The 1,079,277-nt window shown below is 41.5% G+C and overlaps 10 protein-coding genes, 6 long non-coding RNA genes and 1 other non-coding gene across 35 annotated transcripts; 11 read left to right on the top strand and 6 right to left on the bottom strand.

The window, feature by feature from the left end:
• The first annotated feature begins 7,400 nt into the window (after positions 1–7,400).
• Positions 7,401–115,416, top strand: PTPN4 (protein tyrosine phosphatase non-receptor type 4). Of its 4 annotated transcripts, XM_061463753.1 has the most exons (27): positions 7,401–7,534; positions 47,346–47,500; positions 54,078–54,185; positions 58,128–58,170; positions 58,268–58,346; positions 62,462–62,506; positions 62,750–62,802; positions 65,108–65,228; positions 66,432–66,519; positions 67,981–68,069; positions 73,979–74,042; positions 80,717–80,889; positions 84,795–84,863; positions 92,271–92,405; positions 93,637–93,795; positions 98,729–98,888; positions 101,586–101,669; positions 101,755–101,811; positions 103,201–103,357; positions 104,848–105,014; positions 105,586–105,676; positions 105,762–105,823; positions 106,586–106,732; positions 109,040–109,168; positions 110,605–110,753; positions 111,938–112,073; positions 114,645–115,416. In XM_061463753.1, the coding sequence occupies exons 2-27, from the start codon at positions 47,363–47,365 to the stop codon at positions 114,729–114,731; spliced, it is 2,790 nt and encodes a 929-aa protein (XP_061319737.1). In that variant the 5' UTR covers positions 7,401–7,534; positions 47,346–47,362; the 3' UTR covers positions 114,732–115,416. The 4 variants fall into 4 exon arrangements, 3 of the variants coding, with proteins under 3 accessions (XP_061319737.1, XP_061319562.1, XP_061319647.1); XM_061463578.1 differs by lacking the exons at positions 7,401–7,534; positions 62,462–62,506; XM_061463663.1 differs by lacking the exons at positions 7,401–7,534; positions 54,078–54,185.
• A 4,064-nt stretch (positions 115,417–119,480) lies between these two features.
• On the bottom strand, positions 119,481–119,984 carry LOC133274537 (uncharacterized). The gene is made up of 2 exons (XR_009745181.1): positions 119,857–119,984; positions 119,481–119,796 (listed from the first exon to the last, which is right to left on the bottom strand). It is a non-coding gene; the product is annotated as an uncharacterized LOC133274537 (long non-coding RNA).
• Positions 119,985–123,797: 3,813 nt separating this feature from the next.
• Positions 123,798–589,226, top strand: EPB41L5 (erythrocyte membrane protein band 4.1 like 5). Of its 8 annotated transcripts, XR_009745529.1 has the most exons (27): positions 123,798–124,019; positions 124,879–125,063; positions 135,852–135,956; positions 141,990–142,032; positions 143,115–143,193; positions 145,057–145,101; positions 145,428–145,480; positions 148,159–148,279; positions 148,679–148,766; positions 149,389–149,477; positions 150,616–150,685; positions 151,049–151,218; positions 152,340–152,446; positions 153,126–153,153; positions 155,347–155,389; positions 156,495–156,610; positions 167,897–168,063; positions 168,623–168,717; positions 173,614–173,742; positions 174,309–174,370; positions 174,887–174,997; positions 175,558–175,651; positions 176,155–176,232; positions 177,088–177,129; positions 177,991–178,124; positions 178,703–178,819; positions 179,385–179,642. XR_009745529.1 is itself a non-coding variant. In XM_061465359.1 (26 exons), exons 2-26 carry the CDS (start codon positions 124,884–124,886, stop codon positions 178,758–178,760), a joined length of 2,307 nt encoding a protein of 768 aa, XP_061321343.1. In that variant the 5' UTR covers positions 123,798–124,019; positions 124,879–124,883; the 3' UTR covers positions 178,761–179,642. The 8 variants fall into 8 exon arrangements, 6 of the variants coding, with proteins under 6 accessions (XP_061321343.1, XP_061321571.1, XP_061321640.1 ...); XM_061465359.1 differs by having other exon boundaries at positions 178,703–179,642; XM_061465523.1 differs by lacking the exon at positions 123,798–124,019 and adding an exon at positions 124,029–124,141 and having other exon boundaries at positions 178,703–179,642.
• Positions 187,265–202,500, bottom strand: LOC133275739 (leucine-zipper-like transcriptional regulator 1 homolog). Of its 2 annotated transcripts, none has more exons than XM_061465873.1 (8): positions 202,247–202,500; positions 194,094–194,356; positions 193,324–193,403; positions 192,459–192,537; positions 190,845–190,891; positions 189,780–189,900; positions 188,680–188,866; positions 187,265–188,340 (listed from the first exon to the last, which is right to left on the bottom strand). In XM_061465873.1, exons 2-8 carry the CDS (start codon positions 194,254–194,256, stop codon positions 187,674–187,676), a joined length of 1,344 nt encoding a protein of 447 aa, XP_061321857.1. In that variant the 5' UTR covers positions 194,257–194,356; positions 202,247–202,500; the 3' UTR covers positions 187,265–187,673. The 2 variants fall into 2 exon arrangements, with proteins under 2 accessions (XP_061321857.1, XP_061321944.1); XM_061465960.1 differs by lacking the exon at positions 202,247–202,500 and adding an exon at positions 200,755–202,211.
• LOC133276004 (uncharacterized) lies at positions 235,798–243,680 on the bottom strand. The gene is made up of 3 exons (XR_009745759.1): positions 243,207–243,680; positions 238,065–238,186; positions 235,798–236,394 (listed from the first exon to the last, which is right to left on the bottom strand). It is a non-coding gene; the product is annotated as an uncharacterized LOC133276004 (long non-coding RNA).
• Positions 261,061–671,589, top strand: RALB (RAS like proto-oncogene B). 2 transcript variants are annotated; one of them, XR_009745703.1, is made up of 5 exons: positions 261,086–261,242; positions 264,300–264,508; positions 266,986–267,163; positions 269,224–270,643; positions 671,580–671,589. XR_009745703.1 is itself a non-coding variant. In XM_061466126.1 (4 exons), the coding sequence occupies exons 1-4, from the start codon at positions 261,129–261,131 to the stop codon at positions 269,341–269,343; spliced, it is 621 nt and encodes a 206-aa protein (XP_061322110.1). In that variant the 5' UTR covers positions 261,061–261,128; the 3' UTR covers positions 269,344–271,119. The 2 variants fall into 2 exon arrangements, 1 of the variants encoding a protein (XP_061322110.1); XM_061466126.1 differs by lacking the exon at positions 671,580–671,589 and having other exon boundaries at positions 261,061–261,242; positions 269,224–271,119.
• On the top strand, positions 290,455–296,674 carry INHBB (inhibin subunit beta B). The gene is made up of 2 exons (XM_061464012.1): positions 290,455–291,226; positions 293,886–296,674. Exons 1-2 carry the CDS (start codon positions 290,824–290,826, stop codon positions 294,659–294,661), a joined length of 1,179 nt encoding a protein of 392 aa, XP_061319996.1. The 5' UTR covers positions 290,455–290,823; the 3' UTR covers positions 294,662–296,674.
• LOC133274738 (uncharacterized) lies at positions 300,317–401,835 on the top strand. Its single transcript, XR_009745265.1, has 4 exons — positions 300,317–300,890; positions 398,147–398,281; positions 398,868–399,000; positions 400,080–401,835. It is a non-coding gene; the product is annotated as an uncharacterized LOC133274738 (long non-coding RNA).
• On the top strand, positions 459,752–461,749 carry LOC133272617 (uncharacterized). Its single transcript, XR_009744578.1, has 2 exons — positions 459,752–459,930; positions 461,499–461,749. It is a non-coding gene; the product is annotated as an uncharacterized LOC133272617 (long non-coding RNA).
• Positions 497,276–504,942, top strand: LOC133274834 (uncharacterized). Of its 2 annotated transcripts, XR_009745310.1 has the most exons (4): positions 497,276–500,367; positions 500,951–501,041; positions 501,403–501,559; positions 504,435–504,942. It is a non-coding gene; the product is annotated as an uncharacterized LOC133274834 (long non-coding RNA). The 2 variants fall into 2 exon arrangements; XR_009745303.1 differs by lacking the exon at positions 497,276–500,367 and having other exon boundaries at positions 500,768–501,041.
• Positions 518,124–718,125, top strand: GLI2 (GLI family zinc finger 2). 3 transcript variants are annotated; one of them, XM_061465155.1, is made up of 14 exons: positions 518,124–518,243; positions 574,488–574,650; positions 650,431–650,536; positions 676,781–676,983; positions 678,680–678,871; positions 689,430–689,631; positions 691,958–692,171; positions 693,758–693,871; positions 697,217–697,348; positions 700,994–701,143; positions 704,806–704,970; positions 709,006–709,287; positions 712,335–712,671; positions 713,709–718,125. In XM_061465155.1, the coding sequence occupies exons 2-14, from the start codon at positions 574,518–574,520 to the stop codon at positions 716,063–716,065; spliced, it is 4,587 nt and encodes a 1,528-aa protein (XP_061321139.1). In that variant the 5' UTR covers positions 518,124–518,243; positions 574,488–574,517; the 3' UTR covers positions 716,066–718,125. The 3 variants fall into 3 exon arrangements, with proteins under 3 accessions (XP_061321139.1, XP_061321066.1, XP_061321217.1); XM_061465082.1 differs by lacking the exon at positions 518,124–518,243 and adding an exon at positions 522,343–522,564; XM_061465233.1 differs by lacking the exons at positions 518,124–518,243; positions 693,758–693,871 and adding an exon at positions 522,343–522,564.
• Positions 718,126–812,211: 94,086 nt separating this feature from the next.
• TFCP2L1 (transcription factor CP2 like 1) lies at positions 812,212–850,592 on the bottom strand. Its single transcript, XM_061464489.1, has 15 exons — positions 850,409–850,592; positions 845,989–846,140; positions 831,502–831,578; positions 829,810–829,915; positions 829,434–829,540; positions 828,685–828,837; positions 827,679–827,789; positions 825,849–825,940; positions 824,428–824,476; positions 824,238–824,331; positions 823,221–823,311; positions 822,431–822,531; positions 821,300–821,442; positions 819,162–819,213; positions 812,212–818,719 (listed from the first exon to the last, which is right to left on the bottom strand). The coding sequence occupies exons 1-15, from the start codon at positions 850,468–850,470 to the stop codon at positions 818,682–818,684; spliced, it is 1,428 nt and encodes a 475-aa protein (XP_061320473.1). The 5' UTR covers positions 850,471–850,592; the 3' UTR covers positions 812,212–818,681.
• A 24,492-nt stretch (positions 850,593–875,084) lies between these two features.
• On the bottom strand, positions 875,085–1,048,544 carry CLASP1 (cytoplasmic linker associated protein 1). 4 transcript variants are annotated; one of them, XM_061464729.1, is made up of 43 exons: positions 1,048,336–1,048,544; positions 1,035,570–1,036,044; positions 1,001,350–1,001,428; positions 1,001,001–1,001,104; positions 1,000,424–1,000,515; positions 1,000,261–1,000,336; positions 997,415–997,512; positions 996,170–996,237; positions 967,475–967,627; positions 966,439–966,512; positions 965,598–965,690; positions 964,132–964,277; positions 963,243–963,378; positions 962,491–962,561; positions 961,487–961,546; positions 960,672–960,749; positions 958,052–958,219; positions 957,242–957,291; positions 955,911–956,081; positions 954,277–954,300; positions 945,027–945,134; positions 943,457–943,483; positions 941,522–941,689; positions 935,532–935,639; positions 931,679–931,741; positions 927,768–927,871; positions 925,286–925,309; positions 924,131–924,375; positions 920,554–920,617; positions 918,800–918,963; positions 917,803–917,881; positions 916,714–916,857; positions 908,521–908,616; positions 904,551–904,694; positions 903,211–903,317; positions 898,120–898,236; positions 894,309–894,459; positions 893,043–893,289; positions 892,117–892,310; positions 890,351–890,479; positions 880,037–880,243; positions 877,189–877,305; positions 875,085–875,416 (listed from the first exon to the last, which is right to left on the bottom strand). In XM_061464729.1, exons 2-43 carry the CDS (start codon positions 1,035,762–1,035,764, stop codon positions 875,330–875,332), a joined length of 4,830 nt encoding a protein of 1,609 aa, XP_061320713.1. In that variant the 5' UTR covers positions 1,035,765–1,036,044; positions 1,048,336–1,048,544; the 3' UTR covers positions 875,085–875,329. The 4 variants fall into 4 exon arrangements, with proteins under 4 accessions (XP_061320713.1, XP_061320794.1, XP_061320877.1 ...); XM_061464810.1 differs by lacking the exons at positions 898,120–898,236; positions 908,521–908,616; positions 931,679–931,741; positions 935,532–935,639; positions 954,277–954,300 and having other exon boundaries at positions 892,117–892,307; positions 1,048,336–1,048,530; XM_061464893.1 differs by lacking the exons at positions 898,120–898,236; positions 908,521–908,616; positions 931,679–931,741; ... (1 more) ...; positions 943,457–943,483; positions 954,277–954,300 and having other exon boundaries at positions 892,117–892,307; positions 1,048,336–1,048,529.
• LOC133274041 (U4atac minor spliceosomal RNA) lies at positions 1,002,572–1,002,689 on the top strand. Its single transcript, XR_009745005.1, has one exon. It is a non-coding gene; the product is annotated as a U4atac minor spliceosomal RNA (small nuclear RNA).
• Positions 1,048,545–1,058,740: 10,196 nt separating the features above from the next.
• Positions 1,058,741–1,063,268, bottom strand: NIFK (nucleolar protein interacting with the FHA domain of MKI67). The gene is given in 7 exon segments (XM_061464606.1): positions 1,058,741–1,059,176; positions 1,059,179–1,059,329; positions 1,060,511–1,060,591; positions 1,061,272–1,061,483; positions 1,062,063–1,062,171; positions 1,062,929–1,063,054; positions 1,063,141–1,063,268. Coding segments are annotated over 7 exon segments (837 nt in total). The 5' UTR covers positions 1,063,252–1,063,268; the 3' UTR covers positions 1,058,741–1,059,129.
• Positions 1,063,269–1,063,588: 320 nt separating this feature from the next.
• Positions 1,063,589–1,072,906, top strand: TSN (translin). The gene is made up of 6 exons (XM_061466245.1): positions 1,063,589–1,063,672; positions 1,063,759–1,063,852; positions 1,070,158–1,070,254; positions 1,071,087–1,071,202; positions 1,071,801–1,071,880; positions 1,072,234–1,072,906. Exons 1-6 carry the CDS (start codon positions 1,063,607–1,063,609, stop codon positions 1,072,468–1,072,470), a joined length of 690 nt encoding a protein of 229 aa, XP_061322229.1. The 5' UTR covers positions 1,063,589–1,063,606; the 3' UTR covers positions 1,072,471–1,072,906.
• LOC133275972 (uncharacterized) lies at positions 1,067,914–1,070,095 on the top strand. The gene is made up of 2 exons (XR_009745752.1): positions 1,067,914–1,068,058; positions 1,068,819–1,070,095. It is a non-coding gene; the product is annotated as an uncharacterized LOC133275972 (long non-coding RNA).
• Positions 1,072,907–1,079,277: the final 6,371 nt, after the last annotated feature.

Here is a 1,079,277-nt window from a genome sequence, read left to right on the forward strand (position 1 = left end):
AGAAAATTGTCTATTTCCTGAAAGGTACCTACAATTCAGCCAGATACAGGTCAATGCAAAGTTAGGGAAAAAACATTAAAGCCTGTACAGCTGGAATCTGCATGCCTGAGCTGCCCATTTCAAAATAATAATTGAACGTATTTCTATTACTATAGAAAGAAATCAATAGCAGAATTGAACTAGATCTTTACAAACTGACCCCACTTGTACTCTCTTGCATTTTGCATGTTTCTTTCTGTCCTCTCAAGCACTCCACAAATTTTCTGAGAAGTTGGAAAGCCAGGAGGCTGCAGTGGAAGTTCTTAGTGCTGGGTTGCTTAATGATGGATCTAGAAAAGGCAAAAACTATTTTAAAACATGCAACACAGCTCAAACCGAAGTTATAGGCTTGCTGCAGAAATTACTGGGTGAGGTTCTTTGGGCTTAGTCAAAGTGGAGGTCTAAGTAAATGGTCATTTTTGACTTTGTATCTATGCAATTGGTTTACCTAAAATAAGATCACTATGGTTCTCATCTTGAAACATCAATCAAATCCCTTCTAAGGTTCTAAAAATGTTCACTAGATGTTTCATTCATTAAAATATTTTATCAGCATTTCTCATGTTCAATACTCACAAGATATGTTAGGAAGCAAAAAGTCTGAAACAGACATCTTTCTCCTGCAGCCCTAGTGTAAGAAAGACTGAATTAAGTCACACCAAAGGTCCAGATAACCTGGCACCCTGCAGTTGCCTATAGAAGAAATACAAGGACAGAACAGGTACAGCTTCATTTTTCCTCCTATTTACCATCTCAATCTCTGGCAATCTAAGAACAAAATTAGAGGCTCTGTCCATCTCTTTGCAAAGCAGCCTGTTCTTCTGGTAATTTGTCTAGTTAGTTCTTTCAGCCCTTAGCTTTTTTGGCATCTAAAATATCTCATGACAATGAATTACCCAAATTAAGCAGATGTTCTTTGAATAGTAATTCTTTTGCTTTACATTTCCATCTGAAAAAAAAAAGATTCATCCTAGCTCTCATTAAGTAATGAGTAATTGTTCCCTGTTCACCTTTCCCATGTCAGACATGAGTTTTGATACCTGTATAATTATGCCCCCCTTTGTCATCTATTTCCAGGTAGTCCCAGAGTACTTGATCTTAGAAGTCACTCCATCTTTCTGTCTCAATCCTGTTTGGTGGGTTTGTTTTGGTGGGATTTTTTTTTTTTTTTTTGTATGTTGTTCTGATGCTTAAGATGCTACCAGAAGTTGAGGGGCTGTAAGCAGAATTTTGTATTTCATTAAAGGCAAGAACAAGATTCCTTAGGATTTATGGAGTACCATTATGTTTTATGTTTGCTGTTTGATTCTCTTTCTTCCTTATCATTCCTAACTGCCTCTCTGAGCACTGAGAGAACAATTTCAAAAAACTGTCCATAGTAACTCCAAAACATCTTTGCTGACTGATATGAAGTAATTTGGAGCTTAATGTATTGCACAGGTAGATCTGTTTTCCTGTCATGGACATCTGTGCTCATTGCATTTTAGCTGCTGTTTTATCACTTAGTCTTTAATTTTTCCATTTTTTTTTTTTCCTAAATTGTGCCAACAGTTTTGGTTTTGGTTGCATGAATAATTGTGAATCGCTGGAAAACACTGTCATCTCAGTGTTCAATTCTGTTTCACTTACCACTTGCAAACAAGTTTTAAAGAATAGGTCCCCTTGAAATCTCACTGGTTACTCCCTTCTTCGTGTTCATTTACCCATCTATTTTCCTTTTGAAGCAGTTACTAATCACAAAAGGAACTCCTCTCTTGTCCTTCCTAAAAATGTTTGGGGAAATCTATGCACATGATTGCTCTGTGTAGGCTGCATATTAAGTCTTCTTCATGTCACATCTACAGTCCCCTTATTGTTCAGACTGGGAAGCTACTCAAAACATGCTGTCTCCTTCTGTCTCATACCTTTGGATTCTCTTCCTGTGGAAATTAGACCAAGAATAAAAGTAAGCTGGGAAGAGGAGAGGAGGCAGGAGATAGCAGAAATTGGTACGTACTTTGTCTGTTTCCAGTAGGGAGTTGGATTATGGCTTAGGATTCCAGTGTCCCAACATTTATACGAAGTTTATGTAAGCCAGCTCCCCTTTATCAATACTTGCTGACATTGCTGATATTTTTAAAGCACTAACAGATTTGCTGTTTCCATCTCTTCCCATTACATGGTGATGAGACATGGGTTAGACTGACTGATCTGTCATTTCCAGGTTTTCCCTGAAGTCTTGTCTAAAAATGGGATTGTTGTATGCCACTTTTGAATCCTCCAGAATGGAGCTCACTCCAAACCATAAGCACAGTTAATAGTTTGGCAATTTCAGAGCCAAGTTCCTTTAGAATGCTCTGGTGAGAAGCAAGTTGTCCTGACAGGCAGGTACCATATAATTTACTGATTGGCTGCTAACCCATACCTATTAAGTTTTGTGCTTTTTTTCTGACTGTACCCCTAAAAAAGGTTTTGTTGTGGCAGTCATCTCAAATCTGCCATAAAGAACAGTGGTAAAAAAAAAAAAAAGTACTTCGCTTTTCTCCCGTGGTTTCCTTGAATGCTTCTGTTATATGTCTATTTCCTCCTGGTTCCGTATGTTCTCTGGCAGATCTCCTGTTTCTGATGTATTTGGAAAAGTTTTTATGCTTGAGAACATTTTTTTGGTCTACTTTATTATGGTCTTATTTTAACTTGCCAGAGTTTATGCTATTCCTCTTTTGGACGGAAGCAGAAAATAACACTATTCCACAAGTGAATGTACACATGGCATTCACAAGAGGCTCAGGTATTTGCAGTGGGTATCTGCAAATGCAACCTATGGCACTTTGGTGTGTGCAAGACAGTTTGTCAAAGGCTGGCTGGAGAATAAAGGACTGAGCAAAATGTGGTCCAGCAACTGTAGGTACTAATGTTTCCATCAGCTTGCATTCTTGGTATATTCCTAGAGGGTTGTCTTTTAAATATAATTTTAAGAAAAATACAACCAGCCTCCAATCTGAATAATACCTGCAGCAAGCTTACTAGCACAAATTATTATTTCACAGCATTTTAATAGCAACTAATATTGTGGAACCCCATTGCAGCAGGTATTGCACAAGGTTAAGGAGAAAGTTAGTCCCTGGCCCAAACACCAAAATGATTCTGTCCCTGTAGCTTACCTAGGACACAGCTGAATGAGCACGCTCAGTACTTAGGTCACTCCTACATTTTAACAGTGACCCCAGAGCCTTGTTGGGGTACAGACTTGGTGGGCCATTCACAGTGACAGGTGGTATGCTCCACACAGGATTTGGCCAATCTCACTTTAAGGCTGTGCCTGTGCCTCTGAGGTTTCCATGAGTGAGGCTTGTATGTCTAAGTGTTTTGCTGAATCAGGGCCCCACTTTATAAGAAATGTGCTATTAAACATATGTTATGCTTAATCTTAGTGTTAAGACTAAGTGCTTTGTCTCCTGCTCCTTTCCCAGCTAAACTCCACCTGTGGTGAGAGTCATTCATCTTGAATTGCTTTAATGCAGTGTTTAAGTATGTCATCTTGGCAACAAGGCAGTTTGCATGGCATTTCAGTGAAAGATTAAAATCCCATTCACATTTTTAATACACATTTCTCTCACATAAATTCTCACAGCTTGGTTGGAAGGTCCTGCATGAGTAATAAGGTTGTTGGCACAAACACATACCAGATCTATTAAGTAAAGGAGAAGAATTTGTTTGTTCCTACATTTATATAAGAGCTGTGAGGCTTACGTTGCACAAAATGGTTTAAGACACTGGCATTTTATTAGCAGGACATTACTAGTCATGAGATAACACATCCTCCCCAAAATGCATCAGGGTCAGTACAGATAAATCTCTGCACACTGGTTTGAAAATTAAGCTCTTGCTATATGAAGTATCTATGCAAAAGGCAGCTTTCACTGCTTATATACAAAGGCAGACTATAGCAAAAAACTTGCTCTTTTATGTAACAGCCACGCTACTGAAAGTGAGCTGACTGAATATTCTATATGTGAATGTGTTTTTTCAAGTAAATAGAGAGTCACATTTCAGTTTACTTTCTTTCATTCATAATTTTGGGAAGCGATCACTCAGGGTATGTAACATGCAACTCAGAAATCAGAATTCTGCAAAGCAAGTTCTCTGCTGAACTCCACATTATCAGGTCTGAGTGATATTTTTGCACAAATATTCTGCAGTGCAGTTTTGCCCCACAGATGCTGCAAGAGCGTGAGCTGGAGAACTTTGTCTCAGTATCTTATGACATTTAGTGCTCTTGCAACGTAGGCCCAACCTGAAGTACTTTGCACATGGTGGGAATCTTCCACTGCCTTTATTTAGGGCTTTGAATTAAGCCTTCTATGAACAATGAATTATAAGAATAATAATGCATTGCAAGGAAATAACTGGTGAATGTCCAGCCTTTAATATCTGTATGTCACCAATTTTGTGTTAGAATAGCAAAACATATCCTTTCCTGACAGCTTAAAGTTACATTTGCCAAACAAATGTTGTGTAGTTCCACAGTCACATTGAACAGTTTGGATTGTTTCTTTATTACACGCCCTGTATCAAGTAATGTATTAGTTGTTGTTATTCTCAAAATGAACATAACTGTATGTTTGATATAAACCAGTAAAGAGAATTATAAGAAAATGTGAGAGGCAGACTTGGAAGCTCATGTGCAAATGGATTAAAATGTACCTATGCAATTTATGAATAAATTTGCCATGATCTGAAAGAGAATTACCAGGAAACCAAGATAACTCTGCAGCTAAGGATCCCTTTAATGACCAAAAGAATGTATCTCATCCACTGCTCGAGAGGTCCAGCAGTAGTTCAGAAATGCAGAGTGCAGTTATTGGATGTCTCTAGATGCACCACAATTAGTTTGTCGATATGAGTATGGAAATGTTTGAGAGCTGAAGCAACATGGACACAATGAGGAATGGTATTACTGATGCTGTGTGTGGTATTTTGGGGCTTTATGCAAGTCTAGGAATTATTCAACCCAGGGAAAACATACACATTTCAAACGTTGTCACCTTATTTACAGACTTTCATTAATAAAGTTTAAATATCAGCAATTTCTGAGTGTTTTCTAGTCATAATAATTTAAAAGTCTAGTATTTAAAAGTGCTCCAGAAATTATGCATTATCTAAAACTACTGCTTGACTGCCTTCCCCAAACTCAGTCTTCCAACCCCTGATTTAACTTAGTCCTGATAGAAGACGAGACAACTGGAGAATCCTGTGTGTGCTAATAATCACTCAGGAAAACAGAGAGGAGGTTAAGAGTTCAGATTGTGTAGCCAGTAAAATGAAGGGAGTATGACTGCTTTCTTAAAAATAATTGGGGGTAAACACCGCTAAGAGGTAAGGGCTATTTAAGCAAAGGAACAAAATTGGCACGAGATTAGGTTGGAAATATACAAAAGGTTTTCAAACATCAAAAGAATGAGAGTTTAGAAAGCTTCCTAATTAGAAGACTACATGCAAGCTCCCTTAGTGTTATTCTGCATCTTGCTACAGTTAGGAATTTAATTGTGAAATCCAAAACTCATTCCCAGCTGTATATTCTGTGTCTGTTATTTGGGAAACAGCTGTATTTTAATAAATGCACATTAAAGACAGTTTTCACCCTTTCACACATTCTATAAATACATCAAAGTACTGAGTTGTGAGAACTAAGGTCTCCCAAAGCCAACCTTCCCATAGGCCACATGTGAAAATCTTTAAGGGGCCAAGAGGCACAATACACCTCATACCTTGAAGAACTCTGGCAAGGACTTGCAGTCAGAAATGACTCTCTAGGACATTTGCAGGGTGAGGCTGGGTGGACATGTGGCCAAGACATGTTATACCATTAAAACAGCCGCATTTCCTGTCTCTGGCTCATTTCCATTCACCATTAGGAATCTGACTACCTGGCAGCCCTGATGTCAGTTCAGGCTTGCTGCCATTTAACTGACATTGCCCTGACCTGAAACTTGCACTCAAGACTACTTACAAGCACGGTAACATCGAGATGTACCAGTTACCGACTGTCAGTAAAGCACACTACTGCAGTGCACCGGGGATCACTACCTCACCGCCTTTGTTAAATGCTTCCTCCAGCTCTACTTGCTCATTACGCTCCCGTGCCACCCCTCCAGGGCCAGACTGCTGCCCTACCGTGTCCTGTGGCCTATACCCTACGGAGACTCTGACCAGGCTGGTTCCCAGGCTGCACCTGAGAGTGTGGAAAACTTCATCTCTCCCACCCTACCCAGGCAGGAGCAGCAGCACTGTTTATCAGGAAGGCTGTGGCTACACCTCGCCTTCCCACAGCCCCATTTCTGAAGAGGAGCAACCCCAGCTCTCCCCGGGCCTCCCTGTCCGGGACAGGCCTATGCTGACGGTATTTCGGGTGAACGGCCCGTAGCGGGAGAGAAGACAGAAGCCGAGCCCGTGGGTCCCACCGCCACCATCCCCTCAAGAACGACCTCCATCGCCGCGCAAAACAAGAGACATACTGAGATCACCCCCGCTAGCCCTGCAAACCCCGACACGGTACAGCGCGGAGCACCGCCCCTTAAGTGATGGATGGAGGATCCAACCGATCAGACCGCAGGACAGACTCAGTCCTGCCTCTTCCTTTTTACAGACAAGCAGCTGGGCCAATCACAAGTGAAGCAGACCTCTCACTTCCCTTCTGACTCTCACGAGCTTTCGCAGGTCGGCTCCCGCCCCATCGCCCGCCGCGAGTGACTGCGCAGCCGCCATGTTGGTTGCTATGTTGCGAGGGCTTCTCGTATGAGGCAGGCGGGCGGGCACGAGGGGAGGAGGCTGTTGTTCCTCCACCTTCTCCCCCACAGGCGTTCGCTCACTTGCTTGCTTACCGTCAGGGAGGGCGCTTCTGCAGAGCCGCGCCGCTTCTCCCCTCCCTGGTCCCCTCTGCCTCCCGGCCGGGTCTCCGCACAGGACGATTGCCGGTGTGTGTGAGGCGGAGACGTGCCCCGTGAGGGGGAGACCCGACCAGCCCGGCGCTGCTCTGCCTGCACCCCGGCTCCCGCCTCGCCACCCCTTGCGGCCAGTCACTGTGAGGAAAGGGGAAAAGCAGAGGCCGGAGGGGGGGATCCGCTGCTGTCTCCCCCCTCCGGGCTTCCCCCTCCGTTCCTCCCCCAGCTCTTCCCCTTCATCCACCTCCCGGTCCCTCGGCCCAGCTGCCGCAGTACGATGTGGTCCTCGCCGCTGCGGCTGGGCGCGGGGCGGCTGCTCTCGCCGCTCCCGAGGCTGTGGCTGGGGCGGTCGCTGCGGGGGAACTGAAGGCAGAGAGCGGCGCTCCCGCGCACGGAGGTGCGGTGCGGTGCTGCGCGGTGGTGCGCGCGCGCACCCCGGCGCGTGCCCGAGCGTCTGCGGCGCGTGCCCGTGCGCGGTGCGGGGGGTCGCGGGGCCGCAGCGGCGAGCGCAGCCCCCGCGCCTCTTCCCTCCGCGGTCCCCGCTCCATCTGGAAGGACGTGGCTGTTATATGAAGGTAAGGCCGTCGGGGCGCCCGGGTCTCCGTACTGTGGGGGGAGAGGGGCGTCGGCACGGGGGGTGATACTGTGCGCCGTATTCCTGTGCTATGACCCCCGTCCACCTCCCGTGGCTGTAGGGGCCGCCGCTCCCCTCAGCCTCGCTCTCCCTCCCGTAACTTCGCGCACAGGTCGCCGGTGGCGGAGAGTGGCTGTGCCGAGAGCTCTCTTGGGGTGGGGGGGCGGGGGTGTGGGGGTGCTCTTTCTGTGTGTTTATGTGTCCCCGAAAAGAAGGGAGATGGGGAGATCCGGATCCTCTCTGGCTCAGGCGTCGGGGGAATTGTGTGGAACCGGCCGTCGGCCCGCGGAGAGGGCTCGTAAACAGCCCTTGGGGAGCGAGCTGCGGGGCCGCGGGCGGTGGGGGCAGGTCGGGGCTGTTGGGAACTGTAAAATGTGGTGAACTCTGCTGAGTGCCCGAAACAGATTATTGCTTTTAACATGTTTTATATGAAAGTTTGCGTTCCTGTGCTTTCTAGGCACATGTACGCGTTGCCCTGGTTATGGGCAAGGGAAATGGGTTTGAGTGCTGTCGTTGCATTCCTCTGGTACATTTTTAGTATCTCCCTCAAGCAGAAGGCTTGTATAATCGCCTGTGTCTATATGCGAGAGAGGATTTCGGTGTACCTGGGGATGGGTTAATTCGTGTATACTGTTGCAGCACCAGCTAGAAGAAGAATAACGTCTTTTCCTCTCAAAAAATCTCCAAGAGCTAGTTGCTAAAACTAGATAGCTGCCAGTGGAAGTGAAATGTTCCCACCACTTGCCTATTCAAAGAATTTATGTCGTTTAGTTGTAAAATATATGTGAATGAACTTTGTGCTGTTACTTACCACCCTTCCAGGGCTTCAGTGTGGCCAAGCTGTTACATTATTTTAACTGTGAGATAGAAAGTATTTATGTGATATGTGTATTACAGAAGTGCTAGTGGATCTCAGCTGAAGAATAATTGTTACATTACAGTATGCATATACATTTTCTCACCCACGGGCCCTTTTTTTTTTGCCCTGAGCCAAACTCTGTGTTGAGGGGGGGTTGGGGGGTGGGGAGGGGGTGTGTGAGTGCACGTTTTCCGGCCTGTTACTGGCAAATAACTGCTCTGTAATGCTGGGAGCCGCTGGCGTGTTCACCCACATGCAGAGGTTTATGAGCTTGTGGCACCGTGAATGTGCGTTGCTGGAATACAAGAATGGGGTACATTAGAATTGGTAAAACCATTTTCTTATGAGGTATGTATATTATATTGTAGGAAAGTTTTCCAGTTCATTGCCTAAACATAAAATATTCAGTATCGTGATCTTACGGATGCCATTTTCTTGACAATGGATTTCTTGCTTCACTGACCTAAAAAGTTGTTTTTACATATTGTCATGACTCTGGCTTTGCATCATGTTGATAAAATATGACTCTGGGTGATAAGCTTACAGATATGTATGTGTGTGTCTATATGCTTCCCAGGCACGTTTATGCTTTATAAACTCAGAAATGTGCCCGTTGGTCTGATTTTTTGAGATAATTTTGTTGTCATTAGAGTTTGTGTATTTTTAGATTATGTTTCTGGTTTTGTAGATTTTTTCTTTATTAGATCAAATCATTGCAATACAAATTCATTTTCCTCAAAAGTAGAGATGTAACAAAAGGTAAAATATTAATACATTTTCTTAATGTTTGCAGTTAAGTTTGTTTGGAATCAGGCTCACCTACTTAGGGTTTAGTTTGATGTCAGTTTCTTGTTTGGTAAAATTTTCCACGAAATGTGTAGTTTGTTGCCATGCTTTTTACAATGTCTAATTTAGGTTGTACATAGAAGTATTGATTGAACACCCTTGCTAAAAATACTTGCACTATAGCAGCCGATTGGATGTACTAATACTGTAGCACCAGGAAAGTTAAGCCTATACTGTTCTTCTGTGACTAGAATTAATTTATTAGCAGCTACATTTGTAAAATGTGAACAAAAGCAAAATCCTGTAATCTTAGAAGTAATACTCATGGCTCTATGGAGTGAGCTCTTTATTAATGAATGGAATTCATGTAGTACTATTTACATGTCATTACCATTAGCATATTTGGGATATATTGTAACTTAATACCCAGGGTACATCATTTTGTCTGTGATCTTGCAGTGACCCCTGTTTGGGCAGAGGGATCCACCTACACAAAACTCGCTGCAGGAACTTGTAGCTGTAACAGGCATTCTGTAGCCTTTAGTCTGATGTTTATCGTGAGCATTTGCTGTGTGTGAATGTTTTGTATGTTTTGTTGTTAACCTTTGTGTTTGCGTGGCATGCTATACAGGCTTCTATGGGTGCAGAAAGCTGCAGGATTGGTGCCTGGAGTAACAGCCTGATACAGTAGTGTGTGACATGATTATTTTGGGAAAAAGAGGGTTTAAAATTTCTTTCATATTGTAATTTAGTGCTCCTGAAAGGTCCTGATCAGCATTTCGGGGTTCCATCTCTCTAGGGTCTTGTTATCATTGGTAGGTTATCTTATGAATGTTTTGTTGAATGTGTCTGGAAGTTCTGTGCATTTCTTTATGCTCACATATAAAAAGTAAAATGTGTACTCTATAAGCAGATTCTGGAGAACTGAGTGGAAGTTACAACTTGGAATACACTGGATGAGGAGATAGGATGGTTCATTTAGTCTCTTAAACTAACCTGTACATGGGAAACAAAGGACAGAATGGCTTGCTCAGGCAGTTTAGACCTTAGGATGAGGTAAATGGGTTGGGTTATGTGTCTAAGTAAAATTATGGTGGATTAAAAATTCTGCTTTAACTTTTCAGCTGATCAAAATTTAATTAAAACAAATAGGAGGGGCATGCATGTGTTCTATTGTTGATGTCAACCTTATATTGATAAATAGCACATTTTTGTGATTTGTCTTCTCAGGTTTTCATACTATTAGATCCTTTGATACATCATGATTCTGACTCATCCTTCCCTGTGTTCTGCCTCCCAACCTCACAGTTTGGGTGTAAATTTGGTACAAGATCACATGAATCCCATGCCTTCAAACCCTGTTTTTGTGTTACCTCACTTCCATTCTCACCAGTTAGAAAATGGTCAAACAAGAGAATCTTTCAGCAGATGGTTGATTCTGCTTTCTCTTTTTTTTTTTTTTTTTTTCTTTTTTTGGGTAATATCTCACTTTCACTCTGGTGCTGTCGCTGTTTTATAAAATGGCCAGACAAAATTCTCATGAGTTTTATTATGCTCCTGCATCAACAACTGTAAAAATGGTTTGTGTGTATATATAATATGGGATTGTTTGTTGTTTGTAATGGAAAGAAGGAACTGTGGAGGTGGAAGAAAAAGAGGAGGGGAGAATGGCCTGGGCAGGAGACAAAACCAAAAAAGCTCAACAGTGGCCTGGTAACACAACAGCAGGTCTTTAAAGTCTGGGCCAGCTGTTCATATATGCTTGTTTGGGAACAGAAGCTGTTTTTCCTTGGGGATTTGTAATGCACTGAATTAGCACAAAAATAGTTTTACTTAGGCTTTTGAAAGTCTTTAATTTCTAAAATTTTTCTGTTTCCTCTAAGTTCTCTCTGATACGTCATAAAGGTACGTATCTTCGGGTACATATTTAAAAAATCCATTCTTTATTTTGAAGGATTTCAGAGTTATTAGAAAGTTACTGCTATTTGTCACTTACAAAATAGATTGCTTCAAGTTTACAGCAGTTAATGTGTTCACAGATGTTTTATTGATGTGTCGACATAGCAGAACCAGGTGTCCAGATGTAGGTTACAAGAATATGGTCTTTTATGGTCATCTGTGTTACAGCATTACTAAAGTCTGTGCTGCTTGTACGCTTGCTGTCCCAGTACTATGATATAGAATATTACAGATGATGGTCATGTAGTTACTCAGGTGGATCACACAAGCATAACTAGATGAATATTTGTTTGAAATGTGAGAATTACACCAGTTTCTTCTTTCTTAGCTTATGTGCCTTCAAAAAAAACTTGGTAGGGTGATGCAATTAGACCTCTCTTGGCCCATTACTTCTTGGACAAGTTATAAGGTGACTGTTGGGTGATAAATGCAATTCCATATGCGTGGTTTATGAGATACTGCCATCTCTACAGTTACATGAGGAAGGGGGAAATGGCTAATATCTATTTAAAAATAAACAGTCTTTTAATTATGGGTACTTATGACCTGTAAGGAGGAATGCTCTAGGAAATATTTTCGCTGATTGGGAAATGAAATGCAGTTGCCACTTTAGAGTTTTCAAGCCATCCATTAAATTTTAGAGGAAAAAAAATGATAATGCATTTGCTATTGCATGTATGTTTGTACATTGCCCTTCTCAACATTTCTTATTTTCTGCAGGGTAACTACCTGAGAGAATGACTGAATTATTCTGCATGACCAAAAGCCAAAATCTTCAAATGAAAATCAAATGTAGTGCTGCTAGAGATTAACATTTTCACACGTGGATTTTTTAATTAGAATGGTGTAGATTAGATTAAAGGAAGATGTATTCAGTTCTCTTGTCAACCTGGGGTTTATACTTTAAAAATCGCTAAATATCTGGTATTAAATGCTGAAAACCTTGTTCTAACTGAGGCTTTTTTGGGATGATGTTCCAGTCTGGAGGCTTCAGTTGAATGTAATTTTGTTATTTTGTTTGATAGTTTTAATAAGGTAATTTTATTTTTTATTTTTTTTTTTAGTAGAAATACAATTTGAGTTTATGCTGTTAATTGTGTTTGTCTCTAAGAGGATATTAACTTTTAAGACAGTTGGGTATACTTTAGCTTTTCCTGAGTCCTTTGGTGAGTTTATTCCATTTATGTACCAACATCTTGCTGCTTTAAAAAACCCAAACCAACCAGCCCCAAAAAACCCCACAAACCAAATCCCCAAATAATATCCTGTGTCTGTTGTGAAAGACCAGAAATAAGAAACACTGAAACTGAATGTTTGTTGACTGCAATGGAAGTTACTTTTAAAATGTTTTCTCAGATGAGAAAATTATTCTAAGTCTTATATATATGTATTATGGCATCGGTCAGGCTTAAAGCCAGAAATTGGAACTCTATCTGCAGCAGATAGCTGTCCATGTAAACCAAAACATCAGCTGGTTAAAGATAAGAACCTGCTATGTTTCCTCTGTCTCAGAGATGTGCTAGCATACTTTTTCTTGGAAGAAGGTTAACAAGCAGTAGTGTTGTGTTTTCTTTAGCAGTGGAAAGTGGTATTTGCAGAAGAGGCAAGCAAGTGGATTTGATACACTGAAAAGCTGTGTTTTTTAAAAGAAGAGATTCAAGTGTGACATAGCAGAAACTTGTGTTCTGTCTTGGCCGTGCCAATAGAGATTCAGTAGAGAATAGAAATAGAAATGTTGTTCATTTCTCTGGGTAGAGAGCTGACCACCTTTTCAGTAAGAACACATAGAAGTATACCTGTTAGTGGAAGAACAGTTATTGCTGTTAACCCTCTGAACTCCTGGGTTAGCATAGCTTTGTCTGGCTGAGTGGATAATTTCCTGAGGATGCCTTGCTTTGTATTTTCCTAAGACATGTCAAAGAGTAATAAGTTTAAAAACATGCTCATCGTAACTTAAAGCTCCCACCATAACTGATTTTTAGGGAAAAAAAAAAATTAAAAAACCAACATGGGATGTATTTCTCCTGGGACAAAAGAGGATGCTTCTCAGATCTTACACCAGTGATTCAATGCGTTTACTTAAATAATTGAAAAATAAATAATAAATAAAGACAAAGACAAAATAATTTAGGAGGAAAATCACATGGTGAAACTGTGGACTTGTTTGTGGTGTGGTTTTTTTTTTTTTTTGCTTTTTTTGCTTCTTTTTTTGAATTCAGAAGTGCTTTTGAGGGTGGGAAATGCAGACTTCCCATGAAAAATTGGCTTAGGAGAAAGTTAAAATTAACATACGTCACTTTGCATTTGTCCGTCTTTGTACTTGTAACAAGCTTTTAGTGTCATCTGAAAAAGTAGTAAGACATATTTTTGTCTTTAGATTTATGAATAGAGTTAAAGGTGGCCAGTGCTGATGACCACCAATGTGTTGCAGTGTAAGTTTTTTGGTTGTGGTTTGTTTTTTTTTTTTCTTTCCTCTTTTTTCCTCCATGCAGATTGTGTATGTGCACTGCATATGGCAGCTTTTTATTGTCTCTAAACTGCATATAGCCTTAGTACTGTTTTTGAAGCATTCATATAGTGTGCCTACTCAGAAAAGGTATACTTCAGGAATAGGGACTTGTATAAAATAGTTTGTCTTTCTAAAAATAGAATTTTATATCACTTGGAATTTGAGTTTTAAATCACTGTGGCCTGTAACCTCCAAATTGTGAGCTGCTATTAAGACTTGCCTTGGAAGTGGTTCTGGCTTTTTTTGGGAGGCAGGCTGCTGTTAGGATTGATACCACAATCTGTTTTTAGTACTTGAGTGCAAATGAAGTTATGGGTGAGTCCTGGGAATCCTAATCTGCAAGTAATTCTCCATTTACTGTGTTTTAGTATTGTGTGTTGACTCTGTAAGAAGACATGCATCCTGTTAGCTCATCTCAATGCACCTGCTTTCCTTGGAGCTGATCTCTTTAATGTTTGAAAGGACCTTTCCAGATGTAGTGTTTATGGAAAAGGGTTAGAATGTGTCTGCCTCTAAAACTTAAAGAATGTATCATGTTTGTCTAAGTCTGGATGAACAAGACAGGAAAGAGGAAACGGGGAGATGCCTTGCAGTGATTATAAAACATATCAAGTTTTGAAAAACACAATTAGGAAAGGTGAATAAGGGGTTTTTTTTGTTTGTTTGTTTAATATCAGCAAATCTCATGACCACATGGGAAGCTGCTGCTGAAATAACTGTGGAACATGCAAGCACAGGAGGGGGAAACTGAAATACAGAAGTGGCATTACAATGGAACATATAGATCAGTCAGCTATGTTATGGGGTCCGTCATACCTCCAAATAATTTGAATATATTTTAGTTTGCTTGGTTTCTGTGAGCTTGAGTTAGACTCCTGACTTAGATCTTTCATTATAGGGCTAATACAGTTGCTTCTAGTTGTGCTTCTAGATTCTCAAATTCACTGTATGTCCAGCTACGTAAGGAGGGACAGAACATTAATGGTGGTAAGAGTTTTTAACTTTTATCTTTTTTAACCCTTCAGTTATGAATATTTTGCTTTTATTTTCATTTTATGATATATTAAAATATACCATATAAGTCAGAATTGTAAACCACTCAGTTTGGAAATGGCTTGAACTTTTAAACTTTCAGATATTCATATTTGGGACTAAGGACATAATTTTTGGAGATCTTTGTCAGGAAAGCAAAAGCTATTTTTTGCTTTGCTTTCCTGGGTGGTCTGATTTGCTTAGGCATCTTCATTTACTAGATTTGCTATTACTTTAGAGACCTTAAGGCATTGGTGATATTGTGTTTTCCGTTAGCTCCTAGTATAGATTTTGAGTTCTTTGTTCTACGGCTCTTGGATCTGCTGGGTAAGTGACTTGGTATCTGGGGAGGGGCAGAATGTGCTGGATATTCTCTGGGTTCTGTTTGTAAGGCCCTTTTTGACTTTTCACAGTCCCTGTGCTTGCAGAAACTGGATTATTCTCAAAATTTGACATAATTAAGTGAATTTTATTGACTTGAATAGTAAGCATAATAAATGTATTAATTAAAACATCTCTGCTTTCAAAACCAAGCCACTTAAAAGGCTGAGAGAGATACAGTAAGAAAATGAGGCATGAGTAACCATTAAGGATATATGCAGTTACACTTAGAATACCTCTGTAGAAGACTAGAAAATAGACTGAAAATTAACATCTCACAAAAAGTCCTCTAAGAGGAAATTCCTAAAGGAGAACTTCATTCTTGAGATTAATTAAATGAAAGATTAGAAATCCTCTAGATAGCTGTAAGCTATTTAATAAGACTGAAGTAAGCAATTAAAAGACTCAGTTGTAGTTACCAGCAGAGGCATTGCCTTCTTTTTATGATTCTGGTGCTGCTCCCCCTCCCCATCACATATGCTCTCTCTCCTTTTACAGGAAAGCTGTATGTGAGGCTCATTAATGCTAGATGTTTTCTGCAGAAGAATTTTCATAAAAAGCATCCCTCTCTGAATAAGGGTAATGTAGATGATTACTTCTTTGGCATTGAAAACACATACGCAGTCCTGAGAAAACAGGAATAAAAGTGCTTTGTAGGAATTATACTAATGAAATGTATGTGAGAGAGTAGCTTGAAAGAGAAAGCTGATTAACATCTGAAACTTCAGCTAACATTTAGCCACCTTTGAATAGAAGTCGTGTTGCCAATAAAGCTACTTTGTCAAATCTCCGGTTTCCATTTCTAAGTCACATTGATGTAAGCATTTTTCAATCCACCTCTTTACAGTTCACCCCCCCGCCCCCCATATCTTCCAGACAAACAGATTAATTCAGACTGTTCTGGGAAATGGTTGTATTTACTCTGGTATCTGCAAAAGGCATTTTTCACTTCTGACTTTCTCATTCATTCTGAGTATGTTTTGCATTCTGCTGCACCTGGAGTACCATGACAATTGTGTGTGCTCTAGCATTTTTGTACAATAAGCTGGGGTGTGTTGTATCACTGGAGATCTATCCCTCATCTGAGGGCAGTGTGTGATAGCAAATCATGTCGTCATGTTAGGGAAAAAAAAAATGTAACTGCAGACTGACACTAGATTCCCCAAGATTGAAGTAATTGCCATAGTTCAGCAGAATTACTGTGCTACAAGTAAATGAGACAAAACAGAAAAAAATGAATCCTTACATGTACCAAGTAGTGCTATTATGATAATTTTAAGTTATTTCAAAATGTTACTGACTACTTAAGTCATTAAAGAACAGTCTTTTTATGAGAAGTTTACGTGAAAACAGATGAGGTCTTCAGTGAAAATAAAGATAGACTGATAAAGGAGTTTTGAAGGTAAATGTGTTAATGCTATGTTTTTTTTTTCTGCTGTAAATGGAAAGCCATATTTTAAAAATCTGCTTTCCAGACCTATATGGCTTTAATGAGTACTCAGAAAAAAGCACAGTGAAATCTTTTTTCTTTTGGCAATGTATAAATATCCTTATTTTCATAACATTTAAGATGAAAACATAATCCATTGTCAGACTTTAAGCAAAATTGTAAAAAGGGATTCCTTTCCTAGTGGTTGTTTATTGTCTTTATAATAGTTCTTTGTGTCTAAGTAAAAATAATAAAAAACGCTGACTAATTATTTATAAAATTTTTTTTTTTGGTAGCTTTCAAAGTGTGGAAATGGGCTTGCAGCCTACTATGCTATGTACAATTACTAGAAACCAGTTTGTGTTTTAAAGGCCTAACATTTCTAAAGTTGAGGTAATGGATTTGTCTCCTTAACAGTGTTGGTGGGATGTCCAGTTGCCTTGCAAATGCTTTAAAGTGTATTAAGAATGGCACAAAAATGAATGCTTAGGAATGAGGGCATTGGAGACCCAGGTCTCAAGCCTTCGATACACTTCCAGCACTTGCAAAGAAAGTTCTGTAATATATGTATTCTTAATAACTATTTTAACTAATGTTGCCTAAAATCAGTAGGGAATTGGCTTTCGGAAGTGTATCTGTTTATTGTCCATCATATAATTAATATATATTGTGCACTTCCCATATATCTGTGGACATGCTAAATAAAATATCTTCATATTGTATAGTGGACAGAAGGAGTGATACTGTTTTAAAAATCTGTAACACTAAACCCATGTTTTACTGGAAAACATATTTGAAGAGTATCACAAGAATTTTTTAAAACAATTTTTGAAAAGCATATAGCAATGTTCATGCTTCCTCTTTAGGAGTGAAAGGGAAATGTATTTTGTACAAGACTTCATCATTTCTGCCAAGCAGTGTGGTACATGCTAGCACTTCAAAAAAACGTTGAAATGTTCTGTTGACTTTTTGCAACTTTTTTTGGCAATACTGTGCTTTCCATTTATTTTGTCCCTTGTTTAGCAGTTTTTTGTGTGTGTTTTCAAAAGCACTTCCATTCACCATTCAAGGAATTCAATAGAATTCTAATAGGAACTGCACATAAATAACTACAGAAATCAATGCTTCAATTCAGCCAAGAGTTTTTTGTGACTTCAAAAGCCACAAGAGCATTTATTATTAGAAACACACAATTGACTTTTCTTGTATTATCTTTTTGCATAGCGATTTGTTTTTTACCACCACAACAAGATGTTTGACAGTTTCATTTGAAAATGATGTATTTACATTTGGCATTCAAAACAGTGTAATTTTTATCTTTTCTGTGACTCTCTAATCATGTTAATTTGCATATTCAGCTCTGTGCAGAGGTTATTAGTGAAATATTCACTGGTGGATTTCTCCTCAGAGGTCAAGCAAATATTAAGTGTAGTTTTTTGTTCCTGTATTGTAGTGAAAATCTAAAGAAATCTTTAATGAATGGAGTTTTGGGGTTAATTTTTGTCTGTTCAGCTTACGCAATATAAAGCATATACTCTTTTCCGAAATTCTCCATTTCCTGACTATAGCAACTACAAAAGTAACCAACCTAGCACAAGGTTGTCTTGGAAGTACTTCCAACCTTTACTATTCACATTGCACCTTGGGCCATGTCAACTGTAACAGTCCTTTCAATCCTGAAGATTTTAGATGGGTTATACAGAGTGAGATGGTCTCAAAGGGTGTTGTTTGAGCACACTAGAAGCTTTAGAAAATTAATGCTGCTTTTCTTTTGAAATAGCCCCAAGATGATGTGACATGAAATACAATGCTCTGTGTTCACTAGTACTTACTGTCTTCTAAATGGATCCCTTGAGTGCTGTGGCTTTGGGACAGCTCTTGTGCACAGTTTCCATCAGGTTATCCTCTTGGGTGTAAAGCATATCCAAAAGGAAACAGAGTTTTGTTCTGGTTGTCAGTTGGTTACTCGTCAATTAATGGATTTTACTGTATTAAAATTTTGTTTTTCACTGTTGCTGATACTTTGAAAAACAAAGTCAAGTTAACAGCAGGAGCTTTTAGATTGCAATAGCCTTTCCCCTCTGCCCCTCCCCCAAACTCCTAATTCCTGCTCACAAGCCAGGCTGGTTCTGCATGAGGATGATGTCATGTTAGGAACTGCTTTGTGTAATTTCATCTTGGAACCAACTGGTGCCATGACCCGTGACTTGTGTCTCTCCTGGCGCCCTTTACCTTGAGATACAGACCAGCAGTCCCACCATCATGTACCTTGTTGTTGCATTGAGCAGATGCTGGTGGTGGGTGCGTGTTTTGATACTTGAAAAACATTTCAGCTAGATGGAGAGGTAGAGAAGCATGGCCTGTCCTAATATTTGAAGTGGAAAGACTACTCAGGTGAACTTACACTGCACCTTGAGAAGGGTTTTAATGGTGTTGAGGGGGAAGAGAGGCAAGGTAGAGCATGGTGAGGAAAAAGACTAGTAGCGCAGTGTCATAACTGTCATTCCATTAGTGTTCAGTGTTGTCACTTGGAATTATATGCATTTAGGATTTGAGTGCTGCCACAATGTTAGCTTAGGAAAAAGATAAAGGAAGAGAAGTCAGACCTTCTTTTGGTTCCTCAAAGTTCTTCCGCGCTTCCTTTTAGCGCTTCTGTATAATTCAGGTTGCATTTGAGTCAGCTGCTTTCATCCTGACAATTATGTCGTTTGAGCATCCACAAAGTTAGTATGCTAATGTCTGCATTTCAACTGACTGATAGGTACACCAAAACCTATCTTACGTTTGTCTGTGCAATATAAAGCTTCTTTTAATTTCACTGGCTGTTCAGCATTTACAGAAACAAGATGATGGAACGCTGCTGGCACAGTTTCGAAGTCTAATGTCTGAAGTTTATTAAACGTGGATTTCTTCCTGAAACACACTCTGGCCCTTCCTCTGTTCTTGTAGGTGCTTGGTATTTAACTCGTATATAAGCCAGACTGAAAGAAATAATAATGGGTATCTAAAAATTATGTGATTGTTATGAAAACTTGATTCTGTTAAGGGGCAAAAAAGGCTTTTTAGATTTGTCTGAAAGTAAGCATTCATTGTATTTTCAGGTTTGTGAGTCTTCTGCTTCCTTATGAAACCCAGTTCATGACAGTAGGCAAGACAAACCGGATGCCTCGTGTTTTTCTTGAAATCGTCTGAATATTATCCATCCCCTCTTGCACTGCTGCTTTTACATAGCTAATCCCAAATGTACCAGTGGAGAGGAGAAGAACATCTATAATTTGTTTTGAATGCAGGAAAGAGAAACAGAAGAGAAAAGAATCGGAAAAGAGAAGGGGGAAGGGGGATGACTGGAAAGAAACAGTCTTCCCAACTCTTGGAAGTAGTTGCCAGAAAACCTGAAGTGTGAAGGTATTAAAATACATTATTGGTATGGAGCAAAAAAGACTTTATTGCTTGATAGAGTGTGCTGTGTTTTGTAGGTCCACCCTATCATGTAATCCCTTGTATTGAACGTCCTTTCAAACTTGTTGACATTCCTTATACCCTGTTTGTAAAACAGGTGGTTAGAAATTTACCTCAGGCAAAAAATGCTGCCTTAAATTTGGATTACATTCTTCTCTGGTTGCTTTATTCATTGTGTTTTGTACTCATTCATTTTTCAGAAGTGCGTTCTCCTGCCTGGGCAGTGTGTAAGTCTGTTGCTCTCCTCCATATCATTTAGAAACAAGTATCTAATTGGTGTTAACATTTTAAGGTTCTTAATAAATGTTCCATCAGTTATGTATGGAGAAAAAATTGTGTTTCGAAGTGCTTGAAAACTATGATACATACAGTTTTTGCAGTCTCAGGTGAATCAATCTGAATTCTTTCTGGTTTATCATTATTGTGCTTTCTCAAGTATTTCATTTTGGTACTGGAACAGTCTCTTGACAGTTCTTAATTGACTTATGCCTCTCTTTTTAGCAAAAAAAAAATAGGGTCTGAGCTTTTGCAATACTGAGCAGCATGAGAGAGGACCTTCATCTGTCCTGTGGGCTGTGCGCCTGACTAAGCATCCTCATATGAGGAATTCCATGTCTACAGAAGCATGACATAGCTGGGTTATGTTTGCATCTGATGACCTACTAAAAATATTCTCTTTCCTTCCCACTTACCTTCTAAAATCCTTGTCTGCAAAATTGGTTTATAACTGCTATGTATACAATATCTCTATTTTTGTAGTGGATTATGCCTGCTTGAGAGAGTATAGAAATTGTTCAAATTCTAAAAAGAAATGTTTTTGGAAGATAGTTTTCTAACTAGGTTTTTAAGAATAAATGTTCTTGTGTTCTGGAGACACTAAAGACAGTAGGAGTTATTTTTTTCCTAAGTTTACACTTGTTTTACTGTGAATGAAATAGATCTTAATTAAGTCTCAGTAAATGACTGGATACAATGTTCATGAGGAGTTGTGGAAATTGCTGGGATTAGTAAAGAAAGCACAGATTGGATCAGAAGCTGACCATAGAGAAGACTGCAAACGGCTATACCGTAAAAGCAGCTAACAGGATAGAGAGAGATTATTAGTCATGCTCTTCAAATATCAGTCTTGATATTATTCCTGTCTGATTACATTTGTTAACAACCTTGGTGTTAACACAAGAAATACGTCTCTTGTTCTTAAAAGCTGTAGATAACTCAGAGTTCAGATTTTTTTTTTTTTTTTTTTTAAATCCTGTAAGGAAATTAAGATAAACCCATAGATTTAAGTACTAAAAAAAATAAAAGATCAGTACAATTTAATGATACGAAATCAAGTATTTAAGGCATAAGAGTGTATCTTTGGTTTAGGAATCATGAATTGCTAAGTAGGAGGAATTTGGTAATGCTCATAGTAATTAAGTAATAACTCACAATATGAAGTACCAGCAAGGCTTAACCCACTGAATAGTTGACAGTGAACGGCCGACAGAGCAGGATGTACTTAATAATTTCTGCTGTGTCTGCACTGGCTAATGGTTTTTGTTACTGGCTTGGGTAACACAAGAGAATTGAGAGTAGCCTGTCTAAAGTTTCACTTGTAGCACCAGCTAAGGGTGACTGTGAATATATCTGAGGAAGAAGTTTCAGTGCAGAATACTACTTGAAACTTGGCAAGGCAAAGTAGGATCAAATTCATTAGTGTCTGTAGAACATAGTGTGTCTCTTAAAAATGAATTTAGAAATAACCTAGTGCCTCCTCATAGCAGCCTTCCAATATATGAAGGGGGCCTACAAGAGTGCTGGAGAGGGACTCTTCATCAGGGACTGTAGTGATAGGACAAGGGGTAATGGGTTCAAACTTAAACAGGGTAGATATAGATTAGATATAAGGAAGAAGTTCTTCACTATGAGGGTAGTGAGGCACTGGAACAAAGTGCCCAGAGAAGTTGTGGCTGCCCCATTCTGAGCAGTGTTCAAGGCCATTTTGGACAGAGCCTTGAGCAGCCTGGTTTAGTGAAGGTGTCCCTGCCCACGGCAGGGGGTTGAAACTAGATCATCTTAAGGTCCTTTCCAACCCTACCCATTCTGTGATTGTAAAACTATTTTCTAAGAAATAATCTTTTTAAAGTTTAGACTGTTTCTCTTGCACAGTTGTTTTGTAGACTTTCTTTACTTTTCGCATGAGAATACACCTGGGAAAAAAAAGCATTCTTTGAGAGTTTTGAAACGTCTTAGCTTTTAAAAAGAATTACATAAATCAAATTTCAACTCTAAGACACATTTTCAATTTTAATATTAATATTAAAAACTTAGTTTTAACAGTAACCTATATTATAGGTAGGTAGAACTGGCAACAAACTGAAATAATGGCCTCACACTTCAGGAGATTTGTGCTGAAACCAGCTGAGGTCGTAAAAGAAATTCTGACTCTGTCCCCATTTCTCTGAAATAGAATGCTGGTGCTCAGTCTGATATTAGGACAGCCAAAAGGTTGATCAACAGGAACATCTGGAACTGAGTGTCAAATGGCCTCATGTGGCAGTACAACTAACTGGAGCTCACTCTTAACATGTGTCCTAGTTCAGATTTACAGCATTTGCAGTAAGATTATCAGTCTGTTATGCTTTTTTTCCTCTCTCTTGAGTTTGTAAAAATATAGGAAGGGGAAAAAACCCTTTATTTGTTTCTGAACGATTGATGTAATTTTAATAATTGTGTGGAGTAGGTAATGTTCTTTAAAGCCTTTTGTACATCTGCTGTGTGCACTGGTCTGGCTGTCTCAAAAACTTTTCAGTGCCAACAATGTGCCAAGGTGAGCTGATCATGTGTTGTAAACCTTAAGGGTGTTTGGAATGCTTTTGATGAATTGCCTTTCCTTTAGGATTTCTGTTCCAGCTTGCCTTTAGTCTCACCTGAGCTTACTTGGATCAGCTTTATAGCAATACAAAAAAAAAAAAAAAAAAATTGCAGGATTTGTCTACATAGGAATTTCATGTAAAATAAAATTTTGCAACCAGCAAAGTCATTATTTCAAACTTGTCCTTATGGATGTTCTTATTCCCTGTTGAGTGTCTCATTGACTTTTGATTGAATGCCCTTCCAGAGTCAAATAAAGGCAGCCTTAATGTTGAATAAATGGGTGCTGTTTTGGATTATGTTATGTTGTGGATTATGTTGGATTATGAGAAGGAGAGAAGAAAAAAGAGAAAGAACAAGATGTGTTAGATTTTTAGTAAACTGACTCAGAACCTGGACATCTGAAATGATTTGTCTTGAACCTCTGGGGGAGGCATCTTTTTTCTTTCTCAAGGAAAAAGATTTTTGTGGAGTCTTCTATGTATGTTAAACATTTTAACTATCAAATTGCAGGAAAGCACAAAATACCAATGTGTATGGGACCTAAAATTGTAAATATATTTCATGTGATAATTAAATTCTACATGACTTGGGCTTCTAAGCACTTCCACCAGTTCTGAAAAGTAAATTTACAGTATTATTTCAGTGTCAGTTTCTCTGCATTTGTTTTAGAAAGAAAACTTAAGCTTCTAAACCAGTTAAATGGTATTGAAGAGTTCATTTGCCATCTGAAAGACATCTTTCAAGTTGTAACCTAAAGCAAAGCTGTCTAATAGATAGGTGCAGCTAAAAATACATAGGGATCTTAATACTTCTCCTTTGTGCCCAATTAAACATTGGCTACTGTGTACAAATATTTTTCTTCTGTAGCAATTACTGTTCCAGGACCTACACCCTTGCCTGGTGTAGTCATTTTCCAGATGTTAACTCAGCCACACGTACTTAAGCCTATGTTAGCTCAACTATTTTCATAGACTATAGCAGTAATACATCCCTTGAGCATCATAAGACCTCTGAAGCAAGGTTCTCTATGGCTATGCAGATTACTACACAAATTTTTTAATGGAATTACTGTAAATGTTACTAATACTTAGTCTTTTCAGAGGATATATACATTCACTGACATCTTAAAAGTTGTGTTCATACATCAGAACCTTTCTGAATAGTAGTATTAGTGCATGAAATCTTTCATTTACAAAGGTTTTGGCCCTTACTGTTGAGAAGAGAAACTTAAGATCATGTGTATAAGTGATGCAGCTCCCCAAACCTGTAGGGAGCCTGCAGCAGTTCCTAGAGGCTGATTGTTTTGTCTGCTTTAATTGTCTTTGACTTTCTAATTCCAGTGCCACCATCTTTGTACTTCTCATGATCTCCTGCTGTAGCCAGGTTGTGATAGAGGTGGGTGGTAGTTGCTGTGGTTTTTGGCTAATGTGGTGCAGCAGAAGCAGTTGCACAGAAAGGTCGAGATCTAGGATGCTGCATTCAAATAACCGCTAGACACAGCTGATAATGACAGAAGTTTGAAAGGGAGGGAGTGTATCCTACTTTATCTCCACCTGTTGCTGCTGCTTCTTTTCTGCTTTATCCACAACTGGGCATTGGTACAGGCCTTTGGAGTCCATCCCTGTACAGCTACATGGTATTTTCAGGTAGGAGAAGATGTATCATCAAGCAGCTACATAATGAGCTTGGCCTTGCCTACCCCACCCCCTACTGCCTCGGCCAAAAGTTTTATACCAGTTACATTAGGTGCACTGATGTGAAATTCGCAACATCTCTAATCTCGTTTGTATTTTCATACCTCAGAATATCATGTGATTTTGTTCTATTGGCAAAAGCAGCAATGATGATTTTCAGTATCTATTTAGACTTGGACATCTGCAAGGTAAAAAATTGTTATGAATTAAAAGTCTAGACTCCAGCAATAATCTGACAAATAGTAAAACTGAGTAAGAAATTTAAGTGAAAGTTTCAGTTAGAGAGGCTAATTGTAGAAAAGTACATCGGCACCAACTACAACAGGAAAGTCTGTTTTTCTGGAAAGGTTTGCCAAAGTCATTGACAAAGATAAAATGCAGTCTTTCCTGAGCTGTTTTGTGTGATTGTGTGCCAAAGATGATATGCTAAAGGGATCACAGACTTTATGCCAAGTTATGCGGGATTTAAGGATTGCTTGTTAACTAGAGGAGGAAATTTTTTCTGAGTTGCATAAATTAACCTTTCTTCTAACAATTTATCTTTTGTTTATGTATTACTGTTCCTTGTTCATTTATACTGTCATCATCATTCCCCCTTCCCCACTATGCACTAGTGAATTCTCATTCCATGGGGGAAAAAATTCAGAAAGGCTGGCACAGTATGTGCTGCAGATAAGAATCCAATTGCTGTGTTGGATCAGATTAAAGATCCAGAACTCATTCATCATTGTCAGGATTACTAACATGGAGAAGTGTAAGACGCAGGTCCTGTATACAGTGAACCTTCCTTGGTGTAGTCACATACAAACTGTTTATAAATCAGTTTCCTAGTTTTGTTTGGTTTTAAGATGTAGATACTAATGGCTGTAACTTTTATTCTTTAGGAGATGCAACTATTTTTACATGCTCATGGTAAACCCACAAGCATTTCCGATATCTTTTAGGTGATGAAGTACTGGACTGAAAAGGAAGCCACTAGTGTGTTATCTTTTAAATAGAGTATTGTATAAGCTTTAGTGTTCGTTTTCATAGCAAAAGAACAAACAAGCATACATTTGAAATTGTGAGGATTGTGTTGTTTATACATATGGCATGGAACTGTTATAAAAGACCTCATTCTAATGCCAGTCCTGATAAGAACAGCGAGAGATGTATGACCAGTGTGGGCTGCTGCCACTGACTCACTGTGTAATGACAGGCAAATTACTCAGTTTTCTGCATCTCGTTCTACTCCTTTAGAAATGAGAAATACTGTTTCCCAGTAAAAAGTCTTTGAGATCTTCAGATAAAGGAGGAGTTTGGTTTTTTTTTTTTGGTACGCCTACTGAGTATATAAATTTGAAGTGAGAAAATGCAGCAAATACCAGGTTCTATGCAAGTCTTTTACCAGTACAGACACAATATGATGAGTCTTGCTTCTCATTCTGGTTTGTATTAAATCACCTTGTGCTCCTGAAGATCTTTGTAAAGCACAAGTGAAAAGATGGGTTTAGGTCAGACTTGGCACTTGAGTCTGTGTTCTCTTTAAGCCTTTTTATAGTTAAGTACAGCTTCAGTAAAACTAACATGTGCATTGATAACTACCATTCTGTTTTCTTTGATATGCCAGACCCTGTACCACCTTCAGATGAAATAGTACATAGAGCCTTTAGAGCAGTTTTCTGTCAGTCTCCATCACCTCTTTTATGTAACGTCTTTGACTATGTTTTATCACTGAACCTTCATGTTTTGGGAAACTTGATCTTTCAGGAATCATCTGTGTTAACACTATAGTCTTAATCTTTCCTCTTGTACGTCATGAAACAAAATACGAATTAATGATTCAGACACCACAAAACAAATCACATGCCACTTCCCAACTATTCTTCATTGTCATTGTTTGCTGCATTGTATGCAAGTCTTTTATTCTGTAGTGAAAGAGACCTAAATAATGCAGGAGATTTTAAGAGGGGTCAGTAGCAGGTAAGTGGTGAAATGATACAGCAGTTTCAGTTATATACTGAATACTGTTTGGATAAACATAAACAGAATGCTGTTATTTCAGCACTGACGTGATTTTTTTTTTTTTTAATAAATTCAGTCTTATTTTATGGTAGTTGATAAATAGCTGTGGAAGTGGTGGAGGGTACATCAAATTTCTGGTCTCTGATGCTTCAAGGAAGAATATGCTGTTCCCTCTTTTTGTAAGTGATTGCCCCTTTGGTTTTGCATCTTCATCTCCTTCCATTCCATTGATCATAATATTTCATGCCTTTTTTTAAATGCTGACTTCCTTAGATGTTCACATACCCCCCCCCCCCCCCCCAAGTGCCTGCTTTAGCTTCAGTATTTAAAAAAAAAAATAAAAGAAAAAATAAATTCATCCCATCAGTGACTGTAGCCATCGCCGTTTTATCTAGTCATGTTCTGTCCCCAGTTCAGTAAATACACAATAAAAAGCCTTTGGTTTTGAAAGTCTTTACATTTTCCCCCACCTTTTCAACCATTTCCAAGTCTTGAAATTGCTTTTACTGAAATGAATGATCTTTACTTAGCTGGATGCTAATACTTTTAAACAGGTGTGCTTGTTTTGATCACGGAAGAAGCAGCTTCCCCCCTTTGTGATGCTGTCCTTGTGCTGCAGTAGTGCTTATGCTGCTGCACAGTGAACTGTTTTGGGGAATTGGTTTGTCTGCAAAATCATTTTGCCGAAATTGTGTTGCTGCTTAATTCTCCACTCTGGTTTACCATATGGCTGTACAAATGGCTATGTCAGCAGTAGGGAGAGGATGATGTAAGGCTGGAAATGAGGATCCAGACTCAGGAGTGGGTTAAGAATGCTGTGTTAACTAGTGGTGCCAGGTTATGTCAAAATAAAGAGTTCATCAGAGTAAAGTCTAATTGTCTCTGACATGATCACATCCTACTTCTGGAAATTCTGATTTCTGCTGCTTTTTTTTCTTTATGTCTCTCCCTCTCCCCCTTATTGTTTAATGTGTTTTCCAACTCTGTTTATCTCTTTCTTACAATTGATCAATAACATCACTGAAATCCTTCATTTTTAGGTGTACATAGGAGGTGGAACCTGTCATCCCCAGAACATGTTGAAAACCTATGTAAATCATCTGGGTGGGCCTTATTAGTCAAACCTCTACTATTATTTGGAAATACCTGTCAAATAATTACGATAAGGTTTAGACTGATAAGCTGTTGGAATTGGATATGTATAAGTTTCAAAAGAATTATTCAAATCAGTAGTTTTCCAAGGCAGCATATGGTGAGTTTAGTGTGAGATTTTAAAGACCTCAGCCGTTTTGGTAGGGTCATTGGCAACCAAAAAAAAAAGGTAATATAACCTCATCTGTTTTCATAGTGTCTTCCACCAGGGACCAGATACCTTCACAACAAATAATTTTGCTTTTCATGTTCCTGAAATCACAAGGCGCTGTTTGTCTATTCACAAATGCACTAAATAATCCCACTCTCTCCTTAAGTCTACAGAGACATACACTCATTAGTCTGCAGTCAAGTTATTAGTAGCAGCATAAAAGTGTTTGTGGGTTGTTTCTGGTTTTTGAGGAGGGTATGGGGGGAAGAGTGTGTTTTTTTTTTTTTTTTACTCTACAGATCCTAAACACATTCGGAAATAATGAAATATACATCTGAATTTAAGTTACCTGCAAAGCTGGGCATTTTCAAATCTGAACCTTGATTAAGGCCCACAAAGGATATGACTTCATGTCTAAATCCAACTCTATATACTCCTGCGGTAATGGGTAAATAGATGTTCTGGCTCAATCCAAACCTGTACGTAATACATACATCTGCATGTGTTTAAGTCTTAAAGTGTTTCAGCTAACCTAAGAGTATCTGCCATTGTTCTTAAAAAAAAATCATGTAAATTGTTCCGTCTATTTCTTTATTTACTTGGGGAAAAAAGTAACAGAAAAAGTGGCATTGTCAACAGTGTAATACATATCCCTGAAACAGTTTCTGCAGCTCTGCTTTGATATTCAGCTGTGTACCCTCTGATCAATCATATGAGCTCTAGTTCATTGTGTTGTCTTTGCCTCCTTTATGGCTATTGTAATCCTGATAATCTGCTTTCAAAATTTCCATGTGTTTCTAGGGCTAAAGGATCAATCTTTGGCTCTTTCAAAGATCAAACCACTAAGTAAAAGAAAAATATGAGCTTAATGCACCAAACTGGACTTGATCATACAGATGATCTTTCTGTTTGTTTTAGTTTGGGTTTTTTTTTTTGAGCCAGTTTTTTTTATAAGTAGGTCATTTTCTAAACTTGAGTACCAGGATTTGATGGCACTGCCTTTGTGAAGGTCCCCTTATGAACTGTTGAACTCCTATTTCTTGAAGTCTAACCCCAAATCAGAAATGGAGAACAGACTATTCTGTGTCACATCAAATGTAAATAAATGACATCTTTTTGTGAGTTTATGTTCCATGAGTCTCTACACCTTCTCCCAAAATATCCTGAGTTGCTATTTTGTGTGCACTTGGGGATCTGATGTCATTGTTGTAAGACTGGCAGTACTCCTCTGCCTGGTAGCATTTACTGTCATCTTCCTTCTATTCTCAGTAGCCATATAATACCTTTTTAGCCTGTACCTGTTCTGAACTGCTGGTACCTGCTGATAACATGGTTCGTACTGCCTGCTCTTTTCCATAAGCCCTTGCACACTGTTTTCTTTTTCCCTACTGAAAGGAAGGCATGATACTCATTCAGGAGTTGCTCTTGGATTCCTGGGGTAGTATTTTTCTTGAATTGTTGCCAGTGGAGATAGTGATTGTGTTCTCTTTACCTAAAAGTTGCTGTAAAATAGTTCTGTTTCTCCCATTGCCTTGCCTAGATTTTATGTGCTTTCCATAGATGTCATATTTTTGTCTGTAAGTATTCTGAAAACAGGCATTTAAGTAAAGGTTCTCTGATCTCCCTTAACTCTGATAGTTATTCTGGAAAGTGATTTTATGTTCTCTTAAATTTTCTATCAACCATATTCAGTAGAAAACTGAAAGGAACTTGATAGTGAAGCCAACAAAATAGGCAAACAAACTAACTACGAAGGTGTTAGTAGTTGCTTGTAGTAGTTAGTGTTTTTTCCTGTTTTATTTGAGATAAATATTCAAACAACTATAATTTTAAGACCCATATTTTCCCATCCCTTGTGGTCAGACTGAAAACTGAACAGTCCATGGAATTGTAAAATGAGATGTAAGAACCAGATTAGCAGTATTATTAAAACTTGCCATATAATGGCTACTACTACTCCAGCTACCAGTATCTTCCCATACAATTTTTCAGAATAACGTAACCACAAATTTACAAAATGGCCTAATAGAATGCATAGTGGCAAACATGTTATTGGCTGTTCACAGATGTTAGATATTTTGCTGTAGTGACCACCTTGTGCCAGAGATGTACATGTAGCATAGCCTGTATATCTGTTGGTAAAAAAAAAAAAAAAAAGCCTACCACAAAGTCTGCCTGAGCTGTAGGTTTGGGTATCTGTGCTCTTCAGTTACTTATTTTGGATGTCTTCAGAGCTAGATGAGATTTTTCTGCACTCACATGAGCTCTGTCAGCACTTGTTCAGTCTAGTTGGCACCTCCTCATTTCTCTGGGTTGTTTTTTTTTTCTTTTTTGCAGATTTTCTTAGAGAAAGGTGGATGATCTAACACTGTGAAGAAATTCTAATTTGTGTGTCTCTTTATATACTTCCAGAGGACAGATGGACATGTCTGTTATTTAATAATGCTTGTGTTACATCCTTTGTAGGGAATCAGAATAGCTCATAGCAGTCTGCCTGCCTGTCAGTAGCAGACACAAGCTTCTTGCTGGTTTTGTGTTAAATAACCGGGATTTCTGCTCTGTGGGCTCCAGCTTTCAAAGTTTTGAGAACAGCACATTCTCGGATGGGCATTGTATATTTCTCATACTCTTGGCTGCTGAGAAGTTCTGAGAGATTTTTGGGTGACCTTCTGGTAAATAAACATTCTGTGCTTTTTCTTGGAGAATGGGAGCTACTTTTGAAAAGGATAAAGCAGTGTTGGCAATAAACCCTTTACCATTGCCCCTCTCTCTGATGTACATAACATCACCCTCGTTCTTAAGGCATTGCCAGAGCTTCCTGATACCAGCATCTGAATCTGGAAAGGACAAGCTTTGTTTCATTCTTTCCTCTGAATATCTGAGTGTTCTTCAGCTCTCACTACTCTTCTGCTTGCCTTCTGAGCCACCCCACCATCAACAAACACTTAAGGAGTGGCATGGTACACAGCGCAGGCTACCTGCTGTTTCACAAGTGGTGGGTAATGTTCCTGGCAGCCTCAATTCAGTAATTGAGTGATCCAGCTGGAACTGCATCTTTTGCTCTCTGGCTTCACAGACTCCAGTTTTGGACTGTCTAGCACTGACTTCAAAGGAGAGCATTGGACAAAGCTGAAACTTCTCAAACCTTTACTGGACTGTAAAAGCACCCATCAGGCTGTATGTTTCTACTCCCCTTGCAACTTCTTGGAGCCAGCAAACCATTTCCAGTTATGGGTCACTGGGTTTTCCTTCCTGTGATGTAGGGAATAAATTGTATGCAGTTGTCACATCTTTCCACAGAAGGTATCAACAATTTCATGGTGGACCAGAATGTTGTTTCTGTTTGCTGACAGTTCAGAGACTGTTGAAATCTGACATTGGCTGCCCACCTCAGCAAGTGCATGGTTTTATCTAAATGACAAGTCAGTATTTGCCAACCTATAGCAACAGATGCTTGCTGAAGTGTACTTGTTCTGAAGTACTGCTAATGCTGGTATGGCAGCTGGAATTCAGAAATGGTAATCAGGACTTTGTTGACTAAAATACTCCCCATGATCATAGTACTAATGTAATTATTTAGTTCTCCTTCATATGCTATCAAAGAATGCAGTTTCTATATGCTCCAGGTTTATTCTGCGTTTCATGGGTTGAAGTTTTTTGCCTTTTTGTAATACAGCAAGCTTGTTTGTCTAAGTCACGGATCCTCTAATTATATCAGGAAGGACTTAACTGGGAAAACCAAGATAAGTGTTTGGTTTTTTTTATTTTGGCTTGGCATTCTGAATCTTCATGAGCCTTACTATTTTGGATTTTCTCCTACATCTTTTGTTACAATGAAGCTTGTTGCTGACTCAGTTTACCACTGGGTTTTTGGAAATACCGAATTTCCTAAAGCCCCTATTTAAAGTTCTTCTTTTAGTGAAAGACTTTGGCCCCCCAGAAGAACTGAATGTGGTCTGTGATATTCTGATGAGAACATCTTGCTATTTAGAAAGAAATTAATCTCATCCCATCAGTGAATGTGGCTATTGCTTGTGTGATAATTAGTGCCTTCATTTTGGGAAAATACCTCTTCTGAACATCTGTCAGAGTGTGAGGAAGAGCTTTGTGCTCTCAGTTGAGCATGTACCGCTGTGCAGAGAGACTTTACTTTGCAAAATGACACTCTTCGTGCTTTTACCTGTGGCTCCTGCAGCTCCTTCCAGGGAAACTGGGCTGTGCTGCACAGCTGCTGGCTGGGGAAAGCGTACGTGAGTAGACACTGGAAAACACAAGAACCCAGTTACTGGTTTCTTTGTTAACATGCACATTCCATATCCTGCCATATGTCCTTCTTCTTTAGCTTTTTAGCTCTGGGATATTACAGATGATGTCTTCAGGAGTGCTTCAGTAATGTTGGACTGTGTACTTGTAAAACACTAATAGACTAAAGTAACAAACTTTTTAATAATGTTATGGTAGTGTTAATGCAGCATGGAAAAATGAACTAAAATAATCATCAACAGCAATGAAAGAGCATTTGGTTTTATCCTTTATAGTGGTATTAAATGCGAGACTCATGAAATTTTCTTACCTAACCCTTGAGAGCCTATCTTTACAGCAATTGGGAAGAATAATATTTTTCATAGGCAATATAAATAAACTTCACTTCTAAGATAATATAGTTTAGCTGTTAGCTAACTAGCTTTTTAGCTTAGCCTATTCTTTTTTTAAGGATATGAATTCTAGATAAAGAAAAAACTGTTGGAATAAGCAGTCCAAGGAAGTATTACTGTTGTTGCCTTCTAATAAAAGAAGTCGCATAATAGCCAAATTTTTATGATATTGTGGCTTTGCCCCCAAGGGAAAAAATAGTGGTGCTCTATATGAGGTAGAAGTTTTACTGTCACGTAACGCAGAAGGCAGCAGTTTAGTTATAAAACAGTGCCTAAAGAAGAGGACGTAAGAGAGTGAGTTGGCCTGATTACAGAGGCGCATGAATGAAAAGAGTTTTTAAGCATAATGCCCAAGAGGAGCAGTGCAGGTGTGCTGACTCGAAGAGCTCATCACCTGTTAAAGCCATCTTCACAGATTAGTTTGTGTCTTGTTAGACTGTTCCTTCTCAATGTGTTTTATACAATAATTTCACTTTAAAGAAAAAATTAATGTAATCTATCTTCAGAGTGCCTTGTCACACTCAATAGAGGCTGTAAGTTTTTTTTCTCTTTTTATTTGTTGGAAAACTTAGCTGCTGGAAAGCTGTATTGTGTCACTGTCAACATGTTTATGCATGTTGAGGATAAACTTAATCAGTTTTCCTGCAGGGTTTTCTCTTCTCCTGAAAGTCTTGTTTTTGAAGGAGGTTGTCCCTAAGAATACAGGCACTGAATTTTTCCTGTTGGTGAAGATGATAAAAAAATGAGGCAGGGCAAAGTTCTGAAACCCAGAATTAACTCAGAATTTTTGCATCTGGGAGACTGTTACGGAGAAATTACTTCACTGTGCATGGTGTGGGAATCTTTCTGTACCTTGCATTAAGATACATGAAATTTTAAAAGCCTTTCAATGATTTTTGGTAATACTGTATAGGTGATTATGGTGCCATCTATCCCTTCCTGTCATAACTTTGTGGGAAGCATCTCAGCAGGCGTTGCTCTGACTAGATGTATCTTACCCAGCGTCTCTCTCAGGTTTGGGAGCAGGTTCTTGTCTTGGGCATGGTTCTTGTCTCTTGGCTACAGGCTTTTTTTGTTTCTTTTGGGTGGTACATGTTTGGTTTTCTGTGGGTTTGGGGGACATTTTGGTAATTTCTGTTGCTGTTCCATCTTCTGCACCCATCCCAAAGGAGTAGGGCATGGAGTAGCAAAGACAAGGGTGAAACAGTTAGAAAGCAAACTCTTAGAGCCTTAAGAAGCTAAGAAGGGATGTGGAGGAGATCTAGAGCGCTTGAAGGGGAGGGGATTGGTACAGAAGTGATAGTTTCATTAATAAGTAATTATCTTTGTAGCTTCACCGCATCAACCTGTGATTCTGTAACCATCAACTCATTTGTGAATCTGACCCATGTTTGTACCTGCCTTTCCAGGGAAAACAACAGGAACAAGAGCCAGGCTATTTTAGGATTACTTAATTAGTAATTTATTTAAATTGCCTAATGATGCCTAATGATTTTTAAAGGGCTATTAATAGCCATGTTTAAAAGTCTAAAAACATAAACTTAACAATGTACTATACCCGCTGTCCACTGTTACCTATTATTTATTTCAGAGATGATTACATGTGCTGGCTAAGACAACAAATCTTGCGTTTGAAGTTAAATATTCATAGAAGAATGATTCTCTTAAGAGAGACTGTATCTGTCTTTAGAAGATGAGAAAATATATTGAGAAGATTTTCTTGTTTATATTACCAACATGATAGGAATTTTTGTTGTCTGAAATGGTATTCATGAAAGTAACTTAAACATCCATTATTGTAACTTATTTTCATTTCTCTGCAAGCCTGTGCTGATACCTTTTGAGTATAAAAGCCATTGCCTTTTATTGTGACTTCATGAACTGTGAATATAAGCAAGAATTGTAGCAGGAAAGTTTAGGACTGCATTTTCCTTTGAATAAAAGAGTAAGCTCTTCTAGAGCTTTTGGGAAACTAAAAGTCTTCATAAAACTTGGTTCATACATTGTTTTTGAGATTTGCATACTGAACTGATCTTACAGGCACAATTTCTCATTTGTGCAAGTCAGCACTAGTGGTGACTAATCATACCTGATCTGAGCTGAAGTGATGCAAGGACTGTCCTTAATTTTGAAATGGCTGACACCAAGTTGAATTCTTCTTTGGTATTCCTTCTACCATTAATAGTCTCTGCACATGGCATTGTTCAGAGAGAGAATCTGCACAGGTTTTTTTTTTTTTTGTTTCTTGTTTGTGGTTTGCTTGTCGTTGTCGTCCCCGTCCCCCCCCGTCCCCCCCCCCCCCCCCCCCCCACCGTAGCTTCTGTTCCCTTTTAGAAAAGGGAAATGAATCTGTCCTGAAATGTTGACTGCTTGGCAGTTGAGCAGAAAAAGTGTTCAATGATAGCCTCAAAGGAAAGGTATTTAAGGAAGCGATGACTTGACTTGTTGGCAGCTTCCCTTTGACTATTTTTATGGACAATTGCAAAAACTTTGATCCTCACCTTCACCAGAAGGACAAGAAGCTGGGAAGCTTGGGTACATTCTGCAAACCTTTTTCTCACTAAGGACACTTTATTTTATCATTTCTTTCAAAAGACTTGAATCTTTTTGGCTCCACAGTCTTGCAGGAATTTCAGGATTTGTTTGTCAGAGGTCCATGTCTCCACATACCAGTGCACACTGGGTCACTTGGTACTGGTACATAACCAATCCTTGAGAACTGCAGCGGTGGGCAGAAATATGCCTTCTTATTAGGTCTTCCACTGTGTTCAGCATTACACCTGAGACATTACACCTGAGGAAGTAGTTACTTCCTAGATTTATGAACTGCAGCATCATAGTATGCTTAGTTTTAACTGTGGGGAGTTAAACCCTTTTGATAGGGGTTTTGACTAAGTGACAGCTGCTTGCATAATAGCTTGTACTGAATTTTTAAATATTAAAGGTCTGCTATCATAAAAGTAATTGACTTGTCTTACTGCAATGCTCCTCAAATAGCTTTGGAGATAAAATTTCCTCCCTTCTCTAGAAATAACAAATATAGCAGCAGGGTGTGTTTTATACTGTGACTGTTACTTAAGCCATCATTGCAGATCAGCTACTTAAAATGTGTGCTCCTTATATGCTTTTGGAAATTGTGGTATTGTGGATAAGTTTGTTTTCTTCTTGAAGATTAACATTACCTTTTTTATTTTGACTATGAAATCCCTTTCTGGAATTGGTAGCATGCCAGCATAGGTAAAAACAAGCTCACTAAGCCCTGTGTTAGGTTTCCACTGTCAGGATTTTGTAGACTAACACATGCTTCAAATACTTGTTAGGAATTTGAAGCATATAGACATTCAGCATAATCGTTCCTTAGTCTTCAAAGTATTTTTTTTCAGTGGAATCAAAGCAGAACAGAGAGCACTGAGGGAGTTGTTTAAAATCTGTCGTTCAGTCCTGCTGCCTTGCACAGTACCTTGCTCAGCAGAGGTGGTGGGGCTCAGGAGCTTTTAGCACTTGCACAGAGGAGCCAAGTGAACTGACTGCAGTGAAGATGGAACAGCCATGCAGACTTCTGGTTTCTAACAGCCTGGGGATTATAACTGCTTTTGTTCACTTACAATAGTATCTGTTAACTGCAATACAGTGGAAGGTACTAACCAAATGATTCTTTTGCTGAGCATTTGCAAAGCTGCTGTATGTTGGAATTAGTTTGCATAGAAGGCTCTTAAATCAATTAGGCTTCAAAGAGAAAAAGAATGCTACATCCTTATTTTTAAAACAGTGGGGAAAGATTGTTAAAAGCTAGGACATGCCAGTCTTTCCCGTGAGCAGTTGAACAGTAAAGTATCATGTTCATTTTTAACATTATTTTTTTGCACAAGCAGTGTGAACTTCATTGTGACGTCTAAAGTGGAATTAATCACTTGATTAAGACTTCTTTTGAGAGCAACTTTTATGGTTGCATTATTTGATTATGAATTAAATTATGAATTAGGTGCCACTTATAGACAATACAGTGGAAATGTTGATTTGTGTTTCAAAAGTTTAGTGACTAGATACATAAACCATCTCTTTTAGTATGGTTTTCTTATAATTAGGTTTTGTTTGAAACAAAATTGGTCTCATCTTTCATACCAGAAGTTTGAGAAGTTTTGCTGTGATGACATGTGGACTTCTGCACTGGGGTGTGGGCTATATTCAGGTTGGTATTTATTTTCTTGGTGGGGGGAAAAAGCCAAAAACCAAACTCACCCCCAGCCTCTCAGCTGGATTGTTGTAACTGTGTGTATGCAGCTTGCAACATGGTGAAGAGCCTGGGGATGGGGATTTGAACCATCTTAGAGTTTTAGTGGCAGAGAGCATGTTTTAACAGGTGCTTACCAGAACTCTGTTGTTTTTGTTGTTTTTTGTAGTTGTTTTTGTGGTGTTGTTTTTTTTTTAAAGACAAATAAGAGGTAATTTGATTACTGTCACAGTATCATTAGGAGTGATGGGTTCCTCCCGTACTGGTTTGTGGCAGAAGGTATGTGTTGGGCTCCTATCTGGGAATCTATTTGGCCAGATGAAAGTTCTAATGAGCAGCCGAGAAGTAAGCCACTGAAAGTGGAGACCCTGTGTTATGCAGGTGATTAAATTGCATTCAGGGTTTTGTTCATGCTTAAAAGTGGTCAATACATGAGAGAAACCATAAATAACAGTGTTATAAATAGCAATGTGACATTAAACTTATAAATAATCTTTTATCATTTTGTGGTCCTTTCTTCTTTTAATAGCCTGTTGCTCTTTAAATTCAGCACGCACCAACTCTGCATGTGTGTATTCATTTGTCCTTCTCAGCAATGTTTTATTCCAGCTGGAGCTGTGATGTTTCTTTTATTGCTTTATTTTTAGTTAACTGGCTTGTAACATGGTTGTGTGCCTGCTTTTTCAGTGAACGTGAAACTTCATCCTGAACTGAGCCAATATGATAAAGAAGCATTAAATCCTCTGTTGTTTTCCTGGACATGAATGCTTTAGAGGGTATTGTAGAAGTTATTTTCCTACTAAAAATAAATACCCTAAATACCAGAATAATTGAATTAATTAATCTCAAACCAAGAGTATTGAAAGTTTCTTGCTGATTCTGAATGGCAGCTGATTTCGAAGTTTTCAGCTCCAAGCCACACGGCCAGATAACTTTTCCCAGTGAGATATTTTATTAAGTACAATGATACTAAATGTTTTTCTATAGAAAACATACACATTGTACCTAGAAAATATTTCATTATTATGGTAGTAAAAGGAATCTAACTTCTAATTAAGGCCTGAGATTTAGTTAGGTGGGTTGAGATGAATAATATGTAAGTACAGAGTATGTCAGTAAATTTTAGTTTTGTTTGGGTTACATGGTATGATTTCATTTTAGCGCTGTAGTGCATTAAAAAATTCCTTCTGTCTAGGTTTTATGCTTGTTCCAGTTGTATAGCTGCAACTTTGTACCTTTTTGGATGTGGGAATACAGGGAGTTTTATTTTTTTGGCATTATATTCATAGTTAGCTTTGAAAGTGTGATGTTGCTTTTGACACCATTAATAACATCTGCTATTTTTGTTAATATTGTGGCAAGTTCCAAGTATTACTGTTATTCTATAAAGAAGAAAGCTATAAGGAAGAAAACAGCCATATTCAACAAAAAAATAAAACTTGAAAGCATTTTTCAGAAGTCTTTGATCAACCCATGTAAGAATTATAAACCTTTCCTGTAAGTTTGGGTCTTGTCTCCATTGCATTATGTTGCATTGTGTTTCCTTCCAATCCTTTTTTTTTTTTTAACAGCTGCTTCTGTAAGTTTGTCAGTTTAATTTCAAAAGAAGGAAATGCAAAAGAAGGAAACACATTTTTCGATAACTCTTAGGAATACATATGAAGGTAATCTCTCCTCTTACTCGTTTATGTACAAAACTGATCGTGGTTTAACAATTTGCAAAACTCAGAATGTATGAAGTGCATTAGAGCCTGCAGTCAGGCCTAAATGATTAATCATGTCGTAAGCTCTGACAGGGTGCCACTGTTGAGATTGCCACAATTTTGGAAAAATTTTGGTTTGGCTTTAAGTTTGCCTTTTTTTAAGAAGTACAGATAAAACTGTCCTGTTGTTCTATGGTCAAGATCTTTGGAAATGATCCTTTAACAAAGTAGGTTTGTACAATGTATAAATCTGAGGAGCTCAGACTTGTTTCACATCCTCTGCTAAAGAAACTAAACCCACAAAACTGTGGTTTATTTTCTTTTTTTTATTTCACTGCAGGTGACTGATTATCAGATTTAACTGCTTAATCATTTAAACATGAGTGATATCTTCATTGCCAGATTCAGTCAAATAATTTTGAACTTCTAGTCCTCTTGAGCTGGCTTGTAACTGGAAATTATTTCCTGTAAAGAAAATCTTTGAGAGGAGGCAGCAGCAAATCAGGAAAATACCTAAGCTAAGCTGAAGTAACAAAAATGTGAGCACTCTTAATAATAAATAAATAAATAAATAAATAAATAAATAAATAAAAGGAGACCTTAACATTCAGGATGGTACGACTAGGATGATTCTTTCACTCCTGGGCAGGTCCATCAGCAAAGCTGCTCTCTCGTTGTGCAGAGAGCGTATAGTTCTAGTCCTTGGATGTTCTCTGGGGTCTCTCTCTAGTGTGCATCCCAACAGCAACCGAAGAGGTGACCTGCTCCTCTCTCATACTCCAGGGCCAAAAAGCTGGGGAGAGGCTGAGTATCAGGGTGCTTGGAAAAGGAGTGCAAGACAGGGTGGCAGAGAGCCAGGGGCACCGGTGGAGTGAGGTCACTTCTCTGGGCAGCACTGCTAGAAGACTTCCCTTGATTTGTTTTCTGTTGGATAAGGAAGTGAAGTTGACAAGCATTTTCCAGGCAGGTAGCCAGGCAGGCATTATTTTAATGTTTCCAGTGGAAAATTGGTCTTTTTTGGCAAAACTGAAATTTTCTACATGAAAATTTCTATTTTATGGAAATGGTATTTCTGATTAAGAACTAACTTTGATGGAAAAGGTCCAGTTGGTTGTATTCAGCCTTAGAATTAGCATCTGCTGTGTTTAAGTCTATTGAAGATAATTTGGCTTAGGTTTAGAAACTCTGAACAGAATATAAACTGACAACTTTCCTCCCTCTGTCTAATACTTCAGTTCTAGTGGGAGCCAAAATTCAACTTGAAGTTGGCTATGAGTAGAATAAAACCTTTTTTTCTGAATTTTGCCATTTTGTCTTCAATTCAGACTGCCTTCAGCTACAAAGGCTTCGCAATACAGATGCTATGGCTGGACCTAAAGCTGCTAATTCAACTAGTTGCTCTGGTTTTGAAGATCCTGTTGTGTGCAACAGTATTGATCTGTGGGTGCTTAGGTGGCTAATAGCTAGCTCACAGATATTCTCCATTGGTATGTTTTCTGTTGGTGTTTTCTTCAGATAATTGTGGTTGAGGCTTGTAGGGCATACAGAATGTGAGATTTGTGTTCGTTTATAGTCACGCAAAGTTAGAACATGTAACTTTTCAGCGTTTGGTGCGTTACCCCTGTTTGACCTGCATAGTTGTATACAGTTGTTGAAGACCAGCAGTTGTTATTTGCTTATTTTCTTTTTCTGTTCGGCTACCTGTTTGTTGACAAGAAAAGCTGAAATCAAAACCTAATTCTCACATACTACATTTCCTTGCATGTGTAGTCAGGCTGTTACTCAAGTTCAGAGCTGTTGGTAATTAGTGTCCTGAAAGTGCTGAACTAGGTTATTCTAGCTATAGCCAGTTGTAAATTGTCATTAAAGGCTCGAAGATAACCAGGCTCCTTTTAGATACTAAAGAGCTTTTAGTTTCTGCTGGGCCTGTAGGGGACTGTAACCCCCTTCTTTAATAGGTAAAGATATCTCTTTTGGAGGCCTACAGCAAAGGGGAATCAAATTTAGTTACTGCTTTATACTTTTGAGGAAAACTGTAGGAATAAGTCTAGGGACTTGGGTGTTTGTTTTGTGTCATTGTTGTCTTCCCCTCCCCACCTTTCTTAAGTAAGATATAAAGTACTAATTTGTTATCATCTGATGTTTCTGGTTTTAGTTTGTCTGAACTTGAGCTGATTTCAACTTTTTTTTTCTTCTGGTCTGTAAATATTTAGGCTTCCTAATCTTAGAGTTATATGGGAGTCAGAATTTCCTTTTAATGAAAAATTTATTTAAATCTATTTAACCTAATTTAAGAACACATTTTAAAAAATACTGCAAATTTATTTTGAGAAGTTTCTATCTAGAAGATATTTTAGTAATGTTTCATTATAGTCTCAATCTATTACATCTTATTAAAGCATTGAGTCATGAAACCTAGAATAAGAGATCCAGCTCCAGGAATGGGAAGAGTTACATGTAATCATCTGTGTGAGTGTCATGGATTGCCATCTTTAAGCCTGGTGCCCGTTATGGATATCACAGAGTTTAAGATACTGGAGGTAGAACTGACTTGGAAAACTTTTGTGTTTATTCAAAGTAATTTTTACACATGATAAACACTTTCAAATCAGCTGACAGTCTAATATATACTAGGAAACAAGGAGGTTTTCTATCTTATCAATTCATTTATGTATTTGTTTAATTTACAATATTTTTAAAATACAGAAGGATAGTTAAATTCACTGTTTTGTGATATTTAAACAGTGCTCTTTTTCTTTTTCCTGTGGGTTTATCCTTTTCCAACTGCTTCAGCTATCTGCCCTTCCACGGGGTTTGGTCTGCTTCCTTTTTTTTTTTTTTCCTTAAGTTAGATTTTTGTTATCCCTGCTAGCTTTACCGTTTTACGTCCTATGCTGATTATTCCAGGAGCTTGGGCTGCTGCTGCTAATGCGGTGCACATAGAATCATAGAATCGTTAGGGTTGGAAAGGACCTTAAGATCATCTAGCTCCAACCCCTCTGCCGTAAGCAGGGACACCTTACGCTAAATCGTATCACCCAAGGCCTTGTCCAACCTGGTCTTGAACACTGCCAGGGATGGAGCATTCACATGTTTGTTTGCTGTTCGTCGCTGAAGTGGTCATATAGCAGTGCAGTGATGGCAGCCATGCACCCAAGGGGCCCAAAATTTTCAGATGTGCTTTAGGAATTAATGCTTTTTGTGTTAGATTTGTCTCTTCATGTGGCTGAGGATTGAGGATGTGGAAAAGGAGGATGTAAGAGTAGCTCATTCATTGAAATGTAGGTGAGACTGTGGACGTTTTGAGGGCATGTGAGTTGCTCTTTATTGCTCTCAAGGGTGAGGTACTTGCAGATAGGAGTTTCTTTAGGTGTATTATATTTCTTGCATCTGTGAGGGATTTAATCAAGCAGCTCAGAGTATGTGTGAATAATAGAAGTCTTGAGGGAATGCATAAAAGCAGCTGGAGATTAGATAAGTTTCTTGTACCAGTTTTGCTTATGAAGCATGGAGGCTGCTCAGGGCCAGGCTCTAAAGAAGGGTGCAGGAAGCCCTGGCTGATGAGAGTGAGCTTGAATTCCAGAGCTGCCAGCCCCATGCATGTACCTGAGCTAATGAGAGCACAGTCTGCTTGCCCACCAGTGAAGAGAAGCTGCTGAGGTGTTGGAAACTTCATCTTCCAAACTTCCAAGTGTCTCCTTGTATCCTTGCTCTATTTTGACAACTTCTTGGGAATATAGTAGCACTGAAGGAGTTGCTTGTAGTTATGTTGTGCAGTCACTGTAACTGTCCCAGTTCATCAATGGGACAAATGTAATGTCCCTGTTTTCCGCTGAAAGTGTTAGGAAGAGTTTAATAAGTGGCCATGAGAGCTTTCCAGAGTATATTATTTTCCTTCAGCAGAATGAATTTGATTAATTTATATATTACAGATAATAAGTAAACTTATGAAAGAATATGCAGATTTTGATAGAGGCCAAAATCATTAATGATGCTGTTGCCTGTCTTGAAGTCTAGCTTGATCCTTTGAACCCAGTGACAACAAAGTGGAATGACCCAAAGTTCACAGTATCAGCTTTCAACAATTATGGATACTTTCCATTGTTTGGTCAGCAGAAAGCAGGAAGTAATGAATGAAGTATGAATCGTTGGAATGATATTAGGACTGTAGTGCATGGGTTGATTAACTTAAATGAAAATGAATTTCTGCTCTGATTTTATTTGTAAGGAATGTTCTGAAGCTGTGTGCTACATTGGAATTGCTGAAAGCTTTCAAAACAAATTTTTGAAAGACAAAGAATTTGAACATTCATTTGTTGGACTAATGTCCATTTCCCTCAAAATAGTGCACAATCAGCTAATGTTTAGCATTTTCAAACTGGTCTTGGCTAAAAAAGTTAGTTTCACTAATGTGTTTTCAGTAAATGTATACGAAGATGGGCTGTAGATATAACTCAGTGTTTCTTTTGAATGCAGTGTGTTGTACTACTCTGTTTAAACCTTAAAAATTGTCTTTGTGCTCTCAATTATTTTTTTTCTCCTAATTAGATTAGATAATTTAGTAAACATGGGGCCTGCAGTCTATTTAATGTATTCAAGCTACATCATGTTATAAGGATGTGGGCTTTCTAAGAGTCTGGCCTGCTTTAGGAAAATTCATTCCTCTTGTAGGAAATTCGTGTACTGTGTTGGACCCAAATCAGGAGTTGGGCTGCACTGGAAATCCATGCTTTCCGGGTTGTGAAAATAGCAGCTTCTAAACAAATGGAGATCTGGCAGTGCATTAGCTTCTTAGCTGCTTTAGATCAGCTTTGAAAAATGCAATTTCTCATGTCCTTGCACAGACATGTGCATACTGTACTGTGCTGAGGTGGTTGTACAGTTGTACGTGATGCAAACTCTTTGAAAGAACTCTTTACTTCAAGTCAGTGAATTGATTGCTCTCTTGGATAAATTAATTTTCAGGTAATTACCTTCTTAACCACCTGCTTATTTATTAAGCTGCTTAAATGGTTAGTTTATTGTAAGCCCAAGCAAATTGTTGTTTTATGGTATAAATTTACATAAAAGAATAGAAAATGCCGAAAATTCACTCATGAAGCTTCTGTATGCTCTTTAATGCCCTAGCCAAGCCAGTATTGCAGGAATGTTCTGCCCTTCGATAGGGAACACTCCCTAGAATTGCTTCATCGCTTGAAACCTGAGCTTAGGTTAGGTTTAGGCCCTTCACAAAGTTGAGAGGTAAGTGGTGTTCATTGTGCGAGTTCTGTCCTTCTCCAGTTGCTGCAGCATCAGGTACTTTGGATTGTTAATTCCAGTGATTTTAGCCTACATGGCCATGGTACTGTCCATTAAATGGGTGTGCACACGGAGTAATACCTTGCTTTTTAAAGCAGTTGTCAATTTTTTTGGGCTTGCATCCCAGCTTTTGTCTTTATTTCTTTTGGGACTGCTTATTTTATTTTGGAGCTCAGGGCAGTCCTTTATTACTTCCATACTAACTTTAGCTTATAATGTATTTTTGTTGCAGAATTCTGCAACCAGGGTGGCTGAATTTTTATCAGTTTTGTCATTTTATGACATTTTATGTCAGTATTTGCTGGGAAATCAGATACTTATGATCTGTAACCTCATAAGCAATAGCTACCCATCTCACTGTTTTGCTATGTTTTGTATGTTTTGAAAACATACAACAAGAATGGCAATACTTGGTCAGAAGAAACAATACTGTCTGTGTTCATGGGGCATGTATTTCTGGGAGAAAGGAGTAGTAAAGATGATACGGATACCATTCAGGACCAATTATGTTGTAAAACAGGTGTCACAATATGACCAGTAATTGCAGAGTCTGTCTGTTATTAACAGCTACATCCTTTTTGTTACATACATATGGTGATAGAGGTTTAAATATGGGTTGTATACACATGGTTGGCCACAAAGCAGTTACATGTAATCTGGCAGATCTTAGAAGGAGGAGTAGTTTGAGAGGCGTTTTAATGTAATCCCTACATACTCCCATAGTTACTTTTCTGACATAGGGGGAAAGAGTAACTTTGTGGTTTGTGGAAAGTAGCCTGTCTTCTCTCACCTTACTCTCTGTTACTATCATGGCTGTTACATTTACATTTTGTAGAAGTATTTCAGGATTTCAGTTATTATACTTAGTTGTAAAACTGCTGCAAAAGCCTCATAGTTTCATGAAAGAAACTTTTCTACTTTGAGGTGGTAGTTCAGGCTACTACATACTCATATGTGGGACCTGGAGTATAAGATGAGTATGTGAGGAAAAAATCTTTATGTGTGTTCTATTTGTTTCTTCCTTCCTTAAAGAGAGTGAGAAGGCATTGCTCTTCAGGTCTGTGAGCTAGATGAACTGTTGCTCTGACCCACTATAGCTGGTCCTGTTTCTTTAGCAAACTCATAATACAGTGCCTTCTTCCTTGAATTTGACAGTGTAATTTATGTACACAAAGACCTGAATTACAGTCTGCAACTTTTCAATGTTTTTGGTTAGAGTGAAGATCATCTGTGTTATAACAGGAACCTTGCTGGGTGTGCAGGTTGTGTCTATGAAGGACATGGAGAATGGCTGTTTGGTATTAAAAGATTTTGAGCATCACTGAGGGCTGATTTCCTTCTTGCTAGCTCTTATGAATTTGTTGCTCAGTTTCAAACTGAGAAACGTTCTGTCTAGCTTCAGGCAGTAATGAGGAAGGAAGAAATACTGTTGGTCTTTATCAGCAAGTCAGACAAAAATAGGAAGAGAACGGAAAGCAAAGGTAGTAAGATTTGCCTTTTTTTCCCCTTAAAGCATGGTGGCTTTTAACAAGAGGTTTTTTTCTGCTGCAAAATTGTGGATTATTGGACCACTCTAAAGTGTTGGCTGTAGTCGTTAATTGTGTAGCATCATTGCTGATCTTTATGCCATTATGGCTAATAAAGCAATTGACACGTTTATGTCTGTGTGACAAAATATTTTGTGAAAAGTTATGTTGTTGCCTTGCGTCACTGGTATAGAGGTTCAGTTCCTATTCTTCTGTTAAAGGTTTTCTTCTGCCTTCTGAAGACGTGTAGAAGGCATAGCTGAAGCAGCCTCTTCATGAGGAGCTGTCAGACATGTACTTTCTTGTTAGGCTTTACTTTGGAGTTTTAATATTTGCAACACAATTTGTCATTATTATTAAGTGAAAGTTGTGAGTTTAGTGTACAGCTGGTGGGTTTATCTGGTGTCTTTATCCTTTCTCAGTTTGTCGTGTTAGTTTAGCAAAACAAAAATAAACTTGCTGTTATTCTATGTGAATACAGCATTGAAGTTCTGAAGCCAGAGTGACTAAATAGCCAAAAAAAAAAAAAGCTGTCTGATAAGAAAAGCAGTACTTTCAATCTGAAAATGCTGGTTAAGTCAAAACTGAAACGTTTTGCAAGGGTGGATTATTGTAAAAAAGATTAATTTTTTTTAAATGTCTGAGATGTGTGGTCATGCTGAAAGAGCTGAAGATATGCTCTAGGAAAGCAAAATACCTCAGGGATTTTTTGGGCAGTTGCTTAGGAAGTTGGCTGCGGGCAGTGGGAAGAAGGTTACACCGCAGAGTCCCAGGCCTTCCTGATACTGGCAGCTTGGATCTTGGTCTTCCACTTTCCCACAAAGGCCTACATATCTAAGCCATCAGCTATTTAGGAAGGGATTGATCTTTTACTTGTTATCCCTATTCACTTGTGTGCATTGGATCACAGGTGCCTTGTATGATCCAGGCAAATGCTCTAATCGCTGTTTGCGATTAGATGTTTGCTGCCCCCTGCTAAATTTGCTCAGTTTTGAGAATACCTGCTTTATTTTTCTACTTCTTAAAGTATTTAAATTTTCTATCTCAGTATGTTCTCTACCTAAGTGATGAAACTCTTGTTTGCTTACACCCTTGTCAGAGGATGTAGAAATAGTTTGCTGAATGTGTAATTAAGTGAATTACAAGCCCTGATCCTGTGAGGTATTTAAGAAACTAACAAGTATCGTTGGATAGGGCCAGTAGCATCAGGTGTTCACGTAAGTACTTTGCTGGACGGGGGTTGCATGGTAATCATTAGAATCTGAGTTTTGTAAAGCAAATGTCACATTTCAATTCTTAACATTCTATTTATCAGCACTTAGAGGAGGATGTAGACTTGTATTGGTCACGGCTCCTTATTTGGAGAGTAAGAATCACTTGTGCTCGCAAACTAGATATGTAAATCCAATCAAAGTTATGTAGATGGAACGTTCAGTAGTTTGACAAATCTTTATATATGCATTTTACAATTTAAAAAGGGGGGAAAAAAGCAATGCTGATGTTTTTGTTACTGCTGTGTATTCTCATGTCTAATGATTACCCAGTGAATGCACAGGCTTTGCAGAATAATGCATCTACATGTTGGTGTATTTGCTGTTTTATTCATACTTTTTCCCTATAAAGTGTTTCGGTGGAAGCATTAGGTGGGGAGGGGGGGGGGTGTCTGTTTTGTACTGAAGTGAATTATTTAATTGATGCCTTGTAGCCATGATACCCGTCAGTTACAGTGCTTTTTGAAGTACAAAAATAAAAAAACAACCCACCCCTAAAAACCCCAGACCCATAAAAAAACCAAAACTCCAAGACCACAAAACAACCTTAAAATAAGGAGGAGGTTAACAGTCAGCAGAAAATAAAGGACTAAATATTTTGGAATAAGGTTGTGGCAAAATTTGTAAGACACTGTTTTGTTATTGGATACCCTGAATTTAGTACTCATTTTTCCTTTGTCTGTAATAGAGTTTTTCACAATGGACCTGCTGTGTGTTGATGTTTCCTTGTAGTATGACATTCTTGCATTTGCATTTTTTCATCTTCTTTAATTCTCTATTTGTTTTGTCTAAAGACCCTGTGTGGACAGTAATGACCGCACGTTTCCGATTGCCTGCTGGCAGAACCTACAATGTACGAGCATCTGAGCTGGCAAGAGACAGGCAGCATACGGAGGTGGTCTGCAACATTCTTCTCCTGGATAACACTGTACAAGCTTTCAGAGTTAATGTAAGTAATTTGCTTACTGCAGATTGGTATCGCTGAGCTTGTTGACCTTTGCTGGATTTGTATGGCTAGAGTTTGACTTTTAAAATACTGTTAAGTGAAGAATAGGAGGGGAAGTTGTGTTCAGACAGTCATGCTTGCACATATATATACTAAATCACTGTGAACTTAGTCATTCTGACATTCTCTATAATACTAACACAGTTTCATTTCAAAATTTATTATACAAAGAGTTATTTATTTCTAGCAATTCTCTTCATGGACTGAAATCATAGAGTGGAAGTGGAGGGCAGTTGTGCCACTGAGTTGAACAAGAAGCAAGCTTTTGTTTTGCTCCATTCCAGTTTTTGCATTTTGAGCATGAGTAAGGTGTAGTGGTAACTCTTCTCATGACTGTATAGCTAATTATGTTCAATTGTGTATGTGGTTATATTTGGTTATGACTGTCATCTTAAAGTATCTCTTTGCTTTTTGCTTTTCTCAGATTATATTCTTGTTCTATGATTTCCCTCATTTAAACTTACCATCTTCTAACTCAGTGTTGAGGATGGCAGAAAAAAGAACAGGAAGCTGGTTGGTGAATGCTGAGGACTGTTACTGGGAAGACTGAATAACTTACACATAAGAGCCTGGAATTTAGAACAGGTTATTAATAAGATTTTCTAATCTATAATCCTTGATAAGGATTTAAAATTAAAAAGTTCATAGTTTTGTGCAACCATTTCTTTTAAATTCTTGAGGAAAAATCCCTAGGAACAGCAGCCAAAGACCTCAGAAGGTAACATTAAAGCATTTAAAGTGGTGTTTGTGTGAGAAGAACCAGGACTCAGCACGAAAGAAGCTGTGGGGTGTCCTGGTTCAGGAGAACTCATCTTTTACTTTATAAGATACAGCATTGACGACTTACATGGAGAAAGGTTGAATGATGTGATGATGGAAATTACAGGTGGTGTGATTTTAGGTTTTTGAAGAGAAAATTGAACTTAATGGAGTGAAGCAGTAGTTAGGTATCCAATAAGGCCATGGAACTGTGTGAGAGAGTTGTGTTCGTATGGCTACAGCTTGACTTCCAAAATAGTGTTAAGTACAGAACAGGAGGGGAAGTTGTGTTGAGGCAGGCGTGCTTGCACACGTACATACTAGAAGAAAAAGAAGGGAAGAAAAAGAGAAGAGGCTCAAGGAAGACCTTATAGCAGCCTTACAGTAGGTAAAGGGTGGCCTACAAGAGAGCTAGAGAGGGTCTTTTTACAAGGGCATGTAGTGACAGGACAAGGCGGAATGGCTTAAAGATGACAGATGGGAGACTTAGATGAGATATTAGGGAAAAATTCTTCATTATGAGGGTGGTGAGACGCTGGAACAGGTTGCCCAAAGAAGCTGTGGCTGCCTATCTGTGGCAGTGTTCAAGGCCAGGTTGGACGGGGCTTTAAGCAACTTGGTTTAGTGAAAGGTGTCTCTGCCTATAGCAGGGGGGCTGGAACTATATGGTCTTTAAGGTCCCATCCAACACAAACCATTCTGTGGTTCTGTGAAAATGCAACAAGAGGAAGAGAGCTAAATCTCAGTTTTCAAGGCATATCTACTCTCTGGATGGCTAAAAATAGACCGTTTGTTAACGTGAAGCCTCATTTTCTTTCTGGGATAATTTCTCCTAAATCCCTTTTATCTTTTTCTCTGCAATAGTCTACTTCTCTTAACCTTCTCATCCTTGCTAACAGTTTCCCAGTCCGTACAGCCCGCCAAAAAGTAGTATGTGGAGAATATAGTTGGAGACAAAGCATTACAAGTGCATGAGAAATTGTAAATGCTGGGTACTTTGCTTTCAGGTGCATGAGTTTTCCATTAAAGTATCTATCTTGCGGGGGTTTATTTGTTTGTAAGAGTTGGCTAAAATAAAAAATAATTGTTGTACAATAGGTATGGGAGGTTATGCTTCTTTTTGATCTAGCTGTTCAAAAGCTGTATGTTAGAAAATGCTAGCCCCTGTGTAGAGTAGAACCACCAGTTATAAATCCTCAAATGTCTGTTCTCTGTCTCCCAAGAAAAAATTATATAATATGTTCTCACCACCTCCCTAGTGTACTAAATATTTTAGTTACATGGATCACGCTTTACTGCTTATACAGATCAGCCTGCAAGTTTGGCAATTAAAACTGAGTTTAGGGAATAAAAAGTTCCTTGGTGCTCAAGATTTTGATCTTGTGTCTTAGCCTTAATCTGTTTTTTTACAGAAATAGGGAATAATAAAGTATTCAGTTATAGCAGATGTATGCTAACCTACATGGTATATAGGTTTTCAGGTTTTATAGCTGTGTTTTACTTTATTGTGGTTGACACAGTACTTGGCAATAAATATTTATGGATTTGTTTTCAAAATACGAAGAACAAAGATAACACCAAATAAATTAGCAAGGTTTTTTCTCCTGGTGATTGCTATATAGGTATTCCGTATGCTAATGATTGTAAAGCTTAATCATCCAGAGTATGCAGTGCCATATTAATAAAAATGTACTCAAATGCTCTTTCTTCTCCAGCAGCAAAGTACTGATCACAGACAACGTCTCTTGATAATTTGTGACATGTTCTAAGTTCGCATTTCAACCAGCCCTTTCCATTGATCTGCAAAATAGGCATTCTCTTTGTGCTAAGACTTACATAGCATAGGGAATAACAAATCAAATCAAATAATCCCTGTGGACTGCAGGCAGGAAGAGGTTATTTTGGCTGCAGGCAGAAGAATCAGTTGGAACTACCTGTGCATATGTTTGAAGAGTAGAAATCCTCTCTGTAAAATGCTCTGCTTAGCAAATGAAGCATACTCTTACTTCAGCCCTGAAAAGCATATTCTGTAGAACGTGGAGCTGGAATCAATGAGACTGATTTGAGTTAATAATGTGATCAGGATGATTTGCATTACCATAAACCTGCTTCTTCAAGATCATATTGCTTTAATTGGTTTTAATTAATTGTTTCAATACCTCAAATTGTATCTTTTCTGTGCAGGCTGACTTAACTGTATTCCCCCAAAGCCAGTACATGATATGGAGATCACTAAATCTGTAAAAAACCCTCTACACCAACCCTCCTTTAATTTTAGAAGAGAAAAAATTCAATAATTCAATCTCCGTTATTACTTAGTTGCGTTTTGTTTTTTTTTTGGGGGGTGTTTTGGGGTTGGGTGTTTTTTTTTATTTTTTTTTTGAGGAAAACAAATAAAAGCCTGCTTGTACACTTTTATTTAAAATAGGATAACTTTCTGGAAAGCTAATGTAAGCTGTAGAATGAAAGGAGATGGTAGTGCAGCGCTGGCTTTTTGGGGATGTACTTGCTTGAGCTGCAACACAAATACTGTGTTGAGCTGTGAGAGGTTCCAGTGTTTCCACTAGCGAAGAAGCAAGCCTCCCGCAGACCTGTGAGCAACAGAGCTGTTTGACCTCCTTCAGAAAAGCTTGAGACCTGTCATCCCTGTCATCAGAAGTCCAGATTTGTTTGGACTCACGCAGCAGCAGTAGCTCCCAATGTTTGCTGTGGATGCGGCCAGTTCTGTAGGCCAGCAACAAAACTGAAATATTGTAAGATAAATAGGGAAGATGGTGGTAGTTGGTAAGCAGGCATTAAAGCTATATAACTAGAGATGTGTTCCTAAATTTTCAAACATGGGTAAGCAGCTAACAATCATTTTGCAATTAGAAATGAATGTGTATATATCCAGTGTACCAGATGTTAGCCAGTAGATGATAGATACTTCAAAAAGTGCAGTTGATATATTGATGTCTAGTGCTGATGTCAAATTTGTTTTGAAAGACCAAAATTTGTTAGACATTTTGCCTCCAGCAATGACTAATAAGAAGTACACATAGCATTCTAACATTCCAACTGTCGTGGTTTAAATTTAAGCCCAGCCAGTAACTCAGAACCGTGCAGCCACTCTCTCACTCTCTGCCTTCATCCCCATGCCATGCTCCTGGAGGGATGGGGAGGAGAATCAAAAGAATGTAAGTCCCATGGGTTGAGATAAGAGCAATCCAGTAAATAAGGTATAATACAAAAAAAAGTTGATGTTTTGTATCTAACTACTGCAATTTAATGTTAGATAGTTCCTGTTTTTCATCTATTTACCTGTTATTCCCTGTTTTAAGAGGAAATATTAATGTTTAACTTATCTGTAGAAATAAGGCAAGTTTCTTTTTATGTTTATCCACATTTATGGGTTTTACTTTTATGTATATATAAATATATAAAGGCAAAAATAGAAACTTGTTATCATACTTTCTATAATTTATAGCAGCTATTTAATAGTTATGATAGTATTACAAGTATTCTGGACCTTTCATGACAAGTAGGATTGTGACCTTCTGCTCTGGCAAGCTGTAACATCATTATATAAATATCAGAGATGGGTTAAACTGAGGTCTGGTTTTACGAGATGCTTATCTTTATTTTGCACTGAGAGTAAAACACTGTGATCAAAACAAATGCTTCATGTTGAAACTAGTCTTCTCTTACCTAATTTGCTGCTCTGTTACAGGAGAAATACCTTCTTTGCAGTCGTGAAATGACGTTCTGAATTACTAAATTCAAACCGGTCAACAAGTTCCAAATTGTTCGTTAGGAAGCATCTATTCAGATACTTAAGCAACAGTATAAATTCTCAGGTTTAGATTGGAAAAAAGCTACAGAATTGATATCTGCATGTTATTTGAAGAAGTAACATGTCAGCTGTAGTAAATGTAAGCCTAAGCTTGCGTTCCACATATCTCCCATTTTCTGACAGTTACCATCAGAAGTTCATTGAGTTCTGATTTATATCTAAATGAGGAAAATGCCAAGAAGCAATTAGTGTTGCTGTGTTATTTTAAAATTAGTTTTATTTGCTGGGAAATTTGTACTAATTACGGGTTTATTTCAAAATATATCAGAAATCTGTCATTTAGTAAAAATGAAAGTGAGTATTTTTGGATTGTATATTAAAATTGCCTTATGCATTTATACTGTTGTGTATTTACTATGTTAACATCTGTTTGGGTTTTTTTACCTTGTTTTTAGTTACTAGAAAATAAATCAGTAGTGAACTTTTTAACTGTGGTGCTCCTGCAGGCTGCTCATTTCATTAATCATCGAGAAATTTTCTCTCTATGTTTTTTTAATAGTAAATATAGCACTTCTTAGATCACTTTTAACTTAGCCAAATTTATAGAGGCCCTGAAATATATGCCTTATGTAATTTCCACTTAAAACGTGCAGAGCTCTGCTTATTATTGTCCTGCTGGAATAATTTCAAGCATAATTTCTTATATCTATTTTCTATTCCATTGTGAAATGAATTATCAAGCTTCTTGGAGTTTTTAGCCTTTTTAGCTTTCATAGTTTACTCAACCTCAGTGTAATTTCAGCTAAACAGGAAGATGAGTTTTGTTAGGATGCTCTTAGATGTTAACAAACAACTAAAGTGATTTCTAGATTTTTCTCATATATGGATACCAATGAAATTCTTGCAACCTTCCTTTGACCTTTTAGTTACATACTTCTGTTTTAACAGCTATGAAAGTAAACTGTTGTATAATCTCTTTGAGAAGTGAAGTTCTGCTCTGTTTGGGAGCAGAACAGCAGGGTTTTTTTTTGTTTAAAAACCTTAAAAATATCTTAATACCCCTAGCCAAGTTTAATTCCAACTGGGCCTTAGCTTTCCTAACCTGGTCCCTAGCTTCCCGGACAACATCCCTGTACTCTTCCCATGCCACCTGTCCTTGCTTCCACTTATTATAAGCCTCTTTTTTCATTTGAATTTTCCTCAGGAGCTCCTTATCCATCCAAGGAGGTCTCCTGGCCCTCCTGCTGCACTTCCTTCTAGTTGGGATGCAACACTCCTGAGCTTGTAGCAGGTGATCCTTGAATATCAACCAACAGTCTTGGGTCCCCCTGCCCTCTAGGGCTATATCCCATGGAACCTTCTGAAGCAGGTTCCTGAAGAGGCCAAAGTCTGCTCTTTTGAAGTCCAGGGCCGTGAGCTTGCTGCACGCTCTTCTCACTGTCCTGAGGATCTCAAATTTGACTATCTCTCAGTTAGATATTTGGCTGCTTCACCTGTCTATACCATTTAACTTTGGAAACATTTTGTTCATTTAGATTCAGGAATAGATTTTTAGGTGAAATAGGTAAGACTAACTTGTACAAACCTGTACTTTCAAATTCAGTGACCCAAAAAAGCCTGCGAAGTTCTTTGTCACATTCTAGCCTTTTTATTTTCTGAGGCTTTTTTTTTTTTCTCTTCAGTACTCTTTTTAAATATCAGAAGATTTGGCTACTGAATGGCTTTCAGGAATAATCATGTAGCTAGCTGAGAAGTGAGAAATTCTTACTGTCAGAAAATGGCAAAGAGGAAAAATAATAATTCCTTACATATGCTTCAGAAAGTGAGATGAAGCTCATTTAAAAATATCCTGGGGTATGCTTTGTGATATTTAATATATAGGCTGCTAGAGCACATCTGAAAGAATGTTTATGTGTTCTGCTTGCCTGAAGTCTTTGTGTCCAATTATATATTTGTTAATTAAAATATACGTGTATTTTTTCTCTGCAGAAACATGATCAGGGACAAGTTCTGTTGGATGTAGTCTTCAAGCATCTCGATTTGACAGAGAGAGATTACTTTGGTTTACAGTTGGCTGATGAATCTACTGATAACCCTGTAAGTTGACTGTTTTATAAATACATTTTTATAAATCATAATTACATTCTGTGCTCTGTGTCATTGTAAAGAGAATTAGAGTCCATGGGTTTAAAGCCATGGGTGCCATCTTTTCCAACTGTGTTATTTGAGTTGGTCAGTATCACCTTGTAGCTGTGATAAAACTAAATGTGAATAGTTACAAATTTGCACGTTTGGAGTAAAATGTTGAGATCTGTGCTTATGAAATGTTGCATTAAAAGGATATTGCTTGTTTTATTGTACCTGTTTACTAAACTGCATAATCATTCTCTGTTGGCATAAGAAATAGTAACTTTTTTTTTTTAAATTATATGGGGAGTTTATATTGATCTGTATGGTGTTTTTCTTTCTAGCCCAGATACCGTGTAGCTCTTTCAGTAGTGTTGCATATAGTCCACTGTGACAAAGCCTGTCATCTCATCAATTTAACAGAAAAAGGGACTCCTTTGAAACTGAGTATTTATGATAATTGATGTGCTTCAATTGAAAGGAAATTTCATAGGACTGAAACTTTGTAAATCACCAGTAGAAATTAACAGATCTAGCTGTAATGTTCATTGCAATAGTTATAGCTGTAGGGCTGAGATCATGATTGCTTGAAGAATACTTCCCAAGCAGGAAGTAGGAAGTTCTTTTGTAGATGTCAAATGATCAATACTTGTTATAAAGTGCAATTTAACTAAGTATTATTCTTTGTAATACAGTTCCTTATCAATTCCTATTATGTGTGTTTGTCAGTGATGGGTTCTAAATTTATCTCCCAACTTGTATGTCAGAAGTCATTTTTGTTCACAAATGGTGCAGAATGTGATCTGTAGAGATAAGTGACACTGTGTTAATCATTCAGTAACTAAGGTGAATTTCAGAAAATAGTTCAACTTTCTTTAGTAAGAGCAGATTTCATCTACTGTTGTTTTACCATCAAGAGAGACTGTTCTAAATAGAAGGAATAGTGTTGTTTTTTTTTTATCTTACTAAAAGGTTGGGATTTTTCTTTTACCTATTTTTAATGCCTTTTTTTAATGTAGCATAGGAATCAAGAAATCATAATACTGCCATGGTTTTTCTGCCAAAATAGTGAACTACTTGCCCATTTCTTTCTTCTCTAGAGCAAATTATTCATAATTATATTATCTTTCTACATTCTGGTAACATTATTAAAATGAGCAGAGACATATAGCATAGTGGTAGATACTTTACAAAGTTTCCTGCTGTAATTTTGTGGCTAGATCTGTTAAGACATTGGCAGACAGGCCTCATTTCATCTTTGTATTCTAAACTTTGTTTCCAGGCTGAAAAGACATAGGCATGCTCTAGAAAAGGCTGAATTATTTTTCAGCTTTGCTTAAGAAGTATGTAACATGACTGCTACTGCTGAACCCAGGACAGAGTATCACTCTATTTCACTCAACATTGAGAAGTTTGTAGTGTTTTTATCTGAGTTTTCAAAGCTTAGATGTCTAAGCTCTGATTTTTTTTTTTTGTTTATCTATCTGGAAGCAGCTGAACACAACACTGTAATAGAAGGCTCTGGGAAATAGTTAGTCCAAAAGAAGAATGACTTCAGAGCTCTTGATATAAGAACATGCTTTAAAGGTTTAGTATTCTTTAACTAATAAATATTTTGGCTTTTTAGCACATATCTAGTTGACGTGAAAACAATGTGTCGGAGAAATAGAAATATTATGAATATTAGTATGAATATTAGTCATGAAGTATTTATGGGTTTGACTAATTCCTTTTTTTTTCATTAATATCTGTTTACACTCAGTTCATTTGGACAAAGAAACCAGATTAGATTGACAAATATTCTAGTTAATTCTGAAATAACACAGCAGAATATTGCCAAGATGCAGCCAATATGTCAGCCGATAAAGGTGATGGGGGAAAGAGGATTCTGCTAATTGAGTGTGAAACCTCTGTCATTGTGCCTAAACATGGATGTCATAAACTGCACAAGCTTTTTTTTTTTTTTTTTTTTTTTGTATAATATTAATATCACAGTAAAAGTCAGTGCAACAAAGCTGTGTACAGGAGGAGTAGAATATTTGGCTAGGGTCTTGGCCGCTGGGTGCCTGGAGCAATGCCAAGAAGGAGGTACTGGTATATAGTTGGAATAGGGGTGCAGTGGGATTGAGTGAGTAGGAGCCAATAACACCAAGCTGTGTGGTGTGGTCAACATTCTGGATGGAAATGATGCCATCCAGAGGGACTTTGACAGGCATATGATTCTATCTTTACAACCAGAAACAAATGTAAATACAAGCTTTTCTGCTAGGCATTTCAGTTTCAGGTTTTACGGATTAACTGTAATCTCCAACAGTACTTCTCACAAAAAAGAAAAATATAAATCCAAGGATTATCAGTCGTATCTGTGCATTTATCAGATATATTGGGTCATGACCCCTTGCTTAAAGATACTCAAGTATCATTCACTATGGTTTGAAAGATTCTTATATAATATTCATGTGTATTGCTGGTGGGAGGGTCCTTTATTAAGCCTTTACATGCAGTCTTACAAGTTAATTGATCCTGTTTGAGATCTTCTCTTTGACATAATCACACTCTTTAAGATGTATCAAACGGCCTCTTCGGTCTCTCTTAAGACATTCTCTACAAGGATAATGCATTTAGATCTAGTCATCATTACTTGTTGTTCCTAATGTGTAGAATGTCTCATAATTAACTTCAGACCTATAGTGTCTGTCAGATAGCTCAGGTATCTCTGTGTGTTTGCTTCCTCCTCCCCCTCACATGAAAAAAAAATCAAAAAAAGCCCTGTGATAAAGGTGAGGTAGTTACATGCCATACAGGATTAGGTCTCTGTCACTTCATAGGAACTGTGGCCGTATAACTGTTTCCAGAGGCCTGTGAGCTTGCATTGCAAGGATGAGGAATTGAACAGTATTTATAGCAGAGACACTTCTGAGTTGTTCCAGGGGAGGTTTAGATTGGATATTAGGACAAATTTCTTCACCAAAACAGTTGTCAAGTATTGGAACAGGCTGCCCAGGGAGTGGTGGTGTCACCATCCCTGGACATAGTTAAAAGATGTGTAGGTGAGGTCCATAGAGACATGGTTTTGTGGTGGACATGGCAGTGCTGGGTTAATGGTTGGACTTGATGATCCTAAAGGTCTTTTCCAGCCTAGCTGATTCTATGAGTTAACTGAGCTACGTTGGTATATGCAGAGTCTGCTGGGTTGATGGTGGGGAGTAGTTTAAACAACATGTAGGGCTTTCCAGAGAATCATACTTCTAGATGAAATTTGCAGCATTGATTTTTCTGAGGATTTGTCTGTACTTTCCTACAGCAGTGTTCTCCCATAAAGATGGTCAAGATTGGGTACTGTTTCATAAAATTGCTGTGTAGTCCTTTCATCCAGTAGGCTGAATGCTGAGCCTCTGGTTTCCAAGATCCCAATTAGCAACTTAGCTAATTCACTTCCTATATATTTCAGACGTGCAAAATGCAGAGTCAAAAGTACTGGAACTAGTTTAAGCAAATTAACTTGAGTTGGGTAAGTTAGCCTGCCTCTAGTTCTTCCCTGCTACAGTTTGTTCACCTTAGATAATAATTTTAAAGAGTAGTGAAGATTGTTAATGACACCATGATTGTGCTCTAACCTCTCACAGGCTCATGTGATAATCGGAGAACCAAGTCATAGTTGAATTAGACCTACAAGAGACAGATTCCTGGACAACAGAGGTTAATATCAGGGAAGGAAGAACAATAGCAGCTGTTGATGATAATGTTGGTGTCTTTCAAGGATCAGTAATAAGACTTTGTATGTCAGTAAGACGTTTTGGTAAAACACAGAGTAAAAAGTAATAGAAAAGCATTAGTTTATTGATACTTAAGGCTATAATGTGTACTTCTTTTGTTTCTCTAAAGTTGATGTTGTAATTTGTCTCTTTCCAGAGGTGGCTGGATCCAAACAAACCTATCAGGAAACAATTAAAAAGTGAGTACATGTATGTATTTGGTCAATTCATATACCATTGTTATGCTGGTTTTCCAGGGTACCCTGATTAATTAGAAATAACTTTGCTTGATTGCAGGAGGATCTCCTCATAGTTTGAACTTCAGAGTTAAGTTTTTTGTAAGTGACCCAAACAAGCTCCAAGAAGAATATACAAGGTAGGTCTAGTTAATTTAACAGTAAAACATTTTCCTAGAAGGTTTATATTTAAGGGGAAAATTATCAGTAATTTTTTAAGGTATAACATAGAAATTTTGTTTTAAATCATTTTTGTGTCATATTTGCAAGCTTCTAATTTTTGCCTAATAATTACAGATATGAACTATGCAGTTGCATCAAATCAATATAACAAAAAGCTTCTGTGAATAAATTTACAAATTTATATGCAAAGTGAAGTAACCACGTGAAGAAAATACTACTAAGTAGAAACAGAAAAGGGAAAATAGAGAAGAGAGGAAAAACTTAATCCCACTATTCACCAATGAGTACAAATTTAATTTTATCCTTCCTTGTGTTCTCCTCTGTGACTAAAAAAAATCCTGAGCTTTCTGCTTTTCTTTCTTGCCCCCCCCTCCCCAGTTTTCTGCTTTACACTAATAAAATTAATCTCTGTTTGCATGTAGTTCTAGCTTGAAGCATGTAAGCTTATTTTGATACCACTGTGTTGAAGTATGTTGACGAAGATTCTCATTGTGAATCAAGATAGGAAGCTTGTGAGTTGCAATTAGTCCCTGAAGAGCTGCCTCAAATTTTCTGAATTCTTAATTAGTTCTCGTCTTCTACATAAGTGGCGTGATTTGGCAGATTGGAATTTTTGGATGTCAGCCATTCTGAAAACAGGTCACCACTGTTCAAAAAACAGTATTTAAATTATTAAGGATAGCTTTAGAAATGTAAGTACCAAAACTGTGAAAATTTGAGTCCACGTTTGTTTATAATTTCTTTCAATTTGTCATATTTTGGACAAAATTTTACACACATACATGCAGACAGAATTTACTAAAATGAATCACAGAGATCCTAGATCAGGCTTTGTTTTGTTGAAATACTTGCTTTAGAAAAAATAGGCAATTTAGAACATCAAAATAATGTATCAGAATAGTAGTGTTACTTGAATTGATGGGCGGTATGTAGTATTTCTAAGGAGATGGAGGAAACAGTAAAAGTTGACCAATATGAAGTAAACACTAGAGAAGAGAGAGAACTGTTTATTTTAAATGGTATTCTGCAAATGCAAAGTTATAAATAAAGCATCCTTTTAGATGAGAAATAATCTATGGTTGCTGTATCTAGGTCAGCTCTGCTTTTTTTGCTAATACGCATAATTGCCCATGAGAAAACTTGTTTGTATTTGGAATTGTTATAAAGAGAGAGGAGTTATCTATGGGTTTTTTTTTTGAGTGAAGTTAGAATGCCATATCACAAATAGGTATATTAGTGTAATAGATATTTCCCCCTTAAGAAAAGAAAAGAAACAAAGCACAAACTTCAGGGAATTCCAGCTTAAGCTGAAACCTCTCAGAGATGCTCATTTTTTATAAATTTCATGAAAACAAAGGAATGAATTGACATATGAGACAGTATAAATAGATGTGAGGGAAAGGTTCATTGCAAGCTCTTGTCTCACTAGATCTCTGTGAATTCATGTGAGGGAGGGAGATTATAAAGGCCCCAGCTCAGGAAAGGTCAGCAGGAGCTCACCGTGTGTTGGAGTTTAGCTTGAGGAACGTTTCTTGGAAGGAAATAAAGCTTCATTAGTTCCGCTCATGGCAGAAGAACTTGATTATTAACATTGACTCCAGCTAGCAATAATTGTCGTACCCTTTTCTAGATATATCTGTATAAGGAAGATAAAAACGCTGTAATGCAGTGCCACCTTTATTGTTTTAGCTGAGTTTGTTGTGCAGGCTGTTTCAGAGCTACATTGCTAAATTGCTATTCTATAGATTTCTTTCACATATTACTCAATAGTATGTGAGGCTTCCATGTTCAAACTGGGGCAATTAGCTAACGAGCTGAAAACAGAAAATGGACTCTGCTTGGTGCTCCTTAATCATGAGGTCCTTTAAAAACCATGGAATAGTTCTAATAAAGCATACACCAAGAAAAAGGAAAGTAAAATGGAGGTGCAGCTACACATACAGAATGCTTTCTGACCTAATTTTGCAGCCATAAATGTTAACAGGAAAAATAGGAAAAATTTTACTTGTTCAGTGTATTTGTGAAGAGATGCTGAAGCTAAGCATGTGAGGCATATCCTTTTAATATATAGAATCATAGAAGGTTAGGGTTGGAACAGACCTTAAGAACATCTAGTTCCTATCCCCCTGCCATGGGTAGGGATGCCTGACACTAGACCATGTTGCCCAAGGCTCTGTCCCACCTGGCCTTAAACACTGCCAGGGATGGAGCATTTACCACTTCTTTGGTCAACCTGTTCCAGTGCCTCACCACCCTCCCAGTAAAGAACCTCCTTATATATCCAACCTGAACTTCCCCTGACGTGTCATTTATTGCTTTTTAAACAGTTAAAGAAATTTTCCTTTATCTGTCTCTCTTTTGGTTTCAATATGCATTTTTAGGTGGAAAATAAGAAAATATTTTGAGGTCTCTAAAGCCTGGCTGATCTCTCATTTTAACTTCTTGAAGTTAAGCTTCAACTAAGCTTCTTGCCATTCTGATTAGTTAAAGAACCTCTAGATGGTTTTGTATGAGTTGAGCACATGGGCTAACATCTTTGCTTGTCAGTCTGCAAGCGTCTTCCCTCATTTTCTTGCAAACATGGAGTGTTTACCTTTCCACTATATTTAGCTTGTAAATGATTGTATTTTTGTGTGTGTGTTTGTAAACATTTGTGGAAGTCTTTGAAGTAGGAATTAATCCACTTTCTGAAGACTATAAAGCTATGACAAGTCATGTTATGTGTAATAAAGTGATATATTTTGGTTTTAATGTCTTAGTGCAAGTCAGTATTGGGAAATATTTAATGTTTGGTTTCCATCAAACTTGAACTGTTTTTTATACGTAATTTTGATGAGTGTTTATAAGGAGTGGGTATGGCTGACCCTGATTTTGAATCAGAACTACAAGAAGGAAACCAGGTGATGACGATAATAACGATGATGAGGCAGGAGGTCCCAAACAGCACAAATTTGTAAGAAAGCAGGAATTATTAAATTTTCCATTCAGTGCAACTTTTAAATAAAAAGGCATTGGGGCCTAAATTCTCCAGCTGCTTTTATGCTCTATTATAAGGGGGTTTGTTGAAAGTTCAAGTTTGTGCTAACATCCTGCCATCTCAGTAAGTCTTGTCTGTTACCCCACTTAAATCTTTGTCGGTGGAGGTTTATGGCCGGTGTGATTTGCCACTTGATGTGAACATTTATACTTCTTTCAAATGGTCTAAAACCTTTGAGTGAAATATGAAGGAACAAGATTGAACGAAAAAGAGATTCATTCTGAGACGTGAACAAAATATCTGGGTTTTGTTGGAGAAACAAAGGAAGTAATTTAGAGGGAAATCTTTGCGGTTTAAGGTTTGTTGGGGGTTTTTAAGTCATAGTGTTTCTGCTGCTGCTGTTTGGTGATTAATAGTTCTTGTTTTAAAGTGTTCATCAATTCCTTTTGCTGATTTGAACAAGTAGACATGGGAAGACTTTATAAATTTCTAAAACAAGCCTTTCTCACATCATAATTAAAGAAAAATTAAGAAGTTTAGGGAAGTCAGTTGGAAGTCATTTCACATAATAGAATCCAACTTGTTTAAGAATGTAGCTCCAGAATACAAAGAGTAATTACTTTAATTTAAATGGAACCAGGGTAGTATCATACAGTTAATGAGATTAAATTAATTTTATCTGCCTGGAGTACAAATCCTTTTTATCAAAGTACCCCCATACACAGATGCAGACTTCAGCTTTTGAATGTCATATTGCCATTCATCATGAAGGCACTTCTTTTTCTTTGCTTTTTATTTTTTATGTTTAAGTTCAGCCTAAATACTTGAAAATATATCAGGTAGAATGTGGCATTTGCAGCCATTTAGTGAAATATAATGTAACTTCATAGCCTGTAAATAGTTTAATTTACAAAGCTATATTATTATTTTACTAATCAAGTTTAATTTCTTTCACATAGGAGTTTAAGAAATAGCATGCAAAATGTGAAGTTTTAGTTTTGCACTAACTGAAAGCAAAATGCATTTAATTGATGAAAAATGATTAAGTAATTGTAATTTTACTTACTGTGGTTTTTGTTTATTTCTTTACATAAGGTACCAGTATTTTTTGCAAATTAAACAGGACATTCTTACTGGAAGGTAAGACATTTTTGTTGTGTTAAATGTTAAATGGAACTTGAAAAAAATTAAAAGCTAATGGTGAGGGATTTTACCTTAAAAAAAAAAAAAATTAAAACAAATTATTGTTTATGCAATGAGGAATATGTATAATAATTATCTATCTAGTTTATTCATAGACTGAAAGGTGAGGCTTTCTCAAATAATTGAATTCCGTACAAAATAGGTAATTTTAATTTTTTTGTTAATTTAAAAACAAAACAGATTGCCGTGTCCTTACAATACTGCTGCTCTTCTCGCTTCCTATGCTGTTCAGTGTAAGTATCATAAGTATTCATGTGCATGTTAATACTAAAATACATAAAAAGTAGTATTAATTGGTTTCTAAAGACTGTAGTTTGTATGGCATTATATTGTGATGTTTGTGGACATGATGCTACTTTCTCATGATTAAGGTAATATGGTTGGTTGTTTTTTATCTCCAGCATGTTTTGCTGAATTAGAAATGGAAAAAATATTGGTAGCACTCTGCTTGCTTTCTTTAAACCCATGCTGTTAAAAAGTCCCAAAATAGCCCTCTTGTATTTCTGTGTTTTCTGAAGGAGGAGGGGAGTTCTTGAGAATGATGCTAAAGTGCTTTTTTAGACTCATAAACATTTTTAACATACCATACAGTGAATCTCCAAATAAGTGTGAAAAGAAAATTCTGGACATACATGGCCCAGAAGTCCAATACCCGTTTGGTCAATTTTTAGCCATTCAGTGAGTAGATCTGTGTTGAAGACCAAGATTTAGTCTTCTTCCTCCCTTTTCATTTTCCTTTATAAACTTAAATTGTTCAGTGGGTAAAAAGAAAACACAACACATAACAACCAACTAAGAGACTGTTCAGCACTTAGTTCCTGTAATTTGTGGTTGTCAGAAATTCAGTTTTACAAGCAATGCTGATATATCTATCTTTATTCATGTGTTTTTCTGCTATTAAAGATACTTATATGTACATTTAGTATGATGTAGACTTTGTACGTAGCAGAGAAGTAGCATCCATGTTAATCTTTTCAGGGAAAAAACGTATAGTAATGTTAATGTAATGTTTTATGTGCAGTTTTGATAGGTGGTCACCTTTTTCCAGATCAATAAGTAGAGCAATTTCTCTTAAACAAAGCTCCCATACTCCAGCTACTGGGAAATAGATACGTACTGCAAGTGCTGTCATGGCCTTTAGTGACATGGTTTAATGATGGACTTGGTGGTTATGGGGGAGCGATTGGACTTGATGATCTTAAAGGCCATACCAGCCTACCTGGTTATATGGTTCTATGATTCTGTAGTGGAGCAGTGAAAAGTTTATAACATTTTTAGCTTTGAACAATGCAATATATTTGGTTTTATAATATTGTAGAAGTGGTGGGTATGTGCAGTTTATTGTAGTTACTTTTATATGAGAGACTCTGCTGCTCTTAAATTTTACAATGTGCAGACCTCTGTCTAATGATTTTCTGTGCTGCCTGTTACTAAACTGTGTTTAGCTCTCAGGATTCTCTATATAGGTAGATATATAGGTAAATATATATAGGATATATATAATATAGGATTTTATATATAGGTAAATGGAAAATGTGTATCTCAGTCCCATAATCTCTCTAGTAGATTTTAGCAAGGCAGGCACTCTGTTATGAAACCCAGCCCAATTTTCCAGTTTTAAAACTATTTAAAATAGGATCTGTTTCTATTGATGAACTATTCCTGCTTTTCCTTTACTCCCACTCTGAGTGCCTTTATTCCTCTTGTCAGTTCTTCCATGCTCCGTGAAAGTGTCCGTAGTCCTGCCTAGAACCCCACATCATGCTGTGTTGCTGTGAACTTTCCAGTTTTCACATGTTGTGTTACTTATCTGTCACTGTAGATCTGTTACATAGATTGCAGATACTTAAAGCTGAATTTCTTTCATTGTAGGTAGAAAGCCTCAAAACCTGTATTTTTAGCAAATGTTGTTTGTATGTGTTTTTCTGACAACAAATGTGATTTTTAGTTCGGCTTAAAATTTGAAGAAAGTGTAAGAAATTATGTATACGCACTTTTTAGTAGTTTCAAGTAAAGTTTTCAAGTAAAGTAGTTTCAATGTGGGTGTATGTATGTGTACTTTTTTCCATACATATTATTGAATGTGCAAAAAATAGTTTACAAATGCTTCTAAATATATCTTGGTACAAAATGAGTTGGTGGGTTTTGCAGGTCCTAATGAAGATATAGCAATTGTGATGTTAACAATATATATATTATGTAATTACATGAAAGCAAACAAAGGTGAAAAAAAAAAAGAAAAAATACCTTCAGATATATATTTAGTGCTAGCCATTATGACAGCATTTATGAATTTGTGTATTAAAAATTAAACACTTTATAAACTTCCTTCATAAGTAACTACTCAAAGCTCTCTTTAAATATCATGAGAATGTGAGTGTATATTCAAAGGGGAAGAAAGGAGTACAAATGTCTTCTCTATTTTTGTTTGCTGTAGATCATAAAGTATGCGTGAGCAGACTCTTGTGAATTTTGGGGGCATTGCACCGTGCCAAGTACATCAGTGATAAACAATAATCTCTCTTTTTAATATTTTAGCTGAGCTGGGAGACTACAACCATTCAGAAAACTTTCCAGGCTACCTCTCAGACTATTCTTTCATCCCTAGCCAGCCTCAAGACTTTGAAAAAGAAATAGCAAAATTACATCAGCAGCACATGTAAGGATTAACAGCAGAAGTTATTGACTGACTTTGTCAAATCCTGACTGCTGGTGCTGTTCTGTTACAAAAAGAAAATGAGTGTTTTGTCTTAAAGGTTTCTGGGTTTTTTTTCTTGCTTGGTATATTTTCTTCTTAAGAGTATGTTTAATGTGGAGTTTTCTTATAGATAGTCTGTATAATGGTACCATTAATACTCTGCACAGATAGAATATCTATGACAGAATGACAGGGAAAATAAATGAAAAAATCAACATGTTAAAGGTACTAAAACCAGTATGTGTATGACACAGGATATTGCATTAGTAGGATATAATTTCTTTGAGGTTTTGTTTGGTTTTGTTTATTTTTCCACAGTGTTTGAGAATGCCTTGTGCATAAAGGCTCAGTTTTCATGGTGCTCTCACCAGTAAGCAAGAGTTACTTTAGAAGTAACAAAGTCCTTTTCTTCAATATCTGCTCTTTCCTGCATGCAAGTTTGTGACCTTTTACTAAAGAGGAAAAGGCAGTGAAGTAATGGAAAATATATTTATTTATTTATTTATTTATTTTTTAGTGTGTAACATTGTGGTACTTTTTCAGTGATAGTTGCTTGGTATTTCAGAACTTAAGTGCCTTTTGTTATAGTTAAGTTTAACAAAAGGTAAGCTATGTTTACAAAAACATTCACTTAACTGAGGCATAATTTTGGTTTTAGAAACTACTGAATATTATATTACCTTTAAGTCAATGGCTTAGCAAATTCTGTTTAGTGGGATAAAGAAATTTAAAGTGACTTGCTGGTAAATTGAACTTTAAGGGTGAATTTTGGGTAGGAACTGTTGATACCAATACAAAATACAGGACCGCAAAAGCGATTTCCAGATTCTAGAGCTCCACAGGTATTTAAATGGTACAGTGCATTAGAATCAAAACGTGTGCACAGCACAGCGCAACGAGCTGTGTTGTGGACTATAGTCAGCACTTTGTCTACGCAAAGTTGGTTTTTTTTTCTGTTAAAAAGGCTTTTAACCTGAGCAGAACGTTTTTTGTTTTTTTTTTTCTGTTAAAATTTTTGGGTTACAGTCTATATATGTCGAGAAAGGAAATTCAAATATCAGGGTTGGGATAAAAGTCATAAAATACATGCAGATTTTGAGCTCACTCGGGTGCCTGATGTGGGGGATGTGTTATAATGTTTCTGATTTAGCTTCTGTCTTTCAGAGGATTGTCTCCTGCAGAAGCAGAGTTCAGTTATCTCAATACAGCACGTACCTTAGAACTTTATGGAGTTGAATTGCACTATGCTAGGGTAAGTTTAGATGAACTAGTATTGAAATGTAAAAATGGATTCCTCTGAGATTTATGGGAAAATAAATGCTTATTTTTAGTAAGTTTTCCTGGCTGCTGCTTACAAGAGAAAAAAAAGGAAAATAATATCTTATTAGGTAACTAACTGTGATTTACTTATTTTGGTAGCTGCTGCTTCCCTCTAGTGAAGGTATTTCTTTGCTTAAATCTGGGCTTAGTAATATACATGTTGTTATCGTTGAGCCTTTTTGACCTGAATGCCAGTTCAGTTGGCTACAGGTGAATAAGGAATATGTACTTGTTGAATGTGCTTTTGGTATTTACAGTTCTGTCAGCTTTGAAAAATATTTAATCTGGTTCCTATTAGAACCAAATTATAAATCATTGGTTTTATGTAATATGAACTGTTAATATAAAGTGAGGTGCTATAATTTCATATAATATCAGTTATATCTGGTAAAGCAAGGCGCTCAAGGTCTTGACTCAAACAAGCTTAACCTGTCAGTACAGTGCTATTTCTGCAGAGCTTCTAAATATATTTGATTTTTAGTAGCTAAGACACCTTTTTTTTTTTTTTTTTTAAATATTCTTGTCCTACTCCATAAGGTTAAAGAAACAGGTAATAGAATTTGAAATTAATTATTTCAAATAGGATCTGTTTCTGTCGGTGAACTACCTGGACTTCTTTCCTGCCTTCCCTTTCCTTGATTATCCTCCCACTCCATGGGTGCCTTCATTCCTCTTGTCCATTCTTCCATGCTCCATGAAAGTGTCAGTAGGCCTGTCCAGGACCCCACATCATGCTGTGTTGCTGTGAACTTTCCAGTTTTCACATGCTGTGTTACTTATCTAGCACTGTAGATCTGTTACATGGATTGCAGTTATTTAAAGGTGATTTTTTTATTATAGTTATAATCACACTTCTGTCTATATCCTACTAATATCGTGCACATACAAAGAAATCTATAGCAGGTGTTTGATTAGAGTACAAAGATATTTCAGGAAAAATGTGCTATTTAAATATGCTTATAATATTGTTTGTTTTAGAATCTCTCCTCTCTCTGTTCTGAGATTGCAATTTCATTTCAGGTAGGAATTTAAGTTGCTGGTTGCTTTTAGTGTAGCAAATCTCAAGCCAGTCTCTTAGTACTTTTGTTTGTAATGAACTGTTAGGATACTCTATATTATGTATTTATTCAAAGTTGGTGGGAGACAGAAGATCTAACTTAAGAAATTAAAATTCTGTGGTAGTGTATGAAGAACTCGGAGCAAGCATTCGGCCTTGTCCTAAATAGTAATGAATAGTTCTTTCTTGTCTTATTAAAACATATTTCCTTCCATGTTAACTGTGATCTGTTGTACTATGGTAATTACGTATTTAGAGAGAGAGATGAGTATGAATGTATATGAGGTTTCAAACATTTATATTGTTCTTCAAGTAATTTTCTCTTTTCTTTTAAAGGATCAGAGTAACAATGAAATAATGATTGGAGTGATGTCAGGTGGAATACTAATTTTTAAGAACAGAGTACGAATTAACACTTTTCAGTGGTAAGGACAGCTGTTCAAGCTAATATTTTTTGTTTAGTGTTTCTCAAGATATATTTTAACCATTGTCAGTATCACATGCTTTACAAAAAGAGTGAAACTTCATTGTAGTGTATCAAGTTGAAATGATTTAACTTTCGCTGTGTGATGGGTAATTTTATGATGGGGTTTTTGTCTTGTTCTGCATGCTGTTAAATGTTTGTGGTGCAAACTGTAATGAATTTTAAAGCAGTTTTTCTTCAGAAGTTTGCAAGCATACTTTGTTTAATTTACTGTATAACCAGGGCCAGTGTTATGGTCTAGCCCATAGTCTTTAAAGAGACAACTGATCTTAAAAATGCTAGCCTGGAGAGTGATTACTCTTACCTGTTTTGTCACATATCACTTGATTGCACTGTGTGTGTAAATTTTAATATAGGTATGGTACTTGAGGATAACCGAGGTAGAGCATTCAGAACATTGTCATCTCTTCATCCCCAGATAACCATTTTCATGATAAGGATCAAAAAAGTGTGTTTATTCCAGTGTTGTAATTTATTTCTCTTGTAACTAAAATAATTTTTAAAACTGTTCTATAAACACAGGGGTTATCCTCATTAAATATATTACTCTAATTATTAGTCTTTTTAAGTTGGGAGCCTGTTCTTATTTATACACATAAGGGAAAAGATCTAAAAGAAATTCTGTTCTGCACTGTAAGTTCCGTAGTACTCAACAGAAGTTGTGTTACCTTCTCCAATGCTTTTTTTGAGTTCCCTCAGAAGTAGCCTTCCCTTGGTTTCATTTGTCTGCCTTGGAATCTACTTTGACAGCCGTACTTATTACATATGTTGTAGAGTATGCTATAACAGCATTCTCAGTGGACAAAGTCAGCCATATGAAATTATCAAAATAGACATTAGTTCATGAGGCACAAAAGCTGTTCACTCTAGAAAAATAATGAAACATTTTACGTTTTCATTTGCTACTGGCGTGTGTGGTTGGACATTGCAGCCCTGGACTTTAGAATTCTAAGGTTCTTGGCTGGACTGTAATCTTTGTATAAACAGATTAAATTGATTACCACAATTGAAACTTTTCTCTGAGTTCAAAATGATATGGGCAGTTGAAATCCTTGGGTTTTGCTTATTTTCTGTTAACACATGGTAAGATCTATTACCTATAGTTAGTGACCTGTTTTCACTTAGTAAGTTCCCTTGCAGAGATGCAAGATATTAGTCACAGTCTTGATCTTTCCTGCAACCCAAGGAATTTTTGCAACATTCTGGTTTTCTATGCTAAGCTCAGTTTCGAGTGTTGTAGGATATTATGCATTTTGTGGTTTACCATGTTGGCAGTGTGAATGGTCAACTTTCAGTAGATTTTTTGAGAGAAATTTAAAAAAAGCTACGGCATAGCGTGCTATCCACAGACAGATACAACTGAACATGATAAGCATTTGCCTGTAAGCATTCAAGGGAAAGTAAGCCTGAGACAATTATGGAGCATGTAAGTTTTCAGTGTCCATGGTTACTTGGATAAATTAAAAATAGATCTTGCAATGGGAAGTTTGAAGCTACTGTACTACTCAGTCAGACCTGCCTTTGTATTAGTGACACATAGTAAGAAAGATACCTTTCATTTGGTAAGAGCTCTGAAGTGTTAGAGCCGTTTCTGGGTTAAGGCTGCTTTATAAATGCAATACTGTAATAATCAGGAAGGTTTTAATTCAGACTGCTTTTACTGCTGTTATTTTTGGGAAAACATTAGTAGAAATCTGTTCTATAAAACACACCAGTAAATTACTGAGTGCGTACAATATAAGTCATAATTAAGCTACATGCCTCTACTGGAAGCTGGAGGTTTCTGTGAGCTCTGCTTCATATTGTTTGTATGCCAAGAATGCTGATCTAAATTCTTAGTGTGGTTTTGTGTGTGTGTGTAATTACTTAAACAGTTCTTCTTTGTGTTCAACTATATCAGCTGACATGGGGGATATTAATTTCTTCCTGTGAATGCTATAGTACCAACATAAAAAAAAAGAAAATAGAACCAAACCACACCCCCGTCCGCCTTGTCCTATTATAGGCTTTCTATGAGTAATAACGTGAAATGTCAGTTCTTGCAATATAGCTCAGTAACAGACCTATTACCTTTCCTTTTTATCCATAGTCAGGCAGCTGCTCCAGTGATACCAGTACTGATACTTTTTCTTCTCACTTCCATTTACTCTTGCTCCTGTGCACCTGAAGCTGTGTAACGTCTTCCCAGTGCTTTATGGCTACAGAGAATGTTTAGATATCCCTTTTTCAGTACTCCTGAGATGAGTTTTGGGACAAGTGAGAGGGTAGACACACATGTATGTGAGAAGAAATAAAGGTTTAACTGTATAGCTCAGAAGAATTAAGTAAAATGCCTTTATCCTCTCCCTCTTAATTTGATATTATATCTAAATTGCATATTATGGACCTTATGATCCTGGAGAGAAATGAAACAGGAGGGAGACAAGGCAGGAGTAAGGCAAAACAAAAGAGACTGCCTTTTATCCAGTGTGTCCTAATTTGATCTTCCTGTATTGTGGGTAATTTCTCATTTCCCCAGACCGTGCTACCAGGCACAGTGACCTGTGAATATGGGGAGTAGATTTTGCCTTTGAAAAGCATGGAGTACCTCAGCATTTCCTTTATCACTAGATCACCTGTTTACCAGTGGAGACAGGCTTTCCTTTGTCTCTCTTCTGTGGTCTCTGTCCACTTTGAAAGCTTTGTTGCCTTTTACATCCATTGCCAGTTGTAATTGCAGTTGAGTTTTGGATTTCCAAGTTTTATCCTTGAATGCCTAGGTGGTACTTCTGCGTTCCTTCTTGGTCGTTTGATCCTGCTTCCATGTCCTGTACGCTTTCTTTTGTGTTCTCGTCAGCAGTTCAGAGTTTACCCAAGTTGGCCTCCTCACATACTGGCGTATTTTCTAGCATGTTGGGATTGTACTGAATTGAAAAGATTGTCCTTTTAGATTGGCTATCTCTCCTCAGTTCCTGTGCCTCAAAACGCAGCTTCCAAGGGATTTTACCTACTAAAGCTCTAAGCAAGCTGGAATTTCTGCTTCTGAACTCCACAGTGGTTTAGTTTATTGCATCCCTCCTCACTGCCCTCAGGATCTTTAGTTTCACCGTCTCACAGCTGCTGGAGCAAAGTTTGTGTTTGCTAAATCTGGACAGTCTTTCCTTGTTTGTGAGTTGTGATACCAAGAGTATCTTTGCTAGCTGACCAGTCCAAAATCTGTGTCCGCGGAGTCTTGGACAAGAAATTTGCTGGATTGCTTGTGTCCTGCCTTATCAGGGAGGGTTGGTGAAGTCCCTAGTGAGATATCATGAGACTCCTTCCACGTGTTTGAGTACAGTCTTCACTTTAGATAAAGACTTTTACATATCTCTTCATTTAAAAGATGTATCTTATAATTTAGGATGTCTGAGGTGACTGGAAAATTCTACCAGGAAAATATTTTTTTTATGCCTGCTTGTTCTTACCCTTTTCTTTGGATACGCACCATTGCCAAGAGTTGGAGAAAGAAAACACAGGCAGACATGCGTTTACTTTGACTGGATATGGATATTCTTATTGAATGACTAGCAAGGTATTAGCAGTGCATATGAACTCTGTATTTTTTTTTAATAGCTGAGATTCAGCTTTGCTGAGTCATTTCTTTATACTTGAACAGTGACTTTTGCAGTTTGAGTTAGACCTTATTTGCTCATGTTACAGTTTTGAGTCCGTTCCAGATGCTTTCAGGCTTAAAAGTCAGCTGACCTCACTGCCTAAATTATGGGGTAAGATTAAAAACCAGTATGTGTAGCTTCCATCCTTATCATACTCCCCGAGTCTGTAAATCACTAAAGGCAGTTATTTCTTTAGCACAAGAGGGAAAACAAAGAGTAAAACTTAGTAATATATTTTTATAAACAGAATAATTTTGATTTTTATTGTCAGGTTTTCTGTTGGCATGCTAAGCATCTGAGATGTTGTAGAGCATGTGCAGCTCAGTTTTCAGAAGAGGTATATGTTAAAATGTTCTTTTAATTGCTCTGTACTCAAAAATTTTGGAAAATTAATCCTGACCTACTTCTGGTTAACTGCATCCTAAATAGCCTCATGAATCTTTTTTTTCTGTTTATTTCCACAGTCGAACTGCTATAATCATAGAACCATAGAATCGCCTTCATTGGAAGGGACCTTAAAGGTCATCTGGTTCCAACCTCTCCCTGCCATGGGCAGGGATGTTAGTCCCTAGTCACTAATGTTCATCCCATCCAGCAAATTTAAGACTCATCCCTAATTATTCTGAAGTGATTGTCAGAGGAGGTACTAAGAAAATTGCTGCACTGCTTGCTTTTTTTTTCTTTTTATAACTAATGGCAAACCTAGGAAAGAAAAGATAAATAGGAAAAGATTTCAATAAGCATAATGTAAAGGCTGATATTTACAGACTGCTTGTATGTTATTAGAGATAGAAACTCTCTTAGTGAATTAGAACATCAAAGATAGGTTCCTCTCTGAATAATCCCCTGGAGAAAAATTTAGCCATTTGCTTTATTTAAGATTCTATATATCTATTTCTATATATAGTTATCCAACTTAGGTGTCAGTGTTTTGATTCTCATCCTTCCTAGTCCGGAGGGTTTTTTATTCAGTAAGTTGATTAATATGCAAGTAATAATTCCAGTCTTTATTAATGTCCCTGTATATTCTTCATTAATAAGTTTATGATGAAAATTGTAACACTGTCTTCACTGATGTGTTGGGTTGTTTTTTTTTAATTATGGGGTTGGTTTTGGTTTGGGTTTTTTTGTTTTTGTTTTTGGTTTTTTTTGGCTCGCTTTTTTGGGGGTGGGGGGGACTTTTCTTTTCTTTTTTTTTCTTTATTTTGTAGCTTCACCAAAGCCCATATAATAGCTTGAAGTACAGGGACCATCAGATTACAGTTCAGATTAGTAAGGGTGCTCTGTATAAACATGCTGTCTAAAAGGTTGATTTTAAGTCCTGAAGAGTTTGCAGTGTAATTTCCTGCAAGGTAGCTGTGTGATCCAGATTGTCTTTTGCTTTGAGTTTCATGACAGTTGTCAGCGAAATCTCCTTTGAGTGACCAAAATAACACTCCTCTATATTTAATAAAGGATGCACATTATCTTAATATTGCATTTCCTTGAAAAAGTATGTAATTAGATTGTGATGGAAATATGGCCTGTCTTTTCCCATTTAGCATAACTAGCATTGCAGTGACTATGCAAAATTGTCTGGAGTTCCTGTCAGCATCTCATATGTTTATAGACAACCTACAAGATGAAAAGATCTGTAGGCTGATTTTTCCCTGTCATGTGATATTTTAAATGTTTTTTCCTCCTTACAGTGTGATAATTTTTTTTTCTTTGTTTTTAACTTGATAAATACAAAGATTGTAAGTCTTTATCTCTGTGCTTTTGTCTTAGCTATTTTACTAAAACAAGTTCTGGTTATATTTAAAGGCATATAAGAACCTAGAGAAAGAATGTCTTTCAGGAATCATGTGAAGTTGAAAGTTGGGTTTTTTTTTCATATTTTAAAGGATAATGAAAGCGGTCTCAGAAAAGAGAACATCTGGTTGGAATGACCTGGGGATTGGAATAGCTCTTTGGAACTGGGAAAAGATATTTAAATTAGCAACTGTCTTGGGTTTAGGGTAGAAACAAGGGAGTTTGATAAATGACTTAAATATAGGTCTTACAAATTTCAGATTATACAAGCTATTTTATGTAATCTTTGATATTTAATTTTTTGTCATTGGAAATTAAATGAAATCTGTTCTCTCTAGAAAGTGTATTTTCAGTAGGTGTATTTAAGCCTTTAACCATGACTCAGTATATTAAGTGTTTAAATACTGTGATTTTATTTTTCATTTAGGTTGAAGATTGTAAAAATTTCTTTTAAGTGCAAGCAGTTTTTTATTCAACTTAGGAAAGAATTGGTGAGTACTGCTTTAAATATCATAAAAATGAAAGCAACGAAATCACTCCATACCATATGCCTGCATTATACTGGCTGATACTATGTTGATTCTTGCCTTTATCTGCAATTAAAAGTTCAGTTTCACCAACCTTCCAGCTATTTCAGTTTTTAAGTGGACCATTACAGTGCTTCGTACTTCTTTCTTCCATTTAATTTGCCTTATATTTTAGATATGTTTAGTTTTACATTTGTGTACAGGAAATGCAACTTGCTTATATGAGACAAACATTGAAAAGGTTGAAAGTAAATCAATGTTAAATTTAAATTCCGTAAGAAACCAAATTAAAACTAAAGGTAATTCTTAATGCTGCTTCAGTTGTGCATGTGCTTGTAAGGAAATGTTTCATTAAAACATGCTGATTTGCATTATTCAGATTTAGTAATACAAGTTGGCAGTATTACTTATATTTAAACAGAAGAGGTAAGAAAGTCTTTGCAGGTTTATATTGCATATGGCAATTTTTTATGCTTACTTCTAAGTTTGGGGAAAAAGTTGAAGCTTTCTGTGAAGAACATGTAGGTTTCACTGCTTGTGGTGTGTGTTTGCTACCCTGTGAAGTACTGCAGGACCACTGCACATTTAATTCAGCAAGAAATGGATTGTTCCATGCCTCCAAGAGATTAGTCTAAACCCAATACAGTTGTATCACTGGGAAAAGATGGAGAAATTAATTAAAAATATGACTATGTGATTAACTCATCAGATTAGCTAGAAGGTTTTGTACAGTTCTTACAGCTTAAAGGATTTGAAGACCTGAAATGCAGACTTACTGACTAGATAAAAAAGGTGTATTCTAGGTAGAAATACATCCTGAGTATTATAGGACTATTCCAGATTTAGAGGCAATATGGTTAAACAAGAAAAATGTAAGGAGGAAATACCTGTTATGACAGATCAGGGTAATGGCTGGTGACTAGTACTGATACTGAAAATAGGAGTCAGGTGTATCCCTTAAAAGCAGGCTCTTTAAAATGAGGCCCAGGAGTTTGCAGTTTTCACAAATGGAACTACCTGGTCACATGCAGACACCTTGTTCTGAATTAGTTAGCAGGAGAGGTTTAACCTGTGTGCCTTGGAATAGTGTGTGGAGCTATCAGTTCAGAAGTAGAATCAGACGAGTTAGAGGATTTTGAAGTAATTCTTCAAAGAAAGAAATTCTTCTGGAGAAAGAAACGGATTTTAGATAGTACATGAAATAAATGAGAATACCTGTAAATGTGAAAAATACCTGTAAATGTGAAAAAAAAAAAAAAGGGATGGTACAGAAGGGTGGAGGGAATATTTCAGAGAAATACCAGAGACACAGGTATTTCCTATTACCCTACAGGAGCTATATGCTAGTTCTCAAAGGTAAACCAATCTCTGAAAGACCAGATGTCAATTTTGTCTTGATACCAGTGTGTGTAACTTCCATTACTACTGCAGGAATGTTGTATTTAGACCTGAGATAAGAATGTGGGCTTTTATTTGGAATTCAGAAACTACAAACTACAGTTGTTTTGTAAGTCAGAACTTGAGGAAAAGCCTGTGGTATCAATGTTCAGGGCCTTGAAGACTAAGATATGTAGAAGTAAAATTGGATTTGGTGTAGTACTTAAGTGTTTTCTCTTATTTTCTGGAGAAAAAAAAAAAATCTGCATATAATCAAAGGTAATATAATTTTTTTCTAATTTTTTTTTCTGTTCCTTGTTAATACTCTGCATATTGCTACTTGCAGCAGAATGTAGTATATGTAACTACTATAATTTCTCTTCTGAGGCATCTTATCGAAGCCAAAAAATTAAAAAGCCTTATACTGTTTTCCTTAAAACTCTATGTATCAGATGAAAACTGATGGCAAGAACTTAATTTTCATTCATTCCAAGTCATGAATATCATGAGATCAAAGCTCAAATTTGGCTTCCAAAGAAATCGTACCTGAACTATTTTTTTAATCAAACCTTATATTAAAATTATTTCCAGCTATTTTCCCAGAGTAGACTTGTAGGATAAGATTCAGCTCACCTATACTCTGCTTCAGTTAAATTAAAAGAACATACTTTCGTGATAATTATCTCACTGAAGTCAGTCATTAGACTTCCTCCGTAGTAACCAGGCACATGGAAAGGGTGGAACATCTTGCATGAATTGCAAGTACGTTTTACAATGGAATAAGTTGCTCTCTGGTGGTATATGCTTACTTGTGCTTTCACACCCATTAACAATAAAGGAAGCCTAAATGACTCTCTTTAGGCAGAAGAAACTAGGTGAAGTGACTCAAGTGATTGCACATTTGGTATGTAAAATAGCTTTGGTCTAGTGCTTTGACTGTATACTTAAAAGCACCGATGTGGCAGTGAAAATATATTCTTGGTATGCTGATGATGTGTTTTGAAGTTTTGTGTAAATTTATACCAAATTCTACAGCTGAATAACCATATTTATTCAGATGCAAAGCTGAGATATTATAGGGTATTAAATTAGCGGACTTGAGAGAGGAATTCTATTTTTTCAAAACTGGGCTACGTACGCTTTTAAATAGTCCTAAACAGGGATTTTTTGAATACTGTTAATGAGTATTGAGAGCTTTTAATTCCAACTGTCCTCCAAAGTGCAAGTGCCTTATCTTTTAATCATCTATTAATTTTATTCTCTGGCTTGGCATTGCTTAGAGGCATCAACATAAGTAAAGAATTATTTGCCTACTTTTAATAGATTATATCTGTGTTTAAATAAATCACTTGAAGTCAGATGAAGCTGTCTAACATCAGTCATTTTCCACTGGTAGCATAACGTAATCTTGAATGGAAGCTGGTTATATATTCTGACAATTATATAGCTGGAGCATGCGTCCAGTGAAGTAAGTTTTCTTTCCATTGTTTGTTTATGATTTTGTGGAGGGAAAAGAATGTTTCATGTGTGACTTCTTCATCCAACATTAGAAGGTCTCTGAGCCATAATTTTAGTGGCAGGATTTTTTTCACCGTATTTTTATTTATTCTTCCAGTTCCATATGCTGCTTCCCTTCCATGCTTTGAAGCTGCTTGAGAATAATTCAGTAGTTTCATTTTTCTAGATGTTTCCATAAGATTCTCTGGTTTTAGTTAGTGGTATCCTGAGCTGTTGTAATATAAATAGCATCAAACTCATAATGCTGTGCAGCATACTTTAGTGGTCTTGATGCTTTGACAGCCAAATAAACTGTTCAAGATTTTCTTCTGCACTTTCAGAGCTCAGATGTCCACTGAAAAATTATTTGAGTCTGTAACAAAACCATACCATGTGTATTGTCCACGACCAAGGCTTGGTTTCAGTGAGTGGTCAAATATTTCTATTTGTTTATTTATATATAAAAAAATAAAATAGGTTATATATCTGAAGTTTGGGCTTAGAATTTTTTCTTCTTACTGACTTCTAGAAAGAAATTGGGCTAGAATCACAAGGTGATGTATGGGTTTCTCTTCCCAAGTACATACTTGATATTAAGTAACACTGGCATTTTTTAGATGCCTATTTGATTGTTGCCTAATCCTCTTGAAGTTTCTGTCTTGTTTTGTTTTGTTTTGGTGTGTTGTTTGTTTTTTTTTTTGTGAAGAGCAGATACTGTTGGTATAATCTGCATTGAATTTAAGCTTCTACAGGACTTTTTTCCACTACTTCTGCAATATCTAGAGTCTCTGGTGCATCTGCCGTTTATAAATTGCAAGTCATTTTGTCTCTGAGATGGGGTAGGGAATTTTTGCATTGTTCTGGTATTTTTTTTTGCTTAGGCAAAGTGAAACAGACCCCCTAGAGAGTATGTTTTCCAGCCCAGTTTCTGGCCTCACCAGTAAGAGGTCTGCTCTGAATCCCCTGTTTCAAGCCATGGAGTGGCTTGTGTTGGATGGGACCTTTAAAGATCATCTAGTTCCAACCCCTCTGTTATTGGCAGGGACACCTTAACTCGACCAGGTTGCTCAAAGCCCCCGTCCAGCATGGCCTTGAGCACTGCCAAGGATGAGGCAGCCGCAGCTTTTCTGGGCAGTCTGTTCCAGTGTCTCACCACGCTCATAGTGAAGAATTTCTTCCATTTGTCTCATCTAAATCTACCCTCTTTCAGTTTAAAGCGATTCCCCCTTGTCCTGTCACTACACATCCTTGTAAAAAGTCTGCAGCTTTCCTGTAGGCCCCCTTTAGGTACTGGCTGCTATGAGGTGTCCCTGGAACCTTCTCTTTTTCAGGCTGAATAAGCCCAACTCTCTGAGCCTGTTGTCGTAAGAGATGAGCTCCAGCCCTCTGATCATCTTCATGGCCCTCCTCTGGACTCAGTCTGATAGGTCCACATTGTTCTTATTTTGAGGGCCCCAGAGCTGGATGCAGTACTGCAGGTGGGGTCTTACAAGAATGGAGTCGAGGAGAATCACATCCTTCTGCCTGCTGGCCACACTGTGTTTCCTGCAGCCTGCATATGGTTGGATTTCTGGGCTGCAGTTCCAACTGCTTCACTCTTCTCCCTCTCTATATTAAGCAGACTATTTTCCTCTCTCTAATAGGAACCATGGACACAATTAGTAAGACAGTAATTTCAGAGCAGAATCCAACTGTAACTCCCTGAGGTTGTCTTCTAACACTGTCTCAGCAGACCTAAGGCCCTGAAATACCTGTATGTCATTGTCCTACAGAGCATTCAGCATCTTCCTGGAGTCTTGTGCTATAAAAACATTCCCATAGGATGCAGTATAACCATCCTGTTATTTTGTGTGCTTTTGGCTGAAGTACGTGGACACTATGAACGTTGCCTTGGGGTCTTATGCTGACCTCTCATTGTTTCAAGCCTACGATTTTCAAGGAAAACAGTGGCAATCTTAGGCTAAGTCCAGCTACAATACAGCAGTAGAGCCAGGGCTTGCACTCCAGAGTCATCAGCAAAGATTAATTTCAAGTGCCAGACTTATGTTTTGGTATTACAGAAGCTGCAGGTATGGACAGGAGAAGGATGGGTGCACTTAGGAGCCAATATCTTATACTCTTCTGTAGCTTAAAGATGGATTCGTAGCTGTAATTAAGATGAAGGGAAGGGTCTGAGAAACACTTCTCTCTGCACTGCAATGAAAGCCTTAAAAGCTATGAATAGAACTATTGTTGAAGTACCTTTAAAGCTCTAACACACCAAGTTCCTGTGAAAGTGCTGTTTCGCATTACAATTAAGCTGATCTAGCTGCAGCTCCTTCTCATCATGATACCAGCTCCTCCTTCATGCTTCATGCCTGATCTAGTGATCAGATGGTGCCATGAGAATCAGATCAGCTCCTTCTCTGGAATACAAAATAGGGGGAACAGCAGGGATTTTATTTTTCCCCAACCCATAATTATAATGCTTTGAGTGACATGAAAATGTATGATCATCAGTTCATATAATGTGTCAAATTCTCTTTTCAACAGTGTAAAAGTCTGACAGAGCATTAAAATTTGCTACATCATGAGAACTTCCTGTTGGAACTTAACATCTGAGCTGGCTCATCCTTTACTGTATCCAGATGAGGCAGTTCATAATTTTACATAGTTAGTTGGTCTCTTGCAGAATAGCAATGTATCTTGTTTATATTATTGTACATTTACTTTGTTCATAAAGCCTTTTCTAACTGAATAGGTAATGGATTTAATTTGTTTTGTTAACATGTCTAGAAAATACAGGGAACAGCTGTCAATACCTGGAAATTAAGAGAATGTAGCACATTTTTTAAGTTGAAATAAAGTATCAGGTTTTAGTTTCTTGGATGTAATTTCTTGAATTTCACCAATAGATACTCAGGACTTGATGTTTACTCTTTAAATCCATTTTATTGTTTACCCTTCATCATGCAGCTGAAAATACAGTGCTGTTCTTAGCTGTTGGTCATGAGGACTTCCCAAATACAACACTGGGAGAAGAGTTGCAGGTCTCTGCCCTGGTATTTCAGCAAATCTAAAGATGAGCAGACCAGCAAATGTGTAACTTGGAAAAGGAGTTACTGCTAAGTGGAAACAGTTCAGGTGTGCTGAATGTTGGGAAGGATTTAGTACTGTGAAGAGAAAGCAGAGTGCTGATGGTGTTTTTTGACCTACAAAGATTGTAATCAAGCTCCCTCAACAGGCAGAATAGCTTAGCTTGTTTTGCACTTTTGCCTCTTTGCTTTACCAGGAATCGAATTAATCATTTAGAAGCGTGAACATCAGTTGCTGTCAAGATCAGTACCTGGTCCCAATTTGTAATTGGCACATGTGTGTGGTAGTTCCTCGCCTTAACTTCGGGAATCTTGAACCAGGGAATCATGTTGCTTCAGAATTCTTTAATCAGAGAAATGTTTTAATGCAGCTTGGGTCCTGGCTTTTGGGACCATTTCCATCTATTTGCTTCAGTATCACTACACTGACTGTTAACCTTTTAACAGGCTCAGTAAAAAAAAAATTGTTTAAAGAACATATTTTTAGAGGGTTTATTATCTTAAAAATACTTAAGAGGTATTTTTAAAGGGTTTATAATCCATAAAATTAATGTAAAAGTAGAGAACCACCTCAAAAACCATAATGTAAAAAAATAATAATTAAAATAACCCAAATATAACAGTATCTATCTTAATTTCAGAAGTAACTGGGCATAATTTTTATCTGACATAAATTTTTCTCATTTTTAGCATGAATCTAGAGAAACGTTACTAGGATTCAATATGGTGAATTACCGCGCATGTAAGAATTTATGGAAAGCTTGTGTGGAGCATCACACATTCTTCCGTTTGGACAGACCGCTCCCCCCTCAGAAGAACTTTTTTGCACATTATTTCACTTTGGGTTCCAAGTTCCGGTACTGGTAAGTGCTAATTTGAAATACATGCAAAAGAACATAAGAGAACAGGCAACACATTAATGAACATAGGGAATAATTTAGAATCTGTATGAAGAGGTGTCATAATTCAAGCAGCTTTTGAATCCTGCAACTGCCCCCTTCCCCTGCTGGCCTAAGTTTCAAATGTTGTCAGTAACTCTCTAGGCTATCTTGAAAATATAATTATTGTATTACTGGGGGTTGTTATGGAGTTAGTACTCTTGAGATTGTCTCACAGGCTGCTTTTGCCTGCTTACCTGCTGGGTTATGTTTATCTTAAAAACGTTGTCTCAGAAATTCAGAGTCTTTGACCTGGTGTTTTTGAAAATTGATGGATCTCAGATCTTTTCGCAGCAACAAACCAGACCTAAATAAAGGTCAAGCAGAAATAAAGGAAAAGAAGCTTATACAAGTAAAGCCCACTTAAGCTAGATGCATACAAATAGGAACTAGGTGAAAACAAAAGACATGTATTTTCTGCACCAAAGCCAGAAGTTTAGAAAATAAGGATGAAGTCCATAAATTTTTTAAGGGTGAACTTTATATACGAAAAGCTTGGAGATACAAAGAATGCTGTGGAATGACTATAATCCCCAAGTATAATTTTTATTCTAACGATGGAATGGGTGGTGTTGGGTTTTAGTGTTTTACGCTTTTTACAAAAAAAAAAAAAAATCTCAGTTCAGGAACTGAGTTAACTGTCTCTGCGAGTCATGCAGCTTGCCAATGGCTTAAATAGTGCCAGAAGTAGAGAATAATAGAATCCATCCAGAATGGCAACAGTGTCTGTGACGTATGAAGAGAGATGATGAAAAGCTGAAAAACACAATAACAGACTATTTCTGTTACCCTTGTGAATTGCATAAATATATAAAGAGGAAAGTAATTCAGTGGCTAAATTTTTATGCCATCTGTGCTTTTGACCAGCATTCACAGCACCCATTTGAGAAACAGCATTCTGTGATCCTGAACAGTATTTGAGACTTGATTCAATGTTGCTGTAGTGAATTTTGGGGAGCTTTTTCATTTCTTTAAAGATTTTGAATTTGAATCATTGTGGTTACTATTACAGAAAAGCTCTTTGATGATGACATTCAACTTATGTTAATGTAAGATGAAAAGGGAAACTGCATAAAAATGAAGAAGGTCATTAAAGTTAATGAAGCAGCCAAAAGGCTAGAATTTCTGCAAGTAGTTTGAGAGGTTGTTTGGAGGCAGCATAATAGTAGTAACTCGCACACAAGGAGAGGTTAAGGGCACTGGGTTTGTTTAACCTAGCAAAGAGGACGCTAAGGGGAAAAGCAAGAGGGTTAGCAAGGCTAACGCTACTTCAGGGGCAGTGTCAGAAATGGTGGAGACAAACTTGTGCTGGCAATGACAGCTGGTAGAACAAGGGGCAGCATCCACAAGTTTTACCCGGAAGGTTGTAGCTGTAAACGTTTTTGGGGTTTTGATTTCTTGGAGGATAGTGCATTACTGTAACAAGTTACCCAGAGGGGTTGTGGAATCTCTATTTTTGGAGGCTTTCAAAACTTGTCTAGACAAAGCTGTGGCCAGACATGTCCTAGTGTTAGCAGGAGATTGGAATAGAGACTTCTAGCCAACATTTCTATGATTAAAACCAACTAATAAAATACTAAACTGCCAGGGCTAGACTGAATTATCTCCAGTTCTGAAAGAAATCAAAGACATGAAATGGTTGAATTATTAAATGTGTTACATATTCTATTATATCCATTGGAATAAATGATTCTAATGCAACGATTCTAAAAAGCTTCCAGGAGGGATCAAGAAGACAACTGATGAGAAAATCTGACTTCTGTACACCGTGCTTGGATTTTCAAAGTGGTTCTAAAACTGTTCCTCACCAAATACTGAAACTACCAAAACATGAAGAGTTTTATTATATGTTAGCAACTGTGAACTGTTTTAACCAGATGGGAAACAAGTAGGACCCTTCTTCGCAATGAAGGAAGTTACCACTGAAGCGATACAGGGCTTTGTAGTAAAAGCTGAAGCTGACTGTCAAAAGTTTCGGTGGTATGTCGCAATGAGGGGTCAGTAGGCAGTAAGATGGTAGATGAAGTTCAGTGTCCAAAAATGAAAAATAATATACACAAGGAGGAGCATCAATTTGAAGCAAGTTATTACTGTCTTGGAGCTTCATAGTTCTCTAAAAACATTAAATCAGTTATTAGTAGCTGTTAGGGAAAGGCAAATATAATGTTAAAGTTATTGGAATGGAATAGGGGAAAATACAGATGGCTTACTGCTTGTCAGGGTTAAAATGTGTAACACCAGGAAGTTAGAAGGCAGCAGTTTTGAAAAAAGACATTTCTTACATTCACACCGTGGCAGAGGTTGGAAGGCAGCTCTGGACCCTGTCTAGTGTAATGCCGTGTTCAAACAGGGTCCACTATAGCAGGTTGCCTTAGATCTGTGTCCAGCCAGGTTTTAACTCTCTCCAAGAACGGAGACTGCACTATCTCTGAGCAACCTGATAGAGTGTTTAACAGCCTTCACAGTAAAAAAGGGGTTGGTTGTGTTTTTTTTAAGGGGGTTTGGGCATGTTGTTGTCGTCATTTCCCCCCCCCCCTCCAGTTTAAGTGGTGTATCCCATAATTCAGTTTGTGACATTGCTTATTGTCCTGTTTCTGGGTCCATTGGAAAAAATCTGGCTGTATTTTTCATTTCCCTCTTCAGGCGTTTATACACACTCATTTGATCCCCAAGTGTTCTTTTCCTGGGCCTGAACAGCCCACATAAGCCAGTTCTTCTGGACCCTTAATTGTCTTTGTGGCCTTTTGCTTGGCTTGAGGAAACCTGGAACTCAACACACACTCCACTCCACATGTGGTCTTACCTGTGTTGAGTAAACCTGCTTTCCAGCCAGTTGGCCCTCAGCCTCTGCGTTGGGTTATTCCTCCTCCTCAAGGTGCAGGTTGTTGCATTTCCCTTCACTGAATTTTGTGAGATTCCAGTTGGCAAATTTCTCCAGCCTTCACACATCCAGTAGTTCTGTAGTATGAATATGAAAATAGCTAATTATTCGTTCATTTCATTGTGTGAATGTTCCTGTAAGGAACAAAACAGAGCAGAGTTTTAAGCATCAGTACTGTTTTAGGACATGTGTTTTCTGACTCTGCCTTGGTCTGAAGTTATAAATGGGGAAGTGGCTGCAAGAGGGAGATTTACTGGTATCTTGCCCCCAGTTCTTAACTGCTAATAGACACTCAAAAAAACCCAACACACCACCCTGTATTTTTTTCTAAAATAGAAATTATGAAATATTATAAAGGATCTTTGATTTGACACAAGACATCTGCTCTTATCTGAAAAGTCAGCAAGTTCCAAGATCTAATCTTGGTTTTGACAAGTTGTGTAGAAGAATACAAGCCTGATGTGCTTATTATCAAATTTCTTCATGGTATTTTGCTGAACTAAGTAGTGACTAAATTATTAGCAATTCAGGGAGTAGTTTCGGAAGAATACAGAGGGGGTGCTGTAACTTTTGATTGTGACTGTAACAGGAAAGATTATAATGTTATCCAAAGATCCAATCAGTACTTTCTTGGGAAGGGAAGAGAAGAGAAAGCTTTATGTTATGCCTGAAATTGATTGTTCTTTGTTACAGTTACACTATGATAGGAAAGAAGACCTCCACTTCTACCAAATGCTTTCTAAAGTTACATTGTACTGAATTATTGGCATGATTGCTTGAGCGTAACTGAAATAGAATTTGGGTTTTGTTTTGTTTTGTGGTTTTTGGGGGGGTTGGTTTCTGGTTTTGTTGTGTTTTTTTTTTTTGGCAGAGATGTCTCAATTTTAAGGAATAAAATGTTATCCTAAATTTTTTATATTTAGTGGTTTCGTTTGGTTTTGTTTTCCAGTGGGAGAACAGAGGTCCAGTCTGTGCAGTATGGTAAAGAAAGAGCAAACAAAGATAGGGTGTTTGCAAGGTAAGCAATTTGCGTTTGTACAAGATCAGTAAGTCTCCTGTTTGTGTATTTTTAGGTGTTATGGGATCACTGTTTTCTGTGGGCAAAAATGTAAAATAAAGAACAACTATTGTCAACTGTTGTTGGTGGCTTGACTTAGCCATATTAAGGAGTTTAATTTTGAAATGGGATGGTGTCTTTATGAGGCAGCCAGAAACTGGGGGGAATCTTATGATGGAAAAAGTTAATAAGGGTATTCTTTAATATTTCCTCTTTCAGAATAGCCTTCAATCTGTGTAATTTGTTCTTACATGTACTGGTCCTTTTTGTGCTGTCTTTATTGCAAAGAATAGTCTCTTTAACTCATCCATTAAAATATTGAGTTAATGGGTATGTTTTATCCCTGATAACAACTTGCAACTGTCCATGCATACTTCCTTTAGAATAAGGTACTGTGAGTGTCTCACGTAGTGAGAACAGCTTTATTGCTGAAGTCCCAGTGAGATACTTTACTATGAAAAATTTGAGAGTGAGCTGCTTCTGAAGGTGTTCTGTCACAGAGGAGTTGGCTAATCATACAATCTATTACTTAAGATTCCTGAGGGGTTTAGTGATTACAGGAAAGCAGTCAAGACACAGATTTAGTTCTTCATTCAGAACTTAGGATACAGTATTCAAAAGTAAAACTGCTGCTGCACCCATTTGGCAGTCTGCTCTGATCCCTAATAGATAGAGTCCTTCTGAGGAGGGAGTGTGCTCTGTCCTTTTTTTATGCTTATACTTTTGCTGAGATCTTAATGTCTTTTAACATAGTTACCTCTTAAGGAACTCTGGAGTTCAAATTTATGCTCAAAGACTTAGTAACAAGTCCACCAACCTTTCTCAAGTACCTGCAAACACTGCTTTTCAGATCATTGGTGAATTTAGCCTTGATTTCCTGTGTTGTGGTGTCCCCCTTGCTTTCTTTACCCCTGTACAATGTAATGTGAGTTTTCAGCTGGGCACACTGTAGATACTTAGCTCCATATTAGAAGGATTTGGGGGCAGATGTGCTGTGAACTGTTTTTCAGCAGGTAGATTTTATAAAACCAGTTTGTTCTGTGTGCTGTAGAATTATTTTTTGCTTAATTTATTTTGGGAACCTGCTTAAATTTTTACTTAGGGCGACATTTTTAGTTCTCAAAAGACTCAGCACTATGACAACAGAGTTTTATTTATTTAAATTACAGTTATGAATCAATTAAAAGCTATTTTTTGTGTTGCACTCTGAACTTGGCAATTCCCCACAAGTAAGTAGGGTGGAGTAGAACCAAAACTTGGTTTTGAGGAATATATTTATAATTTTAAAAACTCTTCTTCAGTAGATGGCACTCTTCCCTTTGCATCAGAGCTGAACAAGTGGTGCCTGGGTCACTTGTATTTTATAAAATATATTCTGGATTAAATTGAAGGCCGTGGCTAGAACTGCTCTGATGTTTTCTCAAGTCTTTTGGGGTTTTTTAGTTAAAAAAAAATACTTGGCTTTTCTGTCCTCAGTAATTATATTTTCCACTGTTGCTTTTAAGATTGAAGAATAAAGCATTCTCCTCACCTCGAGTTTTTTATTAATGTTAATGTCTGATAAATGTCTGAGGTGTATGTGTGTACATCAGTGAGCTGAAATTTATGGTGTATACCATAAATACACACATCGAAAAACTTTCAATAAATCATGCGTCCTCTGTCCTCCCCAGCACAGTGTGCAATTAATGGCTTTTCAATTTTAAAGACTTCTAGTATTTGTAAAGGTGAAAACACTTGAAACATTAAGACGTTCCTAGAACATTATGTGGTTCAAGAAGCTTAATCTAAGAACATTATGTTTTATTCTTGGTCTTCTAAATATTTACATTTCAAGCTGAAATACTGAGCAGATGTTAGCCCTTTTGTATTTGTACAGAGAGCAAATTTAGCTTTTTAAGGTTTTCCAGGTATAACATGGGGTTTGTTCCTGGGACCTTCCTTTTTCTTTCTCAGTGTGTCTTTCTCAGACAAAGTCATTGAGTTCAATGGACAAGCAGCTCCTTCTGGTTGCTTTTGAAAGTTCGTCTAGGTATTGGTTGCCTTTTGCTGTGAAGTCAGAGCGTGCTAGCATTACAGTCAGGTCAGTCTTGAGAATTAAGTGAATACAGGAAAAAAAACTAAGTACTTACTGTTGCTTTTATTATTCCCACATCAAAAGATGTGTTCAAGATCAGTTGTTAAGAAAAACAGTTTCAGTATTTTGTTGGTTTTTTTTCTAGAGCTCTCCAGATTTACACTCTTATCATTATCTAACTAGAAACTGCCTTACTGAGCTAATACTGTCTAAGCAAATTTTTGAATCATTTCATTGTAAGAAAATAACACAATTATATTGAGATGTTATTTGAGTTACCTGTTTGTTCTAAGTTGGGAAATGGTGATTGCCAAAAGTAGCGATCCTTTCACACTGTGCAGAGCACAGAAAGCACCAGACATGGAAATAAAATTTCTTAACAGCCATTTGATTAAAACAAACAGTTATAACCTACAATTTAGCAGGCTTAGCTCTGTCCTCGGGACTTTACTTTAAAATTAGGTGAAGTTGTATTCATGTATTTCTTTACTTCCAAACTATAAAAACACTTTAATTTTTAAAAATGGATAGTCTGTAATAAATTTGATACATTTTGTAGATGCTGTTTTCTTAATCTTCATGCAGCAATAACTTCAGCATTTAGAAGACAGTTGCTGTGGTTGTTTAGGTTATTATTTTTTTTAATCTTTATTACAGCTATTCTCTTGGCCTCATTTATTGTAAGATATTCACAACCCAAGAAGACCCATGAGAATTCTCAGGAGCATACTAAAAGTGAAAACAGATAATAAAAGTGCAAAAAATTCAATCAAGTCATAAATTGAGAGATTTCTTAAAGACCATTGTTTGCTCTTAAAGTCCTTGCAAAGTATTTTAGTTCTGTTCAATTCTGATGGAAGGTAGTTTGATAGTGAGTAGGTATCTCAGTCATTGTATTTGCAAACTCCCTATCATTAAGTTACAATCTCTATTTCCAAAAATCCAGTCTTGCTTCAACCATGTATTTATTCAGGTTAATTAAGTAGTTCCTCGGTTGCTTTAAATTGCATATGTAATTTGTGTTGTCTCTGCAGATTTGTGTAGACTCAGCCTCTTGGTTTGAAACAGTAGTTTCGAGGTTTGATGACAAATACGTCCCTGTGCCCTTTGTCAAAACACAAAGCTAGGCTGTGGCTCCAGGTTATATTTCTTTCTGGGGCAGAAGTGATTTAAAAGATTCCCACCTGTATTCCCAAACAATACCCTCTTTCTTTCCCAGCTCCTGCAAGAATTTAGCAGGACACAAAACCAATTCTGTCTTTGAAAGCTTTTGTGTACTGTAGCTGAGATAGTATAATTTGTCATGCCTTTTTTTAGTTGCATTATGTGATTTCATCCCTTCTACTTGGGGTTGTGTGTGTGTGTTTGATGGAGTATTGCAGCTTGTAAGACTGGTTTTGATTTTGGGGGCAGGTAAAGCCTCTGTCCCTACTCAGATAGAAAGGACTTCTTCCAACATATTTAGGAATGTCTCTGCAGATACACCAGAAATTGAATCTGAAAGAGTTTACTCTGTTAAAAGCAGTGCTGTGTGCTGAGGTACAGTACAAGCATCCAGACTGAACAGACAAACATGGACTTTAGAATTTCAAACTTTATAAAAGAATTTTGAAAGTTTTTTATGGCTTACTTCCCCCTTCCCATCTCCTCAGCTGTATTCTGGCATGAGAAACCTATTTGAATATTGTAAAGAATTAGCAGTACAGGAGAAACTTGCTGGAATATTTCACAACAAATCTTAAATTACAGTGAGAAATAAGTTATTGTTAGAAGTGCTGGCAGGAGGATGAGTATCAAAAAGCCACAGCACTGAGAAGTTTGATGCTGCAGTGTGGTAATTTTTTCTTTGAAATTTCTGCAAAGACAGGAAATGGAGGCAACAAACGTGTGGGTGGGACTCTGAGGTTAGAGCTGTTAATAAAATAATTGAAACGAACCTTTGCTGATAAGTGCTGCAGATGTTTAGTGTGGTGGTAAGCTGTTGTTTCTGAAAGATCAGACCCTAACCACAGAAAAAGGTGAGTTTTCTTAACATTGGATTTTTTTGATGGGGAAGAAGGTGCTTTTCTCATTTTAGAGTTATGTTCATTTGTTGCATAGATTGAGGAAGTTTTCAAAAACGTAATTATAAACTATCAGTTAAGATACAGTGCAGAGTGCAGTAGGGGCTTTTTGAAGCAGTCAGAGGTGAATTTTTGGAAAAACTTCGATTCCCCCCCCCCTTATATATATATATATATATATCTGTCTCTCTTTGTAATTTAATTTGTTTTATACAGACAAGAATAGTGCCCTTTCATTGTTGCGCTTTAAAAATAATATATATATAGACACACCAACATTCCTGTGTTACAGTTGTTGCTTATTCACTGAAGGTTTTGCATGTCTGTCAGAAGATACTGTACCTGCACACCTGTATTTACCTAGTTTAGCACTGGATGTATTATGTTCCTCTGCATTTTTCCCTCAGCCCTTTCTTTGGTTAGTTAGAATCCACCTCTTGGCAGAGCTGGCTCTGGGTGCTTATCTGCTGGCTGTAGGCATGCTGTCAGCAAAGTCTAGGTAATGATAACTTTGATTAATAAGACAAGAATGAGCAGATAACATTAGACATACTGTTCAGATCTGCAGGTTTCTTATTATTTCACTTGTTCAGAACTGCTCAAATTTGCTATGTTTGGGAAGAAAAATAGATAAGTAGTTTGAGATGCTCCAATTTGAAGCAAATTACAGAAACTGAAGTGTTGTTTTAATTGACATTATATCAAGCTAATTACTTTTTGAATCAAACTAATACTGCTTAAATACAGTGAAGAAAACAGATGTGTTTTTTCCTCAGGAATTAAATAATTATTTTCTCTGTTTTCAAATAATCAATATGCTGTCAGATTTTTTTTTCCCCCTGCATGCAGTAAGACTTGAAACAGTAGTATTTTGAACAGCCCATCTCAGTTAACTGTCTGAAATTTGTCAGCTGTTATTTAGTAAGGCTTTCAGGTAGCAAAGCAGAAAGTACATGTTCAAAACTGCTTAGGAGTGTAAAACCAGAAATAAACCCTCCACACACTGACCACCCCTTCTTTAGTATCAAACAAACACTGCTGACAGCAGTAGGACTTAAGTACCTATGTAAAGATAGGTAATTTGATATGATGCTTGGTTGGTTATCATTGTGGTCTCTTTTTGCTTAAGGTGGTGGCTTGCATTGAGCTCTAAGTTCCATGAGAAGCAAAAATGTATTTGCAACTAACGTTCTCATTTTCGGAAGGATGTAATTTGTGTGTGGGTATTTCCTTAATTTCTCAAAGTTCCTTCCTTCTGGACTTACACTTTCAGTAAATCAGTAAGATGATGATGAAGATAAATAACAGTTACCATGTGTCCTAAAACCAGCAAAGGCAGAGATTGTTTTGTGATACAGGTGTATGGAGCTGGGGAAAGAAATAGAGGAGTTATGCTGATACACTAATATGTTGTCGCCTCATTGTGCAAAGCTGGAAACTGGATGTCCTGATTTCAGCTGGGATAATTTTCTTCTTAGTAGCTTATAGAGTGCTGTGTTTTGGATTTGGTATGAGAACAATGCTAATAACACAGTGATGCTTCAGTTGTTGCTAAGTAGTGCTTACCCTGACCAACTCTTTTCAGTCTCTGATGCTTTGCCCAGAAGCTGGGAGGGAGCAGGGACAGGACATCTGGCCGAAACTAGTCAAAGGGATACCAGAGAATGTCATGCTCAGTGTAGAAACTAGGGGGAGTTGGCTGGGAGGGGCTGGTCAGTGCTCAGGACAGGCTGGCACCAGCCAGTGGGTGGTGAGCAATTGTATTGTGCATCGCTTGTTGGTTACCCCTTATTATTGTTGTTACTGTTCTTTTACTTTATTTACTTTATTTCAGTTATTAAACTGTTCTTATCAAAACCAAGAGGTTTTACCTTTTTTCTCAGTTCTTCCCATCCCACAGCGGGGTGTGAATGAGCAAGTGGCTGTGTGGTCCTAAGTTGCTGGCCAGGGTGAAATCATGACAGTAGAGTGTCATGATAGAATATAAAGGCAAATTGGAATTAAATGGTCATAGCATAAAGACTGATGAAATTGAGGTTTCACTGGAACAAGAGAGGGTTGGGTAATGGTAGTGGAGAAGCTTGAAGTATGTAGCACCATTAAAGTAGTCGGAATAAAAGCCCGATAACATAAAATACACCAGACAGGTAAGGATTATTTAAAAGAATTTTTGTTGTTGGATAAAGAATTTTCAGTTAAAGACAAACAGCAAAAGTCTGGGTATGTTTAGTTGTAGGATGATCGAACCATCCAATGTGATGCTACAAAAAAAGCAACCACAATTCTTCAATGATTCATTTGATAATTTCCACTATAAAAGAGAAATGAAGTATTTTATGAGGGATTGCAAATATGGTCTCATTTGTGCTTAAGAAACAGGTGAAAGAAACAGCAGAAGGGGATTGTAGGTATCCTGGGATTACTCAAGAATGAGAAGAAAAAGTTTCCTCAACACCAAGAAAGGGCAACAAATAGAAAATGCTGTTACTTTTGTACAAAAAAATTGGTGATATGACCTTTAACCTGAAGGACTTTTGTGGTACAGTACCAAATGAAGTTTGGTTACTGACAAAGAAGTGTAAATAGAATGATTGCATCTGCGATACAGGTAACAAAACATGTTCTGGAAGAAAGCCTGTCACCTGTATGAAAATCCCTGATAAGTAAACAAAACTCAGGAGCTCTGTTGTCATGTTGATGACTATCCCACTTCTAGTTCTTCATAGTCTTTGGGACATTGTTTTGGGCTGGTGTTTGCACTGCTTTATTTTTCCTGAAATGGCTGAATAGTGTTACTTAGAGGGTTGGGGTTTTTTGTGTTTTTTTTTTTTTTGTTTGTTTGCTTGTCTTCTGTTTTATTTCTAAGTTCAGACCTCTTAATGGCTATTTTGTTTGAATCGGATTCTCTTTGAGGCATTAGAAATGCCTAGTGAAGTTCAGTGGGTTCCTATTCCATCTTGCCTGTCTTCCTTCCAGCCAATAGTATTTCATGACTGTATTTCATTGATGTTCTTGTACAGAGTACAGAAAATTAAGTACAATATATTGAGAAAATAAAGAACTGCCCATGTAAATAGTTTTGCATAATTCTATTTCCTTTTTTCCATATAATTTGGTTGTCTGTGATAGAACATCATTTTAATTCTGGTGAATTTTATGTATTTGTATGAGGCAAATTTGTATTTGCTCATACAATTTTTGGTTAGTCATTTTATTTTCTTCTTCTAGATCCCCCAGTAAACCCTTAGCACGAAAATTAATGAGTGGGATGGACTGGGAAGTAGTGAGTAGGAATTCACTGTCTGATGATAGGTTGGAAACACAAAGCCTGCCATCACGGTCTCCACCTGGAACCCCAAATCAGTAAGTAGTGTCCAATCTTCTCTCTCTAGAAGTAACTGCCTACCTCTAATGTGAACGACTTGTCTGTATAATAAAAGGATTAATGCATCACTGAGACAAATAACTTGACAAATTACGTGCTGAGTGGTTCTATGGAACATTTAGCTCCAGATAAGAGAAACTATTTGGGTGTGAATTTTAGGTACTTCTCACTCAACCTGTAAGAAGTGCAAGATGTAGCATGCTACCCTAAATTTGAGAGCTTGAGTTTTCTTGACAGGTTAAAACTAACTTATTAATTGTCTAAGAAAACACTGGTAATAAAATCTGTGTGATATTTTTGAAATAATTTATCCTGGTTAATACCACTTCCTAAAACATTAGGTAAGTTACTTAATTGGAAATCCTTGTGGATTTATTCCCCTCAGTTTTTCTGCATTTCCTTTCAAAGGTCACTCTTCCCACATGATAGAACTTTCTGTTTATGTTTATAGTTAGTGAAAACTCATTCCTGATTTCTTTGGGGAAATAACCAGTTTTTTTCTGTGTGCTGAAAATGGCTTAAGAATCAGTATTGCCCAATTTTGGATTGCATAAACCAGAAGGTTTTAAGATTCTTTGGCACTACAGCATATTATTCAAAAGACTGTTGTTGTAAATATCTGTAGCATTTAAAAATTCTTGTGAAATTATATTTATGCTTATAGCATAATATAATTTAATCGTGTATGTTTCAAAGCAAAGAAGGGTGTTAATGTCCCTGTGCTAGTTTTATATATGGGAAAATTTTAGGTCACAGAAATAAGGCTCACAGTGCAAAGCTTATGATCTTTGTAGGAGAAGATGCAGAGGATAAAATGTTCAGATTAATTTCTGCCATGAAGAGACCTAGATTTTTTTTTTTCTTGGGGATTAATTTTTCTTTTCATTGACTGGACTGTCAGTTCAGTAGCTTGTTCATTGGACCATCATGCTTTCAGGCTTCTTCAATTAAAAAAAAAGAATTAAAAAATTAGCCATTTAGTGTTTATGAAAATAAATTTTGAACACTTTAAAAAGGAAAATAATGAATACCATGTTGATCTGACAACATAATTCAGTGATTTTTGAAGCCTGATTTAATAAAAATATGTAGATGAACATATGCTTGCACTAAGTGTAAATAACTATTTTAATGTTCCTTTGTAGTAGAGTAAGAAATGCAGCCTAATAATATTCTTTTCACATTGCACTGCTGTGCTTTCCCTCTTAGTCGCAATTCTGCCTTCACTCAAGAAGGAGCACGGTTACGACCCTCATCGGTTGGACATTTAGTGGACCATGTAGTTCACACATCCCCAAGTGAAGTATTTGTAAATCACAGATCTCCGTCTTCCACCCAGGCTAATAGCATCATACTGGAATCATCACCGTAAGTCCTGTTGGTCATTACGGTAAGGTAGCATATACGGAGAGCCAGAAAATCTAATAAAAAGGTAGCTGTTATTTCTGGAGTATTAGTAGAAGCCTTACTGAAAATTAAGTGATATAGAAGACCTATATCTAACATGTTCCTGGTGAAGGGTTACAGTACCTTGCCCACCCAGCCAAAATGCGGATTTGCTGTAACATAACCATTAGTGTCTGGATGTGGAAGTGAAAGTTATTTTTTTCATAGGACTGTTTTGTGATAAAAGTTTTTAATTCCCATGAGTTTGAAAATTTTGCTTTTTGTCCAAGCACAGAAGTATGAGTGAGCTTTAAAAATTACTTGCCAAAATACCTTTTTAGCACCCCAGCATTCTAAGACTCCTAGTACATTTTGTGTATTGTTTAAGATAGCACTGTCAGGCTTCTGTTACACTAATTATTCTTGAAACTGTAACCTTGCTATGCTATAGTGGGCAAAAATAAAACCTGTTACTGTGTATTAAGTTCAGAAGGATGACAAAAAAAATACTGAATTATTTGAATATGCGAAATAGTTACTTGTGACAGTGATGAATTGGGGCAAGAAGGTGCATGGTGTACACTGTATTAACACTGCCACTGTATCTTTTTATATAGAGCTATACATGTAATGCTAAACTTGCCCTCATAATTTTGTATAATCTCTCTTAGTAAGGAAATTGTGCAAATTGTTTAAAAACATTTGTGAATTTAAAAATAGCACATACATAACTACACATTTATAAAAACAAATTGTATGTCTTGGGAAAAATTATTCTGGGAAGGCATTTGACACAGTTCAACAGCTTTGCTCGGACTATACCTTCTTCGCTTGGACTGTACCTTCTTTACTTGAACTATACCTTCAGTTTTAACAGCTGTGTGTAGCTTCAGGGAGGGAAATAGAATACCAAATTTTTAAAGTTTTGTAAAGTAACACAAGACATTTTTTATGATAGGGTACAATAGTTATAGTTTCATCATCACCTCGTTATTGAGCTTTCAGAGTTATAAGACAGTAATTTGGCCTAATTAATCTAAAATCCCTGGTTTTTTTGGTGGGCTTTTTATCAAAGGCAGGGGAGTCTCAAAACTCTGGAATGCTTGTGAATCTTTTCTCATATTAGAGTTTTGCTGTACAAAAGCCACACGAGGTCAGGTTCCTTCTGTTGCAAGACTTCCAACTTAAGTCAGTTATGGGAAACACTGAATGGTAGAGTGATACAGTCAAGTAAGCACAGTTCTTAGTCTCTTTTTATTCATATGCCTTTAAGTTGTAAAAGATGTTCCTGAGTGTTCTTGAGATTTGTTTATTTAATACCTGATTTCTCGTGTAAGTTGCCATGGAAATGGGTCTTAAAAGAAAGGAAGTGGTTTTGTAAAGTGGTTATGCAACTATGGTGTTCTTTTTCATTATTTTGCACTTTGTATACCCACGCAGAAGAAGTATTGCTCTTCTGTCACTAAGCTTTGGCGCTTTTTTTTTTTGTTGGGTTTTTTTTTCCTTTGTTGGAAGCTTTAAAGTGGAATTTAATTTAATTAAACCAGTGTAGTTATCTAGCATAAGGTATTTTTTTGAATGAGGACATTCACTGTCAAAAATACATGAACACCATTAGGATCTTTTGAAAGTTTCAGATAATGTTGATTTAAGATTCAAGATCTGTGAAAGAAACTAGTACTCATGAAGTTCATATTAGCTATATAATTTAAAATTGCATTGTTTTAGAGTCAAAAAAAACTGTTTCTTAAACAGTTTGACCTTTCTGAGTAGAAAAAAAAAATTGAGTAGTTCATCCACTAATCTGTTGGGAATTTTTTTTAATTGATAAATTTACATACGTAAGAAAGTCAGGGAAGGTAACCAGACAGGCTTTGGGTTTCATGATCTTTTTGAATTTGGAGTCAGCATAGCAAAAGAAATTAGAGTTTCAGTGCAGTATTTAGAAGAATACTATAGCTTAGCTAATACAACCTTGAATTCCACATTTTTCTTCTTCATCTGCTTATGCTATTCAAAACTCAGTTGAGAGACGCTGCTTGTAGTTCCCTGAGGTAATTATAACCTTAAATTCCAACAGCAGTGATATGCGTTTAGTTTAATAAATTTAGGGGGTGTGTATGAAACTTTTGCTTGATATATTAAAAGGTCTGACCGGATATATGTAACAAAAATACCCCAAGCTTGTCAGAGCCAGGGCTTGTGTGTTATTTTATTCTTATGTAAATTGCTGAATGCAGTAACAGAGAGCTGCTTTGCGTGCAAAATAGGCTCCTTTCACTGCCATTGTCTAGGCATTCATAAGGAAATTCAAAGCTGACTGGGCAAATATAAAGCCAATGAAGTTTTTGCCCAAGGCTTGGTTGTTAGTTCTCACAATTCATTATGCTAATACATTACAGTACTTGCATTGCTGCTTCTAAAACGCTCATTTAAGTAACTTTTCAAATCTTTTCTAAAAGTTTGTATGTTTGGTAGGAATTTATTTGTGTTTGTTGTCATGAATGTACAAACATCTAGTCAAACATAAGATCCCATCTTTTGCTTTTATCAGAATGACGTCTCTACACTCATGTTTTCTGTTCCTTTTTTATTCAGTTTAAAACTCTCACGAGTAATTGTTCACAGGAAAATACATAGCTATGTTGCCCTTCACTTAAAAGGCGGAATAATCTGTACGGGCCAGACTTGAATGAATAAATGCATAGGCAGTTAAAAAGCTCTGGGTGACCTTTGTGTCAAAGTCTAAATAGTTTATAGCTACCTTGAAAGTTCATTTTGCAAATGTTGGTAATCATATTTTATCTCTTTCTCCACAAAGATTAAGTTAGAAAAGCTGCTTATCCTGAAAAATAAAAGTATGATAATTTTTACTATCACTTGTGTTGAAAAGTGTTTAGGAATATTATTTTTACTCCCTAGTGTGTTTTGAACATGAGGCTCTTCAGACATAAGATACTGAATAATTAGTTATGGTTTTTTCTTCTAACTCTGCATGGCAAAAAAATATTTTCTGAAAGTAGAAATTAAACAGAAGCATACCGGAGAACATATTTTTAGGATCTTTTCAAATGTACCGTTTCACACACTGACCAAAAAAATTATCAATATTTTCTAAGAAAATTTACTAGATTTTTGAAAAGGAAAACATGTTTTTTCAAAGTCAAGTGTTCTAATTCCAGTACAGTTTTCATGCTTTTTGAAAGGTTCATCCTTTATTTTAAATCACTGTAGACAGTTGTGATCTGACTTTTTAATTGAAAATGTGAATCTGGGATCAGGCTTTCTTTAACTGCATAGAAACAAGTTACGTGGTATGGAATTTGATTTGTGCCTTCAGTTTTCTAACTTGCAGAAACTTGAAATGCTGTGCTGCCTCATAATGAGAGTCTTACCCTGCAAACAGCTTACTGTGGCTAGACCAGTTAAATACATAGGACTACTCTTGTGGTTCCCTGTGCTTTTTAGAGAGATACTATGCTATGAGTTACCACTACAGCTCTGTGATAACGAAAGGGACAGTGTTCTATTCTGGTGTCAGGGAGTGTATGTACTTCCCTCCCCATGCAGCGGTCGACCTGTGATAAACCAGTTCTCCTTGTTGAACAAGCAGAGAGCTACCCAGCCTTGTCAAAAAATCAACTTATTTTTGCTTGCTTGGTGAGCTGCCTTAGCCAAGGGAGGAGTGCCAGAATGGTTCAAGGAAAGGGCCCTGTGGGTACGTGTGAAAGAAGGAACGGAGGCACCCATTTTTGGTGGTAGCATGCTCTTTAGATTTAGCTGTAACCTGTAACTTCATTCTTGGTGGTTTTTGGATTTGCCACTAGTATCAGTGGGTTGTTGTCCTAAGTCATTATATGACTTAATAATAACTTTTAATGTGGTTAGTGGGGAGGAAGGCATGCTGGTATTTAGAAACTGGCATTCAAACAAGTTAATGGGAACTATGTGCTAACTGCCTTTTTGGGCCTCTCAAAATGTTCTTCTTAATTCTTAAATATAAAACCATATAATGAAAGATGAATCATGTATTTATGTAATACAAATTATACAGTTAAGCTTTTATTCCAAAAGGACTAATAAAGGAAATTATCCGTATTATACATAAACATAGAGAACATTTTTATAAGTCTACAGTAGACTGCTTGCTGCTCTAAAGCAGAAATAGAACTTTCTGCTATTTAATCTCCAGTAATGGTGTTATAACTCAACTAAAAAAGGCATGCAATGAACGCATTTTTTACAGTGTTTCAAAGCTCTGCATGTTTCAAAGGGGAAAATGTTCAAGGGGGAAAAAAAAAACAGCTCTCTTCAAATGCACACATACACTTTTAATTGGAAAATTAACACTCTCATTTTCGTGGGCATTTCAAATAAATAAGTGCAGGGAGACAGCTGAGTTGTCTTCAGCTTGCAGTCCTCCTGGTTTTAGATCAAAAGCCAAAAATTAGTTATGCTGCTTGTCTCTGGGTTTAAGACTTAAATTGTAGGCATTAATTTAAGATGCAAACTAATTGATATTCTTATGGAGGAAAAATTAAGTGACATATCTATTTTAGTTTTTTTGGGGTTTTTTTTAGCAAGAGTGCAGAGTATAAATACAGTGAGTTTTACAATAGTTCAGCATAAAATGGGTTGATGATACTAAAACCATTTAAAAAAAAAGTCATGTGTAAAAGATGGAAGTTACTGGTTCTGTGTACAGTTACTTGTGAAGAAAAAAGCAGCAACATGTCCAAACATACACTTCCAGTATATTCTACCACAGTACATTTTTGTGATTCTAAAAATACATATAGACATTCCGTTCTCAAACTCTTGAGTTTCTTCTAGCATTTTCAGTTTATTTGGAACCCTGAAAGAACTGTCAATATCTCATGATCATTCCACTTCATACTTCTATTTTGGTGTTTAGATCTCAAGAAACTCCTATAGATGGGCAGCCTCCTGCATTACCACCCAAACAATTTAAAAAGAACAGTTGGAACCAAATTCATCATTCGCACTCACAGCAAGAACTGGATAACCATATTAATGAAACATTTGATGTTCCTGAATCACCAGAAAAATCCACAGTAAGTTTTTGGATCCACTTTAACTATTCTGCTTTTTATTGGAATGATAGTCCTACTTTCATGAGCTTGGTTCTGTTGCATTTCAGAGAGCTCTTATATTTGTGCATTACATTGCAGCATTTCCATTATATATACTGTCTCTTTGCTAGCTCCCACTATTTTTTCCACCTGCTGGTGTAGTCCTTTGTCAGTTGTTATCAAATGACTTACATTTTGATGGATATGTAAGCATTTTGAATATTAGCTTTTCAGCACATGCAGAAATTTCTAACTAACCTCTTCTTTAAGGTGTCATTTACTGTCAGTTTTAGAGACGACATTGTAGACACTACCACTGGTGTTTAATCTAGTTTATATCAAAAAGCTGAAACTGAAAGTGCTCTAGAGTGGTTTTGTCAGGAGAGGTTTCTTGAATCTCTTGGTTGCATTTCTCATCAGAATTTCCAAGGAAGAGACTCGAGCAAGGGCACCTGTGACAACAAACGTAAAAATCAAAGAACAAGTTCTTTTTCCACACTTAAGCACATGCTAGATGAGTCAAGATCAGTCACTTGATTATTGCCTGACTGAGGTGAAATCTCACTAACCATTTTTGTGAGTTTTTCTTCTGTCCCTCCAGAAGTTTTCAAGTGGTTCTTGGTTTTATAGTGATAAAAAACAGGGACAGGAGATGTTTTGCAGTATGGGAAAACTGTTTTAAATCTAGATGTAGCAAATACTGCATAAAAAGCTTTGGCAACCTCAGACATTCAAAATTGTGAGTCAGCTCCCAAAATTGGTATTTTAGAAATGCCTTTGGTTTATTTTCATTTTCATTCTGAACTCTAAGCCTAGGGTGTTCTCTCAGGCCTTGTTATAAAGCTAAAATTCTCATAAACCCCATATTTAATTTCATACGGGGGGCTTTAATAAAATTCACAAAAGTGACTTGCATATTTATGAGCATTTTGGGAATGTTGCAAAAAAACATTGCTTTAAATAACAAAAGCTTTGTCTTCTGTCAGTGCTTACCTGAATCATATTAAAGTACTGTTCTGTCTTGAAAGTTAACACTACTCATCAAGTTATCTTTACCAAATTGACAAAAATAACTTTCAGTTGTTTTTTTTAACTCCTTTTAGTTCTGCAAAACCAACACAGCTGCATGAGAATGAGATTCTTTTCTCTCTGTGCATTGTCGGTGTGATTGTTTGCTTTGGTCCAATGGGCCACATTTATGCAGCCTTGCTTAAGGCAGTATGCTGTTGTAATTGAAGATCTGATTTGGTCTGCTGATGGCTTTTTATTTCGCATATTAGAGAAGAAGGAATACAGCATGACTGAAGTTTTGTGAAATGGTGAATTTAAGTTTTGGAATGTGTTTGGGTTTGGTTGTGTTTTTTTTCCTAAGTTGCTTTTCTGACCAGAATGCACTTCAGGTTTCTGCACCACTTCTGCTGCTCTGTCTCAAATATTGTAAGGAAACCCTCTCACCCCTTACACTTCATTTAGCGGTTAAATTTCCTTCTTAAACACCCTTCCTTATCGGTAATTTACACTGTTACTTTCCTTTCCTTCCCCAAATTTTTCATCTTATCATACTATGAATGCATTCAAGGGAGTTGTTTTGCTTTATCCAAGAGCTTGAAACACCTGAAATTCAGTTTAAGAGCCAAGATGAGCAGACTTCTTTTACCTATTGAGCCTGCAGATTTTGAACATTCTTACGTGTAGGAATGTTTGTTTTAAGAAGTCCTTTTGTTTGGTTTCTTCCTTTCAGAATATCAGTTTTATGCTTTGGCTTGAAACAAATTTCTTTAATAATACTTCACGGGCTCTCCATAGAAACTATAGAAGCACTAGCTGATGTTCACTCTGTGAAATATATTAAGTATAAACTCAAGATCACTTCAATGGCACTAAGTTGATTTTTCCAGATTAAAAAGTATGTAATATTCCTCAGTTTATTGGTAGTTCCTTTAAAGGTGCTGTGTGATCAGAATGAAACTGAAAAGCAAGCAGCTGAAATTGTCAGAGCTTGCTTGGTGCAGAGCATGTGTCATGCCTCGTATTCCACTATATTGAAATGGAATAGGGGTATGGAACCAAGATTTTGCCAAACTTTTCCTTGCTTATTACCAGTATGTTGCTGTTAATAGAAAGAAAACCATACCTTCAATTATCTTATTTTTCATCATATTACATTTTTACTGCAGGCTTTTTACTGAGGTGTTAATTAAAATTATTTTAAGGCATTTCCGTTTAGTAAACTCTTTTTCTTAGGCCTGCTTGAAGCCAATTAGTCTTTTGTAATTCTGTTTCTTACTTTGAGAGAACACACTTTTCAGTTATGTCACAGAATCACAGACTGGTTAGGATTGGAAGGGGCCTTTGGAGGTGATCTAGTCTAATCCCACTACCAATGCAGGGCCACCTAGAGCAGGTTATATAGGAATGCATCCAGGTGGGTTTTGAATGTCTCCAGAGAGGGACACTCCACAACTCACCTGGGCAGCCTGTTCCAAGACTTCTAAATGTGTAACTTTTCTCTTCTATGGAAAACTCAAGGTAAGACCATTTGTACCAGTACTTGATGTTTTCTCAAGCGTCCAGGAACAGTTACTTGATGAGGAAACTGCAAAATTATTACATACAGTATCCTCAAAGTCTAATTACAAATAATATGTATGTTAATATAATATAATCTTTGTTTACTAGCCCAATGGTGGTGTCCCTCATGACAATCTTGTTATGATCAGAATGAAACCAGATGAAAATGGAAGGTTTGGCTTCAATGTAAAGGTAACAGTACATCTATTCCCTTCATGTATATTAAGATTATTTTCTGACATTTGTGATTTATTACTAACTTAATTTGTTTTTAAAGGGTGGATATGATCAGAAGATGCCGGTAATAGTGTCCAGGGTGGCTCCAGGAACACCTGTAAGTTACAGAAAATTGGACTTGGTAGCATTACCTGTGTATTTTAAAGTATGTATTTAAAACTGTGAATTATTTCAGAACTGCCTATGAAAATCACAGCTTGTGCTCCAACATTATTATAACAAAGCAAATTATGTTTAGTAAGAATTTGATGGGGCTACGTAACATTTTTTAAAGTTCTTCAATTATCTGAAATACTTTTTTTTTTTTACTGAAACAAAGCTTAATTCCTGAAAATTACAAGGAGTTCCAGATATTCAGTATGTGCTGTTTCTTGAGCTGTGTCATCCTAAAAATACATTTACTTGGTTACCTTTTCTAAATACAGGCATTCATATAAGCTCACATAAATTATATACAGAAAGAATCTTTTAGTATGTTTAAAATAACTGAAATAGCAAATCTCTCATTTTAGTGACATATGTACCTGAATAAAGCCAAGAGTTATACTAAAATCAGGTATCATGAATCATTCATCAGGTCTGATTGTCTGTTCTTACTGGTGCTTTGTGATTATCAATAGTGTCTTCAAGCTAGGCACAATATTTTGTCAGTTGACTGCCAGAAATACTGACCTGGTATTCAGCTGAGAGGAGTCAGCTCTGTTCATACCTTTTAGAGTGAGCCATTTATTTGCTAACATTTAAGAAGTACAGCTTTTTTTTTTTTATTTCTTTAAATTTTGTTTTTTACTATTTGAAACTATTCAAGTGTTTGTCAAGAGCATTGTTTTTGTCCCTGTTTATTATTCCTGAAATATTTAATAACATAAATAATTTTGGCTGAACACTTTAAACATCCACTCTCTAAGGACAAGGTATTTGGTGATGGCATGTGCTCTTTCTTTTCTGCAACAGTGTTTAGGCTATGATAATAATGATTTTTATTACCTGATTCCTCTCTCTGGGATTACTGGGATTTGTGCATTGTCTTCGGTCCTTAGTCTTGTCATTACAATTGCAGCGTTTCATACCTGAAGCATTTAAGCCTGTGAAATTGATTTGGACAAGGCTTTGCCATGTTACTCCCTTCTCTTCAAAGATAGGAGCGTCCTGCTTTTTAATTGCCTGTACAAAAATGTGATTCAAACAGTTGAACTTTCTACTTCAACCAGAGGGGTAGAGTAACAGCTGCTGAAGGACATGTTACAATGACAGTCACCTCCCAGCTGCAAATGGACTTATTAATGTGAATGGCACTGTCTTATGTATTGTGTAACACTTAAATTTATCATTTGAATACAAAGCAGCAACCATAGCAACTAAGCTATTAAGATTCAAGTCCCTATGTATAGTTACTTTATGTTGCTATTTTAAGGTGAGAAATTGGAAATGGCTTGTTTTACAGCTTTGTTTTTTTTATTACTTTTTTTCCCCCTCCACCTTGCAGGCTGATCTCTGTGTCCCTCGTCTGAATGAAGGGGACCAGGTTGTACTGATTAACGGCAGGGATATAGCAGAACATACCCATGACCAAGTTGTTATGTTTATTAAAGCTAGCTGTGAGAGACACTCAGGGGAACTTGTGCTCCTAGTTCGACCCAATGGTGAGTTATTTATACATAATAATAAGAAAAACTAATAAATCCACAGCTTGCTTTCATTTTCTAACCTTCATTTTGTGTCCTGAGATGGAATGCTTAACATTGTTGTAACAAAGAACTCCCTTCCTTGAAACAGAGTTGCAGCGAGAGAATATATTGTGGAAATCTTGATCAGTCCTTTACTCTAAGGAGCTATGCATAATAACTTAAGTGTTGAAAATTAACAGGAAAGTCAGAGATCAAATATTTCAAACTGATAGGTAATTTGAATTTTGTTCTCATTCTCATTGATAAAAATGTCCAGAAAGCTGTATGGATAATGAGTGCAGTTTCTGAGGCTGCTGTTATTCCATTAAGGAAAACAAAACACAAGCAAATGAACAAAAACTCCTCACTAAACACCCCATGTTTAGGTGACTTTGGAGGTCTATATAAGCAAAATCCTTCCATATACTTTTAAAACAATCCAGAACAGCTGGTAACATTTCTACATGATGAGGCTTAATAGAAGAAAGTGCTTGAAATGGAGTCTAAATAACAGCTTGTGCATTATATTCATGAAATACCCCACTGGAGCATTGCCAGCAAATGGTCACTGGATTTAATTCAGCTGCATATCTGAAGTGTAATACAATTGCAGGGGAAAAAATAAAATGAAAAATAATGATGTTTAATAGGAATAATTTAAATTAGTTTAGGAGAGTACCTCAGCCACCTAAAAGCAATTTTTCCTTTATTCATTTATTTGCACTCCCCACTTGTTCTCTTATTCTGTAAGTTCTCTTGCAGCTTTTTTGTGCTTACTTTCTTTTTCAGTTAAAATTGTTAGCTTTGTTTACAAATTTACTAAAACAGTTATCCTTGTGTGTTGATTATCTTCATAATTTGGATAAAAACATTTGAGTTTTAAAGTGAGGAGTTGCCAGTTTTTTCCTTCATGGTCATGAGACATTTAAACGCAGGCTTTCAAGCATCATGTCTCTTATGTGTAGTAGAAGATGCGTATTATGTTTCAGTTTGTTTATAGGCAGGGCACGCAAACAGTTTTGATAGCAGTATAATAGCATACATTAATGCTGTTTTCTCAGGTGGTCTGCACATCTTGCCCTAGTTGCTGAAGCCTAAAATCAGTTCAAAGTGAGTTAAAAGCGTAAATGCTATTATAATGACTTCAGAGGCATGATGTGAGAATCCGAGATTAGGGAGTTACATCAGAGAAGGTAGGGCATAACCCAAATTTTCATCAAACTTTTAGCAGTCAGTGATGTGCTTTCACTTAAAATTACTAGTAAACAAAAAATATTTTTTATGGATTATAATAATCAGTAAAGGCTACTTTTGCTAATGGAGGCTAAAATCAGTGTGCTAGTAAATGCGGACTTTTCTAAAGGAGAAACACTTGTTTGTTGTGCTGTTTTAAACAAATGATGCAGACTTAACTTTGCTTGCCAAACGGCATGTTCAGTCAGTGTTCATACCTTTATTTGTTACAGCTGTCTATGATGTTGTGGAAGAGAAGCTGGAGAGCGAGCCTGACTTCCAGTACATCCCTGAGAAATCTCCACTTGATGGTGTCCATCAAGATGATAATGCTCTGAGAGAATCCATGATTCAGCTAGCAGAGGGGCTTATCACTGGAACTGTTTTGGCTCAGTTTGATGTGAGTACCATGTTGCCTGTAGCTGTGTGCTACAATTCTAAGAAATTATTTAAGAAGAGAGGACTTCAATTGAATTTCATTAGAGTCAGCATCTTGTGGCAGAACAACTGTCTTGTGCTCTCAAAAGAAAAATAACAACCAAAATAAATCCAATCCTGTGTTGTATGTACAAATTTATAGCACTGAATAATCCTAATACTAGTTTTTAGTGTTGTTATAAATAGCTTTATTGATTACTTACCGATTTTTGTGGTTATGAGGGACCTATGCTAATAAAATGCTTTCACAGAGATGAAAACTGAAAAATGTAAACCGAAATGTGTTCTGTATTCAGACTTTCATTCCACGTCTAATTTACTGTAACATTGTCTTCAAACAAATTGTGACATCTTGATCATTTTCAGTGATCCCACAGCATAACTCATAGTGCTTTCTTTTGAAAAGTACATTATTATGTGTATTGAAGCTACAGTTGCTCAGTAGTTTACGTTCTAAAAAGTACCCCATGGCAAATAATAAAGTAACAGGTCTTTTGCATCTATTATGATCTGACCATTGGTTTTGTCTTTAGCAATTGTATAGGAAAAAGCCTGGAATGACAATGTCTTGTGCCAGATTACCTCAAAACATTTCCAAAAATAGATACAGAGACATTTCGCCTTGTAAGTATGTGTGTTTGTATATGTGCTCTAAAAATATTTTACTGTGGTTAGTAAATAAGTAACGTATTTCTAAATTTTTTTTCAGATGATGCTACACGGGTTATTTTAAAAAGTAATGAAGATTACATCAATGCAAATTATATAAATGTGAGTGGCATTTTTCAAAGAACTGCAAAATTAAGTAATTTTGCAGTTTTTCCGTGAAGTTGGTTAAAAAAAAATGTTTTCATAAATCTAGTTGTGACTAGAATGGCTGATAAACCTGTAGTCAGGTGGTGTAAAATTTACTCTTGTTATACTTATTTGGTAATGTTTTCTGGCAGGTTTTTCTATAAATGAATCCCAGAGAAAGAAAAAAACAGTAAGAGAAGCTAGCTCCCTCTACAAGAGGAATTAATTCCTTTCCAAGTATTAATGTGGCAGTAGTGTTCAACATCAGTAATGTTTAATCTGGCACCACTTTCTTTTACACCTTCACCCCTCCTCCCCTCCGCATTCTCAATAACAACAAAATTACAGCTACTTACTTTTCCTTTCTGGAACACAAAACAGTGATTAAATTAAATTCCAAGATCAGCATTTTAAAAGCTAGTGTCAGAAACCCATAGAGCATGAAATGTTTGCACCTGAATTATTTGCCAATTGGTCTATCATTTCTTTTTTTAAAAAATTAATTGTGATTATGGCAACAACATAACTGTCAGGTAATATGTGGGGTGTACTTGTATCTTATGTGTGTGAAGCATTTTGAAGGGTTTTTATTAGTGCCGATCTAGATTTAATAACTTGTAATAAACAGAGTTAATATAGTTGATGCTTCTTTAATGTGTTAGCTCCTAAACAGTAAACATCTGATGCCTGACTTTGATTGTCCGTAAGCATGAAAAGAACTACTTTGTCTTCTCTTAGATGGAAATCCCTTCTTCCACAATAATAAACCAGTACATTGCTTGTCAAGGTCCATTACCGAACACTTGTCCTGACTTTTGGCAGATGACTTGGGAACAAGGCTCATCTATGGTTGTAATGTTAACGACTCAAGTTGAACGGGGCAGAGTAAGTAAAAGATTTCTTTACTTGCATAGTCTTATAGAAACCTGTTGGTGATTAGCCTTTTTAAACATTTGAGGAGCATACTAGTATGACATGTAATATGACAAAGGGTAATGTTTTTAAACTAAAAGAAGGTATATTTAGTGTAGATAAAAGGAAGGCACTTTTTTACAATGAGGGTGATGGGAACACTGGAGCAGATTGCCTAGAACAGTGGTAGATGCTCCATCCCTGGAAACATTCAAAGTCAGGCATGACAGGGCTCTGAGCAACCTGATCTAGTTGAAGATGTCCCTGCTCATTGCAGGGGTTTGGACTAAATGACGTTTTTAAGTCCCTTCCAAACCATTCTGTCATTCTTCATAGAGGGCAGTGCATTATTGGTACTGTTGCAGTGATGACTCTTATATTTTAAACCTTCTGATATTGTTAAAGTAGTTAATATTTAAACTTTACTCAGTTCTGAAATATATTGAAGCCTTCACATATTTCTTCAAATGTATTGAAGCCTTCACATATTTCTTAAAATATTTTAGGCTTCTTTACTGTAAAGTAAAAAGCATCTAGAATTTACCATCACAGTAGGTTTTTTCTCTAAACTTCAAATGAAGGAACTCCAAGAAGTTTCATCAATTTTTTAGATTAGTTCTTTGATATGTAGGAAATTAATTTTTTTAAGGCAGCCTACCACAGCTTTGTACTGTTAAGATCCCATGCCTGAAGGCTGTCTTCAAGAGAAACCTTGATAAGCTTGAAATCTAAAACTTTTCATGAAATGTTCTTCTGTGGATGTAAACAGTTGTTTAATCCTATGAAAGAATCATTTTCCTTTAAATCATTTCCATACAAATATCTGTAAAAGTACTGGTAATAACATAATTATAATTACAAATTTCTAAAACCAACTTGTGTATGGTGCTGTAAAAGGCCTCAGGTGTATTTTGTGATGTTTCTGGTTTTATTTTTTAAGCTATAGTTTTTCCTTAATAGCTTTGTTTATTAAGCAGCCCTGTCCTTTGGAGGCAGGCAAAACAATCAGATCTGGTCATATGCACAGTGTGATTTCAGAGTTACTGGGTTTATAGTCTGGAGCATTCACAGTAGCACTGTCTGGTTCAGTGTGTGGACAGAAATGACACTCTGGAATAAAGGTTTAGTGGAATTTCTCCACATTCAGGATTTCTTTTGAAGATGGATTTATGGTAGGTTGTGGGTGTTGTGATCAACTCAGACTATAGTTCAGCTCTCTATATATATTTTGGTTTAATAACCATATATTTGCTGGAAGGTCAGGCCTCTAAATATAATTAAAATAATTGAAGGGGACTTGCAGCATTTTTAAACCATTTTTCAGTGACTCAGTGTTTGCATAATGCTGCCTGCTCCCAAATAAACATGATTAGAGGGCATTTCAGTACAAGTGTGCTTTTTCCTTTGAGTTTTCTTTGCAGATCTGCTAAGAACAGACTTGCAATAGCAGTTCTCTGAGGTTCCCCCACCCCTTCAGTAATGATATTTGTGGAGTTCTTTGGAGAGCTGCTTAATAATGAAATAAAAGAACTTATTTGTCTTATACCCATAGGCAGACTCCCTGCTCTAAAGCTGATCATGAGGCTACTGACATCACTAGCCCACTGCATGCCGAGATGTCTCAGTGGAGCAGGAAGTCTGCAAATCTGGCTGCTCTTAAAGAATTGCCAGGTGGGTTGGAAAAACAAAAGTACACTTGAGCTGAAATGACCTCTGCAATTAGGCATTTAAGCAATATATCTGAAAGTCTTAGTAGTTGAAGTTTTCATTCACATTTAATGACTTGATTGGGAGTCTTTGAAGTCCACTGTCTGCATCCCCCTAATTTCTTCATTAGTTTAGCAACCTTTTCGGGGCTTATTGCCTTTTGGTTCTGGATTTTTTTAAGTTTCATTTGTTCTTTTCCCGTATAAATGTGCTTTAAGAACATTAGATTAAGATTTTGGAGGTCAGAAATGTTTGTAAAGCAGCACCTTTGTCACTGAAGCGTAAGATGGAATATTTATAGATATACTTTGTTTTAAAATTTTAATGAAAGTTAAAGGCATCCATCTTCAGTGAAACTAACCTCAAGAGCTGGTGCATGTGTCCTCTTGAAAACAGAACCAAGAAATCTTCATGATACCGTATTTTATTAACGATAATTAGGTAACAGCCTATTTGGTAAGTAAAGTAATAGTAATTACAAAATTATCAAAATAGTCTTTTATGAACAAAGGTATAAAGAACCGTAGAGAATGAAAATAATCTCAGACGTCTTTAAAAATGTGTTCACTTCAGGTTAAATGCCACCAGTACTGGCCAGAGCCATCAGGAAGCTCATCATATGGGAATTTCCAGATTACTTGCCATTCAGAAGAAGGAAATCCTGCTTATGTTTTCCGAGAAATGACACTGACTAATCTAGAGGTAAAATCGCAATACATTTTTAAAGTACTTACCTGTGGAATCCTCACAGACTAGCTAAAACTTAATGAGGGTTTCATTTCAGCTTCGTGGTATATCCACATAGAACTGTTTATTTCTAGAGCCTGTAGAAAACTGCTTTTTATTGCCATGTACATACCTAGTTTAAATTCTGCTCTTAGAATGATAACAAATCTTTCACTAGCAAAATGTTACAAAGATTCAATTTCCATAATCATATTAATTGGGTTTCAGTCATGTAAAAGATGTATAATTTGTCTTAGAAGTCTTTACTGGTGTCTTTCATGCCCTGGCCAAAGAAAAAGAGTAATTAAAGAAGTTGAGGAACTTGTTGTTCCCTGGATGTTTTCAAAACGTGAGCCACTAGAGGTATTTCATTATTACAACTGAAATTGTGTCTTTGTACAGGCAAACAGTTCTTAAATCTTAATAATTTCATTGTTAAGAGTATATGCAAGTAGATGGAAGATAAATCCTGCTGAGAGAATTAATTGGGATTGATGACTATATGTAAACAAAGACCTTCTTGAACGTGCATTATGTGATTCTTGGAGCACATGTAGTTTTCAGAGTGTCCCCAGCTAGTATTTCAATCTCAAAAATGTCTGGAAATGAATATCTGGCAGTTAGTTCATATACTCATTTCTCACTGCTTGGGTTACCAGATGAGATAACCAGTTTTACAGAATTGCTTTTAGTTAGGTTGCAGTTAAAAATCCTTCCCTGTGTCCTGTTGTGACAATCTGTAAATGATTCTGTGCCTAAAAGGTATTTAAAGGATCTTTGAAATCCTGCTTTTACAGTGATTGTATGTTCTGTCCCCTCCACTAAATAAAGGCAGATTATATTTGTGATATTAGAGCAAGGGGCAGGAGAGAGTGGAAAACAAAGTCATTCTGCATCTTATATATACACTTGATAAAATTAAGAGGTGCAGATAAAGCCAAGACAATGCTGCTGTTCACACAGGGTCTGAAGGAAAGCTTTTATGCCTGAAAGTCCATCCCCTTCCTACCCCGGTTCTGTGATCTGATCTAGTAAGATTGTACCTCTTTCTGTTAAATTTATTTTGCTAAAAATTTGACCACCTTCTTGTACATCTAATGTTCAGGTAGATCATTGGTATCCTTGAATTGCTTTGCTATTACATGGCGTATAATATTTTTAACCTGTTGAAGATGTAAACATTTGTGGATTGCCTTTTTTGTTTTTAAGGAAAAAATAGTAATTAGAAAATCCAGGATAAGCAGTGACTAGCAGTAATAAGCAGTAATAAAGTGCTGCTAGTTTCCTGAAGCCACTTCTATTACAGGTTCAAGTTGCTGTGAATGTACCATTGATTATTATTTTTTAATTATAATTATTTTTTGCTTTTTTTTTTCCTGAATTACTCTCGATAAACTTGTGTTTCTGATTAGAAAGAGGAAAGCCGCCAACTAACCCAAATCCAGTATATAGCATGGCCTGATCATGGGGTTCCTGATGATTCTAGCGATTTCCTAGATTTTGTGTGTCTTGTGCGAAAGAAGAGGGCTGGCAGAGAAGAACCTGTTGTTGTTCATTGCAGGTATCCCTTTTTTTTCCCAACTTCATTAAATCATCAAACTGCTCTTGTTTATCATCAAATAGATTTTCTGTGATTTGTTGTAAATAAACATTTAATTGTATCTGCTTTGGGGGTGGATGACAAGAAAGCTCAACATTAAAATTAAGCAATTACCTAAAACTGTAATCATGTGTCAGTAAAGAAAATTTTGAGTATCTATATGCATTGATCTGTGCAGGGATTTTGTTAGGTTTTGGGGTATTTTTTGTGGTTTGTTTACAGTTTAAATACTTTTGCTGTAATGATTTAGGGAAATGGCAACACATATTTAGAAACCTTTTCCTGATGGTGAATATTCTACAAAACTCCAGAACAACTATATAAATAATCCATAGCAGAAAACATGGGTGGTATATGCAATGATCAAATAAGTCTCTCAAGTCAGCAGTCTTAGGCTGCATGATATTTTGATGTCATACATTAAGATGACACATTTTCTCTTAATAATTTGCTTTTGTCATGAATTAGAATAGCTCTATTTCTCAGATTTTTATATATACAAAATGTGGGGGGTTGTTTTTCTTGTGCAATAGTTTTTAGTAGCATTTTACATTTGTATAGTAAAATCCAAAATCTTAATCCTTTAAAATACCTAATTAGTAAACTATAATAACAATACCAAATGACTGTAAATTAGCATATGTCATCATTATTATCATCCTCCAAAGGTTTCTAGTAATTGTAATATTCCTTATTCTGAAATAAGAAGATAGGGTTCATTTCAAGAACATAAACATGGCTTTGTCAAATCAGCCCAACATTCCAGTAATGATCATACCAGTAATTGTGAAATGACACAAAAATGTACAGTGTATGCTAGGTATTTCTGTGTTTTGTTATCATCTAGACAATAGTGTGGTTTATAATATGATCTGAATAAATATCTGTTTGGAAATTCTGCTTAAGTGGATGGCTGAGTTAAGGCCATCCCTCTTCAAAGGACTGACAATTCTACACTGAGTGGTTTTGCTCTGTTCAGGCAGGTGGAGGCTTCCAGTGACACAGACACAATCCCTGCCCTAACAGTATGGGAATCATAATGATCAATCATGAGAATCATTGAGAAGGAAGGTCTTTCAGGTATGAACTATGCTCCAGACATCATGTTTCATTTTCCATTTTGTTATTTTGTTGTTTTTTCTCAGTGCTGGGATTGGACGGACTGGAGTTCTTATCACTATGGAGACAGCTATGTGTCTTATTGAGTGCAATCAGCCTGTTTATCCATTAGATATTGTAAGAACCATGAGAGATCAAAGAGCCATGATGATCCAAACACCTGTGAGTATCATACTTGCTGTTCTGTGCTGCAGAAGAATAATTTCCTATTATCTAGTCATATAATTAGATGTATTTTTAATATACTTGCTGTTGATTATACTGCAAAGAGATCACCTTTACCCAGTACAGGTGTAGCCTTGGCTCCAGGCAGGAGTAAATTGCAAAGGCTATTGGAAAGTAGCAATTCTTTAGATTTTCCACAAAGAAAAAATTGAAAAAAGCAGCAGCTGTTTCAGGGATACCTGGCAATTAATGTCAAGAAGCCAATTTTCAGTACTGTTAAAGTTACTCAGTGGAAACAGCAGGAGCCTAATTCCAGGTGTTAAGAATGGGAGCAGTATAAAATCTAAGCATGGAAAGATCTAAGACATGCAAGGAAAATCTTCAGTGATACAATTCAGTGATTTTAATATTGCCTTAGCTATAATGAAAACAAGACTTAACTTTGCCCTGTAGTGACTCTGAGAAATAGTATGTTTTAAAAACTGTGTAATTCAATCTGATCGAGGTATATCAGTAATTTTAAGTATGTTTAGTCTAAAAAAGTATCTTGCTACCAGTATTCCCTTGGTGTTCTCTTCACATTTGGTGCATCTTACGATGCTAGACTTTTTCCTGGATCTGTAATGTTTGGAGCTTTTTGAGCTAATTGTGATGTTGCTTTAATGTGTTATATTTCAAAATTGCAAATGTTTTAGAACATATTTAGAAACTTCTTATCAGTCATATGTACCTAAGAATAGTTAGTGTTCACATTTTTAGAAAATATCTAAAAAGGGTTAAAAGATTGAGCTTTGTTCTAAAAACAAAAGGCTTGGACTCATGGTTGTTCCAAGCTATCCAGGAACCACTTCTTAATGCTAATCATTCTGGGTTTTTTTTAATCTTTTTTTTTTTAAATCACTATCCAGTTGTAGAGTTTTGCTCGTAGTATATGTAGCATTTAAAAAGAAAGTGTTTAGAAGGAGAAAACACACTAGGTCCAGTAGCAGCTCTCTCTCACAGCAACCTAAAGGTAATTGAAGATACAGTTACCTGAGGGTAATGGGTAGTAGCTTTGATGTCCCTGCTGCTGTTCCTCTATAATCAAATTTGAATAAGCCTTTTGTGTTCTTCATAGAGTATTCAAACTGACAAAAAGTGTATATGGATCTCCATTTCTAGGTTTCTAAGTCATCTCATTCAGTGCTGCTGTCCAGTATTCATGTTGCACTAGAAAAAAAGTTGTATTATTCAGTTAGCACAGGAAGGATGAAGAAGGTGGTCATACATGAAAAATAATAAAGGGTGACTCTTGCTGTTTGTGGTGACTATACAGTATGAATAGCATGTCTCTCTAGCAAATATAGAGAGGAAGAAAATTCTATCAGTAAAGGTAGGAGGTTCAATGGTAAGAGGTTTAATGGCAGTTTTTCACACCATGTGCTAAATATCTTCTGGTCTTCTCATTTTTCTTAGAGAAACCAGAAAAAATTTTCAAGATTCAGTGAAATGCAGGTGTTTACTGCATCAGTGAGAGAAGGCATAATAAAAGACTTGAAGTGGTTGGGTTTTTAAGATTTCATAAACATTATCTATTATAATTTTTCCCTTGGCACTCTCTTCCTGATTTGTATATCCTGAAAGATTCATTTAGTGTCCACAAGATGGCCCTGTGCATGGGCGTCTGCTGTGTGTACTACGAGAGGAGAGTTCAGTCTCCTTCAGGAGCCATTGGAGGCAAAATAAGTATTTTACACAAATACGTATAAATTTAACTGTTTTAATATACATGCAACAGTAAATAATTATTTTATTGCTAAATCTGTCACTGTGCCTATTGAAGATCTGACATCACTAGTGACTGCACAAAGAGGAATATTCCACAACACAGAAAAGGCAGATATGCTGGCTTTCTGATCAACATACATACCATTATGCAGTGTTCAGTGATAGTTGTGGTGCTTTAAAAAACAGTGGCTTTATTTATTTTCATTTTATTCTAAGTTGATTACGGTTGGGATTTTTAAAGAATTGTTTGTTAAAATATATATATATTAGTGGCCTCTGTGTATGCAGGTGTGAGACTTGAATACATTGCAGAGTTAGACATTATCTAATGTAAAGAAACTGGAGTTCTGGGTTTTTTTTTCAAACATGAAACAGTTTTCTTTATTACCAAATTCTGAGAGAGAGGTGCCAGTAACATACCAGCACTAATCTAAGTATGAAAAAGTGCTTTGAAACTACAACTTTTAAATCCAAGTGAATGAAAATCTCAGGTCAATGAAACTTCAGCAATGAAATGAAGAGCAGAAAATAACTGAATAGGTGATGTTGTAATAATAGCACTGGTTTTGTGGATATGACTTTTGGTATGTATTTCAAAGTGCTGTTCATCCCATTCTTCTGTTGAGAAACAAAATGTTCTAATATAAAGTCCCTGATTTGTGTTTCCTAAACTCGCTTTGAAGCTCAGTTCTTGGACCATCAAGAGAAGGGGATGGGGAATCTTAGAGGCCTTTTCTGCTTCCAGATGACATGGGTCAAGTACATTTCTTTTCAATTTACTGAATTTACTTTCCTTTTCAGAGTCAATACAGATTTGTATGTGAAGCTATTTTGAAGGTGTATGAAGAAGGATTTGTTAAACCTTTACAAACATCACTGCATAAGTAAAGAGCAAAAAACCCCCAGGATATCAGTTGAGGAATCCTGTCCTCTATAATAAACTGGCAGCATTCTTTGTGCCATAATACTGCTTGCAGGAAATGATAGTGAAGTACAGCAAAGAATTGACAAAGGACTTTGAAAACTTCAGCACTGTTGCACTTTATGTTGAAACAAAATCAGTCTCTGAAACTCTTCTAACTTTCATCTGTTTGAAGACTTTATTTTTGTGCTTTGCTCCGAACAAACCATAAACTGAAAGAACTAATTGTGTTCAGGGTAATCTACGATATTTTGTTGTAGTGCCATATACTGCGCTTCTGATTGAATTGCTACAAACAAGGCTTGGAATTATTTCACTCTGTTTTACACCCATGTCTCTTAAAATGAAAAAGAAACGAAAAAACACACTAAGCCATGGTCTTTTTCCAGTGCTAGGTTTATTTACTACGTACAGACTCTCACTGTTTTGTTTTTTACAACGTTAGCAATATTGCTGTTACTAGATAGATACACACTGCCTACTGATGCAGCACACTTTGTCCTACACCCTTACTAGAGACCAGCTGGTTGTTAGAGGAGAGCTGGCGTCTGTGTTAACCCAGCGGTAGCTGCATAATGCCCACTTACCAGCATCTTGTACAAAATAATAATAATAAAAATATAAAAAAATAAACAGCATTTCTTTGACACAGCTTGTGTGTCATGCACTGGTGTATTCTGATTCGTGTGACTTAAGATTACGTGATGGGAACTAGTGCATGCATTATGTCTTAACCCCTTAAGTGCCTTGAGACTTACAGCGTACATCCAGTGAAAGGCACTCATGATTCTGTGGGGGTGGTATTGTCCTGTCATATTTATCTTAATGGGTTCACATTTTAAAAAAGGCCCTTGGTGCTTGGACTATGTTACCACAAGGGGTCATGGAAATACCATTCCCTCTTTCTTTATACAAGTACCTGCGTGCTGCTTTCGGTAGTGAAAGCTCCTTTGCCAACTTAATGAATGAGCATTGTATGCTGCTGTGCTGTAATTATGTGAAAAATCTGACACATTCCTTCATTCCTTCCAACTAGTAACTTACTAGCAGCTTACAATGAAATGCTGGTAGGGTCATTAGGAGCTGATACTTCCATTTATCCTTTTATTGAGAATAGCTGTCTTACTCGATTAGAACATAACTTTTTAATAGCACTGATAATTAAGTTGAACTTACAATCAGATGTGATTTAATTCCATTATCTGCTAACCAATTACTTGTTATATCCGCATAGTTGATTTCAAGCCATGTTCGTACAGGTCTGCCTTTTATTTTATATTATTTTATTTTATTTTTTAATTGTTTGGCTGGGGGGAAGGGAGGAGAACACTATGAAGTTGTCCCAGAACTTCATTTTAATTCCATAATGACCCCAGTCGCCTTCTGTTATGCTTGTACAAAATTGTTCCAGTTGAATATGGGTTGCTTCTTATTTAAGTAGCTAGCAGATTTGTAAGAAATGTCTGTGATACAGTATCTGAGCTCATTCTAAAGGTACATAAATGTCCCACTTTTAATATTTTTTCAGTATAGGAGAAACCAAGTCAGAAGCAAGGTATCCGGTGTAATATACTGTAAGAAAAAAATCAGTCACTTTGACTGCCCTGTGACAACATAACTGTGTGTCCTCTATTTAAAAGTTCTAATTTATTGTATTGGTTTCCTGAAAATGTTTACCCAGTAAATTTTGTTATAAACTGTATAGAGCATAGAATTAAAATGGAATGTTCTACACTAAATAATTTTTAACTATTGAAGAATTATATAATATACTGTGTTCTATGGACATTTGAAACAGATCAGCTATGAACTATTAATGAAAGGGGATTCAGGCAAAGTGAAATCCTAGCTTAGGACTTAGTAATAAACATGAACCACAATGCCAAATGGAAGATAGAGTTTTAAATATTTTTAGAAAACAAAATAATATTAAATGGCCTGTGGCCCTGTTACTTGTGTTTCTGGATTTGATGTTTAAATCAATATTATCCCTCAGTGAAAAATTAATCTTACAAGAATCTTCTGATAAACTGAAAAAGAGTAATAAGGTAGCTTTAATCTTGGTTTTATTTTAAGCCATTTGCAACAAAAGAAAACTCCTCTTTAGAATTCTTCTTTAACTTCCATGTGACAAGATTATTAGCTGAGATGCTGGCTAGTTGGAAGGTTATTTTAAACTGAGCACTTAACATCTAAAAATTAAAGTAATTTATCCATTATATTGAAATAAATTTTCTTCATAGTCAAGTTCTAAATGAAAGTAAGGGAAATCAGACACGGGAGTTTATATCAACATTATATAGTGTTGGTATGTCATGTATTTAAATATTCCTATGTAAAGTTGCCAAAGCAGTTTTGATTTCAAAAGACCCATTTATACCACAATTAAGTGTGGAATATTTATTGGTTGTCTGTCATTACTGTTTTGATTACAAACACAGGCAAGAATAATAACTCTCTTCAGAATTTTTCTCTGGACTGGCTTAGGTGGATTTGTAGTTTATGAATTAGTTGCACTGGGGAAAAAATGAACAAAGTAACTATTCTTAGATAATTGGCCATCAGCAACTCAGTGGCTTTTTGGCTTCTCCAAAATCAGGATAGTGGAAACCAAAATATTGATTGGGAAAGGGAATAGTGCTGAAGCCTTTCTGTACTGTAAAACTTTTGTTCATATGTTTCTGCCTGTTGTGGTATAAATGGCCTTTAAAATACTTTTATATGGCCAAAAAAAAAAAAAGCAAAACTTCTAAATATTTTACATTGGGTCATGAAGATCTGTATCATCCTTAAGAGCTTTTTAAAGAAGTTTTTTTGTATGCTTCATGCTGTACAAAACATGAATGTATCTTTCAGACATAATGACCTATAGACCTATATGTGATTGGTGTTATGACTGTTGAATTTTATGAATAATTATTTTCATACCATTTGATTAGGAAAAATGTTGGGTGGATGCGGGAAAGAGTATGTTTGTAACACTTCCATGATGCAAATCCAGTTTAAGAAAAACAAAAAAATTCATTGTAAATAAGAGCAATATTATGACAATTTTGTGCCAATGTATAATGTTAAGACTTTTGTTTTCCTTTTAGGCTGGGATTGAAAACTACCACTACCATCTCTTGTTTAAAGTGTATTTGAAAGTTTTGGGTTGTGGGTTTTTTTTTGTTTGTTTGTTTTTGTTTGTTTGTTTGTTTTTTGTAGAAATACCTGGGGCTCTAGTGGCAGCTTTAAGTGTTCTGGGGCCTTTTTTCTTTCTTTGCTAAATATGAAATAAGGTGCAGGTATTGTTTAATAAACCATCTACAGATTGTCAGCCAATCCACTTTGAGAAATACTGCTTTAGATACTCCAGGTAACTGAGAGCTGAAGAATTCACTTATCCTGAATTTGGAAGCATTTGGGGTTTTAAATAACTTGCAAGTCTTAAGCAACAAAACACTGCTGTTATGCATTTTATTTTTATATATTCTCTCCCAGTTATGAAAAAGCCTGAATTTTTTTTTCTCACTACATTTAATGCTAGCTGATGTGTCTTCCATGTTTCTCTGTTAAAACTTGAAAGCTTATGTTCCATATAGATAAAGCAATAATACTTATTCTGGAATGCCTGATTACAGTCTGGCACACCATCTATTAGAGAAAGCAGTTGGGAGATAAAGGAACATGAGAGTTTGTTATGGAACCTGTGTAGCTGGCAACTTTCCTTGGAGACCTTCCAGAAAGCTTTGTGGTACCTGTGGAAGGGCCAAAATGCAGCAGACCTGCTGCAGTTGCACTGCTCAAGGCAATGGGAAGTAGGGAAGGTCTGGCATAGAGATGCTGGAGCTCCAGGTATGCAGTGGAGCTGAATTATGTGGTATTTTTATGCTTCTGCAGTGTGCGTGCAGGTGTGTGGGCGATGTTTCATGGCTCAGGGAATTGGCACAAGCATGAAAAACTCTACAGATCCACCAGTTTCCAAGTAAAAGCAGGTCTTCCAATATGTATGCTGTAGTTTTGACTATAGAGCCAATATGCAGGCAATCTTCAAGACCCTCAGCCCTAAGGATAAAAGGAGGGATTGGGTTATGGTCCAAATTAAAATTTTGCATGTTTAGACTTCCATAAAGTACGGGAGTGTTGCCCTGTAATGTCAGTTGTAGTCTTTGTAGTTCACATTTCAGGTCCCAGGTTGGCTGGGTCCATTTGCTCATTTAAGTACCCACCTTTTGCATTGAGACTGGAAAAGTTCTTTTCCATTGCTATTCAGTGCTGGGATCCAATATCAAAGTCTGGTAAAAACATACTCGTTGCTTAGATGTGAATCTTGCATGAAATTACAGGGATTATAATTAATGGTGATTGGGAAGCTGTTACAAGGGCAGAATGGTTTGTTTCAGTGTAACTGTTCTGTCCAGTCTCTCTTATCCCACCGCAGTTATCAATTGAAACTGATAACTTGTTTGAGGTTTTTTGTTTGTTTAGCAGTCTACAGAGGCCAGTTTGTTATCACTGGATTGTACCTCTGTGCTAGTTGCTACTGGTAATGTGCATCTTCTCGCTTCTACACCTACAAGTTTTAACTGGTGCATAAGTTGTAAGCTCTGGCTGTTGGCTGAGGCACATTTTGCTCGTTGAGAGCTCAGTGGTGAGAATTTGAGATAAATCACTTTAAAAATATGCTGAAATTTCCAGTTAAAAAGATTTTGACTTTTTTATTTCTTCAAATCTGTAGCCTCATTTTAAAACAAACAAACAATAAAACCAAACCACCACTGAAATATCTATCATTGCAGTCTGCTGTAGCATGAGCTATGGTTTCACAGGCTGGCTGACAGTTTGTTGGTTGTGTTATTTCGTATTTAGCAACCTTACACATTTTAAAGGGTAAATTTTTTCCAAGTGTTTTGGTGTTTAAATAGTAGCACTTTATCTCATGCTTACTACTGACTGAACTACTGGACAAAATAAATTGGGTTTGGAGGTAAATGCTTAATGGGTTTCTGTACAGAGATGATTCGGATTACACCCTGGTACAAATGTTTTCTATTGTTCCACCCATTTCTGGTTTGTTTCTTATGCATTTCTGAGGGACTCTCAGAAAACAGATATTAATATTTCTATCATGTCAATTTTCCTATCTTAAAAAGAATATAAAGCTTGCGTTTGGGAAAAAAAAATGGTGCAACTAAAAACTGCAGGGTACTTGTAAATGTATCTCTGATCTCTCTCAGCTAGCTACAGATTAGCTGTGTTTACTGGAAAGGTTTCTGCCAAGCATTATTTCTAACATCAGATCACCTGGAAATAAGTATATTTTTTTTCTTAACTTATTTGAATTTTGATAACTAAAGATAATGCATAGCAAAGTTTAAAGAAGTTGTCACCCTTTTGCTCCTAGGCCAGGGGCCTAGGATATGAGTGAAACGGTTAAACAGTTTACATTAAGCTGTTGTTTTCTTTAACTAAAATATATCCACAAAGACTAAGCTATAAACGATCCAGTGCAATTATCTCAGTACATTGGGGCACCGCAGTATCAACCCACAATAATCTTACAGGAAAATTAAGTAGGAAAACAAAAGTTTTACTTTATCCAATGCAGCTAGATTTGTTTTCCATTTGCTTTGGTTCATTTACCAGTGATGCCACTTTAACCCATCAATTTGGCAGGACTGTTTGTGTAAGGTTTGGGTTTTTTTCTGTACCAGGTGCTATACTATGTGTATATGCAAAGGGAAGAATATTATTTAGATCATATTAACAATCAGATGGTGGCAATATTTTTTGCTAATTTCTGATAATTAATTTGCATTTCCAGGTGTGACTTTCAGTTGCCAAATTTCATCTCATTTCATACTGCTGAATGATGGACTGCAAGTGTGATCATCTCAGAGTTGAATAGCTCTTTCATTGTTTAGACTAACTCTTGTGTATCTTTATTAATGTTGGGGGGTGGGAAGGTTCTTCCCATAAGTAGACTTTTGCCTATAAATCTGTTTAAAAGCACATGAGGGGGAGGAAAAAAAACCTAAATGCAACATCTTGGCTAAAGAGCCAGTGTGGTTGATCAAAAATGATGGAAAATTGAAATTGGTCAATGGACAATGTGAAAATAAATTCATCTTTTGTCACTGCAGCTACTGTATGCTTTAAAGGGCCTTATGTATTTGTCTTCATTTTGATAAAATGAAATATCTTGCCATTAAAATGATACACTAACTTCTACCGAAAACCAGCAGTTCCCAGGATAAATATGCTAATTAACATTTAACAAATCTTGTTTTAGTCTTAAGTAAAATTTCATTCTATTATGTGAAAAAATGCTGTTATGCATATTTTGTGGATATATTTAATTTCAGTTGACAGATAGTTGTCTAGGTACAGACTTGAAAAAACATATAGTTTACTTGTGGATATTAATTGTTTAATTGCAAAATAAAGATGTGCTTTAGTAATTTAAAGTTTTATTTTTTTTTGCAATTTTCTTGCTACTGTTCACTCGGTTTTGCTATGCTACTTTTATACACTTCTGGTGCCAGATAACGTTCATCTTGTGTTTTACTTTTTGCCATCATATGCCATAAATAGGATGCTATAGTACTATGGATTGAGCACTAGATGAGAATGCTAAATTATCAGGAATGAAATTGCTTGGGTACAGAAGAAGCAGGACATATCAACCAAAGTTTTTTACCTGAAAATATCTACTGCAGGTTTTGCTCTAATGGAAGAATAACTTTATCTCTTATACAGTGAGTGTTTTGGAGACTGTTTTTAATTGAGATTATAGTCTGATCACAAAACTGAGGGTGTGAGGAATACTGATATGAACAAAAATTCCAGACGGAAGCTTGTGATGAAATATTTGCTGCCAAAAAGCAAGGGGGTGTTCAAAGCAAAACTAGGAAAAGATGATGAAAGTTAAGACAAAATCTCAGGAGGGATGAGAGTCAAAGTAAAGAGACCCCCCCCCCCATATTTTCATAATTTGACTCATTAATGCTGGGTTTAAAGCGAGGACAAGGTGTTTGGATTTGAAGTACAAAAAGATAAACTACTGGGAAAGCATTCGAGAGGAGAAACAGGTACGTAGTAGGAAGAGATCTGTTTAAACTGGAATAGAGTGGATAGAAGATGAGTCACAGCTGCCACAGTTGCATGTGTGTATACTTGGACTGTATCTGAGTGGCAAATATTGAGGAAGGACTCTTGATTACATGGAAAGTAGCAAGAGGCTGGTGTGAAGTAAGAAGAGCAAAAATGGCCAAAAAAATTTTTGTATCATTGAAGCTACAAAAAGGAAGCTGGAGCTAACAGCCTTCTTGGTGGCAACAAGAGAGCTTGTGAGTGACAGAGTGGAAAGAAACTCAATGTGAAGAAATAATTGAAGATGGGCAGAAAACGTAGGGACACATAATTCTTCAGGATGCTTTGTCTAGTAGGCAAATATGTAGACTTAATGTCCAGGAGCTACTATTTTTCTAACAGAGATCTCCACTAAAAACTTAAGCATCCTTGTTATGCAAATGATCGGTTAGTTGATGTGCACTGAGAATTCATCAGGTAGCTGAAAGCCTCCAAGATAAACTATTTTTCCCCTTTAAATATAAAAAGATTCTGTATGTTTTCTGTGGGAACTTTATTATAAGATCCCACATGTATTTCATGACAGACTACCAGGAGCAAGCCTAGTCCCTGCTCCCCTGGTAAAACCTATCTAAATTAGCCCATTTTGTGGTTTATGTTCCTGGGTAAATAGCCAGGCACAAACCTGAATCTTGCCTTTTCTGTAAGCTTGCCCTGCTCCTTCCGTTTGGGGCAGGAGAGTATTGCTCCGTTGTCAACCCCAGGATGCTAAAATAACTGACGTTTAAGGTTAAAATCAGCGTGTTGCTTTATCAGCAAATACTGGGCAAGTCGGCAAGTGCTATCAAGACAAGTCGATGTATCGGGCACTGAAGCTAATTTTCCCTAGCAATATGTGCTTCATTATGCCAGTTCCTGCGCATAACCGTGAGTGGCCGGTTATCTCAGCCCGGGCTTCACTGCTGGGTGTAGAAAACACCGCGCTACCGGTAGCAAAAGTGGTCCCAGTAACAAGCCAAAGTCTCTGCTTTCCCAGGCTGCTACCACAGGCTGGATTCCCAGTTATCCTGGGATTTTGAGAGAGCCCGGGGCTCGTTTGCCCAGCGCAGGGTCACTGCTAGCAGAGTTTATGTTGCCTTACCGTTTGTATTGCCTTTCCTGAGGTTTTCTATTTGGAGATCTCAAATAGGAGATCAAACACAAATATTTATGTACTAAAGAAAATACGGTGCGGTGCAGCCCTTTGTAATTGCTGCTGTAACGCCAGCGAGAGGGGCTTCTCCCTGAGGCGGCAGAAACAAACGGGAAAAGCGATCAAAGTATACAGATCAGCGGGACAAACTATACTGGTGTTTTCAAAGGACAGCAGTGCACGAACTGCACTTCTTCGCCATAGTCTTGTTCCAGCGTATAAACAGTGTTCGCTTGCCGCTGGTTCTGCCTTACTGGATTTATTGCTGCCATCATCCTGTCAGGCGCGTTTAACGAGACGATTTTCTTCAGCACGGTTTACGGGCGCGTTTCCCCGAGGATTCCCGCTGGGGACCGCTGCAGTTTCCTGGCCGAGCCGCTTAGGGGAACTTCCTACCGCGCCTTAGCAAGAACGCCAGGAATTTCGCGGAATGGATCAAAGCCACCCCGGCCCCCCACCGGGAAGCGCCGGTCGCGGGCTGGTTTCCGGCTCCCCCTGCTTCGCCGCGGGGCCCCTCTCCCCCCCATCCCGGGCAGCACGTTAACCACGCCACGCCCGCGGCGGCCCTCCGCTGGGCGATACCACCTGGCTCGGGGCGGGGGCGCCCCTTCTCCACGGCGATCCGCCCCTTTAAAGGGGCGATTCCCGCGCTGGCGTCCCAAAGAAGTGCGCACTCTACCGCCCGCTTGCCGCTTTTCCTCCCTGCCGGCCTCCTCCTTGATCTACACTCCCACGCCAAGCGGAGAGAGCAGCAGCGGAAGCCGCCAGGTGAATAAGTGTGGACGGGAGGAAATGGGCGGGGAGTCGTTGCCTGTTTAAGGGCCTCCCACCTCGCTCCGCCATGTTCGGAGGCCCGCCCCCTCCCGGGGGCTCCCCTCCACTCCTGCCCACCCTTAGGGCCTCGAGGAGCCGCCGCGGGGACGCGCTCCAGCCGCCGCTGGCTTCGCAGATCCTGCCGCCCGGGCCGCGGGACCTCCCGCTGCCACAGGTGAGCGCCGCGGGGAGCCCGCTGCCTCCGCCAGCACAGAGGGGCGGTGGCGCCGCGCCGGTGCCCGAGCGGCCAGGGCGGGGGAGGGGGTCCGCGACCCCTGAGGCGAGGCTTCCGGGCAGGTGGGCTGGGGCCGGGGGAGGGGGATCTGCGGCCGTTTCGTGCCGGCCGGACAGGGCGGGTGTTCGCCGCGCTGTGCGCTCGGGATGGGTTGCGATCCGGAGAGACCGGCCGGTTGTTGGGACTCGGGGCTGACTCACCGCCGAGTCCTCGAGTTTGCCGCGCCGGGAGGCCGTCTTCCCCGCGCCGAGCGGGGAGCAGCGACACGGAGTAGCCGTGCCCGAACAGCTCTCGCTTGTCCGTGCAAAGCCTCCCTGTGAAGAGCCCGGCGCCAGCACCCCTGCACGGCCTGAAAGCCAGGTGGTGGGGCGGGAAGTGGGTTCACCTGTAGCTCTCTTTATGGTGAGAGGGATGGAGTTTGTCAGCCAAGAAAGTAGCTGGGATCCTTAGGTGCTTTCCAGCCTTGAGTTGAGCATCACAGCCTCGTTGAGAAGTGTGGCAGTGTTGGTGGTAATGAAACATTGCAGTCAGTTATATGAGATCTACACAGTCGCTGTTTTTTCCCTAGCGTACTTACAGATTGTCCTAAAAATCACCCAGCTACCATCAACAGTTTGAGCTGAGTTTTGTTCAAGGTAGCCGTAGGCTGTGCATGTCTAAAGAAGCTAAACGTCTGTTTGGATCTCTAACTGGTTTTTTGCCAAAGTTTGGCATTTTTAAAGAGCTTTCAATGTAGGGTATTATTTTTTTCTTTTCTGTGAAAAAGTAACATCTTGTCCTTCCTTTGTGGATTTCATAGCAAAGATGCTGAGCTTTTTCCGCCGAACCCTGGGACGACGGTCTATGCGCAAGCATGCGGAGAAGGAACGGCTAAGAGAGGCCCAGAGAGCTGCAACCCATATCCCTGCAGCTGGGGATGCAAAATCCATCATTACTTGCCGAGTAGCGCTGCTGGATGGGACGGATGTCAGCGTGGACTTACCGGTACGAGCAATGCAAGTCTGTGTTTAAATACTTTTGGCTTGTGTCAATCTGATTGTGCCCTTTGCTGTTTACTAGTTGGTTAAAGGCACATCTCTTTGTCATAGCCACCGACCCTGTGACCTGATGTCCACTAAGTTACTGGTTGTAAAAAGGTTTGGAAAGAATAGTTAACTTTTGTTATTTACTGAAACTGGAGAGCGTTTTGTTAGATGTCACTGTGCCTTACACCTTGAATGTTTTCTAATATTTTAATCTAATTGTTGCGTCAAAGCTCAATTTGGAGAAGGGGTAAGGTTTCAGACGAATTATATTTTCTTTTCAGTGAGCTGTGTATGTATCTTGAGAAGAAAGATAAATCTTTAGGTGTAACTTTGTTGAAGAAGAGGGATGAGCAGAAGTACTAGCAGCAACTTGCTGTGTGTGTTTTGTTTTGCTTTTATGTCAGATGCAGTTTTTAGCACTGACTTGACAGGGGAGGGGAAGAGAAAAATTCTACCACTTTCCTCTGCTGAAGGCAGACTGCATAGCAGGGAACATCATTGGGACTGAGGTGTTAGCCGCTGTTTTGCATTTCTAAGGCTCCCTTAATATACACGTGTCTGTTCTGATCTGCTTAATTATATACCTGGTTTTGGCCAACAGGATGAACAGTAGCAATAGAAGTGATGGGCTCTGTTTTTCCATTAGCATGTGTTCTAGTTGTTAGTTACTTATTCTGAGCTTGCATAGCTGGGTTAGGAAACTGTGGGTCTGCAAGACCTTCTGACTAGTTCTGCAGGATTTTGGCTGCAATAACAGTTGCACTGTTACTGAAGCTGCTGGCTGTCAAGAGTGTGTGGAGCAGCCATTCTTTAAATGGCTTTTTTTTTCCTTCCTTTCTTATTTTAAGCACAACTCTAGAGTCCTATAACGTTAGGTAGTCTGAGGAAGGATTGGCTTGTTAAGAGTATTGAGTGGTGCTGTTGACATAGTGAGTGGAAATAACTCCTGTGATATTCAGAACCCCAAGTAATATAGAGTTAAGGAACCAGTTTGGCATCTTTATTTGTGAAATAACTGTACAGATAGGTGTTTATAGAGGGCAGTGAAACTAATTTGTACATCTGTGAAACAATAAAATGAACATCCGGTGCTGCTCAGTGCCTAGGATGTTTGATTTGAGGCCAGGAATGCTTGCAAACACTTTGTAGCAAGAGTTACACTTAAAAAGTAGTTAAGTTTAAATTGGTCTCCACATATCCAGAGCAGTAATCTTTGGAGCTGGAGTTGGCTCTGTAGTTAAATTCCTGGCGCCTCTAACATTTCTAAGGCTTTGAGGAGCATAAATTGAACCTGAAGAGGTGTCATGACCTGCCATCTGGACTATAAAACTTAAATCAAGGTGCAGGAGGCACTATTTATTTCTACAGGAAACTTTTTTCACTCTTCCTTTTTTTCTTTATAAGCCAGTAAAAAGTCTTGTCTGTGGACATCTAAGTTAGGAGTAACAGTAAACAAGCATGCTAAATCAACATAGCTAGATGCAGTAATTACAGTGCGTTGTCAGTGTACCTGACACATACCAGTTCCTTTGGTGATTAAAATACAATAAATTAAGAGTAGATTAAATGTTTCATTACAGACTCCTTAATGTGTTTGTTCATGTGTCTCCACTTGTGTCGTTCATATTTTGGGGGTGACTTTTGAAGAGGAAAAGGTGTGGGGGAGAACAAGGGATGAAGTAGTGGGTACAAAATCGTGGCAAAACAATACTGCTTTCTAGAATCTAAAGCTAAATTAAATATACATGCATGTATCTATGGAAAGAGGTTTTGGTTGTTTTTTTTTCTTTGTTTTGTTTTGTTTCTGTTTATCTTTTTCTTATACAAAACCTTTTCCTGAAAACCATCGTCTGGTGTGTTTGAGTCAAACACCTTTTCCAAGACTGGTTCTGTTACTTTGTTGGCAGTAGATTTGGTTTAAAATGAACTCTTGTTATCTCAAAGAGATGCCCTCAGGTCTGCCAGTTCAGTTGTGTATGGTCTGTGAATTTTTTTTATTAAAAAAGTATATATATATATATGTATATATATATATGTATAAATAACAGAAAATGTTAAGACTGAATCATTTTGCAAACAGGTTTGTTCGAGGCCAGAGAAAGAGTCTTGGCAGGAGTGAATGCTGAACCTTTTTTAATCGATGGCTACATAAATACTTTTCAGTGGCATAAGTTGTTGCTGCCACAGAAGGAAAAGACGTTGCTTTTGTTATTGAGTTGTCCTTGTGTTCACATACCCCTTGGCGAAAGAAACAGTTTCTTGGCAGCCAGGCAGTAAGCAAAGTCAAGAGAATGCTGTGGCTGAAAATAATCAGTATAATTTTGTTATGTTAGTTTCCAGCTGGAGTGATTCTCCAATCTGGTTTCCCATGTGCCTTCACAAATGTGGTGAAGAAACATTTAGAGGCAGTATCAGGCTTCTGCTTGTTGAGCTATACCCTACAGTGAATTTGCTATGGAAAGAAGAGTGTTCTGGAGTTATGATCATTCATATAATTGAGATTGCTGAATTTCTGCTTACATTTAAAAATAAATAAATAAAAGGAGGGAAAAAAAACCTCCAATAAAACCCAAAGGAAACCATGGGGAACATTACCACACAAGCCAAACAAGTTTTCAGGTCTTTAAGCAGCACAGGCTGATGTTTTTACAAATATTGAAAATGAGACAGAAGTGACATGTTGTAAGTGATGGAGTTGAGACTTTATTTATTAAACACAGAATCAGGATTTGAGCAGTAATTCTGCTTTTTGTCCACTGATCTTGTCTCTGGTGTCTGTCAAGCCACTTAATCTGTCTGCTTTTCTATTTCTTCTGTTTTTTTTTTAATTACAAAATTGCCTGACTTGAACTGTCCATCAAAGCTTCAGTTCTGTGCAGTACCTAGACTGAATTCTATTTAAGAAGCTATTTATTTTGCAGCCATGGCAATGACTGAAGAATATCAGTGTTACATATGCTATTTACTGTCTCTTTGGTATATTCAAAATGGAAAGCATGAAGTTTATGGGAGTTAAGAGTGTTCTTTTGGGGCAGATTGAAAGGTGTGGGGTATTTATGTCCCCACCTTCACCTCAGATTCTAAAGTTGTGTTTTGACCTGTTTGTTTTCCTGGAGTATTACCATTTTTTGAAGCTTTATGTTTGTCCAAATGCACTCAGTGATTTTGACAGACTCGTGCTTAGTGAAAGACTGAGGAGCTTATTATTCTTCTTCTCTATGAAAAGTTTTTGTAAAATATATGGTGTGTTAACTGCACTGCTGTTGATGTTGTTCATCATACACTGCCTTACTGTTAACTAGGGTTCCACTTGAACAAAAGTCAGGTTGTGCTTTTCCTGCTAATTGTTTGAGATCCGTGGGTGGAATGTTTGTTCAGTGGTATGAGCAGTGAGAGGACAAGAACTCTGTTTTGCTGACATCCCTTATCTTACTTTTAATCCTGTTCCCATGCAAAACTAAACGTCATCTTCCCCGGCTGCAGCCCTGGAATTCCCAAAAGCTGTGAACAGCCCTGGTTAGTACCTCAAGACTCCCATCAGATCGGTCATACCGGTCTGGGCCCCCAAGGGAAACCCTCATCAGCTGGAATTCTGGCTTTTCATGTGGTCATGGTTTGTGGGGAAAGACAGGATGGGGAGGGCAACACAGCAGTGATTGTCCTTGAAAGCTGTTTTGAATTGGAGTAACCAGTAGCTTATGAAATACCTCTGAACAAAAATACTTGTTGAAAATGTAAAATGTAGTGCTGTTTTGAGTTCTGGAGGGTTCCAGAGGAATTTTAAGTCAAAGGATGTAAAAATTGAGTGTTGTAAGTCAGTTCTACCCTATTCATAGCAGTAATTGGGAGAGGCGAAGAATAACCTAGATAAAGGGGGAAAATGGTACTATAAATAATGTAAATTAGATTACAGGCATACTCTTGGAATACGCACCTTTTTAAAAACTCTGGAGAGCTTTCTGTGGAAGAACAAGGTCAGCCTTACAACAACAGCAGATAGAAGGTACAGGATCTCATAGAAGCAGCACTGTACTTTGTGGAAGCCAGGGGTGTTTCAGTAAAAAAAATCCCTGACCCTGCTTAACCCACAATTTACATAATCTTCTCATGGATAATAGAGCGTTAATTGTGTTCCAGTTTCTGTACGTGCAGCCAAAGTTTTAGGCAAAAGCTTCCTAGTGTAAGGTGAAAGACACAAATTACAAGAATGGATGCTCTTTGAGTAACTTTTAATCTTAGAATATTCGTTACTTACGCATGCATGAAGTTTAATATGGAGTTTGCAGAATGAGATAGTTTTGTCCTTATTATAATGCAGTATCATTAAAACAAGGTTGTGTATAAACCAGTCCAAGAGCTCTGTGGAATAGCAGAAACTAGCTTATCTGTTTACAATTTTGGAGTAATGCTTACAAAATAAGATAAAAAAGACTGTATTTATAGTGGTTATTTTAAATACAGTTAAGAAATCTATCTGGAATGCCAAAAACGCTGTCAGCAAACTGTTAATGAGTGCTGGTGGCTTTTTGTGCAGAGGGGGATATCTATGTTGATCTGACTACAAGATCAGAGATGTGTTGTGATAGTTGATTTTACTTAGTAATCTGCTGTGTGTTTGATTGCTTTTTAAAGTTTGTAAATATTTGTGTCTGCTTGCTGAATACTTGTAGCTGTAAATATGAAATATACAATGCTGTCTGTGGCACAGATGCTGATTAAAAAGATGATTTAGTAATGCTGAAAGTGTTGGAAAAATCAGTCATTGTGTGAAATGAGTAATCTTAAGTGTTCAAAGCTAGCTTTTAAAACTTCAAAATAAAGCGCAGGTGACAAATAATGAGTAAACAAGCACATGTGTTATGACGATGAAATTTTGGATTAAAACTTTTTTGCCCATGTGATCTCTGTCTTCAACTGTTGGCATGCATTTGACTATTTGCTTAAACTTCCAAAAGACCTTTAGGGGACTGAAACTGGAAAAAATCAATCCAGAGCTGAGTTACAAAGCAGAGGTGCTGTCTGTGTGGTGTAGATGGGCATGGTTGTAGCACAGAGTGATGTGGTGCTTTCTGAGCTGCCAGATTTAAATGCATGTTGAGATTGAATGTAAAACAGTATATGCTGAGTTGCTTCAGCACTTCTGAGAAGCAGCAGAATCACAAACTGCTGTGCTGGAAGTCCCATCACTTTGACTGCAGGTGGGCATTTCAGGTTTGTTGTGATGCAGGCTGCCCTGGCACAGCTGGAAAGGGAGGAAGGGAGCAGCTGGAAGAGTCTATGGCTGCTGTCAGAGTGATTTGTTTCATCTGCAGTGTGCTGCTGAGTGTTTCTGGGGATGGTGCTGCAGGCTGCTTTAGTTGCCCGAAGGTTTAGCATTCTTAACTCTCAGCATAACAGAGCATTTTGCCTGAAGCCCAGCCTTCCTGCTGAACTGCCCCTGTAAAGACCTCAGCCAAAGACCAAGACTCTTGTATGTTCGTAATCGGAGCGCTCCTGAGAAACTTGCAGGTGGAGCATCAAATGATACTGAAATGTTTGAGAATATACTGGAGGGAGGTATTCAGTCTCTAAACTTTAATGCTGGACAAACTGTTTGGATACATTCTGTATTAGAAAGAACATTAGGAGGTAGATTCAGAAATTGATTAAATCAAATGTGTGACTAGAAGATACGAACTTTCTGGGAGAGGAAAAATGAGAGACTTCTGGCAAAAGAAACTGTCAAGTATGAATGTTTCATATTTTTGTTTTTTTATGCATAAGGTCAGTGAGCCTGGGCACAGTACATTACAATCCTTCTATATGGTATTCTAATAAATGCCCATTTATGAAGGTATTGAAATAAATTTTTAATGAAAATTTCTGGGAGATGCCTTTTTCTTTCTCCAGAGAATAGTAGACCGAAATCCTTAATCCCAAATGCTTGTCTTCCAGTATTTGGGAGAGACTGAGTAAATGGAAGAATTGACAGGCTCTGAAGGTAGAAATTAACTCTCTGCAGCCTTCCACCCTGAAGGGTATTTTACTCAGTGCACAAATACATGGTGCCATGTTGTCAAATGTTGGGCATAAACCAGAGAGAGAAGCAGAACTGGTGTTTTACTGCCAGTGGCATCTGTAGATGAAGGAGAAAATTGACTGGAAAAGTTATTTGAAAGATTGGTGCTTAGAGTTTGAGGAGAGGAGCAGCTCCATTTGTAGGTCAGTACTTAAAGCCATAAGAAGATCAGGGTGATGCAAATAATGTGTACTTCTAACACTGCCTTTGTAAAGATAAGGGGGTTTAACCCTCCAGTTCTCCAGCAGAATTTAATGGTGTTAACTACAGATTCTGTATTCATTATATTGCGCTGAAATCTTTTTCCTTTAAAGCTCACAGTTGGAGCTTTCTCGTATTTTTTCAAAATGTCTTGTTTGGGAAAAGGGGGATTAACCTCATAAAAAAAAAAAAAAATATGGACAGGCTCATCTGCTGCTTCTGCAGTGCCGTTGCCTGCAAACCAGCATAGGTGACGTCCTAGCAACTGGGTAGCTGTAAATCGTGAATAGCGGTCCCTAGCTTCTCCGGGTTTAAATCAGGTCTTTTTGAGGAAACTAGTGTGAGTATGAATGGTAACACTCCTAATGAGTGGATGAAAAGCAGAAAGGGAGGTTTTTGCCCTTCAGTAGCTCCTGAAGGTAGTAGCTCCTGTTAGTGATTGTTAAGTAGCAATATTAACATAATCATTTGAAGAAGTCTTCTGAGAGAAAAGTACAGCTGCAAAGACGCAAGGGTTTATAATGAAGGTAAAGCCTGTTCATCTAAATAAAATAATTTTTTATTTTATTTTAAAATAAACTTCATCTCTAAAACCATGAGAAGAGAATATAAACACTGCTTTTCTAGTTTTAAGCTGTGACTGAGATGCCTGAGCCAAGCTGAATGTCTCCGTATCACTTTATGCTGGAGATGAAGGGACAAACCAGCCTGCTGAGGTGAACACCAGAGCTGGCTTTACCAGCCTTGCTGCTTTTGAGCTACTGGGGTTGAATCTAACCTTCCTAACACCTACTCAGACAGCAATTGCAGTTACTATGAGCAGCATGAGATGTCATTAGTACATAGTTGGGAGCATCCCTGCCATTCCAGGGAGGCGGGTGGGGATTCATGCCAAAGTGATCAAAAGATGCTTTTATTTCAGAGTGTGGCAAAACCGCATAGATTACCTGTCCTATGTAAATGATATATTTTTATTTAAGTTTCCAAGTTCAGCTGTTGATTCTCCTGCTGTGCGACGTTTACTGTTGCTTCCTACGGAGTATTGCAAACTGTGTAAATCGAGTAGTCAGGTTTTACAGAATGAGGAGTTTAATTTGTGCCCCGAAGGGAGGACCAGCCACTGGCTGGACTGCTTCTTAGTGGAGTCGTTAATAGTTCATCGGTAACCATTAGGCAGCTCAAAAATATTTGTCCTTTGAGAATAACCTGAGCTCTGCTGCAAGGAAAACAAAGGTGGGGGGAGAAGCATGGAATAGCAACAGGGTAAAAATGTCATTTAAATTGAATGTTGCCATTAGAAAGGGTAATTTGTTATCAGAAAATGTAATAAAAATGTACCTTTGCTATGGCTTTTGAAAAGACTTCCGATCACGAAGAAATTTATTTTGATTCATAAAAATTGACTGGTTATAAAGCAGTATTGGTTTTGGTTGCCATTTGTTTAAATAAACAAAGTCTTTAGTAAGGCTTTAAAAAAATTTTGATTTAACGCTAAATCACATGTGACATTTTTGCTGACTCACACCGAATACAGCCATTGATGGTCTTATGCAAAGTACAGCATAATTAATTCCATTTTGACAGCCCTGGTGATGTAAATCAGAAACCAAGCTGTAGCTTTGCAGATCTTTCCACAGCCGCTCCAGTGCTATTCTTCAGGGACTTTCTTCCCTATGAGTCATTCTGAGTCCCCTTAATCTTTAAGTCCTTTGCTGAGATTACCGAAATGGCGAACACGCTCTGAAATGAAATGTGACACTTGCAGAATTTGGAGCAATAGTAAGTGTTGGTTGTTGGTAGTTTGAAGTAGTATGTGTAGTAGTTCCTGCCTCGAGTTAAAGTGCTCCATTGCCTGTCCTTTGGAAGGAATGTGGCTGAGATAACTGGTTAATTACAGCTTTAAAAGATGACTTGTTGAGAAAGAGGGAAGGATTCTAAAATGTTCTGTCCGATAAGGGGACATTTTCCTCTAGTTTTAGACAAGCTGAAGAAAGCTTCATGCAAAATAAAATATTTTTCTAGTTTGCTGTTGCAAATACTGAATTTATTTCAGTTGCGTTACTATGTCTTATTGTTTAAGTAGAAGATATCCAGTGCTGAGAGGGAATATCAACATTTCAGTGCCTTGCTCTTCAAAGAAAGAGACTATAGTCTCAGATAGTGGAGGAAATGTGTGGTTTTATATGTAAGGCAACTTGACTTAAGGCTTCTGTTACGGGAGTTTTGCTGGTGTTTAATAAACGTATTGCCCAAGAATACCTTTTCTTGTAGTCAACAGGAATAACTTGCCCTGATTCAATTTTGCAAGTTCTACATCTTGGCATTTTCATTATACAACATATTGTAGATACTGTGTGAAGTTCCCCCTGGTCTAATTGCCTTTCATCCCCCCTACTTCCCCAATATTTGGAAATTAGTAACAGTGGGAGAACTGGCTTAGGCAGGTTCAGTTTACAGACTCCTCTGAGATTTTGCTTTCAGCTGTGAAACGTCATGTTGGATTTAACTAATGCATCGAGTAAACCAATGATTATGATTGCAAAGTGGAATATAAAATATTTAAAGATCAGGTTAGAGGAAGGTGGCAAAAATTCTGCATGCTACTTACATGGATATTGGCGATTAGAACAGATTTTTTTTCTGAGGAGAATGTTCTGGCTAGCCCAGAATTTTGAAAGGTGGACTGATTTTGCTAATTAGCACCTTAGGAAGTTAGCCCATTTCTCAATTTGTGAATATATAAGTATTAAGACAAAAATTGCAGGATGATAGCATTATGGAAATAGATAAATCCTTAAATAGCTTGCAGAGTGAGCATAAATCCTTTCTGCATTTCTTTGCATTTATAGAATCATGGAATGGTTTGTGTTGGAAGGGACCTTAAATATCAGTTTTGCCCCCCTGCCATGGCCAGGGACACCTTCCACTAGACCAGGTTGCTCAAAGCCCTGTCCACCCTGGCCTTGAACTCTTCCAGAGATGGGGCAGCCACAGCTTCTTTGGGCAGCCTGTTTCAGTGCCTCACCACTCTCACAGTGAAGAACTTCTTTCTAATATCTAAATCTCCCCTGTTAGCTTAAAGTCATTCCCTATGTCCTGTCACTGCATGTTCTTGTAAAAAGTCCCTCCCCAGCTTTCTTGTAGGCCTTCTTTAGGTACTGGAAGCTGCTATGAGGTCTCCCTGGAGCCCTCTGTTCTCCAGGCTGAACAAGCCCAGTGCTCTCAGCCTGTTTTCACAGGAGAGGTGCTCCTCTTTGTGGCCCTTCTCTAGACTCGCATGAGCAGGCCCATATCCTCCTTATTTTGGGGGGCCCAGAGCTGGGTTCAGTACTGCAAGTGGGGTCTCACGAGAGTGAAGTAGAAGGAGAGGATCACCTCTGTCAGCCTGTGTGGTTCCACTTGTTTTAATGCAGTCCAGTATGTGTTTGGCTTTCTGGGCTGCAAGCATACATTGCTAGGTCATGTTGAGCTTATTGTTAACCAGCACTCCAAGTCCTTCTTCTCAGGGCTGCTCTCAATCCAGTCTCTGCCAGCCTGTATTTGTGGTTAGGATTGTCCTGACCCACGTGCAGGGTTCTTTTCAACACTGTGACTTGTACCCTGGCCTACTAAATTATTAATGTATTTTTATTGCATTTAGGCATCTTGGGTATTACTGTTAATCTTTTTTTTTTTTTTTTTCAGTGTATTATCTTTATAGTAAATCCTTTATAGACTTCATAGCATGAAAAAGTATGTGTTGTGTTGTGTAGAAATTGACCAGTGCTATTTACCTGCCTGGTCTTTAAAAACAACTGTTTAATTTTTTACATCATCACTGTAAAAATGATGTTTAGTTGGGGCCAGAGCTAAATTACATATAAGCATATGTGGTGACTTTTTGCACCCTCAAGTGAGTTTTATGAACATACTTTTGTAAACATGTTACCTAAGTACTATTTGTTAAAGGTGCTTGGCCGAACTGTTTCCTGGTGGTTGTTAAAAGCCCTTGCTAATGGAATGCTCTATCCTAATTCAACATGCTTTGCTACCTCCTTCTAAAGTGGTGAATTGCCTAGATATCAGCCAGTAGTAAATTCATAAGCAATTTGATGTACTTTGTTCTGAAAATTTTTCAGTGCTTTAATTATTGCAATTGTACTGCTGTTATTTGCAGTTCTGTTAAACTTTATGGAGTAAAGAAAGCCTAAAAGAGACAATGGTAAAATGCCAGTTTAACATTGTGTTGTTCAAGTCAGTGTTGACATTTTTCAAAAGGAAAGGACTATGTGAGTCCTTTAAGGATATGCTTCTTGTGGGGTGTACATTGGCCTTTAAGCAAAACAATCATCAGAAAATAGGAAAGAAAAAAACCAAGTTCCACATATTTTCAGAAGCTTAGTTTTGGGATTCTCTTACTTTTGGAATTACAATATAAAGTATACTGAGAAGAACGTAGAAGCTACAATAAATCTACCTGCTAAGTACTAAATCCTTTTATATTTTCAGAAAAAAGCCAAAGGCCAGCTCCTGTTTGAACAAATCATGTACCATCTGGACCTTATAGAAAGTGACTATTTTGGATTAAGGTTCATGGATTCTGCACAAGTGGCGGTAAGTAGCAGTGCTTTGTTTATTCATTTATTTATTTTAAGCAACAGTCTAAACTTGAAATCTTAATATTGACAAAAACAGTATAAGAAAGCTGCCTTTTTTGATTTAAGGTTTTGCATGGAAGCTCTGTGGCTGTTAGTTTGTGACTCCAAGTTTAATTCCACCTCAAGCACTCTTAACACCTTACAGCGCTGTTGTTTCTTCCTTTCTTGTCTTTCACTTGTTAACTGTCACACCTCCTGTTGTCATTAGTGAGGCTGGCTCAGAGCCTGGTGTGGCACGTAAAAATTCTTGATGCTGCTGATGCAGAGAGGAAGGGGCAAAACTAGTGTGTGCTTAGCCCTTTATTGTTCTGCAGAGTGGAGAAAGTTTTCCTTTGCCAATGCCATAAACTTTCTCCTCAGCAAAAGTTTCTTTCTTAATGTCTGCTTGGGAAATAATCTTGGCAAGAAGGGTATACCTTTGATTTGCTCAAATCAGTTGTGACTTAGACCTGCAACTAGAAATTTTTGAGAGAATATAGGTGTGTTTGTATGTATCAGTTTTAGTAGAGCATTCTTGCAAACTTGAGTTTGTTTTTGAAGTTCATCATGTGTTTGTGAAAATGTGACTGCTTTTGAAAACAGCAGAGCCTTATTTGTCAAAAGAACCACAGTTCTTTCCACTTATGGGCTGTGCAATTGTTATAAAAATCTAGCCAATCTGTTTTAATTGATTTTTATTATAATTAATATCGAGAGACAATAAGCAAGCAGCTCTGGGTACACCAGGGAGTCTCCGCTCTGCCCGTGACGTACACCGGGAACTTCTGGGGATAGTCTCTTACACTTTTTGGCTTCCTGGGCTTCTTGGGCTTCAGCCAATCCCATTGTCTTCTTTTCCCGGGCTTCTCCACCTGTTGTTGGGTTCTTGTCTCCAGGTGAAGAAATATTATGTCTATCACAAGTCTGACGGCCATCTTAGCCCCCGTGAATTTCATTCCTTATGTGTTTATTTGTTTAGTGCACAGATTTCACAACGTTCTGTAACAGGACATATCTCTTAAGTTACCTACCCCCCCCCTTTTCTAAGAACATTCATGCAATTTAAACAATGAACAAAACATTTCTTTGCACAATATTGCAGTTGACCCAGGGGAATTATTCCCTTGTTTCTCCTTCCTCCTCACTGTGGTATTGACAGGGGCACTTATCATACTCTTTGCACATAGCACAATGATCACAAAGGATTCCATCTCCACACAAAGTGCAATGATCACTAGGACCCCTGAGTTGCTGACACGAATCACTCTGATGTAACTCGCACAATTCTGTATAGATACTTCTTGCCAAGTACAAGGACAGCTGCATTTCTTCCTGCCTACAAGGACAGCTACAATTTGAGTGAGGTGTTAGACAAGGAGTGCATTTTTGTCTCTGTCCTGCATCCCTGTAACTTAAACATGTATTCACTTACACAACATCCCCAAGTATAATGAGATCTGAGTTTTCATACTGTGTATGTCAGTCAGTTATTTGTTAGAGGTATGACCTTATTGCATATATGTTAGATGGATGATGGATGTTTCAAGTGCACTTGAAACGGAATTATTCCATGATTAGAATGGCAGAGTGGGCGTACAGACAGTTGCTTCCGAGATAAATACCTGAACTGTTTGAGGTCAACATACAAAATTAGAGGCAATACGTTATTACAGGAAATGATGTATATTCCTTTACTTCTGAGGTGACATCTTCATTGCTACTGCTTTATATAATGGCAAAAAACCTCCCCAAGCTTGAATCTTTGAAAGAAGCTGATACTGGACACAGTTACATCCACCCCAAATCACACTTTTATAACCTGATAGCTTCTTTTCAGAATTTCTGTGACTGAGCTTTTATGCTTAGCTTGTAACTGTAGAGAACATTCTGTTAGGATAAAATAATTTGGCTTCAGCATCTGAAGCAAAACTTATGGCTAGTGGGATTAGCTGCTGCTTGGCTGCAGTTCCTAGTAGTGAAAGTGGCCTTAAACTTCTTGCAGAACAAGAGACATATAACACTAAAGAGAGAAAGAGCATTGCACTAACAGATGGATGTCATCCAGAACCATGAATATCTCCTACCAACAGAAATCAGAGAACAGCCCATTGCATACCATTTTATATTTATAAAACTCATGTTAACTGTGTTAAGCATGTGCAGTTTAGGATGTTGATTATTGATAGTGAATCACTCCATTGCATTTATCTTTTTACTTTAGGAAAAAAATAATCTGTATATTTAAATAAGGTATTCTACTTAATTTCTGCCATGTGGCTTCTGAAGTATTTCCGCATGCCCCTAGGATCCTATAAGAGCATAGTGTTAGTTATAACTGGTAAAACTGTATGGTAGACATTTTGCCTTATTGTTCTGTTAGTAAATAACATCATTCCATCTTGAATTGGGGAAATAAGAGTTAATCTTTTCTGACTCGGCAATTGCTCATGTCTTGGTTTTGTCCAGAAAATTTTACTTCCAGTCCAGACAGCACCTGATTGAGTATTTGATACTGCACTATCTACCAGCTACAGGAGATTTCAAACTTAATTTACTTCCTTTTCTTAACTATGTGTGACTGAAAAGAGGCAGAGTAGAGATAACAATTTGTTTAAACTGGACTTTAATGATATATTCCGCATAATGAAGCAGAAAAGGTAGCATTTTGCCAGGAAGGCTGAATGCACCAACCAGAGATAATTGCTTTAAGAAGTGAAGAACTGTTGTAATGTCAGCCATCCTTGCAAAGAGGAGCTGGCACATTCTAGGAGAAACCCAGTCTGCAGCTGGAAACAAAGAGAGACACTAATCAAGTGACTTGTCAAAGATTATTCAGGAGACCTGTTAAATAAACAGTGTAGGAATTCAGTCCCTTACTGTGGACAAGATTGCCCGCTGGCTCTGAAGGAGATCTTTCTGCTACCCAATTTAAATTAAAGTATGTTGCCTTATTATGTGATGATACACACTGGCAAACTAGCAACATGTAGTTAAACAAAAGTTTGAGAAATACCTTGCTTGTTTTAACTACAAATGAGTTTTCAACAGACTAATTTTGAACAACTGAAGGAGAGCTTTGTTTCCTTCTCTTGAGCTGCTGAAGTGATTCGTAGTTAGGTGTTTGAGTTTATGATGTACTGGGGAGTGTGGGAACCAAAGTATAATACAAACTCTTCCTGACATTTTGGAATTCAGAATTCAAATACTAGCTTCTTTAGAGCAGTTCTTGAAACAGTTGGTGGATTGGAAAACTTGTTTTCGTATATTTTCTGTGTTCATTGCTAGTCTGATGGTTAGGAATAGATCTCCCCCAGCACCTCCCACAAGTAAGAAGCAGGAGGTGGCAGAAGGAGTTCCTTGCAAAACTGTCCACTATATAACAGACTTGATCTAGCAGACAAGGGAACAGGCTGTTGTTACTTGGAGTAACTTCATTTCAGGCTGACAGTGAACAGTGCACCATGTCCAATAACACAAAAGATGAAGTTTTTTATTAACTTCTTGGGCTGTTTGGCTTTTTTTTTTAGCAGTGCTAGAGATATGTTTCTGGTAAGGATTTAACAGGTGGTAAATTTCTAATTCTAATGTACAGGTTGCAAGAATCAAATACTTGCTCTTCCTAATGGAACTGCACAACACATTGGTTTGTTACTGTGGCAGTTTAATCTAACATAGTGCTTAATGCTGAAAATTATTTGTATAGCGTTGCACTAAGTATGCACTGATTCATTGCATAAAGTATGGGAGCAGTTTTAACCTCCCTGTCTTACTAAAAAGAACAGTTTACCCTACCTTCTTGAAATGTTGCTGGGTTTTTGGAGGGGGAGGGTGTTGTGGTTTGAGGTTTTCTGGTGGTTGTTTTGTTTGTTTTTAATTTCTGAAGCAGCAAACTTCTTGTAAGGACTTCCAGTACTCTCTGCAGTTTGTTGTTCATACTGCTTTTTGTTTAGCAAACTTTATCTCTGGATTTCAGCAGTAGACTCTGCTGAGCAAACTCATCAAAACATAAGCTTTTTGCCAGGTCCACTTGAATTCCATGTTAATCACTTGAAATAAATCTTAAATTTCCTGACGTCTGTGTGTGTCCATGCAGTGTTGGTTTGGTGGTGGTTGGTTTGGGTTTTTTTTTGTTGTTCTCCGCATTCCACCTCCCCGCCCCCTCCTACCCCCCCATTTAAAAGCAGCTCTGCTTCCCTTCTTCCCCACACACCCTTATCATTCAAACAGCGCTCCTGTAGGCAGCTGTGGTAAGAGCCAAGCAAAGTAAACGCTGTCAGTGCCTGTCGCGGGCCTCTCAGTTGCCTTCCCATGGAATGTGGAGGAGATGAGAGAAAACAGGAGGGAGGGAGATGAAAGAGACATGCACAGCCAGTCCTGGAGTCTAGAAATGGCTCTCTTTGCCATTGCTATATATAAATCACCTGCAAGCCTGCAAGTGAATTGTTTTGTATATTTTCATAGTAGAGGAAGGAGTAAGTAAATAGTCTTTTATAGCAAGCGAGTTTATGGAATAGGAAGAGAGGTTATTTTATTTTCCTAAAGAAACAGCAACAAAAAATGCTCAACTCATATTCACTGGTAGTATAAGCAAAGCTGGTGTAAATGTGCTTCATTCTGCCTTAAGCTTCCTGCTTTGTTTTAAATACGTATTAGGTATGTTTCAACTAGCTTTCTGCAGCTACTTTGTTTTAACAGGTAATGAGAGCTTTCTCAGCTGGGTGCACAGCAGCAGTAGATGGTTCAATAGTTCTGATCTGCAGCTAATATATCAATCACTACATACCCTGGGTGTAGTACAGACTGACTTAACACTCTGCAGAAGGCAGGGCTGCTCTGAAGACAGGAATGTTTGCACTTGGCATTGCAACCTGAAAATACCGGTTCTTTCTCATAACCCTGTTGCTTTTCTGTCGTCCATGGGGCCCACTGTGGATTTCATGGCACATAGTCTAACCAAAGTAGTGTTGCTAAGTAATAATTCATCTGTATTAATTGCAAAGTGACATTTGGGATTGATCAAGTGAGGTTGTTTTACCTGGGAATTGTGAACCATGCAGGACATGATAGATAGCTTGGTCTGGCTGTCGAGTCAATGCAGTTTATATTGAATATGGTGCTATGTTTACCGTTTAACTGAGTCATCTCTTTTGGAGGAGGGAGCTGTTCACTGTGCACAGCACTTAGCTAGCAGTAGAGACCTACTTCCATGTGTTAACTTTCCAGCTTTGTCTTTCATTTCTGGCATAAACTCTTCAGCAGTGGGAGTATATGCAGTTATTTTGTGGAACATATATGTGTATCTGTTTCTCTCCATCTGCCATCAGTAGCTTAATTTTCACATGCTGTTGTATGCAATATAAGTGAAACTATTATTTTGGCTTCATGTCTAGTATATAGCTTATAATTACTATTATTCGGTGAGGCAGTAATGTCCTCCCATGTGACAGTTGTTAAAATGTCACCTGTAAATAGATTCTGGAGAATTAGGTATAGCTGACCCTTATTCTGGGACATAGACAGCTTTGCTGTTACTAGACTGAAGTCATCTAAAGAAAATGCCTGAAAGCCAGCAATATTTATTTTGACTCTCCCCTTCCACCCCAAGTAAACATCACAAGCAACTAAGTGCCAGTCTGCAGCTATGGTTTATGCCTCTCTGGCACATTGTCACTGGCTGACCTAGTAACGTGTGAATTAAGTGTTTGTTTAGACAGCATAAAAATTTTAGTAATTAAAGTGGTTTGTCGTAACTTTTTTAAAGTACATAATGCTTTCTTGAAGATTGGCTTTAAACAGGATGTCTCTGTTCAAAACTGACATTTTGCATTAAAAACTGAGTGAAAGGATCATGCTGAGAGAGCTGTGAAAGATTTTTATTAGATTGTTTTAATGAACTACTTGTTATTCCAAGATGGTCTTCACTAACACATAGTTTGTTGGTTTTTCATGTTTTTGTTCTTTCTGTGAGATTTCTTTATTGATAATTCAGTGAAAGTAATTTATTTTTCAGCACTGGTTGGACAACACAAAAAGCATTAAAAAGCAAGTAAAAAGTAAGTGTTCTTTCCATTTTCTCCTGGGATCTCATATTGAAAATACAGGAGGGAAAGAGAGTTGAAATGGGTGGTGAAGAGCAGTGTTCTGTAAGGGGTGACAAGACCCAGGAACAAAAACCCAGCATGGTGCTGCTGATTGTTTAATGACCTCTTCCCTCTGTAGCTCATATTACATTAGTCTAATGTCCTTAATTAAACATGGTATAGGCTTATTAATTGCAATTTAGATGGGGACAAGGCAGCTGAAGATATTTTAGTATTACCGATCATTATCCTGACTATAGGAAAACTTGTCTTGGAGCCTCCATCCTCTGAGGCAGTCCTGAACGTCTGAGTCTGTGTTTGGTCCACCAAGTCCTTACCTGCTGCACAAGGGTTTATAGTATGGCCTGGTTTCAGTGGTGCATGCTTGGGTAAGCTGTGGCATCAGCTTCCTTGCTCTGCGCTGTGCGAAGTCTTCAGGGATTTGTGGTGCTGTGTTAATGCAACAGAGATTTTGGAAGCACCAAGAGAGAGAGAAAATTCCTCCTGTCAAATGCAAGAATCAGCAGAGCGCTGCACATTTTTAAAGAATCGTTAATCCGTCCTTTTGCTGAATTAACTCTTTGGTTTCCTGAAGAGGTGATTGTTCCACAGAAGGGTCTGTTAAATATGTGCCTGAACTTCTCTGGAATAAAGGGGCCTGAGTTAACAGAAATGGGTATTTCCCAGGCTGGGAAGGTGTAACAGAGACAAAGAGTGTGCCTAGGGGTTTGGTCTTCAGACCAAATGGCAGAGTTAAGATGCTCAGCTTTCTTGGTGGTGGATAGAGTCCTTAAATATAGGAATTAACCTAGTCTTTGTGTGATTTTGGCAGGACAAATAGACTTAATGTTGGATTGACTTCTAACATATCAAACTATTTTGTGTGTATATTTAAGAGTCCTTTCACCCTGATGTTTTTCATGCATTCCCCTGTCACAAATGAATTCCTGCCTTAAGACATTGTGGTAGGACAGAGCCAATTTCAGTCAAGTTTTGTGATGTGATTTCATGTATTAAAAAAAAAAAAAGAATGTTGAATGAATTCTACTTTGCAGTTGGCCCACCGTATTGTCTGCATTTTCGTGTGAAGTTTTACTCATCAGAGCCCAACAATCTACGTGAAGAGCTAACAAGGTAAGAAGAATTTTACGTGAGAGAGGGGTACCCAGGAAAGGCCAGTAAAATGTTTTTGTGGTATTTATCTAAACAGTTGTGTGATGTTTTGAAGAATTCCTTAGAGCTGCTTGCTTATTTGTTTTTTTTTGTAAATGCTTCTAATCTAGTTCTCATGAAATAAACGAACTGTAATACAAAGAGATCTATATATTTACTATATTGATGCACCATTTTCCATTAGGCAATTCTGGCAACTAATCTAAGTAGTTTATACACAGTGGACAGAGATTTTCACTGAAGAGAACAGACATCATTCCTCTTTCTTTATTATTCTTAAATTGCATTTAATTTCAACTGTGTGTAGTCATCCTGTCTCTTTAGACAGAAAGATATCAAATTGCAAGTTAGAGTTTATCTTTGGCAAAAGTTCTCTTTGAAGTTTCACTTTGCCACTATGAAACATTTCATTCATCTTGAGTTCTGCCAGTCAGACCTTGCTACACAGGCTTTAGCAGGGCAGACCTGAAACCTGAGGGCTTTTAAAGCCTGTTTGCCTGCTTAGCTAATCATCCAGAATAGGAAAACAGCAAGTCTTTCTTCTGTCTCGAGGACATTTTATGCCCTAAAGAAGCAGCGGGAAGGGGAGCTCTGCCATGGTTATGTGTATCACTAGCAGGGGCTTTCTGAGGGTTCTACCTTCTCTTGGTGCAGCTGGGGCTACTTTTCAGTTTCCACAGGTGCAGCTTGCTAATGTTTTCTGCCCGCTTTCCATCAGATGCCACCAGTCAGAGGTCATGTAACACAGCCTCAGCATGGGAAGTATGCTTGAATTGTTTTGCAAGTGTTATGTGGCTGATAAGCACAGACTGGACACACGCACTATACACTGGAGGCCTGTGCTCATTCTTTTGGTATCTAGGGTCAGCACCAAACAAATTTATTCCTCACATATGGGCCAGAGTACAAATGACTTTGGATAATGTTTGGTTTAGCAAAGTATTTGTGGATTTCCAAGGGACCTGTAGGAAAATGGCTTTCATCTGTTTTGTGTCTATGTATGTGAGTACAAGTACCCATAGGCACATGTTAAAACAGAAGCATCATCTTTGGTTTTGTGTGGATGGCTTCTGTTCAGTTATAGTAGAATTCAAACTGGATACCATTGCGGAGCCTGGTGTTTAGTTGATGGGACAACTGCTTGTCTTGGCAAAGGAAAGCTGTGTACCAAGGTGGCTCAAGAGAGCTACTCTTTGTGGGTATTGGATAGGAAGGATTGGTGTTGCACACCAAAGGGATATTTGTATTCAATATTTGCCCAATTTCTAAGTAAGAAGAGTGCTGAATAAGCAAGGCAGTGAAGAAAAGCTGGCTCCGAAGAGTGAAACGTTTGAAAAGGCTGTTCTGTTGTTTTGGTTTGGGGTTTTTTTGTTGCTTTGCAGTCAGCTGAAAGGGTTAGATTTTAACTAAGCAATCCATATTAGGAACATTTATTTTTGAGATACTTTAAAATATTTATTCTCTTACAAGATCTGTATAGCTATGAATAATGAAGAAAATGTGGAAGATTTAAGTTGTTCTTTGCCCTAGTAGGATCAGGAGAGGGAAAAAGAAGATGAGTATTCTCTTTCTTCTTCCATGAAGCACTGTAGGTTAGCTTGTGACAACTTTTAGTTTTGGGTTTACTTCATTTGAAATGTGTGCAAATCATACAAACCCAACTGATAAAGCCTTAAAAGATCACAGTGCAGTTTCTTTAGTCTTGAAAGCCCATGTAAAGAGTAGAAAACGTTTTTATTTGTCAGGCTCTAACTTCCTCCTGTAAGCTGAGTCACACATTAGAAGTATTAATCAATGACATTTATTTCTTATTTAATCCTACAGGTATTTATTTGTTCTGCAGCTGAAACTGGATATTCTTAGTGGAAAGTAAGTATTACTGATAAACAGCCTTTTAAACAGTTACAGTATGTTTAGCATAGGATTTATTACACTTACATTTGGATAATTAATAAGTTTTGCTAAGTAATGTAATGTGGGGCTTTTTCTCTAAGATATGAGTTTTCTATGCGTGACTAGCAGCAGAGGAATGCTTAAATAATGTAGTGCTTCTCTCTTGTTAATTTGCTGAAAATCTACTAATCCTTTTTTCATTTTCTTATCCCAAACTGTTGCAGTTTCTCACTGTTGGGTGTATGAATTGTCTGCTAAGTAGTGTCAGCTAAGGGTTTAACAATGCACTTGTCTTACAACAGATTGGAATGTCCTTTTGACACAGCCGTCCAGCTGGCAGCTTATAACATGCAAGGTCAGTAGGTACAAGTGGGGAAGGATGAAGTTGTATGAACAGCTTTGTGTGTAGACTATTACTTTTAGTCTGTCCTTGTTGTATGCAGAAAATAAGTTTTGTGCAGCTGCTAGCGATCCAGTGTGAAACAGCTCTTTTTGATTGTAATTTTGTTGTGAGCATGTATAGAAAATTAGTCAGTTCCCTAGGAAATGTAGCAAAGAGGTTCTGAACAGAAACAGCTTTGTCCTAAACTTGTTTTCTCAGGTGCGTGTGTGCAAACCTGTCCACTTTCACATATGAGATACGAGTTTTGCAGCCTTTGTGAATTGCTTTGAGGTAGTAACATAGTTCACTATTTTTCATTGTAGTTTTTGCCATGTGCTTTATTTGTTGTACAAACTGGGTACAAAATTACTTTGGTTCTGCACTCCATTGAAAAATCTTGCATACAAAATCCATCAGCTTTTGACTGCAGCTTATTTGTAGAAACATGTAGAAAACAGTGCGTGATGTCTCAAGCTGGTACTTGAGCATTTATGGCTGAACTGCACTTGCTAGTATTTCAGTTCCCTCTTCTGTCAAGAGGTGACATGCTGTCATTTCTCAGCTGTACAGCACTGTGCTTCAGCCCTCTGAGACTCTTATGAATGAATTGTCTTTAACTTTTGATTCCAGCTGAGACTCCAGCATCCATGGCTTCTCTGAGAACTATGGTCTGACCTTCAATTGCTTGTATAGGTTGTACATCACTGATCTTTATGGATGATGTCTGCTGTTCGTTGGATGAGGGTGTGATCTTAGCAAATATGAACTTTTCTGTTGTTTCAAGCAGGGGAATACACAAAAGAAAGTGAAGTTTTAGAAATGTCTGCTAGAGCAGGCATTTAGGTCCTTGGAGGATACAGTTAAATGGCCTTATTCAACCCAGTTTAAATCTACAAAAAAAAAATCCCAGAACCTCAGCTGTAAAGTCCTCTTTGATGAAGAGAGAAATTTTAGATGTGCCGTGCGTTTGTGCTGCACAAATTCTCTACGCAACATTCATCTTATAGACCAGTACACTGTTGTACTTACTTTTTGCAGGGCTTAGGTAACATGACTAAGTCACTGAAATTCTTTCTTGTACAGATGTTTTCCAAAACAGATTTTGTTCTTCCGGCAGGGCCTACTAATGGCTTTTATCATGTGTAGGTATAGAAAGCTGGGATTAAACTGTAAAGGTACCTGCCTTTTTAACCCACTTTTTTGTGTGGAAGGAAAACAGTTAGACTACATTCCATAGTTTAAAGTATTAGCATTGTTAGAGCCTTAAGGTACAGGTTCAGTGAATAACTTTTGGAAAAAACAAGGTGATCTAATTATGTCATATATCCATTGCTTTTTGTGCTGGTCTTTTCTTTCCTCTCTCCACAGTCCTTGTAGCAAGGCTTTAATCTTACTGCCTGACAGCTGTGTACTTTTATTTAAATCAGCTGGAACCTAAGCTGGCTTTGACAGCATTCCTTTCAACAGAGGCAGGCGCTTTAGTGGGAGTAAATTACTGTAGAACTACAGACTTCCTCAGTCAGCATTTAAAAAAAAAAAGGGGGGGGGGGGATAAAAAGGCTCTTATTATGCTGCAGTGTTCAGAAATCCAAGAAGGGGGTTTTTAGAATTTGTATGTAGTTTCTGCACATATGGATACTGTATGTGTGTATTTGACTTTGCCATGTCATCCCAAAGATGTCACTTGGTTTTTTTTCCTACACAAACATTGGTAGGTTTTTTTTTCAAGCATAACAATTATTGGCCTGTATCAGACACCAAGGACTGAGTTATAGAATTATTCCTAAATTTTTGGACATGAGCTGAACATTAAGAAACTGCTTGAAATTAATGAGAGGAGCAAATGCTTTAGTGATTCTGAAAATCAGGGCATTTTTATAAAGGTTTCTAACTGTGATTTTCAGCATTTTAGGCATACATCAATCTTCAGAAGCTGGACCCCCCCTGTGGAAGGGGGTTGTGCTTTTGATGTGGCAAACCCGTTGAATAGTATGTTCTGTATGCTCTCTAAATAGCATCTCATATTGCCCCTATTGAGCATGCAGCAGTGGACTGGATGAGCCATTTGACTGACCCAGTAGGGCATTTATTATGTTCTTAGATGAAAAGGAGAGCAACAAATAACAGCTGCAGGATTGTTCCCTGACACAGAGTAATTATATCAAGATGGGGGAAGTTATAAAACCAGAAACTGATTTTTAGAATGGTTTTATGAAGAGTCAGAACTGGTTTTGGGGTTTGCAGCTCTCAAGAGATTCTGTTTTAATAATTTAAGGCAAAATTCTGTTTTAACTTAAGTCTGTTTTAACCTGTCATCTCAATAAAGATATAAGTGATAAAACATTGAAAACTTTCTGCAAGAAAGAAAAGAGATGAGTTTCAAGGATGTTGACAGCTTCCTTGGAAGTTTGTTAAGGAATGCGTCAATAGCACTTTGTAAAAATTAATGCAAAGCTTTTGTGCAGACAACACAACTACTTGTTCAGTGTTAATAATTTTGCTGTTAAAAAAGGTAGTGCTTCAAATAATTGGGAGGACTGGAGGTTGAGAAACAACACAAAAAGAAATTTAATATATTAGATTAACTAGAAAAGTATGCAAAAGTTCCTGTGTCATTGTGAACGCTGCTTGACAATGCTGTTCTTCTGTAGCTGAACTTGGAGACTATGATCCTGCTGAACATGTGCCTGAACTGGTGTCTGAGTTCAGGTTTGTTCCCACCCAGACTGAAGAGATGGAACTAGCCATTTTTGAGAAGTGGAAGGAATGCAGGTACTAGATCTTCCAGTGCATGCTAACCAGCTATTAGCACTGATTTTTCTGTGAGAGAATGTATTAAGATGCTGCTGGTGCTTCTTTGGTCCTGTTCAGAAATGTAATTCTAATATGGTTCTGTCATATTTTGTAAGAGGATGTAATGTGCAACATTGAAGTTTTTCAAAGGTCTAAGTTAAATGATGAGATACAGATTCTTGAAATGTAATAATTTTTTAGCAATGGTTTCAGATTAAAACTTACAAAAGTGACATTGATGTTCAAAGCAAACAAGTGTCAGCAGCATTGGGGTTTTTCACAAACTTGCAGGAAGTTCTTTTCCTCTTTCTTATATACCGGGTTTTGCTTTCTGTGCTTTGTCAGGCATCTTACCTAACAGCAAAACGTTTATTTCAGGGGTCAAACACCAGCACAGGCTGAAACTAACTACTTAAACAAAGCTAAGTGGCTGGAAATGTATGGTGTAGACATGCACATAGTCAAGGTATGTTTAACCACAGCATGGTGACCTTTGGTAATGATAACGTTAGCTTTGTTGTGCATTTCAACACTGGGTTTGCTTGGAGGTGTGGGGTGGAATATTGTCCTCGTCTAAGCTGTGTAACAGGTGATCTGGCTTTGCATCAGCTTTCCACTTTACAGTATACTTTTTAGAAGGTATAACTTTAGAGTAAGCATATCTGCTCTGTGTTAAATACGTGATTGGTGTGGCAATATGGACTGCAGTTTGTATTTAGACTAAAAGCTATGTGAAAATCATAGTAGTTAAGTTAAAACTGGCTGGGGTCTAGTCAGCTACAAATGAAGAACTACAAGTGAAAATAGATCTCCTGTGGAGAAGGAAGTGCAGAGAACCACACAAGAGGTCCCTATTACACAAACAAATCAAGAAACTTTAATTTTCAATTTTAGTCAGCCTTATTGAGGATTTGCAGATTAGAAAAATCCATTGCATAAGGTCATTGAAACACAAGAGTTTTGTTGTATAAAATAAGCAGGTATATGTTTAATTGTGACAGTGGGCAAATAAGCTACATTACACTGGAGTAACTTGGATAAAGGGCTAACCATCAAAATGAACATAATCTTTATTTTGTGGCAATTAGGCAAGAGATGGCAATGATTACAGCCTGGGATTAACACCTACAGGAGTTCTTGTCTTTGAAGGAGACACAAAGATTGGTTTGTTTTTCTGGTAAGCTCTCTGATTGTACATTAAGATACATTTTAAATTTTTACTCTTTTGCTTCATTTGCACTAGCCTTACTATTGAAAAGGAGGCAGAAGCAATAGTGCTAGTGCAGGTTTTATATATAATGTCATCTGGGCAGCTTTTTCAGTAAGAAAATGTCTCTGTGCCTAGTAAAGGGCAGAAACATCTCTTTCTGCCCATCAGTAAGGACTAATCAAGAACAAATAAACCCAAACCCAGATCTATATACATCTAGTCATGGGATATAGAAGTTCCTCTGGTTTTTATGAACATGTGCTTCTTTATCTGTCAAGTACCTGAATAACACCCCACAGTTTCTCATAAGCATTGTGATGAAATTTTGTAGGGCTTTATATTGCATAAAGCACAAGGTGAAGAACCTAGCTAGCATATTTTGGACTGGATATACAGTAATTCATGGATTTAAGTGCTTTATTATCTTCATTCCCATCCAGTCTTTCAAAACTGTATACAAAGAGTTAAGGAGGCAGATGATGAGGTAAAATTTCATCATAGATCTATTCATTTTGGGTTAACCCAGTCCAATTTTGTAAATGGCAGAACAACACTCACTTTTTAGCAGAAATATTATCTGTGTGTCTTGTTCCTCCACCATCATTTCTAGGTATTTTTTTTTTTGGTGAGCAGGGAGGGGAAGAAATGGTTGCAGTTTTGTGTCATGTCATGCTTGCATTGTTTTGGCTGGGATTTTGTGAAACAGAGTCATCATAGGAATTGATCCGTGCTATATTATACAATGATTTTTATTTCTGTAATAAAGTAATGTTATTTTGGTCTGCCTTTGTGTCTTTCTGAGTTCAGTTTTGTGGGCTTGTGGAAGAGTAGGCAAGCAGGAGCATTTGGGTGCAGTTTGATTTCAGTTCAGATTACCTTTTTAGAAGTTGCTGACTTCTTATGAAACTTTCTAATTAAATTTTAAATTTTGAAGTGCTACATTGGTATCCACAGTATAATGAAACACTACTTCATGAACTTAAAACATCCATAAAACCAGAAAAAGAAAATCTGGTAGAAATACTTGGATCAGCACATTGAATGTACCTCTCAGTGAGTTACTAAGATAGTTTGATGTAACCTGCTTTTTCTGTTCATCTTGCAGGCCAAAGATAACAAGGCTTGATTTTAAGAAGAACAAACTCACTCTAGTAGTTGTTGAAGATGATGAACAGGTAGCTAACTATCTGCTTAGTTACATCTCAGTCTTAATTATACAGGACTAGTTTACATCCTCCTGGTCTCCTTTAAGTTTTGAGAATTAACAAGACTTTTCGTTGTGACTTGGGAAGAGGAGGGGAATGAAGGGACTTAAGTATAAAATAAATAGGCTTAATTACTTTTATTCTCACCCTGTTTTTAAAAGGGGAATACCTTGTGAAACTAGTGTAGACCAGATAATTGGAAACAGTGTGCATTGTGCAAGAAAGTTTACAAAAGGGCTGTGTACCACATTTAGGGGAATGAATTTAGGTTCATACTTGCTTTGACTTATTCAAGCCCCTTGTAAATTGTCAGTGTGCTTTGTGTGCTTTAAGGGAAAGGAGCAGGAGCACACTTTTGTCTTTAGACTGGATCATCCCAAAGCCTGCAAACACTTGTGGAAATGTGCAGTGGAACATCATGCCTTCTTCCGGCTCCGAGGTCCTGTCCAAAAAAGCTCAAGTCGATCAGGTTTCATTCGATTAGGATCCCGGTTCAGATACAGGTCAGTATCAGTTAGCATGCACCTTCTGTCATTTCTTGCTTTTCTGGGATATTATGTGTGGAAACACGAGAGAATCTGGTATTCATTCACCTAGGACACAGAGATCAGTGAAACTTGCAAACTGAGTGAGTTGCATTATTAGTTTTATTAAAAGTATGGATTTTCCCCCTGCGTTTTTCTGATGTGTCTTCAGGTGATTCTGGTCTGTGCAGTAGGAAACCAAAGGTTTCTCAAGGTTTGTGTTCTTTACATAGCATCTGTAGTATGTTGTGGTTTATAGGTCACTTCATCTTGAAAGTCCACCCTTTTAAAAACTATAGAGGGATTGATGATTGACTTAACCAGCTGGGGATATCTCAAGTCTTTTGACTCCTGAGTTTCCTGTCTGTGTGATGGTAGTGCTTCAGAAGCCTAAGATAAAGCCAGTGCACGGACAGACTTCTCAATGGTTTGTAATCCCAGACCTGTCTGCAGGATACTATGTGTTGCCCCACCAGAGTTGGTGAGAACGTATGGAAGGGAGTGAGGTGTGACCCTAGGCAGTACACACGTACTTTGCTTCCATTTCCAGCAGCTGTAGCAATACGTCAAGTCTGCTTCAGGAAGGATCGATGGTACCAAAGAGCCAGCAAAACAGGAGGCTCCTACTGCCTTGGGGCAAACTCTAGCCAAATTTGGGGAAAAAAGACTTGCCTGGGAACAAGAGGATCTAAATGCTGGAATTTAGTCCTATTATCATTTTTCTTTATAGCCTTTGGCAACATACCTTTAGCTTTACTGTCCTAGAATTTTTAACTTCACCCAAACTGCAGGCACTTTGACAACAGGAATATGTGAAGGACAAATGTGTTTTTTCAGCAATTTAGTGTTTTAAGGAGTCATTGCTTCAGCCTTCTGTCTTGGAAAATTGGGGTAAAGATTAGGATGTGTGTGGAACGCCTTCCCTTTTTTGTGAAAAGCCTTCTGAGTTGTTAAGATTGGTATTCTGAGTGAAACTGAGATCAGTTATTAAGCTCTGAATTTAAAATAAAATGTGATGTTTTGATGAGCAGTGTCTATGTTCTGTCATTAAAAGCAAGCCATTTATCTTACTGGTTTATATTTTTACATGGCACTGTTAGTGGGAAAACAGAGTATCAAACGACCAAGACCAATAAGGCCAGGAGATCAGCATCCTTTGAAAGAAGGCCCAGCAAGAGATACTCAAGACGAACACTGCAAATGAAAGGTAAAAGACCTTCTTTTCTGGGAAGTATAATACACTGTGAGAATAAAGTAATAGTATCCTTCAAAGGTTGTGTGTAGGGATTCTTCTGTAGCTGGTTGCCCTTGAGTTTTCAAAATGAGGTTTTCTTTGACTTATCTGGGAGATCACATGTATTTATCAGAAAAAGCTTTTGTCCAGAGCATGTCATCCTAGCTTGTAAAGCACCCAGTAACATTGCGCAGTAGGCCTCTGTACAAAGATGGAAAACGTGGGTCCAGAGACCAGCAGTATATTAATGATAATATTTGAAATTTATTAATCAAGTTTGAAATTTTTCAAAGGGGTTTTGTCACTGTAGGAGTTGCACTCTTTCACAACTTTACAGCATGTGATACCTTGTCTCTTACTCCCAATTGCGTAGATCAAGCGTGACCTCCGTGCATGCTTTCAGATATTTCCTTTTAGATCCAACTCTTTGGTTTGCTGTTCAGATTTTTTTATTCTCTTTTTCCAATGTACAATTTGGATTTTACACATTGTACATGGGATACAGGCAACTTAGCTCTTTGTTGCCTATTTTTAGGCAGTGCTAGATTTTATTTATAATGTATAATATATTAGATATTTGGAATTTATATATAATATCAATATTTAACAGAACCTAATTATATATTTTAATTAGCGCTTTCTATTTTTGCAGCACATGCTGCTAAACTGGAAGAAACAAGGTAAGATGCATTCCAATACTTAAATTTCTCTTTGATGTTTGCCACCTGTACTTAAGCACATGTCTGCAGGAGGAAATTATAATATTAGTTACATGCAGAGAGCATTAACCTCTTAACCATGGTTTTGCTGTGGATTTTTTGTTTGCTTTATGCAAAGCCTCTGGTTTAAAGCCTCCTGTGTTGCTGTCACATAGAAGATTTTGCCAGACTTGCTTACTAGCAGGAAAAGAGGTTTTATGACTAGCTATGATTCTGGCTGTTTATGAGCTATAGTTCTGTGTGCTGCCATATAAAGAGATTGGGTAAAAGCGTGTGAGGGTGTCTTCTTTCCAGAATCTGCCTACTCTGGCTGTGTGACTGAAATACTTAATCAAGTGAAGGTCAGAGACGGGGAAAATACAGTAAAATAAATATTGGAAATATAGCAATGATTTTCTGTTCTGTACTATGCATGCATTTATTTTTACATACTGAAGCGTTTTTTATATATTTATCCTAAATTTATTCAGAATCAATATTAAGAGGGAGGCCTTTTGGTTCTTTATTTCTGTACCTAAATTTTGCATGCGTAGGTTCATACTTGCTGTTGCAATGTAAAATACTCATGTGAATCTGAATCATACAGTTTTCAAACTCTTCTCTGAAGGAGGACAGGAAACTATGCTCTAATTAATTACCTGGTAGTAAAGGAACTAGGTCACTCAGTTATGGTTCTGTCCTTTGCCCTTGTAATCTGTGAACACTGCAGTGATCAAATGCAACCAAATTGTTTTTTAAAAGTAGGTACTCATAGATGTTAAGCATCAGGGCAATCCGGAGCTGAGTAAGTAATGTAAGGAAGTAACATTTCAAAACAAAGGTGTAATACAGCCCTGTGTTTTATGTTTGTAGCAGCAAGGTTGTTTCTCGTGTGAGAGGGAGGAGAAAGTCTAGGAATTGTCTAAGGACAAGACTGCAATTACTTTAATAGAGGTCTGTCTTTGTGACCTCCTGTATTGTCTCTTCTTTTTATAAAACAGGAAAGTACTCGTCAAAACTGGGTGCCATTAAAGTGCTTAAAGTTCCTCGCATGCAAGATGTGACTGATTAATTAGTGCCCTCAGCATGTTGTGTTGTCATACCCTTCTCTGAGTTTCATGCTGCTTAGGTCATTCTGAGAGTGGGAAGAGAAACTTCATCTGCAGTTTCTCCTGATAAGACAGCAGTCTTCTGATCTGTACCTAGGTGTGGCAGTGTTGTTAGTCTCCAGAGCAATCTATGCCATTTCTGAAACTCTACACTCAAGCTTCGGTAATTGAAATTCATCATGAAAGATGTATGTTGTTCCATTCTTTTGTTTTAACTCAGTACAGGGGAATGTGCTACCCACAAGGCATTCCTTAATATTTCTGTTAAATGTGCACTATTCTGTGGTAACCTCCACGTTCTCTCAGTAGAGCAGGTGCAAAGTTGGGGAATGGGCAAGAAACAGCTTTTTTGCTCTTGATATGATGATATTTAAGTAAAATAATTCTAAAGAATTGCTGAAGTAGATACGGAAATCTATTTGGATTGTCAGCTTGCCAGATTGGATAGCTACTGTCCAGACTCTAAAACAAAAGATTAATTTATTAAATATATTAAATATTTAATATAAAATTATTAGTAATGCTGTGCTGAGCAGCTGTGCATGTAATTTCGAATGGCTGCTTTTAAGACTCTGAAGCAGGAATTCATTCAGTCCATTAGAGATTGTATGCAGAAGAAACTTACTAATGATAAACTTTATGATGTGAAACTTCAAATCAGAAAAGTCTTAGATGTGAAACAAATGCAGTATCTGCAGCATGTAGGTAAGGTTTTGACAATGTCACATTTTACTGAGTGTTTAAGTAAAACTATATTGGTTTTGCTTTAAAGTGCCCCACCTTACTGCTGAATCAGGAAGAGTTTCTAAACCAAACTGGTTTAGTAAAGGAAGAGGGAAAACTAGGTGAATTACAGAGAAACTGCATCTTGAACAAATAAAAAATGTGATACCCCTAGTTACCTAGAAAGAGGCAACTGACCTAAACCAGAAGTTATTAAGGGTTCTTTTGAGAACAGTTAAGTACTTTGGAAAGATCTTCATTAGACTTGGTATTTCTTTTTGAAAATCCTTGCAGTTCTGCTTTGTTAATCTAATTCTAATTTAAATTCTTTTTTGTCTTTTAGTACTGCAAACAATGCAGTTATACACCAAACTAATGGATCACAAGTAAGAACTCTCTCTTTTAAAAGACATTTTTCATGTACTCCACAGAATAGAGGATTTTTTTTTACTCGTTCTTAAAATCCAGTGGTTGACCAATTGAAAGTTACAAACGGTTAACTACTAAATTGCATGCCAAGAAATGACTACTAATTAACAAGAAAGATAATTAGTTAATTTAGTTGGACTAAGGAAGACACCTTGTGCTCCAGTACTATAGAAACTATGCTATTATAGACACAGATTTTCATAAGCACACAGAGTACCTTTGTGTGAGGGTTGTAATTATCCAAACTACATTAATTCTACATGTTAAGTAACCTTGAAAAAAAAAAAAGGGGTGGGGGGGTGGAGGGGTGTGCAATTCATCAGCACCTACTTTGATTCCTGGTTAGAGTATTTCTTTTCCTCTGAAAGGGAAATGCACCTGCAAATTTAAGAACACATTGTTAGCAAAAGTTCAATGTTTTCTTGGTTTAAGAGGGAAATCAGACTCCTGTCCCTTTGCATACAGAATACTTTGTTTCACTGCAAAGGATTGTTAGCATGAAGTAATTCTTCTTCCCAGTATCAAAAAACAGGACTTGGATTTTGGAAGGACCCTGTCTCTTTCTGGTGCATTTCAAATGCAGGGTGCAACAGGAAAGGATCATATTGGTAGAAATGAGATTATGGTTTGGTTTAACATTAAAATACTCAATCTGTACTGATACCTAGGTTGCTACTCTGCCCAGCCTTTTGCCTTCTATGCAAAAGGAGTTGTTTTCTGTGAGCACTTACATTTCAAGTGGCAGTCCAAAGGCTCACAACCCGAAGGTGCTGGCTGTTACTGCAAAATTACCATCACAGAAGGAAAGCATTATTGCATGAATTTAAAAAGGACACAGCAGGCTGTAGCTTCTTAGTGAAACTTTAGAGCAGCATATGGTCCCAGTATGCCATACTGGAAAAGACTAGGCATAGTCTTTCTTTACTGTGGAAGTAAGGAAAGAAAACAGCCTTGCTTTAGCTTGGTACTTAAGGAGTGATGACATGTTTTGCTATGTGTAATGTGTCATTGCTTCATTAATGTGTGTATAGTAACTTACTTGTTTATATTCTGTCTCCAAAGAGCTGGAATGCAAAACCAAACCTACCTGTCCTAACAGCGGTTCCTTCTGCCCCAGTCTTAGTGGAAATAGAAAACCTCCCAAGGAGCCCAGGAGCCAGCCAGCAAGACAAGAAGTGGTATGTTCTGCTTTGCTGGGAAATGAATTCTGCTTGCTTATGCATGATTCAAGTAGTTGTTTCTTTATCTGCACTTAAATAAGCTGCCATCCTTGTATTCTTTATGTAAGTTGACAGTCAACTTACAATTAGTGATGATGCAGCTGATTTGTTGCTGTGCATGTAGGATGGGGAGGTGAGGACAACAGGCTTAGTCACTGCTAACTGAAAGAAAATTTCTCCAGGGGTGAAGAAATTATTAAATCAGCAACAGCATTTTCAAGTCTTGGAGAGAGCTGGGTCCTTCTCAGTTGCAATAATACTCCTTGTAATCCTTTGCTTGATATCACGGGGCCAAAGGACTTACCTCTATGCTTAACAAAATGCAGAACCTTGTAAACCACTATCCTTGTGAATTGTCATTTGAACGTTGTGAAATGAGCAAGCTGACTTTTTTCGTTATTCTGGACAGAATGGGAGCTTGAGGAAAATGACATAAGCAGAAGATAAGAGCTTTGATTTCATGTAATCAGACTGTTTTGTGATTGGATGCATCTCAAAATGAGGGTGATTTGTTTGAAGGTAAATGTACATATAATTTACCTGAAAGTAATTTCATATTGCAAAGCTATTTCAAAGCCAAAACTGTCATATGTCAATGTAGTACTTGTGCACATGCCAACTTAACTTTTTCAGCTTCTTGTGCATTCAAAGGCAGTATGGCTTCTCCTTGAAGTGTAATTCTGGTTTCTGTGAGGTTCCAGGAGCACCAGTAGCAGTGATGGAATTGAGCAACACAAAACCTCTTATCTTAAGCAGTTTCAGCCCTCAAGAGAAAGGTCCTTCTCCCATTGTTGGACATATAAACCTACTTTGCTGCAGTATCTCTTAAAAGTATATGATATCTGTTTCTAACAGTGCTGTGACAAATGTACTTCAATTTCCTAAATCTTACTGATTAAAGACTTTTAATCCCATGGATTTTGGGTTATAAGGGGGGTGGTAATTCTGCTTTGTGTTGCATTTTATTGAAGTGTCAATCAGAATATATGATCAATGCTGGGTTTTTTTCTTTCTTTTGCCCTCCTTATCTAGTGTCTGAAATCTGTGCTTGTCTATGATGAGATCCTGTTGATCACTCAATTCCTTCCGTGGTGGTGGGTGAAAGGTGGTGGTTTCTTTATTCTTCAGCATTTTCAATATGGTTTGCGTTTTATTCCTTTGGTCTAATTGCAAGATGAATGCTAGAAAATGGCATTTTCTTTGGTGGAAGTGTTTGACTCTTGCTCCAAACAGCTCTTCTTGGGTATCTGATTTGTGCTAGTGTTCTTGCTAGTATTTGCAAGGCTTCTGTTGCTTATGAAATCCCACTGCTTTTGTTTAGAAGCAGAGAGGAGTCTGTAGCCAATCTGTTTCAGTTTTGGTCTCGGTCTGCCTGGTTTTAGGATTAAGAATTTGAGCCTGTCTGTCTTAATATTGTCAAGGAATCTAAGCTTACATGCCAGCTGCTGCAGTGTCTAGCCTTTTTGTAGAAGAGTGCGGGTGAATACAAAATACACCTGCTTGTAACCCAAAACAACATGCCATAAAGAAAACAAGCTGCTTGGCAATGGATGCATTTTAACTGAGAGTGTGCATGTGTTATGTTTCTTAGAGACATATCATTATTGAAGGCAGTTGTCTTCTGGCAAAGAGGTTTTAATGTGTTCAGAGATAACAGTACTGCCTGTAATAAAGGGCAAATCCAGCTGTAGGAAGAAGACAACAGTTTGGAGCTGAGTCATCAATTGAGCTGCATTCTGGTTTCCTAGATGGGAAGTGGGGTTAGGTTAATATAATTACCAGAACATATGAATTTATTGTGGAGGCTTGGCTATTGCGCCTTCCAAGTCTTGGTGTCTCAATGCTGCTAACAAGATCTTTTTTCGACTGTTACTGTCTTTAATTGGCCTGTTTCTGCATGAGTTATCTTTGCTTTCTGTCAGAAAAATAGTCTTCTTTTAGAGAGAGTTTGCCAAGGATTGCTGAGAACACCAAAATCTTTTGGACTAGGGGTTTTTTAGATGGTTAGATTGAAGGGGTTTAGAAGTAAGGTCTTGACCTCATGAGTTTCTGTATGCTGCTTGGCAGATGCCTGTATTGGCTACCTTGCAGCTTAGATTCCTTCCTAATGTCAATGTTTCCTTTAATTTGAAATGTTAATGCTGCAGCTGCCAGCAGCAGTTGTGCCAGATTGTAGAGTACTTTGCCAGATAGGAAGGATTTTAGGGTTTTTATTTTTTATTTCTTTTTTACATTCCTGTGAAATTGTCTGTACAGGAAAGCTGGTCTGCAAATGGTCTGGAATATTAACTGTACAGCTGGGAAGCCTAAAACGCCATCAGTGTCATTGTAACTTTAATCTTTGCTCAAGAAGCTGTTTCTGTGCTAACACAGGACAGGAGACAACTAATATTTTTTTCCTTACTGTGGAATAAGTAGGGATTTTTTTATTTTATTTTTGTTTGCTAGTAGATGTAGCTTTCACTTAACTGCATAAATTAGAAAAACAGGGAAAATAATGTAACTGATTATGACTGGAGCCCTCAGTTTTCACAGGTCACTTCCTTGGTGTATTTCATGAAAAAACAGATCTCTGAATTTAGCCATGGGTGACCTTTATATAAATCCTCTCTCTTTTCTAAAGGAGGACTATCCCTGACCATTAATCATTCACTGCTGTTGTGAATCCTGCATGCTTTTCTGCTTCCTTGCCTTAATATGTGTGATCTTCCTACTCATGAGCTGGCTGCCTGACTGCTCTGGCAGGGCTGGGAGTTTTAAACCAGGCTTTCTGAATCGTGAGAAGGTGGAATTTGAGCTGGGGGCTCTCCAGGACCTCTCTAGATGAACAACAATAGTGCTTCCACTTTGTTTACATTTGGGTCATTAAATAGCGAATTTTACACTGAACTGAAGGAATAAGTTTGTTTTAGGAATTTCTTTACTTGATTAGTTTATGTTTTTTTTAATATCTGACTTTACCTTGCCTCAGCCTCTCCTAAAACATACCAGTGAAAGATCCTAGTGCAACATGGACAACAGTTAACAGTTCATTGTCTGTTTTTTAAAGTCTTTTAAAATTCAGCTGTTTCAGTGAATTTCTTGTCGCTGCTGCTGTGAAGATGCTTGTGCCTAAAGCCTTACAGCTTTATGCCTCCAGCTAAGGGCTTCTCATAAAAATATGTTTCAGAACACTGTTTAAAGTAATTAGTGTTCTCCCCTGCTCCTTTTCCTCACTTTTGGAGGACTTTATTCGAGTTGTGGTATAGACTGGCTATAGCTATGCACAGGATTTCTATGGTTTTGATTTTAGGAGCTAAAAATTTAAAATTTACAAACCGTTATGCCCCCATATGCAAACTTAGAGAGCAAGGTCTTAGTTTCTATTGTGATCTTCTTAAAAATTCTTCTTTTCCCAACTAAGTGTATATTAATCAAGTATAGCTATAGTCAGCTTCTTCGGTACTATTTAGTCCCTTAGTAACCTAAATTGTGAAACTGTGTGCTCTACTCTTTCCTCCTGCATGATAACTTTCCTGAGTTTCTGTTTCCTTCTCTTTTTTTAACTTGCATTAGAATCTACGTTTTCCAGTGATTTTGAGTACTATGCTTGTTTCAGGTGTACATTTAGAGCTGCCACTTAAACCCTCTCAGCTTCCTGTGAATAAAATGCACTGTATACTTGGGAGGCCTGTTCCTCCATCATGTTATCTTCTCCCATCTGTAATATGCACATGGTTCTTGCTCAGTTTTGTGAAGTGCTTTGAAATATGAAATGCTGTTCATTTGGTAAGCGTAGACAGTGTATACATGGGATTGCTTAACTTGTCATTTCAGGCTTGTTTAAAAATGTGCATGGTGCTGAGCAGGAAAGGGGTTTATTTGACAGTGTCGTCATGTATGCATACTTTTGCATGCCTCCTTCTCTCAGTATTTACCTTCCAGCAATGCCTGTTTTCCTTGCCTTTTTGCACCAGTCTTCTTGTCTTTGCTTTACTTTTCCACCCTCTTCCTCATCCATACCTGTTTACTAATTGTGCCCCTCCCACTCCACGATAATACAGGCCCTTTGATGCTGCCGACCGCTGTCATCGTGGTGGAAGCCCGTGGGACGCGTGGGCCCTGCCGAGGACCCGTGCAGCGGAGGGACAGTACACCGCTTTTGTCCATGAGCGCAATGTGAAGAATGCAGGAATGCATAGCGGTGCTGGGACCTATGCTGTCCAAACCACCATGACCAGTCTCTGAGACATGGGCCTTTCTGGAGCTTGAGACTGCTGTCTAGCACAGGCTGGGAAAATATGTTTTGAGCTGTTTCTAAGATAAGGACAACAGACCCAAGGCTGATCATAGAAGGGGGAAAAAACCTTTTATTACAAAGGCCCTTCGTGTTGTGCTGTTGGTATTTAGTCCTTAAAGAAAAAAGTAGCATATAGACCAGAAACCACCCATCACTCTTAGATTGAAAAGAGCATATATCTTTTTAATTGTGCTAAGGTTTTTCTTAATCATGGAAAGAAAAATGTTTTATTTTTAGGTGGGTTTAATTTTGAGTGCCATGCAGGCAGTCAGATTCATAATAATGCTACACGTGGAACTGGTAGATTATGTGTTTCAAAAGCATCTAAAGAGAGGTAGAGGATAGAACTGACCCTTCTTTTGAACCATGATTATTTAAAGATATCTAAGATAAATGAAATGGTTGATCTGAAAACTAACTTTTTATTTTATTTTATTTTTCTTTTTAGCAAGCCCTCTGCTAAAAAATATTCTTTGGAAATGGAATATAATTATTTTAATTTTTTAAGAATAAAATGATCAGAACTCCTGAAAAGGCAAAGAGTAATTTTTGGTGGTTTTTTGGTTTCGTTGTGTTTGTTTCTGGGTGTTGTTTTTTTTGCTTTCTACAAAATTTTCTTCCTTTTTTCTTTTTCATGCTGTGCTCCAGTTAAAATGAAACCAAAATATTCCTGACAAACAGTCCTACCATATGATTCATGAGGTTAATAATTGAGTCAGTGTTAAGACTCCAGCTTCATGGCTCGTTGGTGTTCTTGGGAGCCATTAACAGCGTGAAGAACTGCCTTTACCACTGAACACACTGTGTTTTCTAAAGTTAGCTGCTTTTAAATTCCAATATTATTTTCATATTAAAAAGAAAAAAATAGGAAAAAATGTGGTAGAGTGCTTTTAAAATTCACTTATATTGGGCTCTTAGAATAAAAAGGTTTGGAATTATTTTAAATTTGTTTAAATAAGTTTCAAATTTCTACAGAGACCAGAAATACAAAAGATTAGTTTTCAGGTATCCATCTCTGACAAACCAAGCAAGCAAGTCTTTAGCCAGGACATAACTTTATATTGCGTGTGGTGTTTTGGCCACTCACCTTTGCATCTGACGGGGGAAAGAGATTGCTAATGAAATATGAGTCTGCTTAGAAAAAAGAGTTAATAAGAAGGATATGCAAGCTACGTATTAAAGATCTGTGGGATCTGCAGAGATGATCAGAACAATCTGTTGGGCTGGTTTTAGTTTTAGATTTTGCAAGGTAAATGTTGTGAACTTTTGAAGCAAAGCAGAAACTATTTGCTTACTGTTTATGAAGTTGCATAAGAATATGCAAATGGAAACAGGTGTTTTAACTTTATCTTATCATTTCCGTGTAGATGAGAGAGAAGCAGCAATTAATTTGAGTGGAGGAATTTGGGATAGTTTTGTATTTAAAATGCAAGAGCACTGTTGCAATAACAAGTCACTGTTTTACTGCAGAGTTATAAGTTCAACTGTGCTTGTGTAGTAGTCAGGCCACTATAAGTGGTGGCTGACTCCTCACGTATCAGAGAAATTTTGTGTAGCGATCACAGAATTAAAGAATAATTGGGGTTGGAAGATGCCTCTGGAGATCATGTGGTCCACCCCCATGCTAAAAGCAGGGTTGAGTAGAACAGGTTGCTCAGGACCATGCCAGCCAGGTTTTGAGTATCTCCAAGGATGGAGACTTTACACCCTCTCATGTTCTACCAACCTCACAGCAAAAAAATTTGTTTTTTCTTGTGTTTAAGTTAATCTCCTGTATTTCAGTTTGTGCCCATTGTTTCTTGTCCTGGACTCCCTTGAGAAGAGTCAGGCTGTTGTCTTTACTCTCCCCCCATCAGGTTTTTTTGAGCTTTCTCTTCTCCAGGCAGAACAGTAGCAGCTGTCTGGCCTCTCCCCCTATGTCAGATGCTCCAAACCCTTGATCGTCTTTCTGGTCCTCTGCTGCTCTTCCTTCAGGAGGTCCACATCTCTTTTGTCCTGGGGAGACCAGAGCTGGGCACAGCACTCCAAGGGTGTCTTACCAGTGCTGAGTGGAGGGCTGGGTGTCCCAGCTGCCTCCCGTGTGCTGGCTGTCAGGGACTGCCTTGGCATGAACTGCAAGTTTGCTAAGTAAAGCTCTGCATAAAGTTTTTGTAGTAGGTTTTTTGCATGACTGGAGAACTAGCCCAGATTCAGGGTAGGGGAAGCAACTCTGATTGCCTGCAATCCATCTGCCTTTAGGATTGATTTGTTTTAGTATGGTGTATGTTGCAAGCTTTTGCCATGTGGCTTTGATTCTTGCATACGTCCTGAAGGTTGATTTTGCTCTAAGCTGAGTTTATTTTAGTGTGATTTCATTGACTTAGAGAAAATTGCTGTCCTGGTTCCCACCATGGTAGGTGACAGCTCTTAATAGCAGGTGGGGAAATTGTACCACATTAGTACCAAAACCAGCTAGCTGCATTTTTACAGGGACAGGTCGTGTGCTCTAGAAACAGCACTGAGGAAACAGGTGGATGTCTTTCTAAACAGTGTGGTGGTGACAGATTCCACAAAGGTTAGGCAGCCAGCACCTTTTCCTAAGGGTGTTTCCTTTCCTGTAGTTGTTGGCTTATGTGTGTTATGCTATGTTGGCATTTGGAATTATCTTCAAACAAATGGGAGACAGCAGAAGTCTTGGAACTTAGAACCAGACTCAGCCTGTTTAGTTAAAAACTGAATGAGTTTGAAGAGTCTCCATTTGTAGGATCCTACATAACCAGGATTTTTTTCTTTGCTTTCTTCACTTTAAAAGGAAAAGGAAGTTCATATTTCTGAGTATTTTGCATTTCTGTTCAGAGGAAAAAAATCTGAAAAGGTGACAGGCTTAATTTTACTGCTCTTCTTACTTCAGGTACAGCACTGAATGACTCAAAATGAAGGAAATGAAGAAAGAATTTCCTACTAGTGTGCTACCTTGCAGTGTCAGCATAAGAAACTATTTTGTGTCACTAACAGAAGAAATAAATTAGCTTGTGTGGTGCTCCACACTGTTTCAAATTAGATTACTTGCAAAAGAATTAGTTCTTTTGCAGCAGACTCACATAGTTACTGTATTTTGTAGATTGTATTCCACAGACTGGAAGGAAGTATAGTTTTGCTTTTCAGCTAGGAAATTAGAAAAAAGAAATACCCTCTTTGTAGCTGTCAGCTTTCTCAGTCACCTTATGCATTGTATGCTGTATGGTACAATCTAATAGCAATGTATTTGTCAGGCAAAAAGAAGAAATCATGCAGTAGCTAACTCCCTGTGAGAGTTCCGTGTCACAACTTCTGTGTGATTTAGTAGTGGGTTGACAAACCTTTCCATGCACTTTGGCTATTTGTAATTATTTGTGTGGCTTGCACTCCTGGTATCTTATATCAGCTTTACCCTCAGAATATTTCTTAAAATGTGCTGATAGCAATTGTTTCTGAAGACATAAAGCCTGGCACTTACTACTATGCAAAGTTATCCCCTTTTAAGTGGGTAGATACATGTCCTGGGTTCAGCAGTACCAGTCATTTTTCTCCTTCTTGGTAGCTGGTGCAGTGCTGTGTTTTGACTTCCAGCCTGGGAACAGGGCTGGTGATACCGATGTTTTCGGTTGTCACTAAGTGATGTTTACCCTGACCAAGGACTTTGTGAGGCTCATGCTCTGCCAGGGAGGAGGGGAAGCTGGAAGGAATCAGAGACGGGGCACCTGCCCCAGGCTAGCCAAAGAGATGTTCCATACCACAGCACGTCATGCCCGGGGCGGGGGGTAACTGGGAGTTACCCGGAAGGACACGGGCTTCTGGGTCGGACTCGTTTCTTGGCTGGTGGTATTGTATTCCCTTCCCTTGTTATTTTCTCTTATCGTTGTTGTTGTTGGTAGTAGCAGTGGTGATTTGTGTTGTACGTTGGTTGCTGGACTGTTCTTGTCTCAACCTGTGGGAGTTGCACTCTTTTGATCCTTCTTACCATCCCTCCAGGAGCGGGGAAGGGAGAGCCTGGTGGGGGGGCGCCTTGATTGCTCTCAGCCTGGCACCACTCACTGGGAGTGAGTGAACAAGCTGTCTGGCTAGGGTTTAAACCACAACAATACAGGAACGTGGAAAGCTAATGTCCATTTCATTCTTGAGTACTGCACACTGACTGCTGTAGAAATCCCACTTTTCCTGGGAAGCCTTTTATTGCCTTTACATTTGGTATGACAGGTCATCAATGTTTTGTAAGAGAAGTCTAATTCTCTGCAGTGTTGAAAATAGTGCGAAGAATCTGGGTGGCCTCAAGCAATTTAATACTCTCTGGGGAGCTTGTCTTCTGTGCCTGCAAATTCCAGTGGTTGAGGGTCTCCATAGTATGACTTTCTTCTTGTGACTACCTATCTCGGGGTGGCCGAGTAGGTCTTTCAGTGGGTCTGAAGGCAAAATGAGATCGCTTTGTACTTGAATGCTGCCTTTGGAGGCTTCTTTTGAGTCTGCCTAAAATGGTGCAAAATGCTAGTGTAATTATCCTACCAATTTTCTAATTAAGATAAATATTATTTTTCACTCATTTTCTCTCCACTCTGCTGCATTGAGAAGAAAAGCATTAGAAGATTACAGCATGAAGAAGTGTTACTGGTGCTGTACGTCACCTCTTACATGAAGTTCATAGGAGCTTATACCTGGTTCCTTCAACATGTCATGGCATTAGCACCTTTCTGTGCTGCAGGCAAACTTTGGATTTCCTATACTGGTTGTCATAGTAAACATTTGGGAGGCTATTTGCAAAAAAATATCAGAAGACAGGAAGAAAAGTGATGGCTTCATGTGAAGATCATAAAACACACCAGCTCTCATGCATAGGCATCCTCCAATAGTAAGATATGGGATTCAGTCTGTTTCCTTAAGTGAGAGAGCATCTATTCCTGCCTGTTTCTTCTAATAACTGAAGTTCTCTGTATCCATCATACCTTCTTTGCAAGACTATCTGCTGCTTGCCTTTTCCCATTAGTGCTGCACAGAGAGGCTGTACAGTAGGTGGGAAAGTTTCCTATTTACTTTGCTAGTAGCTTATTCCTCTGCTTTAAGAGAATCAAGCAGGTGACCTCAGTTTGCCTCACAGCAATTAATTGTGTCCTGGATTCAGCAGTAGCAGTCATTTTTCTCCTTCTTAGGAGCTGGTGCAGTGCTGTGTTTTTGACTCTCAGCCTGAGAATAACGCTGATAACACCAGTGTTTTTAGTTGTTGCTCGATAATGTTTAGTCTGACCAAGGACTTTCTGAGTCTCATGCTCTGCCAGGGAGGAGGGGAAGCCGGGAGGAAGCAGAGACAGGACACCTGACCCAAACTGACCAAAGAGGTATTCCATACCACACCACGCTATGCCCAGTATATAAATGGGGGCAGTTACCCGGAAGGGCTAGATCACTGCTTGGGTCGGGCTGGGTATCAGTCGGTGGATGGTGAGCAGTTGTATTCTCTTCCCTTGTTATTTCCCTTATCATTATTATTATTGGTGGTAGCAGTGGTGATTTGTGTTATACCTTAGTTACTGGACTGTTCTTATCTCAATCTGTGGGAGTTCCGTTCTTTCGATTCTCCTCCCCGTCCCTCCAGAGCGGTGGCAGGAAGGGGGGAGTAGTGAGCTGGAGGCTGTGTGGTTCTGGGTTGCTGGCTGGGCTTAAGCCGCGACATTGTCTTAAGATGATTCGTACATTATTAGCACTAAAATGGTGGTATCCTATAATCTGTTTCAGAGGTATGTTTTTAACATTGGAAGGATTCTTTTGAGTGCTTGAGTTGGAGGGAGGAGTTTTTTCAAGGAGCCTCTAGTGAAACAGAGGTTCCAGGGGCTGGAGGGAGGCATGGGGCATTAAACCCAGTAGCGATAAGGGGCAGGTTGGTCTGAACTGTCAAATAGAAGTGTTTCTGTCTATGCATAAGGGGTAAGTTCTGTTGTGGCAAGTGCTTGCATGATATCATTGTTCTCGTATCTAGGACAGGACTTTCAAAAGGGATAGATTTTTCTTCTTAAACTAAATATTGCAACCAAACTATATGTAAGTAAGTGTGATTGTTGATTGAAATGGGGGACAGTCAAACTGCAGTTGTGTGCACCAGTTGTCTGATCAGCCATCATGTTTGCAGCAGTTGTTTTTTCCATATTTGTTACAGTTTGCTGTTAGGATAGCTTTAACAGTGTGCTGTTAGGATAGTTTAACAGTTTAACTGTTCCTGAACTTCAAAGAGATGGATGAGATTACTGACTGCATGTGCAACATAAGCATCACAATGTAACTTTTGTTGTAATTGTTTTTCTCTTTTGTAAATACAGATGGTAGGACAAAGTAAAAAGTAGATGTTACCATTAGAAAGCAAAGGAGGTGAAAGAAGTTATCCTGACAGGGTACAGAGTACATGCTATAGTTCACATAAAATACTGTCATAGTTAAGATTTCCTTCATGTCTCTGCCCAAGTTAATAAAACTGAAACTAGTTAAAGGTGTGCCTAACCATAGCATAGTGTCGGTGCAAACCTGTGCAGTGCCCCCTTCTGCCCTCTGTTCTACTTAAGAATGCTGGTTGTACAAATAGCTTTTTGTGAACAGTTTCAACTTTCTTCCCCCTTTTTTTTGAGAAGCATTTCTAAAGCATATCTTGAGTTTGTTAGAAAAACTTCAGATGTTTATTCCAAAAAGTGTATTTAATGGATAAAAACTTTCCTTCTCCTCCTATGTGATGAAAAAGCAGGCAACATGGACCCGTTCTGTCATGAAGTTACTTCTACAGACATGATATGTTGCCCCCCCCCTTTTTTTTTAAACTCACTGAAAGCCAGTGTCTATTAGTTACCTGAAACAGTTTTTACAGAATGTGTCTGATTACCAAAAAAAAGATTGCATGTGTTCAAGGTTTTTTTTGTTACAGAAGAGTGGTAACATGATTCTGCATATCTCTGCTCGTCTTTCTACCTTTGCAGCGTACCTTTTGTTGATTTGCTAGACAGCACAGAGTTGCCAGAAACTTGTGTTGATGATGCAATAGGTCATCCAGTTGTTGGCTTGGCAACAGGAGATTCAGAAGAGGCTGTTAGTTGCCCCCATCCTGGCACAAAGGAAACTGCTACTGAAAAAGCAGACTCTGATCGTAAGCAAACTTACTGATTTTTTTTTTTTTCCTATTATCATGATGTGTGGAGTCAAAGTTAAATGATTAGGCTGTTATGAGGTCGTTTCCTGACCAAAATTCAGAAGTGTTTTAGGAAACTCCCTGAGATTATAATGCATAGGACAGTTTTACCCACAACTAGGGCAACAAAGTCAGTCAGCTCGCCCTGTTTCAACTGGAAGCAACTCATTTCCACAGGCAGAGGTACAAGGAAAAGTCACAGTTCTTCATGGGATTTGATTTCAGCCACAGATACAGTGAAGTGCAGCCATCTGAGCGATTAGCTCTTGCTGCTTGCTCATTCTTTGTGAGGATGGTTGGGTTAATGAACGTGAGGGGTGCAGAGTGTTGTGATTAGGTACATACAGTCTGTAGGCTTAGAAGTTGTATTCAAAGCTGAGTAAGTAGCTTTCCCTATCCCTGTGCTTTCCCCTAAAGCTTTAAAGCCATTGAATTAGTGCTCAGGACTAATGCAAGTTACAAGTCATGTAACTCCATCATAACATTAAGAAGTTGATATCTTTTTTATCTTTTTCAGCATTTGAAGACACATTCCTAAAGCTGAAACAGCTGGAGACAGAATGCAGCAGCCCTGTGCTACCGGAGCATCCTAATGTGAACATAAATGTGCAGGTACTTGGGCTTCCTTCCTCCTGGCTGCATCACTGAGCTTTGTTTAGATCATTCTGAGAAGTCTTGCACTTACTTTGGGCTGTTTGCAAGATTTTAAAGAGTGTGAGTGAGTTATACTGGGGGGTAGTAAAGAAAATACGAATTCTTTGTTATATATAAACTTGTGTGTGACAAGGCAGTGAGATAAAGATGGGGGCAGGGATGCAAATGCATGTGTGCAGTCTGCAGCCTGGGGAAATTTTCCAAAATCCATGGGAGTAAAAGGCATAAATGCTTGAAATGTTCCTCAGGTATCTTTATCTGTACGTTACGTAACTCCATTATGTTGTATAGTTCACCCTCTTTCTGGGGGAGGTTTGCTGCTTTCCTGTTCCTTTTTTCCCATTAACTTTTTTTCAGTTACCGTTTGGTAACCCTCCCAGCAATTGTTCTGAAGATTTGTTTTAAGTCAAGCTTGGTGATCGGTCCCTCCTGTTAAGTAACCAGTTTTTACCTGCTTTCTGAAGTAGGTGCTAGTGCTTTTTATGTTTACTTAGAGAGGAGTGATGTGATTTGATTGAGTGCTCTCATAAATGCTTTGGAGCAAGTCAGGCTGCATTTCCACAGGCAACTGAGCTAAAGTACTAGCTTCAGTGCCCTGAACAGGATGAGGGCTCTTTTCTCCTTTGATCCTCCCTTACAACAGCAGTGAACTTTCATAGATTCACTGGTTGTCAGACTACTGCACCTATGCAGGATGTTGGGGTTTTTAATGAGCTTTAAAAAAAATGTAATTTAGATTTCCCTTACTCTGTTACCCTGGTGTTAAAGCTTTAGGTGCTTCACTGCACTTTGAACAAGCGAAGAGAGTAAAACACCTGGCAGTGTTACCTCTGGGTGTACTATCCTACCGTGTAGGGAGGCCCAAGGATTTATCAAACTTTGGTGAAACAGCTATGATTTTTCTTGCTGCTTCAATAGTAAAATGAACCAGGTACCACAAGAAGTGTTTAGCAGTATGTGTTTGGGCTAAGCCCATTCCTGAATGTTTGTCCTCCCCTTTTGTGTAAGAGAAGGCTGCTGCATTGTGTGCTTGGTGCTGCAGGCAGTTTGGCTCGTGTCCCCTTTAAAGACTGGTCAGGGATGCCTTGTGCACCTCTCTGCTAGGTGAGTGTATTACAAAGATTAACAAGTCTCTTAAGATTAGTCAGTAGCCTGTAGGTCCTGTTATGCCAAAACACTGCCTCCATATAAACTAAAGCAAATGAACAGTTTATTTCAGAATATTTTTGCCTGTTGAGCTCCATTTAGTTCAGACAGAGAAGGGAAAAAGCATTTAATTGGTTACATGGAGAGAGTGGAGCAGTGTGTGTTAGTGTTTTTTAAATCGTGGCTGATATATAGTAAGCAAGATAAGATTCCTGTAAGGATCTAATCTAATAAACAGATGCCAATACAGTACAGTTACAGTTATCCAGCTGCTGTCATATGAGGTGCCAAGTAACTTTGGGTGTTAGAGGTTACAGATACTGGGGCGATAGTAACCTGATTAGAGAGCAGGAACTTTTGCATAACTGAGAAATACGTGATGGATCAGTGGTATTCCAATGTGATTCTTCTTTTGGGTAAACAAAACTTCAGCTTTCAAGAAGGAAGTTCAGATCATGTTGTAAAAATATAAGAGTAGATAATCAGTGGTTTTCCTTGGGTAGAAAAGACTGAATAAAGCTTTTCAGCCTATGATGTAGCATACCAAGAGGTCTCTTGAGAGTGTTTGTTTAAAAAGGTACACAAAGATTAGAGACTGTCCCTGTATACTCTAAATTCTGTATGTTTCAAATTGCAAAGACATGTAGGTTGCAGTAATACCAAATGAGCACACCTGGTTGTGATTAGAGATGAAAATTAATGGTTTGGAAAGGAGTCCTGAAAAGAGTGACCTAAGAATAACTGTTGAAACCACTTTTTTCCTGCTTTTGAAGGCTGCTTTAGAAAAAATACATATTTCCACCTGTAATGTTTGTTACAAAACATACCTATTGGCTTTCCTCCTGCACTTCTGTTCTTAATCTCTTTGTAGAAGAGATGTTTATGGCATATTCTGACTGAACTGACTAGGACTGTAATATATCCACTAAAACCTTGCAACGAGCTTCGATCCTGGAGCTTGCTGCTGCTTCAAATGAACAGGGTCTTAAAGCGTTCTCTCTGAAAGTGTGTGATTACAGATTTCAATATATCTTGTCTCCCTTAAGTTTTACCAGTGCATAAGGTACCTGCTATGTAGAGACAGTTACAGTACATAAAAGGTTTGGTAAAATGCATCATGGTAAAGCATTAGCTTTCAGTTATGAGGGCAGAGCTGTATCCTGAATTTTGTAAGTGGCACTGTCAAATGCCAACAAACTGCTTGTTTTACCTTTGTTAACTAAAAATAACTAAAACCTGTTTTCTGTCAGGGGTCAAAGATGGCATGACGGTCATCTCTATTAATTCAGTACTTGTAATCAATCAAACTGGATTGATTTCTTTGGTAGGGAAATATTTATCTAGCTATCCATCTTTTTTAGGAAAAAAGAGAAATCTTTGTAGAATGAAAACTGGGAAGGGGGGAATGAATGGTTTCATTCTTCACCACTACTCCCTGCCAAATTCTGTTGGGATGGAAGAATGTGACTTTGTCCTTTCCCAGCTTTCTCTAGCACAGTGACCAGATCTGCCAAAAGAGATCTGCAAATAGCTCTTAAATACACACTCAGCTTTCATCAGCTGCTGAAGTGAAAGGAACAGTAAAAAGTTCACCCTGTTTCACCATGTTTGAAGTCTGCTCTGGAGTCAGGAATGCGAGGGCGTGAGGGTTTTCTTTTTCTGAATTTGTTGTGATCTGTAAACATGTGGAAATTGTTCCAAAATTAGTCTGTATTAGACTCCCATCTCTGTGCACAAAGTGATTTTTCAGTGGCACCAGAAATGCTGCTCAGAAGCACAAAGGATTGGGATTGCACACCCCTGTTGCTGTCTTTAGTCTTTCTTTTTCCTTCTCTTTTTACATTGCTGCGTAGTTATGTATTTTAACTGAAGAATTGAGTACAAATATAGCTTGTTTGGTACATGGAAACAGTAACAATTTGTAATGAGCTAGAATATTGATGAACCCCAGCAGGTTTATTGGTTTATGTGAACAACAGAACTGTCTTGTAAATGAGATATCTTGAGGTGTTGTCAGGTGCCAGATGCTTTCCCCTCTAGCTATATACTCTTTCCATTAAAAAAAAAAAACATAATACAGTAAAACACCAGTGCTTTTTTCAGTCACAAAATAGAAAGGATTGATAAAAATGTTTCTTTAATATTGATGAAAATATTGAATAGAACTTACACTTGATTAAAATATTTCTTAATAGTACTAAACTTTTCCAAAAGTTGGGAATCTAATCATTAATAAACTAAAAGCAACTTAATTAAACTGTTTGTTCAGGTGTTCAGTTAAAATATCAAGTTTACTGTATCAGTGGTACTGGAATAGCGCCTTAGAAACTCTGTCAGGGATTTGTATAAACCATCTGCTTCAGTGGGGTCCAGTGTAAGAATTTAAGGGTTATCACGCTTGGGTACTGCGACTGTACAGGTAATAATAATTCAGTTTTAATTCTTCCAGACTTTTGGCAATTTCAGCAGCTTCTCTAAAATAAGAACACTTAAACATTAATTATTTTGTTTGTCTTCATGAATTATGGGAATGTCTGTCTCTTAATATCTGCTAGCAATAGTCACTAGCAACACTGGGTGTTCCTCCTCATACTTGTGTTGATCATGTCAGCCCTTATGTTGACAGTGGTCTTGAGTATTTTGCAGAGTTCATTGCTGACTGGAGTCAGAATTTTAAAAGGGTTCTCCTCTAGAGTCTGGTAAGCTCCTGTTTGGGTACCCTGAGAGATGAGAAAAGGAGGAGATAAGGAAACTTTTTCACCTCTCTAAAGGCTAAATACTTAGAAGTTCTCACTCCACTGAATGAAAAAAAACTACAGGGGGATGGAGAGCTGTGTGTAGGACAGGTATTCACCTCTCTAACTCCTCTCCCATGCTCACTCTGTGCAATGGGCTTCATTCCTTCTGGACACGCTGCAGTTGGTGCATGTGGGAATGCAGCAGGGGGTGCCTGCCCGGGGGGGTGTTGCAGGGATGCAGCACTGGCCCCCAGGAAAGAGCCAGCTTCAGGGCATATGCTGAGGAAAGTAGGACTCTGTCTCCCCCTGCTGAACCGTATCCTGAGAAGAAAGGTCACAAGATTTAGTTTTCACTCAGCTGATTAACTTCTGTTGCTAATCAAATAGCAATTAGTAGATTGAATGCTTAATTAACGTTTTGTAATTAAGTAATGCAGTTCACATAATGAAATACACTGTAGTGAAAGGTATCTCATTTTTAATTGTCTTCATTTTATATCTGCCTGCTAGTTTGTTCTGATATCATCAGTGATGGAAGAGGTAGTTAATAGCACACTAAACTGTTGTTCTAAGTGGATTTTAAGTTAAAAACCTTCCAACTTGCATTTCAGGGTAAATTATCAATTTATAGTCAGGCTTTACTGGTATGATAAAATATGATGGTTGCTGTATTGATTTACATGTAAACTAGGCTGCAAATATAGACTCCAGTTCTCACACACTGTATTTTTAGCACAGCACTTTACATCTTCACTTTTAAGCATTGTACTTTTTTTTTTTAATTTATGTTTTGCTGTGACTTTGCAACTGAGTTCCAAAATAAAGGGGGAAATGCTTTTTCATTTTGGTATAAATCTGGTAACTTTCCCCTTCCTCAGAGCACTGTTGTTATTTAGAGATGTTAATAAATTTCAGCCTAGAGTTTTCCATGTGGGAACTGCTTCTAATAAAGATTTTTTTTCCTGTCTAGGATGAAGTGGTGAAGTTGACAGATAAATGTCTTAACAATGCAATTGAGAGCCCAGTCGTAGCAGCAACGTGGCTTCCAGCAGATATCAAAAGTAATATCCTGAAGGCCCAGGCAGAAGCAGGGCACAAGGTAAATACTCATCTGATAAGGACTGTGATGCTTTCAAATACTTTATTTCTCTTCAATTGCCTGGTGGTGGTGAAGGTGCCTTGCAGATAAGGATATTCCAGGAGCCAAAGTCCAAGGCAGAGTAAAGAGAGCCTTTCAGGCTTTCTTCACAATAATAGTGGTCCAGTTTTGGAACAGCGTTTGCCCAAGGAGGAACCTCCATCCTTGATGATAACTCCATCCTTGTTAACTGGACAAAGCCCTGAACAAGCCCTGGTTTGAGTGGTTCTTGAACCAGATAACTCCAAATGTTGCCTTCTAACCAAGAATGTGTTCTGTGATTCTGTGACTAGCACTTTGCTTCTAGCATGTCCAAGTAGATTCTGTAGCAATTAGTGGTATTTTATTTGGCTATGTTGGCGAGTTATTTTCATTTCTACACTGAATTGATGCTTTAAGTCCCTGAGCAGTAAAAGAACATAGTTTCATGCTGGCAGGAAGGCACTCTGCTCTTCTGTGATTCTCTGAACCACCACAAGATGGAAACAGGTATCAGAAATGTCTTTGTTCATTTTTTTTCTTCTCAGGTCATAAGAGAAGACAGCCTGACAGGTGTCAAGAATTCCAATGTTCAGGATGCTGCTGCCAGGTACTGAATAGATTTGGAAGAAACATGTGATTTAGTTACCCAAATACAGCACTGAGAACCTGCAGTTCACTGTGGACTTCTGGTGATTCAGTGATCATTGCATTTTACCTTGCGTAGTGTAGCTTTACCTGGTGAGTGTGAAGTGGTTTTAAAATGAAAACCAGCAAAGTTTTATTATATACAAGGTAATCCAGATACTCTTTATTTGCCCGTATTTTAATTGTGTGCAAAACTAACAGTTGATTTCCTGAGAATTACAGAAACTCAAATGATTGCTAGTTCCAGTTGGTGTTTCATGCACTGAAAAAAGTTAGTTACAACATGTAATTTCTTGACCACTTACGAAGATAAGCATGTGTCACACCTCAAAGAGCACATGGGGGTAGTGAACAAAATGTACATCTAGCCATCTCAAAAGTATGCTGTAACTAGTGATTCATGAAGAGCCTCCCATGGAAGGCTGTACTTGTTTTGTTTTTTTGTTTTTTTGTTTTTTTTGTTGTTGTTTTGTGCCAGGAACATTATCCCATCAGGCAAAACACAGAGTAGTCCCCCAACAACCAGTCCAGTATTTCTGGACCCAGGAGAGCTGCTGAAAGCAATCCCTGCCTCAAACATCTTTGTTCTGTAAGTGATTCAGGAGAAATGTGTTTCTGGGATAAAGGAACCATGTGGAGATTAGCATGAGCAGGTCTGAAAATATGAGGAACAGTTGCTGAGCTTCTAGGCTACATCTGACTAAGCAGGTTGACAAATGCATCTTCAAGTACTGTTGCACCAGTTGATCGATACAAGGCAGGCCTTGGGGTGAATATCTTAGCAAGCATTGAGTGAATCTCTCTCATCTTCTGAAAGGACTGAAATACCTGACATACTGCTGCTCTGGCTCTAAAGAAGAAGATAAGAGCATGGCTGGGAAGGCTTCAGGCGAATTAGGAACAAGGGCTGAAGAAGCTCCTTTGAGATGGAAGATGCTGATAACTGTTGGGTCTATACACAACTGTAGCTGAAACCATGAAAGAGAGCAGTAATCTGCAGAAATAGTTGGAAGGCATTTTCTTCAGCATGCTTACAAGTATGCCACACATAGAATTGGTGTCCGGTTTTTGGGTTGAGCTATCAGGGAGGAGCAGCAGTGTTTCTTGCTATCCAGGTAGTGTGCTGATAAGAATGTTTTCTCCTTTCAGTAATGCACTGAATGAGAACAATGCTGCCTCTAACCATGAGGACCTGCTGACTCCAGCTAATCTGGCTCCACCTGAGGAGGCTGCTGTTTCAAAGGTATCGCCACCTGTCAGCCTGGAAGGTTTCTGTATGTCACATTCTGAGCTGCTGCCGCCTCCAGGCAAGCACAGCAGACCTTGCTGCATGCCTCTCATAACTCAATGAATACCAGTCTTGGTGAATACCAGAGTGCTTTCTGGAGCAGGCAGGGTCACTGTATACATCTCTCCAAAGGCCATTTCTGAGTGTCCTTTCAGGTTTTTTGCCTGAAACTTCTTTTTCTAAACCAATTGTTTTCCTCACACTTGTGGGGAGCCCTTTATACCCCAGTGATTTGATGCTTGACATTGTTTCCAATATGTTGATGAGAATAAGTAAAACAAAAAGTCTGTTGAAAAAGATTATACATAAAAATTTGAGAGAACAAACCTGATAAGCCATGGCATTCATCAAGAGCATAACATTAAGTTCCTTAACATAATTTGGGAAGCCACTGGAGTATTCAGCAGACCTGTCTGATTACTAATGGGAATTCAATTCAAAACTGATTTATTCCATAGGGCACTCCAGATGACCATGACGTTTCCTTAACATCACTGACAGAGAATCTAATTGACTTTACAGAAGCCACACCTCGGGTAAATGTATTTCAAAATCAGACTTATTCCTTCAAATGTACAGTGGGTTTTACTCATGAACTCTCCTCTGGCTCTAGTATCTGTCAACCAGGCTTGGATCTGCTGCAGTAGAGTGAAGTGGTGATTGACCTGGATCACTGCGTATATGCTGCCCTACTTGAAGAGTGGCTGGCGTAGGGTTGTGAACACTGCAGCTTTGTAATGGGAATGAAGGAACCTGAAGAATTAATTTGTATTTGTGCCACAAGAGCCTGTAGTATTTAGTATAGCTGTGACTGCCAGCCTGCTTCTTAGGCTTCTGGGTATATATAACACTTGAGAAATTATATGTAAATGTGCATACACACACAGAGACATATATATGTGTGTGTATATATATATATATATATAAAATAAATACTTGAAAAATAAATGTTAATACAAAACAACTCTTTTATATAGGTAAAGAAATATCTTATAATCTGTGCTGGCAAAAAAAAAAGTTACTGTGTGCACCAAAAAACAAGGAAGGAGTAGGACATCTGAACTGTTCACAGAAATGTGCTCTCGGTAAATGTTGTTCACAAAGCAGGAAAAGATAATGGGTTCAGTTGCCTTTGGAAGGGAGTACTATGCTGAAGCTGCTCCCAGTGAGTTTCTGTGAGTGAGTGGGTGTTAGCTGTATGCTCTGTGGGTGCCATTTACCTTCTGTTACAAAGTCACATCTGCAGCTCATCACTAGCGTGGTTTAAAGATTAGCAGTAGACAACTACCCGAGATGGATGTGGGGGACAGGATTGCTTTGGGAGGCAGTATTTTAGAATGTTCTCAGCTACTTCCAACCTTTCCTAATGAGCATTTGTTTGGTTCTTGTAGGTGTCCTCCCAGCCCGTGATAACACCGAGGTGGATAGTGCCAGTGAGTTATTTGACCAATCCTTAACAAGTAAAATAGTAAAATATAATAATTTTTAATAATTTGAAAGCCCACAAAATAACATACTAGACCAGAAATAAAGCAAATTCAGCTGGAGTAAATCAAACAACACATATATTCTGTTAATATATAAACTTTGGGATGTTGGTTGATGAGAAGCTCAACATGACACAGCAATGTGCACTTGCAGTCCAGAAGCCAGACATATCCTGGGCTGTATTAAAAGAAGCGTGGCCAGCAGGTTGAAGGAGGGCGTTTCTCCCCCTCTGCTCTGCTCTTAAGAGACCGCATTTGTAGTACTGTACTCAGCTCTGGGGTCCCAACATAAGAAGGATGTGAATCTCTTGGAATGAGACCAGAGGAGGGCCACAAACATGATCAGAGGGCTGGAGCAATTCTGCTATGGAGACAGGCTGAGAGAGCTGGGTTTGTTCAACCTGGGGAAGGCTGCTGGGAGACCTCAGAGTAGCCTTCCAGTGCCTAAAGGGGGCCAACAAGGAAGATGGAGAGGAACTTTTCTCGAGGACAGGTAGGGACAGGACAAGGGGTAATGGCTTTAAACTGAAAGAGGCGAGATTCAGATTAGATACAAGGAAGAAGTTCTTCACTGGGAGGGTGGTGAGGCGCTGGCAGAGGTTGCCCACAGAAGTTGTGGCTGCCCCATCCCTGGTAGTGTGCAAGGCCAGGTTGGACGGGTCTTAGAGCAACCTGATTTAGTGGAAGGCATCCGTGCCCATGGCAGGGAGTCTTAAGGTCCCATCCAACACAAACCAGTCTATGATTAGCTTGTCTTGTCCTGGCACGTTTTTATTTCAGTTTTCTGTTTCGTTCTCCCCAATTCAGACTGGACTTATTCCCAATGGACCTTTGGGAAATGATGTTGCCTTAGCTATGAAGTCAGTGAAAGGCAGCATGGAGACCCTGTTGTCATCAGCTGGATTGCCACCACCCCAGCAGACATCCGAAGTCCTTGCAAGGTAAGGCGTCCTCAGCACACACTTCAGAGTCTGTATGGGGTAGAAGGGAAGCTTGTGCTCTTACTACTTCCATTTAAACAATTATAGTGGTCATTTATACAGAGTACCTTGTTTTGCTGTGCTTACAAGCTACATTTGAAATCTTATAAAGAAATAGAGCAGCTGATGTGTGTATATTTTTGTATATCATTGGAGCGTAAGGAAACTTTCTGAAATTCAGGTAAGTAAAAGAACAAAGCATACAAATTTAGCTGGAATTTGAGGTACATCTGTGTCATTGTAAGAGCTGTAAAATTGAACGGTTCTTTTTAGTTGTCATTTCAGTTTGTTTCCTTATCCACGAACATGTTTTAGTACTGGACTAAAATGATGGTACAAGTGATTTTTCGGAGAAATGTCATTACAGTGTTCCAATACTTGTCAGGATTGGCAGGGGTGATGGGTGGCAGAGGGATTGATCTCATTAAATTACAAGGGGAACAGCTATTAATGCGTTTTGCAACAATACTCCTCTTTAATAGAGTCATGGGAGAGGAGTGTATTTACTGGACCTCTTTTATTTTTTTTCCGCCTTTTAGCCCTGTTTCTGAGGATACTACAATAAGAACGAAGTGTTTACTTACCACAGAACTCTAGAAGGAGTTTCTGCACCTTCCCACTTCACAGAAAGTCAAATCTTCTAACACACCTCCAAGGTATCCTTCAAGAAGGCTTGCTTTGGGTTCTTGCTGAACAGGAGTCAAACAGCCTGCTGGTTTGCTGGGATCCAGGAAGAGACTTCTACACTTATTGCAATCTAACTGGAATTACTGTCAAAATCAGAATGTAAAACCAATGCACGTTTGATCTTCTCCTCGGGGAGAAGTGAAGTACCACACTGGAACTAATTCTGAACGCGAGGAACAGAATCTGGTTGTGTTCCATTCACACTAGGTTTAGTCTTACGTACCCTGTGCTGCCTCTCAGGTGTTAATGGGAAGCATTCACTGTGAAGTTAGTGTTGTAGTGTGCGACCACAGTGTAGAAGTGTGAGCACATATTCCTATCTCTCTAGATTGACAGTGGAAAGATTAGGAGAATTTGTAGGGCCACCTCGTGGCCGTGCTATGTACACAGTATTCTCGCAGTACTGATGACTGCTTCATACAGCCAAGGACATTTTCTTCTGTGTGATTATACACTGTTTTTCCTTTGTTTTACCAACACATACTCTCCTTTTGGCCTTAAACCCCTTAATAATCTTTGCACCTCTTTTTACAGTACCTGGAAAGAATGAAAATCTAGTCCATCCATGATCAACTGTGCTGACTGGATTTGAGCTGCAGTTTGCAACCAGGAAAAGGAAAATTAACCTGCCAAACAACTTTTAGCATTAGCAGGCTACAGCAGAGGTCCCGCATTTTGACACTGATTATTTGATTTCCTGTATGACTCAAATACACATGTTCTAGGCTAGAGGTATGTCTGTTTTAAATGCTGAAGCAGTGAAGGCACTTCAGGATCTGCTTATTGGTTAGTTTTGTTGTCTTAGAACTAGGAAGGAAAATTATTTTCTTGTTTCTGTCTTGTTTCTGGATGTTGTTTCCAGATGCTGTGCTTTGGGAATGCTTTTATCAGGGATGTTAGCAGTGTGTGGGTACAACTAGATCAGTTCTTAACACCACCACAAATCCTGTTCCGAGTGTTATCTAGTAGTTGTATGTGGAACAAAGAATAGAAGGAATAAGGTGAAAACAGGAAAAAAAAAGATAAAAAGCTCCTGTAAGCAGTTTACTCCATTGCAGAACAAAGGTAGAAGCACTTGCTGGTGAAGGCCTCTTGGTGCTCAAGTCAAGTACAGGATAAAACGCGTACAGTTTGAAGAGATCATTTTAATCCTGGGTAGCAGTATCTCCACGTGGCTAAGGAGAGGTAAGCATGTGAGCTCTATGGGTACAGCCTGTGAAAAGGTCAGTGCAGAATCAGAGAAACACAGAAGCCCAATGGTAAAACTCCACATCTGCTAACAGGGGAGAACATAGGTGGAACAACTGGGATCTTTCTTAGGAGGAGGTTTGTACATAGCCCTGGGGTTAAAGGATGTTTTCTGCACAGTGCTGCTGTTTATAAATATTTATATACATGTGTTTTTTTAAAACAATTTTAAATGTGACAGTTGGTTCTGGAACCTGTATGCACAGCTTCACCTCTGCACACTGATTACATGCATGTGTCTCAGCGTAGACACAGATGTGGACCAAATCACTGTGGACTGTGCAGGTCAGCTGGTGCCTGGCTGGGCTGCTTCTTTCCGACTGGGGCGTTCTTACTGCTGCTCTTGTGCTCTTGTTTGCAAAAGGTTGAATGAGAGTATTAAGGAAGAAGCCACATGGTATTTACATGGCACACTGCCACTCCTCAAAACCCCTGAGGCCTTAATAGAGAAACCCAGATACTGTGGGAGCTCGTGGGAGCACCATGCCAGAGTGATTCTCTGCAAACTATGATTTGCAGCTATTGCTTCAAGAACTGGGATTCAAGACTGTGGGGGTAGGCTCTTCAGCCCCTCTCCAGCCAGCACCTAAAGCTCTGTGTGGGTGGGCTGCCTGCTCCCTGAACCACCAGCCAGAGCAGAGCTCCTGTTCTTGATGGAGTTCTTACGCACCCATTACTCAGCTCTGTCGGCATTACTTCCAGTTGAGTACTGGATTCTTTTTATAATTTTAAGTCTGAGCCTTATTGCACATTAAAATGTTGAAGGTTCCCAATTCAAATATCAAATGTCTTAGTCCGGATTAAAAACACAATTGCCAGCAAAGTTCCTGCAGGAAAAGGGAAGCTATGGCTGCGGCAGCATGATTCCTGCACAAAGCCAGGACTGTGGGGGGAAACTTGGCACATACTGTTGATCTGTTTGCTCAGCAGCTGAGTTGGCATTCGCCAGCTACATGTGTTGGTTTTGTAAATAGACAGAATGCAGCAGCATTTTCTTTAAGGCATGTTTGATATTTGACTCTTCCCATTGGGTTCAGGAGCTCTGTGAACTGTTTATTAGCTTGAATCGCTCCCAAAAAGTAGAATAGCAGAGGCTTACAGCTTTGCAGCACTGCATGTTGAACACTATCCTTGGATTCCCCCTAAACAGCCCCATACAGCAGAGAACAGGTAAATAAGGCGTGGTGAGTGTGTCCCCCTAAAATCTAAATGGTTCCAAGCAGCCAACATTTCTGTTTCAGCATGGGTGAGATGATGTTGATTGGAGGGGTCTTTATGTGTGTGCACACGTGTGTAAATACAGAAATTTCAAAGCGTCAAGGTTTTCCTAGATTTTCAGAGGACTGGTACTTGAAACTTTATTTAAAAATTCAAAAATTTCAGCTGTTAAACTGGGGACTTGCCATTTCTAGTAGATTTGGGGCTGCAAACACAGTTCTTTCCAGTGATATCTGATAGGTGGAAGAAATACTCTGTTTAACCCAGTATAGCTTATTTAGCTAGTCCTAATCATGGTTTACATAGGGAGCCTGGTGAGCCTGAGGCACCACAGCTGGGTGATCTGAACACACTGTACTTTGGCATCACTGTTTTGCTTTAAAACTACAGTGTTGAGTGCTGACTGGCCACCAGGTAGCATAGTGGTGTTACTCGTCAGACACAAACAGGTATGGTAGTTCCTACACTTATACTAATAACTGTTAATGAATGCCTGTCTGCTACTGAGGAAAAGGGATTTTCTCGCCAATACTCTGCTACTGATTGATTGGCGTAAGGTCTAATCATCTATTTTTTGGAATGTATTTAAAGAGGCTTCTAAATAAAACTTGTGTGTGAATCTGGTGTTGGATGGTGGCAGGACTGCCAACCTCTTCAGAGCTGGAAGAGTTGACAGGAGGCAATGAATGTGTGTTCCGTTGGAGGCATTTGGGAAAAGCCAGTTTCCTGGTTGAAAAGATGCTTTCTTTTTTTTTTTCCCAACAAAGTTATCCCCTACTGACTTACTAACACATGTCCCAGCCTGTCCCCATTAACTGGCCTTGCACCCTTTTGCTGTGTGCCCATGCGGAACTCATCACAGACAGATGCTTTTTTTAACTCTATGATTAAAATGTAAATTAAAAACACAAGTGATTGAATCTAAAGTGATTTTACTCCAGCCACCCGCTGTAAGTGATTGGAGTAAAAGGTTTTATAGAACTCTTAACATTTATAATAACAGAAACACCCTGGTCTCTATCTCAAACTGCTGAATCTTGGGGAGGTGTTGATCTTAGAACGGCGTTTCAGGCTGACCTGCTCAGTCCGACAGGCAGAGACCAGAGCATCTGCACATGCTGGCTATGTGGTGATGGTCTGACGAGCTGGTGGAACAGGTATTTAAGTGTGGGAGTTCAGGCCGTCTTGCACTTGAATTAAGGGAATCTTCTTCAGCAGTAACGGCTTAAAATTAGATGAGTTGAATGACATAAAACAACTACTTACCTGGTAATCTGTCATGGTTCATGAATTAGCTTGATTAAATTCCATGTACACTTTGTCAAAGGCAGCTGTGTAAAAGCTATTTGTTGGACAATTTTTTGGACACAACTTTGACAAGAAAATTTGCAGCACCATTAGAGGAGTTCAGGCAAACAGTACAGTTATATTTGAGTCTCTTCACAAACTGTTCTCAGCCCTTGCCTGTTAACGTGTTGTCTGCACCTTCCTCATTCTCATTTCTTGAAGCAAAGATGTACTGTTAAGGTCAGCGTGTCCTTCACCAACAGCATTGGATATATTTTTCACATGGTGAACATATTCTGGTACAGCCCAGAACTTCTCCAGATTAAGTATTAGCAGCTCTGTTGCACAGCCAGATAGCATTTAAAGCTCTATGGGCACACAGAGTGTTAGTCTAGAAGGTTGTAGTGTGTGTATAGATAGCTTTTAGACATGGTAGTGTCACAGCTTTCAAATGCAGCTGGACAATCATTACTTTTGTACCCAAAAAAAACCCAACAAAGCACGCTAGTGGCCTTTCAGCGGTGCCGATGTGATCCCCATGTGTTTGGCTGAGTGTCAGCATCATGGACGTGTTGGCCCCTGCTGCCAGGCCCAACTGGAGGCAGCACAGGTGTGATTTCATTCAGGGTGCTCAGGAGGGAGACCCACAGGCTGCTGCAGCCAGGATCCATTGCTCAGCATTGTGTGGTGGTGTGTGCCCAAGGAGTGGGTGCTACCTCTGTGCTGAAGTCAGACCCTATGCAGCAGGGAGCTGTGAGATTCTCCTACAAAATTCACTCCTTGTTACTGTTTGGTGTGAGCACTCTGCTTCATAAACACCCACCCCCACAACTGGACAAACTTATTTTTAAAGTATGTAAGACTTTTCTTAGCTAGACTTTTTTTGTTAAAACCACACTAACTACTGTGTTTTTACCTTTTATATGTAAAGCTTGGCAGTAGCTCTCAATGTATAATTTATTTGTTGGTTTGTGGGTTTTTTATAAAACGAAGTGCGCCCTCTTCTGTTTCACAACGGTAGTGATGTATGAACTGCTTTAGGCACTGCACTAAGATCTGTATTGACACTGTTCATGGGAACAAGAAACTGTGATCTGTAGTCCACTCTACCCAGTCTTGAAATGTTTCTACTGTAGTTTTGTCTCAAATATACCACATCAGTGCAAAAGTCTCACAGAGTCATCTTTAAGCACCACGGTGTTATGCTGCTATGACAGTAAAGGACAGGTGGGTCAGCTGGGACTGCGGACACAAGCTGTGTGTGTGACATCTAAGGCAAAGGTGTGTGGCAGGCATATGCTGAGCACTCACCAAGGGGCTTCTCAGGCTGTGTATTAGCTGTGCAGGACTGCTCAGGTTGCTTGGCAGCCTCTAATGTAAGAGAAGGGTACTTGGGTTAGAGAGAGATCTGTAAACTTACTGGGATGTCAGAACTGCAGGTTGTGTGTTTACAAACTTAATTTGTTGTCAATTAAAGCATAACTTAAGATGGCATCTAAACTTACAGATAGACACTAAAGAAAGCATTAAATGCTTTGATTCCAGAAGAGCTGAGATCGTGCAGCAGGACTGTTAGGTGTTCAGTGGTTTTGAAAGTCAAAGCACTGAGGTGTGTGCCTGGAAAGGAGGCTTGAACTTCCGAGTGCAGTTCTACAACATGCAGACAGCAGTGCATGCCAACTAGCTCAGCAATCTTGCTTTTATTTCCAATAAGGGATGGTTTTATGGTCTGAGGTACAGTAGTACTAATGACTGTTTAAAGGAAACTGTCTATTTCCAAACCCTAACTGTGGTGAAATGTTTAGGAAATCGGCAAAGGGAAACCGAACCATTTAGTCATCTCTGTTCCTCAACAGTTAATAAATTTGGTAAAGTACTGAAAGGAACAGAAATAATTCCATCCTACTGACTGAAATCACAGAAAGCCATTTCCCTTGTGGTGTAATCTGTTGTGTAGGTCAAACTACAGTCCCACTGGTTGAGTCACTGAATTGTCCTTCAAATCCATTTATAATTCAAAACAGTGAAACACAGGGAGTTTATTTTAAGAATCCTTACAATGTCTACATTTTAAAAGAAAGTCCCTCTGCTGTTCATGCATTTCAGTGTTCAGAAACTAAATGGTAATTAATGAGTTTGTTGAGATAGTTAAGGCCAATGCATTTGTCCTCTTGTATATGATTTAGGACACAACAATGCATCTCACATCTCAAAGATTACTGAAGAGTGCTGCATCTTTCTGCTTGTATTCTGTAGATTGAACTAGACTGTGGGCATTTCAAATACATGCCAGCTTCCCTTTCTTTCAGAGACATTTTAAAATATCTAAGATCAGTGGGAGCCCCTTCGGTCCAAGCCCAGCCAAAACCCATGTGTTTTGTTTGCTTTCTAAATAGTTGCCATTAGCTGGAGTAATTCCATTCATTATTTCATGTAGGCCACCACAGGGCTCTCAGATGGCAGCAGCTTCTAGTCACTCACTTGGGCTGGGGATGAATTCTCATTAACTGCTACAGTTACAGACAAATACCATAAGCACATCCAGGATCTCTCTTTCTCTGTGAAAGGTGACAGACCCGGATAAAAAGGTGCCAGCAAACCAGGAGTGAAACCACTTGAGGTGCTCCAAGAGCCCTGTTAAGTGTAGTTGATAGCACTGGTTGAGTTTTGAAAGGGCAGACAACTCAGGAAATGGGATATAGTAGTGGTGTGAGCAGGTTTTGCATGCTGAGGTCATAGATACCTTTTTGTGGGGGGAGAGAACATAAAATATGGATCATGGTGACTGGAAGAACTGAGGTTCCAGGTGCTTCTGCTGTGGGATGCAGTTGCTTTACATCTTGCACCCCTTCCCTTCCAGCTTGAGCTCACCCTTGTGTTTTACAGACCTAGGAATTGGCCAGCAAGGGGAGAAGTAGCCTCCAGTGGCTTCAGCAAGTCTGCTGGAGCAGTCTCCCACTTTCAGGACTGGAGCTCTCTCCATTTTTACAGCATTATCAGGACTAACTGCAGCTCAGCCTCCAGCAAGTAAGCCCCAAGCCCCCCATTTCTCCAGCCACAGCCCTTCCCCAGGCTCCTGCACACCTCATGTCTGTCCAGGGGTGAGCAACAGTGAGGACCCCTGTGGTATCAGGCTGGTTTGGGAGGTGTAGGATCTCTTGGGTGAAGAAGCTGGCGATGATTGCTGAAGGTGCTGATGCAGCCACCTGACTTGGAATGGCAGCAGGGGCCAGGGGAAGAAACAGAGGAGATGGGCACATTCTGCAAGCTGTGTTTCCCACCCCGTGCCAAGCTGTTGCCTTTGGGTTGGCTTGTGTCCTGCCTGTGTTGGCTCCAAGTAAATGTTAAACCCTTTGTGGGGCTGCCAAAGGGAAGAGAGTTTGGGAGGGAGGAAGAAAGGAATGACAGAGGCTGGATGGCATTTTCCCGGGGCTCTTGCACATCCCCAGGATATCTGAAGCTGCCAAGAAACCTTCCTGCAACTTGGAAAATCACTGGTTTATTGTTGCCCTTTCCAGTTAAATTTTCTTTCCTTGTCAGCCCTAGATAAAAGTCTGTATGTTACAGCAACTCTCTGGAGAATGCCAAAACAAGGCATGTCAGCCAGCAAAGGAAAAACATGCTGCTGATTTAGAACTACAGTGTTCTATATGCTCAACTCAATCGGCCTGTTGACATCCTTTAAACACACCTCCCCAAACCAAGCAATTCCCCATTCTTGGAGAAGAAATTCAAAGCTTGGGCTGGCTGAAGTGCCATGAGATTACTGGGGCCCTTGTTCAGAAAGGTAAGTTCTTTGTTCTGCTTGAAAACATAAACACATACTTTAAATTCATGAAAGCTCAGGAAATGGGCACACACTGACATGAAATGCAGCAGGATTTATTTACATACAATCCTCTCTGTTTCCAAACAAAGCCCATGGAAAGTCCAAATAATTCTCAGGTAGCTTTTCTGTGAACTCATCTATAATTTTCCTATTGAATTAATGTGAAAGCTACTTGTAAAGAGGTGATGGAAGTATCTGTAAACACTCTCACTTCAAATTCATTATTCCCATGGAACTTCTGAAAAGTGATCTTTTCAAATTTCAGAAGTACTAAGTTACACTTTCCAGTAATTTTAGTTATCAGGATCTCTTCTTAAAGATGGCTGAGGTGCAGTCAGAAGGCCAGTGTCTCAGTAACTTCTATGGAAACAAATGCTTGAAATCCTGGACAATATTCTCTTTCAAAAAAAAAAAAGCACATTTTCTTTTCAGAATATTAAAACAAGCCACGCATGAACTCAGGATTTGTTAGTATACAGGGGAAAGTGTAACAAATACTATGTACGTTGACAAAACACAGAGAGATGGAGTCAGAAACACAGAAATCTCTTTGTGGCTAAAATTTGAGTTACCAGCCAGGAGTCACCACTCCTGTCAAGCCTTCCTCTTTTCATTTTTTCTCCTTTTGATCCTGTGCTCAGGCATTAAGCCTACCATTCAGTTGGCAACTGTTTTGTTCTTCCAGGTGTAATGCACTTCCTCTGCTCTAATGCTGCACATGATTTCACTTCCCCAGGATTAAATGCAATCCTTGAGCATCTTCTACGTTTCACTTGCTAATTTGTCTAGGCCATGTCATGTTGCTGTTAAGATTCATCATACCCCTCCAATGTGACCAAAACACGCACAAACTTTATTCAAATGCAGGTTTCAAAGTGCATATATATTTCTTATGCCAGTGCAAAATAAGCAAGCTTTGAGCCTTAAATAGCAGTTACGGAGCTGTAGGGGTTATTTGTTCCAGTTTTCAAGGCAGCATCAGTCACTGCAATTTGAAAGGATACTAACTGATGAGAAGAAGAGTAACAAAAAAAAAGCATAATTCCAACATGCTCCTCTCAGAAATCGCAACTTCTAACTTAAAATATGTGTTAGGGTTTGTTCACATTGTAAAAATCTATTCAGAGCTGGTATGAGGTTTTACTACTTTTTCTCCAGTGTGCCCATAGGAAACTGAAGACAGTTGCAAGCAGTTGGTTTACCACCTACTGGCATGGTTGTGGTGACTGCAATCAAAGAGATCACAAGCTGTCAAACTCCATTTGCCTGACTGAGATCTCAGATGAGCTGGACAAAGGTTTACCCCCAATGAGCAGCAGCACATCGGTATCCACTGCAGGTGCGAGCTGACAGCTGGCTCCCTCCTCTTCTCCAACCATCTGAGCAGCAGCAAAAGTCTCTTCTTCTGAAGAGACAAGCAGACACAGAGACCCATCCTTTGACAAAATGCTTGTTGCTCTGTTAGGGTGTAGTTCTGCCTCTGAAGTGGTTTGCAATGGACAAAAGCCCAGAGGCAAGCTAAAGGTTTTCATTTCAATTGCATCGCTTTCCTCATTGCCAAGCACTTGGTACGCGGTCTGCTGACGGAAGTAGTTGCAAAGGCGAGTGTGCTTTGGGATGGTCACCAGCTGGTAATGGTCCTTCTGCTTACTCTTCCAATGGCTAGGGAACGTGTCAGTGAAATCTGAAGTAGTTTGGAAACCAATACCAATTCCTAAGATGCAGTGATACATTTTAGGAGAAAAGTTTGCCTTGGTGATAATGCTAAGCTTCTTCCATGTCTGTGTATTGAAATGATACTTCCAGAGGTCATCATTAGGACTGGAATTTGAAATCCCTCCACCAAAAATCAGCATGGAGTCTTTGAAGACTATTGAAGCATGACCTACCACTGGAGGAGGTCCTTGGCTAAATGTAAGAGAAACCAGCAGTTAAGGGGCGATCAGCAGGAAAGTGACACTGATTTTAGGCTCTCTTTTTCTTTTGACTCAGAAGAATGACTACTAAATAGCTGCACTGGGACATCAAAATTGCACTGCTGACAGCTGCATCAACACATTGCCAACAGCTCTTCCAAGCAAAGCCAACTGGCACCCAAGGGGTGGCAACAGTACTACGTCTTGATCTGAGAAATTCCCACAGTCATTGAAAGGACAACATCTCCCTCTCTGCCTGCATACAGTATCAAATGGTAAGATTAATTCTCTCTTTCTGTGCTAATTTAGTGTAACAAATAGTATCATTTACCTTGTTCTGATGTTGGACCAGCTGCTGTTTACAAAGTCCCACTTCCATAAATCCTTCTGTTCACTCAGCCCCATCAGTCCTCCGAAGAGGTACATGCCTGTGTGATAAACCACTGCTGAATGGCCATGCCGAGGTCCTGGGCCAATACTGTGAGATGGGGTGGAAACACACAACCATTTTCTTGTATCTGAAAGCAAAATACTCATTTATAGATGTACCAGATTTACCTAGTAAATATCCCTAGTATTTCACAAGGGATTTATTTCAAGAAGAAAGTAACTATGCTGTTGGAGAATAAGGGTTTCTGCTGTAAGCTTGCTTTAAGTTAACAGCATAAATTCTAACACTGAAAAGTGCATTTCAAAAATCAGTTTTGAAATAAACTTTTACTGAAAATGTCAGCTGCTGTATGACAGATGTCATGGAAATCTTATTTACAGAGCAGTTTTTCCTACAGCTTTGTTAATTCACTAACTCTGACACAGAAATATAATTTTCTGGCTGTGAGAGGGGAAAAAACAGTCAACAAAAACATTCCTTCAGCAATATCTATGCTTATTCTCCCTGTGAGGGAATGAGGGATGAGATAAACCTATCATTCATTTCAAAATAGTGACTGAATGGCCACCAGATAACAAAAGTTATCCATTTAGGAAGCCTCTGGGAATCATCTGATTTGCAACCACCAGATTAGTGATGAATATGCTAATGAAACCATCTCCTGTCAGGTTTGGTTCCCCATGGTCAGTTCTAGATCTGAGATTCAAAAGGTGGCATCAATAGGCTGAAGTCAGGGTCCTTGCTGCATCTGACAGTTTTTGGTAATCCTTGAAGACTCGAATGAGTAGTGAACAAAACAGTCTCCCTGATTTTCAGCTCTAAAATTGGCAAACACCACAAAACCTCTTCCAGTACAATTCATTTCAGCTGGGTATTAGTTTAATTGACAGACTTCATAATTAAATGCTGCCAAACAGAAGCCAAAACTAACTGAACATTTCTACTGATCCGAATTTATTTAACAGAGCCAGGCATGCTTTCCTACAGCAGTCATTGTTTTGATCGTACACTGGCTCAAAACCTTATGCTTTTTAACTTACCAAAATGAAAAGTCCAAAACTCCTGTGAAATGCCTCTGATGCCGAAGTACCCCCCGTAGATGTACATACTGGAGTGGTATACTACTGCACTGTGACCTTTTCTGTTAGTTGGTGACAAGCTCTAAAACAGTTCAACAAAACACTGTTAACAGATCAAATTGTATCAGTAGCAATGTCTGTCTTGGGAATATTCCCAAGTAATGAAAGCCATGGCTTTGGGTTTTGTTAAACTTCTTTGAAAATTCAGAATAAATCCACCACTGATGACTTGTATTGATGCAAATAGAAGCCATTCCCAAATCTAAGCAACCCTCCCTTTTTAAGTCCACCACAATACCTACTGCCTTCCCTGATGGGAGTACTCCCATCAGTACTACTGCGTTCACAACTACTGGTAGGCAAAGTTTCAGGGCATGTTGTAAATACATTGGTCAACTCTTGGGACTATAATGGGGGATGTAGCCCTTTCTACCACCCTGAACCTCTCCTCACTGAGGAGGAACTACCTCATGGTACTTGGTGTGAATTTGCCTACCACAAGTCCCAGACTCTGCCCAGACTCTGAGAAGGAAACCAGGTGGTTCTCACTGTGCCTACAACAGCTTTTGGCACTGCTGAGACTCGTAAACCCAAATCTGGGGAGGCCCAGCTAAACCCAAAATGAAATATAAGGCAAGTGTTTGGTTTGTTCTTTTGTTCACATTTTAAAATTTATTAGTGTAGCTGCCAATCTGTTTTCACAGCACTACTTCTTAAAAGCTCAGACTTCAATATTCCACTTAAAATTAGCTTCCTTGATAAGGATATCACAAAACCGAAACAATAGTAGAGGAGAGGACTTACCTTCTTATATAGGCCTTAAAATTTAAGAGCCATATTTTCAAATACTGATTTAAAGAAGGAAAAAGCCTTCATTATTCAAAGTGCAAAGAAATAAAGTATAGCCACATGTCTCCGAAGAGATGAGATTGGAACTGTTTGGGGGAACATATTTCAAAGCAATCTGTTTAATCAACAAAGCAACAGGCATTTGATTCACACATTCACCACTTCCTGGCTCCTTACCTCAGTCTCTGCTGGTACGTTACAGCACTCTGTCCATCTTGCAGAATCTAGGGGATTGTTTTAATAAAGCGCAGTTTATATCCCAGACCACAAGAGGACACTCCTCCAACGTTAATTTTTCAAATTACTGATCTCATTTTCAAGTAAGTCTCATCCTGGCGTTTTCCACTGACAAGCAAGAAGAAATCTGCTTCACAGTAAAACAGCAGCACCGAAAGACTTACAGGAGACATAGCTTAAATGTTTTTTCTGTATCCTTATCTGATACTGAATCATGGAGATACCATACTGTACCTGCTGTTTCCTCAGGCTAAATTTCACAGTGCAGAAATAATCTGCGATTTTCAGCATTTTCTGAACTTGCAGAACCCCCATATTTACTGACGGATGTATGGCTCCTACTTACTATGTAAACCTTACGACAACAGCCTTGCCCTTTTTCCTTTTCACAGATCCCTTAAAATTAGTCCTCAAGTAACAGTCAGAAATCACTGATCTATGATTACCATAATGGAGAGAAAATACTAGGTACCCAGCACCAGAGGTAGAATGAGAAAGCATTGCAAGCTTACAGTGCTAAAAGCTATACTTGCCAGGAAAGATTTTAAATATGACCATGAAAAAACTAGACATGCAACAGATTTTGAGTATCTCATTCCCAGTTTTCACTGATAAGTACTGTGAGTAATAAAATGCTTTTTCCTATGGAATATATTGTACCTGAGCTGCTCTGTTCTTTCAGCAAGTATTTCAGATAAATGGTGGAAAGCAAAGAAAGGATTTAGAAAAACCCAAACGTTAACTTTTAAAGTTACATAGTAAAGTAGCAAAAGAAGCCAGGGAACTTAAATCTTGGTCTTGCCACAAGATTTACTAGCTCAAAAAGAACTCAATCTCTCTCTCTCTTTCCTCCATCTGCCATCAAAATAAACAGCTATTACTATACGCAGTATTTCAAAACAGAGAATATATAGTGTATGACATTGCTATTAAATTCAAATGTTGCACTGCTTTTATTAGAATACATACTTAAGAGATATCAAATGCTTTTTCTCATGAAAAAAAAAGAAAAAAAAAATGGCCTGTGTTAGGAAATGCTGATGTTAATTTCCTACCTTCTTATTTAATTATATTGTTTTTTTCCTGTTCCATCATTTCTGTTGCCAGCTTGTGTATTTTTTTTCAGTAAAAACACCAAATGAGGTCTATAGTTCACTGATTTACTTTCTTCCATAATAAAACAAAGAGCTTGGGTTTTAAAATATATGTAACATAATGAAAAAACCTTTAAATATTATATGTAATAATTATTGGGGTTTATGATGAAACAGTAAACTTCAGAGGGAAGGAGAGAGGAATGGAAATTCTGAGAGCTTGAAATACGTAAAACTTCCCCATAAAATACTTTCTAATTAAAGTAAGAGCTGACTCTTTGATAGCTTAACAGCCTAATTTTAGGGGGAAAATTTGCACACAGTTTTACAGACATTACTTCTTGTAAAGCCTAGGGAAGACTATGTTACAAGCAGCAGAAAACAGTTTGGTTCTTACTATTTATTAGTACCTATGGACTTGGAATGTTCCATGGAAAAGACTGGCTATTGTGTATCATACCAGTGTCATATATCCAGAGAGGAGTTTTCGCTTGCGTAAAAGCAGAATCCACCATCCCACCAAAAATGTACAGGTTCCCCTGCAAAATGCAAAAGCATTTCTTACTGACAGGTAGACATACAGCATAAAAGCAGTTTTTAAAACAACTCTTAAATAAAAAGGCTGCCATCACCAAAACATAATTAACAATAATGGATATGATGATCTACTAACAATTCAGGAGGCCATCATAAAATGCCACCAACTTTTAATACTGTCTTTATCCCCTCCCAGAAGGAAACCGTGGTGAACATTCTGCTATTTTAATGGGGACAGCATTCCAGAACCACTCATTGCCTTCTCAAATCTAGGACAGCTTGAGGGATGTGGATCTGGAATTCTTGGAGACATTGCTCAGGTAATATTAGATTTTGCATGTTTATAGAAATATTTCATTGCATTGCAGCTCCTGATATCCTAAATCCTGTTTTTCTCTCATAGGCAAAACTGCAATTGTTATTTGCCTTCACTCTCTCATCTCTCTTCAGTGCAAGTTCTTAAGTGAATGTTTTTATGCTGTAGCTTATCATGCAAATGAATTCAAAGCAACTGTTACAACTATACTACTAAGTCAAAGAATGTGCTGCCAAGGTCTTTATTTTGTATCACTATTATGTATTGAGCAATGACTGAGGAAATCACACTGCTGCAAAGCTAAACTGCTGTAACTTTATTCAGAAAGTATGCAAAACACTGGTACAGCTACATCCAGAATTGCACTGACATAAAAGTATTTTCTGTACGTAATAATCTATGGCATTTTATTTAATTGCATAATAGGAAATAAAATATCAGGATATGAACAATATAAATCTTGGTCTACTACCTTATAAGCCACCATTGAATGGTCCTCCAGTTCTTCTGGACCATCTCTTGAGCAATCCAGCATTTCCCATTCATTTTTGACTATAAACCAAAGTTGAAGTAAAGACAGCAGTTCAAAAATGTTAGGGAAAAGGTGAAAAGATTGGCTTTGAATTCGGCTGCACTATCAGTCAGTGGGGAAAAATGAAGCATTTTGTCATCTTTCCTCTCCATTAGTTCAGAACATTGAGACACTTCCCCTTCTATTTAGCAAACTTAAAATGTAATAGAAATTGAACTTGTTATTGCTTTTCTATATTTTTATATATTTTATATATTTTTTATACGCTCTTATACTGTTACCTGCACCAAAACTCAACTATTGTGTGAGCATGAACCCCAGCACAATTATATGTGGTTCTCTAGCAGCAACAATTGAACAGGGAACACCAAAAAATACAAAGGGTCATATTTGATAGTGCATTATTACACATGCATAAACTATTCCCATGTTATAGAGTGAAGATAGGCCTTGTTAGAACTAGGGTATTTTAAATGACCCAATATTTCTGGTCAAGGGAAAAAAAAGGAGGTGAAATTTCTGAGATACCTGCAAGAGTAATGAACACATACCATTTGCTCAATGAACAAAATGCAGTTTAGCCATCATTTTGATTGAGAGACTATATGGCGATAAAGTGTTCATCTCTTAAGTACAGTGTCCCAGGTTTTATGATGACTGGATGTAGAATCTCTTTAATCCTGATATACAAGTGAAAGGAGCAAACTTACCGATGTTGTATCGCCAAAAATCTCTAAGACTGGTGGTGTTCCGTCCTCCATAGAGATAAAGAAATCCTCTACAAATAATGCAAGCATGTTTATATCGGTCACAGGGAGAGGCCTTCTTTGGGGATGCAGATTTCCAGTCACACTGTGCAGTTTTTCCTTTCATGCTGACAACTAGAATTTTATCCAAATACCAACTTGCAAAGGACAGCCATGTCAGGGGAGGATCCCAAAACAGCAGGGACAGGACTTAAACCCTGCTTGGTCTATAAAAAGACAAAAAAAAAAAAAAAGAAAAAATAGCTTTAGGTTAAAAAAAAAAAAAGAGAGGAAAGAAGATTTTTTTTTTTTTTTTTCTATCTGCCTTGTGATAAAAAGTTACTGTGTTTTCTCTTCATTCCCATCAAAAGCACCCTGACAGTTTTGGCAATCTATAATAATAGGCTAACTTAAGTAAAGCGTTTGAAATGCTGACTCGCAGAGTCTTGTATCAGCAAGGATAGGACAGGAGCATTCCTGGAGTTGAACGTTTTCCAAAGAACATCGGTGAGCTCAAGTGCTAAACTCCCATACCCTACATGTGCAATATGCTGGAACCAAGGCTCACTCTTTTTTCGCTGCTAAAATAGAACCTAAAACAAACCTGTACTTAAAACAAAATTCGGAAAGAGTTAATATTACAGGTAAAGGAAATAATTTGTCTGGAATTTATTTAGGGATTCATCTTTAAACCACCTGAAATAGGATATATCTCGAAAAAAGTAACACTATCCCCTCATTTGCCACAAGATGTCACTGTGTTCTGCGAAGACAGAAGTACCAGGAACAATATTCCTCTATTAATCATCTTTAATATATATCATGATCACTGTTTTGAAGTAGGTCATTTTATGAAGCACAATATTGTTGGCATTAGGCTAAATACTGAGATTTGTGTTGATAACGTATCTAGGGTGATACATGTCACCAAATGAGATGACAAAGTCTCCCAGTTCCAAGACTCTTTCTGTGAAAGCCATATTCCAGACCTATTGAGGACCTAGGGTGGAACTTGTTGGGTAACAATCTGTCAGTACGGACACACTGTTAACTCTTAAGTACTGCAAAGTAATGTTTGTTCTTCCACAGTTACAGTGTTTTCCATGACTCACTTGTCTAGTTTGAGTGTGTACGTATATACATCCCAGTGGATAACATCCTGTAGCTCTCAGCTCATGTTGGTCCTCGTTGCCCTTTCATTACACCTCCTTCCTCAAGGTTCTAGCAGATTTGCCCTGGCAGATCAGCTGCAACATGACTGCTCCAGTTTGCTGCTCCACTGGGTGTAGACACAAGGTGTGTACTTAAAACTCAGTCATTCCAGTTCACAGCTTGCTGCGCTGCACATAGTGGCCATTCCTACACAACCCCTGCTGTAGGAAGTACCTGTCGGCAAAGTGCCAATGTAAAATCTGGGAAAAAAGAAGCCCTTTACACCTCTAAATTATCATTTAAGCAGGTAGGCTATTGAAGATGCTGATAGTCTGAGCTCTATCTGCAAAGTCAGCTTAGATGTAGATGTCTTCAAGCACTCACTGTGTGCTGCCTCAGCAGCTAGCTCAAGGCCAGAACAGCAGTAGCCTCCTGTAATTCTAGAACATGAAGACTGGTACCTACTCCTCCTTAAAATCAAATTGGCTCCATCAAGCTTGTGCTGAGCTGGTGAAAGAAAGCTTAGCTGACCTTGGGACAGTACCATGCATGGTATGAAATGTTTCTGTAGCATGTGTATTATCCCAGGTCCTTGCATTTTCTGGGATATCACCACTGCTACTGTCCTAAAAATACCAAGTGAACTGTAGCCCTTCGTATCTCCCTAATACTACTGACCTCTCTCACTGTTAAACATACAGAAAGTTAGGACACAGCCTTTATAAAATATGAACAGCTTAACTGTTACTTTGATTCCTGAAATCAGAATAGACACAATGGGACAATATGCTATGTCAGATATTTAATATTCTATTTGGAGAAAGTGTAACTCTATATTTTGACTATTTGACTATTTTGAAATTTGTACTTCTCGCTATTTATACTCAAACAAAATATTTACAAGATGAATCCTTACTCCATCCCTCTCTTCAGGTACTTACAGAGAAGTCCAGGGGAAGTTGCACATAATTTCAGGATAAACAAAACAAGCTACAGAAGATAGTAATTTTTAATATATATTTTGTTTCATACTAATATGAAATGCATCTAATGCATCTAATCTAATTTATCATCCAATTTATGTCTAAAATTTATCATTTGCAAGACGAATATATTCAGTGACAAAAAACATGCTAGAGATTTTCTTGCAGCATATTTTGGCAAGACTAGCTATTCAAATGCAAAGCTTTTTTTATGCAAACTAGTATTATAAGCTATTATTGTAGAAACCCAAAGTATATTCTTTGTATGTTGTCTCTGAAAGAATACAAGATTGGCAGCATTTACAAAGGTGTGCATTTCTCTTTTCCAGGGGAATTGGCAGTTATGGAGTAGTGACGCATTATAGGTGTCTGTAATACTTTACAGCATGCCACTGAAAAGGGAAAAGCAGCTGACGTCATGAAACACAGATTCTCCCCCTAACTCTGCCAAGCTTCTGTGGTAACCATAGCCAATTAATTTATTTACTTCTACAGCTAAACTTGGACAAAGACTCCTCCTTAGTAAAACATTTCAAACTTGCTGATACAGTGCTGTGTGAGAGTGCTGAGGTATTACTACTCCTGATATAATGTGCAAGACATGATAGGTCTTTGCTATTAATCTTTAGAAAGGTAAAATAGGCTTGTCCCCTTGAGTACTGGTTTGTTTTTTTTTTTCCTCAGCTATAGAACTGGTTATTCCTCTTCCTACATACTTATGTTTGTTATTCTTCCTGCAAACCTTGCCTTCTATTATACAAACATTCAGAGAAGATGACAGCCCTGATTTTATATAGTAGATTAGCCACAAAAGCCTGTCCCCTTGTTTATCTACCCTAGCTGAACTCTGTGTAAAGCAGGCGAGCAGGGTGGGATAATAAAAAGCCAATCTGGGATTAACTGAATGGGTGCCTCCTCCCAGTCACACCTGAGCATCAACTGACCCCTGTGAAACATGGCTATATACTACCCTTTCAGCATAAAGCATTCTTGGAAGCAGACCTAAAATCACTCAAACAGCGCAGTTCACAAACTGTTTTATTTCAGAATTGGGGAAAAAGCACATTCAAAGTTAATCTTGAGTCTTGCCTTTCATCACTGGTATTTTAAAGTACAAACTTGACTCCTGCATTGCCTTTTTATAGAACCAGCTTCACCAAAGTTCATCTGCTGTTCGCCTTAACAGTCCTGTTCCCAGAGAAAAAACTGCTGTTCTCCTGAGATCAGTGTCACTGAACAGTATCCTCTGCGTCATGCAACCCTGACCTCAGCTTCAACTTGGTACAAGCAAGATCAGTTATCCAATAGGAAGCTCCAACTTCAGCAGGATTTCCACAAAAATACCCAAAAGGATAACTCAGGGCATTTTTATTCAACTTTTCCTTCCCCCCCCCCCCCCCCCAAAACAGATGTAGCATACACACAAAAAATGGCTGCTGTTCTCCAAACTCTTCTGCTATTTCATTCTAAAAATAGCTCCTGTGCAATCAATCCCAATTGTTGAGCGGCTGGAGGAGCTGCGAGACAAGGACCTAAAGAGCTGCAATTAGCATGGTAACTATAGCACAGAGTGCTTATCAATTAATGGTACCACACTACTGTTTCATAATACAAATAACTCAGGAAATGTAGAAAGACAGGAATTACTTCAGGAAATGTAGTTTATATGTTCATTATATAATTATTTATATTTTTATTAGATGTGGTTTCAGAGGCAAATGATTTATTTATTTAAAATATTACTTAAATATGATCTTCATTACAGCTTTTTTCTACCTCAGGCCCCTGATTCATTTCCATCTGTTTTCAATATACTCAGAACTGTTTCAGATTTAAAAGGATCTGGCCTTTTGAAATATAATGAGATATGAAACCACTCATATGGGGGAAAGAAAGTAGGAACTATTTTTGGGGGGGGTTGGGAGGGCAGTGTGTGTATGTTTATTTTCTTGTTAATTACCCAGTTTTCTGAACTCAACCCTTGAACCTCCGCATGCAGAACACTGTATTATATTATTTTTTATTGCTCTTCAAAAATAATAACAGATCTTCCCAGTTCTACTTATCTTAGAAACCTTTTCTTTAGTGGCAATTTTATTGTAATGGTTGTTCCAATGGGACTGCCTGCATGAATAAGGAGGAAACTGACTGAAGACTTGTGAAGCAGTTACAAAGTTTTTAAAATGAACCCACTTATTTTAGGATAGTTTAGAGGGCAAGGCTTTTCTTCAGTATACCACATTTACTTGCAAGGCTTTACTACGTGTGATAAACTTTAGTATCCTCAAGTTTTCTATTTTATTATTTCCTAAAATCAAATTGTTATGAACTGCTTCTGGACTGGGTTTTTTTGGTTTGGTTTGTTGTTTTTTTTTTGTTTTCAAAATACAAGAACTAATTTTCAGAGATGCTCAGCTTCAGAATTTCAGCTTCAAAGTCCAGACTGGCTCTAGGAATATAGGCTACCTGTAATATTTCTGTATTATTAGAATTCTGAGTTGAAGTAAGGGCCCTGCTTTTGCTATGTGTTGTAAAACATGCAGGTACTACATGACTGAGCTCACAACTGAAGTAGTCAAGTCAAAAGGAAGAAGATGGAAAATGGTTATTTCTTCTTATAGGGGGAAGTGGAAGGACAGAAAGAGGATTTGTAAAATGACAAGTCCAAACAGGGCCCCAGCTCCATCCTGATTTCAGGGTTCAGAAAAATGACAGGTATTTTAAAGTAAAATAATAAACACCCCCACTGGCTTTATAAAGCTTAGAGTGAACATACTGAAAATTTACAGAAAATCTGAAAAGCTTTAATGTTGAATAAGCCTTATTGGAATTTTAGCAAGTTTTAGGATAGTATTCTTAAACATTATCATTGTTATATTTCACTGCTTCAGAATGCTTTTTCAGAATGTCTTGAACAGGTATTTCAAAGGAGGTAACTCTTCTAGAACAGTCATGTGTAATTAGTTTCTATATACTGTAAACCTACATATATAACTACTACTTCTGAAGTGTGGAGTCCTTAGATCACCAAGAGCATTGGTATCTTTACTGCAAAACAGATGACAGCATCACAAATTTCTCCTCTGAACACTGTCTGCCTGCTTCTGAGCTCTGCAGGCAAAGCACTGCATTCTTTTAATTCAGACAACATTAGTATTAAAGCTCTAGTTTAAAATTTTCAGAATAAATTTATATGTTTGCATATAATTCCAAATTTTAAGTTTGCAAATTGATATTATTAATATATTCTCTTTTGGTTTTATTTTTAGAAGCTTTAACTCAGAAAATAAATTCATTATATTCATTAGTGTGTAGCACTACTCCATCTATATTACAAAGTTCTTAAGAAGTAATAAATATAAGAGTTTGTTAAATAAAGAGGTATAAATATATTTAGTTGTATTTTCTGTGTGCTAGGTATATTTCTCATTTTAAAGGTAACAAATACAACCTGGCTTGGAGTAATACAATAAATATTTAATTTCCCTAATACTGCAAAGGGAGTGGTATCTGGAAAAAAAACAACTGAGTACTTAAAATATTTCTGGGATTGTTACACATTTATATACACCTCTAGTATATCAATCAGGAAATTACCTTTGCCACTGTACTGAAATAAGTTTTATGGTACTAACAAAAAATAAATACATCTATATACATCTATATACTTTCATGCCTTATTTTCCTTAATAAATTAAAAATCCAGTTGTTGGGTTTTGTTGGGGTTTTGGTTTTTTTTTTGAGGGGGAGGCTGGGTTTTTTTTTAAGAACAGGGCTTTTTATAAATAGAAGAAACTATATATTATTTTTGAGTAATAGATGTCCCCAAGTAACCTTAATTATGATTTCCAGCACTCCAATTAATCATTTGGCTGCAACCTATTTTGAATGAATTTTGAAGAAAAAACTTCCAGAAATACGTATCTGTAGGTGGCACAAGTCCAGCATATTATGGACATATATATCCAGTACACCAGCCATGCCTGACCAAAGTTTGTGATGATAATCAATGTCTGTGGTTTATTTATTTTTGGTCCTTAATAGAATATTTACTCCAGAAATCCAGTATGCTTTTCAAATCTTCCTTCGGGTCTTGCTGGCAACTCCATCTGTAGACGTGTCAAGAGCTCAGTTTCTGTTACAGTCTTACCATATAACTGGGATAGATGCCCTGACTTTGAGGTGTCACTGCAGCAAGATGGCTCTTTGGATGTTAGCTGAGATGAACAGGTAATTTTTCACGTTCTAGATATGGCAAAGCTGGGAAATACAGTTCCTGGTCCTCTCACTTTAAGGAAAAAGAAACTCCCACCATGTTACAGGGCAGACTAAGAGATTTATTTGGCCTTTACCCTTTCCCTGTAAGTAATCTGTACTGTCACAACTGGAAACAGGTAATTTCAATACATGGGTCATCACCCCTTCCCCGCAGAAACAGCGGCACTCAGTGTGCCTGGAAGGCATCATTTGGCAATTTCACAAAAACTTACTTGTTGGATTCTTTTAAGGCACAGTAGATAGATGCCCTGGAGATTCAATGTAATAAATCTGTACTTAGGTGTAACTGAATGCATCTTCTTGACATCTCATGACCTGCTGCTGCAGCAGCTTCAAAATACTTTATTTCCTAATGGAGACTTTACTTGTGCTAATTCACAAAATTTGCTAGGTTAGGAAGAAAGACACTGGTTGACAAAGCAGTCAGTGGCTGCCCAGTCTGCCTACTCTCCTCAGGCACAAATCAGAGTACTATAGTATATACTTGACAGCTGAGAGTATATCCGTGAAAAGCTATCTTCCATTAAAAAAAGGTACGCATTGACTTCTGCTTGTTTGTTCTTTATATCCCCTGACTGCGGAAAAGGAACATCTAATAAAACACTGAGCCACACTTACAACTTAATGCCGCATTTCATGGAAGATAGACAATGTGTTTTTCTTGTCCCCAAGACATTTTGCCCTTAGGCGAACATGGAGCAATGGAACAGAGAAGACATACAAGGTTATGAGAACAGCAGAAGCTGTAGCTTGAAGAAATATGAGTAAAGAGAAAGCATATGGCAATGAGAATAATAAAATGTTCCAAATGCTGGCAAATATTAAAACATCCAGATATCATGTTAGAATCAGTATGAATTTAGATTACACAGTATGGGAGAAGTCATGAGACACTTGCATGAGAAAGACTCAGCTGGCACAACTGGAAAGACTGTCAGTAATGACTGGAGAAAAAAATGAGTACAAAAAGGATCTTTTATAAGGAAAATGAATTTACACTGTCAGGTGAAAGATGGTTGCATAAAAACAGATGATACAATTGCATAGCTGGAATAGGTTGCATAGAGAAGCTTTTAGTCTGGCAAGGAAAACAAAGGTGTCAAGCTGACAAACGGTAATAATAACCATGATGGTTCACAATAACCTTGATGCCAACAGTAACTAGACTGCACCAGCAAATGGAAAACAAAAACCAAACCCAACAAAACCCACATAATTTCAAAATATAAAGGAAACAGAAAGCATATGAGTAACTTTGCACATACAAGTTGTCGCTCCAAATTCAAATGGAATTACTCATGTGAATAAAACCAGTGATATGCATGAGCCTGCACAATGTAGCCTAGATACCAGAGCAAAAGAAGGACCAAGTCTTTTGTTACAAGCCTGAAAAAAATGTTTGCAAGCTGTTTTCATATTCAGACTCCAAATGACAGGGTGTATTTCTGACTGGAGCCTGGCTTTCCGAAAAGTCCTCACTCCCAGCTAACGTGGTCCAATATTCATCCCAAGCCAGATGCACTTTGGCTTAGGTTTTGGATGGTTGCATTTCTTTGTCATTTGCTTGGCAGAAGGCATTTTGGTGCTTTATGCTCTTTGGTTGTGGAAAAGGGAACGAGAAAAAGGAGGGTGGTGAATATCCTAAATTGGAAGTGGGGATAAAAGAGCTCTGGCTGGCCCTACCGCAGACCTCATGCACAGCACCGCGGAAGTTGCAGGTCCCCTTTCCCCAGCAGTCTCCTGGCTGCGTAGTGCTGACGCTGCTTCCTTCCTTTCACATGCTTTGTTTCCTTTCGTACCGTTGGACGAAAGCAACTTTGTGTACAACTGCACACAGCTGTACAACAGCAGTGGTGTACAGCAGTACAACCGTGTGTGCTGCAAGGCTAAGTGCTCCCTGTGATGCTGTGCATGCACTAGAGCTGGTCAGTGCCCTCACCAGCGGCCTTCTACTCCCCTTCTCTGGGCGGCAGTGCAGGCCACAGGCTCTGGCTTCTCCTGGGCGGGCACCTGGGCTGGTGGCTGTGTTGGTAGCAGGTGCCCCGGGCAGGCCTCACCTCGGCACCTTCATCTCTCTCGGAGGGCTGCTGATCACTGTCTCAGCCGGGGCTCGGTCCTGGCAGCGTATGGAGGTAAAAAAACCATGAAAAAAAAAAAAAGAAAACAAAAGAGGAAAATTAATGCTCTCGTGAGCCGGCATTTGGCCAGGAGTAAAACCCGCGTGGCTGCTCCCGCTGCCTCCCCTCAGGCTTGCCCCCACAGAGGGTCTCCGCACCCTGCGCACCCCGACCCCCGGCATGAAACGAACACACACGCACTCAACTTCGGAGGAGGGTGAGATCCCCGCCCGCGGCCCCTGGGCGGCCCAGCCCGCACCGCGGCGGAAAGAAGGCTGCCAGCCCTCGGCCGCGAGCAGGGCCCGGTCAGGCACGGCGTGAGGCTAGGGGCGCTGCCGCGCTGGGGGCGGGGGGCGGCAGGTCTGTTCCGCTTCGGCAGCGGCACCTGGGACCCACCCCCCACTTGCAGGGGTAGCGGCCTTCTTCTCCCTCATCCCCGGCTCCCCCTCACCTCCCAAGGCCAGCGGCGAGCCCAGGGCTAGCGAGAGGCTCAGCTTCCACCCGAGGCTGCGCCGCGGAGGCGCGCGGATGAGCGGTCAGTGCGCTGCCGATCCTGCTCGTCCCCGGGGCGGGGATGGGCTCCGGGAGGAGCCGGTGGGTGCCGGGGGCAGATCGCGGGAGCGGGTCCGCCCTCCGGCGGGGTCCGCTTGCGGGGCAGAGGGTGGGGCTGGCGGGGAGGCTGCGCGGCTCCTGCGAGCTGTGTGCGCTGCTGGGAGCGGCGCTCCGGAGCCGTGGAGTGCCGCGGTATAGCCCTGTTGCTCGCGAGGAATGTGTGAAATCTTGTTTCTGGCCGGAACGCAGCCAGAAACAAGTTTCTGTTTGTACGGAGAGCAGTTGTTTGTTTCTGCGCTCAGTTCCAAGCTCTTTTAAGTCAGCATTTAGCCCAAAGATCCCTCCCTGTATGCCTTCTCTGAGCCACAGTCCCAGTGCTTGCTTGGACTTGCGTCCTTGGCTTTCTGCTTGTCTGCTTCAGCTTCCACGGGGTTTGCCTTTATTTTTTCTCTGCTTCTCCTTCACAGCTACATAAGGCTTTATTAAACACTCGGGAATGAAACTCCCCCACCCACAGTGCCTCTGTTTTCCATGTTGACATGTTTTCCTGCTTTGGAGTGGAGGCTACTGCTTTTTCCTTAGTATTGCTCCTAAAAAAAAGAAAGACCACAATTGCTTTTTCAAGTTACCGTAAGTGGAGACCAATAGATACACGCAGTCCATAGCAATGTAAAGTGTGTGGCCTGGACTATAGGAATACTATAAATAATATAACTAGTAACCTTAAATAATATTATATGATGTGTAATATATCTGAGTACGGTAGCAATATATGCTGCTGATTTTTTCATGCTAGGATTTTAGATGTTACTGGCCGGTCAAGACCTATGGTGCAGAACTTTCCACAGACCTTCTTAATTGCCTCCTGCTAAGGATTAAAAAAAAAAACCAAACCAGCAAATAAGGCAACAAAACCCCAACAAACTCAAACCCCAAAACAAACCCACACAGTTTTCATAAAAAGAACTCTGAGATCATTAGCTAACATTTGGAAGTCCCTCAAATTAACATGCGTGAAGGACTGTGGCCAAACTCCCACTGGCTCCCATAAAAGCAGAAATCAGTCCTTCAAGCAAGATTCTCTACAAAATAACACCCAGAAGCCCCTGCAGAAGGGATTGCCAATCTCACCATCTGACTAGATTAAAAACAGCAGTAACAATGTGATAATTGACAGGAGAAACTTCCCTGACAAGGAATGAATCAGTGTTTATTTTTAGCTTTTTCTCCAAATGCTTTATTTAAACAAAAGATTAGCTAATTATTTCCGACATTATATTGTCCACACCAGAAACAGGAGGTGGCAGCTCCTTATGTATCTGCAGGGAGCACTTTGGTTTGGCTCACCCTTTGAGGTCTGCACACTGGATAGATGTGATTATGCCAGTTGTCCTTTCATTTCTAATCTGATCAAGTATGAAAACTATCAAGGTTTCACTAAATTTAGACACCTCCCAATCAATATTTTTTATTTCCTAAATAGCAAGCCACAAAAAAGGTTTCAGAAAATGTATATTATTATTTTCCCTGTATTCCACCTTTGCTCCAAAGCTTCGCTTGGACAAGTCATCAGTGTTAATCCTGTCACTGCAACTGTCCACTGCAGCCTTTTGCAATGGCAGAGCACTCGCATTCCGATAACATAAGGTTGCTCTACCTGTGCACAGAAGCCAGCAATAAGATTATATGTAGTAGAAGGCAGTTCATCCGAGAAGGGACTAGCAAAAGATTTGTCCCATTTTATGGGATAAATGCAAGGGCGCAGTGTCTATCCTGAAGACACTGAACAACATCTATGTTTCTGGTAATAAGCTTTTGGGTTCTGTTTATTTTGAAGGGGGGACTTTGAAGGTTTTGAGTTTTTTTCTTACACTTTGAATGAATTGTGGATTGCAGCATGGGTTTCATTAGCAGAAAAGGAATCCGATTCCTCTGAAAATATCGGAGGACACTTTTTTTTTCCTTACTTGCTATGGAGCTAAAAAATATAAATGACCCTTTGTTTCATTTCACTGCATATGTATAATACAAGGATTGCTACAAAGTATACAAGTAGCTAATTTACTGGTTTCTTATTTTCATAGTCTCAAAGCAATTGTACTGCACTAAATTAATAGGTCAAGCCATATTAATTTTAGTCCTGAAAAATTAGTGTCATTTTCAGCATTCAAGTATTTATTCTTCAGTGGAAAATGTTTTTCATTTCTTTTCAACACTCCTTAATATTTCAGATAGTTTTGGCTATGACTACTTAGGCTAGGCCAATTCTAGGTGAAATCATTTATTTGAACCATTTTAGTGCAAACCTGTTCACTCTTGAACAGAATGACATGTGAAGTAGAAGTAGACGACCATAAAAATAATGCAAAATTATCAGTTTCTTTGTGTGCATCCCACTGGTATGTTACAGAGGATAAGAGGGAGGAACTCCGTTGTATTGTTCACAGGACCAAGCTGGATCTTCAGTGTCTCATCCCACCTCACATGGTAGTGCAAGTGATGCACCAAAATGGAGTTTTACCTAGAAATAAAAGTATCCTTTCTCCTGTTTCTGCATCTTCTCAAGAAACCATTGCAGAAAGTGCTGCTCATTGGGATGAGCTTTCTGCCTTGCAAGTATTATCTGCAATCATGACCCATAACCCGAGATAATTTAATTACTATTTAGAAGTAAGATGAATATAGAACACTAACAGAAACATTGTACAAAATGGTTTAATCTGTGGGCAATCAGGCCAGACAAATAGGTGAATCAGGCATAATCATTTATAGACATCTGCATTGCAAGAGATACTGTTAACTACAAAGGAATACATTATAGATGGGGGAGAGGGTGAGACAGAATAAAGTAGATCAGTAAAATCTGCAATAAATACATGGAGTTTTAACCAGAATTTATTTTTATTGACTACAGACCAAGTCCAAAACCTAAGAAATTAGGGCAAAATTTGAGCTCCTAAATCTAAAAGAGAGCGAAAAATCCCAGTGAGCTGTGTCTGACCTTGCATCATGCCTAAATTCCTGAGCCACCTGATGTATTTTTTTAAATAAGCTACTCTGCCATATAGAGCCTCTCTGTCAGTGCCCATATCTGCACCAGTGCAACATAACTAAGCAGCTGGGCACTTGTTTGTCTCCCAGTTCCTCAGTCGGAAACTAAAAACTATGTTACTCCATTCAAGCCCCCAGAGTGGCTCGGTTCAAGAAGTAATCTTCAAACCCTTCTAATGGATGTTAGTGGGACTGAGTCTTTGCAACTGCATGTGTTCCCTCTAAAAAGACATTTTTATAATATACTAGAGCAGATAAAGCACTTATGCAGGAAGTGGAGGGCCTGAATTTAGGGCCTGTTCTTGGCAGATCAGAGATATCGGTAGTCACATTGATGTCTGGGTGCACAAATATTCAGCTGAAACCAGCCGCAAAGTTTGGTGACTTGCACTCTCAACTCTGTCCCCTACACAGGACACATCTAGAGCAGGTGGTGAAGCTCTGTACAAGGATGCTCAAATCGGCATTGACATGTTCTTATCAGAACTGAGTAATGGCTTGCCATCAAGGGGGGCTGAAAAGTGGCACAGTTTGTTAGCTGATATGCAGCGTATATTACGATGGTGGTGCATACTGGTTCTCAGTCTAGCTAGCCCAGGAGCCTCCCACTTCAACATGTTCCTATGCTCAAGTAAACAATAATCTGTATTCGTTGTGTAAACTATCTCAATATGAAAAACTGATTAAAAAAAAAAAAGGAGAAATTATTACTCTTTAACAGAAGTTTTCCTCTCAGCCTCGCAATAGCCACTCAGGAGTTTAGGTTTGGAGCTGTCAGGTTCATAGGTATAATCAGTACCTGCTACTAGTCACCTCTACAATCTTCGGCGAATACAGGTTTAGGAATTACCGCTGGATGGCACTCTTGTGCCACAGAGTACGTAACTGCATGGGATTTTGCCTGGCTGCAAATACGGACGTCTAAAGACGAAGAACCAAGTTCGCTTCTTTCTTATACCGTCGTAAATTTGGAGCGGCTTCATGTAAGGTCTTCAGTTTAATTTAGAGTTGTAGCAGCATAACTGGGAGAAGAATATGAACCAGATGTTGAGAAGCAATATTTTGGCTATTGATTCTATCGATAATGTTTTAAACAATTTATGGATCTTAAATACAAGGAGCGGGGCAGGCCGTGGCCATGAAAGCCCAAGTGCGCCCACCTTCAGTTCATCTGTGTTGTTACAGGCTACAGTAAATTTTAATAATTGAACTTAATTCTTTTTTGCATGCCAGAATTTTTACCATTAAGGCTGCTGTATTATACACATTATTCTATAAAGATACAGGAAAATTCTTCTATGGCTGGCTGTAAAAAAAAAAACACCAAAAACAAACAAAAAAACCAACCAAAACTATCAACATTTAAATTCTTTGTTTTGAAGTTTCAAGTCTTGGTATTTAAAATGTTTGGCAAATATTTCAATGATTTCTAGTCCCAAATATTATGTTTTGATTTTGAAGTATTTGAAAAATGGCTCAATTAGTTTCACATAGAATAATCATTCTGCAAAAGTCAACATTTTGGGGTTTTTTTCCTTCAGAAACTAGTTTTCTGAGAAGGAATCAATTTTGGACCAAATCTGCATTTTAAAAACTCATGATTATCTCAGCTTTCTAGTGGAATAGAATCATATCTACAGTAACTCTTTACTAAAGATAACACATTTGGCTTAATGTGTACTGTACATGTGTTATGTATCAGTGCAGTGTATGGGAGAATACCAGGAAATTTCTGCAAATATCAGGGAAATATCTTCATTAAATTTGTGCTTCTGCTCCTTTTCTGTTGGTATAGGTGGTGACATCTCTCCCCTGTAAAAAGCTTCAGTTCCCCCAGCCCTGAATGTGTACAGAATATTGGGAATGTCTGAGAATTTCAAGAACTCTTTCAGCAAAGTCATCTCCTCCACCGTCAGTTCCACCAAAACCAATAAGAGAGCTAGTAATCAATTTTAAGATGAGGCATTTTCTATTTTGAGGCTGGTAGCGTATCTCTGGTTTCAGCCAGGGAAGAAAGTGCTTAGAGTGTTTTATCACAGCCAGCTCTTGTGAATAACTTGGCATAACTGGAAGAAGGAAGTTGTGTAAATATGGGCTAAAGCTTATTCTTGGTAAATGCACAGTTCCTTACGCTTGGGATCTTTATTGTCTGGTTTTATCATTTGTATGCTGTCCCTTCAGTTCTCTATTTGTAGCACAAGAATAATATCATGCTAGTTCTTTTATGATTGACAGAAGAGTTCCTATATGTGTGTTAAAGGTACTCAAAGGCAAACCTGGCAGGCCCAGAGCAAGACTGTTTCAGCACACTTTTCCTGCCCTCCTTGGTTTTGTCTTATTCTGAGCATAATTCGATCACTCTGGGAAGATGCTCAAAATTAAGAATTGGCTGTTATGACTGAATATCGCAGGCAACCTGAATCTAGTCAGACAATAGGGTAGAAGCTGTTGTCTTACTGTTCTGCCTTTCCATCCTCCCACCTTATGCTGGGATTTAGAGCATCCATAGTTGACAGGATAGTCTGCAATTACCCTATAAGAATCTGTGTTTCCCCCCACTTTGATTTATGTAGTGTCAACATTTACTGAAGAGCTGGTAGTTATCTTAATTATCAAAATCTATTTTATGGTAATACCCCAGGACTATGTTCTTACTTATGGTTTCTTTGCACTAGCTATTGTACATACTGGTAGTTGAGAGAGACACTGTTGTGGAAAGCTTAAAAGCTCTAGGTAGCACAAGTAAAGAACTGAGATCCAGGGAAATTGAATGATTTGCCCAAGGTCACATGCTAGGTTTGTGGCAGTGTTAATCTACCCGATCTGATTATCTGAGAGTGTAGGCACCAATGCATGTTCTGGTGTACGTATCAGCCACAGGAATGCTAAACCAGAGAAGTTTGTTGGAAAAATAAAGGGAGGGAAAGGAGAGGAGAGGGGGAAAGAAAGAATAAAAGGCATGCTTGGCACTACTTGAAGACTTGAAAGAAATTTCCATTTTCCCATTCTTCAGATACTTTGGAAATACATAAACTCTGCATTTTAAAATGTTGTTTCAAACTGGAATAACATCTGTTGCATGTAGCCAAGGAACATCTGTTTTTCCGTTCCTGGAACCCTGAGCTGAGGCAGCCGTTTTCCTGTCAGCTATGCTGTGGAGTGAAATTGGTTCAATAGGTCATTCTGTTCTCTCCATTTCTTAGTTCTCAGTTTTCTATTAAAAAGATGGCCAACAACGAGAGTAAGCAGAGGGGAAAGGAAATTCTGTGTAACGTACATATTAGCCTGTGGAAAAAAACCTCTTTTGCTTCAGACTAAGTTAGATCACAGAATCACAGAATCCTAAGGGTTGGAAGGGACCTCAAAAGATCATCTAGTCCAACCCTCCTGCAAGAGCAGGGTAACCTACAGTACATCACACAGGAACTTGTCCAGGCGGGCCTTGAATATCTCCAACGTAGGAGACTCCACAACCCCCCTGGGCAACCTGTTCCAGTGCTCTGTCACTCTCACAGTAAAGACATTTTTCCTGATGTTCACATGGAACCTCCTATGCTCCAGTTTACACCCATTGCCCCTTGTCCTATCACTGGACATCACGGGAAAAAACCTCGCTCCATCATCCTGACACTCACCCTTTACATATTTGTAAACATTGATGAGGTCACCCCTCAATCTCCTCTTCTCCAAGCTAAAGAGACCCAGCTCCCTCAGCCTCTCCTCATAAGGGAGATGTTCCATTCCCTTAATCATCTTTGTGGCTCTGCGCTGGACTCTTTCAAGCAATTCCCTGTCCTTCTTGAACTGAGGGGCCCAGAACTGGACACAATATTCCAGATGCGGCCTCACCAAGGCAGAGTAGAGGGGGAGGAGAACCTCTCTTGACCTACTAACCACACCCTTTCTAATGCACCCTAGGATGCCATTGGCCTTCTTGGCCACAGGGGCACATTGCTGGCTCATGGTCATCCTCCTATCCACCAGGACCCCCAGGTCCCTTTCCCCTTCACTACTGTCCAGCAGGTCAGCCCCCAACCTGTACTGGTGCATGGGGTTGTTCTTCCCCACATGCAAGACTCTACACTTGCCCTTGTTGAATTTCAAGTTCCTCTCCGCCCAACTCTCCAGCCTGTCCAGGTCTCGCTGAATGGCAACACAGCCCTCTGGTGTGTCAGCCACTCCTCCCAGTTTAGTATCATCAGCAAACTTGCTGAGGGTACATTCAGTTCCCTCATCCAGGTCATTGATGAAAATATTAAACAGCACTGGTCCCAGCACCGACCCCTGAGGGACTCCACTAGTCACAGACCTCCAGCTAGATTCTGCCCCATTGACCACAACTCTCTGCCTTCTTCCTTCCAACCAGTTCTTGATCCACCTCACTACCTGATCATCAAGCCCCCACTTCCTTAGCTTATCTATGAGGATGCTGTGGGAGACAGTATCAAATGCCTTACTGAAATCAAGAAAAACCACATCTACCCCTCTACCATCATCCATCCACCTAGTTACTTGCTCATAGAAGGCTATAAGGTTGGTCAAACATGACTTCCCCTTGGTAAAGCCATGTTGGCTGCTCTTAATGACCCCCTCATCCTTGATATGTCTAGAGATGGTGTCAAGAATAAGTTGTTCCATCACCTTTCCAGGGATGGAGATAAGGCTGACCAGTCTATAATTACCCGGGTAGTAGATAACTACCGAGAGTAGAGCTATTAAGCATTAGAAAGAACACCAGTTATTACATGTAACTGTAAGATTTATTAGCCTCCAAATGGTTTATCTTTCATCAGTGGAAATAACAAGCTGATAGAAATCCCACTGAAAACAATGAACATCATACTGATAGTCACTAGGCTGTCAGAGATTTGACCCTCTCTGGTATCACCGGTAGATGGCCTTGTGGAAGCTGGTCACCAGTTCACAATTGCAAGATTGTCGTTAACTATCATCTGAGCAGCTCTAGACAATGCAGTTATTGAAGAACAAGAAATACCTGATGTTTTCATTGTATACATTGTCTCTTCAACAATTGCTCACTCCAGTGGAGTCAAGCTGAGGACAGCTGGGAGGGAGAACCAGAAGAAGAGTTCGAAAGCTTCAAGTAGAGAAGACCATAAGCATATTGTGTAGGTTTTAGTTCTTACTTTCCCAGCTCTCTGGGCTTTGACAATGCCTTGGACAAACAAACACATTCTAGAGAACTGCATTTTTTTCCCTTCATCTTTTAAGAACAGAACCAAGCCTCATAAAGGCATTTAGATGCTTATGCTCTCCCTAAAATCATCAGGCATTTAAAGCATAAATAACACGAAAAGCATGCACCATGATCTGATATTTAATTAACAGTGCAAATCTATCATTCAGTCACTGGCATTAAAATTAGGAGACTAGTAACACTGAGGTGGCAGAACACTCTCTATGTATCTTTAGTGAAACATGGCAGCACCCTTGTTTTTCAGAACCAATCTCAAAAACAACTGGGAAAAGAAATGCTGTGATCTTCTGCCATGAATATTTTGGTAACACGAAAGTGCTGTTGGAGTCCTATTTCTTATACAGATGTAAGTTGCCACCACTCATGTGACTTGTAAAACAAAACTAATCTGTAGGAAGGGTTTCTCCATTTTTTCCCTCACAAGTGACCTTACCCTTCCCTGTCCGTGAATTTAACATACTGAGGAAGTGAATCCTAATCTGAGGAAGAATTTCCAAAGCAGAATTAGAGACACAGCAGTTTCTGTGGCAGGGTCTTGTAAAGTGCTGATGGTATGAATTAACTAATGGGGGTTAGGTCTGTGTGCATAGAGGAAACTTGCTAAAGGCAGATAGGGCACAGGAAAGGAAAAGGGAGTTGTATAGCTCATAGCCAGTTGCAAGCAGCTTCCTGACACTATTTATTTGGTGAAACATTTTGTTTCCTTTAGAACAGTGTTTGACTTTGCTTTCACTATTGCCAGTGTAAGTCAAATATCTTTGCTGGTATCGTGTCTGGTTTACATTACCCAACATTCACAGTCTGATATTGAAGTGACCATTCCGCAGATAGTTTGTAATTATCCAAATCCATGTAGTGGTATGGTCCCCAACTAGACTACAGCCAAATGTATGCTTCAAATAAACAAGATCTAGTCTGGCTGCCAAGAAAGACTGTGCTATTTTACTTCACGAATAGCAAAAAAAGTCAGTAATAATATATGCAATATGGAAAATGCTTTGTCAGTGAATAGCTGGGAATGGAATGATCCAGTTTACTCTGTGATACATGGGTTTGTAGCCTATTTTGCTCAATGCCATCTTCATCTGCTGTCTTCAACCTCACCTGATTTTTGTATCGCCATATATACACTTTGTCAAACAGTTACATTTGTTGTGTGTTTGGCACATCAGTTTTTGCAGTTGCCATGATTTACAGAATCACCTTAGTGGTGTGATTGTAAGGACCAGCGTTAATTACAGAAAACCCGTGTGCTTGAGTTCCAATTTAGTCCTGCTGGTTAGCCGGATTTTCTCACACCGGGAACTCCATGTAGGAGCGAGAGACCTCTAGTGGCTCAGTAGAATATGGTAAATGAAGATCTCATTTTTGTGCAATGTAGAATATTCAGTGAAAATTAGACTAAATTAAAGATTTAGTCAGTGGTTGAAGTGCAGTTTAATACATGTAATTCTATCTTCTTGTGAAAAGATGAGCTGACTTCGAAACTTATAGAGGTTAAATTGTATTTCCTAGCTATTTTCAGAGGGGCAGAACATCCTCTTTCATTAGAAGAAGCTGGAGTGCAGGATAGATAGGTAAGAAATAGGAACAAATCACACAATACAGCCCTATACATTTTTTCTTACTGCAAATGAACACATGTATTTTGTGCATGGTAATTCAGGGTGTGATTAATTAGACTAGATAATACCTGATAACTCTCAATGACTAGAAATAACTGTGAAGAGCAGAAGAGGAGACTTTTCCTTTCTCTGAAATGTGTTTCCTATATTAATACTTAAATAATATGTTTCTTTAACAAGTAACCCACTCTGACCCATGTTTTTCTCTCCTTCCTTTGTTCTTATCCTAGCCAATAACAACATGGCATCCTGATAGCTTTTATTACAAAAGATGAGTTGCACACTGGAGAACAAAAAGCTATCTGCATCAAATTATTAAGTTGGTTTTATATTGTGAACCTGTGTTTGTATTAGGTTTGCCATTCTAGTCCCTACAGAAAGTCCAGATGGACTATGTTAGTCTGTTATGCTGCTCAGACCAGGGACAGTGGTTGACCTCTCCTGGAATAACTAAAACTGAGAGACCAACATTAGGCAGTCAAGAGCTGTCATCTCTGATTGTCTCTCATTCCTATCCTAATTCCACAAACCAACTAATTCAATTTATGCAGAGTATTTTGGCTGGAGCATATGACTAAAAGAGGCAGCCTACATATAAAGAGGTAGGCTTCTTTGCAAATGAGAGCAAATCATTGCCAAATACTAAGACAATCTGGAGAAAGCAACAGGAGGCATTCTGTCTCACCTGAGATGCTGAGAAAACCTGGAAGCCACAGGAGTGAGATCAGACTGAGAAAAGACAAACCACTTGCTATTTTGCAAAATGTGTAACTTAGGAGATATTTTTAAGGGTAATGAGAGATGATAAAAAAAATGCTTTGCTAAACAAAGTGGGTTTTATTTTCCTTTCCCCTCTGAACAAGCTAAACTAGAATCTTGTAGGCCTTGGTGAAACTAATAAAATAAGAAAGCAAAGGGTTTTCCCATTCTGACACACCAGATCCAGCTCCATATCCTATGCTAGGGCTCAGAGAAGGTTTCTCAGCCTACGTATATGCCATTAAAATGATATAGAATTAGTTTTTTTAACACTGCTTAGATTACATTGGGAGCTTGGGGCACAGAGATTTGGTTTAGTAGTTCAGGCTGATGTTGTGGGGGTTGAATTTACAGAGTTTATTGTTTCATCAAGGTACAATGGAAGCAAGAACTTTATTAACACCCTACAATTAATGAGTAGTGAACACATCAAGCATATGATAGACCCTGAATCATTAAGATCAATGAAATTATTTCTTTAGAGAGAGGTATTAAGAGCCTTTATGTGATACAGTTAGCAGGTTCTAAACTCCTAAAGTTTTAAGTGCACTAACACACACAAAGTTACGTTCTTGGGGTCCTAGTTATCTCCAGATTTGTTTCAACAGTAGCTCATTTCATAGAATCATAGAATAGTTAGGGTGGGAAAGGACCTTAAGATCATCTAGTTCCAACCCCCCTGCCATGGGCAGAGACACCTCCCACTAAACCATTTCAGAAAGAAGTTGCAATGAAGAGAGCCTCTGAAGGATTTTTCTGTTTGGACCTCTTGTGAAGGCTATGTTTAGGATGTGAAGACAGATATACCAAAATCCCATTTCTGACAACATTCAAACTACATTTACCACTATTAGGGGAAAAAAAATAACTGAATTTGGTTCATCTGGCAAATAATCCAATCTCTTTATTTCAGATACTTTTGGGAAAGAATGGCAAAGCCAAGGTACACCTGACTGTATGAAGTACCCTGATGCAAGTGTGGCCAACTACCAGAATGAAATGAAAACAAAAAAAAACCCCACCAAACAGCTTTTTAATAAATATTTATTATGAGAAGGTCATGACTTCTTAAATCTTTACTTACCTTTGCCACTGCAAGGTTCTGGTTACCATATTACCGCTTTACTGGTTAATAGGGCAGTACAAAATGAATCTACAGTTACATGAGTTTCAGACTCATAATTTTCCTCAGGAAAAGATCTAGGAAAAATCAGCTGTCCTGTACTGACCCAAGATCAGGTGAAAAGAGTGTGTGTTGGGAAAGGTTGGAGTATGCCTTGCACAGATTGTGAGCAGAAAGGGTAAATAGGGGAGTGGAGACTCAGCACCTGACATCCTCTAAGTGTAAGGTCTGTTACAATGCTGGAAATCAGCCTGGGACTCCTTTGCTTTTACTTCTGTTGATGTTGGAGTGCCAACAGCAAAAGGCTATGACTCCTCAACTCAGGCTTCCACTCTTGCTGCCCTAGTGCTTTGCCCCTGGCCTTATGCAGGGATGGGTATGTATTTACTAACTAGTACAGGCAGACACAAATTTCCATTGACTAATCTTCCTCTGGAAAGGTGAGTCATCATATAGAAAAGGTTGTTTCTGCTTGTTCTCTGTTCAGATTATAATCCAGTAGGAGCTCCAAAAACACCAGGCCAGTAGCTTCAACATGTATGACCATCTCTGTTCTCCCATAGTAACAGAGGGAAACTTGGAGAGATGTCTTCGAGCTTTCTGCAGGGAAAGATCTCCATTGGAAATTACTTTGAAAGAAGCTGGCAAGGATCCTGGTAAGAATTTAGCCTTTTCTGTCCCTGTTTTTCCATCTGTCAAAACAAGGCATAATCCTTCACTACTTCACAACGGTATTGTGAGGACTCATCAGTTAACATGTTTACATTACTAAATGTGATCCCCTATTATAAATCACCTAGGTTTTCATTCTTAGGAACACAAACTCACCTCACACTTATTAAAGATTTTTCTCTCTTTTCACACATCCTCTGCTTTCTGCTGCTTTCTGCTGCTGCAAAATGCAGTTGCTGCTGGTGTTGCTCTTGAACACCTGAGAGCAGTTTTAACAGTCACACTGAATATTCTTGAGCAATTAAATAATTGGCAAAGGAAAAGAATTCTTCAGTTTCTCTTTTTCCTTTCTATTAGTGTTGGAAAAGTATTTATACCTCATAGTGCTCACCACTAAAATTTCTCATCACTGCTCTGCCTCCTTGGTATTGTCATATATAATAATCTTTGCATATATTTATAAAGCATCTTTTAGTCCAGAGATCTCTGAGAGAATTTATTGTAATCAAGACTGGAATTATTTCTAAACAAACTCCAGTATAAATATCATGTGTTGTCTATGTTTGTATGCTGCAGGACTTGTACCTCTTTCTACAAAAAAACAGCTCTCTCCGGAACAGAACAGTAGCAGACCAAAATATCTGAACTGTCTTAAACATGAAGTGTATTATCTAACTGAAATTGCAGAGAACTTAAGAAAGCATAACTATCTGCAAGCTCCTGTAATCAGTTTCATGCCAAAGCCAACAATATACTTTTAGCTGTGTCACACTGTTGAAGATTTATTTAGAGATGTAAGAGGTACCCAGATCTGGAGGTGGTGACCATTTTAGTTATGGTCCTGCTGCCTTCTAATTATCCAGGTTATCATCCTACACACAACCTTGCCTGACCTGTGAAAGAGTCATTTCTTTTTCTTCTTCCCTCCTATGATCTTTTTTACTGCTGTTCATCACTGTCTCTCCTAAAGCCTTCTCGATATCATAGTTTCCTCCCACTTTTCCCAAGCTCAAAACTATTTCCCTATCCAGGTTTACTACTGGATGCTATAGGTTAAGGTAGGGAAATATCCCAGCCTTACACCTGCACAGAGGAACAGGAGTTACACTTCATATGAACTTCACAGTGAGGGTGGTCAAACCCTTAAACAGGATGCCCAGTGATATTGGAATATCAACTCTTGGAGATATTCACACCTGGACCAAGCAAGGCACTAAGCAACTGACCTAACTTTGAAGATAACACCATTTTGAGAGGGTAAAAAATGAGATGATCTCCAGTGATTCCTTCTAATCAAAATTATTTAATGATTCCATAATTCTAACTAAATTTTGAAGGAAAATTGGAAAACAACACAAGAATCTAAGAGAAAGATGTTCTTCTGGCAAGAAGAAAAAGGAATACAGCAAAACAGACCAGAGCTGTGCACAATTAGTCACTTTTCATCTTGCACTGAAGAAATTCAGTGTGAAGTTAGATGGATGTTAAAATCAGTAAGGAACCAAGAAAAGAATCAGCACCAACATGCCTGTGGTTAGCCTAGGCTTGCTTCATGTACCTGGACTCAAGGCCTGGTTAGTAGTGCGTGTTGTCTTCATAATATCCTCAGTTAGAATATTCCAAGGTACCACCTGGTTTATTTCCTGCAGATTCAGGTTAGCAGCATAATGCAGGCAGTACTCTACCTCCTCAGAGCTTGGACTGGGCAATGACTCAGGTGCTCCAGTCAGAAGTGTGCTGTAGAGTAACCTTGTTGGGGGAGTGGAGAGGAGTAGGAACAGACCAGAGGTACCTCTGCTCCCTTCATAGCAAGCAGCAGGTCCAGCTCCCTCATCCTCTGAACATTTAAAAGTATGTGGTACATGCAATGTACAAATCAAACCCAGATATGTGACAAGTCTATGCTGTTACAGGAAATCTTCTCACATGCAGGTGATTACCTGTATAGGTTTTATTGTGCTACTAAAAGTCAAGGCAAAAGCAGACAAACAGAAACGTAAATGCAAACTCTATCCCAGTTGTTGAGGACTTCCCAGATTCTACAAAAGTGAATGTATTAGTGATCTTAATTCATATTCCTGAGCCTCACAATTTATGTTTACCCAATTTGAAATGTCACTACCCTTTACTACACAGAACAACTAAAGATCCTTGATCCAGAAGTACAAGTAGTTAAAAATCTCTAGAATCTTTATGAAGAAAATGGTGTTCCAGTTTATTTTACTACTACTGCTGTTTTATCTGAGAGACACATCACCGCTGGTTAAACAAGCATTGATGATACCAGCATCTGTTTCATAAATATTATACTATATGGTATTGTTCTTCCACTGTCTTCTTAAATAGAACAAGTTCCTGAAATTGAAAGTGCAGTAACAAAGGGCACAAACAGAATAAGAAATCTGGCAGCAAAGTATTTATTTTTAAACAATAGAGTTGCAAGAACAACACCCTATTGTACAGCTCAGTAGAAGGGTACTGACAAACACTGAAACATAAAATGCTCTATCAATCACTACACTGCTTTAATATGATAAAGTTCCCAAGCCATTAAACCAAAAGCTAATAGAGAAACTTGGAAATTACAGTAAACTTATACATCAGTCATGGGTGGCCTTAATGCTGAATCTGGATGATGTGAAAATTCGCAGGAAATTTTTAACACAAAAAAATCTCAAGAGCAAGCACAATGGCTGGCATAACAGAGAATTTAGCAATTCCAGACACAACATAAAAGTGTTGTGTCCTTGAAGGCTGTGCTAAATTTTTCTCTGAGTGTTTTATGGGATTATAACAGAAACAAAAATATCCTGGACACCTTGAAAGAAAAATGAGTGACTTATTAGACCAATTGATAAAGCTGGAAAGAACAGACAAGCTTCCAGGCATGCAGGTACTTCTTTGGATCTGAAATAGAAACATCAAACTTCAAAGCTAAACCAGCTTAAGAACAATTGTGCTGAGTTAGGACATCTGCTTTGCTTCAAATGTTTATTAATTTCTTTTTTAAAGGCTGTAAATGATTACCTGGGAAATAAATTTATAATAATATAGCCCTGTAAATGAATTATTTTTTTCTAAAGCAGGCTTGCAATTAGAAAGGGATCTAGGGAGTAAAACTTACCCCAGCAAATCTGCACAAAATCACATTAACTTTCCATGAGATTTACAAGCCTATTGGCATACATTGTCTTAGAAAACATTAATTGGGCTCCTAACTCACTTAGATGCTTTAGAAGATCTTACTTTCCCTGAAAAAGGCAATAAACGAATCAGGATACTGCCAATGGTGGATACACATGGATCCTTGTTGCTTACACAAACCCAACTATGGCTGCAGAGCCAGCTATCCTGGGGAACTGGTGTATTTGCCTGAACAGACCTGGTAACAAGCTCAAAGCTTAAGATTTGGCATAACCACAGACAACAGACAAAGCCAGGCAACACTAAGCAATACTCTGAGGTGGCTTGGTTGTAATATGTCTCTTAGGCTAGTCCTACTAATGATTTAAATATAGTTTTCTAAGCATGTCATTTGCATTTATTGAAACTTTCACTGGAGATGGTAGGGAGGTGAAGCAGAAAAGTAGTTTTCTGTTATTGGCCATTCAGGAATTTTTAAGCTGTTACTTTTTTCAATCATCTACAACAGTTTCCTTGGTTTTAGAATGAGTGCATGATATCATATCCTGAGCCCTTCCCTTTTGCAGCTTTCTGAGGCACTAGGAGGAGTCCAGCTACAGTCATTGTGTGAATTAGTCTGTAATACTGTAGTGGAGTTGCTTATGCCATCATCCTCCTGCCTGCCTCATTCATACGCCTTCAGAAACTGCTCTTCTAGGACGAACAATCCTTTAAGCACAGTGAGTATCAGCTAAGAAAGCAAACTATCTAATTTGTAAAGCTGAATCAGAGAGAGATTATGTCTCTATGTATTTACATGTATATGCAGTTAGGAACAGAAATACAAGTGAAAGAACTCACTGTCATTGTCCATCACTGAAGTGAGAAGAAAAAGGAGATTCCTGCCCAGCTGGGGTGAGAAAAGGGATAGCAGCAACATGGGAGACTTTTGGGGTGCAGAGACTGGATTAAAGATGTGGGCTAGGTGTAGGAAAGGGTCGAGGTATGTGCACTGTGGTAGGCAACATACCATTTTGCCGTGGACAAACAGGAAAAAACAGCTGCTAAAATATACACAAGAGGTTGAGCATGAGCACATGGCGTTGTACTAATGCTGGATGAGAAGCACCTCTTGTTTATTTTTAATCTTGCTTAACAATGCATGCAGTAGTGCTTGCTAGTAATAAGCAAAATGAAAGGAGAATAAGAGAACTGGTTTTCTGCACTAATCTCCTCTCATCCCTAAAGAATACAGGCCAAATAAACATTAACAGTGAGTCATTGATTCTTTTTAGGATAACTACATAACCTGTGGAGTTGTTTTGCTTACTTCTGCTCTTCTCCATCTTGGTCTTTAGCTCTGAAATACAGAGCTAAAGGCTCTGCTGTTCTTGATGGAGGGCCTAAGGTTTTGTCTAGATATCCCTTCAATGCTAATTTAGTAGAAACTTGTTGACTATATCAGTAATACATTTAGAGTTATATTATGATTTAACTCTGTTTTGATGGGAACCAACAGAAAGCAGTGGTGATATTTTTGTGACTATTTCAGATAACAATAACTGGCTTCAGAAATGTGCAAATAAATTGTGTCCTTTCTCCAACCTGTCTTTGGTAAGGCCAGCAGCTGTACAGGAAACACATAACCTTTGAATATGCCATTGATCACCCTAATTTATCTGTTTTGTCTTTGCTGTGGTTTTGGTTGGCTTATTCATCCGGCCCCACCACAATGTTAGTAAAAATAATTGCTTCTTGTTATCTACTAAACTGCATGATGAGGTGAAAACTCCTCTTCAGTTAAAAGTTGCTGATGTTAATTTTATGACAGAACAAGCCTGCAATTTTCTACAACATTGTCATGATAAAAGTAGAAGGATGATAAACATGGGCTTGTGCATTTCTTGATATAGCCTCTGTATCATCCAGACTGCTGTACTAGAGGCCACCCACTGCACGGTTCTACATCCCAGAGCAGCCTGTACTAGCTGCTTCTGATACAGTTGCAAGTATCAGCTGTCCAATGGGCTTCACAGGCAATGACGTTTTAAGTGCCTGTCAGCTGTTAGTTGAGTTGTACTGTACAACTTGAGGGGTTTCTAACGCTTTCATTTCACAGAATATCACAGTGCATATTCACATTTCTGTATAAGTGTTTGTTTCTTGAATTCACAGAGATCTTTGTTCCAATGATGTCATGTAGTAATAAGTTCGGTAAAAAACGTAAAAAAATGTAAAAAAATGTAAAAAAATAAGAAACATTATTGTTTCCTTTCTCCAGACTTAAATATGCTGCTTTTCACTTCCATTAGATGTAAATTTAATTATGCATCGTAGGAAAGAAAAACTCACCTTAGTCTTTTAATTGCTCTTCTGAAGAATGACAATGTATTTTTATTCTTAGTTATAGTTTGGACTGTATAGGTTGTGAGTATGCTGTATTTCAATTTATAGACTCATTTCAAGGACTTCAGCCACAGTTTTAGAATCATAGGGTAGTTTGGGTTGGAAGGGACCTGTAAAGACCATCTAGTTCACCCCCCTGCAATGAGCAGGGACATCTTCAACTAGATAGGTTGCTCAAAGCCCCATCCAACCTGACCTTGAGTGTTTCCAGGGATGGCTCATCTACCACTGCTATGGGCAACCTGTTCGTGTTTTACCACCCTTGTAAAAATGTCTTCCCTACATCTAGTCTGAATCTCTCCTTTTCCAGTTTAAAGCCATTACCCCTTGTCTTATTGCAACAGGCCCTGCTAAAAAGTTTGTCTCCATCTTTCTTATAAGCCCTCTTTAGGTACTAGAAGCTGCTCTGAGGTGTCCTTGGAGCCTTCTCCAGGCTGAATAACCCCAACTCTCTCAGCCTGTCTTCATAGGAAAGGTGTTCCAGTCTTCTGATCATTTTTGTGCTCCTCCTCTAGACTTGTTCTACCAGGTCTGTGTCTTTGCTGTGCTGAAGGCTCCAGAGATGGATGCAGTACTGCAGGTGGAGTCTCACAAGAGCAGAAGGGGAGAATCACCTCCCTTGTTCTGCTGGTTACACTCCTTTTGATGCAGCCCGGGATACGGTTGCCTTTCTGGGCTGCAAGCACACATTGCCAGGTCATGTCAGGTTTTCATACACCAGTGCTCTGAAGTCTAGCTCCTGATCCTGTCCCTACACAGCTGGGCAGCATGCATGTACTCTTCCTAGGATGCCTGCCTGTGCATTTTCTTCTTGCCTTTTAGTTTGACTCATCCGTGCTGGTCTCTTGCCCTCTTTTCCTAACTTCTTACACATGGGGATTGAGAGCTGTTGTGCTCTATGGAAAGCATCCTTAAAGATCTGACAGCTCTGTTCTGCTCCCTTGCCTCTGAAGGCTAACTCCTTAAAAAGCTTTCCTAAAATTTAGAGTCCTGACTTTACTCTTTACCTGACCTATATCCCTCAAGACTGTGAACTCCACCAGTGCATGATCACTGCAGACCAGGCTGCCTCCAATCTTGACATCACCAATTAGCTCACTTGCATTGGAGACCAACAGGTCCTGTAATTAGTTAGTTGTCATGCTTAAAAAATTGAAAGATGAAAGGGATGTGAGTTTCCTTTATAGAGACCGCCCAACTCTGCTCTCATATCCTGTTCATATAAGTGTTTAATAATAAATTTTCCACCACCTTACATCCATGAAATGTTAGGTGTGCAGCAAATGCTTAATTAATTAATGTCACAAAGAACTTCTGAGGTAGGTTCCCTCATTTTACAGGTGAGACAGAGAGTGAGACAGTTAAATTAAGTACTTGATTAATATCACACAGTGAGTCAGTGCTAATGCTGAAAATAGGTTATGTCTTCTGGTTCATTGCCCTGTATTTTAATCATGAAACCAGAGTCAATGCTAAAGTTAAATTAATGCCTTAAATGATGAAAATAATTGTTCTCAATTTCATGTTGGAGTATTGCCTTAATACTTGCAAAAGTTTTCCCTGCTTAGGAATTTTTAGTATTGTTCAGATACTGCTTTAGATATCAGCTCTTCAGATATCAGATTAATATGTTTTGGTTACAGTAATCCTTAACTTCAAAATTACACTCAAGCAGATCTCCACAAAAAATAAGGAACACACACTTAAAACTCACAACAATCTCTTTGCTGTCAGTGTAGTAATGCTCTTTTTCATACTCTCAACAGCTGTTCTACTTAATAATACCCAAAGCTTTAATTAATGGAGCATAGTAAAGTTATTGCCCCACAGAAAGTGAAAGATAGACTGCTGGTTACACTGTCATGACTAAATAAAAATGTAGCCTGAAGCACAAAACAGCAATTGTGTCTTAAGAAATATCTACTTAGAAGTGCAGTTCTGAACTATGCTGTGTCATCTCTAAATAAACTGGTACATAAAGAGGTGTGATCCTTGAAAACATGTTTAAATGGATTGTGCTTGTATTCAGGCTAATGGTATGCCCCATCAGCTTTTCCTGAGTATAATCCACATATTTATGTTGATAGGATATACATAAATTTTTACAGTATTCACTATCTTACCTGTTAAATAGCATTCTTCAGCATAGGAAAGAATAAATGGCCTATAAAATATGTATGCAGGCATAAGACTGAAGATAGCTCAGCAGAGGGAATGAAGAAATAATACTGCCATGGCTTGCTCCCTGCTAAACCTGGATATCGACACAGATGTCTGTTGCACAGACTTATACAGTGCTTTGCATCATGCAGTATTTTTGACGTGTGTGAGACAAGCAGCACAAGGCTGTGGTCAGCTCCAAGATTTTTGTAAAGACTTTTGCCATATTTAATGGATAGGGAATTGCTGTGCAAACACCCTCCCAACTTAATTGCAACTTAACAATTAAATATCTTAAAAATTCCACTGCTTTCAGTTTCTTTTGTAGACAAAGATTTTTTTATCACAGAGTTCAGAAAATGGCCTGATGCCAAGTGATAAGCAGCTTGCAAGACAGCACTGTGTTTGTGCCCATGTATCAGGGCTAGAGATACTGCCTTTGAAAGGGGTTTTTAAAAACCAGGCAGGAATTGTCCAGAGCAAAGTGGACAAAGAAGACACTTCTGTGACTTTCTTAGACTTTGAAATGAAGCCCAAGAAAGCAATGCAAATAAGTGAAAATATTTCGTGGCTCTTCACTCATGTCTCTTTCTAGCCATAGTTCATATTATTAATCCATCAAACGTAATTGTAATAATGTTTGAGAGACTGAAAATTTTAATCAAATATTAGCTATGATTTCTGAAAAACAGGGTTTGATATTAGAATGTACCCAGGTGCCAAATATTCCAGATTGGGAATAGAAAGAAGACTCTCTGGTCTGTGTGTCTAATCAAAACTAACCAAAAGAACAGAAATTAAATACGTGCCCATACAGTTCATGGGCAGAGAATCTTTTTCAGCAGCAATTCAGCTAATAGGTATGAAGAATGAGTCATCTTGAGAAAATCAGAAATTACTTATGGATAATCTAATTGAGAATGGAGAATGCATAACACAGTATTGAACCTGAGAAGAGCTCTGATATAATATGGGCCTTGAATTTTGGACATAGAGTTATACTTTTTTCATCTATTACTTGAAAGAATAGAAAACAAGTCAGCCTTTTTGATTAAGTAGACATCATACTATTTTACATGACTACTTTATTTAAGATCCTACTTCCAGTGAAAATCTCAGTGTGTCCTGGCTACCTTAGTAATGGCATTACTAATCACTGCTATTGCAGCTTTGTTCTTTTGCTTCAGCACAGAAAGAAATCGTTTTAGGAATGGCAGCTCTTCAAGCAGTGGGGATTATAGGCATGGTAACAGTACATGTTTGTGAAAGGTATATGCTGTCTGCCTTCATTCTCCATATGACAGTGAGAGAGAAACTGAGGTACAGCCACAGTGCTAGTATTAATATAATGTGAATAATTAATATAGTGAATGTATTATTATGTAGATTTGTTTCACAGAATTAAGAAATCATTTGTGGTAATGTGGTGCTTATACATCAGAGCCAGGAAATGAAATGGAAAAGAAAATGAAAAGAAATGCATAATGAGGGAGTTGGCCAGTTTAGTTCTATTGTGCAAGCACAGTGAAAGGTACAAAGCTAACGAATGCCACAAGTAACAAAAAAATCCAGTATCAGTTACCCTAAATTGTATCAATTATAAAAGGTGGAGTAAGCAATGCAGACAAGGTACATTTTTTTCCAGCATTCCTTATTATGTGTTAATCTGTAAAGATCCAAGAATCTTGGATCGTGCAACTTGCAAAATACCACTAGAATGTTTCTTGCTTGAGCTAGGTACAGAAAGGCAAGTACAAGCTGAAACTGTCAATATGGGGAAGGCCTTCTCTGTTCAATAAAACAAGCAGTTTCTGATGAAATTACTTTTGCTTGAGGACTAATTTGTGGTTCCAAGTGTCTTTCAGTGCTGACAGCTGAAGAAGGTAGCTCTGGGCCAGATTGTAATGTTCACTCCTTGCTCTAATGGGCGGATGTATTTAATTAACCTTTGTTTCTGCAGAAGCAGACATGCTGGCAAGCTGTAGGAATGCTAAAGGAGGGAAATCTAAACAGCAGTGAACCTAGGCACATTCTATATATCTAGTACTCGGTAAAGAATGTTAATGTAGGCAAATACTGTTTCCTAGGAGATAGGTTTGTACAAGTAACTTCTGTAAAAGAAATTTAACATGCTTCGCCCTGGAGAGCTCTCCTCCATTAATTTCACAAGACCCAGCTGTTGTCTCATGCTCTTGGGACTCTTGTTTCTCCTGTTTGGTTAAAGACTGGGCAGAATTCTGCAACTGGGGGTCATAAAAGCACGTATTCAAGGTGGAAATATTCTGCTTAGTACCTCTTGAATAGAGTTAGATCTGACAGACTTGCTGCCTGTTGCATGTCCGGCAGTGATTTCTCAAGATACCATAGCTTGGACAGACCCTTCCCAGAGCTTCCTGTAGAACACAGATCTTAAGGTTTATAACTAATTCTTCAGAATATGGCAAGTCTAATGTAAAGCAGATATCCTTTTCATAAGGTTGCACTGTTTTTTACTTGAAAAACTAAAGCACTGTAGATTACAATTCACATAAACGGAGCAAACTCCCTGGCCACAATGTCCCTTGGCCCTAATCTTTCAGTAAAAAGTCACCAACTTTGCATGAGTGTTTTTAAAGCATGCAAATTAAAGCTTATCTTCTCATCCTAACTTTATCAGTTCTGCTGCCACAATAGCATCATTGTTTCCGATCTCCTCCCGTTAGTAAGCGGCACCCTCCATTCTTCTCAATTCCTTTCTGCCCAAACCTTTCCATCTTAGGGACTGAAACGTCCCTAAGAAACGTTGAAAGTTTAAGTTAAAACTTCTTCTTAAAGTTTTGCTACTACTGTGCTCTAAATGCCAACATCTTTCAGTCCTGGTTGTCTCAGTCTAAGTCAGCCAAGACCCTGTTTTTACTCAAAACACACCTTTTAAACTTGAGTAATGAACATTCCTTCAACTCTTGTAGTTTTATAAAGAAGTTGTATTCCCAAACTGACAGAAACATTTAGGTTACAGCATTTTTCTCACTAAAACTACACTGTAGCAACAGTCAATCACAATCATAAACAGTACTTTTCCCACCTCAGCACTGTGATGCTGAACTTTTCCCTTCATAATACTGTGAAATCATTTCCACATTGCTACAGTATGTAGGAACTGGGGTTAAGGCTGCAGTTAAATTACTAAGTACATAATTCCGTACTTTGTCCACTGGGTTTCTGTTTCAGAATGGAGAGATATGGCAACAAAAGAGATAGCTAAGGGAAAATAAAACTGGCTACAGTTGTCAGGATTATGAGTTCAGTATAATACTGCAGCTTGTTCATACTGGTCTCTGTTTTTTTTTCTGGTAACAGCTGATGACTCCAAAAGCCACAAGCTTTTGGTTAAGTTTTCAGGTGATGACAATTTCCTTTATAATGTTGCCCAGTGCCTGAGATTATAGCAATAGGATTGGGTGGGCCTGCTATGAGCAGAGAGTGTCCTATTCCAAAGAGAAGGTTTACACAAAGACTGAGAATAGAGTAAGAGTTTTTCTGTCCACATATAGACGGTGATTTCCAAAAGCTCTTAGCACTGGCCAAACCTAGAGCACAGTCAGTGGCTGTAATCAGGCTGACACAGATTACTTTTGAAAATTCTTCATCAGCATGGTTCAACATGCAGCCCACTGACTGGCCTGATCAGGTCTTCAGGATCTTCAGTCTGGCCTGAACCACCTTTTCTATGGAAATTCCAAGGAGCAAGCTGCTGCATAATCTCAAAGAGAAGGAAAGGAGAGAGGGTGATTCTTGCCCATGCTTCTGAGAGGTGTGCAAGAACAGCACCTGACATAGATGAATTGTTTTGCTTCTGTCTAAATGAGTTTGTAAGTAAGTGCTTGGACATGTGAAAGAAAGCACTCCCACACAGCCTGCTGCTGCCTTATCTCCTTGCTGGGCAGGTAAGACCAGCAGCACTCCTACACAACTGCCACTCTCCTTTGCTGCTTGTTGGGAATGAGGGAAGGGGATAGGATATGGGATACACGGTAGAGAGCAAGGGACAGTAGTGTTCCCCTGCATCCTATTGCTACATGCAGCCTCCCCCTCAAGCCTGCTTCACTGTTTGAGAATGAAAGTGTGAATGGTAGGAGGTATGAAATCACAGTCCTGAACTGCTATTGATTGTCATCTCAATGGCCTGTTCTTAACCTGGGATCTGACTCATGCAGCCTCTGAGGCTTGACTATTCTATTAATACACTTCATGTTGCTGTAGGTATCACTCACTGATGAGTCACAATACAGTTCTTTGTACTCTTTGTATTGTATTTGTGTCTTTCTTTGGCCATCTGCATGTGATGCATGACTCAATTTCCCTGTACAACTGTAGGAATTATGAATTTCTTGTAAATATGGAAATAATTTCAGTAAGTGTGAATTCTGTATGTGTACAAGGATACAGGATCTATGGGTTAATCTTGCAAGCTTTTTATTCAAATGAATACTTTCAGCAGGTTTTGGGCCCTATCTTCCTTCAGTACAGTAACCATACTGCTGATGGGGACTGAAAAGAAGTTGCTGTCCTTGTAGTTGGCAGCAGCGCTCATTTGCTAGTGGGAAAAAACACCATTCTGAGCTAATACAAAGATTAAAAAACAATGGAAAGAATTACAATATTAGCCTAATTTTAACATAATCTAGGTATGAATTATCAAAACTGATAGCTCTCACTTAAATACAAGTTGAAACAACTTCTGTATCTTCAGGGAGACTCTCTAATTGAGATCAATGTAAATCTCAGCTGAAACTTCTGCTTGAGGAAAAGTGCTACTGGATGTGTCCATGGCTTGGTTTCAGCACATGCAGCCAGTTACAGTACAGGGGAAAGCTACATTAACTTTCAGTCAAGCTAAAGGGGTGCCTCTCCTGATTTTGATAGATGGCAGTTAATTACATCTTTCCTCTTTGGAAGAAGTATACATTTCTTTCTTTTGTTAGCATGTCTGATAACAGCAGGGGATTTTTCTGAGGGTAGTCTTGGAACAAAACAGCAGCTTCAGGCACTCTGGAAGAAGCCAAATACAAGGGAAGGGTGGAGTAAAGTTGCTATTTGATAATAGGAATAATCTACAAGAAAGTTCCCTTATCTCTCTCCAGTGCTTGTTTTTCAAAAAACTAATTGTGATGAAAAGGCAGGAGCTATTCTTCTCTGCTGTAAATTCTTTTCTGATAAGTCTTCTGGAAGAAATCACAATGCTATCTGCGTGCAAATTCTTCCTAAAATGCATTTCTTCCAAAGAGTGTTTCTATGCTAATCCACTAGGCGTTGCTATTTACATCTTTACAAGAAATTGAGTACTTAACCTGGACTGATTGTAGATTAAGAATTACTAGATGCATGCATGTCCTATAGGAAAGCATAGTCCATGGGAAGAATCTATTGCCTCCTGGCAGTAGTTCTTTGTATTGTGTTTTTATTTCTTACTGTTGATTGTAATCCTTACAGGGAAGGGATGTTTGTCTTAATGCACCTTTAAGGCATCATATATGTCTGTAACTTGATGCAAATTAGTGAAGATTAAGAAGGAAACAAGAGGTAATTGTACAATACAAATTAACTTTGCCTTGAATAGCAGTCGAATTCTACTCTGTGATCCCAATGTAAATCCAGATTTGGTGCTGAAGTCACTGGAATGGAATATGGTCATAGCTCTTGATACAAAGAAGACCGAAGGGGAAAGGAGGCCAGTGATGCTGTATCTAATAGATTCATTCCCATTATCTTATAGTATGCAAACATTAAATAACCCTGGTCTTGTCTTCAGGACATGCTGACTATATGCTGCCTCATGCTATAGGCAGCTACTAGAACTCTGAATTGTAGATCTATTTAACAGTGTGTAAAGCAGTGGTTGCCAAACCAGGCACTACACTACTGAGGTCACTATAGTTTCAAATAAGGTCACAAGCTACAGGAAATCCAATTTGATCATGTATCTATGCTAGTATTTGGGGTTGTGTTAAATTCTTGCTCTACAATAGCAATTTTTTGCTGTGAAATATTTGGGGAACTTCTGTGTTTTGCTCTGTGAAAAACTGGGTGGAGACACTATTTCCTCTGAGCCATCAGTGGAAAAAGTCCATTGTTACAGGGGTGAAACATGTGAACATGACAGCTAGAACTGAAAAAAAAACCTTCAACTGTGAACGTATTTAAATCTGTTGGTACAGCATACTTTAAACCCAAAGGTGTCAACACGATTGTTTTCCAAAATTGTAATTAATCTGTATGTCCAAAATACTATATTGCTTTAATAACTATCACAACAAATTTAATTATAGATCAGTCCTTCACAACCAAAATACACTCACTGCTATGTAAAACATGGCAGTTATTTATGCGTGATATACAACAGAGAAGAAAGAAATAAGATTATTACATCCATCAGAAATGGATGGACCCCAATTTTGTTTAGCAGTGTGTGCACATCTGTGCTGGCATCTGTCAAGGAAGCCCTGCCAGTAAAGGAAGGGAATGTTGTAGAGGTAGCAAGCTGGGAGCCGGGAAGGAAGGCACTACTTCCTGATACTCATTAGCAAGCTCAGAGGAAGGACAGCATCCTGCCTAGTTATGCTAAATCAGCTAGAGTCCCTTATTAACACAGCAAATCCCTTACCCATCATTATTTAAGCAGAAGGATATTCAGATTTGGACAGGAAAGAGATGCCATGCTTTAATACATGGTTGTTCAAAGTACCCATTGAACTTCACTGTCCTATACTGTGACTTCCTAATTTGCTCAAGGGAGCCGTAAAATTAAGAACCTGAGGACTTGCCTGCCTTTGTTTTGTCACCCTTTATTCAACAACACTTACTCTATTTTCAACTTTTTATGTGCTGTGCCTCTATTTAAAACATTTATACCATTAAAATCCTCAGCTGAGAACTTTCATCCTTTAGTGGCACAACTACTGCATACCATTTGTGAATTTGTGAATTTCAAACATTAAGTGTGACTAAATAGCAGAGTTTGAAAAACAGTGGTCTGTCTTTACACATAGAACTGCCATATCCCCTAAGCCAAGGTGATTTGATTCTGACTTGGAAAGGGACATGAGGGTTCAATCTCTTGTGCCCTACCAGTGCTTCTCTTCTTGCCTAGAAGTTGCCAGTTCCACAGGCAGTTTTTGTAATATTAATATTTTTGAGAACTAACAACTGTTAACCACATAGTTCATTGTTTTAACTGTTTACTAGTGGATTTGGTTGTCTTACAGCATTTAGACAAATTAGCACAAATGGCAGTTTACATGACAGATTTAAATCTGCCATCCTTATGGGGCGGCTCCACACACAAGTTATGATCAGCAAAATTCAATTGCAAAAAAGCCTTGTAAAATCTTTGTTAAATAGTGTAGATTGAAATGGGTATATGCTCAAATTAATCTAAGTCATACAGACCAGAATGCATTAAAAAACCCAAACAACAAACCAACAAGGAAAAACAAAAAGAATGCTGATGTTAGGCTAAATTCTCAGGCTATGTTTCATTACTATCACTGTTACCATATATCAAAGACTTTCAAGCCAGTTCTGATACTTCTCCCCTTGGTATTTATAACTCTGATTGTTACATTCTTAACTGTCTTCTTAACTGTCATGTTCTTAGCTAACCTTTCCCTCTTAAAATTTCTTAGTCCACATTATTTCAGCAAAGCAGCCTATCTAGTTGAAAATGTCCCTGCTCACTGCAGGAGGGTTGGACTAGATGACCTTTAAAGGTCCTTTCCAACTCAAACCTTTCTATGATTCTATGATTCCATTTCCTGTGCTTGGGAGGGTGAATCTATACTGTGTATTAGGAGCCTGTATCAGCACTAACAGGATGCAGACAAGAAAAACATGCATTTTATTAACAGGAACAAGAACGAGAGTGTGAAGTTTTGGCAGAATTAGAATGAAATGTTTGTACATGGAACAGAATAAGAACTGGAACTAAAACATTTTTCATATAACTAAAATAAGGCTTCCAGCAAAGTAGCTTGGTAGATTTGGAAATCATAGGACCTTAAAAGAAAATGCTTAAGCTCAATGAATGAAAGCTTTAGCTGTCTATCTGGAACCGTGTCTCTGGCATGCTGAAAAAGGCTTTTTTCATTTGGGTGTACAAATGAGTTACGTCCTAGAGCAATAAGCCATTGACACTCTACTGACTAACAAATAATCAAAAATCTGGAATCTAACAAAAAAAGGAGATAAAATTAATGCTGGTTAATAAGAATAAAAAAAAATACTCAAATTCTCATGCTGGAACATAGAGCATGGTTCTCACAGACCGAAATATAAATAGGAAGTAGCTCTGTGGTGTGAATCTAAAATAAGACCAGGAGTAGCCATAAGTGTGATGCCATCTCATGTATCATAGCTCTGTCTGCTGGTCAGCACTTCCTAAACTGGACTAGCATGTTTCCATATTGCTTCCAGCAGCAGCTCAAGAGTCTCCCCACAATCCAAACCTGTGACAGAGCAAGCTTGGTTTGAAATTTGCTAGATGAAGTAGGAATGTGTGTCAAAAAAAGCTGCCATTCATTGTATTGGTCAGCTTTACAGGCTGGTCTTCTTCTTAATTATGGCTTTTTGTGGAATGAAATCTTTATCTGGGGTAGGCGATCATGGTCCTCAGTAGCTGGCCAGAAAAGCATAAAAAGCCTTATTTCTTCCATAGCCAAAAAGAACATATATTTAGCTTGAAGGATATGGAAACCTTCTCTTTTGAGAAATAAATTACACAGCCTTTTTCATTGCTGATTTGTGACCTTGAGATCTGTAAGATTATGCAGTATCCTCCTTTCTGACAGCTGCAAATTTATTACAACTAATGTGTTAAGGGGAGCAGCCCTTTTATTAGAAGCTTTTACAAGGAAGGAGATGAAAGTTGCTAGTGAAATGGATGCTGTGGGTGTAGCAACCAAAGACAAAGCACAGCAATCACACCTACTTGTTTTTACACTTGTGGCTTTTGGGAACTGATAGGAAAGATTACTTTTGATTTATACCTATTTAGAAGAAGCAAGACCTGATAATTATTAGGTAGCTCACCTGTGTCATGCAACAGCTGTGCCAAAAGCCAACAGTTGAACTACAAGACAGAGAGGTCTAAGCTGCCACTTCTAGATGCAGTCTAAATCATGGCAGAGAGTTGCAGCACTACTCTGCCTGTAGAGTTCAAATTTCCTCAAATTTCAGGGCTCATCTTTAATAATTGGCTAGAAATGAGCTCATCTTTACAATTCCTTTTAGAATTCCTTGCCCAGAGAAAGCTGTTCTTACAAAAAGTTTCAGTACACTAAGATCCAGATAGCTTTTCTGTCATTAAGGTTCTATGTATGTTCATTAAGGTTTTGTTTCTTGGTTCTTGCCATGCAAGCAATGCAATTAAAAAGTAGAAGCAGGTGAAGACTGCAACTCTTTCTGCCATGATTCAGACTGTATTTAAAAATGGCAGCTTAGACCTCTCTCTGTTAATATCATACAGCAAAGTAAGAAAATACGAATCAGCTAAGTGGAAAATGACCTGAGTTTTACCATCTTTTCCTGAATTGAAAATTTCCCAATTTATCCCCAGAAAACCCTTGGAGAAAAGCCACAAGGAAACTGTTACTCAGCTTTTGGTGCTGAGAAGTCAAAAGAGTCCAGTTGATCCAACAAAGGATTCTTTACATGCTAATCGAAAGAGAGATTCAGCAGGTGGTCACGCTGTTTAGGCTCTGTGGAAAGAAACTGAAAAGGCAGAACTACATTAGGCTGAATCTAGCATGGACGTGACATGACTACTGCATTTTGCATTTGACATAATGGATATCTTCAGCCAAAGCAGCCAAATCCATGGCATTTTTCCTTTCCAAAGAGCATGACGGACTGCCCTTTCTTGGAAGGAAGTGGCAGCTGCCACAAGACTATAATAGTATCTCAGGCTTGCTCCATATAAAGATATTTTCTAAATTTAGAAGGAAGTAACTTGGTGGCTTAAAACATTTCTCAAGAAAAGATAAACATTTTGCTTCTTCCATTTATTTTGCCCATTTCCAGCTATTTACCTGCCTCTTAGCTGTCCTGAGTGTCTTGCATCCTAAATTAATTTTAACTGTTAAATGGAACTGCTAAGATCACAAACATTACCATCCACCATCACCCACCTTTGCAAAGGGACTGGGCAGACTTCGGGGAAAGTAACATTTTAAGTTGTTACAGTAAGATTCAGTAACACTCTCAGATGCCTTCTCTGAATGGAATCTATGCAAGCCAACTATTTCAGTGGGAAGCTGATAGGAAATGACTTAGGAAGAGGATATCTTGTAAATCCTGCCCTTCTCCATAAATTAAAAGAGGAAAGGAAAGAGTGAGTAGCAGTCTTTTCTTTCAAATCACAGGAAGAAGATTCTTCCTTTGTATTCATTGTCTTAGAGGATACAGCATCTATCTCACATGTAGTAAACCAGACATCAGCTTCCTCCTCTTCTTAGGTGATTGGAGCCCATATCTAGTAGGAAAATTCCAAATAGCAAGCCAAAGACTATCTTATGCTAGGCAAGGGGTGTATTTAATGCCTGTTGAAGGATGGCATAATATTCTCTAAACCAGAACCAGCAGAAGAGTGAGCTGTATTACCTAACAGTTACAGAACACACTGAGCAGTCCCTGATCTCATAAAGATATCTCAATTTATATTGGCTACACTAGTGGCATTAGTGTCTTTACAGTTGTAGCTTTCATGGGCGGGCTTACATTACCTGCTTAGCATTGTCCATCTATTTCCATGAACAAGGCATGCTAATAGAACAGTGTAAATGAGCAATGCTAGTTTTTAACCTAACCAATTAACTTACAGTGACCCACATAAGGGTTTAAGATTGAGGTTTGCAGGCTGAAGTCTTCTATTGTTCTGCAGAAAGGAAAAATGTGATTTTTTTTTCTCTTATACTGTGCATATGCAGAGATCAGTTGCTACCTGCAGAAACCAGGTCTTGAACATAATTTAATTCCTTCTGTTCAACTGAAATAATGATGATCACAATGTTTCAATATGAAGTTGATTTTTACACTATATAAACTGTTATGAGGCCAACAATTCATTTGACATGCACCACCAAGCACCTCACATGTGGCAACTCAAGATTTCTGAACTGGCACTAGTAGTTTTCAGAATAGTTTCCCTAACTAATCAGTTTTCATCCCTTCTCTAATTCTAACAATATAATTGCTACTGTCCAAAGCTAAGAGCAAATGGTGCTGCTCATAATCAAACCACTTGAGGAGATTAGTCTAGGTAGAAGGGTGAGTGGATTTGCTTGTGAGTATATAACACAGTTCTCTTGTGCTGTAAATCAGTGTAACTCTAATGAAATTTGGGAAAAAGCAGCATTTCACCTTTAAACATAATTTTAGTTGTGCCTAATCACAGTGGCCTCAACTTTTAAATTAAAAATATGTAGGTATACACATATATATGCATATATCTTTCTATCTACTCAAAGGTTCTTTACACCTTATATTGCACTTTTGCTTGCTCACATCCACATCGCCAGAGTCTCAACTCAAAATTTCCTGGTTCTTGGCAATGTCATGGTTTAAATTCAGTCAGCCACGCAGTCTCTCTCTCACTCCCCTGCCACCCCCTCACCCTTTTCTCCCCCCCCCCCCCCCCCCCGGCTCCTGGACAGATGGGGAGGAGAATCTAAAGAATGTAACTCCCATGGGCTGAGATAAGAACAGTCCGGTAACTAAGGTATAACACAAATCACTACTGCTGCTGCCACCGATAATAATAATGATAAGGGAAATAACAAGGGAAGAGAATACAACTGCTCACCACTCGCCAACTGATATCCAGCCCAACCTGAGCAGTGATCTCGCCCTTCCGGGTAACTGCCCCCAGTTTATAGAGTGGCCATGACGTGCTGTGGTATGCAGTACCCCTTTGGCTAGTTTGGGTCAGGTGTCCTGTCTCTGTTTCCTCCCTGCTTCCCCTCCTCCTTGGCAGAGCATGAGACTCAGAAAGTCCTTGGTCAGACTAAACATTACTGAGCAACAACTAAAAACACTGGTGTTATCAGCACTGTTCCCAGGCTGAGAGTCAAAAACACAGCACTGCACCAGCTCCTAAGAAGGAGAAAAATGACTGCTACTGCTGAACCCAGGACAGGCAATTACTATAGGTTTTATTTTAATGAGGTCCTTCTTTTTTATTTTTATGGCTTTCCAGAAATAAATTACAATGAAATTATAAAACTTGGGGATTGAAGAGATGCTTGAGCTGTGGGCTTGCAGGTTCTGATGGAGTCTCATAATTTGGCCAAGACTGAGGACCCCACAATCCAGTGCAGCTCCTCCCAAGCTTTTTTAAAAAGAATAGGAGGTTTAATATAAATTGCATCAGAAGATAAAATATATTTTTTTAATTTACTGTTTATTTATTAATGATTTCTGGTTGAATATTAATTAACCTATTAATCTGTTGATCAGCAAATTGTTACTACTGACATAATAACTTCTATCAAATAGTCTTTTATAAAAAGTTAATCTCTGACTATTTTGACAGATCCTAAGTATACGTTGCTGTTCACTGAAAAGATAAAATATAATAGAGTTACCAGAACATTATGGGATATAATGTATGCTTATTTTGAAATTACCTTGCTTAATCCTCTAATGTAAAACATATCATACTCTTATCAATTTAACAAGAAAAAAAAAAGAGAGTCTATTTGTAGACCATATTAGGATATCAACCACAAGTAATATCTTTTCTAAAGAAGAATGCTGTGTAAAGTAACATAGAAGCATTCAGCTCAATAGAGAAAATTCTCTCAAATGCAGCAGTATTATCAGGTGACTGTCTCATGTCCTTAACAGGCTCTATACTTGACAACAAAGTAATGTCATAACAATACGATACTTATATTGGGATATTCAGAGACACACAAACTTTCCAGTGAAATAAACTTCACTGGTGGAACAAATTACTGCAGGTTTCCAGCAATAGCCACTTTATCCGCTTTTTTGACACTTTCACCTCTGCGCTGAAATACAGCAACTTATAAACAATGAAATGCTATATTGTGTACTTTTAGGGAGTAAAGAATCTTTAGCAAATTGCAGCTGAAGAGGAATTTTGGTAGATAAAATTTGTATCACCATCCAAACCACGTCATACAGAACTTGGATTTCCACTAGAGATTTTTCCATTCAAGTTCACATTCAGACCTTCTTTAATTTAACATTTGCCAGCATGATAGTGAAAAGTTACATTGTACGTGCAAGAAAAGTCTGATTTTTTTAGCTACTGAGACATGTCAGAGTTTATTCTAGAAGGTATGCCATTGATGAATATGTAAAATACTATCATAACAATAACTACAACAAAATTCAGGTCCCAATTAATAAGAGCCTTCTTATAAATTGTGAGGTGCTTGAGGAAAAAAAATAAAATCTATTGACACTTAAATGGAAAAGGTGCATCAAAGCTGTTTGCGATAAATGTTGCAATTAAACACGGAAAACTGCAACTGCATTGACAACAATAAGGATAGCAGACTAAATATGCAGGGTTTTTATGGTGTAAGAATATGTTTGCATTAAAAAATGCTCTTGTTTAATTTGCAGAAACACATTTTAACCTCATTCTAAGTTACATTAACTTAATTAGATATTGTAGACAGAAGTAGGCACTTAAAAATGACACAATTTTAATTGACAAATCTTCTTTCTGAAGTGTTGCTCCCACCCTGCTGAAATGCTGGTTGCTATCAAAGCCAATAATTTTCATTACTAGTTTAGTACATTTGTCAATAATTCCATTTGGAAAATCTGATTAAAAAATAAGTGACACAAGATCTGTTACCATCAATGCTTTTCAGGCATGCTCAAATCACTCTCCAACTGCAGCTACTCCATAAGGTAGCACCGTGCAATTCAGTGAGCTAAATTCTCAATAATGTTAGCTTATTATTCTGGAAAAAATCCCCTGCCTTTTCTATTTCCAGAATAATTATGGGTTTTACACAACCAGCTTTGGTGTGATAATGATAATCACATTCAACTTTATTTGTAAGACACTAAAGTATGCTTTCTACCATACATATAACTGGTAAAGCTTTAGTTAATATATGTTTCAACAGTGTACTTCAGGAAAAGTGGGCCAGCTGGAATGAGTCCAAAGAAGAGAGACTGATTGGCAATTAGGAAACATGACCCATAAAAAACAACTGAAAAAACAGGTGTTATTTGAAGGAAGAATTCTGAGGAGGGGTTTTTTTTTGTTTGTTTTTTAATATTTAGCAGATTGATGCAAAAAGGAAAAAATAATCTGATTGCTTATGTTCAGTATGCAACTAATTAATATGCTTAAATTGCAATAAGTGTTACTTAAGGTAAATGTTGTGGATTTTTTTCTTATGATAGAGTAATCTAATATTTTACATAAACTGCTATAATGATATTTCAATCTTAAGAAAATTACATGCCAAAATTTATGTATCTTGCCTTTGGGTCATGGAATAAGACTATCTGACCTCTTATGACTCTCTGTAGACTTCTTATTTTCTTTTGATTCTTGACTATCAAGATATTTACAATAAATTTAACTCCTTCTGTAAAGGCTCCAAAATCAGGCCCTAAATGTGTCATGCTGTTCATAATCATGATGATCATAAATGTAGCACTTATAAAACTGCAATGTAAAATTCCTTACCTCACAAAGTATCAGTGAGAATATCCTTAAAAATTACCTTGTGATCCTGACAAATCCCAGCAGTATCTAAAATGGAAAGGTTACTTGATCGCGAGCTTTTATTTTAGTGTGGTGCCTTCCTGCTGTCTGTATCAAAAAAAAAGAGTGCATGATATAGTCAAAATGGCATAAACTCCTACAAGGCCAAAACCACAGTCATATTTCATTTACTATTTTCTGTTTCTGATATATTTAGTTTACTGCATTATGGTTTTTGAATGCTGAAATTCATAAATCATGGCAAGGTCAGCTTTGTTCTCCTGAGTACACAAATATTCTGTATAATGTAATTCTTCTTAGATATCCAACCCCAAAGAGGTCTTTGACTAAATTATTTTAAAACAAACTCTGTTTGAATGCACACTATGTACATGTACTTCTTCTGACAAGTTATCTGAGCTGAGAATAACTCTGGCATCTGAATTCTACACATACAAAACCAAACAGAACAAAAAGAATCTCACAGCATTCTAGATAACCCAATAGGGTGGGGTTTTTTTCCTATTTTTTGAAGGTAGAATTCTTCCCCCCCCCCCCCCCCCCATTTTATGTTAGCATTCATTTTGATTGAAAAAATGGTTTAAAAATTAGGATTAAAAAATACAGCATCTTTGGATTTAATAGATTAAGAAAAATTTAGGGGTCTGGCTACCTTCACTGAACCATTGCTGTGTGCTGCACAGGTGCTACAAGGGACTGGCCGTGCGTGTAACTAAGAATTCCTTCAGAGAGGGACAAAACCTCCTTGCTGCTTTAACCTGTTCTCATGTTCTTGGCTCAGCCTCAGAGCTGGAGATGTGGCAGGACCACTTCCTTCTCCTCTCACCCCTGATTTCTTCGTGGTTATTACTGGCAACAGTTCCTGTCTCAGCCTCTCATAAACTTGAGCTGTGAATCAGGTACCTATCCTTCAGCTGTCCCTTGTCTACATTCAGATGTCAATAAAGACGATAATCTGGCTCTTACTTCCGTTATTGTGAGATTGCAAATGACATCACTAAATCTGCAAAGACTGACTTCCCAGATAGTGCTGATTCCCTTGCAATTCAAGACCCTCCCTTGAAGTTCCTCCTCAGTTTATCTACCTTTCTTTTTACCCCTGAGACTAATATTACATGCACCCTGCAGGGACAGGGAGGCGGATTCCTTCTATTCATCATTTGCAGCCTCCTAGGCATTATAGTTCTTCAAACAAATCTTTCCTGAACTGGCTCCTTACTTTGTTCCTCCCATAGTCACCTATGTAAAAAAAAAAAAAAAAAAAAAAATAGGCCAGAGATGTTATAAAGCACTGTCAAAAGAGAACTGGATATGCAGATGGTGGTTTTACGCAAACACTGTGCAGGTTTAAATGACAAATGTGGAGGCTTCTACATCTAGCTTGAATCTATCAGAAAGAAGAGGGAGATAACAATGTTAGCCTCCCTCCCCCTCAGCAGTGGAGGATATGGTAATCTGAGGGATTGGATCACTAGATTCCATTAAATTCACATAGCTGCCCCTTTCCCTGCAGCACTTAGGCTAGGTTTGGTGGTCTGCTATCCATCTTACTAGGTCTACTACCATCTTTTCCATTTAATTCCTTATATACATTCCATTGATTTTCTTTGTCAATTACTTCCACAATAAAAAAAAAAAGATTAAAAAAAAAATAGAGCCATATATATGGGTTTTACTGTTTCCCATCACTAGTTTCTAGAACTAATTTCAGTTAATCCTTGTTTCAACTAACCATCTTTCTAGAATACATTTCTACATACAGAACAGAACTGCTCAGAAGGGAAGTATGAGTCCTTATCTTGCAAAGAAAATATATTTGCTGTTCGGCCAGCCCACGCTTACTGTTTTTCATGACTCTGGCAGTGACCCACAATGCTGTTTCATTCTTCGTGAGCTAATAACTAAATACATGCATCAAAAATACTGTCTCTATCTCTAAGAATCTGCAATTTAAAACTTATAGAATGATAAAGCAACAGCTGGAGATAATTTTTTTTATTTCTACTGAAATCTTATTTTTTTTAGAAAGTGAATGTTTATTGTCTGCAAAGCACCTGGAATAAAATAAATCCAAATAAATGACAATGAAAAGGGATTTTCTTCCCTAAATTGTTCTATAGATTTCTTTTTCCCCCCTAAAGTACTGAAGCAAAAATATATCTGTAACCATGGAGATTATACCAGGCAACATGCATAATAATTCAAAACGTGGCATCAGACAAATGTTCTTTGTCATGACTGGATTACTACAAAGAAGTAGGTTTCCCCTAAACAATTTGCAGAAGCAGGATAGATGTGGTTAATTTCCCAACCTGCTTTTTTGGCTGGGGAGGAAGGGGAAGTCTCAGCACTATGGTATGGGCAGCAGACTAGGATTGTGTTTGCTTTGAAAACACATAGCTTCCCAGGTTGTTGGTAGTTTCAACTCATAGATATGATGGTTTAGATAGACTCATAGATATGGTTTAGTGGGAGGTGTCCCTGCCCATGTCAGGGGGATTGGAACTAGATGATCTTAAGGTCCTTTCCAACCCTAACTATTCTATGATTCTATGATTTGCTGAAAAGATATTTATCTTCCATGAATAGTCACATCAGAGCAAGTAGTCCCACCATGCTGCCTGCACAACATTAAAGATGGCCATGGAGACATATAGTTATAGAATAAAGAGGAAACAGCTCCAATTAACTTTTAGTTTGTGTTTTTTTTTTTATTATGTACAAGTGCCCAAAATCTATCTTAAAAAACAATTCAGGCATAATCAGAAATACCAAGATTTGGGTAATTTAAGTGTTAGCTATAATTCAACATTCTTTCACATTTGGCAATATTTCTTTCTCTGCTTATTCCTTCTCTGCATGGATGGCATCAAATAGTAAATAGCTCTCAGTCTGCTAGCTTCTGATGCAGGATGAATATTGATGTGGTACTTAATCTGATACAATCTGTAACACAGAGAAAGAATTACTGCAATCAGGACATCTTATAAAAAACACTTGAAAAGAGAAAGTCACTTTTCTGCTTAACGGGTTAACTAAAATCTGGTGTTTTGCAGTTGTTTGAGTTAGGAGGAGAAACTGATGATGATGCAAAGATCATTTAAATCATGTTTACTTACAAACAATGTAAAAAACCTTGGTTTCCTACAAGACAGGAAAAATCAGGAGATATTTCCTTTTTATGCAGTCCTGAAGTACTCAGATGTTTCTCAGAGCCACACACACCTACTTGTTTACTGCCACTGTAATTTCTTGTTTCCAATTCCTGGCATTTTTGCCAACCCTGAAATTACAGATTATAGTAAATCTCTTTCCAATTCCTCCTCCTCTATTTTATTTTGGCAATAGGCCGTTGTTTCACCTATCACTTTTATAAAGCTGGGTTACCTTTTTTTTTTTGTTTGTTTTCATTTAAGTGACAGGCCTTTTTTATGCTCTCCAAATTCAAAATACAATTTCACTCAGCCTTCAATGGATAGAGGTAGAAGGTAATTAATCATTTCCCCTCTCTTCTATAAGAGGCTACAAAGAGGCCCAGTGTGAAAGAGTTAACACAACTACTTAACCTATTACTTCTGTCCCAGAGGATTGAACCCCCCCGAGATCAATTGTAAGAATGACTTCCATTGTTTCCCAGAGTGGGTGTTATCATGCAAAGTGCTGTTTTTCTAGATGGATTTTACCCAATATATTCAATCTAACTTCAGTGTGTGGAACTTAAATAGGTCAACATCGAAAAGCAGGAAAAAATGGCCAATTAAAGCAGCAAGAGAAGGTATGTTTTCCTTTGTAAGTGACATGACAGCTATTTCTGACTGTGATTAGTAACATTTCAATTGGCCAGACAGAATTTGGATTTGCAGACTGATTGAAGAAAGATGTGCAGTAAATATAGCAATAGCCATTATAGTTTTTCCAGAGCACTTGGAACTGGTCCGTACACAATATTGCAGCACAATAATAAAACACTCAGAATTCATTAGAAGCAGGGACATTTCCATTTCAAAGAATCATAGAATGGTATGGGTTGGAAAGGACCGTAAGATCATCCAGTTCCAACCCCCTGCCATGGGCAGGGGCACCTCACACTAAACCATGTCACCCAAGGCTCTGTCCAACACTGCCAGGGATGGGGCATTCACAGCCTCCTTGGGCAACCTGTTCCAGTGCCTCACCACCCTCACAGTAAAGAACTTCCGTATGTCTAAACTAAACTTCCCCCGTTTATTTGTTTGACTTCCAGCCTCAGGATTACTAATTTATGCATCATCAGTAGAATTTGCACTAAAACGTGTAACGTATTGAAGATGAGCCCTTCCTAACTTCTGGATCAAAACAGAGACTGGAGGGTTTGTGGGCTCAGCCTGCTAGCGGGGCTCTCTGAGGGTCCCGCTGCTGCGGCAGCTCCCCACAGGCTCCTTTCCCCTCACAAACGGAAACAGAAGCCGCGGCAGCGGGGCGTGCAGCCCATTCCTGCTACTCCTCCCGGCTGCCTCCGCAGTGCTGAACCCCCCTCAGCACCTCTAACACCCCTCCCACAGCCAGCAGCCACCCCCCGCCCCGGTACCAACCACCGCCCCCTCGCCCCGCCTCCCAAGCCGCTTGGCCCGAGAGCTCCATGTGACCGCCGCGCGGGCGCGCGCGCAGGGAGCCGAGCTCGGCGGGAGCGGCGCCGACGAGGGCGGAAGTGCGCGGCGGGAGCGCGCGGGCGGTGGCACCCCGATGAGAGCGTGGGGGGCGGCGGCGGTTAAAGCGGAGCCGGGTGGCAGGCTGGACCCACAGCGCGGAGCCGGGTCTTAGCGCCCAGGGAAGAGGGTAAGGGGTGTGTGAGCGCGCGCGCTTCCGAGCGACCCTGCCAGACCCCACCCTTCTCCGGGGTGTGGGAAACTTGACTGTCCTGGCCTTGCCGTCTCGGTGAGGGGCCGTGGGAGCCGTCGGATCCTGGCCGCGGCCTGAGCGGGCCTGGGCCCGCCGGCCGGGGGATGCGGTCGAATCGCTCCCGTTCCCTCCACTCTGTGGGGAGGGAGGCATTCCCTGGATGTGCGGGGCAGCCCCCTTCCTCGTGGGTGTGTGAGACGAGGAGAGCCCGGCGGCTTCCCGTACCACAGGAAGGACGCAGTTCCTTGGCCGTCGGAACGCGCTGGGGCTGTGGGTGAGGAAGGAGGTCGGTAAGCAGAGCCTCAGGTGTAGCTGGTGTCCTTAGGGCTTGCGTGGGAGCCGGAGTAGGGTGAGGCTGCAGCCCCTCTTCTGGGTTTGGCCGCTTCCTCTGCGTCCCGGTGGGGCTGAGGTGGAGTCAGCGAAGCTGGGTGGCTGCTGTGACTTGTGCCTACAAGTGGAGCTCTGGGGAAGTGGGCAAGGAGAAGCTGGCCTTGAGCGTTGGTTTCTCTGGCCGGTTTCTTCTGTGCAAGCTCCTCTGCCTTCCCCTGGCTGCCCTGGAATAAGTGATAATGTTTCATCTCTGGAGGATAAACAGAGGGTTTAAGGTGTTGTTGGTCCCGGCTGAATCAGAAGTTTCTGAGGGATCTTTTTTCATCTGGCCAGGTTCTCTCTCTGTTGCTGTTTATTCTCCCTGCAGCCTTACCGGTGTAGATCTTGTGGGAGGAGAAGGGTGGTGCCTTAGTGTGACCTTACCTGCAGAAGGGCAGGAGAGCGGTGGTGAGGTGAAGCATCACTGACAGTGTTTCCTGAACAGCCGGTGGAGGCCTAACTCAGTGTTTGTGCTGGAGTCCTGTTGAATCAATTCTGGTCATGAAAGAGGAAGCTTAGTCTTGAAAACCCCTAGGTATTTTCATGCGAGAAAGGGAGCAGGGAGTCTGTATCTGCACTAGGACCAGCTTTGCCTTTTTCAAAGCTTAAGTCTGCAGCCTGCAGTTGCTTTTTGTTTGTTGAACTGTCCAAATGTTACTTCTGTAGTTCTGAGATTCTTGCTTCTCTTGTGAGGTGCAGGGAAATGCCTGCATTTTCCAAAACATCCTCAGAACAATGATTTTTCAGGAAAAATGTTTTTTTTGTTTGTTTGTTTGTTTTCTGATGCCTTAAATGCCCCTTGTCTCTTCTTCCTTCTCTTTTCCCCCCACCCCCAACTCAAGTTATCAAAGCTGAGAGCAGGAACTAACATAACTGGGAACCAGACTTGCAAGTGATTTGCTTGCTGAAAATAACTTCATTGCAGTGAATTTAATAGCAACAGCTCAGTCTTACTTGGCAATAGCATCTTTACACTTATTCACTTGTAGCAGACTTGTTAAATAGTTTTATCTACTGCTTTAATCACTTATGGCCCTGTGCACTGAATGTAGATTTTTATTTTTTTTTGTTGCTTATGATCAGATGATACCAACTTACCATGGTAAGAATTTTTGCATTTACTTCCTGTAACTTCCTTTACTTTCTATTTTAAGTTTTCAGACTACTATTGTAAATAAGTTTGTTATATTAGATTAGTAGTAAATTGTTTGTTTGAACACCTCTTTTGGAGTAGGCTAACTTGATTGTTTTGCATGCCTGGAGATAACTGAAGCTGCCCTGTTTTCACTGGTGTTATGTATATGCTGTGGAGGAATGTCTAGTTTAAAGATTTATTTGGAATGCTTTACAGAAACTCTGAACTGAAAGCTTAATTTGGCCAGGCAATGCTCTTTCTTGGTCACCCTTTAAAACTCTAAAACTTGTCTCTAATTGTCAGTGCAGCGGTACTGGGTATCTGGGTAGAAGAGCAGTTGAGACATTTTGATCACGTCAAAGCAGTAATGATAGGACAGCATGGATATGTACACTGAAATCCTGGATGATGCACAGATTATGTGATCTGATGCCCTGTTCAGGCTTCAAGCTTTTTCAGCTGTAACTTAACTGATTAAGCACTAACTTATTTGGCCAAACGGTGCATAAAATGGCTTGCTTCTCTGAGGAGTGTTGGGGTCCAGGCTCCACAAGCAACAGAACTGTCTTGTTAGTAGAGCAGAAGTGGACAAGTGATACAGAAGAACAAGCCCTGATGTCATGATCTTGGAATCTGGTTTGTAGTTTGATCTTGTCAACTCTGTTCACTTTCCATGCAGTGGATACTTGTATTTTAAGTTGATAATTTCGTATTAACTGAATTCAGACTCCATGTGAATAAGTGAATTGCTTTTTATTACACAATGAATTAATGGCCTCTTTTAGCAGAGGTACTGAAGGGGCCTGTTTCTCGTGACAGCTGTGCAGGCAGTAAGCACTCATAGAAATACAAGTGCGTAATGGTATCAAGACAAACAAACGGTGCCTAAAGGTCAGTAGTTTTCTTGTGCCTGGAGCAAACAACTCAGCGTTGGAGTAATGGTCTGTGGGGGTTTGAGTGAAAGGCAGTGGCTGGGAAGGCTGCAGAAATAGATGAACAGGAATGGGATGCTTGCTGCTTTTTACAGCCTGCGTGCCTGAGTTCAAGTAACTTTTGCACTTGATGCTGATCCTGATTATCAGCCAGGTTAGCAGCTATATTCTCAAACTCTGTCTTGACTTGGGTGTGCTATCCTGTTGATAAAAACCTTCAGTAATTTAGGTTTCATCTCTTTACCTTCCATCCCCATGTCTCTGGTAACTATTGTGCACTACCATCAAGCAGTGTTTGATAAGGTTCCATTGCTTGTTACCTGCTACTGTGTGGAGCAGCAAGGCTAGCAAACAGGTATGACTACTTCACTTTCCTAGTGGCAATAATAAATTTTGTGGCTTTTGTTCTATGATGCAATTGATACCTGCCTCCTGATAACAGGGTATAGAGCAGATATTTTTGAAGTCTTTGTCAAAGAGCAATCATTTTGCCCATAGCTCCTTTTAGCCCATTAAACAGGACTAAGCAATTGTCATCCATGCCTGCCATAGAAATATCAAGTTGTCTTGTCATTTAAGCAAGATAAGTCTATATAACTTGTGCTTTGTCTCTTCATGTTCTTCCAGATACTGCTTTTATAGAAATATTAGAGGATCTGTTTTGTCTTTTGTGCTTGAGATGTGCAAATATGTTTTTCAAGACCTGTCAAAATGAGAGTCATGATGTCATGTAATGTGAGAATGTGATTTAGGCTGCTAAATATCTTCTTGAATCGTTATGGTTACAGAGTGCTTGCCTAGAGCAGTCACTTTCAACTGTTTTAAAAGGAGCCCTGTGCCCATAGCTGTATTAATGCTTGCTGAATCGGTTGAGAAAAGAACAAATAATGGTTAATTACAAGAGGGAAGCTTAGTGGAGATGCAGTCCTGACTAGAAATCTTTGCAGAATCACATGTCAAAGACCAAAAATTTGTCCTGGGATTATAAGTATTTGTTACAGCCTTAATCCTATCAACTGTTACTTTGAATTAGTGTTGCTGTCAGTTGATGTGATTAGTATGAAATATTTCAGGTCACTATAAGTGCAATGAAACTAATGTTTTTAATATGCTCTTCTTAAATTTGGAATGTGGCAGAACTAATCTGAAGTTGAAGTGTAGAACTGGGGAGCTGGGAATGTCCCAAGTCGTTCAGGTGCTGTGATTTCTCTGGTTTCTAGCTCTCTCTGTATGTATCTCTACCTGTAATGAAAAGATCATTCTTCAGAAGAGTACCAGAGACCTGAACTTAGCCCCACCTTTGAAAGTGGCTTTGTCTGTGTAGATGGACATGTTAAAGAATATTTCTGATTTATATTTAATATTGATAGCAGATTTGTTTGCAAGCCAGTAGTTTAAATTATGGGGTGGGGGCGGGGGGGAAAGCCCACCTTATAGATAAGACTGGAATAGAGTACTGCATTACAGGATTATACTCAAAACATGACACAGTACTTTAGCAGTTTAAGTGTAGGAGCTACCAGAATTTTGGACTCCATGTTGCAGAACACTAACTAAAGTGGCCTTTTTTGAAAGGAGTTGGTTTGTAATATTAGTGCTACTCTGCTCAGCAGGGCACTGTCTTGGGCGCTACTCTAAAGCAGACATTCAACAAGTGAAGTGTATTTAGATCAAGCTGCATGCCAGTTGCCCCAGTTTCCCAGAAAAGAGGTGGGTTTGCAAATGGAAGAAGCTGCTCCCTGATTAGAACGAGCTGATTCTAAAGTATATAGTGATTGCTGGTACAGCCTTTCCACTAACCGCTGCTGCAGTAAGAAACTACTCCCCATGATGATACTCTTCTACTATTTAGTGTTTTTGGCTTACTGTGAGATCGCCTTTTTGGTAGGTAAGGAATTCTCATTAGTGTAGTAACCAAGAAGTCTCACTGTCTGACTTCTATGTCAGCCTTCTGCTTTTATCTATCATATCATAAAATAGACTAGCTAAGCCACTTGAGGAAATAGTTTTTCGTAATACAGGAATGTGTGCTTGAAACTGATGCTATTTGTCATTCTACTTTATAATTTTTAAAACGCATTTTAGGAAACAATTTAATTTTTAAACAATTCTGCAAGCTCTTGGAGAATTTACTTTTCAGTTTATCTTACAAGGCAAAGTAAAATCAAAATAGACTTAGTGTTGAAACCATTCTGAAGCTATAATGGAAGGAAACCAGTTAAAATTATTAGACATTAGTCTGGTGGTACTGTACATCTGTATCTTCATTTAGTTTGTGAAGCAGGGATCAAGCAGTGATCTCGTCCAACTCCTTAAGTATTCACAACTGTCATATATTAGTAGCTTTCATGTGATGACTGTGCCTCTTATTATACTCTTGTAAATGTAAGTTGAGGTTTCTAATGAAGTGTTAATCATTAAAAACCTGCTGTAAATTTTCCATCTCTGCAGTACTACTTGTCCAAGTTGTCAAATAGGCCTTCTACTTCCAAAGACTCCCCATAAATAAGATTCATAGCAACCGTGTTGCTGGGGCACAGACTTGAATTACAGAGTTGCTGAGGCTGGAAGACACTTCTGGGACTGTCTAGTCCAGCCCTCCTGATCAACGTACTAATCCTGATGCATAAACTGGCTCACCACCCATCCCTAGGTAGAGCTTTGTACGTTCCTGCTCTTCTCATGAGGAGGGCAGCTCTCCTGCCTTGCCTTTCTGGCCTGTCTAATTGGATGCTACAGTAGATGGCTACAGGCTCTTTAGGACAATGAGAGCTATCACCGTGAGGTGATGAACTTTGCAGCTACACACAGACTCCAGCATCTCCCATTTGTTCCCTGTGCCGCATGCATTAGTCTACAGAAGCACCCTGTTGTGATTATATCCCAGGAAAGGCAGAAGAGCTGAGATGAGCTGGCTGTGTATCAGAATAGTAGTTTTTTATTGGTAATGTGCTCTGTGGAGAAAGGAAATGTCTTAGAGCACACAAGGATAAGTGTTAAGTTTATGTTCTGCATTAGCTCTGTATTTTCGTGTGACCTCCTACTTTTTAGGTCATAAAGGGAAGTGTCCTGGGCTAAATGTGTCCTAATTTCTTTGTGTTGAAGTCAAGTGACTCTAAGTCTGCCACCCAAACCCAGAGTTAACAAACATGATGAATTGTCCTACTCTTCCCTGTGCAGCACTTTGAACGCTGTGAATGTTTTTATAGTGGTAGGCAGAGCATTCGTCACAGGGGAGACCAAGGGTAACACTTCTCCAAAAAGGAAACTCTCCACAGCTTTTTACTTTTACTAACTTTACACTTAAGAGTAGGGATACTGAAATTGCATGTGACCCCTGTACTCGTGTAGTAATGCAGTTTCCATTTAAAGATAGAAATACTGCTTTTTGGCTTTGATCTAATGTATATGAATACAGAAGAGTAGAAAATTACATGCCTTTCTGTTATTGAAAACATTCTTTCTTAGACCAGTAGAAAGGTAGCTGCTTGTATGTGTGGAATACCTTGTTCTGGTATTCACTCTTCCTGACTAGGAAACTGAAGAAATCTGTTTAAAGGCAACTTGAGGGAGCAGCTGAATTATAGGTAATTAGTAATTATTGTTGCTTTGTGTGATGCAAATGGATTGATTGAAAGATGGGGAAAAGGTTCAGTACTTGGTGCTTGTTTGGTGTGCCTGATTGAGGGAGCTTAGTGACTCTGGTATACATCTGTGAACCCTTCAGTCAGGTGCCTGAAATAGGGGAAGTACTTTCAGAGGCTACAAGAAGACAACTCTGCAGTGTTCCTGGGGAGGTGGGGCTCCATGGTTATGAATAAATTTGGAGTAGTGGCTTATTACTTGCTTCCCTCATCAAATGTGAGCACATCAGTGGCTTACACTTCCCCAGATTGAGATGTAAGCATAAGGCACTAACCTCAGTTTAGAAGCAAAAAATGTAATTGTATGGGCAGAGACAGTTGCTTCTGCTGGTTCTACCTAAGCCAGACTAGTGTTTGGAATTCTGGTTTACCCAAGGTGTCCAGCTCACCGGGGAAACTGAAGATGGCATGATCTGGTGAGATCAGTCTTCTGGGGGTAGTGGCAGCAGGTCATGGCCTGTCTGCAGTGCCTTCTGCCATTTGCAAGACTGATGGGCTAGCTCTGACAGCTCAAGGATTGGGGGAAGAATGGAGGAAACTCGGTGGGTAGCATTTCATGAGAGCCAAAGAGTTAAATAGTTAAACTCTGCAACTCTGTAACATGCTTATGGCTGAATTAGTGTTTGCTTGAATTTGCTCCATCAGTGTTAGAGGCAACTTCTTTGTGGATTATACAGCTGCAGATTATCCACTGAAATGGTGTTGTAACCTTGCGCTGATGTGGGATTGGAATCTCAAGTTATTTTGAACTTAATGTGCCATTTAGGACATTGCTTAAGCTGAGATTTGACTTGCCTGTTGTGTTTTGTACTCCCAAAGATTTGATTAAAACCTGTTATTAGATTACCCATCTGAAGCATGCCACTGTTTCTTAGCAGTGGTTTGGTGGACTTGATGTATACTGTGCAGCAAAGATGATCATAGTTCTGCATAGATGAGCTTTCAAAGGAAGCACAATTTGAAATACGCTTTGTAAGTCAATGGGAGTGAGACTGTAGTACAACTGTTGCCTGAATGTTATTTTTCTTGTATGAGCCTAATTGACTAGTGTGAGAAATGATGTCATAATGTACCTGAAGTAGTTAAGCAACTAGGCAGTTACCACCACAGTGACAAACTCTTAGCATAGTAATACTAATTATTACTATTAACAGAGTCTTTGTGCTTGTTGAAGATTTCTGTCAGGTTTCCTAGCAAGCTAGGTTAAGAGCAATACAGTAGATCCTTCTCTTCTATAGTCTCTGCAATGTGTCTTTAGGCATTCAAACAAGACCTAGAGGCTTTCTAAAAGTACTTGGAGAGGCCTGGATAGGTATCTCCCTACAGACATGGTTTTAGTTGTAATGGTACTAGAATCTTATGAATTCCACTTCAGGTAACACTGTCTAGCTGGAATAAAGAGTATATATTCTGTTTGAAGCTGTATACAACCTGCTAGTTGCTCTGCATTGCATTGAATAATATGGAAAATGGGGTGGTGGATTTTTATTCCCATAAAAATCTATATAATACTGATGCTTCTGTTTGTTATCTGTGAAACAGTGAGGCAATTCTAATAACTGTACTGCATTCACCTGTAACTACCTTTATTTAAATACAAACCCTTCTGTGCTAGAGTTTACGGGGACTGTGGTGGACTGGGACTTACTCAGAGGTACCTCAGTTCTCAGGACAAACTTCACTTGAGGGTGGTGCTTCGTTCCCCCATTGCAGGGGGAGGGTGGAATGCTTGTGAGCCGGGTGCATCTGCTGTTTCTTCTGGTAAAGTGATGGTACTAGTTAAGGAAGGGAAGTAGCATATTTTGTTCTTATCTAGCTCACTGTTGACATGGGACAGATACCTGTGTGACAGGGTTCCACAGTGATGTGGCAGAGCTAATGTGTTGCTCCCAGTGAAGCAAGCAGAATGATACAACATTAGACCAGCAGTTCTACCATGCTGTTCAAGTTGCACACCATCTGTAGAAAACAATTTCAAAAGCCTTTAAGGCCCAGAACAGGTAAGAAAACTAAATGTGGTCCCACTGGCTGCACAGCTTCTCTGGATTTAAAAGGATGCTCTGATTAATTCAGAGTCCAGAAGTAATGGAGTGACCCAGCTCTAAAAGACAGAGTGTTCTATAAACAATGCTTTAAGTTGTTTTACAGAGGTTCTCAAATGTGGTAGCCTCTTAATCCTCAAAGATGCTGTTGTGCAAGTTCCTTACTGTCTAAAAGGATATCTGTTCTCATTGGTGATGTTGTGGGGACCAGACTGCTAGAGTACTTACCGTGAGGGGTAATTCTGAATATCTCTGCCTTGTTGCTGTTGTCTCTTACTCATGTGTTTGTTAGTGTCATTGGAGCTGATGCTGCATCCAGGACAGAAATTCAAGTTTCCAAATAGTGATGATTTCCAGAAGGCACAGAGGTACAGTGCCATGTTAGGTCTCTCTGTACATTGGTAAAGAGTTGGGTTCTCTGACATTGTAGTAGCATGAATACAAACTAAGTTGTGTTACTTTCCCTAGACAGTTGATGCATGCTGTGGTATTGGCAGTCTTCCAACCATTACATTGTCTCTGGGTTTGGTGTGTGGGTTTTTTTTTTATGATCCCCATTAGGATCTATAAAGAATCCTGTTGGGAAAACTGCCAGTTTACATCCATTCTCTATGAGGAAGTCTGGGTAGAGATGACTCACCTGATGACTGTAGGGGTGCAGCACTCTGTATTCTATCTTCATGCCTAATCTAGAGGAGATGACCTCGTAAATTTTATGGTTCAGTAGATAAAGTGGAACAGCAGTGGGGACAACTGCTAGCTGCTGTTCTTGCAGGTATTTCCAATGTTTTGTATGCATTCAGTATACATACTGCAAACATACATGGATTATTGTCATCTGTCCACTTAGAACCACTTACATGGGTGACTAGCAGACTGCAGTTGTGTAAATGCATTACTGCACAGCCAGGTAGCTGCATTTCTTCTTACTGAGTTCAATTTTGAGATGAGCTGTGTGGTTTCTTTAAGCAGGAATCATCTTGGTGTCTTAGCTTGGTAGTAAATTGGGAAGGCTTTTGTGTAACTCTGTCCTCTTATGTTAATAGTATCTTTAATGCTGCCTTCCATAATTCTTCTCTTGGTTGGTTGGTCTTTGTATTTCTAAAGACTAAGGGGAAAACTGTGCACTGCTTTATTGGGCTAGGAAATGGAGATGCCTGTGACAAAAACTGAATAATTACAATGAAATGCATGTTTTACATACATCTGTGTGAAGATACCCTAAGACCAAAATGAAGCTGCAGAAATAAAGCTTGCAATCTAGTGTCTGTATTCAAGCTCCAGTTAAGATGACTTGCAAGGCTGTATAGATTGCATGTGACTGTAGTATTGCAAAACAGTACTGTCTTGGGATGCCTACATGCAGTGATAAATCTCTTGATACAGTTGTTACCTGTCTGTTAAGAGTATTAACTTTGTATCATGACCTTTGCAACCTTTAGTTAAACATAAATATAAGTGACTTTCTTTTTGTAGGTGCTAAAGTGCCTTAAAGTACTATTTAAGGGTAGACCTTTCTCTTTACTCAGTTACTGATAAACAATTACTCAGATATTTTTCTTCCATTCTAAGGGATTTCTCAAAACCCCCAGCTGTTTATGTCCCTTAGGAACAGTTATATGTATACATTTAACTGCATTTCAGTTTAGTATAAGGTCTGGCTTTAGTTTAAAGGGTTGCTTTAAACTGCTACTCTTCTGATGCTCAGATTGACCCAACTGAGTCCTTCCTATCACTAAACCTTTGCTGGTTGCATTAAAATATGGAACCTTGCAGCAGACTCGAATAGGGTTTAGCTCCAGTTTTCCTTGGACATTAAGATTGTTCTAAGCAAGGTTATTACCTTGAAATTACTGCTGACAAGTAAGATATTGTCTGTCTACTTGTCTGCATTTTAGACCATTAATGAATAGTCTAAAATGGTCCCTTACTGAGTGATGTGAGAGTGAATATGTTTGAGAATTTTATCTAGTAAGTAAATACCTGCTGCTCTTAGATTCAGTTTCTAAGCTATAATGATGCATCTCTCTGAAAACTCATAAGCAAAGTTGGGCTGTGCTTGGCAAGGATGGTGAGGAGGAATATGCTGAGTATATACAAGTCTTTTGTAGTTAAAATAGATCACTAGTCTGGTGACCCATATCTGAAGATGGACTTGGACAATCCCACCTTATAAGGCTGTCTAGAACCTGTTGTGAAGAACAGTGTGCTGGGCTCTGTAGGTTGCTAGGGTAATTTTTGTCCTTAAAGTAGCAATACATCTGGGAGTCTCCCATTGTTCATCTTACTCTACATAACGGCATGTGCCAGAAAAATACTGGAAGTCTGGTATGGCAAGTCCATTCTTCTGAAGATCACTTGATTGTATTAAACCATTCTTAAGTGGAGAGCTGAAGATGATTTTGCATGTAAATATGTGGAGTACTGAAAAGTCAGATACGGTGTGAAGGCTTAGGTTAAGTAGCAGACATTCTTAACTGGCTGGCATCCAGTAGCCAGATGTCTGATGCCATTGACAGTGTAAAATATTTACTGTGATCTCTGGGTCCCAGCATGGAAAGCATGTAGGGAGGATTCCTGATCACAAGTAAATTAAAAATACTGCTTTTATACTGCATATGTTATGCCCCATATAAGCAAATCCTAGGGACTCTCCTGCAGTTCAGGTTCATCATACAGGCTTTCTTCTGCAAGCTAAGAGTAATTGGATTTAATGAAATGCAATTCCTGAATTAAAACTGTTCAAGCTGTACAAATCCTTCCCCCAGCCTTGTGGGACATGGGGAACAATCATGGTCTAGCTTTAGGTTCTGGTTTAACCTTAAACCACTGCAATGCCTTCAATCTGCCTTGGGCTTGCTTCTTGCATCTATTAACTAGCAGTATATGTATAGCTGCTGCTAGATAGTAGCTGTGACAGCTGATGTGTTTCAATGTACATACAATTCTGTTTTTTTTTTTGGTGGGATTAGTAACTAATTCTAATTAGTTGAACCTAGTGTAATGTAAATTTGTAGCCATCAGTGTATCAAGTAAATAATATATTAAATCTGCAGTTTTTCCTGTAACATTTAGGGGTATGGCTGTTACCGCCTCTTCCAACAAGGATCTAGTCTATAAAGAATATACCCTTCATGTGTACAGAATAAAGTAGTTACTTCACCTAAATTCTTTCTTTTTCTCCTGATGTTAAAAAAATAAAGTTTTCCAAAGCCATTTCTAGTTTCCTGTCCAGTGCCCTTACCTTTGCCAGCTGTAAGCCTGCAGTGGAGAGAGAAAATGCTGGATTACCAAAAGCAAATCTCAGGCTTGGGTTTCGTTCTGGTGCTCAGCCTGGACACTTCAGCAAGGTGTCAGCTGCACCAGCACACTTGTCTAAGGAGTATAGTATGAACAGGATAAGGGAATTGCCCACTTTTGTAGTAATATAAGTACCATTTGGCTGCTGTAGTTCTACCTTCTTTGGCCTCAGTTGTACAAAGTGTTTTCCTTCCCTTACCTTGACACTGGCACTGAGGCATGTGGCCTTGCTGGTATGAATGGCAGACCCAGTCACCCATACTGAGTGGCTGTCTTGTGGGAGGACATGGGATTGAACAGCTGGGGGCAAGAAAGAGGGAACTGAAGGAGAGAGCATGGTGATAGTATATAGATATATTTAGAAATGTTTTAGAAATATTTATATTTGGTAATATAAATGGGGCTGTGAAACTGCTGTTCCAACTTGTTCTGCTGGACATCTTGAGCTGAATAAATTCCTTGATCTGATTAAGCATGGCCTGGGAAAAATCTGTTACCACAACTGGGAAGGTAGAAACACTCAGCAGTACATGGGGAAGGATACAAGGATATTCCAGGCAGGAATTTCTGCCAAACACATAATCTCTTTTCAGCTTGAAAACAAAAATCAGGAGAAGTGCCAAGAAATAAGGTATTGGCACAGCAAAAGAAGATAAAGTAGCATTTTTATTTTTAGCCAGCATATCCTAAAATTTTTAGTAGCATTAAATATGCTACTTAATCTCAAATGAACTTTTAAAGTAGTTGAATTACCAGTTGGAGCATTTACAGTCCATTGAAAGCTAATGGAATTTCAGTACTTAAATATTTTCTGGTTAGCCTCAGAACAACTGAGGAGCTCTTACGGTTCATAGCTCAGTGAGATTGTTAATTAGTTTTGTGATCCAGGGAATTTCTGTGACTGCATTCTTGTGGGCATATCACAACCAAACACCTCAAAGCCTCTAATTCATGCTCTGATAAATGAGGGTCACAAAAATACTGTTGCAAAACCTTGTCCTTTCTGTGCTTGCTTTTGATTACATCATTTAAGTCTTTTAATAAGTTGAATACCCAGATTTTCCCTTAAAAGTAGGTATCTGAAGGGTTTAACAAAGCTCCTCTGTCAAGCTATTGGGCTAAGGGTTTCTAGAATCCTGTTTAAAAATCCAAAGAATGGCTGCTTTCAGTGGCAGGATAGCAATGAAAATAAATGCCCAAAGATATCAGCTGCGCAGCAAGAGAACAAGGGCTGATCTTGGCAATTTTGAGCTTAGAGCTTTCTTTCAGCTTTAAATCTCCAACTAAATTGGAAGAACTAGAAGCAATTTCAATTAAAGCTCCAATTAGAGTACTTTTTTATTATAGTAAAAGAATATTTACTGGAAAACAGGTAGACTTAGTGAAGTCTACTGTTTTGTGTTTTTTTTTTTCTTCAATGTATTTGCATGGTCTGTAGCAAAATGGGTTCCTTTCTTGTGAAGTGACAAGTACTTTTTCCTTTAAGTGACTGTACAACTGTGGAGTCTTAATGCAGGTGAAGTAAAAAAAGGACATGAAAGTGCAGTCTGGTTTGAAATACATTAGTTATTCAGTAATAGGCTCTGAATCTTGGCATTAGGTAAACCAGTCCTCTTTGTTAACTGTTCTGAACAGTTTGACTGTTTAGGCTGAGGAGTGGGTGGGAAAATAGCAAACTGATGCTTAAGTTTGATGTTTATGAAGCTATTTGTAAACTACCTTGAAGTGTTCAGGTTTGGGGGACCAGCCAAGAATGACACAACACTTCAGGTTTTACTACAGCAGGAGGCCTTAGTTAACCTGGAGAAGTTGTACTCTAAACAGGTAAGGCAAGGGAAGGCTGAAATAGTTGGTAAAAGCATAGGGTTAGATTTCTTATACTAAGGGTGGCATGGTTTGATTAGTCCTCTGGCCAAGTACAGATCTTCAGAAGTCTAAATCAAAACAGTTTTTTAGTAACTACTGTGGTTTGATTTGTAAATCTTGCTGTGCTTCATGTGGCCAGCCTGTCTTCTCATGTAACCTTTATCTCTTGGTCTGAGGAGCATCTTTCACTAGCACCACAAAGCTTCTATTGTACATATGTCTTTGTTTAACCTATTCTAAAACAAATGCAAAGTTAAGTCAATGGCTTTACCTTTTAAAGCAGATGAAGCAGGTAATTGCTTCTACCTTCTTAAAGATGAAAGACTGCCTGAATAAGTTTATGCTTTAACCTGGAGGGTGTTGAAAGCACTTGAGGGCTTTTTAGGTTTTGGTTGTGTGTTGGTTTTTTTGTGGTGTTTTTTATTCTTGTTTTTTTTGTGTGTGTGTGTATTTTTTATTTGTTTTTACTCAGGATTGTCTGTAACCAGAAGAAATCCCTGAAAAAAAAATTTTTCAGAAGGGTTTTCTTTGTTTCTTTTTTTGTGGTTCTTTTGTTTTGCCTTTTTTTTTTTTCCCCTCCAGTTTGACACTTGCTACACAAAGTTCAATGTGGTGTCATTCAATTTTAAGGGTAAAATGACAGATTAAAATTAAACTGACTGGATTGCTTCTTACCCTGTTGGAGGAGGGTAAATCATGTTGCCTGGGCACAGTTTATTTTCCAGCTAGTGAAGAGCAATATGGAAGAGGAAGGAATACATACCACAGAATTAGGTGACTTTTCTGGATGCTTATTGAGGGTGGGCTCTTCAGCAGATGTATTAAGACTCTTGGCCTTAAATTTACACTCTCAAACTGAAGGAAATTGAATAATGTTTTAAAAGCAACTGCAGTCATCACAGGTTCTTCTAGACACTGCTGTTTTTTTGAGAGGTGGTCGGATTTCCCAAGACTTCATATTTTGTAAGAAACAGATGAGTTAATGTCTGTCTTGACTGCCTCAGGGATGCTTAATCTACAAAATGGGATGAAATTCATCTTTGCCTACCTAGAAATGATTGAGCAGAGAGCTTGTGTTAATTATTTTTTTTTTTTTAACCTCAGGGAACTCCTAGATGTGAGCTTTGAACCATGGTGTGTAAATTGTTTCTTGAGCTGCAGAAGTGGGAATACAAGTAAACAGAGTTGGCTCCAATAACTCCTCTTGTTGGTTTTATTAGAGCATTCCTATTAAAATCTCACCATGCCCCTTTCTGAACCAGTGGTTGGCCTGTTTTAAAAACACTGGTACTTCTGAACTGATACTACCTGTGCCACACTGTTTCAGCCTTGTCTTGTTCTCTACTGCCTGGGTATTCTGGGGCTGGAGGGGGCCATACTCCTTCTGTTTCCACTGAAGAAGAGATGCCTTGTGTGAAGCTTCTACGATTTCAATAAAGGCATACTAGGTAAGGGCTGTATTATAAGCAGGTACCTGCATTCAGAGGGTTCATGTAGTGTTGATACTCCAAAAGATTCAAGTGGCGTTTGTAGCAGCTCCTCAGTGAGGGTCAAGTACCTTGGCCGTTAAGAGCTGGGCTAGCTTTAGATGCAATCAAACTGTAAATCTTTATGGTATTGGATGAGGTTTGCTTAATATTATGCTTTGTTACAAGTCAGGTAGTACTGTAAGGTGGAGCTTGTAGTTTCTACTGGCCAGTGTTGAGGTGGGATAGAGAAGGAAGTATTTAGGTATTCTTTCCCCACACATCTATGATGAGCTTGTTTTAAATCACACTGGTCAGTATTTTACCGAAGAGACAGCTATTCCTTTAATATGATGAAGTAAAAATGTGTTACATGTATTGACAAGAGGAAAAAAGTTGCTGTCTCCTCTCTTGGTTGTTAGTAAACATCTTATTACATGCAGTTGCGTGACGCAGTGTACTTAGGGCACCTTAATAGGCAGAAGCACTAAGCTTGTGTTGCCAGAAATATGTTTAACTTGAAAGCTTTGTGTTAGATAACACAGCAGTTCCCTCAACCTTAGGATGCTTCTTAAAGGAATACTCAAAAAGTTAAAGCCAGTCATGATTACACTGAAGAGTTTCTAAGGGTCATTTGGCCTCTCCAGAAAGCATCTTATCTATTACTGTCAAAGCCAGACTACTCCTAAACTAAGAGAAAATAATATTATCTAAAAATCATTAAGAACAAGCAGTGCTATTACTGGAACACTTAAAAGTCCCCCAAACTCAAAAAATAATCTCATTTGTTCAGTCAGTCTGTGGACATGTGTACATCTGAACACATGGACCATAAGCAAAGAAAGCCTTCAGCAACACCTTCTGGAGTTCAAATACTACCTGTTGTGTTTTCTCCTGGTTGTTCCACATTCTGCTGGTGGGGAGCTCTGTAGTCCCCTCTTGTCCCCTGCCTCCCTGGTGACTAATACCTATAAATCAAGCTTGCAGTCCTCTTCTGGTTAGGAATCCCTTGGGTAATAGCAGAGTTCACTGTCCCCAGCACAAATGTGTTTGTGCTGTACGGGGAAAATCTTTGCGAAGCAGGAGTTGTCACATCCAATTTTTGCACAAAGAAGTGTCCTGGATGAAGCAGCTGATGTATAGCATGATATGGAAGATTACCAGAGGAAAATATCTGCGTTTACTTACCCATGTTTATCCCAGAATGAACACTTAAAGATGATTAATTTGCATTGCTGTACTAAACCTGTGTAGCAAACAGGTGTGAGTAAAAAGAACTCTGCATGGAAAAATACTACTGCTTAGATGTTTGAAAATGCTGTCCTGAGGGCACTTCTTGATTGTTGACATGTTGACTACTATGTACAAGAACAAAAGAGAATTTAGGTTTTGATTTGTTGCTTTTGAGAGCATCAAGTCATGACATGGGGGAAGGATCTTAACCATCAGTGTACCCCAAGGCAGGTTGCCTAGATTGGTCATGGAATTGTCAACCTCAAAACACAAGGCACACAAACTGGACTGCTTGGAGAAAACTGCTTTAAGGGAGAGGTTTGGACTGGACAGCATCCAAAGGTCCCTTCCAGGCTAAGTATGGTGTGTTTGTAGGTTGTGAATTCTTTACTCTCTAGTTAATTTTATTTAGGGTAGACAGCCATCCTGAAGTTTTTTCCAGTATACTACTCGAACTTCTACTGTAGGTCTTGTATTTCTATCCAGTAGAATGTGGTGATGTGGTGTGGCAATGCTACTGTCATTCTGAAGTAATCATGTCCTGGAAAATTTGAGGCTCCTTATAGGCCTCTTACTTCTGTACTTCTGGAATAATGGTTGCTGCTATAAATCAAGGGTGGTACAGCCTCTTCTGATAGTATTCTGATAGTGGTATTTCCTGAATGGTCTGCTGTTCTTACAATACTCTGCCAAGATAGAAACAGCTGGGCCCTTGGTTGTCCTGCTGTGGGGATGAAAGTGTTGCTCTCCTAGCATCCCCCTTAAGGCCATCATATTGCTGGAATACCCATCTACGTTTTTTTTGTGTGTGGGAATCCTGACAAGTGATACAATCTTTTTGTATTGGTCACTTCTTCTGGTTTTGTCCCCCGTGTATTATTTTTAAGATGTCTTCAGCACTTAATTACTGTTTGCATAACACACAAACAAAGGCTTATTAGCTAGTTCTCGTTTATTGAAGCTTACTCTTTCATGGCTTTGTAACATCAGGAGAATAGGGATTAAGAATTTCTTCAGTAAAGCAGGATTCCCCCCCACTCCCCAAAGCAAATTAGATTTGCAGCATCAAAAGGCAGAGAGTATAAAATAATTGCTAGTGCCATGTCATACGACTTTCTTCTGGAAGCTTTTGCAACTTGTTCCTACCAGAATTTACTGTCTGTCTCGGCTTTTTTCTTAGCCCATATAGAGAAGATATCAAAAGTAGCTTTCTACCTATAAGCAGACCTAAGGTATAGCTCTGCTTCCAGGTTGAAACTAAGCTGCACAAACATTAAATATTTTAAAGATGTGTAAAGCCTTATAAGAACAATAAGAACCACTTAATTTTGTGTTTGACAGTGTGTTGTTTGTTGTGGGTTTTTTGTTTGTTTTTGGTTTTTGTTTTTTTCTTCTTTTTCCTCCCCTTTGTGAACTCTAGATAGCAGTCATGTAGTATGGGTTTACAAATAAGAATACCTTGCTCAGCTAGTAGCTGCTTTGAGAAACTTTTGGCACTTCTATTAATGGTATTATTGTCATAAATAGAAGCTATTTGTTCTAATACCTTGTCCCACGGATACTTGAGACATCAGTGACATGGTCTAGAATCATACAATCATAGAAGAGTTAGGGTTGGAAAGGACCTTCAGATCATCTAGTTCCAACCCCCCTGCCATGGGTAGGGACACCTCACACCTAAACCATGCCACCCAAGGCTCTGTCCACCTTGGCCTTGAACACAGCTAGGGATGGGGCATTCACAGCCTCCTTGGGCAAACCCATTCCAGTGCCTCACCACCCTCACAGTAAAGAACTTCTTCCGTATGTCTAAACTAAACTTCCCCTGTTTAAGTTTTAACCCATTACCCCTTGTCCTATCACTGCAATCCCTAATGAAGAGTCTCTCTCCAGCATCCTTGTAGGCCCACTTCAGATAGTGGAAGGCTGCTGTGAGGTCTCCACACAGCTTTCTCTTCTCCAGGCTAAAATGCTTGCCAGTGCATTGAAGTGACCAATTCTTCAGACTTGCTGGGCAGGGTTTTAACCTGATCTTTCAACACTAGTAAGATGCTTTACATTCATGCTGCCATGATGTCACCAGTGTCATGAATGGTGACTATTTCTTCTGTCTGCAGATTTAATTTGTTCCTTGGCACGTCATCTGTGGCAAGCAGGACAATGGCTGCCAGCAAGAGCAAGAACCAGAGTTCCTTGGCCCTCCATAAAGTAATTATGGTTGGCAGTGGAGGCGTGGGCAAATCTGCACTCACTCTTCAATTTATGTATGATGAGGTAAGTAGCTTTGAGTTCAGCTACTCTAAAGTACCAGTAGGTACAACTTCATAAACTTTTTAGTGGGACAGGGAAGCTAAATAGCGAAAAGTCCTGATGACCTGCCTGGCAGGAGAGGAATGTAGGAATCTGGGAAGGGTGTTTTCTGGGAACCCCTTTGACTAAGGGTGGCAAAATTGATTCTTATTGGTGAAAGTACAGTCTTCAAAACACATGCATAATGTGCATGTTCTTCTTTGAGTGTATGGAGGCCGTTAGCAGTTGGCATTCAACTCTACTTTTGTTGCAGTTTCTTTTAGGCCAGCTAAGGGTGAAGTCAGAAGTAAGCATTCTACCTCATTCAGAGCCAGATGATGTAGGCATATTCATAGCATGAATGCTTTCCTACTGCTACAAAGGAAGCTAAATCAGACAATCCAGACTAGTATTGTCTGTATCTTGTAATTCAGAAGTTAGTATTTATCTATAAGCTGTCCACACGTGCTGTAGTAATGTGAGTATCTGAACAGATGACATAGTCATTAGTGAAGGCCAGCTTAATCAGGCTCATGCCACAGCCTTTTGTTGTACTTTGATGCCGAGAGAAAGGAATTAGGGAAGGAGCCTATGTTGGACATCTGCTGTCAGATCAGAAGTGAAAGTGAAACTGGCAGGGGCTTTGTGGGTCTGATCAATACTAAACAGACTAAAGTACATGCCTGTCTAATTACGGAGCAGTTTTTCATGTTCAGCAGCTGGATGCTGTCATCTGTATCTGTTGAAGCTTCAGATCATAGAATCATAGAATGGCTTGGGTTGGAAAGGACCTTCAGATCATCTAGTTCCACGCCCCCTGCCATGGGCAGAGACACCTCACACTAGACCATGTCAACCAAGGCTCTGTAAAACCTGGCTTTTAACGCTTCTAGGGATGGAGCATTCACAACTTCCCTGGGCAACCTGTTCCAGTGCCTCACCACCCTCACAGTAAGGATCTTCTTCCTTATATCTAACCTGAACTTCCCCTGTTTGAGTTTAATCCCATCATCACAGTCCCTAATGAAGAGTCCCTCTCCAGCATCCTCGTAGGCCCCCTTCAGATGCTGGAAGGCTGTTATGAGGTTTCCATGCAGCCTTCTCTTCTCCAGGCTGAGCAGCCCCAATTTGCTCAGCCTGCCTTCATACAGAAGGTGCTTCAGCCTCCTTGATCATCCTTGTGGCCCTCCTGTGGACTTGCTCCAACAGTTCCATGTCCTTTTTATGTTGAGGACACCAGAACTGCACACAATACTCCAAGTTGGGGTCTCACAATAACAGAGTTAGAGGGGCAGGATCACCTTCTTCAACTTGCTGGTCACGCTTCTTCTGATGCAGCCCAGGATATGGTTGGCTTTCTGGGCTGCTCATGTTCAGGTTCTTGTTGACCAACACCCCCAAGTCCTTCTCTGCAGGGCTGCTCTGAATCTCTTCTCTGCCCAACCTGTAGCTGTGCCTGGGATTGCCCCGATCCAGGTGCAGGACTTTGCACTTGGCTTGGTTGAACTTAATGAGGTTGGCATCAGCCCACTTCTCAAGCGTGTCAAGGCCCTTCTGGATGGCATCCCGTGTCTCCAGCGTGTCAAATGAACCACACAGCTTGGTGTCATTGGCAAACTTGCTGAGGGTACACTCCATCCCACTGTCCATTTTGCCAGTGAAGATTTTGAACAGGATGGGTCCCAGCACTGACCCCTGAGGGACACCACTCATTACTCGTCTCCAGTTGGACATTGGGCTGTTGACTGCAACACTTGGTGTGTGGCTATCCAGCCGATTCTTTATCCGCTGAGTGGTTCATCCATCAAATTGATATTTCTCCAGTTGGGAGACAAAGATGTCATGTGGGATAGTGTTGAATGCCTTGCACACGTCCAAGTAGATGACATAAACTGCTTTGCCCCTATTTATCAGTTCTGTAGCCCCATCATAGATGGCCAGCAAACTCATCAGGCATGATTTGCCCTCAGTGAAGCCATGCTGGCTGTCACCAACCACCTTGTTGTTTTTCATGTGCCTTAGCATGGTTTCTAGGAGAATCTGCTCCAAGATTTTGCAAGGCACAGAGGTGAGACTGACTGGTCTGTAGTTCCCTGGATCTTCCATTTTCCCCTTCTTGAAAATGGGGGTTATATTCCCCTTTTTCCAGTTGTTGGGAACTTCACCTGACTGCTATGATTTTTCAAATATGATAGACAGTGGCTTAGCAACTTCATTTGCCAGGTCCTGCAGGACCCGCGGATGGATTTTATCAGGTCCCGTGGACTTGTGCACATTCAGGTTCCTAAAATGATATTGAGCCTGATCCTCTCCTACAGTGGACCTAAGGTCTTCATTCTCAGAGTCCCTGCATCTGCTTTCCAAGGCTTGAGTGGCATGGTAAGAGCATTTGCCAGTGAAGACTGAGGCAAAGTTATTGCGAACCTCTTCTTTCTCCAAATCCAGGGTAGTCAGGGGTCTCCTGTTTCCTTCCGAAGAGTGCCCACATTACCCCTAGTCTGTCTTTTGTTAGTGACATATATAGAAGCCCTTTCTGTGATTCTTGATGCCAGACCTTGGTGCTGGTGAGCGTGAGGTCAAGCATGGCACCTTTCCTTGTCAGCTCTTCTCTCACTTGCAGGAGGAGGTTGCTTTCCACACAATTGAAGAACCTCCTGGATTGCTTGTGCTGTGTTGGACATAGTATAGATACCTGTACTTGAAGTACACTCAAATGTCTTTTCTTGAAGTGGGAGATCTGGATAATGCCATCAGAATGCTGGTAGCTTATACTGTGTCTTCAGCTCTTAAATTAAGCTGAAATTGCTGACCATTTCATGTAGCAACAGTTTCTCTTGACTAGGCAGACTAGCTCTTTGATGTATTAAGTCCTTAAATAATTTGCTTTTTACAGGAAAACTTAAAAGTGGTGGAACTTAGTAGCTGGCTGAATTATGAGGTTTTGGGGAATTTAAATGACGCTCCAGTGAAAGAGAGTAGATATGAACAAATACTGAGATCATTCGAGAGTAATTTTAAACACTAATCACTTATCATATTCAGTTTGTAGAAGACTATGAACCTACCAAGGCTGACAGCTACAGAAAGAAAGTAGTTCTCGACGGTGAGGAAGTTCAGATAGACATTCTGGATACAGCAGGACAGGAGGATTATGCTGCTATCAGAGACAACTATTTCCGCAGTGGGGAAGGGTTTCTTCTAGTCTTCTCAATAACAGAGCATGAATCTTTCACAGCAACAGCAGAATTTCGGTAAGTAGTTTCTGTCCCATGCAGTGAGGATTATCTGGTTCCTATATTGCTCGGACAACTCTTTTTAAAAGCTACAACTCTTCATCCTTTTTGTCTGCTACCATTTGGTTAATAGAAGTGGCAATCCAACCATTTTGCTCTCAGTAACTGGTAATGTAAATCCTGGTATCCAGCCTCTGGCTTTATTTGTCTTCATGCCTGCAACTTATGTGAGTACATTACATCAGCAGCAACTTCAGGCAAGTAATAGACTCTTGGACTCCTAAAACATGTGTGTTCAAGCCAATTTTCAGTCTTCATGGATGTGAAATTTAATTATCTTAGAGCAGTGCTTCTGGAATTAAGCTTGACTTTTGCCAGGTTTCAGACACTATTGCTTACTGCTAGAAGCAGGTGCTCTAAGGAAAGGAAGGATTAGCCTGTACTCTCAGGTATGGATTGGTGCCAAGCAAGGGTTGGCAGCCAAGTGGTACTATTGTAGGCAGATGCATTCCTAGAAAGACACACAGTAGTAATAAACACTTCCATTTTTGTTCTTGGGATTAGCAAGTCTAATGTGGAAGTCACCAGATTGAGCACAGAAATTGCTTGTGTATCATAAAAGAAAAACAAGGGGGTTATACCATTATTCTGGTCTTGGAATTCGTGTAGCCAGGTTCTTCAGGGCAAGTGTTCTAACTCTTATTTGATAATAGTTGTTGCCTCAGTGTAGAAGGTAATCCACAGATTCTGTAGGACAGCTGTAAACTTGATGTAAAACTTGCCAAAAAATAGGGAAGTGTTAGGAGTTCCCTGCGTTTGCCAGAAAAAAGCTCTGTATCAGTCTGCCTTATGTTGCAGACCTGTTCTGCTTAGTTTGCTCTAACTGGAGTACTGAAAGCACTTAAGCAGTTGAACTGTTGTGGAGCTGCAAACTGAGTATTTGGACTGATGCCGGCATAAGATGGAGAAAAAAGATGCAATTAGAAAAGAAAACAAAACATAAAGACACTTGGAAGTAGCCAGCCTTGGTTTTAGCTTTTTGTGCTTAAGCAAAATAGAAGGTTAAACCCAAGGCTTAAGGCTTTGGATGAAAAGGAGTAGGAGTGTTTATCTTGGCAGTTTGTGTTTTTTTTTGTCAGACTTCTGTGACTAGGTTAACTGTGTGTTGGTTTATGATTCCAGCACAACAAAACAGTGAAAAAAGGCAATGCTAGCCCTGAAGATGAGCAAGAAGGACCTGAAAGCTCCTTGGAAAACCCTTCCCCAGGAAGGTGGAGGGAATGGGTAGTATGAGTCACCAGCATCATGGGCTATTGGCATTATTGATTCTCTAACTTCTAGACTTCTTAAATTAGAAGAAGTTGAATACCGAATGAACTATGGGCTTGTCTTTAATCCCTAGCTCTCATGCTATGCATTCAGTGTGTTTTTGGTGCCTCTAATCTGAAAATGTGTGAAGGTACAGTTGAATGCAACAGCAGATTTTCTGCTTCAGTGTTAACCCTATTTTAGATTCTCATGTACTCTATATACATTCAGTTACTTTGTGGATGGAAAGTGCAGGCATTTGAAGTAGTCTGGTAACTGTGGGATGAGGGGGTGTAGCACCATGGTCATACCTAGTTTGGCTCTTGCTCATAACAAAATGAAGCAATCTAAAAATAACTAGACTGGTACAGTTATTCCAGTATCCTAGATGGACAGCAACATGTGTCAGTCTAGTTTCAACCTGTTTCGCTCCAGTAATAGCGCAGATGTTGAGACTGACATGTCTCCTTTCCTGGACACTGATAGGTCCTAGACAATAAGATATTGATGATATTGTGCTAGATTGATCATTTCATCATCATCAATATGATATTGATGATATGCTATCAATAGATGATACGATAGGTCCTAGATGATATGATAGAACGACAGAGGGATAGGCAGGTTAATGCTGATGGTTCAAATATTTTCTTGGAGTCTTTGAAGGAGGAAGGTTGCTAGCATTTTAGTTCAGCACTAGTTAGTAACTCCTTTTGTGTAAAGTTTAGGTAGCCATTAAGAGTTATATCTGCTAGCTACTTATGCTGTTCCCAGTCTACTGCCTTGGCAAATCCTTGATGTTGCCCAGATCCGTACTGAAGTGGGATACAGACTGGGACATCTAAGATGGTGACTGAATGCCAAGGTGAAACTTGGCAAATGTGGTACTTGTATTCTCCTTCAGATAGGAACTCCTCTTGTGAGTTGCTTTTCTGTCATGATAATCTTATTAGAGATGAGTTAGTAACTGGTAAAACTGTTTTCCTGGAAGTGTGAGGCTTTTATTAGCATAATGTGTTAAACTCAGAATAATTTTAAAGTGTGTGTTCAACTGTTGGTAGATATACAGTTATGTACTCTTGTAAACACTAGTAATGTGCAGACCACTTTATCCATTCCTGATAATGGTGTGGTTTTGTTGCTGCTACTGACACAGATATTGTTATTTTGAATACTTGATGCATTAGGGAACAGATCCTGCGTGTGAAGGCTGAAGAGGATAAAATCCCTTTACTGGTAGTAGGAAACAAATCTGACTTGGAAGAGCGCAGACAAGTGCCTGTAGAAGAGGCTAGAAGTAAGGCAGAAGAGTGGGGTGTGCAGTATGTAGAAACCTCTGCCAAAACTAGAGCGAATGTAGATAAGGTAAGACAACATCTGCTCAATTAGATTGTTACTGTTGTTTAGTAGCCGAGTGACTAATTCTTGACTTTTTCTGGGATAAAAGCAAACCCACAGTTGGGCTTCTGAAAGCCTAGATTGTAAAAAATGAATTAGCTTACTGGAATGTGTACACTTAAGCAAATACCTAGCTTAGAGGAACCAGAGACATGTTGCATGTTAATATTATTGTCTTGTTTTAACTGCTTGTACCTGAACCAATAGCTTTCCATTTAGTTTAAGGATTCTCTGAAGTATGCTTTATTTATAAGTTGTGTCCAATTATTATAACAGCAATAAACGGCAAGCTATAGATACTTATGAATTGTTCCCCTTCCCTAAAAACTGTGTAGTGTGGCTAATGTTAGAGATTTCATTCTTGTTTCCTGCTAAGACTATTTTGAATTGCCGAAAGAACTTTTTGCTGTGCCCCTGGTATGTTTTGACTTGTCCATGCTGGTCCAGGACAGTTCTGTTTCTGCTGCTGGTTTCTTGCATAAACAGTTGTGGTGGGTTATTCTGAAAGAGATGAATTATGACTACGGAGCGTTTGCCCAGTAGTAGAGAGAAAAACAGTTTTAAGCCTTCCCTTCATTCTGTGTGTAGTGGAGATATTTTTTTAAGAGGGTGCCTTTTTATTTCACCAATCCAATGAAGATCTGAAATTACTCCTGGGCCCCCTAAGGACTCCAAAGGTGTGGCTTGGTAACCTGTATTTGTTTAAAGATTTAAAATTGAGCAGTTTTCTCTTTGATAGAGAACATACACATTTAGCTGTACTTGAACTCTTCTAGACAGTTTCCTGTTCTTCTAGTCTATATTGGTTTACTAATGGAAATGCTGTTTGTGCATGTTACTTATTTCTCTCATTTGTTAAACTGAGTATATGAAACTCCTGAGTTGAGATCTTTTGCTTATAAGGGACATAGCATGATTTCAACTTAGTAAAGGACCATTCTGACTTGTAAGTCGCTGTCACATGCATAAACTGGGTGGTGTAATAGAACATGAACACCTAGACTTGCTTTTGTTGGTAAGCTGTCTCATGACTAGCAACTGCCTAGCCTGCTTTATACTTTGACTAGTTTTCTGATCAGTTGAGTTTAATAGCAATCTAGCTGTGAGTATACTACTGTGGTGCTCTAGGCTTGCTCAGGTTTTATCTAACTAGTTCATGTGACATACTGGTTATTCTCCACATAAGCACTGCTTTGTGTGTGTTAAGACAAGTTATTGGCCATTGTGGTGATTGTGCATTGACACTGTAACAGAATTAAAAGAAACACTTAAGAGGGTTTTGAATGATCAGCTATTCTGTTTCTGATTAGTAGCATAGTCTTCTGAGTACATAACTTACGTAGTTCTCCATTAAAACCAGAAAAGCATAACTCTATAGTTGACACTAATCTCTTGTTCAGTAATTCTAAAAATAATTTTTTCCAATACCTCTCTACAGTAAAACATCTGCTGCATCTGAGGTGGTATGTACCGAGGCATCAGGTGCACAGTGGTGAAATCAGTTAAAACTTTAGGGTAAACACCAGAGTAATGATGTTTGCTGGATCTTTCTTATAACATAGTCTTGAGGTTTTGTGTTTGTGTTTTTTTTTTTTCTTTTTGTGTCTCTTGACTTGAATGCTACAGCTTTTCTATTATAAACTAGGCAGATTACTGCTGAGAAGAATGTAACTGTGTGAAAAGGACTGGACTCTATACTTCTTTGCATAGTTTACAAGAGTTATTTATCTGGAAGAGTTTGCTATACACAGATAAACATTCTCATGAACTCAGAATGATAATTAATAAAAAGCTGTTAAAACAGGGCTGTTGAATGACTTGATAGCCAGGTAAGATTGTGCTTCTTGCCACCATTTGACACGCTGCATAATTCTGATGTTGAGTTTGTCACTGGGATCTATGTCTAGACTCGCTTCTGCTGTATTAGGTGCAATGTGGTGCTGCATGTGTATTTGATGCTGAATGCAGTGGGTTTCATCTGTTTTCTGGTGACAGATCTTGTTTTAATCTTTATTTTTCCCTCCTAGGTATTCTTTGATTTAATGAGAGAAATCAGAGCAAAGAAAATGTCAGAAAACAAAGACAAGAATGGCAAGAAAAGTGGCAAGAACAAGAAAAGCTTTAAAGAAAGATGTTGCTTACTGTGATGCTTGGGAACTGTAAATGTCTATCTGCAGGTGTCATGGATAAGATACCACTAAGGATATAGGGCTAGATTCATGAAAGGAAGTCTGTATTGACTCCCTTATCTTTTGCTTTGCATATCACACCTTAAAAATGTGAAAACAGAACTTTGAAATGATTTCTGGTATCCAAGAAAATCTATGCCTACTGAAACTGAACAGGCTTTGTCTTCCCAGTGTCTTTCAAAACTAGACATAATTTCAGACTTACAGTCCTTCTGCTTGGTTATACAAAGTACTTTTATATTTCTTCCTAGTTTGTTAATGTTTCTCTGAATGTTTATCTTGAACCTCTACTAGCCTTAACAAGCACAGGTGTTCAGGTTCAAGCACTTTTTTCTCCCCCTGTTGCTGCCCTCGTTGATGTTGCAAGCTGCAGAAAAGCTAGATTGATGTCCGATAAAGGGTTTGAGTCTCCATCTTCTGTTAGTTGTTACTTATACTTCTTACACTGAAATCTGCTGGCTTCTTCCCTATGCTCCATGTAAGAAACAGCAACTGACAGTTGAGAGTCAACTCAAAACAAAGTTTCTTCCATGTTCTGTTTAGTCAATACAGCATTCATGAATCAAGCCTATGAACTCCATTCAGACTGATATAGGCAATGCAAAAAAAAAAATATTTAAATATTGGCTAGATGCATTCCCTTTTGGTCTGTCTTCTTATCCTTAAACTCATGATATGGGGTGAGAAAATTGCTATAAGCATTTCTACAAAAGGAATAATATTGTTACCACCTCCTTCAAATGCTGTCCTGGGTTTCTCCCATATATTGTGGCTAAACTCAGTTACACTCGTGCTACATGTATCATCCTCCCCTCCCCAGTACTGGAATAGTGAAAATCAAAGTGTAGATTTCATCATTTTTGTTTATATATGGAGTACTTGTGATAATGTTGAAAAGTGGGAATATCTGCATCTGTCTCCTGTCTTGCTGAAGACAAAAACATTGAGTAAGAATGGGTCACATCACACAGTCATGTCTTGGAATAAGTGAGGTGTACATGCTACCTCTCAATGATTAGCTGGCTAGTGAGTTATGGTGTCAAAAAGCAAATGAAGTTAAGCAGTTGCCATATCTGTTATCACTGTTAATTTTATATGTACGGTTTCTGATGCACAGCAACCTAGCACATGGGGATGCATGCCAAGTTTTGCTGGTCATGACATTGATCAACAAAACCCAGCCTAGAAATGGAAAAGTCAGTACTTAGGTCTTCCTGTCAGCTGACTAAACTGAGCTTTCTGATTCAGTTTAAGTACAGTTGCCAAAAAAGCCCACTTCTATCACTGTGGAAAGTAACTGTCTCTTGTGGAGTCTATCAATGAATTATGGTTATCTTCTGTTTTGAAGGAGTAGGGTGAATTTTGCTTAACCTGAGTGCTTGGAACACAGTTACTTGGTGAAAGGAATATGCTGTGTGCTTGTTCAGTAAAGTACACTGCAGCGCTAAATTAACAAATAGTTTCTTTTTGAGGTGAATGAGTAGTGAATACTGTTTCAGTACTTAGTATTGCAATTTGAGTTTGAAAAACATTTTTTGACATGTACTAGATTGCTCTTGTGCATTCCACTTCTGAACTTTGAAAAAAGAGATGTGTTAGATAACAGAACCTCTGTTGGCTTGAGGTTTCACAGGGACTTATTGCAAACTCATTGTCTTCCATAACTAGTTCAACTTGTCAGGCAACGCATTGAATTGGGGAAACTGTACTAAATAAAAGGTGCTGTAATCTTCATTCTTGTCAAGTTAAATTCCTTCTTTGTTAACGTTATCTTGTATGGGCAGAAAGAATGGTAACCAATTCTGGAGATACTTCTCTTTGAACACTGTAATTTATTGTTATTACAAAGCCAACTTGACAATACAGTTTTGAAGCAGAGGCTGGGAGAACTTGTCACTTGAGCTCTATCATCTATGCCTAAAGCCTAAGCACCTAATGGGCGCTTGAAGCTATGTCTAACAAAGTGTTATAGTGTAACAGTGTTTCCTTTTGAGCTTCCATGTCTAAAGAAAACTGAGTGTATATTGTGCATACAGTAAATCCATGTCTCCTAGAGGAAGACAACTAACTCACTTAGGTTTGGTTTTAGTTGAGACCTAAAGGTTAAGTCCTTAATTAACCTAAAGGATAAACAACAGCTGAATTCACATGGCAAGCTTACCTAGGTCAAGCTCCTCTGAGGCTGATTGTAAAATGTGCCTGACAGAACTAAACTTTCCTTGCTGTATGAATAATGAACTCAGCAAATGAGCAGCACAGCTGTATTGGCTCAAGAAACTTGCATGCCTTGATCATTGATCTCTTTAGTCTTAAGGTACCTGACAGTATTTGAAAGGGCAGATTTAATTTCTACTCAGAGAATAGTCTCCTATTGGTCTCTTATAGTCCATGTGCTGTTCTCAGGTTATTTTTTTTTTTTCCAACTGATAAAACTCCACCACTGAGGTGGATTTACTTGGAAAAAGGTGCTTGCTGCTTTATGGATTGATATTGCATCTCTTCAGTGTTCTGTACTTGTGATCTATTTCAGTTTAACTTTCTATTTACAGCTGAAAACGTGATAAACAAGGCAGCTACCTTGGCCACTTCATAACAGTGGGCAACAAGCGTTCTGACTTGTACAAGGAAGACAATAAAACTGCTCCACTGGACTGGAACCTTGTTGCCTCCACCTCATATCATGGAAGTGCCTAAGTATAACCTTCTAAAGGGGGCAATATGATTGGAGGGCCCTTGAATGACTTCCAGGTCTGCTTCAGTGAACATCAGTGGACATCAATATCAGGTGGGTTGACTAGAGAGAGTAAAAGATGGCACAAAGAAATGCTTCCTTTGGACTTGAGGGCTTCCTGTGAGCAGAGTAAATAGAGCTTTGGCTTCTAATCTAAATGAGTACTTGCACATCAGGTACATCAAACACAGAGAACTTTGGTAAGGAGGGTATTTGTGGCTGCCTGCTAGCTGTGCAGTGTAGCTGAGATAACTGAAGGCTGTGTTGAAGTTGATATATTCCAAGCCTTTGCATATTAGGTAATTAAAGACCAAGACTTCTTTTATTCAGTATAATGTGCTTTTAAATCTTTCTGAAGCATGGCTGTAGGGAAGTAACTGGATATTTAAAGCTGGAGGTCATGTAAGACTTGACTATGCACTTGCACTTATGCATTTAAAAATTATTCTTGTGTAATGGTTTAACAATGGCAGGGAGCATGCAGTCTTCCATATGCAGCTTAGGTGTTAATGTTCAAGTGCCTCAGTATTCTGGTTTGAACAAACATCTGTGAGAAAAGCACCTATTATAATGGGGGGAAGCATATGAAAAAAAGCAGGTTAATGACTAGGAGTGCAGAGGCAGACTTGACTCCCTCCTCTTTTTTGGAGGAGCATCTCTGCAGATCTGAGTACAGATGCAAGATAAGCACATCTTCAGTGACTTGTGCCGTATGTGTTCTATACAGATAAATGTTTTTACTGCAATTACTAGGCAAACATTTGGCTTGATGAAGAGAGGAATGCATATGCTTGTGGGGCATTAAATTTCAATAAAATGTTAGTAGCCATGTGAAGTTCCAGTTGAACCCTATTTGGCTAATATAATGCTAAAGATTACTTTAGGTCTAAGGCACAAAACTGTAATCTGGAATGCAGGAAGAAGTGCATCTAACTAAATACTCGCCAAGATATTTTTTTCTTTTTTCTAAAGCTTTCCAAAGCATTAACTTAGAATTGATAAGCCTGTCAGCCCTAAGTACTTTCTCAAAAAAAGGATACTGTTTATCAATTCGACTCAGAGTTCATGTAGACAGAAGCTTTCTTTAATTGCTATAAGCATATGTTGCAATGCTCACCTCCTGTTGACTTTATAGTTGGAAGAAGGAGGGAAGAGGAACAAAAAAGCTCTGATTTTTTTCACTGTAGTTTCCACACTTCATGGGAATGGCAGGTGTTTCTCTTGGGAGGGGAGGGTGTTAAGAGATAACACCAAGAAAGAGGTTTAGTGTAAATGATTGTGATTGCAAGATTTAATAAAACTGCCTCTAAACTATGTATGCTATACTATGTAAATTTGTTTTTTTTCAGAGTTTTGTCTCTAACTTGCACAAGCATTTTTCATGTCTAAAACTTGTCACTTTTCATTATCATGCTAATACAACTGATTTGTATTACTATTGATAATAAAAGAAAAACAGACACAATATTTGTTTGTTACTGATTTTTACAGCATTCTAAAAGCGTATGTAGTCCCCAGATTCTTGAACCAGATGACTGCTGACTTTTTAAGCGTCTGGAAGTAACCTTTGTATCAAATCGGTAACATTTATATTGCAGACTGTGGAAAGGAGGGGAGGAGGAGGTGACTGAGGACCTCGTCATCAGTTTTCCGGAAATAGTCTGCGTATGTTTTGGGACCAAACTGGTACAGTAGTTTGATTCATTCCTAGCTCATTTTCCACAGCCTAGTTGGATCAGACAGCTTGTATCAACTGTATAAATGACAAAGTTGCTTTCCTCTTTAGTCTTATGGCTCAAATAACAGAATAAGCAACACTTTGTGGAGAAATTGATTCTTAATCTTCTGAGTGTGCCAGGTATTCTATTCTCTGTTGGTTTGTGATGACCAAACTGCAGTAAAGAAGCTGAGATGCCTCTGAGGCAGGATGGTTCAGAACAGATTTAATGCACTGTTATTCTGCTTAACTTGGATTTGCATAGCAATAGGACTCACAGTAAATTTCAGGTGTAGTATCTGCTGTTACTCATGTACAAGTTGGAAGCAGAACATGTCCTAGCTGATGACTTCTGGGCAAGGATTGCAGCAACTTACATAATCTTGTTTATGTAGTGTTTGCCCTGTGTTTCAGATAGGTATGTAAACCACTGTGGCACTCCTTTCCAGTAAAGTAATTTTTCTCAATATGCTGCATCAGAGGAAAAAGGTAGTGTGAAAAAGTGTTGTGTAGGAGGCAGGAGAGGGTTCTGAGGACAGCTGTGTTCCATAGCTGTACCCAAAGCCCAGAACGGCACATTTTTCTTCAGATGCTCTGCATTCTGGAGAGATACAGGCCTTCCTTAAGTTATAGCAGGATGGGACCGGAGAATGATTGCACACATACAGCTTGGCTTCTGCCTCTGTGCTTGCCTGTGTTCTGCCGCAGCCAGAACACTTAACTGGTGTGGTTCTGTGTGCTAAATGCTCCTAGGATTCCTGGGATAGCACGGGCACCTCTTCCTGAGAACTGTTGGCTCCATCTTGTGGCTTTAAGAGTTAGGAGCTCTGCCATGGAGAGGGGCTGTTCAGCGTGCTCAGCCGAGCATATGGGTCGCTGCTATTAATCTGCTACCTGAATTACACGTAAAAATCCACTCTAAGTAGGTTCTTATTTTCTTGTTACTCTGCCATATGATTCTCTCATGCAGCAGGAGACCTTGTTCTAAATGAGAAATTTCCTTCTTGCCCATGCTAATGTTAATTCTTGCCTTAGCATTCCAGTGTGCTGCAGAACACCCAATTCCTCATGAGGATGGTGGCTTTACAATTTCTATGGCATTAAACCACTTTGCATTGCAAGTTTAAGTTTGTTCTTCTCACTGAGCATGGATTTGAATGCCAGAAAGAATACTCATTGTTCCATGGGACTGTGCAGTACTTAACAAAACCTTTTGTTACTAAGGGTGACTAAAGATGCTGTGTTTTCTTTGAAATAGAAAGCCTTAAAGGAGAGGGATGTAGAATATCCTATTTAATTACACACACTCCCCTAACCCTGCCCCCTCAGTGTCTCTTTCCCTCAAACTACTTAGTGCCTGTTGTGGGAATAGGATCTACTAGGGAAGTATCAGCAAATAGCCCCTTAAGCCTTATAACCCCAAAGGGGGTTGGAGGTAAAATGCTGAGGTGAGACTGGGACCATATGCTCTACTTGTCTTCCTGATAAAGTTGATTAATCTCCAGAGTTTACTGTAAGTTCCCTTCAGTGAGCTTTGTCACTTGGCTTTACTTGAGGCAGAACCATGCTTTTGATATAATCAAAGGAATTTATAGAGTTTGTTTTTAAAGTCTAGAGTTCAGGGTATTGGAGGCTTTATGCATGTTGGTTTCATTCATAGGCCAAATACAAAAATTAAAGGACAAACTTGTATGTACATGTAGTATTGAGAGACAAGGAAAGTTACTCCCCACTCTTTAATAGTGCTCTGTTTTTATTTTAAAAGGAAAACATACAACAAACTGAACTTGCTGCTTGGTTGAGTGTTTCTCAACATGTGGTCTGTAAGAGTGCTCTGTAACATGATTACCCTCACCACAAAATGACGTTACAGTTTTGTATGTGTAAACAAGGAAAAAAACTGGACTGGGCAAGGGGGTAGTTAGCTAAAAAAAAAGTAGTCAAACTTTCTTGCTTCTAAATGAAATCCATCATGGCAATGTTGACTAAGATAAACTTTTAGGAGCAAATCTGCAGGCTGGCTGGCTCTTCAATTTTTATAAGGACTGATGAGAACTTGAGAAAGAGATAATCCTGGTCAGACTAGGACCTCCCTGACCAAAGTATCCCTGCCCAGAATGACAGGATTCAGAAATCAGAAGTTAAAAGTTTGTTTCCTGCTTGGAAGGCGGAGCTATGAAAACAAAAACCTACTAGGTTGCCTGCAGGGTGAATTAGGTGTTTAGTTTGAAATACAGCTACAATAGTTAGTGCCCTGGTCAGATGTAGAAGAATCTTTCTGTGGTCTCTGTTTTCATCATTTTATAGGCCTTCTTTCCTTTCAGTACTGGTGACTGTATTCCAACTAGGTACTGAGCAGTGCCACTGGATGACAGGCACTTGCATTCCCAGCTACAGTCAGCTGCTCCTGTTTCAGCTCTGGTGACTGCAGGACAGCAGAAAATGATTCAGGCTATGGAAAGAACAAGTTCCCACAGTAAGATTTATGAGCACTAGGAGATCTGGAACCTCCAGACTTTGCTAACAAAAGCTGTTTCCTACCTGAGGAACATAAAGTATGTGATTCAACCATTCCTGCAGCCAGATCAGAGCTTTTTTTCTTATGTGGTACCTTCAGTAAATCCATTTGAGGAATGACAGTAGTGCAGCAAACAGTTGTGGAGCAGAGGGATAACACTGTGCCTGTTTGAGTTAGTTTGATTTGCCTTTTTTCTTCCCCCCTTTCCCCTTCCCCCTTCCCCTCCCTGAACAGTATGGAGGGAGCAGGGCAAGCAGAGCTTCTCCTGTGTGGGAATAAAGGCCACATTTACAGCTTTGCCTCAGGAGCTTGAAAAGCATAAGTCAGGCCTCCAAAACTACATTTGGTTTAGAAATAATGAGATGTTTTAGAAAATGAAGTTGAGAGTTCTCTTTCACAGTCTTTTTGTTTCCAAGCCTTTTGAGTACACTTGCTTCATGTTTGGAAGCTTGCTTTCTTCAACAATGATGGTAGAAGTATTTTCTCAATGAAAACAAAGATGTTCTTGTGCTTGCTGATTCCAGCACCTGGGGCACAAATGTTTAAAATGTTGTGGCATTTGGAGAGGAGTGGAGACAGGACATGCAAAACACTCAACTTTGAGCCCCACTTCCACTGGGTCACCGTCTTCCGCTGTAGGAATCCAAAGGATTGCAAAAGCTGAAGCATAAAGACCCCCTGTTGGTGGTCCCAGTGTCTGTCTTGGCAGCTTGCCAGGAGCCCAAGGGATGCACTTAATTTTCTTTATTCATTAGCATATTTTTAATCAAATCCATCAAACCACAGTGTTTCCACATGTCTCTCCCATGGCAGATGAACAAAAATGGGTCAGTGCTCAAATGTACCTTTAACACACTGCAGTTCTGCAGTTTGTGCCTCTTCTAGCAGGACAACAAATGACCTGTCCTCTGTACCGGGTGAAAACTTCCGATGATATGGATCCTCTCCTGAAAGAGGAAAGCATGTGGAGTCTGTGCATGATACAGACTGCTTTCCACCCACTGCCGCATCTGAGGGCAGGAAGAGCTGCATCTGAATCCTCTCCAAATTGGTTTCAAGTTTACATTTATTTAATGTTACTTTCTAGTGAATAATCAAGCAGATGCAATGTCCAGGGCTGAATTCCCTGTCCCTAATGAAGTTTCAAGACTGCTTACACCTAGTTTAATAATAGGCTTTTTAGATTCTTGTCACCTGTAACCTACCTTCATATACCTCATGCTGCCAGACCATCTCTAGCCAGGCAAGGAAAATGTTGCAGTGTTGAGATCATGCTCACACTTGCAGCTGAGACATGTCTTGCCTTGTTTCTTATCTCTGAATTGTTCATAACAAGAGCTAAGTAAAAATTACTCTTCATGTTTTTTACATGAGCTTTCAAAGTTGGTTCTGGGTGGGGTAAATATTGCATCAACACCAAGTTAAAACTTATCTTTTGTTCTTCTTTTTTTGGAAAGGAATAGGGATGTAAGTTCCAGGGAAGCAGTCTTCCCCATGAAGCAAAAAATTGATAAAGTCCAAAGTACTAAATAGGTTTGGACTATTTGAAATGTGAATCTGTTATAAAGGGGTGCATTCTTTAATTTCTGTTCTTTTCCTTCCGTCCTCAAAAAAAAAAAAAACAAACCCAAAACAACACAACAACCCTAAAACGACAACAAAACACGACTTTGAGTTAAACAAGTTGATGAAGACCTATCCTAAGTGTAGAAATTGGAACGGGCTCATAGCTAGGGAAGCGAAAGGTGAAAAGCTCTGCAGCATGGAGGCCTGTTTCCAAGCAGCCCCACCTTTTCTGGTAACCCTTTCCTGGTGAAAGCACCATCACCCCAGACAGGCTGCAGCAAGTGATGCATGTATGGAACAGCCCCTGCTTCCCTCTGCTGCCGGCAGATTCCCCCTTTCAGTTGTCACAGGTTCCTTTGCAGCCCCTCTTTTTTTGGGGAGCTAACCCAAGGGGTGAGAGTAGGAAAGGTATTTTAGCAAGATTACTAATTTTGGCTTCCCAGTTAAAGGTGCTAAGCATTTCCTGCTGGGAAGGCCTTTTGCATGTATTTTTGTAGGGAGCTCAAAGCTAGAATATAACCTCTAAAGCCTAGAAGTCCATCCTGAGATGAAATTTTCTCTGCTGTGTACCAGGTGCTCTCTGCTAATAGCAAAACATCCCAGCCATGATGATGACAACCTATTTACTCCTTCCTTGTTGCATGCCTGTAATAGTTCACAGCAGCAGTCATGTTACAGGCAAGTACTCTGCTTCTATGCTTTTACTTTTCTATTCATTTAGCTCTACCACTTCTGCTGTAAGAACCATCTCCGTTGACTGCTACCAATCATTTGCTTACTTTCATGTCTTAATACATACAGAATCATGTGTTTGCCTTGCCTAAATCCACCTTTACTTCACCTGTATTCTTTTATTGTTAACAGCTACTGTTAAACAAATTCAGCCCTATTTCCTAGGTGGAAGATAAGTTACAGCAAGGCAAATCTTGCTACTGGCTCAATCCTGCAAGTTTGTGCTTTCTCATTTACAGAGGGGGAAGAGTCACTTGGCTAATCTAGATCATGATCTCTCTTCTTTTCTGTAATGCCTACTCTTTGGGCAGATCTGCATCTGTACAGCATTTATCACAATGGTTTGGACTCTTGAGGGAGCTCCATCTGCTATTGCTTTGTGGACTGCTAGCATGGCAACAGCAGCGGGGTTTCAGCTTGGGGAACGCAGACTTATAAAAAGTCTTGGACATCACTGTCAGTGTTGCAATGCCTCTTCTTGGCAGCCACTATGAATTCCAGATATTTGCCTTTCATGGTAAAACTTCCTGCACCCTGCATTACATCAAAATGGCAGACACCAAAAGTCAAGAGGCTGCTTCACTGCCTAAGCAACCAATGGGGAGCACAGCCTCTTAAATCTACCTTGCCTGGGGGGGCTGAGGATCCTTCAGGCTTCACAGTTCAGGCCCTCTCTCCGCTTTCTTCCAGGAACAGAGCATGGGTTCATTTCTGCAAGGGAAAGGCAGGGTGGTTGGCAGTGCGGCAGTGTTTTGTATACACTATGCTCACTGCTCAAAAGGCTAGAGCCAAGCATGGGGAATTTCACATGGCTCAATTCATTTCTGCCCCAGGGAATGCATGTATCTCCTCTCCCAACAAAGTGCATTTGCCAGGGTATGCTCTGTGCCACGGAGGGGACTGCCTCCTGTCTTCTTAAAGCTGGTACCACATGAATTGCATAGTTCCATGTATTTTGGCTAGCAAGGGGGGTAGCAGGGAGACCCAGCCTTGTGGCTTTCTGAGCTGTCTGCTTAGAAAGCTGTGGGATTGTGTTCAGTCATGCACTGACTTAACTGGAAGCTTAAAGACTGCTCCTGTCCACTCCATAGCCTGCTCCTCCTGGAAAGACCTGACCTGCCTTGCCCCTGATGCTCCTTGAACTCCTTTCAGGCCAGGAAGCAGATTGAGCCCAGCTCTTCTTTTCATGAACCATCGGACTACTGACTAAATTAAGGTATGAATAAAAATAGCCTACGCCCATCCTCTCCACCCACCTTGAGCTCTTTTTGAATAAGGGAAGAAAAAAAATCGTATTTATTGCTACATCTTTGGACACCTGATCTGGAAGGTGGGCAGACTGAAAACACCTGCTGCACTGAGTCCTCAGGGAAGAAAGTCAGAGATGTTCATCTCGTCATCGTAAGCAATTGAAGTCCAAGATAAATGCTGCAGGATTTACAAGGTTCAGAGGCTTTTGGCTTGCCACTGGAACTGGTGACAGGCACCTGAGCATCTTGAATGTATCATTGTGGAAGTCACCGCCACATCAGATGCCAAAGGTTTCTTTGCATTTTGCTGTGACATGAGTGATTTTAACATATAAAGTTACATGGGAGGAGGAATTTGCATCAGGAAACCACAGATCTTACAAATTTGAAGTTGAACTAGCAGAAATTGAATAAGGCAGAGCGGTGTCTTCTGTCTCCTTGAGCTTTTCCTGACTTGCATGCACAATATGGGTTGTACTGGGAGTGACAGGGAGTGGATATAAAACAAGCATTTCTCCAAACTGGAAACTGTGTGACAGCCTTGTTTCTCATGATACTTGTCCAAGTAGTTCACCATGCTGTGGTCAGTTTGCTTTGTTGCTATCCATGTAAATAGCATGCAAACAAACTGGTGATATTAAACAAAATATTCTTTCTATTGTGACTGCTCACCATAGGCATTTCTAGTCTCCATTTTGTGGTAGGGAACTTGTTCTGACACAAGGAACACCTAAGAAAATGAAACAATAGCCCTTAGCACTGCAGTATGAGCCATCATACCTAATGCTTGGGTTTTTTTATGTCATGAGTTGGAGACTATCTTTTCTCCTCCGCCCCCCCAGTGAGGGTACTGTGATACCTAAATAACTGATTATGTTAGATTTCCCCTAACCCTGACATCTGGAAGAGCTGTGGCTATACAAAGTACCGTATACTGCTGATTCTTTATACAGCCCTAGGACCTCTCACCCTGAAGGACCAGACCTCTTGAACTCTGGACCATGACTACCTTCCCATTCCCCCCAAAAGGCCACAGTAAATGAGGTCTTCTTGGAGAAGTCCAGCTGTGTGATAGCAGCTGCTGCCTTATGCTCCCCTAAAGGGAAAGTGGGGCCTGTTTTGGGGTATGATGGAACCAACTGGATGCAAGCCCAGCATTTTCTGTCTCTGTGCCCTTCACTGCTCTAGTAGAGGTGGCCCTGCAGATGAGGGTCCCAAAGGATGTGCAGCAGCCAAATACAGCCTCTGCTGAAGGGAAAACTTGTGCACGATTCAGAGCAAGTACCACCTTGCAATAACCTTTAGTAAAGAGGAGCTGAAGAGAATAAAACAACTAATTGGTTCTGCATTGGGATGCTTTAGTACCCACACTGAAATTTGGCCAAGGAAATGAAGCTCACACCTTTCACTGTTGCACACAAATAAACCAATATTTCCAAGGGATCTTTCATAATTAGCATTGGTGAGGATTTATTACGCATAATGTCCAAACCTGAATGCACCTGGCTCTGGTATGGGATCATTGGTGATTGTTTGTTGTCCTTTTTGTTGTTTTTTTTTTAATATTCCATTTTCAGCTGGAAATTACTGATGTGACCAAAGTCCGATTCCCTTCAGCAGTTTCTCCCTTCCTCCCCCCACCTTTTCGCACTCCCTGAGGTCTGACCATCTGGAAATCCTCCTCCACCTCTTCATCATGTGTGAATTTCCACCTAGGGCTGAAAGTGTCACTGTACTAAAGTGTGATGCATTAACACATTGAGGCAGAAAGCAGAGGGGAGTTGGGGATTATAACACTTCATGACCCACTCTGCAGTCGCTCTATGATTTAATCATCTTTATCGGCTTGTATCCTGTTCTTTGTATCCTTTCATTTTCCTGTATCTTTCATTAAAGCGTTCCCATAATTAAAAAACCAACTCTACACAAGTGAAGTGCAGTACCTCGTGTTGAGACTAGGATCAACTGAAAAAGGCAAATGTCTCAATGAGAATATGCCTCACTCAAGCAAGCTGAGAGACCTAGATTGCTCTTTCACAATAAAGATCACTAATTATCCATATCTCCTATTGCATATTGCAAACTTGGGGTTCTTTCCTACCAGCCATCATGCACATGATCTGAGCAATTATAATTTTTATGCATATATGTATATAGTTAAGCAGTAATAATGCTATCTTGTACAGAAATGAAACCCAGCCCTGCAAACTGCATGCTGTGTTTATCCTTTCAGCAGAGCGGAATGGCAAATTCAGTAGTTTGGAAGTCAGTTAGCTGCTTAGCCTCCTTCTGACTAAATAGTGAGGCTTATTATACTTCAAATAAATAAATATATATCTTTCTTTTGTGGCTTAGTTGCTGTAATCATCTTGGATGTAATAATGTTACTAGCCTCAGGGCTATATTTATTAAGATTTTAATTTAAAATCTTTCTGTCCTTCAGCATTTAAACAGAGGAAAACCCCATCTGGAGTAGCCAAAATGAAAAAAAAAGGGTTCATTCTTTTCTTTTTCATGCATTCGCCTCCCCTAGGCCCTCTCTCATCTTGCAAGCCTAGAACAATGCACTTTCCTGTTGTAGCTCGGCACCCTCCTGACACTTCAGTACCTGTGTAGGTTTGGTAGACCCAAAGTCTGCTTAATATGATCTGTGTGCTCTTGCTCTTGCTGTCTCCAGAGCAGTGGTTTGGTATTTTATCCTTGTATTATAATAATGGTGTATTTCACAGTAATATTTCCACATACTATAATTTATTCTTAATAATGCTTTTGGTAAGGATCTAAACCACAGCAATAAATGTCAGGGGCCAATGCTATTACTCAGAAATGGCAAAAGGCTGCGGAAAAGCTTTAGAGTTATTTTTTGTTAATAAGCTGCCCCACTTCTGTGGAGATCATGGCAGCAAAATAGCAGAACAAGAAGACCTGCTTGAACCTGTGGAGTGAAAAGCTCCCACGATATTAAAACCTCCTTGAGGGAACATCTCAGTCATGGGGACAGCCTGGGCTGTCACAGTATACATGTCTTTTCAGGTGTTTTAGAAGAAATGGCAGATGTTTGCACTCAAGTCTAACCAAGCACCAAGTATAGCATTTGCAATCTGTTGTGTTTTAATCCTACAGCACACTTAAGAAACTCCTTTGCAACGCAACAGGCAGTGCTGACTTACTGATGATAAATACTGAGCAGGGCAGAAGGTGATTTGGAAATTTTTGTTAACCTTCTCGTGTGATATAGGAGTGATGGAACATCACTGACAGGTGGTAGCAAAGGATCTTGCTTGCAGCTAATGGTGAATATAGCAAACGTGGAGGGTCAGACAGCCTGAATGTACTTGCTAGAGGCCTGGAATGGCTAAATAGCACTGAACAAATGACTGTAAGTCATGTGGGCCAGCTCTCAGCTGTGGTGAATTGGTAGAGCTCCACTAACTGTGACAATGCTACTGCTCTGCCACACTGGAAGATCCTCCTTGCTTAAACTGGGGGACTTTGGTGCTGTTACAGGAGTCGCTTCCACCTGGCCGTAGCAGTGAGTGCATCAGTCAACCACATCACAACCATCTCTAAAAGCCCGCACTGATGTTCTTGTGCAAACAGCACCACAGTTTTGGTTTGATGTAACAAAAGACTTTTGGAAAAAAAAACAAAAACCAGAACCCTGAAAAATTTAAGTATGAATAGATTGAAAATTACTTTTGTCATACAGCACCAAGACCATGCTGTTAGTGTCAAGCTCCGTGAAAAGGATGAATTCCTGTATGCTGCTTTTTTTCATTTCAAAGCAACTCACAGAGGGTTGAACAGTGTCATCCTCAACTTACAGCTAGTGAAAATAGGGTAAAGAAGGAGAAATTCAGGCCTAAGCACAGGTCTAACCACAGCCTGTCCTACAGGCAGTAGGTGTAGACACTTCCAAAAGAGAAGGTAGTTTATGTTCATGTAGCTGTCAAGTGCTACTGATTGTCCATCATGAGATGATTTGAACTCCATTTCTCCTGTGACACTGCAAAGATACCAGCCATTTTTTGCTTCTAAGCTCCATTTACAATTGAAGGGAAACCTCTTCATCTTGCCATCACTCCCCGATAATCATTGATTTTTCTCAGGACAGCTGGCTTTGATGTTGTGACATCCTGTTGTTCATTTTCCTGATCTATTAGATGTGTCAGTCACAGCTGGATGTGTAGAAGAAATGCATCAGCTGACTTCTAAACACATTGACTCAGTAAGCAGCATCCAAATTACAAGAAGTCAAGTTTTAACTATTTTGTTTACCACTTAAATGCAGATTTTATTTCTACTCACTTTGCTACTTTGCAAGACTTTTGGTGTGAACTTAAACAAACATGAAAATCATGTTCTTTAACAGTATGTTAAAAGTGCTTATATGTTAAAAGTGCTCACCACAAAGCAGACACTTCTTTGTTGGGCAACCAGCACACCTTTTTCATGTTGTCTGTGTGTCCTCACCCGCCCCAACCTATTTAGGTCAATACAAGCAACTTCAGAGGAAGTCACTGCCTGGTTATAAGGCTACAGCTTTGGAGTGCAGAGGACAGACTATACAAGGAAAACAAAAGCACTTCTGAGCCGTCAACAAGCAGCATATACCTTTTGACTATCACGCCAGGTATCTTCCAATATCAGTGGTGTTCAATCCCTCTACTTTGGAAACCAAAGCATATTACTGAACTCTGTCCCTTTGCCAAAGGATATACTGCTTTGTGTGGAGACCTGCCTGAGGCGAGGTACCTGACTGCATCCTTCACGGCACACAGATCCATCTGCACTTCATTTTCCACAGTGAACCTGGGAGCTTGGATGCAAACCTTTTTAGAGTGTGAAGGTGTCGTTGAAGAGGACTGATCCGCCAACATGGTGCCCATGAGGCACCACAAGGTAGCTGAGCTGATGGGAGCAGGACTACAGTCACATTAAAGCAGGTGCAGTGGGAGTGGGGGGCTGAGGCTCTGGGTACACCCTGTAACCTTCTACTGCTGCCTCCCCATGTTTCCATCCTGCCTGACACTTGTGCCAGGAGCTGGCATTCAGTAGGTATTCTCCAAAACCTGTTGAGGGCTCTGATTTATTTCTCTGTGACCCATCTTCCAGATTCTTCTTGTACCTGCTTTAGATGAGGAGTTCCCAGTTTGGTCAGGTCCTTTGTTTCTGCCTGCTATACCTCCTTCTTCCAAGTGGTCTTCAGTGTAGGACTCCTTTTCTTAGGGAGAATCAATCTTCATTAGGGGGTGGTTTTCAGTTAAAGAAGCACAGACAGGAGCAAAGAAGCAAGATTAAACTTTTAAGTGCTTTTTTGGTTTTTTGTTGTTTTTTTTTTTTTTTTCCATGAGTTAGGTCTACCTATGCCAGTTCAGAAAATGTCCAGGTCATTCAGAATGGCATTTACCTATGTGCTTTTCAACAGGACTTTGCTTTCTACAGAATTACAGTGCTTTTGAAATATTCACTGGTTTTGTTGCAGTTTAGAAAGTCATTGTGCTTAGTGAGGAATCAGCCTGATTATGGATACATAATTTCATCTGAAGCAAAAGAATGGCATGAATACAAATTCCAGATAGAGCACATTGCTCCCAGCCTGCCTCTGTAACCATGCGTCTCAGTTTCTCTATTTCCAGCAAGATGACAATGGCCACCTTGTAAAAGCTCTTTCAGACACAAGGCAGGAGTATATCCTTCAAGGTCTAGCCTTGAAACTTCTGTGGGATAGCAATGCTCTTCTGAAGTGCCATTTAAAACAGATTGCATTTCACTACGTGCAAAAATCCCCCTTGTATATGCAGTTCTATGAGCAAAAAAAAAAGTGCTTTTGCCAGTACAGCCTATTTTATTTGGAAATGCTTGCAGAAAAAAAGATGCTTGTGCTAGTGAAACTTGTATTTGCTGGTTATCAAAGGAGAAGCATTTCTAGTGCAAACCAGGCCTCTTATATATGAAGCTTTATTCAGTTCAGCCATCAGTACAGTAAAGAAAATCCTTCCTCAGAGGGATTAGTAAGATTACCTAATGGATATTATTAATGGTTTAAGAACATAAAAGGTGCTTTAGCAATACGTGAGGGGGCTAGATCCTTTGCTAGTGTAAATTGTTTATGTTCCTCTGGAAGGCATCATAGAAATACAGGGCAGTGAGGGAGCTGCCTTGTGCGGTGGCTGTGCTTGGTTTCTGGATCTTCCCACCAGCACAGGAAGGTGCAGAGCTGCACTGGCTGGCCTCTCCAAGCGTGTGACTTCTGCATCTGCCGCCCCCTGACAAAAACGTGCATAAGCAAATATCTGGGTTATAGAGGAAGAGTTGTAGCGGTGCGGTGCCTTGGAAACATGCTGATTTACATAGGCTAGGGGCATCAATTTATACTGATTTCATTATACTAGTAGCTTTAATAAGCATCAGATCCCAGTTATGAGACTTGGTATGTCTACTAAAAATACTCTCCTACATCTTACCTTCTCACAGCAGGGCTCCCTGGCTAACCCTGTGCTTGCCCATTAAGCACAAATCCCAGCCATTTCCTTTCCCCATTTCCCCCTGCATTTAATGTATCGAAAAGCATGACCCTGAATCAGATGAGTAGCAGCCGGTTTGAGAAGGTGTGTGTGAAAATGTATCCTCACACAGATGAGCTCAGAACAAATAGAATAGAGAGGAGGAGGGGAGGAGAGCGGCATGGGGGGAGCATGAAGCTACCCTTTCCCTTGGAGTTCAGCCACTATGTGTAAGCAACAAGTCTATGCCCAAGGGAAAGAACTGAGAGCTAAGGCAATCTTAAAATTAACAGAGCTTTATGGCTCAATCAATAGGCCGTGCTCCCTGAGCAAGATTAGAAATCAAATGGAACATTTCTTCCTGTTAACCCTCCTCGCTCTCCCTGTAGGCTCTTCTGCCTGAAAACGTGTAAGATTTGATAAAGTTCTTCTCTAGGAGGAAGCCAGAGAAAGTCCATTGTATGAGAGCTACCTCCAGAATGTTGTGTTGGACACACTTTAACTAACAATAGAGGTTATTAGTATATTAGTTTCTTAGTAATTGCTACAGAATATAAGTCTTCCCAATATTTGAATATGCAAAATGGCTTTGGCTAACCAAAAAAATAGGGGGGGGGGGGAATCCAAAACATGTCACTGCAGTGAGTAAGAGAGATTAGAAATCACTGTATGCAAGAAAGAGAACCTCCACCTTGTTTTATAGTACCTTCCCAGATTTGTTATCCCCACTGAAGCCGTGATATTTTCCCTCTTTGGCATTTTATTCTCACTGGGGCAGTGAAATAGTTGTTTTCAAAGGGAGAGGGACTGTTTGCACCTAGTTCTTGTTTGACAGTGACCTCTATGAACTAGTCATCACTGCTCTGCCTGTTGTTTTCTTATTAGCTCTTTGCTGTCAAATTAATTACTGTGAAGTACTAAGCTCGTTTCATTCACGTGCTCTTATTAGCTCACAGGATGTCAGAGTGATTGGATTTTTAGCATTATTTCTTTTTTTACATTCCAGGATTTCCATTCAAAACCTGTTACTGGCAGGGAGGAAATAATGTATCTAATTTGGATCTCCCATCAGGGTGGCTCCAGTGGTACTGCGGATTTGCTTTACAATGCCGTATATGCAATTAGACTGTTTATATTAAACCCCACGTGTACAGTCAGATTGGGATTGCAGTGCGATTTCGAAGCACAGTACTGTCTTTCCTTTTGCAGCACAGAACAGGAAAGGAAATATTTGAGAATAGCATTTGTCCCTTCCATTCTTAAACCACAGTAACAAGCTAATCCTCCAGCTGACGCTCTTAGGCTCCCTCATTGCTTGTATTAGTGACAACTAACAGAACTCATGTGTGAGCCGTCCAGGGATACAGGAGAAGTTTTATTCTAAAAACTGAAATGAGCAGAAGGGGCTTCTTTGCTGTTACGCTTGGAATTTGTGTGCCCTGCATCCGCCCCTGGAAAACCAGCGTTTAGCGCAATGAAAAAGGTGCAGGTCTGGAGGTTTGCTTTCATTATTTAAGTTATATTTTTGTTAAAAAAAAAAAAGAAAAAAAAGAAAGAAAGAAAAAAAAAACGAAAACAGAAGAGTCGGTCAGAGCAGCCGGCGGCCCCGTGGCCCGGGCCCGCTCCTGGCCGGAGGAAGCTCAGCGCAAGGTGCTCCTTTACCCAGGTCCGAGCTGCAGTGTGCAGACCAGACTCTCCGACCCTGCCGGCAGCAACCTCCGGCTTCTCCGTGAGCCCGAGCTCGGCCCCCTCCCGTTAATCAGCTCGGGGTTCCAGCACCTCCCGCCCTGCCCCGCTTCCCCGGTGACCCCGCCCGGCCCAGCCGCCGCTTCCCGGCGCGGCCCAGAGGGGGCGCCCTCTGCCCAGGCTTTCCCGCGGCGGCGGCGCTCAGGGTCGCGGGGCAGCGCGTAGCGGCCGCTGAGCACGGCGTGTGCTCGGGGCTGCCCTAGGGCTGGGGCAGCGCTCAGTGGAGGCGGGACGCTGCCGCTGCTCACAGAGGGTGCCTGGCCGGCGGGGTGGCTGCGCGGTGATGTGTGCCTGAGCGGCTTGCCGCGCAGCAGCGCGGAGCTGGGGACTCAGCTCCGGTGGCGGGTTTTAACGCCCCGGTGCCGCGGCCAAGGAGGCGCGGCGGGGACCCCCCAGCTCCATCCTCCCCCGGTAGCTCGCCCCAGGGCTTGCCTGGGGCAGGCAGGGCGGGAACTTCTGACCCCTGCGAGGGAATTGGGGGCGGAGGGAAATCGCCGTGTCCTGTGCCATCCTCTCACCTTGGTGACCCACGCAAACGCCGGGGCTGCACCGCGGAGAAGCGCAGTAAAAAAGAACGTTCCCAGGGCAAGGGCAGGGCCGGCACTCCCGCCGGCTCCCAGCCACGGCGGCGGGAGAGCGGCGTTCCCGTTATCTCCCCTCCCGGCCCCTCCGGCCGCCGCCCCGTGCCCCCCCTCCCTCACTGCCTCCGCGCCCGCGTCCCTCCTGCCTCGCGGAGAACACACACAATCCCCGGCACCCGCCCCGATTACCCGGCCCATTCAAACAAACAAACAAAACCCCTCCCCGTCGCAAAGCTAACCCGACGGTAAACTTTCTAATGACTTCTTCTTTCAAGTGTTTAAAAGGCTAGGAACCCCGGGGGGAGGGGGAATGGGGGGCATACATCCCCGGGCGGGGGCGGGGGTCCCGGGCTGCTGGCCCTCGGGGTCCGTCCGTCAGTCCGTCCGTCCCTCCTGCCGTGGGCCGGGACACGGACGCGGGTCGGTGTGCGGTGGGTGTGTTTGCAGGAACCGTGAGGGAGGGGAGGGGATGGGGGGAGTTAAAGAAACAGCATAGTTAATATTTCCACATCAGGAAGTTACTGTAATAGCCCAGGGGGCAAAAGACTTAACTTAATCTCCTAAATAGTGAGGAACCCATGGCGTCTCTGTTATAGGTTGGAGTTCCCACGTGGTTTTAACTCCTGTATAAAAGTTTCAGTAGAAAGTGCCACAATGTCGTGATTTTGCAGGGGGGGAAAATTAGCAGGAGGAGATCAGAGGAAGATAAGCGAGGAGCGAGTCGCTTCCCCGAGACCTTCCACTGCGGATCCGAGAGAGAACATCAGACGCGTTAAAAAAAAGCCAAACAAACCAAAACAAAAAAAGCCAAACAAACAAAACAAAACACAGCGTTCAAGCCAGCACAAGGCGAGCGAAAGATCAAAAAGACGCGGAGAGAGAGAGAGGGAGACAGATTAACTGGAGCAGCAGCAGCAGCAGCAGTAACAACAACAAAAATCACACTTAAAATAATAATAACAATAATAATAATAAAACCCAAACCACCAACAAGGAGATATTGTTTAAAAAGAGCGAGCGAGGGAGCGAGCTGAAGAGCTGGTCTGACCGAGTGGATCCGTGCAGCTTCTCCTTCTGGGATCGCCGGGATCGAGCCGATTACGCGCTCCGCGGCAGCGCAGTGTGCGCCGTGCCCTGCACGCGCCGGGAGCCGCGCAGCATCCTCGCCGGACTCCGGACCCTCCGCGCTGCCTTGAAAATAAAAGCATCTCGCTGATAATAAGCGGAGTGTTGGGGGGAGAAGACTCGTAACCGAGGAGCTGCCGGCCGCGTCCCTCCTCCCCGCAGCCCCGGCTCCCTCCCCAGCCATGCTCCGGGTCAGCTTCGATGGCACGCTGAAACGCCGAGGGCTCTGAACGGGGATAGCCGAGCGGCGGAGAGCCGACCTGCCTAGAGACCGGCACCCACGGCCTGTGGATTGTTGTCTTGCGGGGGCGGAGTGGGCGGGGGGGTACAAGTGGCATTTCTCTCTCTCCCCCCCCCCCCCCCCCTTCCAGGCTATAAATTGGATTGTATATAAATCTGCTTCGTTTATCTCCCTGACCCCCCTCAATGACGCTGGACTAAAGAGCTCCTCTCCGCGGCCCGCCAGGACCTGCCGAAGCGAGCGATGGACCAGGAGCGGCTGCTCCCGGGGATGCCCCTCTGAAGCGGCGCGGGGCACCGGGGCAGCGCGGCGCCGCCTCCCCAGCCCTGCTCCCTAGCTACCCTCGCACCTCCGGCTCGCTGCCCGCTCCCCCTCCCTCCTCCCCGGGCTCCGCAGCCACCCCCTCACCTGCTGCCGTCCCCCACCCCCGTGGAGCCGGGCTCTCCGTGCACGCCGAGCCCGCTGCACACCCCCCCTCCCCTCAACTTCTCCCTCGGTTCCTGCTGGTGCAGCCTCCCCCTCCGCCTCCCCGGCGGCACACGCCGCTTCCCCGGGCGCCCCCTCCCTCCGCCGCGACTCCCCCTCTGCGCGGAGCGGTTGCGGCCCCCCAGCTTGGCTGCCACCGCCCCCTCCGCGCCGCGGAGCGCACGGAGCGGCGCTGCCTGCAGACGGGCTCCCTGCGGCGCTTCGGGGCGGCCCCCAGCTCGGCCCCCCGCTCCTCCGCCATGGACGGGGCGGCTCGCCGGGGGGTGCTGGCCGCGCTGCTGGCCTGCGGGCTGCTCCTGCTGGGCGCCGTGGCCACCCCGACCCCGCCGGCCCCCGCCGGCAGCTCCCCGCAGGACACATGCACCTCCTGCGGCTTCCGGCGGCCCGAGGAGCCGGGCAAGGTGGACGGGGATTTCCTGGAGGCGGTGAAGAGGCACATCCTGAGCCGGCTGCAGATGCGGGACCGGCCCAACATCACGCACGCCGTGCCCAAGGCGGCCATGGTCACGGCACTGCGCAAGCTGCACGCCGGCAAGGTGCGGGAGGACGGCCGCGTGGAGATCCCCAGCCTGGACGGGCAGGCGAGCGCCGGACCCCCGGCCCACGACCCCGTCTCCGAGATCATCAGCTTCGCCGAGACAGGTGGGCGCCGCCCGGCCCCGCGACCCTGCCGCCCACCCTGCCGTGCCCTGTCCTGCCCGGACGGCCTCGGCCCCCAGCCCCGCCTGCCTCACCCCTGTGGGTCCCCCGCTCGACCCCTATCAGTTCCTATCAGATCTCCCGCTCGCCTTGCCTGGCCTCATACACGCTTTCCCTGTTCCCCCGCCTGACCCCTGGCAGTGCCCCTGACCGCTCTTGCCTGGACCCGCTGCCTGTCCACCTCGCGCCCTGCCTGCCCTCCTGCCTGCTGCAGGCACCTGGCTGCCGGGCTCTCCTGCATGTCCTTCGCCTCATCCGCTCTCCCCTCTGCCCCGCACATCTCGCCCCGGCCCTGCCCGCACTTTCCTGCCCTCCCTGCCTGTGCCCCGGTGCCCCGGATTCTCCCCGGGTTGTGCCTTGAAACTCCCCTCACTGCATCCCTCCATCCCTTCGCAACTCGCTGCAATCTCTCTGTGCCCCCGGCTTCCCTCCAGTCCTTCCAGCTGCACCGTGGCTTGCCACCATCCCTGTGCATCCCCCGTCCCTCCCCTGCCTGTCCCACTCCATCTCTTGCATCCCTTGCCTCATCTGTCTGCCATACACATTCGTCTGGTTGACAGCATGCATCTCTCTGTCTGTTGAGGCTTGTATTTGCCCGTTCTGCCTTTCCATTTGTTTTCCATATATTTAGCTTTCATCTGTAGTGTTGGCCTTGTCTGTTCATTGCCTGCAACCTCCTACCAAGTGTGTCTGTCCCCTCTCTGTCCGTCAGTCTGTTTACTAACTGTGCCATCCATCTCCACAGTACCAGCCATCTCAGTCCTGTCCAGCCATTGCAGTTATGTGTTACTGAATCCCTCCAGCACAGCTTTCCAGCAGTTTATTCAGGCAACCACTGTGCCTGTGAACTTTGCACATCTGGCTCTAGCAACATTGCTCGGCAAATTAGTTCTCTCCTTGTCTATCTGCCCATCTCTTCTCCTTCATCGCTCTATTGCTCAGTTCATTTTTTTCTCTATCTTCCTTTGGCATCTCTGTATCATTTGTCCACAAAATAAATCTCTTTCTATCCTGTATACTGCCCACTCATCTTCTTTATCTACCCTCCCACTTACCAAAGGCATATACATTTACAGTATCTATGGGATCTGTTGCATTATACATGTGCTTGTTATATTCACATACAAAATTTATGGGTACACATAATCTCACACAACACAAATGATGTGGATCAGTGCAGCAATGCTGTACTGTTCTTTTTTCTGTTGCTGTCACCACAGTTTATAAAGAAGTTGTGTATTTACTAACATGTGGAAGGCTTTCTCAGCATACATTTTGGGGTTTATTATTTTTTAATAGGTTGTTGTTGCGAGATCTGGGGTGGGCTTGTACTTCCATTTGGTATTCAATCAATCGCTGACTTCTGTAACACTTCCAAAATCGACTTTGTAAAATGTAGACAAACACAGTGAAATTTTTTTGTCACTGAAATATTACAAGGTAGTATGAATGGGCCCTGGAGGCACATTTGAAAGGCGTCTAGGATAACAAATGAAGACACCGACTCCGCAAAAAATCCCATTCAGAGATTGACATAGTAATAAAGATTCTTAGGAAAAGAAAGGGAAGAAAAATCCACATTTGTCTCCGTAGAGAAAAAAGCGAACCAGATACAGGCAGATGAGAAAATGCCTTTCCAGCAATAATTTTAAATAATGATTGGGAGGCTTTGATTCAAGGACCAGAATTACAGTCTCCGCCATAAAGGCCAGCTTACACATTTATCACCTACGCCAAATTTAGTTAGGACTTACAGTACAAAAATGCAGGAGGGCCACTGGTATTTCTGAAACGTTTCAGGCAGCAGGCTCTTCTGTTTACAAATAAGGGGTTATGTTAGACATTTGGTGACATTTGGTTTTCCGTGACAATTTCGCTTCTTTAATTCTGGCGTTACTGAAAAGCGTATTGAGAACAGGCAGTGACGGCGTTACAGTGAGAAGCAGCCGCTTCGTTGCCTTGCCTTGTATGGAAGTTTATCATTTCAGGGGGGAAAGGCAGAGATGAAAATGATCAATAATAGAAGATATTCTACCAGGCTGAGTGGGGATTAGCTTGATCTGTTGAACAAGCAGGCACGTTACTGAAATATTTTCCCTCTGTCTCCTGAATCCTCACTGTTAAACCTCCATGAGAATATGTGAAAATTGAAACAAAATCCACAGTTTGGCATTGGCGTGTCAGTGGTTATTGAAAGGGCTCTCCCCGGGAGAATTGGCAGGTAGCTGAAAGTCAAAACTGTTCTTAAACCGATGAGATAGCAGAGTCCTAGTGTCCGCCTATTCAAGGTGCCGCTGTGGTGTCTTTAAAGCTGGCTGGCTGGAACAAAACCCATATTCTGGAGAGCTCTCACTGCTGTCTGTGGATCTAACACATCCAACTAAATCCCGATTCTGAGCGTTGCTGTGGGAAGTCCCCTTTTTAATTCATTTTGATTGCAAATTGGGAATATCTGATTCAGTGCATGCCTTCTGGCCGGCACAGCCCCGTTGTGACGCTCCCTCGATCTGCTGTGCTCTAGTGTTGTTCCCAAATCCAGAATGGCACACAAGCTAATGTTTCCTTTTTGACTTAATCTTGTTGATCTCTCCTTATCTTGCAGACGATCTGGCTTCATCTAGAGTCCGCCTCTATTTCTTCATCTCGAATGAAGGGAACCAGAACTTGTTTGTCGTTCAAGCCAGCCTGTGGCTTTACTTGAAGCTGCTTCCATATGTCTTAGAGAAAGGCAGCAGGCGAAAAGTAAGAGTCAAAGTCTATTTCCAAGACCCGGACACTAGCAACAAGTGGAATGTGGTTGAAAAGAAAGTTGATCTCAAAAGAAGTGGTTGGCACACTTTTCCCATGACAGAGGCGATCCAGGCTCTGTTTGAGAGAGGAGAAAGGAGACTGAACTTGGATGTTCAATGCGAGGGCTGTGAAGAGTATTCAGTGCTGCCAATTTATGTGGACCCTGGGGAGGAATCCCACCGGCCTTTTTTAGTGGTGCAAGCCCGCCTCGCTGATAACAAACACAGGATCCGGAAAAGAGGCCTGGAGTGCGATGGCAGGACCAATCTATGTTGCAGGCAACAGTTTTACATTGACTTTAGACTCATTGGGTGGAATGACTGGATCATAGCACCATCAGGTTACTATGGGAATTACTGTGAAGGGAGCTGCCCGGCCTACTTGGCTGGCGTCCCGGGGTCGGCTTCCTCCTTTCACACTGCCGTCGTGAATCAGTACCGAATGCGGGGGCTGAACCCGGGCACCGTGAACTCCTGTTGCATTCCAACCAAACTTAGCACAATGTCAATGCTGTACTTTGATGATGAATACAACATTGTGAAAAGGGACGTTCCCAATATGATTGTGGAAGAATGTGGTTGTGCTTGATTTAAGGTGTGTTTTTTGGGGGGGGAGAGAAAGAGAGAGGACAAGAGAGAGAAAGAAACATTCCCCTACAAGATGGTGTTGGAGGAAGTTTCACTGTGTATCCAGGCATCAGTGTTGGAAAGTCACTGTGGAAAAGTTTGACAAAAAAAAGAAAAAAAAAAAAAGAAAAAAAATCATTTCACTTTGGTGTCAGGACAGTGGCAGTTTGTGGATCTTGGACACATATATTCTACCACTTATAAGTTAATGCTATGAAATATCTTAAAGACACACACACAGGAAACGTGGGCACGCACACAAACACGCGCTCATACACACATACACAAACACATACACAGACACACACACACACAGACACACACACACGCACACACAAGGCAGCTCGGAAAAGGGACATGAGCACAGAAAGTCAGTGACCAGTGACGACGGACCTAAATGCCTGCCAGTACGAGTGAACGGTTGAGCAGCTGTTTCCCCGCCTGCCGGTGAAGCCAGATCGAAATGAGCTCCCTTTGCTCAGGCAAAAGCACAGACTGCGAGAACATGATGTATTCTTGCAGGTGTCGAAATGACCAAACTTAGAAAATTGAGAAAAAGAAAAAAAGTTGACCGTCACCTCTGAGGTCTAATGAGAAGCTGCAGGACATTGCATTGGGAGGTGATCACTTCCTCTTAATTTAAATATACCTAAATGTAAGCATCACAGATACCCGCATCTTCCTACAGCACTTCCAGTGAGGAATCACATGGTACCATCAGAGAGAGAGAGAGAGAGAGAGAGAAAAGGGGACAGATGCATAAGCAACTGCTGTATTACTAACATTTGACCCTTGCACAGTCACAAGCTGGGCTGGCATGATCTGATGCTTTAACTGCCCACCAGCAACCTGTGGATGGCTACACCCGTCATGTCTTGGAAAAGGGTATTGGGTACTGTATCTGGACTGTATTGACCATTGGCATCTCTCGCTGTTCAAAGAATGAAATGTCAGAGTTGCAATCTGTGTTCTTCAATGAGGGACTCAGAAAGGACATGTGATGTGGGGGGCGAGCAAACAAGCAATCGCCGCTGCGGCTAAATCAATGAACCCTGAAGAGGAATGAACCCTAAAGAGGAGTGACAGTAACAGAGTAGAGACGTTCTGAAAAATGCAGTGCATATAGTAACAGGCAAGGAACATTTTAACGAGCCTTGGAAAGGAGTAGAGAGGAGAGTGCTTTCGATTTCCTTACCAGGAGGTGTCGAGGATGGCCACAAAGATCAGAAAATAATGATACAGCATAGCACTTGCAAACTGCTTGAATGCACGTATAATAGCACTTGCAAATTTCAATGCCTTGAAAAGTGGTACTTGATAGTGCACTTATCTTTGCTCACTATCTAGGTAAACAGGTGCCGCATGAGCTATGCAATTTAAAGTGTTGACCCATACTAGACAAAACTGGACTTATGATATGACTTTTTTATATTTTTTTATACTTGAAATTAAATCTTTTGCTTCTTTTTTAAAGCGAATGATTGCTTTTAATGTTTGCACTGATTTAGTTGCATGATTAGTCAAAAAACTGCCATTTGAAAAAAATGTTATTTTTATAGCAGCAAAAAATGAATACAGTTAAATGTATTATACATAAATTTTGGAACCAAAGAGGCCAACATATTAGTTATAATTTTTATGAGATGGCAAAGCCATCATATCATGTAGTCATACTGAGCAATCCCTCACGAGGCCTACCAATTGTTTCAGGGTACAAAATGGATTCTGTTTGTTCTATTCAGCGTCTTTTCTATACCATACGCACATGGAATGTAGAGTGAAAAATAAAAAGACTATTGTAGAATACATTACAATATGTGCATCCTTTAAATCCAATTTTTATGTTTATTTAATAAAGTTCCTTTTAGGTTCTGTTCCGTAATAATTTAAACCAAACAATTTTCACTTAGATTTGCTGTTGAAGTATTTTACATTTGTGTACAGTTTAAATAAATAAAAAAGATTGAAAACTGAATGTGCTTTTCGTTTTTCTTTTTTTCTTCCCCCTCCCCCCCCCCCCTTTTCAGTGTGTAACATCTGGAGAAACTTGCTTACTTTCAGGACTGCATGCGGCTGCAGACACTGAACTGTCGCATTAGACTGTAGTTGTATTAGTCACTGCAGAAAGCCTTGTCTGAGAGCTCAGCTGTGCTCCTAAAAATGTTACACTCCACTTTTATTGCTGTCTATACATGTAAGCATCTGCTTCTTTCTATCTGCATCAGTGCAGTGTCTTTGGGCAAAGGAACGGCGCTGTTCCGCATACCTGCAGGTCATTTACAGCAAGTTCCTGGTTCACCTGCTGTGTAAGAATGTAACTTCTTGTCTAGGTCACTCCCTCGGTGGTTACAAGAGGTAAAAATATAACGTGGAAAGCACTTCCAGGAAAAAGAGGTCAATACTGTTTGATGAACTTTTTGCTTTTTAATTAGCTGGCACCAAAGAGAGGTTTTCTTTGAGTAAAACGCATCCCCTTTACTAACAAGGGATTACTAACAAACCCCAAAATACTCACAGAAATTCTCAGCAGCTGTGCATATATCTAGGTATTGATTTCATTGATCTTCACAGATAAATTCTTCCTCCTGGAGACCTGAGCAAATGCCAGCTGAAGCTGACAGAAGGACCTCTGTTGACTTAGCAAATGTTAGGTCTGACCCTGAGACCTGGAAAGTGTTGAAGAAGCAAGTTCATGCAGCTAATGATGGGTTCTAGTTACAATTCACATTCAAGCACAGCCCACCCCTCCCCAAAGCCAGACTGCAGTAAAATTACTTTGTTTCAGGAGACCTGTAGGAGCGATTTGCTGTGGCTGTGTCAACAACCTGCTGTGCAGAACTTTGTCCCCACACCAAATTTTTTGAATATTTCATAGTTTTCTCACCACCTTGAACTGCACATTTATTGTCAAAGCTCTCTGCTCCATCTCTTAGCAGCCTTCTCCCTTTGTTCAACTGTGCTACTGATAAGTTCAACAAATTCCCCTCGAAATCAGTGGCAAATAGATGTCCCTTCAGTCTGAAGGCACATTTGACCTAATATGACACTGTCGTTATGAACAAGACTGGGCTGCACTTTTAAAAATGGGATATATTGAGAAATCTTTCCCATTGAAATGCAAGGCCCTGGAGGCTGGGTCCGGTTAGGTTTCATTCTTAATTGAAAGTGTTTGGTTTCTGGGGTTGAAGCCAAGCCCTGCATTGGACACTGGGACTCCTGTGCTCTCCCAGGAGGAGAGAAGGGTGTCTCGGCATGGGATTTGGACCTGCAGTCCTGGGGAGCAGGGAGCTGCTGACAGCCGGGATAGTATGAGCTTGGGTTGGTCAGAAACAAGGGGCAGGAATGGGCTGTGTTCTCCATCCCACTACAAACTCACAAGCAAGAATAGGAGCCTGAACTCTTTCAGGAAGAGAACATCCCTTTTCTTGGTAAAAAGCTTTCATAGCTTTCTTCCCCTGCCTTCCCCACTCAGCCATTTGCTGCTACAGCCCTGATATTCAGGGGGCAGAAACAGAAATGCAAAGAAGAGCATGAATCAGTACGGTGTCAGGGGCATCATGAAGGAGTGGGAAAAGCTAGATCATGGTCCAGGTTCCCGAGTCCTTTTATTTTGTGTGAAATGGCCTCTGGATATCGATTGTAACAGAACACACTTTGAGTTTTCTGCAGAGTGGAGTCAGTGCTCTGGGTGTGCTGCAGATAGTGAGGAATTCCTGAGTCCTGGTGCCATCAGCAACCTGTCACACAGATTTCTAAGGCTAAAATAAAATAAAATAAAATTTAAAAGGTCTTTAATTTTGTGGGACCAATCTGAAACAGTTGGGCTTGATTTTTCAGAGATGTAGCAAGGCTAGTGCTCTTGCCAGCTTTTTGCAAGGAGCTGCAGGAATTTCACTTTCTGCAGCTTCCACCTCCTGCATTTTTGAAATCAGGCAAAATGCAAGATGCCCAAGATTAATGGCTGCATTTTGAAAATGCTGGGGTTTATTTTCCCATCTGTCACTCCCATCCTTATAAAACTGAGCATCCAGTTTCACTGCCTTATGCCAGGTTAAGTACTGTACCTAAAAAACCAGCTTGGTCTGGTCCATACCCTCCCTGAGGTAACTAGGTGTCCCTATAGTCTCTGATAGGCTTTGAATTTGATCCTGTAAATGCTAAATCAGTGTCTTCTATCATGCAGAAGAATCAATCTCTGCAGCTGGAAAATATTAGTCCTTTAAAATATTCTAATGCAGGCAAAACCCTGGTCCCAGTGCCTGGACCTCCCACTGGCATTAATGAGGATGGTGTGAACGGGGTGACTGTCATGATGTGGTGCAACAGAGCACTTGGTGGATTAACTCTGCATACATCATGTATTTCCACACATAATAGACACCTGCTCCAAAATTGCCAGCTCTCACCTTCTTTGCTTCGTTGCTTGTGAGAGATGAAGTCAGCAGCTGAAATTAATTGCTGCACTCTCTGTGCCATGGGAGAAGAGGGAAATCCCTCACTGAATGAATCCTTTTTAAGAATAATTTTTGTTTGGAGTGGTTTCTCCAGTGAAGGGCTGGAAAACATTTTGCCTAAGAAGAGAGTCTGTTTCTGTTAATACTGGTGTCAGTCTGCAGTAGCTCCCCTAAAGTCTGCAGATATAGTTCAGGCTAGCACCAAAGACACATCTGAATCTGTTTTTCTTGAAATCCTGATCGGGCCCAGCTCAATCCCAGTATTTCTAAAACTTCTCTCTTTTTTTTTTTTCTCCCCTGCTTTGGAATCAGCAGCTAAAATATTTTACAGCACCCACAGGTGCTGCATGACAGATCAGAAAAAAAGAGAAGCCCCCAAACCTGGTCATGAACAGAGGAAGAATCTCCCTGCACACACTGGAATTTGGCCAGGAATTAGCAATCTCTATTGGTATAACATACCCCAGTAGCTTTCATTTGCTTGCCCAGTCAGTACCCTTGAACCAAAAGCTGGATTTACCTGACTGCTGGTAATTTGAGGGTCCAATTTTATTTAGGTACCTTCATTGATTTCAGGGGAATTGTTTCTGATTTGTACTAGAATAAGTGGGAGCAGATTTAGGTTCTTTAATGTTCTTCCAGTTTAGCTCTTGGAATAACTTATATTTCATTATTATGTGTTTATGTAATTAGTGCAATTATATCAAATTATATAATTGGTACAATTACTTGGACTCATGTAACCACTGCATATAGCATTCCATGCTGTAAAATCTTTTACCCTGGAAAAAAAAAAAGTCAATATTGCATGGGAATCTTAATTTGTTTTTAAATTCCAGTATCAAATTTAGGGCCTGCCCACATGCAAGGAACTTCTGGTTCACATCACTGGAACCTCTCCGAGCAGGCAGCTTGCAGCCTTCATCATAGACACTGGGTTTTTAATCTGATTTGGCCAATTCTATTCAACAGAGGCCCTCCTTGAATGTGTGCAGCTCTAAACAGACTTTCTCGTACAAAGCAGAGATGTCAAGTTTTATACACATGCCATTTTAACCTGAAAGATCTCTGAAGCCATCAGAGATGTGAGATATGCAGTTTCCTTGTAATTAATCATCTTCGTTATCTGCTGCTGAGAATTTTAAGCAAATACTTTTATTAAATTCATAGGTTTTCTCTTTTTGGTTCTTGAAACTGTTTTTTTCCCTTACTATAACCTGCTTTCAGGGTACATTTTTGTGAAAGCTTGGAAACAGTAGGATCAGCTGAGTCTGTCTTGGGCAAAGTAAGCATACCCAGCAAAACAGAAAAAAAGGGCAAGAAGAAAACCTGGGAGGTGAATTGATTTCCTTAGGTCAGATATCACCATCAAGGAAGACCTAGGACGACAGCTGTGTTTGCTGGCCACCTGACAGATCTCTCCTAGTGAAAGGATGAGCCCTCCCAGGTGGTGAAGCAACTCAAGATCTTTCCTGGCCCAAATGCAATCACTGAATCCAGCTGCAAAACACACAGACCCCAGGCGAGGCACATCTCTGCCTTATGGGTGCTCTGCTGAGCCCTGCTGCTGCCTGCTCCTTCTCATTTTGGACCTTCTTTTGGAGAGGGCTCATCTTCTGCCTTGTCTTCCTGCAGATTGGTCTTTCAAAACAGGCTTGGGAGAGGCAGCTGCAGCCCTAAAATGGCTGTGTTGTAGTAGGCTGCAGCTAGTACTGCCTCACTGCCTTCCTCCAGCTGGTAAGTGTGCTCAGTGCCTGTTATTTTTATCTTGAGCTTTTGCTTTGTTTTTGAGGATAATTGCACGTTATTGCTGCAATATGTTATAATAAGTGCTATGAAGATGGCTATTGTATCCAAGGGGAAAGAAGATGTGGCTGGGGAGAAAACTTAAACCTATGTGTCAGCAAAACAAACACGCCATGTTTGGGCTGTGTCAGTCAAGTGGTACCAAAGTGGCATTTAGGTTTTGGCCAAGTGGAGGCTGCAGGGCTGATCTTGTCCTTCTTTGCTTTGTTGGATGGAGTGTCTTGTGCCCGCTCCCACAGAAGAGTTTGTCACAAGCTGTAGAAGAGCTGCAGTGGCTGTGCTTTACTGCGGCTGTAGCTTAACTCCTTGCCTGGGTGATGGGAAGCCTTGTCCTGGGCAGCGCAACAGGAGTGAGGTAGGACAAGTGGATGCTGAAGCAACATCCATTTGAGGAAAAGGGCTATTAAAGCTAGCAGAACTGGCTCTTGTGAGCTGGAAAAGACTGGGCTCTTGGATTTTTAGACCCCCTTGTCCCATCTCCTATTCACTATGCTAGCTGTGGTCAGGTTTGCTCTCTTATGGTTTGTTTTTGGGTCAGATTTTGGAACTGACCTACAGATGTGGGACTTTAAGCTTAAAAAAATAATTCAGGACCTTGTAAATTAAGGCCTTAGGCTCTTTGAAAGGAAACAAACAGCTCTTATCTGTCCTAATGAGAGTCATACATGCATATTTTGTATCCAATTGTATGAATTATCTTTAGCAGTGATACTTTGTAAGACCATGTAATTTATGAGGTGGTTATCAGTGACTCATAACTATTTATTTATGTCTTAAATGCATTGTGTATGTTTGACTTGATCGGGTGGCATGTTTGCATGTGTGAGCGTGCATTTTATGTGCAAACACACAGACAAGAAAAGCAAGGCTTTCTCTAAGCAAATCAGCTTTGCCTTGTTAATGCCTCTGTAATAAAACGTGTTTTGGGGGATCCTGATGATAGATTGGAGGTAATCCAGTGTAGCTGCCCACTGCTTTGAGTAGTTCTCTTGGCTTTGGGGTGCCTCATCTTAAGTATGCTGTCTTGCATTAAGTATGTGCTGTGTAGGTGCTCTTGTGATGGCTGAAGAGAAGGCAGCCTGTTCTCAGATGTGGCTGTGTTCCAGCCAGCTCCACATCCAAGAGAGTGCAGCAAACCACTTTTGCTTAACTTGTGCTTTGAAATTGTTCAGAAGCTGGTTTGGTCTTTAGCACAGTTTGGAACAACCTTGAAGCTGCCTTTAGGATAGCTGTCAGGGGTCCCCAGTGTTGCTGTAAAAGCTGAGAAAGGCAGAACACCAAAGCACCCTGGTCACACATTTTGCATTGAGCCATGCTTCCTATACTGGGAGCTGCTGGGCAGCACTTGGGCAGAGTGAGCCCACCTAAACCTCTGTGCTGAGTGTTTCTTACTAACTATGTGATAGCTACAGAGACTTAGGATTTAAGCTGTCTCTGTTTATATTAGCTGCACACCACAGTGGTCAAATCACTATGTTAACCTTGTATGACAATGAAGGAAGCCCTGTATTTCATTTTATGGGTAGGTTCCCTTACTTTGTTCTTAACCCCCCCACCCCATGGCAATTGTAGACATGCGAATCTTGGAGCACATTGCTTCCAGACCATACTGTCTTGAAGGGAGTTACTGCATCAAACAGGGAAAGCAAAGCTTATGTTTAAGTTTTACCCCAAATGAAAGCTTTTTCTATTCTCTGTGCCGCAAATAGATTTTCAATTACAGGAAGCACATGCTGTAAGTGCACCCTAGGATCTGATTCCATGCTTTGTCTGTCAAGCTTGTGAATATGCTAACTTTTACAGTAATCTTCTTCTTTAGCATCACCTGTCTTACTCCAAAGTTACTATATATAACAACAAAAGGAAGGGCAAACCAGTCCATCTGCCAATAGCCACCAGCATCCTGTCTCTGTCAGACTTTATCGTGGTGATGTTGAACATTCCAACAATTCAGAGGTGCTCTGTGACTTGCTGGGCTTAAAAATCTGTTAGCATTAATGTAGGGCCAAATTCAGTTATTCACACCTGTGCAAAGCAGGCTCAAAATCCTACCAAATTGGAATTCCCCAGTCAATTACAGCCATAAACAGGCTGCAAGAGCGCACAGAGCAAAGGCCATAGTACTTTTTATGCAATATCAGAGCCTAGCTGAAGATGCTGCAACTCCGTGAACTTCCATTGTTGCACCCATTTGCACCAGGTGTGAATTTATCCTGCTGGCTTTTAGACAAAACCCTTGCTTTAGATCAGTCAGCAGCCAGCCTCTTGGTATTGTGCTCTCTGTATCTCCATAGCTGGTAATAGCAGCTATTGTTCTTTTCTGCAATATATTCATGGCATCAGGAATTATTACTCATGTCATAATACCATTGTGAGCTGTTTGTTTAATAATACAGCATCCATATCGTGTCACTGTAGCAATATCCTTAATTCTTTCTATTCTTAACTTCTGTTTTGAAGTGTTTATACTTTTAATTTAGCTTTTCAAATTCTCACTGGATGTAAGCTGGCACAAGGGGAAAAGGTTCATAAACACAGTTGAAAGAACCTGCCAAATAATTTATTGGCCATGCCTGATCAGAAAAGTGAGAACAAGTGTTATTTGCTTAAATGCTTAAAGCTTCTTTTTTTTTTTTTTTTTTTTCTTGGCAATAAAGGGTAAAGCAGACTTTATCAACACCTAGGAAGGAAAATGCTGGTGCTGCTTTTCTAATCCCTCCTCCACCACCCCCCACTACCCCCCCTCCCCCCCCACTACTGAGTGGATTAAAAAGTTAATAGTATCTTTTAATTTGACAAAGCAGGATACTGAAAAAAACCTCCCAAACCCATAGCTTGCCTTTCTTGTGTCAAGCAATTCAGGAATTTGTTAGGGTGGTTGTTCATTTAGGCAAGGATGTATTTGCCTCCTATCTAGAAATCTTTGAAACTATCTGTGCATCCCTGGTACCATGCAGAAAATGAATCTCCTTAGGTCTTCCTTTCTTCTCTTCTGTCTGCTGGCAGAAGAGAGGAGCAGGATGAAGTGAATATTTAGGCAGCAGATCTTCTGTCAAAGGTATTGGAGTAGAAATCTTATCCTATAAATAATTTGGGGTCAGGGAACATCTGAAAGCTTCGTTGTTGTCCCCTCTTTTTTCTTTCCTGTTTTTCTTTCCCCCCGTCTGATCAGCTTAGCTTCTGTCAATGTTAGACAATATCACTCTAGAGCTGTCTTTCCTGAAAACAGGAGAGTTCTGGAACATAAATGTAGATCTATTCTGCTGGGATATCTACAGTGACCCTTTACTAGGGCTCTGAGTAAATCTTGCCATAATTGATAGAAACAGCTTTAAAAGCAAAGCAAAACAGATCATGAAGAAAAGAAAGAGCTGATAAAGCTTCTAGCATCAAGAGTGTGCATGTTGAAACACTCTCTAATTATATATTTATCCAATCCAGTTAATACTACAGAGCTTGCAAAAAAAGCCCCATAATTAGGGGTTGTGAAAATGTCTACATAGCAATAATATGGCACCTAAATATAGCATCTTTCCTCCTGAAGCACTTTACATCATTTGAGAACCTCAAATTGACTCAACTCACAGCTGGCTTTCACAGGTGCAACCTTATTGATTTCAATGGAATAGTGCCATTTTTTTACCAGGTTTAATTTTGTCATAAATGGAAGTTTTATCTATCCTATGGGCTTGCAGGGCTGCCCATTACAGTAGTATCTGCATATCTTTTACATCAAATCAGCTGGCAATAGCAAAACCTTTAGCAGACTTTCGGAGTCTCTGCCACATCTGTCTTCTCATGCTGCATAAGTATTTGGTCAGTCTAAACTCATTTGTACTGTGTATTTTGGGGACAGAGAGAGAAGAGCAGCTGATGGTGGCAAAGTTGTGGTCATGGGCTTTGCTTACCGTTTTTGCTAGAATCTTATTTCACAGTTGTAATTTCTGGATTGGGAATGTCAGGACTCTGGTATTTGTGTTGCTCTGAGCACATCTGGAAGATCAGACGTGTTCCTAAATGTAGCAGGACACAAATTATGTATGTGTCATGATACCCATCATTGATAGGGTGAAAGAATAGCCCCATTCTTTCTCATTCATTCTCTGGGCATAATTTTATAATTGAATTTAAGACTGCTTCATATAACTTTAAAATTTTAAAGTGTACTTTGTCCAAATGGGAATTTGCCTACATCACCAGGGCAAAGACTCAACATTGGAAAGTTCCGCTGGACTCCCCTGTGTCAGAATGGGTCCTGGAGATTTTGTTCTACTTGTCTGCCACTTTGCAGATTACCTGTAAAACTCAAGACAAACCTTTTAACTACTTTGTACTCCTCTAACATGTGAAAGACGGTGTTTCCAGAGAGTGAAGTGAAAGAATTGCACTCCGAGCTCAGAAGGAAACAAAAGAGATGGTTTGTACGTTATCCATATTTGCTACTACTTCGAATTGCACAAGTTATCGACTGCTCATCTTGAACATAGCAGAACTTGGAATACTTTAAGAGAAAGATTAAAATGCTGTGCTGAATGGCTTCCATGTGGGGAACTATCGATTGTACTGAAACTCCTCAGCCTAAGGAAGAGGAGATGTTGGTGGGGTAGGAGTGAATTCTGCAAAGCAGCAGTCAGAAGGTGAGCAGGGATTGTTTGTTCTGTGGCAGTACATCAATTAAGGTCATTGAATGAACTAGAAGAAGCCAGGCCCAAAGCAGAGAAAAGGAGATGTGTGTTCTCCATGCAAGTGGTAGTGGACACAAGGAATTCACTGCCAAAGGTGCCTGTGGAGGCTAAAAGGCTTGTTAGGGTTCAAAGGATGACTGGACAAGTTTGTGTAAAGAAATGCATGGAGGATTAGTAAGTAGCTAGAAACCACATCTGCTTAGGAAATACCTTGATCTGAAAATAGCTGGAGGCTAGTAGAAATGTGAGGAAAATAGCATAAGTGGTTGCCTTATTTCTACTGTTTTCTGGCTGTTTGCTATAGGAGAGTTGATGCTGGGCTAGATGGACCGGTATAGCTGTTCTTCTGCTTGTACTCAATATGGTAACTCTACTACGCAGGTTGTTGCTCCAAAGCAAAGCTGTTGTGTGCTCTACTTCTCCTCTGATCTTGACTGGGGAGCTCCATCTCAAGTTGCCTGTGAAGGTCTGGGTTCAGATCCTCTGTAAATGGATGATGTCTTGTGCTAGAATACCAGCTTAGTATGAATGGAAAGTAGAGACTGTGGAGTACTGAAAATCAGCCATGTTTCCTGTAATAACTGATTTTTCTTTGAGGCCTCCTCTCTGATGCTTTAGAAGACAGATCCTGCATAGCTCTAAAAGGATTGAGGAGCTGTAAAGTCTTATTGTGGAAAGAGAATAAATTATATTGAGCAACTCCTACACACAGACATACAGGAAAAAAAAATCACCTCCTCCCATAATATCAGATTGTAGATATTCCTTGCATAGAACTGTATGGAATAAACAAATGCATTCATTAACATTTACTCAGTAAGGTGAATTGAGGACAGAATATCAGTCCAGATATCCAGGCTTATCTCTGAATTTCCTGGATTTTATGGGTTTAAGTCTGACTCTGAACAGGTCTTAAGGGCATTTTCTTGGTGGATTAGAAGGGTCTGTGTTTGGACAGTCCCATCTATAGTACCTATGGGATTGTACAAAGCCCTAGTTTTACTATTTGTATGTGTTTTAAAATCCTGCTATTCATTTGCCTGAGTCAAACAGCTTTCAAACTGGAATTACAGTTGGGTACGTAGCATGAGGATAGTACACATCTGGCAAGTGCTTGGAAGACTCAACGAACTTTTCACTGACAATGTTGGAAAACAAACAAAAACCCTTCTTAAAATGTGGTCTGCAGATGGGTCTTCATAGTCTCTTCCCCATTATTTTAATGGGGAAAATTCATCTTTAACAGAAATGCATTCAGTATAATAACAGCAGGAAAATGACTCAATGGGAGTCATTTTCCAGGATATTTTTCTGTCAGTGCAAAACTTTTGTGCCGAGACTGTTCCTTGTGGGGTGGCTGTAGTGTCGGAAATGCCATCACCTTCATTGGTGTCTTCTGCTGAAACAGCACTGGATGAAGCTGCAAATTTTCTAAGGGTGTTTCTCTGGTTGCTATTGTGGGTATGGGGCTCTGCTGCAGGCTTGCCCAATTTGCCAAAGAAAGCATCGCGTGCCTTGTGCGGCCAATCCCAGCTCCAAAGATGGTGTGCTTGTTGCAAGCTCGTGCCAAGCCATCTGTAAGATTTGTCAGATAAATGTGACTAGCGAAGTGGCACTCGTGAGCAGATGAAGGGAAATTCCCTAGGGGATTCTTTTTTTCGCTCGTCATTAGCAGGAGAGGCAGTGGGAAAATTCATTGTTTAGCTGTTCAAAACACTGGTGAACATTTGATACCGAATAATCTTCAAGGCGGGGGGGGGATGATGTCGAGCATGTCTTGAGCAGCCTAGACACTGTGCTGGAGACAGAGTATCATGTTCTGCATGTCAGGCTTACCTTGGCAAAGAAGGATATCTGAGCTACTCAATTTCGTGTTTTGCCTTGAAATCGCCTTCCCTCCTTGGGGTAACCATACACAAAGTGACATGTGGCATGGAGCAGCCTGGAGGTACATTGCTGCTGTTTACCTGTATGTATCCCTCAAATGGAAAATGCAATCTGCCCCTGCTTGCTGAATGAAGCCTGTTTGTGCTCTCTTTGGTAGCAGCTTTGCAGCGAGGGCTAAATCTTGCTTGCTTAAGTCAAGAAAGTGACTTAGATATGATGACTTGCAGAGCAGACTTACTGAGCTTTGCCACTGATGTTTTGTGAGGTAAAGTGATGCCAACCTTACAAACTTAACCGATGGCAAGTGCAAGGTCCTACACCTGGGTTGGCGGAATCCCAGGCACAGCTACAGGTTGGGCAGAGAAGAGATTCAGAGCAGCCCTGCTGAGGAGGACTTGGGGGTGTTGATTGATGAGAAAATGAACATGAGCCGGCTTCAGTGTGTACTTGCGGCCCAGAAAGCCAACCGTATCCTGGGCCGCAACAAAAGGAGCGTGACCAGCAGGTCCAAGGAGGCGATCCTGCCCCTCTACTCTGCTCTTCTGAGACCCCATCTTGGAGTGTTGTGTGCAGTTCTGGTGTCCTCAACATAAAAAAAAAGGACATGGAACTGCTGGAACAAGTCCAGAGAAGGGCCACAAGGACGATCAGGGGACTGGAGCACCTCCTGTATGAAGAAAGGCTGAGAAAGTTGGGGCTGTTCAGCCTGGAGAGGAGAAGGCTGTGTGGAAACCCCATAGCAGTCTTCCAGTATCTGAAGGGGGGCTATAGGGATGCTGGGGATGGACTGCAGTGATAGAACAAGGGGTAATGGGTTAAAACTTCAACAGGGGAAGTTTAGATTGGATATAAGGAAGAAATTGTTTACTGTAAGAGTGGTGAGGCACTGGAATGGGTTGCCCAGGGAAGTTGTGAATGCTCCATCCCTGGCAGTGTTCAAGGCCAGGTTGAACAGAGCCTTGGGTGACATGGTTTAGTGTGAGGTGCCCCTGCCCATGGCAGGGGGGTTTGAACTAGATAATCTTAAGGTCCTTTCCAACCCTAACTGTTCTATGAAAGTAGATCCACAGTTCATGCTGATGAGAAACAGGTCACCAGTCTCATGTTCTCCATAGAACTTCTTTGGCGCAACTCACTTTTTGCTAAAGCGAGTTTTTAGTCTTGGAAGTGAATAATCTAAGGTCCCAGAACTACCTTCCCAAGTAAGATGCTTTAGGCAAAGTCCTTGGTTCTTTCTTATTTTTGTGGTAGTGCAGAGAGATTTTATTGCATCTCAGTTTATGGACTGACAGGAGCATGTGTGGCATAGAATACCATGCTCCCATTGCCATAAGCCCTCTTATTCAAACTCCTCTTAGGTTTAAACTGGAGCTTGGAAATTAATGGAAATATCATCCTGTTGAAAGCTACAACATTGTACTTGCACTGGTTGGTGTCTCTTCCTCCCAGGGAGGATTGGGTGAGGTGGCTAAGCTGGTATTTGAGGAATAGGAGAGAGGGGTTTGCAGTATTCTCAGTTCCCTGAACTCTGCCATAGTCTGGAGAGCACTATGGGTCTTGCTTTCGGGGAGATTGACTTAATGGAGAGCTGGTGAAAGGGACATAGTAAAAGAGGTTTTCTCCTACTGAATCTCATAAAACAATCCACCCCAATGGTTTTCCCCCATACAGTGGTATACAATACAATGAAAGGTTCAGATATTGTCTCCCACCACTTCTTCATGTAAGTCAAGATGAAAAGCACACCAACCAATCCAGAAAACCACTGTCCCATAGAAAGGGTCTCAAAGCTACATTCAGTAGCTTCAGTGTGTGGGCAGACTTTCAAAAGCTGAACCATTCTGTAGTTCCACTAAGCTTGAGGGAGATGTGAAGCAGAGACTCTTCATTAGGGACTGTAGTGATAGGACATGGGGTAAAGGGTTAAAACATAAACAGGGGAAGTTTGGGTTGGATACAAGAAAGAAGTTCTTTACTGTGAGGGTGATGAGGCACCGGAACAGGTTGCTCAAGGAAGTTGTGAGTGCTCCGTCCCTGGCAGTGCTCAAGGCCAGGTTGGACAGAGCCTTGGGTAACATGGTCTAGTGTGTGGTGTCTCTGCCCACAGCTGGCGGGTTGGAACTGGATGATCTGTAGGTCCTTTCCAATCCTAACTATTCTATGATTCATGATCCATATGATAGTATGTGAAATATAAGACTGTGTATCAGTGGCTCTTTATCAGCGAATAAGTTGCTTGCCAGATGCAGCAGGTTTCATCAGTGAAAAAGTAATTGTGAATTTGGGTTGAATGCACTGGGTAGCTGGAAAAATGAGGATATTCCACCAACAACTCCAGGCTTTGCTTCAGCTTTTGTGCAAACAGACAAACTTCTGTGGACTCCAGTACAGTGTTTCCTGCATGCATGAGACTGGTCTTTTTTTTTATACAGGAAAAAGTCACATCACAAGAGACCTTTGACGTTTTAATGTGTCCTGGCATATCGATGGATACATCCAGTGGAGAAGAACAATCTGGGACACTTGGTCTGCATTTGTGCTTTGCTGGAGATTTGCTATGTAACCTCGAGCAAATCTATTAATCTCCTAGTACCTCAATTCCCCAAATGCAAAATGGAGATAATAAAACATAACTCCCTTAGCAGGGTAAACACATTAAAAAATGCACTTAAAAGCAGTTGGGTACTAGGTTAATGGAGACCTATATCTTGTGGGGAAGATTTGTTGTATTATAAATAATACGTCTTCACAATTATTCCATTTAGTCTGCCTTGAAGCCTTCAAAGACATACCACGCAAATGTTTACTGGCAGCGTGTTTCCCCCCTTTTATTGGCCAACAACATGTTTAGACCAGACTTTGCTGTGGCAAAGTATTTCAGTGCATTGCACATGGCAAATGGCTCCTTTACTGTAAAAGTAGATAATTTTTTTCCAGAGAATGCCCCAAATAATGCTGTACTCAGCAAAAGCCTCTGCACCTGGAATAGCTGTCTCTGAGCAGATTTCCTTGCAGAATGTTCAGTGTGCTTCTGCCTAGAGCTTTCAACTGTAACAGAGAATAAAGGAGGTATGGTGGGTACCAAGGACAAACTTTTTAAGGGTGAGTTAGCTTTGCAGACCACCTGAAAGAACTTGGGTATGTCTCAAGTCAGCTAAGCAGTGCTACTGCTAGGATGTTGCAGACAAAAAGGCCAGTGTTGCGGAGTTCGGTTGAATTACCTAGGGTACAAAGTGGGAGTCTGGGGGACTCTCACTACAATGTTAGTGAACAGAAGCTATTCAAGCCATTAGACCACCCACTGTTTTAGCAGTGTTACTTAGCTTCCCTGGACTCTGTAATTGCTCTTGTCACATTACTGAGGATAACATAGAAATATTGCAAGCTTTTGCCTTGAACTTGGAGTGTTGAGGCTTATGTAAGGGGGGAAAAAGGCTACACAGGCTGAAATGAAGGATGTGATTCTTATCCCACTTTTGCTTGTTTTATGCTGGTTTTGCCTCTTTAATGTTGATGGAATGAGTTCAGAAGCAGGCCTGTGTCTGCAAAACAACTTTGCGTGCCTGAAAAGTGTGTATGAGGGTGTTTTAAGGAAAGCAGCAGCCTGGAACTGGCATTTGCTTCAGTTCAGATAAGATTCCACCCTCTCCCGTCATACAGTGAAAAGCCAGTGTGACGTGAAGAAGAGCAAAAGCTTTTTCAGTGATCAGGGCATCAAACAGAGAATTGCATTTGCTCAGATGCCCTTCCGATGGGGATGTTCCTCCAGAACTGATGATGGCAGAGGTGTGCTGTCACACCCTCTACTGCAGGCAGCAGGAGATGGGGAGCAAGACTTGCTAGTGTGTGAGACCTTTTACCTTCCTGCTTCCAGGAATGAGGTGTGTTAGTGTGTGTGGGGGGTGTGTGTGTGTAATAAAATTGTGGTAACTCCATCAATAACTCAAAGATAATCCCAGATCTGCTTCTGCTGCACAGCTCAGGAGGTGTCATACATCCAGCTAAGAAGGGCTGGGTACCAGGAGGGTTTGCTTTCAACCTCTGCCCTGCAGCACAGGAACTATTGAATTGAGGGTTTTCCTGGTGTCTGCTTCTTTGACTGCAATGTAATGATTTTGGGTGAAAGGCACCATGGAAGAACAGCTGTGGCACAAATATATGAAAACCCCTAAGAATCATCAAATCATAGAATCACAGAATGGCTTGGGTTGGAATACCCCCAGATGATTATCTGGGATGAGAGGTAACTTTGCAGATGGAGCTACCATGTCAAACATTAGCACCCAACAGTCCTCCTGATCTGATGCTAACAGAAACCACAGCAATGTTTGGTTTAATCTCTGGCAAACACCTATGCATTGAGTAAGAATGAAAAGTTGATCTCATGCTTGGGAGGAGTTTGGGAAGAGTGAGTACGTGCTACTTGCTTGTACACCTGGCAGTGCTGGCCAGTAGCTCCTGTAGGTGATGCTGGGCATGGCAGGTGTGCTCCTGGTCTCTTGCAGGCTGTGTGTGCTGCAGTGAGCACAGCTCTGAACCTTTCTGCAGCCTGGTCTGTGGTCTACATGGGCTGTGTTAGAGGGTTGAGGTTTGGTTGAGTGTGACCCATGAATGGGATGTTATCACTGAGAAGGTAGCATTAATTGTGGGTACCCATGTGCACTGCTGGAATGGCACTTCTGGTCATACAGTTTGTTAATACTTATTCCATAGCGAAACCAAAGCAGCCTAACAATTCTCTCATAAAGAGGAGTGTTCGCCTGATTTCTACAGTCTGTTGTGCAGAGGCCCATGGAGAGAGACTAGGTACCCGAACCTTGGGGTTTTATCTCCCAGTGGTGGTAAGCTTGAGGTCAATTTTTTGTATTTCATGACTGCTACTGTTGATGCTATATGCGCTAGTGAAAAGCGTTTCTTTTTCCTCAGTATCTTAGGTATCCTACCATATCTCGGTGACTACAGGTTAACAAAATCTCTGGTTTACTGTGGAAAATATTACAAATTACTCTAGGTATCCCTTCGGTGATATTGTGCCTGTACTTTCTATTGTGGTTCAGATTACCTCCATTAGTAGTGTCTCATCCTTTTTCCAGTCAAATTGCTTACAAATATGTGTTGGTTTTAACTGTTTGGGATGTGAAATTTATATAATGCAAGGTCATTTATTCTTCTGTTTCTGATCATCTGTTACCTAGATTAGCAGACAACAAAGAAAAAAGTGGTAGTGCCAATCTACTATGTGTCGCTGTATGTATGTATAGCACCTAGCACAGTTGGGAGTATATATTATCGACACTGCGATGGTGTGAAGGGACCTTATTGCTCTAGGCAATACACAGGCAGACAACAAAATATGGTGCCTTCCCAAGGAGCTTCTGAACAAAATGTAGTTAATGATCAATTGGTCTTTGCAGCAGAATTCTGTAGGAGACCAGTGTATCAAAGCTGCATACATAAAATGGAGGCACATGTTTATCCTACTGATGTTATAAGAGGGTCCGTGTTACATTCATACAGAGGTTCGTGGAAGGCTGTGTTTTAGGTTGTTTGGTGTGACTCTGCAAGGACTACTTAGTATTAATAAGAGGACCTAGAACAATAAAGTCAAGGCCTAGCTAAATAAAGGCCAGTGGATCAAACAAAAAGGATGGCCCGAAATGACTGGTGAGAGAGATAACAAGGCTCACTTCAGAGAAGGCTAAAAGGGTATTTCTACCCACGTTGAACTTCCTTACCCATATGGACAAGCCAGCCAGAGACTTTTACGTGGTGCAGCAGAGAAGTTGCAGGGCAAGTTACCCTGCTAGACCTGGGTGTATGTATTGTGTCATTGCCTTGCAGAAAGGAGAGGCAGTAAAGGCCAGGCAAATCTTCCTAGAAACTGAGACTTGGGGAGAGGCAAGGTAGAAAGAAGGGGATAAGAGGATGCAGTGGAAGTGGCTAACGAGGACCAGTGTCATGGGGACTGTGGGAGGACAAGGTTTCCAGAAGAGAAATGCAGATCTGCTGTTGTGCATGTGTTGATGACTGCTCAAAGCTAATGATACGAAGACTGAAGCTCATCTTTAACTAAGAAAGGGACTCCGAGACTCGAGCTTCTATCTTTCAGACCAGCAGAATGAAGGAGGGGCTTGCAAAATGATGAAACTACACTGCTTGTTTGGTTTTCTTCTTGGGGGGATAAAAGTGGTGCAGTGGCATATAAAGAAATACATGGAAACAAGGTTGAAGGAGGGTCAAAAGCTCATTGAAAAGATCTGAAATTGTGGGAAGTAAAGTTCATTTGCCTTGGAGGACCAAAGCTGGCCCTAGAGGAAATGACAAAGCAAGAGAGCAAGTGTGGAGACAAAATACCAGTCAAAATAATGTGGACAGGAGGCCTTTGGAGAGCATATGGTGGAGGTGACCAGCACCTAAGGAATGCAATGGAGGTGTGACCAGGGCAAAGAGATCGAGTTAAAGTAGGAAACACAGTGTGCAAGTAAATTAAAATAAATATTTGGTATTTTGTTTTTCTTTGTCTCCCAAATTTTACACACAGCTTTTGTAGAAACTGCGAGGTATTTTGAAAGAACTTGAAATTACTACTGTTTCCCTACAATAGGTAAGAAAGTAGGTCAACGTATTTTGTGATGATTTTTAACTATTCATTTCATGGCACAATTTGGGGAAGGGTTATAAAATCTCTACCCACATTTCTCATTTTTGCATGAATATATGAATTTCTTCATATGAACAAGGCAGAGATTAACACTTAAATAGGCACAGAAAGCAGGGAATGGAGACTAAAAATGGAGATTAAATAGATTCAATATGAATCGAATGGATTCCGATGTGAAATCTGCAAATGCAATCTCCTGCAGTGTAAACCAGTTATATTTTAAGTTCCCAAGTTTGATCTGCACCTGAAAAAGCTTAGTCTAAATGGAAATATGCATCTGTACAAAGCCTCTTGCCAGACTTTAAAAATTAATTTTAAGTTTAATTAGTGCAGCTTTTAGTTATAAACAGAAGATGTATGTTAGTGTGGAAACTGAACTCAGATTTCTGGACTTCCAATAGCACACATGTACCACAAGCCCACTGCTTACTGTATGAAAATCAGTGCAACGCTGGCAGATGCAGAGCACAGAGGCATACATAGGATGGTGTTAAGTTTTTGATCTTTGCCGTGAAATATCCTACTGTAAGAACTGCAGATGGGGGGAGCTAGGAGAAGACTATCCCTTGGAGTGCAGAAGGCTAGTGGTGAAGTATTTATATTGTAGTACTTTGGGGAATTGCACTTTCAGTGGCTTACAGGCTGCTGGTGTAGAAATGGATGAGTTTTCTTGCCATTCTTTCGTCTCCTCATGGTGTGGAAAACCATGACTAAAGACATCACCTGTATCTGTCGTTTGCTTTTTTTTTTTTTTTCCTTCCCTGTAGGCTGTGGAGGTTCAGGTCTTTCCATTGCAAAGTTGGGAGCTGATAATCCTCTGCAGGGTCATCAGAACTGCTGAAGTGCCAGACTGGCTGTTTCCCTGGTTCTCATGAGTGCAGGTGCCCATTCTTCTTGCTTTAGGGGATACTCTATTTGCACAGCCTTAATCAGCAACACGTTATGGTTTTGGCCAGTGCAGTTCATGATGGTGACATAGCATATTTATTTTTAATGTGGAATTGGCCCATGCCTGATTGAACAATGTACAAATAAAAGAGATGGAAATCAGAACTGGTTTGGCTTGCTGGCCAGCATAGACAAGAATAAAAAAGAATAGCTGAACACTTCCAGCAGGTAATTATCAGTCTTTTGTGTCTACCTCATGCCAGTGAGAGGAGAGAGTGCAAGACTTTTCCTACTAGTATTGCGTGCATTTTGGGAATGACAATTATGACTTGGAAACATTCTCCTGCAGGATGTTCTTTTATTGACATTCTGGTTTTATGAATATTAAAATCTTTATCATCTGGTCAACAACTCCTGGTATTCATTTTGGAAAAAAATGATATTTTCATATTGTACTTTGGATAAGGATTACAGAGAAAATGCAGGATCATGGAACAGTGTAGAGCAAGAGTGTGAACAAAATAGGAAGCCCACTTAGTCCTCTGCTATAAGCAATCTTGCTCAGTATTTTAGATAAAATAAAAGCACTGTAATAGCCACTTTCACAGGTCTGACCCTGTTGAAAAGCCTCTGAGAAAGTATAAGTATCTTGCTGTTTTTTGCTATGTGGGCAGGCTGCTTTCAGTATCTATCTTGGGGAAAGATTTCACTTGATGACAGAATTATTATTAAATAATATATTTGGTTGCTGGGAGTTACCCTAGACTTGAAATTCAATAGGTAATAGGCTTTATGACACTGATAAAGTACCTAAATTTGCATATATTATGTCTGAAATCAATGGAACAAGTGAAGGGAATCTCTAGTAAATGTGTTAAAGAACTTTTCTCCTATACTTCTGGAAACAAGTGAAAAATGAAACATTTCTTAATGCTTGGCTTAGTACAAGGACACTGTGCTTACTGAAGGGCTTAACTGCAGCAAAATGAACTGTCCAACTGCTCTGTCTCTGCTGGGATAGAGAAGAATTTCTTGGGTCCTAAATGTGGCTGTGGACAGTACTCATGGGGTACTCTGGGGAACCTGAATTGACAAGGGTTTGAGGCACAAATCTGGAATAAATAATAAAATCTCTTCACATTTATTTTCATACCTGTTTTTCTGTTTCAAAGGTACATAATAATGCAATGTGGTTAGAGCAGTGACATCACTCTCTCCTCTCCCTAAAGGGGGGGGGGGGAGATGATGCAAGGATATTAATCATATTAGTTGTGGCAGAGGGCAGCTGTCTTCCTCAGTACCTGTTCCATGACATAAATAATATTTCTGGATGTCTTCAGGGAGGATTAAAAAGTCTAATGTTAAAGAACAAGGAAGATACGGATATTTTGATTTTGTCTTTTCTGCTGTTAATCCCACCCAAGATAAAATGTTAGCAGCAAATTTATCTCTGTTATGTCTTCTGTCCAAGCCAGCTTGGGTCTCTGCTTCAGACTGTTCAGTATTTGATAATTCCCATTTAAGTCAAAGCTCTAGCTAGCTTCTGACTATAATAGCTGTCAAGTTGTAAAATACAAAGCCTTCATGCAAGCACTACTTAATTGGTAAGTAATTCATGGTATAGGCCTTCATCTGTGATTACAAACCAAATTGCTAACATGAGAAGTCACTGCAGGGAACACTGAACCATCATTGTCTTTCAAAAGTTGAGAATCTTGCAAGGAATTTCTTTCACTGGAGGTGGGGAGGGGGGCTGTGGCCAAGCAAAATCTATTGCAGAATTCAAAGGAATTCTTGGGAAAAATTATTAGATGTTTTGTATTTCCAGGCATTGCTATAATGGATTTTGTTTCAGAATAGAAAATGGAGGTCATACTGAGAAAAGGAAAAAGCTTCTTTCTTTCATGTGGTCAAAAGTGGAAGCCTTCCAAATTTGGGAAAATACAGTAATAAATCTGCAGCCACCTAGAATTATGTGGTGTTACAAGTGAAGACAGCTCCAAACTTCATTCCTGCAGTAGGAACAAAACTTAGTTTTCCCACCTTGAATCCACTGCTGCTTGTGCTCTTCTTTGTCAGCTCCTTGTACCAGCACCTTGGGGCAGAGCCAGGCTGCCTAAGCCTCTGCTTTCCAGGGCATTGCTGCCCACAGCAGATGGTTTTGGTACAGTTACACCAAGATTTTTACAAATGAGTATTGTCCATATTGTAGTTAACATCTGGGACAGTCAAATTCAGAGGTCCCACAGGACTGGATGGCACCTCATGAGCTCCTGAATCCCTAGCCAGGGCTGGCAGCCACATCAGCTGACTTCAAGTGGGGAACTGACATGAAAACCAGGCTGTTTTTTCACCTCTTTTGCTCTCCAAAAAACTACTCGGGTACCTCATCTTTCTGATGGCTAAAGAGCGGATGCTTTCCTTTGTGAGGTTCCTCTCCTTGGTGTGGCGCTTAGGCCTGGGAGAGCACCTTTACTCTCTTGCAGCCTCTCCTTTATATTTTTCTCTTGCATACTTAATACTGAACAATTCATTGCATTATTTATTTTTTCCTCTCTTGCTTGAGGATTTTCTGCCCATTTTCTGTGTGTTGCCAAGTGGTTCTGTGTTGTAGCTCGTTAACTGCCAGTGTGTTGGTGTTGCATATGGTAAAAAAGTGTAGCTGGCAATGTAGTATCACCTCCGCAGAAGAAAAAGATGTGAAACCCCACTGAATTCAGCCCTGAAGCTGCTCCTGTGGGGACTGTCCAGGGCAGGGACCTTACTGGGTACAATTAATTAGGGATGCTGTGCAGCTGGGGAAGTCTGATGAGTGGGGCTGAAGTGGAGCAAATTTCTGGCTGTGCGTTGAATGTCATGCTTTGCCATCAGGGATTTTAAATGTTGAGGTTAAATGTTGTTGCTGGAAACTGTCGGGGAAATGGGAGACTCCAGAGGGAGCAAAACAGGTAACGAGGGTGGGAAAGCGAGCTTTGTTCCCAGGCTGCTGTGCAGTGGGGGGATGATTACTTGCTACTTAGGAGAAAACAAGCCTCGTGAAAAGGAGGTTGTTTTCCTCCATGGGGACCGGGTGGGGAGAGGAGCAGAAGTCTGCGGAGGAGAGGGGCTGGAGGAGGAGGAGGGGAAGGTGGGGTGAGCGGGGCCCAGCCTGGCAGGTGGTGGATGTGCCAGCGCCTCGGGTTGTCGTTTGCACCTCGGTCACGTGTGTGGAAAACATTGCTGCTGTTGTAGCTGGGTACCGCTTGCTGCGCGTGGGTGCAAATGGCAAGGCGAGATGTGGGACGGAGCAGAGCTGGGCCCAGCTGCTTCTGTTTATGCTCTGCAGGAGGAAGCAGACGTACAGAGTGACTCTGTCTTGCCGAAAGTCAGCTAGGGGCTGGTGTCCATGGGGAGGCTCGTGGGGACTGGAGGCAGTCCAGAGCCTTCCTGCAGAGCCTGCTTGTTCTCCCCTCTCCATGGTCAGACCCTGGTGCTCCGCAATGGGGCTCATTTCACTTGTGACTTGCTGCTTGTCCTCATCCTCAGCGGTTCAACCCTCATCCCTCCTTGCTGATCTGTGGAGGCCGTGGCAGAATTTGGATGCGCTCTTTTCTGTCTCAAACAATAGTAAAATTCCTGAAAAGGGGGTGAGCATGTGCGTGCATGCAGGTGTGTTTGGGGAGGGAGGCAACTGAACCTGAGACATCGTGAAGAAGGTAGGCAGCCCAGGGCCTGGTATGATGGTCTCCCACTTGCACCAGCGGTTTTGTGAGGCCATCAAGGCTTTTTGATGCTCAATTGCATCACAAACCCCAGTTCCACTGCATTTCTGTTCTCAAGCCTCACTCTGTATCCCTGAAGACCACTAAATAAATAAAAAAAAAAAATTCCATCCCACATAGTCAGTGTTTGAAGGAACTGTGGTCTGAAGATGGTCTTAATGGTGTCATGGTAGAAGCATGATGCACCTGGAACAGATGTGAAAGGGGAAGAGACCCAATCTCTCTGTTCTGCCTCTCTCCATTTTAAATTTGAATAGGACACGTGGCTCCTGACACGTTGTCTAACCAGCTCAGTTTTATGTGCTACTTCAGTCAGGAAATTAATCAGGGTAAAAAAGATAAGGGAACGTTATGCTATTCAGAGTAAATAGCTGCATTACACAATGCTGCTCCCAGTGCCTAGGTAAAGCTGTTTAAGAAAATGGGCTGGCTTGAGGGCTTCCTTCTGATTGTCTAATTAAACTTCCAACCTTTGCAATTATGAAAATAACTGTGTGGTTAGAACTACTTTATATGCTATAGGTAACTCTTGAATTAGCTAGAAAGAGACTAAGATATTTCCCTTGAGATCTTATTCTGAGATTTTTATTTTTTTGTTTTGTGTGCCCTTTGTGCTACTCTACATTGAAACAGTATTTTCAGAAAAAATCCGAACTTGTAAATACGACTGTTGTGATGGCTCAAACCAGAGGTCCACTTGTTGCAACATCCCATTTGCAGCAACGCCCAGTTAAAAAATGCCTGTGAGGAAAGTGTAAGAAAACTGATAACAGACACAAACCAGTAGGGCCTTCCTAGCCTCAGCAATTAGCTTCCATTTTAAAACCTTTCATTCAATCATAGCCAAGCAATTGGAAGATAATGTCTTGTGGCTGAGAGTTCCACTGGTTAACTGTGTGCTCTGTTAATGCTTTCTCCTAGCTGTTTTCATGTTTTCTGGCCTGCAGATGTGCATGTAAGGTTTTACTTTTTTTTTTCTCCTTTTTTTTTTAATGAACCTGGGAACATTATGGCTATTATTTGTATTACCTACAATTTTTAATACAGGTAATTAATATGTAATTCCCAAATACACTCTTATTTATCTCTCTTCAGTCATCAAAGTCATCAAACTCCCTTAGGATGGGTATGTGTCCTAGTCTCATACAATTGTCTATTTTCTCCCAGACCCATAAATATTGGAAGCAGCTGTCTGCCTGATCTCCTGGGGTACAATCCTTCTCAGGTGAAGGTGACTCCATCTTTCATAGTACACCTGTGTACTGTGCAATCGGTGAGTTCTGCCTGCCATAGCCATGAAGGTTTTCATTACAGCAAGGCTACAGGTGCAGATATTAAAAATCTAGTCTTCAAAATAATTGTCACTTTTCTCAACCCCCTGCTTCCTCACAGGATAACTGTGACAGATGAAGGATTGGTAAGCAGAGGCTGTGCTGTCCTCTGGTACAGCGGAAATGCCAAAGTACTTTTTGTCAGGCTCTGTTATCACCTTATCCTCAGCTTTTGTTGATATAAGTGAGCACATCTCTTTGTTAGCTCGCTTGTACCTTATAATGTCATCTTTTTTTCTCCTGTTTTATCTGATCCTCGTTATAAAAACAGAGCTACGTGATGCACAGCTGGATGCACTTTGAGAAATCTGCTGCTGCCTGAGTGCTACTTGTTCTTGTGATCGGAGGGGAGTGCTGAGCTGAAGAATAGAATATGTCTTTTGTGATTGATCTGCTAGGCAGGTTTGATAGTGCGGAAAAAGTAGTAGGTGTCGTACGTATAGAAACGTTTGGGCTTGGACTCTGTTTTCAGTCTGAAATATGAAGTGTGGTTGAAATTTGAAAGGAGAGACGGACTTTGCATTAGCAAGCGGCAAGCACAGCTGAGTGGCTTGTCTGGTGTGTTCAAGTGATTTTTCGGTTTCTAATGGTGCTGGTTGCAGTGGGGACTGCAGTGTGATAGCCCGTGGAGGTACTGACAGAAGCAGGGATCTGCTGGTGAAGGTGCGATACATGTGGTATTCAGCCATCACTCAATGCTTCACATTCTTGTGAGAAATCTGCTTTAATCTGGGTCTGGTTCCAACTGGCAGTGCATAACAACAAGGCTTTCCAGCCTTCTCCTCCCCCGGGGTTTCAGTCCTTAAAGATGCAGGTTCTGATAGCATGTTTTTCTTTCCAAGCCAAAATTAAGTTAAAAAATTGACAAGCACTTACACCCAGCAAAATATTTAACCTTACTGTCAGGCTGGAATTAGCCTTTGAGTGGCTTTCTGCTATTTCATGGTTAGCAGCACTAGAGCAATCATAGCTACTTGTGCTCTCTTTGGGGCCAAGAGATCCACGAGGTCACCTGATTGTCACTGTGGCTTTTCTGAGATCTTTCTCTAGTAAGATTGTCACCTATTTCTTTTCCTTGTAATTTCAAGACCACCTTCTCATGAGATTCTAGGGGCAGCAGGTAAGGGATCGCAACTGCTTGGGACCACAGGTGTGGTCCTTGCTTTCTATCCAAGATGTGCAACTTCCACACAGTGGTGGTTTTCAGGACTTGTTCTGTGTCTGATCAGGGCTGTGTATGGATCAGAATATGCTGGAAGGCTTGATTCATTTCAGGGTGACCTTTAGTATTTTAACACTATTTTTCATATATCTGGCAGAGTGAAGATAACGTAGACTAGTGATTGCATCTAGATGTGTACTCTATTGCAAGCTGTTTATGCCCCTAGCCATTGAAATGACCTGTTGTCAGACTTTATTATGTGCAGGGTATGATATTGGGTGAAAATAGGCTTTATATGAGAAGTCAAGGCTCAGTATCTTTAAATGAGGCTAACTCAGGGAGGACCACTCTTTATTTTTTTTTTTTTTTTTTTTTCTAGTCATAGCAACCAAACCAGGCTGGCTGTGCTCCAAAAGGCCAGTTTTTCATGTCCTTTTGCAGTTGAATTGGTCTATGTTTTTTGTCCTACAAAGAAGCCTTAGCAGCTCTCCTGCTGGTTTGTTTTCAGTTTGTTTATTTGTTTTTTTCTGGCCATTATAAAATAGCTCTTCCCCTTCCCTGTAGGCTTCTGATATGTTACTGACCACCTTCTGAAGATATTTACTGTAGCATTGTAAGAAATAGTCTCTGTGTCTTTAAAACCCTGTCTAGTATCAAGAAGCTCTTGGTAAGCTGAATGTAGGAGCAAAGCTCTCCTGTGCTAGCAGCTCCATATAGACCCAGGAGCAGTACCATTGATGATTACAGCCCCAACTATCCAAGGGTTAAGGGACCAGGTTTTGAAGGGCTTTACATGATCCCTTTGTTCAGAGTCTTGTATTACAGAGCCAAAATGAGCATCATAGTGGTCCACCTGCATTGCCTTGTGGACACAGGTGTTGACTACAGACCTCGATACCAAGCATCAGCCTTACTATGACTGGGCTCTGACAGCACAGGAATTTTGGTATTTTGCAGCTTGCAGATTACACTGCTCAATTCTTTGCTGGCCTGGGACATAAAAATCTGGTAAAATTTTAGTGGGCTGAGTTTCTAGGCAGACAGACTTTAAGGGACCTCTGTCTAGCCTTCATGAGTCTCTAGATACATTATTTTTGCACATGCTGCTCAGCTTTCTCCAAAGAGAAACCATAGGCACTGGCTGTCTAATCCACACTTGATTTAGGTTATTTTTCCATTTACTTTAATCATATTCTCAACCCATTTGACAAACAGGCAAATGTGTAATGCTTGGGGCAGACCCAGTTCGCCTGTGGGGGAAATAGTTATTTAAAATAAAAACAGTCTGATTTTTCTGGAGGTGATGAAGACCCGCAATTCTGATTGACTAGTTCACCAATAGATAAAAATCAAAATATCATCAAACTTATCTATTTACAAATTGTCCAGGAGCAGATTGTGAAATTGTCAGGTTTGTCATGTAAAGTTATTCACTAATTTCTTCAGGGAATAATTAGATCATTAGACAAATATGCCATAGGCAATCTGTGTGGGAACTTGTGTAATTAACCAATCCAAAATGAGTGATAAATTGTATATCGGTAATTTTCACACTTCGCAATATAAGATGTGTTAAGTAGTTTTGTCATCAAGTTAAGGAACAGAAACAATACATTGTGACTTATATAACTAATTAGCATTCCTGATTTTACAAACACAAACAATTTGGAATTTACCTTGGGCGACAGTTTGCTCATGTGAGGTAGAATATTCATGAGCGCAGAACTTTGCACTCACTTTTTGCAAATGCTTGAACGTTAAAGGGGTCATAAATCTGGTTAATCAGAAATTTGCCTTTCAATTCTAACAAATGTTCATGGTATGTTAGTAAGAAAAAAAAAATCTTTCTTTCCCCAATATTGGCTCAGCTTCTTGTAAAATCCTCTTGACAGCACTTACTGAATCAGAATTGTGTTGTACTAAGGAATGGGTCTGTGCACGTTGTGTAAAGCACTGGGTGATTCCTTTGTTCATCCAGTTGCTGAATTTATGGTGCGATGTCATATTATGACTTCCGTTGTAAATGGATTAAGTGGGGGGAGGTTGGAAACAGAAGAATGCAACAATTTGGAAAGGTGAAATTGAGGAAGGATGGCAGTAATCGGGAGAGGTTAAACTGTGGCCACAAGCAGGCAAGAGAGGCACAATGCACAGGAAAGGCTGTGATCAATGTGGTATAGAAGGGGTATAGCCAAGGAGAGGTGTCATACTATAAGGTGGTGGAAGCTGGGGGTGAATATCAAAAAATGAAAAAGCTCTGGCTACTGCAATCGTTTAAGACCTTGATATAGCCACCTAAGAAGGTGTAATATGCAATGGTAAACTGAAGGTTAAATATATATATGCATGCACACATACCATGTGAAGGAAGATGGAGCTGATGACCTCACGGTCTTCTTCCATACCTGAATTTGAGGCTCACAAACACCATAACTCTGCAAGTGTTTTAGGCACAAACCCCAAACTCTCCCCTCTTCATCTCCTCCTCTGCGGCATCTTTTAGGTACAGAGTGAGCTCATCAGCATAACATTAGGTCAAGCACTATGCAACACAAAGTATATATAACAAAGCTGTGGTGTGTGCAATCCAGGGCTACTGAAGATATCAAGGTCTCTGGGAAGAACAAGCAGCTCTCTCCTATATATTACGCTGAAACTAGTAGAACTATGTGAATGGTTTCTGGTTTGCTCAGAAGACATAATTAAATGCAGAGACAAATCAGTGACACTGTCCAGTTGCATCAAGCCGCTACAAAATTCCACAGACATATCTGACTTGACCCTTTTAAAGATCAGTGGGTTGGATTCTCTTTCTCAATTTGAAAAAGGTGTGTGAGAATGCCAGGATGCTTTTAGAATGAAGAGCATTATGTATAGCCCATTAAAAATAAAATTTAAAATCAAAATCCACTGCACCTCTGGAGAGTCAGCAGAGGGAGTGCGAGTTAGGAAGCCCCTGTTTAGTATCTGAACGGATGCAATGCAGGAGGAGGGAAGTAAACAAAAAAGATGTGCGAGCTAGAACTGTGGGAAAGAAATAAACCTAAAATAAAATCTTGATGATAAAGTTAAGGTGACAGCAGCAACACCCTTTGATGAAAGTTGTGATACCCCTGCCCTTGGAGGCATGTGAGCTTGAAGGAATACATGCTAGAAAATGTAATAAATTTCATGAGGTTGCCTAAGCACTTCCAAGTCCTGTGATTTTAATTATTATTCTTGCAGTATTTTGTGCTCACACCCTCTAGTCCATCAAATCATAGTTACATTAAAATCCTTTGCTTTTCTATATTTTTGACTCTCGAGTTTCTGCTGAAATGATATGGAGTCTCAATATTACCAAGATGGTTATGGAGTCAAGCTTAAATTGTGATCTGAGTGCATTTAATGTGTGAAAAAGCCATAAGGCAAATAACAAGATTCTCAGGGCTTGAAAAGTCATGGTGGTGCTTAAAACGCTTTGAGCTGGCAATGCTAGCACTACTTAAAATGAGAGTGCATTTCTGGGCAACCCCACAGAATCTATTTTACCTCTGTATCTTGTAGGGTTTTTCTTTTCAGTTACAGAGAAAATATGTAATAAAAAAAGGCTAAAATGGTATTTTTGTATTTGTGTTTAATTTGTCTCTTCCAAGAATGCACACTTATTCCCTAGAGCTGTACTTTTCTTTTTTTCCTGATCAGTTCAGGACTCTCAGTCTTGGCTCTAGCTGAACAAGTCTGAGACCAACCATTTTCTTGAATGTTTTAGAAGGGTGACCAGGAGTGGCCTTAAGATTTAAACCAAGCTGCAATTTTAATTAAGGAAAAACTTCTGTTTCTCAATCCTAGAGGTAAGCAGAAATGCCATACTAGCTAGATGATATTTTAAATAATTGAATGTGGTTTTGTCTGGCGCTTCAGAAATACATAGCATGACCTTCTTTATGCTTCCCAACAAATCTGCATCTATGTTGAAGATCAAAATGAAGATAAGCAGTTGTATAAAAGATACTTGCGGGCTACTTACATTTTTGTTCAGTTTTGAATACTGTTCTTTACCTGTACAGTAATTTACTTTGAAGTATATGCTCAGAAAGAAATGCTTCTTGAGATTAATAGGGAATAGATGCTGAAAATCTCGATTATTTCTTTTCTTTTAAAAAGGCAAACACCAAAACAAACAAAACCCCCAAACCCCCACCACCCCTCCATTCCCCCCACCTCCAGAAAACAAATCCCAATCAAAAAAAAAACCAACACCAAAACTGACAAAAAACCTCAACAAAAATATTTAAAGTCCACTCTACTTTTGACTGCTAAAGATCTGTAGGTCACAGAGGTGTATCTTACAGCTGTATGTGTCTGGTGTTGGCTATTATGCTAGCAAATCCTCATGCATTTTCAGTTTGTTTCACTCCAGTATTATGTTCCCCAGTTTATTTTCAGTGTTTTTTTGGAATTTTTTTTTTTTCCTCTCTCCTCTCCCCTTCCTAAACTTCTGTCAATGTGTTATGGTAATGCAGCTCTGCTTTCCACTCATGAGGTGCCTGCATTCATTGGTGGGTGATACGAATAAGTAAAACCTGTCTCTTAGTGCGCATTCACAAGAGTGTTGAACTGAGATTACACTGACATCTGAAATTCTGGCAGTTTGTAACTCCAAGTGCTTACACTTTGTAAATCTCAATCGCGTCCTTAATGTAGATTTTGTTTCATTTCTTGCTAAAGAGTAAAAAAAAATGTAAATTTAGAAAAGACTGTCACTCTCCCCCTTGGTCTTTGAGTGATTTAAGTCATTCCTTTGTCAACTGATCTAATGTGTTTTTTGCAGTGATAATGTCATCTTAGTCTCCAACATCTGTGTGCTGGACAGAAACTGAGATTCCTAGATGTGTCTTGGGTGCACCATGTCTTCACCATAGCACAATGACACATAGGTAAAACACATAGTTTTATGCAACAAGTGCAAATGAGACTGATTTGAACTGAGCATTCTTTGAAAGCTTTGATGAAAGAAACTAACATTTAGGCACAGGCTTATTTGATTTTATCAAAACTGTCCTCCTGAAGAAACTGGAAGTGGAGTGAGTCTACGGTGCCTTAACTGGCTCTGGTGCTGCGGACACCTGGGGAAGGTCAAGATGTGGGTGAGAGTGGCATGACTCAGGACTCTTGCTGGCATGGGCTGAGTCACAGTGCCAAGTTCATGTGTCTTTCTGTTGCTTGCAAAATCTGAGATCTGTGATTATGGCCTCTCCTAAGAAGAGACTGAACTGTGTCCTGGGTGAGTAGAGGAGAGACCTGTGAAGAACAGAACGTTTTCTCCTGATTTATCTGAACAGACATCTCTTGCTGCTTGGGGTTCCCACTGGGACTGTGGGACACTTTAGTTTTGTTCATGGGCTGAGCTTTCATACAGCTTTAGCTCTCAAAACTGAACACAATCTGTTTCCTCACCTTCATGCCTTTTCCACAACTATCTGCCACCTTCTTGCCCACCCTGAAGTGCATGCACATAAGGGGAAGCAAAGTGTTAACCGCATGCCTCTGACCCTGAAAGAGCCCAGAGGCTAAGGAGGTATCTGAGGTACAATTGTAACTCAGAAAAGTGGTTTGTTGTTTTTTTTTTTTCTTTTTCCTGCCTTGTTGTTTAGTGAGGCTTGAGTTAACATTGCTGCAAGGGTCTTTCTCTGGTCTAGGTCTTGGAAACAAAGGCTGTTCCCCAGCAAAAAGCTGATGAGCCCCAACATGTCAAACTGACAACCAGCATATGCTTTGGTACAGCATCACCTGTTAAGTAAGGACGGGAAAGTTGCGGCTACAAAATTATATGGTTATACAAATGCAAAACACTTCTTACAAAATAAGAATAACATGCCAAAATAAACCACTGTAGCGGAGAAATGGAGCAGCTGCTCCTGGGCAAGATGAGGGGTGTAACTGCAGATGTCAAAGTCAGCCTCCGTACCAGAGAGCAGCAATGGAGTAAGGTGGTTTCTGTTGTACAAAGTGTATGGCCTTTAAATAAGTATAGGCCTCTGCTAGCTGATCTCATGCCTTCTTGAGAAGAGGTGGTGGGACTTAGCTGTGCTTGCTCTGTGCTGTGCCCAGGGGCCCCTGGAGTTAGAAAAAGAGAGGAACTTGTGGTGGCAGGGTCCCAACTCTGCCTGCAGTGGTGGCTTCCAGCAGTACAGCCATGGGTGTTCAGGAGCAGGGAGCTAGGATAGGCTTTGAATCTGGTGGGGTCCAGGGCGCTCCATGTGCTGTGGTGGGAATTGGCATCAGACTGTGTCCAGCCTGACTCTGCTGGTGTCCCAGTGACCGTCCAGCATTGCTCAGTCACTTCACTGGGTTTTTTTAATGACTTTTTTCCCTTTCCCCCCTTGTTTTTCACATAGGAAATGAAATGGATATCAATGCTGGCAATTTAAATGTAGCAATAGCAAACCCTCTGACTTCTCTGTTCAGTGTCTCCCTGTGAAAGATTACTTTGGGTCAATTGAAGTGGACTTAATTTTTCTTCGGAATAAAATATCATCATAAACAAAAATCACTTCTGTCCAAACCAGTGTCTTTCATTTCTTGCTATCTGAGCCTTTATTCATTTTTATTAAAAAAAGAAATTAAATAAATTAAACCTCCTTTTGCTGCCTAACTGTTCTCCCCCTCCCCAAACCCCAGAACTTAGTTTAAAGCCTGATGGACACAGTTTGACTTGTAGAAGTTGTTTTTCTCAATTATTTCAATATACACTTCCAAGTTTGACATGCAATATCAAACCCTGTTGATCTGAAATAAATTGATAAATAAAATAGTTGTCAAGAGTGTTGCCAAGCTTTCCTCATGTAGATTTCTGAGTGCCAGCTGCATTTGGTTCTTAATTTAAGATTTCTCTATATTGTAACAGGTTTAAGCCTTAAAAATGAGGGCTGACATCTTGAAGACCAACATCATCATCTGTGGAAGCTCAGGCCAAAAGACAAGAGTTGCAAGATCACTAACTTGTGTAACAATACATTTTCCTATGTTCGAATAATAAAAAAGCTGCAATTACTTTTAATTAACTTCAGCAAACTACATTTTTGAGGATGCTCTACTTTTCTTTCCCTAATGAGAGGTTAAGTGGGCCAGCAGAATTTAATTTAATTGGCAGTATTTTGTTTCTAAGCCACTGCAGGTCACCTTACTGGCTGAACCTGGTGCTCTGTTTGGAGCCAATGGTGGGAGGATAATCTGATCCTCTCGACCCAGGGGCTTTTGTGGTGATGCCACCAGCACACCCACAGTCCTTCCAGGGAGACTGGGTGGGAGGAGTCCTGTTGTGTGTTTTTGCAACATGCAGCCCGAGCAAAGGCCTGTGAGCTGTGCTCTGTTTTGCTGTTTTTGAAGAAGTACTGAGAGAGTGGCAGAACCTCCTGGATCTCTGCTGTTTAATCTTCAAGAGTTGCACCTTGGCATAAGAGATTATACATCTTGATCAGCCTGCACAAGCTGCACCTTATAGCTTTGGGTGTGAATTTAAAGAGTACGAGGGGAAATAGCAATGACAAAGTGCTCTGCTAGTCTGGACAGAAAAAAAAAACAACCAATCCTCCTGTATTTGCCAGATACATAGTATGAACTTTTTCTTGAGCTCTGGCCTTGGCTGAGCAAATGCAATTGTCTTTGGAAACCCCACTGGGGTCTCTAGTTACCCACAGAATGTTTTGCCAGCATGGTCCCTATTGCTGCAGAAAGCTTAGAGGTGAGCCCCCATACAATCTAGGTACATCAGCAGCCTGCTGCTTACACTGAAGAAAGCTGCTTGTTGTTGAGTGTAGCAGGCCTGACCTGTGGAGCAGCCAGCTGGGGCCACCTCTCTCTGTCAGGCTTCTTCACCCATCAGCTTGTCCTTTCCCAAGGATCCATGAGCTGTTTGTCCGTGGTGTCTGGAGGGATCAGGTTGTGCTTACCCTTCCTACTGAGTAGGTGCAAATGAAACCCTACATACAGTATTTAGCCTGTCTGCAGTACCTGTCTCAATGGCCATGGCAGAGTTTGAAAATGTAGAGTATGTAGCTTCTTCTTGATTTAAAGACTCCTAAAAAGGGGGAGGAAGAAACCTCCACCCTTGTAATTATTTTTTTTTTTTTTTTTGGCACTTCTTTCAGTTTGAGTTGAACCAGAGCTGCTTCATTGATCCATGTGAAGATTGTTGAGCTATGTAAAAACCTTGCTGTCATATTCCTGTCAGATATTCTGTCATGTGTTCCTGCCCATCTAGTAAAATGTCATGCACAATATAGTCTTTCCTACATAGAATAGCCTTGGGCAAATGCACTCTACTAGTGCCTGACAGCCCATGGGATCTAATCTCTGCTCCCTTACCGACTGTTCGTAACATTTCTGTGCACTTCAAGACTTTCAGGCTAATCCTTTTGCATATAACTGTAGCAAATAAGAATTTTGGAAAGCAGTGCCAGACAGTGTGGTAAGCCTACAGTTCAGTTGCTTTCTATGTTGTTTTCATGAAGGAAAATGTCTGTGATGGCTGAGCCCATGGGGAAAGGTTTTATGTGGCGTTGTCTATTTCCCATTAAGAATAAACCTTTAGTTTAACTTGCTATGGACCATTTCTCCAGATTTTGGAAGACCCTCCATGTGTGATACCTGAAGGTGACAACAGTGGAGCTTTATGATAGCTGGCTGTTTTCCTTGGATTACAGACTGTTCTGTATGCCAAGATCCAAGAAAAAACTAGCAGAGGGTTACCTGACACTCAGTAGTAGTGCATTAGTTCCCAAATAACTCTGGATTTCTGCAGTCTGACAGTGTTGGTTGAAACTCCTGGAGAACAGCATGCCTCTCCTGAGCTGCAGTGGGAGAGGGTTATCCTGTGGACATGATGATTTGTCATTTCGCATGGAATGGTCCACTTGGGGGCATGTTTGCCAAAAGTCCTGGAGCAATTACTGTCATTGTTTTATAGTGAAGCAGGTACTATGAGGTGACATTTGAGGTTGGGTGGAGTTTAAATGCCAGATTAATTGATATAGTTGATTAAATCCACCTCTGAAAGTGGAGAAAGTTGGAGAAGCTGGCTGAGGAGATGTGGGAATGCAACCTTGCAAACTGTGCTCAGGTGAGCTCCTAAATGTTAGTTTCCAAAATCTAACGGTTATGGGGCCTGGATATCTTATGGGATAGCATTAAGCTTCATATCCTTTTGTACATGGGAATCCAATCCAATGTAGTAGTAGCTGTAGGAAAATGATTTAAGCCAGTGGGTGCCTGGTGACTGTTATCTGCGGGAACTAAACTCACTGCTGTGAGCTGTGGGACTTGGCAGAGCTCAAAGCTGCAGACACTGAACTTTGCTCACATCTCCTGCAAGAATCTCAGCCCTGCAGGTGAGGGCAGTGAAGGTGGCCATAGATAAAAAAGTAATTTTTCATTAGTACTGCCAAAATAATTCTTTTCACCCTGCGATAATCTTCTGAAGTATTTTTATAGCTACACTTTAGAGAGATGAAAATTAAGTGTTCTGTGTGTCTTCAGCTCTTGAAGCTTGCACTGAAGTCACACCAGGAGCAGCACAGATACTGTCAACTCTGCTCATGCGCTGAATGCAGCTCCTCCGGCAGCAGAAGGCCCAGCAACCTGCCTTGCTCTCCCTTTGGCAAGGAAGAACCACCTTGTGATTAAAGCAGGGCCGGGACCCAGGAGTCAGCCTCTAACTCCCAGCTCTGCCCTGAATTGCTTCTGTGTCCTGGGGGTGGCTGCTCAGAGGAGCAACCTGCTGGTGTTGCTCCCAGACCTATTTCAGTCCAGGTGAGCTATGCTATCCAAAAGCATTTGCTTGAGTGCTGTCAGTGGATGGACCAGGGGTGCTGGTGCAAGCAGCTCAACTGGCTGTGCTGGAGAGAAGGTGGGAAGCAGCTGGAGGCAGACTGAGGCACAGCTGGGTTTGGGAAGACTCAGGGTCACAACACAGGAGGATGTTGCTTCCTTTTTCTCTCATCTCCTAGATAAACAAACAAATCTCCTAAACTGTTAGTTATTTCAGTGAATTACACCTGGGATTAACCGGTGCTGTTGGCCTCATTTATCTTTGTGCAAAGCAAGCAGGAACACTGAGGCCATACCCAGGAGCTGGGAATGAAGGATTATTGCACTATGTGGCATATTCCAAGGGCAGTGAAAGAGAAAGACTTTGCATTATTCTTTGCGTATGCAGCAGCTCGGAAACTACCAGGAAGCTTGCCATGGTTTCTTGGTATGCTGTAATCCTGTGGAGGTGTTTGTGATAGCAGTTTTGGTGGTGTGGTACCTCTGACCTCTGCAGACTGGCGTGCTGGAACAGACTCAGCCCAGGATAGCTCCGCTGATCGAGGGGAGAGGTCAGACAGCCTGGGGACAGAGGGAGGAAAAATGTTCACTGGGACAACTGGTGTCTGGACTGATACGCTTTCTTCAGTCTTGGAGTAGGTTCAGTGGGCTTAGCTTCTCTTGAGACAAACACTCCTTAAAAAATAAGTTCAACCGCGGGAAAGTGCCCAGACATCACATTTTCAAAACAGAATGTTTCGATTTGCTTTCATGCATTCACAACTTTTTAGTCAGCCTGTCTGAAGCTGTAGCTGTGCTGTTACAAAGAAACTCTGGACTCCCTATCTTACTGTATAATCACCATGTCTGCTTTAGGTATACCTGGGGAAACAGCCAGAGGCAGGGGTCCCTTTCATGAATCTCTTGCTGGTCTAAATGGCAGATTTGATAAATGAAGATATAACAGACATCAGAAAAGGGTGGAGCAGCATATTACAGCTTGTGGATTCAGAGTTTAGATGCACCTATATTTTATTGCATTGTCTGTTTATACCAACATGTGATGCCAGATTCTCATGCTGTGTAAACGATGAGCTAAGCACAGGGGCTACTCTTTGATGTTTGTAGACAAAGGGATTTCTCAGGAGCAGTTTCAATGAGGTGAGGGGCTGATGTGTGCTGACTAGAGCTTGGAAAGCTGTTCCAAGCATGAGAGAAGGTGTGGGAGATGGTGCAGAAATGCCTCTGTGATGAGGGAATGAAGGGGAATGCAAGGTCAGTGCTGCAGGACTCACTGGGGGGTGAGTCGGGTCACATGTGGGACCATGGGCAAATCCATTAACTGCTCTGTGCTTAAGCTTTACTGCTCTAAAGCAGGGCTGGTAATGCAATATCCTTGGCTCCTGTGGTAACTCATAGTTGATAACAGCGATGTCCAGAGTAAACACAGCTAAGCCTGGGTCTGGGTATACATTTGGGTTTGTGCTCTTCTTTCTTTTTGACGCGTTTAGACATTCTGCCAGAGTCAAGGGGCTGTGAGAAACCAGGCTATCAGCATCCAGAGGCTGAAATCCCAGCAGAAGACCAGTTATTGTATTATTCTACTTCATTAAGTACCTGCTTGAGGGGTTAAAGTAGCCTGTGAAAACGTGTTATCACAAGCAGTGGAGTGTCTTACAGCCTTTTGGGGAAAAGGAAAGATATGCTATCTGTACACTTCAAGATCCATTTGTAGTGGCAGCCACGCAGGTTGTACTCCCTTCCCCCAGCTCTCTGCTCATCATAATACCTGGGCACTTCAAATACTGCAGATAACTCTCCTTGCTCCACAGAAGGAGAGATTCTCAAGTAATGGAAGTTTAGTACTGGCTGGAAGAGAGTCTCTCATACGGCAGCTTGTGTATCTTCGGCCCTGGACCTCCATAGGTCAAAATTTAAATACTGGTTGAACAGGAATATATGATCTGTAGTCATAGTGGGCAAAGTAATTTTAAACTCTTGCATCCGTGTAGAAAACTGGTTTTATACTGACTGCTTTACGGCTGCTGGGATGTATATGGGTTAGTGCATGCTGGGCTGTACACTATCCTTTCCTGGTGGTTCCTGTCCCGAAATGAACGCTTCTTCAAGCTACCATTTTCCATGGAGTTCCAAGCAGTAAACGCAGGCAACTTGTTTTCAGGACAATAGAAAGTTTAAATGTGTGTTCAGAAGTTTGCAGGGTAATAGATCCTGTCCCGTCAGATTCGGTACCAGAGGGTATAGAATATGTCAGCTAAATCATCAGGTGTTGGGATTAGATAACATAACTTAATTAAGGTACAGTTTTCCTGAGAAACAAGCTGTAAGATGGGTAATGCCATTACTGGATACCATGTAGCAACATGTAGGTGCCTCCACTAGAACAATAGTAGAATAAACAAACATCAAAATGGGTAAGTCTTTCGCATATTGCTAGAGATGATAAATAATACATGGCAAAATTTAGCTTTGTGGGTTTTTTTGCTTTTAAATCCTTCATAATCTGGTCCTTGCTTCTATTTGCAACTCATTTGTGTTTGCCAAATTGCTTCTGAACAATTTTCAGCTGACGAGAGTTGTTCATGAGGCCTCTGCTCTGTAACTAGCTGGTATTTGTTCATGATGTGCTTGACTGGCTGCTGAAGTCAGTCTGCACTCTTTTTCTTTCTGAATAAATGGCTTAAACTTTTTGAGCACAGAGGAATAATGGAGCAATACACTCTTAAAGTGCGTCATTTGGTAATTTATATTAAAGTCATGAAATCTTCAGGGTTGGAAGTGTTTTCATAAGCATTGATCCAGCAATCCAAAAAGAGAATAATATGACTGGACCAGTAGCAGCAAACAGATTTCACTGACTTTCCCTTTCCCCAGTTCTTTGTAGTATTTAACTTGATGAAAAGAGTATTTGAATTTCTGGTTCTTAGTGAGGTGCAAGGTGTCCGAGTGTGATGGCGACCTTTCTGCTGGGCTCCTGCATGGATTTGGGTTGGTTGCTGCCTTCCTGCCTATGCTGCTGAAGTAGCACTGCCTGATCCCCCCCAGCTGTAGGGCTGAACCCCTCTTGTCTTGCAAGGAGTGTAGGTGGCCTGAAACAGATTGAACTAATGGCAGAGTACAGTGGAAAATTGGAATGCTTATACTTGAGCTTGGTCCCTGGCCTCTTTTAACGCTGTAGGTAGAACCCATGTGATGAGACTTGATGTACAGTTAAGGAACTAAAATATTGAATGTTTCCTATCTTGGAGAAGCATTACTGGGGAGCTGGGGAGAGTGGGATATTATTATTTGGGAGCTGGTTTAATAACATTATTTTTTTTTAATGGTCAAAAGCAATTAGGTAAACCAGAAAACATTAGATGTGGACCCAGGGTGGCCTTCAGGATACCCCGTGTTACAGTGTTTCCCCGAAGCAGAGGTTGGATATAGATAAAAGGGAAGGAAAGTACAGCTTCTGGGGTAGTGAAAACATTGAGGTGGCTCAAGGAGAAAGGGTATGTATGATCTCTTAGCCTGTAGGTCACCCCTGTGTTGTCATGAGTAGCAGACTAATGTATGTGAAGAATATACTTATGTCTGAAGTTTACCAGAGGGGGCTGTCAGATTATATTTGATAAAGCTTAAAAATGTTTCTGCATTTATAGCACTCTTGATTTGCTGAAAGGAACAACCAAGCAAATAACTGATGACTAATTTTTACTGCCTGGTGCAAAAATATGTCTAGGTGTGTGATTTCATCAGGCTTCTGTACCACTACAAGTGAGATCAGCATCAGTATTGCAAACTCTTGGGGTGAGGGAGAAACTTTCCTTGGGAGTCAGAGAAGAGGAAGGAGGAAAATGATAATTTAAGTATATTTTAATGTGGCATAACTTTATCTCCATGTATTTTACCTTGTCTTTTACCAACTTAGGTCTTTTGTTTATCTTTGCTCTTAAGAAGAACAAGGCAGCGATTCATCCCCAATATGCAAGGATGCCTCACTTTGCATTTGTATAGTATTGTCTGGCAAGTGGCTCAAAGTCCTTTACAGACTTTAAGGGTGGTGTCTTCAGCTGGTATAGCAGTGTTATGCTGACACCATCTGAAAATCTGATCCTTTCTTAATTCGCTTTCTGTCTGCATATTTTAACTTGATGTACCCTAATATTAGAGATGCAAAACACCCGCCTCTCCAAACCCAGCAACAGCACAATTTGCTCATAGATGACCTCTCTAACATCAGCTTTTAGAGCTGCGGGAGCACCTCTTTGTCTATTCCATTGGAGTTCCTTGTTCTTACAGTTTTACATATCTGTACTGAAATGTGTTGTTTGAATGAGTCCAGGTTAGCAACTGATGTGAATTATTTTGTACAACAGCTCTGCATTTACTGTTGTTTACTGTAAGTCCTGGGGGGGAAAGTGCCTCTTATATGCATTTTATTATGGTTTATCTTCTACATCATAATTTTATGTCAGTGAAAGTTTCAATGCTCTGTGTGCATCCAAATGTAGAGAACTGCTCAGAACTCCCTTCTGTGATGGCTTTCTGTACCATAGCTAATTATACATTAGTTGGGAAATGTGTGTTACTGATAGTTATACTGTTACAGTTTCTAATGTCAAAATGTCACATTGGACCAAGTGCTGCAAAATCTGTACTTGTCTGAAAGTATCTATATTGATCTTGTCACCGCTGCAAAGAATTTATATACTTTATATATGTGTATGTATGTGGAAAATTATATTTTTTGTGTGTTTATATATAATTGTGTTCAAATAATATTGACTTGTGTTCTATTCAAATCAAACCCTGAATTTTTTATTAGCTGAACCTCTATCAGGTTTATTTGGTTTATTGATTATTTTCACTCAGCCCTTGTTAGTCTGAATAATCTACAGGTTCATTGGCTACCCTATTTATATATTTATTTCTTTGTTTACTTACTTATCCTTATCTTTGGGATCTTCTGGAATCAGCCTGATGTTCTAATCTTTAAAAAATAATAACAAAAGGATGTTAGTAAGACACATATTTTTCAGGTACCTATCTTTTAATATTTTTAGTTAAAAGATATCTGGATCTATTCACTAACAAACATTATTTAATATTTTTAAATGATAAATATTCTTTGCTGCTAATAGAAAAAAAAAATGGAAATCATTACTGAAAGTACTTGATCTCTGTAGTTCACATACATAAGAGCAAACTTGTAGGAATGTTATAGGCTGGTTGCTGCAGGGAGTTATGGTAAAACTGTCAGTAACTGCAGAAACAGCAGAAATGGTTTTGACTTGTTTTTAGGAAGAAGATTGGCTTTATGGCCTCCTAATCAGCTCCTCATAAAGAACATCAATCTTTCCTTCATACCTTTGAGATCTAACTCCTTCTTCCCGCTCAGCATTATCTGTGTCTTCCAAAGCTAAACTTTATTCATACTACTGGCTGTGGAGCTACTGCACTGATGCTAAATTAGTCTGGGCCAAAATAGTCCTTTTGGTGACTGCAGGTGTGCGGTTTGCTGGTAACTAGTTCATTTTGAACCCTCAAAACCATACTAAATAGGAAATAGAGATTCCTCGTGTAAAGGTTCTCATGCATAAATGTTGTATTAAAAATTATCTGTAATTCTCAGAAATGTCTCATTACAAGCTGTGGAGGCTTCCAGCAAACTGGAGTCATGTGTAATGCAGTTTTTATTTCTGCATGTTAAACAAGTGTTCAGGGATTGAATCATCCTGCTCCCTGATGTGATTTGGTGGTCTGAAACAAACATGGACTAATATTCTCCCACCTGGGCTTTACATTTCCCTGAACTCTTATATAAGCCTTGTAATACAACGGGATGCTGTGTCACTTATTCCAAAGGTATCATCACCAGTGGAGACTTGCCAGGTGACTTCATCCTCCCACTCAGTTTTGCCTCTGTCTCATGGTTACCTTTTGCAGAAGGAGCATACCAGCCTGTCATCCTTGTGCACCTCACTGAATTTTCTTTCCATATTTCCTACTGTGGAATCCCTCAGGATTACTTGCCCTTTTAGGAAAGCTGAAAGGCCTCCTTTCATAGCTGCTTAATTCTTATAGTCAAGATATTTTTTATTCTTTGACCCACAATCTTCCTATTCTGTTCCCCCTAAGGATTCCTTGGTATTTGCTTTGCTAAATATTAGATATTTCTAGCTGCGTAGAAATGTCTCCTGATTCTTTTTCCTTGTGGTCACAAATCTGTTTCTTGTATCTCCAGTTCTTGTACCATCTGTCCTTCCCCCTGCAGCATGTGTGGCTGTAATTTGGGTAACTTATTGTCCAAGAAGTCTTTGTTTCCTCAGATGCTCTGCATTAATGACGTTTGAGTTTTAGACTGTATGTATCTTTTCATTTAATGAACCAGCAGCATATTTGGACTACTATCAGACTGAAAAACCTGATCACAGCCAAGGCACTACTAGAAGCTTTTCCCTGCTTATCTGCTATTTTCTTAGAGGAAACAGTGAGCCTATTCTTCCCAGGCTGTTCCCCAGATTGGTGGTTAACTGCAGCCCCTTCCCCAGAAACTCAAATAAGCTTCATTTCAAAGATTCAGTGACATCATTTTGCAGAAGTGCTGGGTGAAGAATAAGTTTATTTCCCTCGACACTACATCTTAATGCATTTTTGTTCATCAATGCATACAGCTAATGTGAGGAGGCAATTCAGTCTCAGCAGTCATTCTACTGAGGGTGAAATACTGATAGGTACTTCATTTAATAAAATAATAATGCTGTGCAGCTGTACACTGTCTCTCCCACAAGGATCTCTACGTACCTGAAAGAGTATTAAATAATTAAGCCTGACAATACCCCTGTATTTCATTAGTTCCATTACACAAGTGGATTAGCAGAGGTTAAGTGACTTGACCAAGGTCAGGATCAGACCTTATTCCTATGAGGGAAGCCTGTTTGGGGGACAGTTTGTTTGCAGGTGGATCAGTTGGTCTCGTATCAGGTCCCTGTGACAACTTGGGGTCTGTGCACGAAGGCAGAGCCAAAGCCAGTGGCAGAGCAGGGAGGAACTGGGGAATCCTGGCTCTGTTTTCTTAATTTGTTTCCAAATGTCCAGGCCTAGGATAATCCATACTAAATGCGGTGACAGGACTGAAGGGTTTGATTTGCTGAAGCCACAGAAACATGTAACCTGGTGCCCAAGAGACCTGCAAGCATTTGTTTCATATCCACTGACATCTCCTGTCCAGTTGGCTCAGCAAGTCATATTTTAGTGAAGTTATTTTGCACCATCTGTATTAAAAATGGCAACCTGGCCAATTACAATGGATTTTGAGTTTATTCTGTGAGAGTTTTAAAATGGAAAGAGTCCAGCAGTGAGCCAGGGGAAGGAAATACCATGTCTTTCCCAAGGAAAGTCAGGGTTTGATCCCGCATGCAGCTGAAATGTGCAAAATTAGTCGGGTGCTGAGTGTTCAGCATCTTTTCAGAGATGCTCAGGATTTTGCAGAGTCAAAGCTCTGAGCTATAAGGTTAAGCATGAACATTAATGAAATGTTATCTCTCTACCAGATGGAACCAAGTGACAAGTACTCTGGCTGTCAAGCACAGAAAATTGTGAATCTGTCGCACATCCCCTGACAACAGCAAGGCAATCTTCTTAAAATTGACTTATGCAATAGGAATGGAACTGCAGTGGGGTACATCATTCACATGGTCAAAATGCTGACCTTCAATGGGAACTATTTTCCCCTAGTTTTGTTTGTTTATTTGTTATTTTTAGGGTGCATCTAGCTTTCTGATCAGCTGCCACCTTGCAAATAATCCACATAAAAAGGATGTTTTACTGATAGCTACAAGCTAAGGCTCAACTTGTATAAAAATTACATGTATACTTGAAATCTTTACAACTGATGATTCCAGATAAGAGCAGATACTCCATTCTGATCAGCCTTCGGCTGAAAGGTGTAACCACTACGAGCTTTTTGCTGTCAATGAAACATCTTCCCTGTCTACCAAGATATAACAAAAACATTATGTTGCCATATCAGAGCACAGCAGAACTCTCCTGGAGCCTGAAGGGATTGCCTCATATTTTACAAACTTAACTAACTGCTGATAAATGAACAACACCATATTTTTTTATATGTGCATACTCTGCATGAATGATCATGTAGTAATATTTCACCCACAGCTGAAGTATCTTTATATAAGTGGAATACAGAGTATAAGGGGAATGTATAGGGGGACTTGCATGTTTGAGGTGAGAACAGAGATGAAAAGTAGAGTTAGGAAAATAAGACAAGCTTTCAAAGCAATCTCGAATTTTGACTGCAACCCTTTGGTCTAAGCTCATAGCAAATAAAACAAGGTCATTCAGAGGAAACTGAAGTTCCTCTGGAAGCTTGGCTTCTTGTGGATTTCACAATGAACTTACCTTTGCCATGTAATTGACCTGCTGCTCCAATTCTCACCTGCTCTTGGAAAATGCCCTTGTCTGTTCCTTCAAAGAAGGGCTCATTTTATGATAAAGTTTAAATGAATGGTTTGGAGTGGATTTTTTTTGTATAAAATATTCATTATGAACAAACTGTGAACTTGTGAATATGCATGATTCCCCTTTAATCTGTTTCTTGAGAAACATTTCCTTTTCTTTTTTTAAAAATGTAGGCAAAAATGGGTCTGCTTAAACTGACCAACAAGACTTAAGTATCAGTTGCCGAACAATCTGCACACAAGCTGCCTACAGGCATGATTATTTTTCACGTAAAGAATTTGCTAAGTGACTTTGAAGAAAACCACAAACGTGACTGTGGACAACTCACAACGGACTGAAACTTGTTCAGTAAGTTATGTCTTTCGCTCTAACAAAAAACTAGTCTCCAACTAATGGGTGTTACACGGTTAAGATAAGAGAAAGAAGTCCGGAAAAAGAGGATTGAAAAACTTGAGGATATACTGGAAAACTCCTACCACACTTGGGAAGCATGTTCATTAGTTTCCTTCCCTTACAGTAGAAGGGGAAGTGATCATCTGGTTAGTGTTTGGACAACTGCATTTAGATGGTGGCAAAGGCCAGCCACATACTCAATATGTGAACATTTCTTCATCATGTGGTTGCTGGGACATTTTCAGAGGTTCCTACTGCTTAAAATAATAGCAGCCTATGGGATTCCCCTGCTGCCATCCATGGTGTCCTCAAAGCTGTATGAAAGCATTGTGCTGCAGCCTCTCTTGTTGTCCCCTTATTTGGGCAATGCTACTTGCCATAAACCACTTCTGGGGGGCTAATCCTCTGTCCCAATGATAGAACTCCTTAGCATATTTGTTTGGGAAATGGCTGTGGGGGAAGGGGGGAAATACCTGAATTTCATACCTCACAGAACAACTCTAGGAGCCGCTGAGGAAGCAAGAATCACTATATTTGCATAACCAAGCTTAAGTTGATGTATGTATATCTCTTTCATGTTATTGGGAATAGAGTTGGGAAATACTGTGAAAATTCTCCCAAGTTCATTTTACAACAGTGTTTAGCCAGGATTGTTCCAGGTAGTGGTTATAGCAAGGATGGCTTTTGGGAGATACTGACATCTCAAGAAGGTACAACCCTGAACAAAAGTCTTCTGAATGTTTAGCTTGCAACTGAGGTAAGCACAGGGTAAGAGATAAGTGCTTTGATGTGATAGGACCCGAGATGTGCAAGAAGAAATTCGTTTTCCTTTTCTATAGCAAATGTGTAATTAGAAAAGACAACCCAATCAGCTGACAAAGTCTGTGACTGTAGGCAGCATGGATCAACTCAATTATGTGGGAAATCAAAATGTTCCTTTGACTTTTGAGTATTGGGCAGCCTCATCCCATTTCTGAAAGGCTCTGAAAGCTTTCTGGGATGAAGTCCTTCACAGTTAGTGGAAAAGGATCCCAGGAACAGGTCGCCATCCTGTTTGCCATATTCAGGGTGTGTCTCTTGGCCCCATCACACCCATGTCTTCTTGCCTTAAACTTCTGTCATGCTTGTGATGAAGTGGGTGTCAGCACTGGGGGAGGAAGGGATGTGCTGAAAAGCCATGTGTGTTTGTGAAGTAGATATTCCAGGTATAGAAATCTCAATTTAAATAGAGAAGAAGACCCCCTGAGCAACAAGAGGAGGAGGTTAGAGGAAGGGAGAAGCTTTACTTCCAGAGTTCAACCACTCTCTTTCCAGAGCATGATCAGAAGCCTTGCATTCGAAAACTATCCAAAAGCAGAAGCTGTCAAGGACTGCTGAAGTTAGTTACTAGGTTTTTGAGATGTCTTCTGTTGCTTAGTTTTGAAATGCAGCCAGTGCTGGGGTAGGTCGTGCAGTTGCAACACGCACATCGGTTTTAAGCAGAATATTGACTATGTGCTAGCGAAATCCAGGCAGAGTGGAAGCTGGTTTAGGGATCTGCGCTTGCATCTCTAGGCTCATGAAAGTGAAAAATGAAATATTTGACTATCGCAAACAGTTCCAACACATTGATCTTCAAAAACGTGTTGCAGGAGCAGTGCTTTGCTGCTGGCTGTGGGGAAAGGAGACTGCACTTCTGGAAGAATCCCATTCTTTCCTTCCTCTCCCACTTGCATATTAACCCAGCTTAACTCTCTTTGGCAGGGTCAGGAAGCACTTCAGATCAAAAAGGCTACCTGCCAGCTTTCATTTTTTGTAGTTTAGTCATTCATGTTTTTCTGTGGAAGAAACACCCTGTTTGCTTAGGAGGTAAACTTATTTTGGCAAGGGGGTAAATTCACAATTCTCGCTGTCAAATTATGGCTAAAAAGAAAGAGAAATCATTTTTGCATTCCAAGAATTAAACTCGTTAATGTATGTAGCATTACATTTTAGCAAAGTAATCACAGCTGAGCATCCAAAATGTTGTCTTGAATGCTTGAAAAATTTACTGAAAGTAGAAACGGAAAGCGTTCTGCAATGTCCTTTAGAAGAGAATCTGCTAGTAATTCTCATATTAGGTCAGCAATTCAAGATGTTAAATTTTTTTACTTACATATAATAGATACATGCATATGAGTGTGAGTATAAGCAAAAAAATCCTCACAATGAAAATTTTCAGTAGTTTTCCGTATTTCAAGCCATAATACTGCCTCATATTGAGCATTTACAATATCCATTATATGAAGTTTGGGTTTTTGAAGGGTGCATATTTATACATAATCTGGTGATTCTATTATAGAAATATAAAAATAAACAGAAGTTATGTGTAGCTTTTTAGAAAAAAATAAATAGTGAAATGGGGCAGAAAGCCCAGCTCCTGGTTCCTGTGCCGGTTTTGGAATTCCTATGTGTATCTGTGCAAATTCTTACCTTGAAAGAGATGTCAGCTTTTGAGCCCCGTAGTCTGTGGAGGCAAGCCACTGAATATTGTATGGGTACTTTTTTGGTTTTAAATAGAAATGTGTAATAAGCACTACGCACAAACTGGCAAATTTGTGAAGTTTTGTGAGGGCTGATTTCCAAGGGTGTTTACATATACCAAATTGTTGGTGGAATGTTCTCATTGATACTTGGTATTTTTGGACCTGAGAGGATCTGCCCCAAACCTGCTTTTGAGCAGTTTGAGTTAGGGATATGGGAGAACTCCTTAGGTTTCTCTATGTGTATACGTGTATGTGTATTATTTATCAGGGAAGTTGAAATGGATGCTTCATTTCTGTTTAGTGTAATTAAGCCCCTAATATTAATATATAATCAAACATTTTGCTTAGGGCTTGACTCTTCTGATTCTCAGCCTCAGCCTGAAGATATTGTCTCTTTCTTTCCTCCTTATTTTTTCATTAGTAGCTTAGATAGGCATGAAAAATCTTTTGAGCTTAACTAAGAGATCTTTGTTGTTGTTGTTCTTGTATAGTTCAAAAGCAGTTAATTTTTAAGACCTCAAACTTGGCACATGGCCACTCTCAGCTGGCAAATCAGCCTTGCTATTTTTGCTGTGTGTGATTTCTAGTTCATCTGGAAGCTGCTGCCAAACAACTTTAGTCTAATTCTCCTGCCCCTTGCCTCTTCCTATTGCTCTCCAAGTGCTCTCATGTGCTTCCACCCAGTTAATGAACCATCTGTAAAATGAAGGAGTAGCTCAGTCCTCAATGTCTCTGCTGAATTCCCCAGGCTGTTACAGCAACTGTGGTGGCTGGTGGCTTGCACAGCGGTGACTGAGTCAGCTGGGCTGGCAGCACTGCACTCGCCTCTGACCCACCCCAAGCAATCATTCCGTGGATAGCAAAATTATAGGCACTGCAAGGCTAATCTGTTTGGGAGCCATGCTCCTCAGTGTAAGGTGATCTACCTCTTCAACGTTCTTCTCTGACATCCATTGGTACAGGCAATTGCATTTTTACAACCACAACATTTTCTCTGGCATTCAGTCTGCAGCTTGGGAGCAGATTCTTGTAGCTTCAGGTGTGTGAAAGTAGAAGCTGGCATGTTTTGTGAGCAGCAGGTGGGAGCTGTTCAGTGGGAAAGTTAGATGAGATGGTAATTGGGAGAGAGTCTTCAGGCTAGTTTAACTGAGGCAGGAAAATTTCTGTGGACTTTCTTTTCTGTTTTAGAGTAGTTTAAGAAATTAAGGCAAATATCATGTCAAATTTAAAAGCAAGGGGTAGGAATGAACTTTGTGGAGCCTACAGCAGAGTCTGTCTTGGACAGTATGATTAAGTTACTCTTTCAAAACCTCTTTTTTAAATGAAGTTGTGTTTTTTGTGTGTGTTTTTTTTTTTAATTATGAGATCTAGTATAATGCTATAAACTGTCTTTGCTGAAAATTTTCTAAGCAGAACTTCTGCAGAAAATGTAAAAGAAGCTTGCAAATCTTTCATCTTTTCCCTTTGTCTGTCCCCTTGTTTATCAGTATCAAAGAAAATCTGTCTGAAAAAAGATGCAGAGAAATACTAAACAATTTTTACCTCATCTGTAAAAGGAAGCAGTATCTGAAACACTGCAAATGGCTTATCCCTCTCTTGTATCATCACACTTATTACATGTAATGTTATAGTAGTATTTTTAAAATATATTCAAATAATGTAGTGTATCACAAATGTAGTGTTTGGTTTCACCAGAGGCAGTTTCATGAGCAACTGAATCATCACTGAATGTGAATTGCTAATGTGCCCCTTTCTAGAACTGGGTATTACCCACTCTTCCTGGCATGCTTGGCAGTGCTTACAGTCAAAGGTGACTGCAGGGCCCAAGTCCCTTTGAGGTGGAAATACTGTGTAGGTGAGAGAGACAATGTCCAAGAAGGACGGAAAAGTAGCCATTGAGTGACAATGGACATTTTTTAAAAATAGTTAAAATCTTGAAACAATGAAGTTGGGTGTTAATGTTGTTTTTTGATTCTTGAGAGCTGTAAAAGCCTTAGGCAGGCCAGAGGCATTTGGAGATACAGGCACTTTCATGTTACGTGTGTTACGTATTTCTTTCAAACACAGAAGGGTGAGCTTGTACTGAACTGGTACTAGAGTTAAGCAGACAGCGCTGGCAGCATAGCCATAACTTGCTGACAGTGACAAAGCTGAAATTGGCAACTGAAAATTAAACACACCAAGGTTTTTGATATCATTTTGTTTAAGATAACAAGTGAGACATCTGCAGAAACTGATGTGAATTGTCTAGGTTCCCAGACACTTTTTGCATCAGTCGAAGTTTGGGAGTGTGTCTGTCTGCACATGTGATCTTTGCTATGAGTGTCTGGCACAATGTATCACCAGAAGCCATCTTCACCTCATCTGCAGTAGGGTCTTTGCTGACATCATTAATTAGGAAGATTTCCCTCCCTAACAGGAGGACATGAAAGGGATGGAGTTTAGTATTGCTGTGTAAATCCTGAAGACTGACTGCAAGTTCCTCAGATCATTCCCTGCATCCAAGATGGAAGGTTATGAAAATGATGTGGGTTGCAGTATCACTGAAGCTTGGTTGATACTTGTATCTCTAATCATCTTCTCATTGGACCTGTGTTCAGTGGTTCCTTTGCTTCCCTAGCTCTTGGCAGAGGTGGTAATGAGCTGGTTGCAGCTCAGAGCCGAGCAGATGATAACAATGAGGATTATTCAGGAAGAATGGGTGGGACCTTCTGCCTGCCTCAGCTTGTATGATATACGTCCTATACTATTATATCACCTAAAGGCTTTCTCTCAGTCTGGAGGAGAGGAATTGGGCCATTTGAAATCAGCTACGTAGTCAGCTACTTGCCTTTAGACAAGCATGTATTTGTGGATCTTTAGCTTTCTTGAACAGAAAATAGACACAAAGTAAAAATGAAGGGGTGCAAACAAGTTCAAAGTGGATCTAAACATATATTATGTATTTTTTAAAGATAACTTGTGTCCATTTCTTCTCATCTACTGTTGGCAAAACAAAAATATTGATGAAAAGCTGCTGGAGGAAAAGTAATTAGAAAGCGTGAATAACTTGGAGACCAGAAAATGGGCAGGATGGGGGATGGATGGGAACAAACAAACAAGGAGATGCAGAGTGCTTTTGTCTTGGGGCTTTCTGATCTGTGTTAAGGATCATATAGTCTGTGTAAGTTTGAATTTTTGGTAGGGTTATTGAACTTGGCAGTGTGAGCTGCACATTCAACAGGAGAGATTTATGAACTTAACTCATGTAGGAGGTTAGACCTGTGTGCTGTTATCCATAAAGGATACAGTAACCTTGGTATGAATCCTTCCACACCTGCTCTGTTTAAGGTCATGATGTGATAAAACCCACAATACTCCTGATCCCTGAAGAATCTGAGCTCTCTAGGAAAAATGTGTAATAACTACTAATATTTAATGCATATGCTATCTTTGCATTCATCTTAATTGACCATCCAGCTCCCACTTCTAACTGTAGGCTGTACATAGTGCATGTGGTTTTGGTTGGTCTTAACCATCTTTACAGTGCTAATAAGGTTTAGGTTTCTAATTTGCCTTTTGTTCTTCATTCAGTCTGCCTTAAGACTGTGCTGAAGCTTCCAGTATGAAAATTCAGGCAGATGTATTTAAAATGTATTAGTCTAACAGCCTGAGCTTTAGGATTAGGATTTTGTGTGTGTGTATGTGTATGTATGTGTAATTGCACAGGTGCTTTATTCATTTGGTGGTACTTACAGGGCTTCTGTTTTTCCTGTGTGTATTGTGGTGTTGTAATTCTCTAAAACAAACAATTATATTTTTCTGGCCTTATCTTTTACAGTGAATCTCTTCCTCCTTGTGGATCATAGATATTTATTTTCTTTTCACTGTTAAAAAGAACATGTCTTTTCCATTTTAATGCACCATAGCAAAACTGATAATACTCATATGAGGCTTTAGAATTTGGAAGCATGTTATATACATTAAATCCTGCAGAATTCCAATCGAGTTAGTATTTTTTCCCACATTGTGCAGATGAAGAAACACAGTCAAAGTCATTAAGCTACTTGCCAAACCACACAGTGAGTTAAAGATGGAGATATGATTGGACTTTGTGGTTCTCAATCCATGTTCAGACTAGTAAAGTATATTGAACCTCTGGGTTCTTTTTGTAATGTAAGGTAATATCCAAAACCTTTCTTTGATTTCTTAATGTAGAGTGAGAATGTCATTGACAGAAAGACCATTTGATTTTTCTCAGCCTCAAGGAGAATGTGAGTTTTTTTAGAACTGAATTTTTCATCAGAAAATTGTATGCTGACTTTTATACGTCACAAATGCCATATGGACTCCTAAATATGGAGAGGGAATAATTATGAGCCCCTTTGTACTGACTCACTTCTCTGATTTTTTTTAACTGCGTTTTAAGGATTCAAAAGCTGATTGCTAACGTGGTGTATTGCTTCTGTTGTTAGATAATCTTAGCTTTTTAACTGAATACAGCCGTGCAGTGCCTTATGATTAATTACATGTACAACAGGTGTTGATCTTGTTGGACTGAGATTATGAAGTTCTCTGCTATCCAGGTGGTCTGTTTTAATATAAAAAGACCAGTAGCATAATGAGCAAGAAATTGAACTAACGAGTGGGGGAAAAAATACTTGAATGCATTAATCACCTTTAATAAGCTTAGCCAGCTCAGCACAGCTAATCAGCTGGGAAGTCCTTGCTTTGAAGAAGCATCAATTGTTGTATACCCAGTAGGGTAAATAAAAGATAAGCCAAGAGCAGTGGGAAGGGTGTTTGTACATCTAAAAGCTTTCAAGATTTTCCAAATATAAGGCACCTGGTATGATGTTTTTTTTAAATTATATTAGTCAAAATGAAGTTGCAGTTACCTTCTGGTAATGAAGAGATATGTCATTCAGATATCTCCAGATGCACTAGCATGGCAGTAATTATTGAAAAATGCTAGTTATTTGCAGTATAGCTCATTTTAATTTTCACACTTTGAAGGGAGCCATGGGCCTAACTTAAAGCTCCTGTTTATGAGCCCTGAGCTCAGAAATGTGAGGCTAAGATACTACTCTTACTTAAAAAGATGTGGTGTTAAGTCCCCTCCCCACACAATATTTTCCATTTCATATGCATCAGTTCTTTGTATTTCAAATTCTTTGACAGTGAGGTGTCTGTCTAATGATAGTTAACAGCCATTTTAGCACAACATCTGTAATTTCTTTTCTTTCCCTAATACCATAAATATTTTTTTTAACTCCTGGTTTTGCAACTCTTGTCCACATGGTAGCAATGACTGTACTTGTGCTATTGTTATGTTGTAAGCTATTGGACAATTGTATTATACACAAATGTAAAAAATATACAGAACTTCCAATGATGGGATCCATCTTTTCTTGAGAACTTTGTCAGTTCTTCTGTGTTGCTGATATTAGGAAAAACTGTTTCTGATTCTGGAGTTTGCAGGTTAGGGCTGTGCAATTTCAATATTGCATTCTCGCTCGTGCATCGTAGCAGCTTCTCCAGGGCTAGAGAAGAAGGACAGGTAGTGCTCTCAGTACCTGTGGCACTCAGGATATGATTTCCTCAGGTTATTGATGTTACTTTTTACCCACAACTGCTTATATGTTTTATTTTTTCCTTCCTCCCCCACCCCATGGTTTTTATTTGGCAGTTGAGACACGTGGTGAACTTGGAGGCTTTTCCCTTCTATTCTGCTCCTTTTTTTTTTTTTTTAAATTGGTGTGTGAATCAGCTTTAATTTTTTTTTTTAATTAGAAAGAGTTTTTAAACTGTAAAACATTTTCCTTGATCTCTTGTAACTCTGAGAACAGCTGAACAGATCTTTCATCACTTTGGTGATGAAACTAAGCAAGCGAAGTTTCAACATTTTGGCATTAAGTGAGAATGTAGGATTGAAAGGTAAGTCTGACCATACTAAACAGCTATCACCTGAGCTAGAAATCCTGGTACGCTGATACAAAGACATTGCTGGCCATTCTGAAGGATTTTATTAGAAGGAAATAGCATAGAATGTTTTCAGATATAATACAATCTGTCCAATCGGATGCTTTGAGTCAGAGTAAGGTCTTGTCTGAAGTGTGACAGAGCATCTGTGTAGAGGTTCTTGGTTGCAGCGAGTCACCTGCATGCTTACATGTTAACTTTTCCAGTACAGTGAGAATCTAGCCATGTCTTGTGATCACTTCAAGACAAGAGCAATTACTGTTATGTTTTCTTCTCACAGCTTCCATTTGATTACTAATGGTGGTTATGTGGAACTTGGGGTGTTGTGTCCATACAAGCAACTCAACACAGATGAAGAAGGACATTGATGCTGTAGCTGTGTGTCTGGGCATAACCCTCCTGTAGCTAGCATGATCTGAGGCTGTTGTAATTGGGGAGTAGGCAACACTTTAAATACTGGCAACATGTGGGCATATTCAGTAGCCACTTTTCACATAAAGCTCCTGGGTTTTTTTGGAACTGCCTGGCACACAGTTTGGCAGGACCCATGCTGAACTGACTGAGGAGAGGGTGATCTCACCCTCAGAGTATTTTCATGTTGATGTGCCTCATTCTCCAGTAATGTTGTGATCCGATGGAGTCTGTCACATATTCCTTAACATGTTCAGACGAACATGCTCAGATTTATCATGCCAGGCTGAGAAGCTCAGCCAGGAAACTGGAGGGTGAGGAAAGCCTCCAGAAGTTGGATATTCACTGAAATGACCATGGTGTCATTCTTTTAAAATAGAGTCCACACAAGACTCCCCTTACTTACCATTTAGAAGTTTCTACAGTGCTGTGGCATAGTCCAAAACCTGCAGAAAACCTGGCTGTCTCAAGGCTTTCATTCTGAGCACTTCACCTTGGGTGAGAGGGAAGCTGGGAGTAAAAAATGTGAGGGGCAGTCCTGTACTTGTACGTTAATGCATCTGTGCCAATGAGCCTGCAAGGAATGACCTGGATGTGGTTACTGCTGATGTTGCCTTCTTCAATTAGAAGAATTGGACTGTGTCCAAGCTGCTGATAAATGTTGAGTCTGAAAATGGCTGGTTCTTATTTTGGGATATGACCATCAAAGTCCTTGATTCATAATTACGATCCTTGAGACTGGAGTACAGTAATTCACTCTTCCGCTTTTGGAGTGGGAAGGTAGTGGGAACAGCTGCTTTCTGCTCCTGTCTGAAAGGCTACAAACTCTTAACAATTCTGGGTGCTTTCAGAAAGACACACAACCCATATATGTGCAGCACACAGATAAAACTTCTTTCTGAAATTTCAGGCCAATTCCAAGATCCAATGAAGTATTTTTGCTCCAAGACTTGACACTGATTGGGCTAAGACAGAACAAGTTATCCATCTAGCATTTTCTCGGAAGACATCAGATGCTGTAGTATATTAAAAGATAGATAATGGAGTGTAAAATAACACGAGAAATCAGTACAATTAGTTTTAATAGTCAACTAGTATTACTGCAAATTCTCCAAAATTATTTCCCTTATCATTCAAGGAATTTGTTCAACAGCATGGTAAAACTGAGGTTTGGTTTTTTGAAATGAGAGTTGCTGGAGGTGGGGGAAGAGGTGGATAGGATGGAATAATGGCTGTCATCCTTACCCTTAGAAGTCTCAGAAGTAAAAATGACCTGTAGTCATAAATTTACCTTGTATTTCCCTGAGCAATGCTATAATAACGAGTGTTGTACATTAAGAGAATTGACCTTAAGCTACCTCCCTCACAGATTACTTTGCTTCCTGCAAGCTCACAGTGCTTGCAAGCATATGTGCATACTGTCAAAGCATGATGTCAAGAGAGAAAATAAGGTTCTAATGATAATTTGGGTCTTGGCTATGCTTAGATAAAATCAGTAGTGAATGCTTTTTATGCCCGATTTTCATTAGATTTTTCTAACGCCCTGTTAGATACTTAAATTGTCTTCTTTATTCTACAGAGTAGATGCGCAATCGTGGGGAGCTGGCAGTATTTTTCTGATTTTGCAGTGTATGAAGAAATCTCTTCTTCTTCCGCATGTTCTGCCAAACCTGAAAGTCCTGCAGCTCAGTCAACAGATGAATAAAACAGATAACTGAAAACTTTCTTGAGCCTCTGTACCACTTTCAGAATTGCCAGAGGTCAAGCTGACTGTGTCCTTGCAAAGCAAGTTAAATAGTAAAACTTTCTTTAGCCATACCAATAAAAGAGCAAGGAACAAGGAAGCAAGGTTGCTTAGCAGTGATGCAATCAAGAAGTTTGTAGTCTCCCAATAAGTAAGTTGATACTTTGCCTCTAGTTTTTAAATGAATATGGTAGTTTGAAGTGTGAAGGTAAAACCAAGACTTCTAATGAGAATGAGTGTGTGGAGTGAAAATTGGCACATCTGAGGTGAAAGTATGACTGAAGAACTTAATTCACTCAAGATGCAGGTAGCAGATAGTCCTCATTAAAAAAAAAAAAAAAAATTTGAAAAAACTGGCAGTGTGCAGTGGAATTCCACCAGTGAAGATTTTTAATGCATTCGTCAAGCTGATGTTGTTGACTGTGCAATGGCAAATGTATTTATCCATAGACATTAAGGAAATGTGTAAAAATTATCCGTGCAGCTATAAACTTGTTAGTGTGGCCTGAGACGTATACAACTCTTTGGAACAAATTATGAAGGAAGGTATCACTAGACAGCATAGTAAGTGGAGAATGTGATAAAAATGTAGTGTAGTTCTAACAAAAGATGATCATGCCAGACTGATCCTATAGTGTTCTTTGACATGATGACTGATTTTATAGGCAAGCCAGCTGTGCTAGATCTAACGTATTTGTTTTTCAGTGAAGCACATAAGGCAGTGCTACATAGGAAAATATTAGCTGAGCAGAAGGTAGGGTTTGGTGTTATAAAGCAGGTACCGTAGAACTAGTGAAGGGAAGAAAACATCATTGCTGGTTCCAGAGAGATGAACAGTAGACCATTTCAAGTATTGCAGGGGAAAAAAAAAGGTAGCTAGTGGGCCAATGAGATACGCTGCTGCTAGCAGTGTTGGGGACATGAAGCATTGTAACACCCGGGACAGCCCGGGTTATGAATGACCATGAAATTAATATTGTGTGGTACAAAGGGGTGACATCGTGAGTTTGGTCAGCATAAGTTCTTGTAAACTGAACTTATCAACCAGAAACAAAGTAAGAGAATTAGTAATAGTTGTACTGTCTAGGTGTACAACAACTACTGCAGGGCATAGCAGCTGAACAGAGGATCATTGTAAGCTACCTTCTGATCCAACCTTGAAAAAGGCAAATAGAGTGCAGGCAACTATTTATAGTAGATAACTTTAACACTTGTAAATAAGGCTTTATATACACAAAATAAGATGTAACTTTTAGTCACCCATATTCAACAGAGAGTGGTTTACTGGGGCAGCTTCAAAGAAAGGTTACCATAGGGGACTGGGAAAAGGGAGTCTATTTTATGAGCGGAACTGGAAAAAGTTTGGCTCCTTCAGTAAAATGAAAGCAGAGAAGAGGCATAATTGCTGTCTACAAACAAATCACATGGGTAAATAATAAAGGTGGGGAAAAAAATTAATCCGAAGAACAGTGTTGGTAGCAAAGCAAAACATTAAGTTGGTCATGAATATGGTTAAGATGGAAATCAAAGATTTCTAATTGTTAACACAACTGTGAAGTTCTGGAAAACTTTTCTAAAAGTACGTCAAAGACAACCATCTTTTAAGATGCAGTATAGTAAGTCTACGAGTGAGATTATATGTCATAGTTGTCCAGTTGTGAAGGGTTGTATTGGATGTTCCTGGTATTCCTATGCTCAAAGCTTGTGTTACAGTTCTACCATGAAACCGGTCTGCAGCTCATCTAAAGGAATTAGATGTTGTAGCCCCAGTTCATCTAAAGGAATTGCTTTTGCAGCTGTGACTGTAGAAATACATCCTTTAGCAGTGTTTCATTATTATAAAGTACAGATGAATATCCTTTCACTAGATTAATGGTCTAAGTTGTATAAAGCTAGTTATCTACAACAGAACTAGAAATTGTCTGCATTTGAAAGTGAATAAAATGAAGCACTGATCTGTGATGACAGTTTAAGATTTAGGGAAATTTAAATTAAGACTCGGAAACCCTTTTCTGAAAACATAAAATAGGATTATAGGCTGGTACGTATTAGCAGACTGAAATCCATAATGGAGTTGCATCAGTTCCCTTGTTTTAATCTTGTTGGTATGGCAACCTATGGCTGAAATTGTCCAAAAGGACTTTTCTTAGCATGCGGCTCTTTGTCTCCATATCTATCAGTGCTTACTGCTGATTTTCATCATATCAACAAATTTGAGGGGTTTGTGGTTGTTTTTTTTGTTTGTTTCAAAATCTTTTGATCCCCAATGTGTAACATTTTTGCAAGGAGATATTATTTACAAAGAACTTAAACCATCTGCTTTGTGCTTAATCATAGCTTCTGTGTTGGTTTCACAAGTTTAATTTCACTTTTTATATTGCACCAAGAGTATGGTCTATGGGCTGTTTAGAAAAGATGCTGTCTTCCAACACCAGTATTGTTCAAAAGACTCACCTTAAAATTTGGAGCCCATAATCCCAGATGTGGCCTCTGAAATAGGTGTTAATACACAGATACAGCCACGCTGGCTTCCTGTTACTCCCAACTGGACACAGTTTGGAGGCCTGGGGGAAGACCTGTGGATCTACATTATGCGAATGTGATTCCTCAATTCCAACAGTAGCAGCCGCATTAATCCCCAACGTGGCTGTTGGGGATCACTTGGGCTGCGCCCTGCCTCCCTGGCGTCATTACTTTTTTTCCATCTCCAAATAGGTGATGAGTAATTACTTGGTCTTGATTTATTATTCAGACCATAGTAATTCTGTTACAAAGTAAACATTTTTGTTGGCTGAGTTCTAATGCAAAGGCCATTTCACAACCACCTCTTATTTTAGGTTTTAATTGCTTCGCCTTGCTGTCAACTGATGGCCCCCTCCCCCATGCCCAAGCCCTCCTCCCTTCTGCCTCCCTTCACGGTAAGGGTTTTTTTCCTGTTTCCACACTGCTAATGTGATGAGCAACAGTTGCAATATCGCAGGGCCCTCTCTGAAGACGAAGAAAAAAAAAGAAAAAAACCCAAACACCACCTTGTTTGCTTTTAGAGCTCTCCCGCCTTTTCAGTAGGGGCTGTGTTAATCCGTGCACTATGAAGGGAAACTCCTATGTAAATCAAACCAGTGCTCTATGCTCTCCTCCTTCCCCCTCTTCTAGCTTCTATATATTAAGTGATTGTTCTCCTCCTTTAGAAATGACAAATGATTGGTTGCTTTACTCTTGGCTTTCAGCATACTTTCTTTTGCAGCCTTGGATTCGGAGGGCTGATTCTTGCTTCTCTCTGTTGACACATCTGGTTGACACCCCCCAAATCTATTAAAAAAAAATTATGCATTAGTGTTAAAATTAGCATGACTTTGTTTCTCTTCTCTCTTATACTGCCATATATTCTTGTGAATTTATTTTCTGCCAAGATGCTCAAATAAACCAGGGCAATTCTAGATCTGAAGATGCAAAAAGTAAAAAGTAACGCAACTCAACCCAGAGCAGATTGCAACTCTTCTTTTTATTTTTTTTCTATGTTTTCTTTTCCCCCTTAATGCTGTTTCTATTCCTCTCTCTTTTCTTTTCTTTTTTTTTTTCTTTTTTTTTTGTGCTGCATAGCCTTTTCTGGTTTAACCTGCATTGCACTCCAAGGCTAGATTTTGATGTCAGTGATTAGTATTTCTAATCGGTTGAACAAGGACAATGTCCCTTCTGCTGCACAGAGGACACAAAGGCCCAGGCACTGATTCTGATGCTCCTTGCAGCATTTTGGCTCTGCTGGTCCCTTTCCCCTGTGGCTGTAAATCAGGGGAAATTCCACCCATCCCCTTGGTGAATATGGTTAGAAACTGGAGCTGCAAACATAGGGGAGCTCCAGTTCCCCAAGGTGGGCAAAGCAGAGCGTGGTGCAGGATGAACCATGTGCATGCCTCCGCCATGGGCTCTGCTTTTCGCTGTGGATGGGGGCTCTTGTGATCTCCTTTTTGTGCTGGCTCAGAAGCTGCAGATATGCTGCTTTGGGGGAAATGACTCTGGATTTCCACCTGTAAAGCAGATTCCAGGGCTTTGTTCTGCCCTGACAAGGCGAACTTTGCTGCTGGCAGCCCGTGCCCTGCTCGGCTCCAGGCGGCATCCAAAGGGCAGAGGCTGAGGGCCCAATCCAACTTGCTTTGCTATTAGTGGGAGTTTGCAGTTCTTCTCTGCCCCCAGGATGGATTCGTGAAGTGGTCGTACAGGTTTAGGCTTCACTTCTTTTCTTTTTCCTGAAACAGTTAGTAAGTTAATTTACATGAGATGTGCACCCTGGCAAATGCCATCTCCTAGCTATTGTTTCAGCTAAGCAGCTGTCATTTGCGTAACATTATGCATCCTTCATTGTACCATGCTAATTTTTTGAGGGGCAATTTTTCTACAATGAGCACTGCAGCTTCTAACAGAAACCTCTTTATGGCATTGGCCCCGGGGAGCTGCAAGCCCTGCCAAAGCAAACAAAGGCTTACTGCTCCAACTGGGCATGTCTGTGCCTTTAATACAGCGTGAAGTTCACAGAACACTGCATCCAATCTGCACATAGTTAACACCTGGTCCAATGCCTTCTGGCAATTAATCAAGATATCAATCAGTGATGACAAAATTAATAAATAACCCATGCTTGCATATTGCACATTCTCAGAATAGGAGAATTTGCATTGACACTTACAGCCCATTTACATTTTTTGCCTGTGTTTTCAGTGTGTGATGCTGTACAATACAGTAATTATTGATGCTTATAAGTAACTGGTACCTTGAGCACTTATCAAAGAGTATAAAAAGACACATAAGTCTATCTCAGCAAAAAAAGCTTTGACCTCCCTGAATTACAGCCCTAAACTTTGATATTGGGCTGTGAAACTCTTCTACTGCTAGCAAGTACATCAATGGCGCTAGTCTAAGTTCGTCTTCTTTCAAAAGTAGTAGAGTGGTTTTGGGTTGAACGTGACATATTCTTATCTCTCTAATTAATGGGACTGTTTTGCCAAATTCCACTGTTATACCTTTGTTAACTCTCAGCTAGTACCCAAACTTCTTCTCTTTTGAAGTAACTTGGAAGTTAGCCACAACTTCAAAAGAAGGAAGATCTATTCCTCTTCATTTAGATTCCATAAAAGTACTCTGGACCATGTTTAATTTGTCAAAACAGAGGCAGCACTTTGCAAATGTAGGTGTACAGTCATTTACACTGGCCACGCGAAGGTGTTACTAAAGGAGCTGTTTACTTTCTTTCAAAATAGAAATCCCTTGGTCGGATATGAACAAAGGTATCTTCTCTTTTGTAAACGCTGGTACTTGTTCTTCAGTGATACCAAAAAAAAAAAAAAATCCTGGCAAAGAATGAAACAAGTATTTTTTGTTATCCTAGAGAGTCCTTACTACAATGGTACAATAGTTAGAAAAGGTAATTATAAATCACTGTCACAAATGGCTGTTCTCTTTTGCAGCCCAAGAGAGGCTAAGGCTGTTATGGGCCTGGAGTTCAACATTTACTGCTGGTTTCAGGTCAAGGTTGAAGCTCATTAGTGGCATAGGGTGGGAAATTTCTTGTGCTTTCACAACTTGTTTATGTCCTACCTGCTCTGTGAATGATCAGCACTCTCCTAGCTAGGGTAATAAAAACCCACTGATAGATGCCATGGCTTTGAAAGACAGGGTCATGCATAGCCAGGTAGAGCCAGGAGTAGTCATGGAGGAGTTACACCCCATGCTCATGTGCTGCACTGCCCTACTCTCTCTTAAGCAATATTCTGGCACTAGTACCAGGCTGGGCAGTGGGTTTCCAATATGGGTAAGTATAGCCTGGAAAATAGTAGTTTTGGTGATCCTAGCCTAAGTATGAAAATTGTGCCAGGACCAGTTAGAGCTGAGTAAATGCAGTAGTTTCGCAATAGTCTGGCACAAGAAACAGGAATATAATCCTGACACCTGAACTCAAACTGTGGTATCTCCAAAAGGTAACTTCTGGAATATTTCTGGTTTGGCTCCTGAATTATTTGGAGTGTAACAGTTCCTACAAACTTCATGATTTAAATAGTTTTCAGAACAAGAAGACAAGAACATTTAAATTAGCTTAGTAGAAAGGCATTTAATATAAAAAGAGTAATAAAATACATCACCTGTCACATGTGATCTTTATATGACCTTAGCCACAGAACAATAAATATTACATAACCACACTAAAAGCAGTTTTTAACATCATATATTTATATTTAATAAGTCGTGATTTTCTTTCCTTCAAGATGCAATTTTGATGAGGCACTTTAAGCGTGATCTAAAGGCAAAAACTTTGTGACTGGTTATGTAATGCTTCTAGCGGAGCACCATTTAAAGTCTGTTTGAATAAAAACACATGTAGTTTGGTTTACTGTGTTTCTTACCAAAATAATAGAGCTGTAACTATAAAGACCTTTTTGAATGCAATTTCCTGTTTTATGCCTTTTTATTTTTTTTCCTCTTAGTTGTCTATTGGGCAACTCTTCACCTAGATGCATAAAATTAAACTTGATGAAAACTGCCTAGGACAAGTGATCAGTTGCTATCACTAATTATCAGTTTAACTGTTAGATTTGCACTTGCGGTCTATAAAAGAAAAAACTATTGCAAGCTATTTAGACTCTGGTTGTCCCTTTTAAATTAACTGACTGAAATTCAGATTGCAATGTAAAAAAGCAACAAAGGACATAAAAGTATCCGGCTTTAAATTGTTTTTTAATTACATTAGAAAGCCAAATATTATAACTGTAATTATCTTTTACCAGAGGAAGTCTCTGATTTATTTTTTTTTCATGTGCTATTCTGTCTTACTATGGGTTTTGGGGACAGTACCTATTAAGAACAGATTTGTATAAAAGAAAAGATGATGGTACTTTGAGTACAAATATACACAATACAAATATTCAAATCCAAGAAATAAAATCCCCACCATATTTTTTTTTGACTCATGTATGTTTCCTTAAAATTTTCTAGAGCTCTATACTGACCATTTTTTAGATTCATGTTGTCTGTCTTTGGATGATGCCTGTAAATATGTAATATATAGAATCATAGAATAATTAGGGTTGGAAAGGACCTTAAGATCATCTAGTTCCAACCCCCCTGCCGTGGGCAGGGACACCCTACGCTAAATCATATCACCCAAGGCCTCGTCCAACCTGGCCTTGAACACTGCCAGGGATGGAGCATTCAGAACCTCCCTGGGCAACCTATTCCAGTGCCTCACCACCCTAACAGGAAAGAATTTCCTTCTTATATCCAACCTAAACTTCCCCTGTTGAAGTTTTAACCCGTTACCCCTTGTCCTGTCACTACAGTCTCTAATGAAGAGTCCCTCTCCAGCATCCCCATAAGCCCACTCTTTGTGTGTGGCCATCCAGCCCGTTCTTTATCCACCGACTGGTCCATCCATCAAATTGATGTCTCTCCAATTTAGAGACAAGGATGTCATGTGGGACAGTGTAGAATGCTTTGCGGCTTTGCGCAAGTCCAGGTAGATGACATCAACTGCTCTACCCCTGTCCATCAGTTCTGTAGCCCCATCATAGAAGGCCACCAAATGGGTCAGGCAGGATTTCCCCTTAGTGAAGCCATGCTGGCTGTCACCAAGCACCTTGCTCATTAATCCAACTCAAGAGAAGACCAGGTTTGCACCTTCTTCCCCCAACAAGTTATAACTGTTCTGTGCAATCAGCCTTTAGGCACTAGTCAGCTGAAATGGAAAAAATAATAACAGGAGCTCAATAGCCTGCAGATCTCTGATTTCTGAGATGACTTCAACTCTTGTGATGAGCTACACTTAACCTAAGAAATATGATTTAATTCCACTTCAAAAGTATACTTAAATCTTTGATATATAGTCTGTGGTCTATTAAGCTTGATCTTACCCTGACCTTTTAAAGGAAGAAAAACTGTTTCTTTTTAAAAAACACAACCAAACAAAACACAGGTATCTATGTGGGATCCAATAGTTACAGCTTCAAAGAAGAAAAACATTTAAATATGTGCTTTACTTAACTTCTTCCATTGTCTTATTGACTTTAGATACTTCACACTTGCCTTTTGAAAAACATTTGACTTCAAACTTGTTCCTTTCATTGGAGTTCCTTGATTGACTTTGGAGAATCAGTTTCTTGAACTAAGCCATCAGAACTATGCTTGCTTAGAGAGGTCAAATATAATAAACCTGGATGTGGCTGAATTAAATTATTAGCCATTTAATGCACTCAAGTACAAAAAAAAAAAGTAGCAGTAGCTGTACCAAAGGGTACAGGTAACAATTCTAGAAAACATATTCAGGATATAGGCTAGGTTATCAGTAAGCTGTTGGATGTGCATTCAGCAAGGGACATTTTATAATATTCTGAAGGTCCCTTCATTTGTCTGTAAAAGAATACATCTCTAAAGGATAGGAAAAGATCTCTATTGCACCTCTGAATTTAGTTTCCTGTTTTAGCGGCAATTATCCACATCTCTATCACACTTTAAAAAAAAAGAAAAAAAAAAAAGTCAATCCTTTCCTCATACCTTGCACTGGTGGACTATCACACCTGCTGGATAGATACCTTGCTTTGACTCCCATCTTACATTAGTTCAAGACAAGCTCACACCCAGTTGTCATGTGCCAGCTTTTTAATTTGACTAAATAACACATTTTCCTCTGTGATGCTTATCCCTGTGATCTGTCTATAAAAAGCAGTCTTGTCATGACTTTTGTAGGCTTGCCACACCATGCTGTTTCAGTGTCCTGCATGGCCATCCATACAGTTGCTCTTTAAAGCTTTTCTAGCGATCTGAGTCTCAGATTACTCTCATGGTTGTGTAGGCCCACTTCATTTCTTATCTCCTAATCCCGGGTGGTTGTAAGGCGGAGTGAAGGGACTTGTCTGGTTAGTAGAACTATTATGTGGTATAAAAGTCATCACAGACATTGTAATTTCAAAGGAATGGGAGATCTGATCATCAACTCTCATGCTGATGATAACTGTAGTTACAGTTGGGTATGGGATGACCTCAAAACTGCTTGGTGATTCTTAATTAGATAAAAAGTAATTGATAAAAGCTGAGAGGAAACCTTTGGCGTATTTTGGCACTGGGGTAGGAGAGAGTTTTGAAGAGTTAAATTCTGAAAGCTTCAACAGAAGGCCTCTCTGATAGTTTTCTTTGGATGTTCTCCAGCATTATGTGGTGCAGTAAGGTCAAGGTAATCTCAGGTTCTCCAAAGTGTAGCTAAATAGGTATGTTAGAGCAGAGGGCCTTAAACTTGGTTAGGCATTTGTAGACATCTTAAGGGAGGAAAGATAGTGCAGGGAAGATGGGCAATGCATCAATCAAAATGGAACCGTACTTCAGGGCATACAAAACCAAGTATTTCAGAGTAGTAATTAATCTAGGAAAACTGATGGGAAATGAGAAACTCAAATCAGAGACATCTGCTAAAGATGCTGGTAAAGCAAAGAATTACAATAGAGGGTGGGAAACAAATTGTAATTGAGTTAAAGGGGAAAAGGGATGTGGCAATATATTATGTAAAGTCAATGGCATGTGAGGCTAAGTTAAAGTAAGTGAAAACCAGGCATAGCCAGAGAGGCTGGGAAGCAAAACTGTGCTTGATGGTCTTCTAGAAGCAAGGTTTTGAAGGGGTATGAAACTCTGTGGATTGTATATGGACAAAACCATAACCTGGATCTTCACATATAAACTTGTTTTCTTATTTACCAAGCTCCTACTAGGTAAAGGAAAGCTATAAAATCAAGCAACGTTGGTCCAAAAATGATATTTTTATCCACTGCCATACAGAGTACTTAAAGCTGCAAGAGGCTGTAGTTAATGGAAGCAATTTCTTGACATTATATATATATATATATTTTAAATCAGTGCATTCTAATGAAACTAAGTGGTTTTTCACTCGGTCTTATGGGAAATGCAGAAGTTTAGTCATAAAGTGACAATAGATGAATAAGAAATAACAGAACACTCTTGAATTGCCTTCAATGTATAAAGGCAAAAGAGGGAGAATGATATTGTGATGACAAACGCAGAAAAACCTTATTGATTAAATCGAGTAGTTAAGCCAAAGCTCTACCTTAAAAGTAAACAAAATAAAATCCTTTCAGGTACTGTGAAAAGTGCTTTAAGATGTGCTTCAAAAGACATGTATTTTCTTGGCTCCAAGGTCAGTTAGGAGAGAGAAAGCAAAGAATTGGATTTAAGGTCTCATTTCATCATGGCTAACCAGTAGAAGAAAGGTGCCTCAAGTCTGATTTAGCTCTTGTGTTACTTAACCTGCTAGGTGTGTTGGGAAAGAGAGAGGTAGCGCTATTTCCTAGCTGACATATGTGGTGCCTACAGGTTGTGAGATGGGGAAGGGGGGCAGCAATGTTTACACATTGATTTTTCTGCATTTTTTCTGCTTTGTAGCTAAATCTTACAGGGAAATTTCTGCAGAGCAAAACTAAGCTTCCTTCTACCAAGGTGAAACATAATGCCTACTTGGCGATGGCTTGTGTCAATTTGTTTTGGTGCTGGATAGGTTATGTTTATTACCTAGAATCCTGTTAATTTTCTTAAACTTGGAAATATTTCTTAAAATATTTCTGTATTCTACTGGGGCAGGAGGTCCTAGGTATGTTAAAAAAATTGTATGAAATTCAAACTGTACAGGGGCTCACTCTTCCACCAGTATAACTGAGGTAAAATTTCCTTCAATCATAAACAGCAACAGGTTCAAGACCTTTTATTAGTCACCTTTTAACTCAATTGATGTGGTTAGAAATTGCATGAGTGCTTTTTCTTCTTCTTTCAAACAAGTAACAAAAGCTGAATTAGGCTGCAGTGATGAAATCTGAATCATTTCCTCTTCAGACTAAACTTGCTAAACTGGTACAATCTGGAGAATGATGTAATAAGGAAAAAACCTGTTGTTTGTCTCTTGATACTGTCCTTGAAAAAATCATTGCTATGTAATACAAATATAGTCATCACCTTTTATATCCTTTCACCATTGCTGATACTGGAACTTTTCCAAATAAGTAGCATTCCAAAATTGGCAAAATTGGCAATAGCCGTTTTCATAGTTTTACCTAATTATAGGTTAACACTGGCTTTTTTTTCTTTTTATTCTCGTGGTTTTAGATAAAGCACTAGAGTTTAGAGATTGTTTCAACAAGCTATACAATAATATTTTCATTAATTGCTGTCATAAAAGTATCTATAATTTCATTTTCAAATTGACTTATAGCTCCATAGGATCTTGGCTAGACTTCCTTTAGTCACGTATCACTACAATTTTGACGCTAAAATAAGAAACTGAGGAACTTGAATTATTCATGGGATACTCCATTTAGGACTCACAGCTAAAACACACAGGAGTATAAAAGTTCAGAGGTGGTGGGTTTTGGTGTGGGGGTTTTGTTTGTATTTTTTTTTCTTTATATAGAAGATGAAACAAATTGACCCAGCTGAGTAACCTGTAAGCTGAAAATTGTAGATATCTTTGACAAAGATGATAGAGATGAGCCAATGTTGCATAAACTGAATGCTCAAGTTCTCTGCCTGGCACACATACTTTCCCAGAAATGTAATCAGCTTGAAGAATGCATTCTTTACTTTGGCATTTCCACCATCGTTGCCAAACTTTTTTATTAGAAAATGGATAGAGATTGGGGCAAGATAATTTATATTATTTTTAAACATGAACCCCAAATGAAAATCTTCTGTAAGTCTTATAGAATGACAATTTAACTTTATTACATGAGTTTGTTATGTAACACTAGTCTTACACAGGCATTGCATTGCAGAAGTGATGAATTGCTGCAAAAGAGGAAAGGTAGTCTCCTGCATTTAGAGCCCAGCAGTAGGGGTCAGGAGATGCTAGTTCTGTTTCTTATCCTGACTCTGATTTGATATATCACCATGGGAAAGTTTTTGAAAAAGACACTGGCCTTGATCCTGGAATAGGTGCTTTATGGGTAATCCTCTGAACAAACACTTCTTCTGTGTCTTTCTGACTCTAACAGAGGCTCCTATTCAAGTGGAGCTCATTGGATGAGCAGGGCGATGGTGAAGATACCCTCTTTGCACAGATGGGGGAAAAACCATAATACTTCCTTATGTAGCAGGGGAATTCATTTTAGACTGTTCTGAGCTCTCAAATGGGAGAGGCTTGTAAAATGACAATAATAGATTTTAACTGAAGAGCAATCTCTGGTGTTGGAAATGTGAATAGACCTTATCAAGGTGCATAAAATACCACATAGGCATTTTTTATACAAAATCTTCATAGAGAAAAATTTCTTTAGTATAAATTGTAGGTAGGTGAAGTATTGTATAGAGCAAAACAAAAATCAGTGAGCAAGTACAACAGATAAAATAACAGGAATAAAAAGGTTGTTGTGGGAAATGGTGAAGTGTCAATCTTGGCAACTGTGGAAAAACAGCACCTTGATGCTTAATGAGACAACAGACTGGTTGTTTTTTGTATGTGGGTTTTTTTGTTTGTTTTGGGTTAGGTTTTTTTTTGTGTGTGGCTTTTTCTTTTTTGTGATTTGGCGTCACAGTGTGACTTTTTTTTTTTCCTTTCTCGTTGAACGTTCCGTGTCTTGCAAAGAGAAAGGGAGTTTTAAATGAAAAAGAATTAAAATTTGGCCACACAAAACTGTTAGTTAATGATCAAGTCATTTGAATAGATGCAGAACTGAAATATGAGAGCTTATTTTAAGACATACTTTGTGTGCTGTGCAATGAGAGTATTACCTGAAGGTGCTTTGCCTCCTGAAAGCTTGATTCATTCCAGGAAAGATTTGTGCAGTAGAGGTTTTGCATATACCAGTGCCTGATGGTTGGACATTCAGCTAAATCTATGTAATTTCTTCATATAACAGGAAATAATTCTGCTTGTTCTTATGAATATCACATCTGCAAAGTTCTTCTCAGGAAAGGGGAATCAGCTAATTTGAATTTCTATGTAATGCAAGACTTTCCTTGTCACTGTAATAATTACACTCAAAGTTAGACTAGTAAACTAGGAATACCAGTCAAGGAGTTCTGATTACATTGGATTACGTCTCTCAGAGAAATATCAACCATCGCAATTGTAAGTTGTGCCAGTGTTTTAAAACTGGCCCTGCTTTCCTAGGCTGAAGTTGTCTTACACTTAGCCCTGTAAGTGGCAAGCATTTGTGAGATGTGGAGGTTTCTGAAACAGCTTTTCATGCTAAAGAGGAGTTGAAGTTACTAATTTTCAGGAACTTATGGAGGTTTAGGAGAGGAATGAAACAAGGGTTGAGATCACACCTTGTCATCCCCAGTGTCTGTGAAGACTAAAGAGCCCTGTGACTGGGGCATAGACCCAGGATTTAAGATACTGTGGTGCAATTTCCAGTTGAGTAAGCATTAGAAAAGGAATTTGAAACTTCATCTTTTCCCTGACACCCTAAGCTTCAGTCTACTGGCTACTTGGGGCACCCTGGTACAGAACTGAACTGCTCGCTGGGTATTTCAGAAAAACATATAAAATCAATTGCTTGAGCGACTTCTTGGTATATTAAGCAATGACAAATTTGTTTAATATTGTGCTCTTGAAGACCTTACTAATGGGTTCAGAGGCTTTTGCATAATCTTCTCTGGTTCATTTTATATAGGGGGAGGGCAAAAAATAATAAAGAAAAAAAAGGTATGGTTTATCATTACTGCTGCATTTCCCATGGCCTCCAAACCCAGTTAATGACCACCCTTGACAAGTTCATTTCTGTGGAAGACATTCTCTTACTTCCAATTCACTACCACCCACAGATGACACTTTACAAAATGTCACTGTTACATAATTGATAATCACTCAACAACTGAGAAAATGGAACTTGGAAGGAGGCAACCTTTCTGTGTCCAGAGAGGAAATTCTCTTTCAGCTACTCCATCCCACTGTGGATAAGGTAAATGTTCTCCTACAACTTAGGAAAAGGATCCCTTTTGGATTGAGATGTCTTTCCAAACTGATGACCATTAAAAAAAATAAGAAAGAAAAAGAAATATTTATTTAATAAAATGATGATAATTTAAAATGTATCTTGCCTTCTTGAGAACAAAGTCCTTAAGGAAATCCACAGTGAACACTCCCTCACAGGGGAAGCAATATGCTGAAGGGAAATCTTGACAAATTAATGGTATATTAAAGTTGGGACACTGGAGACAGGAAGTGTTAAAGACACGTTTTTCCCTCAGATATTATGTATGGATAGTCCCACTGTAACTGGACAGTCATTGTGATTGTACAATCAATTCTTTTGAATTCCTAGGTGAAGGGTGCAGTTTTTAATAACCCTGTCTCTTAAGGCTCAATCTTTTATCTGTTGCACAGAATAACACATCTGGTGCTTTCCCCCCACCTATTTCTGGGTAAGGCTATTAAAAGCATGTTAGAATGGAAAATGTCATTTATTTAGCCTCTGATATATGCACCTGATACCAATTGAATTAGTGGCTCACCTGCTGCCATTAATAGAATGTGTGATAGTAGCCTGAGTAGGCATGAGCAGTTACATGAAAAAGCAGGCTTTTTATAAAACATTTCTAGCCGCTTAAGAGTAAGTCATTCACTGGTGTGCAGTGAGCTGCAGCGTAAGTGAAAGAGAAGGGCCCCAGCTAGCACCCCAGAAATACAAGCGACAAGTACTACTGTAATTAAGCAAGGTAGTTACATAGCATTTTTACACTGACATTTCAAAACTGGCATTCACAGGCACTTCCAATTCCTCTCATTTATTATTGAGGCTGCTCACAGCAGTGTACGGATTCCTTCCACTTCCCCCTGTGCTTGCATTCGTCATATACATGACACCTTGGAAGTGGTATATGCATCCGTGATTTGTGCTGTGATTAACACATTATCAGCTTCCCCCTTTCTGTTAGCTAAAAATAGTCCTGGCTATCCCTGTTAGTCTGTCGCTCAGGTGATGAAGATGGAGGCTGCAGGAACCTTCTGTAGCATTTGGCAATCAGACCCATCTTGATCTCACGTTTCCCAAATCTTCCCTTGATCTCCTGGCATGGGTAATGGTTCAGTGTTGTTTTTTTGATGTCTCTTGCTCAAGAACTGGAAGAACTTCCAAACTACAGCCTACATTTTCTTCTCTTCCTGCTGCATTCTTGAACAGAAACAGTCTCTGTGTCCCTTTCACTACTAACAGTGATGCCTGTGCAAGGCATGGGAGGCTCAATTCCTTCTTTTTGTGATGATGGCTGTTGTGATTGTACCCAAATTTATAAACAAATCAAAATTAAAAAACCCATACAAACTGAAAGTGTAAAAGCACTAAAAAAAGTGCTTTGTTACCTTGTATGATTCAAAAATACCCTGAAATATATTTCTGAAAATTTCCTGGGATATTCACTTTTATGGTGTAAGCAATTAGGGGAGCATTTTGGGAAGTGATGTGTTTTGTTTTCGTGTTAGACTTGTATTTTAATAAACTTTCTGCAAACAGAACTTCAGATTGGTGCAAGTATGAGGAGATTAAAATATTAGAGATCAAATTAGCCTCAGAATTAAAATCTGCCTATTTGTTTCCTTACAACCAGACACTCGGCTCTTGAAGCTCCAAAATCTTGAACTGTTTGCAAAACAGCACTGTAGAGAAATGAATGTCTATGGTACAGAAATATGAATTCCTACCATTTCTCTCTTCCATGCTGTTTGCTGTCTCCAGAGTAAAAGCTTCTATTTCAGAGCTGTGTCAAAAACCATGAAGCGTTATAGCCTGACCAAGCATTAACCTAGCACTAAGCAAACTCCTATACACTGGAGACAAGTCAGTGGAGAGATTAAATAAACTTCTTTTAAAAATGTTGTCTCTAAGCAGCTGCAACAGTGGCACAACTATATAGTTACATTTTAACCTTGCAGATTTTTTTTTCAAAATCTAATGGGTCTGTTTTAATCATTTTGCACCCTCATAAAGAATTCTATACAGTCATCAGCTTGTTAGTGCTTCTAAGTCTTCTGAAAATCTGGAGTTTTCATCCTTACTTTTGTATTCCATTGTCTTATCTACTCCATCTCAGAATCCCTTCCACCTCTTTTAGCAAGAAAAAAAATCTTTTCAGACTGATTGCTGAAGTCTGTGGAAAATTCAACTAAGCATGAATAAATCAATTGACTAACTGATTGTTTGATCACATGCATAAATATGATGCTCAGGGTCAATTTTTAAACGTATGTAAAAAACCTAATTTGTGTAAACACAGTAGCCGCATTTACTTCTATTTACTCTAGGAGCTGCTGAATTAGAAATGTTCAAGGTAAGATGCTTCAAAGGGAGCTACTTACTGTAAATGTCCCTGCTAAGGCGTCTGAATGGTTGCTTCAAGTGATATGTTCAGACACAAAGACAGAGTGGTTTTATATCTTTTTTTTTCTCCTCTGGAAGAGAAGTGGTTCTTCTTCACTGAACCACCTCCCTATCTTCCTACTGTCCTTCTCAGTTCTTTTCTCCCTGTTTGTGGCTCAAAGGTGGTCATAAAGTTGTAGCAGGTGACAGTCTAAGTTTTTAAAATTCAAAGACTGCAAAGGGTCACTGTCACAGCGTGTTCTGGCTTCTTGCATGTAAAGACTGTGGGATAGCATCTAGTTCAATAACTAAATGAATTAGAGCACCTGTTTTGGAAAAATGCTTAAGCTTGGTATTGAGAGACAGAAGCTGTATTGCTAGTTAGCTGGTGTTTTACACTGATGTTTTCAGTTGATCTCTGCGCTGTTTGAAGTCCTGCACAAGGAGGGGGCAAGTGTGGCATCACTACTAACTACACAGGCTGACCTGGGGAAGGTCCTTTGCCCCTGGCAGAGCTGGCATGGAGAGACAATACACTGAGAAGAGAATGAGAATTTTCTTATATGTGCAAGCTCTTCCCAGCCTCTTGATGTTTGTTACAAATGTACGTTTGAAAGTTGTTTCAGATGTTTTGGTCCCTTTGCTCCTCTTTGTCTTTAGGTTCAATCCTCATTTCCCCCTGTCAGCACAGCATCTAGAATACTTCCAGATACTCACAGGAAAGTGTGGCTATTACATTTTGTGAAATTTTCCTTCCTTTCTTTCTCTAGAAGGAAAATAATGCAGCTGCCTAAAATGTAGATTAATTTGTTTATGGTTACTATACCTTATTTGTTGTTTAAAGAAAGAGGAAATGAGAATAACTTGTGCTTAACTGGTGTGATTTGAAACAGTTTTCCTGAGTTTGGGAAGTGCAAGGTGCAGGTGTGTGAGGCAGGGAAGGTAAATCCCAGGTTTTGGGATGGATTTGAAAGAAGCATTAGATATGGACAGAGCCTTGGAATAGTGTTTTTCTTCTGTTTCCACTTCCTTTGGGGTCTGGCTTGAAAAAATACATAAGACCCTGAAAACTTTTAAATAAGGCTAAATGTATGTGATATTATGCCCCAGGGATGAGTGGAATAGTTGCACAAGTAGGGGTTATTTTTCCTTTTCCTTTTTTTTCTTTTTTTCTTCTTTATTCTCTCAGACCTCTTCGACTTGCAGCCATGTGTGGATGCATGCCACTGGGCTTCATGGATGTTTAAAGTCAGGGTGTATTGTAGGCCTATGGGCCATACCCTCAGTTAAGGTCAACCCCACATGGCAGAGCTGGCTTTCACTAAGCATGCTGGCTGAATCTGATTAAACAAGCTGTGTGTTTTTCACACCTTATATGTCCCTACCAGCTAGACAGGTTAATCACATAGTGGTTCACTAATACTTCCCAGGAAATCACTTGTTACTACTAAAACATATTTTGCATCCAACTTTAGTCTGCTGAGTGTTTAGTTTTGTTATGAAAATGAAAGCTTTAATAGCTAATGAATGGGTCCCTACACTGTCTGCTGTGGAAAGCAAACTCAATAATTTCATGTGGCAAAACTCCACTGCTGGGGATGGGGGAGCACAGCTCTTGGCATCCCTGAGCAACAACAGACACCGTGGACCATGGGGCAGCACGTAGCACATGGGCAGAATGGGAAAATGGCTAATCCTAGCCAGATCCCATTGCAGAACATCTTACTATCTGGCTAATCAGGATAAGTGCTGAAAAGCTTTGAGTGTGATGTCAGATTTATTTCACGATGAACAGGGAAGATCTCTTGATCCTCAAACACTTCAAGTAAAAGTTAAAAGGGGGGGTGTGAGGTGCGGGGGAGGAGGCGGAAAAAAGATATTGCGCTTTTTTTCTTTTTTTTTCCAAGTGTGATGAACTGTTTTCTCCTCTAAGTGTTTTAAATAGCGGCAGTGTGAAAATTACATTTGCTTTGAATAATTGCTAGCGTTTTTCCCATTGCAGTCCTTCTATCTGGAAGCTTTGTATCTAATATTGCTCTTGCATGAAACTCGGAGGAGCAGTGTGAATGGAGCAGCAGGTCCATTTTTAAAACCAAAAAATATTTTATAATATTTTATTTGCTCAACAGTTCTATGCTGTGGCAACACAGGCTTACGCAGCACTTTATAAGCGTAGGCCCTGCTCCAACAAAGGCTTATAGCGCGTATGTTTAACTTTACATTGACTCCAAAGGGAATATCATGTGTGATATGGACTGTAGGTAGGGCCCATTTCCTGTCCTGAGCAGCTTGCGAGTGAAATAAGACAAGACCCAGGACAACTGTGCATGAGCAGGAGTCTTGAGCAAGGAAAAGATCCAGGGGAGAAAACCCTTCTTGAAGGGAATTTGGAAAAAGGAGGGGGGAAAAAAAGGGATTTTCATGTTACATGTCAGGAGCAGCTAGAGAGAGAGAGCCTGAGGGTGACAGGGGGAGCTTGTGATGGGAGGGCAAGGCAATGGCTGAAGGACTGTGGAGGGTCTTCTAGGAACTGGGATGTAGTATAGTAAAGGCTCTAGTGTGCTGTCTTTTGATTTTATCTGTTGACTAAATAAAACTGGTTAACACTTAAGGGCATTCATTTTTATTCAGTCTAATGAATACTGTCAAATCCTGAGAACAGCTTGTGGAATTCATACATAATTGTTTCACTGATGAAGAAACCGAGGCAGGAAGACTGATGATTTTCCCAAGGCCACAGAAGGAACATCATAACTTAAAAAAAAAAAAAAAAAATCTCTTTCCCAGGCCTGGGCTGAACCACTAATTCATCTCTGAACAGACAACAATATTTTCAGCAGTGTTATAGTCTCATTTTCTGTTCTTTCAGGCATCTCTAGGAGTTTAAGTATCATTGGAAGACAATGCATTGCAGGCTCCTGAATGTCTAGGTCAAGTTTAAGAAAGAGATTTAGACTCCTAAAACACTTGAAAAGATTGTCTGATATCTGAAAAGAATATCTGATAGGAAATCATAGACATTTTTCTATCATACATGTAGCTGGGCTGGATTATGCTCCACTGAAGTCAAACAGATCTGGTCTGGTACAGCTGGCTACAAAAAATCCCAGTCGAGTCCTAACTTAGCAGTTAGTTTTAGAAAGGGTCCTGCATTACAGCTTCATTTTAGGAGCCACGTTGCCTAAGCCTGTATTAGCAAACAGTAGCACTTCCCTTTTTCACCCCTACCCATCAGTTTGGAAACCAAGTTCTAGTTGGCAGCATCTTCCTCTTGTGTGAGTAAGGTAGGAAAAAATGATTGTTAACTGCAGGTGCTCTGTTTAGGGAAGCAGAATCCTTTTCCAAGGATATATGTCGCTTTCCAACCTAGTCATGTAAATACCCAAGCCTGTGCATGAAGTGCATTTCTGCTGCATGATGCACACTCCTGTTTCATTCAGGTGGAGTCCTGGTAATATCAAATACATATCTGCTTCTAGCTATTTTGAAGAATAATGCTCTGAATCATCTGCTGTTCAGCAGTACATCTGATACATAAACAAACTCACTTAAAAACACTACACGTATAAGTACTCATAGGAGCTGCAGTCAGTATTCAGGATAAGTTCTTTCAGGAAAACTTCTACCTGTTTGAGTAGAAAGATTGCTAAATGAGTCACACTCCAGGTGGCTATGCACTGCTCCAAGTTACTGCAGGCAGCTTCACTGGACAAAGTGCAGCATTTCCAGAGGTGAAGGAGCTGCAGCAGAAAGGGGGTCAGCAGAGAGGTGACCTCTCAGCATGTGTTTGCATGAGCACCACTATTAGTTTTGGCCAAAGGTTAGGGAAAGCACTGTTTGGTCCCTGGTTCATGCCTGCCTTTGCTTTATCAAGCCGGAAATATTGACTGGTTGCAACTTTGCTCATAAACCTGCTGTTTTGAAGTGTGGATTGGGTATATTCAAATTGGAAAAGATGTGGTGTGTCTTGCTGCCTGTATCCAGGGCAGGAGCCATGTGCTTTGCAAGCGTTATTCTGGACTCGTGCATGTCTTCCATTCGGATGTATGGGAGTTCTACCTGAGCAAGCCCTTTGAATTGCGTCTTAAGTGTTTGAGTGAAACCTTATGTTATGAAAGGTCCCTGTGTAGGGTCCTTTGGGAAAGGACTTAGTGTGTACATTTGCATCTCCATACCCAGAATACTTTTCCAGCTCATTGCTGTTTCATAGCTGTGCTGGTGTCAGTGCTACAGAGCAGCTGAAAATGGCTTGATGTGCTTCTGCATGCTGCTGCTTTTCCTCTGGAGCAAAAGAAAGGATGTCTGTCTGGAAGGAGAGGATGAAACAAAATGCTCCTATTTTTCCCTGCAGCATGGGTAGTCTCCTGGCCACCCAAACAACCGTCAAGAGCTGCTAAGAGGACAGATGCTGGTACTTAAAAGCTTAAGCTGCCTGCAGAATATCACTGCGCTTCCAGGCAAAGACGCAGCTGTGTGAAATTGTGAACCTTTAACATGATCCCACCTCCTTACCACAAACAGTTTGTGGCAGCTTGGAGAAGTGCTGAGGGTCTGGAGATGTAAAATCCAGACTCTTGTGTGTGTCATAGGGAAGAAGAAAAAATGGTAGATTCTGCACTGATACATCAAATGTGGCAATTGTGAGTGAACCTGTTAATGTTAAAAGCACTGGGGTCAGGTGTGAGTGCTACAAAGCATCCTATTGCGCTGTAGAATTAGAGCCCAAATGGAAAAGAGCCTTCCCAAGTGGTCATCAATTCCCTTCCCTGACAGGCAAGGGCTGTGTTCTGTGATGAATATACTAGTTAATGGCATATCCTTGAAGATTCAGTGTGTAATGATTTGCAAGTTGTAGCCTGAGATAACTCACAGGAAGTACTGCATAAATGTCAAAGTTACTCTTAATACATTGGTGGCAGTACTTTTTCAAGGAATTGTCACTGAAGTGAAATTAACATGCAAAAGATATGGCAAATCTACTAGCAAATTATGTAAATATTTTGCAAGGGGCAAACTTTCAGTGCCAGGCGTGAAAATTGGGTCACAATTCCCATTAACAATTACACAGCCTGCGTGCCTAATTTTCCAGGCACCATGCTGAAAATTCACCCCACGTTATGGAAGCAATTAATGGCTTAAAATTCTTTTTAGGCCAGTAAATGTGCAGAAGTGTTGATAGCCTTTTCTGGTGGCATTTAATGAGCTATAATCTGATAACTAGATTAGATTGTTCTCTCATGATATCGACAAAGATTGCTTTATATCGTTATTATTGCTATTTAAATACTACAGCAATGCCAGATGCATGGATCAGAGCCCTGTTGCGCTAGGTGCTGTACAAATATCTGTGAACATGTGGTCTCTTCACTGAAGACAGATATAATAACTACTTTGCTATTCTGGTCTGCTTAGGCACCAGGGAAATGCTGAAGGTTCCCACACAGTATGAATCTATTAAAAAGATAATCTGAAGCTATTTTGGTTTCTCATATAGAAGATTTTTTTCTTTCCTTTTCAATGCTTACACATGACTTTCATTAGCATTAAATGTGTGTGGAGGGAGAGTCGCTGTTAATGTTTGTAGCTCAGTACCTATCCCTTTCATATCAGTTAAATCCCAGCGAATATAACTGTTTAGTAATTGTCTGGTATTTAATTAAAATACAATAACCCCTTTCCAGAGACGCCAGTTGTGAATCTGGTGGCCCAGTCATAAAGATGCTAATTTAATGAATATTCATAAATCATGAATATTCATGGGATGTCAGGGATGTTCTTTTGTACCCTGCTGCTATGCCAGGTCTCGCTGGCACAGCAGACGGCACATGTTGAAGGAGCTTTGCTCCTAGGGGAGAAGAGAAATATTCACACTGGAGTGGGACGTGTGTCTGGGTGTAACTCCGAATGGAGGCGCTGGGAGGAGAAGTGGTGGCTGGTGAGGAGCGTGCGGCCATCCAACCCTCCAAGTGGGATGCGAAATCTCTTTGTGGCTACCAGGTGGCAGGATGCATTTCTTCTTGGGGCTAATAATACTTTCATAGCTGATGTACATCTCTGGCAATGATGTTATAGTCAAACTTTGCAGTCACAGTGGCCACAGCCTGTCTGCTGAGATTTCCAGTTGCTCTTCCCCTGGCCAGGCTGCATATGGGAAAAGGCACTGCAGGAAGCTGCCTTAAAACACTGCAACATCTGCAGGTGGTAGGTCTGACCTACCTGATGCTGCAGGGCTGAGCGGTGTTTATGCAGGAAAGTCTCCCCATCCAGGATGCTCCACACTGCTCATTGTAGTGGTATCTTTGTCCAGGATTTCCAAGGGTTTGGCAGCCTCCTTGGCTGGTGGTGGTGACCCCACTGCAATACTCAATACTGCTTTTGTAGCTAAATATTTCTTAGATTAATTTTGCGCTGTGTAGGGGAATTTGGTGATGTATCTCTTTATTATTCTAAAGAAAAAACACAGCTGCAGAAAAGTATATTTTATACTGTCACTTGAGATGCAACTGAACAAAATCAGTGTCCATCCACAAAGTTCACAAACTCCTTGCTTTCCTCATGATATGTTTTTAAAGAAACCGTGTGTTTAACTTGTCCCAAGAAATCCTTATTATGCTTTCTAAGGAGCAGGCAAGGGAGTCAGCCTTGTATTCATTGCTCCTACAAGTTTCAATTGCCCCCATCCTTCTAGGCTGATGGCTGAAATATGCTTGAATGCAAATGCTGCGTGCCCTTATGGTGCATGTGTGATGCCAGTGAGACACTTTGCTGCGACTTCACGTTGCGAGGCACATACCTATGGGTGCGGAGCAAGCCCGCTTCTCACCCTGCTGCACGCTGCTGTGATGCAAATTTGTTCTTGTGAAAAAATGTCAGCGCTTAGAGTTGATCTGTTCACTTTGACAAAGTGGAGAGCAGGAGCAAGCACCCGTCCCTCTGTCCAGACTCAGATGTTAGAAAGTTTTGAAACCCCAAGCAGTGCTGGTGCTCCGAGCAGTGGCTCCCTCTGTCCCTCAGGACCACTGCAGTGCTCCAGCTTTGTGAGAGATCCTTGCAACAGCAACCCCCCCACTCCCCCCCCCCCCCCCCCCCCCCAACACTTCAAATGTGTTCACAAAAACTGGCAGGGAAAGGAGAAGGGAAGAAGGGCTGCCTGCGCTATCCAAGAGAGCTCTGTTTTCTCTGGTAATATTTTTCAGCTAATACACTTCTTTAATAGTTGCCGGCTCCAATCTTTGCTTACATAAATGCTTATTTAAAGCTCTTACGATCAAATCATTCATCTGGACTCAAACTCGCTTCTAAATTTGTGCATGCAAATTTTATTCATGGGCCCAGCTGTGTTCGTGCCGAATTTGCATTTGTGCATATGAATGTGTTGTTTTTTTCCTCTGTCAGCATACAACCACAGGCTGCAGCTGAAAATATGGACCTAGATTTCAAAAATTTTAATGACCATACACTGAAAGTTTTAGTTCCTTTCCCCAGACCTGGCAAACTTGTCTGCATAAGCCTTATCTTTATCCCTTTGCTTTAGGGAGTTTGCTAGTGTATGTTTCTGAGGACTTGCTTGCACGTGGTGTTCAAATAAAAAATGAGACTTTGTTTTGCCAATATGAGTATTGACATGAAAGGGCAATTAACTTTTTGTCTTGCTTTTTAAGCAACTAATCCTTCCTTCCTATGTTTGTGCCACCTCAGTTTACTTTGTCTACCGAAAGCTTGTTTTGAGAACAGCTGAGATTTATTTTGTTCTGGGGGGGCGGCAGGGCAAGAAATCAGTGCACTGGAGTCTGGGAAGAAAAATACCTTTCTGCCTCTGTAAGCAGGGCCAAATTTGAGTGTAAATAAATACCATTCAGAGAAGGAAACAGTAAATCAGTCTTGCAGAACAATTTGGATATCTGATTTATGCGGCATGAGTAACCCTGCTTAGTGCAGAGCTGCTGTAGGTTCTGCACTATTCTTAATCAGAAGGGCCTTATAAGAACCTCTTCCTGATGCTATATGTAGAGGATTTTGGCTGGCACTTGCCTTCTGCATCCCCCATCCGCTATAATGTCTCTTTCTTTAATGTCTGAGAGGGGATTACATGAGAACTGAGTTCAGCTTGGCTCTGGTAAAGTTTGTTGAATCAGCTTGCAGTAACTTCTAACTTCAAATAGCTGCAAAGTTGTTAAAATAAAGAACAGTTGTAATATGTTGGGTACAAATGTACAGTACACTAATTTGTGGATACTAAAACTGACTCGAGGGTTTCTGAAATATGGTCTTTATATGGGCAATCTGAAATATATTATAATCCTGGGAAGAGCATAGAATGTGTCAAGAAGATCCCAAGAACTTTGCATGTGCTTTTATTTTTCTCCTCCTGTGAGAAATATTGGGCACTCATAATTTTGCTAGAGATTGGAGACTTTGAAAGGAAACAAAAAGAGGTTTTTTGCTAATATTCTGGGAGTCTGAGGGCATTAACTTCCTTTGGTATCTGACAAGACTGTAGGAGTTTTGGATGCTGATGATCAGTAATGTCACAGGCTTATGTTGGAAGGATGCCTTCCTTTCCAGTAGCAGAGTTACTTTTGGAAAGCTTTAGCTTAAGTGGTTAGACTAAGGTTGAATAGTGACTAAATGACAAATCTGGAAGCAATCCTAATTCCACTTGTGAGCTGCTTAAACTGCTGTTTAGACATAATTGCATCAGAAATGTAGTATAGGAAACTGGACTATTCCATACCTACAGAAAAGCTCTGTGTTTGGGATACAACCCTGGTTTGGGTGGGTGGGTTTTTTTTTGTTTGTTTTGGTTTTCTTTTTTGTTGGTTGTTTTGGGGTGAGGATTTTTTTGGTTTTGTTTTGTTTTGGGGTGTTTTGAGATGCCATGCTCTCCTGTAGCCTGTTTGTGTGCTACTGACTTGCTGGCAGTATGGAGCTGAGGTGTTCATGTACTGGGATTACACACAGAAAAACATAGAGGGTGCAGTGGGAATTCCTTTTCTTGGGCAATCAGTACTGGGCTGAGGGCTGCAGAACGTCTGAGATACCTTCTACCTTGCACTTTTGTGCCTTTAAGATTTTGGGCGAGTGAGTTATTCCTTCAAATAAGACTGCTTATCTCTATAATGCAGCCTTTCTCAATAGAATAAGAGCCCAGCCCTGTTAGCTTTGCACACATCTGAGTTGCCCTTTGTCACATAAGTACTCTAAAATTTGCCAGTGTGGCTAATTGGAGTTGTAAGAGTTCGATGTTAAAGCATTAATGAAAAGAGTTTCTGTTGCGATGGTTTTATATAGCCTATTTGCATCCTCCTGCTTAATAATCTAGAAACAAAAGCATTCTTACAGAGGACATAATTATGTATTTATTCAATATTCCCCATTTATCTAAGGATTTCAGTGGGATACCTTCACCCAGAATATTCTCCAACTTATATGAAGAACAAAAGATAATTTTCAGAAAAAACCACATTTTCTGCTTTAGAACCCAGTAGTGCTTGTTTAAAGAAATAGTAGATACTGAAGTGAAAATGACAGTCTCTTTAACATATACTTAAGTATGGTAAGTGCAACGATGAAAGCAGACATAAGAAGTGAGAAAGATATAAATGGAAAGATTAATGACAGCATTAATTTATTTGCATCTATCACAGAGAAGTATTTGCAACATTAAAAATTTGCAGTTTGTGAAAGGCAATGTAGTAACCTAATTCTCATCTGGTTATTAAAATTAATACGTGTGATATTTCTACAGTTTCACCTGACTCCCTTCCTTGTTTTGTTCTCTACCTTGGAATTTGCAATGCCCTTTTGTGTTCTTATTCATGATGTGGTGAGCAGTGCTTTGACCTCTTTTGCACTTTAGACCCGAAGCATGTGCCTTACCTTTTCTGATGAGCACAGCCATCTTTGCACCATTTAAAGGAAGAAAAAGTCATTTGTGCAAGCTGATAATGCAAATTATTTCTTGGAAAGTATTGCAGAACGCAGACACTACTGGTTATTCTGATTTATGTGACAACTCCCTCTTCACTCAGCATTCAGGCATAGGTTCACTTAGGAGTTAAAGGGGTGTGTTTCCTCCTTGTTAGCACGTTGGGGTGGTAAGTGGAGGTCTTCACGTGATCTGGAGGGGCCATAACCCTGCAGGTGCCCATGGACCCAGGCTGCAGTTGGGGCTTGCTACTGCCTCTTTTGCTGCAGGATCCCTTTGCAGTTTCAGGTAGCAAACCTGTAGTAAAGTTCAGTTCGATGCCAGCTGACACAAAGAGGAAAATTGTGTTTCTTTGAAGCTGCGGGAGCTGGGCAGTAGGAGCAGAGAAGTTATTAGGCTGACATAGAGTAATTGCCGGAAGCGGAATTTGGCCAAGCCTCTTGGTTCATGCTGAGAGCACCTTATGCAGTTTATATTACAGTTAAAGATTTGTCTTGTGATATTGCTTACCTTAAATGACCACTGCCTCCTTTAATGACCATTGCCTGAAAGGCAGCAGGTAATGAGATAATGTTCATCCTGACACTTTCCTGGATAATGGCTCAGTGTTCATTCAGGAAAAAAATTCACTCTGACCCAATTACCTCAGCAGCAATCCAAGGTTTTTGTATTTTTTTTTTTTCTCTTCTTCTTTGAGGTCTTATATCCAAACACTGTCCAAATCTCACATATTCACAGGCTGATTTGATAATTTGGAAAGAGAGACAGCACATGAAACAAATACATGAGATTGTCTTGACTCAGTATTTACTCATTGTTCAAAACTTTTAGACCAACAGAGGTTTTTTTGCCTTCAGAGAGAGATGCTCTTTATGATAAATAATAGCTTCTTCTTTAAAAAAAAAGGTGAACTTGAGTATGAATTCCAGAAGACCAAACTGTTACGGCAGCAAGGCCATTAGGCAGCAATTTGTCTTATAACAGATGTTGTAGAGTCCTGTCACTTCAAATGTTAAAACAGATGGGATATACACTTGAAAATGTACTAGAAGTATTTAATTTCCTTTCCAGCACAGGAGATTTCTTCTCTCCAAGCTCTTCAATGCTCTTCATCTTTTTGTTAAATCCTGTTGCATTGGTTGGTATTGTTTAATCTCCTTGGAAAGCTTTGTCTGAGTTTGTGTTCTAATGCAATTAATTTTGAATTGCTTTGGTTTTGCTGAATGAGACATGATTCCATTTTGAGCTGGCTTTTTACTAACCTCTTTCAAGATTCTTTGCAAAGCTTGTTATTATCACATAGTACAAAACTGTAGAGCTGACACTATCTGGCCCTTATTTTTAGCAGTTATGGGCGATGTTAACCAAATACATACTATATATGTCTACGTATTAAAAAAAATAAATCCTGGGTAACCTGGGACACTCATACGCATGTTAGATTACAAGGCTGCCGTACATGTCATAAGGTTACTGTTGTTTACCATAACCATGATTTCCCATCATGTGCAGGAAGGCTCAGCTGACTTCATTAGACTCTGTATCAGGTTTTCTAATCCAACACAGCTGCTTTTTCAAAGTCTGGGGATTATCAACTCAATCCCCAGATGAACTGAGAAGTTGTTAAGTGAAAATGACAGTCCTGTAGTGGTGGAGGAGTGGGGGTCTAAAAATTCAGATGATTCTCCCCAAAAAGTGTGGTGGGAGACAGGGAGGGCAGGTATTAGCTTTCATGAGTCAGACTTGGGTGCTCAGCCTGTGAGGGCTGAATAGCAGATACTACAGACAGATTCATACTTATGTTTATACTTCATACCATATAATCCATTTTCTCCTTCTTAAACTGGCTCTCCATGAAAGACTTGGATTCGTTTACATAAGTCAATGGAAAAGCCCTGATAGTACTGATGGCAGTTTAATTCTTGCTCTGTTGTAAGGCATGCATAATATTCCAGTAAAATTAGCTTTATAAATGTCAGTGTTTAGACAGCTAGCACAAAGTTCAGCACCTTTAAAGCTCTCTGTACTGCGGCATCTCAGGTCTTTCTCAGTAGAGGAATGTATTGGCTGTGTCAAATAGCATTCTTATTTTCATCTTTTGAGAGATTATAACTGCACATGTATTTGTAATGAAATCTAGAAGGAAAGGCCATCAAGAATGCCAGGAACTTTTCATTGTCTTGGGCTTTGCAGCTTCACTGTCTGAGCCCTGAAAGGATAGGAAGCGCCACAAATATATTTTTCTTGTTGTTCCTTTTCTTTCTGGGATTTCTCCAAAATTCCAATTTTGGAGAAATAAAAAGCTTTTTCATGCTTTTTCTTTCTGACTTTTAAATGAACTCATTTTCCGGAGGGTAGACCATGGAACACATCTTAATGATTCCTTCTGTCATGCCTTTGAATGCTATTCTGTCTTTACTCTCACCTCACCGATTTGTCTTGAATTTTTGTAATTTGAGGATAAAAATAAAGCTATTACAGGCTTTGTTATGATATGAATTTATACTTTAGGTGAATTTCCTTAATGTAATACTAAAGTTGAATGCAATTAGTCCCTATTCCAAACACCTGTATCTTTTGGAAGTAGAAAAATCCAGGGGCTGTTCCAATGCACTGAGCTCTTTGGTGAAAATGTGGAAGAAGTGTTCAGAAGATAAATCCTGAGCTACAGTGAGATGCAGGCAGTGAAAGGTGTCTTTCATCTCTAGCTCCTGTGTTGTCTTCATGTAGCTATTATTGTTTCCAGTGTTCAGTTGCTGCTTCATAACTATCAGCAGCAGCTTCATGATCTTCTTCGTGATCTTGGGGGCGACTTGTTAGCTTGTGAAGAAAAATGTTACCATTTTATGAAAATCATGGTTTCTCCCAAATTTTACTTTTATTCCGGTTGCATGTATGGGAATGCAACTGGATATGTAGCTTTTTTTTTTTTTTGGTAGCTTTTTCTTAGCAATTGCTTAAAAGAGTAACAGAATTCAAAGTAATAGAAGACCTCAGACAGTTTATACTTACTGTTCTCTGAGGTCTGTACAAGTAGAGAAAAACTTTACAATCTCAGGGCATTCAGTTATCCTTAAGTAATTTGTTTATTAATTAAAATATTGAGCTCACATTTACTTAGGCTTTCTAATATCCGTACTTCTCCCATGAAGTATTTTTAATCAGCTACCAAGTGAGTGAAGTAATAATTCAGCTGTTAAAGCTTTACATGGCTAAAAAAGTTACATTGAGAATTTATTAGTAGCTTAAAGCGACTGTTAGAAAAATACTAGGTATTTGAAGCTGATAGGATTTGTGCGCCATAAAAAGAGCTATGGGAAGAGAAAAATTGCGTAAGGTTAGCAAAGACTTAACTGAAGAAGATAAGATCTATAAGGAAAAACATGAGGTCTTTTTTTTCTTCTCTAAGTAGTTAAATGTATTTAAACACCAAATTTAAAATCAGAAAAGGAATTGAAAAACATGACCATGCAATCCAGAACCTATTGATAGCTGGGCATCTAAACTTCAAAGGTGACTTCTGTAGAAGCTGTTTAGCCAGAAACAAAACATCTAATCTTGCCTGAACCTCACAGAATATGTAGTTTAGAATTGAAGCACAATGGGAGTGCAGTTTGCTGGATTATTTTTTTTTTTATATTGCCTGTCTAGCAAGAATACAAAAGCAACTATGTGCATAAAACACTTCTCTGCTTTCTAAATATAGCAGTGCCCACTTGAATGAATATTTCATAGAAGAATAACCAATATAAAGGGAATAAATGCAGCAATGATATTGGTTGGATATTGTTTTTAAATGGAACAGCTTTTAGACAAGTAAATGAATATCTAATGGAAGTGCTAACTCGTATCTGACAGATACTGTGTTTTGTTTGCTAATGGCTAGAAAAACTTTTAAACCAGGGAAGTATGCATAAATTTAAGTTGAAATAAAATGGAAATTAAAAATTTGTGCATGTTTCTGGAGCTTGGACTTTTTTGCAGCTAACTGGTTCACATGAGATGGGATGCAATAAGACAAAGATGCAAACTCTGCCCTGTTCTATATTGAGGCAAAGGCAGAGCAGGCAGCAGTGCTGGGAAAGAGTAAACGGTTGGACTGCCTCTTGTCTGGCAGGGGGAATGGAATGTACTTTGGTGGTTTCAGTCTAAATCTCTTTGAGGAAATATCCAGAGTCATGTTAGGCAACCGCTTTCCTTCCCAGAGGTTCACTTGTGTGGGGTCCTGTAAGGCTTCAGGCTGTTCCACTGACACACATTGCGTTAGCAGGGGATTACTGAAGAACACTGCGTGGGATGTGCTAGGTGCAAAGTCGACACCAACCTTTGCATTTCCTCCACCACCTAGTTCAGATGCTCCATTTATGTCTTGAAGGATGTTTGGAACATAAATCTAAAAATGCTGGCAGGAGCTCAACCCAGCGAAATAAATTGTGTCTTAGTCTCAAGCCAAGGTGACAGACAAATGCTTGACTGTGCCCTGACAAGGACCACAACTTGTCCCCTCTGTTCAAGATGGAGACCTATTGGATTCCTGACTGGGGCAGTTTTGCAAGAAATAGTATGAAGTGTGACCTGCTTTGTAACCCTTGCAGTTGCTGGGGCCAGGGAGGGCAGGTGGGGAAGCATCTGCTATGTGAGAACGAATTAAAGTTTAAAGCTTACGAACTTTTTAATAAGTGTCTTGAATTTGCTACTGTAGCCTAATGAAGGGGGGGGGGGGTATGAAGGAGAAGGGGGCTCAACAAACGTCTGAAGAGAGAATATAAAGGAAAGGTGAGGACATATCCTGAGGCCCAGACTGTGAGAGGTGAGAGAGAGGTCTGATGAAAATGTGTAGGAATTAAGTGGGCTATGATCTATTGCAAAGCCAGGAACATTGGATGGGCTAGGATTTTTCTGAAATTAATGAGAATTTCATGTTCATCTGAAATTTTAACTATGTGCAGGCATCTCCTGGGGAAAAAAAAAAACAACGAAACCAGTGGGAAAAGGATGGTTCAGCAAGTACTAGCAAGGTATTGGGTTTTAGTTTTGATCTGTATTTTGCTTTATGGAATGGAGAAATGGATGCAGAGGAAAGGCTTTTTTATACTTTAGATTTCAGAGAATGAAAAGTACCTGAGAGTACAAAGGCAGCAGGCAAGTTGGGTTAAATTGAGCATGAAATGAGATTTCACAATCTTTGCAAAGAGATGGAGGAGGAACAACAATGTAACAAAATGGACTTGAGAGAATGATAGCTAAGATGTCCCCAGAGGCAAATATAATACTTGAAAGTAAAGGTGAATTAACTACCAGATCCTCAAAGACATGGTGTTATTGTACGGGCACAGAAAAACTCAGTATGAAATTTAACTTGGCTAAAGAGTGGGCTCTGCACAAGTGACAAGAAGAAAACACATTGAAGTGGAAACACATTAGAAGATTGAGTACCAAAAAATGGTATAAGCGTGTAGGGATGAAATCAGGAAGGTCCAGGCATTATAAGAGATGCAACTAGTTAGAGCTGCTGAAGTGCGAAGGAATCACTCTCAACATATATTAATAAGAGGACAATCCAGACAAGGATTACTCTTTGCTTACAGAAGAAAACAGGCTGCTTAATGAAGACTCTGAAGAATCCTTTTTTTTTTTTTTTTTTAGCATTCATTTCATTAAATAAAGTTCATTGTTTTCATATTAGTAGAACTATAAAAAACAACAGAAAAGGGAGAATATATTAGCCAAAAAGTAGAAAAGACCAACTTAAGGAGTTACAGAGAAACTAGATTTTTTCAAATTGACTGGTTGTGATGGATTTAATGCTAGGATAACTAAGGGTTTGCCTAAAGCAGTCTTCAAGCCATTAGTGTTATCTTTGAGAGCTCATGTGAGATAGATGAGGTACCAGAGGCTGGAAAAAGAGCAAACATAGTGTCTTTCATTTTGAAAAAGGGGGAAAAAAAAGAGTGAATTACAGACCAATCAGTTTTAACGTCAGTCCACAGAAAAATTCTGGAAAAAAAAAAAAGAAAAAAGAAATTAAACCAAACATTTGAAAGCAGATGAAGGATAACAAGAAAATGAATAGCTGCCAGCACGAATTTGTCAAGAACGAATTGTCAAACCGCTTGAATTTCCTTGTGCAGCAGGGTAACAGACTTCATGGAAAGGGAAGAAACAGCTGACATCATGTCTCTTGAGTATAGCGAGATCTTTAAAGTTGGCTTACATGACATTCTCTGAATCAAGGGCTGGATAAAAATGCTGTTAGGTAGGGACAAAACTAACTGGAAGAAACAGGTTTGGAGGATAACTTTCAGGAGGATGAAGGAGTATCAGAACAGAAAGATGTGTTGCGCGGTGTTCTGTAGAGCAGTGCCCAGCTCCCATCACACCATGACCTGAGTGATGTTTAATTTACAGAAGATTCAAAGTGAAAGAGAGTGCAAAGCTTTCTGGGGTCAGAATGGCCTTGAGAAATGGAGAAAAGGGTCTGGAAGAATAGGCTGAAACTCAATAAAATGAGTACAGAGTATTGGAAGTTCAGCAGAAATAAACTGCAGGAATACAAGATGGGGAACAACTGTTTAGGCAGCAGTTCTTCAGAAAAATCTCTGGGGATTATAGTAGATTACAAACTGATCATGCTGTTGCAAAAATGGCAAATATCATCATGGAATGTATAAACGGCACTATAATCTGGAAGATGTGTGAACAACTCCTCTGCTATGCCTAGTACTGGCAACGGGCTAGGCTTTAAACTGAAAGGCTATAAACTGAAGTTGCTGAGGGAGGGGAGCCTCAATCCATCCCACTCATACCAGTTTAGTGCCAGTGAGAGATGTCCAAAGCCTGCAGAAGGATTGCAAGTCAGCAGGAAAGCACCTGGAGAGCAACACAAAGGAGTTCCAGCCAGTAAGTTGTCTTCACTGGGGGCCCAACTTAAATGCCTCTAATCAAAAGTATGTAGCTCAGGGAATAAACAAGAGAAGTTAGAGATGTACTCATACAAGCAGGGTTATGATCTTATTCTCATCACGGAGACATGGTGGGATGGTTCCAATGACTGGAGTGCTGGAATAAAAGGATGCAGGCTCCTTAGGTAGGATGGGCAGGGGCAATGAAGATAGGGTGTCTCAGTGACCAGATGGAATGCATGGGGGTCCCACTGGGATGGATGAGGAGCTGATGGATCAGTCTAAAAGGGAGGGCAGGGATGAATTTACAATGGGGATTTGTTACAGGCAGCCTGATCAGGAAGCCTGAGAGAGTCCCTCTATAGACACATAGGAGTAGACTCACACTCACGAGCCTTGGTCCTCATGGGCTTGTGAATGGGTGACTGCTGTTGGAAGGACAACACAGCATGGCATAGGCAATCCAGGAGGTTCCTGGAATGCACTGATGGTGACCTCCTTTTCTAAGTGATAGAGGAGCCAAGGAAGATGGGTACTATGCTGAACCTTGTTCTCACTAAAGAGGAGGGGCTGCTGGGGAATGTGAAGCTTGAAGGCACCCCTGGCTGCAGTGACCCTGGTGCAGTTCAAAACCCTTAGGGAGGTGGAGAATGTGCACAGCAAGCTCACTACCCTCAACTTCAGGAGAACAGGCTTTGACTTCTGCAGGTATCTGCTTGGTAGGGTTCCATGGCATAAAGCCCTGGAGGGAAATGGGGCTGAAGAAAGCTGGTAAATATTCAAATATCACCTCCTGCAAGCTCCAGTGTTGCACCCTGACAAAGAGGAAGTCAGGCAAAACTTCCAGGAAACCTGCATGGATGAACAAGGACCTCCTAGAGAAACTCTAACACAAGAAGGAAGCCTACAGAGGTTGGGAGCAAGAACAGGTAGCCTCAGAGGAATACAGAGAAATTGTCTAAGCAGCCAGCTATCTGGTTAGGAAAGCTAAAACCCTGGTAGAATTAAATCTGGACAGGGATGTCAAGGGCAACAAGAAAAACTTCTATAGATGCATTGGTGATAAAGACAAGGGAAAATGTGGGCCCTCTCTAGAAGGAAAAAGGAGACCTGGTTACCCAGGACATGGAGAATGCTGAGATGTACTCAATGAGTCTGGATTGAGACCAGCCCTGAGGAGGACTTGGGGTTGTTGGTTGTCAAGAAACTCTGCATGACCTGGCAATGTACGCTTGCAGCCCAGAAAGCCAACCATATACTGGGCTGCACCAAAACAAGCATGACCAGCAGGTTGAGGGATGTGATTTCCTCCTCTACTAGGCTCTCATGCGACCTCACCTACAGCACTGCGTTCAGCTCTGGGGCCCAATATAAGAAGGACATGGACCTGTTAGAGCAAGCCTAGAGGAGGCCACGAAAATGATCAGAGGGTTGGAATACTTCTTTATAGAGACAAGATGAGAGAGTTGGGCTTGTTCAGCCTGGAGAAGAAAAGGATCTGGGGAGACCTTAGAGCAGCCTTCCAGTGCCTAAAGGGGCCTATAAGAAAGATGAAAAAGGACTTTTTTAAGAGGACATGTAGGCATAGCACAAGGGAGAATGGCTTTAAAGTGCAAGAGGATAGATTTACATTACACATTAGGAAGAAATTCTTTATTCTGAGAGTGGTGGGGCACTGGCACAGGTTGGACATGGCTTTGAGCAACCTGGTCTGATGGAAGGTGTTTCCTCCCTGTGGCAGGGGGGGTTGAACTAGATGACCTTGAATATCCTATCCAGACCAAACCATTCTATGATTCTGTGAACGTCTTCCCAAAATAATGTTCACTTTGGGAGTACTCTTGTCTTTCTAGAGAGATGTTGACCACTTAAGAGACAATCCAGACAAGAGCGATGGACATGATCACCATGTCCAGTCAAGATGTTATGGACATCATGGAGGGATTACATGGATGGATGCTGTTCAGTGTCAAGGAAGACTGTTGTGGGGTCCTAAAAGGAGTACACCTGGGTCGGAGCAATCCCAGGCACAGCTACAGGTTGGGCAGAGAAGAGATTCAGAGCAGCCCTGTGGAGAAGGACTTGGGGGTGCTGGTCGATGAGAAAATGAACATGAGCCAGCTTCAGTGTGCGCTTGCAGCCCAGAAAGCCAACCGTATCCTGGGCTGCATCAAAAGGAGCGTGACCAGCAGGTCAAAGGAGGTGATCCTGCCCCTCTACTCTGCTCTTATGAGACCTCACCTGGTGTATTGTGTGCAGTTCTGGTGTCCTCAACATAAAAAGGACATGGAACTGTTGGAACAAGTCCAGAGAAGGGCCATGAGGATGATCAGGGACTGGAGAACCTCCGGTATGAAGATAGGCTGAGAAAGTTGGGGCTGTTCAGCCTGGAGAAGAGAAGGCTTCATGGAGACCTCATAGCAGCCTTCCAGTATCTGGAGGGGGCCTATAGGAATGCTGGGGATGGACTCTTCATTAGGGACTGTAGTAACAGGACAAGGCGTAACAGGTTAAAACTTAAACAGGGGAAGTTCAGGTTGGATATAAGAAGGAAATTCTTTCCTGTTAGGGTGGTGAGGCACTGGAATGGGTTGCCCAGGGAGGTTGTGAATGTTCCATCCCTGGCAGTGTTCAAGGCCAGGTTGGACAAGGCCTTGGGTGATATGATTCAGCGTAAGGTGTCCCTGCCCACAGGAGGGGGTTGGAACTAGATAATCTTAAGGTCCTTTTCAACCCTAACGATTCTATGATTCTATGTAAAAGGATGGAGCTGAATGGAAGGAATAAGTTTCATTTTGTGTAAGATGAAATGGGATGAAATGGTTGTTAGGAAAAATTGGACATTAGGAAAAAAAAAAGAGTTTTCTGGTAATTCATTGTCCTGGGTTCAGCAGTAGCAGTCATTTTTTTCTCCTTAGTAGCTGATGCAGTGCTAGAAGTCCTAGAACAGATTGTCACCTTTGTGGCTGGAGGGTTTTAAAAACAGGAATAACACAACATATAGCTGATTCTGTTTTGGAGCGAGAAGTCCTGTGGACAGTCTTCCCAGTCATACAATTCCACAACTGCTCTGCTAATGACAACCATCCCTCTTCTGTAAATATTTGGGAAGGGATGAAATCACTGTGGTATTGCAGTTGTTTTAGGACATTACATCAGGAATTTCTGCTACAACTGGCATGGCTGTCAATATCAAAGTGAGTTAGAAAGTACTTTCGGCAGGCAGTTTGATCCAGCTCAGGCCTGGAACAAACACTGCAAAACAATAGGTTTTTCCTGCTGTTCTGAAACACCTCACTGTATATTTGCAGATAATTAGTCTGTCTGTTCGCATCTTTCATGTACTGTGTTGGTGGAACTTGTGAGCTGTACAACTAAATGATTAGAAAACTGTTTAGCTCAGTCCTGGTGTACTGAGTTTTACTGTGGGCTAAATCACATTCTTTTGTTATTACAGTCAAACTGCTCATACTCCTTTTAAATTCCTTTACTTGGATTTTGATTCTCAATACTCCATATTAAAGCTCTTTATCCATACCTACACGCTTTCTCTTTTGCAGTTCCCGTGGAGATTTGCATAGCAAAGGAGATATCTGTGTTTCTCCTGACCTCATCAATATTCTGGTGCACAGCATGCACTTATATGATAGTTTATTCCGGGATGATGAACAGATGCAAAAGTGTCTTCAATTGTCTTTGGAAATTAGCAATGGTCAATACATCCTGCAAACACAATGCTGGATGCTGTGGTGCATGCAAAACATGCATGGCAAGCAGAGCACATAGCCTTTTCCTGCCTCTAACACACTTCATTTAATTTTAATAGTAGAAGGAGATGTGGTATCTTTTGAACATAGATATCCTTGTGGGCTAATGTTAAGGCTTGGACAATAAGAGTTTTGCATAGGAGAATTTGGCTTAACCTGTCAGTCTTCCAGAGATTAACAACTTCATCAGCTACTGTTGATATTGACAGTCAGTTGCTAGGCTACATGTTTACTGCTAAATGAATAGGCGACTTGGGGCCAGTGTGAATATTCAACAGATTGGCAAATAAGTAAAACGTGCTGTGACTTGATTTGTTAATTATAGTCAAAATAAATGGCTGTATTGATGACTATGATTTTACACAGCATTAGTCCTCTGAAAACAGCAATTAAGTCTGCCATGTAAACATATATCTTGCCTGTGACAAAAAAAAAAACAACCAAAAAACCCCTCAAAAAAACTTAAACAACTGAATACACCACTCCAAGCCATTTCAGTAGGAGTCCTGAAGTGCTTACATTAGTTAAATTATGTCCTTGGGTGTTTTTACACCTCTGACTGAAGCACAACATTCAGGCGGGGTCTGGATTTTGAAAAGCTTTCTGGTTTGCTGCATGTAGTGCTACTTCTGGTCAGAGTTTATCAAAAGGAGCATGATCACACTCGAGGGAGAAAACCCAAGTAGCTGGATTTCAGGAGGATGCTTTTTTTCTAACATTTTTTCCTGTTGTGAGAAAGCTGAGCATGAATTTATTACTCTGTATGCTCTTTTCAGCAGACCTTGTGAAAGAGTTCTCACATGTATACTGTATTGCTGCATTCCAGTTTGTCAGCTGTGTTAACTAGAATTCACTTCTCTGGATCCATACTCTTTTCTTCTTACATTTTAAACTCTCAGTGTATTGATTTTCCCATTCTGTGTTTCAAGACTTGCATACACTGGCAGGTGCACTGAGCATTCAGCATCATTCATTGTTCAGTGTTGCATATGTATAGGCAATGACACTGTTCTGGGATCTACGGTGCCTTTTGATTGAAGCTTGGAAAATACATATTCTGTTCTCATCTCTGTTGTCAACGTCTGATGTGGCACTGGTCAAGCCTCTCTTCCAAGCTCTGACTCAGTTTTGCTATCTGTAATATATAGTTGTTGTTTTTTTTCCTCCATAAATTACTGCCAACCTAAAGAGCATTGAAGTTGCCAAATATGCCCCAAGTTTCACAACATGGAAAGAGAGGTTGTTTTAGTCTTGAGAAAAGCAAATGTGTTTTTTCTTAGAAAAGCACAACTTTCCCTGAATAAGCCTGTGTTACCAATGCATGTTTAGCTTTGGGTTGAGTTTGGGCCAGTAATTATTTTTTCCCCCGAAGAGTGAAAGAAAGGACCTCCCTTGTTTCAGGCCTTTTTTTTTGTCCTGATGAACATCTGTCCTTCTTTGTAATCTCTTGAGTAGCTGTCTCCTGTGGTTTCACTGAGACACTCCCAAGATTAAAGCTGCAAAAGCAAAGCCATACTGACCCATGCTGATCACAGTTGGTCTAAGGCAGGCAGGTACCAAATGCTAGAGCAGAGAAGGAGTTTTGATTTTTCCTTTAATGTGCTGCTGAAAGAGAAACCACCCAGTGCAGATGCTTGGCAGACAGAAACTTGGAAAAAATCAGAAGGGATATGAGTAAACTAGAAATGGAGTAGGATTGGGGAAAAACTGGGACTGGAGATTGAACTGGTTAGCTGTAAGGCAGCAAATAAGAAACTCTTGATAACAGAAAGAGCTCCAAAATGAAGAAATAGCTGGGAGAGAGATGGGTACACTGAGATCTATTTGATGAAAGAAAAAAAAAGATCAGATTGAAGAAGAAAACAAGGAGGCTGATAATCAGCTGCAAATATTGGTTAGCAGCTTTATCTTTGCTTAAGGATAAGAGATCAATGCTCTCTGATAGCACATTGTCATACATCTGCATGACATTCATCACCTTGTGACACCAGTGCATGTTATGCAAAAAAAGCATGCAAAAAAGTCCCACAAAGTCTCCCCATAACCTAATTGCAGGGTCTAGGATCTAAGCTGACTGTTACAATGAAGGAGCAATGGAAATGTGACAGCTCTGTGAAATCTTCGGTGCTCCTCAATGATTAAAAAAACAGTAATAGTTGCCAGGGAAAGCATTGAGGACAACAAAAAGAACATCAAGGATCACCTTGAATGCACTTCTCATTTTGAACCTTTCACTTCTGAACATTTCTGTAGGACAGGAAGCTAAAAATTTCAAAAGAGGACAAGGATGTTCCAAATCATTGAATGTCTTCACAAAGTGGGTGGTAGACCAGTGGAACTCACTGCCAAAGTGCATTATGGATGTGACTTATTTACACATTTAAGTTTGTGAAAGACAAAATCAATGAGAATTACTAATTGCATGTAAATTATGTATGGGTCAGCAAGTCTCAGAGCTGAAAACAGTTGGAAGCTGAGAGGGTATGAGTGGGAAATAGCATAAACAGGATTGCTCTGTTCCTCATCTCTAGCATCTGATTATGGCCACTACTGCAGACAAAACCACTCCTTATACATGGGGTTTGTCCTGGGCATTCTTTCCTACTTGTGTTTTCATTGCCTGTGCTATAGTTCATCTTCTGACTCGGAGAGGTATTTTGAGGGGTTTGTCTCCCAAGGGCTACATTTACCCATTTGGGTTTATGTCATACGTTATGTCATAAGTACTGAGATCCTCTTCTTGGGAAGCTGACAAATCTTCTTTCAGTGAATGAAGTAGGAGCATTTATGCTTCTGAAAATCATGGAAAAAGGGTAGATGACAGTTTCCCCAGTGATTATTAACTTTAATGATGCACTTGACCAGGCATCAGAAGACTAATTTAATAACCAGTGTGATTATGAAACCATGCATTGCTGGTTTTCTAGTTATCTTCAGATTCCCACAAAGAGAACCATTTTGTGAAAGCTTCTTCTATGCTGACCAGAAACTGCCTTGCAGACCCAGAGTGGGGAAAATGTTTTGCTGTGGCATCTTCTTGTGGAGGGAGGAATAAATGCCTTCAAGAAATTTGCACTTTTTTCTTTCTCAGTAGTCTGCCTTCTTTCCAAGTTTTGTGTGCAGTTGTACCTGCCTCCAACCACTAATAATGAGTGAATAGCATGAAGAAGCTCAAGGTGCAGGTAGCAGAAGCAATTGCAAGAGCCCTTTTCAAGTCTGGAAATGTTAACTTTATACTGGCTGACTACTGGGATAGTTTCTCTTATCAACTCCGTGGTTTTGCACATCTGAAAAATATGCTGGTAGTCCTGAAAAAAAGAAAGTCTTTCCACAGCTGGTGCATATCTATGCGTGGGGGCAACTGGCAAGCTCTTGGCAGCTTCTCATTGTCCAAGGAAATCTTTCTCCCTTCCTTGCTGGTTTTGCCCTAGGTAAATTACCTCTTTTTGAAATAAACTCTTAGCTTTCTTTTGAGAGAGTTTCAGACTAGCAGCCTTAAGCTAATTACAAGCCATTTGTAAATGTATCAGTTCTTGTTCCAGCACTTTAGCATGCACCAGGATATCATCTAGGTATAACAAACAGGCTGAGAGAGGCATGCCATGTAATACCCTCTCCGTTAGACTTTTAAATGTAGCTGATGTATTTCACTAGTCAAAAGCCATTATTTTAAATTGCCACAGTCCTTGTCCTAATGTGAAAGCTTTTTTCTCCTCCCGGATCCACTTCCACTTGCCAATAGCTACACTTTTAAGATTCAGGGTAGTAAACCAGACAAAGCTTTCACCAGAATCTAGGATACTGCTTACAGTAGTAGAAAAGCACACACTAGATGACTTGTGTTGTTTTCTATAATCTGATGCTGTCGTCTTTTTTCCTTAACTGGACTCAGTTGGCAGTCTGGTTGAAGGGTCTGTTCTATGTTCCTGACATGTTTCTTCCATGGCATATAAGACTTCTTTACTGTTTCCCTGCTGAAAAGAAAAATGCTGTTTAGTTTAGGTAACCCATTTCACCAGCATCACTCTTACGTAGAAGCAGTAAAGTACAATTTACGTATTTGTCAGAGAGAGAAAGTAATTTCTAACCAAACAGTCTCAAAACCATTTTCTTGCTTCTCTTTGAATGTTTGGTAGGGTGTCAGATTAAAAGCTAATAAATTTCATAAGCGTTCATATGCTACCCCTAATCTTCCTATAGTTTGTATTAATTTATCAGGTCCACATTTTACCACCCTGGTCCCACTTTCCTCATCTCCTTCTGACTATTGTCAGAAGCATTCAGCAAATAGATAGAGATTGACTCTTATTTCAGATCCAGAACAACATCAGCAGCCACAAGTTCCAGAGATAGGGGGTCTCAAAGCAAGTTTAGAACACTCTTCATCTTTCATTTGCTGGAAAGCTGACACTGCCTCGAATTTCTAGTGGTGTTTCTGCCCCTAAAGGAGGGACTTGGCCACTGCAAAAGAGATCTGTGCTGTTGAATCACCTATTCCCCTGCCTTTCTTCTCAGTGTCCTAACTAAATTCTGACTCAGTCTTCATGATTGTTGTGCATTTCACATAATTTCTTACTACACTCAAAATAGCCGCCTTTTTTTTTTTTTTTTACCTTTTTATTATTAATTTATTTAATTAACTAACTATTTAGCTCCCTGCAGAGCCTACTGGTAGGCAGGTTCCACCTGCTGGTGTGTGAGCCTTCTGATTTGTTTCATCTTGGTGCCCCGCTCCTCCCTGCACTGCATCTTGGTGTCCGGCTTCTGGTTTGGAATACACAATGCTCTTTTCTTACTATCCCTGTATTTGTATAAAAGCATTTTTTCCTCCAGGATCAATAATGACCTCAACTGCGTTTCTTCATTTTTGCCAATTTCTTTTGATTATAAACTTAGATTGATCGTCCCTCCTTCCACAAAGCAAAATAATAACATGAACCGTATTAGAATTGCCAAGCTGAATTTGAGATAGAGAGCTACACTTTAGAGATCTTGGCAAATTGTTAGCATCTTCTTCTGTTTTTCACAGCTGTTTCCTATTGTGGTATGCAGCTGTGAAAAAAGTTCAGGATCTGTAGTAAATTCTACAGTCAGTACAATATCTTTTTGTCTTTTGCTGATCTTTATTTCTGGCTCTTACCTGGGTGTCTGTAAACTGGTTTGTAGCCAATTTGCCCTTGAGGTCCTTACTGATATTTGAGTATATCAGGGAAAGGATTTGTTCCCACCCAATTCAAATGGAGGTGGGTTGTTTCTTTTATTTTATTTTGGTTTTTTTTTCTCCCTTTCTTTGAGAGCATCACAGTTGTTGATACTGATTCATTTTCATTCTGTAGGACACTTTTCAGTTCTCTGAGCCCTTTATGCAGTTTATCAGATAGCAACCTTCAGGTTGGTCAAAGCTTTTGTAGACCTTTCCAATGTTATTTCAAACCACAACTGTTGCAGCTGCGCCTCCTAGTCTCTTTGGGCATTTTGCCACTGGCTTTCTAATAAGGGTTATTCTTTACCAGAACGTTTTCGGGTGGTGTTTTAACTCCTCCTGTTCTTTACATGTTTGAACGGTGTACTGCCTTTTGTTCTGCCCTGATACAGGAGAGATACCAGCTCACGGGGTTTGTTCCTGGAAACCAGAACGTGGGGGTTTTCTGTCTTTAACCCTGTTACAGGTAGCCCAGAGTTTGAAGAAGAGCAATTGATGATTGATTCATTTATCTTTGATGCAATCCTGTTTATTTACAAAGTCCTGGTTTCTGTATCTGTAAGTAGAGTCAAACAGGCGATAATTCCCTTGCTTGCAATTCCTAGTCTATTTCAGTCAACACTTGGCTCAATAGCTTCCGTAAGATTTATCTAAAAGTCATGCTGTTGATGCTTTTGTGGCTCTTTTTGATGCTTCCTTTTGGCTTTTGATTGGAGATTCTCCTGCAAACATCCAAAACAACCATTCTGCTACCAATCAAGGTCCTAAACGTCTAGGCTCCAGGGCTTATTTTCATTCCAGACTTCCCATATGTTTATGCTTTGGTTGTTCTTCCATTGTTTTGATTATTTTGCTCCATAAATGAGCTTAATGTTTATTTGTATTTAGTACAAATGAAAAACAGTTCTTTTACTCAATGATTTCAGCAAGTTTTGGTCAATCCCACTGTGATGCTTTCTTACAGGTGTATGGATGAAGGCTACTGAGGTGCATACGCACACTGCAGGAACAGGTGGGCAGCAGCTGTATGGCATTTAGGTTGAATTCTTGGGTGAACGTAACTGAAGTTCTCAAGTGGCCCTCTAATTACTGGTTGACCCTTCATCTGTTTCCAAAAGTGCTGATGGTGAGATCTGTTTGGAGAACATTATATTTCTTAAATGAAAAATTTAGAGGTAGTTTTTTTGTTTTTTATTTTCCCCTGTAAATCATTCATGCTCTGCAGGAGCAAAAAGACTTCTAGTTTTTTGGTGTTTTTATTAAAAGTTATTAATTTAGGAAAACTTCAGGATTCTTTCTTCCCTTTTCTTTGATATTGAATAGGTGTGGAAAAGAGAAATAAAGTGGATTTTATTTAATGAATAATTTATGCAAAAAGAATTTTGGAAAAAATTTTCACTTCTAATTGAAGACATTGCATCAGACCACTGTTCCGTCTTAAGACAACACTGAAGTCAAACTCCAAATTCCTTTCCAACAAATATGTGTATTTTACTCCTAGCAAAACTGCTAATATCTGAATTCTTAAAAATGCTTATGCAAAAAGTGGAGTGAGACATGAGGCATGGCATAGTCCAGTGCTGCTATTTCCCTCTGGAATATGGCCATTGTGTAACTGCATCAGCCTCTCACACAGGTAACCAGAGAACAGGTCTCAGTATCTGTAGTATAGATTTGGAGATGCTGTATGGTGGCTAATAACTACCATTTTTATAGATGCTAGTTCCTTCCTGACTAAAGGGAAAGGTTTAATGTTCCAGCTGTAATATTTAGCTGAGTAAATTTAGTCGTTAACCTGTGCTCTAATACCTGATCGAACTCACCTTGTGGACCCAGAGTCCCTGGAGTTAGAAATGACTAACCCACTGAGTTACTGTGTTGGTGTTATAATAATAATAAAAGCGAGCTATATAATTGGCACAGGTGCTAGAAGTGCTAAGATGATCAGGGTTGAGACCAGGATGCTGTTCTGAGCTTTTTCACGAACTCCAAGCATGAAGTAGAGGATGGAAGCGGCTGTGACCCAGTGTCAGCAGCCAGAGACCTGAAAGAGCAAGTTTGATAGGTAAAAGTGTGGGGTTATAAATTCCTGGCTTCCTGTGAGTTGTCCATTTCCTCACCACCTTCTCCAGCTTTCATGCTTGCCGGAAGGGAACTTTACTTATCAAGAATACCCCTGGAAATCATCCTGGTTTTCTGTGTTTCTGGGTGAAGAGCAGAGGGGCTCAAACCAGGGTAATTGGAGCTTTTGGGCTCAACGGAGAACCACAGCAAGCACTGCCTTGCTCATGCCAGCACAAAATGCCACATTGCACAGAATACAGCGTCTAATTCCATCAATTTCTTGTTCGACACAGGAAAACAGAGCGTGATTAAAGAAATTGTGTCTTAACTGACTGCTCCATATTGTCATGCCAGAAACAATTAGCTTAACTAGAAAGTTAATTTAATTGCAAATGTGGATGGGCAAACTGTGCCAGCCACTTCATTATCATTATTCTATGTTATTCTAATGCTTAGCGCTGTTTAATACGTTCTTATGGTATATGGTGGTGTAATTAAAAGATTGTCTCTGCAGAGGTTAAGGTTGCTGCTGAAAATAACCTCCAGTCTCAGTTTTACATGTCTTTATCTGTGAGGTTTAAATACATGCTTTAAAAACATTTTAATAGAATTTTCTGGCTTGTTTTTTACTTCAATGTATGAAAAAGAACAAAAGCATAAGGACTGCCAGAGACATATGTAGCAGCAAGAATTGACCACAGACATTTTGTAGTAAAAATATTCTGTGTTTTTCTAAAGGAAGAGATTTTTTCTCTGTTCATTTTTTCATGCATTTTGAGATATCACATTTAATTTCTGTTATTTTTACAAACAGCAAAAAAATTGCCTCATAAGACTGAACACAAGGGTAAACATTCAAATCTGGTGAATAAAATGAGAACAAATAATTTTTCTACTTCCTGGCACAGAAACACATAGGAATGAACTCTTGTAATGGTCAGTTTTTAGGAATGATTTCCTTTGGGGAGAAGAACCATGTGAGGAAAAAATATAAAATTTGATTGGAAAATGTGCAAATTGTGATTGGGGTCTTTTTTTCCCTCATGAATTTCCTCCCCAATTACAATGAATGACTTTGCTACTAATTCAGCCACATTTTATCCATGGACAAAATAGTTATTACTATTATTTTACCTTACCATATTTAATCTTACTTTACTGTATCCCATAATATCTTGGTACCTGGATTTCCCTGCTAGTTTCAGATTTTTATTATATTTGAAAACTGCTTGCAATAAATACATTGCACTGGCAGAATTTGTTGCTGTACTCTGAATAGCTGGCTGAATCAAAGATCCATCCTTGTCCTTCCTTGGACTGGTAATAATTTTCACATAGTCTGCTTTTTAAGAAGTATTTTGTGAAGAAAAAAACTTGCCTGCTACACGAGGCTTCATCATGGTGGTTCTAATGCATAATATTGAAGAATTTATGTGGTTTTTATGTTCCTCATTAAAACAAAGAGAAGGAAAAAAAACCCCACAACCTCAAACCCCAATGAAAATTTGGATCAAATTTTGAAATTAAATGACCCAGCCTTTGGCAGACACCCCTGTCTGAAAATCTCTGCTTAAGAAAGGGAGTGTTACCAAGCTTCAGTGATGGAAAAAAATAATAATAAAATGATACTTGCTTTTGCAAGTTTTTTTTTGTTTTTTTTTTTCTTCATGCTGCTGTTACAAAACACATCTTAGGCCACCTGCTTCAGAGCATCAACTCATGTTTGCTGTCAAGCTGCCCTACCTGTGTTTTCTAGGGTTTTGGTGATAGTTGTTTCTTACAGGGCACTAAGCCTTTGCTTGTTGCAGTGTATGGTATTAGCTGACAGAATATCTTGGACTAAACAGGCCACTCATCTGATCCAAGATGTCATTTCTCACGTTCCCATAGAAACATAGATTAATCAGTCATTCCTGATGCATTTCTTGTACAATATTGTCATTTTGATGCTCTTTTGCTGCTAGTTTTGAAGACAGCTTCAGATTCATTTGAGGAAATTGAGCCAACTTTGTGCTGCTTTTTTAGCAGCAGGTACTTTGCCTGTAATGAGGAAAATCTCATTTTGCAGAATTCTTGCAAGGTAAAGAAAACATAGCTTCATATCCTTAATGAGAGCATTCTTATTCAAGAGCGCTTGACTGTAAAGAGTGCTATCCACAATGGTTAGTGTGGAGAGGAAACCTTAAGTAGAACATGCTATTGTGGCCTTTGAGCGGTTCCCATCTCCTCTATTCAGAAAGCAGAGTTAACTGAGGATAGCAAGAACAAACTGTACATGCGCTTGAGAAAAAGAACTTGACTTGGCAAGTTGGCATAAATGTAACACAATATATTACCACTTTCTGCTGGGCTTATTCTCTTACTGTCATTGACCAGATCTGTTCAACTGCTGCCATTTTCGGTTGCAAGTAGAAGAAATCCCAAGTCCACCCCCCGATCCCTCTTTTACTTTCCAAGAAAGTCAGTTTATGTAATCGATACCAGGTCTGTCTAGGAAGCTGTTCTGAAATTTAGGGGGGTGGTGCAGGGGGAACAGTGAGGGCTGAAGGATGAAGAAGGAACAAACATTAGACCTGACAAAGCTTGAAATATAAAACAAAAAAGCATCTGCGAGGCATAATAAAACAAAGTGTATATACGTGTTGTTCTCACAGAGTATTTGGCTGAGCCCAGGCAACGGGAAAGCATGCATAGCTAACACTCCTGACTGTGTGAAACCCTTTGTATACTCCAGAGTCTCTGCAAGAGACCTTGATTACAGAGTTTGGCATGATACCCAATACATTTTTTGGAATGGTTTCTTGTCCATCACTGACACTCGTAATGAGAAATTTATACACCATCCAAAGCGGATAAATTAATTTCAAACACTTTTGACTCGGGTCAACAATGGCTATTGGCAGTGCCTATTATTTAACTTTTATTAACAAAAAAAAAAAAAAGAAAGAAAAAAAAAGAGGAAAAATTACTCTTCTTCATGGTGATAGCATGGTAAAGACCCTGAGTATAGTAGAGATAGAATCTTGGCAAGCACATATATAGGTCAGGATGGAGTATTTCACTTTTCAATGTAAATGCAAGTAATTTTCTTCAGTATGAACAATTTAATAAATTCCCAGGATGGATTTCATTAAGAAATTTGCATATTGGCTCGTGTAAATTTTTCTGAAAATCAGCTGGCAAAAATAATTTGGTTTTACTTGTACTTTTCCAATCCAGTTAACAGTCAAGGAATGAAGTATGAATTATCTATCCCTTTGAGAACTCCATTTAAAACTCAGATGCTCAAGTTAGCCTTTTAAAGATGATAACTGTGCATATTCTCATGCAGATATGCACACCAGAAATGGGGAAAAGCATTAAAACACACCTACACACAAAAACCTGTGGACTGGAAGCAAACAAGAAAATTGCTGCATCTTCTTGGGAGATACTGAAATTATGGGGACATACAGATAAATTGCTAGTAAATTCCCATTATATGCAGCCTGAATTAGATAATTTACTATGTTCTCTAATTCAGTGTAAGTTCTGGGCGTTTGGTTGATCTTTGACTTTTTCTCTGTGTTTTATTTTGTACATGTAAGGCATAAGGATTTATTGAAGACAAAACCCTATTTATATACCCGAGTTATCCAAATGCAAGAAATTCTGCCAGCTTTTTAAATATAGCTAGAGAGCTTTGTGTAAATAAATTATCTAGGTTTTCAGAGCTATCTGATAATGGAAATACACAACACTAATAATACTAAAAGGTGAAAAATAAAATTTTAAGGAAATATAAAACATGGCAAGTAATTGGTGGGGAGTGTGGACACAGGCAGTAGTGCACAGGCCCTTTTATTTTGTTGTATTTAAATTAGCTTCTTTGTGCAGGAACTGTTTGTGGTTTTCATTTATTTTTGTACTTTAAATTTAAGCTGTGTTGCAATAGGAATGACAAAAATGGTATATGTGATTTTTCTGAAAACTACTTCAGAGACTTTTTGCTAAAAAGGCAAATTTCCCTTTTATATTCCCTTCTTACCTCCCTGCTTCCTTTGTGCAAGTAGGATTTTCAGAGGAAGGTAATAGTTGCTGTGTGCCTCGGTGGTTCGGAGGTTGGAAGGATGCTTCATGCAGCTGATACGCTGGCTGCACTGTGCATAGTGACAACTGAAATACGGATCCTGGGATGCTGTGCTGGTAAGTCCTGATGGCATCGCATGGACACCCATTATTAGGGAAGAACCAGAGCAGGTTTTCAGATGAGCTCAGACTAGATGATCTAATGGTCCCATCTGGCCTTAAAATCTGTGAGTCTATGAAAGACAGTCCTGCAGTTATAAGCATTTTAGAACTGTCAATTCCAGATTTACTTCAATGTAAGAGGCAATTGCTTCCATGCTGAAATGCTTGGTTATGTATTATGTACATGGTGTCATAAATGTTCTATAAAATAGAGAGGTGCAGTATAAGCAAAACACAGCAAAGCAGAGCAGCTTGGCATAATAAGGAGAGGTGATGTTAATATCTGTAGAAGATAGGTGTTTGTAAGAGATTTGAAAAGGGAGTAGAGTGCGTTTGGAGGAGAACAACAAAGAATACACTCCCCCAAATATAAAGGAGACTAAAGCTGCAGTGCCAAAGTATGAGAGAAAGAAGCAGGAAGAGAGAAAGGGGGAGTGAGTGAGACAGCAAGAAATTAGAAAGGGCCAAGAGCAGCAGACAGAGAAGTTGCAGGATGCAAGGGATGAACACAATTTACTTATTCACTCCCTTTCTAGAATTGTGCTTGTATGGCTGTCATTCAGTGTCTCAGCTGCTATGCCTTCTTTAACTTCCCTGCTAAAATATACTGAGGGAGAGCAATGGGAGAAATGGGTGGGAGATAAGGGAAGTGTATTTTTTGGTCCTTTTGCTTGCTAATGGAGCTGGGTTTGCATACCTGGGTGCTGGAAGAGATGTTGGAGGTATAGGTCCTGGGCCCTGGCAAGTACCTGGCAGTTCATCAGAAGGCGGCAAGCTGCTGGGTGGGAAGAGTGGGGCTGCAGGAGCTTTTCACCCTGAGCCTTAGCACCCTTGGAGAGGAGTGCTGCAGGCACAAATGTATTGCAGTCATGTGTGGTGGTATTAGAGACATTCTTATGTGGGTTTTTGGGAGGGTTGGAGCTTTTTTAGGTTTGTTCGTTGGGTTTTTCTCTGTGTTTTTTTTACATTTGAGGTGAATATTCAGCTCTTCTCCTGGCTCCTGGGTATCCCAGATATTATTTTTTTTTTTTCAGGTAATGTGGATTAATGTTAAACATGCTCAAGGGCAGCGTGAGAAGAGAAGACCTCTGCCCTGGTGCAAATGTTTGCAGCTGAGCCCTTTCCTCACAGTATTTGCCCAAACAGCTCATCAGACCTCTGTCCAAGTACAACAAGTACATGCTGGAAGTAGCTACGCTTACAGGGAGTGTATACAAAAAGTATTCTCAGGATAGAAAAAAAATGGTTTGTTGACACAGGAATTTCTCTCTATTATATTGACAATTTCAATGAACTTTTCCTGTAGGTTTCTGAGGTTCAGGATGGCTTTTTCTGAGAGAATGGGGATATTTCTTGGGTTGTCAACAGTTTTCACCTGAGACGCTGGTTTAAGTCAGTACTCCTCTAAACTCAGAAAATCTTAAGCCTTATTCCTTCAGCTAATCAAAGAAATGTGATGATTACTTGGCTGTTATCTATGACACGGTGTCTTGATTTTTTCCTACCAAAACAGTGAAATGAACAGATTTTCCATAGTCAAATATTTGTGCTGTTTATTTTGCAAAACAGTCGTTTTCTCACCAACGCCCAATTCACATCTTTCTGGTTAGTTCAAGTAACTGGGAAAGGGGCTCTGTAAGGTGTGGTATGGCAAGGATTGGATTGCAATTTTATTAAATTTTTCCCCAGAGTCAAGGAAGGAGGAAGTTGATTATCTTGTAATTGGTCTCTCTCTGGGGTGATGCACTTGTTAAATCCTTATATGTGATGGGACTATCTAGTTACACTGAACAGATTACCTGCTGATTGCTACTTCTGGGATTTACAGATAATGCTGAATGCCAAAATCTTTCTGAACTGTGAGTGGAAGAATTAATTCCCACTGCCTTCATTTACTTTCTAATGACAGCTAATACTCTATCTAGGTTTCATTGTTTCCAAGCATAGATACTACAAAATCTCTTTTGAACGAAGCAGACAGGATTTGCTGGCATTTCTGCCTTTTGCTTTGATGTGATAAGGAATTGTTTGCTTCCTAGCTGAATATCCATGACTTGCTGTTCACTCTTGATGAAGCAGCCAGGCTTCATCCTCTGAGGCACTTTCTCTTCTGTGTTTGGAGATGGGTGTTACCTCTAAGGTCAGAATTGGGTACAAATTTCTGTGGTATTTCAGGAGATGTTTATCCAGGGATTTTATCTTGGACTTTTTTTGCTACCTAGATGGTAAAGTACTTTTTCTGTTTCTGTTGGGATGTTAAACTTCCTCTGTGATATTTCTCACACTTTTTATTTTATTTTCAGTGTAAAATAACCACATGTAATAGAAAGAAGGGCTAGGCGCATTCAGACCTGATGTAAGCAGTTAAGAGCAATTATTTCCAGGAGAGTGGTGGCAGAACTGAAACTGGCCCAAAAAAATCTCTCTTATGAGCTGGCTCCCTGGCATGCCTCCTCCCCTGGCCAAAATACTGTAATCCCTATGGCTGGTTTGCTGTGCACCAAGGTGCTCCTCACTTACAGGGCTTTGGTAGTAAACAGCGAGTGGTGGGGATGAATGGGGCTAGGGGATGGGAGAGGAGGGGAAGAGGGGGCTGATGTATTCTTACCACAGGGAAGCAAAGCAGAACACAATGCTGAGTATCATTGCATAACAGATGATGCATTGTACAGCTTGTACCCTCTCCTAAAGAGCAGAGGTGGGCACGCCAAGGAAGGCTTGAGCCTGGCTCCCAGTAAGCGCCTGGCTCTGGCCTGCATCCACGGCTGCAAATAAAGATGAGTTAAGGAAGAGGCAAGGGGAATACACTGGCATCATCATAGTCCACATTACTCACAGTACCAAGATTGTTGTGAAGGTGAAACAAATCCTCAGGGTGGCCAAGAGATGGGCTTTACTTGTCTGAGAGACCTGCTCTCTCCAGCATGTCCCAGAATCATCTTTTCCCCAGACGGAAGGGTAGGGTGTCCCCTAACAGCATCTCTGCAAGGAGACAGGAGTCTGCTGCCTTTTTCTCTTAGGAACCTCAAGCATCATACTGCTTTGCAGCATCATGTCCAGGCTCTAGCAGCTATTGTGGTATTGCTGCAGGGCAGCAGGGCCAGCATGCTGCTCCAGCCTCAACACCTCAGACCACAGCTGTCTCCAGCTCAGGGTTTGCAAACATGTAGCTTCTCTTCAGCCTTTAAGCACTTACCAATGAACAGAAAATGGGTCATGAAAAAATCCCAACAAGATACAATACAGAGGGGTGTCTTTTCCCTCTTTGTGGCAGATCAAACACATTTATCTAAAGTTTTAATTTCTTTTCCTTTCACATCATAGTGAGGATCTTCAGCAGAGAACGGAACAGCCGGGTGATGTATTTTTGGGTTATAACTTGAGAACAAAAGCTCATTAGGACTCAAAGATTTTATATGGATAACACCACCCACGGTTACTTTAGATAGGGTAGAAATGTTTTTATGCTTTAGGGCACAAACTAGCTATTAAATTACTAGGGAACTACAAATATCTACTAGACATATCGATGGGAGTGCAACCAGAACGCAGAGTACTACATAAAATAATTATATACAGCGCAGCTAATATTAGATCACACGAAAGTACATGACTGTTCTATAAAAATAATTTGCATCTTTGTATTGGACACTGGGGGAGGGGGGCATTGGTTTTGTGCAAGGAGATGCTGACCTAACTGTCAAAGGTTCAAAACCCTGCAGCCTCTGCCAATATTTCTTGGTGGGGCTGCGCTGCTGGAACTGATGGAGGAGCTGTTTCCTCAACTAGCAAAAAGTCCTCCCTTTTCTGTGGTTAGCTAGGAAGTAGGGAACCCAGATGAGAATGGATGGATGATCCATCATGCTGAGAGGATCCACTGAGCAAGCATGTCCTTGACGTGTGAGCCCGAATTGGGGTCGGTGACAAGGACAACTCTGACATCATATGAGTCATGTGAGAAGGGAGGGGTGTTGCTGCCTCCTGACGGGGGGACGCATCTGTTCCACGCTAGCTCGTGAGATGTGAAGAGGTTGCAGTGCTAAGATGCACATAGGGAGAGTGGGAGTGTGCCGCTTAGCAGGGCTTTTTTGAGTTTGGGAATCTCATCGGAGCTGCCTCTCTTCTTCTCTGTGATTCCCACCCCTCAGATGCAGGTGGCTGTTGGACCAGTGCCAGTATGGCAGAGGAGCAAGAGGGTCAGGCCTTGGCATGGGACAGTGCTGTGGGAAAGTCAGTGGCAGATTTCCCACATCTGTGGGACTTCAGAGGCCTGTGTGCTGTTCCTTGGGGGCTTCCGAAGGATAATGGAAGAAAAGCTTCAAGAAGGTGTTGTAGGATGTGCTTTTATTAATTACAGCGAATGCAGATGCTGTTGGATTAGCTGCCTGATGTTCTCACTAGAAAAGGCATGCTCTGAGTTGTTAATAACTTTATCAAACTCAGAAGTCAGGGCTCTTGTATAAATGAAGTTTTCTAAGCTGTCATGTCTGTCTCTTTGTGTATCGGTGCTGTCCACTCCATAGGGAAGCTTTTCTCTGAAGGATAAAAAGGAAGTATGTAAACATGTAATTAAGACCATCAAAAGTTATGTGCACAAATGGGGTCAGTTCTAGCCATAGAGCTTGTAAATATTTCGTTTCAATATTTCTTTCACTTCTTGCCTCAGCTTTGTTCCACAGTGGCAAAGAGATAAGTCCTGTACAAACATGGTGAAACGAAAGCTCTTCCTTCAAGTATTTTAGGTGTATGGCTAAAGTTAGATGTGTGGTGTAAATGCATGTACCAGCTTCACTAGTAGTTGCAGTTAGATTTGTATTTGTTTTGTGTTAAGATTTTTAACTAAGACAAGATGATGGTCAGCATGGGGAGGTCATGAGGGTATCCGCTTGTAAATCTAACAGCAGGAGGATGCTTATGTCAATCATAAGCCAACTGTAGCTCAGTGACGGGGCGGGGGGGGGGGGCAGTTCTGTTAAAGGTTAAAAAAGTAAGGTGAAGTGTTGTCATATCACATGCTTGATACTCAAAAAGAAAAGGGAGCTGGTGAGGAAATGCAAAGAGAAAGCTCACACAGTCCAGAAAGGGACTGAAAAAAGACCATGGCGGATGTTGGTGAATCAAAGCAGAAATAGAGATATTGCCATGGACTGAAGTGGATATTAAGTAATCTATATACAGAAGGTGGTGATTTGTGTTTCTGTCTAAGAAATGACAAGGTGAAGAGGAAATGAAAAGGATAATACAGATGCTGCTGGGAATTACTGTCATAACTCTGCTATTGTGAATAACTGGTAAAACCTGAAACCTAGAACCCTCATTGCATGCACAATAAATGCTGCTTGGTTTCAAGTGCTTGACTAGTGGCTACTGTAGTCATGTGGGTGCAGAATGAAGCAGATTTGTTCATAGAAAGAAAAATCTTACTTCCCCAAGCATGGAGGATGATTCAGGGGTCCTGTGTGCACATTTAGGGAGCAGTCATGCATGTGTCCTGCCCACGTGGATTCTGCTTTGGTTAGAGCCTGAGGAGTATACTTCAGGGAGCAAAACATCAGAGGGGGAACCTGATTCTAACCAGCTGCATTCCCTGTAGTGTCTGCTTCTACTTTGCACAGACTTTGCCATAGAAAGCTCATACTTACTATTCTTTGTACATTTTATTATTTTAGTATGTCATTTTTTTCTGCCAAATTTTCCTTAGGAGTGTAATCTGGAAAAGTTTTGGGTAGAGCTGGATATACAAATCCCACAATTTATATCTTACCTAAACCATGAAGGAATTTCATGGACCAAGTGAAAAGACACATGTGCAAGGCTGGGGCTTTCTTCGAGATGAATGTCAGAGGCTTCTCACAAAAAAATGACTCAGTATTGTATAATGGAAGTCTCACTGAACTCTGTTATTGAAGCCAGCATGATAGCTACTTATACTGCACTAACACCCAGCAGCCCAGCTCGTATTGGGACCCTGTTGTTATTGGCACTTGTCATGCAGGGTGAGAAATAAAAGCTTCTCCTGATACATTGCAGACAGCATGGGATGAGCAAGAGTGCTGCTGAGATGTCCTAGTTCAAAGAGCAAGCCAGTGGGAGTGCCAAGGACTTACACCACACCTGATGACTGGGTATTTTCAATTTGTGTCTCTTAGGTTTTTGTGTTTAAGCTCATGTGTGGACCTTAATGTGGTTATTTCCCCCCACTCTGCTGCAGATGCCCTGTTGTGTACCTCTATTTACAGTAAAAAAGAGGCAAAACATGACAAGCTCAGACTTCCTCCACTTGGCTAGTGGATTTACACACATCTTCCTCCTGCCCTTCAGCTCTTTGCAGACTGCTTTGACCCATTCCGGATGAGCTGCACAAAACTTGTTTCTTAAGCATTAAGATGGATACAGTTTATTCTGATTTTCTTTGGATTTTTTTCCTTTTATAATTTTTTTTCTCAAAGGAAATCTCCTAATGACTATCGTGATGGCACTTGTAGAATTCCTTCTTCTCTGTCCCCATTTCCTCTGGTTCTGCTCACCAGATGTCTTCAGGTCCGGACCAGATACATGCAGGAAAATGCTGGGAGCACCACCTGTAAGGTGGTCACAGACCACAGTAAAATGTGAGAGGGCAATGAAGGGCTTTGTACTTGCTTCTCCTTTTGTGTAGCTGTCATACAAATAATCTTGAGAATTTTGGTACATTTCAGTCCTTTAAGGAACCCCAAAATAACCCCCAGAAAAATATAGCTTCTGCTTTAGTGGCTCTCCCAGTGATGATTTTCTTATTAATCTCCCTAGCAATACTTATAAAAATGCTTGACTGTGTTACGCAGATTGTCTGATGTGATCACTAGCAATTATGCTAATCACAGTCTTCTCACAGTTCTTTCCCATCTGTTTTATCCACCTATGGATACTTACAGTGATATAAATGATAAAAGATGCTCCAATCACATCATGCTTTAATGTGCTGGTCAGTGTATGATCAAAGAATATACAGATAGACACTAGGCAGGGGGTGAGGCGTGAGGGGAAGGAAGTTGGAGTATTCCATTTTTTTTACGGAAGGGTAATGGACACACAAGACTCCTAGAGATGCCTGTGGCAGAGTTGTGGCTTGATTTCAGGCCTATGGAAAACCTTTGCTCTATGAAGCCACATAGGCTAAGCACCACTTGGGGGAGAAAAGGAAAAAAAATGACCTCTTCTGCCATTTAATGGAACTGGAGGAAGAGGAATGTGAGAGCAAGGAGCAGATTTTGTTTGTCTGCCCTGTTGGTGTTGTTAGCTGTGGGTGGGAACACAATAAAACATTGTTTTCTTTGCTATGTGGCTGAAGAACTGCAGTTTTCCAAGTGCAGCTTGGTTAGTGAAAGCACACAGTATTCGAAATGCCAACCTTGAACACAGAGGCCGTGCAGCTGGCACCTACCACTGAAAGCAAAGGGAAAAAAGATCCCTTCTTCTGTAGGTGAGATATTTATAATGGCAGGGGCTCATCTCAGTGTTCCTCTGTGTTACTGCATATTTTTTGCAGCCCAGTTACGGTGCTGCCTTTCAACACCTGGGAACTAAACACTGGAGAGAGCAGAATAGCCAACATGGTGCGTGGCTCTGATTTGTCTAAAATTGGTACCGTCAAGGCAGTAAAGCCTTTCTCGGGAAGGAGGCTGGAGACCCCATGTTTGCATTAGAGCAAGAAACTTCATTCTGGTGAGAGCTGTATCCCTGACTGCTGGCATAGGTAGAAGTTTGGGCATGCAGAGACTGAGGATGGGGTGACATGATGTGATTAGATAAGGGATTACCATAGTTAATGGTGATGAAGCAGCTTCTCTCAGAGGCTCCTGGTAGCTGAAGTGGGATCTGTTTCCACACTTTGATGCCTCTCTAACCCCTGATGCTGAACAACAAGTAATGAAAGAGGTCTCAAAGAAGCACTTGTTTGTAGGATACTGCTTCAGTTTCCTGAAGCAAAGCTTTTATTACATGAATTACTGTGGTGAAGGACAGTAACTTGTTTAGAATGTAATGGCCTGCTGCTTTTCCCTTTCATAAAGTTTTCTTCTCTTTATGCGGATACTTGATGCTTGGAAGAAATGAAGTGTGGCCAGTAAAGGCTGTATAAGGAAACTATTTCCAGGCGGAGATGGGATCTCCTGCTAAATGCAATCCCTAGTATGACGAAAGTATGACAAAAATATTCCAAATGCATGAAAAACGCTCTACTACTTATTTTGTTGTTGTATGCAAATGATGAATTCTTTGAAACAGGAGTGTGTTTTCAATTATGTGTATGGACATACCTATTAGACCGTGGCCCCAGTTCTGAGCTGAGGGTGTAGATACTACCTTGATAAATGGCAATAGCTTTTCTGAAAAACTTGGATTAATCTTGGACACGAAAAAAGCAGCAGCAGCAGCATTCACTTGGAGATCGTTTATGGCCATTGGAGAGAAGATCATGCTTTGCTGGAATATTACCTGTCAAAAAAGAACCCTCAGCAAAATCATATCCGTTAGGAGATGCTTTCCTGCAGCAGATCCAGCTCCATATCCCATTTCCGGATAATGCAACACACAATGGGACTACAGATTTCTAAGGAAATAAATTCTTTCCATGTAGTTGTCGAAACTTTTGAGTCTAGGGAAATATATAGAGACGGATGGTATATGTCATTCTTAGAGGGATGAGTTATTTAAAGCTAGTCTGGGGTATGCTATTCTTAAAGAAATTAGATATTTATTAACAGACTTGAATATTCCTGTAATGATTCCAGTGAGAATAATGAAAATTATGACTGAGTCAACATAAATTTAGATGTAGGAGTTAACTTAAGCTTGTAATTTTCAACGGTACTTAGTGTTGACCTAACTTTGAGCTCTTCAAAGTCAATGGGAGTTTCATGATTTATGTCAGTAGAAAGAAAATTACTCTGATAAAGAAAGCTTCTGAAATCACACCCTAAATTGATAAACACATACTTTCACTATATTTGTGATATCCTCCTAATAGATGCTTATTATCCTAACATGGATGGGTTGTTCCTAAAGAGTTGGAAACTTCCCTTAAGAATACTGGAATTTAAAAAGAAAAAAAGTACCTTAAACCCCTTTGTGGTAGGGAATATGTCATCTACACCTTTTTGTAAAGAGCTTATTGCACCAGAAATTTAATATGTAATAAATAAAAATAGAACATCCTTTCAAATACATTTGTTAGATACCTAACTATATCATTAAGACACTGGTTATCATTCATGTTCTTTAGTGCTCAGGTGTTTACAACAAGCCTTAAGATACACAGCTGATAGTTAAATCTGTAACATATGCCCCACCTGGAAAATATGTCTCTGAAATAGCTGTTTGAAATTAAATTTCCACTTGAAGTTTGCCTATTTTAGGCCCCGTCTCCAGCTGGAAGACCAAGATTAATTTCTTTGAGAGTTAACTCCTTTACCCCAGATGAGCATTGCATTCCAAACTTGGTTTTTGTCCTTCTGGTTAGCTATGATCTTTAGAAAGCCTTGATTGTGCTTGGTTAGAGAGGACAGGGAAATAAGTAAGATACAGTGCAAAAGCAAGGTGGTATTAAGGAGAATCTTATGAGTGAAATCATAGTCCTCATAAAGTCAACTAGAGTTTTGCCACCTGTTGTCATGGGGTCAGGATTTTTTCCCTGAACTTCTCTAATGTCTTTACTTCTGATGACTTTCTATGTAAGTCTTTATGGTACATAAATACTGGTTTATGTATTCTGAAGATATAGTGCCTGGTAAAACATTAGGTGCAAACCTAGTGTAAACCTCCACTGTGCTTCTGTTCTGTCTTCTTCAGGCATTAAAGGATGTGCCTTTTTGGCTACTGCTCTTCTGCAGCTGAAACTTTCCCAAAATTCACAGCTAAGCAGTTCGGTGTGTGTTGCATGGGACAGCTAGAGAATTCCAATTACTGCAATGGTGAGTAGCACTGAGACATGTAATCCTCAAATTTAAGTCATTAAAGAGGCTGTAAATGCACCCAGGAGCATTCAGAAGATAAACCAAACACATTTAAATATAAATATAAGAAAACACCTTCAGGTCAGAATAGTCTTTGTCAGAGGTATTATTTGTGTTTTGGTGTCTCAGAATGAGTTGCAAAATGAGAATCACAGCCCTATTTCATTAGGCATTATAAAGTGCTTGTAGAAAGAGTTTCAGACATCTAAGATATGCATGCTAAGAAAGCAACTGCTGAAAGCATGGTAGAGGATGAACAGAAGCATGCAATGTTGTTTATATATATATGTTTGTGTGTTATACACTATTATAGATCCTGATTTATCCTTTAACCTGCTCACCAACCAGCTAATTTCCTACAGACTCTGTAGTAGAAATGAGTATTCAGAAGGGATTTGGGGGGAAGATTTAAAAAGGGATTTGTAATGTTTAGCTACTGGTTGATCAAGTCTCCCATTACTGACATTTGACCAAGGACTTCTGACTCTTGTGCTTCCGAGAGGTTCTAATCAGATATTGCTTCTTGAACATGAAGAGCAGCTATGGCTTTGAATGTTACATAGACATGTATTATACAGTGCCACTTGACATTTATGCTGACGAGTAGTAGGCTGTGAATATGAATTTAAATGCAGATTGTTATACGTTGAATACACCACTGAATCCCCACAATGATACAAGAGCTTTGTTCACCCTACATGTTAGCTGTACAGATACAGAAGTTTAGCTAAGTAATTAGATTGTGTTAATGTAATTGATTCTGTGGAAATTATGAAGTAAAAAAGAAAACATTTGTCTTTGCTACTTATCACAGCATTTTTCTAAGAAAAGGACAAATTATTTTTCTGATTGCACCTTCTCAACTTAAAATCAAAGACACCTTGAAGTCAAAAGCTGTGCAGTGGTGGTGTTTGCCTTGCAGCTTTAGCCAGTATTCTTTGCAGTGTTCTTTCTGGGTGAGGAGAATAAAGAAAAAAGTGGGTAAGTTTGTATAGAAAGGCTTGTGAGCATTTCACCTATTGCTTTACTTTTGCAGTGTTTCCTTATATTTACTGAATTTTGTGTCCTCAGGAGTTTGCTGACAGCAGATAGATTCCTTCATTGTGCTTTAAGATTTTCACTTGTGGCCAGTAAAAAGTTGAATTAAACACTTTCAAATCTGAAATGCATTTTCTTGCTATTGTGGTTATGGTTTAAGCTGTCTTGTTTTAAATACCAGTGGTCTGAGGCCTAGGAAAGTGTTGCAGGTCTTTAAAACCCACGTAGTGATGCCACGTACCAGGACCAGCTTGCAACCAATAAGAGCAGAAGTACTCGGCACTAGATGCAGAGGTATTTTCTATGCCTAAAGAAACAAAATCAGTCACACACCCTGCACCCAAACTTTCTGCCTTTAAACTGTAACCAAAGACCCATCATATCATCTGTCTTCTAGACATGCTGTCCCTCTGTTTTCAAACTCACCTTACTCAGAGGCAAACCTTGCAGAAGAGGAACCCAGTCACAACCTTCATTATACGCTCTGCCATAGCAGGCAAGTGAATAAGCAGGGTTCAGATTGTTTCTTTCAGCTGAAAACCGTATGTGCTGATTGCAACTTTGTTAAACACATAAATAACTGGAGCCCTTCCAATCAGAGCCAGCCAAACCTTTTAATCATATACAGAAGTGTTCCTCGTGACATAATTATGCTATCCAGACTCCTTCCTTCATTGGGAAATATTCTGTCAAACAGTAAAATAATTAGCATGGATTTTAAAATCGGCATTGACATTCTAATGTCTAATTAGGTAATTGTCATTGGCACAGCAATACCTATTAGGAGCATGCAATTTGTGGAAGGGGTTTTGATGGAACAGACTGCAGGTGCAGATGGTCTAACAGCAGGACTCTTACCCGATGTAAACAAAGGTATTTTAATTAGCCATGTGACCCTGATCATTGTTAAAAGGTAAGGGCTGTGCATTCATCTTCCCACCATCTACTTCCTGGTACTTTCAAGGGTAATGTTGAAATACCTTGACCTATGGTAAATTACGTACAGACTTGATTGAAACTCTCTTCGAATCTAATTATTGTTTCATTTGGCTTTTGGCAACATTAGTGCTATATTGCAGTTGGCTCAGAAGTCTTACCTAGTTGCCGGGCTATTTTTGGTTTGTAGATGTCAATTGCTAACCTATACAAAGATATCAACTTTTGTTTAGCTTATTAGAGATGACTTCCAAGATGTTGAATTTTCAGCAAGAACATGCTGGAAGTAAAATGTGCAGAAGACCTGAATTCTATAAAATTATGAAAATCCATTGTTGGTGAGTTTTCATGTAACTCAGCACAGATCTTAGTTAGTTTTAATTGTGAAAACAGGAATGGACACATAGTCTCAGTAGCTATTGAAGTTAGAACCTTGAAGTTAGAACCACAGGAGACCCAGTGGGCTCCATGACCTGTTTGCATCAGCAGTGGGAGAAGTTCTGCATATCTTAAGATGTTCTAGAGCAGACATTGCACCTGGTATCTGAAGCAAAACTTCACGGAAACTTTGTTCATTTCATTTTTCAAAGTACTGCAAAGTTAAACAAATATCCTAAAAAAAAAAAAGTGAAGGAAAAGCACTTTTGTAATTTTATTTCTAGAGACTGTTTTAATTGATGTCTCAATTATATTACAGTTCTTAAATTACAGTAAGAGTATTATTATTAAAGTTTGGCCTTAATCATGTTTAGTTTTTCAACACTTGATCATGTAAAAACAAATGCGTGTGCTTCACTACAATGATGTAGCCCTATTTAGTATATTGGAATTGTTCTCACAAGCAAAAAATGAAGTATCTGTAGAGTTGGGGCCTTAAACTGTACACTACTTAGTGCAAGGTCTGTCTGTGGTATGTTTTCTGCAGTCTTTAAATCAATGAGTTGCAGATTAGTAATCTGCAGGTCTGATATTCAAATAGAATGAAAAAAAATCTATATATCTTCTCTCTGTCTCTGCTTTTTGGTGCTGTGTGTACTATAGGACTACAATTCCTCTATCAGCTGCAAGTGGTTATGTCATAAATAGACATATTATGAAGTTGACAATAGTTCTGCTAGTCTGAAAATATCTACTGAAACAATTTAATTCCCAGTCTGAGTGCAAGTATTAGATCAGCATCTACATTATAAGTACAGATATATGATGCCTGGATGGCTACAAAGGTAGAATTCAGTACTGATGGTGTGTGAATCAGATATAATGGGCTTGAAATTTTAGCTTTTGGCTAGCTCCTGAGGGAAGTGGTTGGGCTTGGATTCAGCCAGTGCCTTAGCCGGGAACTGAGGTACCCCTCTCCTTCTCAGAAGAAAAAGCAGGTACCTCCACAGGTAGAAAAATTCACTCTGGGAAATGTCTCGTTATCTGCAGTGGCTGAAAAGAGGGAGCTCTGGCTGACCAAGCTGCTAGGTTGGCTGCTTAATAAATGTTTGGTAAGAGTTTGTTAGGATGAGTGTAGGCCATGATGAGAACTGGTTTATGTGTGTGGGGGGGAGATTTGTTTGGGTTTTTTTGTTGTTTTTATTTTTGTGAAATTGCATTGCTGAAATCAGACAGCAAATGTGCATGGTACCCTTTCAAGTCACTTCTGCAGGCAACATAAAGACAAAAACATTAAATCTGTTGATTTTAAATCATTATAAAACCAAAGTTCTCAAATTCTTGAGCACTTGAGATGCATGAGAATCAAGTGACTATACTTTGAATACAGCTGCAATGGCTGCTCAGGCACACGGTTTCTTTAGCATATGAGGATTCCAGAATTTGATTTGTCACCATTTTTAGGGTGAGAGGATCTCTTAGGGGCTGGAGCACGTGGTAGATCTTAGTTATTTCATGAGGGACTGTTTAAAGTTATGGGTTAATGAATGATGCTGAGCAGATTCTCTAATGAAATACGGCGTGGCCTTTTGACTTTGTGTTCAGATCCATGCAGAACTGTAAAATGAAGAATCTGCCTTCCCAATAGAGGTGATATAAGGCTATGCATTATATCACAGCTATTTTATTTTTTTAAGCTGTCCAATCCAAACGCAGAAACATGTACTGAATCAATGGTGAAATATAAACTTCTTTTATGATCAGATTAAGTACCTTTGGGAAAACGTTTCATCTTGAGAATGGCCTATGTCACCACTTTCCTACGAATGTGAATGTTTTTCCACTTCTGTCAGGCAAGTGCTATAGAGACCTTATTGTCTGAGTGTGAAATAATGTATACTTGTTAGTTAATGAGTTCAACCACCATGAGATAATCCTCCAGTGACATGATGCCTGTCTGTGCTTAAAAAAATATAAATAAAGGCTAGTAAGAATACAAATGATAAGCACACATTATACCTCTCCTACTGATGCGGGGGTTTAATTATGGGGGACAATTACCTACCATAGTCAGAGGATTCACACATTAATAACATTATATGGGGATAATGTCTTTCTAAGCTGCTATAGCATTTAAAAGCTGGTACTTATGTTGCAATCCAGATTCCGTCTACCCGTCAGTCCTGTCTGGATTATTGCTGCATTATGCAATGTGGTTTCTTGTGGGTTTTTTACTGTCTAATTAACCTGTGGGTCTGACTTATCCAGTCCACTCTAATAAACCAACATTAATGAGTGAAATAATAACAACGATAAATCTAACACAATTTCTGAACTTCTCTGTTAGTATTACTTTTGTGTTCAAGCAACATGAAGTCTCCATTAAACATACGTGTATCTAATGCGGTAGTCTTCTGAAAACTTTTCTTTGGTTTTATCCTGGAAAAACTAACTGCATTGGAAGGGTAGAGTGGACAGACAAACTTTCTGACTCTGCATTCCCTGCTGTTCCTTTCGTCCTGCACTTTCACGGAGGAGAGATACACTAAAACCTATCAAAACCTAATCTCTTGTGTATCCTTCTTCAATATTGCATTTTGTGCTCTTCCCACTGTAAAACCCATTAGTGATCTCTCCTAAGAACGAGTGAAGGACTTGTGACAATATTCCAAGAACACAGGTAATTAAAAAAATCACAGGAATATTGCTGGTTTCCTTCCACACACACACACACACACACACCCAGTACCACTTTTTGTGTCATTTTAATGCACTTGTTGAATGAGTGGAGTTTATTCTAAAAATAAGCTTTCTTTAGTGGGCACTGATTTCCAGTGGGGGAAGATGAATCAATGGCTTAATTCTAGTTATTAGTTTTCAAAAGTTTATAACCATAACTTACTCATAAACTAAATGAATTCTAACAGCCTAGTGATTTATTTTGTGTTTAGTACAGGTTACTATTAGCAAGTATAGTGTGCCTGTACTGTGAAGAGTTAGGAGAGACTCAGTTACAGCTGTGTCTAATTTACTTGATAACTGCTGTGTTTTCCTGTGAAATCAATTAAGGACTTTTCTGATTATTTGGTTGCTTTATGATTGATTTTTCCCATGTTGATACATTAATTCAATCAGATAATGATGTGCTTTCATTTTGCTTTACATCACATCTTTAGGACTACTGGGAAACTCTTGTTAGATAACCACAAAGTTAAAATCACAAATATAAAGAGAAGGTACTGTTTTATAGGTGCAGTAAGTACCATGGCATAGATCAATGCAATTCAGATTGATTCCAGAGGGGATTAGTAATTTATGTCAGCTCTAAATGTGGTCTTGGATTTTAGGGGTTCTAGTTTTACTACCAACTGTTGTTGGTCACTTTGATGTCTTTAAAATCTGTTCATTCTCTGAAACTGTCAGTGTACAATCGGAAGCAGAGCTTTTAGGAAAAATTTCCAATTAAAAGTATTTTTTTTAAGAAACTTGTATCAACCTTCTCAAAGTAATCCATCTAATAACGTAATAACATCCTAATATAGATACACTTGAATTCAAAGGATTCTGTAGCATGTAATCTCTTTTTACATTAAGTATAGCTTAGATAATACTTTCTCTAGGGATATGGTTATTTTTTTATTTTTTTTTTACCAAAGCCATTTTTAGGCTTCAGAAATATGCTAGTAAAATGTTATATCAATCAACCTGAAAATGAAGGCTGAACAGTGTACCTTTATCAAAATTGCTTTATTGAGTGTGTGTGTTAGCTTCATATAGCCAGGTTTGTAGAAAGCATCTTTCATTAGATCAAGCGAAATAGCTGGGATAAAAAGACTAGACTAAAAGAGAAACAGAAAACTTCTGCAAAATAACACCTTGGGAACAGTTGTTTTAATTCAATTTCATGTTCTTCTATTAGACAACTTGAGAAAGAGGCGTACCTAGCACCTGTGGATCAGAGCAGTGGTGTTGCTGAGGGAAAAGCAGTATCTTCCGTGTCTGTTACAGAGGATGGTCAGTGGTTGTGTAGAAGTGTGATATACCATAGAATGAGTGCTTATATTAAATTCATCAATTTTTCTAGCTAGAACATACTTCCAGTGCTTTGGGTGGTGTCACAGTAGTGGTGGATCCAGACATCATACTTCTTAACTTATAGATAGCTACAGTTTGCCTCTCTGAAGGAGTCAGAAGCAAGTACTTTCAATCAAAATACACAGTGTGGATCTTAACCATCAGAAAAACTACAACACACTCCTTGAAGATGAGGCTAGGAACTAAAATTCCTGACCTGACTGGATAGTAAGAAGCATAGGCTCAACAGATACACTTGCTCTACAATAACTTCCTTCATTTTCTACATTTCATAAGCTATAATGTAATTCTACATTCTATGAAATGCAATTCTACATTTCATAGGCTATAAACTACCTGTCTCTTTCCTTCGGCTGAGGGAGAACTACATTGCCATCTTTCTGCTATCTTCCTTTCCCTCCCCTATGAACGTCCCCTCTGTTTCATTGGTGCTAACTACCTTTTATTTCAGAGATGGTCTTATAAATACTCATCTTAATTACACTCTAAGCAACTGTTCTCAACTTGTTTTTAGCTTTGAAGTCTGTTGCTTCTATTTCAGACAAGAAATAGAAGAGGACTCGTATGCCCAAAATCTTGTGTTCTCTCTAACTACACCAGTTGGTTTAACAAGGGACATTGCCTCTAACTACAAACTTGTCTTGCCTAGTTTCCGTGTAAGTCTGGGCCTCCCTGGGTGATCAGGTTTGAGAAATTTGGAATAGAGCAGTTGCTTTATGGCAGGCAATTCCCCACTGGTAGCTGGATGTGTCTGATTTTCATTAAGTTTCTTTCAATATATGTTTCCTGTTTGTCTTCACCCCTGTAGTTGCCATGGTCAGCAGGTATATGAGGTGGTGTATACCCTGTTCTGAGGTGCATGTCTATATATAGGATGCTGGAACTTGTGCCTTTCGTGCTTAGGAGCATTTATTCTTAAGATTAGGAAGATGTACTGGTGGTGTTTATATCTGTTGCACTGGTTAGTCTGGTGTCTCCAAGGGTTTGTTGATCTATAGTTTGCTTCTGATGCCTTTGGTGGACGTGAGAGGGTGTTTAAAAGCTGGAGAAGAAACTCAGTTCAAGGAAAATGTCAGAGGCAGTGATCAGGGGTTCTGACTGTTTAATAATTTGTAGGATAGTGTAGGATCTGCTGTATATAGGCCATTCACTTTGTACTGTAACAATTAAGCATAATATTAGCACTGTTCATTCAGGGACTTGAACTGTTTCCCTAGGAAAGTATACCCTAGTGAATAAAGATCATAAATAGGTTGGCTACATGTGTCTCATGATTGTTCTTCTGGTTGCAGCTATGATGGTGCCTCAGGGTTTAGCTGTCTATCTTGGGTTTTTTTAAATGTGTTTGGAATGATTCCTGACCCCATGATGTAGGTCTAAAGGTTTTCACTAATGGTAAAATACCATTTCTTCTGCTGATCTGATCACAGATCTGCGGTATGGGACTGATAATCTCTAGAAAGATTTTAATGGAAGTATTCCAGGTATAGTTTGATGAAGGAATGGTTGTTCTGAATGTCTGGAAAGAGCAGAGAAAAGAACAAACGCTTTTAACCATCTGTGTATGTTAGCTGCAGCCCATGATTGGTGCAGTTACCTGGAACCTGTTGTTTATGGTAGGCTATGGAGTAGTTGAGGTATTAGATAACTGAATTCAGCTGTATGTAAGACTGTAGGATGTTTCTGTGAATATTTATACCCCTCAGCAAGAATAGTATGGATGCCTATTGGTCTTCAGACTTCACTTGATTATACATCATGAAGACCATGTGAAACATTTGCAGGAAATTAGAGTACCAGTTTTTCCAGGGGATGCCAGGCAATGGAACTAGTGGTATACATCTGAGCTCTTACATGAAGAAGGGGGTTAGAGTATTTTTTTTAAGTTCCTTTTAGTAGATAGTGTCTGCTAGTATTATCCATGTAGTCTGCAAAGGTTAGCATGATGGTAGCCTTATGATGAGTCAATCATAAGGGTTCTAAAAATTTTGTTTAAAATCTTTATTAGTGGCTGATTCTGATCATTGATGTGTTTTGGTCTGTTTTTGGGTTTTTTTGTTGCATTGGATTTTTTTTGGGTTCCTTTGGTTGGTTGGTTGATTGGTTTTTTTTGTTTGTTTTGCTTTGTGCTTTTTCAGTAGTTGAGGTAGTGATGAAGGTGGGAAAGCAAGGAGGTGCCCAGATGTTGCTTCATCTTGGCTATGAAAAAATTCTTGGAGATGCAGTTGGTTTAAAAAAAAAAAAAAGCCTCTGATGTCCCATATGCTTGTGCTTTTCAGGCTAGCTTCTATGTGCAGAAGTATGCATCTGTGGAGAGATGGAGAGGTTTATTTGCTTATTAGTTTAATAGCTATGACAGCCTAATGCCAGATGTTGCGAAGGTGCTCTGTGGTGATGTTGCAGCTTTGGGTGAAGTTGCGGTGACTTGCCAAGTCGGATGGTTCATGCGGTTTGTTCTATCTACTCTTGCTGTGGTGGTATGTAAAACAGTAGCAGAAATTGTTGATGTGCTGTTTATTTTAGTATTGTGATGAAATTTAAACAACTGGAGATCAGTTAATTGTGCCCATATGTAATTATCTTCTGTACTACAGTAATATTTGAGGTTTCACCAAGACTGGGGCTCTGTGGTTCTTGGCCAAGCAGCAAAACTCATTCCTGAGAGAGACATTGCTCTGATCTCTCCTATCCTTGTTCCTTAATATCGTCTTTCTAGTTTTTACACCCACTTTTTGTATGTAGATCTAAATTAAAATGAGAACTTTTCAGGGACTGACTTGTTTATTACTTTGTGTTATAATACTTACTGTGGTGGAAATTCTGCTTGCTGAGGTCTCTTAGGACACAAGGAACACAAACAATAATAGTATTGAATCATGGAAAGTTACACTTTCATCTGTTTGATATTTACATTCTTTATGAGAGAGAGACTCAGCCATGTTCATACTTTTGCACTGTGTGTGAACACGCTTTCTCTGGAGTTCTAGAATGTTCATTTGGTGTCTTGCTTCTTGCATTGACTCCTGTTCTTACACTGCCCTAGTAAGCTCTGCAGCAGCTCATATCCACTGCTGAGTGAAGAAAAGGATGCTAAGTTCAGAGTCCATTAAAATGGACTAAAGGTAAAGTTGTCATGGACCTGGAGAATAAATCTAGTTGCTTTATTGCTGTCTTAATCCTGTGCAGAGGGACAAGGTTGCCTAGAAGTGGTAGAGGGACAATGATGCAGTTCCTAGTCCCATCCCACAGTCACTCAGAGAGGGGTGAGATGTGTCAGCTTTGCCTTGCCTTCCTTCATAGAATCATAGAACAGTTGTGAAGGTGTTTGTGCTCAGATATGAGAGTGCTTTTCAAAAAACTGTTCCTCAAACTCACATTTAAAGAGGAGTAAAAATGAAACAGTCCAGACTCCTCTTCAAAGACGCCTGTGTGATATCTATATGTAATATAGATATATTTAATTTATGAAACAAAAATAAAGTGGTTTCATCTCACCCATGGACTTCACAATACCCTCTTCCTCCTTTTCACATCTTTCACTTGCTTCACAATCATGAAAACACATACAGGAGTCTGGATGGATTTGGGGTAGGCAAGTTGTTTGTTTTTTTTCCCCAAAAGGGACTATTTTCTTATACAGTTGTGTGGGCACACAGCCATGAGGTAAGAGCCTTCAAATTTTTTTTTTTCCAGGTTTACCTCTGGTTTATGCCTTACCTATCTAACCTGTATATTTGTATTATTTTGCTGCTTAATATTCTGCTATGCTGAATGTACACTTACATGTAAACAGACAATAACAACATTGGCCCACAAAGCCAGCCATGAGCCTTTGTACTGAATGCAGAGAAAATTCATGGTAAGTGCAACAGTCAAAATCATGCAAATTACCAACTGTAGCATCATAAAGATGTAATTACTGGACCAAAATGCCAAATTTTCAGTCCTCTTCTGATTAGTTGTTGGAGCAATGAGTTATCACAAGATTGCTACTTGTTAATATTGGCAAATCAACAGCTGCTATTCTTTGGTATAATAATATCACTAAATTCTGTGAATGTCATCTATCTAGTTTTACATCAGATATGATTATGCCCATTAGGATTAAAGTCATTATACGGTAGGATTAGAACTGAGCATGATTTTGGATAATGATAGTGTTAGTGTCACTGTAGATTTCAAATTATATTAATTTCTGTCAATATGCAAAAATACACTAGAAAACCTTTTCACACTAGAGAACATTTTCACAGGGACTGGGGCATGTGTTTGTTTCCTGGTAATAGCATTCAGATGATATCCAGGCTATAAATGAAATAAGACTGTATAATTTACTGTCTGTTCATAATAAGAATATGCACTCTGTCGTCGAAAATTCAAGTGTTGTAGAAATTATCCCATCTTTGAGCAAATGTTGCAATTACTTCAAGCTGTTGAAACTCTACTTCCTTTGAACAGAAGTGTCCAGAGCAAATACTGCAACAATGAATCTTTTTATCATTCTGCAATCCCATTTGTGATAAGAGGAATTCCTTGGGGATTACTTTAAATTCTGTACATTAGCAGCAGTTCCGTGGGTTAAATCAGATAAAACAGGCTCTTATCAGATTATTAGTCACATTAGGCAATTACATTCTTATCTCTTAGAAATAATTCTTGCAGCCTTGGTGCTTATTTCTCCTCATTAGAAGAGGCTAATTCCTGATTAAGATCTCTTGCCTTCCGTACAATAAACCTTTATATTGGATTTGCCACATAAATTGAAAAATACCTTGCGGCAGAGAGGGACAGCTGCACTTCCCTTTTAAAAATATACCTTGCTTATCATTTAAACATCAGTCATGCAGATTCGCTGCCTGTAGTTTGGCATTTAAGAAGACAGAGCTATAGTTTTTTGCTGGCATCAGAGTTAAGGGCTTCCAAACCAGAATGGTTTTATAGGGCCGGTAAAGCAAACATGTTTTCATTTGGTTTTATGGAGTTGGGTTTAACTTGCATAAAAATCAGAGTAAGGGAAGCATGTTTCACATACCATTTGCATAATGGCCATAAATACATTTTCCTGTGAGCAAGCCCTCCTGTGGGATGCCTTCACAGTGAGCACCCTGTGCAGTGTAGGTGGGAGGGTTGGTGCCTTGCTCTTCCTGAAAGTTTTCTGCAAATACTATGTCACATGTACAGAACCATGCTTGCTGGCAGGTATTTCTCAAATACTGGCTTGTGTTTACTGTAGGAACTGGATCAAAGTTGTTTTGCTCTTTCATGTAATTAACTCAAAAAGAAATACCCAATTGAGTTATTTACTTAAGATAAGCAAGCACTTGGGAAATGTAAGTGCTTCAGTGGAAATGATACATGGGAAAAAAATGAGAGACGAATTGCTCCGTACATCTGTCATGTCTGAGCTTCTGACATTTGTAACAGAAGCTGGTTGCAGAAACAGGTACTTCGTACCCTTTTAGGAGCATTTGTTTTTGCAGGTGTTCAATGCTATACCATCCCTACTGCTGTTCCTTGTGAGCCATCATGTATCTGATGTAATCTGTGGGTTTTAGCCTGTGTATGTGCTTGTGTGAGAAATGAATGCAATCAGCATTGCTTCAGTATTTTTGTAAAGGATTAGCAAAATTTTTTCCCTTATTAGACATGAAATGATGGGAAGTTTTCAAAGGCAAAAACAGCAAACACCTAACTCCTATTAAAATGAAATGGGAATTAAGTGTCTGAAAATTAGACCTGTGAAAACCTTTCTGGTGGTCTTTAGGACTGAACCAAATTACACTGAAATCCAGGCGGGAATGTGCTAAGGATGAAGTGATTGCTTGAGCCAAAGTGTTGCCTGTTAGAAGTGGTCCTGAGTGAACTTTTCAGTGTTTCTTGCAAGATCCAACAAAGATGCAATGTTTGTCATATTGCAGAGCACCCTTTTATTAGTAAAAAGTTCAATGCATTGACTGTATAAATATTGCTACGTTCATTGCTTCCCTTTAGTTTTCATGATTTGCAAGTAATGTTAAGAATTCTTGCCCAGAGTCATCATGTTTGGACTTCAATCCACTGAATTGCATGGGAAAGGCTAACAGTTACTTAAATTATTCATAGAGTTCCTAGAACAGTCCTGTGCAAAATTCGGATCTCCAGGGTTGTAGCCTTTCAAAATAGAGAAATGAAACTGTATTAAATTAAGGAACTGATGACCTGTGACAGTGATTAGAGCAGTTTCTTAGACAAATTGCAGGACAAGGGTTAAGATGTTGTACAGGGGTTCAGATGCCCACCTGGACAGATCAGGGCAAGGACTTCAACTTGGGTTGCCTGTCATGCAGTGACCAGAGAGCACTGGGCCACCCCTTCTCTCTGCCTGAAGTCCTGTTAAAGCCATCCTCAGGGAATGTTCCCACTTTAACAAAGTTTCTTTATGCAAAAATGTGTGACTTTGTCCTGGTTGTGTGATGCTACAAGCTCAGCAGCTCTGAAGAAGATGCTGCGCAGCTAATTTCCATGACAGCACACAAAGATTGCATTATCTAGATAAATCAGAAGTGAGAGAAAGGAGGTATTATCTTTACCTAGTTCTCTGAGGTATAAAGATTAAGTGATTTACCCAAATCTTGAGAAGTTTGGGGTAGAGACGTAAAACTGAACCCACATCTACTATTTCCAATATTGCACTTCAGATCTGCTCCTGGTTGTGATCTGCCAATGTCGCAACACTGTGATTTGGGCCAACACGGTTAAAGGTCTGTGGCGACTGTGCGTCTTTACTGATAGGGGATTTGGCTGAAACAATTGTTCTGAGCCTAGATGACTAGCAGGATGCCTGCTAACTTAATCCCCAGCTGTGAAGCAGAAGAGGGATGGAGTCTTGGGGCTGCTCTGTGCAATTCCCAGCTGCTCAGGCAGTAACTTCTGGAATATCAAGGCACTGATGCAGTGCACATAAAATTATTTCTTAAACTGTGCTCCAAGGGAAAAAAGGTTTATGCTGATAGGTTTTGGAGATCAAAAGTTTGCACTAGAGTGGAAGGTGCTATCTAACTGCACTTGAAGCAGTGTAGCAAAAAATCATCAATGAAGCAGTAGGTCTTAGCTGTTTCTTTACACTTATGCTTCTACTTCGAGTAAACTTGGCTGTTCACTGACATTTGTTTTTCTGTAAAACAGGTAAACAGATTCTATTAGTGAAATATTATTGTTATTGTTGTTATTATTCTAGACTTTTATTCTGGCCTGGTTCCATTTCTGAAGAAATTCTGGTGGGGCAAAACCAGCCTGTCGGGGAAAGAGGGTCTTGAGCAAGCTCCTGTGCTGAAGCTAAATTCTTGACTCTTACTCAAGAGTCATGTGTGAAATGTTAGATTGCCTAAGGTGTGATAGACTAGCCTTTTTTTCCTTTTCTAGTAACTATAGCATTTTCTCCACTATGGTATTTCACAAGTTCTGTTTCCCTGTCCATTTAAGAAATGTGATGTGGGTAACTGAGCTACCTGAGTGCATTGATTGTCTCCAGCTTCTTACTTAGCAGTATTGACCAATAAAAGGCAAACATCATTCTGACTAGGGCTGATGGAGAAAAGAAAGATCTCTTCAGAAGCTTTGATAGGGTTGTGGTGTTTTTTTTTTTTTTGTAATTATTTCTTTTTTTTTTTTAACTAGAAGAAAAACAAAAAAAAAACAACAAACCAGAGAGCTGCTTCTTTCCTGGAAAGCCTGTAAGTTTTATTGGAAAAATCCCAAGCCAGAACATTTCAATAGGAAATGCATATATTTCTGTTTGAATTTTCTCTCCTACCTCCCCCATTCTCAAGGTGCTAGACTCAAATTGTTCTTTTACATGTGTTTAAAAATGAAGTTTCCTATCAATGGGATGCTGCTAGCTTCTGTGCAAGCATTCTTAGAGGCATTGGGCATGGATTTCTTGAGCTCCTATTTGTAGTTATCTCAGGGTAGCAGAACTCAATGTGGCCATAAATTTGGAGCAGTTATGACCTCCATCTCCTCTTCAATCTAGAATTATAAGCCTTTTCTTTTCTAAATACAAGTATTTTCCAAATGTGCTTAATAATGCTGTTTTTGTTCCCTGGCCTTTTTTCAAGGTTTTATGCTGAATGAAAAATGGGCAGCTCTCTAGGAACAGTACATTGTAATGGTTGCTTTGCTGCAGAGGGATTTGTGAATTTTATGTTTGTGGTTACTTAGTTTTAACAAAGTCAGTCTCTCTGGGACCAGCATTTATAAAGTAAGCATAATGGGCACTTGTGACACAAGGAGAATTTATGACAAGAGTACAAACCTGCTTATGGTTCTTCTAATAGCCTACAAGGTCATATACCATGACCTGCCTTTGAAATCACATCAGATGTGGACTCAGCTCTAAAGTATACAACTTACAGTGACCATACCTTCTAGTTCTTTCCTATGACGTTACAGGGGGGAGAAAATAGAGAGGTGTATCATGTATCTGAGCATTAATATACTATTACAACCTGTGCATCCAGGAACAGTTGGCTACTTCCCTATCTCTTTAGGTGGGATAGAAATGGTTGCTTCTTGTTACCTTGAGTCTATCCCATGACCAGAGAGAAAAAGACACTAAATAAGAAGTCTTGTTAAGGTACTAGCTAAGCCTAAGAACCTTATTGGTTATGGTGACTAGATGATCACTCCACAGTAAGTGGTCTGGTGACTCCAATTTCCATTTCCAGTCTCTGTGATCTTAATATAGAGCTTTTCCTCTTGTTTCTCATTCCTGTCCATAAGACCATTGCCTGTGAATCATTAAAGGATGTCTGTGTATCCACTGCAATTCTTCACTCTTGGAAAAAATGTTGCCACATGGAATGTTTCCAAAGCTTTCATTTCCCCAAGGATTGCCAAAATATAACTTAATAAGAAAACAGAAATATAACAATATTTTGCTTTTCCTTTCAATCTAATTCTTTATTGTTGTTTTTAAATCTAGAAGTTTTAGTCCTGAGTCTCTCAACACATGTAGAAATAATTGCCGAAATGCAAATTTGCCAGATTAGAATGAGAAAAGCATAAATTCAGTGGCAGACCACAGGGATTCACAGCAATCTGTGGACTAGCTCATAAGATCCTTGAAATCCCATAGAAAACCAAGTTTATAATCAATAGGCTTATGCTTGCTCCATAGGGATCAGCAAATCAAAAAGATTAAAAAAAAAACCATGGGAGTTTATTCTGTGCTTACGCACGGGCGTGAGGGTATCCTTTAAACAACCTTACTACCATGTTTTCTGTGGTTGTGCTGAATGATGCTTTGTAATGGAAAATACCCAGCTGCTGAAAAAGACCTTAAATTCTGTTACATTTTAAAGACTATTTTTTGTGTATTACTGCCATATTCTCACTTGTTACGGAATACTTATTAAATTAGATTTCCTGAACACCTTGAACTTTCTCCCAGGAAATTTGAACATTATTAGAAGTAGCTTTTAAGAATTTTAGGTTTGGTATCTGAAAAAAGTTAAATAAATGCGAGTCCTGGGCTGTGAAAAGACAAAGAGAAGTATAATTCATTCACAGGTATGATACCTGAGCTGTTTGAGGTGATGATTGTTGCATATCAAGGGCAAATCCATCAGACTTAGTCATAGACCACTTTTCTCGCTGGTTTTAAATTGATTTACCCAGAGAAAAAGAAAAAAAAAAAAACAACAACCCAGCAAAACCCCAACGAATCAAACTAAAACTAGAGCAAATACTAAATCTCTTTGCTTCCTGTAGCACTGTATATTTAAAACATCACTAGTTATATTCAGCTGGGTCTTTTCCAATATCACTCAGAACATGGAAAGTCTCCAACAGACTTTGCTTGGTTTTGGCTTGAGGCCTGATATCAAAAAGTGGACTGAACGTCTGCCTGAGCACAGCTCAGCAGTGCTTGAGAAAAGGCAGTCTGAACTTCAAGGAGCGCTGTGTCTGATGACACATGTACAGCTTCCTATCTGTGGGAAGTTGGTTTACCAACGGGACAAGTCATATCCTCAGCTGGGTTCTACCCTATTTGTTAATTTTCAGCCTCTTTCTTTTTCTCGAGGACCATGTTTGCTGAATGTAGCATTTTAGGGGCCTACAAACTTTCAGATCCTGAATCCTTGAACACACTGGAAACTTTGCTAGTAACAGAGGCAAGCACCTACTGAGTCTTGGTGTATGGGTCGAGTACTGATTTATAAGGATGAGAACTTTATCGTGCATATAAAGAGCTGCTCAAGTCAGACTTTGCAGTAGAAGTGATCTAAGGATAATTGTTTTTATAGCCATCCTTACAAAGGTTTTAGTGCCTTTAAACTTTTATTTGCTTTAACATGACAAAAGTTCAGTTGTTGTCTTAGCTGTTTATTTTACAAGGCAGTTATAGGTGGATTTTGCTGCTGGTCAGGTTTGTAAAAAACACGTGCTTTATTGAAGGGAGGTAAAAATCACTCCAGGATCTCCAACAACCTTGACTGTTGCATTGCCCTTTTGTGTGTTTGTTCCTGTTAACACAGTAATAGAAAGAAAAGGTTTTATGCAGCTTTATTATGAATGGGAGCTGATTCATAAATTCTGTTGAACTTGAAAGAGCTTCAGAGGAAATCCTTTAAATAAAAAAAAAAAAAGGTTTTGGTTTATTCAGTCATTTTAAAAAAAATTAAATTGCAAAATATGCAGATGGTTTTAACTCTTGGTGAATGACTCTCCAGAACTTTGGAATTTGGATTTCATTTTGTTAAACTTCCAAAATCTGTTGGCTGACTGGAGACTTTCAGGTGCTATGATGAGGCTGGAAATCTGTTCCGGTTGTATTTTCATTTGGACAACTTGCACAAAATGTATGAAGCACCTTAATTCCAGATTCAGTTAAACACCTTACTAAATCTAAGAAAAATCAATGCATTTGGCTAATTTGAACAGTGAAACAGTCCCCAAGTATAATTCCATGGAGAATCAGGTAGGAAAAAGTTAACAAGTAAAATTCAAATCCTCTTTCCAGAGTGCTTACTGCCTTAGATTATATGTGACAAGTCAACTAAAAGTCAATAGTACACAGATTTTTGTGTCCAACAAAAGATGAATAGGTTCATTTCCAACAAATGGTGTGAAATAAGTCAAGCCCTCAGCTTATTACTCACATTACCTGGAGTCTTGCATGTTTAAACTGTTCTCATGTATTGGTTAGCAGTGATATAGATCCTACCTGTATTTACAATCTTTCATTTTCAGTTCTGCAGTACATGAAGCAACCTTTGATACAAACCATGTTTGTTTATTTATTTATTTATTTATTTACTTATCTATCCCCATAACCCATCTTTCAATACTCCTGAAACTTTTGTGGAGAGAGGCAAATATTTCGCCAAAAGGAAAACTATTTTTACAGCCCCTTTAGACTGTCTTTGGAAGGATATAAAAATGGAATCTAACTGGAAGAAACTTCTACTGAAAAGGTGAGGAGAACTGAAAAATAATCAATTATATTGTTTAGATCAAGATACTAGTATGTGAGATCTGGTTTCACATAGACTTCAAAAACAAAGAAAGATAATTCCTTTCGAGCCTCTGGCAATGTGACTGGCTGCAGAAAATCAGAGCTCAAATTTACATGGATCTGTATTAGTTCAGGTATGAAGAGTTTCATTTTGCTGATCTTTTGAAGCAAATTCCACATAGCAGCACAAGAAAGGGCTGCCACATCGGATTTGACACCCTCCAACTGTGCCTTATGCCAGTGTTTTCGTTGGTTCCCTCTTTACAAAATAGCTCTTTGCCAGTTTTCTGAGGACTCCATCCTTTCTTTCTTTCTTTCATTTCTTCCTCCTCCACCCTCCCCCCTCAACCCCCTTCCCCTCCTTCCCCTTTTGAGAATGGTTTAGTTTAGAGTTGTTAAAGTATGTATCGAAAAAGCAATGAAGTAGAGGGAAAGGAAGAGCTGAATTGCAACCCCTGTATTTTAGTTAGAAAATAACCCTATTATAAAGTGATCTGTTGCATTATTTTGGTCTATAAACATTTTTTACTCTGTGGGCATTTATTAACAAAACATGGATATAATTAATAGCTTTTCAGTTTCTAAGAACTGTAAATAAACTGAACCTTGCTCAACTCCTGACTTACATTGCTTCTTAGACTCTCCTAGGCTATGCTCTTTTGCTAGCCATCTCCTTTCCCCAGTTGTTTAAAGCTTCCTTGTACTGACTTCAAGCTTCTTACCCTCTGGTCAAGAGACAGCTTGGAGACGTGTCCACATGCTAAGGACCTGTATGAGAATGCCTTCTTCCCATAAAGAACTGTAAAAACTGTTGCTGTATACATGAATTCCCATACAGCTCTACATAAGGATTAAGCTGTGGCAGCACAAGGTATGTCAGAAGGCAACCAAACAAACAGCAAACTGCCCAGTGCAGTCCTTAATGCCTCTGCATTGCTACCAGTCAGCTCCTCAACGCCAGAGTACAGTCTTTGTAGCCGTGTTTCTTACCCTGCAGATTGTGTGCAAGCAACCAAAATGTGACCTGATATACCCAGCAAATTCAATTGCTGTTAAAATAACACAGCTGAGGGAGCATAGAGCTCTATATTGCTGTGGTGGTTCAAAAGCTGCTCTGAGCAAGTGGTACTAACTGACAGCTCCTATACTATGCTATATATAGGCCATACCAGCCTCTTACAAGCTCATACTTTGAAATGGATAATATTCATAGCTACTCCCTGAGTTCTGTAACTTTGTTAAAGCAGCAGCATTTAGTTTGCAAGCATGATGCATGGTATCAGTTCCAGCAGTTTTCATACTGTTTTCAAATGCTTCTCCCATACAAGTCTTCCCTCTCTGAAGTAGTTTGTGACCTGAGGTTTGCAAAGAGAAACAAGCATGATGACTTTATAGCATTCTATACATGCTGTTCCCACCCCCCAAATATGCTTGGTAAAATAGCCACACTTGTGATGAACATCTTGATTATAGATGAACTCTTAACGATTTCAAGTTTGGAAGAGTTGAGCTGGCTTGCATACATGTTGGTTCTTCAGTGTTCAATTGTGAGGTTTTAAAGTTGGAGTCCATTTAGAAAATCTCTGCAATTTTTAGAAATAACATTACTGTGAAAAGATAACAAAAAATCTGGTGGCATATGGTTGTATTTAGGTGACTAATACTCACTTGGGGCCACCTTCTTAATTTACTGTTGCTTCACCACTCATGAGTAATGCATCCACTCATAGCTCATGCCAATAAAGCTTTATGCCACCATGCATATAATATTTCATTGCATGTATTGCCTTCCCCATTGCTATGGCACTTACGTGGTTTATGTTAACAAGTAATCACCCAAATGAATAACACAGTAAAATTATATAACTTGTAATAAGCTTTAACAATTAAAAAGCCTAAAAGCAGATTTTCTAAGGCCAAGATACCAAAGACTCCAAAGATACCATTATGTCAAGAAGTTAATTTTCAGATCACAGCAGCAGCATGCAAACACACCCTGCAATGAAGAGTGGCTTTGCAAGAAATGCTTTAAAAATAAGATGATGTGTGTGTGTGTGTGTGTGTGTGTGAAGAGGTATCTGATCAGTTGGACCATAGCAAAATATTTACTTTTCTTTCTGCTGAGTCATGAATCTTGCCAACGTCATATTTACTATAAATCATCCTAAGTTCTGGATAGCTGCATGAACAATGCCATGAAACACTCCAGTACCTCCTTTCCCTCACATCCTGGATTTGATCGTTTTCAACAAAAACTCCAGGCTGTTTTAAGTGACTTGTACATGTGGGAGAGTATCATCTGCCTCTGAGACTTGGTTGTCAAACTTTTTACAGATGATGTAAACCGGCACATCATCATGTTTCTGGGATAAGGTAGAAGGCAAATATAGTTTTTGTTGTTGTGGTGGTTGATTTTAGGGTTTTTTCCAAGTCAACATTGGGAAGATGAGCGTTCTCCGAAACAGAAACTGGAAAATCAGACCAAGATATGGGAACTGGGAGCTATTTTTAGTGAAAACAGGTTTATCAGTGGAAGAAAAGGGGACTAAAGATGACAAAGAGAAGAAGCTCACTTGTCCCCCATGTGTAGTGTGCTTTTGTGCTGGCTCCATCAATTCACCCTATGTAAGTGTCATTCATGGTGGGATCACAGACTTATTCTTTCAGTTGTCTGGAAGTTGTAGGTCACAGGAAGAACATCTCTTAAAGATCTGACAAAATATTTTAGACAGAAGACATATATTTTTAATTTTTCAAAGGCAAGTTAAATGTATTCATTGCATAAGAAATCTATAATTTAACAGCAGTTGTGCAGCAGCCTTTCCATGCTATATTGCAGTCTACTGTATTGATGATTTCAAATATTTATACCATCGTCCCACATTCATGAAAAATATTTAAATTAAACATGCATAGGAACAGATGCCATTCTGTTCTGGCAAGAAAACCTAGTCATAAACTTCTGCTTATGAAATGTTATTTCACTTGACCCCTATCAGTAGGAACTCATGAAAATTAAACTTGGAAAAGGAGAAATATTGTATGTAAGCTCTTCTTTCAGTGAAACCTTTGTGTGGGTATGTGAAGACAAGTTGCTTCCCTTAATAGCAGAAGACAGTTTGATTTCATAAGGTGAAGCTCACTGCTTTAACTTCTAATGCAAAAGTCAGTGCCCAGTTAAAAGTTTCTTTTCACCTGTGGAAAGCACTTGTTAAAGAAGCTTTCTAGACCAAGTTGGAAGTTGTTAATTTGAGTAGTCAGTGCTTCCATTAACTGTTAGAGATGATCTAAAGAAACTACATTTATTTTTCTACTAAAATGCACAACTTTGCTTTTGTTCTCAATATACTAAAAAAATCCAGAGAGAGGTTGCTTCTTACTAATTCTAACTAATGTCGTGTTATGAAATAGGGAAAAAAGAAAGGAAATGTCATGTAAAGATGCAGGCTAGGGGTGTCATCAGCACCAGTCTATTCATGTTAAGCTTTTACATCTCTCTGCATGTAGTCCATATAGGACTACATATGCATATTTGTAGCAAAGTCTGAACAATTGGTTCTATCTATTGTATCTAATCTATCTTGGCATTTATACAATCCTTTGAATCCTGTTATCTGATGGAAGTTAGAAAATAAGTGGGTGATTTCATGGTTCTCTCCACTTCTATTAAATCCTGTTTGAGATGCTAGTCTTGGATTTTCTTTTTCTTTTGGCCTTATATTTTAGCAGCGTTAACAGATTTTATTGTGTATGTCCTCCCTTTCCCCTCCTTAGCTGATGCAGAAAAATTGTGGGACTTAATGACACTGCAATATTTATAATGTATGTTATTTGTCATCTTACTCCTCCTGGTTTAGTTTGCAAAAGTTCTGGGGAAAGGGGAGTTTTGGATTTATACACTAGCTCTGCTTTTCCATATGATACTGTCCTGGGAATCAGAGCTGGGCTGATGGAAAGGTTTGATCATTCCAGGGGCTGAAAGGATCTCACGATACTGAGCAGCAACAATGAACATGTATTGTAGAAAGCATCACACATCACATCAGTCCAGAGCACAGAGTTCTTCCATGGTTTAAATGAGAGTCTCATGAGGAAAGGACTCTTTTATTTGTGAAGGGAGGTCTGTTTGCCCTGTAGGGAGGCACCTGTGAGCAGCTCAGTATTGCAGCGTTTTAGAACAGTTAGGGTTGGAAAGGACCTTAAGATCATCAAGTTCCAGCCCCCCTTCCATGGGGAGGGACACCTCACACTAAACCATGTCATCCAAGGCTCTGTCCAACCTGGCCTTGAACACTGCCAGGGTTTAAGGTTTAGTCAAAATATGAGCGAAATTTGTATTAGGAATAAGTATTATCTAAATGATTGTATGTGCCTGGGCATGAGGTGCAGTAGATTCCCCACTTAACAGAAACCCAAATAAATCACAATACCTTGCACCTTAGGAATTAATGTAGCTCAGCCTGTCAGCTGGGTACAATGTGGCTTATTCTGCTAACTGTACAGTTTCTAGTAGCGTTTTCCTCCCTCATTTTTATTAATATTATACTAGATAACAAATTACATTAAAATCATCAAGAATAGCAGGATTTCAGAGTTAGGAAGTCATAAGATCCCGCTCCACAGTGTTTTGTATGAAATGGCAAAAGCAAAGAGAGAAGGAACAAGAGCTAACTGGTGATATGACAAGAGGATACCTTCATGTTTGTACTCAGAGCAGTGGACAAACGCTGTTCCTTTCATGGCCTCTTTACTTGCCTTTAAACTTGATACTTGATATGGAAGTAAAAGCTGGGTGTAGCAAACCAAGATGCATGACGTGGGCTATGCAGACAAATGTTAACCTAGCTCCCACCATGTCCTTACTTCTCTGCTCTTTTGTCCCTGTCCTCAAAAGGCTGTATAAAAAAAATAATTCTGTGCTTCACTGTTTGAGAATGGAAGATTTTTCAAGTTACGAAGGACCAGGAACAAGAGTTAATAGACTTGGCTTTAAATCTGAGCTCACCCACTGAGCTGTAGCATGAGGATTTTTCACAAGTTGCTTAATTCTGATTTTTTTCAGGCACATTGTCTCCTGCTCAATGGGACCTGAGATGAAAGGAAAATCTATTCTTGATAGCAGTGACTCAGTAACAAGAGATTAAATTCCTTAGATAGATGTATTTAGGTTATAGTCCTACCCTACTGAAGAATTTAATATTTGTTTGAGTATTTGTGATGTGCTTGTATTTAAAATGTGTTTTTAGAATAGGTAACATAAACACTCTGGGTCTCTATTATTTTCCCTTTCACATCATCATTTTTTTTCTGCCACTTCCTTCCTATCTATAACCCCTCCTCTCTCAAATAATAATGATAAAAATATTCCCAGATTTTGAAAGTTACCAGGATATCACAGTGAAAATATTGAAGGTCTTTCCAGTTATTTTCTCAGGAATTTTGGGAATAAAACAGTCAATGATTAAAGAATTTAAAATATTAATAAAAAGCCTACTAAGAAATCTGCCGTAAGGAAATGCTGACCAGAATTTCTGCATACATACTATAGTTTACAAAACAGCAAAGTATATACCATAATAAACTGTGTTTTTATTATGGTCAATGAAAGTAGACTTTGGCATGGACTACCCTTGGAACGTTTGTTTTGCACATCTTTACTTTGTTGTTTTAATATAGTGACTCTGATTTTTCGTTAGTGTCAATTCTTTGCATTTAAGTAGTAAGTGGATCAGTTGGACTAAATATTTAGGGAAGGTCCTGGATTGATAGTCTTAAAAGCTTATCAACCTCTGTTTACATATAGTTTACACATAGTACAGTTAGAACACAGGGAATGCAGCAATCCCCTCATCAGAAAATATTGTGGTTAAGGGAATGAGTTTCTTGGGCTTCTGGTCCAACCACTCCAAAAACTGTCAGAAGGGTGGCTTGCTAAAGGTCTCTGAATGATGGACAGGACCTGTTCTGGGACCCTCCAAAGCGTTTGTAAGAAAAGCAGTTGTGGGAAAATGCTATTAAGATGCAGATAGTATCTTCATAGCTGTTTGCATCACTTGAAATTAATAAGCTATCATAACTCTAGAGGATGGGTGGACTGGCTGAAAATGTGCCCTGTACCAGTGAAGTAACAATTGGCAATAACTGCATTGGTTATGACAGAGTTGCTACAGGTTTACAGGAAAGAATTGGCTTCATCTCTGGTCTTTTGATAAGTGGTATTTTACTAATATAATGTGTACACACCAATATCCTGTGAAATTCCTGCACGTCACCAGCGGTTTTTATTCATGCCCATTAAAATGCATTACAGTGTGGAGGTTGCTGAAATGTAAATTAAAGGCTACGGCGCTTGTAGTTTAACAGCTGCCATGTGGATTGACAGCCTTTGTGCGCCCAGCTGGCAGTGTCAGGTTAGTGGGTCTCTAGTCACAACATTAATCAGCTTTATTAGTGCCACTAATACCAATTTGTAAGCAGACTGCAAGGATCAGACGGCCCAGCTGTCAGGCACTGCACATAGATTATTACAGGATTTCTTTTTATTGTTTAAGATTGGAATTATAATTTAATTAGGGAATTTAACTATTTTTTACACCCGTTGAAAACTAGAAAAGATTTAATAATAAAAAAAAAAAGAAATGTTAACTTATTTATGCAGCCATTCTACCATTTTTTCTAGTCCCTGTTCCCCATCCTCCTCCCCGCCTCCACCCAAGCATGCACGGGAGAGAAAATGAATTCACTTCACAAAACCTGTTGTAGTGTATCACTTGCTGAGATGAAGAACTTCTTACACTGCAGCAACAGCTCATATTGTGCTAGTCAGGATTTCCAACTGATTTCAACAGATTTTCCTTACTGCGTTGATGTGATATACCCAGTGCATTGGAGGACCAAGGAATACAGAGATTGTGTTTATAATTTGCTCAAAAAAAACCTGCTAGCTGCCTGCCTGGTTCCTAGTTTCTTCATAGTAATTACTAATTTTCAATCAAAATGTGTAAGATGCCTGAATCTGAGGACTCTACTAAATAAGGGTCATGTTGTACACTAAAGTCTGATTCAAGAAAAGCAAAGCAAATTTGAATACATGGTCATGTCTTATATCTTCCTCTTCTTTTTGGTGTGGGATCTCTTGTCCTTATTGCATTACACATCAGTTTCAACTCAGTTTTAATTAATGATTTTAAATTAGGCTAAGAGGATATTAGCTTGCAAAGCCTAGCAATGAAGAATGGATGTTGTGGCTCAGACACAACCTTCCAAAATCTGTGCAGCTCACATCTTATAACACTTTCATGTCGGCCATACAGATTACATTTCCTGCAACACTAAAGCAGCTTTTCTAGTGGGTCAGAAATGTGATAGGTTTATTCTTTGTGGCCTGAAAATAAAACTGAGGGGGGAAAAACCATCTACTTAATGCACTGAAATAGGGGAATGTGAAGATGAAATTTCATGGATTTAGGAGACTTACGCAGGAGATATTTTTGAGGAGTGTCTCAGAGCTTTTCTGATACTACAAAATGCAGGGAAAAGGGAATTCCAGCTGAGAGGTCTCCGTGCCCCACAGTCTCTTACCTGGAATTGCTGTGTGCATCACATGTCTCTGGAGTGTGGCCCTACCAGGATTGCTGCAGAAATGGGCAGGCTGTGCAGGGCTGTGAATTTTATGCTACTGGCTGTCCTCTGTGGCAAGCCCATGTAGAGTCCCACATGAAAAGCTAATGAGACATGATATTTCTTGTTTTGTTGGACCCCAAAACCACCCAGCACTGAAATACATGTGAAGAGATCATACACAGCTGATATGCATGTCTGATTGAATGCTCAGTTTATCTGATATTTGCTCTTTCTGGGCAGGGACAGAAATGCAGTTTCTCTTTAGGAATATTCTGGTTTTAACATATGAATCCTGACAACTGAAGTAACATACAATCTAATTCTGTATTTTTCAGTGCAGGTATTACAATTAAGAAGAAAAATAGGTCAAATTCAATTGACTTCTTTTAGTTAAGGTTTTTGATTTGTTAGGAGGCATACTGGAATTTTGCATAATTTCTAGATCTGAGGTAGCAGGCCCAGAAAGCAAGTGCAGTGCAGATACAGGGAGGAATATTCAAACATGGGAAAGGAATAAAACTGTAACATATGGAAGCTAAAAAAATGAAAGACTTCTCCTGGTGAACAGTAACGGTGACCTGATGGACCTCAGATGACCGGGGCAGTAAGAAGATGGCCAAGAATGGCTGTCCTGTTACACAACAGAGGCAAGTTATTAGCAGATGAAGTTGCAAAGATTACAGTGCTTACTGCTCTCTGGCAGTAAGCCATTTCTTCGCTGAAAGTGCCAACCTGGTCAGTGTCCCAGTGACACCAGGGCAAGACCTTATTTTCCAATAAGTGAAAAATCTGGAGAACACTTAAATAAGGGCTGCTTACAGATACTTCTGAGAATTTACAGATGGTGGGAAAAGCACTAGACTGCTGGAAAAGGGAAACCTAGTTCATATATTTAAAGAAGAAAAAGATAATAGGCACACTGCAGCTTAATATAATTTCTTCAGAAATACTAGAGCAAAACTTTAAGGAGACAATGCATATGCATGTAGAAGCAAACAAGGACCACAAACTCATCAGCAGCAAATCATACCAAGTATGTCTAACTTCCTCCTGTAACAGAACAATACACCTTTTGAACAGGAGGGAAATGATATTGTTGACTTGGGTTTTTGATACTGTTTCACAGTACTTTTTCAATAACAAACTACAGAAGTGCATTTCTGGTGAAACTACTGTGAACTGGATGCCACTTTGACTGGAAAACTGCAATTGTATATTGATAAGAAGGAAGGACCAGAGAAGACCAGGCAGAATGATCATAGATACAGAAACCTTGATACGGAAAAGAAGAATGTGTGAATGGTTTATCTGTGGAAGACTGAAAGAAGAGAAAGTAATCTTTAAACGCATAAAGGAGAAAATAGACTGTTTACTTTGCATTAGATAAAAAGTAATAGGTTCAAATTGCAAAGAGAGTTTAGTCATTAGAAAAAAAAACTTTATAATGGTAAGAATAGTCATGACTTGCTGAGGAGATTAGGGAGGCTTTGATATTGAAAGGCTTTACAAACAAGTTGGGTGAGCATCTGTCAAACTGACACAAGCATTGCTGATCTTGTGTTTGGACAGAGAGGTGAGCTAGATTTCTCTTGAGGCCTCTTCCAGCTGCCTTCTCCTATAAAATTTGATTCTGTAACATCAGCAGCATAATGCATGAGCTGGCTGTGGGCCTTGCCTTGCCGATATCATCAGCAAGTGCTGCTTGGTGGAAAATAGCACAGGTTGTCTCAGGGCCATGAAGTCAGAGTACTCACTGACATGCCTTGGGGACCTGGTCCACTTGGCATCTAGCTAGTCCCAGCTCCACTCCAGTTTGTTTGCCTGTGTGTCCTTCTCACAGCAGCTCTTAGCTGGAGGGCCAGGGCATCACCCTTGAGTAAGGAGGAGAGATGCAACTGGACAACGTTTCACTCTGTCAGTCTAGGTAGCATTTCAGAGGAACATCCTTATAGACCACAGTAGGCCCTGAGTCATGGGTTCCCACAGTGACTACAGTGGACAAGACGGCCCATGAGTGTAGAATCATAGAATCATAGAATAGTTAGGGTTGGAAAGGACCTTAAGATCATCAGGTTCCAACCCCCCTGCCATGGGCAGGGACACCTCACTCTAAACTGTATCACCCAAGGCCTCGTCCTCGTGTAGTAGTGTATTAGTGTAGTGTAGTGTAGTAGTGTTGCTGCTGCTGATACTGGAATAGTGGCTGATTAATTGCCTAGAAATATTGTGGGATTGCAAACAAGTGCACCTCTAAGCAGTAGAAGTTCAGTATTCAAAAACCTGAAGCTATTGAAGAGATTACACCTCTAAAGACTGCAGAGCCTAATTTGAATTTAACTATTTAGAGATAGACTTCTCAAACTCAAAAAACTCATTCTAAAATAAATGTTTAGATCATTAAGTGTGCATTGAATATTTGATGAACTTAAATATTTTATAGAAATCTTGCAGAAACAGAAGAAAGTTACTGGGACATATATGTTATACATATAATCCCTCTTAGAAATTTGTTGGGCTTGTTAACCTTATGGAAACTCAGATAAGTTGACCATTTTAACTAAATGTAAACAACTTTGTAATAACAATCCTGACATGTCTTCCCAGAGAGTGATCCTAGGGGCCCAGTGCACTTAGAAATACCAAGGAGTTGCATTACAACCTGCTGAGACACCACTGTACTGTCAAAATGATGTAGCAGTGACTGCACTCTGAACAGTCCTAACCCGATGTTCTGAGACTCAGTCAGCTCTAAAAATGTATTGTTTCCTTACAGCTTTATTAGTTCTTTGTGCAAAGGGTAAACTTCCCAAGGTCTAGGAATTTAAAAAAAAAAACAACCCAAACTTCAAAGTTTTATACTTGTTAGTTATGAACTCAATAGATATGAATAGAACAGACATTTTGGTTATCTAAGTTTGCTGGTTTTGTGGGTAACAGTCCTGACTGTCTCAGGTGCACTGATGTGTCCCATGGTCTGTGCAGTGTGAGATTGCGTTCTCTTTCATTATAGTTTGCAGAAGTTAGGACTATTTCCAGCATGGATCCCTCTATAGGTGATCAGTAAGCAGAAAATCACCAGCCAGCAGTAGAGGTGGAAGTTAGAAGCTAATCTTTTTCTGCTTATATCATGAAGAAGTCTCCCTTCATACCTTGCATAACTGCTGCAGATGATGTGACACGGTGAGGACATGGGAGGGAAGGATGGCTTTGTAGGCTTGTCTTGCCCTTGATTACACACATGGCTTTCAGCATGGAAAGAGGTAAATAGAGTTAGTGCTTAGTTATCCTATAGCGCATGCTGTGGCTTTCTGGGTCCTGAACTTGGCTATTGCTTCTGTTCATTAAATGTTCTATTGCCCTTTCTTTGACTTGACTGCTTTGGGCCAGCCAGAAATTATATTAACAAGCATACTCATCACCAAGTAAGAAATATGGTTTATGCATCTCTGCCAGAAATGAGAGAGGGGTCAGTTATTTAAATTGTGTACTAACATGCATTATATGTTCGAAACTTAGCAGGCATGGTTGAAGCTGTTCAAGGTTTGCAAACCAGTGAGGAAGCGGAGTAGTGGAAGGGAGGGATTTGTTCATTCAGAAAAATTTTAAAAAAGATTAAACCTCCCCCCCCCAACCTTGCAGTCAACCAAGAAAGTAGCACCAAGGTTAACCCCTCTGTAAATGGGGGCAGCCCTTTTGACAGTCAGAGACTGCGGTCCTGTCTCTGAAACTGGCTGGAGAGCTGTCACTGGGACCTGTGAAGAGCAGGCAAGAAGCAGGTCAATGCAGCAGCTCCCACAAGGGGAAAGCTGGAGGACGAAGCATATTGATCCTCTCTTCTGTGCTGAAAGGAAAGCCCCCAGGGAAGAGGAAAGCAGCATGAGGATGGAAACTATTTTTGCTTGTTATTTTTAGCTGTTTCTGCATTAGGTAAACCTATCAGTGCTACTTTTCTAAGGAAGGTGTGTCGGTCCTTCATGGAAATTACTATTAGGGAAAGAAAACGCGTTAGTTGGGAAAATCTTCTGAGGAAGGATTCATCCTGTTCAGGAAAGAGATGAAAGTCAGCAGGGAAGGGGAGGACAGTGAAGCTGATGTTGCTTTCCGTGTCAAAGGCCTGATCTCTGGAATCTCTTCTGTCCCATGCCCATCGTTAGACCTAGCTCAAGAAGATGCTCATTTGCCGCCAGGGTGTGTGTGAAAGGCTGTCCTGAAGTAGGTCATAACTGTCAGTCAGGAAGGGCTGAGGAATGCTAAGAGATCCTCTCTTGCGGGTACCATACACAGACTTGAGATTATTTTAGAGAAGAATAAATCTACCCTGGGACTAGCACTGTAGTCAGGTTTCTTTTAAATGTCAGCTACTTAGTGTGTTACTACAGTGGGGCTCAGTCTGCAATAACTGGCATTTATCAAGGCAATCTGTTTATTTTTTTTTTTTAACATCTCATTTATGGCAGTTTAAAGTTCTTTACATTGGACTGTAGAAAATCCTCTTACAGATTCAGAAATGATCCCCCATATATTTATATAAACAAAGCTTAGGAATGGGAAATCTAAATTGTTAATCACTTGTGCTGTTTTCTCCATGGAAATATCAAGCAGCTTTCCTTTGAGAGGGTAAAATACCCTCTTTGCACTCTGTACAAAAAGGTTTTCTTTGTTACACCTGCCAGCATGAAAAAGGATTAATTTTAACAGAGCTTAACCTAGCCATCTAGGGGAAACCGTTTAAATGACTCCATGTCTTGGTTGCTTTTAGTGGCACCGCTCTGGTGACTTCATTTGGTTTTATAAAATATAAAAGAATTTTTTGACCTATGCCACTGAACTTTGTTGGATTTCTTCACAACTGGCATGGACAACATAGGCAAGCTTGGACTGTACTTCACTGTGAAAAATATGCATCTGTTTCTTTAGATTTTTTTCTACAGCATTCATCAGGGAGAGCAAATAAAAAGTTACTAATGTGCCTCATTTACCATTACTTCATTTTATAAAGCAATTAATCCTAATATCACAATAAAATTTTGGCAAACATTTGCAGAAGACTTTTGGGCTGTGTTATATAGTAAGAAGAAAATGTGGAGTATTGTTTCTGAGTCAGGTTATTGACATTTTGTTCTCTTGTAAGGTATTTTAAAATGAACCTGTCTTTTGTGGAAAATGCAAGCCCAGAATTTCTGCCCAAAGGCACAATGTGCAGGAGAGAAAAATGTTAATTAAAGCTGTAGTTTAACAATAGACATATAGTGGCTTTTTATTATCTTGCTATTTTCCATAGCCACTAACGTAACCATCATGCTACAGTGAGCACTGGTGTTATACTTTCAAGTTAAATAAAACTGCTCATCAGCACAGACGAGCTGTGGAAGTCCTCTAAGAGAAGGCACTGCAGTCCTGCATACTGAGGGCTCTGTAGCGAGGACTGGTGTGGAGCTGCTCTCCTACATGAGGCCCCATGGACATGGACCATATGCATGTGGGATGCAGGTACAGAGCCACAAATACGAAAGTTGTAGGATACTTAGATTTTTACTTCTTGTGATTTTACTGACTTTAATGGGCTGGTAAACGTATCAGAATATCGAATGGATTTTCTGTTTTAAGTTCTGCGAAGTAGGTCTTTGGGAAAAGAATTGTGAATGAGCAATACTGCAGCAGTCACAAAAATCAGAGAGAAATGTGGGCTCTTTAGTTCCTCAGTACTGAGGCAAACATCTCCTAAACCACCCCTCTTGCCTACAAAAAACAAAGTACATCAAATTCAACAAAATAAATGTTTCCCACCAGAAATTGGTCAAACTTTTAGGATTAGCTGAAATATCTTAATTGCACTAGACCTGTGTAATTGTTGACATAATTTAAATATTTGAATTGTGCTTTTGCAGACAGCATTTGGCAAGAAAAGCAGAACTGTTATGTGGGTCTTTTTGGTGGTGTTTTTTCTGCTTGGTGTCCTTCTTGCTCTCTTCATTACTCTTGATGTTAGCGGTGGTAATGAACAGCTTATTTAAAATTTGCTCCAAACTATTTATAATGAGCAACCTCACTAAGATGAAAAGTAAATTTGTACAAACATTCAGGTGACATCAGCTTCTGCAAATACACTGGAACGGATCAGTGAACAGGAAGTAATTTAATCCTTTAAGGGAAATAAATCTCACAATTTAATGGAATAAACAAGAAGTTCTCTATTTTCTGCTGAATTTCTTATTAAGAAATATTTTCTATAATAGGATATCCTCACTGAATAAAGATTTAATCAATTTTTGATACATTTGGATTTGTTTCATGTTTGTAAAACCCCTTGAATGTAATGAAACATGTTACTTTGAAATGAAGTTTCCTGTGGTACAAAACTTTCTATTAAGCCTAAATATAAAAAAAGGACTTTCTAGAAACTATGAGTAGTTCTTGTAGCACTAGCAAGCTACTTTTAATTCTATTCTTGTATTTCCTAGATATGTATTTGCACACAAGACACTTTGCAATAAAGATTTTCAGGAGGAGCAGAAAATTAGAACTTGCCTTTTTGAAGGAGTTAATTGCCATATACGTGACATGCTCTTCCTTTTAATATGATTAAATTTCATTAGTTCTAAAATTCCCACAACAAATTTAATTTTTTTCTTTTTTTATGTCTGCAAAAGTTAAGGCAGAGCAGCTGCCCATAACAACTAGTCAGCTGGCTGTGTTGACTTTGGAGCTAGTAGAAAGAAACTCTGGACAGCCTCTATGAACTTGGTCAAAGAAGAGATTCAGCGCAGCCCTGTGGAGAAGGACTTGGGGGTGCTGGTCGATGAGAAAATGAACATGAGCCGGCTTCAGTGTGAGCTCACAGCCCAGAGAGCCAACTGTATCTGGGCTGCATCAAAAGGAGCGTGACCAGCAGGTCGAAGGAGGTGATCCTGCCCCTCTACTCTGCTCTTCTGAGACCTCACTTGGAGTATTGTGTGCAGTTCTGATGTCCTCAACATAAAACGGACATGGAACTGTTGGAACAAGTCCAGAGGAGGGCCACAAGGATGATCAGGGGACTGGAGCACCTCCCGTATGAAGACAGCCTGAGGAAGTTGGGGCTGTTCAGCCTGGAGAAGAGAAGGCTGTGTGGAGACCTCGTAGCAGCCTTCCAGTGTCTGAAGGGGGGCCTATAGGGATGCTGGGGATGGACTATTCATTAGGGACTATAGTGACAGAACATGGGGTAATGGGTTAAAACTTAAACAGGGGAAGTTTAGATTGGAGGAAGTTCTTTACTGTAAGGGTGGTGAGGCACTGGAATGGGTTGTCCAGGGAGGTAGTGAATGCTTCATCCCTGATGGTGTTCAAGGCCAGGTTGGACAGAGCCTTGGGTGATATGGTTTAGTGGGAGGTGTCCCTGCCCACAGCAGGGGGGTTGGAACTAGATGATCTTAAGGTCCTTTCCAACCCTAACTATTCTATGATTCTATATGTACACAGCCTTGGCCTGATGGATGCTTCTGCACCAGAGATGTGTGACCAACACAAGCTGTGGGATGTAGGACAGGATGTTTTGGGTTGCAGTGAAACTTGAAGACTTTCCTAAATCATTTTTTTATACCCTATGTGACCTGAAGGACCCCTTTCTCACCATGTCAGGCTTTGTAAGTCTGCTTAGCACGCAGTTGTTGGGAAAAGAGTTGCCCCAGCTACATTATTTATAAATTTGGGTAACCTCTCTAGTTGAATATCTTTAGCAGTAGGTTTCTGAAGCCAGGAGAGCACACACCAATCTAAAAGAGAAGTTCTAAGCATCTAATGTATATTTGATTTAGAACAAGCGCCTTGCAAAAAGCTTACACCTACAGATCAATGAGGATTTTATCTGTACAGATCAAATACATCTACAGATCAATAAGTGCAACTATATTGCACTTAATTAAGATCTGCTTTCAGTGGATCACTGACTGTAAATTGTTTGGTGCTGGGGAGTAGCAGTAGTGGGAGATGCAACTTTCTCCTATGTTACTGTGCTGCTGTGTAATTTCTAGGCAGGGGGAACCAGAAAGCTCCTTGCGGTTTTGTGTGTAGGGGCTGTGCCTCTATTTTTTTCTTCATTTGGGATAGAGTGATATGCTCATATAACAAATAGTAAGGCACAAAACACAGACTGCTTCACTGGTCACACCAGGCTTAAAAAGCACATCAAGACACAGTTTTTTAGTGCCTGATTCTGCCTTTAGAGTAAGCAGCTTAAATGGAGCTGCTGCTAAGATTTAGCTGCATTTTCCCAGAGAATATATGGGTGTCCTTCTGAGTTTTTTTGCAGTGCTTGACTGAGTTTTGTGATAAAGTGAGAATTCCAAGACGTCTATCTTGTTACATAAAATATAAGAACAACCTTATTGTTTGGAAGGCACAGTAACCTCTCTCCAGTAATCTACTAATTTTATTTACAACTTTATGAAGTTAACTATTCCTTAATTATGTTAAGACAAGGGGTAATGGCTTTTAAACTGGAAGAGGGTAAATTTATGTTAGACATAAGGAAGAAGTTCTTTACTGTGAGGGTGGTGAGGCACTGGAACAGGATGCCCAAAGAAGTCATGGCTGCCCCATCCCTAGAAGTGCTCAAGGCCAGGTTGGACAGGGCTTTGAGGAGCCTGGTCTAGTGGAAGGTGTCCCTACTTGTAGTGGTGGGGGTTGGAAATAGATGATCTAAGATCCCTTCCAATCCAAACCATTCTATGGCCCCCTGATTCTATGATTTAGTGTTTTTGTAAGAGTACTTTGCTTTATTCTTTTCAGGTCTATCTACATCCTTTTACACCTCCATATTGGCATATTCAGTTCATGAAAGGAAAAGTTGATTTGAAGGTGATTTTGAGCAAGGCATAGATGTCAAGATATATAAAAGACTGGAAAGAAGGTGACACAATGGCAGTCAGGAAATTAGTTGCCTTTCTGAATCCAGGACTTTTTCTTGTTCCTGGGTTTTCATCCATTCAACACTAATTGTTGCTAGAGCTGAAATAGGAATACGACCTTACCTCAGGTGAATTTCTAAGGTTGGGACATGAAAGACTGAGAGGTGCTCACACATGATGGTGCTGGAGAACTTACAATAAATTACTGTATATCACAGCCTTTTTGCAGTCATTTAAGTAGAAAATGGCGTTTAGCGTATTTCATGCTTGAAATCTTCCCTTTGTAGGTATTTCTGATACCTGTGGCAACTGTGCCTCAGATTACTGTGCTGTCATTTTATATTTTTAGATGCAGTGAAGCATTTTAGCCTCTCTGAAAGAGCCTTGTACAATAATTTCAGTGGTCCATGTATTTTGAAACCATTACTTGCCAAGTAAATTGTGCATTGAAAAATCCAAGTATGGTTTAATAAATGTATATGCAGTCTGAGAAAGACTCATCAATATATTTACAATGCCAAAGACCTTTTTTTGTTTCATTTCTGAGAGAATCTTATTGTGGTGAAAAAGGAACGTTCAGTTTGGGGGTTTTGGTTTTTGTTGTTTGGGGTTTTTTTAGGGGTGGGGTGTGTGTATTTTTTTAGATTGGTTTGGTTTATCATTACTTCCCCTCTATCACTCAGTTTTCTGGAGAATAAGCAAAGCCTCAGACACCCTTCTTTTCTTCTTCATGATTCTGAAGAATATACCCAATGCAAAGATGTTTCATAATGGAAAGGTATAGTCAATCTGCTGTCCTATTTCACAGTTATTTAATCCTTTTTGCAAGGCTAACAGAACATTACAGATGAGATGTATAGGGAGATTTCTGTTTTCCCATAGGCTTCAGTTATGCATGAGCAGGGTAAATTGGTTCTCTGTAAATGCATCTTATATATAGGTTCACGAGTAGCAAAGGTGCCTGGATCTTGGTTTCCAGCTTTGTGGCACTGTCCTTAGGAATGGCTCAATGTTATGATCAAGTGCCCAATGTGCTCCCTAAGTCTCCTCTAGATGTTCCCTATAACTCTATTGCGAAACAGCAGCCAGGCACTGATCATATTTGGGAAGGATTCCCTTCTATTTATCTTGCTTCTTAAAATGTACTTTAAATTACTCAGTTGGGGCAGAAACAGTTTGAAATCTGTGCTTCTCCAGTTGTACACTAAATTTGTTTTTTCCTGCTGAGCTGGTCGCCTTCTCATCTCCCACAGATGAATTAATTTATTTTCCCCGTAGCATATGAAAACCCTTTTGAGCAGCACCCATGTCATGGTACTGGTAAGATCTTCTAGGATCCCAATTATCTTAAAACTTGAATTATGTCAGTGCTCTCCTGGGACAGATACATGTAATTTGCTTGATTACAGCAGTTTCTGAAAATAACAGATAAATGGTTTTGTAATCATCCATTTAAATTGCCGTGAAGATCTTCATATAACATTCTGTATACTCTCAACCCTTGTCCGTTTTCTTCACTGCTGTCCTTCAGGAATAAAAAATACGTATCATCAAAGTTTATTAAATAAGTATGCTAACTCTGGTTTGGGAGTTTATGTAACCTGGTTACAGTTTGTCTGTAACCAAAACCTTTGAAATATTACCTTATGGTAATTCTGTAATGGGACAACAAATAACGTATAGCGGGGCCTGACCTATAACAGTTTGCACTTCAAGTGCTTAACAAATGAGATACAGAGCATCTCCCTGACAAATGTTTACTTTCTTCTTTTCCTTGGGATGATGACAAGGGTTTTCCATCCCTGCCTGATGACAGATGAAGAATTTGGAAAGTCCCTGTCTCCTGTCTGGGAAAGTCAATTGAAAGCTCAGTTGGTTTCCTTTTGTTTCTAGGAGCAAGCAAATCTAGGCAGGGATTTGGAGGATTCCTGCTTAATCCTTTTCTTAGGGATTCTTTTCTCTCTTCCCTTTGGTTTTAACCCAACAGAACTGACCTGTACATTTTATCTTGTATCTTGTCTAAGCATCAGAAACGCCATCTCTGCTTACCTGCCTTTCACCCTGCATTTCTGCAGTGACAAACTAGGGTGGGAGGGAGGGAAGGAACAGATGAAAAATGCCCCTCTAGCCATCAGTGATATCCTGAAGACTGATGATCCTTTACAATCATTACCCTGACTGCTGTGGTTTATCTGCGGGGGGGGGGGGGGGGGGGGGGGCTATGTTTTTTACAAAAGGAAAAGAAATGGGGGGAGGAAGAGAAAGGAGAATAAAACATCCTACCAGATAACCAGAAAGCATCTCCAATATTAGATGCTTGCCCATGCAATGTAGGCTGAAATGCTTATTCATGCTTTTGTGATTAGCAGGCTGGATTATTATGTAATCCTGCATCACTGGTTCTCTGCACTTCAATTCTCTCTCAACCTTTTTTTCGTCACAAGTTTCCACTGCAACAGAAAGGCTGTACAAAATCTCAACTTTAATATTCTTTTTTTGACTTAAGCAAGGCTTTACATAGCCTTGGTTCATCTTACAGTTCTGATCTGACTTCATCCTACTCTCTAGGGATGTTCTTGTGTTCTGCTAAAGCTTCCATGGATTAGATAGGCTCATGAATGAGTATTTCCTTGTTGGAGATTCACACGGAAATCTCTCTCTAGGAAGCAAGAAGGTTTTTCTACAGCTGAAATCAATGGCAAAGCTCTCACTGACTCCAAGGGAAGTGGGATTGGACCCAGTAAATTGATTTTTCCATATATTAATCAAATTCTACAATTCACATACTGCCTTACTTGTCTGAATTTTTTGGTTAAATTTAAAACACATTGATGTTTAAGTGCAATCTCAGATTGACAGTTACTAATGATCCAGTTCAGAACCCATTGAAGCCAAAGGAGAATTTTCGTTGACCTCAGTGGGATTTGAATCAGGCTCTGAAATTGCATTTTGACTGTCTTCTTCCTAAACCTTTTGCATACTGCTGAGTATGAGAATCAAGTAATTTTTTGCCTCTTCCCTCTTGTGGTTTTTATTGCTGTACATGCTTCAAATAATCTATCGCACCATAACATACTTTGTGTTTTAATCACCCAGCAAACACTCACACAGTGCTCAGATATACAAACAGGCACTCAGCACCTTTCCCATGTCTCATCAACGCAAAAACATAGATACGCCTAAACTATCTTCATGCAACACAAATATACAGCCTGTTCCTACACAGCATACCAGAAAGACAGCAGACCCAACTAATTGCCAGAGGCGACTGATAAATAAGGATGTGTTCCTATTTCCATTACCAGGTGTCCCTAGCAACAGGTTGGGAAGGGATCGGGTGGGTGAAAGGGTCCCCTTTGGAAGAATGTTTTTCAGCTAAATTTGCACCTTGTCTTGCCCGACCCCAAACAGTGACCAACCTCAGGCAGAGGTGTAACAAGAATCTACCCAAATACAGCATGGGGAATATAGCTAGACAGCAGTTTTACAGAAAAGTGTTGTACTTAGGGATCAAAAATGGAATATGCGTCAGTACCATGGTAATAAAGGACCCCCTCCTTCTTGCCCCAAGAAAACAAAAGGCAGATGTTGAACGTCTGACCTCTGTACCAAAGAGAACCTATGCTAAAATAAAGGAAAAATATGGATAAATATAATTTATTGTGAAAAGCCAGGGTGGCATTCATAGAGAGATATTCTCTCACAGATCCTTTGGAGAATTTTTTAAAGGACTTAGATACAGACAAATGAAAACCTCTGCAATGGAGCCAATAGGAGGGGTATTTTGAATTTCCAGAAAGTTTCCAAACAGTTTCTGATTAATGGCTTTTCATAGAATCATAGAATCATTTAGGTTGGAAAAGACCTTTAAAATCATTGAATCCAACCATTAACCTAATGCTGCCAAGATCATGACTAAACCATGTCCCTGAGTGACGCATCTGCAAGTGTTTTAGATGTCTCAAAGGATGGTGACTCAATCACCTCCCTGGGCAGTCTGCTCCAGTACTTGACAACCCTTTCAGTGAAGAAAGTTTTCCCAATATCTGATATGAATCTCTCCTGGTGCAACTTGAGGCCATTTCCTTTTATTTTATTGTTCGCTGCTTGGGAGAAGAGGCTGGCCCCCGCCTTGCTGCAATCTTCTTTCAGGTAGTTGTAGAGAGTGAGGTCTCTCCTGAGCCTCCTTCTCTTCAGACTAAGCAGCCCCAGTTCTCTCAGCTGCTCCTCACATGCCCTACCTCCTTCACCAGCTTTGTTGGCCTTCTTTGGACATACTCCAGCACCTCAAGGTCTTTCTTGCAGTGAGGGGACCAAAACTGAACAAAGGGCTCAAGGTGCAGCTGTAGTGTTGAGTGCTGAGTACATCAGGACAATCACTTCCTTAGTGTTTCTGGCCACGCTATTTCTGATACAAGCCAGGATGCTATTGGCCTTCTTGTCCACCTGGTCACAAGTTGGCTCACATTCAGCCAGCTGTTGGACCAACATCCCCAGGTCCTTTTCTGACAGGCAGCTTTCCAGCCACTCTAACCCAAGCCGAGAGTGTTGCATCGGGTTGTCATGACTCAAGTGCAAAATTTGGCATTGAGCCTTGTTGAAAGCCAATCTCATGCAACTGGCCTCATCCCATTGATCCAGCCTGTCCAGATCCTTCTGTGGAGCTTTCCCACCTTCAAGCAGATCAACACTCCTGCCCAGCTAGGTATAACCTGCAAGCTTCGTGACAATGCACTCAATCCTTTTGTCCAGATCATTGATAACAATACTGAACAGGATTGGCTCCAGTACTGAGCCCTGGAGAACACCATTTGTGACCGGCTGTCACCTGTATTTAACTCCATCCACCACCAGTCTTTTGGCCAAGCCAGTTTTTTAACCATTAAAGAGTATGTCAATCCAAGCCACAAGCAGCCAGTTTCTCCAGGAGAATGCTGTGGGAAATGGTGTTAAAGGCATTACTAAATTTTAGGTAGACAACATCCACAGCTTTTCCCTCATGCATTAAGTGGGTCATCTTGTTATACAAGGTGATCAGCTTAGTCAGTCAGGACCTGCCTTTCATAAACCAATGCTGACTGGGCCTGATCATTTGGTGGTCCTGAATGATGTGCTTCCATGTGATGGCACTCAGGATGATCTGCTCCATAACCTTTCCTTGCACTAAGGTCAGACTGACAGGCCTGTAGTTCCCCACATCCTCCTTCCAGCCCTTCTTGTAGATGAGCATCACATTCGGTAACTTCCAGTCAACTGGGATAAATGATTGAAAGTGTCTCAGTGAGCACTTCCACCAGCTCCCTCACTACCTTTGGATCAATCCCATCCAGCCTTGTGGACTTGTGTGTGTCTAAATGGTGTAGCAGGCTGCTGACCATTTCCCCTTGTATTATGTTTCCTCTCTGCTGTATTGTATTTCCAGCAGACACCTGGTAAGAAAGAAACAGCTATCATAAAACAAGAGAGATAATCCTTTTAGGGGTTAATAACTAGTTAAAAGATGTAGGAAAAAAAAAAAGTGGGAATAAATGGTCAGCTTGCATGATAAAGGGAACTTAGTAGTATCCAGCTGGTATCTATGCTGTTCAACATATTCACAAATGAACTCAGATATTAGATTGAATAATGAGAGCATTTGGTGGTATAAAGTTATTCTGGGTAATGAAATCAAACTTAGGCGTAGAGATGCAGAAGGATCTCACATGAGTGAGTGACAGCATGCTAGAGTGGCAGATGAAATTTACTGTCAATATATGAAAAGGAAAATGTAGATGGGGAAACAACTATAATGCACACAGGCAAAAAAAATAGCAGATATGGCAAATTTCATTTATAGAGAGTAAAGCTGCGTTTTGGATTTGGAATGCCTCTAGTGAAAGGAACTGTCTCTGATGCAGAGACTTTAGAAATCATGGTATGTGGAGAAGTCTCAAAAGAAATATGTGCTGCTTTTTGTTGTTTTAGAAGAGAATAATATTGACTTTAACCAGTATACAACATAAATATATGGAGGACACTTTTTACTGCCTTTTGTGTTAATGCAGCCTCAGATGCATATTGTGTTCAGGTTGGAGCACTATTTTTGAAGAAAGAAGTGGTTTCCTTGGAGTGAGTCCAGGGCAGAAAAAACAAGGATGATTTCAGCTCTAGATAAGACGATGATCAAACAAAGAAAAGAACATGTTATCATGGTATCAAAAATTCTTCTGGAGTGCATTTTTTTTTTTTTAATATGAATAAGACAAAGAGGGAATCGTTATCCATCTATACAACAGATCCTGGGCCTTTGGCTCCAGTACAGATTGTTAGGAGTTAGCTTGTATGTATCTATCATTTTATTTTTTTTTTTTTTTTTGCCTGCACTCAAGTAGCTTCTGCAGCTTCAGTATAATGCATCCAAACTCCAGAGATTGGTAAAGCATTACCTGCAGTATATTTTGTGCCCTCGCTTAACCTTTATAGCCTGGTAAAGTCTTCAGATCCAACTCTCACCATGACAGAGGCATGTTGTACTCTTCTCTTTTTTTCAGTAAACTTTAAGAGTCCATTTAAAGTTTACAAATTCTTGCTCAGGAGTCATCAGAAGCAGTACATATGGGACCAACCAGAGATAAGCCTTCTTCTAGTGTAACTGATTTTTTTTTTTTCAGTGTTTTCTAAATCTGTTCCTTGCTTGTTCATCTACCCTGTTTTCAGCATACTTGATGGAGACTTGGGCAATACTGCCCCCCATGTTTTGTCTTCAGTCTTCTGACTCCAGATGGTGTCTGTAAGAAATTCCACCTGTTCAAGGTGCACAGCCAGGGAGGCAAACACTGTCTCTTGTGTACTGTGTTATACTGCAGAAATTAAAGAAGTTACAAAAAAAAAAAAAAAAAAATTAAAGAATAAGACAGCTGTTACAATTAATTCTTCACATCCAGTTTGATAAGAATCCACTAATCCACTTGCCCCCTTGATTAACTAAAAAAAGAGGTAAACCTGGTTGGCTTCTTTGTGCTCTGTGTTTTCAACACAAAAGGCTGAGCGGTTGTATCCCAAACTTAAACTAGAAATTACAGGAAAGAATTACACTAATAGACTTATAAGCCTATGGGGTAATTCAGTTTGTATTTGAAAATGCTTTTGGACTGAGACTAAAAATGAAACTAACCAAACCTCAAATCTGAATTTTATGAAGAAGTTAAAAACATAAAGAGGACAAGTCTGAACTGAAGACCCACAGCATTTGTTCAGTTTTCCCCAGACATGGTAGCAAACATGCTGCTGCTTTCTAAATTCAGTGTGGTATAAATGCAAAAGATGTGTCAAATTCTGATTTTAACTAAGTGGAATAATTTTGGGGTTTTATGAGTTTGCAAACACATTGTTATTTAATAACACATCATGGCTTAATTTGACTGCTGATGTAAAATTTCAAAATGCAAATGAAAGTAATATATACTCTAAATTTTCCCTCATTTTCCTGACCAACATGAAACAGACTTGAGAATCCTGGTGATACATGTTTCTTGAGTTCATTGTGTTTCACATGCTCTAAAAGAATGATTGAATTCTGCTGTTGTGGAAAATTTCTAGAAGGTTAGTGGAGCTGCTAGTTTTTAGTCATACTTTAAAAGATGGCAGCAGCAATGTAAGCTGCTTTAGCAATCTGCCAGAATGTAGCCACATCTAGTCCCGGTATAGCTTTTTATAGGTAAAAAGAAAAACTGCCGTGTGAAAACTCCCTGTGAGATGACATGTTGTAGAGTAGCACAGCACAGAGCTATGCAAGTCCAGAGAGCTACTGTGGAGCATGGGAAGCCAGTCCATTGCTTAAACCTACAGTCTAGATATTGAATAAAATTATCTTTGTTAAAAATTACAGCGTTGTTCTAATGTAAGTGAAATAATTGTAGGGAGTGTTATCTTGTAACAGTTTTCTGTAAACAAAATGAAGCAAAGTTCACTTTTTTGCCATGTGAAAAAATCTTTCAAATTCCCCAGGTCTTACTAATTACTGCAAAATGAGCAGCCCTGCACAGATAAAATGCTTATCACCTAGAAATCCAAATTGTTTCAACTGAGGATGTTGCACGTGGCAGCCCAAACTGCTGTGCATTCCTGCCACCAAGAGAGGGATGAGGAGCTGCTGACCATACCTCTGAGGGCAGAGTTCGGCCCAGTACCTTTATGAAAGAAATCTGATTTGTATGTTTCTTCTTTCTGCACAGATCAAAGACCGTTTACTCAGCTAAATAGCGAGGGCTAGTGTAGATTTATGGAGCCAATTTAGAGAATTAATAAACCACGCCATAAATCTTGTTAAGGTCACACTGTATGTGATTGTGCCTATATGCAGACGTGGAAATTTGGTATCCTTCCAAGTGGGAAGACTAACTTTCTTGAGCTTAGTTACAGTAAGTAATTAAATTCATGCCCCTTAAATAATAGATCATTGAAGAGAGCGTTGTGTGGTGGGGATTTTTTTTAACAGAGATTTTTAAATTATGTGCCCAACCCTTCAAAGTACAGAGGCTTTTCAACTACCTTAGACTTCAGTGGGAGCTGAAAGTGTTTTGCATCTTGCAGAGTTAAGGCCTTTGAGCAGGCCTGAATCAAAACACCTATGAACCTCGAAAAGTTTGAGTCTGGATTCAAATGCTAAATCCTGTGACTCAGACCTGTCTTTAATACAAACCAATATTTACAGTTTGCATGGTCTTAAAATGTAGTAGCTCAGCAACTATGGTCTGTATAATAGATCGAAGGAGCATGAATAAAAGAAGAATCATCTCATGAATAGAGAGGTTTAAAATAGATGGCATAAAAATAGCTTGTTACTTAGGCAATTTTCTCATCCTTAAATCTTACAGAGAGCCAGAGACTTGATCTTTAGGTTTTTTTTGTTTTGTTTTGTTTTTAATTCCCCTTAGGTCAAACCCTGCCCTGATAACTAAGCCATTCTCTCTGCTCTATAGATATAAATCTGCTTCTACACAGCTTCTGGCTAACTAATTCCCTGTAATTAACCTTTGACTTTCTCTATGTATGTGTAGCTTTGACACTTAAAAAACACACTTTCCTCCTCAAACTTCAAGGAAGGTGTATTTTTGTTTTTTGTTTTTTGTTTTATATTAACTTGGCTGCATGAGGAAAGAACAGTGATGTGACTGTATACCCAGCCTTTCCTTATCCTTAGTAACTTCTGTACCATTTCCAGCTGTGTTTGACACAAGGCAAGAGGAATGTCTCAAGTCTCAAAAGATGAGAGGTGTCTGCTGGCAGACCACCTGCGCACAGCTCAGTATTTGCTGCAATGTGTTTTTCCCCTTGTCCAGATCCCACAAGAGGTGATGTGTTTTTCCAAGTTGGTGGTGGGTCACAGAGGTGTTTTGAAGCAAGGTGGAGATGCAGTGAAATACAAGAGGGGAGAAGGGTTGAGTGCGGGAGTAGTTTCCAGTACTATGTATAGAATTCATCAGAAAATGAGGGTGGGCAATTCTGCTCCTCTGTGGCAACCTCTGCATTTTGCTTTGTCTGTGTGTCAGCCTTGGTGGTGAGATTATTACAGCTCTGGAAAGCCTGTGAAGTTGGGGTTTTTTCATTAATTAGGGAGCAGGGAAGCTAAGAAACTGCAGGTATTGCAGTAACAGTTGTTCTGCATCTCATCCCTAGTGACGGGTTTGGCTGAGATTGTAAAAATAATGGGTAAAAAAAAATCACCTCCCGTATAGCAGGCCTCACCATCTCCATTTTTGTATCCTGCTCGAGAGAACAGTCTCCCTCCAGTTAGCCATTTCTAACTGCATCTCTTAGTTTGAAATGCTGCTTTGAATAGGACATGAAAGAGATACGCTAGTGTGTAGGAAGAGGAGGAAATTCAGTGGGAGGAGAGAGACAGCCATGGAGCTGTATTGTCATCTGTCTTGATTATTGTTCAGAAAAAACCCTCCCATGTGTAGTCACCTGCTCTGATGTCATTTAGTCTGAAGACCCAGAGGTCCTGGCCCCGCTGAGCAAGGTTGCTGGGATAGTGTTTTAGAGGCGTTTTTTTTCTTCCCTCCTTTCTTAGCCTGGCTGTATGTGGTGAGTTCTGCTTGGCCAGAAGAGTTGGTTTTGCAAGCTCAGATTGTTAGCCACAGGAAAAGGTAAATATCTGTCCCTGGAGCTGTTCAGGTGTCTTTTGGGCTCTCAGTTGGATTGTGAGCCTCAATTCCTGTTCCCTCAGAACAGCATTGCTTGTGCAGCACAGCAGTCCCTGCTCCCAGAGCTAAGCAATGTTTACAAAGTTAGTGGACTAAGATGTTGAAAACTTCTAAGACCTGTTGAGGGCATTTCATCTGTCTGCCCAGTTGCATATTAATAGGGTGTACTGTAAACCAAGGCTTGCAGCTGAAGGGCAGGCAGCTTAGCACAATTCTTTCAAACTGCTGTGAATGTAATTACACCTAACAAATCAGCCTTTGAACAATGCCCACCAAAAACGAAGCACACAGATTTATTGCCTGGTCTGTGTCTCTAAAAGGCAGAGAATGCGATCGGAAAAGGAGAGAATAAAAAATTAAAGGATCCCATACGGTGCAGAATTCTCTTTAGATGTCTAAATTGGAAAAGAGCAACAAGTTTTTAGTTTTATTTTAAATACATCACCAGGTGTTTTGCCTCTCAGAATATGTCATATCAAATCAGTGGCCACCAAGGAGATACACAGCGGGGTGCAGAATCACACACTGCAGAAAATAGGAAACGCATGGTGACAGCTCTGTTACTATCAGATATAGGCTGGTCCCGTATGGGACCAGCTCTGACTGCATACCTTGAAGTGCAGCACTAAACATATGCGCTTGCCTGCTTCTGACAGGGAAATAGCACTTGTATCACTGACTCCAAGGTTCTGGAGTGATTTATTTTTCCTAAGCATTCCTGATAGGATATTATTATATGTTGGCTTATTTCCAGCACTGAGGGTGACATCCAGTATTTTAGCATTATACTGAAAACGTGCACACGTATGAGAAAAAGGTCTCTAGCTAAAAAAAAAAAAAAAAAAAAAGTAAAAAAAAAAGTGACATGAAAACCTTACACTTTCTGAATGCTATGCACATACTCATCAACTAGGGATAATTAGGCCTCTTGAAGCCAGTGAATACTGAAAACGTACAGAGGGTTTATTTGTTGCTCTGAAGGGGTGCAATAACAGGTTTGGTTTCTTTCGCTGTTTGCCTGTCAATCATACTTTTAATTACCTAATTGTTAGATCTGTTAACAGCCAAGACTGGTTGACAACTTTAGGGTAAAGGGCCTAATAATTTTACTGTCAACAGTACTCCAGTTTTTTCAGTACAAGGAAAGAAAACAAATGCAGCCTTCAACACAAACAAATGGAAAAAACAGCTCCAAAAGCAGCATGAAGCGAACGACAGGCGAGCTGTAGCACACTCAAATGATCAAGCTTCTGTAAGTAGGTGAGCATTGTGCATGGAGTTGTCTGGTCTGGGGCTGTTGTTTGCATTTGCCTAAAGTCTGAATCAAACCCTAATTTGTGCTGAGTGTATAGAAAGTTTGAGAAATTCAGTTCTAGTTAAAAAGTGAGGAGTATTGTGTAGTGGTTTCTACCTGCTGAAAGCTTTGGTTGACTGTTTTTATTGCTCCTGACACTTTTGATGGTAGCAAGGACCAAATCTTGACAGTGCTGCACAAAGTAGGCATGACTGTCAGGAGCAAAATATACTGTGCATAATCTTGGAAACTGAACTTCAAATGGCAGTGTCTGTGCCTCACTGTCTGCACAGCTGACTAACATTTGTGCTGTGTTAAAGGGTACAGAGAGAAGTCCCTATGGTGCACAGTGAGCTTTCTAGAAAAGTGTATGACTTAGAAAGAAAGCCTCATTTCAGGAAGAGAACATAGCTTTAAAGTAATTTTTATTTCTTTCTTAAAATAATTTCTTCTTTCATACCCACATGCACATTTTGTGGCTAATACACTGACATACAGTTACACGATTTGCCAGCTTTTTAGTAATTGACATGTATTATTTCTACCTTAGGGTATGGTAGCACATAGAGACCAGAATTATGACAGATGTTTCTCTGTAATCAGCTATCTACAAATATTTTGTAAGGCATAGTCTGGCCTAGATATCACACTCTGTTTTAAAAACAGTTCAGTTTTGTGTTTGCTTTTTATCTCTATCATCTTCATTTTGTGGGACAAAACCAGAGATTGCTACTTTACTGGGAGCCAAATATTTCTCTAACTAGAGTGGGGCATTTGCTGGTACCAAAGTTTTACTCCTATCACTGGAGTCACTGGTTCAGTTTCCTCCTTTTGGATCAGTATTTAGGTTGTAGGAGTTTTCGTTGTGATGAGGTAATGTGTCTGTTTTGTCTTTTATTGATTAACTCTTTTCCCACATTCTTCTGGCAGAGTGCAAAGGTTTGTAAAGCATAGGAGTCTTTGTCTGGAGCTGTTTAGTTAGCATTACTCTTAGTAAACATAGTTACTTTTACTAACTCCCTGGCAGATTCTTAAATACTGCTACTACAAAACCAACAGCATGAAATACACTTTAGGCAAATGGTATGCCAGCCTGTAGCCAATTTCTTCCTCAAATAATGGCCAAGATGAAAAATGTCAGTGTACCCAGATTTCAGTTTAACTCTGGTTACAAATTACTGGTTATATTATTTGCCCATAATTCACAAAGAAAATCAAAGGTATCTGTCCAACAGGCAAGCTAGTCACAGTCTATTTCTTAGATTTTTGTGGAGAAGAGGAGCTTAAACCAAAATATTTACTTTTAAGGGATGTAAAATTTGCTGTTCCAGACATGTTTATCGTTAAAAGTTCTGATCCAGAGATCATTAAAGCCTATTATTAAACTTCTACTAATTTAAAGAGCTTTAGATTAGATTCAAACAGGCAACCTTTGAGCACTTTTACAGGATCTGGTGGACTGCAAGAAGAGTATTTCATAAAACTTTTACGTGCTACTGCTGTTGACATCCCCATTGACAAATCCAACATCATAATTTCTCTGTTTCCAGCTGGCATTAGATTTTGGATCAGAATTATGGCTCTATTCCTCAATGTGTTCATTCATCGTCTTGCAGAAGTCAACAGAAGTCAGCAGAGACAAACTGGAAGTACCTGGTACAGTTTCCTGGGATGTATACGAAGAAATATGATAATTATTTTTTTTTTCAGTTTTAAAATTGGCACACAGAGACTAGAAAATTACTAGAGTGGTATTAAATGATCCAGAAGTTAATGTTATGCTATTGTTTCTTATCTTTGCTTTTTGCTCTTTTCTCAGTATCTTAGATTGCTTAAGGCTTGCACATTAACAAGGCAGAAGGTTGTTGCTTTATAACACCACCGTGGGTTGAGTGACTGGTACCAGGCTGTCCCTTGGGTCTGCTGCTGATTTTACCATCACGATAAAACAAACTACAGTGGGACCCAGTGTAACGGCAAGATCCAGCTCACAAATACAGATAAGGAAAATAGCTCCTACTGAAAAGGAAAGTAACGGGCATGTCTTGGTTGCTCAAAGCCTGGCTATTACCAGCATCCTTGCTTGCTCTTTCATTTTGTGCTGGATAAGAGCGCTTGTAAAATTCAGCTACCTGTTCCCTGGCAGATCTGATGTAAATAAACCTATCCAAAATGATAGCCAGTTCTCTGCATAGAAATCCAGGTCTTTTCCTCAATGCCTCCTGGGACATGCTTTGTGCCCTCGCACCTTCTGAATCTGGGAGCTGGCTGGGGAGGCTGGAGATCCTCATGCAGCATGCCCAAGGATGAGAAGTCACGGCTCCTCACAAAGCTGGTAGCCAAGACCAGTCCTTTACGTTGGAATCACCAAAATGTTCATCCCATGAATGATCTTTTCTGTGTTTAGTGAATCTTTCATGTCTCAAAATGTAGATATGGATACCAAGGCTCTGAGCAATGCATCATAAACAATGAATTTCCTTTGCTGATTTGTGGTGCTGAAATGTTATTTTCCATTCTCATTTATTGCCTATTTACCAATTATCTTACATAAAATGACATCAGGCTTGACAAAGGTGTTTGGCTTCTCATAAAAATAACTATATGCAGAGATTCGTGACCTGATGACTAGTTATGTCCTGTGTATAGTGTTACTTAACTACCAGTCAAGCCAGGAGCAAGCTGACTCCTCCAAACTCCTTCCTCCTGTAGGCTGTGCTCCTTCCCTCTTGGCTAAAAACAACTGCAGCTAAAACCATTCATCTCTGGAGGTATAGCAGTATCATAGAATCATAGAATAGTTAGGCTTGGAAAGGCCCTTAAGATCATCTAGCTCCAACTCCCCTGCCATGGACAGGGACACCTCCCACTAAACCATCTGCTATGTCTACTCCCTGATACTTCTGTCAATTCCTGTCATGCAGCTGGGTCATACTTCTTAGAAGATAAAATAAATGGTGAGGCTGCTCAGATTTGGGAGCCCCCAAATGTAAATGGGCTGATCTAGAAAGTAGATCACACAGAAGCATCCTCAGAACTCTAGGGAATGCAGGGAATGCAGGGAACTCTAAGGCATGTTCTGGTACTCACCCCAGAAATATTTGTTCTGTCTCAAGACTTCACATTGGATGTTGAAGGCCATGGGTTCTTGACCAAAAGTCCAGTCTCCGAAAGTAGATGATTAAATTCTCTGTATTCTCAAAAAAAGAAACCATCCTACACAATGCAAACTAAAAAATAGAGGTTTTATTTGTCGCAGTCCCAACTTCAAAATAATGCATTCTCAAGACGTTACAGGGGAAGTTGTAAAGCAAAGGGCAGGTTTTAGTTGGCTAAGATTTCTTGCAAGCTAGATATGTCGTACAGTGCCGAATATGGTTTCCTGCATTGTTTCATGCTGTTATTGTTTTGATTTTATTATTTGCATTATCCTAACACTCTAAAATCCCAATTTATAGGAATCCCACTGTGCTGGGGTTCATAAAGACAGAGAAAAAAAACAGCTCTACCTGCTGAGTTTGTTTTCTAAGGACAAACCAGGAGAAGAACATGGTCTGCCTGAGAAGCCATCATGTTAGACATGTGGTCTGTGGCCTGGGGAATTCAGTATGCATAATTTTCATAGACTTTTTGACAAGCTTCCGAGGAAGTGCACGTCCTTATCATAACTGTGCATACATCTAATGAAATCTGGAACTAATAGTGCATAAATCTTTCTACTCAAATCATAAATTAGATGTTCTAGAACTGTACTATCATAATAAAGCCTGTATTCATAGGCTGATTATTCTTTTCTTCTTCCCTCTTCTCATGGGGGCTGTGTTCAACTCCTCAGCTGATGTACTCCTAATCTCTGACTGTTCATTCATTACCATAAAGATTACTCCATGCACTTTGAGCATGAAATAAAACAGAAATTTAATACCATGCTCATTTTAGATCCCAATATCAGGTTGTTTATGGAAAAAAAAAAAGAAAAAGAAAAGGAAGTTGATCTATTCAGTTTTTCTTTAAGGAATATTGACAAGCTGCTTTGAAGACTTGCTTTGAGGCTAAGTTAATAGTTTTGCTGTGGTTTTAAGGGAAAGGTGAAGACAGAAGATGAAATTAGATCAGCAGGAGGCTAAAAGTCCTTTCCCAGAACACCTGGAGAGGTTAAATAAACTGCATATGGCCCACATTGAATTTACACATTGTTAAGGCTTCTGGGAGTCAGGGGGAAAACTAGGTAGACTGCTAACTTGCCATCTTAAGGAAAAATTGGCTGGGGGAATGATTACTGCAGTCTGAAATAAGCATAATGTATAATGTATAAAACACAGCTCTTTAATTTGACTAAAATTTCCACGAGTCTGATTATGGTCCTGCATGTAAGGTCCTGAAAACTAACCTATGCAGGGTAAATTTTTGTTTGGTTTTATATGCAGTGTGGGAATTTGGGTTTGGTTGGGCTTTTTCTGGGGGAGGTGAGAGGGGGATGGGGAGGAGGAGGAGAATAAGTGTGCATGCGTGCATTTCTTTTTTTGCTAAGCTACAAATGCCCTGACTCCCTATGGGCTTGCAACAACACCAGAGTTTGATGATGCCCTGAAATAAATGGCAGCCATGGTATGCTTTCACTCAAGTATTCAGGGTATCAAGGTTGGTTCACTGAAAGTACCATTTGATGCTATCCACTGACAATGTGCTTTTGTTTGTAACAAACTCTGAAGCCACAATCCTCGCCCTTCTAGTGTTAATCCAAGATCTTGGCTTGCTTTCAGGCTATAGAATTAACTCAGAAAAGTTGGAACTGCTTGAGATCTCCCAGCTGCCTTGCACAACGGCTTTTCTTCCAGTGCAACTCCTGAAGGCAGTCAGAAGCAATTAAATGTTTGAGGCATGAAATCAGGAATTTCAAAAAACTTGCGGAGTTGAATTTAAAATCCACTGTCCTTCAACTGGCAGAAGACAACAGGTGGTAGCAAGTGATTTATATGTTTCTTCTGGGAAAAATTAACAAATTCACATTTTACTTAGATTTTTTTTGCATGTTTTGAGTAGCTTATTTTTCTTCATATTGTACCCTGGGGTGATGGTTTTGGACTATTTTTGAGAGAGTATAGACTCCCTACTGCTAGGAAGAGTTGCTGAACCTGCAGAGCTTTTACTGTTCTGTTGTCACGCATTGAGCCCTTCACTGATCCCACCAAACCTGTAACAACAGCCCATGGGAAGGGGGTGGAAAGAGCATAAAAAAACACTTTCTCACTCCAAAATCCTGGATCATTCTCTACATGGTGAAGCCTAAACTGTTCTGGCTGATAGACTGCACCTGACACTCCACAAAACCTTACTTGAGGGTCATTCCTCCATAGGATAGGTTAGTTGCCAGTGCTTATGGCAAGAACTGATTGAAGAGAATATCTCTATTTTGGGTTGTGTTATCAGTTCCAGTTACATAAATATAGGTATTTTATTGATCTTTGGTCTATAAATATATGGCATTTATGCAGCTCTAAGCTGTTCTGTGTTTGGTCATCCTGTGTTCTTGTGACAGAAGAGGTATTTTTGATTTCTGTAGATGCTTCTGAAACCTATTACAAAGAGTAGGAGTGGAAAGCCTTGGCAAGCAAGCTCATGATTGTGTGCTGTGTGGCCAGGTTAGCCTTTAAGTATGCATGTCTGACAACAGGTTATGTAAATGAGCATATTTTTATATTGAGCTCAAGGCAATGGAAGGAAGGCTGTAAACAGACATGTGGTGGCTCATGTGATATTTTTGCATCTGAATACTTCAAGACACTGAAGAAGCAACCCAACATAAAGACAGCTAGTGAATGGCATGTGGAGAATGGAAGGCCAGTGAAGTTCATTCAAGAACTCCTACCAGGATGTAGATGCTGACTCTTAAAATGGCAAATATGATTATTGGCTGTGTAAGGAGTAGGAAGATAGGGAAAAAACTCCAGGGTTACTGAGGCTAAACTTCACAGAGTGTGTGGAAAAAATAGAAACAGCATTTAGGACAGAGCTACCAGAATGAGTCAAGGACTCAGAAAGATCTTTTGATCAGAGAGAGAAGTGAGACCGGTATTTTCCTACTAGTGCAACAAAATGAGAGATGACAGGGGCACAGATACTAATTGTGCCTTTAACTCTACTAATAGGCTTCTTAAGGACACAACCCTCTGGATGCCCAATCTGGTATAGTTTATATGGTTAAACGGTATCTATGCACTAGGGAATCCCTCTTGGACAGTGCTGGAGTGGATTAGAGTGTCTACTCTTGCATAAGACTTCCCCTTTACATCTCATTTTTCACCTTGATAAGAAGATGCCAATACCTGAGCTTTGCAGGGAGGTTAAATTTGTATTTTAGCTTTGAAGTTTCAACCTGTCTCAACTGTATATGGAAAAGAATATTAACCCTGATGGTTTAGTTTTTTACACAAAATCAGTGGTAGCTAGCACTTTGATAGGTTCTCAAAAAAGGTGCTTAAAAAAAATAATCTCCAAAGTCAAAGCCTTCTATTGTATTTCCAGATAGAAAAATAGATGAAAGCTAAGAAGATATGCCAAGTAATTCCAAAATCAACTTTAAAGCACACGATCACGTCTTGGCAATCTGAAAGCAGTGTGTGGAGAAAAGGGTTGGCAGAGGAGTGAAGAAAAGAAGTATTCTACAAAAAAAGAAATGGCATGTCTTGGCAGAGATACAATGTTTGCTAACCTGTTGAAGGGTTCAGTTGTAAAAGAACTGTGTTCATGAGAACTGAAATAGAGCAGAAACCATTTACCACTTGATGTTTTAAAGCAAACTGCCAAATAAAATTCTGAAAGGTTTCACTTTGCAGATCAACTCGACCTTATCATGTGATAACATAGCAGGAAAATCTGTGCTCCCACTAGTTTCCTTAATAATGCATCTGAGAAGAAGACAAATCACATTCTGCTCTCAGTTACAGTGGAGTGAGCCATAATATATCTGCTGAATTCATATTTATTTTGGCATATCTGAGAAAATAAGGTAGCCCAAAAGGTGCAGAAGGAACAAAATCAGTCACTTGGGTGATAGATTTGAATTATATACCAGGAGTTGGATGTTCAGTAGGGAAAGTATTGATTTGTGGTGGGTGTGGTTGATTTTAAAAGTGCAGGATATATTGTTAAGCTAGTCTTGCACATCAACACCTTCAGCATTAGTTTTTTTCAGATATAGACAATTACTTTGCCTCCTTTTTCTGTGACTTTCTGTATCAAGTTTTACACAAATATATTGCATGCAATGACCTAAACTCAAGAGAAAAGGGAACCTTAAATGTAGCAGTAATCATGGGAAAAAGTCACCTGAAACAGTTCTAAAATTACCATGGAAAGAAGGTGAGGCTCTAGTAGCTTTGTGGGTGAGTGGTTGTAGCTATCTTGTGCAGATACTCCCTGGCACAACAGTCAGGCAGTGCCACTGCTTTTCTGCAGCCCCATCAGGAAAGCCAAAACACATGACCAACCAGCTCTGATAGGTTTTTAAAAATTATTGTTTAGACTGAGGTTTTACTAATCAAGCAGGGAGCAGCTGAACTTTACTCACCCAGACAGAAGCTTTTTTACCCCTATCCAACAACAGATAGCCCTGGTCTTTGCTCACCCAAGTGGATGCACACACAGGCAGACACTGAAGCTGTGTTTGGTTACACATGGGTTTTGTCCAGCTTGAAAGATCCCTGTGTTTGTCCTTAGCAATTAACTTTTCTGTTATCTGTCTTCAGCGTAATGGCTTGGCTGCATGTGCTCCTCGGGAGGGCTCTGCTGTGAGTACACAGCTGAGGACGTAAGAGGGACATATACAGTGAGGTTGTCTCATATGGATTGGTTTTGGTATGCAAGGTGTTTCTTCAATGACTCTTGTTTTCTGAGTAGCAGCTCTTGTTATACAAAGATAAAAGAAGGGTTAAAGCAAGCCCTTTTTCAGCCCCCTTTCTTCCCTGCCCCCAACAAACACACACACTCTCAACAAAATCTCTAAATCATGCTCTCTTCCTGCAGCTCCAAGACTGAGTTACACATAGGACCTCTGTAGCTGCACAGTGCCACACTATTCTGAACAAGATGCTGAAGGCACTTGAGTTTCTTTTACTCTCTTCCCTCCCCTCCGCCCCAGATTTAACCTAGTTTTATGGCATGAACAGCCCCAAAGAAAGTGGTAGAGAAAAGAGATGAAGGCCAGAGAGCAGAGAAGGACCAATGAAAGAAGCAGTAACCATTCTGTCATTCCTTTGGAGAGCAACACTAGACACCTTTAAATGCAGAGAGTGTCCTCTGCCTTTTTGCCAAAGCCCTTTTATCTGTGTGAATAAAAAGGGAGGCAGGTCAGCCTAGTTTCTGTTGCCAAATAAAAGCATGAATAAATTAGGCTATTCTTAGTAGGCAAGTGAAAGGGGGGGGGGGGGGGGGGGGAAGTCAGTATCTATTTCTAAAGCAATTTCATATTCTGCCCCAACTGTTTGCACATGATAGAAAGGGGCTGGAGCTGCCTACTATTATGATTAGTACTATTGTTATCGCTGAAGGGCCTCATTGTTCTAGAAGATGTTAGGTTTGCACGATTCACAATCCGTCTCTATTCATCCAGGAAAGGTTAGGAGAGAGGATCTGATATTCTGCAAAGGGTTTTCTCCCCCTGCTCCTCCCCCTGCCTTCTCCTTTACTGGCTTAAGGCAGAAAGCAGGCAGAAGGTCTCCTATTAACTAGAATTAGGAAACAGGGATCTAGGTGCCTGGGAACAGCAGCTCCGTAGCTCTAATCCCAGTGAGGACCTTAATTGTATCTGGTTTAACAGTTATTCATGCAGTTTTACTGCAGGCAGGCATGGTGATTAGGGACATTGGTTGGAAAAATCTGTTCATTAGCCTAATAAAGACTGCCTAAGCCTGCGTGTTCAGCCACTAATAATCCAACTATTAATGCTGTGCTAGATGTTGTGGTATTAATATGTGTGGTTTACTAGAGTTGCAACAGCAATATGGGTCAGTTTAGTCGTTCCTTGGTTTCTCAATCAGACACCTTGTGCTAGTGCAAGAGAGAGAAAATGAATGAGTGAGTCTGACAAAACAGATTACACCATATAGCGAACCCCCAGTATGTTTTTTTCTGCAATTAGGAGGCAGCCCAGGAGCCTTAGGAACTGGGTTGTTTGAGGACAAGGAAATCAGCCCCTTTCAGTGATGAATGTTCTTGAAAAGCAGTTTATTTTTTACATAGGTGGTTTGCTCATTTTCTTCACAGAAGAGCTTTGGCTGTCTATCAGATATTAACAGAGGGTAATTGCTGGGGGAGAAGGATGTTCACCCTGCTCACAGCATCGTGCATTGCATGGGCACACACGCCTCCCGGTGTGTGCTGAGACCAGCACCCAGCTTGGGAATGTCCAGGTTGTCTTTGGAGGAGGAAAAAAAGAGGTATAATTGTCTTTTTCTCTGCTTCATTGATTTCCCTCAGATGACCTAAACTTTTCCTTTCCTGGTAGAAGGAGGTAAAAATACTGCTCACACTTTAGGGGGATTCATCTGCCCTAAGCATAATCCTTGGGTTGCTAATTAGAGTATCACCAGCTCCTCTGTGAAAAAATCCTGTCATTCATCTTCCTCTTTTATTTATAGGAATGATTTGTTGCATTTTTCATTGTTTGATAAAAATTACACTAATGTAATACTATAAAAAAATTGTTGCCAGAGATCTTTCTACAGAAGCTCTTTCTAAAGATTTTAATGAGAGATAAGAATATCAAGAGGTGGATTATTGCTTTTTTCCTTCTATAGCTTATTTTAAACCTCCTTGCTCTCAATATTTGTTCCTGTAAGACATTATATGTAACCAAAATTTGCTTTGATTTTGAACCATTCAAGGGTCATAACCACAAGTGGGATACAAAATTAAGCATGTACAAACTGTGTGTGCCTGTTAATAGCAGTAATATCTTTCATAAAATGAGAAAGAATAAACCAGACAGGTAGGTGGCCTATTGCTACCTACAGCTATCCATCAAAATCCAATGGATTTGCATTCTACTTCCCCCTGATAAATACCACTTAAAACACATGGCAAAACAAAAACCATTCAAATGGAGAAAAAATGCATTGCATCTTCACTGACCCTCACCTGCTTTCTTCTAAACCCAGAAAAAAACTGATTTAAACCCTCCCACAAAGTGCAAGAACCAAAATCTGTCCTTGCTGAGTGCAGCATTGTCTATGTAGGAATGGCATTGTATAAGAACAAAAGAAGTTGGGTATTGTTCAGTACCTTTAGAATAGATAGATATCTTAATGCATGCCTTTTCAGGTAATGATTTTATTTTCTATTCTAGGTGTGTATTTTAATTGCAATTGATGTATGTTCATTAAAAAAAAAAGAGATTATTTTAATCCATTTGATTAGTATCTTGGGGTTTCATGTCAGTGCTATTCACTATTTTTTGATAGTGCTGCATTTGAACTGTTTGTTTAGTGAAGTTAAGAGAGAACATGCCAGGCAGGCATATACTGTGTCCATGTGCAAATGTCTACATCTGTGATGCTGGTGGTACACTAAGTAGTGTTACACATTTCATAAATTTCAGTCAAATGAATAAGTGTATTTTTCATGCTCCTGTGGTCATCAGCTTCATGTCTGTGTTCTGAAATGCTGCTTTCAGAACTACTGCTGCAGATACCATGTAGATTCAGATAGGAGTAAGGATGTGCTTTTTCTTCCCCATGATATGTTGGCTTGGAAAGCAGTGAACAATATTCACCTGTGAAAAAAAAATAGAGAGAGGCTTTATGACTGATATTCTCTAATGTTTAAGGTTGGAATTCTAAATGTTATAGTCTGAAGGCTGGACTATTTCTAGAACTTCACTGAGAAACATCCCATGTGCTCATAGTTCAGGAATGACAGATTTTATCTTTTTTAAGTAGTTGTAGTAGTTTGGAAAACATTATTATTAAAATCAATTCCTCCTCCCTACAGAATTAGACACAGTTGTTTAATACACAGAAAGCTTCAGGAGTAGAAATAGCTTGTCTTTGCATGATTCTTGCTGTGTCTCCCTGCCTGATGAGAGATGCTTTCTGTTGTAACATATTATAAGATGTTTTATATAATTTTGTTAGAATTAATCAGGTTTATTTGATATGGCTGAAAAGAAAAGCTCTTGAAACAAATTCTGAGTATGAGGTACCTTTGAAAATCCTGGATGTTGGCTACTGCCACATTTTATTGTAATAATTTTACTATTACTGTATTTGGTTTTGGTCTTTGAGATTCAGCTCTATATCTGTCAGATCTTTTTTGTTTGATTTTATTTTACTTTAAGTCAGCAACGATAGATGTAGCAATATGTTATAGAGATTAGACAGTGGTAGAGTCTGGAAATAAGGCTGTTCTTATTTTTAAATAAAAGTAACAACTAAATATTGCTACAGATGCTGCTGCATTGGGAGTAATTCTGTAATAAGGACAGAAGAGGCAGCTCTCTTGTACTCTTATTTCCAACACTGTGCTTGTGAAAAGTTTAGCAAGAAAATGAACTTTTCATGACTAGCTTCCAGGATCTGTAAAGTGATTATAATGACAATTCCAGTCTCCAGAGGATCTCATATGATTGATGCATCCTGGGACTTCCTGATGAAAATCTCATGAAAAATATTTTTTACTGGCCACACCTTTTACAAACCAATATATTTCATGAAAAAGTTGAATTGTTTACTATTTTGTTTATTTTAGAGGCTGTATCTTAGATATAGGGGTGCAATCATTGTATAGGACAGCCCTGGCTGCTTTTTAGCAAAATGAAAAATAATTGCTCAGCTGGTGTATTCAGAGTTATTATAGTGAGGAACATTTTCCTGTTGGGATGTAGCTAGACCTTTGCAATAAAAACTGTAGACTCTTCAATGAATTGAAGTTGTCAATGGTATTATTTTTCCATTACACGTTGAAATCTGGCAGTGTCCCTTTTCAGGGGTTATTCAGTGAAGAAAGGAAAATAGCTGTTGAATTATACCAGCAGAACTTCTCCTAGCACCTGAACTCTTTACTGACAGTCAACAACTTGTTGCATTAGTGGCTTCACTTGGGAATACTGGAACATGTATAGTGAGAAAAACAGTTGCATGTAACATGGTAGCATGTAACATGGTAGCATGTAATGGAGAAAACAAATTGGCAGTTCTTGAAGACAGAACAATAGAATGAACAATACCTCATTTTATTTCAAGCCTGCATCTCGGGAGATGAAGGACTAGGGTAAATTAGTCAGAATGCAAGAAAATGATTAAATTTTGGAGATGTCTCAGTTATGTAGGTTAGATATCTTGCAAGAGGATGCTTCTTAGATCCCTTTAGTTCTTCATCAAATAACCTCAACATTGTCTTGCAAAACTGAGATGTTTATAGTGTCTGTAATTAGAACAGACATCATGAAGGTGGGTATTCAGACAATAAGGTAAGGAAGTCAATTGCAGGACTAGTTGCCAATTGGCAACTGAAAAATATGAAAAACTATGCAATTATCCTTCAGTTGTGTGGCATGCATGTCAGTCAGATATTACTTCAGAAGATGGACTTTATCTCACTTCACCAGCTGCTTTCAACAGAAGCTCAATGCAAACTTCTTATTCATGCTACCAATAGTTTACAAAAACATAATTCAGTCTAGATGTCAGTACAGATTTAATTGGATTCCACGGATTTTAGATAAGCCTATGGCTGGAAGCCTAATTCTAAGAACCCTTAAGGAGCAGGAAATGCGAACTTTTATTTCAACACCTGCTAAAGAATGGCCATGGAGATGCTCAAAAATTAACTTCCACATGTGCCTTCCACAGGCATGTGGCTGGAAAAAGCAAAGAAATCCAATTGCAGCCTGATGTGCTGCTTTTGAATGCTTGGAAATATATAGGAGTCCACATGAGGGTTCTCTGAGGCATCCCTTTCCCAACTCATTGGTTGCTTTGCTGTACTGCTAATTCTAAATTCAGGCCTTGAGATGAAAAGATAGAGATCAAAGTAATTTGTGGTAACTTGTTCTGTGACCTTATTCAGCCTCTGATAAATGAGGGAGGGAAGGATATTTATTTTACCTGGTGGTAGCTTAAGATTGTTTTTTCTTGGCCACTTTCATTGTAGATGAAACCTTCTAGATTTTCCACACACTACCAGTATTTATCTCCTCCAGTATATGAGGACCCAGTTATCTAGAATGAGGAATGTAATTTGCAGCAGGCTGCTGAAAGAGCAGACAAACAGTGAGTTACTGTGAAGGGCTGCACTATCTGATGGCAAGAACATTGGATGGGAATTCATGAGACTTGTTGTATATTCCCAGCTCTGCCTTGTGCCTGTTGAATGACCTTCACCAAATCACTTTCTCTCTTTTGTCTCAGCTATCATTTTACCTGTTAAGATGTGATAATGAAACACTCTTTTTTTTTATAAACTGCTAGGTGCTGATGAACAGCACTGATGAAAAGTACTGTACAAAAGCTAAGAGGTATTGAATAATTTTTTGCACTTGGCTTCATTGGATTATGACTGATAGTACAGATACTGACCAGCAAGTAGCTTTATAGCTCCAATGTATATTATGCAGCTATCAAATTTTCTATTTGTCTACCTTTCTAGTCTCAAAAATAATGTTTCACCGATGACACTGATTTTGCTTTCTGCTGTAATCTTGCAGAAAAGCTAAAATCTTGAAATCTTTTCATTGGCTTTTATTCTGCTTTCTGATCTTTGGAGGGAATGTTGCTCAAGATGCCTATTTGGATTAGCTAATTTAAGATTAGTTTAGTAGTAGGCTGAGGAGTCCAGAAGAGATGTGTTTTGGTGTGATTTCTTGTGCTTGTGCAAATATAAGACATACAGTTTCTTTCAGCCGTGAAGCAAATTGCTCCATTGCTCTGCCTGACCCACCTGCTGTCATGGGTGGGTGGGAGCCCCACACTGTCACCTGAGCTGAAGGAAGCAGAAGTGGCTGAGGTGCTGTGTGGGACACCCTTCCTTAGGAATGGTAGGCAGCTTTAATGCACCTTTCTGTTTCTGCATGATCATGCAAGGGCCTGCTGAAGTCTAGAGACTTCATTAAGTAAGCAATTTATATGCTTTGCCAGAAATCTATGGTGAAATAAACAGAGCTAAAATTTAGGGGAATACTGTAAGCCTCTTAGCAGACCAAGAAAACAGACTACAATTCTATCCTGCCACTAAACAAAAAGATTGCTATTAATCTCAAAAGCTTTTTGTTTTTAAAGGGCTTCATCTTGATACAGCTTTCCTTTAGCATTTAATTTCATTCTGAGGTTCTCAGCTGTGGGCACATTAAGGCTCTTGTTTTCCCTAACAGTATCTGAAGGTTTGGTAAAATTCAGCCCTAAAATACCAGCTACCTGTTAGTGTTTCATAATACTAACCTATGTATTTTTAGTACTAAGGTTATTTTGTTGGGGATTTTTTTCAGAAACCCATAAAGCAAAAAAACTCATGTACTTTTTTGGTGTAAAATTTGTACTCTGTTATTTTTAGTCCACTTGCTGAATTATGGGGTTAATATCTCCCTTCAATTTTGCTTAAAAGACTGCCCTTCGTATGTCTGTATTTCTCTGGAGCTGGTACCTTGAACTATTGGATCCTGTCTCTTGACTGGGCGGTTAGCAGCATAACTTTAATTGAGGGCTTTTGGACATCATCCAGTAGAGATTACTCCTTAATCACGGACAAGTTATTGGAGTATACTGAAAAATGGTTCAATAGATTTGAAATTAGAAAGTAATAAAGCTGACAAGAAAGAGATATTCAAAAGCTCATGGAGTAAGTGCCTAGAGTCCATCTATTCTCAGTGGCAGGTAGATGCCTATCACTCATCTCTCTGAATATTATCTTCCCATCATAGAAATAAAGATTGTCCTAAGGGATATGTATTTTAGTGTTTCTGTCATAAAAAAAAAGATGAACTTGCTTCCATAGTATGTAGTGTGCTGCAAGAACTAAAGAAAGAAGGGACATATGATATAATAAAAATAATGAACCAGTAAATTATGAGGTTCTGTTAATGCTGGCTCAACCATCAGAAACAGAAAATTCCATAAAAAATATTCATGTATCTGTATGGGTGTGATTTAAAAATATTTCCTACCTATGGCTAAATGATAAAAATTACCAAGATGAATGACTCTTATTTCCTGTCTTCCAAACATGAAGTACCCTGATAACACAAAAAGAAATTTTATACCAATGCTGTTCTTTCAGTTTTTGCCTGTCACTAAAAAAAGTATGTACACAATTTGTCCCCCAAAGCACAAAATCATGAAGTTTGCTCCCTAAATTTATTGCTCACCAATGTGCAAAGATAGAAACGTCTCCCAGAAAATCCAGCATGAGCAGAGACAATTCAGAAAATGAATGATAGCTGGACACCTAATTCCCTTAGGCTCCCCTCAGCTTTTGTTGTTGCAGTTTAATTTCCTTGTTTTGGAGATATTTGGAAGCTGTACTCCATTACTGCTGTACTTTCCCATAAAAATTCTTATTTTATTTGTAATCTCAGCGAGCCAGTGAACTCCATAATAAGTAAGAATACAAAATCCTATAGAGAGTGAGTCATCCTCAGCTGAGTTATAGACTTGAAGCCATTGCTAAAAGGTATTATTTTTAACCACTAATATTATGCATTTGCATTATAGTAACAAACAAAAACTGCCCAAGATCGGGACACCACTGAAGTAAGGTTCCTTTAAACATTTAAAAAGAGATGATCCCCGTCCCCAAAACTTGATAAATTAATACACTGATTAAATATGATCTTGACAAATGTTGGCACTAAAGAGACATTTAAGGAAGAGTGATTTCTGATGTTACTTCTCATTTTGTTACATGGTTGTGCCGCTCTTGTTATTTGGTGATGTTATTTATATATTTTAAGTAATACACATTCTGCTTTCTGATGTTTAGATTTGTGGGTTTGTTTAGAGGCTGTACTAATTTTGTGGAAAAGGATAAAAAGAAGAGGTATTTGGATTATTTGAAATCCTTAGGCTTGCACATAATATCCAGTATATGTGCTACATCTTTCAGAGAAACCCCTCCAGAAAAGAGCATAATATATGGATATAAATCTATTTCTATCTACATGTATCTATACTATACCAGCTGACTTCTGTGTTCACACAAGACTTCTTTTAGGTCTTTGCTACATTAAATTTACAGTCCCTGTGCCATGCACGCCTTCTTAAGGGTTTCACAAACATTTATGGGTTGCAGCTTGATGGGCCTTCAGGGCAGCTGTGGGTGCTGGAGCTCACTGCCCCCTTTGCAAGGGCAGAGTGTGGGGCTGCTCCCTGTATCACACCCTGTGCTTCCACAGCCCTCGCTCTGCAGACCTCTCACCTTGATGCTACAGTATTTGTGTGACTGTGCACACATGGGCTCACACCAGGAAAGTCATAGCTGGCCTGTAGGTCACCTTCCTTCACCTCTTTTTCCAAGGTGGCTGAACTGAAGCCAAATGAAGCTGAGCATTATCCAGCTAACAGACTATTCTGCTGTTCTGAGTTTTAGATGTGCTATTTCTTTAACCTTCTTGCTTTGAGCTGAGAACATTTTATGAAACAGTCATTTTTTTCTCTAGAGCCTCTTTTGTTTACTTTTCACTCTCAAACTGGTGTTATAAGGAGCTGAACTGATATCCACCATGATTTCCCTACCTCAACAGAACAGATGCACTTGGAGCAGAGTGCAGCAAAGAAAAACTTTTAGCTTTATTATTTAACAGAGCAAAGCTTATCTCTCAATTAAAAAATCCCTGCAATAATACTTAATTTATTACATAGCTCTGCCTCCAAGGCCTACCTGCTTCCTCTGTTCTTCTCTCACCACAGTGCCTTACTTGTAGATGTGGCCACACTACATTGCGCAGTGCTGTGTGGCTGCGGAGCATACAACATGGCTGTCCTTACAGGCCCATTACCATGAGGCAGCTGCCAGGTCCAATTAACCTCTGAGAGATAAGGACTCAAATAAGTAGAAGTTGACAGATGCCCAGTAATAGGAGGAGGATGATAGTTTCGGTTTATGTATTGTTAGGTTATGACCCAGCATATATTACTGGCTAAATGATTAAGCTCACAAAGGCCACACATGGTAATACACCTTCACAAGAGTTACCTGCTTAGGATGGTCACCATGTTATAGAATCATAGAATCATAGCATCGTTAAGGTTGAAAAGGACCTTAAGATCATCTAGTTCCAACCCCCCTGCCGTGGGCAGGGACACCTTACGCTAAATCATATCACCCAAGGCCTCATCCAACCTGGCCTTGAACACTGCCAGGGATGGAGCATTCACAACCTCCCTGGGCAACCTATTCCAGTGCCTCACCACCCTAACAGGAAAGAATTTCCTTCTTATATCCAACCTAAACTTCTTCTGTTTAAGTTTTAACCTGTTACCCCTTGTCCTATCACTACAGTCCCTAATGAAGAGTCCCTCTCCAGCATCCTTATAGCCCCTCTCCAGATACTGGAAGGCTGCTATGAGGTCTCCACGCAGCCTTCTCTTCTCCAGGCTGGACAGCCCCAACTTTCTCAGCCTGTCTTCATACAGGAGGTGCTCCAGTCCCCTGATCATCCTCATGGCCCTCCTCTGGACTTGTTCCAACAGTTCCATGTCCTTTTTATGTTGAGGACACCAGAACTGCACACAATACTCCAGGTGAGGTCTCTGGAGAGCAGAGTAGAGGGGCAGGATCACCTCCTTCAACCTGCTGGTCACGCTCCTTTTGATGCAGCCCAGGATACGGTTGGCTTTCTGGGCCGCAAGTACACACTGAAGCCGGCCCATGTTCATTTTCTCATCAACCAACACCCCCAAGTCCTGCTCCACAGGGCTGCTCTGAATCTCTTCTCTGCTCAACCTGTAGCTGTGCCTGGGATTGCCCCGACCCAGGTGTAGGACCTTGCACTTGGCATGGTTAAACTTCATGAGGTTGGCATCAGCCCATCTCACAAGTGTGTCAAGGTCCCTCTGGATGGCATTCCTTCCCTCCAGGGTATCAACTGAACCACACAGCTTGGTGTCATCAGCAAACTTGCTGAGGGCGCACTCAATCCCACTGTCCATGTCAGCGACAAAGATGTTGAACAAGACCGGTCCCAACACGATCCCTGAGGGACACCACTCGTTACTGGTCTCCAGCTAGACATTGAGCCATTGACTACAACTCTTTGTGTGCGGCCATCCAGCCAGTTCTTTATCCACCAAGTGATCCATCCATCAAATTGATGTCTCTCCAATTTAGAGACAAGGGTGTCGTGTGGGACAGTGTCGAATGCTTTGCACAAGTCCAGGTAGATGACATCAGCTGCTCTACCCCTGTCCATCAGTTCTGTAGCCCCATCATAGAAGGCCACCAAATTGGTCGGGCAGGATTTCCTCTTAGTGAAGCCATGCTGGCTGTCACCAAGCACCTTGTTGTTTTTCATGTGCCTTAGCATGCCATCCAGGAGAATCTGCTCCAAGATTTTGCCAGGTGCAGAGGTGAGACTGACTGGTCTGTAATTCTCTGGGTCATCTATTTTCCCCTTCTTGAAAATGGGGGTTATATTTCCCTTTTTCCTGTCATTGGGATCTTCACCTGACTGCCATGATTTCTCAAATATGATGGCCAGTGGCTTCGCAACTTCATTCACCAGCTCCTTCAGGACCCGTGGATGGATCTCATCAGGACCCATGCACTTGTGCACGTTCAGATTTTTAAGATGGTCTCGAACCAGTTCCTCTCCTACAGTGGGCGCAAGGTCTTCATTCTCACAGTCCCTGCATCTGCCTTCCAAGACTTGGGTGGTTTGGTCAGAGCCTTTGCCAGTGAAGACCGAGGCAAAGAAGTCATTCAGAACCTCAGCCTTCTCCAAATCCTGTGTAGCCACTTCTCCCGAGAGCTTCTGGAGGGTGCCTACATTCTCCTTAGTCTGTTTTTTATTTGCTATGTACTTGTAGAATCCCTTCCTGTTATCTTTAATACTTCTAGCTGGGCCTTAGCTTTCCTAACCTGGTCCCTAGCTTCTAGGACAACATCCCTGTACTCTTCCCAGGCCGCCTGTCCTTGCTTCCACTTATTATAAGCCTCTTTTTTCATTTGAATTTTCCTCAGGAGCTCCTTATCCATCCAAGGAGGTCTCCTGGCCCTCCTGCTGCACTTACTTCTAGTTGGGATGCAACACTCCTGAGCTTGTAGCAGGTGATCCTTGAATATCAACCAACAGTCTTGGGCCCCTCTGCCCTCTAGGGCTGTATCCCATGGAACCTTCTGAAGCAGGTTCCTGAAGAGGCCAAAGTCTGCTCTTTTGAAGTCCAGGGCAGTGAGCTTGCTGCACGCTCTTCTCACTGTCCCGAGTATCTCAAATTCGAGCATCTCATGATCGCAAGTGTTGTGGAGCAAGGATAAGAAGGACAGAGATCTCCACTGGCCATCCACCTCCATTGGGATAGACAGGAAGGTCTTGAAGACACTGTGCAGGAATAGGTTATGACAAGTGGTTTTGGGAAGGACAGTATTGTCAACACATGGATGTTGCTAAGATGATGCTGAGAGTCTCCAACCAATTCTTGGAATTGGTTTCAGTCTTCTTGCATTGTTCTGTTGTTCTTAGCAACATCTATCCCTCTCCTAGGAACTGTGTTGTTAGAGAAAAATGTAATTTCTTAGCATAGGGTGGAAACGCAAATACCCACAGGGGTAGATCCCAGGTACTCCTACATGGAAGAGTGGATATACTTCCTTCCCCAAAGGTCAGTAAACCCACCAGAGTCAATGCTGTCACAGACTTAGTTTCAGTAAGCAAAAAGTACTACTTTTGAAAGAAAGTGTTGTAAGAAAGTATTACTGGGTTAGGGAATCCTGACTTGCTCCAGTTAAAATCAGCCAAAAGAGTAAACACAAATATTTCTGTCACAAATATTAGCTTGTATTTGAAAACAAACTTTGTGAAATTTAGGGAGATACTAATAAGGTCCAATGAACTAAAAAGACCAGAAATCTGAATACAGACGATATGCAAAAACTACTTTTCAGTGATACAAAGTCTACCTGGAACTTCTGGCAGAGGAAAAGGAAAAATATAGACAAGGGCTCCAGATCCAAACAGAAATGTAATATTTTATAATGACAAACAGAAATCCTGAGAGTAATTTTATTGAAAGAAATCTGTTTTGTAGTTCAGAAGGTGTAGGAATATTTTGAGAGCTTCTAAAAGTCAGCTGAGTTTTACATGCAAACAAAACTGGAACTGTAAGAAGAGTTTTCAGCCATAAAAATGAAAAGACTAAGGAAAGAAGAGGGTCTTAGGGAAGAAGTACATGAAGATGGATATCGTTCCCCCAGTAAGCCACAGCTCCTCTGTCTCTCACGTGCAGCATGCTGCAATTCTGATGCTGCTGGTACACCAAAATGAAGAATGGGGAGAGAAAAGAATTGTGAATTACAAGAGAAGGCCATCAGCTTCTCAGCATCCCCCCTTAGCTTTTCATTTTTCTCCCTATATATATCATGGGTACATGCTTGAGACAGAAGGACAATTGAAGCTAAAAGAAAATACTGGCTAAGAGTGGATAAATAAAAAGATGAACACAGGAAATTATAAACTGAAAATAAGAAAGTGACTATTACAGTCTTATAGCTTCTCTCCCCCTGTTTGTATTAAAGCCTGATGAATTTTGGGCCAGAAATACACAGTTTTTAAAGTGGATTATGTAGTGTGGCTGATAGTCATAGCAATTCACAGACTTATGACCCAAACCAGTCGTGCATCAGAGCCTTATCTGGCAATTTAAAGTGATTTAATATTTAATTTAATTAATTTAATTAATTTTATTTATTTAATATTTATTCATTTATTTAAATAAAATAATTTAATTAATTGCATTTAATTAATACTGATTTTTGACTAACTGATAATCAAAATGAACCTGGGAAATGAGCTGAGTGATGTCTGACCTGCACCTGAAATAAAGCAAGTTAAGCTTCTTAAACTTCACATAGGTATTACAGGAGACTGTTTAGGTCTTGATGCAATTGACTGTGCAGAGCAGGAAGAGGAAATTCGGGGTTTTTGAGCTTCTCTGCTATCAGCTTTTGCTCTTGTTTCACCTTTCAGTAAGTCTGTGGCTTTCTCTCTCCAGATTGTGCATTTCCTACTCAGTTTTCTCTTCGCTTTAAAAAGCCAGGATTTCCATTATCATATTGAATAACTGAACTTGTCATTTTGTCTTTACTCTTCCGGCTACTTACAAAAATAATAGCAAACCTCCATCTGCAAAGAAAGGAATTAAAGAGAATTTGTCACCCTCTTCATGTAAAAGCATACGCTTCACTTGTTCAGTAACATTTATTTTCAGTATAAGCTCTGGGTCGTCAAAATGACATACAGTAATTGGTTATTATTTTCTTCCATCTTTTGAAATTTGGCTTTTCTTCAGTGTTAGTTGTGGTCTTCTGAAAAAAAAAGAAAAATCAGACAGGCTCAGGATGTATGTGTTCATTACACCAGGAAATCAAAATAAGGACATAAGTGGACATGGCCTCTGCTTCTGAGACTTTATTTCCATCTACATCTGTGATGCCGCCATAGTGATACCTAGATAAACTACAAAACTTTTATGTGAATCTGTCATCAATCACTAGTGCAAAATGTTACCTTTCACAGTTTTCAGAATGTATCATTCATAAGGCAATTTTAAACTGTGGTTTTTGAATACAAAGCCATCTACTGAAATAAGCCAGCATGGAGATCTGCTTCCTTTCTCCGTTGAGGTTCTGGGTTCTGGAGCCCCTAGTTCAGACAGGACTTCCAGTGCATTTTACCAAACAGAGAATTTGCTGTGTGTACAGCTGCAAGTGACACTGTCGAGACAGCTAGAAACAGGTAATTGAATAACAGTCCTTCAAGCTTCTAGTGTCCAGTACTACAGCAGTACTACTTGATCTACTTTTTCTACCTTAAAACTATGCCTTATGATCCTATAGTTTTATAATATTTTATCTGAAGGAATGAATAACTCCTGCCTGGAGGTAGTTTGGTGGTACGACCTGTGAAGATGAAACGTAATTCAGTCCTGCAGAGAATAATTGCTGCAGTTAGGGCAATGTCAAAATGGGAACTCATTAATTCTGTAGTTTACTTATGTTCAAGTGGTCTTTATGGACACAAAGAAATGGTTTGAGTGCACAGCCCCAGATTTAACTTTTATCAAACCAAACCATTATTCAACAAAGCACAAACCGAGTGTACTATTTCAGTTTTCAAGGCTTTGCCTCTAACCCCACAAGGCATTTCCTCCTGTAGTATCTGGTCACCTCTTCTGGGCCACAGCTGAAGGTCTGGTTGTTTTCTCATCCTTCATCAATTTTGATATCAATAGGTTACTCATTCCCTTTTTTTTTTTCCTGCTTTTGAGCTTCATTCCTCTTCTGAATCTGATCACCTGATGATCCTGTGTTCAATATCTTACTAGCCATACTTGCATTCCTGTCAAAGACCTGCTATCAATTGCACATACAGCATAAATGCATGAAGACCAGAGGGAAATAATATTCAATTGACCACAGTCTGTCAGATCTGAACAGTTATGTGGGATTGTGTTCACCAGAAAACGTTGAACAAAAAGTTCCTGAAGTTCCAGAGGGACAAAAAATTTCTATAAGAAGGCAGATAAAGACAGAGGAAACTAATGTCAAACTACAGCAAAGGAATTTGATGAATACCTTAGGCTGGAAGTAACTGATTTTATAATTTTCATCTTATTGGCAGTTAGAATGACTTACTCAAAGTTAGAACAGCCACAGATCCTCAGTTAAGCTAAAGGTTAACTTTAGTTACAGGACTCTGCTTCTAATCATGGTCAACTTGTTAGTCATCATCATATAGTGCAGACCAATTTCCAGTTCTGGAAGATCGCTGTAGTCAGTTCATAAATATCTGCATTCATCAGAGAAACTGAATATCAGATAATATCTGAAGTGGTGAAGACTAAAAATTAACATCTTCATCACTTCTGACAGCATGTGGCATTTAGTAACAGCTACTAATTATTTTTAAATATAGAGACTATCAGCAAATGACACTCTAAGTGGACGTAATGTTAGTGCTCTGTTTTGTACTGAAATATAACTTCAGCTCAAAGCAAAACTATCACTAATGATTCTGTATATAACTACAAGTTTAAGCAAAACATTTAAACAGATAATTTACAGATGACTGATTTTACAAAGGAATTGCAAAATATTTTTAACTGACATTAAAATTATTTTAAATATATGTAATCTGTTACTGTTCAGAAACTTGTTTTATACTATGACTAATTTTATACACTTTTGATGAAATGAAGTAAGTCAGCTTCTGCTCCACACTTAATGTTTACTTATGCAATTGCCAGGTGTTTTTTATGAGAACCTTTTCTAGACACAATGGACAGGAGTGTTCAAAGAGCTGAGAGCTGCCTTGCACAGTCAGAGATTGATTGAGGATTTTTTAAATGTGCCTTTGTGCATGTTATTTCACAACAAATATTTCTCCTCCCATCAAGACTGTATGCGTATGTTGTATGCCTTGTTTCCTAAGTCTTCCTTATCTCACTATTCTGTTCTCCTTGCATGTTTGGCTTCCCTCAACTGTTATCCTGGGACACTGCAAATCAAAGATTTTTTCCGTTGAGTCTGATATTCCAGTTTCCACATCTTCCAGTAAAGACAAACCAAGTCTGATGGCAGTATTGTGCAATCTACTGCATGCCAGGAATATCTTACATACAGTTCTTTAGAAGGACAATCTGGTAATACATGTCACCACAATGTATTTTAAAGATGATTAATGGACTTTTAAATGATTCCTTAGGTGAGCTGTAGATCTTCATTATCTTCTCTGAGGACATTGCATTGGATTTATTTAGAGAAAATGAAATTAGGGTCATGAACCTTTCTTGAAAGGCTAAATTATATCTTCTGAAATATTGAAAAGCAGTACATTCTAATGATGTGATATGGTTGCTGATATTATAAAGACAACTGTCAATAATATCCAGAAGATAACTGTTATTTCTTATTTAACAACTTGGGAAGTTGCTGCTGTCTCTAAAGCTATTTTTAATAACTGCCATTCCTATTTCAATTTCATCTGGATACACTTGAATTTTATCTGACTACCCAATAATTTGCTGCTGTCAATCCAATCAGTGTAAGATTGGCTAAGCTCTTTTTTTCTAAAATGCTAAAGTTGTCACAACACTGCTTGATAATATTATGTCATGATGACGTTAGGTACTTTGCACCTCACCCACTGCATAATGGCTAATTTGAGTAATATTAATTGAATGATAGGATTTGGGATTTTTATGAGCCAGAATATGCCTGAAGAAGTCTTGCCACATAGAATATTTGTATGCAGTTTACTGGGATGAAGAACATCACAAGGAAAAAGAATTTGTCATTTCCTATTGATATATTAAATCCTTCCAAGTAAAACACAACATCTAGATCTGAAAATAGCGGCTCTGGCCTATTTTGTAAGCTCCTCATTAGCTGACTGGAAGTTTATGCAGTGAGGAATCTAAGTGCTTTGTGTTTTGATGCTCTATCACTATGTGTGGCCATATATTTAATTCTGTCATGGTGCATGGAAAATTTTACACAGCAGATGCCTTGTACCTCCATAATGTTTGGGAAGTGAATGGTTTGCCTGGAAGTACAATTCTGTCTTTAAACTTTTCTTCTGATCTTTGGTCTCTCCGCGGTTTCCTGTGCTGTGACTATCTAAACACTTCCAAAAAACTGTGTTAGCTTTAAGTGGTCTTTAGTGGTCTTAAACATCCTCTGTGGTGCAAGGAGGCTCAGCTATTTGGATTGCAAACTTTTTAATACCCAATATGTATGTTTTAATATATAACTGGGATTAAAGGGGCATTAGCTGTGGACTATTGATTCAACTAACACGTTCTAGAATTTTTGTACATCACCACTCAACAGCACAGCTTCAAGCACAAGTCAGCTGCTTGGAAAGAGTGGGTGTTTTGTGAAACTTCAGTGATCCTACTCAAACTGAATTGCTTGTCTCTGGAGAACCACAAGCACCCATAGAAGTCACTGGTGCACCTAGGTTATAACCATGTTGCCCTCTCAGGGCTGGAATTAACGCCTGTCACAAGCACACAGTACACACAGCCTGGCAGCTCTGGCTGTGTTTCTATAATAGGACTGTCAACCTCATAATAAGCATCATCTCACTAGTGTTTTGGGTGAGGATATCCATTGTGTGAGCACAATGTCTGCTTGAGGTAAAATGTTCTCAGTGCAATGGCTGTCAGAAGAATAAGTGTTATCTCCCAGATACTGGCAAGCACTAAAACGTCAGTTTTTAGGTTTTCAGATCCACAATGGTATCTTGCAAAGCACTGACTTAGTAGTTACATGTAGCATGTGTAACTCTTTCAGCCAGTGCTCTCTAAAGATGGCTTATCACTCTTCAGACAAGCAGGGTAAATCTACACCCTCACTCCTGCACAATGGCTTTCACAGCTTCTTCAGGGCTTTTTTCTAGGTTCCCTTCCTTTCCCAGGGCACACAACTTCTATGCCCTCCCCTACAAAAAGAGCATGAGCAGAAGAAGGCAGCATGTGAGCATGGTGGAACCAATTATCACTCTTGCTGCTTTTGTTTGTATGTTTCTGTTTGGTTATAAAGTTCTCTAAAATATAATATGAACTAATCCCTTCATCTTTCATACTTCTTTTTAAACAGAATACAATCTCTTATCCCAGATTACATCACTTTTTAATTCAGAAAACTAGATAGAACACTGCCATATATATTTTTCACCTGAGGTATTTCCAACAGCCCTTAACAAAAGAAGTTACTGAATTGAGTTTCAGCAGAGTGAAAAAAAAAGACATTTTGCATACTACTGCAGAATAACTGTGGTAGAACAAGTGCCAAGCATCTCCCCTGTATGTTGCGGGGAATGTCAGTGCCTATGATTTAAAGCTCTAGAAGAAACGTACAGCTTTTTTGCTGAGAGGCTCAGCAGCAATGGTTAAAATACCCTTCAACCAAACTATCACTTTCCTTTTTAGAAGTCAAAACAGGTCAGTGAGGATGACAGAAAATTCTTTCTCCTGCTTGCCTTCATTAAGCTTTTGCCCAAGGAAGAGGGAAGGGACTGAAGCATGCAGCAATTGCTTAAATAACGTTGCAGCAAACTGCCAGAAAGTTTTCCAAGACTCTAATGCAATTGAACCTGGTGAAAGGAACCTACTCCCCTACTCCAGCCCACAGCTTTCCCTAATAAAGTTGTGTTTTTCTCTGAACACTTCATTTCACAGGTCTCCCAACAAACTGGTGCCAGCCTGAGAGAATCAGAGCCAATGTTGCTAGTAGGGAAGGGAAAAAGCTGAGGTGACAGAGGACATGCCGGGGTGTACAGGAAACTGGGGATATGCAGTCTCCAGTTTCCACTACCAGCTGGTGTACAGAACTCACCAGTTATGATTGGGTTACAGTTCATGACTCTATAGACTTGGACATGGACTTGAAGCCACTTCATGTCAGTACAAAGGGAGGAATGTAACACTGTCTCTTCAGTGCCAAGGGGGAGAGATTTGTAAGTTGGTATGTGACCTTCACTGCTGGCCCATGCAGGTGCTGTTCAAAGGCTCTCCCCATTCAGCTCTTGATACTGATACTAGATTAAAAAAAAAAAGAGAATGAAAAAAGTCATTGTTAAAAGCGTTCTCTCTGTTTTTCCCTTTATCTCTGTGAACAAGTTGTCTTTTGATTTTGCTTGGGTTTGTGGGTTTAGGAGGCTGTTTTTCTTTCAAGGACTTACTCTTGTACTATGTATTTTTTGCTTTAGTGAATAGCAGTTAACTCAGTGAAAGAAGATTTGTCCTGAGGCAGTTCTTGGGTTGTTTTAAAAAAGATCCAGTTTGTGCACATGCTGTTTTGTCATACCAGTTTCTTACACTTTAAATTGTAGCTCCTTAATTTATACCTGTATTTCAGTCTGTGTGTTAAAAGAGTCGAATCAAGGAAAAGAGAAGCATGTAAAGCCAGAAAATTCACATCATAAGGCAATTAAAACAATAGCTAATAATAATCTTCCTGGCTGCTGGTCAGGGAAAGGACCAGCATCCTCACTGGTCTCTGGCACCATTTTCTCAGTGTCCGTTTTATTTCCAAACAGTGCACTGCTCTGTGCACTTGGGTAGTTCATGGTATCTAAGATGTCTTCAGAGATAACGTATCTCTGTGAATGTGACACAGTGAATATGCTGCACTGTCCTGTAGATGGAAGAGGAACAGATCAGCCTTCCTCACCCTGCAAAGCAGATGACAACTCTCAGCAAAGGAAGACTGCCTAGTGCAGATGTTTGGTACTGACTTTTTGACTAGAAAGATCACAGGGTTTCTGAGGATCTGAAGTGTGCAATAGAGCAAAGTTTATGTAAATGTCTTTTACTTAGTAAACACTTAGGTCAAATTTCTTCTGGAATCCTCTTTGGAAGGCAGCAGAACTATGATGACCTCTTTTAAGGGCTGCTCTTTTCCAGTCTGTGTGCTAAAAGGACCAAAATATGTAGAACAGATCTGCTCCCTCTGCTTCCAAACTCCCTCCCTGGAATGCTATGCAACAGAGCAAGCCTGCCCAGCCTTAGCAGCAATTTTTTCCTAGCCCTTATAGGGTTTTTCTATTGAAGTGGTTGGTATAATTAAGAAGCAACTCGGCTGCTGCTGATTTTTTTGTTCTATATTTACTGGAGAAAACCACTGGGCTGTTGGTCTGTGAGTTTTATGTTATTATTTAATTACATTGAGGGACGATCCTGCATTTTGGCTAATTTATTTTGAGTGCTACATTTTCCAGAGCCTCGTTTGGTTCTAGTATTAATCCCTTTCCTTCCCAGAAGTTTGCATATTGCTTTGGATTATTTATACTTCACTGTGCTTCCAAATCCATTATTAATCACACAGGTATTGAAATACATTTCACAGATAATACTGGACATACTGCTGTATTGTTTGCTCGCAGAATAGTCGTGCTTTCACTCGGCAGGTTTCTCATACATCAAATTATCATTAGATAAGAAAAAATGTTACAGTGAAGATTTGCCAACAACTTAATGCTGAACACTCAAGCAAAACCCTGATGTTCCCAATTCCAGGTGATGACTCCTGGGGACAATAAATGAGCAGATGCTCTAGTTAGATGAGAGCATATCACCTTCAGGGATGTGAACGGTGCAAGGTTCTGCTCAGTGGACTTAAAGGAAACCTCTTGTTCATTTTTTCTCCGGCAGCAGTCCAGATGACTAAACAAGAGAGATTTCTTTTATGGCTGCATTTTGGTTAGTATAAAAAAGGACAGTATTTTAGTTTTGAGACTGTCCTGCAGCTATCAGTGGATGTAAGCTGAAGAACACGGGGCTGGGAAGGACAATCTGGATCATGGTGTCCAGCCACAGACGGCTTCCCCAGGCTTGATTGCATCATTGCAACATCACAGCAAAAAAAATCAAAAACCTCAACTACAAAGAAAATCAAACGAAAAAAGCAAGACTGATCAAGAGTTTTAGCAACACTCTAGAGCCTTGCAAGAGCAGAAAGTATGGGAAAAAAATTCTTGGTGATCCCAGCAATCAGCTCTAGCCTGCTCTACAATGACAGGCAAATTCCTCTGTCCCCTACTTTCTTTGTCGGCTTTTCCACCCTTGCGTAAAAACTCTTGTGTAAAAATTGGTTTAACCCTGAGAGTCTGAACAAGTGCATCAACCAAGCTCTGGGAGATCCTAACAGTCCTAGAAGCTGCATCACTTTCTACCTTGTGTATTGTCACTGCTTACTCACCACACCAGTGTGAGGTGTGTAAAGAGCCAAATGTAAGCACAGCTTTGCATACTGTAGATAGCTAACCTGTGAGTGTGTTTCTCTGCACCACACAGAATATGGCTGTTTGGAGGAAAGGATGAAGCAGGCACTGTCTTAGGGAGTTTAAATCTGGGCATATATACAATGCAGGGACTATGGAAGAGCATATGAAAATTGGAGATATCACTGTTGTTTCCAAGTCAGAGAAGAATCTTTAGAAACATCTGTTCCTCCATTTCCACATCTGTACTTAAAGGCAAGTAAAAGCACTTTGACATAAAAGTCAAAGTGCTTTTTCTGGTCCTCAAATGGATAGTTGGTGCTGATATTAAGATATATATATCAGTTAAAGCCGAAGATTGGTTAAATAAGTAAAACACTGTTATTACAGTAACACTTTTAGCTGTTCAGAATGACCTTTTTTTCTTAAATTAATGCACGTGAAAAAGGAATAATTGTCTTCTTTCTGCCCACTCAGTCAGGCACACATGAAGTCCTCTAGGTTTATCAGACTTCATAACAGAGTGGAGGAGATCCTCACCAGTTTCTGCAGTGTCTGGCTCTTTTCAGTACAGTAAAAGGTCAGTTTCTGTAGCCAAATAGCAACAGCAATGTCTACATTGCTCAGATTGCATCTCTCATCTGAAATTCAGAGTAGCAGCAACACAGGTTTGCAGAATTTTCTTCTGGTGATCTCAAAGGACTCTGCAAGTGGACAAAACCACCTCAAAACCCCTACCCCTCACATGGTCACTGGGCCCCAGAGAAGTGTGACTATTGTGCAGGTGGTGAAGACATGTCACAAGCATGACTCATGAGATACACGCAGAGCTGGGGCACAGCAAAGAGCAAAAGAATGCGACTGTTGCCCACCTGTGCTAAAAGCTTACAAAATGGATAAATACATAAAATGAAAGCAGGGATTTGTTTCTGTTGCCCTCTGAATTTCATTTTTAGTCATGTGCAAAGGATTCTGTATCCTTCCCACTAGTGTAATATCAGCTCTAATTTGCCTCAGCCTCTGGAAAGGATGCTTGATTGACTGAATTAGAGAAGGAAATTCTGTCCACAGGCAAATCTACCAAAAAAAGTTTTAAAGATTGGCTGAAGTTCAGCCCCTTTTGGGGACTCATGAAATCTCTTTATATGGTGATATTTATAATTTATGTGGAATGATCTTAATCTTTATAATTTATTTAATTACAGTATATTAATGTGGTTGCTCTAGATTCATTTTTCTACAGACAAGCACCACTGTGCTTCCAAATGTTTAGAATTACAGCTGGGCCAGGGTAGCATCCTCTAACCTGTCACTCTTCTAGCTCTGAAATGTCCTTGGGAGCAGCAACTTCAGTTTGCCTTTATAAGTTTCTTGCTCGTTTTTTTTTTTCCTCACAGAACTCTGTATGAGCTCTCCTTGTTTTACTTGCTAGTTCAAAAGCCTCTATGCTGCCTGCTCTCAGACTGTTAGTCCTGGGCTCAAAATAATGGGACTGCACAGAGGAAGCAAAGGGGATTTCTTGGGGTGGAACAGTGTATTTGATGCATCTAGATGGAGAGCTCTCTGGGGACAACACCATCTTCCTGATTTGTCTGTTGAGTACCCAGCTCACTGGGGGACATGCTCTGGGACACAAGACCTTGCCAAAAGGCAGTTGGGTGCAATTCAAGAGAGGTTTACAGTAAAAGAGCTCAAAACTTTGTTTTTCCTGCAAGAAGGGAAAAGGTTGTTAAAAGGAAATTGAAGTTTTATTTGGGGGGACAAGGCTGCTAGTTTGTTGTTGTTTTTTTTTTGTTTTAAAGCAGCAACATCATGACCCCTTCTGTGTTCATGTGTCATTACTTCTGTGAAAATTCAAACTATCTCCTCTGTGTTCAGGTTTGCAACATCAAAAAGACCATAGAACAGACTTCTTTGATGTTAAATATTTATGCTGATGCCGTCTGTGGTCAGGTAATACCACATGATTAATGTGAAAAGATTTGACCTTTGCTTATTTTCCCATGTTCACTAGCAAGGCAAAGATGCAGTCCATCAGTAGGATATGAGATATAGTCCATCAATAAACTCTTCAATATGAGAAAGCAGATTTTTAGCTTCCGAAAATCTACCCTGATGTATTTTCTTTGTGTTTAAATTTTTTTTGTTTGTCTGCATAATTGTTTAATATTCAAGAAAGAGACCATGGTTTGGTCATTTAGTTAGTAAAATCAAGCCTTGGATCTACCAGGCCTGGGAAGAACTGGCTCCTCTTGCTCCACTCAGCTATTGGCCAGTCTAAGCAAGTCACTTTGCCTCTTTATAAAAAAAGGATAATGGTTCCTCCATTGTAAAGATGTGAAATCTACTGCTGAAAAGCAGTACATGAGAGTTAGGTAATATTATTTCTGGCTCTCCTACAGATGTGCTTAGTGTTCAGTTTTCCCATCTGTAATGTGGGGATGTTAGAACTAATCTACCTCCCAGGGTTGTTTTGCTTAATTCCATAAAGTACTTGAAAACCTCACATGGAAAGAGTTATAGGAGCACAAGGTTTCTTAATAAAGCTCATTCATGAGTAATGTATTTTTGAAGTAAGTGACTTGAACCTTCACCCATAGTTGGAAACCAACATAAGCCAAGTCTTCTTTGTTGTTCAGCAAAGGTTGGTTGATATTTTTTTCCTTACATATTTAGTTCTCATACGGCAATTCACATTTCTGGTTTCTGGCTATGACTGAAAGCAGAAATGCCAAAATACCACAAGAGAAGATGAGGGGTTTTTACTTTTTTTTTTCCTGACCCTCCCAGAAGCTGGAAGTTTGGAAATCTATAGAAGTCTTCCCCACCATCCTCAGTTCTCAGTTTCCCCCTGCAAAGATAGGTGTCTGCAGTTGTTTTCTCTGAGGACTGAGATTTACACAAACTCAGTCCATGCCCTCCACCTTTTGAGACCTGCCCAGCCATGTCAAACATGATATGCAAGTGACTCTTAGGTGTACCTGGGCTGCTGGGTTCAAATAACCCCTAGGTGCTTTATCATCATTTATCTACATTGCCCTGAGCTATACAAGACCACATTCAGTCTCTTCCACTGCACAATTATTGTTGTTGATTATTGCACAGAGGAAAGTAAGGATCTGTTGAGATGCTGCACAGATGCTGAGGCTGAGATGGTCTTTATGTCAAAGGAATGTGAGAGAAAATTAGGCAAAACACATTTATCTAGTCAAAATTCTTACTAACTGGGTAGGAAGCAAAGTTGGACCAACCTAAGAGGCTTTTAGACAGCTTGGCCTCCGCACTGTGGGATGCATTACAAACCTGGATTTGCAGAATCTTTGCCTGCAAATAATCCATACTCGGAGTGCTCTGCACATATCATTTGATGTGTGTAAAAGAGGGATCGTGCCAGGAGCACAGAAGCTAACTTGGAGCTCGGGGAAGTTTTCAATCGGTTTTGCCAGGGTTCCTGTTAAGTGCGAAGGCACGGACGGCTTTCTCCTGCCCCCTCCTGGTGCAGCCCTCAAAATGTGGCTCTGACAGCACGGCAGGCAACGAGGAGGCTGAAAAAATGGCACCGTCACTTTCCAGGGGATTTGCACCTGGGGTGTATGGCAAAGTCGGTCTGTTTTCATGGCACAAAAAGGAGGTGCGAGCTTCTTTTCTTTTTTTATACCCCCCCCCCCCCCCTTTTCTTTTTTTCCTTTGCATTGCAAATCCAGTGGAGCTCTGTGAAAGTAAACTGAAAGAGGGCCTGGGTACTGCACTTGTAGTCGAGTGGATAGCAAAATTTAGACTCCTGCAGGTTTATGATCTAATGCCCTTCATCATGCAAATGCATTGTCTTAGAAAATACGTTTTTATTTCTTCTTAAGCTGGCCTGATACTTAGACAAAGAATAACGTAATGCAAACAATTTAAAGAAGGTAGACAAGAATACATAGGGACTCCACTCCAGGTGGTAGCTGGAAAACCAGAATTTAATCTTAAATATAAAACTTGGCAGTTTATAAAACGTTTTGTTGTGCACTTGAACAAAAGACAGCCCTGGGCACTGTAATACGTGAACAGATAGGGCTGCTTGACAGCACTGGGGCTGCCAGAGTCTGCAGCACCATGGTGGAGATTTTGGCACCGTCAGGTGGACAGACCAGTGCAGTCTCAAGTTTACAACTTTTGTCCACAGAAACAGTAAATCAAAGTGTAATATGTCAAAATAGTTACTCTATGAGGTTCCAGACTTACACCCTTTAACCTTCTGGGTAGAAGGTAGCCGCCTGAATGCAGTTGAACACAAACTAGACCTGAGCTCCCTAAAGACGGACATCCTAAATATGGGCTATGTATCAGTCTCTCTTCATCTCTGCATTAAGTTATTACATTTTTTTAAATGATTATCATTCACCAGAACAGGAAAGGACTTTCAGGCCTTTTGGTTAGAGTATTTGCTTGAAATAAGGCTAAATCTTCCCGTCTGCAAACAAAAAACTGTTCTGCTCTTGATGCAAGTTCCCTTGACACCAATACATTTGTGCAAAATTAAAAAACAAACGTATTTTCACAAATCTAGAGTTTTCTAATCACAGCAAAAAGAAACGATGGAGAGTTTCTCACTATTTTGTTAAGTATCTGTTCTCTTATCATGCCTAAGATATATGGCTATTACAGAGGTAGAGGGTTCTCCCTTTACTGACAATTTTGTTGGGTGTTTTTGGTTTTTTTGTTGTTGTTTTTTTTTTTTTTGATTGTGCTGCGTTTTCAGAGACTGTTTGTATTTCCTGGGAAGGTGTTGAACTTTCCATCAAGTCCCATGTGTTTGTCCAAACTGACGGGGTCACTCTTTCTGTACAGGTATATCCCAAGCTGAGCTGAAGTGATAGGTGCTCACTAGGGTATTACCTTTCTACAATAAATGTGTTTGAAAAACATGTCTTGCAGCACTATGTGGGCGAGCCTAATGATCTAGATTCCCTTCTAGGAAAAATAACATCTCTTTGTTTTACATGTTTTGGTTGAGAAATTTTCAGATGAGGTCTTGCAACTCACTTGCTCTTTCTGTCCAGTAGTTGAGAAAGGTGGATGACAGGCTTTGTGATCCTTAGGGCTGTGTAGCTGCAGCACTGAGTGGGAGACAGAAAACAAAACAGTTCCCACTAAATGGACAGTGTTGGTTGCGGGGTGGAAAACGTCAGGAATTTCCATTTTCTTCTATTCATGTCCAGTAGTTTTCAGGAGACCTCCACAAAACTTTCTCCACCTGAGTGATGTGTTTTAGGGAAATTTCCAGAGGTTAATTCATCTCGTTGAATTTCTCTGGGCTTTTCCGTTGCATGCTGTATATGGCCAGTTTTTTGAAAGTCTGTGACTCTCTGATGCATTTTGGTACTATCTGCATCAAGCAGTGTAGCTATTGAAGCTGAAATGCATAGAAAGGTCTGAACAAAGCCACAAACATTCTGGGGGGGGGTGAATCATTTATCACCACTCAAAAAATTCCATTAGGGGTTGACTTTAAAAAAAAAAAATCCATAAATGTATGTTTATATGCAACAGACCACAAAGACAAAACAATTCCAAATCAGACGCAATAGTTTAGTCAGACTGATGAAAATAACTTTTTTTTTCTTTCATAGTTCTTTCCATCAAGAAACAAACATGAACTTCACTTCAGGGCAGGGTAAATGTTTTTTCTCCCTTCAAGTTTACCTGGCAAACTGAAAAATTAGTTATTTGTACAGGCCTGGTTGTGAATCATTTTGACTCAGATGTGTCCCTGCTGGGGAGGACATGTTAGCCCCTGCCACCTCTGCATGGTGCTTTTGATTTTCTGCTTTTCAAGTTCATCATGATCCAGTTTGGCCTCACATGGCCTGAAAAAACATCATTTCTCAAAAAGCACTTGAACTGCTACAGGGCTTCGGGGCAGGTAAGTACTGAGATAGGTATTAGATAACCAGAACCTCCATTTCTGATCTTTCCCAGACACTAGCATATCCAAAGAAGAATAATAAAAAAGCAGGCAGACTTACCTTCTAAATACAGTCAATCAGACATGGAAGTTTTGTAACACCACATAACATTATGCTCAAATTCTCATTCAATTAGACCTTCTGCATAACGGAGGACCTGCTAGTTTTAGCATCCTACTTTTACCTGAATTGTAACGCAGAAATGATAGCAGTAGATGAGACCTTAGGAGGTAATCTAGTCCTATCCCTGTCCTAAGCAGTATCAGTGGGAATGGGATGGGATAGGATATCTGTGTTGGAAGGGACCTAGAATATTTCTATATTCTAGATAATATCGATAAATATAGATATTTCTGTTGGAAGGGATCTAGTCCAGCTGCCTGATCAATTCAGGGCTGACCAAAAGTTAAAGCATGTTGTTAAGGGCATTGTCCAAATTACTCTTAAAGACTGACAGGCTTGAGGCATCAACCACCTATCTAGGAAGCCTGTTCCAGCGTTTGACCACCATCTCGGTATGGAAACGTTTCCTAATGTCCAATCCAAACCTTCGCCAGTGCAGCTTTGAATCATTCCCATGCATCCTAACACTGGATACCAGGGAGAAAAGATCCGCACCTCCCTCTTCACCTCTCCTCATCACAAAGCTATAGAGAGCAATGAAGTCGCCCCTCATCCTCCTTTTCTCCAAGGAACTGAAAATGTTCCTTACAGAGATTTTTGCGTAAACAAGTCTTAAAAACTCCAGTGACAGTGACTCTACAACTTCCCCAGATAATTAATCTGTGATGCTTACAGCTGCCTCACCTTCTGTTTATGAATTATTTTGGGATTTGGGGGGGGGGGGGGGGGGGGGGAGTTGGGGGGGCAGGTGGTTTTGGTTTTTTTTTTTGTTTTTTTTTGTGGTTTTTTTGTTTTGTTTTTGTTTTTAATTATTCTTTTAAAGAAATACAGCCCAGATGTACAGTTGTTGGAGTTGTAGCACCATCAGCATGTTCAGTGGTTAATTAGAATCACTTTAAATTCTTTAGCTTGTTTTCAAGTTTGGTTTTAAAATCCTTTTCCCTATTGGATTGCATTGCTATATCAGACTAGAGCTATCTTTTCTTGCAATCATCCAGAATTTCTGCACTCAGAGAGGACCATGCAGTCATCACATTTTCTCTCCTGCATGCCATGGACTTTCATATTTCATGCTGTTACCCAATACTTTGCATTTGAATTAAGCATAGTTTTTATTTTGGCTAAAACGCATTTTCTGGAAAAGCATCTAATTTTGATATGAATACATCAGGAAACGGGTAATCAATCACTTCCTTTAGAAGTTTGTCACAGTGGTTAATCGCCGTCACTGTTTGAAAAATTGTGACCATTTTGAATCTCTGATTTCAACTTCCAGTCACCGGTTCTCATTATGCTTTTCTCTGCCAGATGTAAGAACCCTTTAGTATCCAGTACGTTGTTGTCTGGAAGTAACTACGCAGTGTAATCAAGACATTAATCATTTTTTTCTTCCCAATAAACTCGGTAGATGGGTCTCTAAATCTCTCATGATCAGGTGTCTCCTTCATTTGTCATGTCTGTCTAACCGTTCTCTGTTGCCATTTAAGCTGTTAATAGAGGTTGGTAAAAACTGGACTCCAGACTTCTGTGGGTGTTGTACTGTGAGGAGGTAAAATGATGTTACTGCTCCCTGCTTGTTTGTAGGTGTATGGCTCATGGGAACAACTTGCCACTTTTTTTAAGTCTTTCTGGAATTAGAAATTTCATGCTGCCATACTTGCCCACTGTGATTCCCAAATTATTCTCCAGGGGATATAGGGTTCCATAGGATTTATCTTGCTTTCTGCCTTATAGATCACCTTTGCACTGACTTCACTTAGTTCAAATGGACTCCCTTTAACAAGTCACCCAAAATACTCTCTGCATGAGTATTTTCTCCTCATCATTATTTACCAGACTGCTAATATTTGTGTCAGCCATCTGTCTGTTAGTGATGATTTCATATTCCCTCACAGAGAACCAGTGAAAATGCTGAATAGCACCAAGTATACTTCAAAGCCCTGCAGAAAGCCAGTACAGCAATCCTCATTTGATGATGGTCTGATTGATGCAGCTGGGTTTTGAGTTATGCTAAATAGCCATGTCTTAGCCATTTAACATAAGTTTCCTTCATGTTAGATAGTGTTTATCTAGTAAGTATGTCATGCACTAAGTCTAAAGCCTTGAGAAAGACTGCTACATCTATACAGTTAGCTTTTTTGCAGGCGGAACATGAAACCAGTTTTATTCAAGAGGAGCTATTTTCCATAAACCCATGTTGACTGTCAGTAATTAAAATCTTGTTCTTTCATGTTCTGGCAGCTCAGTCCCGTCTCAGCTTTTCCACTATTTTACCTGGGATTGATGTGAAGTTAACTGCTCAATAACTCTCTGTAATTGCACTTGATTTCCTGTTCTCCCTCTCTCTCTCCCTCTCTCTTTATCTCTATCTCTTGCTTTCTCTTTTTTTCCCAGGTTACTACACTGCTTCCAGTCACCTGGAATCCCTCTGATATTAAAATTTATTAAAAATTAACATTAGCGAGCCAGAGTTTTTCTCACTCAAATATTTTAGGACCCCTGGGTGTGATTTATCCAGGCCTGCTGATTTAAAAATGTTTATCTCTACTAGATGATGTTTAACATCCTGCTTATTTCCTAATGGGCTGGAAAGTACTTATTCAACCTTGGTCTCATATAAACACCATTGTGCTATTACTTTCCAAAATACCAAACAGAAACATTTATTGAGCAAGTCTGGCTTTTTATATTGTTGCTTGTAGTTTTACTCTATGCAATCTGAGCAACCTCAGAAAAATCCTGCTTAGCATCTCCATGGACTGATTTTTCCCAATCTCTTTATTTTTCAGTATCGGTTTCTCCTATATCACAACTCTGCACTTCAAGCAGTTGCTGTATTTTTCCCATTTGTTGAATCTTTAAAATACTTTTGGTTTACCACTGAGGTAGCCAGTCTGTCCTTGGTGATGCTGATGGTCTGACTCTATTCTGAAAGAACTTCTGATTTTCATTCATGTTTTTGTCTCTGATTTTTTCCTCCCACTCACTATTTTTCTCATAATTTTCCTCAGCTGGAGGATATTAACCACTGGGAAGCATGAGCTGCAGTTGTCTTCATTTTGCCCACTTTTAATTACAAGCTCTTAAGATAATGTCACTTTCCAGCTGTATGACTGATACATTCTTTGCTAATCAGAATGACTTGCAAAATAAGTAGTTCATGTTGGATGCAGAATCTTTTCCTTATGTAAATGTGTAAGTGCATGTTGTCATCAGATCAATTCCTCACTCTCATTTCGATGAACTGCATTGCACCCAGGATTAGTGAGATTAGTAAAATTTCTCCAGAAACACAGGTCAGATTTGGGAATCTCTGCACCAGATTCAGGCCTGAACCTCATCCTCTCCAGGGAATAACAGACATCATAGTTTGCTTTTCATTCTGGCCTTATCTCACATTTGGTTCATTCCTCTCTGCCTAAATTGCTCCATATTCTGATGCCTTCCTCAGGGCTCACTGCTGCAGATGGTGTATTTATATTAACTTAAAGATTGCATTCCATCTTTCAAATGAGATTAATAAATTTTTCAGGCCGTTGTGGTTGCCAGACCTGACCTCCTATAAATGCAGGCTATAATTCTTCACCCGGATTCCAGCATCTGGTCCTGTAACTCATACTTGAAACACAGCATATCTTTTTTAGAAAGGCACCTTGTAGACATGTAATGCCTCTGTTACTTGGATATTTTTACTTATTCAGAATAAAATCTAGTGTCTTGGTGAGGTATGGCTGGGTTTAAGTGCAAGACTGTGGCTTACTCCTACCTCTATTTCAGTAACTGCCTTCTCCCTACCTAAAATGCTGCCCTTAGGGTTCTTTTTTTCAAGTGGATATTGTTCTAGGCATGAACATGGGATCTGAAAACCACTGAGAGTTACAGATGGCTAATGAAAGATTTACGATAAAAAACAAAATAATACAGTTATCTATGATGACGTACTTCTTAGACATGTGCAGAAGTATGTGAACTGTCTATACCTCTTCTATTGCTATGTTTTACTTTTCTATAATGTCCTTCAAACAAGGATGGAGCTGTAGCTGCTGGAATTAGGAGAACCTGGACATTTGCTCAGTGAAAGAGACATACCTTTTTGTATCTATTGTCAGTGTCAGAAACCAGGAACTAGAGTACAGTGTTCAACCCCTTTACTTGTACTCCTGGGTTTTACACTTATTTTTTTATTTCATTTTATTTCTTTTCCTATGGTGAGATTTTATGCTGAACCCTAATATACTCCTGCAGAATGGCATTCTCCTGGGCCTATTTGAAATTCTTGATCTTTTCTGCATCTGTTTAAATCCTGTGTTCATGCACGTACAGTAAAAGGTCAACCCTTTGTTTGTTATTTTTATGGAGTTTAAAGAAAGTCCAAATACCTGACCGAGGTACCTGTCTGGTGCAGCCTTGTGACAGTTGCAAAATCTTCAGACTCAGAGAGTCACAAGATTAACTGTTTCATGAGAAATACAAGAAACCATAAAATCAGAGGGTTTGCCACATGAAGTGTATGCTTTGCAGCTAACGGGTGTTTAGGGCTGCCTTACCCCTGATCACAATACAGAAGGTGGTGAATCACATGCTCAAAGGAAACAAGCCAAGCAATATGTTGCCAATACTTGCTCCAAACAGAGACCCATGTACAGGGAAGTTAATGGCTCACAAACAAAGCACAAAGCTCAGTTCTTCTTCAGACTTATCTTCAAATTCAGTCACCCCACAGCATGGCTAACCAGCTTCAGAGATCAAAGGGTATACATGTAAAGGTGATCTGGCAAGAACATTTTGGGTTATTTCTGTAGAAGTTACACCCTTGAGTCTGGTACTGTCACTTTCCAAGTTAGTATTGAACCAAGCTCCCAGTTCAGCATTATTAGAGGTATCAAATCCTAGGGAGTTGGTGTTAAGACTCAGATACGAAGCTGAGCTCCCTGTTGTGGAACTTGCTGCACTGCTGAAATCCCAAGAACTTGCTCACGAAAGGTGGTTTTTTGGAATAGCTACAGTTAGCCCTGAAATTATAATGACTTTCAATTTTTATCTTTCATTTTCTTCCCAAAAGATAAACTCCCTTTAGACGTTTGAAAGGATTTTGTTATATTTCTGCTATGTTTTATTTGTGTGAATCTTTGGGGAGAGGCTGATGTCTAAAGGAAATTTATTATTAAGAACTAGCTATGCTATTTCCCAGCAGTGAGCTTGTTACTGCCACATCTTTGCCTAAGCTCTGTAATTGGTAATTATGTTTGTCTGACCCACATTCTTCTGTGTAATTGTAGCAAGATACGGTATTTTTCAATTCCTGAGTAAAAATGTCCACACCAGTTGTGGAGTGTTGCTGGGCAGAAGCTTTCACCCTCAAAAAGCAATTGCATTTTTGTGGTGGAGGATGCATTTTTTTAAAACGTATATAGCACTGGGATCCTATGGGGGTAAAATGCAATGTAGAAATAAGTTAGATATAATGACATGATTTTTCAGAACCTAGGAAACTAATGGTCAATTAAATCCCAGTGGAGGGTGTGTATTAGCTTCCTAATTTGTTTTGGACCTATGACTAGAATGTGTACGCACATGCTATTCAGTCTGGAGCATTCATGTGAAAGACCCTTCGGGTAATTTAACATCCTCAAATGGCACTTCCATCTGAAACTGTTGCTGTGTTGTGTTTCTGCACCAATTGAGTCTTCAGTAAGAGATCTGATGATCAGGTTAGAAAATTCCCTCTCTTCTACTGATTTTATCATCTAAAAAATGAAAATCCAGATTCCTTCTGAGGTTCTTCAGAGGATAAAAATCTTTCCTTTCCACTTAAATAATTTTTTATTTCCCATAAATAACATGGGAAATACCTTCTCTACCGCTTCACCTCAGTTTTCAAACATTTGCAGCCATGAAGACTGGAGGATCTAGTGGATCGTTAGCATTTCCCGGTACGTGGACTAAATAATCTGACCACAAACCTTGTTTCTGAGCCTTTCACTCTCTAGTTTATTGACCCAAAAGTTTTTCATCTGTTCCTTGGGGGCTACTGAGAATTCTGATATTTTCTCCATCTGTTTCTTGAAATTTCCCATGTGAGCACTCGGCATGTTTCCCTGTTCCTTCCAGATGACCCTCTCTTGCTGTTCCCACTGGGTGTCATAAACTCCATGACTACTTCCAAGAAATGTTAAGGTGAGTCGCATTTTATTTATTGTGCTGAGTAATGCCATTAACACATTCCAAATTGATCCATCAAAGAAGTCAGCCTGGAAAGCCTGCTCAGTGGCAGCTTCAGGTCAAATATTTAGGTGGGGCACTGCCGTTCACCTGAGTCCTGCATGAAGTTGTTATTGAAGTATATTGCCTCAAATACCCCTCTGGGCTCTGCTGGAATTGCTGGCCTATTACACGAAGTCAACCAGCTGCTCCTTTTAGAGTCCCCCTCTGAAATGTGAACACAGGACAGTGGAATTGCTGTCCCGCCGGATCTTTCGTCTGGAAGAGACATTATTAATATGGAGTGATAGACTTCCCACTGAATTGGGATAAGGTATGTTTATTTTATCAGTGTTTTGTTTTCTTGTATTTTCAGCCCAGTGCTGAGCCCCCAGGCACAGCCTGGCTGAGGCTGAATCTTGCTTTAGGGGAAGCTGCAATATTGACACTTCCAGTGGCTACAATGAATGTTGGCAAAAGCAACCTCTTCATCTAAGGGAGACCAAAGTAGTCAAAAAACCCAGAATTAGATAATTTCCTGTGAGGCATTAGATGCTATCTGGAATTTCTCAGAAATTGGTTTTTGGTCTTCAAGCTGTCTATGGGGGACAAGGGACAGCTATTAAAAAAAAAAACAAAACACAAAAAAAACAAAAACCCCCCAAAACCAAAACCAAACACCACAACCAACCAAAAAGATTAATTTTAAAAAAAGAATAATTAACTTGTATTTTGTCATGTGGTTTCACTGAAAGTATGTTGTGGGCTCCTCTTGATCCTATTCTCTTCCAGCGCTGCATCCACTTTGGGCTGCACATACCATGTTTCATGGTCCACTCTCTGGGAGAAGGGGGAGCAGTCCTAGCAGGAGTTCCAGCCACAGGAGTGCTGGGCAAGCTGGAAGCCTGGCACACAGGGGAGAACAGGAAGAACAAGACCACAGAATGACAGTGTCTCTGGTTACCAGGGAAACACTCCTAAATTAGAGCATTTTTTAATTTCAATCAGAATATTTGTTTTCATTTGAAGTATTTTGATAAAAAATATTTTTCAGGGGAAATTCTGTTTTTAAAGTCTGAACTTTTTTTTTTAATCAGTCTTTACAATATACAGATTTGAGTTCAACAGAATTATGCTGAGTTAAGTCATTGTCATCTTTTCATTAATACCTAATCTTGTACATAACTTCATAGAAATACAGACATCATTGATGGGGCTGGAGGGACTGTAAGAGGTCCCCTGATGCAGAAGAGGATCATCTCCACCTGTATATCCCCCAACAGTCATTTAACATGCATGTATAGAAGTTCCCACTGTGGGGATTCCCCAGTCATGTTAGGTGATCTTACAGCTTCCCTACCCCTACAGTCAGTAACTTTGATATCGGTCTATTCTTTGCCACAATTTTAAAGCAGCTAAATACAAATTTTGACTGACTCTGTAAAGTAATCTTTTGGATATTTGCAGATCATTATGTATCCCAAGCATCTTCCAAATACACTAATGTCATAAACACTTTCTTGGTCAGAGGTCTATAATCCATGACCTTTCATGCTTGTTCTTTTCAGACTCTGTATCTTTCTTGAAATGTCATGCCAACAGCTCACATGAACGTTTTTATCCCAGCATGCACATTTTTGATTGCAGAAAGGATCCTACTTTTTAAGCAATATCTGCATCTTTTCCTTTGAGCTGAACAGATATCTCACTATATCCAAAACTGTGTGTTTAAACATATTTTACCCTTCATGCCTATATAACAACAATATTTTGACAATGTAATTCGTCAGTAGCATCCTCCTGTTAAGTGCTATCATCTATAATCTGAAGAAGTGATACAAATCTTAAGTACTCATAACCCTCTTGACTTGTTCATCGAAGATGATCTTACGTAGCCTTCACACCTGCCATTTCTCTGGCATTTTCCTCCACAGTATCCATTTGATGCTCATTAGGTTTTCAAGTTATTTTCCCAGCTTTTTGACTATGTGTGCAATCGTGTATTCTAAATAGGGTTGTTTATGCCCCATGTGTTTCAGTGAGTATTTTGGTAACAGTACACAAGCAGGCGATATATTTGTCCTACACATCTTTGTCCCAGCGTTCTGCAGTTCCTTCCCACTCGTGCTTGAAAATTGGAGTACACTGTTTTTTTTTTTTCCTTCATCTCATCATTGTTGTTGTATTTTTTTTACCCCCTAGCATTTTTAGAACATAACATATTTTCATGTAAGTAGTGTTAATTATGTAACAGCAATTTATCTCAGATAAGATCTTTTATTTTTGTTGCAATTTGGCAATTAGAATGCAGAAAATTTCAGGCTTTGAACCCTGCCTTTTATGTCAAGTTGTCTGCCCACAGCTGATGAGTATAAGTATCTTATTTGCCTCAGAAAAGGAAGTGAAAAAAGTACCATCTGCAAATTTATTGGAAATTTAAATATCTTGGAGGTATGGCTGAAGGAATAGATCATCAAGCAGTCAAAGTATTGCTCTGTAATAGTGATCAAAGGGTACTTTGATTCAACACCCTAAGAACTGTTATGAAAGGGCATCAAGAATAAAAGCAAATCTCCCTTGAAATATATCAGGATAAGACAACTGGCCAGTATCTGATGGGCAGAGAATTGTATGGCAAGGAACTTAAATGAGCCTTTTTTGCTCATGCAGCACAATTTACTGGGATTCTTTGAAGGGGTCAGCAAGCATGTGGATAAGGGAAAGCCAATTCATACAGGCTACCTGGATGTCTAAAAACTATTTCTAATAGTTTTTGTGGGAATGATTGGAGAAGAGGAAAAGCTGTTGCATGAATTAAGATAGATTAAAATGTGTAAAGCAGAAGCATAAATGGCAAGTCTCACAGTGGACTACTACAGGGATCTTTTTTGACCTCTGATCCAACACTGAACTTAAAACCATCCTTATGTTCTAATATAGTCAATGCACCAAGCTTTTGATCCAGGACTTTTGAGTGGCTGGTAAGTCTGACTTCATGTCTCCCAAAAACATTACTTTCACACCAACCTGTTCTTTAGAAGGACTTCACCTAAAACTTTTTTTTGTTAGGCACCTGAAATTAGTGGGATTAAGCGCTCTACTACTTTGTTAGGAAGACTGAGTTTCTAACTTCAGCATCAGTTACGGAAGACACTTTAATGCTGGGCACACAGATTTGATCCAGTATTCCCTAGCTGCTTTCCTACAAAGATGGATGCTGATATTGTATCACCTTTAGGTGACAACTATGATGTCATATCATCTTTGGGAAATCTTACTGTGGTTGCACAGAACAAGCATGTTAGTCTTCCCAGTACTGCTGGTGTTTCCATGTGTTCTGCCTTATTCTTTTAATCTTATGGAAAGCATTTCTTTAGATGTTCATCTATCTCTCACCATCCCCCAAGGTACTTCAATGACACAAAATTATCACAATTGCAGATCCTAATTTAGGTATTTTTTTCCATGTTGGAAAAACACTTTAAGTCCCATGTTCTCTCTGAATTGCCATGGCACTGCTGAGCTGTGGAGGACAGTCCTCACTCCACTCTATCTATCGCTGTCAGATTTGACTGTCCTCATCAAGCTGATCAGCTGACAAATAGACTGTATTGCCTTGAACGTCAGAGTAGATTTTTCTAACTAGGTCTAGCTACTGAGCATATGTAGGAGCCAGAATAGCAGTTGCCTGCCTTTATTTCATCCTCCTCCTCTGACAAAGCTAAACTAGCTGATGTTCCCTACCCAAAATGATCTTTAAGGCCTTTCAGCATTCTCTAATTAAACAGCTTCTAACTCTCTGAAAGAGAAACTGTAGTCCCTTCAAGCCTGCTGGGTGGGGATGATGGAAAGTAATTCCCATGGGAATAGACCTTTGCACATAGGTGTCTCAAAGGATACCATGTATTACCAAGATACATGTCCTGTAGACGGCTTAAGATACGTACCTTTCTAAATTCAGGCATTCATAGATCACTGATGCTCGAGGTTGTACATCTAAAAAGGAGTGTAAACTTCATCAGCGTTGACTAAAGAAGAATCTGCTTTCTTTTTTAATGTGCTGGCATTGCTGGCTTTCTGCTGATCTGCATCAAGGCTCTCTGGTGTACAGAAAGCCCTAATAACACGATCTCCTGATAGCCCCCACTCTTACACCCTGGCAGAGGCAGATCCTGCTCAACATGGCAAGACAGTGAGTTTTGTTTTGGGACCTACACGACTCAGAGATGGGGACACTTCCCAGAGATACACAGTGTCAAAGGATGTGAGTGTACACTCAGTGGGTATTGCTGTGATGTGACTAATGTACCTATTTGGTATGTTTTCCTCATACAGCCATATTTAAATCAGTGACCAGATATGAGCTGAGGGAAGAACATTTATACAGCAAATACCAGCATGTCTTTGCTCCCTACGGTTTTGGCCTCTTCTACAGCATGGTGCACAGTCCATTTCCCAGGGACTGTATGTCCCAAAGCTTGTATACTGTATCAACCTATAGCAACTGGTCAAGTAATAGTTACCAATTTAAGTAATCTAAGATCACCCACACAGGTTCACCTGCAAATGCCCATAAGTCCAGCTGGCTATGTTGTTAATTTATCCTATTCTTCTCCTCTTGCATGGTCCAGTCTCTGAAGCTTTTGATCTTTGATGCTGAAAGTTTAAAATGGGAACTGAGAGCTGTTTTGTCATTAGAGATGTTTAGGGCTACGTGGTAGATAAAAAGAGAGTATGTATTTCTTTCCATACTAACCATTCATGTATGGTGGCAGTGACTGTAGAGACCTGATCTGGATGACCCAGCTAGACTGTTCCAATTCTCTTTTTCCTCTCTCTTGAAGGACTGCTGTTCTTCAGTGAAAGGTAAATAACCCTTTTTTCCTCTGACCCAGAAATACTTATATGAGTCATAATGTTCTAAAAGTGCCTGTTGGTGTGAAATCCTTCTTTGGGTTTCAAGGTTGTTTCAGAACAAAGTGGATTTTAATTCTTCATAAATGTTTTACTTTATTGTTCTCAGAACAAGGGATGAAGGACCCTATATATGATTTTATTAACACAGAGCAAATATATGACTGTTTACTTCTGATCTCGTAACTGCACCCTAGCAAAGAAAGAAAGGAGAAATGAGGAAAAGAGACCGCAGAGATTTAAGCAATTCTGAGAAGGGCAGAAGAGAAATGAGTGCTTCTAGAGAGTCTCTGTCTCCTAAATTTCTCTGTAGGGTCTACTGGACCATCTGTAATCCCCAGGGAGGAGGATTTTAAGGACTATTGGAGAGGTCACTGAGACTTGAAGACTTTTATAATTTTTCTTCCTGAGCCAAAGAGTTTTCCCCCAAACACCTCAATGTTATTCAGCATAAGGTTATTCTGACTCAGGTGAGTAAAGAGAGCTTATCTTTTAATGAACTCAGGTAGGCACCACACCATAACTAAAACTTGCTCTTAAAACTGAAAGTTCCTTGAAACAAACTCCTTTGTAAGTGGAACGAGAGTAGGAGAGAAGGAGGCAGAACAAATGGAAAAATTGCTGGGAATATGAAAATTATACAGGGCTGATAATGAGTTTATCAAAAAGAAGAGCTGGCTAAAAGATGTAGGAGGACAGTGACAGCTTTGCCAGGTTTTCTTGTTTTTTTAATCACTATTCAATGTTTCACAAAAAATGATCTGTTCTATAGAAATAATGTTTTGAGGTACTTGATATATGGTAGTTAGAAAAGCCTCTTGCAACTCTAGAGGTATTTTTCTTTGTGTCTTTGGAGAAACTGTGACCCTGCAGGTCTCAGATGAACACCCCTCCTAAGTTTATTTGTTAAACAGCACAAACAATTGGCCTAACATGAGCAGAGTTGGGAAATACTTAGCTAAGTCTGGCAGCCTGGAACTGAGCCTTGGGTGACTACAGAAGCAGGGAGGGAATGCAGTGAATGGCACCATCATTGTCATTCAGGAGGTATTTAAGATAGTGCTATGGCAATGAATGGCACTATAATGACTATACTGCTTTGTGCTCCCCTTTGTAAACAAACCCATGAAGACAAGAGTTCCTCATTCTGGTGCAGATCTAAAGTTGAGTTATGAGTACAGGTAAACAAAGTGCAAGGCAATATCTGGTGCACCAAGAAATTAGGACTGCACAAGCAACAGACCTCAACAGTTGCAGGCAACCATGCCAACACACGTCAAGGTTTCAAGGGTTTATATATGTGCCTATATGTGCCTCTTTCTTCTGTACAGAAATCCACATCATGAGCCATAAAACATTGTAAGAAACTTAAAAGCAGTAGTAAAAGGTGGGAAACTGAAAGTATAATATCTTGCAGAAAAAGTGCAAGAAAGAGATAGTTCTGCTGATGTCCAATGTCCCTGTGATAGCTCGCAATCTGTTTTAGAGAAGACTTACAGATGGTTCCTGGGAAGCAAGTCCAGAGTACAGAGAAGGCAGGGAGACACACACCACATGAGATGCAACAGTACACCTCCCAGAGAAGTTCCCTCCACATCCATATCTGGTTGTCAACTTGCAGTCAAGTGTCTGCACAGGTACTCTGACTATTGCCCCAGGTTTGCAGTTGGGAAGGCAGAGGTACAAGGTATTAGTGATATACTCCCATCATGAAGCAGAGATATGAGGAGATCCCAGCTCCTATCTCTTGTGCTGATTCTTTACAATGGTAAAATCAGAAGAAAAGACGAAAACTGATCAGAGAGAGCTGTGATTGTGGTTACACTGGAGGATGCCGGGATCTGAGTTTTACTATGGGGAGATTATCATTAGCAATGATGTCCTGAGATCAGACAAGGTTAAACAGAAAGGCTGGAAGCAGCGACAGCAGTGTGATGTTAGGAATTATTTTTTGCACTGTGACTGGTTTTGCGCACACGGTTAACTGCTGTACATTGGTGCCATCTACTGCCGGGCCGGTGGCCGTCCCTGCCCCACCCTCTGTGCGCATCACCTGAACTGCGGGTAGCAAAAGTGCAAAACAGGTAGGAAAAACTACAATTCTATGTTGATGCCATGACATAAGAAAAAATGTAATTGTCATGATGGTAACAGCACTGATTCAAAGTGAACAGACCTTTTAACAAGCCACACAGCTCACTGGCTTTGGAGGTAGGACAGAAATCACAGCGGAGCATCTCTTTGGCCTGGAGGTAACAAGAAGGAATCAACCAGATTCCGTGACTATGCCCATGTGCTGTGGCATGGTAAGCCACATCTGATCCCCTTGCAAATACCAACAGCAGTGAGACAGTACCCCTGAAAGACATGGGAGGAGGTGCTGCAGCTTTTGCAATATTGATTGTATATGGCTGCTTCCCTGGTGTCAAAGCAGAGGTTCATGTGACATCTGTGCCAGGAGCCTGGCACTAGAGGATAACCTCTAGCTCACACCCTGAAGCCCCTGCAATTGTCATCATGAGCAGGCAGATGTCCACCTCTGAAAGCTCTCTTTGCATGCCAGGGCTTCTCTGTAGTTCCTGTCTCTCTTTTAATGTAATTATGATAACCCACTCATTAAGCTTTTGTGGTGATCCTTTAAGCTGCTGTTTACAGCTGCTGTAGAATTAATACATTAAGGATGTCTTGATCAGCACAGTTCACATCATCACAGTTAACTCAGATGAGGCTATTCCAGAAAACTTTGTGTGCAGGGAAGGCACAAATATGATGTTTAAGTGTGAAAAAGAAAGAATTTCTGGTTGTATCTAGGGTTATGCTATCAGGAGACTGAATAATGACCAGGTTCCTCACATATGTTAGATGCTGCCTCCTTAAGTAGCCATAGAAATTGTGAAAACTCTTTTAATCCTCTACAGTTATTCAGATTAAACTTCAGTATTACCTGAGCCTATGTTGAGTTGATGTACAGGATCCTTATTAAGAGCCTGTATGCTGCCTTGCATTCAGCAGCAGCAGTGTTTTCAGTGAGCAGTGGCATCTGACAAAAAAATCTAAAGAAATGACAAGGACAGAGGGAAGCAGAAAAAAAAGTTAAAACCTCCCAGGAGAAGAAGGGTCTGAGCTAAGTAAATGGAAATTCAAGAGTACCCTTTGTGCCTTGAATCCTTAGAAAATCCTAAGGAGGAACACTTCATAAAATTAAAGAACAGTAAATGTAAAATCTGAAATGTCTTTGCATCAGATATTGTTGATGTATTTCAGTGTCCAAATAAGTGGCTGAGAGGGTTCAACATATTCAATATACTGTGCCTTCTTTGTGAGTGTGCTATCCTCCTTTTACAGGCAGCCAAAATCCTGAATCCCAGGTCTGTGACCAGCCACCAAGTCTGTACCCAAGTGACAAGAGCAGTGCCAGCAGCAGTAACAAATGCCAACTTCCAATAGACTTGCCCAGAGGAAAAGGGAGAGTTCTTGAAGACAGACATGGTATTTGCCTGACTCACAGTTCAAGGTGAAGTCTCACTTAATGATACAGGTTTGCATGTTTACTTTGTCCTAAATCTTTTCAATCTGTGGGCAAATGCTGACTTTTCTAAAGTGTGATTCTTAAGCCTTGCTCGATCATTATGATTACAAGGTAATGTCATAAGCAAAGACATTTAAGCTCTTATGGAGTGCCTGGGTTCAAAAGGATCTGTCTCAGTTTCTCTACTTGATTTCCTCTACTTCAAATGAAGATCAATATTCATCATAAATCACCCAAAGCCAACTCTTATCCGTGAATAAAAACTTTTATAAATAAGAATGTATATATTTGTTATTATGGAAATTACTATTTAGAAAAAAAGAGCAAACCCCAAAACAACCCACAACTAAAAGTGGTTTCATTCTCCTTTTAAATTAATTAGAAAATTCAGTAGAAATTACGGAATAAAGCCTTTCTTGGTAACTCAGTTTTATACAAATTGTACACAAACTCTTTCTGAGAATATGAGAATAAAGGAAGAACAAGTTCCCAGAGCTGAAAATCAGTGGAGACTGCCTTTCAGGAGAAGAAACTTGAGTTTCCCTCTGGGAGCGGATCCCACACATGACTTTCAGGAAGACCAGCCATGGCCACCAACAGATGCACTATCAGAGCCAAACGTAAGCCTCTGGGGGAGTGTGATCTGACAAGCAGCTGCCACTGCTGAAAACTTTCTTTGTAGACCCTGACATCTGGCTTTTTCAGCTGCCAAGCTTGGCCTCTTCTGAGATGCCACAGGAGACAAGTCGCTGCATCAGGTAGGAAACCAGGACAAAGATCATAATCTGATGTGACCGGGAGGTAGGAGATGAGGCTGGCTGGATGTAAGGCACTAATTTGTAGATCCTTTGTGGCTTCTTTTATTTTCTACTGTTCTTCTCGTGACTTTGCAGTTCTAGGTGCATATATTACAGTAGTAGAAGAAAAGAACGGTAAAAGAAAGGAATGGGAAGGGTTGCAAAAGAACTTAATCTATGTCTGCGTATTTGAAAGGTTGGCATAATTTGATGTGGCTTCAAATCAAAGCTCCAAATGCAAGTGAGGTGAGGCAAGTAGTCATGCATCAGTGATTTCTGAGCATTAGACAGTGAGGATGAAAATGAAGGTTGACAAGCTGGTGGTCTCTTAAACCACCCTGGATATTGGGGACCTGGTGACAGGAGATCCACCTTGAGCTTGACATGGCATGGCAATGTTCAGGTCTGTGTCTGAAGCTCAGCTCCCTGCTGGTGCACAGGGTTTTTGTTTGGTGCACAGAGGACAAGTGCTTCAGACCTTTTCCAGGTGAGGGTGAGATGAGGCTGAGGCTTTTTCAGGTACTGAATAAGCCAAGATTTCATTTCAAGTGGTGGTCATTTGAGAAATAAATGGTGATAGAGGGTGAAGGGAAGTTCATGTTGCTACTCTAGGCGTGACTGCATCACCACAATTAAAACAAGGTGTTTATTTTCCATGGCTTGCCAGCTGCTGGCTGTACAGGGAAGGAGGAAAAGACCAAGATGAGTCACTCTGACAGCAGGGTTTCTACTCCTGCTTAAGTTATCTAGTCCCAATGTGAAAGACAGGCTAGGTCACTGGTTTCAATGACGATAGCACTTCAAGTTGCCTCTTGGCACTGTGCAAAGAATCTGTTTTCCAAAAAGTTTAAATGGTTCTTTGCTTTATAATAACTTTTGCATATAATTGACTGAACTGCTTTGTTCAAAACTTGGCTCCTACCTAGACCTCAGTGAGGAGGAAAAGAAATTGCCTGAGTTTAAATACTCCCCTGTTTATAATTCAAACACTGCAGCATGGAGCTATTGCATGAGAACTGGGAAGTGAACCTGACTACAAGCCAGCTCTTTACAAATGTGAAACAAATGTCAACCTTTCATTATCCAAAACAAAATGTAAAGAGTTCAGAAGTAAATCACTTTTTAATCTCTCTCATTGACAAGTGGAGATATTTCTAGCAATGATGAGTGTCTTTACCATAAATATCTTAGAATAATAGAATTGTAGAATGGGTTGGGTTGAAAGGTACATTAAAGATCATCTAGTTCCAACCCCTTGCCATGGGCAGGGACACCTTCAGTAGACCAAGTTGCTCAAAGCCCTGGCCAGCCTGACCTTGAACACTTCCAGGGATGGGGCAGCCACAGCTTCTCTGGACATCCTGTTCCTCACCACCCTCATAATGAAGAATTTCTTCCTTATACCTAATTTTAAATCTACTCTCTTTCAGTTAAAAGCCATTAATCTTTGTCCTGTCACTGCATGCCCTTGTAAAAAGTCCCTCTCCAATTTTCTAGTAGGCTTCCTTCAGATACTGGAAGGCTGCTATGCATCTTTAGCAAAAATCTTTTACATCCAGCATATACAGATATTGCCAGGAATTATTAGATTGAACAGTACCTTTTAAAATCTACCAGGAGATGGCAGAGTTGGACTTAGACAATTACATTTTTGTGTAAACTAATGACTGAAACTTCATACTAAAAAAAAGTCTTTGAGCTCTGTAGAGAACAAACCAGAGCCAGTCATTAAAATTACATCTTCCCATCACATGGAATTGCACATCTGTATAAAACCAATAGTAGCAAACAAGCTAGCTCTGTCTAGACCTAAAATCAGGCGCCAAAAAACAGACTCCCTTCTGAATATCCCTGGCCACAATGGAGGGGATTACTTGGATCACAATGTGTAAGAAAATTGAGGAGTGATTTGGTGATACCTCTATTTTTCCCAGAGTCAGGCAAAGCAAAAAGCCAATCAGCAACAGCTATGAAATGATTTCCAGAGATGACAGAAATGCACACGATAGCCCACAGCTAACAGCCAGTGTTACCATTAAACTTCCACGAATACATTTACCATAAAGTTGCTCACTTCTTGGAAAGTGCTTACCCTTACACATTAGCACTGCTAAGCAGCTCCCTCCAAAAATAGTATTTTCCCACTGCTACAGTGATGTGTCCCACTCAGTGAAGTTGCTGTCTTTAAGGGTATCCTGAGAATTAGATTTCCTGTGCTTCAAAATGAGAGGGTGTGTGGAAGTGATGAAGATGCTTCACTATTAAGAAAGCAGTTAGCAACATGTGCCCCGGTCTCTGGAAGCACAGGTCAGCATTGCTTGGCTACTGACAGCAGAATCATACAGATTCCTCTTGGGAAATCTGGCTGTCTCTACATTTTAGGACTGCCCTGAAAACATGTTCCGTCTCCCTTAGCTGTGTGAAATTATGTTGTTGGGTAGCTAGAAGATAATTTAGGCTGTGCTCAATTATCACATTCAAGGGACGGGATATGATGACTTTTAATTAACTTCTGCCTAGTTATATTGTAAACATGCAAGTGCACACACACAAGTAATGTTATGAACATCATACATGGTATAAATACATGTTGTACATATATATGTTATAAATTTTTGACCAGATACACTGCCCTTTGGAGATTAAAATGCCATCTTGGAGCTACTCCTCCATGGAGAACCTTGCCTGTGCATCTCCCGCCTTTCTAAAATAGTTTATTCCACTCTTTATGGGCTTTGCGATTTTTTTTTAGCACTTTCAGTGCGTGGTTGAGGTGCGATTTTCACTTTTCCACTAGATGGCAGATTGTCGTAGTCGAAATTCTTGTGCGTTTATGAGCATCGTCAACTTACCAGCTTTGTAGTTGAACTCTTTCATGTACAAAGAAAACATTAAAACCAGAATAAACATGGTAACGCATTCTTCACCAATTTGTTTAAAATTCAGTATGCTTGTTTGCTTATCTATAGAGCTTACTATACATCGTTCTGACATTTTGCTGCATATGAAGCAGCATGTATGGTTCCCAAGAGCATCAGATGTATGTGCTTTGCACAGCTCCTTTGGGGCTCTTCAGAAAGGAGCGTGTTGGCCAAAATATTTCTGTACAGATCTTGGCTATGTACTGTGGCTCTCTGGGATTTCTGGACACTAGGTATTTCAGGAAGTCCAGCACTATGACACAAAACCCTAAAGGAATTGAACCTACTTTCTAAGAGTTGATAACTCTCCTGGTTGTGTATTGCAGGTATTTTCAGTGCCCTTCTCCCTTGCAAGTGGTGAGCTCCCTTCACTAAAACAGGTCCAGGTCTTCAGAAAGTCCCAGCAATAAAATCTGCAATCCCGGTGCTCCTGTGTTTGTGCGAGATTCTCCAGTTCCCAGGTCTGGTTTCAAAATTCAAAGCAAACTCAACTAGAGCTACCAGATTTTTCCTGTTCCACTCAAACCCATAAATTGGTACAGATCCTGGGAAAGACAACCATGAATCACAAGACCATTCAGCTGAGTCCAGGTTTTCTCATCTGGAATGTTAAATTTATAATCTTCAGAAATTCTTCTGGGGATAGATTTGTGCTAGTGTCATTCACGAAGTTTAATGGATTTTTTTCCTGCTTATTTTGGTGTAAGAGAGATCAGTATTGGTCACATTTATTTCTCCCCTACCAATAACTAAGTTTGCTGTACTGCTTTCCTGACTGCAGTCTCTGCTAAGGAAGTAGATTGGCCATTTAAGTGTAAAGGTATCACAGTATCACAGTATGCTAGAGATTGGAAGGGACCTCAAAAGATCATCTAGTCCAATCCCCCTGCCGGAGCAGGAACACCTAGATAATGTTACACAGGAATGTGTCCAGGCGGGTTTTGAATGTCTCCAGGGAAGGAGACTCCACAACCTCCCTGGGCAGCCTGTTCCAGTGTTCCGTCACCCTCACCGAGAAGAAGTTTCTTCTCAAGTTTAAGCGGAACCTCTTGTGTTCCAGTTTGTACCCATTACCCCTTGTCCTATCATTGTTTGCCACTGAGTAGAGCCTGGCTCCATCCTCGTGACACTCCCCCTTTATATATTTATAGACACTAATAAGGTCACCCCTCAGTCTCCTCTTCTCCAAACTATAGAGACCCAGCTCCCTCAGTCTTTCCTCATAAGGGAGATGCTCCACTCCCTTAATCATCTTTGTTGCCCTGCGCTGGACTCTCTCCAGCAGGTCCCTGTCCTTCTTGAACTGAGGGGCCCAGAACTGGACACAATACTCCAGATGCGGTCTCACCAGGGCAGAGTAGAGGGGAAGGAGGACCTCTCTCGACCTACTAACCACCCCCCTTCTAATGCACCCCAGGATGCCATTGGCCTTCTTGGCCACAAGGGCACAGTGTTGGCTCATGGTCATCCTGTCGTCAACTAGGACCCCCAGGTCCCTCTCCCCTACACTGCTCTCTAACAGGTCGTTTCCCAACCTATACTGGAACCTGGGGTTGTTCCTGCCCAGATGCAGGACTCTACACTTTCCCTTGTTATATTTCATCAAGTTATTCCCTGCCCAACTCTCCAGCCTGTCCAGGTCTCGCTGGATGGCAGCACAGCCCTCTGGTGTGTCAGCCACTCCTCCCAGCTTAGTGTCATCAGCAAACTTGCTGATAGTACACTCAATTCCCTCATCTAAATCATTGATGAATATATTAAATAATACTGGTCCCAGCACTGACCCTTGAGGCACTCCACTAGTTACAGGCCTCCAACTAGACTCAGCCCCATAGACTACAACTCTCTGGCTTCTCTCCTTCAGCCAGTTCGCAGTCCACCTCACTACCTGATCATCCAGTCCACACTTCCTCAATTTAGCTGTGAGGATGCTGTGGGAGACTGTGCCAAATGCTTTGCTGAAGTCAAGGTAGACCACATCCACCGCTCTTCCATCATCCATCTACCGTGTTATTTCCTCATAAAAGGCTAAGAGATTGGTCAAGCATGACTTCCATGTCTCTATCCAAAACCACAGCACAGATTTCACATGCCCAGCTCAAACAGCGATGGGGATCCAAGCTCCGTTAGTTGTGAAGCAGCCACTGGCACTTGAAATGTCACTTCTGAAGGAACATGTGTGAGCTTTGCATACAAAGGCAAACAACAAATTGCACTTATGGAAGTTTCTGCTTTGTCATGTGCTCTTGTCTCAGCAATGGGGGCCTTTTAACAGCCCCGGGGAGGTGTGATGTACTCAAACCTATCTGTATCTGTTTTCCTAAGTGTAGTGCAAGTCTTTTAAACTTTAATTTGGGAGGATCAATGCTTCCTAATAGGTTTTCAAAGTCATGGAGCAATCTCCCATTTTCCTGCTATCTAGGTAAGAACCTTGGCATCTTGTGGTGCTAATTAGAGCTTTTTACAACTGGACTGACCCATTGGACTGTGGCAGCATCAGGCATACAAAGGTCACACAGCCTCTTTATTTTTTTTTGGCAAATGCTGCTCAGAGATGGCTGTGTCTTGGAAGGTGGTGATCTTGCTTCTTCAAGTATCTACTTTGAATGTTTCCTGTTGTGGCAGATTAGCACTGATCGGACATAATAATGAGGACAATCCTGCAGCCCCATGCTGCTGGGAGCTTCCTTACTGCTGTTACATGGTAATATTTTCCATGCAGTTTTGTAGGTGTCAAGCTCCCAAAGCAATTCTCCAGGGTTTGCTTTTGAGGGCTTTTTTCCCCCTTGTTTCCCTGCCCCAGGATTCTACTAACTTGTTAATGTAAAAGGTGGATTTGCAGATCCCTCTCTCAGGGAGAGTTTGGCTCTTCAGAGAGCTGTACAAGTCCAGCAAATAAAGCTGTGTGGACATATTTCCTTTTCCCCAGATATAGCCATTCCTTCAGGCTCCCAGCCTGCTTCAAACTCATTCCCATTTGTGTCCATCTGTAATCTGCTGCAAGTCTTTTGTTGCCAAATATCGTTTTGACAACACACAAACAGAAGATCCCCAGAAACTATCTGAATTGATCTAATGGAAAGCTGAAGACCTGTGTCAATGAAAAGACCGGTTATACAGCAGTGACAGGATTTCTGTGCATAAAGAAACTTGTGTCTAGAAGTCCAATATTTCGCAGACTGCAGAAGTGGGAGCTTTATATCGTTTCCAATTCCCTAATAGTGTTGCCAACTCTCATGATTTTATCATGAGTCTCATGATATTCTTCTTAAAAGCTTAGTTTCTGGAGTCAGGCAATTACATGAGAATCTCTCTTTTAACATTCTTTCCTTAGCAGCAAGTTTCTAGCCCTGCTGCTTCCAGAGAGGGCGGGGGGGGTTGGGGGGGGGGTAAGGGAAAGGAAAAAAAATATACAAAAAGCTTTAAAACAGGACCAGAGTTTGTCTTGAAGACTCAAAAACCCCAAGAATACAAACCAAAAGAGGTACACAAGTATTACTCTTTGCTTGTTTCTTTTTAACCTTGTGGGCTTTTTTAAAGCCAACCTCATGCCCAGCTCCTAAATTTTGAATGCTTGGGATTGACAATACTATTTTGACAGACCTAATATGTATGTTTGGCACTTGGAGTCTTGTTGTGGGCATTTATTTTTAGAAACACTGTTTTGGCTTATTTGGCTCATTCTTTATAGATCCATGTACCTTGTGTAGTTAGACTCATGGGGGCAGATCCTTCGCTGGAGCAAATTAGAGCAAGACCAGTGATTTAAACCATCTGGAGATGTAGCCCATGGTGCAGTCATCTGGCTTTACTGGCAAAGGGATGCAAAATACAGTCACAATAACATTTTTAAAACTCCATAAAATGTGCCTAAAATAGTCTTCCATCATTCTGGAGCAGATGTGGTATATACAGAGAACACAGGATGGAAAGCTTCAGAAGACTTCCTTGCTGCTTGTCTGAGAGCATCCCCACAGCTCACTTTATCAGATCTGCCTCTTGTGGGTTTTGTACTCTTCCCATCCACTGCACCACAACTGAACTGCTGCTTAAGTGTGTCTGGGCTGGGTGCTGTAAAATTGTCTTTACATGTGTGATTTCCATACCAGGGAATTACCTACTGTGTTTCCTTTCCTTCATAACCTTTTACCCATTGCAATGAAACCATGCAGCTTAGCATGCATGATGGAGCCCCTCAGATACTAGCCCACACTCCTATCTCTTTGTGCTGGGCTCTCAAAAGTATCCTGAGGTCAGACAAGGTCAGTGCCAGTCAGGCGATGGATCCTTCAAAGACCACGGAGGAGTTACAGGAAGTGGTCTTGGTGACTCAGCTGATGGCAGTCCTCCCTCTGGTTCAACACTGAAATGATGTTCCAGGGTGACGTGAGGAGGCAATGTTTGCTTGGACATCCTTCAGGTGGAATGCAAAGTGGGAGCTCTAACCGCCTTGTTTCCAAAAGATCTTACAAACCTTTTTTGTGGGAACAAATACTGGTGTATCCTTTTTGGAGACTGAAGTGGTCATAAAAATGTGATTACTAATTCAAATCTAGGGAAGTGTATTTTTTAAAAATATGTAATTCATTCCCAGCTCTTCCTCCAGATGTTCTGCACTAAGAGTCCCCACAGCATCATCCAGAGCTCCTGAAGGTCATTAAAGAGTTCCACTTTGATGGCTGTACTTCATGAGGCTGAGCTCCCCTCACTGAACTGTTACCATTGTCAATGAGAGTTGTTCAAAGCTGCACTTGACTTGAATTTTTTGTGACTGTATTGTTGACACTGCACTAGAAGCACATGAGTCCCTCTCCTACTATTATGTAATCTCAGTGACAGTCACCAATGAAAATACAACACAAATGCTCTGAGCCTCTGTACTACCTTCGGCTCAGCTATCTCGAGTCACTTCATAGGAGCTGAGTGTTCTGCAACTCACAGCAACTCTCTTCAGAGGTGGCAGTGAGAACAAGACTGCAGCTCTGCAGCTCAGCTGCAGATTGTGTAATGCCCTCAATCACACTTGTGGCTGGAGCTTTTCCCTCCCAAAAAGCACTATAGCTAGGATGATGGTACATTTCCTCGGGGTCTGCACCCATGCAAGACCCAGGACTCTCTGCGGTCTTTTGAGGTGATGGTTTTGTTTGTTGTAGGCTTTCTCCTGGTGCTGTCTGCACCAGTCCTTGATTGAGCTGTTCCCTTACAGTACAGTTTGTGCTTTCTACCTTTTGGCTACACAGTATACACTGTCTCAGGTTACACCAGCTCTGCCCTTTAAATTTTTCTGAGTTTGCTTGATTTTTTTACTCTGGACTTACCCAGAACCTGATTAAATAACTTTGTTCTGGGCAGTTGACTCTTTAGGTAAGATGGAGAAAACGGGCATTGGCTAAAGAGCATTTGGGAAGAAACACAGAGGTGTGCTGTGTGTAACACCCCCAGGAAGGTCAGGGACCCAATGCAGGCTGATGGAAAGCACTGTAGTATTTGGTAATCTCACTCTTGTCTTGTCACTGTCTTCAAAGGTGTTGCACACTTCAGATGCCGACTGTGATGTTCTGCGAAAGCCAAGGAAAAGGCAGGGCAAGCACAATCCTTCAGGGTATATCTGATTATTTTTACCACAGTTTATTCTTGTGCGGTCAGAAGAGGAAAATGTAATTTAATGGTGTAAGAAAAGTTTTTCTGGGTTAAATATGCTCATACCAGAATACTGCGCATTTTTCAGACCAATTGCGGGCAGCGTGTTGAGAGAAGTCTCAAGATGGGGCAAACTGTTTGGTTTGAGTTTCCAGCCCTGTTCTGGGAGGACCCTACTGCTGCTTAGGGGTGCTGTGACTGAATGACAGAAAGACTTTAAACAGTATTCTGTCTGACATTTGGAATTTATTAATAAGTTGGGACTACTGAGCTGCATTCAGTGTTTGTCAGCATCTCAAGATGATCTTTGCAGAGAGGAATGTTCTTTGCATTGATTACAATCTGCATGGTCAGTACAGAGGTGTTCACATCATAAGCACCTGGCTTGGAGAAGCTCAGCTCCCCCTGGGGCTGCCTGCATGGCTGGGGGAAACCACAGCTTCTCCAAAGAGGGATTTACAACAACAGCCTGACTTACATGCTCTGACATGACCTGTGTACAAGTCTCTCTCTCTGCATTGATACATAGGAAATCTAGAGCAGTACTTTCCTACATTAGATTCTTAGTGTGGTGCCCACATTTCCTGTCATTTTCAAAATGTTACAGTTAGTATTTAGGTTATATCATGTTGGCTCTGCCAGCTGGAATTAAGAATTTTGCAGTGATACTAGAAGATTAATTGAACTATTAATAGGTCATCTCACCACAGAACCAGATGTATCCCACATTTTTATTTCAACAAAATATCATGGGGTTTTTTTCATGTTTTATGCTAAAAAAAATTGTGATTGCTGATTCTGAGGAAATCAAGGATTAATAAAATGCATGTTAGTAATATAATCTCTCTTCTTCTTGAACATGAGATTGTTACCACACTATATTTTCTGTCCTCGGATTTGTCCAAACCAAATTTTGGAAATCTGTAAGGATGGACTTTGCTTGGTCTTGGTTTGTTTATTGGTACAAATGTTGTAATTTTTGTTCCATTTTGGAAAACTCCATGCATTGGAAACAATGGATTGAAATGAGTGAATAGTTAGAAGGTGGTAGAAATGCCTTTCAGCCTTTTTGGTGAAAGTTTATGAGGTCCTTGCTATCCAGTACCTGCTTATGCCATTGTTCTATAGATGTATTAACAGATCTAAATTGTCTTGAATCATTAAATAGCTACTGTACTTAAGATAAAGACACATTGCAGTGATACTCTACTACAGGAGAATATTTCAGGAAGAAAGGAATTATATTAGTGTTACACAACTACCTTTCTGTACATATTATCCTAAAACCTTGTAACAAAGAAAAGACAGACAGACGTGGTTTATTTTTGTGGAAAGGTTTTACGATGTACATTGAAATGTACATTATCTTGTAACTTTCATTTCTGTGATGTGTAACTTTATAGCATCGGTTCCCTACGTATATGTAAAATGTATTCTGCCAGTAAACCACTTCCTGTGTAGTCAATATGCATACTTATTGGTAAAACGTATGCATACTGTCATCTGTCAAATGTTTTACATGTTACCAAATTTCAAATGAGTAAATAAAATAGCTGCATTAGGCTGCAGTGTGTTGACAAAACATACCTGTTTTTTTGTTGTCAGAAGAAGTTCTGAACCACACTAGTGATTCTGGTTCATAACACCAAACCCTGTTAAACAGGGTATAAAATCTTGCTGTGGTAGCAGTTTGCGTTGTGTTCCTGTTGTGAAGAGCACTGAGCAGCACACTAAGTTCAGCAGAGAAGCTAGAGAAAAGGAGTATCCAAGCATTATTCATTCATTGCAATTCTTCATAAAAGAAATCTTGGTAAAAACAAAAGCAGGAAACTCAACTATTCTGAGAAGTATTTTAAGGTAGCTGGTACCCGCTACCAGGTATTTGCACTATCAATCAAAATATATTTATTTATCAGTTGAATCATATATTAAAACTCCAGGCTACACAGAATAAGAAGCAGAAGAGAAATACTGAATGTATACATACAAAAATCACTGAAGCCTACACTTTCTGGAAATAATACATAAATGTCATTTGCTGACAGAAGAACAGATTGTTGTAAAAGGAACTCCAGAAATGGCCTGACATCAGAATCACAATTTCCTGTGTCACAGGTTAGTGAGAAATTGCTTCTTTACAGCCTAACAATTCAAGGAATAATGACCTAACATTGTTCCACTGTGAATTGGGGCCAAGAAATATATTTTTGCAGGTAGCAACAAATAAGAACAAACCTTTCAAAGAACTAGAATGCATAAATCCTAAAGCACACCAGAGAATTCACCAGTTTTGACATAAGAAATCTATAAACAATATAACCGATTTAAAATATATTAGGTATGATTGCAAGCATTACTTGTCTCTTCAGCAAAACCAAGCTGGACCTCTGTGGGCAGTATATAGGAGGGCTGTTATTTATGGATTTGGGGTCCTTCTGATTCTACATATTGATGTCACTCATTTATTCAACAAATGTAATGGAAATTCACATTGGCTTGATAAGAGTCTTCAGACACGTCATGCTGTTCAGCCAGCAGTCTCATATACCCACGACTACATTTTTTGTTCATCATCATAAGACATTAGTCAAGATTTACAGTAAAGGATGGGTATTTTAGGTGCCTGACTTGAGGTAACTCACAGACACCTTATTTTCAAAGAAGGCAAGCTACCTCTGAAAATTTGAGTAGTAAAAATTAGGAGCCTCTTGCAAAACTCTTAGCATTTATACAACTTTGGCTGTCATTCTGCAGCCCTTGGAGACCTTATATTCAGGGGCCTTAAGTATACAAGAGCTCTGAGATGTGGCTTATATGGTCATATTCTTGTTTCTAATATTTTTACTCCTTTACAGCCTCCTAAAACTAGGACTACTGTGGCAGTCCATGCTTTTGCTGAAATCTCAATTAGAAGATTTGTAATTCCTCCAAAAAACTTACAAAGAGTGACTTACAAAAGCAAATAAAGTGAGATGTTTTCACTTTATATACCCCTAAAGTCAAGGCAGTGGAAAGAAGACTGAGCTCTGACAGAGGAAGTCTTCTTGGGACAGCACCATCTAGTAGCCTGAACTTGGGTCTAGGAATCAGGATTTCCTTTCTAGCTTTATCAGTGAATCTTTATCTGTCATTGGATGAGTGTTAGACATCCTAATTAATACTTATGAAACCACAAAGGTTAAATGGATAATGTTTTGGAGGTTTTTTTCTGGTGGAAAGCACAAACTTTTATTAAAATTGCTGGCCACTGTAGGTAATATTTCATCAGGGCAGAACCATGCAAATTGGTCATCAGTATATATATATTGATACACACAGTGTGTACACGCAGTATAGTGTAATGTGTAAAGCACTAGATTACACATTTTGTACAGACAAGGATTTCTGGTTTTCTGCAAATCCCAAAAAATTTTCTCTTCCTTGAGTGAATGAAAAGTCTCTTCCTTAGCTTTCCCTCATGAAATATAAATATAGCTTCTAACAAATCTCATTATCAGTGGCTTGAGTTTTGCTTTCTGTACATTGCCAACTCCAGTTCTTTGCAGTTCTTCACACAATGCCACATACAGGTACCCTAGTTAACTAGTTTTTGTACCCCACTCCCTGCTCTCCTGTCTTCCCTTTAAAAAACCAACACTTTGAGTAACCCAACCAACCCTGGGCAGGAAAATTGTTATCTGTCTCCTCATTGAATCAAGCATTGTTGGGGACAGATAAAGTCCAGAAGTCCCTGCAAGGTTGGTGGGCTGCCTGTCTCCTTTCTCAAACTCCCAGGTAGGCATAGCCCTGTAGCCCATTCCCTATCTGTCAAAAGGGACTGCAGTTAGAGGGACAGGGAGAAGAGGAATAAAGAATGAGAAACTGCAAAGTATCATGAGAAAAGAATGTCCCTCAGAATCTGTGCATTTTGTTTTCACATCCATGCCAAAGTGCAATGCTTCTCTAGTGCCGCTTATTCTCCTTTCCTCAGGTAAGCATAATGTACTGCTGCTTTTCTGCAACTAGAAACACAGTGAGAGGCATGGACCTAGACCCAAGCTTTCCATGTTAAATTTTCTGTAATTTGGTTGCTGGAGCTTGAAGTCCCTACTCTTACAGCAAAAAATGCTTTCTGTTTCAGAGCTGAATGGGAGAAGGGACCTCTCACCATTTGAGAACAGGCTGGGTCTGGCAAAGAGCAGCCACAAGTGTGACACTTCTTGAAAATTGTGCAGACATGACAGGCTCTGTGCATTTTGAAGAAGCTTCTGTCCTTCTGCTAAGACAGGTAAACAGATGGCGTGTACATTCCTAGTTCATGGTGAATGCACGTTCAAATGACTTGCTTATCGTTTTACAAGCAGTAATTTCAGTGTATGTAGCCATGTGAATAAGGTCCTGTTTTAGCAGGACATTTCAATTTGGTTTTAAAGTTGAATAAGATCTTACATGCTCTCTGAAATGAAAGGCAGTCTTCCAGGCCAGTTTTGCAGTAAATAAAAGTAACACCTCGTTTGCTGATGCAGCATGGATGTATCCTTCCATAATCATGGAAAAACCTTAAAAGAGTTTATCGCATTAGCTCAATACTAATGACCCAATACAGATTAAATCTGGCAAGAATGGATCCTTCCAGTGGGGTGGGGGGGGGGAAGAAAAGTATCAGGGAATTGGCATTGAAATTATAGTTTGGATATACTTGAGAAAGAGGAAGAATAAAATAGGCCTTAATCAAAATGTAGAATGCAGGAAGATGGCACCTGCCTCGAGGAACTTACCACTGAAGCTTTAAACAAGAGACAACACATACATGGAGGCAGATAGGAATCAGAGCTGCATATCATCCCAATGAGTACTGTCTCATTGTCCACCCACAGTTACTGGTTCCCCCAGGTAAGAGGGCTACTTTAAAAAAAGAAGGGAATGTATTGTGCCAAAAAATCTTACCCATTCTCCTAACCAATTCTGAGCCAGCATTACACATGACATTATTAATGTATTAAATATCATTGTGATTAATTATATTCTACAGATACAGGGTACAATCAGACTTGGTGCAATTTCATTGACCCAGAGCTGGTACAGCTGTTTAAATCAGGGCAGAACTGATTTAAACAGTCCCACTTGGATTTAAAACCCACTTGGATTTAAAAAGTCCCACTTAGACTTAAACCAGACATCATAAAGATATGAGTTGCACAAAACATGATTTTAGGCCTCTGTCTCCTAGTGATCATCCCACATATAATTATTTTCTTCATTCTAAAAGAGAGGTATATTTAAATGAGAATTTTTTTTCCTGGTAGCTTCTACCTGTGAGTATCTTTTGGAATATTCAAATGGCTTTTTTAATTTATCATTACAGAAATAAATCCTATAGACATGAATAGAACAAAAAGGAGCATCCCCCACTGTTTTTTCAACAACTTTCTTTAAATATCTTATTTAATAAAAAATTACAGTCCTCTTTCAGCACTATATCAAACATTTTAAAAGCCACATTTGTCCCCTTTGAGGCTAGTCATTCAGATTCATTCCACTGACCTTACAGAAGTGGGACAGATCCCAGATAAGCAATCCTGGACCTGGCTGTATGTCAATCTTTCACCATTGTGAGAGCTTCTTTTTAAACTGTGATTAAAAAACTCTTCCCTTAGACGAGAACATTTTTTAATGTATCCTCTATATCCATACACTCATGCTACAGCAAGGTATAGTAAGTGTACGTTGTCATATGTCTTTATATTGCTACTTGGTTTCATCCCTATCAGGTTGTACAAGAGCCAGGAGGGAAGACCAGAGGGAAGAGCTGCACTTTGACCCCTTGTTCATATTTTGGTTCTTTTATGTATACCAAATGTCAGTCATTCTGTCATCTATTTAATCTCAGACACCTATGGAAGATTAAGAGAGGGCAGTTCAATGAGCAGAGCAGGAGAGGAAAGGATGGATGAGCTACAGCAGTCAGATAATGTAAAAGCCAACTCAAAGTTCCCAAAAAACTCTGGCCATGGCAAGCCATCATCCTTCTGACAAAAATGAGATGTTTCCTTTCAGGCTTAAAAATCACCATCTTCTGAAGGTTTCACAAGTATGAATTCTAGAAAGGAAACTGTCCTTAACTGCATAACTGCTCTGAATGAATCCTTTAATTATTCCTTCATTTGATTTTAAAAATCTTCTAGGCCAACAGTCTGGATATACCTGTCTTTGTAACTATGAAGCAAGAATTTAGAATGCATCTAATGTTAATTTTTTGCCAGCTTCTCTTATCATATAAAATCATCTTATTCTAACTCACCTCCCAGGCTGCTAGGTCATCTTTCCCTGGTAAAATAACCTGGCAATACAAGTGGACTTTGTTATCTGGAGATCAAAGACCTGGTTTATTCCTGCTTCTGGTAATCAAAGCCCCCTTCTCAATTGTGTGGTACTCTTCTGTAGGAGGTCCAATGAAACTCCTGTCAGCACAAAATTACCCACCTGCATGAGGTAAGGGTGAGCTGCTGTGCCAGCATGGACTGTATGTGTACCATGGAATTTCTTTGGGTGACATAGTGGGTGCATGCTACTGCTAGTTTTTGACTCTCTAAAAAGTTGCAATGTTGGTGATTGACAAAATAACCTGTTGCCTCACAGTTCTCCCCAAGCTATCTGAATGGAATAAATGGGATTTGGGGGTGCCTGGGAGTCAGTTGGTGCCCTAAATAGTCAAAGTTGGTGCCACAGCCTTCTAATGCCATGCCCCACTCCTCAGCAAAGAAAAAAAAAAAGGAAATAGAGGTGTGCAGACTTTCAGACAGAAGGCCCCCAGACTGGTATCAGGTTTTTAGGATGACAATTGTGGCATGGAGCCTGGAGTCCAGCTAAGTTGCTTTGCACAGGCTAGAAGAGGAAAGTTTCTGAGTAGCATAAAGCACGTTTTCTACTTGCCTGGAACTGGGTTGAGTGTAGGGCAAATCCGCTGGCAAATGTTAACACTGCCCAAGGGACTGAAAGTGAAGCTGGGGGCTGATGTGGCATGTGGTTGCTATGGTGCTGGCCGTAATCCTGTTGGAGTGAGATACCCTGATGATACGACGAGTTTCAGCTTGTTTTTGGTACAGTTCAGTGACCCTCCTCAGCAGTATGTGACTATGTTTTAAACTTTAGATAAATTCCATAGCCGACGGATTCAAAACAAATCAAGTAACAAGCCCAATCTGGCCAGAGTCCAAGTTAAAACTGCTGTACTTCTTATTGGTACCACTATTAATGCACCGGATCAGTGGAGAAAGAAAAGATACTGGGGGGTCGTAACAGGGTACTTTTTGGAAGCTCTTTTTCCTCTCCTTGTAGTCTCGGTTCCAAAACACGTGGATTAGATTACCATGTTCCGGTGAGCTCGGTTACCGCGTTTAGAGAATAGTCTTCAATGAACGTTTTTCCCAGCGAAGATGCTGCTGGAGGCTGAAGCACCCGTGGGCCGGGGCTGGCTCACCTCCAGGTTACAGCCACAGCCCAGCCGCGGAGATGCTCCGCGGGACTTTGCTGCCTCCTACCCCGGTGGGGCGGGGGGGGGGGGGGGGGGTGGGGGGGTGGGGGTTGAAGGGTAGCGCAAACTCCCAGGGAAGAGAAAAAAAAACAAACCAACCCAAACCCAACCAACCAAAAAAAAAAACCCAAACAAACAAAACACCAAAGTCGGAGGAAAACCATCCCCGCCTCTGAGCGGGGGAATCTGCACAAGTGCCAAACTTTTGTCGTTTGGAGCAGGAAGGGGGCTACTTTCCCCGAGGACGCGGGATTTTTGTGGTTTCGTGGCAGATGCGCTCCAGCTGAGCAGGGGGCGAGGGAGTGCTGCCGGCGGCCCGTCTCGGAGCGGCATTCCGGGGCCGGGTAGGGGAGAGGATCCCACCCCGGCGCGAGAGAAACCCTCATCCAAAATAGTGAGGTTCGTCGAGGCGAGGGGGTTATCCGATATGAAAGAGGATGGGGGAGGAGAGAGGATCCGTAGCGCTCCGCTGCTCCCGCGCCGAAAAGATGGGAAGGCTTGGATTCCCCTTTTTTTTTCTCTTATTTGAATACGGGGGGGAAGGAGGGGTGGGAGAGAAAACAGACCCTACAGCCAGTTTCCCTCCTGTGTCAGAGCTTGAAAGCGCTCCAGTGGCTTTCCTGCAGGCTGCTCAACTTCAACCTGTGTGTATGTATGTGTGTATATATACACATCTATATAGAAGCATGTATACGTGCGCGCACCGCGTCCCGCCGCCGGCCCGTGCTGATGGGCAGCAGGAGCCGCCCTGCAACCGCGGCGCCTCGCACCTCTCCAAACTGCCCCCGGCCTTCCCCAGCCGGCCTTCCCCAGCCCGCCTTCCCTCCCTCCCTTCCCGCCCGCCTCCGCGGAGCTGCTCCACGGCAGCATCCGGAGAACATCGCGCCGCAGCCGGGATTCGCGGCAGCTTTTGGCGAGGAGCGGAGCGGAGCAGGGGGAGAGGCACAAAAGGGAAGGACGGAGGGAAAGTCCCTCCCACGCCCCCCTCCCCCAAGTTTATGATGGGGGTCCGGAGGAGCAGCTCCGCTCCGCAGAAAAGGCTCGCCTGCTGAAAACTTGCTGCTCCGCTTTTTGGGTAAAGTTGATGCTTATTGTGTCTTTTCATTGTGGGTTTTTTTTTACAATTTTTCAATATATTTTTTCTTTCTCCTGTTCTCCCACTTTTCTCGAGGTACCCTGCGCCGGGGTTGGGTGGGGTGAGAGAGGGTAGAGATTTTGCGAAGTGGTCTCCTCGCAGTGGGTGCCCTCGGGGGGGGTCCCATCCCCGGTCCCCCCTGCAGGTGAGCAAGGCGAGTGCGCCGCGTGTGTCTCTGTGTCTCTGTTTGTGCGTGCCTAGCGTGTGCCCCCCATCGGCCCGATCCCCCCGGGACCGGACTCTGGGCTGTGCCTCCCTGATCGTTTTCCCGGGCGCTGCGGTGACAGTCCCAGCCCCGAGCCGCCGCCGGGACAGCCTTGCCCCGGGTCCCGAAGGACGGCCGGGCTCTCCAAACCCAGCAGAGAGCTTGCTTTTCTTTTCAAAGAAAAAGGACCGAAGTTGCCCCCCCCCCCCCCCCCCCCGTCACCCTCGGGAGGGGCAATCTTTCAACAAGTATATTTGCTGAGGAATTTAAAAAATTCCCTGCTGCAACTTGATCCCTGTGTGATGAGGAGCGGCTTGGAGAGACCCGGACTCCAATCCTATTAAGGATTTAGAGAGTTGAGAGTTTTTTCCCCCGGACTCATTGGCTTTAAAACAATCAGAGAGGAGGGGAGGGAGTTGGGCTCATCTAGATGCTTTTTCTGCCTCTAGTGATTGCCATCATTTCCAGGGAAACCTGACTTTTCCAGCTCCGGGGCTTGGGATGGTTTATCAGTGGTCCCGCCACTGGCCACGCTGCCGGCTTTCCTGACTGTTACGGGCTATTACATAGATGTATACATTAATTTCTGTATTGCTAACCTGCAGCCTGGGCTTCAAAACTTACCGGGACGGGGCTGCTCTTGTTCGGCAGGCGCGGTGGCTGGGCGCAGTGCTCGCAAAGACGTGCCCCCTGCGCGGGGCCGTGCCTTGCCGGCGCCCCGGGTGAGCCGAGGCCGGGGCCCGCCATGGCCTCCCGGTACCGGGTTGAGCGAACGCCCAGGTGCGGGGGTCACCGGGGCTGAGCCAGCGAAGCCTGGGGCTGCCTGTAGCTGCCCTCGTGTTCCTTACAGTGCAGGGGCTGGAAACCTGGGTGTCCGCCTCGGTGAGAATAGAAATTAGTGTTTTATTGGCGTATCGTGTTTATATTTTCCCAGCCACAGATAAAGGGACTAGTTGTGGGACTTGGTCAGCCCCCTCCCTGGCAGTCTTCTTCACTTTCATTTTATTTTACTTTTTTTTTGCAACTGAGACTCTTGGGATGTGCAAGAATTTGAAAGTAAACGTTTGACTAGCATGCTGCATAAAACAGCATTTAAACAAATATTGTATTGGCATGCACTGTGGAATTGGTGCCAAAAAAGTAAAGTAAATAAGCTATGAAATTCAAAATATACAGAAGTGGAATAGACTGATTTGTTAGAAGAATTGCTGATTTGATCTGTTTGTTCTAGCTACCTTGCTTAAAAAAAAACCCAAACAACTCAGCAAACCAACAAAAAACCCATTCACTTCTGATTCACTTAACTAGAAAAGAAACTACATTCACTGGGAAAAGGGGATCCTACTAAATAATTGTTTGTGCTCCCGGGATGTTTGAAATGCATAGTAATTGCTGCATACAGCAACTACAGCGTGAATTGGTTTGGTTCAACTTTTCTGATGAGTGGGTATGGTAATTCATATTTTGGCTGGAACTTCAGGAAATGTTGACACCTGTCAAACTCTGAATTGCAATAAAAGTGTCATATTGAATGTTATTGCAAAACTGTCAACTTTTTAAGTAGTGAATGAAATTCATTATGGCTTTTCCAGTGTAAACAACTCTTGAAAAATTGTCATTTGATTGAAAATATGACCTATCTGTGGCAGTGAGAAGTGCCTGATCCACTGAAGATGAACTGTTAATCTACGGGTATATGTATAGCTGAGCCTCTAGTGCATGTTTGTGAAAGAGCTAATCTTTAAAGCAAGGTGAGGTAAGATTCACTTCATCTCAAATGTTGTTATTGCTTAAAGTATGTGACTTTGAAGTGCCCAGAAATGCAACTGCTGTTCTTCAAAGGAAAACAGACCTCAAGGACTGTTTCCAACTTCCTTTCTATGTCTTTTTTTCAGTATGTCAGGGGGGATATATACAGATGGACAAATACTGCTTGTGTTAGGTCATTAATTTAGAGAAAAATTAGAGCCACAGAAGAATGTGAACTAGATGCATATGCCAATATAAATCTACTACTATACAGCTACTCCAGTTTATATTTGTATAAAAGAAAACAGAACCTGACCTCATATATCCAGTACACAACAGCCTGCGTTCCCTAATGGCACACCGAAGTCACACTTACAAAACACAGTCTTTTTGCAGCATAGATAGAATGACCAGGATTTTTGGCATTGTTTTGAAAATCAGCTTAAACTTTTATGGCAAAGAGCTATTTTTGACTATAGTTTCTGTGAGTCTAATGATCTTAAAGGTCTGTACCACAACTTTCCTTTCAGTGGCATGTTTGCATAGAAGCTGTACAGGCTCTGGGGCTGTGTGATCAGGGAAACAGTTACATGTTCACTACAGGGTTGTATAACTTGAAAATATGTTTTTCATGATTCTGATATTTTATTTAGAGATTTCGACTTTTTCTGATGAGTTTTCCAGTTCTCTGTCCCTATCTTTTTATTATTTAAGGTTATGGTAGAGCATCTGACCTAATATCAGTATCATTGTCCTTGTTCTTTGCTTATAATTAGGGAGAACACTTGATTAATCACCTTCCCCTGTTTTTGGTGGCCTACTGTAAGCCAGTTGTTTGCCCTGTAGTCTGAAAGGTACACAGATACTCCATGCTTTTGTACTCGTGAGAAGTGCTCTGTTCATAGTGAAGTTTCCAGTGCAGATTAGTGGAGGCAGTGGATTCAGTAAGCAGTCACCAAAATCTGTATGCATTTGTGCAGCAAACACCTATCTATTGCTCCATGACAAAGCCTCTACTTAATAATCTGGCCAAGGATTTCAAGGCAGCGAGCTTTTTTCAAAGCAGCTACTTAGGAACATTAGATGTGACTATAGCATCAAACTAATTAGTTGCCACTCCATTTCTATGAAGCTTCCAGGGCTTTATAGAAATGTTATATTTGCACTTCTCACTTGCTGCTGAGGCATTGAGGTTAAGCAGTCTCTGGTTTTCGTCTGCTTTTTTACTGATGGGAAAGATTCCAGGGCATTGTTCGAGAGCTGCACAACCCCCTTATATACCTGGATAAATATTTTAAACTGTTGCGCATTTGGACAACTTGCCACAAAGCATTAAGTGGTATTTAAGGTTTGCTTGAGCTCTGTTGCCAGGGTCCTTTTAAAGAAAAGCAAAACAACAGGAGGTATTTGGGAATAATTAAACCAGCACTAAATAAAATCATAGTGAAGGATGAGTGTTAGTATGAATGATGGCAAGAAGGCATCATGTTCAAAGGTAAATAAAACGCGAACCTGTGCATTTCAACTTATGTGTACACACATATATGTGCATGCAACATGTACAATTCTTGACATGTGTACAGCAGATCGCATAAAGGTGCATCTTCTAGAATTTAACTGGTATTTGATGTACAAGTAAACAGAATTGATCTTGTTGGGTTATCTTGATAGTCAAAGAGGCAAAGTTGCAAGATTCCCATGTGAACAAGTGACTGGAATGGAAATATTGGGTAATCAGGTCTAATTTTCTGCAGGCCACTTCAGCTGTGAGTGAATACGTACTAGATGTGTTAGTCCAGCAGGGGCCACAGAACTTTTCTTCGTTCATGCTTGCCTACTGTATAACCACACCCCACACTCTTTAACTTCTTGTAAACAAAACCAAGTATAGAAAAGCTGAAATGTGCGGCAGGGAAGGAACAGGAAAGTTGTTGTCCTGTTACTCAGAAGTTCAAAGACATAAAAACTGTTTAGGATTTGTGAATATTTAGTATTGATGAAAAAGAGGCCTCGGTGCCTGGAAGTGGTCATCAAAATTAGAAAGCATTCGAAAATAGGCTCCTTTGGGCTCCTGTTGTAATGAGTGGAAGCATTCCTCAAGTGGCAGTATTTCTGGTACTGTCATGGGTATGGCTGCCCACATGTATTAGTCTCTGGTGAATATTTTCTCATTGTTTCACAATTATTTGCAATTGGCTGTCACCTTTCTGCAATTATAAATATTCCATTAGGAAACAATACAAATTAGAACTGTAGGTGCAGGATCTTTGTACTGGATGTATTCTTTTTTACTTTCTAAGTGTTCTTTTCATATGAAAAGAGTTTAGCAGCTTTATCCTTATTCAAGTCTTTTCTTTTTGTATCTGCTGGGGAGAAAACCATTAATTTTGAGGAATAGTGAAAGCAAGCATTAAGCTGTCTTTGACATTTTAGTTTAACTTGAATAGGTTAATTTTTATTTTTTTAATTTTTTTTTTTTTTTGAGAAAACAAGTTTGTGGGAAGTGTGTTTTAACTGTGAGCGCCCGATTTCGACCATTAGCATAAGAAAAAAAGTTTTAGTGCATTTACTATTGTATTGAATGAAGAGTTCCAACAGTCAGGGAAAAGAAAGTAAAAGGCTGTAAAGAAATGATGGTCTATTCAGATTATTCAGCAGCCCAAAGCTCTGGTCATCTGCCTCTGAAATCTGTGATCGGGATATCACTTTTATCTTCCTGTGCCTTTCTCTCGCCTTTTTCACATGTTCACTTTTGTCAAGGTTTATTGATCACGTTTTCTTCTCTGCAAATCTGTGGAAAATTTAATGAACCAAAAACAACAGAGAAATAAAAGGAACTTTTTATTCATTACACTAGATTGAATTTTGTTCTATAGTCACTACCTTCTCGCTTCCCATGTGCATCATTGTGTCCCTCCTGCAGCACTTACAGTACATACAGTGGGGATGGCAGTATTATTAATTCCCTTTCAGGGAAAAGTTTGTTTAATGTTGTGATCTCATGTCAGAGCCAGCCCTACTCCTTGCCTCTTCTGTGCTCTCCTGACATTCAGATTCTTTGCTGTGGAGCTTCTGCCTCTAAATATATTAAAGTGTGTATTCCACAGAGCGTTTACCTCTTCAAGAATGAAATGTATTTGCTGCCTAGCAATTAAACCCAAATTTAAATGATTGCAGATTAGCAGCAGTTATTTACAATCCTGATTGTTTTGGTGCTATGATCCTTGTTCATTACACATCTGCTTTGCCGTGGTGCTGCCCCAGAGTGCTTTGTGATGCAAATGCTTTTGTTAACTTACAAATAGTTTCAGTATCTAGATCATCTCAGGTGACATATTTAAGTCTCTTCTTTTTTCCCAGATGGACTTAAAAAGCTGTAATTAAATGTGGCTTTCATTATGATTAAGCTTTGCTAACATTTTCCATGGAACGATTTACTTGAACTCTGGCACTTTCTGATCCTGTCACTGGAAGATTTTTCAATAAAGACCCTTTTTAACATTAATTTTATTGCATTTAGTGCAGCTTGTAAGTGTAGGAAAATGAGTTAAAATGGAGCATGTATCTGTCTGAGAGATTTCTCGGATGTTTCTTGATTCCAAAGAACTTTACTGCTCCTTTGTGTTAAATGCTAAGGTGTAAACCCCAGGGGAAGGAAAACTATAGAGTTCTGTAGAATAGTCCCAAATACTCTTGTGATGAGTAGTGCCATCAATGCTGATACTTTTAAGGGATGAGCTAAAAGCCACAAAAGGGCATCCATACTCGAGCTTGTAATTTCAGCTGCAGTAATGGCACATCTGTGCACTGAGTGACTATTCTGTAGGAATACACACCTGCAATCTTAAACTGCCTCTAAATCTGAAGAAAGGATTTTGTGCCAGGCAGAATGAGCCCTTATGGGAAAATCGGGGCTCCTGTTAAAAAAAAAAAAAAAAAAATTCTTTCCCCTGTGAAATGTTTGGTTTTACTGATTTTAGTGTAGATAATTCATTCAAATGAAACTAATGAAATCTCTTTAGAGGACCATGCCTTCTCTGGGATCCTGTGCTGCACAGTGGAAGCCAGTGTAGGTCCAGACCCTGGCTGATAAGCCCCCTGTGGTCCCAGTCCTTCACCCCTGCCGTGAGGTGCCAAGTACTCTGGCAGTGATATGGCTGGTTCTCCCCAGGATCTGCAAGGAATGGTCAGCTACACAGCTGAATTCCTGCAGCAGCAGTGAAAAAACTTCCAATATTACAAATGTAATTCAGGTAAGTATGAGGTACTGTCGTATACAAGCACTGTGGCTTGTATTCATCACTGGGAGCGTTAAATATCCAATCTCTGAAACTTAAATCCTTTTTTTCTTTAAATGTCATGTGCATTTAGTAATTACATTCTTCAAGCAAGTGGATCACCTGGAAGCTGTGTCGTAGGGTGTTGAGCAGTTTGATTCTGTTACCAAAAATCATTGCAACCCCCTTAAAAACTTCCCAACATTTTACTTTTTTTTTTTTTTTTTTCCTAGCTAGGAAAGCGGCATCCTTAGCTGAAGTCAGTTTATTGCTCCCCTCCGTATAGACCTGTGGAGTCCTGTTAGAGCCCTTTTTTCATACCTTATTTAAAAGCAAGGTCTGTTGATTGCAACGGTATTAAAAGAGCATCAGTTCCCAGCACCAAGATAGCTCCCTTTCAGGGCAATCCTCAGCAATGCCTCTTTGTGTGGTGGACAATGCAATAAGTCAGGACTTTCTGAGCCACCTCTATAAGGAACTGTAAGGGCTTCTGAAGTACACTTGTGTTAAGTTGAATTGATTGAAATTTAATGGCTGTTAGTAGCTATGAATGGTAATGATTTTCTAGAGTATCTTCACCATGCTTGACATTAATAACTGAAGAGTGTGTGTGTGACACTAGTGTGTTACTCATTTTTAAAGATGCTTTCTCCCAGCCTTCTTCCCCATAATTTAGTTGTTTTGATGATTCAGAAAAAAAATCTCAGTCTTCGAAGAGCACGTACATCTTGTCAACATAATTTTGTGCTCATGATTTTTATTTTTTCCAATTCCAACATAAATCAGACTACAATATAGTGGGAATGATGAATTTGTTTTACATGCCATCATGAATTAATGTTATGCAAATAGAAGCTTTGCAGGTGCCATGATTTACTTAATAATTTCAAGTTCTAATATTTAAGCTCATTCATTATGTCTGAGTAAAGAAAACCCACTACATGTTCATATTTTTAAATGTGAAATGTGAGATTTGTGTGCATTTGCTGTGTGTAGTTGCTGTGTAAGCACATTTGATGGCTAAGAAAGAATCAATCAGTGTTTGCATTCAGCATCTTACTACTGTAGATGTTGCAGAGACATTTCAAAGAGAATAATCAAACATTTGTGTTTAAGAGAGAGGAAGATGCTGGTAAAACATTCTTCAAGGATATAAAGCAGTAGAAAACTGCCAAAGTAAAGTTTTTTGGCCTTTAAAAATTGAGCAGGCCTGTGTGGTTTTGCTATGCAAAGTGGCCTTTATTTCGTCCTGAACGGTTCACCAAGAGCTTCTCCCAGACCTGCTGTCTTTGCCATACAGTGAGAATTGAGCCGAGGAGCTGGTGAGAGCTGTCAGCATCCTGAGTCAAAGGTGAATGCGAATGTGATCGCAAGGTTTTCAGGCTTTGATATCATTTTTAGTGTGCTTCCCAAAGGCTAAGGACAAGGGGGAAAAAGTTTGACACATAAATACATCTCGAATCTCTGAAGATAAGAATAGATTTTAACTTTATTTCTTAAAAAATTGAGGTCACTATGGTCTGATGACAGGCTGAAAGCCCATCACTCAATTTTTTTTTCTACTTTTTTTTTTTTTTCCAAATGAACAGGCAGAAGCTTATTTTTGATACATTGTACACATTGAGTTACTTGACAGCAGCATTCAGGTTTGTGGCCCTAGGGTCAAGGTTTAGCACCCACATCCGGGCCTCTCTACCCAGGTAGTAAGAACTTAACTGATTATGCAACAAAAGAACCAAACCTCCTAAATTTGGTAATGTAGATGAATTAAAAGTGAAGTTTTACAAAAATGGCTTTGCTCCATGCAACAGGACCATGTGTTTCCGTGACTGCTACAGCGTTAGTCATGTGAGTAGACTCAAGAATTGGTCCTTGACGTCTTCAAGCCCAGGGGATCATTGGCCAAGGACCAGAGTGGTACTTGGCTTTTAGTAATTTTTGACAACTTCTTTTGCTGTGTGTGTTCTTGAAGAACTCAGAGGAGAAATTCATCCTGATGCACCATTCAAGCCAAGGTTTTAGCTGGGCGCTAAAGGGCCATTTGCGAAGTGGTGCACAGTGTATGCACCGTGATCAAGTTAATTATGTTGCTTTGGCAACCACAGCTTTGGTATTTCCTGACTTGGGTTAGTTGATGGAGTCATATTCCAATATTTGGCGTCATCAATACTGAACCCTCTTGCAAAATCAGGTTAGTTTTGTTGAAAAGTGGCAGGAAAAAAAAAAGAGTTGGGATTTCTGACAGTGTTAAAAAGTAAATTTTTTACAGGTTTTGTGTTGAAGTAAGTTTTTATTTAAAAATACAATTCCATTGTAGGAAATAACAGTAGTGATACAAATGCTTTTCCAGTAGGCTTCAAGAAATTATTTTAAAATTCCTTTTGTGGAGCATTTCAGCATTTAGGGGGTTTTGTTCCAATTCACAGTAAGGCATATTTGGAAATCTTAAATTCCTTTTGTAAGCTGTAGTAATTGCATTCCTAACTTCGCTAACTGTAAGGGAATACAGAGATGAGTGCAGTACATGTGTTACCCAGCCATGTCCATGGCTGATGTTTTTGCCTTTGATTCTATGTGTGTTGTTTGGGTCTTTTCTCCTTTTTTTTTTTTTTTTTTTTTTTTAGAGGAAATGGAATGAAGGGGAAAGCATTGTGTGTACTGGGGTTGCATTGTCTCAGCAAAGCCTGCACCTAATGACTGACCCTCCTGAAGCACTTTCACTATTTTCTATTTGAGAAAATGTTCCTACTCATGCATTTTACTCCAAGGCCTCTTGCATTGGACTTATTCTAGAAATGAACTGGTTCTGGAGGTGAGTTCATGCCTCTGGGACAAAGCACACGGAGGGGAGGTGGGCTGCGAAAGGCAGGTCTGGATCTGCATCGAGGGGATGGGGATGAAAAGGGGCAGTGCTGGAGGTTGCACCATTCTCCCAGGAGCTTGCAAGGTGAGGGATGCTCCTCCTTTGCTTTCCAGAGGGCATTTCCAGTGGTGCAGATGGCAGAGGGATCTTTGCCAAGGTTTCCTTCAGTTTCCTTTAATATCAGGGTACAGATACCCAAGAGCCAGAGGCTATCCAAGCTGTTGAAGGAGGTGGGAAATGAGGAGGGCTTTTTGGTGGTGGAACTCACTGACAGCAAGCAGACGTTGCTCTCTGCTGCCCCTTCTGCTATTTCAGGTCACCTTGGATACCTCCGCACCCACTCATGGTTTGTCAGGGAGGCATTGCCTCAGATTAGGCTGGAAATCTTCAGCGCCTTGAGTGCAGTCGGATGGTGGCATGCTCCAGCTGTCAGGCTGAAGGAGTGGGGTACAAATTAACTTGGGATCCCTAGTCCTGGTCATTTTGGTGTCTTCCTCCTTTGCTGTTGAAGATGCAGCTTTGCAGCCTAAGGAAACCTCCTGGCTTCACCCCAGTCCTTCTCCTGTTGCTGTATGTGGAATAACAAGCACATTCATGGGGGTTACCAGGAGCGGATCTTCTCAGTGCAATGTAGGACCCTCCAGTGGAGGCAAAGATGGCAACCACTCAGGATGTCCTCTTCAAAGTGGCTTTTCCCTCCTTTCCTTGGCTGCTCTCTTCTGGCATGATGTGGCTGGAGCTGGCTGGGTTTTAGCCCTCTTGTAGTAGAAGGGAAGCAATTGGGGTTTTGTTTGGGTCTTTTTGCCCTCTTGCTACATGTTGTTAGTTGCTAGGATGAGGTCAGCACTTCTTGCACGCCAAACGGCATGCCTTCTGGGTGCACTAAATCATGCATCGCCATGAAGCTTCCGTGTAGGCTGGACTGGGAGCCGTTGGTGCAGCAGTTCAAACAAAGTACAGTGCTGCAGGTGCTCTTTTGCTGGCTGATTGCTTCAAATGTCACACCTCTCCTCAACTTAATGTCTGTGCTGTTTCAACATCTCATGTGAGTTGATGGAGTTTAGGCATCATCCGTTTCTCCCTCTCTTCCCGGAGGTTACAGATTTCCAGACACCCTTGAGATGGAGTTTTAAGGTCATTGGTGGCATTTTTAGGTCACAGAACTGCAGCACCCTGTCTTCTCGCCAGCTAATCAAATGACTAATTAGTTCTTATATTGCTGCTGTTATCTTTTTCTCTAGCTTTGGTTTGGCTCTGCAGGATGAAGCTGGCTAGGAGATGACATCTGAGAATTACTTGATTGGAAACTTAGAGACAGATATGGTCAAGAGAGTCCATATGAGCAGTAACTGGTGCTGTGTTCATCCGTGTTCCTCAATTCAACCATGTATATTAAGACATCTATCAAAGCACAGTGTTTAAGAACAGGCTTCCTAGAAGCCTTCCGATGATTATGGCAGTGAAGATATCAAATACACAACACACATCGTAATTTGGTTTATTTCCACAAAAAGACTTTTTTACTTTATTTTTTAACAAAGGCAGCTATGTACATATATTCTAGTTTATATTACTTGTACTTGCATTTTTTCATCAGGGCACTGTATCATGCACCCTCTAAAATGCTCAAATAGGGACCTGGGCAGTGCAAACATTTGTGTGTATTGCAGCCACATTAACCCACTTAATTTCCCATTTCTCTCAGGTGTTAATGGCATCTGGTTGCGACAGATGCTTTCTGATAAAGCCTTCAGATCAACATGCCTTTGGAGACATCAGTGCTCTGTGTTGGTACTTGCAGACTGCTGTATCCAAATACTCTTCTTTAATTGTCTTATTAAGTAGAGAATTAAGCTCTGTGCTTTGACTGTTTTGGTGCCAGTGATTCTTACTGCAGGCTTTGGCACGGACCCGTGTTGTGTTTTAAAGAGACAGCACCACTTTAATGATGTGGGAATTGAGTTGGAGGATAAAAATCCACTGAGAAAATGGCTGACTGAGAGTACGGTACGTAAAATCTGATTTTATGTTCTTCCCTTCATGCTGTTTGGTGGGGGGTTTAGTTCAAATGCCTGTGATGATTTAAGAAATAAAAAGCAGAAATTCTCACTGCTGCCAGACCACAGGCTCCTCAGTGCCAGACTTGCAGACGAATGTCACATGTTGCTGTATGTTTTGAAAGCATACCATGTGTTATTCGTTAGCTGTTTTAGTCCTCCCCCCAGCTATATTGTCTTATCCCTAGCCAATCGCACAGAAAAACTTTTAATGAAATAAACTTTTCTCTTCCTCCCCTCCTGCGCAGACACTGGGATCTGTCCCCCTGTACCTGTCACTCCATGCAGTGGTCTCTATCCACAGACTTGCAGAAGTGATTTTAACTTGAATTCATGTGGCTCTGCCTCTCATACTTTAAATCAAGCATTTTTGACACTGATATTGCAGCTTATGTTGTGTGTTAGGATCAAGAGCTCACAAATGACTAAACATATGGTTCAAACTTTTTTTTTTTTATGGAATATAATGTGTTTTAGCTTAACTCAGCTGTGGGTCTAGATAACAAACGTTTGCCATTAGAATCATTGCATTTCCAGAAACAATTTTTTACTCCCTCTTTTCTACTGTCTTGGATTAATGTTTCCTCCAGCTAATGACAGGACCGGACATGCAAACTAGATTAGAGCATAGTGTGAATAGTGTGAGCTGAAAATACTGGCATCTCACTTTATTGCCTACAAGGTTAGGCAGTTTACTGTAAGATTGCAAGAAGCAAACTGAAAGCAAACTTGCAAATTAATCCAGATCTCTTGGGTCCCTCCCAGCAAGAGTGGTTCTCAGGGGATTTGTCTCTAAAATGTTCTTTGAGCCCCTCTGCTTGCCCACCCCCCAGCCCACAGCAATGCAGAGGTATCCCACTGATGGCCGTATTGCCTACAGATGAGACGTCAGAGCATTGGTGTCGCTCCAGCAGTGCGGCCATGGGATTCCACTCTCCTCCTGATCTGTGTGGTGCCAGGATGAATATGGCAGAAGAGATGGCAACAGCATCCCAGCGCTGTGGCTGTCATGGGTGGTAAAGGCTGCTTTGCATTAGAGCTGCTTCCCAGGGCTGCCTTCCACAGGAGGTCTGCTCCTGATTTCAGCAGGGGCAAGAGGCAGCCAGTGCTTTCACTCAACATCTCTATTAATTTCACTGCACCAAAAAAAAAATGTGCCTTGGGAAAGCCTGTTACTTACGTTTCTGCAAAAAAAGAGCATTTGAGCTGGTCTGGTGATTGGACTTCATATCACATCTCTGATAAGGAAGAAACTGTTAGGGAGTTATATTAAAGGATAGATAGGAAAGGCTTGGAATACCAGAGCAGCCAGTATAAGGGCTCATACATGCATACTTAGGTGTGCTAGCTAGACCTCTGCTGAAAATTCATCGTATTTCATTTTTATTCCTTCTATTTTTCTTTTTCGCAGCCTGTGTCTTGAGTGTCAGGCTTGGAGTTCTCTCTCCAGAAGAAACAAATGATTTATCAGTTTTCTATGAAAACCAGACAATAATAGAAAGTTTGTGTTTCACATTTAGGTGTAATTATGAGTGTGCTGCTTGAATGATGAGGTGTAAAGTGTTCAGAAGAAAAGCTGGCACCATCCCATGCCGGGTTTCAAGAAGGCTGTGTCTCTTGACAGATCAGTCTGACAAGTCCTGCTGTGACTGGGACCTCCTTCCTGAGCAGTTCTCTTTACTGGGGAGCTGTGAGTATCAAACTGGGCTCAGCAAGCAGCTGTGTGGTAGTGGCAGAAATACTGCTGGGACATGGCAAGTGCTGGGCTGACCAGCCCAAGGGAGAGCAAGTGCTGTGTCCTGCCAAGCTGAAATATATGGCTTGACTATGGTGAGGAAGATGAAAGATCATTTCCCACCAGAGATATCATGGGGGCGACTGCTGGAGAACAGGATGCAGATTGGGCTACAGTGGCACTGGAGGTACCATATGGTATCAGTGTAAAAAGGTAACAGAAGCCATGAGACAGCAGGAGGAATGGTGACTCTACACACAAACCAGTTCAGAACTGAGTTGTGTTGATTGTAGCAAGGCTCTAAACCTGCTTGATTTTAGGCTAGTGCTGCTCACCAAGACAAGATATGGGAGGATTTGGGCCATATTTGGAGCTAGGCCAGCTTTTGTCTTAGTGGATAAAAGATGTATCTAAGGAAATGTTTTAGCCTCTGTCAGGGTACAGCTTTATAAATGTGGACTCAGGTGGCACTGGTTGCCTTTATCAGTAATTTGAAGGGATCTCAAGAAAAGTCTCGTCTCCTGCCATTCAAGTACAACCTTCCTCCCTCAGGAGAGTTTGCATAGGAAGGTGGAGGCTACAGTTCCCAGGCACCTGGAGTCCTCAGAGATGCAGTTTTGAGATGAGGAGTTGGAGCAGAAAACTCCACTGCTCATATGGACTGGTCGCCTAAGTCTGGCAGCAGAACTGGATGAGGAGTCAGTGCATCTGCTGTTAATGCTAACCCACCTTTATAATCTCTTAGAATGTTTTTGAGCTCTCTGGAGTCATTTAATAGCTCTTTCTCATTTTCTGGAGAAATGCCAGAGGTGCAGTTTCCCAAACACAGAATCCCAAACATAGAATGGTTTGAGTTGGATGGGATCTTAATGTGCCATCTAGTTCCAACCCTCCTGCCATACGCAGGGACACCTTCCACTGGATCATGTAGCTCTAAGCCTATCCAGCCTGGCCTTAAACGCTTCCAGGGATGGGGCAGCCACAGTTTCTTTGGGCAACTTGTCCCAGTGCCTCACCACCTTCATAGTAAAGAATTTCTTCCTTATATCTAATCTTAATCTACCCTCTTTCAGTTTAAAGTAATTACCACTTGTCACTACATGCCCTTGTGAAAAGTACCTTTCCATATTTCTTGTAGGCCCATTTAGGTACTGGAAGCTGCTCTAAGGTCTCCCCAGAGTCTTTTCTTCTCCAGGTTGAATAACCCCAACTTTCTCAGCCTGTCTTCACAGGAGAGGTGCTCCAGCTCCCTGATCATCTTTGCGGCCCTCCTCTGGACTTACTGTAGCAGGTCCATGTTCTTCTTGTGTCAGGCATTCCAGAACTGAATGCTTTATCACCTTGCACTTGGCATGGTTGAACTTCATGAGGTTTGTGCTCTCCCACCTCACAAGCGTGTCAGGGTCCCTCTGGATGGCATCTCTTCCCTCCAGCGTATCAACCGAACCCCACAGCTTGATGTTGTCAGCAAACCTGATGAAGGTGCACTTGATCCCACTGTCCATGTTGCCAACGAAGATGTTGGAACAGGGTCAGTCCCAGTACCCACCCCTGAGGAACACAGCCTCCAGTGATCTCCACTTGGACACTGAGCAGTTGACCACAGCTCTTTGAGTGTGGTCGTCTGTCCAATTCCTTACCCACCAAGTGCTTCATCCATCAAATCCATGGCTCTCCAGTTTAGAGACAAGGATGTTGTGCAGGACAGTGTTAAATGCTTTTAACAAATCTAGGTAGGTGACATCAGTCACTCTTCCCTTATGCACCAATGCTGTAACCCTGTCTCAGAAAGCCACCAAATTTGTCAGGCACAATTTCCCTTTAGTGAAGCCATGTTGGCTGTCACCAATCACTTCCTTAGTTTCCAGGTGTCTTAGCATAGTTTCCAGGAGGATCTGCTCCATGATCTTGCTGGGCACCAAGGTGACTGACTGGCCTGTAGTTCCCTGAGTCTTCCTTTTTTCCCTTTTTAAATATGGGGGTTATGTTTCCCCTTTTCCAGTCTTGTGCACCTTCAAGTTCCTTAGATGATCTCAAACCTGATCATCTCCTACAGTGGGTGGGCTCTTCATTCTTCCAGTCCCTGTCTTTGCCTTCTGCATCTTGAGAAGTGTGACTGGAGCTCTTACTGGTGGAAACTGAGGCAAAACAGTCATTGAGTACCTCAGCCTTCTCCATATCCCAGGTAACCAGATCTCCCATTTCCTTCTGGAGGGTGCCCAAGTTTTCCCTAGTCTTCCTTTTATCACTCATGTACTTACAGAAGCTTTTCTTGTTGCCCTTGATGTCCCTGGCCAGTCTTAATTCCACTGGGGCTTTAGCTTTCCTAACCTGACTGCTTGAACAATTTATCTGTATTCCTCCCAGGCTACCTGTCCTTGTTTCCACCCTGTGTAGGCTTCCTTTTTATGGTCTAGTCCTTGAAGAGACTCTAAGGTGCAGTGCTGCAAGTTGCCTTCTGTTTCCTGCTGCCATGGTTGCCATGGGTAAGGAGGTTGTGTAGAGCCATTTGGAGTAGCTTGCAACACCAGAGGTAAGAGGCCCTGAATCAGTATTTAACGGAACTTTCTAGAGGCAGGAGAATGGGTGACCAAATATTTTCACAAGATAATTGTATGGAAGAGGGTAGCTTGACTTAGTCCCTTGGAAATACTGGTAAACGTTGCAGCTCTGGTACTCTCACCAAGGGAGCATGGCTGCTCTTCATAACACAAGTTCATAAGAAAGGGCTAGCAAGTGATGACTGCTTTGTGAGAGCAAGTGTGACCAAGAGAGCTTTCTTCCAGCCTCATGTATGTTGTTTCCCCCTTATCTGTTTGTACTTATGTGCTTCTAGACATGGAGCTATGCCTTGAAACCATCCACAGCTTGTAGTAGAGCAGAATGGCTGCTTATTCTGCAGTGCTCCATAGGCAACAAGTGGTACACATGTCCTGCAGCATGCCTTGTCTGCGTGCAAGTATGCAGGGGCCATTCAAGATAACTGTTATAAACTAGAAATGTCCTCCAGGTTTGGGACTTGCACTGCGTGTGACAGGCCTCTCCTTTGTAATATTGTCGTGGTGCCACATGAGCCGTATCTCCTTGATTTATGAAACAGCTGGTTATAAGTCTGGTTATTTCCCATGGGGCTCCTCAGAAAGCAATGCTTTCTCTGCCCTTTCCTTTTCTGAGAGACCCTTTCCTGTGGTTTGTAAAGATCACCTTATTTTTCAGGGCATTTGTGGTATACATTATGGCTCTGGTTGTTGGTGATGCCTACATGGACTATCTTAGGTAGAAGAAACATTGCATTATGCAGGAAGTTCAAGACCTTTTACATTCTTCCTTTTTCTTTTTTTTTTTGTTAAGGGACCTTTGCTAAATTCATTTATCTTCAGTGGAAGAGCTGGTGCCCTATAGCAGAGAAGGCTGGAATGTGAAATAATCAGCTCTCTGCTGTGCTAGGCCTGTGGGCTAGTGCAAAACCACGTTTAGCTCACAGCCAGCCATGGCATGCAGTGCCTCTTGGCTCATGTGTAGTTGAGGGACACGAAAGACTCACAGACAGACTCCCAGGCAACCTGCTGGCAGCTGGGGTAAATACCATGGGGAAAAGAAGGGACATAAGACACCAAACCTGTAGGAAACCAGTCTTCATTAATTCTGCAACATGTTGGACAACTTGTGTTCTTTTATTAACTTTTTATTACGGCAAAAGTGATTAGAATAAAAATAGTCTAGGTGCCAAGGGGATAAACAGTGAATTAAAAGGATTAAGGTCTGAACATTTTATTGCTTTTAGAAAGATGTTATTAGATTTACCAGCTTCAGTTAAATTTACATGACTGAATTACTTCTTAACATATTACTGAGTTTTGTGGGGGAAACCGCATCTGTGTAGGTGTTTTAGAAGGACTTAATCCAGAATACATCACAATTCTAGGCCTTTATGGAAGAGTAGGGCAGCTATCATTTTTGTCATAAGCTAAATGGATGCTGATTGGGCATTTGAGTCATCTGGAAGTTAGTGTGACCCGCGCATTGTGTCAGAATTGATAGCAACTCCAGTGGGTAAACCAGGAATGTTATGTTAGTTATATTGCCAACTGTGATGCTTTCGATTATTTCAGTTTTCAGAAACTCTTGAGACATTTTAGGATAACTTGAGGGGCTTCTGAACATATAAAAGCCTTTGTTTTCTGAAGATAGCTCATGCCAAACTGATGACTGACAGTGGCAATTCTGTTTGAGGTCACCCACAATAAACTTTTCTCCCAGTACCTGTCAATGTAGTCAAGTCCAGCCAAGCACCAAGCTCCTGCACTTTATAAGGGTTCGGAGTTGCTGGAGGTGTGTGTGTTGGCTTCCTTTGAGTCCACAGTGCTTGTGTGTGGCTCTTGCCCCTACCCCTCCCAGCTCTCCACACAGCACACTTGCATGTTGGAGAGAGTCCAAATTTCCTCCCTCCTGGGGATTCCTTTTCTGTTAATTTAAGTGATGGCAAATTCAAACCTCTTGCCAGAGCTTGCTGTGTGTTTTTGGATGCTTTTTTTAGCTGTTCCCTGAGGGGTCAGCTTTTGTCCTTCCCCACCATACTTTCAGCTGTGGGGAGAGAGGCCTTGAGCTGGAGCTGATTGGTCCCACCTGACTGAATACATCTTGACATGGCTTCAGTACCTAAGTGTTTGTTGCAGTTTTGAAGACTTTTGCTTTGTTGTTGTCTGTACAGAGCTGAGCTTACAATATCGTGAGTGTATATGTAATCTTTATCTTAATAGCAGAATGAATCATTCATGCCTATAATAGAGTGTGTCTAAGTTCCTATTAGGTGGTTGTCTGCAGCACTGGGACTTGATTTTAGATGCTGAATGGAAGTTACAATTAGAGTGAATATGACTGTTTTTAATAGGTATGCAAAATAGCTTTTATCTTCAAAAGTCATGTAGTGAACACATGGTGTTAATATGAGACAGAATGAATGTGTTGAAGAGAAGTGAGTGCCCATCTGCTGTAAGTCCGAACCAAAGATTCATGGGCTAACTTCTCAAACAGGGGATGTTGCAGATAGATCACACCATGGTCTGGAAGAGTGCTCAGTGGTTACAGTCTCCTTCTGAGCAAGACCAGCGGTAGCCAGGAGTCTGTGCTAGAAGGGGAAGCTGGACGGCAGCTCTTCTGTTTGAAGTCATCTGAGCTTTGGCTCACCTCCCTCTGAGGGGTCTGCCCTTGTCACCAGGGGGGGCTTCAGCGCCTGCCCTGGTGCTGAGCTCTGCCACCCAGGGTTATTCTCGAGGGCCTTTGTCCTGCTGCGAGGCTTGTGCTTGCACAGCCGAGAGCCGGTTCAGTTGTGGTTTTACCCTCCTGTCAGCTATTTTCAACAGTCCTCTTATTTCTCCAGACAATTTTGTTGGAGAAACTGTGCAGCAGGATATGTTCACAGCATAGGGGAACATGGGAAGAACAGCACTCGCTTTATGAAGATGCAGGTGTTGGAGAAATGTCATCTGTTTATGCTTTGGTTTGCACTGAGCTTCTGCAGGGGGCTGCGTTTTCTGTGACCATCCAGGCTGTTTTAAAAGTAAAGTATCCTGCTTAGCACAGAGCTATGGCTCCCCAGTCAACGCATAGGTGGGAAGGCCCTGGTGCAGTGCCCCCTTTCCTGGTGAGTTTAAAGCCTCTGGTGGAAGAGGTGGCACATAGAAATGCACTGTGATGGCACCTGGTAGGCAAGTGGAAACCATGGCGAGGGAGTGCTCCAGTATGGCCTTCTGGATGGAGAGCCAGACCCTTGAGGCTCCGAGCAGTGTAGCAGGTGGACTTGGTGTTTGGTGAAGTTACCAGATGATAACTGGAGTGGAGAGCATGCAAGCAGCAGCACAGCACTTCAAAATCAAATTCGAGTTAAAAATACCCAAGCAACTTAGACTACAGAGGAGGAGACATCTAGGAAGAAGCATCTGCTGGGATACCAGAGTCCGCAGGAGTCAATGACTGAGTATGAAAAGGCTACAAATTTAGTACTCTTGGTAACCTAAAAGGACTCGGAGGGTTTGGGTGCTCATCCTGTGGTGACGAGGCAGTTGGGATTGAGGACATAGCACTGATAACTGCAGGAAGTGTAATGCATTCAGGTCTGCTTCACTCCATTACAACAGATTGACAAATTGGAGAGAGTTCAGGAGAAAAAAAAAGAAGTAACAAGAGAGCTTGAAGGATTGACTTACGAGGGAAGACCAAAAGAGCTGAATATGGATAACTTGGCTAAAGGATGACAAATAGGGTGGTTGAGATATAAATCTACAAATATCTGAAGGGTGTAAACACCAAGGCTATGAAGAATTATTTATAGTGGTACAATGGGGTGTAACTAGAAGTAATGGGATGAAATTTAAGAGAAGGCAAATTTCAGTTGAATAATGGGAGAAGCTTTTTGACAGGGTGATGTATTAGGCCATGGGATGCTCTTCCAGCAGTAGCCTTATTGCTCACTACTTAGGGCACAACCCTGTTTATTAAGAAGCCATAGTTTTCAGAGTCTTTATAAAGGCCAATTTCAAATCATGCCTTTTGTTTTTTATGTATTTGATACAGGGGCATGCAAACCGTACAACAAAGCTGCTATGCCCCCCCAACACAGGCCCCGTGTCTGGATGTAATGTAGCGGCTTTTGATATCACAGCAGTGGAGGAGAGAGCACAGGTCCACGCAGCCCCTTGAGCTGCAGCTCAGCCCATATTGCCCCACTGGTGTACAAAGTTTGTCCAAGTTGGTAGTGTCCACTTTTTGATCCGAACCTCCTTTTACCTCCTTCACTACTCCCCATCCAGGCATTGCAGTATTACCGTTTGGGGCTGAGTTCATTTGTGGTCTCTGGAATATACATCAAAGTTACACTGCAGCTCTGTGTAAAAACTGGGAAATCTTCACTTTGCTTTAAAGAAATCAGGACAAACAAGATCTCATTGATGCACATGGTCTATGGGTATAAATCTACAATACTGTACCTTAACTTTTCTTTTAGAAACTCCCATTTCTTCTCCTGCTTTTCACTTCACTTGAAATGCAAACTAAGGTCAAAGGATCACTTTCCTACTGGCAGAACACACTACATTGTCATTTTAAAATGTCCTCCACAGTAACTGAGGCAAGGTTCATTTCTCTACTCTTTATGCTTAAGAGTAACTCTCTTGAATGCATTTTGGTTTTCCTTATCTTGAAGGGCTAAATTAGAAAATTAGGTAAACTAGCTGTGTAAATCAAGTTAGAGCATCTCAAGTAAAATGGTAGTTTATCTTCAGCAAGGGGAAGATGGCAGATTCATGTAATTAGAGAAACAAATGCAGCTCTAGCACTTAGCATCCAGTGGCAGCTCAGCTATTCTGCTGAAGAGAGGGAGGACAGAAAACTTTAAAGCATAGGCATGCTTGGAGCGTAAATGAGGCAAGAGCTGAAAGTATCTTTTATAATTGTTCTTAAATGTGTTTTGTATTGCTCATGCTGTTCCCGAAGAGGTCTGTGTCTGTATGCTTCAGGGAAATTTCTGAATTATATCCTCTCTCAATCTGGGGGAAGAAAGAACCACTGAAGGGTTTCATTCTCCTCTGGATGTGGATGAGTATTTTCTTTGCTGAAAAATGCAGTTTTGGTCTCCTCAGAACTGGATTAATTTGGTGAATGCTTTTAATCGGGAATTTGGTATGTGGGGAAATGTCAAGACAATTGTGTCTTCATTGCAGCCCTTCCATTACTGAGGGCTGTGGTGAGAGCACACTTCTGGATAGGAAAGCTTTGCTTTGAACCACTTTTCATATCCAGATCAAGGGTGGATGTGTGCTCAGGCCCCCTTGCCTCGGGAGAGCAGCATAACCACTAAGCTACCTCAAGTTTGCCACCTTAATTTAAGTGGTTTACCATTCAGCAGAAATAAATCATTTATGTCAGTATGACTCCACACTTATTTTTAAAAAATGGCTTGGTTTCACTACAGTGCAGGAGTATCAGTTCTTCTCCCTACCTTATTTCTTGAGGCCACTTTAAAAAGGAATTTTAATTATGCAGCTGAGGTCCCTAATAGCATTTGTGGGAGACATTAGTTGTTTGTTTTTTTTTTCCTGGAGTTTGATTCATCATACGTTTGCACCTCTTAGTAGACTTGGGCCCTACCCATGTACAAGGCAGACTTCCCAGCCATGTACTCCCCATGAAAAGGACAGAGCAAACATGGTCAGGTTTCTTTTAACTGCTGTTGCCAACTCCTCTGAACCCCATTAGTGAAGTACATCTTTTCAAAGCCATGGCCTGGAGCACACTCAGGGAAGCATTTGGGGGACATGGATGAGGACTTGTGGGAAAGGACATCTCAGAATAAACTGCAGCAAGTTCTGGGATCACCACAGCAGTCCAGCCCACTTTCTTTGGTGATGGAGGTGTTGGAGCATCCTTGCAAAATGTCAGTGTGTGCCTGCAGCTTCCTGTCCCTCCCCTACCCTACTGCGGGTGTGTCTGTATCACCCAGTTCCCAAGCTTATATTTTAGAAGTAATCCTTCACAGCAGGGCTGGATTATGACCTAGGGCATTTGGAGTATTTCCACCTTGTTTGGTGTGGGTTGATAATCTGCAGTTGAAAGGCCAGGGAGATGGGTGGGAGCCTTGAAGTGCCAGCAGAAGTTTCAGAAATTCAATTCCTAGAGGCCTGGGCTGCAAGAGCGAACTGGTGCAGTTCTATAAGGCACAGTTTATACCTGGCAGGGTATAAGGCACAGTAAGTATAATTTTATCAGTGTAAGAAAGAAAAAAAGATGCCCTCCCTCCTTATCTGTTGAGGGCAATGAAAAATCTTGAGCCAGCTTGTGCAGTGAAAGGATTCATTTGCTGTCAATATTTGCTTAATCAGGCAGTAGTTTATCTCCTTACATTTCCCCGTAGCAACTGCAAAGGAGTTTCAGATGTGCGTAGCCTTTCCTTCTCCCTTTCTACTGTGAAACAGATGTTTTCTGACTGCCCCTTAAGAAGGACAGACCAGCAGCCAAACACACCTTCTGGCAGGACCAAAGAGAAGCCCAAATCGAGAGAGTCAGGCAAGTGCAAGGAACGCACCTTTCTCTTTATTGTACCATATGGGAAAACACATAAACGTGTGCATGAAAGCCACACTATGGAATCACATTATTTTGACTTGAAATACACACTTCATTTTCTTTAGCAGCATTTTAAAGCTGGAGAGATTTTAGCTAATTGCACTGGATTATTGCACAATTTGTCCACTGCCTTGTGTCTTTTCCTAGGCTTTCATCCTCCATTACTAGTGCCCTGCCTTTATCTCCCGTGAATCCTGCTCCTCAGCCCAGCACTTTGGGCCTCTGAGAGCAAATGTTTATAATTATTTAGCTTTCGGTGAAATCTCTTCCAGCTTTCAAAGAAAGCTCTTTAGTTTGGGCTGCACATATGTAAACTTTCGATAGGAGAAATTCTCTGGATTCAACTAATGGCTTCAGGACTGCAAGTGCTGCTGATGTGCTATCCTGTTCGGTGTCCTTGTAACTCCATGTAAAAACTGTGTGCTAACTCTGATTTTGAGCTTAAGCATTCCAGAGGAGTGGATTTAGACCTTCTATACTTGCTGCATATAGTAACAGTATGTATTTTTGTTTATGTATAAATAAGATGTGTCTCCACAAGAGCCATCGGAGGCCAAGGTTGGGGTTTAAAAATGAATAAATAAGCAATGGAACAGTTATTCCCTCACAAACTGCATTGTGTCAACAGAAGTTTATTTTGTTTACCTCTTAGAGTAGGAAATGCTCTGACTTGTTGTAGTTTGTATTTGTGTTCTGTTTTGTTGGGTGCTAACATGGTTCTCGGTTACTTTTGTATTTTGTTTTCCCAGGAAAAAAAATTACATAGGCTTCTTTTGTCCAGGAAAGATAAAGATACTTGTTAAAGTTTGTATTTTATTTATTGTTAGCAGCCATACACTACAGGTGCACTAGCTCATCCTTAGAGGTGCATAATTCACTCACTTTGCACTTCTATTAAAAAATCTGAGGAGCTAAAACCAGCCATAGGATGGAATTTTTTCCTTTATTGCAGTCTCATTTCACAGAAAACCCAAATTGGTAGTGACTGTTGTTGCGATAACTAAGGGCTGTTTGCCCATCAACACACATACAAGTATTTTGTATCTGTACCTCTCAAAGTGTTTTAAAAAAATGCCTGAGCATTACATGCCATCTGCATGGGCTGAGAACCAGGTGGACAGTCGGGGGTATCAGGACACCTGATATTAGTGTCTGGGATCCTTGGCTCCCTGACCAGGGAATTGGACCACAGCTTGATGGTGCTGTGTGCATTTTTCCTTTGAGGTCAGATTCTTGGTGAGTGATGATCCCCACCTGTGTTCCACCATGTCCTGCAGAATTTGGAGGTACATGATGCTTAAGGTCTAGGCCACCTGCCAGCACTGCATGATACTGTATTCTAATGCAGAACAAATTTCCCAGGATTTATTGAGATGTTGTGAAAAATCAGCTGTCTTTGCAGTATGTAAACTCTGGATGAGTGATTTCTTGTCACTTTTCTCTGACAAGATGGGAAAGTGAATGGCCATGACTCTGAGCTGTGTCCTCAGCATCTCTTGTGAGGGCCAGAAAGAAAGGGCAACATTGGAGCTGGGTTCCATCAGACTGTGCCATGTAGTGAACTGCAGCTCCAGCACCCCTGGATTAGCATCAGATAAGTGAGTGATAAGGCAGGTTTAGCAATGTCCTGGAAGCTTGCTGACGAGGACATGTAATCTAGCAATGGGCTGCCTCAGCCTGGTAGTGCCTAGCATGCTCCATTCACAGCACAGATGTTTGCAAATGACTTCCAGAACTGCCAGGCTGGAGACCTGCACTAGGCTACAACTCCCTTGGAAACGTAGAAATGAAGGTGAAATAATTAGCAACCAACCAGTGCTGTTTCCCTGGATAGGTCTTCCTTTGTTACGGTTTACACCCATAAATCCTGATAGCTGTTGCAGGAGACTGTGTGTGCATGTGAGCGTAGAGAGGAGAAGAGAACTGCTGGTATTGATCAAAATGGATCTTAAACTCTGGTTTGTATTGAGCCAGAAGGACTTAATCATATATATTTAACACCCAGTGAAAAGCAACACGGGACTTGGGTAAACCATGTGTGTAAGTGCTGCTTGGGATGATTGAGAGCTGCCAAACCAGGCTTCAGATTTTGGAGATGTGGTTCAGACACATAATTGTGCTGGTGTCCCTTAAACTTTCCTGGTTTTGAGTAACCTTTTTGTAGCTGAGGTTTTGCAGCTATGAAGCCTGAAGCCCGCTTAAGGAAACTTTATGATGTGAAAATTCAGTTTTCTCTAGTAAGCTGCAGTTTGTCAAAACAACAGCACGCATTCCAGTTGGGCTACAATTTGGCAGGATATGAAGATTTCATCTCTCCCTTTGAATAGCCAAAGAAAATGGAAACCTGACATCTTAGTCCTGCATGGATTTTTACACATCCCTTTCAACAGCTGGGAAAAGCTACTCTGCTTTATCACACGTTTCCCTTGTGTTATGAATCACCACCTTCTCTCCAAGCAGTTCACATGCAGGATTCTTCAGTCTTTGGAAACTTGTGTGTTTGGCTAAAGGGGAGCAAAGAAAGGTTGTAAAGGGATTTGCCCAAGGATAAGATGGATCTCAAATTTGGCTGTCTGGCAAGAAAGGAACTGTGATATAACTAGAGCTGGTGCTAACTGATATTTCTGCTTTTGGGGGAATTATTTTGGGAAAATTCACACTGTTTCCAAATAAGCTCTTAAAAGTGTCTCACAGAAAGGAAATGCCATACGTTTCTTTGCTCTGGAAGCAAAGAAAAAAAAAACAAACCCACAACAAACCACCAACTGGTTTCAGCTGATTATCCCAAAATTAAGGAGAGCAGCTGTCTGCCCTGACAAAGCAGGGGCTTAAAGCCCCTCCAAGCTTCATGAGAACTTGAGCTCATGGAACTCACCAGCTTTCTGCTCCTGTCAGTGTCCTGGGATGGGTGTCCAGGCTCACAGGTGCAGAAGGCAGCCAGTAAGATGGGGCTGCCTGGGAACCTCAGAGCTGGAGGCTTTGTCGGTCTGCCTGGACAGCTGGTGAGAGATGGGGCAGTTTTCTGGCCCATCCCACCAGTGGTTACTTGGAACCGATGCATAGCCACAGACGTTTTCAGTGTAATCAACCTGATGTTTTCCCTTGGAAGCCTCTTGTGACAGGAGGCTCCTGACCTCTGTTACAAACATGTTGGTACACGTATGCCATGTGTAGCATGTTGCTGATAGAATTGTGTAGAACCAGTCAGAAATGGAGTCTTGCTGCGGCAGAGCTCAGCTGGGGAAGCTGCTCAGAAAGAAGATCACCAGTTGCATAGGAACTAAATGGAGGTACCCAAGCAGTTTTCAGCAGGTAGTCAATGAGCCAGAAATGTCTGAGTTATTTCCTTTCTGCTTTGCGACCTCAGTATTTTAGAGCTTTCCCTGTTATGAAACTCACCCCTATGTGAATTTACTCACAGCTGTAAGAATTATTTAGTTCCACTCATTAGTGACGAAGCAAAGTTACATAATAAAACAAAAAGGATAATACATCACGTAATGTATTTTGTTCCTGGGCTTGATGCATACAGGGTGGTTTAAAATATTAGTTGTTTCCAGATACAGTAGATGTACTTTTGTGTACTTTGGAAAACCTAACTGTCTAAGTAATAGCAGACTTCAGCCATACTCTCCACTACTAAATCTTTGCTGAGAAGTATGGAGAAACTGGTTTGCTCTGTGTGTGTTTGTGTGAATTATGGGCTGTGCAGATCAGCAAAGTTCAAATTAGCCGTCCTCTACTGTCCTGTCATATCTTAACTCAAAATAACAGAGTTCAGAAGTGCATTGCTTGGGGGAGGCAAAAAAGAAAAAAAAATATTAAGAAAGTTTGCTTTGACTTACTTGTGCTTTTATGAAGACTGTCTGGAGCTGAATAACCCCTGGTGAACTTGTATCCTCCACCCCAGCTGCAGCCTTTCAGCTCCAACAAAGACCACTCACTAAATCCAGGAAATAGAGCAGCCTGTGGCTGAGTGACTGACTCTACATTCACACCCTGCCTGCTGTCCGGGGAGGGGGAGAAAGCCACTCCTCCCCAGCCGTGCAAGAAAACCCCTCTGCATGTGTGCATGGAGAAAAGTAATTCTTCACCATCCACAGAAAACTGCACTTTCCATTGAGTTTTTCCAGCAGTGCAGCTTTTTAGAAACCACAGTAAAAAATCCAGGCTGCAGGATTTTTTCTTTACATACCTCACTGCATGAAAAGGGGCTCCAAATGTTTTTCTGGAAGCAGGATTTCCAGCCATGAGCAATGATTTAGGAGGGTGAGAATATCAGTTTTCAAGAATGTTCAGTTTGGAAAACTTACTGGAGACACCACTGATCTATTTCCTCTGCTTTGATTATTCTGCTTCCATAGGCATATAGCCATTGGCTGTAGTTCTTTTACCCTCCAAAAATCTGTTTTTATGCCTTAACCATCATCAGCTTTGTTATGCTAACGCGGGAGATGTAGCAGCAAGCAGGCAGAGAGATAAAAAGCAGTGTTGTTTTATGGATCCCACGCAGTGTACTTTACAGGAACTCTTAAAATACTTTGCACAGCACTCCTTATTGGGATAAATGTTCTTTAAGACCATTTACAAAACACAAACAAAAGAATTTTAACAGAGAGGAGTCAGCAGATTTTTCCTCTCTTCACAGTTGAAGAAACAAAGCTCTGTAAAACTTGGTACAAGGTCTGGTCAGGGATGAAAAGGTGAGACAACCTGCAGGGCCATCACATCCATGTGTTGTGGTAGCTGGAGGGAGATGGTTGTTTAAAGTGACTAAGGAAAGAGGTGGATATTTAGTAATTTAGTCAGACTTGCCTGCTTGTGTGACACGACATGTTTAGGAGATGCACTTAGGTGACATGGATTTCTATCACTGGGGTATAAAACCAATTCAGAACCTCAGCTGCCCCACCAGAGGCTGTAATCTTTTGGATTAGGGAACTTTAAAATTTAAACAACAATTTAAATTTTGTGTTGCTCAAAGACCAGAAGTGTCCTTGGGAATTTAACAGCACTACAGCCTGAAACAAAGCAGGTGGGCTGTTGGGCTAAGGAGAATGTCTCTAGAGGAGCAGCTATTGAGGAAGAGTGCCTTACTGGCCTTGTGACTTCTCTCAGTGTGATTCTGTGTGAAAGCCCCACTACCCAGTTTGCATTTTTTTTGTTAAAACCAGTGGTTAGTGCTTTAAACACAGTTATAATAAAGCTTAAGAGGACAGGATAGCTCAGAGTAGTCAGAGCTTTACACATCTCTTGACTGCTGTTCTTCAGCTGCTGCCTGGAGGCCTCTCCTCTCTCAGAAGACTTCCAGAATTGCTCCACTTGGGAAAGATCTTGTTCAATGGCACTTTCTCAGGGACACTGTCAGGAGAAGACTTGGATCTCACATGCTCTGTCTGGAGCCCATCATGAATCCATCAGTGCAAATGCCAGGCTCTGAGAGGCTGAAAAATTGTCCCAGGTGCCTTGTGGAGGCCCATTCATGGGCTTTTCTGCACCAGGCTTCCCAGTCTCTGCTGTTCATATGAGAAGATGTATTTAGGTTTTTTCCTCTGCAAGATGTTGGTCAAAGGCAACTTAAACTGATCCAGCTGTTACAGTCCTGTTTCCATCCTTACCCCTCTGGCACTCATGTGGCCACACAATATACACATTCAGATGCTGAAAACTGATCTTTTTTTTTTTTTTCCCCTTTTCTCTTTCTTCTCAGAATCAACTTTTGGCAGGATCAGTTCCCTGAACTGATTGACACTGTAATTGCATTAATGTGAGTACCAGAGAATGGGAGGGAAGATGGAAACAGAAGAGATGGTAGAATCACAGCCTGCCAGGGTCAGTTTTGTGTAAGCTGCCTTATTGGTTTCTGAGACAAGCTGCATTTATGATGGCTGGTGGGGCACAAATTTGAAGATAATGTGTGCAGGAAAGTACAACAAAAAAAATCCATTGATTGACCTTCCAGGCCACTGGAGGTAATCATGTATGTCAGGTATCACATAGGCTAAATAATACTGTCTCTTAGATTTTTTATTTTATTCGATGAGTTGGCCTTGCACTAGTTTCCCTAGGTGTCTTCTTCACCTAGTCTTGCTTCTGCAGAGTTACAGTGATACTGCTGCTTATCAGTGACTAGGATTATGCTGCAGCTGGAGTTGAATCTCTCATTGAGCAGCTCCAGGAGCAGAGCTTGTCTCCAGGGGCTGGTCCGAGCAGATGCACACCGACAGTTTGCAGCCTACAAGTGTCAGGCTGATGGTTTTTTCCTCTTCTGACTGGGCGTTTCTACGTCCCTGTAACTGTAGGTCCAGCTGCCTTTTCTTCAACTACTTACAGCATCAGGAGACAAACTACTTTGTTTCTCAGTGCTTACAGCTGTGTGATTTTCTCCTACCATTTGCACTAGCATCTGGGGACACAGACTGACCGCCCTGGTCTAGCCTGCTTGCGAGCTGCATGCCTTTAGCGGTAGTTCAGTCATGTCTCCCAACAGGCTTGCCAGTAAGCTGGAATCATCTGTCTTGCAAATGGACTTGTCTTTAATTAGAAAATCTTTAATGTCTACAAAGTGAGATGTGGGTGCCAGAGTCTGTAGCTCTGTAATGAGAACGTAAGTTCTGCTGCCTTGCTGGTTTTAGGTGTAAAGTTTTAAGAAATCTCTTAAGCCTCAGCATAACAGTACCCATTGAACCCATTAGCAGATATTCCATGGGTTAATTCTGGCCCCCAAAAAACCTTCTTACTCATATTTTTCCCTACTTGAAACACAAAGCTTTCAATTCATTTTCTCGTCTTTATCCTCTATGAACAGCTGTATGTGCAGACACTATTTTTGTTTTCACTGCCTCTGTTAAGAGATAATGTGGTTTTTTTTTTTTTTTATTTCTGTTTTTGTTTTTCTTTTGCAGTCCAGTATCCTGAGCCTGTTTGTTCTGTGTCAAGCATTAGTGTGTTTTCATATTAATCACATGCTCTTCCTGGCTGTAGCTCTTTGCTGTCTGGCTGTTGCCACCACATTTTGTATATACCATGTGCTGGGTGGCTCTGAGAGAGCAGCATGTGACTCCAGATTGCAGCCGTTTGCTGAAAAGAAGGTGCTATGGGAATGCTATGAATATGGCCAGTGCAGAAACCATGTAGGCTTCTTGGTGTGCCCTCCAACTCTCTCTCTTCCATCTCTGTCCTGTGTTACGGGGACCTACCTTGCTCCATACTTAGAAAGGGCCATGTCTAAGGGCAGGACCTTGAGCAAGTTCTTTGCAAATAAAACCCTGGAACATATTTCTGACCATGGTTCAGCTCATAGAGCTGTGAAAGAGTCAAAGTCTTTCCACTGAGATTTATCAGAAGCTTTTCTGTAAGAGATGCAGCCCAAAAGTAGATGGACCTAGGTCTCCCGTTTCCTGTGTCATTCCTGTAAGGTGTTCCTTAATGTTGTAGCATCAGGAAAGGATGCTGCTTCTTTCCAGAAGCCAGACTTCCCAATTCTGAGGAGTACATTGTGGACAAAGATCACTGGGTTGTGCAGAGAAGAGTATTAATGTAATAAAACAGCTTCATAAGAAGCTACACTTAGTGTTTTGTCTGTGAAGGAGTCAGTATTTCATGAAAGACTTCATGTTCCCCTGATTTATTTATTCATTTTTCCATTGAATGAGAAAGATTGTTTGAAAAGAGTGGTGGGGAAGGTCACTAGGGAAAAGCCCCCTCCTCTACTCACTCATCGGTTCTTATAACATTAAAAAAATTAATTTAAATTGCCACTTTCCTCAAAATGAAGTGTAAAGCTTTCATAGTTCTTTTGTTTAATTTCCCAACTGGGTATGAAATTAAGGAAATCGTAATTGTTTGACCTCTCGCATCAGGGAGTCTAGGTATTTTTTCTTCTGTTTCACAGGAGTACATCTATATGAGAATAATGGTTTCCCTAGAGGCTCCGTTTCTTGTAAAATACAATCTAATGAATTAAAGTATATCTTCTCTTGTTGGTGCTTTTGCATGCTGTGACCTGCCTAGGGTTTGTGTTCAGGGTGGCTCCCACTGAATTGTGTGAAGGCTCTCAGCACACTTCCTCCTGGTGAATTGTTCTTCCTGAAGTTTGTCCATTGATTACATCCTCCAGATTGGGTCTGTTGTCTTTCTTACACGGTTCACTAGTTTTTCCTCACTAAGCATTGCTAATGTGCCTTACATAAACTTGCAGCTTTTTGAGCTTTGATCTAGGAACCTTTCCAAATTCAGCAAAAACAACTAAAGAAGCAGGACTTTTTTTTTTCTTAGCTTCTGTTCCTTTGTGTCCTTTGTTACTGAAGAAGGCTGCAAATATTTAATACCATTTAAAGCCAGACAAAAAAAGAACCCAACAAACCCTCACTTTGGTGATTTCTCCAAAACACCAGTTGATTATTGTTGGCAAGGACATTACGCTGGAAGGGATTAGCTGTTCTGCGTGGTTTTGAGGCCAGAATACTGCTGGGATTGTCCCTGGTGGCTGGGTGGAGCTTGCTGGGTACCTGCCTGAAAGCCACAGGGTCCCCATGAAGCAGATGGCCCGACCTTAGGGGAGAAATAGGTTGAAACCAAAGAACAAAGCTCCTCTCCACTGAAGGATGCAAAATATATTCTGAATATCATTGAGGAAGCAGCAAACATTGGTCTTGAGATCTCTGTTCTCTGTATATCTGATCAGATACATAGGAGGCTTTTCAAGGAATCTAATATGCTGTCTTTTAGAGAATAGCTAGACGTTACAGAGGGTGGGGTAAGTGCGTGTTCATTTTGAGGGCTCTTGCATAGAATTTTTTGTCCTGAAGTCAGCCCTTTGAGAAGTTTCCCATGCAGTAGGAATGGAGGTTGATCTGACTTGCCACCAGAGTTAAGGGTATTTTGCTGTTGAGGAGAAAAGGTGAACAAGCATCAACAGTGATTGCAAGGATGAGTTCAGCTGAATCCATGATCTCTTGCTTAGCCCTTATTTGCTAAACATGCCACACAAGCGGCCTTATGCACACCCATAGCAGCTGATAAAACAGCTCCACTTGCTCAATAGGAAGAAGCTGGCAGGAGAGGATTGTTGGGATGGTTTTGCTGGGAGCTCATGGCAGAGAGGTGACTTTGTCAAGGCCACAGAAGAGTTGTGTCCTGACCTGATCAGAAGCTGGGACCTTTCTGTTGCATTTTAGATGTTAGAAGCTCTGCCTTCTATACTTGGGTTTTCAGTATGTGAAAATCCTCATATTTGTTTTCTTTCTCCAATCCGCATTGCTTTAAAGGAGAAGAACTTCCCAGTGTGCCCCAAATAAAGGGGCAGAAAGCAGAAGGCTGAGCCTATTTCAGGGCACCCCTCTCCATCTCAGGCAGAAGGGACCCTGCAGACGTGGGCAGGGTGAAGTCAGGGGCTGCTCTGCACTGTGCTGCCAGACTGCGTCCATGTGCGAGATGCGAGCGGTGAGAGTGAAAGCTCTGCCTGTGTCCAGCAGGCAGCTGCGAGGCAGGCAGCAGCCGCCAGCTCACTGACAGCACGGTTCTGGCACCGCAAAGAATCGAGCCCTTTGTATTTAACCATCCAGACCTAATATACTGACATGGTCGTCATCAGATACAGTTGACATATTTAAATGGTGTATCTCACCGCTTTGAACAAGTGGGAATGTGTTCTTGGACTGCTTTGCTCTCCACATTTATGCGGAGGTTCCCACTGTCCATTTTCCATAGTTACTTACAGCAATTAGCTGGAATCCAGGGCTGCAGCGGCTCCATGCATAGTCTCTCAAACCACACCTGTGGCTTTTTTGTGTCACATATAATTCATTACTGAGTGACGCTTCCTTCCTTGTCATCTTTAGTCCTAGATGAATGAATGGTGTATCTAAGTCAGCTTAGTGCTGAACTAAAGCGGTGGTTCATGTTCAGCTGTGGCTCTTGCACAAGTTGTGCAGAAACTTATTTGTGTTGGTACGGCTGGGTGTTCACTTGAGGCTCCAGCTCTTTTGATATCGGATCCGCTCACAGCTTGCATGTCCTGCCTCAGCTTTATTTTCCCTTCCAGAGACATAGATACTGCATGAATCACTGTGTCTTTGCAGAGGCTCCAATGGATGAAGGTATTTGTGCTGAAACCTCACCAGGCTGTAATTAATCTCTAGACGAAAGGAAATGGTTTTGTGACAGCTAAATGAAGACCAAATAATGCAATGTGTTGAAAGGTATGCTCAACAGTCTGATTCAGGACCTGAAATTTATACGTGTTTAGCTTTACAGTGAGCTGAAAACGTTTGAAACAAAAATTGCCGTAAGTCCCAGCTAGTAGTAGACTAAAGAAAAGCTGCACATAACTATATATTAATATGCAGAAAACTGAACATATATTTAAAAGAAATTGCACCCTGTTATTTTGTGTACTTGAAAATGTTCAGGAACTTACATGTAAATTGCATGAGAGTGCTGTAGATAGAGAGGCATGTGCTTTATGCGTTAGATCTGTGAGATCAGGGTATGTTCCAGTGAACACGCTATCTCCTTCAGGCCTTAGTTAGGCTGAGATAGAAAATATCTGATAACCTTAAAAAATATTGCAGACTTTTGTAAATCAAGCTGGGGTTTGTTTTGTTTTGTTTTTTGTTCCCCCAGATTTGGATAGTTTTGCAGAAGGAAAGCAGTTGCTGATCGTCTTGTTTGAAAGTTAAATATTTCTTCAGTGAAATGGTTTGCGTTTTGTTTTTAAAGAAGGAAGTAATATTTTGAATTCATGTTTCAGCTTGTTCGTCATCAGTTGCACCTTCGGTGCAGGTTCTCTTGCATTACTTCATGTACCTGAGACTGTTTTTAGCAAAAAAGGCACACTGGTAAATGCAGCAGCTCCTTGGTGACAGTGGCCTTGGAACGTCAGCCTGAAATGGGTCAATGCTGAACATTTCAAGCAACAGCAGCAGAGGGTCCTTATCTAAATGGATGATCTTGAGATAACTCAACTCCACTTGTGTAGAATCACAGAATCCACATGGCCTGTCTAGTGGAGTCTTGAAAACCTCCACAGATGGGGTGTTACAGCCTCTTGGGGTGGCCTGTTCCAGCACTGCACAGCCCACCTAGAGAAAAAGCTTTTCTGAATGTCCAGCCTGAACTTCCCAAGTTGTGTTATACTATCTGCTACCACCAGGAAGGGTATATAATCAGAGTTATAACTGCAGACTCTCATGCTAGATCATGTGTGTATGCTTATTTTCACTTATAATCTAAGCCTTTGGTAACAAACCAGCTGTTAGATTGTCTGTATTTAAGCTAAAACTGGATCAGGTTTATAAAATGTTTATGAAATCTTGATTTCACTGTTGGCTATATCATACCTATACCTTAGTAACATTTTAAGGCTCTGAAAGTACTGTTGTTATGACTACTATTGTTATCATCATCACTATCTCTATGCTTAATACATAACATACCATTTCAGGTGGCTATCGTTATTTTTGACAGTAGAAAGCAACATTTTTTTTTTTTATAACTGGGCATACTGGTAGGAGAATGAGTTGGATTCTGTTATGACTTTAGCATCATCAACAAAATGACCAAGTACTGTAAATTTACATTCTAATTATGATGGCAGTCAGAAACAATATAATTTGATTTTCAGGTTGAAAGCGAATGTGCCCTGGGAATTTGGTGGGAATGTATTAATTTCATTTGGAAGCTGAGTAAGTCCTAACAGAACACAGATGAGCACATGTATAGTTGAGTGATGCAAGTTTTTTCTAATTAGGCCAAGTGTTAAGGCTTGAACTTCCCATTTTCGGTTCCAGTTTTATTTACCTTTCATACATGAACTCAGGATTATGCAACTTTCTCCCCTCTCCAAGTATGATTTGCATCCTACACACCTACAGTCATACTTGATATTTTTTTTCCCTTTTTGTCTGAGATGTGAATTATTCATTCAAGTAAGCAGGTTGTAGATAACTTAGGTCTTGAGAAATGAATATTGGGGGAAGAGCTTTGGTTTCAGTACTTTGGTTAAGACACAGATCATATTTTAAAAGCAGTGTAATGGACTGGCTGCTGGACTTCTTAGAGACACTCTGGAGTACCACATTATGTGCAGAGATGGTCACAGTATCTAACTCCTGGCTGTGTAATTTCTTTAGAACATCTTGTCATGAACATCTGAAATCCTCCACATGTGAATGATGGTGATACCAGAGTCACACTTTGCCTCTGTTGGAGAAGATATCCAAAGCCATATAAACCCCAGCTGCTTCTCAGTCACCTGGAGAGGGTTATTACTCTTCAAAACAAATCTTGGTACCTGTAGTGACTTTGAGCTTCAGAAGGACTTTGTATCCAACATCTTTCTGGTTCTTCCTTAAGGAAGGCTCCTCTTGGTCCTGCTCAGGGTTTTCAGGGGTTCTCCAGAATGACTTCAAGGAGGCACAGTAACATGGAGAAGGATTCTGTCTCATACCACAGTGGATATGAAAGTACATCAGCTGTGATACGAAGCAGTAGCTCTTCCAACAGCAGCTTGTTTTACTTCTGTTTGTGCTGGTGTGTTCAATACCCGTCAGCTGCTTTGTGAACAAACAGCACCCACCTGACTGCTCAGCAGCATGGTTCTGTCAGTTTGCTTTCTTACCTTCCTGCCTCTCTCATCCCCTTCCCCCTCTGTTTCTACGATGTTTTCTCTTGTAGACAGCAATATAGGATCAGGCTGCTTTTCATTTCCATCACTTTTCCCTGCTGTGCTTGAATCTGTTGCAATTAAATTTTAATTGAGATACGCACTGCTTAAATAGACACAAGACAGCTACAGCTATTGCTAATTAATTTTCTTCAAAAAGACAACATTTAATAATTATATTCCATGTCACTTACATTATTTATACAAGTTTAACTCTGAGATATTTTTTTTTTTTAAAGACACATCAGCTGTGAAAGTGCTTTATGGTGTTAATCTCCTGTAAGGCAATTGTGATTAACTCGAGAAATGAAAGTATGTTTATGGTGCATTTAGTAAAATAGCATGTAGCTCTGCAAGTTGCAAGAAAGATTGAGACGTTTCTGTGATAAGGTAATTGTGTTTCTGGTTACAGCATTCAAATCTAGAGGATCCTTATTGATAATACTTTGTGCTTCTGTATCATCTTTGGTCTGAGGATCTCTAAATACTTTCCGCCTACAAGAGAACAAGCTCACACATTATAATAGAGATTCCTCCTCAGTTTTTCACTTCACCTTGCGTAGCACAAAGATCATCTGCTGCCCCAGTCTGCAGAATTCCTTGCCCTTGCTACCTTGCTCTGATACCAGGCAAAGAAAATGACCTTTTCGTATTTTAGTCTGAAGAATCCATCACTGATTGCTGTCAGACAGGGTGTTGGATGAGCAGGACCATTTGTCTGTTGTAGCATGACAGTCCTCAGGCAGCACTGTGACAATCTGGCGAGTCTGTCTGCGTGAGAATATGTAAGTGCTGCATCATGGCATGACTTGGTGTTTGTGTAGAGGTGCATCATCAACCTCTGAACTTCAGGTGTTCACCAAACAGGACAACTGAAGGAGATTTTTTCCAGCCTCTCCTGTGGGGGTGCACAACAGTGATGGACCCTCTGCAGAGCAAAGGAACCAGCTGTAGAAGGTGAGATGCATCAGCGCCAGGATTTACTGGCAGATCAGGAAGTTTGGGAAGGGCTGGAGAATTAGAGGGCGTTTTTCTTCCCAGCAAGGGTCCTGTCTAAGGTGAAAGCTAAAGCTGGAAGCTAAGGCAGAGGGATTTTGTGGGTCAGAGAAATAAGTATGGGAGGGAGGGTAGGAGGGATAGGTAAGGCTTTTTGATCCCTCAGAGGACCCAAGACCAATAGAAGCTAAAACTTGATGAGAAAAGTGACTGTCGGTACATGGTTGTGCATATTTCCTCTGCTAGCAGAGTAACTCTTTAGAAACCTACGCATCTTTCTGGTTGTCACTGTCCTCTATCAATGTAAAATTAAGCTGTTCTGGGAAAAGAGCTTTGGAAAGGTGTGCATGCTTGCATTTGTTAAGTACATTGGTGATTAGCCCTGATATTTCAGAGCAGAATTAGTTAGATAGTGCAACCCCCTTCCAGGAAGGCACAACAGAGAAATTTCCAAGGATGGCCTGAAAAGCAATTGTGCTGTGTGCTGCTGTGATCAGAGGAGGTTAAGATTTTGTGGATCTAGAGGGCTGATCAACAGGGCAACCAGAGTGTCTCAGCCAAAGTAAATTTGATTAAATGTGGTTTAAATGGGTGTCTAATGAAACTCTTTTGTTGGATATTTGGGACTATCATATACTTTTCAACTCACACTTGTCTTCTTGAAGCTAGTGATTTTGGTTACTTATTATAATGAACATATAGTAAAAAAAGTACTTACAGAACCATTTCACTCTGTGTTAAGATGCATTTGAATGGAAAGCTGTCTGACTGGTCATCTGTCTATCCTCATGTACTGTCATGGAAGAAAAAATGCATTAAAAATACCCTTTTCATTGTAACTTTTTAGGGGAAGTTTAGATTGGGTATAAGAAGAAGTTCTTTCCTGTTAGGGTGGTGAGGCACTGGAATGGGTTGCCCAGGGAGGTTGTGAATGCTCCATCCCTGGTGGTGTTCAAGGCCAGGTTGGACAAAGCCTTGGATGACATGGTTTAGTGTGAGGTGTCCTTGCCCGTGGCAGGGGGGTTGGAACTAGATGATCTTAAGGTCCTTTCCAGCCCTAACTATTCTGTGATTCTAACTTTACTTTATTCTTCCCTTGACATTGATAATAGCAAAACAGGCTAGGCAATAATTAGTTCTATTTCAGTGTCTGTTTGGTTTCTTGTGCACTTTTGCATAGAGACAGGGTTAAGTACTTCAGGAAATTGCATCCTGGATTTTTTAGAAACAATGGTAATTTTTTGAGCCTTTATTTTATTGCTTCTTTCATTAGGTTGTAGCTTATTCTGTTCTCCTCCAAAGCAGGTACTGCAGTTAATTAGATATAGGGTTTTGTGCTCACTGGTAATAGTCACAATTGTTGGCAAAGACACAGTGCCTCAGTGGCACAGTGGGCTGATACAGTGGCGCATGCAGCGTGCTTTCTTCCCTGGTTGTTGAGGGCTGCTCCATTGCACCTGATGAGACAGGAATCATTTCTTCCTCTAACAGACCTCTCCCTCTGTGTGTTTTCCCTGGAGTTATTTACGCATGATGTTTTTTGCTTTGAGGTCTCACACACACTGTAATTTGCATGTGGTGCTGGAGTTACTGACGGTTTGTTCCTTTGATTGCTGATTCTCACAATACTGAAATACGCCTTTGGCTGCCAGTGCAGTTGGGTAGCTGTAGGGGCTGTAGCCTGAAAGGCCACAGGTCTGGAAGTTTTCTCCAAGACACATGGTATGAGTGGTCATGTCCAGGTCCCAACCAAAAGACAGGGCAGGAGCCACGTGGCTTTGTGTCTGTTTTGTATCATTGCACTGCCAGCAAATGGGAAGGCTTTAAACATTAATGAATGTTCACAGCTAACAGTCCTCTGCTCTAAAAGTCTCAGTGGGGTGCAGTGATGAAAAGCCAACCCTGTGTGTGCTTCAGGTCCATTTCTCTGAAGGCATTTGGCTGGATATATTCACATAAACAAAGAGCCACTCTTCGGTTACAGGAATGCTAAGGGAAGACATCTAATGTTTTCTCAGTATGCCATGAATGATTTGCAGATGGACAACAATTTCTTGTTTTCAAAAGATACATTTTCTGTAGCTGTTTTTCTAATAAACATTTTATAAGTTAGCAATAAATCTATGAAAACCTGAGTTTGAAGTGGAGATAGTGGTTCCAAAATAGAAAGTGTGTTGAGCTGTCTCACATGTAACATATGAAAGGCTGGGAAGAGCTTAAGAGGACAAAGTGGTGCCAAATGGTGGGTAGCTGTGGACATGGCTTAAAGACAAGAAATTGTATGGACATCTACAGCTGGTGACACGTCCCCCAGCCCTGGGCTTGCAGTTTTATGACAGTTTGGGCTCAAATGGATGACTGTAAAGATGGGAGGTAACATACGTTTTTAATTTTTTTCAGTAGAGGGAAACCTAACTTGCTTCTCAGTCAAGTTCTAGGTTGTGACAGCAATTAGGATGAAAACTTGAAGAGGTGTTTCAGTATTTCTGGCATATAATTTTGAATGCTGAGGTGCCCTGACACTCTGTGTTATGCAGAGAGCAAGGGGACAGAAGAAATATGCTCTTTCTTTTAATAAAGGACAAGTGAATTACGATGAGTTATGATAAATTAGTTATATAATTTCCTTAGTAAAGTAAAAATATGACTAACTGAAGAACCCTTGTTTCTCCTAAAATCAGAACAAAGAATCCTAACGATATGTTCACTGGGTCCTTATTTTCCAACGGGATCTGCTTCTCATCCTGGAGACCTGTAATAGCGCAGAAGGCACTCCAAGTCAGTAGTTTCACTGGTGAAAACAAGCTATGAATGAGACTGGGAGTGGACAGCTATCTCTGGTCTGTATGATTCTATGACCCAGCTGACTTGAAGAACACATATTTAGGCCCTGACTGAAGAAAGTGCATATGCATTTGCTGAAGTCTCCCTGAAGCCAATGAGATTGAAAGCACAGTGTGGTAGGCTTTGATGGGCTTTGAAAGAGGCAACAATGGGTGAGGCAAAACAAAAGAGCATGCCATCAAAGGATGTAAAGGAAAGTGACAGGAATAAAGTGACAAGCTAGGAAAATGCTCTTTGCTCCCACATTCTGAATGGCTGTGAAACCAGCTTTGTACCCATTAGAGACAATGTAAAGGAACTTGTCGTAAATGAAAATGAATTGCTTAGAGGCTGGTGTTTTATGTTCAGATGCATAGGTGAGTGGCAGGAAGCTCAAGGAAGCACCAGACTCTTGAGACATTGTGCAGAACGAAGAAGCAGGAGTCAGAGGTGGCCTAGAGGCAAAAAGAGAGGTTGGAGAAAGCTGAGGACCACCCCAGATTTCAGACCTGAGTAACAAACAAGATGCTATCCACCTCTAAATTTGGCATCATTTGCCGTCTTCTAATCATGGCCAGACAGCTGTGAGAAGTTATTTGAGAGGCGTACTGAGACTTCTATGTCGTTGGAAGGAGTCAGGTATGAACTAAGGTGGTCTGTAATTAAAACGTAGGGAAGATTTAGTGGAGAGAAGTCCCAGAGGTAACTAGGTATGGAAGACTGAATACAACTTAGCTGTCAATGAGGAGGAAGATGGCATGAGATTTACAGGCAAAACCAGAATTTTGTTTTTTTAGAGAGAGGCAGACCAAAGCAGACTGGGTTTGTGAGAAAAAGCTGAAAGAAGAGAGAAAGGGCAAGGAAAGCAAGAAAGTGGCTGTGGCATGGTTTAGAAGATGGTTGTGGAGGAGTGAGGTGATAAGAGGAGAAGAGCAGATGAAACGTTAGAGGGAGGGAGTTGTAAATGGAAGGTAAAAGACTTATCTTGTTTTGACTGTTTTCTCTAGAACTCATCAAGCTTGTCTGCAGAAAAAGAAGATACAGAGATGATAGAATATAATTATCATATGCATTAATATACAACCATATATTACAACCAGTAACATACAATAACTACAAGGTAAATAACTGTTACGGTTTTAAAAGAAAGGAATTTCAGGCTGGATGTGAGGAAAAAACACCGGCACAGGTTTCTCAGAGAGGTGGTAGATGTGCTATCCTCGAAGCCATTCAAGGCCAGGCTGGATGTGGTTCTGGGCAACCTGATCTAGTTCCACGTGTTCCTGGTATTTGCAGGGGGTTGGACTAGATGACCTTTGAAGATCCTTTCCAACCCAAACTGTTCTATGATTCTATGATTCTATTACACGGAGTACTAAAAAGCTGTATCTATACACACACGCTCATATAAAAGGGCTCTGTCCTGAAGAATTTATGTTAATCCTTTGCATTAGATAGTATCAACGAACAAAATCAGACAAGAAGGAAGTATCTACAGGGTCTTCTCAGGCTAGCTTTAATGATTTGAGACTTACCTAGTGAAATAGTGAAAAACATCTTGTGCGTGTGTTTATTGTCTAGTAGCTGAACCAGTAACTGCCCCAAAGTCTGGTATAGCCCTTGAACAGTTCTGAGGGCTCAACAAGAGTGAACAGTTTGCAGTGCTCAGTCCCTGCCTTGGTTACCACCAAATGCAGTTCTTTTGCTTCACTTGTTTCAACTGCCCAATTGCACAGGCAAAACGTGGTTCCTGAACCGTTCCTCTGAGCCATAGCAACCTGACGACATTTGCTGGAAGTTTACTGCTAGCTTGGGTTTGTTCCAGTAAGTTTTGTTGACATGAGATGGGCTGGCATGACAGCCCAGCTTGTTCTGTAAGTGAAACAGTTACTGCAGGGCAGTGAAGGATTGGCTTCTTCAGATTTTCAGTCTTCTGTAGGCTGCTCCCCACACTGCTGGGGTAGGGAAAAGGGCGTTTTATCCCCTAGCTTTTACAAGAAGACAATGAAATAAATCAGTGTTATTTCTTTCTTTTTTTGATGCTGGCAGCTACATGCCAGACCAAGAAACCAAGTCAGTTCTTACAGGTTACCAAGCAAAAATTGCATGATGCTCTGTTGGTGAATGGTTTTATATCTGTCTCAGTCATCGGAATAATTGCAGCATGGTAGACATAACTACATAATAAAGGAATGTATACTCGGCAACATTGCCATTGGCAGGACATAAACATATTAGAGTTTATCAGTGTTCTGGAAGATGTTTATTACTTGAGTCTTACTAAGTCCTTATCATAAAAGAAAAAAATAGAGAAGTTGGAAGGCAGAAGTTAGTTTCACTTATCAGCAGAGACGCGTATGGTAAGATTCAATCATTATAAATGCAGATGTTTTGATCTATGAAGGTATGGCAAATTGTTTATAACGTACTGATTTGTAAGTGCATACAATCACAGAGGAAGAAGGTGCTGATCTAGTCTAACTTTCCATATAACACCATCAGAAGACTTTCCTGTACTTAAATCCATCCACGTCCAGTGACAGGTCTTAAACTGTAGTATTCTTCAGGAAAAATATCTGATCAGAATGTCTGCTCTGCAGTGCTAGAGAATCTGTCACCAGCCTGAATCCAGTGCTGCTTTTTGTTGAAACTGGGAGCCTTGTTTCTAATTTTAATTTCTCTAGTTTAACTTCTAACTCTTAGTCTTTGCAGTTGGTATTAGGCAACTGTAATTGGTTTAGCTGTAGATTCTTGTACTGTCTCTTACCTCTGGGTCAAAAAGCATCTGTTACCGTATTTTTGCTAATTGTATAAATGCATTAATATTACTGATCAAGTCATCCTGCAAGCACCTCTCCTTTGAGCTCTCTTTCATTTTTCTCATGGATAACACTGGACTTTTTGCAATATTCCTCATTCTGCTTGGATTGTGAACACCAGAGCTGTGTGTGAGTGTTCCCCTAAGTAAATTCAGGGTCAGGAGAGGCATTGTAACCTCCCAAATTCTGTGTGGACAAGGACATTTTCTTGAGTTGCTGAGATTCTGGCAACCTCCAAAGAACTTGTCAGCCACTGTTTGCCTACCATAAACTTCAGGTTGTCTCCAGTGTTTTTCAAAACACAGTCTTCATTTTAATCAGTTGTTTCCCAGATGTGTGGCCTTGTATGTGGTTGTTTTAAAATATATAATCTTTGTATCTAGCCTAGGGATGGAGAGCATGTCAATGGTGCAAAGCAGTCATCTTTATTTACCATGTCTGCAGTCATTTGTCACTGACAAACTTCATGACTTTGTATTTGTTTCCAGTCACTGATACGTAAAGTGATTGTAGCTCTCCAATCATATGAATATTCCCACCCAATTCAGTAATACCAGTCAGGACTAATTTGTGTATTAAATGAGCTATTCCACTTCTTGTTTATTACTCAGGTTTGCAGCATTAGAGTCTACACAATTAAGGAATCTTTTCTCTTTGAGTCCCTTGGTACCTTGATTAATTTTAATCTTGACATCTTGATTTCTGGCTAAATGAGTGCTCATTTTCACCCTTGTCTTTTGTCATTAGCTTAATACCCTCCTGAATACTTTAGCCTGTCTCCTGAAAGACTTATTCCCTTCCATGAAATGATAGTCAGCTCCATTGTACAGTCTCTCTTCTCTGTAGAAGTTGGACCTACACTGCTGAAAACTGAGGGGCTCTGCCTTTCACCACTTACTTAACTGTTAATGTTTGGAATCTTATATAGCCATAACCCTGTAACTTGAGTTGCAGCTCACAGAAATGAGCGCTTTTCAGAGTATTAATTCTGTTCTCCCTCATATAAAGTTCCTTGCAAGGACTCTTGGTCTTGAATCTTCACCGGTGTGCTTGTGTCCTTGCACATTAGGCTGCATTGAAATTCATGGGTATGTCCCATCTACTGTCAGATACTTCAAAAGTTTTGGGCTTTGCACATGCTCTGTTACTTGTGAGCATGAGGCTGGACTCAATGACTCCATAGGTCCCTTCAAACCCCAAATACTTTATGATCCTGTTAGAAACTTTTCTCCCATTCCCATCTACATGAATTTGTCTCCATTCTCCCATTTAGGAACTGTCAACCATTTTATGTGGTCTGCATCCTGCCTTTAGCTGGCAACTATAGTCTTACAAAGACAATATGTGCTTCTACCCAGTGTGGAATAGCAGCTTGTGTGGTGTATGTGTTCAGCAGAGGAACACGAGCCAATTGAAGTGTTGCTTTTTTGTTTTTAATTACATTCTTGTTTTCTTCCCAGGCTTCTTTCCTACATACTTACACGTGTGCCTCTGGAGGGAGCATTCAATAGGCTGATGAAGTGAACTGGAATGTTTAAAAATAAACCAGAATTTTGTAATGAAACATGTTCTGAAAGAACCCAGTTGCTATAGGGATTTTTGTAAGGGTGCAGTCCTTCATCTTTCGTTGCTCAAAATAAAGGTTTTCCTTCCTGGAGCCAGACGAGGGTTTTCTTATCCAAGCTTTGGAGCCTGTTCAGTGTCATCTGGGTGGACTAGTCACTACAAGGCAATATTACTCATCCCACCCCTACATAAAGCAAACCCATTAAACTTCACTGCATGTGGTTTGTGTTTGAGGTTTCATTCATGAGAGTTGAAAGTGCCCAAACTACTGCCTCACGGAAATGAAGCCCTGAGAAGATTCTCCTTCAGTCACCACCAGTCAACAAAACGTTCACTTCCACCTTTTCTAAAGCTCCCTCAAATCTGATTTCAAGGCAGCTCTTTTCCTCTTAGCCAGATCTCCTGCACTGACCCTCACCCACTCTGTGGAACCTGCATGAACATCTCTGTTCAGAGTCAGTTTCTGTTCTGCTCATAGTATGTGCAATTTACTTTCTTTGTATCTTTAACTCATAAGGCTGCTGAAAAGTCAATAGGTTAATTATTACTGATTTGGAATTAGAGTGTATTTTTGTTGTAAACAGTTTAAATGATGGTCCTCCACCCTGGTCATAATACAGTCTGTGTTCAGCTGTTACCCACCCTGGCATATCTGCCAAGCACCACAGATGTTTTATCTGACGTGTTAGTTATTAACAGTTTTTGCTCTTGTTGGAGCATGAAGACTTGATGAAGGTTTTTTTTCAGTTTCTTCATCTTATTATTTTTTTTCCTTTTTTTTTTTTCCTATTCCAGCATGCAAAGTTTTCCTAAAATGAAAACAATATTTTTTTCATTAGATACATGTGCACACGTATAGGTAATATTTGTTGTGGGTTTTTTTGTGTTTTTTTTTGTTTGTTTGTTTGTTTTTTTTTTGTTGTTGTTGTTGTTTTTGTGGGTTTTTTTTGTTTTGTTTGATTTTTGGTTGTTTTTTTTTTTTGAAAACCAAAAGAACAAACAAACATAACCCCCAGAAAATTCTGCAGTAGGAAATTGAAGACTTTGAATTTATGTCAAAAAAATAACTTAGACAACTTTCTTGCCAAAGTTCTCACACCCTTACAACAAAACCAAACAAATAAACAAAACCCAAGTGAAGATTCATGGACCAGTTATAATGGTGATGCATTACTTTTGAGCAATTTTGTTTACTTGGTAGTATCCTTCCATATTTTTACAGTATGCTAACACAGAGTCTGAATGCAGGAGTGTCTTGATTATCTTCTTTGACAGTTTTTTGCCTGTCAGAATTCACATAGTAAAAATTTTCTCATGATAAGACATGTAGGATTTGGCTTTGTAAAAGTACAAGCATGACTTTGTTTTCTTCTTCCACCGCAAAAGGCTCTTCCCTCCGGTCCTCACTCCTTCATCTTCTCGGTTCTTCCAAAGTATGACACAAAGATAAATTCTGAGAGAGAGGAAGAAAAGTCATGTATCCCAGCCGGCATGCCTCAGCATGGAACAGTGCCGAATCTGTGTCTGGCTTTGAGCTTTTATGTCTGCTCGTATGTTTTGATGATGTATTGTAATTATATATAACCCAGCATCTGAAAGACAGTTTCTGTTCAGGGCTCTAAGGTTGGCAACTTGAAAATATACTTGAAGTGGGGAAATAATTCATATTAATCTAATATTTATAAATTGGTTGTATTTGTAAGGAAGCAGCAACATAAAAGTGACATTAGTGTTCATAAAAAATGCAAACAGAAGGCTAAACCCAAAGAAGGGGTGAAATCTCAGTTCCTTTATTCAATATTATCCTTTTTCCAGTAAGCACAGCTCAGAAATTAAACAACTTTTTAGAAAGGGACACACCAGTTACGTTTTAATTCAGTGGACTCAGTGTTGTCATCTGGTGCCGTGGAATGTCCTCGGATAGCTTGGCCTCTGGTTGACATTCCTGAAGAGCGCATGTCTCCTGTAAGTCCTGTGCCACACCTGTCAGTCAGGATAAGGGGCTCCAGGGTGCTGGGTATCCCTGTGCAAACACTGGCATTACACTCTTCGCTGTCCAGGGCCCATTAGTTTCTGGTCCCTGCCAGAAGGTCTCAAAGGAGCATCCAGCTGGTGAATGCTAGCTCCGGAGCAGGTAGCTGAATACTTCAAGATTGTGCATATGGTGATAATTTCTGATCACCACCACTAACCGCACTGGCCTTGTCTGATTTAAGTGGGAAGCCACTGTAGTCAGTGTCAATGTAAGGCAGGACGCCACTTTTGACCCCTTCTGAGATGTACCTTTCATATGCCTGGCACCACATGAAGCAGCGGATTGTATCTTTGTCTTGGGTAGTCCAGCTACAAAGAGGGACAGAAGACACTGGAGGGCTGCATTCCTTAGAGCTGTTTCCTTGGCAAATTTTTTTCCATCAGAGACCCTTGCATCTCTCCGTTTTGCTTCCCTGCAACTTACTGGAATGTTTTTCATCTTGCTTGTCCCTGTGTCTTCCACGCTAGATGTCATACTGTGTCTTCCCCTGCCCCAGCGGGACTGTGTATTTCCATCTTCCCTGGTACCAGGTCTGTCTGCAGCCTCCTTCTTCCTCTTTCTCATGCTACTCTTTTTCTCTCTCTACAGGATTTGTCATTGCCTGCCTGCCTTGTGCTTGTACTTCCATTCACTCATATTCGTTGGTGAGGTCTTACCTACACCAGTCTGTTAGGTCATCCCACTTTCCCCTTGTTTCTTCTCTGTCTTCCAGCTCTTTTCCATCTTCAGAACACCTTGCTTTTTCCACATCCAGCAAATGACCCTGGCAAACAATCCTTCTTCCCTCATGCCTCCTACCCATCATGCATTTTTCCATACTTTGCCTCCATCCTTTACCTCCCTGGGCAGAGTTGTGCCTATTGGTGCCTGGAATATCCCTAGATCTTCTGGAGCTGGCTGGAGGTGAGGTTCTGAAGTTACCACATTACAGAGAAATGCTGCCAAGCGCCAGGCAGTCCTGGGTGCACTTTGACCCCTCACAGTCAGGCAAGAGTGACTTCTTCCTAGTGCTTTTGGTTTGCCATTGCCATATGGAAATGGCAGATGGTGTTGATCAGGAAGTTAATCTAGAAGCGTATCCGTTTCATGCCGTATGCGAAAGATTTGTTCATTAACGTAGAACTCTAATTTAAAGCCAATTAACAGGGTGATTTGAAGAGACTTGTTGTTTTTGAAGTTCAAAAGAGATGCTAAGTCTCTGATTTCAGCCTTTGTACATTCCAGAACCTGCATAACTATTGCAGTGTTGCCAACTATCCTGGAGGTTTTTTTCTCTATTTTTTTTTCCTTCCCCTTTTCTTTTTTCTGCCTCTTCATTTTCTTTAAGTGATGCAGCTTTTGCCATGGGCTGGAACTGTTTGGTGAAGCCGTTTGAACACTCAGTTTTCTTAGCAGTTTTAGGCCTACATTTGGGGGGTGGGTGAGCAGAACTTGTGTGCCTTTCTATCCTCTTTGCTGAAAGCCAGCACAGCTCCCTCCTTCCTCCCTTCGGCAGCCCAGTACTGCTCTTCTCTAAGCAGGAGTTGGGGGAGGAGGTAGAAAAACGGAAGAAGCCCTAAGCAGCTCTAACACCACTTCTGTCAGTGTGGGGCTGTCTCTGCTTCCTTTCCTCCCTTCCCATAAGGTCTCCCAGAAGCTGGTTGGGACCCACCACAGCACTTTCTAAGCTTGGAGGGGGCAGAAGGGGCCTCTAGACAGACAGCTGCTCCTCTACACACACATGCCCCGACGTACAGCTCTAATTTCCACATATAATCAACTGGGTAGGACTGGCCCAAGCAGACCATTCCTAAGCAGTGTCAAGATGGGAAACGTGGTGTCAGGAGGACCCTCAGAGTGGCTAGTTCTGAATTCATATTTATGCTGCCTTTAGCTGAGGTTGATAGTTTATAAGCACTTCCTTCTATAAGATCCTTCGCTAACAGCATGTTTGTATAGCCCCAACAGTTAGTAGCGGCATGTGTACAGAAATAACTTTTTTTAGTAATTTGAAGCTATTGCTGATATAAAAGAAAATAGAGGGGTCAAGTTTTGCTACGGTATAGAGCCTATGACTTCACTGGGTTAACTGCTGCTACTTCCATGTAATTGAGAACATAATTTGGCTCAAACCCTGGGAGGCTGAATAGGATCACAGCAGCCACTGTATTAAGCTGATGTTCAAAACAGTTGGCTCACACTGAATCTCACAAGCAGATCATATATTCAGAAGACTTTAGCTGTATGACACAGTCCACTGCAAAAGAGGAGATGGTGGGAGTATCTCTTTGTTTATCTTAACTAGAACAACACGTTATGAAAGGTATGAGGAGGGTGATGTGGCAGAACAGATAAAGTATCTCCCTGGTGGGTGTATGAGGACAAACCTGGTGAGAGCTGTGCAGAGGCTACCACCAGTTACCCCAGCTCCCATTCATGCCAGGAGCCAGCAGCAGTGAGGCTTCATCCTGGCTGTGCTGTCGTGAAGGTGGTGCTGCTGTCAGCAGCAAACACACATCTGTCATGTCCTCTTGGGAGTGATGGCACCTCACTGTGCATGAGGAGGTCAGGTAGAGGTGGACTTAAAATGAAGAAGAGGATAGACATTGGTCTGAGAAAGCCTGAAATATTCACAAAAGCAGAATGGCTGCTGGAGGCCCCCTCTGGAAAACCCTTCCTCTCGCCCTGCGGGGCTTCTGGGCATGAAGGTGGCATTCAGCAACTGTGATGGCTTCTGGGGGATTGGACCCATGCCACATCATCAACTGGTGGCACCTACCCTCTGCCAGAGAGGCTTGCTCCATCAGTGCTACTTAGTCTTTGAGGAAAGGTGGGCAGAATTAGTGATCTGTGTTTCACAGAAAACAGTTTTCTGCTCCGTCTAAGGGAGGAGAAGGGGGTTTCCTGATGAAAGAAAAATCCTGAAGAAGGAAATAATGAGTTTTCAAGAGAAGGGCATGCAGGGGCTATGGATGATGAGCATCTGTTTGCTCCCAAGTTTGCTAGCAGTTCTGCTCTGACTGGTTCCCTCCAAAGGAGGCAGGTATTTTGGGACAGCATTTTCAACCATTCCTTGAGCACTTAGCAGGAGGGATTGTTTTATTAGGAAAGTTTATGGCTTCTTGTTTTTCCTCAAAGGCAAATGTGACTTTGTTGTTTTTAATTCTGTTGGGATTTCTCCCTTTTAATATACAACGCAGCTGTTAAAATAGCTGGGGTTGTCTAGGGCAAATCATATAGCACTTTCCTTGTTCAGATCTCAGATGGCTGCCTTTTTAGTGTCACTGCAAAATTATATTACAGGGCATATGAATAGTGCTGGTATTAGTGTCAAAATCAATTACCCAACCCTTCTTCTGCAGAGAAAGCTACAAACCTTAGGAACAATCTGAGTAATCCATTCTGGGTTTCTAATTCTGAGTAATGACGGAGGGCAGAGACTTGCACTTGAATAAGTGCACAGGGTCTTTCTCTGTATAGTCACTCCTAAATGCATGCTCTTTACAGGAAAAAGCAGGCTCCCTGTGAAACCCTTTTTCATGCCAAATGGCTCGTTGCTAAGATTAATCTGTCATTGAATTTATAAATTCTGTGTGGCACAGAGCAGCGAAAAAAGTTTAGCATTGAACAGAAAGCAAACTATGCATTGCTTAAAAAATGAACGTTGTGCTCCTGGATGGTGTGGATTGACTGCCTCCATCAATATATCTTCTTATACTGGTAATAAAAACGCTTCCATAGCCTTGTGCCTCCAAGGATCTCAAAGCACTTTGCAAATAGGGCAAAGTACTATTTCCTATTTTATGGCTGTGGAAACTGTCTGCGAGAGAGGTTAAGCTTTTTGCCCAGGGATACAGGAGACTGTAACAGAGCCAAGATGAGAACTTAAATCTCCAAAGCTCCAGCTCTGTGTCCTGGTCATCCACAGCACTAGAGCACAGTGGGGGAGTCTGCGCTTAGCTGACTCTCAGCCATTGTCCATTAAACCTCAGGAGGTGGGATAATGAAATCAGTGTTGGTGTTCCTTTGCTCCCTGGTCTATGTCCCAGTCTGTGGACAGAGATGCTGAGCACGGTAGGGTCTGGCCTGGGTGGATGCTTGTGTCCTCCTGGGCTGGGCTGGTCAGCTGTGGAAGGAGAATAACTTTCAATTGCCACTGACCTGGGGAAGAGCCTGGAGCCTCGCATCCAGCCTGTTCTGCCCCAGGCACCTTTATGAAGCAAAAATAATTATAGACTTGTTACCTAAATCCTGTGAGATTACAGTAGTTGCATTTGGGTTTGGTTGTTGGTTTTTTTTCCTAATCCAGTATTTGAGGAGGATTTACTTGTTTAATGCAACCATTTATTGGAGACACTGGATTTTTATTTTTTTTTTAATTCATAATTCATCTGAAAATAGAGCATACAGCTACAGGGGCCAGATTTTTCTGTTAGGAGTTTTATCCTCTGTTGAATTCCAGTTGGATAAACAACACATCTGAAAAACTGGGTCCCTACTGAGGTATCTGTGGCATGGATTTAGAGACCTCACCTCAGGCACCTCTCTTGAAAAAAGCATTGCTCTAACCTGCTAGTTCCACAGGAGAATAATTTCTACCAGTAGTTTCTTCCTTGCCCTCCCTGGCTGCTGTGCTGTGTTGTCCCTGAGGAAGCCTCCTCAAGCATGATGCTGCCCTGAGGGTCAGGGTAACCCAGAAGGAGGAGACTGGGAGGGGTGCGAGGGCAAGCGTCTGGTTTCAAACAAAAGTGCAAAGCCTTGAGAGGAGGAACTAAGAAGAAACAGGTGGGGGGCTTGTAATATAGCCTCTGAAGTTTATTTGCTTAGCGAACAGAAGCCCAGGCTGTCAGACCTAGGTCAAATACTCCTCCAGCCTTAGTATATTTATTTCATACATGGTCTGTAACCCAACCTGATTTCTGGATTAAAATGCTGTAAAGTCCTGGCCCTCAGGAACTCATCCCATGTTTGCTATCAGTCCCAGCACATGTCAGGGCAGGACCTTGAGGGGCCATCTCAGTATTCACTAAAGTCTTGTGTCATAAGTAAAGCCTGTAATTGTGGGTCCTGTAATTTCCAATGCAGGCTTCACTGGTCACAGCTGCAAATAGTGACTGAAGATCCATCAGATAGGTGTCCCATTAATGTAGGCAGTACTTGAGGGCTTCTGGTATAAGCTGCTCGGTGAGCCACCATTCTGCTGGAGCCCAGGCAGCTGTGACAGTGCTGGAGGACCACATCCACCACATGCCAAGCCCCTCTGGGATGCTAACAAGCAAGAGTGGCTTCATGTTTATAGGGAAGTTTTAATGTATCTCAGAGGAGGAAGTTGTTTAGGACAGCCTGTCTTGAACAGGGGTGCAATGTAGAGGGTCTCCAGTGATGGATGTGAGGAGCCTGGGAGCGTGGGACTACCCTCCGGCTGTGCTGAGCTGTGAAGCTGATAATGTAGCAGAGGAAAAGGGTCTTCACTTTCGTGCTTGTCTGTCCTCAAATTACAGCACAAAACCTGCCTGAAAACCAACAAAATAGTCAGGAGATGACAACAGCACAATCCCAAAATGAAGTGCTTACACCAGGTTCAGTAAAAACTAAAGGGTAAAAGCTACAGTTCACACATGGAAATTCCTGAAATCCTTATATGCTTTAAATTGTTTAAGAGAGTTAACTTTTTAATCCAAGATGTTCAGGAGTCATTTAATCCTTCAGAGTGAAGGAAGGGAAGTTTGAGCTGGCACAATGGCAGTAAAACTACCCACAGGCAGAAAAGTTTTATAGTTTCCCAGACATTTTTTGGCTGATCCCATTAATTCCATTAAGGTAAACAGACAGCGTGCTCCAGAGTATCTCAGGAGATGAAAAATTAGCATCTGAAAATTTGCATGTGAAAAAATCTCAGATCTGCATTAAAATTGGAAAGGAAAGGAGGAATTAGCAGTGGGTTTTCTCAAGACCAGCCAGTGGTTGGTAGTGCCAGGTTAACTGTGTGGGTTCTTTGAAATCAGGAGTCGTGGAAGCATTTGAAATAAAACAGGTTAAAATGGAGAACAAAAGTATTTTCAGTCAGAAATGAAGCATGCCTCCTCATTTAAGAGAAGCCCCATTTTATGTTATATTTGGGAAGCCCATATGTTTGCTTTTGGGAGACCAGTTAAGTTTGAGTCATGCAGAACAAATTATCAGGCTGACAAAAAGTTCAGGAGCTGTTATTTTTCATGGACATAAATTGAAATAACCAGTTTATTTCTGCTTTGGTATCTACTTGGTTCGTGGAGTTTTCACTGTCACTTAATTCTCCATATGTAAAAGGCATAAAGCTGTAGCTTGTTTTCAGATGTGACTGGTCAGATAGAACTTGCTTGAGAGACAGAGAAATTGATTGATGTTAGTCCTCACCAGTGAGAGCTAGATGGGCTCTGGTGTGGATTATCCGTAAGCGCTTTTGAAATGTTCTGGTCAGGGCACTGTTTCAGAACCAGCATCAACTGGGGGAAAGGAAAAAAAAATATCTTAAAAGTGGGGGTTTTTTTTGCTGTATTTTTATTGGAAGGTTTTAGCTGACTGAGTTTTTTGTGTATGATGGGCTAGGTCATGTATAAGATTGACAAACTGGTTTTATACACACTAAATTTTTGTGTCTCACTTGTTTAATCCTGGAATGCCCTTTGGACCTAGAGGCTTTATTATGTAGCCCAAGTTTAAGTGGGGAAAACATGTATTTTGGTCCTGATCCTTTTAGGTCTTCAATTTCCTGAAGCCAGTGGATGTCAGAATATCCATCCCTTTGCAGGGCTGTGCCTTTTTTGTCTGTGGCTGCTGTACTGGCTGTGCCTCTGGAGTCAGAATCCCAGGACATCTTTGCCACTCGCCATTTACTTCTGAGCTCTGCCAAACTATCAGCTTTCTTACGGAGCTGATTTTGCCTGTTTTGTGAGTAGTGACCAGAATCTGTTTTTCTTTTATGTCCTGTAGGGTCGCTGAGCTGGAAGATGCACGTCTAAGATGGAAACTTCTGCTTCAACGGCTGCTGGGAAAAAAGAAGGGAAAGGTGCAGTTCTGGAGGGGAATGGCTTTACGGAGACGGGGAAGAAACCCAGTCCTTTAGCAGCTACAGGAGCAGCAGTGGCACAAGGAGGTACTTTATGTTTTCCACAATTTGAAAGCAGCAGGGGTGTTTTTCATTAGACTGTAAGAATTTAATAAGTCCTGTGGCATCTGTCCTCCCGTGAACACGCTGAATTTATTGGGTTTCTTGGCCATTGGAGGTCACAGGAGCAGGAAGCTGTGTCACCACGTGGCATCCGAACGTCACTGCACTGTGATGAGTCACCACCACTCCCAGTGAATTGGGCTGGAGCAAGAGAGAGGATGGGTGGTGAGTGGTGACCGTTGGAGAGTTGAGGCATGCTGTCACTGCTTGCCACCAGCTAGCCAGTGCTGTATGGTGTTGGCAGCATAGCACCTGCCACTCCTCCATGGAATCTGGCTGGATCCAGAGTGCCCCCTGATATTGTGGTGAGGGAGGGATGTTGTGTGCTAGCTATGATCCTGCTAACAAGCTAACCAGACTGCACCATCTTCAGTGATTGCTGCTGGGATTTTGTGGTTAGGGAGGAGGTTTCGGATTGTCTGGCCCCAGTGCAAGAAGGTTCACAAAGAAACCCCCTACCTGCGCCATTCCTGTTAATGTCAGTAACAGCTCAGTTCCTTATTTCTTTTTCTATCTGTGTTTTTGGCAAGATTTTGGTCCTGCTGGTGTTGAATTAAATTGAGAAACTCTCTTGGACACCCATGAGGCATAGGGTTGGTTTTGCTGGGTGTAGCATTGGGAGGAGAGAGGAGTGGGGCAATGTGCAGGTCTGCTTGTTGCTCCTGCCTCCTTTCACTGGCTATGCCAGGCAAAATATAACCCCAGAAAGAACATCCCTCTCTTGCACACAGGAGCTGGTGGAGCTCCAAATTGGTGTCAGGGCCCTTCATGGTGGCGCCAGGTGTGGGCAAAGCTGTACCCATCAGGGAGGCATCATGGTGCCCTTGCTGGGGACTACGACTGGGTGTTCTTTCTGGACATAAGGGTATAAGGAGACAAACTTAGAAGGGGTTACACCAGCTCAGATGTGGCAAGAAACGTCTGAGCTGTGTAAACTTTGCAGGCATTTTTTCTTTCCCACTTAAAAATACACATTATTGCTAGACAGAGTCTATCTCAAAATGAATTCTTCCCCTTCCCTTCCTTCACTGCACATTGGTTTTTCACCACCCCAGGAGAGCAGCATGACCCCTCTGCAGGCTCCTGTTTCTTACACATCTCGGGTGAAGAGTTTGTATTTTCTGTTGGCGGAGTTTTGAAGATAGTTCCCAGTCCAAATCGCTTTATCTGGTCTTCCTTTTCAACACCTTTGTTACTCACTTTTTGTTTCCACATTGACCCAGGAGGATTCAGATGTGTGAAATAAGGTAGTAGCTTCTAGATTATAATCTACCAGATTAGTTCACATGTTTGATAAACTTGGTTAGCTTTTGTTAGCCAAAAGAAAGCTTTTCTTAAGAATAATTAGAAAATCTTTTACACAGAGTTGTTTGGAGGGAAAAACAATCTCATCCTGCTGAATGGGTCTGAGCCACCTTCCATGTGAGCACTACGCAAAGTGGCAGAAAGGAAAGTTTGCTGGGTGGCAGAAATAGGGGAAAGGCAGAGACAGCAACATGCAGATGTTTCAGTCCCCCAGCAGATTTTGATTCCTGTTGAAGCAGCACAGGCTGTAGGAGGCACTGAGGCAGCCTGCTTGAGACATCATCTCAGTGATTGGCAGATCCAAAGGACTGAATGGTGTCAATGAAGTCCCAAGGATATGCTAGAACTCAGAACCCACATATCTGCTGTTATGAATAAATATGTTCTCCCCACTTGCCTTGGGAATGCATCCACTGAGGAAGCAGTCACTGCATTTCCAGAGATGTGATGGAAATGAGGATGCACCCAAGGTGGAGTCCACTGGCCCATCTGGTATCCCCAGAGACTTGTTTGGTTTTTGAGTCCAGTATTATATGTCCCATTAGCAGTGTCCTGTGACCTTTAAAAGGAATGATTTAAGGGCTCAATACTTGTCCTTTTATTAAGAGGAAGTACAAAAGTAAGTGGAGGATTGTTTGAAGATGTCAGAGAATTGTGATGAAAGCATTGTGTAATGAGATGTAAAGAGTGAAATTTATGTCATGCTGTGAAGAGAAGTGTCGTAAATGACCTAAAATGGCTAGCAGTGAAGCAGCACGTGAGCAGATGCTGGCTCTAAGACTCTGCAAGTGATGCACATATTCTTGTGGTTCTGAGGGCTTTTCTTTGAATTCTGGCTAGACATAATACATGCTTCTGAAAGGGAGCAGCATGGTGTGTGTGCTTTTAAGTAGAAAAATTAATACAAAGTTGTCTTCTAACATTAGTTAACTGCAAGGTGTGATTTAGAAGTTGATAACAAAAAGGCTGGGTAGCGATGAGACTGTACCTATGTGGCATTCGTGCTAGTATAGCATATTTGATTCACTAAACTAGTGTAATTACTCATAACAGATATACATACTTAACGCTCATATTCTTACTGAAGAAAGGAAATGAATCATGGAAATTAATTACAATGTTCAGTTTGAGTAGAGGAACAGCTTTAAAGGGAGGCCGTCCGAGCTCCCCACCCTGCTTTGGGCCATACAAACAAGTCTTTATTCTCATCCAAGACAAACTCTTGATTTTATTTGTTGTAGAGGTTTTCCTCTTTGTACTAGCATGTGAGAAAGTGGCAGTGAGGCTTAGCTAGTACTGCAGATCACCAAGCAGCTCTCCAGAGCCAAACAAACGTAATTTGCAACACATTTCCTCTCTTTTATTCTACTGAGTCACACAGATGGAGTGCCAATGTAGCATGTTTCTAAGATCATAAGGTTTTCTTTTTCCTTCATAAGACTGAATAGATTCATACGGTTTTATTTATAATTAGGGTAATTGAAGCAAGAAAGTGAATAATAGTTAAATAATTGAAGAATAGCTAGTTTATGATATTATTATTTAGACTAAATTATTATAAGTCTCCATTTCTAGTTCCCCTGTTTTGGATATTTGTGCCAAATGTTTCCAGCCTTGAAGAAGTTAAGTTATGGCTGTAGGAAAAGAGATCGGTGTTGCTGTCAGTGGAGAAGAGTCCTTTTGTACTAACAATATGCATCTCATATTTTTAGTCTACTGAAGCTGCCATGTTAGAGATCTTCTCTGACATTTTTTTACAGTAACTCATTGATCAGATGTTCAGAAATTGGCCTCACAGAAATGACATCAGGAAAGTCTCTCCTAATTTTCCATTTTTCCATAAATCATGCCATCCAAGGAATCAAAGCTCATCTCTTCTGTGTGTATGTGTGTAGGTGTGTAAGTGTGTATGAGATGGAAACTGCTTTTAAGGACAGAATGTAGGAGCACATGTGTATGTGTGACAGAGATGGTAACTGTTTTTAATGACTGTATGTAAGAGCTATAGACAAATCAAATCTGCTGAAGAGCCTCTCACTTTTGGTGCCTCCACTTCTGGAAGGGCAAACACATAACGATGTTTAGAAAGCCCTTTTGCTGAATGCAGAAGTGCATATTGCTGTGTAGGGTAGGAGACTTTGGAGCCCCCCAAGTGAATAAGACTGTTGTGTCCTCCAGGCTAGCACTGCAACATCCTTCATATCAGCATGCACAAGGAAGCCCAGGCATGTGGCTGGGAGAGAAATTTAAATGAGCCTCTCTTTCAAAGGCAGAGATATTTAGGAAGATGGGTTTCTCATCTTGTAATAAAAATTAAATACAAATTCTCCTAAATGCTAACTGCCTGACTTTAACAATGCCCAGAATGCACCTTTCCCTCTCCACCCCACCCTCCGCATGACACAAACACCAAGTTTCCTAATTGATGGTGTTTATGTTTGAAACATTTTTCTGATGTCTGGCTCTGTCAAGACTAATTTTAGCATTTCTAAAGCTGGGTAAAAATACAGCCTCATTACTTTGATGTCAGAGCGTAGTTTACTATTAGTATATTCTGGGGTTTATCATTTTAGTCATGTTTAACACGGCTGCAGCAGGCATGCACTATTAAATCTGGCTTATTTTACATTCCTGTCCAAGATTATTTATTTGGAACAATTTCCTCTCTATCAAAAGACACGGCTAATGCTGAGTTTTAATGTGTTATTTACACACAAAATAACCTATTTACAACTCAGTATCTGCCGCAGGGAGAATGAATGGGGCAGTGCTCCCTTCATCCTGTTGTATCTGAGTTTAACAATCTGGATTGCTAATAGAACCATTTATCATGGGGTGGTAATTTATTTTATGTTAGCTGCACAGGTCTCCCTGCCTCTGATCTATGGAAATACTTTGTATATAATGAAGTTCAACAAGTCATTTGGTGTAAACATGGGGAAACCAAGCTGCAGAACCAGTGAGACTCTGGCTGCACTTTTTTTTTTTTCCAGGAGGTAAGGACTCTCTTCTGATATTAAGGCTTCAGCTGATGAAATACAGCTCTTCGCCTTGCCTGTGCTGTAAGGGCAGAGTGTGGATCCTCTGCAGTGGATCAGAGGTTGGGATGGAGTTTGGTCACTTGATTTATGGGCTGGTGGGAACGCTCAGTGCTGCAGAAGTAGCACACTCAGCCCTTTCATAGGCAGAGGAGAAGGGCAGGGAGCACCTCCCATCGCTCTCCAGAGGTCTTCTGTAAGCAAACCCCGAGTGGTGTTGGCAGGGAGTCCATGTGCAGTTCAGCTTGTCTTAGTGCTGGGTTATGGGAAGACCATGTAAATGAGGAGGAGGAAATGCCAGCATCCCAGCAGAGCTCAGCACACTGAAAAAATATATAGTTTGTGTGGCCTGAGACTCAGACAAATTAGAAGGAGAGCAGCCCAATGAAGTCATCACTTCTGTCCACCCTGGAGGGGCAGGGATCTTCTCCAAAGAATGTTCTTCTTTCAGTTGTTCACGTTTTCTAGGAAAAGGAATATAAGCACTACAAGCACATTCTTAGCTTCCCTGCCCTGCATTGCTTTGCTGCATGCAATTTGAAATGCTGAGATACACAGTTAACAGAAAAGCCTGGGATGGCTGTAGAAGGGAAGGGGTAAAGTAGTTAAAACCGAATGTTGGGAAAATCCTGTAATTTAGACCATGAAATTCTTGTCACAGCCACTGTCTCTATTGCGTATCTACTGCATGTTGCTCAGTGGCCCCCATACTGGGTAGGGTTTCAGTGCAACATTGTCACAAGAGTGATAGAAATACAATTCTTGATTGCTTCCCTGGAGATTTCTGTTAGTCTTAAATAAAAATAATTCTGTTGGGTCTTAAAGTGGATTTCTTTGCTGCCATAGCCCTTCTGGCTCGCCAGGTTGCCTACAGGTCTCTCTTGTGTACCTGCTCATGTCCCTTTCAGCACCCAGTGGTCTCAGATGCTCAGACTCGTGCAATAGTGAGGCTGTTCTTCAATCACAGGATATCGAGGCCTGTGAAGACCTGCCAGCTTTGAATCATACTGGTTGCTTGACACTTGCTCAGTGGGACAATTTAAAAGGATCAGCGTAGTCATGGATGAAGTTGAAGCCATATTGCACCATTTTTATGTTCATTCGACATAATCTGGTATGTGGACATGGTGGAGAGCACTCTGGGAGCAGCAGGTTTATTTCTTCAGCTACACAGACAGAATTGTAGTAGTTAAGATTGCCACAAACTGTGCCACAAAAAGTACATCTTTTCTTCTGTCTGCCCCTTCTCCTCTATCCATGGCCAGCAATGCTGAGTCTCTCTAGACTCTTCTTTAGAACAGTCAGCAGTACATCTTTGCTTAAATAAGTGATTAGAATCCCACTTCTTGGTCACTTGTTTGCTTTGGGTTTGTTAAGTTTTGGGTTGTTTTTTTTTTTCCGCATGGGGAAAACCCTTTTCCCAGACCTCTATACTGGGTTCTTCTCTGTGGTAGCCAGCCTTGTGGGCAAAGGTGCAACCTCAGAGTGGATAACCATTAATGTTTACAGACTTTTTGTTCACATTGCATAGTCCTTACAGAAGATGTTACAGTCTGTATCAGCAAAGCATTTAATGATGTATCAACTTTACAGTTGGACTCAATAATGTTAAGGGTCTTTTCCAACCTAAATGATTCTATGATTTGTATCATCAGCAAACATTCACTGACTGTGTACAGCTTCCACACACTGTCATACCAAAGGTTTTATAATTTCAGCCCTATAACGATGCCAAGGTACTTTGAAGACAGAGTAATTTAGTCTCATCCCTAACCACATTGCAGGATTGCATACTGACTTGAAAAGCTTTTATGGGATTAAATTTAAAAAAGGTATTCTTCACAGGCTGGCTCTGGCACTGGTGATCCCAACCATTAAGTACTGCCTGAAAGACCTTTGTATTTTGTGAGTGTATTATTATTATAATTAATAATAGTAATTGTAATAATATTAGCTTCCACCTTTCTATTGTTTTGTAAGCTCCAAAAGCTTATTCTGGCAAATACTAATATTTTTTATTTTCCATGGATCTAGTTTAGTCTTCAGAAAAGTGACTCTTTTTAAATGATGCTGAACCTACCTATTTGTGGGTTGGTCATTTACAGTCAAGTAGGAAAATCCAGTGATGATAATAGATTATATTTATATTCTCATGAGACCTCACTTGGAGTATTGTGTGCAGTTCTGGTGTCCTCAACATAAAAAGGACATGGAACTGTTGGAACAAGTCCAGAGGAGGACCACGAGGATGATCAGGGGACTGGAGCACCTCCTGTATGAAGATAGGCTGAGAAAGTTGGAGCTGTTCAGCCTGGAGAAGAGAAGGCTGCGTGGAGACCTCATAGCAGCCTTCCAGTATCTGAAGGCGGGCTGTAGGGATGCTGGAGAGGGACTCTTCATGAGAGACTGTGGTGACAGAACACAGGGTAACAGGTTAAAACTTAAACAGGTGACGTTTAGATTGGATATAAGGAGGAAATTCTTTACTGTGAGGGTGGTGAGGCACTGGAATGGGTTGCCCAGGGAAGTTGTGAATGCTCCATCCCTGGTGGTGTTCAAGGCCAGGTTGGACAAAGCCTTGGGTGACATGGTTTAGTGTGAGGTGTCCCTGCCCATGGCAGAGGGGTTGGAACTAGATGATCTTAAGGTCCTTTCCAACCCTAACGATTCTGTGATTGTATGAATCTATGATGATTTTCCTGGATTGTCTCCTCTGTGCTGCCACCATGTCCCCATAGTTTGAAATGTTAGTATCTTGGCAGCTTTTTGCCTAAGCATCTGCAAATTTGCACCTTTTGTAAATTAATTCTCCCAGCACCATCCATTAACTATGGCATTTGAGCCTGCCATAATCATGGGGGACCAGGACTGGGACTTGTTTTGTCTGAAGTTGACTGCCTAAATGTTAGGTGTCTAGTTTGGGATCCCTTTGCGTGCTTTGGAGATGCCAGCTTTGGTCCCTTGAAGGCTTCATGGTTGATTTGAGGTGACTAATGTTAGGCAGACAAATCCCAGTCTTACTGACTTGACCAGAATTGCAGGGTGGGGTTAAAGCAAGGAACCAAGGTGAGACTAGATTAATGCTTTAAAGCCTTCCATTCACGTTCATCAGTGCATAGCCTGGTGAGCTGCAGATAGCCCTGACTATCAGCTCTGAGCTAAAATCTCACCCTGTGGCTTCTCAAGTCAGAGGCAAACTCGACACCCAAGTGTCAACACAGCTAGGGGAGCTGCTTCCCAGAGCTGCTCCAGCCTTACACCAGCATTGACAAAACTAGTGTTTTAATGGCCAGTTTAGAGAGATGGACAATTTAAAATCTCTGCGAAAAAGATGAGGAAACAACCTAGTAAATTCTGTAAGGCTACAAAAGGCACCTAAATATAACCTAAGTGGAGGAAGGCTATTAATGCAAAAGTAAATAATTATATTAAGGGAGGCAACTAGAGAGGCCAGTTTTGTAAATCAGTTTAAGGGGAACAAGCTTTAGATAAAATCCATTCTTTTATCACACAGATTAAGTCTTCCTTTTGACGCTAAATAATTGATAGGGTTTGGCAGAGTGTTCCATGGCTGCCTGCACAGAGCAGTGGGACTGCTCCCAGGGTCAGACAAGTGGCAGAGAAAAATGTTCTTAGAAATGCTGTGCATCCAATACCAGCACCGAGAAATGGGGCTTCTATTCCCAGCACTTCCTAAAGAATTTCTGCATGGCCTTGAGAAGACATCCAATCACTTCGGAGTGGAAGGAGGAGTTGGCATTGCTCATCTCCTCCTTAAACTGTCCTCCATAAAACCAGGCAGTCTGTTTTCATGGTTTCATGTGGTGATGACCAAGGCCTGGGAGGACACAGCCAATTCTGCTGCACTATTTTTTTTTATTTACTTTTTTTTTTTTCTTTTTTAATTACAAAACACGAATTGTGCTGTCTGGATTTTCCAAGGCCAAGGCTGTAATGGGTGCAGCTGTTTTACATAGATGTCAAAAGCTGGTTACATCTGCAAATTTGGAAGTTCATAGGTGGCATACATGGGTCATCCATTGTGATAAAGAGGATTTAGCCCAGGTCTCTTGGGTCACTATATCCACTAGCAAGTCTTTCCTCTCTCAAATATATGCCATGTAATCATGGTCAAATGACTCAAATTTTCATGTTCATCTGCCAAACATGGAGGAGTTGCTTGTTTTCCTTCAGGAGAGCTGAACACAAGTTGTTCATGCATCATACAGTGCCCTTGAGAATATCACATTGCAGCTTTCAGTACCATTCTTTTTTGTTGGATAAGGGTATGAAAATGTTCTGCTAGCACTAACAGGATTTTATTGAATTTTAACTCATTTTTGGCAGTGCCTTTGTCCAGTACCTAGCACAGTGGGCTCATAATGAGGGGGTTACAAGTTTTCCCAGAACCAAGTGGGACATAACGTGAAGAAACCTTAAATTCTGAAATAAATGAATATGCCATGAATTCTGTGTGGGTTCCATGTTTAGCAGGATGAGTTCTCTGATCTTAATGGTAATGACAGAGAATAAATGACAGCCAAGATTGCAAGTTTAGCTCTTGAACTAATGAAGTGAGATATAGTCTCTTTATGCTAACTGGTTTAGGATTATGTTAAACTTGTGAGTTTACATGTGTTGGAAGTCACCTGCACTGTGTTTTCTGTGATTTTCATAGTGGTGTTGGGTTGAAATCAAGAAAACCTTGGTGGAAAGAGCTGAGCAAACATTTGGGTACATAGGCTAACTGAGTCTAAAATGAAAAAAATAAACCACTGAGTGTGCTCTCGCATGAGCACAAATGAAAAAGAATTCACACAAACCTGTCTGAAATCAATTCTGTCTTTTCTAGAGTTTGTTAGAGACCTCCATGGGTTTTTCTTCTTTTCTTTCTTTATGTCTCTTTCCATCTCCTGGAATCTCAGATATTTTTAAGACTGTATTCCATTGAAATCACTTCCAACTTTAAGTAAATTGTAAATAAGAACAGGAGTATTGCAAGCAAAATATTTATATTTACTGCCACTAATATCTGATTTTTAAAATACAGCAACATTTGCAGGGATAGAATGGTGCTGTTTTGGCCAGAAAGCTGTTCTCTTCTCTTCTCTTACATGGATCAGCTTCTGACTCTGACAGATTTTCAAAAAATCACAGCTTGCAACAGATGCATCCTTAAGTAAACAGTTAAAGTAGATATCTTGATGACTTCAGTTGTATTGATGTAAAAGATCAGTGTCTGAGCATTCCTGAATGCCATCCAATAGAGGAGGTGTCTTCCTGTAAGCCCCTGGCCCCATGTGCACTGTTTCAACAATAGTTTAATTGCTTAAAGAAAACAGATATATTTCTGCACCTAATGAGATGCTATGAGCCTAGAGAGAGTGGTGAGGGCTCAGCACTCCTGACTCTTGGTTCAAAGTATTGGGAAATATTCAGATTTTCCCCAAGTGTATTTTTTTTGCTCTTTTTGTGAAGGGGGAAAGACAGATCTTTCTCAGCTCTACTTTTCTATCTGGGGTTCACCTTGGTTTATGGCTGCTCTTTGTGGGGTGGACCAACAGTGATGGGGGGACTAAGCAGCATCCTCTTCTTCATGCTGGCTGGCGCGAATATTGGTATCCTATGTGAATGTATGCAAGTGCTGCTTTTGTGAGGCTCGAGGTTAAGCTAAGTCTTGTTCATATCAGTTTGCAGGTGATGTTTTTTCTGAGGCATTTACAGCCACACTTTAAAGTAAAAACAGAGAAACTCAAAGGTGAGGACTTTAGGCATTTCTTTGCACTTCCCATTTTAACGAGAGGAATTATTATGTGTTGTGGGAAGCTGACCCGACTCCCAGAGGCTGCTTGTGTGAAGATACCCAATTTTTTGGTGGCTCCCTACGGTGAGGGCACAGAACTGAGCCTGGAGAAAATTAGTTTCAGTTCCTGATTCAGTCCCAAATTTCCTTCATGATTTTAGGAAAGCTGCTTGACTTCCCTTCTTTCCCCCATTTATATAATGAACTTGCGTTGTTCTTTGGGCCTCCAGGCCCATCCATCAGCATCTGGTTAGCATGTTTATGGCACTGGTCATACTGAAGCACTTAACAGGTCAGACTACATAGAGGTTGCCATTCCATTCCCTCCCCCTGCCTCCAAAAGGGTGCTGCTGTCCCTGGGCGCTGTGTTACAAGGGTGACCTTGTTCATATGTCTGAAGTGTCAACCTGCTGCTGTCAAAGGGGGCCAATAAAACAGATTTGCAGGGTTAGGGAAGATGAGGTTAAGTTCTTACAGAGAAGGTATTTTCAGTATCTACAGTGGACAGACAGTTTGGGGATACACAAGAGATTGACTGTGTTACAAGGGGTCACCCTGTGCTCTGGAATAAGAAAGTTTTTCAAGCTATCTAATGTGGCAGACTCAGTCAAGAACATGGTATTGTTAATAGCTGTATTTTGTATTGAAACAAGAGAAAATTATTTTTCCCAGTTTAAGAGGTTTTCCTACATACATAATCTGTGGATGAGGTTCATCAAATGGTTTGCTGAAGTTGAAGTAGCTGGACAGAGTTTTGGACAGACCAAATTTGGATGAATTTACAGAAACCACACAGAGCTTCACGGTTTCACCCTGACCTGAGCAATAAATAGTGGTTTTAGCAAAGTCCTCTGTAATTAGAGTCTTAGGAATGGTGTTGATCTTGGGGCCAGGTGTTGGAAAGATAAAATCACTGATGTGCAATGACAGCTTCAGACAAGCCCTTAGTTTCAGCTTTTCTTCCCGTTAGCCTGCTGTGCACGTGCACACTCTAATACTGTAATCAGCTGCAGAGGAGCTGACAATACTATTGTTTGGTGCAATTTTTTCCCTTTGGAAAACTCCAGAGGAGCCTTAGTGTGCTGTTTCAAAGACGTCCGCAAAGCATCTTTACTGCTGGGTCCTGTATTTCAAATGCTGGAGGAGCGACTCTTAAAATAGATATGAGACGGCTGAATGTGTGAAAAACATTTGCATCTTTCTGAGCTCTGTGCATGCCGCATCACTTCTGTAGGCAAGCTAAAAGGGTTGGGAGGAAAAAGAGTTTTGTAAATTTCATGCTTCTTTTAATTCCACTTAAAACAATGTATTAGCAGCTGAAATAAGATCCAAGGCTGTCTTTTGGCCACATGGAGTCACTGACACTTGAAACAAGCTGGATTTATAAGTAGTTACTAAAAAATATATAGCAAAATGAAAGTCTCAGACACTGAGTTCATGTGCATTGCCCACTGTAAAGATAAGTAACGGCTGTTATAAGATCACTTAAATGGTTACCTTTAAGACATAAAAGGGATCTTTGAAGACAGTAAGTCTTAATGCAGAAATGTTTACTCATAAAAAATACATTTGGAGTGGGGGAGGGAAACACATTTTCTATTAATGTGGGTTTTGCCTTTTATGGCAGGTTGTAGCAGGTCTTTAACCTCTGTAGCACTTGAATGAGGATAGAAATGAGCTTCTCTAAGTATCAGCCCAAAGGGCCTTTCCTCACTGCCTGTATCTGCAATGTCTCTTGTAAAGATGGTTTTAGTTTATCTTCCTTTCTGTGACCCAGATGAAAAACTATTCCTTTCCAACTTCAAAACCTTTCAGTAGTTAAGTCCTGAGGGCAGAACAGAAATGTCCTCCTGAATTTTGTTCACTTAACCTTGCGTTTTGTGAGGTACAGGGCTGGTGGCCCAAACCATGCTTAGACAGAGTGGGAATTTGAAGGCTATGTCAGCCAACTAAAGCTGAGCAGAAGAGGGAATTTGCCCTTCAGTGCCGTGGTTCTAGATACCACAAAAGAGGGATGGTGTTTCTCCAGGTGCTAACAAAGGATGCAGATATGCAAGCCCAGCATTACTGATCTGCTTCTGGGGGCACATGAAGCTCATGTCACTTGTGAGCTTTCTGGTAACAGTTTTGCAGGTAATTTTTAAATACTTTTTCTGTACAATCATTATGCTCCTAAGTGAGGCAAAAAGTCTTGCAGATTTGGTCAGCGCTGTATGAACCCATAACTAGGGAGGATGTAATTTCTGCTTCAAAGTTTTGCAAAATTATTTCTAGATGGGGTAACAAACAAGGTGCCAGGAGTCTCTAAGTGGTAGGGAGAAGTTCAGAGTCCTTTATGGAAACCATTGGTGGATTATGGTCAGAAGTGTTTGCTCAGATAAGATGACTTGGAGTATTGTGTACAGTTGTGGTGTCCTCAACATAAAAAGGATGTGGAACTGTTGAACAAGTCCAGAGGAGGGCCACAAGGATGATCAGGGGACTGGAGCACCTCCTGTAGGAAGATAGGCTGAGAAAGTTGGGGCTGTTCAGCCTGGAGAAGAGAAGGCTGTGTGGAGACCTCATAGCAGCCCTGGAATGGGTTGCCCACGGAAGTTGTGAATGCTCCATCGCTGGCGGTGTTCAAGGGCCAGAGTCTTGGGCGACATGGTTTAGTGTGATATGTCCCTGCCCATGGCAGGGGGGCTGAAACTAGATGATCTTAAGGTCCTTTCCAGCCCTAACTGTTCTGTGAATCTATGATTTACAGAGCATCAGAGGTAGCCTGGGCCAGAGGCATGGGAGGAAGGCTTAGCTGTGTAGAGGAACTGGAAGACCTTTGACAAGCTGTAGTTTGGAGGTGTAACAGCAGGGTTTGAGCCAAAAACCGCCATTTTATGAGATCTTCAAGAGAACTTGGTACCAAAAGGAAAAGTCTTGAAGTATTTGAACAGAAGAGTTACAGTCCCATGGAAGCTGGGTGCAGAAAAAGACAAAAGATAGGGAAGCTAGAACACAGTCCATGTTTGTTGTGAAGATGAGTTTATCAAGATGAGATGACTGGATTTCTGATGATCCCTTGGTCCAGTGCAAAATTAGCTCTTCACATGCCAGTGACAGGGAAGGACAGTTGGTGGACTTTGCTATTCCAAAACATGGTGCTCATCCAGGCAGTAATCCTTTAGGTAAGTAACTGAAATTAGGTTTTGAGTCACATACTGACCTGTCTTTGTAGTTAGTACAACATGTCCTGGCCATATAATGAGACAGAGGACAGATTAAATTAAATACAAGCAGGATTTTCATTCAGGAAATTGGTATGGTAATGACAGATACGGGTTTTGGCATGTTTCAGATAGACTTCATCTAGCTCTTCAGGTAGCAGATACAAGCACAGCTCTCACTTACATTCACCCAATCAAGCATGAGGAGGTAACAAATTCTCTGGGGTGGCTAGTATTTAATATCTGCCAGATGCCTGCTGGAGAATACTAATACAGATCCCAAGTTTAGTGTGCCCTGGGAATGCATATGGTTGGTAGCAACATGCCTTTCCCTACAGCCACATCTCCCTTAGCAGATCTACCTGGATTTTAATCCCCTGCTATTTGGATTGCAAAAGTGATGGTTTGGTCAAAGATGCCTTTTGCTGTCTTTCCTATGAGATTTTCTGGATGGTTAGTGGTCAAGAGAGGGAGAAATGCTGAGGTTTCTGTCACAGTATCATGCCGGTGGGTAAGGGGGGGTGGCAACATCATTCACCCCAGACATCATGTGGACCATCCTCGAGCAGGGCAAACTAAGTGGTGTGACACACACAGTGAGTGCCACAGTGAGGATTTGTGCTTGAGGAGGAGCTTCAGCCAGCTCCTGCAGTGTGTGCATCCCCTTCCAAAAGCGTGGTGAGGGGAGAGGGAGCCCCTGTGGGAAGCCCTGGTGATCACACAGCTTGTCCTCAAGCTGGAGCAGGGAAAGGACTTCTATACATCTTGCTTTCTTACAAAAAAAAAAAAAAAAAAAAGAAAAAACAACCCAAAAAAAACCCAAAAAACAAAACTAAACCACTGCAAGGCTTCATATAAATCAGGGCAATAAAGCTGCCTATGGTCAAATTATACGGTCTAAATCTATATAAAAGAACTGGAGCAGGTTCAGGCCAGCACTAATGCCCTTCTTGCTGTAAGCAGCCAGCAGGGGGTGAGGAGGAGAAGGAGGAGGGAGGGCAGGCCCTGGGCTCCCAGCACCAATGCACAGGGGGAACAATTTGCCGAGGTGGTTGAAGTACATGTTTTCAAAATCTGTGTCAGTAAGGGTTTGAGAGGAGGATGTCGTCTGCTTACTCGGTAACTTGTGTGTGGCCTGAGAGTGGTTTCAGATGCTTGGCCAAAACCAACTGATCTCTCCTTTTAGGAAATTCGAAAAGTATGCATGCATCCCAAAAAAGAACAGAGATTTGCACTGATGTCCCATGCTCCTGCTGTACAGCTTGTGTAATCGTCTTGGTGAGATAGGGAGGGGGATTACTGAGCCCTCGGCTAGAAACAGAGACCAGATATTATGATTTGGGCTTTCACGAGACTCTGAGTTAATAGATTGTTTTGAACAGGAGAAAAGACTACCAGGGTATGTCGTATATCTTCAGAATTCAGCTGAATGCTGCAAAAATGTCCATATTAGGACATGGTACTTACTAGAAGTAAAATAACAGAACTAGTGAACTTTCACAGTGAGAAGAACTTGCAGATAAAATTGAAATTTATGATGGTGTAGGGGATTTTTAAACTGAAGGTTTTGGCTTCTTTTCTGAGTACCTTGGCCACGCTGGCGAGTTTATAAATCTCTGTGGTGTTTGGCTAATATCCCAAGGATCTGCACTGTCCTACTCAAAAGCAGTAGCTGCCTTCAGTTTTAATTAAGGGCTGTGTTAGGGAAGAGCAGGGTGAGCAAGTGGGGTCTTTCAAGTCCGGCAGCCTCTGCTTTGAGAGGAAATGAGTGGAGAGGCTGCACAGATGCAGCCTGCAAGCTGGAGTGACACCCCGTGCACCGCACCGTGTCTGCGCAGCAGCTGTGGGGGCTGACCAGGAGGTGTGAAAGACTCATCGGCTCTATGGGTAACATCTATTCTTCTGGGGCAAGGGAAAAAAAAATAGCCAGGAAGCTAAAAGCAGTAGCAGGTTTGGGCACAATCTTGGGGTTTGCTCTTCGATGGAAGAGCATTGCAGACTTAGATGTAGGAAATGGCACCAAGGAATTTAATAACCTGTTATATTTCTGTAGCACATTTCATCCTCAAAGCATTTTACGAACTTAATGATGTGCAAACTACGTGCACATGTATCCTTTCATCTGCCAAGGACTGTAGCCGCCTTCAGTCTGAAGGCTGATGATGTTGCTTTGCAGCATCACAACAGTGTAGGACAGCCTTAACTGATTGAATTGGGAGCAAGCAGTTTTAGGAGGAAAAACTTTTGGGAAAGACAGAGGGATTGAGAACAGTTGTGCTGGCAAAGGGCATATATGGCAAAATATCTGTGACTACCATCAGTCAGTGATTAATCTTTTAGAGATTCCACCAGATAGAGCTTTCTTCGGAAAAAGCTGGAAAATTAACCTTAGCTGGCTAGAAATCTGGTGTGAGCTTTCTTCTGTGCCGCTTGGCAGCCTCTGACCTCAGAAGGTACTTGCTGACTCCAACTCGCATGAGCTGCTTTTCCACCTGAGATCCAATGATATCAAATAATGAAGTTCTATGGATGACAGTGTGAAGTTGTCCATTTCTTAAATTTTCCCTCCTAATGGTATTCTTGTCTCCAAAGAAGGGTGTTTATTTTAAAAAAGGTCAATAAGTAAGCATTAGAAATTCTGGGAGATGTACAAGTTTATAGCATTTCAAAGTCCTCAGGAAAGAAAAAGAATGCCTCACCAGCAGCTTTGCCCCTGTTATCTTCCTAAGGAAGTTCTATGTTTTCAGACATGATAGTTTTTAATGTCACCCACCCTGTAAGAGTTTTGGTGTGCTGTCTAATCCCCCAGCTTAATGAGTTCTGCGGGGATGCACCATGATAGCTAAAGATCATTTACCTGAATTGCTTTTTAATTTCTGGAATCGGAAGCTGCTTGTGCAGCAGGATAATTGCATTATAATTTACAGCAATCCAAAATCAATAAATTTAGTCATATTGGGATAGAGAAGGAGGGTGAAAAATTCCCCCACCATTAAATTATTTCACACTCTGTACTTGATATTCCAAGAACTCAACAATAAACTTGGGGGGATGGGAGAGAAGAGTGGAGAACCACTGGCTTCCTGTGAGTGCTCAGTAAATCAGCTTTGCCTGGTCATTTCTATAGTGAAATAACACATGGTTTTGTTTGCAGAAGAGGGCAAATACAGCAGATAATGTCCTGTTTCTGACTTACTTCAATTTCAGAGTATTAAAAGAGAGAAAATGCTTTGTACTTTCTAGCCCCTTATTCCAGTGGCAAAAAGCTGATGAACCATCACCAGCTGCAAGCTAAACTCAAGCGTCCACGCACGCTTTGCTCCCTGCCTGAATGTAACAGTCAAGTTGAATAATTATTGGGGTAAGCCACTATGGGAGCTGGTGGGGTTTCAAGTTCTTGATGTCTTCATCAAGTCAAGATAGGAAGCTTTTCTCCAAGTTAGTATTTTTGCCGTGTTCAAGCTATTGGGCTTGTCGCAGAGACACATAATGAAAACCTGTGAAGTGTGTTGTAAGGGGAACAGGCTATGTGGCCTCAGTATTTCTTGAGCTTCAGAGCCTCTGCTCCTCCCTATGCCATATCCAGGAGGGACCACATGAGGGGCAGTCTGGGGTTTTTTGGAGTGTCTTCAACATCCAGCAGTGCTGTGGCTGCTGGAAGCACTATGGGAGAAGGGGTGACCTGGTAATGTGAAGGTGGATCTCATGGCTGTATCTGCTGTCGGCACCACTTTGGTGCAAGTCAAGCCCTGGCAACAGCAGCCAACTCCTGGGCCACTGGACCTGCAGCATCTGCAGTGCTCTGTGTTTTCCAGGGTCCACCCAGGAGTCAGGTTAAGTTCCTGCAGGTAAGAAGGACACAGGTAGCCCAAACACATCTCTGCTTGATGTAAGAGAAATATCATTGAGCAGACAGTTCAAAGGGGTTCAGCTGCGCACATGGAGACTGGAGCTGTGGTTTTGGGGTTTTGTGTTTTTTTTGGGGGGAGGGTTGGGTTTTCTTGTGTGTGCGTGGGGGTGTGTATTTTTCTTCTGTTTTCTTTAAAAGAAAGCTTCCTGGTTGCATGAAATCTCACCCATGTCTTCACTGAGGTATGGCGTGCCAGATTAATTTTGCGGGAAAATGTATTAGGTGTTCCTGGACTTCCCCCACTCAGACTGACTTGATTTTATTTTCCCTTTGAAACCACAGAAAAGCTTTCAGTGCTGCACCTAAAAAAGGATGTTGTATGAAAGGAAATAACTTTGTCTCTCGTATTTGAGGAGGATTATGATCTGGCATGACCTCATTATGGGTTAGGCGAGGATATTTCTGGAAATACTAATTAAATACTTTTTCCATCCCTTGTGCCCTTGTACCATGTGTAGACTTTATAACAAGAAAAAGAGGAAAAAAAAACTGTCTGCAAGGAATTTTTTTAAGCTTTCTTCACTCAAATGAGAGAAGTACAGTTACAGTCATGGTAGCAATATTAGAAGCTATTAAACAAAGTTTTCTTAGTTGTTATGAGATAGAGGAAAATAATTATCTGAAAGAAGAGGGCAAAGCTGGGATTCTCCAACCGCTTTTGTCTGTGCTTGACTTTAGGAATCTGAATAATTCTTGTAATTTCAACAAGATCACTCTGGATTGCTGAAAACATCCTTTCTTCTCTGCACTTTTTTCTCTGTTATCTATTAATTTTTCACATTCAGATTCAGTGAGCACAAGCAATAGTGCACAGCCCCACAAACCATCTCACTGGCCAAAGCTGGTGGTGAGCAGTGGCATGGGGGCGAATGTGTTACACTGGCACAGACAGGGAAGAAATTAGATGGCACCAGATCCCAATATATTTATTAGTAGATACCCTCCTGTTATATCTTATGGTGGTGTTCTGTTTCTGGGCTTACCCAGTTTGCTCCAAGAGCTGTGTCCTCAACTTGTGTCATTTCACTGAGTTTTGGCAGCTCCAACTCCAGCCCTGATCGTCTGAGCTGTTTCTTATTGAGGTCAGTGGGAGTCTTCAGTTAACTTCAATAGGAGCTGGACTTGGCCACTGACAAAATGTCTTTAAAAATTGCCTTCAGCAAATAAGCTTGTGAATGTTAGCACTAAAATAGCAACATGCAGGCCCAAATACGTCTGTATTGAAAACATATGCTGTCAGATAGATAGAAATGTGTTCTTACAAAAACCGTCAAGCATCATCACACAGAGATTGTAAAGATTTTTTATTTTTTTTTGATTGTGAGTTGATTTTGATTGTTTATTTAGCACTTTGGTTCATTACCCTGTTGCGTGGCACTTCACGTAGGGCTGAGTCTAATGAGGAGAACCCCTGGCTTTTCTGAACAAGCGGTCAGTGGTTTTTGTTTTCCGTTATTGTTCTAAATCCAGGGACATGGTGGTTATTTTTCCTGTGAATGTGAAATTCTCTTCAAATTGCAGTATTACACTGGTATGTAATAAGATCCAGTCCTGCGTTTTGTTTAAAGTCTCATTGCCCTCATGGATATGAAACAGGACTGCTATTTGGAACCAAACAAGGGAAATGGATGTTAACTTCAGGAGTTGTTTTCTTAACCTGCAAGGTGAATGAAAGCTCTGGTTAGGACTGCTTGGGGCAGCCGATGAGTGGACCATGGCTGGCTGGTTGCTTCCTTTGCACTGCTGTGCAACTGCCTGAGCAGTTTGTCTGTCATCAGCAACCTGAAGTGCTTCACTTGAGAGAGTGATGTTTAAGGCAAACAGAGCTGGGTGATGGCTTAAATGCCTGTTGTAAATTGTTGAGCCTCAGATTGATAATGGATAACTTGATTCAAGGCAAAGCAGGGGCAGCTGTGGAAGTGGTAACTCCACCAGCTATCCCAAGCCCTGCTGCCTCTGCCTGCCAGTGAGCCAGCAGCACCTGAACTTCAGCAGAGGAAAATGAAAAGGTTTTATCCTGTGCTCGTCTGAGATAACTTGTGTAACTATCTCTGTCCTCCTGATTCAAGTTGATAATGTTTGAATGCTACTCCCAGCCATGTGGGTGATTCAAACACTGTTCTTACCTTTGCTTTTGTTTCTATCATCAGAAGTAATTCTTTGCAGGGGTCAAAATCAAAGCTTTTCCTGTGAAGTCTATTAAAATGAGTTGAACATGACTGACCGGAAAAGGGAACAGGAAACTTTTTTGGCAGGATAAGCTTTCTTGGGGAGCTAATGGAAGCTGGATCTCACAGGATAAAACATTGAGATAGGCTAGAGTTTGCCAAGACAAGCAATTGGACTTTTCTAGACCATGTCCCCATCTCTCATGGGACATGCTTATATCAGGGCATCTTGCCGGTCCTAATAAGTGGTGGCAGAAACAGGGATTTGGTGTTGTTGGTTTGGTGCAACCCAGTTTGTCTCATGGGAGGACTGCTGAAAGAAAGTCTCCTGTTAGTCGAAGCTTGGCATTTGTGTTATTTCAGAGAGGCCTCTCCAGCCTCTTCTGTGTCAACAAATTACTCCAGTGGAGATCACAGTATATACCAGCAGAAGGGCTCCTCCTGCAGCTAAAACTCTTTCCCCAGCACAGACTACACAGGAAAATGATGTTTTCCTCCTCACTGTTATCTTGTTTTTAGTTTTTTTGTTGTTTTTTTTTGTTGTTGTTGTTGTTGTTGTTGTTTGTTTGTGTGCTTTTGCCAGTACCTGTGTCTGTGCTCAGGACTTCAGGAGGGTAGAGCAAGTTACGGGACCCATTTCCCTGCCAGGGAGCTGAGGACAGGCAGTGCTTTGCAAATTGGATGCCAGGTGGCTGGTCCAGCCTGAACCTACCTACAAGGGAAAAGGATTCTGCATGGTGATTTATGCATGCTGCAACATTTTTGGCTTTGCGAGAGAATGGTCCCCATTCTTCTCTTTAACCAAGGAGGCTTTTGAGAAGCTCCGACCTTGAGCTGAAAGAGGTCTGTACCTTTGGGTAAATGCAGCCATAGGATAAAGGTTAAGGTTCTGGTCACTGCCGTTGGAACATACAGCGAGACTAAAGCACAGCTCAGCACAGACATCAAGCACAAGCTGATAATGTGAAAAAGGAACATATGAGCAAATTCAGGGTGAAGCAGAGAACAGTATGGGATTTAAAAATCTCAGCCCTGTTATTAATTTCTCTGGAAAAGGTGAACTAATGATTCTGCTTTTAATTCATTAGTACTTAGGCTAAAAATATGTTGGTTCAGAAAGAAAATGATAGTAAAGGGGAAGATGTAATGAAATCTCCCTCCTCCTCTTAAAAAAAAAATGTTTTGCACAAAGCAAAGATAATTCACTGATCAGAAATGAAAGTTGTAGTCCCGTGGGGCCAGGCTGGAATTACTGCATACCACTCGCCTTTGAAATCAAGGCCTCCAACCTTCTTAATGTCCAGGTGGGGAATTCCGGTGGCTTTACTCTAATCCAGGCAAATCTGAAATCCAACCCTGTTGGGAGGAAACAATGTGGGAAACAGATTCATCTTGATCTCGGCTTTGTGCCTTGGAAAACGATTAAGACCAACTCTGGTAAGCACTCCTGATAGAGTTCGCAAACCTGCCGGCCTCTGTGTGACACAGATTCCTCAGTTCAGGCTTCACCCCTTAAGATAACAGATGGAGCTGATCCGGTTAAGCTACAAAGTGGGTTTCCCTTATTTCCCAGTTGTTAAAATATTATTTCTATAGTTCCAAATGATTTTTATTATGATTGCTTTGTTGCGATTATTTATTTTTTTTTCCACACTTTCTATTGTTACTTCAAAAAAAATCAAAACCAAATGATTCAGTGCTGCTGACAGGCAGTCAGACTGACCTTTTCGAGAGTGAAGCCCTGAGACACTAAATCCCATGTTGTACTATGGAGGTAACACACATGGTGCTACCAAACTCACGCAGTAGGGTTCCTTCTATACCCTTTTTCCTGTCCCGATCTCAGTTAAGATAACTGGTTTGAGGATTTCAAAGTGATTCAGCAAATCAAGTCCTTTGAGGTAGAGAAGTATTCATGTTCTGCACATAAATAAAAGGGGGAAGGCAGAAAAGCTGCTCTTTGTTAAAACTTATTTTGGCAAATCCATGAAGAAAACCAGGGACTTGCAAGTCCTTTTCCTCAAGAGAAACTGCTTCCATGATATTTCAGAGCTAGTGAATGCTGGAAGGACATCCTGACCTTGCAGAAGCTTCTTGAAAACATTTTGAGGTCTTTATGCTCTTACAACACTGGTTAAGGGAGGGTGGTAAGAAAACAATAACTAAACATTCATGTAATCTTTGTTACTTTTCATACTTACCTTCATTGCATGTGGTTACAGTCAACACCCATGGGTAGCAAAACTTGTTGCTGGTTTGATTCTCAGATAATTTTACAAGTGGTTACTAGCTGATTTGTGAAGTTTGGCACTGAACTATACTATTTAAAGGGTGGGATTTCAAACGCTTCCAGTGGAATTCAGAACACAAATTCTTCCATTTCTCCTCTGCAAACAGACATTTTATTCTTTACAGTGGATTTATCATTATTGCAGTTTTGGCAACGATGTATCAGCAAATTTTGTTTAACACCATTTCTCAGCATTCCATTACTTAAAAGGCATGAGCAGCTTTGTTCTCCCTTCTTTTTTAGGCAGCACATCCAATAGGTGATTTTTTTTGTAAGTGCAATTAAATGTGCAGTATTATGCATGTCTTTTATACTGTATCAATAATAGAGGGATAGATTCTGCTTTTTTGTTTTTCTACTGGAAATATTTTGCCAGAGCTCCGTGTGCATATGTGTGTATGTATGTGCGCTGGCCAGCAGTCCTGCTCCATGCTGTAGGCATACTTAATGTCAGACCAGGAGGAGCTAACAAGTTAGAAGAAGAACCAGTCTGAAGCATTTCAGCCTTAAAATGGGAGCAGAAAGTTTTGTCTGTTTGTTGTGGAGGAACTTTTTTGCCATTAGCAGGGTTCCTCAAGGTCAGATTTGTCTTGCTATTTACTGCCATTTTCTCCAAAGATATTTCACCTCTTGGAGGCTGCCAAGACACCACACATTTGAAACTGGAGTTTTCTGGTTTGCAGGCTGGCTTGAAGAGATGACTGCAGTCCCATTCGTAGTGCCCAGCAGGGCAGAGACGCGGGTAAAGCCTACCATTGATCTTTTTCAGGGTGGGGGTAGGGCTGTGCTTTGCTGTCTGCAGGTGGTCCTGCTTCCCCTTGCTCCTTGTCTGTAGGGCTCCAAGCGCCTTCTCCACCAAGTTGCATCCCTGCCCCATAAGCATCAGTGCTCTCCTTCTAGTGCAGTTTGCTGTTGTCCTCACTAAGTTCAGTGATATTTAAACATGTCCTTCAAGTTGAATTTGAGCACAAAAGTTGGGCTGAATAGGGATGGCAATGTAAAAACTAAATGCCATAAGTTTCTGGCTGATTTTGCTCTTCACCTTTGCAATTTTGTAGGGGTGCTTGCAGTTATGTATGGGTGTTTCCTTCTTACATGCTGGGAATGCAGTAAATAAATGGAGAGCATAAAAGGTGACTGTTAGCCCCAAGCCAGAAGTCCAGTCAGATAATTGAGAAGAAGTTGGAAAGAGTTTGGGAGAAATTCACATCTGTAAATGACTAGGTTTTTATGTAGCAATGTACATGCTTAATTTATGCTTGCAGCAACAGCAGTTGCATATGCAAAAGCAGGCATGCAATTACATGTGCACTTCTGCTTGGGATTCCAGCCCTTAAGAAAGAAGCGATTATCATCGCAGATGAGTTATACTGTAACGGCTCTTCATGTTGTATAAGGAGCATCTGTATGCCATATTATGCACATGTGAAACTATTTTTATTATATTCATTTGATTTCTATGGGAGATCACATAGTAACCATTTGCATTTAATGGCTGCAAAAAATCTTGTCTTGCAAAGAGTTCACCATTTACGCACGGAGCTCATCATACACAGAATACACCTAGATTGTTGACTTTTACACATGTAGAGTTAGTATTTTTACAAGGAAAAATACAGTTGGCCTGCCATAGAGGAGTTGCCTCGTGAGATTTTCATTGTAAGTACAAACATGCAACTTAACAATTGTTCTGTTCAGGTACTTTTCTTAACGAATAGCAAATTTGTTTTGATAAGAGTCCTCTGTTCTCTGATTATGAGAGAATGATTGGAAGAGGGTGGCTATGAAGGATCTTTTGCAGTTGTCAGTGTGAGATCTCTGCTTTCATTTATTGATCTCTTTGGAACAGTGATTTCCTCTTAGGCATCTCTCCATTATAAAACTCCTCACTTTTCACAGGATGTAATTTCCTCATTTTTCTGGTTCTTCTAAGGCTTAGAAAAGTATGGTTTAGCAGTTCAGCTGTCTGCTATATTGAGCTACCTCCTTAAGAAAAGAGATGCACAAGAACTTGTCTCAGAAGCAGTGGAATATTTAACTTCTTTCCCAAGCTCATCCTTTAACGTGGTTATTTATTGTTTGTCAGGGTTGTTATCCATACAGATGCTCAGGTTTTTCATTACTTTTTCTAAATTCTTGTCAACACTAATTTCTTACAGCAAAAGGTTCCCCTGAGGAGCCATGTGACAAAATCTGTTACATTTGGAAGCAGTAGTGAACAGTATGTTGCAAATGACCATCCCAATTTCCTTTTCTTTTTCCAAATTGAGACTTCGACAGCTGCCTTTGCTTCTGGCTGTGCTTTTTCCAAGGCACGCAGTTTCCAATTTTCAGATTGCCTCTGTCACAACCAGGAAATTTTTAACTTAAAAAAAAACTACTCAGGAGGGAGGATGCATGGATGATCAGCTCTTCATGGTTTTCATTCTTTGCAACACAATGGCAGGATAAAGAAATCACACAGGGAGAGATGGATGCTAAATAATTATGTTGATTCAGTACACAGAAATATGCCAAGCCTTGCCACAGAGGTACTGCTGCTCTATTTTATGTGGCTTTCACATAGCACAGAGGGAGCCCTGGGAGCACCACAACAGGCTTTCAAAGTCTTTCAAGGGCTGTTTCAGTATACTATCAGTCCCCTTCCACAAGAAGTGCTCAGGGAGAAGGAGAAGAAGACAGGAGGATGCTGACGACTGCAGAGAAAGTTCATGTACATTAAGAGAGTGTAAGAATTTTTGGTACAGAGTTTAAAGTTATTTTTGGCATTTGTAAAGTAAGCGTTCATCTGTGAGTTTTGCTAAGAGAATATTTAAACCATAGGGGTAGTCTAATGCTGATATATGTCTTCTTGGTGGGGCTTTTCCCATTCTTTTTCAGGCTCTGGGTTTAATAATAGTAATGTGCTTGTCATATATTTTAGATAATGGTCATCATATTTGCCTGTCTCTGTAGGGTCACTCTGAAAATTAGCTAGCTAATGTTTATAAAGGAAGACATTCAGATCTCCTTACTCTCTGACTAATTACTTTCTGAATACCTGTATTGATTTAGCAGGAGTGTTCCCAGTATGGGATGGTGTTTTGCATGGAGAAGAGCATCCAAGTCTGGCCCTAAGTGCCTAGGGGATGGCACATGCTCCTGGTTTCCCAGCCACCTCTGAGGAGTATATTGACAAATACCTTATACTTGAATATGCCACCTTCCCTTTTCCAGGCTCTGCAGGATACATTTATTGCAACTGATTATCTTCATGATTGGTTAGAGCAAATAAAACACAACTCGAGGGGGAAATCCTCAGGTTTCAGGGTCTAAACACTGGGGAAGGCAGTTATCTATTATAGGCTAATATATGTATGAGTGCGTGTGTTTGGTGCATAGATAATGTTTGGACATGTCAGATCAGGAGAAATGCATTTCAATATGTATATTTTTTTCCTGATCTGACAAGTACAAACTTCAGCTGGTGGAAAAAGCACCACTTTGTAATCGTATTTAATAAGGGGATGGCCTGGAGCCAAGCATCCAGAGATTCCATCACTGATGGGCTTGGGAATGAAGCAGGTCTCAGTGAGGGCTCTTCATTGCAGGCACCTCCCTCTCCCATACTCTGTCCTGGCGAGGGCTCTGGCATCCACTGTGGGTGACAGGTATGACAGCTCCAGCTAGATTTTCTGATCAGAGAAACCAGGACTTCAGGCAAAACTGGGCCAGAAGAGCATGAGCTGAAAGCAAAAATCTGATGACTAAGCAACTACCAGGTAATATATTCCCTAAGTTTAGCTTTTAAATCCATTGTTCAGATAGCAGCAGCAGTTGAACTTCAGCAGTCCAGACTGCAAAATCCACACCAGCTCTGGGTGGAACTAGCCTGTCCTGAGGTCAAACTTCCATGCTTTAGCTTGCTATCCAAACCAAAGGCAGCTTGTTCTGGCCACTCACAGCTACAGATGAGTAGCTGCCCCGAGAAAAGAATAAAACCGATGCATTTGCACCGGGAGTCAGAAAGCAAACAGCAATCAGTGGTGTAGAGTGGGCCATTCGCCCTGGACATCCCCAGTTTCATGGCTTGCAGTGCTCCAGCTCCATGGTACAGACCAGAGAGTGCATGGAGTAAGCAGCTCCTCTACCCAGCTCCAGAAGTCTCATATCTCATCCTTTGCTTATCACCAGCCTCTGAACTGAAGGAAAGTTTATCTCAGAACAGGTATGGAGTGAAGGATGCACATTTCTGCCTGCTATGACTCAAGAGGCAAAGTAGCAGTTTTGGTCTGGTGGAGGTGGAGCTGGGTATACACTGCAGCCCAAGCATAATAAAGGTCTGGAGGCTGTAAATGGGGAAAACTGTTCACAGTCCTGACTTGGCAAAGCTCTCCCCCCCCCCCCCCCAAAAAAAAAAAGGCTCTTTGCCCCAAGGAGAACCTTCCAAATACCGGTTTTTCCCAGAATTCGGACACCCGTGTTCCTATGAGAAATGAGCACACACAGTTTGTTTTAATAAGGATCGAATTGGCAGCTGCCTGGAGTATTAGTTACAATAACATAATAAATGTGGTAGAGGGAGTCTTTAAGACACTAGAAGTGACTACAGAGATGTCCTGTTACTTCTGGAGTCTTTTTCCTTTGCCTTCTTCCAAACAGTTGTGCAGCAGAAATGTCTCAGTCTGGGAAGGTGAAAGTGTGAATGTCCTTTCAGGGGAACCGCACTGTTCTTGAGGCTTTAGATTGCATCAAGGGTTGCACTTTGCTGCAGCTTTGTTGCACCTTTGCTTTTCTAGACCTTTCCCACAACTGCTCTGCAAGTCCAAGTGTATCCTGAGTGTTAACAGCCTGATAGCACAGCACGTATCTTTTTGTGTGACTCTTGCAGTATGGCCTCATTTAACAGTCATGTAGCATCATCTCAGCATTGCAGAGTCAAGAGTCAGATGTTGTGATGGCTAAGTTGTGGCATGACAGGACTGCTTACCAATATGAAAGTTTCTCCCTGCAGAAACTCTGACTGTGTGTGCATACGTACATTTTCTTGGTTTATTTTTCTTTAAGCAGCCTGAAATCTCTGTGGATCCCTGTCTATATGCAGGGAAAGTGTAGATGTGACTTGATTCTAATTTTCTTTTGCACTTAATGACTTTTCCTGTTGGAGCAAGATGTATGGTGTGGCATAAAGGCCATAGATGAGATGCTATTTCTGTGCAGCTGAGCAGAGAAGCTTTACTGAAACTACATAACCCCTGTTTGGGGCATGCTGGTGGTGGTGGTGTATAAATGAGCAAACTGCAGGTTGGAGAGGTTAAGGTCATGGCATCAGAGGAAGAACCTGGAAACTGTAAGTTTCAGCCCCTATGGCAGCATGGAAAAGAAGTTGCTGGTTCTCCCTATTTGGCCACTAAGTACAACTGCTCATATTGTGCTGCTGCAGCAAAGTGTCTTCATCAGAGGTGGTCCCCTTCATAGCCTGAATAAACCACTGAGGATTAAACCACAACAAAATATCCTCGTCACTAAGTCTGCAGATCTGGAGGGGAAAGAAATGAGGGATAGGAACAATGGATGTTTTTTGATGGTTGCCAAGATTTATAATGATGATTGCGATGATGATGAGTAGCTAAAGGAATGTTGCTCACATTGTAAACCACTGATCTCCTCCTGATGCTCATCAGCAGAATTTCAGCTCTTAGATATTTTAGCACTGGGGTGTTTTCTGTCCTTATCCAAGAGGTTTATTCAATACAGCTGCAGCCGAAACCCTAGTGTGGTGGCTTCCAGCTGCAGAGCCTGCAAGCCCTCTTGTCAGACCCCCTGCCTCAAGACGCTGCTATGCTGAGAGCCCAGCACAGGGAGGAGGAGGAGAAGCAGCAGATGTCACCATGCAACATATCTAGTTTATCTTTTATTTACTGCAGTTATTTGTACAGGGCAGGTCTCTCTGCTCCCTGCTCACAACTTTGCACCAGCAGCAGCTGCCACTTGCCAGGCAGAGGCAGGAGGAAGGCAAGGGAAAAGACATGAATAATGCAGTGCAACATATTTATCAACATTGTCAAGTTGAGCCTCAGATCAAGTTTAGTAGGTAAAGACGGAGCTTTGAATTCCCGCTGTACAGCACATTGAGATTCAGATAACTTGATTTTGTAAAGCGAGTCCGAGAGGCTGCAACCCAGGAAGTCTGTGTACAAAACGCAGCTCTGGTTGGTTGTTTCTTTTTTTCCTTTTTTTTTCTTTTTTTTCTCCCCTCCTTGTGTCATTAGTGTAGGATTTGGGGGGGGGGGGGGGGGTGGAAATCGCCTGAAATTTCTCTTTTTTTCTTCTCTCCTTTCTTCCCTGCAAGTTTATCCCACACTGCAGGACTGCTGGCCCATGCGTGGAAGAGTTGTTTCTGTGCCTCCCAAGTCCTCATGTAGTTTTTGGCACTTCTTCGATGTGTACAATCGTTTGTAATTCTCAAGGCAAAAGTAATAAACAATTCCAAGTCAGTAAGTGCAGGCAGCCAGGTGGATGGTATTTCAGCTGCTTTAAAGCCTATGCTGGCTTTTGTGAGCACCAACTCTGATGTGGCCAGTGAGGCATGTGCCATTTCAGTGTTCCCTAGAAATCTTGAAGCTGTGTTTGATGGTGGCATTGGACTGTTGAGCTCTGTGGTATCTTCTGGATTTTGCTCCTACCACTGCTGGCACCAGGGAGCAGAGCTCAGTAGAGATGAGCGATCTCAGAGTAAGTCCTGCCTGGCTGATCTGCCACGTCCCTTCTGCCCAGCTTTGTGTGGTCCTTTTCCTCATCACAGGCTGAGCCATTGTTTCTGGTGTCATATGCATGTCAGTGGCTCTCTGACCTCATGTTGTTGGTATGTGGTGGGTACAGCATGGCTCCTGGGGACGGCTGGTGGAGCAGCTCTGCCTGCATGCCCGTGCTCACAATGGTGTGGGCTTCCCTCACTGCCCTGGTCAACTGCAGGAGCACTGCAAACTGCTCAGGTTTAGAGAAAAGTGATTTATTTATTTGTCTGACTGTCTATCTATTAGAGCATTGGACTAGGACTAGAGAGACATGGTCTGTCACAAACTACTCCAGTTGTTTTGAACAAGTCATTAGGGCTGGGATTTTCTTAAGGCACGCAGCAATGGTTCAGCTCTTCTACTGCTTAAAAAGAATTGACACTAAGTCCCAAATAACATCAAAGGGTGGGGAGGAAAGAAGTGAAGTGCTAGTTAAATTAGCACTGAGGAATTCAGAACCCCCCATCCTTTGTGGTCCTATTTTCATCTCTGTGCAACGGGAGTGATGTGTTTTCTTACAGTGCCATGTTTTCTTACAGCCACAAAACTTAAATCACCTATAGTTGCAGTGGCTTTGCAACATTATGGTCATGAATAACATTTCAGCAAAAAGTCACTATATTTTTATATACAAAACAGTGTATGTAATCTCATTTTAATATGACACCCTGTGTTTTGGGTCCTGGACACCAATATCCCTGTGCCCAATCTCTTTGATGTTAAACCTGGGTTCATCTCCTGGGTTTGAGGAGGAAGGTGTTGGGCTTGGGTTCTGAGGTTAGGAACCCCTCCACAACCCCTTGCTCACAGCTAATCATTCATTAAGGCACAATACAGGGAACATATATTTACTGATATCAGTTTAGGCTGCAAATAGTAGTTGCAGATGAAAAAAATCCCAGTAAAGGTAGGTAGAAGCCAGGCTGTCCATGTGGTGTGAAATACTGGTTTATAGCCCCTGTTTTTAAATGTCTGTGCGAGGACACCCTGTTGTGTATGTGCGTGAAATTGAAAAGGAATTGTTATTCGGCCTGCATTTTAAGTGCCTAACCTCTCCATTTTGATGACATTCTTCTGCTTTATGGGAAAGCTTGTACTCCTTAAATCGTCTGTTTTATTTGGGGGGAAGTCCACAGGGAGTTTCGTGGGCAGTTCACACTGTCAGCTCAGCATTTTTGCACACTCAAAAACCGTAAGTCTTCACAGTCAAAAAAAAAAGCTTCCCTGAAGAGATGATCTTAATTCTTAGCTATTTTCTTTTTAATTTAAATGTGAAGGGTCTGGGCTTTTTTTTATTATTATTATTCAAACAAATATTTTCCAGAGAGCAAACATAATTTCACTCTGTCTACAGCACACAAGGGAAAGAAAGAAAAGACTACTTGACCCTAGCACAACATGATGCTCTTTTTTTTCCGTTGTCTGGTTGTGGTGCAGGAATGTGCAATCTGCAGTCGGAACTGGCAGATGCACAACTTTTGTTTGTAAAACTGACTTCATTATTCCCGCTGTAGGGGTGGGCTGGCTGAAGATGTTCAGGATGCTGACAGTTTCTGGCCTTCCTGTTGAATCATCCATGTATTTGGCCTAGACGGAATAAGCAGTAGTGTCGCTAAGCTGGGATCCAGGGTCTTGAGAATGACGGAGCAGCTGGCATGTTTAACCATAGTTTTTTATCACTAGTTCTCATTATCTCAGCATTATCATGATTCTACTCCACCCTATCCCTCAGTTTTATTTTGTCATCTGCTGAAACTACAGACTTTTTGGACTGGGGTCATCTCCTCACATCACATGCAAAGAGTGGGGCAGAGACAGTTTTTACTGCAGCCTTAGATAGCACTATCACATTGCAAAAAACTATGATCTAATATTATATATCACCCTAGAGCTAAAAATTCCAGCCGCCCACCAGTACTTTGCTATATTTTACTTCTGATGGCTTGTGCAGCGCTGTACCTCCTGCTTGTATCACTCTAATTACTTTTTTCCCCTCATATACCTTCTTAAATGTCTGTCCTAGTCTGAAGCTATTCCCTTAAGGTTAAGATGAAGGCCCCGGGGACAGCAATGATATGTGATTGTGTAATTAAAGCTTGTGTTAATAAAAGCAAGATAGTTTGAGCAGCCCAAACTTTTGCATATTTTTTGGTGTTCTTGAACAGATTTTCTCATTTGTCTAGTGAGAAAAACCATTTTTTTCCTTGTTTTCCAAAGTAAAATTTCTTTTTTTTCTTAACAGAAAACCCCAGTTTCTCTATGCCCAAAAATGTTATTTCTGTTTCCTTTGCAACCACTCATGCAGTCTGAACCACAGACCTACAGCACTGTAACAGAGGTCTCCATCATGTGCAAATTAAAGGGATTAAAACCAAAGTTAGACAGAAGGGGAAAACAGCAGCCTGGGGGCAGGCGTTAGAAATGGAGGATTGATGCAAGGATGCATCACATCCCCTCCATGGCAATCCCTGGCTGATCACGCAGTCTCCATGGGTCACCTCTTGTGTCCCTCCACTGCTGATCAGACTGCTGACCTTTCCCATTCTTGCCTGTCCTCTTCCATGTCTCAGTGGGAAACTTTCCCTGCCCAGTGCTGTGGGACTGGCTCTGTCCTCTCCCTCTCTGCTGTTTTTTATCCTCTCTAATTGTGTAAAACATTTTGGGCTGTAGTTTCCATGAAAGATGTTATGCAGAATAAAGTTGGTGCTGTATATATGAAATTGTGATCTGTAATTTGTATTTGCTCTGCTGTATGACTCAAGATTATTAAACAAGGATGTGGCTAGATGCAGTTATTAATATCAAGTAGACAATGCAATTTGTTCTTTACCATTTCCTTGTGTTGATCCCTCTTTATTGCTTCTCATCTTGCTTGGAAACACAGGATGTTTAATTAGTGCCTTTGTGAGCATCATATCAGTGGGTCAGAGATGTTGGAGAGGAGATTAGGAGGCATGATTTAAGTGTCTGTGACTCAAAGTGACCAGCAAACTCCCCAGGGAGACTTCAGTGTCTGTGAATCTCATTAGGCTGTTTATTTTATTATACCTTCATAGTATTTGATTTTTGCTAACACTTAGAAATCTTGCACTTCTGATTTGCATTGGCTTGCGGTCTGGAGGACCGAACAGCTCATTACTATAGCAAAACTCAATTCCTTTGTGTCTTGTGACGCTCCTACAACCCCATAACCTGGGTGGTGGCCCTACCAACGCCTCTGATCCTACCTTTTTGTTAGTCCAGACAGGAAAAAAAAAAGAAAAGGCATTAAAATTAAAGTCTCATGACTGTAATGAAAAGGTTATTTCCCCTTCTCTCACAAGTTAAGTTCTGTGCCATTGCAGCTCACTTTGTCCTGTCCATCTCGTAGTCTCATTAGCTGCTGGGCCACAGAGGAATTGAGGAGAGAGAGTTTGGGGTTTTATCTGCATGCTGTTCCAGCGTGGAAGATTCAATGAGATGATGGCTTGTCATTTTTTATTAATGAGTTGGAGCCTGATTCATTATAGATGTGTGGAATGAGCTCAGTGTGGCTGCAGGGGGAGGGGAGGGACTCTGCCAAGGAAGAGTTACCTTCACCATGGGTCTTCTGCTTAGTCTTAAGAAAACTGGCTTACCAGTATTCCTTGCCAGTGTGCTACAGGGCAGCTGAGTTAATGTGCGGCTCCAGTTTCCCACTGCCCAAGCCTGCATATTTCAGCATAGTTCAGATAGCCCCAGAGGAGAATGAAGTAGTTAGCGATGCTCAACAATTACACACGCAAAGAGATTTCCAAGGGACTGTCCCTTAGGGGCTGCATGGCTGGCAGGTGGGTGACTGAGAAAAGGGTTATTCTGTTTGAGAGGGTAGATTAGTGTGGTGGAGAAAATAATATTCTCACCAAGAGAAACAAACAGTTGTGTGTTTTTCAGACCTTTCTTAAATGCTGGTAGCGTGAATCATATGTGATAGGTGTATATATAGATACAAATAAACACAGCTATATATGTAAAAAATAATTAAAATTGCATTTATAAGCATGCATGGTCAGAAAAACCCATTTCTGTTCAGAAGGATGTGTGTCAAGTGTGTGTCAAGTACTGGGGAAGTTGAGGACAGGTGACCCTCGTGCCCTTGGTGAATCCAAATGTCTTTGAGCAGAAGTGGATGCTGACACTTCAGGGACCCTTCACACCCAGCAGCTCCTGGCTCCAGCAGCCCAGGTGCAAGCTGTACCCACAGTGTTCCTGTCACTTGCTGACCCTGTGTACCTCTGGTGAGATGCTTCCTCAGGGGGAGGAGGAATATAGATTAACACAGTTGAATGCTAAAATCTGGGATTAGATACTTAAAGATTATTTAGCCCAGTTTAAAGAGTGTTTAAAACACCTTAAAAAGCCCAGCCCAGGCTCTTCTCTCTGCACAAGTTTAATGAATTATATTTTTGGGGCTTACTTGTTTCCTTTTATTGCTAGAAGAAGCCCTGAAAAGTAGTGAGAGAGGCTCCTCTCTCACACTTTGTGCTACCTCTATGGGACAAAGAAGTGTAAGTAAATACACCAGCTTCTGGAAGCATCTGTGACAATAATCGGGGCTCTTGGAGGGCAACAAAGTTGCAGCTAGAGGCAGAATGGGCATAATTTATCTTGCCTGTTGTGTGTAGTATGTGTTTAAATTTGTAGGCTCTTTGCTCTTTATGGAGATAGCTAACCATTCAGCATTAATCCTGGTGCAGACTGTCAGAAAGAGACGTGGCTGGAGTTGTCTCTTGTGTTCTTCTTAATGTACAGTGAGGGTCATTCAGATAGAAGTTACCTGGCTGCTCTCTGTATGCAGAAGATTGTAAATTCTTTGTGTTTGGCAGTGGTCTTCCACTGGTAAGGTGTGGTGTGCACCCCTGTGCCATGCTGGTGCACTAACTGTTGAGCAAGTTTCTTCTCTACATCAAACCACTAATCAAGAGTGGTTAAGGGAAATGAGCATCTTTGAGAATCATTAATGTAATACCTTTTGTTGAATAAGGTAAATTTTTCCTACTGTGCGTTTACACTTGGCCCATAGATAAATTTTGGCTGAAGTTATGTTCTGATGATCTGCAGAGGACAGAACATGCTGTTTCCAGTATTGTTACTTATAATCGTGCAGTGTGGTTCAAATATTTTAAAGGTAGCTGAACATCCGGCTACATTCAGAAATAAAGATAGCTGCTCCTGGTTTCGGTGAGAGCTTTCTTTTCCAACATTTTTTCAGGATCCCCAGGTCTTTTCAAATGGTTGGGTGTACCAGTAGAAACTTAAATAAAAACTCAGGGTGCTGTTTGTTATTCTCTACTTGCAAGAAAAATAAAAGATCAAACTATTCTTGCAGTAAAAGTGAAGGCTTGAAAGGGTTAATGCAGCAAACAGACCTAAAGGAATCTTTTCTCCTTGTAAAATATGCAGCCAGCATGACAGCAGTATTCCCAGAGTCAAGTTATCTTTTACATTAGTGAATGTTGTTCCTAAAGCTTTAGCTGGGGTAATAAATGATTCATGGTAACCACACCTTTGTGCACAGCCGTCCACTTGATGTTCAGTCCATACGTGACTACAAGAAGCCTTGTGCAGGAGCTATACAGCTCCAGTTCAGCAGCTTTCTCCCAGTAACTGTGACAGGGTGAAAGGCGTTTGTGTAACAAATGATAAGTCGAAGGGAAAGGTTTCTTTTCTGTCTCTTAAAGTGTAAATTAGCAGTGTTTGTTTGTGCTTTCTGTGCAACCCAAGTTTGATGTGTGCTCCTGAGAGTCTGGCTATGGGAAGGAGGCTAAGAAGGAGGCAGGTGAGCCTATTCTCTTTGGAAAAGAAGAAATAGGAAGGGAACTTTAAGAGTTGCGCATGTCAGTTCTCCAAGCGCTTCCCCAACATGCAGCTAATGAGACCTCCCAGTATATCTGTACTGCAAGGGAGACCCCCTTGCAGAGGACCTTCCAGTCAGGTGACATTCAGAGATGGGCTGGAGAGTAGATCTCCCACTCACTGACCACGTAAACCAAGAGACTGAGCTGCTCCCAGACCCTTCCATGCCCAAATGCAGCTGTAGACCCAGGCTCCTCCTTCTGGGAGAAGGCAATTGGCCTGGTTTGGAGCTCAGCTTCCGATTTTGGAAGACCAGGGCTCAATGCCTGCTGCCTCCACAGCTTGTTTTGCTAGGTTAGTCATCTGAAGTTCGTTATGTCACTTGATATGACATGGATGTGTTAACTTGACCCGACCTAAAGCGTGATACGCAGTTTATGCTAAACCAGTAAAGCCACTGGCATAGAGATGCACATCTGGAGGGCTCTTCATCTAATATGGAGGGTGGATTGTAAAATTGTTGGGGCAATTACTCTTGGAAGACTCTTTCCACAGATGAAGGGGAGTTAACAAAAGTTACATGAATGAGAGATGAACCCTGACTTTATTCTCCCTGGTTGCATTTGTACATGTGACAAAATCGGGACAGGACATTTTCTCTGTCCCTGCAGGCCAGTTTAACAGCACCACTCATGTTTACGAAAACTACACTGCCTTCCTCCACAAAGTGAAGCTGTCTTGTCCACACCAGAGACAGGGAAGAGGGCTGGGGTCAGTGCTTTTTTCCCAGCCATGCCCATAGCTCCCTGGGCACAGTACGAGAGAGGTTGCTGTCAGTGAAACAGAGCGCCCCTACAGTTTCCTGGTGGGACTCACAGCCCCTTTGATATTTCTCCAACAGAGATGACTGAGAGGGTAACTGCTCGATTTTGAGACCCTGTGATTAGTAAAGATAGATTTGTTCAAGCAGTTAGACTTGTGCAAGATTGAAAAAAAATCTAGGAATGAGTCTTCCATTTGGGATAAAAAAGGTAGGTTTGACCCAGTTAGAGAGTGGATATTGCTAATAGGCCATTATATCAAGACGCTGAACAGTGATTTATAAAACTCATGTTGTGAGAAGTGAGTGGAGAGAGGAGGTATCTAAAAGTAGCCTGAGAAGTTTCCCAGCAGTTTAGAGAACAGCCCAGGACTAAATAGGACAGCAGACATCCAGGAATGACAAATAGTAATGAAGGGAATTTGGCCCAGTTCATTCAGTTTTCTCCACAAAATCATGTGGGGGAGGTTTTTGGTTTTGATCTTGAGTCGACTTCCAAACTGGTAGTCCTTATGTCATTCCCCTTATGTCTGTCCCCCATGCAAGCGTGAAACATTGCACCAAGTATTCAGCTGACTTTCCCAGAGTCTGGTTTCAGAGTGCCACAGCTCTCTGGAGCAGCAAGCATAATGTATTGGAAACCTGCGTTTTATGTATCTCTCTCTCCAGCAGTTCATGAATAGTAAGCACAGTCAGTTTTACAAGGACAGATATGGAATAGTCTCCATTGCATTTGAGTAGAAAGTGCAGCAGACAATTGACATAGCTCAGTCTTGGTGTTTGCTGGTTTAAAAGAAAAAATTATTTCCAACAATTGAGGGTTTTTTCTTACCAGACCAATCACAAACTTTTGAAGCATGAAATGAATTTCACTGGTACTTGCCAATAAGCTTCTTTCTCTGATATTGGTTTTTATGAAATGGCTATGATCTTTGCAGGTAATGAATGAAAGCTACACTATGAAGTCCCACCTAACATTCTTCTTCTTGATTTATGGTGTATTGGTTAAAATAGTAAACTGATAATGATCGCAAAATAGCAATAAATCACTATGGGCTGATGTATCAGAAATGATAGAAAATGTTCTGGGGGAAGAAACTTGGAGCCAGTCAGAGAACAGCTGGGTGTTCTGCAGATATGAAAGATATAAAGGAGTCCACAAAAATACAAATTAAAACACTCTCTCCCTTTGTTTCTGTCAAGACTGGGCTGTTCCTTCATTCTGAATGCAGTAAACTCAAGACATTTGTGATGAATAAAATTTCCCACACCCCCAGTGTATCAAGTCTAATTAGAAAGCAGGGGTGGAAAGCCATTCAGGCCAAAATCCTGTCTGGATCTCAAGTTTAGATCCAGATGTGATCATTCCATTTTGTACAGTTCTGCAGAAGGCAAGTAGTTAGATCTCCCTACTGCCAAAAAATTACCCTTGTGGGTAAGCTTATGCATATGAGTAGTTTTCTAAAGGTGAAGCAAGTAATGGTGTTACCATGTATTGCCTCACTTTCTAGATAATGCACGTTTTCTCTTTTTTGTCCATAAAATGTGTTTTCTGACTGTCAATATTTTTTGTTGGGATCATATAATTGTAATACATTCTGGCTTAGATGTGCTTCAGGTAATGATACACCAAAGGATAAAACAAAAGATGGAGCAAAATCACCCCTGCCTAAATGTAGTTTGAAGAGTCCATGATGTCTCCTGAGAACCAAAAAGTTACTTGATCTTGTAGGACTTGACCTGTCCCAAACTGATCTTCCTAGAAAGGTTTTGTGTTAAATTTTCCCTCTTGTCTTGTCTTGTAATGGAAACTTTCTTTGGACTTGGTGCTAATCATACCAATGAGCCAGCTCTGATTGGTACTAGCTTGCAAAAGGCCTCTTTTGTTCTTGTTAGAGTATCTAACCTCTAAATCTATTTAATACCCTTTCCCTGGTTGTCCATCATTATGACACATGATTTTCCAAAGGATTTACTATTAGTTAGCAGCACAGGGCTTTCTCCCTGGGGTAGCAGCTACTTGCAGTGAAGAAAATGCATGTTCGATGTAGCAATTTGTCTTTTTTTATATATTTATTATAAGAGTAAATGAGTTATTGTGGGGGACTTCAATATTATTGCAAATTAGGTGCTACAAGCCAAGCCATGCACATTTGTTATGTTTCCAGGCATACACAGCATGCATAGCAGTTCAGAAATCAGCAGTCATATTATATCTAGGCCTTTTCCTGGGCAGCTACTACTTTGCAGGTATTTTTGTAGTGTGACTGTTCCATAACTCTGCTTACTTCAAATGAAGGAAGGGGGGAATCTGTCACAAAAGTGATTGCTATAAAAAAGGTTTTGATGAGCATGAAGGCATGAATTATAAAATCTCTCAAGATTTAGTTTCTAAAGTAGGCAAGGGCTAATGAATATACAGAGAGCATTGCTTGTCGTATATTCCTTCTATAATAATAATTTATGAACTGGGTTTTTCTTTTCACTTGCACCTTTCAGGATATACTTGCAGGCTGGAAACTTGCCGAAATTACAGATTGCTCTTTTATTCAGAAAAGTGTACAGAATCAAGCAAAGCACAGAGAACCATATCTTACCCAACCTTTGCTTCAACAAGGGGCTTAAATCAACTGCCTAACTTTAAGTTAGCAAAATTAGTTAAATGTTTTGGTATCAGCAGCTCGCCAAAGCTGGGTTCTCTGTGTGGTGGAGGGAGAGGAGGGAATTCTGCCCAAGGTCAAGCGTCTGAGTTTCTGGTTTGGGGGAATCCAGACTCTTGCCAGAAAAGTATCTTTTCACATAATATCATCTCAGAAGGATGCAGAAGTGGATAACAAGGCAAGAGACCCATGCTCAGATCCTCTGCTTCCTTCTGTCTTTTTCTCTACTTTAGCCATCAGCCTAATCCTGGATTTAGAGAGTAATCTGAATTCAAACTCTGCTTCTTTTGATGTTCCTGCAGAACAGGGGTCTGATGGGAGGGGAAAGCATCCTGTATACACAAGAGTGAGGAAAAAAAATCTGAAAAGTCTCTTTGGCTCCATCAGCTTTCAGAAGAGAGAAAGAGATGAGAAGGTGGAACCCTCCTGCATCTCTTCTCATTTTCCTATTTTATCTTTCTTTTCCAAGAAAAGAGAGCCCATGTGTCATGTTTTGTGTAACACTGGTTATATCCATCATAGGTGACCTGGATCATTTGTACTTGTGGTTTATAGTCTCTTGACATGCATTGTTTTCTTTTGCTTGAAATATAGTGCATTAATGAGGTATGTATCTGTTCAGATGTATGCAGTCAGCTCATGAAAGATGCTCTGGTAGCACTTCAACTAGTTTGTCAACAGCTAGCATTTTGGCAGCTGTAGAGAAAAAAACATCCTAAATTCATACAAAGGAACTAAGAAAATCTGACATTAAACTTTCAGGACCTATGTTTGCATATGCTGGAGCTCACTGTGTAGTTAGGCATGTTGTAACCTCCCTAATCAAAGCTCCAGTGAAGTAGCTATCCCTTCACAATTATATGCGCATCCACTTCTGATGGAGTTATATCAGAACTTCTGTTCCTTCTTTGCTGGGAGTGGGCTGCAGTTGGTGTAGCCTACTGCCTGTGAAGGTGTGGCAGCGTTGCAAAATAACACCAGGGTTACATGCTCATGTTGAAGAGTCAGGATGGGTATGTTTGGTGAGAGGAACCAGGGTTGAGGAAGGTATGGTAAGACATGGGGGGGACAGCCTGGGAAGCTGGGCTGACCAAGTTGTGACCTCCAGCATGGGAGATTCACGCTAGCCTTCAGTCTGTGTGGGGTGGCCCATGCAAGCAGTCTGCTCCTTTTGCTCTGTGGAAAAACCCCCATTTCTCCTGTGGAGCGTGAGCAGCCGATGCATAGCAGTGTCCACCCGGGCACTTTGCTTCAGCAGCTCCTTCTGTGCTGGTTGCTCACTGTTCCTCATATTCCTGATTTGCTGCAGTGGAATCTTTGCTTTTCCTTATTACAAAAAGGGGTCACTTTTTACTATTTTCCTATATAACATCTGGAGTTGCTTGGTGGTGAGAACAGATGATTGACTGGGAAGTGCTGGGAGTCTTACATTTAGCTCCTCAATTGGCTATAGTTTACTGCTTTGTGCTTACATGCAGTGCCTTGGAAAGCTGTTAGTGTATCAGTTTGTAGCTGTTGACTTCAGTAAGCATTGGACTACCTATTTGCAATATGATACTAGATCTGCGGGAGCATTGGGAACAATTTGGATTGTAATCTCACTTACCAAGGCAAGCTGGAAAAACTTCTCAGACAAATCTGGGGAGAAAATCCTTTAATGCTATTTCTTCATTAGACAAAGAGAAGAAAGGAATTTTCTCACTGAGAATTTCTAAAATATAAGCAATTGCGAAGTACATTCCTTCCACTGCACATGAATGCAACTTTCTATTATTAATATGCAATAATCTAGAAAGCTATCTCAGTTTGGCAGAAATAATTTTATTTGCATGTTAGTGCCTTCTGTATCAATGGATTACGGGTACCAATCTGGAGTGGCATACTAAGGACAAAGAACATGAAAAACTGCATCTTGAAATCCATCTAAACTTGAATAGTTCAAGTCTCAAGGGGCAAGACTATGTTGTAAGTATTCCTGTTGAGTAGTAACAAGTAGTCCCATTAAGCAGTAGCTAGAAATCAGCATGCCTCTGAGACAACCCAGCAACATTTATTCAGAGACGGTTTTGTGGGTGAGATGAGCGGCAGTGTCTTTGTACTTTGCTCTGAAATACTTATCCCCTGAATATGGCTCTGAGCTCCCGAGTTTCCAGAGGCCAGGGCTGCCTCTTAATCTTTGTTTGCATTCACCTCTCAGAGATCAGTATTTTCTCATTACAAATTGCTGTGCTTTTTAAATGACAATAAAGGTAACTTTTAGCCCAGAGACAGAGCCAGTCATCTGACTTCACTGAACTAGTAGTGTATATTTGGAAGTGTTCTGATTCACAAGAATTTGTGTGTATACATTCTTAGGAGAATCTTAGCTGGCAGGGACTTCTTTTCCTTTCTATAGAGACTCTTTATCAGAGCTCATGCGGTATGCTTTGTAGGAGCTGAGACCATAAGAAGTTTCTCCCAGCTGTACAGGAATCTTTATTGCCATTAATCGTTTAGTATTCCACAGAAATTGTATTGTCATCATCTTTTTTTTCTATGTGCCACTGATATAAATGCATCCTTTATGTTCACAGATTTGGCCAAAACTGTATGTTATTTCAGCTACTTTTCACTAACAACTTGGGGTATTTTAGCTGTACAGTAGCTTTTTCATTGTGTTTCAATGATGCTTTACTATTGAATGAAATTTAACACATTGCTTATAATTACTAGTGAGGAATGTTATCCTATCATCAGTTCACTACTATGAGGCTTGCTTAAAGATTTTAACAAAGAAAATATTCTTGACTCTTGAAATGCTTTTCAGTTCCGCCCAGGCTCCTCAAAATAAGCATTGTTTATGAACCAAACTCTTCCTCCCTACCCCTCCTTCCAAAACAAACAATTTTTTTCAGTGGCCATCAGATAAAAACTTGACCCTAATTACATGCTTTATCTATTCATGTTATGTAGTAGGGGTCCAGACAGTGACAGTTTGAAACTGAATGCACTTTAATGTAGCATCAGGTGCTGGCAGAAATAAACAGTGTGTGTGTTGAAAGGTATAATGAGAGTTACATGTTTTTCTAAGCTACAATTTACATACATGAAGTGAGGTGGGATTTTTTTCTATAGTGATTACTGGTTCTGGACAAGCCCAGAAATCCTCACTCAGCTGTAACTCCTGATGCTCAGTCATTGTTAGAATATTCATAATATAAACAGGACTTTTGCATTAGCTGAGCTTCCAAACACCATCGTATTTCTTGCACCACTAAGGGGGCAAATCTCTAACACTCAGCACTGCAGTTCTGCTCATCACCTTTTGCTCCAGAATCACGATGCAAAGTTTCAGGGTGTGTGTCTGTGTCTTGGAGCAGCTGCCCAGCTCTCCTTGTTTATTAAGTAACCTAGCCATTGTTCACACTCTTGGGTATTTCCCTGGGGAGTCCAGGAAGGCAGATGGTATCTGCTGCTCATAACAAACTCTTTGTCAGTGGCTGGGTACCTTCAGCCCCCAAAGCCCCAGCAAAGCACCTGAAAAGCCTCTGCCCAGTCCAGGCTCTGCTCACTGTGACAAGGTGCAGAAATGGCAAAGCATCTAGTGCAGTGGTGATGCCCTTGGTGTCAGCTGAAGGGATGTCTTTGTAAATATGATCATAAACCGTAGTGAGGTTATTAATTTGGCTATGGTTTTGTTCACATCTGTGTGCATGTAAGTAGGGTCAGTTGGTGGCTGGGACCTGAACGGTGCTGCAGGTTGGTGCTGGTGTGGAAGTGCCCAGAGAGGTGAATCACACAGCAGATGGAGTGTTTACTATTGCCTGGTTTATTATGCCCTTGTTGCACTGTCTTAGCTTTCATGTCCCAGTTTCCTTAACTAAGCTCAGTATGCCATGCTAACGTCCTGTCCTTCCCAGACTCTGGGAAGCCTCCTCTGAAACCCAAATTAAAAATAATAGCATTAATGTTTTTTCATTTCCCTTTGATGGTTATCTTATGTTTGTTTGTTTCCTTGTTTTAAATTCAGTTTATGACTTTGGTTTCTCTGATGTATAGGAAAATTTTGTGGTAGTTCTGCACAGCCAGTGCTTCTAGGCAGCAACCTAAAAAAAAAGAAGAGGGAGAGAGAAAAAGGATGAGATTGTCACTTAGTTACAGAACAAATAGTTTGCATTGAGAAAGAGACTAACTCTTAAAGAATGCCCTGCAATTTGTATTGTAGATCTAATTTGTGTTTCTTAAGTACAGCCATGCGTTAGAGTGTTTGCAAAAATTGAAACTTTGAGATGTGGGAAGAGATTGAATTTAATTTGTAATTTGTGCAAACATTTTAATCTCTCTCACAGAAGATTTGTGAAGCCTCTTTAAGCTCAGAATGCTTAATTGTTCAGGCACAGCTTTTCCAACAGGCAAGATAAGCAGGGACAGACAAACTCTCAAATGCAAATCACATCCTTGGCCTCTGTCCTTGTTTTGCTCAAACCTGCACTTTCCACCTCCACCACATGACGTACTGAAGAAAAGTACTGTGCTGGGTACTGCGTGGTCCATGAGCAATGCCAGCTGTGGCTTTTGAAGGAGGCATGAGCATACATCAGATGCAGATATCCCTGCCTATCTCAGATCTAAATGGCTTTTAATAAAGTGAAGAAACCATAAGTACAGTCAGTGAGCCGGCATTACCGTTGGATCCTAGAATGAGAAGGAAGAAGTGAATTTCTTCAGCAGCCGTGTTAGAGATGCAGTTTTGAGCTGCTTGGATGGTTCTGTGACTACTTCAGTCAGAAAGAGAAATGAAGTACTAGTCTCTTTCATACCTCGCAGCCCAAAATGGTTGTGGCAGGGTGGGGTATTGACGGATGCCCACAGCACTTCTGCAATAGAGACTTTTCAGTGAGGAACATCAACAAAATGAAATGGAACTGTTAATTTTGATACATTTTTATTATTACCCTTGAGTGGTGTACCTCAAGGGTCTCTACTGGGACCAATACTATTTAGTATTTTAATCAGTGACATGGACCATGGTATCTAACGTACCCTCAGCAAGTTTACTGATGACACCAAGCTGTGTGATGTAGTCAACACACTGGAGAGAAGGGATGCCAACCTCATGAAGTTCAACCAAGCTAACTGCAAGGTTCTGCACTTGGGTTGAGGCAATTACTGGTACAAATAGAGAATGGGAGATGAAGAGATTGAGAGCAGCCTTGCAGAGGACTTGGGGGTTACTAGTGGATGAAAAGCTAGACATGAACTGTCAATATGTGCTTGCAGCCTAGAAAGCCAACCATATCATGGCCTGCAAAGCAAGAGAAAGTGGCCAGAGAGCTTGAACACCTCTCACATGAATACAGGGTGAGTTGGGGTTGTTCAGCCTGGAGAAGAGAAGGCTTTGGAGAGACCTTATTGTGGCTCTTCAACACTTAGAAGTGGCTTATAAGAAAGATGGAAAAAGACTTTTTACCAAGGACAAGGTGCAGCAGTTTTAAACTGAAAGTGGGTAACTTTAGATTGGACATTAGGAAGGCATTTTTTGCAGTGAGGGTAGTGAGACACTGGAACAGGTTGCCCAGAGAAGTTGTTGGATGCCCCATCCCTTGAAGTGTTCAAGGTCAGGTTGGATGCAGCTTTGATCAAAATGATCTAGTGAAAGATGTCCCTGCCTGTAGTGGGGTGTTGGATTAGATGATCTTTTAAGGGATTGAATATCTTTGAAGGTCATTTCCAACACAAACCATTCTATGATTCTATCAGTATAGGTTGTCTGTCTTGAAGTAGGTATGCTGAATATTTCAACAGCATGAGACACATGCTCTCTGAAAGCAGCGCAGAGAGGGTCTCAAAGAGGACTTTCAAAATCTCTTAAAATGCTCTTGAAATATTTCTGTGAGTGTGGTGAGGCTCTCTTTTACCCTCTTCAACCTGCTCTGAAGAAGGTACGGATCTGGAGTGTGGCTTGCTGTAAAGGCACTCTCCTAGACAGTTTGAGAGTGGTGCTCCTAGTAATACTGAATGGTGTGCCATAAGCAGAATATTCGATATTTTTCACACACCCAGTCATCAGTGGCTTCCTGCTTGGGAACTGTGGTATTGGACACAGTAGCAGCATCAGCAAAGACATGTAAACACGTTTACACCCCATTAAGTCAAGGCCAGAAGAACCTTGGCCCATTCCCACTAAGAATATACCTAGCTTACTAGCGCAGGTCAGGTCCAGATCATGTGCTAGGGTGGTTTCTGGAGCAGCCTGGACTGGTGGCTGCATCCCACAGAAGCTCCATAACTTTGGAGTTGACTAAGTATGGGCCAATTGCAAAGGCATCAGTGTTCTCTTTGCTCTTCTGTTTTGTTGTATGCTTGCGTTATGACGGCCATTTGGTCATAGTTTATTCTTGGTGTAACATTTGTTTCTCAAAGTCACCAGCAGGTTGCCATTTTCAGTATTCATGATGGAAAGATGAGCAGAAATTATGTTGAAACCCACCATCAGGATCTGCTTGGGCAAAGCCCTGTTATTTCATAATTAGCTCTGATGCTTTTGGCCCAGCTGCTTAGAAACCAGTTCTAATCGTCTTAAAGCCAAATTTCTGGGTTTTTTTCTAGGCTGTGGTAGTATCCCTGCAGTAATGTTATGATAACTGGCTCCAGTGATGCTTACAATGAGTTTGTATAGCTGATCATGATGGAGCAATTGTACCTAAACTGTCCTTAAATACAGGCATCAGTGAGTACATTGCAGTATTTTGTCTAATACCACCAGGTTACAGTCCTATGGCTACAGTATATCAATCTTGCTCTGTATTGGAGTCAGTACTTTTGTACTTTTGTGTGTGTAAGTGCCAGCAGGCACCACTTTACCGACACCTGAATGTACTGTAGTATCAGTGCTCACCACTGAAGATTTCCAAAGTGCTCCAGAATAAGCTCCAAATGGCTGAGAATATGGAAAGTAAAACCATACTCTGTTTGTTTGCTTTTTAATTCATCTACTGATTGATTTCTAATGCATTTTGGGTGTGTGGGTTTTTTTTTTTTCACATGAGGCAACTTGCTACTGCAGGTCCAGCCTCAGTAGCCTTAGAAGATTACAACACAGATTTTGCAATGGGTTTTTGAAGGCAGTGACTCATAGGTGGGTTTGGCCTGATTCCATGGAAATGTGATTTTGATCCCCTCCAACAAGGGTCACTACTGCCAGCCTGTGTCAGCCAGCACACGCTCTGTTCTCCTCCTGTATATTTACATTTACCGTGAACCCATGACAAATCTGAGCATGTGTGTGGCAGTGTTTTTCTTTTCTAAGCTAAAAAATGCAGTAGTGATGGTCCAAGTCAAGCCAAACCTAAGCACTTAGATACTTTGGGAATGTTCCTGTTATAACAGATAGGAAAACTTCCATTGCACAGAAGGGATTTTGCAAATCCAAGTGAAAAGCAACAAATGGAAAGCTCATTAGAATATAGTCATTAGTTCTTGAACTAAATTAACATGGTTAAATAGAATTTAGTGAGTTTCTCAGTGTAGATCTGCCCAATCCATTAACAGGGGTTTAAAACAAACACTCTGTGATAACCACATTTCTTAAGAGCTGAATCAAAACTGCTTTCACAGAAGGTCAGCCCCTGGATCTGTGATATTTTGGGCTACCCCATGCTCATGGGACCACTTTCTGTGCTTAACGTGCAGTGAATAAATAAGCACTCCAGAGCCCTTTTTCTTTTTTCTTTTTTTTTTCTCCTTTTTTTTTTTTCTCTTCCCCTGAGTGTGGAAAGCTGAGAAACAATATAGGCAGCAGGAACACCTTGTGCAGATCAGAATAAACCCCCCTCCTCTGATTGGATGTGACTCCTGGTAATGACATGGCCAGAGATGGACCTCTAGGGAAGCTGCCCCGCGGCATTGTGACAATCCACACCAAATTAGGGTGGTTCAGGCCAAATGCGAAGAGAGTGGTGATTACCGAGATTATTTTCTTTTTAAACATACTCCTTAGCTCTGCTTTGCTGGGTGTTGGTTTTCAAAAGGGACTTATAATAAACGTGGGCTATCTATATATAGCCCAACTTTTGTTCGTTTGCACAGTTCAGAAAGCCTACTGTTTGAGGTTAGCCTTGAGTAAACTTGTACCATTTACTTTGGAGCATTTCAAAGGGAACAAAAACACAAATCATGATGAGGCTAATAAGAAGTTTGGGTGTTTAGTTTAAATGTGTACACAGCAATCATTGTAGAGGAAGTCCTTCTCTTTGGGAGTACATTATTATTAAGCAGCATTGCTGTTTGCCTGGTTTTGTCCGGTCCGCAATTTGCATTCACTTGATGGATTGCCAGGGTCGGAGGTGCACTACTTGGGAAACACTGAAGTGCCGTCTCAGCAAACTCTTAAGAGGAAGGGAACACTAATACAAGCATTTGCCCAAACTCCTTGAGTCTTCTTAGGCTTCCTTAGGCTGTGCTAGATCAATATGACAGTTTGCTAAGAAGATTTGGACGTGCATTCACAAACTCTCTCTATTGGCTTTCTTGGCATGGTATTCAGGAGGTAGCTGGTAGTGAAACATGCCTGCTACCAGCACAGAAGATTTATACATGCATTTTCTTCTCCTGCTAAATGATTTATTTACTAGCAATAATGCCTTGCAGAGCTGCTTGGTCCAGTTTGCAGAACTCATTATGTCGACCCTCAACAATCTATAGATGAATGGGATGGGATCTCTCTCGTGTGTGTGTGTTGGGGTTCACATGGTGAACATTTCTTTCCTTAATATGCACAGAGGTAAGTTCTCTTGTGCCACCTGTTCCAGAGCAATGATGGGGTTTGTTTGCTTGCTTGCTTTGACTGTAATAATTTGCTTTCTGACTGCTTACTGACAGCTGCTTGGAAATGGATGGGCTTATATGGGAGACAATTTATACAACGTATTTTCCATGATCTATAAGCCCTGCAAAATAGAGAACAAAATGTAATACTGCAGAAGTCTTTAATGGCAAAAACTTACTGGCCTTTACTCATAAAGCAAAATCTCTTCTGTTCTTGGGCCATCAGAGTCTTGCACTGGTGACTCTCAGCCTTCCTGCTCTCTGGCTGGCTTTAATTCCTGTCTCTCCTGTGCACTTGGTGAGATTCAGCCCTTTCACTTCCCGCTGATGAAGGGAAATTGGCTGCTCCGACAGCTCTTGCTGTTGATCCCTCAGCCAGAGAGGTTATGCAAAGGTGAAAGGTGACCAGATTATTCGCGTTTTTATCTGTGAAGCACTAGCAGTGCTCTTCGTGTCCTTACAGGAGGGATGAAAGCAGCCTGGGCTCAAATGTGCCGGGATTTCATGCTCCCCTTAAAGCGCTGTGGCCCCATGTGTCGGGGAGGTGCTGGCCTGGCTGTGGCGGGGCAATCTGACTTGCTCCATGGCTGCAGGCAGGCTGCCTGCAGAGCGGGCCACCAGACCTCTCCACTTACAACACACTGAGTTTTCATGCAGCTGTGAAAAGTACAATTCAAGATTTGGATCTCACTGTTCCTTTGGGGAGTGGGGAGCCTTGTCCTGGTCTTCCCACTTCAGCCAAGTCTTTGTTTAGGGAGCTCCCCAGCACATTTGGCATTGTCCTCTTCCCCAAATTCCTTAGACATATGATTTAAAAATGTTTCAGGGCACTTTAAACTGTTTCTCATTTTATTAGCCCTGCCAAGTTCTAAGCACACCTTGAATAAATTCCTAGTTGGTGGTTGTGGCGTATGTACCTTGGCTATCGTGGGTGGATAAAAAATGTTTTATACCCCTGAGGACCAGCAAAAGAGCAAGCGAGCTCCATGCAGCGAGAGGAGTGAAGAAGCTGGATTAAATCATGTCTGTCTGCCTGTGGTTGAACTAGCAATGAGGCATTTTCAATCAGAGGTCAGGGTTGTGGTCAAATTTCTGCTTCAGTTTTTGCTTGCCATAATTTTCCCTCATACCAGATTCTCTGTGAAACTCCAGAAGGACCGAGACACTCTCTGTGTCTGACCTTTTGGGGCAGGATTTTTCAGACAGTCCTGTTTCAATTGAACTCGTTGCCAGAGCATGCAGGAAGGAAGTGACATGTGTTAGTCATACACCCCAGTGTGTGTTTAGCATCCAATTTGTGTACAGTCCAGGAATAACCCGGCATAATTCTGCAGAGCTGGACTTATGCTTACACGTTTTGATGTTTGGGCTAGGAGGGGATTTCTTCATACCTGAAACAGGCTTTCAGCTCTCGGGAAGGATCGATACATCTCCCCAGGGAGCTCAGGCAGTGAAAATATTTTTGTGATAGGTACTGGAGCTCAATCTGCACAGGGGCATCTCAGACTGAGTGCATTTCAAAGCTGGAGTTTAGCTGTGTTTACCCACCCAAGCTAGACCCACTGTGAGTGCACGCTGGCATTGCTGTCTCGGCTTCATGGGCAGCATTGCGCCCCAGGGATAGCTGATGTACGCCACTTTGGGGAGGAGCGTGTGCCACGAAAGGCAGACTGTGAGAAGTGTGGGAAGAGCCTGAGTGTGCTTGCCTTACTCACCAGCTTTTGGAAGCTGTGCTGGGGGCAGCTGCACGGGGCTTGACGTCTTGAAACAACATTAATTAAAAGTAACTTTTTAATCCTTGAGGGAAGAGAAACCAGAAGTGACAGTCTCCTGGCTACAGTCCTTCTGTTTTAATCCCAGTTTTGACATTTTGCCTGGGATCGACAAGCCACATGGAACAAAAACATATTTTTAAAAGTGTCTTTCAAGGCAGATGAAGGTTAATTAAGAGGGTGGGGTTTTTGTTGGTTTTTTTTTCTTTTTGACTGCTGCCAGTCTGGGGACAGGAACGGCAGACAGCCTCATGTGAATGGGTGTTCTGCTGCTCCTACGTTTCTGCTCTTCTGCAGTCACAGTTGTATATTGTGTCCTGGCTATTTTGGGGACGTCAGGCTGCCATGCAGAATGGACGGTCTTTTGCATTACGTGGTGCTGGGACAGTCTCTGTGAAGGGTCCTTGACTGGGGTGCTCTCTGGTGGGAGGGGCTGGAATGAGCCAGTATTTGGATCCATGCTGTTGGATATCCTTGAAAATGGTCTCTTTGAAACCAAACTGGAAGTGATGCAACGGAGGTAGGACAAGCCATTTCTCTTCTTGCTGCAAAATCCCACTGTTTTCCCTCTGACACAACATACTAATCAGCACACTGCTCCCTCACAAGAACCTTGGCCTGTTACTGACTGAGAACACTTCAGCAGACCTTCTTTTCTCAGCTACCTGTTAAAGTGGCAAGCTGTGGATTTCTAAACAGCCCAATAAGCCAAAAATGTGTGTGTGAGCTACTGCCATTAACATTCCTTCTGAGTGCCTTGCATTAAGCATCTCTATATGTGTCTTGAAGGAAGCCTCTGAGAGATTGTCTTTTATGGAGGGGTTATAAGAGATTTCTTATGGCTGAGTTCACCTATAGAAAATACAGAATTGTAAGTCTATGTAGTTCAAGAAAGAAACTGAATTAGCCAGACCCAGACAAGAATAAGTTAACAGTACTTACTAAGGGGCCTTGAGTGGAATTAGAAAAGAGAAAAATGGCCTGCTGATAAAAACAAAAGCCCAAAAACTTGAAGAAACCCTTCCTTCCCCCCATCCCCATCTAATCAGTCCAGTACAGAGCGGGAGCGGGGGTAGGAGGGAATGCAGGATCTACTTGATGCCAGTGGTGTACCTCCTCCTTTCCTTCTTTATTTGACCCTCTTTTAGAGGAATGTTTAGCAAAGCTGTTTATTTTGCATAAACCCAAGTAATAACGTGGCCCCGGGTGACAGGACCTGAATGAAGATGACAGCAGTTTGATTTAACGATTAGCCACCTGACCCGATAGCACCTCTGGAATCTCAACTGCAGAATAAATTCCCATTCTTCCCACATGGGCTGCATGTTAATCACGGGAAGAAAAGCAAAGGGTGGTTGCAATAGGGCCATTGTTCCTGGGGGCAAAGGCTTGAAAAGAAACTGCCTGTCCCTGCCTGCTTTGTGCTGGCTTCATGCTGAGTCTTGGACACTCAAGTTTCTTTTACTGCTTCTGTATCCCCCCTCTGACAAAATGCAGGTTTCCAATGGGCAGATTCAGTCGGGTTCATTCACCAAAGGACTTGCCATGTCCCTGAATTATCACTGTATAGTTTCTAATATTTGTTTCAACTGAAAGTTGGCATTCACAGCATGGGAGTCTGTCTGTTTGCAGAGTTAGTGAAGCAAGTCGCTGAGGGATCTCTGCTGCTTTTTCCAAATGTTCTCTAAAGCAGCTCAGCAAAGTGGTAGGGCTTTGTTTTGAGGGAAAGCAATTTGGGGAAAATCTTGCTGTGCTTTTTGTTTCCTCCCTCCCCTCCCCCTGCCCTCCCAACTCTTTCAAAGCCCCTGCATTAAGCGGGGTTGTAATGATGCAACCCTCGTCTTAGCAGGCTAATATTCACTTACAGTTCAGCCTTCCAGCTTGGTAGCACAGGGAGAGATGTGGCAAAGGGGAATTAAAAAATGATTGCAAAGTCAATGGTTTAGAGAGTAATTACAGAGTCATTAAAGGTTATTATGGGGAAATGTTCAGCTGAGCAGTGATTAGCATTCCTGATACCTCAAGTTCATCATGGTTTGAGGGCACAAGTGAGATGAGTTGTAGAGGTCTCTGCCACAAGGGGATGGAAGTGGCTTCCAGCAGTGCAGCTCCTCTGGGGCTCACAGCCTGCCGGTGTGGCTGGGTGTTCACTGCCCTTCTCCTGCTCCCCTGGGGCCACCTCAGGATTGCAACCAGCCCCATACTCCGCACTCCCATGCCCTGCCCAGAGCAACATTAGTTTGGGTTAGCTTGTGGCTGGTGATCCCAGCCAACCATTCCGAGTTGCCTCTGTCCTGCCCCACTTTCTACCCCCAGGAAAATCTTCAGGTGCTGTGAGGATTCAGCTCTCACAACATGGGTGGTAGAGTGCTACTTGCTGCTGTTTACACCTGCAAATAATTTCGGAGGTTAAAACTCCCAGAAGGAAAATGCTTAAATTCAGCACCTCCGCATCTCCTTTGCGTGGTCGCTGTGATATACTTGTGCAGCCATGGCACCTCAGTGCCTGGAGCTGCTGTCCTTGATACGGCTAGACCTTGCTCAGCCCCAGCTGGAAGCTGGGAAAGCCTGGTGTCCCGCTGTACTGTAATTGTGAAAGTCTTGAAGAGCAGCTTCAAGTGTAGTGTGTAATAGTGCTGTATCGTGTGTTCGTGTTTGTCCATCTGCCATGGAAAAAAGCTCACAAATCAAAGTCATTTCTGTCATGTTCTGCACAAGGAGAGTGAAACTGAGTCCCTGACATTTTATAGTGAGAAAGACCAATTAAGTATTTAACCAGATAAAACACATAGGTAAAATAAAATGAAGTATTAATGCGAGTATGAGAACTTATAAACAATTATGTACAAAGCAGGTATCGCTCTCATTGCTTAGGCAGTTGGCTTCTGGTCTGTGCTGCTGTTTGGATTTTCGTTGAGCATTGAAAAGAGCATTAATATGTTGCCAGGAAATATTATTTCCAAGGTAAATTCAAAAAAAAAAAAAAAAAAAAAAAAAAAGAAATGTGCAAAGCAAGCCAGCCAGAGCCCTGGGATATGCAGAGGCAGACCCTGCTGGAGCCCGGCTTCAGGGTGGCAATGCGCTTGTGCTTGAAGGCGGGGACTAATGGATGGGCGCATCCAAGGTGGGCCTCTGGGCCAGTGAGGAAGACTCAGTCTTACTTCTCAGGCAAAATAAAATGGGATTTGTTTTCAGGTTAGAAAGAGGTATATTTTTAAAAAATCAGGGATGATAAAAAGCAACTTTTTTCCCCTCTGAGGTTGAAAAGCACTTAGTTTGATACCAACTGACACCTCAGGAGGAAAACACTGCTGCCTTGTCACCACTCACTTCCCACGTGTCTCTCCCAGACAAACAGACGAGGCATGTCCCGCCAGCCCAGTCGGCTTCCCCAGGGATCTCAGCTCATCCAAGGAGGGAGGCTGTGCTCTGAGGCTGTCCGGGCAGCTGGTATTCATTTATGTTTTACAAGAAAGCCTCTCACTGCAAATAGCTTTTGCAGCTCTCTAAGATGTCGGAGCAGTGTAGGGAGGGAGCCTGCATTTTTGCCTGCACGGGGCTCACTTCCACAGTGGTGCTTGACACCAGCCTTCGATTTTCTGCCACCAGGCCTGGCCTGGTCTGATGCAGCTGGAGGTATTTTCACGCTGAAATGACCAAAGCTCATCCAAACACATTCAGTTAATTTGGTTGATTTAATTATTTTTGTAGGCTGCTTCCACCCTCTCATTGTAAACCCTCTGGCATCTGAGATGTGGAGTGGTGGAGGTAGGACTTTGTATCCTGGGCTTTCGAGGCCCTGCAGCAGCAGATTGATAACTAGGTGTCATAGCTGGAGCATGGTGCACAGTAACTGCTTTACATCTGAGCTAGAGCGCTTTTGAGGCCATCAGCTTTGTCAAAGTATCAAGGTTTGAAGCAGAGCCTCTTGCTGCTGGTACAAGAGAGTCAGTTCCCTGACCAAGAGCTGGTCTAGGGCCAGGATTGAAGTTTTGCAACACTCTGAATGTGCAAGAGGAGAGAGGCTCCATGAGACATCAGCAGAGGAGCAGCAGCATCAGCTTAGGTCAAGGTCAAGGTCTGTCTACCTCTGGCTCCAGTTTCAGACAGGGGTAAGCGCTTAGTTGCAGGCAGGTGTGCAAGCAGCTTCACAGAGGTGTTCTCACAGCCTTGTAAGTCTTCCAGTTCAAGGACTGTCTGAATTGCAGGTGGCATTATGGGATGTGTCTTCCATGAATTTGTAGAGACATTTTCTGAAATGGTGTATCCTCTTCGTGCAAGCATCATCCTATAGTGGGGAGTGCCACACCTTAGCTTTGCACTGTGCAAGGGAATGCCTTTAATCATCTTAGCCTGCATCTTCTCCATGTTATTTGTCAGCTTGCAGGTCTTGAATGGGAAGAGACTGGGATCCGGAACTTGTAGTTCTGTCTTCATCCCAGCCACAACTTGCTGAACCTACTTGTTTGTTTGGGTTTTTTGGCTTGGTTTGTTTTTTTTTTCCCCACAAACTGATGAGCATAGGTCTGCTTGCTCTGCACTGAGCCTCATCACAGGAGCAGAGTTTAGTTCGACAGTTCAACTTAGTTCGACTACTAACTTCTGAATAATGAGAGAAAAAGACACCCTCTGGCAGGAGAGCCAGGCTATCCAGTCGGATCCCCTCATCCTTCCTCTTTGTTTCTGTCTTTACAGGAAGACTCTGTGTAGACACCTGAAGTGTTCCAGTGGTGTGATTTTTGCCCTGTAAGATAAACAGCTCCTATCTGTGACTTTCAAAAGTCTGGGCACCGCTTGGTTTTTGGTGGGTTCCTGTTCCTACCAGCTAATATAGGGTGCTGTTGGGCTTTTTTATTTCTTTGTTTGTCTGGGGGGTTGAGGAGGGAGTTGCTTTTGGTGTTAGATTTTTTTCTTAAGGAATGGGTGCAGGACACATATTAAAAAATGGATCCTCTGGTTATGTCCTGGCAATCGCTGGTCCTCTCTGAGAATTCAGGCTATACTGTCTTTTCTGTCGGCTGCTAATGGTATGTATTCCTGTATTCATAGTGAGCCAGATATATAGCTTCGTGGTGGGAGTCCTTTCTGCGTGGCTTGCCCTTTCTGTTTGTATTTTGGTTGCAAGGGACTTGCAGTCCCTCCCTCAGAATTATCCTCTGAGGAGCAGTATGTTTTACCTTAGAAACAAGACGCAAACATGGAGACGTGTTCCCTGCATAGTTAATAACACTGATGACGCTCAGCACACCGTGCAAAATGCTTGAGGCCATACAGAGGTGCTTTGTGCAGACCTCCAACCTGCTGGCTAGCCACTTTTTCTCTGAAAGTATTTTGCATGCATGACGGTGCATGGGGAAAACGGAGGAGTTGAAGGAAGAGCAGGAGGCAGGGGTATTTGGGCAGGCTCTTGGCACGTCAATACCAGCTCAGCCCCACCTCTGCCTTCTTTCACCTTTGCCCATCCTGTCTACCTGGTGGCAGCAGGAGGGCTGGGAATGCAAGGGGGTGTCAGTGGGAATATTCAGCCCCTCTTTGAATTTGACCCACCCGCGCTCACCCGCGCTCTGAACGCGGGTCTCCATGGGTGAATGATCAGTGCCTTGAACAATCATGCTGTGCTCTCCCAGCATCTAATTACCAGGACAAAGCGGTCCGTAATAATGGATATTGCAGAATAGCTTATTCTGCTGGAGGATTTGATCCAAACCCCAATGAAGTTGGTGGAAAGACTCCCATTGATTTCAATAGACTTTACATCAGACAGCTAGCGTGCTGTTGGTTGCTTTGCCATTAACTGCAATACGCTTTTCCAAAACTTTTTGTTCGAGAGAAGATCTCAATATCATAAATTATTTACTCAGAGTGAGGAAGTGCCATCCTTTTCAGAATGACAGGCACCCCGACTTGTATTGTGATGTTGATTGCTAGGAAAATAGCATCACTTTTAAATATCACCTAATTTATCTTTGGTAATGACAATTGGTAATCGCTGGCATTTTTTCATTTTCCAGTAAGTAAAGCTGTGCAGGAGTGTGTCCTCACATCATGCGATTTCAGGAGCTTGGCAGAATATTTTATTTGCTTCCTCTGCTGAAAGCATACATGAGGGCTGACAGATACACTACAACACTGTTCTGCTGTGCTTTCACTCCTTGTGGCTGCAGTCTCATAAACATTGCTGCATGTAAAAGACTTGGGGTTTTTTTTGTAAGCTAAAAGTCTCCTCATCTGATACTTTCGTGAGTATCTGGAAAATATTTTGATATAAACTGATGGAGGAACAGTGAAAATGAGTATAATTTGTATTACATAGATATATAAAAATACACATAATACTTTAGAATTCTTATGGTCCCATGGAATTCCCTGTCACCGCACACTACTTTGGGGAAGAAATGCTTGTGTCCAGCTAACACAACCATGTCCTTTTAAATGGACTCTTTTCTTTAGGAAACTAAAATTTTAAAAGTTGATGACGTTCTTTTGCCACTTCCTGGTTTGCCTGTGGTTGCCAGGAGGATGTGAGATGACTGTGCCTCAGTGAGGACTTTGGCTGAAGGTTAAAACTGAGGGCATGAGCTCAGAAGTGCTGGGGAAAGATGTTGGGAGGGATGGTGCACATGCAAGATGGACAACTCTTTGTGGTGGCTGAGGATGATGGTGATGTGCCAAGGAGCAGCAGTGATGTGCCTACGAGATGGAGAAAGAGTTCGATGGGGGGACTGGAGAGTGCTGACACCCTCAGAGCTGGGAGTCCCCTAAGAAAGGAGCTGGAGAGGGGACTGGAGGTGGAGAAAAGGGACACCCATTTGTCATTGTGTTTAGATAGATGGTAGAGAGGCCAGAAATAAAGGAAAAGGAGAATATTGAGAGCAGGACATTCAGAGCTGACCCAGAGGAGGGGACCTGGGAGAGGACAACTAGTGGGTGGCTTAATTCTAACCAGGCACCACCAGTGTGAGTCACGCAGCTGCTGAGCATGATCCCATTCCAAACCCAGAGTATCATGAGCTCCCAAAACCAGAGGAAGAGAGCCAGTACCAGGAGGGAAGGTTTCACTGCCTCTTTGTTACCTGCTGGGCCAAGGATGGGGGGTATAGGTGTAAGAAGAAATCCTCTTTGATCTTTGCACAGGAGCTCATCCCAACTCAACAGGCTACATTGGGCTGCCTGTAAACTTTAACCATCCTTGCACGAGTCTACAAGTGCCTGGGGGGTGCTTTCTGTCTGCTGAGCAGACAAGCCCAAAGGACAAGCCGCGCTGAGCACCATGCTCAGCTCGACTTGCAGAGTCCAAGAAAAACACTGCGCTTTGCCGCCAAGAAAACAACAGCTAAATTTGTCTTCAACCTACAGTGATTTGGAGCAGGATCCCAGCAAGGGGAAGCTGGTTCGTCACGGTTCAGAAGATTATTCAAAATGCATGAAATTTGCGTGGAATTTCCTTAATCTGCCTTTACAGGAAAATTCCTTTCCTGTTTCCTCAGGGCAGGCCCATATTGTCGAAGGCAGCATTCTTTAACAGGGGGATATCATTTATTATAACGGATCATGGGTCAAAGTATCTTAACCCAGATCAAGGGCAAGGTCTGTGGGGACTGCCTGGAGCCTTTCGTGTAACTCACAATAAAGAACCAATTATAGAGTGAGTGGCTGACACCAAACCCACCATGGCTGCAGATGGCAAATGCACCTACTTGGGTCATGCATCTTGTGAAGGGAGAAATTACTGTAGGTTCAAATTCTTGAGCTGGGTGACCATGGCTAGCAGCTAATTATGCCTTTCCAAAGTGAAATCCATGTTGTTCAACACTTGCTGTATTTTTCTCAGTAGTTTAACCTTGATATCTTTCCTGGGATTAGAGAGTGATGAAAGGTTGAATTATTTGTTTCTGAACTCCCACTGCGAGCGGTCTGACTGCATCTGTTCAAGTTCCTGGTTTCTCAATATTGGTGTTGCATGCAATGTTCTGAGGGTGTTAGGGACTAAGATTGTATCGCTCTAAACTACTGGCTTAAAAGAGACAGCAGTTCCAGGGAATGAAAAAACAAAGGCAGGTAGGGAATCCCATGTAACTAAAAGAAAAAATGAAACTTAAGTGTTTTGTATACATATGCATGGCTTTCCGTCCAAGCTCTTTGAAGCCATTAGCAAGCACTGGTATAGTTACTAAAAGATTTTTGTAAAATTAAGGGCAACTTTTTTCTTTTTTTTCATTTTGATGGTGGGGAAACTGAGGCACAGCTTGAAATAGAAACCTCTCAACATTTGTTAAATAAAAAAGAACATCTCTGGCTCAGGAGCTGAGAAGGGGAAATTGCCCGGCCTCTGCAATACTCTGGTATATTGTGGTGTGTGTCTTCTGACCTTGGTGTCTTCTCTGGGAGACTGTTAATACTGGAGATGGGGCACCATGAGCCTTGTCTGACCTGGTGCGTCTGCTTGGAGGGCCTTGGGTATTGCTGGGTATTGCAGCTGCAGGTCAGAGAGTTGGGAGAAGGAGGAGGACAACACCAAACGTACCATCCACTTCTAGGTAGTAAAATCTGCTTATTGCGCTGGTTTAGAAAGCCAGACAAAACTGTAGACCTGTGTTTCATGCCCATTTTGCATGTATGCTTTTGACGTGTCCAGCTAACTGGCCAAGCCAGGTGTTTGCAAATGCAGCCTGGGTGCATGGAGAGCTCTGTAAGGGAGTGGAGGCTGAGGGAGGTCAGCAATGCGTGGGATACCCATAGCTGTTCTAAGTGCCAGGCTGTGCTAGGAGGTACTGTAACCTCTCCCTGTGTCATTAGGGCTTATCATTACTGCAGACAGTGATTGGAAAAGGCTTTTTGCAAGGCTGAACTGTAAGCAATAAAACTTGCATTCTGATACAGGCATAGTGCACTTAGCTAATAAAAACAGCCTTGGTGTCAAAAGGTTTCAGTAGATGTGGCTAAAGATATTAGCAGTCACTGTGTTCGCCTTTCACTTCTCTATAGACCCAGGATGAGGTGAGGTGATAAAAACGGGCTTTTTGTTTCCACTGGGAGCCAAAGTTGCAGGACTCTACTTAGGCTGCTGAGGGAGCAGCCCTGATGTTTCCCAGTGCAGATCACCTCCCTGCTCTTTTTCCCCCTGGTAGCCCAAATATACTCCCAGTCATGATGGCTTCAGTCTCAGGTGTCCTGGTGTGGGCAGCAGAATTGCCCTTTCCTCCTGACCCTGGGTGGAGGGCTGGTGATGTACCTGGCACAGGTGGATGGAGACCTGGTCCTGCCTTTCTTACCACCTGGCTGGGCTGAGATGCCTATGTTGTGTAACTTCAAAGCTCAGACTATGAAAACAGAGGAATAACTGTGCTGTGATGAACACGAAGATGCACACTGTCACTTTCCTGAATGGAGAGGGGCTTTCCAAAGCCCCAGTGTGCCATCCAGCCCCATCTGAAGCAACGTTAACTCAGTGGAACTTCTTGCAAACTATGGTATTACCAGCCGTAAGAAAGTGTAGCAAACTGGACTTAGAGCTAATAGATTTTTTCCTGGGACCAGACACTGAGGAAAAAAGAAACATCATGTAATTGAAGGTGAATGTTGATTTGAAAACAAAGCATAATTTGACAGTGGAGGAATTTATGTGCCTGACTATTAACAGATCTTTTTTCATATGATCAAGTAGTCATTTGAGTCAAGGAAAATGTATTAACCGGTCTGGCTGCATTTCCCAGTCATATGTCAACCCATGGTGTTTGCCAGGAGAGATGACAGAAGTGTCTGTGAATTGGATTATACTCCAGAGGTCCCTTTTTTGACTGGGAGCTGGGGTCCCAACAGTATAGTAATGATAGTTAGCACTTACAGATACTGGCAAAGCTGTGTTTGGTAACTCTTGGGCTATGGATGTGTCTTGCATTGATACTAGATACCACAAAGTCAAGAGAAGATAAGAGGAGATTGTACCCTGAGAAATGGAGAAAACCCAGTAATTTGGGGATAATCGTTGTACCCACACAGTCAACTGAATAACTGAAAATATTAGAGGGAAGTGTCCCCATAGCCATCTGTGGCTATTGTAGTTCAATTAATAATTTAGATAGGTATCTGCAATGGCCTATCTTCCCCTTCCTTCACATCATAGCTTCCCCTGCTTTTTTTTCTTTCTCCTCTTCTTCCCATTTTTTAGTAAGTGAACATGGCAGGAACTGTGATACAAGCTGAGTCCTGGAGAAATGTAATAGGGTCCTGTGAAACCCACCAGTATGGTTAGATGTGCCATCACTTCAAGCAGTTGTGGCTTTGACAACAGATGCCATGCTGGCATGGGTTTGTCCAGGCACTTTTCTTTCCTTCCTCTTCCCCAGCAGCCCCAGCAATGTTTCACGGTGCTGGTGCCTACCTGGCGCTCTTGGTCCCTGAGGGACAGTCTTGCAGTGTGACTTCTTTGTCTCCCCGTCCCTGACCCAGATCCCTTCTCCTTTTAAGCACATGAAGGCGTGTTTGCCCAAGAGTGAAGAGTTGTGAAATCAGGGTTGGTGATGGGAAAATGGTCATTCAGTTTTCAAAGGCATCTTCCACTGGAGTTTTGCTGCTCAATTGAGGGTGCTGATGCTCCCTGGCAGTGGCTGCCCCATTCTACAGACATGTCCAGTTTATACTGTTACATTGGGGTAATACTCAAGAAACTGGGCCTTCATGATAACACTGTCCACTACCAGCAAGGTGATGCACGTGGTGTGCCATGTGATGATGTGAGTCCTTGGCTGTCAATATGGCCTCATTCACATGCATTTGAAATCCACTTGTGATTTCCAGGAGGGTATGTGGAAAAGATCTTCTAAAATGACTCTCAACAAGTGTTACTGGCTCAGAGGATGAGCGCTCATGTAGGCCATATTTAAGTTATCAAACCCAACAGCTAGAGGCAAATGTCAGCTTATCGTAACTGCTCTGTAAACAGAAATCATCACATAATCTTTTGTCTCACCCGTCACATCCAGGTGACAGCCCAGGAAGCCTATTAGCAAATGCCAACACGCCTACTGCACTGGGGCGAGTTACATGCCTGGGTTAAACACCGCAAGGGGAGTAAGGAAGCCTCAGCAGGGTAACAGCAATGAGTCACCTGAAGCCAGAGAAGTGCTAAGTGATTTTCTCATGGGAAAAACTGAGATCTAACATCACTAGGATCAAAAACTTTTTTTTTTTCCTTTAAAGTTTCTCATTGAAAATATTATTCATGGTAGAAGGGAGCACAGAGAGGGGTACATATACTCATACTACTCTTGATGGGCATTTTAGTCTGAATTTTGCAGTGAGAAGACAAATTATTGAAGTATCCAGAGCCAAACAAATACCAGAGCCAGTAGTAAAATTCCAGGAATTACAGTGCATACTTCAAAGTAAAGTGCTTATACTAATAACCTGATAGCAGTACCTGTTTCAAAGTTAGAAGCGTCTTGTCAGTAAAACACAGTGTTCACAGATGTTTTGATCTGCCAGTACTGCATTTCTGAAGAACTTAATATGCCCATTTCTGCTGTTGCCCCAGTTTGGGAGCCCAGTACCTGAGTGGTTGTGTAGATCCTTTCCTGAAATGGCACAATGAGCCCCAAGCAGTGGGTCAAAGCAAATCCAAGGGTCTTCCCCAAGCCTCTCCTGTTAGGATGTCTGGCTGCATTTCCTGTCCTGTGCTTCTCTGCTGATGTTGCTACATTGCAGTTGTTGATTTTAGACCAGAATAATGCTGAAAATGAGAGAAAAGTCCAGTATGATGCTATATACGTTGTACAGCATCTTTCCAACTCTAAGCCAGTGCTAATGTTGCTTTCAGCAGGCGATGAACAAATAAATAAAACCCTAAATGATATCTGCATCTGTTTGCCATAAGAAGCTCCCCATTTTGCAGAGCTCTCAAGTTAACTTGAAGCTAACAGCACAAATCAGCCCAGCTCTGAATTGAGAATGGGGAAACAGCTCCTTTTTCTGCTCACTGAGGACAGATGCTAATAGAAATGCTGCAGAATTACCCAACTTGGCAGTTAAACATGGTCTTTTACAAGTGGAGAATTTGCCATCAGGGGTAGAATTTACAAAAAAAAAAAAATTTTAAAAGAATTTTAAAAAGAGAAAAAGGCAACACATTAGCCACAAATTAATAAAACCATCCCAATTTATGCAAAACATGAGGCTTCAGGGACCTGTTTCAGAGTCCTTTGTGTCATTAAAAATGCACCTGCTATTACAAAGCTCTTTTGATTGTGTCACATTTTAAAGTCCTTTTTTTTTTGTGCATCCTTTAAGATTAGGTGTTTTTTAGTAAGAAAGCCTCTCCAAAATTGGGGGTGGGTGATTTTTATATTGTTTCAGTAGAGATGGTCTTTACTTCATTCTAGCATAGTTTAAAAGTTTAAAACCATGCTGCTTTAGTCCCCCAGATTGTCACTTTTAACCCAAAAAAAGGGGTTTGCACAGGTTGTCTTAAATAAAAAAAATGCACATAAGTGAAACAGCACAGGTTTTGTGGCTTGATCTGCCAAAGTAATCTGCTTCACTTCCCAGTTATGGTATAGATTGACTGGCTGAATTAATATGGGCAGTGATACAGGATATTTGAACTCTTGACAGTTATTTCATTCTGTTTTTTCCCAGCAGTAAAATGGATTTGTTCTGAAACCTGGAAAAGAAAGAAATAAACTTGGCAGATGCAGCCAGTTTATGATTTATTCTGAGTTTGTAGCCTGATCCAAAAGCCACTGAAGTCTACAGAAATCTTTTGGGGGATTTCAAAAGGAATCTCATCAGGCTCTTGATTAATATGCTGGGGAGTTGGGGGGTGGCACTTGTTAGGGGCTGAGGGAGCCTTGCAGATCTAATCCTTTTTTTCCAGGGTTTGCATTCTCTTGGTGTACATCCTTTCATGCAAGTATCTCAGTGTTCCTTGAACCATATGTATTTGGATTAAAAGGTAATATGAGGAGTGCTAAGAAAAGCTGGAGCCAATTCCCATTTTATTGCAGGAAGGCCTCGAAGTGATGTGAGGAGGGACAGTGTGTCTTACATCTGGGGCTGTGGGAACGTTACTTAGTGGTTGCAACAAAGACAAGGGTTTCTTGTCAGTTCTGTTTCCCTCTTGTCCAAGCTCTCATAGTCATGTGCCTGCTCTGAGCAAATTCTGGGGTGGAAAGGAAACAAGGGCTGAAGGAGAAAAGGGTTGCATTTTATGATCTCATAGCATGGGCCTCACTTCAAGGGATGCTCAGCAGGCAGGTGTCTCTTCTCAGGGTGCGGGTGGACCAAAGGAAGTCTCAAAGCTTGTGCTCTGATGCTCTTTGGATCTCTGTTTCATGAGGCAGTGTAAGTGTGTGATCTCAATGAAGCCAATTAACCTTCCTGAAGCATCTGGAAATGAGATGAGTAATACTTGTAGCAGAATTTAGCATGCAGCATCTTTGAACTTTGCAGTTATCTGCAGTTTTCTAGACTGGAAATTTTCCAGATTTTTCTAGGGTGGGAAAAGCCACTGCGTGATGTATAGAAACAAAACAGGCTTCGCATCCTGATTTATTCCTGATCTTATTATTGTGTGACAGGATCAGTTATCTCTCAGGCAGTGGTATTAATTAATGATTATAAAATATTTCCAGTTCTTGGGAAAAAAAATGCATCACAGAACTGTGTGATTACTTGAGCTATTAATTAGATGGCACCTGAGGTGGGAAACCTCCTGCTTGTTACTGTCTGCAGCTGTGTTTCAGTGTATGTTGTGAGCTTCAAACTCTTTTGGAAAAGCTTGTCTTTTAAAACCTTTTTTTTTTTTCATTAAAGTGGGAGGAAATCACAGATGATCTTTCACATGATTCTTCCAACACCCGGTCATTCATCAGGGGAGACTTAAAGATAATAAACTTTTTGTTTCAGGCAATTACTTAATCTCGACAAACTCCTGTGTTAAGCAGGGCTATTAACTGAGCAGGCCATAAATCAGTGTGTTGCCAGGTGGGTGAGTCTCCTGAACTGCAATCACTCTTCAGGGCCTTCCAGAGACCCCTTACAGTCCTAAGCACCCTCATTACACAAGCAGCATGCTAACAGCCTGCACTTTGCATGAGCTGTCCAGAGAATCCGCGGCAAACTGCACTGGGACCATTTTTAACACCAGTCGGAGAATTTTCATACCAAGGCAGGATGATACATGGGCGTTATTAGCCTGCACCAAAACCACAGCTGGGTAAAACAGGTAACTTCCTCACCCTTCTCCTCGTCGGGCCTTCTGCTTAGTTAAGAGCAGCAGGCTGCCTTACGCTTGGTTAAAAGCCAGCTCATGCAGTATCCTCTTAGTCTAGGAGTCTAGATGTCCTGAAGCATGAAAGCTCACAACACTCTTCTTCGAAAGCTACCAAGATGTTTTTTCACCTGTGTACAAGTGCAAGGAAAAAAAATACCCAGCCCTGCAATTTTATTGTAACTAGTAGAAAGCAGACATCTTTGCTTCCATTTCCAGACAGAAGTTTGGTCAAAACGCACAGCAGACTCCATAGGGTTTTCCAGACTCGATTTGTTAAGTTTTATAAATAATATAAACAGACCTTTCATATGAAGGGGAAATTTTTCAAGCCACTGCCTATAGGAACAGTTTGATTTCAGTTTGTTTTAGTGCCTCGAGGAACGTATGCGTAAAGAAAGCAAACTCACTGCTGTGGTTTGGATTGGAAAGGCTAGAAATGCCAGCGCTGCATTTGAAGCACAGCCTTGTCCCGAACGAGTGAGAAAGCCTTTGTAGCATGAGTCAATATGGGTGTCCCTGTGATGGCAGCAGGCAGCCCTGTGATGGGGGAGACCGTTCAGGTAGGTCTATGCTCAGGGCGGGCTGGCGTGCCCTTTCTTGCTGGCACTGGCATCTGAGCTTTCATGGGATTTAGGCATCTGCTTGGGAGTTTTTCTTCTGCAAGGCAGCTTTCCAGCTCTCACAAGTTTTGCCGGTGTGTTGGGCAAACAGCTTGTGGTGCACTACCTGATGGATTTGGGGAAGTGTATTAAGTTTTCAATGGCCAGTCAGCCTAGTTACTCCATACGTACAGTTTGGCCAACACCAGAAGCAGCTGTGCTCCCCCCGACCAGCACGGTGCAAGCTGGCATGTGAGCATGATGCTCACACATCTGAAGGGAAGGGGTGAGTTACCTTTCAGCAGAATGCACTCTGCAGTCCAGTCAGTACTGCAGCCAGGCGGGGAGACAAGTGGCCAAGGGAGGTCAGGACTTCGCTTTCAGTGGCAGCCTGGGCTGGAAGTGGTTGCTGAACAGCAGCCTAAGGGCCTTTGCAGATTTGTGCACCAGCGATCTCATAGTAAACTGGTTCAGGGAGCTGGTTCAGCCAAACCCCCATGCAATAAAATTTTAGGTGATTAGTTTTCAACTGGATGAACTCCCTGAGCTGGCTCTGTATGATTGCGTGAGTGCCAGTGCCACCTCCGGGGAGGGGTGTGAATGCATGGCTGGAGGCGGAAGGCAGGGTCAATTTGAATGCTAAATACATCCCCATCTGTAGACTTGCTCCTCGGGATGCAGCTTGGGATGACACTCCTCAATAGCTTTTATTTGCATGAGCAGAAAGCACACAATCAGGGCTCTGCTAGACTTGTTGTTGGATCAGAAGTGTTATGCAGAGAGCAGTGTGTGATAGCTGATGTGCTTTCCCTCCTTTGTCATTCTCTATTATTGTCCTTTGTTGCCTAAACTCCAATGTAAGGCTGCTGAACTTCCCCATGCCTCTGCAGCAGATATTCTGGACTTCATCATGTGGAATGCAGCTGAGGGCATCAGTGTCCTCTGGTGCTTCTGCTGCCTCCTGGTCATAAATACCAATTAGTGCTTTCTCCCACAGTGCCTCCATCTAATGTCAAATTACAATATAGCATTGTATCATAGGTGATGTGAAGCAGTTGTACTTTTGAGAGCCAAGGAGAAGTTTGCTCAGATGTAAAATCAAGTTCTGGGAGCTGTAAGAGCGGTTACGTTCAGCTGCCTTTGGACTCACACTATGGTTCTCTGCTCCTCAGGGTCCCTGCCGCAGGAGGCAGGTCCTCTGTCAGGACCTCATTTGCATGTGCATCAAATGCATTTCTTTCTCTTTGGGATACCCAGAAAAAGAAACATCTTGAGGACTTGGGGAGTCTCTGCTGAGGACAACAGGAGAGAGGCAGGGGATACTGGAGAATCCTCCGGACACTCAGCAGTTGGCTGAGGTTCACACAATTCCTTTTCACTAGCTGTTTCAAGTGATGTGGCTCCCACTGTGAAATGAGCTTTAACACTAAATACACAGGGGAATGAAAGAGTTTGTCATTCATTGGCCTGGTCCCAGAACAGTCAGTAGCAAATTTCCTTGGCCTGTCTTTTTTTTCTTTTGGAAATTGCTGCATCAGCTGGCGGTTGCTGACTCCAGGATGCTACTGGCTTCCCAGGAAGCAGGATGATAACAACTTGGAGGAAACTTCTCCCCTTAAACCTGTAGGCATTTTCTCTTCCGTGAATGTGTCTTTCTTGTGGAATCCGTAAGTTTGCATAGATGTTTTAGACATCATGATTTTTCTTCTGCTACTGGTCCAGGCAGGCACAAGCTAAACCACCATGTGGTCTGCCCCCACCTCCCTGCCTGCCCCTCGCATGCCGGGATTTCTTCCTCACTGTTTGGGATTTTTTTTGGTGGTTGTTTCTTTTTCTTCTTTCCATTCTCTGGCAGCAGCTATTGGAAGAACAAGCCCAAGATCCACCTGGCCCTTCAAGCTTATCAGGCTGTGTCTTTTGTTGACAAAGCAGCGGTGGCTGCACTCTCATGCAAGAGTTACTTTATGGAACAGCTACTCACTCGAAAAGCAAACTGTCTTTTATTCGCTTGTGCTGCCTTTCTCCCTTTAGAATTGCAGCCACAGCTGAACCACAATGTGGCCTCAGATCTGAGTCAGTCTAGAGGGTTGGTTTTCCTCTCGTTTTATTCCTCCCCCCCCCCTTTTTTTTTTTCACTCCTCTCTTTTTTTTTCTTTCCCTCCTCTGCTTTCTGGAGTTGGCACAATCCTGTGTTATTAGGACATAAGCTAGCTTGTTCTAGTGGAATTTCCTGTCTGATTTTAATTTCCCTCTTTTTTTTTTCCCCCCTCAAAGTGAGACAGAAAAGCTTTTTAATTGCACTGCCGTAGGTTGGCCTTTCGGGATATTATTATTCTTATTAAGTACTTCCTGTTGGGAGGCGGCACATGAGTAGAAGTAACAAGGATCTCGGTGCAGTCATGGCTTGTGGCCTCTTTGTTTGTTAATAACTGTCAGATTGGCAGCATCCTCAAAATACATCTTGGCCTGACAGCCTTGCAATTAAGTGATTTTCAAGACTCTCAACATTTATAGCTCAAGACCTGTGGAATTAATAAGCAGCATTAGGCCTTTCGGGTTTGTTTTCTGCTGTTCAGTAGTCATAGCTTGTCTTCCCTGTAATAAAAAGCTGGCACTGGTGAGAAAGCCTTGTTCTGGAAATCCCCAGTATGAAGGTAGAAACTCCTGGTCATGTAGTGGTAGGGCAGACTGGCATGTCCCAGGTGGGATTTGCGTCCTGTTGTCCACCTATATCACATCATTGGTGACGTGTGTTTCAGCAGGTTTGCTGTGCCTGCAGAGCATCTAGTGATGAATCTTTGATGCTTCTGGCCGTGGAAGCAAAGGGGCCTTGACAGCAGCCGTGTGCAGTGCAGCTCAGAGACTGAAACAGCAGTGGCATGTTAGTGGAGAAGTTGCCGTGTGCCATTGGTGCTGCTGATATTTCAGATTTCATGGTGTATTAAAGTCAAGGCATTTCAAGATCATCACTTCCATGTACTTCTTGTAGTCTAACATATAATAGATCATAAACTATCTTGATCTCTTCTGTGCCGCTTTTGACAGCAGCTGCAGATTCCTGGAAAATGTTTTCTGACAGAAAACTGTTCTGCCTTAAACTTTCCCCCAACTCAGGCTATTTAGGATGGAAGATCATGGCTGCTGGCAGCAAGGCTGATCAAGAGCCTTTTCTAATTATTGCTCTTTGGAAAGCAGTCCGAGTTTCGGTATTCAAGCACCCTGCTGCAGGACTTCCTTGTGCTTGTGGGGTTCCCTCAGGCAGAAGGAGAGCTCTGCTTTCATGTTATTTACCCTTCCCAGAGGTATAAAAAAATAATGATTTGTCCCCTTAAGGTTACTACATATCAGTAATCTGAAGACCCCAGGAATTCTTGTAGAAGAATAAATAATGCATTGCCTGTATCCACAGATGCCCACCTGAATATCTGAAGATACTTCTGCAGACATGAATATGGATATATCCTCCCAAAACCATTTTGAAGTTTTTGAAAGTTTTGGATACAACGTGTTTTACAAGAGCAAAGCCAGAACTTTCCATGTGGTTCTCCACGGGTTTCTGAAAATTCCTGTTTTCTCACCAACAAGCAAAGTGCCCCATTTTTCATCACACCTGCAGTGTGATGTAAGGCCAGCTAGTGCATGGGAGCACCTTGCAGGGTTTCCTGGCATCCTCCTGACCCTGCTATCAGCAGCTGTCCCTAGTCCTTCATTGGCTGAGGCAGAAAGCTCCTCATGCAGCATTTTGGAGATTGTAGGTAGCAACTGAGGCATTTCAGGGTTTGATTTCTTAATGACAATTCTGTGTTCTTGTAGAAAATGTCAATGAACTGTTAGATTTTTAATCTAAATTTTCCATGTAGAAGGAAAGGCCATTTTTAACCTCAGTGGAATTGTTCCAGTTCTTTTGCCCTGGAAAATACTGACAGGTTTAATAACCTTAACAGATGTCAGGTGCTGCATGGCAGTGAGCTAAGGAGAGCTGCTAGGAGCTTCAGGATGGGTTAGACATTGAGGTGAAGAAAAATGTCCTACTTCCATTAGGACCTGAGTTCATTTAAGCACTCCACTTTCTTCTTGAGGGTGGAGGGCAAAATCATGGGCAAATTCGTTCAGCGGTGCTTCAGTTTGGCCACAGGGCCATGAGGGGAGCTCGCTGATCTAATCTCACCCCTGTCCCAGCTGAAAGAGCCAGCTTGCTTCACAGATACCTGCTTGCCTTCCGCGCTTTGGATGCAGCCTGCGGCTCAGCAGCACTGCCCAAATGAAAAACAGTGGCTGCGCTGAAGTGTGTTCCCTGGCTCTGTGGCCACCAGGACCACATTTCTGCCTGCCATGTGGCAGTGCCTGAGTCCTAGGTGAGGGCTGCTTAATGGCAGCCCTCAGCATCTTCGAAAGACTTTTTATTTTAAATCCACCTGAGTTGAAGCAGTAGAATAAACTTTGTAAGATGATAAACTCCTCTGGGCTGTCCACAAGAGAATGGACGGTTGTGATGGTTCCCAAGGAGGTTTCCTCTGGGATGCTGGTGAAAAGCAGTCTTGCATTTGCAGCGTGACGGAGATGTTTACTGTGTCTCATGGGCTTTATAACATCTTTGTTACGTGGGTAACTCCAGGAATGGGCTTTATTCTGTGTAAAGTAAGTACCACATCCACACAGACAGCCAAAATCTGTGTCCCTGCAAGGAACTGAGTGACTACTCGTGTGGTCTTGCTGCTGGCTGGAAGGGAAACAAATGGCTCCTAGGTGTTTCCATGGAAGTCGGGTGTGTGTGAGGAGCTCCAGCAGGATTGCTGGAGAAGGGGCAAATGGAGAAGCAAGCCTTCTCTGTGTTGTCATCTGCTCCTGGCTGCACCTCAGTTTCTCCAAGTGCAGAGTCATGCAGACTCTGTCCTTCAGATGCTTTGAGGTGTCAGTATAATAATGCTTGTTTCGAGGCTTTCTGTGGGTGATTTTATAGCTGAAAAGCAACATATTTTTTATTATTTCTTGTTTCATTTTTGCAAATCTGCATCCCAGCAAGGCCCCTTCTTCTTCCAGCACTCCTCCAAGGTATTTACTGTTACCTGAGCTGTTTATTCAACAGCAGTTAGTTGCGTGCTTTTCATTACTTACCTGAAGGAGAAGTTTGGCTTGCCTTACCCAGCCCACAGTTACACTGAGTGTGTTGTCTTCTCCAGCATCCTGCCACTCACTGTCTGAAAAAAAATAGTTATGTAAATCAGGCTACCACCGCCTTTCTTTATTAGGTATGTTAGAAGAAGAGAAAACTGGTTCTGCACCCCTCTGGATGGAAACAGCCATCTGGAGAGGGGGTGTCCTACAGGTGAGCTGGTGGAAGCCTGCCTCGCATTTATCCCAGTTACAATGTTCATAGCAAGCCAGAATGAGTATTTGCTATTATTTTACCTGCACAGGTCCTTTGTTATTTTTGTTAAAGCCACTTAGCAGGTAATAAAACAACATAATAATTAACCGATCATTATTGAAGTATGCTGTATGAAAACCAAACCAAATGCTAACAAGCCAAACAAAAGAAAAGCACTCATGGTACAGCCCTGTTTATAGTGCTGTCTCCTGGAATCATTATACACGTTGATATAATAATACTGAGCACTTAATTACCACATCATTTTTAAAGTGCTGTATAAACATTAACCAAACCTCTGAGCTAGGGAGGTATTATTATCTCCATTTTAAAGAAGGGAAATTCTGACACAGCATGGTTAGTTGGTAATTTAGTGTCAGGCAGATGGTGGGGCAGGAGATGAGGTTGCAGCTCCATGGCTGGTCTGCTGTGATTTTGGAGACAGAAAAGCAGAGCTGCTGAGGAGCCTGAGATGGCTTTTTGTGAAATGCACGGCGCTGCGGTTCAGGGAGGGACGATTCTCCCCCAGACACCTTCTCTCTGCTTAGAAAACATCAGATTGGTGTAATTAGCAACCACATAATTATCCCTTTTTGAGGCAGGCACACGGTGTACTTTGCAAAGTATCTAAACAACATTAAAATGAAGCTCTCAAACAGGGGCTCATGGGGGCCTAAGAGGCAGCTACTGTAGCCTTGTGTGTCTGTTCTGCCTCCTCCCTATATTGATCTGAGTGGTGGTTCTGGGAATGACTTCCCCTCTTAATATTCTGCATGGTGGTACATGACTTCATCCAAGGAGAATCCCACAGGCGCATCAGCGTGATCTGCTCTGTCATGTTTCTGTGACCCAGTTTTCCCTGTTCTTTGTCTCAGACCTTCCCTGACCCTAGGCCTATTATCTCTTCCAGTAATTCACCCGAGCCATTATTAATGGTGCATTAACTTTGGCTACACTTTCAGCAAAGATGTTTTTCTTGTGCTCATTCATTCGCTCAACTCACTTAAACAGCTAGATCATTATTGTGGGGACGTCACACAAATACAATAACATCTCCCTTGCTGGCACCTACAGCGCTGCAGCGCTTTGCTGGAGGGGTGGCCATCCAAATACAACACTGAAACGCCCAGGAGGGACTATCAAAGGGAGTCAAGTAGCCACACACACGCTCAGTGGTTCGAGGGTGGGTTTGCTTCCCCTGCTCGCACACCAAGGGTGTCTGGGGATGCTCTGAAGCCCACTGAGTTCAGGGGAGCTCTGACGTGAAGAAAATCACTGCAGGAAGGCTGGGGAGTAAAGCACAAGCCCCTCTTTGATGTTTCAGAACAAACCTGGTGTTTGCTGCCACAGTTGTCGGATGCCAAAATATGTCCGTTTAAAATGTACACTGTAAATGAGTAAAATTGGGACTTAAAAAACTTTACAACAAAAGGGATGTTGTCTACAGTTTACTTCTCAGTTGATGCTTTGGGTTTCTCTGAGTGATGACTGAGTGAATGATGCTTCATTTTTGTTGTATCTTTAACTTTGCACTTGGGAGGGAAAATGTGGACAGTGAGCAGAGCTTCTGCTTTAGAGATGGGGAAAACTTGCAAATGTCTCTTCTGATGTCTCAGAGGTTTCCATTTAGTGTCTAGTGCAGACAGCAGTTATTTTCCTGTTATCCTTTTCAAAGAAGCTGGACCTGAGAAAAAGAACAGACAGAAGCTGCTGCAAGCTGCTATATCACACTGAGCAGCATCCCACCATCCCAGTAACAGGGATGAGGCCCGTGACAGCACAGCATTGCTGCTGCGAAAACACTCGTGGACACTCACCAGCACCTGCTGGGACACCCCTTCCCATTTTTTTTTCTGTGTCAGCTGCTTGTCCACAGCTGCTAATGACACCACCATGACAGGAGTGCGAGCTGTTGTCTGGGAAGTTTTTCTGCCAGTAATCCTAATCAATCCAATACCCTGGGGCTCTGAAGCCTTTTAGAGATAAAGTTACAGTTTCTGCCTGCTGTGGTTAGCTGCTCTTGTTTGACTGCATAGACTTGGGCAAGTTATTTTACGTTGCCCTATTTCAGCCCCTCTTGAGTAAAAAAACAATGGGTTGAGTTTCAGATGCACATTTGCTTCTCTACCTTAGTAGAGGTGAAGCTCTGTTAGACTTTGCAAAGTAGCTTGTGATCCCTTTATGAAAGTTGAGACCCATGCATCACTAAAACCATAAGAAATCAATCCGAAAAGGATCTCAAGAAGTCAGTATTTGGGTTTCTTCTTTTCTGAAATGTTTGATTGGTTGGTTGGTTTTGTTTGTAGGTTTGTTTGGTGGTTTGTTGTTTTGGGGTTGTTTTTTTTTTTTGGATGTTTTTAGAGATTTGTTGAGAAAAACCCTGCAGGTACTGAATTACCCAGACAGCAATCTTCTACTTTTTTTTTCCTTCAATGAATGACTTTTCCTGTTGATTGCAAAATATATATGCTCTATTTCTGATGGCAAAGAAGCCCCCTCATATCTTGGACTGCTTGTTCCTACAGAAATTTTTGGACATGGTAGGAAACCCACTTTTTTTTAGCCCACATGGCGGCATGTGCAGCTCATGTGTGTTTCAGATAAAGCACTGGGAGCCAGTACAGATGGGGTGTGTAGGGCTTCTCAGGGTGCCTCACTAGCTAGTCTCACTGCAGCACCCCAGTTGCAAGTGGGAACAGAAGATGTCCTTTAAGGCCTTTCCCAAGGGCTTTCCGAATTGTTACTGTAAAAGTGAACTGCAGATGAAATCCAGTTCAGTGCTGTGGGGTCTGATTTCTTCTGCTGCCTTTTTTTTTTTTTTTTTTTTTTTTAGCAATCACTGATGTAAGCTGAAGTATTTGGAATAGAAAGAGCTTATTTGACACTTCCTAATTCTCCTTTTGGGGCTCAAAAAAAGGTGGTGCTGTGGGTGATGTCAAACTAGCTCCTTTGCCTGCTATACCAACCCATGCACGCAGTCTGTTTCTCTTGAAGCACGGATTTATCTGTGGAGATAATCAAAAGCCTGCATCATCCTCAAAAAATGCCTGTTTCTGATGCCTCCCTCGCCGATTCTTGGGATTTTCGGCAAAGGGACATCCCCTTTAAACCTGTTTCTGCTTCATATCTTTTCTCTTTGAAGCCAGAGGGTTGGCTGGCCTCTGAATAGGCAAGGATGAGAATACAGCAGTGGGAGGTCCGTGTCTTGCTCATAAACCTTGGCCAGAAAATCAGCTCCGACAAGTGGGGACAGGTAGCAGCGTCTTTCCCCTTATCAAACGGCGCAGCGGAGCAGACACATTCCTGCAAGAGCAGCGGCTGGGTGGAAGGTGGGGCCTCCCGGCTGCGCCTTGCTGCTCTGCCGCTGTGCTTCACCCTGGGAGCTGCGTGCCATGGACTAGATGAAGAGCTGTGTTATTTCTGTACATAACACCCTGTTTTCCCATCATCCCTGTGCCTTGGGTGCTGCTTTGATACGTTCTTTGGTTTTCTCTTCCTTCTGCAGGAGCCAGAGAAAATATTTATCTGTTGCTCCAGTGCTAGGGGACTTTTTGCGGTACCATGTCGTGCCTTTGTGTCCCACATGTTGTGGCGTGGCCCAGCTTTTTCCCAGGCCTCCTGCTAAAACCTTCCTCCCTCTGTGTAAAACAATCATCATTAATGCTAATTGGGCAGGTTTGGGGTTAAATCTGCAAGATTGCTTGGGTTTGGTAAATCCTCTGCCACTGCAAAGCAGATAATGCTAAATAAAAGATCTCCTTGATTAAATTAAAGTTGGCAAATTCATTGCCCTAATCATCATATTGCCCTTCCCGTGGCTATTCAAGGAATACATCACCGTGACTTACTTGAAGTAATTGAATATACTTGTCTTTTTAACTCGTATGTGTAAAACACCCATCTTTGTTAACGGCGTATGTTGCTGCCCTGCTGCCAGCTCTCAGTCCTCTTTGGGAGGGGTGGGAACAAGAAGCAGAGCCAGGCTGACATTTATGAATTGGTAGTTGATTGCCTATAAAACCCTTCATTATTTCTGACCAAGCACCTGGAAGAGAATAAAAAGAAACAGCACCAGCCACTGGAGCCTGTAGACTTGGCTGGTGCTCCCAGGTATGGGAGAAAAGGGGAAGCCCTAAAGTGGGACATTTCAAAGGGATGCCACCAAAAACAACCCTTCTGCTCGCCCTCAGAGGCAGCAAAAGCACAGAGCACATGGAGGGGCTGGAAATGAAAACAGCAGAGTGAAAGAGGCACCCAAAACAGACGCATTGCGGACCCTCCCATGGTCCAAATAGGTTGAACTGCGAAAACAAACCAACAGCGCCAGTGTGAGGGGGGAAGTTCATGGAAATTTTTCTCCCATTAGTAATCAGAATTGTGAGGAGGGAGAAATTCTCTTCAGGTGTCATTTTTTTGCCAACAGATAGCTAGGAAAGGAGGCCAGGCAGCAAACACCCCATGTTTTCTTTTTCCCAGCTCTATTGAGTGACAGGGAAAGACTCTTTTAGCACAAAAATTTCCAATATTTTCTCAGCAATCAATCATTTAGAAATGTACAGTTAAAAAATAAAACATGCCTGGGTTTTAAGACATTCAGTTGACCTGTTGTTCTTAGTTTCATCATTATTAGTAAAGGGAATGGGCCCAAGGATTAGGGTCTGACATTCCATATTATTAAAGCACTACCATAATGCCCCATGTCAACTCACACTTCCCTGCCGTTTAGGGGTCAACCCAGCCCTAGACCTGCCCATTGCAGGCAGAATGGCCACCCTCTTTTGGGAGGCTGCAAAACTTCACCTGTAGGGTTGCTACCAGGTGGGCTGTGCAGGTTGGCCCCAAGACCACAGGAAGAGTCCCTGCTCCTTATTTGTATGGCGCTGCCAGAAGCCCAGCCTAGGGGCTCAGGCTGGAAGAGATGCTTGTGTTGTCTGGCATCAGGTGTCTGTGCAGGGACAGTTGATTTGTGACCCGTGTTTGGTATGTGATGATGTAAAACTTGTTTGCCTCACTCCCTCTGGTCCGCACAACACGTGTTGTGGCTGTAGCTGTGGCCAGGGGACAGCAATGTCTTCAGGGAGGAGGACAGCAGCTTTAGGTGTCTGCCAGACCTGGCAGTTATTTAGGCTGAGCATGGTTTGGGGAGATCAGAGGATGTCTGTTGCTGTGTGAGAAGGGGGTGGGATGTGATGGCTGAACTCTTGCATTTCTAACCTGGAAAAACACTGGCTGCCTTTTAAAATGGAGACTCTTTACAAGTGTCCTTATGTAACTGATCATCCCTACCCAGGGCGGTTAAAGGGTGAATCTTCCCTCTGCCAAAGCAAATCCTAAAGGGTGCAAGCTTATACTGCGTCCCTAAGCTGCTTTTTGGAGAGGAAGGGAAGGGATCAGAAATGGGGAAGGTGGTTAACAGTTATCCTACTGTGTCCTGACATTAGGCGAGCTGCTAAAATGCTCCCAGTGTATCAGGTAGTGTGCAGTGCCAGCCTGTTGCTGGAGCGCAGAGAGCAAGTCTGCTGTGGAGCCTTAAATACTTTCCACCCTGACTACCTTAGTTTAACGCCTTTCAGCAGAGTTGGCAGGAGGGTTGTTTTTGTGTAGTCTCTCACCTCTCCCAGCAGCCTGGCTGACGCGCCTGTGCCGTACTGTGCTAAGGGATTGTACATTGCAATGGGAGTAGGAGCCTCAGATCCTCTTGCTGATACTCCGGGAAAGACTTATATGGGGATTTCACGCAGGCTTTGCGCGACGGACCCAAAAGGAGCAGAGCCCTGATGGATGAAGTCAGCATAGCTCTGTTGCAGCTGGAGTCACAGATATGAAAGGCTGAATTTTAAGTCTTTCATAGAAAAAGAGGTTGGCGTTTACTGGAGTTTGCTGAGCATCAGCGAGAGACATGGCCCAAGCCTTGATGCTTTGGTTTTGGATGGTGCTTCCCCACTCTACAGAGAGATGCTACCTGTTGCAGAGGCAAGTCACAGTGAAATACTGAGCACAGATCTTGTTTTGAAATGCTCAGATAGGAGGTTGGTTTTTGTTTTGCTTTTAGTCTCCAGTTAGACAGAAAGGCCAAGAAGCCAGAGAGGGAATGGGAAAGACCTGCAAAAATATCAAGCAATCTTTAATGAACTTCTGACTGTTTGTAAAGGCAGAGCAAGACAGCAAGGCCAGCTTTTTACATTTAAACTGATTGCTGGTACAAATCTAGAAAGCGGCATCATTACAGATGTGATGAGCCCTATTCAGAGGGCGATTGTATAGTATCGTTACTGATGCTGTGCTAATTGTATCTCTTTAGCTTCTGTAATTTTAGTAGAAAAAGCCCAGGCAGCCAAGCAGTGTTGTCGGGGGTAGCATGGAAAAATAACCTGATGAATTTTCCATCAGCTCGATTCACACAAATACTCTCGCCGCTAACTTTTGGGGTCAATAATAAATATTAAAACCTGTAGATTTAATAAGTCAATGTAGGTGTTCTCTGCCTTTTGAGACCACTTTATCTTTCCATCAAAGATGAAACAAGCTTCTCAAATGAATAAAAAATAGGGCCTCAAGTGATTACAAGTGAGAGCAATTTGGGCTCCTCTCTCAGAACCTAGCAGTAGGCAGTTTTGAGCCTCTTCTGACTGCCTAGATGGTCTGCATTAGCGCTGCTCTCACTGTTACATTTTTAGGTAAATATTTCCAACATGTGTGTACAGACCTTCAGGAAAGGTGTTTGCTGCCACTCTAGGCATGAGGGACGGCGCAGGTCTGGATCCCGCCAGGCTCTGTTGAGCCTGATTTGCGTTGCAAGTCTAGTTTTCCTTGGTGCTTCCTATAATCTCCTCAAGTTCAAAGAGCGCTTAGCTGCTTGTCTTTGTCAAAAACCCTGTTGGAGATCTTTTATGTCAAAGATGTAGGATTTCTCCGCATGACTTTGATTATTTATTCATTCCACTTCTCTGCTGTATGATAGCGCTGATATCATGAAGACCCTTGTCTTGCACTGCTCTCGCTCTGAAATTCATGGAGATTTAGTGCCTTTGAAATTGTTTTAAAAGGAAAGGAAAAGTTTTTGAAGTCCCTTTTTTTTTTCTTCTTCTTCTATTCCCCTCAACAGTGCCACAGCACATTTTTCCGGCCTTCCACGCTCCTTTGCCAATTGACATGCGCCACCAGGAAGGACGGTACCATTACGAGCCTCACTCTATCCACGCTATCCACGGGTAAGTCTTGCACCTCTGCTCCTGTGCCTTGCTAAAATGTCAGCCACCCGCAGCATGCTGAATCCCACTGCTAAGGTCCTGGGACGCGCTGCCCTCCTTGCAGGCTGGCCCTGCTGGCTACCCTCCACCCTACTGTCCCCAGACAGTGACCATACTGACCTGTTTGGCAGGAATGCTCTATAGCTCTTAGCTCTGTAAGACCTATAGAAGTGCTATATAACGGTGGGATGGGAGTACAGGGCTACTGTGTCTTTACCTGGCTGAGGTCCCTGGGACAGGCTTGACTTGCATTTTTGGGCCTGTGGTGTTTCTCATCATGCCGTGCCTGGGTCGTTTCTGGCACCATCTTGGCGAAGACCCAGCACTGTTCCCTCCATTTGGAGACCTTGTGTACCATTCCTCCCTGCCTGCTGGCTGGGGGAACAGCAGAAAAAGGCTGCCAGGAATGCTGTAATTCAGTTTGATTTCACTGGACAATGGCCCACTTAGGATGGGTGATGTTTTCTAAAATGTGGTAAAGAGGCAGGTCCTCATAGAGGTGTTTGTGTCCACCCTGGAGGAGCAGGATCCCAGGTTTTGGTGATGACCTCCTGCAAGAGCCTCTCCTCCCCAGGGCAGCTCATGGGCAGCAAGCACGGGTGCTGCTCAGGAGTTGTACCTCTGGAGTGGGGATCATGGTTAATCTCCTCATCCAGGACATGGCAGCTCAAAAGTTCTTGACACCTTGGAGGACGTGTTTATAGAGATATCTGGGTTCACCTACTTTTAGCTGTGATCAGGGCAGGGAAGAAGCCAGGAGGGGTAGTGACCACACACCAGGAAGGGTTTCTCCTTGTCTCTGAAACGCACTGTCCCGGTGGGAGTCAAGGAGCAGCCTTTTGGGGCTGGCATTTCCACAGCCACCCCAAAATCCCTCAACCCGTGGCAGTAACAGAGGGCTCAGCCACCATCTGAGGGACTGGTCCCAGGGTACTTGGTGCGTGGGAACCTGTAAGGAAACATTATGCAAGAAGAGCAAAGGAAGAACAAATAGAGCCCATCACTTAAAAAAACTCTCATTTGATCCCCTGGAGCCCCATTGTGGCCTCACTGTCTGGCCAGGGTCACTGCTCACCCAGCTTTACATGGGCTGTTCGTGGAGATGTGCTTTTTCTGGATAGGTATGAGCAGGGAACAGTCCCTGCGAGGCAAGTAACACAGACAGCATCAGCCAGGAGATTTGTGGAGTCCCACAGCTGCCAGGGCTTTATTCCACTTCCAAAATGCTGCAGGAAAAAAATGATAGGGCATTCCCCTGGATTCTACCAGAAGACAAGTCATTTTCTTTCTGGCTGGCAGTCAGTTTAACTGGATGTTTAAAGGGGCAGAGTAGCTCCTTTCATGCTGTGTGCAAAGGGGAAAAGACAGAGTAGGTTGCTGTCATGGGAATTGTGGGGCTAAAGGGACTGAGTGAAATAGTTCTGGTCTTGTGTGCCAGTACAAGCAAAACATTATAGAGAAAAAGATTAATAAAAAAAAACATACTGGAGATAAGTTAATAAGCCAGAGCTCTGGCTGATAAAGCACATACTGACTTCTGAAAGGGACAACATTCAAAGCAGTTTAGAAGAGAGAGTGGCAGATGCTGAGATATTTGCCGCAGGTTATTTGTGTGCCCTGCTAGGTGCTCCCCTTCGCTCCTTGTGAGAAGGATCAGGTGCACTGCATTTGCCCAGGAGCTCCACAGCAGTCTTTTCAATGGGGTCGTGAAACAGGGTCTTCTCCAAAACACAAGAGCTCACCAGCTGCTGTTATGTACCTGTGAATCATATCTCCCAGTAATGTGAGCCAGTGTTTCATCTTATTGGGGTTATCCTACTGATCAGCCCTGGCCAAGTGTACAATGCTGTCAGATCAGGTTTTGGTTCATCTGTGCCAGTATTAATAATACTCTATCTTAGCAGTGACATTTGTATGTGAGCAGACCAAGAATATCCTGCTTAGTATCTAGGTATAGTTGTTGGCAAATGCTTATTGACCTTTTTCTTAGGGATCCTTCACCTTTCTAACAGCACGTCTCACAGAAATAACCTGTGAGGTACTAGAGAGAAAACTCGGTTGCTGGTCTTAGAAGAGGAAAACATAGTCTTCTTTGAAACTATCTGGGCATTGCGCTGAAAGGTGCCTCTCTGGCTGGTGAAGCACCAAAGCTGAGCAGCCTATTGCTTCTTGGCTCTGGGGGGTTTTATGGGTCGCAGTGATGCCACTTCTGTATGGCTCTTTTCTGAGTGCCCTGACTATGGCATAACCACACTGGGAAAATTCTCACCAGCTGTGGAGTTAGTCTTTCAACCATTTTTTCTCTTTATCTTAAATACATCTCCTGCCCTTTTTTCCTTTAGTTTTTGTTCTAATTCTCTTTTGTCTTACTCTTTTGTCCTTCCATCTCTGCTCTGGAGGTCATAGCATAGTGCTCATCCCCCTGGCCAGAAGATGTCAAACATTAAATCATCCATAACATGGTGGCAGAGCTGGTCTAGAACATACTTATTGGTTGTGTCACTCTTGTTCAATAGGCTGGGTGGACTCAGCAGGCACAGTTGAGCCTCTGGAAATTTGTACTCCATCCTGATGGTGCAGAATTCCACCGTTCTGTTCAAACAAGAAAGGCACATGCATATTTTCACTTTAGAAGATTATGGCAAATGTTTAGAAGAAAAATTGTGCCACTGAGTTTTGACTTCATGATTAATGTGATCAGTGCCTGACAGAGAGCCCCTCAATTCATCAAGCCCATATTCTAGCTGTCTGCTGTCTTGCCGGTACCAAATTTATCTAATTACATGAACATTGCACGGCAAATTAAGTGGAGTCTCGTTTGTTGTTAACTATAGGGTCTTATTATCTGCCTGCTGCATCATGTCAAAGGTTTTGTTTCCTGATTGCTCGATATGACATGGCAGTGCATTCCCCTTCATCACTGTTTGCATGCGACCTAATGAGAATATACGTTATTTTATCCTAACCAGAGGGAACTCATCTGCAAGGCTCTCTCAAGCAGGACCACCTGTGGGACTCTTCTCTTGCGATATGGAAAACTCAAGTAATAAAATGTCTGCTTGCCAAGATAGGGACCTGAAAAATTTGTGGTATTTCTGCTCACTGTTGTGTCAGTCTTTATGTCTCAGCAATTTCCTTGTTAAGCAGCATGACAAATAATTTTCAGAACTTGAGTCTCCTTCCAAATCACTGAGCAATTATTATGTATGTCCAGAAGCAGATTATGTTGGTATTTCCTTGAAATATACTTCCAGATGACTTTTTTTTCTTTTCAGGGTGTTTCAGTGTTTCTCCTGTCATTAGGGCAGTTGACTTTTTTAACTTATTTGGTGACACGTTTTTTTGACATCTTCAATTTTTTGGCTCTTTTTGGCAGTAGGAACAATTTGTCAGAATCATGGTACTTGTTTGGCTTGTCTAGAAAAATAAAGTATCTTGTTCAGATGATCCTTAGGCTCTGCAGTTCAAACCAACAGGAATATTGTGGAATCAAAGCATCATCCTGGATTCGGATGCTTGTGAGCTTGTGGTCATGTGGAGGAGGGAGGGGAGAGGCAGGATTGCAGCCCAGTGAATACTGTGAAAGGATGCAATGCAGAATGGAGTAAAACTGAATAAAGGATGAAAGCTTCTCCGGGAGTGTAGAATTAGAGCAAAAATAATAAATGGTATTGTATCGGTACATTTAAATTATATGAGGCACCACTTCCATAAAGCAACATTTGTTTAATATTGAGGTTGTACACTACAGCACTCAAAAGCTAAGAAATGAAAGAAAAATAAATCTGGAGATTCGGACTCATTTTGTACACCATTGCAATAATGCATTAAATTAGAGCCACATACTGGTTTTCCCTGGGATACTAGCCTCTTCCGTAGCACAGGATGAAGAGCAGTGGTGGGTGTTACATGCGTTTTGTGCACGCAGCTTTTATTGATTTGTCAGAATTTCACTCTGCAGTTGTGCTTGTAGGCAAAACATAGATCAGTGTTATTGGAGTGAAAGTCATCAGCTAGGGTGTTTCAACAGGTTCAAAGCTGAACCAAACAAATTCACTTCATAAGTTATAACAGGCCCTTTGCCGACAAAAGGGTACTGTGTATTTTAGCAAGCTTCTTCACAAAAGCTTACTCCATTGGGGCCTGGTCGCTGCAGGAAAGCCATCTGCTTTCAGCCAAAGGGACTCTTAGCATCAGCTTTTCAAGATCAAGCCCTTGACTGCAGAAGAAAGCTGCTGGCAGATGTGGCAGGTGATTACTGATAGCTCCCTTCCACTCCCCACTTTTGGGTGTGCTTAGCTACTCTCAATTCTTGTTTTTTAAAGCACAACAAAAACAACTAAAAACTCCTTAGCTCAGCTTAAAAATCCCTGCCAATGCAAGAGCCTTGAGGGCTAACCCTTGTAAACAGCATGCCTAGGCTTGACTCAGCAATAAGCTTTGTAACAGTAGCTCCTAAACTGTGGTTAAAACCCATGAGGCATTATGCAGTGTAACAAACAAAAGCAGCCTTGTTTTTCTACCGACATTCTGGTGGTGTTTCAGGATGCAGTTCTGACATTATTTATAAACAAAATATTGTTGTTGCTCCTCTGTCCACACATAAAATAGTAAAAAAAACAACCCAAACCCCTGAGTTGATAGTCACAAATTCCATGACTTTTGTGAGGACTGAATAGTCCTGGAGACCTAAACATAGAGAAGACTCCATCTCCATGGTAGTGTTAAGTTGCCCTTAATTTCCCTCTGGTAGGGATTTTATCTGGTTTAATCATGGGTCTTCTCCATTTCCCTGAGATCTTAATATATTACAGATTTTCCCTGATATTCAGCCTACACTTTTTTCTTTATCTGATCCTATTACCCCCCCTTGTTGAAGTTTGTTTTCTTTTTGCTATGTTAAAAATTACTGAGTACCTTTTCAGGACCTGTTCCAATGTTCCGGAGCTGTTTAGGCAGGGTAATTCACAGGCAGATGAGGTGACTGTTAAACTTTCCATCCTAAAAACACTATGTCTCAAGTGTTTATAAATTTGTGAAATTTAATGATGAACCCAAGATTTTCCATGTTGGATATCTCTTTCAGGCTGTTTTTCTCTTTCCTTTGTTGTTTTTGTGAGATTCAGCCAAGGGAGGCCAAGTGGGGTTAAGGGAAAATATGTTGTTTAGCCATACAAAAAGTAATCATCGTCATCTTATAACTGAGCTTTGAGAAACACCAGTGTCTCTTGCTTTTAGAGCTGGAATTTGCTATTGTCACAGATGTGCCTTTTGCTGTTCCTATTTAAAAAAATCACAACACCCCTCCTCAGTTTTGCTGGATAGAAATCCTTTGATAAATCTCACTTCCAACACACTCAGTGAAGGTGTGTCAGATTTTTGCAGTGCTCCCCATTTTATGCCAGGGCCTCTTGGTCATTCCTTCTACCCAGGGGGATTCATGACCACAGCTGATAGCAGAGGGAAGTGGTTGCATTGCACACCAGCAGAGGTGCCTTTCTGCATTATCAGATGTGTGTAAAGTGCCTTCGGTTCACCTCCATGGGACACAGCTTCCACGAGGCTGCAGCCGTGATCCCGTCAGGCGGTTTAGGATGGGACCCCAGGTAATGGTTGTTCCTGCAGCAAGGAAGTCACTCGGTTGAGCCACAGAACGTACATACCAATAAAACCCGTGAGTTTTCATATTTACTTTGCTACTGGAGTAGAAAATCTCTGGCAGGTCGTGATTGATGGTACTGTGCTGCTTTGCAGATAGAGCGAGCTCCCTCCGGAGTCAAACCAAACAGCTGCTCAGAGAGGCCTTCTTATGTGTTTTGCAAAGTTTTACGACTTTCACCAAACAGATACATTGCTCATTTGGGAAACAGGTTTGGGGGCTCCCACATCCAATTTATTCTGTCCCCTTCTTTCCCACATGTTTCTTTTATTTATTTAGGAAAATAAGAATGTGTGAGTAAGCGATGGTTTGCAGAGGCTGGTCCCCTCCAGAAGGCTGGTTCAAACCTCTCAGTGGTCTGTAATTAGCAGGAGTGTGTTGCTTTTAGGTGGCTGTTTAGTAACTTACAAGACGTGGTGATTTGAGGGACTATCAATACCAATCTCACTGTAAAACTACCAGGATTAATACTTAATGGTCACTTGTTCCATCTCCAGGAGACCACAAATTAAATACTGTGCTGCCGTAAAAATTCCTTTAATTCCATCTGTGCTTTAGTTTTCCCATGTCTAAAATGATGTTACAGTAATACTCACTCTCCTGATTTTTTGAGAGCTAAGAAAAGTTAGGTGACTTGTGCAGCTCCCCAAGAGGGGCTTGTTGTGCTTTTTCAGGCACTAGGAAAGAAGTACACAGCGCTACCTAGCTGTGCAAAAGCTGAGAAGATGCTCCCTTAACATCTGACCTCAGTAGGAGGACAGGCTGATCAGGTGTTCAGAAAATGGGGCGGACATAATCCAAAACACCAGGGATAGAATGTTCCTGTAGGTTCTTCCAATCTGATAAATTATGCTACAAAATAACCCCCAACCAAAAAGAAAACCCCATGGCTTTCTCTTTCGGATCTCGTTAACAATTTTCAAGCATTTTCTGTTGCGAGAGAGATTTGTACATCTGTGCTATTCCCTAAATTGAAAATAGTTTCATGATGTGCATTTAGTTAAATAGCTTTCAGAGCACTCCGGAAAAACTCAAACCTGAAGCCCAAAGCACCATGAAGGTGCATAGTTTCAGAGTCACTAAATATGCAGTAAGACACAGATCATAGAAACATTTGGGCTGGATCTTCGGTTGCTGAATGCCAGCGGCATTGCACTGGAGTGAGGGGCCTCGGTGAGCTCAGATGGAGTTGTTCCCATTAGCACTTAGTGAAGATCTGGGCCACCGAGTTACTGGTGCTGTGAAAAACTGCAGCTCTAATTTAGCTTAATCACCTCCAGAAGTGTAAAATAGGCTAGAAGGTTTAGTATTGAGAACAAAAGCCTGATCTCCAAGGTCTTTTATGTAAACCTCTGGCATGTGTTCGTTTAATATGATGTCACTCTGTAATCCACCATTGCTTTTAAATGTCATTCTCAGAGCTTCATGTCAGCAAGTCTTAAGTGATAATCCCTTTGCTTACCTCACTTTATAGTAGATTAAAAGTGACTTCATGCTTCCATCTTATCCGTGTTAAGCTTGTGCTTTAGGAAAAATTTATTTGAACTCTATTCTCCCGCTGCTTTCTAAAGAGTTTCTAAACAGAGTACGGGTCTTTCAGAAACTATCTCAATGGTATTGCCCGTTCTTCATTGCTTTCAGCATCCTGTGAAAATGGATAAATGTTCAGTGCCAACCTCCTGGCCCTTTAAACTCCAGTGTTAAGAATTTGGTTTTCAAGTTTTCTCTATGCTAAATGTGGAGCACTGCCTCTCCTGGCCCCTCCTTTTTCTTAATCCTAAATAAATCCCCTCTCTAGATGGTGTTTTACCTCTCAGCAGCTTCTTACAGTTGTGAGAACAAGAGACAATGAGACCTTTTGCAGCGATTTGTTCCTGTGTCACATTTTCTCCTGTACGGGTGTGTGTGTTCCCTCTTCCAGGTCCTGTTGTCCCCCTTTTGATATCGTGATTGTCCTTTTACTCTATGCTGTAGCAAATCCTTTCTCAGTATAAAAAGCTCTCCATGCATTTCACCTTCACAGTCCACACTCCTTTATTTCTCTCACTGAATTTGCTCCTAACACACCTCCTTGTGTAACACGTGCCTCCAGATACTTGCTGCATGTTGTCATATCCTTCCTCCCCACAGCTTGCAGCCTGCAGCATATACTCAAATATCAGTCTGCTCAGCCTGCTCATTTTCACATATTTCTCTGAAATCCTTCCAGTATATGTGGAGATAAAGGGACAAAACCCATCTATCCCATTGTCTTGTGAAATGAAGCCCACAGCACATCACTTTTCAAGTGCTGGTTAATCTGGGTTCTCAGCTACCAGTGGCCATGGGAAGCAAATAACACAAGGTGCTGAAAGAGAAAAACTAATGGCAGGAATGCTGTCTTGTGCTACTGGAAGAAAAATGTAGGGTTTTTAATGTCCATACAGAACGGAAATTTTCAAGTCTCATCCAAAAGTTCCCCCCACGCAACAGAGAGCAAAGAAGTCAATTTACCCTGGAAGGGTGAAGGACTGAGTCAACTCTGCTGGGATTAGAACATGTGGTTCAAGGGATCCTAGGTATTTTGAGTCTGATTCTCAGACCACCCAGATGGCTGAGGGGGGGAAGAAAAAAAAAATGTAAAAAAAGGACCCTCTTTGGCAGAACTGTGGATCTGGATCCCCTGCCTGCAGCTAATGCTGTGCACACACATCTGCACAAACCAGAGGGCAGAACTAGGTGCTGTTACTCTGACAAATCTCAGATCCACAGAGCACTCCTATGGGAATGTCTGTATTTAAGTGGGCTTTCTAGATCCCTGACTTTGACGCTACAACATGTATGTATGTTTTTTCTTCTGTGTGCCTGACCATTTTGTGACTTTACACAAGTTTTTGCCTTGGGGGCTTTTCATGCCTGTTGTTTTCTGTTTCACCGTTGATATTAAATAGACAACTAACAGAGCTAAAATTTAGAGCATTACTTAATGGTCAGATTTTACAAAGCGTGTGTATGATTTCAGATTGTAAATCCCACTGCACTGGGTCTGGCTAACAACAGTTTTGAAAGTGGGTATTGTAGGTTTCAGAATAATGTTGACCCTTAGGGCCAGCTTGTCAAGGGCTGGTAATGCAAGGGTATAGTGAGTTTTCCAAACATGCTGGATCTCGGTTAATGTTTAACTCCCCAAACCTTCATTGAAACTCAGGACCCCAAAGCCAGACATAGTAAAGCAGTTAAGTACCTAAAAATTCAGAAAATGGCTGTAATGTAGTTAAGAAATACAAACATATTAATGAGGTGACTTGTGCATGCTTGGAGTCCACCATACACGTCCAGGTTATACGACTCCTGTAGGACCAATAGCGATGGTTTCTGCCCTGTATCCCCTCTGTTACAGGAGCATGCACATGGCAAATCTCGTAGGTGGATATGCTATGGAAAAAAATGCATTCAAGGCTTCATTGATATCAGTTGGCCAGACTCCAGTTCCAGAGCAAGTTCACGGCATTCCCTGTGCTCACCTGATTGGCATGTGTGGGGTTGGGTTTTGATATGATTGATTGTGGTAGCTGATAGTAAAACCAGGAGATTGTGAGCCTTTTGATGATTTTTTCAAGGTGATACTCAGGGGCACACACACCTTATAGCATGGCAGGAGCCTGGGAGGTAGAAGCTATCCTTTTCCACTCCCTGTGCAGCAGAATGTCCTGTACCGTGGTCTGCCCATTGCTGAGCACGTGCTGTTAGATTAAATGTGAGTTAGGCTCCACCACCACCTCCTACCCTTTCTACAAGTGCAGCGGTATGTCAGTGTTTCTTTCATATAGGTGGAGCCTCTTCACTGCAGAGGTATTTCTTTCTGCCGCAGCTCATTTTATCACTCTCTTACACCTCTTCCTACCCTGCACACATGTACCTAAGGCACTTACAACAAACAGTGCCTGCGTGTAGTCAAGTGTGCCTGAAAAAAAGTATGTTAGGGTTATACAAAATGCAGCCACATTTTGCTTTATGAGTTTAAGTCTCTTTGAGGAATAAATGTGTGTTCCTAAATATAAAGGCCTTTGAAATATTTTCCTTTTGATCCTGTAAAAACATCCTGGAGAAGGATTTGCCTTATTTCTCCTCTTGCCCCTTCACAAGAGTGTTTCCTATCTTGGTTCTGGAGCTACTTACATGGATTTTGATTTGCAAACCAATTGCTGGACATGGTACCTGCTGATTAAATGCTTCATCTGAAAGCTTCTTAAGGTCCCATAGAGTAACCACATGTCCCAAATTACCACTTGTAGAGGAAGGACTACCAGAGTGTGGTTAATATCTTAAAAATAGGAACGTTTCAAGCTTACAGCTGCATTAGGATGATGTTCTTACATGCATATTCTTGTTTGTGACTATTTGTCCTCACTGTGAAATAAAACACTTGATTTCTTATGCTGTCTTTCATCCCAACTCAAGTGCAATACAAGAGAAAACTGCATTGTAGATGGCAAAAAGCAGGGTGTGGAAAGATGTGGTGGTGAAGGAATTAACGCATTCTGTCATCAAATCAGTAAATAAAAAGAAGATCAATCTAAAGGGGATTAGCAAAGGAGAAGAGATATTTGTAGAAGATATTTGAAAATAAGTTAGAAGCTGATGAGGCAGAGGCACATATAGAAAGTGATTTAGACTACAGAACGGTTTTTAAGTCTCTCCCTATTAGTGGAAACACCCAAGTATATGCTTAATTAGAAATACCTGCTGAGATCTGTTGACTTCAGAGGCACTTAAATGCGTGTTCATATACTGTCCTGGAAAGAGGTGTTCTTCTGAAAATGCCATAAAATAGAAGTGTTTACTAAGTCCCACTTATGTATTCCTGTTGTAGAAATAGCTTAGAGATTTTTCTGCTGTCAGTATGGACTTGGCAGTAGACTTCAGACCTGTTATGGTAGTGGATTATTTGTTGGTATTCTCATGAAGGGTTTCAGTTATGTTTCTTTAGGTAATTTTGGCAAAGTGGAAGTCAAGGCCTAATGAAGGAGGACTAGAGCTCTGTGTTTACTTCAGCATAATGTTGCTGTGAGTCCAGCATCATTACAGAGATCCCAGAACTGGTGTCAAAAACGCCAACTTGGAGAAACCTAACTGCAGTGGTACTGTATGGATAAAATGTCCTGGTGCTCGTTTCCTAGGAAGAGCAAGTTTGCAAGGAATTAACAGTGGTTGAGGTGCTGTTTTGAGTAACTGATCGCCACCTGGGTCAGACAGTGTGGTGGTCCTGTTTATTTGAAAGACCCTCAAGGAGTCAGTGATAGTTTCAGTTCTTTGGAAGGAACTAAAATGTGATCTTTGCTGCTCTGTTACCCTGGTCACAAGACACCCGTTTTGTGATGGCATCTTCTGGGGATCAGGGTAAAGCATGAGAATTAGTATATAGCAAGGATCAGGTCAGGGTGAATAACTCTTATTGCCTGCGGAGCAGTGGGAAGGACTTCACAGTTGGTTCTCGGGAGAAATCATACAAAAGTTATTTCTAGCTTTTTCCCTTTTCTCCTAGTCCTCCAGCCCAGCTGTTTCTCTGTAAGAAATAATACCAGGAACTGATGAAAAGTGATGTATCTGCAAAGTTTTATCCAGTACATTTCAAAGTTTACATAGATATTACCTGTTTGTATATTATTTCCAGTGGAAGTCCCTAAACAGAGAAATATTCACAGTGAAATCAGTGTCAGCAGACCCCAAACCGCTTCATTCACTTGATAAAATAGAAGACTTCCAAAGTCCAAATAAATTTCTAGCCATCTTTGTAAAAGAGAACACACATAACTAAACCAATTTTTAGATTAGGTCAGGAAAGTTCAAACTTTCCCCCAGGGCAGACAGCAGTGAGATGACCACAATGTAAAAGACTAAAATGGAATTGAGCCAGGTCAGATATTTTACAACCCATGCCTTTTTTAAAAGTCCCACAGGACCTTTACCACAGGCAAATGCACTGGACTTTTGGGCTTTAGTGGATAGGAATGACAGCCTCTCCGTATTCCTCACCAGAGCATCGTCACATGGTGTTGCCTAATGAGTCAGAGGGAGAGGCACTCTCCCACCAGCACCACTTCCTCCATGTCCTGGGATTTTCTTTGCAAGTCATCTATTCAAGGCTTTGGTAGGTCTTGACCTCTCTTGGCATGTGAGATTTAAACCTGGTATGACTCCAGACTTCCCTCGACCGCGTCTGGTTTGAATCCCGTCAGAGCCCAGACCAGCATTACTGCAAGAATAAGAAGCTCTTCAAAGAGTTGTTTGTTTGTTTGTTTAAGAGCCGGTTCCTGCCAAATGTGATGAAGGTAGGAGTTCTGTGAGCTGTAACTTCTTTCCCTTGAGGTCTGATGTGCTGATGGACCTCAGAATCCTATCAGCCTGGTTTCTCCATGCTTGATCTCTGCAGAGCAGAGTTTGCGTTTCTAGTGAATTATGAGTTTTGATAAGAACAGATAGTGAGCAGAAACTTGGGCTTGGTTTGTGTGCGAATGTCACATTGCTTCAGGTATGTCGCACTGGTGCAGTGGATTGAGTGAGTGAATTTTCCGGGGTGACTCAGTGAGGAAATAGCATAAACTGGGGGACACACAATTCCTCAAGATGTTTTGTGCTGAAGAGCAGATCATCCTTCCTCCCAAAATCTTGCACTATATGCAGTGGTTTCCTATCCCTTCATTTGTTTTTTTACTACATTGCCAAATTGGCTTTTATCCAGGATCTGTTAGCTCTGATTGATTTCATTGCTTTGCCTTTCATAAACCCAACCCTACCAGCCCTGTGTTCATTGATGGCTTTCTCCTAGGCAGGGCAATTTTGTGGTTCACACATTCACCAGCAAAATTGCTGTGATCTGTGAAGTTACAGTGCAGTAAAAATTTTTGTGTATGTATGTGTGTAGTCTTTCTTACTTGCCAGTGCAAGGTCTCAATCTAATCTCTTCCTTCTGTTATCATCCTCAGCGGGCGAAAGCTAGGCTAAGAGATAATCTCCTTGCCTACAGTACATCATGGTTTGAACAGATTGCATTTGAGTTTCAAATGAAAGAGCCTTTGGAGTGTAGGAGCAAATCTTCAATTAAAATGAAACTAGAGACTTTTAGAAGCTCTTCTTGAAGGCTGAATGAAGGTAGAAGGTAGAGATAGTGCAGGCAAGGAACCTGGTATCATTGGGGGTGTTCGGTGAGCTTGACAAATATGCCAGTGAAAATCCATGGGTACAGTAGCTTAGGCTACATTTGTTGTTCTTTTTTTGTCCTGCTTTGTGGAACAGCAGAATGAGAGTTTTCAAGTGGGACTTGTGTAATTAGAAGCTTGCCTTCTACCCACAGGTCCTTACAACTCTTCTTGCGCTTGCTCTGTCCCTCAGTACTCCATGACTGAGCTTAGAAAATGGCCTGTGCATTCTTGTATTTTTTTTTATTGTCTAGATGCTCTTTTATAGCAGGTATGGATGGTTGTATTAATCCTTACAGCATTCATGAGTACCAAATGTGTATTGAGGTGCCGGATAAGAGTAATTATTTTGCATTGCATTATGAACAGCTGAAAAATTTGCATTGTAAAGTGATGCGCAAAAAGGGAATTGTTAGTATTAGAAGTTCAGTTTTGAATAGTTGAATTTCCTTGGTTACTAATAACATAGATTATTTAAACCGTAAAACGTTTTAAAAATTTACTCTATTTTCACCTGTTACTTTGCTTATTTTAACAAATCAGGCAGGAGACATAACTAAGAAAAATTAAATCCCCAAACATGCAAAGTGCAGGACCTTAAGTCATATTTTTAAAGTAAATTCTGAGCCAGAGGTATTTAGACATCAAAATCCCATCAGCAGTCTACTCCCACAAGGAAAGCATGTAGGAGCTTACACCCCACTGAAATTAACTTGGCCTGCAAAAGGTACTTGAAGTTGCAAAAAGATGACTATTGAGACTTTCAAAGGTTGCTACCACATGGTAAACCTTGCTGCTGGGATTCCAGCGTAGCTTTGATTTCCAGGGTTGGTTTGTTCACCACTGTGTTGTCTAAACAGGTGAAATAATCCACTGCACCTGAGCAGTTCTGTTTTTTCATTCCCAGACCACAGTACAATGGCCCTGTGTTTGCTTTTTCCCAAACTGGAGAGAAATGTTTAAATACAATTTTGTGCTGAGTTATTAAAGCCACTGCAAATGTTTTCGTTAAAATTTGAGTATGTTTAATATCCCTTCTCTTGAATTTTAAGTAGAACAACACTTGGTGACTTAATTACCCAGCAGCATATTTTTTTTAGATTTTTACCTCATATTAATAAAATAAGTGTTTTTACATAGTTCCAACCTAAGCACATCTCATTTTACTAAGTGCATCACTTAAAGGGCACCCAATGTTAAAACCTTTTGGCTAGCCTGAGACTTTACGTCATGCTGCACACTGAATCTCATAGTGAACTTTATCCTATGCAAAAATAAATTCTTTTCTTTATCCTTCCTGATAAAATGCTTTTAAAAAATCCCATAGCTCTCATGTCATTTTAAACTGTCCCCAAAACATATCTGCTTTCATTGAGGTTATATTCAGACTACCTAGAGCTCTACCTCAGACAGGCTTTGGCTGCTGCTGTGAAAAGAAATGGCTATAACACATGAGTTGGGCACTTGCAGTTGACCATGCAAAGATTGCAGCTGCCTCTTCCTTGGGTCTGCATAGTTTGAGGGCTTGGCAGAGTGTGTCTCTTAGATGCCGTAACAGGAGCATAAGCTGGTGTCTGGTGAGATGAAAGAAGGGTGGGTTTTGAGGGTTCTGGTGTGATGAGAAACCTCCTGTTTCTGCTCCCAGTCCAGAAGTATGGACCATTACTAGAACTGTTAGTGTGAGGCAGGATGTCTGGGGGTCATTGCCAGCACTGATGCTGTAAAAAAACCCAAACTTTTTCAGGCAGCACCCCAAACCCAGCTGCAGTTCCCTGGAAAGGGGAGGATAAAGAGTGACTGTGCCTCTGCTACTGCTACATTTAGGATGGAAACAGCTACAGCAACTTGGTGTCAACCTGGCACTTTGGGGAGTTAGATGTGACATCTAACATTGAGTTGAAGTCATTTAAGGCTTGACTGGCGATACTGAATTTCGTACCCTTACCCAGTTGAGCTTAGTGCCCAGCTTTTCCTCAAGCTGAAGGAAGGCTTGGGGTATCTAAAAGTGGTGTGGGGCACTATGCTGGCAGAAAGGCAAGTGGCCAGGGGAATTGAGGCCACAGCACAGCCATAAAGACAAACATTACTGGAGGGTAGTGGTATGGTGATGAACTGTGCTGTGCTCAGAGCTCCTCTCCTGCCAGGCTGGTGAGCACCAGACCCACTGGACCCTGATACAGCCATGGCAGATGCACATGCTCTTGGTCCTCTTGGCAGGCTCTTGGGCCTCAAAAGGCTGTGTGCCTGTGTGCTTCCTTCTCCAGCTAAGACAACAATGACTCTTTGAAATGTTTTTCTGCATTTGCATTTACAAAAGCTGGTTAAACCTTTTTTTAAAAAATCTGATAAGTAGCAGGCAATTGAATTAACCACTGTTGACTGTATTGCTGTCTCTTAACAAACTCCATCTGTATGGTCTCCCTTTGTAGACACAATTTTATAACTTAATTTCCCTACCAAAACATCAGTGTTTACTTAGTAAGAAATCTGTTCTTTGTCAGCTTAAAACAGTGATTTCTTTATTACCACTCTGCGCAAGGAATGACAGCACAGAACTGGCACTGGAGCAAGTCTGGTTGAGTCTACAGCGTTGTAATGGAAACAGGGTGAAACAAGGGTCAAGTATAATGGCGTTTGTATACGGAAATGTGTCTGCATAAGGAATAGCTGCATGAGATAAGAGAATGAAAGATGAGGTCTGCAGGTCTCCTTTTGCGTGGCAGTGGGAGGGAGGTGTCACCATAGGTATGGAAGATGGGGTTACCTCTGTGCTGGTGTAGTGAAAACGCTTATGTCACATGTGCGTGCTGTGGTGCTGGCTGACATCAGTGGGTGTTGGTTGGCTGGTGGTGGTCACTGATTACTCTGAGAATGTCTCATATGCAATTTTTTGTTGATTTTGGGAAGCATAGGGTCAGTGAAGGGTTTTCAAGCTATTACGGTCCGTGGCCTACAAATTTTCAAGCAGGGTTGTCAAACATGGCCCAAGTAACAGGAGGCTTGCAGGGGTTTTTTTGCTGTCTTTCATGGCACCTGAAGAAGGTTTTGTGATTCCCATGGGTTTGCAAACCACAGACTAAAAAGCAGTAAACTTTCAGCAGTAAACGGCTGGGGGATATCAAATCCCTATTCCTTCCTTAATAAATATGTTATATTTTTGTGTGTCATTGTAGAATGAATAATAGGAGAGCAGCTGTAGAGAATGACATTAATGGATCTGGGAGGAAAAGAGTTTTGGAAGGAAGACTTTTTGGGTGGTGCATGAATGTTGAGATATAAAACACCTCATCATTTCTTACCGTGAGCTGATGATTTGGGGTGTGTGGGCAGCATCCTGGCTCCTTTGAAGTTGGTTGAAGTTGTACAGTGCAGCAAGCGGTTCTGGGGTTTTACCTTTGGACTGGGCTTCTGTTTATTCCATTTAGTTTCTCCTGCTATGGAGCCTTTCTCAGTCTTACACTGCAGGGTAGGGTTCATAGATAAATGCCAGTTGTTTATCACATTCGTTTGGAGAAAGATTCTGAATTATTTGTGTTCATCTTTTCTTGTGGAAAATTAACTCCCAACAGAACATTGTCCAGATTTTCAAAACATCCGTGTTTCATTCTGGTTCACTTTCTTTCTAATGATTAAAAAAAAAAAAGAAAGAAAACAAGAAAACAAGTGGTAGGTTAAAAAGAAGAAATTAAAATTGAAGAGCTCAACTTATTTTTAATTCTCTTATTTTGTACAGAAAACTCCAGACACTTCCAAGAGAAAAGCTTGGTTGGAATAAAAAGTGGGTTTTTTCAGTCATATAAGTGAAAAACTTTTACCTAGTTCTGCTCTTCACCATATAATTGCTTGCTTTTCAGAATATTCATGGCAAAAGAAAGGATAGTTAGATCAGCAAGCCTGCTGGATCAGATCTTACATTACATCTTGAGCTCTTTGAGTGCCATTAGCATTTCCTTTTAGAAGTGAAGAAATATTGACAGTTTGGTAGGTTATCTCGCATTTTACTGCGTGTTAGGGCACTTCAAAGTCTTTATGTAGTGATGGGAACTGTCATGAAGTGGATGTGAAAAGGGCCTTTGGTCCAACTAAACCTGTCAGCAAGAAGATTTAGGGCAGATGGTTATTATTAGAAATCAATGTATTTATTATATATTGTTCAGGAATATTTCCCTTTGGAGGTTGCTGTGAGTGCTGTTGCTGTTTAAGATGTGTCAAATGCCAGTAAAATTAATTCCTGCAGAAAACCCAGGGAGCCCCAGCTTAAAGCTTTGCTTTTATAGGAATGAACATCTTTTACCTCTTTGTGTTGTGATGAACCAGAGGCAGGTACACATGTAGTATGCCAGCAGCATACCTAGCATGTGTGTACATGTATGTGTGAGATGTATTTGCAGCTACCACAATCACCTCTACTTGCAGAGTTCCTCTGACTGCTGTGTCTAGAAAGGCTTTGTAGAGATCTGTGCTGAACCTGTTCCTGTTTCATTTTATTCCCCTTTGTTAACCACGGGTTTGTGGTTACTTCCAGTTTAGCTACAACAGCTTACTGCTGCTTAGAGCAAGCACAACTTCTTTCTAAAGCCTGAACACCAATGCTTTTCCCCTGTAATTATGAAAAGAAAAGCAGGACATTTCAGGTTTATACGTTTATAAATAGTTGATTTATACATTTATAAGTAGTTGGTTGTAAGTTTTCCTTCCTTGGTGTCTTGTTTATTTATGGGATTTAAGTTATAGGACCTTGGATCATGGGAAGAGGACATTCCCAATAGGAAAGGAACTTATTAGCAGCAACATTAATGCTGGAAGTCACTGTCCTGGAACAAAGATTAATTTTCCATTCACCCCGTGATATACAGCACATTCCAACCAAGTGATTTGGCTATGGTCTTCTGGCATAACATTGTTTGCCCTTTCCCTGACATTTTGCATATAAAGAAAAGTTATGAGCTTCTTGGGCATTCAAGGTACCAGGAAATGCAGGAGTCTACCTAATTTGTTAACATGAAATTATAGATGTCAGACACAGACTCTGTTAGTTAATGTTGGTTAGAGTAATGCTGCAGCCAGTTGATTGTATTACAGTCATGATGAAGAGGAATGGTCCTTTTTTGCTTTTCTAGGATATGATGGGTATAGAGCCAAGGCAGATTTAAAATGTAATGAATGAATAAGCATTTTCTATGTTTTGCCTGACTCTTCCATGAGCTCCATTCCACACCACTGCTGCAGTGTTGCTGCCACTGACTTTCCCTCTTCCCAAAAGGGTAGTGCTGGCGTAACATGGAAAGGGACTTTTCAGAAGTACTATAGGAGTAGTCTTTAAAATGTTAAACCCTTTTGTAGCACTTGAATGTTATTTCCTTCTAAGGGGCAAAAGCCCCACCCAGAAGTAGCATGACAAGAAGACAGTAGGCAAGGATCAAAAATTAGGATTTCCTCCCCATGCACGTACACTTCGCATTTGTTTTCTCAAGCTCGGTGTCTTCACAGCTACAAGCAAAGTATTCACTCAGAAGTGCTAATAGCCTCAACATGTGTCCCAAGGGAAATCAGTCAGATGCAGAGAAATGGCTGTGTCACATCCAACACATCTTTCCAACACCCATTTCACACATGCCCTAACCAGGGCTTAATCCTCTTGTGTCTCCCTCAGCTTCCTACTCAGCTCTGCCATCAGGATCTGGTCCATGTCTACACCTCTCCCATCTCTTCCTCCACTACTTCCCACCTTGCCTGGTCCTCCACACCTGCCATGCCACTGCCCAGCCTTCATTCCCTGCCTGCCATGAGCCCACAGTGTTTTTGACACCCCAGCTCTCAAATTTTGTGGCAACTGGAATCAAGTTCTCATGCATGGTGGTTTTCACTTGAGGTCCACATTGCCTCTAGGTTTACATCGCTCCTTTCGTCAGTTGCTGAACTACTTTCATTGGCTCTTGCACTTTTACCCATTCTTTCTTTCATATCTTTTCTCTCACTCTCCTTTCCTCTCTCCCCGTCAGATACCTTTCTTGAAGTTCCCCTTCTTAAAATGCGCTTCTCCTCTGAAGGCTTTCATCATTAATCTCTCAAGAAACTATCTTAGAGACTCATCTGCTGTGCTTTGATTTATTCGTTGTGGGTTTTTTTTGGCGGGTATCTCACAAGAACTCAGCTGGCCATGCTTCTACCGCCGTCGCTAAAGAAAAGCTTGTGTGAAAAGGTGGGCTTTCAGAACTTAAATTAAAAGATCATGTAAGTAAGATAATTGGATAAAAAAGGATATTAGGATCTGAAACAGAGTGTTTACTTGCTTTGATGTGCTTTGGGAACATATGTTTGCACAGTGGGCTGTGTGGCTGATTAAGTATAAAACAACCCAAGAAAAAATCACCACTATTAAGCTTAAATCAAAGATCTCTCTTCAAGACACTAATTTGATTTGGGTTTGAAGGTCCTGTATCAACTCTAATTTCCACCTTTGATGTCTTGCTTCTTTGTGTGTTGTATAATGAAGGGCAACCTTACTTATTAAAAATTTGCATTTTTCTTCCATTTTAAAAGCAAATATTGATATTGTTGTTCTTATTGTGTTGCAGTTGTGCCTACAAGTGTCAGCCAAAATAGACCTGCATTGTGGTAAATGCAGCATAAATACTATAAGAAACCATATGTGGTTAGAAGAGTTTCTAATCTGAGGACTGATTCCTGTACTCACACTCCCAACTTTGCTCCCTCCAGATGTTGCCCTTGTCCCCACTAAAGCTGCCAACAGCCTGGGAGTTTTCATCTAAATTCCAGCATTTTTGGTAGAATTTAGATTAAAAAAAAAAAAAAAGTTTCAAGCTCTAAATAAGCCAAAATACTTTTGATTTTATTGATAAAAATAGTAACACTCTTTATTAGGTGAAATTAAATCTTTTGTTCCATTTGTTCTTGGTCTTAGGCATCTTAAACGTAGGATTGAAGTCAGGTTTGTTTGAAAACAATGGTCTTTTGAAAGGAAAAATGAAAGTTATTTACCTGTTTTTTTCCCACTTTTGAAGTAAAAACATTTTTTTTAATCTGAATCAAGTATATGAAATTGACCTCATATGCTAGAAGTTTCATTAAATCTTGAATATGTTTTTCTAAGGGATGGAAAAAAGTTGTGCTAAGAAATTGGTCCCACCGATAGGTTATGATACTGTTCCCATGCTGCAGAAAGGAATTTGCACATTGGAGACCTGTTGTGGTTGGTCCTGCCATCAGTGGCAGAGTTTTCTTTTGCTTCAGTGGTACAAGGTTAGATTTTAAGTTGTGAATTTTAAAGGTATTTAGGCATCTACCATTGCCAATAGATGCAGAGAGGGCTTTTTCATAGTGTCTACCTAAACCCTTCTTAAAGCAGTGCCCTACCACAAGTCCACAAATAAGGGATTTTATATTCAGATTTGTGTCTTTTAAGGCCCAAAGGAATTGCCTCAGTTGTCTGATCTGACATCTGTGATATTGGCCATAGAATTCCCTCTTTAATTTCTACAGTGGGAGAAATTACTCTTTGCTACTATTAAAACTCCAAACCTTGTCGTACACTTAGAACCCATCTTTTAGAAAACCACCTAGTTTTGCTGTAGTCGTGCAGCAGTGATGAATTTACCACTTCCATCCATAAACCTGTCCAATGGGAACTTGCCCTCGCTGTTAAAGTCTCTCTTTTAATTTTCCATACTTTCCATGCCTCAAAGCCATAGTTGAGGGGAAAGGAGAAAACAGGAACTGCTCGAAACATGCCTGTTAAGTTTATGCATTGAAGCTGTAGCAATTTTTGTCCAGCTTCACAGTCTCCATAACCCCATTTTAGAGCTGAGAAAATATGTGAAAAAGAAATAAAAATACTTGTGCTGAACATCCCAGCAGGGGAGGGCTGGAGCTTAGCAGTGATGTCTCTTGGGTCCCCATCCCGATCTCTTCCTAGCAGGACACATAAGCTGACGTCTTCGAGTTCATACGTCCTATATTTGAGCATCAGGTCACTTTACTGGAAAATTATCAGCTTGTTGCAGTTCTGGGAGAACTGGGAAGTGTGGGTGATTCCCCACCACCTCATTACCAGGCTGCCCAGCACCCTCTGGCAGTGGCTGATGTGGAGATGCAGCTGCAAGGCAGCTCCAGCCTGCTCCTCCCAGAGCATCCTCTTCTCCCTGAGCCAAAAAAATGGGAGAGGGAGGAGATCTTTGTGAGTGATCAAATGCCGTGTGAATTTGATAGTTGTGGCCCAGGTTTGACCTCTGAAACGTACTTTGTTTTGAGGGACCTTGTACGATTTGATCCTGAGGGTACCGCACAAGTGTCACGACCTCTCGCCCTTCCTGTTGTAAGGGACTTTAAATCAGAAATAAACAGAGGTGAAGTTGAGGGGCTGTTGAGAGCTGTTTAGACTGAATTGTTTAGCATGAATACTGGGGCATTTTAGGTCTCCTGCTGGAGCTTTGGCATCTCATATGTAGAGTGTCTGCCATGAACACAGTCAATTTTCAGGCATCCGTATGCTTCTCCTCCATCTCCTGCAGGCATTGGGTGGTGTTCTGTGTACACAGGACTTGCAGAAACCAAGCTAGGAAGCTTTATTTAAAGCAAAACTAAAGTAAGGATTTTTATGTGGGGTTTAGATGGGATTGCTGGCTTTAAAAACTTTTTTCCAGTAGCAAAACTGTATCAGGATATGATACCCCTCCCCATGAGCACCTCTGTTCTTAGCTTCCATCTCCGTGTAGCAGCTATGCAGTTTTTTTATTGTACAGCAAAACAATTGCCTGCAAGTGTCCATATTCCATTAAGCATATGGAAAAGTATTCAGCTCTTTGTTTTCCACTAAATGAATATATTTGCCACGTAAGTATTAATTTAGACTAGTCATGGGACATTAGTGCTGGTTAATTGTCCCCATTTTTCTGGAGTTTATTTACCCAATGGAGATTATTTCAGAAATATGCTACTTCTTTAACTGTTGCATTCATTGCTGGATGCTGCTTGCAGAGGCTGTAGACCCACACGCAGCAGCAGGGAGATGGTGTCACATCTCTCCCGTGCAAGATTTTGGGATTGTTCATGTATGGCCACAGGGGGAGAGCAAGATGAGAAGAAGTCACCCCAAGGACGCTATTCATAGCAGCCAGCACTGGTTTTGCCAATCCCTGAGGGATTTCCCTTCCCAGGAGGCCAGCGCAGCTCCTCAGGCACAGTGCTGCCTCCACCATGAGACCATGAGGATCCTTTCTCAGCATGGCATCCAGCTGCAATGCACCGAGCACAGCATACACACCTATGAGCAGTGGCATTAGAGACAGGCGCCTTCTGGCTCTCAGGGCACACACAGGGACACGCTGCTCTGCCCCACTGAAAACTCCAGGCTGAATTTTTTTGCCTTGCTTTCCAAAGAAAACCTACCAGCTCCTTCCCCAAGACTTTGGGATGAGACTGCAGAGCTTCAGACAAGCTCCTTTCAGCAAAACCCAGGCAGCAGGAAAGTGAAGCATATCCATTTTTCCTGATGTAGGGCAGTTAACAGGTGATCGGTTCCTGGGAAACCACCAAGAATCTCCTAGTGTCCTACCAGCAGTGTATGTCACATTTCAAACACCAGTAGCTCTCCTTGCACTGGTGATGCTCCTCCGCTGCTGTGTGTACCCACTGCCCTACAGTCCTCCTCTGCAGGGGGCTGGAACCAGGTAAATAGTGCAAGGATTTCTGCTTTCCAAGGGGAGTTATCCACTGCACCAGTAAAAGCCTGCTATGTAAAGCCTTCGTCAGTGTGAATGCACCCAGCATCATCAGGAGGCTCTGCAGCCCTTAGATGGGGTAAGGTAATGTCTCCCCCACCTTAGTGTCTCCCTCTGTTAGAAAGCAGGGAAAGGAGAGCCTCTCCTGAGTGGGGGAAAGAAATGAATCCATGCTCACATGCTTCGTCAGAGATGCAAATTGCTCTATAAGTTGTGAACATTAATTATAGAGCATGGGCTTCTCACCAGAGCCGCAGGGAAAGCAGGTCCCCAGCTCCCATTAAATTTAATGGCGTTTGGACACCCAATTCCCTTAGCCTATTTGAAAACCAGAATCCCAGTTCCTTCAGAAATATATGTGGTCAGGTGAAATCCCTCATCCCACTGCAGACAGCGAGATTTTCACAACATTGGCTTCAGCAAAGCCAGCAGCTCTCCCCCAGTCACTGTGGTGCTTTCCTTATGCCATAACAGAATCTAGGGAAAGAGTGGGGAGTGATACATGGATAGCAAAGGTCTGAACGGGAAGCTCTGTGGACAAACTGAGAAACCCAGATCTGGCACCATGGCACCATTGCACAGGCTGGTTCACCACAACAAGCTGGTGATTGCCCTGCTGTGGGGTTTGGGGCATGGGAATGAGGAGCTCTGCTTGCCCAGAAGGTGAGCTGCATGTTGGGTAGAGCTGCTCAGTGTCGCTTCATCTCTCATCTATGTAAGCCATTACCTCTAAAAAGCGTCAGCTAATTGTTCTCCTCTGCCAGGAGAAGACCTGTGAATCTATGGCTGCCTCTCACTGTGTATTTGCAGGGTGCCAATGCAATGGCACAACGTGGGACTTGGGGATTAGATGAGAAATAATGCCAATGACATGAGTGGGGGAAAAAATGGGGGAAAAATCAGACATCTGGGGAGTTAGGAGCAGGGCATCCCTCTGGCCAACTGAGCCGTTCCTGGTAGACAGCTACTGGAAGCCATGCTTTTGGGACAGGCTGCAGCATGGGAGGATGCCTTGCTGGAATTGTGGGTGTACAATAGTGAGAGGTGATCCCTGACTGGCAGGGCTTCCAGGAGCCAGGCCTGGCTGAGAATACTTCTGTTCTAGTCCACAGATGGAGAGATGGGGTAAGGAGAGGCTTTAAGCAGCGCCATAAGGAGAAGCCTGTTCTCCACCCCAGTCTTTATGCAGAGGGCCAGCTTCATGTTAAAACACCACCCAGCTCTCCCATCTGGATGCATTTTGGGTGAATTCTTGATCTCTTTCCCAGTGTTACCTTTTTGGCCAGGGTGGAGTTTTCCTGTTCTGAGGGACTCCAGCCTTTCTGCCCAATTTAGCATGGAGAAAATGAACAGCAAACCCTTCATATTGTTATACACATTTTAGATGTTGGCCTCACAGTTTGATCAGTAGAGGCTCCGAAGGCTCATAAACCTGGTAATACATAGTTTCAAGACTGCATCAAAGAAGTTCACAACCCTTTTGGGAGAAGCTGTGAGTACTGATGAAAGAGGGAACTTATTGTATATGTAAGAAAACTTCTTTCATGGCTTATGTATTAAGGCAGGCTCTGTGGCCCAAGGAAGATTGGGGCTGCTTTTAATTTACATCCCCCCTCACTTATATTAAGGCTTCATCAGAAGAAAAATTAGTCAGATGTTTTCTTAATGACATCATTTTTTTAAATCCTGTTTCATTTTTTCCAGATGAGGCGGTGGAGATTATTAGAAATGAATTGAAACTAAATCTGGAACAGGGACTTTGATTCACTTCTCCCTCCTCCCCGGTAGAAATAAATTGGTCGGCTCTATGCTCAGCCGCCTTTATTAGCAGCCTCGACAGAAAACAGCCCCGGCAGCCTTGGCTGAGCTTTCCCAAGCTTTGCCACCGCAGTGGCTGACGTCATGGCGAGGGGCACGGGAGAGGGATTGGGAGAGGGACTTGAGTCGCCCCATAATTTTGGCAACGAAAGGCCATGGCAACGCAGGTGGGGAGGTTGTGAGGTCTGAAGCAGCCATGCCATCATACGTTTGTGTTTCAGTGCCATAAAGGAAAACAGGCTTGATGCTGGTGGGTGCTACTCTAGTGAAACCACAGTCTGAGTCTGACAAGCATTTGTGTTGCTCTGTGTGTGCATTTCCCCAAGTCCTTTACATCTGATAGGTTTTCAGTGCCTTGTGTTTCACACCAGTGAGCCACAGAGTGTACTGCTACAGGAAAGTACTTTGGACTATAAATATTTTTAAAGGCATTTAATTTACTGCCCATCAGCAGAAAGTGTTCAAAAAGCCACAAGGTTTACTAAGTTATCGGAAAGACAGAGGAACACAAGGAAGATCAAACAAAGACAAACGTGCTTGTAAACTGCTGAATAAGTCTGCAAAGCTTGTATTGCATTTCTGTGTGGTTTTGTTGATATGTAGGTATTACAGATAATTTAAAATGCACCTGACGTGTTGATGAGGCAGGGTGGGACTGAGATCCTGAAGTGCAAGTGGCATGTCTAAACTGCTCAGACCCTTGTGTTTGTGGTTGTCTGTGCATGGAGACACAGATCTTACATGCCTTTGTTAATGGCATATTTGGGTATTCTTAGGGAAGGACCTTTCTAATACTGTCTCTTAGCTCAGCCCTCATCCCAGATCACTGACCTCCACAGCCCTGAATCCCCATGGTCTCGCGTGCAGGGGATGTGGCCCATGAGGTGCACACCTATCTCCCTCAGCTTTGCCAAAGCACCCAGCCAGGCACAAACATTGTCCCTGCTGTGACCTGTGTCTGCCACCAGCTCCGCTTCAAGCAGTCTGTGAGTACAGAGGGAGCTAATGTAAAGCAGATTTTGCTCCTTTGTTTTGCCTAATGACAGCTCTGACTCTTTTGGCATCTAGCTCAGATTTTCTGCTTCTCAGGTCAGGTTGTGTAACTTCTTCTTCTCTCCTTGCACCCTTTGTGGTTTACCTAAAAGGCTGGAGGGTACATCTGGGAGATGTCTGCATGTGTTCTCTTCCATCCTTGCTCACCCTGCAGAATCTTCTTAAGTGCCAAAACATGCCTGTGACTATTTTTTTGTTACCTGCTGAATCCCTCAGCATTTACTGACTTCTTTCTCAGGTAGTACGTGGCCTGAGGAAGATCTGAGGGATTTAACAGAGGTGGCCCCCAGAAAGCACGCAATAAAACCTCTCATGAACTTTTGCCCTCTGAACTGTACCGCCGACCTGTCAAGGAGGTTTGTGCAAGCTGTGATGGACGCAGGCAGGGAGGGCTGCTCTGCCAGCGCTGGCCGAGCCACGCATGCTGGGCCAAGCAAAGAAAGCATGGCTTGCCTCGAGATCATGTAAGTACTTTTTGCGCCATTTACATCCTCTCACAGGCAGTTCTGTCTGGGGATTTGTCTGCACGTGGCAGCACTAAACATCTGAATACCCAGGTGCACCGAGGAGCTTGCAAGTCCTGGCTTTGCCTCGAACATCTTCATACAGCCAGCCTCCCCATGTGAGAAGATGGAGTGAGATCTCCAGCATGGGGCATGCTCTGCACAGCCCCTTTTCACGACAGCCCAGAGGGAGAGCCACCTTCCACAAATACATGTGGCACGTGTGGCACGGTGTGTCTCTGTTTCCTTCCCAGGCCTCCTCCTCTGAGTGGCAGCCCTGTCATCTCTGACATCTCCCTCATCCGCCTGTCTCCGCACCCTGCCGGGCCCAGCGAGTCGCCCTTCAGCCCACCACACCCCTACGTGGCACCCCACATGGAGCACTACCTCCGCTCCGTCCACGGCAGCCCCACACTCTCCGTCATCTCTGCTGCCAGAGGCCTCAGCCCAGCTGACGGTAAGACACTGTGCTACTGGTACTGCAGCAATTCTGTAGCTCACCAGCACTGAAATCCCCCAAACCCCGGGGATTTACAGCCGCAAAGGCTCCACAGCTGCTCTCTGAAGTGGGAGAGCTGTCTCTTTTTTTTTTTTTCTTTTTTTTTTCCTCTTTAACTACACATTTGTTTTGCATCACTGCACTGAGAAAGCAGAGCGTGAGAATAGCTATTACCACTGGATCATATTATAAATATTTTGCTTAAAGTACGTTCCTTTCTACAGCACTCTCAGCTTTCTTATGAGCTTGCCTACTCTTATGTCCCTACTGGGAGCTCTGCTTTCCCCAAGGAGGGTCACATCTCTCCAGCTGCCTGGCCTGGCTGGGATTGTTCTTGCCAAGATGAGGCAATGCTGGCTGGGTTATCCCCCATTGGCTTTGTGTCTTGGGGCAGGATGGCTCCTGGGTGAAGGAAAGGAGCCATACTTTCTTCCTCCTTACTCCTGAGCTGCCCTGCAGCAGTTTTGAGGGGGAGCTGGCACTGGATGCATGCAGAGGTAGTGATGCTCTCCTAGCCCTGGCAGACCCCCTGCTGGGGAGCAGGGGACAAAAACGGCCGAGCAGGGAAAGGGGAAAACACACAACTCTGCTTTCATTGGGGAGGTTCAAGTCATGCCTTACTTCATCAGAAGTGTTTCATTACACAGTTGCAGGCAGCAGGCTTAGTGCCTAGGGAGCAGCCAGGGTTTGGGGGCAGTTTCTGCACACCAAGCAAACCCCAGCATCTCTTGGTTCCTGATCTGCTGCAGGGGCAAGCAGCCCTTCTCCACTGCAAAGCGAAGCACACCAGAGAGTGACAAGGCCCCCGGCTTAGAGTCTGGCAACAGAAAACTATCTTCAGTGTCTAAAAAAAACATCCCTAGAGTGATGGGAGATGCATGCGTCTTCTTCCCTCCCACAGAACGTCATCTACAGTCTGAGCTGCCTGCCACGGAGAGGTTGGATGGCTGGTGTGCGTGTCCTCTGCCCCATCCCTCTCCTTCCAAAACCAGTTTCGTTCTTAGCTGTAAAAAAGAGGCATTGTGTTTTGGTTTACTTTTCTTTTTTCTTTCATTTTTATTTTTTACTTTCTTTTTTTTCTTTCTTTTTTTTTTTTTTTGTAAGGCAGTGGTAAATAAGTTAATGGGGCAAGCGGGTGGGGAGGCAGGTTTGAAAAATTACAGCTGGGAGAAAGTGAGCGTAATTGGCTTTGGCAGCCAAAATGGTTTTATGCTGCCAGACACTAAACCTAGCTCTATGCATTAGACCTTGGCTTTAATTTCCTCACGCTGCTATCGGGAACTGGGCTACATTTGTCTTTCCTTCCTAATAGGCAGGGATGTTAATGCTGACAGGGTTACTGCTGCCGGCGGGCTGGGCCCTCTCCCCCCTCCCTGGGGTGCCGGCTGTGTCCAAACGGGAGGATTATTAGAAGGGGGAACGAGAGATTGTTTATAAATTTGCGGAAATGGAGGAATGCAGAGGCCCCAGCTTAGTTTCTTTTGTCCGCAAAAGCACGCCCAAGCGCACGTCACGAGAGCCCTACGTGGAGCCGTGCGGCCGGGGCTAGCGGGGGACATGGGGGGAGACAGGGCTGCCAACGTCAGCGCTGAGGTCTAACACTGCGGTGGGAGCCTTCTCCCCATGTTTTTCTCTTTGCCTGTGGTTCCGGCAGCAGCTCACGAGCACCTGAAGGAGCGAGGTCTTTTTGGGCTGCCCCCACCACCACCAGGAGCCAACCCTGCCGACTACTACCACCAAATGACGCTGATGGCCAGCCACCCGAACCCCTATGGGGACCTTCTGATGCAGAGTGGGGGAGCAGCCAGCACAGCCCACCTCCATGATTACCTCAGCCCTGTTGATGGTGAGTAGTGGTCTGTGTCCTCCCTGGCATGGCTGGAATTCTGGGGCAGATGGATGGGGCTGTCCTCCAGGTGGAGGTTGCTACAGGTGGTAACTCTGCCCTGTTGAAACCCATGGGTGCTACACTGTAATTTTTGGCTTAAAAGGTCACCTTGTTCCATGTATATATGTATAAAATATACATAGTTTTAAAATATGCGCATTGTGGCCTCTTTGGGAGGATAGCATGGCTGCTGTATGGTTACATGGGCTGGTCCAGTGACCAGGGCATTGCTGCCATTCCACTGCTTTGGCCATGGCTGACCACAGTGCACCTCCATCTCTGGCTCCCCATCTCACCCCATGTTTAGCCTGGTTGGTGTCTGGGGCAAAGACATTTCCATGCATTTCCATGCACAGCTGTGCGGCATGATGAACCTCTCATCTTGGTTGGGACCTCTCAGGTCCCCAGGGATTAAAGATATGTTTACGGGGAGCCATAATGGAGGGGATATGTTAGTACTTTGTGGGACAAAAAAACTGCAGGAATGTGGAATTTATGCTAGTACAGGGCATTCTAAACCTAGAAAGTTCTTGCTTCTGCCTAAATGAAGAAGAAATAAAACCATGTTAGGCACTGCGATGCTGAGTCACCCCTGCGGCCTGACCACCTCCCTGGTGAGATGGGTAAAGTCTATCTGGAAGCATATGTGAAGCACAGATGATTTTCAGAGCTGTTAGAAATTTCTTTCCTATCACTTTATGGCACATCTCATAAGAACTGGGGTTGCACAGATACTACAGAGGGCAGTTTGGGGATTATTTCTTGCTGCAAGAAACTTGGCTCGACTTTCAGATCCTGGCTTCTGTTTCCTGCGCTGCCTTCTGATTTGCGTATGGACCATTACAATTTTTGGAGTGGAGATCTGCATCGTTTCATTACAGCTTCAAAGTTTCTGTTGTTGAGCTTTCAAGATGAAAGACTTTGTGGTCTTGCTGTTTCGTAAAGTGACTGGTTTAGAATGATAAAAGCTGTTCTGGCTCTTCAGTGATGGGGCTTATAGATATTTCTAATAAAAAAAAAAAAAAAAAGAAAAACCCAAACAGTTTCTTGTCTGCAGCTGTTGTGGAAGTTTTACCTCAGTAGTCATTTTTGCTGCCAGTTGCTGGATTATTCATGAACCCGGATTCCAGTCAGAAAGGGAGAGACATGCTCCTTGGTACCATCCTGCCTCCGACACCCAAATTTATACCAGGCTTCTCTGCTACAAAGCAGCTGGTCAGTAAGACCACTCTGTCTTCCCTTCAAAGAGTTAATGTCTGTGGTTATAACAGATGGGTGCAAACCAGCACTGCCAAGTTCTCCTCGGACTCATGAACAAGACTCCTTCCTCCTTTCCTCCTTATTAGTCCATCTCTGACCAGCAGTGCCTCAGTGAAGTGCCAGATGAACAGCCAGTGAAGGAAGCAAACACAACTGTTTTGATGCTAATGCAGGCTGACTTTAGACACACCAGGATGCTTGTCCTCTGGTTTGTTGAAGATCAGTCTTTATCTGAAGTCATCTGAGATACTCCCGTTGTCAGAAGATTCTCTTACTGTTTGCCTTCTGAAAGTGGCTCACATATTAAAGGTCCTGGTTTCATGTGGCCAAGCTCATAACCATTATTTACTGCGAAGCCAGGACTCACCAAGCATTTATTTTGATCTTTCGGTCAAGCTTTGTTGGTGAGTAACTGGAAAGCCTTTTCTGGGCCTTCACATGCTCTGCATGAGATGAAAACTTTCAAATGTCGTTGAACATGTGACAATGAGACACTAGAAGGATACTTTTTAAGAATGTGAAGAGGAGCAGCAGCCCAGTGCCAGTCTCTGGTCTGTGTGTTTGGGTTTATCCATCAGCTGGATTGAAGAGAGAATTGTTCAGTTTCAAGATGGAAACTCGAATGGATGTCTCTGACATGCTGGATGAGGAGCCAGAGTCTCCCTCTCTTTTTAGAAAGTCACTTCGAAAATTTAAATCAGCAGGGCCTAAGTAAATAAATAGTTGAATAGATAATTTAATAAAGCATTTTCTTGCGGTGATTTTCTGAGACAAGAATATCAGTAGCGTGCATAAAACCCCAGTGAGTCACCACCTCAGCATCTGTCTTTCAGAGAGCCCTCTTCTTCCCAGAGAGCTCTAGAACATAATTAACTTTACAAGAATTAGTTTGCTGAAAATGCAGGTAGCTCCTGTTAAACCACACACAGCACTATCACACACCTGTGGTAACACTGGCACCTGCAAAGGAAAAAGCAGCAGATAAGCATATATTAAAACTGGCCTATTCAAAGTCACATCACCTCCAAACATCTGCAGACCCACGGGAGCCCTAGACTGTATGGTAGCACTTCACAGGCATGTACCTGGGCCCTTCTGGTTGCTTTAATTGCGTTTGTTGGAGAATTTCTCAGTGCCTCCATGTTTTTCAGTGTTTTTTTCACCCCATCAGGTGTCTATGGTCAGGAAAAATAATAGGACATAAAGGTCAGCTTGAGCTTGCTGGTACTGACCATGTGTCTGCTGGGTGTTTAAACACCAGTACTGCTGGGTGTTTAAATGGTGGTTGAGCTAGAGTGCAGCAGAGCTGCATCTCTTTGGCAGGGTTTTCACTGTGCAGCTAGAAGTACTTATACCACGAGAGTTTAGACCAACTTTCATGCAGCAGACTGCTGGGGTCTTCAGTCCAGTTCCAATGGTGACTGAATTACCCTTCAGTTAGTTGTCATGTTTCATTCTGTCATCCAAACAAGGACTCTAAATCCAAGAGTGGAGTTTGGATCCAGGCTTAAATCCATTTTCTGGAAAGCATACACTTTCAAATCAAAACTTAACTGCTTTCCAATGTCACAACATTGCTGATGGGTCACCTCTGAGACTATACAGGATCTATTCACCAGATCAAAACTATCTTTTGCATTTCTATTCTAGAAGTGGGTACCACATGGCAGATTATTCCAGATGACAGAGTGGTTGCACAAGAGCATCCCTGGGGCAGTAAAGACTGGTGAGGAGCACAGGTGAACCTGGAGATAACTACAACTTTCTGAGTATGTTTAGTACATCCAACTTCTTTTTTTCCCAAAGCACAAGTGCTGCTGTGATTACCCACAGCCCTTCAGGAGGTGTCTTTTTCTCTCAAGAGGAGTGTATCCAGGGTAACTCAGTGCTTGTACTGTTATAGCCCTGTACAACAGAAGATGTCAGAGTACTGTACAAACTGAAGCTACTTCATCACTGGAGACTCTAAAGAGAAAGACAAAATGATCAGTGAACAGAGCAGTGGCAGCTCTAGGAATAAGATCCAGGTCTTCAGAGTAAGACTCTCATGGCCAGAATGGGAAGTAGAGATTGTCTTTAAATGCAGCACTTCTGCTTGCACAGTATCAAAAAAGTGATTTGGTTGCCCATGCTGAATGGGCAATGGGGGAAAAACATCTCAAATTCAACTTCAGTCCAAGCAGTGCTGCACAGAAGTAGTTGCTCAGGTCAGGAGGGCTGTGTTTGTGCAACCTTACAGTTAACCAACAGCAGGGATGAACCTGCAGTGCTGTCATGACATTTCGTTGAGTTCTGGAGCTAGAGGGAGGAACCCTGGCCTGTTTCTTGCTGCCTGGTGCATGGCACTCACAAATGTCTTGACTTACAACCATCAGTTTAACTGGGAAAAGGTTTTGTTCAGCCCAGCATAGCGAAAAAGCCAGTGGCTGGCACAGTTGCCTGAGACATGGGCAAATCATCAAGCAGGACTTTATTTCCCCAAATCAAACCGTCATTCAGCATCAATGGCCTCTTTCAGTCAATGTTATTGGAGCCTTTCTACTTCAAGTAAATGATTTAATAGCCATCAGCGTAAGGAGCAGGGCTGGCAGTGCAGCCCAGCGGTTACCACAGTCTGAGAGGTGAGCTCAGGACTCTCCTCCAGCAGGTTTATGTGAAACGATTGATACATCAGGATAGATGGAGAGAGCCCAGCCTCACGGTAACGTAGGAAAGAAGTGCCTCACCAGCGGCTTGAGGGACCAGTAGCTGCGGGCTTGCAGGCTGGATATGCTGGATCACAGATGACAAGCCATCTGTTGGCTACTCTGGGCAGACGGCGCACCCTGTAGTCACTTGCTTAAAAATTCTGAAAGATTTTTGGGGTTTTTTTGCTGTTGTTGTTTTGTTTTCTTTGTCCCAGCACAGAATGGAAACATGCTGAAATCTCAGAAAGGGCTCAGAGAATGGGAAACAATTTCTCACCCATTTCTAGCCAGCAATGCTGTTTTCTTCCCCAGAAAAATATGTGCAAAAGAGAGAAAAAGTCCCAGAGCATCCCATAAGTGCTCTGACTGGAATTCTGCTGCATTCTGGTTTCTAAAGAATTCAATTTACATATGCAAGTTAGGTCATCTAAACAGTTACCTTGTGGATTGGGAGTAGAAGAATGCAGCCTTGTCTTTCAGCAAGGACTTGAGGGAAGCATTAGTATTCCTTGAACTACAAAGTTGATAGGCCCAGGGAGGGAAGAAAGAAGGGTCCCAGGACAGCATCTGGTGCCAGTACAAATGTCCAACATCTGCTGCAGTCTAAGTAAGACGTGTGTTGCTGCTGCAGAAGTGGAGAGGGGAATAAGGAACTGGTTATGTGAAGAGTGTTTGTAGTTTATTGCTGCTGCTTATTGATTAAGGGATCACCCTGTGGTTTTATGCTGCCCTTGGATTTAATCTGATCACTGGAGGAAGGGGATATTTCTGTATGCTTTGAGTGGAGTTTTCCTGGTGAGTGGTCAGGAAGAGAGGCCATTTTGATAGCAGTATATTTATTCCAGGGTCTTGCTAGGGGATCCAGGGATCTTTCTGGTGAGAAGGAGGGGGCGAACCATCTGCAGTCCACGTGCCTTACAGGCTTGGCCTTTGGAAGCAATTTCCCCTAATGTCCTTCTGCAGTCAAGATGATGGCAACATGCTTGTCCCTGAAGAGATGCCTGAGATTTCCTTGCCCTGAAGGAGCCTTGAAAGAACTCCCATTGAGTGCCTGCCATTTCCTTTCAGGAGGGCTTTGCTGCCACTGTTTCTAGTGTGATACAAGGTCTGAAATTTTCCTCCAGGAAAACCACCTCTTGTAATGTCCCTCTGATGTCCCGTGGCCATGGTGAGTGGTCAGAGTAGGAGCCTCTGCTCCTGCCTCCCACATGAGCCAAATCTGATCCCATTCTTTGGCACAACAGCAGTAGAATGGCCGCTGGAGTCAGACCACAAGCTGCCACGTGTGTAAAAGCTGACCGTTTGGCTCATTGCTGGCCTGTTGTGAATAAATCTAAATTTGGGAAGAAAATCCCAGTTCCCAAGCAACCCACTGGATGTGACAATTCATAGACACTGTTGGAAACTGCCAAGGAAACTTTTACCTCTTTACCAAGAAGTCGAGTTTCCTCCCAGCTGTAGGCTATCTAGAGGACCAGGCAGGGACATGTGGTAGATGTGGCCAGTGTCACTTGAAAATTCAGCCTGGAATTCTTTCTTGTTTAGAAACAGGGTATTTACTCCCCCAGGATAGGAATGTCTTTCAGTTGTGAGCTGTGGCTTTTACATTTACCCTGCAAAGATAATGCTGCTATAAGGTCAAGTTTCTTCTACTGAAAAGTTATTCTAGGCAGTTTTAAATAGTTTCTTAAAATATGTGGGTAATATTTATTCTCCAGCATGTAGAGCTGTGCCTGTGACGGTTGGTGTATCTGGGTTCAAACCCATTAAAAACACTGTAAACTGTATCCAGAGCTGACTTTTTGTAAGGAGAGGAAGCGGGGGGCAATGGCTTATGGTAAATTTTTTGTTTACATTCATGGACTGCCATCCACAACACTATGACCATGCCCAGAGCTTTGGGTTAACCTTTATTGCACCTTTCTGTCCACCAGTTCACATCTTCACTTTAATCTCCTCCTAACACAGAGAGAGATTGGACAGTCTTTTGCCTTAGGCTTTCCTGAGTGTTAATTCAGCCCAAAGAGTATTTCTGTTGCTGCTTGAGATTTGAAATAGTTTTGATTTCTAAGAAGGTATCTTTAGCCTTTCCAAAAACAAAAAGAAAATAATGTTTCTTCCTTTTGATGATAATTTGTTTCATATACTCCAAATAAATAAACCCCAAGATGTTAGTATGCCCAAAAACTGAGTGTATAAATGTAGCATCTTTTCCAAGTAGGAAAGAATTAGTTTGAAAATAAAGTCGAGATATCTCAAACTCAAGATATCTCAAACAAGGGTGTTGCTAGGTCAGCTTTTAAATTCATAGTTATTCCATGTGCCAAAGCCCAAGGAATCAATGGAAAGCATCTGCTGGCTTTAATAGGTGTTCATGGACAATGAGAGGTAGATGCAGAGCAAATTGGTTCAGGAACAGCCACCACCTATCCTGGGCATGCGGTATATGTACTTGGCTGGAAATATTATCACACACCAGGGGAGGCAATGATACAGAGTCTCTCTTGGAGTTAGTTGTCTGGTTTCATTGTGCAGGCTTTGGCCCATCACTTTTTTCTGGACCTGGGTGAGAAAAACTTTTCCCATCTCTCAGTAGTATTCAAGGGGAAGAAATTGAAGGTAAAACAGTCTCCATCTGGGGTAGAGAGGCATAGAGAAATTAATTTAAAAAACTAAAATGCTGCTAGATTAGTGAAATTAATTTAAAAATAATTTCCTAATTTTAAAATAATTTCCCAATTGTATGTGACTTTAAAAAATGTGATTTTAGGTATCTGAAAAAAAAATAATCTTTTAGAATAACAACATAACAATACCAGGTCTTTTTCTTTCAAGAGTGTAGAAGGGGGTACTGTGACAGTTTGGAAACTTCCCCCAGCATATTTCACAAACATCAAAAAAGTCTTGAAACTAACCCTGTTCATTTTGATAAATCAGCAGTTTTGAAGGGGAGATGAGAGAGGGAATTTTAGAGATAAATCCTCCTGAGGGTCTCTGTCTCTGCATCTGAACAGTGGATCCTGCCTTCATTTACTTCACTGGGCACAGTTGCTGCTGAAGGAGTCGTACGTGGTTTTCCTTTGAAACGTCACTGGACCTCAGGCAACAGAGAATTTTGCTTACGCATTCAAGTGGCTGTCAGCCCATATTGAACACCTTGCCTATGTATACAGCTATAGTAATGCTTATCTTGGCTGCTGTCTGGTATCATTTAATGTTTGTGCTCAGTGCCCTCAGATTAGGAGATGAGGTCAGGTCAATTTTATTATTAAGAATTATCCCTGTGCTACTAATCTGCTTTTGAATAGTAATTTTGAGAAGGTTCCCTCTTCCTAAATGCATCAGTGAGCACTTCTCGTGCTGAAACTCATTCTCCATTTCTCAGAAACTTCCTTTCCTAGGCACTTTTTGTAGGCTGTCACTGAGAAGAGAGGAATTGTTCACCTGTGGCACCATTTTAGGTCACAGTTTTCCCTGGAAGCCTGCAAGACCTAAGAAGTTTTTGTGAAAAGCAAGAGCCCGACCTGTTGGATCTGCTATCAAATATTTCATATAGCCCACAGTATTTGCAAGATCTAAATTAGAGCAGACACTAACAATACATATTACTGGTTTTGGGCTGGAGAATTCTCAGGCCAGCTTGCAAATCTGACAGCTTCCAGTAGAGTCTTATATGGGAAAAAAATGATGTACCTGTGTGCAGGAGCGAGGGGTGCCCACTTTGGTTATGCTGCTAAAACCCATATGTCTGTTGGACATCAGGACTTCTTCCCTCCGCAAATTAATGGGAACCAATGGCTGAACCAGCACTGTGGACATAAATCACAGGAAGGAACAGCAAGAAATGAGTACAAGGCTTTTCTTTCTATTTAGTAATTTATCAAGGGAAGTGGCACATTAATAAACAGATCTCCCTTGAGGTGTGGGAGTAACAGAGATAAATATGACTGTCAAATCTGGCCTGCTTCTTTCTGTTAGAGGAGGAGGAGACTGTGGGAATGCAAATGCAGATAACAATATCTGTATCTTTAAAGACACATATTATTTGTAGGACAGAAACACTGACAACTCAGCTGAGATGGAGCCCCATTGCACTTGGTGCAATACATACATAATAAAACACAAACCCTATCTAAAGGAACTCATCTAAATAGATGACACTGGGAAACAGGAACACAGAAAGAAGCAGCAACTTACTCAAGGAGGTATGGCTGAGTAGGACTAGGAACAGCACCCAGGCTTTTATGAGTTGTGGCCCATGTATTGAATCAAGATGTGGCTGGGGTGGGGGAGGAAGAAAAAAAGTTTAATTAGTTCAGATAAATTATATTAATACTGTAATATATAGTATTAATGTAATAATTTATATATAGTATATATTATAGTATAATATATAGTATGGTATAATACATAGTATATTGCAGACAGAGCAAGGTTTTGACCATTATGATCTAGACACAAGCAACCCTTATGTTGCTTGGTCCAGGGCTCTGTCAGAGCCCAGATTTCATGAACCAGATGTGAAGTTTGGGAATGCTCCACTCCAGACTTTAGGCAGGACCAGCCTTTGCTGAGGGTAGTTTATTTGCTCATTTTCGTTTTGCATCCATAGTGCCTCTACAAACTGTTTGCTCCTTTTCCAGCTCCCAGGACAAGTGCCACTCATTATGGCAGGATGGGCTGGAGTCTGCCAGCCACAAGAAATAGGAAAATTTGAAACTAGTCCCTCCGAGCCATGGAACAGCTTTAACACTCAGGAGGTGATTTTTTTATAGACCAGTGTGTGTGCTCTGTCTGTTTTCTACCTGATCCTTGAATCATGTTTTCTAGCATCTGCACACCCGATGAGGCTGCAAAATGTAGCTTTACAAAATACCATAAAAAGAACATATTCAGTGTATATGTAGCATTCTGATTTTCAAGAGAAATTCCCAATATAACAGTAGTGCAGTAAAAACATTGCAGCTAGCAACTCTTGAAGTTTATTAGGTGTAGGACAAAAGTCATAAGAGTGCATGGTTCAAGTACCAGCTTAGCCTTGGACTTCCAGTGGGACCTCGGGCAAGTCGCTCATCTTGTGCAACAAGGGACATTATAGGTAATAAAGGGACAGTAGTACTAAGCCCCATCGATTACGCAGCATGCAGGCATGGTAATGACAGAGCCACTTAGGTACACAGGTGAGCCATGTGGAGACTGGGAAACTGCAACCCAGCCACTGGTCTCAAGGAAATGTTGACACAAACTTCTGAAAGCCACCACAAATCAAGGAGCTATGAGGTCACACTGGCAGGGTATATTTTACCTCGTACATCCCATTCACACTCTCACATACCAGCACTGTCATCAGGATGGAACGTTTATGCTCGTGCAAAGTACAAGGCTTATATTTGGTGATACACAACCAAAATCAGTCCCTCCAACCAACTAGAGGAAAACAAACAGTTCATATTGCCTGTCTGGGCAAGGTACTGTTTTATGCACCATGTTTAATAACATAAGCTCACAGCAAGCTTTCTGGAGGGACTGCTGTTGGAAAAGCCAGGTAGTAACACAGTGTTGGGCTCATCAAGGAAAGGAGCTGGAGCAGCTGAGCCCTCCTGCACCCCACAGTGGCTGATGGGGATTACCAGCCAGCCCCATGGCTGAGTGGTGTATTTAACCCTTAAAAATATTAAAAAAAAAATAGACAAGCTAAATGCTGCTTTCATTGCTTTGGAGGGATGAGCCATTCCAAACAGGGCTAGGGCTCAGGCATGCTTTGGATCTGGTACCCTGGTATCAGGGAATGTTGTGATATGACCCATCCGCACCTCCTGTCCATGCCACCCCAGAGATTTGCAGGTGGGTCAGGCCTGGTCAGAGTTTCCTCTGAATGAAGTAATTTGTTCCAGTTAGCAGTGCTGAAATGCTGGGGGAGGCCACATTTGTACAGTAGTAACTTGCCACAGGACACGGTTGGAAATGACTTCATGCCCGAATGATTGACAATTGCTAATAGGGTCCAGGCACTGGCACGTCCCCTTGGAGGGGGAGAGCTTGAACTTTGTGCCTGGGCTGCCAAATTGGTTTTCTTAAAACTCTTCATTTACTTTCGGGGCTGTTGGAGCCTCGCCTCCTTCATTAGTTGGATGGTCAGCATTGTGCTTGTGTTCATTTGGTTTCCGCTCCCTCCACACACAAGCACGTACACCAAGGGTCACCCCAGCTCTGACTTTAGGCTCTTCTGGCCCGCTGCTTCTGCCACCAAGTCAACAGGGATGGCTGCCCTCATGGAAACCTTGTGGGGCCTTTTCCCTTTTAATTTTAAGTTAATTTAGTGACAGTGAAAGGGGGTGATGGACAGGCTTCTGTTTATCCCTCAAGGAGGGAGAAGCAAGCAGGCGTTCACAGTGCTGCCTGACCTCTTGTCATTCAGTGCCCATCAAAGTGCATCTGGTCCCTGCACTGCTGCTGGCTCCAGAACATCCCACAGCAGTCACGAGTGCAGCAGGTCTCAGCGCCTCCCACCCCGCTGCAGGAAGGGAGCAGCCTGCTGCTTTTTTTTGACAAAGTCTCCCTTTCCACAGTCTCCCGGTTTTCCAGCCCGCGGGTGACTCCGAGATTAAGCCGAAAACGAGCACTGTCTATCTCCCCACTGTCTGATGCCAGCATTGATCTCCAGACGATGATCAGGACGTCCCCAAACTCTCTCGTGGCGTATATCAACAATTCCAGAAGCAGTTCAGCGGCAAGTGGCTCCTACGGCCATTTATCTGCCGGGACAATCAGGTAAAGCTCTGGGACCAGCTCCATTCAGATGCCTAACCATCCTCCTGAGGTGGGGTGGTCCTCCAGCAAGGGAGACCTCTTCCTCACAGCCTTCGCTTTTGTGCATTGGAGCTCTGTACTGTATTAAATCAAAGTCACTATCTGGTTTTGCATGTGGAAGGGTACTTTGTGGTATATGTGGGGGGGTTTGCTCGATTGGGATTATTGGTCAATGTATTTTATTTCCAGTAGTTGCAGTATGGTCATGCCTCGCTGCAAGCAGAAACAGAGAGTAAATTCATCTAACGAAATTCTCATTGTGAACAGTTGGACTGGTTAAGAAACCCTCTGATTTAAGAGATTGTCCCAAAGTATTCTCCAAATTATTGGTCCACATTCTTAAAAAAATGTTGCCTGGGTGGATTGAAGAGCCTAATTCTAAAAACATATTTAAAACAAATCTAAGCCCTTGAGTGAAGTTTTGTTCAAATCTTAATTAAAAAGCACTTACACTAGGCAGCTCATTGTTGCCAATTCCTGCCATGATTGCTTCACCCAAGTTTCACAATGTTATTATTCTTTTTATTACTTCACTGTTAAAAATGTTAGATCTAATTAGCACTGATGTTGCAAAGCAAGGCTTTATAAAGATCATGCACTCCTGAAATTTGTGGGAAAAAAAGAGAGATATTGCCATTAGTAACTGTAACATTAATTTTCTAAGTTACTTATCCAGCAGCATCATTTAGAAATTGACTGTGAAATCAAGCATAATTCTAACTTAAATTGCAACTCCTTGCCTGGTAATTGTATTTTTCTAGTCTTTTCACTTGTTGTCATTAACCGAGCATACCTATAGCATCTCATAATCAGATTTTAAGCTTTTCAGGGTAGCATCAGGTATTTTCAACAAATCAGTAGAACGAGTTTGATCCGTGGCCATTTGGTGGCTTCTGAGGGAATAATCAAGTAATACTAAAGAATTTTAAACTCTTCTCAGTTTTCTGAAGGTATATCTTGAATGTCAGAAATTGTAAAATGGGCTACATGTATAACAGGAGAACTGTCAGCAATTTGGGGTGAAAAGACTTTTTTGTTATTATTTTAACAGCATCTTAGTGGCAGGGATGAAATACTGTCTCACCCCTCAGACCCAGATCCTAGTGGCACTTCAGAAAGTCATTTTTAGACTTTGCTGTAACATAAGAAATCTGTGCAGCAGCCTGTTATCACACCTCATTTGCTGCAGTGCATTTTTAACCCCAAGAGCTCTTTTACACTGTAGTGATTTTTGCCCTTTATTCTTTTGATCAAGTTGTCATTAACTGGTTTGGAACAGAAATACTAATTGTATGGTCACAAGCAATAAGTATTTTCTCTAAAAGCAAAATCGGAAATGAAGCATATTGCTAATCATGGTCCCATTTTCTGAGCACTCACACCGAGGGCAGTGTTAGTGATGTGAGAGAAAATACTGTTGAGGGTAAAGGTGCAAGGGTGGCCACCTCTTAAAGGTGGTTAAATATACGATTTTTGGCCTGTGTGTGGTTTGTGCGTCATGTGCCAGGGAGCAGAGCATCTCCTGTGCTTCTCCATCTCTGCCAAGGGGCCTCACTCTTGGAAGTGAACCCCTTCTTTCCAAAAGCAGAGTCTCATTTTTAATGCTGTTGACTGCTGCATCCTGGCTCAGACCTGTTGCTCCCACTTAGCTCCCAAGCAGCCAGGAGCTGGTGGTGTGTCTGGTCACCACTGACCTAGATTAGAGATGAACCAGTGGCCTACATATGAAGGGTGACATACTTCAGCGGTCCTCTGATCCAGCACTCTGCTCACCTGAATGCAGAGTAAGTTGTGTGGGTTTGGACTATGTTAAATGGATAGTTATTCATCCCTGCTGTGATATGTGCCAGGTGAGCCAGGTGATGCTGTTTTTTTTTTATATCCAGGGTAACATAACCCTAAAGTTGTGAGTCTGCAGAATAGGTCTGCCTGGGAAAACCTGGGAGCCTCGAGGGTTGCAAAGCCAGGTATGACCAAGTCCCACCTCTTCTGCACTCATTGCCAAGGGCTTTGGCTGTTTTTAAATATAGGAAACAAAGAAATTACAATCAGTCTGATACATGGGTCAAAATGATTCAGAAGTTTGCTGAGGCACACATAACATAAATCCTGTCTTTACAGTAAAGTACGCTGTCAGGCTTGTTGTGGCATTGAAGGCACCTAGCTGGGGCATTGCAGCTTGTCTCCTGGGGCCTCCAGGAAGCCAGACTTGAATCAGTTGCTAACTAATGTGATAAATATTGTTTAAAATAATTCCTCATCGTTTTTCCTCCTCCCATTGCTGCAGCCCAGCATTCAGCTTCCCCCACCCCATTAACCCCGTGACGTACCAGCAGATCCTGACCCAGCAGAGAGGCCTGGGCTCAGCCTTCGGGCACACTCCTCCCCTGATCCAGCCGTCCCCAACCTTCGCCCCACGGCAGCATATGGCAGTCATCTCCGTCAACCCACCACCCACACAGATCAGCAGCAACAGCAACTGCATCTCTGACTCCAGCCAGGTAAGGACGGCTGTCCTGGCTCTTTCTTTGAATGGCACACAGAGAAATGTTCTCCGTGGGATGAGCACTGCCCTTCATGGTGGCTGTGGGAGTTCTACCCACTCTCTTTTTACTCATGCTCTCCCTTTGCATTGCTATTTCTTCTTCCTGGCAAAGCATTTTGGGACTAGTCACAGCCAAGTTTTGCACCATTCCTTGCACATACATGTACCTACCCATACAGGAAACAAAAACCTTGATTTATTAAAGCATTTAACATGGTATGCATGGTCATCTCAGGCAGCAAATCTTCTTAAATATGTATGTTATGTGCTATTGAAATCAAGGGATATTGGCACACGCTGGAGTGTTTTGCCAGATAAGCACCTGAGCCCTGTGAACCAAGCTTCATCAGTTCCTTCATCAATCCTTCCTTCCTTCCTTTTTTCTACTGATGTGAACCACATTCCACACCTTAATCCCTTCCTCTTTAACAAAGTGCATCTTACCTAGGACGTCTAGCCTTTTCACCTATCTTTCTGTCTTCTTCAGTAGCTTCTCTCTTGGGGTATCCCTGCTGTTGGGTTTTACTGTTAAGGTTTGCAAAACCAGGGGCCAGCTTTTGAAAACGAGGAATGCCACGGTGTGTACAAAATCCCACACCTCAAAGGTGTCCTGGCAATTACATGTGAGTTCACACTCGCATGTATGCACAAGCGCTTTACATGCATAGGACTAGTGAAAATGTCTAGCACATTTTTAATCATGTTTCCTTCCCATTTTCATTCCTTGGAAGTTTGAATTGCAATTGCTTTTCTCCCCAAAGACTTATTTCACCTCATTTCACACCCGTTTCAAACTGCTGGTTTAGTTGTATCATACTGAACTTCTCAGACTGGTTTATTGTTTTAGGGTTTCTCATGGCTGCTGTGCTGCAAACTCTGTTTGTTATTAAAGGTTATTGGATTGATTGGCTTTGTTTCCTTCTTACAAACTGGCTACCAAAATAATGTGGCTGGCAGGAGTTATGCCTCTGTTTAATAACTTGCAGGACCAATCTTGAGTAATTAGCAAGAGTGTATTTAAAATGTTAATGTTCCAATTTTATGCACATACAATGAGATGTTTTTTCTTCTGAAGCTGTTCTAATTTTTTAAGAGCTTAGCAAAATATACACATTGCCTTTCATGCACCCAGCATGCTGGAGCCCTCGTACGGAACCAGAGCTCCTCTCTTCCCCCAGGAATTCATTTTCTCAGCAAATCATTTCATAGCGTTGAGAAATAAAATCATGGCTTTGGTGGAGGCTGCATAAGGTTTTGATGGCTTTGACAGGGACTGGATCATTCTGAAATGGAGCAGCAGCAGTGAGACCAAGCTGATACTGCCCTTGACTCTTCTCTCTTTTCCATCTCTGCCTTGCACAAACCCACATGGCTAATTTTCATGTGATACCTGGGCCAGTAGGCCAATACTCTGTTGTTCCCAGCTACTCCTGAGGTTCAACACTGACTGATTTTTAAGTTAATATTTAATGAGGAGGTGGGCTGCAGTCTGACTCTCATCCAAAACCTTGGTGTCATATCTTGCCTGGTTTTCTTTCCTAGAGCAAGCAGAGCAGCGAGTCAGCCGTGAGCAGCACAGTCAATCCAGTAATTAACAAGCGCAGCAAAGTCAAGACTGAAGTCGAGGGCTTGCCTCCAGCGTCCCCGGCCACACAGGTAATCTTCCCGGTGCAAGATATGTTGTGGGGCTGAAGCTGTGAGCTGCTGGGTCTTGTTGTCTTTGGGAATGATACTCTTGACACTTTTTGCTGCACGTGGGAGCAAGGCATCGAAGTCTGCCAGGCAGGTGGGGTGTCTCTTGGAGCATAGAGCCCAGCAAGGTACAGGGCAGAGCTACAGTGACTGAATGAAGCATTCAGTGGGTGCTTGGGATTCAGCTTGCTGTTGCTGTGCTCGAATAGAAAAAAAGGAGAGAGAAAATATTTCGAGCGTGTTAGTTTAAAAATGATGTCTGAGGTTACTGTGCTGCAAAGCAAGCAGCATTAGTGTCTCTGAGCAAACAGATTATGAGGGAATCTTGCATGTAGGTAGAAAGCTTGCAAAAAATGGGAAGACCTCTTGATTCAACCAGGAATTGCTCCTAGAAACATCCTTTACACTGGTGACACAACATTTGACACCAAGAAGGGCCCAAAGGCCTTTGCTTTCTTTACGGAGCTCTGTGATTGCAGACTGTTTAATGGCTGACAGTATCCATCTGACTGTCCTTTATCACAACTGTAAACTATCAGGAGTGCTCTGGGCACTTCATTTTCATGAAATATTAGGCTGTGTTATTGTCAAGTGAATGGAAGAGTTGATGACAAATTTCTCCTTCTCCTCTGGTTCAGGAGCAGGTCTCAGCATGATGCATGGGGACAGCAACGTGTGTAGTCATCAGGGGCCTGGTAAAATTGATGAAGATAGCATATCAGGGAAAGATAAACATGCTGTAGTCAGCATGATTAAGGCAAAGAGGCACCTCTCTGGAGCTTTGAGATTAGGAGTGCACCTACATGCTGCTGCAAAAACACATACCCTGAAAAAGCAATCTGGCCACCACCCAGGCTAATAGGGCTATGTGTTTATTTCTTGCAGCAAATTAAAAAAGATTTGAAAGCCATCACCTGGTTTCTCAAAGCATCTATAGCAGAGGAGCCATGGGACAGACAGCTTCCTCAAGAGCTGTCATCCTCTGTTCTCTGCTGTAACGTGAAGAGGTGTGCACCCAGCCTCAGGGAGTGCTTTGGTAACATCAGCCTGGCCCACCCCTGCAGCCTTGCTCCAGAGTTTCATCCACTGGGTCAAATGCGAAATAAGTGCTGAAAGAAGGGGGGGAGTAGTTTAAAGTGATGCAAAGAGGTTTGATTAGAATAGCAAGGAGAAATTAAGAGAAGGATGTAGTCTAATAGTTCCTAACGAGGTGTATGAAGTAATACCTCAGGGGAAACGTAGACTTCATGTCTTGCAGCATTTCAGTATCGACTGGGAAATTATTGGAAAGCACCTTGTGAGAGACAGCCTGTTCTTGGCAAGAACAGGTTAAAAGACTGAACGCAGTGGGTGTCTCCTTTTCAGTTGGTTTAAGCAACAGCAACTTGTTAAATTTGGGGATTCCTGTTCTGCAGGAGACTGTGCTGAAATGTTGAGTTATAGTCAGTTAATTATTGACTGATACATTTTTTGCAGAGTATAAAGCTCATCCATTCCCAAAAAAGCATGAGTGTATTTTGTTTTGGAAACACTGTACTGGAAATGCCCCATGTGAGTTACGCTTTGGGTGTTTAAAATCCTTGGCCAGACAGTATCTCCCATGATGGCCTGTGCTATAAAAAAAGCAATCCAGACAAGGTTTGTGGAACACAGTGGAGCACCAGCCATGAGAGACCTGAGTTAGTGTACTCTTGTGATAACCACTATAGCTCCAGTACAGATTCAGATTAATGTTGAGCTTGACAGAAATGAAACTACACAATCCTCTTCAATAAATTAAAATTGTTTCCATATCATTTTTCCAAAAGAAAATGTAAAAATTTTGGCAAAACAAGATTTTTTAGCAGAAAAATTCACTTTTCCAGGGACCACGCTTTGCCTGGAGAGAAACAGTCCAACAAAAATAATGTTCAAATAATGTTCACAGCTCAACCAAATAGGAGTAGCAGGGGGGAAAAATCCAACCTGCTGTTTGAGCTTTCTCAGACTAGTGCTCTGGGCTGTGATACAGTTTGAATCTCCAGAAATCTTTCTGTAAATTACTACAGTTTCCTGTCCCAAGAGCCAACTTACAATATTTTTTTTTAAATTAGGAGCTAATTAAAGCAAATCTCTTTGTCTCCATATTTTGACTTGTGAATTGAAAAGTCACAGCTGGCATGTATGTCAAGAGCTATTTAATGAAAACTGTTGAACTCTTGTACAGTACCTCTCACTTCCCAAATCATACAGTGCCGTTAAGTCGTGGTAGCCCCTCTGTAGGCAACCAGATAGGTCTGTTTGGGCAGGTCAGAAGCAGTCTGAAGCAGATCTGCTGTGTCTGCACACTTATGGGGCCAACAGATCATGAGGAACAGTGTCTGAAATGGCCTCATCCTGGAGGCGGGATGCTCTGTGCTAGGCAGTAGTAGTAATTGGGAGGAAAAGGAGCGAAGGGGTCAAAACCTCCTGGGTTTTGTATTGCTAAATTACTAAGCCAATATTGGCTGCTGATTGTGTGGCAGTAGTGGAAGTGTCTGACACATGCAGAACCAACGTCCTTACCTCTGACTTGTACTAATTATATGGTATGTTATACTACGACATAGCTGCCTATGCTTTAATCCTCAGAGCAGCTGTAAGAAAAGTCTTCAGTGCTTCATTTAGCCCTGAGTAGCTGGCTAGACAGAGAAGTTAAGGAGAGAGCTCACAGGATGCCCAGCATTAAAATAACTCATTTCTGCATCCAGAGCCCCCAGAGCTCTGCTCTTCACTGGGTCTTGCTCAGGCTTCCTAAATTTCCCTGTCTCAGAGAAATGCTTTGAAGGCTCACCACTTTGTCCCTGTGGATCACTCTGCAGGCATAAATCTTTGGTTAAGAATTAGGTGTAATTTTCTCATCTATTCAGAGATGCAGAAAACAGAAGCCCCTCTCCTCAACCCACGTCGAGTGAGTGTGGTAACCATAAGGCTCTTACTGCTCTGTGGTTTCTTCATGCTTATATTTCCCCACTGCCCCCAGATCAGAAGTTTTGCTCCAGCAAAGAACACAGCCAAAGGTCAAAAGCCTTTCCTGGGACTGCCTACCTACCTGGCTGGAGCCAGGCACTGCTGGGACTGTGGCTTCAGGGTGTTTCATGTCTTGTCCTTAACTCTGATCTGTTTCTACCAAAACTCTGTAACTCATTATTTCACAGTAATTCAGGACGTTATGTTGTCACAACGAGCACAGTTTTGTGATCAGTTGATACCTGCCCTGTAATCTATGAGTGATGGAGGAATTCAGATGAAAGAAGTTCACCTTATACAATACACCATTGTGTGTTGCAGGAGCATCTGACAGACCTGAAAGAAGACCTAGATAAGGATGAATGTAAACAGGAGCCTGAGGTTATTTATGAGACGAACTGTCACTGGGAAGGGTGCACAAAGGAATATGACACTCAAGAGCAGCTCGTCCATGTGAGTAATGGTTGGGAGAAAACCCCAGTGATAAATCTGGGTTTCTGTACACTTGTCCTCATTTTTTATCACTAGCTGCTGTACAGCCAGAGCTCACTCTGGGAGCTACTAAAGGTGCAAATCAGAGACACGGTGTGTAAACACTGCCAAAGCGGGTCACTGCTCCCAAGTTTAGCTGCAAGAAGCCTTTCATAGATTATTTGATGTGCTCTTTTCTCAGCTGCTGAGGCTGCAGATTCGGTTTCCCTCGTGCACGACCCAGTGACAGAAGGCTGTGTGCAGAGGATCTGATCAGAAAATGAGGAAGGGGCCTGAGCCCTTCCCTCTTCACTGATCGTAGTCGCTGAGCCTCCTCATGCACCTATACTAGCTGTGGGTCAGGGATCGCCCATACTGTCCTCAGACCTTGTCTAAGCCATGAAAGTCTTCTATGCTGCTGTGACATGAACTGTGGAGCATATCACTCAGGGGCTGTTAACCTGCTCAGCTAATTCCTCCTACAAAAATAGAGCACTTCCAGAGTTTGGAGACATGTTCCAGAGTCTGTATCAGGGCACAAAATATAGAAAGTGGATTGATTTTTTAAAAATTTGGGAAATATGGCTTCTGTAATCACAGAGATGTCCCCAAACCAGTGTCAAAACTGCTCTCTGAAGGATCCCCAGACCAAGTCATTAATCAGATTTTCAGTTCTAATTAATTCCAAGAACCTTTTGTGTGCTCTGCTTTACCTGGGAATCCACCATTTGGTTTCCTTTGGTTTCTGGGATCAACAAATCACTCAAACTCTTGAGTGAGTGCCTGTGAAATCAGACATGATCTGTATCTGAGACCCATCGTGCCACCAGACCAGTACCCTCCCAGTCCTCATTTTGGGTCTGTGGTGTGAGTCCCTTTTATTTGAAGCTAGCCCACAGCTTCTGGGAATTCACCAGCCCCAGCGATGCTGCTGCTTGCAGAAATATGTTGGAATAAGCAAATTTTGTGACAGGACCTGCTACCTTCTCCTTTCCCTTTAGCCTTTTGCTTCTTGCCTCAGCCAGGCTCCAAGCCTGCTAGGGGCCACCCATGTGTGACTGATGTGTAGCCTTCCTCCTGACGGCTCATGTCTGCTCTTTTTCATGCATCTTCATACATCTTCATTTTAGTCATGTTTAGACACCACCAAGTAGGCATTAGTCTCCACTTCCCCAAGCTCTGCATATGAACATTATCTTAGCCTAGAGGGACCACATTCTAAATGATAATTTGGGGATGTGCTCTTCATCCATTTAAGGCTAGCACCTGCCCACCTCTGCCAGTGGTTCAGTGCAAAAGGTCCTTGAGTACAGACCCTTGAGTACAGACAGATTTGGAAATGGTTTTCAGAACCAAGTGAGTGATAAGGTGCTTAATGGGTTGCATACTGCATGCCAGAGGGCGTTGCTTTTCTGGGGTTAAACCACAGCAGCCCTGTCAGATGGGCTGTGCTCATATTTGTCCAGCAGTATTTGTGTGTTTTCCTCTCAGACATAAGAAAAACTCTTTAACTCTGCCTAGAGCAAAGTGCAGGGCAGATCCAGGCACCTCAGCACAATTTATTTCCAGAGAAAACCCAAAGAAAAATATCTGAAAGAATGCCTAAGATTTTCCTACATTTGGAGGGTTATAAAAACAGAGACTTCTGTACTATGGTTACTAGCAACATGGGGTTGTGGATTTGGGATGCCCAAAATATACATGAAAATGAAATACAGATGTCGTGGGCCAACTTCTGAGAAGGTGGCATCCCACTATGCTTGGAAAAACTAGTTTGTCTGAAGAGCGAAATACATGGATGTGTAGGGTCCATTCTCGATGCACAGTGGGCCACATGCTTGTAAGTAAAGCGAGTATCAATGGGGAACAGCAGGAGTGAGGACATATTTTTTCAAGCAGCACAGCTTCTCCCAGCCTCAAAGGTCACACTTAATTTGAGAGAAACCTAAGCAAAGCCTCCAGCCAGGTGGGGATTTGATGGGGTCTGTGGAGCCATAGCTGAAGAGTGGTAAGTTTTGCAACTGCTCCTCCACTGTGTGATGGGAAGTAGATGTTGCCCAGTGAGTTAATCGGCCTGAAGGGAGGCTGCAGTCTCCCTCCCATAAATGTGTCTTCCTCTGCCCCAAACAGGACCAGTGAGCCTCTGTACTCCCCAGCTTCTAGCGTTGTCATGTGTAGTCTTGGTCGTAAGTCATACTGACTTCCACACAAACAGAGCTAGGAGGTCTCTTCCCAGTCTGGCCTGGATGTGGTTTAGTGTGCCCATGGTCTCCTGGGGAGTTCACCAGATTTCCACCATCTGAGGCTAAAATCTCGCACCAGTGTTGTGTTATAAAACCAGAACTATAGGCAGCTGAGCTCCAAAACCAGCCTCCCCTGACCTTCCTGGCATGCAGCTTTGGCTCTCAGTGTTTAACTGTGGTGCTTGATGGACCAGCTGACCACTGCACCTTCGCTTGCCCCTGGTTCGCTTGGTGCCCCAAGCAGCAGTTCCCTGTCCCCAGGATTGGGCCACAGCACACAAAATACTGGGGCTGGATTTAGCTGGGACCGTGAAGGTCAGTGATTCTGCTTTAATGTGGTTTTGTGTCCTCATGCTGCCTCACCACCCCAAGAAAGGCTCATCCCAAGGCACAACATGTGTGCCTGGCCAGGGAGTTGAGGGAGGGGACTGGAAAAAAATCTCAGCACAAAATAGAAATATAACAAACCCTAAACCCAAAGTGGTTTATTTTAGGATTTCCTGTCAGAGAATGTCTGCTGAAAACACAGGAGCAAGGACAGGCATTATTTTTGGCAGCAAGACCCCATTCAGAGAGACAGGGCTGCTGCGGGAGCAACGCTGCTGATGGTCTCATCTCCAGCTCTGTTTGTTTTCAGCAGAGCTTCATCTGCCCTAGGCTGGGAAAAAGCGACTCTCATCTTCCTCCCAGGATGGAGGAAGGCACTGTTCTGGGACTGGCTTTTCAACACCCCAGCGCAGGATTTCAGGGACCCAAGTAACTAGCAGTAATTGAGGCTGCCAAGCTTTCCTTGGCTCATAGCTCACAGATGCTGTCATTTCCTGCTAGCCGCCAGCTCTGGACAGCAGGTGGATGTTTTGGGGCTGGAGTCTGGGCTGGCGCACAAACAGGCTTAGAATCATAAGAGTCATTGAGGTTGGAAAAGACTTTAAGATCATTGATTCTAACTAAAGCTTGTCTCCTCCTCTCCCCCATGCTGCAGCAGCACCCCAGGAAAGGGTCCCAGCTGCATAAATATGGCACAGGAAGATTCAGCAGAGACAAAAATGACTTGGTCATCCTCTCCAGCAGTGGCATCAGGAAGCTCCAGAGACACCAACAGGGCTTCTCATTCCCTGATATTATGGGTGCCCATTACTTTTGCAATCTTCCTGTTTATAGCTGCTTTGGACCCAGTGCCAGGTGTGCTGGGTGCTGTGCACCTTCTCCTGCAGGACACACCAGACCGCAGAGCTGACTCCTGTGTCCCTGGTGTTATCTGTGCACCTGGGACCCAGGTGCAGTGCTGGACCACGAGTACAGTGGAGGCTTTCATTGTACTGTGCGTGTTTTGCTGGCATCAGCTCTTTTAGGAGTGATCTACTTCTCCCTTCTCTCTTACCAGCACATCAACAACGATCACATCCATGGCGAGAAGAAGGAGTTTGTCTGCCGCTGGCAGGACTGCACACGGGAGCAGAAGCCCTTCAAGGCTCAGTACATGTTGGTGGTACACATGCGAAGGCACACAGGAGAGAAGCCACACAAGTGCACGGTGAGCTGGCAGGGATATGGTGCATCTCAGCTTGGCAAGTGGACCTTGGACTTTGGTGGTCACAAAAATGTGTGTGCAGACACAGGTGCATGGCTGCAGGCAGGGCTCTCCCAAGATACCTGCTGGCGCTCTATAGAGCCAGTGCAGTGGTCTGTGTCTGGGTTATAGCTACTTGCAGGTTACACCCTGGGGACAGGGCAAGTGGTCAAGGAGGGTGGTGAAGGTGTTAGCTGGGAAAAATGGGTTCACCTGAGAGATCCAGAGTGACTCAAGACAAGTCACTTAAGGTGGAAAAGCAGCCAATTTAATTGTTTACATCCAAGAAGGAAATCCAGTACCAGCACACTGTGGGGAACCACCTAACCCTACTCATGTCTAACTTAGCATCACCCAGTGCTGCTGCTGGGACTGTGAGTTTCCCTCAGTCACGTGCATGAGTGTGCACACAGGCCTGTATCCAGCCTGGGATGCTGGGCCAACATCTCCTGTCTCTGCTTTCTTAATCCAGAGATGAGGTCAACTGCTGAGTAATTAAACCCCAAGAGGATCTCAGTCCCCAGACTTTCTGCATGCAAGAAGTACTGTACCTGGTGTTAAACACTGCCTGAGAAGGAGCATGGAGTGCTATTTTGTCTCTCAGCCCTGTGGGTACTGTTCACCTGGCACATGAGAGAGCAGGGCTCACCTCCACCTCGACCTCAAGATATTAAAGCCCTTATCTGCCCTCACACATGGAGTCTGCCACTGCACTCCTTTCTGACATGGGGCAGCCAAGGATGCCTGATGGGGGCACAAAAGACAAGCAAGCTGGGGAGTTTAGTGGCTGTGATCAACTGGTAGGAGAGGTGTTCACCATCTCTTTTCACATATGCTTCAGCCCTTTTTCCTCCTGAAGGTCCATCCCTGTCTTTTGATCCCTGCCTTCATCCTCTGCTCCCTGTCTTCTTCTCCTGCCAGTTTTTCATACCTCCTCCGCTGTCAGTGTTACACTGTTCCTCTCCTCAGAGTCTCAGGGATGAGTCTCTCTGCTCAGCAGATGTTTGAGCCCTCCTTCCATATCGTCCTCCTCTTCTTTGCCATTAGTCACTTCCAGCCCTGCTCCCTCCCTGGCTCTGCTCCAGCTCCTTCTTACAAATATTAGGATGTTTATGATTTGCTTGCTGCATGATTCCTTTATCAATCTTCCAGCCCTGTGTTCATCTAATTCAGAATATAAGCTCCCTGGGGCAGAGGGCTATGTCCTTTGTTGCCAGTGTTCCTTAAAAGTATCAAGGGATGTTGATCATCAATGTGCTACAAAGTAAGGAGAGAAAGTCTAGCCCTGCCATTGCTGGTAGAAAGAAGACAAAAAGCAACAAGGACTGAATCTTATTCAGTGCTGTAATGGAGCAGGAAAAAGCTCAATCTGCTGCACAGTCCTGCTTGTTTCAAGCCTTAGTTGTGACAAACTGGAGCAATAGCAAGGCTGTGTTTGAATCTCAAGTCATCCTCTGCCTCCTGGAGAGCTGCAGTCCTTCAAATGCAGTATGTTGCAGCAGCTCTCTGAACTGGCGCACCACTGGTTTCCAATTGCCTGGTATACATGGCAGCTCTGCAGACAGTGCCCTTCTGTGGCAGAGCATTCTTTGTCTAAATCTGTCAGTGATTTTTTTCAAAGTGCCATTTGTTTCAGACAAGAAGTTTGTGGTGTACATAAAGCTACACATGAGCCAAATTGCAGCCTGGGATTTTGTCAAGGATTATTTCAACAGATGACAGCCAGAACTCCCACTGACATAATCAAATCCACACGTAAGAGTGGGAACGACTGCTTTGAACATGCGCAGCGTGCTTTGCTGAGAGGATCTTACTTGAAAATATGGCCTCTGTACTTTTGTTCTTAATAACTGTTCATTTTTGTGTCAGTATCTAGCAAAACCAGAATGGACACATAAGTTGCCTCATGCTGAGTTCCCTTTGTTTTCCAGCAAGTGGAATTATGTATTTCAGTAACTGCAAGCAATTTGAGTTGTAAAGGACTCTTTGTACAGGGCAAAAGAAGAACAGGATATACTGTACTACCTCAAAGCTGTGGCGTATTCTGTGGTCCAAATGGGCTAATGAAAGTTGTCTGAGGAAAGGATACTGGATCCAACCCACCCTGACAAAGCTGTGGAAGAAATCGGCTCTTTCAGGGTGCCCCTACTGTCATTGAACAGAACTGGGTATCTCAAGAAAGTGGGGCAAATGTGCTTTAAGTCCACCATCCCTATTGTAGGCCTTAAAACGAAGCTTAAGTAACCCCACTTCTTTTCCAGCACAACAAAGTTATACGGGATTAACCTGTGCCCACATGCTTAATGGGTTTCATGGGCTGCATGTGTGCCTGGCCCCTTAGCAGTGCAGATGAGTCCTATGCCTGTGGAGCACAAAGAGACAGGTACCATTGCTATTGCATGCAGCTGCCTTTGGCCTCTGCCCAAAAGGTCCATATTTCTGGACACATAGAACCACATAGCTGCCCACAGGGTAATCAGACACTTTGCGTGATCTGTCCTGCTCTGATACCGTTTCTTCACTGGCTAAGACCCAACAGAGCCATGTGAAGTCCTGTCACACCTGGACTGAACTTGCAAATGCATTTGAGTGAACTGGCTAAAATACAATACCTCGAGGCTTGCATACATTACAACGGAAGAGACTGTTGAAGTTTAGAGTATGTTTTAAGGTGCTTGCATAGGAAGTGCAACATGGACTTTTCAATGCTCCCAGCTGAACAGTGAGTGCAGCATTTAGCTAGAAGAGGGTGTTGCATTTCTTTAAACTTCTTCCAGTGTTTGTAAGTTCCCATTTGTTTGGTCAAAAAGTGTTTAAGGTGGCTTTCTTGGTTTGAGATGAAACCCTCCCCTGCTGCAGACAGGGCAGGTGCAGGCAGAAGCCTCCAGCCCAGCCAGAGTGAAGGGTGTCAGTACTTACATCATCCAAAGCCTCACCATGTTTCCTAAGCTGCTCCTTCTCGTTGTGTGGGCAGCTGGGTTCCTTCCAGTAGGAAGCTTCCTGGCCTGTTCTGTCATCCAAATATCCATCTGTCTTCAAGACTGAGAGTCTTGTTTTTTAAACTGGTAATGTCAGACCACCTGACCACAGCATCCTCCGAGGGTAGGCCCAAGCTGTAATTTGGGAAACTTCAAAGCTTGCTAGATTTCTGCTTGTGTGTTAAGAGAATGGTCTGGCATCTCTAGTGCTGGTGCTATTGAGATTGCAAAGCTGGTCACACTGTCAAGAAGCTGTCAGTTGTCTGGTGGGAGGGAGAGGTCCTCCGCTTCTGAGTGTGTTAGCTGCAGACAGATGGTGGGAAGGGCTAAGAGAGCCCTTGTAGGAGTGGAGGGGTGTTCAACCCTGCTGGAAAAAAGAGTCTCTTGTTGAAATGTCAGGTGGGTACCCAACAAGGAGCAGCACCTTAAACATGACTCACTGCTGAAACTCTCAGCCAGCCTAGGGAAGTGAGTTCTCCCAACAAAGTGGATGTTGTTTCCTAAAACACAAGTCCTTTAAAGGGAAGTTAAAAAGAAAGAATGAGAAACAGATGAGAAGGGCTTAAGCAGGGGGGAGAATAAATTTTTTCTGGTTAATTAATCACTCCTCTTATGTTTTGTTTTGTTTTGGTTTTTTTTTTATTTTAGTTTGAGGGTTGCTCCAAAGCCTATTCCCGCCTGGAGAACTTAAAGACACACCTGAGGTCCCACACTGGAGAAAAACCTTACGTCTGTGAACACGAAGGCTGCAATAAAGCCTTTTCCAATGCCTCGGACAGAGCCAAGCACCAGAACAGGACACATTCCAATGAGGTAAGCCTGGGCTCACCGCAGCTCAGTGGAGGGTTGGGTTTTTTTATTTTGCTCACAATAAACATACACTTTACACGCTGGACTCATGTAAAAAGAAACCCACTGTAATGAGAGGTTTTTCTTATTTTTTAATGGGATTTATTTTGCTGGAAAGCCAGACCACATTAGCTTTATATTTATGAAAGCAATGTTTGAAACCATAAACAGATGTTAAAGTATGCAAACTTTTTAATTGGCTTTGGAAATTAAAAAATGCATTTCCAGATTTATAATTTTTAATAGTGCAAATAGGGTTGTACAGTTGTGCATGTGGTGTTTAATGTTACTGTAAAGCAGACTTGCAGTAGTATAACTGCTACCCTGCATCCTGACGCTCTGGAAATAATACTCCCTCCATCGTTTGATGTACAATGACAGAGCACAATGCAATGCTTTGTTAACCTTGGCTAATTAAGACTTACTATTAGTAGTTGCGGAGCAGAGGAAATTGCCTTTATTGTAACGTGTGTGATGGTCTGTTGCAATCAACCACAGCCAACGATTGAAATTTGTATTACCACTAATTAGCTGACAGGGGAAGAAAAAACAACACTCCAAAGTTCTAATAGTGTTTGCAGCCATGAAGAATTTAGTGTGTAGCCTAATTTGCAGCAGTTAAATATAGACTGTTGGAGAATGGAACACAATTGGTATGGATGACAGCTTTTCAAAGTGATGCTGTGTCTACAAAGGGCTTGTTGGGAGTATTTCTGTATCTGGCATAACAGGTGTCGGTGATAACCAAAACTTTTTAGGTTTCAGAGATTTTGTTAGAGTCAGAATAAGGACTCAAAGTCTAGGATGCACTTTCATGCTGTGTGATGCTGAGATGTACCCAATGAATGACTCAGATCCCAGTGTTACTTTAATTGGTTTCGATATGAACCTAAACATCAGAATTGTCCTTCACCAGCAGGACACAGGTTAAAATTAATCCATATCCACACTGGCACTGGGTAGTTTAGGACTGGTTTAAGGCTACACCAACCTTGGGGCCAGGAGGGATCAACAAGGTGTGCAACTTCCCATTCACTCAGCAGCCTTCAATCCCAGTAACTGGTGTTTGACTAAAACATCGTTTGCTCTCTGTTAAGGCTTCTTCCTCTGAAAGGTAGGCAGTTGTGATTTAATCTCACACTTCAGGTATTAGAAATTGCTTGTTTTCCAGCCCTGGATACTTTCTCTGCCTTCCTCCAGTGCTGGATCCAATGTCCAGTGTTGCCATTTCCACCTCATAACACTACAGTCTTGTTTCTCATAAGCTGAATAAGTAAGTCAATCAAGCCACTGAAGATTCCCTTTACTGCAGCATTTTTTCCTGTCCTTAAATCCATTTTACATCTCACTTTCATCCCTAAGGATTCTGATGTGGATGGATCAAGCCTACCGCTACAACTTTCAGTGCTGGATACAGACTCACTTTGTCCGGTTTGTGCACAGTGAAGCAGTACATGAGCTGGGTTTTGCCCATAGATCACTTGAACGTGGCTCTCTAGAGCTTTTCCAGGATCCTTCCTAGGGAGGCCAGAGTTTCTCTTCTTGTTGGGCCACCTGGTGTCCCCATGTCCCTACATGCAGAATTTTGGCTTTGGCTATATTATTAAATGTAATTTCTTTGATGGGTTCAGTTTCCCAAGTGATCCTCCTTGATGCAACACAGGCATGCCTCAAGACTTGTGAGAGATCTGTAGGAGGCTGTGTGTAATGGTTCTCTGGGTCATATATATTTGACACCCTTTTTTTGAGGAACCTACAAAATGATCCTTTGCAACAGGTGGCATCCCTCTAGGCAAAGCTCATTGTATTGGGCAGCAGACCCAGGTGAGTGAGAATCCTGCAATCAGCTGTGGCCATGACAAGTAGGTTAGCAAACTGCACCGAGACCTTGGCTCACAAAACCACATGGATACAAAGCAGGAGTTTGTGGCTGTGAATATTTCACATTACCCATCAGTAACTCTGTTGTGGTTCCTAGCTACCTACTAAGTATTTCCCTCAGCTTGCAGTGTTTACATGGGATACACCACATTTTCAGAGTTAGTCATTCATTAGTCCTGTAAGGGGGAGGTTCCAGGTTCCCTGTGTTTGTCTCCATCATTCTTTAATAGGATATAGGTGTATGGTACAAACATGCTGCTGTTCAAGGCTTGGGATATATTACCACACTGGCTTTTGTTTGACTGTGGAGATGTCCTGTGTGTTATTTCATTTTAAACTTTGAGTGATTATTTGAATACCTTCAGGGGATACCTTCAAAGTTACTACTGGGAAAAAGACTTTCCTTCCATGACCGGTCTCCAGTGCATATACAAAAGAGTGGCACAAATTCACAGCACGCCGAAGACTCAGTGACATTTTTTCCAATTCAAGCTAAACATGGGTAAAATTGCAGAAATTCAGTTCTGCTGGGTGCCTCCAGTTCTCCCACCTTGAGAACTGTCATGTTGTATGTGTATGGGAGTAGGAGGAAGGCATCTGAGATATCCAAATTGTCAACTTCAGTAGGTCATACACTGCATTAGATGTCAAAACCTAGGTAACTCGGGATATCTGAAGGCACACCAATAAAAAAGCAGTTGTGCTCAGTTCACTTGCAGGAGCTATGGCCTGATGAAGAGGATAGTAATGGCGGTGGAGTGTCTGCTGTCCAAGCAACAGCGATTGTTTTACCCTAATAACCAGTTTCTGAAAAATCAGAACTTTAGTGCTTAAAGGGTCTTTATAAAAAAATTTTTGAACTATTTTATGTCAAGTTCTTTAGCATGTGTGGTGGGGCTTCTGTTCTTTAGAGTAGGTTTTAATAGCACCAGTAATAATTCTATAATGCCTTGTCCAAAAGGTTGCATGAGATTCATAAATGAACTATTTTACCTTCTATGCTTTGGTATACCCAGCTTTACAATTTTTAAATATTTACATCAGTGGAGTGTTACGAGGATTTAGTTTGTTCAACTGATGTGACAAGATCAGTCAGGAAGCATGCTGTTGAATGAAAACCAGACTTCCAATGTTTTTCATGTGATGATGCTAGCTTTCTCCAAAGAATATATAATCCTTTGTATTTTTACACTGAAGCTTCTGGATAAAATTGCAAAACAGGTGAAAAAAGAGAATAGGAATGGTCATTTTGGGTAGCCTTCAAACAACATCCATCTGTTTTTTTTCATGGACCTATCCTAGTGCATTGGCAGAAAAATACTTGGAGTAGCTGTGAGGCTGAAAGCGGAACTTGTCATGAGTTCAGAGCTTCCAGCGCAGCAGCAGCAGCTCAAACAACTGCAGCACTAATACGCTTTGGATTTGGAAACTCAATAATAAAAAAAAAGAAAAAAGTTGAAAGACAAAAAGTATCTGTCTGCTGACTTCTGTTTTCAGAAGTGTGGCTTCAGCCTTGTTTTCCTGTGGCAATCAATGATTCATGAATTTGGGACTAGAGTGCTATCGTCTGAAAAAAGCATTGCATGCCTGTGGTTAGTTTTGCACAATAACAGATTTCAAGGTGACAGGTGCTGGAGTGGTATGATAGATTGGGTAGGGCGAATCCAGTCTGGCTTGGTTTCCCTGGAATTCCATCAGCCAGAAGATCTCGGACATTTTCTCTGTGTAGGCCCCACCTTAGCAGAGAGAATGTGTTCTGCTCAGTCCCTACATCACCTCCCTCCCATGCATAATCAGGAAACATTCCTGTGGCTACCCAAGCAAACACATACACGGGAAAATAATATTAGGAAAATATTTTATGAATTCTTTGCTGTCTTTTAATCCAGAAACTGAAAACAAGGTGTTCAGCCAACATAAAATGACTGGCCAGGTCTGTGTGGATCAGCAGCAGTCCATATATCACATCTTAGTGATCCCAGTCTTATAGAATCCTGCAGAGCAGATGCTCCACATTTTGCTGCTGCCAGCTGCTGTGCACATTGTATTTGCTTGGCCCATACACTGGAATATTTGGACTTGTTCTAAATATAACCCAAGATTTGCTTCTATTGACAGAAACCCTACGTCTGTAAAATCCCTGGCTGCACAAAGCGGTACACAGACCCTAGCTCCCTCAGGAAACACGTCAAGACCGTGCACGGGCCTGATGCCCACGTCACAAAGAAGCAGCGCAATGATGTTCACCCAAGGCCACCTCCGCTCAAGGAAAATGGGGACAACGAGGCAAGTGCCAAGCAGAGCAGCAAAGTTTCAGAGGAGAGCCCTGAGGCCAACAGCACCACAAGGAGCACAGAGGATTGCTTACAAGTCAAAATGATAAAGACGGAGAATTCTGTGGTAAGAGCGGTTGCTCTTGGCAGAAGTGACACGGCCCCTAGTTTCTCCAACACAGTGGGGGCATGAAGCATTTGCATGCCATTTACCTCTAGGGGCAGTTGCCCTTCACCTGCCAACACCCTAAAGTTCATGTCCAGAGATGAAGCTGCAAGTCAGAGCACAGTTCAGTACATTTTGTGCCTTCCTACCCAGCATCACAAATTCTCACCCTTGTAGTTATGGGGGCCATGTGATGCCCAGTGTTGAGCTTGGCCTCCTTGTGCTGTTAAAGCTGGTAAAACTCAGAGCATTGTGGTCAAATGAGCCTTACTTACCTCACCAATTTTAACTGAGCAACAGCTGAAGCAGAAGTCCTGGCTTAAGCGGTCCATTTTCTCCTCCTCATGTCCTTCGCTGGTTTTCTTTCCAGGCTGCTGCTGCACAGCAGTTTTCGTGGCACAAGTTTGTTGTGGGCTGTCTGATGTAGCCAGTGGGAATAAAAGTAACTGGTTTACTTCTGCTGGGATCTTAAAGCAATTTCAATTCCATACTCAGAAGCACAGAATCTCTGGGGTTGTCAGGGACTTCTTGTGATTGTCTAGTCCAACCTCCCTGCTCCAGCAAGGTCAGCTAGAGCAGATTGCTCGAAGTACAGGAGTACTGTAGTCTACAGGAGCACACGACTCCCAGATGCCACAGAAAACTGTAGTGGGATGATGAGGCAGGGAAGTGAAACCAGGAATAAACATGGGAGCGGTGCTGTGGCCCACAGAGTACAGGCTTGAAGTCAACTGTGGTCACGTTTTACAGTCCCATGAGTGACCACCAGCAGAAGGCCATTTATCAGCCTCCTGGCCATTACAGCACCTTCTTAGTAGGCAATTGTGTGGTCGATGGTGCTAATGAGGTGTTTACAGTGATGGGTCTCTTCCACCCCATACAGGGAGCCCACCTGCTCCTCAGCCCACCACTGCTGGTGGAGGAGATGGATCATTGCAGCACGCAAGTCACTTTTGCCTTTTGATGTTTTTCTTCACATTCATACTCAGAAGTTCTGATCTGCTGCACCAGCTTAGAGTGAGGCAGGGTATGGTCTGGATACAGCAGTAAAGACATTAACCTGCAAAGGAGGGTGTTCTCATAGTCCCCAGACTTCTCACTAGTGCTGAAAGGACTCTGAGCTCCAAAGCTTTTGTTGATTTGAATCCAGGCTGAAAGACTGTTATTCTTATGAAACAACATGCCCTGAAGCTACAAAGATTTTTCTCAAAAATGTTAAGGGAGGTGTTGCTGGACACATTACTAATGAGCAGCATGTTTCAAAGGAACTGTGGATTTTCACATCCAAAGTGTCTCTAAATGATTGAAGGAACAGTTTTACTGTGATGAGGCTCTGTATTGGGTTACAAAGACTGAGTGTGAGAACCACTGGACAGAATGACCTCTCTCCAGTACTCTTGCTCCATGTGTTTTGATGTTTTTTAACTATGAAAACATGGATGCAATCACTGCTCCCCACCCTGTTTGTCTGAAAGTGTGAGGTTGTTTTCTTAGGGCTCTGTGCTCCCGGGGTTGCAGTCAAGCGGTCTCTCTGGCAGCAGGGCCATGAGCCGGATATCCCTGTCCGCTTTCCCCATCCAGAGCTGTGTACTTGTGTACATCTAACAGGCAACATCTGACCTGGCAGGTCCATGTCCATCTCCTGTTTCCTGGTTAAGGGTAGGGTGGTGGTAGGGGTGAGATGTTTCACTGGTTCATATCACTCCGAGGCCTATTTTTGGGTCTCATCCCAGACAGATGGAGATGGGTAGGAAGTCTCTCCTAGGGTTTTTTATCTGGGCCCCAAAAAAGGGTAGGTAGGGAAGATGAGGTACAGGAAGGGGGTGGGGAATGTTGGCAATTTGTGTTGTATTCTGCACTCCCCTCTTCCTCTTTTTACTAACATGGTCCTTTCTGTTTCTGCTGTCTTTGTCCTAACAACCTGTTCTTTATTCCCACTTACCCTTCCTTACTCTACCTTCCTAAGGACAGTCGGTACTAAGGTGAGCAAAGAAATCCTTTGTATTAAAATAGCTGTATAAAGCATGGTCTCCTGCAGACCTCCTGTCTCCAGCTAACCCCCACAGGGTGCAGGCAGAGGCATGGGGAGCAGTGGGGAGGGGTAGAGGATATTTGCTTGAGTGCAAAAAGGGGGAGGACACAGTGCCTGAGGATTCCCTTTGACAGCTTTCTTCCAGCATCACAGCTTGCTATTAAATCCTGGGATTGCAGTCTCTGTCATCCACATTTAAGGGCAATGAGGCCATCAGAGGCAGTCAGCCCTGCCCATAGGGACTGCTAGAGAGCAAAGTAAAACACTGCATCACCCTGCGCTCCCACTTTGGCTTGGGGCAAAGTATGTTGCCTTTTCAGCACTCCCATTTTTTGCTGGAGCATGGGCCTGGAGCAGAGAATCCAAGGCATCCTGTCTGGTAGCAGCAAGTTCAGACCATTTAGTGTCTGCTGCAAATAAGCTATTCAATGTGATATGCAATTCCTAATGTAAATGAAATAAATATTTATGTTGCTTATCTGCCTTACCTGCAAGTGGGAGTTTGCAAACAGTGAACCAGGTTTTTATCCGACTGGGAAGTTTGTCAGCTAACCTAATTATATGTTAGGGTATTTTAAAGACAGAAATACATCGTGTCTGAAATACTTAGGCCTTGATCTTATTTTAGATAAGCTGGTGCTTGCCGCAGTATACCTTGCACAACCAGGTAACGTGATGATTTTCTTCGAGAAGCCTCTGTCCTTAATCTTTTGGAGGAACAGCATTTGGATTCTCTCCATCCTCCAGTTGAATCTACCGTAGTTTTTCTAGCTGTGGGGTTCTGCCCTTCCCTCCAACCCCAGGGAAGTTGCCCCTGCCCTCTGGTAGAGCTGAGATTCTGCAGCAGGGAAGGGTAACGAGAGGGGAGAGCCTGTGATAGGGCACAGCATGTGGAGCCTGCTGGGGATGTTGGGCTTATGGTTTTTTTCCATCAATGTTTCCACCTGCCCAACTGCCTCTCTTTTCCCTCCCCAAGATGTGTCAGTCCAGTCCTGGTGGCCAGTCGTCATGCAGCAGTGAACCGTCGCCCCTTGGCAGCACCAACAACAATGACAGTGGAGTAGAAATGAACATGCACAGTGGGGGAAGTCTGGGAGATCTGACAGCGTTGGATGACAATGCTCCTGTTGTGGACTCAACAGTCTCATCTGGTAATTCAACAGTCAGCCTGCACCTAAGGAAACACATGACGACGATGCAACGACTTGAACAGCTGAAGAAAGAGAAACTCAAGACAGTTAAGGATTCCTGCTCATGGGTGAGCCCAGCTCCACAAGCCAGAAACACCAAGCTGCCTCCCATCTCAGGAAATGGTAAGCTCTGGTTGTGGGCCGTCTGCTGTAGGAACCCTCCAGAGTCTGACTCAGGTTTCATAACAGAGAATCTGCCCTGGAGGAGCATCATTTCTTATTGCCTCTGAGTCAGCCCTTGCTGGATAGAGATGTCAGGTAAAATGCAGAGCTTGGGTGTAAGCACAGCCATCTGGTGATGTGCAACAGAAGCCCAGATGCTGAGTGCTATGGAGCTGTGAAGGGAGTCAGAGGTGTTGGTGTCCATGTTTCTGGGCTTGCGCAGGACCCAGCCACAGCTGTCTTCACTGTCCTAGTGGTAGGCGCAAGACTGCTTGGGTTTGTTCCAGAAGTAACAGTTCCCCCAGGGCCAATGTGCCTCCTAGGAGACTGCTGGAGCACAGCAGCAATCCAGACAAGCCCTCCATCCCTGATCTTGCTCTGGCAGGCCTTTTGTCACTTTGAGAGCTCCTGGCTGTCGCCTGCAGCTTCATATGCTAGTTTCCTCCTGGTTGGGAATTCCTGATAAAGGTTTTTTTATGAACCCTTCAGTGCTTTAGCTTTGCCAGGAAGTCCCAAGGCATAGGGCCTGGGTTATACTGAACCTTGGGGTATATTGGAGCTTCTTGGTGTACTCTGGGAAGAGCCTTTGAATGTCAACTCTTGGACTCTCAGCCTCCTATCCCTGACTGCTGTGCATCTGTGCCGGTGAGCAGCTGTGGTTGTAGCTATGTGCTGTCCCTTTGGCTCTGTTCACACCAGTCCTACATTTTCCTTCTAAGAGAGGCCCATATGGAGGCACTTCCTCAGCAGCTGAGTATCAGTGGGGTACACATTGCAAAGACTCTGCAGCAGGGACTTCTTATCTTCTCCCCTCAGCCTTCTTGCTCTTTGTGCATGGACACAGTGCTGGAGAAGAGGCTTTGAATTCACTGGCAGCAAATGAAATTCACTGTAGTTCCAATAAAATATTTGGGGTGTCTGTATTTGGCACTAAGAACACTACCAAGTGAAATTTCTCAGCTAACTGAATCTTTTCTTCCCTGTAACCTTTCTCTCAGGCTCCATTCTAGAAAATAGTGGTGGTTCTTCTGCTACGCTGCCTAATCCTAGAATAATGGAGCTGTCTGTCAGTGAGGTTACGATGCTGAACCAACTCAACGAGCGCCGTGATAGCACAACAAGCACCATCAGCTCTGCCTACACCGTCAGCCGCAGATCATCAGGGATCTCCCCCTACTTCTCCAGCCGCCGTTCCAGCGAGGCTTCGCAGCTTGGGCACCGTCCCAATAACACGAGCTCTGCTGACTCCTATGACCCAATTTCAACGGACGCCTCCCGTCGGTCGAGTGAGGCAAGCCAGTGCAGCGGCATGCCGGGTCTGCTGAACCTCACACCAGCTCAACACTATAGGCTGAAAGCCAAGTATGCTGCTGCCACAGGGGGCCCTCCCCCAACTCCCCTGCCAAACATGGAGAGGATGACCCTGAAGAACAGGATCTCACTAATGGATGGACCAGACCCCACCTTGCCCTCCATCCGCCTCCCCCCAGGACCCAGGCGTTGCAGCGATGGTAACACCTATGGCTATCCATCAGCTGCCGCATTTCCCCACGAGGTGCCGGGCAACTGCACGAGGAGGGCAAGTGACCCAGTGAGGAGACCTGCTGGAGACCCCCAGGCCCTCCCACGAGTTCACCGCTTCAACAGCACCAGCAACATGAACCCCTTCCATCCTCCACACCCCGCAGACAGGAGGAATTTTGGCCTCCAGAGCTATGGGCGCTCGGACGGGAGCCTGCCCCGGCACACCTACTCACCCCGGCCACTGAGCATCAGTGAAAACATTGCCATGGAGGCCATGTCTGGGGAGACGGAGGCGCCCATCGGAGATGATGACATTATGCTGCCAGATGACGTGGTGCAGTACATCAAATCCCAGAGCAATGGGACAGCAGTTGAGAGCACTTCCATGGGGTATAGCAATGAGATGCAGAGCTTCCAGGGAAGCGGGAAGCTGCAGCCTCCAGCCTTGCCCAGCCAGCGCAGGATGGCTGTGGCTGAGGCGAGCCTGAGCCACTTAGGACCCATGATGGCAGAGTGTCCCATGAGCTTTGATGCTTCCTCAGACATGAATAAAAATAACATGCCGGTCCAGTGGAATGAAGTCAGCTCAGGTACAGTTGATATGATGTCTAATCAGTCGAAGCAACAGTTTTCACAAGGAAACTTAGCAGTGGTCCAGCAGAAGCAGAACTTTGGTCAGTACCAGAACTACAACCAGCAGCAGATGCAGCTGCCGGAGAACAGTATGAACGTAACACAGCAGAGTTTTATGCAAAGAAATGTGAGCATGGATGGCCAAAGGCTAAACTGTATGCAGCTGCGGCAGCAGCCAATGAGCCTAGGCACTGGTATGAACCCTGATCTGGTTGTGCACACTGGGTATAACCAACCTCATCAGATGCTGAGCCCCAGTGCAATTAGTGGCAACCCAAATCAGATCGCTCCTTCTTGTAGTAGCATGTCAGCAAAGTCTGGACCCCACCTTCACCCTCAGCAAATGGATATGGCAACTGACCCTTCTTTAATGGTTGGCAGCAACAGCGAGCACACAATGCTGGGCCAGGTCATGCACGAGCCGAGCCAGCAGAACTACTCGGCTCAGGCAACCCACCTGAACTTCCCCATGGCTCAGGAGGCCTTTCATCAGCCCGTCATGACTTCCAGCCAGCCCAGCTTTGAGCCTCAGCAGAACATGATGGGCTCAGTGGCACAGGCGTATGCACCCGGCATGGTCCAGCCTCATCCTCCGCCAGAACCCAGCCCAGCCAACAGATCCCGAGGCCTCCGCACTGTGCAGCAGCTGAGCTACATGAGAACTCCCCACCCTACAAACAATAGTAGCCCAGGCCAGGAGGCAGCAGAGGCTGTGCATAAAAGAGCCAGTGACATGTTGCCAGCACCAGCCCAGCAGTGCATGGATGGCACAAGGGAAAACAACTTGATGTACTATTATGGTCAAATCCACATGTACGAACAGAACAGCAGCTTCGATAATCACACGGACTGCCGGGTCAGACAGCAGCAGTGTGCACTGAGCAGCAAGCCGGCCACTCTGCCTTCCCCAGGTGCGAACCAGGTGTCCAGTACGGTGGACTCGCAAGGTCTTGAGCCGCCCCAGATAGATTTTGATGCCATCATGGACGATGGGGATCATTCGAGCCTGATGTCTGGAACCCTGAGCCCCAGCATCCTGCAGAACCTCTCCCAGAACTCCTCTCGCCTGACGACTCCACGAAACTCTCTGACACTGCCTACCATACCCACAGGAATAAGCAATATGGCGATAGGCGATATGAGCTCCATGCTAACCACGCTGGCAGAAGAGAGTAAATTTCTAAACATGATGTCATAACAGTAAAGCACAAAGCCTTAGCTCTATCTAAGGGGCTCTGCATGAAGCAGTTTTATGAATGTGCTTTTCAAAAATAATCTGTTTCAATAGCATAGGGGTTTTTTATAAGTATTAAATACATTAAAGGGATTCAAAATAATTCTTTTTTAAAGTCTCTGTACAGAATTATGCAAACTATATCCAGGCAGTTCAGCACCACATGGGTGCACCTCTAGTATTATTTTCTGGCTTGGTTTCCCAGAGCACTGAACAGTATCACCATCAAGCTAGGAGACAGCATGAGCGTGGTTAGAGACGAAACCCTCCCTCCCCAGCAGCCCTTTAAATAGCACTCCCCACCATTTTCCCTTAGTTATGTTTGCAAAAACTCACATTTCAACCCACCCCAGAAAGAAACGGGAGGATGTGGTTTTGATCAGAATAAAAGCCATATTATGTATTCTGCTCTGATGAGAGTAGGGTTTAGTTACGTCTCCAAACAAGCCCTCTGCCAGCAGTATTGTTTTATACCATAAATACCTTTGTACCTTGCAAAGAGCGTTGATTCCAAACAGCTTCTCAGGAAAGTGCCTTACCATGCTTTCTTGCTAAGTAGCCAAGGCCTCTCTTCCTTTAAAAATCAAACATAGTGTATTGCCAGAAGCGTATATAAAATGTACATTTATAAAAACATAGTGGTGTTTCTGAGAAAACATTGGAAAGACACATTGATGAGACACATAAAAGGTGAATGCACACTTTGATCAGATGTGTTTACAACGTGGTTTATCTCATGTGCAGAGTGGAGCAGAGGCCTGGGAACAGCAATCACTGGGAAATAATCCCCCCGTGGCAAGAAGGCTCCAGCATGCAGACTGACACACACGCATAACTTTGCGCCTTCTGAGCACAGTGACTTTTTGCGGGGGCCCCGCGTGCATCTGTAATGTCACATCTCTGAAGCATGCATTACCATATCCCTGTGCAGCTTTGCAACGGCTTCACTTTCAGTTGGGTTTTCCATGTTGAGGTGCTCGCATACAAAAGTGATGGTGATGGAGAGAATTTTATGGTTGTTTCAGCTCGGTCAGCACTGTGCAAGCATTGTGGGAGCTGGTTTATCTGTCCAGGTTTTGTCTGTGTAATGTGCTCCATGCAGGGCTCTGCCTGGGCTCCATGCATGCAACAGGTGTGTGGCCGCACTGATGCAAGGCCAAGCATGAGCTAATACACGCTGCCCTACAAGGACACTGGTTGGCATGCACCCAGTGCTACGTTAACATGTCCCACAGCTTTGGTCAGCATCAAAAGAGCTGCTGTATCCAAAAAATATACCATGGAAAGCCCAGGACATTAGTTTGGCTAGTGCTTTGTGCTACAGTGTATATATATATACTCTTTGTACCCTCCTGGTTCCATTCAGCACTGCACCTGCAGTCTACAGTGTAAGCAAGCATCTGGCTAATTGCAAAAGAGGATTTGAGTCAAAATGGTAGTTTGGTCAGTGAGAATCTCCTGGAAGTGTCCTTGGTGAAGAGATGGGAGGAGCAGGACCTCCCAAAGCCAAATCCTGCACCAAAATACAACTGCTTGTAATAATGACCAGCTGTTTCCAGACCTGTCCTATCTGGCACTGAATTAAGTCTCAGTTGCATTATTTATTTTTACTGTCATTAGGGAAAAGGGTATAAGTGGTGGGGTGCATGTGCTTGGAAAGGAGGCTTTGCTTAACTTCCGACTGCATTGGACAAAGACAGCTCTCCTCATTCTGCTTTGATAGCATCCAGTGCTTTGTATCCCATATGTTGAAGGGCAGGGAACAAGTGTGACATCCCTCCCCATATTCTCACAGTTTGACTAGAAAAGCTTCACTTTCCCCTTCCTGTATCCCCTCCTCCCCCTATACGTATGTGGTGTTCTCACTTGCATCTGCCTCTGTCCCCTGAACAGGACAGGGACAGCTCTATAGAGGTGCTTTCTGGTATCGCTGTTTTCCTTTTGCACAAACTGATGTCAGGCTCACTCTTCAAAGCATCACCAGGGGCTGGCATGAAAATGCCATGTGTTACTTCCAGGCAAACCTTCTGGATACCAGTACAAAACAACTATGCTTGGCAGTGGTGGGCTGGGGCAGAGCTGCTGCTGGGTAGCCCTTGGTACAGCTGTTTCAGGGAGGTGCTACTCTGCATCCTGCGGTCTCACCCGTCCTCATCCCAAATGCAGAGGGTGCACACAGGACACTCTCACCTCCACCCTTCACCCCTCAAGGCCACCATGACTCTTGCTGATGTCCAGGGTGCATGAGGACAGGAAAGCGAAGCAAGGTGCCTGGCTGTTTGTTTGTGTCTCCCATGAAAGTTGTGTCTAAAGGGATTGTTTTATAGTCTGCTGTATATATCCTCCTGTAGTTACTGACCTTGCCCTTGCCTTTCCATTTATGAAAAAGGGCAGTACATATTTTAGGACATTGTATGTTGTCCTGGATGCTTGGAGTACAACTGGGCATCCCTTGTGCTGAGATGGATCAGGCTTTTGTGTGTCCTTCAGCTGCTAATCTGATTTTTTTGAACAGCTGCGTAGGGCAATGATGGCTACTGAGTCCCTCTTCACAGATATCTCATTAGCGAAAGATCAAATACAAAAGCAAAACCAAATCTCCGATGACTTGAGATTTCTCAGACTTTTCAGTGGTGGTCCTTCATTTACTGAAAAAGTATTAAAATAACCATTCCAGCACTGTATATATTATGTATAGAAGACATCATTGCTAAGAGTACTGTAGGTGAATTGTTCTTTCAAATTTATATCTTAAGAACATTTATAGCTGTTTTCTACATCATAAGAATGGAGGTAACATGCTGAACCTGTATATAAACCTTTTGTACATTAAAAAGTAATTTTTTTCATAATTCCTTGTGTCTGTTGTTACTGGTTTTTGTTTGGTAATGGTGGTTGGTCTTGGTCTGTCATCACACCAACAGAGTCAGTGGACTCTGGTGACGCTTAGGAGCAGCTGGTGAGGAGCTGATGGGGCTGGTGTGTGAGTCACTGCATGGATGTGAAATGGTCTTGCCTTGAGCTTCCACTCAACAATGCGATAGAGGTGCAGAAAAACAGGCACCAAGGCTGAGGATGACACTGCAGCAAGAACAGCACAGGAGAAGGGCTTAAAGCAAGGGCTGGAAAATTTGGCAACTAGAAGATTCATGGTAAAATGGCTTGTTGACTGTCTTGATCAGTGCCCAAAAAGAGACAGAAACAGGACAGATCAGCAGAGCTGTGATAGTCCACGACAGCGACAAGTTGAATATTGGTTTTGGAGGAAGGAGAAATGAATCTGTCCATTATGTGTGTGATGGGAAGCAGTGATACAGTGAGCAACAGATACATTGGTTGTGATCAAGGGTTTGTAGTCTCAAGAGACTGATTTTCAACTTGGTTTCATAGAAGTGGGTTGGTGTAGATAGGGCAACAGCTTTAAGAGAGGGTGGGGAAGCTATTCAGAGGTGATCCTCATGGGCAGAGCAATGAGCTTGGAATGAAGTCAGCTGTTGAGCAAAGCAGTTGGCCATTGGATCAGCCATGACACCTGGTTCCTAGGAGCCAGCAGTTTCATGCAGAAGCTACTGAAGGGGATGTCTTCATTTTCCTCCATGCAGGTTCTCTGCTGAGCTGATTGGTAAAATCAGGTATGTTTGGGACAAATCCTTACCCTATCATCAGGGTTCTCTTATAATCCATGGCAAAAGATTGGCATATCCTAAAGTAGAATTAACCTTTCCTGTTTGGACATGTAGGATGGGGTGACTTTTCCTCTGCAAGACATTGCACGGAAACACCGTGTAACCAGTTTAGATTAGGTACCTTCACCAGTAGGGTGAGATGAATCCCATGCTGCTGTGTATCTCTTGCATTAAGCTAGTCACCCTCAGCACTGTCTGAGGTTGAGCCAGTGAACAAGATGTTGATTAATGTGTTAATGATCCTGCTAGTCTGCAAATCCATGGGATAAATATCACACCCCTCTGTGCTGTCCAAAAACTACAGAAATCACATTAAAAAAAAAAACAAACAGTAATATTATTAAAAGGAAATTGTTCAGAGCTTTTCTGTTGACGAAAGGCTTTGGGGACTCAGATCAGCTCCTACTGCTTTTGTACTTTAAACGCTTAAAGTGGGTTTCTAATCTAGATCAAATGCTGCTTTTAGGGGGTATTTCACTTCAGAGTTTGATCAGGGCACACCTCTGCCAGTGTATTAGCATATTTATTACTTAAACTGAGCTAAGATTTCCTAAGAGCCTACCCAAGGTCAGGTACCAGCACTTCCGTTTTTACTGCTTTTGCCATCCTGGAATACACAGGGATCAAAAGGCTTATTGCTCCAATTGTTGGCAGGTAATAACCCTTCTGCAGCAAATGTTGTTTATAAGCCAGAGACTGGAGTTTATACTACTGTGGCAGCTGCATAAGATTCAATTAACCTTCTTTTTAATCAATCATATCCCTTATGAAAGCAAACCATCCTAACAAGGCTGATTCTGACCCTCTTCAGTGAGTGTTAACCTCACTCCACTCCCAAAACCTGTGGGAGCATAGGAGTATTAAGATCCCACTATGGGTAAAACCATCACAGCTCTTTAATATTGCACTAGTATCTCAGGTTTTCCTGGAGGGGAGAAAGAGCCCATAAAAGCTACTGTTGCTGGATCTGATTGCACAGTCATTCCAATGGGTTTTTATTGCAGTGGTCTCAGTAGAGATGACATAGGCGCTCTTGTTCTTTATGAGCTGCTGGATCTACTTGGAAGAGCATACATGTTGTAAATAAATGGTGTGGTTTATATTATTGGAAGGACAATTTATGACCAACCAAGGCCTCTTGCAGACAGCTATTTAACTTGTAAGTAAAATGACCTAACACTTAAGAAATTTAGAAGCTACAAAACAACCTATGTTGTGGCCAATATACTTATTTCTTCTTGATGTATGTTTCATGTAAAACTTAAAATGGCTATATTAAAAATGTTTGCTGTAAAAATAAAATTAAAGAAAAAAGTGATGCTTTCACACATGCTGAAGGCTTGTGACAACTGTAACTTCCTCCAATTGCACTAGCACCACTGGTTCATTACAAAGGTCTCTTCCTATTTCCATTTTCCCTGCTATGGCAGGTTGGGCAGATATGCAGGGGTCATGGTGGCCTTCCTGCTGTCAACTTTGAAAGAGCTGCTATGCTGCACTCCAGTGCACTTTCTGGAGATGTCTCTCTAAGTATCAGTGGCTTACTGAAAAGCAAAATCTTGCTGCTATGTCTGTCCATTGGAGGCTATTTTGACATCACATCTTTACCACCTTTTATAGGGCTGTATCAGAAAGGAGCAGCAGGCATGGCAGTACCCCCAAAAGGCAGCTCCTGCACCAGGAAACAGGGCACAGGGTTTCATAAGCATTTGGTCTAGGTTGCTCTGGCTAGTCTCCACTCTTACAAAGTACAACTCAGGCTAGTTTCCATAAAGAAAGGATGTTTAAGGAAGGGCTTTAAAGCAGAAGCTTGGTCTGATGCTCCTAATATCTTCTAAAGAGTCTCTCCCTTTCCTTTGTCTCTCTGTTCACTCTACAGAAAGCCTACCTATAAAGACAACTTTCACAAATACCCTTTCTCTCCCCTGTCGCTATGACTTTTCTGTTCCTCTTTGGTAAAGACTCCAGAGTGCTCTGCGCATACAAACATCCTCTCTGCCAGGGTTTGACAGACAGTTACACTTTTTGATGCTGGAGCATGAGGAACAGCTTTCCTGACACCTGCAGAGGGAATCATGTAGAAGAAGAGCACGTATTTCACAGCTGGATGTTGGCCAAAGTACCAAGGTTCGTACGACAGTGCAGTGGTAGTGGTTAAAATAGGTCAGATGAAATGAGGAGAGCAGCAGGGAAGGAAGCAAAACTCCGGACGAAGCAGGGCTGATATTCTTCACGGCTTTGTGTTTCCCAGTGCATCTCCCATCTGCAAAATTTCAGGGACCATGAGGGGTTACTGGCCCTGATGAAAACAAAACAAAGTAGTGATGCTTATGTGACTATGAGAGATCTATTTTTGAAGAGTTTATCTCTCTAAGAGCTTCACATAAAGGATTTTTTGGGGAAAAAAGCACCATTTTTATCTGTTACCTCTTTTGCTCACTACTCAGTTGACCAGTCGCTCAAGCAGCCATCACCTGAAAAGGCAGTGTTACTGGTGGCACAGCAGTCGTACAGTGCGTGAAGAGCTTCAGCCACCTGCCCAGATGGAAACAGCCGTGGCAGCAACAGCGACTGAGGTGCGCTGCTGGGGCTGATTCGCAGCAAGCCTGGAAAGGCAAAGCAGCCCCAGGCCCGCAGTCTGTAGGTGGGCTGCCCCACCCTTTGGCAACGCCAGCATCCTGCCCTTGGCTGCAGACCTTGGAGCAAAGGCACTCCCAGCCTCTGCGCCTTGGCCAAGCTGCTGGAAACTAACATGCTTTTCCCTGGCTGCACAGCTATTGTATAGCAAGAGCCTGGTAATCTCCAGGTGGCTTTATTGGCCATGCTTCCTAGCTGGCGTAGCAGCCCTCTGAGAAGGTACCTGCCTGTTGCACTTACCCATCTGACTGGCATCTGAGCAAAGTGTCTCAACTGACTGAAAAGTGATGTATTAATTTTTATTTTTTTTTTGAGCTAAATGTCTTTATGCGAATCATTTAACCTCTGTGTCACTCATCAATAATGACGATAAGTGAAATTCAATAGTGCCACATGAAGTGCGCAGAGGATTAAACATCACTTCAGGCACACCGAAAGTGGGCGGCATTACCGTATCTGAGAGATCTGAAGGAGGAGAAAACAGGTTTTGCTCTGCAGTCTAAGAGGCTGCATCCCTGCAACACCAGCACAGGCTGAGGAGGGTGCTCCAAATGGTGATCCTAATCACTTCCTGCAGGCCAGTGAGTTTCCCTTGTTAGCAGCCATCCAAGAACTGAACAGGTCTCACCTTGCTTGAGGAGCTCTCAGGAAATGATTGCTAGTCTTAGCAATGTCAGGAGATCTGTCAGTGAAAATGAAGAATGTTTTCGGGGAATAGAAACTGGGTCTGAGCCAGGTGAAGGTTTCTACTTAATTTGAAAAAAAAAAAAAAAAAAGAAATCCCAGCATTTCCGTCACTAACTGGAAGTAAGTGGGAGCCTTTTGAACAGATCAGCAGTGGTCTAGGTGTTGAAAGTATCAACGCACCAAAGTAGTTGAGAAGGGTTTTCTCAGAGACAAGAGCCAGCTTTGTGACCATTGAACACTTCCAAAAAGTCGCCTGTAATTGCTCAAATTAGAAGGGCAATTTAGAATCTGATGCCATTCAAAAAGCTTTCCCCAAATATAATGCATATTAGTAGCACATCAACAGTTTAGCTTAAAAACCTTCCAAACCTAAACCGTGAATTTAGCAGAGCACGGGGCTGAGGTATGACTTCTCAAGTAGTCTTCTAAAAGTGATATCAAAAGTATTTTCAGCTAAAATATTATCAGTATTTGTTTTAAAAAACAATTTAGTATGCAGATAGCTGGGCTGGCTTCATCATGGCTGAATCAGTACCAGAAAAGTCAAGCCTCTAAGGAGCCCACAAGAAGCTGTTTTCCACCCCTGCTCTTCCCACAACGTTGTTCCACTTGTAAGAAACTGAGATCGAGCAGATCTCCCAAAAGATAAAGGTGTGAAATAAAGTCAGGGTCTGAGGGCCTTTTAGATTAGCATCATCTCTCCCTACAACAGGAAAAACCACTTTGTTAAGTGTTGTTTAAAATTATTCCAGCTAACACACAAAGTATTGTACTGTGTTGCAATTAGATTACCTAAGGTAAAACATCTTTCCCAGCCCTTATTTCAGTGCTGAAGATACTTCAGGAAAAGCGCTGGTCTACAAATATTTCTACAGATTCAGCAGGGCTCAGAAATGGTTCATTTTGAAGCACAACTGGTGAGCAAAGCAGGTCTTTTCTCCTGCAAATAAACCCCATGAATGGAGAGAAGTTGTTTTTTTTATTTTAAGATATATCAAACATCTTAACTACTACTAAAGAAAGAAGTTGCTGCATTGCTGGTCTTTGAATAAAAATTACGATAGAACCATGAGGCTTGGAACTGTAATCTTGGTCTTGTGTACATGCATCAGTGCTCTCTATTAGATTAAACAAAACCTAATCAGATTAGTGGAAAAAAATCCTCAACCAAAGTGGGTATGAGGCTGAAAATCAAAGAAGATTCTCCTCTAGCATAAATAGTGCAAGTGAGGCAGCATAATTTGTCTCATTTAGCTATATTACCACATGGCCATCCTGTCACATTTGAGGATCCAGTGAGAGTGCTTTGGATGTGTGAAGAATGGAAAAACAGGTGAAATGTGGAAAGACTGTATTTTAACAGTACTATGAAGAAGAAAGATGAGTACAAGGATGGAGTAGAGGTCCAACCATCGAGACTCTCTTCCAGGAGGACTGTTACCTCAAGGTTCCCACTTGCTTGGCAAATGATCATCCCTTTCTATTTCCTCTGGAGTGGCTGATGGCCTATGGTGGGTTGAGCTCCTCCTGCACGTTGTAGCTGCCTGTCCTCTGTAGAGAGCTGCTGTTCACACTGCCTGTGCCTTTCACCTTCTTCTCCTCACACTGCTGAACGCTTTCAATCTGACAAAACTTCTACCCTGTCAGCAAAACCAGACCCGCTCCAGGGGTTTTGTCACCACACTGTCAGCCAGGAGCATTTCTTAAAACCTAGCCCATATAATTAATACAGAAAAGGGCTTGATGCCAGTCCTGAGCTGTATGTATCTTCTGGTGGTGGTGGTTTGTTTTTTGCTCAAGACAACAGATTTTGAGCCTACCGTTGTTCACAGCTGAAGAAATCACAGAGAGGCAGCATTCATGGGACTAAGGCTGCTTGCTACAGGCAGGTGTTGAAAGATGTGGATCTGATCTGGTCAAAGCAAAGGGACATGAACAAGCAAAGAACACGTTGGTCTCTTCTGAAAATAGTTTCTCAAATGCTCAGGCCTGAAAATTTGCTGTTTCAAATTACCTCTTTGCTCTTACAAGCTCCTTAGTTCAACTTCTGTCTCATAGAGCAATTGTCTGCTTCCTTGAAGAGTGGGTTGGGAGATTTTGAGTTTTTCTACTGTATCTTGGGGTTGTTGTTTTTTTCCCTAATGAATTTGTGTATTATGTTGCTACAAGGGAAATGCCCTTTGTCCAAGCTTGTCAAGCAGCAATGGGAAAAGCTCAAACCAGCTTAGTTAATGTTCAGGGCCCAGACAACACCAGTTGGAGGTGCCTTCAATGGAGAACTCCGAGTTTTCCAGAGAGACCACTAAGATGTACAACACAGTACACGACAGCAGGCTCCAACTGCCTGCAGCCTTCACAGTGTGCTCAAGGTCACATACAACGAAGAACAGCTCTGTATGCGTTCCGTGTGTGTCAGGAAGCTGGAGGTGGAGCAAGTCAGGGTATAACCCAGTTATCTGGGACATCTAAAAGACCATATGAATATACTGGAAGCACAGTGACTCTTTGGATTGGGTTTTCTGGCAGCCATGCAAGTGTCTTTTTTGTTTTGCAAGGTACAGGATGAGACAATGCTGGTACCATCAAGGCTTCAACTAAGAGGCAAATATCTCAATTAAAAGTTTATTTTAATGAAGTCACAATAAGGCCTCCAGCTGGAAAGGTTATTTATTAACCTCTTATTTACAAATTGAGCCTGATTTGAAAATTAAGGCATTGTAATTAAATATTAACCCACATGTCAGAAAATAATGAGACAAACTACAGGGAAAATTGTATTCCATATTGCAAAAGACCCATTTTATTTATAATGACCAGGATTACAAGTCATGCCAACACTGATGGATCATACTTTAAAAATCTTGATAGCTCATTCATTTCTATAATTATATTTATTACAAATTAAATAAGTTGCGGACACCCTTGATATACAAAGAGACAAAATTAATTTGTGAATCAGTATTAATCTGTCATCAAACTAAATGAACTCCCTTTCTGGCAGCCTACTGAATGTAATGTACTGTACCAGATTTTCCATGATCCTCAGGACATGAAAGCAGTGAAAGTGCAAGTTCAAGCTGTTGAAGTAGCACCTCTTCACTTGAACGTGTTTCTCAGAAGAGCTTTTAAAATCAAGAGATTTGACTGCAACAGAAAACTTCCTTGGACAGTTTCTGGAAATAAAGAAAAAAAATCTAACATTTCTGTGAGTCTGCAAGTTCTCTGTAGCCAGGTGCCTCAATGCAGTCAATTGGTAGAGCTCCATGGACCTCAACACAACCAAGCCCTTCAGGGATGGTGGCCGTCCCTCAGCCACCAAGATAACCCAGCAGTCATGGCTGCTATATGCCACCACTCAGGTCAGTAGCAAAATGTGATGTGATCTCTATACCTAGATCACACTGTGGAAGCTGAAAAGTCTTGTATATTAACTGCTGTCCTTTCCTGACAATGCAGATTATGAGGCCTTGGGGCAAAAAACTGTGGCAGCAAATTGATGATGTTTATGATTAACGTCAGCCCAAGAAGTGTGGGTGATGCTCACTCCCCTTGGCTGAGGGAGAAGCAAAGGAGGCTGTTCAGATGTTCCTGGATGAGATTACAACCCTAATGCTCAACAACTGCCACTGCGGTTAGCCAAAACGTGTGGCCATCTGCTCTGGGATTTTGTGCCTGTAGATAAGGAGTTCTGCCAGCTTCAGGAGGACTCAGGCTTTCCTCCAAAGCAGTAATTTGGAGCAGGGGGAGAAAGAAAAATGCTCAATGTTGCAGGTTAGATCACATCATCCCAGCAGACACAAGCAAAGTGCAGTAAGATGGGTGGTGGCTACATGTCCTGTTGCTTCCCACCCCGGCATCAGCCCCCGAGTCAGTGCTGACAAGCTGTCAGGCTGTTCTTCTCCTAAACAGGACACAACTTGTCAGAAGCATCAGAAGCGCTTGCTTGTCTCTTTGCAGAGCAGGGAATTGTCCCTGTGTTTAGACTTCTTATATTTTTCACCTTATTTTTGTATTTTCTTTTTTCTTTTCTCTTCCCGCTCCCTGCCCCCAAGCTCTCCCAGAGGAAGGTGCAGAAGCTCATCATCTCAGAGGCCAAATTTCAACTCCAGAAGGTTGGATCCCATCCAAAATTGACCAAAACACACTGAACTCCCCTGCCATAGTCTGCTGAGCTCTCCATGTCATTTAGCAGCTAGGATCAACTAATAAAGTGCAAGATGTAGAAATGTCATTTAGAGTTACCTACCCGTAACTAAATAACTTTGTAATGAATGAAAGGCCATTTTGAGCTGATGCTTTAAAGACTAACTTCATCTCCATAAAGAAAGAAATATGACTCAGAGACAGCCCACATGTGGCATTAACAAACTCTCTTTGTGTTTCTGTAGGAAAGACTGACACCAAGTGAGTTGTGCGCTTGCGTCATCTGCACCTTATTTTGCTTTAATACAGATGACTCCACCTCACAATATTCCTAGGGCTTTAGGTCTGCTTGCACAGAGCTGGTGGGCCCCTTCTCTATGGAATAGAGAGCTGGAAAGGTGTTTCTAAAAGAAATTTGTCATATGTTAACTACAACTATAGAACAAGAACAGTACCTGGTTTAGTAATATAACAGTAATTAATTTTGACTGTTCATGAAGGAAAACTCAGTATTGCCAGAAGAAAGGATTTACACATCTCTATATGACACTGTTTTTCCATTCACCTTTTTTGGAGCATTTCCTTCAAAAGACGTTAAGCCCATACATTACTATTTAAAGAGCCTAATTCAACCCAGGCAATAATGATCCATAAATATTCATGATTTTGTTTTAACATTAAAATAACATCTGTTTCAAAACATCTGCAATCTGTTTTCAATGCTTCGGTAACATTTAAATTAACTGTAACTAATACAATAAACCACTATTAGGGATAATGATAATGAAAGATGCCCTATTAAGAGACATGAACAACATGGAATTGAATGAAAAACAAAATGAGAGGTGGAGGGGATGAACTCAGCAGTCAGATACTAAAGCTCCTTGGAACTTATATCCACCATTATGTGAGCGTTTCCTGTGTGTAGGACTATTGTTTAACTGTCTCAGCTGCTGCGTCTCAGCTCCTCTTGGGTCTTGTTCAAATTTTCACTGCAAGAGCAGTGATTTATGGCACAGGCAGTGTAACTACTTGTAATATGGGGCAGAGGGGTTGGAGATGCTTCTCTCTAGCTGAAAGGGCCCTTGAAGTATTTCTGAGCTGGAAAAGCCAGCCACAACCCAGGGCTCTCCCAGCCAGATGTGGTTAACAGGCTCTTTAACCTCCCACCCGCCAGCAAGAGTCCCCAGCTAGTGGCAATGCCTGGTGGCTGCACTCATGCTCCAGGGTGTGGAGTTAACCAAACCAGTTAACTTCCCCCCAAAAGGGCTATTGTTTTCTGCTATGATTTCTCCTCTTTTTCTCCCTGTGGCCAGGAGAGATGACATCATGCACATCTGCATATCATTGCAAGGCTGAAGGTGAAGGTCGAGTGCATGATGGTGCTGGGGAGGAAAGTTCCCATCCTCTGCAGTGGCTGCCGGTGGGCTGACCCACGCGCATCTCGTGCCTATGGCCCCCAGCTGGAAAGTTTTACTTTCATGGAAAGTCCTGGTGGGTCATCAATCATAAATCAATTTGTTTAAAAATTGTATTTAGTGTTTTTGTGGTTTGTTTGGGATTTTTTAAGGCAGCCCTCCCTCTTTGCTTCTCCCACTCCCTGACAAAAATCCAGGAGGCGTTTCTAATCTCCTGGACCAAATGCAAAAGTCTGGAGCAGCAAAATCCAAAGATTACAGCAGCTGGGTTTGATCTTACTTGAGAATGTCTTATAAAAAATATATACGTATAATCTATGTTAAAATACTTTTTTCATGTCGGAAAAAAGCCAGGACTTGCCACACATCTGTGCAACCTTGATGTAGTAAAAGCAGCTGTTTACATTGCCAGAGTGAAACCTTTTTACCCCAAAATCCACAGGCAACATAAAGAGGACTTTGAATAGGTACAAATAACTCCAGGAATAACCCCGCGGCTGTTCACCCTCGTTGGCCCAAGCAGTGCACCCCTGGCACAAACCCCATGCCCTGGGTGTGCTCCCAGTCCCTGGCATCACACTAGACCAGGTCCTGGCAGTCCACCACAGAGCCATGACTCTGTGCCTTTCCAGCAGTGACAGGAGCCTGTGGAAAGCAGAACATAAATCCAAACCATTTAAAGTGTGATTAAGACTTCCCTTGATTACTGCTCTGCATGATATTGAATGCTTCGGCTGTTGGTGATTTATCGATGTAATATATAATATGCTGCATTCAGTTAACGGTCCCCATCAAGCACAATCTAGCCGAATAAAAAAAAGAAAGAAAAAAAAAAAAAGAAAAAGAGAGAGAGCGTGCTTTAAGAGGAAATCTCCCTGGATTTAAGGGAAATTGAAATATGCACATGGTAATCTGTGTCCAAAGCTTTTAGCACTTCAAAAAGTGCCAGTCACTAATACCACTGGCTAAAATCAGCAGTGCTACAATGGCTAATGGTCCCAATGCCATCCTCACCCATTCCTTCCCTTCACTGATGACAGCTGGATCCTTCACCCAGGCTACTGTGAGGCAGAAACTTGGCTTTTTGTTTTTTTTTCAGGTTATAGTTTTGGTTTTTTTTCAGTTTTATTCTGGAGTCAAGCTTCAGGCTCTTTGGCAAAGGGCAGGCTGCGCCATAGTGTTTTGCGTGTGCACCACCTCTGGCAACGCATCAGAGCAGAGGAGGTGAAAACTGGTGGTAAGTATACCTGAAAGGGAATAAACTGGGGCTGACATTCAAATAAAAGGAGAAAATTGCAGTATAAGCACTCAGTATAGTTCAGGTGTTTTTAACGCTTTCATTTTAATAGCAGAAGTAGCTGTTAGTTATGCAGGGAAGAGATCTATTTATTTTCATGTATGATATTTGATGTATTATTGCTCCTTTAGGATCTGATTCAATGAGATACCTCCACAGTGGACTAATTTTAAGGCGCCATCTTCAATTAACACTGATCTCAATCACAAGCCTTCTGAAATAAGGTGGCTGACTTAGAAATTATAAGATTATAAATCAAATGTTTTATATGACATATTCTTTTGAGGATCCCTGCCTTCATGATGTTGGGTGGTTTATTTTTTTCCCCTGAAGTCATAAGCACTAGAAATAACGTTTTAAGACCAGCAACGACAGCAGATACTCTCACACAAGCACCCCAACTCCATAACCTGGGGCTTTCACGAAACCCAGATGTAATGTCCAGAAATCACAAGCATTTTCAGTGCAACTCTCAAACTTCTCAAGCTCACCAAAAATGACACTTGAAATCACACATGGGGTTTGGTTTCACTTCCTCAGTTTCTAAAACGGATGAAACTAGACCTAACACCAAACTGAAAACTGATGAGATGGACTTTTCTTCAGCTCTTGTTTTGCTGCATCTCAGTTATCTGACTTACAGTCGGTGTGTGATGGACATCAGTGGCCATGTGCATTTCTCTCTCAGTGAATGCACAGTTCAGCAAGCAAGGGAGTATTCTTGCATCTCCCTGGCTCAACTGGCAAAGAGCAAGACTTAGCTCATGTCTTCAGTTATTCTTGATCCTTCTGGATGCCAGGCAGATGTTGACCATGGTGACTCTGGATATACAGTGTTCCCAGAATGGAGTCCCTGCTGTCAGCTGAGACCACAAACACACTGCCACCAGCAGAATTCCCAACAAAAGCCCTATTACTCCTGCAGCTCAGGGATGCAGGCTTGGTCTGGCTGGGGAGGTGGTACACGCACATTTGTGTGGGGGTTGGAGCACTCACCGAGCTCATGGAGATGCAGAGTTTGGCTGCTGAGCTTTGACATCTCTAATGTACTCACTGACAAACAGATTTCTTTCCCCACCCCAGTAATTAATGTGGGTGCACTTTGATGGGAACAGCAAAAGCACAGCCCTGACCTGAGAAGTAGGCATGTGCCAACTGTTGAGGTCTTTCTCCGACGTCCAGGAGCCCTAGAGTTTCTCTGGAAAATGTCTCTAAGAATATTTTAGCCTGAGCATGATATTTTCCCTTAATCTCACTCTCAGAAATGACATCATGGTTTTAGCTGAAACTTTCCAAATCAAATTCAGCCCGAGGCAGGGGCCATTAAGAGTCTGGCAAAGTTGTAGACTGCTGGGTCTTCAAAAGGGAAGAGACTCTGGCAGCCTTGCAGAGAGGTGGAAGTCCAAGCTCTGCCGATAAGCTGTGACACCACATGCCTCCTGAAACCCCGAAAAGCATCACCAGGCCTGAGCCCCGACATCATGAACCTCAAAATTGCAGCAGCAAATCTCTTGCTATTTCTGAGACTAATAAAGAAAAAAAATGCATATGCGATAAATTGCGCTTTTTTGTTGAGGTTTTTTTTTTTCCCCAGTTTGATTATCCGTCGGGATAAGACATTACTTAAAGCAGTGGTGACACTGTCTAATCATTCTTGTGAAATACAGACTTCTCCCTCCACTTCAGACAGAGCCAACATTAATACACATTTATGCAAAGCAGAGCTGGAGCTGTCAGGGGCTAATCTTTACAAGTATGATAAATGATGTTTATTTTCAGTGATGGAACGAAACACCCGGGCTGACAATAATTGTAATAAAAAGGACAGATCAACTTCTATAAAGTGATTGAATTACCAGTCTATTGCATTAATGCCTGGTCTTGGCTCTGTCATAAACCTACTTTAGGTTACCAATGACTGCGCATTAGGAAACATCCACCTTCAAATAGACACCCTGCCCTTGACCTGTGGGAATGGAGGGGAGTCACTGCTGGATGCAGGTTTGGCCACTCTTACATTCATCTGTTTACATTAAAGTAATATTTCCTCTTCTCAGCCCCACAGAGAAGCACCTCATGTCTCCTGAGCCTTGCAGAAATGTGGCAAAACAGCAGGAGCTGCACTTACCTCCTCCACGTACACGATACCTGAGCTCCCATACGCAGGGACACTGGTACTGAGTTTGCTGCTCATGCCTGCAGCACAAGTCGTATTTACCAACATCCACAAGGACTGTGATCACCAAAGCCCCCTGGAAGCAGAAAAATAGAGAGATTAACCTTCCCACCTACCTGGGTAAATGGCAGCATCCCGCACTGGAGAGAGCACAATGCAGCCCGGAGCTGGGGAGAAGAAAGTGTGTCTCAGACCACTGGGTCAAATATCCACATCCCTTGTGCAGCCAGACCAGCCACTGGCCCAGATGTGGGCAGGAGACACCCTCCATATAGCCGTGGAGGAAAGAGGTCTCTTCACCTTGGTCCTTACTTTTGCAGAGAAGGACATTTAACTACAGTGTGGCCTCTAGAGAATCCGTAATATGCCTTAGCTGTGTCTGTGAGGTTTGCTGAGTAAGGGCTACCACTAGATTTTCTGCCTTTGCCCCAGCTGTGACATGAGGGGAAAAAAAAGGGCACTTGAAGCATTTGCCAATGATCCCAGTGTGTGTGAGTGCCCACAGGTAGCATGGAGACACACATCAAGAAAACACAGCTAATAGTGGGGCTTTTGCAGCTTTTCCAGGCAGCAGAGTGATTTACTCAACCACAGGACTCAACCACAGCCCACTGAAAAATGTGCTGGTCTAGGAGAGGTTGTGCTGCCTGCCCTGCTCTACAGCTAACCTTAGCATCCATGATATGACCAAAACTCACATAAATAACTAGGTCAATTGATTGCTTTGTAAGTAAATTTTTTGCCCCACTTTAAAAAAATGAAGATGGTTTTCCCTTCTATGACAGAAAAACAAAATAAAACAGTGTGCAGTTATATCTGCATATGTTTATAAAAATGTTCATGTACCTATTGCCCTGTGTTTCCCCTCATCTAAGATTTCTGATGTAAGACTAAAAACTGAATAAGAAAGGTTAAAGTAGGGTTCATCAACAATCCTTACAAAACAATATTCTAGAAACACTTCCCTTCAGGTCAATTGAAACATCTGTTCACGTTTTTTGATTATTTCTTTTATATGTTTTCCATTACATTATGTTTATAGTTACTGTATATTTCATATTTTGAGTAGTCCATGTTTCTATTCCAGTCTAGATTTGTGTAATATTATTCCATTTCATAATTCATTTTTCATTATTTCATGTCAGAATTCATACTATGGTATACAGTAGTGCACAGAGGTGCCAAAGAGAAGTCATTTCAGACTGGAAACTTGAAATGTCCCATTCTGACAGCTGACTGCTGACTGCTGTGAGTTTATTGAAATGAGTTACTCTGATTTTTTTCCCCAAAACTTGTTTGTCCGAATTGACACACTCCCATGGGATAGTTCAATTTTAGCAGAGCAGTGTTTTCTGACAGCAGACATTAAGCAGGAAATTTTCAACCTTTCTCAGTCATGTGTATTTGTCTGCATATGAGCACGTGTGCAGTGCTACAGGACCCCACAGGGACTGGAAACTGATGACTACAGCTGGGCAGCAGCATCTCTAATCACAACCCAGATGATGGTTTCCAACAGCCCTAGCTCCTGCCCAGCTGGTGCTAGAAGGGTGACGGTACTCCTGAAGGTCCTGACAGAAAGAATCATGATTTTGAAATAATATAAATCAAGTAAATGCAGTTGATCTAGAGTTGGCTGGCTTATTGAAGAGCATCGCCTGCATCAGTTCCTTTATGAAATAAACCTTATTTCTGCTGTTCCCAGCGTTGCTATTACAAAAGTTCAGCCTCCGCAGACCTGCCTACAGTCAGAAATGCAACAGACCAACCTGCAGTGTGACTCCCATGTGCAGACCTGGGATCATCAGGTGTGGAGACAACAGAAGTGGCTGGTTCCTGGGACAGTCCTTCAGCCATGGTCCGTCAGAGAGAGGCGGGCGATGGGCAGTCAGACACGCTCTTTCAGCTGTGAGGGAGCTAAAGGTTGGAGACACTTATGACCAATGGATCTGGGAAGACAGATACGTAAGTGCAAATATCCCCTGTCCTACTACTGCAAAGGGCAATAAAAGCTGCTACCCACCCAAGACCCTTTCTCTCCCTCCCATTTTATACTCTGAACATTGAGTATTTAGGAAAATACTTTGCTGTATATTCAAAGGATATGTGCATAGGATGTGAATCTCATAGAGAGCAGAAACCTCTAAATTACATCATATCCCAATTTTACACATCACAGAATGCTATATATTCTCCAGAGAGAACTGTTGTCAGAGTTAAAATCAACCTTATTGGCAGCTAAATACTTTTTTCCCCAGACAGCAGTGAGAAAAGAAGATCTAACACAAACTCCTGATCACCCAGCATTGCCTGTGTCTGCACTTTGATGGCAGAAGTGCTAGAAGGCTGAGTCAGAAGAGCTATAGCTGCTTCTGTCATGTCCCACATATCAAAAATACACAGTCCCACCATCCCACCATCTGATAATGTCAGCAAGACACCAGCATCCTCAAAATATTGCTGGCCCCAAACGTGCTAGAACTTGTGAGCCAGCAATGCAAAGTGCACTTGTGCAGCTAAAAAAAAAAGAAAAAGCAAAGGAAACAGAGATATATTTTTAAAGTCCCGTATTTGAGATTTTCCTCTATCTGGCTTTAGCTCAGTATTTCTGAGTGCACCGAAGAGTGCAGAGAAAGCCCTTGATGGACTAGGGGGCAGCACTAGCTAGGCATGCACACAGAGAGCATTGCAAAAACAAAGGCAGCAACCCAGGCGGAGGCTGGGGCTAGAGAGTGGCCAATCCCAGGGTCTGGCACTGCCACAGGGCGATGCCAGCTGGAGACCCCCCTCCTATCCTTGGATTCCCCATTCCTCCCCTTCCTCTGGGGTAGGAACGGTCCTCGGCTGGCTGATGCCATCATGGCTGCATTTCCCTGTCCTGCTTATAGGCCACCAGGATGCAAAACAAGTGAGAAGTGGCAAGAAAACATGCGGTATTTTCAGAGAAAATGCCTGGCTTGTTTTCTTTGGGTACCAAAACAATCAGCCTGCAACTCTGCTGCTCCGGGCAAGGTGAGGGATAGGGCAAGCTACCCTGCAGTTCCCAGGAGTAGGGCAGGGAAGCCTGTATACTTTTAATTTCTAAAATAATTTGTTTCCTTTTGTACCAGTAACCATCTTACTTTTGCCTATTTTATTTATACCAGCTGACTTGTCATAAGGAAAATTAAAACCACCTCCTTGCTTGGTAAGAGCAAAGATATCCCTCTTACCCAGATGTGCGCAGAGAGAAGAACAGAGTGAAAATCCAAGTAAAGCCTCTAGGTGTGTGGGGTGTGATGCTTGGGATTGCAGCGGGCAATAGGCTGTAGACTGCTTGAAGTGTGATGGGGAGCAGAAGGATATGTGGGAAGAGGTAATGTGGTAGCAGGGACATCAGCCTGGTCCTCTGAAACTCTAGGACTTGATCACTAAACACAGAGGGGGTCACATTTCAACACCACGTGAAATGCGCTGTGGTCCTCAGCTCCTGCTTTGACCTCTCCAGCAGAATCTACTGCTCTCACAGTTCTGCCCCACACAGCCTGACCCGCTCTCACTCCGTATGTTACTTGTCTGAACAGACTTGAGTGGCTTTTGCCTGGGGAAAAAAAGAGGGAATGCTTGCATAAGCTGCTCCCCAAGCAGCAATGCAATAACCCTGGGAAAGGGAAAAGCAGGAAGAGGCAGAACATAGAGACCTCATTCACTGTCACACACCACAACCAGGACATCTCGCTGCAGCAAATAGCAACAGTGTAAGACCAGGGAGAGCAGAGCCAGGATGTCAGGGAACAGGTATGCTTGCTCATAGGCATTGCACGGTGGAGGGGCCATGTGTGCGATTTTTGCTGGGACTGCCAGAGAGGGAAAAGAGATTTCTGACACTTGAGCGTGTCAAAAGGCAGCACCATGATAAAAATTGTGCAAACAGCAGGAACATTTCTTTAATAAGTCTCCAGACAGATAAATCATTGCTTAAGGAGAGACTGCAGTGCTATTTATTAGTCATTTGTGAATGATTTGCTCACACCATTGGTAGTGGAATTTCTTTTTCGGGTATTTAATTTTCATCAGAAATGATTTGTGTGCTGCACAGCAGTTTGTACTGACACCACCGCCCTGCAGTGCACAGGCACCTGTAACCAACCACCGACCTGGAAGAAAAATGCTGACAATGACCTCCTAAAGGAGATACCCCAGTGGTTAAATACATCAACTTTCATGTGGCTCTTTCTTATTTTTCAGAGCTGTTAGGTTTCCTTGCACAGCTGAGCAATACCCACCAGGTATCACATAGTCCTTTAAGCTTGTTTCCTTATTTCCAGACATTTCTACATCCCAGCTTCACACTGGGAAAAAACAGGCTGGATGGTAATAAGTGACAGGGCACAGAATGAGGGAGTTAAAAGGCTGATATAAAGGAAAATGGACAGAAATCATTAAACGCACACACACGACTTTTTAGGATACTGAGTTAAATGCCACCCCAATTCGTACCTGCTGTTAATCCAAGGGGTTAAGGCAAAGCTGAATTTTGCACCAACATCCAGCAATACAACAGTGATAGGGCTAACATGATATGGCAGAAGCTCTATAGCAATTACAGCTGTACAGGATACTTCTCCAGAGCAATATTCCCAGCTTTTAGAGAAGTAATTAGCTGTCCTTCAGAGACCTTCACCATGGGACTTAATGGCTGGTTTGACTGCATATTCATTGCTGGGCAATTTTTACATTTCCACCAGCAAGAAGTAGCAAAGCAAGATCTTGCATGGCAGCCAGAAGCTTTCAGGTTTTCCAGGACTAGCAACAGCAAAGACTACCTACTTATAGTGGTTTAATTTAAAAATAAAAAGTTGTCCCCATCTCTTATTCTCATGTTAGCTCAAGATACATTTACTTCTTTATTCAAAGCCCCATTTACCAAAAGAAACCCTAAACCAAAGGGGCTGGACTTTGGAAACCATTATCTGAGAAACTTGGGGGACTCAAGACTAAAGCTCTGCCACAGTGTAAAATCCATTTTTCACCTTATTCAGACACACAAACTCAGTCCCTACTCCCTGCCCTAGTCCTTGAACTTGCAAGAAACACTGGCAGATGTTCATTAGTGCATTGGCAACTAGAGAATTGGAGGCAATTGTCGACTCTGAATGTGGTGAATAAATGTTGGAAAGTTTCTGCTGGGGACTAGCACTTTTGGTTTGGAGCCAACTGGATGCACTCAAAACAAGAGTGTTAGGGGTGAGGGAGTTCTGGACAGCAGTCCCGCTTTGTTGTTCCTGTTATTAACTTCAATTGTAAGTATGAGCTGCCAGAAATCTGAGGGTATCTACCCTCTACTTAACATAAAAAATAACAAATATATGGGTGAGAGTAATGATTTTTCGAGGTTTAATGAAGATTTGGCTCCTCATGAGTATGAATATGATGGTCCCCTCCTCCCTGACACCATAAGAGCCTAGACATCACAGTCATCTCAAAGACCAATGGCCAAGAAAAGCAGAGCTTGCACAGCAGAGCAAGCACCGTCACCTGAGGTCATAACATACTTCCCAAACTCATCTTCAGGCTTGCACTTACCTGGCAAATTCAGGATGTTTTCCTTCCCTGCAAGCACCTGTCCAAAGCCTGAGTCCACCACGAAACACTCCAAAATCCAGCAAACATCTCTGACCCCCTGGGGAGCTGTCACTCACACCAACTGGACTCTTTTGAAAGGAAAGAGGTACTTTCCTCAGTATTAAACTACACCACGTGTTTCACAGGCTGGCCTGGGACTGCAAGCAAGGTAACACTGCAAAGAAAACTCCTGAACTGTGCAAGAGAACAAAGGCTTGGTGATGGAGAAATTGCTTCACTTTGGAAAACTCGAATGTTGAAGAACTTCTTGTTAAAGTAATTAGAAAACGCAACACTGGCCCAACAGGAGAAAAGCCAACGCTTCTCCCAAGGCAGCTGTCTCTATGTGGGAGTGAGCATCTCCGTTCAGTCTGTTAGCAGAAAAATAACTGAAAGTGATCTGTTGGAAGCTGTATTCATACACACAGGCGTGCAGACACACAGACACACACACACACAGCTTTGATATGTGGGTCTGACTTAATTATAGCTGGCAAATGCAAAGGTTAGATATGCTTGAGAATGATGCTTGACAAAATTATACTCCACAGAGGAGAACTTGGTTTCCCAGAGAAAAATAAAGCAGAGAGTGGCCACATCTGGATTTTTTCTCGCTCTTGCATCACTCTGCATTTCCTGGTTATAGCTGGGATGTCCCCAAGAGACGCTTTTCTTGTGGTATTTCTAGCTGGGACTGCATGCACCACAGATCTCAAGAGAAGGTCTTTCCTTCCAAGATTCATGAGCTGGAGGCTCATGAAGCACAGATAGTTCGGGGAAGCGACCAACTGTGCAGATGCTTTCCAAGCTCTCAGCTTTTTGGGGGGTCCGGTAGCACTATCAATGATACAGAGCCCAGTCTCGCCCCCTTCCCACCAACATGGACACTTGATGTTACAACTGTCTGGAAGGCTCCTTACTTCAAGAAACTAAAAAGGGAAAAGAGAAATCCCGCTGTGTCAGAGCAGGCAGGGCCTGGAGGCCTGTCTGACTGCTTCAAGGCCTTAAAGCAGCAGTCTCAAAACTGCTGCTCTAGTTGGTAACACACTAATTGAAAAGGAGAGGGACACCCTGAAATCACCCAGCTGATGATTTCCATTTCCAGGGGACACTGGCTTTCCTCCATGCTGGGAGGCAAGCAATGCCCAGCAGGAGCTTCAGGCCTTCTCTGGCAGGAAAAAATCCCTCAGGCCAACCCAAGCTTTCCACTCCAATCCATTCTGGGTCTAACCCACCTAATCCATAATCATCTCAGGTGAAACCACCTGAAAAAAACAAAGCTTCAGAGTCCTTCTCCACCCCGGCTCACACCCTCCTGAGCTTGGTTGCTGGGTTTTTTGAAAAGGTAGAAAGCAAGCACTTTGGAAGGCATTTAGGCAATGTGAGACGCCTAGGATCTCAAGTTATGCCTTGCTATGGGTTTTGATCCCTGACCCTGAGTAATCCACTTAACTGATCCATGCTGCAGTTCCCTCTACAGAAAAGCAAAAGGGAGAGAGAAGTAACATTTCCTGGCATCTCTGAGATGCTGTGAAGGTTAATGCATTAAAGAATGAAGTATGTCAAGATTCTCCAAAGAAAAAGCAAGTTAGAAGAGCAATATGGCACTGTGAAGGAGCGTGTTTTGACACAAGGTTTGTTTACTGGATATTGCTCCTGTCCAAGAGAGATTTGAAGGTTAAAATTAAAGCAGAATAAATGCATCTCTGTGCTCCAGAGGGGACTACTTAGTGTGTGGGCATATAAGAACACTCTCAGGAATAGAATGTTTGGAAACTATTGTGAAAACTGTGGTCAAGAAGAAGTGAAACCTACTGAATCCCCTAAGGAGCCTTTACTGCAAACAACTCATATCTCCTCATGTGCAGAGGCTGGTGGACACAGACTTCCCTCCTCTTTGACCCAAATGCAAAGCCTGGAGCCACATAATCTGAAAGGGCTCAGCCACGTGGTGTCAAAGCTGTCGCTCCTCTGCCTGGCTCTGTTGTGGCTTCAGAATAGCTCACATTGAGCCTCCAAACTCACCAGGCACCTCTGAAAAACCTTGGCAGAAACCTCCTGCAGGGTTAGGGCTAGAGACCCCTTTGCAATGTAATCCTGCTCCTGAAGCACATGACCCTCCTTCCTTCCACTTCACCATTGTTCAAACCTGAAGACTTCTAGCTCTGCCCTCCTGGAGGAAATCTCACTCTAACAGTGTGTTTTGGCACAGCATGCATTGGACAGGGTCACATCACATGGGGACTGTGGTATTTTAGCACAGGACAATAGGCCTTCCAAGACCTATCCTTTTCACATGTGGCAGCCACTGTTTAAGAAGCATGGATCCAGCTGGGAGCTGAACACCGTCCAGTTCAGTCTGTTAGCATCATGCTGCATGTTTATTTTCCTTCTGGATCCATGAGGCCATATTTCTGACTGCCACTCCCTGTGGCAGTTAATACTATATTGAGGCCTCCTCCAGCTTGCAAAACCCCTAAAATTCATGTCCACCATCTCCTGAGCTCTATTAGAAAATGTCTACCATTATCATGAGCCTGTCTGAAGAAAACTGAGCTACTTCTATTTATGCACTCATCTTGGACATGTAAGCTGAGGACACACTGCCTCTGAATCCTCATGCAAAGAAAACAACTACTTCAGGGCTCTAGGGACCTTCCAAAGTGATCACAGGTACCTTCAGATTCAAACACATCAGTGGTACTTCCTCTCAGTTGGGTTAGACTTTCATCACACACCATCCAACCAAGGTTATCATGCTTATAAAATAAACTGCATGAGAAATGTAGGCATCCAAGACAGCATTATGCATCCCAGCACAGTGCTGGGACCGTGAGCGTTCCAGAGTGAGACCAGCCCTAACTGCTCAGCTGCACATCTCCCATTCATCCATATTGCCCAGAGGAGCTTGTGAGGGTCGCTGCTTTCATGCCATGACATGTAGTTCATCCATTTAGTCTTCAGAAAATTCAGAGAAACGGAGCCAGTGCTTCCAACCTTTTCTGAATTAGAGGTGGCAAATATAAGTCAAAGCATGACTTTGGAAATATGGGTTCCTGACATAGCCCCGGTCCACAGCACCTGTCACCCTTCCTCCTTTCAATTATTATTTTAGATAGTGCAAAAAATTCCTAAAGCAAAATGTGATACACTGGAGCCAGGGGGAAAGCATGGGATACTGAGGCTGGTGTCTTGCTCCCTGCCTGAGCCTCTTGCTGGAGGGCCCTGCTCTGAATCCCCACAAAGGAGCCTGGCAAACACAAACTAAAGTGAGCAGGGACTGAAAAATTCAAGCCAACCTTTGATCTAGCAGAAGTCAAGGGTCCTAGGTGCATCTGCCACTTTGCCCAGTCCCACTGAGCCTGAACTTCAAGGAAGATCTGAATGACAGGGAAGGACATGTGGAAGATGAGCGTGAAGTATACAGGATAGGTCAGGAAACAAACTTCTGAGTGCAGGTGTGGTGGGCCTCAGATACACAATAATCTACAGTGAAAAGGAAAAATTCTGTTCCGGTGCAGGTTGTATTGCATAAGAAGTCAGGGGCATGAAGTGCATCGAAAAAGATTCAGGTTATCAAGAAAATCTCTCTAAAGATAAGGGTAATACAGACTGTGGAGAAGCTGCAGCATTTCCCCTTTAGAGATCCTTAAGTCCCAGTCAGATTAATAAATACCTGTTGGGCAGGAGCTGGGTGTTATTTGATCCTACCTTCAAGTGTGACCTCTTCAGGCCTCTGCTGCTCCTCTGATCTTCCAGGATGCATTGAAGCAGCCCAGGCACACCAGTCACCTGGGGATGCTGTGAAACCCAGCCCTGGGCTATCACTGGAAGCACTGGAGATCAAAATGAGAAGCACCATCTTCTTGAGATGGCAGGGCTCCTCCTGCCAACTTGTTCATCTTTCCAAGCAGGCTGGGTATGAGCCCGACCTTGGAATAAATCACAAGCACCTGGTTAAAATTGCTGCCAATGCAGATGAATTTGACCTATAGGAGAGGAAAAAAAGGGGTGATACAGGGATTTAAAATCAGTGGAAAACACTAAAGGTGCTGAGGCAGGTAATCAGGTTGTGCAGATATCAGATGAAGCTCACCAGCTCTTTGATGGGCTGTGGCCACGCTAGGGCCCCTTGCAATCTGCATGAATGCTTTCTCCCCCAACCCCTTTTTCTTTTCAATAGATACAGCCCATTTCAAAACATAATTCCCAAGACCAATCAGTAAAGGGTCATAAAACACCCACAGGTGTCAAAACAAATGTGTCGCTTGCTGCTGGTGCAGCAGGGACTGTGGCTGGTAGCAAGCAGAATCCAGGGCTTGCTGGGCTTCTGGCATCCATGCTCTGCACAACACACTGCCCACTCTCTCCCTCCAAATGTCCAGCCTCTCCACCAGCCCTGTGCAGCAGCACCTCTGATTTGTTTGGGTCTGCTGGACTCTCGGCTAAACAGAGGTCCTTAGTTTTATATTCCCTCTCTTCCCTCGTGCTCAGCTATGAGAAGCGGGAGGGTTTTCAGCCAAGCTCTTCTCTACCACCTAGTGGGAAACAGATTTTTCCTGCCATGGTGAGCGTGGTGCTGAGCCGGCTCGCTTGTGGGATAGCTGGACAAGCCCTTTGCAGCCCATCTACTTGTACCCATCCAGGACATCCCAATGGCCCCCAAACACCAGAGCAGCACAGGGTGATGGGCCCCTTCCTGCCATTTAGCAGCAGCCTGGCTTAGGGGTTAGGAGAGGTTGTCCCCTCCAGTATTCTAGTGCACATAGGGACTATCCCTATCCAAGCCTATTTTCCAGACAAGCGCCAAGCAAAAGGACACCTAAATTTGCAGCATCCCAATGCCTCTCAATGCAACAGTCCCCCCCCCCCCCAAAAAAAAAAAAAGAAAAGAAGCTGAATTTCCTACTTGTGCATAAATTCTCCATGTTTTCCTGTCTCTAACCTCCCAAGCCAAGGCTTGGGCATGACCCACATGGCTCTGAGCTGCCCTCAGCCTCAGGAGCTACGATGGCCCTACAGTACCTGAGTGCTGGCCATCAGCATTCGGCCCCAAGCAGGGCTCTGGCCAAATTCTGGTGCAGGTAATTTCAGCCTGCACACTTAAATTTCCCCTACAGATACAGCCACCTTAATTTCCTGTCCTGAACTGTAGCATAGTGTTGCAGTGTGTTGTTAAACAGCTGCCATGCGCTATGCAGAGGGGCTTGTATTTTGATGGTGGGTGGCTTCTGCACGTTTCAAGTGCAGTGAGAAAGCAGGCAAAGAGGGTGCTGGTTTAGGCTGCCACTCACCTCCACTCTTCCCTGGCATGATTTAGGTATCATCGGCTCTCTATGCTCTTTCTCACACTGCCAAAATCTGGACACCCCTTTCCCCTTGCCTGCTAAACAAGCTCCAACGGGGAAAACTGGTCTTTCCTCCAACTGCTGCCAGAACAGAGCATGCAAAGGGTTAACAGTGCAACTGCCGAGGGGGGTTCTTGCAAACTGGAGACCCTTTTGAGTTTTATGGGGAGGGCTGTCGGGGGCGGAGGGATGGGGTGAGGGAAGAGAATTTGCTTTATGGCTTTGACAGGAACTCCCATCATGGTATAATTATGGAAGCGAGAAGTCTGCGTGTAATGAAGACCATATGCAGTGTTAAAACACACATGCACAAATATTAGACTCCCGTGAGGCCTGCAGGGGGAGCTGGGGGAGGGGGGGGGTGTGTATCAGGAAAGGGTGGAGGACTCAGCCCTCCCCCAAAGGCTTTCTTGCAGATTTTCCAGCCTGGCCACAGCCAGGGCAGTGGGGACGCGGGCGCCTGGGGAGCCCAGAGCAGCCAAACAGGGCCTGCTTGGGGTGAGGAGCATCCGGTTCAAACAACATACTTGAGTGGAAGGAAGTACTCCCATGCCAAAAAAAGGGCTTTCACCCTGCATTGCTGCAGACAGCCCCTGAGAGCAGTCTCCTTCGGCGGCAGCAGCTTTTGTCCAAGTCCCGCTAAAGTTTTCCCCTTTCCTTTCAAACTGCGCCCTCGCTGCTCTTCTCTCAGTGGAAAACATCTGCACACAGCTGCCTGCGGAGGTGACCCACCCTCCTCCTCTCCTGATCGAGCTGCGAAGGCGGGAGCAGCGGGAGCCACGCGACATCCCCGAGCAGCTCCTGGGCTGGGGAAGATGACTTTGGCGAGCATCCGGGCCACCCAGCTGGTGTTTGAAGTCCTCATGCCATCCTCTCCATCACCCCGCCTGCTCCTCATAATGTGAAGTTTTCTTGGCTACAGCATGTTCATCTCTCCAGATTTCACGTCCTCTGCTTCACATCTCCCACTCACTCTCTGTATGGGTCCTTTTGGCTTCTTTGAGGCTGTTTCCTTCTTTGCAGGTCACATGCTTGCAGGACTATCTTCTTCCCAGCAAACTTTCTGGGTCTGACACCCTTCAAGCCCCTATGGCCCCCATGCTTCCTCACCCTCATGCCCACTCTGCCAGCACACCAGCACACACCTTAGGACACTCAACTATACACTACATCTCTTAGGGAGCAGTTCTCCGTATCAACCTTTCACAGCATGCGAGCTGTCCTTCAGCAGTCTTAAACCCATTTACAATGCCCACCCTCCAGCTTTGTCCATCGTTTTTCTCACCAACAGGACATACTCTGACATGGAGCAGACAAGACTGTCCTTTCCCCCTCTGGACAATTTTGTCCCCACTGGTGGTGCCTTATCTGGGAGCCCCAGCTCAAGCTGCCTGGCACAGGCCCAGTTTGGTCTTCTGACTATTTCACCAGCAAAAAGGGAGCTGTTGCTGTTGTGTACCAGGGCTGGAGGTGAGAGCTGTGTCCTTGCTGAGCAGCACCAAGGGCTTCCAGCTGCAGGTCTGGCTGGAGTCAGAACAATGCAAGGGTATGGAATAGCAAAACTGATTGGCTCCTTGCATTTAAGGAGGAAAAGACGCATCCTATGCCTCTGGTGGAAAAGAGACGGCAGGAGAAAAACCATTTCCTGGAGAAGAAATACCAAATGCAACAATGGATTATTCCAACTGGTTTCACTAGGACTGGCAATGAGCGAGAGAGGAGAGCTCATAAATAGTATTCGCCTTATCTTTCATACAGCCTCCATATAAAATACTCTTTGTTCATTCATACATATAACATTGTGTCCTAAAAAACGCAGCTGCTTTCCAACAGTCAAAGCTGCTGCTATAGATTCATTGCAGGATTTGGGAGCACAACTTCCACAGCATTGCAGAGCGGTATTAGAAGAGAATCACCCACTCTGGAGGGGAGCACCCACTTTTCCCAGCATACAAAGAGGATCCACCAAGATTACAGCATAGAAAGTGCCTTGATAAATGCTGCCAAACGCAGCTCATTTTAGGATTTATCTGTCCTCGCTTTATCACAGGAAGTTCCTCCTGCACGCTTCCCATCTGCGTCTGCTCTCAGGCAAAGCAACAATGAGCATTTGGTGTTGGGAGCTAAATTTTTAATTGTTGCTCCAAGTAAAAGTATCCTTCACCACAGCGGCTACAAGATGCTAACGTTCAGGGCTCATCCTCCCCAGCACTCAGTACCCACACACTGCAAGCCCTCCCCTATGCCTGATGAGAAACAGAGACATCCCCAGCAGGGCACATCCAGCCCAGCTGCGACACAGTGAATTTTTCAGGGCTCCTGCAAACTTTTACATCCGTTTTTACAGGGGAGAGCTGTCACACAGAGGTGAATCGCAGGTGCAGTGCAAGTGGCCTTCCTCCAACGGGGACGGCAGGGCGAGGAGCAACCTCTTCTTTTCCTGGTGTCTGCTGCTATCCGCAATTCCCGTCATGCATAGTGTGTCATTTCCCATGAGTACCTGCCTGTTCCTGCCATCTGCCATGATTTATAGAAAATGGGCAGTGATTAATAGCCCAGTCAATGCCGAGTGAAGCCATTTTCTTTCATTTACCTGCTCCCTGACCTCCCCTCGCAGTCCTAGACAGGGGCTGGGAAAGTGTATTAATCATGCACTTAAAACATATTTAAAAGGGGAGATTGGCCAGGAGCTCAGCGGTATTTATGGAGTCATTTTATACAGAGGGTGCAAGCTAATTGCCAGATAAAATAAATGGGCTCTTTGAAATGGAAATGAGTCACTTGGAGGTACTCAATGTTTGGTCCTTGAGTGATGTCCCAGACCCCATTCTGCCTGGAGCCCGTGCCACCTACCTGGGATGAAGTCCAGTGATGTCTGTGGCTTCCAGACACAAAGGATGGGGTACAGTGCACCTGCCTGAAGTGTTGTCATGGTGCTGAGAGGTCTCTGTCACCAGTGCCACTGTGCTCCTGCTGTACCATGGTGGTAGTACCAGAACAGGGTCCTGCAGGGGTACTGAGGATTCATGCCAAGCTGAAGTCCAGCAGCAGGGATCCTGCAACAGGAGAAGGATGTTTGGGGAAAAGATCTTGAATTGGTGTGACACAAGCTGTATTCATAGAGCACAAAAACATTTAGTCCCTGTCTGGAAGTACAATATGAGCAGTCAGTAGAAGCGCTCCAGACCACTTCCCCAGAGAGAGGGTGGGTCTCCACACCATTTTTACCAGCTCCGAATGGCAGGTCTGGCCCTCAGGCTCCACATCCCCCAGGAGGTCCAGATAGCTTTATGGGGGTGTCACTGTCCCTTGCTTCCCCAGTCCTGGGATGGGAGCCCCTGTTCACCTTTGCCCTCTGTGTCACAGAGCCATGATGCCATCATCCAGAGTGGCACCCTGCCTTGCTTCAGCTCAAACCTGATGTTTCCTTTCCTTGTGCTACAGCCCCAGGGCAGCACCACGTGCACTGCATCTTGTATAGCTCTACATGGCCTCCCGGAAAATGCCGCTCTGCTGTGGGCCCCTAAGGACAGCCAGGGTTGATAGCAATAAAACCAAAATCCCCTGTCAAGCCAAACAAAATTATTGAGATATTCTCACCCGCCAGAGACCAAAGGTTTGTTGACAACTTAATTAACTGTGTTTGTAATGAATTTTTGGCCACATGCAACAGACTAATTATCAAAGCAAACCTTAATCTCTTTCTAGGCACATCAAAGTATTGAGAGCACAAAATATTTACATGAGTCTGTGATAAAATTCTTTGCACTAACTCTAACATAATTAAAATTATGTTTGGGCTAAAGTAATTATGCAAGGTGCTTATACGGCATAACAATGTAATACAAGCTTGTGTGCTCTTTTGCTGTAGTCAATCAGCAAGTCCTCAAATGTGTGTACCTTCTATTAAATGCACTTTCAAACAAGAGAAAACAGCACCACTTTTAAGCGCAGTTAAGGCATTTAAAATGGTCCACTAAGACCAGGTTTGAGATAAGCACCTTTATTATTCAAGAACAGGATACATGATAGGGAGAGAGAGAAGAGCAGGAGAGGGGAAAGGGACCCACTTTCTTCCTCAGGTGAGCTGTGGCAGGACTCCTCTTTGCTCTGGAGGGGGGACACAGTGACACAAGGCTGGCACCTCTACCGTTGGAGGTAGCAATGCCTGAACACATCCCAGAAGCCCCAGAAAGCAAAGGGGGTCACAGGCCATCCCTGTTAGTTCCACCTCCTCTGCCCAGCACTGCATGAGTGGCTGTCCTAGCTGCCCACATGGCTATAGGGACCATCTGGCCACAGCCTGCTCAGTCCCAGTCCCAAAGAACTGCCTGTGGTGCAGTGCAGCAGCTAATCCCATCATGAGAATATGACCAAAAGGCAAGGTCATTCCCTGGTCCCACCTACCATCTGTGCTGGGAGTCACTTCTGCTGTCACAGGAGGTGACCTAATTTCAGGGAGCAGGTCCTGGAGATGTCACCCTGCATCCCCCACCCATGTCCTCCTGTCTCTGGGACCAGTGCACCTGTGCTGCTGTGACCCAGGACCTTGTGGTGCGGGCCATGTGGAGAGCCTGTGATGACCCAGAAAATCCTTCAGCTGATGAGCTGAGAAGGCAAGTTGTTGAGCTGGAAAAAGAGCATACAATATTGCCTTAGATCTGCATCACTGAACTGCAGAAATGTGGCTCCAGCACTGGAGATTGACACCTTGTCTCTCCATGCCAACACTCCCATTAGAAAGTTCTTAACTCTTGCTCACTGGTGGTTGAGCTTTGTGTCCTGCACACCAGTGATGAACAGAGCTGGAAGCCTCCATCAGTGCAGCAGCCTCATTCCTTCTGGGATGCCTGTCTGGTGCCTGACCCCCATTCTGATTCACAACAAGGAGGGTCACCTCCGTGTGGGTTGTACTAGGCTGGAGCCTTCATCAGCTGTTAAAACTGCTCCTTCTTGCCAAAACACAGAGCTCAGCTCCCTCTTCACCCACCACACTCGGTCAACCAGCAGCAAAGCCACAGGGGCTGACACTATACCACCGTATGGTGGCTGCGGCTGGGAGGTGTGCCCAGTCCCAGCACCATCCCTGCTGCAGATGTCAGGGCATATGCTCCTGTTTTGCCAGCAAGTAAAATCAGCTCCTTTACGTGGCCTTTGGAGACATTTGCCAGCAGAAAGGCTGCCTTTGAACAGATTTCTGTCTAGGTTTCACTTCATAAATCAGATAATTTTGTGACACTGAGGACTTGCTGAAGGTACAAGGCTTGAGTGCAGGATCATGCTGGGTGGCTCTGAGGAGCTGCCCAGAGGCATTCCCACAGACACACAGCTTCAAGGAGACTGTTAAGCTTTCAGCATGACCTGCGGAGCTTAAAGACATGAACAGGTAACTTTGCAGCCACAACTACTCACAGCCCTGTTTTCCCCACTACTGCTGTTATGCCAGTCGGGCTGCAGTGATGAACCCAGTCCTGGCTGGTGGGGTTGCTCCCAGCTCTGCAGACAGGGTCACCCCAGAAAACCACAGGTCTGGGGCAGGACTTAATGGAAACCCAGGCACAAGCCAACCCACCTGCCCGAGGCACCCCCAGCTCCTCGCAGTTCCCTACTGGGTTGAAACCCCCGAAACCCACTCCAAATAACTTGCTCCATATGGCTCACAAAGGTTGGGGCACAACCAGGAACTCTTATGTTTCAGGATTTTGCACCAACTACAAACCACCCTATAGCCAGATCAGAGTTTCATTTTCTGACTGGACAAGACCTCTCAATTTGTATTTTCCAGCTTTCCTGCCTCCACACAGCACAGAGCATCAGACTGAACAGAGACACAAAGAGGCAGATGAATAAGCAGAGAAGAGGCTTTTAGGGGCTAATAGCTTTGCTGCTCCCCAGTCTCAGCAGGTGGGTTGCTGAGAAGACCTTTTGTCAGCTTCCCACCGAGAGAGATGAGGAACTCCTCATGGGTATAAAGAGCTGAATAACAGCTCTCTTACTGATACCAGTATCAGCTGGTGTTACTATCCACAAGACAACTAACTTTATACCAAGAAAAAAGAGCAATTTCACATCTCAAGGTCCTCAAAAGGTGAATGAGCTATAGAAAGACTATATGAATTTCTTCCATAGCAGTGGGGGTTAGCTTAGAGTTCCTCAGGAGACAAGCCCTACAGCTTGGCACATGAGTAACCAACCAGCTAATTGCCCTGATGCATCTGAGAGAAGGGGTGGAAGAAAACCTGGTCATTAAATCTGTGTTCAAGGGAGGTCTGTAAGAGCCTAACCCTGCCTCTCTGGCCAAACACTTTTGGCATCTGTTCAGCATTTGAGCAGATGAACTCAAACCCAAATGCTCTGCTCCGTAATTCTTGATTGCCTAATAGACAGCTCCTACGTTGCTGAAGTTTAAGAGCAGATTAATGTATTTATTATTAAAACAAACAAAAAAAAAAACAACAAAAACCAAACAAAAACAAACCACCAAACCAAAACAAACAAACAAACCCCCTAGAAAACCAAACTAACACAAAAAAAGCAACCTTCGAAACTCCTGCAGTGTTAGGGTTTATCCTCTGTCAGAATCGATAAATGCTTTAGGACCTGGAAAGATTTTAGGGATCTTCATCCTTGGCCTCTCAGTGGGGACTAGGACCTTCATATTACTGCCACCTTCCAGCCAGAGGAGAGTTGCAGAGAGTGCTCTCTGATGGCAGCCTCCCCAGAGAGAAGAGCAGCGAGCAGATGTTACCCACAACATCTGGAGCAGCTGAGGTAAAACACAGCTGCACAGGAGAGGAAGACAAGCTTCTGAGGTGCAGGGAAAAACAGCAATCATTAGCTAGACGAGTGGCAGGCTACAGACTGGTATGAATATCCTCTGTCCAGGCTCCTCTTGACTAAAAGGTGCAGTAATTTCTAGTAATTGCCAAATGAATTTGTGATGTGTTTGACACACTGTTTTTTCACTGCTTGCAAAGGGAATGCCCTGGGTCCCTTACTGTGTTACCTCAGCAGCTCCACATCCATTTTTTTTTTAATCCTGCCAAACCTCCTTTGAGATTAAGGGATATTAGCCCCACTTCAGTGATCAGAGACAGAGAGGGCTGGCTTTAACAGTGTTTTAGCATTGGCATGGAGGAGGTTATTCAGCATCAGTGGAAAAAGTGCATGGAACACTCCTCTGCATTTTAAAGTATTAAAATAGCTCAAAAATCTGGACCAGAGCATGGAGAGGGTTAATTTGAAAAGGGATATTTGTAACCTTTTCCAGTTCTGAATAATAAAGACTGGGAATTAAACAGACTCTTAAAATTCTTCCACTATCCAGCAGGGAAGCAATCTGAAAATTTGTGGGGAGAAGAGCTTGTGAGAAAACAAATCCATAAACATTTCACCCTTAATAGCTACAAATACTTCTGGTCTTTTCTCAGAGGAAATTAATAGTCCCACATTATTCCCGAATTATCACTCCTATCACCCTGAAAATCATGGAATTTTACTAGCAACTACAAGGTTGCACTTGGGAGGTGACGGAAGTCTGATTCCAGGCCTTGTCAGCAGGTATCCCCTTTTGAGGCCGTGGAGGAAAGGGATGGGACCACAAAGGAACATGGTGTGATGGGAGCAAGAGTTGAGCTTTTCCTTCCATCTGAATCATTCTTTTCCTGGTGCAGAACAAAAACATGAATCTTTACTCACAATTCCTTAAGCCCCTTGTGGTGAGCATGCAAATCTAAGTCTCATCTTTATTCCATGGAGGAAAACACACCCGCTCGGTGCCGCGCAGTCCGACTTTGAGATGCGAGCAGCAACAGCAGGTGGAGCTGCAAGATCAGGAGTGAGGACCTGGTGCAGGTTCTGTCTGCTACAGAGAGGGAAAAAAATATTTGGTTTTGACGCGGGGCTGAAAAGTGTCAGCTCAACGTGGCCTTTTGAAGCCCCCCCTCTCCCTGTTGCAAATTAAGAAAAGGAACTGTTCAAGTCCGAGAAGAAAGGCTGAGAAGGGGCAGAGCCTGCTGGGTTTTGCAGAGAAGACTGATGCTTTGAGACTGGGACGTGGTGTTTATCTCCTGGCTCCACTACCACCACAGGCATTGTGCACAGCCTTGGCCAATCACCCAGGAAGGCACCTGAAACGGCCTTTCACTATTTTCCAGGGACTTTGCATAATTGGCAAGCCAAGGGACGGTTAAGAATCCCTCAGTGCTTGTTCCCCCATTCCCTGGCAGCACCACCACCCCACCCCCCCCCCACCCCCCCCTCCCCCCGCAGAAGTGATTCTTTACACTTTTCTTTGGTAGGTTATCAAACTCCCTTATAAAGACCATAATTAACTTAATTTTTATGGATGAGCAGTGCTCTTCCATGATGTTTGGGTCACAGAAAGTGTAAGGAGAGACTGATGCAAGTATGCCTGGGCCAGCAAGACTAGGCTGACCTTGTGGTAGATGGGGGGCTCATCCATCTGACTGCCACATCCTCAGCACACAGCACCCTGGGTTGCAAGAGATTTTATAGAAGAAATAAAGCAATAACTTCAGTGTAATAAGCTCATACACAGCCCTTCTTAGCTTAATTTTTAACTGTGAGGGTGACAATTAAACAGCAGAACAACTTCCACGGGGAGCAGGTGGATTTGTCATCCTCAACGGATCAGATCTGTGTCCTCCTGTGAGGCATTTCAGGGGTGGTAAACTCACTTTCTGGGCCAGGCATGGCTGACACCCCAGCAGCTGACATGGGCATATTCGGAAGAATTTTAGAAGACAGACATTTAAAGATTAGCAGTATGAAAGCTGTTAGGTTTAACTTATTGCTGTAACTGCAATGCAATCACATGTACACTATGCTGAGCTATTATACCATCCTAAGTGTCTGCACCAGTGGCCAGCACAGGCATGGATCCCACCATGAACTATCAGCAGCCCTACAGACCCTGAGAAGTCTGTATGAAACTGTTCTGCAGGCTACGTCCAGGCTGTCCCAGTTATCCTGTCATTTATGGGCTCAGGGCAGCTGAAACAGGAGGAGTTTTTGTCTTGAGGCGCATGAAAGCCAACATACGACTGCAATGGCTCCTCACTCTCACATCTCTGGAGTGCTTCTGTCACACAGTAACAGTAGGGAATGAACTGTGTGATCCACAAGCATAACCACAGCTTAACATTGAGCGAAACACGTAGAATCAAAAATAAGAGCATGTTCTAACCATGTTTCAGCTATTGTTCTTCAGCAGGATTTTCATCTCACGGCAATTTCTGAAGGAGTTGAAGTCTTTGTGGTTTCTTTCATTTGGGGGGGAAGAAAAGAAAAGATCAAAGCACAACACCCTCTGAGATCTGGCCTGGGCAACACTGGCCCCGGATGACTCAGTGGCATGTGACATTGTAGCCTGCAAAACAAGCTTTAGCAAGGGAAGATGCATGAGCAGCGCAGTGCTTGCTGCCCTGCCATGGGACTGAGCAGCAGTAAGAGGGGGTAGTGTCACCAGAGCCCCCATGAGGTTGTGGTGGATGAGACAGCTGCATCCTGAGTAAGACCAGCACGACGTCCTGCAAAGCCCATACTTCAAGATTCTCCCCAGCTACCTGCCAGGTTGGCTCCTGCCTGGCAAGAAAGAGAGATTTAAAATCTCACCTAAAAGAAAACAGTGTAGGAGCTTGTGAGCTGTCAAAGAGGCTGTCCCATGGAGCCTGCCTCCTTACACAGGCATCTGTACTTCCAGCACACGGCAGCAGAGCCTCCCAGCCTTGTGAGGAAGGGTCAGCCAAGGAGCTGTGTGCCTCAAGCTATCCCCAGAAAACCAGCTGCCCACCCAGCTGCTCTGTGGCCACCTACAAGCCTTAGAAACTCTGCAAGGCTCAAGCAACCTGATCTAAGATCAATGTGAGCCCTAATTAGAAAAGGGAGTTGCACCAGAGATCTCCTGAGACACTGCCAACCTGAAGGTCATACCAGGCCACCACCATCTCTTTCTATGCATCTCCCATAGAGGCTAAACCACCTGGTTCTCCAAGCCCCGACACAGAGGCTCTGCAGCCAGAGTTCTTCTGGTATTGAGCTTATCCCTTCTGCCAACCTAGCTGGTACTGATCATCACCTGAGCCGGCACAGGACCTCGAAGAGCCCGTTAGTCACAGCTGACTCAAACCCAGCCTTCCCAGGATTTCTTCTCCCATTTGTGCCACACCAGCAGAAGAAACCCACATCTCCCACCAGCATTTTGCTACAATTGACCAATTTTATGCAGAGAGCCTAGGACATAACTCCTGAATCCTTGAGAAGCTTGCAAGGCAGGAGGCCTGAAGGAAACCCTTCACACAACAGTCTCAAGAGGCAAAGCAGAACTTTGAGCCTGGGAACTTTGATCGCATTGGTAAATCACAAGCAGCAATTGGAAGACTGGAGAAGGACTCTTCTAACATCCTGGTCTGCCCATAAGATGAAAGAATAGGCCGTATGTTTAACAACTTTGCATGTTTTATGACATTATTGTCTGTAAACCTTAGTTTCGTGAGTAATCAGAAAACCGACTCCTTTAATAGAAAACATGGTGTACTTGCCACAAGAGCAGAGAATGAAAATTGGTCTCCTATGCAAATAGCTCAATTATAATCAAACACAAACACTGAAAAAGGTCAAGTTCCCAAAAGGATGTATGTTTACATTACAAATACGGAACTGGGAAACAGGAACAATATGACAGTTTTACTACTTGGGAGCTGTGACTGGCTAAGGTAAACGGCAGTTTCACAAGGGACTCGAGGTGCAGCAGACTCCTGGTGGTGGCACTATGTTTTTTCTGGTTTTGAAAAACTGTAAAAAGGCCTATTCTTTTGCACAAAGCCATGAGGCTGACCCCAAGATAAGTTGGCAGAGTTTCCTATTTGGTGAATGGCCTGAGTGCTTGCTTTGTTGACCTAAAGAAAGCATAATTTCTCACATATACTCTTAACCAAAGATAGAATGGTATTTAAGATGGGTCCAAATCCTTAGGAGAAGAAATCAGTTCCTCATAGTAATTTTTTAGCTGCTTTTGGTTCCCAGTCATGGATTGTTAGTAACAGTCTGGCTTTAAGACATTGGAGCTTTTTTGGGGTAACAAAATCAAAACCACTAGGTATTTTACTATTTATAAGTAATCTGTTACAGTCAGGTAATGGAATCCTACTACAGCTTTGAATTAATGTATAACTTAAATAAAGGCTAGTCTAGTGCCGATGCATCGGTTAACATCCAGGAAGGCTTTAGGCAACAGCAGAGCCGGATGTGGATGGTTGAATAGCACAATATAAAGAAAGAGAGCCTAACACAAGAAGGAAAGCAGGCCCAGTACAGAGAATTATAAGACAGGAGGTATATAAGGAAATATAAACATAAGAAAGCTTACTACAAACAAAGACAAAGGTTTTCCTCTGCCACCTCCCAGAAGGTGTATCAAGTTTTCAGAGTTGCAGGCTGGAGCCCACAACCACCTCCAGACACCCACCTGTGGGAAGAGATCAAGGCTGGAGGAAATCTGCTACAAATACCATCCAGGTGTGAAACATTAAGCTCAAAAACATTAAAATGAGGCCAAGAGTGCCCAGCAATGAGCCATGACTACTATACTACTTTGACTGCAAGAATGGCATTCTCCTGTAGGCATCCATGTTTACTTTAACACATCCACTTGGAGAGGATGCTCCCAGACAGAATGTACTACACCCATATTCCCCCAGCCCATTGGTTGTGCACAACTCCACAAAAACACTGTTGAAGAGATCTTTCAAGAATGTCTTCCCTTCTTGTTTTAAGCTGGGAAATTGGAAACTTAAAACTGGAAAAGTTAGCCTTTCTCAACCCCTGTATTATTGTAATTCAAGACTTACAATCAACAATCTCCAACAAGGAAGCATTCAGCAACACATTCAACAGGGTAAATAGCCATGTCCACACAATTATGATAGACTTAATATTGAGATTGGGCATATAGAATCATATAATGCTTTGGGTTGGAAAGGACCTTCAGATCATATAGTTCCAACCCCTCTGCCATGGGTAGGGATGCCTCACACTAGACCAAGTCGCCCAAGACTCCAAACTACATTCCAGCCACATACTGAGTGCTGAAGGCCAGGTAGTAATTTCCCTTCATTTTCAGAAGTGCAGAACAGTTTCAGGTCCCACTGAGGTGCTGAGAATACTTGGAGGAAAACAACTACCTTTACAAGAAGCAAAACCCAAGACGGCAAACCAGATTCCCTAAACCTCTGAGAGCTCCCAACTGCCCCCTAGAGCTGCATCGAGCTTCAGCAGAGTTTTGATCAGTTTTCCCTAGTTACAAAATAAAACTTTGTATTGATCTCAAATTAATGGATATTTTTTATTATGAGAAGACAGGCAAAGCTATTGAATGAAGGATTTCGCTACTTTATTTGCCTTTCTACATCAGCCAAAATTTGCATCACTTGCATCTGCAGCTGAGGACCTCCCTAGCAAAGATAACCATAAAACCCAAATAAGTAAATTGCTGGACTTGTCAAAATTGACGAGATGTAATTTAAAAGTAAGGCACCTTGAGAACTGCAGCTGCAAATACTAACATGATAATGCCAATCATGTCCTGGGCAAGGAGGAGGGCAGAAGTTATTCTCAAAATCACTACACCACAGACCTATGAAAGGGATCTAGAAGTCCCTTACAGTGCAAGAAGGTAACTGACCACCACTATCAGGAAGAAGTTGTACCTGTGATGCCTTGTCCTTAGGAAGGAAGAGGGAGCTTCTGCTGCCCTTCTGCCAGCCCCCACTTCCACAGACACTGCAAACTGTGCATCAAAACACCTCCCAGGGACACTAAGATGATCTGCCCAGCTTTCCCCTGTCCGCCAAGTGGTAGCTTGACAGGTCTTTATGAGTCTATATGCATTGCAAAGCATTACACGTAAGCATTGTGCATGGTTTATTTTATCAGTGTATTTTCCAAGTGTACTATGAAAGCATTTTCCAAGCACATTTGCAACATTTCGCAGATGGAAAAACTGAGAAACAGAAAAACCAAGAACCTTCACTTCTGATCCACCAAGTCAGATATATTTCAGTGTTTCTTCGGCACAAATTAATGTGGGGAAAAACTGTGGTACGAATGTATATAATCAGCACCACGAGTCACGGAGCCCACATGAGTTGGTGAGTCTAACTCCCAAATCAACTCCCCCACCCCAGATTAATTAGGGTAAGTAGCAGATTTTCAGTTCACAAAAATCACATTAACTATTACAAACTTTTCTGAGCACTCCCAAAGCTGAACATAATTTACGCTTCCAAACAAGTACAGCACACATTGTGCCTCCTGCCTAAGACCAAGCTACTGACAGTGTTATTCTTCTACCTGCCCTAAATAATCAATGTATTTTAGGCTGGAAGATAAGTTTGTCCCAGATTTGTCACTGCTCCCAAATGCATGTTCAAGCTTGTAGCTTGGTGTGACTGCAAAGGTAAAAACACAGAAAGCCAGCAAAGCTCTGTGCCTGTCCCCTCTCCCCTGTTTACCATATGCACTGCTGAGATTTTAGCTTTCCCATTAGCTGCATCTGGTACATCTGATCAAACTGGTTCTTTGCCCAGTTGCAAATGTCAAGAACGGAAGGAGCACACATAGGCCAAAAGTGATCCATTGGAAATGTGAGGTGGTGGGAGGGACCTGAGAATGCAGGAAAACCCAAGTCCTGCAAATATCCTGAGGAAGAAAAGGGATGGCCTGAAGGGCTGAGCAATAAAGTGCCTTTTCTCCTTAGAGTCTTAAGGAGAACAAACAGACAGAGATGAACAAACCTGCTCCAGCCAAAAGAGGGATTAGGCGCTTCTTCCAAGAGGAGGGACCTACCAATAAATTCAAAGTGAGATTCAGCAAGAATCGCAGAGCAGGCTCTGAGTGATAGCAGTTATTTACTATGTGCTCATAGAGACTTCAGCAGGACTCTTGTTTGCTTCTCCTCCTCTACATGTTACCTAATATTGCAGTGCAGCATTTTAACAGCTGCAATCCCAGATCCTTCCAGGTGACTGCACACCAGCAGGGTGAATGTCTGCATACAGCGCATTAAACACATGTCTCCCAAAACAGTCTCTGTGTATATATTAACCACTGATCCAGGCTGGTCTCAGAACAGCATCTGTGCAACACTCAGTGCCAGTGCCGCACAACCATTTTAGAAGCTTGAGTGAAGAAAAGCACAGATGTTTTCCAAAATCCTGCAGGACAATTTGCACTGTTACGAACAGTTGGGCAGGCTTTTGCATTGTAACATCAGAGCAGACAGTAACGCAGAAGAAAAGGAAGAGCTGGGGCCTGAGCTGAGCTGACAGCATTCCAGCAAGAAATGTTATTTCAATAAAAAGCACAAATGTAGATGCTATTTCTGAGTGGAACAGCATCCCTCCCCACCAGTTCTTCATATGCTGCTGGAAATTTCTACTGTCTCTCCCATCAAATGAACTTTGATCATATTTATCCATGTGATTTTTGTTACTGTCACAACATTCTCAGAATCAGGATTTCAAGAAAAAGAAAACTCAAAAACAAAAACAGAATTGCAGGTTCTACTGCTTCTTGCACCCCAGGGCTCCCTGTCTGACTGCAGTCACTTGGTCTCCACATGCAGTGGACTATCCATAGCCCAGGTGGGCCCTCCACCACCCTAAGCAGTGGAGTGCTTAGGAATCAGGATCCAACTGGGAAGCCCAGGAAAGGAAACCTCTTGCAAGGGAATTATAGTTGCAGGTGCTCTCACAAGCATCAAAGCTATTCTGCAAATGTTAGTGTTTTCACACAGTCTGCCTCTCTCCATCACAAAGACAAAGGCTTGCCAAGATCTATGTGTTTGCTGAAATCAGCCAAGATCTGAAAAACCTTCCCTCCAGCCAGCAGTATCAGCAGATTTGAAGTGGCCCCTCTCCACCAGGTCTTCAAGATTCAGAGGAGTGCAGAATGTTTTGCCACATCATTTGAACAAGTTTGTTTCAGATGAGGGAGGGCCAGTTACTACTGGGCTTAGCTCATCCCATGGAGAGGCGTAATTAGAGTGAAAACCGAAGTATATCTCACAATGCCACGTATTAACACAGTATTTTTGAAAGCTCTACAGATGTACCCATGGAAAAACATTACAAGAGGAAGAAATGTACTCTAAGCAGTGTAAACCTGTATTGTCACATTACTACACCTTCTTTCCATCTGAGAAAAAAACATCATAGGAAGTCAGTACGGAAGACAGCCTTTGTTGTTTCTTTTTTATTGTAATTATCCTGTCTTGCAAAGACAACAAAAACTGGAGATTTGTCAGATTTGTGGGAGAATAACATAGGGAAACCAGAGATACACAGTGCACCTGGAAGCCACTTTATCTACTTTTCTTTCCTCAACTGTCCTGTCCGGCTCTGTATACAGCATCTTAATGCAAATATTCCTCTTTTTAGTCTATATACTGTGCTAGAACCTAGGACTCCTCTATCACACGCAGTATCCTCACAGGGATCAGCATTGCGGAAATATGGAAGCACAAACTAAAATCAGTTACTGACCACTTCTTTGAAGTAAAGGCACACCATATAAAAGGTTCTGGAACGCCACCCTAGTTCTTACAGAACACAGTCAGAAATAAGCTGTATTCCCTATCTCTAAACCATGAGATCCATAGCCAGAGCATATAAGTCCAGCCTGCAGAGCTGCTTTTCTGGCCACGCCACGTCTCTCTGAGATCTGGTCCACTGTCCGAAGTAGTTCTACTCTCTGTTTTAATTGAGGAAAATGCAGAGAGTGCCTCAGGCTCCGTTTGTACCGATATGAAATGCAATTTAGTTATAGTTTAACTCCTGCTTGAAAACTAGGTCAAGAGGTGAAGCCTACAAGCCAAGGAGAAGTCCTCAAGCAGGTATGTGGTTACTGGGTGCACAACATAAAATCAGCTACACCATCTCTAAGCATAACCTTGAGATTCATCATATGCAGAAGCCTTTGGAAACTATTGAGGACAACTATTGTCTCTAGAAATACATGATAAATAGGATAAGAACATGAAGACCTAATGTTATATTCATTGGGTGCTTTCTCCCACCAGATGTGGGCAGCCCAAATTCTGCCCCAAAAGCAGCTGAACTGGCACATCAAAGCTTACAAGAATCCATATGCCCTTAGCTCAAAGATACTGCATGTTTTCATTTTGCTAGGGCTTCTGGGACTCTAAAAAGCTTCTCAGGGATCTGAGAGAGAAAGCATTACAAACTGTGACATCTCTTTCCCTATTCTACGCAAGCAGGGAAAGCTCTGTTGCTTCACACATGTCCCAAACCATGTTATACACCCTGAAATACACAGAAGACATCAGACAAGTGAGAACTTCATCAGTGAGGCACTTGCTGGTGTGAATCTTGTCTCACTAAAGGAGAAGGGCACCACGAGTAACATACCCTAAAGCAGGGGACTGTTCAGAGAAAAGCACAATACTTGTTATAATGCAAGTGACATGGGTAAAAGTGGGTCAAGCAGATGTGGCAGTACTTCTACAACACACCCTCCAGCAAGCGACATATGCTGTCCTCAGTTCAGCTATGGCTAATGGGACATCAAAATTCCTGAAGTTGCAAGGGTTGAGGCTTCATCTTTTATCTGATCTCACAGTGCTGTCACTTTGGTATCTTCGCATAATCTCAAGCTTTTCTAAGCAAACATTTCCACAGAGCAGCAATGGTATGTGCTCTTTCCATTTGCCCTTTGTATTTCCCAGGGTTGCAGGCTATCTCCCATTCAGCAAGGCTGAGGTGGCTTTACCACAGAGCCAAGGGGAGGTTTCTCAGAGGATATGACCAAGCATAGCATGTTTTTCTCTGTCTCCTTCTCCCTGTGGTGATTGAGGGTTCTCCTCTGCTCTGCCCTGCTGTTCCCTCAGGCCAGTTAGATAAGTCTCAGGCTCAGTCTGACCTTACTCTGCCTCCCTTCCCCGCTGCATATCAGGTTCCTGCATTTACCGTGGTACAACATAACTGCATGTCTCCTGAAAACCTGACCATGGATCCCTCTCAGATCCTGTTTTCAGAGTCGCATGTATGTATCTCAGTAGGTTTACAGTATTCCTGTGGCCTTCACCTACATTGCAAAATGAGACTATTTTCTACTTCCTGGCATCCATGGAAAATAATGGGGATTTGATATTTACATCTGGGTGGCTTACAAGATACTGCTCCATCTCTGAGGAGCTATTGAGCTTGGGAAGTAGTTGTCAATCTAAATTACATGTAAGTGGAAGATTTCTCCATCCACCCTTCTCTGAACATCTGTGTAGACCTTCAGCTGGTGTAAATCAGCGTAGCTGTGCTTAGTTACTACAGCAGAGAATCTGGCACATATGTCTTATAATTCTTCCAATATTAAAACCACACATTTTCTTTTTATATGAGCTCAAAAATTTATATGATGTTCTTTGGACAATTTTACTTTTTTTTTGGTGTGGATTAGTCTCCTCCAAAAGAGATGGGCGTAAGTAAAATGGTTGCAGCCTTTAGACTTTACTCAAGCCCCAGTTTCTGTGTTTTTTTCTGATTCTTGTGTACATCACTGTTTTAATAAAGTGTACATTAAAAAAAAAATAAAAAATCCATGTATGGGAAAGGAGCTAATGGAGGGCCAAAAGCTGTTTACAGATGAAATGCAAAGTACTTAGTGGGGTTAATGCTAGCAGATCCAAATAAGGCCAGTTGAGTTATATGAGTGCCACGCTGGAGTTGAAAGACAGATTTTGTACATTTGTAAATCTTACATGCCAGGTCACTGCACTGGAGTATATCCATTACTGTTGAGATGATGGATCTATGCTCATTTACATTAGAGGACAAGCTGGCTACTTATCTATATATGGAAATACATTCATCTCCAAGATTACCCCACAAATTTATCTTCAGTCTTGGACCACATGAAATGGAATTTTAAAGCTCCGATTCACCATAACATATCAGCTCCTCCTAGGGAAACTCCAAAAGCTCTGATGGTCTTCTGCAGCATCCCTGTCCCCATAGCCATGCAGGATGCTGAGGATTTTTTTCTCCCAGCTGTGAACTTCTGCATCAGAAGATTTTTCTCCTAACTTTCACTGCTTTTTACATTATTTGATGACCATCCCTTGATGGAGAGACTTGCTTGATGTCTTCTGAATCTTGACTGCAGTTCATCACAGTTTTTCACAATGGTTGCTGAAACAACTCCATGTTAACTACTACATAAATCTATTTCCCCAAATGCAGACAGTTTGGAATCCTCTTCTGTGTGACTACAGAGTTTTTCCTTCCCATCAGTTGCACTAGAAAAGTTATTAAAAACTGTTTTTAATAAACCACAGAAAGCAATGTATTTCCTGTACATGCCTGGCTAACAATAAAGGCTCTTTTTGAAAAGTGCCATTTGCAAGGTTTATATCATCTGCCAAGGAAGCTATACCTGTACTCAAAGCAGCAGAAGTGAGTGAACCAAAAGGAAATCCATGCATATTTCCTTTACCAACAAACCTCCAGCTGATTCAGAAAAGAATCACTAAGACTGAGATTTCTGCACTATTTTAAAGCCTGTGGGATTCCTCTATCAGCACCAGAAAAATCCTATTGCAAAAACCCTCTCCATCTTGTCTTGTCTGCCTACAGAATAAGCTGGCTAAGAAATGCAGCTTACTTGATCTCTCGCAACATCTGGAAGTCATATTGACACATCCAAGCAAATGAGAACTGGAGACCAGCAAGTTATGTGAAGAACGAACATGTCTGGCTGACCCTCTCCCAGACACCATATTATCATGAGAGGGGATAAATGGAGCCCAATGGGGAAATGCCGGAGCAAGAAAAAGATGACATTTGTACAACTCACCTTCATCATGTCAAAGATCATGCCTTTAATTTGTGTTCAGTAGCACAGCTGAAAGCTTATACTAATCAATATATCCTGCAGGTTGTTAAGGGAGAGCTATAGAAATGCTATTATGAACAATTAATGGGGTAATAGCTCCTAAGCTTTATTTTTAGCTCATCAGCTGAGATAAAGAACAGTCCATTCTACAGGGAGACTTGACTTTCCCAATAGTTATGGCTGCACTGAAGGTGCTGGGACAGCATCACGCCTTGTAAATAAAGCTGTTTGTAAAATGCATTTTTTCCATAGTGGCTACTGACTGGCAGGATTTCCACATTTTCATGCTGCCTCTTTTCCCAGCTCAACATCACACTGCAAACTGAGATGCTCCAACCTGAACTGTCTAGCACCACCATGAACTGTTTGTTACCAGCAGTTCTCACTTGGTGTTGTGAATTTTACATCTTTTAGGTCATCAAAGAAGTGTTGCTGGGCTTGTCCTACTGTCTGTCTATGGAGGCCACCAGAGCAGCACTAATCACAGCTGCCAGGCCTGGGATGCTGGCATGCTCCAAAACATCTTATAAATTCTGCCTTACCATCTGATGTGCAGTTTGATGCACAGATGGCATTGATGAAATATCACTTCAGTGCACCAAATATTTATCAATAGTAAGTCTCTGCCTCAGAGCCACCCAACAAACTGGAATACACTATTGCTTTTTTGACCTTTAATTGGTGTGAAATTTAATGGCACATTGTTCTTAAACTCTGTGTGATAACTGCTGAAAGACACGCTGCGTCTGCTACTACAGTTTTACAGCTTTTCATTAAATGTGCTGTTTGCCAGCTGCCCTGTCACCTAGCAGTGACTGAGTGACATCTCCAGGGGGTTTGCACAGTGAAGGCAGGAGATACTGGTCTGGTTACATTTGCCACATCCCCACTGGTGCAAAGGAAGTGGTGAAGACCCCAAGAACTGGACTGAACAACTGGAAAAAGGGTAATATAACCCCCATTTTCAAGAAGGGGAAAATGGATGACCTGGGGAATTACAGACCAGTCAGTCTCACCTCTGTGCCTGGCAAAATCTTAGAGCAGATTCTCCTGGAAGGCATGCTAAGGCACATGAAAAACAACAAGGTGCTTGGTGACAGCCAGCATGGCTTCACTAAGGGGAAATCCTGCCAAACCAATTTGGTGGCCTTCTGTGATGGGGCTACAGAACTGATGGACAGGGGTAAAGCAGTTGATGTCATCTACCTGGACTTGTGCAAAGCATTCAACACTGTCCCACATGACATCCTTGTCTCTAAACTGGAGAGACATCAATCTGATGGATGAACCACTCAGTGGATAAAGAACTGGCTGGATGGCCGCACACAAAGAGTTGTGGTCAATGGCTCAATGTCCAGCTGGAGACCAGTAACGAGTGGTGTCCCTCAGGGATCAGTGTTGGGACCGGTCTTGCTCAACATCTTTGTTGCTGACATGGACAGTGGGATTGAGTGCGCCCCCAGCAAGTTTGCTGATGACACCAAGCTGTGTGGTTCGGTTGATACGCTGGAGGGAAGGAATGCCATCCAGAGGGACCTTGACACGCTTGTGAGGTGGGCTGATGCCAACCTCATGAAGTTTAACCATGACAAGTGCAAGGTCCTACACCTGGGTCGGAGCAATCCCAGGCACAGTTACAGGTTGAGCAGAGAAGAGATTCAGAGCAGCCCTGCAGAGAAGGACTTGGGGGTGCTGGTCGATGAGAAAATGAACATGAGCCGGCTTCAGTGTGCGCTCACAGCCCAGAAAGCCAACGGTATCCTGGGCTGCATCAAAAGGAGCGTGACCAGCAGGTCGAAGGAGGTGATCCTGCCCCTCTACTCTGCTCTCGTGAGACCTCACCTGGAGTATTGTGTGCAGTTCTGGTGTCCTCAACATAAAAAGGACATGGAACTGTTGGAACAAGTCCAGAGGAGGGCCATGAGGATGATCAGGGGACTGGAGCACCTCCTGTATGAAGTTGGGGCTGTTCAGCCTGGAGAAGAGAAGGCTGCGTGGAAACCTCATAGAATCCTTCCAGTATCTGAAGGGGGGCTATAGGGATGCTGGGAAGGGACTCTTCATTAGGGACTGTAGTGATAGGACAAGGGGTAATGGGTTAAAACTTACACGGGGAAAGTTTAGATTGGATGTAAGGAGGAAATTCTTTACTGCAAGGCACTGGAATGGGTTGCCCAAAGAAGTTGTGAATGCTCCATCCCTGGTGGTGTTCAAGGCTGGGTTGGACAGAACCTTGGGTGACATGGTTTAGTACGAGGTGCCCCTACCCATGGCAGGAGGGTTAGAACTAGATGATCTTAAGGTCCCTTCCAACCCTAACTATTCTGATTCTATGATTCTAACTTCTGCAGCAGGTAGTAATGTTGCTAAGAATAAATACCTTACCAGGAAAGCGATCACCTGTGGTTAGGTGAGTGCACAGTTATGGCCTGCCAGAGGTTAAAACCTGCACCTACAACTGGAAGACTCTACCTGGCACCCTGTCTCCAAATCAGCCCCTCCAACAGCTTATGGGAGGTAATGCAGAGCCAAAACCTCAGGCAACAGCCAGGTTTAATATAAACTACATCCAGTGTGGTTCACCTTGCCTATGCCCTGTTACCTGCCCTCCTTTGGTCCCAAGAAGTCTACCAGGAACATATAGTACTCTGTGGCAGCAGACTGCTTCCTTCCTGGGGCAAGATAGGAATGGTACAGGACCTATATGGGGAAGCCATAAGTTTCTTGGCAGGAAGGATCATAAAGTAGTTTGTGTTGGAGGGGACCTTAAAGATCAGTTAGCCACCACTGCATAAGTCCAAGGTGACGTCAGTTGCTCCTCCTTTATCCACCAGCAGTGTAACTTCATCGTAGAAGGCCACCAAGTATGCAAGGCACAATTCGACCTTAGTGAAGCCATGCTGGCTGTCACAAATTGCCTCTTTATTTTCCATGCCTTCACATAGCTTCCAGGAGAATCTGCTCCATGATCTTGCTGGGCACTGAGATGAGACTGACTGGCCTGTAGCTCCCTGGATCTTCCTCCCCCACTTTTTTTGGCTTTTAGAGTATTAGAGACATAAATCTGACAAAAATGACATGCAAATTTGGGATTAGGGACCAGATTCTGACCCTGAAATGACATCTCTGAATCAGAACTGAGAGCAGCATTTGGAAAAGAGAGCAGCCATCCCCTGTACAGACTTTTCTTGGGAAACACACAACATTAAAATGTTTGACTTACAGTGCAGTTTCTTCTCTGTACATCTGTAGTCACAGAATAGGAAAGCACCTCATTCTTGTAGGTCTTATAGAAAGCTTATTGTTGTTAATGAGCAGGCCAAGACAGGCACCAGGCAGGGTAGCCTGGCTGTGGTGCAGACAAGCAGCACTGCCCCTCTGTATATTAGCTGATCCCAAATTCATCCAAGACCACTATGTTCTAATAGGGAATAATAAAAAATTTTCCTACCTGGAGAAAGCAAGGAGTTACTTTAAAAGCAGATTAGGCCCCCCAGCATATGGCCTAAAAAACAAACTGGAGGAATTTTAAAGGCATCACTCCATGGCAGCCACCCATACCTAGTTATTGCACTGGATTCAATTCAGGTCCCATTTCAGGAGCTCACCTAAAGGTGAATGAGGGCCAGAAATTCAACTTCTACCCTGAAGTTCAGGGATCAAAGAGCAAGCACTGCATAAACCACAATAAATTCTTCAGGTTGAATGAGGAACGGGCTGGTCTTGATTTGACACAAACAGTAGTAGGGCTTTGTTGCATACTACAACCATGAAGGTATTTCATTTGTTTTTACCCTTGGCTGTTATCATCCCTGTGGAGCTGGCTTAGGCAGAACCAGGTCAGTTGGTTCCAGTCAAAACTTTTAGGGGAGGGAAGGAGGGACCACTTATTTGCACTGCTAAGCAAAGCCAATCTTTCTATCACCATCCACCCTGCTGTGTAGCTAGATGGCTTTAAAAAAAAACATAGCTAGGAAGAAAAACCCTACATACCCCACCCAGCCTGCCTCCCCTACATAGCTGCTCTAATCAAAGGTTAAAAATGAACTCGGACCAATGAGATGGAAATAGAGAATAAACATGCAGAAGCATCTGAGATTTACTACTCAGATAGGACTATTTTCCATAGGATTTGACTAAGAATCCCTGGCAGAGGAATGGAAACCAAATCTCACTCTGTCCTTTGAGTGGAATGGGGATTTTCAGGTCTTTCTCTGGCTGAGTTAGTGCAGGCACGTGCAGCTTTCAGTGGATGTGAGCAGATGTAAATACCATGCTCAGCAGTCAAAGATTCGGAGTAAGCTTGCTTCTTTCAGAGGATCTGAGGTTTAAACAAAACCCATAAAGACAGCAGGAGCCTTCCTTGACTCAAATGGCTGATCCAAAAGCCCAGTGAAGCAGCAGGTCATCTGAGTATGAATGATTTGCTCATTCTGACTGAGAGTTTTCACTGAAATTTATTATTAAGTTTGCAAAGAACATTTCAATAATTAGGGCTACAAGGTACAAATTTTCCTTCTTCCTCTTCATTTCAGCTAAACAACTCCAGGCCTCAGCAAATTCCAACTCTGCAGCCCAAACACAAAGGTGATCTCCCTCAGCAGCCGTAAATACATGTAGCTCTCAGTATATGCCAAACCTATTTTTATGCAGGAACTGTTGTCATTACAGCAATAAGCCTTTCACAGTCTGGAACACCACACATCCCTAATTGATATATCACACAGACAGGACATCCTTAATTAAACCCCATGTAATTAACTGCTCTTCTCATGCCACTCCAGGCACCTGAAGTGGTCTTTCTGCAAAATGTTGTTCTAAGAGACATGGATGTACCTGTCTGCTCCAGGCTTGCTTGGGTACCTCCAAAACCCCTTTACAGCACAGGCTGATCTTGCTCCCACACACCCTTGAAGAGGAGAGATGACCTACTGATTCAAACAGCCCCATACAGTACAAAAGCCTATATGTTTTCTAAGTTCATGTGAATGCATCAGTCATTTTATTTAAAAGTTATGCAGAGGGAAAAGAGGAGAATGGCTTCAGGCTCAACAAATTTTGTGTTAGTGTAGGGAAGAAAAGTGCATTTTCACCTCAATGATCTCCATAAGGGACAACCTATAACATTGTCTGAGAGGACCTGTTGGCACTGTACTGACCTGTTTATTGAAGTCTTACAAAGTTACTTGCTGGTTTATGCCTGTGTATGTGGACTCCCACTTGGGAAGTCCTGATCCCTAATTTCTGTTCAGTGAATAGTATCTCCAAAATAACCACCCCATATTAAGCCCTGCAGCAGGCACAGCACAAATACAAAGTAGATGACAACCTCTGTTGATCTTAAGCAGCCCTCACAACCTAAATTAATAAACAGTAGAACTTGCACATTTCCAGGCACTTGTCTGTCCCAGGCTGCTGGCCTTCCCTTAACTACAAGTTCCAGCACTGACATATCTTGAGGAGTATTGGTAGGAGCACAGTTTTCAGTGTCCCTTCTTCCCCCTAGAAGAATGCTTCTAACACATCTGTCTGCTTTCACCTGTGCCTTTCCACGTCCTTATGGTAGCAGAATGTGGCTCCTGTGGAGGATGAGAATAAAGATATTGGGGGGATGCTGCCGAGGGGTCAATGTCCCTAGCTCCTAGGCCATGAATGGGTGTTGAGAATCCTTCCCACAAACTGTCCCTTCCTGGTCTTGCACTTCTATGAACAGTACAGGTTACTTTGCTATGCTGGGGGGATGGAGGAGAATCATTCCCTCCAGTGAAATCTAGGGACAGGAAAGTCACTTTCAGTGCAGAGCTGTTTGCCCCACAGGTATATCACATAAAGTACCTGGTGTTAGAGGGAAACCTGTAAAAAGCCAGGAAAACATTAAATTACCAAGGGAAGGCTTCACATTCTAAGAAGACTGAGTTCCTGAACCACAGAGACCCAAGTCTTCAATTGGTGCTAACTGCTGCTAACTGGTCCGGTTACATCATCCGTTTATCTAACCAAATTCAGTATATTCCTTGGGACTGCATCATGCTTGGCAATAACTTTCTTGTTCTATATGTGCTCTCAACTAGCATAACCCACATTTGAAGGATGAGATTTCCAGCCAGAGCATTGTTTGAAGTTTGGGACTTGGAGGTGGGTCAGCAAGAGAAACATCCCACATGACTTCAGATCACAGCAGTGGTCAGAATTAGAGCTGTGCACACTGGCTGTGCCTGAGAAAATCCAGAACAAACAGAGCAAGAAAGCCAGACCTTGCTGAGATCAGCAAAGGGAGGCTGTGGCTCAGTCTTTTACAGCGCACTTACTATGTGGCCATCTGGGTACATCAAGAGAGGGTTGGAGGGAGACAGACAGAGACTGCTTGGATGCTTTTCCATTAGCCATAAGAAATCTTCCACTGTGTTATCTCCTTCTCTCAATGTATTTACATTTTTAACAGGGTTGGTCCTACCAGATTGCCTAATGGGGTGAAGAAAACTATTTTCAAGACACAGTTGCATCACAGATTGACAGGGTGATCTTGAAACTTTTAAAGGTCCTAATTCTTAGCAGTGCACCAAAATTCCTCTTTAGGAGCCGAAATATCACCATGAAATTCAATCCAAATTAACTACTTATTTTCAGACCTGCTGAGCCAAACATGGTACTAAATATCCCTTTAAGCCTATGTGCAGATGACTCATCCCTCAGCTGTGATGGATCCATCTAGCTTAGATGGGGCATACAGTGAAATCCAGTCATGGTCTCATGTTCCCACATCCCATATTCCTGTACAAGGAAAAGTCCTCACCTGCAGAAAGCTCAGTCTGGGTTTCCTCTGAAAGCATAATGCCACCCAGATGCCATGCAAACTGAGCTGAGGAACAAGCCCACTGCACCTTCTGTGCCCATCTGCCCTCTTAAGCATACCACAAATCCATCTCTTGCACCTGCCATTTTGTATTAAGTAAAGGTGGGGACGATGGCAGTGGTTTACTTTTGCCCCACCTTTGCACCTATGCAAACTCAGCAAATGCCCCGCACACACAGAGACCTCCTCCCGTCTCCACAAGATGCTCGAGTTCATGGACTGGATCCAGGCAAGGTTCGATCCAAGAGCAACTGAGATTCACCTCAATGGACGTTTCAGGACAACATTCACTTTCCATGATCCTTAGCAGGAATCATTCACCAACTCTCACATAAGAGAACTCTGACTCACTGCAGGGAGTTGACAGCTTAATTCTGCTCTTACTCTTCCTGAGCACTAGCAGATTCAGAAGCAGTTCACACCCTGGCTCAAACCAGTCCCATTCTGGCCCATGGTCACTTCTTCCATTTTAACTCAAGTTGATGTTGTGTCACCTACAGCTGTCCTTGGTAATGCAGTTTCTTCACCTTTAGTTCCCCTTAGTTCCACTTCCCTGGAAGCGTCCTACCTTCTTTGCACCTTATTCCTAAATTACAATGAACAAAGACAATTTTCTTGGTTTTCTTGTAAATAAAAAGCTAACCCAGGTTCTGCACTTCCTTCCCCCAGAATCAAAAGTGTCAACCTTCAAAAAGCTGAACTAAGGAAGCAATTGCAAAATTCAGAAAATAGTTCATTACAAAACGCTACCAGAATATTTTGACAGAATTACAGAAATTGTTTTGAACTCAAGACAAGAAGAACTTAATATCAATAAGCACAACCAAGGTTTACCACCAACACGGACGTGCGACAGCTATAACACAAGCACCAGCTCTTCATTGATCCTGTTGGTATTCAGTTTCTGCTCAGGTCTATGTCCTCAGAAACACCTTTGTTATGCTCTGTAGTGTGTTCACCCTGAAGTTAGGAGGTTTTGTCCTTATCAGTCTGCTGAGGCTCAATAGCAGTCGTGCAGCACTACTTGCTTTGTAGTGTCTGTAACAGAAATTCAGTATTAATTTCAATCACATTATGAAACAAATGTGATTGAAAACAAAGATGCAAGAAACACTAAGGCTACAGCTACTGTAAGGAAGCAACGACCTATTTAGATTTTAATGTAGAGTGAATCTTTAAATTTGCATCAACATGTAAATCTTCATATACACCACTCATCAATGTTTTTGGGTGATCCTAAAGCAGGAAGAGTATGGACACGCACTTCTTAGGTGTATTATGTTGCCTGCAACAGCTACCCCATGTTCATCCCAAAACACCTATCCATCCATCTCCTACCAAGATAACCAGCTTTTAGATAGACAGAGGTCATCCTTTTGCTCCCTGATAGTATTTTCTTTGCTGTCAGCCCAGCAAAAGAACCAAAAAGATCTTTCTGCACAGTTAAGATTCCTGACAAATGGAAAAAAGCCCTTCCATATATGTCAAAATATCTAATAAAGAAGGTCAGTGTCACAGTTCCTGATTGGCAAATGGGAAAAGCTGAGAAAGAGAGCTTTTGCCTATCCTGGTTTGAAAAAGCAGGTTTGAGCAACACAGGCTCCCACCTGCTTGCCCGTGCTATCTGTAGAAAGCCCAGCTGGCCTTGCCTGGGGGCACAATAAACTGTTGTGTGTGCTGGGCGGATGAGAACATGCATGCCCTGTATGATGCCTCAGGCATGAGTCACTGGCTGGTTGTACAGCAAATGAGGATGGCCTCAAGGCACACATTGCCAAGCAGACAGCTCAAAGACATCCGACAGGCCAGTTCTCAGAACTGAAGAGATGGACTTCAGACTCCAGGCCCTGTTCCCTTTGTCTTCCAGTACACAGGCAATTAAAATATTCCCCAGCTAATCTAAAGAGGTTTTGTTTACAAGATACCGATATTCAATCAGAGGATAATATTTCTTTATCAGCAAAGAGGTAGATCAGAGAATCCAGTGCTTGTGATAGTGACTTTTTCATCAATATACTGAGTGACATACAGTGTGCAAAGCAAGAGATGGGTGCTAAGAGGGTAAGCATACCCTGCAGAGATCATCTCCGTAAAATCAGCCCTCCAGATGTGTGTGTTGTGGAACAATGGGATTTACAGGAACAACTCGGGTTTACCAGAAAGCGCTTTTTGGTGGTTTTTTTTTGCCTTGTTGTCTTCTAATGTTATTATACCTACCACTGTGATATGTGCTACAGCATGTGGTGGCAAAAAACTGGGCCATTGTGTAACATGCCCCAAGTGCTAAAAGATGCAAGAACATCTGCAAAAGGTAAAGTCTGATGTTTAAACATCAGAAGTTATTTACATATTCTGATAGGAATTCTACTCATGGCAAAGTCTGTCAATAAAGTACTTGTTTCAGCTCCAAGCAATGCTCTCTATACATGATTCCTTGCTGGATATGCTACAAGGAGTTGCTCTAACCATAACAACTATGAGTTTGCTGTGGAGGCTTTGAAAGCACGTAAGAAATCAAACTTTACCAGACTTCAGTACTATCTGTACCATCACATGGAACAAAGACATCAGTGCTACTAAGAAAACAATGCTATTACAAACCAGACATTTCATGCAAGTTGCCAGTCCTATTTCCTAGATATAAAGTGCTAGAAATCTGTATAACACAGATGTCAAATATATTACAGGCCTTGAAAGTTCATCTGGTGTGAAGAACTCTCATTCCTTGGATGGGAACTCTGCTTGGATGAATCATTCTGGACAAAAAGTCCTAATCATCCACCCCAAATCAGATAATGTTCTTCACCTGGCTGCAAACACATGCTAGCTCTTTCCACACTGAATTCATCAAATTACCAGTGATTCATTTACCCACTACTGTAACTAGTACAAGTCCAAGTGTTGAGGTTACTCTGAATCAATTCAACATCCAAGAAAATTAAGGAAGAAATTTCAATTTTTCTCCTTCAAGAAAGAGCAGTTATCAGGACAGTATTCACTTAATTAGAGCAAAACCAGCTAATTTTTACTGCAAGAAATTTGTCTTCTTGCTCCTTCACCAGCGTACCCTTCACTATTTTACCCATGAAGATGCTAGCTTTTCATATAACTTTGCATGAAACTGAAGGGGTTGGCTTAAACAATCCAAACCTTGTAAAGCTTGTCCAAGCTATTTGACCTTCTTAAGTCTGCAAGGTCTGGTATCAAATACTTAGTCATTTACATTTCCAGCCAAAAGCAGAAGCACAAAGACCTGCATAAATGAAAAACAAGGTGGAGAAGGGCATGTATTGGTCACTGTCACTGAATACCACACTGACTGTCCAGGGCCACAGAAGTCAACAGCCACCAGTACTTTTCTTGTGACAACCAAAGTGAGATATGCACACCCGAAGACATGGGTGTGACTGCTACCAAAGTCAAAGGGCTTTTCCAATTGCTTTCTGCCCTAGCATTGTTTTCCAAGCCAACTCCATCTTTTTCAGAAATTGCTCACAACTTTCTTTAAGGATTCCTTTGGGAGATGAAGTTTTCTAGGCTAAGATTCAACCCAAAAGGTTTTAATTTTAACCAAATTGATTTTACCATTTTTGAGTGGTGAAGGAATGCAAGAAAATACTTTCCCCATATGTTCCAGTCAGAGGAGTTATGTTTGCCGAGAAGAAAGAATCCTTGAGGAGACAGAGGGGGAGAGGGGGCAAATATCTCTAAAGGATAAAAATATTCCCAGACACAACACCACCATGAGCTAAGCCCCAACTTTGCGTCAAAGAACACAGCAGCAATGGCATTTGCGTTTACACCAGCTGAGTATCTGGCCCATAGGAATAGAGAAGAAAGCTCTCTATGAAAATTTTGGATGGGACATATCAGAATCTAAACAACATGGAAAAAGCCTCATATGTTAACTCCCTTCTTGTTCTTTCTGACAGCATATTTCAATACGTGGAAAAGACAATATGTTGCAAGCGCTGTCTGCACGCAAGGAGTCTCTACAGTAAGATATCTCTGCCCAGACCTTCAGCAAGACTCAGCACCCCTCAAGGATCTGGACTCATTAACCATAAGGGATCACTAATAGCTGCATGCTCCTGGCAGCTCATCTGCCCAGCCTCTCTCGGTGAGATCAAGCCCCCCATATTTCCAACAGTTGCCTTTTAGCTAAACTGAGAAAATACAAAGAAGAAATAGGAAGAAAATTCAAGTCAGTGGTGAACAGTACTCAAAATTAGAGTTGCCCAAATCTTAGTAGTTCTAGTAGGAGAGAAAGACAAACCTTAAAACTGACCATGAAAGCCCATAGATCTATAATGCAAGACCGCCCTCACTGCAGCGCTACTTCAGGCAGAATTCCTAAGGTTTGAGGCATCCCATGTGAGATAAGACAGCCAGGTCTCACAAGAACCCAGCTTCACAGCATGAAGCCCAGAAATCCAAAAGCATAGTTTATTTCTTAACTTACTCTCAATAGAGCCACCAAGGTTTTCCAGATTCTTGGTGTCACATGTCAAGCCCAGGCCAAGATGCTCCAGTTCCCATAGCTTCCAAGAAGGTTTTCATTGTGAAATAATCCATGGAGCTGTGATAAAAAAGGCCCTGGAGGCATGAGTGGCACACTCATTTTTATTGAATAACAACATCATTATTAAATACCTGTGTCATACATGCCTCATCAAGATTTGTAGGTGTTATGCAAAACTGTGAATTCTCTGCCTTGGAGAATTTGCAGTCTATAAAGATGAACAGCAAATAAAGGAGTAACTAGGCAAGGATACAAGCAGAGATATAGAATTCAACATCATTTGAATCAGGTATCAGGTATACCTATGAATGAACTCCTTCAGTACTTCCCCTTGGCTTATTGGTTTTTTACATCAGTATTTATTACAGATATAGGCCTTGGAGAGAAAATTACTGATTTTGAGCTGTGCTTCTTGCAGTGTCCTTTGAAGGCTTGCCATTGATACCTGTTAGATGCAGACTCCTTATGAGCACAGCTGGAGAACACTGTGGTAATGCTTGTAAGGTTTGATAGGACACAGGTGAGGAACGGACAGACAGATAGGTACTGAAGGGGGGAAAAAAAAGCAAATAAGGCCTGAAAATCAAGTCTGAGTGCCTTACACTTGGGTAGAGAGAAGCAATAATGGAAAAGTGAAAATGGCTGTAACACCAACATCATAAATCAACAGATCATCCTAATGATAATCCAGCTTCCATACATTTAGTAGTCACAGTCTGTGGAAGGTTAGATGAGAAAAGGAAAGCTAGCAAGAGGCTGAGAAGGAAGAGAAAGATGAGAAAAGGAGAAGTAAGAGTCATTTGAACACAATAAAAATGCTGATATAGGTATAAGTATATACCAGAAAAGACCAAAGAATCATGTAAGCTGAGCCGTAGCAAGGAAGGTGGTAAAAAATCAATAGGTTGGAATTTTAACTCCCAGCAAAGTTTAACTGTGGATGGTCAGTGATGATGAATAACCAACCCTTTTATATTCCATAGCCTCCAGATTCCTGGAGACGTAAGTGTCTTCAGGAAAAAAAGACTAGTCTAAAAATTTCTCTGGTGTTACTATATCTTACAAAATCTTACTAGCTTACAAAAAAAGCCCTCTTGCTTGGAAGCTTAGCCTGACTGGTATAACCCACCCAAAAAAAAAAGCTTTTTTACCATCTTGCTTTTTATAAAGGAATATTTGTTAGCCCAGCTCCACTGGATGTGAACATATCTAACTATTGCTGGTCCATAGCATAGGTAGGTTCTTGCAAAATACACCTATCTCAGGTCCCAACTATGCATCAAGATCAGTGGAGTGAGATTCTAGGAAAGGCTTCCTGTATTGCAACTTGCTAACTTACCTGCTGCTGTCAAATTTCAATGGTTGAAGACAGGAGTCACACCCCCTAAAAGCTGTATGTTTAGGTTAAACATGACAAGTTTTAAAAAAATGTTAGGTAATAAACATTGGGCTTCTTTTTAACTGTCTTTTGTTTAGGGTTGTCAGCTGTGCATGTTAGAACTTCCAATTACAAATAAAGCTGATTGTTTTCACCCTGGGAACTGCAGCCAGAGCCAAGCACGTAGGATTAGCTCAGTGTCTCCCCAGAGCAGAACCTACAGCTCGCTCAACCAGCCACCCTTCCAGGTCCAGTCACTGGTGGAGACAGTAGTGTTGGCCACATAAAAGATGCTGAATCTGAATGTGGTACAGCCCCCTTATCAAACAATTAGAGGATTCCCTGCGTAACTTCCCATGACTTTAGAGAGGACCTGGATCTCCCTATGTGGCCTTGGCTTCTCATAGGACCCTACATGAACTTAATGTTGTATCTCTGTTTAAATTTCCTGTCCAAAAGGAACAATAATCCTACACAGATCCCCACTGGTCTCTTTCAACTATTCAGAGTAGCTGAATAGTATATGAAACAGGTTAAGGTACACAGTTCAGTCCTGATTATAAATGCTTTTTCGTTTAATTCAACAGTATATTTAATTTTGGTTCAGAATAAGTACACTGACTTGCAGACAGGTACCCAGGTACTGAAGTATGATGGGCACTATTTTGCCATTTCAAAAGTTCTTGACCCTTGTGAGACATAACCTGTCTCCATACTAAATTCAGCTGTGCTGTTGAAAAATAGGACACTTCTATAACCGTGCTGTCTGGGCTGTTGGGTCAGCGTTGTCCCTGAGTTTAAACATTAGGAATGGAGTAACCAGGCAAAGGAAGTGGCATGAAAAACAAGACACAAGCAGGAGAAAATAAATCAGTAAGTTTCTTATAGCACTGCAATAACTGTGACCCTTTGGCAAATACCCTTTGAGGACCTCAAAAGTCTCTTGAAGATACAGGCTACCATGAAGCTCTGCTCCCCTGTGAAAAGAGAAATGGAATCCATGAATGTTTTCATGTATTTATTGACAGGGCACACTCATCCCCATCCTTCATTTCCTATACCACTGTGCAGGAAGGATTGTGTTGACCATAGAGTTTCTGAGAACAATTCTGATATCTAACTGATATATGGAGAAAATCTTCTCTGGTTTGGATTTCAAGGCTTCGCCAGAAGGGAGCAGGAGAGATCTGCAGAAGAGCTCCAAGTGATGCATGCACTGCAGATAGTGGTGTCCTGCAGAGGCTGGCTTTGCTGTAGATGTGTTGCAGCCAGGCTTCCAATAGGTATAACAACTGCAAGATTAAGAAATCTCACCAACACTGTCTTGTAGCCTGGGAAATTGTAGCTTTGCAGTTTTCCCTACATGTTCAACTTTTATGTCTGTAACCATGCCAGTCCACAAAGACAGCAAAAGTTGTCCCTTTCCTTTTCCACTGCTGATATACTTTCGATTTATAAATACATGTACACCAGGAGATTTATATTCCATATGAAAGAAACAAACTAAGTCCATTTTCACATACTTTGCTAAAAACATGACTGTATCTGTGCTTACTGGTAGGACAGGTTAAGACCAAAATAGAAATTTCCCTTCCCTACTGACTTGTATATATTGGTTCTTTTGTCAAATTTGCAGTCAAGAATTGAGAAATCAAGTCTTAACTGAGCACCATGAAAATAGCAGCAAGAAGGAGTGTAATTTAAATCATGTCTAGTTAGGGGCAATATTTAAGAATGGGTTTCACAATAAAACAGAACAGTAATTACAGAAAATCAAGCTTTTGCCTGATGCAGAATAGTTTCCTAGACAGCAGCTCCCAAACCCTCTCCTGGACACAAGGCTTCAGCTGCTGTCTGGCACACGGTTGCAGAAGCAGCCCTGCAGCAAGTTTTACAACTGTTTTCCTGAAAGACCAATGTTAGCAAAACATTCAATGTAAACATCTTTACTTTAAAAAATCTTTAACTGCTTAGAGACCTGCTCTTACCTACCTTCATCTAACAGCAGTTCCCCTCAGAGCATGGGGCAGGGCGCTCTACACCACCATCGGAGAGTCAGTGCCTTACACATGACCTTGAGAAGCTTGTGTTAGAGGAAAGAAAGTTTTGGAATTTCACACCTTGCCCAAATTCAGGGTCACAGTTTTTGAGAAGGTTTAGGACTATGACTTCTCAAAATTCTCCTGTCACCTACACTAGTCACTAGCAGTCTCAGCAGTACCTGAGAAACCTTGGACACCCAACACAAGCAGTTTTGTGCCCCTGTGGTGTGGGAAGCCTGACACAACAGTTGCGAGAAGTGCACTGAGCCCCAGTTCTCCATAGGATTCAGATTTAAGATTATATTCAAGACGAGGGTTTAAATGACATTTGCTCACTAACTACAGGCTGATTAAGGCATTGAACAGAAGTTGCTAACCTACACATAAGTTAACCTAACCTCTCAAGTCCAAGACCAACAATCCCTGTTGGGTTTGCTATAGACATTCACTCTCTGTCTGCTTCTACTTACTCTCTAGCTCAGTGCTAGGGCTGCCAGAGTTTACCTGGAGCACATACACACTCCCAAACCTGCTCTAGTACAAGACCAGCCAGCTCAGGGCACACCATTTTCACCAGATTAAAGAGAGGTGATCCCTTCATAGAGGAGTGATGGACACTTCCAGGCAAACATTACTGTCAATCTATCAAAGAGCCCTGTGACCACTCACTTGGATTAAACAGTTTCAGCGACAGCTCTGAGTTACCCCAGCTGATTTTGTGTAATGTGAAGGAGGGCAGAATCACATCTGCTGCCAAGGTGGAAGAAAAAGGTAACTCAGTAAAGTGATGTTGACCAGAGGAGGCAGGTATCTGTGCCCAGCTGAGAAAGCCAACTTTGCTCCAAAGTGCCGAGGGGTGCCCACAAGGTCCAGCGGGTCTAGCGTGGTAATGGAGTCCATCTCCAGCAGCCAGGCACAGGTAATGCCCAAAATCTGCCTGGACATCTTCTGGAGCATGGACAGGAATCCTGTGGGCTGAGAATTGGATCCTGTTTATCCCCTAAACTCAAAGCAGAGTTAAAACTCATCAAGCTTTCCTAGCAGCTGGCTTGTATACACAGAAAACCGGGTGTTGATGTTTATGAGACCCAGAGCTCATTTCTGTTCGTTTCTATGCACAAAGAACAAAACATTTAGGTACTTTCCATCTGAAATAACTTTGCTCTTGTCCTTTTGCCTCAGCTATCCAAGAATGATGGCTCAGTGTGACCAGGAGAAGGGAAATGCTTAGAAATCCTTCTTGTTTGACTGCTGCTGTTCCTTGCTGACATTTAGCCCAGACAATATGAGCACCACCCTCAGCTACACCCAGCTGGGCTCAGTGACTTCATTGGGAAGCCATGGTGTGGCATGGCTGTAACCAACAGCAGAAACAGCCCAGATATTTCTGTGTGGAGCATGAGATTGTTGGACTGAATTTTTCTTTGCTCAGTGTATTTTGGGTGCAACGTAAGTTGCTTTAACCTTGCTGCACTGTTCCTGGTCCCAGGGGTAATAGCACAGGACAGAAGAGATGGGAACATAGATTGCCCTTCCTGACTCTGCCCAGGGAGAGCTCTCACCTCCACTTTTATCTTCATGTTAGGGAGAAGGAGCAAGTCTCACATGCTTTGCAGGACCATGCAAGCTAGAGATGAAAATGCAGGCTGAAAAGCTGTGTTTTGTAGTTGCTGTCACTCACACTTTCCAAAATACCCACTGCAAAGGGTGACAGTGAGTCACAGAGGGGCACTTAGGGGGACACAGTAGACCCCATGCAAAAGGAGCTGGGACTCAGACTGCTTCTCTGATGATCAAGCCACATGGTTTCAGTGCTGCAAATCTGCAAATCTGAAATTAATCTGTGTGGCTGAAATACCAACCCAAACCAAGATGTGCCCCAGCTGAATAGCAAGATGTGGCCCTGGGTGAGGGATGATGGCAGAAGCAAACATCATCTCCCCAACAGGAACAAGCTGGGACAAAAACACTCAGCTCTGAAGAATATGAGCCACAAAAACATGTGCTGGAAGGAGAAAGCCCCATCTGCATCTCTAGCTCTATGACTCTACACCTCTCCACACTGCCTTAGCTATAGTGTTTCTCCAGGGATCCTCACACTGTGAAGGGGGTTTGGTTCTTGCTGTGACAACCTGATTCTCTAAATGGAGATATCCAAGTCCCGACTCTGGCTGGGGGTCTGTTGCTTTTGCTTTGCTTTGCTCATTGCAAAGGCAGGCTCTTCATGCCAACCCAGCACACTGCCGCATGCAACACCAAATATGGAGCAGCTCCCAGCCAGGAGCTTCAGAGAGCAAAGCCAGAGCTTCTTATGAGTAATAGCCAGTTTTGCTCACTTGATCACTGGAAATCCTGCTTTCAATTCTGTCTAGACTTGCAATGATCAGCTTCACATACACGGGTCAGCTTGCATTGCAAGCATAAGGCAAGGATTAATCTGCAGTGTATGCCTGAACGCCAGATCTCTGCGTGCATTTCACCCCACCCTGTCCAATGAGTGCCTCCTCTCACAAAATCCAGAAATACATTAAAAAATTTAACAGCCAGAATGTCCCAGTTAATGATTAAGCAGGGACAGTTGCACAACTTCACCTGGAACATCTACGTTGATGGCTGTGGTACACTGATGGGCACGAACGGCAAAACAGTCCAACAGCAAGGAGAGGATGGAGTCTGGGTGTTGCAGCCACCACAGCACGACTCAGCAGGAGATGGGCTGTCTTTCCACAGCAGGAGGCTGGTCCCCCCCATTAGCAGTCTCAGCCCCACGTTTCAGAGGTTTGCGGCACAGGGAGGGAGACAGCCAACCTCAGCAGGGTGTTGAAGTCCTACCATCATGGTGAGCAGGAAAATACAGCATCACTCTGTGCTTTATACAACTGGTTCGCTTGCAGGCATGGGTCAGTGCAAAGGAAATGCAAACCTCATGCCTCAATGTCCTTATATATGTGTTTAAAAGCACACAGTATGCTCGTAAAAGAGCTGAGTCTCCTGGCCTAACTTACAAGTGCCATACAAAAATCCATCAAGATTGATGAGCCTTTTTTTTTTTAAGCAGCATTTGGTACATCTGACATTACACTGGACTTTGAGGAGCCCTGCAGGAGCAAGGGCCATTAAATATCTAGATGAATACAGTCAAATAGAAGTTCAGACACCCAACTGTTCGTTTGCATAGGCATATCCTATACTTGGAAATGGAGTAAGCTTTCAAGTCAAATTCCTGGCAGGATTAGCCTAATGCGTGAATCCCTGATCCCACAGCTCATTAGGAGGAGACTCTAATGCAACACCTTCCAGGCAGTCTGTGCGCGCTGGCAAGGTGGATTCTCGCACACTGTTGTTGGAGTCAAAAATCTGTTTGGCTGGTCATTGGGTCAGAGATATTTTGGCACCAGAGACATCACCCAGCCATAGATACCATCCACCCAGCACTTCAGGGTGACCAGGAACAGGGAGACATAATGCTGCTGCTCAAAAATGGGTTAGTGAATTGATTCATCTGTGGGAACAATGTGCTTCATGACACACCTTCGACTGGATCCAACAGAGGGCATGAAGGCACATGTGTAACGGCCAACACTGGGTTTGGGCTATTTAATGATATGTCCTGCAAAGAAAATCCTCCATTGACAAACTAATTACTAAAACAAAACAAAAAAAAACAACAACAAAAAAACTGAAAAAAAAAAAAACCCACCAAAACAAAAAAAAACACAAAAAAAACACAAAAAACCCAAACAAAAAAAACCACAAAAACCAACAAAACACCCCCCCCAAAAAAAAATAAACCACACACCTCACCCCCACCCTCCCCAAAAAAAAACCAAAACAACACCACAAAAACCCAACCACAAACCAACCTGAAATTCCCTGCTACAGCCTGCATGAAGGCATCTGGAGGTGAACCAGGTCATTTGCAGTATTAACAGTTTGTTCCTGTAATAAATGTTGTGAGGGGGATGTTTGTAGAGGCTGCTGAAAAGCAGACTCACAGCTGAGGCAGAGGGAGAGAGAGAGATGATCCACTAGGAATGGTTAAGGACCATTTTCAGGCAGGCTTCACCCCGCCAGCTTAGAAACCCCCATTTCTCTTGTGCTGAAGAAAACACAAGTCTATGGACTGACATTTGTTGCAAATAATCTATCTGTGCCACACGGATGCCTGACTCACCTTTACATGAGCAAACTTCTCAGTCTTGAGACCATTTCTGTCCCTCAGACGTGCCTTGGCCACCCACCAGCCCCTGCTTGGTTGAGACTGCAGAAATGCTTCATAACTAACAGCAATTATCAGTCTGGTTTCATCATTGCTTTTCCAAGTGGCTTCTGCCTCTGCTGTTTGGAAACAACGCTCAAGGCTACCAGCACCAAATCAATAACTCATCTGGGAACAAACAACTGAGATGAAGGAAGATGGTCAAGGGAGGACCTTTCTGCTGAGGGAAGGTTTTGCACCCCACGATAAGAACCAGAAATGGTCATGGGAACCTGGGCTCAGAGAGACAGAGCATCAAGAGAGGAGACCAGACTCAGTGCAAAGGGAACCAAGAGCTAGAGAATATTGCCACATTTTTCTGACATTTGTGCTCCTCACCAACTTGTGCTGCAGTCAGCTGAGGGCACAAAGTCCTTGTAGCCATGGGGGCATCGTACATAAATCCCAAATTGCCAGAAAGAAAGCTGATGTAAGTTTTACAAGGAAGCCCTGCTCTACAAGTTCATGGGCTGGATGCCCAGGGTTGCATGAGAGAACTTGGCCAGGGGTTAAGAGATGTATCTATTGGAGACCATGGAAGAGCTGGGGTTCCCTAAACCTTGTCACGGGGAGAGAGAAGTTCTGTATGCACGCAGCAATTATTGGGAGGTTGGAAGGAATTGGAGGCACAAAACAGCACTGTGTTCAGACCCAGATATTATTAAGGGTGTGCATGTTCCTCCCTTTGTTTCCCAGCCCTGTGCTTTTACTACCTTTCCAGCAACATGGATGTATTAATCTAAGTTTGTGGCCTGCATGCACAGCAATGGCATTCTCAATGTTCTGGGCATGCCTGCCATCTTTTCATGGGTTTTACCTACCAATAGAAATTAACTATTCACACCTCAGTCTCAAAATACTGCTCATAAATAATTTAGTTTTCTGATTTTCTAAGCCTGGTCCATTGAAATAATTTCTAGCCTTCACATCAACTCCTCCTTGCAGTGAAACTCTTTCTCCTAGCCAAGTATCTATTAAAGGGTTTTCGAAATCAGAGCACAGAAGTAGCATCTTGGGAAAAATCCATTCTTTGCAGATCCATCAATTTTGCATTCACTGCTGCCTTTAAAACTCAGGTGAGCACTACATTTAATGGCAGCACAGATGTCCATGCTGGGACCTCCAGCTATTAGCCACTTGAAAAGGGCAGAGCCAGCCTGCAGTACTACACACCTCATCTATTTCCTTGTGTATTCACAGGGATGAAGTCTGTGCAAACCTTGCAGGGCTGGTAGGTGTTAATATCTAACGAGAGTGCTGGAAGCACGTGCTCCCTACATTCCTCCTCAGAACTGATCTCTTTCACTTCCTCACCTCAAGTTCAACGTCAGCCAGTCTTGCTTGGCACATCTGGGAAGGTGAGCAGCATGCACCATTTGTATATAACAAAGTTACCTCTTCATCTCAGGAATACCTGAGAACTATCAAAATTTTGGATTTTGTTCACATTCTTGTGAGCTCAGGACTTTGTAAATATATATAATTGTACATTATCACTAATTAACACTCATACACCATCCATCCAAGTATTTCCAAAGTACTTTTCACAAGTTCTTGTTTCTTTCCCATGTTCTGAGTACTGAGCAAAAGGGTTTCTCTTGTCTTTTTTTCCTACAAGCACAGATGTGGATTTTTTTACCAAATGGAGGACTAATGAATGTGTTTGCCAAGAGATGGACTACAAAATTCTGTACATCTGTAACACTATTACCCAAAGGCTCAGCTTTTGACAAATATTCAGCCCCGTATATGCACTGGACTGGTGTCTTCTAGAAAGTTCAGGGTGGGTTTCTCCACCACATACCCCCATCTTCACTGCAAGGTATTCCTCTCCAAAAGAGGGGAAAACAAAGCAAAACACCTCTCTCCCCAGAAAGTATCAAAGGGACCTGAGATAAATGCTCAGATATTATGAAGACTATAACGGCATACGACCTGCTGAGTATAGCTGAAAGACTTAAACATCAAGCATTAATCTTCAAGCACATGCCTAGTACATGCTTGGGTCTCTTCCCAGGACTGAATACTGAAGAAGGTATATTGAACTTCATAAACAGCATGGCTGAAAAAAACAGTAATACCCTAATAATTCAGAGAAGTTAAAGCCAAAAGGAACCATCTTGCTTGCCAGTTCTCCTTGTATTTCTTGAAATGGCCTTTTCTGCTTTAAATAGTACATTGGTATGACTAAAAAACACCTTTCAGCAAGGACCCCATTCAGTAGTTCCAAGAAGCAGATAATCAACCACATCCCATAGTAATTTGGTTAATCATCTCCCCATTAAAAGTTATGCTTTACTTTTAAGTTCCAGTATCTCTCTTCAGCTGGCTGCAAAGACTTCATGTTATTACTCTTCCCAGAAGAAATGGCATGCTGCTCCTGCTTCTGCTAGTACTTAGGGTGATAAAGTCAGCCTGCCCTCCTGCAAGTTAAAAAAGACAGAGGGAGTTTCTTACATCTCTTACTGTAAAAAGAGGCTTCTAAAATCCCAGTGCTCTTTTTGGGGCACTTTCCTGTACATCATTCATTTTTTTTATTTCTTTAAAAAGCTCCAGAGGTGAAGGTACTATGCCAGTATCAACTTTGCCAATACCTGATGGGAGCAGCATAATCTAGCTGAACGGACAAATGAATGAGAACTAAAAGCCACAAATCTACTGAAATTTTTACTTGACACTTTACCACCACTGAAATGCAGCCAACTTCAAAAAGCACTACTGGTGCTTTAAAACTACACTTCAAATGCACACCAGTTGCTTTAGCTATGATGAAAAGAGTGCTACAAGGAACATAGTGAAATGCAACATAATATAGCATAATAAAACATAATTACTAGAATTACAGAGATTAATATCCCCACATTTAGAAGAAGTATCTTTTTCAGTCTTTGAGGGCCGTATCTTAAATCCTTTAACAACCACTTAACTTTATGGTAGTGCCGCTATGTCTGTCTTGCTGCACGTGATTCAGTCTCTCATCCAGCCATGTACAAGAGGTTATGTTTTGGTTACATTTTAACTGAAGTAAAAATACAAGTTGTGCAGCTGTTTTATACATGGTAGTATCTTGTTTGTGTAATTTAATCAAAGTGCCCTGTAGAATTGGACTACTGGTAATGAATGGGTTATTAAAATCATTGTGGATGTCTATAGCACAAGCCACATTAGAACACAAAACCCCAAGAACAATCTTTTCTAGGTCACAGACAAATATATTTGAAATGGCTGTTGGTTCTACCCTCAAAAATCTCTGCAAGTTCCTTAAGTATCTCATAAAAGTTGTATTTCTCAGACTGCTCTGGCAGGGATTTCAAGTTTACACTTGATATCATCACTGAGGAGTTCATAAAAAGCACATTTCCAAACCAGGCATGTTTTTTCACTCTCAGCCACACAGTATATGATCCTAAATGCATTGCAGTTTTTCCATGAGTCTACCATAAGAACAAAATCAAATAACTCACAATTTGTAGCTAGATTAGAAATTAAAGATGAGCAGGAGCAACAACCAGACTGACAACACACTAATCCAAACAAGGCGATGGAATTATATTACAGGCAAGGAACAAGGGAGTTCATCAGTATTTTATAAACTGCAGAAACACCAGCCTTTGGATAGGTTTGTAATTTTCTCTAAGTGTAATAATTGTTGTCAGCACACATAAATGATGGGGCAATGTTGAGAACTCAAACTGCAGACCACCTTTGCTTGGGGAACTGATGTTATCCTATACAGCCCATGTAAGGAGGAGCCTGTATGAATGTGGATGTGTGTATACAAATCATGGAGCTGTCTGAATACACAACTGGTCAGCTCTATAGCCAATTATTAGTCACAGTTTCTCAGAAGAACAACTTAGAGTCTCTTTAAATGTTGTGCATCTGAGATTCTGTTCATGGGTCTTAAAAATTTAAAACTAGGACAGAGTGAATCTGTGCTTCATAAAGGAATTCAATGCTTTGATAAAGATTGTATATTGCTTTTCAAGTATAGGTACTCTGAAGTTTTCCAAAAGTGAGTGGCAGCCGACTGCACAACAGGCACTGTGATAAAGGAAAGAAGACAATATTTTCCAGACAGCGTCAGCATCTGCATACTTCATATCCTGACTCTAAAAATAAAACACAAGAATTACAGCAATAAACTTCTAATTACCATATGTCTGTGTGAATAATTTCCATCTTGTCACTGAAAGAGCAAAAATGGGTATAATACTGAACAAACTACCAGCCAGCATTAAAATATTGTATTTCTGTAGACATTTGACTTTTGAAAAACAAGTCAAGATTTTGAGAGCTATGTAAATGAAAGTACTACCTATACAAGTGCACACACACATATACATGCATAATGTTCATTATGCAAAAACACACCCAGAATTTCTTAAGCCATGGTTTGAATGTATGCCATTCCCTTCTTACCATCCTTTCTAAAGAGCATTCCTTGGTTTCGAAACAGCAAAGTGTTTTATGGAAAACTGGCTACAGCCAGTTCAAACAGGTTGAAATTTATGTCCTTTCTATCAGAGATCAGTCTTGCAAGCGAAGCTAAAGGGAAATGATCCTTGAAACACCACTCTGGGTGGCTATGGAAATCCTTTTAATTGTACGCTACTCCCAACACTGACAATAAGTAGATTCTATTTGCCAATAACATTGATTGCCATCAGTCTGGGTTTACTGTACTTTCACACATACAAACTGCACCTCAGATAACCTGTATTATAAAAGTATGAGTGGCTGTAAATGTGTCCTAAGTTCACCATGGCATCAACTGCCTCTTACAAAGCTGAAAATGAAGGCAACTGCCAGTCAAGGTGGGACAGGTATGTGGGGCGCGGGCAGCGCGGTGACGCAGCTCCCCTTCGTGTTGCACTTATGTGCACGTGAACCCTCCTACTGCTAACTCACAGGGACTTTTCTACAGGGAACATGTGGATTTATATGTTGCTACTCTAAAATACCAGTATGAGAAGAATGGCAATGCTCAATGGTGTATCTCAAGATGGCCATGCAAAAATCCTCTGTCACTTGTCACTTTAGACAGCTTCAGACAATTAGCCACACAGCAGAGAAGACAAGGAAGACACGGAAGTGACAGCATGCTAGTTTGGATGGTCACAGCACTGCCTTCTCTTAGCCACCTGATAGGGATGGTTGCATCATGCAGCAGGCAGGGAGTACAGAAGCAGTGATGTGCTGAAATGTCACGCCAGACATGTCCATCAAACCGTAATCTCCACAGACTAGTCCAAAGCCTGGCAGAAATCATATTAGTGCTACCAGGATTTTTTCCAAAGGAGAACCTTACATGCATGCATGTTTACAAGGACATCACTAAGTTAGAAACCAGGGACCCACTAGATCATACAGTCCAACCCCCTACTATTTCTGGCAACCATAGGAAAGTCTCTTTCAGAATGCAAATAAGGGGACAGACAGTTTTATCTGCTCACATCTTCTGGCAGTTTATGTTGTTTAATACAGCAACAATGTACAAACAAGCCATATTCCTTCACCTTCCTTGTGCAGTACAGCCCTCTTGTTATTCTGGTTGTCCTGGATGTGCTTCAATGCTTCTCTTCTGGTTTTAGCTCATTTTCCTTGGTTGGAAGTCACTAGACACATGAAACAGCACTGCAGAGAAATTGTTTCACACTACCTGAGCATAAAAACAGCCAGGAGGTGTGGATGGTCAGCATTTATCTCCCAGACAAAAAGAAGGTAAACCTAACTCTACCCTAGTTATGAAGCACAGGAATACACTTTCCTCAGAAGTAGTCTGTTTTCTGGGTCCTGCCCCACTACCACAAAGACCTCCTGCCTTCTGCAAATAGCTGCTTCGTTTGTCCAGAGGCTGGTGCCTGCACCGCTGCACAGCCGGGGATGATGATGATACCACCAGCCATTTTTAGCAGCAAAGGGTCCTACCGCAGCGTAACAAAATATAGAGGAGCAGTCACAACAAGCCACGGCCAGCTGTCTCTTGAATTAAACTTTAGATACATTACATAAAGTAGATATATTAGATAGGGTACTTTTCACAGATAATATATTTTGGTATATCGTCTCATTAAGACGTTTTTGAATTGCCCAACATCACAGAAACCACATATTAGCATGCAACCTGAACAACCTATGTCTTGAGACTAATATTTCTGGGCACAGATCGCTGGGAAGCATTCTGAGAGGGGTAAGGTTATTTCTGTTGGAGACAGAGAGGACAACCAGCAGGACCTGTGCCAGGGTGTAACCTCACCGGCTAGCAGGGATGTGCACAGACAGCGGTCTGAGGTGTGGGGCTGGAGGCTGAGGTGCCGTCTACCGCCCTGCCAGCCTCTGCCTGCACAGGCAGCCCACACTTGTTGCTCAAACACTCTGAGAACTGAAGCTGCCCGTGTGCTGGGCTGCAGCACAGAACAAGGAGGCATCTGTGGTTCCCACCAGTGGCACAGCAGTTACCTGGGATGGCTCTGCTGCTCAGGAGACGCTACAGCCGGGGAGCATGCTCTGTACCTGCGTGTTAAACCTTGCCAAAAAACCATCACATCTAACAGAGGTTTTCCTGGAGAACACTTCTATTTCTGAGGCAATAACCATCTTCTGGCCCAAGTAAAGTTAACAACCACAGGCAGAGGAGGCTAATGGAAAATGCTATTCCTGAGCAAACAGAGAGCATCTTGGGTCATTGTGGGTACAGCTGGCTCCTAAAAATACCTTTTGTTCTGTCCACAAACCATCCATGTGCATGTGCTGGGGGGAGGGGAGGGAAGCCCGAGTAACAAAAGAGCCACTGAAGCCTCTAGGTGTTGATAACCTGTAAGTGCTTTCTCTTCCCAAGTACCAGAGCATGGAGGAGGCACACAGTACAAAGATCTTCTGTTCAGCAGAGGCAGTGTTCCAGGATGTGCCCTGACACCTATGTAGCTACCTCAGAGGTTTTTCAGCCTCTGCTTCCCAGATGAGGATGAATGTGGGTATGGCTCACTCAGGTGTGCCCTTACCTGCTATAGATGGATGCTTGGCTCATGCTCAGCATTTGATGTGCTTCACCAGAAGCCACTATAATAATGTTTATATGGAGTTCCTTTTGATTCTAGCTTGATTTAAAGAAAAGCCATAAGAGTTTGCAGGATATGGAAAGTTTTGCAGAGAATATATATGGCCAAAGCAAAGCTTGCAGAAAGAAATCAAAATATCATGATAATTTCAACGTAAACCCTTGAAAGGGAAATTAATGTGGGATGGAACATGGTTTGATTGCAACCAGGATAATCTGCACAATATCATCTTCATAGCACGCCCCCTGAACCAGATAAAGAGGAATATGAGGAGTCCTGAAGGTGACAAGTGATGCAAGAAAATTGTATACCCAGAAAGGAAACTGGAATCTATTTTGCAGAAGTGTCCAGCAGCCCAAGTAGGCAAATCCTGAGAAAGAGCTGGAGATATTTCACGAAGCGCCAGGCCTGCAGGAACCTAAAACTAAGATGCTGCAGACACCCAAATATGAGACACTGATTCAGTTCACTTGAAGCAGCAGCAAAAGCAGAGACAAATGGCTTGCATATTCACACTAATAGCAGCAGTGCCAACGTGCTTAATCGGAGAAAGCAGCTTTGGCTTAGGGGTAAAAGCTATTGCATCCTCATGTACTATACAATCCCCTATTGACGTATATTGCCAAATATTGCCCCCAGTGAAGAACTATACAGATTATGCACTCTGCAAATTGAAGACAAATGTGAAATAAAGTGAGGGACTAAAGAAAGGGTTTGACAAAAGCAGAGAGGAGCAGAGACCACAGAGACTATTCTTGTGAGAGTTCCATCGAGAAAAAAACTGTCTGATCTCAGAAATAATAGTGATCATAATTGCCAGTTACTGCTGAGAATTAGACACTAATTAAAGCACAGTTGGTCAGGATAGCATTTTCCCATCAGTTCAAGGTGGAGGTTGCAGTAACAAGCAAGATTTTGTTGAAAAGGACCTATCAGGTGCTCAATAATACATTACAGAAAAATATTGGTGAAAGAATCTAGAAAGGTTGTTTGAGAATTAGAAATTAAAGAGAAAGTCACAAACTGTTTTTATTGGCCTTAAATGAGCAGTAACATGGAGGACATTGGTCAAGTTTGCAGCATGAGCAAATGCCTCGTGCTGGTGGAATATCAAAAGATCTCCTGCCTAGGACGATGGATGTGCAGTTTTTCAACTTGAATGAGAATTCCCTTATTTTTTTTTGGTGACACAGCCAAAGCAACAACGCATGTCAGGTGTATTTTTGCTGGATATGGTTCATCTGACACAGGGATGGTGGTCACATAAGTGGGTTTAAAGCCCACAAGTTGGGTTTTTAACACCCGAGGGTGTTCATACAAATGGCTACTTGGCCTCACTGCCAGTAATCCAACAAGCCACTTAAACACATTTTAAAAACAATAAAATAATTCCTAAAAGGATTTTGAAATTTGATTAATGAATGCTTAGCCTTGTTAAGATACACAGTAGTCCCATTAAAACCTGCAAGCATTTTGTATAACATAAAACCTGGAACTAAAAAAGGGTGGAATAGCAGAAACCAAGATCAGAGGAAGTCAGGGTTTGTAAACATTAAGAAACAGGTAACACTGAGCTAAACAAGAATCCTGTCTGAAATGAGGCTGCAGGAATGCTACCACTTCATCAGCATCACAGTGACCCATCCATGCAATGAACACAAATAGGTAGAGACACCCACAGTCTTTGTATGGAGCAACCTTGAGAGAAGATGATCAGGGCAATTCTCCACCTTCCAGAAAAGAAAGGGATACACATAGGGAGGATTGGGCTCAACTAGTTCCATCTCCAACAAATACGAATTAGTCGCCAGTGTAAGCTGGTCACATAGGCTCCTTCTGCGTATCAGTGGATGAAGACGATTCACCCCAGAGTGAGCCAGAACCCAAGACAAGGCTTTGGTGCTGTTTGATCTACCAGCTGTCATTTTTCTTTACTAGATAATGCCTTAGCTCCCTGCAGTCCAGCACATCCAGGTCTTCTTCACATGGAAACCCACACTGTACATGTCAAGATCTTGCCTCTGCCAGACCTTGGAACACAGCAGGATCAGGGACTGGGTCTGGCAGTCATAGTAAAGCTACTTTTGGTCCTATGCTGTTTTGGAGTCACTGCCTATTTTAAGCATTTCAGTTTCTCAGGCAATAGAAACAACATTTTTCTGGAAGGCAGAGCTCCATAAGGAACTGCATCAGTGAATAAATAGTTTATTTCAATGGCATCTGCCCAAAGTGATGCCTGAGCTCCATTCAACTTAGCTAAAGTTATCATATGACTATGTCCAAAATACCATAATTCCACCCTCAAAGAATGATTTGTTCAGACCACTGACAGTCTGTCTGATAAATATCTTCTAGAAAAGGCAGGGTATAGTAAATAATGTCATTAAAAAAAAATAAAATAGGAGTTATGGATATTTGGCAGGCCTGGATCTTGAGAAAAATATCCGGTTAGATCATCATGCTTTGTAACAGCATTACACTGTCACATCCCAGCAGGTACTGTTATCCGACCAAAAGCCGTGTCTGTATTCTCGAGTCAAAAAATGGCATGTATTGCTCTCTGAAGGCATGAGTCTACCATTTCATTCCTCCCATCAACCACTAATGTCTTCCTTAATGTTAGAAGGCATCTTATTCCCTTTGCACACATCAATCTATTATTCCTTTATTTTCCCCTCAGGAAGGCTTCACTCCTGTCTGTTAAACTACTTCCCCTCCTTGATCTTCACTGATGACACTAACAACCCAGATCATTTTTTTGCCTGGTTATACATTTCTACAATACTTAGTTTCAGTGGTCAGGTCTATGATCAGCTTTACTGCTAGACTTTCCTTTCCCCATTCCTTATACCTTTATAACCTCCTTTAATTTCACTGCTCTCTGGAAGAAGCAGGGTTTCTGGGCTGATAATTTCCATCTTTGGAACCTCTTCAGCTAATACATTGCTATTTTTTTGTGGTGCCCTTATGTCTATGTTGAGCTGCTATTCCTAAAACAGTTTAAGGCTATTTTATTCATCCCTTTCTGGGATGGGAACACACATTCCTAGTTCATATTGTCTTGCATTCAGTTTTTGCAGCACTACATGCTTTTTCAGCAGTTTCCTTCTTTGTAGCTCATTTGCAGTGTCCAAGGATACACCCTACAACACTATGCATTTTCCCTGTGTTTGTCAGTGCCTGCAGTCAACCTACAAACCCAGAAGTGGCATGGTAACTTTTACTTAGCATATACCGAGACAATTTATTACCCTAATAGATTTAACATTCTGCGGCAGAAGGTTTACATCTTCTGCTGTACATGGTGCACCAGGTTGGCATTCAGATGATATAACAGATCTGAGCAAAAACCTTTTCTAAGCCCTCCAAAGGGATCTATCTGTCAGAAGAAATAAGTTGTCATAGCTCATGGAAGTCAGTGGTATAGTTTCACCAGCTGGCATTCAAGCTAACTTCATCAGTTGATGACTCAACCAATCCACGCAGTCATCTGTCTTTTTGAAGTAGTCCTATCACTTTGTTTTATTTTGTTGAGTTTCTGTCCACACTTCTGGTCCTGGTGTCAATCTTCAAGCTGTCAGCTGAACTGTTCTCACTTGTTTCAGTATCACTGATAAATAAAAATTTTTGGTAACACTGATGATTTTTATTTCTTGGTTTTTTTTTCTGCTGGTCTAGGTACATGTCTTATGCTCTTTTGCTATTACCAAATTTAGCTTTGCTGTTACGTTGCAACTGGTGGCTAATGCCATATGTTAACATTCCTTTCTAATTAACTTCTCCTTTAAACACATGTGACAAAGAAAAATGTTTTGTTTTCTAAGCACATACTGCCAGACAAAATTAACATGCAGCATGGTCTTTGTGTCTTAAAGTGAGAGTGGTTTGTTTATGGCCAAAATACCAGTGAAGTTATGACAACACAATCCAGGAGATTACAACATGAAAGCTGCCTGCTGATGCCACAGGTTGCAATTTCTTTAAGCTTAGGATTCTCACACACATCCCCCTAACCCAGGCAAAACAAAAACCAGGAAAAACAAAGATTAAGGCATAGACAAAAGGAGGAGAGAAAAAGGCAATGAAATTGTTCTGCTACTACCCAGCACAAGTAAAGCTACTGGTGCTGCCCATTCTTCTCCTTTGTTTAGAAATACGAAACTGAGGTCAAGGATCTCCTTTCCACCAGTCAGACTCAGTGAGCCAGCATTTGAATGGTCACCGAGAACCATACTGAAGATGGCTTGCTCATACATGTTGCTAAAGCTCAGGGTGCACTCAGCTCCCTGGACTCATCTGACTTCAACACAACGGAATATGAGAAAAGGCACAGCATCATGAAGAAAACGTTCTTCTCTACCGTCTTCTAAGCTCTGGAGTCCTGTAAATTTATGTTGGCCATTTATAGTGGAAAAGCCTTGAAAAAACAAACAAAGAAAACCCCAAAACAAAACAAACCCAACAAAACAAACAAACAAACAAAGTCTTTCCCCAAGAACATCAAGGCTTTCATGTAAGTACAAAATGTGTACTTTTGCGTGATTAATTTGTGCATCTTTGAACTGGAGCCCCTATCCCAGAATAGGTCATGCCTGATCATAAATCTCTTCATGGATATAAGACCTTGTAAATGAGGAAATTGTTCAGAGGCCTTCAAGATAGCAAATTATAATAAACCCAAGTACTGTGCACATGTGTGCTTCCCAAAACAGAACTCCATACAGAAGAGTTGAGCACTACCATGACTGCTCGTAATCAAACTCAGTGCTAAAAAGAATTAAACAGAGTTTGAGCATATACAGCAACCAGTGCACCTTTAAGATGCATGCCTTTTTACTGTACCCCAAACAACAAGAGGGAGAAAGGCATCTGAGCAGGTGACTCATCCAGGTCAGGGAGGTCCTCCAAAGGCTGAGCATTTTTAGCACAGTGTAAACATTTTTCTCAGAGTTTGGGAGCCTAGAGAATCTCAAACAATTACAGAAATAAGATGAGACATTGTGATTCACTATCACAATAAGCCTGACCAGCTAAATCCCACCCAAACTTCATATAAGACCAGCATAAGTTTTGTTGATTGCTTTCCTAAGCCTCCTGTCCCCTAAAACAAGGGCACTTTACAGACATGAAAACTGAGCTTTCCAACTGCAGAACTGGATTTCAGATACAGCTATACATATAACCCATGGAGCAACAGGTCAATGCCTCTCAAGCAAATTTTTTTAGTTTGCTTTGTGGAACCTCATGTGTAAGTCGTTATTTATGACAATAAGAATTTAAAATTCAAATTGCCATAAAATCAGATGAAGAATGAACAGAAGTTCCTCCCTTGCAACTGAAGTAGATGAGAGATTTTCTTTGGGTATAGTTACCAAATGTCAGAAAGCACTCAGTACAAGCCTTGTTGTTTTACTACATGATCCCATAACTAAGAAAGAGACAGCTGACCTTTTCCGAAGGTCAGTGTTCTGCTTGATACTGATGACCATAAGGTTGCTCAAGTTATCTGGTGAGCTTTGTCACATCTGTAAGCCCTTTTAGCTAAGGACTCCCCGGAACCAGGCAAGATTCAGTCTGGGTGGAGATGGACTGGTGCCATGAAATCTGGATGTAATCCTATGCAGTTCATGTTTCTCATGGAGATATATGTCTTTGATTAAGAGTCACATAAGGTTGCTAGACGAGACAGTCTGATTCGCACCTTTTCCGCATCATGCAATAGCTTCTTTGAGGCTTCATCACCGTTACCTCTTACACAACCCATGCTTTTAGTTGCTTCTTTTCCATGTGTAGGACGTGGCAGTCCTTAAGCAGTTCTCTTTGCATAACTCTGAACTGCAGTGTATGGAAGTGGTGGATGCCAGGCTCTGCCCTCCATTTTAGCCCCAGCAATGTGGCAAGGCCAGGGCTATGGAGCAGCCCTATCCACCCCCAACCATCTCATGGCTCCAAGCCCTGGCAGGCAACAGGTGGTCTGGAGCATAACAGCCTTAAGAAGCCATGTGCCCCACAAGGGGAGCAGGCAGCACCCAGAATCACTCCAAGTAATCTGAGATGCTGCAGTGATGAGAACATGATGACCAGCTTCAACAGAAAAAGAGAACTGCCAGTTTGATGCACATGGCAAAAAGTCTACAATACCAGCACTGATGCATAAACCAGAGCCAACTGGAATCACAAGTAAATGCTTGTAGGAAGGCAGACAAGAGCTTTAACACCACTGCTAATAAAGGATGAAGCAGAGGCAGGGAGGTTAAGTAGTTTATTTAAGCTATGAAGCAGAGCTTAGTTAGGCATCCTGGAGCTGGGCTCAAGCCACTGTTAGACTAGCAGATTTCAGATAATAATTCCCACAAACTTCTTCTGTGGTGATATTTCTGAACAATACCAGGGAACATTCCATCATAAATTGTGCTGTGTTCCAGTTTCCACATTATAGCTATGATGTAACTCAGTAACACTTTGTCCCATCAAGCCCAACAACAATAGATTTAATCAGAACATTTGTCTCAGAGAGACAATGGGGAGTTCTGATTAATCTGGCACCAAACTTTGGCAGTTGCCTGTGAGGGATTTTTTTTCCTAAATGCTTGCCCTTGGCAGCTCTTCAGTACACAATATGCCAAGCCTGCAGGCTGCCAGGAGAGCCGTGAAAATGTCCCGTGCCATTTGACATGCAAAGAACACATTTCATTTCAGAAATATAATATTTCTGCAGAAGCACAAGGAGGAAGATGTTGTTCCCCAAACATCTCACCAGACAACCACATGAGCATCGAGGACATCAGACCACAGTCAGATACAAATGGTCAGTCCTACAAGACCTCACTGGTGGAAACCATACTGCAACCACTGAGCACCCAAAAGAGGCAAGTGGACATGGGTAGCACTGCACCACTGCTCTGCAGTGGATTGGTTGGTTTTTTGCACCTCTGCTACTTTTCAAGCAGCTCAGACCACAAAAGACCTACAGGATGATGCAGAATGGAAAGGTTCTGTTGCATACAGTAGGTGCAGATGTGAACCCAGGAGAGAAGTCAAAGGACAGATTTACTTAAACACAAGAATTGGCAGATATCACATTCAGTCATCAAAGGTATAGGAGCACAAACTACAGCCCAGTTTAATTACTAGCAAAGGCAGGGCTTAATTCTACTTCTATATTTCAGCAAAGGTTGTGGTAGAACAGTGTAACCAAGATCACGAGCAGTCCTAACATCTTGTATGGTTCTTGATAACACTGGCAATAAGGTGTGCTGCTGCATCCAAGGCAGTAAGTAGCACCAGGCAGCTCCCTCAGGCTCACAAGGTGGGCTAAAGTATTTTTCAATTTGGGTGTAGGGGATATCCTGTGTTGGCCCCTCCCAGAGCCTTCCTGCTCACAACCCATCCCAGGCAGCTTCCTCCCTGGCTCACATGCAGCCTCCCCACATCTCCCATCCATCCAACTGTCCTGCACACAGTGTGAGCCATCAGTCCTGCTCACACCATTGTCCATGCATACAAGTTCCTGCCTCCCAAGCACTGCAGTTCAAAAAACCTTTCCATAAAGGGCTAGGATATATCAAGGCCAAGGCTCAGACTCATTCTTGAAGTGGATTGCTGCTAGGCAGTAATGCTTAGGAGTTTTAATTTAATGAGAGCAAGCTAGCCCTTGGCATTTGCAGTCTAAGAAAGTCTGACATAGGCTCGGGAGGGATATAAAAAAGAAAACAATGAATAAGAAAGAAGAAATGTAGTAACCAAATCCTGCAACAAGGTCCCAAAGCACCTATCAGCCTCCACATCTTCTTCCTACTCAGCTTTGCTATCAGTGCTTTCACTGCAGTAGCACAAAGGAAAGGAGCCAGTTCTGCTGGAGGAAGTTTGGGTCTAAAGAAAGAAACGGGGTCTTCCCCAGTATTCCCCATTAGAGGAACTAAAACAACACATTAGCATGGGTTTTTTTGTTGTTGTTTTTTTTTTTGTGGAAAAAGAAACAAACAACAACAACCACAAAAAACCACGCACAAAACCAAACAACAAGAAGAAGAAAAAAAGCAGCTTCTCCAATATTTGAGACCAGACAAAATTCCAGGTTGCTTTGTTTTTGTCAACACCCTCTTCCACTAGCCTTTTTACACTTGGCATGAGAGGTATTTCTGCTGTTACAAAAGCTTTTCTGTGTGTTGATGATGGTGTTGAAGAAGCTTTCTCTGGATGGATCTAGTCAGTCAGAGAAGAAGCTTGAGGGCTGTTACAAGCATATTACTCATCTTGGCCAGCCCCTGCCTCCTATTCATTTCAATAAAATGTTTGTTTTGTTATAAATCTGGATTGAATTTTTGGGAAGTGAATTGCCCACCCCTGCCAAGATGAAATGGTACATTCTGAATGTCACCACTATGTCCTCTTCTTCAAGAGCTTGATATTGTGAAATAAAAAGATCAATTTATATTAATGTCAGGTTTTTGTCATGTCAAGGCTCATAACGGAAGGAATCTGTGTATGGAAAATATATTAAAAATGCCTGATAGTTACTAAAAAAAGTCACTGCTCAGAGCATGTAAGCCACTGCCTTGTTTACTATATAATTTATTAAAAAAATCCCCAACATTCTCATGACGTTATATTATCTTTACATCCACCACTCAGATATCACCCCAATGAATCCATTTCAATAGCTCTCAAATCATAAAGGCATATCACTAAGCATACACCCAGAAATTAAACCAAGTGAAAAATACCTTCTCTTGAGCTTTCTTAGAGGGCCTTCAGATGTCAAGTAGAAACCTCTCTGGTTTCTTAAAAGCCTGGTTTATTACAGGAATTATATTTCTGCCTTGGAGATGTCTAAATGTTTCCAGTACAGAGTTTTTGGAGCAATGCTGTAGAGTTTTTCATCCAAGCTCAGAAGGTGCTGGAAAACCCTGGAGAAAGCAGGTTTAAGAAAAAGTAAGTAAGTAATAGTCTTGGCTACATAGTTATGGAGAGGTTTGACAAGCAGGTAGAGAAGACTCAGCTGTACAGACAATCTTCTAATATTACTTGGAAGCCATTCAGAAGCTATATAGTGTGTATACACCATGGTTTTCTTCCCCCACCATCAGGAGAACAATTCATGTACAATTGCATTCCCAAATGGCATTAACTGCATTCACAGTTCATTGCATTTCAAGACAACTATAATGTCATGCTTAGCTTCTCCATTACTATCCATATAGGTATTTTAAAGCCATCTCTTCAGATGCTTAGTATCTTCATTAGAGATGGTTTCAAATTAGATTTCTAATGCCCTAGCTTTGGAGTCATTCACTACATAGACCTTGGATTACATTTTCTAATGAGTAAAACTTACAGAAACTATGTTCAAGTTTGAGCAGCCTTTCATGTAGGGGCTCTTTACACCTACAAGTTTTGTTGAGGCCTGAGTATAATTTTTGAGCATGTATACCATGCAGTGAAAACTCTGCCTGCAGCTGTAAGGAACCAAACTGTACTCAATGGATAGGGCAGAGACCTGAAAAGAGGAACAAATGGACATGGCCTAATACACAGTCCCATTGACCAGTCAGGAAGGTTCTACCTGGTGTTTCTGTAAATAGATATTGCTCCCAGAAACTATTCACATTAGTAGCCATATCCACAGTTACCCAGTGTTCGTCAGAGACTTGCAAATAGTCATCAGCTACAGAAAATCAGGGCCCCTAGCCAGTGTTTCCCAGGTTAGTTCTTCTCAATATGTTATTTATTCATTCCTCACTCTCTTTTATACAAGATATTTGAAGTTCTATCTCCAGATTTTCCCTTTCAATATGCATTTCTTTTGGAGTCTGGTAAGTTTAATTATTTCCAGCCCTTGCAGTGAAAAACCACAAATGCTGAAAGAAACCTAAAACATACGATTAGAACATTTTTGTCTTGAAACACTATGAATAATCCATTACCATTATTTATGTCTTTGGAGTGAGTCAAAGTAAGAAAACAAGAATGTCATAAATGACATCTTGATATATTTTCGTATACCACTGAACTGCGTCAATGAAATGACTTTTAACTTGTTCAGCTTACGTTCCTGAGAAGTCTTATCAGGATTATTGCTGAACACAAGCCGAAGTTGACTTTGTTTGTATTTTGAGTTGCAAATTAAGGGAAACACAAGAAGTGTTTTGAGTAACTCTTGAAGACAACTAAAAGAATGAATGTTTTGATAAAAACAGCAGTGGTTGTGATGGACAAAGGGCACAGGCAAAACAATGTCTGTAAGGAGAAGATAGTATTTTTGAAAGTTTTCTTTTGTGCCTGAAAACCCATCTACTTTTTCCAACTATAACAACAAGTTTAATAAAAGGTGTGGTCTCTACCTATACCTGCAAACTTTATCCAGAGCACTTCTATCCTACCCTCTACCTACAAACCTTCCCATTCTTTCAGGGAATCCTGTTGCTTTAGGTCAAGTGGGATGAATGAAATTCTAGCTATGACTATTGTGAATTAAAATGCATGGTCTAACAATAGTCACAGTATATATGAATAGCTTTAGATATGTGAAGGTAAAGAACATCCCAAATTGCAGCATATGCCTGCATCACTTTCATAGCCAAAAGTTACAGAATTGGCTGGTCTTGTTTTCAATTTTAAGTTTGCCAGCATATGATAACTCAATCTGCTCTTTTTTTTTTTGTTTTTACCTGAAAGCTTGATACAGCAAGCTTTTCAAGCAATCACTGGTTCCTAATCAATTCTTATTCATTACTCCTCCAGGAAAATATTCTCTATGTTCAACAAGCAATACTCATGTTAAAAAAAGATCAGGGTAAATTTTTTAGCTTTGAAAGGCAATTCCCCAAATCTGGTGTGATTAGCAGTTTCTTCTTCTGAAAATCTAGTTTCTCTATCACTGCCCTTATTTTGTTTAGAATTCATGAGAACGGACTTTCTGCCCCCACAGTCAGCATTTGGGATTAAAAAAGCCAGTGAGAATTCATTCATCAGAAATAGTCAGCACACTAAGGAAAACTTACACCATACTGGTTCAAAGCAATGAAAGGAGTCTATCTTCCCACACATCTGCCACCTCTCCCAGAGGAAGCAGCAGGCTGGTAGCTTTCCATTTTGCTGCACAAAACAGACAGCAAGTGGGAATGCAGAAATCAGGATTAAATAAAAATGACAGCCCATGCTGTCTTGCAGGATGACAGGCACTCTGGGTTTGGTTTTTTTTTCCAGCTAATACATCCAAAAAACCAACCACTGCAGTGGAAGGATTTGATGTATGTACCTTTTTTTTTCCCCATTTTTGCCAAGTCACCACATCTCCTAGTTTGTATTTGTGTGCTGCCAAATCCCATATGAAAGTAGTTTTGCCACAGCAGGGCTACCTGCGGTGATCAAACCAACACATGCACAGAGTCTCCTTGGCGGTCATGCTGTCTTGCTAGAACTTCATGCAGTCATAACTCATTTTGAAAAAGCAGTTTTGATTCAAATCTTACAGAAGAAGTCACTCATAAGAAGCAGAAATAAATTAATGGTGCTGTCATTTATGTGTCATTGCAGGTAGAAGATGTTAAGACTGAGCTCTGTGAACAATGACACATCTTGAATTCTTTAACACATTGATTTTGGTTAAAAGAAAAACCCACATCAAGCTGTTTGGCAAAAAAACAATTTATTCTTAAAAACCAATGACAGTGTCTGTTGTTGCAGATAAAAATGAGAGCTTTTTGTGTGATTTTTCCTGGTTTGAGCAATCCTAAAGTTTTACATAGCATGATGCTTCAAGGGCTCTCACGAAGTCATCGAGACACACTGAGGGCTTCAACTATTCTCCAGCTTTCTCTCAAGGGAAAACAAAAGAAAAAGTGTGGATTTGTTGTTTTTTTAAGGAGCTGTACTTAGTGGCAGCATGAAAACAGGGAAAGCTCCTCAGGGTAATTAAATAATAATTCATAGCAAGCAATAATGCTTCTCACATTGCTTTTTAAAGTAAGTGCAAGAGGTAAGGAGCTGGGACTGCACTTCCTCACAGTGTGAAGCACCATATTTGCAGCAGGAAGCCACAAGCAGCTCTGGATCCAGGCTACTGCCTATTCCCTCAATAGACCTTTGTTCTATTTTTCTATAAGCTTGTGTTTTTTGTAAGCTACCCTTACTAGTTAATTGCAAAGCTCGCAGAGTTTCTGAAGGAGACTGGCTTGAAGGAACAGGCTGGAGATATCACCAGCAGGTGCTCCAATTGCCCATGACTCCTACCTCACCCGTGCAGCAAGATGAAATATTGCTCCTGCCCACACAGGGCAGGGAGTCCCACATCTGAGCCCTAAATCTCCAGTGACAGTGGGAACTGGTGCAGTCATGCACCCTGCCCTTTGTTCCAAGGATGCCCCTGCCCACATTCTCCAGCATGGAGGGCCCCGTCTGTATGGTGTAACACACTATAACTACTTTCTACTGATCTGGCACTTACATGACTTCTCTTAGAAGGCACTGACCTCCATGCATGACCATCATCTAAATATACTCTCTTTCCACCACACTTTATCTCCCCGGTTGATAATTGCACCAAAGGAGGCTTTCGGATAAATATCAGTAGTAACACTTTCTCCCTCACTTGTCATTGTTCTTCTATGATTCAAATAGCTTCAAATGCCAGCCTTGAAAAATGGCCAGGGCTAGTAAAAGTGTGGGAATGGAAAGTTTCTGAATGCTGGCAAGTGCTTATCAACCCTTGCATTGTATTATCAGCAACCAACTGGCAACAGAGCTGTGCCAAATTAGGTGGAAAAGGAGCAAACACAAAGATCAGAAGATTTAAAGGCAGAATTGCTATGAGCATGAGTACTCCTGAGTAATTCACCCACTATTTCTTGCAGCGGGAGTTTCTCTTCAGTAGCATCTCAAAGCGTTATTCCAGTGACCCCCCCCAGGAAGCTGAGAGAAACATCCAAGTTTTCCAGCTGCAGGACATACACCTCACCCAATTTTACAGCTTTTATTCAAAACCAATCCAATAACCACCTGATAGTTACTTGGGAAAAATATTTTATTAACTCATGAACTAGTCGCATCTGCTCAAGAGCATCAGAACACTTAGGCAGCCCTTAAAAGACACATATTACTGTGTACCAAGTGCTACACAATGCCACCAAAGAGTCCTTGCTCAAGTATATAAAGTGAGAATATGTTGTTCTGTGGAGTGGGATGCACCCCCTGACCAGTTCTATAACAGATGTGATGTTTACTAATTCAGATATTATTTCAGGATTCTGCCAGAGCAAAGTATTTTGACACTACAGAATTTCCTTTTTCAGAAAGAAAAAACAAAAAAGAACGAAAACACGAAAGAATCTTCACTCCCCCAAAGTCCATCTAAATATTATAAATATTGCAAAGTGTAATTTTTGCCATTTCTCCAGCAACTTCTGCATGAACTAGAGCACCTTCACCAAGCATGGCCGCCTCTCACACACTGAGAAAATCCACCCTTGAAAACATCACACACACACCAGACACTGTGTCTTCCTAAGCACTCTTAAAAAGCACTCCATTAAAAATATATACAGAAATAAAACATGTCACAAACTAGTTAAAGGCGGGCTTAAACTTACTCTAATTAAGTTCTTCTAACCCTACAGATCTCAACTGAGCTGTTCCCCAGAATACCTCAACCATAGCCAGGAGGCATTCAGATAGACCCAGCATAATGCCTTCTTCCATGGGTCTTGTGAATGCCCTGCCAATACCAGGCACAGCTACAGCAAAGTTCAGGTTATACAAGGGCAGACCTGCACACTTGTCTCATTCTTCCTCAAAGGGAAATACTTAAAAACTTGATCCAAGACTGGGTTTTAAAAAGTCCTCTCATGCCATAATACCCATCTCTTATGCTACTGATTTCTGTTGTGTATTTAAAGCAGGAGGAGTCAAGACTTGTGACTATTGTAATGGAATTGCTGACCTTGGTAGACAGACCTACCCTGAAGAGTGGCCCATTGCTAGGACTCAAGGGACTATGGACCAAATCTTTACTGTGCCACAGTCGTCAGCCTGTAAGTAAGTTATTTCTCCCAAATCCACAACAGTATCCAGGCACCAAATGATATGGTGGTGAGTGACCAAGTCTAAACCTCTTTTATTTAGTTTCCCTTCACTGAATGAGGGGAAAAGCACTTCCCAGCCTCCCCAGGCTCTTAAGAACCAGCAGAGATTGCACTGCAGTCTGTCAGTAGAGCAGCTAAGAAGCTATTTAGCTATTTAGCCATGAGGGGCATGCGGGGATCCAAGGGAGAAGAGCAACTAGACAAGCCAGTTTGCCCAAAGTTCCAGTAGCAAAATGAGTGATGCTCTTTTGACTTTTTGCACTCTTTCTTAGCTGAAGGCACAAGGGACACCACAACCATGCTGTCCAAAACCACATCCTTCCTAGGACAGGACTTGCAGCATGCACAACAACTGCAAAAATGCCAGGAGGTGCTTGGGCCAACCCACTAGGTGAGGTACCTTTTTAAAGAAGACAGTTTGCATACTCAAAACAGTGAGAACAAAGCGTACAAGCTAAATAACTTAACAAACAAAAATGTACCTTAGGTGACTGGTATTCTACTCTGCTCTGCTGCCCTTCATGTACTGAGGTGAACAATAGATTAAGGGAATGAATTAAGGCTTTGCCAAGGGGAAAAAAAAGTAAAAAAGAAATCTGTAAAATTGTGTCAGAACATCCTTTTTGGAGATGAAGCAGGAGTATTTTTGAATAGCAAACCAGAAATTTACCATTTGTTGAATCACGGTTTTGAGGTGGTATTTTCACCCTAAATATAGATTACTGGGTGGAGGGTGGGGGGAAGATACTTGCTGTGGCACAGAAAGTAGTCTTGTCTTTTTTAAAAGCCATATCAGACACAGGCAGACTGTTTGAGGGAATTTTAAAGTAATGTTGGGAGGGACTACTTGCAGTAAATGTTTCAGGTAAGATTTGAAATGGGAAAAAAACCAACCACAAAACATGTAACATTTAATATCATCAGATTATGCCGTTCTCCACATTTGAGATCTTTCAAAGGTGAGGCCTTCCTAGGGTATGCTCCATGTCCATTATGATGGTGCTGCACTTAGGACAGGGCTGTTCAGTGTGGAGCCCATGGCCACAACTCATTATGATAAAGGAAATTGCCAAAACAATTTTTTTGAAAGAAAGATTTTTGAAAGAAAGGACTTTCTAAAAATCCTTTCAAAAGAAAGACGTTCACGCTCTCCTTCAAAGGAAAGAGACATGAAGACACTATGTAAAGCTTTTCATGCTTATAGTTTATGAGCCAAACACAGCTAGTAAGACTTATCTTGGTTCCATGGTAGAAATTTCTGCTGTAGCCTCTCCATTCAAATTAAAAAGCACAGAAAAGATGATGACTGTTCTTTCACCATAGCTGACTTAATGCACCTTCTCGTATCTAGATTATACAGAACATCAGAGCGAGCAAGCAAGCAGAGCTGGGAGTCTGTAGCACACACAGCCAATTGCACAAGATCATAGTTTGGAGATTTAATGCATTTGCAGGACAGGTACCCTCAGCTGCTTAAAAGGCAGAGTACACTGCTTTGCAGCACAGCACATGTAAAGCAAGAGAGCAACCCCACAATATGGAGCAGCTCATCCATTGCAGTTTTGCCTCAGTTTAAACACCACTAGACCTCTCACAGTGCCAATCTCACTTGTCACTGTGAAGCAATGCTGTTGGCAAGTAAAACTTTAGATTTTTAGTTGCAACTAATATGTGTTCAGCTCCATTGTGACAAGTTATAAGGTTAACTGGCAAATATATCCCCACAAGTTATATTCTTTCTAATTCCTGGGAAAAACTATTAAACAAACAAATATATCCCAATTTAATTTTTAAATAGTCATTCTTAAGGGGTGAACTGAAAGATAATTATGGCTTGGCATGCCTGTGTTATTTTACTTTTCTCCCACCAAATGCTGGAAAGACAAAAGCTTGTCTTAGGGAGCGTATTCATAGATTATCTGAAGCAAGAATGGGGCATTATGATTTCTGGTCAGATTTCCTGGGTAGCACTGGCCATGGGCTTCCCCTGGTTGACCCTACACAACACCAAGCACACTTTGGACTGGTCCTACTTTGAGTAGGGTCTGGGCCAGATGACTTCTGAAGATTCCTTCCACCCTAAATTATTTTATGAGCCTGAGTTCATAGCCTTTGTCACAATCACAAGTTGACATCAATCACTCATTCTGGCAAGACAGCAAAAACTGATATTAAGGCTGACAGCAAGTTTCATCCACAGCACCAGTTTTAAAGAGTAATTATCCCATTGAGTGCAACATCACCAGCCTGTAATCATTTTAATTGCATCCTACTGCAACTCCCACCAATGCCAAGCACTACACAACCAGCACTGGGCTTGTAATAGTTTAAACATCCAGGTGAACAGCATCAGGGGAGAATCAGCAGGATTTACAGTAGCAGACAGTACTGTTGGCTACCGTGATACCCTAAAGACTTCTTTCGTTTATGGTTTGGGTCTGAGAGCTACTTGCTTGTGTGCCCATTTTTATCCCCTAGAAAACTTAGGCAAGATGAATTTTGCTCTGAATTGCTCAGGAGTTGTCTCATTTACCTGAGTAGGTATGGAAAACCTCAAGTCAAACAGACCCTTAAAGAACAAGGCAGAAAGAGCAGCTGGAGAATCACTCATTAGAAAAAGACCATCAGGATCACTAGAGGTTCTCATCACAAAGCCATACCATTGGTTTCATTCCTAAGGAAGTAACATCCATTGCCATAATGGCAAAACCTTGGCATGGAATAGGCACTGTCAGAACCCAATGAAATTAAGGAGAAAGACAGAGAGGTGGGGGAAATACTGTTAAAGTTGGGGAAAGAGAAAAACAATAGGGATTTTTCAGACTATGAGACCTGGGACAGGTCTGTAAGAAGTATAATAAAGCCCAGCAAGAAGTGCAGTACACACCAGTGGTTAAGAACATACAAGTTCAGCCTCTTCAGCCACTCACATGGGATGGGTCCCCTCCTCCTACCCCAACACTGTCTCGCCTGCAGCCACTCAGGAACGGAAGTGACTGGATTTATAAAGCCAGGTCACTTGACCAAGTGCAATGAAGGACTTCGTGTCTTTGTGATAGTAAGGCTGACCTCAACATGGATCAACCTGAGAACTTAAAGCTCCCAGGAACACCCGCTGCCTTGTTTGCATCTCCCAGGAATATTCTCTCAGTTTTGATAGAAAGAGGATTTCTAGACCTGGATGTCTTCCTTTCAAGACCTCCCAGAAAAGTCAAATGTGTAGGTAAAAAACTGTCATTCCTAATTAAAGGCCATCATTTTCTTCCCCAACACTTAATAATAAAAGGCTTCCTTGCCCTTAACTCACCTGGCACCTTGCTGAAGGTGACAGGCAAAAGAGCTGAGAAAGGATCCTTAGGGTACGACTTGGAGACTCAGGGCATTCAGCACTCTGCCAGGATGGGGTTTAGTGTCTTGTACTCCTAAGATGGTGTGTTAATTTTTTACCTAATGACTTATCCTGCCTTGGGTTATAAATCTTCACAGAAAGAATCAAGTTAAAAATTCTCTTACACTTAGTAATACGGCCTAAGCAGACACTGCAGACAATTCACTTACCGTCACAGCAGATGTCTCTTTTTAGGTCAATTATTAACTGAGTGATGCACAGGATGTTTAAGTACTTACTGCCCTTCCAGTGCTTAGTGGGTGCTACATAATATTTAATTTCTCTTTTTTAATGTACATATTCTATGTTTATTACTTACTCTACCTGAAATCACCTCCACACATACTTCCATATTCGTTCAACCAGGATTGGACACAACCGTTCAGGACTTTATTAGGAGTGAGATGATTTAGGGTTTCCTGAGTTCCACAGTGCTTAATATCATGGGGATTTAATTTTAAAAGTAAGTTTAGAAGGGTCTGTGATGTTCCTTCCATCCAGCTGATGGACCCTTCCTCTCCTGCAGGATCCAGTGGGCCTGGGCAGTTAGGTTAGTTCTTCTCCACAGCCACCAGGCCTTGACAAACATGTACATCTCTTTGGCTCAGGTTCTTAGTTCAGGCTCCTGGTCCTGCTCTTTGCAGCACTTGGGCTCTGGGGCTTTCCACTTAATTATAATTTTTAAGGACCTCTTCACTGAAAGAGACCAAGAAGGGACATCACCTGTAGGTTGAGAACCTGAAAGGTGACAGATTAATGCCACTTGGTCACATTCAGGAGAGAGGAAAAATTCGTTTATTGTTTTACAGTGGGAGTCTCCAAGAATCAAAAAGCTCATTTTCTCAATTGCTTTGCTTGTGTAGCTGGCCAGTAGGTGACTGTAAACATCACCACAATTAGATGGAAAATTCAACTGTTCAACAGAGAACTGAAAAGTGCAAAATAAAGACAACCCAAAACTGAGTACAAAGTTGCATCACTCACACAAAACAGCAGGACCCTTTTCACTGTGCGTACACACTCAGCTATTCATATCATCATGGTGGTCCACTCCCCCCCCCCCCCCCGCCCTCCCATAGTGAGTCACCATCACTTGGCCAGGGCCACTGCACATCACATCCAGCTCTAGGCACTTGTGCCAAACAGCTCTCTGTGGTTTCTGAGCTGCACAAAGGGCATGACACTACCTCAGAAATAACATCGGAGGGTGGATGCTTCTTTTTTCACAAATTGCCTCTAAGCCATTTGCCACCAGCCAGCTGAGTTTCAAAGCGAGTCAAGAGTGTGATGCCACTTTTTCCTCATGGTGTTAAAAGTGATTCACGCTGAATATAAAGTGGAAGCTAAGTTGCTTCCTTGCCTTAGACACCATTGTGGCAGACACACAATGGTGGCAGGTTTGCTTGGCAGATCAGCTGAAGACCATTTCTTTTGATGGGATTCAGTTCCATTCCAGGCAGGAGCACAAGAAAAAGAAATAAAACACCTCAGCCCTGTTCTTGCTGCTGCAGCAACATGGGTGGGCTTCACGCTGCTTGTCCCTTCTCTTCATTACAGACAGTCTTTAAGATAAAGTTAGACAATTAACCTCCAAGAATGACATGAGTGGTGTTGATAGAAAACACCCTGATTATTTTGGGACACAGTGGCTACCACAGTGAAGCAGAACAGCTGCTCTGTCATGACTTCACATGATTGAGGACATCCTTACACCAGCAGCTGGCTTAATCCCCTCCCCAGACAACCCTGGAATACTACATGCAGTCATTAGTTACTTGGGGGAAGATATGAGTAAAAAAAGCAGGATGCAAACAATTAACATCTTTTCTGATTCTAATCTGAACTACATAGCAGTGAAATAAATTTTCTGATGACAAACCAGAAACCCAACCACAAGTAACCTACTTTAAATACAAAGAGCCACTATTCCTTAAAAAGGTGCCCAAAGATGAGACTTCAATGGACAACCCCACCACCCAGTTTCAGCCATCACTTAAACCAAGTATCACAAACACACAGTATCATTCGTGGAGACACACGGTGTCCTCCAGAAACTGTTAAGAAGAGCTTAACTGGGAGCTCAGGCTTCCTTTATCCAGGCATCCAAGTCAAGTGGTGAACGTTGATAGCAGAAAACCTTTCTCCCAGACTTCATTACAAAATTTGTGGACCCACTTTGTTTAAATGACTATGGAGAGAGGTGTCCTCCTGAGCAGGCTGTCACTAGGTTGCATTTCTGAGCAACTGTCACGAAACTGAGTGGTTAGGGCTGGTAAGGGAATCAGAGATATAGCAAAATTAATTTTAATATAAATTTATAAATGTGTGATTCAACAGAATTCAATGACAAGGTCCACTACATTACATACCAAGAGATTGTGTCAGAATTGGCAATGATTTATACAAGATTTGAAAGTGATTTAGACAGAATTGGACTGAAATAATGTGTATGGAAACTGAAAATACAAAGGAATAAGGGACACGCACCCATTGAGTCATGAGGTTCAGACTAAACCCTCCCTGCTTTCTAAACTCCTCATAGAGCCTAGCTGCGGCTGGATCTAGTCCTAGTCTCACACCTGGTCAATGGTATTTATCAAAAGGATTATTTATCATTATTTAAATGTCAGATAGCAGCAGTTTGCATTTTTAAAGCAAATAATAATACTTGATTATTAAACTAATATACACCCACTTACAATTAAATATCTAAACTAACACAACACACTAAGGAATATATAAAAAACCACATATACGTATATGTATACATATACTTATGTTAAAAATTTCCCTTGGGTACAGTGAAAAGTTAAAGTGTAATACAACACTCAACATCAGCTTTCTCAGGACTCCTCAATAGAGTGTCAGTGACCAGAAGTAACAACAGCCCAGGTATACGATCCCCCTATTTCGTAAACCTGATTGTTTATGGGCTCTGAGATCCTGGTCACAGCCTGCTGCTGTCCAGGAGAGCTCAAAGGATCTCTCCTGGGACCACTGTTTATAGGGTCATAAGATGACTGGCTTTAGTCATCGGTGAATTTTCATCTTGGCCTTCATTGTATTTTGGTTTCACCAGTTGCACAACAGTTATGTTCCAGTTTGTCAAGGAATGACTGATCATTCTAAAAGAGCTCCTGGTACAATCAGGGAGTACCCAACCTTTCTCATCTCTGTGTGCCACTCCTTACCTTTGGTAGGCAACCAGGGAGTGCCCAGCCATCCAACTCCTTGCCCCTGTGCAAAGGCTGGGGCCTAACGGGAATTCCTGGGGAAGCAGAGGGGTCCAGGAGAGGAGTGGGGGGAGGCACCACCATAGACGTGGACATGCATTTAAAGCAGCAACATGACTGCATGTGTATGTGCTTGGGAGTAGGCACTCACCTTCTGCAGACATGGTAGGGATGCTGCAAAGCCATCAGCAGGGACTGGCAGAGCCAGAAGGGAGCCAAAGCTTTTGGAAAAGCAAAGTCAAATGCCTCTCCGCTTTTTTTCCCCACTAATTACTTTAATGATCATCAAATCTATCTCAGTGTTCTCACTTGGACTTCATTTCTTTCAGGCCACGCATGTGACAGTAAATAACTATGGATGATCAAGAAACAGAAGTTGTGGTCTCATAGGCGCTGCATGAAATGAGGTAAATCTGTAGGAAAAGGGAAACTGTGGGCGTTTCTGGAATAATTTTGCCTGGGACAATGTTCTTTGTCCTCAGGACAGCTGTGCCGAAGCACGCACTTGGCTTAACCTAAATGGCCCCCATGCTTTTGTTCTGAGCTTTCCTTTCCTGGGCTGCTCCAGCCACGCACCCTCAGCCACATTCTTCTTCCCACATAAAGTCATGCGTTCATTTTTTTACTCAGTTTTTTCCTGATTTTACTACCACAGGTTAAACTACACAGGCGATATCATGGAGATCTTAATTCCCAAAGTCCGATCAGGACAACCAGCCTCTGCTGTAATATATTAAAAAGTAAATAAATTATTGCAGCATCAAATCCTTCCTACCAAGGTAAGCCTGGAAGCATTTAGCTTCTTTGCAGAAAGAATATGAGGGATATTATTTCCCTGCCTGCTCCATAGCTGTAACTAATCCTTTTAACTGAAAGACAGCATTGTTTTGTAAATTAGAAAATTAATTTTAAAATATTTGCTTGCTGTTGAGGATTTGGATGAGATTAGGCCAACACTTTGGCTAAGCAGCTCCAGTCTTAAGTCTTGGCCCTCCTCACTCATGAAAACCTCTTTTCAGCTCCTGCCCAGTCTTAACTACACCTGCCGCTGACTTCTGGGTATGCTCCTTAGGGGCTCTTTTCCTTATAAGCTTCTCCATTGCTCTGTTTCCCATAGAAATTATTGTGCATTACCCCTTTCCTTGTCTTTGAACCCCCTTTATTAAGCAGGTTTAGGTAAAAACCTCATTGGTATTTCTTTTTTGCATTTACCAACCCCTGATGGCACATGGATCAGGCTTGCAGAAGAGCAATCATTTTGCATGGAGCTTGGTAGGAAACACCCATGCTTACTTGGCACCCCACACCCTGGGGGCTTAGGGAGGGATACGCCTCCATCCTCCTGTCTTGTGACCTGAAAGGAGTCATTTACAATAACCTCCCTTCCCGTGGGACCAAAGACCAAGTTCATGATACCCTTGTACTCAATTAAGGTGAAACAACACAAACCAACCAGTTTTATGATTTATTAATACAAGGCATATGGTTAGATATAACTCAGTAATGATTACTTTAACTGGATCAGTAAGTTCCATCCCACACACTTTTACTTAGATCAAGTCAATATTCAATAAAAAAGAGAGGAGAGAAAAAGAGAAAGAGAGAGAGAGAAGTACCACCACCTGTGAATGCAGTGACATCTCACTGATCTTCTTCACCCAGGGTCTCACTGGTGGTGGGAGCTCTCCTTCTGACCTGAGCTTTTATGTCCATGTTCTTTTGGGGTGTCATCCATAATTCACATACAAGGTGTAGAGAGGTGTGACTATGACAATGATGGGCATAGTTGAGTGAGCACATGCACAGTTCCAAAGCTGGGGTTCCCCAAGGGCCCTCTAGGTGGACAGACCTCCAGGTGGTCGTTGTCCCTTACACCCTGGTGTCTGCTTTTGGGCTCCGTCCTGAGTCAACTCATCCGTGACTCATCCTTTCACATTCCTGTGGAGGCTTATCAGCTTCAAACAAAAGGGTCAAAACAAACCTATCTACATAGTTATTTTCTTCGTTTATGCTCAAGGCCTCCCATGGTCAAATGCAAATGGTGCCTGAGACATGCCCAGTTTCCTGTCTCTGATTCACACTATGGAACATAAACGGTGTTTGAGACAAGCTCAATGTCCAGGTTCTCACATCCTGAAAGCCCCAGGGATGGCCCCTGCAACTGGCAGCCATCATAGAGCCATACAGCCATGGTGGCCTCACACACTCCATCAAGTCTTGAGGACTGCCAATGCCAGCCTTAGGCTCTTGAGTGCCAGCTAACATCCTATCATCATGGCATGACATGCCCAGCTCCCCTGGCTGCTGCCTGCAAGTGGATTTGAACCTATTCTGAAGCTAAAGATCCTGTATTAAATCTCAACAGCTCTGTGAGACATGATACTGCCTAATCATGCACAGAGCAGCTGAACACTTCAAGAATACCAGGCTTCAGATAGCTGGACTTCTACTTCCAGAGAAAATTTAAGCTAACAGAAATTAGGGATGACTGAGTCACCAGCAGGGAAAAATAATCAGTTCTCATCCACCTCCCTCTAGATATCTGTGCCCTAATACTTTGTATACGAACTGATAAATACAGAAACACATGCTGCATTTTCGTTTTGTGATTCAAACACTTCTTCAGCAAAAGAAAGTAGCTGAAATTGCTCCTGAGGTCAATTTAAATTAAATTAAGCAGCACCTTTACATGGTAGTACATGCATTCTCACTCCTTTGCCTTAATGGGAAGTTTGGCTGCTGGAAAATACTATTTGCAAACTGGGCCCCATTTCCTCCAACTGGAAAATGACACCAAACATCTATCAATCTCCTGAACATGTGTGTTATTAGATCTATGGCTTAAACCTTAGAGGATACTGAAGTTCTTCCAGCCAAACCATTGTGAATGCTTCATGTACAAACCTCACTGCCTCTTCTGCAGTGTGTGTCTAACAGCTGCTAAATGGGACAGAGCATTGCTACCAGAACGGACTTTTTTGCTCATCTCTGATGTCACAGAGGACCAGCCTCTGAAATTCCTGTGTCCTCTGATCACTGCAAGACCAAAGCCAGCTATCATTTGACAGAGTTTGTGCTCTCCCTGAAGCGTATGCCCATTGTCATGGCTTCTGCAAGAATTAGGCATTTCTCCTCATGCCTTGAACTGGATTAAATATGAACTGGTCACTGCATTGTGCTGCAGAGAAATGAAGTCAGTCCCAACACAAAGAAAAAGCTGCAGGACATCTGGCTACAGCAGATGTTCCCCCGCTAGCACTTTACAAACTCCTACTGATTGTAGGAGGGTGCCCAGCACCTTACAGCATCAGCCAATGTCAAGGCTCTTCTGCACCCATCCATGCCAAGCAAAGCAGAGACGAAACCCATGCTTCTTACAAACAGGTTTATTTGCATTTTGACTGGAGCACAGATTCTAGATACAGATTTCTTCTGCACAACAGTACAAGAGCCAGTGCAAAATATGCTTTTTTCTTTATTCATGTACAAAAAAAAAACCCCAAACCCAACAAACGAAATGACAAAGAGTGTGGCAGTATTTACTCACAACTGGTACGCCTCAACCTCCAACCAAACCACCTCCGCTTGCCCTCGCCCATCATGCCAACTTCGTGGTCAGCATCACCTGTCTCTAATGGCTGCATTGTCAGTGAAGAGATGTAACTCCCCTAGCCCTTTGAAAGATAAACATTCACCCCAAGCAAACTGGGGACAACAGCAGGCTACTTAAAAGAGTTGGACACACCAGCTGCCCATCAATGCATCCCCCCCCCCCCCTCCCCCCCGGGAACAGAAGAATTTGAGGAAGTGGCAAAAAAAAACACCAAAAAACCCAAAACAAAACAAAAGGTACAAATCAGAAAAGCACAAAAAAATAGGCACCAGCTTAACCCATTTGTTAAAGAGAGACAAGGACTTTAAGACACACTTCCAATCTGACTTCTTATATTCACCCACAGTAGTGATGATGAAGGTCAAACACTCCCCATTTTGAGTACCCTGTGCTGTCAAACAGGTTATAATCTCAGGAAAATATTTCTATTAGAAGCATAAAATTAAACCACTTCATGACTGGAGGAGAAAGAGAAGCTACAGCCTAAATATAAGCATTTCTTTGAAAACAGTCGAAACCAAAACCAGTCACAGACAAAAGAACACCTGCCCCAGTCATCCACCAGATGATTGTTAGAATTACAGCCAATGCTTAAGCAATACAACATTGAGCTAGGAAAGTCATCATATGGTTGTTCTGCTTAGGGAGTAGCTCTTACTAGTTTACAAAGCGTTGGGCAATCTATTTCTTTAACTAATTTTCAGAAGCTGCAATATAGAACTGCAGTGTTAGTGCAGGAATATGCCTGTATTCACCAAGGGCTGGGATTTATATTGCAGAAACTCATCAAATTTGCATCACTTCAAGTGTACCATGTCCAAATCACCTAAAGTCATTATGGACTTTTAGGTATGTACCCAAGGAATCGCTGGATTTCAAAGCTTGATCAACCAGAGTCTTTTACATTGAACTGCAATTAAACAAAGCAGAGTACCAGTTAAAGCTGAAGACCACAAGTACTCAGCAGATATATGTGTTGATACAGTACAGTATGTATGTGTGTATATATATATATGCATAAATATGTATATGTTACATTATAAGGAGAGTCCCATTCAGGACTTCTCAACTGCAAAAATCCTTTTACCACCTCCAAGTCTTGAAACTTCAGCCCTTTAAATTTCACACCAAAACAATGAGAACTCCCATACTTTCCAGATTGAATTAGTATTTCAGTTTTAGCCAATCTACCAAGCAGGGCCATCTGAAAGAACAGCAGCTTTTGTTTTAGTAACACCAGTCCTGCCACCTCAGGCAGATTATTTGCCCCTTCCCTGGCCTGTAGTTGTGTATCATGGGTGTTTCTATGAGTTCTCAGACCATCACCAGAGTCATACTGACTTACACCAGTTTACTCAGTTGTCAGAGGAAATGCCACAGGTATGGTTGTTCAGCCTGGAGAAAAGAAGTCTCAGAAAAGACCTTACAGCAGTATTCCAATACCTAAAGGGGGCCTACAAGAAAGCTGGAGAGGAGCGTTTTACAAGGACACGTAGTGACAGAACAAGGGGGAATGGCTTTAAGATGACAGAGGGGAAAATTTAGATTAGACATTCGGAAAAAATTCTTCACTGTGAGGGTTGAGACACACTGGAACAGGCTGCCCAGAAAAGTCATGGATGCCCCATCCCTGGAAGTGTTCAAGGACAGGCTGGATGCAGCCTTGAGCAACTTGGTCTAGTGAGAGGTGTCCCTGCCCATGGAAGGGGAGTTGGAACAAGATGAGCTTTAAGGCCCCTTCCAATCGAAACCACTCTGTGAGTATGTGATTCTATAATTTATGAAATTATTTCAACCAGCCAGTATAGATCTGATAAAAACTCAGGTTTATACTCTGTGGTACTGGCTGAAGTCAGAACTGGTTTTAATCATGTTAATGGTTCTTCCTTTTAATCCCTAACAAGCCCACTTCTACGCACAGTGGCTGTCATCATACAGACAGCCTCAGAGCTGGACAGTTTGAGACACCATGCTAATCATTGTAATCCTAAACCCCAACTTTATACAGGTCTGTTGTATGAAATTCACACATGGAGCAGAAAAAAAGTCTTATTTAAATCACTTTGAGCAAGTGTTACTTTCAAAAAAAAAAAAGAAATAGGAGCAACAACAACAAGAAAAGCAAGAATAAATGTAACAGGCACTTAAGAGCAAAGTAAATGCAAAACCCTTTTGGACATTTAGATGAGGGGGAGATATTTATCTCCCTTATCTTTATCTTATCTAGAATTTATACATCTAGCACAGACTAATAATTTGTGCTTCCTCCAGTCTCAAGGAGAGAAAAGATGCCTTCTGGAGGCTGTCACATCCTCAAATAGGGCAAATGAGTCTCTCCAGGGATGGCAGACTCTCTGTAACCATGGAGAAAGTCAAAGATTACCTGCACTTACACAGGTGAGACAAGTCTCTCTCTCACTCCTCACATAAGCCACTAAAATAAAATCTGACGGTTTTGCTTGGATCCTGCACGGACAAACTCACCAACTCCAAGAGGGCAAGGGTTTGCTTTTATGTTTTTGGGAGCCAGAGTGGAAGGTTTATTGGCAGTCCAATTTTACACCAGTGTTGCTCTGACCACTTGCTCTAACGGCTCAGTCATGATGGCTCATGGCCAATTTGCCCACTGGTTAGGCAGCAACATGCAACAAGGGCAAAGGGTGAAACATGTTCCCCTAACTCCTAGAGATGAATCTCAGCCTACACTTTCCTCAGTGGGGGAACCAGAGGGGAAGGTGCTGATCTCCTCTCTCTGGTGACCAGTGATAGGACTTGAGGGAATGGAAAGAAGCTGCGTCAGGACAAATTCAGATTGGACATTAGGAAAAGGTTCTTCACCAAGATGGTGGTTGATCACTGGAGCAGGCTCCCCAGGGAAGTGGTCAGCCTATCAAAATTCAAGGAGCATCTGTACAACGCTCTTAGTCATATTGTTTAGTTTTAGGTAGTCCTGCAAGGAGCATGGAGTTGGATGCAATGATCCTTATGGGTCCTTTCTGACTCAAGATGTGCCATGATTCTAAGTTGAAATAAATCAACATTCTCCTAGACACCAAACTAGCTGTGCTGTGTCTTCATGGACACGTATCTTACTTGACCACTATCATCTAAATTTCTGCTGGGACTACAGAAGTTCAAAAAGGACTAGAGCTACTCTGTCAAGTAAGCACAGGTCTTACACACACATTAAAGTTATACAGCTTTACAAATGAGCTAATACAGATAAAACAGTAGAGCCCACATAGGACAATATTTATAATCTATGGGATCGTTTACTCTGTTACACCTTCTTACAGCATAGAGAGAACAATATATATTGTCAAATTCACACTTATATCAGTATAAAATTATTTTATCTTAAAAAATCTAACTATAAAAAGGCCATATTGGAGAGGTTTTTTTGTTCAAAATTAATCAAGCAAGTGCGACTGTAACACTGTGGGGACTTATGCATATAATTCCTTCCGGGCAAGATTTTTTTAAATAATCAAGAACAAATTATTTTTTTTTTAATAGGCAAATAGTTCTTCGTCCCTACCTCTGGGAGCAAGGCTACCTCTACTCCTTCTTCACACTGCTATGTGTCGGTATTGCTGCATTCCCTAAATTACAGGGCTAGCACATATAAGTGCATGCAGTACAGGCTACACTCTTGGCAACTCCAAGGTCTTTTTTTAAGCCTTTCTTATCAGGTTAGATTTACCTCCCTCAGTTGCTTCCAACAACAGCCATGCCATGTATTAGACCAGCACTACAAAACAGGAATTGAAAAAGCACAGCCAACATACGTATTCCAAAGCATTTTCCACAAAATAAATCAAAAGCTCCTGGTACACAGGGGCATGTTGGTCCCAACTACTCACAAAACCAGCTGGAATTTATTCCCTGTTTTGGAAGACACCTGGAACTGTGTTGCCACAACTTGGATGCTTCAGTGCCCAGGCCCAGGAGCTCACCCCTCCACACGCATGGCAGTAAAGAGCAGGCTGCAAAGCTACAGAGGTGACACAGGGACCTAGAAAGGGTTGACATTGACGTGGCATCACCTTCCTCTCAAAAAGATGGCATTTCCCATCCTCCACAAAGGCATTTCTTCCCTCAAAGCTCTCCCCAGCCTCACTGGCTGATCTGCTTTCTCTGTCAGGAGACCACTTACCACAACCTCCTCCCCTATGCAACCTGGTCCTCAACCAAGAAGCCCAAGCTTCTTCACTTCAGGGGGAGGGAACTGCCATGGCCCAAAGCCTAGGCATCTTTTTTGGAGAAACACTACAATTCAAGGAGCATCCAGAACAGCCAAGCAAGATCGTGCCTAAGTAGGCCCTGTTATTCAATTAGCTGAGTTGGCCAAAGGTTTTCCCATTGTAACATGATTTTTCTATTCCAGTATTATTTTTGGTGTAAAAATAATAATAAAAAAAAAATCAGTGGGGATGGGTGGGGTTTTTTTTTGCGCAAAACTCGGTGCTTTTAATGAAAAAAAAGGTTGCTTTTCTCAATATTTTGCTGTTTATTTCTGTTGGGAAAGCTTGAAACACATCATTTCTGTCAGAAAAATATCAGTCCGTGTTTGTCCGAATTCCTCCAGTGTCAGCTGGGAGCTGTAATTCATGAGCTTCATGTCCCCTTCTTTCCCAGAAGGCTGGGCTCCTGGGCACCCCTCCAGCCTTCATGACGCATTCCCCCTTTTACTAACCCTTGGTAAGAGCATCATGGGATCTGTAACCCAGCCAAAGAGCTGGACCCCAAGGGAAACACAACGCACAAGGCACTTGAATGGTAATTTCTGAGGTCTGCAACAGTAGCTCTAACTGATGCTGCTTTAAGGGCCAAATGGTTTTAATTAAATGTTTCCATTTCAAAAGGCATTTTCCAGCTGACAATTTCTCATTTTTTGAAAAATTTCTGTTCCAGGAAACTTCTTGGTATTTCAGCTTTCCGTCTCAATTCAGGATAAAATTAAACGTTCAAGTATCAAAAATTCAATGCTATATGGACACACAGTTTGGGAAACAGCCTTATTAATTAGCTACCAAAAGTAAAATGACTCCATCTATGCAAGAAGGGTGTGATCCAGTTTGCCTCTGACATCAGTGGAAGCCGCTTTTTCAGCTTAGTGGAGCTTGGATGGAATCCCAAACGTCCAAGGAAGGGTGGAGTTGACCATAGTTGCAGATATTGGAAATGGGAGTCAAGAGTGAAACAGCAGAAATACAAGAAGCAGCAACTAAGATAATCTGCTACCTGGACTCAGTCAAAACTCAGTTTTACTTACTTTAGTGAGTAGCAGAAGGAAAAAAAAAATCATTAAGATTATAAAACCTATTTCCCAGTTACAGTAAAGATAGCAATTAATCAGCACTTTTTAGAGTAGGATAAATCCATAGTATGAACGGGCCATGAACTCTATAACTTCCAACATTCAAAACATTTCCTCAGAAAACCTTCATATACTCCATTGAGAGAGACTATTCTAAAGCTAAAGATATCATATGGTACTGAACAACTTGCCACAGGTTGGCTGCCATCCCTTGAACCCTGCAGAATTGTTCTGCTGGATGAGTGTAACAGAAACTGTCGGGGGGACCAAGGTCTCTGAACTTTGATCACATCCACAGGTGAAGAATAGCTAAGAGCGGGCTCTCAGGGTTGACATTCTGGGTAAGGACTGGACACCAAATCCATCCTCTGCATTGCTCAATCTGGCTTTGGATGTAGCCCCAGACCTTCCACCTCAAAGAGTAAAAGAGAAGCCCCAGGGAGCCTGTGTCAATCAGCAACAGGGTGTGTGTTGAAGGCAAGAGAGCGCTCAGAAGAGAAAATAAATCAATTCACCCAACCACGAGGGGTCTAGAAATTGGGTTTTGTTTATCTTTCATTTCCCTTTAGTACAAGGCAGATGTTTCTAAGTAATAAGCAGAAACCTCAACAATTTTTAAGACTGAAGAGGAAGGGAAGGAGGAAGAAACATGTACAAGTTTTGAGGATGTTTTCAGCTCCAGCTTATTAAAAAAAAAAATTAAAAAAAAACCCCACCAAACAAAAAAGTAAACCACACACCACCAGAAATGTGTATCTGTAATAGTAGGTTTTTCCTTAGGCTGTTTGGTAATTCTTAGTTCACAGGAGCATTTTATCCAGAAGGTTCTTCATGTTTCCAGTCTAGGTTGTAGAAATCTCAGTGAGGCACTAAATTTTAGGCTGTTAAAGTCTTTCTGTGCAGCACGGTCATTTTAAAATGATGTGGTAGCCATCATTGCTTTCAGCTGTAACAAAGAAATGCAAAGCATTTTTTCATTGCTTTCTGAAAACAGCACAGAGCTCCAGATTTCTTCTTAGGTAGTTTGCAATAGTTTGTGACCTTGTTCTACAACCCACTCATGAAAATCAATATTGAACATCTAGGTCAAAGCATTTACATTAAAAAATACAGCATACTAACAGTCACCTTTTACGATTTTACTTGAGGGCTTTCTGCCCTTTTATGTCAGTGTTATCAATGGATTTATGAAAGTTTTATAAGTGTAACTGAAGAAAACATAGATTCATCAGTATATCATAGTGTAAACTGATGCAACACCTTTCCTTACACTAAATTAGACTACTTATCTTTTCAAGGTAACAGCACCAATTTTGTAATAACATTTAGTGCAATCGAAAGGAGAAATTATCTTTAGAGCCACATGTAATAGCAACAGCAACACATACCTTTTAATGTGCTGATAACAAAACAAGATTCATCTTGGAAGTTTTGCACCATCTGAAGGGCAGAAGCAAAAAAAGCCAACATAAGAGCAATTACATTCAAGTTTCCTTCAGTGCCAGTATAGACTTTAGAGGAGAGGTATCAAACAACATTTGGTGTCCAGTCCTAGAGAGTCCTGAGTAACCCTGCCTGTAAGATTACTAAAGTACATGACTGATTAAGATCCTTGCAGCTGCTAATGTGTTTAAGAGAAGCACATATTAAAGTGCTTGCCTGGAACTGATCTAGCTTGTTCAGCATTTTACCACCCTCTTTGCAGCTCTTGACCCTTTAAGCTCTTATACCACTAGGTTAGTCTATTTAGGACCATGCTCTTAATTGCCTTCAGTGAAGCTATACTAGTTTAGGCTGGATGAAGACAGTCCATCTCCTAAAATACACATATAGCTGAACAATGAAGCTCAGCTGAGCTTACATTAGCATCTGAAATACTACTCAGAGGTGGTCAACACTGAGAAATGGACTCCTTGTTGAATAAAGGCAAATTGCTACTGAAAAGCCATCTCAGCAGCATCCACCTGGATATTTTTACTAGATATTAGTCAAAATGTGCTTGCAGGAATCATTTACCTGTTTGTATTTTGTTGAGGCACAGGAATCTTAATGAAACTGCTAGGAGAGTCAAGGCAGATCATGGGAAGCAAGATAAGTATCTAAAGTGATTTGAGTTAGTCATGATAAAACTAGATTTTCAGAACACGTGCAGGTTCTAGTGAGGCCCCTAACTAAAAAGGTAAGTTAAAAGATTCAGCTAACTTCAGATCCAAACTGAAATGCTCATTGAAGCTTCATCTTTAGTCAATACACTCTCTCACCTTAGAGTAGTTGTGTGGAACAGGACATAAATTACCTTCAGGGGTGTTTCAGACAGTTGAAGCAGATGTTGGACACCTAACTTTGGAGGGGAGGTGACCAGAACCTCTCTGATAAGCTCAGAAAATCCAGCTTTAAGCAAAAGCCTTTTTCTAACTATTGAATACCATTCAAGTAAAGCACTTTCCAGTGTAAGTTCTCACACCAAATATCCTTTTCAACTTAGACTAACCTCTCTATTCTCTTTGGGTTTAACATTCACCCCCTGCTCTTGCAAATCGAACTTCACTGGCCAGTCTGTGCCTAATGATGCATGAAGTACATTCATAGAGTGCCTCATTTTTTGCACTATAGTACTAGAACAAGAAAAAATATTAAAAAAGCAATATACATTGTTAATAATTGACTTAAATACTTAAAGCCTTATACCCAGACTGGTTCAGGCAATTCCCCTACCAAGAGTTGCCTCCAAGCACTTTACATCCATAAAGCATCAGGGTTTCAGATTTAATCAGGCTGAAACAGCAAGGAGACTTTAGGAATAAGCATTACAGCCTTCGATTTAGGCTCCAGTTGAGACCTGCGCTCTGCTTCATTTGTTTTAACAATGTTTCTTATACATGAAGCTTCTTAAGTGATTCTGGTGCATGAATGAGTAAGTAATTTAGTAGGGAGGAAAAAGGAAGAAGGGCAACTCACTATTAACCTGCAAGTTAATGGATTGGACTAAATTAAGCCATCATGTAATGGGACACAAACAGCTAGCAGAGGTCCATTAAACTATAGTGTGCACTTACATAGCACTGACTCTGACCCAGTGGCTGTAATCACTGGCCAAGACGGAAGACTAACTGCCCTACAGATTTTCAAACCTGCCTTTTTGAGGGAAGAAGAAAATTAAATTGAAATTAAATATCCTATTTAATTTTAAAGGTTCTTGGTTTAGATTCTTGCTCCAAATTTGTTTCAGTAGTCAACATGAAGAGGAAATGAATTATTTTGTTCTGTTTTGTTAAAAAAAAGCCAAAACAACAAGCAAAAAAACCCAACCACAACAAAAAATGCAAACACTCTTTTACAAAGCAATGATCTTAAAAACACACCAAAATCAATGATATGCATGAATGATTTAAGTATTTGCCTTAACTTGTCAGGATTAGTAACTGCTAAGCTTCCTTGAAGATTCATTCCCTAATTTAAAAGGCCATTCTAACTTCAAGAAGTCAGACAACTGTTACAGTTCTGACAGTTTACATTAACCCCTTACCTCATTGCTCACTAATACATGGATCCCTGTGGGTCCCTGCCGATAGATTCGATTTATCTGCTGTGGAGAAATGCTGTACAAGTTTGCAATCTTCTCTATTAATTCCAGCGTGGTCAGTTCTTCCAAGAAGATTGCATGATATACTGCAACAAGTTGAAAGTAATTACAGAGTTATAATTACAGAATAGCAACTACAGATAACACCAAGATGCTCCATATCAACAACCAAATGGGTTTAAGATCAAGGTTCAAATCCTGACAGTAGATACATAAGTTTATTACCTTTAAAGCAGCCCCCAAATATCAAGCTTGATGATTTGTAAAAAAATACCCAGTATTTGGATGCCATGGAAAAATAAAGCACGTTACTTTTGCCCAGAGGAAAACACAGGCACTAATGACAACATGTATCATGGGGCACCAAATAAACCCTCTCACAAAAATGTTAATTTTTTTTATAATCTACTTTTATTGGTTTTGACATTTTAAAGTAGATCCAATTAAATAGTAAAACAAATGATATTATGTTATAAAAAAGTAGTATTTCATTAGATGCTATCCCACTGATCCCATAGGCACAAACTAAAGACTACAATGTATCAAATAACTGTAGATGACAGCATTAAGTTTTAAATCCAACACAAATGGTAGAAACAACGAAGTAGAAAAGCTGTGCCTAGTTTATACTATGTGTAAGAACTAAGGACAATCTCTGTTCTCATTTGATCATACACCGCATCATGAGGGACAGTTAAGGTCAGTGAGTCTCCAAAAGCTTTGAACTTTCAAGAATTAGAGCCTCACTTTAAGACCTTACATTTCCCAGAATATTTTCAAACAAGCCATAATCTTTAGCAAATTGTGGATGGGGGGTTAGTTTTTAATGCTATGGTCCCTATTAAGAACTCAGAGATTTTGCTAGAGCATTCTGCAGATAGCTTATAAATTTGGTCTGTTCCTGAGACAAGATGGTACCAGTTGGAATCTGTAGCCCTGAAACTAACTGGAGTGGCAGAGCTGAGATAAACAGGACCTCTTTAAACAGCAAGCTGTCCCACACAGAAGCTCAGGTAGAAAGCAACATTCTCACCAGGTTAAGTGTTTTAACAAAGTCTATACATAAAAACTTACCACAAAGACTGCTATCTCCATTTTCTCGTTTTTGGTGGAGATGGGACCTGTTTTGCTCTGGTTCTTGACAGACATAAATTGTCATTTTTGGCCTTACATTTCTATGGGTTATTAAAAAAACAGCAGTAAGTTATTTAGTAGATCTAAAATTGTTCCAGTCAGCTATTAAGCAATGAGAAATGGAATCATTCAATCTGTGCATAAATAACCAGCTAAGAGGTAGTCTGAATGCTGGGGACTACATGTCTTAGGGGGCCTAGCCAGAGCCCACTGGGAGGTGGTGGGACAGAGCAGAGCGCCTAAATCTCATCAGGATCAAATAAGAATAAAAAGTTTACAACACTTGCCAAGCAGCTCATCATACCTGCCTTTACTGATTTGAATCCTGCCCAGCTGTAAAATTTAAGATGTTATTGCAATAAAAGTAAGTTTAGGAGTCATTTGAGACTCCAGAGGTTGGTTTGTTCATTGATTGTTACCTGTGATGGAGATGCAACACAGCGTATTGTAGGCTGTGTTTCATATAAAGTGGAGGGAAGCTATGAGGTGGTAGCATATCAGATCCAGCACTGGAGATCCACATTATGCTGCTTCATTTCAGCAACATGTCTGAGCTGTGCTTGGGTTTGAATACCATTGTGATCTCCATCCTCTCAGATGACCTCTCTGAAGTATTAAAAGGAAGTCTAAATGCTACAGCTCCAGGATTAACTTCTAGTTAAGACTGAAATTACCAGAGGATGCTGCCATAACAAAAAAAAAAAAAAAAAAGGAAGGAAGAAGTACAAACCTTCCTTTGATTGCATTAAAGAGCCGAATTCCATCAGCAGGCCCACAGATTTGAACAAAATCTTCTTTGGACATCTTCAGTAAGTCAGCACCTACATATTTCAAATTGATTTTTTTTCAGAAGTTAAGCAAATCTTAGCTTCCAAATTGTGTGTATGGGCAGCAGGAAAAGGCCAGGAGGAGAGAATTCACAAAGCTAAATCAGAGAGATCTCCTTAGAGAGTAGCAGATTGAGAGAGGTGTACAATGCAAATCAACCACTGTGCAGAGTGATAGAAGCTGCTAGAAGAGCAGCCCTGCACTGAAAGATACTCTAGCCAAGTCAGAGACAAGCTAGATGTTTAACACTGGCCATTAAATGCCCAGTTTTCTCTGCCTGCCATATTCACAAGGTTATTTAACCATAGGAGTGTAGAACAGTTAGGGTTGGAAAGGACGTTAAGATCATTTAGTTCCAACCCCCCTGCTGCAAGTCAGAAAGAGGCTCTTCAAGGTTTCAACATCTTTAAAATTTCCCCCTTCCACCATTTTACTGCTGTGTATAACTATCTAATGGGAGGGTACAGTGAAGATGGAGCTGAATGAAGATGGAGCCAGACGCTTCTGAAAGGTGCACAGGGACAGAATGAGAGGCAGCAGACAGAACATGGGAAACACTTCTTCACTGTGACAGTAGTCAAGTATTTGAAGAGGTTGCTTGGAGAGATTGTGAAATTTCCAACCTGGGAGATACTCAAATGCAACTGTACAAGACCCTGGACTTACTTCAAGCAGGGTAGCACTTAATGAACTTAAAAAGTCCCTTCCATCTCAAATTATTCTCTTCCATCTTTACTTATTCTATATTTCTACAAACTGTTGTGGCAAATGCTAACAAATCTAAGAACAAAAGAACAACCACACTGGATCAGACCAGTGATCCCACAAACAGTGGCCAGCAGCAGATGCTCTTGATGCGAAGCCTGAGCTGCCCTTACAAAAGAGAACAAAGACAAAATGATTGACTGTTTAAACTCACCCGAAAAACTTGAGAAGAGTCTACAGAATGGAGAGAACCTATTACGATGAAGCCACTGCTGGGCATCTTGAATAGAAGCAGAAGGAAGGAGATGCTACATTGCAAAAAGAATAAGAAGGTCTTGAAATGAACTGTTCACCAGTGTCCTAAAAAAGAAAAGCACCACATTAACATGATCTCAAGTACTTACATCATTGCTGGGAGGCAGGAGCTCCACTTGGTGGGTTGGAGAACTGTTGCTAAAAAAAATTATGCAAAGTTGGAAGAGAAAAAAAACACATTATTTTAAATTTCACATAGCAGTGTCCACCCTTTTCCCCCTCTTCCATTTAACTCAACCGTCACAAATTACACAGCAACTTGGCTTTTTCCTCTATCAGATTTTTAAAAATGTGTCCAAAGTCTGGACAAAAAGAAAAAATAATGAAAAAAACCCCAAACCCCAGCTCATGCCTTTCGTTGGTCAGTTGAGGTCCTACCCAGTTTACTGACCTCATTCAAACTTTTCCATACTGGTGGCTTACTAATGTGACACCATCTAAGCATGAAAGTTGTGACCTACAGAGTGGCTGAACTCAAAATTTCTACAAGCCAGAAATCCCTTAGCTAAATCCACTGTCTAATAGTGCTTCATCACAAAAAATTAATAAAGGACCTTATAACTCAACCCTGGTGTTATCTTAAACATAGGAAATTGCAATTTAACTATATTACATAAAACCACGTTTCTATTAAACCCTCCTAAGACATAGACAGAACTTCAACTGATCAAATCCCGAAGAATTAATCATCTAGCAGTGGAAGAAAATGCTTAACAGATCCTTCTACTAACACCAATTTTTCTCATTTCAGTGTTTGTCTTTATGCATAGGTTGAAGTTGCTCACTGAAAATTCATGATACAACACTGATTAATAAACTGTGCAGGAAGGCAACAAGGCTGCAAAGTCCTAGAGGAGGAAAAGAAAGGCCCATGCCAAATTCCTAGGGACAAGTATGTCACAGGGAGGACTCAGAAGTACCAAGGGACCCTGCCGTTTATTTCTGTCATCAGCTATCATGTTGGGTGCTTCAGGACCACTAAAACTGTTTCTTTATGATTGCTACATTAATGAATTAAATATGCCTCCTTTTAGTAATGTGTTCTAGAATGCCTTCTCAAAACTCAGGCTGTTTTGTCACAGACAGGGTTCCTTTATTCCCATTCAACTGGGAATCCAGCACTCCAAACTACCTCAAGACAGAAAGGAAGGCTGAAAGACTTTAACACTATTGTCAGAAAACAGTGGGAAATGCTGGTACAGGGCATCGTGTGTTCTCTGAAGAACAGAAGAATAAGAAAGGAAATTTATAGCAGGAATTGTCCTGGTGACCCTCTGAAGCTCACCTCCCAGCCACCACATAAGCAGTGGACATAAAAACAGTACTGTGCATTACAGAGAATTCCTGGATGGAAGGTCTTAAAATGCTTAGTGGTAAGTATTTTCCCCTTCCTAGGAAGGGTGGCCCTTGACCTATTCTTCCAGGGTATGAAATGCATGGGCACACAAACAGCATCCACGCAACACTACGATATCAACAAGAAATATAAAAGCATTTATTTGTTACATACCCATCTCCAAGGTTGAAGCTGTTGGGAGAACTGTTGTAACTTGGAGATGGAGCATTGTTCATTTGATAAGGCACATCTGGCCAGGGAGAGCACTGTTGGAAGAAAAGTAGTGGGGATACTTTCGTAAGGATGGAAATAAAGGATTCGATTCTCCTCTAACACCACATTCATGCTGTTGCCACGCCACTAACTTCAGCTCATCGCTCCTGCTGAGAGAAGGAGACAGGCCATGGATTTTCTACACTGCTCTCCAAGCGGGCTGTCAGGGGCCAGATTGATTCCAGTTGTGCATTCCACATTTCCCTCATTTCACAAAGCCTGTCCCCAAATAACACTGGGCCAAAATGTGCACAGCTGTAAGTCAGGGCAACGCCAGTAAGTCAGTGCAGACGGAAGGCAGCAATGATACAGAAATACCCCTGGTCTCAATTATACATCCCTAATTAAATCCAGGGAAGAGTGACAAATATGCTCCAGAGGCAGTGCTTCAGGTTAGTACCAGTGAAAGAGCAGAATTCAAACCAGTCTGCTAAAACCTCTGGCTATTAGCTGAAGAGCTCAAGTTAAAAATGGGTATTATATGGAGAAAATTTGAGAGAGACAGACATAAAACTGCTAAAAGCCTTCACAAATATAGGTCAAATTCCATATTCCATTACAGTACTATAAAACCAGAGCAACCCAGCTAGAATTGGTGACTCTGTTCTGAATTTAAGCCACTGTAATCAGCAGGAGAAATTTAGCCCTGTGGAACACCCCGCCATCAAGAGCTCAAGAAAATGCTCTGTAGTATCCTTGTTTGCAAGGATAAAAAAAACAACAAATGTAGCTTTGGAGTTTTATCATCTAGCAAATATTTTATCATCTCATGAGCACTAGCAAATATTTAACTCTTTAGCAACCCACATTTCCTCATGCAATATGTCAAAGTGCATCAGAGCTCACAGGGAGAGTTTGGGATCTGCCAACTCAGTAGAATTAGGTCTGTGTACACAAGAGCCTTGCTAACAACCACCATGTTGAATTAGAAAACATGTTGGTTGCTCCTTGCAATGTGAGGAAAACTGAGTGGGAAGAACCAGAGCTCACAAACAGGAAGTTTATTTAAATTAAGAAAACCTCTGTTTTTTAGAAGTTCAGCAAGCCACTTCAAAAAACAGAAGAACTAAATCAAACAACAACACATCTGCACAGGTTGAAGGAACAGCACTTTCAAACCACTCTCTTGAGTCCTGTTGCTTAGTAATTCTGCAGCCTGGGGTAAGCTTATATATACATCTTAGAATCTTAGTAATGGCAGGCAGGAGTAAAAACACACACATCTCCACCCCAAATCCATCAGAATATAAGACATCCAAGATATGCCTAGAATACAAGCCAGAATCTTCTGAGATCTTGTACATAACAGTAGCTTCACACGCACATTCACAGAAAAACAAACTAATAATTTAATCAGACACCCTATTCATCTACTCAAGTGCCCCATCTCCACCATAAGCTTTTGCCAGACAGCCTGAAGAAAATGCCTCATACAACTGGCATTTAAGCACCATGACAAGTGCCTGGGAGCACAGCACAAGATAGAGAAAATATTCCTTTTAAAGCTGGGCTGGTAAGGGTTGGTTTGCACCCTAAAACATAAGAAACTTTGGCATCTTTTATAAACTTCAACAGTGAGAGACATTTTGTAACCTCACTCTGCTCTCAATTTCAATCAGGTCTAGGCATACATGTCTCCACAAGACAATCTCCAGGGCTCAGTTAGACTGCATTTCCTCTCAAATCTATCTCCCAACATGCAGAAATAGTATGATGTCTAAAATGCTTTACCTCTGTGAGAATAGTTGTCTCATAGGAAGGCTGATACTTCTCTTTCTCTTGGGTGGTCTTCTTCTCCATTTTTTCCCTGTCAGTCTTCTGTTTTCTGTCTGCTCCTTTAGGCTATAAGCACAAGCACAAGCTTTCCCTTATGCCAAGTATTACAAGTTTGGAGACAGAGACCAACAGATTTCTTCTTTAATACATTCACAAAAGTGTCCTTCAGATTTGTGGGGACTCTAAATACAGAATAAGATCAGATCTGCATTTCCTAGACAAAAAAAATATAACGAAGCATCTCCACTGTTTCTGTAACATCCCCCATTAATGTCTATTGGGCCAAATAAGCTGACCACAGTCCTGAGATTTGGTATTACTCATTTCAGACCATGAGCTCCACGAGTTATGCACCTCAACTGGTATTTGTACCATCTCTCCAGGAACATGTAAGACACTGCTCACAGGAGCAAAACTGGAGCAGAAGATCCTTTGAGAAAACAGGCCTATGAAAAGTTTTTTGTTAAGTGTCTACACATGTGCCATGCCCAGATTAGGATCTTCAGAGATGCTTTCTCCCTGAATCTTTCTCTCCCCTAGTCAGCATGGAGAGGAACTCTGCTGTAACAAAAAAAAAAAGGGTATTTAAGGTCTCCAAAATCTCACTGTTCATGGAGGATTGAACAAAAAAATCTGGAGATGCCATAATGTCATCACTGCCTCAAAACACCAAAACACAGAGGATACCCTAAGCATCTCGGTATTTGTATAGTGTTCAAGGCATAACGGACTAGCATAAGTCTGGGTGCAGCACTTGGGTCATCTGAATTTAACTAGAATGGCTGTGTAGTTCTGTGTTTATATCACTTTGTGCGCAAGAGCCCTCTTTAAGATCTGAAGCATGCCCAGATAAAAGTCTGTTCTTTTACTCCACTATTTGCATCAATCCTACACAATTTAAAAACTATGCATGCTCCTGTGTCTTAACCTAGTTGACGACAAAGACAAAACTACCTCATACCTTGAACACTTTGATCTGGCAGCTTGCAGAATGCAAGTGTTCTGTGTATTCACCATTTTCATTTTGTTTAAATGTGTCGATTTGCACCCGGAAGGGCACACCTTTCTCTCCTCCATGTTTCCGTGGAGTAAATTCTGTGCTGATGCAATGTACCTGGCAAAACAAAAGCTGTGCTCATCTCTGGGGACAGTTGGAACCTGTGCAAACCTGAATTTCAGATTCTGCCTGAACATAAGGTATTGGCTCCTTCTGAGAAGCTAAGAGAGTCTGAAGAGTTCTGATGTTTTCATTTCTGCTCATCAGGACAAAACAATTAGAAGAACAAGCAGCTCAGAAAGAAACAGAGCATCAGGAAAAGCATCCTTTAACTTAAGTGAATCCCACACACAGATTAAAATCAGACAGTTGGCATTTGGGATGAGAAACACTCACAAAGGAAGAGAGCAAGCAAAACTAACAGGTTATGGACAATTTCCTCTAGACAAAGTTCATGTATATAAAGCAACATCATTCGTTAAAAAAGAAAAAAAGTCCTAAAATCCTAGCTGTAGTAAGTAGTACTCCAAAGCTAGCAAGTTGCTACCAAGTTGGTTTAGCAAGCAGCCTACAAATTAATTATACACAACTGTTTGTATATTATCATTAGCATCTTTCTTCTTTGTTTCCTGGTTACCTTAACTCTCCAGGTCTTTATAAGGACCTGATATCTCACCACTGTATTTACCACAGAAATATCAGTTCTCTCTTACCTGGATGAATGCTGAAGCTCTCTTTGATGGATCCCACAGAAATTCAACAGTATTCAACTGGGTTGGACTGGCCCTCGGATCCAAGATACCAACTGATAGTGGAATATCTGTAGAATAAAACCCCTAAAATTTTAAAAATATTAAATTGAAGAAGAGAAAGCATTTCCACACAACTAAAAGACGCATGTGAAAAGGCAAGCCACCAATGATACACCTATCTGGGACCTATAATGCTAGATCTCCTTCCCACCCAAAGGCATACAGGATTCCTAAGAGAATAGGATATAAAAACCTAAACACATATACAAATACTCCGTATGTCATTCAGCCTCTCACTTCCAAATGCTGCACAGGAACCATAATTAAATAGTCTCACCTATATCAAGGATGCGGTCCCCAGGCCGACTCCACCTCCAGCCCTCAAGCTGCTGATGCTCGGTGTACTGCAGGCGTCGATCGTGGAAAACTACACGAATTATGCTCTGTTGAGAAAAGACAGCAAGCTGAACAATGTGATCCAGAGGCCCTTCTCTTGAGATGACTGGTTTTCCAGAGTAGAAAGCAAAAGCTGATCTGTTATGTTTCTCATCCTTAGTCATGAGGAGAGTAGAGGGTCCACCTAAGAGACCCATCACCATGTTTTTCAGATTCCTAAGGGACCCCTGAGTGAGACAGCAACACCCTTTCCCCTTCACAGGGCATGTCTACACTGCATAGCGCAGCCCTGTACAGCTTTCTGGGATTTGGTCTGGAAGTGTAATAGCAATGTCCACCTAATCTTAGGTGCCATGCCACATAGACATCACTATACTGCCTCTAAACCCAAAATAGCTCACAAGGGGATAATATTTAATGTGTCTATACCATGCCCCAACCCCAGTATATCCCACTCTGATTAGCACATGTGAAAGCCAGCTCACCTGTCCCTGCACCAGTGGAGCTGACGTGCCCAGACACTTTGTCAGTGGGAATTAAACTTCATTCCAGCCATTAACAGCCAGTCATTGGATTTGCCCCAGTTAAAGTGTAGAATAGGAAAACTTCTGTAACAGGAGAATTTTCATCTCTGGTCTGCAATGGTGCAGCCATGTCAATAACTGGAGCAAAAAGCCTGGAATAAGGGCAATCCCAAGGGCAGACAAGTCCAAAGTACTCCTAACTAACATATTCTTTTGTATATTCAGAGTGCTACACTTGCATGAGTTAATGACCCGTTATGTTCCAGTTTCTCAAGTCCATGCTCCTCCTATGGGCTTCTGTATAAAATGAATAAGGAATTTTTGCAAATGAACCTGAGAAATGCCCAAATCAAACCCTCGCTCCAAGAAGCAAGCAAGCCACGGTGGGAACACCTGCAAAACTGGAATCCCGATCCACATGCTTCCTGACCTAGGCCAAAGACAAACAGAAAACTACCTAAACTTGGACAACATTTGAAATCCAGACTGGAATCCAAATTTTGCAACTAGTCCCAAAAGAAATCCTGAGGCAGAACAGCCAAGAATTGGGGAGAGGAAGGCTTGAACGTTGGGTCCAGAACCAAGATCCAGACCGAAGCTTTTGAATTTGAACTGTTTTGAGAGGGGGGAAAACAACAACAGAAAAAATCCCCCAAACCAAATGATCAAGTTCTGTATGTTCATAATTATGCCCATAAACAAAATAAACTGAAGCTATGCAAAATCTGCATCTCAGAACCATGTAAACATCAGGGTCCTCCGTTTGACTTGTAACAGCCCAGGCATGTTTCTGAGGTTACCAAGGGAGACAAGTCTGCCTCTCAGCAGTTTTGACCATGTTCGCCTCTGAACTTTGGGATTCCCCCAAACCCAGTATTCACAGTGAAACTCTGAGGCCCTGGTCACAAACAGAATAAAGGTTCCCCTGAAGCCCTGTAAAGCCAAGCTGCATAATCCCGTGAAACTAGCACTCAACAACTCTATCAGCCCTGCTCCCATTAAAAACAATGGCAAAGTATTTTCCATTGTCTCAGTGTGAGCAAGGTCAGGCTCTTCATTACAGGTTGTATGTAATAGCAGGAAGAAAAGAAATCTATATTTCTCCTTACCTTTACATATTTTGTGTTTAAATCTTGAAACTCTCCCAATTTCCTATTCTCAAGTAGACGGATTTCATAAGACTGACCTAGAGTTTAAGGAAACATTTCCAAGGTGTTTAATACGTTGTAGCAATGAGAGAGTCATGCTGGCATTTATGTGGCTGATAAAACATACGTTTGATCAGGGAAAGCTTATATTTGGTAACATAATGCATTTGACACAGTAATCAAGTAGGCACTAAAGCACAGCAGCAATCTGAGGGAAAGGTTTGTCTTTTGGCATCTAAAAGCTCTCAGTTAGGGCACTGATCTTAGTCTGTCTCCCAGGGCTGCTACAGTTTCCTGGTCATCCTTCAGAAAGTCATCAAGGTGTTTGAGACAGTTGTCCCCCTGTGTCACAACACTGTAACAGCACTGCCTTTGTTCGTCCTTTCTGCTGAAGCAATGGTTGTGTGAAGAGCTAGCTGGTGGCACAACAGGTCTAGGCACTATTCTGCAGAGGATAACAACTTGGGCAAAGTCTTGCCTTCTTTGGAGAAGAGTCAGGCCTGTAGGGTGTTCCAGTGAACCAGAAACACAAGATTTGTCCCATAAGACCTAGACCATGGCTGCCCAGAGCATAAATACCTTTTCAGACACACGTGTGGAAGCAGCAAGGGGTATTACAGCATGTGCAGGGACCAATTCCGGGAAGGGAATTCATATTCCAGCACCCACCACCACTCTCAGCATAGGAAATTTAGACTGTTCAGTAGAATTCATCTACTAATTTAGGAAATAACATCTCCCTCCAAGGCTGACAGCAGGCAAATGAGACTGACGTCTCAATACCTCATGCACAAATGGCTACGACAGTACAAAACCTCATTGTACAGGACCAACTCTTTACAACAAACTTACAGCCAGCCCAGAGGCAGGACAGGATTATTAGGATTAATGGAGTATATGTATACCTTATAGCTAGTTTTTCTTGTTCACCTTGCTATCTTCCCATTTACTGAAAAATACACAAGGTAGGATAAGGCAGGCCCTAAGAAGGAAATCAGTTTGGGTTTTCTAGCTCAACCAGTATCTCCGCAGAACTGGCCCTGCAGAAAACTGCAAAGCAGCTATATCTCCCTCTAAGCAGTTGCTACCAGCAGAGACAAAAAAATGCCACATTACTGGGTTGAGATCTAGAAATAGAAGATTTATGACAGCAGATATGTCAGAAGGGCATCACGTTTCAGGCAGATTCCCTTCTGGGAATCCCAGCTCTTCCGTTTGCCTGCATGAGTATGGACCATATCACTGGATCCCAGGAATAATTGTGCTTATTCAGCTGGCTGGGGGGGGGGGGGGGCAAATAAAGAGAGGAGAGGCCATACTGAAGCCCCAAATGTTTGCACAACACTCCTACTGATGTCAATAGGAGTTCTGCAAACAGGAAATGACCCATGAATCCAGCAAGTGGCTTAGGGGACAGGGAGAGGGGAGAACAAACCATATGAAGTGACAAATTAAGCACGGGAAACATGCACAGATTTTAACCCATCTCTTTGAGCATAAGTAAACCAAGATGACAACAGTGACCTTCCTTTGAAGATTACTGGACAGCAAAAGTGCATTTTGTAATTGACAGTCCCAAAATTGAGGTCTTACGTGCTTTAATTCAAGAGACTTTCTAATGTTCCCTCTGATACACACTAATATTTTTCTCTTGGCAATTTTTAGAGAGATTTACATATCTGCTCACATAATCAACACTGTCGCATTAGCATAAAAAAGATCAAGCTCCAATTCACAAAAATGGTTTTCCCTCATAGAATCATAAAATTGTTTAGCTTGGAAAAGACCCTTAAGATCACCAAATCCCACCGTTAACCTAGCACTGCCAAATCCACCACTAAACCATGTCCCCGAGTGGCACGTCTGTTGTACTATGTACCTGTGCATATCTTGTACCTGTGTACCTATATTGTATGAAGTACTTGGCTACTCAATGGCTCAGTGGGAATAGATTTCACCAGCTATAAAGCAATACAGTTCATTACCTCAAACAAAGGTACACAGACAAGCACCTCTTGCACTTACAGTTCATTCTCACACAAATACAAAGCTAATTAATCATTACAGAAAGTTAGTTTAGGATTTGAGACAATGAGCATCCAAGAGACAGTAAAACACATGTATGACTACTCACATGGTGTAACACAAACAGAGAAATTAAATGGCATGAGATGTGCTATAAAGGAAGGCAACGGTAGAAGCAGAAACACTGCCAGCCATTCAACAAGCATCTCAGAAATAAGCAGGGTTTTGGAACACCTTTTTTGCATTGATACACTCCTACTCTTTGGTCAGCCTTATTTGTAGTTCCAGTGAGACAAAAGAAAATAATGAATATAAAAACATTGGCCATATTCCTTTCAAACTAGCATCAAGCACTCAAAAATTCTGCAGCATGCATCTTCCAACCACTTGAATGGGATAGGTATAATAATAAAGCAACCTGGCAGACAGCAGGCATTGCACATCCGTTGGGAGTGAGTTAGCTTGGACATAGTTAGAAACAGATACTGCCAACTGGTAAAAATAAAAACAACCTGTAGTGGAGACAGAGTTAATATTAAATGGAAAGCCAAAGAGGAAATAAAATGCTTTGATGAAAGATATATGGGTCATCTGATGTAAGCCCTGGAACTCAGTTTAGGCCATGAAAAAACTCGATATTTTATGCTAACTGCTTTCCCCTTCACCTCTGAATGTTTAACTCTAGTTACTACACAGAATTGTTATCAAAACAAGCCAAGCTTCAGAAAACATGCAGCTTATTTCTCTCTCTGTGGAACTCTGTCAGTGAGAATTTGGTCCCAATTCCTCACAATTCCTTTATATATAAACGTTTTGGTATTGATTTTGAAAAATTCATTCTCCCTAAGAATTATTCCAGAAAATCCACTCCTTTGTGGCTAATGGTACCCGTAACTCATTCGTATAGCATGGACAATGTTCAGGTACTTGCACCTTTGTAGCACCAAACTGCTTGGATTGAGGAATTTTTTCCTTGAAGAATACCTTCCAAACCTTCTTTACTCTACATTTTCCACCACCACTACCAGCAAAAGTCCTGAAATAGTGAATTACACTCTCAGCCCTGCAACTATAACAACTGCAGGGAAAGAAAGCTCTAAAGAATAATTAGTACTTGGATCTGTAAAATAAAGTGTGTAATAGTGACCTAACTTGAAGAAAGCTGAACTCCCCCTGGCGTCAGAGGGCAAAGAAGACACTCAAGCGCTGGTATGCAGATCAATCCTGCATCACTGACTCACCAATACTAGCAGGCACGGACAGACCATATTCTGCTAAATCTAAACCAATAACAGAGTATTCTTAATCAGGTATCTGAAGCTGTAAATAAACGTGGCTGCAATGTGACTAAATCAAACCATACACCCAGTTCCCAAGACAGACTGCAAACAGCTAAGCCCCAAAACCTACAACTGAAATATAAGGAGTTCTCCTATATAGAGTTTTTCCACCCGTCTCAGATAGAAATACAGATTAATATAGATTAGACTACATCTTTCCAAGCCAATCCTTTGTGGTAAAGCTAAAGACATGGCAGAGTAATCTCAGAGATGCTGAGACTGCAATGATTTGATTGAACGGTCTTTGACAAAGTCAGTATCCGGTTCTCAACTGAGAAGGGTTTAACATCCACTGGGCTCAGAGGGAAGAAAGAACCTGAAGAAAACACCTGTGGCAATGGAGAGCAGCAGCTGCAGTTTTGGAGAGTCTCCCTTTACCAGGAGGACGTTCCACATTGCTGCATGCTAGTTTTACACCCGGTGCTAACAACCAGCAATTTGCTGAAATCCTTTTCCTTCCATGCTCTCAACACTGGCTATAGCTGCAACACCATAGGCAATACAGTTGGTGACCAGCCTGGTCTCTGGTCACGTTGTAATATTGGGCACATGCATACAGAGGTACCTAAAGCATGTCTATCACTAGCTAAAGTAAGAGGATATTCTGCAAGCTAAAACCCACGATAGGCGAGGCCAAAGCAGCCGCCTGCCTGCCTGCCTGACCTGGTGCTCCCTTCGCACGGAGCTTGCTAAAACTCCTTTTCCCTACCTCAGACAGAGAACAAAATGATAATAAATACTTAGAAAACCACAGTAAATTCCTGAGATGCAGTTTGTCTCCCAGCTTCACTGAAAGCTCCAGGGGCACCAATAAAAACCTGGGTGGGTGATGATACACTGTAATTTGTGTTTTGAACAGACATTCCCTGAGCAACAGCAAATTTATGCAATCTCCTCCTAGGCTACAGTTTGAGCAACTCTGCTTTACGAACAAGAGTAGTGTCCAACAAAGTAGTAACCACCCAGGTTCAGAGAGTTCCTGCTTGGTGATTCATAAAGCAATCGCATCTAAAGAGGATTTATAGACTGCTTGCTTTTTCAGCTTTTATCATCTTTGGTAACTAACACACATTAAATGCAGGCTGGGACAAAAGAACTGAAAGTCAACAATTTGCTATGGATGAAAAATAATTTGGTTTAACACAGGAACACTTTCACCCACTCAAAAGGTACAAGCCATAATAGCTTAACTGATTTCCATTCCTGGGATTTAGTCAGCCATCAGGAATTTTAGGCCATTTCTGATTATAAAAGATTATCATTATTTCAAGCTCAAAGTTGCGTTTTGTTCAAAGATTATTTGCTCGACAGCCACAATATCTTGCTTGCTTTCTTTATTGTTTTGGCATTATGTTTCAAAGGCCACTTGCACTACATATTTTGTGGTTTTCTGCATGATACAACGATACAATACGCTAATTTCCAACTAAGATGCTGATGTCCCAGACCAGTATGAATCAGGCCTTACTTAATCTAGCCAAGTAGTCTGCTTCCCTTTTCAGCAATTAATTAAACCCTAACCTTAGACTAAGCAATATCCCCAACAAAAGTCTGTGGGAAGATTAAAAAAAAAATGACTGGGAGTTCTCTTTCTCAGAATGGATCCACACAGCACTAGACAGAACCAGCCTGGAAACTGTTTGATTATTAAGCCAAGCTGGCCAATAAAAATTCCATTTAGCAACTTTATATGGACATCCTAAATAGCGCACAGATAAAGGCAAAGGAATGCTGACAGTCAAATGCAGCACACAGAAGGAGGGGGAGGAAAATAAGAAAGCATTTATCCTCCCAGACCGAAGCACATCCAGCAGTCAGGAGGATCACCTTTGAGACAGCCAAATGCAACTCCTCAGAGTGTCAGGCACACACAGATATTTTTCTCACAAGAAAGATTAAGGAACCCCCAGGGTAAACAGGCAAGAGAGATGGAGCTGGCATCTGAACTTGCATGCTTGATTTCCCACACCTTTTTGCCAGCCAAAAGCAAAAATAAAACTTAATATAAGACTTGCTGAAGTGGCCCATGTGTGAAAGAAGGACATAATCCTCCGTCTCCAGATCACAAATGGCAGTGGATGTTCTGCAGTTGCTTACTGCAGCCTCATTTGACGAGATGCTTTAGGAGATATTTATCCAGTGGATATTATAAATTCACCAGCTACACAAAAGGCCACCCTGAAAGCTTCCTCTATGCTAGGAACATGGAAATCCTGCAAAGGAGGACCAACAGTGGGAGAGGAAATGCAAAGGAACACAAGAGTCATCCTAACACTTTAGGTCTCATTTTGCCTCACACCTCATCTTGAACGCAGCACTGAGTCATAAGCACCCAGAGATGGAGAAGACTGAATACAGCCAGCCCTTTCCTGGCCATACCTTCCCAGTTTCTGGTATTCAGTGTCCAGACCATATCCATTTCAGCCATGACCAGTCCAGTCCATGCCCAGTCATGACCAATGCTCCTCTTTTGTATGGTCTTCTTCCAAACTTACACTGTGGCAATAAGAACCGCAATTTACACATGCCTTGCTTTAGTATTCAGTCTCACCCTTCACCTGCCTCCTGGCTGTTTTCCTTTGCAGCAAAGCTACCGTAGCTCCACTGTGTTTCTGTACCCATCTGACTTCAGCAGTGAGGATACCTGCCCTACTTGCCATTAACCACCAGGGTAGCAAAGACTACAAGAACACAACAGAACAACTACTAACTCTACTACCACACCACAGTGTCTCATTGTCATCATGTCTCTTCATATGTTTTTCCTCCTTTTACAATCTGCCCCCAGCTCGAGAGGGTTTCCCAGCTCCCTCCTTGCTCTTTCCCTACCCCTTTCTTGTGGGAAAGCCAAACACATGCCTCAGAGTCAAGTCTGCTAGAGGAAAAATTCAATGCTCATTTACTATACGAACATTTGGCTGAGCCCTACTCTTCCCAGACTTTTGAAGATGGTCTTTTTTACAGTGGTGACACTTCATAGCTAACAGGCACTAAAAGAAACACTCATTTGCAGCAGTTTCCACTCAAAAGAGAGGGAGGTACGTTTAATTCCTCCAATACTGTAGTCTAACTTTGAATCAAGGACACAAAACCAGTCAGTAGACAAAGAAACACTCCCAGCTGCTAGAGTTCATTATGTGCACTTGGGCTTCTCTTGCATAGACCTCACCCATTTTGTTGGGCCCCACCTAATCTAAGACATGGTATAAACTGTGATTTTTAATATAAATTAATTGGTGAAGAAATAACGATGGAAAGCTGAAAAAAAAATATATGCCCTGTGAAAATAATTTCTTCCTGTATTTCCACTTCTCTAGCATGCACTTGAAACACCCAGGACTATCTTAGTCACATCTGTCCAGCTCAGAAAACCTCAGCCCCCTCTGTGTAAGTAAAAAATACAGGCTTTTTCTGGTTTCAACCTGTTCTAAGTCAATTTGGACAACAGGTTTTATAGCTCTGTAAGAGTAGCTTTGTGTGTAATATTTACTTGAGTTTCAGATAACTAAGAAGAATGGTCCTGGGTGAGGGTGCTGAAGAGGGATGCAGAAGAGCTGAGTATGACTCCTAACCCCCTGCAGCAGTCTCCCTCAGATGCCCTCAGGTAAGTCACTTCCTTCACAACATTTCTACAGTAAGAAAGTGAGAGAAAACAAGTCTCACTCAGAACCTATCCATGTAGCAGCGGAGAAGTTGTGACTGGCAATCATCTCAAGGCTGACTGCACCTTCAACACCAAATGTGGCACCAAGCTAGGACAAGAAGAATCTTACTGTCCAGACACTTGCTGACTAGTCTCAGGAAGACATAATAAATGCTTGGTAGGAAGCAAAGGGGAAAAAAAAAGGTGTGGGGTTTTTTTCCCCATCCTTTCTAGAAAAGGGGTACATTACTCCCCCCAAAATGTGTATCACTCCTATAAAAACAGCTAAACATGTCAAAACTACAGTATTCCTCAAGCTGCCTATTACCACCTAAAACGTGATCTTTTAGGACACCTCAGATTAGAGTAAGCTAACTGGAAAATTTCCATGTCTTCTCAGATTGATAGGTACATGGATACAAACATAAAATACTGTAAAATCACAGGCAAAATGTCACTATCATATTAATAGAAATCTCAAAATAGATACGGATAATGGCAGAAAGTTAAAAAGTAACATGGAACATAAGGAAAGAATTTTACAGATATTCTCTTACTTCTCACTACACCCAGAGGAACTTCCAAGCACTTCCTTCCTTCACAGATACTGAAGATTTATGGAAGGGGGAGAACAAAATCAGTCTAGGGTTCCAGTAGGAGTTGTGCACAGGCTACAGTCCAGCAAGTTCACAATCCCATTTGAATTTCATCCAGATGTTAGCAACAGAAGAAAGGATTATAGAAAGAAAAGAAAACTTGGTTAAAAGACAACTGATATTCTAGTTTCCTAGGGACAACAGAAGTCAGATGCTCTACTTATGCAGAGGTGCCCTGTCATCTGAAGCAAGATTCATAGTGGGCTTAGGGATGGTGCGGTTTGAAGACAGCGTTGTTTACCCTGGGCTGCCAAGTGAAGACAGAGCTGCCAAACATATGGGGAAATTGCTGCCAGCACAATTAATGGCTTCAGCTGAGACACCAGAACCTACTCAGAGCTGTCTTAAAAGTCAGGCAGGAGACAAATTCCTTCTCCAGACACGAAGAGGTGCAACACAAGAACCAAACCCATGGAGTAACTAGTCTCAGAAACGGGAAAGACAAACCAACTTCATTAGACATTTTTTAAGCCATCCAAACTCAGGAAGAGAGTGGAAAGGGGTCAAGGAGCAGTACAGAACCCTACAATGATGAGGGATCAAGGATGCATAGGTGGGCATCTACCAGGGAGCATCTCATATTCACAGTGTCAGTGACATAAAGTCACTGTTGTGCCGGTGATCCCAGGCGAGGGTGGAGTGGATTTCCTCTCACACAGGAGAGGCCACCAGCAGCATAGCTCCTGGAAATACCCAGGGCCTGGTCAGTAACGGCAGTGATTGTTAGGAAGAGGCAGCTCTTAGCATGGGACAAAGCAAAAATATCCCACAAATAGAGCTATAATTAAACCAGAAGCACACCCAAGCAGAGTTGGTCACTCAGCCTTCTCTACACTTCATTTAGGCAAATAAAGAATTGTTCCAGGAAAACTACAAACATTCAGACAGTTGTGACCCCATAAAAACTCAATTACGTAGGAGTTAACGTCAATACAAACCAGCTTTTTCTATTTACTGTAAATCTCAGTGTTTAAAACTGGGTTCTCTGGCTGCAGAAGATTAGACAACCGAATTTGAACTTTAGACTTTTTAAAAGAGGCAAAGGTTCTTCTTTTGCCTTCTGTTGTAAGCAATTTCATCCCCTACCCAAGCAATCAGCAATCACCTTCAAGGTGTCCTCTTCACCTGCTCACTGCCCAGTGCTTTCTCCACCTTTCTTTGGAGCAGAAACCAGAACAGGTCTGCAGTGAGCTGAGGCAGGACAAAACCCAGCAGATTTTCAACATAACAGTTTAAAGTGTACCTGTTTATGCACATATGCCTCAAACCTGGATGCATGCATTTGCATCTGAGGGCTGAAATCTTGGGCTTTCATTTAAGTACGACCCAGACTAAAATTAAGTCCATCTTTAGCTTCATGAGGCATCTGTTGCTTATGTACCTCTACAACAATGCTCCCAATATTGCAGATCTTCTCAGATGTCAGTGGTTTTCTCTCATGGTGTGGGGTTTTGGCTTGTTTGTTTTCTGGACTGTCTAGGACTGGCAATAAAGATGACTCCTGGAAGACACTGTAAAGTAGAGATGGCCAGCCTGCCTAACCTTAACCAGCTGTATACTAAAATCCTCACATGGCCAAGAACCACACATCTGGAGAGCTGAACAGAGCCCGGGAAAATTGCACAGGCAGGTGGCAGCCAGTGACTCCAAAGTACCACTGTGGGACAGGGCTGGATTTGTCATACAGCCTGCCCTCAGTGACCCTCTGCTATCAACCTTAACCACCCTTTGGTTAATTTAGATCTGAGACTCTGAGCCAACCCAACGCTGGTCATGAAACAAAATCATGGGTTGAATAGCTCACAGTCCACATGTGGTGGACTAGCCAATTCCCTTGGGCAATGACTTTCAGGTTTTTGTGGGTTTTGGCTTTTTGATTTGTTTTTTAAAAGGATAATTTTATTTTCCCACATTTATTAGCATGCAGATCTACTGTACAGTGCTTTTTTCCTCCACATTCCTCCTGGTGCAATTTCTGGAACCACCTTCAGTACTCCCATTTCTGTCCACATTTGAAACTAGTTTCAACCAGCCATGGTCAAAACCACACCCCATATGACTGCACACCATGGAATATGCAACTGCATCAAGCCCTCTTGCTAAAGCAGTGGTTTGTAATATGGTTGCTGGTTGATTGTTTGTCTGAAAATCCCTATCCACAGGAGACACTGAAATAGCGCTAAAAGGCAGGCTAGCTCCAAAAACGTTAGGCGATGTTTGTGCAGCAGACTTCTGGACAGTGTAGCTGTTGACAGATGTGATCCCTGACCAGAGCAGCAATGCCAGCAGCAGCTCCTAATGCAAGGACAGCACCTTTTACCAGTTCTGTGCACTGAAGGCAGAGTGATGCTAGGACACCATACTAATAGGTCTATACATTGTCCCATCATATGAATAATCCTGCTGAGATCCAGTAAAAATCACTTAATGTAGGAACTGCTCTAAGGATTAGCAAACTAAGATCATGTTGAATTTGGGCTAGCAGGACTCCAGCTCCAAGTTTCCCAAGGAACATGGGAATGCATGGCAGAGAAGAGACCAGGAAAGACAAGTGTAATGAGTCAACCTTTGGAAGCCAAGCTACGGATTTGACTCTAGTTACTTCATTTACAGGCTGGTTCTAGAGCTGCAGCCAGCAAGCACTCATGGTTTCAAACTGGAGCAGACAAGCTGAGGAGCCTGCTACTGCTGAATGTCCCCAAGTCAACTTAACACAATAGCTAAGCTCACTCATCTGTGCTCCCTCAGAAATGTTCCCCCTGCTCTTGCTGAAAACTCTGGTCTCCAGCTCAGGAGTCTTCTCGGCTTCCTCCTTGACCTTTGTGGAGGGCCCAGGCCGAAGGCCTCTTCCTCCTCAATGCCACTGACCATCTCTCTGGGTCTATCCAGCGAAAAGCAAGGCTCGTGAGAAGTCATTACACTCCACAAGCCTGAAGCCCTCTCGCATTTGTACACAAACACAACCACGGGACAGCCCTTCTTCCTAGCCCATATGAAACCCTTTTCGACATCATCTGACTGTCTCCTCCAGTTCTTCTATGCTACTTGGCCTTAAACTTGCCTACCCAGTTCTTTCAGCTTTCCCTTCTCCATAGCTCTGTCAGACCTGACCTTTTTTCCGTCTAGTTGTGCACATGGACCATCTCCTGAGCTGGTCCACTCACCAGCCACCACTGAACCAGTCATCTGTGGAGCATTTCAGGGCAGGGAGCAGAGCGCTTCATGGTGACAAATGGTCAGTTACCAAGTGGTGAAGAGCTCGAGTCAGGAAGGAACATCTGGACAGCAAGTGGTGGCACCAGTCACACAGCAAACAGCAAACCCCAAACTCAGTCCTCATAATTTGGATAAATAACCACATGGGATGTGAACTGCTTTGTTGAAGCTGAGACAGCCACTCTGCATTTGTATGTGCCTTACTAGGAGCCAGCTGTGACTGATGCTCTCTATCAGAGCAGACAGGGTGGAGGGACATCCATTAACGAAGTTACCCATTTGCTAAAGTAATCCATCACAAAACTCAAGCATACAAGGAAGAAGAGAAGTTTTATGTAACAATGTTTGGCCAGACCATGATAAGAGCAGAAAGAGGGTAAGGTGCAAGAGCTGTCCCTTTGCTTGCAGTCAGCATAAGGTGAAGGGAATGGGCTAAACTGCTCCATGAGATGGCTATGGTACTACAGCTGGGTCACAGAGCTCTGGAGTCAGTCAGCTCTTCTGCTGGTAGTATTGGCTCCAGAGACCTGGGCTGTCTCGAAGTCCCCTTCACATACCTCCCCCAGGCTCATACAATCCAATTCAGTTAGTGGGATTGATTTTCTGACAGGGCCTTTAACCTACATGGACCTCTAGCCCAGGCAGAACAATAGAGATCAGTGTGACAGCACTTGGGTGGGATTCCAGGGCATGTGTTGAGCAGGTCAAAGTAAAGAGGTGCAGCACCCTCCTCTGGTTTTGGAGAAGGATTGGGAAAATACCTACACAACAGGTACCTGCTGGAAAACTGTCGCCCAAGAATCAAAAGAGGTCCCCATAGACAAGTGTTGCCGAAAGAAGAAAGTTTGACTCAGGCACTTTAATTTTTGCTTTTGAAGAGACACAACTTTTTATTCTAGAAGGTCAATGCATGAGGTCAATGAATTGCTTTTAACATAAATGTCATGAAAAAGACCAGATACCCTTTTATGTAGAAGTTCCTAAACAGGAACTTTTAAGTGAAATGGGAGATTACCTGTCAACTCAAATGGATTCTTTGTCCTGGAATTGCAAGACCAATCCTCATCTATTTTTAACCCCAAACACTGTCTGCACTGAAATCCCACCAACAGAAATTAGACTCCCCAGCTCTGTCCACAGCTGGTTGAAAGGCATGTCCAGCATGCTGTTCTCCCCATATCCGCAGTCACCCTTAATGAACCCAAGTTTCCCACAGCATATCCACATGGGAGTAGACTCCAGCCCCTTTTTCCTAACTAGCACAGGAGAGGGATTTTGGTTTAAGGGACTTAGTATCACAGTAGACTACCTGTCAGACAAATTTACAGTCAAGGCCTACCCTTGCTACCTGAAAGGGTCAGTGCTGGGAGCAAAAGTGCAGCCAATGGTGTGGACTCTGAAGCAACCTGCTTGCGTGGAGCAAAATGGCTTTTAAATTAGGTAGATGGCAAGAGTTCAAGGTGGGGGAGAAACAAAACCAAAACAAATAACCTCCAAAAAAAATCCAAACAGCATCCATCTATATACAGACAGCCTTGAATTTCAGGAGGTTTGGGGTTGGGTTTTTTTCCCCCAAGAAATCCAGAGCATTTTAGTGTAATGAGGAAGACATATTTCTTGGGATGTTAAATGAGGTAAGGATGCTCCTGTGAAGATGGCAGGCAGATGCAAAGCTCTTGCCAAGAGGAACAGAAAGTAGCAAGCTATTCAACTGTCAGAAGTTCACCATCTTTTACCACTGATCACTCTAAAGACCCTAGGAAGAAGTGCTGTTTCCATCCACTGTGGCAAGCCAACAGCACTACGGAGTGCCCACATCTTCCCCCACTACCTTCCCAACTCTGCCCCACTGCACAGCTCCTGCCAGACTCATCCCTTCTTTGTTCCTTCAGGCCTGTCCAGCTTCATGCTCTCCAGGGTGTATTCTGCAAGGACACATCCCACCTTCCCCCTTGAGGGATGAAAGACAAATGCAGAAGACACCCAACAGCTGGTGGTCTGGCAAGGAAATAGGTCAGTACTGTGTCCAGTTGAAGCTGGAGAAGGCCTAACACAACACAGTCTATCTGCAAAGGCAGCAACAGTCTTACTTGGCACAGGAAAGTGTAGACTACTCTAGTCACAACTTTCATAGTTGGAGTTTCTGTTCATTTGTTTGGGGTTTTTTTGTTTGTTTGTTTTTTAACTCACTGTATTGTGTGAAGAGTGGTCTAACTTTTGCCCCCAAAAATAAGTTAAAAAAAAACAAAAAACAAAAAACAACCAAAAACCAGGCACTGCCTCATGTATGCTAAAATGTTTGGCCATCAACTGCTTTTCACAACAGAAAATCTTTTACTCTGAAACAGGACAGATTTGGGTTTGACAAAAAACTTCATTTCCATTTCACCCTTGATGTGCTCTGTATCACCTCCTGGAGTCTGCTATTTGGACGGATTAACGGGGAGAACACAGTCATCTCTAGCATCTTTTGATGCTGAGAGCCAGCGCAGTGCCAGCTTACACAACAGGAAACATCTGGCTCCTTGAGCAGAGCCTGCAGCAGTTGGCCATCTTTCCATGGGGGCTCCATGCCTCCTACCAGCTAGCAACACAGATCCAGCAGGCAGACACACCTGAGGTTAGAGTCCAAAGGAGGTCATGGCTCTGCTTTGCACAAGCATTCACAGAAAACCTAGTCAGAGAAGCACCAAAGCAAGCTTCATGCTCAGTGCACAAAAAGCTTAAAGAGCTGGGACAGTGCCCTGAAGCAGGAAAGGGTCTCAGTAGCAGGGCTGACAGCCTTCAGCTTGTTGCTAGGCTAATGCCTTTGTTTACAACCTGGTAGAAAATAAGTGTAGTTAGGGTTTAGTATAATCTGTGCCTGGAGAGGTCGTATTTCTCCCAGGATGCACACACAGGAGGCGCTGCAAAATGACAGTTAAATACCAACCACAGATGTATCTGCACAAATTCTGCCAAAGGTAGAGGGGGAAGCCAAGGGAAACACATAGTGCTTGTTTATCCAGGAGTAAAAATTATCCTATGAGGTCAGTTATAAAGGACTTTGCTGCACTGAACCCAAGCAACTTGACAAGTTAGGAACTGAGCACTGCCACATCACCCAGCCAGTGGGAGCAATGTCATACCCTGCCCAGACCACCAAGGAGCACTTGGATACCTGCTAACTCATGCTCTGACAATGCCCTCCAGCAGCGCCTGGGGACTTGCAATGTTAAGAGCCCTCCCCAACCCAAAGTTTGCCAATATGCTTAATTAAATTGACCTTTTGAGATCAAGGTAGGAGGCTGCAGCTTAGGTTGTCAGAGATCAAGCACAGTACAGGGAACTGTGCATGGTACAATGCTGCTCTAAGTAAATGGTTAAAACACTGGTACTTGATTATTTTACAACAGTATATAAATGTGAAAAATTAAATATTCCTCCTTTACTCCAACCCCCTCCCAATCTCTATCCCTCTTTTTCCCCATCCCACTACCCCCCAGGTAAGGCACAAGTATGAGATTAAATCTGTCTCATTAACTGTTCCCGGCAAATATACCCTCCTTCAGTGTAGTGCAAACCCCACCTTGGTTGAGATAGGTCAGGGTTTCTTCGTGCAGTTTCACAGCAGGTGATGTGGCTGTGCAGAGGACATACTGAAAGGGTGGCAATTTGGCATCATTCTCAGGAGACAGCTGAGGTTCTTCCTGCTTGAAGATCGGCAGTGCAAGGACATCTCTGCAACACAGAATTCACACACATTCACTCAGAGAAACTTGACAGAATCCTAGCCTCAACCTGTGCTTGATTCTCATGCTCTGAGATAACAGAAATGGCCTCTGGAGAAACAGCAACTTATGATAGCTAAGCAAGAAAGAATTCAGCCTGTATAATGTAATAAGGAAACTTCTGCCTCTCGGGTGTCAGCACTGGACACAAAAGAACACAGCATTAGCAAAATAGAATATTTCTGAGAATTAATTTATGTTTGCTAAACATAAATTGGATCTATTTTTCAATAAAGCAGTCTTCCTGATGAGGAAAAAATGTATCAAAAATAGATTATTCATCCTTGTGGAATTACATTTGTTTAAGAGTTCTTGGGTTCCCAGATGAAACACCTTCAGGAAAATAAAGGGCTCTTTATCATGACAGCCAAGTGTCAGATTAATAAAATGCCTACAAGTAGCAGCCAATATGAGAAGCAGACACAGCTCTGATGTAGAAAGGAGACATTCAGGTAAATGATGACATGAACTGCTGGGTTAATTGACTCATAACATCTCTTTGCACTCTAATAAACCTGGTCCCAAGATCTCACATAGCTCTTAAGTTAGCATCGGGCTACCTTCATAAATGCGCATGCACACAGGTGCTCAGGAGCAGCTTCACTAGGACCTGAACACAGTCCATGTTCTCACTCCTTTATAAGATGTTCATGCTGACCTGCCTTTTGATTCAGCGTCAGACTGATGCCAACCCACACTAATCCCCAAGCAGAACAGGTATTAGCAAGGCTGAGAGCACAACAGAATGATTAGTACAAAATGAGATGCCAGGAATAAGCATCCTTATCTCAGCATGTCTGATACTGACAGACCACATTAGCCTTTCCCATGTCCACATTTCTGGTCATTGTGTCCACCTACTTAGGACATTAATACCCTTCCAAATTAGGAGGATTATGCTGAGCACAGAGACAGTTCAAAATAAGAAGCAACTCTTTTTTTCCTCCTCCATTTCCTCTAGATGTGTGAAGACTTGAGACTCCCATTACAGAGGCTCCAGTTCTGCTCCTTTCAGTAAACCCATACACAAAAAGCTTCAGGACCATGCTGGCATGTACAGACATGCTCCCTATGGAAAGAACATTTAGAATTTTCCCCTAGCCTGTTCAGTTAATGATCCACCCTGTGTTCATTCGTAGCACCCACAACCTTGAAGGCTACCCAGGTCATGAGTGAAAAGGTGCAGCAGTTTACAGCAAACTGCTGAAGTGCCTGATTCAAACACAGGTACTCCTATTTATGGCAAAATAAAAGCAGAGAGCAAACTGCACCATTTCAGATACAGATAGGAGAAAAGAAACATCTCTGCATTTTCTCTTACAACCCTTCCGTATTATCACCAACTCAAAAGCATCCAGCCCCATTTGCTTACTGACAATACTGACCTAATCACAGATCTTGACTAACTGCAGCCACAGAGAGGGTTTTTTTTCCTTAGTGGTGATGATTTACTACAGTAATGAAGTGACAGAAATGCCTACAACAGATCTCTGAAACAGATCGCATTGCTCTACACACATGCAGGATCCAATACCTCTCCAGAGGAGAACCACTCACCCCAGATGCCAACATTTGCTCTTAACACGCTTGTCTGCACAGTGCTATCAGAATGAGTGCTGCTTTCCATTAGGTCAAAACCACTGAAGCCTGAAAGCTTCTGCAGATCTGCAGAAACCAGCACACAATCTGGCTCAGGTTTAACAGTTAAGGTTGAGATATTTGTACACCTATTCAGCTGAAGCAGTTATGAGATTTAGGCAAGGTGAAGTCTAAATCCAAGTACCAAATATCATATTTCACTCAATACTCTTAACGCCCTTACACTTGCTGGAACAGCTGTGCTATTGTCAAGGACTGTAAGCATGGAGGAATCCACGATTTGGTTTCCAGAAAGTTTCACCATATTAAAGCACTGACTAAGCCACACAAGTTAATTTTTATTCCTGAACTAATGAACTAATGGCCAGTGGTATTCATAGCCTTGGATCAAACCCTTCTAAAACATTTCACCTTATTAAAAGCACTCAGATCTTAGAAGGATGTGAGCAACAGATCAAGGCTTAGAAGAATGCGAAAGCTGTAGTTATACAAGCCATCAAAATATTTGTTCAACTCTCTTCAGTCCAGAGTTGCAAATCAAGTTTCTGAAAAAGCAGGCTTTTACAACAGCTCCTATCCTTAAAAAAGGGGGATAGGGGGCAAGGGGATGAAACACCCTTAAGACTCTCCCAAGTTTCATCTTTATGCTAAAGCTTTACAGCTTTGGTCTTAGCCAACTGTTAGCCCACTTACATGGAAAGGAGAAAGTTATTTAAGAGTTCAGTCAGCTGGCAGAACTGAGAGCAAAATACATACTGGGTTTCCACAAAAACAAATGAATATTTACAAGGACTTTTCTGTAGTAATTGTCTTGCTATAACTACAAATACCACTGAGGTGTGGCAGAATTTACATGGATGTCTAGATGTGCACAACACCTCTGATGTCTACAAGGTATAATTGATACAAACTTTTCCTACATCTACTTCAAGGTTTGTACTGTTTCAGCTTCCTGTGCAAAGTCATTACAGGTATGGAAAATCTTCAGAAAGGTAAAGCTCGGAAGAAAAACACCCCTCGAGAAATGCATGCCTTCACACATTCCCATGGAGAGTAAAGTAGCCAGAATTACAAAACCCAAAGGTTTTATTCAACTGACCTTCCCTGAAACACCTGAGGCCATTCCTGCCATAGAACTGGTTTTAGAGCTTCCACTCCCAGCTCAAAACCACCACTGTCACAGAGGCAGGTACTCACTAAAGCTGAAGTTTGTTCCTAAAACATCAACAGGTTACCTTCATACTAGCAGCCTTCCTGCCAGAGCAGGTCTCCTCTATCGCCTCCAGCTAGCACCAAACAGGCAAAAATAATCCAACGTTTTCTGGCCAATTCAAAGGAATTTGAGTTGTGGGCTCAAGCCTGACACAGACTTGACCCTGTAGCAATCGTACTACAAATCCATGGAGTTAAATCAAGCAGTCTGAGCACCATAAATGCTCTCTAATGCAGACACAGTGCACACAACTACCAATGCTGATGCTCCTCTGCTACTACTCTTCCCACTGTCCCAAACTAGTCAGATTTGCAAATCCAAAGCAAGAGAGAATAAGACTTTTGCCACATACATGCTGTTAAGACAGACACTGGGATAGAGTGAGGAGCTGAAAAACCTTGTACAAAGAAGCGGAGAAGCTGCCAAAAAGGAAGAATCTCATGGCATTATTATTATTTAGTAAAATAAATAAATCTTTTTCAAATACACTGATAGCTAATAGTTAGGATTGTGTGTCTCCTTGAAACTGAAGCATTATCTGTGTTCCAAGTGCTCTGCCGACAAACTCAATGTTCTCTCAACAGCAGTTATTTCGGGGTACACTTTGAAAGGAAGGTTCTTTAGCCTTTAGTCCTCCACTGCTGCAATTCAGCAAATTCACACATCAGCAGAGCAACAGCAGCAACTTACACCAGCTGAGAGCTCAGCTTTACATGTTCTCAGAAAAAAAACATAAGCATCCAGCAGAAAGGAAGCTCCCAAAGTTGCCTGCTTTGACATCTTTTGGAGGGAGGAAATACAGGCTTGTGCTACACGTTACAGACTATTGTTCAGCAGCCCCTGTGCTTGAATTAGGCACATTTAATTAAACACAAATGTGTGGAGGCAGGAAAAAGCTGGTTTAGACAAGCTCAGAAAGTGAAATTTTGAGCTTTTTACCCATCGTCCCAAAAAGAAGAGAAAGAAATCCCATCCTCACAAAACTGGATGTTCTCTTAGTTGGCCGACACTCTCCACAGGCTTTTGACAGCACTTTGCAACTAGCGCACCTTCTCCCTGCGAGCTGCACTACCTAAGCCCTTGCGCAGAAGGAAGCCGGCAAAAGCAGAAAAGCAAAGCTGCAGAGAGTTGTCTAACGAGGTGCAAGAAAGAAAAAAATAACTAACAGAAAAAGAAGGGGAAAAAATAGAAGAGCGCGCGCACTTCTCAGAACGAGTCAGGAACGCTCACCCCGGGCGATGCGGCTGCTCCGCTGGACGCCGGGTACCGCCAACAGGTACCGCCCGGGCAGCCCGACGAGCAGGATGCCTCGGAGCCAGCAGACACCCTCCCCTTAACCCCCGTGCCCGCCTTAATCCCCTTAACCGCTCGGGGGTTCACGCAGCCCGGCGCCGGCGGGAACTCACCGCAGGTAGCTGCCGGTCGAGTGCTGGTTGTAGTGTTCCGGCTGCGTGTGCCAAAACAGCATCTTGGGGGCGGCGGGCGAGGCGGGGTGAGAAAGGGGGGCCCAGTGCCGGCGCGGTCGCTGCGGCCGGGCGGCAGAAGGGAGCCAGCCGGGCTGCCCACCCGAAGCACCCCAAGCACGGCTGCGGCCAGCTGGAGCCACGGTCCCAGCAGCTCCCTGCGCTTTTATGGCTCAGACCCGGCAGCCGCGGGTTGGCCGGGCCGGGGCGCCAGAGCAGGTCGAGCCCTCCCCTCTTCCGCCTCGTCCCGCCCTACCGGCACGCTTGGTCCGCGCGCACGAACGGGTCGGAGCGGGTAGGGGTGGTCCGGGGCGGAGGGATGGGCGGAGGCGGCGGGAGGTGTTGTCGCCCCGGGAACGGTGTTTGACGGGACGGTGTGGCAGCCAGATAGGCGGCAAGCCCTGCAGTAGGCAGCGTGCACCCCCGCTGCGGGCAGCGAGGCGTCAGCGGGGCCCGGGGGCATGGGGAAACCCCAGCTCCGATGGGAGTTCCGATCTGTCCTCCAAATTGTCCATGTTTTTTAAAAGCGAACCTATTCGTGTCGAACCGGCGGGGTGCCCTGGAAACTCCAGCTGACATCAGAGGCCAACCGTAAAAGCACTGCTCGGGTTCCTTTAAAGTCTCTGGGTTTTTTTTAAGTGAAGGACAGTTGATTGTGTTAGCTCCATGCTGTGTGTCTCTTACACCACCTGTGCTTCATGTTAATATGAACTTTATGTCATCACAGAATCACAGAATCATTCATTGATGTGGGTTAGCAAAGACCTTAAGATCATCTAGTTCCAACCTCCTTACCATGGGCAGGGACACCTTCCACTAGACCAGGTTGCTCAAGACCCTGTCCAGCCTGGCCTTGAACACCACCAGGGATGGAGCATTCACAACTTCCTTGGGCAACCCATTCCAGTGCCTCACCACCCTTACAGCAAAGAACTTCCTCCTTTTATCCAATCTAAATTTCCCCTGTTTAAGTTTTAACACATCACCACTTGTCATTTTACTACAGTCCCTAATGAAGAGTCCCTCTCCAGCATCCTTGTAGGCCTCTTTCAGACACTCGAAGGCTGCTATGAGGTCTCCATGCAGACTTCTCCAGGCCGAGCAGCCCCAGTTTTCTCAGCATGTCAGGGGATATTTTCATGGAGGAGAATGAGATGCAAAGTAATTTGCTGGAGGACATGCAGGAACAAGAAGACAGCGTCAGAGACTAAACCTCAACACTAACCCTCCAAAGCCCTTATGTCTTTCCTAACTCACCCGCCCTACTCAGTAAGAGAAATCTGTTTCTTTACCTCTTCAAATTGCAGATCCTGATCCTCTCCACAAGGCTATTGATAGCCATCATTTTCCCACCCCCAGCTCTCAGGAAATCTTCCTGTCCCATCAATCCTTCTTATGTTTCATACTTCAGGGAGGGGGAACAAAATGGTAGAGGGGGTTCCCCATTTGGTCATGTCCTCTTGTCTGTCCACCAGCAGGAATGGAAACACCCTTGATTACTCATTAAAAATGTTCCAGTCAGTTTTGCAGGAGAAGGCTTCCCACCCACAAGCTTCCTGGTCAAATTTCAGGGAATAAAGGCAGTTTACTCAGGGTAACTGTTGGCATAGATTATTGTGCGCTGCCATATTTTACAGCCAAGATAGCAGCATTTCACTGACAGATGAAATTTTTATTATCCTGCAATAATTACAGAGTATTGATATTGTCATAGCACGTATAGGTGCTACGTATTAGGTCGAGCCTGAGAGAGTCAGATGCAATACAACTAGGCACTGGCAGTTCCTGTGCTGATCTGTCATGAGGTGAAGAGCAAGGTAATTTCAAGGGCAGCTAAGTAGCTTCACAGAGGTGCTATGAGTCTTAAGGTTTTTAAGACACATTATTTAGATCTGCTTGTCTTTGTTAGTTTCAGACTGAGAAATAGCACGAATAAATGTGCCTTTAAGGTAGTTTCTCTTTCCTCTGTGACTACACAGCTAGACAAACACTTGACTCCTTCAAAACAAAATGGCTGCAGTTATCTTACTGCTTTTTTATGCTCTCAAAAATATTTAGCTGTGCTCACACAACATCTGAGCAGCAGCTGCTCAGACCTTGATTGAGCAAAGTCTAAATATAGCTCTTGGACAGAGAAACAAGACAAAGTTTGCTGAGGCGTCCAAGGACTTCTCTAAACAGTAAATATCCTTCCACATTGGTGGAACTACAAAACTACAGTTTGTGTAGTTTGCTGCACCAACTGGAGAAAGACGAAGTTTGATGTAAGAGTAAATGACCACGCCATACGAAACAAAGGATCCCATCAAGTCTGGCACATCAATATTTTACTATCTTTCTAGAAAGTAAGTATGTTGAAGTGAAAATGACTTTAATCCCATTTGTTTTCTCTCTGACCTGTTGCTGAAAAGAAAGATATCTTTCTTTGTTGTCTGTGTGTTCTGAAAGAAATCTCAGACCTCTTCTGGTCTAACTTCTGTTCTTCCCCCAACATGGAAGTTTGTATCACAGCATCAGATACCCTATCCTGGTCTCCAAAATCAACCACATCACACAGACCAAGGCCTCTTTTGCTCCTCTCTGGGGCTCCACTGAACACCCATTGTCTGTTCTTCCTCCTTCTCTAATACAGCCCTTCAGTGAAGAAGTCTTCCCCACTGCAGCTGTCTCATCCAAGCCTCCCTTTGCTCACCTGCTCTCTCCCAGACAAAAGCCATTTGATTCCCTCTGCTGTGCTGATAGCTCTTCATCGCTGTTTTTCTGTTGTCCACGGTAAAATTCTTAACTCACGACTAAAAGGGATTGAATATTTTTCATGTTGGATTTTTCTACTCGAGGTAATGCTACAAAGGGATCTCGGGATACTTTTTGTGTGAAAAGTATTTTAAAAATAGGTATTTTTTCCTGCGGACGTTTGTGCCTGGGCACAGAAGTACTGTGCCAGTGAGTTCAAGCTGGCATAAAGAGAAACAATGTTTTAAGTATGTAAGTCCTTTTGATTAAAAACCCAGCCAAACAAAAACCAACCAAAACCCAACCGATAAAAAAAATTAAACCACACAAAAAAATTAAGCATTAATATCTGCACTTTCAGTTGAAGAAGTTATTGCCCCAAAATCATTCTGCAGTTTCACTGGTCATTACAATCCCTTTAGCTAAGCACTGAGTGGAAAACCTATATGCCCTTCATCTGCTTTCTTTGCTGAAGGGTCATGACGTTTAGAAGAGATTCTCACCAATCAAGTAGACTTTGCATTGAAATGACTGAGATACAGATACATATTCTGTTCCCTTTTTCCTCTGGAAAAAAAGGTGTTTCCATTGGCCAACGGGCTAAAGGGATGTGAGCATGGGAGCATTATAACAATGCAGAGATGGCTAAGTAAAAGCTGAGATTGGTGAAAGTAGTTTAAGCATTTAACTCCCACCAAATTCAAAGGAAACAAAGCATCTCTATACCTTTATGAATTTCATCACAAGCATCTGAATAACTTCTGAAAAGTCCATCAGGATCTTCTACGTCAGGTGAGCAATTTTGTGTTCGTGAAACCCAAAATAAAGGATCAAGGTTGAACATTATACTGTATTGAAGAGCTTCCAAATGCTGCCTTTCAAAAATTATGGCATTAGTCAAGGTTATTCAGGGATTACTCCAATTCTCTCCTAGTGCATGGGCCATAGAGTTACAGCCTGTCTGGATGAACTGCAGGGATCTGAAATGAGCTGCAGAGACTTCGGAAGACTTACAGGGATGATCTCACCCAAGCACTGAATATGCTCTAAGAAAAAAATATCATCATGGGGCCTTTTGTGTTGCCTCAGTGTATTTTAGCTCTCAGCTTCCAGCTTCTGACTTGGGGATCCTTGTGGAAACTATATTTAAGTAGCCTTTACAAGATAACCAAGGAAGGTGGCTGTACTGTGACTGGTTAATTTGCTCTACCTTCCCTGGAAAACACTGAAGGCACCAGGAACTAGAAAGGGCTAAAACCCCAAGGCTGGCATCCTTTGCAATGTTGTGAATGAAGAAAGAAAGCTTTTATAAGGCCTTTTTTGTTCTAAAAGCTGGAAAATCGTTCATTTGCCTTTGACAGGGTTTGGGACAGCTTCCAGTGGCAAGTGCAGGCTCGCCTGGTGACCAGTGACCACCGCAGTCTCCTTATCCATTCTGTGCAGGTCCAGTTTTCAGATGGAAACCAGCCTAGATGGGTTCCCTTTGCCCTCTGCTGAACAGCACTTCAGGGCATAGCTGGTGGCCAGTAGTTCTGGGCAACAACTACTACTAAGAGCATGAACGTAGTCTTGGTGTTACAACCAAGAAGGAGGACATGGAACTGGAAAAACAGAATGACTAAGGCCTTGAAAATGTGCCTTATAGTGAAACAAACATGGAGCTTAGTCTGGTTTTACCCAGAAGAAGATTAACATGTGCCTCAAAGTCTATAAATACTCACATAGGAAATCAACATTTCATTTTTAATGTTCCTAAACCTCTCGGCAAAGATACAAAAGCCAGGGAATAAAAACTGCAAATTAATAAACCAAGGCTAGGAACAGACTGAGCAATTTAGCAAGGAAAGTAATAATGATGAGTGCAACTTTCCCCAAATTTGTGGTTAGAGCCTCCTTTCCCCAGCCCATTTTCTAGATGTAAACCAAGACTAGATTTTTCTCCTGAAAGAGAAAAAATGGTGAAGAAAGGAACTCATTTAGGTCCTGTGGCCAGTTTGACAGAGGAGAACAAAGATGCTCAGGGAGACCCTTTCTGTCTTTTGGTGACGTTTCCTCACCAAAGGCTTCTAAATTCCTTCATATTGCAGTCACCTGCCTGTTCTGCCTTGTGTGTCTCAGGCAATGTATCCCCTTCCCTGACAGCCAAACTGGCAGCAGTGTTCATGCGTCGTGATGTGCTGACAACACAATCATCACAACACAATGAGAACTACATTAAATGAACTTAACAGCAAAACAAATATCAGGAAGAATACCGCACAGAGTGGCTTATTTATTTTCTTATTCAAGTCATTCATTAAAACCCTCACCATTTTTTTGCTTATCAGAGGTCACCATCAAGTTTCCAGCTGCCCTGAATTTCCAGGCACAGCCAAGCAGCGATGAATCCACGAGGTCTTTTTGCCACAGAAATTAAGTCTCGTTTGCGAGCTTTCCCCAATGTCACATGAATCATTTTGACTATCCTGATTTTATCAGCCGCATCAAAATTATTTTTTTCTTCCTGTGAACATTTCTTTTAAAGTCATTTTGTTGTGGAAACAAAAAAATATTTACGCAATGAGGAAGATCGATGATTAGATGACACAGTAAGTGCTTTTTAAATGCTCATTATACATCTATTGGCATTGGCTGTCTCATTGTGAGCTACAGGCTGCAATTACCGGGACACACAGTAGCTGTGTTTACATTGCTGCAAGAGAGGCCTCCGGAGCTGACAGCACATGACTTAAAATCCCACCCCAAAGAACAACAACCAAAAAAGAAATCGTGTACTTTCTGGCCAGCAGCAGACACTGACTCTGCAAACAGCTGTGCCCTGCGTACATCTTGGTCCGTCTGCCTCAGGTCACAGTGTGTGCTGCCTGCTCTAGCAGCTCCTGTCCTGGATGGTGCAGCAGAAATACATCCCATCCTCACACACACAAGGCTGGCAGAGCAAGGGGGACCGTGATCACCTGGCAGGCAGAGGCACAGTATCCTCCCCCACAGCTGAAAGCTGAGCAGCTCTGCTCACAGCTGCCTGATAAAGCTTTGCTTCACAGCTAAAAAATCATAGCCAGGACAAAAATATCTGTGATGGCTGCATATGTCCCACATCCACCCACCAGTCTGGTCTGCCACCCTGCCCCAAACACTGGTGTCAGCGCAGCCAGGGAGTGGAAAGGAGGGAAGGAGTGGCGGGGGGCCAGGCTGCAGCAGGGACTGCCTAAAACAGCTTTGCTAGAGGAGGGTGTGTGAAACCAGAAGAAAAAGTGCCAGAAGATGTCTAGTCCATAGATCCAAGACTGTGTCCTCTCTCCTCGTGGAAGGCGAGTCCTAAAAGCCTGAGCAAGAGGCAGAAGGCACCCTCTGCAGTTTTGCAGACAAGACCAAGCTGGGTGGGGTGGTTGTCACGATGATCACCAGTGCTTAGATCCAGCAGGACCTTGGGAAACTTGAAGCAAACAGAAATTAAGTTTAACAGAGTCCTACAAAGTGCTGCACTGAGCTGGAATAACCCCATGCACCAGTTCAGGTTGGGAACCGACTGGTTGAAGAGCAGCCCTACTGAGAAGAACCCATAGGTTATCTTGAAAGCCATCTTAAATAGAAGACTACAGTTCCCTCTCACCACACATGAGGCAAGCCAGTCCTCGTAACGCAGAAGATCAAGGAAAGTTATCATCATTTCTGCTTGGTGCGGGTGAGACTGCACCTGTTTGAGCCTCCTGTTCAAGAGGGAGGTGGAGAAGCTGAATGGGATCCCACAGGTGAACTGCTAAAACACTCAGGGCCTAGGGCACTTCTCCTGTGAGGAGAGCTTGAAGACATCAGGCTTGCAGAGTCTGATGATGATGAAGTCATGACAGGACCTAATAGCAGCCCACAGGCTGTGCATAGGCATTTAAAGAGATGATGGAGCCAAACCCTTCTCAGGAGCAGCGGTGATCAAGGCAGTGTCCACAAGCTGTGACCTGGGGGTTAGATTAAATACTAGGAAAAACTCCTTCACTAAAGGACTGGAACAGGTTACCAGGCAGGCTGTGGCATTTCCATTCTTGGAGGTATCCAAGACTTCTGCAGACAAAGCCATGGTTCACTCAATCCAGTGTAGGCTCCAGCCCTGTTTTGAGGTGGAGGTTAAATTAGAGACATCCAGAGATCCCTTCCCACCAACATGTCAACAAGTCTGTGAAATCCTGCTGCAAGGGATACAATAGTCCTAATACAGGTTTTTGCGTACATGCCCCACAGTCCCATTCCTGCTCAAGGCAATGTCCAGGTCTTACTACACAGGTAATACCTGAGCACATGTGGGATGCCTGCAGCTTCCCGGCTTTTGAAGTGACTCATGGTAAAAGGTCCACTTGCTGCTGTATTGCATATGCTCTCACACCCTATTGATACTTCTAAGCAAATACCATCTGAAAATGGGTTATTTTCAACTCTGGAGAAAAGGCATTATTACAGTTTGGACCTGGCAAAGCAACTGTGACAAGCAGACACATCCTCTCCAACGTAAACTCCTCAGATGTGAAATGATTCCAGGATAATAACTAGACATATAACAGTTGAGCATGTAGAAACATCTGAAATGCTCCACCCCAGGGCATTTGTCTGTTGTAGGACAGCAGAAAGCATGAAGAAGTGCATTACACAGCCTTTCATCTCCCCTTAAACACTTTAGAGACAGCTTAAGTTCCTTGAAAAGAAAACATTTTAAGACCCTTCACATGCCCAAAATGACTTTCAGGCAGAAAAAACTCTTTGTACCTTAACAGAAACACAATTTACAGCTCACAAGACCACTAGTCCTTCACAAATGCTATGCCTTGTAAAAACTCAAAATATGAGAAAACAATAAGCATTATTACTTCGATAGTTGGTCTTTACTTCAAAGTGCTCTTCCATCAAATGAGGATTTTCTTATAGAAATGCTGTAGTTAGATGATTCACACAACAAATTCATAACCAAGAAGAAGATAAACTGGAAAAGGGAGTGTGGTTTTCTTTTATTAGCTACATATAGTCTGGCTGTAATTGTTGCCAACTAGAATATTCATACATAAAAGCAATTTTGCAACGACAGTAATTTGTACAATTATCCTACTAACATGTTATTCCCTTGATTTTTATAAACCAAATTTAAGACTCTTCTTTTATTGTGTTTGCACAGCAGTTCCTAAGTCCAATAAATGCAGCCTTCTGAGTACCCTGCAATATAAGGTAATATGAGGTGAGTAAAGACTCATCTCTACTGCTAGTTACAAATGCGTTTATTTCCTCAGTATTCCTTTCTTCCCTCAGAATATCCCAGATTTCCTGCTTGTACAAGATGTCATCTCTCATCTCCGCAAGTCCTGTGGGGCAAGTTAATACATTTATATTAACTACATACAATGGTACACAGTGTGGATACATTTTACATGTGCAAATATCCTAGCACCATTAGGTAACGAGCAATTAGTCTTACCTTACAGGTGAAGAAATGGAAGGGCAAACTAAATTCCTATCATCAAGACAGTGACAGTTCTGTGAATAAATCCCTGGGCCATGAGTCCTGGTATATATAGTCCAGCTCTCCTTAACAGCCATAGAGTTAGACCCAGGGAGAGGCTATTTCTTTCAGGGTGGGATATGCTATACTGAAGTCTGCAACTTCATTTCTTCCTATGCATACAGGGATAAACTTAAGAATTGTTTGACAAAAATTGGTGGAGTTGCAAAAATGTAAAAGCCATGTATGTGGAAGAAGGATCAGACCCTTTATTTTTCCACAGCAGCAGTGGGGTACATTGATTTATCTTTACAATAACCTTAGCGAGATAACAGAAACGTGACAATTTTAGATTATTACCACACAACCCAGGGCAGCTGCACTTGCCGTGGTTTAAGAGTGTGTTGTTCCCAGAGTTTTTAAGACAAATCAGCACCAATTTCAAGCCTCTTTAATACAAAAATCACCTGACCACTGAGGTACCGTGTGGTGTTCATAAAGACTTCCCAGAGTGGGATGGGATGGCAGTCTGAGGGCATGAACCGTAATGAATATCCTCAGATAAGCCAATCCAAGTGACCAAAGCACGGAACTGCTACATCCTCACTTCCAAAACAAGGCTTGTCAGTTTGTTTTCATAGTGAAACAACTAACCTCACTGCAAAACCCTCCTGGGGACCATTGCTTTAACTTTTCCCGTGATGTAGTTAGGGAAGGTCAGTGGCAGTTCAGATGCATAGTATTCAATACTGCTAGCTATATCATGGCAAAAATGACCTATCTCTTGTCTCCGTTAGGCTTGCTTGCAGAACAGCTGTTGGACCAGAGGAATAAGAGGCACTGAAGATACAACTGGAGCTCACTGTACCAAGCAGAAACTGTTGTCTTCAGCAGAATTTTGTCTCAGGCTAGAAGCACTCCCACATTTCATAGTAAAGACAAGCCTCAGACTTTCAGAGGAAATTTTCCCTTGTTCTGCTTTAATCAATCAGTGCCAATTAACCAACATTTAGTTTCAGCTCAAGGAAGAAATGACAGAATTAATTATGTTTAAGACAGGCACCCCATTGGCTTTTTCAAACCTATCAACCACCTCAGCAATCAATTGAGATTAAAAAGTCTAACACAAACCTCATTTTCTTTACAACCTTCTTTATTCCCATCTCTAGAGCCAGGATGACACAAAATGTTACCAAACCTCTGCATATTGTCATATAAATGCAGCGTTGCTCTGACCATAAAACATTTTTGCTGGTTCATCCCAGGACATGGGTTCCTCTGACGCTGAAATACAACACAGACTTGTTCCTGGCTGCCCCTGACGAGGAAAAAGAATAAACTGCTCCTGGCATATCTGTTTATAAGGCATCGACTAAATAACTATATTGTCACAGAACAGTTCAATCAAAAGTTGTGTGCTATGGGTATAGGTTGCCCATTGTAAAAGAAATTCTTCAAGACAGGTTAATATAGATGGGTTAAAGATCTGAAAAAAAATACAAATACTAGTGTGAAATAGTGTAAGGTGATGTAGTTTTAATTGCTTACAAGTGTAGGTCAGCCTTCCTTATTTGACCTAATGTAAACATCTGTGTGGGGTAGGATGCAGTGTCCTAGACTCCCTGGACCATGCCAGTGAGATCCTGCTGTCTATAAACACTGAGATGAATCAGATGAATCCTGCCAAACATCTGCTTTCATTTATCAAAACAAGGTTAAGAAACTTGATCATAGTTTATAAACATCTCTTGGGAAGGGACTTCTTGTAACACAAACAGAAGGGAAGTAGTAACAGTGGATGGGAAGCTGACCCTATCCAGCAATGTTCAGCTCGTAACACCGGGTGCAAGCAGTAGCAATCACTGAGACTATTACGTGAGACAGCACCATTAGTTTTACTATGAATCAATAGAATAAACTCAAAGTGACATAATCTGCTTGGTGGTGTCAAGCAGTCAGATTTATGTCTAATCTTCATAGCTGCTTTTCAATAGCCTCTGTTTAGTTGGAGCTCTTTGCATTTTGATTTTGCCATTATACACATCATCTGTGCTTTATTTCTTCAAATGCGTAGCAGAAATAATCCTTGAGTTCTTCTTCCTGCAGATTTCCTGTTTGGACTTTTCTAACTTTAGCAGTGAGTAAAATTACACATTTTTAATCCAAAAATTTCAAGCATAAACTGCATTGAAGAATGGTCTGTACCACTGGTGCCAGTGTTCAGTGTGACTTGGAATCCATGGGGAATTCCAGAAGAAAACCCATATTGTGATAATATTTACAAAAGGGATGTGATGGACTCCTTAAGTAGTTTGCTAGCTGCACAAACCTAAGGTATCAAACAGTAATTAATATGATGATATGGAGAGATGGCTCTTGGTGGAAGCCATCAGGGTGGCACGCCAGCTGTTACCCTAGCTCAGCAGCAGGGAGTTGTGAACAATCACAGACTGTCACCTTTTAGTCAAAAGAATGTGCTTTTAGCAAAGGTAACTTCTTAACCAGACTTCTCAATCTTAAATACTAGTAATTTTACCACCACAGCTTCCTCTAGGAGCATATAGAAAAATTTACAATCTGATTAACTATAGAGAAAATACAAAGATTGCCAGAGTGATACATACTGATAAAGACACGTGAGAGATGTCAAATCTCCTGGCTCACAAGGAAGACCCTGCAAGGGCCCAGGGTGCTCCTACATCATCTGTGGAAAGTGACTGCACCAAGCTGGTCGGCTGGCTGTACATGTGACTTTTTGGGGATTCCCATCTCTACTGGAAATAAAAACAGGAAACAAACAAACAAACAAGTTGAAAACCATTGAACTAGATAACGCAAGAGCCTTCCAGTGGCCTTGAATAAGCTATTCATTGAGGCTGGAAGTGGTTATGGAATTTTTCAATGCATAGATTAACCTGGGCAGCCTGAGCTCCAGAAGCAGAGGGAGAGACCCAGCAACTCTGGAGCCAGGGCCCCTTGGGCAAGGAAAGGGAACATGTTCAATGGTTTGTAGAGGACACACTGGCCAAGTCAGACATGTTACAGCAGTTTACTGGCAGCATTATAAAGCTAGAAAAGCAGTGTCAGGTAAGCTGCCTAAGAGGGTAAAAATTGCTCCCTACTCTGCAGTATGCTAATATGCTAATATCTGGGGCATTTGTGGATTTAAACTGCCTCACAACCAGGAGGCATAGAAGGCAACCTCTTAAGTGTAGGGTTTTAGTGGCCATCCTAGACACAGTTAGGAGCAACTCCTCAGCAGGCCGAAAAAAGACTTCTTATAAACTGAGGTGTCCCACAGCAGGTTCTGGGGTGATACGGTCCCACCCAGGTAGCAGCGCTGCCTCCCCCTGCACCTCTGTCCACCACTGCAGGACATGCCACACCTCTCCCCTTGCCTGCACCAGCAGCACCGGAGGTGAGCAGCTCCTTCTGGGGACTGCTGTGTCTCCATAAGTTACAAAAAGCCTTTTTCTGGTCTCCAGTTTGTTTCCCAGCGGATCAGTCTGTGGATCTGAGTCCCAGTGGGGCCATGCAACTGATGGTGCCAGCGCAGTGGGGGAGCAGGGGAGAAGGAAGCCTAGGGTGGGCTGGGAACAGATCTTGCCCTCAACCCAGTGAGGTATGACTGCCAGTGAGGGTATAACATAGTCTTAACTCCAAAGAACCGGTGACAAAACAGCTTTCCACGAACCACTTCAACATTTCTCTTCCTCAACGGCATTCCTTCCCTCCTTGTGCCTGGAAAAGTTTGCCGGAGTTTTCTGCAGGTGGCCTCTTCTTTACTATCCCAGAAAAATCTGGAATTTGATTAATAAAGCAAACAAATGCACCAGTCCTAATGTTCACCGCTTCATTTCGTTCACTCCCAGTGTCCCAGGGGAAAATAAAACGTTCACTGAGTGGATCCTGCAGGGTATGGAACAGCTTGCAGCAGGGAGAGGTGGCACAGAGCTAGGGAGTACCCAGGGGACACTGCAGCTGTCTCTTCTCACCCTGTACTCTGCAGCTCTTCTCAAGCCCTCTGGTAAATGTATGTTGTGACAGATCTTCAAGGGTAATGTCCTCCAGTCAAGACAGTGCCACTACAGTGTGACCACCAAAAAGCCCATGAAACGTTCTGTCCTTCAAATGCCAGTACCCTTTTGGTTGGTGTCTTTGATTTTAGAGGCTGATAGAGCCCAGGAATTTATACTTCACTCTCAAATACTTTTTTTTTAAAGCAGAGGGCATTGCCAGCCCAAGAAATACAATCTTATCCTAAAGCCTTGAGAAATTCAGTGGCTGTTTGCGTCTTCCTCTGCTCAAAAGAAGCAGCTCTTGGTCAAGGGCAGCCAGTGCTAAGAGGCGTTGATAAGAGGACCACATCCCCCACTGCTGAAAATGATCCAACTGCTGTAAGTGGATCAGGCTCTGTATTTTGTTAAACAACAAAACACACAGCCTGGTGAAAGGCATCATGCAGGGAGACCTCCCTGCCCATCTCTAGGTGTCCTTGGCTACAAGGATGGTGGAGACCTCAATTCAGGCTGTAAAGCCTGCGTGCTGACTTCAGTCCCAAGGGCATTGCTTCACACAGGTGGGGACCATCAGTTGCGCTATCCATCTCAGGGCCAATCTCCCTTGGAGAGCCAAAGGGAAGACAAAAAAGCTCCCCCCGGCAAAGGCACCTTCTGCGGCATCCATGAGATGGGGCAAATCTGGGACATTAAAAAAAAAACCCTGATACAAACAGAGGTGAAGAGATGGTTGGATATCACTTAAATGTGTTCTAGCAGTGGAGGAAGCCCCTGTCTGACAATGCATTTTACCTCCCTGCAGATATATAATAGCTGTTGAGAGATCCTGGAAATACAGGGCAACAGTGGTCACTTGCCATCCCTTAGACAACAGGGGCCTTGAAGGAAGATGTGCTCTGTGTCTTCAAAAGACTTCCCAGCAGTCAGAAATGCTTTTCTTATTTCGGGTTTTTGGATGCAAGGTGGGCATGGTCTTCTCCAGAAGGGACCTTGCTAGTGCACCATCCCATGTCTTTGGTTTCCCCACCTGCACAGCCAGGGTAACTGGACTGCTGGGCTGTCCCCAGAGGAGCACTGGGAAGATGGATTGGTTAATATTTGCTTAGTACTCTGGAGATAACACTATATAACTCTAATTACATTTTATGCTCTCATGTGATAAGGATGTCATCTTGGATTAGTGGGGATTAGTTGTTAATGCCATTCCTGTACATTCCAGACCGCTCCAGGGCTTTGATTTCTGCTGAGAAGGTTTTTCACTCTGCTTTCAAATCAGCAAGGTCTTCTTAGTTGTGTTAATCAAGGCAATCAAAGACTTTAGGTGGATGAAAACAACACTTGTTGGATACCTGGATATGCCTTCAGCCAAGCAGGGGTGTGTGCTCAGTGAATGCTGGTGTGAACTCAGTGAAACTCTTGCTTTGGCTGCCCTAAACCTTTGACAGGGCCAGGGGAAGGACACTGAGTGTGTCCCTTTCCTGTAGTGGGGCTCCAAACACACCACTGAGTTGTTAAGTACAAATCTAAGTTAATGTTTAGTGCTTGCCCAAAACATGGTGATTGCCGAATGCCAAAGGAAATGGAGTGAGAAGCCACATGCCAATAACAATTGCAGGGCAAAATGCTACTGGGAGAATATCCCCACATCCCAGCAGCACTGCTCTCAAGGGAGTGCTCCAATCTGCAGCAAGTCCCAGTGCAGTTGAGAGAGGAATCTGGCTCCTGCACTGCATAGTGAGAACCAAACTCGGGGACTTTGCTCTTCTAAACCTATTGCTCTGAAATTTTCATCCCTTCACCACAGTGACCCTGACCATGCTCAAAGGACTGCCTGGAGAGCCAAAGCACTGTCCTCTGCTTGCAGAGCTATTAGGGATTGAGCTTCTGGGGATCCCTTTCCAGTGCTCCCACTTGCTCTGAGCATTGGCTCACCTCTGGAATTCAGCCACTAACTTGAAAGGAAAAGGGCTGTCCTGTCCCCACCTCCCGCTAGCATGGGTTTGTCTCAAAGGAAAACCTGGATCCATCGCCTGTTGCTGAACACCCAGGATCAGCCAGCAGTAGGACCCAGGTTCCTTTCAGCAGGAAGGGAAGGATATCAGCACTTGGCTGTCAGTTCCCAGCTGATGTTCAGTTCCGCAGCTTCAGTTCACTGGCATGTGAAATTCAGTGGAAAGAACAACATCCAGGCACTTCTCAAGCTGTTATTAAACTTCCAGAGACAGATCCCACCATGGTCATTTAGTGGGGAACATCTGTAGCCAGGTATAAACCAGGGAGCTGCAAGAAGAAGTGGTGGGAACTCGTGAACAACCAGCAGAAAGCAGAAGTCTTGCAAACGTCCCTAAATTGTGAAACCGATATTCACCCTGCACAGCGATCGCCAGGGACTCTTGTCAGAACCGGTTGGCACCATCTACCAAAATCATAGAATCATAGAGTAGTTTGAGTTGTCAGGAACCTTAAAGATCATCCAGTTCCAACTCCCCTGCTATGGGCAGGAGCATCTTCCACTAGACCAGATGGAAAATCCTGGGAGGAGATGGTCTTCCCCACAGCTAAAGCTGGGGGCAGAGGCTGAATCCTGAACTTGCTGCAGCAGCAGCCTCAATACGCAACCGGGTGGAGAGATGCTCCCAGAGCAAAGTAGCTCCCCACTGCTGTAGATGATAAAGGTTTTGGAAGTGGTCTTGGAGAATGCCAAAATCCCAGCGTCAGTGAAGCCAGGCACTGCCCTGGGTCCAGCTGTGGTCAAACAGCTTGCTCCATGGCTCAGTGTTCTGGGCAGGGTCAAACAACCCTTCAGCACAGCTCCTGCCACCCCAGCTGTGGGGTGATGCTTCCCTCCAAGCCTGCAGGAGCAGACAGATGCTCGCTGGCTGTGGGAAATCAGCTGGACAAGAAAAGGAAGCACAGACATTGCTTTTGCAGTTCATATGCCAATGGGAATGGGCAGCTGCGAGGCTAAACCGTGCATGAAGGACAGGCCAGGCTGGACAGGGCCTTAAGCAACCTGGTCTAGTGTGAGGTGTCCCATGGCAGGGGGGTTGGAACTAGATGTTCTTAAGGTACTTTTCAATCTGAATGATGTTATGATTCTAAGTCCATGTCCTCCAAGCAGGGCAGCCTGTCATTCACACATGTCATTTTGGGGATGGATTGCTCTGTACTTTTCACAATGAATGATAAATGAGAATGTATTTGTTATATTTACTTTTTCTTCACTGTGTCTGAGCAAAAGCTGTCCAGAAACACATGAAGAGGCTCCCAGGAGCATCCATGACAGCGCTGAAAGGGCACAGCTGAGCGAGGAAGAGGGTCGCCAAACCTTCAGCCTCAGCTCTGGGGTGCCCATGAGGGCTCAGACAAGCACAGTGCAGTCTGAGCCTGCCCAGGAACCAAGCTGAGCTGGGCTGGCGCTGCTTCTCCAGGGTCAGTGGGGTGCAAAAGCAGCTGAGGCTCTCTGCTTACCTGGGTCAGCTCTACTGGGCCACGCTTCTCTCCCCTCTCTTTTCCTGTTTGTTTTTAATCAGGGTGGGTTACAGAAGGACTGACAGGCACTGTGTTTCACCGGGCAGGACTTGGCTGCTCTCCTCCCTCTCCCAGCAGTATCTGCAGTCACGGTGCAGGTACCTCCTTGCAGGAAAAAGCAGGATGAAACTGGCCGGGAGTGGAAAGAAGTGGCAAGCAGATTAGAAACCCAGCTCCTATTTATAGACCGGCAGTGGAGAAACTTGCCCCTGTGACAGGGACAGCTCTTTAACCCTTTCAGCCCCGAGCACCAACCTGCCCAGAGATGCTGAACCAGCCCCAGCCTGTGCTGTGAGGGAAGCATTTTGGCACAGGGGAAGCAGGAAAGACCCTGTGCTGGGGACACCCATGGAGGGGGCAGGAGGCAGGTCCAGGCACAATGGACCTTATGGGTGTTATTCAGTGGAGAGGGGGATGGGGTTATGGGTCTAAAGGAGTTGGGTCATCTAGGTAAGGAAGAGAATTTCCCAGTGTCCTGCTGCATGGCAGCCAGAGCAAGCCAAAAATATTTCCCCTAATAGGGAGGAGATGAACATATTTTAGTGCCAACTCCAGTGTTTCCAGCCTCTTTTGTGACACCTGAGCTTCAGCACGCTTGAAGGTAATAGGGTCCATCACTTTGAGGACCACTGCATATCCACTGGCCATGAGTGGCTGCTGATGCTCACAGAGGGCAGCTGCATCCCATAGAAGTGGACTGTGGCCTCTGCACCCTGCTGCTCCACACCATGATCACCCCAGAGCAAGTCAGCAGGAGATCAGCCAGACATCATCACCAGCTCCCTGCCTGTTGAATTCACAGTGATTTGCTAAAACTTCTAGTGTTTCTAAGGAGAAGTCATGCAAGCACCAAAACCCGTAGAGTTCACATTGCAAGAGCCCTGTACATCCAACATCTGGAACCAGGAGCTGAGTGGAGTGTGGGATGAGTCCCAGCAAGAGGCAATCAGCACATCTTTATGTCCAGGAGCATACTTGTGCCACCTTCCTGAAGCTCTCCTTTGACTACTCTTGCCATACAGTCATTAAATACAGAAATTGGGTGATTCCATGATTCTGTAAAAGGTGCCATAGCTGCTTAGCTGAGAGCTGGGGTTCAGTACCTGGCCAGCAACTGCTGCCCATAATGGAGATTGCTGTGAGAGAAGCTGCTGTGTGCTGGACACGCACAGGCTGTCCTGTGTCACCAGCAACACAACTCCTGCACCAGGAGGCAGACAGTGAGGTGTATGTCTTCAGTCCATTCACTCCATTTCACCTCCTGCAGCTCCCGAGGCTGAGTAGCTCCCCAAGGCTGTGTGGCTCCCCTTCTTCCTGCATGGGGACAGCAGCACAAACATGAAGCTGGGTCCAGGCAGGTTTCCTTGCAACTCTCCATCATTTAATAACCAAACCTTCCCCCCTAAATCCCTTCAGCCATAGGCCTCAGCCATTTGCTGCTTCAACCATGGAGAGACTTTCCAGCTGTTCTCTCACTTACTTGTGTCAATAGCTATTTTTACAAGATTGCTTTTCTTTACTTCTTAATTGATCTAAATCCTTTCCCTTAGCTTTCTTGTTAAAGGTGGATTTAAAGAGAAGGACTTCATTATCCCGACCATTTTTAAGTCATTATGAATTTCATCCCTCTCCTCATTAATTACTCATTACCCCTCAGCTCTGGAGTGCTGCTCTGTACCTGACGTGTTTGCAAGCAGCTTCCCTGGCACCCTGTAATCCCCCCGGCCCTGTATTAGCTCGGTCTGGTTTACACTGCCTTTCCCCTCCGCCGCTTGCTCCCCCGTCTCCTTCACTCCCAGGCGAGCTCTTGCCTGTTCATTGCACCCAAGTGTCTGTTTCCTGCTGAGCCCTCCAGCCTCAGCCCCAGGTCCCTCGGAGAGCTGAAGCCCTTGTGACCGCTGTCTCCATGTATTGTGCCTGACTCAATGGACAGTGGACTCATTCCTGCTGACCCCTGTGCTGGGCAGCAAGGAGGGTTGCTGGCTCCTGGCTGGCACTCGAGTTTAGATAGAAATAGCCCTTTTTTGGAAAGCAGTGGCAGTGTTTCAGTACCTGCCAAGTTATGAGAAAGCAACATGGAAAGCAGAGCAATGTTGCATAAAGGCCTTGGGTTTAACGGGCCAGTATTTCCCAAGCCTTTGGCTGCAGTCAGATCTCCAGGGAGAACCTGAAACATGTAAGCATCTCCTGTGCTGCAGCTGCAGTGGTCCAGGAGAGCACAGCAACTGCAGTGGTGTAATCATCTTTCCATGCACGCATGCATGCTGCCCTGGCAGGGAAGAGCTGTGTGCTGCTGACCCTGATACTGAAACAACCTTCTCCAGCCCGTTTTACACACATATATCAGTTATAACCCCATATTATCTGCCAATGGATCTGTGACTGGTGATCGCAACAAGCAATGGTTGTTTTCTAGTCCTAAACACAGAACCACCCCTCCCTCCCCACCTGATGCTCAGGTTGACTTCCATGCCCATGTTGCCCCAGCAGCTTCCCCAAAGCCTTGCGGAGTGTTTTTTCCCTACCACAGTAGAGGATGGAGATTTATGGTCTGTCATTGACTCCTCAAGATCAGTATTACTTGCATTTCTGATCTAAGTCTCCTCCTAGCAGGCTCCTGCCAGGGCTGAGACTCACTCACTGGTGAGGGCCCTTTCATGGATGTCTATGAAAGGGCAAAGTAGGAAAAATGTGTTGGGTTGATGAAGAGAGGAGTGTGTGAGATTTGCTCAGGGAGGGTAAACGAGGGTTGCACAAGCAAGCAATTGGGTTGCACAATCAGAAGCAGTGGAATTATTTAACTTCAGAAGTTACCACTGATCAGCTGAGCTGCACTTTCTCAGGGGTCTTAAGCCAAAACATCTTGTTTTTTAACTGGAGCCAAAAGGAAGACAAGGCATCTGGTGCAGGAGTGCAACTGTGCTGACATGCACTGAGCTCCTTGGTGCATCCCTCATGGGAGAGAAGGGGTCGCAAAATAATGAGGGGGATTGCAAAGTGTTGGCCTGTAAAGAAACTGCCAGCAGTCCAGACCCTCCAGGACTGATAAATTAATTGAGAATGGGCTGCAAGTGCTTAGAGCAGGCCTTCATACTTGCCAGGAATCCGCTACCTTTAATTGCTGGCAGCAAGTCCAGTATTCCATCATAGGGAGAGCCTGGCAAGACTGTCTCAGCCAGCAATTACAGCCATTCCCCATTCTCCATGTGTGAAGCAATCATGTGGCTTAGGACAACAAGGGACTTCATGACAAAGGAGCTACAAGGGACAGATACTTTAAGGTGGTTCAATAAACAAACACTCCCTTGTCAACACACTGCAGCTGCAGCCCTAAAGGACACACCAAAATCTATAGAATTATAGAATTGTTTAGGTTGGAAAAGACCATTAAGATCGAGTCCAGCTATTAATCTGGCACTGCCAAGTCCACTATTAACCCACACTCCTAAGCACCACATCTACGTGTCTTTTAAATACCTCCAGGGATGGTGACTCAGCCACTACCTGGGCGGCCTGCTCCAATGCTTGGCAACCCTTCTGGTGAAGATGTTTTTCCTAATAGCCAATCTAAACCTCCCCTTGGTTCAACTTGAGGCCATTTCCTCTTGCCCTATCACTCGTTACCTGGGAGAAGAGACCAGCCCCCGGTTTCAGGTTGTTGTAGAGTGAGGTCTCCCCTGAGCCTCATTTTCTCCAGTTCCCTCAGCCACTCCTCATAAGCCTTGTGCTGTAGACCTTTAACCAGCTTTGTTGCCCTTCTTTGAACACACTCCAGCATCTCAATGTCTTTCTTGTAGCGAGGGGCACAAATCTGAACACAACCAAGAGAACATTTGCCCAAGCCACAAGCAGCCAGTCTCTCCAGGAGAACGTGGTGGGAAATGGTGTCAAAGGCTTTACTAAAGTCTAAAGGTAGACAATATCCACAGCCTTTCCCTCATCCAGTAAGGAGGTCACCTTGTCATACAAGGTGATCAGGTCAGTCAATCAGGACCTGCTTTTCCTAAACCAATGCTGACTGGGCTTGACAGCCTGGTTGTCCTGTACATGTATGATGGCACTCAGGATGATCTGCTCCATAACCTTTCCTTGCACTAAGGTCAGACTGACAGGCCTGTAGTTCCCCACATCCTCCTTCCAGCCCTTCCTGTAGACGAGCATCACATTCGGTAACTTCCAGTCAACTGGGACCTCCCCAGTTAGCCAGAACTGCTGGTAAATGATTGAAACTGTCTCAGTGAGCACTTCCACCAGCTCCCTCACTACCTTTGGATCAATCCCATCCAGCCCTGTAGACCTGTGTGTGTCTAAGTGGTGTACCAGGTTGCTGACCATTTCTCCTTGGACCATGGGAGCTTCATTCTGCTCCCTGTCCCTGTCTTCCAGCTTGTGGCGCTGGGTACCCTAACCACAAGTGGTCTTTTTATAGAAAATTGAGGTAAAGAAAGAATCAAGTACTTCATCCTTTTTCTCATGCTTTGGCACTATGTTTCCCTCCACATCCAATAGGAGAGTCTCCTTAGCCCATCTTTTATTGCTAATGTATTATTACATTCTAAAATTATAGAAACATTTTTAATTACCTTTTACAGCAGTAGACAGATTAAATTCTGGTCAGGCTTTGGCCCTTCTAATTTTCTCCCTACAGCATCTTTGTAGTCCTCCTGAGTTGCTTGCCCCTTCTTCCAAAGGCCATAAATGCTCCCAAGAATCCTCTCAAATCCTGATTTTCAAAAAGCCTTTAAAAACTGACAGCAAAAGACCAGCACCCCAAAAGATCAGCTGCCTCCTAGCCTCACTGCCACTCACAGACTGGTGCCTGTAGGAAACAGCCCACCAAACCACCTCCAAGACAGAAAAACACAGCTGCCAGGGCAGGAATAAGAGCAGATCCTTTGTAAGCAAAGGCTGTTGGGGTAAGGAGCTGTGTTGGATAATGAACCTTTACTACTTTACTACTAATTTCTCCCCCACAAAAGAAACCCAACTCCTTCTAGGGCAAACTCAAAAGGTTTTATTTTTTTTTTTCTTAGCAAATTCTATCACGTAAATGTTAACAAAAACCATCTGTACAATTGCCATGATACACTCAAAAGTGAAACAAATAAGATATAAATACAGATATGGATGTAACATGACAAAAGCGGAAAAAATAGAAAAAAATACATGCGCATGAACACGGTGCCAACAAAGTCATTTCTCGTGGCTGGCGTTTTTCAGAGCAGGTTTTTACTTCCCATTTAAAACATTGTTAGCAATGTCCTGCTGCATTCTACAAAGGTCTATTTTTTCTGTCCCTTAATATGTAATATTATGCTTGATAAATAAAGGGGTGGGGAGAAAAGTTTTTGATGACAAAGATGCGAGTTACATTACTTATACAGGTTATTGGTAAGCTAGTAATAAGCAATAAAAAAAGACAGTCTCATATTGTATTGTAATCCAGGCAAGCACACATAGTGTACCTTAAGAAAGCCACATGCCTCGGTATTTCTGCACTACATGAGAACTACAGTACGTAGACCTGTGGGGCGGATGGATCTGGTATTTGCCCATGCCCACGGAGCACTGGTGCAGCCAATGGCAGAAAAAACATCCACATCCGAGATTTCGGCAACCTTGCAGCCAGGAGCCACTGTCTGCTGAGAGTTTTCTCCCATTCAGACTTCTAGAGCATGGTGGGCAAAGAAAATTCACTATTTTTTTTCTTTTCTTTTTTTTTTCTTTTTTTTAAGATACGAAAAATTGAAGCCCTGCATAATGGGCAGCAAGGAAAACAAAAGTCAGCTGCAGTAGATGCCTACTGCCAGGAGAACATGAACACAAGCTTCACCGGTGCGGTGAGGCACTGCCAGCATGCAGATCTTTCTCTGCAAGCGTGCATGGACACTGTGATTTGTAGCCAGAGAGACCTTTATGCTTGCTGAAGAGAAAACAAAATGATTGTACATCTTGTTGAAGTCAGAACACTGGAGATCAGAGAGGTGACATTCAGAGCTAGCCCTTTGAGTACTTCAAAGGAAACACAAAAAAATTAATCGGGTCATGTTCAACATACTAAACAACCTTACTATGTACATTATACGCAATGATTTATAAATACCTAAGCAGAATGCTCTCTACTGTATACAGGTATAACATACTTCTAGAGTACTCAAAGGATGAACAATCCTTGACTGACTCACGTAACAAAATTAAGTAGCACATTAAAGAGCATCCACTGACAAACAGAACCGAATCTGATTTAGAAAGTAAGGCCTGGTTCTACCATTTGCAGTCCCGAGTGTGCCAGTAGTATTGGAAAACACAGGTCACTGGAGCAGCAGCCAGTTGCATGTATCTTGTCAAGGATGAGCTGTTAACTCCTACCACAGTGTCAGCACATGCACCAGCGTCATTTCAGGGACGATACAGTGTGTTCGCTCTCAGTGCATACTAACAGGATTTGATAAAATATATAAAAACATTTGAGAAGGAATTCAATTCCTGGAGATTTACTACAGTGTGCCATTAAAAACAATAATAAAGAAACAGCAAACGGTGATGGACCAAGCTCCATTACAGCTGGGAGGGACTAATCTCCATCTGGTCAGCTATGCTGACCTTCTGAACCACAGATCTGGAACAGAAGACGCTGAACTGAGATGAGGAGAAGGAGAGGCATAAATACTAAGCAGTCAAAGTACAAATTAAAAAAAAATAAAAAGAAAATCAAAACCAAACCAAACAACAAAAAAAAAACAAACCCACCACTAAAAATTCACACAAGACAGCTAACTGCTGCCAACAAGTCAGCTGAGTATTTCCTCAAAAGGGAAAATAAATTTGTGTTAAACGACAATAATCTGAATCATTCAAAAATTAAAAAGAATAATATTCTAATAAGCATACTGAAAGATGTTGAAAAGAAATGGTCCACGGAAAGGAAGACACCAACCATGGAGCAGCCGATCCTCCCTCTGATGAGGATGGCTTTTCTGAGCCTGTGGGAAAGACCCTGGGGGAATCCCACCCACCAAGATCTCACCTTTCTCCTGCTATGGCATTACGCTTGGGGAAAGCTGAGGGAACTAACCCTGCAGCCTGCAAAAGCCTGGACATATCCTAACAAACGTGGGAGCAGGTCACCTCCTCTGTTCTCACATCAGCAGGGAAAAGGACCAACAAGCTTAGCAGCCCAATCTCGCACAGTTCCCACCAGCCCCCAGTCCTTCCTGAGCCGAGGACTGGGAAGGGAGCTGTCACCAAGCATCACCTCCCAGCTCCTTGAGGCCAGGGGTTAGACACACAGGGATGAACTGACAGGAAGGGAGAACAATGTGGCTTTACCCTCCTCACTGCACTCCCCTGCTGCAGTAGACTTTCACGTTCTCAGTACACTACCAAGGCATCCCTTCAGCTCCCCAAAGCAGAAATGGAGGGGCTGGAGAGAGACCAAGGCACTGAGAATAGCCAGGGAGCACTCATCCATCAGCACAGCTGCAGCTATAAGCTGCAGGTCCACCATCCTCTTGCACTGCTGGCACTGCCGGCAAAAAGCCAGTTCCAATCCACTGTATGTTTGGGGTGGGCATGCCCATCACCCAGGATCCAGCTCAGGGCCAAACACAGCACTAGCATCCTCCTCCTGCTTCCCCAGTTACAGGCAGAGGCATGGGAGCTCACCATTTCCAAATGGAGAAATGTTCCCTTTGGGAAATCTTGTGCTGTGGGGTATTTGGTGCTGCTGGTTTGGCTCTGACCTGGTCTGTGTCATGAGGCTGCAAAAGGATTTGCGCTGTGGTACCCTTATCCAGAGCACCCTGTTGACAGTAGTGCCCAGCAAGGGCTCTCCACACCCCTCCAAAATACAGAGCACCCAGCAGGGCTGTGCGTGGTGCTGGCCAGGAAGAAGGAAGTTTCTAAAGGCAGCTAACAGCACTGCAGGCTTTTCAGGCACAGGAGGAGAGATGTGGCAGGCAACCAGCATTGTCCCAGCTGGCTCAGCAGGTGCTTCCACGGGGTCTTTTTGTTCCGTTTCAGATACCCTTTCTGACCTCTATGGTGAGCATTTTGCCAAAGCATAAAGGAGTTGCGGGGATAAAGCCGTTCACCACCCACTGCCAGTGGGTCAGGTCAGAGCAGCAGATCAGCCCTTCAACACTATATACTTCAAAAATGCAGCTAGCCTCACAAGGCAGCACTGAGACACAGCCCTGCGAGCCCCACTGCCCACCCATGGGTACCCTCAGTACCTAATCCAACACTCACCCACCCAACTCCAGTGTCCCGTTCGCAGGCCATCAGTCCCAGAACTGGGTCTCAGGTTCCCTTTGTGGAGTGACAAGTAACCTGGAGAGTCTTTTGAGCATATGAAAGAGCCAAATGGGTTAGGAGGGGAGAAATATTTACACAGTCAATGAAAGGAGCAAGAGCCCAGCTGTTCTGCATAGCACAGCTGGCTGGAGAGCAGTTAAAGAGAAATTAGCCTATCAAAGGTCAGTCAGAAGAACTATGTACAAAATCTCAGATGTTTAAAAAGAACCTACTTTTTCATTATGCACTTGATATCTCCCAGTATTAAAGCATCCAAGGCTGGAATCACAACCACATCTGCAAAGATCTCCCTGCAGACAGCTCTGCACATTAGGTAAGATGCAGCAGGGAGTACAGAACAGGACCACAAAACTTGTAAGAAGAAGAGAACCTAGCCAGAGCGGCTGATGGGAGAGAACAGGTAACTAGCACACAGAAACTAAAACTGGGTATAAACTAAACCAACAAGATTTGTTTGACTTTTATGCATATCCAGGTTTCTGAACTCAGTTTTGGAATGCTAACCTAAACATATTTCTGAGATTTCAGCAGGCTATACAAATATGTTTAAGTATGGCTTTCTGTTGTTCACTTTTAATGAAGACTGCAACACAGACCTTGCTTCCTTTACATTCAATACCAGTAAGATTCTACATAAAAGCTTTTAAGGAACTAAAATACTGATTGCAATAAATATCTGCATGGCCTCCTTGAGCTGATGAAGCACGCCAGTGAAGAGTAGCAGAAAGGTCTCTGAGAGGCACCGTTGATTGCTTCTAAGTCTACACATATGTCCACATATCTCCATTAACTGTGCGTTGAAACATCTGAAGAGGAACTGCTGTTGCTGTTGGTGGTCTGGGCCCTCTTTATGTACAAGTTTAGTAGCTTCATCTGAAAGAAACAAACAAACATGAGGAGAAGATGCCAGGAAAAACAGGTGGACAAAAGTCAACCGCAAATCCTAAAACTTAGATTCTGTGGTGAACTGAGTTTTGAGTGTACTGACGCTGGGCTCTCTGGAGAAAATCAGAAGCAAAGCTCAGTGTATTTCAGGACAGACAGAGGCAGGAAGTTATGCCTAGTCCCACTGAAGTTAGAGATTTCACGGGATTCAGAAAATCCTATTGCATTTCACTTAGCAGCTATCAGTTCACAGACTTCAATCCTGCAGCCTGCTCTGGGTGAGCAGGAATCCCACAGAGGTCAGTAGGGCTGCAGGCACACAGTGATCCAAGAGCCACGGTCCCTTCTAGGAAGCACCCTGAACTTTCCATACTTTATAAAATGGTCATTTTCAATGACATTTAAATATCTTCACTAACTTGGTACATCTAGTGACACTGCAGCTGTTATGACTATATACCTCCTCTGCATGGGCTTGTTTTCTTTTTCTGCCTTACCACCTTAGCTCCAGATCCTGCAATGACTCACACACACATTTAACTTTAAACACACAGGCAGTCTGCATAAACCCAGAAGAATTACTCACATGTTTATAGTTAGTTATGTGGTGGAGTAAGTCCATGGCACCTAGGATACTGGGATAATAAAGTCTCTACAACATTTTATAGAGGGATTTCCCGACTGCCCAAATATAATGAGGTAAACCTCAGCACTCATAGCTATCTGTTTCCAGAGCAATTTGGAGGCACAAGTAATTTGTTTAAGGACAAGGCAACTCAATTCAGAAATAAAATCCAAGTCTCATGTTGTTTTGGCCTATGCCACACTTCCTGTGCCACTATCCATGAAAGAAATTATTGTTTCAAAATAACATAACAAAGCCCTCTAAACTAAGCATACCTATTCACATGCAGAGATCTATTTCCGAAACAAAAATGCAGAATTGTTTGTAAAATTGCATAGAAATCTTGGTTATGATGACTTCAAACAGGAGAAGAAATCTTGTGATGGCTTCCTGAACAGCTCTGAAAACCAGACACTGCCTGCTTCTACATGAAATGCCAGCTCTTGTCTGAAGGCCAGAGCTGAACTAAGGAGTTGGTTATCACCTGCAGCATCAGACCAGAGCTTCAGTTTTGCTGTTAACCTGACTCTAGGGCACAAAGTCCTCTGAAGGGCCACTTAAACTTACTGGTGTCCCAGAAGGGATACTGCCATGCTATTAAATGAGGTGTTACCTGCATTTCTACCAGCCAAACCACAACCTGCTGCTGAGAGAACCTGCTCTCCCACCCATCCCAGCCATGCATTCCCACCACTCTTCGCACTGGGTTACCCACACAGCCACAGAACAGGCTGAAAGCTAATTAATTTGGATTGCAGAACTGATTTTCAGCCAGAGCAGCCAGCTGAACCAACTCACTGCAGAGACACCCCTGGATGCAGCACCCAAGGGGCAAGTTAAACATGGCTGTAAGTGGAAAGGACCTCTCAGTGGCAGCTTGCAGTTACACAGGATCAAATGCATCATGAAACCCATACCTGTACCCCATCAAAATTTTCTTAGTGGGATTGCAAATGCTCACACTGCTGAGCAGGTGCTGTGCTGTTCTAGTAGTGTTTGGTAGGGTAAGATACGATTTAACATAGTACAAGGAGCTTGACCCAGAACTACTGTGATGCCACTGGTCTCGCTGCTAGTAGCGCAAGCCATTCAGCTAACTATAATCAAGAGCCCAGAGATGCGTTTACTCTCCTACCTTGCTTCCTGTGAGTTGTGCGAGATGAGGTTTCAGTTCTTCTCCAATTACTGAATAAATTGCCACTAGGCAAAATACACTAGCTTTACGGACACTGCTCTCTGTATTATCATAACCCTGTGAAACAAGGAAAAAAGGTCAGAAGTCAAACAGCACTCACCAACACCCTTTCAGAGCAGTATGCTAAAGAGCTGATGTACACTCTGTAAATGTGCCTGACCTAACAGAGCAACAGAAAAAGCTCTGCTTAATGTAAGAGTTTGCAACCTGAATACTCAAAGAGCGAGAGAATACAATCACATCCTATTTGTTCCTGATAATACAGATTATTACTATCATGTAAAAATTAATGTTGCAGCATTGAGCAACAACAGTTTCCCCAACACGTGCTTAGGACTCCATCAAACATACACACTCCAGTGTCCAGTTCAGATAACCATACACTATCCTAGATGGTCAGGACTTCTTGGAGGGGAGCGCTTGTGCTCCCAGCTTGCCTTCAGAAAAGCCTTAAACACTGTGCTTCACACTGAACTGCCACTGTAACCTGAAGCTTTCTGATTACTTATCAGGTAATACCAGACAATAACATGTTGAGAGACCCCTGTAGGTGTACCAGATCTCTAGCAACTCCAGAAGAACTCAAGCTAGCCACCAGGTCACTTAGCAGTTGGTGACATCAGTCCTGTACTCAGGCAGTGATTCATCAGTAAGCAGCCACGCCATGAGAAATGAAGACATCATTTCAGCCTAAGGGACACTGGCTCCTCCAGATGCAGGGTGACCTCTGCTGGGAAAGCCAGGAGGAGGAATGCAGCACAGCTGAGGCTTATAGCTGCAGGGCCAAAATACAGTGTGAAATGACAGTCTGCAATCCCAATGAGCTCTGAGCTAGGAAAGCATGCGATCTAGATGAGCTGAGAGAAACACCAAGCTATTGAGGACAGCGGCGGAAAAAAAGCTGAGCCCAGGCTTACAGCAGAGGAACACCCACTAAGACACAACCCACTGCTGGAAGGAGAGCTGAGATGCAGGACACAGTCTGATGGATCCCAACCCAAAGGCTTCCTGAGATGATCAGATGCCTCTGCTTGACCTTAAGTTTCCCTGTGGGCCTGGAATTTTGTTTATGTATCCATCCCAAATTACTCCCATGAGGGCAGGGACACCTGTGCGGTGCTGAGGCCTGAGGGCTGCATCTTGGTGGGACCTGGGTTTATAGAGCCTGCCCTGTATGCACCAATGGGACCATCACCCCACCTCTCCATTTGCCAACTTGCTTGCAAGGCAGTGCTTCTTTTCCCAGAATTTAATAATACAGCCCAACAGTTAGAGCATTCACTCAGGACATTATACGGGCTCAAAGCTGTGTCCAGCCTGAGGGTATTAAGATGCAGCACACGGGAGACTGCCTCACAGACTACTATTCCATGGGCTCTGAGGGAGCCAGAGCTCTGCACTGGGACCAGGGCAAGCACCATGACACCCCCAGCTAAGTCCTGTTCCTGCATGGAGATCCCCAGCAGTTCACTGGAATCAGGAAGATCCCACTCCAAGATGCTGAGCTTCATGCTTGTGCTCATATTGGTGCTGTCTGATGCCTGCCTCTTCACCATTCTACCAGTAGCCTTGGCATGGTAAAGAAGTACACTGGTGGTTCCCAACGTACACAGTCCTTCAGCTAGGATCCCAAAATACTTCCCAAATATGAGGAGTAGAATCCTTCTATCACTACGAATTTCTAAGGTGAGGAAGTATCTATGCTCTGAAACAAGATCCATTTTAAGACATGGAAGCAATTTAATAAACAAATATAACTGCATTTTTAAAGGCTTGCTGTTCCCAAACTTTTCTAGTGCACTGAAGTTCCACTGTTCAGATTGTTGTCTCCAACAATTATGGCTAAAATCTTTTCACAACAAAAGCTTAGATCAATACAGAATTGTCTGCTTCCCAGAAGCTGAAATTTAAGAAAAGAATTGCAAGAGCTGACACCACAAAGTTGAGACGAACCCTAGGATGCAGAAGGGGAATATCTGACTTCGCTCTTGTCCTAACTTTTTATGCTCACAGCGAGGAGGGCTTCTTTGCCCCAGTTCTTTACTGAAGTCTTACCCACCCAAACATGTCTCCCCTTTCACAATGACTGATCTGTTCCTGCCACAATCTCTCTCCAGTAAACACATACACATTGTCTCTCATCTCTCACTGTTGCCTCCCCTTATTTCCTTCTTGTTTGCAGCCTCATCCCAGCCACTGGCACTGCTGGCTGCTTGTGCAGAGGAACAGAAGACAACATTCCTACAGCCAATGCTGAAAGCTAAATTTGCTTTGTAAGACCAAGCCTTAACGCTGGCAAAAACACAGCTCCCCACCCAGCCTGAGAGGCTTATGAAAGAGGCTGAATGAAGTCAGCAAGCAGTTCAGTCCTGATTTTGGAAAGAAGAAAGGACCAGCCTGCCTGCTGGGATTCAAATTCAAGAGCAAAGTACGATCAGAACACAGAACAGCTCAGCAGAAATAAAGGAGACTACAAGATATATTGCTTGGGATGTAGTGAGACAACATAAGATGTGGCTGACTCCTACATTCAAATTTATTATGTGGCTACTGATGGCTTATTTAGGAGTCAGGCCAAGGCTTCTAATTGTGGAACATAAACAGAAGAAACTGAATCTTCTTTTTCTTAACATTAAAAACTCAAATATAAAAAATTAAAGGGATTAAAACTTTAATTTAACAAAATCTAGCCCCAAAGGGCCCATCCATTCTCTCTGAGGTCACAGACCTCACAAATTACTCAGTGCTGGTTTGTGCTCAGGAGCATTTGTGACACGGGATACCGTACCTGTAATAACCCAGGAATGATATCAGGAAGGAGCTGATGCAATGATTCCTTTGAAATCCTCTCAATTACTTTCGTCTGCATTTTGATGGCAGCTAAATTAATTGGATAATCTGCAGTCTGAATGATGGGGCAAAGCACCTTGATGCATTGCTCAGGGTGGATGGAACTTGCCAGTGTGGAAGCAGCTTCTTCAGCAGCTCTGACGACCTAGAATGAAAGCAGAGCCAAACCTTACATTAACGAGGTCCCACTTCACAACCTATTAAGTGTACTAGGAATGACTGCCAGGAAATGCATAGAGATGGTCATTAACATATCCACAGGAGGCTCTATTGAGAGGTGACTGACAACTCACATCCTTCACCTCCAGTGACATCTTTATTCCAGCCAGTGTTAGGAAGTCCATCCTGCCTAATGTAACTGTATCAAAGTTGGGCCTACTTTGAAAGAGTAATCCGCCACCCAAGATAGACAAGCATTCCCATCACAGGAAAAGTGAGAGGATGACATCTCTCCAGCCACTGTGAAAAGAACCTAAACCTACCAGTTCAGACAATACAAAATTTATCTCTTAAATGTTATAACGAATAACACCATTGCACCTTTTAGTATGGATCTCACCTGCTAAGTGCCTGGTGTCCAAACTGAGAGACCCATGCCTACACAAATGTGTCCTGACCTTTTGCAGCTAAGCAAATGCTGTAATCAAAACCAGGCTACAGACACAGTTAGGCCTTAGGCTGTCCTTGACTAGGAAGCTGTGCTCTCAGCACATTTAACCCATTAAGGCAGCACTGGGATCACTATAAAACAGGAAGCATAAGTGGAACAGTGATAGCATGCACTTTCTGCAACTGGCCCACACTGTATGGCAGTCATGCAAAACAAGGGAGATCCTAAATCTAACTCTATTCTTACTCTGAGAGAAGGCAAATTCACAACTTTCACACTCTTCCGCAGTGGGCAGGACAGCTGCTGAAGAGGCAAGACCCAATCCTGGTCTCTCCTCCCATGATAAAAAAAAACCAAAAACAACAGGATAGGAAGTCAGGTTTTCTTTTTCAAAGTGTCTACGCTAACTGCCAGGCAACAAAATAAAGCTTCCCCCTTGGCTGCACTCTTCCTGGACACAAATCACATACTTGTTCCTCCCCGTGTTCTTGTTTCAGTACAAAAGATGGAGGATGGTTTTGCTGAATCTCTTCTCACTCCTCACTTCTCAGGGCTTATTTTTAAGGAAGCATAAATCTTGAGGGGACAGAAATGCTCCAGTGGGCAGAATTACATCCAACACCTCAACTCTAAGAAGAAAGATGCATTCACAAATCCTCATGCTTAGGATCTCCCTGTTAGCCCCAGGCAGTCTTTGAGCCCAGGAGCATTAATAAGCCTTTCAAGGCAGTCCCTTTTTTCCAATTGTGCAGGAAGATCAGATGCCAGCACAACTTCTCTAACTCACCTAAGCTGAACTACCTGGGGTTGTCTGAAGTCAATACTTTGAAACCCGCACTAGGAAAACAGCAAAACAAGCAAACAAATCAAACCACAGGTCTCCTATCACTTAGACTGAAGCCATAGCAGATTCTCCTCCTTCCCCTCTTCCAACACCATGTCATGGTTATCAGACTCAGGAATTTTTATTTGACTGAAGCAACCCATGGACAGATGTGGCTCTAGCAAAGCCTCAAATGAAGGCAAGCTTCCATTATTTTTAAGTAACTACTGTGGAGTATCTGGAGGTTTATCTCAGCCTTTACTGAGACAAGAATGTCTCCCTGCCTGGACTAAAAACATTTTCCAGAAACGTTTAACTGATTTTTAAGGTAGCAATAACTTACAGACCAGAAGAGATCATCTCGATCTACAAAGCCTGCTTTACCTACAGTCTTAGTATCACAGCCACATCACTACCAATCATCCTCCACTGACTGAGAGCTACGTCCCTGAAACAGGGATCTCCACAAGATACTTGTACACCCAAGAAGTAATAAAACTTGATTCACTTAGCTGTTGGCATCCTGTAAAGCCAACTCAACAGTGAACAAGACCTCAGGTACTTCACATGCTACAAAAACTGCATGTAGGCAAAGTACAGGCAGGATGGTAAAGCAGACCTGAGACCATGACTGCTTCTTTATCAGTGCCCTATTTACAGAAGAAAAGTTGTCAAACTGTTCCATCTACTTCAGGCCTTTCTCAGCATTTAATTATATTATTAAAACATACACCAAAAAGAATGGCGATCCACAATGTGGTATTTAAAAAAAAAAAAAAATCATCCTGAAAGATCTGTGAATGAATTAACCAAGCAGAGAGGAATGTTTCTTTTCCCAGTTCCAGCGAGTTTTCTCTTCCAGATATTTTTTTGCTAATTCCTTTTCAATTTCACACATGAGAAGCATGAAGGTTAAAAGTTTTCCATGTAAGCTAGCTTAGAAGCAAGCACTATGTGATTTCATTGGGAAACACCCAGGTATTTAAGGGAAACCTAATGCCATGCTTTGGTACCACAGCATTGAATTGCTGGAGTGGATGAAGTCAGGAGCTCCCAGGAGGTCTCTCCTTTAAAGGAATTCACTTCTTGGCACTGCAGCTTTTGATGTCTGCTTTCCCAGTGCTGAAACACTGCTACCATCAAACTTTCCACAAACAATGCGGTGGACTTACAGAGAGCCCAGATATCCTGTAATCAGTTTAACAACATACACAAGAAAATCACTAGCTAAAAAAACCCAGCTATGTGAACACAGGTCTTTGGGGATTTTTGCTGTGCAACAACTCCAAATACTGCAGTAAACATTTTCAGACACCTTCAGAAATAAAAGCTTGCACTTTTATATTTTTTTAAACTTTAAATTCTACTGGTATCCTGCTTGATACGAAAGCAACAATATTTTAGTATGCACCTACAGCCAGATTCTGATCTCAAATACACTATTGTAAACTCTAAACAGTACAGGAGTAGATAAAACTGTCAATGAGTATTTCTATCTGGGTTTCAGCTCCACATCCTGTTTGCACACAGTTTACCATACTTGTTAATTTGCAGGTATGAAGCAAGTGCAGGAGACAAAACCTTTTTTTTAAAGCTTATTAACAGATCCCAAGCACAAGGGTTAGAATACAGCTGTGATTTTTCACAAAAAAAGTGAGGGTCCAAACAGCAACAAAGATCATACATATTTTGCACATCATAAGGTCAGAAAAAAAAGCTGTGAAGGTGCAGAATTTATTGATGTCCCTGCAAGTCCTCCTTTCAGCAAAGCTACCCATTTCCAGCAAGAATCTGGCCACATTTACTCAGCGTTTGGGTTATTTCACACCACTTCTCCCCTGAAATGCCTTGCCCCTGAATACAGAAGGATGTATTACACGTGTCCAGTAAGCTGCCTGCTGATACTAGCTTGTAAATGTGACAGCATCAGGGAGGCTTCCAAGCCTTCCAAGAGCACATCTGGCAGGCAGCGCCTGCATCTAAGACACACTTCAGCAAAACCCTTAAGCATATGTTTAATAACATGCTGAAGTGTCACTGACATCAATGGGATTCAAGCATGTGCTTACATGCTTGCTTGAATCAGAGCCTCTGCAGGTAACCAGCTCCTGGCTCCCTTGGAAAGGGCTGACAAGGGACATAGTGTAGGAAGGGGTATGGCAACACCAGTTTAGAATGAGCTGAAAAGACAAGCCCATCCCTGCTGGCACAGAAAGCCAAATGCCACTATTCTGGAATGCAAGCACTGAGCCACCGAGACCGACTCTGCATCCCATGAAGGAAAGAATGTCTCTGAATACTTACATAGCACACTCAGAAGTCCCACTCACCTGGTAATGCCAGAGAAATCAGCAGCATTCCCACACAGAGGGAAGTACATTATCAAAAGACACAAACTGCCAGGTCATATGGCAACAAGAACACACAATTATAGCAGAGTTTGTGAAGCTGTGAAGCACAACGCTTGTATCTCACAAATTATACATACCATACAATATTTAATCAGGGCTTTAACCTGACCAGCAGAGTGAAACAATCTTAAAAGGACTGGGGAAAAATGAGCAAACAGCATCAAGCAACAGGTCTTCCTCCCAACTTTAGAAGCAAGATTAACAAATACACACTGGAAAGCGACAGGAATGGCTCGTACACACCACAAGAAACCCATCCTTTAAATTAGAGAAAATAAAAGGGTGTTGTTCCCTACATGCTCAGACCAGGGAGCTCATTGTCACAAGAGGATTAAAAAAATAGACAAGTTCACTGAAGAAAAAACAAAGGCCAAAACAAACAGACAGAAAAAAACATTAGCATGGGAAGGCTGTAAGCTTCAGATAGCTGGAAGGAGGGAGAATATCCAGAGGGAAGCATCATGATATGCTTGCTTCTTGTTAGTAAGTTAGGTAGAGTATCAATTGAAGCAAACTTTTTGTCCAACCCAATATAATTATTCTCAATGACCTCAGAAATACGAAAGAAAACTAGCAGAGCCAATGATGATGACAGTTGGAAGCAGCAGGATCCAAAGCGTGGCCAGGAAACAAGATGTTCAAGACCAGAGAGAGCCTGCAGTGTTTTATAAACACAGACACTAAGCTATGTGTAAGGTATGTCACAAACATGATTTTACCTCCCAGTAAAAGCTTAAAGCTTGAACTGGATAGTTAGATATCATTCAAGACAGGGCAGGTAGCCCAGGAATGCAGATCTAAAAGATAGCATTTTGCCTTAAAGAAGCAGGTTTTTCTCTTTTCTAAATGCTTACCTTACACTCTACATGCTAGAGACTAGATTCAGCCCGACTTCTGCTGGCATAACATAAACTGTGTTTGCTAGTGGTTCCTTGAAAGACACCTGTGGTGCATTAAGACATCTCCAGTAAGTCTCCCAAAAGAGAGAAATTATTGTATTTCCCCTGGCTTTAGGGAAGAAACCATATTCACCTGCATGAAGACAGAGATGTAACAGACAGGCTGTTCACCTCTAACAGCGTCTTCCTTAATGCTATAAAGGAGTAAGCTTCAAAGTAACAGGTTCGGCAGTCCCAGGAATATGCACATGAAATGCTTTCAGATTTCAATAAGAAAGGATATGATGATGCACAGTATTAGGAACAGTGTGAGCAAGACAGCCATCTGTCGCAAATCCCTTTCTTAAAACAGAAAAGCACACTGGTATCATCAATGTACAAATTTTTTTTTTTTTTTTTTAACAAACTTTGGATGACAATTCTTACTGGTTTACCTGGTTCACACTGCACTGCAGCCACGAGATACTGCTGGCTTAAGACAGCAAGAACCAAGACTTCAACTCTTCCATAGAATTTCTTCCGCTCAGCTATTACTCTCAGTGTGTTAAGAGATGTTGCTTTGCTGCCTGCCGGCTGCAGCAAGCAGCTTCTTATGGTAATCTGCTCTTGGTCAATATACACCAGCTTTCTGAATGGTTTTGATGGCTTTATTTCTGCTTTGAAGTGACACAAACTACTGGCAAATAAGGAAAGAAAAATGTAGGTCCTGAATCACCTAAGGCAAAACATGCCAGGTTCATAAGCTACACAGGGCATCAGTGTAACACGCTGGGATCTCAGCAGAGCACCTGTACACCTGAATGAGAGCTGCATGTAGGACCATAATCTGCAGTATGCTTTGCCATGATTGCTAGCTGCACCATCTCTGCAGAAAGTCAGAGATGATGAGGCAGCATAGGTAAAAGCCCACTGAAAACTCAGAGGCTTTGTATGCTACTGTGAAAATAGCAGAGCACCAGAGAAGTTTTTTAAGCAGAAGGACAAGGTTTTTCTTTCAGGCTTACATGCATGCAGCTGTGTTTTTGAGCCAATTTTTTGCCATCTAGAGGGGGTTACTTAAAGCCTGCATAATCCAAGCTGGAGGGGATGGAGATTTACCAATACCTAGGACAGGCAAACTCCCACCCCTGAAGGCTTTACGGCCTGATCCAGACAGGAACAAACAATTAAGAATTTGATTTCAAAGCAGGAAGTAGACTCAGCAGTGAGGAGTGCTAAGCAGATAAAAAACTAATGTGATTTTTATAAGGGATTCCGAGGAGATGAAGTAGATTAGACTGCTTCTCCTGTGCACTAAATATTTGAAATGTGTTGGAAATTAGAAAAAGCACATAAACATATACTATGAAACATCAGCTGATACAGTGCTTGGCAGCTTCCAGCACAGACTATGTATCAGTTAACCTTAAAGACTGTGATCATTTAGTGCTTTCCTTCTTTAGTAAACTACATTTTGCAGAGACCTATATAACTCATTCCATCATCAGTTACAAATCATCTTCTAAATATCAGAGGCCAGTCTAAAAGCACCTCAGCAAGCTAATTATCTACAGCTACTGGATAGCTGCGATTTCTTCTTTTTTTACCCTCTTTTAGAGGATTACAACAGAGAATGGTACATCCCAATTATGTTTATGGACCTTCTGGATAATAAAAGACCAAAATTAGGTTTCTAAGACAAAGCCCAAAATCCCTTCCTTACACATTCTCTTAGTGGCTGAGAAAATCAGAGTGGCAGAGACAGAAGCAGGGAATTAGCTATCCTATGATTTTCACTAACAATTTCCCAAGCTAATGAACTACTTCTGTTTTAAAATACTCAATAATAAGAACTTCTCATTTTGCTGGTATGAATCTGAAGCAATGTCACATCAACGGTATTGGTCCGAAGGCAGAATCTCTCCTTACTTACGGGTAACTACACTGGAACAAATGAGTTAATATTAACTAATTGGCAACAGAAAGATGGTTCTCTTCCAAATAACTCCAAACAAAGAGTGATAAAAATCAACAAGATTTAATACCATCCACAACTTCAATTATGTTCTAATGCTCCAAAAATAAGTGAAAAGCATTTACATGTCAACCCCCATAAATATTTACAGTTATGACTGAAGCAGGCTTGACTCTTCACATCACCCCATTAAATCAACAGCACAGAACAGGCTGGTACACTATAAACAGTATAAAACCAGGCTGAAGTTAAAAAAAAAAAGCAAACTAAACATGAATCCCAGCCCAGAGTCTACTAGCCTGTAGCCTAGGGTTACATTAATTTTGAACCCCACTGAGGTCTGTGCTTTGCCAGTCTCCTCTATTTGTGCTCACAAGGCACAACTCAGCATTCAACTCTACGTACCAAGTTTTCTGCTTCAATGTCCCTGGGAAAAGAAGTGGTTCTCATAGCCATGCTGCTCTGCTGATCCTAGACCTTGCCTTCAGCAACAGAAGGCAGAAGAGTTCTAGCCATGACAAAGATCCAACTGTCTGAAGACTTCTGCTTGGACTTGTAAAACCAGCCAATTATTCAGGCACCCCAAAATACCTATCTATGTTAATGCTGCTTTCATACTTCCAATTATAAAATCTGGAATAAAATCACAGACCTTTTTTATTTCAAACAAAATAAAAATATGTAGATATCTTTAACTAGGTATCTAGTTAAAGATACCAGCACTCAATTGGAGGAAGGGGTGGTATTTGCTGGTTGGTGAATGCATTGGTTATAATTTGTTATTTGATCCCTCCTGGCCATGCTGAACAGCAGCAATATTCAAATTTGGGTAGAAGATGAAACTTCTTCATTTCCAAAGCACTGCCTCTTGGTATAGTGACTTCCAGGACTCAGTACCCAAAATTAACAGCTCTGTAATGTGCTCTTCTGCAAACTCTCTTTGCTTGGTCACTTCAGATTGATTCTCTGTGGGTTACACATAACAGAAAATGTGAGCAAAATCTTCATCTCAAACCATTCAACAGGATCACTCCTGTCTTTCTACTAAAAGCAGCAGCTCAGAAACATAGAAAGTCCTAGAGTGACATCTTATTAGGGCATCACTGGCACAAGGATTAACACTTTCTTAACCAAATTATTTAGCAGCTTACCTTGAAATAAGTTTTACAGTCCAGAGAAAGCCTTCATTTATGTAGCTGGTGCACCACTACCTTTAACATTGCCTTGATTTAGTAAAAAAGGTAACTACAGAACAGACCACTCACATTTTCCTGTTTCTCCGTTTCTTCTGCAGCTATTCTTTCAAAGTGGCCTTTAATTGCAAACTGGTGAATTGTCTCTTAAGCTCCTACTGCTCAGTAGGATCAAGTCAAACAGGGCAGCTTCTCCACCCCCTCCTGAAGAGAGTAGTGCTGCAAAGTCAGCAGTGAGAGCAAGCTGGAGGGGTCACCATGGCATGGGAATTTGTGACCTTCTGGCCCAGGGCTATGAGTTTGACCAACTGAGCCATGCTCAGACAGACTCTCAGTTAATTTTTCACACATATAACTGAATCGGCAAGCCCCAGCTACAGGGAATACCTAGAGCATATCCCTAGGTGTATCTTTAGCCTAGCTCACGTAGATACCCAAGAGCAGGTTGGGAAACCTTTCTTAATTTCATTAAAGCTGATAGTCTCAAACTACTGACAGCCAGATATATCATGGTTCTGAGAGCCCCATTTACACAAGGCTCACAAAACCCACATGTATAGAATGAAAAACCCACCACCAACACATTTGATACAGCTGTGCACACAATTGCTTAGCAACAGATAGTAAAATGGGAATACACCTGCAGTGTCCTGCTATGACAGCTGTCACCCAAAGCTCTCACTGCAGCAGCTGCATGTATGTTCTTTTTTTAATTGCAAAGATGCTACACAAAACTATTTTAAATCAAAGCCATGCTGTGCACAGCACAGCATCTACTTGCTGATACTAATACAACTACATTATTATTCTATAAATAAGTGCCGAAACTCGTATCTCTTCATTCTTGGCTTAAGCTCTGTTTTCTCTTTAGCAGACTTTTCTTCTATGCTTTTCCTCAAGAAGCACCTCAAGCAAATCCTGAAGAACTTTTCTGTACCACAGGCATGAAGAACACAGTATGGGGAGTAGAGAGGCATAAAAAGTCATGTTTTCAACACTGTTCTTGATTTCTATAAAAACACTGGTCCCATGAGGACACTGAATTATGAGGGGCATTAAAACAATGCCAGAGAATCTGGAAAGATCCTATTAGAAATGGCAGTTTTGGAGGACTCTCAAAAAAAAATAAAATGCAAAGAGCACTGAGTCAAGGTGAACTGAAGTATGCAACCAGGAAAACTTGCCAGTAAAAGGCACTCCTTCAGAACATAATGTTTTGTCTGATTGCTTTATCAGGAAATCAATTTACAACTCGTTCTTATTACTCTGAACTGAAAATGACAGGAGTGCTAAGGCTTTAAAATCAAGGAAAGGAAGGTAGGCAGAGTACAGCAGTCCTCATTCACTAAAGGATTAACCATTTTCTACTTTTGCATTTTAGAGAAATCCAGCCTCTTTCTTTCCCTGAGGGTGTTTTTTGTTTTGTTATTTTAATTTTTAAACAGTTCAGTTTCTGCTATGCACACCTAACGTAACCTTGTGCTAGTTACACAATGCTCTGAAGCAGTCTGATCTATACAATAGATCTTTTTCATGGCCAAAGCTCTTCAGAGATGCCTGAAATTGCTAGTTCAGGACAAGCCTGTTGCAGAGAAGAATAAGTGTCTTAGATTTCAAACCAAGGACTTTGGTAACAAAGCCATCACAGACAGAAAAATTCACATGGCATTTTCCAAGGTTTAGTTCAAACTTGCAACATGCACAAGGCAGAATAAAAGATTCAGCTTGGAAGTCAATCTACAAAGACTGACTTTAAATGTAATTTGATCTACTTCAAATGTTATCATCACGTCCCTTGATTTTTGTTTAATTCCAGAAGAATACCTTCAGTTCAAGTTCTCTCACAAAAAGAAAATGCAATTCACCCTGCCCTTTGCTTCTTTCTCTGCCCCAGCTTCTTTTCAGCAGTATGGCCTCTGTCCATTTTCTCCTGTTGCTCACCAGTTCCCAATTCTCCAGAAAGGCCCAATTTCATCATTCATTTTTCATAGATGGATCTGCTTGGACATGGGCTTTGTGTTCTCCAGTGCATTGCTTATCCTTACCCATACAGACACAGCGACTCCAGTGTGCTTTGCAAAATTATTAAACATGCAGTTTTCTACTACAGGGTCTCAGCCTCTCCCAGAATGACCAAGGAAATCCTGGAAAGCTGATAGCTCCAAGTCCACTTAAACAGCAATGTCAGTCTTAACTCGTTTCCTCCCTGCTTTAGCATGTAAAATCCCTGTCTCTTTGTACTTGGGAAACTTATGTCAAAAGATAGGTCAACATGTTTGCCTATTAAGTCTCACAAGTCCTACATTTCTTCAGCAGGTCCATACTGTTTTTCCAGTAGCAACACTGAAAGGCGCTCACTCACCTCCTTGTGGGAGTCTTTATGTGCTTCCAGTGTTTTCATGATAGTCAACTCTGCATAGTTCTTAAACCTTGCTGGCTGGTTCCGTAAGATCTCTCTCAGGACTCGCAGTGCCAGGGCTCTTATTGAATGCTGTGTAATGAGGAATCAAATCCATGTTAGAAAAAGCCAGTTCTCAAATTTATAGCTTGAAGTAAATTCTATGGGTCCCTATGCCGCCCGAAATCTTATACTGCACTTATATTGCACCAGCTCCAGCAGAGTGAACAGTGTAATCAATATAACTGAAATCCAGAATTGGTCTCCTTGTTTGCTTTTGCCCAAAAATTCACATAAAATGACTGTTGTCACAGAATTAGTCTACTTTGTTAAATTCCATAATCTTTTGGCAATGAAATACAAATTTGTACCCAAAGCAGTGTATTTGTATCACATGAATCTACAAAGCAGTTCAGGTAGTGTTTGTTTTGCCTTTCCTCTTGTGCTTAGCCTTGCAGATATCAACCTGGGTTCCAAAGTTACTTCTCATGTTATTAACACAGTAAAATCTACTCTCTTCCTGTAACTCTTATGAAAATAACTCTCAAGAACAGTTAAGTCATTGTAGTTAACACTGAACTACGTGTTAATCCTTTATATCAAAAGATCATTAGTAGAAGGGATTTATAACACCTGCTTCCATTTCATAACTGTTACATTGAGTTTCTGGCCTGTGGCCACTCCAAATAGATTCTATCATTTCAACAGAATAATACTTATTTTACTCTATACTTGGCCTTTAAAGCATGTCGCAAAATTCATGCAGTAGCACAACACATACGTACTTAAAGCCACCAGATCTTTTGATACACTTGTGATGAGGCTATGATTAAACATGTAGGACTAGAGTAGCTCATGCTTATACTATGAACAATGAGAAAATATCAGCCACCTACACTGCTTCAGAATTAAAATTTCTAAGCATGTGCACCATATGCTTTACAAGAAGCATAAGAAAGACAATGGATTTTGAATCAGATGAAACAAAAAAAGTGCTTTGAAGCCTAAATACTGTAACATTCAGATGAAGCATTGGCTCTGATGTGAAGGCGCAGCAGCGTGCTGATACTTACCAAATATCATTGTGCTGCAATCTGAACAAATAGCCCCAAGTGGCTAGCCTGTAAATTACCACTTTGATCAACTACCAAATATAAAGCTGTGATAATAACACAGCTTTTTTTTTTAATACTTCAAAACAAGATGCCCCATAATAGCTGTTTATTCTTGATGACATTTTTGCAAGAGACAGAGACTCATCCCAAGAGATCTGATAGCCTGGATCTTTTAACCACACAGAGAAAAAAAGAATAATCTATTCAAAGCTGCCTTTATTCTTCTTTTTTGGGGGAATGGGCGTGATATAGTTAAGAGCTTGTAACTTTGTTGTAAGTTGGAAGGGGACAGCTTCTGAATCTTCATAGGTTTTCTACTAGATTAGAAGATAACTTATTTTCTGATTCTAGTTCAATTTCCTAATTGTTTGTTACTAGCACTCAGAAGGGAGAGGGGAAAATTGGGACACATCAGAGTAGCTTAAAACTCATCATTGAACATACTGAAAATGAAAGCAGAGTTATCAACCTTCAAAAGAAAAAAAAAATGAGTAGGGCAGCATCACTGATGAGGTGCTATACAAATGCAGCAGGTTTCATTTAAACTAGTGTGGAGAAACTAACACCCTAGGTGAAGCAATACCAGGAGAATTAAGACAAAAATCTGCATCTCACATCTTTGTCTCCCAGAGTTTCCAGCAGCAAGAGCAGAATGGTTTTGAAATGTTCCTCCCAAACTCCAAGATTATCTTCCCTTGTGATCTTCAGCAGTTCCAGGAGAGCTCCTTTCCGCTCCTCCACTCGTTCGTTGTGGTTGGAGAGCTCTTTCAGAAGATCGGCCACCAAATCTGAATGGTCAATGGGCACTTCTAGGACAAATGGCAACAAATCACTTGGGGAAATAGGGAAAAAGATCAAAGATGCCAAGATTACTAACCCTCTACAGAACAAAGTGCACATAACAAGGGCTCCCCCAAAATGCATCTAATTCCAGGAGGCCCCAGTCAAGCAGGCAAGAGAATCCAAATAGTCCACAATTTCACCTAAGTTCATAACACAGCTCATGGCTTCTAACGAACCAGGAAGAGATGACAACTGAATTTCATCCAGTTCCAATAATTACTTCTGCAAGAACTGTCGCGGTTTTTTCCAGACACACACACCCAAAGCCAGTGATCACATGTATGACCTTTAGATCAAAGTACAGTGACTCACCGGTGCAAAAGAATAAAGCTAAGGTGTAACATCGCTTAAATGAAGTTAAATGCTCAGTAACAAGCTATTGAGTGAGATGTCAAAGAGTGGAAGGTCCCCAAAATAGTGTCCCTATAGATGCATTTAGATGCTTAAGGGACTAGCTTGGGGAAAACTCTAGGCAAACAAAAATCAAAACTGCAGTATAACATTTTCGAAATAGCCACACATGAGGTTCTGCTGGCACATGAGAACAAAATGTATTTCATACCAAGCCTGGACTAAGATATGAAGTAATACACAACATATCCATGTGCAGACATGTACCTGAGAGCACTACCCATAAATAAAAAAGACCAGAAACAGAGTAAGCTGCCTGCAGTTTTATGGTACACGCTGATACAAACCATCCCGAAGCTGATCCATGTCATCATCGAACACTGCTTCCTTCAGGGCAGTCTTATCATAGGTGTTAATTGTGTCAGCATAAGGATAGGGGTTATATTCTCGAGCACGTGGCCCTGAAAAGGCGCGGGGAGGCTGGGTGTTAAGTAGGGAAGTTTTGTTATCTAGAGCCATCCTTCCACCTTCCACAATGTCACTGCTTCCACGGACATCACTGGTAGGCACAGCAAGGCCACCATCTCGAGACACCTGGGGAATCAAACAGAGAAAAAACATGAGATTGCTCAAACCCTGTATTTTTCTTTTGGATTTCACCCACCTTGAAGAGGCATAGAATTGTTTAAACATAATACTTGAGTAAAACTTAGATTACCACCTCTTTCCCTTACATAAGTACAAGCGTTCCAAAAATATATCATGATCATAGGGCAAAAAGCCATACTAACATTCCTAAATCTAAGTTAATATTGCTAAAACCGCACAAGCTGGCAAAGGTAATAACCTCTGGAACAAAACCAATTTGATAAGAGAGGGAAAGGAAGCAAAAGCAACATCCTCCTCATGAAACTTCACAAACCAGAGACAGAGGAGACTGAATGATGCTTAGCAAGTTCACACAGAATGAACAACAGAAGGGTCTAGAAGAAGAATCTTGGACCAAGAATTTTTAGCTTTGAAGGCTAACTTAATCTACTAACATAAACTTGTTTGTCCAGGAAGCAAAACTGTCATAGAGTCACTGGATATCTCAAGTTGGAAAGGACCCGTAAGGATCATCGTTTAAGATATTTGGAAATGTTGAAGTCCACATATTTAATGAAATAAATGGCCCCTCACACGGTAAATAATTCCATAACCATTCATGTAGTATAATGTATGAGTTGTGCACTGAGTGGTTATAGTTCCTTCCTATATATGAAGAAATAAGGTTGTGAGGGAAAGCACCCATTAATTTTAAGACCTAACATTTCCAATCACAGACCTGACTACATACACTCTCATCTGAGCTTGAGGAACACCAGATCTTTGTATGAGGCTCCCACAGAACACCAGAAAGCACTTTTCACAGAAGGCTACAGTTCAAAGGGAGCAAGTGACCACATTAGTGGGCCCCTATAATTTAGGTATAAGAAGTTAGCAAGCCAAAGATACTTGTAAGAATACAGCAGGAATAACTGGATTTTATACACTAACAATCCAAAGCCAGGTTTGAACACAGTATTTTAAAATTTCACCTATCTGGGGATGGTAATCAATCCAATACTTACAATATCACAGTCTTTCTTTCCATCACGTTTGATTGGCTCATTCAGGTCCTCTTGACTACGGAAACTAAATTTTTCTATTGCTTCTGTGACTCCACGAAGAGAGCTGTAGATTTCATCAGAATTTAGGTTCTCCGTGTCATAATCCAGCATACTAAAGACCAAACGTATGTGAAATGTTACATATGAAATTGGAATCTGCTCTTGACTGTTAAGAAAAACACTGCTAAGCTGGAGACGGATGATTTGGTGTACCCTTTGTAACAGTGACTTGTAACAAAACATGGATGGAATCAAAGCAGACTTTGGGTCTGAGTCTCCCCTCAAATGGGACTAAATCTAGGAGAAACTTCACTGAAATCAGTGGTGTTACGTCACTGTGAGGGGAAGTCACAGTTACATTCAACAGCAGTGAAGTGTTAGCTTCTGTAAATAAAAAATGCCAAGCTCTCCCCAGCACAGTAATGATGTTATTTAAAAAGGAAAATAAAATCATTTACTATGAAAACTTAAAGGGCTGTGACAACTGGTGGAAATGAAATTAATGAAATTTAAGTTTCATAATACATCAAATACAGTCTATCAATGGATTCAAATGTGACAGATTCAAATTAAAAGGAAAATGTATCTTGATGTAAAACTTAGTCTAACATGTCCCATTTTCATTTATAGAGCAGTAAAACCAAAACCACTTGCATAATGCCTGATAAACAATGCATTTTAGTATTGAGCCTAAGTTTGGGAATTCTTTAACTCAAATCTGATACTTTCTTGCAGTCTGTCTGTTCCTCATAAATTTCTCAGCAGCATAAAGCCACACAAGTTTTGGGATCCCTTGAGGAGTTATCCAAAATTAAGTTCCATGAAAAAAAGCCTTGTATGCAAGGGCAGATGATATTAAAAGATCTGTCTAAGAAGAGGATGTCCTACAAGCTCAAACAAAATGAAAAGGCATTATTGCCAGGGTTCTGCTCTGTCTAGAAGTTAAGTTTGCATGACAATCAGTTTTCTGAGAGAGAATGAACAAAGAGACCCAGTCAACTGAGACCAATTTCTCTGGTGGAGTCTTGGATCTTAACAGAGCCAGAAGCAAATAAACCAAAAGAATTTGAAATATTTACATCAAGTTATTTGTCAATAAATGGCAAGAAGTGGCTCCCTACAGGGGTGAGTTACTATTTCTTAACAGTTTGGGAAAGATGACAGGATGGGCTTAGAGAGGAGGATGGTTGAACAAAGGGCTGTGTTTGTTTTCCACAAAAGAAAGATTCCCTGTGAGGTGGGCAAGGAAAAACATAAAAAAGGGAAAATCCCTTCCGAGTCCAGGGTACACAGCTATTATTTTCAACAGAACTAAAAGTAGGATGCTAAATATCTAGAACCACTGCTTTTTGTTTTTTTTTCTGGAAGAAACTCAGGCACTTCAGTCAGAGGGAAAGATTGGTGCTGCCTGATTCCTTTGGGATTAACACACTGAAAATAGCCATAATCCCTGGCTCCCAAGCAATATGCTCGCACTACACTCATACAAGCATCAGCACCATGTATTCTGGCAAAGAGACCAAAGAACAACTCCCCAACTTTAAACAGTGTCTGTCAAGCCAGGAAGAAAGAGAAACCACTTAAAGACAAAGATCTGGAAACAAAAGCTGTTTATAAACCTACAGAACTCAAAGTATTTGGGGCTTTTCAGACAGCTGAATGACACTAATGCACTGTGATAACTTTTCAGACAAAAGTGAAGGCAGTTTTTAAATTCTTTATAAGTCTCAGGCAGGGATAGGAAAACCTTTGTTTCCTATGATCTCAAAAACATTAATTTTGAGCTCAAGCATGTTTAATTCATAGATCTTAAGGCATTCTTCATACAGTATTTAAGTGAGCAATTAAACTGCCATCTGAGAAGGTATACATGTGACTGTACCTGCGTACCCATACTAAGAGATGACAATGAAATTCATGGAAAAAAAAAAAACAAACAACAAGAAATAATTACAGATATACTGACACTAAATCTGCTACGATCATCACTTCTTTCATCAGGGATGAATTTTGCCCTAAACTGCTACCAAAGAACAGATCAAAGTACAGACTCTGCAATGCTACAGGACTAAGGCAATTTCTCAACAAAGAGCCACTGATCCAATGCATTTTTCAAAGCACAAAACCCACATTTTAATAAAAATCTAAAGTATCCAGTGATTTCATATGTCAAGAGTAAGCCTGTGTAGGAGATCACATTATGGCTGTGTTCTAGATGAACAAAATCTCTGTATGTGAACACACATGTCTATTGACAGTATGTGCACTGGAATAGTTCACAGACAACACAAGGGGGGGGGGGAATAAAAATGGAACTACACCCACCTTTCAGAAAGGAAAAGAAAAAAGGGGGCACAGAAACAAAACGAATTATGACCCATGCAGAAACTAGAGGAAAGTCACAGGATGAATAAGAAGTAGAGATGAGCAATGTTTAGGGATGTCACAACATTATTTTCCATCTTCTGCTGCACTAAAGCAATGCAGCTCTCTACAACTTTTATCAAGATATAATTTGGCAGTTTTCCAGTCTGACATAACATACATTTTATTTCCATAAACTATTATTCAGTTTCCAATTCAAAATATGTGTAAGTAAGCAACAGTTTAGTATCCTCAAGCAGTACACAGTAATTCACCTCCTTGCACTTTCAGGCTCTGGGCTGAAATGTCAAATTATTCTAAACCTTGGTGTCAAATAATGGAAGGAGGAAAAAAATTCTCAACTACTTTAACTCCAAAAATCAACATGCATCTCTTCCACAGATATTTTCATGTCCTAGAAGAGTCAGAACATTGATTAAAGGTTTTAATTCTGCAGGTATTTACAGAGGTATGGACTATGGGATTCTATCTTCTCTCTCAGACGTCACAGATTCCCAGATTTTGAGCCCTCAAAGAACGATTTGTTTGCTTTTCTTTCAATAGTTTTTCATTAGGAACTTCTTGCTTCAAGGAAAGACTATGTAGTCCTTCTTCAGGTAATAGGCTTTCTGTAGATGTAATTTCTCCTGACAAATAAACCTGTTGTCAGTGTATAAACTTAAAAAAAATTCAAGGAATTTAACATAAAGGTCTGAGAAATTATATTTGTATCTAGAAGGTGGTTTGTTTTTTTTTCTTTTATTAAAATCAGTATACAGGTTTAGTCCACTATACTGACTAAAGATCTGTATGTAGACTTCAAGAAAATATGATAGCACAGGAAGAAAAAGAGATGCCAAAATTAGGGACTGATAACCTAAATCTTGTGGTAAGGACAATTTTCATTTCAATCCTAAATCTTCCATCTACAATCACACTGTGCAAGCTTCATCCTCACTGCCCTACAGGTATTCACTGCCGCAAATGTGAAATCACTACTAAGCTGTATTTGCCTGTTAGAAAGTACTTGTGTGCTGCTTGCACAACGTACCCAAGTTTAAAGACCCTGCCTGTGCTATCATAATGCAACCAGTGCCTGCTGAAAGTGCCCAGTAACTGTGTTCTGCATTGGAAGCCAACTGTGAAACATACACCCTTCCAGCAACCTGGCAGGGAGGAAGTCTGGAAAAAAACCACTTCCCCCCCCGACCTGCATGCCATATCTTCCCTGAGCAGCTAGCAAGTGGCTGCCTGTCACCTCTGCTGTCTGAAAGCTATCATTACCTCTTCTCCTTTTCCAACCAAAGGCTCTGCAAATCATTTCCCATATATGAACAAATCCCACAGTGTGAAAGGTAAATAATACTGTGACACCTCAGACAAGTTGGTTTAACAGGTAGCTTGTTACCTGGGAGAGTAAGAGCGTCTGAAAGTCTTGTGGGAAGGAGCAGTGGGGATGGAGTTAGGCTGAGAAAGGGGAGGGGGGTGCTTCGACAGCCCATCTGCACTCCAACCCCAGAACCGACTGCCGCGATCAGAGGAGAAATGAAAGAGAAAAAACAGAGAGGAGAGGGAGAAAAAAAAAGAAACTATAATCTGAGTGGCTTAGTGCTGTCATGCTGCCTTGGAGAGAGAAAAAAATTAATAGAAACAAAATTAAACAAGAATACTCCACTAAACCTCACAAGTCATTGTTTTGGCCGTTGTTACTCATTTCCACTTTTATTCCTAATGTAACGATACAGTTCGCACTAAAATAGTCCCTGCTTCTACTAAATATACATTTTATAAATGGATACAGCTTCCATAAACAACCCAACATATTCTAAGTAAGCAATCGCTGACCACATATCCCAGGTACTTGTGAGCAACAGGATTTCCCTGAAAGAAAGTAAAGTTGGGTACATTGTAAAGTTTGGCTCCTTGCAATCAGGCCCTACACAACCAGCATATCTTCGCAGGGCTTGAGATCTGATCCTATTTTACCAGATTCAACTGACCCCAAATATGCAGCAAGTGGAAATCAGTCTAGAGTGGAAACTTATCTTGTAAACTAGCGACTTGGTCCAGGTCTCAGCAGAAAAACCTGGAGAGACTGGATGAAACCAGCCTCTAAGTCATTTCAGATCTCTCAAAATTCCACAAGCTCCTTCTGATTACTGTTTGATCCTGCACTTTTGGGTCAAGGCACTCCATACCCATGCCAATTGCATTTGTCCCATTCCCTGTTTGCTTCACAGATTTTCAAAATCATCTTCTAAATGAGAATATAGATGCTTGTGCTGGTAGAGTATTCAGGACAGTGCTTTGTTTCTATTAAGTTTAATAACACTATCTTGGAAAGTCACATTTGTATAGACGAAAGTGACAGATATTGAAGATCGGAAGCAGCAATCGAGTCAAGAATTGCAAACAGCAGCAAAGCCAGTTGAAAAAATTTCCTCTTAAGAGTGGTGTCAAGAAATTTACTTGTTAACCAGCAATCAAAAAACATAGCTATTACATGCAACTATTACAGAAATACACCAGACACCCGCGCTGCTGATCAGAAGTCTCACAGTTCACAGGTAAGAAACACCTACCTGCACATGGGCCACCAAACAAAGCAGGCTCGTTATCACTGTATAAAGTGAGTGGCTATTTTTAATTCTTTTTTCCATGCCTTGCTCAACTTAATACTGAAATTTTATTTTTAGTGGTATTTTCTATTATCAGGGAAAAAAACAAGCACAAACTTACACAGACAGATAAAATCATTACCCCTTATTTTGTGGCATTTCCTCTAGAGATCTTTGAAGGACTGAACTTACTTTTTGGGGTTTGTTTTTCTAATAATTTGATCTGAGCACAGGTTTCTGGGCTACTAATAAAGGCAGAAACAGTAGAGCAAATATATTAAACTGTTGTTCCTTCAAATATTCCTATAGAATCCTAGGTGAAAATTCACAACCTGAATGTAACATTTGAGTTTACAGAAGTTCATTTGCTATTCAGAACGGTATTCTTACACTGGAGAACTTCACAACTTAGTATTTTCCTTTCTGTCATACTAAATCATTCACTAAATCTCAGATTGTCTAACACAAGCCATTCATCCGAGCATTGCTCAGGAAACATTCTTCTCAGTTAGAAATTTGGGTTTTTTTCCTATTATTTTCAGTCTTCACAGGTGCCCTCCCTCCTTTTCATCTTCAGAAAACACTTCTTTCCTCCATAATTCCTCTTCCCCAAAAATTAAAACTGTCAAGACAAAAAAAAAAGCAGGTACAAATGCAGAAGTAACTCACAGATGAAGTGGATATGTTCTAGTGATCATGAAGCAGAACTGGATGGAGCAAATGAAAGCAGGAAGGACTCTGCCCAAGGCCCTGAAAGCACGTTACCCTTCTGAAGACACTAACACGAGAGGATACTTAAGCAGATGTTATCATATGGATAGACAAATTAGCTGTTTGCATCCATAAAGTCCAGTTCAAGCAAAACATTCAAAATCTACCCATGAACACGTAAGTACACACACACACAAAAAAAAAAAAAAAATCAGTCATCTGGAATTCAGTTGTGATGGCAATATTATGGAAGAAGTAATGTAACCCAAGGGCTATGGCACACACATGTACTATAGAAAGTCCGTATCAACAAAGCCTTGCTGACTGAAGATATTGTCCACAAATCATCAGTTATATGGGAGAGCAGCTATGCTTAGTAGAATGTTTATATTTGGACACATGCCAAACTATTCTTTCTGCACGTATCCCAGCCCCAAAGACATATATGTCTCTAGATGAGAGTACTTCAATCTATGCATCAAGAAAAAAAAGGTAAAGAAAAGTATAATCTTCAAAACTGGCATTAAGAACTGGAGATAATCTCTTAACTGGCTGCATTCAGGCTGCTGTAAAAGACATAGGCATGGACAAGGTAAGCAGGGCCTGTACATGGAGCACCCTAGGAAACAATGGGCATACACAGTCTTAGTACAACCCACTGACAATGGGTCCCACAAAAATGTAAAGCCAAGCCTTGTTTTGGAGAAGGGCTACACAGAGAAACTTTGGGAATCTTGATCCTTTTATACTGCTATCAGACTGACTTGAGTGTGCTCATTTTCCAGGTTTGTAGAGAGAAAAGTGACATTTTACATCACTGATGAACAGCAAACGACAAGCATCTGTAATGAAAACATGACACACAAGCATCTATACTAACAACTGCAACAGTATCGCAGTCTACTCCCTGCAGGTAGACTGCAGATAGGGTACTGCAGTGTACCCTACTTCCTGCAATCTGTTAGCATACTTCTGAAGCTTTTTGTTTAAAAGAAGGATGGCCACATGTACTCTTCAGAAACAGAGCTAAATTCCTTTGTTCTCCAAGTCAGAAATATGCTCAAACTGCTACACAAGATACTTTCAAGAAGGATGCAGTCCAGCAGAGCATCAGAAGCCACTGCCACTGATTGCAGTACTTGCCACCAACTTTTCTACAAACAGTAAAAATTAGCAGCTAATGCTGCTGCTCAGAGGTCACTCACAAAAAATAAGGTAGAACTTCTCCTCTGTTCATTTTAAAGGGCTTTTACAGCAGCTCCCACCTTCACCTATCATTGAAGATTATCTTTGACTCACCATCCTTGAATAACTAAATCCAGCAAGGAAGACAGACAACCTTCTTGAAATGACACCTACATTTCTGGATCACTATCTCCAAGAGTTCCACAGAAAACTGAAGGAATGAATGACTGTTTCCTAAAAGAAATTCCTGGCCCACCGTATCAATGGCAGTTTTGGTCTTGACAACTTAATGGCAGAATGCTCTGGAATTACATGCCCTCTCTAACTATTCCTTGAGAACATCACAGAGGAAAACCCCCTCCAGTTCCTAAACCCAAAATGCTGGAAAACAACAGCAACATAGTATTAACCGTTGGCTGAAAACTTCAATCAATAATTTGATACATGCATCCTGACATCAAGAGGTGAAAAGAATGCAAAGACAAATTGAAAAGCGGTGAGTGAAGTGGCAACACACTGTCATGTCCCAGTGGAAAACCCCAAAAAGCATGGTAAAAGGTCATGAATTTATAAAATAAGTGCCACATGCAAACGTGGCCAACAAAGCCACAACGTAACCACAGGGAGATATATCTCAGTTTATGATTTCCCATGACAAATCAGCAGGGCAACAATGCTCAGACTAGTCAAAAAGGAAGCAACATAGATGGAACCATTCCCCTGAAACTCTACCACTTAATTTCTTAATGAAAACTTTGTTAAAAAAAAACTCATAATAGGCAACTTGACCTTGGCTTGCAACCACCCACTCTAGTTTTGGATTACAGCAGATTTAGGGGTCACAAAGATGTATTTAGGTATCTAGAATTTTCTCAGGAAACCCCATGTGTTCCTCATATGCTGCTGGAATTAGTTTAACTCCTCATGAAAGGCTAAAAGCCTGTATTTTTCCTGACACATGGGAACTCACATGTCTAAGTATCCCTCCAGCCATGGGTTAGCACATCATGACAGGGTTAAATTTCAGTGTAAATTACTACAGTGGACTACAAACTGCAGTCCTCACCCAACATATTTCCATTTCTTCCATGATAAAGGGAGACAACCTCCCATGGAGAGGACAGGCAGACAACAGCAGCAGCTCTCAAGTTTTCCCAGCATAAATCAAAGCTTCTCTAAATAATAACGTAACACTTCCTCCAATATTTCTGTAGTGCCAGAGCACACTGTTTAAATTCCCATCTCAAGTGCTCTAAGTTTTTATGGGGTGAAACGTGAACATTTCCCATATGCAAATGTCCATGTTTGCAAAATAAAATGTTTTGTAGTGCACCAATATATTCTAGGGTAGCACCTGCATCTTCAGCAAAACACCTGGTTGTAATAGACCTGCTGCCTGAAGGATCAGGCCACTATTCTTCTGGTAAGCAGCCAGGAAAATGATTTGAGAGGTACTCAGCATTAAAACACAGTCACCACCTCTGCTTGTTCTGCACCCTCACAAAGCATAAAAGGGGAACTGGAAATTCAGCACTTCTCTCAACAGCACAAGCACTGCACTACAGTCAGATGAATTACTGAGCACAAGGGCACACCTAAAATACAGACAATCTGAAACCCTTGACATGAAAGTCATCATATACTTCATGTTATTTGCAACCCCAACAAGACCTCATTTCTAATACTGCCATTTCATATTACCTTTATTGAACCCACAAATGTAGTTCTGGAGAAGGCCTAGTTATGAAAGAAAATTAGTACTATGAGAAAAGACATTAAGATTACACAGATGACATGAGGACTGGAACACTGAAGTCTATCACCAACCACGTATTACAATGTTCCAACCCTGTTTCTTTGGAGAAATCTACTGTAAACTTTTGGTCTTGTTTTTGCTTTCAAAGTGAGTCATATTCTGCAAATGCACACTCGGTGTTGAAATCCTTTAATATTTTTTAAGTGGTTTAATTAGCCTGCCACATTACCTTGGAGACAGCCCACCATGGGAACAGTTGGTAGGTGAAGTTAAGGGGCTCGTTCTGCTGCTGGAGTGCCGGGAAGGGGTCCGACCAAGGGTATTGCTGGGGGAACCCTGGCACAGAGGCAGAAGACAGGGATTAGCAACATGTTGCAATGCACAGGCAGGAGCACACAACAGCAGGTCCAAATATTGCCTTTGTTTGTGCTAGACAAACTTAGCGCAGTTTTGATTCTGGCTCTTGACCTAAAAATCTGTACCCATTGTTCATGTAGTCATTAGTATGTTCTTGAAGGTACTGCTCTGAGGATAGAGAATGCATGTGCACTTTCCTACAGTCCGCAGTACATGCAATTTTAACTATGCAACACACACAGCCTGCAAATATTACCAGATAAATGGCTTATCAATCCAGCAGGCTACCCAGCTTCTCAGATACTATTTGCCCAGCTTCAACTTGAAACCATTATCCTGGCAATTCAGCAATTTAATTATGCAGCTATTTTCCGCATTGTCTAAAGCATTCTGATTGTGCTTGTTAAGAGCATAAGCAAGCAATCTAACTTATCATTTTTCAACTGGCCTCCACAACCATTTGTACCACACCAAAATGAGTTGAAATTGCTCCCAATTACGACTCTGTTCACACAAAGTCAAAGGTACTAGAGAACCCAACTCATTTGCCTGGAAGCCTAATGTTGCAGTTCCAGCGTAGACAAAGGGTCTACTTGTCCCTATAGAAGCGCAAAGACAGGAGGGTTCAAATTTCAGGAAGTTTCACAAGATTTCCACATAGAAAAGGCCAAAAATGCCCTAATGCTTGCTGTTCTGGGGGGAAAAGAGGTTTAGAAACATGCTTAAATCCTCTACTAACATATTGCTTCAGAGAAATAAAAATATGCAAGGGCTTCATGTAAAACCAAAGCATAATGTAATAGGTTTAGACTGAGCAGATCTTGTAGGTCTCCCCTCTAGGTGTAGACTGAGGAGACCTTGTAGATCCTGTGAGCTTCCAAGAAGACAATGTAACAGATTTCAATAGTAGTGGTAGGCCCAGAAAATCCACGGTATCAGGATTTCTGGTTTAAGCCAAAAGATTGTTACTGGCAAGATTTTCAAAAGCACAAATTTTATAATTCCCACCTCCCAGTCTGTACTGCTTATGGCTATATTAAATTTAAAAACAACTGAATGTTTGTTTTAATGGTTCCCATAAAAGCAACATCAAATAGACGCCTCTGTTTTAAGAAAGTTACAGATAATTCATGTTACTGAGCATCTGAAACAGCTTATCAACGAGCTGCTGTCTTTGGAGCTCTGCTGTTTGCAAGGACAAGGGCCTCTCACCACACTGGTGTTACTCGAGTTCTTGAGGTGGTTGTGCAGGAGCTTGGTAGCACCATCCTGGAATGTTTTTGGCAAGGCACCAAGTAACATGGTAAACTCAGGAGTGTTCAATTCAAAGAGAGAAATCAGGACTATTTGTGCTGCCTGAAAAGAAAAAGGAAAAGACCATCAGTTCTTATTCTTTGAAAAGACTATGTACTCTGTTCGTAGCGATCCTTATGGTAAACAATGTGTGTTTCACCCAAACAGATTGCTCCCATACTAGACCAATTTTTGACATGTTCCTTGTTGCGTCATAATGAATTGCTAACTGCTATAGTTAACTTTTTAGTTCTTAGACCTTACAATATACTTTTGCATTTATATCCTTAACTGCTCAGATGTGAATTGTACAGCTATTCACAGCTAGTGAGAAAATCTTACCATTGTCCTGTCCAGCATATATTTCAATTGAACAAGCCACTGAAAACATTTACAGAAAACAAACCCAGAAGTATGAAGAATCTAGGACTGCAATCTATCATTCACATGCTCTCTATTTTAAGTGTGAATGGGCCTAGTTTCTTCACACCCAATCACTACTTCTCCTAAGGATCTGACGAGTTTGTTTCATCAGACAGACAATCCCTCCTGTTTTCTCACTTCTCATCGGAAGTCTTATCATTGAGGCTGTTTCAGCAACAGAAGACTCCATAGGAAGTGGAAGATCTACTGCGATGGTGAGAATCGTCATTCTCTCATCCATGGACAGGCTAAACCCCACCAGAATTCCCAAGTTTAGTAAGTAAAACCAGGGTACCACTGAAATAATTGAGAATGTTACCATTAAATTCACTGGACAGGGTTTGCCCTATTCGCCTGGATAGAACAGCTGCCATAACAGGATCTCCACTAACTCTATTAGCAAACATACAGCTCTGCATATGCTGAACTAAGACAATGGAATAAAATTGGAATGGAAGGAGAATACATCAGCATGCAGATCTGCAAGAGTAATCAACATTACATGTCCCTAACTAGGCTTCCCCAGCAGCACACAATGCATGTGGATTGCACCAATTCTGTTTATTTTCCCCTGCCTTTGCCTTGAAAATATACAAAAATATACACATTGATTAAAAGAACAATAAAAATGAAGCAATGATAAATGACCTCTGATGGTCTGCAGCACCACCTTCTCCAACAGGGGTGCAGCCATTGACACATCAACCTCCAGAATACATACCTGGATACCAAAGAGTGGCTTAAATCACAAAGTAAGAAGCAAAGCTATAAGTGCTCTTATTTTGGAACAGCTTACATACAGGCTTAAGAGAAGCAGACACTTGTGTCTGACCTCTATGAAAACTTTCTAAAACTTCCTAAAAATGAAAAAGAAGAGGATAAAAATATAATTCACTGCTGTGGCAATAACTGTACAGTCACTGTTCTCATCGATTCAAAGAAGGAATTTTGTGTTTGCAAAGTTGCAATAATTAAGTGTATCTGTAGTTCCCTGGGAAGTGGAATCTTTCAGCAGATGATGAACTCAGGTACACAAAAATCCTTTCACAGTGAAGAGGAATCAAAGTACCTCATTGTTTCAGTGTGTAAATTGCAATTCAAGTTACACTGTTCCTTCACTATCAGCCCCAACTTGCAGTAACATGGCTTTGTATATGAAAACATTTTCCATCTATGAAAGTTTGGTAAATAACATCCTTTTCATATGGCCAACAAAGAACTGAGGCACACAACACTCAATGGGCTTCCAAGGACTACAGCAAATAACAGGTCCTTAGACTCCTCATTCCAGATGGATCACGTTGCCTCCTGTCAAAACTCTCACTGACTTGAACAGAAACATGGTATGTCATTATTCACTTCACACTAAAGATGTACGCATGAAAGAAGTGGGAAGACAATTTTCCCCTTGGCTTTCTTAACTCATACTCTACCCTCCTCTGACCTGAAGTTTTGGACAACTCTGCCATGAAGCCTGCCTGGTATCCATATATCCTGTGTATTTCTGTCCATTTTGATCCAAGAACTTTAAAGTTTTCACCAGCATAGTATCTTCTGTAATAAAAATATTACTGCAAACAAGATCTCAGAACAACAATCAGCATGTTGAACTGAACGCAAAGTCATGCCAAAGTACATTCCTGTTCGTGAATGGCATGCGTATCTTGGATGGTTAGGAAGTGGACATGCAGATCTTCTGTGTCAGAACAAAAAGATCTCATTAATTGAGCTAAAAACCAAAATAAAACAGGAAGGTTGATCAACAAGATTTCCAGGGTTGAGAGGCTGCTCAGAGATTAAAATGCCTGGTAAGTCAGAAGCTGCCCAAGGTACAGTGAGGCGGGAAAGAGTTTCATAGGCCTTTGTGCCATGTATCTCCCACTGATGGGTTAGAAATAAGGTCCTTCTTGAAGACCTTCTAAGGAAATAGAATGAAATAATGTCTTTTGCCTAAAATAAACCTAGAGGTGCAGTTGGATGACTGAGGCCTATTTAAAAAGAACATAGTCAAGGCAAAAGCCATTACATGAAAGCTCCTACTTAGGATTTAACACACAAAGGTCTCAGGCCCTGATACCATAAAATCAAGAACAGTTACTGACTTCAAAAGGTGGAAGGTACATGATACCTTGAAATCACACCTACAACATGCTCCTAGTTTCACTCTTCCAGTAATTCCAGTTTTAATACAGTTAGTTTTATTTCAGCAATGAAGAGCATCAGAAGCAGCATTTCTACACCCATCTTAACAGTTAGGTAGGGACACTCTTGATAATCCTCTAAGTTCCATTTACCTCGTACACATTTATCTAATCAAAGGACATTTTTTACAGATAATGTTTCTAAGCATTTTAAATCTGCGGATTTTCAGCTTGTGACAAACCAGAGGACATTTTCATATTTGCAGATCACTGGCCATTTCTGAAAATCTTGGCTCTTGTTTCACTAGATTACTGGAGTAGATAAATTTAAAACAAGGAAAAAAAAATTTACTTCTGAACACAATGTACAAACATTCTCCATGCAACACTCATGCTTGATGATATAAAGTTGAAGAAGGAGTAAAAGCTGAATTTTCCTTTGTCTTTGTGTCCCTGTACCATTAGTGTGGAACCCTAATCCATCTCTTTACAGTGACATATAACGTAGACACTATAGATTATCTAATCTTAACGAAGCAGTTCTCTGCTGGCTTAAACTAGATAAACTCTAGTGACTTCATAGCCTGACTATGCTAGTGAGGGGGTCTGGCTTCATGTCAGGTTCTTGAATCATTTGCAAAGGATCACTTATGTAACTTTATTATTTTCTTTATAACAATGCAGTGAGGGATCAGGTTCCACAAGCTGGTGGCAGTGCCCGAAGCTTCACACTTAGGTCAATGCAATTCGTGCTGTCCAACAGTCCCAGTTGTTAAAGGGACACAAATACTTTGGCAACTTTTGGGTTTGGGCTTTACCTAGACAGTGGGCATTGGACAGATTTATCAAATACTGTAACCTCTGCAACTTGGCGGAATTTTTGTAAAGTCTCTTTGAAATTGTTTGGGCTCATTAATCAAAAAGATCAAGGCTAACTGGAAAAATCCACTGATTTTAGAAAGGAAATGCGATCAGTGACCTAAGCTTAATACAAGTGCCCTATGATTGCTGCTGTTGCTGCTCCAACAGACCAAGCAGAAAAAGCAGCTAGTTGCCTGAGCTATGTGAAAGCAGTTTTCAAGTTACTCAAACATTGGCAATGGACTCCACAACACTGGTAGTCCCATAAAACAAGAGGATCTCATACCCTGGTTGCTTATGAGGGACTACAAGAGAATTAACAGAAAAGCACACCAAAGCAAACATTAACTTCACAGACAGACACGCTTTTTTCAGGCTCCCAGTCAAGGTCTCTTTACACTAGACAATTGAATTGAGACTGCAAACACGATTAGTGTGATTAGTGCACATGGTTTTTAGTCTACCTGTTTACATTTCTCTTCCAAGTTTCCTTCACCGGGCCCTGAGGAAGCTGTAGTTGTCCTAGCTGGCAAATCCTCACCCACCCAACTATGCATGGTCTGGGTTTGACAAACAGCAAAGTTGGTATTTAGAGAAAGCACAGATTTCAACTAAATCATCTAAACAGTACACATGCTATATTTTTGGAGAAGAGTTTTAAATCAGTTCTTTGCTTAATTTCAAGTGACAAAAAGCATAAATACTTGATTTAACCAAATTTAACCAAACCAAACGAGGATTCCTTTCAGCAGAGGGCAGCACTGGCTCAAAATTAAATTCAACCACAACTCTTAGGCTTCTAGGTCATCCTTTGGTTTTCATACCAAAGCTTTGCTTTGGCAATCTCCTGATAGCCTCCATAACCACTTGAAAACCTCTGTTAAAGTGCAAAGCCTAGGCAGTGCTGGACTGAGATGGCACTTGCATCTGGCCAGCCAGGAGGAGAGTAGGGGAACAGGTGCTTGCATCTACCTGCACCTATCCTTGCACACATCTAAGTTCAGAAGAATAAGCAGTTAAGAACTTGCAAGCTCCTGACTCCAGTTAGGGCATCAGTCTGATAGACCAATACTGTCAACAAATGCCTTTTATCACGTGATCAGTCTGGGGAAGATCCACGCTAGGATCTACTCACTTTTCATAGAATCCTAGAATAGTTTGGGTTGGAAGGGACCTTGAAGATCATCTAGTTTCAAGGCCCCTGACGTGGGCAGGGACACCTTTCACTAGACCAGGTTGCTCAAAGCGCCATTCAACCTGGCCTTGAACACTGCCAGGGATGCGGCAGCCACAGCTTCTCTGGGCAACCCATGCCAGTGTCTCACCACCTTCACGGCAAAGAACTTCTTCCTAATAACTAATCTAAATCCACCCCTCTTCCAGTTTAAAACCATTCCCCTTTGTCCTATCCCTACATGCTCTTGTAAAATGTACCTCTACAGCTTTCTTGTAGGCCCCCTTTACATACTGGGAGGCTGCTATAATCTTATTCAGTATGCATCATTCATTTCACTGTCCAGTCTAAGGCAAACGTGTAACAACTTCAGGCACACTGGAACAGAGAAGCTCGCTCTCTCATGTCACCTAGAATTATACTAAACTGCAAATCAAATATAGATCCACTGAGATCAAGAGGCATCACTGACACATTAGGCAGCTTGTATTAGCACACACTGGCATAGGGCAATGCTTTAATTCTCCAATGAGTGTAGCTGATGTTAAGCGAGTTAATTCACAGCTACTGAGAGTGTCCACAGGCTCTAAACAAGTATTATTTAAATGTACTTTCCAGCATACAATTAAATGTTAGCTGGCTAACATAACTAAGACAACAAACTATCTACCAGACCAAACCTCCTGCTTGTTCCCTTTTCAGGTCTAGAATCAGATAAGTATGGACATCCAAATACTGATACAGTAATATGAAGCATAATGGCTTCATCAGTTCATACGTAACCCAAGCGTGTTAGCTTGAGCAGTTTTTAAACACACAGTTTTCCCTAAAGACTTCTATCAGAATATGCTGTTTTCATCCACATCCTGAAAAGGAAGAATTTGTTTAACAGATTTAAATACAGAATTCATATACAGATTAAATCCATATTGCTATTGTGTTTTATACAGCACACACTTAATATATCATGAAAGGTTTTTACAAGTCATGAGTGGTTGCATTACATGGGTCAAAGGCATCTCAAACAAGTGCCAGCAAAAATATTCAGCACTGATTCACCACACATCAGATCACTGTTCTATAATGGATTATGATTCGTTATGCATGCTGTTATTTTGTGACCTGGGCACAAAAATCACTGCAAAAACGTTCTGGAGAGCCAGATGTTACCCCAAAACTCAAGCTGATGAAGACTAAGTAACTTTGCTTCTTACAAAACAGTGTTTGTTGCAAAACCAGGTTTAAGTACTAGAAAAAAGGTTGCATTTCATTAACAACTGAGAAACTTCTATTATAACCCTAGCATAATGTAAGTCTGAATCCTAAGGGTGAGGTTCCAACGTATAAGCTAAGAAGGAAGAAAAGGTACTGAAGTAAGATTGTTTGTAATGTAAACATGCACTTTAACCTGGACTTTCAAAATGCTAGAGTAAGTACGGCAGGCTTATCCATCATAGTCCAGAGAAAACAGCATACAGTCTATCTACTGGATGGCTCCATAATGCATTATGTAAGTATTACCTCTAATCTCAATAGATACATCGCCTCTGTAGGGGTGTGTGCATATAAATGGCACGTACACACAACCATACTACACAGTCACATGAGTATACACATTCTGTGGAGCTATTTCTTATCTCATATTATATTGCACTAGCTTTTACCATTTCAAGTAAACCGAGAAAATGTGCTTATATTACAAACTGCTTTCAATGCAAAGGATGTGTAGAGCAAAGATTCATTTTAAGGAAATCTAGCCTAGCACCATGATGATTTTCTGCATGCTAACATTGGGTAAAAGCCATTTCCTCACACTGCATACACTAAAAACATTTGGGCTCTCATAGCTCTGTAGCATCAAATTCAAAACAAACAAAATGATGGCTACTGTTTTGGAAACACAGCTAGGACACAGAGATCCTTTTTGTTCTAACAGAATTACATCAAGTGAACAGTGAAGTCCACTAGATGCCATTTCTGATCTGTTACATTATTTTTCCTAAAACTATGTTTAAAGGAGTCCCTCTGTGCATTTAGTCTGAGTTTGACTTATCTAGGAATATTCTTTGGCTAAAAGGCTGACCTCATACAAGGTCATAGAAGACATAGTGTTATTTAAGATTCCGTAAACCTGAAACTGAAAACCTAAGGCCTGGTTCTCTGGTAGCTTAGCTCTTCATGGAGTCCATGAGACACAAATCTGCTGTAGGAATATTGCAAGAGTGCTAGAGAAACCTCTGAACCAGAAAGGCAAAGGCCTGCAGCTGGGAGGGATTAAAACAATTTGACATTCAAAAGCATTTCTGCAAACATCCTCTTTGCCACTGCTGCTGTAGCAGGCTGTGACCAACAGTGTTTATTGTCCAACACCAGTGAAGACGAACAATGCCATTCAGCTCACTAAGAATCTTTGGGAGTGCTTTTACAGCAAAGCATCTGTCCCAGAGTTGCTCAAACCAGCCTGATGCTAGACAGGAAATTAAAACTCCAGGAGAGATTTGAGAGGTCTCATGGCATCACACTGCAAAGGAGCCCAATTTCATTTCCTCTGAAGTGTTTGCTTTCCTGTCTATCACTGCTCCTTCCTACAGACATCACAGCAATATTTTACCCAAATTTGCTCTGGGCTTTATTGATAGATCCAATTTCCTTATAAAAGTGACATCATCAATATTTCTCAATAAATATCATCTAGGACTACTAGTTAAAGTAGCAAATACATCTTAGTTGGCTGTTTGAGCACATGAAGAATTGTTAATCTGCAGCTTTCTTATCTCTTTCTTCCTCATCTTCTAGTGTAATTCAGAATCAATTTCTCAATCAGTTTTAGGAAAATATCTGATCCCAAACTTTTTTGATTTGGATACCACTAGACTTCACCTGCAAACCAGTGGTGGCAATCCAGAAAGGGCCATAGCCCTAGGAATTCTGAGGGGAACTTCATGCAAATGACAGCAACATAAGCATTCTCCTGGGCTTTTTGATTCACTGCAATGGTTCCAGTTTCCTATCAAGTCCCATCCACTGTCTGTACTCAAGGGCAGCTTGACCAAATTCAGTAATGAGTGGGACAGTTGAAAGAAAAAGTTTTCCCAGCTACACAAGTGTAAGGCAGAACATAATGTACACATGACACAAGGCTGCCCATAATGTGGTTTGTAAGAGAATACTGCAAGAATATTTCATTGACAGAGAAGACAGTGAGGATATCTGGCACAAAGGAGAAATTTCTTCTTCCCTGAGATTAGCAGTCCAGATGACAATCAGGCAATACAGGTCTTGTTATTTACCGTTAAGATCAGGGCTTGGCTGATTAACAGGATAACAGGCAATGTCACTGGCTCTTCAGCTCAGGAGGCCTTGTTCCCCTTCAGCTTGTACAAGCTGATCTTAAATGTTAAGATCCTGTGTGCCCTCAACAGATGATTCCAACCCCTCAAATGCTGAGTACTCATGTTTAATAAAAGTTTCCATTCACCTGAGCCTTGGACAAGAGGCTTTGACCACAGCCAAATCAGAAGCCTCATTCTAATTTCCATTCTCAAGCTGATGGCTCTTTTCCAAGATCAAAGTATTTTCCCACACAGAGCCCAAGTCTGTCATCCAAATTCAATAAGCACTTTACCTATGTAAGGATTGCACAATAATTTTGTTGGCAATATTAGTGATAGCATGGTGAAGTTACTGGCCTATTGTCCTCAGACCAGTCTTTACAGTATTTGCATTGCCACTGAATTACTTTTCAGTAATTAACTGGCTTTTGTAAAATGATTTCATCAAATCAACCATTTTCCAGGGAAAAATTAGACTGAATACCCTGTTACAGAGAGAAATAAACCAAGGCAGAGGAAACCTGAGTACACTGCACAAGGTTAGATGCTACTGCACTCAAAATTAGAACTCAGTTATCTGAAAACCTGATTTGTGCCCTCCCCATTGATATGTTCTGCTTGGGCAAAAAGCATCGAGCCATCCATGTATGTGGAAATTACTACCAGGTGCTCTCCTTGCACTGGCACCGTGTCCCACCCAGGTCACCATGCAGTGCTGTGCCTACTCAATGGCTTTTGTTCAGTATGCAGGACAAATGTCTTTCACCTCTTTTCTAGCACTGCTTGCAGGAAGTAAATCTTCATTTGCATGCAAGGTAAACACCCAATAAGTATTAACAATCTTTAAAACAAGACAAATATTTACCCACAACACCCTGCAGATCAGCTATTTTAAACATAAAGCTTGACAATAATTTTGACCATACATAGTTAACAGCTACTATGAGAAGCTTAAATGGTTTCTGCCTTGAGAGGCAATCACATTTTTTCAGTGACACTCTGTAATATCAACTGCGTGTTCCTCAAAGTACGTCATGTTTTTGTGATAAGGGAGCTTATGTTTAGCTACAGATGTCATTCTATAGAAGAACATAAACTGTTTCATGCCCAGCAGCATTTCCTTTGACTAAGTTTCTTTCTGACTTCAGTAGCTATAAACTATGATCAAGCTAGGTGTCATGTTAAGTGTGCTTAAGTACTCATCAAAAGTACATGCAAGTTTTATTAATAAAGCTGTATCATTCAGCTTGAAAAAAGTTCTGGGACTAAATGCCACTTTTTGTTCTATTTCTCTCAAGTTTCTTAACACTATGGGTCTGGGCCCTTCATCACCATCACACACAGTGAATAGTAGTATTGGACAGATGATCACTAATAAAAAGATAATTTTGGTACTGACTGAAAATATAACCCATTTCTTGAACAGATCCTTTGATTGCTACCATAGGATCAGACTGACTAATTGCTATGCAGCAGCCACATGCTTTCCCCACTGACAAAGGTTGTTTACATACTTCTCCATCAGCATGAGAAAGCTTGATTTACCTGCATCTCCTCAAAGGTAAAATACAGACAGAACAGCATGACCATCACACACACAGATGCTACTTAAATTAAATGAGTTACTGAATGCTACATTAAAGGTAGCATTCAGTAACTCAAACCTGGGTGAGAACCACATTAGCTGCAGGGCTACATTTCTTGGGGGAAAGAGTCCCTTCCTTTACAAGTAGCTGAGTACCAGCATCACTGTTGCACCATGCCATCTGGAGAAGTATATATGGGCCAGACTACACCTGTAATGATTCCTCAGTACCAAAATTAAAATGTGCTCTTGTCAGCTTTCAGGAGCCGAGTTGATTGCACTGGTGGTCTCAGATCCAAATTCTACTGAAAAATTACTTTATTTTACACTTTTTACATGCCTGTTGCAGTATTTTCATCATGTGAAGACCGAACTGATTCTTCTTCCTCTCCCCTGTAACCCCAACTGCCATCTCCATTTTTAGGCTGTGACAACATTTACAATGCATGGTCTGCTTTGCTCTTAGAAAAACCACAGATCTTGAACACTGCCATAACACCACCCATGAGGGCAGAATCTTTTGATGCTTAAATGAAACACCTTACTATTAAAAAAGGTACTTTATTCCAAGTTACATACAGTCTCCAAGAAAGGAGGCCAATCTTTCAACTGCATTCTTCAGAAGATTTCACCTGCCTCAGTTGGCCCTTGATAATCCAGTTTCCTACTACATAAAGAACTTACTAGTCTGTTAACTAAAGTCCTGGCAGAGATAATGGCCAATGATTGCTTATAAATCCTTTTCTACAGTGTTTCTTCTAAAGCCTGTGGTTTGTACTATGTTCTTAACAAAATCATAGTACAGCAATGGCGTGATAAAATAAGGATAACCTGGGCATTCACTCTCAGTAGCCTAAGCTGGCTTAACTGTAATAACTTATTTGAAAGCTACAGGCATCAGTGGCAAATCCAAGTCACATGCAGGTTCAATAAGTAGAATTTAGATTCAGTAATCTCTTGTCAGCCCAAGGCACTTGCTTGGGTACTGCTCAGCTCAGGTAGAGTTTGGTGGAAGTTTTGCCAGAGTTCTGCAAGTCTTTGAAAGAGATAGAAGGATGGACACCCTGCTGCGAACACGCGCTCCTCACATCCCACAGTGAACAGCCGATTTTTTCAGCTCTGCAGATACTCTGCACTCAATTTTGTATGCAGCAATGATGACCCCTAATGGTGGAAGATTTCTTCACTGAGCAATAGGCAGTGATTTTGCTTTTCAATGCATAATTCTACTTAAATTAATTACAACTCCCTCTCGCAGACCATGAGCACAGTATACTGCTTGAGGTTTACTTGAGCTGTAATAGAGAAGCGGCTTCTTTGACTGTTTAATTCTTTCTGGCTTTATTCATGGAGGCATCAAAATGGAAAGGCACATTCCAGATCTAAGTCCAAGATTTAAAACAACCTTTCTTTTTCTGAGGCTGACTATCTTGCAGAAGCAAATTTCAGTCACATTGGTGTGAATAATCCCTGCAGAAAATCTTCATAGAAGAGCATGAGACATTTTTCTCTAGAATCAATCAGCTGTATGTGAGAAAGCAGCATGAACCCAAAAAGCTTCTTTGAAACTTCGTGTCAGCTATCAGGTAATGCTGCAGTTCCAGCACCTTTGATCCCTAATGATCTTTTCATCAGAAATCAAATAATCACTAAAAATAGATTTCTTATTTCCGAAGTCATAATCTGTCATTCTACCGTTAATTCAACATTTTAAGTGCATGTAGAGTGAAAAAATGCAGGCAATTTTTACATTCTGAAATGCTTAAATGTTTGTTTAGGTTATTTTGGGTGGGTTTTTTGTTGTTGGTTTTTTTTTTGTGGTGGTGGTGTTTGTTTCTTTTTTAATCCAAGTACATCTCCAAGTCTTTAACTCTTACCAGAATTTATTTCTACATCTGGACTGAGAAGAGAAGGTGGTTTTAAATTGTGTTACAGATGCCAGGTACATAGAACTTAAGTCTCGCTTTTCTCTTGGGAAAGATGAGTATCACCACCTGGCCCATTTTAGCTTGCCTGACACTTGCATCTACAGCAAGATAAAGAACAACGTAACTGTATAACCCAGGCCTGACCTAAATGTGTCAGTTTTTTCCAGGTTGAGATAAACATACAGCTCTTAAAAGAAAAAAGCTGAGAGTCCCTGGCAGCTTACTGATTTGTTTACTTTCTTTCAACAATATAATAACACAGAAGTTGTGCTAGATTTCATTCAGTCTACAAAGCACAGAGCCTTCACCTAAATAAACAAAAACCTTGAGAAATTTCCAGACTGCTCAAGAAAAAGTACATTTTCAAACTGTACCTCTTTTTACACAGTATTAGTAAAGTCACACAACTAAGTACCTACTAGAAAAAAATATACGAAGTCATGCTTCAGAAATGTGTTTTAATGAATCGGCAATTTGTCTTGGACAGTAAGGTATGTAAAATCAATTTCTTAAGAACAGAATCTAGTAACTGAATTTTTCATTACCTTTATGACCATTTTTTGTTGTGTTATTTTCCTTTTCTTACTTTTTTTTTGAACAACAGTAATTACTGTGAATACTTCATCACCCTGGCTTACCTTTCTCACGTCTGAGCTCTTTGGTTCTGTTGTCCAAGTTATAATTCTAGATACAGCAAGTCTTGTCTCACTAGAGTTCACAAAGTCTGTTGGATCCATCTGTCTTGCCAAGGACTCAATATACTTCAGGATAGCAACTTTCACCTGAGAAGTGAAAAGGGACTTGGTTAGGCTCAGAAGCTGGCAGAGATGGATTTATCCCACAATAAACAGATACTACTACAGATTGACAAGACTTATGTCACGAGGAAAAAAAATCAAAATAGCCTTGTGACATGTCTTTGTGTCATGTGCTTAAAAATTAGAAGCAATTTTCTACACAGGATAAATTTTGTGTAGTAAGAGCCTGGAACAGTATACAAGAACTGGCTTGAAATACGTATGTCTACTTGTGTATTTGTGTAAACAAATCAGTACCCTACCATGCTGGTTTCACCAGTGATTACTGTTCCAGATGCCAAACCATAGCTTCTGGTATTAACCAAATACATGACAGAGTCCCAAAAGATCCAAAATTTCAAAGATTAAAGAACAGGAGTCATTTGGTATCCTGTACATTCCTGTCCTTGGAAGATAAATGCGTGTGATTTCTAGAGTTTATAGTCTTCCTATAGTCTTGACATAGCAATCTCCTGAAAAACAGTCTGCAAAACAATATCCCTTTGGGAGGATTCAGTAACAGAAAGCTCTGATGTTTTTTTCCTCCAAACCCTGCAAGTGTTATGTCTGATCTGTGCATCAAGCACTTGTGAAGGTGTGCCTAGGGTCCAGCCATTCAGACAACCTGGTCCTTCTGTCCTGCACAGCCAGGTTTTATTCCCACCAAGACCAGGGTGAAGAGGAATCTTCTGTATCCAAACTTAAATACGTCTCAGTGTGCTGAAAGCCCAGCTCTTACACGGTCCTATTTTAAAGATACTTAGATTTATTAAAATGGAGAAGGAGTTAAGTACCAATACAACTTCTGCATCATGCAGGTACTTACAATTAGTCATCATAACATGAATTCTATGCTTTATGATATGCCTGACATGGCAAGCTTAGACAACCTTCTTGATACTTTATTGAAAAGGCTTTTCTGATACTGACCTTCAGGTTTGGTGTTTGGGTCTGATCTACAATAAACCTCATCAAAATGTTAAATTGTTGATCAAATGGAAAAGAATCCCTGTCAAAGAAAAAAAAAAAAGGCAAAAATGTAATGCAACATAAATTTTCAGGACTAAATTAACTCTATACGTTAAAGTTTGCACAACAGATTTCAACACCTTTAATAATTTTCTCTTTAACTTTCTATCAACCGGAGAAACTCCAAGTCTAAGGATTAGCTGATTACTGACTGAATACCGGAGAAGACTGCTAAATAAATACCTTCATACACCGTTACTTTATCTACCCTCTGTACACTTACCCAGCTTTTGGCACATCTGTCCATTCCATCTTCATTTCAGGCTGTGCTTTGTTCCCTTATCTCTAGTAGCAGCCTGGTGTTTATCCTGTCCTCAGAATTCATACCTAGTTTTGATTGCTCTCCTCTATTTTCCTACTCTATCATATTTTCCCCTGGATTACTTTTTTTTTTTTTTTAAATTATCCTGTTTCCAGGATTAGCTGAACTTTATTGTAACAGTGTCCTGTGCTGGACATCCTTAGAAAGGACACTGACTACATAATTGGTGTGCACATTGAAGCAGCGTTCAAGGTCTTATCCTGACATTACCCTTACTTGCTGTTTGAACAGTATGAAAGATGCTCTGAACTTTCTGGTAAATATGAATAGTGCAAATATTCTCCTCCATCAATCAAAACCAAAATTGATATCTAAGCACATGCACATCAAAACAAACCACAAATTAGCAATATCAGTTTTAAATGTTATGCTTTACAGTTACCTATTTAGAAAAGAGACAGGCCTTTCTAATTCAATGCCTGGAATACTGTACATAACTTTGGTCTCCTTTATTCTGGTATTCATCAAGATTAAGCCCTCAAAACATACAGCACTACTGTGTTTCTAAAACGTTCATCAGATGCCCTTCTGTAATCCTGCAAAAACCTCCATAGTATTTGCCATCTAATACTCTACCTGGTGACATCCAGAGCTTTTTGAACTTTCGCCTGCACAGACCCCAGCAAATCTGCTCCCATTTTCTTTAGCAACTGTGTCAGGAGAACAAAAAGCCAATCCTGCAAGTCATCTTTATGAATGATGATGAAATCAACCAGGGTTTCCAGAAACATGCTAAAGACCTATAAACAAAACAGGTGTCACAAAAAGGAACACAGTGCTTTAAATAAAAATAATCAAGGGGAGGGCTGGGTTTCAGGATGATTTTGTTATAGACAATTCCATGAATGAATGATTTTAGTGACTATATGGCTGGGGAAAAAAAAATGAAAAAAAAAAAGCAAAAATAAGACAAGACACGTCTAAAACGTGTCGTATTAAAATACCACATGAAACAAATGAAGGAAGGGGGTAGAATACACTTACTCTCTGTTGTGAATTCCACGGCAAAGCAGGCCATGCAACAAAACAAACCACTCGTTAGCACACATAGTGATCAAGGCTAGTTGTCCAGATGCAGTTTGCAAACAGATAAAGGATGCATTCACTGGAAGTTTACATTTTCTTGAATCCCTTCTCAGAGTTTCTTAAAACATTATATACCTTGTATTAGATGCAGTCTCAGTCATGAAAGTAACATTTATATATGCTTATATGTAAAAATCTGGGTATGTTTAACACCACAACTAATATGTTTGTAGCAATAATTCTACAGAAGCAATGCAGGTGACAGATCACCGCAAAGGACACAACTTTGAGTCCAGTGTGTAATAAACCCCCACCTTACACAGGAATTGGAACTATTTTGCAAAGATCCACACCTTCACCCTTTCCACAACACAAACTGAACCTTTGAGAACCAAAACATTAAGGCCTTACAAGGTAGGAACTGCCACAATCAGCAAGGCCTGTGGGACAGCTGATCGGGACTATGGCCAAAAATTCACAGTTGGAGCAAGACCTTCCTGTGACAGGCAACTGGTGCCTGTCCATGGCATTTCCACCGTCAACTGGTTATTTAAACTGGCTTACCAAGTAGTTTGAAATACAAATATTTGTACAACTTATGCTCTCTCAAACTGTATTTAACCTAACAGCAGATGTTTTTACTCAGCCACTACTGACTGCCTTCAAGCAGCAAACCTCCTCAGGACAGGGCGTGAAACTCTCTTTTCCCCTCTCCCTGCTCTCACTTATCTGCTGACAGAAGGCCACTGGGTCTGAATGTGTCTGTGGGTCCAACATCCCTATTCCCTACCCTGCTGCTTTTTAAGAGATGTTTGTATGTTTATGCACTGGCCTTTAACTTCAAAGGTCAGTTCTATAAAGAAGGCAAAATAGCTATATTAAGGACTTTAATTACGAGATCCAGAACAGTATCTTGGTGAGACCCCATACTGCTCCCAGGCGTACACAATATACAAACCCCAGTGATCGTGATGCTGAACTCCAGTTTATTACCTTCACAGACCTCAATCTTGGTGTGTATTACCAAGACACTCTCTAGAGAGCTACAGGTAAAACTGAACTTCTCACTCCGGGAGCTGACATGGGAGAGCTGCTCCTCAGGAAGCAAGCAGTAACCAGTTCCTAGCAACATGAGAGACTGAGACACATCCCCTCATTGTAAAACATAAAAATTAAGGAGACCTATAAACATCCACTTCCCCAGCAGATCACAGTTATAGAAATATGGACCACTCATCTTGGAACAGTGTCAAATGTGCACACACGGTAACGTAAGAGAAAAAGCCAAATCTTTGTGATCTTACCTTGCTGTGAGGGTCAGCAAACATGCGAGTAAATATTTCACATAGCCTTTTCAACTCAACTCGGCTGAAATAAATAGAACACAGTATTAATGATAAAGCTTTAGTTGCAGAAAAAAAATGATAAATACTAACAGTTGAAAGATCTAACCTTCTTTATTTAATGATACTTAAGTCACACTTTCAAAAACTGTATCTAGGCAAAGCCTTAACTGGCATTCCAGTTTAACTGCTGGGATAACCAGTCTTGTATTAAGAAATCTAATACATTTAATTTTTTTTTAATCATAAGCCAGACACTTGTATTTTCTCCTACTTTAACCTATTCCCATGTTCTGGAGTGCAAATTACAACTTGAAATGCGTGCATTTGGGAAGTATTTATTTTCTGCCTTTTTTTAAGGTCACTGACTCACTGAAACATGGATCTTTTGCAGCCAAGGTTTCTCAAGTCTCTTGTGTCAAGGAATTCAAATTTTCAAGTAAAATCAGAACTTTCATGCTGTTTGGGTATATACTAATCATAAATATTTTGGTCTAAATTTTCAGTCGCTTCAGTAACATCAGTCAAGAATCACACAATATTAACAAATATCAGAACTGACTCCGAAGTCTGACAGCAGGCACATGAAGTAGACAAATATACAGAAATACAAAACAGATTAACAAGTGGGAAACCTAGTAGATCAGAAGATAATTAAATCAAAGCACAATCCAGGTTCCTATTAGTAAGATTATTCGGTGTCAGTAACACTCTTTTTATGCCACAGGCAAGAAGAATGATGTAAGAGTCCCTTTCATAAGATACTGAGTTTGAGTCAAATGCAGAACCATTTGATTCCAAAGCTCTTATTTACAATGTATTGAAAATACAAGTCTTAGTTTTCCTGCAAGGCAAACTGCCAAAGAATGCAGAAATTTTGTTTGTTTACTGTGCACACAAACTCAGTTAGGTAACGTTTCCTGCTTACTATGTATGCAATTAGATATTTTCTACCATTACTATGAAACCAGAGCAGCTATTGAAATGCACGTGGATTACTCAGAAAACAACCATTCAGGTCTTAACTACAGGTACTCTCTTTCCAGAAAGACATTAGTTCTACAGTCCACCAACATATCTCTCCCTCTCTCAAAATAAGCTTCAAATAACAGACCAGAATATGCAATTAGTCTACAGCTTCTTTTACCTTAACTTGTTTATAAGTAATACAAGACATTTTTCAAAAAAAAAACTTATGCATTAAAGGCCAACCAAATTTTAAAAGGGGACAAACCAAATGGCTTGATGTAAAGGAAAGTCTTTGTAACAACGTCACAGGAAGCCGTCAACTTCATTCAGGGTGAGACTGCACAGTCCCAAAATTACAACAGTGCTCCCTTGAATTGCATCTCTCTGAACAAACCCTTAGTTATTATACTAATGAATTTTCTTTCTGGGCACAGGTTACATGATTGAGCAAGTTTAAGTGTGTCTCTTTAAAAGCTGAAGGACCCAAGGTAACAATGCAAGTACTAAACAGAAACAGGCAGTGGAAAAGCATTTCCTTAAGGGAATTGTTGGCCTTGTTTTATTTAGAAGACCTTATGGGGAGCACTTAAAGAGAACTAGGCCACATGAAACTATAAGAATCAAAAAGGGTAGGTAAGCGCCACACCACTCTGCATGCACATCTTTCTGGATATGCAAATCCCAGGTAATGTAAGATCAACCATCTTTCAGTTCAGAGCACGAAAGGAAACCTAGCCACATCTCTGCCTTTTATAAAACTTGTTATACCACAACAGAAGATATCGGGTTTATTTAGAAGACAGACTTGCCCCTTGGACTAATGACCTTGATGATGATCTGCAAGATGCCGTGGGAACAAACAGGATGATAAAATCTAATCATTAGAACAGGCACCAGATCAACCCTGAACCAAGGAGGAAGCAGACCAAAGGCAAACCAAAATGAAATATAATCTAGAGAACTAAAACCAGTTTCAAATTAAAAAATAACCCTGCAGAGGTGTAGTTTCTGGGACAGGTTTATAAACTATTCAGAATCAAAGCTACGAAAACTTGCAAGCTTGAGGGACTAGTGACAGCAGTATAGTTTAAACAGTGCAGCCAGCAGGGTTGAAAACAATTCTACCAGCATTTCTGCTAAGAGCTACAGATCTGGATAAACAGCCCATCACCCATACTTCTCAGCATTTCCTCTCTTGGAAAAGCAGCACTCAAACCCTTTGTTATAAATTCTCACACACCTTTGTGGGAAAATCAAAGTCTCACCCAACCATATGAGGTGCCAGCTTTCTCCAGACAATTCAAAACAAAGAAAAGGGGGGGGGGGGAGGGGAGAAAAAAAAAGAGGCAGCACACATGAAGGAAGCATCTTTAAAAGACTCATAAATAGACAACATTAAAAAGCTTCTCTGATGTAGGGAGTCTAACTACCCATATTAAAAACCTGTAGCACTTCCCACTTAAGGACTATACCATGTCATGTAAAGTTCTAGAATATTTTTATGATAGCAAAAGAATAACCTTTCCAGGCCTGCTCTCCATACATTTCCTTCAGCCTGTTAACATGAGCCATCAAGTATTTTCAGCCAGTGTAAAGGCCTTTTAAAATGGAAAGAATTGTGTAAATCCAAGTAGGTATCTATAAACCATACAACCACCACTTATAAACTTGGTCATAATCTAAGTACACCATATTCATAACAGGAAAATAAAGTGTCAGAGCTCTTTGTGAATGTTATCTTCAAAGGAGTCAAAAGATAATCAACTTGTTTCCAAACACTTTCACCATAAACTAAGGGCAAAAACCTATGGCCTGAGAGCCAGCTGTGGCCATACAAAGTTTCCATATAACTACCGGGCAGTTCAAAGATCTGCTGTAGTGTGTGACATGCCAAAGGTGTTGGAAGGGTTTATGTGTCTTTCAACAAAGGAAAAAGGTCTCTCTCCTACCACAAGCAAATTTTAAGAGTACACCTATTTCACTGCCCTAAGAAATTTCTCTCTACAAACTACACCACTTACGGAAGCCTCAAATATCTAAGATCTTTCAAGAGTTATAAGTAATATCTGTAATTACATCTGACAGACTTCATAAGGAGTCAAAGTATACCCACCATAAGCATTGTCTGATCTCAGCTTTGAAACACACACACACACATTTTAGAGTAAATGCAGTGAGTGTTCACTTTACCAACTGAATTGCTGGGAGAAAAACTGAAGGTTCAGACTAATGTAAATGCATTCAAAGGGTGGTACTGCTTTTACAATACCATCATTGTGGGAAATGTCACTGTGCTGCAACAAGCACCTACCACTGGAAGCCTTCACGAAACAGAGGAAGGCTAAGAGAAGACAGCATGCTTAACTGAGTCCTTTCTACATTACTGCTACAAATTTAACACAAATTACACTGATGACATAGCAGAACTTTTTCCAAAAGTTCCAAATTGTGGTGACAAAGCCTTCATAGCTGTGAAAGATACTATCTGTCTCCATAAGGCAGGTACATATTACTGACATCTGACTATAGCCATCTTTCATGAATGGCTGAATTACAAAATCAAGGTCACCTCAGTGTCCGCTGACTTTTCAGTAAGTTCTGAAGACCTATGAGCCCCTCTTTCCTTTCAGACCAGTTGGAGCTGGCACAGTGGTTCAGAACCTCAGCCACATCTTCAGTCTGCCGCAGGTAGTGTGGAATGCCCCCATTTCTGGAACCATAGGAGCGCTCTGAGCAAGCGCTTGATGCATCACTGTTAGCATCATCATCGGAGTACATCCCATAGGGTTCATATCTTCTTCTCACTGTTTTTTTCTGGAAATGGGGAAATTCAGACTTAGTAAGTTATATATAGTTACATCAGTGCCAAAAGAAATACATTCTATCCATAATCACTAAAACAAAGACTATTCATTATTGCTACAGTGATGTGTTTTACAGACATCACCAAGCACTGCCTGCTTACCTTTCACAGTAGAGCAAGACAGATCCCACTGATTTCAATGAGACTATTCAAGTGACTAAGGGGAGCAGGGCTTGCCTTCCCCAGCATGAAAGCTAGATATTTATGCCCAGTGAAATTAGCTACTGGTAATCATGTGTTGTTTTAGTGTCAATAACAGTCAGTTCCACTGTTACAGACTCTATGACGATACAAACTCTACTTCAAGAAAAAAATGAAGAGATGAAATAATCTGTGCTGACATGCACAGTCACTTTGATATTGATAATAAAGTGGCTCTAGAAATGCACTGGGATACAGGAGATGACAATTTCTCCGTTAGTCTGGGCTAGGACTTTTCCAGAGGCTGCTATGGGAGCTGAGTACTCAAATCACACTCATTTCCATAGCATGGCATTAGAGGACCTGATTCCCTTAGGTACCATCTTTGACAACCTCGATTCTTATAGAAGAGATATTAAAATATTATAGTAGCAAAACAAATGGTGTGCTATACTACATAACAAAATCTTATATGAACCTTAACAGAACAGGACTGATATATATCAGATAAACGAGAGTCTATATTCTAAAGTGTTTGCTACAGAATTCCCTCCAGCATGAAGCCCTGCAGCTCTTGGACTTGTGAAGCCAGCAGTTTTGCTTCCACTAGGACTGCAGGTTTGAAGTGTGGAAATTAACACAAATGCAGTATCATGGGTGTTAGCAACAGGGTGGGTAAAGTTGGAAAGTAGAAATAAAAAGTCAAGAAAGCACTAGTACCTTGCTCCTGGAGTCTCCTAACAGCTGTAGGCAGGAAAATATTGAAGGGTGGGAAAAAGCATAGAGAATTATGTCAGAAGCTTATGTAGGGTTTGGTTTTGCAACAAAAACGTATAGCAAATGTGTCTTAGCAAATTAAAATACAGTATATGCAAAATAAAAGTGGGTATAATAACGCCTGTGTTTATCTCCAAACTGTTGCTTTACCCTTATAGCCTACAATTTCCATTAGGGAGCCTGGAAGTGAGATTATATGTTAATAGGGTTTTTGATGGTAGATCTATATACAGCAACTCTCTGCTTACCTTTTAGAAATGCTGCTCCGTGAGATACCAAAGTTTTTCATAATGATTTATATCCCCATATATTATCAGTAGCATTTGATTTTTAGAGTCTTGGAAAGAAATTCTGATGTCAGGAAACCACTATCTACAGTGCACCACATTTAATCAGCTTCACTGGATCAAGTTCTCTCTCAACCCACAGTTCTTACACCACATTTTTTTTTGAAGCTCAGCTTCTTTCAAGACACACTGACTGTCATCCCTGGCTTAAAGGCCTTACTTAATAGCAGAGTTTCTATCACCCTTTGAGCTCTTCTGACAGATCCAAGCACTGATTCTCAGTACAGACACTGCAGGTTTACCCCAAGTCCAGCTCTCGAGACAGACTGGATCCAGTGGGAACTGTACATGGAGAGTAGAGGTCACAAAACGACCCACTGTGTTCTACTTAAACTGAGTATTTGGCTGAAGCCATCTCTGGAGAAGTTATTTTCATTTCTTACTACAGAGAAAATAATGCTTCTCTGAAAACAAGACTGCTGGGTAAGAGCTGGCATTGCTTCACTCTCTCAAAAGAAGCCTAAGGAGCATTTGTAAATTGCCTGTTGTGAGAAGAGCAAATTAGGGAAAGAAAGGAACAACAAGATCATGTTGCATCCCCTAAAGCCATACGAATTCAAATTGATCAACCAAGTCAGCAGCTTAGTATCCAGCTAGACTTAAGGATTTCCCTTTGAAGTGTTCAACCCTTTCAGATTTTAACATTCCAGTATAATGTCTTTTTTGTTTAAAAGAGTGGAATATTTAAAAGGGAACAGTAAGTCTACCTGAATATTAAGTTACACTAAAGAGAGATGAGTGATCAGCAGCGAATTGAAACACTGTGACCCCCTCCTCCAAGAAACCTGTACTGAGCAGCTGCTCACATTCATGGATATAGCCTGATTTCATTTACACAAGCAAGCTATCATCTATAATTATGCCTTGAACTGCTCTGGTGGCAAATTTGAGGTGCCGAGAGCAGAAATTTGTTCACAAGCTGTTATGTCTGGTAATGAAAATGCCCACTAATGATTCAGCCCACTAAATGCAACACTGCCATCTATCATATACTGTCCTACCTATACATTAGTCACATATCCTTTTCTTTTGAATGGCAGATTTTGGAAAAAAGTGATGTTTGTCTAAGAGTACTCTAATAATTGTCTAGAAATGGGGGTGACATGAGCTGGGTGATAATCGAATATAAAAAGGAAAATGTTCGCAATCCTTAGGGAAAGTGAACTAGGAAATGGAGAAAGGACACCTATCACAAACTCTGGGGACGTGGTTCATTCTCCATAGAGATCTGAGATATCTGTCTCAAGACACATTTGGAAGTCCTCCCCTCAGGTCTTGAGCTGGAGAAGACCCAAGGTATACTGGTACCCAGCTAATGCTGTACAATAATTGCTCCTGCCTATACACATCCTCTCTACCCCAAATACTGAAGGTAGATCCACAGGCTTAACACTTGCCTTCTGAAGAGCAGAAAACACTTTCTGGGTTCTAGCTGAGAGATGTTATAATACAGTAAGATTGTACAGGACAATAATTTTTTTTTTAAATTACAATGAATTTACTTAGAAATGTACTGAATGTTTGAAAGTACTAGCAGCAAACTTGACAAATTACTTCAATTTAACTGCATGAGATGGTACTGATTACAGGCAAGCCAAGTTACAAGCTGATTCAAGTATCTAGACAGGTGCAAATAACACAGGCAGGAACTTGTGAAATTCTTAGTTATTTTCTAAACCAGATAAGGAATCAACACTAATAGAGAACACTTTTTCTGACATAGTCTTCATATAGGTAACAGGACTGATGGAAATCCCTGATCCCGCAGGTGCTGAGCACCCCCACAGTGCCACATACATCATTTAACAGCCAAGTGAAAGACTAACAGCTGATTCAACCCATCCTGCAGCTCTAGCACCAAGCCACAGTTTGACAACAACTGTGGAGAATTAACATGAAATAAGGAAACAAACATTGCTGCCAATATACCTAAAGACAAAACAGCAAAAGATAACTAACTCTACAGCATCAGACACCGGCACAATCAGAACAAAGCTATTTAGAACGAGGAGAACATACGTACAGGTAACTTTAAGCCACTTTCCGGTGTTGGAAGCATTTTGTATTTTTCCTCTTACCAGTGCATCGGCCACAGCAGCCTCCAGATCTGTGCTTGTGCTCAGGACTCGCATGGCATTCACAGAAGCAGGCATCCTGCCTGGCTGTCCGAGTCCAAACCGGTCTGCACAAAAGACAACATTGAAAAGGGTTGTTAAATGAATTCACATTCGCTTGGAATCCTAATCAGGTGCCGAGCAGCTTTCCCCACAGGCTCTGGGAACTTGCAGTGCTTTTCCATTAAATACACTTTTATCCACAGCTCTAGAAAGCTTGCCATTAGAGTAAGAAATAAACTATTGTTTGCTGGGCCCCAGAGATAATTTTGGATCCTCAGGGCAGCTTCTTTGGTTTATTTTTTTATGCTGGGAAGCAGAATGTCTACTCTCTTTCTTTTTTAACACAGAAGTTGTTTCCAAGTTTTATTTTAATGTCAGAGGCAGACAGGCCAGTCCCAATCTGGCGCACTCGGGAATCAAGAGAAAGCTTCTCATTAACTTTAGAGAGACAGAATTGTGGCCAGTGTCAGAACATGTTAATACCTGAGCATTCATCTACCCTGCAGCTTTTTCTCAGGCAAGGATGTAAGATTAGTAGCACCAGATTGCCTATCTTATTTCTCAAGGCTTGATTAATCAGTAGAATATCCCCCTAGGCACCACGGTATAAAAATAAGGTTTATTATATGCTTGTGAAGTGCCTCCAATTTTTATGTTGTTCTTGATAAGCATTTTAAATGCCATTTAAAAGCTCTATGATAATCAAAATAGATTTTTTTTTATCAAACAATATCAATCTTTCTCTCTTGAAATTTGATGGCAAAGCACTCAGTGGCATCTGAAGCAAGAGGATTGAGTCTAAAATGTCATTTACACTCTTCATAATAATTAGTTTATTATTTGCAAAGTTACTGAAATCAGTTTCTTTGGGCAAAGGCCAAATTCAGAAAGGCATGCTAGCAGGAATATGACAGAATCTGTGACCTGAGGACCACAGGCCAGGCTCTGACAGAACAGTCCTCCTAGAAGGGCTCTGGATTATAAGCAAAGAGAAATTGGTTTTGGCATTCCAAGATTTTGTTTCCACATGGGCCTGTCTTTTCTCAAGAAGGACTAGGAACATCCCTTCTGGGACACACCTTACGCCTCTGTCCCCTGCACCCACACGTGCCACTAATAGTATTGCCAGCAAATTCAGTGTTGTGCAAATCAAGCTGCATGAACCCATTTAAGAGACCTTCAGCTGATCCGCATTGGAGGCAAACATCAAGCAGCAAGATAGAGGGATCAAGTCACAGAGGTCTTTTATTAGTTCATCTATATTTAATTTAATTAAGGAAAACCACTGCTTATCAAAATGCCTAATTGCATCATGGACTGAGGTCAAACATGATCTGCAGCATCTTACTGTATTTTTCAGGAAAAACACTGTGCTTATCACAGAACTTCATTGCTTTCTTCTTTATAAACCTACTGCGCTTAAACAGATTTTAAGGAGTTAGTTCACACTGATATGCATAATTTAAATCGGAGAATGAAGTTTGCCAGACTACTGTCCTAATTCCAAAGCCTTACCCAAATGTTTCAGAGATTAAACTCCCAAGGGGATATTTTTTTAAATCTGAAGTATTGAGGAAAAACAACCCTGAAGATTAGTATTTAATTCAGAGAGAAGTGTTATCTACCAAAATTTACTGTTTCTCAGAGTTACGTACCCAGACAAGACATTTCTGATTTACAACAAAAGCACACCTTCTACAAAACACATTACAAAGAAAACAAAAAACAAAACAAGAACAATCTTAGAACTACTGCCAAAAAGTAATCAAATCATGACATTTCACAAAGAAATAAAAGTTTTATGTGTTATTACTATCCCCTTTTTTAATGCACTTGGGTTGAAGAATCATTTCAAATATTTAGCTTAAACAGTACTTCATCCTTAAAATGGAAAGGTGAGCACACTTCAAATAGCAGCAAAGAAGACGACAGTGCATTAGGTCTGATTGAAACTAAAGTCACTACTACAGAGATGTACAGAAGGCAAGTTTTTTTCCCCAATTGTAAAAGATATTTGGTACAGTACAAGGGCTGTAAATGTTAAATTCTGGACTCAGTTTCATATTTAAACTCTACTCAATGACATTACTCAAGTTTACTCCAATCAGATTTTGGATTTAAGTTTTGAAATAACATCAAAAAAACCCATTGTCATTTGTTTTCACGTAAATTTAGTATTACATTAGAAAAGGGGAGATTGTTTGGGTTTTTTAAAATGAAGAACAGAATGACAAAGTAATTCAGTTGTAAATCAATTAAACACCCAGCATGAAGAAACAAATTTGAGCTTTTCTTAACAAAAAAGGTAAGTTTGGCACGCTGGCTTTTATCTGTCTCCATGGCTATCGGTAATTTTCTGAAATACTTCTTTCAGTGACTTTTAATTCATAACACCCAAGTCACTCAGGGCTTCTCCCCAAGACACTGCTGCCATACCTGTGTGCAGAATTTATACCTTAGGACAGACCTCAGCATATTCCTACACGGGGCTTGGAACACATTTGGCTCTTTTCTTGCCCAATGTTACAGGACAAGAAATAAATAGAATATACTCTGGCCAAATTCCCAGAATATACATGGCCACATGTCTCCCCAGCTAGATTCATGACACTTGTTATAAACTTGATGAAAATTTGCAATCACCATTTTTGGCCCGATTTTGCCATTTCTAGGGAGATTTTGACACAGGCAAGCATATAGAATTTGACTATGCTTTGCACCAAAGCACAGGAGTCAAGCATTAAATGATTATCACAGGAAGTTGAATGCAAACAAAGCTTAAACCTGTATTACAGTTTGAGGTATTTGAAAAGTTTTCAGTTATTTTTGTTAAATACAAATTTGGCTTGTTACTTTGAAAAATGCCAGTCAAATCAGCTCGCATCATTTCTGCTGAGCAACTTGATGCGGGAAATGTTTTGAGAGTTCTAGTTAAGTGACAGTCATTTAACCAAACTTATGAGAAACAGTATTTTTCACTCTGTACCTGAAGGGTATTAATAACTTTCAGTATCACTAAATCTTTATACAATTTCAGCCTCCAAGAAAACACTGAAGCCCTCATCTTCTACATCATCTTTCTCCCCACAATTAAGTCTTATTGTCCCAAAGCTAGCAGCCCTCATTCATTTCTAAGACTTCCAGTGAAATATCCTGATTCAAAAGGGAGTTACAGGTTCTCCATAACTGTGACTCCAGCACAGGAAGGGGGAAAAAGCAACTGGAATCTGCAGATTTTTCTCATTATATGTAAGCATTAGTCTCCTGATGCCAAAGCCCAGTGAAATTACAGGAATAATTTTTTCAACAACTTCGGTATGCTTTGGACAGGGCCTTCAGATTTATATGAAGGATGGATCAACTTGTGTATGCTCCAAAGTTCATTTTGAAAGCTCATGAGGTGCTTAATTCTTGTTGTTCTTGTGTGAGAGGATCCCACAAATACTTTCATTAACAGAGACAGGAGTCCAGAATATTTAGTAATAAATGGGATGAAACCCACTGCAATTCGGTTCTAGGCATTGGGAACTGCACCACTGCTAAAGGGGAAATAGAAATTGGAAGTTCTCTGCATCAGTCAGGATTTACCCCATGCTGCACAACTGATCCAATTTACGGGAAAATTGAGAAAGCCCTGGATCACCCTTTGTTTAAACACTGTTCACAATGTTCCTCAAGTACATAAAATTAAGAACATCCAATAACTGAAATTCAAACCAAAAAGCCACGTTGAACAAAAACGGAACAAAAAGCCCCACAGCGATGAGAAGCACATGCCAAGTGCTAGCTGATGCACGTGATGGCAAATGTTAAGATGGTGTAAAACAAGACTACGTATAAGAAGCGGATTCATGCAGTTAGCGCTTGTTCACCTGACTGCCCAACAGAATCAGCAGTGGAGAGAGCACTAGTGGACCTGGAATGACGTCGAGAAGCTGCAAGTAGAAGGAATGGCAACACCCACAGGATTAACACACATTTAACCCGAGACAGAAAATGCCACAATCCGAAGGGGATGCGAGACTGCTACCGGTAAAGGTATTTCATAGTGACAGGGAAATGATGCTGTATATGAATGCATAACAGATACGGTGCAAGCCCCACAGCAACACCTCCATCTGTAGCTTCTCCCTTATCCCCCATGACTGTAAACACAATGCATGACAAAACTCATCTGTAACAGTCCCAAACCCAGTGCAGTTCAGCAAAAAAAACCCAGTGCACATCAGTCACATTCCAGAACCACAGATCTGGAAGACGGCCATCGTGAGAACATGGAGCACATAATTACAGAGCAGGATTTAGATGTGTCTTAATCTAAACCCTGAAGTGAAGCCATGATGAATGCATAAGAATTGTGCTTGCAGATATTTTTCCACAACATTCTAGCCTATGCATAAAAAAGCAACGTTAACAAAGAGAATGAATAACCACATAAGTAGAAAGAGTCATACAGGGAGGTCAGCCAACCACTGCCTATAGGTCCTTGGGTTGGGTTTCCTTTCCAAGTAAACACATTTACACACGTATCATAGCTGTTGCTACTACCAAAAGTCTCTTGCTTTTAACAAACTTTGCATACATGTTTCTTGAATCTAAGTATGTACATGCACAGATAATCTGAACTGCAAGACTGTACACCTATCTAGAATTACACCACATGTATACAAATTGTTAACAGCAACAGAACACATACAGTAGCAGAAGAGCTGAAGCCAAACACAGTTCCCACTTCAATTCCCAGTTGTCAGCAGCACATAAATCACAAATTGCCTTTGGAGAGGTTTTCAGTTCATGGAATCAGCAAAAAGGCGAGTCTTTCATGAAAGCAAATGGAAAACTGGTTCAGTCATTTCCAAATTACAGAAATCTAGTTTTTCTAAAGAGGCTTTCCCTGTGTCTAGCAATGACATGCTCACCTAGCTCAAAGCAACTGACCCAAGCAACTGATTGCCCATTTGAGCAATTCATCACCCCTCAGGGCCTTACTACTTTAACACCTAGTATTGTCAAGAAACTGAAAAAAATAAAGCAGAATCATCTTCTAATACAAACAGGCTTTGTCAATGATGCATATACGTGTGCAGCAGAAAAAAAGAAATAAGTCTTCTGTTCAAGGCAAAGCATTCATAAACACAGATGCTAACATTATAAAACAGGAATCAGCAAAGTGAGAAAAATACAATTTCATTTTTTTCCCAGTTGTGAGAGCTTGACTAGAAGCTGTACAGAATATGCAATGTGGTCTTTAACCATGGAGAACACATGCATTTATTCAAGAGAACAATTCACCGACACCATAAATAACTCATGAAAGATTTGCAGGATCAGTGCAGGATCATGGACTGAACCTCACAATTAAGATTCTGAGCTCGCAATTGTTTTCTCTCAAGCCATCCGCTGTGCCCCTGTGGACGTCACTGCAAGATCAAGGCCCATGAAGAAACAGGAACAACAAAAACAAAACAAGAAAAAAAAAAAAAATCACATCTCTGCAAGGAGGCCATGTGTAGAGTGACTTTTCACTGGTGTTTCCTAACTGATGAAGCCAGAAACTTGGTGCACAGACATGCATACCTGCACAGCAGCCCCAGAATAAAGCAAGGTCAGGATATCAGTGTTGACACTGACCATGATACTGTTAAGTGCAAGAATCCTGTTGTTTACACATAGTTAGCTTAGGTATAATTCCCTAATATAGAAGTTAAACTTTATGCACAAAAATAGACCATGCATAGTAGGATTATATTATCTTAGAATTAATGTAAGATTAACTGAGTTCTAGAAATACTATAATAGAGTAATACAGTTTTGGCTTAAATTAACAATATAAATTTCCTTCAGATGAAGTACATACTACATAATTAACAAGTTCATGAACATGAGCTTAAAGCATTTCAATGAAAAAAAAGACAATATGATAACAACCATATTGGGTTACTATTGCATTGATACTACTTCCCCCTGTTACCTTAATGACTTAATAACAATGTATTTCTAGAAATGTATTAATCTTCAGACAATTAAATATAGTGAGCCAAAATAATGTTTGTTAGAAACAGTGTAACAGACATCTGTAACTGAAATCATACAGTCAGTGTATGAGTCAGACTCAGTAAAGATGGTGGCATTCAAAATTCACTAACTGTGATTCTGATATTTTTCAGAACAAGGGCTCAAGATAGTATTTCAAGGAATGTATTTTCAATAAAATAAACAAAACAGCACAATGACATAGAACACTGATGAATTAACCCTGATTATACACGTTGGCTGGAGAAAAAAGCTTCATCCAATCTTGAAGCTAGGAAGTGAACTATAAAAACGAGATGCCATTGTGCATCTACTATCCATTTATGGTTCTGGTATCAAATCAGCTTCATTTAATCAATTAAAAAAGTTCATCTATTTCAAGATGAACTCCTCCCATTTTCCACCCAAAATTGAGATATGACAAATAATACAGATTATTTAATAGCTCAAAAGAATGAAGTTTTGAAACCAAAAGCCTCTTAATATTAACCTGAAGAATCCACTCTACACCATTTACACCAACAGGATTTTTACCAATGATTTCATATGGATGAAGGCAACCAGCCTCTGCATTTGATAGCCAAATCAAAAATGATAACATCTACATAAGTTTAAAGGATTATTTAAAGTACAATATATTAAATATAAGAAGCAAACAGAAAAAATTTGCCCATCTGTCTATATTTTTCATAATTTTTTTTCCCTAATTGGATAAAGTTGCAGAATTAAGCCCAAAAATTCTATGCTCCATTTACACAATACCTGTATTTTGTTACTATGTGTAAAACAGATCGTGTAATACCACTCTTCAGCCTTAATGAAATCTGTAAGAGCTTCTTTCACATTTTTAATACCACATGCACAGCTGTGAAATTACTACATAAATGAGGAGTGCCTGGAGATCAACTATATTTCATGTCTGAGATGACATGATGACTTGTTCATACAACAAGTAATGTATTTGGTTGAATATATGATATGGTATTTGATCAGAAACATTAACTATCCTGCTGCTTTCAGCACTGTGCAGAAAAACTTCTGCATGTGGTAAGCATAATGAGATTTTCTATTTGTACTGTACACTTAAACTGCATATCAATTATTCTCCTTTAAAACCTCAGCCTTTCCAGGATTTTAGGCTGCTTGAAAAAGTTTCCTACAAAATGGTGCGTGCAACTTTTTAACTGATGATTGACAACACTGTGAGAAACAACTACAAAAAAAAAAAGAGCTATCTCTATTGGAGGATTTAGTACAGAAATGATATACTGTTACTGTACCAGCTGTGAGAAAATCAGATCATGAATAATCAGTCACCCAACAACAGGCTACAACACTATAGACTGCTTCACTGTGACCTAGAAAACAGAGGCTGGCTCTCCTGTAGATTTCCATCAGTGTTGTCAAGTTAAGCACAGCAGCCCCACATGACCTGTTTTAATAAAACTAAAACTTACAGAAGTTCAAACTAAACTATTTTCCTGCTAACAGTGAAAAGCCAAGAACCAGAATTGAAGCATGCAGAAGAAAACAGAAGGGAAGCAGGGTTGGAAACAGCGACTGTGTCAGAAATCCAACAGAGGACAGGGAACAAGCTCATTCCACCTGGCAGTGTCTTGAAGGGGTAATCACAACAAGAGAAAAAGGAAATAAATATTGACCCTTAAAGCTCCAATGCCTACATGTACTCACCAAGTGGAGGAAAGCCCCGAGCAGGGCTTGTATCTCGACTGCTCTCACGGCTGGTATCACGACTGCACCCCTGACTCATGCTGGGTCGGGGGATACGACTGCTCCGTGCTAGCATGCAGCATGGAGAGTTTCAGAGAAGGTGAACAAGTTTAATGAGGACAGAAAGCTCAAAGTCAAGTTACATTTCTGTTAGTTACGGTAATTATCACATTAGTAATTATAATTTGCAGCAGCCCACTCAGGCTCTTTACAAACCAACTACCTTAACATGCTGAGCTGTGTTTGTGATGTGAAATTGCAGCAGCATTAAATGTCTGGTTGACAGTCTGCTTTTTTCTTAAGCAATCCAAGTTCTGTTATTCAAGTAGAGCAGGAATTCTGAATCACTACGGGGAGCTCTACTTTTACAAAACATGCAAAACAGGTGAGGCTAAAAGAAACCCTTCTGGAGTATTTTTTCTGTAATTATAAGATAAACAGACTCTGGAACAAAACAGCAAGTCAAAACTTTCAAAAGCAGTCTTTCAAGACTAATATGCTATTTTTACATAGATTTGCCTTTCATAAGGGAAGTTTTGCCATGAATAAATATCCTAAAGAAAGAAGGTGTATTGCACAGACTTGCAAAGATATTTTTCTCCAATGAAAGATACTGGGAAAAAACATTTAGAACCTGACTACCTGAAAGACAGGTTAAAAGGTGTTTGAATTTTAAGACAGCAGCAGCTTCAGATCTTTTACAAAAACTAACTTCTACTCCTCAAACATTTCTAAAACCTTGTATTTATGGTTTTATATGCACACAGATGGAGATGTGTGCACTTAAGGGTGGCTCTAAATTATATTCTTTACTCTGACAAAAACATACATCAACAAGACTCTTTGGTCTAGCAGCTGTCAAGTGTTCAATTTCCTACAGCCTAATACGGCTCCTGCCTACCAGCCGTGTCACGGGAACTCATCACGTGCACACTCTTTGGCCAAAAAACAAAGTGGTAAAAGATTAAACTGCTTTCATAATAAAAAGTAATCACACTTACTCTATCTGAAGTTTTACTTTCTAGCAAATAGGAAAAGCAGAGCTAGGCTGTCAGAAGGTTGCTTAACATCAAGGATTTGAATTTTACTATTTTCTTACATGACCATTTTAGATACTTAGATCTGGATTATTCCTCTGCAAGTTCTGTGTCTTTCTCGTATGAAAGATGTTTGCAAAAAGTTATTTAATAAGCTTCATGTCTGGTCAAGAATACTATGTTTTCTTAGGTAAAAGAATAGCACTTAATTGTCATGAGTTTACCTTGAAGAATTTAATGACTAAAGCGGGATTTCCTTCGCTGTTTTGAAAAGGCAGTAGCATATTTAAACTGTTCAGAAAAAGCCTTTAAGGAATTTTCTCATTCAGAGAGTAAAATGTAATCTACCACTTTTGATGACAATGTAGCAGAGGCACATATAAACAAGCCTGCTAATACTTTAATAGCACCCTTGTATTTATAAAAAAAAAGTGTCATTTGCATGCTTCAGAATATACATATTCTTACAGAATCATAGAATCAACTAGGTTGGAAAAGACCTTTAAGATCATCAAGCCCAACCATTACCCCAGGACTGCCAAGGCTACCACTAAACCATGTCACTGAGGGCATCACAGTTTTTGAACACCCCAGTGACAGTGATTCTACCACCTTCCTGGGAAGCAGGATCCAAATCTGTTGGTTTGTACACAGAAGCTAGATGCCTAGACTCAAGCTAATGAAGTTCCACTACAGTTCTTCCATGGGATAATATATACCGGCTCTATTATTACCCTTTCAAGTAAAACAGTACAGAACAAAATAGAAACTTTCATATTTAGGCTTTAAAATTTAAATACAGACTACTGCCAGATTCTTGGTTTGTCAAATCCCTCCCAGTTTTGCAAACCCAGCTCATATCTCAGATGAATTAATGGTTCTGATGGTTGACCTTTGATGACAGACAATACAAGATGAGCTATTGACTAAGTTGATTAGATCGCTGTGATGTCTAAAACTTTCGAGTTAGATGGTCTTATAATAAATAAGACCGACACTTATACGAACTGGATGAAACTGTGGTCCATGAGTACAATAATCCCACCTTGGAAGTACAAGCAAAAAAGCTGACAGATGAACTGCAGGTGAAAGCAACACTCTCAAGTCTTCCACACACATACTTGCTTGAAATTGAGGACTCTCTAGAAGCAAACTTCTCATTCTTGGGTCTCATGCTTGTATGTAAATAATGGCAGCCTTCACATCAGGTTTACACAAGCAGTCATTTCTCTTAAGTAAAGAAGATCTGTCAGTCTTGTCTATAATACAACCCTACTAAAACCAGCAATGGCTCTTTAGACAGGGAGAGATGCAAATGGTTAAAACAAAAATAAAATTAATGAATGCACATAGCACATTCTCCCTCCGTAACAGCTAACAGCAGCAGCATGAAGAGTGAAGAAAATGCACTTTAACTGCATGAGAGCATACCACAGATGAAGCACAATACTGACTGCACAAGCAGAGCGCCTAAACCCAAACACCAGATACTTCATGAATAATGGTCAAACTAAAGATTTACATGTTACAAACACAGAAGCAAGTAAAAAAGAATGGATTGAAAAGTACTGAATGATAAATCTATTGTAGACTCCCAGGCACCTGCATCACTTTTAGTGTTATGTTATGTTAGGAAGCTGGGGTATCAGCCACTCAGAGTATTTCCTTTAGATACTGCCACCAGTAAGGGCCAGCAGCATTGTCATTTAGACAAGCATCTCATACTGTCCCAGCCTGTGCCTGCAGTACATGCAGCAAAGGTGGAAAAGACAGACATGAGTCTCAATTTCCGAATTCCCAGCTCCCAGAAGTTGGACAGAAATCAAGTAAATGAATAGCAAAATTGGTTAAAAGGAGTAGGCAGGATGAAAGCAGTGTGCCCACAGCCAGCTCTGGACCGAGAGCCTAGAAAAGGACATGAGTGACTTGTTTTCAATAAAATCCCAGCTTTCTAGATGTGTCCTGTACATCTAAGTTTTACCAATTTCATCCAGAACATCAAAAGTAATTGGATACTGTTCACACCATTACTAAAACACACTATTAGGCTGCCTTACACCAGTGGAACCCAACAGATGGAAATCCCAGCAGCAGAACTCAATAGTGCCCCTGTTTACCAATCTACCCCTTGGAAGAAACCTGTATTTCATTAGGGTGTGATTTTTAGTGATTCTTAAGACTAAAAAAATCAGCAGACACTTCCTTTACATCAATGCAAGCATTTTAAAGACCCTGTAAAAGCTGCTAAAACAACCAAAGGAAAGCTCTGCAAGTGGGGTACACCCAGTAGAAGTAAGTCAAGAACTGCCTTCAGCTTTCCAATAAACACACACAGCATAACCACAACAGGAGGAGTGCTACTGCATGAGATTGAGAGCCAACTGTGCCTGCTTCACTCTCTGGAGAATGACAATTTCAAATCTCTCACTCCTTTCAGATTCAACTGTGCCACATAATCTGCTGAGCATCAAAAAAAAAAAACAAACAAACAAACCTTCAGGCAGATAAACTTTCAATCCATGGGAATTGGATATTACCTTTTATTACCTTTTTTGAGGTGGTACCCTTTAAGGGGTCCAAAGTAAAAAAGCTCAAGATTAAGTGGACTATATTCTTCCTTCCCCAAGAGATTATTGCTGCCAGTAAATCTCCACTGAGCAGACAGCAAAGGCAAGCTTAAAGCACCACAGAACAGGGCCCTATAGGTGACCACGCAGGACCTCAGCATACTAAACGCGCCTCACTGTGCTGCCTCTTGGAAAACAATGTACTACTTCAAGGTTTCCAGAATACAGAAGGAACACATTTCATGGATATCTGTGGTCATCATGGAAATCTAAAGAGCATCCACATGCAGAGGCTCTATTAGGTTGTTACTGCCTCAGAAGGGCCTGAAAAACTGCAGTAGATGGTTCGGGTATAAAGCCCAACTGCACACAGGGACCCACATTCTGTGTGCTTAATCTTCACACACAGCATTGGTCAAGCTGCAATTCCCAGTCACCCCTACAAAAACTACGTATCAATGGATGAGTAATGAGCAGGATCCAGGAATTACCCACTTCTAACTGCCTGATCTGTGCAATGGTTCAACACTGGCTGCACTCAAGCACATCAGACTCTGAAAAAGTCTATCGTATATTTAAGACCAAGGTGAGTGGGAGTCTCTTTAATGAAATGAACAAATGGAAAAATGAAAAATATGCCAAGGAAAGATAGGGACTGAAGCAACACAATAAGGAAGCATAAAATACTGTTAGCTACTATACTATAAATACAAATGAATAATGGTATAAAGACGACAGCTCAAAAGCTATCCTCCATCCAAGCCAATATTACCATTTTCAAGATCCAAAAGAGGCAGAATTTCTGCAACTGAGTAGTAAAGGCAACACAAGTGTCAGACTCTCCTGTTCCCGTAACTGCCCAAAAGAACATGCTGTGGCCATCAACCCCAGGGAGGGGGGTGCATGAAGACACACAGCTGATTGATCTCTCAAAGTTCTCTCTTGCTCCCAAAGAACAAGGCACTGACTGTTCACAGGGAGCACAGCAGAGCAGTGAGATACAAATCACACTTTCAAAAGAATACAAGGCTCCCATAATATACCTGAAAGCAGGCAACCCAAGAGTGAGGATTTTACACACAGCAATTTCCCTTTATATGCTCAAGACTGATCCAAATCAGACTACATAATGTGATGATCAGTTTAAGCATGTGTGATGGTACTATGCATCATTTTTTGTTTCCCCCTAAAAAAATCAATGCTCTTCTACAGTGTGATAGCAGGACAATTACCTCTAATATTTGGGAGGCACTTTACATTTTAAAGGCAATGAACAGAAAAGCACGATGTGTTAATACAGAGGCCAATAAAATAGATCAGAAATGAGAAGAACACTGAATTTGGAAAAAATAAATCACAATGAACATGCAACTATTTCAATGAATCATAACCACATACGCACTCAGGTGCTTTAAATTCATTTCAATGTACTCAGAGTATTAATAAGATACTTCTCTACTGAAAACATATTCTAAATAGAAAGGTATCTTAAATGTAAAATAGAACTTCCAAGGCAATAGTTAAAAATTTAATAGTTAAAAATTTATAGCCCCCAACAGTAGGGCTATAATTTCAATCAATTTCAACCTACTAGTGAATTCTTTGGAGTTACAAAATAATTTAGTAACAGTATTAAAGTGTTGTTTTTCTACATAAGCTTCAAACTCCATTTAAAAATGAAACCAGTATTTACTTATTCTTCAGACAGCACACTGAACACCTTTTCACCTCATTCAGATACACAAAAGTTTATATATAATGATGCTTACTTACTCACCTGACTTAAAAAGAGTCTGCTGATAAATTTGAAAATAAAAACTATTATAGAATATTTACATAACAGTCACTGAAACAAGAATATTGGGAGCAGAGCAATTAAAGCATAAGTCTAAAATGCCATCTAACAGTGGCTCCAAATATTAAGGATGACAGAAGCAAGGGATTTAAGCTGCAAAATTTCTAAAATAATCCAAGAAGGTGCTTTTTGCCCTTCATTCCAACTGACTGTAAAGACTGCTTAATTCATTTTAAGACTAAGCTGTTGATGTCAAATGAGGTATTTTTGCTGCAATGGTTATTCGTGACAACTGTTTTTACTGCCTGATCTAATAACATCGCTCATGTTGAACTTCAAACAGAAGACATCTTATGACATCTTTAGGCTTACTTTGAAACTACAGCTCAACCTGGAAAATTAAAATTACTCTCCTACAAACCACAATGACATTAACTTGCCAGCTGAAAAACTCAGAAGAATAACAGTAACACATAAACAGTTTCCTAGTCAAGAGGAAAGTTCCTCCTTCAAGAACGCCTGCCAGTACGCCACTGCAGTGGCTATTCTTACCTAGTCCTATTCTGCTGGGACTCGTCTCTCGACTGCATCCCTGGCTCCGAGGGATCTTGCTGCGCTTCTCTGAAGATGATGGCACCGGCTGGACTCTGGATGTTCCACCACTCAGGCCACCATAGGCGCTTCCTAAGAGCTTACCCGGGGAACTGGACCGGCTACCAGCTAGAAGAGAACCACAAATAAGTTAAAAAACAACAACCAAACAAAAACCATAAAAAACTCCCTCAAGATTAAATATCATGACAGCAAAATTGGAACACAATCGGCTCTAAGAATTTGATCCAAATCACTCAGAAAACTAATGTGAGTGCTCCCCATGGGCTTTCAAAGAAGACTGAGGAAAGCTCATGGACAATAAACACTAGCATCAGCAACCCTGCCTATATGAACCATGATGCCCATGTGGGTTCAAGACCAAAGCAGACACTGCAATGTATGAATACCCCAGCTGACTTTGGGCAAGCTTGCGGAGCTGCCAGAAACAGCCTTGCAACATGGAATTCACAGTCTGCTTCACCTCCTTGGGAAGCAACACAAATTAGCCCATGCGGAGAGCTGTACTGCAGCATGCTGGCTTCTAGCACAGGTAATAATTTGTTGCAGTGTAGCTCAGGCACCTTTATGCTACACTGCAGTGGTGGCATTACTTTCTTACAACAGAAGCAGAACAGCACAATAAGGGGTAAACCACATGAGCACATCACATTTGTGGAGATGCTGGCTTACTCAGGTCTGACTGGTCAAACCTAAGCTATTTAGTTATTTTTCAGCTGGAGAAAATGTTTAGCAAGTTGAGTATGAGTAGTTGGTCTGTTTTATTTTTCCTTGTCTGTTTGACCAGTCCACAGCAAGTTCACATTTCTTCTAAGCCACACTGTCTGCAAGACAATCTACTGACTAAGATTTTTATTTATGTTTTTACATTCCAGATGCAGTAAGTATTTCTATCTGAAACAGTCTTGCTGTCTAACTCAATGAGCTGAAGAATACTCTTTTTTTTTTTTTTTACCTGTGGATTTTCATTTGACAAGTTGTTAAAAAAGGAAGTAATGGCAGCTTAAAGTTAGTCATAAAGAACTGCAGGTAACAGATTCAAGAATCTCTTTTCTTCTTGATGTATATACACATTACAGAAAATTTGCTGCTGATACTATTATTCCTGATATTCAATTTGCTTGCTAAAACAGCCAGAAGAAGTGTATTTGAAAAGGTTGCAAGAACACTTTTGGGCAAAAACATTTGAACATTTACATTCTGACCCAATATTCATGTTGGGTTTTTCATAAAAAGTATCTACACATGTTAAAAAAATTTCAGTTCCAGATACTATTACACCCAGCAAGAGTTAAATATTGTTCTTCTGTCTTAATTTAAGAAGATATGCAATTCTACTGATCTCATGGACAACACCATAACATATGCATTATTTTTACTTACTTGCCCCTTCCAATTTCTTGGCCAAAGCCATTCTAGGTCAATCAAATAACATTTCAGTACTGTATGTGGTGCTGGCTTTGCTCCCATATCCCTCCCCTAGAGTGAGAATATTTGTGACAGATGCCAGTCTCACACAAAGCATCCACAACCTAAAGCCAAAACTCTTCTCAGTTACGCTGAGCAATCTCACTCAACAGGTTTGTACCAGAAGGTCAGCAGGGTTGCACTGAAGTATCTGGAAGAAAACATAGTACCTAGGGTTTCAGCTGCAGCAGTGAGCCAGCTTCAATATGCTAAATGTATGCTTGCCATGTTTGATTACTAAAAGAAAGCAAAAATCACTTGCCATACGCATTTGGATTTATAACTTTAAGAAAGTGCTTTTTAAGTCTCATTGTTAGGAGAGAGTGAGGGAAACAAGCTAAAAGCTTAGCAGTTAAAAAATGTGAAGGAAATAAAGTGAGAAAGCAAGAAAGGGAAAATGTTTCTTACCACCAGCAGGATTAGCTGATCTGGATCCTTGATTATGAGGGCAGACCAAAGGACAGGCAAAAAGTGGATTAAAAGACAGCAAGACAATACAGTGTTCAGCATGCCATTTATGCTACACACAATACAGACAGATTTATTTACAAACATGTCACTCCTAAAGCCTCTGCAGAATTCAGTGAGTTAATGTGCAGATGCAACTAAGAATTTCCCAAGGTTGATCAACTTTTCTAGCTAAATGTTAACCAACACACCCAGACCCAAGTTCTGCTCTAATTTACACACCTGCCCAGTCTGCAGAATTGCAACAGGGTTATCCACTGTGTGGGCAAGGAGAATTTGGTCCTGTGTCCGTAGCATATTTGAATTCATAAATTATTTCAAGCAATGTCTGGCTTAAGGATAGAGATCACATCTCATTCGGCTAGGCTGGAAAGAGGATTCAGCAAGCAAGACTAAGGCAGCTGGTTCAGATATGACCATCCCAAATCTTCATAAGTCATTCTGTAAGAGCAATTAAGCCCATAGTCTTTGAAACCTTTGGATACTCAACTATTCTTTAAATAGTTCTGAGACTTGTCTCATTTGGTTTGATCACTTTTCACCAAGCTAATTTCAGGAAAAAAGGTCATTTCTGGCTTTAGATCAGTTTTAGGTTCCAAACCGAAGAAATCGATTCAGATGAGTATACCAAAGCCATAATTCCTTTATGACTTCAATGTAAAGATTTCCATTTGGCCCCATCCTGAATACACTACTTCCTTCTTCAGCTCTCCCAGCCTAACACAAGGCTATAAACTGCTTTTCCATCCCTCCAGCATGACAGAGCAAAGCAATGAGAGAATGAACAGAAAAGGGCTTTTAAATAAGGGTACAAAGCAAGACAAGTCCTCAGAACAAATAGGTCTTTCTACAAACCTCATCTCCTCTTACCCACAAGCTTGAAGGTCCTCAAAACATGAGTGGCTTTCTGCCTCTCCCCAATTCCTTTTAAATCTTAAGTGACAAATTTCTTCTTAGATACACATGACAAATAGGCAGCAGCACCCTATGTATGGCTCCTAAGGGAAAACCAAGCCTCTGCCAGGAAGCCAGAGAGCACAGATGTCATGTGCATCAGAGAGCAGAACGACCTCTCCTGTATCTACTCAAAATAGGTGATGTCCTATTTCAAATTGATGCCAAATCCCATTAACTTTAGACAGCTCACATGTTACACATACAGCAATACAGTCACATAAGCAGGAGAAGCTCGGCAGGGCAAGAACCCAGGACAGCAGTCAGACACAGAGGGTGTCTCAGTGGGACCCAGCGCAAGTTTAATCCTACGCATCACAGCAACATGAAATTCTGGTGGTAAAACACATGGGAAAAAAAAAAAAAGGCAGCAACTAAGCACTATTTGGGGCCCTATTTGTCAGCAAGAGCACAAACTGAGTAGGGATTCATTTTGTCACATGTTCAAATGTCATTAGCAGAACTGAGCCCCATCAACAGCTGATGCTACTATAATTCAATATAAATATATTAATAATTATTTGTTCTGCTCCCCCAGAAATAAAACACTCCTTACGCTGGGACTGGGAAACTACTTTAGCCCGGCTGCGGCCTCGGGTATCAGCAGGCATTGAGGTGACGCTTGTGGCACTGCCAGAGCTCTGTCTCCTTGTACGAATCCGACCTGGAGGAATGCAAAGACAAAGTGTTAATAGGTTTCATCCAAAGGCAGCAGCTGTGTCTAATGTGTTGCCCTATGCTTGCAGGGTTGCTACACACACAATTAACAAGAGTACAAAAGAATTTTACAGGGAGAGGCGACATCTTTTATTAGACTGGCTGAGACACAAGGGAGGGCGTGGAAAGAGTTATGGTCCATGACTCCAAAGACTTCTTTGCTTTCTGTAATGCTATCAGCCAGTTTAATTAAAAAACATTACCTCTCTATACCCTTTGCATCTGTTCTATAGTAGCTTCTTTACAAAGGATCAGCAACAAAAATTTCAGCCTCCTAAATGCTGCTTCCTATATCAAATTATTACTTTCTTGCAAGGTGATCACTCTTGCAGAGAGAGGTGTGACAGATGCCCCCACAAATTCCATTGCTGGCATTTCCAATTAGCAGTTTGATGCTCTATATCCTGCTCTACATGCACAGGCTGACATGTGCTCCCGTGAGAGTCTGTCAGTGCAGCCTGACTACGCTTTTATTTCAGGCTCACTGAATTCTCCCTGCTGTTTACAGATCCCTCGTATTTATCCAGAGATCAGTGTAACTTTACGTGTAACAGAGAGTCCCATTTAACACAATCAACATTGTGGAAAAATGATTCTGTGTGTCTCCTCTTTATTTAAGCAGAGAACGGATATAAAGCCTCAAAGTGTTCTTGGTCCTTTTTCTGTCCTTTCCTCATAAAAAAAGCCACAGAAATTTGAGCTAGAAAAGCTTACAGGGCCATCAGTTCATCCCCTTCCTGGGGCAGGGCTGTTTCCTACAAAATGTTCTTTCCAGTGCTAAGCTTCTATTATCTGTCTCTAGTTAATGGGAAAGAAATGATAATTAAGAGCAACACAAAGAAAGCCTCCAGTACTTTTCAACAACTTAGTTCTCAGCCAAATCTGAAGCTGTTTCTCAGGACTCATGCCAGTGCTATCCTGCATTCAGAGAATGACTTCAAGTTTCAGGCACAATAATAAAAGGAAAAAAACCACAACAGGTAAGAGAAGAGTCTAGACAACTGCGCCCACTGGTTACAGATATTCATCTCCTGCCCTCTGTCTCTACCATAAGCATACAGAGAAATACGAAGATATGTACTCCCCCCAACCCCCCAAAAAATAATTATGTCACATAAGGTACACATGCAGGACAAGACAATGGCAAGCAGCCCAGGCTGAACAGATTAAGAGCTCTGTTATTCTCCGAGCTCTCAAAATATTCATAACATGGTCTGCAAGTTTTTGATAAGACACAAAGTGACAAAGAGATGTTTAACTTTGAGAAGAAAGCTTAAACTTGTTTGCAGGGAAAAAAGCCTAGCAGACTTCAAACCTCTCTATCAGCATCTGATTTTAAAGTAACTCAGTATGTAAGATGCAGATATCTACATTCAAACAATGTTTGGAAACAAGGTATGGCAGAAATCATTAATGTAAAACTGGGAAAGCACAGACAAACCATTTTTTAATGGCTGGCTCAACTAAACAAGCTCTGAGCATGTCCACACAGGAATAACAGTCATGAAACTGGCTGCTAAGATGGTCTTACCACCAGTAACGCTGTAGATCTCCTCTGCTCTGTGACATTACTTGCCTCTTACAGTCTGCCTGACAGATAACCAGACATAACTCTAGGGCTCTCTGCTGGCTCATTCCCTTCCCTCTCAGGTTTGGCACATGTACAGCTATACACAGACGACTGGAGGCACTGGGCGTCTTGCCGCAAGTCTTATACCGCAAGCCCTACCATAGGGTTCAAAGCAGGCATACATAGGGAAGGAGGCAGAAGGACCTCACGCTCTTGTCAGAAGCCTCGAGGCTTCCTTTTGTTTCCCACACCAAGAGGGTATCTCTGGTGGCAGGAGTACAAAACAGTAAGTTAGGAAGTTAAACCTGACGAGTCTTAGGAACCAGTAATGGAATTAACTTACATCCCTCCAGAATGTCAACAGGAGGCCTTGGCATTGCAGAAAGTCCCAGGGGTAAATCAAGCTGAAATTTAACATTACACACAGTAACTGACAATATTAGAAGACATGAGTACGGGCCAAGAATGGGTGAGAAGGGACTCATAATGTCTCCTCCTCCTCTGCACAGGCCACAAGATCATCAAAACTTTCTCGTTTTTCTGCATCTACAAAAGGAACAATATGCAGTAAGTGACTCTTTCACCCTAGAAAATACAAAGCCCAAAGAAATATAAACAGAAGCCAAGATTAACTTCTAATATCAAATCAGGGGACTTTAAGAAAGAACACTGAACTAAATGGTCAAACTTAATTAACATGTGAATATCAGCAGGATTAGAAACAGAGAGCTCAGCCTTATTTCAAAACCCCTGAGAGTTAGCGGACAGACCCCTACCAACTTCAGCAGCTTCCGAATAAATGAATACCCAGGAACAAAATTCTGCTTTCTTTTGGACAGGTAGATTTACACACTGATTTGGGCCTAATAGGTGTTAAGAGAGAACAGTACAAGACAAAAAGTTGCTCTTGCACAGGACAAACAGAGTCCCAACACTGATACTGGTTTTCTCATCCTTTGAAAAAGGCTGACAAGGGTTTGAACTCACGCTGCACTGGACATGCATCATACAAGTAACAGTAACAGCAGAAACCAGAAATTCATGATGCAAGAATGACATAATTGAACAAATCCTACAATTGCACAGGAACAGCTCACCCCAAGAGTACTTTATTTTTTAGTCTATGGGATAAAGTACAAATTCAAGGTCAAAGTTTTAACACAGTTACAAGCAAAAAAGTACCATCAGTTGTATGTATTCGTTGAAGCATGAATTGTTAATGCATTTTCCAAAGTTTTATTTTCTGAACTTTATAAGCTATTTATTTCTTCATACAGGTAATTAATCTTACTTGCAGCAGACAAATAATTCAAAGTAAGTCACTTGAACCTACTCTTCAAGCAAAAAAAAAGTTAAGATGCCGAGCTTTCCCCATCCAAATAGGAGTTTCTAGCTGTAAAACAAAAAAATATCCAGCTGGAATTCAAAATTGCTTTAGGCAAATCTGTATAATATAGAAAATCTTTAGAGCAATCTAGGGTGTTACTAGTGGTGAGGCACTGAAATGGGCTGCCCAAGGAAGCTGTGAATGCTCCATCCCTGGCAGTGTTCAAGGCCAGGTTGGACAGAGTCTTAGGTGGCATGGTTTAGGGTGAGGTGTCCCTGCCTATATAAGGGGGGTTGGAACTAGATGATCTTAAGGTCCCTTCCAACCCTAACTATTCTATGATTCTATGATTCTACACGTAAACTTAGCTTCACATACACAACTTTTAGATTAGTCTTATGATATCCAAAACCTATTTGCTTTATCATAATGCAAGACGAATCAGGATTTGTCTGGCTTGAAAAATATCAGTATTTTAATATATATTATGCCAAGTACAGCATGTATATATAGAAGTTCATCTATATAATAAAGTGTCTCTAGTACATTCCCTGAAGAATTTCACCTGCAAACAAGACTGCATTCACATCCAAGAGTTATTTGCACATAGGATTACTTGTGTGTCTTTACCATTTTACCTCAGACAGAAAAACTAGTTGCAATCAGGATTGGAAATAACATACCAAATAAATTACTGAGAGTTTCTGTTGTTGTTAAAATCAAGCAAACATCAAAACTTCTTTGCTTTCAAGTGGGTTTGTTTCCATATCTAGCTCAAACTGCACATGTAACAATTCATATTTCATAACCATTATTTTTCTGCTGCTTTTAAAAGGATTACTGTATCCTGACAACAGCAGCAAAAGAACAGACAAAGACCGTCCCAACTGTCCCCAAAAAACACAAAAGTATTCCCATAAAAAAAGCCACTGATCTAAATTCAACATGTGACACATCAATGTTGGTACATGGAATATCTTGAAAGGCTCCATGCTTCGTGTTAAGAAACCATTTGTGGAGGATGGGTTTAGGAGGTTTTGGTTTTATTTTTTAAAGTTACTTTAATTTACATTTTCACAACAATCAATGGATCAGAGTCAACCCTGAAATGTCTAACATCTGCCTAAGCCTAGGAAGGTTGTTTTGGTCGTCTTTTTTAGAAAAAAAGGAAAAAGTGAAGGAAGAGTCGTATGTTAATGTTTCCATGTTACAAGAGGCTTCATCTGGCAGCACTGTTCTGAGCAACCCTGGGTGGGTACTGCAGTGTCTTCATCCCCAGTGCCCAGAACAGACATTGGCTTTATGAGACACAGCCTGTATATCACACTGAAGAAAATTGTTTTCATATAGTGTAAAAATTGTATATAACAGCTCCACAACTCAGTATAACTCATTCCATGTGGTAAATAGTGATATATATAACCATACAAGTTATATATATAACCACTAGGACAGTAATGGTCTCACTATGGACCAGGTTAATGCATTTAGGTTACTCAGCACTGGATTATTTCCCCCACTTAGAGAAAAACATTGTTAAGAGTCTCTAGGACCCCCCCCCAGCTGTGTCACTGCTAAATGACACATGGGCATCTGACACACACACACACACATCAATGAAAAACATGCTTTAAGAATAAATAGAAACTATTCCACTACTGGAATAGTTTCTATGCTTATTTAGCATGTGTCCAACATCATACTAGCATAACACCTGACTCTGCACCATAATTTCCTCTGAGAAGCAGTCAACCCTTACTGGAAACCATCAGGGTATGCTGTTTCTGGGTTTTGCATGAAAACTCCCTCCAAAGCAGAGGGATGAGGGAACAGTGCCACCACCTTGCCTTACACCAACATGCACAGGCAAATCAAGTCAGTACTTGCAAAAGGATGGACCAAGAGAACAAAGAAGCCCTCTACTTGAGCGTTTCCATTTAAGGTACAACATTCAGTCATACCTTTGAATCCAGCCTTGCCCCTTGAGGGCAAGGGAGAGCTTTAAGGCAGAAAAGAAAACAGGAATTTCTTACAATCTGTGTTACTCCCAAGCCTTTGGTAAGGTGCTCAAGATGCCCAACTGAGCAGATCATCTTTTTGAGCTGAAGTTATCTGAAAACTATAATAAACCAGATTTTATTTCCTTTCTGATGACTAATAAAAACTATCAAAAAAAATTGTGCCACTGACTCTGAAAACTGCTGATTTTGGTTTAAACTTGCCAGTTTCACGACAGACCAGCATTTCCCTCTTGGGAAAGGCTTGTCTTTATACCCACTTTGAGAAAAGGTAACCAGATAACAGAAAGGCTCTGGACCATTATTCTGTAATGAAAGTCAGCATTATGCACCTTTCAAAAATATTCCTTGAAAAGCCATTTCATGATAAAACAAGCAGAAGCTTTTCTAAGGTTTCCTTTTAATCAGGCATAAAAAACATAGCACAGCTGCTACCTGCATAGTACTAGCTGTGAAGTCCTGACTAGACTATGAAGATTTGGAACTTACAAGCTTTCTACCTGCAAAGCTCTTAATGAAGTTCAAGGGATTCCCATACATCTGGACAATCAAGACATAATGATGCATTATATGAAGATACAGCCTCACAGCAGAGAGACAGCAGAAGACCCACACAGATTTAAGAGATATACAGATTCACAGAAGGAAACTCATTTCAACAGCATTATGTCAATTGGGATGACGCTGCTTAAAAATCAAAGGACTGATACTCAGCTCTTGAATTCTGGCCACTGGCATAACCCACTCTACTTTGCTCCTGGTTGTAGAAGCCTGGCTCAAAAACAAAACACTGAGGAGAACTGAGGGCAAAGCAGATGGGAACTGCCAAGTTCACACAATGCTGGCTCCCGGATGAGGGGAAGGTGCAGAACTTTTACACTGTAGCTACAAAAAGCCATGATGGGAACCAGACTGCAGATTTAACATCAGGCTGAACCAGACAAAAACCCACAGGGATTTGCTCTCAAATGACTTACTGGTGACCTGAAAAAAAATAAAAATACAGGGACACAAATGTGGATGGAATTTCTGGTTTTCTGGTTTATGTTCCAACAGTGTCTCTTGCTCACACAGGTATTTCCAGAGCAAGGGGATGTTTTTTCTCTTCCCCTGCCCTCTTATTTTTTACATTTATATCAAGAAAGAAGTTTTCCCTTCCTTGTAGTTACTGACAAACTCTGCAAGATGAGAGACTTGGCAGAAGACCTTTCTCAGCTCTCATCTGTAGGACACACTGAATCTTGAACAAAAGCTGTTTTTCCCACAACTGTCTCAAAGGAAAACAAAGATGAAGAGTTTCATCCAGTGATTAAACTCATCCTTCACATGCTCTAGCTGTGGTGTGCCATGTTGTTGTAACTCTCCCTGATCTTCAGTCTTCCAAAAAATAGAAAATCCTACAGGAAAAAGAAGAGATGAGATCTGGTACTTCACACTAAGGGGATGGAGAATTCCATTTCTGAAAGTTCGTCTCACAATCTTTGCCTTCAAGTGACTTGTGTTTCAGTTCACAGAATAGTTGAGGCTGGAAGGGACCACTGCAGGTCATCTAGTCCAACCTCCCTGTTCAAACAGGGTCTCCTTGAGCACATTATTCCGGATTGTGTCCAAATGGCTCCTGAATATCTCCAGAGCAGGAGACTCCACAACTTCTGTGGACAATCTATTCCAATTCTCAGTCACCCTCACAGTAAAGTTCTTCCTCATGTTCAGGCAGAACTTCCTGTGCTTTAGTTTATGCCTGTTTCCTCCTACCCTATCACCTGGCACCACCAAGAGGAGCCTGGTCCCATCCTCTTGACACCTACCTTTCAGATACTTACATACATTGATCAGATTCCCCCTGAGCCTTCTCTTTGCCAAACAGGCCCAGCTCCCTCAGCATTTGCTCCTAAGAGAGATGCACCAGATCCCGAACCATTCTAGTAGCCCTTCCCTGACTTGTTTTATGAGCTCCATGTCTCCATTGTACTGGGGAGCCTGGAACTGGACACAGTATTCCAGGTGAGGCCTCACCAAGGCTGAGTAGAGACTCCTTGACTTGCTGGCCACACTCTTCCTAATGCAGCCCATTGGCCTTCTTGGCCACGGAGGCACACTGCTAGCTCATGGACAACTTGCTGTCCACCAGACACCCAGGTCCCTCTTTGCAGAGCTACCTTCCAGCAGATCTGCCCTCAGCCTGTACTGATGCAAGGGGTGACTCCTCTACAGGTGCAGAACCCTGCACTTGTCTGTTGAATTTCAACAGGTTCCTCTCTGCCCATCTCTCCAGCCTGTCTAGATCCTTGTGAATGACAGGGCAGCACTCTGGGGTACCATCTGCTCCTCCCAGTTTTGTAGCGTCAGCAAACTTGCTGAGGGTACTCTCTATCCCTTAATCCAAGAATAAGTTAAACAAAACCCATGGCAGGGGGTTTGGAACTTAAGGTCCTGTCCAACCCAAACTATTCTATGATTTTAATACTGGACCCAGTACTGACCCTCAGGGGACACCACTAGCTACAGTCTCCCACTAGACTCTGTGCCACTGATCATAACCCTAAGACCTGGGCTGCCATCTACTAAGACTCGTCTTGCCATCTACTCATCCAGCCTGCACTTCCTGAGCTTGCCTATGAAGACTTTATGAGAAACAGACAATGTCAAAAGCCTTTATGAAGTCCAAGTAGATTTTACAGATTTTTACCAAATCTAATCTGCTTCCAATGTAGCTGAACTGAAAAAAACAAACCCCCAAATCAAATAAAAATTCTCACCTTTCTGCATTATGACAATGAAGCATTTACTAAAAATAAATGTATCCCAGAGGACAACTGTTTTAAGAAGCCTCCACAGATATTATTATCCTAGGAGAGGATTGAGATGCATAAGGTATTTCATAAATTAACATTAAACGTCAATTAAATTTCAACAGATTAACATTTCAAAGTTAGGTCAAAAATAGAAAGGTTTGAGAACTGGGAAGAAAGGAAGAAAATAAAGAAGGGTCAGCAATGAATAAAAAAAAGCTCAGTATTGCAACAATTTGGAACTTTCATCTAATAAACTACTGATTTAGAAATACAGGTGTTTAGGCCAAGTTCATATTCCTTATCACTGACATCACAAAACACAAACACTTGTCCATGATGCAAAGCCAGTGCATCTCTCAACACTATATATCAGTTCCAAAAATGGTAGAGACCTTACCCTCTAGATAATAAATCAACGCCTCAATAATAGTAATGAAAAAACACATATCACAAAAGCACACAGTGGCCCTTCTCAGATCACCACACCCAAATACAAGCAGCCATCAAGGATACGAGCACAGTCCCACAAGACAGTAATAGATCCCTTGAAAAGAGACTTGCATCAGGAAAAAATGGGTTTGGAAGTATGGGGGGGTTCATTCTATCTAGGAGACAGTCTTGTTTTCAACTCCTGTCTACCTCAGAAAAACTGATTTCCCAGTGATCTTTTTCACTTGAGAAATAAGAAATAAAGAACAAGCTTTGACAATGAGCCAGAAAAACAGACTGGGAGCCCACGCAAACTAGCAGGCTCGGCGTTCTTGGGAAAAAAAAAAAAAAAAGCCTTTCCTCTAACTGTCTTAGATGTAAGCCATCTCACTCAGCTGACAACAAAAAGAGCTCAGGTTTAAAGAGGTTGACTAAATATTCCCTCCTTAGAGATCATTGTTTACTGTCCTCATTTTTCTGCCATGTGATCATGTCATTCAATTTTCTCACTGCCCAGTCTCTTCCCGAAAGCATTTGGCAGTTGTGACCTGAGCTTTTAATGGAAAAACACAGCAACCCTTTACACATCACGGAGCAAGAAAACACAAGCCCCGGGTTGGGTTGGTTGTTTTTTTGTGTGTTTTGTTTTCTTTTTTAATCTGTGCACAGGTCACCTTCAACCAAAAGCAGTCCTTTAAATACAAAAACCCACATACAACTTTGTTATCAAAAGCCAAGTCACAAAAGCAGACCGGTGCCTGTTACCAGGGAGGAGCTCAAAGAGAAAGTGAAGAATACCCCATGGCATCAAAATGAGCAGGACAACCATGCAACACTTCATGCAGGTCACCAGTGAACATGGATGAGAACCAGATAACACTTTGAGAACAGAGACCAGGTAGGGTGGTACAACTTTGGACACACCTCAGTTACACAGAGAGACTGCTTACCCTCAGTTTTAGTGGTAGTACCATCTTTAGGCAAATTAAAAAAAAAAAAAACAAGGAAAGGGTTAATAAGGAAAATTAGTAACATCAACAGAAGTGGGCACTATGTATTAGCTACAGAAATATGAAAAAAAAATATAACACAAAGAAATGAAAGAAGTTTGAGCAGCTTGATGTTTCTGAAGAAGATGCTTCCAGGTTTTCCCTCCTGCAGTAATCAAGTCTTTGCCAAACTTCATTTTCGTTGTTTGCCTCTCCACTTCCCTCATGGGCACACACAAGTGAAAAGCTTCCCTACTAGCTCAAAGAGAAAGCAGGCTCCTCAGAAGTACCACATTTGCTTCAGTTAAAAATAATGCTGCTTTTCTCCTACAGTCTCTTTTAAGACCAAGACTAATGCTGTATTCAGTCCCCGGCTTCAAGGACCAAGCCAACATTAGTATATACTTCCCACCCTTTTCCATTCTTCTTCATAACATAAGATTGTTCAAAAGCAGTTTTGCCACTGAAGCCAGTACACAGCACTGACTGAAAAAGTTGCATCTGTAAGCTCAAAAGCATGCTATTATTGATCAACTTCATGTTCTGTATTACATTTTTACTGCAATGTATCTAAATCTTGAACCAAGAATGAATAATTTAAGTCGGAATAAGAATTCAACTGCTGAACCAAATGCAACCAACATATTTAAGCCAAGGTAAAACATTTTAGATATGAAAGAAACCTGTCCACAAAAGGAATCTATAGAAACCACCCCTATGTAATTCATCAAGCGTATTTTATCAGACTAAAGATCAAATGCCCTACATTAAGGAGAAGACACTTCTCAACTCAGTGAAGACAATCTACACAGCTTAAATCAAGATCACCGATTTCTGATTTTTCCCCTCTTGTAAAAGTAAATCAATGAAAACAGCTCTGTTGAGCTGATCATAACCAAGTTGAAGCTCTGCAAGTCTGGTGTCAATCACCGCCTTGCATTTCCTCCTCCATGATTCCTTCAATGGCATCTCAAAGAGTGAAAGATCAAACACAAACTTTGTTGTAAGAAACCCTGAGGCACCTGAAAGTGATATGCAATGCTCTGAGAGAATAATGCGACATGTGGCTATAGGCCAGAAAGAGTCAGCATAAGAAACAGATACCCTGCATGATGAAATTAGAAGGCAGATGACTTCTTTGTTTTTACATCTCTCTTTTGTAAAATAGAAAGCAGTCAAACTCAACTAAGATGTACTATTCAAAAGATAAAACAGTTAATAGAAAACCAGTTTCAGGAAAGGAGGGAAGGAAGATAAGAAAAAGAGACAGAGGGACATGTCAAAAGGAACTGAGCAGTCCTCAACGTCTCAGAATCATAGTAAGATCTGCTTTTCCCCAGAAGAAATGAGGAGGAAGGAAGGATGAGACACAGACTATTATACAATTCAAAACCTAAGAAGTTGCTTCAAGTCAGTTCTGTTGCAAATTTTTTCCTTATTCCCAAAGGGCAAGAGATCACACACTGATCCTAGAGAGCTGGTAACTATCTCAGGGATACATTCTTCTAGTTAAGAGTTCAATATTCAAATAAAACTATGAGGCACTTTCTACTAGCAAAGAAAGCTAACTGCAAGAGTAGAACACGTAGATTTACCTAGTGATGCGTATGAGCCTGGGGGCAAGGCTGCAGCAGAACTGAAGGGGGTGGATGATCCAGAAGACGTCACTTTTGACTTGGCACTAGCTGCTGCATTCACATCGACGTCACTGCGGGATCGCTGCAGAGATCCTGGTGTTGACACAGATTTTGTACTTACTGTAGATGCTGCAGATGGGAGTGGGAGATCCAGAATAAAGAAGATTAATTTTTTTTATCTGTGTGCTTCAAAGAGCCTGGCAAGCAGTTTAATGTACCATTTTTAATGTTCCCTGCTGGTACTGAAATACCTAAGAATGCTTTATCAGGGCAATGTAGGCTTCCCCACACTGCCTGCAAAGATATTTCAATGCTAACCTGATGCTACCTCTAAGAACTTTATCAGCCACTAGCCTAAATGCTGAGACCAAAAAGGCTGCCAGGCCAGTAATAAAGAAATTTCTAACAGAACCTAGATGTGAAAGTTCAGTGACAGTACCCATCACCAGCTTGGGAGTTGCTGGCCAAAACAGACCTGCAAGTCCTTCAGTCCAGGTCCTACTAATTTCCTTTCCAACACCTCATCTTCTCCTGAGGACTGCTGTTCCCATCATTTGCAGATGCTTACCTTCTTAAGCATGAAGCTTGATTATTCAGCTGTAAGCAAACATGCATTTGTATGCACAATCAAGTAGGTAACACAACAATAACTCCTTGAATCAAAGGTCTCAGAGTGTACTGCATACACAAGCCAGCCAGAACCCGATCTTAGTCTGGTGTAGAAGGCAGGTTATCTTTTACCAAGAAAGTTTTGTCTATTATATTTTGTATTAAAATTTATTACTTATTGTATGCATTTACTTAGAACAGGAAAGCTGCACAGAAATATTCCATCCAACAGTAAGAACAGATTAGCGAAAAGACGGAATTTAACACTGTAGGACTTGTGTGCAGATGACGCCTCCAGAAAATGCTGAAAGCACAGAGAATACATGACAGTACATTGAAAAGCTGAACACATTATTAGACTACGTATGTTTTAGCATCAGCGGTGGTTTATTGCACAGCTAAACGTATCTTGGCTGCAGTTTCCAAGGCTTTTTAGCCTTCCTTTCAGGTGCAAGCAAAAACAGTTATCCTAACTTTCAAAAGCATTATATCAGCAGCTGATGCACAGAATGTGGTGTACAACCCAAAATTAATTAAAAATTTCACATACTTAGTTGCTATTTTGAGAAGTAAGCAGTGATCAGAGTTGTTCTTTGCACATCATAGTGTCTGAAATTCTCATTCTAATTCATCACATTTCATCAGCAACACTGAACACGGTTTTCAGCTCCTGTTCTCACCTCTGGATGTAGTACTTCCAGTAGGACTTCTTTTGGCAGACAAAGGACGGCTAGAAGATAAATAAATATTTATTAAAACAAAACCAGTATTTCACAGTCATCAGTAACCGTGTTATTTATTTACTCAGTAAACACACTGAGCTAATAGGAAGTTATTTATATACTGGAATAGACTAACAAAATTTATTGCTTAAGAGTAAATATGATACCACCATGAAATTATTTACAAAAGCACTAAGAACAGAATTAGTATGCACATTATTTGACTAAGAGAAGATTTTAAGAACACTTTCTGTATATTTTAAAAGTTACATCAATAAGTGATAGATGTTTTTCATATAGGTCTTATACTTAAATTGCAGACATTGGAGTCCCAAGTTGACTGTATCTCTAAGGCGAGCTAAAATACATACATTCAATAGAAGCATTACATAGAATTGCAGTTACAACTCTAGTTTAGTTTAAGTCTTATTTTTTTTCTCTCTCTCTTATGTGGAAAGAGGCAGATTTACACCTCAAGGATTGATGCTAAACACAAATTTTTAATCCAAGCATTGTTTTAAGTGCACCTGGAATTATTTACGGAATCAATATACTGATTTATTATTTTTTTAAGCCAATAATAGGTTTTGCTGGCTTTTGATTTTAATGCAATGCTAGCTAAAAGAAAAAAAAAATAAAAATCTGGAGTAACAAGTGTTGAGGCCAAATGATAACCAGATGAAACATAGCAATGTGATAGCTCCCTTCAATTCAATGGAGCTATCCATAGTTGTTTGAATTGAGAGGTAATAACACCAAAAGACTTACTTGAGACTCTCCTGGGAGCTGGAGGAAGAGCGATCTGACTGTGGCAAGGACACGATGCTGTCAGAGTTCTTCAAATGTGACTGCAGAGCCTTCTGGTAAGAAGATTCCAAGGTGTGATACAAATGCTCTGCCTCTCGGCTGAAGTGACTGTGGAAACCCCAATAACACCTGGAAACAAGGCACAATACAGTGAGTATTTCCTTGTCATGTTTTAGGGGGCAGCAGAACACGGGCAGAGTTAGAACCCTTTTCACTACTGCCATTATTGGCTCCTTATACTAGTCATTTTAACCATCTACCGCCCCTACGACACACTTAGTATCACTTTCTTTGACCCATTCTAACAGGCACACAGAAGACAAACCACATGAAAACAGGAAGAGAGGAATGCACCATTTGGTGTGTTGTAAAAACACAAGTACCCAATAAACCTTTATTACAGAAGCAACTCTCATTCCTTTGGCTATCATACATGTGAGATGGTAGACCTACTAGACTAATACTAGTACGGGATGGATGCTCAATAGCTACTTCAAAAACATGCCAAAAGTGGAACACACATACATGGGCCTGATTCAGGAAAACACCAGTGGGTGTTGTTTGCTTCCTTAAGTTTAACAAACAGCTCTCCCACAATTTTGCAGAGACAAATCTGTACCGAGTTGAGGCTATTGAGTGCCTTTTTCGGAAAAAACAAGGAAAAGGAAATAGATGTTCCTATAGACTTCCAATCAGTGTCATGCTGAAAATAAAAGAGCATTTTAAAATGAGGGAAGAATTCTTCTCTGGTCCAAAACTCCTGGCTCATGGTTAAACACCATTCATTCTCATCATAAAGGAGACGAAGACTCTCAGCACTTTTCAGGGGGCAATTAATGGGCAGTTTAAGAGTAAGACTGTTAAATGAATCAAGAATTGTCCTCAGTGCCTCACGAATCACATGCATTCTGATATCACTAGAAGGCAACAAATTTCTGTCTTACAACCACCCACACTGCTAATTAAGAAACGTGAAGAGAGAAATAAGCAAGTTTTCTGAAGTCTCATGCCATTCCCCTAGTGGTCTGTTCAGCTTAACTAGTCACCTGCTGTGAAGTCTCAGTGCCTACTGTATTTTTCAGTGATGGACACATTATCTTTCAAAAGGGTTTTAAACAGTCCTGCTGTGAAACACCTCTGCTTATAATACAGCATTTAGATTGATAAAATCTATTGTTCATTGATTTAATGTTTCACAGCATTCTTTTTCTTAAGAAAAAAATTTCTGTAGCTTTCTGTCCAGGAGAGCATGATCCTAGTATATCAGCATACTAATATAAGTGCAATCACATAATGGAAATTTAAGAGATATTATTATTGCAGTGTAATAAAATATTTCCTTAATTTAAGATACCAGTTAGGAATGTACTAGGACAAGGGCTCTAATTTCAAGAGGAGCAAATAACAATAGAATAGGATATTTCAGCTGGAAGTGACCTAGAACAATCATCTAGTTCAGCTGCCTGACCAACTCAGGACTGACCAAAAGTTAAAGCGTGTTGTTGAGGGCATCCAAATGCCTCTTACACACTGACAGGCCTGGGGCATCAACCGCCTCTCCACGAAGCTTGCTCCAGGGTTTAAGCACCCCCTTGTTAAAGAAATGCTTCAAAATATCCAGTGTAAAAGCTCCCCTGGCACAGCTTCGAACTATTCCCTCTCATCCTACCACTGGATACTAGAGAGTCAAGATCAGCACCTCTCTCTTCCACCTTTCATCCTCAGGAAGCTGTAGAGAGCCTCCTTTTCTCCAAACTAGAGAAGCCCAAAGTCCTTAGCTGCTCCTCACAGGACACTGCTTCCAGCCTTTTCACCAGCCTTGTTGCCCTCCTCTGGACACAATTCAAGGACTTCCACATCCTTCCTTCAATTGTGGGGCCCAGAACTGCATACAGTATTAAAGATAAAGCCACACCAATGCTGAATACAGCTGGATAATTGCGTCTCTTGACTGGCTGGTTATGCTGTGTTTAATATACCCAAGGATGCAGTTTGCCCTCTTGATTGCCAGGGCACACTGCAATCAGCACTGGACTGTCAACCAGCACCCCCAGATTCCTTTTTGCAGGGCTACTCTCCAACCACTCCTCTTCCAGTTTATACTTGTGCCAAGCATCACTTCATCCTAGGTCTTGCATACAGGCCAAAAAGAGAAAAAATATCAGAAATAATAATATTTTTGTACTAAACAGGAGCAATCTCAGTTAACTGCAAGCAGCTCAAATGTCAAAAAGACAGATAAGGTTACAAGTTCTCTATTCTAGACTCTTAGTTACACGCTCAGACATAAAATGGCAATAAAACATTACAAGAACAAAGTGAAACCAGTGAAACATTATTAGAAGATGCAATACGTATATAACACAGCTCCATGTGATCAACCTCATATGACAACTCCTGCTGAAGTACGCAGTCTCATTGAAGTACACACTCCCACTGAAGCCAAGGCAAAGTTGGCATCAACTGCCAGGAGAGAATCTAACTTGTCTGGACTTCAATCTCCAACATGCAATAACACTGACAACACAACAGGGGCAAAGAAGGGGAGGAAGACAAGACACCAACAACAGCATCCACTTACTTTCTTGCCTCTATCCTGGCTTCAGAGTCTGCATCATGAATTCCCTTCTTTATTGTTTCAGCTAACACTGATATGTGTCTGAAATAAGGAAAACATTATCCAGCAGTACAAAAAGATGCATCATATAAACAAATGAGTAATTTGATTTTGCCTTGGTTGTGAACAGCAGTTCATCACATCTACCCATTTCCTTTGGAGCCTTCATTTATTTACTTGGTCTTACAAACCAGTTTTCTCTCACCCACACTGCTGACTAGGAAAAGTCAAGCAGCATTCTTCAGAGGTCAGTCTTTAGTTAGCCACAGAAACTGCCTGGGTGCAAAACCACTCTCTTAAACATTCAATAGTCTTGTGCATTCTAGGGCTAAGGAAATTGTGTCCCAGTCTCTTCCCCCAGTTACTTTTAATTTTAGTCTGAAGTACTGTAGGAGCCTCAGAACCTCCCAACAGATGTGCTGTAGCCTTCACTTCATCATCTCACTTCAGGGTGAAAGGGGAAAAAAAAAAAAAAAGACAAAAAAAAACCCAAAACAAACCAACCAACCAAACAAAAAAACCACACACATAAAAAAAAAATCTGTTGAGTTGAGAGATTCACTCAGCCAGGTTTTACAAAGCTGGCATAGGAGATAGACTCATTGAACTCTGACTGCCAGAACAAATAGTGTGTGTGCACATATGTACATGCTTTTTTGTGGCAAAAAATCTCTACAAGACCTACCTGATATAATCTCTCCTCCTAGATTATCCTTTCTCCAGAATTAACCCCCAGACATATGCAAGAAATCATTAACCCGTTTGTTTTCAGAGCTTACCTTTCTAGGGAGTGTGTTTGCCACTCCTGCAACAGCAAATCTAAAAATTCAAAACAGCGCCTGAGAGAAGAAAGAGAAGAAATGCTGAGCTCTCAGAGTTAACAGAGACACACTGACTGCCATGCCTGCCTTTGAACAACAGCTGTTTTTTGTTACGAAGTTTTTTAGGACATTAGAATTTGGTAATGACCCTGATAACAAACATCAAATGCCACCAATAGAGTCTGAAATAGTAACCAGAGTCAGCTCAACTCTGGATAGAGGGATTCATAGAACACAATCCAGAAAGCCTCTTTTTTCATTAAATGGGATACAGGCCCAAAATATTCATGCTTTCTATGCTTCGTCCCTGTTAAGACTTCACACAGAAACTTCACATTTAGCTTCATGTGGAGACGGATCTTTTCATATTTAATCTCCCTTCCTCATTTCAGGAAACAAAAGCAGAAGTCCACTGTTATTTGTTCAAGGTTTGTGACCAAATTCAGCAATCACAAAGCATTTTTTGGCTAAGTGGAAGAGAACTAGCTGATCTACATGGACTGGGCAAGAGTCTCACAGTGAGGGAGTGGACTGAAATATACTCAGATTTTAAGTGCAGAGGAGACCATTAACACATCCAGTTCAAATTCAGATGATGCCATCACAGAACACTACTTCTACTGACTGGCTCAAAGAAAACATTTAACTGTAACTGCTAGTAATAGAGAACAGGGACATGTCTGTAAAAAAGCCAAAATAATACAATGTTATAACGACAAAGTTCAGTTTAAATTAAAAAAATAAAAATATCTGTGGAAAAATGACTTCTCTGCAGTACTGAGACTTATACAAGACAGCTGACTTTGAATTTGATCCCAATTCATGGGGGAGAGCAAGATGCATGCTTCAGGTGTGCATATCAACCCTTTTCATGAATAAAAACAAATACATAAATGTTACCAGAAAGTACACGTGAACCTATTTACCAGTAAAACAAAAGTAAATTCAAACTTAAGGCTTACCTTCTAACTGCAACAGACTTGGAGGTACAATTACTGGTTATGATGGGTATTAATCGAGGGATGTGTGTATGCTAGAACAAAAAACAACCAGGGAAAAAACTTTACACAACAGTTCCATGGAACAAAAAGCTATCTCTTTCAGTGACCTGACCCAGCATGCAGATACTGTTCAATTCTTAAAAAAGGAACTGCTAAGTAAAGGAACACTAAGATACAGGAAGATATTTTGATTATTTGTTAAATACCTTCAATATTTTATTTTTTTGTATGATGACAGGCTGCAGTGAATCAAGGAGCTGAAGTCACACAGTAGGATCTAAACTGTCAGTGGTGACAACTTGAAAGCTATCAGGCTATCTACAGCTTCCCCAATGAATCATTAGACAGAAGTTACTTCTGTGACCTAATGGTTTCAGGAAACATGCAGTGTCTGTGAGGAGTTTTAGAGCATAATTAAGAGGATGAGTGTGTCCTGCAAGGCAGGTTTAAAGCCCATTCAAAGAAAAAAGTTTGCTCAGCTCTTAGGGGGATGCAAATATCATACTCTGCAAAGAAATATTTTTCATACTATCATGGCAGGGTTTAACTATCATCATCTACACAAAGCTGCATGACATCTGAGACAGCCAAACCCAGCACAAGCAGATAAGTAGATTAGGCACTTATTCTAATTTTCATTGCATCAACATTCATATTTCCTCAAACTCCACAGTATTTGGAAATAACATTGTTCTTTTTTGATGTATACTTACTCGAATGATTAATCTAACTGCTACAACACCAGAAGTGGCCATGACTTTGGCACTATTCGGAATTAGATTAAAAATTGTTGGCATGATGGCTTCTGCCCCATGGTCAAACTTGTTTCCCAAAACTGATGATAAATGTCTGAAAAACAGAATGAAGTCATGCTGGTAAGTCATGCTGAGGATTAAGTGAGTTCTACAGAAATCTGACATAAGCACATCTGACATCTCAGTCTTCGTAACTGTCATCTCCTCTCCAACTCCGAACGGGAGAACACACCACGCCTGAAAAAACAGTTTCTTCACTTTCCTTTCAAATGTCTATACTATACCCATCTGAACTCTGAGAAACAGCAAGTTCAGCATAAAATAATGTAACTAGCACAGCTAAAAGTTTATTATCAAATGGGATCATGCCGAAAGAATGTATTATTCTGAACTTGTTAGTTTATATTACAGTTCCTCTGAATCTGCCTATTTTGCTTAAGGATACATAAATTTAAAAAAAAAACTGTAAAAAACACTGTGGCACCCTTCTTCTTGAAGCATTTCACAAAGGATAAACTATCAAACCTAAGCACCTCAGCCCAAGACAGAACAAAACAGGCATTTTCAACCTTATTGTTCAGTCCTTCCCTACTCAGCGCATGAACGCCTGGCTGGCTCATTCTTTCAGCATGCTTCAACTCAGCATCGTTTAAAACTCGGGAACAAAGTTTGACAGAACTACAATTAGTGGCCTACATGGATGCAGTATTAAACAGCTGTAGCAAAAGCATGTTCTACCTATAACCATGTAGACTAGCTGCCCACGTTACATCCTAAATGTGTTTTAACCAGTGCCTGTTCCTTTTTGATACATCACAACTCAAGTGTATTTAGAAAGTAAACTCACCCCAACGTGATACAAGCCTCTCGTACTACTTGAGACCGCAGGTCTTTAGCAGATAATTTAAATGCTCCGTCCAGAAGTCTTAAGTGTTGGAAGAAGTTATCATATTCTGCAGCTCCAGCCAAAAGTAAGGAGCGTATCTTTTTCAACTGTTAGCACCATAAAAGAAAGCAGTGACTTTTAATGAGCAATAAATACAAGATCAGTTATGTTCAGGGCTGATACTTGGTTTCCAGGATCCTCTGTACAATTGTTTTTAAAGTCCAAGCAATTCTATTATTTCAGATCTTATATTCAACTCATAGGTTAAGGTACAAAGTATGATAATGTAAACAACCAGCTATTACAGAAATCCGTAACTGTTGTATATAGCTGCTCAAACTGATAGTTAATAACCCAACCATTACTTTTTAAGCCAAAATATATCTTAAAGGTTCTCCTCTACTTCCCTCAGAAACCAACTATTTACAGCAGCTTCTAAAGCTTAGGTCCTCTTACAGTTGACTATTGTATTAAAAAGATTACTAGACTTAAAGGGCATGGTTCATATTCAGATTTGAGTAATACTGACATATCTAGAAGATGCTCACTGACTTCATTAAATTTATTATCTGATTGTATTAGAAGTGGAACCCTGACCCCATCAAAATGGGAAATTTTCTATTAATATTACAGGGACCACCATATCATCCTATACACATTCTTCTGGACACCTTCACAGGCCCTCATGTATGCTGATGCATCTGTACAGTGGCTCCATTTAAGTTCACTGTTACAAAGAACAAAAAAAAAAAAACACAAAATAAAACAACCTGAAGTAAGCTGAATCAGCACAATTTGCCACTCAGATCCATAATACAGAATTTGACAGACATGTCAAAGTTGTTACACCAGTGATGAAAGTTTTTGGTGGAGACAAGATCACGCATCTATATATATCATGACAACAGAGCTCACCTCAGTAAATAAAACAGTCTTGGCATGCATACAACAGATCTGATTTTCCACTTCCACATTTCCCACAGTCATATTTACTTATTCAAAACTTAAGTGTGTAAATTCTTTCAGAATTATTTTACACCTTCTTTTGCAAAAGTATAAATTATCTCTCTATAAGTAAAGTGATTTTCTGCCTCATCAGGAAGTTTAAAGATAGTCTAAATATAACTTCTGACATAGCAAATTTCTAGTTCTACATTTGGATTTGCTGTCTGACTTCCAGTTCAACCTGATCCTATCTCAACAGATTCTCATATACCAAAATAGCATTTTCCTTCACATATATAAGGTTTAAATCCAGTCTCATAAGGAAACATTTACCCCAAGCGTGGGGTAACATTAACAGATGTTCACCACTTAAACTATGTTCTAGACATACTCTGGTTTTCCCAGTACCCTCTTCACAGGATTAAGCTCAGTGCAGAAAAATCTTATATTAATAGAGTTCACACATGAAGTTCACTACTTACTGCAGAAACTCTCTGTTCCCAGTCATGCTTATCATCTGATAGTATCTCTCTTATTTTGTTTATGGATTCCTCAAGATCACGGCTGGAATAAATCTGCAAATTTAAATACAGAGTAGCACCATAATGCAAGATTCACTCCAAAAAATCAGATCACTTCACAACTACGTTCTTATGCCTTTTGTGCCTCCCTGCTTAAGTGTCATGTGCTAACCTTGCAATCAAAAATTACTAAATGACAAGATGATTAAAGGATCATATTTTATTATTTCACCATATTTCCACAATTTTAAACAGCACTCCTGCAGCTACTAGTGGCTGTGTTAGTAAAGACCTACAGAAGATCACGAGTGGATACATGTGCTGTTCAGCTGTCCCCCATAAATAAAGTTCTGGTGAAAGAGAGGAGATACGTGACATGGCTCTGCTAAATCCATTTCCTTCAGTTGTCACACTCACAGCAGCAGCAATCCTGGAAACACAGGTCACCTTTATTGCCTTCAGTTCCCAGATGGTACAGATGAAACGTAGAGAGGCTTCTGTTGACTTAAGTTTTTGTTTGACCAGCCTGCACTGTGCAGCACACAGCCACTTCCAGCCCCATATGTACTCCTGTGATACCTCTTATCACAACCTTTCCACTCCCATTCCCACTTCTGAGGGTTTCACACAAACTATTGGCAGATACCACCATTTAAAGCTTACCTCCCTCCAACTTCTAACTTGCCTTCCCCTTAAAGATTTGCCATTACAATGAAGCACAATTTGTCAATGATTAAGACTAGAACCTGTATATATCTTCAGCTTTTTAGTACTGTGTGTTTTAACATGTAATTCTACTTACCTGAACTGTTGGGACATCTTCAAATGCTTTAATAAAGTCTTCTTCATCCACAGCACCTGCTCCCTCTTTGGCTGCTGACATACAAATGAAAACGCTTTTTCTATCTTTTTAACAATAGAATCAATTAAGAAACCATCAGCTATCAAGGCACTTATTAACGAGAAAATTCATCATCCATGCAGGCCTCAGAGTGCTGCAGATGTAATGAAAGCAGAGACAGGGAAATTCAATGCCAGGCACAGACTAGACAATCACAGCATCCTTCAAGTCCTAGGCACAGAGGGCACATTAGGGAAGTCATTACAGTAGTCACTCAACAGGGGACACAGCATGAAAGATAAAAGGGAATATTTACTTTAATTATACAGAAGATTTTATTTTAAAGAATTTAATCTTATCTACAATAGATGAAGGTGCAGATCTGACAGGTGCACAAACAGACAAATGATAAGGAAGATAAAAAGTCTCTGGAATATTAATCAGATTGGAGACTACCTGATACAGAGAACTTTCCCCATTTCTCTAGGTCACATGTAGAATTATAAACACATATGGAATTATTGCTCACATTCAGAATTACTGCTCAGTTTTCTTTCTGCACCTTCATTATGAGCAATGCCCAAAGGTCTTAGAAGAAAGCCAATTTTAGATTAGACTAGAAAGACTAATTTTAGATTGCATGGGCTGAAGTTTAGCATGCAATCATAAACAGCCTCAGTTCAGCTGAAGAGTGCAGCTACAAAGGCAAAAATCTACACACGGCAACATCAACGTGATTTACTCATAGCCCTCAGTGCCCTACTGCACAGGTCCAACTTTACAGGAATGAAAAGTACATTATAGGGATGTGGAGACTGCTTGGGGATTCATCTTACCAAAATTCAGCCATGGCATGCAGACAACATACATGATGATTTCACAGAGAAGAATTTGTTATTGGATCCTGGGGGCCAGTCTGGAAGTCCCTGCATAAGCTCAAGCATGAGCACTATAAATACTTCATATACAGGTCAATTTATATATGCTATCAGCTTACTTGAGGACTTGGAGCCCAGAGCTGCAGACCCAAGTCTGCGGGTAGTCCCCATCCCAACTCTGCGTGAGTTTGCAGGGGCCTTTGAAGATGTAGAGGAGCTAGCTGAGGAAGGTCTGTTCCCATCCATGGAGTCTTCATCATCGAAAATTTTATCTGCCAAAAAAAGCACACTCAGCTGTAAATCTGATGAAGCAAAGAGGCATCCCAAAAAACATGCCCATGCAACAGCAAACCCGCTGCATGTTCAGATCTGCTCTGACACTAGAAATGGTTATTCATAAATGACCCCAGGCCACTGAACCCAATCCTTGCTACTGAAGCCACTGTATAAGCTTTTTTAATGAGTACATTAGATAAAAAGAATAAAATTCAAATCCACAGCCGAAAGATGCAAGCCGCAGATAATACTTGGGGTGTGTACAGTCTGTATCTCTGATGTTTATGTCTGAGAGCTATTTTGCCATGGGCTGTAGCAAAACCAAGACTATGATCAAAGCCAAAATCCAAGATCAATGTTTGGAGGGATCAGACAGCACAGGCTGCCCTGTCACACCCTGATAACAGCCTGCACCATACTGAAGAAACAGGATAACCCACAAAAAATGCATGGCAACACCCATGCTTTTGATAAACTACAGACCATTTATCACAGAACATATCCAGAGCTATAAATCCACTCTATTCTTTTAAATGATCATCAGAGATTCTTTACATGTAAATAAAGTTACCTCAAATTCATAAAAACAAATACAAGGTGTATTAAAACTTACTGAACCTTCTGTGTACATCCAAAGTGAACTGTGGCCTCTAGCTCTAAACATGAACGTAAATTATCTTAAAATGAATTACAGTCACTTTGATTCTTAGTGAAGGTCACTTCAATTCCAAAGGAGTGCTTATATTGCAGTTTTACACAGATTAGCTAATCCACTTTAGAAACCAGCCCTAGGTTGAAAGGTGACAATGTGTTTGGACAGATGGTATAGATGGTGCGCATTTATTGAGGCCAGAAAGCCACCTCAGTCCCCATCACTTAGCTTCTCCACACTAATGTTCATTCAAGATTTGAGACCTGCTTCATGTCCATCCCTCCCCGACAGTCCAATGTATGCACCCACTCTCCACCAGTTCAGGAACATTTCCTTTGCAAAATTTCTCTTGGTAAAAACTCAAACCAGGGGCTTTAATCCATCCCTATTCAGGAAAGCAGCACCTGGGAACATCTAGTAACAAATAAAGGCTCCTAGTTAGACACTAATTAATGATTTTCAATACAGGTTGAGTTTTCCAAAAGGAAGAAATAAACTGGTAACAGTACAGACATATCCTAGGGAAGGCAAAAGAACAGCAAGCAAAGCCTGTGTTGTCCTCAGCCCAATAGTCTTAAGGAGTTTTCCTTGCCTGAAGTGGTATTGGCTTATTAGCAGCTGAACACAGGAAAACCACCACAACATCTAAAAACCTGAACACCACATTTCTAATATGCACCCCTGCACATAATGCCAACAATCCAATCACAGCACAGAAATGGTGGCTAGACAGCAGCATACAACACCTTAAGAAAGGAGGACAAGGATCTCTCTCCCCTTAATTTTAATGTTCAGGAAATCTTAGAATATGGGAAAGGGCTAGGAAAAAAAAGATAAAAGTAACATCACAAGGAAAGGGGTATTATAACAACAGGTGATTTGGGACTGTTCAAAAGTGAACAGGACAAAAGTGAACATATGAACTTTAACATCAAAGAATTTAAGGTCACACAGCTGAGAACATAAGCCACAATTAGGATGTGGGCTCTCTTTAACACAGTGCTGTAGTAGCCCTAGGTCAGCCACGGAGAACATGCAACCTCCCTACTGACGCTGGTCCTGTTCTGACACATGTAATTCAAAAATAATTCGAAAAGAGTTCATGAGAATGATTAAAGGATTGGGAAATACATTTGTAATTCAATTAAATGAAAATTCACTGCAGGAGACTGTTTAGCCTGACCAGATTCTTTACAAGTTGCTTGATTATATTCTGTGTTAATGCAGCAACTCAAGATTTATTACCGTTTTCTAGTGTGATTTATTAATATTGTTTCTCACCTAATAGAAAAATATACAACAAGGCCACAAACTGGAGCTTAAAAACAAATTAAATTCTGAATTACCTTAGTTTTTTCCTCCCCTTCATTTTTTGCAATAATCACAGGACTGACTGTCTGCAAGGCTAGGAGGTATGTTACCCCGCAAATCCTACCACTGCCAGTTCTTTACAAGTAAGACTGATTTGTTTGCTTTTTGTTGTTGTTGTTGATCCCCTCAAAGATAGAGTCTAGTTCAAACAACAATTACTTCAAAATATTATTTGGCAATAATTGCATAGAAGGTCATGGCAGATCAATATAAACTTTAAAACATACAACCTTTGAAGCCTCTAGGAAGTGATGCAGAAAGGCTTGCACAGACTTTGAATACAAAAACTTCTTGGTAAAATTTGCCCCAACTGCATTTATTTCAAAAGCTCCTATACAGATACTAAGCAAATGATTGTCACATATATATATTTTACCAGTCAAGAGAAGGTCAATCATATTCAAAACAAAAGATGCTTTTCTACTTCAAAACTACTTTCATCTGGTAATTAAAGTCTCCATCAGCTGCTTTTCAAGCTATCTAGTCTTAGTCAATTTGCTTCCTCTTGGTATTTACATTTTTAAAGCCTCACCCCTCTGAAAGAAGAGGGTGTGGTTTGCTATTTCATAGATTTTAAAAATCATAAAAACAGGTATTAAAAGGATCACACCCCTGTAGCATTTTACTAATTAAACTTTTCATTTAAAACAAGCTTTTTTAAGCATCAGAATGAGAAAAAAACCCACCAAACACCACTCAAAAAAAACCCAGCCAGCCCACAGTTCTGTGTATGTTTGAATTACAATCACATGTTCCTGTTCATTAAGTCCACAAACTAAGCATTACATATTTATCAAATCAGAATATCCCTTCAATAACCAAGCAGCATTTTCTCATCTGAGCAGTGCAGAATGACAGCGCCACATTCAGAACTGCACACCAAGTCTTCCAGCAGCACGTGTGCAGGACGGAAAGAGAAACAAAGAACAGAAAGAAACCTGAACATGGGAGTACAGAAAATAAGAGAAAAGCAAGCTACTACACATTATCATTAAAAAGACTTTTTTCTCCCCATTCATTGTCTCCTGTTCACGATAATAATTTGATCTAGGATCATATTTTTCTGCAAATCACGAGGTGGTAAATTCATCATGGGTGTAACTCTCAACTTCATCAGAGGTGCAGTGATGCAAAATCAGTGCCACATTCTAACATTAAATTACCAGATGTTCTCCCATCCCAAGACATCCCCCCCCAGTGCTCATTTATAAGGGCTATACCGTACTCTCTGTCAGAGACATGCCCTTATAAAAGAGGCCTTTGTCTGCTCACTGCTCTGCTGTCTCAGAGAAACAGAGAACACTATTTGCTTTACATTTCTCAATTTCTTTACATTATTTTAGAAGAAAATAAAATTGCTTACAAGTACATATCCTTCTGCAAATAAGCTTCCTCAACATTCCTTCATATTTTCCATAGCGTGCCCAGATGTAACAGTGCTTCACAGAGCGCTGCAGCTTTCAGTCCAGAACATAATCAATCTCTGCCCCTCGTATTCATTAAGCATGCTGTCTTCACACGTGGATTTAAACAGCTATGGCTTCAGCCCTCTCTCTCCAACAGTAGCTCTGCAGGATTCTCATCAACACCCATGTCAGCCCAGGCAACTTCAATTCACTTCTAGGAAGTAATTTCCCCGCTAGTGAAAGGAACCTGGGACAAATAATCCCGGATGAAGACGAGCTCAGTCTGCCTGGCTGGGCTGGCTTGCACTAGGAACCAGCCTGACTTTACCCCTGGGAAGCGATAACAGGAGCATCTCAACAGCTGTCATCATTTGTCCATGACGAATAAATTTAGTCATTATTCATTTTAAAACGTAACCCCTTCAGGTCTGGGCAAGGTGTAAAACAGGGAAAAGAGACCATACTGCTGTTCAGGAACCACAGTGAACATGGGCCAGCATTTCCCCTGCCTGAACTGTCAGCCTGGGACCTTTTAAAGTAAAGTAACCGAATCTCGTATTTCCTGTCCAATGAAAGGAGATGCTTTCTGGCTTTAAAAAAAAATTGATGTCAGATTCATATCTTTTAGCTATTTGTCTGTAAGCTTTAGAGAAAATAAATAGTCAGTAGTGACTATAGACTGGGAAAAAAAGCTTACGATCCTGTTTGTCCCTAATGAAGATGCCCTGCACTACAGTCTTCAGGTCCAACTCTGTAAGGTACTAAACTTGCTCTGGTCCTGCTGCGTCCACATGTCCCACCTCTAAGTGTCAGTGCAGCCGAAGTACGCAAGATGAATACTTGCAAGTACCAGCTACATCTCTTTCAGGGGTATCTCCCTTTTGGGTGTAAAAGGTGGATGGCATCAGAGGAACATGCCTTCCCACCGACCACATGGTGCCCTGCATCAGGAGTAGACATACAACTGCTAAAGCTAACATACATTTCACCCTGTTGAAGCCCCATGCTTAACCCCTACTAGGTGGTCAAAGCCAAACTCCCTGAAGATCTGAGAGCTGCTGTAAAAGCCGAGAACACGCACTGGCAAACCCACCAATGCCAAAGTAAACAGGGTACGTTACTGCTTAGTCCTTTTTGCCAGGCATGACTCCATATGCATTGATCAATGTTCTGGAGACAGACACCCCCATGACAATTCACCTTATGCCTTTCCCCAGGGCCAGCATCTGGCATCCCCCTCTCCAGCTGTGAGTCCCAAGGAGACAAGGCACAGTTCACTCCCCTATGTGGGTGTCCCAGCAGCCTCCAAGCAAGTCCGCTTCAGCTGAGGTTATGTGTTTCTTTCCATCAGCACACACCTAACCCACGCACGGCTTAGCTGCAAGGCTGCCTACCTAACAGGTATTGTGTAGGTTTCTCCAGGAAAATAAGGTTATGAACCCACTAAAGGGGCATATATATACTCCTCTGCAGGATTACATGTTTAAAACCAAAGGAGTCACAGCCACAAGAAGAAGTACACAGGCACAGCATGTCATTAGGGTTTCTTGCTCAACCATCTCCCACAGTTCCCCAGCTGCTCCCACCTGGCCCCATCTGCAGCCTCTCCTCTCCCACCCTCTACACCAGGCACAGTGTTTTGAGCCTTTAAAATGCCATCTACTTGGGCTCAGTGACCCTGGTCAGCCCCCCAGTGCCACCTTAAGGTCCAGCTCTCCCAGACTGACACAGCCACCAGTCTCGGCCCACCCCTGCTGCTGCCTCCAGGCACTATTTGATGAACTACATCATCATTCCTCAAAACTGGCTTTGAAGTGGATCCCCAAAAACCTGACCTCTGTAGGGATCCCGGCAAGAGCTCACCAGACTGAGCCAACCACAGCAATGATTGTGGCTGCAAGGATATGTATACCACCATTACCTCAGCTTTTTCCTCCTGTCTCGCATATATAGCCCTGTTTGAACCAGAACACGTGTAATTGTGCATAGGAGTTCTGAGTAAGGTTTCTACTGTGTAAATCTAGGCAATATACTTATGACCATAATAAATACAATAAGCAATACAGGTGCCATCAGCCACAGGTAAGGTGGTACTCAAGAGACCCAAGCCAAGAATATCACCCCAGGTAACTGGGCAAATGCTTCCTTTAATAATCTTTTCAATATCCACATGCTTTTCTTTAACCCAAAATGTTTCAATTTTCCTTCCTTTACTTCATCCTGGCTGCTGCCTCATTCTGTCTACGAGCTAATGAAGCTACAGCAATTTCAGAGTACTGCTGCCTGCCAGCCCTCTGTAAGCAGAAAAACAACAGTAGCAATAAATAAACAAAGCATGTTTCTGTTAGTGAGGAATCCTATATTTATTAAACCAATTGCAGTATGATAAAGTTAACTGAGGAAATGGAGGTACACCCAGACCTGATCAGAACTAACACCAAACTAGGCAGACACAATTTATATACAGAAAGTAAATTCCAACTTTCACCTGAGAGAATAAGCAATGGCCTTGGCAACATTCAAAATCTGCTCCCAAGGACCGGCCTAGTAAGTCAGCCAAAATCTTTCTGTAGAAGACTAATCTGGAATCATACAACTACTGACTGATTGAAGTTACTTTTCTGAGGGGTATTATAATTTTCAACCCTGGAATCAGGTGGCTCCAATTAAAATTGATCCACAATGACTTTGGGAAAGCTTGAGAACAAGAACCTTAAAGACTTGTAAACAAGAGACAAAAAGGATTCAATATTTATTAGCCTGTTTGCTTCAAAACATGATTTTAAAACTATAAGGTTGGCAATATTAATGCCATCATATTAACAAGCCACAGCATGCATGTACATGCATTAGTACTATTTGGAACTCAGCAAACTGCTTTTCAGAAACTTCTATTCATGAAATTGACACACCTGGAAACGGAAAATTTTCAGTTAGTGAAGCTGTTGTTCAGACAGTTTCCAGCAATATGAAAGTTTCCATTAGCTTTAAGTAGATTCAGAAAAGAGGCAATACAAAGGCTTCACATTCCCACAAGCTTTGTGAAATTAAATGGTTATTTCATTGTCTCCTATTGCTATGACACCGCCTTGCAGAGCTACAGCTCAAAAAGCAAAAAGAATTCACAAAAGCACCAAAAACTGAGATAAATCCATAAAAGTATCCAACCATAAAAGTATCCAGGATTTCTTAGTTTCATTAATTACTTTAGAACAGCTCATACAGGCACCTAAACAAGAATCAACCCCTACGTACTAGGAACTGCACAGACACAGCCTTCACCTCACCCTGATTAAAAAAATAAGTAAAAAATGAGATAGACACAGACATAGGGGGGGGGGGGGGGGGGGATAAATAAGTAAGAGATAAGGATCTTTTGTCCTCAAGGTCATCCTTGGAAACACAATATTCCCACAGTGCCCTTTCCAGCCAGCCATACAGCTTTCCCCAGACCTCAAGATCATCAGGAAATCCACAATGCACACCTCAGAAAAAGCCCACATACTTAAGGTTGCAATTTAAAGAGCAAAACCACCTTTTCCCTACCCCACACTTACCGTCCAGTCACCCAGAGGTTCGTTATTAGGCCTTGCAGGGCACCTGCTCTCCATTCATAGCCAGGCCATCCATGCAATTATCTCCCAATGCAGCCTTCCACAAACACATCAACTATTTCAGAGTTTATTAAACACTCTACAACAGGGTGTTATTTCTGTGTTTCAGTGCCACAGCATTCCCTGCTGGCTGGGGGTGCTATCCCTCTTTTGTTCTGGGCCCCTGAAAACACCCTTTGAATTGCACTGCGTAGAAGCATGCCAGCAGCAGCCCCAAGCACAGACACTATTCCCTCCTCACAGTGCTCTCATTATCATAATCTTCACAGATAAAAACACAAAGTGGGTTATATACCCCGAGCCCTAGAGATACACCTGTCAATGAGAAAGGCTATTTATACAGGGTGGACCAGCGGGATCTTTTAGAGTCAGAAAATACTCTTTCCCAGAACTACAGGAATTAGCGGCCTTATTGCAGGACTGGTATAGCTGCAAGAAATTCCTTCATTCCTGAACAGCAGGTAAAGCACACTGGTTTCCATTTTAATATTAATCCTGTGTACTGCACAGTGCCAATGTCTCTCCTTAGCCTTACTAAAGTTTAATTACTGAGGCAAATAATTATACAGAAGAAAGCTAATTCTTCTGCCTTTGTTCACAAGACAGCAAAACTCAATTCTGCTGAAGCACAAGGAGCTCCCTCAGGCACCCTCTCCACACACACATGTGGCAGGAATGCATCAGGATGAAGAGCAAGTAATGAACCTTTTCCCTCCCTGTCCTTACCTCCACAGTTCTAGCCAGATCTCTGCACTCACTGGAAAACTTATGGCAGCAGCCTGGACCCTCTGCATTTGCAATGAGCCCTGCCCTGTCAGAAATTCAAATGGCAAAACGGGTGTGAAGACTTCGGGGCATTGGCAGAATCTGGATTCAGCTCCATTCCTAAATACACAGCTTTTTTCTGCCTCATTTTTTAATCCATCCTACTAAGGTAGCAAGTAGTGTCCAAAATATTTTCTTATCTTCCAAATATTAGCTTCAAAACTGGTTTATGCCCTATCAAAAAAAAGGGCATCTGCAAAATGCCTCAGGGAAAAAAATAAAAATCACATCACAAGGTATTAGAAAAAGATGTTTTAATTCAGCTACCCTTGACAGGTTGCTTGAAGCTCACAACCACACCTGAAATTGAGTTCCCTGTATTTCACAGGGCTGGTACCCAGCAATGCTACAGGGAACGTGCTACTCAAGACAGTGCTAAACTGAGCTCCCAGGGAGACACCTGCTGGCAGCGTCTTGGGGTTTATTTGCCAAAACCCGCATGAAGAAGCAAGATACCTGCAGAATTGATAGATAAAGTTTTGTCTTTTCTGGACTGCATATATCCCATATAAAGTGAATTAACAGGCACATTAGGAATCTGCAGCCCTTAAATAGACAGATGCTTTTTACGTGCAAAAGACAGGAGCGCTGTGTGCAAATGGAACAGGTACCTCCAGCCCCACAGACCAGGTTTAGGTTTCCAGCTATTAGCACCATCTGTTGCCATGACATCATAGGAAGAGACTTCTCCAGCCCACACTCCCAGCTGGCATTCCCTGGACAAATCCCTCTGCCTACTCAGGTAATTATCACAAGTGTAGCTCACCTAGATGCTGACTGCCCTAACACACATTGCTGTCAGCAACAGGAAATTGCATTTTATATTGCTATCACTTACTGCATCCTGAAGGGCAGCTCATTTCCTACTCATGTAAATACACCAAGGTATAACGCATGGACAGCTAGCATGCAGAGCTGTATGAGGAAGGAAAGAGCATCCTGACATTTTTAGGAGAAAGCATTGTTACAAAACAGCCAAAAGCATTTACTGCTTCAAGTTGCACACAGCACATTTACAGGGCAGAAATGCTACAGGAGATCCCACTTCCAGACACCACAAAACATCCTTCCCAATGCAAAGCCTGCTACTGCAGATAACTCCTGCATCAGAAAGCTCTCTGTAAGTACCTACAAGGAGATAAAAATGCCAAACCGCAGCCTTGTTTCCTTTCAGGACAGATCTCGGGGAAGCTGGGTCGGTGAAGTTAAGCTAGTAAGATGTGTTTGGAGGGATCTAGGGAAGCTGTAGCACCAGGCCTGTCTGAAACCTTCATTTAGGTGTATTTACAATCATAACAGGGGCAACATGTTGCCCAGTGCTTTGCGTTCGCCAGAGGATAACCCTCCTATGAGATGCTTTGAAATCCTAAACTTTCCAAGCATCCCCCTCCAAGCCAAGAAACACAACATACGCAGTTATTCCTGAATATTGAAGGAAAAAACAAGGGTGTCAGCCTATGTCTCCTATACAGCCACAGAAAATAGGAGCCAGGGCTTCTGTCCAAAGGCGTTCAACTGCGTGGTTAAAAGCAAATGCAAGAACACAGATACTACAGCTGCAAAAACTGTCTGGTGTTACATACACTACACATCAATGACTCCCACCCAGAATGCCTGGCCTGATGCTTAATTTACTTTAATTAGATAACTATTTGAAATACTGTGAAACATTCCATGGGGCAATAACCATGAGATAACAGTGTCTAAAACTGCAGGTGGCTGAGACGAAAGAACAATCATGAAAGGAAAACTAGGGAGCAATAGGCAGTGACTCCACAGCCAACGCGCATCTCGAGAAAGATTATAAGCTACTACCACAAGTATGAACAGTATGACGACCAGGAATGTGCACCATAAATAAATGCTTCATCTTCATAAAGATGCATATTGCTACAGACAGTGAAGGCACACGTACAAGCAAAGTGTACAGACAAATTATGTTTATTTAAAAATAATTCAAAGTTGAATTTTATGACCAAGGCCACGCTCTAGATATGGTTACCAAAAAGTGGTTTGAGACACTTCTGACAGAAAACATGCCAGGCAATAACTTCAGGAACTCCTGGGACAACTGCTACAAGGTTAAAGAGTTGGATCCATGCTCTCCAGAGCATCCACTGCAGCTGTTAGCAAGGAAAAGGGATACTTGATGCTGACTTCTGCTCTGCAGTATTTCTGCAGTAGTGACTGGGTGCATTTGCACTCTCTTGATGTACTAAAAAAGCTAAAGTTTCTGCCCACTCCTAAGTAAACAAGCACTCAGAGGAGTCTGCCCCACCACCTCCTCAATTCAACTCTATGTGAGCAAGCAGAGCCTAGCTTTGATAAGCTGTGTGCACACAGGATCTTACAAACCATAATTCTGCAACATTACGCCAATGACAAAGTCAGCAGACAGTGCCAGCTTTCATAATGTCTATGTAAGCATAGTCAACTATAACCAGAGCTTAGATCAGCAACCCATTAGAGTTGGTGAGAAATATCTATTCCCACATCACACTCATTTTGGTAGATATGAGCAGAAAGAAGCAATGATTTGCCGATAATCAAAACCACTTTGTTTATTCTCTTTTGAGACAACAGGGATAAAATCCCAGTAACTGAAGAGCTAGCATTTTACATTTCCCAAGCTCACTGTAGAAAAAGCACTGAAATCACACTCAAGATCAGTGACTTCAGTGGTCACTTTGAAACTGTTTGCTTTTGCTTCAAATAAATAAAAAACACAAGGAAAAAAAAAAACAAACAAAACAAAACAAAAACCAAACCAACCCACCCCAGAAGTAGGTAACAGCTTATGGAAAGTTTTGACTCTAATGACACAACCTCAGAGCAGCAAGAGATGTTTTACTTTTAGTGAAAAAAATGCTTGCTAGCTAACTTTTAAAATGGGTTTTCAATAATGATTACTTCAAATAACACTATGCACAGCTTTCTTCGTGTATGACCGAGATAGATTAGTTGGGGGCTTTTTTGTTGACACAGAGGAAATAGGCAAAATACGCATGAAGAGGCTGACTCCAGGTCACGCAGAAAATTCAGAATCAGGGCAGATGCCAGAAGATGTATCAGAGTATAAGATTTCCTTTATTTAATCACTATCACACTAGGCTAAATTCTGCCTCCACCTCTCTACATTGAGAATGGAGGTGAATGCAGGAGCATACAGAACTTGACCCAATTATTTGTAGATACTAGTATCTCAGCTTCCCTTCAATGCAGTTTCAAATTAGAATGGAGAGGGTTTAATACGCTAAGCCTGCTCAACTGACACTTTCGTACAGTGTATGATTTCCATGTGGCTGGATAACAATCTAAAAGAATCTAGTTCATATTCAATATGGCTTCAAATAAAAGCACAGTCTGAATTCCAGATCTACAAATGAAAAGCTCCAATTCCTGAGACACACCTCTCGGACCTTCTTTGCCTACTGAAAAGCTGCATTTTAGGCAAACCATTGCCTCAAGGCTCCAAAATGCTCAAAGGCTCCAAAGCCCAAAATGTGCCACAGCTTATAAAATATTAACAGTCAGCACGACTTCTGTTTTCCCAAAGCTTGTTTCCACCCTACATACACAACTCCTTCAAAACAACAGATCTGAGCAACTTCATCCACATTGCTTCTTCGTAAATAAACACCATTACTAGTTACAGCAAATACAGCAGCCATGTTCAGGGAGGAGGAATACAAAGGCAGAGTCAAGACACTGCTGAAACTTTCACTCCTTTTGTCATTAATGACTTTAGATTACTAAATATGACATTCATATGTATCAGAGACAATGTTAAACCCTGAGCAAGCAAAGCAGGGACTCTAATGTGCTACAAAGAAAAAAAAATACATCTTTCCCTATGAGCTTACAATATAAATAAAAGCACAAAGGTATTTCTCCCTTTCTCTTAAAAGAGAAAGGACAGTTAAAGGAATGTAAGTACTTGGGTTCTAGTAAGTCTGTTTAAAATAATCCTGCCTAACCCATTCTTATTTGGCTTTCATCAGTGGTGCTATTCACTTTCTCCCTGTGGCTCAGCATCCTTTTCCAACCATCTTCAGGTCTGCACATGGGTAAAACTAAGGCTGTCACCCAGCCATTCAAAATTTCCTGCCATGACTAAAAGCTGGTCCCTAATGGGACTCAGCTACTGACTCTGATGCCATGACTGGTCATTTGAGTTCTTCAGTAACCATCTTGTCTTCCTCCCATATATTGTGTGCACAGTAAAAGCCTTCCACAGCTGTTACATCCATGAAAGAATGATTAAATAAATCAGTCTCCCCACATAAAGCTACTTACTCAAAAGATCAGCCAGGATCACTGAGGAAATCAGAAGTGGAAAAGCGCAGTGTGATAGACCAGTAAAATCTCTACTCATCTGTTCTGAATTCTAGCAGTCCCTCTAATATATCTCTTACACCTCTTGACTCTAACCCCAAGACCACCTTACCTGCAAAAAGAGCTAAACAAAAGGCTAAGGGTAGGCTAATTTTAAGCTTATTCGCTTGGTTTAAATCGAAGTTCAGAACTTGGTAATAGGCGGTGAAGCTGTGAATAAACATTTACAGGCAGGCAAAAGATTTCCTCTGGTTCAAGGGCAAAGTCTGTCAAGTAAAAAATGAATTTGCCTCAGGACTCAGACTCTCCATCAAATTACTGCTGCTTAACAAGTTCTAAGACACCAGCTGAGTCACAGTAACAGCCCCCATGCTGCTTTTACGCTACAGCAAATGCAAGGTAATATAATTTAACTTAGCCCTAAAGACAGTTAAGCCAAGCAGAATCATTCACATTTACCACAAAGAATACAAACATCAATCACAACCCAGTTAAACGTCTTACTCTGTATATAGCCACCACAGACTTCACAAAACAAATACTGACCTAAATGTAATTGGAGACATCAAAATACAAAGAGGTTGCCATGCAGAAGTTGCAGAGAAAGCCTGCCTTAGCCATTTTCACACTCCTGGGATCGGGAAAAAATCAAAGTCTTTCCTTAGCAGTCACATCTTCTAACAGGTCGTTCTGCCAACTTAAGAGTAGCTGATGTAGAACAAGATTCAGACAAGGTGATGAGCACTGCTGCTGTCCTACCACCCTTCCTCATTCAGAAGAGACACAGAAATCATTAACTCAGGCAACATCAACAGCAAATGTTGTCATTTATGAAACTAAGCACCACAGATCTGAACAGCCACAACAAATCTCAAATCGATGCAACTGCAAAGAAAACTTCCATCCCAGTCTCACAGGTTAACCACAACTAATTTCCGTCTATATAGATGTCTGGTTTCACACTGGCACACTTGCCTCTATGCACGACTTGAAAGGAGTCAACAAATCAAAAAATAAAAAGAAAACAACACTCCCTTAACATAAGGAATCATTTTCTAAACAACTCAAAGTCTCTCCTCTGCCTATGGCAAGTCTGGCTGGCACAGCCATTTTATACATCTGTGACCCTGAAATATCACTGTATTGATAATTTAAATGGACAAATTAGAAAGCAGTTTCTTCCCCCTTGCACTGGTCTGTCTACCCTATAGACTGCTACTTCCTTTCATACACGACATTTACACTTTATTCCTAAATTGCAAGTGGTAAAGCATAGTAATAGTAATATAATGACAGCTCCTAGAAACAAACAAGCTGCCTCTTTTCATGCTCAAGCACAAGTTTCCAGAGAGAACCACAGACTCCGTTACACCACTGTACTTCTGCTTTGTTAAACACTGTGTCAAATAGTAAAGAAAATCATTCATGTTAAGATGAACGGTTCCTATTTTATTTCAGTTCTAGAATATACAATTCACCCTAAAGTTTAAGCTCACAAACCTTAAAACTTACATGGATTTTTACTACTTGCCTGAAACAGAGTTTACCCAACACAGGAAAAATTTTTCAAGTGCCAATTTTTTGCAGCATCACCTATGCAGATTCCCACACCCAGCAATACCAGTTAGCAGCACCCTGCATACAGAAGCAGTCAAAACCCAGGAGAAACAGGAATAAAATTTGTAGGAAAATAATGTCTTATCTAACCCCTAAACCCAAACTGTGTAGATAAACCTTTGGGATTTCTGAAGAAGGTAAGTACCAGTTACAGCCTGAGGGTTCTCGCTGGACTGCTTGGTTCCTTTCACAAGCATGAGCACTGAAGTCTCGTATACTTGCAGGTACCCCAGAAGTAAAATATTTCTGTCTAAAGATAATTATCCTTCATATTTGGCCACCTCTTTACCAGCCGTCAGCCCATTCAGAGAAAAAGTTTTGGGACCTCCCAGAACACAAGAGCAGGATCAGCCTGGTTCATCACAAATCAACCAACTCAGGTCACTTGAGTCACCTGAACCACCTCCATACAGGGTGCTTTATTTCCAGCAGCAGTAATTATTTTGTCCAGACTGGAACTGAATGTCTCAGTTATACAAGGGGTATTTACTGCTTATAATGCTGCAGCAGCCTGAAGCAATCAGTGACCAGCATCCTGGTTCACCACATACTGTGCACAGCCCACCAGTTCCCTAGATGTTGCCAAATACTGAATCCATGCTTAAGAGCCACAAGCCACCCGAGGAAGCAAGATTTGACTATTAACCTGCATATTAACCAGCACCTGGGGTCTTACAGCCCAGCTAAGCTAACTCAGCTGAGCTAAAAAGATGAAATTACACTCAGAGTGCCCCTCTGGTGAGGGCCCCCTCTTGACATTATTTAGTTTAAAGGAACAGGTCTATGAAGGCATGAGGAAACCTTTATCTCATGTCATCATGGAGAAAGGAATTGTTAAGTCTTTTATGGAATTAAGGCATGTCCTACATTTAAACTTCTCCACGCATGTCCCATTCTTGTTTATACTCCACACTTCACAAGAAGGGTGGATTCTTAACAATAAATGACTGAAATGCAAACAAGCACCTTACTCGAATGAAAAAAAGCCTCCATAAATGAATCCTACCATAAACTAAAAAAAGGGACAAAACTGAAGAATTTCAACTTTCTAAATAAAAATTTTGAACTAAAAGCAATGACAACAAAGCAGCTTCAAGCCTGTCCAAGTCTCACTCCTGCAAACACATCAGCATGCTGCCAAATCATCTCGTTCTCTTCAACAACCATCTGTGCTTGCCTTCACTTAAAGAAGAATTAGCAGAGGAACTGGCACACATGAAGCACAGCACATGACAGACAACTACAGATTCTCTTTCAGCTTTGCTCCAGAGATTGAAAGCAAGTAAGATCAGGTATTTTTACTGGGAAATGTGAGTTTCAATGCCACCTTTACATACTGGCATTCATAAGAAGTCAATCCCCCAGTCTGTGTCATTTTGAACTGTTTGCCTTGCCTTCTTTCCCATGCAAAGTTTCATGGGTCTTTACTAATCCACCCACTTCACAACCTGCAGACTGGAAAGCAGAACAGAGGAGATGGGCCATAAAACTTCCATTCCCTCTTTGTTTTGTAGTAGTTCTGTGTTTGTTTTTTAAACATTACAACCAGAACCCTACTAATTCCTGCTAGCATCTGGAAACCCCCTCCCACTAACAGAAAGAACCATTGATTATTACTGCCTGGAACATGGGCAGGTTTTTTGGATGGGGTGGGTCTTAGTCACCTAGATTACATTTAAACAAGCTTACTTAGCTTTCTTTTGCAAATACCATGAGGAAAGAGGTCAAAACCTTAACTATGCCACAAGAAAAACACAAAAAATACAACAACAACAAAAAAAAACCCCACCATAAACATTCAAGCATCATAAGCTAAAGGAAACATTAACTTTTCTATATGGGGAACTGGAACACAGAGCTCAGCCAGCAAAATAAAGCTTACCATTACATGCAAAGTCTCAGAAGGCTTCTAAAAAAACTATTTTGAAGAACAGCACGAAGATGAAATGGAACAAAATAGTCTCACCTACTGATATGTAGCAAGCTGCTCCTCGGAGAAACAATTAGAATATATCCACATTTAAATATCAAGCTTTAAGTTTTACTATTAAAATCAGAACAATCTGCATATTCATTCTTCACTAACTATGCCCTTATGTAACTTGACAGTCACACGTATGACAGACCAATAAAACTAGAATAAAGTATTCTCAGATTCTAGCATAACATCAAATCAGCAGAGGGTGTACACGCTGCCACTTACAGAGGTGCTTCTGTTGTGGCTTGCAGCTGTCTCATGCCAACACCAGGTTGTGTTGCTAGCTGAGGTCACATTTTCTTCTGCCTTTAGCCCTGTTATCACTTTTGATGACGGGTTCAGTGACAGACAAATGCACCATCCCAAATGACAATCTTTGTCTTTAGTTTACTAACATGTACAGCTATAGAAGTCATAAGGGAAAACAAAGAAATACACAAAAAACATTTTGTTAATTTGGAGATCTTAGCTAACTACTGTCTCCTACCACAGGAAAAAAACAAAATCACAGAATAATTTAGTTTGGAAGGTATGTCTGGTTGTCAAGTGATCCAACCTCTTTCGGAAAGCAGGGCTAACAAAGTTGTATTGCTCAGGGCCTCATCCAGACACGCTTTAAAAGTCTCCATGGATGGAGATCCTCTGGGCAACCTGTTCCAGTGTTTCACTTGTCATCCTCAAAGTGAAAAAACTGCCAGTTCACGGAAGAAGAGAGCATATGGTCACCCCGTCAGTCCCTGTAGTACATTAACTACTTGAACTCACATAAAACAAACTGAAAATCTTTTGCCGCAAAAGGTCTTATTTCCAAATCTGAGGTTTTCTAGAATTAGCAGTTTATACATCACAGATACAGAAGAGTCAAGACTCTACCCCAAAAATTAAAAGACTATTCATCACAGGCTTCTACTGGTGTTTGTACTGTATGTTGTTTTATAGAAATCGGTTCCATGTCACATGACAGCAGAAATCGCCTGCTTCCAAAAACAGCTAGTAGGGTCATCACTGGTCAAGGTTGCAGAGCACAGTCAAACATTCTCAAACTGGCAGTATAGAGCATTTTATTTTGTAGGGCACATAAATTGTACTGGCTTGGACAGCTCTGTGATCCAGCCTTACTGGGAGGAAGCTGGTGGAAAGGACCAAACCGTTCCTCACAAGCATACTGGAGGCCCAGAAGGGAATGTCCCGCTGTAGCTGATGGAGCGTCCTGCCTGGTTTATACAAAAGACATTGCTCCCCACAGCTGTCAAGCAATCACCTTTACCAAAAAAGAGTTGCAACCAAAATACTAAGCTTTTAATCCTACTTTTAATGTTGACTAGCTAGACAAAATAAAGGCTTCATGTTTATCTCAAGTGACTCCACAGTACCTCACACAGTTCACCTGCGTTACAAAACCCCTAGTGCTCCAGTATCCTACCACATGTCTCTCAGGCAACAGAGTACACAAAGCTGCTTATACTATCCTGCTGTAAATGAGAAATAGTTTGGACAAAAACAGGGAGAAGGCTGTTTTTGAGCCCATGATAATATATAGGCTTCAAGGAGCAACATGGAGGGGAGTAGTAAGCAAGGATCACAATAGGCCCAGCAAGGTCACAAGACCCAGCCCAGACTTGGATCCTTGAAGAAAGTCCACTGGAGTAAGCCAAGATCCAGCATATCTCACACACACACATCTGAGGAAAGCACTGAGACAAATATGTAGCTTCTTAAGGGGGATGGGGCAGAGAGTAAGTTTCAGTGTGCTGGTGCATAAACATTTTGCCCGTGGAAGCTTGGGATCAGATCTTATTTAAGTCTCCAGTGAAAAGGAGCGTGACTGTCTCTCCACATCACAGAAGCTCTATGTGATTAGAGGTCTCTGCAGATTCAGCTCCTGCTCAGCACAGAGCTCAAACAGCAGGAGTGTAAATCAAAGCTGAAGTGCACTGGCAGAGCTGCAGCAGCAAAGAAGCATGCCCATCCTTTCCCCGCCATGGCTGGCTCCAGGACTGCCCCGGCTCCCTCCTGCTCAGAAGTAAGAGCTGGGGGCATCAGTGGGAAAAATATAAATGATCGAGAACAAAGTTAGACCTATTCTTCACAAAGCAGGCCTAATTAGAAATGTCAGCTCTCATTAGGAGCTCCACTATACAGGAGTCCCATTACTCAGGAGATATGTACGTGGAAGACATGTATGATTTCTTAAAGACATACGCACCTTTCTTCTAGCCACCCCCTACCCAAAGGGAACAGTCCCATTACATTGGGTGGAAGCAGCACAATTGCGTACAGAAAACACTGCAAGAAGCAGTACCAATACTGTTTCATATATAAGCCTTTTATTTCCTTCTTCCCTCTGAAAGACTAGGAGCAGTCATAACTCCAACAGCCATACAAGGCTATTAAAACATAGTCAGCCAGCACTTAACAAAGGGTCCTGTTCATTTCCTGTGAAATCATTAGAAAAAGAGTCCAACAAAGGGAGCAGATTTGGAATTTAAAAAAAAAAAAATAAAAGAAGTCAATTTATCTTTCCTACCTCTGCTTTCCTACCTTTCCCTATCTTTCCTATCTACTCTTTTCCTATGTTTCCTACTCTCTGATCAAGCCACAATGCATCCTGGTCTCCAATGACTGAAGTCCAGATATGCTTCATATTCACTGGACATTAGTATTTGCATCTAGTACCAGAAACTTCCATGTCAAGTATCTAAAGGACTTCTGTAGTGCCCTGACAAGCTCTGCAGGAAGGCAGGACAGGTCTGCCACAGGAAAAGGAGCAGGTCTGGAGGTGTAGTTGCTACAGATTTTGCCATTCTTGAGAAAAGCAAGTGACACTGTAAAATGAATGAAGGTATTTACCTCTTCCTCTATAGTGCATTCATTGTTTGTACTAAAATTCACCTGGCTTGTCTCAAGGCCAATTGCAAAGAAGCGGCCATTCGCAGTTTTCTTCGTGAAGATTTGGCTGCAGTGAGCTCCATGAAGGCTACACATAGGGTGTAGACCAAGCCAGGATTATTCAAGGGCTGTCTGCAGTTTTGGGCTTCAGGGGAATAAACAAGAAAGAGACTCAGACTGCTTTGCACAATGCAACAAAAGGATTCCTTTGACAGAGCAGCAGGGCAGAATTAATTCCTTCAGCAGGCAGAGGAAACCCAGTCATTATACAGTGTTTGCTCTGTTAATACTACAAAAATAGGATGCATTTAGTATAGCTTGGTTTTGTTCTATTTCACATCACTATATTTGAGATACCAACAAAATACTTCAGCCAAACATAATGAAGGAGGAGGGCAATGTAATGCCAGATGAGGGACAAGTACAGACAATGCATTAACTGTACTTCCCAATGGAGTAACAAATCAGCATTTGTCCACTCCTGTGTTTAGAAGAAAGATCCTTTTCATGCCCTCAACTCATATGGCTGTAACTGCAGTTATTGTTCTATCATTGTATGTTAAAACTGCATACACCATCTGTATTAGTATGTCTTTCTCATAAGTGGACTTGGTAGCCTAATCTCATCCAGCCTAAGGACAATGATTTCAATATGAAAAGTGACTATGTTTGAGAAGACCTTCAAGCCTGCAAGCATTTGCTCTTAGGTTCTCTAGAAACCACCCAGGTGGCTCTTCAGTCTAGATACCTGAATAAAATCTCAGGCTTATAGAAGCTGCAGCTACTGTGGTTAACACTATACACACCCTGTTCTGCAAGGGCAGGGATGCTCTTTGTCACCAGCAGGAGAAACACATTTCATGTACTTTTATTGCCCATAGAAGCTTATCTTGTAGTTCACCCATTCCCTTAGGGGGACTGCTGTCCTCAGAGGCGGCTAATTACAGCAGCTAAACTCAGTTCACTTGTTACATGCTCAACCTGAAAACAGATCTCATTGAATAAATGAGCAGCAGCACAGCAGTTCAAAGTGCTCCACAAGAGGTGCAAGAAATTTAATTCCCCCCCACACAGCAGTCTTGAGCCTTTGCTGAGGCTGCTGATTAAGGACAGCAATTTAATTCTAACTGGGACAGTGATTCTATATAGAAATAGGCCAGAGCATTCACTTAGAAGAGGTATCAGGAGACTAGTCTCAAGAACCCAGCACCCAGCCAACATACAAAAAGGGAGAAGTTGCCCGCCACCCCTTCACCACTTTTTGTGGAGCCTAAGCTATTTGCAAGCCTCAGACAAAGTCTCTTATGTCAAGCACACTTTTGTAATTCTTTCCACAGCAGCAGAAAGCATGTGACACCTTCACTTGTGCTCACTGACATACTTCACTGGGCTTCCACAAGTGCTGAAGCCTGAGTGTGTGAAATACATAAACAAATGTCAAATAAGCTTCACAAATCTGCAGAATATATAAGCATGGAATACTTTACATACAACAGGTTGTCCTTAGAGTGCAAGCCTTCCTTTAGGATATTTGAGTAATTTGTACTCCTGTCTCTCAGAGAACTGTTGAGAATTAAAACAACTGACTTAAAAATCACTGCTGCGTTCAGAATGATTGATATGTGGTGCATATACATGCATATGACCATCTTACTGACAAATCTGCCCCCGGGAGATGCTGTGTATAATGAATGACAAAGCCAACATCAAAACCATGAGATTTAGAGTTAGTCCTTTCCTGTGAAGTTGTCGGAGTTAAGATTGCTCCAGCCTTGACCCCTAAAGTCTTTCTAACAAAAGATCTACAATGGAGAGCCAGCTGGGCAAAGAAGCACAGAAGATACGAGGAAACTGGTAGAGATAAAGATAACCACCACTACAGCTCTGAGGCTTTATTCTACAGATGAAAACAACCTGACACCAAAAGACACACAAGAAACTGGAGGACAAAACTACAATAGAGAAATAGCAACACTACTATGCATTACTGAAATGTGATCACCTCCACAGCTTTACCAGACATTACTGCAGTCTGCATGGGAAGGGTGTAGGATCTTTTCTGATTCATTCCAAATTTTTTTTTATGGACACTGCACTCCAGATTCATCCTTGCAGCATGTTCTCTAAGATAACCATTGAGGTCCCTCAGATTCACACGGTACTTTTACCAAAGAGGAAGAGAACAGGCCCTGCATAAAGAAGCTTATCTCCAGAAAATACAGGCTACTTATGCATTTAACCTCCAGCAGTGTTAATGGAATTGTGCATGTTGATCTTTTGCTCATGAGGTCCACACTAAACAGCACCATCTCACCATTTAGCTGTCTGGTATACTGCTTCATTGCAAGGGAATCTTTGGATCAAGATACTTCAGATTCAATCCAGAAGACGCAATAGCACTAACAACGTACACACTTACTTTTCTTCTGACATTTGCTACTACCACAATTCAGACAACCAATGGTGACCTGGAGGTCAGACATTTCCCAGCAGATAAGACTAGCCGGACTATGGCTCCAGGCTCTTCATTCCACCAGACAATCTTTCACAGCTGAGAAGTTCACAGCATGATGAAATCATCATGCTTCATTAACAACAAATATGTGCTTGTTTTCTTTAAAAAGCAGTTAAGTACATTAATTATCCAATACAATTCCAACTCTGGAAAAATAATTTAAGAACTACTCTTTTGACTGGGAAAGGAGCAGCCAGAGTGAAAGGCTATCTCAGCTGTAGAAGGTGACACTGTCCATTGACAGGTGATGCAGTACGCAATGAAAAGGAGAACCAACCTAGATAGATTTTGGTGGTTTGCTCCTGGAGTTGGGAGGCATTTACTTGCTGTTCACAAGTAACACCACACACACATCCCCTGCCTGGTCTGAAAATATGTGTAATAAACGCCCTTGTGAAACCATAATATTCCAAAAGGACCCAAGCCCCTAAAATGAAGAACTGCCCATAAACATGGCACATTATATCAACTCCACAGCATCCAATTTGCCCAGGTAATTTCCACTGTCTATTCCATTACCAAAAAAAAAAAAAGCTGCAAATTAACTTGCACTTTGAGACAGACAAGATGGAAAAAAAAAAAAAATCAATACAAAACCAAAGTCTGTACAACTCATACCAACAATCTCACACTTCCTAAATTTAGTCTGCTACATCCACAGTGTAATAAGGATTTCAACAGGACAACAGGTACACTGAACAGAGAGAAGAGAGGGAAGAAAAAAGATAGGGCTTTTGCAAAGATGGCTAACAGAAATTACTTCCTCCAAATGCTAAGACGAAAAGCACAGGCTTCTGATGTACCAAAAATAAATGCAATACATGCATTCATGCTGTAAATTAGCTCTCCACAGGTGAATAGACACGGAGTTCCTCTGCCTTTCTATTTCACCTAGTCCCCTCCAGCCCCCTCCGACTTCTGCAGATATCATGCGTGTTACAGAAATGCAGTTGAAACAAAAAATGCAGAAAAGCCAGCAATGTCTCCATTTGGCACATTCTTGGAACTATGATTCAATATTAATTCAAAAGTACTTATAACCGATTTAAATAATCTTCCCAGTTGATGCTGCAAAAGGGAACAGTTAAGAAATGAAAGCCTCATTAAAACATCACAGACCAGGAAGGGCATCTGAAAATACCTGTCCTTCACCTCTCACAACCTGTTCTGTTCCCGTATATATACACACATCCTCTTCCTTTGCCCTGCCAAAGAGATCATTTATCATATTTTATGAAAGCTTAAACTGAGCTTGATGCCGCCAGGCTACAGATGCTTACAGCTATTTTTTAAAGTTCCACTATTACTGCAAGATTGCTTCAATCTCTTCACACCATTAAAAAGAAAATTTGACAGGCACATATTCAGACACTAACAAATAAACCCATCCATCCCCCCGTGGCACATTCATTAGCACCTACCTTTCCCTGTAGTCATTATCTGCAGTGCCAGTGAGATGCTGGGGAACAGCTCTGTGCTCCAGGAGCAGCCCTACAGTACATCTCTCAGCAACTTCGCCACCAGCAAACTCTCCACCCTCACTCAGTGTGACCTAGCAGGCTGCGATTGCCACCTCTCCTCCAAAATAAAAGCCTGCTTTCAGCTGAGCCCCATGCATCCTCCTATGCCCACTTGCTCACATCCCTCCCTTCTGAATTTGAGAGTCTAAAGTCCAGGAGGCAATAACGTGCTTATTTACAAAGCTGTGTAATACAAAGGGCACAGAGCTCATCTTGTCCATTTATACCTTCCACAAGGATGTGCTATGAGCTAATAGTACTCATTCAAATATCACTCGGCCATTACTGCTCTCTCTGCCCCTGTGCAAGTGAAAGTATTTCCTTGCTTTTCTTCATGCCATAGGAACACTGAGTCAATGAAATTAATTTTCCATTTAATTTTTTATTTCCACTCGAAAACAGTATTCATACAGAACAAGCCATAACAGAAATTGAATTGCACAAGGAGTTATGTCTGCTGCTTCTAAATCAATCTGTCTTAACACAGACAGCCACCCCTCCTTCCAGTCTGTAATTCTGCTGCTTGGATGCGTGTTGACAAACAAGCAATACCACACCCACAGATGCATGGAATTGCTTCAAAAATGTGGGTGATTTGTCCTCCTTATAATAAATATCAAAATAGTGTTCAGTGACTCAGCTTTATTACCAGCAAAACACAGGAATCCAGAATAGTTCTGGTTTCCATCTAATTGCCTCAAGTTTTCAACTTCATAAAGAGAATTCATACAGCAAATAGCACATTTACTTCAAATAATATTTCAAATACAGAAGTAGTTCTAACTCGAGAATAACACTGCTCCTTCTTCATAGGTTTTCAGTAACTAGAATTATCACACCTGCTATTTTAGCATTGTTTTGATTAACTTGCTTACTCTTAGAACTTACATAGGCAACTACTGAAATCGCATCCTCTCCTCGCCTTACTCAGTGCAAGTATCTGTGAGGGAGATCTCAGCTCCAGACTTCTGCCTTTAAGATCTGCTTTGATTTCATTGCAGCCCAAGACCACTGCCACCTCCACTACCCCTAAATCTTGCTCTCCCAAGTAAACTCAAAATTCAACATAGATTAGGAAGTTCAATCCCCTCTCTACTCACAGGTACCACCATACTGGCTCACCACCACAGTAATCCTGCACGCACCAATGTAGAATCATTTCCCCCAAATTGTGACTTATGTAAAAAATGGGGGTTTACATCAAGGAATGTCATATTATGATACTGCAATGATCATGACCATAAAAAAATACCCACAACATTGAAATACTTTGATTACTAATAGCTTTGGTCTGAGTCATAATTTCCTATCAGCCTGTATCTCTCAGCAGTTCGCTTAATCTGTTCTGAAATCCACGTTGGATCAAGACAGTTCAGATACAAGAAAAAACTGTACACTTTATGGTCAGGTCTTCCAGACATAATACCAAAGAAACCCATACACCATGAATTTCTTGTAGTCTCTGTTTATGTCAAATAGCTTCTCTCTGTATCACATCCAACTAAGGATCATTGCACAATGCCACACAAATACAGCAGCTGACTAGCTGGCAATTATTGGCTCTGGCATGATGAAAATATATTTGTCCCAGAATAAGGCATCTGCATAATTAGCAAAAGCAGTTACACAAAAATAATTAGCTTGCTGAAAGCCCAAAGGAGTAAAAACTATAATTTTTGCTTCAAGAAGCTGACTAATTATATGACAAATAACAAAACAGAGATGCACTGAGAATCATCGAGAAATCCAACATGGATTTTAACTTCAATTCTAGCTGTACGGCTGGTGGTAGCCTAGCAACAAGCAGCATAGTTCAGGCGTGTCAAAACCTCCCTACAACTTAATGGAACACCTCAGACTACTCTGCAAACCTCCCCCACAACCAACTACGTATTTGATTCCTGCATTACTAACTGATAAAAACAAAGCCTAGCCAAAAAAAAATATCAAGCAATTCAAGATAAACTCAAAGCAGCACTAAAGGACCATGGTACAGAAAGTTAATATAAACCACATTCATTATTTTCATAGACTTAAAAATCACATTCTGCTTAGTGTTGATCCATTGGATTTATGGGATCAGAAAATGCCCTGTTATTTGAAACACCTTTTCTAGCAGACTAAGATTTCCGTTTGTTTGTGACTTGCAAACAATTAGTTAAGAAATGATGAACAACTTGCAGCATACTCGCTGATCTCCGAATTACTCCTGATACCCAAATAATGCTGCTGCAATTGCTTACTTTTACTTGAATCCTCAGTGAGCTGGTAGAGGAAACTGTTATCCCAAACAGCAGCCTCGGTGCTAAGAGACCAGTTTTAGTCATCATTCGTCTTCGACCAGTTCTTTCGCCATATTTCACCATTTAAGAAGCCACAGTTACTTTCCCACCTGCCGAGTTCAGCTACGTTCTGCAGTAAGTCAGGTCTGACAACCACTTTCAAGTCTTGTTGTAAATAGCACAATTCCAGTGTTCCTGGGCCAGCACTAGGTTCCAAGTGACACTTCAGCCAACAGCTTGCTCTTAGTTACCCACCTGAGCTACCCAGCAGAGAAGTAGAGATTCACCATATTCACCCATAAGATCACATTTAAAAAGAGTTAGAGTTGATCTTTGCTAGTGTGCTGGGAAGTCATGATATAACTTCAGTTAACCTTTATTTCAGAGGCATGCATTAGCTCTGAGCAACAAGAAGCCCTTCCCCAAAGGGTGAAGCATGTTACTTTTCAGCCAGGTCTGTTCTGCTGCTGATAAAGGCAGCAGCCCAGGACAGAAAACCCAATGCAAGCGAACTAACTCTCCTCCTTCCACAGCACCATTTTATACTGACAAGGGCTTACAGACTGAAGTCTGCATAAACATTTGTCAGTCTGCCTCCCAAAACCTCTGGGACCCTCACGCAGCCTGCACAGAGGTGGACTTAGTACATGGCAGCTACAGAGAGGCACAAACGCAAGCTTTTAATACAAGGCACAACTGCACCATATGGCCTGAAGTCACCTGATCCAGGCAGTGTAACACAAAGGTTATACATTAGGTTACACGTAAGGTTAAAGTGCTATGTTTGGCCAGTAGTGTTATAATTTAAAAGGGGCAGCAGTACAGTCAGAGACAGATGCCCCCATAGTCAATGCTGGACTCTTCCAGACTCAGAGGATTAATAAAACTGAGACAGCTGTTTCCCAAGAAAGGCAGATCATCTGGATGAGCAATATTTACCATCATCTTTCCTGATGACTCTGACAACAGCTGAAAGTGCCACCTTTGTTCAAAAGGTCCAGGAAGTGTCAGGGACACAAATAACCTGACAAATTTGGTTTGCTTTTAGGCCATAATAAGCTTGTGACTATGAGTGAAGATAAGCGTCCTCCACTGGCTTACACAACCTCAAAAAGATAAGCTGAAAGCTGCACAGAGCTGTCGACACGGTAGATATGGTGAGCATGTATGCTGTTATTTGTGCTGTGCTTGGCAGGCAAGGAAGAAGCAACAAACCAGCCTATAGGACTACAAGGAACTGAACCCTCCCCTCACACACACAAAAAGTGATATTAATAAATTATGTTCTCATTAGCTTCACAAATCAGAGCTACTTTAAAAATAACTCATGCAACTACACTTTTTTTTTTTATTGTTAGGGAAGATTAAATGTTTCTGGCAGAACAATGGGATACCCTAACCTTTCCACACCTTGCTCTCTTTGACCCTTTAATACTCCTCCACTTCCCCCCAGCTCCCTTTCCCCCAGGCTACTTTTGGTCTGTGTCCACACACGATATTCAACAGAGGAGAAATGCTAACACACACACACTCTAAGGACTGCATCCAGACACAGTGCAAGCAAGGACAGTGAAACATCAGCAGATCATATTAAGCAGAGTGGGGAACACAGGAGTACTTGTGTCAAGAAGCATAAAAAGCCTGTTGATGGAGTCAAGGACATGAGATAGTGTGTGTAAGGTCTCAGGCATTGTACCTGCAAGAACATTAAGTCTTCAAATTCACCAAAACAGTGACAGAGGAAGGGGTATTACAAGAAAAAATAATTCTAATAAAACTAGAAGATCTAATGTGCATAGATGCTTTCCTTGCATGTATTTTAAAAAATTTTTTAAAAGTTTCTATGGAATCCTTCTTTGGCAATTTTAAAACAGATGGCTTGCTTTCCTGGAAAGAGATGGTAGTAAGAATTGCCTACCCAGAACAAGTCATCCCAATTGTCCCATCTTGCTTCTTTTGATGTTTTTCATGGTGCCAGCAGCCTTGAATTACATCACACCATGCACTAGAATGTTCAGACTGGAGACCAGAGCCACTTCTCAAAAACCAAGGATTCACAAGTGATGTCTCTGGTACTGTTCTGGGATGTGTGAATGCTAAAATGATTACATAGCTAAAACTCACACCACAAATAAACTAACTCTAGTTTCTTCCTCTTCATGTGATTCTTACATGTACCCCACATATTTCAGACTAAATACTCTTCTAATCCATTGTGACATACATAATTTTCTACCAAGATCACTTTCATTCAGGCTAGAAAAAAACCCTCCGTAAACTTAGCTTAAATTTGGCTAGAGGACATTAAGCTCCAAAAATCCTTCCCTCTCTGCCAAAAGAATAAACTCAACAGAAATCCCACCCACAGTCATCATCCCACCAAAGCGACGATGGTTAAAAAGACCATGTAGCAATACTTCTCACCAGAGAGTACATGTTTGCCTCCTCAAAATCCAGACCACACAATCTACATAGCGGAGTGATGCATCAAATTAACTTCCTGGTTTTGAAAGCCCATTCTGTTCCACTACTACCAAAACAGAAGTTCTACCTTAGCCTAGCCAAACAGAAAGCAGAGAAGCTGGATCAGCACTAAGCTTGTTTCAGTTAGAGTTAGGATTTCAGAACGAACACCTGGAGGTTGTAAGTCTTAAGATGTTTGCTAAGGGATTAAATATTTATTTCCCCCACTCCTTAAAAAAAAAAAGTACAAGGACATTTGTTTCTCAGCTGCACCTTTTTGCCACTGTAAGCCTCATGTACCAATACATTATGCAAAAGCATAATTTTAACCCATTCCATCACAGAGGAACCTGCACTAAGTCTTCATCTTCCCAAACATACAAGAGAATACCACACCACATTTCTGAATAATCCAAAATACAACTTCAGACTTTTCAAATAAGTCAATTTTATTAGGTCCTGCAAGAATAAAGTTCACTGTATTTTAAAAATTGATTTGGCAAGAAGAATGGTGCCTAGAAGTGAAAAAGGTATTTTTTCTCATTCGAAAGAGCAGAGACACCTCTGTTCTCTTGGTTTCTGAGTGCATGGTGGGAAAGACTGGGGACATCGCCTCTCCTGCTCTTGGCCTTGCGGAGTGTGGGGGCTTGATAGGAACCCACAGCACTGAACCCATGTTCTTCATCTCTGCTCTACCCTGCTGTTGGCAGAAAAATTAATTCCCTCACCAAGAGTTCTCTCAAAACTCTATTACTAAAAAATGAGTGATACTTAATTAAAAATACTTACTAGCTCATAAGCTTATCTTTAAGAAAAGCAGTAATAAACACTTGTTTTTTAAATCAGCAAGCTACTAGTCTCAGACAAGGAGCATTCTCCTTCCAATACTACTATGAAGACAGAGCAGGTCAACTGAACATCAATTTTATGTGTTGCAAAACCTATGTATATATTTCTGATCGCCCATACTTTTCTCCCTTAACAGAATGATTGTTCCGTGCCCACGTCCATTTGAACGCCTCACCAACTGAAAACTGCTTAAAACAAGAAAATGCAAATACTCCTACTCACCACTTGAACTCTGGATCATGTTTCCAGATTTTTGGACCTCATCGAATTTTGTAAAAATTACATTCAACCTGTTGGAAAGGTAAAGAAATACACAATGAAAGATGAATTTAATCTTTAGGAATCTCTTCATTTAAGATGCTATAGGACAAATTTTGCTTAACTCAGGTCATTGGGAGCACTGTCCAAAATGTCACTGTAGAAGAAAGTTACTTGAAAAATAAAAGTATCACAGCATGCAACAGCAGATAAGAGAAACTGAGAAACAACTGAATCTACAGAGGTGTAAGATACAAATGGAAATACTATAATACTGAAGACATAACATGTCTAATTCTAGATGTATTTCCAGTTCATTATTACTTCACCTACCTTAAATATTTGCAGAAATACCACAAAACCCACTCCTAAAAAAACAACTTCACCCAACATTTATCTTTGGCCCTGATGCTTCTCTCATTTGTGTCACAGGCCTGGTGGAGCAGAAGATCCTTATCACATCTCATTAATCCTTCCCAGAGAATTTATTACTTTCAGCCACATTGTGGCAGCAGGTATTTTCACTGGAGAACAAAGGCAACAGTACTGGCTACCCTCGCATACACCCCACCTCTGAAATAACCTCTTGCCTCTTCCCTCTGTGCATTGACACACTGCCATCTTCTCCATCCTCAGGTCTAACCACACTCCACCCTCTGCACTGGAGGTTTTTGCAAAACACGGAGCAACTTCTTACTGCATCTGAAGTGGCAGACACAGAGGAACAGGGCTTGGGTTTTGGGGTGGGGGAATTAGGGTGGTTTTTTTGTTTGGTGCGGTCTGTTGGGAGTTTTGAAGAGACAGGTTTTTTGGGTTTTGGTTTGTTTTGATTTTTAATAAAGCCTTGGAACTGATGATATTGACTGTATTGGTTTTCCTTCTTCTAAATTACATAAATGCAGGCTACTCTGAAGAGTCCCCTCTACACATGCAGAACATCCAGAAAAAAAATCATCACATTAAATCTTAAATCAGTTAACTACACATCTGTTATGTTACTGGTTTTCCAAAGATGCTGTGGCATCCGTAGCCAAAGGTAAGGACCTACATTAAGGGAAACCTGAGTGTATGATATAAAAAAAAAACACATACGAACAACCCTGATCCCAGGAAAAGGTTCAGTCATGCAGCTCCTGAAGCCTTTTAAAAGAAGGAAGGGAATAAAAAGCAGCCCCAAAATACTGAAGACATAAGGATATTACAGCTTACCGAGACTGGGGTAATCCTTTTTTACTGAGATCAGCCCTTACACGTTCACCAACATGTCTGTATATTTCCACAAGGCTGTTTATTGCTGCATCTCGAACCTGAATGCGAGACATGAGAGACATCAGCCATCTCTGTAATTTAGATAAATCCTTGTCCTACCTTGGAGGAAGAAATTTGCATATTTCTCAACAACAGTTGCCAATATAGCCATTAGCACAGTGTTCAGGAAGGAGCTTCCATCCCTGCATTTCAGATATTAGCAGTATCAAGAGGTCTAATTTAACTGAAATGGCAGTCAAGACATAAGATGAAAAGTTTCATACATAGGGATACACACAGGGAGCTCGCCTGACTCTGCCAATACTCCACACATCGTATTCAACAGATGTATTTACTAGATCAAAAAAGCAAGGACACACATACAAATAGACCTTATATTGCTAGTATGTTATAAAAGAAACCAATTTTTAATGCCACTTTATAAACGTATGTTTCTGTGTTAACAAAATACGAAGGGAGGTGTAATCAATCACCATGAATTTTGCATGTTTTCTAAACTGATTTGCAAGAAATCGCTGAGCACATCACCCAACAGAAGAGCCACAATGTGATTAAAGTGTCACCTTTCGGACTGAACCCCCTTTCTCCATCAGGCAGAGAAGGTATCTGCTTTGCCTACAGAAATACCTACAAAGCCATGCATTTCTGCTTCTTAGAAGATGGCCTGGCATTACCAAAGCACCAGCACGCATCAGGACTAGACACAGGATATTTTGTGGGCAAAAGCTAGAATCGCCTATAGGCAAGAGTCAAAGGGCAGGTAGATATACACACAGGTGTCCTGTTTCCTAGACAAAAAAAAACAAAACAAAACCCTTGACTTGCGCTCATCTCACCCCGCTGTGCTCCACAGCCTTCCCATTCAGCAGGTCACTGCCAGTTCCCAAACCCCTGCCTTCACTCATACCAGCCCTTAACTTGATAGTCTTGCCTCTCTTCCTTTTGCCCACCAGCCCCATATGCAACCAGGCAGGACTTCTGAGCACAGCTCAGTAAAGACTCTCTGATGTCCCCCAGTTTCTGGGTATACAGACCCTAACCCAGCCTTGCTCTGCCTCCAACAACCAGGGAGAAGTAACAGTGTGTGAGTGACATCTCACACACCTGAAGTGAGTCCCCCTGCCCTGGGGCCCATGCCCACACATCAGCAGCAGAGGCATGGCTGCATGATCTGGAAGGACTGTGTATAAAGTTAATCAGAGGTACAGTTTCAGGACTGGGTAAACCCCACACTGGGTAAGGCAGGGAGCCACTACTATCACACTGGGTTTAGTCGACAACAGCAATAACAAAGTTTCACTCAAAAATAAAATTGAGCATTAACCAATCATAGTTTAAATACTGTTGTCATACCAGATGCTAGTAGAAAACAACTACTCTTTCTGAAAAGAGCAGCAACATAACAGCTTCCATGTCCACCACAAAAGGGAAAACTGCGTTTGACCCGGATATGTGGTTTTCCATCATTTCTCACCAAGAGAGGGCAGCATAGACCGAGCACCAGGTTCCCCAGCCACAGAAGGCACCAGCAGCACAGAAGCAGCCCTAGGGGAGCCCAGGGCAGGTGCTGCTCAACCAGGAGACACTTTGACAGCCATTTGTCTGATCAGTTCGGGCATGGGTTTTCTGGGGATGAGGAACCAAACCCAGGAGAAGGTCCAAGAGATCAGCCCCATTTCCCCCTGCAGCTGGATACTGGGATAATGAGCTATGTCAGGCACATAGAAGAGGCACCGCAGAAGCAAAACGTGTCAGTGCCCTCACCAACTTTCTGATTCATTTACTAGCTCACCAACGGCAGGACCAAGGTGTGTGCCTGTGCCACAAGTACCCCCCCACCACCTTGAAGAATAAGAGCTTGCTCAGTCACAACTCAAAAACTACGAAAGACCCTGAACATCAAACTTTCTCAGAAACTTCTTGTGGTAACAGGTTTATCCTCCTGCATTGGCACAACCAGCAAAGGAAGGCTGCTTCACATTCAGTCCTCCTCTTCATCAAAGGGAGGCCCCAACAGCCATGGGACTACAGCTAACTCCCTGAACAATGCAAACCCATTCTCCAGTTGGCCACCCCATGCTTCTTTCCAGCTAAACACACCAGACCTGGATCACATGTCACCCATGCTGGGAAGGTAACAGGAAAAAAAACCTGCTAGTACACACTGTATGACAAGTTTATACCCTGCTTTCCCTCCTTTTCCCCACCTTCTCACTAACACTTGAATCTAGTTTCAGGTCAGGTCCTGTCCAGGGCAGGACAAAAAGCATACAGAAGTGACAGAAACCTTCCAACATGTATTTTCCTGTGGCTTGCATTGCTGATTTAGGATTCCAGTACATCTTGCTTTCCTTCCACCCCTTATTCAGAATCTGCCTGTACAACTTCTGGCAGTACACCTAGCCAGGCTGTCCAACTGGTCTTATCTGCCCTCCCTGCCCAGACTGGTTCATCTCTGAAGATGAAGGATGCTGCACTAAGCCCAGAGGGTTTCCTGCAGCCTCCCCTGCATTCAGACTGTAAATCACAGCAGTTCCCTTCCCACAAAGGTTTCCTGCTCTGTTTATATCATCTACAGATTCATGTTGTTCTTTTGAACTCTGTGCTGGTTTAGGCAACACTTCACTTCAGAAAGGGCTCTTCAAAAAGGGCTCTTCATGAACAGCATTGTTCAGAGCTCACCACCAGCAGCACAATTAGCTAATTTACCAGGCAGAACACAGAGCCCTGCTTACCAACAAGGCAATCAGCACAACCTTTAGATGTGACTCACACCAAAAGCTTACCTGGCTGTTTGGATCTCCAAGTAAGTTACATATATGTGGCACTATCTTACTCAGTGTTAAACTCTGAGCTCCAGATCTGGGAATAAAGAACAAGAGAGCACTGGTGTGAATCACAGACCAGGCTTGCATACATAATACAGGTTTGCAGGAAGTTCTGACTTACGCATTGAGCGTTGCAATAAGGCAGAGGCAAATCCCTTCTCTTGTCCGGAAATTCTTGTGTTTGAATCCTCCTAGCATCCTGTCCCACACGTACTGTGGAAGACAGAAAATGAGGTGAGACAGGAAGGAAAGGAGGCGGGAAAGACACAGATTCTTTCTTCCAGCAGATATATACCATGACATCTCTGGAGCTTAAACATAAGCTTTACACCCATCCAAGCAGAACAGGACAAGAAGTTGGAAGACGATTTCAGATCTGTCATTCTCTGTTCTGTGCTGAATTCACCGTAATTCCCCACTAGTTAAAACAGTACTTTTAGTTACTGAAAGCAAGTACCTTCCAAAGACCCAGAACTACTACTCTGACATCCACTCATCTCATCCTTGGGAAATCCACTGACACTCCCATGTGTATCCTGACATGCAACAGCACTCCCAAGAGATGCAAATATCTCAAAACAAGGTGTAGGGAGATGAAGCCACTTCAGACAGAGCCACAGGAGGAAACCCTCTGACAGAAAAGTTCTCCGTTTTAAGCAGCCAGTCACTCACTCACTGCAAAAGGCTATCAAGCATACCTGAGGGTTAGCAGCTTGTTCCATGATTTTCAGCAGCAAGGTCTGATCCTGCTCCCTCACTGAGTCTTTAGAGTCTCCCAGCCTATCAAGTAAACTTGGCAGCACTGAGGAAAGAAAACGTGAACATCCAAATCCCTCCAAAGAAAACTCACAGTGGCACAGCCCCTCTGCTCTCTCTCCACCTGGATGGAGAGACCAGCCCTCCCACCCTTCAGCAGAGCCTGAAACCACCAAGAGCCTCCCAAGTGCTCTTGTGGAGAGAAAGCCACTTTTGTATACAGCAGCCACAGCAGATCCCAAAAGAGCAATGGTGACATCCCCCCTCCGCACGCACACACAGAGCCCTTACCTGTGCCAATTTGGGCCTTGAAGCGATCTTGCAAGCGGGATACTAATGCAGAAATTATGTCAATCCCCAGGAGAACCACCTGCAAGCACAGGACAGGTGGTGTTATAGCATACAGCACTTTGCCCCTGGCCTCAGCCAACACACCCAAGAGATGGGAGTGCTGGCACATGCTCCCCTGGGAGTAGGGCCCCTTCCCATCCATGCTACCAGCACTGCTCAGATACCAGCATTGTACAGGTACACACAGCTCTTCTTTTCACGGCTTCTGACAGACAAACAAGTGTCTTGCAAACAGAAAAGTCCCCAAATCATTGTTCCCTGTGACATATACTAGCCAAAATTCACCACCAAGAACTTGACAAAGACAACAACTGTAATTGCCACTCAATGCTAAATTCATACATATGCGCAACATACACATAAAATATGCATAACGATTTCAATATTTGCTGTAGCCAACATTTCTAGCTAATTGTAATTATTGTACTTATTGTAATTATAATTAGAAAATGATGTGCACTAACAGCTGGTTAATTACTGACTTGCAGAAATTAAACCTAACACTTTCATGACCCAACTGAAGCCAAGGAAAAAGCACCTTGTGTGAAAAAAGCTTCAGGACAGGTTGCAGATCAGAAAAAAAACACTCTGATCAGCACAATTTAATAGCTACAAAAAAAAAAAAAAAAAATACATCGCATACTAAATGTACTGTGTCACCTGTATACTAAATACTTGGCAAGACCCTGCAGACTGCGATAGTTTTGGTATGAGCCATCTCTCTATAAGTCTTTAGAGTGAAGCACAGAGGTTTGTAATCCACAGAAATGCAACGGCCGGCCAGACTCCTGCGGCAGCGCTGCCAGGGCTGCACAGCGCAGCCCCGCTCCCTGCGGATCCTGCACCTTCCATTCATACGCCCGGCACTGCCGGGCAGCCGGCAGGGGACGCGCTTCGCCTCAGCCCGGCATGGCTGGCCAGCCCCTTATGCAAATATCACCCGGGTGGCGCTGAGCACTCTGGGTAGCGCCCCACAGTCGACAAAACGGCTTTCACCGGGGCCGGAGGCGCGTTGGCAGCGCCGCTCTCCGTGCCACAACGAGAGGAGCGCGGCCCAGGGCCGGGCGGCGGAGGAGCGAGTCTGGCGGCGCGCCGCCCCTCGCCCGGACCTGGGGCGCTGTCAGCTTTCCCCTGCAGGGAGGCGCGCGGATGCTGCCGCTTAACCGTCCTTATCTGGGGGTTGCGTGGCTGCCCAATGAGCGAATGGCGAGGGCAGCACTGCTAACGCCTTGAGCAACACATTCAGCGCCCGCCCCGTGCGTGGCGCAATTTTTGGAACCTCGCACCGCGGCGCGTGCCCGGCGCGTTCACTACACCCGCCGCTTCTACGGCTCTCGCTGCAGCGAGTCGCGGTCTCCCGTGGCGCGGGTTGGTGTTTGCCTCAGCCGCGCTCTACCCACGCAGTCGGGCTCGGCTGCAAGCGGCGGTGTTCCCTGTGCTTTTTTTTCTTCTTCCTTCGCCCCCCCCCCAACAGTCCCCGAGTTTAACCCCCCACCCCGGCTGGAGCTACATGGCTGCTGCACCCCGTGCATCTCTAACCCAAGCTTCAGCTCGCCTCAGAGATTCGCTCCAAATTCAGCAAGGGAGCTCTGAACAGTGCAAAAGGAACAGCCTACTCCAGTCCACTGAAAAGAAACTTCTCAAACACGAGCCCCCAACATATCCCTTCACCCTCTACACACAGTTCCCACAGTTTTCTCCCATCAGACAGATCCTTCAACCATGTGGTTTTTTTCCTTTTTTTGTAATTCAGCATCATTAGCAGAATGCTGTCAAGATCTAGAATCTATCTGTATATGCCAGGGGAGAGTTTTCCTCATGCTGTTATAAACTGTCACATTTCCACTTTCACCTTGCACAAACAGATTTAATCTACCCTTATCAAATGCTCATCAGGTGCCTAAAGCCCAGTCACTACCCGCTCAGCTCCTACCGGCTAGGGTATGGCAGCACAGCCCAGGCAAGGGAATGCCTCTCATCAGCCGAGAGATGCTTCTAAGGAAAGCCCCTGGGCCTCAGAATGCCAGTCATTACTCATGGCTGTCAGATCAGGGTCCCACCACAGCAGCACCCTGCACAAAGACTTAAGTCTGGTGCTTGCAATTCTGGACGTGTGCCCCGGGGATAAATCTGATCCCTGGAGAAGGGTATCTCTTCTCCAAACTGCCTGCAAACCAGAAAGAGCAAGGGGAACTCATCGGTGAAACATGAAGGAAACACAAGCACAGTGTAAACATAGCCAGCTATCCCTGCAGGATCAGACCGGGAGCATGAGCTAAGCCTCCCAAGACTTACGGCTGTTGTGCTCATAGAAATGGAGAGCTAATTAACACAGTGACTATAGTGTGCTTGGACAGCTACTGAGGAAGCAACCATTGGGGTTGACCAGGTATTATTCCCTACCATAATGGATTATCAACCCCAGTGTGCCACCTGCCTCTAACTGCTGGAGGTTGAAAACCTGTCTGGACTGACAGATCCAACAGATCCATTAGATAACAGAAAACTCAGGGCATGACTGGCAATTGAATTCCAGCCCTTGCTGCATTGGACTCACTGCACTGCAGAGCCCACCTCAGTTTATCATTGAGGCAGTTCCTCAAGCTCTGCCTGAACTACCACACACCAATGACCAGGAGGAACCTCAGGAGTAGGGATGCTGTCACACAGGGCCAGAGCAGCGATGGGCCCTGTGAGCAGCCACCCACTGCTGTTATCTCACAGCACAGCCCTCCCCAGGAAGCCAACCACTGGCACTGCTCCACACTAAGACACAGGAAGGGCAACTCTGCATCCAAAATCTCAGGCAACACTGCAGTGCCAATAACTATGGAGCTATTCTAAGCCTTTACATCAGCACAGGTCTTGCTCCAGTCAAGGCAGGACTCAACTCACCAGTATCTCTAGTAGCACAGAGGCCTCCAGCCCTCAGCTGAGAAAATACCAGGTTAGCAGTTGCTGCTTTTAGCCCCCCACTTTATACAGGCTCAAGAAATTGAGACCTCAGTCCTCCCAAACCCACTGCAGAAAAACAACAGTATGAGGGTTCCAGGTCTGCAGCTCTGCTGCTTAGGTTATTTGACTCCTGAGGTTTCCCAAGACAGCCAATAGAGCAATTTGTGCCATCCAGATTCAGCTCAATTGGCATCTGCTGCTACTTTGTAATATCTCAGAGTACTTTCAGTACTGCCAGCATGACCACCTCCTACCTCCCTCCAACTACCAGGTCTCAAAGCACCATTATTCACAGTAAAGGAGGCTGTTACTTCCCAAGATGCAACATAATTATTTTCTATACTGGGAAAGGTTAAGAGGTCATCAAAAACTTATTTCAAATAACTCAAAGCATCCATCCTTTTTAATACCTGGGTGGTGTTGAAAGGCCTGCAGGCAGCACCACATATCAGAGAGCAGATAGCCTACCATCATCTGCTCTAACACTAAATGCTCACCCAGCACAGCAGACAAACACATCCAACACAGTGTAAAACAAGACACATCTAAATGCACTCCCATAGAAGGGTGAGAAGACAGCTGCAGGATCTCACACCAGCTGATCCAGTACAAGGTGCCCAGAGTGAACCACAGCCTCAAGCTCCCTGGACAGCCTGCACCAGCATGGCTGCTCCAGCCTGCAGTGGGGAAGAGGTGACTGCACTCTCTGCACCATGCCACATGAGGCAGAGAAGTGGTTGTTGTACCTATATCCCACATCTCTTGCAGGGAATCAGCGATGGGCTGAACAGCACATCCCTGGCTGCTGGCTTCCACACCTGGCAGCTGGGACCTGAAGGGGAATGCCAGAAATATAGTTTTACTCCAGCTTGCTTACGTGCTCAATTTTCTCATCTCCAACACTGGTGACACACAGCTTGGCTATTTCACTTTGGAGTCTGTCAGGGGTTTCTGGGAGGAAGGGGGAGAGGTGGATGACAGGCTTCTCATTCTCAATGAGAAAAGATAATCCAACCAGATTTTTTGAACACTTGCTTAGATAATCTTTTGGATTCATAAACAAAGACATGGATAAACACTTGCATACTTTAAATAACTTACTATATTTGTGAAAAAGGAGAACACATCAGATTACACACCATGAAGCCCAAGGCAAGGATTAATGCCCCACCACTGCCTGATGACTAGAGCTGACCAGTCAGGGAGCATTTCTAATTCCTCAGAACCTCAAACATCCACCACAACTGGGCACCCAAGACCAAACAAAAGCTAAAGTTAACTGACATTTACAAATTTAGTTTTGAAGTCAGGTGCATGTTTTGGGTCAGCACAGCTGGCAGAGTATTCCATCTGTACATCAGCATAACCACACTGGAGGAGTCAATCTCCTTCTGCCATTGCAGCAGTTAACATTTCATGCTCCAAGGCAAGATCACATCCATACTGGCAACATGAGCACATCACCCCAGCCCAGCGATCCCAGTATAACTCATATGTGTGTCTGAGCTGTACAACGCAATTTACAAACCCAACACTAGTGAACAGGAAGACAGCAACACTAGCACAGCTGGTTTTACTGGCATGGCTACAAGCTGTGGTCAAAGAGCTGAACGAGGGGAAGGTTTGAAATCGTTATTCCTCGGCTCATTCTTCAGATCCATGAGATATCATACACTGTCACAGACACCACCTTCAAAATCCACAACCAGTTTGGGATGCTGGGCTGTTCATTTGTCATTCAATACAACAATGCCTCAACCATGCTGCTTGGTTTGGATATGCAAGTTTTCCCATGGACCGCAGTCTCTTAAGAGTGGCTTCCTGGAGGAAAAATGCCCTCTCATCATCTACAGAGACAGATTTCTAAATCTCTGAAATTTAGAAAATTTAACTAATGTGGGAATTTAAATTTCTGAGCAAAGCAATCTTACAGCAACTTTTCTTCTGTTTTAAGATACTGATGAGACACCAGACATCTGGTTTAGATTTAGAAGAATGAGGAAAAGAGCTGCAGAAACCTTTTACAGGGTTTTCCTGTCCTCCTATACAGCTCAGTTATTCTGCCCAGATCAGGCAATTACACACAGGAGTATCGGATCAAACACAGACAGGACCTATGGCTGAGAACATAGTGGCTCAGGAACATGTCTTGGCACTCTTGTCCTTTCCTGGCAGGAAGGCCAGATCCTGTACACTGGAGAGTATCAGCACTGAGAGGCTCCTTACAGTACATCATGCAACTTTCAGCAAATTAGACTAGCAGCACACTTACACACCTGACAGGATTTAAACCACACAAAAACTTTCATCCCTATGTCCCTTTTCCTGGCCTCTCCTACCTCATGCTTGAAGACCTTTTCTCCTGGTAGTACATCCAGAGATACCTTGCTCTTTCCTTCCCCACTGTGAATCCATCCCCTTCTGTACACCAGCCCATGAAGGTGGCCCATGACAACAGCCTTCTCTCGAGGCAGCAAAGCCCAGGTTGCTCATGCTGTCTCTGCTCTGCCACCATCTCAAAGGAAAATCCAGGGGGAACTGACTGCCCTATGCACTTCCACCCAGGTTCTCAATTCTTGTGGTTTCCCCTCAGTCCTCTGTGCAACATCATCCTGCAAGTTTATCTTCTCTGCACCTCTTGCCAATGCCACTCTGTACTGACAGATACAGGTCAGCCAAGTCTCCCCCCTTCCTTACTATGATGACAGCCACCCGTACTATTGCAGAGTTGCCACACTACAATCCCAACCATCTGAGTCTCTGGCAAACGTCTCACTTGTATAACACAAGAAGTAACACAACTTCTCACAGGTCTTCTGAGGCTAGGAGAAGCGTGATCAGCCCATGCCCTTAATCCCCCACACTGCTCCAGCGTAACATAGAGCTCAGAGCACATCTCAGCACTTTTAAACCACTGCTTGTAAATATCAAGAAGCAGCACCTATGAATTAAGGACCACTGCTCACCCAAAATTCCAGGGACCAGTGTATTTGATGCCAACTCACCTACCCTACAATGCTGCAGCACTGTGAGACAGTGATAAAGGACAGTAAAGCCCATGTGACAGCCTACCAGGCCTTACTGGTGGTCTGATGTGAAAAGCTGAACCAAAACACCCGATGGAAGCACTAGCACTAGTAAAATGACCCAAACACCTGGTTATTGAAAGTTCTCCTTCGTTTACAGACCTGGGAACAGGTGAGCAAAACACTATAAACAACACATAGCTGAAATAGAGTGAAATAAATCCCAGAAGGACCAAGGCAATACTGGGAGGTATTACAAAAAAGTTGTCAGGAATTATCACTAAAGAGATATATTTTTACAACTACTGTTAGGACACAAGGGTATCTTTTCTCCTGATGTGAGAGCTAGAACTGGTAGAATACATGCAAATTCAAAGCAACTCAAGGAAATGCACCACAGAGCAAGAAGCTGTCACTTCAAATTCCAGAGAAGAACAAAGGAATGCTTAAAAGAATGTGATCATTCTGAAATGTGGACAACTGCTTCCAGGAGAGCTGGCAAGCATGTCCTAGGTGAAAGAGCTGGAGCAAGTCAGCTCCGGGCACATTGCTCCCTTTCCCGCCTCCCCTCAGTGGAACTGAGGAAGTGAGTTCCAAACAACAACAAACCCATCCTCTTTTGCAAGGATTCTGGACTGGTCCTTGAGTGGCTACATATAACAATCACAAGACCACTAGGCTCTGTCCAAAGGACACAGAAGGAATCAAAATTTGCAGAGACACTCCTGTGGAGCACAGGTGGCTTTTCTATCCTGAGCAAATCAAAGCTTGAGACAGAGCAGGTAAATCACTACTGACACAAACTGCAGTCCATGCTCAGTTGTGTCATGTGTCATGGTAACACATCAGGAGACTCTGCAGTTGAAGGTAGAGTCCATATTTAAACCACAGTTTCCTGTCACAATTACCCAAACAGTGCTGAAATCCAGCAGCAGCAAATATGGTTTCAGAAAGGTAGTCCTGTTTTTGCAGCACCCTACAGGTATGGATATCTACATGGCAGTACTCACTGCTTACTGCCTTCATGTGAAACGACATCAAAACAAAAACACCTGCACTCCCAACTGCTATTGCTTTTGGTTTCTCACCACAAAGCAGTTAAGTATCTTAGTCACAAACACTGCCACTATTCTGTACCTTTCCATTGCCCCCAGCTGAGCACTTACAGCCAGGTCCTCTGCCAATAAGGAAAAATGGCTGGAGCTGTGAGCAGCAATGAGATCATGCCTGCATGCATCAGCTGGGGATCAGGCCCACCACAACCTTGAACGAGCTTGTAGCTTTGGTGACAAGCTGCATCCCCCAAGCTCAAGCCAAAATGAAGCATCTTACAATGAGCTTGTAAGATGTGAAACACAAGAAGAGTATGCGAGGGAAAGGAAAAAAGCCATTGCAACACCCTTTGTTTTTCATGAGAAAACTGAACGCCTTTATTATGGCAACTAGTAAGTTGCTAGTATAGCAATGTGCCTTATTAACAGACCAGACTGGTTTACTTAATGAAGGCGTCTTCTTCCTCCATTAGAGGCAAAAGTCTACTACAGTGCACAAAGAAAGCAAGAAATCACACTAGTAATCTGCCTTAAGGCAGAAACGTATTAGCTGGAGCACCTCAAAGCTCCTAGCACAGAAGCACTGACCCTGACTCCATCACTAACACCTACAGGAATAGAAAGTGCTCAGCACATTTTAAAATTGAAACAGAGATGTTTCTGAGGGTTTAGACAGCATCTGGAAAAAACAAGGCAAACACAACCTAGCAGATTATCACCAACAGTCCTCTCTGCTCCCTTAGGGCTCAAGAGTAGTGAAAATTTTGAGGGTGCTCAACTATCCACCTACCCACCTTGACCACTAGATCCCACCCTTCTGAGCATCTGCACTTCCAGATTACACCATTCAATATGAGCTTTTATGAGGAACAGCAATCCTGCAAAGCAGTGATGACAGCCTCATGAGGGGGGCTCCAAATAGGTGCAGACACAGACAAGACTCACCAGCTGCTGGTAATGTGCAAAAAAAGCTGGGATCTCTCAGGGAAGCCAAGCAGCCACTGCAGTGAGAAGTCAAATGAAGATGAGTAGGGTAGAGGGTAGTTACTACATGCTGGCATCTCTTGCTAGATGACAGCTAATGAATCTTTTTTTATTTCCTTGTTTGGGAAGACAAGAACACATACAATTAAAGAGTGCAACAGCATTTTCAGTAGCCACAGCCTTCACAAAACTCTGGAAACACCCTAAGATCTGAAGCTTTTGCAGCAGTTTCCAGCCCTGCACAGTCAAACTGCCTGCGCAGCATCCAACATACACTCCTATACCCATGAAAAGTTTCCAGACAACCCATAACAACAATGAAGAACTGAGAAAAGAAGAAAAGGCTCAAGTTGCCTTTGTAAGCTGCATGAAGAAATTCAATAGCCCAAATAAATGAAGAGATGGGTGCTAGGTAGAGAAGGGGGCCATAGCTGGCAGGAGGGAATGCTTCCTCCACAGAGGAATGCATCACTTCAGCAAGAATCCTGTTCTTGCAAAGCTACTGCTTTACCCCACTGACATGTTTTCATACAGAGGAGACTAAAAGTTTTATCTCTGACCAACTAGCCACATGGAAATCTTCTAACAATCTCAATTTATAGGCAATGGCTTTTACAATCCTGCCTAAATTCCAGCTTCAATAATTACAAAATCCATACCTGGAATTCCCCCTCAGTTTCTTCCTGAAGAGTTCTTTCTTCACTTTCCATTGCTAAGAACTGCTGCAAAGTGCTGCTAGTACTGTAGTGCTCTAACAACCAAGTAAATGACCAACTGGTTTTATAGCTCTGAATAGAAAAACCCAAATGTTCTGCTAATTCAGAAAAAACAGCACCAAGTACTATGCTGGAAAGGGCAGCTGGAAGATGAAAGTCAGACTAGGGTTAACCACAAAGTGAAAGCAAGAGGCTTTTGTTCTCACCTGCAACCATAAGGCAATAAAAATTTGCAGCCAGAGAAAAATCACCTCTCAGGGCAGACAGACACAACTTACAGCATGAGGCTAGCACAGCTGGCTGTCCCAGCAGCAAGCACAGCAGCTCAGGAACAAGAGAATCAAGCAAAGCTGTCTATTAAGAAAACACCAAAACAAAGAAGTGTATTCCTGCAGCATGTGCTGCAGATCTTCAGACAAGTTTTAAGCATGACAGGCCCAACAAGTGCTGTTCAGAATTCAAGGACAGCTCTTCCAGCGACTAGCATCACAGGAGCATATTTTTTCAAAACCCTGTGTGACAAAACAAAAATTTAAGGTTTCAAGAGATTTCAGAACCAAGCAGGACCCTGATATATGAAGGAAAGAGCTAAATGTGCCAAGAAGCAGATACCAGCCTCTGGGACCAAGCAGCATCATTTCCAAGAATAGAGGATCTCTCAATACATGCTGCCCTTCTCTGCTGGACCCACACCTTCTGCTCCCATCCCCTTAGGGCTGGTGAAGCTGCAGTGACCCATGCGGTATTAGCAAGCACTACCCTTAAGGGAAATCTTCAGCAGTATATCCTTCACAGGACATAGAAGCCTTGGAGACTGCATTTCAAACACCTTTCTGACCCATTCAGGAAAGCCTAGAGGATGACCCTTAAAGGCACAGGTTAAAATAAGTCTCAGTCTTTCCTACACCAATAAGGGGTGCAGCTGAGCTAGACCTAACCCAAAAACTACAGCAGCCACAAGGTCTAGCACAGCCCAAACATTAAATGTGACACTTCTCATAACTTCCGGTTCAGTACTGTCAATACAGGTCAGTGAAGACAGCTGCTGGTTTAAGCTGTTGAATATATCAGTTTCTTCTTTTTTCACTCCTCTTAGTTCTCCCAAAGTTCAGTTAAATGCTGTTTTTCAGTGCATGTCAAACAACTTAAGAAGAAGGCTTCCACAGGTTTATTATGAGTGCTACACCAGCAACTCCAGCTGAAACCAGGACCCCAGAAAAAGTGCCACTAAAACATGGAATGGGACAGTCCCAGTCTTGACCAGCTCTCCCAAGTGTGCCTTGCAGACAGAATCAGACCTCAGATCAGCAGATAGGCACTAGTGCCCATGTGCAGACTGGTCAGCTGTCACTCTCTGCATGAGCAACTGTCATCCTGCAAGGGGACAAGGGCATTTGACTGAGAAGTGCCACAACTGGCCTAGGCCTAGCACCCCACAGTTCTCTGTACACAGCTTCTGGCACAGCAGATCCAACCAGCTCTGTGCTCCAACCAGTGTGTAGCCCATGAAAGCCTCTCGCAACTATGGCTCTCTTAACACTCAGCTCTTCGCACAGTTCTTGATCAACTTGGGCATCATCTTTAATAGAGCATGTAGCTATCTTCCAAGAATTTGATCTGTCTGGCCTAGGAAAAAATAATCAACATAGAAAAGAGACTCTGTCCTTGCCCATTTAAAAGCTAATGCTAACTTGAGGGTAATGCTTTCCACACACTCCAGAACTAAACCCCACAAGCCACTTAACACATAGGAGATAAGAATTCTTCTTACTAAATATGTTCCTCTCCTCAATCCTATGTGACCTATATGTCTGTTCCTTACCCTTTTGGCTGTCATCACCGAGATCTGGAGCAACAGCTGAACATCACTCTACAAAGCTCTCACAAGACAATAAAACATCTGTTTTCCTCCCTCAGACTGAAAACAGACGCCTTTTTAGTTGTTTCCAACAGATACTCAGTTATATGACAGCATAGTAAAGCACAATGAATCTAAATTAGGCCACACCCTTGGGCCACACTGATGCATGGCATGCGGTCAGACACACAAAAAGGTTTTGCAATCTGAGGCAAGCTACCTACCCACAAGTACCCAGGGTATCCATCCACACACAAGCAAGGGTAGGTTTCTTGCCTTGACATTTAGAGGTTGCGGATGTCTGCAGAAGTGCTCTGAAGTAGAACATGACACGCACCAAGCGTTAAGCACTTGTGCTGCAGTTCAGCTGTGTATTTGCGGCTTTTTTAATTAGCTGCCTGGAAAACCCAATTCCATACACATAACACTTCACATCACCCTACTTGCCTGATATGCCAGGTCTGAAATGGATGACTGATCATCACAAGACAGCTGTTCAACAAGATCTGCCTGGAATGCATTACACTGGCTATTGTAGTCCTCTTGGAAACCCACTGTGACAAAAACCCTCATGCAATTGGTACCTGTGGAAGCCCAGCCATAGGTAGACCTAGATGAGCAACCTAGCAATAGGTGATTCAAGATCCAGCTTGAGGTACAAGGGTGGGCTGACACTGGTAAGATTCAGCTCAATTAGTACCTAAGCCATGTCTGTTCCTGTGGCTGAAGAATTCCAGTCTCCAGAGCTGTGAAACTGGTGAGACACTTGACAGGGAAAAAAAAAAAAAAAATAGAACACAAAAAAAAAAAAAACCAACAAAGAGCAAAAAAACAAGAAAGCAACAAAACCAATCCAGAAACACCTCAAGGGAAGAGAAACAAATTTGTCATCTTGTATGGCTTGAAGGAGTCAGCATTTTCTTAAGGGAAGGAAACAAGCCATCTGAGCAGCTGACAGTACAAGTGGAAAACCAATTGGAAAATTATAGGGACAAACCACATCCAGTACGGCTTCTATTTCCAGCTCTAGAAACACATTTAAGTAAGTCAGGCAAATAGCTCCTATCAATGCTGTAGTGCCACAGCTACACAAAACAAGCATCCCTCACATTAGAGGATTCCACAAATTCTTGTGGATTAATACAAGAAAGGAATTAATTACATGTTCAACTAAATGATTAACTCTTGGATTAGTTATCCTCAAACAGAACTCTTAAGAAGCTGAAATACATCAGAGGTACAGAAGCTATACATGTAATGCAAGAAGCCACTCTATTCAGCACAAGGTACAAACAGCTGACACCCTGGGAAAGTGCAGCCAGATGAAGCAGGTACCTCCTAGACAGGCTCTACTCACCTTTCATAATGTTTTTACTTACATTTTTCTTCCCTTTACAACTCCCATCCTTATTTTCAGCACAGAGGGCAAGCTGAATCAAGTGTTTAAATCAGCGTTTTTGACTGTGATTTTAGAAGATCAGATGCCTTGGTTTGTAATTCTGTATTTTCTCAGATGTCTGTTCTCACTGCACACTTGCTAACAAGAACAGCCTCCTAGCTTTCTGCTGAACAGAATATACTATGCATTTATGCAAGCAGTTAATAGCACAGCATACTTTTATTAAAAAAAGAATATAGCTCAGTAAAAGATGCTGTGCCATGCTTTAGGGTGAGGGAGGGGTTTTTTTCATCCCAACATTGCAGAAAATTGTTCCTTCTTAAAATTAACAGGTTTTGTTAAAGAAACATAGAAATAGTTATAATTTGCCAAGGAAGAAACTCAAGAGACTCATGTGTCCCTTGTTACCACAGGCAGGTATTATTTTTGTCTCCAAGAGACTAGACTGTAAGGGAGGGAGGCTTGGCGGAGCTCTCTAAAGCGCACATTAAGTGCCAGCTTAAACTGAAATACGCGGCACCCAGAGGCCTCTAAAAATGTCCCCTTCACATCTTTGAAACCTCTTCACTCAACACCATCTCTTCTTTTTATTCATATAGGCTGGAAATTAAGCAAGCTTTCCTGCTCCTGTAGCTTCAAAAGTTGTGCCTTGACTTTAAGGCACCTATTTCAAACTGAAGTGGTTCATTAGTACTAGTTTTTGTCTTAAATAAAGCAACATCTTTTACACAGAAGGGGAACTCCCAGAACCAAAACCTGTTGTGAATTCTTAAACAAGACAAGACAAAAAGCTGGACATGACAGTGTGCCATCATTAATTCGACATGAAAAGGATGCCAGACTGTTTCCTCCCATCCCATCTAGCCCTACTGCACATTCCACACAAGTTAAATGACACAACAGCTCTTTAATCCTTAGCATAAGAATAGGGCTTATCAGTAAAACAGGGTTAGAAGGAGTCTCCAAAGGCCAGCTAGTTCAACACCAAGTCCGCCTGAATGCTCGAAATTAGATCAGATTGGTTACATCTCCACAAAGCATTTTGGTTTACTTGATTCTTAATATAATAGGCCTTGAGCTGTCATTGAGTTCAAACATTCATTAAATTCCAAAACAGTTCTACGCATTCTAGTTTGAAGCAGGCCTGTCAATTCTTTAGTTGATTTAATGAGCTTGCTGGAAGACTGAAACAGCAAAACTGATTTTATGTTTTTAATCCTTCTCTAGGTACAGTAGTATAAATCGGGCAACAATCTGTAGTCCCCAAAGACTCCAGCTACATGCTCTGACCCATGACAATCTTGGACTTCCACAGGGTCTCATGCAGGTATGAAGGATCCATGACATGGATCAGGCAGCAAGATCAGCACAAATTTTAAGTTTCAATATTGGCAGCTATAGCAGGAACTGGCACACTCTTCTCAGAAAGAAATGGCATTGGGCTTTGATTTCTTTATCTAGGAGGTTTTGTTTAACTTGACATCATCTGATAAAAGTAAAAAGTTCAAAGGCGCACGCAGTGATAGGCTCCAATTACTATTCCTCTCTCCAGCAGTCTGTGTCAATAACAACTTTGTCCAGGAAAGAGAGACTGCTGCTGGCATGTCTCTTGCTGTCTATGGCACATAGACTACTTCAGAAGAACTGGAGATTTAGTTTCACAGATAGTAACTATCAGACTAGAAAACATCATTTAAAGAAAGGAGTTAAGATATGGTGATGCCCAAGGATAACACCACCTGTTGTGCAGGTTAGAGATCAAGTGGCTGCTTTTTATTCAGTATGGCCTTTGTAAGAACAGACAAGCAGATCAGCTGCTAAATGTTTCACAAAATGAATACCACCAATTAGGAAAGGGATGCAGCTATAGTTACATCTCTTCTTGCCCTTCCTCTTTTTTCTCCTGTAGGTTAATAGCACTTTCCTGCACCCTAGCAGGACAGGCAAAATAAACTAGTCTTTTTCAAGAGTTTTCATATGTTCATCTGGAACTACAGAGCATTATTACTATCATAAACTTGTCACACTGAGGTCTAGCAGTGCTGTCTGTAGTTGGAAAGGAGTATTATTTGGCTGCTTCATATACATCTGCCTGCAGTGCTGGGATTGTGCCAGCATGCAATCCAGTTACAAGCAAAGTTCAGCCTGTACATGCAGGAAAAAAAAAAAAAATCTGAGCACAGCTATTCATATGCTCACATCACCATTTAAAGATATTTCTCCTCCCTCCTTCAAAGGACTTGAAATTTTTTGAGAGTACACATACACATTCTGCTCCTTGTCTTCAAATTCATACATCAAGATGCCACAAACTTAAAGCAACATGGAAGCAAAACACAGATTCTTCATTAACTCTTTAAAGAAAAGAAAAGCAAGAGATGTGCAGGCCCTACACTGTGGTTTTCGTGGGGTTTTGTTTTGTGGTTTTTTTTTTTAATGTATCTTGATTTTTAAAATCAACCAGGGTAAGGAATTCAGATTTGCTGCTATGGGCTAGATTCTCACTCACCAGGCCAGCAAAAACACAGAATGCAAAGCCAGCTGTCACAATCTCTCCAGAAACAGAGCAGGCAAATGAGCAGTCACTGCACAATGCTTACCTTTGGATGATGTAATTCAGACATTTAAGATCACCTAAATTGTATTAGGTAGGGGAAAAATAATTCCAGAAACAGATTTCTAGCTTCCGAGCCATTTCAATCTACTAGGTAGAGTATATGCTCTTTAAAAGTTGCTCAATTATTTGCTAACCTTACATATGCTTTGATGGTTTAAGTGACTCATTAAATAATCGAAGATAGCGGGAACCTTATTTTGCAAGACAGATGAATTCAGTTGAATTAATTTTCCACAAAATTCTCCTTGATCACTAGATAATCAGGACTACAAGTTAGGATATGGCTGCATCAACACCTCCCTTTTATCATTTGTCCCCAGCAAGAAACAGAAAGTCCCAGGCAAAATACCCATAGAAAGCAATCTCGCTCCCTGCTCCTCAGAACTTAGTCCAAAATCCCTTCTTAGGAGGCTTTGAGAAGGGTTACAGCACTAATCCACACCAGCACTGATTTCATCATTCCTTCCACCTGTGTAAAGCAGCACACAGGCAAATGGCACCCTTCCAGCCTACACTGTCTCTGCAAGGAGTTGCAGAACTTTTGTTTCTGACTTTACAGAGAGAAAACAGTGCCCTCTCAGTCGACCCTGGACACCACAAGACAGACCTCCCAAGCCTCTGGTCAGGTCTTCATCCCGCACATGGGAGGTGCAGGGCTGAACCACCGACACCCAGAGCTCCCGCAGTCTGAGCCAAGAGGTGGGCAAACTGGTCAAAGCATAGGAGGGGTCAAACAGCATCATCAGAAGAGATCTTAATGGAACCCTATGGGATGACCTAGATGACACAAACTTGATAGAAACTGTTACAACATAACCACTGACTCATTTTTGCTACAAAACATGTCCGGCCTAAATAGTCTTGAGTGAGTTGATTTCACCACTGTGCCCACCCAGTAAAAGCCTGAAGGTCAGTCCAGTGGCTCTAATACTTGTACCTCCCACTGGAGTCCTATCATAACAGTCTCCCCCACACCTTCAGATTTCTGTGTTTTAGTTAAGTCTAAGGAAAAGCAGGTTTATGTGATAAAGGTCCCACAGAAAAGCCTGGTGGCATTTAACTGACAGACCATGACTGGAGAATTTTAATTTCAAACCAACACAGGCCTTACACCTTGGACATGGGTGTCTCCATAACCCGGCTAAGCAAAAAGCAACCCAAGCATGTACCATGCTCAGGAGGGAGCTGACAGATATGTTGTAGCTCTCCTTCCCCACCAAGATAAAGCAGATGAGCACAAGTCAAAACAGTTTTCTGCTCAAGTAATTGCAGTTCAGGAACTTCTTTCGAGGCAGGCCCAAAAGCCATCACTTGCTCCTTTAAAGCTCTCACTGTATTCATGTGGCCTCTCCCAGTGTTTCAGCATGAAGTGCACATGCCTCAGTGCACATGCAAGGTGCACTCTTCCTCAGGCTGCAAAGCTAATGAGGAATACCAAAAAGGTAGCTCCAACAAGGCATGGCTAGGAAAGACTATAACTGCTGAACAGACACAGCACAAAACCAATGCCCCTTTAACACTAGTCACTTCTGACATGAATCTTGAATGACTACAACATTTCACAAGCACAGGGGCCACCAAAGGAAACGACATCTCAGCTGACTTGTCCAGAACACTTCTGCTGTAGCCAAGAGAACAAGCCTCCAAGACCATTTCTCTTCCCCACCATTGCTTTCCAGGCTGTTCACACATTGTTCAACAAGAAGAAACTGACTTGAGCCCTCTGTCTCCAAGGGCAAAACGCTCTGTGCACACAGATCAAATCTACCATTTCCTATTGGTCCCCTCTCCAGAAATGCCTTTAATTCATATCGTCACATTCTTGATCACAGCAGAAGTTCCTACCCAGGGTGATAAATCAACATTGTGACCCACTTGTCTGCCACAGCATGAAAGCTTCACAACACTGTCTCCTTGGTATGACAGTAGCTGCACTCACCCCATCTGCCAGTGCGCTCTTTTCCCTGCCACATGCTGTGCCTTTCTAGAGATTACAAAAAGTACCTCTGCCCACGACAATGCCTTCAAAGCTTCATCCCACATCTCCCCCCACCTCCTCCTTGTTAATGACACAGCTTCAGAAGTGGAGCTGGAAACCAGAGCAGATAATGTAAAATGGCTTAAGATTCCTTTATGAGAACGTTAAATAATGAGGATGTTACACCTCCAAGGGTACATGATCCCTCAGCCAAAGGGAGGCATAAACAACGCCTCTGCCTTTCAGCAGATCTGTCTACAGGTCAGTGAGGTTTTGTTCTTCTTTACCCTTCAATTACTTGTCACCTTCCTGGGATGAAAAGAGCAGTGTGCCCTTAATGCGGAACCACACCAGATGTAGCAATTATAGGAAGCCTTGGCAAAAAGCTTTGCCAATACACTGCAGAACAAAGCACAAAGCACTAGCCTCATCTGGCAGACAGGTAAACAGTTGTAGTGGAAACTACATTGGAGATGTTGCTAGCACAGACCTGAATGAGGGTGGTGATCAACTTTTCCCATATCCTCCAGGAGAAGGGATAAAGATAAATCCTCTTAGATTAGCTAGAAAGGAAATTAAGCATGAAGAGCATGGGGGTACCAAACAGACTAATTCAGAAGGCTGTAAAGTCTTCAAAGGATGTATTTTAAGCATAGGTTGGTAAATGTCTGACGACACATCTGGGTACCTTTTGTTGTGTCCTGTGAACAAGAAACTGGGTTTGACTACTTCCTGAAGTCCCTTACATTATGGTACTTATAAAGCCTCAAAATTTCCTCCTTTCCACTAGAAATACAGTATCAGCAAAGTAAGTTATGATACTAGTTGGTAAACATCCTTTATGAACAACAGAAGGCAAAGTGACAATGGACTCTTACTAGCAATCCACTGTAGACATAGATTACACCAGCAAATACAAGTCACTCCCAGGGTAAGGTTGACACCCTGATTAACAAAACCTTTTAACTGGCTAAACTCACGATTCATGTACAACCATGAATTATATAAATGCTAAAATGAACCTTTAGACGCTCCCTTCTGCGTCTGAAATCCAAACCATATCCATCCTTTCTTTCCCTGCAGGTTCCTTAACTAGCTCTACACCAATGACACCAGCCTTAAACACAAATAATTTTTTCTTCTTGACAAAACTTTTGGGTCCAGACTTGAAAAGTGCAAACAAGGGAAGCACTCGTTCACAGAGGACATGTAAGAGCTTCCTCCTTGCTGCAAGAAGGATGTAAGGAGGCACTCGGATTCTATCATGCTGAGCTGCTCCAAGACCCAATAAAACTCTGCATACTTGTGACATTCATTATTCAATAGCAAACAATAGTCTTAATAAGCTTTTGGCCATTCAGAACAGCTTTCTAATCACCCATACATCTGACTTCGCAGACCACGCATGCTGGGCACCACACTACAGGGAATCAATGTTAACATATTCAGTATGCTCTGTCCTGGTTTCCATCTCACTGTGACTCAGTTGTGCTGGTTTGCCACAGCAAGACCTGCCACTAAAGCCAAAATAACACACAAACCAGCCCTTTTGCAACTAAATTGAACCCACTTATGCAACACTAAGTGAGCTAAACCCTGTAAAAAAAGTCTCCAGGCCACTCAAATCAATGTAATGTTCATTTTAGGCTTGTAGTGCTTTTAGTTCATTTGGGATAAGTTTAAACGGAATTGTATGAAAGTGCGTCAAAAAAGGAATTTGCACTATTTCCCCAATTTTACAATATGGGAAGTGTCTTGCCTCTATGTAGTTAAAATCCACCGCCACATGAAACCCTAAGATGTGAATGTTTTCTAGCATTGACCTCACATCATCTTTAGCTGCTGGCTCTGAAGAGAGCAAGAAAGACGGTGATCTTAAGACATTCTCCCCAGCTAGAGATTTTGACATCAGCCTCTAATTTCAAATCACCACAGTGGACTTACACAACCAGTATCCTCAACGAGACTCATGAGATGGAAAAGACATTATACACTTGGAGGCACTCAGTGGCAGAGCTGCCAGCTGCCAAGTCCGTAACAACTCAGCTCCCGCATGACGTAGGAGCCTTGTATCTCTGCTGACTCAAGCTGTCCACAACCTGTGCTCTCAGACCTTCAACCAGACTCACTGCTCCTCATACAAGTGAGGATAATAAACTGCCCAAGCCACCTGGAAAGAGAAACCTGATTTCAGAACTTACCACTGGGAGTGTCTTCTTGTATGGATAGTCTGAATACCATAAAGGCAGAGAGCACCAAAAGATGTTAATTACCACACTAGTAATACACTAGTCATACACTTCAGCATATATATATATACATATATATACACACATACACACACACACTAATATCACATTGTTACAATGCCTATTCATCTTAAAACCATTGGGGGAAAAAGTACAGTCTAGCTCACAGTTAAGGCCTCCTAAGAAATCACATGCAGTGCCTGAACATTCCAACAGATTTTCTTCAGAACTTTCCCCTGAACACAGATGAACAAAACGTGCAAGAAACTTCCAAGTGGGCCGCTCCACATTGCTGCTGGAAGTCTCTCCTCTTGCATGTTTCAACACAGATCACAACCCCCTACAGGCAAGTACTACATCACCTTTTTTCTTGCAAATACCATAAGCAGGACATGCTTTTATTATTATAATATATAATAAATAAAAATAAATATTAAAAAGCAAACAATAATAAAATAAATAATATAAAAGATAAAATTAATTATAATAACAAAACAGTTATGTTTTATATTAAAATATATAATATGTATATTTATAATAAAAAAATAAATGAAAATGGAAAAAAAAAGTCTGCCCATGCCCGCAAGGCATCTACAACTTCATCTCATGAGCCACTCGGCAAATATACTGGACTGCTATTCTGACTGCCTACACTGAAATGCTTGGTTGTGGTGCAGACCTGTGGTTTACACACCTGGATTTTGTTATCACCTGCTTTATAGCCTCAGCAACCAAAGGAGGTAGAGGGGTTTGCTGCAAGCTGAGAGTCAATGGCAGGCTCTCCAGTATTAATCAATTAACCACTCCTTACTATCGCTCTCTTCTTATTCACATGAAAGAAAATCCACATAGTTCCTTCACAGGCCACACTGGGAGCAGTAATAGCTGGCTAATAGGGATCTGCAAGAGAAGTTTTCTTCTCTCAAACTTGGACTATGCAACATGTTTGGGAAGGAGGAAATGGCAAGACTGCCCTCTACTTATTTCCCAAGAACTCAAAATACTGGAGGCATAACCACAATCAACTGCTGCTAGGGATGCCAGCTCAGCAACAACTAAGTCCTTCCCATGGCTCCTGAGTGAATTCATTGTGTTGATTTTAGGAACTGGGCAAACAAACCAGGTCCAGCAACTGAATCCTGCCAATACACTTCTCTCTTCTTTAAACATCCTCCTTGAGACCTGGGGGAACAAAGCATCATTAACCTGGAGAAGCATCTGCATATACAGGGCAAGACAGAAAACACCTTTTCCCCTGGAGCTCATCCCTGCAAGGGCATCTGCTTTCCCAACAAACCCTTACACCAGCAGAGAGCCAGTTCCCACTCAGCTGCTCACACTTCAGCAACCCAGACAGATGGTTTCTAACTTGTAATCTTCAGACACACACAAAATCCACCTGCAGAAGTTTAATCATGTTCCTATACCTAAAGGGGCAAGGCTAGCAAGCCACCAACCCAGCCTCTCTTCCACACGGGAATCCTTCTCAAAAGGAATGTGTAGAGCAGCCCTCATTCTTTTGGGAGTGACTTACAGCTTCATAGAAACATAAGGCAGAAAATGAAGAGTGTGAAAAATAAGCAGGGATTTCCTCTCCACTAGTCACCTTGCCTGCCAGTCTGCTTCAGTCACACAGACAGAGGAGGGCTCCCTCCCACCATGTCTGGTACAAGTGCTTTATTAACACTGGTTCTGTACTTCTCCCTCCACAGAGGGGTGACAATACTGTACACCAGGCTTCTGTGCTGCCACATCCCAGCTGGCCAAGGAAGCTCCAAACCAGCCTGGTAAGTGAAAGCTTCAGGCTGCCAGAACTGTGGTGGGCAGAGACTACAGGCAGAGCAACAATGTGGCCCAGTAGCCAAGCTACCCTATGCAACTGCCAGTGAAGCAAGTAGGGGAGAAGAAAGAAGAGCTTCTCCACATGAATCAGGAGACAGTAAGACTGTTGTGGCAAATCCTCTTATACCTTCAGCAGTTTCCTCTCCAGAGGCCATAAGGGAGGCAGGGTATGCTGCAAGTGCCCTGCACAACTTTCTAGCCAAGTGCCACAAGATCTGATTTTGGGAGCTCTAGAAATACTGAGTGGTAACAAAAATTTATAAACTCAAGTCAAAGGAAGCAGGAGAGAGGCATCATCTTACCTCCTGTCTAGCCTTGTTTGGTGGTTGTCTTCGGTTTTGTTGTTCTGCTTTTTCGGTTGGTTTGTTGGTTTTAATTAAAGAAGAGACCTGTTAACACAGTTTGGACAACACTGTATCTGAGAGCAAAGGACTGCTTCAGCTACCAGCAAGGATCAGAACAAGCTCGTTTGTAAAGGGAGTAAAACCATCAGCCAGGAACCAAGTTCCCGTGGCTCCACATGGCCACCAGGACCAGCACAACCGAAACAGGGATGCAGCTCAGCAGGATGCAGTTCAGCAGGGCCTACCCTCAGCACAGCCAGAGTTGGCAGGGAGAAAAGCCACTCTCCCACTCCTCTTTTGGAAGCTCTGTTCAATATGCTGTGAGCTGAGCTTCCAGACTCACTGGCAGTCCAGGGACTAGCTCAAAGTACAGAGACAACTAAAGTTCACTAGCCCATTGCCAAATTTTCCCTGTAAGACTGCCTTACACCTTTATCTGTGAACTACAAACTAAATACAACCTCTGCCTTAATGCCTGCTGACTAAAGAACAGAGCATCAATATTTAAAACAATCTAACTCCCTTGACAGACAGCAACACATTTGTGCCAAGTTTATTGTTCACGCAGGTAACAGCAGCATGCTTGATGGGTTTATGATGGGTTTAGCCATTTTATTGGTCTGAAAAGTGATTCCAGATACTTTTGGATGAAAAGCACTACAGAATTGAATAATTTACATTCATTTTATCCTTCCAAAATCAGTTTATTTTCTTTTGATTTAGCATCAAAGACTTTCAAGATATGCGGATCATTAACTATGCCAATCAGAACAGCAGTAAATCCCCAAACCAACTATTTATAGTACATGTAGGGAAAAATAGGCACTATTTCTAAATCAGATCTTGCAAGATATGGGGAGAAGGAGGGGGCTCCTCCTAATAAGCAAGACTTCAGGAAGTATTATACACATCAGTTCTAGTGAAAGCTTTAGATACTGGGCATCAAATAGCATTATCTGCATTAAAGGAGCCCAGTAAATGTTCCAACCCAAATATTCTAGACAAATAAATCCCCTAATGAAAGCAAACACTACACAAGGCATGGGCCACAACCACGGATGAAGATCCACCAGGCCTAGAAAACTACATAAACACTAATGTGGGAGGCTCAATTGTCCATAGCGCTGACATACCACTTATTGCTCATTTCCAACAAAAGAACATAAAAAATAGGAGACCTATAGCTCCACTAGAACAGAACATTTTGTCTCCCCTAACTCTGCCCTAGCAGACTCCTGATGCATGTGGATAAACCTGCTTTCAGCAGAAAACTGTAGCTCACTGCATTAAGAAAAAAAAAGCTAGCTGTGCAAGTCAAATGAAGAGCATATGCTTCTTTTCAAGTTTCATTTTAATCTTTTGATGCCAGATAAAAGTAAAAAATATAAGATCCATCTCACAGGTATGCAACTGTTCCCAAAATGAGCACTGAACAGCAGAGATTCAAAACAGACAAGCACAGAGATGAAAACAATATTCATATGCAGCTTAAGTGTGTCATCCACAAACACTGAACCTGTCGGGGAGAGATTATCCTGCGGCAAAGAACCCTTCCCAGCCTTACGTAGCTCAATCCCTATCAACCTCCCTGCCAAGACTCAACCCTCACTTCAAAGAATGTGGACCCTACAGCAGGTCCATGGACAACCAAGTATCTGCTGATGGACTCTTCCTAACATCTCATTCTCAGCTCTTCTAGTTGCCACAGAACAGTAAACCTTTCAAATACCGTAACACAATCCCCTGACTGATCTCCCAGCACTGACCCAAGAAAATAATGTTCGGCACAAGGACATCCCTTTGTGACTGAAGCCTTAATTCCAAACCACAATCCAGGTTGTCATGTTGGTTACACAGCTGCTCTCCTCAGAGAGATTTATACCCATAATGATTCCATTCAAGTCAAATGAGATTCTAAATTTCCTCCAAAACAACCAAAAGCAGAATACAGAATGTCAAAACAAGCATTGTCTAGAAGCAGAAGAAACATGCTTCTCACACCACTAGCCTGGGAAGGGCAAAAGAAACAGCAAGAACAAGCGAAGAAAAAGTTTATTTGAAACAGCATTATCTATCCTCAAGCTACATTATTTTCAAGAACACAGCCAGCAAAGACCATGCTCTCTTTACCCTACATTATTTGCACCAATAACAGCTAATTTTCCCCTTAATGCAGAAAGAGCTCATTAAGACAGTTAATCTGATATCCTATATAATACAGTTCATGAAATCCCGACCAGATCCTCCTGCACTGAAACAAATTATTTTCTATGAATAAAGCATTTCTTCTGGAACAGTGTTAGGGCTTTATCTGATTTAAGATCTTCAAATAAAGGAAGAAGATCAGATAAAAGAATTGTGATCAACTTTTTTTTTTTTGTTACAGATACAAACCTTGCATTCACCACAGTATTTTTGCCATCTGCCAGTAAAGTATCCTCTCACCCCAGGACTTACATGCAATAGTTTTCAAGCTTCTGGAATGTACAAACAGTGTGCACATGGACTTTGCAGCAGACAGGTCAATGTCAGTTTGCCTGACTTTAATGGCAGCAGGATCTGGCTGTTAATTAAGTACCACATTTCCCATTGTCCCAACCCTACCACACCTTTCCTGACTAAAAAGGCAGCTTTTAGAGCATTTTTGTTTTAGTTGCTGCTCAGCCAAGCTTGGCTGCAGAGCTGTTTTCTGGCATATATTCACTTATCAGAACTGCTGCTCTCAGTTATCAAAAGTGCCTTTCTCATCCCCAGAAAGCAACCCCCAACAATGTATTTCATTTCCACCTTCCCAGCTTGAAGATGCCAGGCACCTCCAACTGCTGATAGCCATGAAGTAAGCATAAGAAGATAAAAAGGCTCAAGTCATCTCCTTGGCCTCCCAGAAGTTTTTCCTGGCTCACCTCCCACGCTGATGAACACCATCTCATCAACCCCCTGCCCTCAGCCTCTTCTCTTTGTGCTTACCTCACCCCAGTTTAAAAAGGCACACCACGAACCTGTCCTCCTGCTCTGTTCCTCTCTGATTGCCACATGACAGTCACCACTGGATACCTCTGACAGGGAAAGTGGAGTCTATCCCACTCTCGTCATTCCACACAGCCCCATCTTTCCTCACATCAGCAGCTCTCTTCTCCAAGCTCCTGGCGCCTGCACACCTGCTCAGATTCCCCAGCAGGCTTTATCCAGGCCTTTTGAACCACTGGCATTACCCCATCTGCACAGCTAGCTCTCCGAGATACAACCACTTACAAAGCTCCCCACGCTTTCCCCATAAACATCTTGTACATTCAAAATGCAGCCTTTACTCAGCAATGAAACCTTTACTGGCAGCATGAAACCAGCAGGACCATCTCAGCCACTCCTTCATGCCTAGTCCAACAGAATTATACTGATGATGGACCAATGATCTTGAGACCATCATAAACCACACTCCTGCTAAACAACTGTGACAAATCTGAATTCTAGTTAAAACCAGAAAACACCTAACACATGAAAGTCTGGAGTACCCACACAAAGTATCTAGTACATATTCCAGCAATTGACCTTGTCTCTTCCATAAATCAATCTTCCCTTCATCCCATTTCCCTCCTTTCTATTAGCAAGGACTAGGAAAACTCACAAGACCCACATGACTTAGATCACTTCACTACTATATCATGAAACCTGCTTTCCACAGACAAAAAAAAAGTTAAAAAACCACCCTCACACCACCTTCCACATGACTTCATTTTGTAACAGAGCTGCCACCTAGAAAAGTGACCAACTCTTGCTGTTAAGCGTTCATCCAGCTACAGCACACTTCTGCTACAATTCCCATGCACTACTGCCTCCTGAAAATAGCCACCAGAAAACTCTTTGAAAGACGCTTCTAAGATAGCCATCAATTATCATCAGCCCCAGATTTCTCAGTGATAGCACACTGTAGGGTGAACAGTTGAGAAAACACCATGTTAGTACCTAATGCTCTGCCTAGGAACTTGAAGGATACTTTTCAAATTTATTAAGTCTCTAACCTTGCAGTATTTATGCAGACCTAAAATCCAGCCTTTCCCATTTGCCCTAAACAACTGAAAGTTCTCATGTGGGTCTCTGTAGCTCACCTTTGTGCTATTACATATCTTCCCCCTATCCATCTTCCCATTCTGACCCAATTATATCACTACTGCTGTAGAGGAAACTGTTTTACCCTAGTACTTTGGCTAGGACGATCTTTCTTTTCAGATCCCCATCCCTCTCTAGCAGTTCTGTCCATCAAAGTTTTCATTTCTTCACCTTCAAAGCACTGTCATTTGGCCTGAGCTGTCAGCTCCTGACTTTCCCTTCATCTGTAGTGCCAGTTCCCATCACACCACCTCTAGTTGCAACTTCACAAACAAGAACCACTGCACTTTTCTCTGCACATGTCCTCCTGCTTGCGAAAAGCTTTTCATAATTGCCAGCCACCTTACTAGAACAGGAAATTCCAGAAGAAAACAGATGAAACTGCTCAGAGAGAATGAGACCTAAGAAACACAAAGAAAGAAGCAGAACTCTTTGAAGGCAAAAAGAAAGCTCAGGTCTTGATGGGGACTGCAGCTGGTAGAGTATTTCACAAGCCTACTTATTAATATAATTTATTCATAGTCCAGCAACATAAAACAGCTTTCAAAGACCTAAAAGGACAGAGGTAAGAAGTGGATAGTAGACTACCAGGAAAGCCACCCATGCAGGCCAGGAAGAGAAGTTTTAGCCAGGTAGATGAAAGAAAAACACTTGTGCACACCTCCTACCCATATGAGCAGAGCCAGCCACAAAAAGGGTTTGGCAGGATGGGGCTCTACTACCTATTTTTTCATTGTTTCCACAAGCTTCTCTCCAGAAAACTCCTTCTGGAGATGAAGAAGCATCACTAGGCATAAGCATCTTCTTTCTCACACTTAATACAGGGCCCAATCCCACACATTCTTTCCTCTGGCTAAACTCCCAGCCACCGTGTAAAAAATTATCTTGCTTTTCATGCTCTGATAACTGGGACTCTTTGCTCTGATTCTTGAATACTCAAATGTTGCTTTGTTTTAAAGTTTCATATCTGGCACAAGAGCAATACCAAATGAGGAACATAGCAGGTTGTACCTAGTTAAAAAAAAGATATGATCTATGAAAAGAAGTAATGAGCTACTTGTGGGAGGTAACATTCACTTGGAGAAAATCAGAGACTACATGTCTCTTCACTGCGCTCCACGCCTTCCCTCCTGAATTTAATGATATGGCCACACAGCAGACAACACATGGGACAAAAATACATGAGGTAACTTTATACAAACTTACTTATAGCCTAGTCCAGCCATCAGAAACTTGGAGCCCTGAGCCAAACAACAGGACAAACCTGAATGAGCCTCCACTAGACTGTCACTGGTGTCTTGAGTGGCTCGTCATCACTGGCATCCCAAAAGCATTTATAGAGGAGTTGATTTACATAGGCAGTTCTGACACTGGGACACTTATCACTTATGTGCTAATAAAGTTTGTTTGAAAATGAATGAGAATCAAGTTTTAAAGCCCTGACCGTAAACAATGATATGGTGGATGGTACTAGATAAGCCCAACCTGAATTACCCTGTGATCCAATGAGCTGATCCTACTGCCACACAGGAAATCTCAACCTTTTGCAACTGCTGCAAAAGAAGGGCTGAGAGACTCACCTATCTGAAACAAAAAGCATCCCTGCATCGGACTGCCCAGTCTAGAGGGCTGGTCCTCTGAAAACTAACATAGGTGCACTTAATGCTAAGAACACACTGGAAGATTTAAACAAAAAAAATAAAATTGGAAGGGGGCCAGGAAGAGGTTGGCTTGGGCCCTTTATTATATATCAGGTATTTTTCAGCCATATTTTGAAGAGATCATTAAATTGTTCGTCTATCATTCATATATTCTCTCACCTCCCCTTCTGCATTCTTCAACCAGTTTTAGCAAACTCCAACTAACATAGTAGAAAAATAGAAATCCCAAAGATATTATACTCTTACAAATACAGTAACCAAGCAAAAGAGGTTCCACTGAAAGACAGACTTCAGCATGAAGAAAACCATAGCATTATGCACCAGCAAATCTACATAGAAAAAGTTAAAGGAAAAGAGGCTTCATGAAACTTCTCTGCTTACAAAATGACTTAATTAAAACCAGACAAAGTCAAATGCAACTAGACCCCACTGCCAGAGAGATCATCACTGGGTGATTTCTTACACTGAAGTTCAAAAGGTGAGATAAGAAGAGCTTTCAAAAACTTCAAGGAATATCCCACAAAGATGACATAAAAGAGTGTGCACACTTTGAGCTCAGAAGCTAATGGGCTTATGTTGGTGAGGGGACCCCAGGGGCTGATTAGTATGTCCTGGCATCAAGAGGACAACAGGACTCCTGTTTGTTGAGAGTGATATAGAGACTAGCAAAAAAATCAAGATGCCTGTAAACCACTGCAACTAACCTCCAGTTCAGCAACGATCCTCAGGTGGAAGTCACAACATCAGGGAAAAAAAAAGGATTCTCCACTACTCACCTACTAAACACAAGGGAGCTGGATCCCACAAGCATATGAGTGACTGCTAATTCTCTTCCAGAGGAAATAAGCACATGATCCTTAGGCACAGCATGAACAGTCTCTGTAAGTCACTTTAGGATTTCTGAGAATCAATACCAGTACACCTTTTAAAATATTTGGGTTTATTCAAAGTGTTAAGAGCAGTTTCAGGCACAGTATCTTACCTATTATACCATACAAAGGACTGAAATGAACTTTCCCTATCACTGTGCATAATCCTATTATTCTATAGGGTATATATACAAAATCATCACAAGATCCATCCTAAAACCTATTCCTTTCCAAGAGTTTTCCCATATTCTTGCTGCAGGCAACTTTCATCTCACATCCAGCCTAAATTTACTCACAGCCAGTTTATACCCAATTGTTCTTGTGCTAACCTTGCCTTTTAAATGTAATAATTTTCCCCCCCTCCCCGACGTGCAACCCTCTGATGTATTTATAGACAGCAGTCATATTCCTTCTCAGCCTTTATACTGTAAACTAGACAAGCCAAACTTTTCGTCTCCCTCTGTTTAGGCAGGCTCTCCAACCCCCTAAGCACCACACTAGCCCTTCCCTGCACCTGTTCCAGCTTGAATTCCTTCCTGTTAGGCAACTAGAACTGAACACCACATGCCACAGAAGGACCCAAGAAGGCACTGTACAATAGCATTAGTACACCCTTATTCCCACAGGATTAAATCCCAAATAATCTGCCTTTTCCACCAGTGCATCAGCTGTAACCTTCAGCCTGCAGTCAAGCAATAAACCCAAGGTTTCCCAAGAGCTAGTGAACTGTGCTAGACCTCCAAATAAACCTCAGTGACAAGCACTGTAGTGCAGCAACTGAAACACTACACCAGCATTAAAGAAATAGCTTTATCCTCCCAATTTAGTAACCACAATGGTTCAGTCTCTTGTGTGCCGACCAGACTCTCAGCCCCAGACAAAAGCCTGTTTGGCCTTGCCAATGCTGAGGCAGCCACACTATCAAGCACACAAGACAAAATAGCTCTTAAAAAAATATAATAATAGTAATCATCCATAAATGACACTTCTAACCTGAACCAGGCACAGCACTAAAATCTTAAAGGAATGTAATATAAATTGGGTCAGAAAGTGAAATCAGGGGCTCATCAAATCCCTACAAGCCAGAAGGATATGCAAGAGATACATTTATTACATATCCCATTTTTTGCTTGTCTTTCACCATCCGCTACCAGCCACTAAACAACAGGATACCAAAGTTAAACAAGACTTCATGCGTGCCACTAAGGAAACAAACTTCTGTCCCGTTTATTTCAACATGGGGTCTCAGCTCTTCACACTCCCTTGGAATCCTGTAGGTTCTCACTATTTAAATTTGACTTTGTAATACCTTGGTAAACAACTGAAAGATACTGTTGTCCGGTACACTCAGGCTCACAAACTTTGTTTGCTTTACACAACCAGTAGTACATCCACATTGCATATAAAACAACTAGAAAATATTACTACTCCACTACAGTTCTACCCACCGCAGGCAGAAAAGGACAACCCTTCCTGCTACAAGAAGTCATTATTACCTTCTAAGAGTTAATAAAAAGCCACAAGAAAACTCTAAATGCTGACTTGCTACAGCAGTTTATTCTTTTTCTTCCTATCCTGAATATGAAGGACTGAAGCTGGTACTAAGTTTGATCTAGCCCAACTGCTACAAATCTCTTATTCTGCCTTGCATCTTCTGTAACACTCCCCATACTGCTGATACCAAATAGATAAGAGCTGCACCATAATCTGATCAAACTACCACACAGAGCACTAAGTATTGGAAAGGCAGGCTCAGCTACCAGAGCCAGAGAAAAAAAACAAAAGATCAGCTGAACTGGGAATTAACATCAATGTCTATAGGAAACTGGATATCTGAAGCCAAAACTCAGATCTTTCTTAAGCTGAAGGCAGGAAAACCCACCTATTAATAAGGAGCATGCCAGCAGAGAAGCCTGAAAATCAATGGCAGAGAATGCTCTGCAAATGCAGTTTCAAACCCAGTGAGATTTTAGCCCTTCCTAAGATAGCTTCTCTTCCCACAAGAGGAGTTGTCAGAAGCAGTTTCTACCAAGGTGTTTGCAATAAGGGCATATACAAACAATAGGCTCTACTCAAGTCCAGATCTCAAGATCACTCTTCCTTCATAGTTCATTTCTCAGATCTTCTGCGCATCAAAACTAATTTAGTTCAATTTTATTAGCAATTACAGCTTCATGGTAAAAAGGTTTTCAGGGATGAAACTGCCAAATGTACATATTACTGATCCTCAAGTATTCCCTGCATCCTAAAACTCACCAGCTAATGGACGCTACTTGGAAACCTTTTGTTAGTCTCTTCTTCCTCAGATGAAGTCTTTTTGTTGTTTTTTTTATCTCCGGTGCATTAAATAGTCAAAACACACTTACCAAATTACCATATCAACCCATACCCATGCATCATAATTATTTCTTAAATCAGGTTTTCATCTACCAAATTTAAACCAAAATAAACATGGAATAGAGAACAAACATGTGCTTATAGTGAACAGCTATTCAACAGCTTAAGTAACTCTAATGGATGTCACTTTAAACTAAGCCTGCACCATCTGTTCTACCCCTCAATTAGCAAAGCCAAAAAAAATTATTCAATACACAGTTTAAAAAAGCCAGCTAATTTATGCATATAAGTTCTACTTCTCTTCAGCTCAGTCAAGCATGCTCTTGTAATGCTTGATATTCAGAAACAGTTCAGAATGCAAGGCTACTGTCTCTAACACTATTAGGAGTTCTCTCAGGGAAAATAAAATTTCCCTGCAATATTTCACCACACAGATTTCTCCACAATACCTCACAATGCATTTTAAAGAGTGCAACCTCTAAGTAACAAGATCAGCTGTGAGCTAAACAAGTCTGATCTGAAGTCCTGCACACATGACACAACCCTGCATGCACAGCTCTCACCCTGACAGACTGGGTCTGCCAGCACAGCATCACTTGCTCAGCCAGGCCTTTACAAGCGGAAGCATCCTCAGCCACCTGGGTCTGTTAACCACTGCAATCCCTAACTCCCCTTTGATAGGCAAAGCCCAGTCCTGCAAGCTGCTGGGCACAGCACCTCACACAGACCAAGCTGCACTGGGGCAAAGGGATCATCCCACACAAGGGTGAGCTATTCTCCTTGGCAAGCACAGCCTGTGGAGCGAGAATAGCGCAGCACCAAAAATAATCACTACTTGCCCAAGTGCAGGAAAGCACACCAAAAGTTTTATTCCACTCGGTTTCACTTCAAACTGGTCTCTCCTATCACTGTGGTATTTATAAGAAAGTCTTAAGTAGTACATCTCTTCAATTTGATGGACCCTGACCTGCTCAAAGGCTGTCACTATCAAATCTCTGAGTTCACCCTTGGGTGTTGCTAGTCAAAAGCAAACCAGCAATACCAACAGTTATTTCCAGTGTAAACCTCAACTCCAATAGCACAGGCCACACCACAGGGAAAAGAAAGGTGCAAGATATCTCATATCCCCACTGCTAGATGGGTGCAACAGTACAATACTCACTTGATGTGGAGAAGCAGGCAAGAGGAGGCCACTACCAAACATCCTCAGTTCACCTCTAGGAACACCAGGCTAGTAGAAAACTACTTTGAGATCCTGGACATACTCCTTTATACTATACCTCAAAATGAAAAATTAATGAATGGCACATCCTAAAAAGATGCACTGGTCACCAATGAGTCAGGAGATCCTGCATACTTAACATTTCAAAATAATGCCACAAGCAGCTCAAAGTGAGATTGTTCACTAAGTACTACTGACTATTTCAGCTCTGCCCCTTTGCTATAGGATTGTCAAGCATGAGGACATGCTGAAGCCCCTGACATTGCTGTATTGTTTTGCTTCATGTCTCAAGAGAGACAGCTCAGTGCAAGTCAAAGCTTAGCAGAGGAAGAAATGGAGCCAAGCAGAACCACCATCCTGAAACAGCACAGACCAAACAAAGCACATGAAGAAATGGAAGAGGCAGGATTTGGTCTGCAGCAGCCTGCAATATCTTCCCCAGCCCAACCTTGCTAGTATACCCCACAACCCCTAGTGCCCATGCAAACACAGGCTGTATGTGCCAAGTAACTGAGCTCCAGAGAGGAGCAAGAGCTCTCAAAAAATTAATTTTCTCTCTGCAGCATTCTTCTGTCTTCCACCCACCTACAAGTACTGCTGGGAAATCACAGGCCAGACCACTGCCTGTTGGGTGCAGTTCAAGCCTGGTCCTTGCAAGCACAGATACGCAGATGGCCTTGCACTGGACCTCAGTTCCTTGCTCCATACAGCAACCTTTATGCTTCCTTGACTCGAAAAACATTCCGTGCCTTCTTCACCTAAGTCAGCTGCCTGTTATAAATCAGAGATCAACGACCAGGTCTCAAGACCACTTCTTAGAGGAGTTTTGGAGTGCCTAGTGCTATGAGAAGTACATCAGGTCTCACTGTATCACACACTATGTTTTTGCAGACTTGGACAGCAACAAGGAAAGAGAAGCACTTCTTTCCCCCTCCATCATTGCTTTTTTGTTTCTTCAGCTGAAAGAGAAAATAGCCTGCATTCCCAGGGATGAAGTCAAAGACTTCATAAAATAGTGTCAGGTTAAAATAAGAAATACTGTACAAAAAAGACACCAAAGCCTAAAAATGTCAGTGATGGTCACAACTTACATAGCTCACACTTGTATGCCAGTAAGGGAGACAGCCTGAACCCTCCCTGTAAAGACAGAGTCATTTCATCATCAGTTGTTGCTCCTTTTAATAGACACTAAACTGGATTGCCTCAAGAGATCACTGCTCCTCGGTTCTCGCTGATGCTTCTTCAGTGATAACATATAAGCATAAGTGCTTAGTTAGAAGAGCCCTAGATAGGCAGAAGCCATGAATCAACTTGATGCTGTTCCAAGATAATGGGTCTCTTATCTAAATCCAGTCTAATTCCAAGAGCATACACTTTATGATTGTAGAGTTAGGAAATTTCACATTGTGCAGATGATCTCAAGCTTTGTTTTAGGCTGACATTTTCTCAAATGGAGCGAGGTGAGCAGAGAAACAGACTGCAAATATAATGGCTTTTTCAACTGTGACCAAAAAACTGTAGTTTACCTCTCCAAATGGCTATACTAGGGCAGTGATGCTCAGCCTTTCACTCTCAAAGCTGTTAAATTAATCCATGAACTGGATCAGATAACACAAGCTACCCTGTTCTCCCTCACACCAGACAGAGCTGAGCTCCTGAATCCCTATCCCATAAGCAGTTAAGAAGAAAGCCAACAATAATGCAGATGCAGGCACTAACACAAAAGCAAGAGATTGGCATATGATGATGCACTAAGCCTTGGCTAGATACTGTAAGCAGACCTCACCACATCACTAACCTCCAGATAATCAGCTTGCCCTACTCAAATATTTCACATCCTCCATTACACTCATTCACTGAGAAAACACCCTCCAGACATCCAAGCTGTGTCTCCATTATGCTTACCAGAACCTATTAAACACAGCAAATGCTATCTATAGAACATTCACATTAATGAACAGCCAGCTCAGCAGCATGAGCTCTGGAACAGTCACTGCAGTACAGAAGTGCCATCAGTTTGTTACTGGAGTGAATACCACAGTGAATACTAAGTGTGTAAAAGACTGGGAAAGAGGGTAGGAAGAGAGACAAGTTATCCAGAAAGAAATTCTGCAAACTAAGTGTGATACTGAAATTACAAAGTGCTGCATAGCTCTGCAATCCACATCATAAAATACATGCAAACAACACATTTCCTAACAATTTCAAATTTGCTGTGCTTGGGTTACCATTCCACAGAGAATCATGGAAGTTTGCAAGAGAGCCAGTCTGCAAGAAAAGGAGGAATAAGAACATGGATCCTCTACTGAGACTGTATTGGCTTTGGCGGTTTGCTGGGGTTTTTTTTGTGGGTTTTTGTTGTTGTTGTTCCCATGTGCCAAATAGCTTCTACCACAGCTGCCTGTTGACAGAAATGACGAGAAAATACAGCTGTGCAGAACACACTGACCAATACAATGCAAACTCACAACTACCTCTCAATCAAAATTCCTCTTAAGAGTTTAAATTAATCTGAGGATGTTGAAGTCCAGAGCACTTTTAAACCCAGCAGGATTTAATGACAGTGAAAAATACTGCTGTTTATAAATGCTTTTTGAAGTTTTACTAAATTCCTTAATAAGGCAGGAAATCATCAACATTGCTAACTATGGGATAATCAAAGCATGCCATCAGCTAGTAAGATACACAAAGAAACCAGAATACCAACGTAAAACCACCACATGTAAACCCACTTATTAAAACCCCATTTACTTAATTCTTAGTGCCTTGAGTCCTCAATATCATATTGGCTATCAATTACCAAGAAATGGGCCAAGAATGGTTGAGTCAGCATAATTATTAGCTTAAAGAACAGTATATTAGGAAGTCTACCCTGCAACTTTCACTCAGATCAGGCAGCACTTTACACTGCTCTGACTGCAACAACATTCCATTTGACAAGTCTTACCTTATAATTGCTGGAATTGACCCAAGAAGTGGCCAGTCCATCAACCATTTTATCCAGCATAGTCTGATCATGTTCAAGATCAGCTGACTTCTGTTTATCTGAGAAGTAATCTATCAATTCCTGGCCAACCTGAAGTCTCTTTCCAACATCTTTCTGCAGCACCTGTGCTAAGCAGTACTCCATAGTGGGCTCCATGGTGTCTCACAAATACAGCACCAGCAAGAAAGCTAGAGGGCAGCAGGTTCGAAAAATCCCTCTATGAACGTACGCAGGAGGTCGCCTCTTTGTTCGATGAAGGTTACTGAGGGTCTGGGTTTCAAAGATGCAATTCTGAGAATGGCAACAATGCACCATGTGTGTGTGAACAGCAGCTGGCAGGATATTAAAAGTCCAATTTAAATAACTAGTAATAGACGAAACAATGAGCTGTGCTGTACTGTTGAGTCTGCAATAATTCCAAATTCAGCAGTCCATTCTGAAAGAAATGAAGAAGAACAGTATTATAGGTTAAATTAAGACTGGAGCAAAAAAAGATCGAAAGCATGTCACAAAATAGGTTATTCATATACAGCTGTGAAGCTGTGACAAGCTGTATACGAGCAGCATTGTTCTATTTTTAGGATTCAGACAAGGTAGGTCAGGACAAAAATCTTTGTCTATTCTTTACAACAACAGTTACCCATCAGTTCCCTAGAAGCTTTAGTGACAGAACACAAATCTGGGGCTTCAGTAACAGCTGATTATTAACCAATATTATTGCAACTACCACCATCACTATCTACCCACAATGGTGGAGACAAAATCCTGAAGCAGGTCACCCGGAAAATGCATCTACTTTAAGCAGTGTAAGCAGGAAGAGGTCTGGATCCTGTTTTGATTGTTGGCCTTCAGCAATCAATGCCATCAACTGGCCAGCAAGATACAGCACTAACACTAGGCTACGGGAATGTAAAATGAGCAGTTTTCAAAAACTAACAGCTCAAGTTGTTTCCAGACTGAATTGTTATATCCCAACCACACACACGTCCAGGAAACAGCACTGGTATAGTTTACATGCAGCTCAAATAATAGTGCCCATGGTGTGCAGAGAACCTAGGCCAGGTCAAACTTGGCTGCCACTCAGGCACAGCATCATCTCCAAAACAACCTGTTGGCTTTCATGTTAAACACAGGAAAAAAAACCAAAACAAATTAAAAAAAAAAAAAAAAAAACAAAAAACCCACACAAAAATAAAACCAACCTACAGGCTGTGTGTCTGAGGCTTTGTTATGTTCAAGCACAGAAAAAAAATCTTGTCCAAGGGCTTCATTAGGAGCCCATCTGCAGCCAAACCAATCTCCCCAGGTATCAAGAGAACAGACCCCAGGCCTGCCCTCCACCCTCCCACAGACCAGGGCTCCCAGCATCATGATACTGCTTCCTGAAGCACTTCCTCATCACAGGTGAGCTCTTTTAGGAGGGGGTAATAAAAATCCAGTGTCTTTGTTTCCTGTCCAATAATACCCAAAGCTAGAAGTGTGCCCTACTTTTCCCACTAGCACAAGGAAAGCAGGTCAAGCTCAGAGCAAGGGAAGAGGCTGTGGAGCAGACACCTGGTTCAACAAACAACTGGAAGGAAGCTGGAGGCACAAGTTCACCAACTGGAAGGACTGGGGCAGCAAATCTAAATACCTTCTGTTTGAGCAAATACAGCCTTCACAAAGGTCTTAAGACAAAGCCAATCTGACAGCAGATGAGATGCACACCAGAACCCTAAGCCTGGAAAAGAAAGAACACCTTGCACAGCAGATTATTTCAGATCAATCCCACCTCCATCCTCCTTGGCCAGACTTCAAAACTGCAATATCTTACCACCACCAAGCACAGCATCGAGATGCAGCTGAATAGCTTGTGGTCTTAAGCTTCCTTTACCCTACAAGTGCTTCCAGACAAGTCACAGCTGCTTGCACTGCTTATTCATAAGGCAGAAAGAGTCACCAAAGAGTATCCCTCTGTTCCAGGCAACCAGTTCAAATCCCTGCTGGCTGACAGCAATCAAAACTGGTTCTGTACATCCAGGGACTCACCTCAGTCAACTGCCCAGCAAATCTTACCACCACCCAGAAGGGATTGTTTGTGCCTGTAGACTAAACTCCCTCCTCAACAGCAAAACCTCACCCCCAGAGCAGCAAGAAAGCATTAGCTGCAAGTGCACACACAGTACCCAGGGCTTTTTAGTGCAGTGATAGCTTACTGCTTGTGACAACTGCCCCAACCTAAACTGTCTAAAGAACATACCAAACTCTCATCATTTTGATTCAAGTCACTTCAAGAGTGATCTGACTTTAAATTCTAAAATTGTCAACCACACTCCAGGACCACTTTCAAGCAGTTGTAGAAGTGCAGCAGCTCTCCTGAGCCTTGTTGTCCATACCTTTGGATATTGGCTCCTGCCCTCTATCATACACTGGTCTTGCTCCTTGCTGCAGCCACTCATTATATGAGGCAGTATTACACACAGGAGGAGTCTTCTAAGCATCTAACAGAAGAGTTCTCACACAGTAGGGCTGCATGGCACCGACTCCCTCACTAGCAGGGAGCTACTGGGGAAGGGACAGGTAAATGATACTTAGCAGCTCCCATGTTCTAGCTGGAACCTTTCAAGTTATCTGCATGGTTTGCTTCCGGACTCCAGAAGCTGCACACATGTTCAAAAGCGGACTCTTCTGTTGAACTGGATAGAACATGGTGAAGTCCCCTAATTGCTTTCAAAATGGAAATGCAGAACTTGCTTAAACTTGAAAATTCAGATTACTTGAGGGTGTGACTGTTTGCTACCACAGAATTGCCTTTTTTCATTAACTTAGTGCATAGGCAAGTCCCAACACATTCAAGAAATCATTAATTGGCCATATTGCCATGAGAAAGGAACACTCAAAGTTTCAAATCCTTCTACGTGGTTTTCATTTAAGAGTTTAAGCCTCTGCCTACAAGCAGAGAAAAATCTTTTAAGCAAACTAATTTAAACAGATTTCTCCCCAAGTTCCTCATTTTTAAAACATACATAGGTATAGGATAAAAATTATGGTGCATTGTAGAAGAACAGATTCACGTCATAGTCTAAAGAAGATCCACTACACATTATGGCACCAAACACACATAGGGGAGAAGAGCCAGAAATATCTTTGCATCCTGGGGAAAACAGTAATAGCAAGCTAAGAGGAAAGGGTCAAGCTGGCTTGCATCTACCAGCTAACAGGTGGTTAACTTGCACATTTTTAGCTAAAAAAAATAAAAAAATAAAAGCTTTTCCACACTTTAGGAAGTCTGACAACTCCCCCTCTTCCTCACAGGAGGAATCGGAAAAAACACCACCTGAGAAAACCAAGACCCAAGCTGACAAAAAAAATGAACCTCCCAGGCAATGAAGCATATGGCTGCTACATCCCATCAAGTTTGAGATCAACTGCACAGATGCTCCCCACATCTTTAACAAGCTTTGGAAAACACAAAGCCACAGTCTCAGCCCCAGTAGTCCACTTCTGTTCCTGCAGAATTTAAATGCCATAGTTTTGGGGCAGCAAATGTTAAAAGATACAAACAATTTAGGATGGAGATTTTGAGTACAACCTCTTCCCACAGAAGCACAGTCATGTAGAAGTCAAAACTAACAACTCAATGGCACAGGTTTGGAGCTAGTTTGGAGCTTCTCCAAGTTTTGATAAGGATTGCAAGGACAGCCTCCAAAACGGGGTTTCCCCAATCCTCCTACTAGGCTTATGGCATGCACTCAGGGAGACAGGCAGGCTACATCTGACATAACATCAACATGTAGACAAGATAAGCCAAGAGAAAAATCTATTCTCCCCACCACCCCAACTCTGACACTACAAAAAGAAAGTTCCTTTTTCCACTAATAAACCATTAAAACTATGCGGTTAGACAAAGCCTTTGCCAGTAACACCCATGTTTTCCATCAAGAGCTGTCCAGTAGAAAGCCACAGAGAGGTTTAAGTTTAATGCCAGCTTGGAGCTCAAAATGATGAATTTAAAGGAGAAAGCAGACAAAGAATGAACAGCCCAAAGTTACTCAGCCCAGATACTACCACCATAACACTACAGAAAGTTGGTACCATTCAAGCAAAGCAACTGGCTCAGCAAGTAGAATAAGTCAGTCTAAATAGTAATAAGGAAATACTCGTTACCCGAGATGCTGTGGCAACATTAAACTGAGTACATACGCCAATGAATTTTTTTTTTTCTGTGCTTAGAACTTCAGTGACCCAAGACTAAGTCAAACTGCATTATTTACAATTCTCAAGTAAGACTTTACCTCAGGATAACCTTATAGGAAATTTTAAATCTTCCTCCTCTTGCAGCGAGGAAGGAAACCTGAAGCACGGAAAGAATGCAATACTACTCTCCTGGGCACTTGTCTGTATTTGGAAGGTCTTCCAACATGGCTATTCGACTACCAAAATTACACCCCACTCTCTTCTGCTCTAGTCATGGGGTTGAGTTATCTTTGTCACATTTCACTGCCATCTTCATTTATCAACAAACCAGTGCAACCCACAACCTCCCCAGTCAACTGCTCTAACACAACTAACTCCAGACACAAGCTTAACAGACAGTCAAAATATTACTGCCACTCATGATCGCTGTAAGCAAGAGGCAGTGCCACTCAACAAACGGGCCTTTTTAGTCATCTTCCTGAAGCTATCTTTACCTAATTCCAGCCAGTAAGCTTAACCAGTAAACACTACAACACTACTTTGGTGTCTTTTGGGTTTGGGGTGGGTTTTTTTCTGTACATGGTTAGCTGTAGCCCAGCAGTTGTAGAAATAACACATTTGTACCAACAAGCCTCTTGCTCCACAGGTCTCACAACCTAACTGCATACAAATTCACTTCAAAATTTGTACCTTGAAGTACATTAGACAGACTTTTCCTTGAACCTTGACTTTCCACAGCTCCTCTCCTCCTTCAGATCTCCACCCTAGCCAAATGGAGCAATTTTTCAAGAATAAAAACTATCAGGGATCAAGCCTGCAGTAGTTCACCACTACTGGAAAGTGGGCAGTGTAAATACTTAACTACTGAGCTTACCAGCCAAGCCCCCTTGGCCAGGAAGCTCAGAGCAATTAGAACAGCACCTAGAAAACACATCCTTGTAAGACTGGAGATCTCATCCACAAGGCAGTGTCAAACTACAACTCTGCATGAAGGGTGGTAACTCTCAGCCCTCTGTCCACTCCTTCTCATCTATTTTTGCTTCAACTGGTACAGCTATTCCCTGCCCAGAAGGGATTTCTGTATCAGGCCTTTACAAAGTATGACACTTACTTAAGCACTCAATCAAGCCTATTTTTCCCTAGATGTGCAAGTAGCAGTGCATAAAGCAGCTGTACTGAGTCTCCAAGCTTAAAGCATTCTTGGTTGTTCAAACACGCACACACCCCCTGCCACGAGAATGAGGTAGCAAGCAAAACATCATGTCCTACTTGAAGGAGAAAGCAACCTTTTTGAGGAGGCAAGGCAGTTTGCAAGAAAAACCCATCCAAAATCTGACAGATGGGCTCTCCATTTTGTTCACCTGTCTCCATAAGCAGGCAATAATGTTTCTTTAGCACCTGGGAATATTGCACAATCACTGCGATTATTTTAAATCAATAATTAAGTGTTGCCTTGTAGTTCAGCATCCCCTAATCCAAAGATGGTATCTCAAATTTCCAGACTGACAACTCATGCTTTTCTAATTGGTGGGAGAGCATCATGCTTACCTCAGCATACTAAGCATCTATGACTTCACTTCATGCAGACTCCTTCCACATCCCCTACAGAGCAACTTTAAATGTCTTCAAGAGTAGCCACCACATCACTACAGCCTTGCTGACAAGCAAACCACTGCCCATGCAGATGCAGCTTCCTTGCTGGAAGTGTTGCTAGGTCTTAAACAGAGAGTTTCTTCCTTCTCCCACAGCACCAGCCACACTAAGGAGGAGCTCATAGAAATCCCTACTGCTGATGGCAGCTCCCCTGCAGGAGAACTACATCTGGCTGAAGGCTTGCTAGGACTCTGCTAAATATTAGCTGTTCTTCAGACTTGCTTGGATTATTAACTTGCTTGGATTATTAACTTATCAACTATTAAGGAGCTGATGTTTAAAATATAACCAACCTACACCAGGGCACAACTTCACTTCCATCAGGAAAACTGAGGCAGACTTCTAGGATGAAGACGGGTGAAAGATTTCCAGGACTTAAGCTAACTAAGGCCTTCTAGCCCACACACAATCCTTCTAGGACAGGCGCTAGCTGTAAACGTTGCAATATTCTACCCTGGGTAAGATGAGAGATAAACTTCAAATAACAGGAATTCTTATGCTCCACTAATGTTTTACACTGCTGCCTCGGTAACTGAGTCCCTCATACAGAGCTACTGACTTCAGCAAAGCATCCGTCTTCAAAAAATCTCCACAGTAACAAAGCAGCAGCAAATTAAGACAACTTGCAGGTCACCTCAATGTGAACCCAACCCCTACTCTAATGGAACCACTTTGCAGAGAGGTAGTAACCCTTCAAGAGCAGGTCAGAAAATGAGATGAGCTTCAACATCCTTTGTTTTCCTAATACAACCCCTCTCTGAAACTAGTTTGGCTTTAACAGTGTTTGAAACCAAGGACAAGTCTACAATGATCTTTCAAGGTCTCTTTTCTTTTTAACTGTTTGAGCTCTGAGACAGCTCAAAATCCTATCATCTTAGAAGCTACTCTGTGAATCCCCTTTGCAGGCATCTCAGTTTATGGTTTCAAGTTGTCACACTATATGGGCAATTTATTAAGGCCTACTGGACTGGGGTAAGGTAGAGAAAACTATCCTCAAGACGATTTATTCCATGAATAGTACCTAAGTTGTGTGTTTGTATCCCCACTTTCCCCCATTCTAGAGATCTAACCTTACCTTAGAGCCTGCAGAGACTCCATCTCTGACACCTGTGGGGCCCTGGCCAACAAATCCTTACAGCACTGGCTCGCTCCGGCTTCCAACTCTGCAATTTGTCAGAGACAAGGATGCACAAGGTTCCCCAAGAGGCTATGGTGATCCATCCCAGAAGAATGGAGATGTTGTCCAGCCCCCTTCATACTGCACCTATGAGTTCAGGACAACTCTCCATTGTCACATCCTAACCACTCTCCTGCACAATTCAGCAGCAACACTGGATCATCCAGAAAAATGTGGGAAGAAAAGGAAGAGACTTTAACCTGTAGCTTCATGTGGGTAATGCTTAGCGAGGTTTGGAAGTAGAACACTACTGAGAATTAGAGCAGGGAGGCCCATCACTTGCCAGGTTGCTAGCAGGATGAATGGCTTCACAGCACACATCTGAATCTTGTCATCTCTATTTGTATTGCAATAGATGAAGTCCCTTAGGCCAAGATCACTAACTTAGCCATTCCTGAAGATGGTAAGCACCTCTTAACCTTCATCAGTCAAAAAAGGTGTGACAATAACAACAACTTCTAATTTATAACAAAGACTAGGGTAGAAATTCAGTTCCTTTCCCAGAGCCACTGCAAAGCAAGTCTCCAGTGGCAGTGGAAACTGAAGGCAAGGTAACACCCTGGGGAAAGAAAAAAACCCCATACCACCACAAGATCAGGATAATCTAGTTTTAAAGAGATCAGAGGGTTTAATATAAATTCTTTACTCAACCAATCTTCCAGGACCTTGTTATCCCCTACTGATGTATAACTGGCTAATGACACAGAGAAAGTAGGTAAGTTTTTGTGTACAAGTCCAAGCCAGAACTACCCTGGAAGGAAGTACTTAAGAGACAAGCACTGGTAGTAAAATGACAGACCAGAATAAAAAAAAATAATCCACAAGATCATACCTCAGGGACCAGCCCTCAAGGGATACTGAGTATCCAACTAATTGCCTTTCAGCAAGATCTCCTCCCTCTGCATGCTACATTGTTTTCTCAAAACATACATGTCCATTTTTGACAATCTTAACAAAATGAGCACGGTGTAGAAGTAAAGAATGGGAAAAAACACTCCATACAGTCTACACCTCATGTAAATTCACTCACAGAATGACCTCGGGCAGGCTAGCAGATACTATAACCACAGACAAAACCACCTCCAATTCTAAGACAATGACATACACATTTCTGGCAAGCCATGTCAAGATGCTGATCTGAAAACCAATCGGATGCCCAAAACTGAACCAGACAGGAACTCTGGTAGGAGCCTGTAACAAACTAGCTATGGGATGCAACAGCAGCAGTTTGCAAGTCAATAGGTTTGGAAGAGGTATTTTCTTGCTCTCTTCAGGCTTCCCAACTAATGGCCATCTCTTCCCTCACGACTCTTAACACAAACTTGTCTGCATGATGAAATGAGGATCTTTTACCCCTGTTCTCCAGGACTGTCAGCACGCATGTAAACTGTTAGCCAAGGAATGCAACTGCTTACTGGTGCCAGCAGAAACCCCCACCTAGGACTAGTTCAGCTCCAGTGGGTGAAGGAGGGCTATCCTCTATGCTCAGGCATAAGCAGACTCCATTCACCTTGGCATTTGCAACAGCACATAAGTAGATGGCCAAAAACAAACAAAAAAAATCCCCCACACAGGCAGCAAGAGATTGCAGAAAGCCACCACTACACTTAAGACTTGTAAAACAGTGGTGGAGAAAGCACTGGACAACAAAGAGCAGAAAGGGGGCTTGTTTGACAATACAATGAATTGGGCTGAACTCTAGTGAAAGTTAAGAGACTGCTGGGCTAAGAAATCACCTGTAATGTAACAGGCAGAGCGACATACCTGGGATTCTTTTCTCCTGCTCAGCATCTCTCTGAAACATAAGTCAGAATCTGACTTAATTTTGATCAGCTCTTTGCCTCAGCAGATCACCGCTGGCTCAGCTTGACTTTCTGAGTTATCTGGGAATCTAAAGCATTCACAAGCAAAGTCTAAAGAGAGGGTGTCAGCTTAAACCTGGAACATGGAAATGCTACACCAGGGACTGGCCTGTTTAGACTGTTTAGCCTGTTATTTTTGCTGGCGGGAGAAGCAAATTAGAGATTTTTAAATCTGTACACTCGCTTCCAATAAAATAATGATGATGATGCTTTCCTAACAATTAACGTTGCTGTTCCTACTTGGCAAACTGCTTCTGGATGCAGAATGGGCATTCCCCTTCTTGCAGAGCAAAACATGCACAGATTTGATTAAGCAACAGAACAGGAAACCAGATGAACTCAAACAGCAAGCATGAATTGAGACCAAATCTCCTGGGGAACACCTGCAGCCTCTCAGACCACAAAATCCATTTGCTGCCCTCCTATAACGACACCATCCAGGTTGTTTGGATTTTGGTTGTTTAGGGTTTTTTGGGGGGTGAGTTGGGTTTTTTTGTGTGCATGCAAGAATGCTAGTGCTGCCAAGAGGAGAAAGTGATCACTCACGTTTATGATAGAGCCAGACACTAGTGCAGTGCAGAACGCCAAGGAACTTGTGTGTTTAGCTCTTTGGTATGCTGCTGTGCAAAGCTCTTAGCTAGCTCACATCAGGCTTTCAAGCAACTTTGAGGACCGATAACAAGTTGGTCCAGTAGACAATACCCAAAGGGCTGAATGAGCTCCAAGAAACACCCAATACAAACTTCAACACTGCACAGGCTGATGAAAATTAAGAATCTGAGCAAAGAGCAGCATGAAGTGTATATCATTAAACAGCGGGGTAAAACTAAGACTGCTCTGCAAAGGACTGCCACAAACATTAACCCTTTATCAAGGAAGGAAGCAAACCCCTTTCCTCACAGTTAGACTGCTTACAATTTACTAAAGTCACAGTCTGAAGAAGTTAATGGATAAAATCACTCTATTTTGTTCACTCAGCTGAGAGACCTTTCTATACTTGCCAGCATTATTTTACATGCACTGGCAAGCGCTGTTGGAAGGTGCGCTGGTGCTGTCAGAATCCAGGAGAAAGCTTCAATTACAACTTCCAGCAAAGTCAACATCAGCAAGCCCCTCCAGAGCCATACCAACCAGATTTCCAGCCCTAATCTAGGCAAGGCCTGAGATAATGAGAGACTCAGGGTGACACATGAGCCCAATGCAAAGTCATCCGAGGCCAGAAAGGGACCTGTAATGGCAGTCCAAAAGCTTCAAAGCCACATTATTCTCACAAAAATCTGCATGTATGTTGAAATAGGGAGGTCAACACTTTATCCATCTGAATAGATCCATTATGTCCAATGTCTTTCACACTTCTCATAACACAGCATTACCTGCCCCTAACACAGAGGTTGTTGAGGGCAAGATCCAGCTCCTCATGTTGTAAATCACTATGGAACTGGCCAATTTTGCTGTCAGCTCAACCAACAGTCATGACCAAATTGCCCAATAGCTAGGAAAGGACTGACCAACATACATGAGACACAGATAAATCATCTCAGTTTGAGTAGTTTTCTGTTTAAATATCTGTTTTTTCCTAACACTTAAGCTGTATCTCAGATTTAAGATTCCAACAGAACTTGAAAGACGACTGGAGAACTAGCTCATTCGATCACTGGCTCTCTCTGCAACTGCCCCTCTAGGGATTGTCACATGAACTAGAGAAACATCTCCATCTCACAAGCATGCTGCTGTTTCACTTTTAGCACTGCACATTATCAGACAAGCAAAGCAAGGCCAAAGTGCTTAACATCATAGCATTTTTCTTCTTTAAACAAACTTCTGAAGCTGTCTAATCAATTTCAAGGACTTCACAAGAATGTTGCTGGCATCAATGTGAAAAAAAAAATCCACTTACACCGGCAGCATTTTTTTTTTAATGAAGAAAACGTGAATGTGAAATAGAGAGAGGATCACCCATAGTGACACGGTTAGTCATTACCTTGTCCTTCTCACAACTTCCAGGCTTCAGTCATGCTGACAGGGTTCAACAGAGAAAACAAGCAAAAACTGAACTTTGCCAAACATAGGACTGCAGCATAAAGCCTTGTTCCGCACAGAGAGCTATGCTGCCATGACAAGGAAAACCCCTAAATACGGTAGTACTGTGGTTCCACCCTGCATTTGGTGTAGTCCTTTGCTCTAACAAAAGCTCGCCACCGTTGAAACTTCTCAGATATATTCAGCTGCAAAACTGAAATCCAGTTCAGAATCCCACACAGGATCCCACACTTGCACTTCCAATACCCCTGCAAGATCTTATTTGAGAACTACTAAACTAAACAGTTGATTTGTGTCATCAGGTATCAAGTGACAATACTTTGGTTTGTCTTCAACAGCACCTAGGCAGCATCAAGAGGAGCACGCAACAGAGATGCAACTGCTCAAAAGATGCAGAGAAATGGTCTGCACTACTCAGCAGCAAAATGGACTCCAACGGATTTGTCTGAGATGCTTGCACAAGCATCGGGATGGAGATCACTTCTCTGCCCTACCAACAATGGTTCAGCACATGCTTCTTTGCTAAACGTTGACTTACAAAGTAAATCTGCAAGAGACAGGGAAACCTACTGGTCAGAACAACCCTCACATCTGGGAAACTTCTGCTCTACTCCATCACAGGATCCTCATACACTTTTGAGCTTGTCACCCTGCCTCAGCTTACCACTCCTTTCTCAACAGGCTTACAAGGGGGTGGGGAAGGAAGCAGCTTTTCCCTTCCTCACAGATATCTGAAGATATGCATTGAAAACACCTTCATCATAGCCCAGACAAGTCCGTATGAACACAATGACAAGTAACTACATTCTATTTACGCAGACTGAGCACTTTTCTGAAGCATTTTCGCTGTATCTGTTCAATGATGAATCCACCTCTCCGTACAGGCATAAACTCCGAGTCCTCATCTCACTTGCATTCAAAATTTTGACAGAAATAAAAGAAGAAAAGCACGACACGTGCACAAAAGAGCCAAATACAAGAGCTGAATCCACCCAAATCACAAGATGGTTTTAAAAATACAGCAGCCTCCAGGCGTTACCACAATCCCCCACTGCCGAGCGAGCGCAAGGCGGCTGCACTCCGCCTCCCTTCCCTAAGCAATGGTTTGTGCTAGCGGAGACCCTCGCCGGAGGCCTCTGCCCTGCGGGCCGAGCACCAGGGCTGGCCCCGCAGTGCTATTGCTCCCCCCGCTCGGCCGCTGCTCGGCGGCCCCTAGCCCTACCCGCCGAGAGGCCCGCTCCGCTGCTGACCCGGAGGCAACCAGGGCAGGCCGCCCCCAGGGGACGAGAGACCGAGGGGCGCCACCACGACAGCCGTTAGGCCCCGGCAACCCCGCACCCCCCGGCTCCTCCCGCTGCCGTTACGCTGCCGGATGTCCCCCTCCCATCCAACAAGCCACACCGCCGGGCGACCCCGAGCTGCGCTCCCGGCCGGGGCCGCGGGCGGGACAGCGCCAGCCGCCCCCCGCCCCCCTCAGGACCGCGCTGCTCGCCGTCACCCAGCGGCGGCAGTGGTATCACACAAAGCCCCCGGGCAGCGCTTCTCCCCCAGCCCCGCGACACGGCGGGGCAGCCCTCCTCGCCCGGCGCAATGCCGGCGCAGGAGTTACCTGCCGGTAGCGGCGCGGGGAGGCGGCGGGGCGGGGGCCGGACGGCGCTCAGTGCCGGCGGCGGCGCCCGCTGCGCTGCATGGCTGCGCCCGCCCCGCTGCCACGGGAAGAATGGGAGCCAGCACGCCTGCGCGGCACCGCCCTGCGCCTCTAGCAGCCTCCTGGGCCCGCAGCACGCATGCGCCCACCGGCCGCCCCCTCCGAAAGGACCATAGAGAGTGAGCCGAAGGCTAGAGAGGACGCGCCTCCCGCGGGTCTCTATGGTAGGTGGTGGAAGCCTCCACAACTCGGCGGCGGTGAGGTCAGCGGGCGCACTGCGCATGCACTGGGGCGGTACCTTCGCGGCACGCCCTCCGCGGCCGTTACAGGCGGGCTCGGTTGCCAAGGCGACGCTGGTGGCGGCTCGGCGGGAGCCGTTGGGCTGACGGGGCCGGCGGCGGTTCGCTGAGGGAAGGGAGATTAACGCTTCTGCAGGGACAGAGGGCAAGGAGAGGCTCGAACCCCAGTCCTGCCGGATTAGCCTCAGCGGAAGGCTCCGGGAAGCACAGCACTTGTGGGCAGTGGGTGAGAAGCTTGAATGCTGTGAAAGCAATTCCTGAGGCTGGGGCAGGGAGACCTTTGGGGCCAAGTGTTGCCGTGTAGAAAGAAGCCTGGAGCTGCATGTCAGTGCGCAGCCCCTGCTTTTTACGATTTCCTATTGAGGGAATCTGTTTCGTGCAGACTTAATTAAAAAGCAGCATTTAAAAGCATCTTTCTCCTACGTGGAATAGTTGTAGCGCTCCTAACTCTGTGACTGAGGTGAAAATAGAAAACAAATTCCCTGTGCACAGGCTCTTTACTAAGGCCTGGTTGACTATCTTCTTCCCTAGGCTTGTGACTGCTTCTTGTGTTGGTTGTAGGGAACCTTCATTTCACCTCAGACACCCCCAGCCACATCCATCCTCTGTGCTGCAGGAAGCCATTGACCTTCATAAGGTGGTGTACCATTGCAGTTTGCAACAAGTATATAGGCCAAGCCATCAGAACTGTTCATATGCAAGACTGAATGTGGAAAGAATTGGCTCATTTTCAGTCATACCTTCTCAAAATAACAATGCCCTTCTTCACGACTCATGGTTTTGGCATAGGAATGGCTTTGGCAAACCTCCTCCAAAGAATACTGAATTTGCTGATTTCTTCTTTTCCACCATCAAGTTTCAGAGCAATACCTAATTGCTCCTTTGCATGAAGGAATCCACATAGGTTGAACCTAGAATGTGGAACAGGCTGCACAGATGTTAAGAGAAAGCTGGGGATATGAGTGCTTAAAAGGATGGCAGACCTGTGTAAACTGACAGCAGGAAATTACAAAACAGCTTTAGAAGTTATCATGGTTCTTGCCCCAGAGGCCTCTTGAGACCCCTAAATGCCTAAGTACTGCCTACAGCAGAGACACAACAGCTCAGCTTCACCGGATCTGGTTTTCCCATCCCCACACTCTTTTCCCTGTGAGCTAAAAGGAGGGATAGCCCCTGTGCAGAGTCCTCTCCCTCCCAAGCTGTGCAGTTCTGCAACCAGGAGTTGAGTCATTCACCCCTCTCTTGTTTTGCAGTCTCTCAACGGCAGCTGATGACTAGGTAGGATCATCAGTGCATTAATAAAGAACCAGTTATCCCACTTCAGCTGAATCCATCAGGACTACAGGAAAAGTTTGCTCAGATAGTCTAGATAGTTCTCTCTGTGCTACCTAAAATACCATCATATTCCGTTTTGAGAAAAAAAAAAAAAAAAAGAGATAAAAATGGAACAAATAGTTGAATTAGGAGAAGCGATATTATTTAGCTTTAGTAAGAAGCCAGTAACTGTGCATTACACATTTGTCATGAATTCATTCTTTTCAGTGTTACAAAAAAGAGGCCCTTGGAAATCTCTCAATACTGCCTTCCAATATAATTGCGGGTTTTTTTACACAGATTCTTACTTCTGGTGATTTGAGGGTCACTGGGAGTCTAAAGCTTCATACAGAAATACTGAGAGATGCAGTGGTCTTGGGTTTTAAGTACTTAAAAGTAGGCAGTGAAGGCACTCTTCTGATCCTTGCCCTTTAGGTTTCTTAAAATTAAATGCTAGTGCATATAGTATTGCTCTGTATCACCCACTATATTGCACACTTACTTCATCCTGCTTTCTTTAACAAAACACTGCCTTTTCATGGGTATTTTATTTTTAAGAGTCTCACAACATTTCAGAGGAGGCTCTTGGTAATACTGTGAAGTCCATCAGCTTTCACAGGGACATCAATCTGCATTAATTCTAACACCATCTATGGCAGACCTCTGCATACATTGCCTGTGACAGTTCTCAGTGGAAGCCCACCACTGAAGGCAGGTCAAGGTACCCCAAGGGCAACCAGATCAAAGGTGCCGTATGGAATGCAGTCTGCATGGGTATTCCAGCTTCTCTGAAGTCATAGTTAGGTAATGACTGTGCTACCTGTAACCAAGTCTTAGGGTGCAGAAAAGACTCTCTAAATGAAGAAAAGAGCAGTAGCTGCTAGAGGAGCTGCTACCATCACACATGGCTGCTGAACAAGGACTTCACCTCCAGTGGTATAACAGCAAACATTTGGCAATATCCTTATAAATAACATACCTAAATAAAGGTGCTTCTTACTGTGCTCTCACTTCTGAGAGATCTCCATTTACTTACCTGCCTCACACGTCAATCTCCAACACAGACAGACTAGTGCAGCAGAAAGGTAGGAACATCCATCTCCTGAGAGGATACTGTTCCTGGTGAAGCAGCACGTATCTCTCTAATCAGTCCACCTGCAAAGCACACTGTTCTCTGCTTGTTGAAAAGGTCTGGAGGTGTGTACCAATACATGTGCAAAACAAAGCACAGTCCATTTGCAAGAGGAAATGGGATCAGCTTACAGGTATCAGTGAGGGCACAGAAAGCTCCAAGAAAGGGCAAAGTAAAGCCAGAAAGCTTTTTTTTTTTAAATAAAGGGATGCATTTAAATAAAGGATGCAATCCTTTTTAAATAAAGGATTGCTTTCGTTTAGCAACCCTAGTCTTTCAGAAAAACAGATGAATAAAACAAAACTACTGGAAAGCAAAAGGATGGACTGGGAGGAAGAGAGGCTCTCTTTCAGCAAAAATACCAACCCTACCTGAGTGACCTGCTCTTCTCCCTTCCTCAGGGCCCTTTTGCACAACATCTGCTTGGGAATCTGAGGGCCAAATGCACCAAGGAGAAATGCATTCATATATGAATGACAGGATGATGATGTAGCTGCCTATGACAGCAGGGGATAGCAGCATCATAGCCTGGCTGTCCATGAATTGCTTCCCTAAAGTTAGTTGAGCACACCACCATGCAGATTTAGAAAGGTGTGTTTCCTTTATGACTACTTGTGTGGCTAAGGCGGAGAAGAACTCTCAACTCGATGTCGCTCCCTTTGGCATCTCCTGGCACTTAGATCTCCTGCACACATCACCTGAACAGATTTGTGCAGTGCTAAGGAGAAGGCTGGACTGCTGCTGGCACAGAGACAAACAGCATGGGTGAAGCCCAAGTATCCAGCTTCTGAGAGCCATCGATCCCACTCTGGCATGGACTCACCTCCTCTACCCCTTACTAACCCTACCTGTGAAACAGGGAACAATCTCTTTGTCCATCCTGTGCGAGAACAAATACTTGAAACAGGGAAAGCACTAGCTACTTCAGCTCAACTTTGAACTTGATAATTCTTCGTTCTTTCCTTTGCACATGACCGTTGTCACAGGCCTAGATTCAAGCACTCTCAACTCAGACGATATGCTCCTGCACTGCTATCTTTAATTGGCACTTTCCTGCCAAGCCTCAGCATTTTGCGGTGGGCTTTTTCCACATGAGAGCTAGGCAAACAAAGCAGCCTGCTGACCCACTTAGCTCTCATGTGAAGGCACATGAAGCTTCGCTTCAGTCACCAAACAGAAAACAAAATGCGAGAGCAGAAGGTTTTGATTGAAGGGCAGTGAGCAAATGGCTTCAAGGCTCAGCGTGTGCACATGGGCATGTCTGCATGTGTTCACTCCTTGCAGAAATTTGGCCACCCAGGGAGAAACACCACATACAAAGCAGGTAGTCCTCATGCAGTGTGAACTGGGTTCGATTCAAGATTTCCCATTGTCACGAAGGTCCTGTGAGCCATGCAACATCCTCATGGGCCTCCTCCTCTGGCCTGGAGTGACTGCCTCCAGGGAGTTCATGCTACCCAGCCAAAACGTCAAGGAAGGTACCAATTAGTGTTAATTGTGGTGTACTTTGTTTCATGACCAGAGTTTGAGCTGAACAACACCCCCCCCAAAAATCAAACACAGGCTGCTGGCAACAGCTTTCCACCCTTCCTGAGCCAAGCCTAGATCTCTAATCTTAACAAGGCACAGACACTAGGTCTTGTACTGACATCAGAGACCACATTTTCCCTGGCTGCCCTCAGGCCCCTGTGAAGAGACATTTTCAGGTCAAACTAACAGGAGTCCTATTTTTGTCTTGCACTTAAGTTTACATTAAGCAACATTTCAGCCCCATTTCCTCTTCCCTCATAATTCCCCATTTACACCCTTTCAAATGGATTTACCTCTTCCTGTGCTTGTTCTCTACAGTCACTTGAGGGTACTATTTTATCATTTTTCTACCACCCAAACACTTAAAATTATGCTCATATCTTTTTTTTATATTTGCACATCACACATGCACATACCTTAGCAGCATGAATTCTTTTAATCTTTCAAAAACATTTCCTTTTTATTATCACCCAAATATTAAGCCAACTGGAAAGTGACACATCAAGGTTAGGAACGCAGTCTGCTCCTGACAAGGAAAAAATGCTGAGCTTCGCAAGGGTGTCTAAGTGGATTAAGATGCTTTTAAAGATTAGGTCACCCTTCACCCCAAATGCAGACTTCTACAGAAATTAATGAAAGCTCTTACAAAATGCACTGAAGGGATAACATTGTATGGCAAGACAGCAAACATATACCGCAGCCCACTCAAACCCAACTGTCCAAATCACCAGCTCCAAATAACAATTGACTAACAGAACCTATACTATGTGTTAACACAGCAGTATTTAATCTTGTAAAATTATGAACTGATGGGGAAAAAAAGACTGAGCTAGTAGTTCTCAGGAGAAAATCTTTGGCTATGATTCATCTGATGGGGCTGCATTGACAATATGCCAACAGAAAGGTTTGCCACGGGAGAATCCATACTGCCTCTGAAAGTCATGCTTTACACTTGAATAGCTCCTGCCAGCCCAGTCAGAAAGCTCTGGCAGTCTCAGCAGCTCCAGCCCTGGGGCTTGGTTTTCAGGATACAATTCAATAGAACACACTTTAAACATTGCCCAGCTAATAAACCACTTTGTATGGGATACCTGAGGGAAAAGCCAGATGGATTTGTCTTACATTTCCTCTGCCTATGGCTTCCAGGCAGATGAACACAGCCCTTCCAACAGGCAGACCTGCAAAGGCAGCCCGGCACCTTAAAGTCACAATGGATCTTCTCCAGCTCTCACACCAACAAAACTAAAAATGCTGCAGGTGACAAAGCAGCTGTGCTGCTGCTGCATGGCTGGCACAGACCCCTGCTCGCTCCCCAGCACATCACTGCCTTCTGTCAGGCATGCTGGATTCAGTGACTCTGAGTACATCCAGCAAGCAAGGTACTGCCTGCACTCTCAAAATGGAGCAACACTTCCAGCCTTGCGAAGCCACCATGACAGAATTAACTCTACTTCCCTGCTTGTTCTAAAGAAAACAAAATACATGCAACCTGGGGGTTTGTGCAAGCACTTGCAGGAAACTGGCAGCAGTGGAGCTGTGGACTGTGCACAGTGCAGCAGTGCACAGTGGCACTGCAGAGCAAGAAGCCCAATTTCCAGGTCTGTGCCTGCTCACCAAGCTCTCATCTTGGTCAGCACTGGAAAAACACAGAAAAAAACCCTGGGCTTTCCAGGATCACTGTCCTAAAAAACAGTTTTGCTTGTTGTTCTCTTCCCTTTTAAACAAGTTTCAGATCCGTGCCAGGGCCTAGACTCCACGTGATGGGTCAAGTGCAGGGTCAAACACCTAGCCACAGAAATGAGATGACCCCAGTGCCCACGGCTCACTGCAGACACCCACCTCACTTGTCTCACAGCACTGTAGCATTCGACCTCAGAATCCCGTCTCTTCTCTTCAACACCACATTTGAAGACAATTATAAACCAGCATTTGCATCCCTGATCAGAGTCAAGACTTAACATAGGAGCTTCTCTGTAGCTTATCCTTTCCCAGCACAGGAGATACACACAGTCACTGGCCACAGACACTTAGGTATGTAACCAGTCCAAGCCTCCCAGGGCAGCCAGAATCTCTGTCCTTACAATATGCTTAATTAAAGCTGGATAGGAGAAGTGATGAGAGGCCTTGCTGCACCCTGCATGAGAAAATGTTTCCCTTTAGCAATTCTCATTCATGCAGTTAACCATTTCCCTGGCTTGCTCTGACAGCTGCTGGCCTTGGGCAGGGAGGGATGTGCCTGGATTAGTGGTGTCAGGCAGCAGGGTGACACACTGAATGTCATTCCCTACTGCCTCAGTTCTGGGGTGGTCCCCTGCATATCTCTGGCCAAGGTGGTGCAGATTACTGCTGCCCAGAGAGGGATGTTTCAAGACTCTGTGGGTCAGATTGTAAACTCTGGAAAGCAGGATGTGTTTGAGCAGCATCTTGGACAATGAAGGAGTCTGGTCCAAGAGAAGGACCCATGAGTATCCCTGGAAAATACCTAATGGAGATCACATCCGCCATACTCGTTACCCACTTGCCTGGCTTCCACCTGCAACACCCTGACCAGCGCAGGGATGTGCATAGCACCTCACACAATGCAGCCCTACCCTGGCTGGCTACATAACACAGACAAAGCGAGCACCCAGCACCCCAGCATTCAGAAGGAAGGAGTTTGCTAGAGCTCTCCCCAGCCTCACTGGTGCTTTACTATGAGAGGAGAAGATGCCACCCCTCAGAGCCATGTACAAATCCTCTCTTGAGCCATGAGCTAATTGCAAACAAGTTTTAGCCTCACTCCTCGCGGCTGCAGCTATTTTAAAAGCCAGGTATGCAAGCAAACAGGCCTGTTACTGGCAAGAGCATGTGTCACTTGCCCAGCCTGCTCTCCTCCACTCAGGGCTCATGAGCAAGCACTAGCACTTGTGCCATGGTTTGCAGCACACTCCAGATGCACTGTGCAGCCTGGGCATCCACAGCATATCTAACAGGCAAAACAAATAAAAACCCCAATCCAACTGCATCTTTAATTTTGAGCAGTCAAACACTGCCAAATTCACCGATGTCTTTCTCTAGAGATGAGCATTCGCTTCATCATTCCTTTTCCCCCTCTATTTTGCAGCCAATTCTGCTTCCCCCTGCCTGTTTTACTGCCAGTGCTTCATGTGCTGGGAAATACTGTACACTCCTTAGCCCAGCTCCCATTGCAAGCTCTCTCTGCAAAAGAGAGAAATCAGAATAAATGAGCGTAGATTAACAGACTGTGCTGGCACCTAGGCATGCCTGAAGCTCGAAAACAGTCCTACATACATAGGTGTGCAGTGAACCAGTTCCAGTCACTTATTACAGAAACGCAAGTCATGCCTTGAAATCAAAGCCCCAGCACTCCTAGTGTCCCAGTAAAAACACCTTATAGCCTGCCCCCAAAACAGTGGCCAGGAGATTTGGGTTTGTCCCATATGAATGAAAAAACGACTGGAGAGCTGAGAAATAAAAATCAGTGCAAGGACTAAGAACTCATGACACAGCATGTCTGCCCACTTGCTACGGAAAGTATGTTTGGCAAGTATCAGGTGTCTGAATTTCTGCTTATGTACAGCTCCCAGGACAAGCAGTATATTAATAACACAGGCAGCCTAAAAACAGAAATTGTCTCCAAGAACAGCTTCCCTTCTGCTGAGAGTTCCTTGCTGTAGCCTGCATATTACTGTGCTTTACTCAAGCAACACAGAATTGTGCTTCCTTGCTTTGCCATCTAAGCTGATCTCAATTAAAGGAAGACCCATCAAGGTCTTGAACTGCCATGTGAATATGGAGAGCAAACAGCAAGCAGGGTGCCAGCGTAAAGGCACAAACCTTTACAAGGGACATATAGAAGGGAAGTCCCTGGCAGCTCTTGCAGCTGGACAATATAGCCCAGGCACAGGCAGCAGCATGAAAAGTAGCCACAAACACAGAAGAAAGCTGCAAGCAGACACAGGCTCCCAGGCAGGGGCAGAACAGTGGACAGAGTAACGCAGTGACAGAAGCAGAGTAGGAAGAAAGCAACTCCAGGTTCAAAATGCAAGACAAAGGACTGGAATGGAAAGTATGGGAATGGAGCTGCTTAAGTTTCAGTGAACCTGGAACTGCACTAGGTAAGTTACTCTAGATAAATCAGGTTTGGTTAAGAGCAGCTTTAACTCCACAGCCTTGAAAGGAATATTTGTAGCAGCACCAAAGAAACAGGCAGATTTGATTAAGATACATATTCAGGTTTCTCTCATACTCTTAAATCACTTCAGAGATGCATTAGTCACACCAGTGCAGCCAGTCACTCCACACTTGCCGGGACTAGACAAGTTTCTGTATAAATCCGGGAGGTCATTTTCCAGGAGACCTTGTCCTGCGTTTCTCCATACAACTGAAGTGTGCTGCCCCCTGCTGTCAGGCTGCACCCGGGAGATACAGCCGCAGGCAGAAGTGCAGCCACGTTCCAGTTTATCTGGACCGAAAAGCCATCTGTATTGGCACAACACAAAGTTAGGAATAGGGATTTTGAAGGAAAACTGCCCACCCTGGGCAGATGCATTTTGTTTCTCTCCTGCTGCTGTACGAAGTCAAAGTAAAAAAGTTTTTTCAAAGCTGCATGTCAGTTACTACCCAATAAGCAACTCCTGCCAACCACTCTGATTATGTTTATCTCAAGGCTTAGCTGAGGATGTATTTTCCAGGGGTCTCAGGTACGAACTCTGCCTGTTTCATATTAAACAAGAACAAAGCCTGCAGATGTAGACAGCAACACTGCTATTAAAAGGCAAGGAGAGTCAGTGACCATGCAGCTGGCCAAAAGATCTCCCTGGCATGCTCAAGGTGACATGCATTTGATGCAGATGCTCTCATCCAGGTGGCTTCCTCAACAGTTTAGAGCAACAAAGGAGAATGATCTAATCTGAGTTACTGAGCAAATGTCATTACAATCACATGATTATTCAAGTGATCAGGCCAAGCAGGACAGAATTAGCCAGGCCAATGGTTCAGATTTCTTCTCCTCTGCCAGGAGCCCTCATCTCAAAATAGCCAAGGAACTAGTGCCAGCTGCCTACCTGAGCAGCCAGTTATTATTACCTGGGCTTTCCTCTGAAGCCTTCTGCCAAGTCTGACCTTCAGCCAAGAGCAGTAGAGAACATTTCAACTCAGACAAGCAAAGGTCAAGGCTAAGTACATACCACAAAATGCAAACTGGAATTTCTGTAAGTTCACATTTGCAATAAAATCCAAATTCTAACTGCACAGTAAAGATGCATTTTCAAACAAGACTGACTATCTGCAGTCAGCTGTGACAGATTATGTTGGAACAGGGATAAATCTTGATGCACAACAAAGTTACACTCAATTCTCTGAACTCGTACAACTGACGACAAAAACCTGTCACCCCATTTGTGTCTCACCCATCCAGAGGCTTATTACAATACTGCAATGTGCTTATCACCTTTGAACAAGAAGATGCAGGCAGTGACACTAAAATACAGGGACAAGGTGCTGCAGAGCCCAAAGGACAGCAGAAATAATAAACCCCATACTGCTCTGATTACTGATGCGCATTCTCAGCCTTGCTCCGAGGACAGCTGTACATAAGCTATTTGTCACCTTTGGTTTGTCTCTGCAGCTCAGCAACAAGTACCTCTAAAAGCAGCTGCACTTTGCAAGTCCTTGAACATTTTCTCAACCAGGCAATGGCACACTTATGGCAGACAAAGCCCCACAGAATCAGCAAGTTACCTTTGCCTGCTCAGCCCAGAGGTAAAGCAACACGACAGTGCATGACTAGGACCTTGGCAAAGTGAAATGCCTTTTACACAACTGAGGAATGAAAGCATACCTGTGACTCTGGCTAAGCCACCAGCCAAAAGAGCAGCCACCCTGCATCTTCCCCAGCAGGGTTTACTCAAACACAAATATTTTGCCTGCATAGGGAAAGGAATGGGAATCTTGAATGCGAGTGACTGCAGACATCTTCCTCTGCCTCTTCTCACCACCTTCCTAATCCCAGCTTTCCAAGACTTCTGCAACCACCCCACACCTTGGCAAAGGCCAAGTTTCTCAGGCATTGCTGAAAGCAGGGCTGAAAGGCACTGTCTCACTCAGGCAGCTTGTGTTCTGCCTCTGCCCTGGACAGTAGAGGCAGATCTTGACTGAGCACAAACAGCAGATGAAATTTAAGGGATGGCTTCCTTAGGAAAAAACCAAAACCTTTACCCTCTATTTGGGTAAATATGTGAGAACTCATAAGAAAAGCAGACATTCAATTAAGCAGAAGAACCACTACCAAGAGCCAATGCAGCTGAAAAATGGTTAATTTCTTTTTGGTTTTTATAACCCATAATTAATTACAAATGTAAGATAGAGCCCGCATCAGCAAGCTCTGCCTGGACAGCCTCAGATTGTTTCAATACAGCTAGTGCTAGAGACAAGTTAAAGAATTAGCTGAAGGTTCTGGCTTGACTGTAGGCATGTCACAGCATGGGCACTTGTGAGCACAAAGTCAAAAACATCTTCAAAGGCAGAGGAGACCATGGGTCCGATGACAGATAAACAGGAGGGAGAGGACTTGTAAATGGATCCTTTGCCTAGGAAAGACGGAAACAGTCTAGTCAAGGCAAACCAAACCAGGGCAGCAGAACCTTTAGAAACACCAACTCAACCACTCTGAGATGAGAAAAAACGTGGCTACAGCCACCCAAATTTTAAGTCTATTTCTGTTTCTTCAGGTTTGGTCTTTTTCTTGGCTGCTTCTTTGTTCTTGGCACACTATTCTTAGTACTGGCAGGGGGCAGTTTGAGAGTTATTTCATTGTCCTCTGCATCACCGTCCACCTGATCAGCTCTCCGGCGCTCGAGCACTGTTGGAGTACAGACTGGGGTAGGATCCTGAGGAGATCAAAAAAACATAATTCACTGCAAAGCCTGAGAGAGTCTCCACAAGGCACCTCAGTCCAGCTCTCCTTAACAACTTCAACATTAGGGAAAACGGTTTTCCTTTTATAAGCAGCTATTTTTGCAGACATTATTCCTTCAGACAAAAGCATCAACTTCAAAAGGTATATGCGAAAGGCAAATTAAAGTAATTCACATCTTCTAACATGCCAATTTGCACATTTGCTTTCTAAACTTCGTATTTCCTGACTCAAAGCACCAAGAAGAAAAGAAACGGGAAAAAGAAACTCACAACCAAACAAACAGAAATGCTACGTTCAAGCCCACAGCAGAGCCAAAACATTCCAGTTTCAATACCTTGGTAAGTTCCCAGAACTTAGTTGTCTGAATGTAGGAGTTATGCTGTTGCACTCACAACCAGTCCCGTCCCAATTACCACAAATAAATCCAGCAACATTAAAAAAAAAAACAACACAAAGCCAAATTCACAACAATGATGAAACGAAACAGAAATGGCAATACTTTACAGGCAGTTTAGACTGCCACTATCCCAAATCTCAGTCCTGATGACCTCAGCTTTCATCTTACTGCTACTTCTAGCTGGCATTAGTTTTCAATATACTGGAATACCACGCCTGGAGAGCATGAGGGAGAAGGGACAGTGCAGCATGCAAACGGGGACTGACAGCACTACACTGTGTTAATGGTTCAACTTCCTTTTGGTCAAAACAGGTTCATACTATAACATAGCACAGACCAACAGAAGGATGCCAGCAAAGAGAGACTTTGTACCAGTTTAAAGCACGGGCATACAGGGTGTAGAGGTGACTGCCCCCAGCACCCTGTGTTTCTGTAGCTTCAAGTTATTGCTGAATAGCAGGGTGCCTGGACGCACACTGGGATAAGCACTGCTAGTTACAATATGCTGAGAAGAATCCTTTGCTGCTAAATGTTCCCATGGGAGAAAGAACTGAGAAGATCCAACCACCCTCCCCAGTTCAGGAGTGTTAATACATCCAGAAGCAGCTACTTTTGACACAAAAATCAAGCAAACAATGTCAAGGTTTTCAGGTGTTGAAATTAATACGAAGATACCAGCTGCAGACTTGAAACATTTACCCAAGTGTGAATGGTGGAGCACGGTGCTGGGCACCACAAGGACTGTGGGGTCTTACCTGGCTGCTCAAAGAAATGTCAACTTCTGACTCCTTGGATGTTTTAACTTTCTTTCTCTTTAAGGAATGCTCCTGTGCAACCTAGGAAGCAAGACACTTCAGGTGTGGGTCACTACAAACACCCTTGTGTGAAGACACAAACAGTCACTTAACAGTCTATGGGCTTCGTAACTACAAATTTGCTACAGCAATTAGGTTTCAATGAATAAAATGACTGACAGTGCTGCAGGGGTGAACTGGTTTGAACAAAACTACCCAAACAACATAAGAAAAGCTGCTAATGTGAATTTAAAATAATACCATGTTAACAGCACTGCTTAAAATAGAAGTACCTCACCCAAGCACTCTGCAAACCAGCACTATGCTTGGCTGGGGTAGGCAGGGTCTGGGGATGGACCTGCCATCAAATGCCAACACTGCCAAAGCATCCCACAGGGCTTGGGCTAAGCGCTGTCACTCTGCTGTGGTTTGCAGTCAAACAGTAAAATCACAGAACATTGAACTGTTCGTATTACCAGAATAAAAGGAATGTCTTCCCCTTGCTGTTATTTGCTTCTCTAAAAGTAAACCCACACACAGGGTACAACCCAGCAAGACCACTACAGTACTTTCCAGGAGCTCTTATACAGTTCTTAGCACAAGAACATCTCCCTGGTGCTCCAGCCCTTTTATCAGTTCTACACAAAACATGTGGTTTTGTTGTACTGAGCACAGCAAACATGATGTGCATAAAACACTCACTGAAACGATGCCCAACTTACAAATCCTGGGAAGTCGTAATCGAGCCCCTTTTCAGCCAGCCTCTTCCGTAAGAGTTTCTCCTTCCGCAGCAACCGCTTTGTCATCTTTGCCTTCTGAACAAGTGAACGTATCCTATTGTACCGCCTGACCGCAGGCTGGGACGGCTTCCGGAATATCTTGTTGCTGTTTTTGAAGAGGTTTTCATGGACCCTTTCAGGAGCTATGAACTGACCTGTACCATGAACATATGGCATCAGGTTAGAGCAGAGCTACCCTGCTTACCACACGCACCCACATAACCCTGACTAGCCCTCATTATAACATCATCCACTCCTACTGCAGAGCACTTGTACCATGTTTTGTGAATACAGAACATGGAAAGTAACTGAATACCCACCAGTAAGAGACTGGGGACGGATGGATGGAAAGAGCACGTTTTTATTTTCACCCAGAAAACAGTCAGATAAACTTGTTTTCCAAAAGTTGCTGCATATGTATCGCATAACCCAAGTGTTACTGTCACCATGCCTGACGAACTCCCTAAGTCGATTAATATTTTAATTAAAAAAGCCTCTTGTGTCTAACTACACCGACACAGTTACAAATTATAAGGAATTTCCACATTACAGCAACTGTCTCTGCAGAAAAACCCACCACTCCCTCAGATTGTGTTGCAAAATTACACAATGAGCATTATCAGCCTTGAGCAAAACAGTAGCAGTGACCAAAAGCCTGTGTTCTATACACATGCAGAGAAAGAAGAAAAACTCAGCCCCGCAGAAAATCACCTTACATTTCAGCTTATACTTACACTTCAGCAGTCTTTCGGAAAACAGGTAGTTGTTCATTGTGTCTGCAACAATTTTGGCCACGTCGTCAGACTCAAACTCTATAAATCCATAGCCTTTGCTATTTCCAGTCTGTGAACAATGACAGAAAGAAATATGAGCCAATGTTTTAATAACTGAAGAACTGTCGCAACCCATTCTCAGCTGACCACAAGTAACTTCAGAAAGATGCAAGGACGTTTCCCACTAGACCAGGTTGCTCCAAGCCCTGTCCAGCCTGGCCTTGAACACTGCCAGGGATGTGGCAGCCACAGCTCCGCCAGTGCCTCGCCTCCCTCATAGTGGAGAGCTTCTTCCTGATATCTAATCTAAATCTACCTTCTTCCACTTTAAAGCACCGGATTTAATCCTAAATCAGCATATGCATATGAAACAAACTGTTCGTCAATACCTATTTACAAAAAAGCTGCCCTGTATCATTGTCATTCTGTGATTGTCACCAAGGTCACCTAGCAATATTATGATACGATGACAGACCCAGAAATTAGAAGAAGTTAAACTTACTGAGCATAAAACACCACGAAAGCTAAACCGGAGTCTTTCCCATCACATTCCACGTTGCAGCTTGAACTAGTGTACCTTGGCAGCACTTCTCACGCAAGTGTACTTACTCACAGAAAAAATGGGACTACATCAAGTACCGCTGAAACCGCCTGTCCGCAGCGCAGAAACAACGAAAGCCGCACGCGCCACCAGCCCGGGTCCCGTTTCGGAACCATTACTCCGGAGACGACCAACCCGAGCACGGAGCCCCCCTCTGCCCGCTCATGGAACTGCAGCGGCGGTGCCCAGCTGCCCGAGAGAGGCACAGCTCCCCGAGGCGCGTTACCTTCTTGCTCCGGGAGAGGCGGAGCCGCGTCACCGTCCCGAACTGCTCGAAATACTGGTACATCTGCGGCTCGCAGAGCCCCCGCGGGAGGTGCCCAATGTACACCACGCCCGGCGTCAGCTCCTCCTGCGGAACACAGCAGTGCGTCAGGCCACGACATGACCTGCCCCGCCGGGCCGCCCCCGCCCCGCGCCCGCCTCCGCCCCGCTCACCTTGGCCGCACGGCTCTTGCGGACCCGTTGCACCTTCTGCTGGAACTCGCGCTGCAGCTGCGGCTCCAAGGCCAGGAACGACGGGCTCGGGGCCGGAGCCACCGCCGCCATGCTACCCCCCTCGCCGCCGGAAGGACGTCACTACCCTCGCACGCGGTGTCGCGCGGCGGCGAGGGCGCGCAGGTGCAGAACAGCGGCGCGCTGTCTCCTAGCAACGGTGCGCGGCGCTGCGGATCGGCCCCCGCCCGCATGACGTCGCGTGGCAACTCCCACACGGCAGCGGCGGCCTTCTGGAGAGGGGCTTGAAACACGGACAGCGCTGTCCCCTTCAGCCGCTCAGGCGCTGCGCTAGACAGCCCGGCACGGCGCGGTCAGGCTCAGCGAGGGACAGCCCCTGCGCCAACGGCATAGCAGGTCCCCTGCGTTGGCGGGAGGCCCCAGCGGCGGGAGGGGGCGGACGGGCGCTATGTCGGTGAGCGACATGTTCATCGCGCTGCAGGGCGTCCTCACCGCCGACCAGGACATCCGCGAGGTGCGCGCGGGGCCGGGCGCGCGGGTGGCGGGCCGGGGGCGGGCCGGGGGCGTCCGGTGCTCCCGTGACGCTGCCTGTCCCCGCAGGAGATCCGGAAGGTGGTGCAGGCGCTGGAGCAGACGGCCCGGGAGATCCTCACGCTGCTGCAGGGCGTGCACCAGGGAACCGGCTTCCAGGACAGTGAGTCCCGCACGGCCGCCCTCAGCCGCTGGGGGGCGGGAAGTGCCCTTCGAGGCGAGCGGGTCCCTCTGTCACGGGCGCCCCTCTCCCAGGCTTCGTGTGGTCGCTCGCGGGGTGTCCTGAGTGGGCTTCCCAGGGGCTGGAAAAGGGCGCAGCTGGGAGTTCTCGAGCCATGCGAGTAGAAAAGCTGCCATTGCATCCCCAGGGAGAGCCGCTTTTTCCCTTTCCCCCATCCCTTGTCAGCTGTGTCGCTGTCTCGGTGCCGGAGAGCGTGCTTTTCTTAGAGGTGTTCGCTTTCTGGGCCGTTGCATTGGCTCCTATGTAGGATTGCCTTAAAGCGATGTGCACATGGATTTTTATGTTCTCGTAATTTTACCATCAACTGGTGGCCTTTGTATTGCCTTCCTCACCTCTTCACCCTATCCCCCAATAAGCTGTGATCCTGAATGCTCTGGGAGTGCTCAGGATAGTGAGGGAAAGGGGGTCTCCAGTCTGGTTTGTATGAGACTGACTCTGTGTGTATGTAAAATCTGCCCAGTGCTGTAAAATCTAAGGGGAATTTGCAAAGACCAGCAATAAAGCAGTAGTTGTCCTTGATGTACATTTGCCATACATGAGGGAATTGTTCTGCTGGTTTTGAGGTTTGGGTTGTAAGGAGCCTCATTCCTTGCTTTCAGTCCAAACTTGTGTAAGATTTTTGACATAATGTTTCTGGGCCAGACTGATTCCTGCAGGGCACAAGAACAGCACTACAGACCTAGGTGCCAGATGTGCTCTTTCTGCTTCCTCCATCCCCACTCTTCAACTCACTGGCAAAACTACTGGAATAAACAGGGTTTTTTTCCTTAAATATATGACTTAAAAGTTATTTTTTTCAAGTCAGCGAACATCTCCTGAGAAGACAGAACCATCCTGACTTTCCTGGAAACTCTTGAGAAAGGTTTAGGAAGAGGAGAAATCTGTCAAGGCACTCTCTGAAGGTGAATAGAAGAATAAACCTCAGCAGGTGCTGCTTTATTCACCTGCAGAGCTGAGTGGTTGTTACCAGCCTGATGGCCTGCTGGTGGCCTGGGATTTCTCTGGCCCCTGAGAGGGTATGTGCTTAGCAACATGCAACTCCTGAGGTTTGACCTCTGCTGGCAAGTGAAGCTCCCACCTGCTTAGGGAATCTGTCTGTGGTAAAGATTACAGCTGATCATTGGTTAATTTACACAAGCATAAACTCAGTTTTCTAAGCTGGAAAACCTGTGGATGTTGTTTTGTGTGGGTATCAACTTCAGGGATTGCTTTCCAGCATTGAATAGTGGAGACCTTTGTCTGGCTCAGTGTATTTTCCATTGATCTTTTTTGAGGGGAGAGAGCTGGTCCTGGAACTTGCAGAGTCTGAGAACAGATTTAGAAGAGTTAAAAGTGAACACCAGAAAAAAAGCCTAATCTTATAATTCTTGTAATACCAAAGATAACAAATACATGCCTAGTAGGTTAGGCATTAGCTCATGATAATAGACCTGTCTGTTTCTCATCATTTAGAAGAACAATAAAGCAAATCAAGAAAGATTAACAGCAAAATAATACAATGTCAGTTAGCAGAAGGATTGTTTGAGGGGTAAGTAGCGCTTGTCAGATGTCACGTATTTAGATTGCAGTTTTATTTGGTTGTGGTTGTAGTTCTGCAGCATAGTGTGCTTAAATGTCTGTGTGGCTTTTCAACAGCATCTCATTGAGTCAGTACCAAAATTTGACTAAGAAACTGAAATGATACTTCCTTAGTAGATTAAAAAGGGATAAACAATGACTTGTAGCTATGAGAGGATTATTCATTGCAAAAGAGTTCTTGCGAGACTTTGTAGTATCAAGACTTTTCATAGAATCATAGAATAGTTAGGGTTGGAAAGGACCTTAAGATCATCAAGTTCCAACCCCCCTGTCATGGGCAGGGACACGTCACACTAAACCATATCACCCAAGGCCTTGTCCAGCCTGGTCTTGAACACTGCCAGGGATGGAGCATTCACAACCTCCCTGGGCAGCCTATTCCAGTGCCTCACCACCCTAACAGGAAAGAATTTCCTTCTTATAGCCAATCTAAACTTCCCCTGTTTAAGTTTGAAGCCGTTACCCCTTGTCCTGTCACTGCAGTCCCTAATGAAGAGTCCCTCCCCAGCATCCCTATAGGCCCCCTCCAGATACTGGAAAGCTGCTATGAGGTCTCCACGCAGCCTTCTCTTCTCCAGGCTGAACAGCCCCAACTTTCTCAGCCTATCTTCATACGGGAGGTGCTCCAGTCCCCTGATCATCCTCGTGGCCCTTCTCTGGACTTGTTCCAACAGTTCCATGTCCTTTTTATGTTGAGGACCCCAGAACTGCACGCAATACTCCAAATGAGGTCTCACAAGAGCAGAGTAGAGGGGCAGGATCACCTCCTTCGACCTGCTGGTCACGCTCCTTGTGATGCAGCCCAGGATAGGGTTGGCTTTCTGGGCTGTGAGCGCACACTGAAGCCGGCTCATGTTCATTTTCTCATCAACCAACACCCCCAAGTCCTTCTCCGCAGGGCTGCTCTGAATCTCTTCTCTGCCCAGCCTGTAGCTGTGCCTGGGATTGCTCCGACCCAGGTGTAGGACCTTGCACTTGGCATGGTTAAACTTCATGAGGTTGGCATCAGCCCACCTCACAAGCATGTCAAGGTCCCTCTAGATGGCATTCCTTCCCTCCAGGGTATCAACCGAACCACACAGCTTGGTGTCATCAGCAAACAGGTTTATATTTATTTATTCCAAGATATAAGAAAAACCATGAATCCTATCAATAATCTATATTGAGCTATTAAAATATTAAATAATAAACTGGAAACTAATAAAAAAGCAAGAATACTATTAACTACTACAAGTTCCCGGGTGACAGAGTAGTGAATGATGCTGGGTGGCTGCAGCTGTGTTGCTGTGGCTGGTTGAAGCTGGTGCTGCTGCCAAGAGAGGCTGTAGGGCTTCTTGTACCCTGTCACCTGGGAGTCAGCTTTCTTCCCCAGCCTGTTGGTTGGTCGTTTATAATTCCTGTTCCATCATCAGTTGAAACAGAGTGATGAAAACTCAAGGAGGCGACAGAGAACTACTGAAAACAGGGAAGGGATTTGTACCAGGCTGAGCAGTCCCTCCTGCTAAAGAGAAGGGTAGGGGATGGAGTGAGCTCCATTAATAGAAATATGGGTTAGTTGGTATTTGAAACATTGTCTCGCCCTCCCAGTGCCTTTCCTCTGTTCTCCAGGAGCTTAAAATACCTCCTAGTTAAATCTGTTTTCATTGAGTTTTCATCTAACCTCTTTTACTGCAGGGCAGACACCTACCCGCAGACAACAGCTGTTTGGTGGTGCTGACTTGACTGTGTTCTCTACACTGAGCGTGAGACTGTGCTCTGCTGTGGGATACACACTTGCAGTTGTAGTCTTTATTTAGCTGTGGGGAAGGGAAGGAAAACCAGCAGAGCCTCAGGCCATCATCCTCTGGAACAGGGTTAGAGGATCTCCTTCAGCTTCCTCTGTTCCCTGTCCAAAATGGAATTTGAGAACTGCAGGGAGAGCTGTTCAGGGCAGGGTGTGCTGCAGCCTGCTGTTAGCTGACATGAATCTGAGTGACAGATAGGGTCTTCAGAGGCTGAAAGTCAGCTTAATATGTCTTTGCTCTTGAACTACATTATGTCAAGTTTAGCCAAACATCAGTGGTGGTATCCAAGGAGGCAAGAGGATAGCTTGAAGTTGGGAGGCTATGTGTGTATCACTGAGCGCTTGTCAGAAACTTTCCTGTAAAGACTGCTTATTTTTGTCACAGGTTCCTTTGGCAGAACTTTGTCGTCAAATGCTAGGTAATGGTTGACACAGCTGAGGCAGACATCACAGTTTGAGGATGGTGCTCAAAGGCTGGCTGTCAGTGAGCTTCACACGTCTCTTTCATTCTGGCTGTCACACAGAGCACTTTCACCTTCTGCATCCTGAAGCTTTTCTTTTTAAGTGCCCCCCCACCCGCCCCCCTTTTTTGTTTGTTTTGTTGTTGTTGTTTTTTTTTTAATAGAAGTTGTGCATTATTAATTGAAAGAAGCTTTTTAAGTATACTTAAGTGACTCTGGTAGGGCTTGTTTGATAGAAATCATCCATCAGAACTTTCTGATTTAGCTTCTATGCATCTTATTTAATCTTAGCTTCACAGTATCACAGTATGCTAGAGATTGGAAGGGACCTCGAAAGATCATCTAGTCCAATCCCCCTGCCGGAGCAGGAACACCTAGATAATGTTACACAGGAATGTGTCCAGGCGGGTTTTGAATGTCTCCAGGGAAGGAGACTCCACAACCTCCCTGGGCAGCCTGTTCCAGTGTTCTGTCACCCTCACTGAGAAGAAGTTTCTTCTCAAGTTTAAGTGGAACCTCTTGTGTTCCAGTTTGTACCCATTACCCCTTGTCCTATCATTGTTTGCCACTGATGGAGCCTGGCTCCATCCTCGTGACACTCCCCCTTTATATATTTATAGACACTAATAAGGTCACCCCTCAGTCTCCTCCAAACTATAGAGACCCAGCTCCCTCAGTCTTTCCTCATAAGGGAGATGCTCCACTCCCTTAATCATCTTTGTTGCCCTTCGCTGGACTCTCTCCAGCAGGTTCCTGTCCTTCTTGAACTGAGGGGCCCAGAACTGGACACAATATTCCAGATGGGGTCTCACCAGGGCAGAGTAGAGGGGAAGGAGGACCTCTCTCGACCTACTAACCACCCCCCTTCTAATGCACCCCAGGATGCCATTGGCCTTCTTGGCCACAAGGGCACGGTGTTGGCTCATGGTCATCCTGTCGTCCACTAGGACCCCCAGGTCCCTCTCCCCTGCTCTCTAACAGGTCGTTCCCCAACCTATACTGGAACCTGGGGTTGTTCCTGACCAGATGCAGGACTCTACATTTTCCCTTGCTTCTGTACATCAAGTGCAGGAGAGCCTGCCAGGGTGACCTACCTGCCTTGGTCTGTGACCAGGATTTCTGAGAAGGCCTCAGTTAAGAGATAGTGGTTTGATGAGGGCCTTGGTGCTGCAGGAGCAGTGTGGCTGTAAATTGTGTCAATAAACGGGAGGTGGCAGTGGGTGGCACATAAACAAGGGACCATTTTTCTGCAGAGGTATAACATCCATTGGTCAGGCTGAAACCCAGTTTCTTCAAATACATCACTCTGAAAGCAGGAAAAGCAGTTTCCTGAAGGGATGTTGCACCTCATCTAACCTAAGTCTTATTCATAAGAAAAAAATATTCCAAGATTTTAAAATTGAGACAGAAAAGTTGCTTTTCTGTTTGGCAGCACTGCCCAGTGTGTGTGTGCGCTTTCTCCTGCCAGCTGCTGTGTGTAGTGCTGTCCTATTGCTTGTGGTCTAGTGGCTGCTTTTTCTTCTAAACCACTGCAAGAGAGAACATCTTGTTTCTCTCTTTATAAAGCCTGCACAGCCCAGGTGGCCACTCCTTCCTCTCACTCCATCCACACAGCTAGAACCTAAAATGTCCCATTATCTGCTCATGCCTGATCTCTGGCATGCCCGCCTTTCTGCATCACAGTCCGCATCCCATCCACTCCGGATGGGTGGATGGGCTCATAGCATGGGGCTTTAACCATGTCGCTGCTCTTGTGACTCCCTCCCTTGCCCCTCAGATAACTTTTCCCATGATCTCAGCTCTTGCATATTTACAGACCCTCAGACAAAACTGCTCCTCTCCTACTTCAGATGAGGCCTCGCACTCAGTGTCCTTTCCAGCCTTTCTCCATCTCTACTTCTCATCTCTCCTCCAGCATTGCTCGTTTGCCACCCTGCTCAGTGTATTACCACGTGCCTTTGTTCCACAGAGAAACAACACACTGACTCTTATGTTCATCCATTCCTGCCTCCATCTGTTTGTATCCCCCATTGCCTTTTGGTCTGTGACCTTCGCAGAGTTTTCTTCTGTCAGTGCCCATTACAGAATGGGTTCTTCATCCATGACGTAAGTTTCATAGAAGTAGTAATGATTAGCAGTGATTCTTAAATAACACTGGGGGATCTTGGCTCAAGTTTGAAACTAAGGACTAGAGCAGATTAGACAGCGTGGAACTCAGGAGTGTTTCTCCTCTACCTGTGTGACTCTGGTGTGAAAATGAGAATTTCTTAGATTGATTCCACATGTCAGTAGACTTCTCTTGGACAACAAAGGAGTGTAAATAGTACTGCCAACACGGGAAAACTCTCTGTTTACACAAACTCGCTCTCTGTCAAGTACTGAATGTTGCGCTGTTTCTTTTTCAGTACCTAAGAAATGTCAGAAGGCTCGTGAACACTTCGGTACAGTGAAAATACAGCTGGACTCTCTGAAGACCAAGTTTCCTGCTGATCAGTATTACAGGTGTGCAGGATCACACACAGCCAGACATGGAAATGAGAATTGCCTGGGCATAGTTGGCATTGTTACTTTGGAAGAATGATTTAAAGATTTATGGTCTGAATGCTTCTTTCTGTTTGAAAAGCAAATTGTGGTAGAGGACTGTGAGGTTTTTAGCAGCACAGATAAAAAAAACTTTTGCTCAAACACTATTTGTAACATTTCACTAAAAGAATATCTAGTATTTAATTCTCATTCTGGAAATTTTTTAAAAAAAGAAAACCAAAACTTTAGGAATGATGTTTTGTTGGAGCTGCTTCTGGTTTCTGGGAGCAGAGCATTTGCTGGTCCATTAGTTTCAGTTAATTTGCTAGGTTTGGGGCATGTCTGAAAACAGCTCCAAATCTGTCATGAAATGGCTGTTTGATACTGCAGATACAAAATGAAGTTGTCACCTCTGTTTTGCTGCTGCCAGAAGGGGACAGTGTCTAGCAAGAACATTTCAAAGGACGAGAGTCTTGTCAGCTCAGATCTGCTGAGGGAAGATGGGAGAGAAGATGGTTGTCTTGTGGGCACGGCAACCTGAAAAACTCCATGAACCGAGTAGGTGTGTGAGGGGTGGAAGAAGGAATGCCAGCGTCCAGCATGGTGTCCTGGGGTGAAGTTCTGGAGCACCAAGGAGATGCCTTTAGGCTGGTGTTGTTTAGATAGGCCAAAAATATCACAAAGTGCTACGTGTAAAGGTGGAAAACATAATGTTATACATATATACATATACATAACATATGCTTGTTGCCTCGCTCTTCAGTAATAGATGTTACTTACGTATATGTTGACTTGGTGTTTTCTTCAACAGATTTCATGAGCACTGGAGGTTTGTGCTTCAGCGGCTGGTGTTTCTGGCAGCATTTGTAGTCTACTTGGAGTCAGAAACATTAGTGACCCGAGAAGCTGTTGCAGAAATACTTGGGAGTAAGTTAATATTCTAACAAAGAGAAAAGCCTTGTGACTTTTTTAGGCATAGCTTTCAGAGGTATAGGGAATCAGCAGAACTTCATTTCTTCCCAAGAAATCTTCCATGTAGATTATTAATTCAAATTGCATAAATGTACCGAAAGAGTAATGCAGAGATTAAGCTCAGTTCTCTCACTTTTTGGTGTGTAAAAGTGTGGAAAGCAGATAAAATTCTTATGCTGTAAGAGAATTGTGTGCTCCCAGAGCAAAGGATTTAAAAAAAAACAAACCAAAACCACAAAACCAAAACCAGAATATATTTCTAAAAACTGAGCCAGACCTCATACACCCTCTTTGGTGTATGGATGTAAATTCAGTTATTGTTGGATCAGTTACAACCTGTTGCATGTCCAGCTGAGGACATATGATACGCTAAATCAAAATGTGGAGGAGAGGCAGTAATTACATCACATGCAGGGAAAGGCTGACTTTTCTTTTGTAATAGTATTTCATAATCTTGATATTTTAAATGAGCTCAGTGAACAAACACAGTTGCAACTAGCTGGGTTTGCTCATGTTCAGCACCACCTGATTACCACTCTGGTTTTCATCTTAGTTGAAGCTGATCGAGAGCGGGGCTTTCACCTGGACATTGAAGACTATCTCTCTGGTGTATTAACTCTCGCCAGTGAGCTGGTAAGGAAGATACTCATGCATAGCTTTGGATTGAAACTGACCTAGAAAAATAATGTGTTTTCTAAGCTTCCCAAGTTGTTCCTGGAAGTTACGAAACACAAGGCCTCGATCTGAACTTTCAGCAAACCACCCCTCTGTGTGCAAGAGTGGTGCCTCACTGATATTTTAAGATTTAAGCTAGTCACTTGATTGAAAATCCAGGATCACGGTCAACAGAAAAGTAGATCTAAGGATAAATAATCTGACTGCCTGGAACAAAACTGCTTCATTTGGTAAAGTAAGTGATGGGATTAGGGATGTGATTTGGGTGGGTTCCTCCACTGATGTTCTCCCTGCATGTTGTCTTCTCATAGTCTAGACTGGCAGTGAACAGTGTCACGGCTGGTGACTATTCTCGCCCTCTCCGCATCTCAACTTTTATCAACGAGCTGGATTCTGGCTTCCGTCTCCTCAACCTGAAGAACGACTCCCTGAGGAAACGTTACGATGGCCTGAAATACGATGTTAAGAAAATTGAGGAAGTGGTTTACGACTTGTCAATCAGAGGACTCAATAAGGAAGCAACACCTGGTGCAGGTGGAGAGAAATGAAAGATGCTCATTTTAACAGCATCATCGATTACCTCAGATGGTTGCCAATTTAGGAAGCATGCTAGCAAAGTCTTCCTACAGTAGTTTAGAAGAACTGCAGCTAAAAGCTGCTCTCTATTTTCTTACAAAAGGTGTAGTACGGATGTTAGATCCTCAAAATGTTTTGTAAACTTATATCTAGATTAGGGCAGGAGGCTCTCCATTTCCAGTGGAGTTCCTCTGTCAAAACACAGGGTGCTGTTCTGTGCACAGCAGCAATAGTAGTCAGTAACACCTGTGAGCTGAAATACATTCTCCCTAGTTCCATAGTGGTGTTTCACTGCTGCAGCAGTGGTGTGCTTCAGCTGCCCCTTCTCACCCACCTCAGAAGACACGTGCAGAGCACGCTGCTCACTGCAGATATGTGTCATGCTTCACAAACCACAGTGTATAAATAGGTAAACTTTTTTTTTTAAGATTTTTGCCTTTTTGTTAAATTTTCACCTCTGTCATTAAGTTGAACAGATTCACATAACTATTAACCACATTTTTTTTAATGGCTTCTGTTAATGTATCCCGCTTAAGTGAAAAATCAGTGAAGATATTACTGAGAATTTCTCCATTGGAACTGGTGCGTTGCCCCCAGGCACATTTTCTCTAGGTTTTTTCCTTCCTCCAAGATTTCTGTTACCAGGGAGAGCAAGGACCTGCCTTCCCTGGCTGGTATTTGTTTTACTGACATGAGCAAATGCTGAGTTTTAGTATGAACATTTGCCTTGAGAACTCAGTGTAAGCCATTTTTATTTTTAACTACCATGATTTCTGAATAGAGAAATGTTAACAGATAAACTGCAGGGAGAGTCTGAGTTTTAACACTCTAGATAGGCCACAACTGTACCTGTGTCCTGGGATGAAAAAAGAAACACACCAGAACTATAGTTTGTGTAGTAAAATGTTTGTATCCTTAGAAAAGAGGGAATTACTAGTTTCAGACACTTTGCATGTAAAGTGTTTGCAAACACCAACAGCTTCTTTTCCTTTGTCTAAAAGGGCACACTGGTACCCTGCAATGTGTTTGTTCTCTTGTCCTAAATGAGAGTTTTGTCATTCTTCTGGTGGCACAGCAGGCGGTAAGGAGACAAATGTAATTTCTTTAGGAGGAATATTTCCAGAGGAAGAAACTGAAAAGTAAAGTTTGTGGGTTTGTTAGCATCTCATTTTGTTAGCAAAGATTTACCAGTGTTTGAGTTAGGGAATTGTTTTGTTTATTGAAAGAAAATGGTTTCTTGGTTATTTTGGCCAATAAAAGCTGTTCTTTGATTTTGGCCATTTGGTAACTGTTGGCCTGTTGTCTGATTATTTGTTCTTTGCTTCCCTTTCTGGGAGCCTACTCAAAAATTAAGCTGGGTCAATAGGAAAATTGTTCAGTGGTGTGCTCTTGCCCACTGGCAAGTGAAGCCTAACTCAAACTGCAGACAGATTTCATTGGCATTTTTTAAACTATTTTTAACCTGTTTGACCTGTTTCACCAAGTAGAGCAGGGGTATGGAGTTTATCATTACCAAATCCAAGATGTGGCAGGGTTCATCTTCAGAGCATCTCATAATCTTTCATGTTTGTCCCAACCCTTTGTCTCATATGTCTTGTAACATAGGGAGGTGGTAATATCCCTCTTTCTCAGCTGAAGAAGATGAGGGTGTACCTTCCTAAGCCTCATGGCAATGAGACCAGCTTTCAAAGTAGTTTCAAAGTAGCCACTGTTTACTTCTTTCTTGCTTTAACCCTGTGGAGGTGGGAGGAAGGAAGGAGCTTAAGCCAGTTCTACTGCCAGAACCAGAGACTAGGGGTAAAACAGCCATGGTCACACAGGAAACAGGTGGGAGCAGGGGAATTAGAGAAAGGTTTCCTGGGCATCAGTCTGGTGTCTCAGGTTGGAAGATTCCTGGGTGTGAGGCCATGTGGTGGGGCAGTTTCTGTTGCAGGGCAGGCGTTTGTCAAGGGTTTGTGCTAGCTTGTGTCCCAGGTGCTCCAGTTTCATTGGTCATGCAACAGGCCTGCTTCCTGGCATGGGATGTCAAGTAATGGGATGCCTAGAACAGCTTTTCAGTAGATCCTAAGTGTGCCAGCTCTTGCATCTTATGTGGTTTCTGAGAGCTGGTGGAGATAACAGTGCTGTGCCCCAGGTGCAGATACTGTGGGAGGGACAACTGGAAGAGCAAGTCCTTTACGTAGGTCTTACAAAGCCTGCAAGGTGTGGATCCTGTCTACGGCTCTCTGAAGAGCAAGTGCTTAAGAAAGGAACACAGCACTGGGATGTCCCTGGAGGGTGTTTAACAGACACCTTCTTCTGACCTATTCCAGGTTTTGGGGGAGACTACCATCTTCCTCTGGAGAAGCACCATTTCCAGGAGCCAAGCTGCATGGTGCATTCCTAGGCTAGGTCTAGGGAAAGGAAAAGAAAACTGCAAGCTTTCTCCCTAGAGTGCAGCAAGGAGAAGCAGGGACATGCTTCTTGTAGCTTCCTCTGCAGAGAGGTAGCCTGTAGGACCTTGTGGCCTCAATTGCTGCACATTACACTGGTCCTGCATGTTGTGTGTCTGTCCCAGAGCTGGGAGCAGAGGGAAGAAGGGAAGACTCGGACTCGAGGTCTTTCTAGTTTCTCTTCTCTGAGAGACTTTTCTGACCCCTTTCCCAGGGGTAACAGCAGCAGGTTAGCCAGCAGGGAATGGCAGTGAGAGACAGAGCTCTGAGGACTGCAAAAGCTTGATGGCTGACAATGAATTGGATGCACTTGAACAAATAACTGCTGTTGGTACTAAATGGACTGCGCAGGGTGTGCTGGCAGCTGGCGAGGAGTGAGTCAGCGCCGAAGCGCTGGAGAGTCTGACTCAACAGCCAGCACGGCTGTTCTCTGAGCCACTTCAGTCTCAAGTGTGTGCCAGGGAGCGCTCTCTTGGATTGTCTCTGTATGCACTCACTGGTTTGCTGGTTTTTTGGTTTTTTTCCTCATCTTGATGTCATTTTTGTGTTTTTTATTTCAGTAAAAAGGGCACTTAGTTGATTAACTGCTCATTATTTACAGCTCTGCCTGTTCAACTCCTGCAGATCAATGAAAGTGCTGACCTGAAACCATTTGGGAAGTAGGGGTGAAGAGAACTCCATGGCACAGGATGCAGGGCAGACCATGGGTCTGGCTGTGGAACTGGGCTCAGTCTGATGGAATTGATTAACTGCAGCCAACATCCAGGCACCTCTTTAAACTGGCACTCATTAAAGGACACGTTATCACCTCTACATGGCCTTTTTCTTTTGCCAGCACACGGCTTTGTGCAGTGAGCTGCATCAAGGAACCGAGCTAGCCGAAACAATATTTTTCAGCAGTGTGTGCTCACAATCTGGTTCACCGCTCAGTCCCGCACATGCTGTGCCAGTGTGTGGAGGGAGGCTTCTTCCTCCCCCTGGTGCCTGCTTGAAGTGTTCACTGAACTGTAACACTAGGTGGTAAACTGATTTTTCTTGCAGTAATTTAACTGCTTCCTGCTTTGTTAGGATTGCCAAGGATTGCCTCTTTGGGTAAATAATTTGCCTTCGTTTTACTGCAAAGCAATGATTTCTGTGCTATAGAGCCTCACTTGCATTTTTCAGCCAGTAAAGTCTTTACACACTGAGGCAATTAAGGAGGGTGGAAAGTGAACACAGAATCATAGAATAGTTAGGGTTGGAAAGGACCTTAAGATCATCAAGTTCCAACCCCAGTGCCTTGGACAGGGACACCTCACACTAAACCATGTCACCCAAGGCTCTGTCCAACCCAGCCTTGAACACCACCAGGGATGGAGCATTCACAACCTCCCTGGGCAGCCCATTCCAGTGCCTCACCGCCCTAACAGGAAAGAATTTCCTCCTTATATCCAATCTAAACTTCCCCTGTTTAAGTTTTAACCCATTACCCCTTGTCCTATCACTACAGTTCCTAATGAAGAGTCCCTCTCCAGCATCCCTATAGGCCCCCTTCAGATACTGGAAGGCTGCTATGAGGTCTCCACGCAGCCTTCTCTTCTCCAGGCTGAACAGACCCAACTTTCTCAGCCTGTCTTCATACAGGAGGTGCTCCAGTCCCCTGATCATCCTCGTGGCCCTTCTCTGGACTTGTTCCAACAGTTCCATGTCCTTTTTATGTTGAGGACACCAGAACTGCACACAATACTCCAAATGAGGTCTCATGAGAGCAGAGTAGAGGGGCAGGATCACCTCCTTTGACCTGCTGGTGACGCTCCTTTTGATGCCGCCAAATACAGATGATTCCTGGAGTGTGTGTGTGGATACTGACCCCATTATTCATCAGCAAACCATCTTCCCTCATTAAAGTACTGTCTGTTGGTGGATGCTGCCATGCAACTGCACTAAAATGTGTAGGGCTGTTCAGTGAGCCTCCTGCCTGCTGAATTCATACAGTGTCATTAAACAAGTTGATACTGAAAGGAATAGTCCTTTGCGGTATATATCTTCTGTATGTATGTTGCAGGTCAGGCATGAATTACCTGAAGATGTGTATCTCCTTGCAGGTTTCTCTGCCTTTTATTGTCACTTCAAACTGTGGCACTTCTGGTGTACACTGGTTAGCCATCCCTGGACCATTGCCCTGCCCAAGGGGAAAATGGCTGTCCTTAAAACAGCCCTTTCTTGAACAGAGGATTTCCTTGTTTGAATGAAATACACTCCTTGTCCAAATGCCTGTTCACCTGCATATTCATGCTACAGGTGTACAAACATCTAACCTGCTTCTGTTGGGCAAAATGCAAGAGCCTGACCCTTGCAAGGGTGATGTTTGCTCCACAGGAAGCGTGCTGGCTCCCATCCCAATAGGGAGAGCTGTCTAGCTGCCTCTGCAGCCCTGCACAGCTCCCACAGGCTTCTGTGAAGTCCGACAGCCACCAGAGCCTGATGGAGACTTCAACAGGGACTGCAGAAAGCCCATAGGAAAAACAAAGCCCGAGATTTCAGCCCCTGTGAGATGGTTTGGAGCTATAGAGGCCTTGTGCTCTTTGCATGTTCTGGTTAGTGCAGGCGTCAGTTATGGGATCTGCTCTGTGACTGTGACTTTCCATCTGCCAGCCCTCCCCACAACACCCAGAGAGATGTTTGATGCAGGTCCTCCCAAGGATGTGACTCTGGCACTGCAAGGGAGGTTCCTGCACTAGGAAGGAAGGGTTCAAAGCCACCTGGTACTCCACTGCCACTGAAACAAAGGGTTTCTTCCCCTGCTGGCACCTTCCCTGGGAGGACTGTTTACAGTCTGAGCTGAGATGCAAAGCCTGCAGTGGTGGAGATCACACTGGGACAGGATTTGAACCAGACAGTTGCAAATTATTGTTACACTCGTCCTTGCTGATGGATCTAGTGCCTAGTGCCAGCTTTTCAACGCGTGCCAGCTGAGTAACTGCTCCCACTCAAGCTGGAGTAAAGACCAGTGCTGGAGGATGCTCTGCCTGTGCTCTGATTCCTCGTTAGGGTTCCTCACTCTCTGTTGAAGAGGACCCTCTATGTTCTTATCACTCAATTTTACCATCCATGTTGTATAAAGTTTTCCCTTGGGGAGCCCCTTCAGCTTCCTGAAGGAGATGTCTTATGTTCTAGTAAGTGCCCTTGGGGCTTGCCTGGAGTTTTGCGGTTTTGGACTGCACAGTGTTATTGTCAAAACTGATTTTATTCTTAACTGCTTGTACCTGTCTCCAGTTATTCTGCAGCAGCCTCTGTAAGAAATAAGGCAGTTGCCTTTGTCCACCTGATCAGCGAGATTTTGTGCTCTCACACTCCACTCTAGTGACAGGAAGTCACTCAACAATGACAGTGAGATCTCTGAATATTTATCTGATCTCTGGCAGGAGAACAGTTTCCTTCATTGCTTTTGGTTCCAGGTTTTTCCAGTTTCAAGTCAGAGAATGTCAGCCTAATTCCAGCAGAATTTCACCTGGTTCCTCAGCATGCGTTTTAAAGGAGACACAGTTGCCTTATCCATGAGCCCTGAAGGGATATCTTTGACTTGGTGCTAGAAGATTCAAATTATCTTCCCTTTGAGCATGTCAGGAACAAGCAAGAGGATTCACCAGAATCTCCTGCTGGAGATCTGTCTTCATGTGACTTTAGCTCCATAATAGATTCATATGTATTGCCTAACTGAAGTTCCCCAAGACAGGCGATCCAAGAGGATCTCAGAGCTTTTTTTGGGATTTGGGATGTGCTGAGGTCAATCTTTCAGTCTCCAGTGACAGCTAGAGTAGTTTCTTGCTGCCAGACCAATACTGGTGCTCCCTTTCAGATACATTCTTGATCATATAGTGGAGACCCAAACTGAACGTTCTTTCCCCATCCTTACTTTTGTCAAGGACAACAAGGAATGTACATAAGACACCATAAAATAGAAGATCACTTCACTAAAGCAGAAGTCTTTGACCTCTAAAGTCTTTGCATCTCCCTGTATTTTGGGGGGGGGGCTTTCCCACCCAGCCTGCTGACTCTTAAAGCATGTATTTCCTCTTTTCTTTGGACCTGACCTCACAAGGGGCTCTTAAACCTGCGTTTTGTCTTCTTGTGTGTCTGTTTTCTGAGCTCAAACATACATGGACTCTATGATAAAGGCCACCTTTTGTTGTTTGCCTGATAAATGACAAGTCACACTCATCCTAAATTCTTATTCAAGGTCACTTATGAGTTCTGATAAATAATTACTTTTTTTCCCCTAACATGGTACTTCCAGAGAGATCTGCTTGAATAGCTGGGTAAGTTCAGTGGGCCAGAGTCTTGAAAAGCAATCTTAACCATTGTCAG

The sequence above is a fragment of the Pezoporus flaviventris genome, unplaced genomic scaffold (genome assembly GCF_033815535.1).
Source record: "Pezoporus flaviventris isolate CSIRO_AGI_PZ_B2104156 unplaced genomic scaffold, CSIRO_AGI_Pfla_v1 ptg000001l, whole genome shotgun sequence".
NCBI lineage: Eukaryota > Metazoa > Chordata > Aves > Psittaciformes > Psittacidae > Pezoporus > Pezoporus flaviventris.

Bases quoted from the DNA above. Each gene is read 5' to 3' on its own strand.
- PTPN4 (XM_061463753.1), top strand. From the start codon at position 47,363: ATGACCGCACGTTTCCGATTGCCTGCTGGCAGAACCTACAATGTACGA. The intron at 66,520-67,980 runs GTAAGTTTAGAT...TTTCTTTTAAAG, and splicing joins TTGAATTGCACTATGCTAGG to GATCAGAGTAACAATGAAAT. The intron at 101,670-101,754 runs GTAACAGTACAT...TTGTTTTTAAAG, and splicing joins GGTTTGGCTTCAATGTAAAG to GGTGGATATGATCAGAAGAT.
- EPB41L5 (XM_061465359.1), top strand. From the start codon at position 124,884: ATGCTGAGCTTTTTCCGCCGAACCCTGGGACGACGGTCTATGCGCAAG. The intron at 143,194-145,056 runs GTAAGAAGAATT...TTAATCCTACAG, and splicing joins CTACGTGAAGAGCTAACAAG to GTATTTATTTGTTCTGCAGC. The intron at 178,125-178,702 runs GTAAGGCGTCCT...TCCGCCTTTTAG, and splicing joins ACATCCGAAGTCCTTGCAAG to CCCTGTTTCTGAGGATACTA.
- LOC133275739 (XM_061465873.1), bottom strand. From the start codon at position 194,256: ATGAAAGGAAAAACTGCACAGTGTGACTGGAAATCTGCATCCCCAAAG. The intron at 193,404-194,093 runs GTAAGTTTGCTC...TTTGGTTTATAG, and splicing joins TTTTTGGCGATACAACATCG to TCAAAAATGAATGGGAAATG. The intron at 188,867-189,779 runs GTAAGTTAAAAA...TTTTGCTTTCAG, and splicing joins GTTTTGGACTTTTCATTTTG to ATACAAGAAAATGGTTGTGT.
- RALB (XM_061466126.1), top strand. From the start codon at position 261,129: ATGGCTGCCAGCAAGAGCAAGAACCAGAGTTCCTTGGCCCTCCATAAA. The intron at 261,243-264,299 runs GTAAGTAGCTTT...TATCATATTCAG, and splicing joins TTCAATTTATGTATGATGAG to TTTGTAGAAGACTATGAACC. The intron at 264,509-266,985 runs GTAAGTAGTTTC...TTGATGCATTAG, and splicing joins ACAGCAACAGCAGAATTTCG to GGAACAGATCCTGCGTGTGA.
- INHBB (XM_061464012.1), top strand. From the start codon at position 290,824: ATGGACGGGGCGGCTCGCCGGGGGGTGCTGGCCGCGCTGCTGGCCTGC. The intron at 291,227-293,885 runs GTGGGCGCCGCC...CTTATCTTGCAG, and splicing joins CATCAGCTTCGCCGAGACAG to ACGATCTGGCTTCATCTAGA.
- GLI2 (XM_061465155.1), top strand. From the start codon at position 574,518: ATGGAAACTTCTGCTTCAACGGCTGCTGGGAAAAAAGAAGGGAAAGGT. The intron at 692,172-693,757 runs GTAAGGACGGCT...TTTCTTTCCTAG, and splicing joins GCATCTCTGACTCCAGCCAG to AGCAAGCAGAGCAGCGAGTC. The intron at 704,971-709,005 runs GTAAGCCTGGGC...TTCTATTGACAG, and splicing joins ACAGGACACATTCCAATGAG to AAACCCTACGTCTGTAAAAT.
- TFCP2L1 (XM_061464489.1), bottom strand. From the start codon at position 850,470: ATGCTGTTTTGGCACACGCAGCCGGAACACTACAACCAGCACTCGACC. The intron at 846,141-850,408 runs GTGAGTTCCCGC...TCTGTGTTGCAG, and splicing joins TCGACCGGCAGCTACCTGCG to AGATGTCCTTGCACTGCCGA. The intron at 824,477-825,848 runs GTATGTAACAAA...AATTTTTTTTAG, and splicing joins AGCTTCAACCTTGGAGATGG to CAACAGTTCTCCAACCCACC.
- CLASP1 (XM_061464729.1), bottom strand. From the start codon at position 1,035,764: ATGGAGCCCACTATGGAGTACTGCTTAGCACAGGTGCTGCAGAAAGAT. The intron at 1,001,429-1,035,569 runs GTAAGACTTGTC...CTGTGCTTGCAG, and splicing joins TCAATTCCAGCAATTATAAG to GTGGTTCTCCTGGGGATTGA. The intron at 890,480-892,116 runs GTGAGATGCAGA...CTCATTACACAG, and splicing joins AAACTCTGGGAGACAAAGAT to CATTCAATAAGAGCCCTGGC.
- TSN (XM_061466245.1), top strand. From the start codon at position 1,063,607: ATGTCGGTGAGCGACATGTTCATCGCGCTGCAGGGCGTCCTCACCGCC. The intron at 1,063,853-1,070,157 runs GTGAGTCCCGCA...TTTCTTTTTCAG, and splicing joins GGGAACCGGCTTCCAGGACA to TACCTAAGAAATGTCAGAAG. The intron at 1,071,203-1,071,800 runs GTAAGTTAATAT...TTTTCATCTTAG, and splicing joins TGTTGCAGAAATACTTGGGA to TTGAAGCTGATCGAGAGCGG.